At 40.5% G+C, this 1,153,433-nt stretch overlaps 3 protein-coding genes across 4 annotated transcripts; 1 reads left to right on the top strand and 2 right to left on the bottom strand.

The window, feature by feature from the left end:
• Positions 1-235,315: 235,315 nt before the first annotated feature.
• HDGFL1 (HDGF like 1) lies at positions 235,316-235,987 on the bottom strand. The gene has a single exon (XM_028107387.1). The coding sequence runs from the start codon at positions 235,985-235,987 to the stop codon at positions 235,316-235,318; it is 672 nt and encodes a 223-aa protein (XP_027963188.1).
• A 236,586-nt stretch (positions 235,988-472,573) lies between these two features.
• On the top strand, positions 472,574-481,932 carry PRL (prolactin). Of its 2 annotated transcripts, none has more exons than XM_028107552.2 (5): positions 472,574-472,601; positions 474,919-475,100; positions 477,014-477,121; positions 479,352-479,531; positions 481,741-481,932. In XM_028107552.2, exons 1-5 carry the CDS (start codon positions 472,574-472,576, stop codon positions 481,930-481,932), a joined length of 690 nt encoding a protein of 229 aa, XP_027963353.1. The 2 variants fall into 2 exon arrangements, with proteins under 2 accessions (XP_027963353.1, XP_027963352.1); XM_028107551.2 differs by having other exon boundaries at positions 474,916-475,100.
• Positions 481,933-1,045,460: 563,528 nt separating this feature from the next.
• SOX4 (SRY-box transcription factor 4) lies at positions 1,045,461-1,048,495 on the bottom strand. The gene has a single exon (XM_028107556.2). It carries the CDS (start codon positions 1,047,667-1,047,669, stop codon positions 1,046,251-1,046,253), a length of 1,419 nt encoding a protein of 472 aa, XP_027963357.1. The 5' UTR covers positions 1,047,670-1,048,495; the 3' UTR covers positions 1,045,461-1,046,250.
• Between the last annotated feature and the right edge of the window lie 104,938 nt (positions 1,048,496-1,153,433).

Raw genomic sequence — 1,153,433 nt, 5'->3', positions numbered from 1 at the left:
GTTCTGTAGGTCCCTCTCTCCGCTCTTACAAAGATACCTGACATGGGATATAGGATTCACACTGATCCACAATGATCTCCTCTCCATAACCTTAACTTAATCACACCTGTAAAGACCCTTTTCCAAAATGAGGTCCCATGTCTGAATAAGGATATTCACAGATTCTGGGTGGACACATCTTTTGGGGGTCCACCTTTCAACCAACAACAGTCATGTTCTGTTATTTTTCCCGTTATCCACATTGTAGGGCAGCTGATTCTGCTCCTTTTTCATAATGAATGACATTAAATTAAATACAAAATAATATGTGACTCCAAACAGTGAGATTTTGCTCTCTTCTGATTTTATTTGGCTTTGTTAATTGGTGTAAATTTCATGCATCTTTTACCTGGTTATAAGACATTGCTCTAAATCAACAGAGAGCTTAATTTTATCTCATTCTTAAAATTCCTCAAACACGATTCTAGCTGAAAGAAAATAAGAAATAGTTATTTGTTTACTTTCAATTAATGATTTAGTTATATGTTCTCCCAGAACATAAGAAGAATCCATCTATTAAATTGTTAATGTGCTATAAAAATATTTTCATGATAGACATTATGTGGGATAGTTAAAACAAAATGTATGGGCTTTAGCCCGAGATGGATCTGGCCATCATTCCTAGCTAATAGCTCAGTGCTTTCAACCTATTTGATTTAGGAACATCATCCAATCTTCCTTAGTCCTTGTTTTCTCATCTGTCAAATGGAGACACACATACCTCCTATGCCTGTTTATGATGAAGATTAGACATAATATAGGTAAGACACCTAGTGCAAAGCCTGACACATAATATTTATTTTATAAATGATACCTGGTACTTATTACAGCCTTTGTCTACAAAACAAATATAAAAGGGTTGTTGTTTTTTTTTAGACACAGAGTGCATGCATGCATGTACATGAGAGAGAGGAAGAGACAGAGAGAGAGAATCTTAAGCAGGCTCCATGCCCAGTTAGGAGCCCGAGGCAGGGCTCCATCTCAGGTCCCTGAGATCATAACCGGAGTCAAAATCAAGAGTCAGGCATTTAACCGACTGATCTACCCAGGCGCCCCTGAAAGGGAATTTTGATTGTTAACTAATTCATTTCATTCATTTAAGTGCTGAACTGAATAGTCTGTGGTATACCATAGGTTTGGGTGATGTGGTGGAACACGAAAGACCAAGTCCTCCCATTATGTCCTAACAGTTTCTTCAGTGGATCTGCTTCTCCATCTTCTCATTCCTATCTATTTGCCATGCTGATGTCCTCATTCTTCCCCAAAAATATGATTCTCTTTCCTGCCTACAGGCTTGCTCACACTGTTTGACTACTTGGAAAGGTTTTACTTTCTTCTTTGCTTGCGATCCATAACTGCCCTCTGTTATGGTCCAAGAGAAGTCACTTGTTTTCTCTGAAGGCTTCTCCTACATTATACTCAAACATATGTTCTGCCTTGAAATTTAAAAATTCTTAGACTCTGTACTCATTTTGGTATTTGATATATATTGCTTTGCATCGTTAGAAGATGTTGCAAATCATAAAATTGTAAGTTTCATGAGGACAAAGATTCTAATTCAGTTTTTTCATGTTTCTGGGTTGGATTTTGAAGTTAATTAAACTGTTCTTGCAGGTTCAAGTCTTACTTCAGATTTGTGTTTTCCTTTAAATAAAATTAAATTCTACTCCAAGCTCCCATTGTCTGTCTAGATTGGTGGAAAATTCAACTCTGGTAATTCTTGGGTTATTTAATCATCCAGAAATCTTAAATGGAGACAAGCTATCCTCCAGTCCTTGGTCTGCCCTAGTTACTCTGGGAAGACCATTATCCATGCCTGCATAGTCCTGGCAATCTAGAGGCGCCATGTAATCTAGAAGTTTCCAAGACTGGGAATTCCAATGCCTAGAATTCAGTTTAGCTATTTTCCTGGGATCCAGCCACCACTTTGAGTTCTGAGAGACTGGTTCCTGAATCCTAAAACCTTTTGGATCTCAGAAACCACCACCCTTTCCTTTAGCTTGGAGAAATCTTTGTCTACGCCCAGCTTTTCTCCTTTCAAAGGCATCTTCCCCTCCCTTACCTACATATCCAGTCAAAATCTTTTCATTGAGCTTAGACTTACAAATGTAGGAAAGGAAGCTCTCTTTGAGAATCTTCTGCTTTCAACCCTACGTTCCTACTTAATTCAACTAGAAGTAGACCAAAAAAAAAAAAAAGAGAGAGAGAGAGAGAGAGAGAGAGAGAGATACAACACACTTCAATGTTTTAATAAAATTTTCTTTCTAATTGTAGGCACCTAAGAGTATAGATGATCTGGATATGTCTCAAAGACTTGTGGAACACACTTATCAATGATCAGAGTATGTGACAGCCTTAAGAACCAACTAGAAAGTAAATTATTTCAAAGGAAAGGAAATCCCAACAGAAAAGTTGGATGTGAGCACTATGTCTCCAATAGTACGGGAGAAAGGGAGTGGAAATTAATTACACTTACATTTGTCTCTCAGATTTGTCCTCTACCTCAGCCCTCACAATCTAGGAACTGGCATGAGAAGGGATGGAAGTGAAAACTGAGGAAGGGTTACTTTAAATATCCCAGAAGACACCGGGAGCACAGGGTCCTTTTGACATAGTTGAATGAAAATATGAGTTTAGAATGCCGAGGGCTCTGAGCAACAGAGTGTGCCTCTGGTCCTTTGAGATTTTGGCACAATATGAAAACGTGCCCTTGACATAGGAGCATCTTGACGAAGCACACCATGATAACAGGCACTGCAGGCACCTTGATACACACAGTGGGAACCTGGCAATCCTTACAGCACTGGTTAAACTCTCAGGGCCCTGTTGCAATGGAGTAGATGCCAGCAGCAGATGGACAACTATGGTAACTTGAGTAATGATGAGCCCCCGTGTATCCTCATGGAACACTATCCATTATCAGAACTGTGGCAAATCACATTTGATTAGCCTGCAAGACATTAAAAGGTGTGAGAAGCAGACATATTCAACTGGATCAGGAAGGAGGAAGATGATACTTTCTAGGTCGTTTGGAGGACTAATTTGTTGAAAAGTGTGTGGATTAATTCTCTGGATGCTCGAAATTGTATATGTGAGGATGGCATGGGTGATACTTTAAAGGGGCTAGAATTCCAGATATATTTGCAATCCGGGTTACAGCCAGAGAAATATTCTATTAATTATCTTTGCCCCAGAGTCCCTGGAGTCAATGCCATGAGAACATTGGCTACATTTATATCTCTCCTTCTAATGATGCTTATGCAATGGTCAATAAACACTTGATTTGATAAACTGTACTAATTACCTTGACTAACTGTGAAAGAAGTTGGCTTCTAAATACTGAGTTAACACTGCTGTTTCCTAACACAGAAAACTAGAGTTTCCTGGGAGTATGTCAAGATGTGAAAACAGTTACTTAAGACCAGGAGTTAAAACATTACTGACAAGGGTGCTTTTATGGTATCTTTAGGTGCAAGGTATAAATTTGAGCCCTCCGGTGCTTCCTAAATATCTGGTGTTTCCTGAAACGTATGGTATCACATTCAATTTTGTCAGGTGAGATACAGGAAGATGGTTTACCACTTTTATTTTGTTTACAGTAGGTTCCACACCCAGCATGGAACCCAGGGTGGGACTTGAACTCACGACCCTGAGATCAAGACCTGAGCTCAGATCAAGAGTTGGACATTAAACAACTGAGCCACCCGTGCACCCCAATGATCACCCACATTTAAATAATTTGACAACCTCTGTGTATTATAACCTCATTCTAATTATCTATCACACATATTACACACAATAGATTTTAAAAGTTCTTTAATAAATGCTTTTAAATGGCTTTTACTTAACGTACCTCAAATTAATTGTCCAGGGTACCCATTTTTCAAAAGGTGTCTATTGGCGCTCCTGAGCAAATATTGCTTTATATTTATTAAATATATTTATATATATATTAAATATAATTAAAATATATTTATATTTTGCAAAATAGCTGTATTTCTAACTTGACCTGTGTTATTGGAAAATTTTGATTAACTCCCCATTAAAGATATTGCAGGGGCAATAGAGATATTACACAATGATTTAGGCACACATGAAATAAATATATTATACAGATCTGATACATAAAATACAACATAACATCATAGACGGTCCCTGACTTATGATAGTATCACTTGTGATTTTTTGACTTTATGATGGTATAAAAGCAATATCCATTCAGTAGACGTGTACTTCAAATTTTGCACTTGGGTCTTTTCCAGGGCTAGCGATATGTGGTGTGATCCTCTACTGTGATATGAGGCAGCAAGCAACAGCTTCCAGTCAGCCTCACAATTTACCAGGGTCAACAACTGATACACTTAGAACCATTCTGTACCCATACAATTTTTGACTTTTAGTCAAATTTAATAATTATTTGAAATATTTAACACTTTTATTATCAAATAGGCTTTGTTAGATGATTCTGCCCAACTGTAGGCTAATGTAAATGTTCCGACCATGTTTAAGGTAAGCTAGGCTGAGCTAGGATGTTCAGTAGATTAGGGGCATTAAAAGCATTTTTGACTTAACCATACTTTCAACTTACAATGGGTTTATCGAGACTTAATCCCATGGTAAGTTAAGGAAGATCTGTTTAGATTTATACACATTATATATTACATATTATGTATGTATATATTGTATATATACAATGTACATTATATGTATCTAAAAGATATAACACACAAGATTTGGACACCAGACATATGGGCCTATCAAAATAATTAACAACAAGACAGAGACTATTCTAAGAGCTAAAAAGGCAATAAAAATTATAGTAACTGCTCACAATGACTGGAAAACAGGTAGAGGTTCCCATGGCCTCTGGGCGTCAAGGAAAACTTGGAAAGGGCTGTTTCTGAGCTGGGATATTTATGCAGCATACACAGATGGCCAACATTTAAGTAAGCAAGTGTGTTTCAAGTGGGAGAAGACTACAGAAAGAGAAGGGACACATTAAACTGTCGCCTTCCAAGGTAAACATTCTTCCAGATCTTTCTATGTTAAGCTTTTTGTTCTGTGGCCTTTTGGGGTTTAAAAAAAATAAAAAAGGTCTATAGCATTCATATATTTTAAAAGTGTGCAATATTATCCCTCAGTGCCATTTTTATTTCTTCTATTGCTATTGGTAATGGGACTTGAGGTTGCCCTCAAGCAAGTTGATGGAGATCAGAACAGTATTTGGTGTGATTAGAGAAATCTTAATATCACCACGGAGGGGGAAAAAATGTGACTATTACCATACTGTGCCTATTATGTTCCCCACCTCATTCACACACGCATTGCTTAGAACAAGACTCTTCAAACTCTTCCTTTTTGGAACTGCTAATTGCAGTGAATGAATGAATGAATGAATGAATACCCAGAGAGATGAGAGCAGGAGGTAAGAGCTAAGGAATTAAACTGGAGACCTTCTATTGGAAGAAATATCATTGATGTCTCTTTATCGCAAAACCTTAAATGAGTAGTTCCTTCTCCATTACACATGTGTATGCATATGTAATAAAACAATACGGTTGTTTTTTGTTGTAAGCTCCACCCACTGTGCATGGAGCACAATGTAGGGCTTGAACACACAACCCTGAGATCAAGACCTGAGCTGAGATTGAGAGTTGGATGCTTAACCGACTGAGCCACGCAGGCATCCCCAATAACTCTTTTATATGCTTAATGAAGCAACACATTTATCTTCTTTCCAAAATCTTTTGCTAAATTTGGTGTGCCAGGAGGAAAAAACAAATTCATATCATGACTTCATATGACTCTCCCTCAGAATTTCAGGCTGGGCTTAAAACACGGTCCCCTGGCAAAAAGCAACTTTAATGGGACTACGTCTGAATAAGGGTAGCAAGAAACAGCACATGATTCCTCTAAGCCTTTAGGATAACCATCAGTCCAAAGAGGAATGTTCTGGTACTAAGTGTCATTTTCTTAATTTCCCTCCTTGATTCTTATATACCTTTGGTTGGGAAAGCAGCAGAATTTAGACAACAAAAGAATAGTTTTTATTAAAATCTGCTGTGTTCCTAACTGCTGAGTGCTCTTACTAGCTTTCCAGAGCAGGGGCATTTGTGAGTTCTCTGAGCGTATATGACAGACCAAAACTGACCCAGTAAAAATCTTTTTGATCGTTGTTCAGATTCAGTAGATGAAACCCAGAAAATACCAAAGTTAAATAATAAAAAGCAAAAACAGGACCACCAACTTCCTGTGATGATTAGGTCAGAGTGGGAGAGAACTGCCTTAACGCTTGATAAATGACATCAGAAATGCATCCAGAAACCCAAGATAGCAACAGTATGGTTGAGCCGTCAGTCATACCATTGCACTGACGTTCTATAAATCTCGAAGTTTAGCCATTATAAGCTTAGTTTTGTGAATCTGGTTATCTTGGCTTAATCAGTGATGCCAAGGCTTACTTGTGCTTAGAAAATTGTTGGATGAACTGAAAACAGACCTCTATTCATAGAGAGTACAAATAGGAGATAGAAACAGAAAGAGACATAACACTGTCAGGAGTTTAAAATATTTGGGGCCTCAAAGCGGCATTTTCGGAGATGACACTTTTCTCCCTGCTTCAAGTGCAACATAAACAAGTTCTGGGAAAGAGTCAAGTTCTCTTTTGGTCATAGTAAGAGTGGCTCTCCCCTGACCAACCTACCAAAGCTCCCGGTATCAGGAACTTATCAAACAGTTGTTGGCTACACAAACTCACACACACCCACAGAAAGGTACCAGTTTGAGTTGAATAAACATCTTGAAGTAAGGTGCAGCAAAATAAAAATCCAGTCATTAGCTTCACTAATTTGATAGATGGAAACAATTAAAATCGAATCAGGTCACTCAAGCTCGCAAGTTTAACTAGCGACCTGAAGTATGTAGTTCAAAGCCACTGGGGGCCTACAGAAGTCTTCTTTTGGGAAGTTACTGTTGCCTTACCCTCAGTTCTCGACTAGGACTCATCACTAGATCAGAAATAACCCCAAACACTGTACAGTGTCTTAGGCCATCAAAGGCAAAATTTGAGAACAAGCGTTAGCCCACTGTCTACTGTTTCCCTGTAACCAACACGAGTTTTCCACACTAGTCCCTGCTACTGATGTCATCATCACCTGCACATGGGCCCAGTGATAAATACCCTCCAGAGGGAGTGCCTCCATAGTGTTCCTATGAATGTGGTACCATTGCATGGTACAGAAATCATGGTCTCATTGGAAATTAAATCAGGAAAAAGCCTACCCCCTTATTTCATGAAAGGGGAACCTAAGGTCTAAGCAAGTGAAATGACATGACTAAGGTCAACCCACGTCATAGCCAACCAGTCTTCCAAAAAGTCCTGATAAAGCTGAAGATGATTCTGACTGATCAGCAACCCTGATCGTTTTATTTTTAAATTAATATGCAAATGATAAGAAGGCAAGCAGATGGACAGACTGAAAAAAATAAAAACAGGATGGGGTATTTATTGGTTGAGCCACAAAACCTTTTTTGCGTGGTACAAACCACATGCAAAGGCACATAATACTGGAGTACAGACACATGGTATGTGCCTAGACAACAAAGATGGACTTCTGAGAGTTTTTCACAGCTAGCAAACACACACAAAGAATCAGATACACTGAGCTAGGTAACTCGTTTGCTAATGGAATATTTGCTCAAAGGATAGAAATACACAGAAAAACTCTGCAATTAACCTTTGAAAACAAAAAAGAATTGTTGCCTAGAAGGTTTTCAGAGCTTAATTATTGATAGAAGCCTAAGGCTAAATCTAAATCATGACCTTAAATACCCTTTGTCTTTCTACAGCGCACCTCATTTTTAGACCAGTATATAAGGTATTTCCTTAATAAAAGCAATAAAAAAAAAATACTTTATACTATAAAGTGAAAATTTTCCACATTAAAAAAGTTATCAAATCTAAGTAGATGGTAGCGCTGCATTAGGGCCAATATTCATCACAAAACAATTGCCTCTCGCTTCATGTGAATGTTTAATGTAACTAAAATCTCTTTGAGATTAATGCCATAATGTAAACGGTACATGGCATATAAGGGAATTTGTATATGAAACTGGCAACAGTGTGGCAAAAATAAATAATAACCTAATTGGCAAACACATGCTGGACTGAATTAATTATGCATATCTTAATCTTTACAATGTCATACCATCGCATATTTCAGGTGCGTGCTTGCCAGCAAGCAAAGGAATTAAACAATTTTATTGATAACATACTATGTATTTGGGGCATAATAGGTGCGCAGTAGATATTTTTGAATGAATGAAGGTCAGGCACTGGGCCAGGCCCTTTGGATGTGTTTTGTCATTTAATTTTAATTTCACATAGAGTATTTTGGGACACTGTGAAGTTTGATAATTAGCTCATATCGTCCTATGACATAACTCCAAAATTTAAACTTGGGTCTACCTTCTTGTAAATGTCTTTACCTAAAAATATTTTTACCCTAAAAATTCCATGAATATTAAATATGAATCTAAATGCTCATCTTAGTCCAGTATTTTCAAAACACAGTCTCCTCTTCTGTGCCCACAAGTGACAAAAATAGGGAAACCTGGTTGCTTGACTAAAATGCTAGAGTGAGCTCTTACCTGGTTGTGAGACAAGATGAATAATGTAATAGACTGTCTCCTTCAAAATCTTTCTCCACACCATGCAATTCTTTGTTTTGCATGCTGTCTAAATTTCTATTAATAAAAGACTAATTTATGTTAATAATTTTCCTCTTTCAAAATGCAAATATCCTTGAGAAAATCAAATAGGTTGCCATTAATTCCTTAAAGTGAACTGAGTTAATCAAATTGCTCCCACCCAGCTGAAATGAGTCTTACTGAGAAAATAGGCATTTCAGTTCAGTTTATGCCTTTAACGGGAAGGCGGAAAGGGGATTTTCATGTGAGAGCAGACTTGGGTAGACACCATGAACGACTGTGTGATTCCAAAAAGCAGCATGAGGGAGGTGGGTACCTGCGTTTGGAAGAAGAAATAGTAATAATTTGGATAGGGGATCCAGAAAGAGGTTGGAAAGATGTGGCTTACCTCCTTAGTTTATGAAGGTCCAGATTTGGTGTCACCTTAAAGAACACACAAACTACTCCCAAACACACTCTCATCTTGGACTATGTAAGCCTGACCCATTTATTGAATAGTGCCAAGTATAAGTAGGTAAGACACACGTGTATGTGGGCAAAGACGTATCTTCAAAGCAGGACTAGAGACAAAGAAATCACATTTTTGTTTTCAAGAGGTTTGCAATTTTATTTGTGTAGGCATGTAGTTCCTATAACACAAAAAGCTAAGTATCCAGAACCCAACATATTAGACTCCTAGGTCTGCTATAACAGAGTACGGCTTAAAACAATAGACTGGTTCTCTCAAAATTTTAGATCTAGAAGGCCCAAAGCAAGGTGTGAAGCAGGGACATGCTCCCCCAAGACCCTTCCTCACCTCTTCCTGGCCTCTGGCTAAGTCACCATTTCTTAGCACGCTTGGCTTGCAGCCCTCCAATCTCTGCTTCTGTCATCACGTGGTCATCTCTCTAGACTTCTATTTCTTTATGTAGCCTTTTCCTCTTTTTTAAAGGACATCAGTCAGATTGAGTGAGGGTCCACTCTAATGACTTCACTTTAACTTGATGACATTTACAAAGACTATTTCTAGGTAAGTTCCCATTCACAGGTCCTGGGTGTTAGGACTTCACAGTATCTTTAGGGAGGACGTAATTCAACCCATAAAACCAATTCACTCCTGAGTAATATGAAATGACCACCTCACTCTATTCAGAGGTGTTGAGGAACCGAATGACCATTCATATAGTTAAGCCTCCCCAGATTCAGCCAGTAGTAATTCACCATTGGAGATGGTGCCCAGAATTATCTCAAAAATACCTCAAGATCTAACAAAATCAGGTGTTTAAACTCAGAACTGTGATATCCCTAAAGAGGACTGAGATTATAACTAATTAGTCAAAAATAAAACTATTTACATGAAATTGTAATTAAGCAGAATTAATTTTCATCACGATAGCACTGACTAATGCAAAGAATAAAATGCCAGCCCAGGGACAAAGAGCACTGTAGATAATATGATAGTTTACTGAACATAATTTTATTTCTTTTTTTTAAGATTTGATTTATTTTATTTGACAGAGAGAGAGAGCATGCACACAAGTTGGGGGGGGCAGAGGGACAAGCAGACTCCCCGCTGAGCAGGGGGCCTAATGTGGGACTCGATCCCAGGACCCCAGGATCATGACCTGAGCTGAGTTGAAGGCAGATGCTTTACTGACTGAGCCACCAGATGCCCCTGAACGTAATTTTATTTCTAACAACACCTAACACTCTTCTTCAAACAATTATTTGGAATTCATGCAGAGCTTGCTGTCTGGCTCTTCAAATTCCACTGGTTAGGCAGATGACACAATATTCATGCCTTTTAGATAAAGGAGATATTCTCACCAGTGAGCCTAAGGTCTTCTCAGACTATATCTGTTCTAGTCACTTCAATGGTGTATTCATTTTTTGTCTAAATGTTGTCTTGATTTTCTCATGCAGCCTCGCCCAAACTGATGGCAATCCCTTACCAAACAACTAGGTGTTTTTTAAATTCACATCTTCCAAAGGACCATCCATGATCTTCTGTTTTCCAATGTATATTGAACAAAATTTCAAAATGCATTTCATAAACATTTATTAAGTATAAATCATGTGCAACTTCCTTTTGTGCTCTCATTCGCATAATGGTGTATGTTTTTAACATAACAAATCTAATGATAAACCATTGTATTACTATGCAAATAGGACAGATTGAAATTTAAATGTACAAGGTAGGTAGTGAGCTAGCTTTGAGAGGTGGGCATTTTATTCTAATTATTTTATAACAAGATGTTATTGCTCGATACACTTTCAACTCTAGTAAAGTACTAGTATAAGTTTCCAAAACAAGTTACCTATGAAATATTAACAAATGGCCTTCTTGGCATTATGCCAGAGAAAGGCATAGCAGTAACAGTCTGGGTCTTCCTGATGTATCAGAATTCAAGAAGTCTTCATCTGCACCCCAGAGAAGCTTCTTCATCTGCCCATTTCCGTTTTCCCCACTCCAAAACTTAGGGCAGAACTTGTACATCTAAGCCTAATTTCATTGTATTTTTGAGCTGTGGCTGGACTGTGATTTGTGGGACTTCTTGCCTCTAAGCAATTCTTAGCAAAACTGCTGCTCGGTGAAGTCTACACCCGTGTGTGGGCAAAGGTGACCTTGGGCAGAGCCCACCTGAGCAGATTCCTTCTGCTCTTGAGAATGGGGCAGTGCTGGAGAGCTTAGCTTCCCGTGAAGGCAACCCCCTCCCAAAGCCATAATTAAACTGGATTCACAGAGGCTGTTCTCTGTGGATGCTTCTATAGGCCCCATTATGGGTTTAATTGTTTCTCCTCTAACTCTGTGTGTTGGGGTCTTAATCTGGTATCCCACAGTGTGGACTTATTTGGAAATCGGGTCATTATAGATGAGTTAGTTCAGTTAGGATGAGGCTGACTTGGAAGAGTGGGCCCTTAATCCAATATGACTGTTGTTCTTCTAAGAAGGGGAAGTTTGGACAGAGATGTGATCACAGGGAAAACACCATGAGAGCATGAAAGCAGCGAACAGGTCAAGGAACTTGGAAAACCAATGTCAACCACCAGAAACTAGCAGAGTTCTGGAACGTTCTCTCTCCCCACCCTCAGGAGAAACCACCCTGCCAGGACCTTGATCTTAGACTCCGAGGCTCTAGATCTGTGAGACAACACGTTTCTGTTGTGGAAGGCTCTCAGCTTGTGGTACTTTGTTGGAGTGGTCCTGCAAATGATACAGGCTCCACGGAAGGGCAGCTCTGACGGTCATCTGCTCACCACTTTACACACATAAACACATACACACAAACACACACACACACATACACACAAGGTTATATATGTAATATATATATATATAGTATGTTATATAATCCATGACATATACACTTATGTGCAATGTGCATAAAAATATAGTTTAATGCATCTTTAAAAGTTGCTTGGCAAATGCTTAATTTTCCTTTGTGAATTAAGAAAGTGAGGCTAAATTCATACATTCAGACTAGGGGAAAAAAAAAACAAATAGACATCATGGAAATGCATCTAGTAAAAGTTCAAGGCAGCCAAAAACACCAACTCCAGCACCTGGCTGGATTTCCTGTTGCCTCAGCATGGAGAAGCACATTATTGTACATGTTTAGTATGAATGGATATTATCCAAGACTTGAAACAGCAACTCTAGGGCTGACGGCCGTTTGAACTTCGGCAATGGCTGCCTAACAGTTCAATGTTACCCAGGCTACATGTTTACCGGCACGGGCTTTGGTTGGATAGAAAGTATGTGAGTACGGCGTAGAGTTGCTTGCATGCGCACGCACATGTGAGCAGATGTACATGCTTGTGCACATGTTTAAAATCTAGGGTCTTGTCAAGAGAAATGTTAATAGTATGGATGCTGAAACAGACTGTGTTTGTACTGTTCCAAATGAGGCTGCAAGTCCTAGGGCCATATGCTATGTTTTTTAGAAATCTCACTGATTGCCAGCACACTTCAACACACGTGTAGTGTATAGCTATTATTTTAGTTGCCTTTCCATTAGTTTGCCTTACCAAGATCTGCATGTAGCTGAGGAATTGGTTTGTGTGTGTCAGTGGGTATGGAAGCTTAGTAAAGGCTGGGCTGGAATGGTACAGGTTAGCGAAGGCATCTTTATCCTCATCTTTCTTAGCTGTGGGTTTATCATTTTCCCTTTGCCAAAAATATCTACTAAAGAAGTCAATATAAATAACTAGCACATCAATGTCAGCAGAAGTCCAAGTTAGGGGAAGGGAGTAGAGATGTTACACAGAAAAATTTCTATCAATCCACACCAATTCAGAGTCAGCATTTATTCTAACAGGGGCTAGATTATAATTTATTTAACACAGTGTATTGGGGCAAGGGGATATTAAGCAAACTGATAGTGTAATATTTATTGCTGGACTAAGATGTCTGTCAACCAAGCTTTCTTCTGTCCCTTTATACCAATTATATATAAAAAAAGCCAAAACACCACTTTTGCAGACATAAATATAATAACCATAAATATTCTTGGTCCGTGTATAGGTCTAGGGGCACCTGGGTGGCTCAGTTGGTTAAGCATCTGCCTTCGGCTCAGGTCATGATCTCAGGGTCCTGGGATCGAGCCCTGCATCGGGCTTCCTGCTCAGCGGGGAGCCTGCTTCTCCCTCTCCTTCTGTAGCTCCCCTTGCTTGTGCTCTCTCTCTCGAGTGCGCACTCTCTCTCAAATAAATAACAAATAAAAATATTTTTTGAAAAGTCTCTTAAAAAATGAATCAGGCCTAATAACCAATATTTTCATATTATTTAAAATTACTGGGGCTAAATTTATTTTTAACTGTTGTATAATTTAGATGTGCACTGACCAAAACTGAGCTCTCCCCACCTATGTGGAATTGCATGTTGGTCCACCTGTCTCCTTTTAGCTTTGATGTGCTATCTTGAGCAATAACTTCCAGAATGTAGCTGCCAGGGATCCAGAGGAGACACAACAGCAGACAGGGGCCACCACTGTCCAGACAGGAGTATTCTATTGATTACTTCGGATTTTTCCATGGGATGATTCATTTCTTGCATAAGAATTAGGAAATCTGGAACATGAAGATAAAAAAAAAAAAGGAGAGAAAAGAGAATGTCCTTCTCTATAGTGATACTGTGAATACAGCGCCTGGTTTCCTTTCTGTTTGCTTTACTGAAGGACCAACATCCCCGGTGCTTCATATTATCTGAAGAAAACGTGAAAAATGAACAAGTCATGGATTTTCAGTGCTCTAATGACTTATACTAATGTATTCCTTCATCTAAATACAGATTTCTATTTAAAATTCAGTATGCAGGGGTATTATGAATTCCAGTTTAATGGATTCCAAATAATTGCCCTTTAGAAATGATGAATAGCTGTTTAAATCCACTGATAAGAATATACTATTTCTTTCCTAACAATAGGCCTTCCACATTAACTGTGTCATATATGCCTGAAATTAGTTTATTAATTTTTTATTGATATGCAAAACCCAAACTGATGACAGATGGAAAGAGCCCTTTGCTAGGAGCCCCCCAACATTCCCTCTAAAATGTCTGTTGTTATTCTTGTGGGTAATAAAGGAGAGCAAAGGCGATCCTATTTCAAAAGGAAGGCAGGCCCCTGAATCGAGGATGATGCCAATCCCTTCCTTCTTGGCTGTTTTTAGGTTGCGTCGCTCAAGAAGATGTGCTTCTAAGGTGGACATAATGACCAGCGATGCCCAGACCCCACAAAGACAAAGCGTTCTGAAATTCTTGGTTGTGATTGTACAGTGACTTTAAAAAAGATTCCCAGGATTTGTTCATCACTTTAAAAGGCAGCAGAAGCAAGAAAGGGAGAACTATTAAAAAATACATTATTCATTTCCCTTATGGGACATTGGCTTAGGGTTTTATTTATTTTTTTTATTTTATCCCTGATCAGAATGGATGTCTTTCTAGACTAGTTAAAAGAATAAATAATACTCTCAAAGCCATGGCCAGAAGAGATGCAGTAAACACTATGGTATGTTGAAGTAAAAAAGCATATATTCATTATTGGAGCATCAATGTTTCCCATATTTATACACAATTATATTATGTTATACTATCTATACTGATGTGTTCAATTAAGAACAAAATATTTATTCATACAGAAAGAGGAAAATACCTCTGAACTGAGTTATTACAAATGACACAAGGGAACAATTAAATCAACTGTTATTCAGTCTGTTGATAAGAAGTGCTTTCGCCACCTTTGGTTTTATGCCTCTTAACCTTTCTGGAAAATTCTATGGGAGAATCTCTGTTCTTCACAAAGTGAAAAAATAAAATAATCTGCTACAGGAACCCAAATGCACTTGATTTTATATAATTTTTTGTCCCCTGCTGTTTGATTTATAAAGCCACTGTTCTTAGTGCAGTATTTATATTTTTAGGAGAGTTTGTGAACAGTGTGCATACGATATATATGGAAAACTCTACCTACTTATGCACAGAAACACAGCAAATACTAGCAAACCGCAAAGACATGGAGATTTCCAGGTTTTTTTTGTGCCCAGCACACTATCCAGGAAAACACAGATAACTAAGAAAAAAAAAAAACCCTCAGATTTCCCCTTTTACCTCTGCCATAAATATTAATAAAATCTGTGTTTCTATAATCACTGAAAAAGAAAAATTAATAAAATTTGCTCATGTGTTCCCAAGTACGAAATGCGAGGAAAATGGAAGCCAAACCTTGTTCCATTTCTTTGTAAGTGAGTAAATAACATGATTGCCTCCTTTCTCTAAATCTCATCTAACAGAAATCAAAGATAGAAAGACAGAGAGAGGAAGAAAAAAAAATGATTTCCTGATATCAGAGACACTAAAAATAGAGTAGAAAGGGTAAAATCCTGGTTTTTTTTGGTTTTGGTTTTGGTTTTGGTTTTTTCTTTCAGTACCCTCGTGTATAAAATCCTGAGCTACTTTTACTGGAGGTCTTTCTCTTTCTCTAGCAGAGGGGTGCCTGCCCCTTTCCTCCAGGCCTTTTCTGTTTTTCTCCGGGGTCTGCAGTCTCTCTGCACACCGTCGGGATGTGGGGAAGAATGGCTTCTCTGTGTGCCTGCCTGCACATTGCACCCATCGCTCCATTCAGCCAGCCTTTCAGCTCTGTTAACTGCTGCCATACAACTTCGCTTTTATGCTCTACTGACAAGCGGTTTTCTGAAGCCAGACGGTTTCTGAAAAGAGGGTCTATTTGCATAAACAATGCCCTGTGAGGAGGTCTGCTGGAAACAAAATCAAAATTCACTCAAGCAAATCTTCCTGATCAACTCTCTCTCTCTCTCTCTCTTTTTTTTCCCTGCAACTAACACCTCCTATAGTTACCATCTGTATGCTAAAATGCGGCGGTGAGTTTGAGCGATTCTTTCCTCCCTTTTCCTATGTGTCCAGTTTTATTAAACAGGACAAAAATATATCTTACTTTTGGAGTTGGTCTGCACAGAATCCATAAATAGACCATGGTATGCAGAATGAAGAATGCATTGTGTGTTAAATCAGGGCAGGAGGCCAGCTATGCATCAGCTAGCCAGAACCTTCCATTAGATTTGTCATGGGAGCCTCATCAAAATGCACATCCAAGCCCGGAGCTACCCATCCACGGGCTCTGTGATTCCAGGTCACCAAATGCAGAGCTGCCCCTGCGCTGGGGATCGCAGAGGATAACATACATCTCTGCTCACTTCAGCCCTTTCCTTAGTTTACTGTCCACAGAAATAGACCAAATTATGATATCAAGCTTAAAACAGGCTAGAGCAAACAGTTCAAGTAAGGCTGCATAAACAACATGAAGAGGAACATTATTGAATCAGTCACATCAATAGGAAACCACGCCTGGCTTTTTAAACATCTTCTTGAAGCAAATCCAGTTTTAAAGGGGGTACTTAAGGGCAATACTAAGAATTTTTCACTTAATAACAATCCTGAAGTTATAAATGTGTGCTTAGGCAAATAGTAGCCACTAGGATCCTCCTACCTGAAACAAAGGATGGAATTTGGCTTAAATCTTTCTTTCACTTTTGTGGAGACAGTGACTATGATGACCTAGTGGATAAAGCAAAAAAAGCAGACTTTCTTCCAACATTTTTTCCTCCTGTTTTCCTTTGACGAGTATCAAACATAATCCAGTATTTTACGGGTCTCCTGGATTGCCCAATCTAGAGTGCATGTTTTCTCCCCTTAAAAATGTCATAATTGTGACATTTCATGGGAGTTGATGGGAAATATTATTTCCCATAAAAGGATATAAGGCTTCTTGGAGAAACTGCCGATTTCCATCTGAGACAGGAAAATACAAAATAAGCATGGAGATTTTGTTACACAAGAAAAGAAGATAATTCTTTATCAAATGGCTTTGCAGCCAATCTGGATAAATTCTCGCTGGCCAAAACGGAACAATTTAACCATCAGTAAAGACAAAACCTGCCTTGGCTCGAAAATCAAATATGCTTAAATTTGTGAGTTTATAATGATACTTAAAAAAAAAAAACCGAATTGGTCACTTTGGATGCTAAGAAACCATTTCATGACTACATGAATTGGTAAGTAACGGGAAAAGTGCAAGCTATTACCCTGCCTTTCCTTTGTGAGTGATACTGGAGGAGAGCCAAAGGGTTGATAAGAGGAAGTTTCTCCTTATAGAAATAAACTTACCGCATCGCCACGTTGTAAGCCCCCGTGTAACAGTGGGTCCGGCGCAGGTCACCAGCTAATAATAGCACCGCTGACTACACATTTGTCACCTTTGAGTTTGTCTCTTTAAAATAAACCAGTAAAAGTCAAAACTGAACTTGAATTTTACCAGGTCTTTAAATAGAAGATATGCCACGTTCAGCGAATATGTCAAATAAAACCACAGAGATAAAAATCAGTTAAATCCAGGATGTGGAAAACCCCACAAGACACATGATCAGGATTCTTCAACAACAACAACAAAGTTGCCAAGTGGAATCAAATAGATGAAAAGAAACCTAACAGGGTGGATCCCAATTCAAATGTTATCTGTTAATTAATTAAGAAATTAAACAACTGTATGGAAATAAACACTAAAGTATAAGATAATTGGGAAACTGAACCTGAGTAGATATTTGATGATATTAAGAAATTATTAGAAGTGTGATTAAGGTATTGTGGTTATGTCATTAAAAATCAGTCCTTAAGTATTAGAGAAATTTACTGAAATATTTATAGATGAAATAATATTCCATCTTGGATTAACTTTAAAATAATCCAGAAGGGAGGAGGGTTGCGCTGCATGGGAGCAGAGATGAAACAAGATTGGCTATGGATTAGTAATTATTGAAGATAGACAGTGAGTAAACCAAGTGCATTTTACTGTTTTCTCTACTTTTGTATCTGTTTAAGATTTTGCAGAAATGAAAGATTTAAAAAAAAGAATATTAAGGCTCACTCCTCAAAGATGATACTATAAAAACAGGTATCATTTTCCCCACCAAAATTTCCACAAATACATCCTATGATTAAGCTATGGGACTAGGTTAGAAATGGGGAGAAGCAAATGATCTAGACAAATATTTGCCATATTTTGAAAAACCAAGAACTTATAACATATACAAGAGATTGATAAATAGATATAAGGCCATAAAAAAACACCACTATAAGCTCTAGAAACAATACCAAAAAAAAATGATCTGCTTTCTTAAGCAAAATGTTTGCTAATAATATATTAATTATCTATTTATTAACTTAAAGCATTCAATTAGAACTGTTATAACTGTGGGAAAAAACTAACCATATTAAAATGCATAAGCCCACTTAATATAAGAGTGTAGAAACTGTTTTTTATTCATATATACCATCTTTAGAATTTTATGCATACTAAGACTTGAATATCATTTTTACATTCTCTAGGCATATATAGTTCTTTTGGCTTTTGAAAACTTATTTGTGTATATAGCTGCATTTTTCTTACACACAGGGCTATAAAACTTAAATTAAAAATACCTCTAAATTGAATTAACTCTATTTTTAAAAAATAAGCCTTTCTTTATAAGAATTATAACAATGTAATAATGATAACTAATATTCATTAAATGCTTTACAAGCCATCTTATCTCATTTAATCATCCCAACAGCGTGATGAATTAGGTATGCGGGGAAACAATTTTCCATGGGTCACTCCCATATCTACACATCTTTCAAGCAGAGTCGCTGACAGCCCTTTCTTATGGTCTGTTCTTTCAGGGATGTTTGCACAGAGAACAGCCTTGGAAGATAGAGATTGTGTCTTCCTTTTGGAGCAGAGGACGTGTTTGTTCGTTTGCTGTCTAGTGTGTTAAAGATAATGTCTCTCTCTGGAGCAAAGGTTGCAAACTTTGCTTGCAGCCCCTTCTAATGTACTGGGGTGTCCTAAACTCAGCATCCCTCAGCTGTGACACAAACCCCCGGTAGGCACAGCACCCACCTGGGCCCCTCTGAGTCACTTCTGTGAGACCCAGGGCATTAGAAACCAATGGGAACATTAAGCTCATGCTGCCTACTGTGCCACGAATGATAAAGATTTTTTTGTCTCTGACCCAAGAGTCTCATATCCTCTGCCACCATTCATTAAACTGTGGCAGGTAACTCTAAGCTGGAGAAGGAAGGGTAAAGGAGTGCCCAAAACTCACACTGGGCTTTGGGTGAACGGAGAGAGCATTATGGAAAGTGCATTTGGTTGAGCCATGAGCCGCCAATATGCCTTACTTACTGGCACAGAGCTATTCTCTCCCTTTGTGTCTTCTGATCACCTTCTCCCTGGCTTTCTGAACTTAGTTCTTTAAGGAGAAAAAATGACTAGGAACTGGGCACAAAGTTGCCCTGTCTCCAATGGGGACTAAGTGTGATATGAGTCTGTTTGAATATTCTGGGGAATTCTGTGGAAGGGCAGAACTCAAGGTTTCATAAAACGGGATACAGGCACCCAAATCAAATTCACCGCTTGACCCTGGTCTCTGTGGGACCTGGATTCACCTGATGTGGTTTGAGAAAAGTTCACAGTGAGGTTGAGGGGCTAACATAGTCTTATGAGTGAATCCTTTGTGCCAATTCAATATACTTTTGTCATTGTTGTTTCTACATCTGAATGTGATAGTTGATGAGTTTTATGCTTCTTTACATTGTCCCACAAGTCAGAGGAATTTCTTCTGACGGGGAAAGCAGCAGCCAGAGAAGTGCTAGTGGGACAAACTTGTCTGCCATTTGCCAGGAGCAGCTGACTCAAGATTCGGGCACAAGTTCCTCCGCCCTCTGATTTGCAAAGCTTTGGTTGCAAGGATAATATCCTGTTAGAAGGCACATCAGAAGCCTCCCCCTCAATGGCCTTGACTACAGTGTTAGCACACCTCTGCCAACAGGGTTCGCTGATAAACTTTTATAAAATTTAGGGGGCTGCTTATCACATAAATGTGATTGGATTCACAATGTTCAGTCCCTCCAGCCATCGAACTCTTCTGTCTCCAGTACCCCCACTGTAGAGCTGGCCAAGGCCTTAGTGGAATCTTTGTGCAGTGTATTCCTCACTTGTATATTCTACTTGGTCCTTTATGTTGCCTGGTCCCCAAATTAGCATCCTTTGAGTGGGAACTGAACCAACAGTCATCCCTGGAAGCTACCCAGCAAGCTGTGGCACACTCTGCCCTTGAGGTCCCACAATCCTCATGATCTCTTCGAGATTCTGATCTCTGGGACTGAAGAATTTTCAACAGAGGCTCTTGAAACAGAAGGCAGTTTTCATCTAGAGGTGACCCTCGAGGTTTCGGCCTTGTCACCTCCCTGACAAGGCTACCAGGTATATCATTTTTTTTAAAGTGGCTCTTGGTTTGCTACTGGGTCTTGTTGAAACTGAATGTCTGATCCCTGGTGGCCTTGTGGACACTCCTGTCTACTCTTCCTATTGGGATTTGATTAAGCCAGGCTCCATGACCAAAAAGGTGGTAAAGACCCAAACAGCCTTGCTTTGTCAAATGAAAATTGTGTATCCAAGGGCACACATGGTCTGGCACATCTTTGATTTTTGTGAAAATGTGGCAACTATCCCTCTGGGGGAAAAAATGTATCCCCTTCTCTGCAACTGATGGAAAGCTGCTAATTCTACAGAGCCCATTCTCTGAAGAGACTAGTTGGAATCAAGCTGCTCATTAACCTGTACCCTCAGATTGCCTCCAACTGCAGCCTGGACCCCTCACTGTACCAGATATGACTGAGCAAAAAGTAAAGAATTCTATATGACTGATGCAGAGGCCACCGCTGAATGCCAAATGAGTGATGCCTGCCAGAAGTTGACCGATCTATCTTGCGGTGGAAGAGGCTAAATCATATGAGCAGTTACTCACACCCAATCCTGGCAGAGTTACTACCTCTGACCTTTGACCCCTCTAAAGGCTATCGGTGGCACCTCACCACCGTTGCCTTTTTTAGGTTATGGTGTTGCTGTTTCAGTCCAATCAGCCAGCTCCAGCCACACCACTGTGGCCATTGAAACTGATCTGTGTCATGCGTTAGGCTTTCTGGGCCATTCACACTATGATAGGTATGCAACCGTTCATCACAAAAGCAAACAGTAGGCTGATAGTCAAAACTTAATGAAGGACTTTCAACGTCCTGTACTATTTACAAGCATCTACCATTTACCGGGTTTTTTGAGCGGTGGGACAGCCTTGGCAAAAATCGACTCAAAAATATTTTTGTCTACCTCTCTTATCACATCCTGGGCCACACACAGTGGTAAGAAAATTTGGCTATTGAGTATCACTGTCCTCAGAAAGGCATCATCAGCTCTCAGCTGCTTCTTGGGTAATGATCAGGATGAAAGAGGTTGGAGAGACCTATTTTGAAAAGTCAGGATTCTGCCTTGAGCATCCTGGGCATCATGTGTTTCTCTTTCCTCAACACTAGCTCAGCCTCGTTGACACACTCTCCAAGTGGAAGGCTGGCCAACCAGGGCCTCGGACATTCAAACTTAATCCTGGTTCAGTTTTATAAAGATGACTCCATCCCTCCTTCCTGACCACTCCAGATGAAAGGTTTGAATGTGAGTTGAGGAATATTCAGGGCAGGGGGAGGAAGGTGATAGTTATTGAAATGGAACACTCCATTTCTCTGACAATAAAGGGAGAGCCACAACCCAACAACATGGTGGAGAACTCCTCAGATCTGGAAGGTAAGGACACTGAGGGCCATTAGTGATCTCTTGTCTGTCAAAAATGCCCCTGCAGCCTTGCTTGTGAAGGAAGACACCTTGATATGGCTTTTCCAGATTATTGCACAACCCTCTAATTTAACTGACTTATGGGTTTATATTCTCCTCCAAGAAGGCTCTGACCATGATTCGACTATTGTTCCTTTTAACCCCCCTGAGACTCTATTGGAAATAACAAATACCCTCAGTTCCTGTTCTTCCCATACAAAACACCTCCAAATGTCCCCTGCACCCCACGTTGCCACTCTCAGGCATTCCGTGGGGCAGATGAACACCATCCGGGTGTTGACGTGAATAGATAGAACAGATCAGATGGATGGCCTTCAAAAAACAAGGACTAGACTCAATTATTTGAGTAAAATTAGGAATCCTAAGTCCTACCAGCTAGCTAGGAGACTATCCTGGGGGCTCTATCAATCTATGCCCCCTGGATGATATAGTTTACCCCAACAATGTGAACAATACTTTCTTTCCAGAATCACCACGTGCATCCTTGGGATTTTATAGCATGTGTAGAAACCAGATACATTCACCTCCCTCCCAAAACTAGTGTTAGTCATCCATTTACAAAAGTTACTATGAAATCTGTCCTTCCCCGATTTTAGTTAAATTGATCAATTGGACCACATTGGCCTTGGAAGGAATCCAGGTCAGCTGGTCAGCCTCAACTAACTGGCCAGGCTTTTTATACTTGATACATAGACTTCCTCCTAGCAGGCAAAGGCAGAGTCTGTGCAATCATTAATGCATCCAACCAAACCAGGACTGTTGCCTTGGATCTAGAGGAAAGGTTAATTCAGGAACTTTAGAAGAAAGTTTTTCTAAGTTAGACCCCACTGGTTCCTGGGATTTGTTCAGCTGGTTGGTTCCAAGACCAGGACTGGGGGCTGTGGTTAAAGTCAGTATTGAATTGGCTTCATCGTGCTGCTTGGAGTCCTATTATAGTAGCTTTAATTCAACGCTGTATAGACATATTGAAGAGGCGCTGTCCCAGACTTTGTTGGTCAGGCTCATCAGAGACTAAATGATATACTTGTGGGAAAAATTGCCAGAAACCAAAACAGTATAGAAATGAGAGGTAGATATTTTGTGGTGGCGGGGGGAGCATGTGATGAATAAATGTTTGACTTCCAGACCAGCACGCAAGTGCTTATTTGACTCCGACCATGATTGAAATAGGGTATGTCATATTTTCTCTTACATAGTTTTCTGACTTTTTTTTGTTGGATGCACACAAATATGTTTTATTTCAGCTACACTGTGTGTTAAATAGACTTCGAATGTGATGGTTGAGAGCCGACTGCAAATTGCTGTATTTGTTTTTCTATGAAAACTTGCCTCCTGCACGCATCAAGGGTAGGCACTTTTGAGCTTTTTCACAGCAACAGGACCCAATACACAGATGAGAGAGATCACATAGGCTTAGGCTGTGGTTCTGTCTCGGGAAGTCTCAAAGAGAAAAAGGAGACTTATCTTGGAGGAACGCTTGACTCTTTAGTGTTTTAGAAAACTCTCTCTCCAGCATGTACTAGCCATCAACATACACAAGTCTGGTAGTTATTATTGGTGAAGAGTGCTCTGTATTTTAAAATTAGCAGATGGTTACTGGAGTGGAAGTTCAATAGAAAGGACTACTCAAGAAAAAAACAGACAGGTTAAAAAAAAGTAATTTCTTTAACTGAAGATTATTTCTAAATTCTATTTAAACTAACTATAATTTTTTCTCCTTCATGATAGATAATTCCATAGTGGAAGTAGGTTTCAAGGCTAAGTAGTTATTACTATTTTTACTGGAACAAAATCTTTAATATGACACTGAGAGAAATTAATAATAAAGGAAGGTAAGATGTTAACTTCAGTGGTTCTGAAACAAGATCAGAATAATGAGTATATCCTCAGAGAGGAAATAAGATGCACAGATTGATATTTTAATTACCCGACATGTTAGCCTATTGCCACTTTAAAAAATAATTTTCCTGAATTGTTCAGACAGTCCTTCTTAACTTTCTTTATTTGAGGTGAAGGGCAAGAGGGTTTCACATGGACTCTCTTCCCAGAAAAATTCACATAATAAGTGTTGATTATTCCAGGCACGGTACCGTATGCTTGAATCATCTAAGCATCAAAACAGTTTTATCAGGTGGGTAATACTATTATATCCCTTTTTCAAATAAAGAGATGGTGGCACAGATGAATGGGTCAAAGATCACATGCTAATAAACAACAGAGCTGGGATTTCAACCCAAGTAGCATGGTTCCAGAATCTACCTGACTTGATAGCACGTTCTACTCCAGTGTCTTACACTCTTACGTACATAGGCATATACAAAATTATACATATAATTTCAAAAGGTTTCACTCAACTCTGGAGATGTAGATTAAAAGTATTTATTCTAAAAGTTGTTTGGCAACATTTACTATTTTAGAATATTTTAAAAATATCATGCCCAAACCAGAAGCCTGTCTAACTAAGAGAAAGAACTGGAGGTAAAAAAAAAAAAAGTTGAACAAACTGATGGCTCACATCTGTTTCTAATATAGAAAATTATCTAGATGAATGCAGTAATTTCTCCTTAAGAACCAAATCCTCAGAATTCCTAGGTACCACCTATTTCTCCTATATTAAAGTACATAAAATTTTAAATATCTCTTCATGTCAGAATTTTTGCAATATCTTCAGCCTGTAGACCAGATGAACTTCCTCTCCTTTAATTTTATAAGTCATCCAGCAGAATCGTGTCTATCTGAAGGCTAATACAATGGTTGCCGTCATCTTCTGGTGATGTCAAGATTGGTCAAGCCATGTTGGGAATAAAAATCCCAGTGATAGCATGAGCTGTTGGTCGCATTGATTTGATTTTTTTCTTACTATATTTTTACTTATACTTTTAAAATGAAAAAGAAAAGATGTGTTTCCCACAAACAACTAGATGAATGTTAAATGCCCCCTGAAGACATCTGATAACCCTCTCTCCCTTATTCATACTTTGGCCATGTTGCCTTCTTTCACTTCCTTGGATATACCAATCTTATTCCCTCCTCCTAGGCTTTCCCCTTGCTAATGTGCCCAGCTGATGTGCCTCTCCTCTCTTGCATTGTCCAAGACTCAGCTCAAATGTTCCTTCCCCAGAGAAGGTTTTCTCTATTATACATATACTAGAACACAAGGCCCATGAGAACAGTGACTGGGGGTTTTGCCCATCACAACACCACCAATGGCACATGTGTGTAGAGCAGAGCCTGGCACATATTTATTCACGTTGTTGAATAAATATTTGTCGAATAAATATGGTCTTCGTGCTTTGTTGGATCCCGTCTAACTCATCTAACTTCAAACTGAAGCAGTCCAGATAGGCAGCTCAGGATTCATAGGAGAATAAATAAATAAATCATTGACAACATTCTCCATCTTCTTTTGCCACTCTCAGGCAAATTTAGGAGTTAGGCTATATATAATACTGTAATATAACTTTCTCCTTCATTTTTGTTCATTGAAAAAAATAATTAATATACATCTATTGTCACCTGATCATCCCATTTTACTGCCCAAAGCTAAAAGATGTGTCTATGGATATCTGGAACGCTAAATGCAGGTGTTTTAGGTGACTTTTTTTTCCCCTAAAGAGCAGCTTTTCCTCAGGCATAATTTTTTAAAGATTTAGGCATACTTCAAAGATATTGTAGGTTTGGTTCCAGACCACAACAATAAAGCAAGGCAATAAGTGAGTCAAATGAATTTTTTGGTTTCCTAGTGCATATAAAAGTTTTCTTTACACTGTACTGTAGCCTATTAAGTGTGCAATAGAATTATGCCTAAAAATACAATGCACATACCTTAATTAAAACGCTTTTTCACTAAAAATAGCTAATTATCATCTGAGCTTGCCAAGTGGAGGGTCTTGCCTCCATGTTGATGGCGACTGACCAATGAGGGTGGTGGTTGCTGAAGGTTGGGGTGGCTATGGCAATTTCTTAAAATACAACAACAATAAAGTTTGGCACATTGATGGACTCTTCCTTTCACAAATGATTTCTCTGCAGAATGTAATGTTATCTGATAGCATTTTATCCACAGTAGAACTTCTTTCAAAATGGAGTCAATCTTCTCAAACCTTGCTGCTGCTTTATCAACTAAGTTTACGTATCATTCTAAATCCTTTTTTGTCATTTCAACAATCTTCACCACATCTTCACTGGGAATAGATTTCATCTCAAGAAATCACCTTCTTTGCTCATCCACAAGAAGCAACATCTGTTCAAGTTTGATCATGAGATGGTAGCAGTTCAGTCCCATCTTCAGGCTTCATTTCTACTCTAGTTCTCTTGCTGTTTCTACCACATCTCCAGTTACTTCTTCCACTGAAGTTGTGGACACCTCCAAGTCATCCATGTGGGTTGGACTCAACTTCTTCCAAACTCCTGTTTGTGTTGATATTTTGACCCTTTCCCATGAATCACAAATGTTCTTCATGGCATCTAGAATGGTGAATTCTCTCCAGGGGGTTTTCAACCAAGGAATCACTGTCTATAGCAGCTATAGCCTTATGAAATGTTTTCTTAAATAATAAGAACTTGGAAGTCAAAATTACTCCTTGTTCCATGGGCTGGAGAGTGGATGCTGTGTCAGCAGGCATGAAAGTAACATTCATCTCATTGTCCATCTCCACCAGCTCTTGGGTAAGCAGGTGCATGGTCAATGAACAGTACTATTTTGAAAAGATTTTTTTTTTTTCTGAGCAGTAGATCGCAACAGTGGGCCTAAAATATTCAGTAAACCACGTTATAAGCAGATGTGCTGTCATCCAGGCTGTGTTGTTCCATTTATAGAGCAAAGGCAGAGTTGATCTGGCATAATTCTTAAGGCTCCCTTGGATTTTTGGAATGGTGAATGAGCATTGGTGTCAACTTCAAGTCAGCAGCTGTGTTAGTCCCTAACAAGAGAGTAAACCTGTCCTTTGAAGCTTTGAAGAGAGGCACTGACTTCTCCTCTCTAGCTCTAAAAGTCCTAGATGGCATCTTCTTCCGATAGAAGGCTGTTTCATCTACATTGAAAATCTGTTGCTTAGGGTAGCCACCTCCATTAATGATCTTGGCTAGATCTTCTGGAAAATATTTGCCCAAGCTTCTCCATCAGCACTTGCTGCTTCATCTTGTACTTTGTGTTATGGAGTCAGGTTCTTTCCTTAAACCTCATGAACCCACCTCTGCCGACTTCAGACTTTCTTTCTGCAGCTTCCCCACCTCTCTTAGGCTTCATAGAAAGGAAGACAGTCAGGGTCTTGTTGTGGATAGGACTGTTTTGCTTTCTTATCGTTTGTGTGTTCATGGGAGTAGCACTTTTAATTTCCTTCAAGAACTCCTCTGCAATCACAGTTTGGCTCACTCTTTGGCACAAGAGGCCTAGCTTTCAGCCTATCTTGGCTTTCAACATGCCTTCCTCACTAAGCTTAATCATTTCTAGTTCTAATTTAAAATGAGAGATAATGCAACTGTTCCTTTCACTTGAACAGTTAGAGGCCACTATAGGGTTTTTATTTGGCCTAATTTCAATATTGTTTTTTCTCAGGGAATAGTGAAGCCTAAGAGAGGGAGAGAGATGGAGAAATGGCCAGTTGATGGAGCAGTCACACATTTATGGTTAAGTTTGCTGTCATATGTACACAGTTTGTGGGGCTGCCCCCAAAATTATAATAGTAACATTAAAATCACTGGTCACAGATCATCATAAGAAATATAACAGTAATAAAAAAGTTTGAAACATTGTGAGAATTACCAAAATGTGACACAGAGACACAAAGTTAGCAAACGCCATTGGAAAAATGGCACTGACAGACTTGCTGGATGTAGGGTTGCCAGAAACTTTCAATTATTAAAAAAAAATGGAATTTCTGTGAAGCATAATAAAGCAAAATGCAATGAAATGAGGTATGCCTGTATCTAAAAAAATTCTCCATTGATACAAGACAGCAGAAAATTATAACTATTAGTTGTGTATTTATTATAGCCAGTTGGAAGGAAAAAGATTGTTTGTGTCCTGATTATTGAGACCTACACAGGATTGAAAGTGAATTTTGCACACCAGCCACCTAATCTTTATAACCTGAAAATCAATAAGAGACATGCAGGAGTACTGAAAAGTCAATGGGTATAGCTATTAAGTTTAAGTCACATACTCTTGGATGCAGAAATAAATTTTTAAAAACATAACATGCAGACTTTTCAGTTTGCAACTGGTCAATTGCCATAATTATCTTGCTCTGTTTTATTTTAAATAGTAGTTTCATAGCCTAATGCATCTGGCAACCCACTGCAAGTTGACAAAGTATATATAATGACTCTTGAAATGGCTCTCAAGAAAAATTCTGTCATCCTATAATCATCTTATTCATGCTGAAGGCATACCACTGTCTTTGGGGAATATTCAAATTTGTGAAACATGCAAAAAAAGAATGAAGTGACACTTTGGAGGAGCTGCTACTCAGAGAACAATTACTTATTACAGCATTTACCCTGATGGCAAATGACAAAGGATTTTATTTATTTATTTTTTTAATTAACCAAGCAGGGTGTTTTCCCAGAAATAACACTCCCAGTCTAGTTAATCTATTAAAGTAGGAATTTGACAAGGGTCGACTCGTTTGGATAATTTTTGTTTTTCCAAATTACAACAAGAGTTTGTAAATTCTTGATTTTAATATCTAGAAATTCATTTATAACTTTCACTTTATATTTCTGTTAAACTTCCTATCAAATGCCCTAATATTATCAATATCTCAATGATCACTAAAACAGATATGCAATTTTTAAAATCTCCACTTTTCCAATTAATTTCAAGCTAATTATGATAATTCTCTCTTAGATTTCTTTTATCAGCCTTTTGTTTTCGTTTCCCACTTGTTTTACTTCCTGAAGTCTTAGGTCATAAATCTTGAAACACCTGATGAGGTTGGCAAAAGATGATAACTAATTAAATATGTCACAACCAACCCAACTGGACTCTTGTAGGGCTCTCCTTTGTTTGGTGATCTCTTTTTAATCCATCCTTTGTTCAAGAATGGCTATGGATCTATCACAACTGGAAGAGAAACTGACAATGATACCTGCAGGTGCACAGCAGATTACAATTTACAAAGCCGTCAGCAGCCATTTTCTTGTTTAAATATCAATACACTCCCATAGGATAAGCAGAACACATATTATCCCCATTGAAAAGATGGAGAAATTGGGAGCACCTGGGTGGCTCAGTGAGGTGGATGCCCCAGTCTTGGTTTCTGCTGAGGTCATGATCTGAGGGTCATGAGATAGGGGTGCCGTGTGGGCTCTGGGCTCAGCAGGGAGTCAGCTTCCCCTCATGCTCTCACACTCTCTCTCTCAAATGGATGGATGAATCTTTAAAAAAAAATTGGGGGAATTGAAGCAGGGGATGTTTAAATACTCTGTGTAAGGCTACATATCTGGGAAAATTGTGAAGCCTGCCTAGAACACAAGAATTCTCTTTCTTGGAAGAATGAAGGAGAGAGTAAGTCAGAGGGGGAGACGAACCAGGAGAGATGATGGACTCTGAAAAACAAACTGAGGGTTCTGGAGGGGAGGAGGGTGGGGGGATGGGTTAGCCTGGTGATGGGTATTAAAGAGGGCACGTTCTGCATGGAGCACTGGGTGTTATGAACAAACAATGAATCATGGAACAGTACACCAAAACAAATTATGTAATATATGGTGATTAACATAACAATAAAAAATTTAAAAAAAAAAGAATTCTCTTTCTTATTATATTGTACTTTCCGCCAAATAACACTGGTCCCCAATGATGTAAGGAAAACATTTTTTTAATTTACAGTTTTAACAAGTTAAATATCAATAAGCAACTTATTTTCTATGTAACTTTAAGCAATTGTATACAACCAAATAATACCAGGAGTCCATTTGTTATAATGATAATTTTAGTTTTAATTTTTTTGCAATTTAGTTGCTTGCAAATTTGATGGTATTTCTAATGCAAAGGTTTGAAATGACCTCTTACAATCCCTAACCTTTCAGAAGGTATGTTTGACCATATACAAATGTATTGATTTCAAGTTATAAGATTTTTCAGCATTGCCTAATTGTTCTATATTTATTGCAACATAAATTGCATGCAAACTGAAAAACATAATGTACTAGATAAAACATCTTTTAAAACCTCTTACTGAAATTCTATTGGGGCTAGGATATAATTGAAAACACTTAACAGAATATTTCAGGGAATGTTGCCAAGGAGTGAATAAGAGCATCACATTTCATTTTTAAATGCCAGACAAAAGTCACCTAAAATGACGGTAACCATGGCTAGAAGGAGGAAGGAAATTGGGCTGGGGAAAGCATAATTTACATAAGGTGCTTTTTATCTAAATTTTCTTTCTTTTGTTGAATTTGACAATTTACCAGAGCCTTTTCAGAAGTGTCTGACATCCCTTTTAATTAAGCAGCAAGCAGTAAGAAGTGACAGGCAATGTGTTTCTAGAGTATTAATGCATATCTTGAGTGAATTCACCCCTTAAGAACAGCTCTAATTCTGAAGAAAGCATTTAGTTCTGTCTCATATAGAATCTTAACATCGAATAAAACTGCAAAGATGTATTTATTCATTTAGGTTAAATCTATATCATTTCCAGCTTAAATAAGCAATATCTTTTTTATGCTGCAGAAAAGTCTCATAGTTTCATAAAAGTTAGGGGAGATGTCATGTATTTCCACTACAATTACTTAGAAGTGACATCCAGTGATTTCTTGAAGGCGAGAGAATACTTAATGCCTAAATAGTAATGTCAACTCTAAAAAGTGAGAATGCATTTCTCAGGTTAGAGCAGTCCCTTGCAGAGTTCGCTCCTGGTTTGGTGAAGCATAGCAGGCTATGTGTAAAAAGACATCTTGCAGGCTTTCCAGACTTGTGGCATTTGCTTTAGAACCAGCCTTCTTGGAGCTCATTCTACCTCCCAATGAGGCTATTAAAAGTTCTCACTTACCCTTAGGTTCCTTCTCAGTGTCCATTCTCCCCCCACTAACACTTCACTTCACTTTCCTTTGGTCTCTTGCCTTTTAGGTTTGTTTTCTGCACACAGATCAGTGTCTCTTCCTACTTGCATATTGGGAAGGGGAATGCAGAAGATATAGAGTGGAGAGAAAACATCAGAGCTCCAAAGAGCAAGGAGATAGTAAGACATGCATTCTGAAACATGGAAAAAAATCAGTTGTTCCAGCGTCTTCCCATGTTAAATTCCCATGATGGCTGACCTTATGTAATTCAGTGCCAGTTTTTCATTGTATTATTATAATATTCTCCCTTAGTGGCACAATTTTGAGTGGATTCCTTGTCACCACAAAAGATGGACTAAGAGAGACTGCTTGGCTAGTTCAAATATGGGTCTTGTAAGTGAGGTATTAAGATGCTGGGAAACATTTCAGCATGGTCTAGCAAAAGCACTCAATGCCCCTGCAGTCATCCAGTGACCTAAACCTATTTTGGTGATTCTTGAAGCTTCAAAGTACTGGGGTTTTGTGAGGGATTATCAACAGTGGGTAATTTCATTGAGTAGTGGTTCAATAAGATATTTGAATTAGGCCCTCATTTAAATGGACGCCACTAATTTAGCTTTTTGATGAAAGAGACAGTCATGCCTAGAATGTTGTCCCTAGATGGAGCAACATGTCAAATTGTTGGTGTCCCTGACCATTATCAATCTTAGCCTAATCTGGAACCCATGACACAAGAGTGGCCAGGTTTTTTGAGTGAAAGCCTTTAACTCAGCCTATTACTCTGAATATTTGCTCTGGGATGGTATGGCTTCTGGGCAGCTTCATTTCACAGCGGTCCATGAAATTCGCAGCTTTTTTGAATACAGTGAGGGAGCAGGAATTAAAGAAGTTGCTCTGCTTTCTGTCCTTCAGTGAGTCATTCTTCTCATAATGAGGGTCCCAGATACCTGCCTGCTTAAAGCCATAGAGCCAGGCATTCTATGTATACATCAAGAAGAATCCCAGGGCTCATCTGAACATCAGGCTCTGTGGCAGAGCCCCTTCTTAATATTTGTAAAGAAAGGCATAAATATAAGGTGATTTCCATGCAGTCACTTCAGCTCTTCATGTGGCTGAACCACCAACCACTACTGGGAGTCTTTTTCTCCTAACATCTGCTACACAATTCACCCACTAGCCTGTTGTTATTGATGACAATTTGGGCTGCACATCGCAGAGCAAAAAATAACTACTCATTTTTCCTTTCAAGGGGAGGATAAAGGAGATATGACTTTACAGCCGCTAGAAAGTCAATGACAAGTGTTGGATAGGATGTGAAGAAATTGGAACCCTCATAACATTGCAGGTGGAAATGTAAAATGGTGCAATCACTTTGGGAAAAGAACTGGCAGTTGCTCAAAAGTTAAGCATAAAGTTAACCTATGACCCAGCAATTCTATTCCTAGATGCGCATCTATGAGAACTGAAGACCTATGTCCACAGAAAAGTTGGTACACAAATGAGCATAGCAGCATTATTATAATAACCAAAAAGTGGAACCAATCTAAGTGTCCATCAACTGCAGAATGGACAGATAAAATTGGGGTATAGCTATGCAATGGAATATTAGTTGGCAAAAAAATAAGGCATGAAGTACTGATACGTACCACGACATGGATGAACTTTGAAAACAGCAGTAAGTGAGAGAAGCCCATCGCAAAAATACCACATATTATATGACTCAATTTATGTCCAAAGAAGGATAGAACCGATAGAGAGAGAGAGACGATCAAAAGTAGGTTAGTTGTTGCATAAGGCTAAGGGGTCAGAGGGAGGATGCAGAGTGACAGCTAGTGGTCATGAGGATAGTTTTGAGGGATTAAGATGTTTCTAGGCTGTAACTGTAAATGTCCCAGGTGGCATGCTGGGTCCGCCTTGGGTGGTGAGGAAGGGCAAGATTCTGTCCCACCTCTGCTTTGGGCATGCCAGCTGCTGAGAAGTTGGCGGACCCACGTTTGTGGTTGAAGATGGAGGATTCTCTGACTTGGGTCAAGTAAACGGGAACCTGCTTATGTTCAGTTGGTTTACCTTTTGCAAAGATCCTTCTACAATTGAAAAATGGATCGAAGAGAATCAGAAACAGAAGCAAGAAATCCCAGTGGAGCTAGCAATAGGCTAAGCGAGAAACGAAGGCCTCCACCAGGGTGGGTGGTCATGTTGATGAGATACATTTTGCAGACAGAATCCACAAAACTTGATGATAGACTGAAGGAAGAAATGTTAAGAAAGAGAAAAATCAAATCTTGCTTGTGTTCTAACATAAGGAAGCATTGTGCAGGCAGATATTGTTCTGATAAACCATACTACTACATGAGATCTTTTTAAAAAAAACACATTTATTTGTTTATTTGGGAGAGAGAGGTGGGGCGGAGGGAGACAGAGAATCCTAAGCAGACTCTGCTGAGCATTGAGCCCAACACTGGGCTTGATCTCACCACCTTGAGATCATGACCTGAGCCAAAATCAAGAGTTGGATGCTCAGCCGACTCAGCCACCCGAGCACGCCTATGTGAGATCTTTTAATATTATCATTCAAGAGGTGCCTGGGTGGCTCAGCCGTTAAGCGTCTGCCTTCAGCTCAGGTCATGATCCCAGGCTCCTGGGATCAAGCCCCGCATTGGGCTCCCTGCTTGGCGGGAAGTCCGGTTCTCCCTCTCCCACTCCCCCTGCTTGTGTTCCCTCTCTCGCTGTCTCTCTCTCTGTGTCAAATAAATAAATAAAATCTTAAAAAAAATTATTCAATTTACTGGGATATACATTATTCAAAAAAAGTGTGTGTGCATGTGTATAAACAGACACATAAAAATACATTTTAAATATATTGCTATATAATATTATATTAATGTATTATGCCCTATTGCATATTATGTTATGTAATATCCTACATTATTTTAGATCTTATGATATATAATAATTGTACACTAGCAAATATATAAAACATATATTTGCAAGTGGTCACTGAGCTGGGGTCAGATCATTGATAGTCATGAATTCTTTCATGAGCCTATAAGAAGTTTTGACTTAACCAAAAGTCTTTGAGACACCACGACAATGGCCACACCCTAAGAGTCAGCTCTACTTAAGGACTTGCAGCTGGGAGATGGTTCAGCCTTTGATCTTCCTAAAGGTGTGTCAAATGATATTCTGACTCAGTTGGCTTTGTGCTCAATGGGGAGGATGTGTTTGATATGTTCTTGTTTATTTAAATAATGCCAGGTAATCCAATAAAGACTGGGTACAAAGTACAGCAGATGTACAAACTTCCTGCCTTTCGGACAAATATCACAGTCTCTCGATTATTAAAGATAAGAAACTAGGAGTTCGAGGGAAGAGCCAACAGGGGGCTGGCTCTTGTCCTTGGGTCTCTTGAATGTGTTCTTGTTCAGGATAGGTTTTCCAGAGTAGGTGTCCAGATTGTTTAAATCAGGCCCTAACTGTTTTAGAGAGTTGTGCTACTACTTGCCATTTACAACTGAAAAGGGAAAGGAAACTGGTAGTCATTGCATTTTTATGTGTTAAAGAATATAGAGGAATTATCAGACATACACTTATTGTCCCTTGTAATATCCTTGCTAATAAATCATTTTTATACCAAATTTGCAGATATAATAGCCGAGTCTCTGATTAAGCAGTTTACTAGGTTCAGACAGCTAGGAAGTGGGAGAATCCAAACGGAAATTCAGGTCTGGGAGCCCTAAAGATCACTTTTTCCCACTACACTATGCAGTCAGGAGATTATTAACCACTCTGAAAAAGGGGAGAGAGAGAGAGAGAGATTGGAGAATATTAGAAATTTCTAGTGTCTTTTAATGTTTTATCTTTAATGATCTAAAGGGTTTATATTTAGATATCTTTGGTTTAATTCTTCAGAGCTACAAAGGAGCCGAAAGATAGAGTAACTAACTCTCCAGGACCATCTTTATTTTTAAAGATGTGATTTTCTCTGAATCAAAAGTAAGAAACTGCCTTTATACCTTTATACTCTCTAAATATCTTCTTTTTACAAATGAGACAAGCAGGCAAGACAGACCATTGGTCTGACCCAGAGAAACAGCTTATATGTGATCACTCAGTGTGTTGATACATGTATGGGCCAAAAGCCATATCTGGAAGCAGGACAGGACAAGCATTATAGATGAACCGAGCATTTGATGACTGTGTATTTAGGTCATAAATGTAATAAGCTTTGGGCTTAACAGAGAAGTTATATAGAATATTTAATTGTCCTCAGAGGGGATTGTCACACACACACACACACACACACACACACACACACGCATACAATTTTGTATGCAGTAACTGCACCGTTCTAGCACCTGATCTGTATCACTCACTGCAGGGTAGGGATGAATCCAAGCTGGCGTGCTGAGTAAGACATCGGAGACATTGTCCCATTAACTGGGCCTCGAAGTCTACTTTAAAAGAGTCAAGAACACAGGCTTTCACAGTCCTCTCTACCTAATGAAAATGACAGCGGGCATCTTCCTTTTCAAGGTCCTTGTCCCATGCCTTGCTTGAGACATCATTCTGACTCTGCAGTAGGAGCTCGGTGGCCCTGTTGCAGAGCTTGCTGTCTATTTAGCCACATATTTCAGTCACTGTGCTAAATGTTGTATCCAATACGTTGCTGATCCAAAAGCTGAAGTATGTACAAGCACAATGAACAAGAAAGACACAACAGTGCTGAATTCAAGGCTAGCTGAGTCTACAGACCAGAATGGCTCAAAAATGGGACACACCAGGGCCCCGCCCAAGACAAGAGTAACCAACCAACCTTCAGGTTAAAAGGAGGCCCTGAAGTGCGGTCCCTCGTATGTTAAGTTTATCAGCTCAGTTTCCCAAAACTTGTGTACAAAATGTCAGATCAGCTGCAGGAGGACAAGAAAGAGGGGTGTCTGCATTGCTGACAAAGACATTACTTCAGTGGTGGCCTGGATAATGTTGGTGGAATCATATGGGTTTTCTCCTCACATACACACAGAAAACACTCAATTAATTCCGGTTGACTTTGAAGGAAGTTCACACTTGTCCTATGTGACAGAGAATTTTCCAGTCCTGTGAATAGATCATTAAGAGAGTCACGCAGTACTTTCATCACGCACAGACTCAGCTAGGCGTAATCATCATGTCTCATTTCCCTGGATCTTTGGTGAGATCAAGGTTTAAGGGCAGTCCCACATTCTCAAACAACAACAGCAAAAAGTCGAAAAAACATTCCTTTGTGAACCATGAAAACCGTTTAAAGCAGCTCTCATTTCAACACTATTGCAATAGCCACCACCCTACTAAGTAGTATCTCAATCAAGAAAAATCCTTCCAGATTATCCAGATCCCTTTGCTGTTGCTTCTTTCTGCCTTCTTCCCTTTACATCCTTCACCCTGGAGAAGAATCAGGGGTGAGGGGGTGGCGGCACAAGTGGAGAGGAAGTGAGGAGCCATAGGAAATGTTCTCGTGCTGGAAACAATTAATCCTGTGCTGCTTTAATTAATGTCAACACCGCGCACAGTTTACGCTGTGCATTCCCAGGATATCCCACTCTTTTCCTCTCCTGGGAATTCCATTATCCATAAGGTGAAGAGCGGGAGCAATCCTGGCCTCACTGCTTCCTAGCTGTGTGCCCCTACATCACTTACTTAACATCTCTGCACCCCAGTAAAAGGAGGAAAACGATAGTACCTTCCACATAGGATCAAAGGCGTTGGTAGTCATAAAGCGCTTACAAGAATGTGTGATGCACAGTGAGCCCTAAGTAAACATTTGTTAAATAAAATAAATTAGCTTTACTGATTGGGTTATTTTCCAACTGTTGGATTTTGTAAATACTCCCAGAATTTGGCTTTCTTTACCCTGTTTTCCCATCCAGCCGTCAATATACTCGATAGGCAACATTCCAGTGGAAATCATGCCACTGAGTCTCACATTCTTTGTCTACATCTATGAGAACATTTTAATAATAATCCCTGTTATGCTTTTTTTTTTTAGCCCTCATTTTATCACTGCGGTTCCACGGAACACAGCTCTTTCTATAGAACTAGAGGAATAAAGGAGCCCTGGAAAGGTCATTAATTTTTTTTTTCCCTTACCTCTGCCACCCACTTTCAAGCCAGACCACACACATAAATCATCCCAGACTTTTTCTTCATCACACTGTGGTTTCTATTCACGTTGACTCTGCCCTAAGGAAACGATTTTGCTACAGGTGGGGAATCTAGCACTAATGGCATTACCCTATGTTTTCAGGAAAACTTTCGAGGGCAAAATAGCCTCATTATCATTGCCAGTTTCACAGGTTCCTTGTCACTGATCAACTTTGATTATTTCCTGTGTGATTATTGAAAACCCAGAAATCAACTTCTCACTCACAATTCATGTTCAGATTGAATTATCTTACGGTAAATTTCTTCAACTCCTTCTATAATGGATTTTTTCCCCCATTTTTTAGACAAAGACTTGAAGGTGAAAACCTGCTATTTCATTGTTACTAGGTCCAGAGCTCTAATTAAATCCTGTGACTTCATGAGAAAAAAAGAAAACCAGTCAATTGAGTTTAAAAATTAAAAAAATATTATATAATATTGCAGTATGTAAACTGCAAGTTGTTTGGACTTTTCACTATTAACTGGTGCACCCAACAACCTTATATAGAGTACAAAAAAAAAAAAAAAAAAAAAACCCTGGTTAAAAAAAAAAAATCCTGAAAGTTAAAAATACTGGCTTGAAATTGGTTATATGTTTTTTAAGTATTCTATTTTCAGTAGCTGGTGCATGCAGGATTAAGAGGAAGGCAGAGTGTTTTATTTTAGACAACCTCCCAAACTCTTCTTGAAAAGCCCTTCTGCTTATATCTGGCATCTGCTGTACCTAAGAGTTCATAGAAATACGCCCGGGGAACCTTATGGGATTCTCCAGGAATCTTTCTCAAATTGCGACTCTCTCCATACCAAAGAGACCACAGGGACTTCCCAGTCAGTGAAAGATACAGTTCAATGCAAATTATGTGAGAAATGCTATTACCCCCAAAACCTTCTACTGATGTCTGAAATCCCATCACTTGCTAATTCATTTGTTTTGAGTTAAGGTTCTTCCCCTATTAATGCTTTGAGCACTATGGATGGTATTCAACTCCTAACTCTGGGGTGTGAGTGAAATTTCTTCCCTGTTTTACTCTTTGGGAGGAAAAGCTAGGGCAGAGGCCCAGCAGTAAACATCAACGTTTTCTCTGATTTTTAGAAATAGATCCAATCACTTAACAAACAGTTCTTTGACACCCACTACATGACGGGTGTGGTCCCGGACACTGAAGATGTTAAAGAAGAAAGAAAACAAAGTGCAGTTAAAGTCCTCTAGAGGGAAGACAATATAGTAATTGAAGATTACTGTGCACACAGGTGGTGAAGGAAACATCTGGCATGAAGTGTGAACATGACATCTGGGGAGAACAGGGAGGGGTATGTGTAAGTCTGCCTGGATAGGTCAGAAAGGGCTCCCCTTGAATAGGAATTATTCAGTCCAAGTCTTGAAGGATAAATAGGAGTACATCAGGCATGAAGATGAGGAAGGGCATTGAAAGCTGAGGAAATAGGATGCCGAGTGTATAGAGGTGATAGAAACTAAGGGACACTCAAGAAACCATGGACAGATCATCATCACAGCATAAAGACTATGTCACAAATTGATAGGAGGTTCCATGGAGAAGCTTGCCCTGGGCCCAGTCGGTACAGACTAAGATTCTGAGGCTCATCTTATAGGTCATGGATTCCTGTTTGAAGAATCCCCACGTGCTCCACCCTTCCAAGGGACATCCATATTAAAGTATAATTCCAGATAAACTAACTCAGGCTTCATCCCATTTTTGCCTTCTTAGGAAACCTGTGTTTGAATCCCAGCACGTCAAACAGAGGGATAACAGACTCTTTTGTTTTCTTCATCAAAAAATAACTTCAAAATTCAGTTCTTTCATGCCAGTGAGATCTAGCTAGCTATCTAGATCAAATGAACATAGAACAGCTGTCCTCGTACCAATATCCGACGATAGCAAGGTTAAGAGCTACTCTGATGCCAAAAGCAATAAAAGGATAGTGTCAAGAGAAAGACATGCTCAATTTGCATTCTGGCAAGACCGGCCCAATGACAATGAGGGGATGGACTGAAGAAAGTAGAGTGTATTAGAGGTTATTTCCATAGTCTAAGAAAGGAACTGAAATTGTGCCATTCTGAATGGAGAGAACAGGAAAATGCATGAGGATTGGAAGGGGAAAGACATGCTCACCAAGGAGTACAGAGGGTGACGGAGAAGGAGGGAAGGAGTCTGCTTAAATGTGAAACCAGCCTGCAAAAGAATATCAGAGATGGGTTGAAGGGGAATACATTCATTTTAGAAATGTTGACACTTGGGAAGCCATACGTTCATATTTTCCAGACTTTGGTTTTCTGAGGACTAATAAAAGAAGGCAGGATAAAGTCTGAGATCAAATAATATAAACACCAGGTTTGTAGAGTTTAGGGTTAGCACACTTTTTCTGTGAAAAGCAAGATAATAAATATTTTAGCCTTTGAAAGCCTAATAGTCTCTGGTACAGCTACTTACATCTGCTCTCATAGTGAAAGCAGCCATGTACAGTATATAAATAAATGGGCCTCGCTGTGTCCCAATAAAACTTTATTTATAAAAACAGGCAGTGCGTCCAATTTGGCCTACCATCCATGGTTGGTCAAGCCCTGATATAGTGGTGGCCTTGACACAAAAAAGGATACCATACGAAATGTTTTCTCTGGAATTTTACTGTCATTAAATTAGATAATTTTTCAACGTCTAAATGCCAAGAACATGTTCAAAGTTACCCTTAATCGTTATGTTTTCCTTCATTGCAGATTCCTATAATACACATGTATTTTTTCATAATTAAAGACTGTAGCAGGCTTCAAAAACAAAGCAGTTACCAATTTATATTAAGCATGTATTAAGAGACATCAGAGTAAAAAGGAATAGTTGTTTTCCGTTTTCCACTGAGAATTACATGTGTATGTACATACGTGTGTGTATGTGTGTATATGTGTAAAATAACATCCTCTTAAAAATATAGACTCAACTACAAATTCTGGTGGAAAATCTTGGTAGGCTAGTTGGCACTTCTAATATTCAGAGACCAAGAATATTAATAAGGTTTTAATGTCTTACAAAAATGATTTCTAATAAAAAGAGATGTTGTGAATGAAATCTCCAGAGATGGCAGACAAAACTGGTATTTCTCTGTAGTGACTGACATTTACTTTCGAAAGCCCAGAAATCTTTCCTTGTGTACCAGGTAGGAAAAACCTGATTTAGTCATTAAAACAGTACATTAGGCAACACTTCTTAATAAGTAGCCAAAAATAAGTTGCCTAATGGAATATCATGTTGAAACTATATTCCCACTAGTTATATCCTTAATGGGCTCCTGTCAAAAGATGGAATAAAAATAATGAGTAGATACCTATATTTCTCTTCTTAACCTTTCATAGCTTTTTATTTTTTTGTAGCCAAAAAAAAGTGCCATATAAAGAAAAGGAATACAGAATTGCATGGAGATGTAATCTGAGCCCATAATTCCAACTTTCATAAGATCTATTTAAAATTATTAAAGCAGAGTGAAGGAAAATGCTAAATAGGCCTACAGTTCACTTTCATTGAAATATAGTTTGGTTTTAAAGTTGTTCTTTTGATCTGTTGTTGGGATCTGTCTCCATGGCAATGGTACTGGTTCATAAATATTCTTGCAGCAGGTTTATCTGATTTTAGTATGTGCAATTAAAAAGTTTCTCTTGACCATTTATCATCTCTCCCTGGTACAAAACTTTTCCATTTTGTTTCCTTTAGCATTCGGAATGTGGTAATTCCAGAGTCGGGATTTGCTGGCCTCTTTAGGGAGGTCCCGTTAACCTATGATTGTTTTTCCCCCTTCCCGTGTCTGTTTTCCAGTTCTTTCATTCGCCAGTATTTTGTTAATTTGAAAATGTCTCACCCAGTTGCTGGAACAAAGATAATTTAACGTTTAAAAAAAAACAATTAATCAGATATAAGGTTATTAACTTGGTAACTGAAAGGGTAAAAACGGAACTCTAAGTCAGAAACCAGCAAATGTTTTCTATAAAGGGTCAGATTAAATAGTTTGAGTTTTGCAGGTCATCACAATTACTGGACTCCACGCAGAAACAAGTAAGCAGCAGTCTGGGATATAAGGGGTGAGCCTGGGTGTGTCTCAATAAAACTATTTATAAAGCAATTAGCAAGCGGGAGAGCAAGCAAGCTATAGTTTGCCAACCCCTGTTCTAAGGTATCATTGAGGTAGCAGCTTCCGGTAGACTGAGAGGACAAAAGACAAGATTGGATTGTTACAATTTGGAAACTTACAAGAGGGGCCTCCCCTTACACGAGTGGACCCAGACCCCTGAGGACCAGATGGCTGGTAGAGGCGTGATGAAGTTGGGTCTGCAAGTATTGGAAAAATTGCACACCATATCCAACTAGACGGAACTGCTGCTCCCCAGGGGAGGAAGCATTGCTGGGGTGATGCGCAGGGCAAGCCCTCAGCAAGCCCACAGGACGCTCAGGGGACACAGACAGGAAGACACAAATGGGTTTTTTCCTTCGGTAGCCTTGCGTCTCCCCTTAGCGCCCCCTATTGGCTGCTCGATCTATCAAGGCAGATACACAGTTTGCAGAGCCCCAGCATGGACGTTCACAACGGCTAGAAGGGCAGGTTTGGAGCTGAGAGGCAATAACTTAATTGGCACATTATATCAAAAGCCAAGATTCTCTTTTAGCCGATGTTTTAGGGTTGAATTATGATTGGAAAATATCTCACATTATCACCCCCATGAGCATGTAGGGAACTATTTCACACTGGGATTGTCAGACTCCCCTCCCCAAGCTACCAAATTCTGACAGTATAAACAATGATTGGTGGTTTAGCATCCGTAAAGGAAGAGAACAGTTATATGTATGTATGTTTCTATGTATGTATGTTTGTAGGTAAGTGTGTGCGTGCACAGGGGTAGACATATAAGTGTAAGGTCCCAACTCTTCATTCTTAGAAAGGACTATGCTTTAATCTGAAATACATCCATATTTCTTTTTTGGCGTTAAAATACAATTTCTTTTATTGAGTACTAGTAATAGCACTAGTAGTTTCTGTTATTTAAATTCCTGCTTGGAAAAAAAAAATGTTAGCAATTCTGTGTCAGCTCTCCGTTTGTAATTTTTTTTTAATTTCACTGGTTGATGAAATGCAGAAGCCCTGGAAGGATTGTTTATGAGAATATCTAGTTCTGATTGATTGATTGACTGATGGATTGAGGGACACGTGATGACGGATTCATCAGGCAGGCTATTCTCAGTAACATCCTTTGAAGATGTTTTCAAAGCTAGACAGTCACACAGGAGAAAAATCTCTAGAAGGATGCACTGAAGTTGAGTGCTCTGGACTGTCAAAATGGCTTTCTGTGTCGATGACCCTGTGTGTTTGTGTATACCTAGACAATAAATAATACATGACATATGAGTGACATCGATTTCAGCATGTAAATATCTACGAGTCTTGCATCAGAACAGAGTTTCTTCTCAGCTTCACCATCTGTGCCATATTTTCTAGTTTTGACATTTTCTCCCCCAATAGTTTGTTATTTTAACATCTTGCACTCTAGTTGGGCTTTAGCCCTCTCTTGAATAATGTTTTCTTGATGCGACATACCTGTACAACGTAATTTTTTTTTAAAAGATTTTTTAATTTATTTTTTGACAGAGAGAGACACAGCGAGAGAGGGAACACAAGCAGGGGGAGTGGGAGAGGGAGAAGCAGGCTTCCCGCGGAGCAGGGAGCCCGATGCGGGGCTCGATCCCAGGACCCTGGGATCATGACCTGAGCCGAAGGCAGACGCTTAACGACTGAGCCACCCAGGCGCCCCCTGTACAACGTAATTGACACTAACTGTCACTATGGAAGGGGAAATGCCAGAGTTGGACTCAAACAAATCTTCAAGCCATCTATTATATTATGTGCCTAGTGATGGCTCACAGAGACCTATTTATATCTCCTTTTAAATATTTCATATCTTCTCTATTACTGATAAGAGTTAATCCACAAGTTTTCCCGGGGGCTTTTCATAAGTGTACATGGGATCTCATTTCTCGTATTGGGAATCACCTTGCATTATTTTTATTACAGAAGTTTGGTAGATTCCCCAGAAAAGTTACCTGGTGAAGAAGTAATCAAGAAGATTCATAATAAGTCATTCAGTGCTAAGAGGCCTCATAGATCATACCATGTTGTCATTTATTATAATGTTTTAACACACTACAGAATTTGTGTTGTCAAGAACATTGGGTGGGGTGATTTATTGGCTAGGATTGATTATGGTGCTAATAGCGCAGATGGCTTGAATTTTGGAAGGGGGAAGTTTCTTGTCACTGAGCATGAAGGAGTAAATGCTGAGTTGCCAAGAAACAAAGGGGCCTTCACTTAGAAAAGCCTTATTTACCTGCCGCATGTGGACAACATTCAAGAGGTGGTTTTTGTTTCCTTCAAATGCACCCTTGAAACACTCTTTTTCTTGCCTCGGGGAGCTGTGGGCATTTTATGCGTGTGAAATGTTTTCTGCAGCGGAGCAAACTTGTCAGCTCTCCCTCTGGGACAGTGTGGACACTGCTTTCAGAGTTTCTCTTTAGTTTCTGCTGCAAGTACCGTAACCATGACCTTGCCTGCGAGGCTTTTTGCAGCTGAAACGTCCCGAGCTCTGACGTTTGCATTGACTTTCGGGGAGTTCCTGTAGGCTAACACCTGGAAGCCATCACCGCAGATGCCCGGCTGCCGCGCCACACGCATACCCTGCGCAGCAGTGCAGGCGCTTGTGCAGAGGCGTTGACCCCCAAGGTGAAACAAACAGGACAGACACCAGATTGTCTGGTGCGAAAATGAGACTGCCTTTCCAGGTCGGATCATGATTATTCAAAAATTCAGATGAGGAGCAAAACAGCCCTGAATAATAAACAACTCAATTATGCCTTTTCTTCCTGAGTGATACACATACGCAGAGGTTTCTCCTCAGACCCCAATGACAAGTCACCCTGTCTCTTTTGATGCTCATTCTGCTCACCCAAAGGTGGGCTTTTGGAGACCAGGACCTTGGGCTTTACCATCTTCCATCAACAGCCAGTACTCTTGTGCTCCATCCTTTAATCTTAGCTGCTCACAAGTTACACTTAAAGCATTTAAATATTAATAAAGGGACAACACCTGTGAAGAGTGAGATCAGACGCTAATTTGGAGGAGCCTTGACATATTACGAAGTTTGCAACTGGCTTCACGTAGTTTGGGCTGGAATATTGTGCTTATAGCAGTGAGTCACCTATAAACTAAGGATTTATTCTTCAGGTTCATTTATAGAAATAAAGTGAAGCCATCATTGGAGTGCTGGTTAATTGAGTCACCTGATAAATGTCTCCTTATCAAAAGAAGAACAACGCTCACCTCTGTAGATAGACTTCTTGAGAAATTTCTCTAATGGAGACCATCTCCCTTTGAATGAATGAGATTTCACAGGTCTGCTCTTGCACACAATCATTTTCCGACACTGATATATATTTTGGGCAAATTTGCAAGTCTCCACTTAAAAGCTTTTTATTCTTCTTCTGTGCACGATAGGGACAATAAACACACACCTCTCTTTGAAGTAGAGTGAAGAGTGACTCCATGAAGTCAAGGGGCCCTGCAAAAGAATGCAAAGCAAAAGCTGAAAAACTTGACTAACAACCATTTGGGGATTGGATTCAAAATGTGTTTCAGTGGGGATTCCATTAACTGATCAAAGAGTGATGTGTGCACACACACACATTTATGCAGGCTGTTACACGAGAAGTTTAAATTTGTTTTTCCACGGGCTTTATCAAATGGGCTTGGCCACCATATTATTGCCACCAGCACTCCAATGTCACATCAAAGCAGATTTGTTCAATGCATCTCTGTAACTCATTACCTGAATTTTCTATCTCATATGCAGTTTCATTTGCTAACTGGCTGATGTTTATTTCTTCCTGAGAGAAGCCTTCTGTTTGAAGAAGGAGCTGACTGGCTCGTTCAGGTTCAGATGTGGACAATCACTTCCATTGGTGAAACCAGACAAAAAAAAAAAAGTGTTTCTTCCTCAAGGCAAGAGAAGTTGGTCTGCAGATTTATATCCGAGAGCTGGTTCTAGATATTTTTAGTGCTTTATTGAGCCTAAAATCTGTGTCTACTTGACTCAATGTTCACAACCAGCACAGGACTATTTATTATTGAGTAACATTACTAGCAGGTTAGATGGTTTAATGATTAATTATTGAACCCCTACCTTCCACCTTTTACTGTGTTAAGCACTGCAGAGAGAGTGATGGATGGCATAGACATGCTGCCTGCCCTCATGATATTCTGGATGGTAAATAGGCATCCGTTTGTTCTCAGGTCTCCCCATTTAGACATATTTGCAATCTTTCAAGTTTTTTTCCAACTTCAGCCAGATATAGCTACACAGCCCCATATTCAAGGTGGGAGTGGGAGCAAGAATGAAGGGAGCAGAAAGAGAGATAAATTAGTTTACAGCTATTTCTGATACCACCCCCCATTTTCATATCCTTCCTACTCATTGACACCATTCTCATAAATCCCAGCTGAACTAAAATCAACAGCATTACATCTTTTCTGCAGCCCAGGTATCAGTGTTGAAAAAATAGAGGTACATCAATGCCACTCGGCCCCCATCAGAGCAGGTGTGTGACCATGCTCTGAGCGGGCGACACCATGGGGACAGCACAGATGGTGTTTCCCGTCACATGACTTGGTGTGCTGAGATACATTTCATTACTCTAGCCTTGTTCATCTCTGAACAGAGCTGCAGGGTTAGGTTGATTAAGACACAGGTTCCTTTCTTCTACTCTTTGATCAGCTGGGAAAAGTGGATGTTGGTCAAGATACTCTAGATAAACTCTGTAATCGTTTAGAGTCAAAAAGTCAGTGTGCAAACGTGATTATATGCCCAATACTCCGCTCCCAAAAGAAATAATTTTTCAAAATTTGTTTCTGTTTTTGTGCCTTTACACATGGGATCTTTTGGGGTTTTGTTTTATAAGCATAATGAATCAAAAATTTTCACTTGCCCCACTTGCAGTGAGGCCCTCAAATGGTGAGCATTATCTAGAGACCCAGATTTTTTCAGTGAGAATTTCAATAGGTGAAATAGAAAATGATCAGCAAGCAATGAGGACTATTATAAGGGAAACGTCTTTTAAAATGAAGCCTTCAACATCTGTTTCCCTTTCTAATTACAAATGCAACACTCCCTCCTGACACCCAGTCTCACCAACACCACCATGAATCACAACCATAAAAAAACTAAAAAATGAAGTGATTTACGTGGTTTTATGTGCTTTGTATTCAGAACCACATGCACACTTCAGTTATGTTGCTATCATGCACCAGATGAAATCAGGTGGGATGGAGGGAGGGAAAACAGAGCTCTTACACTAACCATGCAATTCTTTCTTCCACAGATTTTCACTGAAGTCTCATGTAAACAAAAATGGCCCTGGGAGGGGAAAATACACACACACACACACACACACACACACACACACAGATGAGAAGAAATCAACTTTAGAGAGTACCTTTGGTCATTATCAATAAATATTTATTAAAAACCTACTATGTGACAGGCATGGTGTGGCCTCTGGGGACAAAGGAGTAAACAAAACCGTCCTAGAAGTGATGCCTAATTGTTGAAGGAGACATTTAAAATATACAATTGCATATGTTAATATATAATTATTACTGTGATGTTTCAGTGAAGGAAAACTTCATGGTTCTATGACAATGAAACTTTCCTCAAAAATACCAAGAAGATAGCAAAACCCTAAGAAGACAATAAAAAGACCATGTGAAGCATTCTTTAGCTGACTTTTAGAAAACACAACCAGAGTCCTATTTCCAGGATTTTTCAGTTTCTAGTCATTCAGTAATTAGAAGACAGGTATGGGTAATTGAAATAAAATATTAAAGGTTTGATTTCTAGATTTAAATTTCCAAAATTTCAGACTTAAAAGATGAAAACAGTCTGTAATCCATATGTCAGCCTTTATACCAAGAAGTAATAAGTCTAGTGTTGATTAGTATGGAACAGTCTAATACACAGAAATAGAGCCATGAAGGGTCCTAAACTTGATGACTAAAGAAGTGGGTCGAGACAGCAGCCAGGGCAGGTACATCCCTAATCTGGCACAGATGGGTGCCCAACTTGCGATGGCTCCATTTATGGTTTTTGACTTGATGATGGGGCAAAAGCCATATATGTTCAGTAGAAACCATACATTGAATTTTGAATTTAGATCTTTTCCAACCAGAGCCAGAGATATGCCCTATGATTCTCTCCCGTGAGGCTGAGTGGTGGTTGTAGCCTCCAGGCAGCAAGATGATCAAGAGCGTGAACAACCAATGCGTTACAGTCATTCTGTACCCGTACAACCATTCTGCTTTTCACTTTCAGTACAGTATTCAGTGCATTACATGAGATATTCAACACTTTATTAACAAATAGGCTTTGTGTTACATGATTTTGCCCAACTGTAGGCATTAATGGAAGTGTTCTGAGCAAGTTTAAAGTAGGCTAGGCTAAGCTATGTAGGTTAGGTGTATTAAATAATTCTTTGACTTGTGATACTTTCAACTTAATGTAAGTTTATCAGGGTGTAACCCCGTGCTAATTTGAGGAATATCAGTATAGAATTACACCAATTTCTTGGAGAGAAGAAAGTTACCATTGAATCAACAATATGGGACTACTTATATATTATTGTATATCATATTATACTACTTCATGTACATCTACAAATACATGCATATTGTATGCTGTATTGTACATACTGCTTAACCTAAGACTATAATATATTGTATTAGTAAAAGAGAGGCTATGCTGTGTAACAAACAGTTCCTGATTCTCAATGCTTTAAATGCACTAATGCAACATGTTCATTTTGGTTCCATGGAGACGCAGTTCCATGTTGTCCTCAAATAAGAACTCATGATGATGGAATTTCCACCAGCTGAAACATTTCTCATTGCCATTATAGTGGAAAGGGCTGATGAAGAATTGCCCACTGGTTCTCAAATGCTTCCATCTAGATGTTATGTTCATTCAAATTTCATTGACTGAAGCAAAGCTTATTACTGGGACAATTCTCTCATTTGCCCAAAAGTAGAGGAACCAGATCTTTTTTTTCCACCTCATAAAACATACATATTGCATTAAATATATATATATTTATATTTAATATATTTATATAAATACATTTATATTTATATATTTAATATACATTACTATACGGAGCACCTGGGTGGCGCAGTTGGTTGAGCTGACTCAACCGACCGACTCTTGGTTTTGGCGCAGGTCGTGATTTTAGGGTTGTGAGACTGAGTCCTAGGTCAGGCTCCAGGCTCAGAACAGAGTTTGCTTGAGAATCTCTCTCCCTCTCACTCTGCCCCTCCTGCTTGTGCTCTCTCTCTCTTGCTAAAATAAATAAATAAATCTTTAAAAAATATGTATATATTACTATATGGGTGTATTCCATTCTGTCATTTTTTCCAGTAACATGTAAAATGTTGGTATCTGCACTAGGTTCATCTGATTATCTACAATTAAAATAAAGATACTTTTATCAAGAAAATCTGATAAATAGCCTTTGCTTTCCACCTGTCTTTTATAAATGGCATCTAACCAAGTGAACATGAAAACACAAGCTGTTTTGCCCACTAAGTAGAAATAGGAGGGGTGCATGGGTGGCTCAGTGGGTTAAGAGTCTGAGTCTTGATTTCAGCAAGTCACGATCTCAGGGTCATGAGATTGAGCCCCACATTGAACTTCACACTCAGTGGGGAATCTGCTTAAGATTCTGTCTCTCTCTCTCCCTTTGCCTCTCCCCCTCTGCTCGCACTCTCTCTCTCTCTCTCTCAAAAAAAAAAAAAAAAGAATAAGAATAAGAATACTAAAGACATCTCTGCAAGAGTGCCATGGTTCCTAAAAACTCCGTTCATGACAGCAACTGAGATATGACATGTCACGTGCTCACAAGGTGGACTTAGTGATTGGCACCCTGCAGTTACTGAAACTTAAAAGAGCAGGACTAGGTGGGAGAGTAAGCCACACTGATAAAATCTAATTAATATGGACCCAGTTTGTCCATTAAAAAAAGTTTTTTCACCTAAAAATATGTTACGCATGTTATGCTGGATTTAATCAACAGTCAGAACAAATATTTTTTCAGTGTGTTATATAAGGAATAAAACATTTTAGCCTTCCTTTACAAGAAAATGACATTCATTTCACAGAAGAGGTCTTTCATGTACACAAAAACTTTTTTGCTTATACATCTATATTTTTGAAACTGTACATATCTTGTTGAATAGTTCCTTTTCTCTCCTTCTTCCAAAACATACATGCATAATCCTTGCCCTAGGAAATCACTAAAGGTTTTATTTCAATAGTAGAGCATAAATATTAAAACAATAGCTAAGTAAACATAAGGACTTCAAAGACAGTCTGACAATTCATACTTTTTCAGATACTGTAACATCTTTTTCTGTGATTGCAGGATATGAACCTTGAACACACCTTTATTTTCTCTACTTCCAGAGCTGTCTTTATGTAAAAACAACTTGTATTTTATAGCATGGATAAGAAACAACAGTCCAAAGAGTTCAGGGTTACCTAAGTGTGGTTGAGCATCTTTTCACTATATTTCCTTAACAGCTTTAAAAAAAATCCTATTATCTGATTAGATGAATCATCAAATTATTTTCATTAAGCCATTAAGCCATTAAGATTTTGATAGGGATTGCACCAAATTTATAGATTGGTTGGAGAGTATTACCATCTTGATAATATTAAGTCTTTCAATCCATAAAGAAAGGATATCTTTCCCATAACTATTAATTTTTAAGTTATATCAAAGATACTCACTTTCAAAATATTTTAGTGATGGATAATATTACTCCTTTAATGGACAATACTAAATATTTTGAGTCTTTTTGCTTAATTATCAAGTAATACCTCATATGATTATAAGAGTTTTTAAAAAGATATAATAAATAGGTGAAATATAACCAATATAATCAAAAATTTTACCTACCCCATACAAATGAATTCGAAGGTTATCCCTTTTAGAGGATTAAAATAAAGAATCAATCAGTTCTTGTGGTTCAATAAGCAGTATAAAGGGAAATGTACCTTGAGAAATTTCCAAAGGCACAAATTTAAGAATATCTATCACAGTTGATTTGTTAAAATTGTCATTACTAATATGTTGGCATTTTAAAAGTGAATACCTACTTCTTTCTTCTCTTTCCGAATTAAAAAAAAAGATACGAGGAAATCAAATGTATCAAGTTCACGTTATCAGTTTAATTAACAATATAATCTGGATTAGACAGCCTTAATGGGTTTCCTATTAATCTACTCCTTCTTCTTCCTCTTGTTTTTCTCTGACTCGCTCTCTCTCTCTTTATTACTGATTTACCTATCTTGAATTAGACTTTCAAAGTCGATACAGCCATGCAAACCCATATCAATTTTCATAGCAATGTTACTTCTTTATCATAGCTTGAATTTACTTAGGCCTCATACAAGGAGGTGACATTGACTTTCAGGAACCTTATATAATATCTTTCTGGGTAACTTCTTCTCCTTCTTACATACTTTCATAAAGCACTATAGGGTCTTTTGTTACAGACCCTATCTCTCAGGACCCATGCTTCTGATACACAGTCTTATTTTTCACCTTTTGTCTTCAGTGGTAGAAGCAGTAAAAGTCAAGGCAAGGTGAGGGGTGGTGGTAGTGAAGACCCCAGAGAACCCAATCTGCAACCCCTAGAACCACATGGAACGACTGTAGTAGGCTCTCCTTCCATAATATCACACTTATCCCCTTGGGTCAAGAAAAAAAGGCAAAACTACTTCTTTAAATATCCTTTGGTCTACCTATTATGGTAAATCTGTATTATATATTATTGTTGAGGAATAAATTCAAAGAAATCTTAATTTATCTACACAGGGAGACAGTACAACAGTGGGGAATTGGTATGTCATGGTGCACAGGGGCATGGCTCTCGTGAAGAGCTAGATTTGGAAAACAATTCCGCTAAACACTGACAGTAGTTAATATCTATAAGCCTCATTTACCACATCCATAAAACGGGGATACAAGTACATTTCTCAAAAGGTTCACATGAAAATTAAATAACATAATGTATATAACATGCTCAGTATGGCACATGGCCCATTAAAAGAATTTAACAGAGGTTAGCATTATTAGTTATTCATTGGTAAAGTACCTTTGGAAACTACCTTTATGGCTTGATCAAATGGTAAGTAACTGCAATCATTGTTTGGAAACATCAGCTAAGAAAATGATTGGGCACATCTAAGAGGAGTCCCCACAGATATCAGCTATTGCATGAGCACATTTTCTCTTGTTCCTTCCCCACAGACAATGGAGAAAAGCTGGTCCCCTTCATCTGATTCCTGTACTAGAAATCACTATTAACAGGCCTCTCTACTCACTCTTCCCCAGGCTTATAAAAAAAAAAATCTCATTTAACCTTTTCAAATGGGGCTTGTTTTCCAACTCCTTAATAATCTTTGTGGCTCACCTTTGGACTCTCCACATTTTCTCTCTGAATTATGAAGGCACGAAACGATACAGTGCCATGAGTCTGCCCAGCACTAGCATAGTGTTCGAATTACCGGGGTGGAAAATGAGAACAGGGAAGAGCTTCGGCTTTACGGCTGGATATTGTGCTGCCTTTAAAAAACAGCGCGTTGCTGGTGCAGCTCTCGGATACAAACAATCTGACGTGAAGGTCTCTTTTGTTGCCATGTAAATATCTGGTTTTTTCTCTTCTTCCTGGTGACTTTTTTCCTACCTTAAGTTTCTCTATCCTGGTAAGGCAGTGTTAAAGAAAGTTAAAAAATGGTAAAGAAAGTTAAAGAAAATAATGATAATTTGCTGTAAGGTAGTGGAAATGCAAAGGGAGGTCATTGTCACCCAGATAACATGGTTAACTGTATCTGTTTTCCTTCGCATATTGTCTCTTTTGATAGACTATCTTCTCAACATGTATCCATATAATTTTAGAACTGGAAAAGACCCTAACAATAGTGAAAATTGGCATTTTTATTGTAGTATGGAGAGAAAGGTTGCATGGTCAAAAATAACAGGAAACTTATCTACCTCTTAGAAACTCCCAGCGTTCATTGGTACATGAAGCCCAAAGAATCCAGTGGTAAACAAAAATGTTCAGTTCCTCTGACCAGGTTTTTCTCAAACCTATTTCACGCTGGAAACTTTGGGGGATCCATACTTACATCTAATAGAAATTGCGTTAAAGGTAGAATACACTAAAAATGTTAATATCGCCCATATTTATTATTATACACAAGCAAACTGAAGCCCAAAGTGGTTACTTACCCCCTTCTCATTCCTTTTATTTTTACTCCTCTAAAATACTACCATTTTCCCTCATGCCTGTGCACATTTTCCCCCAGATATTTTTGATGGTTGCATTTTGACCAAAAAGGCTAAACATGCCTTCATCGTCCTTCAACAAAGAGAAACAGCAAACTTGCAGATTTGTACTTAGAAATAATTTCTAAACTATCCCCTAAAGGGCTCTTCTCCATGTACTTCCTAAAGATATGTTGCTGCAAGTGTTGCTGGAGGAAATGTGTGTTAAATGTGTATTCCTTGGCTGTAGACTAGAGACTATGGTCTTTGATCGGTCTTTGAATATGTATTTACATAGTCAGGTTTACTAGTCAAGTCCTGCTAACACGTGAGGAAATGACAAAGCATGAGGTCACCTGAAGTCAAAAAATATCCCAAATGGTAATCGATATTAATTTATAAATGTATGTGTAATGCACACATCTCCTTTTTCAGCTAGTGATTCCTATCACCCAGAAAAAGTCTCATGGAAGAAAATTATGCAAGTTCTCTCCGTTTAGCCTGGGAACTGAAGGCTATGGAAAACATCCATTTTGAGAAAGAGGTTACTTTTGATTATTGTGCATGACCTGGGGCAAGTGTCTTCATTTCTACTCTAAAGAATAACCCATTTGAAAATCACACTGAGACCCTCACATAGCAGATGAGAGCAGTGTAGTATCAACAACCCGAATAAGAAAGAGCTTGGGAATTGATTTTCTATGTTGCTGTGACTGATCTGCTTTTCATTAGTTCCACTAACATCAGTACTAAATATAAAAAGAAGAGTTGTGTGTGTGTGTGTGTGTGTGTGTGTGTGTGTGTGGTGTGTGTGGTGTGGCGTGGTGTGTTGTTCTGTTTTTGTTTTATCTTACCATTACTCCCACAAGGCTGTAGCCTTCCCATGAAAGGGGACGGGGACGAGTAATCCTCACCCTTCTCTTATTTGTCTTCCAGACCCAAATCTCTCCGTTTTCCCAAGTCAGCAAATGCCTTGTACATCGAAGCACTAAACTTGGCTCCTGAAAATATTGCCTGCTTGTTAAATCACCCACACTGGATAGGCCCTTAAAGAGCCAGACATGCCTTGAAATTTACTGCCACAAGCATATAGATCTTCCGAAGACATGCGGTTCTCTTCAGTCTTTTCCCCAAACAAAGCTCTTGATGTTCGACCCTGCAGAGGGCAACCAAGAGCCACGCTGCTGGCCAGATCCATCCTTGCACCCTGAAGAAACTTGGGCTTTTGTAGGACCCTGACAGCTAATCAGAGTCATGTGAATGGCTTTAAGCTGACCCATCTTTTCTTTTTAATTTAGCAGTATGAGCAACTGCTTGGAAAGACCAATTAGGCTGACCCATCATTCCTTCAAAGGCCTGATTGTTCTGCTGCTTCGTCAAGTACGTCAAGTACACCTATGACACATAAGATAGGCTGGAGAAGCCAGATGCACAACGCGGACCTACAGGCATCCTGATTTTTACTGACTCCAGCCTACACCTTGTCTGTGTAGGCAGAGTCAGTCTTCTTTGGCGTTTCAAAGTTTGGCCCAACCCATTGGACCTCCTTTTGACCATCTGAGACCAGCTTTGTTTCATGAATTAACCTCCCTTCATGGAGTCGAACAGCCATTAGCCAGAATGCTATGGGCTTGGTGGCAAGGAGTTCCATAGCTGTGTAGTGGCATTTTCTTTCTTTTTAATTCCCCAGCTCTCTGTACTCCCCTTGATAACACAGCAAATGTGCTTCCGAGCTGACTGTCCCGTTCCTCTTCATTGCAGTATCCCAGGACTGCATCATTAAACTTGCACACAGCTGGCCGGTCTGCAGGAACCCCCTACACCGTTTTCCCCATCAGGCCTATCCAGCTTCAGTTCAAGGATAATGCTGCCTGCTTCCATAACCCAGAAAAGTAAACTCACTCATTATCTGAGAAAATACAAGGTTTAAAATCAATGTCTTCGAGATCAGTGGAGCTCACTTACGAGCTTGTTTTCTGCTACTTTCTAGCTCCCGGGTAGTAGGTCATTTCTGAAGACCTACACTCCTGGCCAATTTTCACATTCCTGTGAGCACACCTTAACTAACGGCATCTCAAAAGTTTAGATCCACAAGGAACCACGGAAAGCATATGAAAACTGAGAAATGGAACCATATTATAATAACGCCTGAGACCAGGGTTCTCAGAGGGTAATCCTGAGACTAGCAACATCAAGGTCAATGGCACCTGGAACCTTGCTAGAAAAGCCAACTCCTGGGCCCTACTCCAGACCTGCTGAATCGCAAATCCTCGGTCCGGCCAGCTGTGTTGAGTCAGCCCTCCCGGTGAGTCTGATGCAAGCTACCCTGCCTTCAATATTTTTTGAGGCTTTTAAGATTTACAAATTATTATTACGACATATAGCAGTTTCACTTCATTTCATAATAACTTCGTCAAATCAGCAGAGCAGATATTAGCCTCTTCAACTTCCTGAAGAAGAAACTATACTTTAGAAAAGGAATTTGTTCAAGAGCCTCCTGTTGCTCAGTGTTAGAGCAAGACCAGATCGCGGGGTTTCTAGCTCAACATTCATCCCACTGCATCCTCCTCCCTGAGTAGCTACTGCACGGAGGCTCACCTGACCCTAGTGATTATCTTGGCTGGGTTGTCTGGGTAGAGCCCCTAATGGCCGAGCACCATGAAAGTAATTTTTAAAAAAACTTAGAAAACTGGATTAAATACAGGGGACAGAGCTAAGGAATGAGGAGAATCCAAAATTCCAACCAAGATAGTAGTACATGAGGTGAGAGAAAGCAAACACACGAGGAAAAGTAGAAAAAAAGAGGAAGAGAGACCATTTAAAAGATAGAAGAGGGCCTGGCTTGGACATTTTTCTTGGACCATATGGTGGGGGAAAATCATTCAGATTCAGAACAATGTCCATGACAAATATGGAAGCCACAAAAGATTGTTTTGGCCCCAAACACTTTCAAGACAGTTTTTTCCCCCCTGATTTATCTTCATATCTCAATTGCCCAAATCCATGTTTCTAACCATGACAGAAGACCAACCATACTGGAAGTAATGGAGTAATTGTTTAAAATTCAGATTTTTGAGCAATACGTTAAATTTACCAGAACGGGAGGTGGGGCACAGAATCACTCTATGCCATGTCTCAGGTGAGCTCTCTAGTTTAAGGTCGCTAGCTAGACCAATGAGTTCGTGATCTAAATTAGTGGTGTGTGTGTGGGGGGGGGTGGGTGTATGTGTGTGTACATATGTGCGCATGCATGTGTTAACTAAACAGCATTTGTAACTAAAAAGGGAAAAACAAACTTCCTTCTCGACATCCAAGGAAGGCCAAGGGAAAGGGCTCTGGTTTGAACACAAAGTAAAAGAACAAAATCTGACCCAGGACATAATGGAAAAGCCCTTTGTGTGAGTGATCCCTATCTGAATTGAGTAACAAGGAAATAGTGTCTATAATGGCCCTATGTGGTCATGCCTGCTCAGACATATCACTACATTATGGTAAAAATAAATATTATTTGTTCTCAAAGTACAAATTTTGCACAAATATACTATGTTATATCAAAAATATTCCTAGGCAGCAGGATTCCATGGGAGCAATAAAGAGTAATTTATGAGACCAAGGATACAGTGTCTGGAAAGTCATCTTCCCTGCCTCACACCAAGTTCCCAGTTCTACTAACAGGATACAAAATGCCTATGCAGAAACACAACTGAATAGATTTCTATTTGCATGAAAGGTCCTGACACTCTTTCCTTGTGCCAGTCTCCATCACTCAAAAATTAGGAAGTAAAAAGTCATGAAAAAAAATGTAAAATAAATAAATGAATTGGCCCAACCCATCTCAAGTCAATTCAATGCGCTCCAAGTAATACTTTTTTTTTTCTTTGTGCCTAAATCAGTGTTCCCCAACATACACTCCCAGAGACTATGATTTAATTGGTTTTGGATGTGGTCTGGGCTTTGGAATTTTCAAAGATCCCCAGATGATTCCAATGCTCAGATAAATGTGGGAACCATGACTTTAAATTAATCACATACAGTGAAAGTAAAGTGAGCACTGAGTATGGTACTCAAATGCAATTATTCTCCCTGAGTAAAGCCCTTCAATGGGTCCACTTTGTGTAGACTATATGGTAAATCTCAAGTCTTCAGTGGGAAAAGGCTGCCTCTCTGTTCCCTGACCACTGCTGATCTTGCCACTATAGTTTCTGTCTTCCCACCTAGCATTTCACAGTCAAGGAATGTGAAACTTTCTCATATCAAGACATTCAACAATTATCTGTTGAATAACTGAGTAAATGAAACTGAGGAAGTATTCCCTGATAGATACCTAGAACCACCCCAACGTGCACAAGAGTAAAACTTGGAAGTGCTCTGTGGACTGAGGAAGCAGGGCAATATACTGTTTATTTTTCATTTACCAGCCGGTTTGCTCTCATTTTTAATCACCAAAGATCAAATATACCAAAGACTTTGTTCTGAGCCTCAGATGGTGTCACAGCTGGTAGAGTCTCCTTCCAACTGCATTTCATTCCAAACGGATCTTCCTCTTCCTTTCCCACCTTCTGGCTTCTGTAGCCCACAGCCACACCTGTGTTCACGCTGGCTTGGAGAGCTGTGTCTTCAGTGGAACATACCATATCTCCTCACCGTATAGACTGAAAATGAAAGTTGAGCAAGAAAGAGGGGTGGAATCCCTTGGCATTATACACACACTTTCATAGATCAACACTTGAAATCTACAGGGATACAGAAGCATTCATCTGAAGGACGTGCATGCATGGCTTTCATCCCTTTACCCGGTTTGGTTGCTTCTCCAGAGAAGCCACGTCACGTCATGCCCAGCCGTATCCTGTAAAGATATAGAAAAGATATAGAAATATAGAAATATCTTTCCCAGCAATGTGAGCAACAACTCCAACCAAAACCTCGGTCACTGTCTCACCTGCATTTTTCCTGACCTCTTACTGTTTGCTTGTTTGTTTGTTTGTTTGTTTGATTTATTCCCAGCTACCCACTCTGTCTTAATAAAGGGCTGGTTCTATCTTTTCAATTGACATTAGATGAAAGGCAACCAACCTGAATTATTCCATACTACCTTAGAAAACGTCGTTGCTCCAAAGAGGGACTGAGTCTGTTGGATTCACTGTGACTCTTTAACTTAATAAAGCTACTTTAAGGGCAAAATAAGCAGTCTTGGGAAAAAGCATCAGAAATTGCTACCCCTGTGGGGAAACTGGCAGCCAGCCCTCTTGTCTATCCAAATATGTAATTACCGTTGCCAAGCACAAGATAGCACATTTATAGCAAATCCATAAACTTTCTCTGGACTTAACAGTGTGAATCTACTCAAATGTATGGCCAAAAGGAGATTTGAAGTTTTAAGGCACACCTCCAACCACTGAACAATATGTCACATAGAAAAACATAAACAAAGATAAATTCAGAAATTATATAATAAGGGCATGCTGGACTTACGCCGGGTCCTTTGACATTTTCCAGGAGAGCTCAGAAGCTAATGTGTTTGCTCCCAGTGACACTTGTAGATAATGTATTCGTCCTTAGTGAAGACAAAAAAACTCATCTGGACCTGGTACATTTCAGAAGTTGAAGTGGCTTATTATGATATTTCAGGGAAGATGGTTTCAGCTTTGTTGTAAATAGAATTAATACCAAAAATGAACAGGTTTCGTGCTTGGACACAAGATAAGCAAGCATATTGAGACAACACTGTTATTTAAAAGTAGCCGGACAAGGAAAAATAAGATGAATCCAAAATATTTTCTTGAGTATCTATTGTGTACCGAGCCCTGTGTAAAATGCTTACAGCATAAACTCCATACACTGAGTTTACATTTCCAATTGGCTTTCACCTTCATTCTTGAGAACCCTACCAGAAGGGCTTGGCTTAATATTTAAGGTATATTTTTATGTTTTTTTTTAAGTAGATAAATGCCAGCTTATTTTTTCCAGTAAAGTTTTTAATTGCCTTTTTGTTTGGGGGTTTTGTTTGGGGTTGCAGGGCTGAGTAAGAAGAGAGGAAGAGAGAGTAGGGGTGTAGGAAACTTCTTACCCAGTAGTAAAGTCAGTAACACCATCAGCCGACTTGGACACTCCCAAGTAAGGCACCACATAAACTTGTTTTTGAGGTTAAGAAAATTAATGATTTCCCTCTCGGGTTAACATTTTTGTATCCAGTGTTTTGTTTTGTTTTTCTTAAACAGGCTAATTGTGTCAATGGGAATGAGTATAAATATGAGAACTTTTTTTTTTTTTTAAGTCCCAGAGAAGGAAGCATTGCTGAGATTTAAGAGTGTGAATATTTGATTCTTCAGGAGTAAGGATAAGACTATTAATTTAAACCTGGGATCTGAATGGCCTTCAAAAATAAGTAATGATGCAAACAGGTTATTGATTACCTCTCATATTGCAGTTTGAGAAAGCAAGGATCTGGTTCCTCATTTGACCAGAAGGAAGGGATGGATTATTTTTAATGGAAATAAATTTACAATTTTTAAGTTATAATGGTTATGGTGATATATTATAAAAATTCAAATACCAGAAGGCAAATGCCAGAAGACTATCGCACATGGTGTTAGATTGCTCACGGGCTAAATAAACATCACCAAAGAAGCCTTAGCAATAATCATTATTCTCATAAATCTGGACATACACTTTCTGACTTATGTGGGAGTTAAAGGAAAATCGGGGCATATCAAGGTATAGGAAGAGAAGAGGGAATCAAAAATGGGATGGATTCTATTCATAAAGATATGAAATTTACCACCCATTAAAAATACGTACTGCAGGAGCGCCCGGGTGGCTCAGATGGTTAAGCGTCTGCCTTCAGCTCGGGTCATGATCCCAGGGTCCTGGGATCAAGCTCCGCACTGGGCTCCCTGCTCAGCGGGAAGCCTGCTTCTCCCTCTCCCTCTGCTCACGCTCTGTCTCTCTGTATCTCTCTGTCTCAAATGAATAAATAAAATCTTTAAAAAAGATATATCTACCACAAATCGCTGTTAAAAAAATTAATTGAGATAGCATAGGCAATGTCCTTACAAAATGACGGGCACTAAGTGAACATTATTTCTCTCTTCTCACCTTTTTTTTCACTGCCAAGAAACTGACATTATCCCCAAGCTTCTTGAGCAACTTTTTAAACTGATCTCCCAAATCTTATAGTTATGAAAAGATTAGGGCAATCAACAAATGAAAAAAAAAATGTTCAAGGTAATTATTCATCAAAAAAATACAAATTAAAAAAAAATACAAATTAAGATACAGTATCACCAACAACTTGAAAAGTGACTACAATTAAGAATAAGGAGAATGACAATTCTCTTGAATTGTTGATGGGACTGTTCACTGGTACAATGACTTTAGAAAAATATTTGACAGCACCTATTAAACCTACATACTCTACGACCTGTAACTCCACCACTGAGTACATATACATCAGAATGAATGCTTTTGTCCTCCAAATCATATATACAATAGTTGTCACATAGCAGCCCCTCATTGGAAAAAAACAAATATTCATCAACTGTAACATGAGTAAATAAATTGTGGTATATAACTAGAACAGAATCCTATACATCCATAAAAGAATGAACAAAAGATACCCATAATAATGTAGGAGAAACTCACAGACATAAAGATGGAGAAAGAAGTCAGTCCAAAAACATACATTCTATGTACTTTTTTATATAATATTCAAAAAGAGGTAAACAGAGTAATGGCTCCCCTTGGGGTATATACTGGCTATAGGGTGGGGTGGGAACCTTCCAGAGTGCTAGAAATGTTCTATATCCTACTATGTGTGGTGTTGAAAGAAGTTTGTGCAATACGTAAAAATTCATTAAGATCTTCATTTAAAATCTGTGCCCTCTAATATATAGAGAGAGTTATATACATATACATATATATATATATAACTCAATTAACAGGATTAAGCAGTTCAACACCAAACTTGAGATCCAATTAAAGAAAAAATAAACAGAGAAGTCTGAGTCCAATATCTTTCATCAACTTTTTTTATAGTTTAATGTTGTTCTATGTTTATGTATCTCTTTATTTTGTAGATTTGAGAAAATTGTAGGCTAGGAACTAGTAATTTCATACCCTAATATATCTAACATACATAATTGTTTTTCTGAAACTGAAAAAGTGCCCTACTCTAATAGCAGAAAATATTTATTTTTTTATGAAAGAACCGACACTGCTCTCAATAATTCATACACATTATTTTCTTTTATTCCCAAATCAGACGATTGAGGCAAATTCTACTATTATCTTTATTTTACAGATAAGGAAACTGAGGCATAGAGAGGTTAAGGAGCTTATGTAAGATTAACCAGTAAAGGATGAAGACAACGGCAGACCTTTAGAATCTATGGCTCTCTCAATCCAAAGATGATACAATTAAGCAGTTCACAGAACTGTCACGGGACCGCTATAACTGTTCAGATTTTGTGTCAAATAACTTGAAGACTAAGCAGACAATACTCCAGTTCACTCCATAGGTATTATTTTATTCAAAAAGGTAAAAGTATGATGCATTCCCTCTTTAAGAGGTGAAGTTCTTCTGTGGCTTCTCAATCATTTTCCTATTAACTTCTTGACTATTTCCTCAACTATCCCTCCTCAGCCAATGGCAGAATTTGGTTTCTTTGTTACTTAAACAACAGAGAAATTTTAGGCACAATTACTATGCTTACTGATTGCTTTTCCCACTTTTTCTCTGCTTCATTTCTTTGAGAAAACATCTAAGATCAAACGTAAGCTGTTTGTAGCCCCCATTCATCTGACAGTATTTGAACACATTGATGAATATTTCCCAAGTGAAACAATGAGGCTGATTTCTCGTGGAAGGATGAGATATTGAGATACGGCGTGACTTTGCTAGACCTGATGAAACAGGACATTAGGCTAACATTTTAAAGCACACTCCTCCTCCCTCCCCAGAAAAGAAAAAGGAAAAAGGAAAAAAAAATTAAGCAGTTTAATTTTTTAGTGTTTCTAACATGCGTATTTGTTTCAGCCGACATTCTCAATATGAATATTGTATTTGATCAATTTTTAAATGCTTTGCTCTTTGTTTAACAAGTACCTTTCCTTTCCTTAAAAGCTTCGGTACACAAATACTATTTTCAAGGGAATTCTAGTGTCCTTCTGACAAAGCATACTTGTAAGAGGTGATGTTCCCCACAGACCAAACAAATGAGGAGGAGTCTATTCATCAGTCTAAGAGCCAAGGTGACTGAAATTTAAATGAAGCCAGTGAGTTGCTTCTGCTAAGGGCCATAACAAAGTCAGACAGCAACAAAGACTCAATAGAAACAGAGGTGACATTAAGATTTTTCTTTTTTCTATCTAATGGAGGTGACAGTGTTTTTCCTCTCCCCCAATTCTCACTGTTCACATCTAAATGAGTCTTAAGAAAAAAAAAAAAAAAAAAACCTTATTTTTTTAGAACGGTGTTAGATTTATAACAAAATCAAGAGAAGGTATGGAGATTTCCCATACATCCTCCTTCCCCAGGCACACAATGCACAACATCCCTCAGTATCCACATCCCCACCAGCGCCATACGTTTGTTATCACTGATGAACCTACATTGACACATCATTATCACCCAAAGTCCATAGTGTATGTTACAGTTCACTTTTGGTTTTGTACATTCTATGGGTTTGGACAGATGTGTAATGACATGTATTCATCATTATAGTATCCTACAGAGTATTTTCACTGCCCTAAAACTCCCCTGCGCTCCGCCTATTCATCTCATCCACCAGCTCTGACAATCACTGATCTTTTTACCATCTCCATAATTTTGTCTTTTCCGGAATGTCATAGAGCTGAAGTCATATACTATGTAGCCTTTTCAAATTGGCTGCTTTCACTTAGTAAAATGCATTTAAGATTCTTCCATGTCTTTCCATGGTTTGATAGCTCATTTCTGTTTAGCGCGGAATAATATTCCACTATGTATGCACCACAGTTTATTTCTCTATACACCTACTGAAGGACATCTTGGTTCCCTCCAAGTCTTAGGAATTGAGTTGAGCTGCTGTAAGCATTTCTGTGCAAGTTTTTGTGTGGCCGTACATTTTCAACTCCTTTGGATAAATACCAAGGAGCACGATTGCTGGATCCTAAGTGTAAGTGTATGTTCTGTTTTGTGAGAAACAGCCAATCTGTCTTCCAAGGTGGCTGCGCCATTTTGCATTCCCACCAGCCATGAATGGGAGTTCCTGTTGCTGCATTAAGTGATTGCCAATGGGAGAAAATTTCTATGCATTTTACGCCTTCTTGAGTAACCTAGGTCTCTTTTTAAAGAACATATTGCACCCCTCTTTGCTTTCTAATCATTGAACCAGAATGTCACTAGTATTGATCACGATCTGTAGACCGTGTTTATTTTTGCAAGTTTCATGTCCCTCTTCTGAGGGAATCAATTCAATATGAAGATTAGAAACAGAAGACAATCTTGTTTTCATCAGAAACATTTAAGAAAAATGCAAAAGTAAACAAAGCAGAAATAATTCAGGAGTAAAGCATTAAGGAAGACTACCTGTTTTCCCTATTTGTATAGCTCTCATGCCTTAACTTGAACATTAACTCAGCAGGAGCCTTCCCTGCAGATGGCACATGCTGTTATTCTTCACAACAAATACTAGGCATCCAGGAGGAAAGGATGATTGCAACCTTAACTTTTAAAAAGGGAGAAAGAGAGACTCATGCAGCAAAAACAAAACCAGTCAATACTATGGCATTAAGAAGAGGTGTTAGTTTTTTTGTTGTTGTTTTTCTTCCTTTAAATTTTTTATTGTTATGTTAATCACCATACATTACATCATTAGTTTTTGATGTAGTGTTCTATGATTCATTGTTTGTGCATAACACCCAGTGCTCCATGCAGAATGTGCCCTCTTTAATACCCATCACCAGGCTAAGCCATCCCCCACCCCCTCCTCCCCTCTAGAACCCTCAGTTTGTTTCCCGGAGTCCATAATCTCTCATGGTTCGTCTCCCCCTCCAGTTCACCCCCCTTCATTCTTCCCCTCCTGCTATCTTCTTTTTTTTTTTCTTAACATATATTGCATTATTTGTTTCAGAGGTACAGATCTGTGATTCAACAGTCTTGCACAATTCACAGCGCTCACCATAGCACATACCCTCCCCGATGTCTATCACCCAGCCACCCCATCCCTCCCACCCCATCCCCACTCCAGCAACCTTCATTTTATTTCCCGAGATTAAGAATTCTTCATATCAGTGAGTTCATATGATACATGTTTTTCTCTGATCGACTTATTTCACTCAGAATAACACCCTGCAGTTCCATCCACCTCATTGCAAATGGCAAGATCTCATTCCTTTTGATGGCTGCATAATATTCCGTTATATATATATATATATATATATATATATATATATATACCACATCTTCTTTATCCATTCATATGTCGATGGACATCTTGGCTCTTTCCACAGTTTAGCTATTGTGGACATTGCTGCTATAAACATTGGGGTGCGCATACCCCTTCGGATCCCTACATTTGTATCTTTGGGGTAAATAACCAGTAGTGCAATTGCTGAGTCATACGGTAGCTCTATTTTCAACTTTTTGAGGAACCTCCATACTGTTTTCCAGAGTGGCTGCACCAGCTTGCATTCCCACCAACAGTGTAGGAGGGTTCCCCTTTCTCCACATCCCCGCCAACATCTGTCGTTTCCTGACTTGTTAATTCTAGCCATTCTGACTGGTGTGAGGTGGTATCTCATTGAGGTTTTTATTTGGATTTCCCTGATGCCGAGTGATGTTGAGCACTTTTTCATGTGTCTGTTGGCCATTTGGATGTCTTCTTTGGAAAAATGTCTGTTCATGTCTTCTGCCCATTTCTTGATTGGATCATTTGTTCTTTGGGTGTTGAGCTTGATAAGTTCTTTATAGATTTTGGATACTAGCCCTTTATCTGATATGTCATTTGCAAATATCTTCTCCCATTCTGTCGGTTGTCGTTTGGTTTTGTGGACTGTTTCCTTTGCTCTGCAAAAGCTTTTTATCTTGATGAAATCCCAATAGTTCATTTTTGCCCTGGCTTCCCTTGCCTTTGGCGATGTTTCTAGGAAGAAGTTGCTGTGGTTGAGGTCGAAAAGGTTGCTGCCTGTGTTCTCCTTTAGGATTTTGATGGACTCCTGTCTCACGTTTAGGTCTTTCAACCATTTGGAGTCTATTTTTGTGTGTGGTGTAAGGAAATGGTCCAGTTTCATTCTTCTGCGTGTGGCTGTCCAATTTTCCCAACACCATTTGTTGAAGAGACTGTCTTTTTTCCACAGGACATTCTTTCCTGCTTTGTCGAAGATGCGTTGACCATAGAGTTGAGGGTCCATTTCTGGGCTCTCGATTCTGTTCCATTGATCTATGTGTCTGTTTTTGTGCCAGTACCATACTGTCTTGATGATGACAGCTTTGTAATAGAGCAGGAAGTCCAGAATTGTGATGCCGCCAACTTTGCTTTTCTTTTTCAACATTCCTCTGGCTATTCGGGGTCTTTTCTGGTTCCATAGAAATTTTAAGATTATTTGTTCCATTTCTTTGAAAAAAGTGGGTGGTATTTTGAAGGGGATTGCATTGAATGTGTAGGTTGCTGTAGGTAGCATTGATATCTTCACAATATTTGTTCTTCCAATCCATGAGCATGGAACGTTTTTCCATTTCTTTGTGTCTTCCTCAATTTCTTTCATGAGTATTTTATAGTTTTCTGAGTACAGATCCTTTGCCTCTTTGGTTAGATTTATTCCTAGGTATCTTATGGTTTTGGGTGCAATTGTAAATGGGATCGACTCCTTAATTTCTAGAAGAGGCATTAGTTTTATTTTTGAAGTACAATCTGAGGATCTTGGTAAAATCTGACCATGATTATCAAACACAGCAGCTTGCTAAGGGACCTGGGCTTTTCCAGTCCAGATGCTTTCATTCTACTCTGTGTCTCTGGCTAATTCAAGGTTAGATGTCAGGACTCCATTTGCTTGAATGATATGAACCATAAATAGCTCTAGCGTTGGATGGTTAGAAGACTCCTGGAAGTTTCGAGGAATGAGAACAAACGGTCATGTAGATTTCAAAGTTGGCTTGCACCTTTCTTCGCCTTGTTTGTTGTTCTGTTTCATTTTGTTTAACTGTGTCTGCCCATGGCACATTAGTCCACTTAGTCCTTCGGGCTGAACTGTGACCTGTGACCTCCCTCCACTTTAAAATAGACCACTTGCATTTGGGCGAAGTCCAGATCTGCTTCCAGCTCGCAACCTAAATGCTCCGGCCTCCTTGTCACTCCGTGCTTACTACTGTTCATGTGCAAGTTACAAAAGCCAGAGCAATCTCCAGCCTCCATCAAGGGCAGAGCTCCAATTTAAGAGTAATGGCTGGAGTAGGTGTTATTTGTACCCGGTGTCAAGCGGTGATTGTTCACATCTGGCTGCAAGCTGAATAGGGCTTTAGATTATTCAGAGCAGTGCAGAAAACTGGTGGTGAGGGGGTGGGGGGTTGGGAAGGTGGTTTTGACTTATCTCATGGTTTCCAGGCAAGTAACGAAGTGACCTTATTAATGCAGAAACATAATCAAGCATGTTGCCTTTAATAATAAGGGATCACATGGGCATATATCCATTCTTACCAAGGCCCCAAATTCAAAAGAATGAGCCCATTAAAGTATCAAAGTCAAATTGGCATTCTTGCCTGTAAGCTTTTCTGAGAAGAGTATTGATTACGACCCAATGAAGAGGTTGCCACTCACAGGCACTGCACGCAAACATGTGTGTGCGTACATGTTAATATCGGTTGTGGTTCACACCTAATTTTCCATAGCACAGAAGCAATGATATTTACAAATCTTATTTCTGCTCTCTTCTCCTTCTTCTTCCCTTTTTCTCCTCCTTGGCCCTTCTGTATAATGTACACAGAGTACATGGTTGGGGCTCAGTTCTTATACCCAAGGATTAAAATGAAGCCACACGTAAAAGCTGTGTGAATACTGATAGAGAGGCTCTAAGACATCCCGGCTACTGCTTTTTCTTGAGAGAAATCTCCTGGGGTGAAAAGCACACACAACATCAGTTGCTATTCAAATATTTCATCTCATGCACTGATGCAGAACAGCATAAAAATGTATGTGGAGTACATACCGTTCTGTGTCACAGAAAAATAAGAATGTGGATTATAATTAGAGAGCACCTAAAAAAATCCACTACATGGGAAGCTAGACACAGATTTGAAAAATTAAAACAATATAGAAAATAGAATTTCAACCTAAGAAGACAATCTCTTCTCCAAGAAACCTGAAGATCCACTTAGGATTGTCTTTTTCCCTGAAATGTTCCTTGCTACCTCTTCCAATATTAATTTGCAAAACTGAGTGAGTCCTAGAGCAACAGATAGTAAAATATACCAAAAAAATATGAATTGCCCTGTCATTCTTTTAATATCATACAATGAGATAATGTAAATTAATCAGATAAGGAGATGATTAAACATGTCTTTTTTTTTTAACTACACAATTGAACATCAAAGAAATAATGCAGAAAAGATTATTTTTAAGCTTTCATCTTGACAGCTGCCCTTTAATTCATTTTTAGGTAGGGACCTTGCATAATACATAAGAAACCCTGAGAACAAAACGTGTAAATGGTGGTGCTCCGAGGTACAAGATTGCTCTGGGTATTTGTCTTCCTCTGCAAGGCTGCAGCCCTTAGCTAAAATACCTAAGACTGGGTGAAGATAGCCTGCCCTTTATTTCCTTTTATTTTATAAATCTTCACAAGAAATCAGCACCAGGAATAAGAATTTTGCAGGAATGCCCACACTCCCAAAACAGAGTTGATTTCTACATTCAGAGTCTGATTTTTCTAACATGTAATTCACAGCCTTATTATGATCAGTATGATACAATTCATTCTGTCCTGAGCTATTGAAAAGCATGACTTCAGTGAAAATGGTGAATGTTCAAGATGACAACCGGAAGTGTCCTTCTTCCTCCAGGATTTTTTTTTTTTTCTACTTAGTCCACGCTTGGGAGACCAGCGGCAGTCATCATACAGTGATCTTCCTCTGTTGCCATCTGTACCATCTGCAGGAGTCACCCCTGTGTTTTGCAAGCTTCATTTTTAGACTTGGTACTTCCATTGATAAGCACTGAGGATTGCACTTCGTCCTCTGTGACATCGGAGTGCCCACAAGAGGCCACCCTTTCTGGTATCCACACCTTCCCGGAGTGCCTTCTCCTTAAATCTGGGCTGGGCCTGAAACTTGTATTGAACAACAAAACGATGGAAGCGGTGTTGTCCCAGGTCCAGGCCTGAGGCTGGAGAAAGCCTGGCAGCCCCTTCTTTTGCATTCCTGGGGGCCCCGGCTTCCCTGGGAGAAAGGCTGGCTACCCGGCTAGAGAGACCATGTGGTGAGACCATGTGGTGAGAACATACAGAGAAACCCTGAGTCTACAGGAGGAAAATGAATTCCCCTGCTGAAAGAGAAAATGGAAGTCCCAGGCCTAGCACCCCCGTGGGGCAACGTTGAGCCAAACACCTCTTACCATCCCAACAAACCATTCCCTTGTGCCATGATGAGAAAAGATAAAAGGGTGGTTGTTTTAAGCCAGGTTTAGAGTTATTTGTTCACAGTGGCATACGACCAAAATATTTCTATTGACTTGACTGCTTTCACATCTAAAGAGTCAAATAGAATTTACTTTTCACAGCCAATAATATGCAGGGTCCCCTTCAATTAGGATACTGTATGCAGCACCCCCAGCTTCTACTCGGTCTCCTAGATTGAGAATCTCTAAGAGACAAGTTAATGCAATTCTTAGAGGAAAGATGTCTTTAATGGCTTCAGGTCTTTAAAAGTATTAGTTCAGGGGCGCCTGGTTGGTTCAGTTGGTTAAGAGTCTGCCTTCCACTTGGGTCATGATCCCAGGGTCCTGCTCAGTGGGGAGCCTGCTTCTCCCTCAACCTCTGCTCCTCACCTGGCTTGCCCACGCATGTGCACGCTCTCTCTCTCTCTCTCTGTCTCGCTGTCTCTCTCTCTCTCAAATAAAAAAAATAAAAAAAGCTTTAAAAAAATAAAAGTATGAGTTCATGTGATTATCTGGAGGAGCGTGCTATTTGCTTCCTCAGTGAAGACAATTTTTCACGTTGCCTCTCTTCTTGGTAAACTCCCAGGTGAAGAACAACTTCAAATCCAGAAAACCCTAAGGGAAACTGGGAGAAAGACAAGAACGACTTCAACTCAGTAGAACATATTCCAATCTGGAAAACAAAAATCTCCCTGCACTCCCTTGATCTGGGTTTAGAGTGAGCACCAAAATGATATTCCATTTCCACATCCCGTCTATTCATTGAGTGAGCATCAAACAAGCTTACAAAGGCCACTACGATGGGTCAGAAGTGCTATTTTCCTTTCTGCTACTTATTTTTTTAACCTTTTAGTAACTAGCAAATGTAAGGCAATAAAGTTCAAGAGTAATCTATTCCTCCCAGATCTTTTGAAGCCAACTAGATTTTTTAAAAAATCCATCACAGTTGAGACATTATTCTCTTTTTTAAATGTTTGTTTCAATATTTAGTGCAGAGCTATTCAGAAAGGATAAGCATATGGAATGGATGGACGGGAGGATGGAGATACACAAATAAACTTATGAACGAAGGAACCATACCAAATTAAGTTGAGCATGAGAAGGTGAAATACTACAAATATATCTCATATTGAATATTTATTCAAGTTTATCATTAGAAGATAAAGTGGAGCCATATTTAGAAGGCAGGAAGAATGCTACTGTAGTCCTGGAAAAAGAAAACTGGAAGGTTAGTGGACTCGAAAATAAAGTAGAGCAAAATAAATCCCCAGTTGTCTGGGGCAGGACGTGGCGGGACAGAGGCCAGGAGTATCTTGTAGGCACCACAGAGACACTCCTAGGCGCCATTCATGCACCCTTTGAGGTTAGAAAAATAAGCAAAGAGAACGCAGAGGCCAGGAAGCTTGCCAAACCCACCGTACCAGACAGATCCCAGCACTTCTCAGTAGGGTCCATTTGGCTGGTTTCTGGGAGGAGCAGATTTTGAAGTCAAGTATTAGATGCACTACATAGAAGCAGAAAAATGTTAGTGAATGACTGCAAATGTGTCCACTAATTGTGATACAAGCAATGAACAAAAAGCACAAAGCGGGGGGAAAGTATGAAGAAAATTACGGGTATCATCTAGAAAAAAACTCATAAATGTGCAAAAGATAATAGGAATCCTAGAAGGCAGGATTAACTACTATAGAGAGGGAAAGGGAAAAGAGGTGGTTGGCAGTTTTAGGGCAAACCCTAACTTGTTTTTGTTCTAAAGGTACAACATTTCAAATATATTACCCTAAAACATAAGGGTTAAAAAAACAAACAAACCACTGATTTATTTGCTCGTAATTCTGCGGTTTGGGCTGAATTATCTTTTACATGGTATCAGTTGGCATAGCTTGCTGAGGACATACTTCCACAATGGCTCACTCAGTAGTCTGGCAAGCTCAATGGCGGCCAGCAAGGGCCTTCGTTCCTTCCCAACTGGCCCCTTCCTGGAGTTAGGTTCATCTGTCTTCTGACCCTCAATGATTCAAGTCCTTTCCACATGCAAAATCTATTTACTCCCCACTATGACCCACAAAACTTCATCTCATTACAGTATGGTCTTACGGTACAGATACTCAGCACCTAAATCCAGGTGCAGCTGAGGTTCATCAGGCACGGCTCCACTTGATTTAAGATCTGTGAGCAAATGAGATAGATTTTTCTCTCCTTCATATCCCCAACATACAACTGTCAACCAGGAACAAGAAAATCATAATGGAAACTCCCATTCAAAAATAGGGAATACGGAAGGCACAAAGTAATCACTGGTCAATGAAATTCTGAAATCTGTTAGGGTAAACATAAATAGTTCCTTGACTAGGGTTTCGGATTATTTCCCCACGATTATTGGATCCACCCTCTGACTTGTCCTTCTTTTTCCATAAAAAATAATCCATATTTGTAGATGGGGATCTTTCTCAACCAACTTCCTGCCAATAGAACACCAAGGGTCCAAAAACTTCTGTTAATTCAGAACTGCGCCTGTCCCTTTTAATCCAAACTGGAAGTCCTTCTGCTAATACAATTATCTTAGAAGTTTTGTAGATTTCCAATGACTCTCGTCATAGTTCATTCATCCCATTACTATGGAACAGATACATATCACAACAGCAAATCTCTTCAAAAAAGACTTCACTATAGTTTTGGCCAGGGTACGATGTCATATAATTCTTAGAAGTCCTTTGCTTAGCTGAGGAGCTCAACGAGGTACACCTTTAAGATTCTCAGAAACCCTACTGTCTAGCAGAGAGGGTCTAGGAAACATCACTTTAAGTCTTTCAAAGAAATGAACAAATGGTCTTAAGAACTGACCCTAACCCAGACACCACATTTTACCTATAACCACCTGATTTGATCCTTGCCCTAAGGCCATTTTTCATTTTGAAAATCATTTGACAAACGGGAAAGCGGAGAATGAGAAACAACTTTATATTTGAAGGAACCAAATCCCAACTTCTTTATATTTCTTTTTAATTTTGCTGGACAACTAAAATTCCCTTGTTAATGCATCTCATGCCCTTTATCTTTATCAGAGGAAGTACATTTGCACTTTCAGCCTTCTGCTTGGAAATCTCCATAGTCAGATCCACAACCTGGTTAAGTATCCTTCTTCTCACCTGCCTTACTGCAGATGGAAGTCTCACACTCATTTCTCTGTCAGTCCCATTCCCTCCAGGTATGAAAAGCAACTTCCTTCCATTTGCCCAGCTTATAGGCAAAGTTTCCTTGAGGTCCTTCAGAGTTCTAGCTGCCCCCTAATCCTGAAACCAATTAATACCATGTGATTCAGCTTTTTGTTATGGTAACATTCCACTTTCGTACCAATTTTTTTTTCCTTTTTCTATTGCTGCCTACAAAATCACCCCAAAACTTCATAATAGCTTCTTATTGTCACAATCATCCATTGACTTGGCACTTTTTCTGCTTTACCAAGTGCTAACTGATGGCTAGCAGGTTTAAAACGCCCTCACTCATAAGATAAGTTGATGCTGGCTGGCTCTCGAGAGCCCAGTTGAGGCTGTCTGCCTGGGATCTTCAGTCTCTCTGCTGGCTGAGTTCCCGGGTTAGTTCTCTATGGGCTTATCATGAGCATTCCCAAACATGAAGTTCTCCGGGAAGTTAGGCTTCTTCCTAGTGGCTGATTTCCACAAGCACAAAAGTAGAAGCTCGCAGGCTATTGTAAGGCTCAGGTCCAGAAATGGCACAACCTCTTTTCTGCCTCATTCCATTGTTTAAGGCAAGTCACATGCAAAGGGAGGTGACCCTGGGAGGTGTGATCTACAGGGGCTACATACATTAACAGTCTGTGGCAATAAAATTCAGTTCCCTTGGCTACAAGGGAATTACAGGACAGAGGTTCTTGAAGTGTGGTCCCCAGACCAGCAGCATCAGCAGAACTGGGAAACTGTTTCCAAACACGAGTTCTTGGGCTGCATCCCAGACCTACTGAATCAGAAATGCTGGGGACAGGTGCACAGATCCATGTTTATCAAGCCTTCCGGATGATACCGATGCAGACAGAAGTTTGAGGATTCAAGGGCAAAAGAAATGTATTAGATGGTGTTTGTGTCATATGTGGAAATGTTAAAGCTTAACCAACCAGTTAATCCTTAATATGAACTAGTTAACTCGTACTTTGTAACCTGATACTAGTTACAAGAAATCCGTTCTGCTAGCAGGGTTCTAGGCCTATTAATATTAACCATTCTCTAGAATATAAGCATGGCTGATAATTAAAAATTATCCTTGTTTCTACACACACACACCTTTTCTCTATTTCTTTTCACTCTTCTATTGTTGCTGTTGTTGGTCTTGTTGTTGTTGTTTTCATATTTTATGTTTCAATGATCAGGACTTTTGTCATACACAGTTATTTATTCCCAGGGATGTGAATGAGGAGGTGGACGATGGTGAAGAAAGAAGCTAGCGTGTGTGATAAATGTCACCAGAGCCACGAACACTTTTTTTCTGTAAAATTATTTTTGAAAACAACTTGAGGGCGCCTGGGTGGCTCAGTTGGTTAAGCGACTGCCTTCGGCTCAGGTCATGGTCCTGGAGTCCCGGGATCGAGTCCCGCATCGGGCTCCCTGCTCAGCAGGGGGTCGGCTTCTCCCTCTGACCCTCTTCCCTCTCGTGCTCTCTGTCTCTCATTCTCTCTCTCTCAAATAAATAAATAAAATCTTTAAAAAAATAAAAAAGAAAAAAAGAAAACAACTTGAAAATGTAAATTTCAGATGCAGACCCTGAGTCTGTAGGGGATTAGCATCTTGTCCAAGGACTTTTGGTGGGGAAAAGATTATACTTACATATTGATCATTCTCTGGTCCACTGAGACTATGCATGTACCATAACTTTAGGCTGCCCCACAATCCTCCAAAGTATTCAGGTGTTTGCAAAGTTAACCTCTCAAAATATTGCAACTGGAAATGGCCTATCGAATTCCATTAATTGATTAAATTCCCCATGCCATTAGAGCAGCACATCTGATGGCCAATAAAAATGAATCACGGGAAATGGTTTGTTGCGGATGAAAAGACAAAAATAAAAAAGATTCACATATCTTCTTGGAACCAGAGAGAAATTTGTAGTGCTGATCTCTGTGCCAAAGTTCTAAGATCAAACGACATCTGTAGCCTGAGAAACTTGATGAAGATACTAATGACAGCAATCGTGGTCAGAAAAGCCTTGAGCACATTCTATTTTCTTTATTTCAGCAAATGCTTATGGAGCACATTGCATGTGCCCAGCACCATTCTACATCACAGGTCCCCATATCATCCTGTGCTGTAGGCAGTATTATTATTATCCACATGTTACAAATGGGGAAACAAAGTCACGTAGCAAGGTTGGGAAGTGAACTCAGACTTGCTGCAGAGTTCCTGCTCCTAGCCACAGTGTGAAATGGATCCTTGGCATTGATTTTAGACTCTCACTCTGAAAATATTTGGTTATGTACCACTATGGCGAATTTCAAAGAAGTTAAAACCATATTCTCACAGTCTAGCCATCGTAAATGTAAGTAGGGGCTAGCATCATAGAGCAGTTAACAGCCTTCTCCGTGCACAGTTGCTTAATTTTATAAGGTCCTGAACATACTCCATTTCATTTGATTCACAAAATTCTCAAAAGGGCTTTATTCCAATCTGAACTTATGGGGGGGGAGAAAAAAAGAGGCTTTAAAAGATTAACTAATTTGGCAGTTGGTACAACCGGTAGGTACCACAGCCAAAATTCTTTGCCAGTGTGCTGAAGTCAAGTCCCATACTTTTCCTGGAAACCCCAGAAATTCTCAAAAGTCAAGTAACAATTCACCAAGAAAAAGGAGCAAGGGAGATTATAACCAATTTCCTCAGCCTTATTTATACATCTGAATAGCAAAATCTCTGAGATAATATGGTCTTTAAAATGAGGCATAAATTTTTATTTTACTTTATTTATTTATTTGTCAGAGAGAGAGCGCACAGGGGGGGGGCAGAGGGAGAGGGAGAAGCAGACTCCCCACTGAGCAGAAAGCCCAATGTGGGGCTCGATCCCAGGACTCCAGGATCATGACCTAAGCCGAAGGCAGCCGCTTAACCAACTGAGCCACCCAGGCGTCCCTATTTTACTTTATTTCAAATAAATTTCAAAGTTAGACTTCAAATACATCTCCTACACTTACATTTTAATCTCTTTCTTTCAGTGGCAGAGACAGACACCTGGGGTAACCCAGTCCCTGCGTTAGGGGTACACACACGGGGGAGGGGGGGCATGCAATGTCAAGCGCCATGACCTTTCCCAAGTATGTCCCAGGAGGCAATTGCTTGAAAGTCACAACTGTGGTGACATGACAGTTTTTCTCTCCTTATAATACAGAGACTGGCACCTAAAGGTAGGTAGTGCTTGGTGGCTTTCCCTACTGGGTAAACCTGTATTTGTAATAAATAATCAGCTCCATGACCCCATTCCCACTCTGCCTCCCTTCTGCGTGCTTCCTGAGCAGCCTCTAAGTGTAAGAAAGCTTCGAGCAAAAAGAAAGAAAAGAGTGCATGCACACGGAAGGTGGAATATTTGGGGAGGGCATCCACAAAAGCAAAGAATCGGGAAGCAATGTGAGTCACAGCTAAGTCGGCATTCGTGGGTAGGTTGGAAGAAGAGCAGGGCTTGAGAAGATTCATATTACGCGACATCCAAGGAGACAAACTAGTCCCCATTCTGCTTTGACTCCGTTGATTGGCACGACCCACCGCAGGCAGCTTCCCTCCAACTGAAGCTAAGAGGACACTTGGCACCATTTGTCGTGTGAATTTATGTCTGTAACTTCTGTGTCTTGGGCATTCAGGGCCAACGTTGTTTCCATTTTTTTACCCATTTCATGCATCGTTTCAGAGTTGTGCGGTCACGGTGCAGAAACGATGGGTGCCAATTTTAACAAGTAGGAAAACAAGAATCGTGAAGCCTGCATTGCCTACATCAGCTCCTCCCCCCGTTTCCAAACCAGAGGATGGGAGGAAAGGAGAAGAACCGAAGTTCACAATGCGGTCCCGGGTTTGAATAAGTGTCCCGTTTTAACTAAGAGGCCGGGGCGCGTCAAGCGTTCAGAGAATCGGATCGCAGGCGGGCGGGCCTCCGGGGCCAGAACACCTGCGCAGAGAGGCGCGAGGCCTTTGCGTGTCCCAGGCTGAGCATCTGACTAAGGATGGCAGTGGATTCTGAGGGCCAGTTGCTCACAGAAAATAACTATAGAGTTCTGTTGAGACTCTGCGGCTTGTCTCTCTGAATTGGACTACAGTCTTTCACACTCTGTCCCGATCTTGTGTGGCTTTTGAGCCAAAGCCTGAGACATTTAACCAGTTCCTCAATGTTAAATACAGAAGGCGTCAGCTAGGAGTCCCTGAAACGTCAGGAGAGCTGTATGGATGGGTAACGGAAATTGGACGGCACTACGTGGAGGTCATTTTGCTGAGTCAGAGATTTCTGAGCACGCTAAGGATAGGGTCCCTCCTGTAGTTTCACACCATTGCCTTATATGGCAGTGTCTTTTTCTGTCCTGCTTCTAACAGTGCTTGGCCATGCCTGGCGGAAGGAACAGAGGCAGAACTCAGCAATGAACTGACAAAGAACTGAATGCTAATTGATGTAAATGGGGCTAGATCTGGACTTTTATGTTGCTTTCACAATTTACCTACTTGGGGAACTTTCAGAAAGTAGCTTATTTTTTTTTTTTTAAGATCTTATTTATTTATTTGACAGAGAGAGACAGCGAGAGAGGGGACACAAGCAGGGGGAGCGGGGGAGGGAGAAGCAGGCTTCCCGCCCATTGGGGAGCCCGATGCGGGGCTCGATCCCAGAGTCCTGGGATCATGACCTGAGCCGAAGGCAAACCCTTAATGACTGAGCCACCCAGGTGCCCCGAAAATAGCTTATTTTTTTTGAAAGTAGCTTATTTTTAAAGACTCTGCTTTTCTTCCTTCCTTTTTCTTCCTTCCCTTTTCCTTCTATCCTTCCCCTTTTCTTTCTTCTTTCCTTTGTCTTTAAAGTAATATGAGAGAAAAAATCCATACGTAATGAACCCAAGTCTGCCTATGAGAACAGAGTAGTTATTTTCTGAGGGTAAATGGGGGCGGGGGGGGGGGCTGTTGTATCCTAACTGACATCTTTCTAAAAGACGTGCATTTCCTTAAAAAAAGAAGGAAATCATGCCATTTGTGACAACAAGAATGAAACTGGAGGGCATTATATTAAGTGAAATAAGCCAGACAGAGAAAGACAAATACTTCATGGCATCACTTACATGTGGAATCTAAAGAGGAGAAAGAAAGAAGCAAGCAAGCAAGCAAGCAAGTTGAACTCATATGAAGAATAGAATGATAGTTGCCAGGGGCTGGGGATGGGGGGGTTGGAGCAGGGCAGATGATAAGAGGATATACACTTTCAGGTTGTTTTTTTTTTTTTAAGATTTTATTTATTTGACAGAGAGAGAGTGAGAGCACTAGAAAGAGCACAAGCAAGGGGGAGGGGCAGAGGGAGAAGGAGAAGCGGACTCCCCTGCTGAGCAGGGACCCCGACACGGGGGCTTGATCCCAGGACCCTGGGATCATGACCTGAGCCCAAGGCAGATGCTTAATCAACTGAGATACCTAGGCGCCCCTACACTTTCAGTTTTAAGAATAAGGTCTGAGGATCTAATGTAAAACATAGTGACTATAGTTGATAATACTGTATTATATAACTTAAATTTGCTAAGAGAGTAAAATTTAAATGTTCTCACCAAAAAAAAAAAAAAAAGAAAGAAAAAGATAAATATGTAGAGGTGAAGAATGTGTTACTAGTTTAGCTGTGGGACATGGGGATCCCTTCATGATATATATGTAGGCCGAGTCATCACATGGTGTACTTCAAATGTCTTACAATCTTATTGTCAATCATATCTCAATAAGCTGAAAAAAAAATTTAAAGCTGAAAACAAAACAGCCAAAAAAAATGTGCATGTCTTTTCCTAATGGCAATTTACCTTTTCTTCCATTTAGTCAATGTTCTGGAAAAAAGATAGTCCCCATGATGCTGATTCTCTGCTCTGGATACAAACCAGAATTAAAGTCACGAAAGAGTCCTGCATAAGTAATTCTGCAGAAGTTTTGTCTTCCAACTAGACACCAGCCTGAGACAAGAGTCCAGACAGAACGATACCCACCAAGGCCGCTGAAGCGGTCCTGAACATTCCCTGGATGGTGTTCACTGACCAGTCGGCTGTGTATCCTCACATGTCCCATCAGATGTACCTATGAGTGTATTAGAAGAGAGGATGGTGTTCCTTCCTGCATGCCACACTGAATTAAATATACCCTTTTCTGGAAAATTCTCAATAGGGAAAGAGCAATGTGTGAGGTTGGACAACAGCTTACCAGGCACCTACGCTACCGGTTAGGTGTAGGACACTGATTTAATTGCAGGTGCTCTCAAACTGTGGTTCACGGTGCATCTGACTCAAAGATACTAACGTCCAACTAATTAATAAAATTCCTAGGCTTACTAATGAGCTTTTAAGCCTGCATAACAATGATATTACCCTGTATTTTTGTGCAAAATGCAATCTTTTCAATATAAAAAACTCATTTCGTAGTTTTTGGCTGATCTTGTAGAAGTTGTGACAGAAATCTGCATGACCTCCATCTTCTTGGCTCATCGTTTCCCTTGGAAATGTCCATCTCTGTCACCACCCCCACATGGCATCCACATTTTCTTCTGTTTTTCTTCCAATCACTTTCCTGAACTTTACTTATCTTATTTAGGATGGTGCCATCCTTGATATCATAAGACTAAGGACAGATCAAATTGAGGAAATGGCTGAGCTTCCTCTTTTTTTGGAAACACTGGTTCAATTTTCCCCACGAAGAGAGAGATTGGGAACGTAAGTAGATTTTGTACTAAAACGGAAGTGATTCTGTTAATTTCACAAGAATAATTAGAAAAACCTAACCTGTGGCTAACACAATATTATCATTGACTATTCACACTCAGTGGGTGGCTTAAATTGTTGATCGTGTATGATAGAATAGCAAAGAAATTCAGATCATAAAAAAATGTAACTCAACACTGAGTCAATGTTAGGAATCTCCTGCTTGCCTTCTCTCTGGTGAGAAGCGAGGTTTTATTTTACAGTTTTGAATATGAGATCAATGCTAGGAGATTATTTTTTTTAACCTCACCAGCTTCTACTTGACATGAAAATCCTACAAGACAAATAGGTTCAAAAGACATTTCTTTAGAAACGCCAGCTACCAGAGCAATCATAACATATTTAATGATATGATTAGAACCATTTTGATGTTTTAAATATAAATGGTAAGAAGTAAAATCTTTAACATTTAAGGCACTTTCTCTTCTGGATAAAATTCGGTAAACTTGGTATCTGGAATACTAATCAGAATATTTGCTACCCATGAAAACAGCAAGTCAGCCATGGAAATGCCTGTCTTATTAACTGTGAAAACTGAAACACAGAGGGAAAATATAATCTGTTTTAAATATATTCTAGCATGCAGAGAAGTGGAATGCATTTGGAAGGTTATAACGGGCATATCCTCTTGCTGTTTTCTAGGATGTGTTTATGTAGAATTAACAGAGCCCCATGATGAGGCACAGAAAGAACTAGTGACCTGATATTCTTGTCTGGAAAGGCGGGAGGAAGATATTTAAATATAGCATTTTATTTGTATTCCTAGGTGCTAAGGTAATATCTATTTTTTAAGAAAATAGATTTTTCTCCAAAAACATATGCAAAAGGGTTACAATTAAACCTCCTCACTACAGATGTGTATGAAATTTTCCACTCTTGAAGCTATAGCATATGTATTTCTCAAAAAGACAAAAAAATATTAGCAAACCACAAACATATGTGCACATACTGGGAAAATTGGATTGCTTTTCTTGACTGAGTGAATAGATTCATTTATTGACTCCTGAGTCTCCATTTGAATATAAATGTGTGAGAAGTGATTATTTCTATTAACAACAAACCAAACCTACAGACATAGGAGGGGGTTGAGTCTAGCAAACACTGGCCAGGTCAGGTCCTGCTGTTGCCATTGACCTTAATTGGGTCACTTCTTTTTCCTGCCTGTCTCCAAAAACCAAAACTCCACAATGCATTCCCACATATTGACTAGGACAGCTATCTTTCCAATGTGAAACTATTCCACCCTAGTAATCAGAATCAGAATATTTGAGATCTTGATATTTTACCACATTTTCCATGGAAATAACGATGTGACAAAGAAGTTGGCAGGCATGATATTTTTGGTTTTACCTTTGGGTGTCTGTTGATAACGCAAATCATCTGACAAAGATGACTCCAAAGCACTCTATGAGCCACCAACTTCAAGAGTGAACCCCTACATACCTGTATCATCATTTAACCGTTCCATTTTGTCTATGCTTTGTCTTTAAAAATATTTTTAGGGATGCCTGGGTGGCTCAGTCAGTTAAGTGTCTGCCTTTGGCTTAGGTCATGGTCCCAGGGTCCTGGGATCGAGCCCCGCATCAGGGTCCCTGCTCAGCGGGGAGCCTGCTTCTCCCTCTGTCTGCCGCTCCCCCTGCTTGTGCTCTCTCTCTCTCTCTCTCTTTCTCTGACAAATAAATAAATAAAATCTTTTTAAAAATATTTTTAAAGCTTCCTGATAACAGAAATTTAAACTCCTCTGCGAACATCAGGAACTTTGCGTTTTTGATGCATTTGGCAATTTCCCATTTTCCCTTCCTGGGGTCATTCACTTGCTTCTTTTTCCTTTTCTTTCCTTTCTCATAGGGAGGCAATCTGAGACTCCACCCTACTGTACTTTGTCCCACCTGCCGTGGACAAATGCTTGTTTATGTAATTTGTGCAAGAGGGCTAGTGGGTACAAGCCTTTCCTGCCCAGAGGAACATTTTCAAGGAGCACAGAGCTCCCCGTGCTGAAAGTAGACAAATGAGGCAAACAAAAGTCCAGAGAAGGAAATATTCTGGAAAAGAGTTTCCAGAAACCTAAAACCTAAGATCAGTGAGCAATCAAATTTAAATTAGGACAGCAGCATAGTCCAAGTTATATTATAGAAGTAACTGTGAGTGTGTTACAGGTGCTGGAAGGGGGAAGATGCCAGGTGGGCAGGTCAAATCCAGGACAAGCTTGGACAAGATGGATGTTTAGAGAATTCCATTATGAATGAGCTAATGCTAGAGATTTGACTTGATTTAGGTGATATGGCTGATTTGTTTTGGACCTAGTTGGATTCTAGGTCCCCCAAGATCTCACTACTTTGTTCTATACATTGTTCCCGATAATGTGAACTTCTCTACATTAAGGAATATCCTCAATCATATAATATTAGAGCAGCTCAGTGTGTCTCAGTGATTGTTTAGAAACCAAGATAGATGATACAAACAAACAAACAAACATACATACATACATACATACATACATACATACATACATACATACAAGAAAGACAAGAGAGGCAGAGAGAGAGAGAAAGATTTTTGAACAGAGAACAGTCCCGCATCCCAAACTGAACTTTATATGGAACAGGAGTATACCAAACATACAAGAGCAGAGCTTGTACAGTTTTTTTATTTTTAAAGTACATATTATAATCTTCTATTAGTATTTACTAAACTGTTAAAAAGCCATCCGTTATTTCCACCCAATCAATACCATTTACAAATGAAGGGCACTAAGGCCCTGGGGAAAATTCATACAAATCCACACAGGAATTTCTAAAGCTCCAGTAAGAACCTATATCCCCTGACTTGGACCTAGTATTCTTTCTAGTACATTATTCTGCTTATTTACATACCTCCGACTTTAGCTCCTTCCCTTTCTGTTTGTTTGTTTACTTGCTTGCTTTTGGTTTAAGTATTTTATTTATTTTATTTATTTATTTATTTGAGAGAGAGAGAATGAGAGAGAGAGAGCACATGAGAGGGGGAAGGGTCAGAGGGAGAAGCAGACTCCCTGCTGAGCAGGGAGCCTGATGCGGGACTCGATCCTGAGACTCCAGGATCATGACCTGAGCCAAAAGCAGTCGCTTAACCAACTGAGCCACCCAGGCGCCCGGTTTAAGTATTTTCAAGTTCTAACATTGATAAGGTATAAGACTACATTTCCTTATTTAGTACTTTTACCAGTCTTTAGTATTGTTCCTAAAATCTACCTTATGTCAATACCATCAAACTTTTGGTCAAATGCAGAGCAAAACAAATTCACCAAGTACAGTTGATTTGATCAAAAGTTCAAACCAATGAGATTTAATTAATCACACCAAACCATGGAGTCACAGTCAATTTTAAAGATAAAAATCCTATAAAAGCAATTTACTTAGAATGTTCTATACTTGGTTTCATTGTTTTTTAAGATTGAAGTCAATAATGGCAAAGTTATCTTTTTGTAATTAATTACAAGCTGCAGAAAGCTGGCAGTTTTCTAACACAGGATCTACCAATAATGAAAAAAACAAAAAGGACTTTATATACCTAAAGCAAATTTTAAAGACAGAAAATGGTGGACATGGGTGGAAAACATGAAATTTAAAAAAAAAAGATAGTAGTAATTAAAACAGCAAACATGTCTGTTCTTTTTTGTTGTTATTAAAAAAACACTTTTTAATTATTAAAAGTAATTTCTGAAAGAGTTCATCTTCACCTTGATACTCAAGGCAATTTCACATTTTGGGGGTTGTTCTGAAACATCAAAGATCTAAGCACAGCACTACTTTAAATTATTTCTACATACATTTTATCACTGAGCTTTGCCGTGTTATTAAAATCAAGAAGTTGGTTATCATTCTTGGCCCTTCAAAAAGAAGTGATAGGATTTACCATAATACAGCAACATGAATAGATATTTAACAATTAAAAGTTTAGTCAATTAAGTGGAAATTGTCCCCTTTCCAAAGGCTGAGAAAATATTTTGTACATATAATATATATTATCATATATTAGTATATATATAAGATACATCTTATATATTTCTATATATCTGTGATAAACTATATTTCTCAGATGGCCAAATAGTTAAAATAATTAAGCTGGTGTCACATTAAACAAATTCCAGTTCTTGGACTTGGTGAGTCGACAAGCAATGAGTATAAGATCGTGAACTTAGGAGTCAGAGAGCCTGGTTTGGATGTCAGTTCTATTGGTGTGACTCTGGCCTAGGTGCCGAATTCTCCAACTCATGATTTCCTTTCTTGTGTAATGAGGATATTATTAACTAACTGAAAGAGTCCCTACAAGTGTGTAAAGTATATTCTTGAGAGAATAAAGGGATGGTGATACTCATCATCACTATTTTAAGAGAATTTGATTTCCAAAATAATAACTACCTATAAGGGGCGCCTGGCTGGCTCAGTCGTTAGGTGTCTGCCTTCGGCTCAGGTCATGATCCCAGGGTCCTGGGATCGAGCCCCCGCATCGGGCTCCCTGCTCCGCGGGAAGCCTGCTTCTTCCTCTCCCACTCCCTCTGCTTGTGTTCCCTCTCTCGCTGTCTCTCTCTGTCAAATAAATAAATAAAATCTTTTAAAAAAAAAACTACCTATAAAATAGGTTGGGAGATACTAAGTGATATCATCATTTAATTTGAATTTCAAAAAAACCCATGAGCACTTTTTCATGTGTCTGTTGGCCATTTGGATATCTTCTTTGGAAAAATGTCTGTTCATGTCTAAAAAAAAAAAAAAAAAAAAAACAAAAAAACAAAAAAACAGCCCCAGAAGTGGTATGATAGAGTACATGTATTTTATTTTTACAGATTTTATTTTTATAAATTAAAGATTCTTGATTCATATGAAAAGTAAAATGAAATACTGAATCATCCACAGTGAAAGACCTGCCCAAAGACCTGTCGTTGCTATTCTTACAGTCGTGTTCATGTGTGCATATATGCATGTCGGGAAAATTACAGAAAATCCAGAGAAACAGATAAACAAATTGACCTAAATCCCACTACCCTACCACGACCACTTCTATAATTTCATTGTATTAAATTCCACCCTTTTCTTGATGCATGTCATCATTACAAGCCGTTGTTCTGCTAAGGCTAGGTGGTGTCATGGCTTCCGTCTTACAGTTATCTGCAGACCTGCAGAGAGTGAGGGACGCGCTCCAGGGCACACTCGGTGCTCCCTCCAGGGCCCTGTTTCTGTCCACACCACCCTTCATCCTCTGCCCAGGGCCAAGTGATAGCAAAAGCAGAGGCTCTGGGCCAAGAGTCAGGCACAGACATACATGTTGTACCCCAGCCAGCAAGGAAGCGCTCTGGTAGGATAAGTTTTCTCCCGCAAATCCTGGAAAGAGCTGGAGCTCAATCCCCACGGGTCGGAAATGGAGCGTATCTCTCAGCACTTCTGCCCACAGCATGAGCATGGCTGGTCACAGTCTACCGCCATTACTTCCACGGGGAGCGACGCAAGGAGTCTGACCACCAGTGACTGAGGCAACTTTTTTAAGAGGCCACCGCCATGAAAATGGATGGGAAGAGAAGAGAAGAGAAATATTTTGAGTCTCATGGAAAATAGCTTAAACATTCCATCGCATCTCAAACAAGTATGTCCCAATAGCCCACATGGAACCCTTGTCTTTGTAGGTTAATTAATGAATTTAAATAAAAAGTTTAAAAAATTGAAATAAAAAGAAAACAACAATCTTTCTTTCTTTCCTTCTTCTGAAATTCCCACGTGGCTAGGGTTTCTAGCCCTAATAGACCCAGTAATATTTAATGGGAAAACAGCCACTCCCGTCACTGGAAAAGGCAAAACTCAATTCACTAAATAATGCTTTCAAGCCACCAGGGGGGGAAGAAAAGATCAAGGTTATTACTAGAAAGTCAGGCAAGTCCCTTTGTATTCATTCCAACAGCTGTTTAACATGATTGGAGGCCAAGTAAGGAAAGTTCAGGTAAATATCCCAATTTAGTAGAGTTATCCAGGGGTCAAAAAGGAGCTATGTGCTTTTGGGGGGATGGTGTTACATTTACCCTTAAAAGGCAATTTTTAATGGAAAAAGTGAAGCCCCTGGTTTTACAAACCTTAACATATTTTAGACACAGAAAGATGTGACCATCTTACGCTTGCATTACACTGCAGAAATGCAGGGCAAAATTAAGAGCCATGCTCAGGGTCCCAACTGGCCAAGAACCCAGCAAACTCAGAGGCCCTCGTCCCGTTGGGAATGCCTTTATCCCCTGCCTTCCTATGCATCCGAGGCCACCTGCAGGGCTGAAAGTCTATGTCCCTAAATAACATGTTTCCCAGAACAGTGCTTCTATCTTGAAGGCCCAGATTATTCATACCTATTTATCCTTTTTGACTCAAAAACCTTCCTATCGGCCTATTTAAGAATTGGATTTTGAAGACACAAGAAGTGAGGTGTCTGAATGTAACAACAGATCTCTTCCTCCCCCACCTCAGTAAATACAATTTTAGACAGCCAAAGCAATCGTTACCTGAAAAAGTCTTGTTTCTGGCAGGAAAAAAAAAATCAATTTAATTATATGAGATGTGTCTTACGTTTTAATTGTTGTTAAGTATAGAGCATTATTGACAAAGTGTCCCTGGATCTCGGTTTATGAGCTTTTACATTACTCAGATAACTTGCTGGGGAGAAAAAAAAAAAAAATCCATCATGTTACTTAAAAGAACTGAAGCGGCATTGTGCCCGAGTCATTAGGCCCCTTGACTGCACTCATAATGATGAATGCATCATTTTTCTTGCATGAAACTTTGGTAACAAATAGCGCAGCCAAGTCTTTTCCAGCACTGTTATTCTGTTTTAAAAAACACTGACATTTTCTTAAACAGACATAATTTACAATTTTAAGGAGCACAACAGTGCCTTGGTGTTCGAGGGCCAGAAAGCAAACAAAACTCCTTTCAGTTCAATTTTTTTTTTTTTTTTAAAGGAATCTCGTGCTCAGTGAGTTCACTCTAGCTTAAGGCCAGAGACACAGGGCAGCAGAAGAACAAGCCCCACTGCAGCATGTGAAAGTCATGACTAGCGGGTCACATTGCAGTGGGGGTTGGCAGCAGGAGGAACGGGGCCAGGAGAGCAGTGGAGCCCAGCATGGTCAGCTCAGGGGTCCCACAGGCATCGTGGCGGGGCCATCTCCTCCCCGGGGGTAGAAGGGGCCCCAGATCCCTTCCTGCCAGCCCCACGAGGGAAGTGGCAGCCTCCAGGGGCTTCTGCACATCAGAACTCCCTTTAACAGGCTCTTCTGTAAATGTCACACAAAGGGAGCCTGGCCAGGGTCCATGGGACTGGATCGATACTCGGAGCAATGTTCAACTTCCAGTGGGGTCAGCTCAGCCCAAGGAGATAAATGGAAGTGTGCTTGGGATGCTGCAGGTCTGTTGTTTGGATGAGGCCTTAGAAGCTCAGGTTATGTGTAAAGATGAGAACTCCCAAGGTGTTATTTCTCAAATGGTTGATGTGCCCCTGGTGAAGTTTCTCTTCCTGTATTGCCTAATAATCCTTGATGTATGTGAACTCTCTCGAGTTTCTGCTCCATTTTTCTTTACACCTGAAAATGCTCTTGAAAAATAGTCCAGTTAAAGAGAAGAAAAGAAACCCCTCCCACTGTGGGCGTTTGGCCACCTCCTCCCCGCACCACCAGGACTCGTCAAGAGCCTCCAGTCTCTGGCCCCGTGGAGCCCCTCAGGAACCCCAGATGGCCCCGGCTGACAGTTGTCATGTAGCCCTCTCAGGAAGAGGACTGGGGGCAAGTTGCTCATGACAGAGTCTCAGGGGAGGGACAAGGAGGCTCTTGCTGGGTCTACCAAAGAGATACCACCGAGTGAGATGTGTGGTTTAGTGAAATGAAAGGCAGCAAACGGAGCCCAAAGAAGGACCCGTGCCCCTCCCCAGAGCCCACTTCTGAAGATGACTCCATGGACTGGGGACCCTCCTCAAGGCCATCGTGGGAGGCGTGGGCTGAAGATGGAGGGCCACAGGAGGGAAGGGGCCCCGGTCACTGTGTCACCTCTGGAGCAGAGTCACCGCCTTCCAGGAATTCTTGGATTAAACAGGGGCACACTGGCACAGCAGAAAAATCTGTGAAATTAGAAGACCTGCCAGTTTTGATTGATTTCTCCCGAGTTGTTAGGATTGGAATCCAGGTCTTTTAGTTAATACCTTTGGGGAGACCCTTCAGTCCAGGGCCCCTGCCGACAGTGACCACATGCAAAGGAGAGAAAGAGCCTTAGAAGGGGGAGATCCCTGGGACCTTGCGGGCAGCACCAGGCTTCCTGCAGCAGAAGGAAACTTTACATCAGGGAAATGAGGCTCCACCCAGGGACAGGGCACCATCGCTCTGCCCTGACTTGCGCTTGTGCCCAGAAAGGGACATGGCCTGGCTCTGCTTTGACCACCCCCCTTCCACTTCTGCCCATGCCTGCATAAGTGAGATCACGTCCTATTTCAAGGCAAAGTTAGGGACAACTGCTTTCTAGCACCTAGCTGGTCTCCCTTTCCCCCAACCCAACTGATCCACCCTGGTTGTTTACCTTAGAGATGGAACATTCCCCAGAGTTCTAAGCTGTCAGTTGAGACTAACAGGACACCGGCACTCGGAGGCAGAGCTGTGGAGTGCTACGCAGCCACGGAGGGCCTGCCGCCTGCCACCGGATCCATTTTCCAGCTGGTCCTGGAGCACCTGCGGGCCCCTTGCTGGTGATTTCTGAAAGCTGGAGCCTTGTCCCAGGTCTCTGTGCATTTCCCTGCGAATCCTGGTATCTACCGCGGTGCTGGTTTTGATAGTAAAGAGATGACGCACTTTAAGAAGTGTGAGGGCACTAGGCAAAAGGTGTTCTGCCTGCAGTGAAGTCTGTGGGAATGTAGTGAGAATATGGGACCAATGACACAGGCCAATGGGGCCCTCAGGCCACCCGGGGTGGAGGCCAGTCCCCTCACATTACAAACCTGTGCTTGTCAGCAATGAATACAAACCTGAGCAGGAAGCCACTTGAAGACACTGTCCGCTTTCTGAAAAAGGAAGAGAAAAGTCAGTCTCTTAAACTTTCCCAAGCAACTGATGAAAAACCCATCTTCAAAGCATCAGAGAAGGATGGGGAACAACTTTGGGAGGAAACAATGTATGATTTGAATGAAAATACTTATTTTCCCAAAAGTCCAGAACCACCTGAACAAGAAATTGCGAGATGGAAGAAGAGAGTCCAGGAAAAGGAGGAAGAGAAGGAAAGGCTGGAGCTGAATGCAGGAACGGAGCAGGTCCTGAAAGAGAACCTCAGCCAGTTAATGTCCATGGCTGAAACCTGCGGAAGACCTTCCCCTTATCTGATGTCCTCAGAGATCACGTGAACTGGGAAGTCAAGCGAAAGAGGGAAGCAGAAGATGGGCATCACCCCTCCATCGGTCAGGAGTTGATCTGAAGAGTATCATTGATGATGCTGACTTCACTGTGTCCCTTCAAAGTACGAAGAGAAAAGTCAAGAAACAGCCAGACAATCGTGGGAAGAAAAGCAACTGAATGAAGAGCTTACGGGACAAAGAACAAGACTCGAAACGGAGGAAGCATCTCTGTAGCATGAAAATTCACAGCTTGAAAGTGAGATTCAGCAGCTGAAGCTGAAGCTTCAAATTCTGCCTGAATTACATCAGGAACACATTATGCAACATCAGAGAAAATTGTTTGAGGAGGAAACACACTGCTGGGAAATCGAGAAGAAACTTCCCAACATGTGTAGATACATGAACTGCACAAATCTGATTCGCAGCCTCTACAAGAAGATGGCTGAAGACGTAGGCAAAGAATGGGAGAGAAAGACTTCTACCATCGAGAAGAGATCCTCTTCCATGAGGAAAGAGCCCACGAGAGCTGGACGGCAGCTTGTTGTTGGAGAGAAACCTCAAGGAGCTGAGAGAAGAAAATGATCGCGCAGGCAAATGCTGGCCAATGCCCAGTCCAACCTCCAGCCTTTCCCAAGTGGCCCTTTTGCTCTCCCTCCTCCACCTGCAGCCCACAGAGGCTGCAAGTGTCCTGGGGTCCCGTGCGCCACCAGGCCCCCCAGGAGGGAGGAGGAGGTCCCACGCTGAGGTCGCAGGGATCCAGGGTCACCTGCAGGTGTGACTCGGCTCACAGCAGCCGGGTCCTGGGCACCCACAGCCACAACACAACATCTGCCTGTGTTTTCTGTCTTTACAGTAATTTTCACTGATGTCTTTTTGGTTTAGCTACTGTAATTTCATTGATGCTACAATTGCTCTTATTCAAGTAGATCTAGCATAAGTTTAAGACAGTATTTTTCAAATAAAGATTCAGTTAACATAATTCTTATGAATACATTATTTTCACATCATTGGACCCTCTAAAATTCGATAATATAAGTATTGTATTTTGATTTAAACAAAAAAATCCACTATTACTTTAACCATCATTAAAATTTGGCACAGATACCGACATTCAAAACAATAAAGAACATTTTGTGTGGCATGAGCATTTTTATATGTGATCTTGAAACATATGAGCAGTCTGTACAAGAAATTTAATATCTACCTGGAAAAATTTTGATTGTTATTTTAAAAAATAGGAAAAACTCTGAATAAAAACAATAGACTCAATCAAAATTCATAATATTTCTATTAAGTTAGCCCTAAATTCATAGATTAATTTAGGGGAGTTTAAATTTTGCAACTCATTTTTTGTCATTTTCTTAAACGTCTTTGTTTTGTTTAAGAGTCCCAGGCTCTACTGATGGAGCCAGCCAGGTGCCCCCAAAAGATTTCATTTTTAAGTAAATTCTACACCCAGTGTGGGACTCAAACCTGCAACCTGAGCCCAAGAGTCACATGCTCCACTGACTGAGCCAGCCAGGCGCCCCCAAATAAAAGTTTTCCCCGATGGCAAACACACACACACACCACAATGCAGATACGAGTCAGTAACAGGATAATATAAAAATAAGCTGCAGAATTTAAAAAAAAATTAAAGAAAAAAGAAAGGAAAATCATGTTCACACAATTTGCCTATACACAAAGATACCTAATTCATATACAAAAGCAGAGTTGCCTGAATATGGGACCAGAGTCCAACTGGAGACACTTCATCCCCAATGGTGCAGATGGAGAGACCGTCCAGAAGGCTCAGTTCCTCAGCTGTGGCATTGATGGGGAGAGGAGAAGGATGGAGAGACTTCCAGAAGCTAGCAATAGGAGAACCTGTTCCCATTCCTGGGCTGGACGGGGGAGAGAGTCATCTAGGCCCAGGAAGGAGCTGTCTTCATGACAGGCAAAGCAGGAGGGAACAAGGAGGGGCACCTGGGTGGCTCAGTCATTAAGCGTCTGCCTTCGGCTCAGGTCATGGTCCCGGGGTCCTGGAATCGAGCCCCGCATCGGGCTCCCTGCTCGGCGGGAAGCCTGCTTCTCCCTCTCCCCCTCCCCCTGCTTGTGTTCCCTCTCTCGCTGTGTCTCTTTCTGTCAAATAAATAAAAATCTTAAAAAAAAAAAAAAAAAGCAGGAGGGAACAAAGAAAACCAACTCCACCTTCCCTCCTCCTGTCCTTACATTGATAGCTGGTGCAAGTGACAGCCACCTAGGCACCGGGTAGTCAGGCCAGGGCACAGAGCAGGCCAGGAAAGGGCACAGAACCGATTTAGAGATTGGCCAGGTCCACTCTTGAGTCGGTCCCATCGAAAGTATGTGTTTTATTGCATTCATTCACATCTATTTACTTAGCCCAGACAACCTCAGAGATATTGCAGGTTCAGTTCCAGACCACCACAATAAAGCAAATATTGCAATAACACAAATCAAATGAATTTTTGGGTTTCCCAGTGCATATAAAAATTATATTTACACTGTACTAAGTGTGCAATAGCACTATGGCTAAAAAAATGGATACCCTTAGTTTAAAAATACTTTATTGCTAAAAAAAAAAATGCTATCCATCGTCTGAGCTTGCTGGCAGAGGGTCTTGTCTCCATGTTGATGGCTGCTGAGCATTCAGGGTGGTGGTCGCTGAAGGATGGAGCAGCTGTGGCAACTTTTTAAAATACGACAACAATAAGGACACCTGGGTGGCTCAGTCAGTTAAGCGTCTGCCTTCGGCTCAGGTCATGATCCCAGGGTCCTGGGATCGAGCCCCGCATCGGGCTCTCTGCTCAGTCGGGGAGTCTGCCTCTCCCTCTCCCTCTGCTGCTCTGCCTACTTGTGTGCTTTCTCTCTCTGTCAAATAAACAAAGAAAAATCTTTAAAATACAACAACAATAAAGTTTGCCCCATCAATTGACTCTTCCCATCACACACGATTATTCTGTAGCATGTGGTGCTGGTTGACAGCCTTTTACCCACAGGAGAACTTCTTTCAAATTTGGAGTGAATCCTCTCAAACCCTCCCACTGCTTTATCAACCAAACTGATGTAGTATTCTAAATCTTTTGTCACTGCAACAAACTTCATGACATTCTCACCAGGAGTAGATTCCAGCACAGAAAACCATGTGCTTCGCTCCTCTGTAAGAAGCCCCTCCTCATTCGTTCAGGTTTGCTCATGAAATTGCAGCAGTGCAGCCCCCTCTTGAGGCCCCCCTTCTAGCTCTCTTGCTGTTTCCACCACATCTGCAGGGACTTGCTCCACTGGAGTCTTGAACCCCTCCAAGTCCTCCATGAGGGTGGGAATCAACTTCTTCCAAACTCCTGTTCATATTGTTATTTTGACCTCTACCCATGAATCACAAATGTTCTGAATGGCATCTAGAATGGTCACTTCTTCCCGGGGAGTTTTCAATGTATTCTGCTCACATCCATCAGAGGAATCACTGTCTATGGCAGATGCAGCCTTATGAAATGGGTTTCTTAAAGAATAAGAACTTGAAATCAAAATCACTCCTGACCTATGGGCCGCAGAATGGATGTTGCATCAGCAGGCATGAAAACAACGTTCATCTTCTTGTCCATCTCCATCAGAGCTCTTGGGTGACCAGGTGCATTGTCAATGAGCAGTGATATTTTGAAAGTGTTTTTATTTTTTTTCTTGAGCAGTAGGTCTCAACGGTGGGCTTAAAAAATATTCAGGAAACCATGTTGTAAGCAGATGTGCTGCCATCCAGGCTTTGTTGTTCCATTTATAGAGCACAGGCAGAGTAGATCTAGCATCATTCTTAAGGGCCCTAGGATTTTTGGAATTGGTGAATGAGCGTTTGCTTCAGCTCAAGTCAGCAGCCTCATTAGCCCCTAACAAGAGAGTCAGCCTGTCCTTTGAAGGCAGGCATTGACTTCTCTCTCTCTAGCTCTGAAAGTCCTCGAAGGCATCTTCTTCCAGTAGAAGGCTGTTTCATTTACATTGACAATCCCTTTTTTTTTATTATAGTCACCTTCATTAACTCTCTCAGCTCGATCTTCTGGAGAACTTGCTGCAACTTCTCCATCAGCACTTGCTGTTTCACCTTGTACTTTTATGTTATGAAGACAGCTTCTTTTCTTAAACCTCATGAACAACCTCCTCTAGCTTCAAAGTTTCCTTCTGCAGCTTCCTCACATCTCTCAGCCTTCGTGGTATTGAAGAGTTAGGGCCTTGCTCTGGATGAGGCTTTGGCCTAAGGAAATGCTGTGGCTGGTTTGATCTTCTATCCGGACCACTCAAACTGTCTCCATATTCCACAAGAAGGCTGTTTCATTTTCTTACCATTCATGTGTTGACTGGAGTAGCACTTTTCATTTCCTTCAAGAACTTTTCCTTTGCAGTCACAACTTGGCCAACTGTTTGGTGCAAGAGGCGAAGATTTTAGTCTATTTTGGCTTTCTACATGCCTTCCTCACTAAGCTTAATCAGTTCTAGCTTTTGACTTACAGTGAGAGACACATGACTCTCCCTTTCACTTGAACACTTAGAAGCCATTGTATAGTTATTATTTGGCCTAATTTCAATATTATTATGCCTCAGGGAATAGGGAGGCCTCAGGAGAGGGGGAGAGATGGGGAATGGCCAGTTTGTGGAGCAGACAGAACACACACATTTATCAATTAATCTTGCTGTCTTATATGGGTGTGGTTCATGGTGTCCCAAATCAATTATAGTAATAACAGCAAAGATCACTGATCACAGAGCATCATGACAAATATAATAATTAAAAAGACTGAAATATTGTGAGAATTACCAAAGTATGACACAGATTGTGATGTGAGCAAATGCTGTTGGAAAAATGGCCCCAGTAGCTTTGCTGGACACACAAACCTTCAATTTGTAAAAAACACAACGTCTACAAAGCATAATAAAGTGAAACACAATAAAACAAGGTATGTCTATAAGAAATAGCTGTGTTTCATGACTGGAGAAAATGATGTCTGTGAAGGCAAACATGTTTGCTTGTGTGTGTCCCTTGCGTTCATATAAGCTGTTTATGTATTATGCATGTGTTTATATATATGTATATATGCAGATGTGTATGAATATCATTTTCCTGTGAGAACACTGTTGTTTTTATTTCTTAATGTACACGTGTTCTTTATTTTTTTTTTGTACACGTGTTCTTTAACTTAAAGATATCTACATGAACAGAAGTTCAGAATCCCAAAAGGTGTTACCACCGTACGATGTATGGCCATTCATCTGTTTTACAAATATCTTTCAAGCTCCTACCATGTTCCAGGCATTCTCCTAAAAACTAATGTGCAAGACTGTTGAATCACAGATCTGTACTTCTGAAACAAATAACACAACATATTTTAAGAAAAAAGAAAAAGAAGAAGATAACAGGAGAGGAAGAAAAGGGGAGTATGTCAGAGGGGGAGACGAACCATGAGAGATGATGGACTCTGAGAAACAAACTGAGGGTTCTAGAGGGGAGGGGGGTAGGGGGATGGGTTAGCCTGGTGATGGGTATTGAGGAGGGCACGTTCTGCGTGGAGCACTGGGTGTTATGCACAAACAGTGAATCATGGAACACTGCATCAAAAACTAATGATATAATATATGGTGATTAACATAACAATAAAAAAATTAAAAAAAAAGCAACTAATGACACACACAGAGTTGACCTCTTCTATCCATTCCCTCATAGCCATTTGACTATATTAGAGCCACAAACACAATTATAAACCAGTTTATGAATTCAACCGAAGTGGGAATGAGGGAACGAGGCAAGGCAGTAGATCTAAGGAGGTGTGATCCCCTCTAATAAGCAAGAGCCAGGGAAGAATTCCCCATGTTGGGGAGATATCTACTTTGGATTTGGAAAGATGCAGGAGGGCAAGTGTGCTAGGCAGACAAGTGGAGGGAAAACACTCTGAGCGGAGGGATGAGCACACGCAAAGGCCCAGAGGAAGATCCGCTGCATCTGTGTTCAGGTAGAACATAAAAGGGTAAGGCTTCTGGGGTGCAGAAAATCAGGCCCTGTGATAGGCAGACAGGACATGACATGTCCCAGTGAGCTCAGCTCTACAAAGATAAACAGCTTGGTTTTCATCCTAGGAAATATTTCCTTTGTGTTTCTACTGTAGATATTTAGTAGGTAAAACTTGAAAAGGAATTCCATGATTGGATATGCTAAGAAAATTCTGGATCGAACACGTTTCCTTACTGTAGGATTCTTCTGAACCATTACTGCTCTGAATTATGAATGCCTATGGAGTCTCCAAGAGGGGTTTTCACTATGTCAATTTTTAAATATATATTCAACCATTTATTTATGTGCTAAAGTTTCTCTCAGATTCCCTGTTGTTTCTATTTGTTTTTGTTTTCAAAAACGCTGGTGTAGTTGCTGGAGAGTCAGTGAAATGTTTTAAACGCCAGAGCAAGAGAGAGACTTTATCAGTCTTGTATTCTGACATTTTTGACATTATCCTCTGGTGGCAATGTGAAAGGCGTAGGCCTCACAGCAAAAGAACTAATTAAGAGGTAATTAGTGATCAGGAATAAGGTCATCTTAGGCAGAGGGAATGGAGATAGGAAGCAAACAAGAGTTTAAGGAAATGATACTTTGTAGAATCATCTTTACCCACTGTCTCTGCATCATATATATTTCTTTAGATATGGATCTTGGGTGAAATGAGTTGTAACTTAGAAAAGCATAATGTGTCCCAGGTGTATCCTGAAGATCAATGATAAAATTAACTCACTGTTAGTTTGTGCCCTGTCTACTCTTCTGGAGAAATCAGATTTTGGGGTGAGAAAACATATCCTATCTTAGTCCCCCAAATGTGGAGCATGAGGGACAGAAGGGGATGAGCCTCCTTCTTGTCTCAGAGGAGAGACCAATGAGCCCAGCAAAGAGCAGAGTCCTAGGGCCAGAGTCCCCAAAGTGCAGAGAACAGGTCACCACATCTGAGAAGTTAGCTGAGAAGCCTTAATGATGCAAACAGAGATTCACCCAAAATCACCAAATGCAGAGCAGAGGGTTTTTTTTGGGGGGGGGGGGCGGCACACAGGTGCTCAAGGTAAAAGCAGAAATACCCAGATTGTCCAAAAAAGCAAATGGGAGATCGGCCGTTTCTCTGGGGTCAAAAGTGAAAAGCAGAAACAGGGTTTCTTATTTCCTCTCAGCTCCGTGAAACAACGTGAATTGGCTGCCAAGGTGTATAGGTTAAAAATATCTTCCTATATCTCCAAAATTGATAAATTCCTCACATCACCAAGGGCAGGGGAGGTTTTTGAGCAGAAATTTAGAGGAGGCGATGGGGTGAGAGGTGGGAAAGAAAAACCTGACCATGGATTTTAGGAAAGCCCATGAAATGAACCCAAGCAAAGGACACTTCCTCCTGCACACACTGCTCGCCACGTCAAGCCTTTCATTTATATTTTTAACCCAAAATAGGGGTTAAAATTTTTCAGAAGTCTTGTAAGAGAGCCTGATATTTAGAAATGCATAGCTCCTTTGTGCTGATTTGCACGGTTTATGGGGACCTTCACAAACACGCGGCAGGTTGGTCTGGACCACGTGTCAGGCAGAAGCCCTCGTCCAGAAGGGCTATGGTGCACATCAAGTATTCTGCCAGTTTCTCTAGGAATTTCAACTCTTTCCCTGCTGCCTACATGGCTCCATTTGATCTGAGGGCCTTATGGACACATGAGAGGCAGCTCACTGTCCCTTTCTCGCTCTCCATCCATCTCCTGCCTGTTAAGATTACGGGGAATTTGAATTTAAATGAGAGTTTAACAAGTGGTGAAAAGCTGCTCTGAGCCAGAGTCCTTCATGGGAATGTCAGTACTGAGGAAGTTCACCAGATCAAAGCTGCCGTCTGTGTTCACAGGAGCTTTTGAAAACTATTTAGAATAAAACAAGCGAAGGAAAAACCTGCCTTGTGCCTGGCTGCAGGCTCCTGCTTAAACACACATCAAGGAAAAGCAGGAAAGCTTTTCGGTGAGCCCAGATTCCGGGCTGAGAGCTGTAGGAGCCTCTTTCTGGATTTTTTTTAATCCTTTCCTTCCAAAAAGAAATGAGGTCGCCAACTCCAAAGTTGCACCTGATCCTCTCCTTCCCTTCGAAGATGCTTGCTTACCCAGTGTATGTCGCTGTCTGGGGAAGCTTCAGGTGAAGAGGTGTGGCATGAGGAGAGGGGGTTTAGGAATGACTTGGAACTAGGAGAAAATGCTTCAGAGCTGAGTTTTGCCCTCACCAGGGAAGGGAGCGAGCACAATAGGATGGAATAGAATGGAAGATGATGGGCAAGGTTTAACCACGAGCATGAGCCTCTGGGAGGACTACTCCACCCCCTTGTCTGTATTCGTCAGTGTTTGCAGAAGGTGCTCTACCTGGGGAGTCTTCTAGTCACCTGTGTGTTAGAGAATCCACAAAGGTTATGGGAAGGGTTCCTTCTCAGTGCCTTCCAGAAGAAATGTAGACTTTTCAAAAAAAATTTTTTTTAGACTTCTTAAAATTAAAAAACTCAGTACATTCTGTTCTGCTGCAACGCAGGTTTGGTAACTGAGATTAGTAACTAGTTCTGAAATGCAGCATTGTCATGGGAAAGACGTCAGTGAGATGCAGGAGTCAGTTTGGCTCGGATGTGATCCCTGCCCTCCCCACCCTCAGACAAGGATGGGTGTGACACAGAATGATAATTTTCAGGAGGAAAGGGGAAAAAAAATCAGCTCAGCTGCTGCCATCTCAGCAGGAGCCTATTCGACTGTACTTGAAGGAAATTCAGGGGCATAGTCAGCCTCCTGGGGCTCTTCACTCCAGCCACCCCCACCCCACCGCCCTCGCCCATCGTAATGGCAGCCCTACCAACCCCAACTCACTTCGATGACCAACACGCTCTCATGAAAGTGTTGCCAGTAGTGCTTTTGTACTCATTCGCTTATTTTTAACGTCCATGGAGGCAATTTTCAGCAATGCTGAACCATCTGCCTGGACCATCTGAATTAACTCCCAGACTTCCTTTCTTTCTCTTCCTTCCTTCCTTCCTTCCTTCCTTCCTTCCTTCCTTCCTTCCTTCCTTCCTTCCTTCCTTCCTTCCTTCCTTCCCTCCCTCCTTCCCTCCCTTCCTTCTTTCCTTCCTTCTTAGTACCCTGATTACAAAAAATGCATTAGACTAGTCTGTTGCTCTAAACTCTATTATTTTTGATGTGCATTTTTTTTTAGGAACACATGTAGCATTTGAGAAGAAATGCCTGTATTCTCATTCCACTTAATTTCTCATCACCTTTATGTTCATTGTCTTTAAAATAATCAGTAACCATAAACATAAAATGAATGCTATATATCAGGTACCATGCTAAGCACTTTGTATCCATTATTCCATTTAATCTTATGTAACCACCTCACAAAGGAGTTGGAAATCTTAATGAATCTCCTCAAGGTCACTCTGCTTTAGTAAACGGGAAAGTCAGGATTCAGAATAAGCCAGGGAACTATGCTATAAATTATCCACAGGGAACACTATCAAGTTTGGATTTGGATAAACGGTAAAATTCATGATAAGACAAAACTTGAACCTGAAAGATGCTTCATTGCTACTCAAAATGTGATCTGCAAACTGGCAGCATCAACAACATCTCTGCATCTGTTAAAAATGCAGATTCTCGGGCCCTAGCCAGACCTACTGAATCATATTTTTGTTACCTTGTTCAGTCTCAGTCTGAACCATGCCAGGGTAAGAGGACATGAGGTTATTCATGGGAGTCATGAATCTGAAGGAACAGTAGGCATTGTCTGTGGAATAAGTATGTCTTGAGGATTTAATTTTTGCAAAATGTAAAATACTTTTGGGCCATTTCAATATATATTTATTTGACTATAGTTCTGGACCAAAATAAATGTTTTTATGTTACTGTATATACTTTCTCATGTAACAGAAGTATCAGTATATGAAGACCCATGGAATTTTTTTTTTAATTAAAAGGAATCTTCATAGTCAAAAAGATAGGAAAAAACCTGATACATTTTAAACTCGCACCTGGTGCTGGAATTTCTTTCCCAACATCCCTGACAAGTGGTCACTTAGTCTGTGTCTGAGGATTGCTTTGGAGAAGAATCATGTCTCTCGTCAGGCAGCTCAATCATATTTTTTAGAAGATCTCTTTTTTTAATTTAAAAAAAAATTTTTGTAGGGACTGGGTATTAGATGAAATTTAGAAGATCCAATTTTTAAAAGTTATTTCAATATTGAGTTTAATCGTACCACATTGCACTAATTTCCACTTCTCAAGCTAAAGAAAATTAGAAGCCTAATCTCATCATTTCCTCAAATATTTGAAGATATAACATGTCTTCTCTGGCCTAAACACTGTAATTAGCTCCTTCAACTTTTACTCATTTGGCATAATTTCCAGATCCCAAGAGTTTCCTTTCTTTTAGTTTTTGTCCTTTTAAAACAGAGTACCCGAAAGACAGCTCAATACTCAAAATGGGATCTTTGCCAGTGAGGATAAAGCTGTTTTCTTCCTTGTCTGAGGTGATCCATGTTCCTGAAGGCAAACCCAACTTACACCTTTGGGTATTTCTCTCTTTTTTTTAAGATTTTATTTTTGAACCAGCCAGGTGCCCCCTGTCACTTTAACTACTATAAAGCTGGATCTTCAACATCCTCCCATTTGCCCTGTTTGTTTGATTTCTTAAACCTAAAACGGGACTTTACGCCTGCCCCTGACTACTGCACCTTGTCTGGGTCTATTATTCCAAAACCAAAGTATTCATTCTATTTTGATCCTGTCCCAATGAATTAGTTTTCTCCAAACTCTGTGTGCCCTCAAAAATAAAGATATAGGTGAAATAAAGATGAAATGACTTCCCATTCAGGCATTTACGTTAATGCCTTCATGTGACTGACTGTTCTCTAAACACAAACAACGTGTCAGAGTAGCCCATTGCAGAATTTGTCAGGAACCAGATTACAAACCTGGACTCTCCTCCCCCTGCATCCTTGTCATTCTGGTGCTGGGCTTTGGACACTTCACCAGTTCTTCAGAACTCCTCAGAGATTCTGGGTCCTGGCTCTTTGACAGCATCAGGAAATTAATTCACTATTCTCGAATCATCTCACCCTGAAGACAGGAACTCATCTAAAGCAAAAAGATATTCTTTAAGTCTCTCTCTTATCTGTCTTTGGATCTATATACCTGTTTTCAAGTTGAAGACCATTCTTTTGTGAAGACACAAGAAAATCACTGTCAACTCTGCTTTTGTGGTGCCATTTGTTAATATTATAGCACATGCCCTTTGCTTACCTTCCCTCTGCTATAAATATACATTACAGAGTGCTTTTAGTTACTCTTAACATTTTTGTACATTTGTGGGCTTTTTCCTTTTTGACATTATCCACACTGTTCTGGGCCATGTCTCCTAATCCATCCTTGGCCAAGAGCCCCTTCATATATACCATCTCACTCCAAGAGAACATCTTCACCTAACTAAGATTACAAATTGGAAGGTTTATTTTAAACTTAAAAATCAACCAAATATCCCAGATCTTTTCACTTTAATTGCTGTAAAGATGGATCTTCAACATCCTTCCACAAACACTTGGGTCAACATACTCAAGATGGAAGCAATTATCTTTTTCTCCATCATGGTGGAGAGTGATGAACCATTCTTGATTAAAATTTGCTTTCTTGTCTTTAATGAGGACTTCTTAAGAAAATATATTCACCTTAAAACAAATATCCTTCATCTCCTCAAGCTGGAACTTCTGCACCTCATTGAAGTGAACCTGACAGAGCTTTAAATATGTCTTCTACTTGTCCCTCCACTGTCATACTCTACTCACTGGGACCTAAGACCAGCATGACAGTCAGTCCACCGGGATTCCCCAGAGGGTCCACAAGAAAGGAGATACGCAATGATCAATCAGGGAAGACATTACTGTGTTTGTGCTCTCGGCTTTACTCTCTGCTGCACAGAGGAAAATCATCTGTGAAAAAGAAGACAACCAATAAGAAATGGAAACTGCTGAATGTGTCTAGTCACTAGTCTGAGACCCTTAGTTCCCTCAGGCTCTGAGGTCCATGTGAGTGAGGTTCTCACTCCTAACCCTCTGCCGCCTGAATTTTCTGACTGGCCATGATCTTGTAGTCAAATCTCCTATTTTTATTAAATTATTTTAAATTGGGTTTATGACTCTTGCAACAAAAAGAGTCCTGGCAAAAAGAACTGTCATCAAATAAGTCAGGGCAATAAAAAATTCAAGTAATTCACAAAACTTGGGTCATAAGACTCCAAATATGGCTAAAGATGAAACCATTCCGTACAATGGTGAAGTAGTGTGACCTCCCCCTGAGCAAGGACTCTTGCGTTCATTGCTGGAATGGCCTGGAAGGTCTTGAGAGCAAGCCAACGCATGTTTTTAACTGTTGCAGGCTACTCAACTAGGCTTCCATGGGCTGTAGCATTGGTTCTCAAAGTGTGGGCCCTGAACCAGCAATATCACCTGGAAACACACTAGCAACAAACACTCTCCAACCCCACCCCAGACCTGTTCTGGGACTGGGTTTAGTACTTAAATTTAACAAGTTCTCCACGTGATTCTAACATCTTCCAAAATTTAAGACCCACTAACCCACATCATGACCATATCATTGGGAGTTTTTGTGCGTTGGTTTGGGGTGGGTTGGTTGTTGTTGTTGGTTTTTGTTTTTTGGTTTTTGCATTTCATTTTGTTTGAAGTACCGAGGCATGATATATGATGAATTCATAAAGTATCAATCCATCTTATTGCAGAACACTTAAATCTCCACCCAAAGCCCAGAAAACATCAACAACATAAACATTACAAGTTGGTAAATTGATTTCAAGTGAATTTTGTTCCTAACTTAGGTAATTTTCAGACTGGTTTATGGAGCAAAAGCATTTTAGAGATTAAATTACTACCAACATTAAATATACATACATAACTTTTTTTTAGTTAAATTATGGAAAACCAGGTATTTTTTTTTTTGGCAGGTAGATCTCACATCAACTTTATACTCTCTTAGAAATCTCATTACAGTTTTTGTTTTTCATTTTCTTTGAATTTCTTAGGATTAAAAAAGGAAATATACATTCCATGACTTGAGTTCACTATATGAAAGAATACTCTATATTGAGCTTACATTTCTGGGAGAGGTAGTTCTTTGCATTTCCCAGTTATGTTGAGAATTCTTGGCTCTGGTTACCCAAATGTTCAATGTGGCTGACTGCTGAACCCCACTACCCCGGTGGGGGGCACTCATTATAAGAGGCTTGTGAAGTGGGAATGACACTTCCAAAATTTCTAGGGAGAATAGTGTTTGCTTTCCTTCTGGCTAAAGACTTAATTTGTTACTTAGCTCTGCACTAACTTCATGGATCTACAACCTGGGGTAGAAAAGAGGATAAGTGATTACATTTGGTGAAATGGACAAATATACCAGAATAAAAATAAAATGTTGGACGTATTCCCCCAAGGCAAGCGATGCTATAATTATCATAATATACTACCTCCCTCGTATTGCTGCGAAGTATAAAACACAGCAACTTACCCACCTTTAATTAGCTGCATTTAGTATTTTTTATGGCCACTGAACATGGTACTCAGATTATCATATATTAGCATATAATTTGCATATGCATCTCAAGGTATTTGGTTTTATGGCTATTACCTTTTGTGGCCCTATTTCAGTAATGACTCTAATGGAATACAAGAAAGAGAGAGAGAGAGAGATTTCTGACTCAACTTGCTTTACAATCTTGGGAGTTTTACAATGGAAAGTTCAAGGTTTAATATAAAATTCTTCAAAAAAAATATTCTGTGCCTTCTTATTTTAGCCAATCGGCCTAGGTGCTTATCTGGCAAATCCCTGGTAGGAGCCCCAGTGAAAGCATTTACTTTCTTTCTGAGCTCAATAAAGATATATTTTTATAACGGAGTCTTGGGGTATACATTGTTTCATGTTTGCTTAAAAGAAAATTGCACACACACCATTTAATGAATCTTCCCAGTCTATCAGCAGCTAAAGGCCCAGAGAAGGAAAAACAGCAGCTGCAGCTAGAGAGTTTGGAGAAAGGTCAGAGGTCAGCCCCTGCATCTGCATTCACGGGGAGACGGAGGAAAAAGAAAGGGTCTCTCTTTGTTGCAAGTCAGCACTATTTTAGAAAGTGCAGATACTGACTTCATTATCAATGTTCCCTTTTGCTCTGGGGGGCTGCGGCGGGCTATAAATCAATACCTAAGGTCACATTGCTAGAAGCATGAAAAAAAAAATGTCTTTCTCACACTTGGGAGCATTGTTTTGTGCTGCCTTCTCGGTGTTACCAGCGCTCGATATCAGATAGAAACAGACAGCCGGAGTCGTTACAGAGGGAATCAAAATTATGAAAACCGATGTGTAAAGCGGGCCTTTTGAACTCCAGGCAACTGTTCAACTATGTCCAATCTCTCGTCGTCATTCCTTGATTGCTGGTTGTCGATTAGTTTGTTCTTAATCCCTCCACCCGATCCTTGAGCCTAATTGCGTAAATAAATATTACTGCGAATGATGTGCCAATTTGGAAGTCAAGCCCGCCAATTTTTTTTTTCAGCTCAAAAGTAACTTCAATGTGATGTCGTTTGCGAGCGCTGATACATTTGTATTCACCCTTCTGTCGACGTGCTATGAAAATCCCTACTTCTGATTTTGATAAACAGAAAAATAGCACTCTGTTAAACGTAGGCGCTTGCCCCTTTATTGATAACTGTTTTCGTTAATCTAGAGACACAACAGTACCTGGAAGCAAGCAGGACATTTGTAACTTGCAAAATTAAAAATAGCCTCTCACGGGTAAGACAGTCTTAAAATAACTCACTTTGAGGGTTAAAAAGAGCCAAAAAGGAATCCTTTTATGATTTGTATGCATCAAGGGGACTCTGGGTTGTAGCCGAGGGTTGGCTCTGACCACCTTTCCATGGGATGGCCACATCAGGCTTTTGACCATTTCAGTAACCGATGCTACCACCATGGATGGATCCGATCAACTGTAGAGCAGGGTGATCTGGGTAAGACACAGAATAACCACATTGATTTTGCTGGAGGGAAAATAAATAGACAGAACATGCTTAAATATTGAAGTTTACGGCTTATTCTACACATTTGGAGTGTCTATAAATGGTTCAATTTTCAGTGTGTACTTTGGACCTTAAAGAGTTTTTAGAAGTAGGTAACGTGCAAATGAGGGATATATGAAAATAATTCAATAATTTCTGCAAACCATTCCCGTTCCTCTCTGTTTTTCTTCACATTAAAAAATTGTTTAATGCTGATACTTGTTTTAGAGCTATTTAATTTGGCCCAAATTTCTGTTTGACTTGTACCATGTAGACTGGGTCCTTATGGAAAGTACATTCTTCTCAAGATATCCAATTTAAATAACACAATATGCATTAATGCCATCTTATCGTTATTTTGCTGAATCATACATTTTGAGCAGGACTATCCCTTAGAAGTCATCTGGTTGAACCTCCTTTTTAATTCGCGAAAAAATGAATGTTGCTGTGAGGACCTGGCTGGAAGGAATACGACAATTCAGTAACATTTGTTTGCAGGGGGATTTTCCAATAAGTCAGAGGCGCTACTCAATGCCTTGCTGCAAGTTGGCAAGTGTTTACTTATCTAATTATCTCCACAAACAGTCCCCCTGATAATGCAAAATCTGCTGCTTTTCCCAGAGTGGACAAAAGGACATTTAACTTAACGCAAAATGACAGCACAGAGCAGTACCTTGTATTTTCCCAGCCTGGGCCGTCAGAGAAACGTGAAGTTAAAAGACAAGTTTCATTTGCTATTCTCTCATGGAAATGGGAAGTAGAGGGGAAAGGCTGTTTGTTCTGTTGCCACAGAGGATTCTCCAGAATGAACACACATATTATTATAACCGCTCGGCTTATAAAACCCAAGTCATCATGGACGGTAGTGTCTACCCTAAATAGTGAGGGCAATCTGCCCTAGTGTCTAGCTACCCGTCCTGCCTTTAGGGGTCCATTGAGCACAGACATATTCCGTCAGCCAGAGCCTGCCAGCGTAGAATGTCTCTCTGGGGGTTCACTATTACCCTATTTGAATGCTGAGAAGATGCTCATAATTGCTTATTATGACATTAGACAAGAGAATTCGAGTCCCATTTGATGGTAATGAGTTTGTGGAGTCTGCCTTGTGTGGGTCCAATCACATACCGAACTGAACTTAAGGCATCTATATTGAAACAGAATTACACTTGAACTGTGGCCCATGAGGCTTGGACCCCGTGCATTTAAAATTGTTTCTGTTACTCTCCACAGCATGTTGATGGGACGAAAAAAATAATATCAATTATAAAACCCTTCCACAGAGACACTTAAACTTCTTTCCAAACCGGAATTTATTTCCCCCGGTTACCCCTGAAATAATTCAGACATATTGTCTCCAGATAAGCAAATTAAATGGTTAAAAAAAAGACAAAATTATTTCTTTAAAATTGTGTATGAAGTAAATGGCAGAACCAATCAGTTTTACACATAGCAGAAGACTAAATAAAAGGAGGTAAAGATGTATGTTATGAGCAGGTGTGTACAATGAAAACACCAATTTAGAACAGGGCAAAACAGCTCTGTGTTTGTTGAGTAAGGAAAGTGTTTAAGAAATTGCCAGTAAACAACCTCTCTCCTATTTTTACAAGATGGAAAGTCAAAGAAGGCCTATTAAGTTAACACAGAATTGGCTACAATAAGAGGGGCAAAAAGAGTAACACGATCAAATTTGATTTCTGGGTGGAAAAACTAGGAACCATTTGAAGTGCTTAGGATTTCATCATTCTGCGCTTTGATAAAGCATCAGTGTTTCCCATTTACTCACAGTAGCATCCAGATGGCTGAAGGAGGAAATAACAATGAATTGGATTCTAATGGAAAGCTCACTGAGACCCCAGGGCTTTCCATTCAAAGCTACAGCTGAAACTGTCCAAATCGTGGAAGCCCAGTGGGTCGGTGGTGCAGGCCACTGCCAACAACGCACAGGTGCCTTCGAGATCCACAAGTTTGCAGACAGATACCGCACTCATTGCTCGCCCAATAGAAGTGGGCTTTTTTTTTTTTCTTTATATTTTAAAATGCCCCTGTGGCTATTCTGAAAATGACACTAACTTCCCTGAATCTCAAACTGGCTCTGAGTTATTCAGTAAATATCTGATTGCCAGAAAGGAAAAGCGGTGAGGTGGGGGTTCTCTTTTTCAGAAAACTCTTAAGTATTTTCAAAAGAACACACAATATGTGTTTCCCTCTCTCTCTCTCTCCTCCAAATGTTCCCAGGTCATTTCACTCTTCCGTGGAGTGGTAGGTGTAAGAGAAAAGGAACTGAAACAGAAATGGGATAAAGTTCTCGTTTTTAATCTGTCACCCATTGAGTGGGGGCTTTCAGCAAACCCTTCAGTCTTTTAAGGTGGCTCAACTCACACATGTATGAAGCACCCCGCTTTCAACTTTCAAGTTGGACCACGTGTTTACTGATAGGCACCGTGTCATCATTGGGATGTTCGAGTGAATAAATTGCAAAGACCCTTATCTACCATCTCCTTATTTCTCAAAAATGACTTAAACCAACCAGTGTCTCCTCAGTATATATTGAGTACCAACTGTTTGCCAGGCACTGAACTGAAATGCTAGAAAGACAAAGATGAGTAAATGGAGCTGCCATATAGGAGTTTAACATCTGGTCAGGGAACTCTCCCCTTGCCCCTCTCCCAAGATTTACCTCACAACTGCTGCACTGGTTTCACAAAGCTCTTGTGCAGGCAAAGGGCCTTCTCCACTTACTGGTCATGAACTTGGCAAGCACACGGACATCTCCAAACTCAGTTTTTCTCTCCAGCCCAATGGGAATAATATCAGCATCTAGGTCATACAGTTGCTGTGCAGCTTGAATACTGGAATGCAAATAAAATAATGAGTGTCAGGGACGCCTGGGTGGCTCAGTCGGTTGGGCGTTTGCCTTCGGCTCAGGTCAAGATCCCAGGGTCCTGGGATCGAGCCCCGCATCGGGCTCCCTACTCATCAGGGAGCCTGCTTCTCCCTCTGCCTGCTGCTCCCCCTGCTTGTGTTCTCTCTCTCTGACAAATAAATAAGTAAACTCTTAAAAAAAGAAAAATAATGAGGGTCAGCCTGACAGGCAGTCAGCATTAAATACATGTTAAATATTAATTATTGTTATTATCAAAAAGATGGGTGTAAAACATTCAAATAACGTAAAGAGGAATACGTAAAGTGCCCTTTACTAATAACATAAAGGGATTTACGTTTTCTGATGTTATAAATGGGATAATGAGAATTCTTATGTGCTGAATTGTGCCCCCCACCCCTGGATTCATATGTGAAAGCCTTAACTCTCAGGACTTCAGAATAGGACTGTGTTTAGAGATAGGACCTTTAAAGAGATCATCAAGGTCACATGAGGTCCTCTGGGTGGGTCTTCATCTCATCTGACTAGTGTCGTTATAAGAGGGAATTTGGACATAAGAAAAGACACCGGGGATGGACATACACAGCAAAAAGACCATGTGAGGACACAGGGACAAGGTGACCCTCTGCCAACCAAAGAGAGAGGACTCAGGAGAAGGCAAACCTGCCAACTCCCTGATCTTGTACTTTATACCTGCAGAAACTGGGAGAGACTAAACTTCTGTTGTCCGAGCCCCCCACTCTGTGGTATTTGGTTATGGCAGCCTGAGCCGACCAAGGCAAAAATGAAACTATGTTAAATAATATAAATACACGTGCACACAACAAGGATTAAAAAGACAGACACATGGAATCTTAAATATATTAACTCCCGAGCGCATGTACTTTTTTAAACTTGTATTTTTCAATAAAAATAATGTATGTACACAATAAAGAAATATTCAAACCACCAAAGAGGTTAAAAAAGTATAGAAAGTAGCTTCCCTTCTTTACTTCTATTTGAAATGGATAGATGATATTATAAATGTGTATTTGGGCAAAATATATATAGCAGGAACATTTTATTTGATATATATGGATGATCAATAGTTCATATGCCCTCAAGTGTCCACAACAGTTAATTCAGGGTCTTCCTTCATCCCCTGTTACCACCAAAGAGGAATATCCACATCGCTCTAGAAATCAGAGTCGGTTACAAGCACACCAACCACACTGAGTTTTTCAGCTGGAAAATGTGACGCAAGACCCAACACAGAGCTTCACGCACAGTGTGAGCTCAACAAATACCTGTCTGCTAATTTGATGTGTTGGATTGATGGAGCCTCAGGTAATAAGCTTTACAGAACCAGATGCACATGGTTTCCCTGAAGATAATAAATTCTCATTTTTGGTGAAGTCTATATGTGTGCAGTTAAAAAAATGAAATAATATATATATTAGCACCAGGGATTTCACCAAACGCTCCTTCACGTTACCTTCCTTAGTTCATCTGACATATATTCATGGCTCCATTAACTCAGTGCCAATAAAAACTTTGCCCTTAATTTTTTGCTACTCTGCATAGTAGTCAGAGCATCTAAAAATGAGGATTAACTTTACCTAACAGATAAAATCTATGGGCCAAAGCAATAATCTAATTGCAGTTTTCCTGCAGTTTTCCTCAATTTCCTGAAGATTCCCTGCAGTTTTCTAAGACATACGAGGGAGGGAAAAGAGATTATGCCGACTTTGTTTAAAACCATATCTCCTGCAGGAAATGACGGTATTATACTGGGCAAGTCATTTTTTGTTTTGTTTTGTTTTCCTTCCATGTTTGTAAATAGAAATAATACTACCTCAGATTTCTAATAATGAGTTCTCATTTCTTAGGATTCTGTGTTTTGACTAGTTGGTACTTTTGTGCATCTTGACTGGGCTCTCTCACAAGGGGGCATTCAGCTGATGGGTCCTCTGGGGATTGGGTTCACCTTGGGTACACCTGTGCTCACCTGGGCCATCTGGACCTCCCTCCCAGTGTCTAAAAGGATTGGGGCTTTCAACCCTGTGAGTTGCTTTTTCTCCTGGTAGCTTCTCATCCTGCAGTACCTGATAGCAAAATTGGTCGATGAGGGAGGAGACCTTATTTTAAAATGTCTTATTTTGATATTTTTTCATTATAATTTGGCTCTTGCCTTTTAATTTTACAGATAACTTTGACCTTTTTGAACAGACATATGAAAAATGATCTTCATTTTTCATTTTCTACATTTACTTTACCATATATCTTGGATGAAAATATATCCAACATTAATTTTGAACGTTTTTAAGATTTTCAATTCTTTAGATCAATTCTTTACTATCACTAGAACAAAAATTATGTGAAAATCTTGATTAAAAACATAATTCGTGGAATGCCTGGGTGGCTCAGTCCGTGAAGCATCTGCCTTTGGCTCAGGTCATGATCCCAGAGTCCTGGGATCGAGTCCTGCATCGGACTCCCTGCTCAGCAGGGAGTCTGCTTCTCCCTCTCCTTCTGCCCCTCCCCCACTCATTCTCTCTCCCTCTCTCTCTCTCTGACAAATAAATAAGTAAAATCTTTAAAAAAAAATAAGTAGTGGGATGCCTGGGTGGCTCAGTCGGTTAAACATCTGCTTTCAGCTCAGGTCATGATCCCAGGGTCCTGGGCTCTAGCCCCTCATTGGGCTCCCTGCTCAGTGGGAAGCCTGCTTCTCCCTCTCCCACTCCCCCTACTTGTGTGCCCTCTCTCGCTATCTCTCTCTCTCTGTCAAATAAATAAATAAAATCTTTAAAAAAAGAAAAATAAAAAAACGTAAGTAGTGATTTTGCTAAGATGAATACTATAGAATATATAATAAGCTATATATTTTGTGTCTTTATTGTCTTAATCATCCTAATATAATCAGACTGTATTAGAATACCCAGACATTCACAATAATAAGATTTAGTTGTTGTACTATTTTTCTGTTTTCATTCATAAATATATATATATATTTTTTCTTTTCTTCTTTTAAGTAGGTTCCCCACCAATTGCGGAACCCAGTGCGGGGTCCCAACTCAGGACCCTGAGATCAAGACCTGAGCTGAGATCAAGAGTCAGACGCTCAACCGACTGAGCCACCCTGGTGCTCCTGCCTTCATTCATATAAAAAAACCATAACTTTACCTGTCGTGGTGCTATTTTTTCAACTTAAAGGCCTGCATTTCACAGGATATCATCTGTTCATCAGTTTGTTAAACTGCTTTATACTTGTACTGTATTTAGCTATATTGTTGTGAGATTCCACCTGAACTCTTGCCCTAAGCCCTGGTTATTGAAACATCTTAGGCAAGGGAGGAACATGATCAACATCACACTTGAGAAAGCTCACTGGGCTGGAGACAATAAGACCAGTTGGGAGGCTGGTCTTCCTCTGGGTGGGTAATGTTTCCACCTCTAGCCTGAACTTCTGAGTCAACCTCATTCACTTCGTTCCTTAGCACATCAATGGGGAGGTGTGTTGAGCCCTGCCATTGTAGGTTTCCTGGCCGGCAAGTTCTTGGCTGCAGGCCTATCCATTTTCAGACCAGCCTTTTTTTTTTGAGAGAGAGAGAGAGAGTGCGCGCGAGCGAGAGAGAGCATGTGAGCATGCGAGCGGGGGTGGGGGGAGGTGGCAGGAGAGAAGCAGAGGGTGAGGGAGAATCCCAAGCCAGCAGCATGTCCAGCATGAAGGCCATTGCGGGGCTCGATCTCATCCCCTTGAGATCATGACTGAGTTGAAATCAAGAGTCAGGAGGCTTAACCCACTGAGCCACCCAGGCTCCCCTCAGACCAGGCATTTTTGACAGCTCAGCCACAAGGGTAGACGGATGAGCCAGAAGCCACCAGGCATTTTGAGGCCTAAGCTCTGGAATCCACCCAGCATCATTTTTCTGCTGGTGAAATCAACTCACAGTTGTTCCAAGGGTAGGTCGACAGACTCCCTGCTTTCTGAAAGGGTCAAGGAACAAAGTCAAATACATAAGAAGACATGCAAAGGATGAGAGAATGTTAGCAAACTACCACAAAGACCTATTTCATAACATTATCCGATTTTCATGGATGGTCATTTAGCTTCTCAGGGCCCTTGCCTCTTCTAACCGTGTATTCCCGCACAGGTCCTCTGAGAGACACCCACAGCTGAAATGAAAATAGACACGCAAGAGACAGACCCCAAATCTGAAATAATCACCAATTATTTGTGCATTCCTTGGCCGAGTTTTAATTTAAAATGTCATGAATTACAAACAGCCAGTACTTGACAAGGAGCCAAAAACAATGTTTTCTGAATTTCTCCCAAATTTTGCTAGATGTGCCTCAACTGCTAGTTCTTCCTTTGTGTTGGCATGTCATTCTATAATTCACCATTATCAGAATAATATGCTGGGTTGGGGTGATTCTCCCGCTCATAGGTGCAAATTACCAAAGTTTGGCCGTATGGGAATTGTTGATAGGAAAAAAGGAAAAAAAAAACAAAAAACCACCAAAAATGTTAATAAGCAGCGATTTCACTCGGTTTATATCTCTGCCCAACACAGGCACGTGTAGCTTATTTGATGTGCCTGTTGCCAAGAGAATGAACCCCATTATATCTCAGATGACAGCTCTTTTTATGTGGGGGTGAGGGGAGAGGAGTTGCTATCTCTCCATTAGATGAGCTGCAAGTTTAAAATGAGAATGCACCCTCTATTAGGTATTAGGGCCACAAGATGGGTCAGGGGAATTTAGACAAAATACACTTACACTAAAAAATTATTTGTTTTATATCTGAGACTCAAATTTAACTAGGCATGGTGTCCCTATCTGGACCCCTAACTTCTATGAGCTTGAAGATAAAAGATATATATATATATATGTTTTTTTTTTTAAATGTTACTTTTCTACTGCCCAAGACTCTCCTGGTTTTAATCTTAAAAGTGTCACTTCCAGGGGAGGGAAAGGAACCCTCTTACACTGTTGTTGGGAATGCAAGCTGGTGCAACTACTCTGGAAAACAGTGTGGAGGTTCCTCAAGACGTTAAAAATAGAGCTACTCTATGACCCAGCAATTACACTACTGGGTATTTACCCCAAAGATACAGATGTAGTGAAAAGAAGGGCCACATGAACCTTTATGTTCCTAGCAACAATGTCCGCAATAGCCAAACTGTGGAAAGAGCCGAGATGCCCTTCAACAGATGAATGGTCCATATATACAATGGAATATTACTCAGCCGTCAGAAAGAATGAATACCTACCATTTGCATCAACATGTATGGAACTGGAGAGGATTATGCTAAGTGAAATAAGTCAAGCAGAGAAAGTCAGTTATCATATGATCTCACTGATATGTGGAACATAAGAAATAGCGTGGAGGACCACAGGGGAAGGGAGGGAAACTGAACGGGAAGAAATCAGAGAGGGAGACAAACCATGAGAGACTCTGGACTCTGGGAACCAAACTGAGGGTTACAGAAGGGAGGGGGGTGATGCGGTAACTGGGTGATGGGTATTAAGGAGGGCACCTGTGGTGATGAGCACTGGGTGTTATATGCAACTAATGAATCGCTGAACACTACATCAAAAACTAATGGTGTCCTATATGCTGTCTAGTTGAACATAATAATAAAAAAATAATTTTAAAAAAAGTACCACATCCAGGGAACCCCACCCCCTAGTCCTAAGCAAATGGATGGTCGGTGGCCTATCATCTCTCTGATAAACTCTGACTCTTCAAAGACAGTGCCTGAATTGCCATTATCATTTTTGGTACCCCCCAATATTAGCCCCATGTCAGACACTTAGTCCATACCTGGTAAATGCTTCTTGAATGGATGAATGAATGAGATGAGATGAGTGCAAATGGAAGAGAAGGGTCCCTGGAGGGCAGAGCAAAGGCAAGGAAGGAGGGAAGGACATCTCAAGAGCTGAAATACATGCAGAACTTCCACAGAGCAGAGTGATGGGATTGGTTAGTCAGGGCACAGAGCAGAAGTTTCAACTTTGCTGCACCCCTGAATCCTCTAGAAAGCTTTTTAAAAATACCAACACTTTGCCTCCACCAACTGAAGGAAGTCTCTAGCGATACAGCCCTGGCGTCATATTTTTCAAAACTCCCGCCTGGAGGTATTTCTCAAGTGCAGCCAGTGTTCTGAATCACGGGCATCAGGCCTCTCCAGGCAGGCAAAAAACAAAAACAAAACAAAAACACCCTGCAGTGGAAAGATTCTGGAAAAAAAACGAGCCGTAAAATGAAAAGATGTTAAGAGGTGGTGTGATTCTAACACATTTCTCTAATAACCTCACTTGTGTGAGTTTCTTATTTTTATGATTGTCCCTGCTGCCGCTCCGGACACATAATTATCCTCCCAGTGATGCAAGTCCATGGCTAATTTGTGGAGAGGAGAAGCAGGAAGTCAGAGGAATGTGGTGGCTAAATGTTCCTAGATCTAATGGGTATGGTGAGTGTGTCTTCCAAGAGTTGTTTGGAAAAATAAATAGCATCCAAGGCCAGGTAGAGAAAATTGTGAACGTTAGCAGTTTTGTTAACATATCCAGGAAATAGACTTGCTACCGGCGGGCTAAATAAATGTGTGCCACACATGACCTTCAAAACCATTGATCTTAAAGGTTATAAACAATACCCTACTGACCCATTGGTCTGTGTCCTCGGATTAGGAGATCCTGCTGTGGATATTCCCCTTTGTAGTACACTGCTGCCGATAAGGAAGACTACTTTAAAAATATATATATTGAACCAGGTTATATGTGATCATTAATCACAGACTCTCCCCAGGACTGCCGTCATAAATACTGCATCTGCATAAAATTCCCTGCTGAAATTGCCTTGCCATCTCTTCAACCTTCTGTGAAAAAGCAGACACATTTGGAAGAAAGAGGAAATAAAAAGGCACCGAGAAAGGAAACAAAGAACAGGGCATGTACTGTCTTCTACGTTTTATTTTGAATTATGTAACTTTTTTAAAAAAATTAGGTCAATTTTTAAATTACTTTAGCTGTTATTCAAAATTATGCAAAATTACTTTTAAACATGCTAGCCCTTTGCCTCAGAGCAAAGCATGATGTTAAACATGATACTTTACCTAAATTTTTTATATTTTTGCTATTTATTACCAAGCACGTCTTCTTCAAGGGGCAATTACTTATTTCGTGGTGCCAGAAACTTACACAAAATGATGAATACAAAATTAAGTACAACGTCTGGGAAGGGATTCTGGAGCTGAGACTTCATTAATATCATGGTAAATTTGCTCTGGACCCACCAGCTGGGATGTAAATGATACTTCTCTCCTCCTGGTTATTGTTTTTAAAAAATGACATCAAATCATATAGGCATATAAATTCCAACAACACAGAATCACACAAATGAAAATGGACAGGCTTTTTTCCTTGACCCTCATGTCACTCACCCTCCAGAGGTTAGTGCTTTCAGCATGTAGTACATGAGATGTACCCATTTCTAAGAAGTGCTTTCAAATAAACCGTAAAGTGCTCTTTACAGTTTATTTTCTCTCCAGGCCCTCACACAAATGTATGTTTTTTTTTTTGAGTGTTCAGATAAGTGCATATATGCTGTCAGCTTCTGATTATCAAAAGCTGCTTGTTTCCATTTGTGGGTGCTCAGGGTCATTCTCTTCTCTACTTTCTCTTTCAGGTGTGCACTTGATTTGGGGAAAACAGGTCTGTTACTACCACTAACCAATGGGAACATGGACAACTCAGGAGTCACACCTTGGTTTGAATCCCTGCTCAGCAATTTAATAATTATATGACTTAATTATTAATCCTGCTTAACTATTTTGAATTCTCCTTAACTATGGAAGAGTTTTGAGGTTCAAAATCGGGATAATAATGATAATTGGCTAATGGGGTTTTGCAAGGATTAAATGAGATAGTACTTGCAAACAGCCCAGCACCGTCCTGGAATATCACATACGCAAAATATGAAAAAAAAAAAAAAAACATCACATCAACTTCAAGGTCATCATTTTCTTTACTGCATCATTTTCATTATCAGTGAATGGCTACAGAAAGGGGGTTATAAGAAATTAAATATGATTTTCACTGCTGATTCATAACTTGGTAGATGCTTTTTGGTGGAGGAGTTTGAAATTATGGACTACGGTGAAATGTGGGGTGCCCTGTGGAAAACGGTGTTCCAAGTAACCTTCGACTAAACAACTTGTATGCTGTTCCAAGGGTCACAGAGCAGAGAGGCTCAGAAACCAAATTATCACCCAGCCTGTTACGCCAACGTAAAACATACAGGGAGAGCAAAGGGAAGTATCAGGGTGTTCATCATCTTGGGGTGGTGTGCAAGTGGGACAGAGGTACCTCCCTACATGACTCGACATGCAATGTCCATACGTCCTGCCTCTCTACGACATCAGCCTGCCCTGTGGCTTCTGCCTTTGCAAGGAGCCAAGCAGACCTCTGAGCCAGGGGGCTCAGCAGATGGGAGACACCCGGAGCCAACACACACTTGCGCTTTCCAAAAGACACAGGGCAAGTCCATCTGGCCAGTAGCTATAACTTGCCAATTAGCCTGACGAGCAGCTATGATTTATCTGCATTTCTCAGGCAGGACCACATGGGGCCAGGATGAGCGTTCACCCATGGGCAGATGATTTAAGACCTCATGAATATGGACTGTCTCCTTGGCCCTTCCATCCCTTCTTATCCATTTTTAGCATCTTTGGCTCCACTCACCTTACCTATGCCCAACACATGTCCCAGAGTATTTTCTCCTCTACCTCATTTACCTCCCTGCTTTTTATTTTTAATTTCCAATAGAAGACTGGAATATTCTGACATCACAAAGACAACACTCTTTAGACAGGGCTTATACTCATTGTGATGGAGTGGGGTTGGAATAACTCTGCTCTCAAGCCAGGTTACCTGGATGCAAATTCTAGCCCACCACATACTGGCTGGTAAACGTGGATAAGTTACTTAATCCTCCTCTGCCTCAGTTTCCTTCTGTGTGAAATGGGGGTGATGATGACACTAACAGTACCTACCCGATAAGGCTGCTGTGTTGATTAAACGCCTTATAAGCTTAAGAGTTCAGAACAGTGCCTGGCACTTTGTAAGGACTCAATACATATCAGCTTGTATGATTTTTAGCCCTTTGGACAGTGTGCTTTTGGCTGGAGGCCTGACCTAGGGGACTGGGAGGAGAGGTAAATGTGTTTATAGCAGGAGAAAGCAAGTCTTTCCATTGGCAGAGTGCCTACAACTCACAAAGAACATCAAAGCAAATGATCATTTTAAGACTTGAAAACAACTCTGTTAAGCAGGTAACATGACCCCCATTTCATAGATTGTGAATCTCAAATTTAGGGTATGAAATGGCTGACTCAGAGGCACACATTTATTAGGTCATGACTGGAACCCAGGCCTTCCGACTGTGCAGCGGGTACGCTCTCCTGCTTGACAATGAAAGACCTCCCTTCCCAGCACCTCCTTCCACCGCACTCTTAGACCAAAGTATGAAAACTCTCTCTATGGCCAAAGGGAAGATTTAAAAATGGCTTCTCCCCAGCGGATAGTGATTGATTCACAGTATTGCATAAATGGCTTGTAACCGATCATTTCTGATTATGTCCTGGGGTGAAGTATTCATGGTTGAGACAGTTGGGGACGATAGAAGGTGTGTCAAGGATGGATCCCGGAAAGGGCGGGCTGGTTTCACCATCTGGCCTAGGATTGCTAAAAATGAGTTTCTGTACAACACATATAAATCTGTCTCAGTATATTCTACGGTACCATGTGTTGTCATATTTAGTACTTCATTGTAATTCAGTCTCTCTATTCAAAAACTAGTCTAACAATGTAAACAAAATACAGGCACAAAGGAGAAAATATTTACATATCTCGTGAAAACATTTGCACATATATAAGTGTAGGCCTGGGGAAAACCTCCAGAGTTCACCTGGTCTCTCTTCTTGCCCTTTTTGGAGGCACAGTACTGAGCCAAGTGTCAAGGACCGCAATTCAGCAGGCAAAATACATTAATATAAAGAAAAGCCAAGAGGTCAAAGAAAACCATGTGGAAGGAAATAAAATGACTGTTGACAGAGGACAGCATCCTTTTTTAAAAGATTTTATTTATTTATTTGGCAGGGAGAGAGAAAGAATGAGCATAAGCTGGGGAAGCAGCAGAGGGAGAGGGAGAAGCAGGCTCCCCGCTGAGCAAGGAGCCCGACGTGGGGCTTGATCCCAGGACCCTGGGATCATGACCTGAGCTGAAGGCAGAGGCTTAACCAACTGAGCCACCCAGGTGCCCCAGAGGACAGCATCCTATTGCCACACACACACACCACACACACACACGCACACACATGCATATCTGCAAACATGTGCACATACATGCACACACACACACCAACACACACACAGGCACACACATATACACAAACATGTGCACATACAAACACATGCACATACCCCAGTGCGCTCACACACAGACACACACAAACACATGCACACACAAACATGCACACATATAAATACACACACACAAACACACACACACAGAGCAAAGAGAAATTAAACTGGCTGTCAAACCATGCTTCTACTCTCTCACATTTGGCCAACCCGGAAGGTGGCACCATATCGGAAGGATCTTCTTTTCTTACCAAGTGCATTCTTTCAAATGCCCTGGTGAATTCAGGATTATTTATTTTCAAATTTCAAGTAGTCAAACACACTCCGACAGACGAGGCCCCCCATCGACCGGGCTCCTGGGCTATCCTGGCCCCAGTCATAATCAACTCTGTGTATGAAGAGGTGAGATGGCATTTCTTCTCAGAAATCTTAAGGTCTTCACAGTTCTATTAGATGGGGAAAAGGTGGATCCTTTGTAATTTGCAGAAAAACATATCAGTCTTTTTCAAGGCACATAAATAGTCCCCAGGTTGCTGTGAGGTGCAGCCATAATCCCCAGAGGGCCTCCCTTGTGAGAAGGAGGGGATCCAGGGAGGCCAGGACTGACCGGGGGTCACAGGGGCCTATGCCTGGGTCTTGGGATGGCATAAGAATTTAGACATCTCGTTATCAGTATCCAGGAACTGCCTGTCCTCCAACTATTGCTCGATGTTCTTCCCTTTTCCTAAGTAAACTTCAGGTCACATGTTCTCTTCCGTCAACACCAGTAAACCTCTAACCTAAAATGACAGTGATTTATTTTGTAGTACTCTGTTGTACAGCACTACATACTTGTATCAGCAAGGGTTCCGTCAGAAAAGCAGAACCAGTGGATGTATAGGAGAGATTTAATGCAAGGAAATGGTTTATGCCACTGTGGGGGGCTGGCTAGGCAGGTCTGACACCCCCAGGGCATGCCCTCAGGAGAGGCAGGCTAGGGAGCCTGGACGTGACCAGAAGTGGACGTTCCATGGGAGGATTTGATTTCTTTTTCTTCAGGGAAGCTGCGGTTCTGCTTTTAAAACTTTCAACTGATGGACTTGGGCCCGCCAGATTATCTAGGGTTATCCCCCTCATTTAAAAGCAACTGAGGGGCACCTGGGTAGCTCAGCCAGTTAAGCATCCAATTCTTGGTTTCAACTCAGGTCCTGATCTCAGGGTCCGGAGATCGAGCCCTGCATCAGGCTCCATGCTCAGTAGGGAGTCTCTTTGTCCTTCCCCACCCCCTCTCTCTCTTAAATAAATAAAATCTCTTTAAAAAATCAACTGATTATGGACTTGAATGTCTTCCAAAGTCCTTCACAACAATACCTAGATTCGTGTTTACTTGAAATACTGGCACGTGTAGCCTGGCCAAATGGGCACATCAAAAAGACCGTCAGAATCTATAGATGTATGAGTCACGACTCTTAGGATCTCGTCTATTAACTCATTTATGTGTCTCACAACAACCCGAGGAGGAAAGCGAGGTCCAGAGTGATGGAGTAAATTGTTCAAGATGGTATAACAAACATTGCACCAACATTTGAGGTCAGGTGATCTAGTTCCAGAGATGACGTTTCAACCATTACTTTGCTGTCTTTAGATCCAAGCTTCCCAGATGCTTAAAAAACATTTTCTAGAATGTTGAGTTGTCAAGGGACCATTGCTTTTCCTATCAAACTTACTCTTATCCTACTCCAGAATACTCTCCGACTCCTTTGTTTACAACGTTACATTTCTTTAACGTAATGATGTTTCTGACAACGAGGTTCCCGTTTACCCTCCCAGTTAATAACAGTAGATAGATATTAACTTCTCCATCTGGGGACTAAGTAGTTTTGTTTAAGCCCTACTGACATAATCTATTTTGTAATCCATTTTATAGATGGAACAACAGAGGCTCAGTTAATTCAGAGGTCTTCCTAAGCTGACACACCTCGTGACAGCTAGAAATGTTTCCTTGTGTGTTTAAGCCACATCAAATTTCCATAAGCCACATCAAATTTCGTTTGCTGCTTGGAGATGGGCACAGACAACAAAAACAAGTCTGGAAGGAAAAAAAAAAAAAGAAGCAAGTAGGATACAAGTTCATAAATGGTCTGGAAATATTTGGGGACTTAATCATTTTATATAGGATTTTTTTCTTTCCATGAGTAACTGCCGAGGAGAAGAGAAAAATCTTTCATTTGTGTCAAACTCAGTGGTGGTTTGACGGCAACACTTGGCATGTTTTTCCAAGCTGTCAAGGGTGTGAGGAGCTGGGCCGTACCTGCCCGTCCTGCTGACCTTCACAAGCCCAGAAGGAAAAGCCCTGAGCAGGCAGGTGTGAGCGCTCCTGAAGACGTTTACCAACCAGAGGGAACTGCTTCTACGATCCTGCCAAGCTGACTTCTGTTAAAAATCCCAGCAACATCCCAGCTGTCCTGACCCTGGGGTGCACACACAACCAAGGAGGCTTGTTTGCGAGATGTCACCCCCCCAACCTGTCACTTAGAAGACTTGTCACCTTCTCCATCCCCCATTGAATCCTCACTGAGGATCATTTCGTTCTCCAGATTGCTGCTTCAGGAGATTGAAAAATAAAATAAAACAGCCGCAGGGAAGGTACAGGTTTATTACTTAGAAAATTCCTACCAGTCAATTGCCTCTCGCTTGCTTGCTTGCTTGCTTTTTGTTTCATTCTTCCAAAATTATTTCAAATTATTAAATATTTTAAATACACAAAGTAATGGGTATCTATGTACCTACCCTTGAGACTAAACAGATGTTAGCAAGTTTTATCTTATTTGTTTTAGATCATTTAAAAGATAGAAAACATTACTGTACTAGCATATACCTTACTCCCTACCTTTTCCTATCCCTTGCTCCCTAGACCATTATTTTGACATTGCTGGATATCACTCCCATTCACATTTCTGTGCTCATATTATGTGTTTTTCAGTCTGTCAATCTATCTATCCATCTATCATCTACCTATCCAGATGATTCTGAGTCTTTAACATTACACACATTTGACATCTTCTATATATCTCTTTGCAATTGACTTCTCTTTAGTTTGATGTTTTTAAGATTTGTATATGATGATAGTTAATAAATCTAGTTCAATTATTCTCTTTTTGTTTGTTTAGACTTTTGTGCTCTTAGAAATAGCAATGCAATAACCATCACTTTACGACTTCCTGTGAGCATGTGTTAAGAGTTTCAAGAGGAAGAATATCTAGTAGTAGAATGACTGAGTCATTTGCTATGTGTATCTTGCATTTTTTTTTTAAGGTGGTCACATTGCTTTCCAATGTGGCCGTACTGGTTTCATGCATCTACAGCGATGTGTGCGCAGTGTTGCCATGAATGGTACAATCAGAGGTGGCACCACTCCTATAAAGGAATCGATGATTGGCACCCTCAGAAGTGAAGCAAATTTGCAGCCCTTTGTATAGGAATTCTTTACTCCTACTGCCCTCACCAAGACATGTTTTTACCATATGCAATATCTGCTTTGCCAATTTATAATAATATGCCAGTTTTTCTTTGTTTGTATTTCCCTGATGAGTAGAAAAGTTGAGTATCTTTTCATATATTCATTTGGTAATTCTGACTTCCTCTATCATGAATTGCTATCTTTCTCTATCAGGCTCTTTCTTTCTATTTATAGGATTTATTTACCAATTCAGGGTACTAACTCCCTGTTGTTATTTGCTTCTATGCATGGCAATATTTACTCCCTTTTGTGCTTTGCTTCATGTACCTTTTGCCTAATAGAAACTTTAAATTCTAATGTAATCGGACATATCAATCTTTACTTTTATATGTTGTGCTTGTTCATGTTTCCATAAGAAATCTCTCCCGACTCAGATATAATAAAGGATTTAGGGTTTGGGTTTTGTTTTTTGATTTTTGTACTGTTTTTGTAACAGTGTTTATAGTTTTGTTCTTCATACTTGGTCATTGATCTTCACTAATGGATAGTGTATGAAAGAGACTTCAATTTATCTTTTTTCCATACGAACAAGCAGTTGGTCTAACACCATTTATTGAATAGTCTCTTTTCTCCAATCCTGGATAATACTATTTGAGTTTCTATGTTCTCTTTCTACCCTCTCTATTCTGTTCTATTAATATTTTTTCTATTCCTGAACTATGGCTATAATGATTATAGCTTTCTAATAATGTTTTTTTTTAAGATCTATTTATTCATTTTAGAGATGGGGGAGGGGCAGAGGGAGAGGGAGAGAATCCCAAGCAGACTCTGCACTGAGCACGGAGTCTAACTCAGAGCTCGATCCCACGACCCCAGGGTCACCACCCAAGCTGAAACCAAGAGTTGGATGCTCAACCAACTGAGCCACCCAGGTGCCCCAACTCTTTTTTAATTGAGACACAATTGACATATAACACGATATTGGTCTTAGGTGTACTGCATAATAATTTGAGGTATGTATTGTGAAATGCTCACCACAAAAGTCTAGTTATTACAGACCCTATAGTATATATAACTCTTTATATTTTCCATTTGAAATTTTCAATAAATTGAGCTCCATGAAGAAGCTCATTAGTAATCTAATAGAAATGACATTGAATTAATGGATTAATTGTAGGCAAATTCCCTTCTTTATGATGACGTTGGAACTCCTCCTCTTCACACACAGTATGTCCTCTATTATTCAGGCTTTCCCTTGTGAGCATCATTAAAGTTTGTAATTTTTGTCTTGAACTGTATATCTATTGTTGGATTTATTTCTATATGCTTGTAATATTTTTCTACTTAAAAGTTACATTTAATTGTTCAGTTTGAAATAGTCATAGGCTCACAGGAAGTTGCAAAAATAATGCAGACGTGTCCTATGACCCACCACCCAGTCGCCTCAATAGTACTTTCGTCCATAACTATAGTATGCTATCAAAGCCAGGATATGGACATGGGTTCCATCTGCAGACGTTATTCAGATTTCACCATTGTACATGAACTTGTGTGTGTATGTATGGTGTGTGTGTACCTCTAAGCAATTTTATCACATGTGTGCACTCATATAACAGCCACCATAGTCAAGATATGGACTGCTCGATTACTGCAAAGACCCATTCTGCTCTCCCTTTACAGTGAAACCCTATCCCCCCACTCTAACACCCGACCACCACTCTACTCTATTCTCTGTCTGGATAATTTTGTCATTTTGAGAGTAATATAAAAATGGAATCTTTTTCTAATATATGTCATCATTTTGCAATTGGCCTTTTTGCACCCAGAGTTAAGTCCCTTGAAATCCATGTGAATTTTCATGTGTATCAATATTTTATTCTTTTTATTGCTAAGTAGTATTCCACAGCAAGAGTGAACTTCAGTTTGTTTAACCATTCACCCACTGCAGGACTTTCATGCTGTTCCCAGTTTGGGGTTATTATGAATAAAGCCACTGTGAACATCTGTGTACAGGTTTTTATGTGAACATAAGTTTAATTCATGCTCAGGAGCGCAGTTGCTAGGTTGGATGCTAGTCACACATACAGTTTTGTAATAAACCTTCCTAGGCTATTTAGTGATGACACTATTTTACATTCCCATCAGCAATTCATGAGAGATCCAATTTCTCCATATCCTCACCAGTTTTGCTGTTTTTATTTTTTTTTTAATCTTAGCTACTCTGATGAGTGTGTCATGAACTTTCATTGTGTATTTTAATTTGCATTTCTCTAATGGCTAATGATGTTGAGCATCTTTTCTTGTGCTCCGTTGCCAACTGTACATCTTCTTAAGTGAACTAGTCTGCCCATATATTTTATGTGTTTTCTAATTAGATCATTTGTTCTACTGTTCAGTTTTGAGAGTTTTTAATATATTCTAGACATTCCTCATTTGTCAGATATGTGCTTTGCAAACATCTTCTCCCACTCTGTAGCTTGTCTTACCAACCTCTTTACGCCGTCATTCACAATGCGAAAGTTTTGTTTTGTTTTCCAATTTTTTTTAATATTTTATTTTTAAGTAATCTCTAACCCAATGTGGGGATCAAACTCATGACCCTGAGATCAAGAGTCATATGCCCTACCAACTGAACCAACTGGGCATCCCATGTTGTTCCATTTCAGTGGAATTCAATTTATTAGTTTTTCCTTTCATGGAGTCTAACAACCCTATGCCTGGCTCTAGTTGTCAAAGATTTTCTCCTATTTTTTTCTAAAAGTTTTATAGTTTCACATGTTAAATTTAAGCGCGTGGTCCATTTAGACTTAATTTTGCACAAGGTATGATGTGAGGTTTAAGCTAAAGCTTTTTTTTTTTTTTTTTTTTTTGCTTCTGGTCGTCCAGTTGTTCTAGCACTATTTGTTGAAAAAACTATCTTTCCTCCATTGACTATCTTTCACAATTTTGTCAAAAATCAGCTTAGTACATTTTTTGCAGGTCTATTTTTGGGTTCTCTAGTTTGTTCTATTGAAACATGGGTCTATCCCTCTGTCGATACTACATTGTTGCTGCTGTAGCTAAAGAGTAAGACTTAACATTGGATAAAGTGATCCTTCCCACTTTATTCTTCCTTTCTAAAATAATTTTAGCTCTCTCAGTCCTGTCTTTCCATATAAAGTTTAAGAATAAGCTTGTCTGTGTTCACAGCAACCTTGCAGCAATATTGATAGGAATTATGTTCAATCTATAAATCATGCTGGGGAGAACTGACATCTTTACTATGTTGAGTCTTCCAGTCCATGAACACAGTATGTCTCTCCATTTATTTAGGTTTTCTTTGATTTCTTTCATATCTTTTTTCTTTCCTGACAGGCTGCATGTACTAAAATTGGCTATTTTTATCTGATTCTTCTTGACTGACAGATATTGGGCACCCAAATTCTTCAGTCTAAACTACAGGCAAGCAGCATACTTAAGGTGAAAGGAGAGGGGACAGGACAGAGTCACAAAAACAGTATCAATTTCCAGGAAGGTAGCAGAAACTCATACTCATTTAGAATGCCATCTTGGGCAAGTTACATAATCTTTCTTTCCTTGATTTCTTCCTTTGTGACGGGGAGGCAGTAGTAGAGTTCCCCATCAAAGATACTTGTGAAGATTAAATGAGAGGATTTTAATTTAATATTTAATTTAATTTAATTTAATTTAATACTTAAAGCAGAGCTTGGTGCTCAGTTTCATTATTTTATTTATTTACTTATGGTTTTAGCTACCATTGTTATTATTTGCCATTTACTTTACATAGCTTACATCACAACAGTGTGCAGTAAACCGTATTATCACCACTGAGAAAGATGAGATCTGGACATGGAAACACAAAATGGCAGAATCAGTCTGACCTGTTTGGCTTTAAAGCCCATTATTTCCCCCCCACCAACATTCTTGGCCCCTGTTTTTTAACCTCTCCTCTGAAGATTCATGACTTGCACTTGGTGGCCTCTAAAGTCTTTCAGATACCCAAACCAGGAGAGGAGAATGGGAAGGTCTTCAAAGAAAAAACACCTTTCTTTCTCTGTGACATGCAAAACAGTGAAGAGTAGGAAATTCTTCTCTTATGCTTATGCTCACTCATGTGTCTGCAAGTGAATTTGAAGTCTCTTTCCCCTTGTTTGGTTCTTTAAAATAGTTTATTACCACTCTTAACATAATTTCCCCACCATTCACCACAAAAGTTGTAATGACTTTTATTGTAAGCATTAAATCACTTGTCACTTGAAGGCAGACGGAAGGACACTGAGAAATGAAGAAGAGAGCCTTGTCTGAAAGGGAGAGTACGTATGTAAGAAGGGGTAGGAAAGTATGACTTTTTTAAAAAATTAAAGATAATTCGGGGCGCCTGGGTGGCTCAGTCGTTGAGTGTCTGCCTTCGGCTCAGGTCATGATCCCAGGGTCCTGGGTTCGAGCCCCGCATCGGGCTCCCTGCTCGGCGGGAGGCCTGCTTCTCCCTCTCTCGCTCTCTGAGCTTGTGTTCCCTCTCGCGCTGTGTCTCTCTCTCTGTCAAATAAATAAAATCTTTACAAAATAAATAAATAATAAATAAATAAAAAAATTAAAGATAATTCATATTTTATATTAGGAAGATTTCAATTTGAGCCAGATGTACCTTGCGTTCTCCTTCATCCTGAAGGTGTTGAAGCAGGCACACCTTAAGCCCTGAAACTAGGGAAGATCCTGGCAGTTTCCGGAAGCTTTCCTAGAAGCTGGTCCAAAGTATGCATTAAGCCATGCCAGGAACAAAGTATCACAGCTTGTGGATTCCTGTCCCTATTCTCTTCTCACACCCTAAGATGGTGGACACTCGCTGACACCCTCCCATTTTGTGGACCCTTCTCTGAAATCTGCTACTTGGTTAATTCTGAACTGGGGAGATGCAGACATTTGGGCAGCTGAAACTAATTTGCGAGCCATATGAGAGGATGTTCAGTCAGAATAGGGGTGAGAACACAGAGGGTATACATGCACGAGGAGAGGTAGTAGGTATATTAGTTTAACTGGTACCACACCAGCTGCTTTAAGACATGGAGTGACTTAACACAAGAGAAGTAGATTACTTACTCATATTTAGTCCCAAATAAGTCTTCCTGAAGAGCAGATCACCTTGCACATGGCTATGTAGTGATCTAGGCACTGTCTACTGTGTAGGCCCACCCTCTTTAGGGCCTTAGAGTTCTCTCAATTCCACCAAACACTTGAGGAAAAAGGAGGGGGATTGCTTGAACCCTCATCAGTTCCCTTCATACCCTCTTAGTAGAGGTTAGTCACATGGCAACACCTCACTGCTGAGGAAACTGATAAATGAGAGCTGTCATGTATCCAGGAAAAAAAAAAAAAGGAGCTTGGGTATTTACCCCATCATTCCTGCACAGTGATCTCACAAAGAACCTAGTCTCAGACAGTCTTGACCAGAAGGCAGACCAAAGGCTTGGCAGTCACACAGACCTGTTCTCTAAGACTCCCAGAGGACAGAACGCCATTAAGTCAGTGCAGGGAAGGAGCCATTGCCATTCACAGAAGAACTCAGCTCAGGGCAAAGTGTTTTCTTAAAGTGTCCCTGCTTTTTATATATCTGTGAAACACTTTCCAGGCTCAGATTGCACAGTGTTCATTCCAAGCATCTTGGCATGTTGGCTTCTCTTTGTCATTCTCATCTCTGTTTAAATGCAATGACCCCAGAGCCCTGTCTCTCCTTCCCCTTTCTCCAAGTTTTCCCTTTACCACCATTCAAACTCTAACACATTACCCTGTCTGACTGCCTTCATTGAAGTTGTCTGGATATGAAATTATTATACCCATGACATATTTATTTTCTCTCTTTCCCACTGGGATATAATCTCCAAGATAGTATGGGCTCTCCCTGTTTCATACACTAGCAATGGCATTTCCTCAATAAATGATGACTAGATGAATTAATAATAAAAAATAAATAAATAGATCCTTCTACTTATAAGACTAGGGAAATTCCATTTCATTTTCCTTGAGCATATAAGAAAACAGAGAGATACAAATATAGGCATCCCTGTGCTTAAGAAATGCCAGTGGTGTATTAATTCATCAGTACTTTTAAAAATGCTTTCTATTTAACTGTGTCACTATGAATTCATTTCATTGCAAAGCAATTCAGAGAGATTCCTTTAGAGTTCTCTGTGTCTGATAGGTCTGCTTGAGTCCGAAAAGTCCAAGTAGACACACAAATAATTGAACATATCCAAAAAGTTACACTATGGCTAATATAGGGTAACTATAGTAAAGTTAAAAAGAACATGGAATGAAATAAACAGTATCTGTCCCTTCAGAATCAGTTCAGTTCAGTAACAAATAACCAAGCATGTCACTACCCATTCTATCAATCTGAAATCTTTAATATTACAATCTTTATTACAAGGCCAATGTAGCATTTTTACCGGAAAAATTAAATGAAGGTATAAAGGTGGCAGTCAAGAAACATAATTAACAGTAAACACTTTAGATCTGAATATTTGGGAGATCACTATGTGTCTAACTTAAGAAACAAATAGATTTTATTGATGGATTTGTAGACAGGATTTTTGTATCTGGGGAAAAAAAAAAAGCTAACCTCTAGCTTATTCAGTCTAGAACTAGACTAGTCCATTGCCTTTCTATGAAACACAATCTAAGGCCATAGAATCTCCTCTTTCTCTAAGATCCAGGCACCTAAAAATGTGTATTTCATCTAATGAACAGAGAAACTGTGTAAATAGGTAACTTCTTATATCTGCACCCAACACAACATCTCTCTCTCTCTCTCTCTCTCTCTCTCTCTCTCTCTCTCTCTCTCCCCCTTCTTCAGAATACTTGTGAATTCAGGAAATGCCTACCACAGGTTTTATACTGTCACTTTATTTATTTCATGTTTCTGCTCTTCCAGGCTTGCTAATCATCCCAAATAGTATTGGCAGGTGCCTCCATATTATGCAGTACCTGCGGTAAATCTCTGATTGTAGCTCCTTTATGCTTGTGTGGCATCCATTTTATCAGCTCAAATACCTGAGTTCCGGATGAGTAATGAATGGGGTGTTGCTCTGGCTTTGCATCCACAAACTTGAGTCCTACCAATTCCACAGACACCAAAGTCAGCACGTTCTCCTGGCTCACCATCGGCTTCCCCTCCCAGTGGGATGTCTCAGCGGCACTGCTACAGCCCTACTTTTCAAAGCCAAACACTGAATTCAGGTCCCGCTCTCCTGCCAGCTCAGTGCCTCATTGATTTTCCTTTATTGTTTCCAAATATATTGTGTAGATAAATGAATGGTGGACAGGATTGTTAAAGTTGGTATAAGGATTCAGTGAAGATTAAAAAAAAAAAACAAACAAATGTTTGGGTATTCATACATTGCTTATCTACTCCCTTTGGAAGCCAATGGGAAACCATCCAAGAAGGATTTTATATCCTTGCCAACATTTCCTGCTTTAAGTTAGGTGAAAACAGCATGTAGTCCTACTTCAATACTTACACGTTTTCAATTTTGGTCAAAGGCAGAAATTGCTTTAATAAGCAAGTTTGGGAAACAAACTGGTAAATCAACTCAACTTGAAATTCTGAAAAACTTAGGTTCTGGATATAAATATAGGTACGCTCCATTTTGTTCAAAATGGACTGGATGACCCAAGTGAACAGAGGAAGAATAAAAGCAATGTTTTAGAAGTGGCAAGTCTTGGTTTTACAATGATTCGTTTGATAAATCTGGGTGGGTCTTTTAGATCCTTGGTTCTTTCATTGGCAAAATTTACATATTCTAGCTAACAAGTTTCTCAAAGAAAACGTGAGTGCCTTATGAATACGAAATAACATTTGAAAACTGGAGGGAGTTCATGACTTTCTCTGGGATGACACATGGTAGGCAGAAAGATCCCAAGGGGTTCACACTATAAATACATATTATCTATAAGAGGGCCATTATCTATATGAGTCAAATTCCTAAGTGCCTAAATTGACCAAGTGATGACCCAACATAAAAGAAAATTAGGTCCATTGTATCAGAAAATAGGTCTATATTATATTTGTGTAAACTTCTCAGACAATTTGAGTTTCTCACTCCTTACTCTCCTAGATTCTATTGGCCATTGAACAATATTCAGGAATGTCTTCCTCAAACCCTGTGTCCATTCACTTGATCACATACCCACAGGGAGCCCTCTAGTGTGTATATTATCCAAGTTATACTTAAAGGCTCAATACCAGCAGCACTCCTTCCTTAATTCCTAATGACATGATGTTACATATGATGGTTAGATATGTTGCTGGTTATGTTTCTCTAAGGTTCAGCCATGAGTGATGTTCATACGATTTTCCCAAAGGTCAAGCGGACATTATGTATTGGTGATTCCTCCCCAATAAATGTGCTGACATCTACTAATTACATAAAATCATGTCAAGCTAAGCCTTGGACATACATACCTCTGAGTAAATGCATAAAGGCATTACATAGCCTAAGCAGGAAAAACATAATAGGTAGCTACAATAGCTACCATTTATTGAGTCCTTATTGTATAAAAGATATAGAGCTAAACAATTTATAAGCATAACTTCATTTTATTTTTATAGTTACACTAAAAGGCAAGACCATTATTACTCTTCCTGTTTTCAACATGAGTAAAACAAGATTCAAAGTGGTTAAATGCCTTGCCCAAATGTGCGGAACCTATAAGGGATAGGATGGAGACTCAAGTTTAGGCTCTTGCTTCCAGAGACCATTTCCACCTGGTTGTGCTGTTACCAACATCCCTCACTGTGCAAAGCCAGGAGTTTGGTATGGTGGTTCAACATCCGAATCACACCCGACCAGACCTTGACTACACCACCTCTTGCATACAATGACCACTTTCTAAGCACTAACATTCCAGACTGACAACTCAGGTTTAAGGGGTCTGGGCAAACCAAGGACTGTGGATACAAGCCACTGCCCCCAGCCCTACAAAGGAGATAGGGGTGTGTTGGGATTGTGGGGAGATTCAGAAGGCCATCTTTACTTTTTATCTACTTTATAAATCCCTTAGTCCAGCTGTCCATGCTTTTTCACATAATTATTCCAATAATTTCATATCTAAAGATCAAGTGGGGATGTGGAAAACCATGTGGGTAAATTTCCAAGCAGTTACAGGAATAATTGAAAAAAGTTCAGCCAGTGACTGTTTATCTCTTTAAAAAGTGTACATTTCTGAGAATATGATACTTTAAATATGTTACTCAAAAATTGTAAGTCATTTCTATAGTGAAAATGTGTGTTGATTCTATAATATAAATATGTGTTAAGTTTTTGGAACTTAAGAGTATGGAGAAATTTATGATGTATATGCTTTTGAGTTTGTTACAAGGATAAATTTTGGTAGAATCTGCTTACGATTTTCAAAATCTTACTTAGTTCTGGACAATGCCATGTTGCTTTCTCAAAATCCAAACAACAAATTGTTTTATCTGAGGATAAATGAGACTGGTAATTATGTTTAGGATAAAATGCATGAATAAATATGTAACATCTGTTAACAAGTTAATAACAACTGCATTATTAAGAGCTGCTAAACTCTGGGTATAGCCAGTTTTTCATTATTAACTTACTCTAAGGTCAACACCATCGAGTCAACAAACTTCATTTTATTCACAGGCATGACTTGGGTTATTTGTTCTGATGGATGTAACCTTTCTCCTCCTTTAGGCTCAACTTTGAAGTCAGCCAACTATCCATATTTCACCAGCACAAACTCGTTGGATAATATTTTTAGTTTTGACAGTATAGATATGCTTTCTGCTTATAACAGCAATTAGTTATCAGTGGGAGGAACTTATCTTTACATTATTTTGTAGGAATAAGCTCAGTTTTCATGCTTTTTCTACTTTTAACCAGGACATGCAAAATCATTTAGCACAAACTAAGCTGGATTTAGTTAAAATGCTAAAAATTATCTGGGCACAAAACTAAAGATTTTTGTTTGGTCATTATTGGTCATGAATCTCACACACTCTGCAGCCTTTTATGGAATTGGTGATACAGTCTTTCTTCATGCTTGTTGTACCCAGAAATATACATTACAGATGTTGAACGGTGCAAAACAGGAAAATGATGACATTTGATTATTTCCTGAAAGGGCCTTTTCTCAGTTTTATGGATTTATATTTCATGATTACCACACAGCGTGCATGTGGCAGCTTCCTTCTGTGAGTGCAAACAGCTCTTATAGAGGGTATCGAATTAGGGAACACATTCCTCCATTGCCTCTCTTCACCTGTTTCTACTTCAATGTCCTGTGGCCAGTGGTGGTCCGAATGCACAGTCCTTTATCCATTCTAAATCCAATCGGAGGACCAAATGGCAGCTTTCATGGCAAGTCACAGACTGCAGGAGGTAACAGGCAAAATTGGCTTGTTTTGAATTTTTCTTAAATGTGCCAATGATATCAAAGAATAGCTTGAGGAGAAAGGATTGCAGGTTTGCTTCCGTTCTTTCCATTTTTGCTCACGTGCACTCTTCCTCATTTTGACTTTAAAGAAAAAGGCTAATTGTGCCTGTTTATTATTTTAAGCTTGCCACATGTGGCTTTAAAAGAAAACCAATTTAAACTGACACTATTCTCACATAATATGTCAAGAAGGCTCAAAAGAGAGTTCTAGTTAAATTTTTTAAGGAAATGCTTTAACTTACTGAAAATGTATGTGCACACACATACTGGAAGGGGAATAGGGGAATACTGAGCAACAATTCACTCTTATTTTACTCCAGCAAATGTCATGGGAAAACAACAACTCATTCTCCGATAACTAAGTCTGGTGTATCGGCACAACGATGAAGAAATCATAAATGTGTAAAAGAAAAACTGCTCCAAGAACTAAATTATGTAGGAAACAATGTCAAAGACCAATTTATTATGTGTATCTATCAGCAATTTGAAATTATTAGCTCCAAAACACATTTCTGAGAGAAAGCCATCCAGCTTCTGAAAGAAGACTGTGAGAACGCATGAAGGCACTATAAGGCACGATTTTATGGCTGTGTAATGTTCTGCAAAATACCAACCTGACCCCAGAAGCAAATTCTACACTTCACAAAATGAAGCAACAATGGACTTTTCACCAGAGTGTAGTTTTTCCTGAGTAATCATTTTGGATTATTTTGCTAGGTTTTGAAATTCTATTGTATTTCTCAAAAAAAAAAAAAAATGGCTCAAAGCCTCAAACGTGAGATGAATAAATGATTAGCATGGTGTTTTTTATATATCGCAAGATGCACCCCATACTTGATGCACCTACCACAATGGACGATAAGCCAGTGGTGACATCAGTAAGGACAAAGAGTGGCACCAAGAAGGAAGTCATGATTTTGTAGGTTCAACTGCAGAGAGTCAAAAGGTGCAAGATGGTATCACAGGGCAGAAGTAGGTCGTATCCTAAAAGCTCTGAAAAAGCACAAGAACAAGGGGAAGAAATTGTTTCCACTGGATTACTCTTTTTATCTCTATAGGAATGAATGCATGAGCATGGTCTTCTTGCACGTACACAGACTAAGCTACAGTTTCTTCGGTTCTATAACGAAACACGCTGCGAATTGCAGAGAGCCAGAAAATACAGATCTAAATAGTTCAAGTTGGCACACACAAGAAAGAGAATAAGAAAGCTATGGTAGTTTAAACACTCCAAGTCCAGACTGTGATGTTTTTTCTCCTCTGTCAGAATATATACAGGTATATATAATTTTTATATATAGAAGTCCCATGATACTTTGCTGTTTCTTCCCTTTTCATGCATGCCAGATACCTATAATTTATGACACACAGCAATGGCTTCATCAATTACATTTCCTTTCAAACTGAAGCTAAATTTGTAAAGGAAAAAAGCTTGACAAGTTCATGGTGGGGTCCTATCTCCACTTTAAAGCTGAAAGAATAATTAATAGCTAAACAACTATTGCCCAAAGGGCTATAAATCCATTATGTGTATAGAAGCGTAGGTGTGTGTGTGTTAGTCATTGGGGATTGTCGGCCACATTAAAGATCTATGTTCTTATAACAGGAATTCTACCACAAAGCATCCTACTTCAAGGGTATAAAAAAACCCTCTTCAAGACAAAAAAATAATAATAATCAACTTACCGACCTGGTAAGTCATACAGAAATTCTTCAGGACAATTCCATGGAAATTTCCAAGGAAAGAGAATCTACAAGGAAAAGGTTATATTTTTCTGGTGGAACCAAGGGGACTGGAAAATTGATTATAAATGCAAAAATTTATGCCAAGATAATCTTGTTACAGCAAGGGGCCACAATTGGAACTCTGCTTTTGTTCTAGAAGCAGTGGGGTGTGACCAAGACCAGGGTGTCAGCAGCCAGAATTGTCCGAGGAGATGGTGCATGGGCTTCAGATCATGGACCAAGAGAAAATGGCACACATTCTAGGAAGCGCGTACGCAAGAACCAAGCTTGTGGTCCAAATGGAGGACCAGGATGAAAAGGCAGAAGCCGGTCACAAGCCAACAGAATGCAAACCGAAGATTCCAGAGGAAATCTACCAGGGGCAGAAGAAGGCTTGCTGATCTGGAAGCCTTTATAGGATGCTTTTAAACTCATGTCTGGTGGGAGCCAATGAGCTGGCTCATCCAACATGAGGACCACATCATCTGATCTTTCTTTCCTTCTTTTTTCTTTCTTTCTTTCCTTTTCCTTCCTTCCTTTCTTTCCTTCTTTTTTTTTGTTTTTTTGTTTTTTGTATGGGAGAAAAGGAATAAAATAGATCAAAGCTTCAAGTGTCTCTGTGTGTGCATGTCTCTGTGTGAATGTGTGTGTGTATGTGACACACATATACACATTTGCAACCGTGGCTATAAACCCTTTCAAGGCAGGGTCTGTGGTGTGTTTTTGTTTGTTTTTCTGTTTGGGTTTTTTTGTTGTTGTTTTAATCTTTCTATTTCCTGCAACTACTGCATTTTATGCATAACAATGACTGTTTAATGAATGAAGGAGGAAAAACTTTAGTCTTTTCTAATACACGGTGTTTTGCAGTTGTATTTATCAGGGATGAACAACTACTTAAATACTTGATGCCAAATAATAAAATTAATCACAACTTCTTATCAGGAAATGATCACTATCCTTTTAACCCTAAATATGCTTTCATCAAAACATAAATCAATACTTCAGCACAAGTCACCTGGTGGGAAGGTGGAGTTCTGGGAAGAAGACAGGAGAGAGCTTGTGGGGTGCACCCTGATGTTGCACATCCCGTGAGGCGGTTGCCTGAGGACACATGTAAGTGCAAGTCATCACGCTGCATACATGAGACCTGTGCACTTGACCATATGTAAGCTGGACCTCCAACAGCAACACTATGCAAGCCAGACAAAATGTGACTTTCAGTCAGATATGGAAAAAAAAAAATCTGTTTTTATCAAGAGCATTTAATGCAGAAATAATTTGTCTCAGCTAAAACAACATCGCAGACGTAGATTCCTGAATAGGCATCTGGGGATGGGAGTCAGCAACAGGCTTTTGGTCCTGAAGCGGACATTGCATTCTGCAGAAATATTACAATAGATGAGCTCATCGTATAATAGTCAGTTTGCAAAAGGGAAACCAGTACATCTCTCGACTCTTCAGTAACGTCAGCTGAGTCCATTACCTTCTTACAAACTCACCTCCTTGGATGTGCTCCAACCTCCTCCTTACTTCCTGAAAGGGTGAATTTCCGAGAGACCGTTGTTGAGCACAGGAGGATTGTCCTGGCCCTTAGGGAGACAGGCTGGCCCTCTGCATCCATTTATCAGCTTCAGGACATGTTGCCTATTTATTTTGTGTTAGCATGCTTCCCAAAGCACTGGAGATTCTCTGGAGGACTCACATCTCCCTCCGATTTGGTATGAGAGAGCTTAGCACACAGCTCCTGAGACCAGCAGGCCTGGGGCCAAAACTCCATTCAGTACCTTTCCCTGCCACACACAGGAATGGAGAATGATTTGTTTAGCATCCAAATGAGTCACATAATACCAGCAGCAAAGAAAGTTTATCATGCTTTAGTTTACTTGGAAGGCATTAAGAAAAAAATATTAAATAAACAAATATGGATTATTTTTATAATGAGTGCAATCTTCTTAGACTAATAAGCAGAGAAGGGCTATGATGGTTACATGTCTAAAAATCCCAAATGGCAAAATATAATTAAAGTTAAAACTGTTGAACAAATAAACCTGTTAAATACATAATATTACCAGGCAAAATAGCTCTGTGTTTATCTCTTTGCCACTGTAATTATGTTCAGTGCAACTCTTCATGCATATATTAATATCTTGCTAACATTACAGAGGCTAAAACATAAATTGCAGAGCACTGAGTATAGCTTCAACCAGAAAGAGCATGGCAAAAACTCTTGTTATTAAAAAACAAAAATAAAAAGGACCCTTGGATTTAATATTACTCCTAATTGCTTTACTGAGAAGTAAAAGATTCTTCTAACTACATGCGTCCTGGTCTTAAATGAATAATTGTTATATACCTCCACCCAGGTATCTGGTTAGAAAAGTCATGAAATTATCTATTGCAGGTCTCCTCGAGCATGAAGCACAGAAATTTGTTTGGTTGAAACTGAAAAGGGAAATGCCAGGAAGTGAACTTAGGTTGTTATTCCTGTGTAAATAGAAGACAAATATTTTTAAGTAATTTTAACTAATTTTCAAAGATTATGGATAAACCGTAATTGCATAGATGTGGGTTCCAGTGGGTGTGTTAGTTATTAGGAACCAGGAGAGGTCAGGAAATTAATTCCCCTGGGGTGAAACCCTGTCTCCAAAAATAAGCAAGGAGAAGCTTTGAAATGATTTCTGAAGGCTTGACAAAATCAGTGCCAATGGTTGCATGGGAAAAGAAAAAGAAGAAAAGATTACTTGGAATGAATAGCAAAGGAAAGAGGGAGAGGGAGAGAGGGTGGGGAAAGGAGAAAGGACCAAGTGTCTGTAAGTAGAGAGCACATCACGAGTTCCTACTGCCTGGGTTCATAAAACACTGTTCATACCACCACCAAGTTACAGAAACAGGGACTGGAAAATTTTAATAAAATCCCCAAGCTTTTAGGACCAACAGCAGCCACAAAAGAAACGTGACCCCTTGAAAACTCCCTAATGTTAACCGATTTACTTTAATGTAAATGGAACTCATTTTCACAAATTAATTTTTACCATTAGAATATCTAAGAAATACGAGGGAGGAGTCTAGAAACAGCAGAGCCAACGAACGAAATACGGTCATGTGATAGTTCACCATTGTCACCGCGATTCGCATCGACCCATAATCATAACCATCTTTTGGAGGAACGGTTTTCACCACAATGGCTACATTTTATTTGGGAAATCAGGAGAATTAAATACTTTGTAAAGGAAAAGTCAGTGCGGCTTTACTTATGACCAAGCAAGTCATTATAATTTTTTTTCAAATTTCCTTCAGTTCTCTTAAAATAAATACCATGAAATGACAATTTCAGTCAGTCACCATACCTTTTTTTGTCCATGACATAATGACTGCAATTGCCCTAACACATCCAATTTAATGGCCATTGTGCTTGTGATTTTAGAGTGTGAAGTTCTATTTCCTCACATTTGGATTTTAATCAAATCACTCATTCAAGTCAGACCGCTGAACACCTACCAGTTTTTAGCGACTCAAATTACTCTCATTTTGAGATGGATTAAAACTTAAGTCATGTTGAAGGACATCACCCAACCAGTTAATGTATATATATGGGGGTGGGAGGTTGCAAATCTGGATGATCTCAAAATGGAAACTATTATATAGCAACTGGTCCCCACACCCAACACGTCTACACACATCCACAGCACAGATTTGATCTCTCCTGAGACAACAACAGTGCACTGTTTGCTCGAGCCTTGGATAAAGACCAAGATTTTTACTGTGACTGGAAAGGGTCCTGGGCACCACCCTAGCCTCGTGCCATGTCCTCTCTCTCACCACTCTCACTGAGCTGCAGTAATATGGAGTCTGTTTGGAATTCCCAAATCCTTAAAGCTCCTTTACCCCTGAGCTTTTGTGCACACTATTCGCTTTTGATGGAGGTATGCTTCATCGATTCCTCAGCCTGTTATCTCCTGCATTTTTTCCTCCACCCCTCATTTGAAGTATCACCTCCCCCAGGAAGTCTTTGATGATGACGAAAGCCCATACAGATGCCTTTGTTGGGGTTTTCAAAGGCTAATCTCTAGTTTGGTGTGTCTCTCCTATGGGATTATAAGCGAGTTAAAGAAAGAGACCTGTGTTGTTAAACTTCAAAACCCCAGGACATGTCATAGCACCTGATACATAGCTGGAATTCACTAATTCAAGCAAGTTGAATGAATAGATGAGACAACAAAAGCCAAACTAGAGGAGAGGAAAAAGAAAGGACCAAATGAACATCAATGACATTTTTAACTTTAAAAGACGGCTCTAGACTTGTTCCGGTCTGCTCGTCTAGCCCTGTGAAATATTTTCCAAACTCTCTTACATATATTGCCCACATGGGACATAGACGTCCTTCAGCTTCTTATGAGGATACTGCCACTCAAAAAGATTTTAAAGATTGACCTAAACGCAAGCAGATAGTTGGTTAGAGGGTGGGAGCTAGGCCTTCTAACACTTACTCCCCTTCCTTCCAGTCAGTTGCCATGTGTTATGTGCTCCAGAAGAGAGGCATCAGGAAAAGAGTCTCCCCAGAACAATTCTTTGGACACAAAAACCTTTCCTTTAATAAATGTAGAGAGAAAGTATCTCTTTGTGGTTACACATGTTTGTTCTCTAATGATCACAAGAAGCTTTTGCTGTAGGAACCTCCATGCAAATGAGACATTAGGATTCCACCTCCAATCCATAGCTAACTGGTATGACCTTGGCCATCCTGTTTTATCTCCCTGGACCCCAAAAATCTCATCCTTCAACCCACATATGGCCTTCTATAGCACTACAGTATTGAGATTTTGATGCATTTATAAAAGCCTGAGATATTTACTTAAAAAATCACTCAGAGAGGTGCTGGAGGAAACAGGTGAATACAGGTAACTGTGAGAAACCGAGTTCTCATGGGGCCAAGAACAAATCCTCGGAGACCCCTTATCAGACAGACAGAGAGAAAGGAAGAAAGAAGGGAAGAAAGGGAAGGAAGGGAAGGGGAGGGGTGGGGAGGGAAGGGGAGGGGAGGGAAGGGGAGGGGAAGGAGGGGAAGAAAGGAAGAAAGAAATCTGAATTTCTCTGCTGATGCTGTGCTTAGGCCTATGAACATTTTATCACCTGACTGTAAACCTCCCTTGGAAGGTGGTCAGCATCAATTCCAGCCAAGGACAGTGTCTTATTAGGCTGTTATATCCACTATTACCATTATTTTGGTATCACTGGGGACACAGAATTATCATTCTTTGGCATATGAATTAGAAGTGTTTATTTTTTTTAGAAATGTTTATATTGTGTTATTCCTTACTTTTTTTTTTCTAATTGAAATTCCTTAAATTAACTCCCTGTTGTTTTGTCCCTCTACATAGCCACAGTACCCAAAAAATCGAAATAATTTTCTACTGAATTGCTTGTTTCCAACGTCTTAATGCTAAACATTGCAAGCGTAGAGGAGCCTGGCAAAATGCTGTTAGCTATTTGGAGACCTATACACTAGAAAAATCTCGCAAATAAATGAATAAATAATATATGAATGCCCTGGGTCCTTCGCTTACCAGGTTTATATGGCAAAAAAGTGATACAAAGGACCGACAGTAACTTTAAAATATGTAAATACTTACATTGGACAATTCAGGCACAAAAATATATTGTAACTTGGTGGTGCTTATATAAATTTACATTTTATGCATTCCCATTGTTTAAGTTAATACATTCCTTGCTTTCTATAGTCTCGTATCTCCTACGATACCTTGTCTTTAAAGTATGGCACAAAATATCAAGAAAGCATTAATCTACAAAGTTTAAATCCTGTGTTTGTTTTTATCAACCATCCCAAAGCAGAGTTTTCTCTCCATAATGAGGTCTTTCCTAACGGCCTGACAGAGTATTTTTAAATCAGCGTTGACAAGCTTATTCTGAGACTATTCCCGAATGCATCCTTGTCTATCTCTGTACACACCGTAGACACCACTGTGAGCTCTGGGTGGAATTCTTTGCATTTCCTCTTGTTCACTGTCAATGGCCTGAGCTGCTGAAAACGTTTCTTAAGCTCACGAAAGAGAGTTAAGTGTTGATTTCTTGGCTTGGCCCACTCTATTTTCTCGCTTAAGGTGAAGGAATAGAGATGAAGCACCTTTGTTTAGCTCCACAGTGGATGATTTTCCAGCCACATTGTTGCCCTGTTGCATTTGGAAAGAGAGTTCTGGAAATCATTTCTTGCTATATTTGCAACTCGCTTTGTGTTTTCAGGGGTTTATTATGATGACTCAAGGCCCCTTTAGAATTAAAACATGGACACTCACTCCTGATTTTCCTAAGGCAAACCTAAAAATTTCCACCTTGGTCGCTGAACCAGTTTCTCCTTTATGTGCGCAACCAAAGGTCAGGTTTACGATCGTGTGGTAGGCGCTTGACTGATGAAAACCAGGGACGCTTTCTAGTCACTTAGGTTTGAGGAGTTTGTGCAATTGTTCCAAGACCTGTGGGCTCTAATTTACCTGACTTTCTCCTTCTGCTTCCTATTTGATAGCAAGAGATGATTTGTTTTAGTTCTTTCAGCTTCATCACAGAAGCGACAGCATGGGTTTTTCTCTGCCCTCAACAAAACTCCACGTTGAGAGTATGTCACTGCCCATGCTAGAAAGCATTAGGGAGTGGTACTTTCTAGTAAGAGTTAGGTTTAAAAAATGGCCTGGCTTACATTTTGAAAGACTTTCTTTGGATTGTTTATTTACCCATCTTCATTTGCTTCTGACTCTACCTCTGACGATCACTCGGGTTCCTCTTCTTTTCCTTTAACTTCACTTTCCCTCCTATGCATGCTGGACTACATCACTGTCCCACATCTCTTCAGGGGCATCACGGATTTAGGGAGTCTAGGGAGTCGGTGTAAACTATAGAAGAGTTCTTTTCTCACAAAAAAAAAAAAAAAATGCGATTTCCATGCATTGTTGTCGAGCCCCTCTTATAGCTCCCTCTGGAGCAGACAGCTCACGAGTCTGTGCAAGAAGTAAAATCAAAGCTGCCGCATGAGATGATGCGTTGTACACAGAAGAAATGTTGAAACAAAGAAAATGGAAGGAATCTAATGGTCCATGTGCCAACTATGAAATGCATAAGCAATTCCACAGGGAAGGAGCACTGGAGCAGACGCGGTTTTGTTTTCGTAATCATGTTTCATATTTAATTGAATCAAACATATAGGATGGATTCCTTCCCTGTGGTTCCCCATTTCAGTTCGTCAGAGAGAGAGAGAACGGTGCACAAAGACACGAGAACAAGATGGCGGGAGCAGAGCATGGGAAAGAGGGAGGGGCCAACCGAGGGTGGGTGGGTCAGGGGGGCAGCTTTTCACAGGAACTTCTATGGAATACTCTACTCGTGTGTGTGCTCGGGTCAGTTGGGCTTTGGGATTCCTATCACCCAACTCGATCTGTTGTTTTTTCCTTTGTCCTCATCCTCTGTGCTCTGCTTGACTTGTAGCTTATTGAGTAGTGTGTTCTGTGTTGATTAATTACGTTTATGTCCCAGGCTGTGAAGGCCCGTCAGAATTCCATTTAGGTTGCTAGTCATGGGCTCATCAACACCCGGCAGGTTTGTTCTTCTATCCTCTGGTGTGATCCTGGCAGATCTTTGATGCAGAGAGGCAGGCTCCGTGTCAATTGCCAGGACCAAAGGTAAACCCACGGGTGTCATTGAGGTGTGGTTTGCAGGTGGCAGGGTACAGGAAAGGAGAATGTCAATTAAGTGCGATACAAGTGTGCTGTGTGTATGTATTCCTAGTGCGGTTTATAATTCCCAGGGCTTTCAGATGGTCAGTAATTGACACCCCGGTAAGGTGGATCGCTATAATTGTCCCCATTTCACTGAGGAGGAAATTGTCTTGCACTCTGGAAAAGCTCATTTACGCTCTGTGTATCTTTGCTGCGTACCCAGGTACTTCCCAGGGGTGCTGTGAGGACCAATTACTAATTATCGGGAAGAGCTCTTAGGCTCTGATGAGATCCTTTGGAATGTAGGTATCTGCTAAACACTGGCGAAACCTTGCTAATGTTTTCTCTAACAGATGGCATCAGGCCAGGCACCTTTGGTCATCGGATCAGCACGGTCTGAGCTAAATGGATAAAGGCAAGAGAGGATCATAAAGAGAAAGATTCAGGAGAGGGGAGCGACCCCCAGCCATGACTCACAAGTCAAAACTGTATCAGTAGAGAAACTAACTTGAGGTAACCCTCCCATTACAATGATAAAAAAAAACATAGAAAGTGAGAAAATTTTAGAATTGGAAGGGTCCTTATAGCTACCAGGTACTAAACCAATGATGATAAAGATTTGGTACAATATCCACGTAGAAATGAATGAGAAGACCACATTGCGGTATGTAATGAAAACAGTGCAAGTGACCCAAAGGAAGAAGAGTGACAAGGTAAATGCAGTGCCCTGGGGTGCTTGGAGTTATCTAGGGAAGAATTTCAGGAGAAGAGTTTTGACCACAGTTCCAATAAGAAGTGATAATGGACCAAATCCTTGGATTGTCTTATGTCGGCTGGTAACATGGTGGTTATGAACTGGTGTTTTTCTCACTGGTAGAATAGGATGAGTAAGAGTGTGCAGTCCGTGAAGATGCAGGGAAGGAGGGAGGTGATACCTGTCAAAAAGTGAGAAGAGTCATTGACACCTAATAAATGATCAATAAATCCACTGTTTCCTCGTTGCACCTGTTGCTTTGTTCCTGGCACGAGGTAGGTGCTCAATAGTATTTATTGAATGAAGGCAAAATTAATCTTTTCTGCAGGTCATTTCTCTGCTTTGGTGTAGTAGTGTTGGAGAGTGAAAGAGGGAAATAGAAATTTTAGAGATGGGCTGGTATCTTATGAGTAAAGACAAAACAAACAAACAAACAAACAAAAGAAGACTGCAAACAACTTTTCTTCGTGTAGTAGCATTAAATTCCTTATTCACTTCCCAAAAGCCAACCTTCTTTAAAGCATCTTCTCTCCTTTCCCGCTCCACTCGTTCTTCCACCGCCGCAGCTTGGTTTCTCCCCTTTCTCCGTGACTCTGCTCACCAGAGTCCTCGGGGTTGACTCCATGGCCGACTCAACAGCCATTCCGCAGCCCTCCTCTTCCTCGGCTTCCCCACTGCACCTAACACCTGGCTGGCCACTTTCATAGTCTCTCCCTCTCTCTCTCTCTCTCGGTGCCTTTTGTGATTCCCTGTCCCTGGGTTTTGTCCTGTATTTCTTTTTTTTTTTAAGATTTTATTTATTTATATGACAGAGAGAGAGAGAGAGAGCATGAGCGGGAGGAAGAGGGAGAAGCAGACTCTCCACTGAGTGGAGAGCCCGATGCAGGGCTCCATCCCAGGATGCTGAGATCATGACCTGAGCTGAACGTAGATGCTTAACCAACTGAGCCACCCAGGCGCCCCTTGTCCTCTATTTCGGACTGTTCTTCCTGCTCAACTCCTTTATAGTTGACCAGTGATGTTATTGGTGTCCTGAGTTCTGCTTGCTCCTTGCTCCCCTAACCCACCCTGCAGAGGGACCCCTGGACTCTCCAGCTTCATGCCTGCCGCCCCTCCCCTCCCGCCTGTGACCCGAACTTCTCCTAGTTCCACGAGCTTCCCTGAGAATTACCATCTCATCTTTCCATTGGTCTCGTTTCTGGTCACCCTTCAGTTCAGAGTGGACTTCTCTGACCTCTGTACATCGGAGTCCCTCTTGCAGGAACTTCCTCCATTATAATAGTCAGCCTGTTGTCTTGTAATGACTTGTAAGTGTGTGTGTATTCCCTATAGAGTGGCCACTGGTGTCCTGGTGCCGTCTGTTCCAGGCAAAGGTTCAGAGCAGAAGAGGTGAACAGGCAGAGAAATCTCTCCTGCATTCTGTGACTCCAGGAGTGGGGCAGCTCTTTATCTAATTTGCACAAAGAGAACTTTTAGGCCAACAGCAGTCCTATTCTCTAGTTACCTCGAAAGTTTAATGAAGAAGAAACTGTCTGTGGTGTTCACCACTGAATTCTCAGCTCCTATCACAGTGCCAGGAGTCCCTCTAATAATCGTTAAATAATTCTCTCCATCACTCTGTTCTAAAACTGTGCTGTCCTCTACGGCCGTCCCTGACCCACATTATGGCTACTGGGCACTCAAAATGTGGCTTGAGATGTGTTCAGTATACAGTATACAGTTTGAGACCTAGTAAAAAAAAAAAAAAAAAAAAAAAAAAACCAGAGCGTTGTCTTGTTAATAATTTTGTATTGATTACAGAATGAAATAACATTTTCAATTTATTGTTTTAAGTAAAATGTATAATTAAGAGTACTGTCACCGGAGTGCCTGGGTGGCTCAGTTAGCTGAGCATCTGCCTTCGGCTCAGGTCATGATCCCAGGGTCCTGGGATCAAGCCCCGCATTGGGCTCCCTGCTCAGTGGGAAGCCTGCTTCTCCCTCTGGCTCTGCTCCTCCCCACCCCACTGCTCATGCTCTGTCTCTGTAAAATAAATAAATAAAATCTTTAAAAAAAAAAGTACAGTCACCTGTTTCTTTACACTTTTGTGAGTGGCTCCTAGAGAATTGGCCTCCGAGGCTCCCATGAGGCTTCTGTTGGACAACATCATCCCAGACTTCCTTCTGAGATGCTCTTCTATATGCAAGCCTTCACCAAACATCTAAACATCTCCAGCTGATGTCCCATGGCTCCTGTCCCACTCAACCAAACTGAATTTATCGCATTTCCCCAACAACTTGCACCACCTCCTCAGGCATCCCTAGTCACAACTCACCCAGTCATCTAAATCAGAATATTGGCATAGTCCACATCTTCTTTCCCCCCATAAAATGACTCTCTTCCTCCCATTTGCCCCTTTTCTAATCTATCCTTCGTGATGCTATGAAACTGGCCGCCAGACTCTCTAGGATAAATCATGTAATGACCTCCCCCTCCCCATCTGCACCATATAGAAGGCCCTTTTTGTCATTTATGAAACAGCCTTTCATGATGACCAGGTTGCTGTCTTCTGCTCCACTCTGTCCATTCTTAGCTGTCTCACTAGCCCTCTCTGCTTCATGCTAATAAAAGAGCCACTTACAGAGTAGGTTCCCAAAACATAGCCCCACAATACTTTCTCGTTCTCATTTTACAGATGAAGAACCTAAAGCAGAGAGGCTAAATAATCTACTGAGCATTTCACCTGACTACGTGACAAAGCCAGGACTTGAACCCAGACCACGTGACAGGGCGTCTGTCCTCAGCCAATGGGTACCATTTCCCTCCTGCAGTAATGAAGTCATTGCTATTCTCTGAGTGCATCAACATTGCTCATACCTTTGTGTCTTTACAAGGCTTGCTCCCTAGGCTTGGGGCAACCCTTGTAATCTCTCACCCCTTCATCACCTCATTGCCAAAGACATCTATGTGGGAAGTTATCAGACGTTCTCAGGAACGTGTAGTAATTTTCCTTTGTGCTCGCCTAGCATTTAACAATATGTAAATACTAAGTGCCTCTCTCATTGGGATGAGGTATCTTTTCTAGTATCAAGCACAATGCCTGACACACAGTTGGTTCCCAGTGCATGTCTGTTGGGTTTGGGGCTGCAGTGGGTGGCTGGAGGGGACACTGCTTTGAACAGAACATTGTTGGCTAGATGGTGGTTGGACTTGACCTTATCCCGACTCGAGATTTCCAATTCTTATTTGAGAAATACTACGTTGAGAAACACTGAACCGGACAAGAAGGAAGTTCATCCTAGTCTGCTCTTAGTGTGGAGGTTTTCATTCGTGGGACCATTTTTGACAGAGTCATAGAATTTCAGGATTGTATTACAGCTGAGACGATTTAATAGCCAAAGGCCTAACTGTACATAGAAGTAAACGGAGACTACAAAGTTTAAATAACTCCCCCACAATAATATTGCAAGTTACTTTTAGAGTCAATACTTGAACCTGACGTCCTGCCTTCCAACCCAGAGCCCCTGGCTCTTTTTCACGGACACATAAATACCAGGATGATTTTACACACACACACATACATGCACACACACACACACACACGCACACATGCACACACACATCCCTTCACTGTTAATGAACTGATTCAAAAAATGCACATGTGTCCTTACCCAAAACCCAGAGCCATTTGTGGGAATAATCAGGGCTAACAGAAATTCAGTGATTTATACAAAATATCTTCTCATTTACTTCTATACTTTACAAAGAAATGTACTACTTCACTTTCCCCGGGGCAGGGAAAATCTGTCCAGCCAACACTTTTCAAACCAGTCAGTGCAAAGAAATCAAGTTTGCTCCATTTTGCTGACTTATTTTTTTCAGTTTCCCACTACTTTCATAATTACCACCATAATAGCAGCTAACGTTTTTGTAATAATTATTCTTTACCATGACTTCTGCAAAATGCTTTACCTGCCTGCCCACCTTCGATCCATACAGCAATCTATGAGGTAGATCGCTAATACAATTTCCCATTTTCACAGTGAAAGATTCTGAAGTCCAAAGAGATTAAATAAATTTTTGTTTATTCTGTCAATAAAATAAATTTTTTATTTATTCTGTTTTATTTATTATTTTATAAAAGTTCTGTCACAGAACTTTTCTGTGACAGAAATTGCAGTTGTATTTAAAGGAAACCTGACACCAAAGCTTATGCTCTGAACCACTGATCTAGTCCATGTGTCTTCAACACTGTATTCCTTCTCTGTTTAGAAAGATGGAATCACGGAACTAAAGGCCTAGAAATTATTTAGATTCTGTCTGGTCCCTACGAATTATCTGGTAGAAGCACAAAGTAAGGTCCTAGAAAACAAATGAATCATCCTCTCCTGGACTTAACTGTTCTTAAAATGTTTTCCACATTTTTCTAAATCACACAAGAAAGTGCTTCTCAGGGTGTACATCATAAATAGGGATGACTGACTTCCACGAATTCTTGCACAAATATATACAACCCTATAAACACATGCATATGCATATGTGTATATCAAAACCTAGTCTATGTATCTCTAATAATATAGACCCTTGGAATAACAACCAGCCTGTCAAAACAGAGTAAAAGGACCACATTTTGGAGAGAATTACAGTATCATTACCACTGACACGGGTAGAATAGATGAGTGTCCCTTAACCACTGCTTGTCAGGACCCACTCCTATCTTAGCATCCAGTTTAAATAGTACTCAGCCAGCTGCCTGTGGATTTAGCCAACATTGCATGTTAATGCAAGAGTCTGATTACCCAGATGGTTATTTCTAGGCTCTTAATCAAGAATAGTAACTGAGCATGGGTCTAAATCCTATCTGGTGTAGACAGATAGGCAGGCTAGTGGCTTCTTGCTTTCTTCCCAGATCCCTCTTCTGTGCATCCTGGGCATGTCACTGGTCGCTATTTTGACAATTCCCACCAGGGACGGGAAGAGAGGAACAGAAGGGACTGGGCAGCAATCGTTGAAATCTGCGCAATCGTGTGACAATCAGCACAACACTTCATCCCTCTCCTCGCTGCTCTTATTGCAAATGGAGAATCGCCTCTACCCCTGAACCTTCCTAGAGTGAGGGTTCTCCCCTCCTTTATAGATCCCATGTGTCCCCGGCACAGTGGCTTTGCACTTAAGAAGCAAAGTAAAGACTTGGTGACTTGGAGCAGCTGTGAGACAAACAGACCAACCCCCAGGGCTCCCAGGGAGTTCAGTGGGAGGAGCTCTGGTTTCGAAGCTGGGTGAGCCCTCTGTGTGCCACAAGAGAAGAAACTGCTAGCATGCCGTGAAAAAAAACAGACCTCTCAGACAAGACTTCTGAATAATTCCACTTGTGACAAGAAGTAGAACCACCTTCAGTTTTTATATCAAAGCAACTTTCATTATTAATTCTAGTATTTTATTTTTTTATTTTATTTTATTAGGATGAAAACCACAGAGTTTGTGAAGATGCCATGCACCATCTCTGCCTGGCATACCCTGGATTTCTGGGGCGTCCCTCCTGATTACACCCCTGGAAAGAGAATTCCACTGCCTTGTAGGAGGGCCTCCCTTCCTATAAATTACATTAGTTCAGCCTTCATTGGCCCTTCCCGCTTCTGTTTCAAGAAACAAACATAAAGGAATAAATCATCTTGAGCCTGCTGGCTTGCTTTGTTTACCCTACTTCTTTCCTCCACCAGCAAGCCTTTCTAATCGTTCTACTCCCCAAAAGCAGGGAATTTCTACAGGGTAAAATTGTTCATTTCCACTTCAGCATTTTTTTTTTCTTACATTTGGAATAACTTGGCTCAGCTACTCTGACCTTGAAATGCAGCCCCGCCACCCTACCAAGAAATCAGCGGGAGCCGTAAAGTGAAGAACACGGAGTTTCCATTTCTTTGCAAATTCGTATTTACATGGTGGAGGCTACGCTGGATCCAAAGGCAAAGGGACAGCCTATCCTCCAAAAAGAATGATAGATAAGGATTAGGTTTAATACTGGAAAACATTTAGAGACGGAATGAAAGACTGCATTCATGACAGAAATAAAAGGGGCCATTCTTTGGCAAAACATAAAACAGCATCTGTTGAAACAACTCAAGTTCTGAGCTGCTTTGCATGGCATCCTTTGTTGCCCAAGGATGGCAGCATCTCTCAGGCCTTTGAGGACATGACATGATGACAGATAAAGGACCTGTGCCAAGAAGCAAGGAAAAAAATAAACTGCTCACATTTTGATGTGCAACTACTCGATTCTCAGCCATCTAGAAATACAGAGGGAAGGCTGTCTAATGCACTTAATTTACCGCTTTGGTAGCACTGGGTGATTAATTTCCAGTTTTCCCTGCTCCGTCACAGTGGAGGGTACATTACCAGAGCTTTCTGGCTCTGAGGAGCAGATAAACCCCGTGTGTGTAATCTACTCCAGGTGTACCAAAGTGGGCTTTCTGCCCTTTTCTTTGGCTGGGTAGCCCCCTGACATTCTGATGTGATGTATTCATTTTTCAATGTGAAATATTCATAATAACACAGCCCAGAAAACTCCCAAGTACCATATATACATATATATATATATAGCAACAACTCATTTCCATCAGTATTTTTCACATATGATTTTTTGGCATAAGAAAGGGGAAACAAAAACACTATCTTGATCATGCCTTAAAACAAAGAACTAAATGAGTTCTCCTACCACTTACAGATTCTCCTACCACTTACACAAAGCTTTTAATATGCACACCTAATTGAAAGTATCGTTAGACACAGAGCGGATGGACTTTTTATTTATTTTTTTTCAGGAGAGTTCTTTTTCTTAATTTAAATTCAATTAATTAACACATAGTGTGTTATTGGTTTCAGAGGTAGGCGTCAGGGATTCATCGATCTTATATAACACCCAGTGCTCATTACGTCACGTGCCCTCCTTAATGTGGATGGACTTTTTAAATGGTCAAGGTCATTGTCACTTGTGTAGTATTGGAAAAAGTAAACATAAGTGACAGAAATGTTTTGATATTTCACATGTATTCAAAAACACTTCAGGTAGCTCTGATAAAGAAATAAATAACATTTTATTTCCTTAACATCTGAGGTAGCTAATAGATACCAGCCATGTGTGCCAAAGGGAAAACATGACTTTGTTTTACAGCAAGAAGATTTGATGGCTGTTTCTTTTGGTGTCTGAGGCATGAAATATGCTGTTTACGGTACCTGTGTACACTATTAATCAGTTGCCAATTTTTACTTCCTATAAGGAACCCTAATAGTAAAGCATTTATCTACATATTCAAAAATTCCCTTTAATATGTTCTGCATTTCCAAAGGGGCAAATTCCAATGGTCTTCATTAAATGCTGTTTCCAAGAATCTGTTTTGTCTAAGTCTGCAGTTTAGTTGTTCATGGTAGCTTAAAGGTTGAGAGACATGCCATTTGATTCAAACCATGATTGACAAAGAAGAATTTGGCTTCACTTATTTTAAAGATGGATGTTGGGTGCCTGAGTGGCTCAGTCAGTTGAGCATCTGCCTTCGGTTCAGGTCATGATCCTGGGGTCCTGTGATCAAGCCCCACATCTGGCTCCCTGCTCAGTGGAGAGTCTGCTTCTCCCTCTGCCCCTTCCCCCAAATTGTGTGTGTGCGTGCATGCTCTCTCTCAAAAATAAATAAAATCTTTAAAAAAATTAAAGATGGATGTTAAAAATGAGACAATAAGCCCAAAATGAAGTTGATTATGCTAAGCTCCATGCCACCAAACCGAGACTTAATGACACTCTTGGCCCTTCCAACAATGGGCTCTTAAACCAGTCCATCAGGAATCACCCAATCAGCACTAGTTAGGTCACCTGCCTGGTAGACCCCTGCCATCCCCTAAAGGAAAGTTATCTTGCCATAAACAATCTGCTTTTTGGTCTAGTACAACTTCCTTGTTCCTGCTCCCTTCTGTCTATAAAAGTTTCATTTTGTACAGCTCCTGAGAGTTCCTTTCCACCTGCCACATTGGAGGCTGCTGATTCATGAATCACTGACTAAAGCCAGCAAGATCTTTAAAATACAGTCAGTTGAATAGCCAAACTATGGAAAGACCCAAGATATCCATTGACAGATGAATGGATAAAGAAGATGTGAGATACACACACACACACACACACACACACACACACACACACACACACACAATGGAATATTATGCAGCCATCAAAAAAACACAAAACACAAAATCTTGCCATTTGCAATAACGTGGATGGAACTAGAGGGTATTATGCTAAGCGAAATAAGTCGATCAGAGAAAGACAAGTACGTATGATCTCACTGATGTGAGGAATTCTTAATCTCAGGAAACAAAGTGAGGGTTGCTGGAGTGGTGGGGGATGGGAGGGATGGGGGTTGGGTGATGGCATTGGGGAGGGTATGTGCTATGGTGAGTGCTGTGAATTGTGTAAGACTGATGAATAACAGACCTGTACCTCTGAAACAAGATAGTAGGAAGGGAAAAATGAAGGGGGGAATTGGAGGGGGAGATGAAACATGAGAGACGATGGACTCTGAGAAACAAACTGAGGGTTCTAGAGGGGAGGGGGGTGGGGGAATGGGTTAGCCTGGTGATGGGTATTAAAGAGGGCACGTTCTGCATGGAGCAGTGGGTGTTACATGCAAACAAGGAATCATGGAACACTATATCCACAACTAATGATGTAATGTATGGTGACTAACATAACAAAATAAAATTTAAAAAAAAGAAATTTAAAATATACTCAGTTGAATTTTGCTTTTAAACATGGATAACCTAAAAGAAGGGGTAGGAGTACTAACTCCTGAGACCTTAGTGATAATGATCCTAATTTTAATTTCATTTTGGCTTCTCTGATACAATATAGAAGGTAGTAAGACTGTAGAAAAATCTTTGCAAAGACTTGCCTTGATGGAAAGAGGTTATTTTTGTTAATCAGGGCCAAAGAGAGCAGTTGAGGCATCAGGGCCCATATATATGATAGGTATCTTAAGATCCCCAGTTCCATGATGCAATGAAACGGTTACCCAGCTGGAAGCTCAGTTAATCTTAAGAACTGTTGAATGTTGTGGAGGTAGAAATTACTGGTACGTACTGCAGGGGGCGACGTTGAGATAATGTGAATCTGGGGCAGAATTTGGAAAAGAAGGCCACAGAATCTATTCAAACTCAAATGTAGACTCCTAAGTATGTGAGCAGAGTTGGGAACGCAATTCCCACAGGCTCTGCATGTCCTGGACACATAGGAAATCTTATAGCTGCCTCTGAGGTTAAGCAAACATCATTGCCTACCTCAGTGAGACAAATATTTTCTCTTCTTTGGTGAGCGTTCCTCATTTCTAAAGGGGAAAAAGAGAAACAAAAACGTATCACCTACCTTCTTCCCTTCACTGCTAAGAAAGAATATCGTCTTAACTTAGGCAGAATGGTTTCCCTACTCAAGAAGAAAGAATGAAATTTCTCTGTTGTTCTACCCAGTAAAGCTTAACTTGACTTTTTATTAGGGACCAATTTTGCTAATTATTCATCCGAAATGCAGATCAACTGAAGTGAAAGGTCCACTGTTTGGTTAAAGGTTTTCTTTTCTGCTCCCTCCCCAGAGCTTTATGTAAACATTCAGAACAATTTTTACTCTTAAACTTTTGAAAGATTCCAATAGACTGTCTTTTTAGGCAAGGTTTCCCAGAAACTTCCTTCTCTGTTTGAGTCGCCTACAGAATATGTTCAATATTTAAAAATTCATTGTGTTGAAAATGTTGTAGTTCAGTGCTTAGTTTTACTTACATCAAAACTAAAAGATTAATGGATTTGGAAGGTCAAGGAGACCATCTGGGTCTGAATGAGAGCATGTCAGGTCCCAAACAAGCCTCTTTAGTGCTCCACCAGCAGCCTAAAATCATGGATGACATCCATCTTCTCTCGTTTGGCCTACTGAAAAGTTCTCCTTCGGTACGTTTTATAAGAACTTGTTCTCCTTGTATGAAAATTTACTAAAACATTAACAAAATATTAGGGAAAAGGAAAAGCATATGGATAACTATGTCAACATTAGAGCCAGTCAGAGAGAACACATAGCAGCTCAAAAAACCTAGGAAGGCCCTTAGACTGAGTTAAATTATATTAAGCCATGTGCTTTATATTTGTTATGTCAATTAGTATTGCTAATAATCCTGTGAGGTGGATATTATTATTTTAGATTTCAGAGACAAGGGTCTGGGACTCAGAGAATATAAGAAACCAACTTCGGTGGCTACATGGTGGAGCAAGATTCTGAGTGCAAGCCTTTAATTCCAGGAGCCATATCATCCCTCCTCTACCACGGGAGCTTCCACCCCGCTGGAGTGAGTGCGCAAATGCCCCACGCAGCTAATTTAATGAAACTGTGTTTCTCTGATTTGAAGTTATTTCTTAAGAGTCCACTCACATCAGATATCTCTGTTCAGAAAGCCCTGGGCAAAGCTACTCTCACATATCATACTTATAAATATTCAAGTTCAATTTCTTGACTGGATTACTTGTTTTTTGGGTGCTGAGTTTGAGAAATCCTTTATCGATCTTGGACACTAGCCCTTTATCAGATATGTCATTTGCAAGTATCTCCTCCCTTTCTGTAGGTTGTCTTTTAGTTTTGTGGACTGTTTCCTCTGCTGTGCAAAAGATTTTATCTTGATGAAGTCCCAAAAGTTCATTTTTGCTTTTGTTTACCCTGCCTTTAGAGACGTGTCTTCCAAGAAGTTGCTTTGTCCAAGGTCGAAGAGGTTGCTGCCTGTGTTCTCCTCTAGGATTTTGATGGATTCCTGTCTCACATTTAGATCTTTCATCCATTTTGAGTTTATCTCTGTGTGTGGTATAAGAGAATGGTCCAGTTTCATTCTTCTGCATGTGGCTGTCCAATTTTTCCAGCTGAGATGCCCTTCAACAGATGAATGGATAAAGAAGATGTGGTTCATATATACAACGGAATATTACGCAGCCATCAGAAAGGTTGAATACCCACCATTTACATCGACATGGATGGAACTGGAGGGGATTTTGCTAAGTGAAATAAGTCAAGCAGAGAAAGTCAATTATCATACGGTTTCACTCATATGCGGAACATAAGGAATAGTGCGGAGGACAATAGGGGAAGGGAGGGAAAAGTGAAGGGGAAGAAATCAGAGAGGGAGACAAACCATGAGAGACTCTGGACTCCGGGAAACAAACTGAGGGTTGTGGAAAGGGAGGGGGTGGGGGGAAGGGGTAACTGGGTGACAGGCATTGGGGAGGACACATGATGTGATGATGAGCACTGGGTGTTATACTCAACTACTGAATCATTGAACATTATATCAAAAACTAATAATAAAAAAATTCAAGTTCAAGAGGCAAGTTTCTGGGATCCAGGTTTGCCTTTATCTACAACCCACTTCTTCCTCAGGATCAAGTTTTGGGGCAATTTCGGGTACACAGAATACCTGCCTGACCTGGGAAAGCTGTCATTACAGGAAATGTGTTCACTAAGGAGCCAAGTTCCCTCAGTCCTGGCCTTTAAGGGCCAGTGAGGGTCAGAGCAAGGCTGCAGTGGATTGTTTCATCAAGTTATTCCATTGAACTTACATGAAACCTCAAGAAACGTCTAAAAGCCTAGAACCACAGAAAATGTTTCCTAATCCTCTCAAACAATGGTATTAATCTAAGCAAAAGAGTCTCTTATAGAAGAAAGAATCAATTGTGTAGCCTTGTCATGTCCTAACAGTTAATAACACAAAGGATATATTCACAATGGAAAGGTACTTTCCCGTTCTTTCAAAATAGGGGACAGCATATCATAAGATGTTTTACAGAGAAACCTTTCCTCAAAGGACTCTGCAAACTATGGGTTCAAGAACAAAATCAAAGTTTCCATTCATGAGACTGATTTGTCTTGTATCTTAGAAATCCTAGTCGGCTATTTGCACCATGTACTGTAACCTAGAGAGGGAACATACTTCTTCACTTTTCCTGCACACTCACCTTTCAGTCTGTGAAACAATGATCCTTTTCAAATCTGAAATTGGAATATTTATTCACTGCAATTGCTGTATTTGACCCAGAATTTTTCTCCAGTCCTTACCTTCCCAGCTCTCCATTGCATCCAAAAGCTGGTATGAATAAGCTTCTGCCTCCTGCTCTTTATGGACTCAACTGTTTCATCATGTCCTCTATGTCTCCATCAGTGAAATCTAAGGTGAGTTCAGAATCAAAAGTATATAAAAGACAAGCTAATGCTCTGTATCATGGCGTCATTTTATTTGCAGAAATTAAAATATTTGAAAGTGAGTTCTTCAAATCATAGCTGACAGCAATTGACTATAAGCGATGGAGAACAATTTTAAACGTTAGAACAAATGATATAAAAGAATGGAACTTCTTGGTCAGAAACTTTCTGTATTGGAAAACTGGCCATCCTTCTGGAGAAGAAATAAGGCAATTTCAACAACAGAGCCTCAAGAACTGCTTGGTTGTGGTCCTCTCTGGAGACCATTGTGGGATTTTGTGACAATTGATTTGAGTAGAAAGAAATTACATGTAGATTCCTTCTTTGATTAGTAAAAGTCTTTTTGAAATATCCTATGTATGCACTTAATCGAGATGTTACAAAATGATTATTTTGTGATGAAGTTTCAAGACAAGCAAATGTGGGTGTTTGTCTCTCTTTGGTCTCATTAGTTCTGGGACCCTAGAAAGAAGCTATTTTGTGTATTAGCTTCACAGATAATGCCCTGTCAGAACAGAAGGTTTGTGTACAAATCTAAGTCCAAATACTCTGGGTAAGCAAACATTATTCCCAAACTATGCTGCAAACTGAGGTTTCTGCATTGTGTTCCAAGGTGTGGTAGAGTTCTTTATCACGTTTCGACCATATCTATATATTACATGTGAAACAAACTGTACTATTCCTCTTCATATTGGCCATCCTAACAATTGATGTGGTTTGCTACATGATTGATTTGGCTTCAGCAATTGCTACTTATTGACCCAAATGAGTGGATCCCGCTCGTGTCATGTTCCAACTCATCAACGGTGTGCAGTTAACACCTAATTTGCAGCATATGTGCCTTTATTATGTAATATTGTATTTTGGCTATTGACTAGAAAGGGGGCTATTTCTAAAAACCTGAACCTACAACTAATTAAAAAACACAACAAACTTGAGACTACAAAAGCTTCAGATTTGTGTCTAAAAACACAGAACAAATACCCCTGATCAAAGAGTGGAAGGAGAAGTAAGCAACTCCCTGATTCTGAATGCATCTATTCACCCTATTCTGTGATGGTTTGCTCCGAATAAATGTACACATTTTTAAGTCATTCTTAAGCATCTACCATCTTCCAGAACATCTTTTGAGACTGAATAACAAACTTTTCCAAAGATGCCAAAGGAAGAAGAGGACCCCTTGCCTCCAAACGTGGGAGGAGACCTTAGAGTCCCCTTCATGACCGAGAAACAGATCACTCCTAGCGTATGTGGATAGTTGGCCGTGGGTTGCTACGGCCAAGCTTCCATCCAGGGGTAATAATTAAATAGTTCAGTGAGAAACCTCTTCACTTGAGCAGAAAGGCTCAGTCTGACCATCATTACAGCATCAACTTTTCTTGGAAAGGGCAGGGCACTCACACACACACGCACTCTGATTTGCTGTGTGGTTGGGTTTGGTTTGGTTTTGTTCTTTCCAAAGTGTTTACCATCCTGTGAGCAAAACCTTCCTCTTCCTTGTTCTCAAAATTGTTGCTGATTTGTGCTTTTCTCCAAAATGCCAATTTGAAAATTTTCAATGACTCTTCTGAAACAATAAAAACTAATGATTTTCTTTAACTCTACATCGCAATATTTACAGAAAAGGCTCTGTGTTTGACAGATTTGGACACTAAAGAGGAAAAGAATTATTTCAAAGGCTATGTATAAAGAGAAGGCAATCGGTAAGCATCCTGTGGACAATCAAAAGACCCTGTGTCTATTTGACCTTGGGAAAACCAAAGGACCTAAACACCCCATAATAGTGAGTGATTTCACCAGTTTAGAAACACTCTTACTACCTGTGGGCCTGCATGTCAGCCACAACAAAGTAAGCCTGACAAAAGAATATTAACAGTCAACACATTTAAAATTGATGTAAGAATTAAAAATATCTAATATTTTATTAGCTATTTCAACCTAGATAGTGATTTCAATTGTATAAGACTAGTGCAGTCATTACCAATTTAATCAACACTTCTGTGTATTCAGAGTATTTTAAAAAGGAGTCCAGGGACACCTGGCCGGCTCCGTCAGTAGAGCACATGACTCTTGATGTCGGTGTTGTGAGTTCGAGCCCCCTGTTGGGTGTAGAGATTATTTAAATATAAAATCTTTAAAAAATAAATTAATAAATAGAGTCTAGGTAGATAAGGTAAATACAACAAATTAATAGACTATTAATTGGCATTACAAAACGATAGGAAGCATTGCATGTTTTTGTAAGCCAAACGTAAATGCCCAGAGATAGTTACATATACATCTAATTCTTTCTTTCTGTTTGTGTGTCTGTTTTTCTATCCGTCTATCTATCTATCTACCTACCTATCTGTTGGTCTGTCTCAATCTGTTCAGTTCACTTTGTGTGCACTATTGAAGCCTCTCAGGTGTTGGAGTACCTGAAACTACCATTCACCCTCATTTTTTAAAATTTATGTTTTATTGAGACATATTTAAAATACACAAACTATACCAATACTAGAAAGGATTCACCTATTTTAAATCACAGATAAGCAATACATTGAACTGCTAATGCTCAAGTTCAGATAATATTGGATGAAAAGAGGCTAAAATATATAGCATAACAAATGATTATGTTGGCAGACTGATTCCATAGCAGTGGTTCTCAAAGTGTGGCCAGGGAATCCCTGGGGTTCCTAAGACACTTAGAGGGGTCCATGAGGTCAGAGCTAATTTCATAATAAACTAAAATGTTATTTTTGCTGTTTCATTCTCTTTCTTTCACAAGTGTCCAATGGAGTTTTCCAGAGAGTACATGATGTACAAGACCATAACAGACCAAATAGAGAAGCAAATCTAAGAACCCAGCTGTCTTCTATTAAACAAGACAATAAAAAAATTTTTTTCAAAATCTAAGACCATGCCGTTCTGATTTTTTTGTGTTGAAAAACATAGTTATTTTTATAAGAATATTCAGTTATGTCAAAATGTAATGGGATTATTATTGTTACTTTTAAATAAGTTAATGATTAAATACTGACATTTTTCTCTATTTTAATTTCTAATATAAATTATTGATAGATACAACCCACATGAAAAGAAGCTTTAGGGGAGTTCTCAAGAATTCCTAAGTATGTGAAGGGGTCCTCACACCAAAACATTTGAGATTGCTACTTTACAGCTTTGGGATTTTAATTTGTTTTTAAAGCCTCAGTTAGTAATTTTACAAGAATCAAAATTAGGGCAGCACTTGCTATAAAGGACTCTAAAACTACTCTTTAGCAAGACTAGATCCATATTTCTTGTTGTATCAGTTGCTAATCAACAAAGTACAGCCAACAGAGTAAATGCAAATATAGTTTTTAATATGATTCATTTCATCTCTTCCATTCCTGGCCAGCTACTTTTTCTGGACCTAACTTTGTACTAAAGCCAGCGTAGTAGAAGACATCTTGCTTGGTGTGTATTATGCATCCAATATACATTTGTTGACTTGATTTAAATTAAGGCTAATGCCTTACTTAAGTTTGTTTGGCTAAAGTGTTAAGTTTTTTCCTTATTTTGTTTTGTCATCACCATTTTGGTCAGCAAAACTAGATTGGCAGGCCCTGGTGTCATGGGTAATGGAGGACTCTCCGGAGCCACCCTGAGTGGGCTGACGTCCTGGGTCTCACACTTGCTCCCATAAGAACAAGGACAAGGTCTTTACCCAATCTGCAAGTAAATTTCCTCATCTGAAAATCAGGGATAAAAATAATACTTCCTAGATAATAACTTCATTGTTATACAGATTAACCAAGTTAACACTTACAAAAAATTTAGAACTAAACTCATCATGCAATAAATGCCATGTGAAGATGGCTCAAAATATCATCTATTTCAACTCCCATTTAAAGCAAGTGCATGGATACTGATAATTTGGTTTTTGGAGACAATGTGGCTATTTAAAATAAATTCAGACACCTATTTAAATAAATTCAACCCGTTTAATTCCAAGTTCATCCCCACCACCAATGGTTAAGAGTAGCAAGTGAAACGTAACAACACAACACACTGATAATCCAGGGAAGAAAATGGCAGGAAAATGCAGATCAGAACGTAGACACAAAAGCTCAGAAGCATGGTAGAGAAATTCAAACACATTCAGCTAGCAAAGCATCAAAAAGGCAATAATTGAAATTGTCTATTTGGGCAATAGAAAGAAAGTTCAGCCAAGCCATCTAGCTAATTTATTTTTTAATGATGTAAATGTGGGCATAGTTTTTAAAGTATCATTAATGGCATCATCTTAATAGTGTCTTTGCAATTCCAGCTACTCTTCAAAAACTGTCTTACGATGATAAGTACATACAGTCATGTAACGTAGTCCAACAAAAAGCAAAGGAAGGATTAGAACATTTCTAGAACTCTTTCACCCCTTGGCTTCCACCATTTCATTTGGGTTGATTTTCCAACTCATATCTTCCAACAAGATAAACTCCCCCTTCTCCTTGCCAGACTCTAAGTCCCAAAGATGTGGACATAATGCAGAATGGATGGACTGTACTTATCAATGCTGGTGTGTGCTCAACATCCTCTAGCTTCACCGTCATGCCAAATATCCCAGCTTGTTTACAACCAGCAGCAATGCATAACTTCCAACCTGATCATTGTTTTGCTTTGTTCTTTTCCTTTAAGCTTATTTGAATTCAAATAATTAGATGAAATAAAGTGCATTACCAAAAAAAGATGTATTTATTAGCTCTGGTGAACTTGTTTCTTTATTCATCTTTTATCTAAATGAAAGGAGATCAGGGAAATATATATCTGATATATTATATTTTTTAAAGATTATTTATTTATTTATTTGAGAGAGAGAGTGAGAGAGAGAGAGAGAGAGCATGAACAGGGGGAGGGGTAGAGGGAGAGGGAGAAGCAGACTCCCTGCTGAGCAGGGAGCCCGATGCGGAGCTTGATCCCAGGATCCTGGGATCATGATCTGAGCCGAAGGCAGACACGAGCCACCCAGGCACCCCAGATATATATTTTTTAACAGAAAAGGTGAATTTCCCTGAAAAAGGGTTATAGATTAAAATTTGCTAGCACCGTGTCACAAGTCACGGGATAGAAAGTTGTCTGGTCTGTCCCATATTAAGTGACTGCCCAGGGAGGCAAAGGTCCCCCTCATCTTGTTGATCATCTCACCCCACAGAGTTGAGTGCTGGAGAAGCACATTGAACTGCTTAATGATAGTTCATTTTAGGTTATCAATAGTGAAAATATTTTGCTCTTTAGTTCTGCCTTAAAACAGTAAAGTTCAAAATCTGAAAGAGACACAAATAGAAATATTGAAGCACGAGTACTTAGGGGGGAAAAATCAAGTTTTGAGATCAAAAACCAATGTATGAAATTAATTACTAAACCCTAACACGTATTTTTTTCCTCCTTGTGGATGTGTAGGCAGGTGAACTCCAAGTAAGGAAAGCCCATTTCTGCGATAACAATCAAATGCCTTGCAGTTTGTTTTATTTATCACCAGAGGCCTGACGCTGAGGACGGAGGGTTGCTCTGTTGGGGTTTCCATAGCAGTGAGCTGCAATGCTTGGGGCACAGCCCAGCGTGGCTTGCAGAGCCATCGGGGACATGGCACGGAGGAGCTGCTCATCCCTTCGTTCCTAACTGTGGCCAGCACAGCACGCGTCTCCTCCTTCATCTCGTTACCACACTGAGGTAGCTTCCTACCAGAGCCTTCTTTCCATGCAGAACTGTCCGTCATTTGCCTGTGGTCCTACAGGGGACAGGAAGCAGGACTGTCGTACTATTTTCACCTTGTGTGACAGGGAGAAGTTCCATTTTACAAAGCGATGCTGTAAAATCAAGGGCTTTGCATCTCCCTGTCCCCCTTAATCTCACTCATAAAGCCAAACCGATGAAACCTGCAAAATCTCTGCCATCCACTCTCTTTTGCCAATATTACGGGGAACAGGCTAGACCACCAAAAGTGAGAGGGGGTGGAAGAGAGCCATCATTGTTTCTTCGAGGGGAAAAAACAAAAACAAAACTGGTTACCAGTGATGGGCAAATCAAAGAAGAATCCGGCTATAGAAGAAATAGCGAAAAAAATATGAAGTAACTGAAATAAAACACTGAGGGTAGAGACATGAACTACTCAGGAGTAGAAATCATCTCTTCTTTCGGATTAGCACGAGGGTGAGTTTCCCTTGTTAAAGAAGTATTTGCACCCTGGGTTTGTTCATCAACTGTGGAGAAGCAAGGATCTTCAGCCAAGAATTTCTGGACCGGGTGAGCTCTGGGAAAAGAAGATTTCCCCCAAGTTCAATGATTTCTGTCCTCTGAATCGGGGCAAATTTTTCTGAGCACATCCAAAATGACCCTTTGCCTTCCATCATGATGAAATCACATTGTAAGTGGGCCAGAAAGAGATGTAGGGCATATTTACAGATGGAGGAGCCCAAACTCATCAGTGGACTTGAAGAAAACATGCCTCAGTACCTGGTACTTTCGACCCTCATAACAGAAAAAGTAGAAATTTCAGGATTATCTGAAGGAAAGAATGCTCCTCAGACTATGTCTATCACCATCACCCTTCCTTCAGAAGAGAAAATCGGTAAATTATTACCACAACAGGTTTCTCAGAGGTTTTTCCCAGTTTTCTGAAGAAACCGAAATTTTCCAAAGCACTGTAGATATTTAAACTATATTAAGTGCCTGATAAAATCACGAATGACATATGTATTTTGGTAGCAGAAGTATTTATATCTTTCATCAAGGAAAAGGATCTGTGACTATTGTCAGGGTAGTCATGGTGATGACTTAAATTTTGAAAACTGTATCTGTGGGAATAATAACCAGATGGACAGGGGATGCACAAAGATCATTTATTTAATTAGCTGATAAAATCAGCTAAAAAAAAAAACAGTAGGTAAAACTGAGACTTGTTTTTACTGAACTTATTCAATTTAACATGTAAAACTAGTATAAATTCTATAATTACAATGTTATATTTACATTTTATGTATTTATTAAATTACAACAACTGCACTTGAACACAATAAAAAGTTATTGTTTCATCTTGCCAATAAAGAAACTGAAGACCAGATAGAATAAGTAACTCTTTCAGAGGAGTGGAAATAGTAAATGGCACAGTTAAAAATAGCCTTCAGGACTTTAGGTTCTTTTTAGAAGCTCTGCTACATTACGCATTTTTAGGTTGCTTCTCTAAGTTAAATTTAAAAGATATTTTGATCAACTAAAGAATTTGTACGAAAACCTAAAATAGCATGGAATATTTAATTCTTTCTCCTCCCTAGGTAGATAGGTAGATAGAGGGGTAGATAGACAGATGGATAGATGATAGATAGATAGAGAGAGAGAGAGATAGAGAGATAGAGAGATAGATGATAGATAGAGAGATAGAGAGATAATAGATAGATGTATACATAGGTGTATATATATCCATATATATACACATACACAGTGTAGAAAATCATGTATTGTTTCTCATTGGGTATCAGTTACAACAGGAATAAGTAAGAATAAAGCTTTGCAAGGAAAGAATATATAAATAAACTGAACCTTCAAATATAAGGTAACTTAATTATCACAGATTTTCTTGGCTTTCTTGAGACTTCTGCAGTGTGACTACTGTCTGGGCCAGGTGTGTGTGTCGAGTTATGACCATTTGGATCAAGGCTGAGGGCCTTGCCTGAGGTCCTCAAGTTCTTTACTTCAACATTAACTGACAGAAGCACAGCAGCTTAGAGAAGATTCTTACATGATAGAACTGCTCAGTCAGTGGAAGCTTCTCTACTAAAAAGCATGCAGCACATTACTGAGATGTTGTGTCCACAATTTTAATGACCCCAATCCAATTTCACACACAGCAAATCTATGTGAACTCTGAATGTAATCATGGGGTCAGATTTTGTTGATACATCAACACCACACTTTGAACTGAAAACCTTTTGAATGCGTAATCTTGGGTAGAAGGCCAAGTGAGGACCCACAGAGAATGGCATGGAACACATATGACTTAGAAGGACAACAATTATATTTTGTTTTTCTTTAGAATTGGGTATCTTACTTTCTGTTATTTTCTCTAAAAACACTTCTATCTTGGATAAACATAAAAGTAGAGAAAGTATATTTCTTAATTAACTTTTAATTATATCTGTCTATATGAACTTCATCTTCCCAACCGCTTTGTGTATAGCAATCTTTATACCACACTTTATTCAAGCCGAATAAAAAATGGCATAAAATAGTAACAGGCAATAGATGCACAAACCTAGAAAAGTCTCCATACAGAAAAAAAAACAACCCCCCAAAAACAAAAACAATAACACATGTATGTACTTTGTAAACTAAAGGGTAGATAGTCTTTGTGGAATGGAGTCTGAAGAGGGGAATATCACTAGCATATTAGCCGGGTTTTTGTCAGGAAAAACCATCACTTTTCTTCAAGGAGTCAAAAATGCTTTAGAAAAGAAACTATTTGCACAGTGAACCTCAGAAGTCTTGAGATCGTGGCAGAGGCATAAATTGGAATTTGTGAGATTTAGAGCAAGTTTTGAGCAGGGTGTTCTCAGTTCTCGTACATCCCTTGTAGGACTGGTCACACTGACTGTACCATTCTGTCACCGGTCTACTTCTCTATCTTCACACCACCTTTGCCTTCGTGTTCTGCAGTGCCTGAGGCTGGCTTCCCAGTACACTTACCTAGGAGCTTTACCAGTGAGTGCCCCCATATCATCTGGTCTGCTTTCAAGGACAAGTAAAGTCAACCAGTGTAGTGTCTGGAAATAATAGAGACTCAACAATGAATCTCTTAAAACAAGATAAGTGAAGTGAGAAAGACGGAGGTACTGTGCTCTGATCCCCTATTCTTATGTGTGGATCAAGCTACGCTGGTCGCTCAACCTAATTTCAAGGTGGTGTTACCCATGGCATACTGCATTCGGCCAACTAAAATAATGGAAACCTTCCCCCAACCCCTGGGGAAAAAATAACATCATTGCCCACACTCTCAGTGTTGATTATCTTCCACATATATTTATGCTTCATTTCTTGGTGTCAACTACTGTTTGTCCTCTAGGAAATGCTGGTGCTTAAAAGTTTACAGAGATCACATAAAAACAGCAACAGCAAGCCCTCATAACAATAGGCGACACTGTTGAGATCTTCCTCCATACTCCATGGTCTGTGTGCATTAACTTGTATGGAAAGAACCTTGATGATCATTGTATGTATGAAGTTTAAATAACTTTACTCTCATCTTACCTATGAGAAAAACAAGTCTTGTGGCTGCAGTGGTTAAGGTCACACTAGCTGCTAACAAAGATAAACCCTGAAATCTGAGTAGCTAAAACAGGAGAAACTCATTTCTCTTCTACACAACAGTCCAAAGAGAGTGCTAAGTGGGTAGTCTTTCTTGCAATAATTCAAGACTCAAGATTTGGACTATTATGTCTCCACTATCTTCAATACTTGGGTTGCAAAGCTGCCGTGGAAGAGGAAAATCATAGCACCCTAGAAATGATACTCTTCATTCCTGCACACCTTCCATTAGTGAGAATCGGTCATACGGCTTCATTTAGAAGCAAAGAGGATTAGAAAATTGAGACCATAACATAGAAGCCTCTGTCCAGCAGTATGTTCATACAATGGGTGGGAAGCACAAATCTTTGGTGGACAGCTGGCCATTTCTGCTAGAGAAGGGGAAAGCTACTTTCTTAAGAATGCTCTCAAGTAATTAGGGAAGCTGGAATTTGAACTGATCTTTGTATCCAGATGTGAGCTCCTACTCACAATGTCATACTTTTGTCATACTTTTGGAAGTATGGCTTATGGTTTACTGGCTCCTTCACTGCCCTGCACACAAATCTTTATGGTTGTGACTGTATATAGCATAGTGAAATTATAATAATATTTTATGGCATTCTGCAAAAAAAAAAAAAAAAATCCCCATTACTTCCTGAAATTCTGCCAGCAAAATAATCTTGAGAAATTTCCATTATGGGGTAGAGTAGTCGTGTTCTAAGATCTAAATGGGTGTCACAAAAAGATATAATTTTCAGTACTCAAAGGACACAATCTTCAGCACTTTCCCCATAATAGTCCCTATAGAAAAAAATCAAAATGTACAGTTTGCCAAACCAAATATTATTCAGTGGCGCTTTATCTCTTTGCTATATCAATCTTATCTGATGGAGTCATATGTGGCGTAGAACTGAACTGTTTTTCTTATTAACAGCTTTTCTAATATAAAATTTCACAAAGGCAAGTTTTGTATAAAATATTAATGTTGGAAGTAACTGCCCTCTACCAATAAGATTTTATCAGTCGTGTCTAAGCACAGCAGAATAAAGAAAACCACTTGCCTCCTGCTGTTCAACAGCAATGGAGAACTATAGAAACTCCAAAAATAAAAAATGTACAGAAATGGAAAAGACAATATTACCCTCCTCCATTATGTTCTTTAAACAAAACACCCTGACGGGATTTGCTATATACATTGCTGAGCAAGTTGGACCTGTCTTGAAATTATACACAAAATAAAATTGCTACATCGCTCTTTAATTCAGCAAATTCAATTTTACCTGTGTTTATTTAACAACGCAGCTGAACTGGGAATGCAGACAGATAGGACTAGTGGACTGACAGTATGCACTGGAAATAAACTGTAAGATCGGTGTTTGTTCTTTCCAGCCTTTCTTCCTATTAACAACAACGTAATTGTAATTTCGGAATCAAATGCACCAATGATCTACACTCATTTTTAATTCAGATGAAAAGGTCAAAAGTAAGACCTATAAATAACTATTAATATTGTTTTCCTAAAATGTCAAAAATGGAGAAAAATATAACAAAACTAGAAGCAGAAAATTAGCCTTTTCAACTACTGACATTAACAGCAGTTCTTTTCAACAAACATTTAGTGAGCACTAACCATGTGCTATGTACTGTGATAGTGCAAGAATGAATTGTATGTCCTTTTTCTCTTTAAGATGTCCACAGTGTAGTTGGGGGAAATGTGTGCGTACGTTCTTCAAAAAACAAAATATAGATAACATCCATTAATTTAACTCTTCTTAGAGTTCACCCGTAGCCAAATCTGGGAAGAGGCTGTATATTTACAGTATTTTTATAGAGGCCTGAAAGTGAATCAGTAAACTTAATCCACTGAAAAATAACCAAATACCAATAACCAAAAATGTTAGGTATCAAGGTGAAGTTCCTTATTATACTGATTTATATCCATGAGATGGAGGAAGGCCCCCCAAGCTGCTATGGGCTCCTCTTTCCTGTCTTACGAGATTTCACAAACAGCTATACACATAAGAGACAGGGACACATGAGGAGTTCAATCACCACATTAGTGTAATGATCCAACTGTCCATAACTCCCAGTTAAACCCCATAGTAAAGCTGGGGTGGAATGCTTGACTTCGACAGAAGGAGAGGCTCTTCCTTGGCTTGAAGTTCTCATCACAAGCAAGTTGCTAAGCCCCAATGAGTGAGAAATCCAGTGCACAAATGCAGTTGTATCAGATGAAGGTGGCTTATCCTCCCCAAAGAGTCAGACCAAACTTTGTGGCTTTTATGATGTAGACAAGAGATTGAGAAAGAAGGACATTAGAGCCAAGAATGTCTGCTTACCACATGGAAGCAAGAAAGATGACAGGGCTACTTTCATGTGCACCACTTTTTCGCAGATCTATCCCCCTACTCCAAGATGCGCCCAATTTGTGTTTTGGAAGTCGGCCAAATTGGCAATGCCTGTGTGTGGTTGGGTAAACAGAAGCAATGGGAGGAGGACCGAGGGACGGGTCAATAGGGAAGAGAGAGCTTTCCTAAAATTCCAATTCTGCTATCCTCTATGTTCTAGAAAACGTTTCTGAGAAAAATTTCAATAACCGGCTCCTTCAAAAAAATAATTTGCATTATGATAGGGTGTCATTACAAAAGGAGTCCAAAAAAAAACCCCAAAAAACCAGATTGAAATATGTCAAATTCCATATACATAGGTTCCCTTCCTTCAGGAGGATGGAGGGGACACAGCAAGGTAAGGAGTTAGTGAAGTGGGTGATGTCCCCTCCACCACACGCAATATCGGGTTATTACATGACACATGTTATTATATGACATAAGCTACACCTTAGTCCTTTATCCTCAACAAATTTAGAATAGTACTTACGAGGACTATACATAGTTAATAGACACCTCTAATTTGGGAGAAATCTATAAGGCTATACAAAATCCAATAGTTTTTCAATACATTCTGAAAGAAGGCCAGCAATAAGGCAAATATTCATATAACACATAAACCTTGCCCAAGCAGTAACTAAAGCTGTTGCCTTCAAAGCCAGCCCGTCAAGTTATGACATGTCATATAACTTATAAAGAATTTCTCAGAGGTTCCTTTTGCTGTGTTTCTTTCCAGAAATATTATTATGTTTCCTTTTGAATAGCCTAACACAGTACTTCGATTTTTGAAGGCCTATTGCTGCTTTGGGACATAATAGAGCTAATAAACAAAAGTATTTTCAGGACAGTGATGTCACCAAAGTGGTGGGATAGGAGACCCCACCCTTCATCCCCCATAAAGAACAATAATTAGGTAGCTATTCACCAACAAAAACAGCCCTGGAAGACCTCAGAAGTCCACTTGCAAAGCTTCAGTAACATAATGGAGCAAACACCTTGAGAATAACTACACAGAAAGAGTAGGAAAAATGGTTTCATTTTGCCTGCATCATCCTCTCCCCCCGGCCAGCACTCCTCAGGGCCAAGGGAGAACTCCCCAGCCTGAGACAGTTCTCACCAGGAAAAGGAGAGTGGGGTGAGCAACAAGCTGCCTCAGCCTTTCAAGGGACTGCATGAAGGACCCTGTTTGGATTCACCCCACCCAGAGCCCAGCATAGCTGAGACATTTAGAGATGGCTAGAACAAGGAAGGAGGACAGGAATTACCAATAGCAGCCTCATGGCGGGAGTGACCATGGTTGCCAGGGGCCTTCGCCACTGAAGACCTCCACAGCCCTTGCAAACACTGTGCCTCCTAACAGCTTTTATCACTGAGGACCTTGTCTCAGACCTCGGCAGAATGCTCCACAGAGGACCCCAGAAGCTTTCACCACTGAGGAAACCAATCCAATGGCCAACACAGCCACCATGAAACTCTGTCGCTTTTGCCACTAAGAGCTCCATGGGAGGAACTCTGGAAAATTCACAAATATGAGGAGATTGAACAACATGCTCCTAAACAACCGATCAGGCAAAGAAGAAATCAAAAAGGAAATCAAAAATTTAAAAATGCCTTGAGACAAATGAAAATGGAAATACGATATACTAAAACTAATGGTATGTAGCGAAAACAGTTCTAAGAGGGAAATTTATAATGATAAATACCTACAATAAGAAAAAAAGACAGAACTCAAGCAATCTATCTTTATACCACTAGGAACTAGAAAAAAAATCTAAGCTCAAAGTTAGTATAAGGGAAGAAATAAAATTAGAGCACAAATAAATGAAATAGAGAATGGAAATCAAAAATAAAAGATCAATGAAACTAAGAGGGGTTTTTTTGAAAAGATAAAATTAATAAAGATTTAGCTAGACTAAGGGAAAAAAGAAGATTCAAATAAAATCATAAATGAAAGAGGAGATGTTACAACTAATAGCACAGATACACAAAAGATCATGAGACTACTGTGAAAGATTACAGACCAACAAATTTGATAAACTAGAAGAAATGGATAAATTCTTAGAAACACACAATTCACCAACCATGATAGAAAATCTGAATAGAGCAATAATGAGTAAGAAGATAGAATCAGTATAAAAAACAACAACAACAACAAAAAAAAACCCTCCCAACAAAGAAAAGTCCAGGACTAGATGGTTTCACTGGTGAAGTCTACCAACCATTTAAAGAAGAATTAATACTAACCCTCTCTAACTCTTCCAAAAATTGAAGAGGAGGGAACACACCCAAACTCATTCTACAAGGCCAGCATTACTCTGATTACCACAACCAAAGACACCACAAGAAAAGAAAATTACAGGCCAATATCCCTGACGACACAGATTCAAAAATATCCAACAAAATACTAGCAAACTGAATTCAATGGCAAATTAAAAGAATCATACATCATGATCAAGTTAAATTTATCCCTGGAATGCAAGGATGATTCAATATATGCTAACCAATAAGTGTGATACAGCACATTAGCAAAAGGAAAAATAAAAACCATATAATCATCTTGATAGCAAAAAAAGCATTTTACAAAATTCAACAACCTTTTATGATAAAAAAAAAACTCCCAATAAATTACATATGGAAGGGATGTTCCTTAACATAATAAAAGTCATACATAACAAGCCCACATCATACTCAATGGTGAAAAGCTGAAAGCTTTTCCTCTAAGATGAGAAACAAGACAAGGGAGCTTGCTCTTGCCACTTGTATCCAGGAGAATACTGAAAGTCCCAGCCAGAGTAATAAGACAAGAAAAAAATAGCATCCAAGTTGGAAAGAAAAAAGTAAAATTGTCTCTATTTGCAGGTGACATAATCTTATATGTAGAAAACCCTAAAGACGCTACCAAAAACTGCTAAAAGTAATAAATATAGAAAAAGTTGCAGGATATAAAGACAACATACAACAATCAATTGCATTCCTATACACTAACACCAAACTACCCAGAAAAGACATTAAGAAAACCATCCTATTTACAATTACATAGAAAAGAATAAAATACTTAGAAATAAATTTAACCAAGGAAATGAAAGATCTGTATGCTGAAAACTATAAAATACCGATGGAAGAAATCAAAAAAGACACAAATAAATGTCCGTGCATTAGAAGAACTGAAACTGTTAAAATATCCATTCTACCCAAAGTGATTTACACATTCAATGCAATGCCTATCAAAATTCCAGTGGCGTTTTTCACAGAAAAGACATCAAATAGCTAAAGCAACTTTGAGCAAGAAGAATAAAGCTGGAGGCAACTGAAGTCACAATTTCTAAGTTCAAACTATATTGCAAAGCTATAGTAACCAAAATCATATGGTACTGGCATAAAAACAGACACATAGAACAATAGAACAGAAGAAAGAGCCCAGAAAGAAATCCATGCATATATAGTCAAGTAATTTTTTACAAAGGTGCCAAGAATATACAATGGGGAAAGAATAGTCTCTTCGATAAAGAGTGTTGTGGAAAATGGATATCCACATGAAAAAGAATTAAATTATATTACACCAGATGCAAAAATCAACTCAAAATCAATTAAGACCTGAAACCATAAAACTCCTAGAAGAAAACACAGGGGAAAAAACTCTTCAATATTGGTCTTAGCAATGATTTGCTTTTTGAATAGATACCAAAAGCAGAAAGTAAACAAGTTGGACTACTTTAAATAAAAATTTTCTGCACAGCAGAGCAAATAATCAACAATTAAAAAGCTATCTATGGAATGGGAAAAATGCAAACCACATATTTGATAATGGGTTAGTATCAAATCCTGCCATTTTCAACAATATGAAGGAATCTAGACGATGTTATACTAGGGGAAATAAGCCAGACACAGAAAGACAAATATCAAATTATCTCACTTATATGTGGAATCTTTTAAGGAAAAAAAACGAGTGGAATTTATAGTAACAAGAGAGTAGAACGGCAGTTACCAGAGGTGAGGGAATGGAAGGAAAGGGGAAATATTGATTAAAAGGTACAAATTTTCACTTATAAGATGAATACATTTTGGAAAGCTGATGTACAGCCTGGTGAATGCATTTAATAAAACATATTATATACTTGAAATTTGTTTAAAAAAGTAGATCTCAAATGCTCTCACCACAAGAAAAGAAATGGTAACTATGGGAGGTGATGGACATATTAATTAGTTTTATTGTGTAATCATCTCACAATGTACAGATATATCAAAAGATCATGTTGGACACCTTCCATACATATAATTCTTATTTGTCAATAATAAATAAAATATTTTTTAAAAATAATTTCAGGGGTGCCTGGGTAGCGCAGTCAGTTAAGCGTCCAACTCTTGGTTTCAGTTCAGATCATGATCTCAATCAAGGTCATGAGATCGAGCCCTGCATCAGGCTCCACACTCAGTATGGAGTCGGCTTGAGATTCTCTTTCTCCCTCTGCCCCTCCCGCCTGCGTTCCCTCTCTCTAATAACAAATAAATAAATAAATAAATAATTTCAAAGACCAGAAAGAACATCATGCAGAAATTCCGACAATCGCCCGTCCCTTTCCTTTCTGAATCCTTAAGCAACATACTCCATTTTGCTTTGAAGAACTTGGAAAAGATATTTGCCATCCTCGTACCAGCACTTCATGCATTTCATCCACCATCTTGTGAATTTAATGAAGTAATGGCCAGAATTTTCCATCACCATGTAGTTCATTGATTAAGGTAGGATTTTAGATCAGGCCCGACTACCTTTCAATAGAGTTAGACTCTGTATGTTGACTGAATGAGAAATATTAGAGGAGGGATCATCACTGCTAAGTTTGTGAAGTGAAATATGAAAAAATGGTCTCTGGGCCAAAGAGAGAGGGAAAAATGAGAAAAGGAAGCAAACCTTTTGACCACCCAACTCATAGGGTGACAGAATGGCATCTCTCTAGCCTTAGGAATGTATCCCATAAACAATACTATGATAAGGCTACTTAGATATTTCCAGTGCATCAGACATTCTTCCCCTGCACTCAAAACCTGCAAGGCCTGTCGTGGCCAGACACTCCCAGGAAGCACATGGAGTGACACTGCACGTTTTTGCAACTGGGGGTGGCAGTGCAATGTCCAGCTTCAATGCAGAGCCTGTCTCCGTGCCCCAGGGTGTTGCTTCTTTGTCGATATCCTCAATAGTACATCCCCGCATGTTACTTATTGCTTAATGAAAAAACAGATTGTTCTGCCTAGCATCTAATAGTTGTTAATATCCTAATAACATTAATGTATGCAATATTGAGCTGACTTGTAAGGCTGACAAGAGCCTACGTGTGTGGAAATGTAATTACAGTGGAAGTTTAAATCAAATACACAAGATAAATCACTGCAGGTTCTCTCTTCCTTAATAAACTGTCAGGTAGTACCCAATAAAGCAGAAGCAATTAGGGGAAGCAACAGGATCTGGGGCTGAGGGAGAGGAGGGATGGAAGAAACCGAACCGCCGCACACCCAAAATAGCTTACATCAACTGCTGGGACTTAACAGGTGCTGAACTCTAGCCAGCAGGAACGTCAGGCCCCTCATGCATCCACCTAGAATAGAGCATTTTGATTTCTCATCGGAGATACCTTATTTTCAACTGTGATAAAGGACCTTAGATATCCAAACAGCTCATTAAATTCCACCTATTATTTCTGTATTCCCCTCACAGCTGTTTAAAGTGGTTATTTATAAAACACTAACATTTTACTTAGTTTTTTCAGAGGCAAGAAATCCCTTGTTCCCTGGGTCTTTTAGCAGTGATTGTTAGATGGACGGGAAAGGATCCAGACGGTGCAATGAATCTAGGACAGCCCATGGCACAGGATAGGAACTACGCTGCCAAGCAGTGAACAGCAAAGGATTTAGAGAGTGACAGACCCGAGTCCATAGCCCAGCTCCATAACTTTATAGTTGTGTGGCTTTGGGCAAGTTACTTCAATCGCTTTGATACTCTATTCCCTGATTTATAGCACGAGGATATCAGTTAATAATATCTACTTTATAAGGCTGGTATGAGGAACAAATTAAATAATGTATTGCACTTCTGACATGTCCCTGCCACCTATAATGCACTCAGTCTGGATTATTAATAGTTTATTATTATATCATCAGCTGCCTTGTATATATGTGCCCATCCCCACCCTGCAGCCTCCACACTTTTGCTAGGCCTTGTTCCTGCAGGGAGACTACATGATGGAATCATTACAGCATCCGGACAGACAGGATTATTGTAATTATACTGTCAACCCTATTATTGGACACCTGAGGGAACTCAATTGATCTGAATTCATACATCTGGTCTCCAATTCGGCAGATATGAGCTAAGGACCAGGCTCTGACATAGGCACCCAAAATCCAAACATGAATAGAACAGAGTCCCTCTTCACCCAAGATTCACCATCTTTATATTGAAACAGACTGTTTAGAGGCAAATGAGAAATGCACCAGCAGAAGCCAGTTGCTATTACCACTCAAAACACCAAAGAGAAAGGACTTATCTCTCTGGCGGACCGTCTGAGAAGGTGTTCTAGAGAAGATGATATTTGCTCTGTTGTCGAAGTCTACATATGATGGAAACTCTAAGAAGAAAATAAGAGTACAGATAAATAAATAAAACTATGTGCAAACATCATTAGTCATTAAGGAAACGCAGATGAAAATCCCAACCAGATACCACTGCATAACAATTAGATTGGCTAAAATAAAAAATAAGAACAAACAGCTAAAATTCCAAATACCAGAGATGATGTGGAGCAACTAGATTTTTTTTTATTTTTTTATTGTTATGTTAATCACCATATATTACATCATTAGTTTTTGGTGCAGTGTTCCATGATTCATTGTTTGTTCATAACACCCAGTGCTCCATGCAGAACGTGCCCTCCTCAATACCCATCACCAGGCTAACCCATCCCCCTACCCTCCTCCCCTCTAGAACCCTCAGTTTGTTTTTCAGAGTCCATCGTCTCTCATGGTTCGTCTCCCCCTCTGACATACTCCCCTTTTCTTCCTCTCCTGTTATCTTCTTCTTTTTCTTTTTTCTTAAAATATGTTGCGTTATTTGTTTCAGAAGTACAGATCTGTGATTCAACAGTCTTGCACAATTCACAGCGCTCACCGTAGCACATACCCTCCCCAATGTCTATCACCCAGCCACCCCCTCCCTCCCACCCCCCACCACTCCAGCAACCCTCAGTTTGTTTCCTGAGATTAAGAATTCCTCATATCAGTGAGGTCATATGATACATGTCTTTCTCTGACTGACTTATTTCACTCAGCATAACACCCTCCAGTTCCATCCACGTCGTTGCAAATGGCAAGATCTCATTCCTTTGGATGGCTGCATAATATTCCATTGTGTATATATACCACATCTTCTTTATCCATTCATCTGTCGATGGGCATCTTGGCTCTTTCCACAGTTTGGCTATTGTGGACATGGAGCAACTAGATTTCTTTCTTTCTTTTTTTTTTTTTAAGATTTCATTTAACTGAGAGAGAGAGAGCACAAGTGGGGTGAAGAGCAGAGGGAGAGGGACAAGCAGACTTCTTGCTGAGCCCAACCCGGGTTCGAACTCACAAGCCTGAGATCATGATGTGAGCCAAAATCAAGAGTTGGACTCAACCGACTGAGTCACCCAGGGGCCCAGCAACTAGATTTTTCATACCTTGTTGGTGGAAATGCAACATGGTATAACTACCAGCAAAACCAGCTTGTCAATTTCTTGTAACATTAAACATCCACTGAACAAATGATGCCATCTTTCTCCCAGGTATAGACCCCAGTGAAATTAGAAAAAAAAATAGGTTTACATAAAAACCTGTTGTGATCATTTATAGATTTATAATCTCCCCAAACTGGAAACATCCCAAATGCCCCCCAGCGAGTGAATAGATAAACAAACCATGGTATATCCTTACCATGGAATACAACTCAACAATAAAAAGGAACAAATTATTGATGTATGATAATAATGTGATTGAATCTCAAATGCATTATGTTCGGTGGAAAAGAATCAGACTCAGTATACTGATAAAGTAGGATGCTAATTGTGTGGCATATTGGAAAAGGGAAAACCATAGGGAGAGAATACAAATCAGCAGTTTCCATTGGATTGGAGGAGGCACTGATGTCAAAGGGGCAGCAAGGAAATTGTGGGGTAATGGAGCAGTTCTAGATCTTTCTTTCTTTCTTTTAAAGATTTTACTTAGGGGCACCCTGGGTGTCTCAGTTAGTTAAGTGTCTGCCTTTGGCTCAGGTCAAGATCCCAGATTGAGCCCCGCATCAGGTTCTCTGCTCAGTGGGGAGCCTGCTTCTCCTTCTGACCTTCCCCCTGCTCCTTCTTTCTCTCTCAAATAAATAAATAAAATCTTTAAAGATTAAAGAGAGAGAAATAGAGAGAGCATGAGCAGAAGGGAGGGGCCGAGGAAGAGGCAGAAGCAAACTCCCTGCTGAGCAGGGAGCCTGACGTGGGGCTCAATCCCAGGACCCTGAGATGATGACCTAAGCCAAAGTCAGACGCTTAACTGAGGCACCTAGGTACCACCAAAGATTTATTTATTTATTTTAGAGAGAAGGAGAGAGAAAGAGAGAGAGTGTGAGTGGGCAGGGGCAGAGGGAGAGGAAGAAAGAATCTCAAGCAGACTCCATGCTGAGTGTCAAGCCCAACACAGCTCAATCTCATGACCCTGAGATCATGACCTGAGCCAAAATTAAGAGTTGGATGCCCAACCGACAGTGCCACCCATGCACCCCAGAGCAGTTCTAGATCTTGACTGTGGTGGTAGTTACATACTTCAAGAATCATAAAACTTTAAAAAGAATGGATTTTACTGTACATGAATTATACCTTATCTTTTAGGAGGGCCCAGGCTATGTCCAAAGATCTGGAAATATAATAACAGAGTAGCAAATTCAGGTTTTGCAAGTATGACTAGAGAATAGGGGGTATCATATAGTTATTGCTTCACTAACTATCTGGCACACAGTAGAAATCCAATTACTCTATGTAGCATAAGTGAATGGAAAGGAACTACTGTGTCAAGAGACTGGAAATAGGAGCCAAATTGCCCCAAAACATGGAATAATTAACAGTCTGTATGCTTACTTTTGGTTCAGTGAACTAATGAATATCTCTGTCATTTATATTATTTTGTGAGTACTGTTTTTTGGGGTTTTTTTAGTGAGTACCATCTTTTTTTAAATAAGATTTTATTTATTTGAGAGACATAGTGAGCGAGAGAGAGAGAGAGCATGAGCAGAGGGAGAGGTAGAAGCAGGCTCTCTGCTGAGCAAGGAGGCCGATGCGGGACTCAAGCCCAGGACCCCGAGATCATGACCTGAGCTGAAGGCAGATGCTTAACCAACTGAGCCACCCAGGTGCCCCTAGTGAGTACCTAAGTCTTAAAGGAAGGGAGAAAATGTACACAGATGGGGTGTCTCAGGGCAGCCACATAGACTTGACTACACTGAAAATGGTTTCTCTTAAATTTGTGTGGTGTGAAACTACCCAACCACACATAGCAGCCCTGGGGGCATTTGCTGGGAAAATGTTTCTCTGTTTTCACCTCTCTGGATATTTGAGAGACATTTGCTAAGGAGAAATGTAAATAATGATAGGAAGAAAAGTGCTAAAAATGAGAGCTATCTACTTCCACTGGTTTTATGTAGTTAGGCCACCTTAGTCAAATATTTTTTCAACAGTTTTTCCATATATATTTACATGGTCTATCATGTGTATATAATACTCCAGAGTACTGTATTAGAAGATAAGGTGATACAAAATGATTTTGGTCGGTGTAAAACTTCATCTCAAACATGAGTCATAGTAAGAAGTCAACATCACTACTCAGGACATACAGAGAAACACATGGTTGACTGTATAGCCTTATAGAGCTCTGCAGCCAGGTGCTGGGAGAAGGCTGGAATTAAGGGAACATGTTCAGGGAAGCGAGGAGAGCTGCACCTTTATCGGGCACAGTGGGGTTTTCATCATGTTTATTATTTCTGGAGCAAAAGGCATTTTGACGGGTCTACTAACCATTATTAATTAATCATCCCAGAATTCCTGTACTGTAAACATTAGTCTCTTGGGAAAATGACTTTAGAAGGTAAGATCGGGTGGAAAGTCTACTGTGAAATAAGAACTCTTGATTATTTCAACACGGAGCTACTCTACTTGCAGCTCTCCTTCCTTCCAGGAGGGGAACAACTTGGAAGGTTTTTGGTTTGGTTTCATTTGGTTTCATAATAATTCTTCTAGGTAAAGGGGCCAGATGGGATGACGATGAGGGAAGAGAGCCAGAAACAGGAATTCAGGTGTCATGGGAACAAAGGACAAGAAGAGAAAATTTTAAAGAAGTTACTCGGTGCTTCCACCGAGAATCTACACGTTGGGGTTTTATCACGACTGAGTCTTTTGAGATTCTTCCGTCACTAGACAGTACTAAGCAAGCTGTCTTTAAAGGAAATCTTTGTTCTAATTCCCCTCTGACAGGAAAAAGCTTCTGGGTTCACTCAACCCTATCTTTATCCTTTACAAAGGAAAACTGTAGAGAGAATGGCTTTACTCTCGGGGGCTCCAGCAGCAACTTCTTATTTAACTAGCTCTGTCTAACCAGACAAGTGCTCAGACTCCCACCATTCACCTGCTGCAGCCTGCACACAACAAAAAAGCCTGCTTAGATGCTTTTATTTTATTTCCTTTGGGGTTCCTCAAAGTCTAGGTGCCCTAGAGAGGAATCCTTTGAAACCAGGTGACCTAAGTGATTGATAAAAGGGCTGGAACATCCAAAAGTTCCAGTGGTTATTGCTTGTTTTCCTCAACCCCACAATAGTGGAGAATATATGACCCAGATTCAAATCATCAGAAGGAGAGGCTTCCAATCCTACATTAAAACACAAAGAAATGGCAGTATTTCTCACATTAAGTTTAATGGCTGAGCACCTCTAGTGTCCATTATATATGAAGAATGCTGACAAGTCCTTGCTCCAAAGCAAGACTGCATCCACCACATTTTAGAAAAATTAGCATTTACTTAATTTTAAGGAATTCCAATAAGGAACATTCAATCTCAAAATTCAATAACATCTATCAACTTTTACAGCATTATATAGTTGAATTTTCTTTTTTTAAAGATGTCATTTATTTATTTATTTACTTATTTGAGTGAGAGAGAGAGAGAGAGTGCAAGTGCGTGCATGAGTGGGGGGAAGAGGGAGAAGCAGACCTCCCACTGATCAGGGAGCCCAATGTGGGGCTCAATCCCAGGACCCCGAGATCATGTCCTGAGACAAAGGCAGATGCTTAACCGACTGAGCCACCCAGGCACCCCTATAGTTGAATTTTCTAATATTTATCTCCAATCTCCTGTTTATGCTCTGGATCATAATTTTATATGTATTGCAAACTGTGGAAATTTTCCCAAGGAATATTGCTAGGCTTGGAATTAAGATGATCACTTCCCATTCTAACGATGCATCATGTTCACCTCATGTGTATTAGGTAAGATCCATAGTTGCAAGCAACAGAATATGGTCCTGGGTAATTTATTTATTTATTTACTTTAAAGATTTATTTATTTATTTATTTGAGAGAGAGAGAGCACGAGCAGGTGGGGGGGGCAGAGGGAGTGAGAGAGTGAAATTCAAGCCGACTCCTTGATGAGCACAGAGCCTGACTCAGGATTCAGTCTCACAACCCTGAGATCACGACCTGAGCCAAAACCAAGAGTCGGATGCTTAAGTAACTGTGCCCCCTGGTCCTGGGCAATTTAAATAAAAATGTATTTGTTGAAAATATAACGGATTCCCAGAATCTGCAGGAGGATGGAAAATCAGCCTTAGGAAATAGACCTAAAGTAAGGGAATTTGGTAAAGACAAGAAGCAAGAAGCAAAAAAACACAACTGCCTTTTGGCAGAAATGTCCAACTAAGATGTTGCCTGAGTCGCTATAGAACACTCACGGGGCTGGACCCTTGACCCTCACCGGCCCCAGTGAGTGAATGCATCTTCCAACCCTCTTTCTTTAAATCTTTAAATCTTCTGCTCCAGATTAAAATTTAGAGGCTGACACATGTCCTGGTGTGTGCTGACGGCTGATTACTCGCACAAACCCTCTCCACACATCACTGTACCCACTGGAACACCTTCCTTTAAAAGGGCTTCTTGACAATAAAAATCTGAAAGTCCAGAGAGGGCGGGAAATACCTTCTTTACGTCGCTACATACCACGAGGTAGTAGCTCAAATATCAACAGAGACCCGTACGATAATAACAGAAAAATGAAAGGGGACCATTAATACGCCTCTGCTCTGCTCTGCTCTTGGCATGAATTTTGGCCAAACTGTGCTCATGTCTGGTTGCGCCACAAACTCACAGGGCACTCACCAGTACCAACAAAGAGATTTTTCTCCTATGTGATTATTTCTTGATTACAAGGAAAGTCAGCGGCCTCAGAACAGGTGGCCTCCTTCAATCAGCTGAGTTCCTGAGAGATGAGGGGGGAGGCAGGTCTTGCAATATCTGTCACCGTCTGGCAGTGGCTCAGACATCCCAAGACTTTCTGTCACTTTCTGGAAAGAAGAGGACATTTCAGAAACTACAAAGCTTCCCTCAGCTTTGATTTGGCGTACAGCTCCCAACAGCTGTAAAAGTTGAAAAGTTGACTCTTTGGGGGGTGGGGGGTGGGGGGTGGGGGGGACAAGGTCAAGTCTGATTATAATGCGGTTTTGCTGGAGTGTATTGTTTTCAAAGAGGGAAAAATTACTACGTATGAATATGCAGAGAGTGAAATGTGAAAAAAGGATGTTAGTTTTATTTCAAGCTGAAGAGATTAAGCCCACAATCCCAATTACATATACACTTCTAGAGGCACAAGGAATAACTATTTGTCTTTGAAATGCTCCAACATCATCTCCAAAAACAGTCACTGTTTTTAGTTTGTTTTAAGCTGTCATGATCTGAATAGTGAGGGGTGGCGTTGTCTAAACGCTAAACAGGTTAGTAAAACAAAATTATTTATTTAAAAACTGAGTGACCAGTTTTCACTGTGTCCTACTGATTCAGGAGCAAAGTGAAGAATTTTTCCCTTCGGACTTATTTCCTCTTATTTATTCCCTACTATAAGGAGAATTTTTTTCCCCCAAACAATTCAAACATGACTCTCTCTTCTCCAGAGATTCAAACTGGAACTTTTTTTTTTTTTTCGAAAGCAGCAGAGTGTATCTCCAAATAGCTACCAGGTTTTTCATGGTTCTGTTATCAATTAGCTGGAAGTGTTCCCATCACTTTTGACAATAAATGCCAGCAGGAAGGTAGCTCTATTTTAATTATTTAAGATAGCAGCTCTTGACCCTCGAAGCATGTTAGAATCACCTGGAGCACTTCAACAAAATGGATGTCTGGGCCTTATTCCAGACCAGCTAAATCATTATCTCTAGACACGGAGCCCATCCTGGTATTTTGTTTTTAAACTCTCAGTTGAATAGAATGGGAACCTGGACTAAAAACTCCTTCTCCCAGGGAGCAGCCACTTCTTTGTGGCTGAGGACCAAATTTTGTACAAAAGGATTTCTATCAGGACACAAAGAAAGACTTAAAGCTGAGGTATTCCTGCCTCTCTCCCATAGAGGAACAGACGAGCTCGTGAGCCCAGATGTAATATAACAACAACAGAAGTCACCTTACCAAGCCCCACAGCTCTAGCTCTCTTTCTCCCTAATTAGTCTTTTTGATCCAGAAATGGCACCTAAAACTTGTAAGCTTCAGTATCTCTGACTCTTGGCGATCCTGGCTCTCATGACATTCCTTGCTAGAAATGGTATCGTCCATCAGAGAATACAGGAATCCCAAGGCGTATGACCTTGCCAATTTTTGGAAACATTTTTAAAGTGCTTTCGAGATTCTAAGGGTGAGTTCCCCACTGGTATTCACTTGACGGGCAGAGGAAACTCAGTTAAAAGGAGTGTAGAGCTGGTTAACACTGAGCCCAGCTGGGGCTCAACTCCCACAGCACAGAGTGATGGCTCTCCGGTCTGACATTCTGACTGAGTACATTGGAGGTGAAACCCTAAGATGGGCATTTTTTTATTATGAACCTTCAGAAGATTCTGCAACAGAAGGTCTGAAGACCACCCAGGGAAATGTGGCCATAGACTATTATACGAAAACTTTCAAAGAAACCAGGAATATCTAGGTGGGGAAAGCTAAGCTATCTTCAAATATTTAAAAGGTCTTCCTATTTGGAAAAAAAAAAAGTTAAATAGATTTTTTTTTAAACCCTCTTCTTTAAGACCTCAAGAGACAAAAATGAAATATGGGTGAAAATGTAGAAAAACTGATTTGGCCTCAGTTTAGAGAAGAATTTCATAGCAATCAAATTGGATGGCCTTGGAATGCAGTATTTCTAGATTCATCCTAGAATGACTGCCACTTAGGAAAGATATGATCAAGGAGATTCAAGTTTATGGTGGGTAGATGGTCAGTATGCCATGTCCCTTAAAATATGAGTTCATTTAGAATAATAAAGCTCATCACAGTTCTAAACGTTTATCTCTATGACAGGATAAGAAAAATATAGCTGGACATTCGTGCACCATATTAACTAACTCAATTTTCTAAACCACATCATTACATCTTGAATATTTTATGCAAAGGAATCTTGAAACTAGCTTTTGAGTTAAGAAATTCTAACCTAGGGGTGCCTGGGTGGCTCAGTCGTTGAGCGTCTGCCTTCTGCTCGGGTCGTGATCTCAGGGTCCTGGGATTGAAGCCTGCCTGGGGCTCCCTGCTCAGCGGGGAGCCTGCTTCTCCCTCTCCCACTCCCCGTTTGTGTTCCCTCTCTCACTGTGCCTCTCTCTCTGTGAAATAAATGAAATCTTTAAAAAAAAAAGAAATTCTAACCTAAACAATTAATAGGGCTGCCAAAATAAAATGTTGATCAACCATTTATAGCTTTATAGTCTAGCATCTAAGCTCATCTAATATAGGGATGGAAATATACATGGATGGACAGATAGGAAGAGAGAGATAGAGACAGAGATTCATTCACTTCTGGCTAAGACAGACTAAGCACTCCCTACTCCATCTCTCTTTGAATGCAGCTTTAAAACCAGGAAAGAAGGTGTATGGAGTGGTTACTTTGAGGATTCTGAAAAGAATATAGCAGCAAGTGGATTGGATAAGACCAGAATTCAAAGTACCATCAAACAGACAGTTCACCAGTCTTATTCCCCTCTGGAGTTTCACAGCCTGAATTCAAGATAGCCGAAGAATTAGAAGGGCTCCTTGGCACAGACAAAAATCCAGGACAAGCATTCTACTTCTGATACAAGGAGAGCTAAGAGGGTCTCCTAATGCTCACGAAGAGTGTGGAAGTCCCATTTTATTTCTTCTTTTTTTTTCTCCTTTGCTCCTTTCTCTACTGCCTCAGCCAAGTGATCCTAGAGCAGTGGTGGCAATGGCAACAAGTGGATCCAGCAGGAGCCCGTGACTTTGAGAAAAGAAAACCTTTCCTTCCAAATAAAGGCATTTGAGTTTCAAAATAAGGGGAGAAGCCCCAGTTACTTCTTCTTCTCCTCATTTCCCACTCCACCCTCCCTTGACCCCGACGTGGGTGCAGCCAAGGAAAGTGTGCAGCGCAGTAGGATATATTAGAGCCCCAGCTTTATGGCCAAAGGACTGAGAAAGGGGAATTAAAGGACAGTCTTAGGGAGAGCTTGAGAAAGTAACTCCTTACAGTTGTATATGAACTCTTGTGCTTACCTGAGCTACAAGTGCAAGGATCTGAATCTTAACAGCACACACCAACTGTGAGAACTAAATGACACCATAGGCCACACACACGCCCGCCCCCCACGCCACCCAAGTCCCAGAATCGCTGCATGTGGGACATGCAGGACAGAGATTTGAATAGCAGGGCAAGAGGATTTGAAAACCAAATCAACAATAGGGGCACAACCCAAAGAAGTCTGGTCCAAACCTGTGATTTGAACCCTATCAAGTCGATTGCTTCCAGAACAAAAAAATACCAACATCTCTGTAGGCTTTCAATCAGAGCCAGCGATGCAAGGTGGTGTTCAAAATGTCCACAACATAACTCGAAATTTCTCAGCAGACACAGAACCTGGAAAATCCCAACTTGCATAGGAAAGGACAATCTGAGATGATAGAGGTTTTGGAATTATCTGACAGAAACTTTAAAGCAGTTATATAAAGTTCTCCAACAAGAAAGGGCAACAGAAACACCCTTGACACAAATGGAAAGATAGAAAATCTCAGCAAAGAAACAGAAGCCATAAAGAAGAACTTAAATGAATTTTAGAACTGAAAAATATAACTGAAATAAAAATCTCATAGCTTGGTCTCAATGACAGAAGGGAAGTGGCACAAGAAAGAGTCAGTAAACTTGAAGATAATCATTTTGAAAGGACAGAAGGAAGGGAGGAAGGGAGGAGGGAGGTTGGGAGGGAGAAAGAAAGAAGGAGACAGAGAGAAAAGAAAGAAAGAAGGGGAGGGGTGGGGTGGGGAGGGGAGGGGAGGAAGGGAGGGAGAGAGAGAGAGAGAGGGAGGAAGGAAGAAAGGGAAAGCAAGCAAGCAAGCAAGCCAACAGAGAATCAGGGAACTGTGGGATAAGACCAAATGGTCCAACACATGTATCATCATAGTGTCAGGAGAAAGAAAAAAATACAAGGCTGGAAAATAATTTTGAAGGAATAACGGCTGAAAACTTTCCGAATTTGGTGAAAGACTACCTACAAAATATCCCGCCTACAGCCTCGAGCAGAGCAGCCAGAAGACAGAGGGAGAACAAGAAATGGGGATCAGCCCCTCTATCTCGGAACCCCAGCTGCAGGAGACAGAGAGGTACCCCGCCACCACCGCGTTTAGAGTTAGTTTGGCTCCTCTGCGTTTACGTAGCTGCAACTCCATTGCTGCTGTGAGATTGGCTGGCGCTGGGGCAGGTGGGGGGTTGGGCGGCTCAGTATTTCTCAGGGTGTTAAGTTCCGGTTTCAGCTCTTCCAGCCAGACTTCTCCTGGCACGTTCTCTGATTGGGGTGTGCCACTCACTTCCAGGGTTCTGGCTGTGTTAGGTGCAGGACTACAACAGAGGATACAAAGAAATATAGGTGTTTGGGCAAAATTGCAAAATATTACAAAATGCTACTTCTTGAATCTTTGGATAACATTTTCACGGATGAATGCTAAATAAGTCACTTCTGGTTTTCTGTTTCTAGATTATTCAAAGGATTCTAACTCCTTTAATTATATTCCTAGTCACTTCCCCATCACACTGCCAATGCGTCTTGAAGAACTGGAAGGATATTTTAAATGTGTCCAAGAAAATCATCTTTTAGAAAGTTGAAGCATTTGTCTCTAAATATGTAGACTTTACAGATTTAAATGGTCATGATTTTGGACTATTTTGCCACTGATCACTATCATTAGTACAAATAGTGGGAAGGTGGCTATATATTGACGCATATACAGTCTTACATGTTAATCATACATTCTGTATCATTCAGCAGATACTTAATGAGTGTTCATCTAGTTCTGGCTTTGACAGTGGGACAGTGAACAAATTGGGTAAGTTCCTGTCTTCATCCTATCAATGTGGATATTTGGATAAAATACTGTAGGCAAGCTGACAAGCATAACTGTTCAGTAGTGTTGTTCTGATTATGTAGATATTTTTTCCTTAATTATTCTGCAAGTAGAGTTTGCCTGTAGTGATCTCTACAACAGGATGGAGACTGGACCAATCATGTTTTTTTCAAATACACTTCACATGGAAAAGTTTGGGGCTATTATACACTTCATGTTCAACTGAGTGATATTAAACATAGCAATGTGGTTTAGGTATGAATAACCCTGCTCACTGTGAAATTCTTGCCTTGAAATATTTTGCAAATTCTTAAAATTTGGGCAAATATGTCAGCTTTACCAAAGCAAAAAAAAAAAAAAAAAGCCACATGTTGAGTCCAGTCTTGTTTTTACCGATTCATGCTCTCCCAGCTGAAGTTAATAATTATACCTTTTATTTTGTTAAGCAACTTTTTAACTGTAAGAGATTATATGACTTGGTTTAGCACGGTTTTATCTTTTCCCAGGTGGTTCATTAAATATCACAGTTAACCTCAGGCCTGAAAAAGCTAAATTCTTAAAGAAAATGAATTTTTGTTTTTTCATTTTATATCATTTTGGGTTAATTGCAACAAAAGGGCACTTGCTACAAATTCATTAGCCCATGAACTTGGGGGATTTTGTTAACTTAGTATTTTGTACTTCAGCTCTGTGTTAGAAGTCAGCATATTTACATGTTGGACACTAGGCTTCGATGATCGCCTTCTCCTTCTCTCTTCGCCTTAGTTTTTTCCTCCGTCATACCTGTTCTGACCCACCTTTAGTCAATTATCATCTTCCAGAATGTTTTCACCTGGTACTGAGAGTATGAGCATGCCATCACTTCTCAAATATATCCAGGTGTGGTTTACAGCCAAGTTTGACAGAGACTAAGGCACTTCTGTCATCACTATCACATGCCGTGTGCACGCGTCTGTTTATATGAGTCCAAGAATGCAAATGCAAATAACCTTCACTTGGCAGAAACACATTCAACTCATTAATGTGGAATAAGTTGGTGGAAACTACAAAAATTGCACTGAGTTCCAAAAATCATATAACCTCTCAGTTTGTTTTGAGGCATTTTTCCCTAACATTGGTTAAATAGCTATCATTTGTAACATTTGCATTCCTCCCCCCCCCCAAGGGAGGATAGTACTATTGTAATTATACTACATTCTTCTGAGGTTCCATAACGAGCTATTATTTTGCTAATGGAATATTCAAGTAGTCTGTAGTAATTTATCAAATAGTCCTAAATCCCATTTTCTCAGTGTGAATCTTTTTGTTCACAGGTAAATTGATGTGTGGGGGGTTATCAAGGCTTTTTTGTAATTCAAATTATCCATTTCACCTCCCTTCACACACACACAAAAAATACATTAAATCTCAGAAGAGTTTTTAGAAATATTTAGAATTAAAACTATACAGACTTCATGTAAGTGGTATATTTTTGCATTTCAATTTGTTTTATAGTTTTTGCATTTTGATACCTATTTTTGAAAATGCATCCAAATTGAGGGGGGCAGGCAAAAATGTAATTCAAGTTCTTTCACACTACAGTCTGTTCTTTGTTTAACTACTAGCAGGAGAGCAGTATGAGACCCAGTGACAGGAAACCATCTCAGCTCAAGCTCTCCCACTTCCCTTCACTCTCAACGACACAGAACTTTTTTTTTTTTTAAGATTTTATTTATTTATTTGTCAGAGAGAGAGAGAGAGAGCAAATGAGCACAAGCAGGGGGAGCGGCAGGCAGTGGAAGAAGCAGGCTTCCTGCTGAGCAGGGAGCCCGATGCAGGACTCAATCCCAGGACCCTGGGATCCATGACCTGAGCTGAAGGCAGACACTTAACTGACTGAGCCCCCCAGGTGTCCCAGTACAGAACCCTTAAACGTATAATGAGTTGTGCACATATTGATGAATATATAAGAGCCCTTGAGCAAGAAAACTATGCCAACAGACCCAAGTTGGAAGAAGGGTTTTAAACTATTTAAACAACAGTAACAACAAAAGCAAACAAATGCAAATTACTTGTAAAATTATCGAAGCAACTGGCTTGGAGGGCGCCAGTTCTTGTCAGGATGGTGAAATGGCTTGTACTGCTGGCTCGGTTTCCTCAAATCAACCTCAAGGTTTATTTTGTCATATTGTCACTACAGGAGAATGTCTGAGAAGCTAACCGAGGTAACAGAAGGCCCTGAGAAGGCTGAGGGAGGTCTGACATCGCAGCATGTGGAAAGGGTCAGCACTTGCATCTTCCCACAAGATTTGTATCCTACGGACATGCTCCCAACATGACCTCGGGAAGACAAAGTGGAGAAAAGCCTTCAAATTTGGCACTTGCCTTTCCCCTATGTGGGTCTTTGGACAACCTCACCTGCCCACTCACCAGAAGTCGGCTATAGCAGCTCAGATCGCTAACACGGGGTCCCTGAGATAATACTGAGGCAGCATAGAGACCCTGCCTGAGTGATGAGTTGTCAAAAACAGGTGAAGACTGACCAGCTGCCCTTGAGCGTTCACTGCCCCCCCCTTCCTCCGCCTCGATGTTCATTCGCTGATGAATATCAACCTAGACAGACAGCCTCCTCCCGTTGCTGTGTTACCATTAAAAATGAGCCATGAATCACCAACAGGATGAAACTCCTGTGACAGTTAACAGTCTGGAATCCACGAGGTTCTGTTGGTTCCTGGTCACTCTGCCCCAGGGCTTACCCCCTCCTCTATTTTTAAATTCCCCACAATTCACGTAGACTGGAGCCCAGCCTTTAGCTCTTGCCCCAAACGCATTTCCAGAAATTCAGGATCATCTTTTTCTTTTCAGAGGTCCTGCTGAAACAGAGTATCTGATGCGCCAGGAACACAGGAAATCACCAGAATAACTAGATGTCAAAACCTACAATTACGTAAAAGAGAAAGCACAGACCAGGCAACATATACCATCTTAAGCAAAAATATTGGAACTGACACATTAAGAATTTAAAACAGCATGATCGATATAGAGATATTAGACAGTATTAGCCATATAGAAAAAGAAAAATGAGCCACAACAAAGTTCCAAGTGCAAATACAATGTATAACAATGTGGGCATTTTTCTCAGAATTAAAGAAAGATGGAAGATCTTGCATTCAGAAAGACAACTGAGTACCAAATAGGATTGTTAATGAAAAACTCACACCTAGACGGAGTATAATTAAAGAATATAAAAGACAAAGAGAAAATCTGAATACTACTAAAGAAAGCAAAAGAAGGAACTAACACCCCAACTGAAAATGACATTCGAGGATATAATCAAATTAGAAAAGAACACATCCAGAATATGATGGAAGAAATATGGTAAATAGGATGAGCGAATATTCTGGTAAACAGTTATTGTTGGCAAAATCTGAGAGAGAATCTAGAGCAAATGAAGAAATATACATACAATAGCCCAGAACTAAAAGTTAACATGATTCAATTTGATGAGGTAGCAAACTTGAGTAGTAAGACTGAATTATTTATCTTGTGAAGGAAAATGTCCCTTCAGAAAGTTACATTCATCACTTGTTTTGTTAGAAGAAAAATACATAAAATTCTTAAAACATATATACCTATATGCATATAGATGTGTGTGTATACAGAATACAACTTAAAAAATTTACTACAAGAATATAATCATGATTATGGGTCTTTGGAGAGGACACTACCATAATAACAAAAAAAAAATGCCATGTACATATTTTAAACAACAGAACAAACTACAATCTATCAAACAGAAAATGTAAGTAGAGAAAAAAATGTGAAGTTTACATGAAAGATAAGTACCAATATAATAGCAGCTATATTTATCTAGTAATTATAGTTATCTATAAAAGTGAGCTAAACATGAGTTAAAAGGCATAGACTCTAATAACGCATGCAAAAAATAAAGTCAATAATACCCTGTATAAAAGAAAAAAAAAAGACATATCAAGCAAATATGAACCAAAAGAGAACTGACATAGTAATCTTATTACCTGACAAATATAATTTAATGTCAAGAAGGATGTTATCAACCCATAAAAGAAACACTAGAACAAGACGATATATTTATCATGAGCCACATCCATTCATTTGCATATTGTCCATGGTTGCTTCCTCACAACACATATCAAATGACTTGCAAACCCTAATGTATTTTCTCTCTGGTCTTTCACAGAAAAAAGTTTATCAACTCTTGATATATACAGCTGAGTATTCCACGGAGAGAAAGAGTGGAGCAAAAATAAGATTTTAAGAGAACCAGAAATACACAAATGACAGAACTGGTAAAGAAGAACATTAAATAAACTATTATGTCTGTATTACAGACATTCAAGAAGCTAAATGAAAGACTGAACATGTAAAATGGAGACACAAGATAGATTTTTAAAAAACTAAACTGAACTTACACTGATAAAGACTACAATATCTGAGATGAAAAAAATCACTGGATGGGATTCATGGCTGATTAGACCTTGCAGAAGAAGAGACTAGTGAAAATGAAGACATATCAATAAAAAGTACTTAATTTAAAAAAATGTAGATTAAAGCCTAAAGAAATATGGCCACAGCATCAGTGAGCACTAGAACAAATAAACACATGATTGAAGTTGCTGAAAGACAAGAAACCAGGAGTACAGAGAATATTTGAAGAAATAACAGGCACAATTTTTCTGAATTTGCTGAAAAGCATATATCCCAAGATCCAAAATGCTCAATAAACCTCAAGTGCAAGTGACATGAAAAAGACTTTGCCAAGTCACATCAGAATCAAATTGCTTAAAATCAGGGATAAAGGATATCTTAAAGGCAGCCAGAGGTAGAAAAAATACATGTCATGTAAAAGAACAACATGTCACAGAAGATTTCTCATTGGATGTAATACAAACCAGAAGTACTAAAAGAAAAACTGTCAACCTACAATTATTTACCCATTGACAATACCTTTCAAAAACAAATACTAAATAAAGACTTTTCAAATATACAAAACCTGTGGGCAATAAAGAGCTTTGGGAATAATACCTATGTAGGTACATATAAAGCTTTGTAAGAAAATTATTTAAATATCTTTAAAAAGAAGGATCTGCTGTTTAAAGCAAAATTAATAATTGTGTAATATGATTTTAACATATGTCAAAGCAAAATATATAGTTACAATAGCTCAAAAGCTCAGAGGGCAAAAATGGAAATACAACAGTTTAAGTTTCTTAGAGTATACACGAGTTTGTGTCCTATCACTTAAAGGTGGACTCTGATAGTTAGAGATGTGTACTTATAGACCCTAAAGTAAGCACTAACATAGTTATAACTAACGCTCTATCCAATAAAAGAAATAATGTGAAATCATAAATACTAATTAAAAAGAAGGCAGAAAAGAAAAAAAAGGAACAGAGGGAAAATGGGACAAATAGAAATCAAATTGTAGGATAACAGATTGTCAATAATCACATCAAATCTAAATGGTCTAAACCTCAGTTAAAAGGTAGGGATTGTAATGTATAAATTTATATAATTAATATAATACATATATAGAGAGAGAGAGAGAGAAAGAGAGAGAGGGAGGACACAAAATACATTTATATGTTGCCTAAAAGAAATTCATTCTACAAAGAAATAAGTTAAAAGCAAAAAGATAGGAAAAGTTGTGATATACATGAAATGTATGAAAATAAATGATCAATATATGAAAATATGTTATTCTCTTATACATGAACAAAAACTTGGCTAGAAATGGAACTCTTTCGCTTATGTTATGGCTCTGTTCTATATGAACTGCTGACCTGGAATTAGTTTAGAGGCCATATATTCGCCTACTGATGTATTTTCCTTGGCTTATAGTAACATAAAAATGTAAATGTGTTGATGACTTTAAAAATCTGGAGATTTCACGTAAAAATTCATAATCCTGGCTTTCATGAAAGGCTAGAATGGTTGGCAGCCGTGGAGAGCATTCTCACCTAGCGATACAGAACTAGAGTCCAGTGGCTACTTCTGCCCTTCATTGGAACCTGCGCTCCTCAATTCGCCATACTTACACGCACTATTTCACTCGCTTGCATGACCTGTCTGACTTCTATCAGTAACTGAACAATTGAGATTGTGAACCCTGACATTGCTTCACTGGTTTCTAGAATTTTGTGCTACTGAAGAAAACTGTGAAACAATTCTGGCTTTTGTGGTTTGGTTTGTTATGACTTCTTTCTTTAATGCTTTGCATGGATTAAGATTTCTTTAAGAGTTGAAACCACAAATATACAAGAAAGAAACCAAAAGCATATAAACCTATGTCTAATTGTTTTTCTCCATTTTCTTGTCTGGTACCTAATTTGTCTTACATATTGAAGTACTGAGCTTAGTAAGTTTGGCTTCCATTATAGTTTATTACTTTTATTTATTTATTATGACACCAGTTAAGCATATGTTGATGATGATTCTCTGACTTTAATATCTACCATTTTTTTCTATCACTGTTTCTGATGTAGGAAAGATATTAGAGTTTGAAGCGATGGCAAGAAAGAATTCTTGAGACGTCTTTGGTGCAAAAAAGGGTGGTTTTACTAAAGCACGGGACAGGACCCGTGGGCAGAAAGAGTTGCACTGGGGTCATGAGGAGTGGCCCATTATACACTTTCAAGTTGGGAGGGGTTGAGGGAGAGCATAAGTCCCCAAGGAATTTTGGAAGCAAGGTTTCCAGGACCTTGAGGGGGCTAGCTGTTGTTGGGAAAATGTCATTTGTTACTGTCTAATCAAACCTTAGTCATGAGACCCTTCAGATGTATATCGGTGGGTCATATGCTTGGGGGATGATTGCCAACATGTATCTTGGGGGGTAGAGACAAAGGAAGTTTCTAAAGGAATTTTTATACGTTAAAGTAGACAGGACCCTGGGAGTTGGGCTGAGACTGACTTTTGCCCTTAACAAGGTATTAACATCATCACAGCTGGGTTCCTAGAGGACTGTCACTCTGCCTGTTTCAAGGACTTGTCAATTTGCTGTAGGTTGTAAGGAAATTTAATAATTTTTCTTCTGCCTTTGTTTCCCACATCAGTTTCCATTTCATTGGTTTTTTTTTCCTTCTGGGTTCTAAGACACTTAAGATTTTATTCCTTATTAAAAGCTCAATTTTCCGTAATGTTGATACAGTTTATTATTTCTAATAATTTTAATTCTGTAATTACATTTTAGTTTTTGAACATATTAATAATATTTATTGAGCACTTAGCTATATGCTAAACACCACTTAAACATCTTGAATATATTATTTCAATGATTTTTCCCAAAAATCTTATGAAAAAATGTACTATTATTATCCCTTCTAAAGGTGAAAATAATGAGGCTTGCAGAGATTAAGTAACTTTTCTAAGATAAAGGAGGTAGAAAATAGTGGAACCAGGATGTATAATTAGGCTTTTTCTTTTTTAATCCAAAGCCCATGCTCTTATTTAATGAGCTGCATGGCAAGCTTTCTTTATCTCTAAATGGTGAAATAAATATTCCAACATCTGGATCTAAAAGGTCATCTACACCCATGTTGACCTCAGTAGTGTTTCACTCCCTAGGAATACTGGACAGAGATGCAGTAAAGACCGAAGTGGGGCCAAAGAGGAGAACAGTGTGTTTGGATTCCATGTGGAGGAGCTTTCACAAAACAGAAAGGTGCACCTGTGCCTCCATGAGCTGGTGTGGATGGAAAATCCCTCACCGTATTAACCCACCGGGCTTTGTCATTCTGCCTCCAGGCTAAAGCTTTCCCTCCTTGACTCTCCAATTTTTTTGCCTGACACATTTTTGACCAACACTCCCGAGTTTCCACTGCTATTGAAACTGCCTCTCTTTTCCTGTTTTCATGAGCATTGTAATGGAAAGACTGCAGAGGGAGAATTGGGAACTGCTGACTGCCAACAAAGTAGCCAGAATGCCCTCTTTTCATATTCAAAGAGGATGAAGCTAGTAATTGTGTTTGCTCTCCTGTGCCTAAAACCCAGTGTGCGCCAACAGTCTTCTTTAAACCATACTCATGGACAAAGTACCTTTAGACTATAACTTCAGCTGGTCTTTGAAGAGCCAATTTCTGTTTACTACTACTATCTTTTCCATTTTCTTATCTCCTAAGTATTGTACAGAAAAAGGTACATATGAATTGTACAAATTACCTAAATTATATCAAGATGCTATTTGTATTTTTCCTTAAAAATATTCACTTTTTTAAAAGATTTTATTTTTATTTGAGAGAGAGCGCAAGCATGAGCAAGGGAAGGCGCAGGGAGGGAAACAGACTCCCCGCTGAGCAGGGAGCCTGATGTGGGGCTCGATCACCTGAGCAGAAGGCGGATGCTTAACTGACTGAGCCACCGAGGCACCCCAATATTTACTTTTTTTTCAACATCTCTAAAACCAAGTATAATTCTGATATAACTTTAACTGATATCTTTTTCATGGTCAAGATTTGATGACTTCCAACCTTCCAAATTCTATTTCATGTCCATAATGCATATTAATGAACGGCCTTTGTGGAAGTGACAATAGCTAAATTACACAATCTGTTAAAAATCCATTCTACCGCGGTCTAGTTCTTTTATTCTATGACTTAGGGAGGGCAGAACAAGTAGGAACAGAAAAGGACAGAGTGTGAAATTTAGGCAACAACTGTGGGCCAAAACTTGAAATTAAAATTCCGACTAAAGCTTGGTTTAAGAAAACCAAAACAAACTGAATTTTGTGTGGGATTTTATGTGTGCCTGTGTATGTGCTTGTGTGTGTGTGTGTGTGTGTGTTCACTGTGGCCCATGAACACTCTATGAATTAGCACAGTGGCCACGACTGCAGTATTTCTTATGGAAAGAATGGGTAGCTTGTTAGCATGATCTCATTCATCCTCAAGGAGCAAGAGGTTGTTTATGTGCAAAGGCTTTACACAATAATAATTCTGAAGAGAGGAAATGCTGCCCAATGCTTACAGTCAGCTGCTTGGATTCTATTTCTGGATCCATCAGCTTTTTTTAAGGAGGTTTTAGACAGGTCACATTTTCTTAGGACTACTGTTTCTATATCTGCCTTTGATTGGCATACTAAGAGTTTCTATTTTATTACTTCATGGCTATTTTGTGAGTTTTAAAAAACTTTAGGTAAAGCAATCTGCAAAAATACTTCAAAGTCACTGGAGAGGCTCCAAACAAAGGAGGAAGTGTTACTTCTCTGGAGAAAATGTAATATCTTTTCATAGCAAGTGTTGTGTGGTCTTTCTTTCTTTCCTTTTTAATGGAAAGGCTCCGCAGTGCCAAGTAAATTCTATAAACTTTCTTTCCAAAATTGCCACTTTGCAGCACCTTACCAGAAGCTATAGGCATTTGACATGACCTCATTATTAGATATGTTTTGTGGCAAACACATTTTCTTATTTTCTTACTATGTTTCAAAGGGGAAAAACCACTGGGGGTGGGGAGAGAAATTTGGGAGATATTTCTGGAGCAATAGTTGTAATATATTTTGAAAATATACTTGTGAGAACAAGCCCTCTCTTTCTTATAAGATGCCCTGGGCAGGTAAGTGAGCAGAAGCCCGTGATTACATTATGTGACTGGGACCAAAGAGGAAACATAGACATTTGAGACTTAGCTTTAGAAAAAAACGACTGAGCTGATGGGTTTGCAAGTATCTAGAAGCCAAGTATGTACATTCATCTGTCAATTCAGAAGAAAAACCTAAATTTGCAACACGGTCAACAACTTAAAAGAGCACGTTCACCCATGCAGTTTCACGAAAACTGTGAAGGAGAGCAATGCACCCTTTCAGGATGAGGAAACTCACGTGCGGGGTTGATAACGAATTTGTCCAAGGTTGTCTAGCCAGAGAGCTAGTAGTCCAGCCCAATGTTTTGATTCTTCAAAATAGTAAATAATGCTCTACCCTTGATTCACAATGAGGGAACAGAGGGGGGCAGTTTTCATACATTTCATGTTCCCTACACCGCTCATCTGCAAACTTTGATAAAGCAACGTCCCACCAGTTGAGAATCACTGATCAAGTCAGCTATCATGATGCCTGGCTTCCCTCCAATGTATTAGGACAGAACAGAACTTGCCAACCACAGAATATGGCTTTTTTTTTCTTTTCTTTTTATGTAAATGATGATACTATATCATGAACATGAAATACTTATCTTCATTTTCTCAAGCAAGCATTTTTTTTTAATGTTCCTAGATCCTTGTGACAATGTTTAGCGCCACTCAGAGTTGAAATTTGGCTGCTGATTTTATGCCCTGACACTATTATCAGGATGGCCCTGGCCATCCTCCACTGCCTGTACCTAAAACTAACATTCCTCAGGCCTAATTCCCTTCACTGCTGGTGCCCGGGTTTTTTTTTTTTTACTAATGTACATTTTAACTGAAAACACATGACACTGGAGAGATTAAAACCTTTCTAAAACATAACCAAGACACATTTCATACGTGATTTTTTTCTGGACCTTATTCCAAAGAGATTTTCATGAGGCTGCAAATGTTGAACTTCACACTGGCACCTATGTTTTGGCATAAACTTGGAAAGAGAAATAAAATGGGCTTCTTTTCTCATGAAAATCTCCTATCAACCCTCAGAGAAAGAAATGGGGAACTGTTTCAAGAGGAACATACCTTAATTTTGTTGCAAATCCTTTTCTGCCTTCCAGACTTCAATATCAATATGTCACACTAAATTATTTCATTAAGTACTTCATCTCCTCTGTAACCTGCTTGTCTTTGAGGACAAACTTTAGATCTGCCATGTACATGTCTGCAATATTTCAACTCAAAGGACACCTGCTGACTCTTAACCGGGAAGCTGGTGTGCATTCTTTTCCTCTCCCCTTCATAAATATATATTGCAATTGCCACTGTTATTAAAGAAAAATTATCCTTTGGTCCTTAGTGATCTACCGTGCTCTACTCTCCCTTCATTCTTAAGCTGACCTTGCTCCCTCAGAAAGACAAGAAGACAACCTTAAGTGACAACGAGACAAATTTCATTTTGTTGGGAACTGCCTTTTCAATTATTTCTCTCTTCTCGGTTTCTCCTTGCTGGCCTGGTCCAAGCTGTTACTTTGACAGGGGTCTCTAACCTTAAATTAAAATATGCAAATTGTTATGCTTCCTGCACTAGGACCAGTAGAACCCATGCATTGTAATTGCAAAGGATCGCTCAGTTCCGTTTGCCACCAGAAGAATATAGTTACCTACTTGTGCCATTTCCAGTTATGAGAAAAATAATACCCTGCAGACGGATACATTAGAAGCAATACATTTATGTATCAGTATATTTCTATTTTAAAAATGAAAGATTATTCTCTGTGACCCACATTCTGCCACAAGGAAAATATGTCCAAATATATCCAAAGACGTTCAAAGACTTCATGGATATGTTTTAAATGTTTCAATACTGAGAACTAGTCTACCGTAATCTGAAAACTAACTACGCTTTTAAGTACTTAATTTTTATCTAATAGACTTGAAATGCAGAACACTTACCGCAGGTGGATTTTTCTTTACATTCCTCCCCTGGTACATTCTTGGAATTGGGAATGCTTCTTTAGTCACCTGATCAATCAGTTCTGTTCCAGGCCGATGAACAAATCATTTTCAAGGCCATCCTACATACTGTTTGCCTGTATGTACGCATACAGTATTTTCCTAACATATTTAAAAAGTTCTGTTTCTCAATCCCATAATGAAATCATCTTTATAAATACCCACAGTGATGATAAACGGTATTTACAAAAATTGCTTAAGGCCTATCTCTATGATGCTGTCATATTTGCCATGGTTCTCAAAAATTTCTAAGTGTTGGAAACCACTGAATGGGAATCAGCTATGTATAGGAGAAACAACAATAGTAAATAAACCTATTGGAAAATCAAAATGTTATTTATTGCTTTGGGATAGATTTTATTTTTTCTATTTACTTTTCCATCAAAATTTGATTGTGTCAGATTGGATTAAAGTGAAATTTTAGTACTTAAACATTTGTTGAAAGGAGGAAAACATATCAGGCAATCAGAAGAAACCCATCTTGAGTTTAAAAGTTTATACAATGGAAATGTCTTCAATGAGAAGACATCGAATGTCAAGCCCCATCTTTGTTGGTAAGGAGGAATGTAGACACCGGGTAAATAACCGTATTTCCCTAGACCTTATTTTTAGGATCAGTTAAATCCCACATTCCACGTCAGCGAACTTTAGAGTTGAGAGCATTCTGATGTCTACCCCTTGGTTTAAACAGGATAACAGATAAATTAGGCAACAATTAGCATACCATCAGTTTCTAGAAAGGCAGGTCTAGAATCCAAGTCATTTGTTCTTTCATTGAATGAACACAGCACTGAGGAGTGACAGGGTTGGAGGAACCGTGTGAGGCTATGTGAAGATGGTAGGTGTGCAGGGCATAAGATAATTGTTGACTCTTACCCCAGTCCAAGGCCATTTGAAAATGGGCAGGGGACTCACCAATGTTCTCTCAATTCCTGAATGCTGTCGAGTTAGGACCTAGCTCTAGTACCGATTCTTTGCTCTCATTGAGTTGGTGTTCCTCTCCAAGAGACTGAAGGGAACAGAAGCAAAAGGGCCCAATTTTGTTCTGTTTTCTTCCCCCCAGCTTGGATGTTGGGGTCTGACATGATGTGGCAGATTTCCTTGTGTTTCCCTCTTCTGCTCAGAACATGTGGTCATTTGACCATGGTATAGGAAGGCGACTGGAGAAATATTCAGTGGGGACAGGGCTCCGGAATCCCAGATGACTTTGGAGACCCAAGTTCTTACACATAAACTCAACATACGCTTGCCTCTGTGTGTGTGTGTGTGTGTGTGTACATGCGTGTGTCCGTGTGTTTAATTTTTGTGAAGCAAAGAATTTTGAGTCCAGTTATTGGCAAGACCTTAAATTCTGTTAAAAGTAGTAAAAAAAAAAATCAATGGCAGCAGGTACAACATAGAAAAGTTTACAAATTCATAATAGAAACATACTCAGAGGAAAATATGTATTTCTTTATCAGTTTAGTTTCATAGGAGTGAAGGATAGTTAAACATGCTAGAAAACAATCTTTTGTGTCAGGCAGAGATAAGCTAATGTCCCACGAGGATACACCCAATTTTAGGAAAACTAGTCCGTGTATGTATGTACACATGTGTACGTGTGCTAACATCTAAAATTAGTTTCTAGAGACCAATGTACTGAGTAAGAAAAGGGGCATGCATGCCAGAGTTTGGGTGCTTTTTCCCTTTGTGTGAGGGGTCTAAGGGAAAATGATAAGTTTTTACAAACTACAATAAAAATGTGGAAGAGAATTTTCCCTGATCTCTTAGATATTACTGAAGAATATCAGTTCTGTAATTATAAGGCCCTGGTTCTGGGCTCCCTTGTTTAACTTTTCTTTCTTACTGGGGGAATATAGAAAGAAGTGTATCATTACAAATCATCCTTTATAACTCTGAATGTCTGAGATTATTAAACAGATTCTAAAATAAATTATTTTTTTCTCTTGGTTTTGTCTTTTCTCTTGAGTCACTGTCTTTGAATTTCCCCCAACACCAACCCTAATCCTACATTCCATCTTTAGAAACTAATGGAATTCTAGTGGCATCAAGATAGCAACAAAGGTCATTCCTGACTTCAGTCCCCCTCATAAGAAGATGAACTAACAACTATTCATAGACCAGACACCACTGTGAAAATCCTAGAACAGAGGGGTTAAGGCCAAACCCCTCCTTGAATCACAGAGACAAAGAAGGAGTGCATTGGAGGGGCAAGAGAAGCAGCCACATTCTGACCACATGGCCCCTTCCCCAAGTTGGCATGGTGTCACACCAAGAGCCGCCCTCCTCCCCCCGGTCTATGCTTTCCCCAGTGGGAAAAAGAGAGCCCAAGGTAGACATCCAGCTCCCCCAGCACTGTCATTCCTGGGAAGCCCATTCAGGTCTCACTTCATAGGGATTGCAGGGGGAAAGTGGGACTTGACTACAGAAAGTCAGATTATGATGGAGAAGAAGGATAGGCCTTAAAGCAACCAGAACGTGGATCTTGACAGACTAAATTTCCATTCACAGAAGCACCCAACTAGAAATCCTAACTAGAAGACTTAATACCCCACTCTCACCATTGGGCAGATCATATAAAAAGAGAATTAATAAGGAAACAGTACATTTAAATAACTGTAGACCAGATGGACCTAACAGATACATAATGAACATTCTATCCAACAAGAGCAGAGTACACATACCTCTCTAGTGCACATGGAACATTCTCCAGGACAGATCATAAGTTAGGCCACAAAACAAATCTTAGCAAATTAAGAATATTGAACTCATGTCAAGAAAATCTTTTCTAGGATAATAGTAATGATACTAGAAATCAATAACGGGAGGAAAACTAGAAAACTCACAAATACATGGATTTTAAACACCATGCTCCTGAAGAGCCAAGAAGAGATTATAAGGGAAATAAAAAATTATCTTGAGAAAAATGAAAATGGAAATACAATATACCAAAATTTATGGGATGCAGCAAAAGCAGTAGAAAGAAGGAGGTATATAGCTCTATGTGCATACATCAAGAACATAGAAAGACCTCAAGAAATCATCCCAACATTGCACCTAAAGGGAATAGAAAAAGAAGAACAAACTAAGCCCAAAGTTAGAAGAAGGAAAATAATATAATAATTAAAGCAGAAATAAATGAAATCGAGAATGGGAAAATAATAGAAAAGATTAACAAAACTTGGAGTTGGTTCTTTGGGAAAAAAAACAAACAAAGTTGAAAAACCTTTAGCGAGACTGCCCAAAAAAGAGAGAGAGAGAGAGAGAGATGACCCAAATTAATAAAATTATTAGTTAAAGAGACTTTACAACAGATACCACAGAAATACAAAGGATCACAAGAGACTTAAACCACTCCACACCAACAAACTAGACAACCTAGAAGAAATGGAGAAATTCCTAGAAATATACGACCTACCGAGTCTGAAACAGGAAGAAATTGGAAATCTGAACAGACCAGTAGAGAGTAATGAGATTGAATCAGTAATCAAAAACCTCCCCAAAAAGAAAAGCACTGCTCCAGAAGGCTTCACTGGTGAATTTTACCAAACATTTAAAAAATAATGAATGCCAGTTCTTCTCAAAGTCTTCAAAAAATTGAAGAGGAGGGACCACTTCTGAAGTCATTTTACCAAAACCAGATAAGGACAGTACAAGAAAGGAAAACTATCGGCCAATATCTCTGATGAATATGAATGTAAACATTCTGAACAAAATACTAGCAAACCAAATTCAGCAGCACATGATACGAGAATTAGGGGAGAAAAGTGATCTCGATTTGTGGGATCTCGCTAAGATGATCATGTTTAGAAAAAGAAAAAATATCCACTATCGTTGTGCATAAAAGTGCTATCAGTATTTTGGTAAATCTAAGCCTTATTTTACTTTAGTGGCTTTACTTAGTCCAGTGGAGATATCTTTAGACACTACCATTATCAAATATGAGCTTGATAATGCCTGAGATTTTGCATGAACTTTCTGGTGATAGTTTCTCCATGAGCAAGGTGCTGTGATTGTAAGCACTGGTGTGTGTAGGAAGAAGGTTCCGCCAAAAGCAGCGGGGGGAAGGCACACAGTCTGAGCATCTGGGGGACATTGATCTTGCAACAATATGAGGATGGGTTGGTTTTGAGGAATGTCATTTTAAAAATAATTTACCAGTAGGGTATATATGTATGTAGTAGGAAATTATGTGTGCTAATATTTTACCCTGAGGAAAATGAAGCCAATAAAATCCTGCCCCAAATTCAGTTAGTATTACACCTGTCAAAAGAGGCTGTATTCTTCAACCAATGGGCAAAGCAGGCATAATTAAGAGACTTCAAGGTGCAGGGTCTTTTATACTTACCTTTTATTGGAGTCTATTTCTCTCTGACATCCTGGCAGTAGGTAGGTGAATGGTTTCTTAACTGAAGGATCTCCCACATGGTGGAAAGGAGAAATGGGAAGGATCTGTCCCTCCAGGAGGCATCCCAACTCTTCTGCTGGATCTTGACCATGGTCTAGTCACATGGCTCCAAACTGTATGAGAAGCTAGAAAATATCGTTCTTCTCTGGGTGACTGTGCATTCGGGAAACTGCGAAGCGTGCATATTAGGTAAAGAAGGAGGGAAATTGGTATACAACCAGCAGTTTCTGCCACTTCACATCCAGTTGATTTTTATGGAATAAATTAATGCCATTTGTGTGACATTTGTTTAAAATCCAGAATGGTAATCCTGGGTAAATTCTCCACTGAATCAGAATAGTGTTTCTAAGCTTGTATTATAGAGTTGTAAGACATATTCACTTTAAATATCATTAATAGGGGAACATAACTCACCAATATTCTTTTTCGGATTACCGATACTCATTTTCTCCTTTCTGCAGTACTAACAATGTGGCTCTGTAAAATACGTCTGTATTAAGAAGGAAACAAAATAAGCACACCAAAGTTTGTCTGAAAATATTAAGGGAACTCCATATGCATACCTATTCTGAGACATACAGTAAGGAAAAGAAACCAATATTCTATTACCTGTTCCTACCCATGGAGTGTCTCCCCAATTCTCTTTTTACCTTTCCAAGCCAAAGGACTTGTTCTCACTAAGACCACTTAGCACATCCTTATTTTCCCAGCAGTTGAAGAAGAATGTCAACTCCAGCCACTATGCCACATCTCTGTCTACCTTCTGCCATATCTAGCAAGGCTGTGGTTGCTTAATTATTTCAGAGCAATGGTACTAATAATTAAACAACATGTGCGATCCTCTTCAGGAAGAGTAGCAATAAGTGATTTTGTTTTCCTTCCACCAAACCTTGTTTAAATTAGCTATGTTCATTTTCTAGTGCATTAGCCGGCCTTAATTGAAATTCAGTTTACTATATCTTACTGATTACCTCCACATTATGCACCACTCTGCCAAGGGCTCTCAAATATGCTTATTTATATGCGGGCTTTGGGCTTCCCAAAACTATTATAAAAGCAAGTTGATCTAAAGACGCGCGTGTTTTCTCTAAGGGACTGAAATATCTGCTTCCTATAGGTAATATTAAGGGCAACGATTTATTTAAGTTTTGAAGTAGAGCAAATGAAATTGCATAGAAGATATTGACATCAAAATTCAAAGGATCATAAAAAATAATAAAGGTAAAGACAGATAACATAAAAGTTGATCAAATTTTAATCTAAAAGTATCCTATGCAATTTTAATTAACCTATTCTTTCTAATGCTACATAAACTTAAATCATTTACAGATGCTGTTGGTGTGTGTTAGCAACATTAGTTTCTCATGTTTCTTTTTCTCTATTCACATACTCAGTCCACCCCACTGAAGTAATTAGCATAATCACCAACATTATAAGATCATTTTCCTCACTCCAAATAAATGACCATCAAACTCATGCCTTACTCTCTATATTCAGAAATGCTTAAATAGTTCATTATTACCCAAATGACTATGGGGAAATGCTGTGCATAAGATGAAAGGAATAACGACTCGTGCCCCCCATAAAGAAGATGAAACACTCACACATAAGAATTGATTCACTGTAGGGGCACCTGGGTGGCTCAGTTGGTTAAGCGACTGCCTTCAGCTCAGGTCATGATCCTGGAGTCCTGGGATCAAGTCCCGCATCAGGCTCCCTGCTCAGCAGGGAGTCTGCTTCTCCCTCTGACCCTCCCCCCTCTCATGCTCTCTCTCTTTTTCTCTCTCAAATAAATAAATAAAATCTTAAAAAAAAATTGATTCACTGTAAGATATCTGAGTATCAGGATAATTGAAAGGACTAAAAATAAAATTGAACACAATAGGTCATGAGACTTGTTACTAAACAATTAGATTTTTTTTTTAATCTTGATAGGTTTTATAAATACTACCATGGCTTGTATTCTTTTTTTTTTAAGATTTTTTTTTATTTATTTGAGAGAGAATGAGAGATAGAGAGCACGAGAGGGAAGAGGGTCAGAGGGAGAAGCAGACTCCCTGCCGAGCAGGGAGCTCGATGTGGGACCCGATCCCGGGACTCCAGGATCGTGACCTGAGCCAAAGGCAGTCGCTTAACCAACTGAGCCACCCAGGCGCCCACATGGCTTGTATTCTGAATGTAGATTACTTTTAAATGGCGTTTTCTTGTATCTAAATGCATATCTAATGAAAATACTTCACATGCTGCAAGCTTTCCCCTCTATCCTAACAAATTATATTGATAAAAAGCTAAAGGTCATGAAACTTACCACAAACAGAAGATTTTTTTTTTTTTTTGGTAAGGTTAAGTCTTCTAAATGTGGCTTCTGTTTGGAATTCAGAACAACTTTTAAATGGTGTTTTATCTATCTAAATGTACATCTAATTAAAGTATTTTTATATGTTGTGTGCTTTACATTTCTTACAGCAAATCTAAAAAGAATCTGAAACAATAGTAGCCATTTAATTATCCAACAATACTTTCTGTTGGAAACAGGTTTGATGGATTTTCAATTCTGAACCTATAGTATCTGAAACAAATGAGGAGAAATGAGGACAAATAATATCGTCCTCATTTTTTTAAAAGACTTTATTTATTTGAGAGAGAGCGCACACAAGTTGGGGGGGAGGGTCAGAGGCAGAGGGAGAAGCAGACTCCCCGCGGAGCAGGGAGCCCGATGTGGGGCTGGATCCCAGGACCCCGAGATCATGACCTGAGTTGAAAGCAGACACTTAACCGACTAGCCCCCCAGTCATCCCCATCATCTTCATTTATAAACAAATTTGCTTATAGGGATACATATTGATTTGCATGGCATCACCCAATGGTTTAACAATACTGGTTAATAACAGAATTTAGATTTCTTCACCTTGAACCTAGAGCCCAGGTCTAAGCAAAAGTGTGAAGAAAGGGGTTTCCTCATAGCATGTTTTCTTTTTTGTGCATAACCCTTTTTTTTCCAAATACCTTCTGTATCCATGTTTGTCTCTCACATAGAGACAAACAGTCTCTGAAAGTCTCTGGAAGTCCACATCCAGACAGTTCCCCCAGGACTAACACACATCTGTTAAGCTATAAATCTCTTACGGTTGGCATCCATATGATAGGTTAGTGCCTACAGCGACAGGTGATAAAATATTGTGAAACTCACCCATGGTGCACACTCTCTAAGCCAAGCCACTCCTTTCATAGGAGACTTTCCTAACAGAACTCAATGGCAAAGCTCTCTCTTCCTCTCTTGAGTGTCTGCTCCACTTTGAATTCTTACAGTCCCCGAGAATCCTGTACAAGATCAGAGTCCCTCTTCACTTTGGCCAATGTAAATTTCTGGGGTGAGTACTTAACTTACCTTTAATGTCTGCAGGGGTGCCCGTCAGGGACTACTGTTCACTGTTCACGTCAAGTTGGGCACCGAACATCTCTAGACATGGTCATGAACCTTCAAGTCATTGTAGATATGCAAGGTTTCTGTGACAGTTTTCCCAGCTGATGGCTCTGAAGCATCTTGAAAAATGAAGGTTTTTTCCTAATTTGCAGAAATGGTCAATAAACATAATTTATTTCTAATTTCCAAATGGTTAATAAATACATCAAAAGGTATTCAATATCATTTGTCGTTGAAGAAAAGCAAGTGCAAAATATACTATTAAACATCACCAAAAATGGCTAAAATTAAAATAATTTAGAGCAAATGAGACCCACACATGGTACACCTTCACGCAATTACTTCAATGAATTCTTGGCAGTACCTAATAAATCTGGACACATATACACCCACTAATGTCAGTTGTGGATACACCCAACAGAAAGGCATGTATATGGACTCTTACAGAATAGTAAAAAAAAAAAAAAAAAATTCATAGCACACTTCATTAAAAACAAATTCTGGGAATAAAAACAGTATCTACAGTAAATGGATAAAGAAATTGTGATCATGGGCAATGGAATACTATCTACCAAGAGAAAAGAGCAAATGCAGAAAATAGGGATACATATATGCAGAAAATAGGGATAAATATTGAGAAGACCAGTCATAAAAGAGTGAGTACTACATTATTTCACTTATGTGAAATGAAAAAGCAGGCCAAATGAATCTATACTTGTCTTCGGAGTTGAATGACTAAGGAAGCTCTTGATCTGAGAGGTGGTTGGATAGGGGTGTTCCTTTATAAAAGCTGATTGGCTGCCTAGTCATAAGGTAGCAGTGGGGTGCCATGTTTTTTGTTTTGTTTTGTTTTGTTTTGTTTTAAAAGGAAGTCTACATCCAAAACAGATTCATCTCTCACAGATAGATTCACTTTACCCAAGTACATGAGAGTCAGATGGGCAAACAGAATGCCAATTCATTCACTTAAATTAGTAAATGTAGCAGTTTCATAGACAATACTTGTGTCAATATAATCAACACAGTTTACGCCATGAAAACAACCCCCCACAGAAAGCAATATTATGCAAATACAAGAAGAATGACTGTTGACAACAAATGTCCTTTCATTTCTCAATGCACAGAACATTTACCGTGCTAAGTATGGAGAGCAAGTCTGTTCACTCAAGAAGCACTTAGTTCTATTCAATGACACTGGTTTAATTTTGCTGCTCAAACACCCAAACATTTTATCAAATTCATCTAACAGCTCTCCTATGGCTACAGACACAATTTTGACACATAAAGCAGTTTGCATGAAGAATTCCAAACCACTTAGGAATAGTGTGACTCTCAGAGAAAGTCGGGAATTGACATTATCTGATTTCATAAGTGGTAAACTCAAGTTTAAAGACATTAAAACTTAATCCAAGTCATGTTTATTTTGAGGCCACAGATAAAACCAGAAGAGGATTCAGGATGCCGGGCTTCGCTCAGAGGGGCTGCTCTCATTCCTTCAAGAGCTATTTGTCGAGAAACGCCTTCTTTTGTGGCCAACTGTTGCCTTATATGCTAGAGACCAAGTTATCATTGGAAACGTCTTTGCGCTCAAGGTGATTACATTCTGCAGGGCAGACAGACACATGCCTGCAGAAAAATAAGAAAATTTCACTTAATGGTGTGTGCTCTGAAGAAAATACAAATCCAGATTAGGGATAAAGGCTAACGGGGATTGCACACACATCTGGATGTTCTCATGGATGGGGGCCAAGAAGAGCTGTCCAGGCAAAGGGGACAGAAAGTATAAAGACCCTGAGGCAAGAACAAGGTTGGCACATTTGAGGAACAGCAAAGGGGCTCAGCATGGCTGGAGTTCATTGCAAGGAAGGGCGGGAGCAAATGAGGTAAGAGAGGCAGGCAGGGGCCAGATCTTGTTAGGCCTCCAAACCCATAAGGAGGGGCTTGGGTTTTAAGCAAAATGAGAAAACATTTGCAGGGCTTTAGGCAAAACAAACATAATGTCGATGCCTTGAAAAGAGTATTCTGGCACGTTGTGTAGAAACATACTTCCATATTGAGGAAATTTGGAAGTGAAATACCTTTTAAGCACCAGCACACTTCCTTTCCAATGGATAAAACATTCTCTAAAATGCCTCATAGTAACACCCAACTCAGTGACTTCTTTACATTTTGCAGTTGATTTCTTAGAATTTTATGGTTGCTAACAGCACCCCTGCTTTCATAGAGATCTAAGGAATATCTGAAATAAAGGACAGTCTTATCTAAGGGGTGTCTAAAGAGAAATTTAATGATAAAGAGAGAGCATATAACTTAACATTGTCGATACATGATATAAAAAACAAAATTCCCTCAATGGCCAAAATTCGAAATTCGTAGCAGCGTTTATGGCTTGCCTCCTCCACCGCTCCACATACTTCTGGCTGAAGGAACATGGGAGCTTCTTGGGTTTGTTTTCTAGGTTGGGTGGAGATTATCATCTCTAGTCCTCCCCAAACTCGAGAGCTTGTTTTCTGTATTAATCCAGATCTCTGCAAATAAAACGCACTGACGAGGTTGTCAGCTCACTAATTACAGATTGCCTATCTGCTCTCGGTGCATTTGCAACTATGAACTGCCACTCACCATCTTTGTTATCCTGAAATCCGCAGTTGCTTAGCTTGCCCGGGAAAACAAATGGGAGAGGCATGCTCAGGACATTATCTCCCACTTGGCTCTCTCTTGAGTTCACCCTCAGGTGAACCACCAAGCACAAGGAAATGGGTCAGGGATGAATCCAATTTCATTAACATCTGAAAGCTTTCATCTGGTGGAACATACCGTCCTCCTCTCTGAGCAAAACAGATCCCTCCCCAAAAAAGTTATTAGTGAAAAGGCCAACCTGGGGTCCCCTGTGGTGATACTTTCAGTGCCATGAGCACTGGACGAAGTGAGGTAAATAATAGATGGCCCGTTCACTGGGGAATTTATGTCAGCCCTTCGCAAGAAGCAGATGGAAATTTTAACCCACTCACATCTGATCTCAGTTTAGAGCCATCTTTCTTTCCCTCCAAAAAAAAGAGACGGAATTTCAGGCTAGTTAAATCATTTCCCGGCAAATGAGAAGTTGAAAATGATGGGATGAATCCTTGCTCTGACCTTCCGCTAGGATAGAGTTAACTGCCTAAGTTCTTTGTCTTCCAAACCTAAATAATCAGGTTTGAGCACTTAACCTTCGGCTGGGGACGGTTGCGGGATTCAGAGGAGATCTTGGAATGAGCCTGCACACACGCGCGCACGCGCGCACACACACACACACACACACACACGCACACACAGTGGGATAACCTTTGTTCGCTTTCTCAGATTCACTCCGGCTTCTCACTGAGTTCAGCCAATGGGAAGCTCTGGTAGAGAGGGCAGGCGCAGAGTGAGGTCAGGATGCGTGTGTCCCGAGGTTGCCCCCACTGGCCCACTGGCTAGCAGCAGCTGTCTTTCTCCAAGAAACGCCAGAGCTCCACCTGGCTGCCCTCTCCTGCAGCTTGGGGTCTCTCCAGCTCTGTCAACCTGGCCATACCTCTGGTCAAGTAAGCACGTTCATTTCTTCTCGTCTGAGTGTGCCATCTCCTTCCTGCCTTGCTATGCCGGCCCTTACTTACATTATGATTTTTTTAAGATTTTATTTATTTATTTGATAGAGAGAGACACAGCGAGAGAGGGAACACAAGCAGGGGGAGTGAGAGAGAGAGAAGCAGGCTTCCCGCCGAGCAGGGAGCCCGATGCGGGGCTCGATCCCAGGGCGCTGGGATCATGACCTGAGCCGAAGGCAGACGTTCAACGACTGAGCCGCCCATGGGGCCCCTGCCCTTACTTACAGAACTTTATTCCAAAAATAGTACATGGTGGTTAAAAATTCCTATGGCATATGTTTGTCATCATTATGATGATTGTTTTACTATAGAAGATCAAGGGTACAATATACTCATCTAAGATATTTCATTAGAATAATTTGTAAAAAAAAAAACAAAACAATTTTATGTAACTCTCAAAACAGTCAACTGGTGAAGATTTGCCTTAGTACATATCTGCCAATAAATTAAGGTGAAATTTTCGAGTAAATAGGAGATGAGAGCTAACATTTATTGTAAGTCCTCTGAGTACCAGAGAATTTACATACTGTAATCACTATGACAACTATATATGAATTACAGTTAGTAAAAATCAGAGCAAATATTGAACAGCTAACCTCACCCTGAGATATTTCCACCTTATTCATACTGCTGCCATTCAAAGGTATTAATGCATAATTTCTATTTTTATTTGCTTTCAAAAAGAGGAGAAGGCAGAATAAAGAGGAATTCATGAAAATTCAGCAAACACTGTAATCCTTGATGCCTCAAAGCATTCCTTTTGGAGGCTGCTGTGTTCTGAACGTTGCGTTCCCCTAAATTGGATATGCTGGTATCTTAACCCCCAAAAGGGGACGCTATTAGTAGGTGGGAGGTGCTTAGGTCATGAAGGTGCAACCGTCAGGAACAGGATTGGTGCTCTTTATATAAGAGGCACCAGACAGCTCCCTGGCCCCTCCCACCATGTGAGGAGAGGAGAGGTCCACCACCAGGAGAGGGTCCTCAGGCCACAGGGCTGCCACTCTGATCTCGGACTCTGCCAGCCTCCAGATCTGCGAGAAATAAATCTCTGTTGCTCACAAGCCACCCAGTCTGCGGCATTTTGTTATAGTGGCCTCAACGGACTACTGAGCTCCCTTGAATTTGGGTATCGTCTCCTTCTCAGTTTGCTCCTTCTCAAGAGTCAGGGATGGAGCCCTTCCATGGGGCCGAGGAGGAGGAGGTGAGCTCACAGGCTGGTTCAGAGGTCTGTCCACAGTCCTTCCAAACGAGGAACTGCTCTCTCTTTCAGCTGAAGCCATTGGTTCTCCTATCTGGGTGAAAATTAACATACTTCCTTATACACGTAGAAGGCAGAGTACATATAATATCTCAATAAAGCCACAGGTTTTGAACACAATCTCCCCTCTGGCATTCCGCCAAAGTCCAAAACTCCAGCACAAATGCCTTTTCACATTTTTTTCTCCTCTTTCCATCAACAATTGGCTATTTCGGCTAAAGGAATCTTAGCTCTCCCCAAACTCATTAGTGAAGCAAGCCACTGACCCGCATCTCTCTTCCTTTGCTCTGTGACTTGGGGGGGGGGTTGGGGGCCACAGAGAATGTCCCACATTCGGGTTCCCACAGCCCTTCCCTTCCTGCCACTTCTTCCCTCTCTGACTTTCCTCTGGGTCTGTTCACATAAACGCAGCTCACCGGGTCCCTGCCCACCACAGAAGCCAGGCTGCCCTCAGCTCCAGGACACCGGTTATCCATCTGTGGACATCTGCCCTGGGCTACTCGCACAGCTCACAGCATGGGGGGCGGGGGGGGGGCAGGATGAGGGAGCCCTGGTACCCTTAGCCATTCCCTGAGCTTAACGGCAGAAGAGCCTATTCACTGCAGCCGGGCAGGGCCCCGTCAGCATCCCCAGAGGAGGCTGTCCGGGAGGGTTTGGGCTTTTCCACTGCCCTTTTAAGGATTCGTTTTCCTTTCCTCTCCGGATTTGCTGGTGCAACTAATCTCCAAATCTCTGTGTTCTCCTCTCCCTTTTCATGTCCCTATTTTCTTTTTCTCTTCCTTCTTTACTGTGTCATTTCCTTCCTTCCTTCCTTCCTTCCTTCCTTCCTTCCTTCTTTCCTTCCTTCCCTTCTCCCCCTCCTCCATTCCACCCTTCATTCTTGCTCTTTTCTGGGCAAAATGGTAAACAAAGAATGGTAAGCCAATTTTGAAAGGCGGTCATTAAGAGGTGAACCCTGTCTGCTTACTAGCCTGTAGTTGCGAATACTTATTTTTTAAAGAGAGGATGCACTTAATAAAAAAGCTCATGCCCATGGCAAAAGGCATACTGAATTAAGGCACAAATTTTAATACTACAAATTAGATGAAATGTACTTAATTCTCCACATATAAAATAAAGAGTGGCACAGATTGCATACAACTCTTGTCCACCTTCACTCTCTATTTAATTTCCTCAAGAATTATTAGCCTTATCCATGATGGAAAAAAAATTAATTCTATACATCCTTGTCCACGTGGGTATTTTGTTCAAAATCAAGGATCACAAAGGTGTGGCACACCTTCTACACTTCCCCTCCAGTGCCCATGTTAGTCTTTGTTATTCAATCACTATTATTTTTACATTTGGGCACAGAGGCAGCTTCTATTTTTCTCAAAACAGTAATCCAAGTTGATTCCACCCGTTAACAGAGCACATCACTGGAGGAGAAGTCATGTCAATTATCTGAGCAATTCTTTGTCTCCTACCTGGTTTTCGAAGCATTACAAACACCCCAAGGTAGTCATATTTAATGATGTCTTTTTAAAAACATGAAGACCAGTAGTGATTTTCCAAACATATCTGAAGACATTTTTTATGATTTGTACAGGGGCAAAGAGAGAAGGGTAATAGTGAAACATACAGCACTGTGATGATTAGTGGAAACTTACAAGTAGAATGCAAGGGGCTACCAAAACAAACAAACAAACAAACAAACAATTGTCCTTAAGGGAGAAAACATTTCATTTCTATTTCCATTGATAAACCTTCAAATTAGTTTCAGCATAACACTTGGAAAAATGTTAGCTAACATTCACAGGCAATAATAGTACCCTCACTTAAAGTGTGTGTGTGTGTGTGTGTACACATATGTGTGTAAACTTCTAATTCACTATGACTTACCTTTATCTTGACATTTACCTGGACTTTGGTAATGGCATTTATACTTAACAATTTATTCTTAACACATACTTTACAATGTTATTCTCAAAAGAAGCTCTTGGTAAATATTGGTCAAGGATCCAGAATCTGTCAAGGAGCCTAATATTGGCTTTCACTTTTAGCAATCATTTTTTCATTTCTATATAAAGAAAATCAGAAGCCATTAGCACTCAGGATTTAAGCTCTCATAAATGTCTCATGTATAATCCTGGGTATGACATCAAAGCTATGGGAAAAATTTGAATAATATTATGAAAGGCTGGTGTGTGGTATGATTACCAAAATGACTTAGCTACGTTTCACTTACCAGATCCTCCCATACACCAACCCTACCCTTACAGAGCCCTGGATACTCAAAGAAAAGTCACAACATGTATGCATTTATTAATTTGAAAAAAAAATGATCGAGGGCCTCTTATTACTACATTGTGTGTTTCTTGGAAAATGAGCAAGATATGTTCCCTGCCTCACTGTGCGCACGGTTTGGTAAAGAATACGGGCAAATAAATGCCCACCTACAATACAGGGTGCCAGGATGATTCGTGATTTTGCTGCATCAATACCACCTGGAGAACTTTTAAAAAAAATACACATTCTCAGGACTCTGCTCCAGGCATCCTGAATGAGAACCATGTTGCAGCAGGCCACAGGAACCAAGAGAGAAAGCTCATTTCCCAGAGGAACTGAGTCTCAACAAGGGATGAGTTATCAAGGAGAGGCTTGTGAGAGGTTGTCGTCAGGGCCCGGGTGGGTCAGGGGCAGCAATGGTGGGGCAGGCGGAATGAAATGGGTGTGAGAGAACAGTGTTGCACTCTGAGGGGTCAGCATGCATGCCACCTTAAATGTGAACAGGGGTGTATTATGGTGATGTCATGGGGGACATGGGGAGCGGTGCAGGAGTATGGACACAGCCGAGAGAAATGAAACTAGTGAAATAAGCTCTAACTCATACAGGACCTTGGAGGGTTTAGACTAGCTATTGGCAGAGGACAAATGTGCTCAGGGTCACCGTTGAGATGGTTCTGGCTTGGGCAATGGACTAGGACCTGTTAACATTTGCTGATGTACAGAGCCCAGGAGGGAAAAGTCATTTTGGGGCAAGGTGAGAAATTGTATCTTTTAACACAATTTTGAGGTCCTTGTATTACCATCTTGTGGCACTTAATGGCTATAAAATCCAGGGGATAGTTAAGAGCATCATCCCAAAGTGGAACACTGGAGGAAGATGAAGTGCCGCCAAGTGATCCAACAGCTGTGAATGGCCTCTCTGAGAATCGACTGACATTAAAAAATTAAAAAGCCATTGATATAAGCATCAGGGAGAGGAGCAAGGAGAGGTGGAGGTAATCACTAATGTGAAGACCCTGAGATGAGAGAGTGCACACAAGGGTCCTGAGAATCTGGCACTGGGCTCAGAAAGCACAGCAAATGCATTTGAATTTTAGCCTAAAAGGGAGGAGAAACTGTTCCATGGTCTTAAGCAGGAGAGTGACTTGATCTAATTTATATTTACAAACTGAGGGTTCTAGAGGGGAGGAGGGTAGGGGGATGGGTTAGCCTGGTGATGGGTATTAAAGAGGGCACATTCTGCGTGGAGCACTGGGTGTTATGCACAAACAATGAATCATGGAACACTACATCAAAAACTAATGATGTAATATATGGTGATTAACATAACAATAAAAAATTAAAAAAAAAATTACTCTGGCCACTACGTGGAACACGGACTTTGCCAAGAGAAAGAGTGAAAGCAGGGAGATGCTTCAAGAGATGGTTTTGGTCAGTCATGCAAGATGATGGCGGCTCGGCCTCAAGGTGATGGATGTGGCTCATTTTCTGGGGGTGGAGGAGAGGGGGATGGCCTTGTGATGAATCAAATGCAGGAGATGAAGATAACAAAGGCAACTCCTTGTCTGGGGGAGGAGCAACGGTGGATGGGGGTGCTGGTCACTGCAGTGCGAAAATAGGTAGGACCGCAGGATCCCCAAGCGCTTCACAAATGGTCCTCCTTGATAACGTCCATAACACTTTGGCGTTTCTCCAAGTACAGACAGAGCTGCTTGAGGAGGAAGACCGCACTGCCTCCCACAAATGGCTTGTGCTTCTTGGCCCTGTTTTCCCCAACGGTTTCTGATAGGGTAGTCTGAAAAGAAGGCGTGCTTTCCGAATGAATCAATACATGAGAGAACATGCCCACTCTTGGAAAACGAGACAGCTTCTCTCATGCCCTGTTTTCCCCCTCTTAATCTCACCTTTTCCCCCTAGGACATTAATCTCTACCATGGAGTACTGGGTCTTTACTCAGAGAAATATCAGTGAAAACAAGATATAGCTCTTCTGTACACTTGGAAATAAAATAAACAGGCAGAATAAAGGACGTTTCTTAACACAGGCTTTTCAGAGAGCACATTTACCTCAGTAGACGTTATGGAGCTTCTGGAGCTATTCGACTCCAGGAAGGATGGACGTGGAAGACGTCAGTAAGTACCTCCATAAGCTCCATATCCGGTGGATGTGATGAAACCTCCCAGCAACTCAAAGGGAGGGGATATTATTATTATTATTATTATTATTATTATTTTATTTTTATCTTATCATTACCATCTTATAGATGTGGAAACTGAGCCTCTACAAGAGGAAATTACTTATATAAGGCCATTTAACAATAAGGGGCATAGTCAGGAATCAAACCAGGCCAGTCAATGCTCACGGTTTTTCTTTTCTCACACTTGAGGTTTCTGGGGCCAGGTACCAGTGAGACACATCCTGACAGGTCAATTGAGACTGAGGAGAGGCCAATCTGTGACTTTATTGGAACTCACCAGTTACTTCTCTCCATGTTTCACAAATGAACAGAGCAAGTGTTCTCCGTGAAGACCTGCCAAACAGAGACACACCTACTTCAGTGCAGACAAGGATCTGGAACCCCTTCCTGATTTGGGCAACACACATTTGTTGGTAAGATAGCCGAATCCAATGAATGCAGGACCAGAGACTTCCTTCCCCACTAAAACTTGACCCAGATCTTCGAGATGGCCAGCCCAAAGCCTTCAAGTCTGTGGCCCAGCATCGCAACTCTGAAGGCTCCAGCTGGCTGCCCACCTCCCCGATCCCAAGCACATATTTTATGTTATTTTACTTTTTTAATATAAAGCATTTTTTAAAGATTTATTTGAGAGAGAGAGAGAGCACAAGCAGGGGGAACGAGCAGAGGGAGAGGGAGAAGCAGACTCACCACTGAGCAGGGAGCCTGATGTGGGGCTCGATCCCAGGACCCTGAGACCATGAGCTGAGCCGAAGGCAGATGCTTAATTAACCAACTGAGCCACCCAGGTGCCCCACTGAGCACGTATTTTAGTTCGTGAGACTCTTTGCCCATAGGAAGAGATGGTCAAGGCAGAAGATGGGTTAGGCTAAGAGTCCTAGTATATGGTTCTCCCTGACATTCTCTTTCTGCACCATACAAACTCGAAAAGAGATTTTCAGGAAAGCATACCAACAACTCCATTCTGACTCTATTCACTTCTTCTCCTGTTCCTGTTGCACTTAGCCTGCTCTTATTCACACGCACACCCCATTCACTTCCTTCTATGATGTCACATAAAAAAGAGATAGTTCAGGCAGCTAGGTTTGATATTGGCAATAGGCCTGGCATTGAGGGAACCTCCTAGGACAGGGGGTTTTAACCTTTTTGGTGCCATGAAACCCTTTCACAGTCTGGCGATTCCTGTGAACACCCCAACAATGCCTTTCCTCAAAGAAATGTTTTTTGAGGAGAATAAAATATATAAGATTAAAATGAAAGCCAATTATGTGGAAATAAGGTTTCAAAATATTAAGAAAATATGTATGTGATATACTAATTCCTACAGTTTTTTTTGTTTTTTTTTTTTTACTGATCCATTAAATAAAAGGTCTAGCAGTTGGTCCAATAACGACCATAATTTTTAAGTGCTAATGATCTTCCATGATATTTAGCACTATCTACAACCACCATAAAATGATATGAAAAATATCTGTGATTCAGATCGGTAACCAAGTTACATGTGCTACTAACATGTGATTTATCTACCTTCAAAAATGAAAGAAATACTAAATTCTGTTAGCAGTCAGTGCAATTAAAAATATAATATTCCCCATCTAGGTTAGGGACCCCTAAAATTTAGGTGAAGAATTCCTGCTTTAGGGTTAGTATTGAGATGCTCCTACAACACTAGGAAGGTCATACGTTAAGTGTAACTTTACTACAAAAGTAGTACGCCACTTCATTCCAAAATAGCCATAATCTGATGCCCTGGTACAAGGTGGCCTAAGCCAATCTGGACAGGAACAACTCTTAAATTACTTTGGGGGAAGAAAAGTAATAATCACGGAACAGTTTGAGGTGAGTGGTAGTTAGTTACACCACCTTACTACCAGATTGCAATAAAAGTAAGTTGGGCTACATTCTGTGGTAGTAAATATAGAATATTAAGCAAACACTTCTGCAGTCAAACCCCAAATGGTTAATATTACCTATTCTGTAAGTTTGACAAAAATCTCACCTTTCTGCCTTTGTAGATGCCCTGGCCACCACCCTGCATGAAATTCCCACTCTGAGCAGATGTCACCATATTCGGGAGGCATGAAAATGTGACTTCGTGGTCAGCATCAGGTAATCAAGGACCAGCCAGAGAGAGCCATAAGGGGTTAAGCATCAGGAGCCATTTCTAAGAACACTGGCTTTGGGCCTTCCTGAATCCCCACATTCTATCCATGCAAGTATATGCAACATCACTAAAATATTTTAGCCACGTCACATCCCTAGAACAATTTTCATTTTACCTAATCAGAGTACAGAGTATGGTTCTACCTGCGATCATGCTAAATAACAAGCCACTAATTTCACTGAGCAAACCCATGTCTGACCTTCATTATGCTGATTAGAAAACCCTCAGGTGTTGATTGAGCTATAGATAGTTAAAGGGCTTTTAGTAGCCATCTTCAGAATGAGCCTTTTTCATATAATGTTAGGCGCCATCCCTAGAGTCTAGATTCCCGCTTATAGAAACGGAATGGCCCCAGAGGTGAAGCTTGAACTAAGTAGCACATATATAATATTGTACAGTGTGTGCCAAAGTGTTTTAAAGTACATTCTTGCAGACACTGTAATAGATAGTCCCCCATGCAGCATGAATAAAGTGGTTGTCTTATTTTAATAAGTTCCCTCACCAGGTATTTCCGGGTGACTAAGAGAATGGTCACATGTTCCGAGATCTGCCATGTTATCACTTGTTATCTCAACTGACTAATGCTTTTTCTCTTTTCATCTTTCATCATTCCCTCTTCTATCCGATGCTTTGAGAATGCTGGACTGAACTTGAGGATTGAAATGAGAGCCTTCCTTAACAAACTCGTCAGTTTCTATCAATTATCTCAAATTGACTTGTCTGGTAAGATCTCTGATACATTCAAGTGTGAGTTCTTTATTTGTTTAGTTGCATCCTTTCAAGGAAAGACGTTAAAAGGTAACATGAATTCCAGTTATTATTGCAAAAGTCTGAACATATTTTTTTCTATACAAGGTAGCAGCAAAATGGATTAATTCTAAAGGGACCAGAAAATATATGCTAGTGGCACTGGCAAGTTATTACCTTCTAATTGTAGTTAATTTTATTCTCTGGGACAACTAATCTCTCGATAACATTTGCAGTGATTGATTAAAATCCACTCCTTGCTAAAATCAAGGTCTTTAGGTAATTGATGTGCTAATAGACCTTCAATTATTTGAGGCTGTGCTTCCTCACAGAGAGCAAGTCAAGGAATGGATAAAGTCCAAATAAAGTACCTATTTTGCAACAGGCGCTGTGATAATTGCCAGGAGACAGCCTGCTTATCAGCTGCGAGAGTTTTCCACCCTTCATTAATATGTAGTTGGGTTGGACATCAGAGAAACTGGCCCCCATGGGAATACTCTTTGAATCTCCCATTATCTCATTTTCCATACACTTGGCTTGATCCACTTTTTATCTATGTTCACAGAAAGATCTGGCTTTTCACATACGAGCTTTCTAAACAATCAGCTAGCCGTGAACCTGAGTCCCCAAAGCTCCATGCAGTGTCGGCTGCTGTAAATTTGGACAAGTGTGTACACCATGAAAGTATCTGCTTAAATGTTCCAGACTAAATATTTTAGAAGTAGACAAAATAAATATTTCAAAGTGGTAACCTGTGAGTTTTCCAGTCTGTGGCTTGTGCCTACGTGTACTTCCTGCAGTAGAGTCTCAAAAGGGGCCGTATGTCTTTACTGTCTTCAGGCATCTTGCAGAGTGGTCCTGTTCTGCTGTCTACTAACTCCTGATTTCTTGTGCATCAGATTGAGCTCTCTGCTGAGTCTAAACATGCCCAAAGGGAGGCTGGGATGAATGCATTAAAAACTCATTTCGCGGGGCGCCTGGCTGGCTCAGTCAGAAGAGCACGTGACTCTTGATCTCAGGGTCATGAGTTTGAGCCCCAGGTTCCACATAGAGATTACTTAAAAAAAAAAAAAAAAAAAAAGACCTCATTTAGTAAAATAGCAACCATTTTCTTCTATCTCAGTCAGACAAGATCCAGGTGGCCAAAATGATACAATTGTTACTTGATACTGATCGATTTTATTTTGTCCTGGGCCTTGTGGGAGAATTTTTAAGCAGGGTGCAATTCTTTGTGGCTTTGGCTCTCTTTATCTTTGGCCTCATAAAGAATATTCTTGCCTTAGGGTTTATAATTGAAGTTCATTAAAGATGATTCTTTACAATTATAATATGAGGGATGACTGGTTTATCTTTATATTTCATCCTCATGATGGCTCAAAACAAATAGCCAATGTGGTTAATTACCATGGACAAGTAAAGAGAAAAGCACAGCTTTTCAAGTATTAGTAAAATACGGTTTGCAGGTCCTATAATAACAGCTAACATACATTGTGAACTGATTATGTGCCAAGCTCTGTGCTGAAAGTCCCTCGTACCATGTCATTTCATCCATACAACATGTATTATTTCCCTCATATTACATCCGAACAAGTACTGTTACCCTTCCCATTTTACAGATGAGTACACTGAGGGATGGAAAAGTTAACTTGACTAAGGTCTCACGGGGAGTAAGTGGCAGATCCCAGACCAAACCTGAACAGTAATCAACCGTTCGATGAGAACACCCTCAAATATGATCTGTGCTATTCTGAATAAAATTCAGCAAAAGGCAAAGTGGCCATCCATCATTTTAACCGAGTTCACCTTTTGTTGTTGCTGTTTCAGTATGATTTTGTCCCAGGAAATTCGTGGTGAGTGATTATGATTACATTTTCCTCATCTACATGCTTCTGACACTCTTACTGAAGATGCTAATCTTGGATAAAGTTGTCTTTGGGGTTGATGACGCTGACACATGCAACTCCTGGGGGAAATGGATAGATGTCATGCATAAAATAGAATAAAATGCACCAGGGCAAGTTAGACTGCTAATAAGAGTAAGTCACAGTAATAGATCTTAAAATTATTTTAAATCTAGTTTTAATCACAGAAGTCCACTTCAGAAGTCCTACTGATGTGAGGAGAAATTCATAAATTCTACACAAATTGAAAAACAGAGATTATACTGTTTATTAAAATACTACTGTCTGTTTTATCGTATATGTAACTGTATGCCTGTATACATAAATTATACATTTATATGTATAAACCTTATTAGAACTAATCAATTTGATCTCCGACTAAATTCAGTCCTGACTTCAATATTCCCATCAAGATATATTCTCCCATCAATAACAATAAAACACAAAAGCATTCTAAGATTACTGAGTATATTTTCTAAACAAAATCTGCTTCCCATTTTAGAAACTTGATGTCACTGAGGCATCACCGTCAAATTTAACTTCTGTATTTTTTGTTAAGATAAAAACGGAGAAGAAATCTTTCTAAATGTGTAAGTCCAAGAAAAACTTTAATTAGAATCCCTAGCTCTTGCTTAGGATTCAGTCTACATCTTATTTCAGTTTGACAGTAGGCAGGAGACTTCCCCTTCAAGTCTAGGTTGAAGCCAGAATGAAAAGTACTTTGGAGAAAAAAAAAAAATGAACTCTGGTTTCTGTTCTCATAATTCCTTTCTGTCAATAAAATAAACCAATGCAGAATATTTGAAGTAGTATCTCAAGCCCACCTGGCTCCTCTCTCTTTGTCACTGAAGACACTGGAGGGCTGACTCCTGAGGAGCCCACGGTTGATCAGAATGGAAGGCTGTAACTTGAGAGGATCCAGGGAAACCTTGCAGATTCACTGGGGTAGCGGTCAAGCTAGAGGTCTCAGATACTCTAATGAGTCTTGTTTATTTTGTCACTCAAGTCTGGAGGGCTTTCACACCAATGGCTTTGCCATTTGGGCTTCAAAACATTATTTTGCCTGAACAGTCCCTGTGGTTAATGGTTGGCATTGGTTATTGCGTGACCCTTGGGTTTTGAAACCCAAGACAGCCTCCTGTAAACTCTCCACTTTCTTTTTAGTTAAGCACAGAAGACCTTTGGTCCATCCATCCTTGTGGCTGAGCTGTCAAAAATGGCTGGTCTGAAAATGGATAGGCCTGCAGCCAAGAACTTGCCGGCCAGGGAACCTACAGTGGCAGGGCTCAACACACGTCCCCATTGATGTGCTAAGGAACAAAGTGAATGAGGTTGACTCAGAAGTTCAGGCTAGAGGTGGAAACATTACCCACCCAGAGGAAGACCAGCCTCCCAACTGGTCTTATTGTCTCCAGCCCAGTGAGCTTTCTCAAGTGCGATGTTGATCATGTTCCTCCCTTGCCTAAGATGTTTCAATAACCAGGGCCTAGGACAAGAGTTCAGGTGGAATCTCACAAAAATATAGCTAAATAGAGTACAAGGGTATAAATCAGTTTAACAAACTGAAGAACAGAAGATATCTTGTGAAATATATGCCTTTATGTTGACAAAATAGCACCACAACATGTAAAGTTATGTTTTTTTATATGAAGGAAGTTGGGGAAATAGCAAAACAACTAATTGTATTATTATTGTACATGCTTGAGTGTTCTGTTTAGAGTCTGATGTTAGAACGAGTAATAAAAACACACAAAAAATATAGATTATTATGTATTCTGTAATGCTCATTTTAGCAAAATTACTAATTATGTTATTTTCATCAATACTTCCATAATTTATGTTCTAGTGACTATAATGATCTAAAAGATGAAAAATATTCCAAGATTACAAAAGTTTAATATATTTTCATTCATTCAAGATGTAAGTTAAATGTACAAGTGAAAAATGAATATTATTTTCATACTTTCAATCTTCTAAAATATTCAAAATTATCTATAAAGTGAAAAGACAAATGACAAATTATGTGTGTCAAAATATTAAATTAAAATATTTAAAAAAATAAAATATTTTAAAATAAAGCTGAAATGTTTATGTAATTTTAAATAATTTAATATTTTCATGTTAATAGAGCCATTTGAATTTTAGCAAAGTAAGATTTTCACACTTTATGCGTTTTTATTGCGGGGGCAGAGGGAGAGAGAGAATTTTAAGCAGGGTCCACACCCAGCGTGGAGCCCGATGCAGGGCTCGATCCCATGACCCTGAGATCATGACCTGAGTGGAAATCAAGAGTTGGATGCTTAACCGACTGAGCCACGCGGACGCTCCTATGTGTATATTTTTATGCATCTATTGTGTGTATGTGAGTTTATGTGTGTGTGTCTCCAGAGAGAGAGAGAGAGAGAGAAAGAAGGAAAGAGAATTTTTAAGCAATATATATATTTAACACTGTAAAATATTCCTTAGCCTCCTTGTGCAAATGTTTAATAAGGAGACAGAAACAGGCTTTCTTCATCCTGTTTGAAACTATCCTTTGTTAGGCAAGAATCTAGCGCAGACATAATTTTGAGAAGTTTCAGCCTAAATTCACAAAAGAAAATTACTTCCGTTTTCCCCCCTCTCAAGTTCTTCCCATTTCTGAAGTAGTGTTCCTTTGCCACGTGGCAGGGGCACAGTCGCAGATCCTCAAGGTGCGAGGCCTCGGTTGCCTGTGGACGAGGGACCAGTGATGTTGTCCTGGATCCTGAATGTTCATTGAGGATTATGTGTTGAACTGGGCCACCCATGGTTGTACAACCCAAGTCTCCAGAGGTAGTCTTGTATTCTTTAAAAACTTTTTATGTGATTGTTAAATGAAAGCCTCTTAGAGCATGGGCTCCAGAGCAAGGGGCCCTCCAGCCTGGGATGAAAGCAATTCTGTAGTAACTTTTCCAGTTGAAATCCATATATTTGCAACACAATATAGAAGACAAGACTCTCTATGGGCAAACTCCTCGTTTCTTTTTCCCACTAGATGACTTCCCCATTCTCACGTGCTCTCCTCTCCAGGGCAAAGGGAAGTAACTTTGTGACCCCTTATCCTGGCTTTTTCTTATGTTGGGTGTTTTTGAAAAACTCTAGTCCCTTTGCTTTCAGACCTTCTACTTCACCCCTTCCTGATCTTTTGGTCATTAAAGACTCAAATCAGACATCAGGTATCACCATTTCTGGGATGCTTCCTGGTCAGACGCCTCTGGGTGAGGGCCTCCTTCCATCACAGAATGGGCCACGCTGCCTTTTAATTATCTGCCTACTAATCAGAAGGCCGCTCCTAATCATAAGCATGTTAAGGGCAAGAACTGTGTTCTATTTGATTCTGTAATCCCTCCCCCCAGTACACTATCAACTGATACATCATTGATGCCTAAAAAACATCTCATGAGGGGCGCCTGGGTGCCTCAGTTGGTTAAGCGTCTGCCTTCGGCTCAGTCAGGTCATGATCCCAGGGTCCTGGGATCAAGTCCCACATCGGGCTCCCTGCTCAGTGCGGAGCCTGCTTTTCCCTCTCCCTCTGATCCTCCCCCCATTCCTGCTGTCTCTCCTTCTCTATCAAATAAATAAATAAAATCTTAAAAAAAATCGCATGACACAATAAACTCAATAAACTAGGAAATAAAGCTTAACTCTGTCAAATCATCACCAATCCACTGATGTTATCACTTCTATTCATATTCACTTGTGTGTGTGTGTGTGTGTGTGTGTGTGTGTGTGTGTGTGTGTGTGTGTTTTGCCAGAAAGCAAAAGGCGTGGTCAGACCAAAGCCAGTCCCTGGGCTGTCCTATGCAGAAGACACTGAAATCCTTAGACTCCTATCTTGCCCAAGCCCTTAGCGGGGCCATCGACAAATGTACTGCCCTCAATATACACCCATTTCCCTTCAAATCAAAGCCTAGCCGGCTGGCCTCAAGTCTTATGTATATTGAGCTTACTCCTTACAAGCCTCAATTTCTTCCTTTTCTCACCAGATGTGTGAAAAGGCAGTGGATGCCAGCGCTCCAAGCAGAGTTTTCAAAAAGGTCAACTAGCATTCAGATTTATGCTGGTGAAATTCATTCCTTCTCTTTCAAAAATTTAATGAGAAAGGACAGCTTTGTGAAATGGAGGAGCAAGAACAATATTGCTTAAATAAATTGGAATTTGCACTTTGATTACCCTGCAGTTTCTGCCATGCTTTACTGGAAATGCTCCCCGCGGTGCAGGTTTTCTCTGGAGTGACATCATCTCGTGAAGCCATCCTCGCTATAATTATTTCCATCCATATTTGTAGAGCACACAGCAAGAACATTCAGTAAGGAATATTCGATGCATATAGGACAATTTAAAACTGTAGAGTCACCAGAAAGCCCCATTAAAAGGCAAGTGATACATCTTTATGCATGCCTCTGACCCCACAGGAGATATTTCATATTCATATTAGAAAAAAAAAAGTCTCTTTCAAACAATGAAACTCTGATACGAGCAACTACCCTGTGCCGTGAAATAACACACAACATGCCCACTTTCGGTTGCTTTTCTTGGAATCACACTTTTAAAAATTGTAACATAGAGGAAGCGGACATATTTTAGTTCACACTGTCAAGTTTCAATCCTTTTGGAGTTTAGGCTCTGTCAATCCTAATACCAACAAGTATTGGAATTTTTAAATTTTATTCTTGGCAATCCTGCTCTCCCTTTTGGGGAAATTGTTCTTTTTAGAATGTAGGTTTTTAAACATTTTAGTAAAAGTGAAAACGCCAATATAAAAGTGTTAATTTTCTCAAAAATCAAATAGCTTGCTTCTGAAAAAGAAGATTTTTTTGACAGTTTAAGTGAAATTTAAAAAAAAAGAAGCACGAACACTATAGATTAGCTTTCCTGACAACTTGAGATTTGCTGGGGCTGATGTTCCCCGCGGGAGAGACCACAGCCTCCCACTGTCATGAGCTAAAGGGTGCAGGCCAGGTTCTCTGTCTCCTGGAAAATAAAAGCCCCTCCCATCTGCTCACTGAGGCTTTGATTTTGTTTTAAGTGTAGAAAAACATGCATTTAACTCTGCAGTTAGTGACAGGGTCCAAATTCACTCATTCATCCATCCACTCATTCATTCATTCAACACAACCCAGAAAAAGGTGTGGAACATGAGGTTAAATTGAAAAGTTTACTTGGTGGAATGGAAATGTGATATTTTTTTCTCTCTCTAACTGCTGTTTTCAGACCTGCTCTGTAAAAGCCCTTTTTCGTGTACTTTAATATCATCACAATCAGATTCTGTCATTTTTGTCAACTATTATCAGTTGCTTAAAAGTCCGAACTAATTTCACTCAGCGTAGGGGCGCCTGGCTGGCTCAGTCAGTAGATCATGGGACCCTTGATCTCGGGGCTATGAGTTCAAGCCCTATGCTGGGGGTGGAGCCTCTTTAAAAAACATAATTAATTCAACTCGGTTTAAAACCTCGGTCCACAGCCTGTGTATTGCGTCTTGTCTCTCCTGACCCAGTGTGACCCAACTCTGTGACCACGACTCACGGTTCACTCTCCTCTCTCTCCTGGAGCCTGGAACCCCTGTGCTGTCCCACCAGGAGGAGGAGTGAGACAAAAGGCCCAAAAGTCCTCATATATGTCATCTTGAGGCTACTGCCAAGGCCGTGCGTAGCGGGTAAACGGACGCTTGCGGTCTCAGGTGGAGAACTTTGGGGTCTGGAGAGGCCGTGGGGAGGTGCTGTTCCTGACCCGTCAGGGGAACCAGGGTAACCTTCCTCCACTGACCCCTTGACTCCGCCCCCCATACACCCTCAGCATAATGACATCTATTGTGGCTGTTCAAGGATTTTCTTTAACATATTCATGGGTTCGTGATTTTACTTCGAATGACCATTTATTTCATAAAAACTCAAATGCGAAATGGGGGCAGTATTACATCATCCACCTAAGCCACAGACAAGCCCCCCATGTTTATGGGTCAGTGTCACAGATGCCTCAAGCTGATGGGCAAACACCCACTAGGACTCCCTGACTTATGCTGGAGCGCAGAACCCGCAGTTACGACCTCATCTGTCTAGACGGGAGACACTCTTGGGACGGAGCCTACAAGGTTTCTAGCGTGCTTTAATTTCCACACGGCACAATAGACATTAGTCAAGTCAACCCTGTGCCATAATGCTGTCAAATACACACATTGTCACTATTCTCACGCTTCCGGTTTCCCAACTTGAAATCTGGGAAGGCACGTGGTAGCAAGTGGTTCTCATCCTCAAACTTAGGAACTAAGTTCTGACCTCATTCAGAGCAAAACAAAATCCGTATTTTAAAGTTTTCTACTTTCTATTGCTTGTAAGGGTGGCTTGGCCAGCTCTGTGAGGAAAGCAGCCACACTGCCCTGACGCAGGAGGGTTTTCTCCCGGCCAGTGTTAAGCTTGGGGAATGTCATCACAATCAGCCTCACAATCAGAAGCCAGAAATCCTGACTGTCATGGAAAACCACAGTTCTGGGATGTGAGGCATGAGTCAGCCTGGTCACCAAAAATAAAGCTCTGTTTGCCAGAAAAGGAACAGGGACACTATACAAGACTGCGAACTACGTTCAAGTGTAGGGGGAACATTAGACTTAGGTTAAAGATGCGTGGTTTTTTTTCTTAATTTTTTATTGTTATGTTAATCACCATATATTACATCATTTGTTTTGGTGTACTGTTCCATGATTCATTGTTTGTTCATAACACCCAGTGCTCCACGCAGAACGTGCGCTCTTTAATACCTATCACCAGGCTAACCCATCCCCCTACCCTCCTCCCCTCTAGAACCCTCAGTTTGTTTTTCAGAGTCCATCATCTCTCCTGGTTCGTCTCCCCCTCTGACTTACTCCCCTTCATTCTTCCTCTCCTGCTATCTTCTTCTTTTTCTTTTTTCTTAAAATATGTTGCGTTATTTGTTTCAGAAGTACAGATCTGTGATTCAACAGCCTTACACAATTCACAGCGCTCACCGTAGCACATACCCTCCCCAATGTCTGTCACCCAGCCACCCCATCCCTCCCACCCCCAACCACTCCAGCAACCTTCAGTTTGTTCCTGAGATTAAGAATTCCTCATATCAGTGAGGTCATATGATACATGTCTTTCTCTGATTGACTTATTTCACTAAGCATAACACCTTCCAGTTCCAGCCACGTCGTTGCAAATGGCAAGATCTCATTCCTTTTGATGGCTGCATAATATTCCATTGTGTATATATACCACATCTTCTTTATCCATTCATCTGTCGATTATCCCATCACAACCAGACACACTCACCTCCCTGTCTGGAGAGAAAGGGTTTGAGATAAGCCCCTCACACCCGCAGCCTTCCTAAATCTCAGCTCCTTTCACACACCTTGGAAGAGACTGAACACCTCTTTAATTATACATTGTAAACAAGATTGACCAGGAGGCAAATAAAGAGACAGACTGTGGATAAGGGCTTTAGAATTTGGTTTAAATCATTACACTCTCTTCATTTGTCAAAGGACATTAGGTCAAAACTCATAATCCATCCTTAGAGCTCACTACATAGCCCGCTGCCTAATTAATGCAAAAATATTCAAATGTTGAGCTTTTAAAAACTTTTCTGTGAAGTTATAAATGGGAATCTACAGCTCTCAGAAACTCTTTCTTATAAATTTCCATTGCACATTTGTAACTTGCTACCATGGAGGGGGCGGGGAGACTTTTTACTATTATCCTCTTAGAAAGGAAGATGGAAGTATTTTATCATAAAGAAGGCTGGGACTCTTAAAAACTATTATTTTTTTGGAAGATGTATCTAAACACTTGCTGTTATGCACATGTAGAGAAATTTGTTCTTCTCGAGTAACAGGGCATATTTTTACATAAAAATACCTCCGTGGTTGATTCCCCAAAATTTGTCAATTAGCATTTCCTGTGAGTGTTCCTGAAAATACTGGTAGAATCACTTGATAAGGCTCGAGACAGAGCCCAGTTGAAGCCAGACTTGCTCACCAGGAAACATCAGGGAGAACTGGATCTTGGCATCACTGCAAACTACATGACATCTGATCGTTTTGCTTGGCTTCAAAAATTTTTCCTCAGGTCCCCCTTTTCACTTTTCTTTATGACCTTTCTACTTTCATTGCCCTTACCTTTAGCTTCTACTTCTGCTTATGATTACAACTGTTCACCCACCAAGTAAGACTTCATAAGGCTGATAATACTACGAAAACTCAAAAGCATATTTATGGGTATAGTAGTAAAGTCTAATTAGGAAATTTATTAATTATCTGTTCTGTGCATGTTTACATTAAAAGGAAATCTGGTTAATTCCAGCTAAATTTGAATTCCAGATGAATGATGCTAGCAAATCAAAGAGTAGATCAAGAAAGTTGAATTGAGGTTTATTTGTAATGGAAGAGCTCATAAAACATATAGACGTTATCCAAATCAAAATGCGAACAACTCACGAATGCTTCAATGATTCTGTCTACCTTAATCTCAAACTCTGAAATTCATGGAATGAAGTTACTGAGATGATCACAAATGACCTTATCAAACTGTTTAATGTGAGACTTCCATTAATTTGCTATGCCGCCAATGTTTCCCCGTTACACCGCTAAAATGATATTCCCCCCTGAAATAGCATCCCTATCTATTTTCAGAGAGTCCAGTTGTTAATGAGTGTTAATACCTTCTTTAGAGACAAGAAAATAACCCCTGAGATGGGACCTTTGGTAGGGGAAACTATTTTACATATGCAGGTGCTGCTATCTTGGTAACTAAGACAACACCAAGAAGAAGCCATAGAATTTTGCCTCCCCCGAGAACTTTTCCATGGGTGTAAAAGATTAGGCAATTCTCTATTGATTAACTTCTTGGGTAAAATAAAGTTGCTGTCTTTGAAATACCATAAACAATACCCTTTCGTGTAATCATTTCTTTCTTTATTAATTCATTAGGCATTTATTCTGTGCCTACGAAGCCCTAGCACACATTTTAGGTGTTAGGAATTTATTTCAACTTACAGCTACATCAACATAGCTGAAATCTCAGAGACAGTGGCCAACAGAGAGGAAGACCAGAAGATTCATCTAATATTTGATGCATTTTACCAGGCTTCAGGAGCACAGCAGGAAAGCAGGGCCTTTGGTGACTGACTGCATGTATAATGAGGAGGGCAGCAAGGTTAAAAAGACAGCCACATAGCTACAATGAATTCAGCAAACTACATCTCACTAACACATCTGTGTGTGTGTGTGTGTGTGTGTGTGTGTGTGTGTGTGTGTGTTTAATATATGAATTCTGAGCTACCTTGAACCACTACCAGGCTCCTTCTAATTACTAACAATGGCAAGTCTGCCCTCCCAGCTGCAGTTGGATGCCCCAGGCATCTTCATAGCAAAACCAACAAATGATTGGAATATTATGATTTAAACTCAAAACCAAAGCGCAGTTGGAGGTTTTTTTACCAGGCTGCTTGAAAGTCTTGTGTCGAGGGTTTGTGAGATCATACAAGACGCAGAAGGACGACACAAGGTCAAATCTACATCCTGTATGCAAAGAATAAGCCGGTTTTCTAATCTGTTTGCCATAGCTCACAATCTGGGGGGCGGCGTAGGATGGATAGTGGGGTCCTGTACACAAAGACCACCCCAGTGACCTCAAGAGCCCTGCTATGGGTAGTGGCCGTTAAGGGCAGGTGGGATGGGGGGTGGCAGAGCGGCCCACAGAGACATGCTGCGCCAATTATTTTTATGATATAATTCTTGGGGGCATCTATTTATTCCAACAACCAAAACAGCCCTCCAAGTACAGCACGAGGCACCCTGTCATTAACCAGTTGTGATGCAGGGTTGATTTATTTTTCAGAATTGAAAAATATGTGATATCTATCCTGATCCCACAGCATCAGGGGGAAAAAAAAGGCTAAATATGCAGGTTCCGTAAAGGACGTTTATCTTTGACCCTCCAAGATGACACACGTGGCAAGCTATGAATCTGGTGGCAAGGCTTGGGGCCACTCTGTCCGCCATTTTTAATCTGTTCAGTACCATTTTTATTCAGCTTTGAGGGAATCTCTTTAACCAGTTCATGGGCTGAGCACAATCAGAGGGGCCCCCTACATGGTATATTATTTATTTCTGGGAACTGACATAAGTGATACTTTCTGCTGGGGGTGGGGAGGAGACATGAGAAAGAAGAGTAAGTCTTGTGCTTGGGTTTTTTGTGCCACAATGAGTGCTGGGAATGTAAAATATCATTTTCATCATGCTCTCTCTCTTTTTAACCCCACAGTATCAGAAATATTACAGAATATCTGCACTGAGTTACATCTGCTTGGCATTCAACATTTATATCAACATGATTAAAATAGAGTCAGGGTGTCCATTTCTCACGACAGTTGTAAGAAATATGAGAAGGTGAATACTCAGCTTCCTCATTAATTGATGTGGTCCAAAGAGCCCCTCTCTGCCTCAACAAGGGGCCTTAATATGGATTTTTTTTCCCCCATGGCTGTGACATTCAGACCTAATGGCAAAGGCTGCTAACAGGTGAGCAGTTGTTAGGAATGCCAATCAAGTGGAAATAGCAAAACTATTGTTTTTCTCTATAATGTGAAAGAGTGCTTTTAACTTATCCTAAATTCATCTCTTTGCACATCCTGCACCATCATCCGTCCCAGGCTTATATTGTTCATCTAAAAGACTGTCATTTCAAGTTAGGTCTTACGAAAATCCAGGATACCACAAGACCTTGGGCCCTGGAAACATATTTGACTTATGTCTATTATAACATCAGACCCTGCTCTTGTCATGAATCAACAATTCAGATCCTGGACCAGAAAAACAGAAGTGGAGAAGGTTTTAAAGCCTAAAATGACTTCACACTAACTAGAAACTCCACCTACCTAGAAGTATCCTTATGACATCTAAGTAAACACTTGACTTGGATCATTACAACAGAAAGTTGTCTTTAGAATATTCCCCACCTTCACGTACTTCCCTGCACACACGCACTCCAGTACGAACCGCTCGGTTTGTATTCAGGGACATTAGCTAGTGAAGACTGGGGTGGGGCACTGTTTGGGCAAATATACCAGCCTTGCAAACTTAAACTATAGGCAGACCACAACAACATGCTTCATGAAGGCTCCATGAGGCTGTAACGGCATGCAACCTCTACCATAACTCACATCTTGTCTGAAATTTCTCTCACCTGTGCACATGCTCTCTGGATACTGAGATGTGCTGCCAACTCCCGCCTACATTGTGACTTCATGAATTTCAGCTAATTAATAACGATGGGTGACTCTTTGTGAAGTGCTCTGCTAGGTGTTGCAGGACATCTGGGAAATTTCATGGCCTCTGTGGTTGACTCCTTTCTATTTGGGGAGGGAAAAAAAAGAGCTGAAAAAATGTTAAGTAGCATAAAGATAATTGGTCTATACCACAGCGTGCAAGATGCCACATGGATGTGTACGATAGTTTGGCAAATAAGCTGCAGCAAGCGACGGTTCTCATTTCAGGTATTACAGAATTTGTGTGTCTCTCTCTGCTGTGAGGTATGATATATTATAAATAACATTATACATATTATAAAGGTAATTATAAATAATAAAGTATTTGAGTATGTGGATTATTTACATTTTCATAAATATATTGATTCAAGGTCATCTTTGTAAAGATGCTGTTCTATTCACTTACATTCTGATGTGACAGCTTGAGGGACTGGGACAAGGGAAAGTCCTGGGTGCACACGGAAACCTGGCCACCACCCTCACTGGGCAGATTAACGCAGCGCAACCCCCTCCCCCGCCATGGCTACTCTCCAGCCCTGCTCATCTTACTTTGTTTGTCCCTGTGTCTTTTATAATCTTCTAACATACAATAGAATTTCCCTGTTTGTTAAGTTTATTTTTCATTGCCTCTCTATCTCCCTGCTAAAATGGAAGCACCAGTAAGCACTCAGTAAATGGGTGCTATTGGAGTGCTTGGGTTGTTCTGATGGTTGAGCATCTGACTCTTGGTTTCAGCTCAGGTCATGATTTCAGGGCCGTGAGACTGAGCCTCCTGTCAAACCCTGTGTCAAGTCCCTCCTAGAGTCCCACGTCAGGCCCCCCGTCAGGCTCTGAGCTCAGTGCAGAATCTGCTTGGGATTCTCCCCCGACCCCTTGCCCCCTCCGCACTCTCACTTACACTCTCAAATAAATAAATAAATACCTTCTTTAAAAAAATGGGTGCTATTAGCAATGTCCACAATAGCCAAACCGTAGAAGGAGTGCAGACATCCTTCAACAGATGAATGGATAAGGAAGATGTGGTGTGTGTATATATATATATGTATATATATATACACAATTGAATATGGAATGAATACCTACCATTTGCATCAACATGGATGGAACTGGAGGGGATTATGCTAAGTGAAATAAGTCAAGCAGAGAAAGACAATTATCATATAGTTTCACTTATATATGGAACATAAAGAACAGGGGAAGGGAGGGAAAACTGAATGGGAAGAAATCAGAGAGGGAGACAAACCATGAGAGACTCTGGACTCCGGAAAACAAACTGAGGGTTGCTGAAGGGGTGGGGTGGGGGGTGGGGGATGGGGTAACAGGGTGATGGGTATTAAGGAGGGCACCTGTGGTGATGAGCACTGGGTGTTATATGCAACTAATGAATCGCTGAACACTACATCAAAAACTAATGGTGTACTATATGTTGGCTAATTGAACATAATAAGTAAATGCATACATACATAGATAAATACATAAATAAAAATTTTTAAAAATGGGTGCTATTGTCTTATTGTTGTTACTGCACACACACAGGGATGCTTATCAGCATGAAAGTCTCCAGGATCTTTTTCTATGCATTCAAAAGCCTGAGAGCCACTAGAGAGGCAATAGTGCTATGAATTCACAGGAGGACAGAAACATTTTATTCTGTTAAAACAGCTTAATATGAAGTGAGCCACAGACTTACTCGGAGCCTCATAATATGCAAGGTTTAATTTTCACATCGTTGAAACTATATGCTCTTTCTTTCACCATTGCTCTATCACATGCTGATATTATTGCATTCTGAAATGTCCGTTGTATTTATTCATCGTCTACTTGTCTGTTTCTCCTCTAGAATATGGGCTCCATGAGGGCAGAGAGCTTGTCTGTCTTGTCACTGCTGGGTCCCCAAAGCCCGCATCAGGCCCCATGGCCATGCGGGCACACCCACTCACCTGTAGCCAGAATGCTCTTCCCTCCAGCTCCCACATCCCACAAACCCTGGGAGGGCAACGTTCCTATGAGGTTTCTAATAACTGAGCAGATTTTTAATTTTCAAAAGAAAAAAAAATGACTCTCATCCCACTCTCCTCCCAAGTGACCCTTGTCTTTTCCTATTTTTTGCTTTTGTTTTAAGCAGATATTCGAGGTCCTGTCCTCAAAGCGTTCACTATCATCAGTGTGTATGCCCCAACACCGAAGAGTGAGAACAAGGACAATCGGGAAGGAATCGAAGCGGATGACGTGCGGCCTGAGGCGGACACCGCTGAGGACTGGCCCGTGAGGGAGAAGCCGTGACCGCCAGATCCTGAGCCCCTAGAAGGATTGCGAGGGAGAGGGGGACGCGGGTCTTGTTGACAAGTGAAGAGCGGGGGGTCGGTGAGAAAGGAGCTGAGCTGAACATATTTTGTAATGAAGTGTTAAGTAGATCACCAAGAGGGGTGCATAATGACTCTGATGAGGAGTCAGCCAGGGTGTGAAAAAAAAAAAATAAAGCAAAATTAAGTGACACTTGGTAAATTGCAGGAGGACGTGAAACCTGACAGTGTTTCTGGAAAGAATGGTCAATCCCCTGTACCACTCCAGTGCCTTCTAGTAATCACATTGGGCAGCTCATTAAAATTATGTGTGAACAGATAGGTACCCTGGCAAAAAGGCAAGGGAGTCAAGAAATAGCTAGAGCAATAGAAGTACTATTTCCATCGTCAGGAGAAAACAAAAATCAGGACTAGGAGGTATTCGAGGAGGTGTACCTAAAACATGCCCAATGGAAGACAGGGAGTGGCTCCTAGGGACGTAACTGGAGCCCTAAAACCAGCCACGGGAGGGATGAGTCATGCCAATGAAGAGGACTATTTAAAATTGGATATGTCTGTATAAAATAACTCAGCTAACAGTGGCGGAATTTAAAGAAGCTATCTGAAGAGCAGTATGAGGAAACGGGAGGATGAGATTTTAGTTGCTGTCTGTGTATGGGCGGGCTAAATATAGCATCGTCACATACATCTCCACGAGGGAGCTGCTTGGCATCTGGCAGAGGCCTCCAGTGTTTTCCTAAAGGAAAGTGTTAAGGTGGGCTCAAATGGCGTCCAGCGGGACGGTTAGTTCTCTGGGCTACAACGCGGGGAAGGGAATTCACACATATGTCAGGCCTATTTTGTGCTCAGTCCTAACATATATGAGCTCATTTGTTTCTCACAACAAACCTGTCACAGGGAAGTCATTATCACAACGTCGAGCTGAGGGAAACTGAGATCACACGGCTCTTAAATCGTGAAGCAGGAATTAACCCGGAGTTTGGGTAGCAGCAAACCCACTGCCACCAAGCTGCCTCTTGCATTAAAGGAAGTTGATAATGAAGTACCAAACGACTCCAGAGAAAATGTAACTTAAGGAACCAGGTATTGTGCTAAATATCTGATTCGGATGGCGACCTTTGCTGATTTGACTGACCTTCCTTGGGCTTCAGTCTTGCTGAAGTTTGTTATTTTATGAGACCGACACCTACCCATATATAATAACAAAATAATCTTATTTAATAAATGGGGCCCACACCTTTAAAAAAAAAAATCCTTACAGTGTTTTACTAGGCATGACAGAATTCCACAAATTTCCCTGTGAGGGCTGGGCTGAGAATGGGGGCGATTTAGTCATTTATCCAACTCTTTATTAACAGCCACGTATTGAGAGCTTAATATGAACCAGGCACTTTGGTGGGCTCTTAGAATAAGCAAAATGGTCACACTTCCTGTCTCCGTGGAGCGTATAACCTAGTGAGTGATGCAAACCAGTAAAGGGATTTTACTTTTTTACTGAGCACAGGAGAGTGGGGTAGACATTGTTGAGGGAAAACCAGGGTTTTTATCCAACATTGGAGCAAAACCTAACTCTGATGTAGAAATTTAGGGGAAGCTTCATCAGGGAAGGAGGAAATGCAGCTGTTAACTTTCTGGGCCGAAAGAAGAGCTCATCTCCAAGTGGTGAAACACGAATGACCCACAGTCCTCAGGCACTGACCACACAGCAGGGCAGGGAGACGGTGAAGCTTGTTTTTCACTGGTCCCAATGCCAAAGACTCGACCATTCCGTGCCTAGGAGTGCCCTTGATCGACAGATGCCTCAAGCTGCCCCCGCCCATCTGGAGCCCATCGCTGCCCTCTTTTCTGTGTGTTCTCTGACATTCTCAGGACCATTTCAGTGAAGTTGAAGTTTATGTGTAAAGTCAGACTGCAAAGAGAAAATCGCCTGCTGTCAGAATGACTCTAGGAAACCACTTAGGAGGTCTCTATTTTAAAGATCTCCAAGTCTAATACCGTCAATTTTTCCACCAGGAGTGGGAAACAGAAGTGTTTCTATACAAGCCAGAGAGTTGGCTTCTGAGACTGGGGCCATATTGTGTCGTGAACAGATCCTGTGCCTTTAAATACATTACTTTCTGAGAATTGTCTACACCAAGTGCGGCATCTATATCATAAAAGGCTGAAGGAATGGCAGATCCAAGTTCTCCTAAGGCATAATCACACTTTATTGTTAAGTTTTTGGCTGAAGGGTTAATGCATGGCTCCTGTCTGATGAAGGCGGCAACCAGAACGTTCTCTTGCCTACCTGGGTGCCCAGGCATTATGAAATTATGGACATAAAATCACCCCAGCCTGCACATGTCACCAATGTACAAGTCAGTTTACCCTGCCTCCCCAACAGAGTCAGAAGGTGTTCAGCCTCGCATGTGACTTTACTCCAGCACCATGATTATAAGGAGTATCTGATGGCAGACTTTCAGGCATTTAGAAAATACTGTGTGCTTATAATGGCCTGTTTGGGGAATGGGGATAAAATATTAATGAAATATATTTCCTTCTCCTCCAGTTTAGGGGAAAAGCAAAAACTAAACAGGAAATTAGAATACGGTCAATGTGAGCATGGATGCTACAGGAGCACAGGGGGTGGCTCTTCCCTGGAGGAGTTGGCCAGGCCCAGAAGAGGGGGGCAGTGTTTCCCAAATGCGAGGAGCAGCATGTGTGGGCAGCATGTGAAGCAAAAGCTTCTCTTTGACAAGCATGTTGACAATGAAGTAAATAGAGGCTGCCCTATGTGCCTTGCACATCAACTACATTTCCAGGAAACATAAAATGGAGGTACGAGCCACAAAGAAGAATCTGCACCTTTGATGAGAATTTGCAGAACAGGTTGAGAGCTAAAAGACACAAAATTGACAAACTCCAGTGGAACAGTCCCTTGCCAAAGTGATGTCATCGATGACCCTTGTGTGAAATATCAAATACTTGGAAAGCCTTACCGAAGCCAGTAAGCTAAAGGCGTCTGCAGATCACTGACAACGTGCTGAGCATGCATTTGCGTGGATCACTTAAACAAGATCTTCCGAACATTCACGAACACAGTTGGGTACCTCCAATGCCACATCGGCAAAAGGCCTAGCGGTGCTCACTGCTCAGCCAGGTAACTAGTTATTGATCAGTAATTCTGTCACTGAGGCACACGTTTTCGAGGAAGAAGACAAAACCAAACAAACAAAAAACAAAACAAAACAAAAAACGCAGCACTGGAATTACTGGGAACTTTAGACAGCCAAAAACATTTTACAAAATAGCATCTTTTTCAGAACACACACACACAAAACCATCTCTTGACCACCAACGCGTACAAATAGGGTCTGCTACGTCAGAGAAGAGGGCTGAGAAGACAGATTTTCCACGGTCCCCCTTCTTGATTGCATTTCAGTTGTGTTTGCAGTTCTGTGTATCACTGTTCAGAGGTACTGTTAGTTGCATTAGCATTTTCACGACCATATTGTTGTCACCAGGAAGGCAAATGTATGCGAGGCTTCCTAACAAACACCAACTTTTTTCTGTCCCCAACATTAGACACAGAAAAGGAAGAAAGAGGTAACACAAAGAGAGGGACTCAAATGATAGTAATTTCATTTTCCATCTTTCAGGTTATTGAATCATTTCAGAAGATGTGCCTCCATAAAAACCTTATCAAAATCACATGCTTGCCTGTGGCACATATACCAATCCATATTTGAACTTCCCATAGTCACATACTTCTTGAAAAATAAGGAATGTGCAATTGTCCTCATCATTTCACCAAGTCCTTTAATGACAAAACAACTGTCAGGTGCCCCAGATGGGTTGTTTTTTTTTTTTTTTTACACACCCACAAGCAGTGTTTGTTAATATATTCTTGGCCATATAAATTTCTAAATGTTCACTTCAAAATAGTAGAGGAAAATAAGTACTCCCATTTTGTTCAATAGGAAGTTTTATTCAATAGGAACCCATAAACTATCATAAAACAAAGCATCTGTGACCTATGACAAAGGCCTGCCTTTGAATCTTGGCTCTTTTACTAGTTGGCTGACGTTGGGGAAATTACTTAGCACCTCTGAACCTCAGCTCGCCCAGCTTTTAAGCAGAGACTAGTAGGTACCTAATCGGGTAGTTGTATTAATAAAGACATTATGTGTAGAACATATCAATTAGCTGCTCTCATGATTACTTGTTATTAATACTAAAAGAGCAATTTTGTCAACTTCTGATTTCATGGTTAGTGCTTTTTTGGAACGTGTAATTCAGGGGACAAAGCTTAGGCTGGGACCAGTAAAACCTGTATTTGAATGCTGAGGGTCCTGTGAGGTACAAAAAAACCCACTTAACCTCTCTGAACCAAGCTGTTTTCAATGGAAAATTTGAATATCAAGGTCTCCCTTCCCAGACTGTTACAAAGATTGAATGAGGTCGTTCTTCTCAGCACATGGTAAACATTCATTGAATAGTAACTTCTAGTATTAATATGACTGCAACTAAGAAACAAGGAATTACCTTGACATCCTCCTTGGAGGAAAATAACATCATCTTGCACAGGGAGGGAAAACAGTGCTGTCCTTAGTTGCCAACCGTGCTGGTTGGTGATGGCCTGGCGTGTTCTATGAAAAGGACTCCAGCATTTACTAAGCCTCTGCATGCATGCAGTGTTGACAAATACAAGACCTGGAAACCAGCAGTCGTTATCATTAAGGATATTTAAATATCCCCCAATATACGCACAAAGCCACTGAAGAAAACACAAAATATTCTGCGGATATGACATATTTTTAAGAACTGGAAATATAAAGCAAGTGCCTTTTATCAGAAGGGTAGTGAGGAGTTCCGGGAAAGCAATCACAACAATAAAAAGAAGGACCAAGCCTCTCACCCTCCTTCTCTGAATCTGTTGTTTGGTACAGCATGTAGAGCATTAGAAACTCCGTTATTGCCCCAGGGTTCCACCATTCAAACATTTCACGTTGACTTCTTCCTATTGGTTCCAAACAGTGTGTGGGGTGGGGGGGTGGGGGGATTCCTACAGGTGGCGTGAAGGGTAGAGACCTTGAGATTAGGGAAGTTCATCAAGGAGGGGGATTCTAAAGTATCCCTGTACCTTACAAGCAATTGCTTCTAACGCGGGATGTACAGAGAACAGGAGGACCATTCACGTAAAGGGCCAATTCTTCAGAAACCAAAGGAACAGACCTGAGATTTGTTTAAAGCAATCAACAGGTTTTATTTCCTGGAACCGAAATAGTTCAGCTCTCAACTTCCAAAGCTACAGTCAACAATTTTTCATCAGAGCCCAAGGGAGAAGGGCAGGGGTGAAGGAGACAACAGAAGAAGAAGGGCACATCTGAGAGGCTCAGGAAGCGGCTGGGAGGGGGCACTCACTTCCCTCTCTCCTCTCAGGCAGTTACATTTCAGGTCTGGTGACAATGCTGAGGGGGCCAGGGGGAGGGACGTCACGGATGGGAAATGGCACAGCCAAGGAACCCCAAAGCCTTAACTACAAGAAGGAAGTCAGCAAACCCCAAACAGAAAGGGAACCCCCCAGTCCATCTCTGAAATGGGGTTAGCAACGGCAGAGCTGCCCGCTGACTGAAGGCATAGCCAGGGTAGTGCTTAATGGCGGGGGCGGGGTGGGGGGATCTTTTCATTAAAAAGATTTCCCAAGCTACGTGCCTTTTCTTTTATGCCTGAGTGACATATATGACTGTAGGGCAGCCTGGAGGCTGTGGGGAGAGGGAAGGGGGCGGCCAGGAGTCTCCACAGAACATCCCACGTAAGCCCAGAGATAGAAATGGGGACAGACGTTGCTCACCACTGCCAACCAAAGAGCTGGGCAAAGCGAACCCTTCCCATCTCATGCACAACTGGGAAGCTCCCAAATTATTTGATGAAAAACGACACATCCCAGAACTCCCACAAGGGACTCAGAAAGGAGGGTGGCCCTCTCCCAGAAGCTGTCCCACTTTCGGTGAATCTGAGCAGCCGGGGTAACAGGCACCGGCGGGGCGGAGGGGACTGCCCCCCCCCCCACCACGGTTTGAGGATGGCCCCTTCCGGGCCCCTGGAAGCCCCCTCCCACCCCCACCTGTTCGGTATCCTCCCCCTCCTCCCCGCCTATCCCTGATTCCAACGCAGAGGTCCAGAATGCCCGGGGGAGGGAGAGAGGGGTATCTGGAGGGGGGAACGGCCAGTCCAGGCCCCAACTGAAGCCTTGGGAAACAGTTCCAGGCAGGGAGGGACGCGGCGGGCTCAGCTCGTCCCGGGGCGGAGAAGCCCTGACTCAGATCTCAGGGGGTGTGGGGGTACAGAGCCGGGGGCCGGGTGGCCTGCCCCTCCAGGTCAACCCCCAGGGCCGGACGGGCGTGGAGAGGGGGGTGGATGGAGGAGGAGAGCGGGTGGGGGTGGGGGGGAGGCGTCCCAGTTTGCAGGCCATGACCAGGTTCCCCAGTAACAGCCAGGCCGCAGCAGGAAAGGGGTGGGGGGCTCTTCTTGAAACTGGTGACTACAGGCTCTCGCGCTCTCCGCCGCCCGGGGCCTGCGCCTCCGCGGCCGCGGCCTCTCCCCGCCACTCGGGGGCCTCCGGGGGTGGCTGGGCCGCGGCGCCGCGGGTTTCCAGCTCCACGACGGGCGGCGCGGCCCCTTCGCCGGCGTCCTCCTGCTCCTCCCCCTGCGGCAGCTGCTGCTCCCCTTCGGGCTCGGCCTCCCTGGGACGTTTGGGGGAGCCCTCCGGCAGCTCGCCCGCGCTCCTCTTGGGCGGCGCCGGCCCCGCCTGCTGCTCGGCCGGCACGTCGCCGCCGGGCTTCCGGGGCTGCTCACCGCGGCCCGCCTTGTCGCCGGCGCTGGCCTCCGGCTGCGGCCCGGCCTCGTCGGCGCCGCTCTTCTCCCCGGCCAGCTGGTAGTCGGCAGCCTGGACGGTGGGGTTGTTCTCGATCTCCCACAGCCCCTCGCTGAAGCCCCTCCTCTTGCTGGGCTTGCCGAACTTCTCCTTGGACTCCTCGTACGGGAACAGGTGCTTGGGGCCCAGGAAGGCCGTCTCGTGGGTCCCGAAGAAGAACACCTGGTAGCGGTTAGGCTCGGCCATGTGCTCGATCCTGGCCGGCCAGTGGGCGTAGCCCTTCAGCTTGGCAAACACCAGGTCGCCGCTCTTGTACTTGCGTCGGCAGTTACGCGACATGGCGGGGCTGGGGACCCGGCCTCGGCGGAGGCCCTGGCGACGCCCGGAACGCGGGCGGGTGGCGGCCGCTGGGCTGGGCGCGCGCCCGCCCCCGAGGGCCCCGCGCGCCCACCGACGGGCGCAACGCTCCGCACCCAGAGAGGGTTCCAGCGCGGAGAGTGCATTCTCTCCGAGACGCGACTGTGGACGCCGCAGTTTCTAGAATGATGGAGCCCCTAGCTCGGATATCCGGGTGGCCGCGGTGCTGAGGGTGGCCTGGTGACCCTCCATCTCCGGGCCATAAAGACCGCACGCACGGTGCACAGGGTGTCAGAGGGGCCCAGAGAGCGTGAGATAGGGGCAGCGCGCTGGGAAAACGCAGTGACATCACGAGCACAGATTTGGGTGAAACTAGGAACCGGCTAGTGCAAACTCAAGGTACCCGTGTGGGTCCTGACCTACTCAGCACAGCAAACTCCACTCTCGCCTTAGGAGCCGTTGATGGCCTGGTTGGGTCAGTGGTTTCCCTACTTTTCTGATTTCTTTGAGGGCTGACACTGGAGCCTCCTCAGGGTCTCCAGCTGAGGGCGGGGCGGGTCTGGCAAAGGGATAGAGTCAGCGATAGTGTTAGGGTGTCCTGAGTGCACGTCTTCTGGAATCCGGTCTTCTGAGCGGCTAGTATTTTGGAGAAAATGTTTATAGCAGCAGCATGACCAGGTCAAACCAGCCATATCAAAATTTCCTCCTTTGCATAGGAAGGTTTGCATGGCATGCTGGACACAGACTTTACCTTTCCGGGGATTCTTACCTATTGTAAACAAGACTTCGTGGTTGTAACACAAAGAGTATATCAAATGCTCTCAAAATCTTCCCCTACAATAGGGGGAAGGTGGGCTGGTTGTGATTAAGCATCAGGTAAAGGTCTGCTCATGTCAAATAGGCTGTTGGTAACGAGGACTTCCTGGGGGCTACAGACTAAAAAACAGCATTCTCTCAGCTGAGAGACTATGTCAAGAAGAGACGTTTCTCCAGATAGAAGACTATTCTAAACTGATACTTCTGGGAGTTTCCATGTAACTGCTTTTGTTATAAAGCTTTCTATATCTTTTTTGAGTCCTGCTAGCTAGGGGTGAGCTTGCACTTTGAAACCTAGCCAAATTAGTACTCTTGGCTATTGCGACAAAGACCTTTCAATATCAATCATGTATTTAACTACACAGATGTTCTTTCCTAGTGTAACCAACAGTGACCAGTGGAGAATTAGAACCATTAACCCATTTCATTACAGATTTGTTTCCGGTTTGCTGGGTTGCATCAGCCATTTTGCCTCCGGATGGTGGAGACCCACTTCAGGTAAAAAAGTTACCTTCTCCCAATGGGGCAAAACAAATATGATGCGCTCTGATAATTCTAAACAAGTTCTTTCAGCTTTTCTGTCAAGCCATTTTCTCAGAACATTTTTTAGGACATTCTGCTACAAAGATGAATCTGATACATTTCCTCTTTTCAACTTCACAGGGAAAGTGCCAGAAAACTAGAAATGTTTAGTGGCTGTAGAAGATAAATAGGACTTCGTGGGCAGCTGCGGAGCCCCTGGTAGGAAGGAATGTGGAGTTTCTGCAAGCGGAGGTCTTACTACACACACTCATGGCCTTTTTTCTCAGCCCTCGCTATGCTGCACTAAAGCCCGTATCACAAAGCCAAGTTGGTCACAGAAGAAAAATCTGGTTAGACAATACGTCCAGAAAGGCTACTTAGTTAGGCCATCCTGTCAGTCTGCAGGCAGGACCAGACCTAAAAACCAGCAGCTCAAGGTGAGCGTGATTATGGGCAAATGGGCCATACTGGTGTAAGCCAAACATCCAAGATCATCGCCAGGTTGTTGACTCACAGCAGGTAAACAGGTAGGTCTGCGGGTATTATTGGGACTGGGTATTTGAGGGGTAGAGCAAAGAACCAAGAACCTACCAAAAACAAACAAAAAGGAAACAGAGGTAAGAAAATCTAGTAGAGAGGCATCCAGATCTGCAAAGAGTAAAAGAAATTCTGTTAGGCACAGACCATCATTGTCCTGTCTTCACCTCTTGTGGGCTGCTACGCTGTGTGGTGCTATGAGGGCTTTAAAACATAATTTCAGAGATAAGTCACCAGGGACTTCATTACAGAGAAACCGGAGCTAGTCTTCAAGTGCTAAATTATGTGTTCTTTGCATAAACACAAAGGAATTCCAGGAGAACTCAGTGGGAGGGTGGTTATTAGGACCAGGAAGGGGTAGTAGGAGACACAATAGAATTCTTGCATCCCTCCCTCCTTTATCAGCCTTGTAAGGCTGGGAGTAGATAGCATGGTTCTGAGCCTCTGCTACGTGATCTTAAGGTGTTTAAAGTAATACTTTGAATTTCTCTCAGGATTTGTTAAAAATATTAACGAGATTATGGGTTTGAAAGTCCGGACAATGGGTGTGAGGGTCAGTGCTAACAAAGTGTGAAGGAGAGTTTCATTTTGGATAGGAATTAGGCTATTATTAATATCATGCTAGTATTATTATTAGACTAAAGGAGGATAAAGATCTATCGAAAGGAGTAGATTCACGAATAAGAGCACTGAAGGATGAGAGGCCCTCAGCCAGCTGAAGTCCACAGGACACATGCAACTTCATATCCAGCACAATTTCTGCATGAGACAACATAAGAGATTTTGCTATGTGGAAATACTATTTTTAAAAGCAGTATTCCTCGATGGAATTGAATCATCCACGGTGGCTTACTCCAGAAGTGGGAGAATGGGAGGAAGGCTGAAGAAAAGTGAAATGCATTTAAAGAGTTAAATAGGGACCACTTTCACAGATACTGCATTCCTTTTATACCTGCATTCTCAGGGATGCAATTAAGAGGCTCCATCTTGGCTTCTCTTAACCTTTGAGACCAACTTGTTCTTAAAAGTTACTGTCTTGGGGCGCCTGGGTGGCTCAGTTGTTAAGCGCCTGCCTTCGGCTCAGGTCATGATCCCAGGGTCCTGGGATGGAGCCCCGCATTGGGCTCCCTGCTCCGCGGGAAGCCTGCTTCTCCCTCTCCCACTCCCCCTGCTTGTGTTCCCTCTCTCGCTGTCTCTCTCTCTCTCTCTCTCTCTCTCTGTCAAATAAATAAATAAATAAAATCTTTAAAAAAACCAAAAAATAAAATAAAAGGTACTGTCTTTCTTGCTCAAAGCGGAGAGAGTAGGGAAGTGGTGTTCATGATAACCTGCTTAGGTGTAGATTGGGCTGTTATACAAAATACTCATGAGCAACTACGATTATCAATTTTTAGGAACTAGAGCTCCATGAGCTCAACTGTTTCTAATAGATCAAGATGTTTTAAAAATCAAATGTGCCAAGAACACCTGTTTGTCAAAAGGACCTAATTTCAGCAGAAGCATACCTCTCAAAACCCCTTGGAGTCCAAAACATGTGTGACACTTCTCTGATTCCTTCTCTGGAAAACTCATGATAACATTTAAAAAGCTGCTTGGCAACAATTACGAAACAGAGGCGATAAAACAATATAATTACACAAGAGAGACAATAGATACCTAATTGATGTTTTCTTGTTTAATTAGTTTAAAATTCAATTAGCCTGATGTAAACTGTGATATAAAATAAATGCAGTTGTTTTCTAAGTGCTTTTGTCTTCGTTAAAAATATTAGCCGCCTCTGGGTTTATACGACAGAAGTGTTTATACATGGTTGGTATGTGGGGTCAAGGCTTTTCTTTTTAAAGTGTTCTAGCAGGCACAATTACACAGAAAAGAATTCCCCTCTCTGACCGTGGGTAGAAAATCCCCGTGCTGTCCTTTTTAAAAGCCACAGGGGATGCCGCACTGCTTCTATATTTTGTCACTTTTGCATTTTATCAGTGTCCATGTAGCCTAATCCTTAAAGCCTCAGAGACTTCTGAAATCCAAAGGATCTGTTGGGGGCAGGATAAACTGTATCAGTGGGGATGTCCCAGAGCTAAAGGATAATTTATGGAAAGTTTCCAAGGAGCTGAATCATTATCAACTTGAATAGTGAGTTAAATCTGTACCTAAGCTTGATGGTGGCATTCGGGGAGGAGACGGAGGGTACAGACTTTCCAAGTGGTGTGCGTGTGCTATCAACATGGTCCTCCTTGGCCAGTCACAAATGTTACGGGGTGATATATGGGAGCGGGCAAATAGATCACAATTGTTTGCAAAACTGCTGTTTTCGTGGCCATGGAAAAATATCGTCACTCAAAAATTAATACAAGTGGATGGTTACAGATAATTATATTTTATTATCCGGACTTGTTGGGGGCTTAACGATATTACACATTACTCTTTGGGGAAAAAATTAAAAAGAAAATGTTTCAATAATATGAATATTTTTCTAATTTGAATCTTGCATGATCGTATTTATTCAAACTGTCACACGAAAATGTATGGGTTATTTTTTTATCTGTGTAATTAGCAAAGTGTAAGCAAATAAGTTATCAATGCTGGTGAGTATTCAATACTTGGGGATTAGATGCATATAATGTGGTCTAGTTCCATAATAATTCCATAGCTAAGTGGCCATATTCTATGTCTTTAAGGTTTTTAAAGTATAATTTAGTGACTTCGAAGATGCTTAAAATATGAAGTTGAAAGAAAAGAAAGAACAAAATACATAATTGAGGCAATTTATCAGCCCATGTGAAACCTAGTTCCTTAAATCTAACATGTGGGTAAACTTAGGGCCCATTTGAGAGAAAGGCTTTTCAAATAAACAAAAAGTGTGTGTCAAATAGGTTGCCTGGCATCTATTAATTGTTCAATTACTATTATTCATTACTATTGAACTAGGGAGTACTACTCTTGTTAAAGTGCGAATCTTTTCATTTTTGCATTACATGATACTTTTGGGGAGTTACTATTGTTTTTTTTTTCCCCTCAACAAATTTTTTCTGGCTCTAAATTTAGCTTGATGCCTTACCAGTGCTCCTTTAATTTTAATATAATTACATATACTTTTCTTATATTTAGGAGGGGACATGTTCTTCATGCCATAAAAACACATTTTTGGAAGACCCAAGATCAACAATGGGCACCTGTGGGTCTGGGCTTTGCGATTTCAATCCTGCACTTGCCATTACATGAAGATGTCGTGCAAATGGTTAAAATAACCAAAGCTTTCAGAAAGCCTCGCTAAGGTTTTTGACGTTACAACCGCAGTCTTCACCTCAATGACCTCTGACTCTTCCTTAGTCTTGCAGCTTTCAAAATAATTACCAAAATACGAATTTTGGGGAATAAGTCATTTGTACTGTTTCCATTTAAGGAAATCATCAATAATGTGCATGACAAGAAAAAGGAGGGAATTTTTAAACCCAGATGTCTAATTTTGAATTAATGAAAATGGTATTCGAAGATAGACAATGATTGTGATTGAGTTTTTCATAATTTTTTTAAGTAGGCTCCACGCCCAGCGTGGAGCCTAACGTGGGGCTTGAACTCATGACCCTGAGATCAAGACCTGAGCTGAAATCAAGAGTTGGGCACTCAATCAACTGAGCCACCCAGACGCTCCAAGTTTTTCATATTTCATTATTACAAAATGCCTTAAGTTTTTCATTTAATTTTGGATTAGAGATACCTATATTGAGTTGGTATTTATCTTTCTCATAAAAGGATTATTGGAGGTGAATGGCTTTGTCTTTTTAAACATTGTGAAAGAAATATTTTGTCTTTGGAACAATTTAGGTTTTTCTTTTTTTTATTTTTTAAATTTTATTTTATTATGTTATGTTAATCACCATACATTACATCATTAGTTTTTGATGTAGTGTTCCATGATTCATTGTTTGCGTATAACACCCAGTGCTCCATTCAATACGTGCCCTCTTTAATACCCATCACCAGGCTAACCCATCCCTCCACCCCCCCCTCCCCTCTAGAACCCTCAATTTGTTTCTGAGTCCATAGTCTCTCATGGTTTATCTCCCCCTCCGATTCCCCCCCCCCGCTTCATTTTTCCCTCCTTACTATCTTCTTTTTTTTTTTAACATATAATGTATTATTTGTTTCAGAAGTACAGGTCTGTGATTCATCAGTCAATTTAGGTTTTTTCTAAATGAGGAAACATGTATATGATTTGTTGAAATTTATAAGTACTCTAGGGAATTTAGAGATTTCATACAAATTCAAAAACTCATAAAGCATGGAATAGAGATCAAGTAAAAGAAAATCAGAGCATAAAAATTCAACATAACTTTCCTGAACCAGCATTTGAGGTCAGCAAAATCTTCAACAAGCATTGCTTCTGTCTTTTATAGAGTTTGTTCATTGTTTAGATGGAGTTGGTGAGGAAAACAGACTTTCAAATGTCTCAGAAAAATGCTCCAGATGACACAAATGAGGACTCTTTGAACAAATGATGTTATCCCTTTTCTCTTTAGCAACTCTTCATAGTAGACAAAATAGAGTATTTTGGATACATGTAAAATTGAAATACATACATAAGACACTTAGGATATAGTCTTATCATCTTTGCTCTTCAAAATCATACATAACAAAAGCCCATACTCTATTCCTGTTTGTCAAAGTATAACCATAATGAGAATATATTCATAAGTAGAATTACAGTAGAGCTGCAAACATTTATTGAGGACTTACGTGTCACACATTGATAGAAGCACTTTATTTCTGTTTCTCAATTCATTCTTAAAACTCTACTATACTACACTGCCTTTTTCCTTTTTCTTTTTCTTTTTAGTTTTCTTTCTTTTATTTTTTTGCCTGCCCACCTTATTCATCATGAGCACAATCATTCAAAAAATACAACCTATAGGCAACCAGAAAAGTTGGTTGAGAGAAAAGGAAAAGGATGAAGCAAATACTAAGAAAACAGAAATCTCATGAACAAGTGCTTAGAAGGAGCACAAAAGTGAAATGGAGAAACTAGCAGTCCTTAGCAGTAGTTACAGTTCCCAAGGGCTTTTCAGTCACAATTTGAGTTCTGTTTACATGCAACCTTACATTAAAAATAGTGAGTCAAAAAAAAAAAAAAAAAATAGTGAGTCAGTGGCACCTGGCTGGCTCAGTCGGAAGAGTATGTGATTCCTGATCTCCGGTCATGAGTTCGAGTGCCATGTGGGTACAGAGATTACTTAAATAAATGAAACTTCTATTTATTTACTTTATTTTTTAAAGATTTATTTATTTATTTGAGAGAGAGAGAGCACAGAGGGAGAGGGAGAAGCAGACTCCCTGCTGAACAGGGAGCCAGATGTGGGGCTCGATCCCAGGACCCTGGGATCATGACCTGAGCCGAAGGCAGATGCCCAACCAACTGAGCCACCCAGGCACCCCAAATAAATAAAATAAAAAAAAAGTGAGTCAATATGTATCTATCTGCCTTTGATGACAGCGTTTGGAGAGGGAGAAATGAAGGTACAGATTTAATCTTAAGAGTGAATGAGTGTTCTTACAATAAGTAGAACAATAATTATGCTAGTAATCAATGATTGGCACTTATGTGTAAAGGTAAAATGATGTTAGCTACACATCAAGTCATGTTAGTATAGACAGGGTATCTCTCCAGTGTAAAGTATTACAGATAGAATGCTTACTTCTCTTTTAAAATGGCCATCTGTGGGGCACCTGGGTGGCTCAGTCAGTTAAGTGACCGACTCTTGACTTTGGCTCAGGTCATGATCTCAGGGGGGTGAGATCAAGCCCCGCATCCAGTGCGTGCTGGGTGTGGAAACTGCTTAAGATTCTCTCTCTCCCTTTCCCTCTGCCCCTTCCCACCTCCCTCTCTAAAAAATAAATTAAAAATAAATAAACAAATAAAACAGGCAGTCTTTCTTTTTCTCCCAGAATATAACTATAAATCTCAACCACATAAAAGCATTTTTTAACATTTTCTTTTTATTATTATTTTTTAAATATTTTATTTATTTATTTGATGAGAAGGCACAAGTAAGGGGAACAGCAGAGGGAGAGGGAGAAGCAGACTCCCCACTGAGCAGGGAGCCCCACCCCGGACTCCAGCCCAGGACCCTGAGATCATGACCTGAGTTGAAGGCAGACGCTTAACCTAGACTGAGCCACCCAGGTGCCCCTGAAGCAGCTTTTTTTGATTAGCATTTGAGTGGCATAGTTCTTTAATTTTAACTTTTGTATGCCCTTTTGTTTCATGATACTCTTGAAACCAGTCTCTGGGTAGACTGCATTCAATCTAAAATTTTATTAAGAGAATTTAATCTTTTTAACATTTTATGATAAATTCTATGTCTACCAACTCACTTTGTGTATTTGATTTACCATGCATGCCTTCATTGTTTTTTCTTTTTCTCCCTGTTTTTCTACTTTCCTGTAGGCTAATAGACATAATATCTGATCATCATCATCATCATCATCATCATCATCATCATCACTATTACCAGTTTCCCTTTTGCTAGTTCCCTTCGCTGGTTTAGTAACTCTCTTCCTTCAGAAATTATTACTGAACGTACATAACTCTATAAATTTTCTAACCAAATCTGAAGACTTTAACATGTGTCGAATAGACCCACCACCTTTGTAATTGTCTAAAATTTTACATCTTTAAATTTTCATATTCTTTACAATTAGTTTATTACATTTATTCATATATTTTATCATTCATTTCTTCCACACCCTTCCTTTACTTTCTATAAATGAAATACGTCACCTGGCAATTGTTTTAATGAGGGTGTACAGTAGTAAATAAATTCTCTTAGCTGTATATAGCTCAAAATGCGTTTATGATAACCTCACTATTAAATAGTACATTAGCTGGGTATACGATTTATAATGAAACTTTTATTCCTTCCAGAATGTGAAGAAGGCACTACTTTGTTGTCTTCTAGCATCTCCTATTGCTGCTGGGAAGCTGGCCACCAGGGCAAAGGGCATTTCTTTCTAGTATTATGTCTTCTTTTCCAACTATCAAGTCTTTATTCTTGATATACTGCAATTTCACCAAGACGTGTGTGGGCTTATTTTTACTTGTTATGATTGATACTTGAAGACTTTTACTCCGAACTCGTGTCTGTCCTCATTCTAGAAAATTCCTATGTTTTTAAATACAGCCTCTCAGACATTTCCTCACATCTCTTCTGGAACACTTCGATAAGTACATTAAATTATCTTGATCTCTAGCCATGTCTCTAATACATGTTTTAAATCTCTCTGTTGTGCTACAGTCTATAGAATTCCTCAAAACTATAGCCCATGTATTTATTCCTTGTGTCTGAGGTAAAGGTTATCCCAATTAGTATCATTTCACTAACAACAGTTTTCACTTTGCGAATTTCTAATTTCTTATATCTATCCTTCACTCTTTTATTTATATCTGTTTTGGTTTCATACTTCTCAATCTTTTCATGGAGTTATTCATTTCTCTAGCCCTTCAGAGATTCTAAACATACCTATTTTAAAACCACTATTGATATTTCTCTCTTATTTTCATTGAATCTGTCATGATTTCATTTCCTGCTGCCAAGGGGTGCTGGCTCAAGGTTGCCCAGCTGCAGAGCTGTCTGCTCCTTCCTGCCTCTACAATACAACATCCCCCCAAATTAGTAAATCCAGGCTTTTTTCAGTTGCTCTCTCATTGGCAGGAAGCTCCACACTGGCCCAGCCGTGAGACCGGTTCTAGCGCCCCCAACAGTTGATGGACCTATTTCCTTCTAACCCACTGGTCACTTCTGCTTGCTTCCAGTCTCCGATCCCAACAGAGCTGCAGCGTTAGCCCCTCTAACATTTTGCGTGTCATTCCATTTTTAGCCTATGGATACATTTAGTACTTTGAAGTTATTTAATTGTATCTTTTATATTTTATCTGCTATTTGCCATATGTTGGATCAAAAAGGGAAAGTCTCAAAGCGTGAATTTATGGCATCTTAATTAGGTATCAGGAAGTTATAAAATGCCATGCATACCCTTCCCTTAGCAATTTGCAAGTTAATTGAGGAGAAAAAATTCTATGCATGAAATATTTAGAGACTACAAAACAGATTCTAACAAAAACAAAAACTTGTACCCATCTATACAAAAAATAATCAGGGAAGGCTTTTAGATGTGTCAGGAGCTGAGATTTTTCTTCAGGAATGAGCAAGATTTGGATGGACAAGAAATCTATGAATTTTAACTTCTTTACAATTTTGCCTTGTTACGTGTCTTGAAGATACAGTTTTTGTACCTTCTATTAGTGGTTTTGAGTGATACAAAGACAGTGTGTTAAAACTGTGCAGCTCTGGGTATATTGAGAGAAAACAATTTTGGGGGAGTCCTAGCAGTTTCATGTAAACATTCGTCCTAGGATAAGATACAAAAAATTAGAAATTCATAATGTGAAAACTATTGTTACTGAAATGATACTAATTGGAATAACCTTTACATCAGACACAAAAAATAAATACATGAGACTATAGTTTGGAGAAATTCAACAGAATGTAGCATAACAGATAGAAATTTAAAACATGTATTAGAGACATGGCTATAGATCAATTTTGGAGAAGCTGATGCAAGAGAAGAAAATGTGTGCATGTATCTATCCATCTATGAGATATGAGGACTGCAACTGCTATGCTATTGCATTTAAAGGAATATTCTTCCAGGAAATTATTAGCAATGACTAATTGAATCAGTATTGACTCATTTCCCAGAGAAATCCAGTATCTAAAAGCTAACTGTATCTTATTTTCCTGTTTACCTGAGTTTTCAGCTTTAAGCTACTTCATAAACTTCTCATATGCTCAGAAAAGTCTAAAAATAATTGCACTGTATAATGTTCTAATATACTTCTGAGGTCTGCTATTCAGGGTTCATCACACATGCCAAGAGTCCTTCAGTGAATAGTAACAAGAGGCAAGACACGTACACATAGGCTCACAGTTTATTTAATGCCTCTGTTCAAGTCTCTCTTATTCATGCTGTGCCTAAGTCCACTGAGCCATTTTACAGAAATAATGGACATAATTGGCCCTGTGCCTTGTTAGTTCTGATGGTTAGCCTGACTCTCAGACGAATACCATTCCAAGTGAAATAGATATATAGCTCTTCTGTTGCTTAAAGAAGAGTGCAGGCTTCAGCCACAGGCTTTGGCAAATTCTCCAAACGAAAGACTAAATCATTTCAAAGTAGGTGATGGAAATCAGGAGACAGAAAGATTAACCCACAAGACATGTCTGTTTTGAGTCAGCCTGACTTCCATTTATTGCAACTCTGACATTGGAATAAACCTGTGAAATATATTTTCGACATGCAACCAAGTGGTAAAACACGATACCTCTCTTTAAAGCTTTTTTTTAATTGAATGCACCTGGTGCTGTTCTCTACCCGTTTATGTTCATGCCACACACAGGCAAGCAGGACCTAATTACCAATTAAGCAATAAAGCTATTTATAAGACCAAATGTTTTCTGGGTCCAGTCAATGAATGATACATACACGTATGTATGTTTGTGTATATGTATATGTGCATATCTGTATATAAGTATAAATGTAAATATATATACATCTATACACATTCCACATTTCTTAACCTTTGTTTTAATTGCCAACTTGCCTGGTTTGATAGAGCTATCTTCTGTGCAGCGATTTGATCTTAGTAAATGATGAGAAGGGTTCCCTAATTCTATAAAGTCCTGGTCATTTCCAGTCTAAAATCCTGGTCATTCCCAGTCTAAAGCTACAATTCTTTAAAATGCATGAAAAATATTTCTGTTTTTCGAATGGCCATTGATGGAGTCCTCTCATTCTGGATGTGGCCATTGATGGAGTCCTCTCATTCTGGATGTGGCCATTGATGGAGTCCTCTCATTCTGGATGTGGCCATTGATGGAGTCCTCTCATTCTGGATGTGGCCATTGATGGAGTCCTCTCATTCTGGATGTGGCCATTGATGGAGTCCTCTCATTCTGGATGTGGCCATTGATGGAGTCCTCTCATTCTGGATGTGGCTGTGTTAGGTCCCGAACATTGCTCTGGCACTGACCCCGATCCCCCCACTACACCTTTCCCCGGAGAACTGGTGTAAAAGCTGAAGGTCAGGAAATAGAAGGCCAAATTTATGTCCCTGTACTTGACACTGTTCTTGTCAAACTAAGGCAACCACAAGCCTGGCCATTCACTACTCCCTCTACACTCTTGATGCAGCAATACTGAAAAGAGAGACCTGAGAATTTTCATGGTTTACTTCGGTTTAGGGAACTTTGCCCCTGGAACCTGAACTCTGTGGTAGGATACAGGCTGATTTAAGTTCAATTTTAGAAAAATGTACTGAGCATCTGTGGGCACTGGGAACGCCGGGGTGGACTAGAGCCCTGTCTTCAGTGAGCTTATAGCTCAAAGCGTTCTTACATCACCTTTGCCCTTAACTTGTCACCGCCACGCTTACGGCTGTGCTCACAGATCACTCCTGGGCTTAACCACCGGTAGACAGTGGTTCCAGATTGGCTGCCTAATTTTCGCTTCGTGTGTGGTGTGTGTGGGACAGAGAGCTAGAGCCAGTGAAGGACAGCAGCATGGAGAGGGGAGAGATTCTCACCCCTTTGTCCATGGCGCCATGGTCATCAGTCTGTCCGAGGGCAGCCTTATCTTGTCGTCTTCGTCCACCCTCATCTTCTTCCCTAGTCACACCCATTCCAGTGGGTGGGCTCTAGGGGGTATGCCCCTTGGAAAATGTGCAGCATCGTTTTGCCTGTGTTTGTGTTCTTATTTACATAAATGCAATGCATTAAGCTCATTTCATCTCACTTCCACTAAATATTATGTCTTCATGATCTAAGTTGTTTTATATTGTACTGTTTGGGTTCCCGACTGACATATGGTATTGCACACAACTATAACCACATTTTACCCTTTCTTTTTTTAAAGAGGGAGGGAAGGAGGGGGGTGCGGGAGGGTCAGAGGGACAGGGAGAAAGAGAATCTTAAGCAGGATCCACGCCCAGCCCAGAGCCAGAGGTGGGGCTCGATCTCATGACCCTGAGCCAAAATCAAGGGTTGGATGCTTAACCGACTCAGCCTAGTGACAAATGCCTGGATTACCTCCAGTTTCCTTCTCTCTCCCCCTCTCTCTCCCTCTCTCTCAATCTCTCTCTCTCTCTCTCTCTCTCTCTCACACACACACACACACACACACACACACTAGCTCTAATGAAAGTTCTCATTCCTACTTACCTAGTATGAGAGAATTTCTTTGGGTTACAGAGACTACTCGAGGCATCATAATCAGAGAGCAATTTAATCTAGGAACTTAGTGTTTAGAAAATCACTGGAAGGGCCAGTGGAATGAGGGCAAGTGACAGCCCTCACTAGACTTCAGGGATTCAGGGAGCCGGAGCCTCTTGCAGCTCCCCCAGCACTGGGGTGGGGGTGGGGAGGGTGACTCCCAGCGCAAGATGTCCAGAGGCCCTTGTGAAATATTCTCCCAGACCCAAGAACTTGCTGGCCGCTATAGGAACTCGAGTTTCTGCCGCTCAGACTACAGGCAGGTGTCTCCTGTTGTGGAATCTTGGCCTGCAGGGATTTTTGGAAAGTAGGCTCTAGGTTTCCAGCCTTTGCACAACAGGGAGGAGCATGTAAGAAAGAGCCCATCTTTGTTCCCCTCTCCCTAACTTTATCTGCCCGACCTTCTATTGTTTTTTGTTTTGGGGGATTATTTTTGGTTTTTGTTTGTGTGTTTGTTTGTTTTTTACTGTAGTCTTTTTAATTTATGAGAGTTCTCCTCAATTCTGACTCTTCTTTAATATAGTGTTTGGTTCTTTTTTTTCCCATGGATGTGACATATTCTCTTTCTTCTCTGGAGATCTTAATAATTGTTCTTTTGAAATTTTTCTTCTCTCTATTGTGTTGATTTCAAGTTTATTCCTTTTTCTATTTATTTTGGTCTCTTTGTTTCATGTTAATGCCTTTCCCTTATGGATCTTGTGGTAATGTCATTCCATTCTTGTTTAAGAATGAGGCACTAAAGCGACCCTTGGAAGGTCTCCAAGTAGGAGTGGGGCTTGTGCTGTGGACGTCTTTGCTGCCGGGTGACCCTGATGACCGGGACATTTTATTGGAGGATGTGTAAATGGCATTATCACTTGGTCTCTTCTCTTGAACTGGGTAGCTTTCCAGAAAGGAGATCTCCCACTTGAAAGGGAGAGGGTGAGGTGGTGGGGCTCGGAAGTGGGTATAATTAGACTGGGCTGAGTGGGCTTAGTGGAGGGGCTAAGCCCAAGAAAGGGGCTAGAGGTCAATTTGTAGGTACTGATCTAGTCCTCATGCAGAAAGATGACTCACATTCTCACATTCTCACTCCTGCCATTGCCTGGGTCTGATGTCCCCAAACCCAGAGTCTACCTGTCCACATGGCCACTGTCTAATCCTGGGCTGGAGTAGAGGAAATCACTAGCCTCCTAAGTCTGGGAAAATGATCTTGGAGTCCAGTTGCTTTCCTTTAAATCTCCATCTTTCCTCCTGCCTACAGAGCCCCATCTAATGCCCATCTTCAGCAGTGAGAGGTGCCTCTGATGCCTGGGCATGTCCCGGATTCTGCCACCGCATCAACTCGCTCCTTCTCGTTTCCCTTCCACAACCCCTGCTCTTCTACAGGCTTAGCTAGAGTCCCTGTTCTGTAAATGAACTACCACACGTCTATCTTTCCCAAGTTTCTAAAATATATTCTTTTCTGATGTGGTCTTCTCATCTCCATTTCTCTTTTTCTTTGGAAATTTGTGCTTCCTTCATCTTTTTTTTTTTTTAATGTCATTTTAGTGTCGTGTCAGGAGAGAACAGAGATAAATATTAAGTTCAACTTCTGGCATGCTGGTAGGTCATCAGTCAAAATATTCAGTGGGAGCCTGCTGAATGGAAATTTTCTTATATTTTTAAACAACAAACTAGACAAAAAGGTATGCGTACTAGGGAACATAGTCAACATTATTGTAATAGCATTGCATGGTGACTAATGGTAGTTATACTTGTGGTGAGCACAGCACAATGTACAGACTTTGTCAAATCACGATGTTGTACACCTGAAACTAATATAATATTGTGTGTCAACTAGACTTCAATTACAAGGAGTGCACGAGTACTGATCTCTGTCTAGATACCCATCCATCCCACCATATTCTATTTTTTTGAGTTCTGTGGTTACATTCTGTTTTTTTTTTAATAATTTTACCTTTCAATGTAATAAAATCTCAATGCTGTTTTCAGCCTGTCAGTAAAATGCATTGAAGTTTGCTCCAACATCTGAGAAGAATTATCTTCAAGTGTGTGTATTGTTTATGAAGAAACAAGCGCTGGAGTGAGTTTCTTAGTTACCCGGTTATGCTCCCTTAAATATCTTAAAAATGGTTACAAACTGGATCCAAAGTCTCTTATGAATTGAAAGTCTGCCTTTGTCAAACATGAATGTGCTAAAGTCCAACAATTATTGTGGGTTAATTTCAAATTTACATCCAGAGGATTCTTATTTCATCCAAATATTGTTCACACTTCCAAATGTGAATTTCACATGCTTTCCTTCTGGATTTGCCACTGAATATATTATTTTGATTAGTGCTGTCAGGAAGTACCTAAACATGTTTCCTCCTTGACTGGGTAGCTAACATTCTTCATCAGATTCTTTATTAATCACAGGCTGCTATGGTATGTGCAGGAAAGTGTCAAGAATTATAAGTTCTAGATCTTGCTGTGTTTTGTATTCTCCAAACCACTCTTGGCCTCAACTTTTCTCATCTATACGAGAAAGGGCAGGGCTAAATCACTGACTCTATAAAGATTGCAAAATCACTGATAAGACAAGGGGGGCATGTCTGTCTGTGGTAGTTGTGAGTGTGGTTTCTAGAGTCAGGTGCACCTGGCTTGAAATCCCAGGTGCTCCAGCTACTAGTTTTGTGACCTATTATTTAATTTTTCTGAGCATAATATACCCTTATCTGTAAAACTGGGGTGATAATAAAATTTCTCACTTATATGCCTTTATGTGAGTATGTGAAAATTACATGTAATCAAGTTTGTAAGGCACTTAACTCATGCTTCAAATACAGCCCACACCCAGGAAACATTAGCAACAAAAATAAAGCCAACATGACTGTGGCATGACAATAGTGCATTGGGCGGTGGAGAGAAAACGAATCATAATTTATTCACAGAGTCAACGTTTATGGAGCACCTCCCTAAGTGCCAGATGTTGTTCTAAACCCTAACGTTATAAAATGTCCCCACCTACAGAGTTTACTTCTATTTTTGTGGGAAACACAACAAAAATATAAGACAGGATGTAATGTAATATCAATGACATATGAAAAAGCCCTGAAAGGAAAATAAAGCAGAGCGATTTGGGGTGGCGCATGTTCTTTTATGTAAGGAAGCAGGGAAGGCTTCTCTGAGGAGGAGAACTGTGGGTGGAGACTGGAGCAGACTACACGGACATCTGAAGGCAGAGCTTTTGGACAGCAGGACCAGGGTTTGCAAGGCTCCTGTGTGTAAGCAAACCGTCTGTGTTAGAAGAATAACAAAGAAGCTACACGACTGCAGAAACGGACAGACAACTATGAAGGTGGAGACACAGACAGAAGCCTGGAAGTTTAAGACCTTGAAGAACATGACAGAAACTCTGGATTTTATGCTAAGTATGATTAGAAACCACACTTGGAGCATCATGATTGGGGAATTAACATGAATTAAGTGTTTATCCTCTGTGGGAAAGACACTGAACCCCCTTGGCTTGCTTCTCCACTTGTTCTTTGAAGGGTTAAAAGAGACACTGCATGTGAAAGCGACACACACAGTGTTTGGCATACAGTACATGCTCAATATTCTTAAATATTAGAGACTCTTCCTCTTCACTTAAAGTCTGGGACAAGAATAGACTCCAGATCGATTTGAACCGGAGCTTTCTTTCTCACCAGTTAATCCCAGGTCTTGACATTATTTCCATCACAATAACAATCCAAGAACACTTGGATTACTTAGGAGATATTAGCTACACTGGCATTTCCTAACAGGACTCACTAGTCACTAGTTGGTGATACTTTGAGTAAACGTGGGAAAAAAACTTGCATTGTGATTGACAGGGTGGTAAAGGGGAGTGGATCTCCCATGGGACACTCTGCAGAGAGAGCCCCTGCATGAACCCACAGAAGGCAGCATGATCTCTGGGGTTGGAACCTGGAAGTTGGATAACAGCAACCTGGGGGGAGAAGGGACACTGATCAATAAGACGTCGTCTTCAGACAGCCCTGTGCTCCAGGCTGGGATTCGTTTTCTTTCTCCACGTTTGAGAAGTACGTATCACATGGAGCCATACAGAGAGTAACAGACGTGCTCCTACCGGAGGCCAAGATTTCAGAGCCAAATGCTTCTCGGGTTCAAGGCTTGACACCTGAGGCTTTCCTGGACTAAGTGTTTCGTTTTGGAAAGAACATTTTCCATTTGATCTTTGCTTCTTATTGGGTCCTTCTTAGTTTCATCTTTTATTATAATATTTGTATTGGGCCACTGCCTTTCAGTGACTCAGTTAAGTGGATATTCTGGGCTGTGGATTTCTCTTCTATCTAAAGCAATCAATTGTGCAGATCTAAGAATAGAAGAAGACTTCCATAAAATATGTACTTTTCTTGTCAATGATTCAAGGAATGCTTACCTACTTTGGACATCAGTTAGCTTGAATATTATACAATATCTTAAGTGTTGGGAAAAAAGTTTTTTCAACATAATCATACCTGAAATGCTAGTGAAGTCTGTAGCAAATTTTAATTATAAAAATGTTCTCTAGGGTGCCTGGGTGGCTCAGTCTTTAAGCGTCTGCCTTCGGCTCAGGTCATGATCCCAGGGTCCTGGGATCGAGCCCCTCATCGGGCTCCCTGCTCGGCAGGAAGCCTGCTTCTCCCTCTCCCACTCCCCCTGCTTGTGTTCCCTCTCTCGCTGTCTCTCTCTGTCAAATAAATAAATAAAATCTTCAAAAAAAAAAATGTTCTCTAGGTCTGCTCCATATAGAAATCCATCTGACATTTTGCATGGTGTGACTTAGCACCTTGACAGCAAATGCGGTATGTGTATGGAAGTTGCCATGTAGACTCAAACTCAACATTGAATCTCTAGGTTTCCAGAGCTAAAAATAGAGGGAACAGCAGTCCAGACCGTCTCAACTCTTGTCTTCATCCAACTAGGGGGATGAGGATGTTTTCACACTGGCCTTGGGAGAGACTCACAACTTCTCCCAAACTATAACTCTAGACAACCCTATGGGTAGGGTCTGGTAGGTGTGATTACTATGACACAATAAAAGACTGGTGTTCTGCACTGTTGAAATGAAAGTGCTACGTGAAAATAAATGAGAGTATAGATGACGTTTCCTTTTGACTCATAGGAGCTTATTGCCCAAATCTTTTCTCTCTTTTATCTTTTCATAAAGAATTCAATGTTAGCTATCTATGGCTGTAAATTTGCGGGCAGCTGTTCCAATTAAGTTATTTAGGATGCAGTTTCTAGTTCTTTTTTCAACACTCCAGCTGCTTCTAGTCCTTTTCATGTAGTAGGTGGGAAACACATTATGAATAAACGAGAAAATAGTTTTCATCAGGTAACATATCTCTCAACCTTTCTTGCCTTTTACTAGTTACTGGATTATATTTCCACTCATTCTTTTTTTCTCTATTCTGGTTTGAAGCTAACTGTTCTAACTCTGCTCTGGATCCTGTATTTTTCCTACCTTCTCAATGAACTTGCTTCAACAATGACTCATTCCTTTTCTAATTTTTCACCCTTCATTAGATCATTCCACTCTGAGCTCTGATTAAAGATCTTTCCATTAAAACTGTGATTTTTCTCAATCATCCCTCCCCATCAAGCTCACCCCCTCTGTCTTTTTCCATCGTGGTCACACTAGTAAGACACATTACTTCCCCATTTATCTCTCTCTCTCCTCTGCTCACCTCTTTATACCTTTTCTCTCTACTGCCTTAAAAACTGCGTTTTCAAAATTACCCTCTAATTTCTACGTCCGATGACTTCTCCTCATTCCTGCTCATGCATTACATTTCCTCTGAATTTTAAAATGGTGGCCATTACTCCTTCTCAAAGTCATCATGTGGTTCCCTTGCCACACTCCTTTAAAAACTTAAATATTTATTGATATGTATTCTCTACCAGGTAGTATGCTGGTTATTGAAAGTAACTAAAGTGCAGTTTCAAACTGGATAGAGTTCATGGCCCAGGAGGATAAACAAACCTGTACCTACACAGAATACACAAGTCCTTCCCATATTACCTTTTCTGATAATACAGTAGACAAGATTTCCAGAGACTTTGTCCTAACAACAACAACAACAACAACAACAAAAACACACTTAAATTAATCCCAAACTATTCTGTGTAAAATTTCTCTAAATGCTCTGCTTGACTGGCAGGAAAACAAAGGAAATCTTCCAGGCCAGAAAAAATGGGGAAGTGTGAAACAAGAGAGATAAACATACTCAGGAAATTGTGCTTTCTCCTTGAGAGCTGCCAGATCCTCAACTGTAATGGCAGACAGAGACATAATTACGAGAAAAAAAAGAAACATGGTACCCAATCAAAGTGGATGCCTGAGCAAGGAAAGTATTTCCCCCTCATCTTTCCACCACAGTCCACCCTCCAACTCCACAAAGAACTTGGGCTTCTGAAGGATAACTTCCACAGCCTTACTTATTTTTAGAAAGGAAAATCTGGGATGCCTAGATTCAGAAAACCCAAACAAAATAGTTATAATAAAATTGGTGTTTGAACATAATACAGTGGGAAAGAAATCGAATACCAGAGAGAAAAGTCAGAAATGACTAAAATATTAGCAACAAAAGCCAGAAAGCAATGAAGTAATATCTTAAGGGTATCAGGAAGAAATTACTTACAACCTGGAATTATATACTCAGCTAAATTATCTTTTCAAGGTTATGGACATTCAGATAATTTATACCAAAACATATCCTCACAAATTTTTCCTTCTGAAGATCACTTTAAGAAAAAGAAAAAATGGGGGACCTAGGTGGCTCAGTCAGTTAAGCATCTGCCTTTGGCTCAGGTCATGATCCTTGGGTCCTGGGATGGAGCCCCGTGTCGTCTGTTTCCTCCTCTCCCTATGCCCCTCCTCCCAACTCATACTCTCTCTGTCTCTGCTCTCTCTCTCAAATAAATAAATAAAACTTCTTAAAAAATACTTTAAAATTTTTTTAAAAAGAAGAAAAAACTATGTCAGAAGAAATGGTGAAGATAGAAAATGTTAAACATTTGGATATATATAAATAAACACTGCATAAAGCAAGAACAACAACTACTTTGTAGGGGTACTAAAAACAAGATTGAGGGGCACCTAGGTGGCTCAGCTGGTTGAGTGTCCAGTTCTTGATTTCAGCTCAGGTCATGATCTCAGGGTCCTAAGAGTGAGCCCTGCGTTGCGCTTCACGCTCAGTGGGGAGTCTGCTTAAGATTCTCTCGCCCTCTCCCTCTGCCCTCCCTCCCCTCACTGGCACTCTTTCTCAAATAAATAAATAAATCTTAAAAAAAAAAACAAGATTGAGTTGAATACTTATAGCATATAAATAAGAAGTTGGAGTTAAATTCTCTCAGCTTTATTATTCTTCAGCAGATAGTAAATATTTATTAATTTTAGCATCTTAAAGTTTCTAGACTAACCATTAAAACAGTGAAAATAGAATATACAATTATAAAACCAGTAGAACTGAGACTTTCACTCCTACTCAAGATGGAGTAGCAACAACCAGATTTACCCTCCTCTTTGAAACAACACAGAACACCAGAGAAAAAGATCAAAGAACAGAAATCAGTTATGTTTCTAAATACTAGAACTGAACTGAACAATTATAAGTAGAGATTTTTTAAAAGTTTGAATAAATACGCCCAAATAAAATATGTAGGAGTGAATCTGACAAAAGATATAAAAGACTTGTTTCCTAAAAACTAAAAAATGTTTCTGAGAAATATTATATAAGACCTAATTAAATTGTGAGATATATTGTCTTCATGGTGTGGAAGGCTCAATACCACTAAGAGATCGATTCTCTCCATACTGATATATAGATTTAATACAATTCCAGTCAAAATTCCAGAAACCTTATGGCAATTGACCAGGTAATTCTAAAATTCTATGGAAATGCAAAGGACCTAAAATAAATGAAACAGCTTTGGAAAAAAAAGAAAAAGATGATGAACACTACCTGATTACAAGATTTGGTCTTAAATCCACTATCAATACAATGTGATATTTAGGTCCGCATAGAGAAGCCAATCAATAGAAGAGAATAGAGTCCAGAAATAGGCCCATACCTATAGAGAAATTTGATTTTTTTTAAATTGCAGTAGAAAAACACTAGGGACAATTTTTGACAAAAGTAAAAAGATAATTCAGTGGAGAAAGGACAGTTATTTCAACAAATTATGCTGGAATAACTGGATATCTATTTGAAGAAGAAAGAAAGAGGAAAAGAGAGAGAAAGAAAGGGAGGGGAAAAAAGAAAGGGAGAAAAAAGAAAGAAAAGAAAAGAAGGAAGGAAGGAAGGAAGGAAGGAAGGAAGGAAGGAAGGAAGGAAGGAAGAAAAAAAATTAGAGGTAGCTAGACTTACCTCAGTCAAAATAAACTTTAAGTTTAAAATAACACAAGATTGTGCTGGTATCATAAACCAAGCTGGGATTGGTATTTTTAGTAAGAGTATTTTTTAATACTCTGAAAGATTATGTATAAGGTTGTTATTATTTCATAATTAAAACGTTTGGAAAATTTTACTGGTAACATCATCTGACACTGGAGATTATTATGTGTTTGTGTATGTACGGCTATGTATATGTGTCAGGAAGAAACACAGGAGGAAGATTTTAATTATAGATTCTATTCCATTAAAAGATACAGGACTATCTGTACTTTCTCTTTCTTCTTGTTATAGAGCTGACCAGCTTCTTCTAGTAATATGTTCCTTTCACTAAATGTTTCTCTTTAACATATAAGGTGTCTGTAATATCCTTGTATTATATTTTAAATATCTCTGGGATCTTTAATGATGCCTTTCCTTTTATAGTGATAATTAGTTTTTTCCTCTCATATGTTCATTTTGATTTCTTATTTGACCAACATATTATTCAAAAATGTATAGCTTAATTTCCTAGAAGTCAACTACTTTTTTTGTTAACTTTTGTTACTGATTTTTTAGCTTAATTAGGGTCTTGGATCCTCAAGACTATAATTTTGGTCTCTGTTATTGCAAGATTGCCAAAATCTCTACTGGTTATTCTTCCTCCTCATAGAGGCCCTCTATCCAAGACTTCAGATCCTAAGTCTTTTTGCCCTATATCCAGAATTCACAAATGCCCTGAAGGTAAAAGTGGATTCTCTTTCTCTGCATAGTTACTCATTCTTAGTGATTGTTTTCCTAAGTCTTAGTTGCCACAACAGTTCCCCAGTTCCTTTAAACTGACTAGTTTCTGGAAAACTTTCTCAGCTTTAGGGGTACTCTCAATGAGAGCCTAGGTCTGGATGAAATCATAGCCCAAAGTAAATGCCTTCACATTTAATTTTATATTTGTAAATTATAAATTTGTATATTTGTAAATTTGTAAATTTATATTTGTAAATCTTCAAGATCATCACCAAAATTATTTGTGTTTTGCCACCTTAAAGTATAGAACTTCCTCAGTTTCAATTACCCCTTTGTCGTTAACAGTCGTCTACTTTATACTATTATTATCCAATGAGCGGGTAAGCTCTTGAAGGCAGGGACCAGTATGTAATTATATTTTCCTGTAGGAATCTGAGTTGGTGTATTTAAGGAAGAAATTCTAAATGAAGTGGAAAGAAGCACTGGAAGAACTTATTTATTTAAAAAATAAACACAAATGAAAATAAGGAAATATGATCTATTTTTCAGGAAAAGACTTTTAAAAAAAATTCTATGACGGAAACAATAAAATCTCACTCCCCAACCCTTACAGCCCTTTGCAATTTTATATCATGTGTATCATCTGTTTTATTTTATTTTTTTTAAGTAGGCTCTATGCCCAACATGGGGCTTGAACACATGACCCTGAGATCAAGAGTCGCATACTCTACCAATTGAGCCAGCCAGGTGCCCCCTTCTTGTCTGATTAATTAAAATGAGTTGGAAAATTCCTGATTATTTTTTTTCTCTGATTTCATTTATCAGTAACACTTCTTTCTTCCACCAATACATGTAACAGAAAAATACGGAATTGCATTTCTTACCAAAAAGCAGGTTTTACTGGAATATTGGGAAGCAGAGATTGATATATTTTTATCAGCATTTCCCCAACTAGTTACATCATGTTACTTTGTATGCTGCTCCCATTGACAGTGATGGTATGAAAAGCCGTGGTGCATGCTGGGTAATGCAGACTTCAAGCATTCACACTCCATTAATTAATTCATCACCTAAAAGCTAAGTATTGATTTTTTAATGGTTTTACAAATCTATTTAAGTTTCAGTGATGTGATTAAGAGGATATGTGTTTACTGTAAATTATCTAACAAGTACAATGGTATTACTCTCAGAAATAGCAAACAGTTTAGCTTGTGAGAGAACAGGGGAAAAAGTTTGGTTAAAATATTTTCCCAAATACTGATTATTTAATAGCCATTATAAGCCATTAAAATATGGCTTAAAAAAACTGTTATTTCAAACCATGGGTACTATGTTTCTTGATATTTGGTAAGAATGAAATCATACACTGATGAATTTTTCCCTAATCCTATAAAAAATTACAATGAAATAAATATTCTTTGATTTTTAGAGTTGGTCCAAACATTTTCACTTTAATTATTATTGTGGAATATTATGGAAGATGTGGAATTATTTTGTATTTTTCCATTTTCATTCCTAGAAAATGTTTTGGCTCATTTAGAAATAGTCCTGCAGGTACTTATTTATAATATTTCCTTTATCTTTGATACTAATGGAAATAAAATCATGCAATGTATTCTTTAATTCTTAAAAAAAAAGGTTGACCTCATAAATGCACTAAAACTAAAAATTATGTCATTTATGGGATAAATTGGTTTTTAATAGCAATAGAGAGAAATAAAGCACTTTAGAAATCGTGGGAATTGCATTCAGAAGACATAATTTTATAAGTACATTTAGAAAAGATAAGAGTCATTTATATATCTGCCCAAAGTTAAATATGTCCTTTGACGATATTCAGCATGAACTGTCATAGACTATGATAGTGACATGTATGTTGTGACTTCATCCTCTTGAAGGAATTTTAATGCAAAGCCTATCAAGATTCTGAAGATGTTTTACCAAAAACCCTACCATTTTTTCTTGCAGTCCGGTGCAATACAATCTGAAAATCAATTCGCCCTGAAACATTTCAGACAATGCTAATATACATGGCTAAGGAATGCAGAGAATGTTTCTTTCTAAAATTAAACTGGAAAAAACCTGGTCAATAGATAATTGTGTGGCTGCTTATCATCTTCTACTGCATACTCTGGAGGAAGAGGCTGCCTTATTTTCACTGGGAACCGTTGCGGCGATTTCTCAGTTTTTAGGTGACATCAAACTGGTAATGGGGGATGGGAGGCTATTTGAAGCTACTCATCATGCAGAGATAAAAAGCCTGCAGAATAATCCTGCTCGGTCTTTGGATAGCATTAATTAGCAGAAGAGTGAAAGTTGGTGTATATCTGTGACTTTCTTAAGTCAAAGTTTTTTTATTCTGTCAAAAAAGGGGGGGAACCCATTAGAATGCTTCATATTTTATGAATAAGAAGAAGAGATGTTTTTGCAATTAAAAGCAAACATACACACATGCAGAATTGTTAACTTAGGGAAGGATGTACCCTTTTTTGAGATTTGTTTCTTTCCTAGGGCTCCCCAAATAATCACCATTTGGCACTTCTTAAAAAGTGTTTGGTAATTAGGATTTTAAAAAGGCTTTTGTAGATTATGAAGAAATCCTCTCATTTGTGGTTAACTTCAAATAAGTTTTTGGACCCTCAAAATGAAATTAAACAGTTAGTTATTTACATATTTTGGCACACAGTCCATCCTTCCTGCATCCGTGCCCTGCACATAAACATAAACCCACAATTCTATTAATTATGCCACCCACAGAGTGTCATCAGAGACCTCTACCACTTAAGTTCCCGTTTCTGGAAAATGTACTCCATACATCTCTCCATGGTAAAGGGACTCAGAAAGCTATATAGAGTGTGAGTCCCATGAAGACATGCCAGAAAATACAGATCTTGGGGAAAGAAAAGATAATAAGATGTGATTTCCAATATCAGAATGAGAGAAAGACTAGTCAACAGGAATTCCAGAAGAAATCCCCGGTGTCCAGTATTCACCACAGTTGTGGAATAGGACAGATGGCAGGGCAGGCGGCATGGGAAGGGTTAGCCTGGTGATGTCCATCAAAGGCAAAGAAGACGTACTGAAGACATTTGGATTCATGGACAGGATTGTAGAGTGGAAAGATTAGGTCTGATTCCAAGACTGGAGTGTGCTGTTGACCAGATATATACGTCTGTATCCAGATCTCTATCCATGGATATAGATAGATATATAAATCTCTCTCTCTCTATCTAATGGATATCTGTCTGTCTATCATCTATCTAATGAATTATATAATGGATACATAGATGTAGATCTCATCCACATCTGTATGTAACCTACATTTACAATCTATAAAGAATCTACATCTATGTTCATACCCACACAGATATAAATATACACAGAGATAGATGCACACACGTATGTATTTCTCCCCTCATCTCCAATAAAATAGGCATAAGCCAATGCAATGACTTCATGTTTTAATTTATTGTCTAAGGAACTAATGGAAAATAACCTTTTTAATACCACAAACAATAATCACTTAATAACTGTATTATGAGTCCGTGAATAGAAGGTTATTCAAAATGAATATCTCTGATACTTTTATTGTGGTTCATGAAGTTGATCTGATAGAGCTTAGGCTACTTCCTATTGAATATAAATACAAGGAAAAAAATCATTATTAGTCTTAAAGTATAAGCCACCAGAGAAAAACACTTTCTGTAGTTCTTAAGGATCTGGGTAGAACAACTTGATATTTAATTATTTAACAAGTATTTATTGGGGCGCCTGGGTGGCTCAGTCAGTTAAGTGTCTGCCTTCGGCTCAGGTCAGGATTTGGGGTCCTGGGGTTGAGCCCCACATCGGGCTCCCTGCTCAATGGGGAGTCTGCTTCTGCCTCTCCCACTGCTGCTCCCCTGCTTGTGTTCTCTGGCTATCTCTCTCTGTCAAATAAATAAATAAAATCTTAAAAAAAAAAAACAACAGGTATTTATTGAGCACTTACTATATGTCAGACACTATTCTAAGCGCCAGGGGGATGGCAGTGAATAATTCAGACAAAAACCTCTGCCTTCATAGAACTTCCAGTATAGTGAGGAGACAAGACAATAATTAAATAATAAAAGAGGGAATAAGAAAAGTGTCTGGAGAGGTGTTCAATTTATAAGAGGGTAGCCGGGAAGATCTCATGTAGAATTATATTGAACACGTGAAGCTGAAGACAAGCTTCCTTCATGCCATAGGGCATCTCCATTATCCACACAGAAGCCTTGGTTTAGTCCTGCTGCAGAGGGAGGTCCTCTCCAAAGAGCCTGCACTCATTCTCCCTGAAATCTATATGACGGAATCTAGTATGGATGCAGATCCAGAATCGTTATTTACAAATGGTCAGTCCTTCACTAACTGTGTGGTCTTGGACTAGGTATGGAGGTTGTCTGATTCTCCCTTATCTCATCTTTGTGGTGGGATTAATAATCCCTTGTGAGGATCAGGAGTATTTTTGCCAAGAACTTGGAGGGCACTAAATATATAGTAGTGATTTGACTCCATAATTATCTATAGTATGCAAAAGGTAAAATTTGCCAGTGAATATCCTGAATTTTTTATGAGATCGGCATCCTCTGATTGGTAAACTACTGATGTTATTGTAAGCTTGAGGGAAAACAATGAGATACCATCAGAAGGCTGGAAGTCCCCTTCTCCAATCTGATAACTTCTCATCCCCCACCCTCCTTGAAAGCCAATATTGCCAGTGAACCATTTATTTAAGGACCTTGGCATTAAGAAACCAACTAGAAATAGAGTTCTGGGTTAGTGATGGAGTTGCCACTGAATATTGGGCCATGTCTGAAATCCTGGAAAACCCCAGGTAGTCAGGCAGAAAGAGCCAGTCAAGCCAGGAGAGCCCCAATCTTTTCCACAGAGGAGCCAGCAATCTAGATGGCAAAGTATCCAGGTACGAAAAGAGTAAAATGGTTCTAGCACAATGTGGCTTGTTTTTATAGTTGTTACAAGAACTGCATCTACTCTGGTGCCCTCTGAGCCTACTTTCTGTGGCCATACCCTGAGCACATCTCTGTAGGTGGACCGTTTGGTAATTCAATTTTCAGTGAAATCCTTTTGAGTATGGTGCCTCATTCCTGTACTGATTGACTGATAGATCCACTTTGGTCAGAACTGGTTCTAGATGAGAATAAGAACTAATAAGCATTCTTAATATTTGGAACACGTGTATTCTCATGTTGTATGCTTTTATTCGCCATGAGAACCACTGGCCGCTAAGTTGTCGCAAAGAAATTAGGTAAATGACAACTTAACTGGAAAGGGGATGATAGACTCTTGCCCTTGGAGCATTTGCACTGGCCTTTGGGCCTCAACACCACCCCCGCCCCCGACCCCACTACAGCAAGTGCCTCAGCCAAAGGAAAATGAGGAAGACGACCCTGGTCCAAAATTAAAAGTGCACCTAAAGTGGACAGATTACATGATGTAAAGAAATGGGATTAGCTATCTGTTGACCAGATTCTTTCTTGCTCTAGAGGTTTTTTGGCTGATTTGTTTTTTTAACTCACCCTGGGCTTCTGGGAACCAGGAAAGAACAGGAAGTAAAGAGAGAGCCATATATAGAAACTCAGAAGTCTTAGCTGCCGGGGCAGAGCCTGAAGACTTTTTCCTGCAGCGGTCTCTAGGGTCTGGGATGGAAGCAGTCAGAAGCAGTCTATCTGAAGACTTCTTAACTAGAGCTTGACAGAAATAAATCTTAATTGTGGATATTTTAATAGGTCCATCATAATTTTAAATACTAGAAAAAAGCATCTTATTTTTAAATCAGTAATTGTTAGTGTTTGTTCGATACTCGATTTGGTAATGGATGGCTTGAGCCAGATTAGTGTCTCCTGCTTCCCTATTTCCCCTAAATGACAAAATGCAGGTGAACTCAACAACTGAAAGCCTCGAGAAAGGCAGTAACTGTCTGATGTGTCTTTCAGATAGTTCTGGCTATTTGGATTGAACCCAGAAGTCCCTGTTCTTTTCCTCTGAAGACACTCAGCATTCTGTCAGCTACTAAAGTTGACTACATTACATTCAGAATCTAATGGTTGCAGAGTTTGAACTTGGGTGGCAATAGTAATGCTTTGCTTTTTAATCAATCTCTCAACACACTCAGTGCTGGGAAACATTTATGTTCTGTTGAGGAAATTTAATGATATTCCTAAATATGTCCAGTAACACATGATTGACTGTTTCTTCCAACCCAATGTGTGCAGTAAAAAGTAAATCTCTTGGCAATGAAGTCATTTAGAAGATAGTTCTTTTTAGAAATCCTGACAGTCCTGTGCTTAAAATCATGATTGTTTGATGCTAAAGTACTAGGTTATGTTACTCAAAATCTTGAATATCCCTTTAGCATGATCGGTCACCTGAAGAAATGATTTAAAAAAAAATTCTCCTGTCTCTTCCTATCAGATACTTTTGTGAGTACCTGGCCTACACAGTCTGCACATTGTAATACGGATGCATACATCATGGTGAAAAAGCATACCTTCAGAGGCAAAATTTGATTGTATTTTCAATTTTAATTATTTGCTCCATCACTGAATCAAGATTAGGAGACATATTATTGACTTCCAACTGTTTTCTCTAATTAATGCAGTAAGTGGATTGCCATCTTTGTGCAGCCTCTTTTGTTCATGTGACAATGCCTTTCCTTGTTGATTAGATAGCTGAAACTATGTCAATTATGAACCAAACGCTATTTCTAGTTTATATTATGTTTCTTAAAATAATCATTGCTTAAAAATGAAAAGCCAGTTGTTTTATCCAACTGTAATATAAAAATACCTGTGAGCACATAAGAGTAATTGAACCTCTATGTTGTATTGCACTGATTCAACATTCGAGTGCGCCTTCCGATGAAAGAATACCACCAACTGATCATTCTACTCTCTTTCTGAAATAGTTTTCAGGAAGCGTGCAGGTTTTACAACTTCTTAACAATACTATGATTTGTATCTGGTTCTGTACCTTTCAATGAAGCCTTTTCACACCAAAAGCATTATTTTACCCTGTTTGGGAAATGTTACATGGAACATAAGAAAGTTCAGCGTACTTTGAAAATAACAAGAAATCTTTGTTAAATTTATGCTTCTCATTGACAAAGCTCCGTAATAAACAATACTCTGAGGAGTTAGGGAAAATAGATTGAGTCTCCAATAAAGCCTTATTTTCAATATTTGTTATTGATTCCTTTTATATTCAGTGGATAACTCTTGAGGCAGTTTATTTTTTTGACATTGTGGAACAATCCAATCCAACAGTAAAAATACAACGAATTCAGCAAATAAAAAATGTAGCACTGAATTTTTAACAATTAGTTAAGACAAACTCTACCCTAACGGTATGTTAGTCAAGATAAACTGACCAGGTCAGTCCTTACAGCTTCTGTTAAGCCTGTAAAAATGTAACATTGGAGGATATGTGTAAAACTCATCATTAATATACGTTTCACATTTGTGAAAAGTATACAAAATATTGTAACATGTTTTCCAGTTACTGCTAGCAGACTGGTTACTAATCAAACGAGTGTGTTTACTATCCAGCAGTGTGTTTCCAACAGCATTTAGAGAGTCTTCTAGAAAGGATGGCATCTGTTTTATTCATCAGTATGTTTTAATGCTTAGCACGATGTCTGACACACAGTAAGTGCTTAATAAATAACATTTAAATGATAAATAAGTAAACATAAAATTGTACGAACCTGAGAATACAGTATGGTGGCGTCTAAAGGGAGGGCTTCCCACAACTTGCTTTTCATGGCTGGTTTGTCCTGAGTGGGCTTGATGGGTTCCATAGAGTTGGTTATTGTGTTGCTATTGTGTTACTGGTCCTGGAGTTTCCTGGATATGCATGAGTACCTGTGGCTTTTGAAAGACCTGTTAAAAAGGAACTCCTTGAGAAATCTTAAAAACTAAGAACTATTGGTGACATATTATCAATATCATTGAATATTATTAAATTAAACCGTATTCAAATCATAAAGTACAGCAACATTTTGGAGGAGTGTGTGGAAAACAACACATGTGTCTTGCACAGCAGAACGTGTACCAGAGAGTAAAAGTTTGTCTGCCACCCCTCACCACATACACACCCAAACCTTCAGTGATGAAGTAGAGATAGTAGCCACATAAAGCTCCCATTTGAATTGGGAACAATGGAAGACATTCAGCAGTTTCTGGTTTGCTCTGTTACTATGGTGCACACATTATAAAGTTTCCTGAATGGGCAGCAGGGAAGTTCCCTAATTAGACTCCATTTTCCATTTATCTCTGTAGCTCCGGGTTCTGACCTCAGAAGGGAAGGGGTTTTTATTCACTCTCCTCCATGGCTACATCTGAAGTGGGCATCAGGAACTATGCCCTCCTGAAGGTGGTACAGTTTTTGGAACACGTTCCTGCCTACGGAACGGTGGTAACTCAAGTGCACTTTCATTTTGAACAAAGACATTTTTAGTTCCAGCTTTTGGTGTTTTCAGCAATACATTTCCTGCAAAAACTTAATAGGCTTCTGATCTGTTCTTCTAGTGAGTTCCATGTATCAATATCTACCTGTAGTGTTTTCCTAGATTTAATTCTCAAATCTGACCTGCTTTGTTGCATCTTCCAACCCCACAACACTTTTCTCTCTACTTAATGGTAGCCACTTGGGAACTTACATACTCACAAAACCACAACCTCAGTGGGAGACTGGCCACAAGACCTGGATGAATCATTGGACACTACATCAAAAACTAATTATGTACTATACAGTGGCTAACTGAACATAATAAAAAAATAAAAATAAATTAAAAAATTTTACAAAGACCCGGATTCAAAAAGCTCTTGTCTCTCAAGGGTATTTTTTCTCCTTTTTTTCCTTCATCTGGGAACAGTAAGATACTACATTCTTTAAGGTCTCAAAGTTCTAGGCTTTCTCTTATTTCTGCTTACAAAATGGCCATTTTTCTTGTGATCTCTTTTTCTTGTACCGTCTTGCCAAATACACTTAATAGTAGCCAATAATCACTAAGAGTTTGAATCTTGACAACTACACCTCTTTCTAAATGCCTATAAGGCGTGGAGTGCCTGGTTTCAATGGGTTTATAATCTCATTGGAGAAATAGGATGTATATAAAGGCAATTATAATTTAAAATGTTAATTTCAATATGTACTGCATGCCTCATGATTGATGTAGAACTTAAGTTTTATTCTACTTCAAAGAAAGTAATGGTCACCATCTCAATTCAAACAAGGGGAATCACTGCAGACTTTCGAGGGAAAGAACAATATAATCATAAAAGAGTTTCGGAAAACTTCATGTCACTAAGTCTATGCATGTAAGATTAAAAATGTGTTATGGGCAGTTTCTAAATTTATGTTATGTCCCTCCTGGGGCTTTAGTGTTGTTATGAAAGGATGTTGGAATTGAAAATATCAACAGTACTTTACAGAGATGATCCATGCAGTGATTGGATTTAATCTCTCATTAGCTAAGAAATGTCAGTGTGCTGAGAGAAAAAAAAAATGGTATTCCTACACCCTGAATGTGTTTGTAAATATCTACTGATATTTTAAGTTGAGCATTGAAAATAATTCATTAAATGATAGCTGTAATGAAGTGTGAAATAAATTATCATCTTTGTTGATGATAAAGATTATTGTGTTGGGCAAAAGACATATTTATCACGTGGCCTTGACAGTACAGACCTGCTACCACAAGGGAACTAAAAAACAAACAATCAAGAAACCAAACATATGAAATTCGTTTGCTATTTAAATCCATGTGGTGGTTGTGACTCAGACACCTGTCACCAAGGTCAGAAGCTGTCTTTGAGGCCATTCGGATTCCCAGACAGCAGGTAAGGGATTTGGTCTATCAACACTGACTTTCAGCTGCTTCCTAGGACCTGAGAAGGAGACCAGAAGTGGTGTAAGGGATTTTCCTAACCTTAAAAGTTTTCTTACGACGTGGGTCCCAATTGTGACCACCATGGTGACTTGGCCGGATTCATATCCAGCTCATCAAAAGTGTTGCAGTACTTTAGCTTATGATCAAAGCTCAATTCTTCTTAGGTAAACGTTCTCCCACCATCTTTAGGAAATTTCCTGTAATCATTCCACATGACATCAGTATATATCTACCAGTACAGCCTCTCACCACAAACACATTCTTACTCCAAAAGCAAGAAGTTTTGGCACTATACAAGTAATATTCTGACATTTTGCAAAGGCAGGAGAGGATTGCCATTCCCTGCATCATTTTATAATTGTTTATTATTTTTGTTCATTTTTCTTCATATTAATTTTAGTACAGGCTAAATTTATAATATTTAGGTAGGAAGACAGTACGCTATTCAAGGCTAGTACAATATGTGTGTTGTCCATGTGTATTTTCACTGAAATTAACCTAGGACTGTGCTCCATAATGTATTTTTGGCCACTTAACTACATGTTGAGTCTTTAGGTAAAATTAATTAAAATTATTACTATAAATCTCAGTTAAGTTGCATATATTTTTCATTTTAAGAATAATGAGATAGGAAGATTTATGTGCACCACAATTGCTCCTAGGGAGAGTCCTGCCTTTGGGGAAATTTTTTAATATACAACTGATGTAGCATGGGATTACTTCCCTTAGCCTCGGAGCTGTCTCACACCAAGATATCAGAACATGAGCTAAAAACTGTTCTGCATAATAGAAGGAAAATCATGGGTAGTTTTAGAAGGAGATCCAGAATAGAAAAGTAAGAAACCTAGAAAGCTGGGTATGACATGGAAAAAGAGGCTAGAGCAGAGTTTCTCAATCTCAGAACTACTGATATTTTGAGTTGGATCATTTTTGTTTGGGAGCGCCTCCCTCTATGCTGTGATATTTAGTAGTGTCCCTGGTCTTTATCCATTAGATACCAGTAACACACACTGCCAGTTTTGAGACCCAAAAATGACTCCAGAATTTGGCAAATGTCCCCTGAGAGGACAATTTTGTCCCAGTTGAGAACCGCCGGACTAAATGAAGGTATCTCAGATGGCAGGCTGACCATAATAGGAGTTGGGCTGAACACGAACATTTAAGTTTATTGTTTTGTTTTGTTTTTTAACCTCTGTGTTGACATTTAAGGGAGTCTAAAAAAACATACCTTTCTTTCCAAAAGCTGAATTCAAAAGCAATTAGGAAATAAGCTTAGGAATCTGGCAAATGGATCTCAAAATATTAGTTGAATAGTGACAGAAGCTAGATTCAATTACATACACTAGTTGTGAAATAACTGGATCACAGGGGAGGCATATTTTTAGATTTGTAGATTCTACCAAACTTTTTTCCAAAGTGGTTGTATAATTTTACATCTGCATCAGCAGTGAATGAGGGTTGAAGTTTCTCCGTGTCCTTACCAAGTTTCCATTTATTTTAATCTTTGTTATTAAAATTTAGCTATCATGGTGGTGTACGGTGATACTTCATCGTGTTTGGGCATTTCCCTGATGACTAATGATATGGAAAATCCGTTCATACACTTACTAGCCATTTGGATATTCCCTTCTGTAAAAAGTCCATTCAAGACTTTTGCCCTTTTATTAAAAGTTTGGTGTCTCTCTCTTTTGTTTTTAATTGATCTGAAGGAGTACTTTATATATTCCACATACAAGTCCTTTCTCAGTATATGTGCTCACAGTATCCTCTCTCAGCGGATGGTTTGCTTACACATGCTTAATAGAGTTAACGCAAGGGGTTTCTATCTTATTTTGTTGAAATAAGAATTTGTAGAAATTATGTTCTTTGGTTAATGATTTAGAAGTCTTTAAGAAATCTTTGCTACTCCAAAATCATCAGTAATATTCATTCTATTATGTTTTCTTCTAAAACAGAGGTCAGCCGACTACAGCCTATGGGCCAAATCCAACCCACCACCTGTTTTTATATGAACCATGACCTAAGAATCATTTCTACATTTTTTAACAGTTCCCAAAAAGTCAAAAGAAAAATATTTTAATGACACATGAAAGTTATATAAATTTCAAATTTCAGTGTCTGTAAATATTTATTGCAACATAGCAATGTTTATCTGTTTACAAACTGTCTCTGGCTGTTTTCATACTGTAACATCAAAGTTGAGTACTTGCAGCAGACACTATGTAGTCCAAAAGCCTATATATCTGGCCCTTTCCAGAAAACGTTTGCCAATCCCTGTTGAAGAAAGTTGATTTCTTTAGTGCTCACATTTAGGTATATGAACCCTCTTGAATAAATTTTGTGAGGCAGAGGTCAAGATTCATTTTTTATCCATTTAGATATCTCACTACATCATCATTAATTCATTTATGAAACACCTGTTTTCCCTCATTGACTTTCATTAGCCTTCTATAATACATAAATTGTCAATAATATATACACGTATATTGTAAAATAATATCTATATCACAGAGATGTATGATATTATATATTTAATGATTCTGGACTCTATTCTGTTGTGTTCATTTATTTAACTGTTCCTATATGAATATTATATTAGCTTACTAACCAGCTTTATAGCAAGACTTAAATCTGGTAGGGTAAACCCTCTATTCTTTTTATTTAAAATTATCCTGGCTATTTTAGGTTCTTTACATTTCCATGTAAATTTTAGAATCGGCTTGTCAGTTTCTACAGAAAAATTCTGAAAAAGAAAAAACCTTTGGAACTGTAGATTAACTTAGGGAAAACCAGTGTCTCAAAAATACTGAGTAGTCTAATTCACAAATATCATGAATATCTCCATTTATTTAAGTCTTCAGGAACTTTGCTCAGCAGTGTTTAATAACTTCAAGTGTAGAAATTTTGTACATCTTTTGGTATATTTATTTCCAAGTATTTGAAGCTTTTGTGCTATTATGAATAGTACCATTTTAAAATTTCATTTCCTGATCATCTGCTGCCAGTATATAGATATAGTTGATCTTTTCTATACTGACTTCATATTATACATTCTTGCTAAATTCACACATTATTCTAATGGTTTGTTTGCAATAAGACTTTTTCTTATTACAGTCTGAGCTCATAGTATAATATTGAATAGAATTGGTGATAATTGTCCCACCTTAGAGAAAAAGCTTTAATACGCACCATTAAATGGGATATTAGCTGAAGTTATTTGGTAGTTCCTTTACTGAATTGATAAAGTTCTTTTCTATTCCTGGTTTGCAGAGGCTTTGACTAAGAATGAGTGTTGAATTTTATCAAATGTTCATTCCACATATACTGAGGTAATATTTTTTCCTTTATTCTGTTAAGATGGTAAATTATACTGATTTTTTTCATCTTAATTTGCCCCTGTACACCTGGCATAAACTCCACTAGGTTATGATACATTAGCCTTTTTATATACCTCCAGATTTGATTTGCTAATGTCTCACTTCGGACTTTTGGGGTTTTTTTTTGGGGGGGGTGGTTTTTTTTAAAGATTTTATTTATTTGACAGAGAGAGAGAGCGCGCACATGAGAGAGAGCAGGAACACCAGCAGGGGGAGTGGGAGAGGGAGAAGCAGGCTCTTCGCGGAGCAGGGAGCCAGATGTGGGGCTCGATCCCAGGACCCTGGGATCATGACCTGAGCCGAAGGCAGACACTTAACGACTGAGCCACCCAGGCGCCCCTCACTTAGCATTTTTGTATCTATACTAATAAAGGATAGGCTTAACTCAAACATATTGTAAATGACATTAAAAGAAAATGGGCTGAGCGTTGCACTTAAGACAGATTGGCTGATTGGCTAAAAGCACAAGTTTCTATTTTCAAGGGGCAGACATTCGTGGATATACTCACAAAATAGTCTGCTCCTTCCACCTCTAGGAACAAAGGATTTTACAGTGAGATCTCTTATCACCTCAGCAAATATAGACCAATTTAAGTTCTCAAAGAACTACCAAGTTCTTTATTTAACAATATACATTATTCAGCTATGCTTCTGTTCTATAGATAGAAGCAACTCTTGCTGGATTTCAGGGTTCTCCAAATCTGCCTGTATTCTATCCCAATTTATGCTCTGCTTCTTTCCAATATGAACTTCTAAGTTTATTCTCCATAAGGATTCAGCACCCCAGTTTATATGAGGCCTATCTGCCCCCTACACACACAAGACTTGGGTTTACCTCAGTACATTTGCCTGTACTATGCTAAATAATCTGGCCATGTGTTTGTCATTAAGCCATGTTCCTCCTAAAGTTAAAAGGCTAGTTCCAATTCCAGCTTCCTCATGAAAACATTCCTATTAAGTTCAGGCATAACCGATTTCCATACATTCTCTTTTAATGGATTATCTGAAATACTCAACAGGAGGCACATTTTCTTTTGCCTATCCACTGCCGTGACTACTGGCTATTAGCACCTGACTTAGGTCCATTTGAGCTGTGATCCTCAACAAAATTATGGGGTTAAGAAAAGTTATGTTACCATAGCTCTCAACATTATGAAATAATGCATTCGCTTTAGTGCTGAGTAAAAAAAAGTGGTATCTAAAGCTATATATGTAGAATTATTTAAAATATTTTTTAAAGATTTATTTATTTGAGAGAGAGAGAAAGAGAGAGAGAGAGTGTGCATGGGGGTGGGCAGAGGGAGAGGGAGAGAAAAAATCTCAGCACAGAGCCTGACGTGGGGCTGGATCTCACGACCCTGAGATCATGACTTGAGCCAAAATCAAGAGTCAGGTGCTTAACCGACTAAGCCACCCAAGGTGACCCTTAAATATTAAAACACACACACACACACACATACACACACAGACACACACACAACAAGCTGGATAGAAGAAAATAATTTACAGATGTTGACAGTGGTTACTTTAAATGGTGGGGATTAGATGATTTTTCTTTCCCCTTTTTTTATTTTTGTGCATTTTCCCATGTTTTTCACAATAGGCCTATATTGTTTTTAAATCCTTTACCATAAAATGTTCACTATTAACAAGCTGGAGAAAATGTAGGTGTTTGTTGGGTATGTGTGCATTGAGTCTGTAGGTTTCTGTGTTTCTGTGTGTGTGTGTGTTTTTCTAAATTTGCTATATGCTAATTATGTGACCTTGAAAGCAGTTACTTAATTCTCTGTGCCTCCGCTTTCTCTTTTACAGAAGTGGGTATAACAATACTATTTCTTTCAGGAAGATACATGAAAATCAAATGAGCTAATGTTTGAAAAGCACAGATAACAGTGCCAGACAGATAAAAAGTGTTCAGTAAAAGTTAGCTTTTATTTTTGCTATTATTACCGCTGTTACTGTTATCACATAGTACGGCAGCTTATAGACAGGTATGTATGCAGATAGACAGACTCTAAGTAAACCGAATAAAACATTAACAATTGTTAACACTCAGTGATGGGATTATAGGAAATTATTTTCCTTCTTTATATAACTTCTTTATTATTTCCATAATAAACATCTATTATTCCACATTTAGAAAAGAATATTTCCAAATGGGAGAAGCTCCCTTTTTTTGAGAAGTTCTCTTTTCTTTGAAATGCAATATAGTATTTTGCTTGCCTGAAATGATATAATATATCTAAGAGACATGTTTTAAGAGCTAGATGCTAAAATGCGGGGGAAATACCATATATGGAGATTTCTGCTTTGCCTTCTGCAGCTGCGTTCTTAGGAGATGGATTTACCTTCCGGATGAACTATTTTAACTTCTTGATTTATTGGGTCTGTAGGAACAACATACTTTCCTTGTGATACTTGCAAAAGCAAAAAGAGGCGTGTCTTCAGTATAACACACATGTGAAATTGGCCTTATTCAGTTTTGTGTCCAAACTGTAGGAAGGCAGGAAATAATCACAGAATACAAAACTCAGGAAGCTTGTCCCTGGAGTGCTGGTACTGGTTTGATCCCGAAATAATTCTTATCTGCGGGGTCATATCGGACAGAGCCAGAGAGGGGAGCTGCATGCCGGGTCCATTTAGGAGAGAAGACTGGATTCAGAAATGGGGTTCCTTATTGGATGAGGGTGTGTGAGCAGGAGGTTTTTGCCTGCACACACCAAGGGTAGATGGGAGGTACAGAAAACCACAAGGCAGCCCTTTCTGCCTCTCTGTCAGCACCAAGGAGGCTGCGGAAGATTTCAAACCTCATGAGATCTGGAGAATGTTTCTACATGCTCAGGAGGGTCTTTGATGAGACTCAGGGGTAACTTGCACAACAGAGTACTAGCAGAAGTGCACTGACGTAGCATCTCCCTCGTCCAGAGAGAAGCCCCACAGATCTTAAAATGCACATGCACTTTGATGTGTGGCTTCTTGTATTTGGTTACTGTGTCTCACTAATAGATTTCCAGAGAATGGTTGCCTCAAGAGAGTCCATCACAATACTCGAGATAACATCATAACGCACATGTACGCTCACTGGGAAACCTGCAAAGGCATCCATCTTGAGCTACCTCCAGAATCTCATTCTACCCTCAGCAGTTACAGGGCTCCAGACGATAGCCTGGAACATTTAGTAATCACTTGCATCCGAATAGCTCTCTTCCCCGCAAAAGATTTTTATCTGTAAAAGTTATGGAGACGATGAGCAAATGGCTGAAAATTTCAACACCATCACTGCTTTGAAAGAGCCCCATGCAGGCACCTTACTGGGGAAGCCCTACCTAAGGTTACCAGCAAGGGAGATTGAAGAATTTCCTGGAAGGTAACTCCATGGGCACAGAAAATCCAGCAGACAGGCAAGAAAGCCTAATCAGCAGTGGGGAGAGCTGTTTCTGTGGACATGTGTTACTAAGCTATGTAACAGAGCGCAGATTCTACTTAATGGAGGTGTCTGAAACTCAAAAATGTTTGAAGGGAGGGAGTTTTATTTTTTTTTTAAAGAGCTATTTTAAAAATTACTATGCCGTCTAAAGGGATCTTTAAACCGCTGCTTAGGATACAACCAGCCTTTACACTTGGCCAACGCCAGTGAATTCGGCAGTGCTTTGGCAACAAGCAGCATTGGTGGGTCTTAGAAACAGAGAGGCTTCCAAAAGCACAGGAGTTTAGAAGAGGAGACTGGAGAGCAACATTACACAGGAATTGGCTGGACCTGCTTCATGGTATATCTAGGACATCTCCTGGGTAATATTTAGGATACTGTAGTTTCTGAAAATGTTGTACGTGTGTGGAAGTGGGGTAGAGCACAAAGGTTGCTGACTATAGGTTATACGAGATCAGAGTTCTACTAGGGGGTCTCACAAAATGTCACTTGTTACCAGAGTCTTCAGAGATTGATACCTTCACATTTTATCTACTACAGAAAAAAAAAAAAAAAAAATCCTTTCTAAACCTTAATTTTATGTGTTTGAGTTAAAAACGAGAGGAAATTCTACCATTATCATCTATGTTGAAGGTTATAACAAAATATATGCATTATCTGAAACAAATTGTCTCCATGGAGATTAAACCAAGAGTTGCTCTAAATCCACATTTATATCAAGGAAGGCAATGTTAAAGGACCTGGCTATTTTCTTTGATACAAAAAAGTAGGAAAACTGATATTTAAAATAGGCCCAAATCTTCCAAACTTGTATTAAATCAAGATGGCAGGCTGACTCATTAATTGAAATTAAGGTACCTCTTAAACTTTCTACTAAATTTGGTCAAAGTCATCCAGCTTCCTCAGAAGTTATCATGAATAGACAGAGATAAAAGCTAAAACACTTAGTTCAAACTGAAACTTGTCGCCTGTCAAAGTCCTGTTGCCTAATTCTCTACTGCTGTTAGGCTCAAGGAGATTATTCTTTCCCGATAGCAATTAGATTGCCACACACATTAACCTGCCCCCATCTTGGGATCTTTTAGTGCGGTTCTGCTCACCTATAGTAGTTCTCTAAAAACCACTCATTTTTAAACTATTCAATCGTTTACACTTAAAATTGATCAAAATCGGCAGAGGTACAACACCGCCCCCCGCAAGGGTGATGGTATCTCCAGGTCCTAATGTTTCATGTGAGTGGCTGCTTGGCAGTACATTGGTCTGGAGACAGAAAAGGGGATCAGAATGTTTCGAAAGACCTAGGAGTCCTTCAAACAAAACCGCAATTATATACTCCATTTTGCACAGCACTCTTGAAAATAGCTGTTTTTTATTTCTCTCTCTCTCTGCTGGGAGATATTCTACAACCCCTATTTTATACATATATATATTATGAAGTCTTACGTTTCATTTTCCCACATTTTTCAGCTCCTGTCTGAGCTCATGCAGTGTCTCATATGCACGATTCATTTTTACATTTTCCAGAGTATGATTATGTTTTTTTTAAAAAAAATAGAAAGGTCGTTTCCTCAAGGTGATGTAAACTTTATCTGCAAATAGTGTTAACTCAACACCGCTGAAAACATCAACTTTTTAAATCATTTTTGTTCATTACCTGAAATTAAATTCCAATCATCTGAGAAACCCTGTCCATCTTTAAATTCAACGGACTGAATCCTCAGTGCTGGGCTGTAATTCTTTCAGACATCAGAAAGGGGTTTACCTCAAAATTTACTTCAAAAAATGGCACACCATTATGGTTTGGGGAAAAGAATATATCATGTTTTGATTTATCTCCAACCAAAAACACCATACCAAAGGTGTACTTTTAGATAGCCTAGAAGAAATGGAAACTATAGTACAATTGATGATCAGTTGTTGAGCCTTACAACCTTGGGAAAGAAAACTAGCCTTCATGGGAAATGTGAGAATAATTAAGAGATAAATCATTTTATTATTTTACTGCTACCAGGTTTTTCTTCTCACTGAGTTTGATTCTCCCTTTAATAAGGACGAGGGGCTGGGACCATGGGTTACCCTCCAGGAGAAACAGTTATTCTATGAACAGACATAGCAGAGGAACTCGGTTTCTGTTCCCATGATATAAGGGGTGCTCTGGCTACTTCCCAGGGTGCATAACCTTGTTTGGGCTTTGAGAGTTAAATAAAAGGAATAAGTTGGGGCACATGGAGTAGTCTCCAGTTTTCTGTTTACATCTGTATGTGTTTTTCAAAGATTTGAAATTCACGACATAGAAAGAAAAGTATTCCTACATCTGCGAGTTAGCATTAATAGTAATGTTATCTTGTACACTTCTCCACTAGGTCACTCTGGGATTATGAAGTGGGAGAGCATTGCCTTTTATCCATTATCTTTTTCCAAACCTCTACTGTTAGAAACATGTAGAGAGTTGGGACATCCAACTGTCTGCCATCAACTTCAGTTTTGATCTTGAGCAAAACACATGAAAATATGCCTCAGTATTTATTTTCCTAGCTTTACCTACCAAAGTCAACTGACCTGAACTTGTTTGACCCCCAAGTTAATTCCTAACACTATTTTTATAATTACCCTTACATAAAATAATAGATTTAAAAATAGACAGTAATGGGGCACCAGGGTGGCTCAGTCGGTGAAGCGTCTGCCTTCGGCTCAGGTCATGACCCCGAGGTCCTGAATCGAGCCCCGCATCGGGCTTCCTGCTCAGCGGGGAGCCTGCTTCTCCCTCTCCCGCTCCCCCTGGTTGTGTTCCCTCTCTCGCTGTGTCTCTCTCTGTCAAATAAATAAATAAAATCTTTTAAAAAATCCACAGTAAGGATATATTCCCTACCTCCAGAATAAATTAGTTCCATTATCACAGGTAATAACTGAGTAGTCCCTGAGTGTAGTTTGGCATGTCATTTGGGGTTAAATACACATATCCTTTCTCTTTTTAAATTTCAGACACCAAAATCAAATGCAAAATACATTCCACTACTCCATCCTAGTTTCATTTTATCTTCGAATTGTATATTTGAATTTTCATCTATGGATAACTGTATAGCTGGATTGTGTGCCAAAATACAGGAAAGTTATCTCTACTTTAATTTATTACTTAAAAATAATGGCATATTATGGCACTGAACTCTAAAGCAACAAACAGCAAAATTTTGCCAGTGTACATTCAAACTTTATTTCCCAGTTTAGTCCTTTGCTGGACAGATTTCCTGTGCCTGCCTAATTGGAACACATTTATTCATTTGTCATCAGACTCCAAATTTAACTGAGTTAACATATTTTATTTAATCTTCCCCAAAGGAAATATATTGAACTTTACTAAAATAGCAGCGCTTTTTTTGGGTAAAGAGGTTCCACAATAAATCTCTCTCTCTCTCTCTCTCTCTTTCTCTCTCACACACACACACATAGCTGACACTTTAATATCCTGCCTAGATGTAAGAAAAACAACTGTCAAAGTAGTTTAAAGCATAATGAAAAAAAATAAAGCATAATGAAACGTAAACTTCCTCCCACTCATGAGTCCTTGCATTTCTGTTTTCTTCTTCTCTCTTTGTGAAGGTAAAAAATACTTCTTTTATTTTAAAATATCACTTTTAACATTTATTAAAATGTTATGTAAATATATTTTGTTCCTTCCATATATATGGGGAGTAGTGGTTTTGTAGCTCAAGAAGGAGCACGTGTCCAAAGCAAGTTATTTAGTAGGAATGCAAGACCAGCCTTAAAAACTCATGATTTAACATAAGGAGGAAAAGAAAGCAGTGAATGTTGGCCCAAAGGGGGAAATGCAAGCAAATATATTTATTCTACTGAAAACTTGAGTAGAGGACCTACGTGATAAGGCTGGGACTAAGTTCTGCAATGGGTGTTTAATAGTCTCTGATGTTTTTACTTCAGAAGCTCATTAAATTCTGAACAGTGAGCAGCCTGGTTTCAGATAAGGAAGGAATACAAACACCTATTCCAGTGATATGAATTATGAAAATAGAAGACAGACCATGTAAACAGAAGATGAGAATTTTAGAATAAACTGTCATAAAAAAAGAAAAAGACTTTTGCCCCAGAACCAGATTGAGGGGAGAAAAAGTCTTAAGTCAATCACTACTTTTGACTCTTCAGCATACAGCTTATTTCTGGTTCGAATGGAAGAAGTTTTCACTCTCAAATGACATGAATGTTTCATTTTTCAAGATATCCTATATTAAAACATGAGATCTCATGTGAGTTGACTCATACAATTTAGCTGTATATTTCTCCTCGTTGTTTATTATCAACTCTTACTTTCTCTAAACTTTAGACATCAAATTTTCATAAACATTCAGGCTAAATTGTCACTGGAGTAAAAAATAGTTGAGATCATTATTAATATTTCTGGTAAGAGGTTCCTATATTTGAATTTTATGATGTGACCTCTTTTCCACAATCATGTATTATTTAGGTGGTATAATGTCAAGTTTTCATTGTATGTATTTTGGCAGATTTTCCTCACTCAGGCAACCTTAATAAGGCGAGCAATAATCACAAGCTATTCACTTCATTAGGCATAAGAGAGGATATAAGACAAGACTGTCCTCAAGCAGCTTACATGAGAATAGGAAAAATAGGAAATATATGCCATTAAAGAAATTCATATTTAGCATCATGAGGCTACTTTCAGTGAAAGATGTGCTGCATCAGATTGGTGATGGCAAAAGTATGGGCTTTCAAGCCAAATGACCACAGTCTGACTCTTTTCTTTTTTTAATTCAATTCATTAACATATAGTGTATTATTAGTTTCAGAAGTAGAGGTCAGTGATTCACCAGTTGCAAACAACACACAGTGCCCATTCCATCGTGTGCCCTCCTTCATGCCCATCGCCCAGTTACCCATCTCCTCCCCTCCAGCAACCCTCATTCTATTTCCTAGAATTAAGAGTCTCTTATGGTTTGTCTCCCTCTCTGATTTCATCTTGTTTTATTTTTCCCTCCCTTCCCCTATGATCCTATAATTTGTTTCTTAAGTTCCACCTATGAGTGAAATCATGTGATAATTGTCTTTCTCTGACCACAGTTTGACTCTTGACTTTTTCCTTAGTACCTCTGTAGCTCTGGGCATATTATTTGACTTTTTTCAGAGCCCCAGGCTCCTCATCTGCAAAACTGGCATGATAATAATATCTAAATTATAGAGTTGTAGTTAGGATTAAAGATAAAAGGTATATAAGGTGCCTGACACATGATAGTTGTTGAAGCCAATTCTTCATAATCATCTCATGTTTCTGCATGGTTTAAGCCCTCTGAGAAAAGGTATTTATGGTCAATGCGTGTACAAGGGGACACTCCAGGAACGTAAAGCTGAAGACATCTCCCTCTCTGGGGATGTCCCAGGGTAGTAAAGGTAAAGTCTTTACTTTTCATGCCCTTCCAGAGATTTGCTTAAATTCCAAGGTAATAATCCTAGCGATGCGTTCACCCTCTTTCCCTAGGACATCTGCTTACATTTATCAGAATCTACTTTGGAAACGAGACATCTCCCAGGGGCAAGTGATAAATGTTACCAAGTTACCAAGGATATTCCAAAGATTTTAACAATGAAAAAGGATCAGGGGATGAGGAAGGTTCTTAGAAATATGTGCAAGTTGAGTTAGGCTCTGAAGAACAGCAGAATTTGGCATACACAGAGATAGGAGGGAGCGAGGGAGAGTATTAAAGGTGCGAGCAACACCAGGGTCGGGTGAAAGCTTGGGGTGGTGGGAATATAATAACTCCTGAAGCATGGGATAGATGAAAGGAATTGGGAAAGGCAGGCCAAACAGTTCAGGATTAGACAGACGCCTTTTAATTCCGGGCTCCCGAGTCTGATTTATTCTAAGCGGTAGACAACCATTTCCTGTCGGAGGCACATGAGGGCTCTCTGTTCGGAGTTGAGGTGGCGCTAGTCTGTGGGCACACAGGAAGAGAAGCTAGGGCAAGGGTGCACGCCTGGGATGGGGACAACACCAGTGCTGCAGGAACATTCTGCTGACATCCTGCGCGGACACACTGTGGGGGCGGGAGAGAGTCTGCTCCACCCGCTTGGAGCGCAGACCCTTGGGCAGACAGAGTGGAGGCCACCCCCAGACTCCTTTCTCTGGCCTCTGTTCCCAGGTCCCAAACACTCCATTTCCTATAACTAATATGCCTAGAAGAACCGAAGCTCAACAAACGTTTTGGCTGTTAACATAGCTATATGGCCGTGGACATTGTGAAACCCTCAATAAAATGTTTATTGGGCACATAATGAATTCTAATTATGTTTAAAGCAAAACAAACTGTGTACATAAGACCACCGTGAGCTCTTCATATAAATTTAGACCTGAACGAATTCCATAAAATCTATTAACCGTTTTTTGGCAAGTCTAAAGTATGATTAAAGGTGCTATTTTCACATGAATAGCTATAAATATATCTTAGAATGTATAAGAATAGAAGAGAAATCGATGGAATTTGGGTCTACCTTGACATAAGATTGTATTTTTAAAAATTCACATAACCTAAATAGAATGCTTTGAATGTATTTAAATGCTTGATTAAGCCAAACCACCTCATCGGAAAACTTTATTTTGATTCGGTGTTATTTTATTTGCCTGTGCATTCCCAGGAATAAAATATCACCAAGTCAATTGGGAAGAGAATTTAAAATCACATATGGCCACTTTTCTGTCTCTCCCACAAAATCATTTGGTTCCAGCTAAACTTAGAGACGCAAGTAAAATCGCCTCAACCGTCACCCACTCCTGTTCATCTGACGGCCAAAAGTCCTTTGGAAGCATAGAGGGCACTTTCATTGTGCGCGAGGACTCCAAGATTGCCATCAAACAATACAGGTAAACAGGTTTGCTACCATAATGTATCCCCTCACTCAGTTTAGAGGCTTCTGCTCAAGCTGTCTCCTTTGTAAGCACCCTACTCTAAACCTAGGTGTCTAACGTCATGTCATAAGGTCAGCAGGCCCTGGACTCTAAAGACCCTGCTTCTCACAAAAAAAAATTTGTTTTGTTTCAACCCTACTCTCCAATCTCAGTTAGGCTTTTTCCAATATGAGACCTGCCATTAGTTTTTAACTACTGACTTTTGGTTTAATTCTCCTATTCTCAGTGGTCCAATCCCTTTGGCAGATTAAGATAAGCCCCCCTCGATAACTTTCCATATTCAGATATCAATAGATATGTAATATATAAAATATATACCAGGTATAAAAATAATCTATAAATATAAATAAATATGTAAATGTACACAATATAGACAGCATATATACAGACACGTTTATGTCTCCCCTCATGTGAAGTAAGGTCCATTCCTTCGCCCCTTCCTTCCCTCCTACCTTCTTCCCCCACTCTCTCTCTCTCCCTTCCTCCCCCCTCCATCTTTTCTGAATTTCTAATGTCTCTTAATAGCTTTTTCTTTATTCTATATATTAATCATTTGGTATAGAGGATATAAGTAGTTTTTAGTTTGCAAATCATCTTTTAATTTTATGAGAGTTTCTATTTAGCATTTCACTATTTTTTCAATTTTTTTTCTTTATGGCTTTTACATTTTTTTGAAGACTTTATTTATTTATTTTAGAGAGAGAGAGAGAGAGAGAGTGTGGGCGGGGAGAAGCAGAGGAGGAGGGAGAGGGAGTAGGAGAAGAGTCTGAAGCAGACTCCACACTGAGCGGGGAGCCCCACGCAGGGCTTGATCCCACCACTGCAAGATCATGACCTGAGGCGAAACCAAGAGTCGGACGCTTAACAGACTGAGCCATCCTGGCACCCCGGATTTTGCATTTTGTATTTTGATAAAGAGCATACTCCAATCAAGATCAAGTTAGCAAGCATATTCCCCTACATTTTGTTGTATCATTTTTCAGTGTTTGCTCCTCTACATTTAGAATTTTGTGAATGTCAGTTAGGATTCTAACTTTTTTAAAAAAGGACAGTGAATGGTCACCAGCCTGCAGAATATTTCAGATTTCTTCCATTTTAACATTTTAAATTGGCAAATTAAATAGATTCTTAAGTCCAATACTAATGGTCTTTGTGCCTATTCTTATGCCCAAATGACCAAATTTTAATGACCGTCTTTAAAATGTTTTGTTACCATGTGGAACAGACATCTTCGCCCACCAGCCCTGCTATGCCTTCACCACTGTTCTTTTTCAAAACTGCCTGGGCTGTTCCTGCCCATTTTCTTATCCAAGTGAATTTTAGTATCAACCTATAAGGTCACCCAAACAAAGCCTCAGGGATATTAGCTGGGACTTCTTTTATTGAAAGATTCATTTGGGGGAGAATTGGTCTAACAGATCTATGTCATATAATCCAATTTTCCTGGTGGACCTATAAATACTGACCGTCAAACTCCAATGCAGCTGCATAGCTCCTGGGCTTCCATAGGTTAATGATGACACATGATCAAACTTGCACAGAGTACAAATCTCTTATATTGCTATAGTCTGTTATGATCATAGTATGTTATTTGATCAAAGTTCTTTCTTATGCATTATTGCATCTTGCTCCAGCAACAGGAAGGGAGATGATAGTTCTAATGCCACCACTGTGGAAATGGTTAACACCACTGGAAGCAATTAACAGACACAAAACTAAGTTCTATGTTTTCCAGTCACTTTTCCCACTCCACAGACCTATTAGATCACCCTCTTCAGATAACATCATAATAAGTCACTTCCTTTTTATTCAAAAGCTAGACTAGTCACTGTTGAGGGGTAAATATGTACAACCCACAAAATACTATCTTTAAAGGGAACATAACATTTGGACTGAAAGGAATTTTTGAAATTATTGACCAGCATTTCTTTGATTTAATAGTTGGAAGAAAGGGAGGCTAAGAAAGTCAAGCCTTTTTCCAGATTGCCTAGCTATCGGATAGTACACAATGTATCCATTTTTAAGCACATGTTTTGACTTTGATCTGTTGGCATCCCTCCCTGATGAACGCTACCATGCTAAAAAAATAAAATAAAATAGATCTGCTGATTTGCACGTTCGGAAACTTTCAGAACCCGAGTTGATAGCTTCTCTGAGACTCAAAGTACCAAGTAGTACCCCCAAACTAGCATTCCAAGGTTTGAATTATCCAGCTAAGGGGATCTTTCAGATATCCACTAACAACAGCACATCTTTATTTCCCACTCTCACCAGGACTGATAATGTTTTGCTGGGTTCAGTCTGTAATCACATTAAGTGGTTCCACTGTGCTTACTGTGAACTCGAGAGGACACAAATTATAGTATGTTTGCTACCTGGAAGTAATAAACAAAAGCTAAAAACTTAGAAACCAGACTTACTATTTTTACTCTTTGGGTTTGCAGGTTTGCTTTGGTCATAAAATACGTGTTCTGAGATGAGACCATTAGCCACAGATTATGTTAGCATCTTTTTTTTTTTTTTAGCTCTTCTTTAAATATCTTGGGAAGTACTTCTCCATGCTTTAATGAGGTGGCACCGAAGTCATCAACCCACCTAAACCTTTCTTATTTTCAAGCTTCTTCATCACTTAAAAGGTCAAATCTTAGTAACTGCTTCTTAAATTACCCAATTTTGTAGCTCTTTTAAATATTTTAGTAAAGTATGAAAGCAAAAGATAGTGTCGCAAAGTCTTTGAGCCATTTATCTTGCACAAATTTTTATTTTAATTTCTAATTGGAGCTGTTTTTACAAAGCAAAACGAATACCATGCAGCTAATGGATGGTTGTTCTAGTTAATATTGCATAGGGTTGTTGTTTTTCAATCTTGGAGATCGAATCATTGGCTGTTAAGACGTATTTAACAAAAGGTTTCAATATGGTGTCAACACTTACTTTTACATCAATTCAATTACCTCTCTTGCCCAGTATCCCCAAATCATCCTCTATTTTCTTTCAGTCAGCCCCACTCAACAACCTCAATCACAGATGACTCTAATCTGGGTAATTGCAAGTGGCAAAAAAAAAAAAAATCACAAAATTACCCATGTTGCTTCACTGTAAATTCATGATTTTCAACCCCAACTGGTCTTGGCTGTCTGACAATACTTCTCTGTTTCCATACTCCTCTCTCTTACTCTGTTCTTTGATGTTTGAAACCTTTAACATTCTTTTTAGACTTCTAATTTTTTGCTACCTCCTCACTCAGAATAGGCAATCTGGTGAGTTTCTAACCTAAGAAAAATCAACTCCCCCTGCTTCTTACCACCAATCCTTTATTCTTTGTCATATTTTAGGGAGGAAGAAGATTTCCCATCCTTGTACCAGACCAAATTCTTCATCCAGGCTCTGAGTCCAATCAACTTGAAATTGGAGCACATGAGTCTGCATATTATTTTTAATTTTTTTAAAGATTTTATTTATTTATTTGAGAGAGAGACAGAGAGAGAGCATGAGCAGGGGGAAGAGACAGAGGGAGAGGGAGAAACAGACTCCCTGGTGAACAGGAAGCCTGATGTGGGACTCGATCCCAGGACCCTGAGATCATGACCTGAGCCAAAGGCAGACACTTAACCGACTGAGCCACCCAGGCGCCCCATGAATCTGTATATTATTATACACACTTCTTTACATTTCATTTTCCATCGTTGGCTTCCTGTGGGCTGTGACCTGGTCTACCATGTTCCCACTAGCCTAGAAGAGTATATGACACAAAATTTGTGCTTAATAATGTTGAAGGTGGGAAATAAGATCTATTTTTAAGAAATTGTATAACTGATTCATTCAGTAGTTACATACTGCTAAGCTTCAGTACTCATGCTCAGTTTGTTTAAACTTGGATGAAATGCTAAATATATCCAGCCCCTACCTCGTATGGATTGTTTTGTCCATACAACTTTGTACTTTCTCCTCTTTATTTTTTAGGTCTGATTTCTTGGCTTTGATTCTCCCCAGTAGCCTTGTTTCAGACTCTGGTTGATCCACACGATCTACTATGGACCTAACATGTAATAAATTCTGCAATTTTCCAGGACTGGGGCCTGTGTTAGCATCTGCATGTCAAGCCCAGATATGTCCAAGCAGGTATTGACTACTACAGCTCTCCATCTCACCAACCTGGATTTCTCTGCCTGCCACCAGCCAACCAAACAAACAAGCAATCCTTGAAAAAACACAGAGTAAAACATGTACTACGGCAAACAACAAGGGTACCAGCAATGCAGCAAGTGAGAAAACTGTAGAAACTGAAGGTGGTTCTGCAACCAGGGAAGGAAGACAATAGGCAGCTACTCTGAGAGGGAAAATTAAAAAAAAAAAAAAATGACTTCAGTTCTGCTCTTCCCTCACCTTGGACCATTGCCCAAGGACTTCACTGGAGGCTCACGGCAAGGTGTCCTTGGCTCTAATAGATAGTGTCAGGCCCTACTGGGTCAGGAGATGAAGAAACAAATGCAGGCAGAGGTTGACTAGCATCTGACGTTCCCTTCTCTGTCCCCACCTAAACCCTAGTGTTAGGGGAATGCAGTCCTCTTCCCTCATATGTTCCTCCCTGACAGCTTGATGGTGAAACTGAGCAAGGAGCTGCTATGGGAGCTATTGATTGTGTTTTCCATCCTAAGGCTTTCTCTTCCCTAAGATTCATCTCTTCCCTCATCTTGGACTCGTAGCTGTCTTGGAAATTTATGAGACTTACCTTGAAAGAATTGGCATGTTTTCTGGTATTAGCCATTCTCTGCACTGTGTAGTGGTTATTTTGTTATGGTTCTGCCTTGTCTTTCCTTGATGGTTATAAGCCATCTAGATGGCATCTTTTGGCAGGTGCCTATTCAAAATATCTGCCCAATTTTCTATGGAATTGCCTTTTTTTTTCTCACTGATTTGTAATTTAAATGATTTTATCAAAATCACACACATAATAAGTGGTAAAATTATATCTGAAATTCTAATCTGAGTCAAATGTTCTTGATTGTTATTGCCCCTCAAAATAGGTACAGAATAGCTTATGGAAAAAGTGAAATAATTGCACTCATTAATTAATATACGAAATGATTCTGTGTTTTAAAATATTGTACGTTTTCAAATTAAACATGTTATGATATATACGATATACATATTCATTAGTTACATATATATGTACATTATATATATATAAACAACTTTTCATTGGGTTGTGCAAATAATTCCACTTATTAAAGACAGCAAATGAGCAATTCTTGAATGACTGCACACCAATATGACCAGCTGTATATGTATGCATCATATATAGTAGTGATAAGTATGTGTAGGTTTGTACTTACAAGTAATGGTAAATAAAAGCACAGTCACTTGAACCCCTTTTTTTATCTCATCTGAGAATAATTTTAGTTAAGGTCATAACAAATAACAGATCCAAGGGTGTGAGTGAATTTTGTATTCATATCAGTGTGTGGACACAATGTTGACACAAAGCTATTGCTTTTTTTTTAAGATTTTATTTATTTGAGAGAGAGACAGAGATATAAGAGAGAGAGCACAGGTGGGGAGGAGAGGGAGAAGCATGCTCCCTGCTGAGCAGGGAGCCCCACGTGGGGCTCGATCCCAGGACCCTGAGCTCACGACCTGAGCTGAAGACAGACGCTTTACGACTGAGTCACCCAGGCGCCCCAAAGCTATTGCTTTTTAACAACTGATTAAACTGAAATTATGTGAGCAGATAAATGATCTGAAGACCTAATAGAAAAATACTGAGATTTTACTTAAATGAGCTCAAATATTTGTTCTCTTTTTTTTTCCCACTCCTTTCATACTCTTCCCTTGTCTCCCTCTCTGTTTCTTCTTCCTATCCCCATTCTGTCTCTTCTTTTCCGTTTCTATTTGGGGCTTACAAAGATGGAGCTATTTCAGTGTATTAAGGGTAGAGATTGCAAGAGTGGCTGAACGAAGATAGGAAGAGAGAAAGTGGAAGAGACTTTCTTTGGACACCGGCATGCAATTCCATCGCCCTCTTGCAACTCCACATTCCATGGGTGTGGTTACTACCTCCCAGAACAGACGTGGGGAATGAGGCCGTCTGCTAGTACGAATAAAGAAACCAGTGCTTGTCAGGCTGCAGGTGCAAGCCCTCAATTAGGACATGTCGTTCATCTCTGTCAACACTAATGAAATTCAGAAGCCCAAAGTGACAGGTACAGCAACTGGTGTGGGAGTTTAAAAATTAATACCTTCACGTTTCATTTGGCCATTCCTTCCAGTCTCAGGCCCTTCCTTTGGGAAGGTGAGCAGGGGACTCACCCTGCCAGCACACACATGCCCAGGAGAGGAGGCTGAAGTCCCAGTGGGGCTGCAGACTTACTTTGGAAAGCAACAAAAGCAAGGGGGCCAGGGAAGAAAACTCAGGTTCTCCTTTGAACTCTGACAAGACAAACCAACCTTCCGTCATGCTACCCCAGACCAGAACTGACAATTTTTCGAAGGCGGAAGTTTGGCCATCGGAATCCACCAAAAAGAATCACAAATGAAGGCTGAGACGCAGCAATGATCCATTTGGAGCACGCTCATAGACAAGGCAAAGGTGACAGTAAGTAGCCAGGTTTCTGAAAATCATCGAGTAGCTGCAAGATTTTATGTAGTGGGACTGCATATATTTTTTTACAAGTGAAATAAACCATTACGTATACATTGCATTCTAAGTAAGAGGAACTGAAGACCTCTCTAGGAACGCAATCGTACATGGCTTTTTATACATAAATAACAGAGGAGATTTTTAAATGATCCCCTTTCCTTTTAAGATTTGAAAACATGCTTTTTCAACTCCCTGTATATGTATGTTCTCTGAGTTCCCTATAAATGATATGATGTGAAAATTTGCCATGAATCAGAACCAAAACCTCTGACAGCAAATCCCCTGCTGAAATCTGAGAGCTCACACTGAACAGATTTCTGGAGTAGACCTGGAATGTGGCCAAAATATTTTCATGATGCCTCAGAGGAAATATATAAACAGTTTCTTGATTCTTTTAACCAATGCAGCCAAATTCTTTCCCAGAGGTTTGGGTCCTCATACAAGGTATGGCTCTTTCCTTTTCCCTACAGGTCCCTGACCACAGATCTTCGCTCTCTTCTCATGGGTTTGGAGCTTCTGTGCCCTGGTTTGAACTCCATTGGATTTAGAAACTGCTTCCGTTTTTCGGTTAGCAGTAGCTTGGGTCAAGTGCAGGCCAGTTGGTACCGTGTTCTTTGAAAGCTATTTCTGTGGTTTTCCTCGGTCATAGACAACTTTCTGCCTTTAGCCCTTCCCTGGATGGCACCTATTATAAATGCATAGGCCTCAGCCCATCCTCACACTTCAGTGCACATCATCTAAGATGGGACGCAAACACTGAGGGGCCATCTCGGAGCAAACACGTTTCCCCCCTCAAGTTACAAAATTCAACTCATTGCTAAAAATGCTTGTGGACTTTTATAGTAGGGGAGTACTCAATGACACATGATTAAAATACTACAGAGTGTTGCTTTTTAGTTTCTATTACAAAAAAAAAATGCGTTTTTACAAAAGGCACTACAGGTAAAGTAACCATATAATTTATCATCAAAACTAGGACACTCCTGAGAGCAAAAGGATGTACTATTAATAATTGGTCCAGGACAACAGGCTGGACTAAAACAGGACTGTCCCAGGTGAACCTGGATGTATGTCATCCTAAACTAGGTCAGTTGACCCACAAAATGGTTCTTGTTACTAAAAAAGAAAAAAAATTCAAGTGCCTGGCTGGTGGAAAATCAGTCAACTTTCCTCAATGGTATTTAATTACTCTTTTTGACATAGCAATTTAGGAAGAGTGGTTTTTGTTTTCCAGTAGCTAAGAATTGGATGTGACATTTTGGGGGAAAATGTAGACGAGAGTGAAAGTCTTCGGAGTCTCAAGAGATTGAGTCTTGGGAGAAGGAATCTGCAGAAAGAGGAGGCATAATTGGATGAGCAAGTTAGGATCAGTAAAATCATTTAAAAAGATTCTTAATATTCACCTCGTACGGCATATAGTGCTCTTCCAGGCACCGGAGGGTATACCCGGTATTACTTTTTGTATTACAGTCTCACTAAAAGACAATACCCAGCAGTATGTACTGGAGACACTTACCAAAGGAAGAGGGTAATTGGGCTGCGGTGGTCAGGAAAGAGTTTAGGAAGGAAGTGAGGGTAAAATTGGTTAAGTTGGTCCTTAACTGAAGTAGAGAGGATGTGGGAGAGGCTCCAGGGAAAGAAATAGCAGGAACAGAGCATTTGCGCAATGAGGTATAAATCACGTCCAGTTCATACTAAGTACAACACCCAAGCCAGGACAAAGGGTACTGGGAATGGGGAGATAAAGCTAAAATGGTCAGGAGAAGGTACTGAATACCAGAATAAGATAGGTAGATGATCCTGTGAGAAGCCAGGAAGTGATAAGTATTAGAAACTCAGACAGACAAGAGTTCATGCAGAAAAGACTGGGGTCAGGGAGATGAGTTAAGTAGTTGTTTCTGTGCTACCTAAAGTAAAGAACGAATTTAAGATGAAGAAATTAAGATTAAGAAATTCAGATGATGATGATAAAAATGGAATATATTTTTTTAGATAATCTGGAAGCACAATAAAGAGAAAGATCCAGGTGATTCTTGGTGCTTAATTAGAGAAGCTGATCCGAAGAGGGGCAGAATCAGACCAAAATGGCTTATTTCGCTTCTAAATCTCCTGAAGTTGGGAATGCCTTTGTGCTTACAGAGGAAGATGAGGAGTCTGTTTCCAGATGCAAGACGCTAACTTTGGAGTGTCAAACAAATACCCAGGTGGGAAAATATAAAAGGAGATAGGTGCCCTGCAGGTAGATTCAAGTCAAAGTTAAATCTGGATCTTTGGAAAGTCATTATGAAAGTGATCATGGAAATTTGAGGAAGTGTATGAGATCTCCGTAATTGAGTAGGTATTAAACAAGAAAAGAGAGTCCTAGAACCTCTGTGTTTGGATGGGGAGTCAAGGTGGAGGGAGGAAAGAAACCTTCAAAAGAGGTAACGGAGAGGTCTGAGGGCTTAGGTGAAGAACTAGGGTTTTGTGGTTTTACACACTCTAGATGAAGAGATCTTAAACAAGAAGATCTTCATCTTAAAAAATAATATCTATATTATTAAAAGGTAAAGAGGAAACAAAAAGAAGACTTTAAAAAGACCACTGGATTTGTTGGTTAGATTATCATTGCTCATCAAAAATTTAGATGTGACCAGATAACAAGGAAATGGAAGCAGCAAATGTAGTAAGGGCATTGAAGACATTTTATAGTGTGAAGAAAGCAAGCCGTAGTATAGAGGGCAGCTTCTGGGGCACAATGTATCTCACAACTTAAATTTCTAGAAGACACTGGCGATAAGAGAAGAAAGACACATTTTCGAAGTAATTCATAAACAGAAGGAAGGTGGCATGACTGAAAGAAGAAACCAGTTGGAATTTCTTGCAATGGAGAAAGGACATCTGTATCTGGATAGGATGGTACAGACAAGGAATTGTTTAAGTGAGGAAGAAAGTATAGCATACAAGGGACTTAACATCACCTTATCCCCCAAGAAGGCTCTCCATTTTTGGTCTTGGTCTCTGCTTTCCTTTTTATAGGGCTTACAGAGCTCTCTGTTTATTTCATAATTGTCTTTCTTTACATCTTTCTTCCATACCTTCCTTTCCATCATGTTTATTTGCTTTTCTGATATTTTGATTGGTTCTCCATCTTTTTTCGGTGTCTGTGCTTAACTGGTGAAGCATAACATTAAAATATATGGAGAAAGAGAAAGAGAAGATGACGCTGAAGAAGGAGGACCCCAGGCTTGCCTCACTCCATGAACACAACTCATCCTGAATACCCCAGAAATCAACTAATGCCTGACAGAACAAACTTCACAACTGAAGGGAGAGAAGAGGCCACACTGAAGAAGCAATTTAAATAAAAACTTAAAATACATATATATATATTTTTTCCTTGTAGCGTCTCATACATTTTGTGCTTTCTGTTTATGGTTTTCAATTAAAAATAATTTTTAAATCATCTCTGTTCTACCTCATGTACAAGTCAGATACATCATAAAGTTATCTCAATAAGAAAAGGATTTTAGTATCAAGATCTTTAATTCTTTCATTTTGTATTTAAAAAGCAACTGCTTTAAAGTGTTTGTAATTTTATATTGTGAATTGCTGAAAACATGAGGAATAACAAAAGATTGGACTTCATATAAAGCTCTATTTTATTAATAGTGAAGTGAGTTACAATTTAGCTAAATTTACATTGGATTCAAGGAAAAGTACGTGTGCCAATTATAAAGGGGCCTGAGGCTGATTTGTGCACAGAGTACAATTTGGAAAATGGTGAAACACTAAATAAATACTTGAGAGATTTTAAATTTTAGGTGCATCATATTTATTTTTATATCTTGTAAAAAATCATTAGCCATGGTCAAAATAGAACTCCCATAACTGCCAGGTTGATTTGTAGGCTATGGGCTGTTGACATGCCTCCAAACTTGTGAACAAGAGCTGAAAAAAATCAGTTAATTATCTAGACATTCACAAATGCCTCGATGTTTGGAGCCATGTAAGAAACATTTGTATTCAATTTTTATTCAAATATTTTATTCAAATATTGAGTTCCTGCAGCTCCTAGAATTGTCTTTTAATCTTCTGTGCTTCAAAAATAGAGTCAATTACCAAGTAATCTCCATTCCATTTTTCACATAGACCCGCCACACATCACCCCTAACTTTCACTCCCTACCTCCCCCCATCTAATATTTGGTCAGTAGTCATTATGTGCCAAGAACTGCAAAGGTGTCTACATATATTATCTCTAATCTTACCAAACATGTTGCAAATTAGGATGTTTTCCTCAGTCTAACCATGAAGCAAATGAGTCTCATAAAGTTTTAATAAGATACTGTTGAAGCTCCAAGTCAACACAGATCTGTGTGATTCAAGACCCCATAGTCTCTGCCGCTACACTAAGCTACCTCTCTCCCATCACACTGGGTCTAAGTCCCTCTTTGATTGGAACTGGGTTAATTCAACACCTCCCTAAATGCATGGACCTCCCTACCTCAGATCTCACCATTGGTTAACCCACCATCACACTCAATCCTTTGATACATCCTTTATAACAACTCTCGATGATCCCTCAGACACAAGAAACAGATGCCTCACAAAATAGCTGAATGCTTACTTCAGTAAAGTAAGATTAGAAAGACGAAGAAAAATTTTCTGTTGTGAAATTTACAGCATGAGATTGAGTAATACCCATTCATTGGAATTTGTACAGATGTTCTTTGTGATTTGGTATGTGGCTAATATTTGCAAATGTCCCATGTACACTTGAACAGTATTGTATATTCTTTACAGGGAGTGGTTGTTGTGAGTTTCACATACCTGTTGGATGAGGCTCTAAATTCACACCTTCCACTTCTGTTGTCCTGTTTTATATCCTTAGTCTGGTTTCACTTCTCTTCTTGCCAAATTCCTGGTTTGTTGATGTTGCTATTGTTTGTTTGTTTGTAATTTATCTCTGCTGTCCTCATCTCTTGGTCCCCATCCCAGAAACAGGTTTCAGAACAGTGGGTTGAAGCTGCTGCCTTGCAGTGAGATTAGGGATATTCCAGGATCCATTACTGAATGAGCTGTTGACCTGTTTTAGCTGCTGGACACCTAGGCCAGGTCCATTACATTTAGCCAAAGACAGTCGTTTGGCAGCAGTTGATTTCGGCCTTTTACTTAGATTCAGGATGGGGAGAAGGAGCTCTGTGAGATCCAGTGGCCCTGGCAGATCCTGGCTTCTAACCTGTGAGCTAAGCTCTGGAACCACTTCTCCCGAGCACTTTCAGGCTCCGTCTGCGTGACCGCAGCTTCCTGGGGCCAGTGCCCACTTCCAGTCCTGGACTCCAGCAGACTCTTCACCTCAACTCCTCACAGTCTCTTATTTCTATTTAACTTTTGGTCCATGGGGGTACTATCATGTTTTCTAAGCCTTGACTCTAATTTTTTCCTCTCATATCTTATCTACTCTTGATACCAATTGGGAGCAAAAGAGCTATGTGGTGATACATGCCGTCCAACCAAAATTGGACCATCATAGTAACAATTTAATGTTATTTCCAATATATGTTGATTACAATATGTATTGGAATGTACCTGCATGAGAGTGTCAGTAATTGACAGAGCCTCCTTTTACGGAGGACTGAAGAGGAACCAAATTCTTATGGAAGGAGAAAGACATGCATCTTTAAGCCCAGAGCACAGATGTGACCAGCAGAAATCCAAGCAGACTTCCCCTGTGTACCTTTCTGTGGCTTTTCAGCTGCAAAGCCCCTGCTCAGCTGGGCAAACTTAGGTTGGAATTCATGTCTAAAACAGCCCCTTGTCTTCCAGAGCAGAGAGAGGTAAGGACTGAGGGTAAGTCTCAGAGGCCGTCCAGAACGCTACAAACACGAAGGAATTAGAGCTGGTGCTCTATAATTTTATGAGCCTGTCATTAAGGAACAAAATCCAGGTGGTGAGCCCAGTGTCTCCTTCCCTCCCAGGACTAGATTTGATGGCACAGGGGAAAGAACATGCTCTTGAAGATGTTAAAACTCAAAATACTGTCAGAAATAAGAACAATGTGTTAAGATCACAATCGACTCTATGAAATCTGGATCCGTTTCCAGGGCAAGGAGAATGGGCGAAACTGTGTCCAAGTTGATAGAAATGAACATATCAAATCAACAAACTGAGATCTAGATGGTCTCCTTACAAATTTTCAGTCTGCATTTCAAGCACAGAGTGCCATGAATTTCTAATGATCCTACATCATCAAAAGTGAAATGATGGTCAGTAATCTCGGAACTACTTAGATAGGTTTTCCAAAAGCATGCCTTCAATTTAAATACAAGCACAAATCTGAAAAAGAATTCTATAATCGACACATATTTCCCCCATACTCAATGAACATAGAATGAATACAATCTTCAGCAAGAAAAGTAAAAGATATTCTGTACAATTAACTTTCTAAAGTGGATTGGAAAAAATGGTCTCAGAAATGGGATTTTGGAAAGAAACAATGAGGGGAAAATGTCTGTAAGGAAAACAGCCAAAGGAAATATAGTTACAGTGAAAATTTTATGTGTGTGTGTATAACTTTCCATTTTCTGGCATGGAAGAAAAATAACGGGTAAGAGAAAACTCCCCCATTCCCCAAAGCACATCTTAGGAAAGAGCGTATATGGGTTTGATCACGGTGAGATAAAATGCCCACAGAACTTCCAAATTATTTTAAGCGTAGTTTTCATTTCAATAATTAATATATTAATGTTTAATAGAGTCTAGCCAATTCTGTACAGCATACACTTAGTGTATTCTCATGCTGTTGTTCATGCAAGACATTCAATCTCTGTTTTACTAGAAAAGCCCTGTAACGACCTTTTCTCTGGAGGGTAATTTCGTTTAATTAAAACGATACCGACAGTTGCCTGCCTTGGGCTGTCTCTCCTACGGAGCTAGTTTCCCTGACCTGGATGTTCCTTGCCCTTCAGCCTCTCAGTGCCTGCCCTTTTCCTTTCGCTTAAAACATTTCCCCTTGGGCACGCATGGCTTAAGGCCATTCTGAAACTTGTACAGGACGCATTACAGTTGGGGCAGAGGAGGCAAATTACAACCCGTGGTTCTGTCGTCTGTAGTAAGGTAGTAGCACCCCAAATTTCAGCTACACACCCAGCTCTCTTCATCGGCACAGCACTGCCCTCACTTAGAAGAGAGCATGAATTACTCCAAGTAAACCAAAACACAACCTGTCTTACTGCCAAGTTTGTCATTTTCTGCTGTTTTTTTTTTTAAGATTTTATTTATTTTTCAACAGAGAGAGACACACAGCGAGAGAGGGAACACAAGCAGGGGGAGTGGGAGAGGGAGAAGCAGGCTTCCCGCCGAGCGGGGAGCCCGACGCGGGGCTCGATCCCAGGACCCCGGGATCATGACCTGAGCCGAAGGCAGACGCTTAACGACTGAGCCACCCAGGCGCCTGTCATTTTCTGCTTTTAGTATAATTCTCTCAAGTATTCTTTCTGTTTAATTCTATTCTTTTATCCAGGCAAACGTCATAAGTTTTAGGATAGTACTGTATGTTTCCCTAAACAAGGCCTGCTGGATTAGATACGGAATATTTCATGTCCAAATGATACTCAATCCTCGGCAATCATGGTGCCTGCTGTCTGGTGGGTGACTCTTTAACCAGCACCCTCACCTATAAATGCAGAAGCATCAAGGTTGACTGATGAGCAGCGGGATGCCAGACCTTCAGAAGCCTGGACACCTCAAAGATGATGGTACCTGATGACTTACTTCCATAAGGGCAGGTGGTAGGCAGAAGAATGGCTCTCGGAGATGTCTGTGTTCTAATCTCTGCAGCCTATGAATGTATTAGGTCACAAGGCAAAGGGACAGGAAGCTCGTAGTGAAATGAAAGTTACTAATCAAGGGATGCTGAGATAGGAAAATTATCCCGGATTGCCAGATGGGCCCAATGTCATCACAAGCTCCTAATTATGGACCAGGGAGGCAGAACATGGAAAGGGGATCCCAAGCCAAGGAGAGTGGGCAGCTTCTAGAAGCCAGAAAAGCAAGGAAGGAGATTGTCTTGTACAGCCTTCAGAAAGGACTGCCAACACCTTGACCTGAACCCATGGAGAACCATTTCAGACTTCTCTGCCCTACAGAACTAGAAGATAATACATTTGTGCTGTTTTAAGGCACTAAATTTGTGGTCATTTGTTAGAGTGGCAATGGGTAAGGAATGCAGGGCATTTTGAGATAAATCCATTTCCAAATGGAAACCCGTTGCTGTGTAAATGTTAAACCTGCCCTAATAATGTTACTGGGAGGAATGTGTCAATTTTACTCTTCATTAAAAATGAATTTTAACAGACTTTCGAAAAGAGGTTTGTCAGGTAGAAGAACCCAAAGACATCTTGGCTTAAAAGAGCCCGTGTGTCAAAGATAATATCTGGCACCTAATAGCTTCTCAACAGGTGAGTTTTGAATGAAAGAATAAATAAAGGAATGGACGGATGTGTTATGGCTAGCTACTTTAAATCCGTTTTCCTGGACTATATTATATAATGCATTAAGAGGCACTATTCATTCAACATCAAATATTTGATGAGCAAATACTTGATGTTAGGCTTTGTTCTGGTGGTGAAAATGATGTATGGCCAGGAAGGAAGATACTCCCGTGACTGGAATATTCTCTGGAAGAGGAGGCCGAAATTGAGCTGGCCACTGGAGCATAAGTAAATTGTAGTAAATACAGAGCAATGGGAGAAGCCTCCTTGCAGGAAAACACCTCCAGCAAGTGATCAATCTCGAACGTCTGTGACATTTCCTCTGTGGATGATTGGGGGTGAGGGGCAGGTCAGGAATACTGGTTTCAAGTGCAGTGTAGTATAGAAAAAGAAGGCAACAGAAGGACTATTTAAAGGGTTGGGGCAATGAATATTTACCATTTGTATCCCCAGTGCCTGCACCAAGTAAGCCTTCCAAAAATATAGGTAAATAATAACTGAATAAACCAAAAGAAGAAGAAATAAAAAGTAGTCATGAGATATTTAGAGAAGGTCTTAAATACCTAGTGAAGGAACTACAAATATTATAAAGGTAAACGTAAGATAGTAATGAAGATTGTAAGAAAATGATGTGGGTTTTTAAAAAGATTTTATTTTTAAGCAATTTCTACACCCAACGTGGGGCTTGAACTCACAACCCTGAGATCAAGAGTTGCACACTACACCGACTGAACCAGCCAGGTGCCCTGGGAATAACATGTCAATATCAGAGTTTTAGGAAAGATGAAAATGGTAATGGTGTACAGATTTTATGGGGACAGAGAGAAACGGTCTAGGGCTTCATTACTTTATGCATACCCTATCATCACTATTGCTTCTCTTTCCTTTCAGTATATGTGAAGAAAAGACAGATGTATAGAAAGATGTTGCAACAGATCATTCAAACGTGTGCCCATCTTCCACTGGCCACAATCCCTCATTTATTTTTTTTTAAAGATTTCATTTATTTATTTGACAGAGAAAGAGACAGCGAGAGAGGGAACACAAGCAGGGGGAGTGCGAGAGGGAGAAGCAGGCTTCCCGCAGAGCAGGGAGCCCGACGCGGGGCTCGATCCCAGGACCCTGGGATCATGACCCGAGCCGAAGGCAGACGCTTAACGACTGAGCCACCCAGGCGCCCCTACAATCCCTCATTTAAAAGTCCTCCAGATCTCTGCATGATCCTACCAAAATCTTACTCTTCCTTCCCTCAAACGCCCACAGTTTCACACTGTCATCTGCCTTAGGACTATCAGGACCTCGATCTCTATTTATGTGAGTCATACACTAGCCCAGAACTTCCAGGTCATTCCTCATCCCCCAGTGCTCACTGCTACATATTCTGACTCCATCTCCTGCTCCTTCCTGAATCTTGCAACTTTTCCATTATGCCTTCTGGAACAGGAGACACTCTGTCAGCAAAATCCCCTATTGTCTCTGCCACCTTCCTGAAGGTCATCTTTTTACTCTATCCAAAACCTAACCCTTAAAACCAAGCTCTACCTAAAATCTAAAATACAGCCTGCCCTGCAGCCCCCTCAAGAAATGCCTATTTTTTCTAATGTGGCTCTTATTTCATGGGCTCGATGTCTTTTCTGCTACATGTTGCCACATAGATCATTCTCTTTCCTTCCTAAAACCCCAGCTGTGAATTAAAGACATTCCTACGTTTTGTAATCACCCCAACCCCCAGTCTTTGTGAATATTTGTGCCTGACCTTCTAATTCCTTGACTTTGTCTCCTCCAAAGATCTCCATGCTACATCAGCTACTCATTCCCATACTCCAAACCTTAACCTTAATAATTCACTGAAACTCCAAGCAACCCATAACCTGGATTTCATGCCTCACACGTCTTTGGATGATATCCCAATCATGCTATGATTCACCAAGACTTGCACTACATTAATCCCACAAACTCATTATGTCCTTCCCCATTTGTTGTATCCATACCTCCAATAGTCCAGCCCAGAATACTTAAAATTACCTTTGACCTTTCTTTCTCTCAAACCTTATATACAATTAGAAAATTCTAAATACCCAGAATCAAAGTAAACCCAGAACTCTTACCACTCAGTAGCTCCAACACGCTGCCCTGAGACCTCATCCTCATATCCTCAGCTGATTATTGTGATAGCTTCCAACCTCTCTGCTTCACTTATTGTCAACACAGAAGCCACAGGGATTACTTTAAAATGTAAATCAGAGCATGTTACTCCTTTGCTCAAAACCCTCCAATGGCTTCCTGTTTTAGTCCAAATATAGCTAATCATTGCAATAGTCACCAAGGTCGTATAAGACTTGATCCCTTGTTGCTAGTCTGACCTCATCTAACACTCTCTTCCTTGCTCTATCCATTTCGGCCACATGGCACCCTTGCTATTCCTAAAACATGACAGACATATTTCTGCATCAAGACCTTTGTGCTTGCTATTCCCTCTGCCTGGAGCATTCTTCTTCCAGAAATATGCATGGCTTATTTTCTCACTGTTTTCAGGTGTAAACTGCTTTTAGAAATGACAGAGGGATGGATGAATGGATAGAAATGGATAGAAAATTGTTTGTTTTTATTTATCCCTACTATGACATGAGCTCCACGAGGGTTTGGTTTACTGTTACACTCCTAGAACCTAGAACAGAGCCTGACACAAAGTAGGCTTTAATACATACTTGTTAAATAAATGAATGTTGTTTAAAGTGGTATATAGTTGAGGGAGAAGATAATTTAATAAAGGTTCATAGAAACCAAGAATATCAAAATAATTACTGATAGTCATATCATATTCTCCAAAAACCAAAGTCTTAATAAGGATCAGAAAATAATCTGGTTGTTTATGTAACCACCTGGTTCATAACAATCCCTCCCCTCAAAATTTCTTCTTATGCCTTGCCACTCATACTACTTTACATAACCATCCATTTGCCCTTCTAAGAAAATAACAAAATTCCAATTACATCCAAGGCTATTCTGTGGAGTATGATTTGGAAAACTGCTTTTTTTCTTCCAAGTGACAACAAGGAGTGCTCATACATGAAGAAGATTTCAGGCCCTGCTGCTTCAGTGAAGTTTCTAGAGACACAGTCATCTGAAGTAAGCCAAAGTAAAGGATAACGTTCTTGTACCTTGAAGTTCCCATTATGAAGAAGAAAGCATCCCACATCATAGACCTCTTTAGATTCTGGAAGCATCCTATTCCACAATTGGGAACATTGCTCCAACTCTTTGAGGAATGTAAGGCTGCCAGCTGTGAGCGTGAGAAAGGGACTGTTCAGGGGGACCAGCCTAAAATGCAAGTCAGAGGTATCTGTAAGGGAAGCCGCTCTATGGAGTTTAAGGAAAGTCACGATAGGAAGATCACAACAGATGACCCTAGGGGTGCTAGTGCAAGGCCATGCTATATGCAGCAGTGGGAACCGCTGTTCCCCGCCCCCCCACCACTGATCTTCCTCTTAGAAGTTTCTTAGGTAAACGAAACCAACCAGAAGAATGGAGGACCTCTTTGTAGGTGGGATAAAATTATTATATGAAGCAAGCGCATGGAAATGGTGCACAGTTACCCTTTGAGGACAGAAGCTGTCAGAGTGTTGAGTGTCTTGGTGGTTCACAGTTGATATCTCCCTAGAAATTGCTCTCAGACAAAGACAGCTTCCTTATCCAAGGCTGACGAAGGACAGCCCCTGGCCAATGACTGGTGGACACAGGGTACAAAGGTAAGTCCTCCTGCTTCAATTCAGGACAGATCTGAAGTACATCCCAGCCCCAGAGTTTCCTAAAGGATCAGCTGAGATTGTTAGGATTGTATCACAGGCCCACGTCTTTCCCTGCCCGATGCTGCTTTCTTAATTACCCCACAACTGGTGCTTTTAAAAACACTTTCCTATCAACCTCCTGCAAATCTTAACCTTTTTCTTTTCTTTCTTTTTTTTTTTTTTTTTTTTGCCAAGAACTTGACCTAAGATATGTGTGTGTATGTGTGGGTATGTACACACATATACATATGTCAAATCATTCAGAACAACACTGGTAGGGAGGAAAAGGTAAATGATTTTTAGAAAATCAGGTCTGAGTGGTGTCAATGACACGAGAATAAATTTTTTTTATGAGACGATTTTTTATCAATTCATATGAACCATGACAAAAATAAGATTTTTAGAAACGCCAAAGCTACTGACAACTTTAAAGCTTTTAACAATTTTACATCATAGGCATACTTACAGAATTAACTTTCATCCTAAACAGGACAAAAATCAACTTCTACTTCTTTGAAAACACAGCATTTTTCAACTGTCCAGGTCTTTTTCTCTTCAAATGAGTCATGTAGATTTAGTCCAAGAATCTATCGACTGCCTCCAGGGTGAAATTTTTCATCCATTGGACTTTTATTAAGGACTCTGTCTTTTCAGAAAGATACTTTTAAAACGCTATTAAAGTGCAAGACAATCCATATCTAGACTTTTAACATCAGGCCCCGAAATTTTAGAAATGTCTAAAAAAGGTATACAATTTGGCTTTAACACAGATTCGATTTTATTTTCAACTCAACTGGGGCTCTCTATCACAGCAAATCAGCTGGACTTGGGATTCTCAAGTTACTTCTTTTCAGGTTACTGCCCCATGCCTCCATCTTTTTATTTAGTGCCAAGTATGCTCCAGTGAATTCTATTGACTGAGATGCAGTACTTTCTTCAGAGCACTTGTGAGACGTTCATTCCCTCCCACTCACGGTTTGCAAGATTTCACAAGGATTTGTTGTGGTTGTCAGTCTAAGTTCAACAGTCTAAGTGACCTCACTTTCTTTCTAAATCTTAAATTGTGTGAAAAAGTTTATTCAGGCTAAAAGTAGCTGAAAGTAGAAGATAAAGGGCTAATTAGGATCATAATGGACTGGTCTTCCAACTCCGTCTTTGAAGGGAAAGAGATATGAAAGTGAGCTCCTCTAGAAAATTAACAGAGCAAGTAAGGTTAAAAAAAAAAAAAGGCCCTTCAAGGTCATCTATTTGGGAGATTTTCTTCTTTGGTTTCAGAGTTGGAACCCAGTCAGTAAGAAGGGGACTCACTCGATCCATACTAGGATTTACCCAACCATCAGAAGATCACTGCCTAATCCATACAAAGATAAAAGGGAACTCCACGCCTTGTTACACAGACAGGTCAAATTCTCCTCCTTATCTGGTGTCTTAGAACAGAAAGTAACACAAGAGTTCCAGAGTTAGTGCTGCTTAGACCGAGGCAAAGGGAAAGATTTTTGTGATCAAAGAGAGAATGAGGAGGTCAAAATTTTACAAACAGGAAAACTCCGATTTTTGAATTCATGGTAATTAGCCTAGACTTCAGAAGGGGTAGAGATAAACATCTTGACCAGGAAACCATACATACAGTGAATGTGCTAAATTTTCAACCCAGAGGATTAAAACTGTGGAGTCCTAAAGGAATTGGCTAGACAAAACTTGAGCAAGGACTTTACTATTTGAAACCAGACAACGGGGTATCTACTGCCAAAAAGACAAAGGTCAAATATTCAGTGACGGTATAGGCTTAATTCTCTCTCTGAATCAATGGTGCCATTGAGATACAATCTTTGAGTTTAGTCTTCCACGCAGGACATACAAGGGCTGGATTTGCCAAAGCTATGTGTTCTTAATTCGGCAAGGGCATTTAGACATTTAAAAATAAAAGAAAGAGGAATGAAATTTTAAGAAAAAAAAAAGAAATTTGAGGTGATGTGAAGTCAGGTCGCTAAGTTTCCCAAAAGATGCCAGGTGCTGTAAAAAAAAAAAAAAGAAAGAAAGAAAAGAAAAGAAAGAAAGAAAAAAAGAAAAAGTAACTTGTGCTTCACACAAATTCTACATTAATTATTAATCGTAACCAAGCATCACTTATGTAGCCACCTAATACATCATTAACGCTATCGAGAATTCTCAGGGTGATGAAGACATTGTCGGTGGCTCGGCAACAGTTTTAACAGGCAAAAAATAACAATGCCTTTATTATTATTTTAGCACAAACTATTTAAATAATTCATTTTAAAGGAAAATTTCATCATAAATTTGGTAATAATTTTTTTTCAATTGGGCACTGAGAATAATGAATCAATCAACACAACAGTTTGCTGGTGCTAATCTGTGACAGAATGACATATTGGGCTGTATTTAAAGCATAGCATACCATTTATAAAATGGGATTTATGTATAATTTGTTACATTCTGACAAAACAAATGCCAACAGAATACATAAGAAAATAATTCCTGCCATCCTCTGGGATCAGTTACCTCCAGAAGAAAACTATTCACGTCGGCATGAAAGCACTGCCTTACTGTAATTATGTCTTTCAAATGTCACTAAGTCAGAGACGTGACCAACAGCCTTAACCTACAATGTAGTTAAACTGCACTATCATTGCCAAAACCGTGCTTTAAAATTCCTTCATTTTACTAGTTGAGTGCATCTTTATTCTTTTTATATGGACTAAAGAGTGGTGTTGTCCATAGCTGCATGATAAAGCACACACGCATGCATGTGCGTGCACACACACACACACACACACACACGTACTTTAAAAATGAAAATATCAATCCATCGTTTATGAGGAGTAAAAAGGAGTGAATATCTAACAGAAAACCTGCCCTGTAGCCTGAGATAGAGGGCTGCTCATGTGTCTAAACCAAAGACAAAATATCAAGGTAAAAGTCAGGAGTGATATTCAAAACGTTAACAGACTCAACCCAACAGGTAAGACTGCCAACCAAGCAGAATGGAAACCAGTTATATTGGAAGAATCCCACAGGTCTCCTCATGTGCCCGGGCACTAACCTTCTGTTGCTGAACGATATGCATATTTGGGAGTCTCAAGAGACAGACTGTGCCAGCTGAGGGAAGGGAGGAACACTTGGGGGTGAGGGAAGGTCTTGAGGCCAACAGCTCTTGACCAACGAGTAGGAAGTATCTTACTATTTTAGCAACTGATACGTCTTCACTAGTTCATACTATCTGAATGTCAATCCTGATCCAAAATGTGATTTCATTAACCATCGGAACAAGATTTCCAGACCAGAAAAGAGCAGATTCTAAGGAGTTGGAAGAATGTATTGGTAACACACCTGTAGAAGAGTGGCATGTATGTTAACATGCTAGAAAGAAGTTATCATAATTGGGTCTGAACACAAGACAGCGAGGCCTCACCCACGGGCTGCATTTTATTAGCACAGTTCCCATCCCTGGTAAGGACCACCAGGGCAGGAGGCGCCCGAACGAGCCGTCAGGCCTGGGAAGTGGAGAACACTGGTTGAGAGAAACTTACTGGATGCCAGATGGTTTGCATTGGGACATCCAGATTCCAGATCGCAGAGCATGATTAATGTGAAGTCCCATTAGATAACTGATCTGGAATGAATTAAATATGCCTTGTCCAGATGGTTCAGGAATCCAGAGGAAGGCTGAGGCCTCAGATGTGGAGGTCAGTGCGGCCCAGCTATGGCAGGTTAATGAAGGTAGGGGCTGAGATATGGTCTTGCCATTTTTCCTCAGCCTGCAGGAATTAGAAGCAATTAAAAAAAAAAAAGCACACGTGTCGGCCCAATATCCCCAAGTGTATAATATTCATTCCATGACAGAAATTATCCAAAAGAATAGATACAGTAGTCAATAGGCTAAGGGATTGTTCTGAGTCTCAAATGAGACCATTATAAAATTTCTACCCTGACACAGAGCAAATACCTTGTGATTGTCATGTCATATACATAGTATTTTTTGTCTAGATGACTTAACAAAGAGTTGTGTGTGTATGTGTATTTTTCTCAGAATGGTCACTTTTACCATTGAGAAGTTGTGAATGTGTAATTGATTGAGCTAAATAATAATCTTTAAGATGCCATTGAGAGGAAGAGATGATCACATACTTCATGAAATATGCATATATTGGCAATTCGGCAATCCCTAATTGAGTAATTTCTAGGCTCCATGCCTGTGCATTATACTGCTGACATACATTAAACATGGCAAAACTGTCGGTATCACTAATTCTGGAGATAATCTGTGCATGTCATTCAACTGACAAACAATTGGCAGGTAGCTTTTATAATAGCAAGATGGATTCTTGTATGGGATGTGTTGATTGCTTATGTCAGTCCCTTTGAAATTTAACAGCAGTTGTAATTAGAGCTGTAAATCTCTTCTAACTATAATTAGATTACTATTTATACCCATTGTCATTTTTTTTAAACAGTCTGAGATGCTACTATGGAGCAAGAAAGGTGTGTGTATGGGGGACAGGGGCGCAATATGGTTTCTTTAAAACAAGAATCGCTGTTAAGAATTAACTGCAGGGTGCTTTGTGAGTTTAAATACTGAGTCCCAAGGAAAATATTTCAGAGCAATGGCTGCATGAATCTTTAGTCTCCGTGAAGGAAGTGTGTTCTCCAAAGAACAGATCTGGTCTTCTCATGGGTTTCTCTAAGCTGGACCTTGCAGTCCATAGTTACACCTATCTATATGCATGAGAACAAAATGAAACTGGAGAATGTCTGTGTCATAGAAGACTGAATTCTACACTTTACATTTTATTAAATTTCAATTCCTTCTGAAAGCATTCTTTTGCTCACTCTGTAATCCAGTGAGACTATGGAATAATGCTGGAAATCTGCTCATTTAAGATGCTGTGATGTTGCTGAAGGCAATGGATGGAGTTCTCTCTTTATCCACCCTTCTCAACCTTCTTACAAGTGCTAAATAAAGCCTAGGGAGAAAACAGATTGGTTTCACATTCAGGGTTATTTTTAAAACTAAGCCTTAGACTTTATAATAACCAGTGACAATATTCTGAATTTGGACAAGAAGTAAAAATATTCATAATCTAACAGTTGGGTTGTACTGGGTTCCCATTTCCCCCAAAGGGCTCTAAAATCTGAAGTATATTTTATCCTCTTAAATGAAACAAGATGATCAATACATACAGCCAACTCAAGTCATGTGCTGCTCAGATCAAGATTTGCTCATTAAGTGATAGTAAAGCAGAGGAATGAATGAAATTAACAGAGTAACCTCATGAGCACAGAAATGTATGCTTCCTGAACCTGACACTGTGTGGCCTTCAGTAAGACATTTCATATTCTGGCATTCTTTTTTTAGGATTTTATTTATTTATTTGGCAGAGAGAGAGCACAAACAGGGGGAGCAGCAGACAGAGGGAGAAGCAGGCTCCCCACTGAGCAGTGAGATTGACCCGGGGGGTCAATCCCAGGACCCTGGGATCATGACCTGAGCTGAAGGCAGATGCTCAATCAACTGAGCCACCCAGGTTCCCCCATATTCTGGCATTCTTATGTCCATTTCCCCATCTTAAAAATGAGGACATTATGCTAGATGATCTTTATAGCATATTTTCACTCTAACACCCGATAGTTATCCCTAAAGTCTTTGAACCTTTGCTTCCAGATTTAATATGTAGCAAAATTCTTTGAGCTGGCTATTTTAAGGAAAGTTACTAGTTATGTTAGGACTTCTCCCATAGTTCAATAAGAGCAGAGGTTCCAAATACTGACAGGAAAAAATATTAAATCATAGAAGTACCAGAAGAAAACACAAGTTATTTCTAAAAGTATAATCTTGGAAAATGGAAAACCCTTCTAAGTATGGGATACAACACAAAAGACTTGAAGGAAAAGCTGCCAAATGTTATAATAATATAAAAAACCTACATCCTCAGAGTGGATTGTAGAATGTTCTGTCATAGAGTTGGCTTAATTTGGGGTAGGGATGTCACACATGGATGGTTCAAGTGTTTCAATTTGTTGTACTTAGAATCTCAGAACCATCTATCAATACAACCATGAGCTCTGAGATGTGTTCAATGCATTTAATTATTAATAACAAAGAATCAACCTTTGCGAATGACATATGTGTTTTAATACAAATTATAACAATGATAAGAGTATCTGTATATTTTTGTTATCATGTGGTTGTATTCTTATATACATAACTTTTCTTGAGTGAAAAAAATATGGGAGAGTTTCAGCTGGGATATTGGGAGTTAGTTCTACATCAGAAACTGTTACATAAGTATCATTCACCTTGTGTATCATGGTGGAAAAAAATAGGTCGAGGGCCTCTGTTTCAACGCGTTACCCTGCATGAATTTGTTTAACAGGAGATATATAGGCTATATATCTCACAAGATTTTTTTCAGGCACATTCTAGGAGAGAGATGCTTTCCAGGTCTGTTTCTTTGGGCTTCATTTGGTGGTCACTCAGTTCAGAAGATATGCATACAAACAAACACCCCATTTTGCATTAGGCATATGTTCCTGGAAATGTTATCAAACTGACCCAGCCTGATGTGGTGTCATGAGAGTGTAATCCCTAAAAGGATGCCTTTTGTCCAGCCATAGATTCCCCCAGCTGTGGTTCATATAACGTAGGGAAATCCCTCCAGGCTTCAGTGGTATGAATGCCGCACTTCGTAACATTAGAGCCCTTCTACCACTCCCTTATTGCCAGGTGATCTTTTCCGCTGCGCAACTGGCCATTTTTTGAAGGCATTTCAAGTTACCAGGAAACTTGTATTTTAACAACTATAATGCAAATCTGCTTGGGGTAGGTTCAAGTTTTATGGATCACAACTGTTTGCCAGAACACAAATAATTGGCAGGAAAGGCTCCAGCAAAATAAACAAAACTCACTGCAAAATATACTTAACTCAGAAAATCTTGGAGAGCACTGATTGGCTGAGAATATACAACAGGACCCAGAGACTGCTGGGGTAGAGGGGTCAGAAATGCCTATGATACAATGGATAAATATCTGTACATAAATATAGGCATATTTATATGCATATAGATGCGGGATGCAAAATTCATATTCTATGTACATATACATTTTCTTAAAAACAGACACGATGTTAATAAGTTCATCTGATGTGCGGCAGTTAAAGACGTGCCTCTTCAGTAATAGCTAGAGAACTCTATGACTCTAACTGAAGAACTGAGTATGGTATTTTGGAATGAATTACATGCAAACAGTAAAACAGTTAAGCATAAAATAATTAACAGTACTCCACAAATAATAAATAGCAGGTGGATGATTCTAATTATTTTTCTCCTAGGTTTAGGAACATCCTTAAGTAGACATGTCTTAAAGAAATGTTCTAATAGGATTATCCATGTCTACTGCTTTGACTGTCCTGGTTTTCATTAAAATGGTCTGAAGAGCCCATGTAGAGATTATGGGTAGGAATACTTTTATCTAAGAATCTTTTTAATAGCATCATGCCTACTGAGAATACCTAATATACATTTTCACTGTCTACGCTTTGACTGACATTTATACAGGGGTATCAAATGGGCATTGTAGTAGGACACATAGAATTTAGCAAGACCAAAACAAATGACCCCTAAACCACACCTAATCGTCCCAGTATGTGACACCACCATCCTCCAGGTTGCTGAAACCAGACAAGGAGCCACCTCCAGTTTATTGTTTCCCCACTATGTGATGTGGCAGCAAGTCCTGTGGATTCTGTCTTCAAAATATAATACGAGACGATTCATTTGTCTCTAACTGAGCTGCCTGGCACCAAGGGCTAAATCACCATCACCTCTGCCTCTAATGACCCCGTGGGTCACCTACTTAGTCTTACTTTTTCTCTTACTGCCTTTCTGTGAACCGTTCTCCATACAGCAGTCCAGTGATCTGGGAAGCAGAAATCAAATCATGTCACTCCCCTGTCTAAAATCCACAGGTAGTTTCCCATGGCAATTGTAACCAAATATGAACTCCTTGTCACAGCCTAAAGGGGACTGAACAAACCAATTCCTGCCTACCTCTTTGATCCCACAGCAGATATTTGCCCTTAGTCTTTCTTTAATTTTTTAAAGATTTTTTTTTATTTTTTTATTTTTTCAAATTTATTCAAGAGAGAGAGAGCAAGCAAGAGCACAAGCAGTGGGGGGGGGGGGGGGGCGGAGATGCAGAGGGAGAGGGAGAAGCAGACTCCCCGCTGAGCAAGGAGCCTGATGCAGGACTCGATTCCAGGATCCTAGGATGATGACCTGAGCCGAAGGCAGATGCTTAACCAACTGAGCCACCCTGGTGCCCCATCCCTTAGTCTTTCTTGATAACACTTTCCCCTCACTCCTTTTGGGTAGCACCAGTGAAGTGTGAATTTTGATACCACAAAAATTCTCATCTCTGCAGAAAAGACAAAATTCATCTGCCTATCCATAATTTTCCAACCTTATAAAAATTTTAGAGGAAAAATCAGCTATGAACTAAAAAACTATGTATCCTTTTTTTTCTCTGATTCAAGTATTTCAAAAGCCCTTGTTTTTCCCTAGAGAATGCTCCTGGACACCCTGCAGCATGTGTCCTTTAAGTTCTGACCAATCTGAGTACAGTGGTAATATTTATGATGCCTTATCAAACCTCCTTTTAGAAAGGGCCTATATCTTAGGGCGCCTGGGTGACTCAATCGGTTGAGTGTCGGATCCTTGGTTTCAGCTCAGGTCATGATTTCAGGGTAGTGAGAGCGAGCCCTGAGTCCGCTCCACACTGGGTATGGAACCTGCTTAAGATTCTCTCTCTCCCCCTCGGCCCCCGACCCCTACTCACGTGTGCGCGTGCACTCTCTCCCTCTCTCTAAAACAACAACAACAACAACAACAACAACAAAAACTTTAAAAAGTGAAAAGGCCTATTTCCTATTGGATTTTTGTTGTTGTTGTTTTCCTAGTTTTACTGAGATATAACTGACATACAACATTGTGTATGTTTAAGGTATACAACAGAATGATTTGCTATACATATATATAGTGACATGATTACCACACTAAGTTAACACCTGGTCATCCTTTTTTTTTTTTTTTTGGTGAAAATAATTCAGATCTACTCTCTTGTCAAATTTCAAGTGTACAATAAAATCAACTATAGTCACCATGTTAGCCTATTTCTTTTACACACTCCACTAGATTATTTGTTAAATGCATTTGTATAAAGCAAGAGAATATTATTTCTAAATGGCCAAGACTTTACACTACATTTTTAATCATTGCCACTCATCACATCAAATTTTAGTCATTCTGTAGTAACCTAATTGTTTTAGCAACACTAGAAGGCTCACTTCTTAGTAGTTAATGATTTCTCTCATAATCCCAGTCTTAGGAGATAATTGTTTGATAAGAGACAGCAGGTACCTTACTGCTTTGAATCCACAGTATCTTTTAGGTTCTCAAGTATGGGGAAATTTAAAAAAGAAAAGCAGAAGACAAAAAAACTCAAGTGATTTGATCAAATTCAACTTCTTGGTTCTAAGGAGAAAAAAAGAAAAAACTTCAAAAAAAAATCCACATAGATTAAGAAACTGGTTGGATACCCAATAGCTCTTAGCAAACATTATTTTGATGAGTTAAGTGCAAATGAATCATAAACACATGGTCTAAGTTTCCCTTAAAGAGCACGTAAGTTTAAAATGGAAGAAGCAGTGCCTTTTGGAAAAACATATTATGGTTTCTACCACAACCCAAACATTTACATAATAGCTGGAGCTGTTTCACAATCTGAAGGGACATCTGGATTCATAAAACTCTTTGAAACTCTTTTTTTTCCAATAGTTAAGTGCTTCACATTCACTTAGAATAGTTCAATATGCAAAATCTCCCATTTTGTCATCAGAAGAAATTCTCAGGTTCTCAGGTATACAAAAGATCTTTGATATTTCTAGCATATAAATTACTAAACATTTTGTAAATATACGATGGGGAGTTATTTATTCTAAAAAGATAACATACACACACGTATGCAAGCACCTACCAGAGACAAAGATTGGCCTTCAAAGGAGATGAACAGATAGACATGTGCCACTCCAAAACACTGGGCAGTGAAAAAAATCATACCAGGAAAAATTAAGGGTAATTTGATAAAATACCAAACTTCAGAGTTTGGGCAATCTTGTTTGAATTTGAAACAAGTGTAAATGTGTATACCAAGCTTAGGAAAAAAGTCAAGTTTCAGTGGGTTTAGATCACAAAATGCAGAAATGGTCAGAAATGAATAATTTGCCATAAGCAAATTTGCCATTGTTGTTTTGAAAACTCTAATTGTAATAGAAGTCCTCTTCTCCCTCAGTGCTACAACTTCCTAGAGTTCTTAAAGAAAGACTTAGAAACTTTACAAGCCTGTGATTCATCTCATTGTACTGAAATTCCCTCCTGGGGCTGACTTGGTGAGAGCGCTTGGAGCTTGGAGCTTGGAGCTTCTAGCTTCCGCTGGGATGACACCAAGGAGAGAAGACACTGTCGGTCACCTGCTCTCACTCATTCAAACATTTTGGACCCATTCTCATGTAGTATTTGCTTTTGCTCACCCTACTCCTACTTTTTTCCAAAACACTTTTTAGCAATTTCCATGTCCATTGCAAGACATGGTGTACCTTGAAATATGGGGACAATAGAAGTTGTAATTATATTTCTAAGGCTATCGATCTCCCCAACAACTGAAATTCCGGGAAGGCTGGAGACCATTTTCCCCTGTTTGTCCCACTGCCCATTCGCCTGTGCCCATGGTGGGAAGACAATTAAGGGATTTTGAAAGTAACCTCAAATCAGCAAGCCACAGTAAAGAATTAAATGTTTAATTGTGAATAGAGTCACATGGGAAAGGAGACAGATGCATTTGTTGCCCTACTTCCTGCTTCCCTTGCTCTCTCATATCAGAGCTGGAAATGGGCTTTCCCGTACTGTGTCTTCCTGTAAATCCCTGAACTTTACAGACAGATCCATTCATGTATCCATGAGACCTTAGGGTCTGGGCCTGCCACTCTGACTTTACTCTCATTTGTCAAGCAAAGCGCTTGAAATATCTATTTTAATGAATTCCTTATCTCATGTCCACGGAGAAGCTTGAAGTTAATCCTACTGATAGTGCTATCTAGTAGGGTTTTATTCAAAAGATCTACATATTTGTCAAATTAAAGACTGCCCGTTAGATCATTTTTACTTCTTAAATGTTAGCCCACAAACCAGAAGCAAGTAGATTTAATTTCATTATGAAAACCTATTTTCCTCCTACAATTTGAATGTTGCTAAACATCAAACCCTAGTGGCATGGTGTTTAAAAAGAAACTCTGTAATTCCATTAAAAAAAAAAAAGCTGAATTTCAGAAGTCATAAAGTGTGGTAAAAAAAAAAAAGAAAGAAAAGAAAGGGGAAGGATCAGCAATTTGTAAAGCTAGTCTGTACCGTTGGCACGTTCATGCTGACAATTTAGCAACTGCCAATGGAAACGGATTCCACTGTATATAAACCAACACAAAGCTTCCACACACAAATGTTTATTAGTTGATTGTGGACATATTTCTGTGTCTGCCTAATTTGGCTAACACGAACCATAAACACCCTCTCCCAGTGTATTTACATGGAGAAATCAGCTAGCAAATAATGGATGCCATCTTTTAAACAGTTTTATTATTATATGGCCTGTAACCCTAACCAATCTTATTGTCTAATTATAATGCCAGGTTTTAGGTGGAAAATTAATTTAAAATGTCAACAGTTTAATTAATGAAGTAGGGAATTTCCATGAGAAAACCTCAAGAAAAAAAATAACAAATATTAGTAAAATCAAAGAAATGATCATTTTTTGGGATGCTTTTTTTTTTTTTAAGCTTTATTTTTTTTAAAGTGATCTCTACACCCAACATGGGGCTCAAACTCATGATCCTGAGATCAAGAGTTAGATGCTCTACCGACTAAGCCAGCCAGGTGTCCTAGAAATCAGTTAAGCATCTGTCTTTGGCTCAGGTCATGATCCCAGGGTTCTGGGATCGAGCCCCACACTGGGCTCCCTGCTCAGCAGGGAGCCTACTTCTCTCTCTGCCTGCCACTCCCCCTGCTCGTGCTCTCTCTCTCTCTCTCTGATAAATAAATAAAATCTTTAAAAAAATAAAGAAAAGAAAACAGAAATAGACATTTGATTTATGTATGATAGTTAACAGCGTATCTAATGGACACAGGTACACTTTATTTAATTATTATTAGAAGGACCCATGCAAATGTTCTGTTTTTATTTTCTTAATCTTTCATACTCTAGATTTTTTTTGATATTTTATTTATTTGACAGAGAGAGAGACAGCGAGAGAGGGAACACAAGCAGAGGGAGTGGGAGAGGGAGCAGCATGCTTCCCACTGAGCAGGGAGCCAGATGCGGGGCTCGATCCCAGGACCCCAGGACCATGACCCTACCTGAAGGCAGACGCCCAACGACTGAGCCACGCAGGCGCCCCCACACTCTAGATTTTTTAAATGATAATTATAAGCTCTTTTGCTTAATTAATTTGAGTGGTTTCTTATCAGTACTTTGAGAAACTAGCCGGGGCCTTTAAATATTCTAATATAGATACAATTTTAAAATCGCATCCTCTCCCCTTTTTTTTGCCACTCTTTACTCATGTATTCCTTGGTCTATTTGCCCTCCCCATTGTTTTCTGCCCTTGCTGTCATCATTCCTGTCACCTCTTTTGTCCTTTATTTTGTAATCAGCATCTTCTCAGAGATTTGTAAGTCACACCAAAGCTCTTTGGACATGAGACTTGGGAAATCAAAACCATGAAATTTCAGCAATCAGTCAGGAACCTCATCTAGAAACTACAAATGAGATCAATGCCTAAAACTTAACTTTGAACTCTGAGACCAGAAACTTTAACTTCAAAAGGAGCAGACTGACAAGTAATTGAATCTGAAGACTTCTCTGACCAGCACAACATTTTGGAGGCAGGATTTGGGGTAAGGAGGGCGGCCATGATGTGATACTGAGAGACAAATAAATATAGCTCACCATGAAAGTTTCCAAAGTTCCTCCTCAACTTAGTCCTTGAAAAGTTTACACACACACACACACACACGCACACACACACTTGTGCACAAACATGGAGCCACACATTCAAAATTAAAACAACACATTAGAAATTTGGAATTCAATTCTCTCCACATTCTTATGCCTGTGTCTGACTTCCTGGATAAGCATCTGCTTAGCAATGGGTACCCAGCTGTCCTACTCTGCACAAACTAGATTCTAAGACAAAAAGCCTCTTGTAGGAGTTTTCAATCCAGACTGTAATCCACCCTGATGATTTCTCCCAGGATATACTAATTTGATCCAGGCATCTGAGCTCTAAGCAAAGCCAGGTATAAGGCTTTAAAAGATAGCAAATCTCTCCCACAATACATATGCCTTTATTTTTCTAAACATGACATACTTTGGTTTATGGTCTAAGGCAATAAATTATTTCCCTTAATTACATAACACACCTTCAATTATTTTTCATCTTCTTTTAAACACCAAAAGGAATGGACATTAAGAGAGTTTTGTTTTGTGTTAGCAAATTAAAAAAAAATCAGAAGTTCTACTCTACAGTAGGGGCCTATAATTGGAAATGTCACCATATGTTAGCACCCAAGCTACTTAAGAACCTATCTGTTCAGCTAAAATGTCAGCTGTCTATTGGCTATGAAGATGCTAGGCAAAAAATCACGTCCATTTCTCTAAAGACTTCTAACACTCTCCCATGTGCATGGGAGAAATAAAACTTTCCAAGGAAACCCACTGTTCTGTGTTCCCCAGTTATCCCGGCAATGAGGAGGATAAGGAACTTACCAAGTTCTTGCTATGTAACACTGAAACTCTGCTGCATCAAGGTTCTTCTAATAGTTCTCAGAATAATATGGGTATCATTTCCTTCAAAGATTTTTCTGAAGCTGGATTTTAGTTTCTAATGGCCTCTAGATGATGCTAAGATACTTTAAATCAGGTGGGATTCGCCCAGTCTATTACATCAGAAAGTCCTTGGCACCAACTTAAAACCATTGGTTGACTTTAAACTATTACAGCTATTAGCTTAAAACAAAAACAAACAACAACGACAAAAATCTCCCCCGAACCCAAAAAACACACCCAAAACCCCTCATCAACTGAAGTAGAGTATTACTATTTTTTTTCATCCTGATAGCTGACACTCTCCAATAAAACATAATTATTCAAAATACAGAGTTTAGTAGTTGTTCTAGAGTCAAAATTAGAGGTGTATATGATCCTGTTTTGGTCTTCAGGGGGAAAAATTAAAGCTCTATTCCAGTTAATGGTAATCCAATAAAAATAGTGGTGGTCCAGTTGGGTATGATACAGAAACCATGAGTGAGTGCCTCTCGTGTGACAAAAATCAGCCAAGAATAGGAGGCACAGTGATTTTGGGGCCAGCATAAACTATTCACCATTTGTAAAACTCATGAAAGTAAGTAAGAATGTTAAAATATGTTAATCATTAATAAATAGTCATAGACCATTAGGACTGAGTATTGTATACTTATTTTACATTATCATTATTCTGTTCAAGTAAATCTTAAGTTAAGAAATATCCCTTTTCTTCTTTCACTTATGTATAAGACATCTGTACATAATGAGCAAATCTGTCACATAGTAATATATCTGATAATCACTTAGAACTCCTAAGGCATATTTATATTAACTCCAATTCCAATTTCACAATAATGAACAATATTTATAAGCAAAAAAATAAGAAGGAGTGTAAGATGATCCTCACACCACAGACCTGCGATGGTCTCCATAATAAATTATGAGACGCTGAATGTCCTGATTCTCTTACTTTGGTAGAGGCCAGGGTAAATCCAGCAGTTAAATGCTGTGTTGGATAAGCACAGATAAAAAGAAGAAGAGAATTGCCTCCAGCCTCCGATATCATGAATAATATTTAACATTTTGCTGAGCAAATAAGAGGCAAACTTAAGTCAGTAGCATATCTATATCTGTTCAGAAAAACACCCGTCATAGGATTGCAGTTCCTATGTCAAGAGTATTTGAGAGGGCTAAGTGACTCAATGTAGGCAAAGCACTTAGAACAAAGCTTGGCTTCATATATAACGAGGTCTCAATAAAAGTTACCTTTTTATTATAATAACAAGGCAGAGTCTACCCAATCATTTCATCTAAAGCAATTCATATTTGCAGTAAAGGCTGTAATGGCACCATGGAACTAAGAACCTAGGAGAAATGTCGGTGAGTATTGTCGGAACATTTTTAATACACAGGTCTCCCTCAGAAGCCTAACTTAATAAATAAGGGTACAATAGTCCAGCTCTTAACTCTGTCAGAGTCTATCATAAGACATTACTTTCATAACACACATGACAGTTCGCCAGTGTATAAAGACTTCTGTCCCCAAAGGACAGCAGTCTGATAGTGTAGTAAGAAAGAACGCATACCCTGTTGACCTTCTGCCATAAAACAATTCAGTGTGGGTCAGAAAGAAGGAATAGAATTTTCATGCAGACTTTATGAAGTGAACTTATCTTGAGCCCATGGAAATTTCTGAATTTCATTTCCAGAATCACAGCATAACAATAGCACTTTAAGAATCTTCATTAACCATCGAGCCTGTATCCTTTTAAAGCAGTTATTGGTGTACTATTTATGACGATCAGCTGACATCAAAAAATGCCCTCCACTGGAGCTGGTTGACCTTGATTTAAAAAGCAAAAACCAAAATGTGGCAGATAACCTCCCCAGAGCTCAGTTCAGCAATACAATTTCTTTGACTTTAAGTTCAGAGAGTGTGGCCAAAGCAAAGACAGAGTTATGTTAGCACGTTTTAAAGAAGGGGTTCCTATTTGACTCTGGACCTAAGTTTTTACTCCTGAGATGGTTCAAAAAAACCTTTGCTCACCATCATTTTCAACCTAAGAGATTACATTCTAAACCTTGAAAGTAAAACACAACATCCGGAACATTCTAATCTTCCCTTCCTTCTCACTAAGGAGATAAAAGAGAGACCACATGACATGGTAGAAAAAGAAAGAAGGCATAAAGTAATATTTTATAACACCTAACATCTGCAGAAATCATGACAGGCACATTCAAATATCACTATATAAAAGTTTCTAAAACAATCTCTTAAAGATAGACAGGATTGATCTTGTCTTAGAAATCAGAAAACTGAGGCTCAACAAGATTAAGTAACATGGATAATGTCACACAGAGCTAATTATGGGCTGAAGTACTGGGTTGAGATGAAAAAAAAAAAATGGAGCATCTACTCCTAGTTCTTCCACCAAGGAACCATGTCTTGGGGAAGCCAAATCATCCCTCTGGGCCTAATTCCTCACCTTTAAAGTGAGGAGGTTTGGCAAACAGACTTGAGGGTGGTTCCCATGACCAAGAGTGTGTGTGATCCTCTCTCCTGGAGTGTGGGCAAGACTGGAGACTTCTAATCAGTAGAATATAGCAAAGCTGACAAGATGTATGTGACTCTCTTACATAAAACTATAACGACCCATCTTGTGAAGAGACTCTCTGGTTTTGAAGAAGCAAGCTGAGATGTGAGTGGCCTGGTAGAGAAGGCCAGACAAGAAGGAGCTGAGAGCAGTCCCTAGCCCCCAGCTAGCAAAAAGGAAAGACCCCTGGTAATCTGCAAAGAACTGAATGCTGCTAATGACCACATAAGCTTACAATTGGAGTCTTCCCTATATATCTTCCATAACAAACTGTGGAGATACTGGGCAGATTTCAGGGTTGGTTGATTAAGAAGCTCAACATTATCAAAGACTCCATCTGCACTAAATTTTTACCTTCGGTCAACTGAAGTGTTTAAACTTCACGGTGTTTACAAAATGGCAGCAGAAATTCCAGGCTTCACATCCAAGCAAAAGATGCACCACTTCTTTCTTATATCCCTTTTAAGAGTAAATCTTTGCCAAAACTCACTCCCATGAAGAAACCCCTCACAACTTAGTGACCAGATCTGGGTTATATGTCCACCTTTAAACCAATTATTGCCAAAGGAATTGTGCCAGACAGCCATATCCGTTTATACCAATCAGAATTTACCCCCAGATTTCAGGAGAATAGGTCACATTTCACTGAGTCATAAGGGGGAGGCTTGGACATTCTAACATCACTGGGGTTTGCCAGTCAGAAGGAAGAAATAAAAATTGGTTTAGAGGAGGCAGCAGTGGGGTGTGTCACAATAACAAAAGTCCCTTTGGCTTTGCATTTTATGATCCTATGAATATCCATGTGGAAAACTACTTGTTCAACTGGTGTTTTTCAAATACCTCTCGGGTAGGCACTGTAGTCTGCACTTGGTATACAGTAGTGAATGAGACAAAAATAGTTCCTTTCTCAGACTATACAGTTCACTGGGAAAGATATAAGTAAGTAGGCAATTTCAATGTCAAGATGGGTAAATATGGACAAATCTGAGAGTGTCCTCAGTTGTGGGCTGATTTCCTAAAGGAAGTATAAGGAAACGTCAAGAGAACTCTTACTGGTGACTTTGGTGGTGCTGGGAAGATGAGGGTGCCTTGTATGTCCATGCCCTTCATATCTTCCAGGAGACTAGATGTAAATATAAACTTCCCGGAATGTCTCTGCATAACTGACACCCTAGAATGGTACCGTCCAATACACAAGCCAATCGCATATGTTGCTATTGAAATTTAAGGATCAATTAATTAAAATTAAAATTAAATCAAAACAAAGTTTCAGTCCTTCAGTTGCACTCTCCATATTATATGTGCGCAGTAGGCATATGTGGGTGGTGGCTACCATATGGCAGCACAGATCCGGAACATTCCCATCACCACAGGAAGCTGTATCGGACAGTGCTGCCCTAGAGCTTCGAGAAAGCTCAGAAAAGCTTCAACAAAATTTACAAGAACAGCATCTCATACACACTCCTACTCCAGCCGTTATTCTACTATGCTGTAATTGTTTGTCTTTTCCTGTTTCCCCCCCAAAGAACTCTCAAACCCAATGATGATTTCCATGATGGATTTTTGTCCTTATATCTGAGGCCCCTAGTCACCATCAAGATTTTTTCTACCAGATTAAAAAACAAAAACAAAAAACACTGGCAGAGTAAAATAAGTTTTCATGGGCACTCAAAGAACAGACCAGAAGGGCTGTGGTGACAAAGCGACAGAACAACCCAAGGAATCGTGGGGAAGAAACCATCCTGAGTTCTTGGACTGGCTTCCCTTGAAGATACACTTCTGGCAACTTCACTAGTGGGTTATACGTAGGGGGCAGTTTGATGGTTCATGGTTGAGACCTACTTTGGTGAAGAAAGGTCATCCACTGACTGCTCTGCTCTTCACTCCACAACTTGGAAGGAGAAACCTCACTTACAGATACCTGACCATGTTGACAGAGGTTATAGGTCTTGGGGAGGGGCGGTGCAATTGGTGCTCCTCATCTAAATTAGGCCATTTAAGTTAAGACATGGAGTACAAGAGAGACGCGCTTGTTTGAGGGCACAGGTGGTCGGTAACGAAAGATTTCAAGGCTTGGTGATGTCTCCATCCACTTTAGTTTGGGTTTTCTATGAGATACCATTGAATTTGCTTACATTTGGGAGATTGTAAAGAGATACTAGCACACTCTCTCATCATCCCCTTCAGTGACCCAGGGTGGGATGTGATAGAATTGAAGAATTCTACAAACTTGTCTTCACAGCCCCTTAGCTCAAAATGATGCTGCCAACTGAAGTGAAGATGCAAATAAGAAAGATCAAAAAGTGGCAATACCTTTTGGTCAGAGAAGACAGCCAGCTTAACAACCTAAGGCAGATGACATGGGTTAAAGGAAAGTCATAAAATATGCAGGACGTGGGCAAAGGATGAGGAAGCAAAGCTGTGGAAATGGAATGTAGGACGTGATGGACAAGCCCTGATGGAAGTTTCCAGTACACACCTGCAAGGCCTCTGGCCTGGGACAGTCAGCGAGGCAGGGAGAGTATTTCAAAGACAAGGAGAGAGAGAGAGAAAAAAAACAAATGAGTAAGCAGATGGTAACCAGGCAGAGGGAGTAAAACGGCCTGTTACCCACTTCACTCACCAAAACCTCAGGAGTTCCCGTTAAGCGTGGATATGTCAAATATAGACATGGAAAGAAGAAAAACAAAAGAAAAAAAAACTGAAACCCCTATTTATTTTTATTCATTTGACTTTACTTGCTGGGGACAAGAATTAACACCAGGTGGAGAAAATAACCACTAATAACCTTCTGGATCACGTTGGCATCCTGGTGCCCATAGCATCTGAGAAAAACGCCTCGGGCTGCAGGGGAGGTGATCTAGGGAAGGTGATCTAGGAGGTCAGGGAGTCCCCTGTTTGTAAAGAGCTCTGCCCCTGGCAGCTTCACCCCTCTCTCTGCATTTTTCTCCTCTTTCAGTGAACCTAGCTGACCCTTGTCCTATCTTGGATGATATATCTTTACTAGAATTATGGAAAGCTGAACAATAAATTGAAATCATAACAGTGATAGCAGTGAGAGCTTCCAGGGCACATACTCAAAAGCTACAACCCTCTGAAGCTAGGAGGAGCCAAAGGGTGTGTTTGCTTTGGCTGGCTTTCCAGCTACAGGCTGCCTGAGGTCACCAACTACATTTCTGTCAACAGAAAGAAACTATTATAACAAAACCCATGTTGATCAGGAAGTGTGACCACAGCGAGGGACGCTGAGGAAGTGCTGTTTTTGTAATGCATTCTGAAAATGTGTCCTGAGCCCATCAGGGACAATCGGAAAATCCCCATTCCATCCGTGCATTCACCTGCAAACCCCAGACAGGGCAGAAGGCAGGGCAGAGCTGCCATAGAAAACGGCTTCTTGTGGGTACACTGACATCCCCAAAGCTTTTTCAGAGTTTGGGTGTGGTCAGCACTCCCCTCTTGTCACCTTCTGAGTTTTCTCTCTCTTATGTTTTCAGTTAGGCTTCCCCTTTTCAGTTCTGGCATTGGACAGGTCCCCAGATTTGGGCTAAATATGTGATGACCCATGTGTTCATAGACTGATAAAGCTAATATACACAAAGCTAAAGGAAGCAAGTCTCCCTGAACCCAGCCTACCTTCCTCCTGCTTCTGGGACATTCCCTGACATCAGAGATGCCAGGCTTGGGGCCACTCTACGCGTGTGACCCTCTACCACCCCACCTACCTCCTCCACTGATGTCCACACCACACTGCCCGGGTGAAGCCCACGAGCAGGACTGAAAGCATAGGGGTTGTCCTTGCCCTTGGGGTCACCCTGACATAAAGCATCCCACAGGGTCAGCCTGACTCACAAGCTGAGCAGAGTCATTGAAGAACTTAAACCAGAACCATTTCAAGGGCTTTCCATGTGTACCCTGCTTCAATCTTTAAACAACACTAGGCTGTTGATTATTTCCTCTCTTTTACAGATGCAGACCCTGAGGCTCACAGACTCTACATGACTTGCCTGTGCTTACACAGCCAATATTTGACAGAGGCAGGATCTGGGTTTTTGAATCACATTCTGGCAGAGTAGACACTCCTGTTCTTTAAAGCAGAGCTTCTCATACTTTACTGTGTGTATGAATCATGAGGGTCTTTTTTTCTTTAAAGATATATTTATTTGAGAGGGGAGGTGTGGGGGTGGGGGAAGAGGGGCAGAGGGAGAGGGAGAGAATCCCAAGCAGACTTCCTGCCAAGCATGGAGCCTGATGCAGGGCTGGATCCCATGACCCCAAGATCACAACCTGAGCCAAAATCAAGAGTCAGACGCTTAAGCAACTGAGCCACCCAGGCACCCCTCACTGAAGGGTCTTTTTCAAATGTAGACTCAGGGAATTGGGAACAAGAATTTTCTTTTTTTCTTTTTAAGATTTTATTTATTTATTTGACTGAGAGAGACACAGCGAGAGAGGGAACACAAGCAGGGGGAGCGGGAGAGGGAGGAGCAGGCTTCCCGCTGAGCAGGGAGTCCGATGCGGGGCTCGATCCCAGGACCCTGGGATCATGACCTGAGCCGAAGGCAGACGCTTAACGACTGAGCCACCCAGGCACCCCAGGAACAAGAACTTTCATTTGTAACATTCTTCTAGGTGGTGGCTGCGTGGTCTTTGGATCTTTGGATACCAAACCTTTTAAGAAACTACAAATTCAGCAGAAGCTGAGTACCCAGTAGGTAAGAAATGCCTGCTAATTATTTGAGAAGCTTTAGTACAAAGATCTATATAAAGAAACCACTCTTAACTCTCCAGGAAAATTGGTCTCTCGCAGGGGTCCCATCGCAAGCTGCTTTCTGGTCATCTTGATATCAAAACTATGTCCTAAGATAAGAACTGGGGCAGAAACCTAATAGTAGAGTCTTCTTTCATGTTTCTCTAATGTGAATGCTACCACTCAGAGAAGGATCTGAAAGAAAATGTACTAATCATTGAAATAACATGGATTGTTGTAATTTCAAGGTCAGTAGTCAGTTACCTACAAGAAGAAACATAACCATTGCACTGGTTTGTCTGCAAAGAAGTAATAATTCACATCTCTAACCAGAGACACATTCGCATCTCTAACACTGAAGTATAACCTTTAAAAACTAGAGTTTTTGAGCCAGATTCCCTTGGATTGGCTCTTGTGCTCAACCGTTAATTAACTGGTCAACTTAGAAGAAATTAATTAACATTTGATGCTTCTGTTTCCTCACACACAAATAGGAAGAATAACAGTATTTTCCTCAAGAGTTTTTACTAGAACCTGTAAGATGACATATTTAAAGCATCTAAAACATACAGCATTTTAAGCTATTTCAACAGACACCAAATGGGTGAAAGCATCAAATGTCCAAATGGGAAAAAAAAATCAATTACACTCACTTTATTTTAACAGGAAACTTTGACATATGTTATTGCTATTATTATTGTGTAGCTCATTCACCTTGCAGGGACTGAATTCCTCACCCTGGTCTAAGAATGTGAGAATCCCAATGGCCAGCTTTGGTGTTGAACGCTACTTTCCCTCTTCCTGAGAACACAGGACATTCACAAAGAACAAGAGCTTCTCTTCTGGTTCAAGCAGTAGGGAAACAAAGCAGCATCCTTCCTATATGAACAAGGTCACCTTCATAACTATAGTAAAAACAGTAGCAATTGTAAGCCACCAACACTGTATGTACAAAAACTTTGCCTAAAATCTTTTAGGTAGCATAAACAATGTCATCTCAACTCTCTCTTCTCTTGTTCTCTCAAGGGCCCGTGCTCACTTCCCGTATTTGGCATATAGTTAGGCCCTCTTCAGAAGAATACTATAAAGATAATTATGTGCATGTGGTAAAAGTAAATGTTTAGAACCAAGGAAAGCCTTGAAAATATGAATATTTATCTTCTTCACTGGAATCTAAAATACAAACTAGATGCAAAAACTTATTCATTTATCCAATTCTTTTCCCCAAGGAAAGACACACGAAAGAAAATGTAGATGGTGTCTACAGAAAATTGTTCCCTATGAGGGAAATTGCTAAGCTCAAAAAGGGGGGGGGGCAGATAAAAGCAGTTTATTGTTATGCGGTCCAGCATTATTCTATGAGATTACTACCGTGATCAAAGATGTTGTCATAACGCAGGCAGCCGAGGGAAGCCAAATTCAAGTATTGTTGGGAGTTTTTCATTCTTTCCCCTTAAACACAGTCCTGTCAGTCTTGGAGCATCAAAGGATGTACAAAATGTCATTACCAAGCTTTGTGATAAGGAGTGAACCAAGCCACTAGGCAGAGGCAAATGTTTAAATGCCAGACAGCCTTCAAACTCTCCCCCTAAAACATTTCTTCTGCAGACCCATCTTAGTTTACAAGGAAGAAAATGCTGCCATTTCAATGTCCTACCTTCATCTAGAATCTTCTATCAGGCTTCACATTGACATGGCAACTAATTTATTGCAGGGGGATGACAGGTATAATGATTCAATTGCATTGAAATTCTTACACAGGTGCCTCTAGTAGGAGTTTCACTGATTTATCTAGAGCCTGTGCTGGGCTATCCCAATCCTGAAGTGAGCATAGGACCGGTCTAGTGCGTAAGAGGGGGAGTGATGCTTTTTCCATCCCCATTTGATCTATGGTCTTGCCGTCAAAGCTGCCAACTGGCACGGGTCTGATGACTGTCCCTAGCCAGCTTGGTGGTGGTGTGACGGCCAGTTGGAAGCGGACATGTGTGCCAAGGCATTTCATTGCAACTAGGTCAATCGGGTTTGCTCACAACCAACGTTAGTTTGATATGAATCACTGCATCCATGATGAAAGAGCTCCAGTTCATAAGAATTTAATCTCTCGGAAGGGCTTGTTTTCTACATTCATAATTTGTTTCTTCCAGGTCTGAAGGCAAAGAGGAAGTAGAAACAGAAAATTCAGATGATTCCACTGGGGTGAAACACAGCAAATATTCCCCTTTTTGCTCAGTGCTCACCAGAGCATCATGGGTTTTCAGTTTCGACCTCAGTTTAACTGAGCCTTTTGGGCTCTGAGTTTCATTTACTCCAGGCCAAACAAAACTTCCTCGTCACGGGGGTGGGGGGGGGGGGGGTGGGGGGGGGAGGAAGACAGAAAAGAAAACGAAAAAGAAAAAAATTCTCAGAGTGAAGGAAAAAAGTCCACACGAAGATTTCTGAACATGAAGAAGTCTCTAAGAAAACAATGTCTTTAGGCAACATGAATCTAAAACATCCTGGATTGATCAAATGGAAAAAAGTTCTTTGGCTTCATTACCGTCTACCAAAGCAATAATAAGATCCCCTCCATATTACAGTCACTAACTCTTCTCCATCCTTTCCCTCTAATTTTCTTCAAATTACTAATCTCGGAACATCTGCTAGCCCCTGAACAATGCCAGTCTCGGGCACAATTTATTAATCCCTCCATACATTATCTGGGAGCAGGCACATTTACCCATTGCAACTCTCTCAAAGAATTACTAAGGCATCCCAAGGAAGAAGAATGAGTAGAATGAGGATATAATCACACCATAAGGACTCCGAAAGGTTTAGTTCAGGAGATCAAAATCCAAAGGCAGGTGACTGCAGGCAAAGAAGGAAACACAACGAGCCCAGTTCTGCCCTACCTGTTTACACAAAACTCCCATTGACTCTCCTGAAGGGCTCAGAAGAGAGCCCCGAGGGGTAATGTGTTTGCTGGTATGGTCGGTATGCACTGACCACCTTTTCCTAAGCACACAGTCAAACACATTCAAGTGTTTGTGACACAGTCCTCTCCAGTAGGTGACCTGAATTTTAGGTGAACAAAGAATCTAAAAGCATTTTGAGAATAAAGAGCAAACCATAATTGTCTGAGTGGGTTTACCCTTTCATGGTAAGCAAAGTACCCTAAGATTCTGGGTGAGCATCTTACATTTCTTCAAAAGATTTCTCTCGTTCAGCCATGTTCCCTACCATGTATGTCCCCTGCCCCATTCAACACAAACAATGGGACAGCTGGGTAAGAAGCAGAGAATTTTCTTAAGTTCAAGGGGTATGCACCACGTGTCTGGATCAAACGGTCCTAGAGCTTGGGCAACAGTCCATATCTTGCCAGGTTTAATTGGCTAATAGGGACTCTATTGTTTCCAGCTATCAATGCACTATACAAAATACACAATACTCCCTTCAGGTACAAAACTAAGAGTCCACAGGAGTAAAAAGTAACTTGGAAGCTTAAAATGAGTTTCAAGAAAGAGAAAAACCACCTTTACTGTGAAGGACAGAGGGGAGGGAAAAAAGAAAAAAGCAAGACCAGATGGCAAATCCACAAATACAATTAAATTTAGGAAAGTCAAATGAAGAAAGGTATGAACAAAATAATAGAAGAAAAGTAATTTTCTGAAGCCTAATGAAAATTCTAAAAGAAATTTCTGGCTTTCCACAGGGTTTTATTGATTAATTTTGTTATGTTTAGCTCTGGCAAAACCTACGGAAAGGGTGTTAACTGCCAAGCCTGTCAAATGCAAAGCATACAGACTGTATAGACATCTTTTCATTGATGTTAACCAATTACTCTTCTGTTGTTGACCCATTAAACACAGACATCTTCTTTCTCATTTTCTTCAGTTGTCAGAACCATGTAATAAGACATGATCTATTTTGTGATGTTTTTAGTAGAAAATACTCAACAAAGGCTTAAAATTTACAAGGTGATTATGCAAATCAAGGAAAAAAAAAAACTTCCCAGAAGGAAGAGACAGCAATGAATGATAACAATTTCAAAAGTAGACACTTTCTGAATTTATAACCACTGGAACAGCTACAAAAAGATTTTAAAATATCTCCAATCTTAAGGTTAAAAACAGTATCAGCAACTAACATCGAGAATATAGATATATTACATGGTTTTCATGCAGGGAGGCTTCCAGACCACTCAAGTTCCATTCTAGACCACTTACAACCCCCTTTGGCTGCTACCAGCAGGGTGATTTGTAAGTCGGTGATTCTCAAAGTATGGACTCAGGAAGAGAAATGTTAGCATCACCTGGGAACTTATGACAAATGCAAATTATCACACGCATCCCTCCTCTCTCCCCACTGAATCAGAGAGTCTGGAATCCTAGCCTAGCGGTCAGTTGCAGTCTGTGCTAACCAAACCTTTAGGCGATTCTGATTTACACTTAAGTTTGAGAACCACTGATTCAAGCAGGAACCATGTAAACTCCACAAGCTAAGAAATATGAACAAAGCAAAAGGGGGGACAGAAAGCATGAGTTAAGAAAGATGGGAAGAAAAAAATAAATTATTAAGGAAACTGTGACAGGTAGAGAACAGAAAGAGATTTATATTTTATGAAAAAAAGAGAAGAACACCAAATCCCTGTCTTCATTTCTACGACCTCGCTTACCTTAGGTTACTTAACCAGTTTTGAAGATATAAAATTCAGTTATTTTTTTTTTCCTTAGGAAACAAATAATGCATTTTTTTTCCTGTTAACACAATCTGAATAACATTAAGATCCCAAATTACTACGGCCAGAGATTTATTTTTACATCAATTGCTGTGAATAAGAGCACTGCTGTCATTTGATTCTATCTATGAACCAAATTGTTTAAAATAATAAACATGTCCTGCATTCTTAGAAAAAAAATATACATCTATATATCAAGGAATCCTTGGGCTGGTAAGGTGGATAAAGAATAGTATAGAGAGCTCTGGGCTTTCTCTACCATGATATGGCTTTAGAAGTGTTGGAAAGCTTTCCTCCAGGCTTAGTGTTTGAGGAGAACAATACACATAGAGCAGAGGTGAGTCACCCCAAATTTTACCTGAGAATCTAGCACTCAACAGCCATCTCCTCAGACTAGGGAGGCCTCACTCACTCACAGACCCAGCACCCCAGATAACCCACTCTGCCCCATTACTACTGCATTTGGCTCCTGATTCCCACATTCCCTAGCAATCGTCTCATTATTCATGCAACAGATAATTCATATGGTGCTTCTCTGCTTAACTCACTTATTCTATGGATTGTTAAGCATACACATACGAAGAAGATGTGGTGGTCAAGGCTCAAATATGTCCAGTGATAAAGCTCGCGATTCATATTGTCCATTTCCTCATCTTCATCTCACTAGGGAGGACATCATTTTGTGGTACAGTCCTGATCCCTTGGCTTTGGGAGCCACCGGGCACAAGTTTTATAAGCTACATGGGCTGAAGCATAAAAAGACAGGAGCCATATGGTACAGTATTTAGAAGGTCTTCAGGTTTCCACTTGGCTATCATAACCTCTGAAAAGCTTTCCCTCATCCCACAAATCTGCTCTCAACAGTCTTCCTACATGGTCCCGTGGTGGACACCATATTGGATTAGCCCTGTTGTCACCTCAACTATACTGCAAGCAATTTCAGCACCAGGTTGTGCTTACAATGTTGCGGTTACCAGTGGCCCCCATCACCAGACCCTTGCTCACATTAATTACGCGAATAAATGTGTGAGTATATAAATGCATAGTACGCTGAACCCTGGTTCAGAAAACTTTCTTACAATTAGACTTATTGAGGTGATTTAACCTGATAGCAGACTTCTAAATATTTTCCTAAGTGAGTGTATGAGTGTATCATTTGATGTTATGATCAGCAATGTGTGATATTGCCAGTTGCTATCAGCAGAAGCACATGGTATTTTCAGTCTTTTTCATTTCAGTTGTCCCAGAGTGTGTGTAGAGGTATCTCATCATAGTTCCAATTTGCATTTCACTACTGACTGATCATGCAAAGTATCTTGTGTTTACTGACCATTCATATATCTTCCTTGGTGAAGTATTTAAGTCTTTTGCTTGTTTTTTTTCTAGTTGGTTGTTAGATTTTTAGTTATTGAATTGTAAGCACTCTTTACATACTCTGCATTCAAGCCCTTTGTCAGATAAATGTTTTGCAAATATTTTCTCCCATTCTGTGGCTGGCATTTTCATCTCCTTAATGGTGTACATTGGAGAGCAAAATTCAGTTTGATGAAGTTCAGCTTACCCTGTTTTTCTTTTATGGCACAAGCTCTTTGTGTAGGATCTAAGAAATCTTGTATATACCCCAGATCACAAAGATCTCCTTCTAGAAGTTTTATGGTTCTCGTTTTTACATATAAATCTATGATTCTTTTCTGTGTTCTAAAAAATCTTTAACTCAAGGTCATATAACTTTTTTCCTGATTTCTTCCAGTAGTGTATAGTTTGGGCACATATGTTTAGCTCTATGATCCATATAGAGTTTTTGTATATAGTGTGAGGTAGGGTTTGAGGTTCATTTTCCCCCTATGGATGCACATTTTGTTCCAGCATCATGTGATGAAAAGACTCTGCTATCAAATTACTTTGGCAGTTGAGTGTGTGTGTGGTGATCTATCTCTGGATTCTCTGCTTTATTCCATTACTTTATATATCAATCCTTATACCGTCTTAATCTTTGTAGGTCCATAGCAATTCTTGAAATCAAGTAGTTTAAGCCCTTCAGTTTTGTTTTGTTTTTGTTTTGCCCCATCATTTTGACTATGCTGGGCTCTTTGCATTTTTATGTAAATTGTAGAAACAGCTTGTCAATTTCTGCAAAAAAGCTTGCTGAGATATTTTTTGTTAGAATTTGCCTGAATCGATAGATCAATTTGTGAATAATTGGCATCTTAGGGGCACCTGGGTGGCTCAGTCAGTTAAGCGTCTGCCTCTTGGTTTCAACTCAGGTCATGATCTTATGCGTCCTGAGATCAAGGAGTTTGTTTCATTGCCCTTGTCACAATGGGTGTAAACTGGTTTATAACCTTTCCTTATCTTTTTTACCATTTGTATGATCTATACTTAGGCTCTTACCTCCATTTCTGAGATTGGTAATTTGTGTTTCTTTCCTTTTTCCATATTAGTCTTGCTAATTCACACATTTAGCAATTTTATTAATTTCTGTAAAGAACCAGATTTTAATTTCTTTAATTTTTTGGTCTATACTCTATGTCACCAATTCCTGCATTTATCTTTATTTTTTCCCTGCATTTATCTTTATTATTTCCTTCCTAGTTCTTACTTCAAGCTTAAGTTGATATTTTTTTCCCCTTAAGGTACAAGCTTAATTAAATTATTAATTTTAGACATTTTCTTTTCTTCTATGAGAATTTCATTTCACAAATTTTGACATTTTGTGTTTTTGTTTTCATGCAGTTCAGTGATTTTGTAATTTTTTTCATCAATCTATGTGATAAGAGTGTTGCTAATTTCCAAAATTTGAGAGATTTTGCATACATATTTCTGGTTTTTTGTTTCTAATCTAATTCTGTTTGTGGTTGGAGAATATAAATGATGATATTTTAATATTTCAACTATTTTGAATTTTTTAAATGATCAGACTATGATCCATGTGATGAATGTTCCATGTGTGCTTTAAAAGTATGTGTATTCTGGGGGCAAACGGGTGACTCAGTTAGTTGAGCAACCGACTCTTGATCTCAGCTCAGGTCATTATCTCATGGAGTCAAGCCCCACATCAGGCTTCACACTCAGTGGGGAGTCTGCTTGAAATATTCTCTCCCTCTGCCCCTCTCTCTGCTCATGTGCACACACTCTCTCTCTCTAAAATAAATAAATAAATAAACAAATAAATAAATAAATAAATCTTTTAAAAAAGAAAAAAGTATGGGTATTCTGTTACCATTCAGTGGCCTAATCTATAAATGTCAATTAGGGCAATCTGGTTAATAGTGTTGTTCAATTGTTATGTATTTTTACTAAATTTTGTCTACTTCTTCTGTCAGTTAATGAAATAAGAGTATTGACATCTGTGACTTTAAATTTTAGTTTATTCTCTCAGTTTTGTCAGCTATATTTCATACATTGGATATTGCATGCACATTTAGGGTTCTCAATGAGATTCCTTCATCCTTAGGAAATGACTCTTTATCACTGGTAATTTTTCTTGATATGAAATCTATTTTGTCTGATATTAATATAGCCACTCTAGATTATTTTTGATTAGTGTTTGGATGGTCCTCTTTACCTGTCTTTTTACTTTTAAACCATCTATATTTATATTTATGGTGGGTTTCTTCTAGACTGCATAATGTAGGGACTTGCTTTCTTCTTTATCCCCAAACTGGACATTTTAAACCATTTATATGTAATAGGATTATCAATATAGTTTAATGTAAATCTACCACTTTACTATTTGTCTTCAACCTGTGCCATATATTCATTGTTTCTTTTTTCTGTGTTCTTTTGGATTAACTGAGCTTATTATTATTATTCCATCTTACCTCCTCTATTGACTTATTAAATCTATTGCTTTAATTTTGAGTGATTGCTTTAGTACTTACAATATACATCTTTATCATAATCTATCTTAATTTTTTAAAAGATTTATTTATTTTACAGAGAGAGGGAGAAAGAATGCAGGGGCAGGGGCAGAGAGAGTTTTAAGCAGACTCCCATCATGGGGCTCAATCTCACAACCCTGAGACACAACCTAAACTGCAACCAAGAGTCAGACACTTAACTGACTACACCGCCCAGGCACCCCTATCATAAGGTATCTTAAAACATTATATCACTAACACACAACTTAAAAACCTTATAACAATATAGTCTATTTCAGCCCCCTGCCATTCTTTAAGTTACAGATCCCATAATAGACTGTCATCACTTTTGCTCTAGACAGTATTTTTATTTATTTATTTATACTTTTTATTTTTTGAAGATTTATTTATTTATCTTAGAGAGAAAGAGAGCAAGCAAGTGGGGGGAGGGGCAGAAGAAGAGAGAATCCTGACACAATCTTCCCACTGAGTGCAGAGCCTGACACAGGGCTCAATCCCAGGACTCTGAGATCATGACCTGAACTGAAATCAAGAGCCAGCTGTTTAACTGACTGAACCACCCAGGTGCCCCTCTGGACAGTATTTTTAAAAGAAGTTTTTATTTACCCACATATTTACCATTCTTGATTTTATTTGTATAGATCTGAATTTTTATTTAGTGTCAAGTTTTTCAGTGAAAAGAACTTCCTCCAGAATTTCTTGTAATGCTGGTCTGAAAAAAATCATCATTTATAGGTATTTACATTGGGTATAGAACACTAATTTGACATTTTAATATATCTATTTTTTCTTTTAGCACCCTAAAACTGTCATTTCATTAACAGTTTCTGATAGACATCTGCTGTGATTTTTTTTCCTCTCTCTCTACATAATGTGACATTCTTGACTGGTTTTAATATTTTATATTTATCACTAATTTTCTAGAATCTTATTATGATGTGCATTTGTCTGTATCGTCACAATATTTAATCTGCTTTAGGTTTACTGAATTTCTGAAATATGTGGCTTTATCATTTTCGTAAGTTTTGGGAAAAATTATCATTTCTTCATATATTATTTGACTCACCACTTTGGCCTCCAATTAAACACATGTTATATCATTGGATACTGTCCAATGGGTCACTGAGGCTTTAATTACTTTTTAATCCACCATACATTATTTTGGATTTTTCCTGTTACAATACATTCAATTTCACTGATATTTTTGTTCCAAATGTCAAATCTGTCATAATTCCCATTCAGTGTATTTTTCAATTCAGATATTGAATTTTTCATCTCTATAAATTATGTTTGCATTTTTTTGTATCCTCCATTTCTCTTATCATGTCTATGATTTCCTCTCATCTTGTGCATATGGGGCATATTTCCTTTTCTGTTGATTTCTTCATTTTATCATTACCAGATCTGTTTTTGCTGACTTATTCTTTCATGGTTATAATATGTTATATTTTTCTGTTTCTTCCAATGTCTAATTATTTTTTTTTAATTGGAGGATGTCCATTTAGATGTTTCTGGTTTCGAGCAATGGATTTTGTTGTATTTCTTTAACGAGTGTTGCAATTTTTTCAGCAGGTAATTAAGTTAACCGTGGGCCAGTTTGATGCACTTGTTACATGATTTTAAACTCTTTTTTAGAGCATGTCTGGGTGGTTTCATTTTAGCTCCAAGTTGGCACCACTTCCAAGTTATACCCTTCTAAGATATTTCCTGAATGCTCCAGGTATCTTCACCCTGACTTGAGTTTGAGGAAACACACAAAAAAATTTCCCAGTTCTGCATGACCTCCGGAATTTTTGTCTTACAGCCCCAAGTAATAGTTGTTTCCTTGGAAATTGTTCTCATCTGGCATGATGTGGTTTCACCCTATGCATTTGCAAAATATATTCAACCAGTTTCGGTGGGACCCTTACGCACATTTCAGGACCTCTTTCTCTGTGCAGCTCCCCACTCCCAATACCACGCTTCACAAATTCTAGACTCCTTGATCTTCTCAACTCTAGCATCTATCTCCTCAACTCTGCAAGATTGCTAGATTCTGTTTGGGTCCCCCATCACCCCCAACCTCATGCTGCAGTCCAGGAATTTTCTCACTTCATTCACATTCAGAAGTTTTAGATACAGAAATATTAATATCTACTAACAAAAAAGAAATTATAATAAATAGCATGCATTAAGTTTGATGGTATCAAAGGGGTTTTGTGGGGGAAAAGGGGTCCTGGAGGAGTGTGGGGGCAGGGATTCCTGTGAGAATTTTGTCATAACCCTGGAAATGCTCTGATGATTTTCTGAAATTTGGTTTCTTAGTTTTCTGATAAATTAGATTCACAGATAAGCTTTGCCTTACTTTAGTTGCTGGATTAAGAAATAAAAATAAAACATTAATAAGGCACTTTTCCTGAAGTATGTAGAACAGTGAGTATTAACCTTCTTCCACTGATGGGGAGACCGGTACAGAGAGTTAGAAGGACTTGTCAATAAATTGTTGGAGTCAGGAACAATCTCAGTCATTAGTTTTTATCTAAGGGCTTGAAATACTTACTGGCTATAATCCATGCTTGAAAAGTTTCTCGGAATGTGTCATTTTGCTGGAAAACTTCTTTTTCATTAAAAAAAAAAATCAGGGTTTTTATATCTTCTTGATGGCAATAGTTCTCTTGTCTAAAGTTCAACTTCTGACTATGACATTTGCACAGAGTTTTGAATGACCAGTATACATACCCATTATTGTAATCATTATTGTAAATTTAAAAAAAAAATTTACCCCAATCTTCTCAAGTTCTCACAGGCATGTGAGAAAATGAAATGTTAACTATAATATCTGAATTTCACAGAGTTTTCCCCTGAGACCTGAATATTATAGGATCTCAGACCACCAGTGAGGTGTCTCCAAATATTCTGAGACTCCCTAAAGGCACCTCCCATGTGAGTAGCAGAGTCAGGATTGCTCTAAGTACAGGGACAGGAAAGAGACACCCTAAAGGCACCTCCCATGTGAGTATCAGAAAGGAGAGGTCTTTGCATTCACTGAAATTGACCACTCGGCTACAAATACTTGAAATCAATGGCTTCAAGCCTATCGCTTTCATCCAGTATAATCCCATTAGTGACGGAGTTTCACTATGGAATCAATTCTCAAGTAGGCCAGCATATTTTTTGAAACCCAACACCCAGTTCAAACCTCCTTCCCAGAGATTTCTGATACACCATTTTTCCTACTTCATTCTCCATCCCCAACATCAAGAACCACTGCTTTCAACTGCTTTAATTTTAACTTAGCCAAGGCTACAGGCTGCCCACAAAACCCTGTTTACGGCAGGGGAAAGCAATTAGAAACTTCCACTCATTTATTATAATCCCATATATTCTTCCTTATGAAGAATGTAAATATAAAGTACATAAGGATTCCAGTACATCGTTGAACTGAAAAAGAATGATTCAATCCAAACGTTGGCTTCAATGTTCAAAAACGGAACAAAACCCATGTTCTGACACAGATGTCCTTTGGTTTCATGTGGCTCCAGCACAGAAGGGAAATACACTTAGATTTATAGCATAGCCCTTTGGCGAGATTACCCAGCAAAATGCCATGGAGAGCCAGAATCCAGCATAAACGGAAAGAAATGGGTTGAGTGAAACATCAGTACTACTCAGGCCTTCATGACTCTGGAGAGATTAGATTGGGTTAATGATTTTTTAAACAGTCAAATTCTGGATTATTTTACAGTGAAGTAACATAGATTATATGACTTACTAAATGAGTCAAAGAAGTTTTGTCTTGGAAACACAAAAACTTTCTTTTTGGTGAGTGATGACTTACCTAGAAATCTCTGACTACTCATAATTAATAATACCTCTTAAAACTCATGATAAAAGTTTGCTTAGTATCTGTTACAAAGATGTTTAAATCTTTCTTGTGTATGAATTTCATCCATCACATATTTTTAGGCAGATTTAATCAATGTTTGCAAATGCTGATGCCTTAATCAACTTAAAATCTCAGAATAGCACTCGATTACCCTTTAAAAATAAACCATACACTAATCTCTGATTTTCCAATGTGAGGATAGGTAGATATATTTTATGAATTACCAATATTCTGCCTTAGGTTGCAATATAGATTCATGACAAATATGCTAAGGTGTTCTTAAATAAATGCCCTTTTAATCCAAACCCTTAAATATAATTTTACTGGAATTCCCATAATCAGGATAACTCTTTTTGCCCCTTGTAACATCTGATTCTCCCAGTTAGGATATTTATGCAAATAAAGACAGAACTTAACATTCATGGTGTCCACTTCCGTTCAGGAAACCAGACATGGACCCACTATGACATGTGAGCTTTAAAAGTGTCAAAGAACAATGCTTCCATATATTGTGCATAACAATCTTAGTTGACTTAGAAGAAAAACTGCAGAATTGGTCACCGTTAATTAAGGGAGTTATCTTCTCCTAAGCTTCGGGTGATTTAAAGAAAATCCCCTACTTCTTTTAACTATTCATATCCTAGAACTCAATGTGCCTCCCCCATTCCCAAAAGGTGGCTGCTCAAAGCTAGGCTTCCTAGAAGAATGTGCAGCATTTCAAGTGAGTCAGAGGGTAAACAGACTCAGGGAGGGCAAATACACAGAATCTAGAGGAAACACAATAGACTGACCTTCTCAGCAAACTCTTTCCCTCCCCTTTCTTTAACCAGGTAAAGTCAAGAAAAGTAAAAGCCTCAGAAGAAATCATAAATGAAAAATGACCCTCAGTCACTGTGGCTCGCCGGTGCCCGATCACCTGCCCATCCTGTCTACGCATCAAAGAGCAAAGGGTAAGAGAGATCGGGGAGAGGGACGAGAAGGAAAGGAAAAGAGAGATTATTGACTAGCCATTTGAGATCTGGTTACCAGCCTGGAAAAACAAGAACAGATGTATTTGCATGATGATAAAATAAAATGCCTTTCAAATAACTTAATCTCTGGGAATATTATGGTCTATACATTTGTTTTTAATTCCCCAGGGATAGGCAACAGACTGTGGGATCTTTTGTTTACCCACGGGTATAAGGACTGTAGATTCTTACATACAGCTCCAAATGCACGCTCGTGAATAACTCGCGTGGGAATCAAGAGGATTACACAGTTATCCTGCTATTGTTTTCTGCACTACATCCACTTTAATCTTCAGGAAAATTAAAACACAAACAGGCCTGGGAGATTATGAACAGGCAGGTGCCACTGGAGTCTGCCCTTCTCCTGATGGACGCACCCAGGAGGCAGGTTTGTTCCTTCAGCTTCTATCAAAAACCCTCTGTGAATGTGGAAAAAAAAAAGTAATAAGAATAATGAGAGGAGGAGAAATCACCCAAGAGGCAATGAGTCTTTCCTCTCCTGGGGAAGTAGATTTCGGCCAAGCAGACACAAAAATATAGTTTCCACCGTGGCCGAAGAGTTGAAAGCCAAGAGGCAGAGTACACGGGCTTTGGAAACGTGCGTGATTAGTGGGAAGCAATAAAGAATATGGACCCAGCAGCTCAGACTGATTCTGAGTTTCAGGAGGAAGGCAGGAACAGAGGGCTCTGCTCCCCCATGCTGAGCTTCCCAAGGACCGATGCAGACTTCATTTTCCATTTGGCACAGGAAGAGCCTGGACCTACCCCAGCTGGATCATTCCAAGAGCACTCAAAGTGTTAGGTCCGCAGGGCCCACTTTTGCTCTGAACTGGACGACCCGGGGTCAGCTGTCAAAGGGCTGAGCTTCATCGGGTAGCACAAGGCCATCAGGGTCAGATATAAAAGAAAGCTGGCTGGCTCATAGGGTTACAATAACGTCAGGCAGGTCGGCTCACTTTTTCCATCCCTAAGCCAGAGGACCGGCCTGTCATGGTGATACGGTAATATTAATAAAAACAGGGACAACCGACACCTTTCAGGGAAGGGTTTCAAAACACTTTCCAAGGAAAAGCCAGTTATTAATTCCCCAAATGACAGATAAGAAAACTCAAGCAGAGAGAAAGAAAATGATTAGACCCAGAGCACACATGTGAGGTGGGGCACAGCTGAAGGAAAGAAGTGCAGCCCGCCTTCCCCAGATCAGGTTCTGGTCCTCGGGGTTATTACCCGACTACACGGGGCCCCACTTTGTAAACATACTGACTGCTCTGTTCTCAGGAGCTCAGAGCCAGGGTGAACTCTGTACCGTACCTCCCGTTCAAACATAGTCAGAGGTTGTCTTTACTGTTTGTCTCCATTCCTCAGAAATCTGCTGAGTATGCAAACTGAGAACCAAAACAAAATGCAGAATTAAGAAAGTGGACAGAAATGTTTATTTCTCCCAATAGCATAAGAAGGCGTGGTTTTTTGGGTTTTTTGTTTTTTTTGTTTTTTTTTACGTATCTACATAGATACCATTGTCCCAAAGGTACGACCTCTCGTGTTTCCTTGAGTCATTCCAACAGTAACCAAAATTTCATTTGCTTGGGACTTGCCACTTAAAGTAGGATCAAGCTTTCAGACTTTTCTATCAGATTTATCAGATACTATCATTCTTCTCCATTTACGGTCTGAGATGATTTTGGAATCGCAAAGATATCTGGGCCATCTTTTTAAGCAATTGACACACAGTGACTAAGCACTCACTAATATTAGTAAAGAGGCTATATGACCTTGTGATTGGGCACAGGGACTTTGGAGCAAAGCTTCACTCTCAATGAGCTGTGTGGGGCTGGCAAGGTTCTTAACTTCTCTACCCAGCTTTCTCAACTGTAGAATGGGAATGAGAAGTCACCTGCTTCCTACGGCTTTAGAAAGGATGAATGAGCCAGCATATGCAGAGGGCTTAGAACAGAGACCCTCCCAGAGGAAGCACCTTGCATGCAGGTAAGTCCAACACTGAGCTTTCATTTTATAGTAGAAAAGAGAAGTTCTATGCAATGATCCTTGCCTGTAGGGAACACTACAAACATGAATCCGTGGAAAACAAAGCATGCATTTGGCATAGTGTTTGGCTGAATGACAATATGTAATGAAGACAGTTAAGCAGAATAGTAGTTGCTGTAATCAAGGAAGACTCCCTGGAGGAAAGGAATGGAATTTTCAGCAAAATAAGAAAAAAATGCTCCCTTTCTTTGTCATTCATAGTCTCTCTTAAATTATATGCCCCTTAGAGTAGTGTTATATCAGGGAAAGGCGCTATTCAGAAATCATTGTAATTAAATAATTACTTACCAAAATTTAAAAATAATAATTAATAGAAAAACAAAACCATAAAGCAATTAAAGAGACAACCCAAAGGTTGTCAACTGATGAAAAAATGGTCCCAAATCTCAGGTAGGTTTTTTAGGTATTTGGTATTTTAGGTATTTTAGGATATTTTAGGATACAGATGACAGCAACTATTAAAGACATAATATCTCTGCTTTCTTATAACTACATCTTGGGGCACCCGGGTGGCTCAGTTTTAAGCCTCCGACTCTTCGTTTTGGCTCAGGTCATGATCTCAGGGTCGTGGGATGGAGCCCCACATTGGTCTCTGTGCTCAGCATGGAGTCTGCTTGGGCTTCTCTCCCTCTCTCTCTCTCTTTCTCTCTCCAATAAATAAAAAAATAGCTGCACCTAAACTAGCCTTGGTGTTCTGCTCTATTAACTGAGGCTCTCTTCACTGAGAGCTCCTTCCCATTCATCAGGTATGCTTTTCCCCTTCCAAGTACTAGTTTCTAGAATGTTCCAATTTGGAAATAAATAAGACTAATCCCTTGTCTCCAAAGTGCTCCTAAACCAGTATATTTTCATTAATATATTAATTTCTCTCATCATAAATTCTTACATAATCACTTTTAAAAATTAGAAAATCTGGAAACGCATGTAAGAAACTAATCAAACTATCATAAATCCATCACATAGAGACAACCACTCCATATACCTCCTTCTGGTCTTTTCATAGGACAAACTAGTAAATGCACACATGCAGAATCATGACTGCACGTGTGTGCAGTTTTAACATTGGCCTTTTTTCATCTCTATCCTAAACCTTTTTCTTCTCAAGCCATTAAAATTTTCTTTAAAGGCATCATTTTTCATGCTGTATAATATTCTGCTGTGTGGGTGGCCTGTGATATAATCACTTCAACGTGATCTGAAGACAAAAGTAAACCTTTGACTAACCCAAGACATTGTAAATAGCTGGCCGCCCACAGAGATGGTGTGCTGGACAAAAGGAATTAATTTTCTGAAACATAGGCTATCTTTATATAGTCAATTGCCATGACCTCCATAAGTATGGGCAGCCCTCAGAGTCAGGGACCTCACCCGCGCCCCATGACCTGCTTCTGCTACATTCTCATTCTGTAGCCCCTCCCCCCGAGGCTGGGGAGCTTAACTGGGTTTTCCCATCTTCTAGACCTTTGGCACAGAGAAGGCCAGATGCATGTGAGTGGCGGGGAAAAAACAATCTACACGAAACCTCAAGTTCTCTGAGCAACCTCACGATTTCTTTAATACAAACTAGTTAAAAATATAAGGAATATGCTGTGTCTGACTGCTGGTAGTACCTAACACCCTACCTGCCGTAACCCGTGACTTTCCCGTTGTTTGTTTTTTGACTCACTTCCTTTCAGGGACTTGGAATTAAGTGGTTATTCAGAATCAGCTGTCAAACTTGGCCCTGTAGTCACATTTCCATGCCGAAGACGGCAGGCACATTTCTAAAGAGTAGGAATATGAGAAACTTTCTTTACAGCTAATAAAACTAACACGAGTTTATATTCAATAAAATTTCAAACCCGCAGAGTTTTGTGCACTTCTCATACTACAGCCAATGGTCATGCTCTCCTCATACGGCATTTTCATTTCTAAACCATCATCACATGGTGATCTGAATTTCTTCATAAAGAAAACAAATTTTATGGGGACAAACTGCATATTTTAGTATATTTACCGACAAAAGGGGGAGTTTGGGATTTTCATTTTTCCTAAATGTCAAGTGTCTAACTAGAGGCACACCATACTTCACAGATTATAAAGTCTCCTGAAAGATCACTCGGAACCAAATATCTATTTGGCCATTTTCTTATTGGCTTCCCATTGGAAAATCAAATGTGGATCACCGAGAGAGATTATGAAGTAACAAAGTTTGCAAATAAGACTCTCTCTTTCTCTCAGTTTTATACTGCTACAATAATACTACCTAATAAATCAGCCCCCAAACTCAAAGGCTTCACGCAATAAGCACCTGTTTTGCTCCTAAGTGTCCATGTCAGTGACTCTCGGGGGCTCAGCTGGGCTTGGCGGGACAGCTGTGGCCTCAGATTCCCCCAGCTGTTGCTGATGAGGACGGCATCAGCCAGGACAAGTGGGACGATCTGGCTTTCCTCCACGTGTCTCACCTCCCAACAGGCTAGCCCGGGCAAGTTCGCAGGGCAAATTCGGAGGAGCCAGGAAGCAAGCAGAAACACACAGGCTTTTTCCAACCCCTGCTCCTGCCACCTTTGCCTACTGACATCTCATGACCCAAAGCAAGCCGGTCATCCAGCTCAGATCAGAGGGACAGGGCAAGAGATCCTACCGCTGTAATGGGAAAAGCTGCAAAGTCACAGCACCAAAGCCACAGCGACAGAAAAGGGTGAAGAACTAGGATCATTGACACCACCGACCTGCCACAACCTTAGGTTGTTAAAATGACAGCAACAATACACTAAAATAAGATCATTCAGATTTTTGAGAGGTAATCACGTTTAATACTGTGAGACGAACCATGAGAGACTATGGTCTCAGAGACTGGAAAACAAACTGAGGGTTCTAGAGGGGAGGGGGATGGGGGGATGGGTTGGCCTGGTGATGGGTATTAAAGAGGGCACGTTCTGCGTGGAGCCCTGGGTGTTATGCACAAACAATGCATCGTGGAACACTACATCGAAAACTAATGATGTAATGTATGGTGATTAACATAACATAATCAAATAAAATTTTTAAAAAATACTGTAAAGTACTACAGAAAAAAGAAAAAAAAAATGAGCCTAAATGAATAAAACAAAACAGATGCTGGAAAATCAAGAGGTTTTCGTCAAAACCTTTTTTCAGTATCCTACAGTCGGATGGCATACTTCTTGATTTTTTAGTCCCTTTTTCCTTTTTTTTCAGAGAGGGCAAGCATGGCGGGGAGAGAGGGAGAAGAATCTGATGCAGGGCTCAATCTCACGACCCTGAGATCAGGACCTGAGCCTAAATCAAGAGTCAGACGCTTAACCAACTGAGACACTCAGGTGCCCCTCTCAGCCCCTTTTTCTTAATGGCTAGTGGAAGATACTTAAGTTTAGGAAAAGTTATCTGAGTGAAGTAGGAAAAGTAGGAAAGAAGACAAAGAAATTAAAACAGAGCTAATCATTTCAACTTAATTATAATCTTTAAATCAGGCCATCGAGGTATATTTTATCTCTGGGTAAAAAATATCAAAACTTTTCCAAGGTCATTCAGTTGGGCCAAACAGAAACGGAGATTCAAATGAGGGCTAACTCCCTGGGAATGTAATGCACAGCATGGTGACTATTGTTAACAATACTGTGTCGTATATTTGAAAGTCACTAAGAGAACAGATCTTAAAAGTTTTCACCGCAAAAAAAAAAAAAAAAATTGTTACTGTGTGTGGTAACAGATAAAACACTGTGGTGATCATTTGCAATATGTACAAATATCAAATCATCATGTTGTAGACCTAAAACTGATACAATGTTACACATCAATTACATCTCAAAAAAGAAAGAAAAAAATATAGAACAAATACAAATGATGTTGTTTCAATGTTACATCAGAAACATGTACTTGAAATTGAATTAATACTGTTCCTTCTGCCTAAAATACTTTTCCCTCCCTCACCACCTGGTTAAGTCTCCCCTTCCATGAATCTCTTCAGTTCAATGTTCACTTACTTGGGGACCCTATCCTGATATGTCTAACCAGGTAGAACCCTTCTCATACATTTCTCACTGAGCCATGTACTTCTTCCAATAGTGGTCATGGTTTCATATTTGTTCATGAAACACTTGATTTTATATCCCCCTCAACAGACCAGCAGATCCATGGGGGCAGAAGCCTTTCCTGGTTTTGTTCAGTTCTATCTTTGGACATGGCATAGTTGTTCGCCTATAATAGCTCTCAATATATATCTAGTGAATAAAGTAATCAATAATAAATAACAAATGGGAGAACGTATTTATTGGAAAGTTGTGATAGTCTAGTGAGTAACAAAGTACATCCATGGCTAATGAGATAGAAAAAATTCTTCACAGTGAAGTTTTAGGTACTACATTTCTAAATGAACTAAATCTAAACTACATGTTTTAATGTTCCTATGTTGAATGTTCAATACATGAATGTTTCAGCACACAGAAACAACTACACTTTATGTTTTTATTAGTAGGAACCAGGGGAAAGTCAATGTCAGAGATTTATCAAATAAATGCAGCTCCTGTCATAGGATAATTCTTTTTCCAGCATTTTCAATAAAAGAGGAGGATGAAAGGAAAAATACGTATTTCGTATGTGATTCATAGTCTCCTGATGCAAAATCGAAGGTTTCTCTGAAGCACTTGGCAAGTGGATATTTTCTGGAAACAATTCAGAATCACATGCATTTTCTTCTTACTGCTTACTTGCTGGTGTTACAGTACCTTCCATATAGGACATGATTTGCCTACCGATGCCTTGCTTATGGAGGGATATGTTTTGGTTTGGTTAGGTTAGGTTTGGTTAGGTTTGGTTTGGTTTGGTTTGGTTAGGTTAGGTTAGGTTTGGTTAGGTTATGTTTGGTTTGGTTTGGTTAGGTTAGGTTAGGTTAGGTTAGGTTTGGTTAGGTTAGGTTTGGTTTGGTTAGGTTAGGTTAGGTTAGGTTAGGTTAGGTTAGGTTAGGTTAGGTTTGGTTAGGTTTGGTTAGGTTAGGTTAGGTTAGGTTAGGTTAGGTTTGGTTAGGTTAGGTTAGGTTTGGTTAGGTTTGGTTAGATTAGGTTCGGTTACAAACCAAAACCACAAAAGGGCTTCTCTTACCTATCCTGAAAAACATGCCTCTTTTTTTTTTCCTTTTTAAAAGATTTATTTATTTGAAAGAGAGCATGAGCAGGGAGAGGGACAGAGGGAGAAGCAGACTCCCCAGAGCAGGGAACCTGACAGTGTGCTTGATCCCAGGACCCCAGGATCCCAGGACCCTGGGATCATGACCTGAGCCGAAGGCAGATGTTTAACTGACTGAGCCACCCAGGTGCCCCAAGATTGGGGTTTTCTACTCAAATTCATAATGGAATTTGAAATTGCTTCAAGAAAGAAACATCAGTGCCTGCCTGTCATGGCCATATCTGGAATGACAAGTGTTCCATAGCATTGGAGCCCCAGCTAAATACCTGGTGTACAAGGACGTGCACACTTCACATACTGGCTAACTTCAGCCCAGTGAGCTTCTTCAGTCATCACCCCCGCTTAAAACTCTCAGACTATCAGAGTTAATGACACTACATTAAATGCTACAATCCTCAAGACAAAACATTCAAATGGGAAAGAAAAAGCCTTTTTAGGGTAGACTCAGAAAACGTCCTGATAACATTTTAAGAGCAGATTTCAGTATCACAATCAACATGGAAGTGAAAGTGAGCTGATGAGATACAAGGGCAGCGGTGTTATTCACTTCAGTTCATCTTGGCTACAATGTTACTGCCCTAAATAACTAACTTATTGAATCATTGCTTTTTCATTAGGATAAGTTCACAGATGCCTATGTATAATTCAATGAGAAAAAATGTCAAGATGGATTTTTCTTTCATGTGTACTTAAAATTATCTAATAAATATGCAATTATGAAAAAAGCACAGGCTGAATATCTGGTAAATACTGAAGTAATTCAAAGTGAGCTTGAAAATGGAAGAAAAAAAGAGACAAATAGGAAAGGAAGAGAGGGAGGGAAGGAGCAGAAGGGAAGGAAGAAGAGGAAAAAAAAGTATATGTGATGCTTATATATTTCACATGCTAACAGTGTTGTCACAACAAAAAAATCTTCCTGACATTATTTTCTATTGGCAATCTCTGTTGGAATATCTCCTTTATATAAAATTGTGTATTTCACTTCAATTCTTGTTAAAAATATTACAACGGTTTGGGGGCACCTGGATGGGTCAGTCGTTAAGCGTCTGCCTTCAGCTCAGGTCATGATCCCAGTGTCCTGGGATCAAGCCCCGCATCAGGCTCCCCGCTCAGTGGGAAGCTTCTCCCTCTCCCACTCCCCCTGCTTGTGTTCCCTCTCTCTCTGTGTCTCTCTCTGTCAAATAAATAAATAAAATCTTTAAAAATATATTACAACAGTTTGATAAAATGTGTCCACCGCCCTCTCCAACTTCATCCATGAAGGTAGCTATCGCCTGCTTCATCCAACTACTTTAAATCACATGGACTTGCAGTAGGTCTGAAAGTCAGAAATTACTGATATTTGGTTTATTAGCTCAAGAAATGGAGATTCCAGAAGATATTGATGTAAATAAGAAAATGTATTAAAAGACTAACATGGTGGAACAGATAAGATATTGTGGTATGAGAGAAGAAATTATCAAGTCCCTGGGGAAGGAGAAGGGGGGAAATGGATGTGAATTCTTCACAGAAGAGATGACACTTGGTCAAGTTCCTTTAGAATCAGTAGATAGTCACCAGAGGGCCCACAGAGAGCCTTAGGAGAAAGCTTTGGCAGTAGAGCGAATAAATGCAAAAACATGAAAACCTGAAGGAGCAAGATGCACCCTGGAACTGAAAATGGAACCAGAGGTGGGATGCAAGAAGAAGAGGAGGAGGGGTTGAGCGAGAAGACAAAGACTAAATCCTAGAAGACCTTGGATGACGTGCATAGATGGTATTGATTTATTGTGTTGCCAAGAAATGTGAAGCATGGAAGTAAAGTAATACGGTTTTTACTTTTTAAAAAGACAACTACCAACAATGTAGAAGACAACTTAGAGAAACCATGGAGAAAGATCAAGGAGAAAATCCTGACGGGAGTCCACGAGAGATGATGAAGACGTGACATAGGGCACCAGTGCTGGGACTCGAGACGGGCTGATGATTAAGAGACCTTAAGACAGAGAACCTGTGACATCTAGTGACCCGACAGGTATGAGAGATTAGGTATGGGCCGAAAGGGAAAAGTTTGTAATTACGGCCAGGTATTTGGTATATATGTAAGAGCAAGAGGGATTCTAGGGAGAAAGATAATTTTGGTGGTTTGGGGGAGGGAGTTTTTTTTTTTAAAGATTTATTTATTTTAGAGAGGGGGGAGGGGGAGCAGATGGAGAGGGAGAGAGAGTCTTAAGCGGATTCCACACTGAGCATGGAGCCCAACGCAGAGCTTAATCTCACGACCCTGAGGATCACGACCTGAGCTGAAATCAAGAGTTGGATGCTTAACCAACTGCACACCACCCAGGCACCCCAATAATTTTGGTTTTAAATATGTTGGATTTTTCTGTGGGACATCCTGTTAGTAATTAAGAGCAGGGAGCCAAAAACAAACAAATAAATACAAAAGTGTAGAGTGCTAAGGAAAGAAGGCTGGACTGGAGATACTGATTTGTAGCCATCACCGGATGCAGTGGGCATTGAACAGGTTGCCATGGAGATGCAGGGGACTGCAGATCCCAGAAAATACCAACATCTAATAGGGAAATACAAGGAGATTCTGGAAGTGAGAAAAACCAACTGAAGTGCAAAAGGGAATCAGGAGAGAATGGTGTCTGAGAAGTTAGTACAGGAAATGTTTTTATGGAAAAGGTGGGAGTCGCTAATGAAGCCACAGAATTTAGAACATTAGTTTGATGTAGTGTAGACACTGTTGTGTTGTTTGTTTTGAATTATTATTTACAAACTGCATTTAAAGACAGTTTTAGAACCTGAGTCACTGTCCATTATACCAGCCATTCTTCTTTCAATTAAATTGAATGAAACACTCTGAGGGCCAGCACGGTTTCTTATTCAGATTATTCAGAATCTTATTCAGATTATTGGGTCTTGGTAAACTCTCATTTTCATTCTGACAGTGAATGTGGTTTTGAGTTGTATAAAACCTTAATATGTAAATGGCCGTGTGCTTGAAAGGGGGGGGTTTCCACGTTTGGAAGACGCTAATTCATTCATCCTGTGTGAATCACACTGTATCATATCTAGCACGAGAAAGTACCTCTGACAGGCCTGGACAAGTTGAATTTGCTTAGCTTCCTCTCTCCTGATAACTTGCTTCAGCTGATCTATATTTTTGCCATTTCAGGTCAACCTTTTTCCTTTATCAGTTCTAGCTGAATCTGCAATTTGCTACTTTGGCAGAGTGAAAGAGATTCTAAACTTGGCATTTATGCATTTTTTATCCACTCACAATAAAAACAGTAATTTCTCTTTCCATTTGTGTCATGTGAAAATAAAAAACCAATGGCATCGGTCACCAATCTTGCTAAATTAGGCAGAGAGGAGTTTCAGTGTTATTAAATGAAATCAAGATGTTATTTGTTCAAGTCCGTATCCCTCCACCTGTGGCAAGTTCAGACTTACTGATCTCATGAAGGACTTAGGCCAGGTTAATATCACAGAAAAGTTCAATCACAGGGTAGTCAGTTCTAGACCTTTCTGCTATTCCAAAAAGAAACACAAGAACTGATTACAAACACATCAGCTCCCTCCCTGCCCCCCATTCACAATGAAGTAAATCATATACAAAGTTTGGGAATATACCCCGACCAGAGTTACTGTGGGGAACAAGGGACTTGAAGCATGCTCATGTGCTCATGCTCATTATAATGCATTAGAGAATGTCATCCAGCACGAACTTGCTCAGCTGCATCATAACTCCACATGCAGCTCAGTGCAGAACAAGAGCCTGGGTTTAGAGGGGACAGGACGAGCAGACTGAGGCAAACTAAGGGGCCAAGAAGCAAACACTCAGAGGGCCAAAGGGTCTGATTACCAACAGGTGGCAATTTAGGCAAACAGGATAGGAAATAAAGGAAGTAGGGAGAGCAGTTTCTGCCAGGCATGGCTCTGGGGAAACTTACCGACATCCAAGTCAGAGTAAGGATCGGGTGCCCTTGGAAAGCAATATCTTTATCTTTATTAAAAATCTATTTAGAGGACTGGAAAAAACTAATTTCCTATTAACAAAAATATTTAGGGGCACGTGGGTGGCTCAGTCAGTTTAGCATCTGCCTTTGGCTCAGGACATGATCCCGGGGTCCCAGGATGGAGACTCACACTGGGCTCCCCACCCAGCGGGGAGTCTGCTTCTCCCTTGCCCCTCCCCCTGCTCATGCTCACTCTCTCTCACACACTCTCTCTCTGTCAAATAAATGAATAAGAGATTATTCATTTATTTGACAGAGAGGGACACAGCGAGAAAGGGAACACAAACAGGGGGAGTGGGCAAGGGAAAAGCCAGTTTCCTGCTGAGAAGGGAGCCCAGTGTGGGGCTCGAGCCCAGGACCCTGGGACCATGACCTGAGCTGAAGGCAGACGCTTAATGACTGAGCCACCCAGGTGCCCCTTAATAAATAAAATCTTTAAAAAATATTTAATCTTCAAAATAAGGAAATCATTACATGCACCTAATGTTAAATAACATTTTACTAGGAATTACCCTAGAACTATGATTTTGTGCAATGGACAAATATTTAAAAGGTCCATGAATGGCTGAACACAAATAATAAAGAAATCACTTATTCATGACAAAGCGTAGCAAGTCAAGCATTGTTTGGTTTTGGAATTTCACTTGATACCTGGTGCCATTTAGAGGCTGGTCTCAGGGCAGGTAGAATTAGTACTCACAATCCTTACTTGCACCTTGAAAAATTATTTGACATCGTCAGGTCTGGACAGATGAAAAGCTTTCAAATTTTTTTATTAGATGCTTTTTTTTCTCATTACATTTCAATTGTTATATAAAAATCACATGTGAAAATTTCAGTTTACTGACATCAAATTTCCAATTAACACAGCGATGCCTGGCTCCCCTTAGAGATCATTGCCTCATCCAGTGGCCTGTCCAGGTTGTATTTCAATCCAAGTCCACCATCAAATTGGGCAGAGATAGGAAATCAAGATCTTAGAGTAACAGGTCCCAGAAATCCACACAAGTGGCCCTTGGTATTGAAGAAAACAGTTACCAGATGTGGCCAACACACCCTAATTATTCTCACCAGTGAGTCATGCCCTTGTATAATCCTCTTCCCCTGAATCTTGGCAGAACCTGTGCCTTGCTTCCAACTAACAGGATATGGCAAATGTGGCAGGATACCATTCCCATGATTACGTTACATTATGTAAGATGGTCTAAATACACTAGAGCAAGAGACTCCTCCTTGCTAGCTTTAAAGTCAGCTGTCATGATGACAGAGGGCCTAGGGGGAGGGTCACATGGCAAAGAATGAATGGCCTCTAGGAGATGAGAATTGCCCCCAGCCAAGAAAGGTAGTAAGAAAACTGTGATCCCAGTCCTACACCTGCAAGGAGATGCATTCTGCTAACAACCTGATAGAGTTGAAAGGTGCATCTTTCCCCAGTTGAGCCTCTGATGAGAACACAATCCTGGCCAATACAAGATTACAGCCTGATAAGACTGTTTTAAGCTGCTAAATCAGTGGTAATCTGTGAACACAGCACAGACAAGTAATGCACCAGGGTAGCAAGGTTCAACTAACTGCCAGCACCTCATTCACTGGTAGGAGTGTAGAACATTCCGGAACAAGGAAGTTTCCAGGTCTAGACAAGAGGAACCAAATAAATGGCAGGACACCAAAGCATTAACTTAGGCAAAGGTGTATGCATGTGTCTGGGGGATGAGGCAGACATCCCGTGATAAGGACTGAGCACCAGGTGAGAGCCAACAAGCAACCAGAATGGAGGTGTTAGAGGTTGGCGGACCGGAGGGGGTTGGGGAGTGAGTCTTCAAACGGGGTGTTTAGTTACAGAGGGATTACCATAGTCAAATCTGAGAGTAGTATTTTCATACTTTTTGTGAGGTGAAACAGAGAACCTCCAGTCCAAAATAACTTGGAATGGCTGGAATCTTACCAGCAGCTCTACATTCCTGTTGTAAAGAGCATTCTTGATATTCATTAATTATAGCACCATAGAATAAAATAACTACTGGATTAGGTTCCTTAATGACAGCTGGGATTCGCTGGTAATGAGGGACCCCTTTGTGGGATAAGACCCACAAAGAAGAATGAGAGAGAGCAAACTTTGACTATTTCATTTCTCTAAGACAAGCACCATCTTTAGGGTTAGAATTGGATTAAAATCCTGTCTTTACTAACTTACTGATTTCGGCCAACTACTGAACTTGCTCTCCAAGCCTCAGTCTACTCATTTCAAACTAAGGATAGCAATATCTGCTTCCCTGATTGTCATAGGACGGAAGAGGTGACAAAATGAGACAATGAAAAGATTTAGTCTTCACCAGAGCATAAAGCCTAAGCTGAAGTCTTATAAAAAACCAACAGCAGAGAAAGTTTAAAACTTTGCCTTGGAGTCTGCCTGGGTGGATCTGAATCCTGGTTCAGGGGTTTCTTATCTCTAGGACCTTTTGCTAATTGCTTAACCCTGAGCATCCCTTTACTCATTGGAAAAGCGTGAAAATAATGCCTACTTCAATATATTAGGCAAATATTAAATGAGACAATGTAAAGTGCTCCGATTTTTTCCTTAAATAGTAGGCTGTTGCATTGCCTGGTTAATTAGCCCACTTCAGGGCTAATTAGCATTTTGTGGTTGGGTATAGTAGCTCCCACTGTGCCCTGTCCCCCTATTTCTGTGACTTTTGATACTTCTAATTAGAATGATTAATGGTCTATGGTGGTATTATTTATATACCTCTGTTAATACAACTAGAATTTCCAGGGCAAAGCTTTTCACTGACTGTCTGCTGCATTGAATTGGACGTAAATTCGCAGATTGATAAAGAATTCATGGGGTGCAGACTATGGGCTTACTCTCTATAACGCTGCTTATCTTCATAACCAAATGTGTGTGCAGATACTTTTCACTGGATAAGATGATACCTTTTAGGCCAATAAAAGGGGTTGATCTACTGCAAAATGTTAGCTTTGGTGTCAGCTTTCATCACATCAGCACCAAATATAGTGGGTACCACTGCATGCTCAGAATCATGCCACAGACCTTCCCAGCTGCATTTAACTCCTATGTCACTTCATGCAAAGCACATTAGAAGGATGAGGTATTTATACTCTAAGTTAGATGGCTATGCCATAAAAGTAATGTATGTAAGATCAATGTAACTGTAATTTAGCAATATAGAATGGGTTTGGAAAACTTTTCATGAATGTAAATGCAAATTTAATAGACAAAGATGGTTACCTCAGGAAATGACAATTAAATTGTTTTGGAAGGTACTGGAAGACTTGTGGAAAACAAGCTGATATTTGCCCAGCTGGAGTCATATGGATTCAAATGGAGCCATTTAGGTCACCTTAAAAAGGGTTCTTTGAAAGTGGTACTTTTATCTCTGGCCTCTGTTGAACAGTATAACCAAAATGTCCCACATATCCTGAATTGTCTATTTTACTTTAGTGGGTCCTACGTGGAAAAACATTATAGAATTTTCCCTAACAACACTTTCTTGTATCTCATAAAGATCCATACACAAGCATTATCAGGTAGGCAGTTTTCTATGTGATGTTGTTTTAGAGACACAAAAATGCCCAGTCACTAACAGCCCCACTGTCCAGGGAATAAGTATCAACATTTTGATCCTCATTTACTATGGCCTCCGTACTACTCTAAGCCCTTTACAGACACTAACTCATTTAAGCCTCACATAATCATTCTATGGGGTAGCTATTAGTATTACCGTCTTCATTTTACATCTGAGGAAACAAGGGCACAGAGATATTGAATAAGTTGTCCAAGGTCACACAGCCAATTAGCAGCAAAGCCAGTACCCAGCCTAGTTGTGTGGCTCCAGATTGATGCTTTTAACCATTAGGCTATACTTTCCCCTCAACACAGAACTATCACTAGACTGGGTATTAAGTTTGAACCTCAACTTCATCACTAATTAGCTATGTGAAAAATTTGTAACATTCCTACTTCCTCATTTATACTTTAGGAATAATAGCACCCATACCATCGGTTTGGGAAGATTACACTGATATGCACAAAGTCTTCTTGCCAAGTGGCTAACTCATAATATGATTTGTATCTAAATTTAATTCCATCGGATTTTTCATTAGGACCCCTATTAGCCTACAAATAAATTATTGGGATCTGTGATGGTTTTAGCAACAACCCCAACGATACCTGAGCATAAGTTAATGTGATTAACCATAGCCAAGAATGAAGTGTTGTAAGGAACTGAAAACAAAGACAAGTCTATTTGGGCGGACTTTGGGTCAAAGTTAATCAGAGGGTGCTGGGCACTACTGAGCAGGGCAGGCCCAGGCTGGTGACGATGGAGCTGTTTGGGCAGAGGTCCCTGTGAGCTAAAGGGTGAGTGACAAGAGAGAAGAAGGGCTAACAGGAGTATGTAAAGGCCTGAACCTGTTTTCCTAGGGCAGGAGCTTCTTTAATGTCTGCAATTTATCCCATGGCCCAATGCCACGATTGAGTGTGATTTGTACCTACTTCTCAACATACACCCTCTAATTTTATCAAGTATCCAGCTAGCATTGTGCCAGCAATGGAACTGCCACGAAAGATTTCTCTTGTTTCCTCCTAAAGGCATGGATGATGAGGAGGAGGAGGATATATTTGAACTAGCTGAGGACTCTCCCCAGTTTTCCACAGTGGCATACAAAGGAAATGTCAGAGAGTGGATACTCAAACACTGGCACCTCCATCTAAGGTCTGTGTAGGCTCAGCAGCTCTGCCTGGGGAGAAAGTGCTGCATCATCCCCCCTGGCACTGAGCAGGGATAAAGCTACAGCAAACAGAGAGAACTTTGTAGGCACGCAGAGCACAGGTCCAATCCAGGCTTCCATGGTGGCTAGGCTGGGCACTTTCACACTGCGATTGATAGAGGTGTAATTAAGGCATCTTGGCTCAGGGATTTTTCCTGCAAGACTCATTGGAAAGTGACAAACCACAGGGCATGGACTTAGCCACCACACACCGAGCTCCATAGAGAGCCAGTACATTTTTATCACCATCTCATATCAGAAAATAAAAAGATTTTTCAGACAGCCCCTAGTCCCTTCATCTGGGGCCAGAACAATGTCATAGGACTGCTAAATGGTGCTACAAGGAAGGCTTGGAGAGTATTTAGCTTTTCTCATAACCGTACTGGAAATAAGGGAGACGGAGTTGGAGATGGACGTCATGCAAGCTAACTCACACGGTCTGCAAGGTACGGACAATTATCATCCCTATGACATGGCTAAGGAAACTGGGGTCTGGACAGGTTAAGCAGCTTGCACAAGATTTCACAGTTTACAAATGGTTAAGGCCAGCATTGACCACAAACAATCTCTGTCCAGTGTCTATACACTTAGCACTATATTCTGCTGCATTTCTAAATTTCTAAATTTCTCTTCCAGTAAGTCTCTCTCAGAGTACCCTGTAAATTTCCCTGATGGTCCTAATCATCATTTACAATTATATATTTATTTTGGGTAATTATTTGTTTAACGTCTGCCTGCCCAATTACATAGCAATCTCTCTGAGAACCAAAACATGTTTTGCTTTGTTTACACTTGCGTTTGCAGCAATGTGCATGTTTTCTTACATATAGCCAGTCAATTAATACTAATCGAATGAATGAGTGAATTCAAATGACATGCAATTTCATGCTAACGCTGTGCTAATCAAGGGTTTGTGTAGTTCAGAGCAGAAGAGCCGCCATGAACTGAATAGACGGCAGGGAAGATCAAGACCATTTTTGGGCTGGGCCCCAGAGGGATGGATTTGGCTTTGAACAACTGGAAGTGAGATAAGGAAGCCCAAACTAAGAAAAGACAAGTATGTAAAGCAGAAAATCAATACTTGATAAAATTAGAGGGTGTATATTGAGAAATAGGTACAAATCAAGGTATTGGACAATTTAGGAGGAGCCTTGAAAAGGGGCAGAGATTTCAGTATTAATAAAGAGATCGAGATTTTTGTGAATGTCAGCAAAATCCTAATAGTGATTGTTCTGATAGTTTTGTGTAGATTTGATTGGAGACCCTAAATAGCTATTTCAGTAGCTTACATATCAAGTAACAGGGGAGAAGACCAGACCAGACCAGACCACAGCATAGGGAAAGGAGAGTGAAGATGGCGAAGTGATCGTACCAAGGTGGTCACCAGTAGAACTTGAGTCTTTGAAGAATGATGTAGACAGATGTGGAGAAATAGATTTAAAGCAACTCTTAAGTTTTTTGAGATGGTCAAATGGGAGCACTGGGTAACAAGTTAGAAGTTTGGATAAGGAGCTGCTTAAGGAAGAAAGATTATGAAGCCAAGTTTGGAGTTTGAAGAAAGTCAAAATTATCCAAGCAAATGTGCACAGCAAAGGAAACAATAAACAAAACTAAAAGGCAATGGGATGGGAGAAGATATTTGCAAATGACATATCTGATAAAGGGCTAGTATCCAAAATATATAAGGAACTTATAAGCCTCAACACCCAAGAAACAAATAATCCAATTAAAAAATAGACAGAAAGGACACCTGGGTGGCTCAGTTGGTTGGGCATCCAACTCTTGGTTTCAGCTCAGGTCATGATCTCAGGGTTGTGAGATTGAGCCCTGTGTCGGGCTCCATGTTTAATTTTTAACAATAACACACCCTAGCCTGGATTCCTAACACAAGCAGGTCCATGGCTTGGACTAAGGCAAAAGGTGAAATCTGAGATGCAAAGATCATGAAGGAGTGAAAAGCACTGTGCAAATATTGTGAATGGGGAGGACAAAGTTGCCATTAGGTAAAGTGAGACTACTATTCCCATGACTGAAGGGTGAATAATGAGCTCAAACCTTGATTCACCTTTGGGGCGCCTGGGTGGCTCAGTCAGTTGGGCATCCAACTCTTGATTTCTGCTCGGGTCACGATCTTGGATAGATCCTGAGATAGAGCCCCACATTGCGCTCTGTGCTGAGTGTGGAGTCTGCTTGGGATTCTCTCTTTCCCTCTCCCTCTGCCCCTTCCGCTTGTGCTCTCTCTCTTTCTCTCTTTCTCTAAAAAATAAAAAAAGCCTAAAATACTTGATTCATCTTTGATGCTTCTTATCAACATTGATAAGGCATTTTTGTAAAGAATGAATTTGAGGGGAAAATTAATTACTGATCACTCATGTTAAATGTTTGTAAATAAAAATGTGAAATACTCCACATGGATATAAAATATGAATATGCACAAATAATTTAAAAGCTAATATTGATCAATAAAATGAATATTTCCTTTGGCAGCTGAGGCAATTCATAATTTTTCCCTGCAATTAGTCTTTCTCTATTCTGTTCCTAGTATGTACTGTTAGTATTGTGTCTTACAGTGATCAGCAAATACTTGAATGAATGAATAAGTAAATGCATATATAAAAGAATGAACAGTACATGGAAATGACTATAATTATTACCTGAAAGCCTATTCAGAGATTTATGTATGTATTTCATTTATTCAGGAAGCAAAGATCTAGAATATTTGTTTTCTAGTTCAAGTTTAGCAAAAAAAGTGTGTAAAAGATGCACTCAGTGCATGATTAGGATATTAGATAGTTAGCATAAATTGCAAAATTACCTTAACAACTTAAATGAGTTTTTGACCCATCTAATTGTGACAAGAAAAGATTGAATTTAAATTGACTCAGTAATTGACTACAAGGGAAAAGGGTTAGAGAAATGAAGGTCAGTGAGTCTGGATATTTACATTCTTATTATGTTGAATGATTTTTAATACTTAGTACATATTTTTATAAGAGCAAAATAAAAAAAGTTTAGAAGAATTATGTATGCTGTCACAAAGAGTTGGAATAAAGTAAGAGGAGAGAAATCATTCATCTGAATATCAGAAAGAATTTGCTGGTAGTGGGAGATGTCAGATTGAGAAAGTGCATTAACTGCAGAGTTATAATATTAGGCTGGACAAAGAATTAAAACATCCATCACTGAAAAATCATCCTTCACCTACAGGAATACAGACAAGCCAACATAATGAATAAAAGTGATATATACTGCTTGAGTGCTAGGTGGGCTAGCCAAGGCAAGAACAAATACTTCCAATTATATCACTCATGTGATAACAAAGACCCAGGACTGATATAAATAGCAAAATTACCATAAACCTAAAAAACAAAACACATATTCTTTACGTCTATGTGTCTGTGGGTTTGTGTCTATTCTTTGCTTCCTACCCACATTTCTTACTGGCATATAAAACTCAGGTTTCCAACAGGGAAGCAAAGCACTAAATATATTGAATACAACACACAATGGGTTCCTCTGGTCATTTTTGTGGAAAATAGATAAAATGTTCTCACCATTCTGATGAGCTTCCCCTCCTCTTGTTTACCTATTTCATCAATTCAACAAATGTGTATTAAATGCTTATTTTATGTTAAGCATTGTGCCATAAACCAGATGGTCTCTGCTCTCTTGGAGCATATGGTCTAGTAGTTGATGGGGTAGGCATGAAATAATCTATTGCTAAATTATAATGTTCTATTCATTTGTCCATCTCCTGCATTGGAGTGAGACATTTTTAGGTGAGAACAATGCCTTACTTATCTTGACATTCCAAGAAACTAGCAGAGTGCATCACCTCTAACATGAGCATGCAAAAACTATTTGGAATAACGCAGGAGAATGAAAGAAAAATGAAGGAAAGAAGCATGGTGGAAAGGGAAGAATATGGATGATGAAGTTAAGAGATTTTGGTTAAATATTTCATTCCCAGCTGCTCTCTGAAATTCTCTCACATGGTGGAATTATGTAACAGTTTCATGCCTAGTATTTCCCACTTGCAAACAGTAATAATCTTTCCTAGTCATGGGTATACAGAATTAATTCAAAACAGTGAAGCAATCTAGGTGAAAAACACTAATTTCTGCACGAGCCCAATTGGTATATTCATTTTCCACTGAGACATGATGCAGATATTAATGTTGGGTAGACCCAGAAGAAAGTAAGACAGAGAGACCCTTATAAAGAAACAGAAGCTAACTTCCTCCGCCACAACCTGGGAATATGGTCTTATATGAACCTGTGGCCATGACCTAAGGAAGGTAGAGTGAGAACTCAGCCATTTCCTAGACCTCAGAAAAAAGATGGGACCTTGGCCAAGCTCTACCCAAAGCAGCCACAAAGAGGTTGTTTGTTTCTAATCCACTGAAATATAATTATAAATTCAGCGATAACATTTCTTCCACTTTGACCTAAAACATTGATGTGTATTTCTAAAATTATGCTGTGATCTCTATTTACTACATTTCTAATGACATCTTCTTATGTGTTGAACATGCAGTGCTCATTTGAGAACCACATCGTCATCCTGCTCAAGAATCCAAAAGCTACTGCTGCCCCAGAGGATACACAGCCTCTAGGAAATCAATGAAGGAAGCCACAAAAGGTCATTTGATCTAGTCCGCTACATGTAAATAGCATGTAAATAACTAGTCCGTTCAAGACAAAATATTTTTGGCAAAATCTAATTGACATCAACTCTGTTGATACGCTGATGGCAATGAATATCTACTATGAGCCAAGGTCCAAGCACTTTCCACATTATCTCGTTTAATCCTCAAAACAATCTAATAGGTACAATTTTTAATCTCCAATGTATTGATGAAAACATAGTCCCGATAAATCAGCTGGGACTCTGGCTAACTTAATCAGAAACTGGTGGCTGAAAGCATTTGTGGTAAGGGTAGAAAAATCAGGCTGCAGGAAGAATGGAGGGGGGAAGAGGACATGGTAAGTCCTACTACAGAGAGGGTGGTGACTCTAGGCTCTGAATGCCCTATGCTGGACTCCCAACTCCAGCACAGCACCAGAAAAAATCCCTGACCCTGCACCTTGTGTCATCTCCTCAAATGTCAGAGTCCTGGGGAGGAGCTGTGCTGAGGTCAAGAGTCTCTGTATCAGATGGCAGGAGTCAGGAAAGGGGTACATCTAGTCAGCCCACTGGGATCCACTTTGGGCTTCCTCAGCAGGGAATACAGACTTCTTTTCTTGAAATAATCTTTAGATTTCTCCCCGAATGGGAAACCAATTTAGCGAGTAAAAATGTCACCTACACTACTCTCAATAGTGTCCAGGCATGAATATCTCTACATTATGCTATTCAGTCCTACAAACACAAATGTCTAACCCACTACTGCTGCAACCCTTCCATTATATGGATTCTGATCCACAGAGCACAAGGTCAGCCTAAAAGACTTCAGAAGTATGGCTGACAGCAGAAATAAAACTTCAACGACCTGTTTGTAACCTACATCCTTCCTTCAAATGAATTAGTTGAGATTAATAACTTTTCTCTCAATCTCCCTGGATCTTTTCTATTCCTCAACCAAATGGTAATTTCTCAGGATTGAATTACAGTATTGCTTCTACTTGCTTATTTTCATATTAGTGAATTACTTCTAACCTTAATGAATGATCCTCTAGCAAATTAATTATTCATTTTTTAAATATTTTATGTTCCCCACTCTATAGATTTATTAGTAACTGTTGGAACTTAGAAATGTTAACACAGAATGATGCCATCATCCAGCTTCATCAATAATGGATTATTTTATTTTTTAATGATTTTTTGTATTATTGATTGTAAATGACTTCGACCTGAAGGGCCTTAAGCTTTTCCCATTAAAAATGAAAGTAAGCAAAGGCTCAATGTGGACTAACACTTTTAAAATCTATTCATACCTCACTGTATCCAGATGATCTTAATAAAACAAAGTTGATGTTACCAGCCTCAGCCCCATCTACAGTGGAAAATGGCCCAGTGGATGAATCTGCAGATAGTATATGAAAAATCCTTCCAAATAATGCTGAGAGTCAGCAATTAGGAATAATGATGTAAAATGAAAAATGCCAAGTCCTACAATCATCTTCATCATGAAATCACTGTGTGACTGCTAAAATGAATCTATATTGCAAGTCAAATCTAAAAAGAAATAGTATTATATAGTAAGAAAAAGACCAGAAAACTGCATGATAAGTCATTATGTGTTAAGTGCCTTGAAATAAAGGAGCATCATAAAAGTAAAGCATGTTGACCAGGGGAAAGAATAAAATCTTGGTAGCTATGAATAGAAAAATCAGTCCCATTTGTGATATTTCACTGTGACAAAAGGTTGACTTCAATCAGCCAGAAAAGCTAGTCATTCACCTACAGTGTAGGTCTTTCTTCCATTTTACCTTTATTATCATATGCCTCTTTTTAAAAGGAGATATCAGGTATTAAGTTTAAATTTAGTAGGTAAAAGTTCCTTTCACTTACTCATTAAAGCATCAAACATTTATGGAGCAAACCTTTATATGAAAGCACAGGGGTAACCCTTGAGGGAGGTGACAACATGGCAGTCTTAGCTTTCAGAGTGCTTATGATCTGTAAGTAGAAATACAAGATGTAAATGATTACATGAGTAGTAAAGATATAATAGCAATATTAAATATATGGGTAAGTGTTGAGGAGTTTAGAGAAGAAAAGATTTTATTTCTGAAGGGGGTTTCATCTTGATTCTTAAATTAACATCAAGTTCTATATTGTATTGTGAATTGATATTTGTTCTCCTATGGAAATAATTTGGACCTGGGTTATGCATTAACTCACAACTATAAAGTGCCAGAAATGATCAATCTGAGGAAACGGAAAATCACATAAATTTTAAGGGTCTTAAAAACAATTCTCAAGAGCAAAATCTTGTCCTACAACCCCTGTATTATGACTTCACACAACCACTTTATGGCATGTAAATCTTAGGAACTATAAGAGAAGGTTATAAATTGCTTGATCCCATAAGATAGCCTGGTGTCCTTGGGTAGACCTTTCTATGTTGCACTTTCTCAACTATAATGTAAGGAGGTTAAGCTCAGAACCCCTATGATCCTTTCAAGGCCTAATATCCTGGGATTCTATGACTTTTCACAGGGGCCATTTTTCATACGACCAATTTTCATTCCCAGAATAAATGTTGTTAGGTTACCAGTTCTACATAAAGGGACTACATAGAAGTAATTGGATCCCCAAGGAAAAGCAATGCCCTGTGTACATCCCACGCCTCATAAATAGTCTACTATGAGCTTTTGCAAATCCTATGCAAAGTAATAAAAAACTTGAAATCTCCTTATTTGCCCCGAAACAATATTCTTTTTCTTAGTGGAGATACACTGCATATACTCATTTGCAGGCTGTTGACACAGAGTAAAGAACATAATCTTAAAAACACACCAGTTCTTGATGAAAATGGTACTTGTATACAAGGGCTGAATGGGTATCAAGATAGCAGGATGGCCAAATAAATTTTAATAAAAGGATTCTAACATGAAGTTTAAGTTGTTTATTTATATGCTATGAGTCATTCTCCATCTCCACCAAGCCCTCAAACGATCCACAAATTCTGTGTGTTTTGTTCTTTTTCTTCTTTTATATTTGATGTGGAAATCACAGACAGAGCTAAACCTCATATTGAGTTTGTGTTGGGGAACAACAAAGTACAACAATACATGGAGTATCCAGATATTCTTTCAATAACACTCACTATCTTCTGAATCTTTGTTCCCTTACATTGTAAATTATTAAAAGGACGAATCCATGCCTGATTTATCTTCTGTCTGTCCCTATGTCTCTAGCATTGCTATTTCTCAGACAGGAGGTGCCCAATAAATATTTCCTGGATGATTCATTAGACACAAATATATCTAAGCCAAAGAAAAGCAATGAATCCCCCTGGTGACAACGCAATCTAAATATGGAATTCTCATGAATCTGACCCTAAAGGTCCTAACCTATGGTTGTCTCTCAGATATTTTGATGCCTTTGAAATTCGTCTCCTGTTTATGTTTTGTTGTATGTTATCCAGACTTGTCTATCAGACACTGAAGCCTTAAGGTATGGGGTGTTTCTTCTACATAACTCAACTTCATTGGAGATGGACCGGAAACAGGACTTTGGATGGTGATACATTACTGCTAATGATGCCACTTGTCTGGAGAAGTAATACTATTAATGACATACTAATTTTCATTCTTTCCCTGTTTCCTCTGTACTCCGGATGATACAGAAAGTGTTCCTTTCATTTAAAAGGAGTGGGTATGAAAACAATTTTGCCTTTAATTTTATAGGTTAATGAAATTTTCGAAGGCTATATTAAATATAAGGAAAAAACATCACTAGTGATTTGGCATGTTGGCAGCAAAATTTTAAATCACATTTTGAATTTTCTTGTGTTCCAGTTGATAGTAATTTGGAGGTGGGAGCACAACAGCACAATGCTCCCAATTTCGATTATATATCAGCAAGAATATATCTGAAAATCTCATCATCATTTCTTGGGGGACAGAAAACGAGCATCATATATTCACTCAGTGACTCCCCTAGATCATGGTGAAGTTATCCTTCTTCCTCAGTTTACCCACTGTACCCAGGAACAACCAATAGTCTCATGGAGAAAAATTTCTTTTTATTTCTCAGTCCTTGAGATGATTAGATCACTGGTCAAGAAGACCATTTTTAGCAGAAAAGTTAGAGAAAGTTGGTAAAGAAGGTAAGAAAATCATAATCAATCAACTGATTAACAACTCTGACTTGCTCCGCATACATGATGAGAAAAGAGAAGAGAGAGGAATACCCCTGGGATTTGTCCTGAACATCAAGATCAGAAACTTTTTTTTCTTTTTCCCAACTGTGGGACAACAGACTAATGTGGCAGATGGAGATCTCTATAAGCATTTAATTTGGAGAACGTTAAGCAGAGTCATGATTGTAAAACTCTTGACAATTCCATTCTGGCTAACAGTAGAGATCTAGGTAGATGGCTCTTTTCTTTGGGAAAACATCTAGAGCATGGTGTTGCCATGAGACAGAAAAAAAGGGGAGGGACTGTTTTGCCAAATAAAATAGGGAGCATACAATTTTAAGACGGCAGTTTATTAATATCTCTGCTTCCTTCTCTCCCATTTTTAAGTTAACATTAAAACCTTAATATATATTACAAAGACTCCAAATAGTTGTTAAACTGAACAGGGGTGAAAATAACACAAAAAGAAGGTGCCCAGAGCTGTGACCTCAAAAAAGGAAGCGTGTGGGGGCCAGATTTCTTCAGTGAGATGGCATACTATGAAGGAACAAAACAAAATTCTCTTAGAGCAAAGACTAAGGTAAAAGGGTTGTCTACAGAAGCACCTCAGAACCCATTTGAGCCCCCCCCCACAACATGGCAGGAATGCAAGTACAAACCATTATTAGGTATTTTAGAATGAGCAATAGGACTTCCTGTACCCAGACCAGAACGTAAGAGGCTTGGAAATCATCCCCCTGCCCACCCCATTAACAAGTAAAAACTGAACAAACTGAAAAATCAACAGCTCTTCCTAGACATGAAAGAGAAGTGAGGTCACAGGGCAAACCGCTGCCCCCAAATTGGAGAGACCAACAGGCAAATATATGGAATCACAACTTACCAGAGCAGCAACATCTGCAGGAACCAGCGTGGGGCAGGGAAACCTGAACTGTAATTGATGAACTGCAGGAAGCTCCATGTGAGCAACACTGAGAGGTAAAAACTCCAAGGGGATCCAGTCGTTGAGGGGCTCCCACGTTGTTGTTTGTTTTACCTCCTGCATCTCTACTAGATTCTCACAGTGAATACGGAGAAAAATCCCCTTGCGCTTCCAGCAGGGGGAGGAAAAAGGGAACCATTTTGAAACAGGCCAAAGCATTCTTTTTCTCTTAACAAGCTCCTCCCTCAGGAGAAAGTATTTAACAACAGCCTAACCTGTTGGGATTTTATCAGAGCCTAACTGACCTGGGGAAAGGAAATACCCAACCCCAGCCCCTGCCTAGCCATCCTGTCCCCTCTAAGGCAGGGGTGGTGTGGTGGGGACTGAGAAGCACATGTGAAGTTCAGAGTCCAGAGGTGTAGGTTCACTAAAAGACTAAATTTAGGGGTGCTTGTGAGGTTCAGTTGGTTAAGCGTCCAACATGGTTTTGGTTCAGGTCATGATCTCACGGGTCATGAGATGGAGCCCCACGATGGGCTCTGCACCCAGCATGGACCGGCTTGAGTTTCACTCCCTCCTTTTCCTTCTGCCCCTCCCCTCCTGCTCGCTTTCACTCTCTCTATAAACAAACAAACAACAAACAAACAAAATCTTTTAAAGAAAAGAAAAGCTTAAGCTCCTGGGGTGCCTGGGTGACTCAGTCGGTTAAGCTTCCAACTCTTGATTTTGGCCCAGGTCATGATTTTAGGGTCCTAGGATGGAATCCTGCATTGGGCTCCATTCTCAGCGCAGAGTCCGCTTGAGATTCTCCCTCCCTCACCCTCTGCCCCTCCCTCTGTTCCCACACATGCACACTCTCTCTCTCAAATTAAAAAAAAAATTAAAACAAAAGCTTATGAAAACTAAGACTCTGAATTCATGTAAGCTGAAAATGTCTGTTCTATACTTGAATGATATTTTGGCTGGGTGCCTTTCTTTAGGACTACAGTGTCTTTCCTTGGGGCTTAACTACTGTAAGATCTGAGAACTGATTATTTTTCCCCTTAAAGTGCCTTGGTTTCCCTGCTTTGATTTTCAAGATCCTGTCTTTATATGTGAAGTCTAGTAGTCCAATGGTTTTCGTATTGGGTCTGATTATTAATTGTGCTAATAACTTTGTTTTTCCTGAAACACCAAGTGCTTCTTAAAATTTCAGATTCAGTTGTCTTTAGTTTCTGAAGTTATTTTTTAATTAAACATGAACACTTTTTTCTGTTTTATTCATTTCTTCTTACCTTTTTGAGACTGTAATTATGGCAGAGATGAATCAGCTTTATGTGTATTGCATGCATGCTGTTTTCCTGAGGCTTTCTTTGATCCCTCGTTCACTTCTGTCAAGCTTTGAGAGTTGGATGCTTAACTGACTGAGCCATCCAGGTTGCCCCTTAAGCTTTTCTTAAAGGAACAACTGGATTTCTCCCCTGATGAGATGGTGAACTGACACGGAATTAGGTGGCCTCCTCCAATCAACCCTGGAGATGTCACAGAAATGGGAGGTCGACTGAGGGGTTAAAGAGAATATCGTAGACATCTTGCCAACCCTTTGGGGTCACAGAAGGAGCCTGAGTTCTCTAGCACAGAACCGAGGGCAGGAATGGAAACCCAAAGGGAGAGGCTAGGAGCCATATCTGGGAATAGACATTAATAAGAGTTTTCTAGTCACTCTGTTTTATTCCCCCTTCCATCACTTAACACACTATTGAGCACTCCATTGCTTTTGTGGGAAAGAAAGGAAGGGGAGGGGAGGGGGGAAAAGAAGAAAGAAAAGAGATAATATAAAGTAAAATCCAAGTTCATAGCAGCCTCGTGCAGCCATGGAACTACAGGGCAACTTGAGAACAGTGCTCTGGCCCAGCTAGGGAGCGGACAACAACAAGTGAGCCTTGCTGTAGACTCTGAGCATTTCCTCCCCTTGTCAAAATACTTTGAGGGTTAGATGATTACAGCTCATGGAGCCAGCATGTGGGGAAGAGCAGTGACTGAGTTGGGAGGTTTAAAGAAATTTCCCACAGTAATGTGCTATTGCAGGGGGAGGGAAATGAGAGTGGTCCATCCCGATGGAATGCAATCCCAAAGAATCTTCTTCCTGAAATGTGCTCCCCTTCGGAAATATTCCGGGAGGAACACAATCCAGTATTTTTTCCCAAGAACAAATTACCATACCCTAAGGGAAGTCATCTCACAAGGAAAAGGAATCAGATATTTTAACCTAACTGCTCTTCTAAAAATTCAATAAATTTAGAAAACTATAACAGGCTAAGCAGAATTAATATACCAGACAGAAGAATTTAAAATAAGTGTAATTAATGTCCTCAAAGAGATAAGGGAAGATAGTAAAGACAGAAAAATGGGTCATCATTTGGAAAACCTGATGAAGACACTAGGTCTGAAAAATGAAAGAGTTAAAGAACTCAGTAAGTGGTTTCAAAAATAGAATGAACTTTGCAAACAACAACAGAGAAAGCTAGGTCAGGGAAGGTAACTCTTCAAAAAGACACCTAGAAAGAATAAAAGGACAAGATTTCTAAAATAAAAATTAAGATACAAGAACATAGAGGGAGAAGTGCATTCACATAATAGAAATTCCCCAAATAAAAACAAGATAAAAGCGGCACCTGGGTGGCTCAGTCATTTAAGCGTCTGCCTTCAGCTCAGGTCATAATCCTAGGGTCCTGGGATCGAGCCCCACGTCAGGCTCCCTGCTCAGAGGGGAAACTGCTTGTCCCTCTCCCACTCCGCCTACTTGTGTTCCCTCTCTCTATCAAATAAATAAATAAAATCTTTAAAAATTAAAAAAAAAACCAAGATAATGAAAAGGAAGGACATATTTAAAGAACTAGGGAATATTTTCCCAGATTTATGATGAATATTATCCTCTGATTAAAAGTTCATAGAATACCATTAAATAAATAAATAAATAGGGAAAATCCCACAACTTGGAATATTTCAGATGATTTTAAGAAAACAAGAGTGAATAAAAAAATTCTAAAACCTTCCAGAGACTAAGACCAGATCACTCCAAAGGACAAAATTAGATTGAAAATCAGGTTTTCAAAGCAACCCAGGTCATAAGGAGACATTACATTAATTTATCAAAGTAATGAGGGATAAAAGCTTCAAGCCCAGAATTATGCAAACAGCTAAATATCATTTAAATAATGGGGTAAAACAAGACTCCAAGGCCTCAGAGGATTCAGCATATTTCTGAAAACAAAGAGAGTGCTGTGATTCTTATGAAAAGTAGGGTTAAGTAAATAACTTGGGGAAGTTGTCAAAATAAGCAGGGAAAAGCAATAAGAAAAGTATATTGCTAATAATCCAGAAATAAGTCTAGAAATATGAATATGGGAGTAATGGGAAAAAGCAGAAAGAGGTGAGAGTATGCTAAGGGGTATGTTTTAGTTGGGGGAGGATACATACATTAAAATTTTAAGAGACTGAGATTGGTCTTTAATAAGTTATACATAAGCACTAGAAGACTAAGAGTAGAATACGTAACTTTCAAACCAGTAAAAGAATACTTAATTGTATCTGATGGAGCAAAGGGAATGAAGGCAAAAAGAAATCATAAAAAAGCATGCTCAATAAAAAATGCCAAGTAAGGTGAGAGACACAAAACTTCAAATGAGTAATTCAGTAAATAACAATTTGTTGTACCCTCACAAAACAGAGACTTACAGATCTAATTAAAAACAAGACAATAAAAAGCAAAAAATACCAATGAAAGCAAGAAACATCAACATATACAAACAAAACAGAGGTGGTCTACCTTATTAGCTTTATTAATGTCAGTTGCAAATAAATATAATGTAGAAAAAGAGGGAGTTACAAACAAGATTTTAAATGTTGTTAATACTATAAGCACCTACAAATGTAAATTTGAAAACCTAATAATATATATATTTCTGACAAATTTTAAATGCCAAATACTGCACTAAAAAGAAATTTTTAAAAATAGTTAAGACCAATAACCATTAAAGAAATAGTAATGTTCATCAGATTTCTCCACTGAGCTTAAATATGCATAAACTATAGGTAAAAGAATGCATAAGAAATGGATAAAAGTGGTGCTTTCTGGGAAGGGGGACTGGTCATTTAGGAGATTTATTGTTATTAAGTGTCCTTTTGCATGTTTCAGAATATTGCCCTAAGTATATGTATGACTATTAAAAATAATTTTTCACTGAATAATTCAAGAGTGTATCATTAGTGAGTAAACCAATTAAAACTTCTGAAATACTCAAAAAAAAATTGTGAAATGTGAAATTTTATTCATTTAATTTATATTGGAAGTTAGAGGCATTTGAAAAAAAGTAAATTAGCGATTAGGAGTACTAGTACCCACTAAATACACTGTTCTCCATTGGTAGTGGGAATGTAATTGGTCCAACTGCTATTGAAAACAATATAGAGGTTTCTCAAAAAATTAAAAATCTACCATGCAATTCAGCAATCCCACCTCTGGGTACTTACCCAAAGGAAACGGGATTTTGTTAAGATATATGTACTCCCATGTTTATCACAGCATCATTCACAATAGCCATAATATGGAAACAAAGCAAATGCCCATCAACAGATGAACGGATAAAAAAGCTGTAGAACAAATACGTAATGGAATATTATTCAGCCATGAGAAAAGGAGGCTATCCCGCCCTCTGGGACAATGTGGATGGACTTGAGCACATCATGCTAAGCAAGATAAGTCAGACAAAGACAAGAGTAGTACAAGATCACTTATATGTAGAATCTAAAAATGTCAAACCTATAAAAAACAGTAAAACAGTGGTTACTAGAGGACAGGGTGGTGAAGACATAAGACTGATGGTATTTAAGGGTGCAAACCTGTAACAAGTAGTAAATAAGCCATAGACATGTAATGCACAGTATAACAAAATAGACAATAATACTGTTCCACAATTATGTAATATGATAAATATCACTACAGTGGCGATTATTTTATAATACCTAAATGTATCAAAGGAACATGCTGTACACCTTAGATTCATGCAATGTTACAGGCTAATCCAGTCCATTAAAAAAAGAAAAGAAATACACTGTTCTTAGAAATAGACAAAAGAAGAGGGTGCCTAGGTGGTGCAGTTGGTTAGGCGTTTGACTCCTGGTTTTGGTTCAGGTCATGATCTCAGGGTCGTGAGATCGAGCCCCACATCAGGCTCCACTCTCAGCATGGAGTCTGCTCAAGTTTCTCTCTCACTTTCCCTCTGTCCCTCCCCACCATGCTCTCATGCTCTCTAAAATAAATCTTTTTAAAAAAAGTAGACAAAAGAAGTAAGTTACCAACACAATTTTTATGTGAACAATGTTCTCAGAAAGTAATTGTAAAAAAAAAAAAATTAAGCCCAACATTAAATATGAGAATTTAAGACAAATTCCAATCGAGGAAGAAAGAAACATAAAACTATAGAGAAGTATAATAATCTCATGGTTAAATGATAAAATAACTTGTTATCACTTAGATCAGGGGTTAACAAACTGTGCACCCATGGGCCAGATCTGACCCTTAGCCTGTGTTTATTACTAAACTTTTATAGGAACACAGCAACACTTTCTCATTCACATACTAAGATGACCACAATGGCAGGGTTGGGTAGATGTGACAGAGATTCTATGACCCACAGCCTAATATATTTGCTATCTGGCCCTTTACAAAGAAGTTTTGCTGACCTCTGATTTAGATGAAGTGGGGGGTGGGGAGGTAGAACCACCTAGAAAAATTCTTATGCCAAAACATTACATGAAAATTCTATGAATACACTATTACAGTAAATAGGAGAGAAGATGGTCAGGAACTACAACAAGCAATTATTGGTATTTGAATGGTAAACCAGTATGGCTGCTCTCTCTTTCTTCCTGTTTTTTTTTTTTTTTAAGATTTTATTTATTTGAGAGAGAGCATGAACAGGGGGAGGGGCATAGGGAGAGGGAGAAGCAGACTCCCCACTGAGCAGGGAGCCCCACGTGGGACTCAGTCCCAGGACCCTGAGACCATGACCTGAGCTGAAGGCAGACGCTCAACCAATTGAGCCATGCAGGTGCCCCATTTCGTCCTATATTTTTTAACCCAGTGGGAAATGTGGTCACAGTACATTCGTATTTTTATCTTGTAACATTCATTTTCTGAGTTGTAAGAATCTGGCAACCACAAAATCAGGAGAGGGCAATATGAAACACCAAAAAATGTGAATGAAAATTCAATTTCAAGATATGGAAGAATCTATCTAAAGTATGACAAACTTGCGTGCACAAAACTGGTCATTTAAATCCTACAAAAAGAATGGGAAATTACCATAATCTGTGAGTCTGTTTATGGTCACTAATGAACAAGATATTGATGCTCCCTTATATTTACATAAAATGTTCTAGTTTACAGATATTATCTCATTTAACCACAGACTAAGAAGATAAATTTTTTTCACTTTGCCTAGTTAACATACAGTGCATATGGTTTCTGGAGTAAAATTCGGTGATTCATCACTTACATACAGCACCCAGTGCTCATCACAACACATGCCCTCCTTAATGCCCATCCCCCATCTAGTCCAGCCCCACCCACCTCCTTCCATCAACCCTCAGATTGTTCTCTATCATTAAAAGTCTCTATGGTTGTCTCCCTCTCTCCTTTTTTTTTTCTTTTCCCCCTTCCCATATGTTCATCTGTTTCCTTTCTTAAATTCCACACATGAGTAAGAACATATGGTACTTGTCTTTTTCTGACTGGCTTATTTCACTTAGCATAATACACTCTAGCTCCACCATGTCGTTGCAAATGGCAATATTTCATCCTTTTTGATGGCTGAGTAATATTCCATTACATATATATACCACATCTTCTTAATCCATTCACAGTCAATGGACATTTGGGCCCTCTCTATAGTTTGGCTATTGTTGATAATGCTGCTATAAATATTGGGGTGCATGTACCTCTTCAAATCTGTATTTTGTATCTCTTCAAACTTGTATTTTGTACCTCTTCAAATCTGTATTTTTGGGTAAATTCCTAGTAGTTCAATTGCTGGATCATAGGGTAGTTCTATTTTTAACTTTTTGAGGAACCTCCGTACTGTCTGCCAGAGTGGCTGCGCCATTTGCATTCCCACCAACAGTGCAAGAGGGTTCCCCTTTCTCCACATCTTCTCCAACACCTGTTGTTTCTTGTGTTGTTAATTTTAGCCATTCTGACATGTGTGAGGTGGTATCTCATTGTGGTTTTGATTCGTATTTCCCTGATGATGAGTGATGTTGAACATAGAAGATAAACTTTTATATCCTTTTCGCACATGGAGAAAGGAAGCTGCCAGGGTCAAAGAGATTTCACGAGTGTGAAGCAGGAACAGAAGGCAGAACTTTCATTAACATCTTGATTGTGTCCACCTTTAAAAATAAGCAAAGACTTTTTGGCTTCTCTTAAGGTGATGAGAACTTTAAACACTTGATTTTAAAAATGACAAGATGTTTTTCATTACCGGTTGGTTGAAAGGATACTGAATTAAGATGACTTTATGTTCCCCTTTGTGTTCTCACTATTTTCAATTAAGCTAAGTCATCATGAACTCAGCTTAACATGTGACATTTGTTACTGAATTCCTTTGAAGCAATCATTTTTAAATAAGATTATCAATCACCCCTAAAAATTAAATAAAGTCCATGTGGGCCATGAACAAGAGAAACTCAAGTGAAAATAATCATTACTGTTGCATGTCTCTCTTGGTTCCTATTAAGATAATGTCTTGCTTAACTACTCACCTTTTGTAATAGTGCTGAAATAGGACAGAAAATGTCACCGTTCAGCATCTGTTCCTTGTGATGATGGGGGAACTATGTGGGGTCTCTGTCTGCCCTCAGGATGCCCTTAATTCTCAAGTTGTAAAGAGTACTATGAAAATCTACTGGATTGTCTCATATGACAAAGAATCCTTTTATTCTACTCATTAGGCTTGATAAGCACAATAAATATAATAATGGATGAGGCTTTCACTGTCAATAACATAGTTTAATGATTTTGCCAGAAACACTTCTTAGTGTTACAAGAAAAAGTTAAACTCCATTTCGTTGTGAATAATAGCTTTATCCATTGTTTTTCATTATATGTTTTTGAAGGCCAGTAACGCATCACTGTCCAGGAAACCTTCATAAGCCTTTGTGCCAAAGAGGCCTTAATGACCAAGGAAAGCAAAGACAAACCCACTGGTGCTCTGGGCACGTAGCTCTGAACTTCATCTTTATTAGAGAAATTTCTTTGAAATCCCATGTTTAATCTCTAAAATTCATGATAAGTTTGTTTTCTAGTTGTTACTCTGTCTTTGGGTCAAAAATTAAAAATTTCAAATTACTAAAGATTAGTTTAATTGCTATCCAAGGAAGATGATGCTTGGGCATCCAGCAACTTCAAGTATCCAATGACATGGAATCTCAAAAGGCAGAGGAGATGAATGAATGAAGTAAATGACTTAATTTGAGCCTTGCTTCTTTGGAAATATACATACCTTAGATCAATCAGTGAAAAAGTTCTTTATCCCTGAAATTCATTAACCACATCAGGAAGAATTCAAACTAAGAAAATGAGCATAACCACCGTGTTGGCAGGTGCTAGCTAAATTTTTCCAACCTCTCCTGGGATAAAAAACTATTAATCTATTCTACTAGGGAAACAAAAAAGATAAGAGCTTATATAATACTTCACTTTTCTATTTTGAATTAAGTCACCCTCCAAAAACAACTGAAAAATATCAAAAGGGGCCCCTACCATGATTTGGCAGGCTTTGGTAGTGAATAATGTCTAGACTCTATGCAGTACCCTGTATTTTCTGTACCTTGTATCACAATTCAACACCTAAAAAAAGAGCTAAATAAATCCACGGTAATCGGTAGAATCGTATTGTAATTTCCTCAAGAAATTTGATCCCCAAATAAAACTGATGTCATTGCTACCTTGCCCAGATTTTCACTAGAAGTAAATTGGTTTTTCCTTAATATAGCTATAGGATTGTAAAAACAAAATTCAGTTGGCCATTCTTCCTGAACCAAAACTCACTCTTCAGCAACTGTGACATATAATTCTGGAGATACTTATTTCCATTTCAGGCATCATTCCTATTTATTTGTTTTTGTACAGATTAACTGGACATTGCAGAAAGATTGGATTTTAGAGCTAACTGATAGATAACATATAAATCCTTCATTTTATAGATGAGAAGATTGAGGATTGCTGAGGTGGTGATAAAATCCAAGTCCCTCAGACACTTATTTATAATCAGCACCAGGCTTATAACTTGTGTCTCCTATAACACTTTTTTTAAAGATAATATGCCATTCTATTCTTTTACTTATATTTAATCTCCCTATTACATTTTTATCTTAAATATTAACTCATAATATTTGCGATTTTTTTACATTTTATTTATTTGAGAGAAAGAAAGAGAGAGTGTGGGTGGGGGGAGGAGCAGAGGGAGAGAATCTCAAGCAGACTCCCCATTGAGTGCAGAGCTTGATGTGGGATTCAATCCCACGACCCTGAGATCATGACCTGAGCAGAAATCAAGAGTCAGATGCTTAACCCACTGAGCCACCCAGGTGCCCCTAATATTTGTGATTTTTATACTAAAATTATTACATTCATTAAAGAATAAGCCAATTCACTACTCACAAATAATATTTTTAAAAGTGAAATAGATTTTGCTAGCAGATTTTCTAGAGGTTTTAACATTAAAGTTATGTAAAGCACTCCTAGCAAACTTCCTTATGTCAGCAGGACTTTCAGGAGGGTGATGAAGGGACCACATGGAGAGGGAAATCAGTGTGGTCTTTACTAGGACAAGGTATCATCATTACTGGCACTCAGAACCAAAGTATAATAAATTCTCAGTCGAAAGGACTGGACATGATGTGTTGTGAACCATCGAATATTCATCAGTTTATACAACACGGTTTCTCGGAGTTAACTCCTATAAATTAGGTCAATATAACCCTACTAGAGCTAAGTTTCTCATGAGGAGTAACTGTGTGTCTCCTGGGGTTATCAGGAAAAGTGTGGAAAGGAGTGGGTTTTTAGTTGTCAGAATGCCTGCAGAGAATGAATCACATGTCATGGATTGAACATTAGCAGCAACTAGACATTCTGTCAGAGAAGTCTCTTTGCACCCACATGCCAGTAGGACCTTCCCTGAGAACCAGTGAGTCAGAAAGAAAGCACAGGATTCTCTTCTACTGGCAATCAAAGGTGTCGTCAATTTCAAGTAACTGAATTAAGCAGTCAGTTCATACTGACAAAATTCACTAATTTCTCACAAATCTGTGGTTATCAAGGAATAGTCCTAACTAATTACTAAATAACTGTTCTTATTACAAACAGGATGTCTTTAAAACTTTTATGGTGTTTTTTTCTTAAGGGATATGGTAACAAGAGAAAAATTAAAGATGGCTAATTGTTGAAAGCTTTGTTTTTAAAAAACCAACAAGGGGCGCCTGGATGGCTCAGTCTTTAAGCCTCTGCCTTTGGCTTAGGTCATGATCCCAGGGTGCTGTCAGGCTCCCCCCGCAGGAGGGAGTCTGCTTCTCCCTCTCCCTCTGCTGCTCCCCCTGCTTGTGCTCTCTTGCTCTCTCACTCTCTCTCTCTGTCAAATAAATAAAATCTTTAAAAATATATATAAATTTTAAAAACCCAACAAAATTATCTTGCTTCCATCAACTATTATTGGCAATAACAACATAAAAACAAACCAACAAAACAGTAAAAGAAAAAAATGCTGCCTTAGAATTATACTAAACTTTGCTTTACCAAGGATTATAATAGAAACACTCAAGCAAGTGTGACAGAAGCATCAGATACTGACGTCAAAATTGGAGTGAGGAAGCAGTAAGAATCTAGGGAGAAATAAGCCAGCGTAAAGCCTGCAAGTAAAAATGCACAAATACACAGAATCCCAACGGTCTGGGTCGAGGGTCACCACATGTGCCCAGGACTTTTGCTTGACACTTTGGCAAAAGTAAAGTAAGGTCTCAGGCAAACTTCTGAGGTGGGAGCCCACGGACAATACGCCAAAATCACAGATAATACCATTATCACAACCATCATGGGCCAAAGGTATCCCAAGCAAGGATCCTTGAATCATAAGGGCACCATTCTTGGGAAGAGTTATCAGAAGACTGATAACTCTTTGTCTGTCTGTTGTCCCCCAAACACACTGCCCTCTCCCATGAAGAACTTGCATGTTAGAAAGGCTTAAGTGGATGGACGTGTGTGTCTGTTGGGAAGGTTTGGGATGATCTGGGGGTTTTTTGCCTGGTCATTTAGTAATTTCCCTGAGTTTATTACCAGTGCTAGGATTTAAAGAATGAAAAATAATACATAATGCCTAACACACTGAAATTAACTAAAGCAGAGACGGCCACACCTCCCCAGCATGCCAATGTTTATACGTGAGCCTGAGAATCTGGAACGACCTGATCAAGTGGAATGCAAAAACCTTTTCTAAATTTCATGCGCTTTGTCCACAGTCTTCCTTAAGCGATCTTTCATTTTAACTCATTATCCTCCAAGTTCCCCTTCCCATTTCTAACTCAAGAGTTATATGGAAAACATGTACTTTTGTTTCAAACCTGTGAATCCATTAAAAAACTCAAATCCAAGAAATGTTAAATTTGGATATCAGTAATATCCTAGGAATTTTTTTGCATATTTGCCCCTCCCTGAAACAAAAACTCCTCTCCCTACCAGTAGGTAATAACTATATGAAAAAGGAAATGCACCTGAAGAAGTTTTAGCCATTGAGATATCTGGTATCATTTGTGCTGTGAATGTCCATCCACATGCAACATTTTTACTGGCTTATTTTTATGTGGAATGTGCTTAGAGCACCAAGTTTCTATAAATCCATTAGATTCCGCAGCTGCACTGTTCTTTCATCTTTATTCACCTTAGGTCTCCATTAAGAGAGAGAAATAGATTCTTCATGGTTTGAGAATGTATATGCTTGTCACTTTTTTCTAATAGAGTATTTTTTTAGAGCAGTTTCAGGTTTAAAGCAAAATTGAGTGGAACATATATTTCCCACGTGCCACCTGTTCCCCACACAGACACAGCCTCCTCCACTATGAACATCCTGCAACACAATGGTACATTTGTTATAATCGATTATCACCCAAACTCAGTAGGGTCCGTTAGGATTCATTCTTGGTACTGTACATTCTATGGGTTTTGACAAATGTATAATGACATGTATCTACCATTATACTATCATACAGATTACTTTCATGGCCCTAAAATCCTTGGGGTGCCTAGGTGCCTCAGTTGGTAGAAAGTTGAACTCTTGATTCAGCTCAGGTCATGATCTCAGGGTCATGGGGTTGAGCCTACACCAGGCTCTGTGTTCAGCGGGGAGTCTGCTTGAGATTCTCTCTCCCTCTCCCTCTGCACCTCCCCCTGTTCGTGCTCTCATCTCTCTCTCTCTGTAAAATAAATAAAATCTTTAAAAAAATCCTCTGTCATTTTGATGCTGAATTTTGATTAAAAACATACCTGTTGCTATTAAAGATATCATATATGGAAATCATTTTTACTGAAATATGTTAATCCAAAAGAGGCTTAAGGATTCTGTTAAATGATGTCTTGTTTTGCTTTATCAAATCTTATTATACACATGCTAATAAGTTCCTCATTCAAATGCCCTTTAAATACAAACCATATATTGAGATGGAAAACCAACAAGGATATAAGATCCTGTTTCTATGAAGGATAGTTACTGCTAAGAAATATTTCCCCATTTGACCTTGGTAGTGTCACCTGAGGGAACATTCTGGTTTCCAGAAATAAAGCCATTTCATTATTTCTACTCTAACAATACAGATCCAGATGTCATAAACTCAGAGTTTCACAGGCCTTGAGTCCCAGGGTATGCTCCCTTTAAATAGAGTTCTGTTGTCAAATTTATTTCAGAAATTGTGCTTACCATTGTTTTGGGATTTTTTTTTTTTTTTGGAGATTTACAAAGTATATCGGCCATTTATAAATTCTGTGGGGTCCTACACCAAATAACTATTCCAGCACTTTCCAAATTCATTTAATCATGGAACACTTTAGGGATTTAAAAAACAAACAAAAAAAAAGCATAGCACGGACTAGCTGCACCAAAATTCTCAGGGGAGTTGTTTGGAAGTGCAAGTTCTAATAAAACAAGATAGAAAAATAAGAGAATACATATCACCATTAATATTTTTAAATGCATGTGTAATCTACTATTTTATAGTTTACTTTCCCCTGCACTGTATTTTAGCATTATACTTATATTTTAAAACTGTGAATCTGAACGGCCATGTTCCACATTTAATGGAATTCTTTAGACGTCTCACCAATTTTTTCATTAATGGGTGCAATAAATTTGTGGTAGTACACATTCTAAAAATACGAGCAAAGAACTCAAAAGCAATAACCGCGGTATTTACACTAAAATATATTAACCCATAGACAGAGAGTTTATGATTGCCCAAAATGCATATCCTGCAAGAAAGAATCTATTGAACCCAAATACATAAGCATATAAAATAATTGTAGGAATTAGAAGATTACAGATTCCAATTACATATTTTTAAAATATAGGTGATGACAAAAGATGCTTCACTTATAAACAATTATTTTCATCATCTCTGTAACGGGATGAAAGGTTGGTAAGAAAATCGTTACAAGGTACATAAAGCACCTAGCCCCACACGTAGCATTTAATAATGTCCCCAAATTAATACATTTTACAAACATTCCCTATTAAACAAATCATTCCAAAAGTGCAAAATTTGGTTGTATGTATACTGTTAATCATATGTATCAAAATATATTTAATCTAAGGAACAGGTAATAGTCAAGTGAAATAAGAATGACCAATATTTCCCAACTTTTAAATAATGCCTTCTATTCCAAAATGTAGCTATTCACATAATGGCTTTGATCATAACTTTTACCCACAAAGGAGACTTTCTGTAGGTTATCATAGTCAGGGTCTGTATCCTAGTTTTCTGGTATCATATGAAAAACAAAATTATGATTGTCTGCAATGTTTATAACGGAAGTATATACCTATAGTTAGGCAAAGAATCTAAAAGTACATAATTTATGACTTTGTTAGGTTTCTTCCTTCATGTACCCTCTCCTTCCCAATTCATGGATCTGTTTCAACTGCAAATAATAAATCCCTCTGGCAAAGACCACCCAGCCTCCATCATAAAATGGTGGCTGCATACACATAACCCATTTCTCAACAATGTTATACTTGTGGGAAACATCTAATACAACTATAAAAACTATAGTGAACTCTTCAGAATAGTATGAAATCAAGGGAATGAATGGCTTTTTACACATATTGATTGCCTTTTTTAAGACATAATTTTATTTTGTTAATAACAGATTCATTACATAAACATAGGAATTACAGAAAAGTAAATAAAACTCATCTTTAATGATAGTACAGATCAATGACCTAGTAAAATTTTGGTTAATTTTTTCTATACATATGTGTGCACACACAGTGAAAATGTATCATATGTATTTTTAATTTACATATAACATTTATAACATGTGATGTATATGTATTAATTTTTTAGAGTGGTAGAAGTGTATGAATACTTTATATAATTTGTCCTTTAGAAATGTTCCCATTAACATTTATTGATCCTAACCAAAAGTTCTTTTTCATACAAAATTCTTGACAGTCTTGGATATTGTCAAAACCTTTGCCTATCTGAAAAACAAACAAAACATCCCACTTCATTCATGTCATAATTTGCTGTAGGTTGACTTCTAGTAATGCTGAACATGTTTTGATAAAATTATTAGCCTTTTTCATTTTATGAATCGTTATACCATGATCTTTGCCAATTTTTATTGGAGTTTTGTCATTATCTTTATATCTTTATTTACAAAGCCTCTTTATAAAATATTAACTTTTTGCATTAAACATGTTTTGAAAATACTTCCCAGTTTACCTACTGACATTTCCCCCCAAATTTATTATCATAGCACTTATTTATCAACATTTATAATTTAAAAGGTCATTAATTTCTGAAATCCATATCTTAGAAGTAGTATTAATAACTAGTATATTGGCTTTCATCCTATGAACACTTCATCCTTATATTTTTTGTTCTTCATAGTCTAGAACATCTTAATTCAAAAGAAACTTTCAAATAGCTTAATATACGAGACTCATTAAATAAGACAATTGGAATAAAGAGAAAAATTATAAAATTTGGAAAGGAAAAGAAAAAGAAAAATACTTTAAACATCAAGAATTATGTTCTTACTAATTAAGTGTAATCTTGGTTCAAGATTTCCTGTCAACCAAGGCTAAATAAAATACAGTGCTACAGCCATTTTAATCTATTTTTTAAAATAGAGGGCACATATTGAATGGAGCACCGTTTGATGCCGAATAAATGGAGCAACAATTCATTGTTATACACAAACAATGAATCATGGAACACTACCTCAAAAACTAATGATGTAATGTATGGTGATTAACATAACATAATAAAGTAAAATTTTAAAAAATGTAAAGCATATTAGTTCATCTAGGGTGGCAATTTTTCCTAGAATGTAATTCTAAATGATCATGGGGATTTTGATGCAAGAGACTATGGGATTCATTCATTCATTCATTCATTCATTCAATTCATAATGCTTGAGTGTCTGGTATGTGCCCTGCTGAGGCTCTGGCCTTAGCTGTGAGATTATTAGTTTTGGGGCCCTGAGCACAAGTGTTTCCCCCATTACTAAATCATGATCCAATCTGTTTCTCCATCTGCCTTTTCCCAAGTAGAATACTTAGAACAAAATTGACGAGGCATAGGGTGCCTGGGTGGCTCAGTTGGTTAAGCGACTGCCTTCGGCTCAGGTCATGATCCTGGAGTCCCAGGATCGAGTCCCACATCAGGCTCCCTGCTCAGCGGGGAGTCTGCTTCTCCCTCTGACCCTCTTCCCTCTCGTGCTCTCTGTCTCTCATTCCCTTTCTCTCAAATAAATAGATAAAATCTTTAAAAAAAATTGACGAGGCATACTATTTGTGCTTCTTTTAATTGCAAAAGATAAGAAACAATGCAAGGTCGGAGCACCTGGGTGGCTCAGTTGGTTAAGCGACTGCCTTCAGCTCAGGTCATGATCTCAGGGTCTTGGGACCGAGCCCCGCATCGGGCTCCCTGCTCCGCGGGAAGCCTGCTTCTCCCTCTCCCACTCCCCCTGCTTGTGTTCCCTCTCTAGCTGTCTCTCTCTGTCAAATAAATAAATAAAATCTTTAAAAAAAAAAAAAAGAAACAATGCAAGGTAGATTTTTTAAAAATTGACTTACTGGAAAGATACCGGAGTATTTTACAGAAGCCAAGAGTGGTGAACAAGCAAGTGCCATAAATGAAAGAAATCATCCAAAATCCATAAAGAACTTATCAAACTCAACACCCAAAGAACAAATAATCCAATCAAGAAATGGGCAGAAGACATGAACAGACATTTTTCCAAAGAAGACATCCAAATGGCCAACAGACACATGAAAAAGTGCTCAACATCACTTGGCATCAGGGAAATCCAAATCAAAATCTCAATGAGATACCACCTCACACCAGTCAGAATGGCTAAAATTAACAAGTCAGGAAATGACAGGTGTTGGCGGGGATGCGGAGAAAGGGGAACCCTCCTACACTGTTGGTGGGAATGCAAGCTGGTGCAGCCACTCTGGAAAACGTATGGAGGTTCCTCAAACAGTTGAAAATAGAGCTACCGTACGATCCAGCAATTGCACTACTGGGTATTTACCACAAAGATACAAATGTAGGGACCCGAAGGGGTACGTGCACCCCGATGTTTATAGCAGCAATGTCCACAATAGCCAAACTGTGGAAAGAGCCAAGATGTCCATCGACAGATGAATGGATAAAGAAGATGTGGTATATATACACAATAGAATATTATGCAGCCATCAAAAGGAATGAGATCTTGCCATTTGCAACGACGTGGATGGAACTGGAGGGTGTTATGCTGAGTGAAATAAGTCAATCAGAGAAAGACATGTATCATATGACCTCACTGATATGAGGAATTCTTAATCTCAGGAAACAAACTGAGGGTTGCTGGAGTGGTGGGGGGTGGGAGGGATGGGGGGCTGGGTGATAGACATCGGGGAGGGTATGTGCTATGGTGAGCGCTGTGAATTGTGTAAGACTGTTGAATCACAGATCTGTACCTCTGAAACAAATAATGCAATATATGTTAAGAAAAAAAAAAGAAGATAGCAGGAGGGGAAGAATGAAGGGGGGTAAATCGGAGGGGGAGACGAACCATGAGAGATGATGGACTCTGAAAAACAAACTGAGGATTCTAGAGGGGAGGGGGGTCTGGGGATGGGTTAGCCTGGTGATGAGGTATTAAAGAGGGCATGTTCTGCATGGAGCACTGGGTGTTATGCACAAACAATGAATCATGGAACACTACATCAAAAACTAATGATGTAATGTATGGTGATTAACATAACAATAAAAAAATTTAAAGAAAGAAATCAAAGCAATTCCAGAGCTTCAGCAGCTTATAAATTGTGTATCTTCTCTCTAGAGCAGTACATTGGACCCTGACTACACGTTAGAACCACCAGACAAGACCTTTTTAAAGGACCATAACCAGGCCCATCCCAAACCAATTGAATCAGCATTTGGGGGCAAAAGCCTACTCAGCAGTTTGTTTTAGAGAGTTCCAGGTGATTTTAAAGCACAGTCATTGCTGAACTGCTCTAAAGGGCTGCATTTAACATAATTATGCAGCAAACAACACCTAGTCTCAGTGTTTCTCTTAGTTCAACATTCAGAATCCAATGGACAGAGAAGGGAATTGGTCCAGTTTGACAAAGAGGTACACCATGTCTGAATCAGTCATGGCCCTGAGGGAGGCTCATGAACCAAAACATAGGTTCCGAGTTGGAGGACAGGTTGTCCTGGTTGCCCGAGACTGAGGAGTTCCATGAGTTGTGAGACCTTGAGTGCTAAAACTGGTAAACCAGATAAACCAGGGCAAGTGGTCACCCTTTCAGGGAGCCAGACTTGTGGTACAGAGTAGGGAGGAATTCTCAGGCATGGGACGAGGAGGCTGAGCACCTCAAGAGCCCTGCATCACATTGGGTGAAATCTTCATGTTTGTATAACTCTTACCATTTGAAGTATCTTGCAACTCATTGCGGGCAGGGGGTAAAAGAAGGGAAGGGAATGTGGATGTGGTGATTCACCTGAAGTACTACAAAAAGTTTAGCAGAGAGGCACCTGGGTGTCTTAGTCAGTTGAGTCCGACTCTTGATATCAGCTCAGGTCATGATCTCATGGGTCATGGGATCGAGCTCTGCATTGGGCTCCACGCTTAGTGGGGAGTCTGCTTGGGGATTCTTTCTCCCTCTCCCTCTCCCTCTGCCCCTCCCCGCGATGCTCGCACACTCACACGCTCTCTCTGATAAATAAATAAATTTTTAGAAAAAGAGTTTAGCACAATCTCACCATATTTAATGCAGGATATTTCAAAGAATAAATAAAACTGAGTTAAGTTTGGAGATTTAGATTACAGAAACTCTTTTATGAGTTTAGTGTACCTGCGGCAAAAGCCTTAAATATGTACATTGAAAATAAATTTGTATAAATCCTGTACTAAAGCTCTAAAACACTTTAAGTCTACTTCATAACCAAAACTAAAAAATCACAAATGTAGAAATACAAAATGTGTCACAAATGTTATCTCTGACAGCCAAATGTCATCCTTTTCCACATTTTAAAATGAAAACATTAGAAAAAGTAGGACTTTAACTTAAAAATGGCATGCTATTTCCAGTGTCCCTGCTCTCAACTCATCAGACTTGACTGAATGACTTTTTTTTTTATTCTTAATTGTTTTTAATTCAGTAGGGCCAATGGACTGTTCAGTCATAAGGCAATGGCAAGAGGAAAGGTACAAACACTCCTATGGGAGTTTTTTATGGCTCTAATAGCATATCTACAAAGAAAAGCTCACAGCAACTCCCTAAATTATAAACTCTGTGATGAACATAAATCATCACTCGGTACAACGGGCATTCTGGAAATCTACGCACAGCTTCTAGGAGAAGCAGTAAGATGCTGGATAAGTTGAAAATTCCCTTCAGCAACACAGAGGAGGGATCTACAACAGATTTAACATTAAAAGTTTAACACTGACTCAAAATATACCCTGCAAAGGAAACGAGCATCCTTGGAGTATGGAAGGAAGAACTAATCAATATTGAACCAACCTAACAATGAATGCTATCCAACTGACAGGAACCACAGCTAAAAAACTCCCAGTTGGAGCATGCACAATTTACCACCAATGATGTATGTTTTGAGAAATGCATCCTAAGACATAATCTTGTGGTGTGAGTCTGCAAGCAGACAGGTCTCATGATTTCAGTGCTCCAGAAGAGATTATAATCATGTAGACAATAACTGCTGAAATCTCAGACAAAGACTACCTACAAATAAATAGGGAAAAAGGGCAATGTTCCTTCCAAGAAGACATATGGCTTTTCTGAGCAATAGTTTTCTAGTTTGCCTATATTCTAAATTTTTAACTCCTTAATTAGGCAATGGGAAATGGTTTATATTCCTCGAAATATTCAAATGATCAATGGTTGGCCAGAAATCAAAAAGAGAAACCATGATAAAACGGATTATTGTTCTCTAGACTAAAACTAATTCAGTTAAATTGAAAAGAGATAAATAAAGTAGTTCACATTAAGTGTATAGTTTAATGACCAAAGAAAGAACTTGCCTGCTTGGATTTTCCCTAATCTGTCATGTTTATTACCTCAGCATTTTCACTGTGTACTTTATAAAATGCACAAGCCAGCCCATGTTAAAATAGCCTTCACAGGAGCGCCTGGCTGGTTCAGCCAGTTAAGTGGCCTACTCTTGATCTCAGAGTCATGAGTTCAAGCCCCACACTGGACTCCAACACTGGGCCCAGAGCCTACTTCAAAAACAAACAGCCTTCTCAGAGAAAACAAGAGAACCAAGTTATTAGGGAAATTATGAGTTATTTTTCCATCTATTGCTTTGTGGCAATTTGCCCGAGCTGGTTTTGTTTTGAGAAGGCTTAGATGATCCCTGAATCCTTTCAACATTTTGTTACGACTTTCCTCATTCTGAAGCCCCTTGTCAGACCAGTCATGCAGCTCATTTTGGCCAGTTCCTCTCCTTTGTCCCCACTCTCCTTTCGTTTCCAACCATATACTAAAACTGGGTTCCTGAAGAAGCTTGCTGGACGAAATCCACATTGTGCCCTGCCCGAAACCACCACAGCTGGGTGACATTTGAGTTAGCTCGTCTAAAACACCTTAAATATGTACATTGAAAATAAATTTGTATAAATTACAAATTAATTCCTTAATGAGGCAATGGGAAATGGTTTATATTCCCTACGGGGCGCCTGGGTGCCTCAGTCCCTAAGCGTCTGCCTTCAGCTCAGGTCCTAATCCCGGGGTCCTGGGATCGAGTCCCGCGTCAGGCTCCCTGCTCAGGCGAGAGTCTGCTTCTCCCTCGCTCTCTTTCTCCCTCTACCCCTCCTCCCTGCTCATTCTCTCTCTCAAATAAATAAATAAATAAAATCTTAAAAGAAGAAAGCAAACAAAATTGCTTTTTCTCTTTCTCAGTTATCATTAAGTCAAAAGGAAAGGAATTGTTTGAAGTCAGCTTTCTTGCTCAGAAAAGCTCCTTAACTGATTCATCTGGACCACTAAAAGCCTAATGCTCCTGCACTCGTGCAATCCTATCCCAAACCCCCATGGGCTAAGATCTGAACAAGCATGAAGAGGAGGGTGGCACAGTCACATGACCTCATTCTCCATTCATTTACAAACTTGACTGATTTCTGCGTTTTTCCGGCTGGTCAGGATTTTGCAAATTGGGTCTCATAGGGTGGAACCTCAGAGTCCTTTTTGAAATCCAGAAGTTAATTCCAGAGTTGAAGGACACCAGGGACGCCCAATGGGCCTCTCTGTGCAGGTACCTGTGTAAGCTGTCTTAGTGGTCCTTCTAGGGGCAGGGACGGGCCTGGCCTTGCACTGAAAGATCCTGTTGATGGAGCATCAGCAAGAGACAGGACTGCTGACTCCCGGGTGATCCTCGGCAGGAACTTAAATCAAAGACTCCCATCCAGGGATCTTAAGGCAAAACCCTTAAAGCCCTCAACTGCATGCCCAAACGAAATCTTAAGGTACAGAGAAAGAAAAGATAAGGCAGCTTTGAGAAATGAGAGAAGTAAAAAGCTACCTGGGGCTATGAACTTGCTGCCATTCACCAGGAACAAATTAGAGGTAGACAGTAGGGTCTGGGGGAGAGAGGACCGTCTATCACAGACATTGTCTTCTGGGGACCAGAAATCAACTAAGATAAAAAAAAAAAAAAAGTCTAGTCATGCCTTAGAGAAAGCAAATTGAAGCTAAATAATTGAATCAGCATTGTGTTTAAGCACACCACACTTGTCTTAACTGACTATACATATTCATGGTCTGTCTAAATATTTAGGACTGTTAGAAATCCACAGCTTTGCAACATGGGAGTACAACAGCATCTTCATAAGGCTGCAACAAAATATCATATTTAGGGGCTGAAACCTGGCTGGCAAAATAATTACACCACCCCCAAACACCTGAAAACATTTTTTCCCCACCCCCTCCACACCCGCCAAAAACATTTTCAGTGAGTGCTATGCAATCCCTCACGCAGAGAGATAGGGCCTGTGAAAGCTCAGCTTACCCCAATAAGGGCTTCAGGAAAGGGCTCCAGCTGTTTCCAGAACAATAAACCATACAGGAGCAAATGAGAGAAGAGGGAAATACATACGAGGAAAAGATTAGAAGGGAAATAATTATTTTTTTAAAAGTCTAACGTCTGTGTCTTAGGATCACACAGGTCAGCATAACCTGGAGTGATTCCATTCTGCTGACCCTGTCCTTTCCCCAGGGCTCAAAGAATGTTCCTTTAGATCAGGCAGGACCTCAGGAGCTGGCAGGGACTGCGGGGCCCAGAGCTGACTCAGTGCGAGTAGGAAGGGTGAGGTTGCCGTGGCTTTCTGACCTAAGCACAATGACTCTGCGAGGGACTGTGCAGGTGGACTGCTCCCACCTGCCCTCGCCTTACTCCACGGAGAGGAGCTGCCCTTCGGGTGTACAAGTGGGAAAACATAAACCTTGAAACCAATGGAGCTACCTTCATTTTTTACATATACTACTGCATGAGGCCCACTAAATCTTAATAGACTGCAGTCTTCAGGTGAAATTCAAGACTGCTATATCAGGGTCACTGTTTTTTTTTTTTTTTAAGATTTATTTATTTATTTAAGAGAGAAAGAGAGAGCATGGTGGGGAGGGGCAGAGAGCAGAGCGAGAGGGAGAAGCAGACTTTCCGGGGAGCACGGAGCCCCACAGGGGTTCCATCCCAGGACCCTGAGACCATGACCTGAGCTGAAACCAAGAGTCAGACACTTAACTGACTGAACCACCCAGGAGCCCCTAAATCAGGGTCACTTTTAATAAAGTTCTCCAATACAGATACCCATGGGAATGCTAATATACTTAAAATTCTGCCTGTCCTTACAAGACAGCCATAGCCTTTAGACACCAGTTGGCACTCCTCTCCATTCGTCAAGAGCTAATTAAAAAAAATAATCTGAAATTGTTAAATAATTTAATAGGATTAAATCCACCCCAAACCCTGATTTTATTGGCCTGTCCATACTTTGTGTAGTAACAGGAGTTGCTCTAAATGAGATTGAAAGCTCTTTCTTTCCAACTGCAACCTGAAAAATACCACAACCTGCTTATTGCCCTCAAAGCTGTGTTTGTTTATTTAGTTGCTTTTAGAGAAGTTCTCACTTCATATGTGTAATTTTCGATGCCAAAGGATGCCAATGTCATCTGGAATAAGAGCCACTCTCTGGCTTTCAGAATCCTTTAGAATGACAGATTCCACAAGTCTCTAACACCACTGGTGTATAACTGATGACAACTCACCAGCTTCAGCAGACCAAAGCTGTGATTTCCTGTACAAAACATATTGAAACAGAGCCCTCTGTCATCACCTGCTATCCCTGGGACAGATCCTCACCCAGTGTACCTCCATGGGGATTCTCATTGTGCTGAACTCTGTAAGAAAATTCAGAAAATTCACCACCTCATTTTCAAGGTGTGAATATATCCTATCATTATCCATTAGTTATTGAGCACTAGCAGGGCACCTGGCACCTATTATGACAGAGGGCATTTTTATAGAAATTCTGGACATAACTAGAGCCACACACACCCCAAGGGAAAGAAAAGACTACAGGTGTCAACATGTGTTGAAAAAGTTATTAGAATTCTGCCTACAACCCATCACTTACCTACAGATAGGAAACAACCTCTCTAGGGCTACAAATGAGTTTTGCAGAAAAGAAAATTTCACTTAAAAAAAAAGATTGATTTATTTATTTGAGAGAGAGAGAAAGAGAGAAAGCACAAGTGGGGGGAGGGGCAGAGGGACAAGCAAACTCCCTGCTAAGCAGGGAGGCTGACCAGGGCTCCATCACAGGACCTTGAGATCATGACCTGAGCTGAAATCAAGAACTGGTCACAACCGACTGAGCCATCCAGGTGCCCCCAAAATTTCACTTTTATCCATAAAAAAGACTAAGAATCTTCTTTCTGCAAATTTGTACCTCCTATGAAATTAAGAGAACTACACTTAGAATGAAATCAGTAAAATGTGGGTAATATAACCCAATATACATAAGACATTTAATATCATGTTGTTTCTCCTAATTTTCAGATCAGTCAACAAAGGATGACTAGTAACAGCCAACTTCAGGATTTAGGGAGGATTTCGTGAGGACAAACGACCATTCTGACACCACCATACATTGAATACAACCCATTGCTTTCTTAATATCTCATTTTGCCATATTTCCTGACCCCAGCTCTTGATTAGATGCTTAGAAGAATTTTACAAATCTTTAAGCATTCTTACCTTTTGAAAGAAGTTTAATCCAATTAAACTTACTGGTAGATAAAAAAATGAATATACCTTCAAAATATAATCTGCACTGACATATCAATGTCAAAATATTTAACTAGTCTGTAATCAGTGTACACTATTGGTAAAATGGAATGGCATTCTTTTATCTATATTTCCATATAAGTATTGTATAAATGCATTAGAACACTGCAAGCCTCGTTAGTCAGAGACACCACAAGATTCACTGGAAAGAAGATGACAGATTCATATGTATTGGTATGTGTGTTGGCATACACCTTCTGAGAACACTCATTTTATTTATTTTTCTTTAAGTAAGCTCTAAGCCCAATGTGGGGCTCAAATCATGACTCTGAAGTCAAGAGTCATGTGATTTACTAACCAAGCCAGCATGGTGCCCCTGAGAATGTTCACTTTAAATTGTTTTTCTCTTTAAAAAAAAAAATTCTCTTTAAATTACTTGCTGCCATTTTCTCCATGGCTCACCTAAAAGTTAATTGAAGGGAAAATAGTGAGATATCAAAATAATACATAAAGTAAGAGAGAGAGAACTATTCATAAATATTGATGAAATTCAAAGAAGCATATAAAACTAGTTTTCTGAATTCTACCCCAACAAAAAAAAATTGACAACATGGATGAAATATAAATTTTCCTAAATATAAAATTTACTCTATAAGTAATAAAATAGCCAACAGGGATGCCAGGGTGGCTCAGTCAGTTAGGTATCTGCCTTCAGCTCAGGTCATGATCTCAGGGTCTGAGGATGGAGCCCCACGTTGGGCTCCCTGCTTAGCGGGAAACCTGCTTCTCCCTCTTCCTGCCGCTCCCCCTGCTTGTGCTCTCTATCTCTCTCTTTCTGACAAGTAAATAAACAAATAAGTAAATAAAAATTAAATACATAAATTTATTTATTATAAAAATAAAAATAAAAATTATTTAATTAATTAAATTAAAATAATAATAAAACAGCCAATAGTTCAAATGCAAATAAAGGAGGAATTGATCAAAGACCTAGTTTCTCCTCTTACAAAAGGCACCAGATCCAGACGGTATCACAGGGGAATTTTACAAACTCCTAAAAGCAGTTGAGTCTACTGCTACATGGCTTGTTCCATAGCACAAAAAAGGAAGAAAACATATTTATAACAAAAACATATATATAACAATATGACACATGTAAAAACATATATATGTGACATAAAAACATATATATAACAATCTTTATTGAAACCCAATAAAGATTACACAGAAAGGACTTTTCAGACCAGTCGTAATTGTGAACACAAGTCCTGAGTGAATGAGGGTACTAATTTCAGAGAGGCAAAGCAGATTTTAGGGGAATGTGTGATCTAGTTGGAAGGCAAGCCTCAAAAGAATGCCCAGAAGCTACAGTGAAAGTGTCCTCCTAAAATAAGAGTATCTCAAGTTCATTAATTACTAATAGATTGAATCTTCTGAGCAAGGACAAAGCAGCAGGAATTTCAAGAACTGTTTTTTCAAAATGCAGGTTGTAGATCACCTGCACAGCCTATAGATGGAGATTCAGGAAACTGACCCCAGACTTGCTGAATGAGAATCATTCAGTGTTGAAGCTCAGGAACTTGACTTTTAACAACTTTCTTTTAAAAAAAAAAAAAAAAAAGATTTTATTTATTTGTCAGAGAGAGAGAGCTTACACAAGCAGGGTGAGCAGAAGGCAGAGGGAGAAGCAGGCTCCCTGCTGAGCAAGGAGCCCAATGTGGGGCTCGATCCCAGGACCCTAGGATCATGACCTGAGCTGAAAGCAGACACTTAACAGACTGAGCCACCCAGGAGTCCCAGACTTTAAACAACTTTCAACTGATTCTTCTGACCACTAAATTTAACTACTTTAGTGTCCAAATAGTGGCTTTACTCATGCTTCCTACCATATTGAATAACATTATTTGCAACATTGACTTTATCAACTGAGGCATTAAAATTACCAATTAACCAAGAAACATTATTTTCCTTTGGCCAGGAATTGTTGGCCTATTTATCATTATGAATCCCTTCTAGTTATTTTGCAATGGTTACTTTTTTTTTTCATTTGTAAGTAATCTCCACATGCAATGTGGGCTCAAACTCAAAAACTCCTACAGTAATTACTTTTTAAGCAGAAGTTTGTATATATGAACTAAAATTGCTATTTTAACATGGTTATTTAGGAGAAACCACTTTCACTAGCCTCTTTCCTATTGATTCATCTTCATTATGATATCATACCAACTAACTATTCATTCACTCATTCATTCAATAACAAGTATTTCTATACTGCCTATTATCTAATTTACCAAAACTAGGTGCTGTTTAAAATAATGCATTATTTTTCTGTGTACTTACACAAGGCCACTACTTTCAAGAACAGCATTTGTAGCCAACCTACCAACACACAGCAACAAACACAGGGAGTCAGACACAATGAGGGCACAGAGAAATATGTTCCAAACAAAAGAACAAGACAAAACCTGAGAAAAAGAATTAAATGAAATGGAGAAAATCAGTCTATCAGTCTATGTGATAAAGAGTTTAAAGCGATGGTTATAAAGACTCTCACCAGAATTAAGAGAAGAGTGAGTGAACTCAGTGAGAACCTCAACAAAGAGATAGAAAATATAAAAAGGAACGAATTAGAAGAATACAGTAACTGAAATGAAAAATATGCTACAGGAATCAACAGAAGCATCAAGGAACAACATGGAAATATCAAGTGTACTAATATTCACATTATTGAAGAAATAATAGTTGAAAGCTTCACTAACCTGGGGAAGGAAACATCTAAGTCCAAGAAGCTAGGAGAACCCCCAACCAGATGAACCCAAGGAGGTCCACACCAAGACACATAATTAAAATATCAAACATTAAAGAGAATATCTTAAAAGCAAAAGAGAAAGAAATGGTTATTTACAGAGGAAACCACATAAGGTTATCAGCTGGTGTTTTAGCAGAAACTTTGTAGGCCAGAAAGGAGTGGCATGATATATTCAAAGTGATGAAAAGGAAAAAAAAATCTACAACCAAAAAATACTCTACCCAGCATGGTTATCATTCAGAAATGAAGGAAAGGTAAAGAGTTTCCCAGATAAAAGTTAAAGGAGTTCATCACCACCAAGCCAGCCTTACAAGGAAAGTAACAAGGATCAGTAACTTGTAAATCTAGTATGAAGGTTTAAAGGCAAAAGTAATAAAATCAGTTGTATCCACAAAAATTGGTTAAGGAATACACAAGATAAAAAGATAAAAAATATGACATCATATAGGTAAATGTGGAGGGGTGAATAAAAACATAGTGCTTTTAGAATGTGTTTGAATGTAAGTGATCATCAACTTAATATAGACTGTTATTTACATAGGATGCTATTTATGAACCTCATGGTAACCACAAACCAAACACCTATAATAGACACACAAAAAATAAAGAAAAAAGAATCCAAGCATAACAGTAAAGAAAGTCATCAACCACAAGGGCAGAGAGAAGAAAAAGAAAGGAAGAGAGAAGCACTGCAAAACAACCAGAAAACAATTATCAAAAAAAGCCACAACAATAAACAATATGGAAATAAGCACATACTTATTAATAATTACTTTAAATGTAAGTAGACTAAATGCTCTAATCAAAAGACACAGGATGAATGCATTAACAATAACAACAACAAAACAACTAGGTCTGTCTCTCTGCTGCCTACAAGAGCCTCACTGCAGACCTAAAGCCATATAAACTGAAAGTGAAGTGATGGAAAAAAGATAATCCATGCAAATGGAAGAAAAATAATAGGGTAGCAATATTATATCAGACAAAAGAGACTTTAAAAAAAGACTGCAACAAAGAAGGGCACTACATAATGCTAAAAGGACCAATCCAATAAGAGGACATAACAACTATAAATATCTCCATCACTGAGAGAGGAGTATCTAAATATATAAAGCAAATGTTAACAGACCAAAGGAAAAAAATTGACAGTGATACAATAGTAAGGACTTGCCACTTACAACATGCCACTTTACATCAACAGATAGATCATCCAGACAGAAAATCAATAAGGAAACAGTGGCTTTGAATGACATATTGGACCAGATGGACTTAACAGATATACATAGAACATTCCACCTCAAACAGCAGAACATTTTTTTTCAAGTGCACATGGAACATTCTACAGGATAGTTCACATGTTAGGCCACAAAAAAAAAAAAAAAACGTGTCAGTAAATTTAAGAAGACTGAAATTATAGCAAGCATCTTTTCTGACCACCATAGAATAAAACCAGAAATCAATTATAAGGGAAAAAATTGGAAAAAGAACACAAAAACATGGCAGCTAAACAACATGCTACTAAAAACCACGGGTCAGTGAAGAAACAAAGCAGAAATTTAAAAAACAAAAACAAAAACCTGAAGACAAATGAAAACGGAAACACAATGGATCCAAATCTTTGGGAATGGCAAAAGCAGTTCTAAGAGGAAAGTTTATAGTAACACAGGCCTACCTCAAGAAACAAGAAAAATCTCAAATAAACTATCTAACTTCACACATAAGAAACTAGAAAAAGAACAAACAATGGCCAAAGTTAGTAAAATGAAGGAGAGGATAAAGATTGGAGCAGAAATAAATGAAATAGACTGAAAAGATCAATGAAACTAAGAGCTAATTCTTTGAAAGGATAAACAAAGTTAATATCTATCCTTCTCAAACTACTCCAAAAAATAGAAGGAATGCTTCCAAATTCATTCTACAAGGCCAGCATTACTGATACCAAAACCAAAGACAGCGCAAAAAAGAAAATTATAAAACAATATCCCTGATGAATACTGATGCAAAACTCCTCAATAAAATATTAACAAACCAAATTCAACAATACATTAGGAGCATCATTCAGCATAATCAAGTGGGATTTATTTTGGAGATTCAAGAATGGTTCAATATCCACAAATCAACCAATGTGATACAACACACTAATAAAATGAAGGATAAAAGTCATATTATCATCTCAGGAGATACAGAAAAAGCATTTGATGAAATTCTACATCCATTCCTGATAAAAACTCAACAAAGTGGGTTTAGAGGGATAATACCTCAACATAATAAAGGCCATATATGACAAATGCACAGCTAACATCACACTCAATGGTGAAAACCTGAGAGCTTTCTCCCTAAGATCAGGAACAAGACAAGGATGTCCATTCTCACCATTGTTATTCAAGACAGTATTGGAAGCCCTAGCCACAACAATCAGATGAGAAGAAATAAAGGGCATCCAAACTGGAATAGAAGACGTTAAAACTGTCACTATTCACAGATGACCTGAGATTCTAAACAGAAAACCCTAAAAACCCCACCAGAAAACTATTAGAATAAATGAATTAGTAAGGTTGTAGGGTGTAAAATTCATATACAGAAATCTGCTGCATTTCTATACATTAATAGCAAAGTAGCAGGAAGAGAAATTAAGAAAACAACCACATTTATAAGTGCACCAGAAAGAATAATTTTGGGAATAAATTTCACCAAGGAGGTGAAAGGCCTATACTCTGAAAACCATAAGACACTGATGAAAGAAATTGAAGGCAACAGAAACAAATATACATCATGTGCATGGATTGGAAAAATATTAAGATGTCCATACTACCCAAAAGTAATGTACAGATTTAATGCAATCTCTATCAAAATACCAATAGTATTTTTCACAGAACTAGAATAATTCTAATATTTGTACTGAACCACAAAAGACCCCAACAGTCAAAGCAAACTTGAGGAAGAATAAAGCTGGAGGTATCACAACCCCAAATTTCAAATTATACTATAACGTTATAGTCATCAAAACAGTATGGTACTGGCATAAAAATAGACACATAAATCAATAAAACAGAACAGAGAGTCCAGAAATAAACCCATGCTTACATGGTCAGTTAATCCATGACAAAAAAGTCAAGAATATGCAACAGGGAAAAGAAAATTTTTACAATGAATGATGTCAGAAAAACCATATAGCTACACACAGAGAAATGAAACTGGACCACTTTCTTAAACTGTATCCAAAAAATAAACTCAAAATGGATTAGGACCTGAATATAAGACCTGAAACCATAAAACTCTTGAAAGTAAACATAGGTGTAAACTGTCAGACATCTGCTTAGCAATATTTTTCTGGATCTCTCTCCTTAGGCAAGAGAAACAAAAGCAAAAATAAACTATTGGTACTACATCAAACTAAAAGCTTCTGCAAAATGAAGGAAACCATCAACAAAACAAAAAGTTTATCTACTGAATAGGAGAAGATATTTGTAGATAACATATCCAATACGGGTTAATATTCAAAATATATAAAGAATTCCTACAACTGAACACACACACACACACACACGCACACACACACACACACACACAAATCTGATTAAAAAGTGAGCAGACAACCTGAATAAAAATTCTTCCGAAGAAGACATACAGTTGACCAACGGACATGTGAAAAGATGCTCAATGTCACTAATCATCAGGGAGATGCAAATGAAAACCACAATGAGATTATCAGTTCACACATGTCAGAACGACCAAAATCAAAAAGACAAGAAATAACAAGTGTTGGCAAGGATGTGGAGAAAAAGGAACCCTCATACACTGTTGTTTTGAAATGTTCATTGTTGCAGCCACTATGGAAAATAGTATGGAGGCTTCTCAATAAATTAGGATACACACACACACACACACGCACACGATGTAATATTACTCAGCCATAAAAACAAAATCTTTCCATTTGCAACGACATGGATGGACCTAGAGGGTAGTATTCTAAGTGAAATAAGTCACAGAAAGACAAATACCATATGCTTTAAGAAACAAAGGTCAACAAACAAAACAGACTCAGAAACATAGAGTACAAACTGGTGATTGCTAGAGGGGGAGGGGACATGGGGGGGGGGACGCGCAAAACAGGTGAAGGGAATTAAGAGGTACAAACTTCCAGTTAGAAAATAAATAAGTCCCTGGATAAAAAGTACAGCAGAGGGAATATAGTCAATAATATTGTAATAACTCTGTATGGTGGCAGATGTTAGCTACACTTATCAGGGTGTGTATTTTATAATGTATATAATTGCTGAATCATTATGTTGTACACCTGAAACTAATATTCTATTGTATGTTGACTATACTTCAATTTCAAATTAAAAAAAAACTTCTGTACTGACCTCAGCGTGAATTATGGATGTTCTTTAAGGGTGTCTTTTGTTATTTCCTCACTCACAAACTTCCAAAATCGCCACCCGGTCATTTGATGTAGGACCAATATATCATAACTGTCACTAAATCATTCTGTTGGATTATTTAGAACACTAGCAGATTTTAATGACACAGTTAAGAGAGCATTTTTAAAAACAATACCTGGCTCTCAATTTCCTCCTATCTCTTGAATGCATTACCATTTCAAATGCAAAACTTTGTGCCATCAAACCGAATAAAAAATATTTACCTAAGTTAGAAAAAAAATAACACATATACAAACCAGATGTCCTCTGATTATGTTATCCTCATTCTTATCATGGAGTTATTGACAAGGACCTTGTTAATACTAAGTCTATCCATTCTTCAAGCTCCTGATAAAGCTTCGATGACTGCATGAAGGTTTCCCCATTAACTCAACATCCCCATATGCAATTTTACCCTGATTCGCTTTAACACTTCATTTAATTAATTTTTTATATTGTTTTCTCAGTGTTAAGAATTATCAAAAGCATCTTACAAAAGTACTATATATAGTAACACATACAGAATATTATAAAATATCATATGTATTATCTATTATATATGAATTTATACACCAATGTAAAATGTTCCAAATGGATTTGCACATTAATAATTGGGATGATACCCATCAAATGTCAACAGTGGTATATCTGAATCGTGTGATTCAAGGTATGTATGTGTTTTCTACATTTCTAATGTCCTAGAATAAATGTCTTTTTCTTATTGAAAGGAGCAGAATGTACTATTATTCTTTAAGTAGCTTCCACACCCAGCATGGAGCCCAATGCAGGGTTTGAACTCATGACCCTAAGATCAAGACCTGAGCTACTGAGATCAAGAGTCAGCTGCTTAATCAGCTGAACCACCCAAGTGCCCCCAGGATGTATTTTTTTTATTGAACATTGAATAATATATCTCTGATAATGTAATCTCCTGCTTGTGGGGAGGGTGCATATTATATATCCCCCCACAGCTCTGCAAATGCATGGATATGAACACAGAGGATACAAATAGGAGGAACATTGAATTGTATGTATTGGAACAGAACAGAAACAAATCATATTATTGTTGTCTACATTGATATAGGCCAAATAGTAACCTGATCAGGAAATCTACCATCTTAAGACATCAGGCCTGTGGTTTTCATCTGGGAGAACTGTCCGCTTTATCAGGGAGAGTTGTGAAATGTTTTAGGTCATGTTTTTATCGTCCAATGGTGGGGGCAAGGCATACATGACGTTTCATGGGTGCTAGTCAGGGATGTTAAAGACTCTGTGATTTTTAGCACACGTGCACACAAAGAATTGTCTCACTCAAAATGCCAGGAGTCCACTGTTAGGAAAGTTGGTCAGATTAAACATTTGTTTACTTACTACTTATAAAAAAATGAGGTGAATGAAAACTCAAGGCATTATGATTTCATATTAGATCATATGCCCCAGAGTGTGAAGCCTCAGTTCCTTGACATTCTTCCTACGAGAGAGGTGTCCCTTGTGACAGCTCTGGCCAATGGAGTATGACAGAAGTGATGTGAGGCCAGTTTCTGGACTTAACCTTTAAGAAAACGGGTACTTCTGCCCTGCATTTTTAGAACCCACCTACTAGGTGAGAAGACTACTATGAGACCATCTTGCCAGGAGGAGCCCAAACCACAGGGAGCAGCCTTAGAAAATGAGACGCCACATGGAGAAATAGAGACTGAGGAACATGAAGATGGCAGGCATGTGCATGAAGGCATCATGGAAGTAGATTCACCAACTCCAGGTGACCCCCTGTCCATGACAGATGACGAGCCCGGCTGAGTCCTGCTGAAACTTCTGACCCACACACAACTGTGCGCAAAATGAAATGATTGAAGCCACTAAAATGTCTCCTTAATTTATCTTGAATCCATCTCCTTTGCCTCCTGGAAATTTAAAATGGAGGATGTAATGCATTTTAATGTGTTTCTAGAGAACACGTAAACCATTCTCTCTGCAATAAACAAGTAGACCTCAAATCTCTAAATAGAATTCTGGCAACAACTTAAAGCATCGTTTTCAATTTTGCAAATGATCCTATTTTTGATGCAGCCAACAGTTATAATTATCTACCAAACTGTAGCTAGCTAAAATGGACATAAATCAGTCATTGTGCTGACTGGGACTCCATTATGACATTAGTTAATTTAATGAAACTTTATGACATAGAGTTAGTCATATACATGTGTTCACTACTGAACTGAAAACTCCTCAGGACAGGAACAATGTCTGCTGCATTTCTTTCTTTTTTTTTTTTTAAGATTTTATTTATTTATTTATTTGAGAAAGCAAGAATGAGAGAGAGAGAGAGAGAGCACATGAGAGGGGGGAGGGTCAGAGGGAGAAGCAGACTCCCCGCTGAGCAGGGAGCCCGATGCGGGACTCGATCCCAGGACTCCAGGATTATGACCTGAGCCGAAGGCAGTTGCCAAACCAACTGAGCCACCCAGGTGCCCTCTGCTGCATTTCTTGTATTCCACCAAAATACACCCTGCCCTGCATATGGGATGTGTTCAGCAAATGCTTGTGCATGATTATAATACAACCTACCATTAGAAATTAATTATTTTGGTTAAATTCAGCATCACCTCCCTTCAGTCTTCTATTTGGAAGCCCTAAAGTTCTTGACTTAATTTCTGGCTTGCCACAGAATCCTCACTCTTGAAAGATTTCCAGTGTGATCCAGTCAAACATCATTATTTCACAGATGAGGAAATTCACCAAGAGGTAAGTGACTTGCTCAAATTCATGCAGTTATTTAGTATATAATAAGGCCATTATAAACTTAAAATTACTTCTTTTAACAGATTGCTGGTGGAAGGACCAGGACAGCTGTAGGGTTTTGGAGCTCCTGAGACGTGGAAGGACTGAAGTGTAGGGAGCTGATGAAACAGGTAGTTGCAGAGATTTAGGAGAATCCAGTTACATCATAATTCATCTGGAACATGAACCAAGGTGAGCCAATATCACTCACAAACCCGAAGGGGGGAAAAAATGCTAAAAGACAGAAATGTGAAGGGGCTGCATGGTTATAAGAGGCAATAAAGATTTCTATTTTTAATTAGTTGTGTAGAGTAAAATCATAAAACCAGATACCTCTGCACTGAGACTCTTCATTAACAGCTGTTTCTTGTACTGTGAATTATTGCAAGATAATGTATGCAAGATGCTGGCTTGATATTTGCGCTTCCACTTCTCGAATGAACTTGACTGTCAGAAATGGAGAGAAAATCAGGATGGCAAAAGCTGTCAGCAGAGGAGGGAGAGCCAAGTCTCAAGCCATCTCACATTTCCATTGTGTGTTTTGTAGGAAAACAGATTAGGATCGTCTAAAAACTAACCAATGGAAAGTCCAGGTGTAGACGGTGGGTATGCTTACTTGAAAATTCTAAGAAAATCCAGCTTAGGTTTTATCTCCATGATGTCATAACCCCAGGATGAGAGGATACTTGAAGCCTCTTTCCCTCCATGCAGAATCCAAAATGGACTCAAAGAGCTGTCTATAAAAACACTGAACTATAGGGCTTAAGTACAACGAAGGGAAGTGTTATTTATTAATCTGTACTCCATGCTAATAAAAAAAAAAAAAAAAAACACAAAAAGAAACAGCTTGGCTCTACATGGAGCCTTAGGAAAGGCAAACTCTTCATGTCCTTAATCAAGGTATAAGCCCAAGGGCTTGGAGATCCCACTATGTAGAGTAAGTCCCAATGAATCTGCTTGTCAACTCACGGTATCCATCAACTTTTCTGAGCATATAACATGTACCAGACAGTGCAGAGCATGTGCATTCCCCTAATCCCCACCACAGCCCCCCAAGGCAGGTATTGCTACTACTTTAAACAGAAAGAATTTCATGCTTACAAAAGTCAAGTGTCTCTCTTGAGGTCACATAGCTTATTAGCGGCGAAGCCAAAATCCAGCGAGGTTTATTATGAATCGAGCATATGCCAATACTGCCCCCCATCAGTTCTATAAAGTGGATATTGTTATCCTTATTGTAACTATGAAGTAACCGAGACTCAGAAAGTAGATTACAAAACTCAAATGGACAGAGACAAGGGTAGCAGATTGGGGATCTTATCCAGGGCTAATGTTTTCCACCGCGGCCTCTTGTCCTCAATAGGTAGCTTATTCTCACTATTTTATCCTTTGCTTGAATGTGACTTGCACACTAATAATAATTTAAGAGCTGACCATTCAAACAATCTAGGATCCCCAGCTCCAGACGGTGTTTACTGACCACATTATCACGAGTGATAAAACACAAGGCGCTCCCAGGGGACTAGAAAGCGCTTCTACAGCATCCCTTCAGGATCAGTCAGACTAGGCTGGCTTGTGCCGCATAAACAACAACCATGGAGTCTTGGTAGTTTAACAGAACATGTGCAAAGCCTGGCAATGGGCCTAGGCCAACCTCCATGGCAGGTGTCCTCCATGCAATGACACAGGGATCCAAGCGGCTTTGATCTTGAGGCTCTTTGGTCTCAATGGGAGGTCTTCACATTCTCCATGGCAGGGGAAGAAACTGACCCAAGACTCCCAAGGGCTTTCACTCTCTCCACCTGGATCAATGTGTATTCCTTCTTTTCACATGTCATTGACCAGAATCCATCATCTGCTATCCCCTCACGCAGAAAAGTCTGGGAAGTGTCATTTGCTGTGTACCCAAGGAAGAGGGAAATAAAATGAAACTTGGCGAACACATAGCAGCCTCTCTGCCACATCAACCTGAAGAAGTGTGTCCAGAAGACACCAAAAAAAAAAAAAAAAAAAAGATAGCAAAAGGTTAGGAATTAGCAAGCAAGGCCATAGATTCAGAATTGAAATAAATTTTTCTGGATGGAGAGACATAAATCCTCACTCTATTTTATTAATTCAACTAAGAGGAGGAGGCAAGAGTTAGAAACTAGAGATACCAGAAAAAAAAAAAAAACTGTTTACATATGGTGATTAAATAAAAGAAAACTTACACATAAAAATGCAAAGTGTATTTTATTTAAATGGCAAAAGCAAAAGAAAGGTTTAGGACTGTCTTGCTCAAGGGCAAGCATTTATGCATCATTTCTTTCACCGTACAATCCAATTTCCCAAATTCTATTCAGTGTCTCCTTTTTCGTTGCACTGAACAAGGTCCTACAGAAAGGCTGAAGAAATCCAGAGACAGTTCCACCCCTCTCAAAGAGGACGCTGTGACAGATGAGAAAAGCAGGCATGTCTGAAATAGGAGGACAAGGTCATTTGTGATGGACTCTTGAAGAGCACCACAAAAACATCAGGCCTTGAAAGCATCACTGGGGTCTCCCCAAAGAAATATACCACCTTTCTGGTGGTTTGTGTAGCTTCCAACAGAAGATAGGTTTCTCCCAGCTGCCTGATGCCGTGGTCACTCATCCTTTCATGCTGGCTTGGAAGCCCACGTGCAATACTCCAGACAGAGCCGAATCATCCAGAATGAAGAAAGGCTTGTGGCTTGTCAGCCCCATTCATCCCGTCTGTCAGTTCTAGCAACCCACAGAACCTTGAAGATGAGCTGCTTTCGGCCTGTGTTAGCCCACCTTGCAAGTAAAAGTCCCAAGACTTGCCAGCGCCCGTCAGGGAAACTGTCTCTTCCTCACTTGGTCCTCACAAACATTCTTCCATGTAAAACATAAAGACGGTGTAAGACAGAAATGTACTGATTAATTTCAATAAGCCTTTCAGAAGTCATAGTCTGCTGAGCAAAGTGATTTTCAGCTGACTTTATCTTATTAGTGAGGACTCTGGGGAAATTTTGTGGGGTAAATCCTTTTCTGCATTACCCTGCAGAGGAAACAGTTTTCATCTTTAAAGCCCTGCAAACACACACACTTTTTTTTTTTTCCCCCAAAGCCTAAACCTGGCCTCAGAGGAAGTTCTACTTAGAGAAATCTCATTAATGCCAGTGGTCTGATTTGTCCAATTTTGTGATTCATTTATTTCTGCTAGTTTCTTCCTTAATGTTAAAAAAAAAGTAAAAAGAAAAAAGGGGGAAAATCCTATTTCCCACTTTCCCCCAAAATCAACATTTTCAGGACAAAAATAAAGTCTATTCTCCTGTGATTAATTATGGATCAAACCATGATGTTGTATTTTCTTTTTCATGAAACAGGAAGATACGAAAGTATAGGAAGATTTCTCCCTAAAGAAGTTGTTGAATCAGGGGCTTGGTAAATTAATTTTATCATTTTGGGGGAATTCTTGGTTACTAAAAGGTCCCATTTCTAAGTAATTTAGAAGTGGAACTTTTGGACTATTTTTTGTCCTTTGTTTTACTGGGGTGAAAGAAATGTAGGGGAGAAAGAGTCAAGTAGGCATTTTCTGTGCGCCCGATTTTGTACTTTTTCCTCCTTTCTGATGACAACCCAAATTCATCTAACTTTCAGGCCTTTGTGGTTAAAGAAAGAATACAGCTGGGAAGTCTGAGTACCATTGGCCCTTGAGCAACACAGGGGTTGGAGTGCCAACCCATGAAGTCAAAAAAACCACATTAACTTTTGACTCACCAAAAACAGAATAGCGTAGTGTTGACCAGAAGCCTTACTGATAACAAAGTTGGTTAGTGCATACTTTGCATACATATTATACACTGCATTCTTACAATAAAGTAAGCTAGAGAAAAGAAATTATGTTTTTAATTTTTTATTTTTTAATTTTATTTTACTATGTTATGTTAGTCACTATACATTACATCATTAGTTTTTGATGTAGCGTTCCATGATTCATTGTTTGCTCCACGCAGAACGTGCCCTCCTTAATAGCCATCACCAGGCTAACCCATCCCCCCACCCCCTCCCCTCTAGAACCCTCAGTTTGTCCATAGTTTCTCATAGTTCGCCTCCCCCTCCGATTCCCTCCCCCTTCATGAGAAAAGAAATTATTAAGTAAATCATAAGAAACAGAAAATACATTTACAATATACTGTACTGTATTTAGCCAAAAAAAAAAAAAATTCTGCATATCCCTGCAGTTCAATCCCCTGTTAGACTCTATAATGCCTTTAGGTACTTTATTATATTCCTTATTAAATTCAAAAGAGAAACTTCCTCCAAAAAGTTTTGTAATCTTTACCATCTCTTCCTTATTATCTCAATTATTACTGTATGTTAGAGAGATTTTTAACAATGCCTAATTATATGATGACTGCATTAAAAAACATCATGCTTACCTCCAATTAACTCAGTTGGTGTTACATTCCCCCTGACGTCACTGCCATCAGGCCTTGTTTCAGATTTTCTAAATTAATACAGTGATATGATTATCCTTATACTTTCATCTATTTGTAATTCTCCACCTACCTAGACTTCAGAAAGAAAAAAGAGAAACTAATATATTGCTTGATTTTGTTGTTTAATAGTGACATGCCCATAGAAGGTATTACAATCATTGATCGCAAGGATCATTCTGGACTTTCCTTCTTTTAAACATATAAAGAAAAACCTCAGAGCGCCTGGGTGGCTCAGTGGATTAAGCATCCAACTCTTGACTCTTGATTTCAGCTCAGGTTACGATCTCAGGTCATGATCGAGCCCCCCTCAGGCTCCGCACTGGGCATGGAGCCTGCTTAAGATTCTCCCTCTCCCTCCTCACCCCTTCCACTTGCACTCTAAAAAAATAAAAAATAAAAAATAACTCACTCAAGATTCTTATCGCCACCCCTGGAGTTGTTTGGGCATGACTTTTTGTGGCTCTAGGACAAAATTTACATCTCAGTGCTGGCCCCAATTGGCTGCCCCAGTCAGGCTCCCACTCTTTGTGTCTACGTAACTTATAAGTGCAATTGCCTTGCCTTGAGTGTAACGAAGCCGGGGTTCTAGACCAAAGTCTATGCCTTGGGGCTTCAAAACACTTTTCTCCCACCCAGCCCCACCATGTCCTTTCCCATAGGAGCCCCAGTGCCTTTGACTGCACCAAGCAATCCCTGACAGAGACTAATAGTAGTCTACTGTCTCTGGCTGCAAACAGAAGGTTTGAGAAGGCCCCTCTTAGGTCTGCATGGATACAGAAAGGGTTCTGAGGTTTCTCAGTTACACTTAGGTGTCATGTTCAGCTCAGCTGCCATGTTCCAAGTGTCAAGCTAAGATACGACAAAACATAGAGTCTTGACTCGATGCTATGTATGATCCAGTAAGGGCAAAATACATTTTCCAAGTAATCTCAGCACTGATGAAGTGTTGTGATAGAGGGGAAACCCTGGTGCTATGAAAATGAACACCTAATGAATGGGAAGGTACCTGGGGGTCCTTCCTGCAGATGATAAGGGAGACAAGTCTGGAAGGACAAGCGGGGGTTACATATACGGACAGCTGGAGAGAGTGCTCCAGGCAGAGGGGACAACAGTGCCTAAAGTAAGATGTGAAGTATGAAAGATACTGGTGCACATAACGTCATTCTATATTGCCAGTCTTTAGGGTAGGCAAAGCCAAGAGAGGAAAATTTTGCATGATCTGCAAATATTTCATACTTACTCTTTATTCAGTAGGAATCCATGGAAGAATTTTGACAGAAGAATGAAATAATCAAGAAGAATCAACTGAGTTTGGTGTTGGAGATTGATTCAGCAACCAATTTTTAGAAGCCTACTATGTGTCAGGCACTCTAGGTATATATATATAAACACGAGCTAGATCTGTTCATGCCTTTCCATCACTTCCAGTCTGACCACCATGAGCAAAAGGATGATGGAAAGAAGGAGCCGGAAATGAACACAAAGTTTCTGGCTTGGGCAGCTGGGTGAATAGTGGTGCTATTTACAGAAATTGGGCATAGAGGGAAGAAGGTAAAAATGAGTTGAGTTTGGAACATCTTTTCTTTAAAGTGCCTGCTGAGTGGCTAAGGATAAATGTACGACAGGGAGCTGGAGCTCAGACTGGAATGATCAACGTGGGCATCATCACTATCTAGGTATTTGATTAACCAAGGAATCGGCAAACCACAGCCAGGGGACCAAAGCCAGATCAGATCACAGCCTATTTTTGTATGGCCCTCAGCACTACTCCCTTGTGCTAACACTGTGAACCACAGAGGCTAAGGGGGCCCCTCTCAGTCCCAGTTCCTCCTGCTTACAGTGCCTGCCCCTTGACCAATGGCCACCCATCCCCCTCTGGCCACATCCCGTGTGTCCCGCACACTACTGCTGGCTCACCAGGTCCGGAGAAAGTCCCCAGCTGAAGGCAGGAACCCCAAATGCAAAGGGCAAACAGGACCACAGAGGGGCAAGTGTTGCCTCTTTTGTCACAAAACCTAAATCATTCACTATTTGGCCCTCAAAAAAAAAAAAAAAAAAGTTTGCCAATCCCATGTTTAAACTGAACTGTGAGCAAACATAATCTCAGCTGATTCAGAAGTTTGTTTTTTTTTTTAAGATTTTATTTATTTACTTGAGGGAGAGAGAGAGGGAAGACACAATCAGGGGGAGTGTCAGAGGGAGAGGGAGAAGCAGGCTCTCGGCTGAGCAGGGAGCCCGATGCAGGGCTCGATCCCAGGACCCTGGGATCCTGACCTGAGCCAAAGGCAGACACTTAACTGACTGAGCCACCCAGGCGCCCCTATTCAGAAGTTTTAAACTGGAAATACTGACAACTGAACACATGCATTACATTCCACAGAAGTTCTTGACTCCCTCCTCTCCCTTTTAGTCTGGAGAAAGAAAAATAAAAGCTAATTTCTCAGCATGACCGAATCCCTTGAAGATACTGTAAGATAACCTGCTTTCAATTTCTCATACTTTGGGTTGAACTTCCCTTAGAAATTCATCAAGTGCTCATTGCTTTCCATTCAAGTGAGTTTTTAAATCCCCATGAACCTATCAATTCACTTGTGAAAGAAAGAAATTGAGGCACTGTGCCTTTGGCAACGAAACGACAATTTTAAAAAGTTAAAAACCAACTGGTTACGTCTCTGGTTATTTGGTTTCTACGATCCCAGACACCCAGTACAGCCAGTAAACTGTTTTGGACATCAGAAGAGCTAAGTCACAAAGACCAAGAAGTGAAAGAGTCTGAGAAGCTTGTGGGAGGGAATTAAATGCTATTAGAAGCAAACGGAACCTAATTTGACCATATAGGCAAGTGCGGTGGGGTCTTTTGAAAACTTTTCCAAATACAGGAATCAAATTTGATCCTTAAGTCCTCCTTCTCTTTAGGATGCATGTTTATTCAAAGCACAGATGGGGAGGAAAATCAGAAAAAGACTTTGGTCGACCCACATAAAACAGCATATTTGAGTGTGGGCATGAAGAGAGAGGAGTTTGGGAAAGATTCTCATTTGTTTGATGTGTGAGATAGACTTGGGAAGTGGCAAGGCACTGGCTTTATGTAATCTCTCCTAAGGAGGGGTTTGGAAGGCTATTAGAAAAAGAGATCTCCCTTAGTAAGCACATACTTCTCTGCTCTCACATCTTTGGTATTTTCCGGTATAATAAAAGTGGGGGACTTCCAGGACCGGCGTTCCTGGGTTACTATGGACGGGAAGAACAGTTACAAATGCACATAAACTGCCATCGACAGGTGGAGCTTTTTTAGGGTTTGAACATTTTCAATACATTTTCTTTGGATGAGGTCATGCCCGTGTGTGTCTTATACACACTTCCAGGTGGTAAAGACCAAAATGGAAATCAGCAGAGCACACTGCATGAAGAACAGGTTTCTTGCTGACGGCACTGTGACCTCCCTACCTAATCCCAGAGGTCTCCCCAGTCTCACAAGAAAATGGTTTCTCAGGAGATGCCCGCGCATTGTCACTGCATGTCAGGAAAACCTGGCTATAAACAAGTACTTAAATCCGAGTGTAAGCTTTGATGGCTACTTAAAGTAAATTGAGCTTTTGAACCCGATGAGGTGTGCCCCTTTGAAATGTTGGCATCAATCTGGAGCCCAACACAAATAAGAAACAACAGGGGGGAAGACTCTGGATGGGGAATCATAATGGAAAGGAACTGCCCGCTGGTTGGTAACATTTCCATATGGACACAAGCAGCAAGACCACAAAAGATCAAAGAGCAACCCGAAGAAGAAGGGAGTGTTCGGCCTCCTAACTGTGCATGTGTGTGAACACACGGCCTTCTGTAAGGATAATGGCAGAAATATGTTTTTGCAAGTGGGGTTCGGATATGCCAACTAATGGGGGTGCCTGGCTGAGCCTCAATATGCAAAAATCTACTCTTCTTTTGTAAAAGATGCTACTGATAGATCGTATCTCAAATTTGTAGTAACACCTAACAGATGTTGTTTTTAAAAACATTGTGAAGTTTAATGGATTTCATTCTATTATTTATTTATTTATTTATTTATTTATTTGTCAGAAAGAGAAAGCACAAGCAGGAGCATGGGCAGGCAGAGGGAGAGGGAGAACCAGGCTGAGCAGGGAGCCTGATTCAGGACTCGATCCAAGGACCCTGGGATCAGGACCTGAGCCAAAGGCAGACATTTAACCAACTGTGCCACCCAAGGATCCCAATGGCTTTCATTCTAAAGCACAGAAAAGTGAATTAAGAAAACAGATTTTTTAAGGGAGACTGTGAAAAATGACCACTAAAAGTAGAACCAACATCCATGTTCACAAGAGGGATCTTCGCAGAGTTTCACAGGGGTGCAGATAAAACTTGAAGGGTGAACATCAAGTGCGAACAAGAATAGCCAGTGCTTGAGTTTCAATGTCTTTGCATCTAAATTTCACAAGATTCTCAGGAGAGAATTTCTTTCTGGTCAAGCCCTATCAACCCATCTCGCGGCCAAAGCTCAAGACAAAAGAATTTCGCCCACCCTCACACTGAGTCCAAGCAGAGGTGGGAATGAACTTATCATTATCCCAACCTTTAAGTATTAGTGCCAGATACAAGATTTGGTTTGTTTGTTTGGTTTTTTACTACTGTCTTTCACACGGAACAACTTCGTTCTTTAATAACTAGAGAATAGCTTTCTTTAGGCATTGTTAATTCGGGAAATCACTCATTTTCCTGTTCAAAGAGATTAGTGAGCCCCCTTTCAAGAACAGCCAGCCTCACTCTACCTTACTACATACACGCTGTCAGAATTGAAAAGTTCTTTTTAAAAAAAAAAAAGATTTTATTTATTTATTTGTCAGAGAGAGAGAGAGAGAGAGAGAGAGCACAAGCAGGGGGTGCAAGAGAGGGAGAAGCAGACTGCCTGCTGAGCAGGGAGCCTGATATGGGACTCAATCCCAGGACCCTGAGCTCACGACCTGAGCTGAAGGCAGGTGCCTAACCGACTGAGCCATCCAGGCATCCCTAGAATTGAAAAGTTCTAAACAAATGTCATATTTGGCAAGAACGAGGTGTTGTTAACCATTATTAACACATAAGAGAAAAGGTAACACGAGGAATAGGTGAAATTAGAAAATGCAGAAGCAGCATGGGTATATCCCCAAATATGTCACTGTTCATTATGGTCGTCCAAATCCCCATGTTTTCCGGTCATTCAATGACCTCCTTGGGAAAATAAATAGAACGAGCTTGGAAGGAGTCCTTTCTTGCATTTAGAAAACAAAATGACCAAGACACAACCTTCAACACCTTAATTACGCTATTAGATTTAATGTTGGCAATTACCTGGCGTTTGATAGTCTCAAGGTGCTTCTCCGCCTTCCATCAATCCATCTCCACAGTGCGGCTCCATTTCCAGATGAGCGCACTGAGGCACCTGGGTTGTGATTCGCCCTCCCACAGCCAAACCAGAAGTCCAGTCCAGAAAAGCCAAGTAAGTTCCAAAGCAGAACCACTGCTTGGGCCCTGGGCTCGGGATTTGTCCTTCATTCTACAGCTGGGCTCACTGGATTGGATTGTTTTTTAATGTGAGAGCACACAACACTGTATCACCAGATAAAGGCATTTTTCATAAATCACCTATTCATTATATTTTCCTTCTTGCTCTAACCACAAGCCAAACGTAAGTAAACACTTTCCCCTTTGCTATATTCCCTATCTTCCTGTTTTCCTGCCCCACTTGCCCTCATTTGGGGACTCAGTATTTGCTTTAAGAATAATCTTTCCTGGGGCACCTGGGTGGCTCATTCAGTTAAGCATCTGCCTTCGGCTCAGGTCATGATCTCAGGGTCCTGGGATCAAGTCGCACGTTGGGCTCCCTGCTCAATGGGGAGCCTGCTTCTCCCTCTGCCCCTGTCCCCTCCCCCCTCTGGTCATGCTCTCCCTCTCTTTGAAATAAATAAATAAATAAAATCTTAAAAAAAAAAAGAATAATCTTTCCTTAGGGTTTGTAGACTGAATTTGGTTAAGAGTGTGGCTGTGTGGAGGGGGCAGGCAAGTGTGGTTAAGAATAGTATCAAATTCAAGAACTCCAGTTTAAGCAATTTTATACACCTTAAAAATGTCATTTAAATCACCAGTTCCATAGGAAGTTTTAAGAAAGAGAGAGAGGAATTGTGGGCTTTTCCACAGGCTTTTTTTCTGGCTCATCTTCCAGCTGCTATGCCAGGGAATCAAGGTGGGTGAGCTGCTTACACCAGGCCCTGGGCTGCTGCATCCAAGCTGCCAATATCCTCCTAGGGTCAGTGAGCAGACACAGAGCTCATTCCATTTGTAACCATGAGAAACAGCGGCCCCCGGGGGGAAATACGCACTCTCCAGATGCTCAGCCCTGTGTGGTGGTCTAGGTGAACCACAGTCGGGGACAGAGAAGGAAAGGGATGTGTCTTGACACTTTATGTCCTCAGAGATACGGGGATGTCATTTCCAGGCATAGTGCAAGGTCTTAAAACGGACCACTAATCTGATCCAGCCAGGGAGGTGGGATGCTTTTAAGAGCTTTCCATTAAGAGCATCTGAATTCTATTGCTAGGGCTTCCACAAAACTATCAAAAAAAAAAAAAAAAAAAAAAAGAAAAAGAAATGCTTTGATGTGTATCCCTTCCAAGTGCCATAGGAAATTCAGGGAACCCTCACCCAGCTCGTACCCCACCCCTCCTTCCTTGCTCGGTCCTCTGTCCGTGCTGGACGCCTTCCTGCCCATATGAACCACAGTTGCTGAAAAAGGGAAGCCAGAAGAAACAGCCAATAAAACCAGAAACAGCTGTAACAATTTTGCACAGCATGATCTTGATTTCCTTGAGTTTTGTATTTTTGCCTCTTTTTGCTTGCTCCTTCTCTCTTTCTCTCTGCAGCTCCATTTTTCATAATGCAACACCTTCAGGGTTGGGGCCTGAAATGGAGCAAGAAATACTTTCTCTTTCTGCAAACCCCTGTATCGCGGAAATGAGGCCGGAGTCCATTTTGAATAACCAGCTCCCAAACACGCAGAGCCGAGGGGAGGCCGAAACAAGGGGAAGGCGTCGAGAATCGCCACCAAAGACAGGTGCAGAGATATTTTTTTTTCCCCCAAAAACAGAAGTAATAGATCCAGCTCTCAAATTTGCTCCTCCTCAGGCTGCTGTTGTCAGCGGGTATCCCCGCTGTTAGTGGAGATCCCCCCCCACCCCCGGTTCCATTTCAGCTCTCTCTGTTTGTACTTGCCTCTCCAAATGAAAACATGCGCGGAAGTCTTCCCTGGACGGGTATTTACAGTAGCCGGATTTTACATCCATTTTCTCCAATGCAGCCGTGCAAAGGTAGCTTGTAAATGCACAGAGCTACTGGAGGAATGATATTAGTGGTTTCAGAAAAGAAAAAAAAAGGGGGGGGGACAGAACAACTCAGAGCACTGCGCAAATAGGAAAGGAAAGACTCCTAGCAGATTGTGATCAGTGACTTCTCGCCTGTCTGTGCAAGCCCATGAACCCTGGGAATGTTTTCCTTCCTCAGAATGCATGCACAATCAAAGACACGCTCCTTTGGTCCTCGCCCCAGCAGGTGCTGCACCCCAAACCCATGTTCCGGCGGAAATGCTTGTAGTGGGTGGCACTGACCTCTAAGGGTTATAAAAACCTCCTTTTTACTTTATTTTTGTAAGGGATTGGGTGGTATATGTTGTTTTGTTTCCTTCCAGCTGCGTCCTTTCTTTATCCAGGTTCTGGAACAAGCCCCAGTCTGAAGCTGGATCTGGGCTAAGCCGAATGGCGAACTGGTTGGAATAAGGGTCCTTTCATGGTGGCACGGCCCTGTTTTTCAGATGGTGTGAGGCCGATCTGTAGCTTGTTATTAATAATAGCACATGCGTGACACCACATCTTCAAAGGGCTGTGCAAACATTAATTCTTTTGTGATGTGAAAAAAGCAGACGGCAGTGTCTTTCTCAAGTGAATATCCCAGTCTTCTGGAGAGGGGAGAAAAAACATAGTTCCCGCTCGAGATGAATGAATCAAACCCTGGAGGTCTGGGATCTGGGTCCAATTGAGAAGCGCTTTGAAAAACAAAACAAAACAAAAAATCCGGAGTTTTATCTGAACTCGAGCATGTTCCAAATTCTACCCTCTTTCACACTCACATGGAAGTCTTTCGAAGACAAGCTGTGGTATCTTTGTTCCGGGAATAAACTAAACAGAATAAAAGGGAGAAAAACAGAGCAGGAGAAATGTGCGCTTTCCACAATGTTGAAATGTGATCTGAGGTCTCTACAAGAAAGAATTATTCTCACCAGTTTGGCAAAGCTTGTCCTTCAAGTTCACTTAATAAGTGATTTCTTGGTCAAAGTCACAATCTTCTGTTAAAAAGCGACAGTTAATACCCCATTTTGCAGAAACACAGAAAGAGAATCCAGAGGTCTCACCTTCTACTGTACTTCCCAAAAAGCTTTTTCCCACAGTATTCTAAAAATATAGCATTTGGGAAAAAAAAAATATATATATATATAGCATTTGGTACTTACAAAAGGATAAACATATATGTATATGTCACAAGTCACAAGGCATAATTATGAAGTGAAAAATAATAGAACCGCTACCTCATTTAGATACTAGAACATCACCAATGGCGGCTGAGTGTTTCTTCTTTCTACCCCTTGCCTTCCTGACAGTGCCATCAGGGTCCTGAATTCTGTGATGAGTGTCCCTGTGGCAGACTGACTGCATTAATACCCCCCCATTAATGTCCTCCTATGGCCTTGCCTTATAGCATCATCATCCCCTCCCATTTTAATGCTAGGCTTGGTAACATGACTTGTGTTTGCCAATAGGATGTAAGCAACGCATGTGCATATTCCTGTTTGCCCTTTGCAGGACTGTGTTTGCTTATTCTTCCCCTCTGGGCCTTGTCAAGAGAACGTCCAGACTAGCCAGCTGGATGGTGACCGACATGCAAAGCAGAGCTATGTCACACTAGGTCATGGCCATCCTAGAGCAGTCAATAGCCAAGCCAAGGGCACGTGCCAGCCCAGATTACCAGGACCACCAGCCAACCGCAGCTCCCACGGAAGCATAAGGAAGCCCAGCTAAGATCAGCCGAGCACTGGCAAGATCAGATGAGTGCAGCCAACGGCACGCTACATAAATATTACGTGTCTCTTTAAGTCACCGAGTTGTGTGGTGGTTGTGTGCAGTATTTTTTTGGCAATAGATGATTTATACAATTCCCTTCCTCTTTTTAAAAAGCCACAGGTGCATACAGTGCTGAAAAGTATATTGCTCAGCCCTGTCATTTTATCTTTTTCGGTTTTTTACAATTTTACCACAACATATATTTTCCTTTGTGACTTGTGTTTTTTACATATCATTATGTTTCTTACTTTCATTTATGGAGTTTCATGGATAGTGATTTGTTCTCACATTGTTATTTAATTTTTGTGAACATAAATTGTCTTCTCCATTCTTCTGCGGATGGACACTGGATTTCCTATCGAAAGGCATTTAGATTGTTCTCAGTTTGGGTTATTATAAACAATAAACTCACTCATATATGTCTCCTAAAAGCTCATTTACGAGTTTCTCTAGGGCAAATATACCTAGGAGTACAATGGCAGGACTATGGGATATGAGAAGGTTCAAATTTTGAAGCTAATGTCAAATTATTTTCCAGACTGGTAGTAAGAACTTGTACCTCCAACAAAATATATCTTCCAAGGTCCCCCACCCATCTGCATCAAACCAGGAGAAGCAGAAGAAACATACAGGAGCGCTTATGGGATGTTTTAATGACTGAGTCCTAGCAGTGACACATATCACCTCTGGTCACATGTCATTGGCTCAAACTCAAATGCATGACTATTTCAATGCAAGTGTCTCTAGGAAATGTAGTCCAGGAAGAGGAGGCAATGCGCTGACCACCTCGTCAGTCCCTGATATAGCTTCTAATCCTTCGAATACTAAAATATCTTTTATTAGGTAAGCACCCCACAGTCTATACAGCACATTCGTGTAAAGTTTCTTACTTTTATATGCTCACCAACTCTCTTGGGAAATTAGATCAATTATCATTACCCTCATTTTGTAAGTGAGGAAAGTAGGGCTCAAAGTGGTTAAATGACTTGCCCAAGGTCACAAAGTTAGTAATTTGCTAGAGACAGAGTATAATATCAACTCTTTTTCCCCAAAGTCTTGTCCCATTTCTAGTATAATTAACCTTTCTTTTCCCAAATATTCATTCATCCAACAACTGAAATTAATTTTTGTATAACTACTACATCACTACTGCACTCTGCGTCCTTCCAAAAATACAAAGAATGAACATCACAGGGATCCTGCCACTAAAATCCTACATTTTTGAGTTTTCTGGCTGTTACCAGCTGCTACCTACCTGCTGTCTCCATTTACTCACTTTTTACTCACAGCTCAGTCTCCTCACACTAAGCTCACCAATAATTTCCAGCTCATATGGTGGCTATAGTTCAGGCCTCATCTTATTTGAATTCTGTGAAACCATTCCAAATTGTGACCCTTCCCTCTTTGTACTGCTGTCTTCCTTTAATTCCCATGATCCCACATTGTCCTGATTTTCTTCCTGCCTCTCTGTTTAATAATTTAATGTTCTCTTATCCTCCGCTAATTGGTCTTCGCATATAGAGAATACCCTAACCCTGCCTGCCACAACCAGATCTAAGACCCAAATGAAACATCATCTTCTTGGTGGATTTGTACCTAATTCCCCAGGCAAACAGAAGTATCTACGATGTTCTGCAAAACTTGATTCTGAGCTCTTTCACAGCACTGACCACGTTCCACCTTATATTAATCGTCTAGTCGACTTGAGATATCAAGTTGTGCCAGTTGAACTGAATTCCTTTGAGGCTCAATCCTGGCGTATCTTATCTTCTCCTTCTATATTCTCATTTTTGGCCGAAGGGCTTTGTAAATGCTGTGCCCTCTACCTAGAAGACTTTCTCTTTTACCTGGTTAATTCCCAAATATCTTTCTCAGCAAAAGTCACTTCTTCCATGAAGCCTCCCCTGACCCTGACATGAGTTCAGGTCCCCTTGTTATGTATGTACTTTTCCCTCTTGGCACTTGTCACAATTGCAGTGTGACATTTAACTGTGAAATTCCTTTCATTTCTATTTATTCTATTAAAGTCCCGAGATCACAATGTCCAGGTGTGTGTTCTTTACTGATGTACGTTCTTTACATAAAATAGCCCATCCATAGATGTTTGTTGAGTGAAGTAATTTTATTCCTGCAGAGTAAAATCGCAATGAGTTTTTAGATGCTCTCTCACACATGACTCACAGTTGACTAAAATCAAGGTGTTCTTTCTTTCCCCACCCAAACTCTAGTGCCTTATTATTTGGTGGATCTCATGACAGGACTGTAAATACATCTGCTTTTAAACATCATCTTACAAGATTCAACCCACTGGATTTGCATTCTGTTATTCCGTGTACACCATCCTTCCCACTTTCTGTCCCCTATGTGATAATCAAGTTATTGACAAGGGCTGAATAGGACAAACTAGAGCCGAGGCTCTAAAATCTGCCTCTTGAAACTACTTCTTGGCAGACGACTGTGATACTTTACCAGAGAAGTTCAACTTGCCAGCCGTATTATCCTGACCATGGCTAATTTTTGAAGGAGGGTCTGTATATCAAATACCCTTACACTGCATATGAAAATCTAATCTTCTAAGGTCCAAAAGAAAGGGACTGCCTTGATCAATTTTTACCTAATTTCTCTAAACAAAAATACTCTCTTCTCCCTCTATGTATCCCAAATTTGTTCTTGCCATTTTAATTTCACTGACCATATTCTGACGTGTATTATTGCTAGTTGTTTGGACAGCGCTAAATCTATTTACATTCAGTTCCTTCAAGGCAACAAGTTTGCTGCATTGAAGTGACTATTTATTGAATAGCTCCACCATGCCAGACACTGGTATTTTAAATGCACCAACTTATTTCTCTTTGAGGTAAATATTAACGACGAGCACTTCAGAGATGAGGAAACTGAATCTCAGAGAAGTTGGTTTACTTTATATTCCTCATCTAGCTCAGGTCCTGGCTCACAGCATATATTAAATGAGTGATTGTCAAATTAAAGTATACAATGGATGTTGATGGCAATTGATATGGGGATTCCGCCCTCCCAGAGACTATGATATTAATATCTTGCATGAGATGCCGACTGGACTACCTCTGAGCTGCTCTTCCAGATGAAATTTCCCTGATGCATTATTAATTCTTTCTTTCAAAGAGAGTATGCATTCTATATTGCTTCAGGCAAACAGAGACAGGACAGATGTGTTATTTGGAAAACCACTATTGCAGGAAACAAAAGTATGCAAATTATGCCTCCTCTGTACACTTCAAGACCCATTTTTAAACTGGTAAACTTCTTCAAGGTGACATACTGACACTTTGAAATAATTTCTCTCATTAGACTACACTGACTACAATTCAGGCTTTTTAATGGAAGACCGAGGAGATGAAAACCGTCTTCCCTAAAGCGTAGAGTGATTGCCTCCACAGAGGGTTTTTTTTTTTTTTCTCAAACGAATCTAGACAAATACACAGTGAGATAGAGCAGATAATGAGAAGCGTGAGTGATTCCAACAGGGAACTTGCACAACAAATCTATATTTTTCTTTTTCAGAAAGCCACAAAAACTCAGCTTGGGGTCATGTTTTATATAGAGGTTTGCACAATCTTTGCAAAAGTACAGGATTTTTTTTTAAAGATTTATTTATTTTAGAGAGAGAGAGAGAACACGAGCATAGGGAGGGGCAGAGAGGGAGGGAGAGCAAGTCTTAAGTGGACTCTGTGCTGAGTGCAGAGCCAGACGTGGGGCTTGATCTCACGACCCAGAGATCATGACCTGAGCCAAAATCAAGAGGCAGCTGCTTAACCAATTGAGCCAACCAGATGCCCTAAAAGTATAGGATTTTCTAATCGAATTTCCTTTTATAGGTAAGAAAATTTAGGTCTAGTGAAGATGAGTTTCCCAGATCAAAGGGCAGTTACCTTAGAACTCAGATTAGAGCCCAGTGTCTGGCCTTGGAGTCATGTTGCTGCATTTCTGCCACCCCATCCTGTTCTTGCAAATGGGTCCCCATGATACATAACTTACATGTAGGATTCCTGGGATGTGACCACCCAGACTTCTAGTGGCAGCTTATGCCCTCACTGGCCTGTGTGGAGTTTTTCTCTAGCCTAGCAATCTCCGTTCACTTGTCAAGACAAAGTTCCTTCCATGTAGTGGGCCCTAGTTTTACTGTCTGTGCATCCCATAGGGCTGGGCCAATACATTCTTCCCTCCGGTGAGTCTTGACTAGAAAGAATCTGTAACACAGCAGGCACAGGACACAGTAGGCAGGGCCTAACATGGACTTTATTTATTTTTTATTATGTTCAGTTAGCCAACATATAGTACCTCCTGAGTTTTGAGGTAGTGTTCAACGATCCATTAGTTGCACATAACACCCAGTGCTCATCACCACCCGTGCCCTCCTTAATACCCATCATCCCATCCCCCCACCCCCTCCCTTCTGTAACCCTCAGTTTGTTTCCCGGAGTCCAGAGTCTCTCATGGTTTGTCTCCCTCTCTGATTTCTTCCCATTCAGTTTTCCCTCCCTTCCCCTGTGGTCCTCCACGCTATTCCTTATGTTCAAGAATAAGTGAAACTTTCTCTGCTTGACTAATTTCACTTAGCATAATCCCCTCCAGTTCCATCCACGTCAATGCAAATGGTGAGTATTCATCCTTTCTGATGGCTGAGTAATATTCCATCGTATATACGAACCACATCTTCTTTATCCATTCATCTGTTGAAGGACATCTCGGCTCCTTCCACAGTTTCGCCATTGTGGACATTAGCATGGACTTTAGAATCTGATAGCATGGCTGTCAGTCCTACGTCCACTCATACTATCTACCTAAGTGCCACCTTTCTGAAGTCTTCTGAACTTTAGCTTCCTCATCTTTACAATGAGAGACATCATAGCTACTGTACATTGTTGGGATTGGGGACCAAGTGAGATAATGCATGAATTGTATTTATCACATGGAAGATGATGAGTAATTCATAGCAGTTTGCTAGTGCTGTCCTTAAACTGTGGCCACAAGTTTGCACTAGATTTTCTGAGTTGTCATTCTCATTGGCTGCTGTTATGAGAATATATCTTTCCCAGGGGCACCTGGGTGGCTCAGTTGGTTGGGCATCTGACTTTGATTTTGGCTCAGGGCATGATCTCGGTCGGGCTCGTGGAATCAAGCCCCGTGTCAGGCTCCATGCTCAGCATGGAGTTTGCTTGTCCCTCTCCCTCTGCCCCTACCCTCAGCTTGCACACACACTCTCTCTCAAATAAATAAAATCTTTAAAAAAGAGAGAGAGAGAATACGTCCTTTCCAGAACATGAAAAAAACAATCTACTGGGAGCATATTGGGAATAATATATTCCTGATAAATCATCTTCACACAAGCAGAATGACTGGAATAGACAAAGGATGTTAAGGGAAATAGAAAAGCATTCTTTCTATATGTTGTTTCTACCCCAGACATTCTGTTTTTCTTTTTTCTTTCACTCTACTAGTTCAGTAGGCTAGATCCAGCTCACTGTCAACAATAACCCTGAGATGATGCTTAGGAGTCTACACTCCTGTATTAGTCAGGGTCCTCCAAAGAAACAGAAGTCATAAGAGACTGACTTGTCCTAAGTAACCCAGTTCCTCATCCATACTGAGCACCCTATGGTGCTGATTGCAAGCCAAGGTGCAAGACAGCGGCATAATGACCAACAGCCACAGGCTGAGGTTGAGACTGCTGGACTTCACAACAAGGCAGGAGGATTTGCAGGTTCTTTCTTGGTGATCAGTCAGACTAAGTAATTCTTCTCCCTATGTGTCTCTATTTGGAAAATAAGAATTAATTACTGAGGTCCAAAACAAATTATCACAGAATCCAAGTTAACTGACACAAAAACATCAAGCCTATGGGTACAAAGAAAATGTCCTTCCACAGGTGCAAAATTTAGAGAGAGGAGTCCACAAGACTCCACCCACTTTTTATTTTATTGAAGAGTGGATATACAATACTGTATTAGATTCAGGTGTACAACACAGAGATTCGATATTTATATACATGATGAAATGAACAAGACCATGCCCACTTCTGACCACTGCTGGGTTCCATCATTACCTAGAAGGCCTTCAGTTACACTTTGGCCTCAGTCTAACACTGAAAACTGTTATACTGATTGTTAGGATTATCACAGTTGAGAGATAGAGATTAAGATCAGCCAAGGGAAAGGGGATAGAGAGCAGAGTCGAGGAAAGTATGAAATGTGGAGCTTCTGGCTGTCCTCTCCCCAGGGAGTGAGGATCCACTTTACTTTCCCAGCACTGACATGTGACAATATGCATAGAGTGTTTCCAAGCAGCAGAGCTCACTCCAGCCTCAGTGTCCAGAGATTTCACTGGGGCTCCGTCACCTGGCATGACTGACTGCCCAGACAGTTGATCTCAGTCTCCAGCCCCTCCGGCTCATGCATGATGCAAATCCCACTGTAAATCACATTGTTGGTGTGGCCCAAAGCTTTCACTCCAAACTGCATTGTTACCATCTGGCTGGCCAAAGGCCTCCAGGTAAACAGAAGTGCTTTTCTCAATGTCAACTTTTAGACAACTTTTCTAAGACAACACATTCTAAGGGCTTAGAGATTACCTCTCAGGAAACAAGGTCAGAGGCCAAACTTCTCTCTGGGGAAGGCTGAGTTCTTTACTCCTTGGCTGGATAGCTGGTTTTGCCCGAGGAAGCTCCCCTGTTGTAACTTCACAAAAAGAAAATCTGTAAGTGTGCTTATCCATGAAACAAACGTTTCTTCAGCATTAACTTTGTCCTGGTCTTCTCTGAAATGCTTTCCCAACACTGTCTCCACTAATCCCCATTGCAGATCTCTGCGGTAGGGCACTATTTTAATGGCACTTTGGAGATGAAAGAACTGAGGGGTTGCCTCAAATTGCAGAGCTGGTGAGTGACAATGATGTAATAAACAGGAGGCCTGTGAGTCCAGAGGTATAATGAAGAGACTATAAGAGTTCACGCTAATCTTCACCATACTGCAAATATACCAACTTTTCCATGGGAAGTAGATCTCCACAGGCACATGCACAGCCAAGGAAGGTGAGGTCACTGAATGAAAACTGTCCAGAACTGCCATTCTATTCCACAACATATATGAATTCAGACTGCCACAAGAAGCGACTCCTCTTGCTATACATTTAACAGAAATAAATACAAGACAGAAGGACATGAAGACTTACCACGTGCTCATGGTGCCTTAATCAAAGGAGGCTTCGTTGACAACAGCGTTTTGAGTGTCTTTTTGTCTGGATCCCAGAGATCTGTAGACCCTGGGGCACTGCACAATGATAAGATTCTGGGTGAATGAAAGGCAGGCCTTTCTTCATAAAACAGGATAAGGGCAATTCTGAAAAGGGGAGGTGGGAAGCCCGGTGTTTGAGTCTTCCAATATACATGCCTTGTCAGAGAGAAAAGTGCTTTTTTCAAATTTGAGGCAACCCTCAGTTCCCTCATGCCTTCTCTTTTTAGAAAAGAGAACACAGGGATTTTGGGAGTCTGAAAATGGTTTCCCTTAAAACACTCCACATGAGCATGCCCCGTTCGAATCGTCACATACCCCAGGATGCCTTGGTTTGGTACCAATTCATCTGGATGATCCCATTTCATTAATTTTAAATTGGGGGGGTAAAGCTTCCATTAACTTACTGTGTCACCAATAGTGTCGATATTTCATAAATGAATTGGGAGTCCATACAGACTGAACGTACAAGGAATTTCATGTGAAATCCAGCTGGAGAGAGCCTGACCAGACACGGGGAGAGGGGAGTCTTCATTTTTCTGAGGAATGGTGATTGAAGGGATGTGGTCCCAATGGTGTGAGAAAGAGGTCCCGCCCCAACCCAGGACAGGGCAAACGGTGCAGTCCATCATTAGGTAGCATGATGGAGGAGTATTTCTAACCCACGGCCATCCTTCCATGACAGAGTGAGATCTCCAGGGTGGCCAGTGGTTCCCGAAAGATGGTGCCCATGACAGCAACTCAGATGGCACAGCTGTGGAGGAGGAATGCAGGCCAGTTCTAAGCAGCAAAAGGTGCTCTTGGTGGAAAAACATGGGTTGGCCCCCTCTTAGACCTGTTTCTGTCTGAGTGGAAAATTCCCAAAGAAGGAGGAAAGGAGCTCGAGCTCCTTCCGGAGAGCAAAATGGTGAGCATGAGCATTGGAAGGACTATGTGGGTCTGGAGCCATTTTGGGGACCGTTTTGTACCTCCACGTCCCTCCGGTGGGTGGTCTTGGAAACATCAGTTACAATGCTGATTTTAAAGAAATATGAAATACAGATGTTCTCCCATTTTACTGCCTGTAAATTTTATAAACAGGTAATTGTGAAATTTAATATGTAAAACTGCTTCACTCTGAGGATTATTTTATAATGATTAGAAACTAAATGATCTTTAAAGAACTTTGGCCAAAAATACTGTCAGTGACTCATTGAACCTACACTCTACAAATACTCCAGCTTTCTGTTTTTAATAGAATTAGAAAGGCATCCAATCCACACCAGTATATTGAGTTGAAAAGTGAAAAGTTTAGTTAAGTACCCAGTCCTATAAAAACAAAGAAAAATATTCTAGGTTTGGGGGGCATTGGCTTTGGTTTCAGGCTGCCTTAGCCCACAAGACTGACAAAGCTCTTTGACTATTCGGTTTTGTGCCCCTATTGTCCCTACCACTTCATAGATCATAGTCCTTCGAATTTGGGACTTGTATGGTCCAATATGACAGGGAACCCCAGCATCAGCGGCTACCGCTCAAATAAAGTGGGAAAGAAAACCAAAAAGAGGGTTGACTCTCAACGCTTTCCTCAAAGGGAGAGGTGTATGTTTGGCTTTCTTGTTACTGGCACCTCTATTTAATACCTGGGCAAAGCACATTTCTAGTAACAATGGAAGGGCGCGGTGGAGGACGGTGGGAGCACAGACCTCGAGGTCACAGGTCAAGGCACTGGGAAGGGAGGGTAGATATGTTTCAGACTCTACTTGGGAGAATTTGTCTTTGTTTCCAATTCATGGCCTCCTTCAGTAATGACATAGCATAAATAGAAGATGGCGCTTTAAAAAAAATAAAGAAGTCAGGATGGTTTTGTTTCTGCAAATGCCTTGAACAAAGCATGTGTTTCTGTTTAATACTGGATAAGCTCCAATTGATGTCTAGATCCTTGTCAAAATGTTTACTTTTCTGTGGGATTTTTTTTTCCAGTGGGGCCTTATGAAGACATGGCTATAGCGCTGGGCTTCAAAGTTGCGGCCAGCCGCCCTTGAAAAACCATTGCTGTACCCACTTGCCCCAGCCCCGTTCAAATTAAATCTTACTTTAAAAAAAAAATCATTTTGGGCCTGAAAAAGATCAATCTCAGTACAAAATCAGAAGAAACTGATGAAGAGTTGAAGGAAATTCACCAAAGCAACTCCTGAGACAACAAATACTGAAAACATAAATGTTTGTTTTCACTGGGATACTCTGTGTGATTTTTTGGTGTCATGTAAAACAACAAAAATAGCTTGTTTTATTTTTAAGCAGTTGTGAACTACCGACTTGAGTATGCACAACCCCTACAGAGGGACGTTTGAGAATAAAAAATGTTACCCTATGCTCCCTTGGTTATTTTATTCAACGCCACAGGCCTGTAGAAGGTAAAATACATATGCCCTGAATTATAAATATGTCAAGACAATAAATGAATAAACCTGAACAGTTTTATCTTACATTTTCCCTAGAAAACTTAACCCTTAATAAAAGCCACATACTATGATGCAAATAGGAAACACACACACACACACACACACACACACACACACACACACACACACAAAGAGTCTGTAGATAACAGCTCTTTAGTTACAAAGATAAAAGAATTTTGTAAAAATAAGCAAAAACTAAAGTCTCTAAGAGTCACTGTAAAGGATCCAATTTCTCCCTTTCCAATCTTTAAAATCCTTTAGATCAATTTCTTTCAACTTCTGGGTAAAAGACCCACTTTTCCATTCCCCGGTGGAGTGCTGAAATTGGATCCCCAAGTTCGGGGCTTTGGTCTTGCCCCTCTCCTTCCTTTTGACTGGAGGTTTGTGAGTTAGTGTTTGATGTTTTAAAAACCATCCCCAAAGGTGGTGGCTTAAGACAACAATTGATTATTAATTCACGATTCTGAGGGTTGTCTGGCTGGTTCTACCCCCTTGGCTGTCTTGCCGGAGCTGGTGGAGCTGGGCTGACCTCATCCACACGTCTGAGGCCTCAGCCTCGCCTCGAGGAGGCCCATCCAGGCTGCACCTGGTGTCACAAAGATTCCCAGCAGGAAGAAAGGGAAAGAGCATTGCACAAGCACCCATCAAGCCTCTGTGCATACCCCGTTTGCTACTGTTCCACTGGCCAAAAACAATATGAGTCAGTGTGGTTAGAGCGGGTGTAGACGACATAAGGGAATAGAGATACAGGGACGTGTGAACAATGTCGGGAGCGTTACTATAACAATCTGTCACTCTAAGCTAGTCAATTCACCTGCCTGGGACTCATTTTCTTCACCCCTAACTGGAAAATGTAATAATTTGCATGACTTTGAAAGACTGTTTGGAAAAAATAAATAAATAAATAACTGTTTGGAGAATTAAATGAGAAAATATATATGGAAACGTTTGAAAAATGAAGAGAACCCTATAATTCAAAATATTATTTTGACAGAGAAATCTGTATTGTTCTAGGTAGTCCCTCTCACCCCACTAAGCATGTTTCTTAAGTTTTTACGTATGTCCCAACCACTTTTAAATAAATTCATCCCAATAAAGAATAACTTAAACTTTTTTTGTATTTTAAAACCAAATCAGTTCAACTTCTTTTTAAGATTTTATTTTTAAGTAATCTCTATACCCAATGTGGGGCTCAAACTCACAATGCCAAGATCAAGAGTCGCACGCTCTACTGAGTCAGTGAGGCTCCCCCAAAATCATTACTTTTTTTAACGTAATTTTTAAAACGTGGAATTCAGTCACCAGAGTTATCTTCAGCAGAAAAAAATCTGTCATCTAATTTAATGTTTACAAAACTAAGACTTTGTCTACACAATGCCAAAATATCTGGTCAATTTAACAAAGTTGGTTTTTATAAGGCAACTGGATGTTTCGTCTACCTAACTCTAACGATTATGAATCTCTACTGCTCAACTGGACTGTTTTACTTCATTTTGGTTTTTTTTTTTTAATACGGTGCTACAGCTGCCTGCATAAGAGCTTTCATTATTCTAGAATATGCCCTAAGATTAAAATGCCTTTTGCTGAGAAAAGAGACTTTTATCTGCCACACCCAGTGAATCTCTTCTACATTTAATTCCCTCTAGCAAAATAAATGAATGATCCTTAGAACAAACAGTATTTTGAGTTACAACTGCCATAGAAAGGCGGGGTGTTTTCTCCTCCCTATCCCCTCCTATGTTTAAAGAATGTGAAATGAGAGCTTCCTGAATGAAGCATCGTAGTAGCATTCCATTAGCATCGTCACCTTAAATTAATGAGAAAGGAGCTGAACAGCAATGTTGATTACTCCCAAGTACAGTTTAGAACTCCAATTTCATAATTTGGTCCTCAAGTTCAAGGGAGAAATAAGAGGTTTGGCATGATCTTTATATATGTCATGAAATTTTAAGTTATTAATGCCCACTGTCTCCAGGAAGTTGAAGCTTTATAGAAAAAGCTTTGTGTGGGGCACCTGGGTGGCTCAATAGGTTAAGCATCTGTCTTTGGCTCAGGTTATGATCTCAGGGTCCTGGGATTGAGCCCCACATCAGGCTCCCTGCTCAGCGGGGAGTCTGCTTCTCCTTCTACCTCTGCCCCTTCCCCTGGCTCATGCTCTCCCTCTCTCTCTCTAATAAATAAATAAAATTTTTAATAATAATAATAATAATAATAATATGACTGTTCATTAAGGGACAACTGGACCCCTTCTCACTTTAGCACCCAACACTAGCCAGTGCAGACAACTTCTTATCCCTTTTTGTTCTCTCTTCTTTTTTCCTTGGTCCCTGCTTGACCCATTTCTCTTCATCTTTTTTTTTTCCTATTTTATTTCCCGATGGTGTCATTCGCTGCCACAGGATTTCTTAGCAAACACATTGGTTTATCGTAAATTTGAGTCATGTTCTATGATGAAGAGTACATTGATATATGTACAGTGTTATGTTAGTTTCAGGTATTAATGCGGTGCTCATCACAACAGGTGCCCTCCTTAATCCCCATCACCTATTTCACCCGTCCCCCCCACCCACCTCCCTTCTGGTGACTGTCAGAGTCTCTTTCTTGGTTTGTCTCTCTCTCTTCCCCCCCCCCTTTACTGGTTTGTTTCTTAAATTCCACACGTGAATGCAACCATATGGTATTTTTCTTTCTCTGACTGGCCTATTTAAAAGAAAACACTCTTGAAATATGATTATCCTATGGCTAGATAGCTCTTCACCTACAACTTTCTACCTTGATGGAAAGTTTTAGCTAGGAATTCGTTGAGCCTCACTTGTGGGTACGAAGTTTAATATTTAGGAAACATAAACACTCTTATGTCACATATATGGACTGAGTCAGTACATAGGAGTTATAATAAAGGTAAGCCCAGCACAGCGCAGTTACAAGGCCCCACATAACACCATACTTTAATTCGTTGATATTACCAGTATTTAATAGGTTATGCTTATATTTTTGAATCACCACAAGATTAGAAGTGCTAGCAACAATCAAATTTGGAGAGAAAAAAAAAGATTTAATTCTAATACAACTTTCGGCTTAAGTATAGTTCCTGGCATTCGAATTCTTTGAAAATGAGTAACACAGCTAATCAATAATTCATTCACAACCACATTATAAACTGAGAAGTATAATTCTTCTGGTTTAACTTTTTGATCCTACACAGTAAAATTAGATTACACTAGTTATAGTAAGAGACAGTGACCATTATATTTTTAAATCACAATCTCCTTCTAATCCCTAAGCTCGGCTTCATCTTCCATATCCAACCACCTCCAAGCAACCTATTTATGAGCCATAAGGACCTTGGGCTCCATCCTCAGACATGGCAATGGGGGTCTCTGCCCCAGACATAGCTGTAGAAAGCCCTGCACTGGCTCTCTTCCCCAGGACGAAAGAAATGTTCTTCCCCAGGGCCTTATGCCTTCATCCTTCAAGACCTGGAACCCTGGAATTTCCTGCATTGAGGGTCCTATACCCTCTTCCAAGGCCAGGGTAAGGAAGTTTGTCTTTAGGGCAGATGGGTAGCAGAGTGTTCAACCCTAGGCTCAAGGATTCACACATCTTCCCAGAAGGCCACCTGTAGGGGGAATAAACTTAAAGATAGGAAGATAGAAGGTGTGGGCCACAGGCTAGGCCTCCACTATTGCTTTCACCTGCCCCCTCCCCCCAAGAACATGGAGTGAACCTACAGAATTTATCACTTTTCCCAAACCTGCAATGCCCTTTTGGGATTAACATCTTTGCATATGCTCTTCTCCAAAATCTGGATTTCTCTCCCCTTGTCACTCCTGGAAAGGTCTCCAAAAGATCCAATTCTACTTCCTTTTTGATAATTCTTATAATTTCTCTGGACCAATTGGCTGTCTTCTCCTTTGGGTCACTATAGCCCGTTTTACTAATATTTAACATAGAAATTAACACATCTGACTACAATTATTTATTCACATATTTGCCTCCTCATGAAAAATTTGAGGCCAGCAAGACTTACATTCAAATGGTGATGTTTCACAAATATCTAATAAATATGTGTTGAATTAAATGCACTAAACACATCTTCTATTTATACCCTGGTTATCAAGCTCTTCTCATGCTAAAATTCTTCAGGCTATGTCTTAGTATCATATTACATTTTTATTAATGTAAAGGAATAGAATGGTAAATTGAAAAACAGTTATTTTCCAAATGTGGGTAATTCCAAAAATTCCATCTATAGAAACAAATGTTTGGTATATAACATAGTCCTCAATAAACACCGTTGCTTAGGAGCACCTCGGTGCTCAGTCAGTTAAGGGTCTGACTCTCAACTTCAGCTCAGGTCATGATCTCAGGGTCATGAGATTGAGCCCCACATCGACTCCGCCCTGGGCATGGAGCCTGCTTCAGATTCTCTCTCTCTCCCTCTCCCTCTGCCCCTTCCTTCCCACCCTCTCTCAAAAAAAAAAAAAAAAAATTGTCGCTATACTTAGCATGGCTTCAAATGGAGAGAGAAGCCCACAATCAAAAATATAACCAAGGAAATGTATCATATTCATATGTTGGATGCATCCATCAAATCAGCTGTTACTAAGTGCATTCGGGTCAAACTAGAATGTCCCATCCTAGAGAAATAAATGCAAGTTGATATAGTTACTGTAACCTTCTCCTCTGCCATGCACAGAAATGGGAAACATTATCAGAGGAATCTCACAAGGATCAAGATAGTCGAGAAACTTGTCCAAGGTCACTAGGGGATTGAACCTATGACAGTCTTGGAGGCAGAAAGATTAAAATTTGGGAGTCATTGAAATATGCAGGTAGATGGGCAACTGGAGCCATAGGGGAAATGCTGGTGAGGAGCAGCTGCTCAGTTAGAAGGGCAGAATAACACTGAAGGGGCTGGACAAACAGAGGAGCTGGTGCAGGACATGAAGAAGGTGGCATCAGAAAAGTTGGAGAAGAAACAAGGGCAGGAATGTTCCAGAAACCAAAAGAGGGGAGAACTGCATGAAGGCAGCTCAACATTACCAGACCTTACACACATCACACAGTTGACCACAAGGAGGTCCTGATGTGCACTTCGAAGGTCTCTCTCAAAAGTTCACCTCCAGACTAAAGCCATATTTGGCGAGCTGGTGAATGAATGGAACGTGATGATGAAGGATTAAAAGAAAGGAATCTTTCAGAAGGCACTGAAAGGAAAGGCAAACACAAGGCAGAAATTTGAAAGATAAGGAAGGTCCAAAGTTGTTCTTAACGGTGCATATTTTCACTGTCATGGAAGCAGAAAATAGTCAAATAAAGTAATTTTAAATATGGTATCGTTTTACTTGATAAAGTCATTGGCTTCCTAAATTTATACAGCAGAATCTCTGTTGTTCTAGACTCTTCATACTCAATGTTTGGTCAGCTCTGTTAGCATTTCCTGAGAGGTAGTTAAAACTACAAAATCTCAGACCCCACCCTGGAATCTGCCTTTTAACAAAAATTGCCAGTGATTTAAATGCATTTTAAAGTTTAAAAACCATGAAACCAGATTCTACTATCAATAACCCAAGAAATCTTATCCATTATAGTTTAAAATTATTTTAATTTACTCTGTATACACACCAGAGTCACACCTAATTTATTTGTAAATATCAGCATTGCTCTTTTTCAAATCCCATAATTAACTAGTTTCAAGTTATATTGTCTATCTCGAGTAATGAACATTTTACTCTTAAATTGGACTGCAATCACATCCATGTGTACAGACTGCATAGATTCACTTGGGTGTGGCCCTCCCTGTGGGTGCAGTGTTTTTTAGCCTTCTCTAATTCAAGCCATTATCCACTTTCCAAAGGCAAATGTTTTGTGGATTTCTCTCAATAATGATGCTTCTTTTCCTCAAACCTATCCCAGCTTGTCATAGACACATTGTAGCAGAATAAATAAAGGGCTTCATGGGGTTCGTTTTATATGGGATGTAGCTGAAGTCATAATAGCAGAGAAGGAGAAATAATCTAAGGACCAGGGAGAGCATGCCATAAAAGGAAATCACACACAGAAACAATCCCTGTCTGCATGATTCCAATATACACAAATTTCAGCTATCATGGTTTAGTGAAATACTACCAGTCTCCAACAACAGGGTTCAAATTTCAGTTACTGCAATATATCAAATGTTAGTAATCACTTGAAGTATAAACTTTGCTGATAGCTCTTCAGTCCGCAAATCTCTGTGTAAAAAATAGATGTGCACCCTATCCTGTGACCAACCATGGCACTTGTGTCAAAGTCTGTTGGTGATTGATCACTATACATCTGTTATTCTGTGCACATACAGACAGAAAAGCATGTCGTTCCATTGCTCCCTTGTCTCCCAATGAAAATCCCACTTAACATTCTACCAAAAAAAAAAAAAAAAAAAAAAAAGGACATTCAAGAGGGAAATGGCCAACAAAGATGAAAGTAGAGCAAAGAAATGAAAAGCACAAACACTGGAAGTTAAATTGGAATCTTTCATGCACGGCTGACCATGGGAACGTTGACCCTGCTACCATGTGAGAGACTCTGGACATATGACCAATAAAAACATAGTGAAAGAGGACTTACCAACAAACACAAGGAAACTAGTTGTGATGAAAAGGATCGAGTTGTCCTAGAGGAAATGACATCTGTAAAACATAAATTTCACATTAAAAGAACGCTGAGGGATATTTCATGACATCGAAAGTACAAAGGATGAAATGTCAGAAGGTGATCCAAACTTAGAAAGAAGTATGGCAATTTGCCATGGCCAAGAAGATATTCATTCTGTAAGTTACATGATGAGAAGAAGGCAAGCATGGTTCAAACTACTCTTGACAAGTTTTTATAAAGGCACAAAGCACTTTAATTCTCCAAATTTCTGTTTCAAATTATAAAATACTAGCGTTTTTCTGCTTTTTTCATTTCCCTATACATTTATGACTGAAAGGGAGTTTTTAATGTTTTAGCAAGAAATTAGTAAAGGTCACTGATAAAACATAATTTTTCCTATTGCTTATTAAAATTGCTTTGTGCATTTTCAGTTTGCAAGGTCATTTTTGTAATCCCACACTACTGTGCGGAGGATTGTGAGTAGAGTTGACAGATAGATAGATTAGATAGATGAGAGGTAGAAGTAAAGACTACAGATAGAGATAGCTGGAGAGAAGAAAATGGTCAAAAGGAATTCGGACATAGGGTAACTCCTTGAACTATCTTTTGTTGAGGTGTTTAAGTGCCAACCAAGGTCAATAAAGAGAATTATGCTGGCATATATATATATATATATATATATATATATATATATATATATATATATATATGCATGCCCTGGATATCCAATTATTATATTAACATGTATAAAACATAAAGATTTGGGAGCACTTGGCTGGCTCAGCTGATGGAGCATGTGACTCTATCTTGGGGTTGTGTGTTTAAGCCCCATGTTGGGTATAGAGATTGCTGGAAAATAAAATCTAAAGAAAAAAACCAAAATCCACAAAAAACAAACCAAAACATAGAGATTTTGAGTATGGACTTATCTTTTAACTTGGAAATAGATTTACAAGGGACAATTCAATGAGAGTTCTTCCAGCAACTCTTTGTGTATAATGAGGGAGACTCCTTTGAAAGTGTTACTTCACTACACGTGATAAACGTAATCCTAATTTTATATACGTTCTAGTGTTCTAAGGTAAATCATACTCAGATCCACAAGAGAAAACTTCTAGGAACAGAGTATCCCTATTTCACCTATAAAATTAAAAGCCTACATAAAAATATATAACCATTTTTATATAAATTTCCATTGAATCTATAATATTTTATATAAAGTAAGTAAAAATGAGGTTTGTCTTGTTGACTGTTCTTAATCTGTAAGGCACAAAGTGTTTAAATGCATAAGAACATGAAAATAAAGATATTACTTGGCTTTCAGAGATTATCAAATTATAATGTAAAATTATAATCTAATTATAATGTGAAAACCAATTCCTAAAAAAAGGTAGAAAACAATAATATATGTATGTTAAAGATGAAGGAATGCAATTAGTTTAACAATGAACAAAACTATCCTTTAACCACCAGTTACTTTCTTTTTTTTTTTTTTAAAGATTTTATTTGACAGAGAGAGAATGAGAGATAGAGAGCACGAGAGGGAAGAGGGTCAGAGGGAGAAGCAGACTCCCCGCTGAGCGGGGAGCCCGATGCGGGACTCGATCCCAGGACTCCAGGATCGTGACCTGAGCCGAAGGCAGTCGCCCAACCAACTGAGCCACCCAGGCGCCCCAACCACTAGTTACTTTCTTAAAAAAGATTTTATTTATTTGAAAGGGAGAGAGAGAGAGCACACGTGTGCTCACGTACAAGTTGGGGAGGGGCAGAGGGAAAGGGACAAGTAGGCTCCCACTGAGCAGGGAGCCCAACATGGGGCTCTATCCCAGGACCCCAGGATCATGAACTGAGCAGAAGGCAGATGCTTCACCAACTGAGCCACCCAGGTGCCTCATTAGTGACTTTTCCATATAGAATTCATACTTGTTTTGCAGGGTTTCTCAACTGCTGAGAAACTGGCAGTTTCTCAATGGCTTTTTGTTCCATAAGATAAGAGTTGCTATTGGAAAGCATCTAGGTGGGCCATAGGACTAGTTCTCACCAGTTGATTTATGAGAGAAAATTGATTTTATCACTTTTAGGTCAAGGTGGTGAAGAGGCCAGTGCAACTTAACCCTTTAGGCAGCTGGAAGCAAGACTTCAAGGATTCGGAGCATAGCTGAATCACAAGATGGAAGAGCCTAGATCTTCATCACAAAGAGAAAAGCTGCCGGACAACTGGGAACACCCATATTAGCATATAAATGAACAAGAAATATTTATCACTCTCTTACACCATACACAAAAATAAATTCAAAATGGATTGAAGACCTAAATGTGAAACCCAAACCTGTAAAAATCCTAGAAGAGAATGCAGGCAGTAATCTCTCTGACACTGGCTGTAAAAACTTTTTTCTCGATGTGTCTCCTGAGGCAAGGGAAACAAAAGCAAAAATAAACTACGGGGACTACATCAAAATAAAAAGCTTCTGCACAGTGGAGAAAACAATCAACAAAACTAGAAAGCAACCTACAAAATGGGAGAAGATATTTGCAAATGACATATCAGATAAAGGGTTAGTATCAAAAATATATAAAGAACTTACACAAATCAACACTCCCAAAAAGACAAATAATTCAATTTAAAAATGGGCAGAAGACATGAACAGACATTTCTCCAAAGAAGGCATACAGATGGCCAACAGAAACATTAAAAGATGTCACTAATCATCAGGGAAATGCAAATCAAAACACCTCATACCTGTCAGAATGGCTAAAATCCACAACACAAGAAACAAGTGTTGGTGAGGATGTGGAGAAAAAGGAATCCTCATGCACTGTTGATAGGAATGCAAACAGGTACAGCCACTGTGCAAAAGAGTATGGAGGTTCCTCAGAAAGTTAAAAATAGAGCTATCCTATGACCAGCAATTGCACTACTGGGTATTTACTCAAAGAATACAAAACAACTAATTCAAAGGGATGCATGCATTATTTACAAGAGCCAAGATATGGAAGCAGCCCAAGGGTCCGTTGATTGATGAATGGATAAAGAAGAAGTGGTATACATATACAGTGGAATATAATTCAGCCCCCCCGCCAAAGAATGAAATCTTGCCATTTGCAATGACATGGATGGAGCCAGAGGGTATAACGCTAACCAAAGCCAGTCCAAGAAAGACAAATACCACATGATTTCACTCATATGTGGCATTTAAGAAACAAACAAACAAACAAAAAATGTGCAAAGCAAAAAAGAGAGAGGGAGACTAATCAAGAAACTGACTCTTGACTACAGAGAACAAACTGATGGTTACCAGAGGGGAGAAGGGTGGGGGGATGAAATAGGTGATGGGGATTAAGGAGGGTACTTGTGAGGCGCACCGGGTGATGTATAGAAATGCTGAATCACTATAATCTAACCCTGAAACTAAGATAACATTGTATGTTAACTAACTGGAATTAAAAATTAAAAAGCCAAAAAAAAAAAAAAACCACTCATCATAACTGAAATGGTGGGGTTTGTTTATTACTATGTCTAATAATATCTATTTAAGGATATTGTTTCTTAGGTGCCATAACCACACACTTTCTAACTCAGTGCTCTATAATAAAATGTTCTACAATGATGGACATATTTCTGCGCTGTCCAATATGGCATCCACAAAACACCTGTGGACATTAAAGGAATAAACTGTTATTTATTTAACTTTAATTAAGCTTAAATGTTAATAACCACGTGTGACTAATGACTACTGTAATGGGAAGCTCTGTCCTCATCTTTAGTAATACCATTCCAACTTTCAACAGGATATGATACAGCTTTCACATACCTTCCTATCTACTAATAGTCTGTGTTCCGGAATCTTGAAAAGTTGACAAAAGTAAAGGTAAATTTTGGTTAATTATATCTGTTTTTCTAAAGAGAAAGAGGATAATTAACAACTATCTACATCTATTATCTCCAAAACATATTTTATTTCTCCTTCAGAAGCACATTTGAATGTTTACTGTTGATTAACACCTGGGGCAGAGGGCGGGGGGTTTTTCAGAAAAGCCTAGAGAATCATATTCTCAGTTACAAAGGGTCAACTGCTGCCTGTTGGATAAATATTGCAACCTATACTCTCTTCCTTGTCCCTCATTTTGTCAATAAAATTTCTCAAGCCACCAAGTTATCCAGAGCTACAATGACATGGATTCTTATGTCAATTAACATAAGGGAAATATGAATATGAGGGTTCATAGAAATGCATATGGCCAAAGTCATAACCATTTGGAGTACCTGTATGATCCTGAGGTATAAACTTGGGGTACCTCCACTCCCTACAAACCCCTCACAGTGAACCTGTTGTTGATCATGGTGTAATCCATGTAATTCACTCTTCTCCCCTGTTTGCTTTACCACCACACGCTTCACTCCCGCCCATGGCCCAAAGTCCAGTGCAATGGCAAGCATCATTTGCACCTGGCCTGAGAGCTAGGGCATGAACACTTTCTGCACTCTGGAAAAGACAGTAAGTATAGAGAGAAAACTGGAGTAAAGCAAATCAAACTTTCTCTAGAGACACAATATAAAATATCAGTTTTTGAATCAAAGGGCAAGGCAATGAGTGAATTCTGTTGATTTTAATGCTTCCCAATTGTTTACTATTTTTCTCTTGGCAATTTCAGATGTTTAAAAAGAGCATTTATTTTGAAAAATTAGTATTTATCACTGTTTATAAAGATACAGAACAAACAAATCTAACCAAGATCTTATCCAAAAAGGGGGGGAAAAAAAACAGATGAGGCCCTTGTCAATTTTTAATCGGCAAAGCAAAGAGCATCACACTAATAAAACTTAATTAAATCATTAAATATTTAAAATGAATTTCTAACTCTAGCTTATGGAATGAATTCCCTTTTATGTATTTGAAACCCTATTATAAAGTCTATACATAAAGCAAAATCAAATGCAATACCAAACAATTTAATGTATTCATCCCAATCAAAAATTCCATTTCATTTATCCTTCCAAAATCTAAATCACCTCAGAACACTACATCACCATTTATATTTCCCTCACATCAGGAAACAGATAACAAAACCCTGTTACAAATATATCGCCCACGAAGTGGCTGTACCTTACAAAATATAACTCATTCATTTTACATGTTTCATTTCATTTCAATAATAATGTATAATAACATTGCCCAATTTTCAACAAATGTCAAGTTTCTGGTAGAAGACATATATTTTTTTTACTAACTTCATTTTTTTTATATCACTCACGACCAACCACCTATACGTGTGTGTCTTCAATGTCCTTCAGACAAGCATTTCATACAGTGAGGAGTAGGTATATGCCTTTGTAACAGACAGAATTGGATTCATGATTACTTTCTTTGGTAAAGATGCACTGTAGCAGTTAATTATTATGTAGATTTGAATACATCTATCAGGTAACCACATCTCTTATAGAATACTATACATATAGTAAAAGCTTAGCATAATAATGCTAGGCTACCAATACCATAAATACCTATAAATACACAAATACATTAGAAAAGTCACAAGTGCCCCCCTGGCCAAGCAAGAGTGGAAGAGTGCCAACTCATTTGTTGGCACATACACCGAGATTCACATTAAGGTGGCTTTAGCAGGAAGCAGGAACTATACCCCTTGCTAGACCCGGAACGTTGATAAGTATGGTGATCGTTTCTCCCTCTGAAACTTTCAGGCTCCCTCTGAATGACAGAAATGCTTCAGACCCCTAAGTATGGCAGCAGAAACCCAAGCCGTCGACTTCCAAGCCATGGGCCTCCCTTCTCTTTGATCTGCGCACCCGTGATCTCTCAGCATCCCATCTGTAGCCCAAATACAAACTGCACTCAATTTTTTTCTGCCTCTCCCTTACAATCATCCAAATCTGCCAATTCTACCAAAATGTCTTTGAACTTCACACTGTCTCCCTTTCATGACTTCCTGAGTCCAGCCTCCATGACCCTCCAGGCTTGCCCTGCAAGGGGCCTCCTGGTCTCTCCCTGGGCTTTCCTTTTGTGCATTGCACTATGTTTAAAACCACTTAAGAGCTTACTTGAATCCTATCTTTTCGCAATCTCCTCAATAGTTCGTGGGTTCTCATGCAGAGAAAGCAATGGAAATCTTTGTGAGGAAGGGGATTGTCTAAGGGCATAGAAGTCTGTTTCAGGGAAATAATCCCACAAACGCACCACTTAAAGCAGCTGCTTCACCTTAAAATGAACAATTAAATTACAAAAAAAAAAAAAGAAAAGAAAAGAAAAGAAAAGAAAAACCAACCCTATGCACAGTTTTGTTCTCTTTTTTCTTATTCTTGGCAGACATGGTAGTTATAACTAAGGCAAGGGTAGTTTAAGATTTCAGATTTACAACCGAAACTTCATAGTCTATAGCTAATATGTTAGACTGTGCTTTCCTAACAGGTATATTAGGAAAAAATATCTTTTGCTTTCATATTTTTCCTAAAAATTTCTCTCATTCCACAACTCCTTCAAAGTTCACCGTTACCATTCTTTAAGGATACAAACTAAATCCGTGAACCTGTCACGTAAGTCCTTTACAATCTGACCCAACAGTATTTGACACACCCCAACCACAGACCCCATGCTGCAGGCAAAATGGACTGTTATGAACGTTCAGCTCTCAGCTGCTGTGTGAACAAGCTGACACACTCCCAACCATGTTTTCGACCTGCCATTCTACGAATTCTAAAACTGCTCAGTTATTCAGGCATTTGTCAGATTTCACTTCTAGGAAATAAGGAGATGTGCTTAAGGCCCTGGGATTATATTTTAAAACCAAACAGATCTACAGAAGAAAGACGCATTGTCAGATGAATAGGAAAAAAAAAAAAAAGCCAAGAGGGAAAGTTATGAAATGATGAAACATTCAAGCGTGTCATTTCAAAACTTTAAGGCGACTTTGTATCCTCCAGTTTTATAAAAGGAAAACATTGATTTGAAATGTACATTATTATCTGTTTGCCTCTTAAACATCTGTATTGAGTTTTACAAAGAAATAATGGCCTTAGTATCTGCTACAAATGATACTTTAGATTTTTTCTTATTTTCTTAAATCATTCTTCTTTTGTCTCTAGTAAGGAAATTTTACTATGGTAAAGAAAACATTATAACTTATAAACATGATAGAAGTTTATTGTCCAAGGTTAACCATTTCAACAAATAACCATTATGTTTATTGTCTAAGGATACCATTTCAAAAAGCATATTCTCTCAATGTATATAGATAAGGAGTTTAAAAAAAGTCTGTACGCTCTTCTTTGGTCTTTTAATCGAGCAAATTGAAACAAACTATTGAAGTGTTTTCCAGAAATATGTTTTTTCAATAAAAACCCTTTTGTGCTACTTCCTGATATTATAACATGGAAGATGGGCCTTTAGCTGTCTCAGTCATGCATGGCTTTCTACATATTTCAATGAGAATCCAACAAGCTGCTTACCTCTCAAGGGAAAAAAAACCAAACCAAAACAAAACAAAAAAAACTTCTATCCCAATATGGCTGAAGGGGAAGGGAATGAGTTTGACTGGTTTATTGGCGAACAATGTTAAAAATATTTAAGTACTTAAAATGAAGCATTCTAAAGAAAAAGGGGGATATACATCACTTTGTATTTGTTATTATTCTGTTTTCTAGAAAACAAATTTGGGAATCTGAGTCAGTGATAAAATTATTTTTATAATTCAATATAGAGTTAAAAATAACTAATTTAGCTGAAAACTATGGAAACTTACTGTATATTTGTCAGACTTAATGATATTTCATTAAGTATGCCACTCAACTGAAAAGAAGGACATCTGGGTGGCTCAGTCAGTTAAGAATGCAGCTCCTGTTTTGGTTCAGGTCACGATCTCGGGGTCATGGAGTCAAGCCCCAAGTTGGGCTCCATACTCAGCACAGAACCTGCTTGGGATTCTCTCTTTCTCCCTCTCCTTCCCCCTCTTCACCCGTGCTCACGCTCTCTCCTCAAATAAATAAATGAATAAATAAATAAATAAATAAATAAAATCGTAAAAATAAACTGAAAAGAATATTAGATATGGAGTCAGATGTATCAGGTTTTTCATCCATGCTGCCCTGCCCAGCTCCAGGTAAGAAATTTCAACCTCCTTGCACCCCAGTTTCTTCACATACAAAATATTTTTGTATCAGCTTCAGTATATTTGTATCAGCTTCAGTATATTACACTTATGTTTTTTCCACATTAGACAGTAAACTCAAGAATTAAGACTATGTCTGATGCATTTTTCTCATCCCCACAGGGCATAGCAAAATTCTTAACACTGCTGCGATCTCAGAAGTAGTACAGAAGAGTGGAGGATTGAAATTATACGTCGCACTTATAATTCCCCAGAAATGAAAATCAGAAAAGAGTGAAGAATTCCAAAAAGTCTGTGAAACACTGAGGCAAACAAACTTGGGTTTCTTTTCTGGAGAAGTCATCAGAACATTACCTGTGTAAATGTACATGCAGATCGTCCCAGAGGACGCTACAAGCGGTGACCAAAATCCCTCTTAACCAAAGTGATCAGCACCAGTAGTTTCTTGACAAATGGCAAAGTCCTTCAAACACAACAATCCTAACCCCCAAAGAAGAACTAAATGCTTCCCTTCATACATGGCCTTGGCCTCTACCTTGAATATACCTGTGAGTGAAATTTCTGACACAATTCCTTTTCCCCCAAAGGCCAGATCTATTACACTTTACCTATGATTTCTAGATTTCATTTCTTTAATGTAAAATCATATAAAGACAATAGAAAAGAAATCTATGGAGTCCTAAGGTATAATTGTTTTAATTGCTTCCACTTGATAGATTATTCCTCATTTTGATGGTGAATGTTTTTAAGCTCAAGGGTCTTACCAAAGACTTCCATTTTTATTTTTATTGAAACAGCTCCCTTATCAAACTCACACATCACTGATTTACATAGCATTTCATGATGTTATATAATTATAGTAGCAAGCACCATGGGCGTTAACCAGTATGAGGACACAAACAACATGGTCTCTTGGGGAGCATAAACTCACCTGCAGGGAGCTGTGATGGCCTGCAGAGGGCCCTCTTGAGTGACCATTCTGCAAACAGGGGGCACCAATACACGTTTTAGAAGAGAACAGGACGGGGGGGCGTCTGCGTGGTGCCTGGGTGGCTCAGTTGGTTAAGTGACAGCCTTCGGCTCCTGGAGTCCCTGGATCGAGTCCCACATGGGGCTCCCTGCTTGGGAGGGAGTCTGCTTCTCCCTCTGACCCTGCCCCTTTTCATGTGCTTGCTCTCTCTCATTCTCTCTCTTTCAAATAAATAAATAAAACCTTAAAAAAAAAAAAAAAACTTAGAAGAGAACAGGAGGTATCCCAACAGCGGGAGAGTTAATTAAGTGGGGGTCATTTATGGGGATGTCCCTGTGGCACTGTGCACGAAAGACACTGCAAAGGACCTTGGTTTTAAAAGGATCCTAAAGCAGCCCCTTCCAAATCTAAAATCATTGGTGATCACCAAGATATTCTGTAAGATTTTCTTTTTTTTAAGATTTTTTTGTTTTATTTATTTGAGAGAGAGCACAAGCAGGGCTTGGGGCAAAGGGAGAGGGAGAAGCAAACTCCCCGCTGAGCAGGGAGCCCGACGTGGGGCTCAATCCCAGGACCCTGGGATCATGACCTGAGCTGAAGGCAGACGCTTAACTGACTGAAATACCCAGGCGCTCCCTGTAAAGCTTTTTTCTTGTCATATGTCCTGTTGTCTCAAGACTATAGAGCCTGTTATGGTAGAAAATATGCTTTCTACTTATTTGTATCCCATGGAGTGAATACATCAATGTTGTGTCAAGGAAAGGTGTTTACAGTATATATTGAAACATAATAAATTAATGTATTACAGCATTAGTGATGCCCAAAATGTCTTCCCTATAAGATGATCCTGGCCACAGTCTGTTATTTGCTTACTGTCACCCAAAGGCTGACCTCAGGTACCCCAAATTCATTTCGCTTTTTACCAGTTAAGGTGCAATGGAATGGTTTGGGAAAGTTCAAGGTATTGTTGTCCCACTTGCCATTAAATGTAAGCTGACCGTTAAGATTTAGTCAAACTGGTGGCTGTGATTTGGTAAAGGGCCCACTCTAATCTGTAGCCCAAAGCATTTAAGCAGGAATGGATGACTTACAGATAAAGCATCTGATGTGGGTTCAAAATAAATTTGCGGGGAGCACAGCAAGATGGCAGAGGAGTAGGAGACCTGGATTTCATCTGGTCTCAGGAATTCAGCTGAATAGGGATCAAACCATTCTGAACACCTATGAAAACAGAAGATCGAAGAAGAGAGTAGCAACAACTCTCTGAAAAGAGACGGGACCACTTACTGGAAGGTAGGACGTGCAGAGAAGTGAATCCGAGGCGATATTCGGGAGGATAGACGGCGGGGGAGGGGGCCTCCATCGGCCGCTTCTGGCAAGTGCTAGAGCCGCAGAGCACAAAATCGGACCTTTTAGAAGTCGGATCCGCTGAGGGACGTCGCTCCAGTGGCTAAGCGGGGGGGGGGTGGAACCCTCGCACGACAGTGTGGCCTCGGGACACTCGGGTCACAAAAAAACCAGGGGTGCCTGAGTGCAGCAGAGGTCCCAGGTATTGGAGCGGGGAAGCCAGCTGCAGAGACGGAGCCGAGTCGCGGGCTCTCAGCTCAGGGTGGCCATAAACTGTGATCCGCGGCCCAGTCGGGCCACTGCGCCTCCAGCAGGGACCCAACAAGCAGCAGATCCGGGGAGACTCCCCTCCCTCCACCGGGAGGAGCGGCGCGGGAGCGCACCGCAGGGATCTGCTGGGTTTGGAGACTCCACACGGGGTCAGGTGCCAGAGATAGAAACGCTCGGTCACAGGCCGGGTGAGCACGGAGTGCGGCCGGAGACCGGGGACACGGGAGTGACTGCTTTTCTCTGGGGGCGCACTGAGGAGCGGGGCCCGAGTTCTCAGCTCCTCCGGGTGGAGATTGGGAGGCCACCATTTTCACCCTGGTCCTTCAAAGCTGTACCAGAGCTTGCAGGGAACAAAAGCTCCTGAGAGCAAACCTGAGCAGCTTGCTTAGCCCAGACCGACAAGGACGGGGCAATTCCGCCTCCGGCAAAGACATTTGGGAACCACAGCAACAGGCCCCTCCCCCAGAAGATCAGCACAAACAGCCAGCAAGCCAAGACCAAGTTTACCGATCAAGGAGAACGGGAGAACTCCAGCGCTAGGGGAATACTGCACATAGAATTCATGGCTTTTTTTTACCATGATTCATTAGTTTTTCAAAGTTAATTTTTTAACTTTTTTTAAAATTTTTCTTTTTCCCTTTTTCAACACTCAATCCCTTTTTTAAAAAAATTTTTTTATTTTTCATTTTTAGAGTCATATTTTATCCCTTCATAGTAGTTACCCTTATTTTTGGCATATATATATAAGTTGTTCTCTCTTTAAAATTTTGAGATACAGTTTCTTCTAACAGATCAAAATATACCCTAAATCACTAGTGTATGGCTTTGTTCTAGTCTCCTGCCTGATCACATTCTCTACCTTTTTTTTTCTTTTTTTTTTTAAATCTTCTTTCTTTTTTCAAACAACTTCTTATCAATTCCTTTTATAAAATCTTTTATAATTTTCATCTTTACAGTCATCTTCCATCCCTTCATTGTATCAACCCTTATTTTTGTACATATATAAGTCTTTCTTCATTTAAAATTTTAGGAGGCACTTTTTTCTAACAGACCAAAATACGCCCAAAATCTAGTGTGTGGCACTGATCTATGCACTAGCCTGATCATATTTGATCATATTCTGGTTTTTTTTGTATTGTTCTGTTTTCGTTTTTATCTTTTTCTTTCCTTTTTTTTTTTTTCCTCCCCTGGTTTAAGGTCTTTTCTGATTTGTATAGAGTATATTTGCTGGGGACATTGTTAACCTGTTAGCATTTTGTTCTCTCATTCATCTATTCTCCTCTGGACAAAATGACAAGATGAAAAAAATCACCTCAGCAAAAAGAACAAGAGGTAGTACCGTCAGCCAGGGACCTACTCAATACGGACATTAGTACGATGTCGGACCTAGAGATCAGAATGATAACTTTAAAGATACTAGATGGGCTTGAAAAAAGCAGGGAAGTTATTAGAGAAACCCTTTCTGGAGAAATAAAAGAACTAAAATCTAACCAAGTTGAAATCAAAAAGGCTATTGATGAGGTACAATCAAAAATGGGGGCACTAACTGCTAGGATAAATGAGGGAGAAGAGAGAATCAGCGATATAGAAGACCAAATGATGGAAAATAAAGAGGCTGAGAAGAAGAGAGAGAAACAACTACAGGATCAGGAGGGCAGAATTCGAGAGATAACCGATACGATAAGACAAAACAACATTAGAATAATTGGGATCCCAGAAGAAGAAGAAAGAGAGAGAGGGGCAGAAGGTATATTGGAGCAAATAATAGCAGAGAACTTCCCTAATGTGAGGAAGGAAACAGGCATCAAAATCCAGGAGGCACAGAGAACCCCTCTCAAAATCAATAAAAATAGGTCAACGCCCCGATATCTAATAGTAAAACTTATGAGTCTCAGAGACAAAGAGAAAATCCTGAAAGCAGCTCAGGAGAAGAGATATGTAACCTACAATGATAGAAACATTAGACTGGCAACAGACCTATCCACAGAGACCTGGCAGGCCAGAAAGGACTGGCATGATATCTTCAAAGCACTAAACGAGAAAAATATGCAGCCAAGAATACTATATCCAGCTAGGCTCTCATTGAAAATTGAAGGAGAGATAAAAAGCTCCCAGGACAAACAAAAACTAAAGGAATTTGCAAACACGAAACCAGCCCAACCAGAAATATTGAAAGAGGTCCTCTAAGCAAAGAGAGAGCCTAAAAGCAGCACAGATCAGAAAGGAACACAGACAATATACAGTAACAGTCACCTTACAGGCAATACAGTGGCACTAAATTCATACCTTTCAATAGTTACCCTGAATGTAAATGGGCTCAATGCCCCAATCAAAAGACACAGGCTATCAGATTGGATTAAAAAACAAGACCCATCAATATGATGTCTGCAAGAGACTCATTTTAGACCCAAAAACACCCCCACATTGAAAGTGAGGGGGTGGAAAACCATTTACCATGCTAATGGACACCAAAAGAAAGCTGGGGTGGCAATCCTTATATCAGACAAACTAGATTTTAAAACAAAGACTGTAATAAGAGATGAAGAAGGACACTATATCCTACTTAAAGGGTCTATCCAACAAGAAGATCTAACAATTGTAAATATCTATGCCCCTAACATGGGAGCAGCCAATTATATAAGGCAATTAATAACAAAAGCAAAGAAACACATTGACGACAATACAATAATAGTGGGGGACTTTAACACCCCCCTGACTGAAATGGACAGATCATCTAAGCAAAAGATCAACAAGGAAATAAACACTTTAAATGACACACTGGACCAAATGGACTTCACAGACATATTCAGAACATTCCATCCCAAAGCAACGGAATACACATTCTTCTCTAGTGCCCATGGAACATTCTCCAGAATTGATCACATCCTAGGTCACAAATCAGGTCTCAACCGGTACCAAAAGATTGGGATTATTCCCTGCATATTTTCAGACCACAATGCTTTGAAACTAGAACTCAATCACAAGAGGAAAGTCGGAAAGAACTCAAATACACGGAGGCTAAAGAGCATCTTACTAAAGAATGAATGGGTCAACCAGGAAATTAAAGAAGAGTTAAAAAAATTCATGGAAACCAATGAAAATGAAAACACAACTGTTCAAAATCTTTGGGATACAGCAAAGGCAGTCCTGAGAGGAAAGTATCTAGCAATAAAAGCCTTTCTCAAGAAACAAGAAAGGTCTCAAATACACAACCTAACCCTACACCTAAAGGAGCTGGAGAAAGAACAGCAAATAAAGTCTAAACCCAGCAGGAGAAGAGAAATAATAAAGATCAGAGCAGAAATCAATGAAATAGAAACCAAAAGAACAGTAGAACAGATCAACAAAACTAGGAGCTGGTTCTTTGAAAGAATTAACAAGATTGATAAACCCCTGGCCAGACTGATCAAAAAGAAAAGAGAAATGACCCAAATCAACAAAATCATGAATGAAAGAGGAGAGATCACAATCAACACCAAAGAAATACAAACAATTATAAGAACATATTATGAGCAACTCTATGCCAGCAAATTAGATAACCTGGAAGAAATGGGTGCATTCCTAGAGATGTATCAACTACCAAAATTGAACCAGGAAGAAATAGAAAACCTGAACAGACCTATAACCACTAAGGAAATTAAAGCAGTGATCAAAAATCTCCTAACAAACAAAAGCCCAGGGCCAGATGGCTTCCCAGGGGAATTCTATCACACATTTAAAGAAGAATTAATACCTATTCTCCTGAAACTGTTCCAAAAAATAGAAATGGAAGGAAAACTTCCAAACTCGTTTTATGAGGCCAGCATTACCTTGATCCCAAGACCAGACAAAGACCCCATCAAAAAGGAGAATTACAGACCAATATCCTTGATGAACATGGATGCAAAAATTTTCACCAAAATCCTAGCCAATAGGATCCAACAGTACATTAAAAGGATTATTCACCATGACCAAGTGAGATTTCTCCCTGGGCTGCAAGGTTGGTTCAACATCCGCAAATCAATCAACGTGATACAATACATTAACAAAAGAAAGAACAAGAATCATATGATCCTCTCAATAGATGCAGAAAAAGCATTCGACAAAGTACAGCATCCTTTCTTGATCAAAACTCTTCAGAGTATAGGGATAGAGGGTACATACCTCAATATCATAAAAGCCATCAATGAAAAACCTACAGCGAATATCATTCTCAACAGGGAAAAGCTGAGAGCTTTTCCCCTAAGGTCAGGAACGCGGCAGGGATGTCCACTATCACCACTGCTATTCAACATAGTATTAGAAGTCCTAGCCACAGCAATCAGACAACAAAAAGAAATCAAAGGCATCCAAACCGGCAAAGAGGAAGTCAAACTCTCACTCTTTGCAGATGATATGATACTGTATGTGGAAAACCCAAAAGACTCCACCCCAAAACTGCTAGAACTCATACAGGAATTCAGTAAAGTAGCAGGATACAAAATCAATGCACAGAAATCAGTGGCATTCCTATACACCAACAACAAGACAGAAGAGAGACAAATCAAGGAGTCAATCCCATTTACAACTGCACCCAAAACCATAAGATAACTAGGAATAAATTTAACCAAAGAGGCAAAGGATCTGTACTCAGAAAACTATAAAATACTCATGAAAGAAATTGAAGAAGACACAAAGAAATGGAAAAACGTTCCATGCTCATGGATTGGAAGAACAAACATTGTGAAGATGTCAATGCTACCTAGAGCAATCTACACATTCAATGCAATCTCCATCAAAATACCATCCACTTTTTTCAAAGAAATGGAACAAATAATCCTAAAATTTGTATGGAACCAGAAGAGACCCCGAATAGCCAGAGGAATATTGAAAAAGAAAAGCAAAGCTGGCGGCATCATAATTCCGGACTTCCAGCTCTATTACAAAGCTGTCATCATCAAGACAGTATGGTAGTGGCACAAAAACAGACACATAGATCAGTGGAACAGAATAGAGAGCCCAGAAATGGACCCTCAACTCTATGGTCAACTAATCTTTGACAAAGCAGGAAAGAATGTCCAGTGGAAAAAAGACAGTCTCTTCAACAAATGGTGTTGGGAAAATTGGACAGCCACATGAAGAAGAATGAAACTGGACCATTTCCTTACACCACACACAAAAATAGACTCCAAATGGTTGAAAGACCTAAATGTGAGACAGGAGTCCATCAAAATCCTAAAGGAGAACACAGGCAGCAACCTCTTCGACCTCAGCCACAGCAACTTCTTCCTAGAAACATCGCCAAAGGCAAGGGAAGCCAGGCCAAAAATGAACTATTGGGATTTCATCAAGATAAAAAGCTTTTGCACAGCAAAAGAAACAGTCCACAAAACCAAAGACAACCGACAGAATGGGAGAAAATATTTGCAAATGACATATCAGATAAAGGGCTAGTATCCAAAATCTATAAAGAACTTATCAAACTCAACACCCAAAGAACAAATAATCCAATCAAGAAACGGGCAGATGACATGAAGAGACAATTTTCCAAAGAAGACATCCAAATGGCCAACAGACACATGAAAAAGTGCTCAACATCGCTCGGCATCAGGGAAATCCAAATCAAAACCTCAATAAGATACCACCTCACACCAGTCAGAATGGTGAAAATTAACATGTCAGGAAATGATAGATGTTAGCGGGGATGCGGAGAAAGGGGAACCCTCCTACACTGTTGGGGGGAATGCAAGCTGGTGCAACCACTCTGGAAAACAGTATGGAGGTTCCTCAAAAAGTTGAAAATAGAGCTACCGTACGATCCAGCAATTGCACTACTGGGTATTTACCACAAAGATACAAATGTAGGGATCCGAAGGGGTACGTGCACCCCGATGTTTATAGCTGTAATGTCCACAATAGCCAAACTGTGGAAAGAGCCAAGAGATCCATCGACAGGTGAATGGATAAAGAAGAAGTGGTATATAAACACAATGGAATATTATGCAGCCATCAAAAGGAATGAGATCTTGCCATTTGCAACGACGTGGATGGAACTGGAGGGTGTTATGCTGAGTGAAATAAGTCAATCAGAGAAAGACAGGTATCCTATGACCTCACTGATATGAGGAATTATTAATCTCAGGAAACAAACTGAGGGTTGCTGGATTAGTGGGGGGTGGGAGGGATGGGGTGGCTGGGTGACAGACATTGGGAAGGGTATGTGCTATGGTGAGCTCTGTGGATTGTGCAAGACTGTTGAATCACAGATCTGTACTTCTGAAACAAATAATGCAACATATGTTAAGAAAAAAGAAAAAGAAGTAAATAGCAGGAGGGGAAGAATGAAGGGGAGTAAGTCGGAGGGGGAGACGAACCATGAGAGACGATGAACTCTGAAAAACAAACTGAGGGTTCTAGAGGGGAGAAGGGTGGGGGGATGGGTTAGCCTGGTGATAGGTATTAAAGAGGGCACATTCTGCGTGGAGCACTGGGTGTTATGCACAAACAATGAATCATGGAAAACTATATCAAAAACTAATGATGTAATGTATGGTGATTAACATAACAATAAAAAATAATAAATTTGCAACCCAAGAGGCATTTACAGAGCCAAGGCAGAAAGTATGCTATCTAATTAAGATCTAAAGAATGATCAGGAATCTAGTGGTGACTTTTCTTGCCACTCCAGCCCAAGCATTTCTGACCTTCTGTTTCTAATGGCGGTAGTAAGCAGTAAGGAGTTGCCCCTGATAGAGTAGCATGTAAGCTCCTCATTTCTTAATAACTTTTTAAAAGATTTTATTTACTTATTTGACAGAGAGACAGAGAGAGAGTGCAAGCAGGGGGAGTAGCAGGCAGAGGGAGAGGGAGAAGCAGACTCCCCACTGAGCAGGGAGCTCGATGTGGGGCTAGATCCCAGGACCCAGAGATCATGACCTGAGCCAAAGGCAGATGCTTAACTGAATGAGCCACCCAGGTGCTCCAAGCTCCTCATTTCTAAATCCATGGGAGAGTATATTGAGAGCAGTCATCTATAGTGGGTGTCATAAAAGAAGATGAGAAATGAACTTTATTGCTCCAATGATCCCTTTCGCTGTCAGCTCACACATCCACCTTGTCCTTCTGCCCCTTCTTCATTGTCAGATTTCCACAAGTACCAGATCTGGTTCAAAAACAAAGTCGTCAATTGCAGGTGGCACTTATTTGATATTGCTAGGAGTAAAATAATTTTTTCCACCAAACAAATTAAGAATGTCAAGAATCTGCTGGTGGTAGATACACAGTTGGGAGTTTGTTTCGGGCAACTGGGATTCACGACTTAGAATTTCCACCTTGCCTCACCAAAAAATAGCTTCATTTTTTGAGAAATGACTTGTGAAACATACCAAGAGTCTCTGTAAAGAGCATCACATACAGCATTTTTATTTATTTGAAAACAAACAGAACTCTTGAGAGCTTAGTGAAAATGTCACTTCCAGTGTTTTTTCCCCTAAAGAATATTCCTTTTAGCACTAAAATTGCAAAAGACATAAATTAGTAAAAGAAACAAATATTACAAAGTTATTTTGTCTTAGAGAATCTCATAGAGTATCTCAAAAGGTCAGTATTTCATTGCTAATACTCAAAACCAAATTCACCTTTCAGCTGACCTACAACAGAAAATTTTCTTCTATATTCATGAGTCGTTTGAAACATTGCTGTATTTCCAAATGCCTACTTCTGAAGTCACCACCTAAGAAATTATTTCATGGAAGTCAAGGAGACATTGAAGACAGCTCTAAGCTCATGCAACCAGACTGGTCCAGTTTATAAGCACACAAAGAGAAGCGTCATGGTTGGGCTGACTATTCCTAACTCTCCAACAACAAACCAACCTCAAAGATTGCTACTGTTACTATTACACAGCAGACACCAAAATGCTACACCACAGCTGTAAATTACTTTGGAAAATTAATTAATTTGGGAACCAGGGAAACATCCATGGAAAGTTACAAAATGGATGCAGGTAACAGGAAAAGAATACATTCCAAAAATAATTCAAGTTGTACTGCAAAGTGAAGGTCTCCACAGCTACTGTTTTTTAAACTTTCACCAATAAAAAAGCAGGGTTCATTGGATTCCAGACAGCCTCTCTGTCCCCAAATCTCCTTTCAGAGAGAACTGGCACCAGTTAGAAGAAGGTAACTGCCAGGCGGCAAGTACCAAATATCAATTACTCCTTAAAATTTAAAACCAACTTAAATGCCTACTCCCCGCCACTAACCAGCAATAGCCGTGTTTCTGTATCTTCAGTTATTCTCATCTTTTTTAAGATGCCTGAAAAAATAAGGTTGGAAAGAGGAAGGAAGGGAGGTTTCTACATCCTCCTGAATCGTTCGTTTCAGGCAATCTGTAATCTTTGTAAATTGCTAATAACTGAGAGGTGTTTATAAATTTCAGTAGAAAGAAGCTAACCAAAGCCAGGGCCAACATTTGCACTTCTATTACTCAACACCGGTTGGACTAGGAATTAAACTTCACAGATCAAGTAACTACTGACAAACATAAACCAGCTTCACCTTCCACATGCCAAGTGCTTGCCAACAGATTAATTTCTCCTCTTTCTTTTATTAACATAAACAAACATGGTTACACAGCAGCAACTCATCTGTCTCTCCGTGGTATTGCATAGGCAAAAGTAAATACCCAAGCAATATTGTGATTTAAAAGCATTCTTTCAGAGAAAACTTCACTTCGGAAAGACTATGAGACAATTAAAAAAATTAAAAGCCGTTTATGATCATTTTCACAGGAGGGTTATATATTATGAAACTGTTGCAAAACATGCAGATAATATCACTAAACAGTTTCCAAAATACCATCATCTATAATAATCTATCATTTTCAAAAATGCTACTTTAAAGTAAATATTCTGTTGTCGCCAAGAACTTAGAACCTTTCAATATTTAAAACTAGAGCTATCAGTTCAAGGAACTGATGAAGTCTGGACAGAAAAGGGAGAGGTGGGGCACAAGTGAAGCCAGGGAAAGGTCCAGCCTGGAAGACCCAAGGACAGTGACACAGGAACGTGGACCTTATTCTAAAGGACAAAGGGAGGCCATCCGGGGGTTGAAGGAGTGGAGACATAATTAGCTTTGTATTTTTCAAGTGAGGTCTAGCTGTATAGCAGAACCTATATTGAAAGTGGCAGAAGTGGATCCAGGGATGTTAATTAGGGGACTATTGATTATCCAGGAGAGAAATGGAACAATTTGTGATAGGAGGTCAGGAAAGAAACGGGTAAATCCAAAAGAGATTTAGGATTAAAGAATGGTTAAAATGTATAACAAATTATACATTTGGAAAGGAAAGCAAGAGGGAAAGAGATTCTCCATCTATAAACTAAGGATTTTAATCCCTGCCATGCATTGTTGTGTGGATAAAAAACAGATATGCAACATATATATCACCCATCTCCCACACTGCCTTGTTTACAACAGAAACTCAAAAACATGAAAATGCTAATTTTTAGGATGAAACCAAATTTTATTCACTTCTCACAATCGATGCAAGTTGGATTCGCCCCCCAACCCCGGGCCAAATCCTGCATCTTTGAGCAGCCCCCCACCCTACCCCCGCTGCATGCAAAGACTGCAGCCCACCAATGCAATCGAAGTGATGTGGCAGGTGTGTCACGCTCTTTGGCCTCCATGAAGAAATAGCCTATAGCAAGTCGTCCAGATGATGAATCGTCTACCTTTACATGTTGGCAGGTACTCCTTGGACAGCCAATAAAACCAACCTACCCTATGAAAACAGACCTCAGCCAGAAGTTAAGATTTCCAATTTAAATTCCAGGGGCAATCGAGGCCATGAGTTTGCATTCTTTTTCCAGAAGTCTATTTTACTGCTATGGGTTAAAACGTCAAGGTGAAACCCTTTGGATTGAAAAAACTCTTATGCCACAGTCCCCAAGGCAAGAGTTCTGGAGGGCGGTACAACTGTACTTCGAGCCATGCACAAGGTGCCTGTGGATTGCATGGGCACCCCTGCCGCTCACCACAGGTTGACCTCGGGGGAGGGCGGGGCACAGCAGACCGATCCCAACATGGGAGGAGCCTGTCCTGTTTCTGGAACCAGACACAGACCATCATTACCACCGAGGAGAAGCATGGCCTTTCTATACCACGTGTTGACATGTATACATTTATACTTCATATTTATAAGGATGCAGTCCTTATAACACACAACAGGCATTTTCAAAATGCATAGAACCTGCATACCATTACACAAAATTACTATTTTCTCTGAGTCATCTACTGGGCCTTACAGTGGAGCCGTATCTTACTTAGCAATTAAATCAGTGGGGAAAAGAATTTCAGAGAAAGTTACTCCTGAACATTCTTTAGATCGCCCACAAAGAACGATATATGTGGTTTAGTACATACTTTACTGTCTTGCAATAAACCTCGCCCCAGTCAGCTTTTGTTTCAACATCGAAACAAATTGCTGTTTCTTCAGTTAAGAAACCAGATGAAACACCAGGTCTGCCTGGAGTGGCTATATTGTAAACATTTATTTTTTGTCTGTTTTGTTGTTGTTGTTGTTGTTGTTGTTTTTATCAAGGACATGTAATTGAGTACGATAACGCCCTCTAAGTCTGCTACATACAAAAGAAAATTACTTTTTTATCCATTTTCCGAACTGACAGATCAAGTCCCACTCTAATTACTGACTGAAAGGAACGTTTAAGAAAATGTGAACAAAGGCATTATCTACTTTAACTAGTACATTAACCCTTTTGGCCCCACCTCGTTACACACAACGCAATGGCACTGACCATTTGTGTTCTTAATGAACTGGAGTGGTAAATGTGCAGAAGAAAAAGAAACGAGATTTGTTTTCCTCTTTTCTTGCACATATGTGTACATAAATCCAAGCCAATCCCAAAGTTGCCTTATTCTTTCATCGATACTCATTTCATTTTAGAACCAGAAGACAAACTGAAGATCCTTCTATTTGCCCATCCAGATCCACTCTCCACTGCCCTCCCCCTGCTCTCCACATCCAAGGACCACAACAGCAGGCCCCTGTCCGTTCCTGTTGAGGTCAGCAAATGGGAAACCCTGGTAGGAGACAGATGAAAGGGAGGAGAATGGGGCCGGTGAGCTTATCCATCCCCCTGGCGCTCCCTGTTAAGTTTGCTCCAGATACAAATCACTGCTTCTTCTCTGCAAGAGTCTCTCTGTTCAGTTTCCAGGTACGCTCCCCGCTCTCATCTCTTTGGATCTATACTACCCATCCAATACTACCTAATTTCCATACTTTTATAAACCAGCACTCCTTGAAATATTCGGATCTCCTTGTGCCACCTGCTTTCTGTTTGAATTCTAAATAATACAATTTAGTTTGACAGATGAAAACCCTAAATCCGAGAAGTTAGGTGGCAGACACAAAGTAATACAATTAATTAGACAGTCCATGAATGACAGAGTGGGAATACACTAGAACACTCAGTTTCCAGGAACAGAAACTTCTCTGAAACTAACTAAAGGAACACAAAAGTGGCGATGTTCATTGGATCACAGAGCTGGAGGTTCCACGGAACAGACCTTGAGCATGGGTGGACATGGGAGCTTGACCAGGAATGTGTCCCTGCACTTTGTACCTTGGCTTTTCTCCATGTTGACTTCATTCTCAGGCAGGCCATCCCCACAGGAGAGAAAACAACTACTGGAAGCCATAAGATGACTCCTCCCAGTGTTTCCAGCAAAATTCCCCTAGGTGATGGCAGCTAAACTAGCCCATTACACCCACGGACTAATCCTAGTGAATTATGCTTGGTCAAATGAACGCAGCTAGCCATTGCCAGAATAGGATATCAGGGCCAGCCCCACTCAAAAAGCAGGAACTCAGGTGAGGAATAGATTTCAGGAAGGAAGGAAAGGAAGGAAAGGAAAGGAAGGAAAGGAAGAAAGAAAGAAAGGAAGGAAGGAAGGAAGGAAGGAAGGAAGGAAGGAAGGAAGGAAGGAAGGAAGGAAGAAAGGAAGGAAGGAAAGAGAGAGAGAGAGAGAGAGAGAAAGAAAGAAAGAAAGAAAGAAAGAAAGAAAGAAAGAAAGAAAGAAAGAAAGAAAGAAAGAAAGAAAAAGAAAGAAAGAAAAGCTTTTCCCAGAAGTAGGAGTAGAAGAAATAATGCACAGGCAGAACCAACAGATAGATTTCTGGTATACAGGAGCAAGAAGAGAATCAGATATTTTGAAACCCATTCAGTTTATATTTAACTATCACACATACTTCAACCAAATAATGCTGACCTAACCCGAACCTTATTTCAGGGAAACAAAAGAAAATGATCAAACTGTAAAAATCAATGACTGACATCCACATGACACTTACAAGTTACAGAGCATTTTCACGTACGTGATTCTCGCTTAATTCAGTTATTCCAGGTTAGGAATTCCAGATTCCTTGCCTATAGCATTCTTCAAGGTCAGATGAATGTTTGTGAATTTTGAGAATCCAAAGATTATTTTTAAATGTTTCAATTGTGTTCACATGTTGTTAAGAAACTACAGTGTAAACATTTGAGAAAAGCTCATGGTTGTCAGTTTTATTGTGCTAAGAATTGCTGTGGAAATTCGTCCAGAGACCCATCAAGATATATTTCTGGGCCAAAGGCCAAAGTTCCAGGATTGGTCATGTCTTCTTTTCTGCAATCTGCATTTTACCCAGGACCCAGGGGTCACACGAATACTAAAAATATAGCTTCCCCACCCCCTTTGAAAACAACTTGACCAAGACTTTTACCATAATATTGCAGAAATGGATGGATATGTGTGCTTACTTACCCAGAAATGTGTGGTTAGTATAAAAATCTTAAACAAATGATCGAGAGGTCAAGGCCAGTAAACTCTTGTGATGGTTTTGAAGTAAACTGTGGGTTTGCTCTGCTGAAATTTAGTGGTCAGAAAACACATGAAGATCTCGTGATGAAGCATTTAATAAAACAGCAAATAGTAACAAACTTTGGATCTCACTAAATTTAGTGACAATTAGAACTTGATTCATAAGGTTGAGAAGAAAAACCAAATATTCTAACATGAAAGATGGAACAGAACTTGTTTTGCCCTTTCTTGATAAAAATAAAAAGTATTTATCAGCTATAAAAAAGAATGAAATCTTGCCATTTGCAATGATATGACAGGGATGGAGCTAGAGAGTATAATGCTAAGGGAAATACAAAGACAAATACCTTGTGATTTCACTATGTGGCATTTAAGAAACAAAACAAGCAGGCTAAGGGAAAAAGAGAGAGAGAGAGAGAGGCAAACCAAGAAACAGACTATAGAGAACAAACTGATGGTCACCAGAGGGGAGGTGGGTGGGGGATGGGGGAAATAGGTGACGGGGGTAAGGAGTGCACTTGCTATGAGCACTGGGTATTGTATGGAAGTGTTGAATCACTGTATCATACACCTGAAATTAATATTATTATTTTTAAAAACATTTATCTATTTACTTGAGAGAGACAGAGATAGTGAGAGAGAGCACGAGTGGGAAGAAGGAGGAGAAGCAGACTCCCGCTGAGCAGGGAGCCTCAGTTGGGACTCAATCCCAGGATCCTGGGATCGTGACCTGAGTCAAAGGCAGGTGCTTAACTGACTGAGCCACCCAGGAGCCCCTTAAACCAATATTACATGGTATGTTAACTATGCTGGAATGAATGAATGAATGAGAGGAAGGGAGGAAGGAAGGAAGGAAGAGAGACAGAGAAACAGGAAGGGAGGGAGGAAGGGAAGTGGGGGAGAGAGAGAAAGAAAGAAGGAAGGAAGGGAGGGAGGGAGGGAAAGGAAAGAAAGGGAAAGAAAGAAGGAAAGAAAAGAAAAAGAAAACTAACAAACATTAAGGTATTGCAAAGGTTATTATCTATACACATATATGTATGTATATATATAAAAGTTTATATATAACTGTATACATTTATACAAAACTGTATATAGGTATCTTTCAGAGATTTTTCTAAACCTCTGAGTAAGACAGCAGTTGGATATTGAGGGGTCCAACTACAATTGAGAGTCCCATCATGTGATATTTTAAAAAGTGTCTAAAAAGCGTCACTTAAAAAATGACGGCAACCATTGATCAAAGCCAACTGGCAGACTCAAGGTCAGTAATCCCCAGGACAGAGTTTATCTGGAGCAGCTAGTTAGAAAAACCCAAGTTGATAGCATCTGTCAAAACTCAAAAATATTTTTGTAGCACTTGACATGAGAGTCAAGTGAAAATACCTGCTCTCTGGAGGAACAGTCAGAGAACGCGGGATATATAGGCTCTGAGAACCAAGAAAAGAGGAGCGAGTGAAAACTGATTCTGAAATCCTGAGCTTCTATCATGTTTTCACTCAACAATGCCTCGGGAGCCCTCTTCTTTCCTACCCATCGCTGAATGGAAAGAAAGCAGCCCAAGACTGCCTTCTACCCCAGTTACTAAGCAGTGTAAGAAAGAACAATTTCCAAGCATGCAATTTCATTCTGTAAGGAGTTGGCAGTCCTACTTTAGTCTATAAGGTGCAACTGAGGAATTATCTAAAAATAAATATAAAGGAAACTGATAGAAGTCTTTGATGCCTTTTTTGGAGTTTAAGTTGAAATGAAATGCAGTACTAGGAACCAAGATTTGGTCACAAATGAGTCAGGTCCAGAATCAATGGAGACAAATCTCTGAGTGTACCAACATCTGGCCAATTTGGAATCTCCCCATTTTCTAAACAAATGACTGTGAAGCATCACTTAAAGCCCACAATTCAAACAGTTTTCATCGCAAGCTGTCACATGAACTTTGACATGTTAACACTGTGCTGGAAAAGGTTGCTAACAAGTAGACTTAATCACAGACTCAGAAGCAAAATAAGGGCTCTTGCTACGGAAGGAACGCTGCTGGTTCGTCTGACCCTTGATACGCTGTCCAGCAGGCTCAGGCAAAGTTACGAAACAGATCAGTTTCACAATTCAATCCCCGGGTCTCCTGCTGTGAGCTGTACATCCTCGACATGGTTCAGTGACAGTCCACCATCACCATTTCAGGAAAGAATACAGAGGGAAAAGGCAGAGTTGGTGGGAGAATTGATTTTATACAATGCTTCCATCACACTATGGTTAATACTTACTTTCTAGCAAATCAGACAACGTATGCCTTACACAGGTGTCAAATAAGTAATGAAAGAATGCATTAAACAGTTTCCATGCTAAACTATAACCACATACCTAGGACTACATGTCTAACGTTATCTGCAAGCCAGTTCAACATGTAAAAATATCGGTCCTATCCCCCGAAGAGTACATAAAGACATAAAGATTATTAAAGATAATCATATAATTAAAAATATAATTATGCCGTACTTAGGAGAGAGAGCCATACAAAGGGTCAACAAATACTGTAACAACCGTGGAAAGATAAACAGCCAATGCAAACCAATTTGCTGGGTGTAAAAGAATCTCAAGGGTTAAGCCACATTATCTCTGTGTTTCTCATTTATATTCTCCCCTAAAATGTTAGTCCTCCAATAAAGTGTAGAAAATTTGCATTCCAAAAGCATGGGGTGGAAGAAAGTCTGCCACTCTTGTAACCTAAGTGTACAAGATTATCACAGGTGCAGGCAATTAGTAAGCAGATTGCCCTACGCCCAGAGTCCTTGGGGACCCGTCAAAAAGCAGTAAAGAGACATTTGAGATCTCAGCTCGGTTACAAATAGAATGAAGCAGAGAAAGCTTATCCACCCTGTTCTCATCTTCTCCATTTTCTTTTGAAATTGAGAACGCACATTAGGAGTCGCTTTGAAGTTAGGGCTGCCTGAATATGATATTATTGATTTCCATAGCATGTTTTTGCTCTGCAATGCGGATGTGCATTTTTCAAACATATTAAGCAAGGCTTTGATCTGATGTGTTGCACCAGAACACCGTCTAGAGGCTGAAAACTATTTCTATATAAGGGTTTGCTCTGCTGAGGGTGGGGGAGACTGCCCTAGCTTGAAAGAGGTTGGAAATATCCCATCTGAAAGCTCTTTTCAGTTCTCCGCAGCCTAAACATTTTACTCAGAGGGGTCAAAGGTCACCAACTGTCAAAACAAAACCAAAATTACACAGTGCTCCTGCAAGGAAGCTGAGCAGAGTGGAAACTCAGAGTTCACCCACTGGGTTCCTTAAGGCAGCATGTAGCAAACAGTAAAAACGCCCTGAAAAAGGAACAGGTATATTCTTCCAAATCCTACTGATTTTCACAAGTCATTCAACAGATTTAGAAGATGAGACTCTTAGGTATCAATGCAGAGACTGCATTGAACTATTCTAGAAGGAGGAGTGGGGGGCCAGTCCTGACTTTGAACTGTCAGAGCAACCGGTCTGCAAGTTCCTAAGCACCAGATGGTTTCATAACCCTGAAGGTTCATAAATCTTTCTTTAAAGTGTCCAATTTCAAAAAGAGTCTGTTTTCTTTGTGGGATCGGCGAGTGGGGGAAATTTTTGCCATTGGGGATCTGACCCACAAAACCCTAATAGCCTTTTAAGCTTTCTTGCTCTACAAGCTGGAGACAACCAAAGACAAGCAAGAACCTCAGAGCAGGATGCCATCTGCTAGCCAACTTCCTGTGAAGAGAAGACCGACCTGAGCTTAGATTTCTCAACCCTGACTGTCTCATCATGGCTTAAGGACATTCTGTAAGCTTAAACCTGACAATTCTGATTTTTTTTAATGCAACACAAAATTTCCAGCTTTTAAATCCTATTTGGCAGCACTTAGGAAAAAAAAAAAATGGAGAAATGACTTCTCAAAGGTCTTCCTGAGTGGAGGTAACTTCAACTTTTTGGGAGCCAACTTTATCCCCACACTCTTAATACACAGATGTGTTTGAGCTCCCCTCTTTCCACTCCCTACCCAGTGGGAGACAGGCAAGAAAAGTACAGAGAACTGGAGGGAAAGAGGAGAAGACCAAAGAGCATGGTACATGATGTGGATAACCAGCTCGTTTCATTTATAAAGGTCAGGGTGTGCACCCGGTGCATGGAAGTACATTTCTGCACCAAGCTGATCACGGTGGGATTCAGCGTCCATCTAACCAACCAATATGAGTCTGCAAAAATTAGCGGTGTTGATTTTGAAATGGAAATTAGTCACCCAGAAAAGGGAAACTGTTCTAGGCACCAATCTCATACAGCTCAGCAACTGAAATCCACTACCATTACTTTATGCTATGCTTGGGTGTCCATCTCCTATTCTGTCTGGGCTTTCATTTCATATAAGTGTATCTTCATCCTCCTCCAGATTTCTTCCTTCCTTAGTTCAGTGCAACTCATCTCCGGTTTAGCACAATGTTTGTGGAAGGACCAAATAGAAGAGAGCATGAATATGAAATGCATAATAAACTACAAAGCTTTATAATAATCTCAATTATGAGTAACTCATACCCTAAAATATACAAAAGATAGAGTGAAAAGTAAGACTTATGAAGAATGTTAAATGCTTAGGATTGCTTAACTTACAGAAAATTAGGTCCAGGACATCTGGGTGGCCCAGTGAGTTAAGCTTCTGACTCTTGATTTCGGCTCAGGTCATGATCTCAGGATTGTGAGACTGAGCCCCATATCAGGCTCCATGCTAGGCATGGAACCTGCTTAAGATTCTCTCTCTCCCTCTCCCTCTGACCCTCCCCCCACTCATGCCTGTTCTCTCTCAAAAAAAATAAAATTAGGTCCAAGGCCATTTAATAACCACATTCAAGTATATTAAGAATTATCATTAGGTTAAGGAGGTCTTCAAACTTTGTGTAAAACCAGGAAAAAAACGGGTGTCTTCGAGTGTCAAGGTATATGTAATAAAAAAGTCCAACAGTCTGGATTGTTGAGTCCTGGAGTAGATGAATCATTAAAGGAGACTGTGGTCTGACTTCCCCGGAATTATGTAAGAAGAAGAGTGGTCACCATCTGATGTGGTTCATACTTTGTAACCAAGCAAAAGGAATGAGAGAGATTAGGTCATCCCAATCATATTTTCCAACTCCCAAATGGTCAAAGTATATTTTAAAAACTACCTTATGCAAAGTCCCTATAACTTCAGTATAACATATACACATTTAAAAAATAAAATCTATTAATTTGAAAATCAGCTTAAAATTCCATGATGCTGACAAATCATAAAAAATATTTTTAAGATAAAATATGTACCATACAACAAATGCAAACTTTACAACAGCCCTTTTAGTTGGCACTTCTGCTAACAAGACACTCCAAGGGGTTCAAAATTAAATCACAGATGTGGTAATAGCAACACTAGAGCAAGTTTCTCTGTTTTTATTTGTATCACCACAAAGCCTTAAGAACCTGAGTTGTCCAAAAAATATCAATTTTTTAAAGGATTTTTTTTATGTAAACTCTACATCCAACGTGGGGCTCAACCTTACAACCCTGAGATCAAGAGTGGCATGCTCTTCTGACTTCAAGGTTTTATGGTATGATATTTTCACTTCTCTTGTGGTTATTCAATTTTACACTAAAAAAAAGGAAAAAAGAATTACGATAATAAATAAAGAAGTCTACATTTTAGATCTTTGGTGTAGTGGAAAGTGGGATCCTAACTTTCAGTTCCAAGCCCATAGCTTTATTGTATGGGATGTGTGTGTGTGGGGGGGGGGCAAACATACACATGCATACAAATTCCACTGCTGCTCAGCCTGAAAAATTTCACACACTGGCTATCTAGTCCTGACAGGAGGAGTCCAGATGGGAGAACGAAATCCCTCCCTTAGCATGACCTCAACTCCTCTTAATCTCCTCAAGAACACAGGTGAGAGATGGGGTGGCTTTTATTCCCACACCAGCTGTTTCAAATGATAGGGAACTTTGGCACGTCTGGGGAGCAGACACCCCTTTACACCAATGACCATTTTTAGGAAGGTTGTCTTGTTGATTGGTCCCAAAAGAGATGGCACCTACAAAAATATTAGAAGGACAAAAAACAGGGTCCTTCTCAAACCGAAGCAGGCTGCGCAGGGACTTTCCATCCAGCCTCTACTACTTCTATATTAACCCTTTGGCTTAAATCGTACTTAAACTACCCAGTAAGTTCTCAAGTCCACTTCCCAGAAGATGCTGCCAAGAACAAGTTTCCTCCTACACAGACCCCAACTCAAATAGATCAAATGTCACAAGCAGTGAATAGTAAGAAGAGTAAGAGGTTTTTCTTTTTTTAATTGAGGCATAATCCACAAATAAAATGGTAAGATGTAAAAAGAAAATAAAAAATAAATAAAATTGTCAAATGTTTAAATTGTATGGATTGATTCTCCTTTCCATCGAGCTGATGAATACATTCAACACCTCATACCTTTGCCCTTTTGTTTGTTGACATTTAAGTCCAGTTCTCTTAGATTTCAATTACACAATACAATCTGAGCAGTTATAGTCACCATGTTATACATGAGATCGTCAGACCTTATTCATCCTAGAATGGAAAGTTTGCAACCTTCTACCAACCTCTTCCTATTCCTTACCTCACCCTCCCCAGTCCTTGGCAATCACACAAAGAAAATGTGTGTGTGTGTGTGTGTGTGTGTACACACTTTCTTCACCTATTCCTGCAATCACAGACACTTAGGTTGTTTCCATACCTAGGCTATCGTGAATAGTGCTGCAATAAACATGGACGTACAGATATCCCTTTGAGATAATGGTTCGTTTCCTTTAGATTTATCCACAGAAGTGGGATTACTTGATCATATAATAGTTCTATTTTAAATTTCTAGAGACACCTCCACAGCGGTTTTCCATAATAGTTGCACCAATTTACATTCCCACCAACAGTAGGCCAGAGCTCCCTTTTATCCACATCCTCCTCAACACTTTTTATTTCTTATCTTTTTGATAGTAGCTATTTTAGAGGGTGTGAAGTGATACCTCATTGTAGTTTTGATTTGCATTTCCCTCATGATTAATGATTTTTTTTATATAACTGTTTTTTAAATAACAGCCATTAGTATGTCTTCTTTGGGAAAAAAATGTCTATTCGGGAAAACTGCAGTATATAAAATATATACACAAAAGTCAGTTGTCTATCTATACACCAACAATAAGCTATCAGAAAGAGAAATAAAGAAAATTATCCCATTTTCAATACCTTCAAAATGAATAAAATACGAATAAGTTTAATAAAGAAGGTGAAAGATCTCTACACTGAAAATTATAAGACATTGTGTAAGAAATTGAAAAAGAAAACACAAATAAGAGGAAAGATATTCCATGCTCATGAATTGGAAGAATAGTGTTAAAATGTCCATACTACCCAAAGTGAGCTACAGATTCAAAGCAATCCCTATCAAAATTCCAATGGCATTTTGCACACATACAAAAAAATATTTGAAATTCATATAGAACCACAAAGACACCAAATGGCCAAAGTAATCTTTTTTTTTCTTAAAGATTTTATTTATTTATTTGCCAGAGAGAGAGCACACGAGAGAGACAGCACACACAAGCAGGGAAGCAACAGACAGAGGGGGAAGCAGGCTCCTCGCTAAGCAAGGAGCCTGATGTGGAACTTGATTCCAGGACCCTGGGATCATGACCTGAGCCAAAGGCAGATGCTTAACCAAATGAGCCACCCAGGTGTCCCTGCCAAAGTAATCCTGAGAAAGAAAAACAAAGCTGGAGGCATAATACTTCCTGATTTCAAACTATACTTCAAAAATATAGTAATCAAAACAGTATGGTGGCATTAAAAAAGACACAGAGATCAATGGAATAGAATAGAGAACCCAGAAATAAACACACAATATTTATGAGCAATTAATTTATGACAAAAGAGCCAAGACTATCCAATGGGGAAAGGACTATCTCTACAATAAATGGTGCTGGGAAAACTGGATAGCACATGAAAAAGAATGAAACTGAACCCCCATCAATTTAAGACCTGAAACCATAACGCTTCTAGAAGAAAACATAAGAGGTAATTTTCTTGACTTTGGTCTTGGAGACGGTGGTCTCCTTGACATTGGTCCTGCCAGATTTTTTTGGATTTGACACCAAAAGCAAAGGCAACAAAAACCAAAACAAACAAGTGGGAGCACATCAAACTAAAAAAGCAAAACAAAGGAAACCAAAGGAAATCATCAACAAAATGAAGAGGCAACCTATGAATGAGAGAAAATATTTGCATAAGGGGTTAATATCTAAAATATATAAGGAACTCATATAACTTAATAGCAAAAAAAATTTTTTTTTTCAAATGGGCAAAGAAAGAGTAAGAGTTTTGACAAATCTCCAGATTAGATTCCAGATGATAGGCATGGCAAGCTTTTCCTACCAGAGTAACAAAGGCCTTCCATGTCTCCTGGGCATTACTTTTTTTTCAGTTCCACCCATGTGTTCTGTGATGGCAGTCCACAGCGTACATCCTGCCCTCAGGAGTAATCACCCCAAAGTGAGCTGTAACATGGGCCCCAGAATAGCCCCAGTGGGTAACAGCTAATACTCACATATTTATTAATGAAGAATATGAAAAGCAAGGTAATGCTTGCAGTTTAGCAACCCATTGCTCTCTAAATTTTATTTCAAAATTGAATGACATAGTAGGAAAAATGAGCTAGGGGACCTCAATAATATATGGTTAGAAAATCATGAAAAAAATGGCAGCCTTAATGAATTACATGGTTTGGGAGAGATTTATTATGACTGTTGTACTTTTATCTTTTTTAATTCTCTGGCACATGAGGTTAATGATATGCTATGAAGATTAATACCAACATAGAGGCACACGGTAATGAAATCATAGCAAATGGAGAAAGACAAAGACAGAATATATGAGGCAGGAAGTGGAATTTCAGAAAGTCAGCAGTGGGATCCAAATGAAGGACAGCTTGCCTAGAGACAAAGCAAAGTTCTCAAAGTTGCTTGAGAAGCTGAGAACAAGCCTGAAGGGAGGAGACCAGCTTAAGTTGTATACCAGAAGAAAATTTAATTTCATAAAAATATGATGAAGCAAAAGCCAAACTTAAAACCAATAAGAGAAACTGAGTAGTGTGTACGTAGATATGAAAATTTAGGAGTGGAGGTAGGTCTGAGATCAAATACACAAATCAGCAGCAGGAAAGCCAAAACACAAAAGAGCATGAAAAATAAATCATCATGGCACTCAGGTGTCTACCAAAAGAACAAGAGACACAATTTGGGGAGTCAAAATTCAAAAGCTTGTGCAAATGGCTGAAACCAGAGGATGCGTAGGCATGGGATTTGGTGGATAAGAAAATGGAAGAGACTCCAGCACCAAAAGCAAAGACTCTGAGGCAGGGTTCACATCTGTGCACTTCTGGGAACTAGCCCAGTTGTAATGCTTCGACACCCGAACACCTAAAAGTGAATGTAGGTAGAGAATAAGTCTTGCTATGATACTGAGTTGAAGACAATAGTATTTGTCAGTTTATTTTTCTCATTAAACTGTAAAGATAATGTGTATTTATCCAATGATTATTGAGGTCTTCAGGTCAGAGTCTAGATGACCTATTGAAAACTTATTTAGTGATTTCTACATACTTGGATAGGTTTTCTGGTCATAAAAGAACATCTTAACAGAACAAAATCATGCATTTGTTCACCTACCAATGAATGATTGATCACACAAGGACTTAGGATATTCTGCTATACTTACTGCTAAACATAAAATCTACTTTAGATAAGCCCCAAACTGCTATATAGCAACTAAATGTGTATTTATATTTATGTACAACACATGTAAATATCACAGAAATACATGTACACAAATATATCTATAATATATGAGCTACTATTCTCCTTTGTTTGCCACAATAAGCTCTTAGTATGTTGAGAGATACAGTCATATATTTCTCTAACTCATTCCTTCTTTTTGAGGGCCATTTCTTTTTTTTTAATCACCCAATTATAAATAACAATTTTGTTCTTAGAGACCATGGCCATTTCAATTGACTAAGAGCAGAGAAAACCTAATAAGTGCTGATATCTTATCCTTAATTTAATTACCACTCTTCTGATAAATTGGAAAAACAATCATGTTCAGATCTCATTCAGGATGATAAAAATCTCTCTCATTCATCGGTCTTTGCCCAGGCTAAATTCTTTCTCACTTCAGTCTTGAATTCTACTTATTTACAAAAGTCACTAGCTCATTATTCTTCTACCCTTAAATCAGCTTCTCAATATACTTTTTCCAGTTCCAGGGGCAAAAAAGGTATCAAAGTTTATTAAAACTTGATGACAACATGAAAGTTAGAGCAGACCTGACTGGAGCAGATTTTGCAGGCATATTTTTTAGTTCCCTTCTCAGAAACATTTTTATGATGAAATATTAAAAATGAAGATATTTAAAACGAATAAAATACTTCAGATAAAAAGGACATTTGCCTATCCTCTGATATTCTTTTTTATAAAAAGGAAAAAACATTTTTTAAAATTCAATTGAAATTATTTTTTATCCAAGTGCAGCAACATTACTCTATATAAAATAGATCATGGTTTATCTTATAACTATGGGAATGTTTATATTTTTCAGTGTGGGATATCAAAAGAGTTGTGGTTTGTTGGATTTCGGAGGAAGATTTAATATCCTTAAATTTGCATATACTTGAATCTCCTACTGTACTTTCCTTCTGCTGGTGACTATAAACTCTGGGGCAAGAAAATAGAAAGAAAGAAGAGAGAGGGAAAGAGAGAAGGAGAGATGGGGGGGGAGGGAAGGAGGGAGGGAGGAAAGAAAGGAGAGACAGAGGGCGGGGGAGAGACACAGACAGACAGACGGACAGACAGAACATAAACAAGTGAGCAGGAGAGAGAGAAAGGAAGAAGAGCCAGAAAGGGAGAAAGAGGAAGGAAGGAAGGAAGGAAGGAAGGAAGGAAGGAAGGAAGGAAGGGAGGGAGGGAGGGAGGGAGGGAGGGAGGGAGGGAGCGAGCGAACAAAGGGAAGGAAGCAAAAACATACTTGAACATACTAAAGAACACCAGATGCAGGACATTTCTAGAGGACAGGCAATATTCAAAAGGGAAGGACAAGAGTAATTCTCCTGTATTATATGGCTTTCAACTTGAGGGAAGACTGTAATAAAGTTTCTTTGGGTGGCTAAAACTCTGTTGGAAATCTTACAACTATTCTGGGCAACTGACGCCACTTGAAAGTGAGTAGATAATTTCAGAAAGGAAAGACCCAGTGAAGAGGAGACCCAAATTCTGTGTATAAAGCCTGTACAAATTTCTGGCTGACCTCTAGCAAACTTCAAGCAGCACAGGTAAGAATTAAAGAACTAAGGTTTAAACTGCCATCCAAGAAATGCAGATTGAAGTTTGATTCTTGTTAAATTAACTGCTAGTTAAAACAAGCAAACAAGCAAAATGCAATACTCGCCAATCCACTATATTGAAATCCAAACACAATATATGATTTACAATGAGTGCAATAAAAAATTGACAGGAGCAAATGAAGAAAAAGGACAATGTCACGTATTTTCAAAAGAAAAGTCGATTAGCAGAGTTCAATCTTGAGATGACTGAGGTGTTTGAGCAAACAAGAATTTTAGAACAATTATTATATCTAAAATCAATAATATGAAGCTAAAAATGACCAAAGTGAATGAAAAGAATCTCAACAGAGAAAAAGAATTAAAAAGAAACAAATGAAACATTCCAGAAAAGTACAGTATCTTTTTTGACAGTCAGTAAACTTGAAGGCAGAATAATAAAAATTATCTAATGTGAAGAACAAGGGGGAAAAAAGAAAAATAAACAGAGCCTAAGGGACCTATGGGACAATTTTAAGAAGTCCAATTTATATCTAATTGGTGTCTCAGAGGGAGAAGAGAATATGGGGTAAAAATATTTGAATAATAGCCAAAAAGTTTTTAAGTTGGTGAAAATAATAAATGTACAGATATAAGAATTTCAGTGACACCCAAGCAGTGGGTGTCAAAGATTATCATGTCTAAGCATATCATAGTCAAACTATTTGAAACCAAAAATAGAAAAATCCCTGAAAGCAACAAGAAGAAACAACATATTAAACACAGGAGAACAATGATTAGTTAACATGTGACTTCTCATCTAAAATTATAAATGCTAGCAGACATCGGAATGCCATATTTAAAGGATTAAAAAATACGACTAAAATTTCTATCGGACAAAGCTATTACTCAAAAGTAAAGGCAAAAAAAGGACATTTTAGATTTTAAAAACGAGAGAATTTTCATACATAAACTTGTACTATAAAAAGTGTTAAAAAATCTTTAGTCTAACAAGAAATGATACAAGAGGTAAATCTGTATTTCTGGGAAGCAATGGAAAACACCAGAAATGGCATATTTCTGGATAAATAGATAATACTATTTCCTCTCTTAATGTCTATGTAATATGTTTAATGCAAAAAATGTAACATTGTTTTGTGAGTTGTATCATGTATGGATATATAACACACAGGACAATAATAGCATAAAGAATGGGGAGGGGAGTAAATGGACCTATATAATTGTAAGGTTTCTATATTTTATGTGGAATGAAACCCTGATGCTAACTAGCCTGTGAAAAGTTATGAATGAACACTGTAATTGCTAGAGCAACTAGAAAAAAATTTATTAGAATCTGAATGCCATAATAATTCATTTTCAAGACAGTAACTGTCACTTCAATCAAATCTAAGGATGTAAATACATTTAGGCCCAATAAAATAATCATTGGCTTTACACTCTTAGTAAAATACATTTTATGTTGTTTCTTTCCAATATATTTAGTGTTTTTCATAATTGTGTTGTATGCAGAAATTATAATAGTTCAAGGGGATCTGTAAAGCACTGATTTAGTCACAGCAGTAACAAATTCTTAATTTCATTTTGATTACTAAGAGAATTTTCTATCAATATTTCCCATAAAGGCATGTGTGCAAATATTTATCACACAATTGTTTATAGTGAGGGGGGAGTAGATGTTATTTGGAAGAGTGGACAAGTAAAATGTGAATACATTCAGTGAAGTATCGAAAGGAGTTAGAAATGACAGACTACATGTACACATAGCAACCTGAATGCATCTTATAAATATAACAATGAAAACAATGAACAAGACAAAGATTAGAATGAAATCTCTAAGACCATACCTTTGAGAGAGATTAGAAATGTATTCTCACTCAACAACAATACACATCTTACAGGAACTCATACAAAGTAATTCCTATAAACATATTAGAATGATCGGTTGTGGGGAAAGGAAAGGAAAGAGTGTAGAAGGGGATAAGAAGAGATAGACGATATAGACAGATAGAAGATAAATGAAAAAATAATGGGAGTAGCTACGCATTGAACAATAGTGATAATGTCCCCTGAAATAAATTACTCTACATTTTACCTAACTAAGGCCCATTCAAAAAAAAAAAAAAGGCAGGAAGAAAAAGGAACTGAATTTTCTGAACATTGCTTTTTGTTCTTTTTCCTTCCTTGCTTTCCAGCTCTGGATATTTAAGATTCACTCCCACACTAGTTTTATAACTTAAATCGATGACAGGTTTTATGAAAGGTCCATCAAAATTTGCTGTGGTAACTCTCTGCAGTCAGAATTGAGAACATTAAGCAGCATAGTTGCAGTGACCTGAGCATAGAGTCAGGTTTCAACACTTACCCATTTTTTCTTGTCTTTGTCTTAATGATCTAGGCCAGTAGTTAACAAACTATAGCTTGCAGACCAAATGTAGCCAAACAAGCTGTTTTTGAACATCTCATGAGCTAAGAATGTTATTTGTATCTTAAAATGGGTATATGAGCATCTATGTTATAGCCTTCATTTTGCCTCTTGGCTAGCCAAGCCTAAAACATTTACTCTCTGTCTCTAAGAAAAAGTTTTCTGACCTCTAACTTAGAGTCTAGAAAAAAATAATTATTTCTAATATTCTCTCCTCTGTAAGACTTGTGTCCCAGCTTAGAAGAAATAGTTTTAGAAACAGTTTTTTGGGCCAGAGGAGGAATCTGCCACTGATTGACAAACCCTGAACTAGAATATGGGGAAACGTGTTCCTGGTTGAGTAAAAAAAGATTAAATGGTAGACATCAAAGTTCATTTGCAGAATAATGTGAGGAATGACCATAATAGCTGCACTAGAGTACAATGATTATTACAGCCTATGTTTCCCAAGATGTACATGATAGAATCTTCCATGCTACATGCTTTGCTTACAATGGTATGTTGATGCTTCTCCCATTGATAGATGCATCAATTCTGTCACCTTCATTTGAGCATGCCAGTGACCATGAAGGAAATGATGCTATGTAACTTCCAAGGTTTGGGCTGGTTGATCTTGGAACCCAGCCTCCATGCTGTGAGGAAGCCCAGACCACCCAGAGAGGCCATGAGTAGGGATTCAGCTGGACAACCCCAGATGAATCAACATCAACCACATCAACTACATCAACTAATTACCAGACATCTAACTGAGGAAGCCCTTGAGATGCCTTTGGCCCCAGCTACTACTTGGATGCAACCTGCATGAAAGACCCAGAGGAAGAATCCTGAGAGATATTAATAAATTGATTATTTTTAAAGCCACTAAAATGTGTGGTAATTTTTTTGCAGCAATAAATAATCAGAACAACTACTTATAGTCTCTTTTACTGAAGATTCAAAGATTATTCTTAACATTATTTAACTTATCATTAAGTTGAGTACCATACAGAGAGGCCACTGACCCACATGAGTTATTTGATGTGATTTCATGATACCTTAGCATGATACCTTAACTGAAGTCTGGCCATTGCTGACTTATAGAGCTTTATGAGCAGAATCAGGAATTTCCCGGACCGTGATATATCATATTCATCAAATTTGGTTATCTGTCACAATCATGTAGGATAGCCCCAGCAAGCCAGAAATGGACTCAATAATAATTTGAAACTCCTTTTTCTTACTCAATGATTTATGCATGAGTCTATATAACTTTCTAATAAACAATAACATACAATTTGTTCCAAGAAATAAGCATATGTCTTCATCCAAAGTCCTGGAGTTTACTCCCACATAACCCTTTCTGAAAAGAGAAGGCTTAAGATAGAAACTTGAAATTTGGGGCTGCAAGGAAAGCAGACAGCTTTAATGTCATCTTTTATGAACTGTGTGCTAAAATGTATCAGTTGGGAGGGAGAATATATATAATAAAGTCTTTCATAATACTATAAAACAACATTTTTGGTTTTATGTTTGGGATGATAAAGTTTCCTTTGCTTGGAATGACATTGAAGTAAACTACAAGAAAAGACTTTTGAGATTTTTTTCCGACAAGGACAAACCCATGACATTTTCACAAAGCCTTTGGTCTTAACCTTGGAAATCTGTCTGCTTAGGATAAAGGCAGAGAAAATGAGCAGGAAAGCTCTAAAGGTGGGCTGCTATTATTAAATGCAAATATATTCATTAAGGAATTGGCCAAACAGGAAGGTATATTCCACTTTTAATGAATTTTTTAAACACACAAATATTCTGCAGGTGTGCGTTCATAATTTAATTAACCTTTGAAGGAAGCATTTGTTATCAGTGTAAATGGGCTGGGGTGATAAAATGCTATCAGACCTAAGTTTTCACCTCTTATTTTATATACGTTATAAAAAAATTTTAAATGCATCAAAAGCGGACTTCTTTCCACTTTCATATCTTTGACCTTCCTGCAGTCACTGAAAGCCCCAATGGCATCATTTTTATGGGATTCTTAACTTATGTCATATTGCTAGAAATAACATATATAGTAGAAATAATACATGTAATTTTAAAAAACATTTTCTAAAAACATTAAGAAATGGATGAGAACTTAAAACATATTTTGCATGTAAATGTATCTTGTGATATACAGTGACACTGTGACAATTATCTAAACAATTTAGAACAGACACATTTACACATCTACTGCCCCCCTCCCCAGCAAAAACTGAGTAAAAGTGACTTATAAAATTTTTAAGGTTAAAACATTCTAGTAACAATAAAATCTACCCATCACTGTCCATGTTATAGGATTCTGACCCCAACACTAAAAAATGGTTATATTCTTCTAATCATCACTTGAGAAGTAAAAATTAATGATTTCACTAACAGTTGCTTCATCTACAAAGCTTAGCAAACAATTTGACTGTTTTTAACTAATTTGCTCGCATGTAATCAAAATTTTTTAAGTTCTCACCAAAAGTAAAGTACAGATCTACACAAACAAATGCAAAGAATACTTGTTGAGATTGCTTGAAACACTAATGGGAAAAAAAAAGCTTTGTGTCTTGACATCTGAGTTTAAAGTTCTCTTTAAACTGAATCCTATCGATACTGCTTCATTTTTAATACTTCATTTATATAAACAAGAGTTTGGAAGATAGAGTTCTTTCACAGACTTATCTTCAAAACATACTCCCAAATGATAAAATATGTGTTTCTATGTACTTGATGGGACCTTAATGGGAAAGCTTTCTATAAGCCAAACACAAAAACATTCTCACAATTTCATAGCTGTTTCCCATATACACATCCATGATTTTCATTCATATAAGTGGACATTATTTTCAGGCACAGCTGAAAGTAAAGTCTCTCTCTTATTCTGCAGTTATTAACAGAAACTTGCAGCTTATATTCACTCTCTCTATGAAATTAATGTCCCTTTCTGGGAGAAACACCTTATGTCTCATCTATTAAGTTCATTGTATAAGGTAGGGGTACAAATGGCCTGTAGGAAAGAGGACCCTTAAATGCCACATCACCTATAATGGTAATAATAATATTGCTTCTCTGAAGTGGTCGACAGATAACCTTTTATCTTTTTTTAATCTACAAGAATTTTTTGACTTTCATTCTACTAATGATGTAGAAGTGACAAGTGAAAAAGTTAAATGAAGATTTTATGACTCATGCAAGACTCCTATTAGTAAAAGAATTCTTTGAGACCAAAATGGCAGATAAACCAAAGACCAATTTGAAGTAAAAATAATAGAAATAAAATTAATGGCTCTTCATTCCTTATCTATATAACTCATTAAGAAATATTTTAACAAATGCACTGTTGTCTTTTTTTTAACGTGATTAAGAATCACACTCAAATTCTATCTGACAGTGTCAGTGTTTCCTTAAAGGATTCAAAGTGGTTAAAACATTCCATTTCTCTCTCCTCTCTCTTTGGGAACCCAATTACCTTGGCATTTTTCCTTGAAGTAATGTGTTTCTCAATGTGTCTTCAAGGTAGGTCATATCTGCATCTCCTCAGCAAAACTTACTACCATCAGCTGTACAATAAGTTTGGTGGGCACAAGTATGAATGTGGAAAGCAAGAAGAAATCTGACCAGCGTGGGCGAGCAGGAGACCTGGAGCTCCAGTACCAGCTCTGTCAATAATTAAATATGCTTAATGCATTCTCTTCACCTGTGCAATGAGCAGTTGGGTTAGAGGTACTCTCTAGTGCCTCTGATCTCAAAAACTATGGTTTCGACAGATGAGAGATTGTTCAGAAGGTGCCCTTCAGGACGATTAATCTTCCTGATGGATAAACAGATTGAAACTGAAATGGACCAGGCAGGAGAAAATGGAGAAGCTAGTAAAAGTATCCAGGTCAAGATAACCTGGGAAGAGGAGAAAAGAAAATTTTTTGGAAGTTAAGGAGGCAGAATAATTGCAACCTAGGAACGGAGGGAGTATGAGTCAAAGGAGACAAGAGAAAAGCAAATAAACACAACTCTGGGAGGTTAAGTGTGGGTGATGGAGAAGACAGTTTAAGAGAAAAGCTGAATAGTTACAGATTTTTAAAAAAATTATTCAGTATATGTTGGCAGAAGACATATAGGTTGAAATGTGTAGCAGGTAAATGGCATCTCAGAGGACAAGGCAGGGGAGGAAGATGGAGTTGGGGTCATCTTCATGGATGTGACGGGTAGTCATGGCACGGAATGGGGCAGTCAGTGGGAAATGACAGGCGGAACGCCCCAGAAACAGCACAGCTAAGGACTCGGGAGGTTATTTTGATTCAACAATGAAATAGTCATTGGAGACTATTAAGAGAAAACAGAACAAAACAAACTGAACTCCTTATATATTCTTCTTCCCATGTATTCTATTTTTTTTTTTTAGAAAATTGTTACATTTTCATTATGGCCAAGTATAACGTCATTTATTGGAGAGGTTTCATAGTTGTTTAAAATACACACGCACATGTGATCTCCTACTTTTGTGAATTGGTTAATTTCCCCTCACATTTTCTTACCATATGCTTTATGTTTGGGATCCTATATTAAATGCATGAAGACTGTTAATAGCCTCATCTCCATTGCAGACTGTATATAGCATCACAAAGGATGGTCTTTTAACATTTTTGCCTTAACTTTAAACCTGCCTAGTAGTAATGTTGTCACCCCAGCAATTTTAAGTGATTTACCTGATGTGCTTTCTCTGTACTTCCCCCTTACCTTCTCTTAGCCACTTCGTTTTAGGTCAGGGTTTCTCAACATTGGAGCTACTGACATCTTAGATGGTACAGTATTTGGTTTTGATGGCTGTGCTGAGTGTTGTGGAATATTTAGCAGCACTTCTGGACTCCACTGAGTTGATGCCAGGATGGCCCCCACCTTCAGTTCTGACAATCAAAATTGTCTCCAGACATTGGCAAATGTGTGCCAGCTCACAACTCCTCACCCTTCGAAAATAACTCTTTTAGGTATATCACTTATATCAGCATCTAATTGGCATTTGCCACCTTTAAAGAAACTAAGTCATTTTTTCTTTTAATAAATAACTTGTCCCATATTTTTGATGTTTGATCTTATTCTGACCTTTAATTGTGTGTGTGTGTGTGTGTGTGTGTGTCTGCTCACGTTCCCTATGCTTCCTATCTTTTGTTAAATGGAATGTCTTTTATTTTGTGTACGTGTGTGTGTGCCTGCTTATGTGTAATATTTCCTTTTTCTGAGTTAGAAGGCTTATAATCTGTTTTCCATATTTTAGTGGTTATAATAACTTTGCATCATCTGTTGATTCCCTTCCTTTTTTAGAACACTAGCTTGATTTTATCTATTGATTCCCCACTCCGAGCCATGAATAAAATAACATGCTCATCTGTCCTCCTACCTTGGATACCAGGTGTAATTTTGCTGGTTTTTTTAAGTTACTTTTTGCTCATTTTATTAGAATTAGGAAGAGTCAGAGTTCTGTGATCTCCTTATCTCAGAAGTCCTCATAATCACTGTGTATCTTTACTTTCCCCCTGTAATTTAAAAATGCATATATACATACTTCTATATATACATATACATATATATACACACATACACACACTAACATCTACCTATATAGAGAATATAAACATATATAAAGAGAGTATAAAATATGTGTGTGTGTGTGTGTGCATTTAGAGCATTTGCTCAATAGAACATTCCATCGATTATTATTTATATTTCAACCCCAAATGATAGAGTTTTGTTAAATAAATGTCACTTTAGTTACTCCCTGAGTATCAAAGCATATATTATGCTGGTAATACATTTTGCATTTCGTGAATAAATTAAAGAAAAAGAGGGACATGTCCCAGGGAAGCTATTTTAGGCAAATTCCAGTAGAAAAATGTATTGTAGGATGATGGGTGTATAGACTAGAACTGAAGTATATTATTTCTTGTGAAGAACTTGCCCTACTTCTTAGCCTGAATCCTTTCAATATGCTGAAAAGGATGAACCATGGAGGAAGGCAGAGATGACAGCTTTCGGGATACATATGGCCCCATGAGCTGTGACACTATCGCAAGATTCTCTTCGGATCGGTACCGAGTGGCTGCCCTGATTCCATGTGCCCTGACTCCTCCTGACAGCCCCAGTCCCCCCCCAAGGACCCTGCCAGTCTCACCACAATTGAACAATTAAAGACTTAATACCTGTCCGGGAGTACAGGCACCCTCAGGGACCCTGGTCTGTTACTTTGGCGTTCTGTTCTGTTTGGTGGTGCCCATGCTAATTATAAAATTTAAAATTATCCCTGGAAAAAGCAATAGCTCAGGGTCCCACTTCCTATTAGACGATGACTCCATAAGTGTGTCCGTATCTATATATAGACATATATCTCCCTGAAAGTGGGCATGCTTCAAATCCACTTTCCGTTCGACAAGACACACAAACATACACACACACACACATACACACACACACACACACACACACACGCACATACACAATACTGGAGTATGAAGACTCTTTTATAAGAAAAGTTATCATCTGCCCCACTTCACATTAGCCCACAGCCAATATTTGATGCTTTTACTTGAAAAAATATCATCTTAAAGAGTGAATCTGCGAAGTTTCCAGACACATCATCCTTAGATCTGGCATTGTCCTATATCACGTTGTTCAGAACAAATATGTGACAAGAAACTCATAGGATGAGCTAACGCTGAGAACTCAGAGAATTAGAGCAGAGGACATGAATATTGTATCAGTGGAAAGAAATTACAGGACAAATTTCTAAATGTTTCCATTATGGCTTTCTTATTTAAGGAGCAAATGCTCCCAAGACTGCTAACAGATTAAGAACTTGGGTTCTGGAGTTACTTAAGGAAGCCGATGACCTGCAAAGCCCTGGCAGAGATAAGTATTAAAGACAGACACTTAGGGGAAAATATACATTGTAATATGCATGAAGTTGACATACACATAACGAAATCATTACTTTTGTTTATCCTGAAAACAGTGCAGTTCAAGAAAGGACCATTGTGATTGATTCTTTTTCCAGTGTGCCCTTCATGTTTTCTGTTATTTTATATCGAAAACAACATATAACCTCTCTGATCTTTTAGTCCAGGTTTTGGAAGATGGCTGGTTGGGAATTCTTAAATCCATTAACAATACACCTTTCATCATTTGCAATTTTCACTTTATTCAAGGCAACTCATGACTAATATAAATTGAAATATCACTGTGATCCTCTTATCTGATGATTTTTAAACTTCTTAATTTCTTTTACTTTTTAATATTCCCCATATCTTGCAGTAGACACCTTTCAAGCTTTGTGAAATAGTTTTCATATTTTTGCAACATAAATGAGAAAAGAAAACATAGTATTATTCCAAATTTAAAAACAAAAGAAAATTCAAGGAAACTGCAAGCTCCATCCTAATTAGTAAGAAAAGAAACCTGATGTTACTTAATGTTAAAAATTGGAATCATTTAGAAGAGATGACAAAATTGTTCATTAGTTTCAGGTACTAAAAATTTCAGGGCAACTTGAACATCATTTCAGCTATTTATTCAGCTACTCGACAGAAATCAGTCATCAGGTCCCAGTTTATCCTAAGGCCCCAAATGGCAAACAAATGAAGTTTTGTAATAAAAACAGACACGTCTATTCTCAATGAATGTCTTTATTGCTCTAAATTAAGGGCAGGGTTTGGTAAAGAGATCTTTAAAAGAGCCACGTACAAAAATTAAGGTGAAAGCTAGGTGACGTAAATAGCAGGAAAAAAAATAGGACAACTCTGACTTTTTGCATAAAATATGCCTTTTGCCTTATTTAGGTATTGCAACATCCCATTAACAGGAAACGGGGCGGGGGGGTGGGGTGGTGAGGCAGCATGCTACAGAGAAACATGCCCCTCTTTGGAGTCAAATAAATCAACTGGACTCCCAGAATAAACACGCTCAGGTGTTCTTAGATTGCTTTTTTCCTGGCTATCTAAAAAGTCACAGTGCCTTCAAATTTTAACATTATGTTGTCAGTTCTTACGGCAGATTTCCCTACTCTTAAGTTTCTAGAAGAAGAGGGGAATGGAGGGCAGCATTAATTTCTCAGCCACGGGGCACTGCTCTCTTAATAATTCAGACTTTCACTGTCCAGGGGGGGAAAAATGGATACTTTATAGGGTCAATGAAATCCTGACCCAGCTTCAGACTGAGAGAGCCTATACATCACCACACTTGATGCATAGGATGCAAAATCTAGTACTGCTTACACTAAGGCAATTAGGTAGATGGTTTTTAAGAGAAGTTACTCTTCGTTAAGATTTCTACGTCTCCATAAGAGCACTTGGAAAATCACTGAGGCACAACTGTGACAGCATCAACTATGGAGAAAGTAAATGCCATGGAAAGGAATTATTTTAAAAATTACCTCACCTGTTGATTTACTAGGAGAGGCATATGTCGACACTGAAGCTAAAGGTCACGGGCTGCTTTAGATGCAAGGACTCAAAAATTAGAGAAAGTCGTCAACAACCCAGTTCTTATTCATTAAAATCATTTCATTTAGGAAATCTCTAAGAGGCGGATGGAACTTTTGAGCCCATGAAAGATTAATTTTTGTCACCTTGGCCCTGGAGGGGTGATGGGTCATAGAAATAAAATGATCATAAATTAGTGAAGTCTGTCCACTCTATCCTAAGGGAAAGTGCAAATTATTGCCTAGAATTTTGTTTTACTACATCATATTCCAAGGGGTGTGTGTGTGTGTTCGTCCTTGAAAACCACTATGTCGCTTGCCCAGAATAAAGTTCCTAAGGCCAGGGGTGATTTCTTGTCCATGCCCAACTGTGTTTGTTAAATGATTCATTTCCAAGTTTTCTTTACATCCCTCCTGATTCCCTGGGAAGCAATAATCCTGCCAGCATCTAATTTGACTAATTACTTCAATATTCTTGACACTGAATCTCTCCAGGCCTCTGTTCTTTAATCTGTAAACGGGGGATGCTAATCTAAATTCACATAAATGTTAAAGTCAAAGAAATGAACAGAGGAAAATACCCATTTTAAAACAAAGTACCATACATACAGGTCATTTAAAAAGGGCAAAAGAGAATGTGTAAAAGCAAGAAAAAGATGAGAGCAAACACAACAAGAGCATAACAGGGGATCGAATGTCTTACTTTCTCCTTATTCTATATTTCCTGATAATTTCCTGTGTCAGTTTTGAAATCTTGACTTCACCTGGCAATTCTGAACTGGGGGAAAAAAAGAATACCCATCGCTAATATATGAGACACCTAAATGAAATATAATGCTATATTCAAGACCCTGCAGAGAAACAAAGGTAAATTTGAAAGCAAATGACTTCTGTAGTGGTACGGGTCCTTTCACCCAAAATAGTCTCCAGATCTCACCTTCATCATTTCTCTCATTTCCTTTTGGTCTAATTAATCAAAATCCTTCCTAGAATGTTCATTTCTGGCCAGTATGTCTTCCTGAATATGAATAAGAAATAAAAGACCATTTGATGTTTGAAATTATGGGGGTAATCTCAATGACGGAGATAGATGACTGGCAAAAGGGAAGGGACTGCCTCATTAAATATATTCATGAAGATGTCAAAGGCTTATAAAGCCAATATCTGGGAGAGAAAGCTGTTGGGCTACCAGACCTTCTCTGGCGACGTGTGTTTCTCGAAAGCATCACCACCATGGACAACAAAGGGTGGTCGCTGAAAGGTACGTGCAACAACTCACGGATTTGTCGAATTATCAACACTCTTGAGGGGGGTGGCACTAATTTGAAACTTTAGCTAATATTCTCTGAGCAAGAGGTTTCAGGTTTCCAGAGTTTAGAAGAGCTATCTAGTCATTGCTCTGGGAAGCAATTGTACAAGGGCACAACAGAACACTCGTTCTCAAATGGAGATCCTCCTTCTTCCAGAGACATTTGGCTAATGTCTGAGATGTTTTTGGTTGTCTTAATTCAAAATGGGGGTGCTCCTGTTATCTAGTGGGCAAAACTCAGAGATGCTGCTAAACGTACCACAATGCACAGGACAGCTCCCAGAACAAGGAATGAACCAACTCAAAATGCCAATAATGTCAAAGTTGAGAAACCCTGGCCTGGAATAAGATGACAAATGTCTATAGGTCCAATTTATCACAACTGCAGAAGGTAGACACTAACATTTTCTGGTTCCCAGGACTCTGACGTGAGTCAGCCTGGGGAAACTTTCAACTCTGAAGTCATAATATACAGACAATGATAGTAGAATGGTCTCTTATAATACTTTGTCAACTAGATCTAAGCCAAATGACATTTCAAAGAGAAAAACAGCCTGTAATAATTAACCATCTTTACTTTCTTGGTTGACATTTGCAAGAAAAAGAAATTAGCAACAACCGTAAAATTCATTTTATAAAATGAAGAACAAAAACATTTATTTTATCTCCTCTTAGACTGTGAGAATCCTTCAGATGATAAATGTACAGATAAATGTATTCAGAGTTAAATAATATCTATGAAGTTATGAATTTCCTAGAACTAATATTCCAATTTCTCAACCTACAGTGCCCTTTTTTAAACACCTGTAGATAAAATATCCATTCAGCTAAATTACATGACTTTAAAGTACCTAAAATAAACTTTTTGGAAATATCATGTTTTTGAAAAAAGTTAAAAGTCTGTTATACGACTCACCTCACAACATTTCCAACTTTCATTTTGCAGCTAAAAGGTTATGAGTTACAGTCTCTATTAGCAAAAAATCTTAGCTATTTTTAGGTATTTAGGTTTAGGAAGTTTTTCACACATAAATCTTTAGCACTTGCCTCATGTCATCCTAGACATTTCCAATTACATTCATTGAAGTTTCCATAGGAGCTTGGTTTTCTGATAAATATAATTCTTCAGGTCAGATATTCTTCTGGAGCAGGTTCATTGATGCTAATAAGTGATTTTAATAGACTGTCCCTTTCCTTTTGGAAGTGTAAATGATTGATATGTCAGAGGTCCACATCTGCCCATCTGTTGAGCTATCACAATGATAACTAAATCATCTCTGATAATTGTGATTTTAAAAGAGGGTGTTTTGTAAATGGAACAGAAGAAAGGGATCACATCAACTTCCTAGGGCCACTGTGAGCATGCATTAAAGGCAAAATACTGTTCTTTCCAAGTAATGGCAATGACACTCCAAGCACTGAGTCTTCAAGGCCGCTCCTGTGGCTCATGTGACCTGGATGCAGCCTGGGAGCCCACAGGTGTGCGTGACATCACACGACACAGTCAGAGTGATGATGCTGGTGTCCAGCCTCCTCCGCCTGCTAATAATAGGACTGGAGGAAAATCACTTAACCTCCCTAAGCCTTCTGCTTCATCAGTGTAATTTGATGATAATAATGAAGGCCACAGTCCTCACAAGGTTACTGGGAAACACAAATTTAAAAAAAAAATGCAAAGCCTTTGGCAGGGTGTCAAGAAATCACATAGGGTTATTAAGGTGAGTTAGCAGATCTAGGCCATAGTATCGTTTTGTGTTAGATTCTCTTCATACTCCATATTAGCCACTGTCAATCATATTTATTGAAAGTAAAACAAACAGGTCTACTGTGCTGTGCTTGCCACTTCAGGGTCTAAAAATGCAGGTAGTAGTCAATACAGAGTTAAAAAATCACAGTCTCACAGAGAGCCTGGCTGCTGGAAATCTGCAGAAACTCCCAAGATGTTAAACTAACTTAGAAGAATGACTTAAACACCCTGGCTCAGAGTTCATTTAAGCTCCAAATGTTTGCAAAGTACAGAAGCTCTCCTGGGAGCAATACCAAAATGCAGGGAGTAACCCGCTTCTCCAACTGTGTATCTGTGCAAATAGAATTACATATCTAAGTTGACACGGCGGGAGGTGTTGGCTCTTTCCCACCCCGGCTATCATGGTACCAAATCCTGTGGAGGGCAGGGTGGGGTTGGGGGAAGAGAAGGCTCCCCTGGCAGAATTACTTCTGATAACCTCCGCTGAACAGATCAGAGTGGCTGGTGTTTCTATTTGAGCAGGGTCGCTCCTGCCCCTGCTGCTGCTGGTGTCAGAACTCCTCCTGGGCCAGAGCGTGGACTCCCTGCCCATCTGTCCCACCGGGGCTGTCAACTGCCAGGTGTCCCTCCGAGACCTGTTTGACCGCGCGGTCATCCTGTCTCACTACATCCATAACCTCTCCTCCGAGATGTTCAACGAATTTGTAAGTACCGCCCTTCTTGCTTCTTCCCAGAAGGAAGCTTCCTGTGAATGAGGGGGCTATCCCACACTTGAGCCAAGAAAGATGCCGGAGCCAAATCTGAAATAACACACTTTTTAGGTAAAAAAAAAAAAAAGCCATTGGCTCATAAAAAGGGGAGAGCAAGAAGAAAGGGACAGTGTCATGAAACCTCAAAGATTCTCAAAGAGTATAATGACTCTTTAAAATTTTCCTTTAATTCGTTTTCTTTAAAAAAAAAAAATTCCAGCAAATTTTAAGCACCTGTATTAGCCGGCTGGGGCTGCCATAGCAGAATTCCATAGGTTGGGTGGCTTCAACAGAAATGTATTTTCGGACAGATCTGGAGGCTGGAAGTCTGAGATCAGGGCGCCAGCATGGTTAGGTTCTGACAAGGGCACACATCTCCCCATCTTGCCTTTTCCCTGTCCTCATGGTGGTAGAGGGTGGGGGTGGGGGGATTCTCTGGTGTCTCTTCTTGTAAGGACACTAATCCTATTGGATCAGGGCTCCACTCTTATGACCTCATTTAACCTTACGTACCTCCACAAAGCCCCTATCTTCAAATATAACGCACTGGGGGTTAGGACTTCAACATAGCCATTTTGGGAAAACACAACCAATCACTCCATAACAACACCTGGCATAAAGCACTTGTGTGTGGAGCTTGAGTAATTGGAAGCATGCTGAGTTCTTGTCCTTGTGGGGGGGGGGGGGTACATGTCTCCCGAGGCATTCGTCATCTAGCATCCCAGATACCTAATAAATGAGAATCACACTGCCTGGGATGGAGATAATCGAAGAAAGTTAAACTAAGCTGAATCCATGTCAGGAAAACAAACAATAATAGCTCTTCTGAAACCCAAAAATGCTATAAATTATTGTCCTAAGATGTCCAGTATATAGATTTAGAACTAGAATTGAAGGGTTGGTTTAGAACTGGAAACAATATTCTCCTTCTGATTATGGTACTTTGAAAGTTGTAGCTTAACTCTTTCAGGTCAACCAGTGTATGAGAGGTTCAATAAACCAAAGGGTCACCTTAAGGGATGTGGCTCGATGTTTGTAACAAGCACATATTCCACAGTGCTCTGTACTCATCGGTTTTTTCCTCCACCCCCCTCTTCTGACTGCCATTCTTGTGTCTTTCACATCTTCCCGGTAATCTCCTTAGATTTTCACAGCTTTTGGTAGAGATTAGCTTTACGTCAAGGCCTTAGCTAGTTGGTGTTGGGGTGTGTGTGTGTGTGTGTGTGTGTGTGTGTGTGTGTGTATTTTAATTCTGAGTCCACTGATTAATATTTCCTAAAATTTTATACCCGTTTTTTTGACTTACCATCTTGTAACAATCAACAAAACCGTATTATGCATCTATGATGAACATGGTAAAGTACAGGTGTGTGGATTCAGATGTTAGTCAAAGAAAAGTTATAATTTTATAATGCCTATTAGGGGAGCATATAGACTTGGACTCCCCATTAAGAAAATATTAAATGGCAAAATATAGGTATATATGCACTAGGATATTGGTTCAAATACTAAAGAAAGAGGATAGTTAACAAAATATTTAATGTTTCTTTTTTGGGGGTATTGTTAGTGTTTGCTTTCTAAGTAGTAACTTGTGGAAAGGGTAAAATTAAACAAGGGAATCACAAAGAAGGGAAGAGGTTGGGATTTGGAAAAGTAAGATTTTAAAAAAGAATGCATTGATAGAGAAAACAAAATAAAAGGCAGGGAAAGGGTGCCTTTCTCAATTCCTTAGTTTCAGTTTTTCATGTAATTCTCATTTAAAAAAAACAGATTACAAATCTATCAAGTGTGTTAATATTCTAGTAATGGGCTCATTTAACCAGTGCTCAAACAACTCTAACTAATTAAATTTGCTTGCTTGCTTTCAGGATAAAAGGTACGCCCAGGGCCGGGGGTTCATTACCAAGGCCATCAACAGCTGTCACACTTCCTCCCTCTCTACCCCTGAAGACAAGGAGCAAGCCCAGCAGATCCACGTGAGTCTTCTATCCAGGTTTCTCACCAACACCACTGAGGTGTCATCATGAAGTACTGTGTTAGGTAATGCTAGTTGCATGCACAAAGAAATATGGAGGAAGAACAAGTAATCAGAGAGAAATGACCGCATGTAACTGATGAAGCATCAGTAAAACTAAATGAGGACTAAAGATTGTAGCAGCAAAATAAATCTCTAAGTTGTTCATGCAAACAACATTATTTTAATCAATGCCTTGGACCCAGATTTGCATATATTATACCATGTGAAAGCCTGAACTGAATTAGACTTCCATGGATAAAATAGAAGGTTTGCAAAATTCATGGATGGGTAAGACATGCATGCAACTTTGTATTTATCACATGATACCCTTGGCTCCTCCATTGGCCACATTCAACATTACTAAGCACTGTGCCTGGTGAGCCATCTCTTCCAGACTTCGAAGGCTCTCCTTCTGATGCTACTTCTACTTCTCTGACACCTGACTCTCTCTTCATTCTTCCCTGACTCCTCCATCACCTGTCACTTCTGAATTATAAGTCTCTCCCCAAATAAGGTCCTGTAAAATATTATGTTTTGCTTCTCATGGCTACATGATTGCTTCTGTTCTGATGACCACAAAGTCTGCATGGGAAGCCCCAATCATTTATCCCTTTTCTTTATCATAATAATCTCTCCTTTCTGATTCCCTGCCACAAACACCATCTTAACATGACTTAAAATAAGCATCTTCACATATATCCCCCCCATAAATGCAATCTGCTTTCTCTTTACAACTTTGTTAATGGGTACCAGCATTCTTTCTGTCTGTTAAGCTCATTAATAGTACTGATAATGATGATGATAAAATGAAAGGAAAGGGTGAAGAAGGATGAGGAGGAGTTAAAATGTATTAAGAGCCACTCCCTGGCCAGACACTTCACCAAGCGATGTACATGTATTACTGTAGTTAATCCTCACAGAAAAATCCTAGGACACCAGGCACTGCTATTACACTTGCTGAGATGAGGAAGCTGAAGCTTGCAGAGGCTGTGGAATCTGGAGTCATGACGGGGTGGTAAGCCGTGGGTCTGGGCTTCATCCAATTCCAAGGCCTCACCCTTACTTGTTATGCTCCAACTAGCCCAACTAGATGGCCATCTGCGGCTTATACCTCCTTCACTTCATATTGCAGGACATGTTTCCATCGCCACATCTGTTAGATTCTTCTCCACTCATCACTTCCTTTACCCTAGACTAGTTCACAGACCTCAGGAAAGCAAGCCTTTTAAATCAGAGACAAGCAGCTCCTAAGAGTTTCATGTACGATCCTGACCGTGAGAATATAGGGGGCAAACCTCCCTTGTAAATTCCTCTGATGCTGTTCCTACCACTGTCATGGTGCCATTTTATTCACCTGAACAGCTCAACAGAAGAGACTTCTCTGGTCGCAGCACAGGGATGGGGGCTGGGACAGATTGAGGAGAGCATATTCATGAGTGCCATGCCTTCTTCACTGGCTCTTTGTTCTAATTTCATAAAATAAAAACTACAAATCATAAGTGAATCCATTAAAGAAGGATTTGACTCATTAATATGAATGTGTCCTTGGATGAACATGATGTGGGCCCTTTGTCAGTGGCACTCATGGAATCTGTCTTTCCTGGGTCAGGTATCGGAGGCACATACTGAGTGCCAACAAAACTCTTTTTGGACAAGCAAAGCTGTCAAATATTAAAAAAAAAAAAAAAATCTCACTGAGGGGTGGATGGTAGAACTTCCAAGGAGAACAAAATTCCTCATGCTATAAACTAGAATTCTCATTAGATGAAGTAGTTATTCAAATAAGCCAGATTATTTTTTTTTTATTTTAGCAAAGTTTAGGCCAATACCTTAAACTTCTTTATTTTTACAACTTTAACCACCTACAAAAAATTTTACGTACATATAGGAATAACAAAGAGATCATTTGGGTCAGCCTCTCAGCACAAAAACTCACAAGTAACTAAACCCACTGTGTTATGCTTTCTTTAAATTTTATTTATTTATTTGAAAGAGAGTACACACTGGGGGAGGAGCAGAGGGAGAGGGAGAAGCAGACTCCCCACTGAGCAGGGAGCCTGATGTGGACTATAATCCCAGGACCCTAAGATCATGACCTGAGCTGAAGGCAGATGCTTAACCCACTGAGCCACCCAGGTGCCCCCTTTGTTATGCTTTTTTTAATGCAATTGTTTTATATGGTCACTTAGCATGAAGACCTTCTGAACCTGATACTCAGAGTGCTGCGCTCCTGGAATGACCCCCTGTATCATCTAGTCACAGAAGTGCGGGGTATGCAAGAAGCCCCAGATTCGATTCTGTCTAGAGCCATAGAGATTGAGGAACAAAACAGAAGACTTCTAGAGGGTATGGAGAAGATAGTTGGCCAGGTGAGCATCCTCCTGATGCTTCTTTCTTTTCTTCATTGATGAAAGAGGTGACCTCCATGGTGAGAAGCAAATTCCGAAATACCTCGCTTTGCAAGAACAAAATTTAGGTATTTCCTATCCTAGGTTGCTATTAAATAAAGCCAGATTCTAGTAATTAATACTGGTAGATCCTATTGTAAGTGAATCTTAGGATGTGATAGATGACAGGTGCAGCCTTCCCTACAGAGCACACAAATCCACCAAAGGCTTGCCCCTTCCTGGGGACTGGGGTTTATAATATTTTCAAGGAAAAGAAAACTGGAGAGTGGAATCTGCAAGATAAACATTTTCTCAAAGTATCCCAGGACACCTGCTACTGAAATTCTGCTCATGGTTTTTTCTCTTTTCTCCCCACACCAAAGGATGACAGTGGGAAGGGAGAAAAGAGAAAATCAAAATCAGATGAGATGGTATTTTTTGCCACTACCCCAGCCCCATCTCTGCTGGACATATTTGTCAGAGAGAGAAGAGATTGTCAGAGATTGAAAAGATGAGGTCAGATTTCAGTGGGTCACAAAAGAAGGGAGTGTATCTTTTTTGAAATTCTTTATTTTGTCATTTGCAGAAAGTGGTCTCATCCTAAATTTTATGTTTTCTTTTGGGAGAAGGCTTCTAAAATCAACATTCATAACATTACATCTAATCTCCCCAAATAATGGTCATATTTAGATTGAGTTAATACTTACAATATAGATCTCTAATCAGATGGGATAATTTCAGCACGAGTGAAGTAACATCCAAACAGCCGCATGAAGTTCTCAGAAATAATGTGTCATCTAAAGAAAAAGATAGAATTGTAAGAGTAATAGGATTTTATACTTCCCTTACCCTGTCCAAGGTACATGTTATCATGTGTCCTTTTTGTCACTTTCATGGGAGAAGAATATATCCAACACAGATACAAAGCACATTTCCACTTGAGACATGAAATAACACCCAGACTTTCAAGTTATTTTCTTCATTACTGTCAGCTTACTTTCTGAGGTCGCTAATTTGTTCTAGAATACTTCATTTAGTTTTTTTTTTTACCACTTATTTATTCTTATTATCATTGTCCCTTGTACAGTAAACTTCATCTTAGGGCCCAGGCACCAAAATTAAACATAAAGCAAGGCAACGAATACACACACTACAAACACACACACTTTAAATTCCAATAGGAAATCCCAAGTTTAAAAAAATATTCTTACTCTGTAGGAGACAGTTCAACAGATCAGGGTCTACAATTACCCCACATTTGTACCCAGTAGCTCTCAAAGCAGCTGATGTGCCTACTCCCCAAGCTGCCTACTGGGTCTCTCAGTTCTCTGGAGATTCCCAGCTTGCAAAGGCTGGGGGGTGGGGGACAGAGGTCAGGGTACCCCTCCCTCACATTCCTCAGTGTCCTTTTGTTTTCACTGTCATGCTTCCCAGCCTACCACCCACCCCTCAGTGAAGGGTCACTGCTAGCACCCCCCCCTCTTTCTCATATGCATGATCCTCGGCATCTCCCACCCCAGAGATTTCAAAACAAAGCCCCTATTGCTCATAGACATTTGGGGGTTAACAGTCCTGGGTAGATTATGAAAGTCTCCTGACTCTTTCAGCAGATCTTTGTGATAGATGTCACTAGATGAGCTGCAGGTGCAATCATCATTTCTGAGGTCTTTCGTACATACACTACATGGAGAAGAGAATCAGTTTGAAGCAGGAAACAGATAAATGTAATTGTGCTGAGCTATCAGAAGAAATACGGTACAAAGAACACATCAGAGACAAGGTTCAGGACATGAAATAGATCCCTCTAGTACGAGAACTGAGACTAGCTCCTCCATTGTCCCTTGGTCACATTCACAAATATATACACATATGGCCCATAAATACATATACATTTGACACAACTATATTGCAACTGACTCTCTCTCAATCTCTAGCAACTTGTGGTTCTCTATTTAGTCCGATGCACACATACTTCATCTGTGATCACCTACATGTTAGAACGCTTACACCTGAATCCTGCTTCTACTTTTTAGACCATTAATAGATTTCTGATGTCCTGGCTCAATAGTCCATGCCTCTATCTAGAGAGCTTTACATTCATGCCTCCTGCCCAAATCTTAATTTGACAATTAGAAGGAACAAAGATAAGCAAATACTGACAATACTAAGTCACTGTCTTTTTGGTGCTTAGGTTCATCCTGGAGTCAAAGAAAATGAGGTCTACTCCGTATGGTCAGGACTTCCGTCCCTGCAGATGGCTGATGAAGACACTCGCCTTTTTGCTTTTTATAACCTGCTCCACTGCCTACGCAGGGATTCACATAAGATTGACAATTATCTCAAGCTCCTGAAGTGCCGAATCGTCTACGACAGCAACTGCTAAGCCCGCATCCGTGCCATCTATTTCTGGGAAGGTTCTTAATGATCCGTCCCATAGCAAGCTCCTCTTAGCTTTATAGCTTTTTAATGCATGCTTGGGTGTAATGGGTCTCATCTTAAAAAATAAAAACTGACTCCTTGGAGATGTCAAAACCAAAAAGGGCAATTTGTCAACGTTTCTCTTCATTTCTTAGAAAATCAAAAGAGAATCCATCACTACCATTGAGAAGTTCCTATTAAAATTTGTCACAAATAGCAGAAACTAGCATTACAAATAAGACCATTAACAGCTTCCTTTAGAATCACTGTAAATTATTATGGGTCACGGTATTAGAATCCAAGAATTAGGTAACTATACATCATGCTGGTCATGCTACCAAGAAGAGTGAACTCTTAGGATTCTTGATGAGAGTCAGCCACACACTGTCAGCTAACTCTCACCGTATTCCAACGGACAATGTGAGCACTCTGAGGCTGTGATGCACCCACGTAGCATGAGGTTTACTGAGCCATCTGCAACTCCGTAGGCTACTGTCTCAGTCCATTCGGGCTGCTATAACAAACCACCACAGACTTAGAAACAACAGAAATTTCATTCCACAGCATAGCCAGGTGAGGGCTCCCCCTCTTCCAGGTCACAGACCTCCTGCTGTGTCCCCGAGTGTCGGAAGGAGCCAGGGAGCTCTGGGGGGGGGGGTCTCTTTTATTAGAGTACTAATCCCATCATGAGGGCTCTACCCTCATAACTTAATCACCTGCCAAAGGCCCCGCCTATTAATACTATTGCCTTCTAGTGTTTAGGATTTCAACATATGAAATTATGACCAGGGCAGATTGAAATATGAAATGGTGTTATCCTTCTCCAGTGACTGTGGCCCTGAACTCATCTTGCTGGCATCATCATGGATGCATCCCATAGGTTCTAGTCACTCTGGGTCTCATAAGTCCATTCAAGTCTCAACTCCATTTCATATTCAGCCTCTTTAATGTTTTCCTCTGACTTTTTGTGGCTCATGGGACCTACCAGAGGAAGGAGAGGTGGTCAATTTCTGCAAGGTTTCTTCCCCTCCCACTTCTGGATCTCCATCTCTCTTTGCTAAGTTAGAATGGGAGACAGGATGAGGCGAGATGGGCAAGTTCTGACATCACTGACTTATGTGGTACTGCCATGGCCTTCTCATCATTAACAGAAGCTAACCTTGAATTCCCTCGAGTGGCAGGTGTCTCTCTTGTGGGGCACCCTTGTGCTTTTCCAGGGCATTCACAAGTGGGGACACCCCCACTGTCTAGTTTCTTTAGCAGGGGAAATACTCTGGCTTGATTCTTTATCTACCCCACAGCTGTGCCACCTGCAGTGTTCTCCCCAGCTGTTGCTCCCCTCACCCTGCCTGCACCCTACTGGAGAAAATTGGCTCAGGGTCATCTGTCTACTAGGGAACCCACAGCAAACTCATGCATCATAACCACTCCAAACAACCGAGGGGCCATTATATTGTTTTGCTTTTTATCCCATACTGGGATCTCCTGACAATCTTCTTCTCTTCCTGTTCACATAGACACAGAGTGGATCAGAAAGTTGGATTCATAAACACACATGAATCTGAGGGATGACATGTGGTTTTCCCCTTCTTTTAGAACCCGTGAATAATTATCTCTGTCAATAATTGTCTTAGAGAGCTGGCCTTGCAAACACTCCCTGCTGGGCCACTGAATCATAACACCCTCCTCATATACTTAGTCTCCTGCTGGAGAAAGGTACCTGGATTAGGGTAGCTCAGATTGTCCAACTGCTGCTAAATAACCCAGGATTAGGGCCCATCTCTGCTAGCTCTCCTTAGAAGGTGGTGGGATTGCCAGGCTGTTTCTGCAGCAGCTTTAGGGCTTTGGCAGGAATTCCTAGACAACAGACAATAGGAAATACTCCATCCAACATCCTGAAAGAGAGGAAATAAAAAGTTGGAGCAGGTGGAGGATGAAGAGTGAAGAGTGAGGGGAAGGAGGGGAAATGTGATTAGAAGACTTGAGTTGTGAAGGATGATATGATATTAGTACTGTATTTGGTGAAGACATAAATTTATTGCTTTAATTTTATACCCTAAGAGCAAATATTATCTCGTATTCTCCTTATACTCCACTTCCCTCTTCTCTCTTTTCTGAAATTCTCCTTTGTATTAGAGTATTCTCTGCCCTTACTGATTAACTTGCAATGGCTCTAGAGATGAGCAGAACTTGGCACATCTTCTGATCAGAACTCATAGCAATTTCCCTCCGCCAGGTGAAGAAGGCTTTCCCAACATAAAGGAGCATGTCTAATGAAACCAATCTCTTCCAAGGACAATATTTTTTTTGTTCAAGTCCTGTTTCTGTCTCTAGCTGTGATGACCCAAACCTTTCAGAACACAACAGAATAGCCTGTCCCAAACCAATATTGAACCTCTCTTTTCTACTGTATGCATATAAAATGTCAGCTTTCTCATATTTTAGCTTTCTTTTAAAAGGCAGGGGAGTATGAGAAAAACCTGTATGTACTTCCTTTCTCAGTCATTTTTTTTTTTTTTTTGCTGAAAACATCTAATTCTATTGTGTTACCCACTTAACTTCTTTTTCTTCAGTTTCCTGATATTTCCAACAGAGAGGATGGTATTTAGAAGTGGTGAAATTTGGCAATAAATGGACAATGCAATTGTAAGAAACATAAGTTCACCACTAGCCCACAGATTTCTTCATGTATTCTTCTCTTATAAAGTTTATTCCCAGCACAAATTCAAGACTTCAGATAAATAACTGAGGTGGTGATATTAAAAGGCTTCTCTCAGCTTGACCATGACATATAAACTGAATACTGTAGTTTTCAGACAAGATTGAGCAGAGCCATGGGTGTTCTGTAGAGTCAGCAAGGGGCAGGCAGAAAGGGGATATTTGGGAAGAATATAACAATCACCTCCTGCCAACCAGAGTGAGTCTATTTTTTTTCTTCTTTTACAGATTTCCATGTAAGATTACATTTGAGGGAACAGGCCTTGCTATAGGAAGAACAATACCAGTGGTTACAAAACAGAAACAAACAAACAAAAATCCTTGAAATGCACTGATCTGAGAGAAGAGTCAATCACATGTCCTGAGCACTATAAGGACTAAAAGAGGTTTAAAAAATCTCTATCACCCAGAAGTTTGCTTTCAAGTGTGGAGAGAGTGACATCAACATGCAAATTACTATACTATATGGTAGAGAAGTCAGTACAGCAAGTGATGTTAACCAAAATACTGCAGTGAATTAAAGGAAAGTGGGAAGACGTCTGGATGTAAGAACAAGAGAGTTTTCCAGACTGATGGTTTCATCATGGAGTTCTGAAGGTTTGATGGGATACTAATAGGCACAAATAGGAAGACGGCACATCTGTCAATTCATTTAAAATCATTTCATGATGTCATTATTTCCTGCATTCTGAGCTGTTAATACAAAAGGAACTGAGCTGTTAATATGTAAAGCATTATAAGGTCTCAGTAAATAATCAAGTTTGATCAAAACACAAGAAATGTTTACTTGTTTAACAGACACTTTTTAATAGCTCTCATTATTATGCTCACATGATATGCTGTACACATTACTGTAGGGTACCAAGGGGAAAGCATTCAGGGATCATTTATGCACTGTGGAGGATCATATACGTCAATTTGGAAAGTTTGTGCTTATTCCACAAGGCAACAGGAAACCAGGAAATTTTAGTTCCAGAGAGCAATATGTCCAGAATGGGAAAATAGAAACACTTATCTGGTTTGGGGGGTTGTGGGAGTATGGGACTGGCAGAGCAAAGAAGCAGGTCCAGAAACAAGTTGGAATAGTATTATGACACTCTAAAAGAAAATCAAAGAGGGCTCTGCCAAGCGAAAAGAAGCAAAATACATGAGAGGTGTAGGTACAGAAATAGGGTTTGACTATACTGAAGAAATGAGGGAGACGTTAAGAGTCAAAAAGGCATCCAAGCACATGAGACTGGATGAGTAAATAAAGGATGGGAAAGTCAGAGAGAAGAGAGGAGATCAATTAAGGTTTTATCCAAATGCATCTGAACTTAATTTTCCTGTATTTCATCGACTTTGTACCAGAAACCATCAAAAATTGTAGGTTACTTTAGCAAATCACAGAAATGAGTACACTCAAGAGCCATGGCTAGACTACATCAAATGCCAGAACCAAAGTATTTATACCACCCAGTAATAAGTGCTAAGTCACTGCTCTCTCTCAACACTAACATAAGACATACATTGTAAAGCACAGTGGATAAGTAAGAATAAAATGAAAACAATCCATTTCTTTACAGAGCCAGCCCTACACAAAACCTAAACAAATGTCATGACCACCTCCCCCAAATTTGTCCACTCTCTCCAAGAGTTTTTCATTCTGTTCTTTTGAATCCACTCCTGTTTTCTATCCCTTCATTGTCTTACTCCCAGCAGATGGTCAGTTAATCATGAATCAAATAATTAAAAAGTGTCCACGCCTAAGATATTCGTATTTAAAGACTCTTAAAACCAAAAAGCCTGTAATCCCCTGAAAATATAACTCTAATAGTGAGTTGACTGCTCCCCAGCATCTTTCCAAAATGCCCAGGAGGCATCCAGACATGACTCTGCCACCCAGAAAGCTTCTGCAATAACTATAATCTATTTGGACAGAAAAGATAGGAAAGAAAAATGGAGCAATGAACAGCATTTAGAAATCAATTCATGAATAAATGGAAAAGATAACATAGGTTTTAAAACAGGTCCACACTTGCATGCCATACCAACATGACAGGAGCCAGGCAAGCCTCAGTGATGGCTCTATATGAATTAGCTACAAGAAGTCCTACTCAACTCAACTGTTCAATCACGATTCCTTGATTCTAACACTCAGAGCCACTCGTCCCACTTAATTGCACTCACGAAAAGGGAATATGCTTATTGCATATTTGAAAGTTGCTAAGAGAGTAAATCATAAGAGTTCTCATCACACACACACAAAAATTTCTGTAACTAGGTATGATGAAGGCTATTAACTAGACCTATTACAGTGATCACTTCATAATACATACAGATATTGAATCGTTATGCTGTACACCTGAAGCTAATATAATTGTTACATGTCAATTATACCTCCATAAGAAACAAATAAAAGTAAAATTTTTAAAGCAATAGACATATTTTCAATAAAGAAATTGTTTTCTTTTTTAAATGTTGTATTCTAACTAGCATATTGGATCTCAAACCTCAACCTCCGAATGTAGTTTATGTTTACGCAGAGAAAAAGAAAAGTGTCCTCACCTTGCAACATTAACTGCAGAACAGTTTAGCTACAATAGCTAATAAAAACCACTAATCCCTAAAAGTTGTAAGTAAGTCCCCTACTCTGCTATGGGTCACTTAATGAACATTTGATGATTACCCAGGCACTGTGGTAGGTGTCTGGTTCATATCACTGAGCAAAGCAGGCAGACACTTTCCCTCTATCTGAGGCAGGACACAATAGACATGAATATGAGGGCATTATAGTACGTTTAGCAGGTAACCTATGCTATGGACAAAGAAATAGCAAAGCAGGGTAAGGAACTTAGGAAGTACCGCTGAAGAAAGAGAAGTGATTTTTAAAGACAGGTGAGAACCACTAGGAAGAGCAAAAGCTGACTTTCCTGTGAAATCATGCAAACAAAGCGTTCTCTCACACCTCAGATCCAAGTTCTGTCCTGGGTGGTCAGATTTCCTTCTCTCCTGCATGACTTCAAAAATGTTTCTTTCTCTGAGGCTCTAAGCCTGATGTGTAATCTTCAAACTCATGCAAACATGAGTATTTTACACATTCTGCCTTTCTTTATTCAAACTGAAAGATTTGAGGGTAAACTCCCCCAGACTGAGTACATTTTCATGCAGCCAATTTGAAAATTTTTCTGTTTCCTGAGTCACTAATCTCCAAACTATTTTCACGATACAGTCAAGCACCCTATCAGGGCCCCAAATCATATAATTTAAAAATTTTCTGCATCTATTGCTATTCTAATACATTATGGTATTTAAAAATAGGCATAAAATCTAAATTAAAGGACAATGAGATAAAAATAAATAGAAATGCTGATATTGTCTTCCCCAGGAGATGAGGACACTCACTTTTAAGACCACAGGACTAATAGATTCTGTATGCACACTATAATTATACTACAGTTTAACCATCATAATAAAATAATTCTTTTACATGCAATTTAAATCAAAGCACTCAGAGTGCCACAAGGGGCTGGGAATAACATTACATGTGAATATCTCTCTTCATATGCATATATAAAATTTTGTAAGCTCAATTAAGTAATCACCATTAGCCCCTTTTATTATTCCATCAATTCATCCAGTGCTAAATAATAATCCAAATTTTACAATACAATTCTTTTCTATAAGGATCTAAATCTCAAGGGATGCCAAAAGCAGACCAATGGCCTACAAGAAAAAACAAAACATAGTATGTTTATCATTACACATATCTACCTGTATAGAGAAGTAATGAAGAAATACAAGACTTAAAATCGGATGAAATAGAAAGTGTACTCACTCAGAGATAGATGTGCAATTCATCTAGAACACTTACTCAACTTCCTACAGCTTCCAAAGAAAGAGCGCTCCACTTCCATTTCCTTCTCCCTGCTACGAAGTTTTCCATTCTCCTCCATAACTGCCTTCATTAAAAAGTCTCCCCTAAGACATTATAAAACTATAAAACAGAACCTGGATTTCTGAACAAGACAAGATAGCATAGATCTATTTGTGCCCACTCTTTGTCCTGTAAGTAACAAGAGGCCACTAAAGGAGATTGCAAATAGTTGGTAAGAAGACGGGGAACTGGTTTGGGACCTGAATACTGGAGGAGCAACATAGCAGCACCCAATGAACAAGGTGACCCATGCTCAGCACTTCCTGACCCCCAACCAGCATCAGAAGACAGCTGGGGGGAGGGCCATTCCTCCCCTAGATGGAACCCAAATGAATACCAGATGAGCTAGGCCAGAGCTGCAAGGGGGATAGATTGGAAGAAGCACTTTCCTTCTGGCAGAGACTCTGAGGCTACCACACAGCACAAACAAGAGACACCACACAAGCAGTCTGATTCTGGAAGTCTCTTTGTCCCCATGGTCCTGCAACTCTCCTCCAGAGGGCACCTATAGGAATTCCACCACAAGAAGCAGCCCAGCCTGGGAACACTCTCTGCCCCCCTCAGAGGAAAAGATCCTGTCAGACAAGCACCTGGCCAGAGTAGCCTCTGCAAGCCTGAAACTCCTCTCCACATTGGGGACACCAGAGTAGGTGGGGAGGACCACCAGAAGAGACCTAAGCACATAGGCAGCAGGACCTTTGTCTCTAAAAGCCTAAAATTCCCATCCTCTGTCCAGAGATATTGGAGCCTCTGGGAGGCCCTTCATGTGGATCATGCTATAGTAAGTTCTGACTCAGGAAGCCTTTTTATTCCCAGAGGCTCCGTGGGGTTTTTCTTGTCTTACTTCAAGACAACCAATGGTCCAGACTGGGGGAACCCATTTTGCTTCCTCAGACAGCACCATCTGGGGCCAGTGGGAACCCAGGAAGCATCAGATAAGTCAAACAGACTAAAATAACATGATAAAGGCTTTGAAATTTAACTCAGTGGAAACACAGCCCACAAAATAGACCTGCAACTGCATGCTAAATATAAACAGGTTCACTTTCTGCTAAAATAAATGACTGTAAAAAGATCTTTAAGTCCTCTAACATAAGATAAAAATGTCCAAGCAACAAATGAAAATGACTTGTCATGCCAAGAACCAAGACAATAAAACCTTGCATGACTAAAGACAACCAAACAATGTCAACACTGGAATTAATCAGATATGATTATCTGACAGAGGTTTTAAATCAGCCATCATAAAAAGACTTCAAGATAAATTACAAATTTATCAGGAACATATAAAAAAACTTATCAAAGAAGTAGAAGTTACAAAAATAACCAAATGGAAATTGTATACATGTATACATGAAAGATACAAAACGGGAAAAAAAGTCACAGAGTAGAAATGACAAACGATAAGAATCAGTGAACTTAAGGACAACTCAATGGAATTCATGTAATCTGGACAACAGAGAGAAAATTAACTGAAAAAGAAATGAAAAGAGCCCTAGGGACCTGCAGGATATCAGTAAGAAATCTAACATTCATCTCAACATATTCAGAAAAAAGGTAGAAACAGAATGGAGCTGAAAGACTAATCAATGAAATAATGGCTGAAAGCTTCCTACATGTGGAAAGCAACACAAACCTGCAGATTCATAATGCTCAGCATCTCAAAAAGGATAAACCCAGAAAAATCCACACCAACACACACCATAATTAAATTTCAGGAAATGAAGGACAAAGAAAAAATCTAGAAAGTAACCAAGGAGAAATGATGCATTACCTATAGGGAAACACCAAGCCACATGTTAGTGGATTTCTCTAATAAAACTATGAAGGATATGAGGAAATAAGCCATACACATAGAAAGAATTATCACAAATTCTATATTTGGTTAAACTATCCTTCAGGAATGAAGAGAAAATAAAAGCATTCATAGATGAAGAAGAAAATTAAAAGAATATGTCCTAGCAGATCTACTCTTAAAGACTGGCTAAAGAAATTCTACAAGTAGAAAGGAAGTAATAAAAGAATCTTGGAGCATCAGGATAAAAGAAAGAAAGATAAAAAGAATTGAGTATGTACAACAGACCAACCTTGACTTCATGAGTTTTATATATCATATTTATTGATTGAAATGAAAATGATAATACCATTTGATATTCATGAGAATGGTATTTAAAAGTGGGGAAGAACATAAATGGAAATAAGGTTTCTACACTTCACTAAGATAATACTAATAGGCTGTGATAAGTCATTCATTCATAGATAGATAGATAGACAGACAGACAGACAGATGGACCAGAAAACAAAGACACTCAAAAGCACTAGAAATTAATATGTAATCTTAAAAAATGCCCAAGTAACATAGAAAGTTAAGAGAAAGATAAACAAGAACCAGAAGAACTAAAGAAAGCAAATAAGAAAATGGCAGACTTAAGCATTGACATATCATTAATTACCTGAAATATACATGGCCTAAATAGGCCAATCTAAAGACAAAGACTGGCAGAGTGAATTAAAAAAATGAGACACTATTATGTTGATTCAAAGAAACTCATTTCAAATGTAATGCCACAAATATGTTGAAAGTAAAAGGATAAAAAATTGATATACCATGCAAACATTAATTTAAAAAGGAAGGAGTGACTATATAAATATCTGATAAAATAGACTTCAAAGTGAAGAAAAGTCCTAGGGACAAAGAAAAACATACAGACATTACATAAGGAAAAAGGACCAATCCAGCAGCAAAACATAATAATCCCAAATATGTACACACCAAATAACAAAGTCTAAAAAATACATGAAGCAGAAACTGATAAAACAGAAAGGAGAAATGAATATATCCACAATTATCGTTTCAGACTCCAACACCTCCTTCTCAGAAACTGATAGAACTATGAGACAGAAAATCAGCAAGGCTATAGAAGATATGAACAACACAATCAAACAGGACCTAAATGACACATTTAGGACACTCAACAATAACAAAATAAATGTTTTTTCCAAGGGCTCATGGAACATTAAGATAGACCATATCTTGAGCCATAAAACAAAGTATTATGTTTTGTTAAAAGTATTGAAATCATAGATTGTGTTCCCTAACTAAAATGCAAAAAAACCCCAAAAAACAAAAACCAAAAAAATAAAGACAAAAAGAAAATCTCTAAACATGTGTGAATTAAACAACACATTTCTAAATGATCCATAAGTCAAAAAGGAAATTTTAATAAAATTTTAAAAATAGAAAGAACTTAATAAAAATGAAAGCACAACATATCACAATATGTGAAATGTAGCTAAAGCAGTGATGAGAGGGAAATTTATAGCACTAATGTTTACATTAGAAATAAGGAGGGGTGCCTGGCTGGCTCAGTCTGTAGAGATGCAACTCTTGATGTTGTGGTTGTGAGTTCAAGCCATGTATTGGGTGTAGAGATTACTTAAAAATAAAAATAAAAAATCTTTAAAAAAAGGAAAAAGAAGGAAATATCTGCCTTAAACTAGAAAAAGAAGAGTAAAGTAAATCTAACACACAAGCAAAAGGAAGGAAATAATAAAAAAAAAAGTAGAAAGCATTGAAATCAAAAACAGTAAAACAACAGGGAAAAAAATCCATGAAACAAAAAGGTGGTTCCTTGAAAAAAAATCAATAAAATAGATAAATTTTAGCAAGATTGAAAAAAAAAGATCACAAATCACCAATATTGGAACAAAACAGAAGAGATATCACTACAGATCCTACAGTTATTTATAAAAGAGAATACTACAAATAATTTTATAATCATGGAGTTGACAACACAGAATTATCAGTTTCCTAAAAGTCACAAATTACCACAACTCAACCAAGAATTAGATCATCTGAATAGTCATATAACGTTTAATGATACTGAAATTGTTATATAAAAGCCCCCGAGAAAGAAATCTTTAGTTCAGATGGGTTTTTTTTTAAGATTTTATTCATTTATTTGTCTGAGAGCGAGAGCAAACACAAGCAGGGGGGAGCAGCAGGCAGAGGGGGAACAGGTTCCCTTCTGAGCAAGGAGCCCGATGTGGGACTCTACCCCAGGACCCCGGGATCACGACCTGAGCTGAAGGCAGACGCTTAACTCACTGAGCCACCCAGGCATTCCAGCTCAGATGGTTTTAAAGGAACAAACAAAGAAGATCAATTTTATATCACCTCTTTAAGAAAATAGAAAAGAAAAAATCTTCCCAACTCCTTGCCCTATACCAAAAACAAAGGCAGTACAAAAGAAACAAAAAAAGGAAACAGGGGCCCCTGGGTGGTTCAGCTGGTTAAGCATCTGTCTTTGGCTCAGGTCATGGTCCTGGGAGGGATCCTGCTTCTCCCTCTCCCTGTACTCTCCTCCCCACTCATGCTCTCTCTCACTATCTCTGTCTGAAAGAAAGGAAGGAAGGAAGGAAGGAAGGAAGGAAGGAAGGAAGGAAGGAAGGAAGGAAGAAAAGGAAACAACAGATCAATATCATTCATAAATTTAGATTTAAAATTCCTCACTCTCACACACATAAATCAGCAAAATGGATCTAACAATGTATAAAAACAGATCTTGAACTATTTCTGGTCCCCTCCGAGGTCTGGTTGCAGTCCCTATCTCTTAAAAGAGTGTGCATAAGTCAGCAATACAGTCAGTTTGGGTCCTAATAAGATTATCACAACAGCAATGTGGTGACAAATATCCAAGTCTGTGTCAAATCGTAAATTGACTTTTCCATTAAAGTTAATCTTGCTAATAGTCATTCTAAATGTCTATTAAAAATACATACAACTACTTATTATAGGATGAAGACAATATTTCTACAGCATCAAATAATGGATGTACTTGATATTCTCTCTTTGCCTCTCCAGACCACACTTGATTCTTTTCTATCATGTTATGAACCTTTGTAGGCCAACCTGGCCAGACTGCATTTCTCTGTCTCCCTTGGCCTCTGTCTGCTACTTGAGTTGGCCAATGATAGACACTAGCAAGACATCAGTCAGTGGAGAAAGAGAGAAGTATCTCTCTCTCTGACTCCCTTCCTGCTGGAAAGATTTCGTCACTGAAGCCCAGAGCTGCAGTCAGAGGCTACCTGCAAAACTCTACAGATTCCAAAGTCCACTCTCTCCCTTTGTTCCTGCAGCCTTAAAGTGTCAGTTTCCCTGTTTCTGCCTGTCCTAAAGATTTCTGTCATTGCTTTCAGGTGAACCTCAACTCTTGACTGCAACTTCCAACTAGCTCCTTAAACTCTAACCAGCTCATTAAGTTCCCCTTACTGTCCCCATCCGAGTGCACCATCTTATTTCCTGAAAATGATACTGACACCTACAGAGCTGCTAGATTAAGACAGTCCTTCAGTGATCTATCACTAAAGTGCCTAAGGTAGGAGGGTGACATGTTTTCTTTCCTGACTCTAAGATCATAAATACAGAAACATCCACAGGTGCCACAAGATCAGGTAAAATTACTGTTAAAAAAAAATTAACTATTCAATACAGAAATCTTTTGCACTGCTATACACTAATAATGAAGTAGTAGAAAGAGAAATTTAAAAATCTCCCATTTACAATTACACCAAAAAGAATAAAATACCTAGGAAGAAAGTTAACCAAGGAGGTAAAAGACCTGTACTCTGAAAACTATAAAACACTGATGAAAGAAATTGAAAATGACACAAACAAATGGAGAGATAATCCATGTTCATGGATTGGAAGAATTAATATTGTTAAAATGTCCATACTACCCAAAGGAATCTACAGATTTAATGCAATCCCTATCAAAATGCCAACACCATTTTTCACAGAACTAGAATAATCCTAAAATTTGTATGGAACCACAAAAGATTCCAAGTAAGCAAAACAATCTTGAGAAAGAACAAAGCTGGAGGCATCACAATCACAGATTTCAAGCCATACTCCAAAGCTGCAGTAATCAAAACAGTATGGTATTGGCACAAAAACAGACACATAGATCAATAGAACAGAGTAGAGAGCCGAGAAATGAACCCACACTTATATGGTCAATTAATCTATGACAAACTAGGCAAGAATATACAATGGGGAAGAATCAGTCTCTTCAACAAATGATTCTGGGAAAACTGGACAGCTACATGCTAAACTGGACTGTTTTCTTATGCCACACACAAAATAAACTCAAAATGGATTAAAAATGTAAATGTGAGAACTGAAACCATAAAAATCTTAAAAAAAAAAAAACATAGGCAGTAATTTATTTGACATTGGCTGCAGAATCATTTTTCTAGATATTTTTCCTAAGGCAAGGGAAACAAAAGCAAAATTAAACTAGTGGGACCACACCAAAATAAAAAGCTTTTGCCCAGTGAAGGAAACCAACAACAAAATAAAAAGGCAACCTACTGAATGGGATAAGATATTTGCAAAGGATGCATCCAATAAGTGGTTAATATCCAAAATATATAAAGAACTTACACAATTCAAAAACAACAACAAAAAACCCAAACAATCTAATTAGAAAATGGGCAGAGGACCCTAAAACACATTTTTCCAAAGAAGACATACAGTCAACAGACAGCTCGAAATCAACTAATCAGCAGGGAAATGCAAATCAAAACCGCAATGCCATCACCTTACACCTGTCAGAAAGGCTAGAATCAGAAATGACAAGAAATAACAAGTGTTGTCAAGGATGTGGAGAAAACACAACCTTGTGTACAGTTGTGGGAATGCAAACTGGTGCAGCCATTGTGGAAAACAGTGTGGAAATTCTTCAAACATTTAAAAATAGAATTACCATATGATCTACTAATTCTACTATTGGATATTTACCCAAAGGAAATGAAAACACTAATTAGAAAAGATATATACACCCCTATGTTTACTGCAACATTATCTACAACAGCCAAGATATGGAAGCAACTCACGTGTCCATCAATAGATGAAAGGATTAAGGTGTGTGTGTGTGTGTGTGTGTGTGTAATAGATTACTTAGCCATATAAAACAATGAGATCTTGCCATTTGCAATAACGTGGGTGGATATAGTGGGTACACTGCTAAGTGAAGTCAGTCAGAGAAAGATAAATACCATATGACTTCACTCCTATGTAGAATTTAAGAAACAAAAACAAAGAAAAAAAGAAAGATAAAAACAAAACACCACAGACTCTTAAATATAGAGAACTGGTGGTTCCAGAAGGGAGGTGGCGGGGGGGGATGGGTGAAATAGATAAAGGGGATTAAGAGCACACTTATCATGATGGGCACTGAGCAATGTACAGGATTGTTGAATCATTATATTGCACACCTGAGACTAATATAACACTGTATGTTAATTATACTTCAATTAAATATTATATATATTTTTAAATAAAAAACATAAAGAGGTCCTTCTTAAGTGATTGTATATAGCATTGTGTATGGATAGGGTGATTAAATACTGAAAATGTGTCAGATCCCCAAAAGTAAATTCAATTCACTTCCAATAAAAAAAATGCCAGAACTTGAGGGGTGAGCAAACGGCTAAGACAAATTTTTAAATAAAAAACGAAATGAAAAAAAACAAAAACAAAAAACTATTCAGATACTTTTTCTTTACTTTTTATATAATTTTGTAGGTATTTCAACCAATAGTCTTGACATAAAAAGATGTTTCATATCCTAATAATTACCCAGTGGGATTCAACAGATATCTAGAAAATGAAGGAATCTTGAAAATCAACTAGACAGTCCTCCCATTTTAGAGTTGTATAAATAAATCCAAGAATGATTATGTCATTTATCTAAACTCATAAAATTAGATGACAAAAGTAGAAATAGAAACTAAATTTTCTAATTTCAATCCAATGGAATTTCTCATAAACCATGCTATCTCTTGAAAACTCTACTTTTCAAGGAAGCACAGTTTTGAACACATACTGCTGCAAATCTAGCTTTTTCTCCTAAATCTATGTGTCCTTATATTTTTATACATACTGTAAGTGTATATTGGATACGCTTCAGAGGTAACATTTTTTTTAAAGATTTTATTTATTTATTCATTTGAGAGAAAGAGAGAGAGAGAGAGAGAAACAGCATGAGAGGGGAGAGGGTCAGAGGGAGAAGAAGGCTCCCCGCTGAGCTGGCAGCCTGATGTGGGGCTCGATCCCAGGACTCTGGGATCATGACCTGAGCCGAAGGCAGTCGCTTAACCAACTGAGCCACCCAGGTGCCCCCAGAGGTGACATTTTGATGAACAAATGTCATACCCTAAGCAGCCTGGAAACAAGAATTCACTTGTAGATATTGATAAAGGTCATGGCTACGAGGGGCCCAGCAAACAGCATTTTTTGGAAATTACCAAAATAAAAACTGAATAATTCAGTTATTTCTAATAAGTCTCATTAACGTGTTGGTTGTGTTCCTTTGCATTAATTATCAAATAAATTCTTCTACACAACAATTAAGTTTCCATAGATCCCTAAATGTCCGTGTTTCTGACAACCAGACTCTTCATGGCTTATACAATTATCATCAAAACTCCTCCAGACAGGCTCATATGTCATCCACAAACTCAGCCAAATATCACATACCATATGTCAATATTTCTGCTTATATGTCCTAAATGTATTTTTAAACAATTTTTGTTTGGAAGCTAACATGACTATCATTTAGGAAATCTCTCCTTTCCTTTGGGCTTTATGCCTGTGTTTATAGATGTCCTTCCATAATTGAACATAGAGGGGGAAAATGTACTTTTTATGGTAGTCATTTTTTTCTCTTTTCCCCCCATTTATTCAGCTGAGAACAGGAAATGAAAAAATGTGAGCAATGGAGTTGAACAAACTATAAACTACATCTATTTCTGGCAGGCAGCAACCTATCTACGGTCTTCACAGTGATGGGGGACACACTCACTGCTTCTGTTTGCCTTTTGCTTAGGCCAGGATTTCATGTAGTATATTTCTCTAACGTGACAGCAAAGTGCACAAAGACAATATAGAGAATAAAGCAGATGCCAACAGCAGGGTGAAACCAAACTAATCGGATAATATTGCTATAATTTTTCAGCCTTTATTTTTTTCTTACAGGACTAAGCTTGCTCTGAGTGAAATCTATAGATTTTCAAATCCTATTGACCATCCCAAAGTGAGAAACCACAATATTCCATGAACACGGGGGGACCCGTCAGCCTAGCTCTGACTGAACAGAGGGTGTTGTTAGGGAGCAAAAGGAGGCAACTCTGAGGAAATAACGTGATGGGCCCCTAGAAACAGGTATTTGAATGAAAGTTAAAAGAAATCTTTCTGACGGTGTGGAATACTGTTGGGCATCCTGAAAACTCAAATATCCATACTCTGTACTCAATTATCAACTTTGGTATTATTCCAATAAGATAGAAAAACAGAGAATAAGGGACATATAACTTTTACTGGAGGGAAAAAACCATGAAGGCCTAAAAAGAAGAGTGTCTTGAGGGGGTAAGGGTACAGAAAGGAAAACAACAGGGTGCAAAAGGCCTATTTCACCAGTTTCCCAAGATGGACTGGATCTGGTTCTGAGCCCAGAGAAAAAGAAAAATGCACCTGCTCTGTTTACTCCTTCTAAACCAAACTGGCCAAAATTCAGGGGAACACGGGTAAGTGCAACCTTTCAGCTCTGAGAACAAAGACAGAAACTTCTTTGAACCAGCATTTGAACTTAACTACCATGTTAAACACTGCTTCTATGGCAAAGGAGTTCAAAATGGCTTACAAGTGAACTTCTGGAACAAAACTTTCCCAGGTAAGAGATTTCCTATAAAGAGGCAAAGGAAAAAAAAAAAAAAAAAAAAAGATTATCCCAGGAACCAATTTTGATAGGTCTAGGAAAACCTATAAAGTCTGTAGAAAGAGACAAGTTAAAATTTAAAATTTCTCTGAGCCACCAAATCATACATCTTGGGTAAAATAATTTTAGTCCTAGATAGTGATGCATTAGCAAAGTCTTTATGCCATATATTAACTTAAACCCTATCATTCAATGAATACCATCCATGTGTGTGACTGCATTTGAATTTATGAAACCTGATCCTTTGTTTATCAGTAGGTAGTGAGGCCAGAGAACTGAGGTTTGAAAAATAAATTGTTTAAGTGAGTAAATCATTTAAAGTGTGATTAGCTCTTTCAATTTTAGCAATAACCTCCTTATCCATCATAATGACAATCAAATCACTGACCACCTGAGTTCCCTATTTTAAAGTATCTTTGGGATTGCCCTGAAATTACCTTCTTTTACTTAGTTGTCAATTTATTCAAGGGTTTATTATCTGCTTCCCCTGACAAGAGTGTAAATTCCATGAGGGGCAGGGCCTTGAAATCATTTACCACTATATCTCCAGTACTTAGAATAGTACAAGACATGGAGGAGTTGTTAAGGGAATGAATGAATCATAAAATAAAATGATTTTCCTATACCCATCTTATTAAAAAAGTATAAATGCTAAAGCTACTAAGGGGATATTTGAACCTGTGGTTAATCTGTTACGATAATCTCAATTCTAATTACTTTCAACTATCAACTTAATCATTAGCCAGTAAACTTACTACCAATATGATAACCATCGCCATCTTTACAAAAGCATTCAGGTTCAATAATGCTATTCTAAATATCATCTTAGAAGGTAAATATTAAGGAAATTAATTCCAAACCATTAGGTTAACTACAGGCCAACACCATCCAACAGTAGAAAGCTCTTGGCTTGAGACTCAAGAAACTAAAATTCTAGTCTAAACATTTACTTACTACTTGTGGGAACTTGTGTAGGCCATTTGACCTCTCTGAGCTAAAGCCTCGTCTGTAATACGTCAAGATTGGATGTGATTGCCAAGACCTTTGCTAGCTTTGAAAGCCTATAAGGGCAATAAATTGAAATTATTTGCTAGAGGAAAACTGTACTGTGCATATATATACATACTAATAACAGAGAATACATAGAGGTTTTACTAAGGGCCAGACATTCTTCCAAGCACTTAACGTCAACTGACACACAAAATATTCACAAACAAGCCTATGAGCTAGCTTCTGTCCTCTTCATTTGAAAGAAAGAGAAACTGAGGCCAAGACAGGTTAGATCACTTTCTCAAGGTTCAGACAGATACGTATGCACAGCTAAGGACATCAAGCAATCTGCCCTCTGCCTGCTACCACCCTCCCGTCTACCTCTTCTGACATCTTTGCACTCAAGCCCCTGGACTTCTCTCTGAGGACACAAACTTGTTGTGTCAGATCCTTGGCACTAGGTGCTCTCTTTGCTTGGAGGGTTCTTTCCATAGCCGGTTCCTTTTCTTATTTGGGTCTTATAGCAAAGCTCATTGGCCCGCCCTGATCCCTCTAACCAAAGTCATCATGACACATAACCATTTCTTTTCTTCCCCATATCTACAACCATCTAAAATTATCTCATTGCTTATTAATTCATTCATTGAGTATCTTCTCCTGAAGGTAGACTATAAATTCCACAAGTGCAGGGATTTTGATTTGTCATCACTGTATCTCCAGTACCTAGAATAACAGTGAGAACAAAGTAGTTATACTAATTAACTACAGGAAAAAATGGATGAGGAAATGAATGATAAGCTAATAAAAATGACTCTCCTATATTCATCCTACTTACTCAAAAGTATGAATGCTAAAGCTACTCCCAGGATACAGTGAATCTCTGCTATGCCATTTAAGTAAGATTTTCAGACAAAGGAGAATTGAGTTTACTGACAATATTTAGTTCCCGCATTTCTCAGAATTTCTGCTTTACTGTCAACTCCTATCAAAATAATTATGTAAACATCTCATTTTTTTATTGAGTGTGTTCATTTCAGAGAGGAGTTCAGATCTTTTACTAAATCGCCCAAGAAACTGAGTGACAATATGAGTCATCAAAAACATTAAGCCCACAGAATCTAACACTTCCAAGAAACCTTAAATTTTATATTAAAGTTTCTATGCATAAAGAGCACAGCACAAGTAATGTGCAGAGACAGAAGCAACAGCAACCAGGTTTCATGTCCTCTCTGGGAAAGGTGGTAAAATATTTTCTCAGTATAGAAAAAGGGGAAGGTGAGCAAGTCTTGAGCATGGTCTGCTTTTGGGGGTGGCTTAAAGAACACAGGAAGAGTGCACCTGGGTGGCTCAGTCGGTTAAGTGTCTGCCTTCGGCTCAGGTCATGGTCCCAGGGTCCTGGGATCAAGCCCTGCATCAGGCTCCCTGCTCAGTGGGGAGCCTGCTTCTCCCTCTGCCCCTCCCCCTGCTCATGCTTTCTCTCTCTTTCTCTATCAGATAAATAAATAACATCTTTAAAAAAAAAAAAAAAAGAACATGGGGAGCCCTAGACTGGAAGGGCATGCAATAAGGAAAGGTCAAAGCTTTCACTGTCCTCAAATTCTCATGCTCACTTCCATCAATTTTTTAAGGTAGCTTTAACAATCCATATGAAATACTAAGACAAGATAAAAACAAAGACGATTTAAAAAATGGCACCAAGGGAAAATGACAACAGAAGAAATTCCCTGAGGCCAGGACTGAAGTGACTACACAAGCTGCCTGCAGAGCAGGACCCCTGGACCCTTGCTAGATCACATATTGACCCTACCTTTTCCAGCATCCAGTGATAGGAGGGCCTTGGGGGACAGAACCAGGAAGTCCAGGATTCAGACGTAGCTATATCAGGTGCATTCTTCATAGCACGGATGGGCAGTGTGGCCCAGGGTAAGCACTGCTTTCAAATCTAAGAGAATGTCCTCCCGTGGGTCCTCATAAAGAGGACACTGAGTGATATGAAAGGAATCCAACAGCATCCTTACACTAGATGCAGCAACATGTTTCATAAGACTGTTTCATATAAAATTACTCACTGTAGGCTGAGGCATTGTACTAAAGGGGCAATTCAATCAAAACTATGATTTGAGTGGCTAACAGCAGTAAACGATCAATTAACGCACTTCTGGCTGGACCACATATGCTTCCCGTGGGGTGTGTCTACGTGTGAGTGTATGTGTGCAGGTACTCACATGTTTGTAAATATCTTTTGTTCATGGGAACGCAAGCTGATGCAGTCACTCTGGAAAACAGTATGGAGGTTCTTCAAAAAGTTGAATATAGAGCTACTCTAAGACCCAGCAATTGCACCACTGGGTATTTACCCCAAAGATACAAATGTAGTGATCCAAAGGGGCATATGCACCCCAATGTTTATAGCAGCAATGTACACAATAGCCAAACTATGGAAAAAACCTAGATGTCCATCGACAGATTAATGGATAAAGATGTGGTATATATATACAATGGAATATTATGCAGCCAACAAAAAAATGAAATCTTGCCATTTGCAATGACGTGGATGGAACTAGAGGGTATTATGCTAAGCAAAATAAGTCAATCAGAGAAAGACAAGTATCATATGATCTCACTGATATGTGGAATTTGAGAAACAAGGCAGAGGATTATAGGGGAAGGGAGGGAAAAATGAAACAAGACGAAACCAGAGAGGGAGACAAACCATAAGAGACTCTTAATCTCAGGAAACAAACTGAGGGTTGCTGGAGTGGAGGGGGGTGGAAGGGATGGGGTGGCTGGGTGATGGACACTGGGGAGGGTAAGTACTATGGTGAGCACTGTGAATTGTGTAAGACTGATGAATCACAGACTTGTACCCCTGAAACAAATAATACATTATATGTTAATAAAAAAATAATAATAAAATAAAATAAATAAATATTTTTTGTTCAAGTGAGCTTTCCACAGAACTGGAGCAGCAGGGACCATAAGGTAGCATTCCCTAAGAGTTACCTGGAATGCAGGTATCTTGCATTGTGCCTCAGCTTGGAACAATAGGTCTAAATTGGGATGGACTATCATTCTTGTAGGAAAGTTGAGGTGTCGACCCAACAGTACATACAGTGAATAGAGAGCCTCTCAGTCCCCAAGGGAAAAGTCAAGAAGTTGCTCGGAATACAATTTTGAAAATACAGATGAAGGGACCAACAGCTCCCCAAAGTTCACCAGCAGGAGGTACATGGTTGAAACAAATGAACCTGAAAATTATATACACAGGCAAACCAATTATGCATGTCTTTTGGCATTTTTTTCTTTTAAGTCTCAGGAAAGCACCTCCAAAATGGTTCATCTCGAATAACAGATCATTCTCTGTACAGTACAGGAGAATTGATTGTAAAATATATACCTAGAGAACTAAATAAGTTCATGTACTGCATGTGATCAAAAATTGTAAGGGGCACCTGGCTGGCTCACTCAGTAGAGCATGCAACTCTTGATCTCAGGGTTTTGAATTTGAGCCCCATGTTGGGTGTAGAGATTACTTAAAAATAAACTATTTTTAAAAATATAAGCCAGTTGTATGATATGGATAGTTTTCAAAAAATGATGACTTTTGTTTTAGAGTGGGTACACCTGAGCCCCTCTGCTTGGCAAGAAATGATGTGGCCAGGGGCGCCTAGGTGGCTCAGTCAGTTAAGCATCTGCCTTCAGCTCAGGTAATGAGCCCTGCCATCGGGCTCCCTGTTCAGCGGGGAGTCTGCTTCTCCCTCTGTCTCTCCCCTGCTCATGCTTGTGCATTCTCTCTCTCAAATAAGTAAATAAAATCTTAAAAAAAAAAAAAAAATGATGTGGCCAGATGTGTATTCAAGGCACTGCTGGCTCATGGTACTTATACCATGCACTTCCAAAGAAAATAAGTGTACCTCTCTATTCTCTGCTTTGTTGTAATACTCTATGAAAACATAATATGCAGTTTAATATTTAATATTAATGTTTAATTTCTGTACTCATATATAAATCCACATATAATATACTAATGTAAATATATTATAGTAATTAAATATTTAATATATAATTTTTCAAAACAGACCCCCTAAACTCTTCTGTAGGAATCTCACAGAGGACACAGTTCTTTATATTATTCTCTTAATGAGGAACCTGGCAAAAAAATTCCTTTCTGGGATTAGTACACAAAATAATTGTACCTCTTGAACAACTGGTCTATTTTTAAACATAAACTTGGTGAACTATGGAACTGTCCAGGTTACAATTTTTCAGTTAATTGTTAAAAAGTTTAGTGCTGACTTTTTGGTCTATTTGTAGCATGTGTGTAGGTTTTTATAATATGCATATAATATTTTTGTCATTGTTTATCATTTAAAGTTTAAATTGTTTTTAATTTAGTTTACTTTGAGGGATGTTTTGCTATATTTTCTTGGTGTGTTTTAAGTCCGCTTTAAATCTACAATAGTGGAATAGACTTGCTTGCCTGTTTTCTCTTTATATACAATAGGGGGTTAAGTAGTCTGCTTTATTTAAAAAAAAAAAAAAAAAACAACAAAACAACAGGGGGCTCCTGGCTGGCTCAGCTGGAGGAACATGCAACTCTTGATCTCGGCGTCATGAGTTCAAGCCCTATACTGGGTATAGAGATTACTTAAATAAAACTTAAAAAAAAAAAAACCCACAAAATCTGGTGTACTTTTTAAATCGGATAACTAATAATCTAATCAGTGGAAGATCTGGAAGGCAAGAAAATCAGTATATTGTGGATTTACATTTATATTACTTTGAAACAGAACTGAAGACAGCATAAGTCCCAAATTCCCATAAATTTTAAAAATAAAATTAAATTGATTTCCCTCAATGTGTTGGCTTTTTTGGTATGTGTTGGGGGAGGAATTGTTTATTGTTGTTTTACCTAAAACTATCAGAGAAAGTCTAAATTTTAGTACACACAGAACATAACTAAGCATTCTAATCATGTTATAGAACTTGAATACTTTGTGAAAGTATTTACTCTTAATATCTTAATTTTTTTGTCTTATGTCATACAAAAATCATTTTCTCCAATTACTATATCCCAAAATTACCCTCAATAAATTTATCGTATATATTACTGTATGTTTTGGCAGCCATTAGAACAGAATGAATTTAACAGGGATATGAATATGGTGATATTTTTTAAGTCTTCCAATATTTGGTAACTCAGTTCTCTAATTTATTCACACTTGGAATGTAAGTATTTAATAGGAACAGGTCAAATAAAAATATTCAAAGAACTTCCTGAAACTTCCATCTCAAAATTTCTAGTATAGCAATTTTTTGTTTACTATAACATCAATTTTGTATTTTTAATGCTTTTATAGCAAATAGTTGATAACATTAATGATTTTGTCTAGATAGTACCTTCAATATCACTTTAAGATATATTTAACTTCCATCCAAAGTTTTTCTTTACTGTCAAATACAGTTTTCATACATGTTGAAGGCCATATGTAGATATGTAGACATTTCCACTTCAGAAAATGACTTAAGAAAAAAGAAAATTAGGGCACCTGGGTGGCTCAGTCATTAAGCATCTGCCTTTGGCTCGGGTCATGATCCCAGGATCCTGGGATCAAGCCCCACATCGGGCTCTCTGCTCAGCGGGGAGTCTGCTTCTCCCTCTCCCACTCCCCCTGCTTGTGTTCCCTCTCTCGCTGTGTCTCTCTCTGTCAAATAAATAAATAAAATCTTAAAAAAAAAAAAAAAGAAAGAAGAACATCTTTTGTGTGGAGCTGTTCTCCAAATTCAAAAAGCAAAATAGGGGTGCCCGGGAAGCTCAGTCAGTTAAGCATCCAACTCTTGATTTCGGTTCAGGTCATGATCTCAGGGTCGTGAGATTGAGCCCCACATGGGGCTCCACACTCAATGTGGAGTTTGCTTAAGATTCTCTCTGTCCCTTTCCCTCAGCCCCTCCCCAATTCACTCACACACTCTCTCTCTCTCTCTCTCTCTAATAAATAAATAAAGTCTTTAAAAAAAGGGGGGGCAAAATAAACAACCAAAGGCCTACAAGGCTAAGAGACAGAGTGGCAGGCACATGTGGATTCAACAGTTTTCTTTAATGAATGCTATGTTAGGGGTGCTTGGGTGGCTCAGCTGGTGAAGCACCTGCCTTCGGCTCAGGTCATGATCCCAGGGTCCTGGGATCAAGCCCCACGTCGGGCTCCCTGCTCAGTGGGGGAGCCTGCTTCTCCCTCTCTCTCCCCTACTAGTGCACTTGCTCTCTCTCTTGCTCTAATAAATAAATAAAATCTTTTAAAAAAATGAACGCCATGGGTCGTCTGGGTGGCTCAGTCATTAAGCGTCTGCCGTCGGCTCGAGTCATGATCCCGGGGTCCTGGGATCGAGCCCCACATCGGGCTCCGTGCTCGGCAGGAAGCCTGCTTCTCCCTCTCTCACTCTCCCTGCTTGTGTTCCATCTCTCGCTGTGTCTCCCTCTGTCAAAATAAATAAATAAAATCTTCAAAAAAAAAAAAAAATGAACATCATGTTGTTTGAACCTATTGAATTATCCAGAGTCTGGACATATTGCTGGACAATCACTACCCAAACAACATGGAAAAGGTGGAAATAGGGGAGCAAAAGGAAGCAAATGTGAACAAAATGAAATTGAGGGAGAAGATTGACCTGTTAAAACAAATATGCTGTAACTTCTAGGAAGCAACTGCAGAGCTTTTGTACGTGATGCCTTCCAATGGTGAAGAGGTGGCACAGAAATATTTTCTTCATTAGTAAAACCAAGCTTTAAGCAGCCAACGAGAGTATTCTTTTGCATTTTTTATGGTGACAAGAATAGTCAGGGTGGGAGTTTAAGATTATGAGACTAATTCCGCAACTAATTCACATGTAAAGAACAGTGTCATTGTCTTACAGTCACATTTCACTGAGGACATGAAAACCCAAACTGGGGCCTAGTTTCCAACACTTGCACTAAAGTTTTGTTTTTCCGATTGTTTGTTTCTTTGTTCTAAATCCTTGGGGTGCCTGCTGGCTCAGTCAGTAGAGTGTGTGAGTCTTGGTCTCAGGGTTATGAGTCGAGCCCCACTTTGGGTGTAGAGATTACTTAAAAATAAAGTCTTTAAAAATAATTAAATAAATAAATCCTACCCTGGTACAAGAACAATATGTTAAAAAAAAAATCAAGACTTTATTGGGCAGCCCTATATAATTGGAAAATATAGACTGTATTTGGTCTTTGTGGTTCCAATAATCAGGAAATTGAACCTATGCAAGTACATTCATCAGGCCTCAGAAAGCGAACTTAGCAACTGACATATAAAGATATACCTTGAGCATGACCTGAGATCCTGGCACTCTCAGTATACAGCTTAAAAGCACTTTATAAATGAAAAGTATTATATTTTACTGCAATCAACATGAGCAAAATCAGTAAGGTGAGGAAATAAAGGATTTGTTCCAGGGCCACTAATATAAATTCCAGTATAAATAGTAAATGAATTTTTCTGTCACCTGAAAAATTATGTACCTCTGCCGAGTACCTGAACAAATTACTTCAAAATAGTTGGATATAGTACACGTTTTATTGACCTTTAGTGAAAAGCTAGCAGCAATCTCAGAACCAACACCGAAATTAAGAATGAAAGATAAAAATGTATATTGAAAAGAATCTTCTTTCAAATGAGAGTAAAAATGAAAAACTCCAGCTTTGGTTTGGTTTCTACCAACTGAATCTCCATTGTTCCAATTATTTCTGTAGTTCCAAATCTACAACTAGATAGTTTTCCAAACTCACAAAAACATCCTTAATCTTTTTAGTTCTCTCTCATTTCCCTGGACTCCAGGAGATTCAAGAAAACAACTATAGAGATGGAAAAGATGTTTGTTGTCTTAGCTTTGTCCATAGAGAAAGGATAGTTGAGGCCTAGAAGACAGATACACCCCAAAGAAGGAGGAAAAGAGCAGATGTTCTGGAAATAGGAGTAACAGAACATGCACATTTAGAAAAGTGGGAAAAAAAGAGTAGCGAGACAAGGAGCAGTCCAGGGGAGAGAAGACAACCCAGAATCAATGTCACAAGAGCCAACTGTCTTGAGAAGCAGGGAATGGTCAAAAATGTTGAAATCTACAGAGATGCTATGGAGAATGGACACTGAGCAAAGGCCACTGTATACGGTTAAAACAATATATTAATAATATTCTAGAACAGTCTCAGTGAAAACATAATGAATTTAGATCATAAGGATATGAAGGAGACACGTAGATGTAAAAGTTGACTATTCATCCTAGAATCGTGGTAGTAAAGCAAGTACGGTAGTCCCCTCTCCCCCATATGTTCCAAGACCCCCGGTGGATGCCTGAAACTGCAGAGAGTACCCAACCCTACAGACACTGTTTCTCCTCTACATACATACCTATGGATCAAGTTTCATTTATAAATTAGGGCAAGTAACAGTGATAACTAATAAAATAGAACAATTATAACATTATGCTGTAATAAAAGTTAAGTGAATTGCTATCTCTCTCTCTCTCTCAAAATATCATATTGTACTGCACTCTTTCCTTGGGATGATGTTGAGATGATAAAATGCCTACGTGAGGAGATGAAATGAGGTGAACGGTATAGGCACCGTGACCTAGAATATGGTGCTATTGACCTTCTGACAGTAAGTCATAGGGGGAGGCTCATCTGCTTCCAGATCATGGTTGACCACCAGTAACTGAAATTGCAGAAAGCAAATTTGTGGGTAATGGGGGACTAGTGCAAAATGCTGGGGCAGAAGCTACACTCAGATGAAAACAGATCATCGTAAGACACGATTCACATCCCTCTTCAGTTTGGGACGCATTTATCTTTGCCCTAGATTTATCAGCTATTTATTTATTCCCTGACTTTTCATTTCATGACTATTCTAAATATAGCAATCTGTGTTATTTAAAAATATGCACTGGGACTTATCACCTAGATATAGTATGAAGTACCAGATAGTGACACATTTTGAAAGAGCCCTTGAGCTGCTTTTATTTAAAGGTAATTCAATGACTGTGACTCTCAAATAGTAAATACATAGCACAGGTACATGCTAGTTCAATTTTCTTCACAATTATATGATACTTTTTAAACTATTATGCTTTGCACTCTGTTTTTAAAATTTCACTCAAGAGTTACATATTATTCTACTGGATTACCATAATAAATTCAAAATGAAATTGAGAAAAATACACTACAAATAAAATCCAAAGGATATTAAAATTCTATTTAAAAGGCACTGTGCAACACCACATATTACATCCCTTTCTCCTGCACTCAGAAATAAAATTAATGAGGAGCGCCTGGGTGGTTCAGTCAGTTGAGCGTCTGCCTTCAGCTTAGGTCATGATCCCAGGGTCCTGGGATTGAGCCCCACATCGGGCTCCCTGCTCAGCAGGGAGTTTGCTTCTCCCTCTCCCTTTGCCCCAAGCCCTGCTTGTGCTCTCTCTCTCTCTCTCTCTCTCTGTCATATAAACAAATAAAATCTTAAAAAAAAAAAGAAAATTAATGAGAAATAGTCCCCAGATATCTCTACCAACCCCTCCTGTGTGCCTATTATGTAAACCCACGGCTTCTCATTTCTCCTTGTAGGAATTTTAACTATACAAGAGTCTAAAATTTGGGTGAGTGGCCCCTCAGTGACTTCTAAAAAATTCAGTCACATTATTGCTATAATAAGTGTACATCGATATATAATACCATAAGACAAATATATTTTATTCCATATTTTATTGTTATAGGGGGTAGGGAAAGGAGAGTGACATGGTGGCTAGGTAGAAGGAGGCACTGAGAAAGGTAAACTATCAGTTGTTACAGGGAAAGGTAAATTATAGTTGCCCATGACATTTGTCGCTAATTATAACAATCATCTTCCTAGACAACAGGAGGATAATGATACTCAATCAAGAGCAAGTACTCACAATTTCCTCTCCAAGCTCCAAGCTCTAGCGGTTTCAGCTCCTCTGTCCTCCTCCAAGTGGGAACAGGATCGTTCTTTCTTGAATTTGTTCTAAACCATCCTTTAACCCTTTCTTCTAGCCCATGATCAAAGAGCTCTTTGTCTTGGCATTGAGCAATCTGATTGAAAAAACTGACAAAGGAAGAAAGAAAAGAAGGAATCTATTCAAACTAGGAAGATACATATGAAGAATAAAAGCAAATTATAGACATCTAAAAACAATACATTGCCATAAATAAAATATGATGAAAGCACAGTTAGGAGTTGACTTATGCTGTGTTAAATAATTCTCAAGGCATAATATACAAGAGAATTTCTAATCTTTGTCTTGAGCTTAAAATATGTCTGAAGCTACGCACTTCAATGCTAACCCTTAAATAAAAAACACACCTGAAAACATAATTACTGAAGACTAGACAAATACTACTCTAAATAACATTGTCCCCAATTTTCCACTACAATTTTCATGTACTTTTATATGTGTGTGAAGTATGTACTCAAAAGATATATATACTCAATTCTCACACACTTTCTATAATAAGGGCAATTTTTGAAGCATATAAGCAAATATAAGTTAACCAGACACTTTTATAAAGCTTGAAATACCACACTGTATAATGCCCTAACTGTATAAACCAGGGAAAAGCTCCATGCTCAGATTTTGGGTTGATAAAATAGAGTTATCACAGACCTCAACCACATCAAGAAATATACAGTAAATGCTGACCAGAGGTTCTCATTGTGCCATGAGGATAGATCAAGGTGAAGTAAGTTTAAATTGCAGTAGGTGCAATTTTGAGTAAACAAGAAGCAATCTTTCATATGTCAGAAAAATCTACAAAGGGTGGTAATGGATTTAGCTTGATCTGTGAATGAAAGAAACAGCCACTCATTACTGTCACTGCTATCATATTCACCATGGCCAACCCTGGCACCATCATCATCGTATTTATATTCAAAATCCCTATGTAGTCCCTAATATCATAAACAATTATCATATACTGGGTAATTCAATTGCTAGGACATGTCCAAATAAAACAATGTTCGAGGCAGGGACAGATCCAGTTTGTGTGGGACTCGAAGTTTATATATTCTAGGGGGTCCCACTTTAAGAGAAAAATACAAAATTGTGGATACAAAATTAGGCATAAACATAAATATTTGGAATGAAAAAAATCAACTGCCACAGACTTCAGAATGTAAAAGCTGACAAATACCACAAACATTATAAACTCTAGGAAAGCACATTTTTACGAGTAACCTGTCAGACCAACACTGCGATAAGCTTTGCCTACATTTTCTGGCCTCAACTTCTTTGATTCCCTCTTCTGTAAAGATGCTAGAGAGCTAATTTAGCCTCTACTTGAACATGGTTAGTAACATTTTCTTTTCTTCTTTTTTTTTTAATATTTATTTATTTGACAGAGAGAGAGAGACAGCGAGAGAGGGAACACAAGCAGGGGGAGTGGGAGAGGGAGAAGCAGGCTTCCCGTGGAGCAGGGAGCCTGATGTGGGGCTTGATCCCAGGACCCTGGGATCATGACCTGAGTCGAAGGTAGATGCTTTATGACTGAGCCACCCAGGAGCCCCCATTTTATTTTCTTCTTACTAATATTTTAGAAATGACTCTTTTTGCTTTTTGATTCATTATTGGTAATTTACTTTTTTTATTTTTGCATTATCAGTACCTTAAAGTTTTGTTGATAACTTGGGAAAACTTCTGTCAGGTCTTTGTATACATGAGCATAGAATTTAGAACAATTTTGTGCAGACAAGGCCCTGGGTCTATAGATTTATATACTGTAAACCATATTTTTCCTCCAATGGCCACACAGGTCCACGCTCAATGCCATAGCATATGTTCCCATGACTTTGATATTTCCCATCGAGAAGCAAGTGACAACAGTAGGCAGCAGAAGTAATCCCAGAAGTCATTCCTAAAGCAAGATGACCAGCACTGATTTAATGATACTTGAAAGCAACTATGAGTCACATAAACAAATACCAATGAACCCAAACTAAACATATCCCTGGCTCAGCTTCTCTTTCTGTGATCCCTAAAAATATCATTTGACATTAAGAAATGTTTGGGGCTAATAAATATATTTATTATGTTGATTGTATATTAGGAGCATATAAATGCATATGTCAAAATGTATTAAATTATATACTTGAAATATACTCACTTTATTGTATGTCAGTTACAAATTAGTTTTTTTTAAAGATTTTATTTATTTATTTCAGAGAGAGAGAGAGAGAGAGAGAGAGAGAGTGCAAGCATGAGTGGGGGGAGGAGCAGAGGGAGAAGCAGACTCCCAATGAGCAGGGAGCCCAATGCTGGGCTGGATCCCATGTCCCTGGGATCATGATCTGAGCCAAAGGCAGATGCTTAACCAACTGAGCCACCCAGGTACCCCAAATCTGTTTTTACAAGCAATGTATCAGTCCAAAGCTAATCAGGGTACAGAAAACACAGTCGCTTGAACAGAGAAGTTTTGATATAAAGAAAAATTAACGATTGAGCGTTGTGAGTTCTTCTCCCAGTAGCCCTGCAGGGTCCCTGTATTCTATATGAATGCATAGCATGGTATGACTAATCTAAGAGTCTTTCATAAATAAAGTTGGCATAACTCTGAAAAAAGAATAATTAACTATAATGAAGGACAACGATAAAGACGTAAGGAAAATTTTTAAAAAATATAAGTTTGAGGGAGAATATTTAAGGAGGAACAAACTTGGAAGTGGTGCCCTTCTCAAGGCTGAATGAAGACCATATTGGAAAAGTTGGTCTTACCGCCCACGGCATGGCAGAGAAGTTAGCTGGACTGCCTAAACCAGAGATAGTTCGTGGGTGTTAAGCAGTAGGAATGAATGAGTGAATGAATAAATGAATGAATGACCAACCTCTCCCAGTTGCAGGTGAAACAATGCTGGTGAATGAGAGCACAAAAGGAGTCAACGATGAAAAGGGGAACCCTATTACACTGTTGGTGGGAGTGCAAGCTGGTACGGCCACTCTGGAAAATGGTATGGAAGTTTCTCAAGACGTTACAAATAGAGTTACCCTACAACCCAGCAATTGCACTATTAGGTATTCACCCCAAAGATACAGACGTAGTGAAAAGAAGGGCCACGTGCACCCCAATGTTCATAGCAGCAATGTCCACAATAGCCACCCTGTGGAAGGAGCCAAGATGACCTTCAACAGATGAATGGATAAAGAAGATGTGGTTCACATATACAATGGGATATTACTCAGCCATCAGAAAGGATGAATACCCACCATTCGCATCGACGTGGATGGAACTGGAGGGGATTAGGCTAAGTGAAATAAGTCAAGCAGAGAAAGACAATTATCATATGGTTTCACTCATATGTGGAACATAAGGAATAGAGTGGAGGACCACAGGGGAAGGGAGGGAAAACTGAATGAGACGAAATCAGAGGAGACAAACCATGAGAGACTCTGGACTCCGGGAAACAAACTGAGAGTTACAGAAGGGAGGGGTTGGGGGGATGGGATGATGGGTATTAAGGAGGGCACCTGTGGTGATGAGCACTGGGTGTTATGTGCAACTAATGGATCGTTGAACACTGCATCAAAAATTCAGGATGTAGTACATGTTTGCTAATTTAACATAATTTTAAAAATTACATAAATAAATAAAGGAGTCAAGAATGAAGCTCCAGTGGCACAATCGGTTGGTGCGCAGCACTTACACAAAAGGAGTCAAATGGTTGGGGGTCACACTCACTGAGGGGGTGCTGTGCAGCAAGAGGGGTGCAGTGTCTTGTCAGGAGGACTGTGGAGAATGCCCCTAGAGGATACGAACGGGAAGAGGCTGGTGGGGTGCTGTGCAGAGGGGGTTGGAGGGGTGGAGCCCTGTTGACCAAAAGGCCTGAGTGACAGCTGGAGAACATGGCGTCCACGTCAGCAGGACCACAGTGAGGGCAGTGGCCAGGGCAGTGAGCTTTCCGAGGAACTGAGCCCTCCGTGTGTGTTGCCAGGGCCGTGAGATGCTGACAACCACGTAGCAGGGGCAAAGGGACAACACAGCACAGACTGGAACGGTCGAGTCTGCAATCGTGAAAGAGCTGAAATGTTACCAGATCTACAAGCTAACAAGTTAGCCTGCCACAGAGGTCTGTGTGTGTGTAGGTGTATGTATACAGAAATATGTGGGGGGTGTGCATGTGAGCGTGTGAGGCCTCTTGTTCGGGGAGTAGACCTTTTATATCCAGAGCAGTGGGTGTCCCTTCCTCATGATTCAAGTCTTCCATACAGCGACTTGGTGGAGCATCACATGCTCTATTTCCACATGTGCAGAAATCTTTCCAAATGAAAATGCAGGATGATGTAGTACAATACATGTACCCTGTGCGTAAAAATGAACCTTGCACCACAGGAGAGGAACTCTAAAATTATGAAACTCAAAGCATATACAGAGTGGCTGGCACACCAGCCATCCTCCCCTTTAGAGAGACCTTTGCTCCAGAATATAAACAAATCCTCTCTGGAGATCCCCAACTCTCCCCTCTATATAACCACCTGGAATATAAACAAATGTAAACAAAATGGCTCTGGGGAGATAAATCGCTATCTCTCCCCGGATATCTCTATCTTTATAGTTCTATTCAATCATCCTTTAACTCAGGTGCTTTAACTTTGCTCAAAAGCCCTCACTGCAAAAATGTGAAAATATACACAGAGCATTGACTCCCAACAGGAACCAGGAAGAAAATTCACTCCTCTATAGTGTCCCCCAGTGACTTCTTTTGACAAAGCTTATCATCACGCTTGCTGCAAAGGAGAAAAGTTTAAAGCTCCATTCTCACAGAGCAGGTAAAGAAGAGTTGATTTTGAGCTGAGAGGTAATAAATTGATAACTGGAACACCTAATAAAAATATTATAAACTTTATGCCTGTAAGTTTGAGAACTAGATGAAATGAATAAATTCCTTAAAAGACACAAACTACTAAAGGTCACACAAGAGGACACAGTCTGTATAGCACTGTATCAATTAAGAAATTTAATTTGTAATTTAAATCTTCCCACAAAGAAAATTCCATATCTAATGGCTTTATAGGCCAGTTCTTTCAAAACTGAAGGGAGAAAGAAATACTTTCCAACTCATTCTGTGATAACAGCATTATACTGAATCCAAAATCAAATGCATTACAGGAAAAGATAACTATAGACCAGTATCCCCCATGAATACAGATGCAACAAGTTTTTAACATTTTAGTAAATCAAATCCAGCCATGTGTGTGTAAGATAGATAGACAGACAGAGATATATATGTATATTTTAAAGATAATGCATCAGAACTAAGTGGAGTTTAACCCAGAACACCAGTCTGGTTTAACATGAAAAATCAATGTCATTCACCGTATTAACTGATAAAGACATATACATACAATTTCAATAGATGCAGAAAAAATCATTTGGCAAAACCCAAATCCATTCCCGGTTTAAAACAAACAAACAAACAAACAAAAAACACAACTTTCAGGGAAGTCGCACCAGAAGGAAACTTCTTCAACATGATAATAGACAGCCACAAAAAATGTACAGCTAACATATTTAATGTTAAGTATTGAGTGCTTTTCCCCTAAAATCTGAACAAAGAAATGGCATCTGCTTTCACTACATCAACTCATCATTTTACTGGAGTTTAAGCCAGTGTAATAAGATAAGAAAAAAGAAATAAAAGTCATCCAGATTGAGAAGGAAGTTAAACTACCATTAATCCCAAATGACAAGATCATCTATGTAGAAAATCCTGTGAAATCTACCCCCAACAATCTACAACTAGAAATTGGGTTTAACAAGGTCATGAGATCCAAGATCAACACACACACACAAAAAATCTACTGTAATTTTATAGACTGTTAATAAATATTCAAAAGTTGGAATTAAAAGAAGTAATACCATTTAGACAAGTGTCAAAAACAGGAAATATTTAAATATAAATATGACAAAGATATGCAAGACCTGTACACTGAGAAATATAGAACTTTGCAGAGAGAAAGTAAAGAACACCTAAATAAATGGAGAGATGCAATGAGGTCACAGATCAGAAAACTCAATAAAATCAGGTTACCAAGTCTCCTCAAATTGATGTAGAGATTCAGTGTACTCCCAATAAAAATCTCAGCAGGCTTTCTTGTAGGAATTGACAAAGAGACTCTAAGATTTCTATGAAAATTCAGAAGATCTAAAATATCCAAAGCTACTTTGGAAAAACAAAACAAATTCAGAGGATTTATACTGTCTAATTTCAAGACCTATTATAAAACTATAGAAATCAAGACAATGTGGAATTAGCATACAGAGAGATAACCATATCAATGAAACAGTAGTTTATTTCAGAGAGAAACCCACACACATGTGGTCAAATGCTTTTTAACAAAGTTTTAAGGGAGAGAAAGTACAATATTGTAACAAATAGTGCTGGGATAATCAGATATTTACATTGCAAAGAATAAAAAATAACTTTGAGCCATTCATAATACCACATTCAAGTTTGCAGAGGAATTACAATGGGAAACATTTTGCGGTGGTGTTATGATTAATAATTTGGTTTTGGTGAGGGACTATCTGTATATCCATATATCAAAACATAGCAAATCGTATACTTAAAATATGTGCAGTTTGTTGAATATCAATTATACTCCAATAAAGCTGCTTTAAAAGCTCATACATTTATCTATGCTTAACAATTAAATGTTTTTTTTAATACATGCGTTCACATATACGAGTGCATATCAGATATACTTAACAGGGACTTGTATTCATAAAACAGAACTGCTATTGTCATCATTGTTGCTTCTAATCGCAAGTTTATACTAACACTTTAAAAAAAGATGAAATACTTCCACATGTACAAATAGTGTTCCAAGTGAAAAAGCGCTGTTTGGTGAAATCAAGAAGAGATTTTGTGTGCTTGGGCCTACTTTCCATATCGCTTGGCTTCATTTAGTTGGAGAGAATAACAGAGCTGACTGGCCACCAAAGAAATGCTATCATCACCACAGATACCTCCACAGTTGTTCTCACTGAGGATCAGCTAGGACCTTGACCCCAGTTTCAGAAATGTAAACTCCCATAATTTGATCTACAAAACAGTAGAATAAATCAGACCCCCAACAGTAAGGGATTTTATTTACTCCTTTTAAAAGATTTTATTTATGAGCAGGGGGAGGGAGAGGGAGAGGCAGACTCCCAACTGAGTAGGGAGCCTGATGCAGGGCTCAATCCCAGGACCCTGAGATCATGACCTGAGTCGAAGGCACATACTTAACTGACTCAGCTACCCAGGTGCCCCAACTGTAAGGGATTTTAGATAGCATCTAATCAAACCCTTTATACTCTAAGTGAAGAAACTGAGGTCAAGAGAGATGAAATGACCCGTCCAAGTCCTGGTAATGGCAGAGTCAAATCTAGGGTCCCAGGATTCTTATGACCAAATCCTGTGCCTTTTTCTTACCACCCCAGCATCATCCTTTGAGATCTTTTCCCCCCAAATACCCATTAATCATATCCATATAAAAAAGCACCTCTTTACATTTTGCTTTATTTAAGTACATTTTTGTTTAATCATAATGAAAAATATCCCTGCAATCTTTTCTATTGTCAAACCCATCTGCAGACTCCAGATTTGACCTTTTGGAAAATTAGCTATTTAATTTATACACACTCGGGACAATGTCCCCTGATTTGGCTCCTATCTCCTTCTAACTCATTTTTCATCATCCACGGCGAAGACAATAGTCTCTGTCCTTCATCTAGAATAACTGTTTTGAAACCCTCTTTTAAAATAAAAGCACCAGGTTGTTGCTATAACAATAGACTCTTTAAGTATAAGAAAATATGCAAAATCCCAGGGACCTCTTAATCATATTAGTACAGTCCAGGTAGAATTAAATTAATTTTATATTTCAATATTCCTTTTTTTCTTTCTGATTTCAAAAGCATTTTATGTTCACTAAAGAAACTGTAGAAAACAGAGAAAAGCTTTAGAAAGATAAAAATTACCCATAAATTGATCAACTAGCTATAGCCACTTTTAATACTTGGCATTTACTCAATTGTTTAAGTAGATAGAGTACACATGTAACCGAAGGTATTTAACTAAAAAGCTATAGATATAGGTCCTATCACATATAAATTTTGTACCTTTTTTCAATTTACATATAACCCTTTTCCCACCACTAAAACTACTTGTAATACTATTAAGAAATGCACATTGTTCAACCACGTCGCTATGTTTATTATTTAACCTTTCTCTCATTGCTGGACCTATATGTACTTTTCAAGCTTAAGTGAGGCAAATTATGTGCATGCCAATCTTTATTAGCATTTCTGATTTTTTTTCATGGGATATATTTCTGGACATTTTTTGAAGGTTCAAAATTTCCCAATAATACATGATCATATAAGCTAATCCAAGCCTACATAAAGTTCTTCTTTATTTTTAATTTTTTTTTTATAAAGTTCTTCTTTGAAAGGAATGTGTGCCAAGTGCACTTGGAAAGTAAGAATGGAATGCATATAAAATGTCTTTTCCATGCATAAGTAGCTAGCAGGAATAGCAGCTAATTTTAAACATTTTGCTTTATTTCCCTTTATAGTAATAGTGGAATAATATTTGCACACAGATTCCCAGTATCTGGACATTATGGTGGATTTGAAAGTGAAAAACTGTCATTGCCTAAAAGACTAGTTCCTAGAAGATCTATTTAAGATAAATTTTTAATAAAGGCATCAGCACATGGTGTCACCATGGTGATAAAAGGAAGCTGGGAATACCATCTGATGGAATATAGGTTGAATAAAAAATAGGTTGGTGATACAGTAGAAGAGGCTCGGCCAAAGAAAGGATCAGAAGCAAAAGCACAGGGTGTCTCTAACGAAGGGGGAAAAAATCAAGAATCACAGGGGTATTCATTTCCAATTAAATCATGTAAACGCCACATTTAGTTTTCTCTCGCAGTTTGTGTCTCGTTATTAAACCTCGGGCTAGCTAAGCAGTCCACAGTTCATCTTCCTGGCCATCAGTGAGCAAATCTCAAAAACAAGAGACAAAATGATCTTTCCCAAGGACGCTTCTTACAGTGTACCGCGTGGCTTTGTTGTTGCAAACGCTAATTCTATCAGGGCCCAGGGATGGAAATGAGTGAGCCTGCTTCTTCACCTCAAGCTGCTGGCTACACTCAGACATTCTCAAGGTATAATCAGACCACTGCCTAAGAAGATAGAACAAAAGAGGGCTCTAAAGAAAAATAATGATTCTTTCCCCCTGCTCATTCCTGGGGCTGACAATCTGTGGGGATGTTGTTTGGGCATAATTAGCTGGAGAAAATGTTCATTATGGTTTTGTTTTGTTTTGTCTCCCCTTCAAAGGAGAGGCAGAAGAGAAAGATGGCAAGAACGTGGGCCTGACTGCTGTGTCTTTCACTTTCCAGAAATCTGTGATTGGGACAAGGTGCTTAAAATTTTTCCAAGTCTCAGCTTCTTCGTGTCAAATGAGGTTAATGCCTCACAGAGCTATCGTCAGGATTAAAGCACTAATAGAGCACTTAGTACATAATGAACACCTGAGAAATTATAGTATGCATTATTATTAGTGTTCTGTATGGATGAGCTTGGGAGATACGAAAATATTTCCAAAGTATCATTAATTTATAATCATATGGTACAAAGGAGATCAAAATCTAAGACGGTATGATAGTTACTAGGGAGAAAAATTTTTAGTCAATGCTCTTTTATTTTTCTTAAATATTTCAATTGTGCTTGCCTGAAATACATTGGCCAACATATACATCAACTTGCAGACTGAGGATTCTGCCACAATTACTTTTCAGCCCTTGGAATTGTGTTCTCTCAGCCTAAGAAAGAAATATGCCCAAATTTCTGTTTAAAATGATGCACTAAATCAGTACTTCCCACACATTAATGTTCATATGAAGTCACCTGGGGATCTTGCTAAAACACAGATTTGGAATCAATGGGTCCAGGGTGGGTCTTGAGATTCTGCATCTCTAACAAGTTCATAGGTGATGCTGATGGGCTGGCCTACACACCACACACTGGGGCAAGGGACTAAACCAGTGGCTCTCCGCTGGGAGTGATTTGGAGCCCCCAGGGGCCATTTGGTAATGCCTGGAGACATTTTTCGTTGTTACAACTAGGGGAGGTACTGCTGCTGTCTCATGGGCAGAGGCCAGGGATGCTGTTGGACATTCTACAAGGCCCAGGACAGTCCCAACCACAAAGAATTATTATCATCCAAAATGCCAATATTGCCCAAAACATCAGTAGTGCCAAGGCTGAAAAACTCTGGACTAAACAAACCTATGGATCTTCTCCACTTAATGTAAACATATTGTCATGAGGAATAAAATATATTGTGTTTTATTCATACCTAGGTTTAGAAGTCAGAGGAAGAAAGGAAGGAAGGAAGGAAGGAAGGGGGATGGAGGGAGGGAGGAAGAAACGTTGGTGGAGGTGGGGGTGGGGTTGGAAACATTAAAAATATGTGTTCAAACCTAAATAATGAACCACAATGGGAGCCACAGATCCCACCGTGGGTCACCCCAACCTGATAGACCCTTCGGGGTTGGGGCTACAGTTCTGGCACGTGGATGATGTGGAGGCAGAGCTCCCGGGCATAAATGAGGAGCAGGCAGGCATGAGGTCCACAATGCTAGCTGCCCTGAGTAGATGGACACAGACAGCTGCCTGGACAGAACAGGAACCCAGTGCCTGCTGATCACAGGTGTGGGGTCTAGGTTCCCCCATCTGCAGAGACAAAGGACAAAGCCCATGAAAATGACTCTACAATCTAGGCAGAAGAACACTCTCTCGGATTACCATTTCTAAACTAATACTCTCCTCCACTGGCATCTGACAAATTATTATTTCACAAACTAAGTTTTGAATGATAGAATGAAATCTACCAACATGTTTAACAATAATTTTTTTCCCTGAATTTTCTTTTAGATTCATCAAGGAATTTATTTTTAAAAGTTGCCTTGAAGATTTCACAAAGATATTTTCATTAGCAAAATCGCAATCAACACCAGCTGTATTAAGAATTTAATTGACCCACTTGGGCAATCATTCATGTAACAAAATAATTTATCTCAGGGCAAGAGAAAGATAAAAGACAGAGGTTGGAGTTTAAACAGGAGACAAATCAGAATTACAGAGAGGGTTTATCACTTCTAAATGGTATAGCTAACATTTCTTGGAAAGAAAAAATGAGCTACTATTCTGAATGCAAAACTGATCTCAGTGGAAACCTGAATGCCACCTTACACTGGGGGGAACATTTATCTGATATCATGGGACCTCCAGTCGACCGCCATACCACCCTGAATGTGCCCAGTCTTGACTGATATCCTGGCACTTCCAAGGCATCCAAACAGGGCAGTCTAAAATCTGGATAACAAGCTCCCTGTCTCAGTTTCTCCAGCAGAAATATAAGGTACATCTCCTGTGTTTGATGTTTGGTGTCATCAGAGGAATAAAAATGAACTTGTCCACATACATCCTGGTAGATCATGGACACTATCACACTTGAATTTGGAGGAAGCTATACTTTTTGGTTTTTCACACAAGATCAAAATATTTTTAGAACAGCCTCAGACAAAAAGGAGAGTATCAGTGTAATTCAGAAATCTGGAGAGTAACAACATTGTGTGTGTGCGCACACATGTGTGTGTGAGTTTGAAGTTTGAAGTTTGAAGACTGTATCTATATAGATTAACTTCAGTAAGGTCCGGAAAATATAAAAATGTTATCTCCTTTATATACTCTGACCTTTCTCCAATTTCCAAGCCAGTTAATCAGTATTATTAAGCACATATTACATTGCATAATAGGACCCGGTCTGTAACCAAATGCTATGATGGAAAAAGGCCTAAATTCCTTTTAAGTGACACAGAATGAAGGTCCTGGGAGTGAATCATCCGTGCTTTTTTTTTCCTTTTATTCTAATCTACTGAGAGAAAGGGAGTGAAGAGACCTCAGAGAAGCTGTGCCTTCTTCACTTTATCTTATGTTGCGTAATGGGAATGTAGAAATAGCCTCATTTGAAAATGTTTTATGGGCTTACCCCATTGGTTAATAACAGGTGTGGGCGGTCTCTGAAATTTATCCAAACTTCCTAACTGAGGAAAGGAAGAGAGCGCTATGCTAATTAAAGTGAAATGTGTCTCCCTTGTCACATAACACTGATTTTTCCTTGAAATGGTCAACTTCAAGTCCAAGGAAGCCCCCAACAGAAACAGAATCCCTTCCTTAAAGAGGGAGATTCTTCCGCGCCCTAGTAAATCTGTCTTTATATCCACGGGTCCACCCTAGCTCTCCCATAATTAAATCAAGAGACTTAGGGGTCAGTCTAACTGCTATCTCCAAATCCTAAATGAATTCTTTGAGTGGTCTTTGTAGGAGAATGTGGGGCTTTTTAAAAGAAACGCTTACAGGGAGGTGGCCGCACCTTATTTACAAGCTGGGCGCAAAAGCGGGTTTAGAGCTGTGTGTCAACACCGACCATTGTTCCCATTTGGGTACAATTTTCATTATATTTTTTAAGAATGTAAAATAAAGTGAGTTGGAACATGCAATTCTAATTCCTTTCGGGGCTTATCACTCTTCAAACATTCAATAGCCACCCTTAATACCATTACCTCTGGGACAACATTTGAGCAGGGGCCCCGCAATCTAACAACAAGAGACTGCGAGAGCAGGATTGTGGTTTAAAAGCCTGGTTAAAGATTAACACAAACAGTAATAAGAAGGTTCTTTAGGAAAGAATCAGGACAGCTGCAGCTGAATCCCAGCTACCTGCTGAGGGTTGCTAGGCAACATGGGCCTACCACTGCCCCAAGGGTGTTTTACTTTACAATTAGGATTTTTGAAGGGGAAGAGGGGGAGGGGGGGGGGTGATTCCTAGTGCAACTGATGTAGAGCCATATATAGATACGCGTTGTTGTGTTATTTTTTTTAATAGGAAAATGGTGTCACTCAGTTCGTTCAAAGGTAGAATACTCACGATAAAAGCAGATTTCTTTTTTTGTATGTAACTGACAAAAATCTAGCAATAACATGGAGTTTTAAAAGTGACATTTTGACTCTAAGGGAGGAATTATTTGCAATTTGTTTTGAACAGAAGCTTAGTTCATGTCAGATGTGAACCTCCAGACAATCATTAGTTTAAACTGCCTGCTATGTGTTTAAAAATTTCAGTCAATTTAGAGCTGATCTGAATTGCAAATGTGATGATAATAAGCCATTAGGGAACTGCCTATCTTTTTTTTTTCCCTTGCACTTACAACCCTCTGCTTTAAGAAGCTCTAACTACACTGAAATATGAAAATATCATTTTAATCATGCGCATTGTCGACAAACATAGAAAGGCCAGAGACTCAGAAGTGGGAAAGTGGCATTCAGAGGCTGGAAACAAGAAACTGGACAAGAAAGAAGAAACAGATAACCTTTACTTTAAATCATATACAGTAGTAAGATTTTCCAAAAAAACAAATATTCCATTTCATTGGTAATGCAACACGCATCTCCGAGCCCAACATCTGGATAAAATTTATTGTCTTTGGATTTTGAAATCAGAGAACGTTAGCCCAAACCTTTTATGAGGTCACTTGGGAAATCAAGAGAAGAGCTTCTATGGTCAGATTTCAGCTTGCAGTATAAATAATGAGTTTTTAAGGGTGCTTATCAATAAAAATTCTTCTTTAAATAGCCTATTTCGGTTTTCTAAAACATTATGGCTTTCAGTTGTCTCAAAACCATCAATATCGAGAGGTATTTTATTCTCCCAAAGATGTTCCGGTTCAGAGACTTACACATTAGCACAAAAATTAGATAATGAAAAATTTCAGTCAATCCTTGGATCTATCCATGGGCAGCTATATATTTCATTGACCAGAGGAGCATGGAATTGAGGGGGGGGGGGAAGAAGTGAGCTCCCCATATTTTCAGTGCATAATTTTCTTCATTCTTAGATGTCTGTTTATTAAATCATCTGATTTCCAAGCAAAGAAGATCATTGCAAAGAAAAGGCTGATAACTGATCAACCAGCCATATGAAATCATTTAGCATAACTCTGTTAGCCTTTTATACAACACCCACTTCTACCCCTTTGAATTCACTAAAATTTGGCACTTGGCTTTGTTTCAACTGTATGAATAGGACCCCAGAAGTTTCATCTCTATCACTTGCCAAAATGTTTGGGAAATATGGAAACTTATGAGTAATGCATTCATGACATGTTTTCTCTCAACAAGTTAAATATTTGCTATGATAAAGTGTAACATCATTGGTAAATATAGCACAAAACGATAGAATTTGATACCCAGGGGGAAGATCTTGGTTAGAATTTAACCCCAGTGGGCCTTCATCATCCAGAAGGGCAGGGCTCTGGCCAATCCCAATGTTTGTTTATATCCTTGAGAATGAAAGATAAGAGCAGGAACTCTGGGAGGTCAGGTATATTGGGGAAAGGGGAACATTTCAAGTGTCAGCTTTTAGGCCCTATCTGGACTCTACAAAAACAAAAATTTTTTAAAAGAAAAAAATTTTCAAAAGTAACAGCCTTTCTTTTCCATACAGCATCACTTCACTTGATTTTAAATGATAACTCTGAATGATCATTCAATCATTCGCATAGGGAGAGGCTTCAGCTCTGTCTCAGCCAGAAATGTGAAGTGGAAATGGAGCCAATCATGCATACAAATTAAGAAGGTGAACCCAAGTCAGAGAAGGGATTCTCCTCAGCCACATGCATCTTGTCCTTATTCAGTCCCCCACTCCCTCACTCGACCAATATTTATTGAGCCTCCTTGGTGGGCAAAGAATTGCTCTGGGCATGACAGTATAAGGATGAATTAGACGATGGGTCCTGCCCACCTGGAATTTGTCAAGAGAAACAAAGCCTTCCCATGAATAAACATGATAAAAGATGGAGGTGAAAAATGTCAAAAGGCAAGATGTGGGGAGGTAGGCATTGGTGGGCCGATTTCGGGGCAGTGTTTATAACCATGGCTGCAGAATCAGACAGACTCAAGGTGCAACTGTTCTCTGCACTGTCTCTGCATTTGACAGAGATTGAGCAAATTTCAGTCTTCTATGCAAAGCTGTTTTAAATCTCCTCTACTCTCTGAAACCTCTAACTCACCACGCTTCCCCTCCCTTGCAGTAAATGACCTCAATTCCCATCCTGCAGAGAAAATGGAATCCATCAGCTGGAAACCCACTCAGCTTCCTGCCACCAGCCTACACACCCAACAGCATCCAAACCCATCACACTCCCTCTTCCCTCCCACAGGCTCGTGGTCCCATGTATTGTGAAAGGCCAATGCAACCATCTCTGCTTTAGATCCCATCAACTTGCCACCTTTCTCCGCAGAGCCTCTATTGATTACTTCCCTGATCCTCTCCTGCAACTTCAAATGCTCCTCTTTGCTGCCTAATACCCATTGGCATTTAAAAGTATACAAGTGTCTACTCTCTTAACAACAACAACAAAAAACTCCCCCCAAAATCTCTTTCTCTTTCTATAGATTCTGTACTCTTTGCTCTGTCTTCTCTGATCACCCCTTGTCACGTATACTTATTTCAATTAAGTCAATTAAAAGTAAATAAAATTTAACACTCCATTCCTCGGAGGCACTAGCCACAATTCAAGTGACTCATAATGACCACAGAGAAGAGTGTAAACTTAGAACCTCTCCCTCATCGTGTAAGTTCTACTGCTAGATTTTGCCTTCTTTCCGATCCTCCTTCCCCTTTAGCCAAGCTACACTGGCAACTTCCTCTGTGCTGACATTACATTCTTACCTCTCTTTACTCCTCAACTCACAGCAATCTGACTCGTCCCCACTCCTGCACTGAAGCTGCTCCCACCAACGTCATCAACCCCACATGCAACTCAAAAGCACACCCATGTCCTGGATCTTCGCTCTTTTGACTAATCTATAGCTATCAGGTACCAAGGACAACTATTTAAGAGAGTCTCATTCATTTCCTATCAGACCCCACACTCGGGGTTTTCCCTCACCTCTGACTGCCCCTTCCTAGTCTCTTTCATGGACTTTGCTCGCTCTACCCACCACATAAATGCCTTTGTTCCTTGGTCCGGCCTCAAGGACTCTACTCGCTTGCCCTTCACGTTTTTCACTGGATGACCTCACTCCCTCCCATGTCCTTAAATGACCATCTACACCCCCATTACTCCCACACGTAGACCTCTCCGCTGAGCTACACACCATATACACATGAACAGTGGGACATTTGAACCTCCTATTCAATATGGCCCTAAATTAAGCTTATTTCCCATGTGCCACTCCAGAAATCTGTTCCTTTTCCTTTGAAGCCTACAGCATCGAGTGGTATCATTTTACCCAAGGTAAAATCGACAACTTCATTCTTGCACACAATCACTTACAATTCCAGTGGTTTCTTCCTTTTGTTTGTTTAGGCATCCCTCCTCATCCCAAATTCATCCCACCCTCCCCTCTCACGCAAATTACTACTACCGTCTCCCTGTGAGCCAATGGATTTCCCACTAGGGTCAAAACTATCTTTAAAACAAACCAAACAAACAAAAAAAAATAACCAAGTTGGCTTGACTCTAGCCTCTCTACAAGCTCTCAATGGTTTCTAATTAGCCTTAGGATAAAGTCCAAGTGCTTTACACGATCAGGGAATCCCTGCCCACCCCCTCCTCTACAGCACACTAAGTTCAAACTACACCAAACTATCCCTGAATGTTCCATGGGCTGCGTGCCGTGGACACTCCCCCTCACCTTGGGTCTTTGACTGGAGTACTATTACCACACCCAACCCCTTAACTTTGCTTATCTCAATGGCTCATTTTTTATGTTATTTCTCTGAGGAATTCTGCCCAACCCCATATGTCTAGGATAGGGGTCCTACCATTCTGATACCTTTTGCTGAACAATAAAACACCTCAAATATAATGGCTTATACCCCCAAGTTATTTGGCCCAGGAATTTAAGAAGGGTTCAGCTGGGTAGTACTGGCTCAGGAACTCTCCCATAGTCGCAGTCAGAAGGTGGCTATTGCTAGAAAAGCAGCAGGGACACAACCATTAGGGTCTGGCCAGACATCTCTCACGCTGTCCATAAGGTCGCAAGAGCTCTCAGTGTGGTCTCTTGACTTGAGCTAGTTTGAGCTTCCTCACAGTGTGCATGTCTTGGGACAGATAGGCCCTTTACACAGCAGCTGAAGACTTCAAGGGGAGAAGTTCCAACAAGGAAGGCAGAAGCCATGATGCCCTTCCTGGCTTCGCCTCAGGACTCACACCACCACCAGTCATAAGTCAGCTCAGGCTCAAGGGGGAGAAGCACAGATGTCAGCCCTTTAAGGCAAAGTCACATTGGTATCAAGGTCACATTGTAGATGAGCAAGCACGATGGAGGACATTGTTGCTGTTTCTTTAGAAAAGGCACTCTGCCACACTTGCCTACATTTTTTCTACAGCACTCAGTATTCTTATAGTACTAAACACACGCTGCTGTAATTTCCTGTATTTTTAGTCAGTACTATTAGCTACCATCATTTTACAGCTGAGGATTGAGCTCAGAAAGGTGAGGTAATCTGACAGAGATCACCTATCCAATAAATGAAGTCCTGGAGTCTGGACTGGGGCTCAAGACTTGTGGAGCATTCTGTCCAAATCACATTGTTCCCTGAAGAGCTTGATACACCTCTCAACCTTTGGAATATAACACCTATGTTCACACCTCACCCCTACTAAAATCAGGTGATCATTAAATTTGAAGAGCACAGTTTTAATGAGCCTGGTACCTGGAGGCTCCCTGCTGTTTGCGTGGACACACAGTGTGGTCACAGAAAATCAAAGGCAAGGCTGCTCGGCTGCATTCGGTGCTACAGCACTGCTAAAACATCAGCTTCTGGACGAATCCACATGCATGTGCTGCATTAACAGACATCACTACTTTGCACACATTCCCCTAGCTTCAGTTCTACCACCAGATCACATTTCAGGTGCTCAGAGTCTACGAGGTCTCTGAGCCTCTACTTGCCCAGGGTACCATGGAAGGCATCTTATCCTTTTTCTAGTGAATCTCCTGCTACAATTTTAGGATTTCCGGGGTCACAGAAACGGATCTTCTTGGAGACTTGCTGGTTGCCCTGCCCAGAGTGGGTAGAAGCTCAGAGGCACCTCTCAACCCCACCTCAGAAACCATGGACTTCAGGAAAGCAGGCTCACTGCCTTGGCTGTCTCCAGCAAGGTCTCACTGTAACCTATGAAGCAACCTCTTTGTCATGGCCACCCTCTCACCTTTTACTACCAGGGCCGGTCAGATGCTCATCTCTAAAACTCAAAGTTCCATAACCTACAACCAAAAAATACATTCTTAAGTACATTAAGATGTGGAGTTTTATCTGGCTTGGGCTAGTATGGCCAGGAGAAGGTAATTTATCTCCTCCTGAAGAGATTTATTTCCTCCTTCTTCATCTTCCTCATGCCTTAAAGTTTTACTCATCATTGAAATATAGTTGACATAGAATGTTATAGGAGTTTCCAGTGTACAACATAGTGATGGGACGATTCTCACAGTTTAGCACTATAAGTGTAGTCACCACACAATGTTATTACAATGTTATTCACTATATTCCCTATGATGTACTTTTCGTCTCCATGACCTATTTGTTTTACAACTAGAAGTTTGTACCTCTTAATTCCCTTCACCGATTTCACCCCCCCAACCTTCCCTCTGGCAACCATCAGTTTTCTCCCTGTATTTAAGAGTCTAGTTTTTAAATTTTTTAATTCCACAAATGAAATCATGTATTTGTCTTTCTCTGACTTATTCCATCTACCTCATGCTTTAGAATTCTTAGCCTCCTCCATTCCAGACGCACATCTACTGTTGAAGAAGTTCCTTTCCCCAGACCATGCCTATGTTAGCTACCATTCCAAGACTGGTCACTGGCCCAGGACTGTGGACAATGGGAATTATACACCACAGTCCAGAGAGACAATCACATCCATAATAATATGAACTTAGTACTTAAAAATATATATTTACCCACATCACTCCCATTATGTTGGCTACTATAAAACAAAACAGAAAATAATAAGCACTGATGAGAATAGGGAGCAATGGGAACCTTTGTGCGCTGTTAGCGCTAATGTAAAATGGCACAGCCACTATGGCAAACAAAGCATGGTGGTGCCTCAAATATTTAAAAATAGAACTAGCATAGTATCCAGCAATTCTACTTCTGAATATATGCTCCAAAGAATGAAAGCCAGGTCTTAAAGATATTTGTGTACTCTTGTTCATAGCAACTCACTCACAAGAGCCAAAAGGTGGAAGCAACCAAGTTTCCATTAATGGATGGAAGACTGAATGTGCTATGTACAGACCACATGAACAGGCCCTAAGGATATTATGGAGATGGATGGCAGTGCAAAACACTGTCAGTGTATTTAATGCCACTGAACTGTGCACTTGAAAATTGTTAAGATGGAAAAAAAAGGTAGTGAAGATAGTAAATTTTATGTTGTGTGCACTTTGCCACAATTCACACACATACGGAGGGGACAGAAGAGATACAGAGTTCTGGGCTTAGCACTGGGCTAAGCATCTCGCCTGAGTTGCTTCACATCATTCTCACAACAACCCTGAGAGACACTACTATTATCACCATTACACACACGTGGGAACAGCAGCCTTAAGTGACTAAATGATTTACTTAAGGTTATGCATATAGGAAGCAGATGCCCCAGGATGCAAATTCAGGTCCCCTAGCACTAAAGCTCACAATATCCACCATTATATTCTACCACTTCGTGACCCGGACTATTTGGTGTTATCTAATGTCATCTTGCTACAGTGAACAAACCAAGACCCATTAGCCATTCAGATTTGCTATTTCACTCTCTAACCTTGGACTACTAGTAGGGCATTTAGAATTATCTACCCTTCCTGTCTCTCAAAGTGTATAGTTTTTGTGAATCATGGTGATTCAAAACCACATTTTTGGTTATTATAAGTGTTCATAATATTTATTGAGGACATACAGCCTTTTAGGTTTGCCTTAGATTTTTGCATATTTACTATGATACTTACAACATTCCTGCACGGTAATATCCTTATTTTCATTTATAAGATAATGGGACTGCGACTTTGTACAGTCAAATAACTGGGTCACAACTAGTAAAAACACGAGTTAAATTATATATACATTTTTTAATACAAAATGTTTTCCACCAACTCACACTTTCCTCTATTGCCGAACATTCAATGGACACATAGCATTCCTATTCTTAAATTTGGCCTTGGCCTCAAGTAACCTTTCATATATTAATACAGCCTTGTTATCTTTAATGCAATATGTACGTTTTGAACATCACCTTTCAAAGAAAATATTTTTGCCAGTTATCTCACCAGTAGAATTAGCAAGCTGGACAAATGAACTCTTGGTTTTAATATTTCCTAAATCTCTAGTTCTATGCTACAACTGCATCAGGATGAGAAGGCTCATCAGGAAGACTGCAAAAGAGACTGGAGATAATTAGAGGTGATACGTTTCCTTATAACCTCAATGTCCCCCTATAGCCTCCTAGGTCTTGCCTTAGAAATTCAGCCTCTTAAATACTACTTTTCACATAACATACTCATGACAGCATTTATTATTAATGATCATCTGTGAGTTATGAAGGATAAAGTCATGTGAATGGAATCCAAACGTCAAACAACAGCCTCTCAGAAGCAACTGAACCTCATCCAACTGTAGCATAACTTTGGGAATGAGCTAACAAGTAATAATGCTGAGGAAAATGCTCTGGTTAAGTTAGTGATTTAATCTCTAAGAATTGCCACAAAAATGTAAATGGAAGAGAGAAGAAAAAAAATGGTCACAGTATTAAAAAGTCACCACGATCAATGTCACAATAGATCACCTGTATGTTTAAACCCCGAGCTTTCAATCAGATGAATTCTGAAGGCTTGGAGGCAAATTTCTTCATCTAACATTTCCTGGCTCCTTGGTGTTGGCAGTCAGTCAGGTTTGTGAGGGGTCAAATGTGTTGAACTCTTGTCAAACTTTCCAGGGTGGGTAAAAGTCAATAATTTTAATCTTAATCCTGAGGCCACAGTGTGTTCAAGTTGGAAATCTACTCCATATGTTCATGATATTATTTCACGGGAGTCCTTAAAAGGTCTCTCCATGGGAGCTCTGTGAGATTTCCAAATGGCCTTGGCCTTTGGGGTTTAACCACTACGGTTATAAATAAGAATATCGTTGGTAACAAACAAACAAACAGTGACCCTTATTGAGAATCTAGTATATGCCAGGCATTTCCACAAGCAGTTTCTCATTTAAACCCTCATAACCAGCCAGCAAATTGGATGGCACTGTCCCCATTTTTCAGACACTGAGGCACAGCTGGATAAAGGACTTGGTCAAACGGGTCCAGCTGGAATATGACCTCAGTTAAGTATATCTGACTCCAAAACTCATAACCTTTTACTACCTCACCTGCTTTCTTTTTAGATCTATGAAATGATAGGTATTCTGTTCCAAATATGGAATATGCCCTTGTTTAGAAGGAAATGAAGCCCAGCAACATGTTTTCTGTTACCTAGCCAGGGTCCCAGCCACCCTTGCTAGCTGAAGTGATATCATAATGTTAGTGTCCCCTATAGAAAGAAGTCTTTATGTGGGTCCTTTAAAACCGGAAACTAGTCATTCTGAAAAAGTCAAGCAGCCTGAATTTATGCCCATAAGAGTTTTTTTTTTTTCTTGACGCCCATTACTTATGTCTTTTTTTTTTTTTAACTGAACTTGTCAAACCATTTTTGCAAATATTCAGAACATGGCCACTCACTTAGTCCCTTCTAGAATATGAATTCGGAATGAACTTCTATGGAACTAGAACATGCTCATTTTGATAAATTCAGAAAATTTAAAATTAAAATAGAAAGATGATGCTACATGATCAAAAAGGCAAGAGAAAAATCGCCAGAGCTAAGATGACTTCCTCTGACCCACCAGCTCCAAAGCTGTACATTCACTAAAAATGCAAATTTGACTCTCTTGGAAGATATGAACAAAGTCAGTTGCAAACCTCTATGTAATAAAATACAGTATTACCAATGAATTCTCAAAGAAGAATAAAAAATATGAAAATGAAAACACTAAAAGAAGCAAAAAATCATGTTTCTGTTGTACTCTGTGCCAAATATGTAAGGTGTTTTCATGTAGCTTCTCTTTCCTGATATAACTTAATAAAGTGGATTTTATTCTCATTTTTATAGATGGCATCAGAGGCTGTAACAAGGTCATATATCTTGCCCAAGGTTACATAAGAAGTAAATGGAAAACATACAATCAGAATTAAACTCTAACTCCAAAACCCATTCCTTTCTCATTTTATGAAACTGCCACATTTAATTTTAAAATACATATGGAAGTAGTCACTTAACTATATTTCCATCTCCGGATAACTATTGTGGGGAATTCTTATAGAGTAATTCATACAGCAGAACTTGCCAAGTAAACACATTTTTAATGATGATGACCAAAGCGCACTCATGCAGTCATTTAAACAGGTGAGGTGATCATTAGATTCCTCCCCTGTTTAAACAAGGTTTCCATTCATTTAAGAAATATAACATGGCAGGATGCATGTTAGGAAGAGATAAGACATGCCTCAGAGCCAACATCCGATGGGGTGAGGCAAAGGCCCATGATGTGAGGGGGAAGACAGTGATGCAAAATGCATTTTATCTCAAAGAAGCATATGCCTTGAGGTTCTTTCATTGAAAGCATTAAAGTTCAAGAAAAAAAAAAAAAAACTACAGAGTCCTTCCTTTATTTTTCTCATCAACACAAAATGATGTATCTTCCTAACCTTATACCATAAATAGAAAATGTTAACAAAATAACTGTGCAATTAAAATAATTATTCCAAATAAGTTAGTGGTAGATTATCTATTTCACCACCATGATGTCATTAATATTGAATAACATCACACAGATCATTTGAATCAGTTATCATTTAAGTAAAAATACACTGACATACTTCACAGTTTTGCATTTTTCCTTTTGTAAGAAAGAAGTATCCATTTAAAAACCAGGACATACACAAAACTGACCACACTAAGAACACAGGTGGGGCCCTGAGTCTGTGAAAACTCGCAGGCTCACACACCTAGTACCGTTCCCTCTCCTGCCCATTTGCAAACTCCAGCTCGACCACACCCCGTGGCTGTTCCTTTCCCCCAAATCCGCCACAGTCTGGCTTAATGTGAAAACTGAACCCAAAGCCACAGGGTGATGGTCCATGGGGAAAGGCTTCTTGCCTCCTAATTCCCGATTTTCTCACTCCCTTCAAATGCGTGCTTTCCAGGGGAAACAGGACAAGTAAAATCCTACTCAGGACTGCCATCCTTCCCCACCCCTCTCTGACCTTGACACTGAGAGCAGATTAGCTCAGGCTGCTCTCCCCCAGCATGGACACTCAGACCCATGGTTCCTTTTTCAGTGGCCATGCTCTTCTCATCCACCTGTGCCTAGAACAATCGGTTAATTCCTCTCACTCATCCATCTTCTTCCGCCAGACGGCTTTGGCTGAGTCAAAGGTACTTCTGTTCAACTGGATTTTGGTCACTCCATTCACCGTGATGTGCAGCTTGGGTTGTCCCAGCTCCTGTCAGCAGAGCTATGTCACAAGAAGCGTTAATTTATAGTCGACTGGTGAGTGATACTCCAGACGCTTACATGGAAACTTGTATCATTTGATTTAATGAGGAGGTTTTTGAGGTGGCACTGTTGCAACTGGCTGGGAAACTCCAGACTAACGTCTCTGGAATTGTTGTTACACAGACATCTTCCTTTTGGGTCTGGGATTTGAGCTTCATGCTCTATCCACACGGGTATCTCATAGAACACCCTAAAGTCCTTGGCCTGCATTTACTTTAAATAATGCCAAATAATATTTATTTTTCCAAATATGCTTTCAATAGCATGTGTCAACTTAGAGCATGGAAATCCACCACGCCGCTAAAAGATGATTACTGGGGGGAAATGTTGAGAGACGTTGTATCACTCCACCAATCTATACTAGAATTTCTTGGCATTGGGTGCGTGTCAGAATTATCCATGGGGCTTTGAAAAAAAATTATAGCTGTGTCGGCCCTCAGTTGCCTGTGCCCCTTCCCAATAGATCAGACTGCTGTTCAAGATTTTTCCATGATTCTGCTGCAACAGTATTATAAGGTTACCTCTGAGGCTTTTAGAGGAATGTGCATAGTAAAAAGATAACCTTAACCACCTCCACTGTTTGCGAAACTTAAAGGGGTAGAATCTTAAAGAAATGTTACAGTGCCTGTGAAATGGGTCCACCTTCTAACCACATACATCTTACCTACTGGAGCCCAGACTAAGAATTCCAGATGGTCATCGGATAAATGGGATAAACATCCATGTATGAGAAGATTGCTATTAGGATCTGCCCTGCTTCTACCATTTCTATGACGCTGCGATGAAATAATTTGCCTTTTTGATAAAAGTGCTGTTCCCTGATAGGTCATTGCTTTAATTATGCTGGAATCTTCCTGGTTGCAAAAATTAGAGATAGGCTTAAGCTATCTCAGATGATGGATATATATTGTAAGTCCCTATGAAACAGGTAAGAAACTCCAAAAAAGATCTATGCAATTCACACCAAAGATTATAAACAGAATGCTGTCCATGCTATTCATGCTTTTTAAGGGTGTTGCCTTGACGATTCTTGAATTTATGTCCTCAGAAAAGGATGGAATGGTGGTCCAGTCAAGAAAACAGAAATTACTCTAGGTATTTCAAGTATGAGGAATTTAATAGAGGAACAGGTTTCACAAATGATGAAAGAGGTGAGAAGCTTATCGGGGAATGACAGAGCTCATTAAAAACAGCTAAAATCTGCTATCCTCCTGAGGGCTGAAGAGACAAAGGGACGTCCTATGTTACCTGACTCCACAAAGGACAGCTAACTGGTGGAAAATGGAACCGTGGAGGGAAAGCCTGACTAACGGAAGCTGAGGCCATTGGAGAAGGGGCTTTCAGACAGCTGGAATCATGAAGGTAATACAGTCTCTGCCTGAGACACCAACGAAGACTGGAAGAGAGGAGAAAATAGAGTGGCTTCTCCCTTCCGTCCTGAAGACATATGTCTTACCAGTGCCTTCCATTGGCTTAACACAACCAGTAGCTAGTGACACAGATCCATGCGGAAGCAGTGCAGGAAATGGAGCTAAAACGAAGAGGCCAATTTCAGTACAGAGGGCATCCGTGTCTCCCATGCTTATCAGCCCACCATTCCTGACTCATCTTCTTCCTGTCACTGCTTTACCTTCTGTTTCTAACTTCCCTTTGTTTGCTATGAATTCAGAGCCACCAAAACAAAGGGTACATCTGGGTTGACTTTCCCTGCTCAAAGGAAAGCAGGTTTATTAAGGAGAGTTCTCATAGCAGGCGGCCCTCTTCACAACTACCTCTGATTCAGCCACTGATCGATCAGCTGTGGATTTCTTAGTAAAGTCACTTGATACAAAGCAAAAGGAAACCTCTACAGCTAATTTTCTCAGGAGAGTACAAGGCACTCTGAGGGTTTTTTTTTGGGGGGGTGGTTTTTGTTTCTTCAGAAATGGTCAGTGTTATGGGCTGAATGGTGTCCTCCGAAAATTCATATGTTGAAGCCCTAACCCCCAGTACCTCACAATGTGACTGTATTTGGAAAGAGGGTCTTTAAAGAGGTAATTAAATTAAAATGAGGTCTTTAGGGTAGGCCCTCATCCAATATAAGTGGGGTCCTTCTAAGAAGAAGAGATGAGGACACACAGAGAGAGATGACCATGTGAAGACACAGCAAGAAGAAGCCACCTATAAGCCCAGGAGAGAGGCCTCAGGAGAAACCAACCCTGCCAAAAACGTTGATGGTCTACTACTCATCTCTGAATTGTGAGGAAATTAATATCTGCTCTTAGAGCCACCCAATCTGTGCTGCTTTGTTATGGCAGCTCTAGCAAACTAGTAACAGTTAATATGTATCGATCTGCTCCATTTGGAAGTCCAATGGTGTGTTCCATATACTTAGTGATGACTGTTTCAGTTGCTAGTTGTCATTAACATTGGTCTTTGTGTTAGCGAGCGAGGCCTTTTTCTTTGTGTGCACATCACTAAGGTCTCTTCCGCTTCTTATAAGGACAACAGACATACTGGATTAAGGCCAACCTTACGATGTCATTTAACCTTAATTACCTCCCTAAAGGCCCTGTCTCTAAATACAGTCAAATGGAGGGTTAGGGTTTTGACACCTGAATTTTGCAGGGACACAATTCAATCCATGACACTCTTCAAACATTTAGTCTATTCTACTTTTAGTTGTAACAGTTGAAAATATTCCCATTTGGGCGGTAAAGAACTGGTCTAGAAACCTAGCTCGGACACCGCTCCTGAGTGCCATGAAGTCGATCCCAAACACTGTGATTATTTGTCTTCTCTAAAATCCAAATCCTTATCTCACCAGATTATTGTAGAAATCCAATTATATTGCTGATAAGCATATTTTATGAATAGTAGAGTGCTACTGCCAATATCCTCATTATTATCCATGTACCTCTCAATTCTTACCTGTTCTTATCTAAAACCGTATCTATCTAGTCATCCTTCAAACACCAGGTCTAGCCTATTTTCCCCATAGACATAGTGCCTGAATTACATTTTCCACGATGCCTGGGTTTTGCTTTCCTTTGCTTCCTAAGCTATTTCCAAGGTCATGGCCATTCATAGTTTCCTCATCTATAAAATGGGGATCATAATACTACCTGCCCTCACATGGGTGTTCTGAGGATTAAATGAGTCCATAGCTATGATGCACTCAAAAACGATGTCTCACATATATTAAACACTGTAATTGTTTGCTATTATTAACATCACTGTCATTATTATTAGAATTACAGGTAATTATTTTTCGTATGTGAGAAGCTGTTGCTTCCCTGTTGCCCTTTTGCTCAGCGACTGCAGGTGTTGCCTATGGAAGTTTCACGTCCACAACCTTCTCCAGAAGATGTCTGGGGTGTTGTGACACATTTCCCTGGAGGCAACTCATAGCCAGTGACTGACAAGTGCAGTAGGTGAAACAGACCAGTCCCCTTTTCTCTGTGTAGGACAAACTCCGCTGCATGATTCACTCTCCGGGTTCTGCAATGAGAACAATCCGAGGCTAGGTGTTTTCTCAAACCACACATTTATTTCTCTGGCTCCTTCCCCTGGTCTGTTTGGTTTCTCTCACTCCCCTAAAGGGTTTTCTGAAAATATCACCTCAATTACTCACTTGTAGGAGAAGTCCTTGGACGAGGGATCTCCGGAACCAACCTAAGAGACTCACCTAAGCAGATAGTGATTTTTTAGACTTAGACTACGTCTTATGTATTTTCTATTCTCTGCCATAATATCGAACTTCATGCCACCCTCCTGTTAGGGATTTAAACTAATGTGTTCTGGTGGATCGCTTGAAATATCTGCAATCAAATATCTACAGGAGGCAAGCTTACTAATTTGTTTTCAAGACCGAGAGGCCAAGAATGTAGATGCACAATACAGAAGCTGTGCAATGGGAAAACGAGTTCATCTGTCTTAACAACAATGAATGTAAGTCACAGTTCGTTGAGAGCAGTGATTTGTGTTGAATGTGAGCACTGCCAAAATGATAGGATCAAGTGTGTCATCTGGAAACTGCAAATACACCCAGAGAGCATGTGAGGAATATTGTCATTGAACAGTCATATGCTTCGTGGATAGATTGTGTCATCAAATCTAGTGACAGCAAATCCTGTAGAAAAGACCGCCGAGGAAGTCAGAGGATAGGTCTTTATCTTTTCAGTCCTCCTGAGATTACAGGAGCGAGCTTCAATTAAAGGCAATAAAAGAATGAGAGCATCTTGCACTGCTGTGAACAACCAGAAGTTTCTACCTTATTCCACATTATGTTTCATATATCAGAATAAAAGAAAAACTCAATATGATCCACAGATAGAGAGCGGCACATGCATCTATGACAGAATTGGCACTGCCCATCTCACAGTTATGGTCACAAGAAGTAACATACAAGAAAGCATGCTGTAAGCAGCAATGCACTATATGATTATCCTAATGATATGATATGATAATGATATCCTAATGATAGGATATGTTAATCCTAAATGATTATTATTAATAATGTTAGCAGAAAGATAAATTTCCCATAGATACACTCAAGTGTTTCAGGTATATTAGTCAGGATTCATTTAGTAGTAAATGTAAAATCCTAACTTAAACTAGCCTTAGCAAAAAAAGACTCAACCATTGGGTAGGTAGAACCTAGATAGTTCCTGGCATTAGGTGGTGATCCAATTGTTAGTATGAGCAGCAGTGTTGAATGGGAACAGCATACCAGTAGAAGGGAATGCACCAGCCGGCATGACGTATCAGGTATTTGACAGGGGCTGGGACTTCGCACCTGAGAGGACAATGTTATACCAACGGCTAATGCTAAGAGATATTGACGACACCATGGTTCTGAAACCTTACCATGAAGCAAAATAACTTGGAGGGTTTGGTAAAACATGGAGTTCCAGGCCCTGATATAATTTTTCTAAGTTGGAAGGTCTAAGGAGGTGCCAAAGAATTTAAATTTTTAACAAGATCCAAGATGATGCTGATGCTTCTGGTCCTAAGATCTTTGAAATGGTCCTTCTGGGAAAAGTTAATGAAAAGGTGCAGGTGATAAATGAAAACGAAAGTGAAAAAGCCAGGAAGCCTTTATGGTCCCTCACAAAGTGACTTCATTTCCTACAACATGAGGAAAAACAAACAAAAATGACAACAACTGGATTCGACTCTGGCTTCATAGTTAGAATGACCACAATCTAGACAGGGAATATAAACCAAGGCAAGTTGTTAGGTGAAGATCAAGCCTGGACAGGACACTTTAATTTTGGATGGGATCATGTGGGCAAAAGTCCTTCAGAATTTGGAACCCCAGAGGGCTCTGAAACTTTGTAGCCTGTGGAAGTAGCCCACACATCACTATTAAAGAGCTGGCGTTCTTTCCTCCATTGAAGACAACGCTGAGACCTCTTCCCTGCAAGATAACACGTACCCACTTCCCAGTGTACAATCCTTGGGTACTAATCCCTAAAAATACCCAGCATGCCAAACCCCATCTTAGCATCTGCTTCTGAAGAACACAACTGTGACAGTGGGCCTCTAGTTGATGAAAACTGGAACCTGAAGCACCACAGCATTCAGACTCTTTCTTTCCAAAACTTTTTTGTCTTTTTTTGCAAATCAGCTTAATTCTCTCCCACTGAAAATGCAGTTTTCCAATCCTATGTGTGGACAACCTAGCCGTGAACATATCAGACCACTAGGATAGTACTCCTGTGGCCCAAGAAACTAAGAGGCATGTCTTCTGATCTAATTTGAAAAAATCCAGAAAAAGGAACTCATTGGTCTGGCATGGGTTATGTGCTCACATGTTGGACTAATCACTGTGCCATAAAAAACATTAGCATCTTGAGTCAAATCCTCATTCCTGGGGCCAGAGACTATTACCAGAAGAGAAAAACAGTGCAGAATGGTTAAGAACAATGGTAAGCCATTTTTATATGTGATTGATACTAATTTATAGCAGAATCCTTCCATATGTCCTCAATTATTTTGACAGCTTAAAAAGGTGTGTGGGAGGGTAGAGAAAAGAAAGAAGAAAACAATGACTATTTCTTCTACCACTAATTTCCACATCAGACTGGCCATGAAATTAAAAGTCAGTAATAAATCTTGGTTGCAACAGACAGCACTCCAAACTCTAACTTAAGGAAAAGTAGAATTTTTGGAAGGCTGATATAAGTGCAGGAAGTAGAGTAATTCAGCTGGCCACGGACTCAAATACTACCCAAGGCTATCACTCTCATCCCTTCCCTTGGCTTCTCATTGTATCACATTGTGCTCTGAGACCAACTTTCTCTCCAGAGCAGGGAACAATAGAATGTGAAGCCACCTGCTTCCTATTTCCCTACTTCATCACATGTGAGGAAATGCCACTTTTTCCTTCATCTCTAGCTTGAACAATTATAGGAAAAATTTTGATGCCCCAGTTTAGTCACATGCCCTGACTCTGCGACCAATCATGCATGATCAGGAGAAAAGTTGTCTAGGGGTGGAGCAGATTGATTTCATAATCATGATGAAAGAGGAAATGAATTATTCAGGAACATCGAAGAATCAAAAGAACTGCACGGCTGGGGAAGGAGACTGAGCAACTTCCAAAAGAAGGGGTTTGCACTTCCTTGTAAAATGAGAAGGATACTAGACGGAGAAAACATGGACTCCACTTCAGGGAACATAAAGGTAGGATTTGCTTTTTACCGGAAGTAGAGGAAATCACAGATACAAACCTGCAAAATTTATCACATACACACAAAAAGAAAGGCATAAATTCCCCTTCAATCTCTTCAATCTTCCTAAAGATATGGAAAAAAACAACAGGAGAAAAAGAAAAAAAACCCAAATAGGTCATCAGATGTAACTCCCTAAATGAATTTTCATAAACCACTAAGTTCAACCTCATTATTTTTCAGGTGAGGCAGCTAAACCAACAGAGAAGTGATTCATGGAAAGCCACTACTTGGTGGGAGGTACCATGATTTCTAGTCCAGTGCTCTTTCCATTATGCCTGTTACAAGAGCCCCATTCAAACACCGTTAGTACAAATATCACCAAGATTCTGGACAACTATTGGCCATACTTCCTCATTTTCAGGGCTGTTACAATTTTGAAAGATTTCTCTCTGTTCACACAAGTTTTCCCATGAGGAGCCAATACATGAAGTTTAAAATATCACTGGAGAGGAGGAACAAACATAAAATGATCAAAATTTATATTCAGGAAACCAAGTTTTAAACCCAGTCAATGTACTGTACACTGCCTTAATTACTTAAATAGCAATTTAATTACTTAACTGTAATCTATCTCAAAACTACTGACTCATGTATTTTACACTCTTTTTGTACATTCCCCTAGAGCTGTGAGGAAAGTTTGGTAAAAAAGAGAAAGAAGAGTGAGGACCATATCTCCATTCAGGCAGAAAAATGAAAAGTCAGTTAGCATATAAAGTACCACCAGGAAAAGTTAACTTGATCTTACTTTCTTATGGAAACAATGAAACAAATTCACCTAAGTTCAATCTTAATGCTTTTGGAATTAATTATGAGTATAATTGGCTTCTCCTCATCTGTCAGAATATTCAGATGACTTAAAAACTCAAATAGAATTACTAAAATATTTTAGGAATTCGCTTTATAGCTTAGATGGTAAAAATTGTCTTCCTGCATGTCAGTTTATAAAATCAAATCAAAAATAAAATCCAGCAGAACTTGGTGTCCTTTACATTGAGTTTTTCCATAATCATGCACCTTCTCTGGAGTTTGAATAACAAGTCTGGAGGAGAGATAAATATTAATTAAAACTATAGAATCAAAAGAGATGGGAGAGTCAAGGAAGATAAAAGAAGATAAAAGGCATGAAAATTGAGCCTCATGTCATGCCAACATGACATAGGATCAAGACAATGAGAAGAGAAAAGGAGAAGGAAATGACAGTGAGGTAGAAGGAAGTGAGAGAATGAGGTCATGGAATCCAAGTAAAGAGATCATTTCAATGTGGATGAAGTGATCAACAATGTCAAATGATGAAGTATGATGAAAATGGAGAATTGGATCTCACTGGGTCACCTGGAGGCTGAGGAGATCTTGATAAGAACTAATACATTGCAAGGATATCTACAAAAGATTAATTGGAGGGAGTTCAGGATGAAATGGGAGGAGAAGACAGGTAGACCACCCATCAAGAGTTGAGCTCTCAAGAGCAGCAGAGAAGTAGTGAGGGAGCTGCAGGAATATATATATGGTTATATGAAGTTTTTCTATCTTTCTATTAAGCTAAAGGATATCAGAGCATGTTTTTATGCTGATGGGATGATTCAGTAAAGAAGGGGAAATTTATAAAGCAGGAAAAAAAGAAAGAATTGCAGATGAATAACCCTGACTAGGCATAAAGAAAGGGATCCAGTGCACAATGAATGGGATTGTCCTTAGGAGCAAAGACAGTTCTTCTGAAGTAGCAGGTGGATGCACAGAGCAGGTAGGTTGGTAGATGTGGTAGTGAAGGTGTGTGAAATTGCTTTTCAGGTTGCTCATATTTTCTAAGAGGCAAACTCATCAGCTGAGAATGAAAAGGGGGGGAAGTGATGGGTAATTTAAGAGAGAATAAGATATGAAATATCCATCTTAGATAGTGTGAGTGAGCAAACATGAGAAATATAATAAGAATAATTAAACAGTAATTAGAATCTGGTCAGTGAATCAAATGGTTCTTCCCCCTCAGCATTATTCACTTGCCTGTTCACAAAATACATGAGTATGTTTCAAGAAAGGCACATTTAGACTTTCAGGGAATATGATGCAGTAGGAGGATGCTAAGTGCACCTTGTCCCATGGATCCAACCAGATAATACCCACATCCCTGGTAATGACCCAGAAAATAGCCTGAAGATTGGCAAAACAGACTCGCCACAGACGAATATAGAGAAGAGGCCACACTGAAGTTGGTAAGAAAGGCAGAGACCTAGTCTAGAGCTAACTGGACCCACGCAACTGTCTGCAGGAAGGAGGGATGCTGAGGACATGGAGAAAAGAAACAGACCCTCACACCAGTAACCCCAGGCATTGGGAACCTACATGGGGAAGACGAATCCCAGAAACACTTGGCTTTGAAAATCAGAGGGTTCTAATTACTTGAGTTCTCGCAATCAGTGTGGCTTAACACTTTAACAAGAGACAAAGAAGGACGCTACACAATCAGAAAGGGAACAAGCTAACATGAAGATATAACAATTATAGATATTTATGCACCCAAGAAAGGAGCACCCAAATATATAAAGCAACTAATAACAAATATAAGTGAAATAATCAATAGGAATACAATAATAGTAGGGGACTTTAAAAGCCCACTTACATTATAGATACATCATGCAAACAGAATATAAACAAGGAAACAGTAGCTTTGAATGGCACATTGGACCAGAGGGATCTAACAGATATATTCAGAACATTCCATCCTACAACAGCAGGATACACATTCAAGTGTAAGGGAACATTCTCCAGAATAGATCATATGTTAGGCCACAAAACAAGTCTCAATAAATTTTTAAAAATCAAACTCATATCATGCATCTTTTCTGACCACAATACTATGAAACTAGAAATCAACCACAAGAAAAATCTGGAAAGATTTTTAAATAGCATGCTGCCAAACAATGAATGGGTCAACACAGATATCAAAGAGGAAATCAAAAAAACATGGAGAAAAATGAAAATAAAAACATAATGGTTCAAAATTTTTTGGATGCAGCAAAAATGGTTCTAAGAGGGAAATTTATAGGAATACAGGCCTACTTAAACTTACACCTAAAGAATCTAATAAAAGAACAAGCAAAACTCAAAACCACTAGAAGAAAGGAAATAATAAAGATTGGAGCAGAAATAAATGAAATAGACACTAAAAAAACAATAGAACAGATCAATGAAACCAAGAGCTGCTGCTTTAAAAAAACCAACAAAATTGATAAACCTTTAGCCATACTCATTAAAAAAGGAGAGAGAGAGAGAGAGAGAGAGAGACCTGAAAGAAAATAAAAAATGGGGACGCCTGGGTGGCTCAGTCAGTTAAGAGTCTGCCTTTGGCTCAGGTCATGATCTCAAAGTGCTGAGATCAAGTCCCGCATTGGGCTCTCTACTCAGTGGGGAGCCTTCCCCCGCCCCCGCCTTCTGCTCCCCCTTATTCTCTCTCTCTGATAAATAAATAAAATCTTAAAAAAAAAGAAAAAAATGAAAGAAATAATAACCAACATTACAGAAATACAAAAGATTATAAGAGAATATTATAAAAAATTATATACCAACAAACTGGACAACCCAGAAGAAATTGATAAATTCCTAGAAGCAAATAACCTCCCAAAACTGAGTCAGGGAGAAATAGAACAGGCGACCACACTGTGTACCAGTAATGAAACAGAATCAGTAAACAAAAGGTCTCCCAAAAAACAAAAGTCCCAGGCCAGACAACTTCACAGGTGAATTTTAATAAGAATTTATTGATTTTTTAAGATTTTATTTATTCATTTGAGACACAGAGATACAGAGACACAGAGATACATCTCTGATGAACATAGATGCAAAAATTCAACAAAATTTTAGCAGACTGAATCCAACAATACATTACAAATATCATTCACCACAATCAAATGGGATTTATTCCTGAGATGCAGGAGTGGTTCAATATTGGTAAATCAATCCATGTGATATATCACATCAACAAGAGAAAGGGTAAAAACCATATGATCATATCAACAGATGCAGAAAAAGCATCAAAGTATAACATACATTCATGATAAAAACACTCAACAAAGTGAGTTTAGTCCCAGGAACATCAACATAATAAAGGCCATATATGAAAAAGCCACAGTTAACATCATCCTTAATGGTGAAAAACTGAGTTTTGCCTCTAAGGTCAGGAGCAAGACAAGGATGTCCACTCTTACCACTTCTATTTAACATAGTCCTACCCACAACAATCAGACATGAAAAAGAAATAAAAGGCATCCAAATTGGTAAGGAGGAGGTAAAACATACACTATTTGCAGATGACAAGATACTATAGATAGAAAACTTGAAGGACTCCAAGAAACTACTAGACCTGATAAATGAATCCAGTCAAATACAAAATCAATATACAGAAATCTGATGCATTTCTATACACTAATAATGAAGTAGGCAGAAAGAGAAATTAAGAAAACAATCCCAATTATAATTGCACCAAAAGGAATAAAATACCTAGGAAGAAACATAATGAAGGAGGTGAGATACCTGTCCTCTGAAAAATATAAAACATTGATGAAAGAAATTGAAGACAACATAAACAAATGGAAATAAATCCCATGCTCATGGGTTGGAAGAACATTTTTTAGATGTTCATACCACCCAAAGGACTCTACAGATTTAATACAATCCTTATCAAAATACCAACACCATTTTTCACAGAACTAGAACAAATAATCCTTAAAATTTGTATGGAAATACAAATGACCCCAAATAGCAAAAGCAAACTAGAAAAAGAAGAACAAAGCTAGAGGTATCACAATCCCAGATTTCAAGATACACTACAAAGCTGAAATAATCAAAACAGTATGTTACTGGGTCAAAAACAGATATATAGATCAATGGAACAGAACAGAGAGCCCAGAAATAAACCCATGATTATAGGGCCAGCTGCACTTCAACGGAGCAGGAAAGAATATGCAATGGAAAAATGTCTCTTTGACAAATGGTGCTGGGAAAACTGGACAGCTACATGTAAAAATATAAAACTGGACCACTTCCTTAGAGTTTGGTTACCATACAGTAAACTCAAAGTGGATTAAGGACCCAACTGTGAGACCTGAAACTACAAAAATTTTAGAAGAGAACATAGGCAGTAACCCCTTTGACATCAGCCACAGCAACCTCTTTCCAGATATGTCTCCTGAGGCAAGGGAAGTAAAAGCTAAAATAAACTAATGGAACTACATCAAAATAAAAAGCTTGTGTACAGCAAAGGAAGCAGTCAACAAAACTGAAAGGCAACCTATGGAATGGAAGAAGATATTTGCAAATGGCATATCTGATAAAGGGTTATTATCCAAAATATATAAAGAACTGATACAACTCAACATACAAAAAACAAATAATCCAATTTAAAAAGGGGCAGAAGACATGAACAGGTATTTTTCCAAAGAAGACATCCAGATGGCCAAAAGATACATGAAAAGATGCTCAACATCACTCATCATCAAGGAACTACAAATGAAAACTACAATGAGATCTCTCCTCACACCTGATCAGAATGGCTGAAATCAAAAACACAGGAAACAACTGTTGGAGAGGATGTGGAGAAATAGGTACCCTCTTGCACTGTTGGTGGGAATTCAAACTGGTGCAACCACTCTAAAAAACAGTATGGAGGTTCCTCAAAAGTTACAAATAGAATAACCCTATGATACGGTAATCACATTACTAGGTATTTACACAAAAAAATATGAAACACTAATTCAAAGGAATATGTGCAACCCTATGTTTATTGCAGCATTATTTACAACAGTCAAACCATGGAAGCAGCCCAAGTTTCCACTGATAGATGAGTAGATAAAGAAGAATTGGTAAAAATACACAATAGACTGGGGTGCCTGGGTGGCTCAGTTGTTAAGCATCATCCTTCAGCTCAGGTCATGATCCCAGGGTCCTGGGATTGAGCCCCACATCGGGCTCCCTGCTCCGCGGGAAGCCTGCTTCTCCCTCTCCCACTCCCCTGCTTGTGTTCCTGCTCTCGCTGTCTCTCTCTCTGTCAAATAAATAAATAAAATCTTAAAAAAAAATACACAATGGACTATTACTCAGCCATAAAAAAGTAATCTTGCCATTTGCAACAACATGGATGGATCTAGAGAGTATAATATTGAGCTAAATAAGTCAGAGAAAGAGAAATACCATATGATTTCACTGGATGTGGAATTTAAAAATAAAACAATCAAACAAAGAAAAAAAGAGACAACCCAAAAACAGACTCTTAACTATGAAGTATAAGCTGATGGCTCCCAAAAGGGAGGTGGGTGTGGTATGGGTGAAATAGATGAAGGAGATTAAGAGTATACCTATCATGATGAACACAGAGTAACAGAATTGCTGAATCATTATGGTGTACACCTGAATTTCATATAAAACTGAAATTAATTTTTTTAAAGTCACATTTAACCTAGGTTGAGGTTATGCCATGAAGGGAGAGAAGGCAAAGTAGTTATAGTTCTGTGCACAGGAATGGTCATAGTGGTAGACCAAGCAATGAAAGCTGGGTAAGGAAGAAAAGGAGAATATAAAGTGGGCTAGAGAATAACAACTACTAAGGTTGTGAAGAATTAGTGGAGCTGGGACATCAGCAGAAGTAAGCCGGAAACACAGGCAATCATATTTGAAGAGCAGGATACTCAAGATTTAATCTATGCAAAAGGTTCAGTTATTGGTGGCAGGCAGGATCTAGGCAAGGAAATGGATGACTGAGGCAGGATGAATGTGAAGACTGTAGGATGAAAAGAGGTCAAAGACGTACGTCCAGGGTATTGAAAGAAATTACCTACATGGACAGGTAATGCTACACTACAGTAACAAATAATCCCCATGTTTCAGTGGTATCAAACATACTCCCAAATTTCTAATCACATAAAGTTGGACTCAAGACTCCCAACTCTGCTGTCTCTGTTGAGTGACACAGAGAATCCGACAACTTTCCATTTTTGTCTCTGCATCTCAATATGTGGCATCTTTAGTCACTGAAAGGATCTTCTCTTTCCTGCCAGAGGAGAATCAATACAATGGAGATGGCTCATTGGCTCTTCAGTGCTCCAGCTCAGCAATGGTACTCATCATTTCCACTCACCATTTCATCAGCTCCACAGCCCCACTACCGGCACCAAGTGCACGGTAACATGTGGGATATCGAGGGAGCACTTCTGGATGTCACAATGTGGACATGTCATTATTAAGAATTATCAAGGAGGCAACATTTGAGACAGAGGTGGTGAACCAGGAGCTTAACTCTTCAAAGAATAGAAGGAATTGACCCAGAAGGTATGAATGTCAATGACTGAAACAAAAGAACCAGCAGGGAGTTGAGACTGTTGGCATGAATGGCCAAGATGCTGAGGGCTCATGTTCTAGAAATGATCTCCCTGCTATTCTAACCTCTGTCTGAAATCTGTGTACCTGATGTCAAATATCCAGATATGGAATGAAATTCAATCATCTAGATCTTTCCTAAGGCAGTAAATTTGAAACTATTCAAAAATGGACAGTTGATGAAGCTGATTAATACAGAGCTAACCATATTTCCTATGTGGATTGCCAGATTTCAAAGAATAAAAATATGGGAACAATAAAATTTTACTGAACATAATTTATTCTTTCCTTGATGATTTAGAAGGCACCTTTAGCTCCTATAGTGACTTAGGGACAGGCCTATGAACATCAATTATAATGCAACTGCGGATGTGCAAGGCTATAACTCACATGGGCTCTCTGCAAACTGGGAGCACAAGCAGGGCAGCAAGAAGAGTAATGACCTCAGGGAACAGAAGGGTCTAGAGCCGGGGGAAACTAACCAGGTGGCATGACTTGTCAGCAGTTGAAATCATAAAGTTCAGGGAGATAAGGGATCCTGGGTTTCAGTCAGGGCTGATAATTACATCCAGGAGGTACTGTCCGGGTGGTGGGATAAGACCACAAATATATGTATTAACCATGGAGGCAGATAATGTATCTCCAGTCCTAGTAGGTTAATTTATTAGAGGCAGATGTGGAGTACACAACTATTGGGTTTTCCAATACATGGTCCATCAACCTGAGGCTGGGGCTTCCCAAGATAAGCTGCTACTTATATCGAGGTCCAGGACAGGGCCGCAGTTCCAGGAAGAAATTTAAAGGCAAACCAGGAAACTAGAAAGTTAAGCAGAGGCTAAAGAATTTGGTCGTAGGGCCATATCAGCTACAAGAGGCCGTTGATTTCAGAACACAGTCACCTGGTAAGGAGAGGGAATCCTACTAAGCTTTAAAAAGCCATAAAAAGACATGGAGGAAACTTTAATGTATAATACTAAGTGAAAGAAGACAATCTGAAAAGGCTACATACATACTGTATGTTTCTAACTATATGACATTTTGGAAAAGACAGTAAATATATGGAGACACTAAAAATACCAGCGATTGGCAGGGATTGGATGAGGGAGGGATGACTAGGTAAGCACAGGGAATTTTTAGATGGGTGAAATTATTCTATATGATACTATATAGGCAGATACAGGTCATTATACATGTGTCCAAACCCATAGAACATACACCACCACCAGTGAAGGATAATGCCAACTATGGACTTTGGATGATTATGCTAAGTCAGAATAGGTTCACCAATTGTAACAAATCAACAACTGTGGGATGTAAGGAAAATTTCTAAGAATTTCTTTTTTTGAGAGAAAGAGAGCAGGTTGGGGAGGGGAACAGGGGGAGAGAGACTCTTAAGCAGGCTCCCCGCCCAGCATGGAGCCCAATGCGGGCCTCAATCTCAAAATCCTGAGATCATGACCTGAGCTGAAATCAAGAGTCAGAAGCTTAACCAACTAAGCCACCCTCGCACTCCTATAAGGAAAATTTCTGTACCATCTGCTCAAATTTGCTATGAATCTAAAACTGCTCTAAATAAAAAAAAAAAGGCTAGTCTACAGTCCACAATATATTATACACTTAAAAATTTGTTAAGACGGTAGATCTCATGTGAAGTGTTCTTGCCACAATAAGATTCAAGCAAACAAAAAAACAAAACAGGCTTAGTCAAGAGACCATCTTCCTGAAGGGGAAGACGGTTTGGACAACACAGGAAATGACATGCAGAAATAAAATGTAAAGAAAAATTATCATTTACTTTATTACAATGCCAGGCAGGAGTGCTCTATCTAGATGCTGCAGGATGGCATTCCCCACCCCTTTTATTTGGCGAGGTCTGTACTTATGCTCCCTTATTTGGAAGCTAGGTCAATATCCAGCTACAACTTAACTCTGCCTCCAGGGAAATTATTTGTAATGCAATACAATTCATAGAAAATAGTTAAAGAATATTTTTAGCTTAATAAAGGATTTAAATTCTTATTGTCCTGTAGATGTTTTGCCTTCCTTAACCTCATTCTCTACTCCCCATGGATCTAAATCACCTGCTATCTCCAGGACAAAAAAACCAGATGGAACTGTAACTGGACCAAAGGACAGAGGACTAAAGAAAGTAGGTTGGTGCCTGGGTTGTGATGGAAGTAAGGAGGAAGAGTAGAGTTTCAAAGCCAGAGGGGTCTTTGGAAACAAAGAAGGCAGAGGGGGTGGGCTGGGGAGGGAGTGGAGAGGGGCTGAGTTCACCTGGGAAGGCTTCGAGACAGACCAGTAGGGGGCGAGTGTGTAAAAAGCCTCAGAAATCAATGACAAAGGACCACCCAAGCAGGAGAGAGCTGGGTGCCCTGAGTATTGTAGAAAGTACTCTCAAGATGTCCACCCAAGGCAAAACAATGATCCAAAGAGAAGCCTTGGCAATGCAGAAGGCATTAGGCATTTTCAAAGACATATGCCACAGTTGGGAGAATTGCCAATGGTGTCAAAGGCATTTTACCCAAGGGCTCCTATTTACACAAAAAGAGCTATTTAGAGTTGTGTTTTAATTTTATTTTTGTGTATTCAAGTAAAAAAAAAAAAACCAAAACTTGAAACAGACTTTGCTTTAAATTAAACGTGCAAATCCTCTCATCTATTTATAAATATAATAAATGTTATATAAAATAGACCAACTTTTGGAGGAAACTTTGATTAGCGTTTGATACACTCAAGTTACAAAAACTAAATTCCTCTTTACAAATCTCATTTAAAAACTTAATTAAATCCCCTTAAAACTTTTTAAAACTGCACTTATAAAGCAAAATACCCTACTTCACATGCCTGATTGAGTAAATTTATGATTTTAACAAGCAAAATCTTTCCCGGTTCGAAGAGAAGGTGTCCAAGGACTTGGATGGGGAAGTCAAACGCCTAGAACTAGCAGGTGCCAGTCTATGTTTTGCAGCAGCTGGTGCAGTTTAGGACAAGGATTTCAAATGCAAAAACACAATTCATATTTAGTTCTCTTGGACAAAGTCCAAGAGAACTAAATACTGACACACCAAAGCAAATCCAAATTCTGTTGGTTTTCTGTTCTGTTCAAATTGTGCTCCTGAAAGGCGTGCCACACACAACCGTTTTAAGTTTGAGCCCAAAGAGAATTCCTTCCAAATAAAACCCATACTTCCCTGGCATTCTTTTTAACTCCTGGAGGCAGAACTTCCTGTGCATCCTAGCGCCGCTTCAGCTTCTCTCTTTTTGTAGGAGACGACAATTCCCACAAGTCTTGGGCCTCAACTTCCCTAGGAGGTTTTTGTTGTTTGATTGCTAGATGAAAATAATTCTGTGCAGGAATCAACTCAAAATGAACATTTTCTCTTTCAAGGTCCAAAGTGAAATATGGAGTGGGTGTCCCTACAATGTCCACTAGCCAAGCCATATCTTTCCTATTGTCTGTTTGAAACCAAGGTCATGTCTATAATGGGCAAATCTGGTTTAATTTCAATAATCGACATGCTTTTGAAAATCACTGCAAGGACAAATGAGTCATTTTGAGGATAAAGAAGTGAACTTTTTTTTTTTAATTTCACAAAAAGAAAGCCGGAATAATACTGAAGATTTTAGTCAATTAATTAATCATTTTTCTACATAATGCTATATATGTGAATAGTTTAAAGCAAACATATAGATTGTCTTGAATTTCTAATGTCATTGTTCCTGAATGTAAAATAATTTCCAAGGGCACAATGGAGGAAACCACTGGCTAAAAAGGGGTAATTTCAAATGATTTGTACCAACTGGATTATTTTATATTCTGTTGCCAATAAGGGTGTCATTATATTTTCTGATTAGTGGTAACAACCAGAGGGTGAGGTTGGGGGAAAGGGAAGAGGCAGGCAAGAGAGACAGGAGAAAGTCCGTTCGTTCTTGAGCTTAGTACTACTAGAAAAGTGTCTTCAACATATTTGCAGACGACACATTTTTTAAGTAATCAGTTGATCATTACGATTACACTACAACAGGCTCCAGCACATATAACAAACTTTTCTTTGACTTAAGCATTTTCAACCTGACAAGGTTGTTTGATTCCCAGGCCAGTTGTGTCCTGCACCAGTGGGTCTCTTACCGAAGCAGATACATGACTCAGAGAAGAATTATTGCTTCCTTTTAATTTATGGTTTAGAGAATGTTGTGGAGATCAAGCTCAAAAATTAATTTCAGATTGGCCCCAGAGGGATTGCTTTTAATGGTTCTGTTAATTCACTTTGAGAGAGACCCTATTAAAGTTGATGAAAACAGCAAAGACCCACTAGACCATTTTGAATCTAGATTTTGTTTGCAACAGACCTCATCCTTCTAATTAGAGTTGTTAGAACCCACTTTAATTTTATTAATAATAATTAACGTTTATAATACCTCAGTATACAAAGCACTTTCTCATTATCAATTATGTTTTTAAATTATCCCAGTAATCCTTAAAGGAACATATGAGTTTCCTATGGCAGTTGTAACAAATTACAATAAATATAATGACTTAGAACCCAGGTTTATTATACTTCTGGAGGTCAGTGGTACAAAATAGGTCTTACTTGGCTATATTATATATGTCAAGGATACTTCAACTGAAAATACATCTACATACACATACACACACACACACACACACACACACACACACAAGTTGTTAGCAGGACTTCATTCCTTGTGCAGGCTTTAAAGAGAATCTATTTCTCCCCTATTTTTTAGGCTTCGGGAGACTGCCTGTGTTCCTTGATTTATGGTCCCTTCCATCCACAAATCCAGCAAGCAACGTACAGACAAGTCTTTCCTCATGCTGCATAATTCTGAACTCTTTCTGTTATCACATCTCCCGACTCCCTCTTGAACTCATAAGGGTCCTTGTGACTACACTGCCCAGCCCCCAGCTAACCCAGGATATTCTCCCTCCCTTCAAACTCTTAACTTAGTCTCCTCTGCAAAGGCCCTTTTGCCAGGTGAGTTCACATACTCACAGGCTCTGGGATTAGGATGAAGTGTCTTCAAGGGGATAATTCTGCCTAGCAATATTTTAAATGTTTAATCATTAGTAATAGCAAGAGTAAGAAGAAAATCATTTCACATATGAGGAAAACAAGACCAAAGGATCCCCACAGTCACTCAACAGGAGATAAAAGTATAATTTAAAATTAGTATTCAGATGTTGATCTACTGTTTGTTCAACGCCATCATGACATATGAAAGTGCAAAACAAAGGTTCCTATTAGGCATTTTTAGTGTATGTGGAATGACAGGCTCAGCAAATTTTTTAGACCATTTTTCAAAATTTTGCTTTAGGGCTTACTGTAAGTAATATCCACCATACTTTTCAGCACTTAATAATAAGGAGGATAAAATCTAATGATGACAGCTTTGATAAAGTAGATATCCAAAAATTCCCTTAAAAAATGAAAAAAAAAATACTTTAGATCCCTTAACATAATAGAAACTCCTTAAATTTCACTATTTTCACATACTATGAAATAACCACATGGTTCAGTAAGGAGGACAAATAAAACCATCCATAGCCCACACCTGAAACATACCAAGGAATCAGAGAGTTGTCTCTGTAGGAGAACAAAGGGAACGATCAGAAAAATACTGAAAGACTGTAGCTACTATACTACGGCCATGAATCATAAATTCGTGTGTCTTGGACCCAGGAGACACAGGCAAAACCAAAGGTTACTTTGTTAGCTAGTAGGAAGGGCAGAATCTCAGGCCTTTGTCAAGGTCTGGCAGTTTCAAGGGTAAAGATAACAGTAAAATTAGGGATAAATCTAAATAAGCATTAAGTATAAACAAGAATAATATTACTGGGGCGCCCGCTGGCTCAGTTGGTGGAACACAAGACCCTTGATCTCAGGGTCATGAGTTCAAGCCCCACACTGGGTGTAGAGATTACTCAAAAAAATAAAATCTTAAAAAAAAATAAAAGAAGAATATTACTAATAAGGACTAATGTATAAGAGGCATTTAAATACAAAGAAGAGTAGAAAGTAGATTCAAATTACCAAAAAGAGATGGGGGTAGTTATGAGTTAAAGTGCCTTAAGATTGCTAAGCAAAATAAGTCAGTCAGAGAAAGACAAATACCATATGATTTCACTCATATATGAAATTTAAGAAACAAAACAGAGGAACATAGGGGAAGGGAAAGAAAAATAAGATAAAAACAGAGTGAGGCAAACCATAAGAGGCTCTTAACTACAGGGAACAAACTGAGGGCTGCTGGAGGGGAGGTGGGTGGAGCGGGGGAAGGGGATAACTGGGTGATGGGCATTAAGGAGGGCACTTGTTATGATGAGCACTGGGTGTTACATGTAAGTGATGAATCACTAAATCTACTCCTGAAACCAATATTACACTATATGTTATTAACTAGAATTTAAATAAAAATTTGAAAATCAGATCCTTGTCTAGGTCAAAATTTATATTATGTGTATATGCTGTTAGGCACATCTTAAGTATACTTAAGATGCCCACTATAGGAAATTAAACAGAATGAATAACTTCTAAACTGATATAATGGAAAACAAAATAATAAAAACCCCAATTTATCAATAACAGACAAAAATTAATTTCAGAAAAAAGCAAAAAAAATCCATAAAACAGAAGGTAAATAGAAAATACAAAATAAGATGGCAGAAGAAAGATCAAATGTAGCAGTACTTGCAATAAAGTATAAAACTTGCTTATTGGAAGAGAGATTTTCACACCAGATTTTTAAAAACCTATTCCATTTCAAAACAACACAATCTCACACACACACGCACGCACACACACACACAGAGGAAAAAAAAAAGAATAGGAGGAACGCTAACCAAATAAAACTTGAATAATTTAACGTCAGACACTTAAAATATAATAAATACATCAAAAAATATCCAGCAATCGAATTAATGTTCCCTGAATTAAGGTGTCATAGCACTATGTATCGCTTTAAGATTGTTAATCACAAATACAGGTGCCAAATTATTAATGCAGCTAATGAGGTATTAACCTGAACTCAGGCCCTTGCATCTGTTTCCTGGTTATTAGGAAATGTCATAAAATGCCTCCTTTATTCAGAAAAATAATCACTGTGGACATTTTCAAAATCTGAATCACTCTTCTGGGAAGATTCTGAATAAATCTGTGCCCAAATGGCACTCCCTCATACGTCTTGTAGAAGATGGATACTTAGATGCATAGAAATTTCAAAATACATTTTTAAAAGGCTAAAGAATGACTACATTTACCTAAATAGTCCCTTGTTCTACTTTGTTCCACATATGACAAATTGAATAACTCTGACCCTAGGACCACCGTCACACTACTAACCTTACTGTTGCTGGGATTTATTTTGTTTGTTTTATACTAAATCAGGGTTCTTTTTTTTTTTAAAGATTTTATTTGTTTATTTGAGAAAGAGAATGAGAGAGAGAGAGCATGAGAGGGGGGAGGGTCAGAGGGAGAAGCAGACTCCCTGCTGAGCAGGGAGCCCAATGTGGGACTCGATCCCGGGACTCCAGGATCATGACCTGAGCCGAAGGCAGCCACTTAACCAACTGAGCCACTCAGGCGCCCTAAATCAGGGTTCTGCCATAGAGGGATAACACTCCAAGAAGCCCAATAATCAGTAGGTTCAGATTCCCACTGTCAAGTACCTAGAGGAGGCCTTAATTCCTTAAGGAGATGGATCCATTTAAAATGTTCTCAGAGCGCCCGGCTGGCTCAGTCAGTAGAGCATCTGACTCTTGATCTTGTGGTTGAGAGTCAGCCCCACGTTGGGTGTAGAGATAACTTAAAAGTAAAATCTTTTAAAAAATAAAATAAAATATTCTCAGGGCACCTGAGTGGTACAGTTGGTTAAGCGTCTGACTCTTGATTTTGGTTCAAGTCATGATCTCAGGGTTGTGAGATGGAGCCCTGAATGGGCTCCATGCTCAGCGTGGAGTCTGCTTGAGTTTCTCTCTCCCTCTCCCTCTGCTCCTCCCCTGCCGTACACTCTCTTCCTCTCTTTCTCTCTAAAACAAACAAATAGTTTTCCACATCAATGGTTCTAAAGGTGGGGTCCCCTGATTAGGAGAATGAGCATCACCTAAGAACTTATTAGAAATGTAAATCCGTGGGCCCCAACCCAAATCTTCTGAATCAGAAACTCGGAGAGTGGGGCCCTGCAAGCTGTGCTTTAACAAGATTTCCAGGTAAGTTTTATTATTTAAGAGCTCCTTGATTCTCTGAAGAAGTTCAAGATGGGCTCCCGAAACCTGACAACAAAATACACAACTAAGTAAGACAAAATGGCAGAATGCAGTTCTGGAGTCTCTGGTCTTTATTTCCTTACTCAAATGCCTGCAAGACTGAGATGAATACTGCACTAAAATCTTTAGAAATTCCAGGAAATAGAGAGGATAACTTCCATTTTCCTAACATGATTAACCCATTTACAGCGTGTTACTCTTAATCAGCATAGTCATGGTAATAGGTCTGCATACTGACCTACCTGTTAAATAGAACAGGACAAACAAACAGGCTTTTCAGATGGCAAATTCTTTAACTCACGGGATCAACTAGGAAGAGACCTACCAAATAGTATGACAGGAATTTAACATTCATTTTCAAGCTCAGGGTTTTTGAGTAAGAGGACCTTCTTCTAACTCCATGAGTCAAGAGTAAGTGAGCTGACATTTTTTAGTGCAATTAGAGTGAGTATGTTTGCTGTGTGTGTTATTTGGAGGAGATGCCAAGAAGTTGCTTTGTTGAGAGTTCACACCGGCTTTGGGATTTGACAAATACAGATGCAAATATGCAGTTATTTGTCTTGAGCCATGAAGTTAAACTGAAACAATTAATGTTCTATGCGAGCACATAAATTTGCCAAAGCAACCCAGAGCAACCCATCACTCACCTTTAATCCTTTTTTAAGTCTTGGCAATGACAGAGGAGATCTCAGGCCAGGATCCTGCAAAAGTATTAGGGATGGACACTGATTCTGCCATAAAAACAGCAGAATTGGTCCTTCAGCAGAATATAGTCATTCATTATTATAGCAATTCAGGCCAGAGAAGGAGGCAGGAGCCAGATTTTCTGAGTTATCAAGTACTCTTTTATGTTCTGAGATTGTTCGTTGAATAGAAGGCACCAATGCTTGCAAATTTAACATAAATGTTCGTATGTGTTACATTCTTACCGGTTCTTATTCCACCACCTTTAAAAGAGTTTGACAGTCCGAAAGAAAGTTAACCAAGATAGTAAAAATCTGTAATCCATGTCATATAAGGAATTGTTCAAGAAACTACTTTTAGAATGGAAAAGATAAAACTTAAAAGATGTTTCTACTCCTTAAAGGAAGAGTCATTGGATTATTTCCTGTATCTTGAGGTCCATAAGTTGAAACTGGGACCAATTGGAAAAAAATATTAGGAGACACTGATTAAAGATCTATTAAATTTTTTTCTAGTAATTGGAGCTATCCTAAATTAGAATGTAGTACTTCAGGAAGTAGTAAGTTGCCATTCCTGCAATGTCCAAAGAGAGGGTGGATGATAATGTTCACAGAATTTTTGCATTACATGAGACAGAAAATATATTGGGTAAGAGTAGGAATCTGTGACCTTAGAAAAATGAACTATTATGTCCTTTAATATTCCCATTTATAAATTGGAAGAGAAATAGTTACATCTCGGGGCTCTTGTTACATTTAAATATATAATGTAAGTCAGGAAAAGGGTTACCACTGTGCCTGGCGCACAGTAGGTGCTTAATAAATATAAGATGTAAATATAACTAACACCATGGTAATGAATCTAATAATGCATGTCATAATAATTTAACTGCTTTACAATGAAGAAGGCTCTGTGACATACCTCTTCTTATTTTAACTAGGATTCTAGTCTGCTAGTTAGTCTGTTGGGCAGGAAATATAGGCATATGGACATCTCAGGGGATTAGTAAATTATTCTACCAGACTGGTCAAGCTTCTTAGACACAATTGGCCTTTGTGTTTTTGGTATATTACTGCCCTTTATTATTTGCTCCATTCTTCATTATAAAAGTATATTACATCCCCATCCCTTACTATATAAATTGTATTGCCCTGGAAGTGGGTTATGCTTCCCTGTACCATTATAAGACTTCTCCATGTGACTGGCTTTGGCCAAAAGTACAAGAGATGACAAATGTGAGCCACGTATAAGCAAAAGCTGGAAGACACACTGGTTGCTTCTGAAAGCCCTGTTGTTCTTTCCCTCCATCATAAGAAGTGTAGAAAGAATGTATATAATAGAGTTGAAATGTAGACAGAAAATATACAGGTTGTTTCCTCTATATGCATGTCAGAATGTGAAGACATGAGAAGCAGACCAGCAGCTACAGCTGACAAAATGTAATGAGAGCAAGAAATAAATGTTTGTTATTCTAAATCAATGGGATTATAGGGTCATTGCTATTGAAGCAAAAATGAAAAATATAAAAGTCTGGACCAGACGAAATTGGTACCAGAAGCACAGTGATGACTTAACAATACATAAACTATGAGATACTGGTCTTGGAGCCAGGTGGGGAAGTGGTGAGGAAAATATTATTCGAGTCTGAGAAAAAGGATAGTATGTGTTATGCAGTGGTGCAATATTGATTTAAAATATCTTCTGTGATAGCAGAGAAGTCAGCTAAACAATCTATTGAACTCGTGGCTTCAGGCAAAGAGATTGCAAAGTAAAGATTTTGCTAGGGTGCCTGGATTGTTATTATTAGCTGACTTTGACGAGGTATTAACGTGAAAAAGAAACCCAACAGAAGTAGGATGAAACTATAGAGAGAGAATCCAGAAACACCAGTTCTAGCAGAGTTGAAAGATGCAATTATTTTTTTCATCTGTAACTAGTAAAAGAAAATACTGACAAATACTCAAGCAACAGTATATTATATATCTCAAGGTATATCTCTTGTATATCTCAAATCTTGAGTATGATCATCACCCACTTGCTTAAACATGACTTAAGATTGCCCACAGAAAATCTTTTAGTTAGGGGGAAAATGCTAAGAATACAGAGAATATGTGTGTGGCTCACCCAGGAAACCAGTAAACTCAAAATAAATCTATGGAGAGGTATGTCTCAAAAAAATAAATAAATAAATAAAATTCTGAGAGTTGTTTGGAAGCCAATAAAAGTTTGACAGATTATACTGGCAAAGGTAGCACCAAACTGGATTAAGAAAGAAAGACTATGGCAACTGAAAGCCTAAAACGATTTTTGTGGCCCCAGATTTTTCCCATGAGATCTTACACTGATAAATTTGCTCAGTCTCCAAGAGGACATATTCTCTAATGTTTCCTGCAGACATGGCCAACGAAGATGGGAGAAAGGGAAGAACATCCCAGAAGATGAAGCCAAGGGTATAGGAAATAATGAAAAGAGAACTATCAGAACTAGGGTCTATCAAGGAATTTCATTTTTGTTATAGCACCAATGTTGACTGATAATTTGGTCTATTTATGGGAAAATCAAAATGCAGCTATAAAATAATTATATGTATTTCATAATTAGCTTTAACAAATTTAAAAAAGCACTGCTTTGAGCTGATTTTGCTTTAGTAATAGGAACCTCATTATTAAAAGCATAACAAAAGAACTGTATCTATTTAATAATATCAGAGATTTAAACGTAGTGAATGAGTGACTTTTTTAGTGTTTTCATTTTAGAAAATAAAGCACATAATTTAAGGTAGCCTCAAGACTAAAAAATAAAGTCAGACTAAAACAGGATTAAATTTTTCCATTTACATGCCATATAATCAAGTTTTTATCCTAGTCTGATAATTGTCTTATCAATGCAGAATTTAATCCATTTATGTTTAATTACTAATACATTTGGTTTAAATCTACCATTTTTGTCATTTGTTTACATTTGTCTACTATTGCGGTGCCTGTGTGGCTTAGTTGGTTAAGCGTCCAACTCTTGACTTTGGCTCAGGTCATGACCTCAGGGTTGTGAGATCGAGCAGCATGCTGGGCTCTGCACTGGGCGTGGAGCCTGCTTAAGATTCTCTCTCCCTCTGCCCCTCCCCCACCTCTAAAAATAATTTAAAAATTAAAAATATATATTTGTCTATTATTCCATTATTTGCCCTTGTTGGTTTCTTTTAAATTAATCAAGGATTTCTATTACTTATATCATTTATCATTCCATTATATGATAGTTTACTTTTCTTTCTGCAACTCTGTCCTTCCTCCTGGGATCAACATCCTTCATTATGAACGAAATTGAGAATTTTTATGATGCATTTGTGATGGTGAAAAATTCTCCACTTTCATTTCTGTGGAAGAGTTTTCAGTCTGCTCTCCCATTTGAAGAATATTTTCACTAAGTACTGAATTCATGGTTGGCATGTAATTTCCTTACCCAATTTAAAGTATTGTCTGCTATCATCTGACTCCCATCATTTCTGTTGAAAAGAGATCCATCAGTATTACTGATGCTCCTTTTAATATAATTTTTTTACTCCACTGTTTCCTTTTTGTCTTTTTAAATTTTTGTAATCTTTTATCAATTTGATTATAATGTGCCTCAGGATAGTTTGGCCTCAGTATAAATCCTCCTGTTTTGAATTCAGGAAGGACCTTGAAACTGTGTTTTTGAAGACTTTTCTTCATTTTGAAAATTCTTGTTCAGAGTTTATTCAGTTTCATATGGCTCTTCACATTTTTTCCATATTTTCCATTTTTCTTCTTTGCATCAGTATGGTCACGTTATATTGTCCTGTCTTCCTGTTCACAAATCCTGGTTTGCTTTGTCTAATCCATGGAAACAATCTAACAAATTGTAAATTTCAGACACTGTATTTTTTAATTCCAATATTCAATTTGATTCTTTCCTTTAGAGATTTCAAATCTCTGCTTAAATTCCCCAATTTCCTCCAAGTTTCCCAAATATTCATAATTATTTTAACAATGCTGTCTGATAACTGCATTATTATCTGAATCACATTGGGGTCAGTATCTACTGCCATTTTTTCCCCTTGGTTTTCAGTCATTTGCTCATGTTATTTCCTACACCCCAATTTCTTAATTATTCATAGAAACTCTCTGAGACATGGCCTCTTCACCCAAAGAGAGACAAAATTTTCTTTGGCAGGCAGAGAGAATACAGGTATACCACCTTGACCCTGTGAGAGGTTTATAAGATGTTTTCTTGGGACTGGTCTATATTACAGGTTTCCCTTGTCCTTTGGTATGACCCTTACTCCTAGAAGTGGCCTTTTCTTAAGTGTCAACTAAAAGTTTGGGTAGTTACCAGAGTCCATCCACTTTGGCACATTCTGAACTCCAATTTTTATGTCTCTATCAGTCACAACTGCTCAAATCCCTGCTGCTGCTATCAGCATGGAGTTTAGAATTTTCCTCTGGACACGTACAACTCACACGAAGTTAAGGATTTCAATGCAAAATTTTTGAACTCATTTCTCTACAGTTTTTCCCTCTCTAGGATTTTGACCTTCACATCCTAACAATTTTGGCAGCCCCAGGTTACACCCTCTGTCTTCTTAAACCAGTGAGACTACTGTTCCCCACTCAGACACAAGAGTTCCCCATTACTATCACCTGGCAAATGCCCTGAAGGAAGAAGTCAGTGTGACATTGAAGCAAATCTTGATGAACACCCCTTCAGTCAGGGATTGCAGCACCTTAAGTACTGCATTAGTTCCCCTCCAATGGCTTTGAACTTTTCCAGAATGCATTTTGTCTAGCTTTTGTAATTGTGCTTGGGAAAAGCACTGGTATGATTCAAGGTACTCATTTATGGCTGGAACCAGAAATCCTCTGTGAACACTTTCAAGATTCCCTCCTTGTCCTTAATTTTTAGCATTTCATTGCGGTATGCCTAGGTTTGGTTTACTTTTTTTTTTTTTCCCTACATTGCTTTTGTGAGACTTGTTGAATCTTTGGCTTGATGTGTTTGATCCATTTTGTCTAGTTCTCAAACCTCTATTTTTTATTAATAAACCATTTCTTTTCCCCTCAGATTTTGACTACATATATGTTAAGTTAATTCACTGTTTTCCATGTATCTATCGTTTTCCATATTTCCATCCCTTTTCTCTCTTCATGCCTTAGTATTAATAATTTCTTCTGACTTGCTTTAATTCTTTTTTAATTTTTTTTTTTAAAAACTAGAAACAGATCCATAGATCCAGTGTTCTCTTGAGCTAGTCAAATCTGTTCTTAAACCCCCATATCCACACCTTCACTTGTTATTTTTTTAAACTTTTCCATTCACTGCAATTATCCTTTAATTTAGTAAATAATTTCTTGAATATTTTCAGAGATATTTTCAAGTACATTGTCTAAAAACTGCAATATCCAGATGACTTTGTTTCTATTTATTGCTACTTCATCTCATTTTTGTTCAAATTATCTAGTCGTCTGGTGTGCCCCGTTATTCTTTATTATATGCTAGGCATTGTTTATAAAACATTAAAGAGATAATTTGAGTCTCCAGAGGATATTTTCCTATGTCTGGATCACATTTTGTTCCTGGAACCCAGTTAAGCTAGATCACATTTCATTTGGTCAGGTATTTTCCTAACTTGAATCTGAATTTAAGTTGATCTTCTATTTGCCCAGAATTATGACTTGGCTTATGTTCTTTTCACTTCTCTTCCTAGTGTGCAACTCTTTTAAGGTCCCAATCAACAACCTGGAATGTCTCCTAGGGCTTCAATGTTGGGGACCCTGAACATTACTTTTAGTCTCCTCAGACTAGGAAACACACCAGAGCTCTGCAGAGTGTCCAACACTCATCTGCTGCTTGAAATTACCATGAGATTTTGTTTTGTTTTGTTTTGTTTTTAACAGGAAAAGCAGCATCATGTATGGGGTTTACTTCCTTATGGCTCTCTAATCTCTAAGATCTTGGACTAAGTGCTAGCCCCCCAAAATGAGAAAGACTAAAATCCTCCCACTTTCCACTTTCAAATCACGAGGAGGAGTCAGAATGTAACAAGAGAGTTTTAGTACATTATACTAAAGGCATGAACAGCATCACATGGAAACACAAAGCAAATTATGGCATGTTACTGATGGATTCCTAAAAGAGGTAGACTGTAGAGTTTTAACTAGAAATAAGATAGTCTTTCATCCTATTTACCCATGACAATTTCAGTTTATGGCTGGGGTTCTAAAGAATTAGCAAGTGCCTACTTTTACTCTCAAACATGTCCCAGTTTTAAATGTCTATAATAAGGGAAGCCTGGGTGGCTCAGTCGGTTAAGTGGCTGCTTTCAGCGCAGGTCATGATCCCAGGGTCCTGGGATCAAACCGTGCACTGGGCTCCCTGCTTGGCGGAGAGCCTGCTTCTTCCTCTCCCTCTGCCAGCCGCTCTGCCTACTTGTGCTCTCTATCTCTGTTAAATAAATAAATAAAAATCTTTGAAAATAAATAAATAAATAAAGGTCTATCATAAGTTATAAATTATGTAAGTTCGCCATGGCCATGTTATTATTTCAGCCATCAAGAAAAATGGATGAGGGTGTACAGGAGTGAAGACATTTTAGGAACAAAAAAGGTCTATAAAAGACCCAGAAATGAAGCATCATGCTGTGTCCAGGTACTACAACTTGAACAACAATATTAGGGATACACATAAGAGCAATGAGTAGAAATGGGTCTGAAGATGCAGACACCTCCAGATTGAAAGTGAGGGGATGGAAAACGATTTACCATGCTACTGGACATCAAAAGAAAGCTGGGTGGCAATCTTTACATCAGACAAATTAGATCTGAAACCAAAGACTATAATAAGAGATGAGGAAGGACACTATATCATACTTGAAGGGTCTATCCAACAGGATCTAACAATTATAAATATCTATGCCCCTAACATGGGAACAGCCAATTATATAAGCCAATTAATAACAAAATCAAAGAAACACATCGACAACAATAAAATAATAGTAGGGGATTTTAACACCCCCCTCGCTGAAATGGATAGATCATCGAAGCAAAAGATCAGCAAGGAAATAAAGACTTTAAATGACACACTGGACCAAATGGACTTCACGGATATACTCAGAACATTCTATCCCAAAGCAACGGAATACACATTCTTCTCTAGCGCCCATGGAACATTCTCCAGGACTGATCACAACCTAGGTCATAAATCAGGTCTCAACCGGTACCAAAAATTGGGATCATTCTCTGCATATTTTCAGACCACAATGCTTTGAAACTAGAACTCAGTCACAAGAGGAAAGTCAGAATGAACTCAAATACATGGAGGCTAAAGAGCATCCTACTAAAGAATGAATGGTCAACCAGGAAATTAAAGAAGAATTTAAAAAATTCATGGAAACCAATGAAAATGAAAACACAACTGTTCAAATCTTTGGGATGCAGCAAAGGCGGTCCTAAGAGGAAAGTATCTAGCAATAAAAGCCTTTCTCAAGAAACAAGAAAGGTCTCAAATACAGAACCTAACCCTACACCTAAAGGAGCTGGAGAAAGAACAGCAAATAAAGACTAAACCCAGCAGGAAAAGAGAAATAATAAAGATCAGAGCAGAAATCAATGAAATAGAAACCAAAAGAACAGTAGAACAGATCAATGAAACTAGGAGCTGGTTCTTTGAAAGAATTAATAAGATTGATAAACCCCTGGCCAGACTTATCAAAAACAAAAGAAAAATGACCCAAACAAATAAAATCATGAATAAGAGAGGAGAGATCACAACCAACACCAAAGAAATACAAACAATTATAAGAACATATTATGAGCAAATATATGCCAGCAAATTAGACAATCTGGATGAAACGGATGCATTCCTAGAGATGTATAAGCTACCAAAACTGAACCAGGAAGAAATAGAAAACCTGAACAGACCCCTAACCACTACAGAAATTGAAGCAGTTATCAAAAATCTCCCAACAAACAAGAGCCCAGGGCCAGATGGCTTCCCAGGGGAATTCTACCAAACATTTAAAGAAGAATTAATACCTATTCTTCTGAAACTGTCCCAAAAAAAGGAAATGCAAGGAAAACTTCCAAACTTATTGCATGAGGCCAACATTACCTTGATCCCAAAATCAGACAAAGACCCCATCAGACCAATATCCCTGATGAACATGGATACAAAAATTCTCACCAAAATACTAGCCAATAGGATCCAGCAGTACATTAAAAGGATGATTCACCACAACCAAGTGAGATTTATCCCTGGGCTGCAAGGTTGGTTCAACATGCACAAATCAATCAATGTGATACAATACATTAATAAAAGAAAGAACAAGAACCATATGATCCTCTCAATAGATGCAGAAAAAGCATTTGACAAAGTACAGCATTCTTTCTTGATCAAAACTCTTCAGAGTGTAGGGATAGAGGGTACATACCTCAACATCATAAAAGCCATCTATGAAAAACCCACAGTGAACATCATTCTCAATGGGGAAAAACTGAGAGCTTTCCCCCTAAGGTCAGGAACGCGGCAGGGATGTCCACTATCACCACTGCTACTCAACACAGTACTAGAAGTCCTAGCCACAGCAATCAGAAAACAAAAAGAAATAAAAGGCATCCAAATCAGCAAAGAAGAAGTCGAACTCTCACTCTTTGCAGATGATATGATACTTTATGTGGAAAACCCAAAAGACTCCAAGCCAAAACTGCTAGAACTCATATAGGAATTCAGTAAGGTGGCAGGATATAAAATCAATGTGCAGAAATCAGTTGCATTTCTATACAACAACAAAATAGAAGAAAGAGAAATTAAGGAGTCAATCCCATTTACAATTGCACCCAAAACCATAAGATACCTCGGAATAAATCTAACCAAAGAGGCAAAGAATCTGTACTCAGAAAACTATAAAATACTCATGAAAGAAATTGAGGAAGACACAAAGAAACGGAAAGACATTCCATGCTCCTGGTCTGGAAGAACAAATACAGTGAAGATGTCAATGCTACCTAGAGCAATCTACACATTTAATGCAAACCCTATCAAAATACCATCTACTTTTTTCAAGGAAATGGAACAAATAATCCTAAAATTTGTATGGAACCAGAAAAGACTCCTAACAGCCAGAGGAATGTTGAAAAAGAAAAGCAAAGCTGGTGGCATCACAATTCCGGACTTCAAGCTCTATTACAAAGCTGTCATCATCAAGACAGTATGGTACTGGCACAAAAACAGATACATAGATCAATGGAACAGAACAGAGAGCCCAGAAATGGACCCTCAACTCAATGGTCAACTAATCTTCGACAAAGCAGGAAAGAACGTACAATGGAAAAAACACAGTCTCTTCAACAAATGGTGTTGGGAAAATTGGACAGCCACATGCAGAAGAATGAAACTGGACCATTTCCTTACATCACACACAAAAATAGACTCCAAATGGTTGAAAGACCTAAATGTGAGACAGGAGTCCATCAAAATCCTAAAGGAGAACACAGGCAGCAACCTCTTCGACCTCAGCCGCAGCAACTTCTTCCTAGAAACATCGCCAAAGGCAAGGGAAGCAAGGCCAAAAATGAACTATTGGGACCTCATCAAGATAAAAAGCTTTTGCACAGCAAAAGAAACAGTCCACAAAACCAAAAGACAACCGACAGAATGGGAGAAGATATTTGCAAATGACATATCAGATAAAGGGCTAGTATCCAAAATCTATAAAGAACTTATCAAACTCAACACCCAAAGAACAAATAATCCAATCAAGAAACGGGCAGATGACATGAAGAGACATTTTTCCAAAGAAGACATCCAAATGGCCAACAGACACATGAAAAAGTGCTCAACATCGCTCGGCATCAGGGAAATCCAAATCAAAACCTCAATGAGATACCACCTCACACCAGTCAGAATGGTGAAAATTAACACGTCAGGAAACGACAGATGTTGGCAGGGATGCGGAGAAAGGGGAACCCTCCTACACTGTTGGTGGGAATGCAAGCTGGTGCAGCCACTTTGGAAAACAATATGGAGGTTCCTCAAAAAGTTGAAAATAGAGCTACTGTAAGACCCAGCAGTTGCACTACTGGGTATTTACCCCAAAGATACAAATGAAGTGACCTGAAGGGGTACGTGCAACCCAATGTTTATAGCAGCAATATCCACAATAGCCAAACTATGGAAAGAGCCAAGATGTCCAACAACAAATGAATGGATAAAGAAGATGTGGTATATAGATGCAATGGAATATTATGCAGCCATCAAAAAAGAAAGAAATCTTGCCATTTGCAACAAAATGGATGGAACTAGAGGGTATTATGCTGAGCGAAATAAGTCAATCAGAGAAAGACGTGTATCATATGACCTCACTGATATGAGGAATTCTTAATCTCAGGAAACAAACTGAGGGTTGCTGGAGTGGTGGGGGGTGGGAGGGATGGGGTGCCTGGGTGATAAGACATTGGGGAGTGTATGTGCTATGGTGAGCGCTGTGAATTGTGTAAGACTGATGAATCACAGACCTGTACCTCTGAAACAAATAATACATTATATGCTAAAAAAGAAAAAAAAAAAAGACAGTAGTAGGAAGGGAAAAATAAAGGGGGGGAATCCGAGGGCGAGACAAACCATGAGAGACGATGGACTCTGAGAAACAGACTGAGGGTTCTAGAGGGGAGGGGGTGGGGGGACGGGTTAGCCTGGTGATGGGTATTAAGGAGGGCATGTATTGAATGGAGCACTGGGTGTTATGCACAAACAATGAATCATGGAACACTACATAAAAAACTAATGATGTATGGTGCTGTATGGTGATTAACATAACAAAATAACAAAAAAAAGAAATGGGTCTGAAGATAATAGCAAGGGATGGAACAGGAGAGACAGTGGAAGGTTATATTTCTGTAGGCAACTGAAAGCCACTGACAGGCAGACATATGGCCAAAGGAGATTTTGCAGGTCACAACAATAACTCACGTGAGAGATGTTGTTGACATAAATAAAGACACAGGGAATAAAGAACAGATTCAGGAAACGTACAGAAAGCAAAATCAAATCACATTTAGTGAGTAGAGGCAGAGGCACAGGATGAATCCACACACTCAGTGTGGCCAGGGAACTGCGACAACAAATATTTCTAAAGAAATTTTACCAAAAAATTATATGAAATGTATGCCTTCTGCTGTGAGCAATCCATCCTACTATTGTTACACAGATAAGAAAAGCCCAAGGGAAGGTGGAGGAGGGGTTCACAACACAGAAAAAACAAAACAAAACAAAACAAAAAACTGATCCAGTCCTTACTTCTAAAACAATTGCAAACTGGCTTGAGTATTTCAGAACATCTGTTGTTATGGAGGAATGTTATGGAGGAATTAACACCCTCAACACATGGGCATTGTTCTTTTTCTGGAAGGACGCTGTATTAGTCAGCTCGGGCGACCATAACAAAATACCACAGACTGGGTGGCTTGAAAAATTAAAAAAAAAAAAAAATTATTTCTCCCAGTTGTGGAGGCTGGGAAGTCCAAGATGCCAGCTGGTTTGACTCCGAATGAGAGCCTTTTGCCTGGTTCCTTCAGACTTTCCTTCTAGCTGTGTCCTCACATAGGAGTGGGGTGACTGAAAGAGCTTTCTTTTCCTTTAAGGCCGCATGCCCATCAAATTAGGGTCAAACTTTATGAACTAATTTAACCTTAATTACCTCTTAAAGACCCTATCTCCAGATACGGTCACATGGTCGGGGGGGTGGGGGGGTTCAGGGCTTTAACATATGGATTTGGGGGAGACACAATTCAGTCCATCGCAGACACATACTGCTCTTCCATGATTTCCTCGTGTTACTTCAGGTTTGTGCCCGGGTAAGCCAGTGAGGGGTGTTGATAATCTAAAGAATCCACGGGAGAGAAATCAGCCGGAACCTCTTCACTGCCTTCTGAAAAGGCAACTGCAAACACAAATGTTCATGCTTTAGCAGCTACGACAGGGGAAAAAAAAAAAAAAAACCAGCAAGAAACAGAATTAAAAACTTAAGTCAATATAATCACACGAACAGCAGGGCACTGTATCCTCTTCAGAGGCCTGCTGGTGGAGGAGGGAAACTTGCCTGGCACGGGTGATCTCAGAGCCGCTGCCATGGGGGCACCGTCCTAGGAAGGTGGGCACCAGAAGCAGCCCTCTGGCCGCGCACCTGCCCGACTACGGATGCAGTGTGCGTAGCGCCCGCCAGACGCCACACTGTTTCTTATTCCTAGCATTCCACCCTAGCAGATACTCATTTTCAAAAACATTTATTGAGGCATATTTTAAATGTAATAATTGCACCCATGTTAAGTACCTAAGTCAGTGAATTTTAGTACATTTACAAACCTACACAACCACCCATCTAATTTCTGAACATTTAAATCACCCTGAGAAGAAACTTAGGTGCCATTCTACCACTCCCCATTCCTCTGGCCCAGCCTAGCCAGCCACCTATTTTGTCTCTATAGACATTCATTTTTAAGAGGACCCTGAGAGTATACAGCTTTCTTCCATTTAAATTATTTCTCTTTATTTAGCCTTAAATCACCTAAGGAAATAAATGATGGATCTGATTCCAACACAGTGGCCTTGTACCCAAGAGTCTGCTCTTCCCAGGAGGGATCACACACGTGGATGGGGACAGAGAAAGAGCCCAGTGGGTTAGCATACTGTTGAGGGTTTCCACTTCTGCTGTAGCTCCGTATCAATCTGCTCCCTCAAACTGAGGGGGGCGGCACCCCACGGAGGCTCTGTTGGCAAGGCCCATCTGCTAATTCTATTTATCTGGGCAAATGAGAGACCAGTTCGCTAGCCGGCTGTTTCTATTGGCCAAAATGAAAAATCAGCACACGAGAAGAAAAGGAGGGAAACAGGTCTGGGAGCTCTGCCTCCGTGGCAGTGGATAACCCTCTCTGTCCTTCCCCCCATGGGATAAAATACAGCCATGTCTCCTGGTATCACCAACATAAATCCACCTGCACCCGTAAGCAAGTTTGTGACAGTGCAGCTGACTTGACGACAGTTCGGGGCCTGGTTAATGGTGTAGGCTTCATGTGTGTTCCGTTTTGCCGGTTCCTATCCTGTTTTACCTATGATTGTGCAAAATTAATAGTTATGAAACACTGACTATATATTCGATATTAGAAGAATAGGGAAACATGGTCACCACAGCCTCCACCATCCAGGGTCTAAGGTAAGACATTTAAGTCAGTAAACCTCAGTAAGGGGCACTTAGGATGTGAAGTCAGCAGAAAGTATAGTGGATACTTGAGACGAGTGTGCAGATTCTGGGGGAAAAAAAAAAACCCTCAACATTATAATTCCTATGATCTGTTTTAAATCACAATATTTAGTACATTTTGAAATTTGAAGAAATATTTAAGAATGAGATTTTTACATTAATCAAACACACGAATTTAAAGACTCATCACTTGAATAAAGGGGAGCATAAAATTCATGCTTGAAGAGAGTTAACAAGTGGTAATGCTGTGAAAGCTCAGAGAGATTGCTTGGCTAGCTCTGGAGGGCTTCATGGAGGAGGGGTATCTGAGATGGGCAAAGGAAGCTTGTGTCACATGGGACAGGCAGGCACAGAGCACAGATTTGGAAACCCAGGGTGTGTTTAGGGAGCAGATGGTATACCAAACAGGAAGCTTCAATCACACAATTCCCAGAGGCACAGCTGCTTAACCCCGAATGGCAGGGAAACGTGATCAAGGACCTGGGTAGAGTTCCTGGCAATTCTAAGAAATGGCACCAAGAATAAAAAAGGCCCAGGCTTGGTGATTTTGCAGATAGGAGACAATCTGGAAGAGCAAAGGGCAAAGAGGAGAGACATAAGAACGACACCAGACTCCACAAACAAGAAACGCGATGGCATCGGTGGAAATGAGGACGTAGGCCAGACTTGGTCTGGAAGATAGTATGACTGAGAGCCTGAGTCAGCACATGGGGCACACTGACTGCAAACTACAGGCTCCTCACGTCCTTCAGCAGAACTCCAAGATGCGGCTGTACCGCATTGTGACAGGACCGACCCCCCACACTGCACGTGCTGCCCTCAAGGGGCCCATGCACTGGTGGCCAGGCTCACTTCCCACCTTCATTCTCCCCTGCCAGAAAAGGGGCAGCCGACGAGCAACCTGGTTGACCTGTTTCAGACTCACCAGATACAAAGACCCCTTTAAATGGCCTTCTTGGGGCGCCTGGGTGGCTCAGCCAGTTAAGCCACTGACTCCTGATTTTGGTTCAGGTCATGATCTCAGGGTCCTGAGACCAAGCCCCACGTTGGGCTCTGCTCTCGGCAGTCTGCTTAAGATTTCCTGTCTCTCCCTCTCCTTCTGCTCATCCCCTACTCACATGTTTTCTCTCTCAAATAAATAAATAAATAAATAAATAAATAAATATCTTTATAAAAAATAATAAATGGCCTTCTCTATGCCTCTTTTATTTTATATATTCTTTAGTGGACTATACGTCCTGTTCACAAAATTACAGTTAAGACAAAAGCAGCTCTCTAGTGGAAAGAACGCAGGGTTTCCTTTTGGACAGAACAGAGTTAGAAGACCAGTTTCACCTCCTTGACCTTGCTTTCTGACCTTGAAAATGGAATCCTAAGTTCGATGTTAGTGTGAGGATTAAGCATGTAAATAGCATACTTCAGACTCCTGGCTTAGTTCATACAGCTTAGTATGTATTTTCCTCTTCTTAAGAGCCCACAGTGGAACACCAAAAGATGAACCCAAAAGTTTACTGTTGGCTAAAGAAACTGAGGTTGGCAAACCGTGCTAAGTTAGAAACTGGAAACACAGAATAGGAGGTTCCTAAATATTAATGGCACCAAGGATACTTATTAACAGTTTGGACCCTTAGCTATATGCTGTTTCTTGCCCACATGTATGTTTCACCACACCCTACAGGATAAGAAACTCTTCAAGGTCAGATCTGGCAAATCATTTGAGTCCACTGGATCTCAAGCACGGCAGGTGCAGAATCACAGACCTAAAAGGCATTTGCTGGAGTAATAGCAAAATATCACACAGAGTAGGAGGTATAAACAACAGAAAGGTATTTTCTCATGGTTCTGGCAGCTGACAGCCTGAGATCAAAGTCTCGTGCAGGTTGGTTCCTTCCAAGGCCCCTCTCCTCAGCTTGTACACGGTCCTCTGTGTACACCTATGTCCAAATGACACCTGTTATCCTGGATTAGGGCCCACTCTCAGGATCTCATTTAAACTGAATTATCTCTTTAAAGGTAGAAACTTCCAGTTACAAAATAAAGTCATGGGTATGTCATGCACAGCACCGTGACTATGGTTACTAATACTATATTGCATATTTGAAGTTCTTAAAAGAATAGATCTTAAAAGTTCTCATCACACACAAAAATGTTTGCATTTATGATGGTGATGGGTATTACCTAGAATTAGTGGGGTGATCATTTGTAGATATTTATGTACAAATATCAAATCATTAGGCTATACACCTGACACATAATGTTATATATCAATTATACCTCAATTAACAACAAAGACTGTATCTCTAAAACAGTCACATGCTAAAAAATGTGGGGATTAAAACTTCAACATATGAATTTAGAAGGGACACGATTTAGCCCCTATCAGGAGTCTTACACAGAATAGCTTTTTCTGGTTTGCAAACCAGTACATCATTCCCCATCTCATTTGCCATTCAAACGACCCAGAATGGCAGGTGAGACAGTCACCAACTCCATTTATCAGGTTCACACGATAGTCCGTTGAGCCAGGACTCAAAGAGCCAGGAATCAGATAGTCCGTTGAGCCAGGACTCAAAGCGCCAGGAATCAGAGTCTAAATATAGTGCTCTTTTCATGTCGCTCTACCTCTCTGTGACGAGGGGCTGACAGCAAGCTCAGAGAAGGCACTGGTGACCTGCTAACTGTGTGTTCAACGGGAGACCAATCGCTCTACGTTTCTTTTCATCTCGAAGCTTCGATGGCTCTCATTTCTCCTTCACACCACTTTGGCATACAGCACAATGCCAGACACACAGTGGCTGCTCAGTATATTTGGATTTAATTGAAGCCAATTAAGCTTCACCATGCAGACTACACACATTATCCAGTGCCCCTTAAAATATCCAAACTACTTGTCTCGAGGCTCTTAACTCTCAAGGTCTCACAGCGCTCTGCTCGCAAATCCTTAACACAGCGACGTGGAGTACGAAGATGAAATGTAATCTACTGTCCTTTTAATAGGTGCTCGTTACCAAATAAGGGCATTCTCTCTCTCCCTCTCTTTCTCTCTGTCAAAACGTTAAACGGAAAGAGCAATTCAATTTTATGGAGAGAGGTCAAGTGTTTGCTTTCGCCCCACTCCCACGTTTTAAGGCCATCATTTAAAATGCCTAAGTAATTTCCATTAAACCAACCTGTGAAAGTAAAAAGTGCTATATAATACAAATACAAAGCCTTTGAGACCAGAGATTCTGTATGGATTTTCTATAATCCATGCGAGCACTTCATAATATGTACCCGAAACAGCACAGCATTTACTGCATCAAGTTTCAGATCAGAAATATAAACTGAGTAAAAAAGTTCAACCTGGCCGAAGTAAAAAATGTGGGCATGATCAGCTTTAAGGAAAATGCTAAGTAAGGAAAGTTTATTTGCCCAAGGAGCATTTCATTTAATCTCCTCTTTTCTACACTGGGGTTCTTGGAACCTCAAGATATCCTCCAGTATGTAAATTCCTTACATTTTCAGGGTCTAGATCTTTCCTTCATTTTTTCTTATATCCCAAAACCACCCCAATGTGGTATATATCTGATTCAAAATAAAACCGGAATATAAATCTGAATAATCAATCCACTTCTTTATTATATGTTTTGTTTTTTTTTAATTTGAGAGTGAGAGAAAGAGAGAGTATGAGTGGGCGGGGGGGTGAGTGGCAGAGGGAGAGGGAGAAGCAGACTCCACTCTGAGCAGGGAGCCAACTCAGGACTCAATCCCAGAACCCTGAGATCATGACCTGCGCTAAAGGCAGACGCTTAACCGACTGAGCCACCCAGGTGCCCCTATTATGTATTTTAAAATGAGACATCAAAAAGGCAATCACTAAACAGAGAATTTCAGAATTAATTAGTGACAGACTCAGAATTTGAACATGGGACTTATATTTGTTACTCAATACCCATTACTCTGTCAGGGGCTCAGCAATCACTGGGTAATAAACTAATACGATGAAGTCCGCTCATTTGCAGTTGAGTCTGGACCTTGAAAATGAGTTCGCCTTTAACCAGAGATTTAAGCCTAATTTCAGAGAGTTATTGTAATAGCCCAGGAAGACAACCAAGAGAATTTCTTAAGTTTATCCAGTCATGATTTGGGCTCATTATTCTACCTATATTGACTCCTCTTCTGCTGTTTCCAAAGACAAGAGGGTTGACAGTAAGGATGGAGGCTGTGTTTCAATCCCTATGACAACACCATTACAATATAAACCATACTTTTATTTATGGCAGAATAGGATTTTGTAATATTAGCTTATACTACTTGACCCTTGCCCCATTTATTAAAGCATTTTTTAATGTGTTGCTTTAGAGAAGGCATAACACAGCAGAAGGCTGAAACAGAAAAGACAAGAGGAGTCAACTTGTTTTAACACCGTAGTCCTCAGGAGGAAAAGGACAAATCTCAAATAAGCAATAGTCTTCAGAGTATATTCAATAGCCAAAGACAGGCCACCCTACTCCCACTGTGGATGTCTCTGTCACAGAGAAGGACAGGAGACTGGGGGAGAAGCAGGGGTGTTTAACCTCTGCGGACTTCTGAGAAATACTGGTGAGATGTGGGTGGTGGAGAGATCCAAGAGGAAAGAGGACTTTTGCTCTTTTAGTCCTGGGAAGGAGGCAGGACAGAGGAAGAAAATATCAATCAGGTGTGTTCAGACAAAGAGGGTGTCAAAGAACCCCGCAGAGTAGCTCATGGATCAACATGATGAAGAAGGAACAGAAGTCTCTCCATGGGATCAAAAGAGGCCTCAAAATTTTTGAGGGTGAGTCAAAATTGAAGAAGCCTCATGATGGAAAAGAATGAAGGATTAAATGTAAAATAAAAAAATACACCTCCGTCCATGTCAGTGTGGATGGATGCCAGCAGAGGACATGGCAGCTTGATGCCAGGGGAGAGCAACCCGTTCCCAGCCTCCACCCTTTTGATACCCTAGCTCTACATTACCCTCTAAAACTCAGGAGCCACCTTTGGGAAAAGGGACACATCCCTAAAGTGAGTGAAATTAACATCTAGGGATCAGAGGCTCAAAAGTGAAATGGTTTAAACCAGACAGATAAGTTCCCTTTCTTGTCCACCTGAGTTGGTGTACTAAGGTTCATACCTATTAGGCATTCCTCACTATTTTGTTTTCATTCACTTCCAGTTTTTTGTCCCTGCCTCAATTAAAACCATTATAATCATCCTGCTGAACTTGAAGTTAAAACCCTCAGGCAATAGAATTATAAAAATAAAGTTATTAAATATTAAATGGAGACAAGTAAAACCATTTATGTTTTCTTTATTTCACTAAGAAGCATTAGTCTTGCAATCACATAAGTAAAGATTGGTGGGTTGTTTTTGTTTTTTGGGGTTTTTTTTGGACAAGCTGCTTTTTATATGCACAACATTCCTTCAGTACAAATATATCTGAGGCCCCATTTTTCTCTTGGTCTATGGAGACCATTCCTTGTCTTTATTAAGTCACAGCTGGTCGTGGCACACTTTTTTTCTTGTTAAAATATTTATTTTTGTTCTCAGATTGTTGAAGATAGTTGAATATTTATGTTTTAAAATATTAGGATAAATTTGAAATGACATAAAATGCCCAGAGTTTTCTATTAAGAAATTTTGTCAGTTTTGTGAAAAAACAAACACTTACATTCATCTTCAACAAGCTCTACATTAAAACAGGAATGTTGCCAACATAACAAATATATATATATATATCTACCTGCCCAAAGGCTGGTAATCAGGATACTGTCCTAAAGGTATTAACTCCCCAGCCCCTACACAAACACAAAAGGTATAGAACATGGACTATCATTCCCTGTCAAGGTGTTATAAGGTTATACAATTCAAAAATATCCCTTCTCTAGTTACATAAGTAGTCATCCAACAAGGTCATGAGCCTCTAGATGATTTCATTACTTTGGCCATGAAGGGCAAACACCATCAATAGGCAAAGAGTAAAAAGCAGAGGACTGGGGAACTGGTCTGAGAAACTAGAACCAACACCAAAGGAAGAGTGAAGAAGGAAGAAGAGGAAGCTGGCTCTGGGATTTTTGTCTCTATTTAATGTATTTGAACATTATTTTTAAAATTTCATTATGTGAAGCTTTGAAAACCTATGGCATGAGCCTTTTATACCAAAATATATGGGCATTACCAAAACAGCCATTAAGCCAGGAGACATTTTTCTCATTTTTAAAATTTTGGATGACTGAAAGGCAGAGGTCTTTTTCAATCCTCACATTTTATGATGCTTTGTGATATCCCTTTCCTGCCATTTTGTCCCATAACTTCCTTTCATCACTCTCCACAGTAAAGAGAAGCTTCTGAGCTCTGCATAGACAATATATGGTGTGGAAGAATCTTCCCTTGCTACCTGGGAAGCTGCCAGGGTGCTCAAGTACACACAGTGCATGAAAGAGAAGCTCTTTCAATGGTAGTGTGCAGGGAATAATGGGCCATTTTTGAATCCAGCTCTTCTTAATTGAGGAAAATGACTTTGAAGACCTCTAAGGTTGGACAGGACTTTATATGAGGAGGCGTGCATTTAGCAAAAGAAAAAAGGGAATTCCAGGACATTAAATTATGTGTTCAGTAGCAGTAGGAACAAAGCCAAAGAGCTGTCAAAGAATAAACCTCAGCCTTCAAAAAGGAGTCTCAAGAATCATCCGGTCCATGACCATCATTGTAAAGATGAGAAGACAAAAATCTAGAAGTTTATTCCTGAAACTAGAAACACACATTCCTCCAGAGCAGGGTTCAGCAACCTTTTTTTTTTTTTTTTTTTTTGGTAAAGGACCAGATAGTAAATACCTTTGTCACAGTTATTCAACTCTGCCGCTGTAGGCTGAAAGCAGCCATAGACAATGTGTAAATGAAAAGCCCTGCTTGAGTTCCTATGAAAATTGCAAAACAAAAGCCAAAAATATTGCAAAAACAAGCTGCAAACCAGATTCAGCCCACTGTCCCTACCATACCAAGCCACGTACCATAAGGACATTCTTCAAAATCATAGCTCACTGTTCCACTCATCACGAACTAAGGAAAACAAAAATAATTCTCCCAGTATAGCCAAAGTAGCTTTTAACTGCTTCTCTAGAATGGCTTGAAATGACCCTTAAAAGAGGGGACATTTACTTGCAGGTCGTCTTTGCCGCCATATGCAAGGAGACTGCCCGGGGAAAAAAAAGACACACAGACAAAATATTAGTCATTCCCAGCATGTTCCGACTTCTGAAGCCTGAACCATATTATGGACTTCCCAGGTTTGTGGTTTTACCTATCTTTAGTTGGGTTTCTGTCACCTGCAACCAAACATCCTGAACAACTGTCTAACTGTTGACTTATCTGGGGTTTACCACTTAGAGTAATATGATGTCTCTGTTTTGACTATCCTTAATGTAAATCCTTCACAGATTTGTTGCACACTTCTCTGTGGGCTCAAGTGGAGATTAATTTACCTACTTAAATGTAATTTAAAAAACAATCAGCACTATAAACCCATAAGAGAATATCACCTTACATTTGTGTGGAACTTTGTCTAATACACTTTTATTATAAAATTGTTCCTTACTATAATTGCATGAGCTATTCAGCAAGGTTATTATTGTCCCCATTTTATAGATGCAAAGAGAGATAGTCTAACTGTGCAACTCTCCAAGGTCTCCCATTCCTAACAAGACTAGAACTCAAGTCTTAAGAATCTCTATCTGGTGCTCTCTTTACTACACTTCCCTTTTGTGGACTGTGGACTAAAGCATGTCCTTGTCAACATTGTCATTGTTCCCTTTCAGGCAGATTCCAGCTATGACTTCCTCTGTGCTTCTACAATCTTTCATCCACATACCAATTTTCTTACATCAAGGTTATACCAAAAACTTATTGTTTCTTAGATGAGGGGCTTGGAAAATCCGATAATCGAGCATGCCGAGGATTGCATGTTAAAAGGGCTGAATCTACACTTGGTGACAACTCGAAACAATATGGGGTAGTGTGGAAATATTTTTATATACACATCTTGAATGATGTTGTGCTGCATTAGACCGGGGTTGCTGAAACAATGGCCTATGGATATTCAGAATCCCGAGGAATACCACTGCAACATGAGTAAGTAGGATACTCACATGACTTCCCTGAGTACAAATGACATGCTGTGAACTCCAAACTTTAGAAAACACAAGCTAAGATCTATAGGGGAATACTGAAACTACATTGGGATTTATTTTCCCCTTGAAAACTGGAATGAGAGATCAGTTCTTCTAAAACTGGCTTTATAAAAGGATCCTTGGCATGCTTACCAATATCTCTTCCAAATCTATAGTTCAATGAATTACTCCCAATACTCCAATGTTGGGACAATTCACACTCCTTTTCTCATGTCTGTTCCTCTTCTCTGGTTATTGGAAGAAGACTGACTTTTTCACTTTCATGAAAACAATTTAATTTTACAATTCCCAAGTATTGAGTTACCTGGCAAAGTACTTTTCATTTCTCTGTTGACTAAAAAGAATATAACTTAAATTTACCTCTCAATTTAACTTGACTAGACCTGGGGGAGACAATTTTCTCCATATGAATCCAGAACATTTGTCTTGCAGAATCTGAGGATATTAAGTAGATAGATGCCAGATAGACTTTCCACGTGATTCTTCAGTCCTTTTCTTCATTATGATCATCACAGCTAAAATTAATGAGGGCTTACTCTGCTCCAGGAATGTCCCAGGCAATTCCTATGTTGAGGCGTTATTAACACCATCTGATGTTCAGACCCAAGTCTCAGAACAGTGGGTCCATTTCAGAATCACACTTGGCAATGAGTTTTCCAGCTTCAGATAGGAACAGCTCCTTAGTCTTTGACTTTCATACTGTTGACATTTTTGAAAATTATAGTCCATTTAGTAGAATGTGCCTCCAAAAGGGGTCTATGAAGCTTCCTCATGATTAGATTCAGGTTATGTGTCTATAGCAAGGATACCACAGATATTTGTCATCGCAACCTATCTGGTGACACTTTTAACTGATGCCCTTGGAACACTGGGGGTGTTCGCTTTGATCAGTTGATTAAGGTGGTGTCCACCAGGTTTCCCACACAGAAGTTATTCCTTCTCATTTTGTCATTAGTATTTTATGGGGGTATATTTGAAAATATCTAATTATTCTATTCATTAAACCTTCAGTGTACTCACTTATGTACTAAGATGACTATGGACTTCTGATTTTGTATTTAATAGGGTCTAATAGATTACTGTCATTTCTTTGGATACTCAACTTATTCCCAATTTGGCCTCTGGGAGCCTCCTAAAGATGATTTCCGCGTCCTGTTCACATATTCCCATCATTCTTTGAGCACTTCCATACCTTCTGGCACAAGATGCTCCAGGCTCCTATTGTATACTTCCTCTAACCAAACGCTGAAATTAGTCTTTTTTTTCCAAGAAGTTCTTTCTTCTTTTACTTCTCTTAGACCATTAGAAGCTGAGACATGGCTGCAACTGCAGGGTCCTGTCCCAGGGCCCTTTCAAAGGGCAGAACTAGGGAACACACACACACACACCCCTACACACCCCTACACACATTTACCTCTCCATGCATTACTAGTTAATACAAAATCATGAGTTCTCACCAACACTATCAATTTCAATATATTCTCCTTTTCCCTATTTTTAACTTCCCTGACAATGAGAAAGTTGGCTTCCATTACCCTTTATATACATACATATACATATATACGCACACGCACACCTATTTGATCAGCCCAGCATATGCAACCAATCTCTCTTGTCCCCTTCTTTCCTGCGTCAGGGAGATGGCCTCTTCAACTCACTCTGGATCCGATACCCAGGCAAGATCACTTCCTACATAGATTTTCTCCTATGCTGCATGAGTTTTACACCTCCCCCCCAGCCCACCCCATGAAGCTGCCCCTCCATGTGGATGCCCTTCTCACTCTTCTTGATCTCTGACTCCCCAAGATAAGTCACCCCCTGCCATGTTATAGAACGTTGAATAGTAGCCCACCAAAAGATATGGCCACCCCAAACCTCAGGATGTGACCTTATTTGGAATAGGGTTCTTTGTAGATGTAACTAAGGTAAGGCTCTGGAGATCGTTTGGATTAGGGAAGGCCCTAAATCCAATGACAAGTGTTCCTTATAAGAAACAGAAAAGGAAATGACACAAAGACACAGAGGAGAGAGTGTGGCCTGTAGAATAGAGTCAGATATTGGAGTGACGTATCTACAAGCCAAGGAATGCTAAGGAATGCCGACAGCCACCCAAAAGTAGGAGAGATGCCCGGGGTAGGTTTTCACTCAGAGTCCGCAGAAGGAAACAACCCTACCTATACTTTGATTTCAGCCTTTAGGTATCCAGAACCATTAAAAAAAATATTTCTGCTTTATTAAGTCACCAAGTTCGTGATAATTTGTTGCACCAGCTCTGGGAAATGAATACAGAATTTGGTGTCAGGAATTAAGACTTGGATATATCTATTTGGGGTCTACATTTCAACCCACTACACACGTGGAGACCCCTCTTCATCCTGCTTGGGCTTCAAAACCACACTCCAGGCTATCCCCACGCATGAACATCCTCTTTACTCTGATGAAGCTCTGATACCTTCCTCCAGGCAGCCCTCCGATCAAAGCCTATTCACCCCCATGTGATGGACACCCTGCTCTGAGCCACAACCACCCCTCCTCCACCCCAGCCCGTCTCCCACTGCAGACATCTACCTTGCTCTGCCCCACACTGAGGTTCTTAATTTCTGAGATGGAAAGAGGAAGAGAGTAGAATTCCATTCACATCTTACCTCACTGTAAATTTTGGTGATGATCGGTATTGCTTACCTTTTTTTTTCTCTTACCTTCCTTCTAAGACAAAAACACAAAAGCACTTTCTAAAATAAAGGCAAAGATGTCAAAATTATGTCCATTTCCTGGTGTGAGGAAAATGCACATAATGTCCTTGACAGAGACGGAAATTCTTTTTGAAAATAGTTATCTTTCTTATTTCCAACACAGTCCTCCTTCAGCTGATCTAAGTAAATATGACATTTTAAAACAATAAATGTACTCATAAGTCCCACGTACTGAATTGAATACAGAGATAGATCACCTCATCAAGAAAAAAAAAGAAAGTCAAAGTGGCTGGAGATGTTGTCTCTCCTTTCAGCTTCTGAGACTTTTTTTTTCAGCAGCTTCAAAAGATACAGTGAAGATACAGCAGCGGGATAAAATACAAGGTTTTTGTAAAGCCATTCATAAAGCGTGATAGTCACAGGAGATCTTAGGTTTATGTTGTCATACTCTGACAATGCAGTCCTTAATGAAAACACTGTGTAAGTTCACAGTGATTAAAAGGCCCATCCTCATTGCTTCCAACAGAACATTTCAGGAGAGCTTTCCGCATTAGCCAAAACAAACAAAGCCTTTAAAACCATGTCTTGCAGTTTTATTTTTAAAAAGCTCTGTTTTTCTTTACCTCTGCCGTGAATGGCATGCCTGCAGATAAGTTAGCATCCGATGCAAGAGTACAGCAAAGTTTATGGGTCCCCCTTGTTATGTAGCACTGAACTACACAGGAAATTTTATTGCATATTTGCTGCCTTCAGCTTCCCCAGATTGTTTAACAATTCTGTGCCTCTGCGACATAAAAGATGGGCCAGAAACCTGAGGCCACGCTTTTCAGCTCCATATCGAACATGACATTGCACACTGACAGCGTTTGACAATTTGGCTTGTTCTTTTGAAGGCAATCAGATGGCAAAATGACCAGGATGCAGGAAAAAAAAAAAAAAATAACACCTTTGTGAGGCAACATTTGTAAATTGTAAAAATACAATTCCCATTATTCCCTGGCAAGTTTTAATTACAATTAGTAATGATTAATATTAATGAAAACTGTTTGCAAAGCACGCAGGAGGGACGTAGCTCGTTGGGGAATAACTCAGTACCATATACTCTTTTCTATTATGTCGTAGAGAGAGTATCTAACGTGAAATCACACCTCACCGGTCTATTTGGACTCACCAGCTTGCACTCCTTGCCAGTTTTATAGGACTAAAGAAAATTTAAAACTACAGTAGTCAATATAATCATTTCTCAAGTGGATCTATTCGTCTCTCATCAAAAAGAAAAGACAAAATAAGAGAAGAGCATTTTTCTGTGTTTGAATTACATTTAATACCATGGGAGATATAATGATGCTGAAGCCTTAAAATCTATAATGTTGCCTGCAGTGTTTGACAATACTAGCTTTAGCCTGTAGAACAAATTATAGTAAAAAAGCTTGCATATTCGGTAGTCCATCAACCTCGTTCCTCATTACTAGCAATTCCAAGTTTTGCGAATATGGTAAAAATTGATATTCATGACTATGGCTGGTTAAAAGATCCTACTCCTTCTCAAACAAAGGTTACATTTTGTCAGGCAATTTTACTGTGTATCTCTTCTGCTCTGGAGCTGTGAAAACTGGTACTATCCTATAGCATGTGTGTTATAAACATATCCCATCATATTGTAGTGTACATTATTTTAAGCTTTGATGTATAATTCACAGTACAGGGTTATAAATATATAGTCTCACATTTCGATGGCCTGAGGAGTACCTCTTCTTATATAACCCAGTATTTGTTCAGGTTTATAGTGATCTTGCATGTATAATGTGTACATATATGAAGGTACCCCTCATACACAAACATGTCACCTGCTATTTCTAGAGTAGCTAACTAGATTCCAGGTGTTACCGTATTCTACCAGGATCATACCTATGTATATTGCCTCATTTAATTCTAACAATTAACATGCATTTCAAATGGCATTATTTTAAAGATGAAGCACAAGGCTGGTGAGCTGCCAGAGAAAGTCACTGAGACAGGACTCAGACTGGACCCCACAAGCACCCAGGTGCCCGTCCTTCCATTATACACATACCTAAACAAACTTCGATTTCTAAACCAGACACCGTCAGGGCTGATGATCAATTTTTACTTTTTCATTCATATGCTCAATTTGAAAGCAATTCATCAATTTTAAAGCAATTCATCAATTTTTTTCTTCGCTTAGTTTCCAGCCCTATTCCCCATTTCTGCTTTCTCCCTCATTACTGTGAAAGGTTAGACAACGACAAGATCCTTGTAGTACAGCTAGCCTTTTTTTAAAAAGATTTTTAAAAAGTAATCTCTACACCCAATGTGGGGCTCAAACTTACAACCCCGAGATCAAGAGTCATATGCTCCACCAACTGAGCCAGCAAGGTGCCCCTCCAGCTAGTCTTTTGCCTCTTAAACCCATTCTGCATATCAATACTGGAGAAACTGTTCACTATGTGATTCCTCAGTAGTACTCTGATTATGTAGGGTAATATTTCTCAAAAAAAGTTTTTGCTTGAGGTCCCTGGGTGGCTCAGTCAGTTGAGTGTCTGACTCTTGGTTTCGGCTCATGTCAATATCTCACGGGTCATGAGATCTAGCCCAACGATGACTCCGTGCTCAGTGAGGAGTCTACTTGAAGATTCTCTCCCTCTGCCCCTCCCCTACTTGTGTACTCACACTCTCAATAAATAAGTCTTTAAAAAAAAATTCTTTTTTGCTTGAGAAATACATTTCATGTGATGACCCAGTAAACATTTCTGTACGTATACACACATAGTTGATCTGCATTATTCAGATTCCATATTTGCAAATCCATCCACTTGCTAAAACTGACCTATAGCCCCCAAATCAATTCTCACAGCACTGTTTCATTCATTGACAGACCTGTGTAGAGCATGGGGTAGTTTTAGTCGCCTGATGCACCTGCTCCCAGCTGAGCCTAAACAAGATGATGCTCTGCCTTCTGTCAACAAGTGTCCTTAGTGCTAGATGCCCGTGATGTGTCTAATGAAGAAAATATGTGTGTCACATATGCTTTGTTCAGGCATGAGTTGCAGCACTGTTAGCATGAATTCAATGTTAATTAATCAACAAGACAGATTCAATAAGGTGTCTTTAAACAGAAACACACGTAAGATAAGGTTACGTATGGTCCAGTTGATAAAAATCATGGAACCAGAGGCTCAAAGGATCCTAACCTGTGTTTTCCTTAGGAGCAATGGTTCGGTGTTCACAATCCATCGTTTTCACTGACTCCATAGAACATAACTACCACAAATAATGAGTATCAACTATATATAACTAAAACCGATGTTTCACAAAGACCCTTATTAACAGCAAGACACTTTGACTATTTCCATTCTGCTCTATTCTATCCATTTCATTAAAAAAATATGTTGATTGTGACCCAATACAGTAACTTCGCAACCTACGAAGGAGACAAGATACCAAGTTTAAAGGTCACTGATCTAGGACCTAGCAGAAGACAAGACAATCTCAACGGGTTCTTAGGGCCCATCATGATCCTGCTTCATTCTCTCTCTGATATACTGATATATTTCTACTGCTCTATCCTAACATGCTTATTTAAACTAGGGGAAGGCAAATGAACTTTGTCCACACTCCCATCATGAAAGTGCTCCCAACCTGCAATCTTTTGTTGAAACCAGGCCAATACTATAAAAAGGCAACTCAAGAGCTATCTGTTATTTATTTAAAACATAAAACTTTCAAGATGACCCAAGGTCGCAGTGGTCTTTCACTACTTAGAAATCTCCTGGAACTAATTATTTCAACATGTAAACTTTCCTCCTGGATGAGTGGAATGAATGGAGGAGACTTCTGATGGATGATATTTATCTTCTAATCAAGTAGAATGGTTGAGAAATAGGGCTAACGTGCTGAATTCAAATCACTCTTCCACCACAAATAACAAAGTAGGATATCATGGGCAGGTTACCTAAATACTTAAAGCTTCATATGTCCTTCTCTATAAAATGGGGTAATACTACTACATACTACATTCGGTTCTAGTGAAAATGAGAGACATAATGCATATAATGTGCTTCACACAATGAGAAGCAAACTTAACCAATACTTTTTACTTGTGATCACTCAGGTGATCATGATTACTGTTTTTATTATCATTATGGAGTCATGCAAAAATTAGGCAGTAGTTTTCGTTTGTAACTTCTTTGCAAAATCACTCATATTTAAATCAACTTCTCTGTGATTAGGTGCTCCTGGTTTTGTTTTCTTGATCTTTCCTAACACAGTCTTCTATCAGCTCAGAAGAGAATACTTTACACGACCTTACTGTGTGATGAGTGTTGCATGAGATTTTACAAATATATCTCTGGTCTAGTATTTACAATAGTTTCTAAGATGAAGATGGCATAAACGTTACTCTGTCAGTAAAGAAACCGTGTGTCCACACATATTAAATAACTGGCTCAGGGTCAGATATTTCACTGTAACAACAGGCCATGTCCCTCAGAAGAGACGAAAGAAGAATGCCAAGGACAGCGATGTTTTATTTTTCTCTCCAAGTTTCAGCCTTACTTTGGTCTTCCTATCCCTAACCTGCTTTTGCTTTCCAAGGGGTTTTAATGAGTGCTATACAGTGAGAAATATTAGAAGAATAAAATCACTTATAATCAAGTCAAAGATAAGGACCAAAAGGCAAGGAGTTTGTGTCTGGCTTTAGGTAATTAAAAGATAATGTTCCTCAGGGCACCTGGGTGGCTCAGTTGTTAAGCGTCTGCCTTCGGCTCAGGTCATGATCCCAGGGTCCTGGGATCGAGCCCCACATCGGGCTCCCTGCTCCGCGGGAAGCCTGCTTCTCCCTCTCCCACTCCCCCTGCTTGTGTTCCCTTGTTCGCTGTGTCTCTCTCTGTCAAATAAATAAAATCTTAAAAAAAAAAAAAGATAACGTTCCTCACACCTTTCAAGATTTAATGTGAAATATTCTTTCTGGACTATTTGTATTAACTGTTCAATGAAAAGTATTTTTAACATATTCTCATCCAAAAACTATTTGGGGTGCCTGGTGGCTCAGTCAGTTAAGCATCCGCCTTCCTCTCAGGTCATGATCCTGGAGCCCCACAACGGGCTCCCTGCTCAGTGGGGGGTCTGCTTCTCCTTCTCCCTCTGCCTCTTCCCCCACTGGTGCTCTCCCTCTCTCTCTCAAATAAATAAAAATCTTTTAAACAACTATTTTAATTTTTTAACATTGAATGCAGTCAACACTAATTTGCCTAGTACCATCCCAGTCATAAGAATAACTGGGAAGCAGGGGAATATGGACAAATCATTCACTCACATGAGATTTAGCACACTATTTGTTTTTAACAACTTCAATGAAAATATCTATACACACTCTGGATAATTAAAATCACTGAATCTTTCCCTTGATGCTTCAAGTTTATGTATTTGAAAAGTGTTCTAATATGGTAGCCACTAGACACATGTGGCTACTTAACTTTAAATTAATTAAAATTAAGTTATATTAAAAAGTCAGTTCCGTGGCTCAGTCGGTTAAGCATCTGACTCTTGATTTCGGCTCAGGTCATGATCTCAGGATTGTGAGATCAAGCCCCACGTTGAGCTTTGTGCTGCGCATAGAGCCTGCTTAAGATTGTCTTCTCTCCCTCTCCCTCTGTCCCTCCCCTCCCTCTGTCCTTCCCCTCCCTTAAAAAAAAAAAAAAGTCAGTTCCATAGATCCAAATAGTCACATTTCAAGAGTTCAACAGCCATATGTCGGGGATGACTACTGTACTAAACAGTGCAGACAGAATTCCATCATTGAAGAAAACTGTATTGGGCTGTAATCCATACTTAATAGACCTCCCTTTAAAAACATCAACTCCATTTTAGTATTTGTTTTGAACTGTTACTCCATTTTCACTGAAAGAGGAATTCACCACCTGTTTCCTGAAAGTTTGTGTAAGATTAGTATTCTTTATTTCTTCCATCTTGAATAGAATTTATCAGCAAAGCCACTGAAGCTTCTAGTTTTCTTTGTTGAGAACTTATGAGTTAAATTTCTTTTATTGATATTCAACATCAATCTACTCAAGTTTCCTATTTCTTTTTAGGTCAACTCTCTTCAATTTTGTCTTTCAATTAATCTGCCCATTTCATCCTACTGGTCAAATTTATTGATTCTTTTGTATCTGTAGGACCTGTAATGATGCTCCTCTTCCATTCCTGATATTGCCAATTTGTTTCTTTTCCCATTTTTTTTGATCGGTCATGAGATAGGTATCAATTTCATTTTTCTTCACAAAGAATGAGCTTTGGGTTTACTATATTTTCTTTACCATTTTCCCACTCTTTTTTTCAGTGATTCCAATTTTTTTCTTTATAGTTTCCTTCTTTTCTTCTTACTAGAGGTTTAATTTTTTTTTTTCATTGTCTAACGTCTTACAGTGGGAACTTAAATCATGGATTTTTAGAACTTCTTTTCCAGTTGAAAAGAAACCTTTCTCCTCTTATTCATATATTTCTGACAGCTAGTCTATGGGTTTTTCCCTTACGTTATGCAATTGTCCAATTTACCAGAAGCCAACTGGGTATCCTAAAATACAGTTTTGACACTCACTAGCTGGAGTTAGCACAGACCCCACAGGTTAAGGTCTCAGGCCCACAGGACTTCCACCTTCCCCAATTTAGACACCAACCACAAGCCCCAGGTTGTGACCTGTTCTCCAGACAAAATGGCTATAAATCAGGGGTTCCCATGATCATCTTCTCGGGTTCAGTAATTTGCTGGACTGGTTCACTGAACTCAGGAAAGCACTCTATTCCCTGTTGCCAGTTTATTATAAAGGCTATAGCTCAGAAACAGCCAAATAGAAGACATACATAGGGCAGGGATGGGGATTTGTGATGGGAAGAGGAATGCACCAAGTCCCCATGCCCTCTCTGCCTCATTAGCCTTTTTCACTTTCCTGTTTATAGGATACATTTACCATCTATGTACTTTCAACCTAACTATATTTTTATATTTGAAATAAGTGCATCTTTTGTAGACATCTCAAATTTAATATATGACAAGGTAAACAGCACATAATTACATTTTGCCTTTCTTAATCCTTTTGACAATCCCCTCATTTTACTTAGAATATTTATCCCAATACTCTTTAGTTTATGTATTTATATGCTTCGGTTTGTGTTTGTTTCTTATTTGTCAATTCTATTTTTTACCTCATCTTCATTGCCTTTTTTGGCTTATTTGAATATTTTTTTAGGATTCCACTTTAATTTTCCATACATACACATACATATACCAACCTGAAGCATCAATGACTAAATGATTTTCATTAGCCAAAGAATTTATAGGCATTGTCATTAAAATCATTGTATTAGGGTGCCTGGGTGGCTCAGTTGGTTAAGTGACTGCCTTCGGCTCAGGTCATGATCCAGGAGTCCCTGGATCGAGTCCCGCATCAGGCTCCCTGCTCGGCGGAGAGTCTGCTTCTCCCTCTGACCCTCCCCCCTCTCATGTGCGCTCTCTCTCTCTCTGCCTCAAATAAATAAATTAAAAAAAAATCATTGTATTATACATATCAATGGTTTTCAACCACCATTTTGGTACCCAGGGGCTATGTGAGGACATTTTTGGTTATCACAACTGGGGACAGTGTGGGAAATACCACTGGTGGGGAGATACCAAGGATGCTGCTAAATATCCTAAAAGATATGGGACAGTTCCATACAACACAGAATTATCCGGCCCAAAATATCAACAACATTGAAGTTGATGAGTCCTGCTCTGCAAATTAGAATATAAATTCTTAAATTTCCACAGTCATCGTATAGTTAGTATTGCACGATTTCACAAAGTAGACACTCTCCACCTATATAGATCCATATCATCCCCCATCCTTTTCATTTATTCTATTGCTATGACATATACTATAGCTATACAGGTTATAAATACCATAAATACAATGTTATAATTTATCCTTTAAATGACCATATGTATTATAAAGAAATTAAAAGGAAAAAAGGTTTATTTCCCCAGATATTGCCCATTTCTGTTAGTCTTCATTCCTTTATGAAGATCAAAATTTCCATCTGGTATCATTTCCCTTCACTGAACGTCTTTTAAAATTTCTTGCATTGTAAGTCTGCTAATAACAAATACTGATAGCTTTCTCTATCTGAAAAATGTTTATATTTTGTCCTAATTCTTAAAGGATATTGTTGGTGAATATAGAATTGTAAGTTTATTATCATTTCTACGTATAAAAATGCTGTTCTACATTCCTGCCTCCACTGTTTCTAAAGAAAAGTCATCTGCTAATCAAATCACTATTCTCTTCTATGTTTACCTTGCTGCTTTGCAGATCTTCTCTTTATACTAGCCATCTTTCTGTTTATTCTCCTTGGTATGTAGTAGCATACTGTCTCCCATCAAATTTGGGGAAATGTTGGCTATTATTTCTTCAAATACTTCTTTCTGCTCCATTGTTTCTCTATATCTGGAACTCCAAGTACATGTAAATTAAGTCACCTAGTATTATCTAACAGGTCTCTGAAGCTCTCTTCATTTTTATTTCAATCTGTTCTCTCTGTTCTTTACATTGAATAATTACTATTAATAGATCTTAATGCTAATTTTTCCTTTGTCAACTCTACTTTGCTATTAGTCCATCAAGTGATTTTTCAGTTCTAGAATTTCTATTGGTACTTTATCTTTTCTATTCTTGTACAGAGATTTCTATCTCTTCACTCACTGAGTATGTTGTATTTACTTCATAGCAGATGGTCATGATAATGATTTTAAATATTGTCCGTTACTTCCAATACTGATGTCAACCTATTTCCATCAGTTAATGTTCTTCTTTTCTTATGAGGACGTACTCCATTGTCCTTATTATCTATAGGTCATGCAATTGTGGATTGCACCCTAGACATTATGAATAGTAAGATATTGAGACTCTGGATTCTGTTATTTTTTTTCTATGGGTGTCGTTCCTTTTGTTTTAGCTTACAATTATCTTGTTCAACTAAAAACTGCTGATTTTGATTTTTGGGTGACAGTTTTGGTTCAAATTAAGATATTTTACCATTCAATGAAATGCTTTGAATCTGTCACACATATGTGAATCAGATAAGACAGATATGTACAGAGATAAAATGTGAGAATCTCGCTTACAGCTTTCTTTTCTGGAATTTCCTCTTATCTCCACTGGCTGAAATTTCCTGATTCCATTTTCTGGTTCCCTGTCTAGAAAGACTACAGATTTCTTTACCAGCACCCTGCTCCTGTATCTGCCATGTCTAATGATTAAAGTCATGAAAACAGGAATAACTCCATTCAATTCTCCTCCTTCAAGAAGACTCCTCTGTTATAGCCTGCCTACTTTTGTTTATTCTCTAAGTGCCTTCAACTGGCTACTTTTTATGTTATAACCAGAATTTATAGCTGTTTTCCAGCAGAGGTGTCCATCCATAGGACCCTACTTAGTTATTTTATAAAGCAAAGGATGCCTTTCCTTTTGCTTTGATGGCTATTTTCCATTTCAAGAGACTTGAGCTCAAGAGTTACTGTGTGCTGGTTAATCAATGTATTCCTTTCTTTCAGTCAGTAAACAAAATGTCCCTTTAGTGTTTTCAAAGTGTATTCAGTTCTGTTCTGTTACTTCCATACTTGTGTATCAACAACTAGCTTTCCTAGAGGGTGGGTGTCTTTGATAGGTCTTGCTGCATTTTATATTCTATGATTTAAGAAACTGTAGAGAGCTAAAAGAGCTTGTGCTTTAGTGATGTGATTATAACAAACCAGTAGCTTTAAGGCTGTACATTCCCAAGGTAATAACAGAAACAACTACTTGACTCTAAATCAAGAGATGTGAGCCCCAAGTCCAGCACCACCAAATTGCTTACCATGTCTGTACCTCTGTTTCCTCACCACTAAAAAAAAAAAAAAAAAAAAAGTCTATCTCAACTCGAGGCTGCAGTGAGTTTTCAGCCATATAGAAAAAGATTCTGAGTCTCAGTATCACAATGTTAAGTAAGCAGTCACGCTTCCTCAGTTTAAAGCAGTATTGAAATACACTAAACAACACGAACATAATCAGTGTTCTATTCAATCTCTCTCAAAACTTAAATTCAAAACTATTTTCAAAGAGCCCCATAGCTTGTTCATGATGATGGTGGTTATCCCCCAAGTTTACAGTTGTTATTGCTCAAATGTTTTGTTATGACAGACGAAGTTATAAAACCCCTTTATGATCCTTTAGGGCATCCATTCCATCTATTCTATTCCAAATTCCATAACTTCCCTATTACCGTGAGTCCTATGGGTAATTATACCTTTTAGCATTGTAAGACCCTCAGACTGAATCCACTTGAAGCCAGCAAGCTGCATTTAAAAAGGAAAAATCCTTGGAAAGCCAAGACATCTGGCACTGCAGAGATTAGAGGGGTCTTAGAAATTGATTTCAATCAGTGGATTGATTATGAATTGGTAACTGACCACATCCATCGCTACGTCACTTATGAACATTCCAAGTAAGCTCACTGGCCCTAACACCTGAATGTCTGAGCACAGCTAGGAACTCCCAGAATGAAACTTCCAGCCCATCTGTGGGAATTTCACTCCTCTCAAGGATTTCATAGGCATGCAGCCTTCTCAGGCTCCACATCCACTCTGGTAGTCACAGCCTTCTGAGACTTAAAGAATTATTCTCCACATAAAAAGTGGGCAAGTTGCAGCAATAGATGAGTGCTGCCTAATAGAAATATAATGTGAGCCACATATAAATTTTAAATGTTCTAAAACCCACATATTAAAAAGTAAAAGAGGAATTTAATGTTAATACCATATATTAATCCAATATATCCAAACTGTCATTTAACATGTAATCAATATTTAAATTAATTCAATGTACATTTTACATTCCTCTTACTATGCTAAAACTTCTTAAAAGTCAAAAATGTATTTTATCCTTATGGCACAGCTCAATGCATACTAGCCACATTTCAAGTACTCAATAGATACAAGAGGCTAGTGGCTACCATATTGGATACACACTGCCCAACAAATACTCTGTTTATTTGCTACTTTTGCTATATATTTTTAAGGTAACCATACTCTTATGATCCAGAGACTAAAAATGAGAACGAATCTGATAGAATTTCAGACCTAGGACTCTATTTTTACTTTAATAGGGGGAATACCACCAGGCAACAGTTCCTTATGATACAACTTTAACTGTGTCATGTCTTTGTTTGGGAACCAACTTTTTTAAATTCAAGAGTCCTCAGACCATGACTGACGAAAGAGATTCTTTGGTCACAGCTTCAAAAACAAACGGATCACTTTTTCTGAACATTGATAGTGTTCAAAACAAAAAAAAAGGGGGGGGGGAACAGACCCAAAATGGACCTTGCCCCCCAAAACAGCAAACCAAGACTTAATTGCAGGAATGTAACCTTTAATCAGTCAATCTGGAATTTCCTGATCGTCATGAGGTCATCTGCACGACAGACCCCCCACCCTTCCCCCAAAGAAGGTGACTTTGCCTGAAACAGACCTTTCTGCCTGTGAAAGTCTTCATTTTGTACAACTCCTTGGAGTTCCTTTCTACTTGCTAGATGGGTGCTGCCCAATTCATGAATGGTTGAATAAAGCCAATTAGATTTTCAGGTTTACTCAGGTGAACTTTGTTTTTCTAATCATAGACTATTAAGGGACAGAACTAGAGGGAACCAGTTATCACAGTGTTGTCCTCTCACTGAGCAAAGCCCGTCCCTTGAGAGAGGAATGATTTGCCTAAGCTCATACAGCTGGCAGACCGCAGATCCAGGCTGGGAATCCATGTTGCTAACTTTGGAACCTTCTGTTTCGGTATGCTGAATGCCCACACACTCGCTATATATGGATTTCTATTGCACACCATCACAGCGGGATTCCCCAGAGTTGTCCTATATGAGCTCTTAGTAATACGTATCTTAGGCATGAACAAACATAAATGACTTTGAAAATGTAAGCACTGCAGACTACTTCTAACTTCTAAGGTAGAAGAATGAGGCCTTAGGTAGAACAGGGTTACAGAATCATACACAATGTTGGAATCAAGGTGGGGGTGTGGTGGGGAATGAGGTCTAGAAAAAACTCAGCTGTGTGACCTTGAGCAAATCTCTTCACCTCTCCATGACCCAATCTCCTTATCTGCAAAATGACTGGCAGTGGGAGGATTAGATTATTTCTGAGATCTCTTCCAGTTCTAAGATACTTATTCTAATTCCTGCTAGACAAATGATTATATAATAATAACCTTTCTAAGTTAGTCTTCTGCTTAGAAGAAAAAAGAATTCTGCCACCTGTTCTCTCGATGGATATTTCTAAGAATTGGTCAAATAATACTATTTTATCAAGAAATTAAATCTCAAGGTATCATGACCATAACAATGTTTCTCTAAGAAAGAGCCTCCTATAACTAGAAAGCATCATACAAAGCAATAGCATGGCTAAAATTACACTTTTCTACAGCAAATTTCATTGTACTTAAATAAAAGTTGGAAATTGGGCCTTGTTAACAATGTTGCATGGAATCATTATCATTATTTTTTACATTTCTCACTGGTAGCTAATCATTAACATTGGGCATTTTGGTTTAAACTCTGTAAACACCACTTCCACTGCTTTTAATTCATTCAATAGATGAATATATAGCCTTTCTCTGAGCCAGGCAATGGTGAGCTAAATGGATACAAGACTTGTTCCCGTGGAATTATAGTCCAGTGTATAAATCTGAAGGAAATTAACTTAATCCTCCTTTCAGGATTGAGTCTGTAGTATAGCCCACATCAAACTTTTATATTCCAAATTAATCTTAAAAAAAAAAAAAAAGCAGCTCTCTAAAAACATAGACCTTAATCCGTGTTTACCTTTCTCCCCATACTTGTGATTTAGATGGCAGAGGGGAGGACGTCGGTTCTAACCAGAGTCCTGGACGTACAAACTCCTGGAAATACAGTATAGTCCTGTATGATAAAGGCATTCCTCAAAACACCAAAGTCTTCCGAGATTGTGTTTCTAATGCACAGCATCACATCAGATTTTCTCCTCAAGGAATTCATCATTGTCCATCCTTCCCATGTTCCCCAGGCATGAAGCCAACCCCACCCCCCAACTCCTGATTCCCAGCAATTAGGAATATAGACAATTGGTGGAAAGAGGGATACAAATATTCGAACGCCATTTGCTGGCCCTCACTGGAACTGGCTCTAAGCTATTAATATTTTGCTGCCAGACTCTTTCTATATGTATATGTGTTCCCTAAAAAAAAAAAATTAGAGCTTCCTTAATGCTTTTTTTTCCCAAGATTTTATTTATTTATTTGACACAACGGGGGTAGGGGGGAGAGTAAGCACAAGCAGGGGGAATGGCAGGCAGAGGGAGAGGGAGAAGCAGGCTCCCCGCTGAGCAGGGAGCCTGATGCGGGGCCCAATCCCAGGACCCCGGGATCATGACCTGAGCTGAAGGTGGCCGCTTAACCGACTGAGCCACCCAGGCGCCCCCAAGCTTCCTTAATGCCTTAATTAAGAGTCCTCAGATTTTATAAAGATTAATGATTGCCAAACATTACTCCTGCTACTGAGGTGTTTTCTGTTGAAAACAATATGAAACGCAAAATCGTATAGACTATTTATCCAGTACAAAAATGTAAAGAGATTTCCTTATTAAAATTACAAAAATTACAAATTCTGTTATGCCTTTCATTCTGAAAATACCATTAGTTAAATATGCCAGTGGTCATTCTTGGGAAACAAGGCTGGCATCCCTCATTCTTAAAACTAGAAACCTAAGCCAAAGTTGGTTTGTGGTATGAACTTTGATTCCTATGGTCCTGGAAAAAAGATGAAGTAAAGGTGTCCTTGTAACAGAACAAGGAAAAACATAAACCCATAGTGGCTAGAGAAGGAAAAAATATATAGTAAACCCAAAGTCGTCTACCCCAGATCTACTGAGCATCCTTTGTAAGGTTGATGTCTGCCTTTGATAACAAGAGGGGTAGTCAGAATCCAATGTCAGATATTAAACGCATTTGAAAAGAAAACAGGAGAGGAAAGACCACTTCTATAAGAAACCAGCCAAATGCCAATTCTTATGTACTGGCTTCTTTCAAAATATTCAATCACACCTAATAATTGGCAGGAAATACAAAAAGGCTCTCACTTCCATGCTGTTGTATTCACTTCTCCTGGGGTACATGGCCATTTGTGGCCACTAGCAGCAACAAGGGGAAATCCTCAGGGAGACGAGATATATTCAGTTACACCCCTACCCCTCCTGGTTCGACACCTCTCTGTTATTAATATACTTTAGTCCGTGGGTTAGGAAAGGGTCCTTAAAAGCATCAAAGTAACATTTTCTGGGCAGATAGAGAACTAAAGGATTTTTATTTTATTAAAGAAAAATAAAAAGACAAGTCAAAATATCAAATTCCATTGATGTTTCCTGAACACTTTTCATTTAATAAGCTTCTCAATGGTTTGTTAGAACTCAGAACATGCCTCACTCCTGGAATAAGATACATGTTTTATGAAATCGCCACAAAAGAGGAATGATCATTCTTTTGTACAAAATGCTTGCCTTATAACAATTGCTATTTTTGCTACTATAAAAAAATTGGTTTCCCATCTCCACTCTGTCTAAATAAAAATGTATAGTTAGTTGTTTCTGATCACAGAAGTTTCAATAATGTTTACATTTTCTCATTTACTAATTCCATAACTGTACAGATAGGACCCTTCATTTTTTCGTGATGTTCTAGGACAATGAGAGAGATTAACTCATTTATTTCACTATTAATGTGTACTTACTCCTATCACTGTGGTAAAATTCCAAGTGACTCATTTAATCTGAAGCAGTATAATATATGGAATGGAAAAGCTTCTGACAGTCATTTGCTTCCCAAATATTTTCTGAGCACTTAGCATGTGCCCATCATTCTACCATGAGGTGACTGGAATATCATATTAAAGACACACACGGTTCTCCTGCCTTGTGGTTCTCACAGTTCATGGGGGTGATCAGAGAGATGAAAAGCAAGAATAATGGTTTAATAAGTGGTTTGCTTGGGGACCTCGGGGTGCTCACACAAGAGGATAACCTAGGCCACATGTGAAGGCCAGAAATAGTGTCCAGGGGAACATAATTACTCAAGGGAGGCCAGAAAGGGACAGGAAAGTTAGCCAGGCAATGATGAATAACAAATGCTCTTAACAGTTCGACACAAAATCAGCTAAAGACTGAGGAACCTTTGTGAACATGGGTTGCCTCTAAGCTGTTTAATCAGGATAAATTTTCTGGAGGAGCTAAGCCTTGAGCGTAATTTTCGAGAAAGAAAATTGCAGCTTTAGAGTAGAAGAGCAGTTTTGCACTGCATAGGTCTTTGGCCTAATTCTAAACAGACCAAAAACAGAAACAAAAACAAAAACAAAAAAAAAAAAACTCCTACTGTACTTCTAGGACATTCCTAGGAGAAAATATGCTAAAACACGCCCACAACCAATTTAAAAAGAAGAAGAAAGAGGCTGACACAGCCAAGCACACAATTCCTTGAGTTTTTTGGATACCTCCAGAACTGTTCTGGGCTTCTGTGTCTCCTTAGCTCTTGGCTTCAGGACTTCTGATGCCTGACTCCCCACAAGAAATAAATAGGTGACTCCTCACATTGAGGAGAGTTACCCGCAACCTTGCCACCAAGATCTCAAAGCCTCATGTGAGCCACACACTTCTTTGTCTGGAGAATGATTCCCAACAAAGCCAGAGCAGAAGCCACAGCACCACTCTAATTTTACTCAATATTCACACGGTGCCAGGAGCATTTTAGGTTCCTGATCTCACTTCACCCTCACAGAACTCCTGTGCGGTAGGTACTCCCTCATTATCCTTGTTTTAAGAGTGAACAAAGTTTTCAAGCATAAGGAAGTTATGCATAGGTCACCTTTGTATAGGTGCCTGAGTGCGGTTTCAACACAGACGCCTAACTCAACAGGCTTGAGCTCTTAGACAATATACGCACCCACTTACGGCCATACGGCCATAGACCAAGGTCAACGAATTCTGCCATATAACAGAGAAGAAAAGAGAGAAGACTCCAATGTAGCAAGAGAAAAGGTGAAAACGCATAGGGCAGAACTTCTAATAGTGCAGGTTAGATACTATGTAATGGAAAAGGGACTGAGGTGGAAAAAGCAAAGACCTGACTTAGGTCACTGAAATAACGCAGCTTTAAATTGATCAAAAGAATCTGAAAACAATAACAAGATGCATTGGCAATGCTTCCAGATTTACCATTTTGCACCTTTTGATTATTGGGGCAGCTCTGTGAACAAACAGAGGTAGGGCCTCCTCCTCTTTTCCCTGGGTAAGAAGCAAAAGGAGGATAATTTAGGGAAGTAACAATCTTCCATTCTTCTTTCTTAGTTATCAGATTATAATAGCATTATATTTTAAGAAAGAACAACAATCCTTGCTCTCATCTTTGATCTTTAAAATAAACTGTTTTGTATTATCGCCAAGGGAATAAAATTTGGTGGACTAGCAATGAGTTTTCATCTCAAAAAATAGTATTTGCCCCTTTGTCTTAATCTTTTTGAATTGTTTGGAATTCTTTGGTATTTTGATCTTCAGTGTACATGTCCTATGTAATCACATCCTTAAAATATCATAGGTATAAGTTACACCAGGGTTCAGCAAACTATAGTCCACAGACCAGATCTGGCCCATGGCTTGCTTTTATAAATAAAGTTTTATTGAAAAAACATGCCACACGCATTCCGTTACATACTGTCTATGGCTGTTTTCTCCCTCTACCAGCTAAGTTGAGTAGTGGCTGTCTGTCTCCTTATAAAGAGGTTTGCTGTGCCCTACCCTGAGAAGTTCTGCAGCTAGAAGACTTCATTATTCTGTACAATTTGTCTTCTGCATTCCCATTAATTCATTTATTCATTTGTTAATCAACTAATATTTGTGAAGCAACTTCCACGCACCTGGCATGTAGATGAAGAATGGGTTAGAGACTCGTGGAGAAACAGACAAACAATCGACCATGTAATGACTGCTCTAATAAAGTAGGAACTTGGGGAAAAGAAAGCCTGGAAGGTGTCACTCTGAGGAAGCTGGACAAGTCTAACCCTGGTTTTTTACAGAGGTGATCGTGAAAAGCATGAATATGGTTTGTTTAGGCCTTGGCTTGGGAAATTCAGGGGTGGCCACACATGAGGGTAACCTAGTCACACTTCAAGGAGTGGAAGAAGGTAGACGGTAAGGGGGAGAAAACCAAACCATTTACAGTGACTCATGTGGGTCCAGGTAATGTTTACTTTGGGTCCTTAAAGGAATTTGACATACTATTGTTTAAATAACAAAGTTGAAAATCTCTGGGTTACATTATGCTTTTGTGACTTCCCAAGAGACACATCCTGGCTTCCTGTTAGCTGTCTGGTATTATAAAGTATTCAGACGGTTCAGGAGAGAGGGAGCTTGTTCATGAGGTTAAGGAGAACTGATCATCTCCAAGCACCCAGTACTGTCATCACCAGAACTGCTCTAAGTTATAAGGATTATGTAACATTAGGTGTCAGAACTCAGTAAAGGAAATGGTTTTGGCCCAGTTCTAACTGGATTTGGTGCCCCACAACAACCAACTGCTATGTTCCTTTTTCTTCTTACCCCACACCATCCCCGAAACTCATTGGTCCACATTGAACTTTATAAGTGGAGAAGCCAGCCTCCTATGTGAGCAGAAAGTAAATACTTACTTAGTGAAGAAGTGATTGACGAAATGATTGAGTGTGATCACTCCTTTAGCTTTTTGATCAACGGCGGTGGATGAAGTTAATACTATGGACATACATGATCAGAGTTAAGCTTGACTATGGAAATTAAGCTTGACTCTAGCTAAGGCAGCACAAATGACACTTAAAATAGGCTTGTTTTTGCTTTTGACCCACCTGATATTTACCTCTCTGGTAATGGAGGAAAGTCATAGCAATGAAAAATTCTTAACAACCTTACCAACCAAGTAAGATTCACACAATTTCAGTGTGATCAATTTATTATTACTCAAACGATAAATATTCGATTTGACTGGGTACCTGGCTGGACATAGACTGTACTTAACATACAAATTAGGCATCTGTCCTTAACTGTTAATGAACTTACGCTAACGTTTTGCCTTAACTAAGTGATTTTACAATGGCATTTTATTTCTGTAACTTTGAACTTAAACGATTGTCCGTTGACCTAAGCAAAGACGGTACCAGAGAATTCAAATGCCTGCTAAAATAAATGAAATTGCTTCATTTTAGAAAGAGCAGCACGTGGAGGTAATCTTTTATTCTACAAATATAAATTGACATTTTATTCAGTTAAGAAAGATTGTTAGTGTGGTTGAAAACCTTTACAAATAAATGCTATTTGGGGGATTTCTCAAAGCTGGTAAGGGTATGAAATATCAGTCATCAGAAAATACACTCTACTTTAGCTTGATAAGCCATATTTATATGCTGAAGTGTAAATGTTGCTGGGTTTATAAAAGAAGATTGATGGATTTCTTGACCCTGACACCACTGGAGCATTTTTTTGTTCTGTTTTGACTGGTCTCTGGTATAGGTAGAAATCACCGTTTAAAAACACATATCAAAATAGTTATGAACATTTCCAAAAACCTAAATGAAAAGCAAAATCCACACTTATATCTTCTCGCCTTTTTTCATGTGGCCAAGAAATCCAATGGTACAAGTTCATATGAATCTACATTATTCCTCTCCCTTATGTAGCCAAGCTTCTTATTTACTTGTGATCTCACAGCATGTTCTTACAAAAATTAATTCCAAATCAAAAAGGCAGGATAATAATTACTTTCAGCAGTAAAAGGTAACAGAGGGACACTACAATGTAAGCCCAGATAGTATATAATTAAGAACAAGAAAAATCAAAGTATTCTTGATTAGACATTCATTGCTTTTCTTTTTCTCCTGATGGACTTTCAGTTTACCTTAAAAGATCTATTAAAAATCACAAACACACAGGCACTTGGAGAATGCAGTAGTAGGAAAAAAGAAAAATGGGTCATCTTATAAAATTGATTATGTGAGCTCCCTATATGCAGTGCTTATGTCAGCAACAAGGAAAAACAATCTCCAGATAAATGCTACAGATATTCTTTCTTCTGGAGAAAAACCTAGGTCTTTCTGTACATTGTGAGGCAAAGGGGGTGGGGTGGGAGCAGTTAAGTTTTATCCATGAGCATAAACATCAGGCTGGCTTTTGAAAAATGAACCAAACCCAAAATAGCCCAGAAAAAAAAATTGTAATAAAAAAGGGTATATATATTTTTTCCCGTCTAAATCTGGAATCCTTACTATCTTATTTTAAACAAGCCAGAGATTGCAAGCTTCAATCTGTTTGGATAGAAAAGAATTTATATAAATGTTTTGTTCAAGCCCAAAAGGGAAAGAGTTTAAATATACAGTACATGAAAGATGCATGCCCAACTTCAAAACAGCTTAGTGCACAGAAGAGGAAAAATAATCTAACCTTCTGTTAGTCATTCCCAGCAGTCTTTAAGCTTAAATATCTTGCAATTTGTAACGTCGTTTCAATGACCCCAACAGTAAGAGCTGAACCAAAATTTCATAACTGTCCCACTTCTCCTCCCCTCCTGCCTCTTGGAGGGGAGAACCAGAAGGTCAAAGTACAAATGGAAACAAAAATCTGTATTTTGCACCCTTTCTCTGCACTTGAGAAAGAAAAACGAGGCAGATAAATCTGTATAATACTAAACCAAATCTCTTTAATTCCAGTCAGCTTTTATCATTCAGTCACTGAGTCTGTGTGTGGAAAAAAATTCATGCTAATTCCCCCTAGCAACAGCCTCAGCCTATCAGGAGACTTTATGTGCCATGCAGCTGCCAGCCAGAGAGAATAACTCTAAGTAGGTCAGGCCTGTATTTCTAAAAATGCTACGGTCTAGTAACCCCACTGTCCCGTCTGTCTGCCCTGCCCCGTAATAACCTCAATTGCTTGGTGACACAATGACATACTACCCTGTTAGAGTGCAATCACATCATGCTACATTATTCTGCTGTGAGCGTGGCTGCTGGGGTGAAGGACCCTCCGAGGGGCAGCATTAATCAGGCAGGCATTCATGTTCACTAGCACTTCACTCTAGAAATGGGGACCGCATTAATGACCAGCTGTTGGAACTAACACAAACAAAATCATGTCTTCCACCCTGTTGGGTGCACAGAATACGCTTTTCTGATCTGGCGGGTTCCGCTCCTTGACTAAATGGAAGATGTAAATTAAAAAGGCTCAGACAATGTCAGCGTTGGCAACCTCAACGTAAGTATATTTAAATTATATTACATGTGATTCAAAAAGCGATTGATTTAATATACACAGCCTTCCCTGCCTACAATTTTCCCTAATTCACATTAAAAGGGGAAATGCATACACGGGTAACGCAGTACATATGCGCGTATTACCCAGGAAGCCAAATGCACAGGGCTGAACTGAAATTGACTTCTCTTCGGGCAGAGAAACAAAGCAGGTCAGGAGTAATTGTGTGGCGTGAACACAAATACAAATACAAAATGAATGCTGTGGAGAAGAACCGAAAACAAGAGTAAACATCCTCAGCCTACCGACCAATCAGCTCTTCCCACCATGTTCTTTGTGGGGGCTCTTGCTCCCATCAAAATCTACAAGCACAGGAGACTGGGGAGGGGGGCGGGGGAGTGAACGTGGCTTTCAAATCTCAGCCACCGGGGTGCCCTGACTTCCCGCGGGGTTACGAACAGACTGCTGTTTGCCTTCAAGACAGCCCAGGCTCCTTCCAGGCTGAAATTGGGGCTAGCCACAGAAATCAGAACCCCACAGGAGTTTTTTGAACTCTTAACGTGGGAATTGTAGAAGGTAACTGACCATATGTACTGGAATGTAACTTCTGACTCCTCTCCATTTGAATGCACAAAAATCAGCCAACAAAAATTACGTGTGGATGCAGAATTGGACAGGCAGGCGCTGTCTGGGGAAGTACCTTGAACCGACAGGGACTGCCCTGATGTTCTGTTTGCACGATTAATCTGAATCTTTAAGGGTTCATAATTTCATTTCATGAACGTATATACCCCCTGACAAATTGAGAATTTAGCCTTCAATTATGCAGAATTCACCAAGTCTTAAAAGTGTAATCCATCAGTATTTGATTTACAAACAGAGAAAATTTCTTAATCCATTTGCCCTTGTGTGAACCGGGTTTGATAACTTAGTTATGACTATCTTCTTCACTTTGTGGCACACATCACATAGTTATTCTTGGAGAGATCCAGTCACTGACGCAACCATGAGCCGCTAATTACAAGCTGCTGACATTCTGCTTGTCTATGCAGCTTTGAAGTTCTAAGTCTGTTCTTCTCTCTCATGTGCTTGCTCAGTTTCATTCTACAGCCCCCCCCACCCCACCCCACCCCCCCCGCCACCTCGCCTCCTTCTGCCCTGTTATTCCCTCTTCCCTTCTTGCCACTGTAAGCCTTTCTGGATTCACTCGTGGACTATCTGGAGAAAGTGGTAAGAGCGATCAGATTCTCCAGCTTGCTTTCTTGCTTTCTTTCCATTCCTTCCCTACACTCTGTGCACTCGGGTCTACAGTTTGGAAGTACAGTAATGAGATCCCCACCCAACCCCGCCCGCAGGAATGCATCAACAGCTGGCCAAACATAATCCAACACACAGAACTGCCTTTGTAGAAATAGTAACAAACAGTGGAAGGGCCAGACAGGCGTCTCAGAAGAGCTCCCCATGACAACTGGGAAAGCTCCTCCTCCCCAGGTTTGAGCTGACTTGAAGGAGCTGGGGTTGGAGCACCCCAGCTCACTCATCTGAGTCCAAAGTCAGCCTCAAGCGCCTCCCCCAACCTCAGGAGAGGGCACTCGCCTCTCCACACAGTAAGTTAGATGCACGCTTTCTCTACACTGACTATGGTCATACTTTGCCACAGGTCACGCGCCCCTCAAAATGCAACACCACAGACTCCCAAATCTCACGCCCGGAGTCCCGCACCTGTGCCTAACCACTGAGCTATGAGCTGGTAGGACCACCTCTCTTCCTTAGAAAATAACTTTTTTTTTTTTAATTAAAAGCTGATCCTGGAATTCTAAAACATGTAAATAGAACACTGCATTCATCTCTATTGAACACTTAGCATCTGAAGCCTGTGGTAGCCAGCTGGTCTCAAAGTCATCTGGGATACATTTATTTTGATTAAATCGATCAGATTTCTATTTACAGGACAGAATTTTTCACCATACTGAATACAGCTGTGTTTACAGGGATTCATAGAAGAAGAAGAAAACAAAACCCCACAATCAGTCCTAGCAAAGCACAGAGCACTCAGAACTTCAAGGAGTTAAAGCTGAGGGGTCTTGCTTTCACATTAACAAGAAAATTCTGCATGCAGCTGCTTTGGCCATGCTCTCTAGCTAGTCAGGAAATGGGTGTTGAGCTGAAGCTGAAAATACAAGCTGCAATCAAGCCGGATCCAACAAAGTGACAGACTTCCTGTGTAAAATGGTCAGAAATCTTTCATTTTCATGTCCCTACATGCATGCACATGCATTTAAATCCATGCTGCAAGGCTGCTCTTTTTCTCTGGGGACATGGTACAGTCACCTAGCCCATCAGTTTCTTCCTTGACAGTACCGGGGACATCCAGACTACAATTTACAGTTCCTCCATCCATGTCCTGGGTTATAAATTATGCCATCCTCCCTAGAATGGGATTGCAGACCAAGCGGCAGGCAATCAAGCGGCATTCAGCACCTCCTCTTGCTTTTCATGCGCTCCCCTCACTCTGCCTTTCTCCAACTCTGCCTCGCCAGGCAGACAGAGCAGATACCTGGTTTATCCATCTTCAGCTCCACTCAGGTAAAATGCCACCACATCTCGGCTTGGTTCTCTCCACCCCCCCCCCCCAGATTAATCGCTGGGAGCAGCCCAAGCTGGGTGCCCGCGGCAGGGGCCACGGCTGCCCTCGCCCCGCGGACGACCAGCGGGCACAGGATGGACTCCTAACTCCCCGTCCCCGGTCCTTGGCGTCCTCTCTACCCGTCCCACCCCGGGTCTTCTGCGGCGTCACCCTCTTGCAGCTGTGAGGGGCCCCGGCCAGAGCTCCGGAGCAGGTCCTTCTTCGGCATGGCGCAGACCGCGACTCGGGGTTCCAGTGCACCCTGGCGAAGCCGATGCGGGGGACACCGCAGGAGCAGCTCAGGTAACCAGGGAAGCTTGGCGTGCCCACAGTGATGCAGCCCTGGAGCTGTGAGGAGAGACGGTCTGGCTTCAGAAAAAAAAAAAAAAAAAAAAAGAAAAGAAAAGAAAAAAAAGAAAGAAACACAAAACAGCGCAGCTCGGCGCCTGCGAGGGTAGAAAAGAAAAAAAAAAGACAGACACAAACCATAGGGGAAAAAAAGGCAAGAGTTAAAATCAAATTTCAAAAAATAAAAAATAAAAAAGAATACATAGATCAGGGTACTTCATGCGACTTTTATTTCTGATGTTTCTCAGTTTATTGGCCGCCCCGCCCCCTCCAAAATCTCTTCTGTCCCTGAACGCTACTGTCCATGAGTGCCGAGTCACAAAGGCTCTGCTCCAAAGTGCTACAGCCCCAGCATCACATGAGAAAGCCACATGACAACTGGAGTCGGCTGCTGATGTGGTCAACTATTTCACCCAGGCAGGGGGGAGTAGGAGGGAGACAGATCTCAAGTGAAACGTGCCCCTCTCCGGCGCTGCCACGAAGAAATTTCCTTACAAGAACAATGAGAAGAATGCATCTCTGAAGAAATGCTTGTGAATGCCTGTAGACTTTCCCATATGCACACTTACATAGACGAAAGAGACCACGGATGCTCGAAGACATTCTGAGGATGCTGTACCGCAGACACTAGCTGGATGGCAGCAATATTATTTCTAGTTTGCATTAGTCAAAGCTGATTCCACTTAAGTGGATTCCTGAAAAGCACACACCATGTCTTCATAGCATGATCAGGCTTGGAAAACCAATTCTATTATCTCTCCCTGCGATCTGTATCTGAACCTGCATTCTGAATAATTTATTTTTAGACTAATAAGATGCTTGCCAAGACCGCTCCCTTTCTTCAGCGAGTGGCGCAGGCAAATCTTCACCCAAGTGGGAAAAGCCTGTCCCTTTGTAGGGAGAAGAGATGAGACGGTTTTCACCGTTTTCAGAAATTGCCATTTCTTATTTAAAGGCACACAAACACAGAACAATAAAGTTCTCCCACAAGTAATCATTAAAAACAAGTGAAATGTTTCGGCTTCATTGAACTGACATGCCTCTGATTTGCAGTTTGGCATTCATGATGGCAAATGGTGGTGATATTTTTCCAACGCCGTTCGTGGCTTCAGCTAGAGCCCTTAAGCCACATGGATATTGCTACTTCTCAGCAGGGTGAGAGCAAACAATTGCTTTCTGGAGCACCTCTCTGCAGAGGCGCTGCAAGGCCAGGTATGTTTTAATAGTTACAATAAGGCATGTAGGGAGGAGATGGCCTCAGGGTCTTGTAGATTCCCTTACTTAGGAAGTAAGTTGCCTTTTTGGGACAGCATGCCCATGATGTGAGAAGTAGGTCTTTTTAGAAAAACAGATCATGCCGGCTAACCAGAACAAGAGAATTGTTAAACAGGCGGCAAGAGGGTCTATAACAGGGCTTCTTCGATGGTGTAGATAACAAGGGAAGAGGCCATGAATTCATCCGAGCTGCACTTCTCAGCCTCCGACTGTGTGACAGAGCCAGGGACTGTTCTAAACACCGAGAATCCTGGCGTGAGCCAGATGGGCATGGTCCTTGCCTTCATGGGCTCACAGTCTAGTAACTACGCACATCCTTTTTTCCTTTGAAGACAACCTCCTTTCAACTTGGATAGTCCGAAGTTAGCAGGGAAGAAAGCAAGCAGCCACTTTTACACTCTTTCCTTGCCACCATCCTCTAAGAACTCCCACGTCCTGTGGATTCCTTCCTTACAAACCCTCCCTTGAATTTAAGATTTCCTCTCTGTTCCCCATCTCAAGAGTCTAAGCTCAGGCACTCATGCCCTCAACCCCCCCCCTCAGTTTTCTCTCTGGTCTTCCTCTTCGTGTTCTGGACCATTTAGCGACCTGCCATCAAAGGAATCCTGCTAAACCACCACATTCGTGATGTCCAGAACCCCTGTCCAGATGGTCTGGACAACTCTCTGCCCACAACTGAGGACGGCTCTTACTCGATCACATTCATCGGCTACCACTGAAGACGCCCTGTTATCTGACTGTACACTATTTATACAAATTAATCTATTCCTAGGCATCTGAATACACCATCCATTGAATCAGAAAAAGCATAATGATTTGGGCTTACTGTTGTTAATAACGAGGCATAAATCGCTGTAAGGGAAACACAAATGGGCCACTGTCTCCGCCCTCCAAGAAGGTCTCATCTATGGAACCCGCGGGACATATTCTTTGGCACTAGCCATGTACTATACTGAACTGCTAGCTCTCTCTTCGAGTTTTATTTCTCATAAAAAAAATAAATAAATAGGTGTTAAGTGTGCCTGCTAAATGAGCATCCAGTAAGTATGTCAGAGAAGAGCTGAGAAGGGAGGCATGACTTCTATCTAGATACCAGGAAAGGTCCCCAGGGAACCCTGAGATTTGCAGGGAGCTAGGAGATGTCTGGGGAGAAGGGGTGAGGTTTGGGTCATTAAAAAAAAAAAAAAAAACAAACCAGCAAGCACAGTATTGAAAATGCTAGCACTTATTATGTGCCACGTTCTCCTCTGAGCATTTTGCATATATGAGCCCACTTAATCTTCATGATCCTAGAAGGGAAGTATTGCTCTTTGCAAGGATATAGCACAGAAACACCAAAGAGAGGGAAAAGAAGTTGTCCAAGATGGCACGACAAGTGAGTGGTCATTCTGGCCACTGAGCACATTCTTAACCACCTTGCTGGATGGTCTCAGAGCTGGACACACCGTGGGAGGGGAACCAGCAGAGTGAGAAGACATAACTAAACCTAAGGGTGCATGATCCATTTGAGGATCCATTTGGTTCAGGTGGGCTATTAGTTTTGCAGAAGTGGGACCGTGTTGAGAACAAGCCAAGGGAACAACAAAACTGCAGGATACGGGGTCTGGTAGTCACAGCTAAGATTCATAGGGAGGAGGGAGCTTGGAGAGAAAGAATAATGAAGAGGTTCCTGCAATAGTCTGACTATAGGGGATGGTGCCTGAATTTCGGCAATGGCAAAAGAAAAACTGAGATGGATTCATGGAGAATGATGGTAAGCAAAGTTGACTATACTTTTTTTTTAAGCCTGGATAAAGAAAGCAAGCAATTCCTGGTGCTTAGGAGTTGTGTCCTTAATCTCTGTTTTCCCAGTAGCTAGCTCCATGCTTGATGCATTTTTAAAAAATGATGAATGAGCGAAGGAAAGTCACGGAGGTAGAAATGGGAAAATGAGAAGCGATGCTACATATAAGGAAAAACTCTACAGAGAACTTAGTGCTGCAGAGAACATCCAAGGGGAAAGGTCCATCAGGAAATTATATACAGAGAAGCAGACTTTATTTTCTCATTCCACCACTGGCCCAGATTTTTGAAGATGGGTTCTCCCAACACACGCCTCAGATCTACTTTTCGAGCCTCCTTAGATGAGGGGGTGCTCACTCTGTCCCCCTCTGGCCACTCCAATCTATGCCCACTGGCTACAGATCCACCTCCTCCACCTCTAGCCCCTACTCCAGACGCTGCAATTGCAGATTTTACCATTCTTTTATTTTTTTTATTTGTGGCAAAGGGAAAAAAAATCAAAACAAAGGGAAGTTTATCAGCTTTCTCATACAATCTTAGTTAACCAGAATACTAAATTAACGAACGCACCTCATTTCTTAGGCACTTAATGGAGGTTAATATGACATGCTGCCTCTGGCTCTGGAAGTAAAAAAGGGTGTTATTGCCTCCTATTATAGCTGGGGGAAAAAAAGTGCTAATAATCTTTCTCATCAGCAGTAAAGAACTGGGCTTTTAATACCCAGATATATTTTAGTAAAAGGATAGTATATCATCTCTAAGTGGAGTTCAAGAGCAATGTTGGATAGAACTAGGGCATTTCAAGAGCCTGCTTACACGAGAGACAAAAAAAAAAAAAAAAAAAATTACATCCAAAGCCTAATTTATTCCTGCATTCTTGAAGGAAAATAAAAAGGAAAAAAAGTGAATTTATGGTGGACGTATTTTTATTTCTACTGCTTTAGGTCAGTTCTAGTAATTAATCTTTATGAAAAAAAAAAACCTTGGACCTTGCAAATCAGTGATTTTGAGTCAATGGGGACTATGTGACAAGGTCACTGATTCAGGGGCACTTGTACATGTGTGTTATGTGGATCTGCTAATGTGAGATGGTGTGTAATGCACAGGAGGGTGTAAATAAATGAGACATAAATAACACCTATTTATTTATTTTTTTTATGAGAAATAAAACTCGAAGAGAGAGCTAGCAGTTCAGTATAGTACATGGCTAGTGCCAAAGAATATGTCCCGTGGGTTCCATAGATGAGACCTTCTTGGAGGGCGGAGACAGAAGTCTAGGCCCTTCAAGAGTCTACAACAGTCTTACCCTGGAAGCCACTTCCCATCCTTTGATGAAGGGGACCTACTGCTTTGGAAGACAGTAAAGAATAGCAGAGGTTATGGGGCCCCTGAGTGGCTCAGTCATTAAGTGTCTGCCTTCAGCTCAGGTCATGATCCCAGGGTCCTGGGACCGAGCCCCACATGGGGCTCCCTGCTCGGTGGGAAGCCTGCTTCTCCCTCTCCCACTCCCCCTGCTTGTGTTCCCTCTCTCGCTGTGTCTCTCTGTCAAATAAATAAATAAAATCTTTAAGGAAAACAAAAAAGGAATAGCTGAGGTTATTTAAAAAAAAAAAAAAAGTATATGCCTTCTTGAGAGGAAATCAATCCAACCAGGCTACTTTGAGGTCTTCCCATAAGATAAAATTTAAAAAAGCAGCTTGGATGATACGAACATCCGATTGGTGTTACTCATAAGCTCCATAAGTGACTGAGAACGCTATGCTTTAACTTTGCAATCCTGGGAAATATTAATGATGGGAGTGCTGATGATGAAGAGAGAGGAAGGGTCTCCAGGCTTCCTTAGTCAGCGGCCAGAGGACAGAAAATGCCATGCCATGTTTTCTAATTTCCCCCAAATGGATGCTGAATGAAGATGAGCGCTTCAACAAAGAGGACTGACAGTGACTAATTGCTGGCTGCTCGTAGAGACCTGATTTCCCCTCTTTCTGTTACCCAGTATCATTACCCTGCTCCATTTTCCAGGGGCCAAGTGGCAATTTTAAGGTGGAAGGCCTGTGTTTGTTCACCTGTGAGTGGTTTGACCTTAGACTTCGCAGAGCATGGTGAGGAAGTCAGTTTTTCCATGCTCTTTACAGTAAACAAAGACAGTGTGGCTGGGCTCCAAATGTTACAGAAGGTCAGGGACCAAACTGCCTCAAAGACAAAGACCGCTTCCAGAAATTCAAACACAAAATAGATGTAAGCACCACCAACATTCCAAACCACGCTCCTGTCCATTCTCAGTGTTGGGTTCAAACAATGTGACACATACCCAGCTTTGGTGCTTAAGAGAAATAGATTCACAAAGCCCCAGGTGCTGGAAAGCACCGTAAAGGTCATCTGGTCCAAGTGCAAATCTGAATTATGAATGCTGCCCTTTAAAATATCTCCTCCACGCAACCAGCCAGGTTCCCAGGGAGCACCTCCAGTGACTGAAAATGTGGTCCCCTGGAAGGGAGACAGGCCGTCCCACCTTCCAAACGCCATAGCCTGATTATTTAAAAGCCCTGAGCCAAAAGGGGGAAGCTTCACTCTACCTTGTTTCCTGGCCCTCAGTTGAGAAGTTTGGGAGCTCCAGTCCTGAACGTTCTCCATATGATGGTCCTTCAAATATTAGAGGGAATCAGATTTTCCTTCTCTCCAAGGAATAGTTGCAGTTTCTTTAGCCACTGTGGTGGGATTGCTACTCCCTTCAACATCTCATTTCTCAGCCTATGAATTCATTCTAGTTTATTGGTAGCTCTCTGAAGGATGTGTCACACGGAACAGAACACAAAGGCCCACGGTGTGTACACACCATGTAAATGGTACTATCACCTCTCTCCTTTTAGAAGAGCAGATCTCGAGCACAGCATAACCTGCTTTTGCTTTCTTAGTAGATACATCACACTGGTGACTCACTGGGTTCCCCTGTGCCTTCCTACATACATGTTCCACCTAAATCACATTATAGCCATCACTGGATAGGGACTTTGTATGATTACTTGAACTTTCATGGTTTTTGGGGTTGCCACAAAAAAGATCCTATGGTATGAATGAAACATACAAAGGCAAGGCAAATTAGTGAACTATCCTTGAAGGAAACAGGAATGTATTTATAAATATAGAGATCTCTTCCATGGAAAGATATCACCCCCGGGGAAGGCACACATGCCTAGAAGACAATGAGTACACCTGCTGTTTTTTCTGTATCACAACAACACTGCTTTGAAGGAAATGCCTCTGATTATGTAAAACAGCTTTGCCTAGCAGAGAGAATACTGGGACTGGAAATCAAAAGCTCTAGGTTGTGGCGCGCCTGGGTGGCTCAGTCGGTTAAGGGTCTGCCTTCGGCTCAGGTCATAATCCCAGGGTCCTGGGATAGAGCCCCACATTGGGCTCCCTGCTCAGCGGGGAGTCTGCTTCTCCCTCTCCCTCTATCACTCCCCTTGCTTGCACTTGTTCTCTCTGTCAAATAAATTTAAAAAATCTTAAAAAAAAAAAAAGCTCCAGGTTGCAGTATGCATTCTGTCAGGAGGTAGTTATTTGCTTTACGACCCTGTAGGTGAGCAGTAAACTGTCTTCCAACCTTAGCATCTTCTGATGCAAAGTAAGAACCTCAATACTATGCACCTGAGCTGCACAGCATTTGAACACTGAATGTTTATATGGGATTTTAATTAAATTTCTAAAATCTGTTCCTTAATACAAGGGCCTTAAAAAATATTAACCCTTGGATAAAGTTTCCTACAGACTTCTACATTAAATGGTTTCAAAACAAGTGAACAGCACATGGACAGATCAAAGAGTTCCTTGTGGCCACAGCTGTTTTTAAAAAGATATGCTAATTAGGAAAATGAGGCAAGCCAGACTGGGGGTCCTGCAATCTTTACCCTCTGATAAAATAATGGTTTCGAATAGCTGAGCCAATTACTATGATTCTTGGGGTAAGGAATGAAATAAATGTCATAATGTGATATCATCACTTTTCCATAATCCAAATGTCTTCTTAAAATGTCTTTAATTAACGATACAGAGAGAACCTTTAGGTTGAAAAGATCCAGTTTCTTTCACATTTTTTAAACTACAGCCATGACAACAGAGTTGCTCAATGTCAATCAGCAGTTCTCACAATGGGAATATGATCCACATTCTTAGTTATTCTCTTAGTGAGAAGGGAGAGGCTGATAGCAAATGGAAAGAAGACCAGCTCACCTGGAGATCTCACCTGGAGGTTCTAAGATGCATCAAAACCACCTAACATTAACCTCACAGAGCATAACAGCTGATCTTTTCGCTAAGTAGGTTATAAGACCCTGCTATGTTTCTCTCGGATCCAAGAATTAAAAATGAGAAAAGTGGGCTTGATTTTTCTGGAAACAGAGCCAGAGCCCAGCTTGGGCCTCGCTTTTCTCTGTGCAAGCCCCTTCCCTGTTCTAGCCTCAGCCGCAGATCACTGTTAGGGAGTCAGCAAAAGAGTTCTCAAGACCCTGGGCTTACATAGCAAGGATCATGCAGCACACTAGGGAGCCGGAATGAGAAGCCAGGGCTATGCCAAGCATGTGGAATCCAGACATAGGCCACGCAGGGGACGTGGACTGATGCTTTCTACTACTTGTTTGCAAAATATCTGTAGGTAGCAAACTGTTACACAATAAAGAGCCTAATGGCATTTGATATGAACAAACGTTGTAAACGTTAGTTTATTGTCACCAATAGAGACTCTAAGCTGAAACTAGCCCAGATGACCACATATCCATTCAAGTGGTGAGGCAGACTTTTAAAGGAAGCTTTAAAATAATAAAATGGCCATGCTGACGATGCCAGAGGCATACAGATATTTCACTGGCTGCAAAAGCAATAGAGGAAGCAGGCATATGCCCAAGACCTTCAGTGAGACCGAGCATCTCACTGGAGCATGGCTCCCCTGCAGCCGACCATCTTTGCTACAGCTCCTCCAAGATCAGGGCTATAACGTCAGGGTGTCCGCAGGAATGTACAAAGATGAAAGGGGAGAAAAGAGCACCAGAATCAGAAAGACAAAAGATGTTTATGTGTTCCACCATTTGTCTGAATGCATGGTTTACACAGACTTCATTCCTTAAGGAAAAAAATTCAATTAAAAATGTTCTGGAAAGTGAGAGACATTCTGCGTGATTTTTTTTAAAGTTAACCATGGCTCAATGTTTGACTTGTTCATGAAAACGATTCCGTTTACATTGAACGCTGGTTCTTGACACTCTTCCTCTCAAGTATAGACACATTTTATATATAGATGGATATTATGTGTATATATTTTATTAAAACTATAAAGTTACATAATTCATGTAATCATGGAAGTACCTGAAATTACATAAATATATAGAAAGACTGTCAACATAGATCATTTGCTTAAATTTCATGGAGTTGGCTTTCATTTTTGATACTCTAAAAAACAAAGATTTGCTATTAATGAGGATATTCAAAAAATAATTTTCACAGAACACAAAGACAATTTTAAAATAAATTTTTTAATGCTGACATACTGACATGAGTGTAGCATTTCTCAGCGTGACTACTTTGAGAGAATAAATTTATTTATATGGGTATATTAAAAAGATAAAGATGATCTTATTAGTTTGAAGTTACTGAGGCTGAAACAAGCCAGATCTATCAGTAAGACTTATCTGATGCAGTAAATGTTGTGAAACTTTGGGAAAAGAATAATTCCAATAATACTGAACACTTAATTATTACTTAATACATACTAGGCAGTGCTGTGAGCACTCCACATTTAATCCTCACAAGGAAACTTATGAGTTAGATATAACTTATCTCTGTTATACAGATGAGGAACCAGCAATAACAGAGAGGGTAAGTAACCTGACCAAGGCCACACAGCTAATAGATGGGGTTTGGGGGTGGGGCAGGATACAAATCCAGGCAGTCAGGACCCCAAACTCCGTTACTCTGCCTGTATGTCTTCCTTCTCTCTCCCCTCTCCTACCTGACCCCAAACACATCCAATACATATCCAGGGCAGATCCCACTGTTGGGTCTGCACCACTCTTCACGTTATTATGAAAACAACATACATCAAACTGCAAGGAAGAAAATAGAACACTTCTAATGACATGTTTACACTAGTGAGGATTATCCAAATGACATCCTACAGAGTTTGAAAAATGATTAGAGCAGGGCACAAAAGTTGACAAGTCTGCTCACACCACACAGTGACTAGAAACACACGTGAAGGTGGAAATCAGCACGTGAGGCTGAGACACGACTGTCCACAGTCAAGAGCCAGGGAGAAGGGGCTAAGGACAAGGTGAGGGAGTTAAACCCAAAGAATCAGACTGAGGACAGTGAGCATATATTAAGCATCCATGACAGAATCAGGTATTCTAGAGGAGTTTCAGAAACATTTAAATCTGGGGCGTTTGGGTGGCTCAGTCGGTTAGGGGTCTGCCTTCGGCTCAGGTCATGATCCCAGGGTCCTGGAATCAAGCCCCATGTAGGGCTCTCTATTCAGTAGGGAGCCTGCTTCTCTCTCTCCCTCTGCCTGCCTCTCTGTCTGCTTGTTCTCTCTGTCAAATAAATAAAATTTTTAAAAAAAGAAAAATTTTAATCTGACTTTGATGACAACTCTGCCAGTCTATTATTCTCATTTTTAAGATGAGGAAACTGACCCCCCAGAGATTAAGCAACCTCCTCAAAATGAAATAGCTAACATCTGTTAAGATCCGCACCTTGCTCTGTTTGACTCTTAAGCTTGTACCCCAGATTAGTCATAATATGATAGATGACGTTCAAAGCATCATCTCAATGAAAAAAGATAAGGAGGTCTGAGCAAACAGGTCACACGCTGAGTATCTATCTGGGTCACGTGGAATGGCACCATTGAGAGCGCTGGGTTCATAGAATCAACAGATCATGGCTGCCTGCTCTTTGATTATGAGCTTCAGCCTTGTGCCTGCTGAGCAGAGCTGGACTCAGAGTTGCCTGGGTCATCTCAGAGCCAAACAATATTAGTCGCTGCAAAGCCCTTTGGGAATTAGTCAGTGTAAATAAACACATAACCATACAGCATGAGCCCTGATGAAATCTGAAAACAAGAGACCTTGGACCATTAGAGAGAAATGACCAAGATGTCCATGGGAACCAGATAGACAAGGGCGAACTGAGGGGTAGAGCTACATCTGTGAAGGAGTAGGTATGGTAGGCCATCGACAACAAGATGGTGAATTCTAGGTAAAAAGAAACGTTCATGAGATGAAGAACCACCTGTTTTATGTAAAGCTCCAAACAACGAGATCACAGTGGACAGCCACTCAAATAATGCCTTCATAATACAGAGTATTATTGAGAATAACTCAATTCACAGGGAGCTTACAGCGGCCAGTACTAGATGGCCTGTCAGGAAAAACAGAATGATAATTACAGAAAAGAATCATATCCTCAGAAAAACAAAAATTAATCAAACTAAGTTTGTAAAGCCTATCTTACAGACACATTGTCTGGACTCATGCTCTTAAAAATACTGTTGTGTTTTTTTTTTAATGCCAATTTATTTAGTTAATCGAATGGTTTTGTCCTGTTACTTCTAAACTGGATATACTCTGTGACTCATAACATCTTAAATTTCTTTAACAATTGTAAGAAATCTATAATCACAAAGGACAGAATTATTTCCCCCAAATTAAACAATGACAGAATGGTTTCTGTGTCTGTGGTAGAAAAATCGACCTTATGACCATCAACTTAAAAAAAAATCTCAGCTCCAATCAACTGGAGGCAATTCTTTTTTAATTTTTTATTGTTATGTTAATCACCATACATTACATCATTAGTTTTTGATGTAGTGTTCCATGATTCATTGTTTTTTTTATAACACCCAGTGCTGCACGCAGAACGTGCCCTCTTTAATACCCATCACCAGGCTAACCCATCCCCCCACCCCCTCCCCTCTAGAACCCTCAGTTTGTTTTTCAGAGTCCATCGTCTCTCATGGTTCGTCTCCCCCTCCGACTTACTCCCCTTCATTCTTCCCCTCCTTCCCCCTTCTTCTTTTCCTTTTTCTTAACATATGTTGCATTATTTGTTTCAGAAGTACAGATCTGTGATTCAACAGTCTTGCACAATTCACAGCGCTCACCATAGCACATACCCTCCCCAATGGCTATCACCCAGCCACCCCATCCCTCCCACCCGACCCTCACTCCAGCAACACTCAGTTTGTTTCCCGAGGTTAAAAATTCCTCATATCAGTGAGGTCATATGATACATGTCTTTCTCTGATTGACTTATTTCACTCAGCATAACACCCTCCAGTTCCATCCACGTCGTTGCAAATGGCAAGATCTCATTCCTTTTGATGGCTGCATAATATTCCATTGTGTATATATACCACCTCTTCTTTATCCATTCATCTGTTGATGGACATCTTGGCTCTTTCCACAGTTTGGCTATTGTGGACATTGCTGCTATAAACATTGGGGTGCACATACCCCTTCGGGTCCCTACATTTGTATCTTTGGGGTAAATACCCAGGAGTGCAACTGCTGGGTCGTAGGGTGGCTCTATGTTCAACTGTTTGAGGAGCCTCCACACTGTTTTCCAGAGTGGCCGCACCCAACTGGAGGCAATTCTTAATCAAATACAAATAAAACTGGTAATAAGCAAATTCCATCAACATGGCATTGAGATTAGATCAGACCATCACAGATTAAAATTTAAATTTTGAAAAAATTGTAGAACAGTTTTGGATTTATTAAAAAAATGGAAAAAGGAGGACAGAACCCCATCGGCCCCAGGACCCCTATTAACGTCTCGCCTGTGTCACAGTAACAGATGCAGTATTAGTAACAGAAGTCCACATGTTGTTTGAATTTCCACAGTTTGCACATAATACCCTTTTTCTGTTCTAGTATCATTGAGGACATCTCATTACATTTGTCATGTGGCCTTAGGTGCCCATGGGTCGCAGGCTTCTCAGACTTGCACCCTTTTTTAGGGCCTTGAATACTGCTCAGGTATTATACAGATGCGCTTCAATTTCAGTTCATCTGGCCTTTACCTTACCATCTGACTGGGGTTATGGGTTTGGGGGAGAAAAACCATAGAGGTGAAGGGTCACTGCCATCCTTACCACATAACAGGAAGGCTGCGTACCATCAACATGCCCGGAACTGTGGGCATGAGCATCCATCATCTGGCCATGGGAGCACTGCGCACGTTTCTCCACCACCCAGTTAGTTACTCCTGCCCCGTAACCCCACCCACTTCCCATACTGTGCCTTCCTGAAGCTAGGAAGTCACTATGCACAGCCCAAACTACGGTGTGGGGACTTCCTCCCCACCTTTCTGTGAGCAGTACATCAACATAAATCATTTGGAATTCTTCTGCAGGGGATAATGGTCTCCTCTCTCCCACTTATTCAATCGTTTTTCATGTTAGTATAGATTCATAGGTGTTTATTTTATACTTTGAGTTATAAGCCAACACTACCACAATCAAGTAATGTTGAAAGATTTATTCAAGTTCACTGGCAAAAACAGGCCTGCCACTTTTGGTGTCCTGGCTGGAGAAAGAGTGTAGGTAGAATCAACGATTTAGATGTCATGAACGCCATAAAGGTTAAGATGCTGAGGGTTTGCAGGAAGACATTTCCACTATTCTGTCTTACAGAGGAAAAAAGGGATATACCCATTTGTTCCAGGGGATTTTCTCACTTTATTTCTGATATAGCTACAATAACATTCATTACACAGTCAGTGTCTTCAAAGTTAAGCATGACTTGGTTACTGAAATTCTTCAGACAAATGCTGAGTCAATACTTCTCTCTCTTAGAAATAACTTTGGTAGGGAGACAAATCATGAGAGAATCTGGACTCCAGGAATAAAACTGAGGGTTACAGAAGGGAGGGGGGCAGGGGGGTGGGGTAACCAGGTGATGGGTATTAAGGAGGGCACGTGTTGTGATGAGCACTGGTGTTAAAATGCAACTAATGAATTGGTTGAACACTACATCAAAAACTAATGATGTACTATATGCTGGCTAACTGAGCGTAAAAAAAAAAATAACTTTGGTGCTATAAGTATCACACAACTCAATATACTGACTGTATTTATTTCACTATATGTTTATAGATGTGAAAAACATTTGCCTTTTAAAAACTGTTTAAAATATAGGTAGTATAGGGGCATCTGGGCAGCTCAGTCGGTTAAGCATCTGCCTTCAGCTCAGGGCATGACCTCAGGGTCCTGGGATAGAGTCCTGTATCAGGCTCCCTGCACAGTGGGTGTCTGCTTCTCCCTCTCCCTCTCCCTCTGCCCCAACGCATTGCTTGTGCTCTCTCTCAAAATAAATAAATAAAATTTTAAGTAAAAAAATAAAATAAAATATAGGTAGTATAATACATGAAGGTATAAAAATATAATTGGGAGCTAGAAGAATACAGTAAATATTTTAGATACTTATTTCATATCATTCATTAGCACTAAGTAACCTGAGGCATAAAATGCATGATAAAACTCCATAATAAAAAAATACACGAAAGTAGTGGAACAGAAAGACATAGAACACAGTATGGAAGGGAAGGAAATCAAGACAATAAAAAGTAGATTTCATTCGTTCAATAAATAGTTAGAGAGCACCAGTTATCAGTCAAAAACCATTATAAAGCTGGTGCCCTATGCTGGGTAAAAACAGTTACCAATTTTGGTCTCATGTAGTCTGTTGGGAAATAATAATAGCACTATGGAAATGTGTACAGAAAAGAGTAATGCAGCAGGCCTTGGCTCTCAAACCCTGCACATTTTCCAAATCTTCAAGAGTGGTCCTTGGCCTGGCAACTGAAACACAACCTTTGACTCCGTGGAGCATCTTACCAAATAAGTGTCTTTGAACACCTGATGCCTTGGACCACACCAGACAGGGTTTATATTAACAATGGGAATTATGGTGAGGGAGCACCTGTTTTTGTAAGCCTGAAACTTTGGAGCCTACTGTATAAATCTGACCTCCAGGGAGCTGCAGACTGAGTAGATAAGGTACTGCATGCCTATATAACCAACCCCCAATAAAAACCCTGCACACCGAGGCTCAAGTGAGTTTCCCTGGCTGGCAACGCATAGCTTATGTTCTTGAGAGAACAACATATTGCTGACAGAATTAAGTACTGTACGTATCTCCACTGGGAGAGGACAACTGGAAGCTCACACTTGGTCTCTCTTGGATTCCAGTTATGCACCTTTTCCCTTTGTGGATTTTAATCTGTGTCCTTTTGCTGTAATAAACCATAACCATTGAGTATACCAGTTTTCTTGAGTCTTGTGAATCTTTATGACAAATCCTTGGACCTAACGGTGGTCTTGGGAACACTCCAACTTTAAACTACAATGAATAATTGAGGCAAAAACTCTGAAAGAGAATAATATATACTTTACGGGAGCTTATTACATAGTTATTGAAGCAGAGTAGGAGGTCAAAGAAGGCTTTCCTGAAGAAGTGATGTTTGAGCTGAAAAATGTATTAGGAAATGGGACAAGAGTGGGAAGAGCTTTCTAGCAATGGGAAAGTACATGTGCAAAAGCTTCAGGTCAGGGAGGGCCAAGTGTATATAAGTAGCTGTAAGTGGATGGGTGTGAATGGAGCACAAGGAACAGAAAGGATGGGAGAGAGACTGGAGAAGCCTCAGGCACGAGGACTGGTAGATCATGCAAAGGACTTGGGTCATTATCCCAAGAGTAATGGGAAGCTAATGAAAGGGTTGAAACAAAGGGGAGATCATCAGGGCAGCCTTCTGCAGTCATAATTCTTCCAACATGGTAGAGAATTTACTGGAGGTAATGAATGAAAACATGGAGACCTCTTTTTATAGTACCAACATGAGTGATGGTGGTATCTCTACCTGCAGAGGGACAAGTGGAAATATTGAAAAATGGAAACTGAACAGAAATTTGATAGGTCAGACTGAAAGGGACTGGTGATAAATTGGAAAGAGAAAAGAGAGATCATGGGAGATGGGAATCTACTTTTCTGGTTTGTGTAAATGAGGGATGGCTGAGCTACTCATTGATGCAAGAAACACCAGAAGTGATCAGATATTTTTTTCTAGGGATGAAGCACCAGAATAACTATGCATTTGACCTTGGACACATTGAGTGTGATGTGTTTTTAAGAGCTGAAAGTGGAGATGTTTATATACAACTGAATACATAAGTATCTAGAGTATATAAATTTAGCTTTTATTCACATATAACTGCAGCTATGCATTCAAGGGGCATCTACTATTGAACACTTTATATAAATGAACTCATTTTATCCTTACAACAACTACATGAGGCAGATATTATAATGATCCTTATTTAACATATCATGAAACTGTGAGATAGCTAAAGCCATTTGCCTAAGTCCCACAACTGGGAAATAACCCCAGGTACTCTTGCCCCCTGTTATGCTAAGCTACCTCTCATAATAAGCCAGGGAAGGGGATGAGACTAATTTTGGAGGCAGCAGGGAGTAGAAGAGAAGAGACATTTTGAGGGTAAAATTATTTAGAAACTGATTAATGGCAGAGGAAACTGAAAATGTTAATATGAAGAAAAAGAGGACAGTAAGTACCCTAGAAGCTAAGAGGAGTTACTGTTCAAAATGAGGACTTCTTAAAATGCTCTTCAGAGTTGACTAAGGGGTGCCTCAGTGGCACAGTCAGCTAAGCGGCCGACTTTTAGTTTTGGCTCAGGTCATGATCTCAGGGTCATGAGATAGAGCCTGACATCGGGCTCTGTGCTCAGCGGGGAGTCTGCTGGAGATTCTGTCTCCCTTTCTGTCTCCCACTGCCCCTCCCCCACACTCAGACCTTCTCTAAAATGAATAAATTAAAAAAAAAAAGTTGACTAAGCAGAAGACGACCAAGGGATTGACAAGAGAAGGTCACTGTAAACTTAGGAAAATCTGTTTTGATGGAGGGATGAAAGTAGAGCTACGGTAGACAGGCAATGGAAGGACATGAAGACAGAGCTATGAATTCCACAAATCTGGCCATAAAGAAGAAGAAATACGGCAATACCTGTAGGAGGATATGGAGGCAAGGAAGGCTGGGTTGTTTGTATGTAAAATGAGAACACTGGAAGCTTTCAAGTCAATAGGAAAGATCCAGGTGAGAGGAAGTAGTTGGCTATAAGCGAGAAAAGGGTACATTGACAGTGTGAACTTCTTCTGTACTCAGGGACGAGACAGATGAAAAATATTCATGTACATTCAGGTAGAGCCAGACTGTGAAAGGATACTCCTCATAGAATGTCACAGAAACCAGTAATAGATCCAGGCTCTGCTACTTCTCCAGTCTGCTTTCCTTATCTTCCTGTGGCTATCTCTGCCTTCTTTCCTTACTCAATACGTCATATTCTTCTCCCTTCAGATACTCCACACATGCTACTCCTTTGACTGAGAATGTTCTACCTTCTGCCCCATCTCTTCATCCAGTTTCTAGCCTGGTGGAGATGGTCAATAAATAGTTGTTGAAGGAATAAAGTGTGTTCAAAATACTTACTGAAACAAATAGCCCTCTGAAATACATGGTTTGGGAAATTTGTTCCAATGTGGTTCTGCTTCCGGGTGTCAATATAGTAATTTTACCAACAAATTTGAATTGTGTTTATGATTCCACTCATAATCGGAACATAGGAAAAATGAATAAAGAAACAAAAAGCAGATTCAGAACTATAAATACAGGGAACAAACTGATGGCTGCCAGGGGGGAGCAGGCTAGAGGGTTGGGCAAAATGGGTGAAGGGCAGGGGTGATAAGGGTCTCCAGTTGTGGAATGAGTAAGTTATGGAAATAAAAGTAGAGCTTAAGGAATACAGTCAATAAATAATATGTAATCGTGATATAATAGGACAAATGGTAGCTATACTTGTGGTGAACATATAGCCTAATGTATAAAGTTGTCAAATCACTAAATTGTAAACTTGAAACTACTGTAACATTGTTGTCAATTATACTCAAAGAAAATCATTGAAATCATAAAGATGTTGAAGTGTCTCAGGCATCCTGACCCTTTATCTTTGCTATATTTTTTTTTCAAGTCCTAGGTTTTTGGAGGGTTTTTTTTTTTTTTAATGTCTGTTTGTGTTTTTTAAGTAATCTCTACACCTTAACATGGGGCTCAAACTCCCAAGATTGGGAGTCACATTGCTTTCCTGACCGACCCAGCCAGGTGCCCCTTTAGTCACATTTTTAGATCTAGACTCATATTCATCACTCCCACAAATACAGAAATGTACACGTGCCATTTTATCTTATCAAAAAGTATTGTCAAACACATACATGCCTGTACTTAGCATGTCAATGAATTCTGTACTAAGCAATGTAGAAAACCAAATTCTAATCAGAATGTCAATCTCTTAATTTACAATGAGATGCCCCACTGTCCGTTCAATCAGATGCTGTCAATCTGACCAATGCTTATTTTCATCCTAGACAAGCTACAGCTACATGTTGGTTAACCTCACATAAAAATGTGAGTGGGAACAAAGAATCCAATCAAGTAATGGGCAGAAGACATGAATAGACATTTCTCCACAGAAGACATCCAAATGGCCAATGGATACATGAAAAAATGCTCAACATCACTTGGTATCAGGGAAATACAAATCAAAACCACAATGAGATACCACCTCACACCTGTCAGAATGGCTAACGTTAACAAGTCAGCAAACGCCAGATGTTAGGGAGGATGTGGAGAAAGGGGCACCCTCTTACACTGTTGGTGGGAATGCAAGCTGGTGCAACCACTCTGGAAAACAGTATGGAGGTTCCTCAAAAAGTTGAAAGTAGAACTACCCTACAACCCAGCAGTTGCACTAGTAGTATTTACTCCAAAGATACAAATGTAGTGATTTGAAGGGGCACGTGCACCCCAATGTCTATAGTAGCAATGTCCACAATAGCCAGACTATGGAGAGAGCCCAGATATCCCTTGACAGATGAATGGATAAAGAAGTACACACACACACACACACACACACACAGTGGACTACTACTCAGCCATTAAAAAAATGAAATCTTGTCATTTGCAACGACATGGACAGAACTAGAGGGTATTCTGTTAAGTGAAATAAGTCAATCAGAGAAAGACAATTATCATAGGATCTCACTCATATGTGGAATTTAAGAAATAAAACAGAGTATCATGGGGAAGGGAGGGAAAAATAAAACAAGATGAAATCAGAGAGCGAGACAAACCATAAGAAACTCTTAATCCCAGGAAACAAACTGAGGGTTGCTGGAGGGGAGAGGGGTGGGCAGATGGGGTAACTGGGTGATGGACATTAAGGAGGGCACATGACATAATGAGCACTGCGTGTTATATAAGACTGATGAATCGCTGAACTTTACCTCTGAAACTAATAATACATTATGTTAATTAATTGAATTTAAAATAAATAAGTAAAAATAAATTAGAAAAAATGTGAGTGAGACCATAAAATAGACTAGTGGCTTCCAGAGGCTTGGAGTGGGCATAGGGATTATTTTCAAAGTGGCAGGAAGCAATTTGAGGGGATGAGAAACTCTTCTACAACTTGATTGTCTTGATGGCTACATGACTGTATGTGTTATATAATTACTTAGAAGAACTTAAGGAGTTTCTTTGATTTGTGGGAAATAGTTTTATTACAACAAAGTCATACTGCACACTTGGTGAGTTGATGGGCTTTGGAGCCCTTGTATCTGGGTTCAAATCCCAGCTCTCTAAATGAATTGCTTGGTAGTAAGCAAAATTACTAGAGCGAAAACCTGACTCTACCTAACTTTTATTTTCCTGATCTGTAAAATGTAGATACTTCAAAATGCAAGGGTAGCCCGATAGTCATTTTGAAGATTTAGGAGGATAGTGTAAAGTTTTTAGCACATACCCAGCACATAATAGATGCTCAATTTCACAATAGGTTTTCTGGTAATGTTCAAATCCTTTATTCAGGAATTCCTCTCCAGCAGACTATGCTTTAATGGTCATCAACAATTTTGCCTTTGAGACTTTTCTCTACTTTCTTAGTCATATAAATATAACCTCATTATATTTATACAGCCTTTCTTAAAACAGGATGCAATACACTGATTGTTTCTGATTAGCAAATCATAACTGTTTTCCAGTCCTGCCTCTCAGATTTTTCCCAGGGACCACCTTGATTAGAATCTATGTGCTCAGTAATCTCTTGAGTCCTATATTTATAGAAATTTTCGGTTAGTACTTACTCATAATAAATCACATCCATTTTGCGGAGACTTACTCAATTAACTCTTAACATGCAACCTTGTATCTGCGTTGTTAGGGTGTACTTTCTCATCATGCCATGTATTAAAAACATTATTTAGATATCTTCAAGGAACTAATGTGAAAGCAGGCAGTAGCACCTTCTAATTGATCTCCAGGAATCAAGACCAAAAAGAAAATACTCTAGCACAGACACTGCTTAGAGCAACAAGCTTCAATCTGCTAGGATTGTCATTACTGTATCAGGACTTGACAGACGCAGAAAAATGGATAACTGATATATGTGGGGGGGTGGGTGTATACATGTATGTGTGTGTATATATATATTTTTATGTATATATTGGGTCAGGTCTGTTCTGGAATGCAGCTAGCAGGTGGCTGACTCTTCCCATAAGCTCATCAACAGCATCCAGAAGGCAGAAAAGGTAAGATACAGAAAGGTCACGAGATACTTGTGAGCAGAAACCTCACATGTCCCCAAATGCCATAAACACGAGTCTGAGTAAAATAGGGGGAGTGGTGGTCTCCGATCAGAGCATATGACTGATTTTCCAGGAGAGTAGCACGAGTGCCTGGATCAATCTGTCTTGTAATAAAGCAATGTTAAAAGAAGTATTCCCATCAGTTGATGCTCACAACTTGTCAAATGTGCCAGTCAGCCCTTGCAACAGAGAGGATTAATGGTCATAAAACATACTTGAAATTATGACATGTGGTACCCAATAATCTGGGAGATGCGGGAGTTTTATGGACATGGTCAGACATCTTGAGAAGTCCCTACACCCTAACATACTCCATGAAACAATGGTTCAAGCCTTCATAGTTCCTTCCAGGAAAAACAAAAAAAAGAAAAATCTAGTTTCTAGCCTAAGAGCATTCATAAAGCTGGGTTCCATTCTTTTACGGAAGAAAATACATATGAGGTAGCCAAAATGAACATGAATCAGTTTCAGAGAGTAAAGAATAGACTCATGACAAGCCTGAGCAGTTGGTGACAAGGTACAAAGACAGAATTTTGATTTGGATGTTTTATAACAGGACTCATTGTAGGATGAAAAGAAATTGTGAGCAAAGATGCCAGTAAGAGACAGTGGCTTAGATTTAAATTCTATTTGAGCCCAAATATTAAACCCTCTGAAAGGGAAAGGAAGTCTTTAAGTATTCAGGAAAGGTAACAAAAACCCAAAATGCATACCACTCAATTAATCTACCTATCACAACCCAAGAAGCAGCTCCCTTCCTATTTTAAGAACCTGTAGAAAGAGACTCTAACCGGAAGAGATCAGAAAGAAAATTAACTCTTTCTATTCTTATTTTCACCTTCCTTCCTTTTCAGAATTTTCATAAAAATCTGGTTAAGGATCTCTATTATGTCTTTTTCCTACATAGACATGGAGAGCAAAATGAAACAGAAATGAGAGCTCGGTAGGTCAGAGGAGAACAAAATACTAGGACTTTGTCTAGTATTCATGGTATCTAGGCTTCATGGTATCTAGAAACTACCAGGTTGACTGAGGATAAAGGATTAATACAGATTATGAAGCACCGCAATTTTTTTAGAAGACATTTTTGTGACTTTCAATGATATAACACTTGCAGTACTCTGGAAAAGGAAAATAAAAGTCATGGATAGTCATTTAACCTCTCTGTGATCCAGTTTTCTCATTAGCAAAAAATGCTACTGAGATAGTAATAGGATTAAAAATATATTTCCCTAGGATACATCGTGTTAATAAATTACCTAACAAATCTCAGAAGAGGGAAAAAAATCCATCATTTTTATTAAAGCGTAGCACTGTAAAATTCAAGACAGAGAGAGATGTCAATTACTTTGGTCTGAGGACTGTCTTAACCATTAGCGGCGGGTGGGGGTGGGTGGGTGGATGAGACCCCAGGGGAAGGGAATGGAGGAGGTCTTTGCCTGTATGGTATGCGAAGGTGCTATAAGTTTCAAAATCCAAATTTCCATCGCAAACTTAAGGAAATCACACATCAACCAAAGCAAAGCTGCTGTCAGTATACTCGGAATTTACTTTTTCATAAGGCATATAAGAGAAAATATATTTTGTGCTTATATGTGTTCATCTTGTTTCATAAAACAAATCCAAGTGTCTTGCCTACTGTATAATGTGTTATAATATCCATCACAATATATATTACATAGGATGAGCATTTAAAGCATCGTGCTGGGAAATTCAGAGATGATACCTATTTTAAATTACAGGTGTTTGGAATCTTTCCCAAAAAGGATTTCAACCAAGAATGATGTGTTTACTTAATCCACCCACTGAACCATAGTGTCTTTTTATACTTTCATGCCTAGCTGAAGGTGAGAGCTGGTGGTCCCTCAGATAAGATGACTGGCCTCCAACACCTTGGCTTCTCATGTTATTGGGGAGAGGAATTTTTTTTAAAAAGGTTAAGATACAGAAAAGTCAACGCAACAATAGAGTTCAGGACAAAGGGGAAACCTCGCATAACTTTACTTGGTGCTAGGGAAGACTTCATTGACAGGGTAACAGCTGAGATGGATCTGGAAAGAGAAACAGAAATCAGCCATGTAGACCACAGAAGGGTTCCTTGTTTCAGGGAGAGAAAACAGCACCATAACATATCGGGGAATTGCAAAAGGTTCAAGGGGCTCTTATAAATAAGGGACATTCCATTGGAGGGTTTCATAATCCAAGTGACTAGGAATTTAACCTTTGTGGGGGGAGGAAAGGACTTTGCTACAGAAAATTAAGTTGGGGAGAGGGGTAGGAGCAGGCTTTTTATTTTAGGATATATCAAAAGATATTTCTGGAAATCCTATGCAGGTTGGACCAGGGTGATGAGAAATAGGTGACAGAGAATCTAATTAGAACAAAACTGTGATAGACCAATTATAGCTGTGAGTCATAATTGAAGAATCTGGCATATAACCGAATGTGGTAAGAGAAGACGCACGAGGATCATTTAAGAACCTAGGTTAAGAGCAATGCCACGCCAGCAGAGAAACAGGAGTGGCTTGGAGTGGGACACCAAAAAAGACGATGTAATCATTCAAGAAGTGAGGTTGGAACCATTTGTTAAGTCTTCGGCACCCTTAAGAACCGCATAAAAGCTATGAATTCATCTCTCAGAAAGACACACATACCCAAACCCTATACTATATATGTGGTGTATGATCTCAGGGCATTCCAGCTCACTTTTGAAGACTCTTCTTTTAAGAACCTCCTAGCAGAGTAAGAAAAGTAAGGCAGAAACCCTGGCAGTGACTGTCACTAAAAAGATTGGCAAAGAAGGACAGTTCAACCAAAGAAATGGAGGATGAATAATCAATCAGACAGTCAGATGGGAAGCCAGGAGAGAATGACGTCATGGCTTCAAGAAGGTTGCAAATTTCCAGAAGTAGGAAACAGGCAGCAATACCAAATGTTATTAAGAGGTTGCACGGAATGAGAATTAATCATAGGCCACTGGTGCTCACTGGTCTGTAGATTCGCTGGTCCAGAAGCCAGACAGTTGCAAAGAGATGAGGAAGAACACTCAGAATCGATGCGGACACGCTCTCGAAAACTGGCAACCAGGAAGTGGGAAGGAGTAACAGAGGTAAGACAATGGGTGGTTATTTATTGTTTATGCACAGGATAGGGGCAAAACTTGAGCACGTCTTTTCAGTTGAAGGGGAGGAGGAGAGGAGTGAAAAAGACTGAAATAAGAGGAGGGAGGAGGACAATGAATTCAGTCACTTCTTAAAATTAATCAGGTCATTTTATGGAGCAGAGCAGACATTTTCTATCAGGTAGAACCAAAAGAAAAAAACAGAAACCCTTTGTCAGTAGAGAGTAGTAGATACAGAGGAGAGAGAACACGGAGACAATTGTCCCAGATGGCATTTCTCAGTCAGTTATAAGGAGAGGTCACCTGTGTGAGAGGGCGGGATATGTGGCTAATGGTGGAGAGGAGAAAGGCAAGTTCGTGTCACAGAGATCCCTCCCTCGCCACTGTATGCCAAATACCTCGAACAACCCATGGCATAGAGCAGGAGCTTAATAAATACACACGCAATGAACGACCGCAATTTGAGGACTGTAGGCACATGACACAGGGTAGAACAGCTTATGTGCCAAATGAGAATAAAAGCTAATAAGCAGGGAAAAGTAAAAGGGGCTCCAAATATTTTTAAGGTGTCCAAGAAAAGAAAGCCCAGAAGGGCTGTTATTTATTTATACACCCTCCTGCAGAGCTCTTACGAGGAAAAGATAGACAACCTTCTCAGGAGCCACTGGACTCTGCCATCCTTGTACATCCTTAGAACACAGGTATCCATTTAATGAATAAGTAATCACTGGCAGTTGGCAGATAAGACAGGTAGTTTTCTTATCCAACACCCAATATTCTTCAGCAGAGAGGGACAACTCAGAAAAATTAGCTAATTACACTGTCAGTTGGTCACCTGGCGCTGCAGATCACACAAAAGAAAAAAAAGCAAGCGAGCAGCACCAAGCCGACTTCTCTGCAGCACGCAGCAGTCGAGACAAATGAGAGGACTAAGTAATCTGCACTTCGTAGTCCACGAATGACATTCTCACGTCTAACACCATTCACATTTGAACACAAAATCCCTCTCAAATCCAAAATAACGGCCAGGTAACAACGGGGAATGGAAGGCATATTATTAAATCCCTTCTGATCAAAGGCGTTGAGCCAGATTCCTGCGGACTTGGGCCCATGATGGGTTACAGATGCTGTGTTCAGGCGTCATTTGAATTCACATTATATCTAATAAATCGCAGTATGTTCACTTGTCCTATTAAAACTGTATTCTACCTTACCAGGTCTGAGTAATTTGTATAAAATTGATTGCTACAGTTCTCACTAGAAGCTCTAATTGCATTCCTGGTATAACTTAAAGTGATAACCTTATCTTAATTAGTAGCATGATGCAGAAATGCTTTTGAAAGCCTCTGAGAATTAACCTGCATTTTTAAACAGGAGCCCTGGGGCTTTAAAAAAACAACAACAACTTAAAAAATATTCCTGTTGAGTACGTGAGGCAATGTTAATTTCTCAAAACTACAAAAGGAAATAATCACACAGTGAGAGACTAAGCAAAGCAGCTACCACCTCTGCTGATCAAACAGTCTGCATTTCTCTTTGCAGAATCACACACAATGGAATTCTAGGGCCAAGATCTCCTTGGCTCCCACCAATTCTCGGCGCCCAAAGGAGTCTCTCTCTGGTTATTCTGATGAAACTCACCACCCATTATAAGTGGGGCACCACCATCGTGGAAGTGAGTGGACGGATTGGGGCATGTACTGACTTCACACGGGCTTCATCACCGTGAAGTTCAGCTTTAGTATTCCCTTGGGTTCCCATGCTGCCTAACACCCCTTTCTGCCTACCCATATTTGCAATGTCTAAGCAAAGCTCCAGAAGCAAAGGTTCCCCGTACAAGAGGATACACTGTGTTTGTCTTCCACATTACCACTCTGGTAAAGAGATCGACATTGGCTCAGTGGATGATCATCATTATCTAACAGAGAGCATCAGGACGTAGGAAAATTAACATTTCAACCACCTTGAACTATATAATGGCAAGATAAAAAGACTTCACAGTAAGTCATGATTGTAAAAATCCAAAGTAGATGTTAAACATTCTCCAATACACTGCTTGCAAATGAGGGTCCTTCTAAAAAAATACTCTGCAGCTTGGCATATGTTCTCAAAAGTCTAACCAAAGAAATATATTGGGTAGATCTTATTATCATCCCAAACTATAACTATAGCCACCTCCAGAAATGTTAAATACATGTTATTATAAGAAGACTACTCTCTCAAGATTGGCCTCTGAGGTCTGTGGTTTCTTTCCCTAAGCTGGTACCACTTGGGGAATAATTATGATCCTGTAATGCAATTTGGCATTTCCTTATTTGAAAATGACTACGGTTCCAAAAAAATTTTTTTTAAGTATTTTCTCCTTACTAGAAGTTAAGGAACAGTTTTGTGTAGAGAGGTTAGAGCTGGTGGAGAATACCAGAGTAGGATATCATCACCGGAGCAGAATATAAAATTAGCAGAGAACAGAGAAGTCTGAACACTTCTCATATTTGGGACTGGGGTAGAATGAAGTTCCATCTACTTTAATTTTAAGCATAGAAAACAGTAAAATCAAACAGGAGACAACAGACAAATACTAATGTTAGTTCAAAAGCAACCTTTCTTAAAGTTGCCGGTACCTTCTTTAATAGCGTTAAAACACAATTTTAAAATGTCTACTAGATACAAGGAGCTATGTGTTGTAATGGATTTGAGGGTAAACTGCTCTTATAAAATACTAAAGCATTCTTTTAATTTACATGCAGCTTCTCTTCAGTAGATAGGGCATTTGAGAGAAGTATTATCATGTGACATATATGGGCACAGATTTCCATAAGCAAATTATCCATACCTGGAAAGTCTTGTAAACGTATATAGCACTGGGCTGTTTTCTCTTATTTAAGACTATCTGTGGGCTTGAGAGAAAGGAGATTATACATTTATTAGCACTGTGAAAATTCAGCCTGAAATACCCCAGTGGAAAAGACATTTTAATCAACAGATATTTCAAACTGCGTGACCCCAAATCTGTTTAACAAGACTGTGTGTTCTAAAGAAGGGAAGCCCCTCAGATAATTCCACTTCCTTTTACTTTCACTGGTGTGACAACCACATACTGACAGCATCTTCAGGTTGCAACACCTACGTCTTCTTCCCACTGCAGCTCAAGTCTCATTCATAACATTAACGTGCTGAACGGGGGCTGCAGGAGAATCTTCCATTACTTTCCGACAGTCTATGTACTATTGGTGCTAATTCTAATACCCAGCAAGCATAATCATCATAACCTCTGCTGTGATCCCAACAAGGATTCTTCAAACTCCTTATAAATGCATTAATCACCCCTATGAAAGTCACTGCTTGCTTTTAACGAACAAAGATAATGTATGTTACTGGGATTATACCACTGCATGCAGAATCATTAGAGAAACTGAGACCAGAATTTATAATTAAGCCTTTGGACATCAGGGCACTATTTTAACCATAAAAATCACAACCTGCAAGGAGAGTGGCCAAATCAGAGGAACCATTAAAGGCTTATAATTAGCATCAATCAAGGTGACACTACTGTTGACATCTTTATTACTTTACGCTAATCAAATACTTCTGCATTGAGATGGAAAGATTGATAGGCAGCTAGATGTAGAAAACATCCTTATGGAGAACAATTTAAAATGATCTGTTCGAAAGGTAACAACAACAACAAAAAAAGCTTTGGTATCAGTCAAGTGGGATCCAAACACACAGTTCTGAAATGGAAAAACTCCAAATGGACCTACTGGGTTGGCAGGGTTCTCTTGCGGATGTTTTATCACCAAGCATTGCTCCGAATAAACACATATCGACATGTCCCTTCTGTGCAACCCACTGGAATTGCTTAATTTAGATGAAAAAATAACTCAAGGGAATAGAGGCTTCAGGTTACTGTGTCAGGTAAATAAATAGCTGAGCATTCCCGCCCGGGACTTACTCACTGCCTAACACTTTTCTCACATGGGCTCACGGAAATGCAACAGACAGGGAAAGCTCAACTCAGTGCTATTTACATAATTACAATAGGGCTGTCAATATTATCTAATTGCATCAGTGCTCAATTTCATACCACACAGACTCTAAAATATACTGTTATTATTGCTGCTCAAATAAATATTTCGATCTAATGAACAAGAAGCCACTCAGCATCTTTGCCACCCCTTGAGCCCATATGGCATTATTCCTTAATGACTGGAATTTTGAAAAAGGTGCTCTTCTCCAAATAGTTTCTGTCTGTTGCAATGCTCAGAAACTGAATCCTGGAGGTTAAGGGATTAGACAAGAAAAAACGTGACATTCTTTTCAGGTAACCGCCTGGCTTGGAATCAATTCAGAATTATGGATGAAGATTTGGCAAGGCAAACTGTCCCCAAGGGGACAATTTCAGCTTTGCCAAATGAGATTATAATGGAGAACTTTCAGGAGGAAGACTCTGGAGCCCAACCATCACTGTGGTTCCAAAGTTGAACTTGGAGGTTCCTTAATTGGTGTATCCACCACTAGGTTTAAAATAGAGATTACATTTTCTCTGAATTAAACATGGGCTCCTTAAAAAAAAAAAAAAAAAAAAAAAAAAAGTGTGTGTCCATCAAACACCAGGCAGGAAGAGTCAAAGGAAATTCCCCATTGTTTCTTTCCAAGCAATGAAGAAAGAACTGAGGAAAGAGGATGGGGACAGAGCTAAAACAGTTGGAAGGAGCACATTACTCAAACTACATTGCTCACAAGTCACTGAAGGAGTATGAGCGAACTCAAGACCACTTCCATTTTTAATTTCATGGTTAAGAGAAGAACATTTTCCAATATAGCATGATAGCCTCAGAGAGGCAAGGTAATAAGGAAAATGCAGCAATTGAGCTACTGAAAATCCCACTAGTTTAAACCAATATTTATCAAATCGCCTCTTCAACAACATTATGCTACAATTTCTAGAGGGTTTCAAGACACTGACCTCCTCTCAAATGATAATAGCAAACCCTTCCAGCTCTTAAAAATATAGTAGCCAATTTCATTTGAATAGGTTTTTGCAATTGACAAAGTTATTTTATACACATTAAATTATGCATGAACTGTGAGGTAGACACAATTATTTCCATTGTACAGATGAGGTCAGAGACGAGGAGAAGTTAAGGAATCTTTTAATGGGCACCTGGAGGGAAGGTCTGCTGACTCAGGGCCCTCTTCACTTCACTATGTTGACCCTGAGTTACTATCAAATGTTCCAAAACCTAATTAAGGAGAGAAATCACAAATTATAAATACTGATTACCTATAGGAAAGACAAATTTTAGAAGAGTACTTTAGCAAGAGAAAGCTGTTTCACAGAAAACCAGTAAGATGCACAATAAACAAGAATCCTCCAAGTCTGAACACTGGTTTGCTTTGTTCAGAGATCAGTCATCTTTCTACCCTACTCCAAGATTTTGTTTTTCACTGGTAAGAGTCATTTGACTCTCACTGACGCACAAGGAATGGGGAAGGTTGTGTAATATTGTATGAGGCTGACCTTACCACTCTGGAAAAATTGCCAGCCAGACACAAAGTGTCCGCTAATAATGAGTCAGGGATGGGCTCGAGAGTATCAAAGACCTTTATGTCGAATCCTTAACAAAGAAGCTTGGTATAAACAAGACTTCAGGGCTGGGAAATGACACAAGAAGAGGACAGTCACTTCCTCATCAGAGGACACAGCTTTTGCCAAAATGTGCTGAAATGTGTACACACTATTTGCAAGTAGACATGAGTTAGAGAACCATATCAATAAGTGCTATGTTCTAGATGCAGATGAGGAAATATCTGAGGTCTGGCAAATTCTCTCTCTCCTACCCTATTTGAATAGCTCAAAGCTATTTATATACTTTCCAGTTAATATCATTTTTATCAAAAAAAAAAAAAAAAGAAGAGGACAGAAAGGATAACACTGGAAGGGCTAAGTAGAAACGGAACCAAAGAGAAAAACAGTAATTGCAAGTAAAATACGCGTAACAGACAAAAAAGAAAAAGAAACACTCATTGGCACAGCATCACCATGTGTCCCATCCCGTTGTCTTTCACTATGCTTTAAGGCCTCTCGTGTGATGTTGCCCCAGCTCCCACCCTAATCCTAGAATGTCAGTCCTGGACTGACAACACCATAAAAATCTATATAAATCAAACGGAGGGCTTTTTTTCAATGTTTTTAAAACAGGTAGGGATATTTTTCATTTACATGTTGCACAATGGAGCCATGATAAGTAGAAAAAAGGCACTGTGAATATTAAGGACATTGAGTTAATTAATAGTATGGAAAACTTGGATAATTAAATGGGCTTATCATAAATGTCCTCCCAATCTAGCCAAAGACATAACAAGTCATTTTTTTAAAAAGATTTATTATTTATTTGAGAGAGAGAGAGAGAACACAAGAGAGCAGGGGAGGGGCAGAGGGAGAGGAAGAACGAATCTCAAGCTGACTCCCTGCTAAGTGCAGAGCCCAATATGGGGCTCAATTCCAGGACCCTGAGATCATGACCTGAGCCAAAATCAAATGTCGGAGCCGCTGAGCCCCCCAGGTGCTCCCCCCAAAATGTCATTTTAAATTACATATGTGTTGTGTTGTCATTTTTGCAAAGGGATGAATAAGAAGATTTATTTAACTTGAGCATTTTTTAATATGTTGTCCACTATATGAGATAATGATGGATATACAGTGTGTAACAAAGAGGCTCACCATTGTGGGCACAAAAACATGGGTTTGCTCATCTCACACTGTTTCTTCAGTGGTAATCAGGAGAGATGTACTAGAAAGTTCTGCTTACTGTAAAGACTCTAACATATGAATACAAAAAGAATGCCAAAGGAATTTAAGATGTGAATTTACACTACTCTAATGGCAAATCTCATCTGACTTTGAAAACAAAAATTATATAAAAGCGACCAACACACTCTTTTAATATCCTAAAAGAAATTGCTTAAAGGGTAAGTTGTGTGATTGGAAAAGGTTCTGCAAGGCCCACTCAACTCTGATGGAAAATAAAAACTCCTAAGCAAGGAGAAAAATGTTCTTTGGTGTGTATATCTCAGAGAAACACATAAACTGGGGTTTCCATAAACCTGGCTAGATACAAAATACATTAGCAATGACAAATATCCTTGAAGAAAACCCTTTAGATCTATTTCTACAATCATGAACAACAGCTCAACACATTCAAATGGACTGAATGTTGAGAATAAAAAGTTTACAGTGAAAGGTCGATATACAAGATGCAAACATATATAAAGGAAAAGCAGGAAATCTTGGAATATCAAATTAAAGTCTCCCTCCCAATTTTAACTGTACCCATCTAAGATCTGGGTTATAGATATGTAACACACAGTCACATTCCTGAAGTGGACCTGTGAAGCAGAAAAAAAGCATGCTGCACTTCAGGGCTCTAGGTCAAGGCCAAGAATATAAGCCATAAATTCATTGATACTAAAGATGAAGGAATAGCCAAAGAGATGCAATGGTCTCTACTACTTTGTATTGAAGCTCCTAAGAGGTTTCCAATTATCTTACAAAATATGTTTGCTCTCTATCCTTTGTATTGTTTGTTTCTGTCCATTAAATGGCTAAATCTACTATAGATCAAATAAGAGAGGATCATTTCTAATTTAATAGTGACACAAATCCTTTGGAGCTCATACACTATTGACATTGACATAGAATATTGACCTTGAATTTATAAAATATTGACCACTTTTGTTGTTCTCTGCATTTCTCCCAGGGTAAGAAATGATAAGAATGAGTTTTCCATAGACTGTTGTTTTGTTTTGCCTAGATGTACTCATAAACTATCATGTAGACAGACTATTCTAGAAAAATTTTGACTACCACCACCAAATCAAAAGAATGAGTTGCATGCAGGTGGTAAGAAAATATTTTCATTTCAAATACATCCTGATAAAGCTTTGTAGCAATATTTCTTCAAATAAGGAAAAAAGTGTGTAGGAGAGCCTAACAAATAACCATACCATTGCAAACAGAGACTAGGGTCCCAGAAACAAAATGAGGCCCAATGGAGTAGCATGTGCAGGGATTCCTCAGTCACAGAAAGAAGCCCTGAACAATCAGCTGTTTTGGTTCTTTTCTCTCTCATCAGCTCTCTGCTTCAGGACAAATGCTCAATTTCTTCACATGAACAGAAGCAGAGTAATACTGATGTTACCTCACTGCGTTATGGTGAGAAACAGATGAGAGGGTGTATGGGAAAGCATTCTGTACATCACCAAAGGTTACAAAGATATAAATTATAAATGAGACCACCATACATATGAAAGTTATAAACAAAGAGGAAGGCAGACTAATGGGGTTGATTTGAAATTTACTTATTATGACCCAGATGTACAAAAGCCAATTTTATAAATAAAATGTTTTCCCATCACAGAACTGACCTCATCTTGCCCAGAAGTATCCATTCCCAGTTGGTGGCCAAACAAGCAGAACGAAACAAAAACTTCAAGCTTATTCATTTGGTATAACTCAGGTTTCTCAGAAAATAGTCATTTTGGAGTACTTTTTTAGTCTTTCTGTTTTTTGTTTTTTTTTTCTCTCTTTCCCCTTCTCCTAAAATATTAGCATATCTTAAAGAAGAAGTTTAAGTAAGACTGTGGTGGCAGAGAGGAGTGTCTACTGTGTCTACTGTGATTACTGCCCTTCTTGAGCGGGCTGCTCCATCCTGAGGAGGGCAGAGCTACTGTGGCCTGGTCTTTTGGTTTGGGTCTCTTCCATCGGTGTATCTGTTTCTGAAGTGTCTGGAATGCTTCTCTTCATGGGCTTCTAGCCATCTCCCCCAACTGACCAGATGCTTCATCTTGGCTCTTACTCCTTACCTTACAGACTTGGCTGTGCCCGCTGTGGGGACCCCAGGTAGAGAGGGACACATTGCACACTTCTGCCACAGATTCCCCTTGCTCTGTGACACCTGTAGGTTGTGCTCATGCTAACTTATAAGCTCAGGTCACCACTTCTGCCCCAGGAGAAAAAATCTGGGCCAATTCTAAGACATGAGTCACCTGGAGAAGATGTTAGACTAGAGTGGCCTCTTCTCAACAGGAGAATTTTCTACTCTACTGCCCAGTGGCAGGGGGTGGAGGTGGGGGGCTAAGAATCCCCAGGAGGACTTTCCCAGGGTTCTGGAGGGAAAGGGAGACAGATTCCTTTGTTCTCATTTCCTTCCTCAACCTCCTTGTCTTCTTCTTAAGTCACCTTGCCCCAGCCCCCATTTCCAAAAATCTCACCAAGCATCATGTTGCACCACTGTAGGGGGCCTTCCCTTCCTGTGTGGTTGGGTCTCACCTTTATAAGCTTTAGTATCAGACCTTCAGACTTTCTTTTCAATGTGCAAATGGAAGCTTTAGCATTTTCAACAAATTCTGGCTTATGTAAGAACTCCTTCGACAAGTGCACAATGACACAGTTGTTCCACAATCTAGACTGTATCTGCCAACTCATAAGGCAAGAAAGGCCATTGATTCCATGACTGTAGCAGCTGTAGGGCAACAAGATTTAGAGGGAACCTTTTAAAAGTATCATTAAATATTTCAAAATTTTATCTTTATAAGCTAAGCTGTTTAAGAATATGAGAGATTTTGAGGGCTTCTTGAATAAAGGCAACTGAAATAACAACCATATAGAGTAACTGTTATTAACCCATTTTATGGATGAAGACATGAAGGCTCGGGGAAGATAATATTCTCAGTGAGGCTCAGCATGTAAGCAGTGATGCCAAAATTTAAACTCTGGTTATGTGTACTGTAACTCCAGTGTTCTTTTTACTACTAATACAGAAGTTCCTTGACAATGGCAGTCAACTCCAAAAGGAAAAATATGGACGTGAATCCCTGCTATTTACCTAAGGAAAAAAAAAAATACATGACTTTTAAGATTGCAAAAGAGAGAAATCTGGATAAATTATTAACTTACTCATTCAACTAGCATTTGTTGAATACTTCTGGATATAACCAACATTACACCAGCGATTGGAAATCTAAAAAGGTAATTGTGATAAAGAACTTATGTAACACCAAAACAAAGAAAAAAAAAGAAATCTAATTAAAAAATGGGCAGAGGACCCAAATAGAAATTTTTCCAAAGAAGACATACAGATGGCCAAAAAACACATGAAAAGATGCTCAACATTCCTCATCATCATGAAAATACAAATCAAACAACAAAGAGATACCACCTCACACCTGTCAGAACGGTTAAAATCAAAATGGCAAGAAATAAGTGTTGGTGAGGATGTGGAGAAAAAGAAACCCATTTGAGAATGTAAATTAGTGCAGCCACTTTGGAAAACAGTATGGAGGTTACTTAAAATATTACTAGAATTACTGTATGATCCAGTAATTACACTACTTGGTATTTAGCCAAACAAAACAAAAACTCTTAATTCAAAAAGATATATGTACCCCTATGTTCATTGCAGCATTATTTACAATAGCCAAGATATGGAAACAACCTAGGTGTCCATCAATAGATGAAAGGATAAGGAAGTTGTGATATATGTGTACACACACACACACACACACACACACACACGATGGGATATTACACAGCCATGAGAAAGAATGAGACCCTGCCATTTGCAACAACATGGATGGAGCTAGATGGTATTATGCTTGGTGAGTAAGGAGGAGAAAGACAAATACCGTATGACTTCACTTGTGTTTGGAATCTAAAAATCAAATAAAAAGCAGAAAAAGACCTATGGAGAACTAATAGCTGCTAGAGGGGAGGAAAGAGGAGGGGAGTCAAAGTATGGGCAAAAGGGCTGCCAGTTATAAAATGAATAAGTCATGGGGATAAAAGTTACAGCACAGGGAATAAAGTCAACGGTATCGTAGTAGTGTTGTATGGTGACAGATGGGAGCTACACTTGTGGTGAGCACAGCATCTGTATAGAGTTGTGGAATCACAATGTGGTACACCTGAAGCTAATGTAACATGTGTGTCAATTATACACAAATTAAAAAAAAAGACTTTAGAATCTGATTAGTATTACAACCAAAAAAAAGTTTAAAAAAATAAAAATTGTCCCTGCTCTTAAACCAGAATACAGTAGATGAGACAGACATGTGTAATTATAATACAACTAAGCAAGTTTAGCTGTATGATTTTAAGTATCATGGTACTCTTACAGTTTCCAAACAAATTTTTTCATACCTCATATGGTTGCTAGAATTTTACAGTAATTTTACAGGTAGACATTCCATTATACACATTGGGATGTGAGAAATTATTTAGTACAAAATTCCTGTGTCAATAATCATTTTTTTAATTTTAGAGAGTGGGGAGGCAGAGGGAGAGGGAGAATCCTAAGCAGGCTTCATGCCTAGCGCAGAGCCTGATGCAGGGCTCCATCTCATGATCCTGAGATCATGACTTTTTGAGCCAAAACCAAAAGGCGGATACGTAACCCACTGAGCCACCCATGCGCCCCAATCCTGTCTCAGTAAATCTTAATCACAAAAGGAAAGACAAAAATGTTGAGTCTGTAGCAATATGGAAGTCATGGGAAACACCCATGTTCACTTTTTGTCCACTTATCCCTGGTCACTTCATATGTCAACAGCCTCAGTAGACTACAAACACTTCCTCTATGGAGTAACAGCAGCTGTCCAAACACACACACACACACACACACACACACACACACACACACACACACAGCATTAAAAAATAAAATTTGGTAAACTTAATTAAAACATTTTCCATAAATATGACATTTTCCAGTAATCTGAGAAGAATTACAGGGAACCTCCCTCCAGAGGTAGGTCATGATTTTTCAGTTCAAGTTTAGGTGTCTTGTTATGACGGGAAGGTTTTATGAGAACAATCCAAGGTTCCTTTGTTAGCTAAAGAGTGACTAGAGCATTCACATGTAAAATGAGGTGAAGGGGAGAAGTACCATAAATGCATCGGAATTCCATTTTTTCCAAATTCTGAAACCCAAATGTGTGCTCTAAAATATTAGGGTCTTTGCTTAAAATGTAATTAAAACTGTTAATTTTAATTTTAAAAAGTACAGTTATCCCCCAAATACCAAATAGTCATGAGATATATAAGGAGAATTAAAACCCAAGCCCATTTTTCCTCTTTTGTGCAGGGGGGAGCATTTACATATCCCCACATAATTATATACTACAATGTAATGATAGAAGTATGGAATTATATATATATGCTAACCACAAACTAACAAAAATATGACAACATATTCTATGAAAATTGCAACTTGAAGAATTACCAAAAACATGCAAAGGCAAAAAAAAAAAATCTGGAAAACAATTTCTGCCATCTTGCTTATTCATGTGTAAACATCCAATATGCTCAGTGCTTTGACATCTCTATTCATTTTCAGGTCTGAATCAGCTACAAACATGTGACCTTTGATTGTGTGATTGATTTGTCAAAATTTCTGAAATATGTTACATAGGGGACAAATTTCATATGAATTCAAATATTTTCGTGGTGTCCTAAGTGACAACTTTCACAAGGCATTGAGATCCCTCAATAAAAGAATGTGTTTATTCAACTCACAAATATTTGTACCAACAACTGTATTTTTTCACCATAAAGCTCATATTTGTAGGAATTTGGGTGTTTTTTTATTGCAGTTGTGTTACCAAAAATACTTGAAAAGAGCATTCTATAAAAGTCCTCTGTAGCTTGTGAAAGGCAAAGAGAAGCCTCATTCTATTTATGTTCCACTGGACAACCTGACCTCTCTATGTAAACTCTAAGCAAAAAAGAAAGACACCCAGTGGATTAAATGGCACAAGTTCCAAGCTCAAGTTCCTCCAGGTTTCTGTGCCCTCAAGCAACAAACTGGCTTTTGCATCTGGCAAACATATGCAGAAAACTAGGCCAAATATGGCTGATAAACTTCGCCAAGTTCTTCCATGTGACCCACTGTGACAGCCAACCTAAAGTTCCCATTGTCGATTCAATTTCCAAAGGAAAATGTCATTTTCTTATACATATGTGTCAATATTTAAGATGGATATAAATAAACCCATCTCACATGTTTGGAGTAAAAAGTAATGCAGTTTTTAAAATAACAAATGTACTGTATTTGTATTATGGAAGGGGTGAATATTTAGAATAAGATGCATATAATGGAAACGGGTCTGACCAAACAATCTTATCCACAAGGATTCAGAAGAATATCAAGGATTCAGAAGCATAAGAGAAGAATACTGCCAGTGTTTCTACCAGGTGGAATGCCTTCCACATTGACCAGAGTAATTGGCTACCATGACTAAATCTCTAACATCAGCTGAAACATCATGATTTCAACTATAGTTGGAAGTCCAGGATTTCTAGAGGTTCTACTAGTTGTCAAATACAGGATTAAAAATGCTCAAATAGCCATATGCTTTAAAATGTTGATAACAGGGATGCCTGGGTGGCTCAGTCAGTTGAGCGTCCAACTCTTGATTTTGGCTCAGGTCATGATCTCAGGGTCCTGAGATCGAGCCCCTTGCTGGGCTCCACGCTCAGCGGGGAGTCTGCTCAAGGATTCTCTCTCTCCTCCTTCCTTTGCCCCTCCCCTCACTCACACTCTCACTCTCTCTAAAGTAAATAAATCTTTTTTTTTAAAGATTTTATTTATTTATTTATCTCAGCTCCCTGCTGAGCAAGGAGCCTGATGTGGGACTCGATCCCAGGACGCTGGGATCATGACCTTAGCCGAAGGCAGCCACTTGACCAACTGAGCCACCCCAGGCGACCCTAAATAAATCTTTTAAAAAGATAAAAAATAAAACAATTAAATGTTGATAATAGACTTCCACCAATGTTACTCTCTTTCAATACACTTGACATATTTGAGGCATCTACCATGCTAGGAACAATGATAAGCACATGAATGTTTGCACAACCCTTACCCTCCAAGACACCACTGCCCTAGTGGAAACCCCAAAACTCTTCACAGTTTCAAGCTGCTTCTTTGGGGTCTTGTTTTTCAAGCCATTTTGCATTATGTCAAGTAAGATGAGATGGTTTGAGTTATTTTGTCTGTTACACATTACTACATCAGAGCGACAGTGGTTTATTGCACCATTACCAAAAAGCTATATTCTGACAAAGTGCCTATCAACACACATCAGTAAAGAGGAAACATTTCCTTGCTACCTCATTGAAAAAAAAAATTATCAGGAAGATATAGGTGACATTACTATATAGGTCTCTAAGCATAGGTAAGTTATTATCTGACACAGAAATATATTGAAACTCTACAAATTATGTCTTTTAATACTGCACTGAAGGGTATGTGTATTCCCAGTAACCCCTCAATACACATCCCAGATACATCAACGAAGCTTACATCACTCCAACTGGACCTTTCCTCTCATAGAATGACAAATTTTCCCATCCTACTGACATCTTCCCCTTGTCTTATAAGCAAGCTCCAATCACTTTTATCCTTAAAAACCACTCCCATTCCTGTGTCACTACCTCTGCACCGACCCTTCTCTTCCTATCCAAACTTCTGGGGGAAATGAAGTATTTTTTACTGACCCATCTTCTTCATCCCATATTCATTTCTGAATCCAATGGATTCTTGTTCCAATCTTTGCCAGTCCAATGAAACCACCTCCTGCTAATGTTACAGATAATTTTCTAAACTGCTAAATACAACAGAACCTTTTCATCCCTCATGTGGGCTAGCAGCTCTCTTAAATTTGCTCTTGTTGACTGCACCCCATTCTTTCTTTTTTAACATTTTGACAAAGAGAGAGAGAAGGGGGGAGGGGCAGAGGGAGAGAGAATCTCAAGCAGATGCCCTGCTGAGTGCAGAGCCCAACACTGGGCTCAATTTCATGACTCAGATCGTGACCTGAGCTGAAATCAAAAGTCAGACACTCAACTAACTGAGCCACCCAGGCGCCCCAGACTGCACCCCATTCTTAAAACCGTACTTTTCCTCAAGCACTCACCTCCACTCTGGAGGGGCCCATTCTTCGGATTTGCCTCATTCCCATCAGCGTTCCCACTGCTGTGCCTCTGCAGTGTTGTACAGCAGTTACAGAAACTCAGAGCCAGACTCTCCTGGCTCAAATCTGTTTTTCTAATTATTGGCTGTGAGATTTATGTCTCTACTCTTAGTTTTCCATCTGAAAATTGGGAACACATCAGTATTAGCACGTTGACACTTACTGGCCAGGCTGTGGGAGCTTAAGTGTTCTCTGTTGTTCTAATTAGGCAGACACTGGGTTCCTGGGTCTTGGAAATAGAACCTCCTCATGGGTCCTGCCCCACTCCTAACATGTAGGTCTGAGCCCAAGATATACGGCTGCCCCTTCCCCAGAGGGAGACGGTTTTTCCAGACCCTCTTCCAGCTGCAACAAGCTTCCACCAGCACCCAAAGGACAAGGGTTTGTTGTTCTTCCCCATGTGGTTTAAAGGCTATCATTCTACAGGAGACACAGGGCAAAATGGCAGAGGCCTGGATTTCCTGCCACCAGAGTTGATCCTCTCCCCTGGCCTGCAGGTAAAAATGAGTTCTCAGGACTCTTGACCTATCATTCTTATGCATATTTTATGCATCAGCAGAAGAGCCTGGAATGACTACAAATTCCATTAGTGTCTACAGCTCCCAGAAGTTTTACCTTCTCTTGCTACCCTACACTGGGCTGTAGACAATTTGTTAACCATGTTAGTGGAATTCTTGCCAGTGTCTGGACACATAGGCCTCTGGTAAGCAAGCGCTTGCACCCATCTCTCTTCGGAGGCACTCGTCCTTCCTTAGCTTTCAGGTCACTTGGTTGCCTTGGGACCTTAGCCCTCTCTCATGGGTTGAAGAAGTGTTATGTATTTGCAAATTTTCCACCACTTTGTTGTTGTTGGAAGGATGGGGACACTGTTCTTTTCATATTTTCTACATCCCAAATAAAAGCCCATAGTAGTGACTTTTCAACCAAGACCCCAAAGCATTTCTAAAGATTAAGAGAGATCTCCTCAACCAGTGATGCTACAATTGGCTATTTATGGGGGGGTGTGAACTTTTACCCATACATCACATCATACATGAAAATATATCCTAGATTATCACAGGTCTAAACAACAAAATGATAAAACTTTTAAAGGAAAACATAAAAGAATATCTTTGTGATCTTGGGGAAGGCAAAAATTTCCTAGAAATGCAACAAAACAATAATTAAAGAAAAAACTTATAATGTGAACCTCATTAAAATGAAAACCTTTGTCCTTTGAAAGATGTCATTGGGAAAATAAGCAGATAAAGCTACAGACTGGGAGAAAATGTCCCCAGTACACATATCTGACAAAGGAGTTCTAACTCCTACAATTCAATAATATAAAGACCAACAACTCAATTTAAAATATGGGCAAAATACTTGAATAGGTATTTCACAAAGGATTATACGTGCCAAGCCAATAAGCTCAAGAAGTAGTGCTCACCAACACTAGTCATTCTGGAAATGCAAATCAAAACCACATGAGACACCATTAGACACCTACTCAAATGGCTGAAATCTGAAAGACTGACAACACCCAATGTTGATGAGGATATGAATGGGGGAAGCAAAAAACAAAAACTGAACTCTGCTGAATTGCTATTGGGAGGGGAAAATGGTACAACCTCTTTGGAAACTGGTATGGAAGTTATTTTTTAAAGTTCAACACCTACCCTTTATATTATATATATATATGTATATCTGGTACAAAAAAAAATCCTAACCACTTTATTTCTAATGGCCCAAACTGGAAACAATCCAAGTTGGAAAGTGGATTAAAAGAAACTTGTGGTACACCCAGACAAGGGAACATGATAAAAAAGAAGGATCACAATAGAGCAAGAGCATGAATAAACATCAACAATCTTAAGAGGAGGAAAGAATCCAGCCACAGAAGAGTACATACTGCTTGACTCCACTTCCAGAACAGGCAAAACTGATCTATGATGAAACAATCACAAGAGTGGTTGCCTTGTAGAGTGGAGATGACAGGTCTGAATGTAAGAGAGTGGAGGTGCTCTTTCTCTGGGGATAGAAACAGTCTACGTATTGACAGGGATGATATATTTATCAAAATTCATTGGACTGCATGCTTAAAATTTGTGAAATTCTCAATCTGTAAATCTGTTAAGTCTATCTCAATAAAAGGCCAACAGTGACAAAATGTACACACACACACACACACACAGAGGCGGTCTCTGGCCCCCTACATGAAGAAGCACACCCCCCCTCTGTCTCTGACACATGGGTCTGCTTTAGTATTTGTGATAATTTTCATTCAGATATGATATTCCAGCTTATGCTAATCTATTCATCATCCCTACTGCCTATGAGCATGGAAGTTTCTTGAAGAACCTTCTGTAAGTTTGCCATTATTGATCCAGTGTTGATGGCTGTGGCAAAAAGGCAATAACTAATCAAACCGGATGCTGAACTTTTGGTTTGTTTTCTCAGTTATTTAGATTTCTTCTCTGCTTACCTAATGAGGATGTTTTGAAATCAGAAGAGATAAAGCATGGTTGAAAAGCACTTTGAAACCCATCAGCACTCTACAATGTACAGGATGATTTAAATACAAGACCTTAGCTGTTTATCGAAGACATCCAATGTAAGATGGCTTAAAACGTTCTGTAGAACAGTTCATTATGGTAGTAACCTTTCTTCTGAGAGTTGCCCCCCAAAAGTAAGAATGAGTCTGGGGGAATCAGGTGGCACACTGGGAAAGGAGAGTTTCTGTCTAACTGGCTAAATCACAGGGACTGCTTACTTTCCTCAAGTTCATGACTTTGCCTTAACTCCATGGCTAATGGGAATTCATTATGAGACCGCTTTTTGGGATTAGAGTGTCACAGCAGTATCAGTCAGATGGGGACTTTCAAGCTAAGCCTCTCTTCCAGCATTTACAGATTTATAACTAATTAGAGCCTGTCCACACCTCACCTGAAATCATGTTAGCAAGATCCACGTTAAAGTACATTTATGGCTAGCAGGGGTATAACACAGTCCTTTAGGTCATCCCAGGCAGCACTGTAACAAGATTTTCTTCTATTTCAAGATTCCTTTAAAAGAATCAAAGAGTTGGTTTCAAGGAAGCCCCAGAGTGCCATGGTTCCAAAAAGAAGGTACCTTGGTCACCTATCAAATATATAATCTGATGGGTAATTACACACACATACACACATACGTAATCTCACCTGAGGACACAAACATGGAGTTTTTAAAAATTGGCACCATATTTCAGTTTAGTCCAGAGTAAAAGAAAGGAATGGAGCAACCTGAGGGTCTCCTTGAATACTGGGCCCTGAGTTCATGCTGGCTGGGTTGAGAGACTGACAATGTTCTATACTCAGGATAGAAAATTATCTAAATATCGGTAGACACCTATTCCTTACATAAACTCTCTTCTGTTCTTTATCAAAGTTGAGATTCAGCTCAGCTGAAGAAAGGGCACAATATGATCTTTGTGAAGCTCTAAGTCTAAAGAAGCTAAGAAAAATAAACCTTCTTCGCTCAGCACACAATTTGACTCACGATGGTCTTTTATTCATGGTCACTGTCAAGGCTTAACCACCATTATGATTTACTCAGCCTCATCTGTTTGCTCGAATCCAGTTTATACCTACAATGAAGAGAGTCACTTGTAAAGCAACAAATTCATGCACAAATTAAAAAGAGTGTGTGTTGAATAGCTCGGAGTAAAAAGAAAAAGAATAAAACAGACTTTCTTCTCTCCCCTTGTAAAAACCAGCAATCTCATGAACCCTCTTTTAATGCAATGGCATGGCACAAGCAGTAATAGTTACTGCATTCATAATGTTATCATTAGACCAAGTTTTAACCATCCATTACCTTTAGGAATTCGGGAAGATGACAAGTTGTCCAACAATCTAGACAAAAACATTGAAGCTTCAAGCTACTGTCTGTCTGTGTATCTCTACTTCTCACTTGCTTCCTCATGTGCTTTTATACAGAAACAAAGTCTCTGGGCAAATGGAGTTAGATTTTAAAAATACGTAAAGACCTATATTACAATAATATTTTCCTAATAATGCCACTTTGATCTTGAGAACAGACTCTGGGGTCCTGAACATCTAGTCCACAATGAAATAGAATGGAAGTGCTTTTATAGACTCTTGGGGTGTCCCCCACCCTGTTAGTTCTTTAACCATTAACTAGTCACAATGACCCATAGCTGACCCAGCTCTGCATCAATTCAAACCCATGACTGGGATGCCAAATACAGTACTGGAACCCACAAACTCTGAGGACAAACTGACATTCAGTGGCAGTTTCTGCCTGGGCCAGGATCTGAATCAAGAGGCAGGGCAAAACTCCCATCTGCTGTCCATCTGCCACCCTGCCCCTATCAGAAAAGGTTATACCATGAACCACTGACAGATGGGCATTGCAAAGATCTATTAGGGAAAAAGAGGGGTCTGAGATGATTAGAATAATGACCTTTGATTCGATACAGAAATCCCAGTAGTAATGAAAATCATGCATAATTCCAAGGTCTTTTAATTGTGCTAAACAGACAATGTGTCTTTTGCCTACAATAGAAAAGGAAAAATGAGGTCTGCCTTGTATCACTAAGTACAGAGTGCACCAAGTACTATATAACCTAGAAAAAAGTTAAGAATATATTGTGTATATATGTATAGGCGCATGCATATAAAGTCTTTACCTAAAGTTGTTTTTCCTCAATGACACATCAGTGAAGTTTAATATAATGTAATTAGGCTAACACAACAAACATTTCATAAGTTCTTGGTAGTGTGCATTTCCATCAAAAGCCTACTCTATAGAAACAGGAAACTGGGATAAGTCAGCTCATGTATTAAACAAAAGACTTAAGACAAAGGGAATAGTAAATGTCTGAGCTAATGCTAAGTGTGTGTTATGTTTCCATAGCAAAAACAACCTCCACAAGGCAAATAAACTCCCTAGACAAAAGGCAGCTATTCAGTTCACACAACACATAATGTCTACCTACCCTGTGCCAGGCAAAGTGCTAGATGCCAGGGATGAAAAGATGAGTAAGACACAGATGACCATGGTCTCCAAGGAGCTTGCAGTCTCATGAGGAGATGGACATATAATTGCTTATTATATGGTAAAATCAAAGAGCATAGTGGGGAAAAGACATGCTACCATGTGGTTGGCCTTTGAGGGAGAAAATAATCCTACAAGTTGTTTAGAAAAAGAGAATCTTATAGGGGTGGTATGTTTTAATTTTCATATGCCTTTACGAGATTTACAATGCTTAATTCTTCTTTACGGTTGGTACAAGAGAATCGAATATGGGTAATCCATGTTTCAAAAAAGGGCAACAAATCTTTCAAAAGTGTTAACATATTTTAGCATAACTTACACATCTGGGGCCTTTTTTTTTTTCTTTTTATACCAAGTATCTTCTAAAGGTTGACATGAAAAAGAAATAGAGAAATTGCTATTTAAACACAATTTATAATGAACTTGTATCATATGAAAAATGTGAGCTAAATCCAAAAAAGATGTATATAAGAAAATTCTAAGTGTTTTTATTCATAATAGCCCCCAAATGCAAGCAAGCCAGAAAGAGAAAAATGGATAACCAAACAGGGGCACAATGATAAAACTACTACTCACCAGCGGAAATGCAAGAACTATAGGTACATATAACACATGAATCTCAAGGCATTATCTGAAAGAATACATACTGTATGATTCTACTAACATACAGTTTAAGAACGGGCAACTAATATGTGCTGACAAAAGTCAAAATGATTACCCTGGCTGGGGATGGAGGATATTGAGAGGGAAGAGAAATGAAAAAAATTTCAGGGATCAAGGCTGAGAGACAGGATCCAGATCTTGATCTGGGGTTACATATGGAGAAGGTGTATTTATGAAAAGCTATGGTGCTTCACACGAAGATTTGTGCATTGTAATGAATGCAAATTATCTCTCAATTTTTAAAATGTAAAACATTGGGGTAATACGGTATAATAAAATAGAGATTAAACACAAGTATTTTCTACAATAGTGTTGCCGTATAACAAAATGTCTAAATGGTGCATCATTTTACAAATAACAACGTAAATTCAGAGAATTGCTATTTTTGTCCTAACAATATCAAGGAGCAAAGAAGAAGAATAAATGCTTGGAAAGTGCACATTACAAAATTCTTTCACCTGAACTGCAATGTGCTCCTTATCTGAGCCCTATTTAATAACTTGATCTAATTCAGGTTCAAAAGGGTATCTTAAGCATATGGAAAATCCTATGCTTTATCATATGTTCATAATCCTATGTTTTAAAAAAAAACAATATAATTTCATTGTTGCATAAAATGGACTTGCTACCCTCACTCATTTCCTTAAGAGTCTCACTTAATCACTCCCCAAAAAGTAGAAATACTTAATACACAATACACATCAGCTTCTGTTTATTCTAGGAAGCAAAAAAAGAATACTGCACTATTTCCAAAATACACATCATTCAGACATAATAATTTATTCTTTGATTTTTTTTATTTTATCAATATATAAACTCACTCTCTTAAGGAAGTTGGCATTGCCCTACTATATGCATTTCACACCCAGAAATATCACCAATGTTAATTCTTAAATTCCTTATTCTTAACTGAAACATATTTAAGTCACTACAAAGTATCAGTCCTAAGGGGCTTGAAAAATATAACTAAATATTAGTTGTGCAGTTGAGTTATATATATACTTTGATTCTAATGGCTCCAAGCATATATAATCTATTTTATCTTTAACAACCCAGTGGAGGGAAAAAAGCATAGTATTGTTTTACATGCCGTTGAAATGATGATAAATGCAAAGATTAGTTGGAATGCAGAATGTAAAGTATCACAAGAGCTATTTTCTTAAATTGTGTTTGTGTGTGTTTGTAATGAACACAATTTGACTATCACTTCTGCTCTTCTCTGCACACCTCACACCTGAAGAGAACTTTGTCACAATGGTTTTGCTAAACTGAAGATTCCCTACTTGTACATACAGTTAGTTTTTTCTGGGGAAAAAAAAAACTCCATATGGGTTCTGATTAAATTAGGGTAGGGTGAGCCCACTATCACCCATTCCTCACGCAGACTACAATTAAAAACCTTAAACTTTATATACAGATGGATATAGAGAGATACATACACACATAGCAACACATATATGTGTACATGTCTATCTCAGCCACCTGAGGACTCTCAAAAGCAGGCAGATGATGTAAGAGAATCAAAACTCGGGTAAGTGACTTGCATAGTGATGAATTTCCCATTTTGATTTTTCTTGTGCAGTATGACACCAGTTGCAAAGGGATGAGCAATGATGGCTGCACAAGTAGATAAAATCTCAGATAAACTCTTTCTGGCAAGAAATATCAGAAGTAAGGATTCCACCAGGCCAGAGAGGTTGGAGAGAACACCAGAGATGAAAGAGAGAGAGAAAGGGAATCCCTTAATTCTGTGAATAAGTATCACTTAAATTCCTGAGCTAAGCACATAACAAGACAGTCAAAGTATCAAAGGCACTGGGAGCTGAACAGAGATCTGAGACTTATGACCACATGCACCAGAGACACAACAAATCAATATAGCCACACCTGAGAAAGATGAACTGAGGTCTGAATTACCTCCCAAAGGTGAGGCACAACTTACAGTTTGAATCTAAGTGGCCTAATTGCCTGCTAAAATAAACATCAACATCTCCAGATGGATATGACAGAAATATTATGATAGGGGCGCCTGGGTGGCTCAGATGGTTAAGCATCTGCCTTCGGCTCAGGTCATGATCCCAGCATCCTGGGATCGAGTCCCGCATCGGGCTCCCTGCTCCTTGGGAGCCTGCTTCTCCCTCTGCCTCTCTCTCTCTCTCTCTGTCTCTCATGAATAAATAAAAATCTTAAAAAAAAAAAAAAGAAAGAAAAAGAAATATTATGATACACTTGGCACAATACAATCTTCACAATACCCAGAATACAATCCAAAACTACTCAACTACCAAAAATCAAAAACAAAACAAAACAAAAACAGGAAAATGTGGTCAATTCTCAAAGGAAAAGACCAAAAAACAAACAACAAAAAGATGGTCTAGGTGTTGAAGCCTATCAAAGACATTTCAGCAGCTAGGATAACTATGCTCTATGAGTAAAGAAAACACCCTTGAAATAAATGAAAATACAAGTTCTCAATAGAGAAAAGTAAATAATAAAAAATGAAATTCTTGGAAGCAAAAAATATTTAAAAGGAAAAACTCACTGGGTGAACTCAATAGTGGTATGGAAATAAAACAAGAAAGAATGAGGAACTTTAATATAGATCAACTGAAACAATCCAAATCTAAAAGAATAGTGGGGTTAAAAAATGAAACAGATAAAGAAAGCCCCCAGGGACCTGTGGGACATTTCCAAACACCTAACATACATAACTGGAGTACCACAAGAAGAGGAAAGAGAAACTGAAAAAAACTTTTTAAATAAAAATTGTATATATTTAAGGAGGGCAACATGATGATTTGATATACATACAGGTAGTGAAATGATGACTAAAGTCACTACCTTTGCTGGCAAGTCACGAATATCCAATGTAGTATTATTGACTGTAGTTATCACACTATACATTAGATCTCTACACTTATTTATGCAACTTTGTACCCACTGAACAACATATCCCCATTTCCCCCAACTCTATACCTCTAATAACCAATATTCTAATCTCTGCTTCTACCTATTCAACTCTTTTAGATTCCACATGTTACATCATGCCATTTTTGAGAAAACAATTTGAGTCATTGCCCGAAAGTTTACTAAATATAGTCACATACATAAATTAACAGATCCACGAGCACAAAGAAAATCACATCCAGACACATCATAGCTAAAATGGTGAAAAACAAATATAAAAAAATTAAATTTTTTTGAAAAAAATCTGTATCTATCTGGCCCATTGTACACAGGGGAATAGTTTGAAATACTGAAGATTTCTCATCAGAAACACTGGAAGCCTAATGACCGAACTTCATCTTTATGGGCTGAATGGAAAAAAACAAAAACAAAAACATCAAACCAGAATTCTATAGCTAGTGAAAATATCCTACAAACATGACAGAAAAATCAATGCATTTTCAAATAAAGGAAAAATAAGATAGTCACCAGGTGAGGTGATATATAAGATTTGCTAATGGTCGTTCTTCACACTGAACAAAAGTGATACCGGAAGGAATGAAGAAAGAGCAACAGAGGGGCACCTGCGTGGCTCAGTCGTTAAGCATCTGCCATCGGCTGAGGTCATGACACCAGGGTCCTGGGATGGAGCCCCACATCGGGCTCCCTGCTCCGTGGGAAGCCTGCTTCTCCCTCTCTCACTCCCCCTTCTTGTGTTCCCTCTCTCCCTATGTCTCTCTCTCTCTGTCAAATAAATAAATAAAATCTTTAAAAAAATAAAAAGAAAGAGCAACAGAAATGATAAATTATTGGATAATGTAAAAGATCTATTTCCTTTTTTAAGTTCTTTAGAATACATATAACTAACAGAAAAACTATTTTATTGTCTGGTAGGATTTTCAGTGTATATAGATATAATACATATGAAAGTCATAACATAATGATCAGTGGGGGATAAATTATATTGTAACTTTTCTACATTTTATGTAAAATCGTACAGTATTAACTTAAAATAGACTGAAATATTTGGTATGCAAAATGGGATTCCTAGAGAAAATACTTTTATAAAAGAAAATACAAAAAGACTTTGCCAAAATATACACATTAAACTAAACCGGAATAGGAAAGAATACTCGAATAATATAAAAGATCACAGGGAAGAAGGAAACAAGAATCAAAAACTAGAGGGAACAAACAAAATAATATAATAGAAAGCGTAAATTCAACCACAGTCTGAGGACACTAATTGAATGGCACAGATTGGCAGAATGAATATAAAAGCATGAACCACTATATACTGACTGTAAGAGAGAAACTTTAAGCATAAGGAAAATAGGTTTACAGTAATGAATAGACAAATATATACTATGCAGTTAGTAAGCAAAAAATGGAACTTTAGTATCAGAGAACACAAATTTCAAGACAAAAAGTATTTCCAGAGATTAAAAGCAATATTTCAAATGACAACAGGGGCAAATCATCAGGTAAACAATTATCAATGTTAATTCATCTCATTAATAGAGCCTGAAAATACATAAAACAAACATTGACAGCATTGAGGGAAGAAATGGACAATTCTACACCCATGGTAAGAGATTTTAATACTCCTCTGAGTAATTCTTAAACTAGATTCTACCCCCCGCCAAAATCAGCAAAAATACAGAGGATCTCAAAAACAGCACTACTTTGATCTAATTAACACTTAAAGAACCCTCATCTATCAAGTTCAGAATACACATTACTTTCACATATGCATAGTACATTCACCAAGATAGATCATATTCTGGTTCATTAACAAGGTCTCAATATTAAAAGTTATCAGTCATACTGATTATATTCTCTGACCACAACACAGTTAAAGTAGCAAACAATAACAACATTGAGAAAAACACCAAATATTGGTAAATTAAATAACACACTTCAAAATAATCCACATATAAAAGACAAATCTGTAAGATAACTGGAAATGATTGTGAATACAACATACAAAAAGTTGTGGCATGAAGCTAAAGAAGGGCTTAGAGAGAAACTCATGACTTTAAATGCTTATACCTAGGGGGAAAAAAAGAAAAAGAGCTCAGATTTCCAACACAAAAAGCTGACAAAAAATGAATTTAACCCCAGAGTAACTAGAAGGAAGAAAATAGTAAAAAGCAAAAACTCAGTGAGAGGGAAAAAAAGACAAAATCTAATAGCTAGCTATTTAAAAAAAAAAACAAAAAAAAACACAAAATTGACAAAGCCTTAGCTGGAATGTTTAAGAAAATGAGAGAGGGCACAAGTCGACAATATCAGGAATGAAAGTTCATCACGTGGATCAATAGGCTTTAAAAAGGGAAAAAAATACAATATGACAATAAAATACATGACAACTATAAAAAATTGACAAATATTTTGAAAAATGCAACTTACCAAAAATGACACAAGAAAATATAAAGTCGGAATATATATGAAATTAAATTATGAAATGCCTTTCCTAAAAGAAAACTCCAGGCCAAATGTTTTTAGTAGTGAATTCTAGCAAACTCCTAAGTCACTTATTTTTCTTAAATATTTTCAGAAAATAAAAAAACTGGGGTCACTGCCCAACTTTACAAGGCCAACATAACACTAATACCAAAATCTAAAAAAGATCTTATAAAAAATAAAGTCACATTTCGATATCCCAACAATAGATGTAAATATCCTTAACAAAATATAATCAAGTATAATATAATTGTGTGTGTGTTGTGTGTGTGTGTAAAACAGTGATATCATAACTAATGAAACTTTTCTTAAAATTCGAGGTTAGTTTGACATGCAGAAATCAATGTCATTAACCATATTAATAGAATAAAGGAGAAAAAAATGATCACTTCAAAAAATCAAAAAAAGCATTTAACAAATTTCAACACCTTTCATGATTTAAAAAAAAAACAACCTCTCAGCAAATTAGGAATAGCAGAGAATTTCTTTAAACTGATAAAGAGCATCTAGGAAAAACCAACACCCAATATCACAGTTCAAGAGTGAAAGACCTAATTTTTCCCCCATGAGGTAAGAAGGCAAGAATATCTGCTTTCAATATTGTCATTCAACATTTTACTGCAAGATTTACCCACTGCATTAACAGAAGAAAAGAAATAAGTTAACAGTCAAAAAAGCAGTAGTAAAACTATCAATATTTACATGCTTAGAGGATTGCTTACCTAGAAAATACCAAGGAACCCATAAAAGTCTACATAAACCTAAAGAAAGATGTAGCAGTGTGCACACAAACATTAATATTTTTAAGTGATCCTATAATAATGTCTTAGTAGCAAAAATTGAAATGAATTTTTTATAATTCCTTTTATATTAGTGAGGGAAAAAGGAAAACGGAATGAATCTAAGAAAAGATACCCAATACCATTATACTAAAAACTACAAAATATTACTGTATTAAAGAAAAAAAATAAATGGAAAGATGCACCATTAACCATGGATGACAACTGTCCCAAACTGATCTGTAGATTCCATGTAATTCCAAACTAAATCAACAAGGCTTGTTTTTTGGTAGAAAATGACAACATGATTCTAAAATTTATTTAAAATTTCAAAGAATCTAGACAGTTAAAAGTTGGAGAATGTGGCTTACCTTCTTTCAAGATTTATAAAGCTATTGAATGTGTGTTACTGGCAAAAAGATAGAGATCTACATCTATGAAAACAAGAGTATGTCCAGAAATAAACCCACATAAATATGGTTAAGTTTTGACAACTGTGTCAAGGCAGTACAATGGGGGAAAATAATGGTGTTTTCAACAAGTGATGCTGGATCAAATAGAAAACAAAATTGAAAGAAAAAGTGCAATGATCCTTACGTCACACTCAACAAACATGGATTCAGAAAAGCTTATAGACCCAAAAGTACAACCTAGAATGGTAACACTTCTAAAAGAAAACATACAAGAAAATACATGTAATCTCATGGTGGGCAGTTTGTGCACAAAAAATGTGCAGGCACACCCAAAAATACAAATAACAACCTAAAACTGATAAATCACACTTCAAAATTTAAAACTTTTGTTCTTAGAAAAACACCCAAAAAAAACAAGCCATGGTCCATGGTCAGCAAGAAAATTTTCTCAACACAATGTCAGATGGACTCATATTCAAAGTCTGAAAAGTACATTTACAATAACACACAACTCATTTTTTTTAAAAGATTTAGACATTTCACAAAAGAAAATATCCAAATGCCAAAACAACAAGAAATGACGCAATCATTTATCCTCAGAGAAAAGCAAATTAAATGCACATCCTTTAGATTGGCTAAAATGAAAAAGACTGACCATAATCGGTACTGACAAGAACTTTGAGCAAACACAACTCTCACTCACAGTAGAAATGTAAAATGGTGTGACCACTTTGGGAAACCATTTGGTGGCTTCACAAAATGTTAAGCATACGCCTATCCTACAACTCAGCCATTCCAGTTTTTAGGTATTCACCCATAAGAAAAGAAAACATATATCCACACAAAGATTTGGCAGCTTAGTTTGCAACTGCCATTAACTGGAAATTAATCTAAATGTCCCACAAACAGATGAATGGATAAGCAAATTATGGCATATCTGCCCACGTAATAGAATAGCACAAGACAAAGAAAAAAAGGAAAAAGGAAATTCTTGTACACACAATAGCATAGATGACTATCAAAAACACACTAAAAACATGCTAAGCGAAGGCTGGCAAAAAAAAAAGTATATATTTATGTAAAATTATAGAAGATGGAAACTATAGGAGAAAGAAAGAAGCAAGACAATGGTTGTCTGCAAATGGGGTTGGAAAGAGAGAAGGAATGCAAGGAGCTCTAAGGGAAGTTTGGGGGATGATGAAATTATTATTTATCTTGATTATGAAGATATTTTCACCAGTGTATAAACATGTCAAAATGGATCACATTGTATTTAAATATATGCAATTTTATACCTCCATAAAGATGTAAAGCAAATATGTAATGGTCTTTCATAAATTCTACAAAACACAAACACAACCAAAATTAAAAAGCTGCCAATACACATTTGGTCTAAAGAAATTTCATTTATCTTTTTTTTTTAAACCTCAGAATGGTTTTTGGCTTTTTTAAGGATAAAAAGTAAATAATATATCTGAAAAGATGCTTTTGTATTTAGTTACAGTGTTGCAAAGTCCTGTCTTTCAAATGCAATAATGTCAAGTGTTGCTTTATAGACTTTGAGTCTATCAGGTGCTGGTGGGACATCTACAACTGAAATACTGAATCTCATAATTTATTGTATGTATTGAATATTACACTTAAGAATGATCTACAAAAAGGTCCAACACAGTGATCAGAGTATAAACAAAATGATTTATTTTACCAAAGAGACTACTTCCCTACAGTCAGATTATCTATGCATGGTAATATAGATCTAACATAAAATCTTAATATACATATTATAATCCAAAACACTTATTTTCTAAGTAAAAACACGCATGCCATATTTACACGTATCTTAGAAATACTGATAACATTTCGCATTCGCATGGCGCATTTATCCCTGGAGTGCTTTCACAGCTACTGAACAGAGGTAACTATGATGAGACCATTTTACTAACCTCTAAGTCAGGAGAAAACTGTGTTACAGCATCACTCTGCTTCTATCTAGCACTGTCACCTCGAACAAATCACGGGGCTTCAAATTTCAAAGCAATAAAATAAGAAGGGTGGGCTTGATGATCTTTTTAAATTTTCTTTCAACTTTGAAATGTGTTTTATTTTTATCCCCACACTAATTAAGGAAAGCAGGATCAAAGGCTGAGGGGGCTGTACAAAGAAGCAGGTGCAATCTCACCTGGGGTGGGAGCTCCAGACCCTGCACCCCCAGCACCGGGTTCCCTCCAATGCTCTGTAAGCCTGCCTGTGGGGTCTTAGGAATAAGAGACATGCTCGTCATCTGCAAGACTCTGCTGAATTTCTCTTTGAACAAGAAAAGAAGAAAATACACATGGCACGTGCTAATGATTCTAAGATACTTGGAATTTTATTTCAGTCTATAAAATTCCTAGTACGTGAGATGAGGAGGAAAAATAATTTTTTGAGAAAATAAATTTTATCACTGATTTCATCTTGATATTTATCTTGTATAGACCTTTATATTTTTTAAGATTTTATTTATTTATTTGACAGAAACAGCAAGACAGGGAACACAAGCAGGGGGAGTGGGAGAGGGAGAAGCAGGCTCCCCGCTGGGCAAGGAGCCCGATGCGGGGCTCGATCCCAGGACCCTGGGATCATGACCTGACCCAAAGGCAGGTGCTTAACGACTGAGCCACCCAAGTGCCCCCATCTTGTATAGATCTTTAATAAAGGTGTGCTCGATTACCTGACCACCAGCATCTCTTCTCTCAAAAATAATTGTTTAAAAAACAAAATGTTTGGGCACCTGGGTGGCTCAGTCGTTGAGCGTCTATCTTCAGCTCAGGTCATGATCCTAGGGTCCCAGGATTGAGCCCCGCATTGGGCTCCCTGCTCAGCAGGCAATCTGCTTCTCCTTCTCCCTCTGCCCTCCCTCGCTGTGCTCACGCACTCTCTCAAATAAATAAATAAATCTTTTTTTTAAATAAATCTAAAAAAGTTTATTAAGAAATTAGAGAGCAGCCATAGGCTTTCAAAGCAAAACTGAGGCTTCATGCCCATTTCCCATTTTAATCCACAATGTCTGGGTATTTGGATTTAGAAAGTGGCACAATAACACAGGAAGAATATGGATTGTAGAATTAGAGGCACCAAATTAATACCAGTTGTTTCTATATTTATTCTTAATAAATGCATTAATTTTATTAAATTTAATATCTACTTAACAACTTTGGATTTTGAGGAACTGGATTTCAATGCCTTCATCCGCAAATCAAGATCATTTCTAACAGAACAGCCTCCTCCCCCATTATTTCATTATGAAATTTTTCTTACATACAGAAAAGTTGAGAGAAGTACACAATAAAAACCCTCCACCTCAATTCTAAAATTAACATTTGATAACATTTGCTTTTTATCAGATACTTGTTCATCTTTCCATCCTTCTCTCCTTTACTCAATTTTCTAATCCATTCCAAAGTTACAAATCTCCATACGCATTACTCCTAAATATTTCAGCATGCAGAAAACAGACTTCAAAACTTCTCAAGGGTTTCATAAAATTTATATACAGGGAAATAAATTTTAAATGTACCATTCGATTAGTTTTGACAAATGTATATACCCATATGAACACAAACCTCTATCAAGATAAAGATCATTACCATCACCCCCAAAATTTCTCTCATGACCTTCCTGGTCAAATCCCTGCCCCAACCCTCCTGTTCTGATATGTTTTCATCACAAATTTATTTTGCTTGTTCAAGGACTTAACATAAATGGAACCATACAGTAGGTATTCTTTTCTAGAAGTTTCTCATGCAGAATAAAGGTTTTTGGGATTCATCTTTGTTGTTGCATGAATCAGGAGTTCTTTGCTATGGCTGAAAAGTATTCCAGTTATAAATCTCACAACTGATCTACTCCTGTCTTGATGTGGAGGGGCTACTTCCACTGATGGCTATTCTATTCTATTCTATTCTATTCTATTCTATTCTATTCTATTCTATTCTATTCATTTGACAGAGAGACAGCACACAAGCACAAGCAGGGGGAGCAGCAGAGGGAGATGGAGAAGTAGGCTTCCCGCTGAGCAGGGAGCCCAATGCTTGGCTGGATCCCAGCACCCTGGGATCATGACCTGAGCCAAAAGCAGATGCTTAACTGACTCAGCCATGCAGGTGCCCCTAATGGCTATTGTAAATAAAGCTGCTATGAACATTCTTCTCCAAGTCTTTTTATGGACATGTGTTTTTATTTCACCTTGGAAAATACCTAGAAGTAAAACTGTACAAAAACTAATGATGTAATATATGGTGATTAACATAACAATAAAAAATTAAAAACAAAAAAACCCTGTAGATCCCAGGGTATATATGTGTTTAGTTTTATAAGAAATTACCAGACTTTTATCCAAAGCAGTTGCAAAATTGTACATGTCCACAAAAGACTTAAGAGCTCTAGTTGTTTCATATACTCACCGAACTTTGTGGTCACTCTTTGTAAATTTAGCCATTCCAATGAATGCCTCTCATTATGGTTAAATTTGCATTTCCCTGATGATTAACAATGCTTAGCATTTTTTGCGCCTTATCGATGTGTACATCTTCATTGGTGAAGCATCTGACCAAGTTTTTGCCTCTGTTTTTATTGAATTGTCTTTTTATTACTGAGTTGTAGAAGTGCATTATGTTATTGTGGGCAACAATCCTTCGCCAGATATGTATTTTGTCAATTTCTTATTGTTTTCTCATTAGCTCAAATTTTCAGTTTTGATTAAGTCCAATTTATCAGTTTTTATGATCTGTGCTGTCCGAAACCTAAGAAAACTTTGCTTGGCCCCAAAGATATTCTCCTGTTTTCTTCTAAAAACATAATGTCAGCTTTTATTTCTAGGTTTATAATCCAATTCAAATTAATTTTTGTGGATGGTATAAGGCAAAAGTTGATATTACAGTGCTTAAGAGTATCTTTTTTTTAAAAAAAATATTTTGTTTACTTATTTGCCAGAGAGGGAGAGGGGAAGGGGGGGGAGGGAGAGGGGGAGGGGGAGAGAGAGAGAGAGAGAGAGAGAGAGAGAGAGAGAGAGAGAGAGAACACAAGCAGTGGGAGTGGCAGAGGGAGAAGCAGACTCCCCCCTGAGCAAGGAGCCTGATGAGGGGCTTGATCTCAGGACCCTGGGATCATGACCTGAGCCAAAGGCAGATGCTTAACTGATTGAGCCACCCAGGTGTCCCACAGTACCATTTTCTAAGAATAATTTCCTCTCTCCATTGGAATGTTTTGGACCTGTGTTGGTGACCAGTTGACTGTGTAAGTATGGGTCTATTATTGGGCTCAATTCTGTTCTGTTCAGCTATTTGTTGTTTTTTGTTTATGAAGGCATCACAAAGTCTTGATTACTACAGTTTTATGGGGAGTAATGAAGTCAGAATTTGTTCTTTTTCAAGATTTCTTTGGATATTCTAGGTCCATTTCATTTTCAAATATATTTTAGAATCACCTTGTCTTTCTACAAAACAAAAAAACCCAATAGGACTTTGGTTGGGATTACATCAAATCTATATAACAATCTTGAAATAGAGATCTCAACATGACATGCTACATTAAGTGGAATTTTAAAAAATTATTTTTGCAGGGCACCCGACTGACTCAGTATAGCAGACAACTCTTGATCTTGGGGTTGTGGGTTCAAGCCCCATGCTGGGTGTAGAAATTACTTAAAATCTTAAAAAATATATTTTTCCCATTCTTTCTGCTAGTATGTAAAATACCTTTAAGTTTGTATATCAACAACATATCCTGCATCCTTGCTAAATTCATTAATCCTTGTGTTGCAGATTCTTTAGGATATTTTGTGCAATCAACTATGTAATCTGTAAACAGTTTAACTGTCTCCTTTACATCTGTATTTCCTTTTCTTCTCATCGTATTATCTAGGACATCTGAAACAAACTGAAAGAGAGGAGAGTGAACACCCTTGTCAGTCTTAGGGTGAAAACATTCAGCATGTCACCATTAAGTATAATATTAGTTGGATTTGTTTCATAGATTCACTTAAGTGAATCTGGTAAAGTTCCCTACCATTCCTACTGTTTCAAGTATTTGTTGTAAATGAATGTTTCACATTGTTAAATTTTTCAGCATTTACTTAAATCATCATGTAACTTTTCTCCTCTATTCTGTACTTTGGGTGAATTACATAGATTAATTTGCAAATACTTAACTTTGCATTTAAAGCGATAAACTCGATTTGTTTGTGATATAATCACACTCATGCATTGCTGCATTCTATTCAATAGTATTTTGCTGAGATCTCTGCTTTTTGAAAAAACTTTTTTTGGCTTAACATCAGGATTATAATAGGTACATAAAGGGTGTTTTCACCCTTCTCTATATTCTTAAAGATTTTGAGTAAGATTGATATTATTCCCTCCTTAATTGTTTGAGAGAATTCACCAGTGAAATCATCTGGGCCATGACAACCTTTCAATAATCGCTGTGTCCCAGGCACTATGTCAGACATTTTATCTTACGTTTTTAACAGTTCTTCAAATGACATAATACATTATTTTACACATGTCAAAATTAAGGACTGGCAAAGATTAAGTAATTTACTCAAGGGCATGTTGTTAAGATGTCAGATATAGACACACAGTTATGGTTAGCTCTAAAGTTCTCCCTATACCACAAAAAATCATGGTAGACTGCAAGTTATATAGGTAAGTATCACTTGAGAAATGCTATCACTTGAGAAATGGTATCACTTGAGAAATGCTATCACTTGAGAAATGGCATGCATTAAAGGAGCAAATGGCTCTACTGGTACCTTTTCAAGACAAGAAGTTATTTCTAAAATATATTAAATTCAATGTTCAATTTCAGACACACCACTAATCTGATTCTTTAAAAAAGGCACATTAGACAACGTAGTTACGTTTAATATTAACCACAGATCATATTCACTCCAAATACACACACACACACACACACACACACACGCACGCACATTAACTCCATCCCATTTTTGTTTCAAACAGTTGATGATGCAACTATGCTTACGTAGAGCCTACAAGAATGTTCAATAAGTCACCGGCTGTGCTTTTCCCCTCACTGGTAGTTCTCCATCCTATAAAGGGCCTGAGAAGACTTTTTAGAATGCATTAGACAGCAGAGTGCTAATGAGTAAATAAAAGACCTTATAAAGAAATCACATTTGTGCATGAATTACTTAAAAAAAAATCTACCATTTTTATTTGATCTGACACTGAAAACAAACACCGAGACCTTTAGATTTGTTATGGTTCTCTGGTAACCCAAAAGAGGTAGATCCTATTTGTTTCTCAAGATATTTCATTGCCTAATGGGTTTAGATCATGAGTCAAAAATGAAAAAAACAAAAAAACAAAACCCAACCAACACACATCAGTGGTGTCAGGCATACTGGTATGCTGGTGGTGCACTGATTTTCTCACATGTGAAAACAATTTTAGAAAGAAGATACAGACACACAATCCTGACATACACTTTCTAATATTATTTCCTTCATTTGAAATTACTAAATAAACAAAAAAGTAAGCTACCTACCCAGTCTCTCTTTTACCAGCTACACTTTATTCCATTTTTCTCCATGTCATAAATGTGAATTCAGAATGCTGCACATTTCTCAGCACACAGGATGAGGGGAAAAAATTAGGTTGACGGGGTTCAGTTTTGACAGTGTATCCAGCTGTTTATTGCTTTTCATTTTTTCCATAAACCTAACCGGTATCAGTAAAGTTTCTAACACTTCCAGCTAGGAAATACTTCACATAAGAAAAATGCTTTCCTTGGAGTTTACAAATGCCATTTGGTCTAATTTTTCAGCAAGGGTTTGTCTAGTTAGATTATGAGATTTTTCCTGGAGAGCAACAACAAGAGAAGGTCTTCCATGCTGTCAGGAAAGGAGAGTTTTATTTTTGTTCCTTGGAAGAAACATATAATGTGTAATGGGCAAAATGTCAAGTGGGTGGGGAGCCCACATAAACCTCCAGAGAGAGCTCTAAGAAAACGGAATTCTGAATAAGATACGATACTAGCATATTTGGTTGCAAAAATAGTCCAAGAAGGCAGAAGGAGGCTGGGTTTTATAGGGGCAGGACTTCCACTGAAGGTTCCTGCCCAGACAGCAAGAGAGTGTGAGGGTCTGAGGGCTGACCAAACACAGCAGTTATTTAGGGAAAACTGCATTTCACACACTGGAGACACTAACAGCAAAAAATAATAATAATAATAATAATAAGACTAGAGGGTCAAGGCAGGATCAACACTGACTTACAAAGTTATAAGTTGGGAGCTAGTTCAGAGAGAGAGTACAGGAACAAAGAAAGAGCTTCTTGGATCATTTCTAGGAGACTTTTTCTGCCTGACTTTCTCATCTCTCAGATGGGTGTGTCTATGGGAAGTGTCAGAATGGCTTAAAAAGCTTTAAAAGCCAGACTTCAGTTACGATTCAATTCTTAACTATGAACTGTACATTGGACCAACTATCCTGCCATAGAATATTCTATCCCTTTTTTTTTTTTTAAGATATTTACTTATTTATTTGACAGAAAGTGAGAGAGCACATAGCTGGGGAAGTGGCAAGCAGAGGGAGAGGGAGAAACAGGCTTCCCGCGGAGCAGGGAGCCCGATGCAGGGCTCAATCCCAGGACCCTGAAATCACGACCCGAGCTGAAGGCAGACGCTTAACCAACTGAGCCACCTAAGCGCCCCTATTCTATGCCTTTCTTACTTACTTCTTGAACTCAAATGCTTTTCTATAGAGGACTTCTATTTTAGGTAAGCCTGATACTTAAAAACAAAACAAAACAAAACTACATTTAAAAACTACTAAGATTTAAGCTAATGCCCCAACATGAGCCATTTTCGTAAGGCTTCCCTGGAGGTTTGCATTATATTTCAACCCAAAGCATTTAAAATCACTTGATTTGTAAAATATTTTTCAGTTATTCACTGATCCTGCACATGAATCTTTACTTACTAGGGTGATTATGAGAGCAAACACCAGGGAGTCAGGCTGCAGGCGTTCAAATTCCAGCTTCACCACTTAACTGGCTGTGTGATGCTAGGCGAGTTAAAACCTTCTTAGAACCGCTTTCCTCCACAAAGGCACTGGGGAAAAGAGAGATACCTACCCCACATGGTTGTAAGAATGAGCTCTCCATAAAGAATTCTGAGATAATGCCTAGCCAGAGGACGTGGTATCTAGAAGTCAGTGGGTGCTTCTGTTATAAGAATTTTTTTTTTTTACTGGACTCAAAACTGTTCTATTTCAAGGAATTCCAAAAAGCGGGTGGCCCCATCCATCTTAACATCTGCCAAACTCCTTCCTTAAAGAAACTGAAATCACTTGGCTTAAGGTCAAATTTAATGAGTAAGATTGTTTCTACAAATCCACAAAGATGCGGAAAAGGAATGACCTCTTTATAACCCAGTTATGATTTCAATTGCCTGGTTGTACCTGAAAATGACTAAGCAAGATCTACCACTTATATGTATACCTCAAAGACATCTTCCTTATAGAATCAGATATGGTTACAGAAATTAATAACTCAAAAATTTCCTAGCTCCTCTCTTTACTCCTTCACCAGATTCTATAGCCAGTTCTGAGGATCCCCATCCACACAGCTGGGACACCCACCACGGCCTGGAATCCCTCAAGGCGATAAAGCCAAAACAGCCATTTCAGGCCAAGTGAGGAAGGCTGATGTTTCCCTGGTGTCACAGGCCACAGAGGGAGCCTTTCATGGTGCTGCAAGTTGCTCAACAACATCAGAATTATCAGCCAATCTGCTCTGAAGGCTTTTATTTATAGTCTTTCTTCTGTTTCCCCAAATTCCTAAATTCTATATACATTTTTTAAGAGTTTATTTATTTGAGAGAGAGACAGAGAGAACCTGGGCAAGGGGGAGAGGGAGAGGGAGAGGGAGAAGCAGACTCCCTGCTGATCAGAGAGCCTGATGCGGGGCTCAATCCCAGGACCTGAGCCAAAGACAGACACTTAACCAACTGAGACACCCAGGCGACCCTCCAAATTCTATGTTCTTATAGGTCCGTTCAAAATAATTGTAAAACTTAGGTATTTTTGCAGTTTATATAGGACTCATTTTTACTCATGCAAATTCCAGAGAACTTTGTCATGGGCAGGATCACTTATATGTGAGTGAATGTGCACATATTTAATTGTGCAGAATAAATATTACTGAGCTGTGTCGGCACATTCAGCCTTCACCAGCCTATGCCTCTGAACTCTGTTTCACATTGAAATAAATGAGAGAGCACATAGAAGATTGCCCTCAAGGAGGAAGAAGGTGCAAGCCATGGAGTTCTGAAGTCTGACCAAAAGAACTTGGAATCAGTTGTTGAGCTGGGGGGTGGGAATGGGAAGTGGCCAAGAAAGTAGACTTTTGTTCTTTTTATATTTATAACCAGTTAACTGAGCGCATAGAAGAAACTTACGTGGAGAAAATAAATTTTAGAATAAGAGAAGTATACTGAATATTAAAAGTCCTGCTATACCATACTTTGCTATTAATCATTGCAGATTAACCTCAGGGGACTTGAATCAGAATTCCTAAAGTGGTCGATAAAAAAGTCATTTCACCAATTAGCTTTAACATTACTAGGTTACCAGTGTTGTTAGTGCTTTTATAAAAGGTCATTTGTCAGCTGGGAAGGCTGAATCCTGAACCTTCTCCAATAGCTATAGACCTACACTGTCCAGTATGGCGGCCATTAACCACACGTGGCTATGGCATTTGGCAAGTCAGTGGTCCAAATTGCAAAATACACACTGGAATTGGAAAACTTTGTAAGAAATAATGAAAAATGTCTCAGTAACTTTTCCAGTGATTACACATTAAAATGATAATACTTTGGATGTATTGCATTAAATACAACATTTAATATTAATTTCACTTGTTTCTCTTTACATTTTTTATGTGGCTACTATAAATTTTAAACTTCTTGATGTGGTTTCCATTTGAGGTCCACGTTCCGTTCGGACAGCACTGGGCTGAACCAATCAGAAGAGAGTAGGGGCGGGAGGTGGTTTGGAGAAAGCAGGCTCAGAAAAATTACAAGGAATTAGTGTTTGTCCCAGATAGCCCATTCCTCAACGTGATATTGCAACCTTCAAGCAGAGAACCTATCTACTGCTACCTTTACTTTTAGTAGAAAAGTATTTCTAAGTCCTCCATAAACGTTTATTAAATTATATCTATAGCTTCGAGGCGACAGGAAATGAATTGCACAGCTTAGGGGTATGCAAAAGAGTTATCAACTTATGGTAGTCTATAGTGGGTGTGGTACAGGTGATAAGTGATACAGACATAATCCACACCCTCTCACAGCCTCAATACAAAACCACTTGGCAAATGGTCTGTTTCAATGATTGACTAACTATGGCAGGTAAGGCACCTGTTTTATTAAAAAAAAGTTTTATTAGAGCTCAACCATGGCCTTTTGTGTACATACTGTCCATGGTTGCTTTTGCACAGGAAAAAAAAAAAGAAAAAGAAAAAAAAGAAAGTCCATGGTCAACACTGAAATAAGAGTAGTCCTTTTAAACAGTTATCTTCCTCTGCTTAAAATTCTCCAGTGGCTTCCTATCCTTCTTACAGCAAACACCAGAGTCCCCATAGCAATCAGCTCCTCACTCTTCTTGCTGTTCCTACAACACACCAAACTCTTGTGTCAAACCTTTGTCCTTATTGCTCACCCTAACTAAAAGGCTCTTACCCTACAGATATACCAAGTCCCCTCCCTCACCTTCAAGTCTTGTGCATAGGTCGGTAACCACTGGACATAAAATATTTCCCTCCTTCCCTTTTCGGCTTTCTATTTCTGCATAGCACTTATCATTAACTGACCCACTATATATCTTATCTGCATGTTTACTGGGTTTTCTCTAGGGAGAAAGAAGCACCACGAGGTCACTTATTCTTGTACGTTTTTGCTGCTGTATCCTTAGCATCTAGAACAGTGCCTGGCCCATACAAACATAAAAGAGTGACTAGGGAGTTCATTGTTATTCTAACTGCATATAAGAAAATGAAGCATGGGCAAGGTGGGATTCCTGCCCTACATGGTAAGAAATATAATCAAATAACTTAAAAACATACACATGGACATAAAGGAATTAGACAAATGGAAATCACTGTATGCTTTCCTTCCTGTCTTCCCATTTATCCTTATATACTCATGCATCAACCCAACCATCCATCTCCCCAGCATCAGAAACATTTATAATACTAGGGGAAGCATGACGCTCTGAAGAACTGAGTCAGCTCCATCTATAGCGTCAAAATGTTTTTGGAACTGTGTTGTACAAGACAGAAGCAAAACAACTGCCCTTGCTGGGAGACTGGAAGAAGGAAGGTGTTTTAGGATTTAGGATGCCCTGCACCAATGGTTCTCAAACTTGGTTCCACAGATATCTAAAGAAACCTTACAGAACTCTGATATATGATTTGAAAAATCTGGCCAAAGTCTCCTCTTTCTGAAAAGCCCAGAGAGCTGTTACCTGCGCCTTCCCTCATCTTGATCTTCCATGGCATCATGGGCATCCTGATACTTGAGACTATTTAGAACGCAATTTGAAAGCGACCAACTTCTAGAAATGCGAACTCGGGAGTTTTCACCAGTTTTATAATTTCAAAAAAAATGATGTAAAAAGAACAAGTTAGGAAAGCAAGAATTGAGAATCTGTCTCAGAAAAACAAAGCACTCTGCCCCATCACAGACATCACAGGTGGGGTGACAGATTCATCTACTAATAAAGAGACATCCATTCTCAGCTGCACCCCTAGTCATTTGTCCTTTTTTCTTCCTAATTAAATGGCAACCAAGGTAAATGAAAATGTAGCCATCAGAAGTAATAACCTGGTAAAGATCAAGATACTAGCACTGCTGACAGAGCAGACAGAGAGCCAGGCATGAAAATGAGCTCTTCATTCCGTTCGGACCATAAGGAATGCTTCTCCAACAATCCTTACACAATTGTCCTTCCCCTTCTTCATTTCCCATCGCTACTATTTAGGCATATGCTTCTGGGAGAACAGAGAGGTCTACTTTTGTGTTGAATAGTTTAGTTGCTTATCATCTGAGCCCACATGACAAGCACAGTGATAAATCACCATCATTTATTACTATCAATCAGGGAAAAAGCAATCATGCAGTTTATCAACATCATCCTACAAATACTGTGACACAAAGTGACATGAAGTACAGGAACATGTTTACACAAAGTTTTGGGGTCCCATATTTTATTGACTGCTTTAATCCAAGAAATCCAAAGATACATGGATTTTCCCACTTTTATATTGTGCCTGAATAATTCTATTTTTCTTTATTTAGAAAGACAAACAGAATTAAATCTCTCTCCATGATTCTTACTGTCTATACCACATACCTTCTGCCAGATGGTGCTTTAAGAACCAACAGTATTATATCCAAGACTATACCTTCACCTTGGGCTCTGACCATCAGCAAAGTGTTTAAATGTTAACTACCTACAAAGATTCAGGTAATTCTATTGGGTTAAGTACAGAAAGCTATTTTTATCTCTTACATGTGAAGCTCAGGTATAATAAAGTATCATAACATACTATGCAACAACCAATACTCAACAATAGCAGAATAGTTAGCCTGATACTCCAGCAGCAGCCTGGTTTCTCATCCTAAAAACCTTAATCAAATAGCTTTACTCTAAATATCAAGTAATATGCATTTATATTTTCAGAATTAATTCACCTAAGAAATTAAGCTTTTCATTGATGGGAAACTGACAAACATTATGATGAATTCTAACTGGCACAGAGATCTTGAATTTTCTTGAGCCAAAAATAGCCAATTTCAAAACTTAAAAAAAAAATTGGGATGGAAACATATACTAAGTAGGGCCAATTATTGTTCCTCTTTTAATGACATTGGTAGACTTTGTATATTTTAGTAGAGAGCTTTCAAAACAGAAGTAGCACCATGACAAGCTGATGCAATTAAGTCCTGTTTTGATGCCAGGTTAAGAATCCAAGTCCTCATACCATACGTGGTTCTTCAAGAACATCAAGATAGCCTTTTTTGTTGTTTGTTTTGTTTTGTTTTTAGATTTTATGTATTTGAGAGAAAGCATGTGAACAAGCGGGGAAAGGAGCAGAGGGAGCTGGACAAGGAGACTCCCCTCCCCACTGAGTATGGAGCCCAAATTTGGTCCCGATCCCAAGACCCCAAGATCACGACCTGAGCCAAAATCAAAAGTCGGATGCCCAACCGACTGAGCCACTTGGGCACCCCACATCAAGATAGCCTTTAAAGTGACGGAAATTAGTGTTCAGGGAAAAGTTCAAAACAACAAACAAATGCCCCCTCCTCTCCAAATTCAAGTCCTAACTCAACAAAAGCCACATTTACATTTCCTACTATCTAAGAAGAGGTAGCCTTCACATTACTAATTAATAGAACCAACACTACCCTGTCTCTAACTAATAGTTAACAGCAATACATATGCAACCCCTTCTTCAGGAAATCATCCCATGTCCTCATGGGATCACTGGGTTGGGTACATGCTTGTATCAGTACTAGAGGAGAGTAAGACCAACGAAATTAAACAGGAAAAGAGAGAAGATGAGGTAAAAGAAGAGAAGGAGGAAAACAAGAAGGAGAAAGAGGAAAATAAAGTATCTTTTGCATATGGGTAACTATAATTTATACATAAATGTCAATAAAAGATAAAAAGCAGAATAGTAAATAATTCAAGCTAAAATAAAATGCCACTTTTCACAACAGTAAGTTCTTTAAAAATTACAACATCCTTTGCTAGTTAGATTTCGGTAAATTTGAACTTGTAACACATTATGGGTAGCCTTATCAAAGGAATATGCACATATGTATCAAAAGCAATATTCTTTATCCAGCAGCTTAACTTTCCACATCTCTCAATAAATAAATTTCAAAACACAGAAAAAAGCTATGTGTACAAAAGGGTTCCTCTAAAAATTAAAAAAAAAAAAAAAACCCACAACATCCCCCCTTACCAAAACAAAACAACACAAAAACTTCTCTGGCTTAAAACTCCACACTGCGTCATATCATCATATGGCAATTTTTATTCTTAAGATGTTTCTGCTTCTGTCTTTTCTTCCAACGGGACCATCAACTCCCTGAGAATGGCAACTGTGTGTTTTTCACTTCTCACTGTGTCTATTCTTGCTGTCTGGTACTCATTATTAATAAGGTAAAAGTCAAATCAGATGGCCAACAGGCGACTGGCATTCTTTTCCTAAGTAGTCAGATTATGAAACTGGAGGGTAATTCTAGCTGTCTCTTCAAATACCCACAGGGAATTCTGACTTCAAAATGTAGATCTTTATAACAGACGAATTCCTGGCAGAATACTAGTGTCTTATACCATTGTTTTCATGTATTTCAAAATACTTGCCCCCAAAATAAGAGCATGAGCTCTTAGAAATTAGAAATTTGCTAAAAAAACACACTAAGAAAAAGGCTGGGAAACAGAATTTCCCACAACCTAAGGATAAAGATAGATGAAAAACGTGAAGTAAAGATAAGACGTGTGGAGGTTCAAGTCTGGGATCCAACATCTGCCTGACAGGAGCTCCACAGGAAAGAACACAGAAAACCTAAGAAAAACATACCGAAATAATAAAAGAAATGCCTCAGGCCCAACAGGGGATGTTGTTTCCGGATTACTCCAAGTACCACTCAAAAATTAATAAGACCCAAACATCATTAGGAAATTTGAGAATACCAAGATTAAAAGAGATCCCAAAAGCTTAATGAGAAAAAAAAACAGTGAACCCAGAAAGAAAATTCAACTTTTTCTTGAAGGCTTGTATTTCTTTTCCCAGCAAGAAAACAACAAAGATCAAACAATTTAGGGTTAATAAATTGTATAAGAAGGTTATAGGCCAAGTTTGAGGCAAACACAATGTTGTATTGTTTCAATGCACTGATGAAATTAAATAAGGGGTCTTCCTCTTGACCCGTTTCACAGAGGAGCACCGGGGTCATGAAATTGGAAAAGAATGTAATCAGAGCATCTTAATTGTCCCTGTAGTGAACATTACCTACACAGATCTAGTATAAACACTAGTTACTAGTTTTCAATCTTTAGTATCAATCTGAATATGTGACAAGGGAGACTTGATAATAGTTATAGAACAAAATTGTTAGCAACTTTAAGCAATGTGAAAATAAATGTACACTTTGAACATAACAGAAACTAGAAGGGGTACAGAGAAGCAGAGAAAATGATGAAATGCCTGTATCTTTATCTCATTAAGTAGATTTTTAAATATACTATTGTAAAGTTATGTAAGGAAACTAGAAGTAGGTTTTTTATTTAAGTGATACACGCATTAAAAAATTCGTATTGAGGACATTTATAGGACACGGAGACATCTGCATCCATTGGGATTGGTGTTGGGGTGGTGTTTGATTTTCTTCCTTTTCCATTTGACTCCAAGTCACTATGTTAGTAATTAACAATTAAAAATTAAGCAAAAAGAAAAAGCTCACATGCTGTATCTGAGTCTAGTTTATAGGAGGCACTTCTTAGAAACACGTCAAATACCACTTGGGGACCCATTGTACAGGAGACAAATTGTGACATTCTATTTACAGGCCAGACAAGACAAAAGTGTATCCCACGAGTGATTTCTAAACATCATGAAGTCCCATCTGGGCATGAGGTCATCTTAAGTGTGCCTCTGGCCTCAACATGTACCTTCTTATTTCGAATTAAGTGGAAGAACTGATGCGAGGACTCTGCCCAAGGGGATGCCTCAAAATGCTGGCTTGGTGGACAGGCAACAATTCTCAATACTTAGTACTGTCTGGTCAATTGAAAGAGTTGAGAACCCCATTTCCTTTCCGACTCTCACGTTCTTCAATGCACACAGTCTTCCTCTTACTTCCATCTCCCTATACTTTTGTAAAAACTTTCCTTCCAAAGATTTAGGCCACTTTATACATCTTATTTTGATTGTCTTTATGAGAAGAAATCCATGAAGAGGGAAAAGGTAAGCCCCATAAATCTTGTTTCAATGGACAAACAGGTACAGAAATTAAATACTGACATCATCACAATGAAGGAGGATCAACATTCCTGGCTCCTGACTTCCTAGACAGCTTCTTCCAGGTCCACAACAAAATTATTTCATGGCAATTCAATGGCACTAGCATGGGAGTTCACAAATTCAGATCAGAGCAGTTATACCCGACCCAGAGTCAACGGTCATAACGGATGTCCAGTGCTTAGCTAGTTCACGTTTGAAAAATAAGATGAACAGGTTCCAAATTTAAATATACCTTCCTCTAAGTGGACCTCAAAAGAGAACGATTGTTTTTCAGTAACGTTTATTTTGTTTTGTTTTTCCTGGGTTTTTTTTTTTTTTACAAATTTGTTTTTAATAAAGGAGTTAATTTTCTTTCCAGTCTCTATAAGATAGCAATTCAAAACTTCATTTTCAAAAAGTAAAATATTTACATATGAATTAGGTAACTATGCAAAATTTACATTAAAAAATGGAAAGACAGGAATTTCTGCAAAGACAAAATGAAGGGTGTAACAGTTCTCAGAGGGAAAATGGCTGTGTAAACTATAATTACTTTGCTAAGAGACTGTAAGCAAGCTGTGGGCCAACTTTACAATGCCCAGAGCAAAGCCCCTTCTTTGTACCTATTTTTTATTACAAATATACTAATTGGTTCTTTATACTTTCACAGGGTGTTCACTAATCTGTCGACTGATCGTAGTTTTCGGGCTGTAAATACTTTGGATTTCTCCATATGAACTCTCACCTCCGACTTTAATTCTCATGAGTGTGAACCAAATGCTGATCAGTATTTTTCTCAGTATTTAAAATGAAGCTGCTTTTGCATAGATCCTGAAAAAACCATTAGGAGAAAGGAGAGGTGGAAAGGGGAAGCCCCTTCACAGATTTCAGCAGGATTATGGTAAGCATCATATTGTAAAACTTCCCCAAAAGGCACTTCCATGAACATCTCGAGTAGATCTATGAACTCATCTTCACACGGTGGGGGGAGTAAATTTGCAGACAATAAGGAAACAAGGAACCTTTTAGTAATGAAAGTACAAGTAATTTAAAGTCACTCTGGATTCCCTGAATGTTTGCCCTTCTCACAGTTCCAAGGGCTACAAAACCTTTAAGGGCAAACAACAAAACCCAAATGGAATGATGGGGTTTTCTTTTGGGGGAAAAGTTTATGGTAAACAGAACTGTAAGGGAGGGCAGAACAAAAGAGAGTTGAGGCAAGTGCCTGCATGAGACTCTCTTGCAAATGAAGCATGAAGTCACCTTCAGAGGGGTCCCGGGGGCTGTCCCCATCTATCTAAGAGTCAAGCATGCCCTGTGGAGTGGCTCCTCCCTGCCCCAGGAGCCGGCCAGCCCCAGTACAAAGTGCAACCTGGAAACGATCGGGTCCCCACCCCCCGCAGAAGTGGGCTTTGCTTACATTTCTGACTGGCTAGCAGACAGGAAGCACTCTCAGCCCGACAAAGAGACAAGCAGAAGCTCAGAGTAGATTGCGTTTCTGAGGTTCCAACATTGAAAGAGCGGAAACCATATGGGAATGACTTTATTATTCCACGGAAGCCTTCAGGTGGCTTTAAATTAAAAGGAATATTGTCAACCACATCCCTGGGGCCCTTCCCCCCGCTCCTTCTCCATTCCCTCCACCTCTTTTCAAATTTTACAAGCTCTGTGATTTAACAGTGGGAATTAACTAAATATAAATTAAGCATTATGTCCACCCAAGAAATTCTTCCTGGCACTCAACCAGTAGTTTGGCATTAAAATCTTTCATGTGACTCTGGGGAGATTAAGTTAGAGAGAGAGAGTGTGTGTGCGAGTGAGCATCTGTGTGTGTACGGATTTTTTTCCTTCTTGAGAATTATTCTCCATTACGTAAAGATACTTGTTGAAAAGTATACATACCAGTGTCAGAAGGGATGGAAGCTCCCTGAAGAAATGTAACAACTATACTGAAATGTAGGTCACGCCTCTAAGAAATGGCTCCAAATTTTGTGCGGCAGTAACCATCGTGCACACACACGCATACGGATTTCCTACGGCAGGTACCACTGCAAGTGTGACTATCTCCTCCACAGCCAGACATCTAGCCCTTATGTCTTACAGCTCTGGACAGAGAGTCCTGCTGAGTGCATGAGTCAGGAGAGGATGATAACGCTGCAGTAAGACACTCTTTCCAAATCCTTCTAACTTGTAATAACCAAAGCTCACTTCTTGCTCACACTACATGCCCAACCTAGTTCAGGGTATCTCTCCATGAGGGCCCCTCAGAAACCAGACTGCAGGCTCCATGTCGGTGTGTGTTTCCACTAAGGTAAGCGGAAGGGGATGAAGTGAATCCCACAGTGACTCTTAAAGCTTCATCTGGGAAGTAACATATGTGACCCTGGCTCACATTTCATGGGCCAAAGCCAGTCACATGGTCACGCCTAACCTGAAAGAGGGCAAGAAAGCATATCTATAGTAAGTGTCCCTAAGGAGGGCAACTGATACATTTCTGAGCATCCTCGATGACCACAAGAATCTCACAAAGGCTTAAAAGAAACAAACACCTCTTAGGGCGAGTGCCTGCGTGAGACTCTCTTGATTCTTGAGGTACAGATAGATCCCCACATAAGGATTCCTAGCCCCCACTACAGGAAACTCAATGTCTGCTTGACAAAAGAATAAGACTGGACAATGGCTTAACGATAGTTCTGACTCCATCGAACCCCAGGGTTAATACATCAGGTTAAGCAAAAAAAAAAAAAAAAAAAAAAAAAAGAACCTACTTCCTAGGTTCCATTGGGTTTTGTTGTTTGCCCTTAAAGGTTTTGTAGCCCTTGGAACTGTGAGAAGGGCAAACATTCAGGGAATCCAGAATGACTTTAAATTACTTGTACTTTCATTGCTATTGGTAACAAAGATAACAGGAAATGAATGAATAATGCCATGTGTTTTCCTCAAGTACTTCCTAGGTTCCTTATGAGGCAGGAAAGGGGTGCTCAGTCTCCAGTAAGCTTGTTAAGACAAATTCACAAAGATATATGGAAAGAATTTCCTTGCTAGTCATTTAAAGAGGACCAAGAGAATATTTCATCACTCACCTACCCTTAATGCAGATGCAAATCTTCTCCCCATTAAGCACTCAGGGACAGAGTATTCCACTTTAATATGAGCAAGTCTCTCTCCACTTAGTACATACAGAATGGCAAAAGAATGTGCATAAATCTTGCTTTCCCAAGAAACAGTCCAAAAACTAAGTTATCTAAGAGAGAAGCTGAAGGTCAAATGGGAAAGAATACATAGAAGAGGAACCTTATTTTCTCTAGCTCTGAAATACTTTCCTAGCATTCCTTCTCTGGTACATTAACCCTGCCCTACACCCTGAACTTTTAAATGGGGAGGAGTGAAGGAAATTTATTAGAAGGAGACTTGAAGGCTTTTAGTCATGTTAGAATACTGTTTACTGTTTACTAGATACATGGAGAGACTTAAATAAAAAATTCATGCCAAACAGTATCTGTACAAGAGACCAGCTGTTCTTATTTATTCCAACAGACGTGGTTGCAAGATTCCGAACTCTATTATCCAGGCTCAGCAAACTACTCCAGCAACAACCGCACAGGCTTTGAAGCATTTCGGATCGCAGAACAAGGCCTTCATTTTACAGAGAAATGCTAAAGACAGTTTCTTCTAAGAAGAACTCTCAATTCTACCTAAAAGCTATCATTCAAAAAAAAAAAAAAGTCACTGTAATGTATACCCAGCTCCTAAATTATTTTCTTTCTCCCCCTCATGCCCACATTTTCATGCTCATCGTTGATGCCTGTTGCCATCCCTTCACATAGGACCTGATACTAATGATCCCAAAATAGACGGTCTTTCAGGGGTAAATCTGGAGTGAACGGGTGAACCTCCATCTTAGAGGGCCTTCGAATACAGTCATCTCCCTTGAGAGGTTTGTGGTTTGTAAGCACTCTATTTTTCATTTTCATATTTTGAACCACATCAGTAAGTGCTAAGGACTGTGTAACTACGAGGAAGAAGCTCTACAGACTACTAGCTTTTAAGTATTGAAGGGGACAAGAGCAAAAGCAACCCCTACAGTAACAATGGAATGTTTTCCATTGTTTTCAAAGCAACCCCTATGCTGCACTAAGAGCTTTATCATCTCATTTAAACCTCAAAACAACCCTATGAGCTGTGCCTAGTGACTTCCTTCCCAAGACACAGTTTGGAAAGAGGGGAAAATAGAATCATTTCACACTGGAGAAGCGTGGCACCATGTGACCCCATCCACGTGATCAAGCCCAAGCTGAAGAGTGAAAAACCATGTTGAATGTGTCCACCCTTGTCTGATCCACCTCTGCAGTCTTCCTCTCAAAACGTACAACCCAGTCTAATCATGAGAAAAACACCAGACAAAAGCACAAAGCAGGGACAGTCTACAAAATACTAACTAGTATGCCTCAAAACTGTCAAGGTCATCAGAAACAAGTCTGAGAAACCGGCCCAGGTCAGAGGAGTCTAAGGAGACATGACTAAATGTCACATATCCAGGAGGGGAGCCCTGAACACAGAAAGAGTATTAGGAGAATTTAATGAAATTCAAATAAACTCTATAGTTTAGTTAATCATAAAGTGCTGAAGTCATTCCCTTAGTTTTGACAAACACATCTTAATACGGTAACACGGAGGGGCGCCTGGGTGGCTCATTCAGTTGACCAACCGACTCTCAATTTCAGCTCAGGTCATGATCTCAGGGTCATGGGATCGAGCCCTATACTGGGCTCAGTGCTCAAAGCGGAGTCCACTTCAGATTCTCTCCCTCTCCCTCTGCCCCTCCCACTCATGCTCACTCTCAGGCACTCACTCTCTCAAATAAATAAATAAATCCTTTTTAAAAAAGTATATAACATGGTAAAGATGAGGGAAACCAGATGAAGGATATGGGAATACATTCTTGCTATCTTTGCAACTTCTGTGTTAATCTAAATAACATAAATATAATAAATAAATCCAAAATAAGTTTTATTTTAGAAACACTATGAGGTTGGGGCAGCTGGGTGGCTCAGTCAGTTAAGTGTCTGCCTTCAGCTCAGGTCATAATCCCACAGTCCCAGGATCGAGACCCAAATCAGGCTCCCTGCTCAGCGGGGAGCCTGCTTCTCCTTATCTACCTGCCACTACCCCTGCTTGTGCTGTCTAATAAATAAATAAAATCTTTAAAAAAGAGAGAGAGAGAGAGAGAGAAAGAGAAAAACTATGAGGTTAATGCTCTTTATCTCCCTTCTAGAGATGAGAACTTACAGGGTAAATAGCTTACCAATGTTACAAGCTAAAGAGCAAAAGAACCTCATCAGATGCATCTAGTCCACACTGAAGCAACCAGTGGAACAGGGCTGTAAAATATGCCCTTGCTTAAGATCTATTAAAATGATTTTATGCCAGACACATGCTAAGAAACTTACACTAAAGGAATTTATTTCACTTACGTCCCTCATAATAATGCACTCCTATCTTAGCACACAATTTTAAATAAAGAGGCCATAACATTACATTCTCAATATCTCATCTTGATGTTCGTCACACATTTCAATTATTCAGTCAATGCCATGTGATGATCACATTTAAACAGAACTAGCTTAAGGTTTTGCCAAAAGTTGATGCTTCAACATTCCAAAAGAGGAAAAAAAAAGCATTAGCCGATGGACATTTCACCCCTCATGCCCCATCTCCTACTCACTTGTTAACACCCACATCTTCTCATCTAGATCCTGGATATTTCAGTGCTAGTGAACTCAGTATGTTGCTATAATAGGATGAGGGGATTACAAGCCAGGGTACCCTTCCGGAGGAAATGAAGGTATCAGCAGAAGGAAAGACCAGCATATACTTTGGGTTTCATCAGATCCTGAGAGACAGAAGATCAGCTGCGGCTGCTCCAAAAACCTAAAGAAATCGGAATGCCCTCTAAAATACAAATGCTAACAGTGTTATCTACTAAACCAATGTTTCCCACAATGTGAAGCCAGCCTCTCTGGGAAAACTCCAGTATCTTCCCAGGAAGGCTCGTGCAGTCCAAGACATATTCTTTTTTTTTCCTTGGGATTTGCCAAAATCAGACAGTAGGATTCAACAAATATTTCTAAATACTGTACTTAATATATTGTTCCCTGTGAGACTATAAAGTGGAAGTTATCCAACAAGGAAGAAAACAGGCTGCCTTCTGTGTGTGATTAGATTAGGCTGTCTAAAGACATGTTTTTCTCAATCGTGTTCTATTTACAAGGGTTTTGTTGTTGTTGTTTTTGGGTTTGTTTGTTTTTTAATACAAGTAATTCCTCAAATTATTGATTTTATCACTGTAAGCTTGTTTCAGGAATAGCTAAAAATTCCCCCCCACCCCCCCCCTTTTTTTTTAAAGATTTTATTTATTTAGGAGCGCCTGGGCATCTCAGTCATTAATCGTCTGCCTTTGGCTCAGGTCATGGTGCCAGGGTCCTGAGATCAAGCCCCGCATTGGGCTCCCTGCTCGGCGGGAAGCCTGCTTCTCCCTCTCCCACTCCCCCTGCTTGTGTTCCCTCTCTCACTGTCTCTGTCAAATAAATAAAATCTTTAAAAATAAATAAATAAAGGTTTTATTTATTTATTTGAGAGAGAGAGAGAGAGAGACAGCACGAGAAGGGGAGGGTCAGAAGGAGAAGGAGCTCCCCACGGAGCAGGGAGCCCGACGCGGGACTCGATCCCGGGAGCCCGAGATCATGACCCAAGCCGAAGGCCGAAGCCCAACCGACTGAGCCAGGCACCCCACCCCTGACCCTTCTTCATACCCAAAAGCATCCCAAGGCGATTAGTTAATGGCACCATGTCTGTTTTAACGGGAGAGGAGGGTACGGAGAAAAAGAGTATGTAGAAATGACCAATTTTCCCACAATATCACAGAACACCAGCAACGGGTGACAGACGGAGGGAGCTCTCCTGATCCGTCGTACGATGGAAAGAGAACCAAATCCCAAGTTTGACTTGTTCCCTTCACCGATGGGAAAGAAATGAACAAAACTCAAGAAGTCAGAATCATTCCCCTGGACACACACACACAACAACTTGGCAAATTGGTACTCATCCAAAATAAACCCTTCTTCTCAAGAGTCTTTGCTATTTTTATAGCTGAACTCATGAAAAATCTTTTCATTTGGGAGCCTTAGGTGGTTCTGGCTGGAGTTTTCCAATCTCATCCCAGGAGAAGAGGCCAACGTGCTGAGAGGCCACAGGGAAGGTGACACTTCCAGAAGCAGCCATCAGAAGACTGCCCTTTGGGTAGACTCTTGGGGACTCAGAAGCACTTACGCATCTAGGTGAGCATCTGGCTGGCTGAACCCTGATCCTCCTTCACACATTCATAGCGCCCACAGTCTCAACATTCCATGGACAGACGCCGAACTCACCACACCAATCTCTCCCCCTTCAAATCCTATCCTGCCACACCCAAGGACACCTGCTGAACATTAAACTGAGATTGGGTTTCAAAGCCAAAACCCTACAAAATAAGCAGAGGTCAGATTTTTCAAAGCACTTGCCGATACACTTTTGCGAGCCCTTCAAAGTGTGCGTGACTGGTGTTAGGTTTGACCAGTGACTTTCCTGACTGCTTGACCTTAAGTCCCCAACTATCCACATGGTAGGAGAAGTTTAACCATGGGAGACAGGATAGAGCAGATGAAACACATACATGCGAACATGAAGAAAAGGTCACTGTTTAGTCTTAGTGTTTGCATGTCCAGAGTAGAATTTTCGGATTAGTATTATTAACTCTGTTAGTAAAACCACCTTTATCAATATATCAAGTAGAACCAATTTAGCCATTTGCCGTGTGGAAAGCACATAACATCATGACAGAGCCTCATGGGGTGCCTGGCACACATATATTGCTGAACAAATCAACCAACAGTCTTTGACATCTTCTGCTACACGGTTATCAAGGGTTGGGGGGAGAAAAGCTCTCTTTCTTCTTGGTCTTCACAAGTATTTCTGGATAAACTTTACTCTTAAAATTATACTTCCATGATTATCCTTTGCTGTATTTAATATGTAGGTAATACATATAAATATTATTGTTAGGAACATACAAGCAAAAATAAAAATATTTTATTTTATACATAAATCTCTCTCAAACTATTTCTAAGGCCCAGACATCCGTGTATGCATGCAACACAGTATTATTTAGTAGGGGCATAGAAAAAGCTACAACATTGTTTTAATGCTTCAATTGGTATTTCATTTTCTACTATAATTTACGACCACCCTAATAGTAGTTAGATAATTATGCAATTCACATCAAAAATAAGATTGTGATACAGAAATCTTATAGTAAACCCTTTTACCCATGTTCAATAATAGTCTTAGGATAAATTTGCCTTGGAGCTGTATTGTCAGAACTATGAACAAGCGATCTTATATACTGCCCAACAGTCTTCCAAATAGTGTATAAAATTCCCTCCTCCATAGAAATCTTTTTTCCCCCGTGCCTATAGTGACAATGGATTTCTAATTGTTCCCAAACTTAGCCAGTTTTGATAGTTAAAGAATGGGTCTTATTTTACTTTAAATTGCTTCAAGGGTGATTATTCTCATATTTAAATATAAGTAATATGCATAATATTTTGAAATAGCAGCTCAACATGGATACTAATAACCAATAAGTTACACAGTAGCTTTGGTAGAACTAGTCACTGTTTAAGAGTTACAATATATATTGAAGTCCTAGTCTGAAATATTTTTTAGATCATTCAAAACTTCTGTAGAAATTTCCTAAAGCTCAATACATATCATAGTGGTTCAATTAGAAAGAGATAGGTGTTTTTCTTTTATTTTTAACTAGCACCATCACTTATCATCAGACACTTAAAAATATCATATTCTCTTTAGTTCATGGCCCACTTGAGTTTTGCTTTAAACTGGTGTGTACGGGCGCCTGGGTGGCTCAGTCGGTGAAGCGTCTGCCTTCGGCTCAGGTCATGATCCCAGGGTCCTGGGATTGAGACCCACATTGGGCCCCCTGCTCAGCGGGGAGCCTGCTTCTCCCTCTCCCGCTCCAGCTCCCCCTGCTTGTGCTGTCAAATAAATAAAATCTTTAAAAAAAATTTTTTTAAATAAAATGGTGTGTATGTATGTCTATACACATGTGTGTATGCATATACATCTACACATATACAAACATCTACATACATTTGATATATATCGATGCATATATCCACACACACCCCAGACCTTGCATTTTTTCCCCTTAGTCTCAGTAAATCAGCTCCGGAGATGCTATGAGCCCCACTTGCTCTGTTCCATAAAGATGACAGGCTTGTCTTAGCTCTGTGCTGAGCGAGCACAGCCCCACACGGTCATCGTAACTGACATCTGCGGGCAAGACACCGAGGTACACCTCAGTCACATGCGCCTGTTGGAGAAGGCTCACTCACACACCTGCTTCAACGGTGTGAGTTCAGCCTGTGGGTTCTCCTTGATTGATGTTGGTATAACTGCTTCATGTTCTCTGTGGGTGAAGGGAAGTGGGCTCTGCTCAAAGCAGTTTGTGGTGCTTCATACTTCCACTTGATATTACACAAGGAATAGCAAGTTTAAGAGGTGGGCGCATGTGCCTGGAGGCTCTCCATGCCCTCGCTGACAGACCAAAAAGGCACCCAACCTTAAAATAAAACAACAAAAAAGACGCTTTGAAAACCAGGAAACAAGCAAGCAGAGGAAGCATCTGTCGCACTCTGCACAAACCTCCCACCATGAATCACACACACACACACACACACACACACACACACACACACACCACCATCAGGAGAGCACTGATGGCACTACACCCAGGACTGCTTAGAGACTTTAATTTTTCTTGACTGAGTGAATTGGTTTGTTGCCCAAACTGTAAGAGTATTCCCTGAGTCATTCTGACCCACAAAACTGGGGCATGGAGGGAAGGGGATTGGGCAGGGAATGCCTACCTGAGCCAACCTCACAACTCTGCAAGAGGCTCATTCTACCCCTATGAACGGGTTGTGATAGGTCATGGCCACGTAGGTAGCTTTCCATCTTTTCACATCCATGTCTGTTTCCAAAGTAGAAGCCTGCTAAGGTATAAATCCAATTTTGGATCTGGGTACCCCCACCCCAGCCAACCTGTCCCTGGATGGCTGATCTGACAACACTCCACTATCTCCAGTCACCTCATGCTGTGCACTCCTTTCAGGCTTTCTTGCTGTGAAACTTAAGGCAATAACAGGCATTTTAGGGGAAAAAATGGTAACAGGGAAAAATCCAAGCAGAAAATACCTGTACATATGCCACCCCCCCCCCAAAAAAATCACCAAACGGACAACAAAACATTTCTGGAGTTTAAACCATCCATACCCCCAGAGGACCTGAGGGAATGCTAGCAAACACATAATAATTTTATTTGGTTGAGCTATGTAAAACTGCCATTTTTGTACAACTGCAATACTAACAATTCGTAAGAATCAGCCAGAATATTTCCTTCAATTTTCAACATGGCACCATACTTGTGGAGACTTGAACAAATAGTTTACAAAGGGCAGAAAATCATCATTTTCTTCATCCTCCCACTTTCAGCCATGCTCTTTCCTCTCTTCACCTCCTCAACACGTCAGAGGGAGGTGGGAACAAGAATGAATGCTAAGTAGTCACCTAGAACCAAATCCGGGTCAGGGCCCAAGTTCAAGGACTCAATACCTTGGTTTTTTTAAAGCCAAGATCTAGAAATGTTTTGTCCTCTCTTCAGGGATCTTCCATCCCAATACTGACATCCACTCACCCTAGGAGGGTTTAAGACAACATACGCCATGTGGTTTGATTTTGGGACTCTAGAAATGGAGCTGATCACAAATCATTTTTCACCTCTTATATCTGTTTTCTCCCACTGGTCCCAGAACTGCCTCGACATTTTTCCAGCCACCTTGCCTTCTTTCTAAGAAGGCTTTGCACTGGGGTGCCTGGGTGGCTCCGTTGGTTAAGCAATGCCTTCGGCTCAGGTCATCATGATCCTGGAGTCCCAGGATCGAGTCCCGCATCGGGCTTCCTGCTCAGCAGGGAGTCTGCTTCTCCCTCTGACCTTCCTCCCTCTCGTGCTCTCTCTCTACTATTCTCTCTCTACCTCAATAAATAAATAAAAATCTTAAATAAAAAATAAAAAAAAACATTTCAAAAAATAAAAAATAAAAAATAAGAAGCTTGGCACTGGAACACATGAGAGTTTTCCAGACACCTTCACAAGGCATAAGAAATTCCTGCACTGTTGTTATCCTTCACCATTTTCTGACAAGAATATGCACTGAAGGGAAATATCCACATCTAAAGGAAACCCATCATCACAGGAAGAAGAAAAATCAGCGGAAAACCTTATATTTCTTCACCACACATATAATAACCAGGAAACCCCTCCTCCACTTGGTGTGGCAGTGAAATGTATGCTGGAACCCCCCAACAGATGTCAAAGGTCAGGCGTCAGAAAACATACTAATTGAATACAATAACATCAGGGGAAAAAATCCTTTGAAATCTTAAGGAATCGGAGCCCAGAATGCTGATAAAAGGCTGCTTTCCATACAATTCACACCGAATCAAAACTAAATTTAACTTCCACTTTTTAGAAAATATCTTAATTGATGTAGTGCTCCCATTTCTGTACCTCTCCCTCCATGAAAATTCTAAGCTTCTTCAGTCCACAGGGCTGTCTCCAACCTGAGTTTGAATGTGACTGGGATGCGGTAGAGATGAGGCAACAGAAACTCCAGGAATTTAGATCCAAAATTACGAAGTCGTGACCCAGGCCAAAAAGCAAAAAAAAAAAAAACAAAACAAATCCCACAACCAAGTGTCACCCTAACATGAACTAAATTATAAATGATGCCACTTTTCAGACAATGCCACCCTTAGGAGCAGTTTCTATTGCATTTTTCTCTTAGAGACATGGTCAATTTTATTTTGCCAGACAAAAACAGAAACGTGGGAAGCCCAGACACAAGTCCCTCCCACGGCCCTGAGGAGTAGAAAGGGGTGTCCAACTTTGTAACATGATCAGGACTCCAAAGAATTGGTAACAGCTCACTTGTGACACCTGGCAACTGAAAATGACAGTAACAGCTAATGTGTGTAGCAATCATACCAGGGATGGACGCTGCTTGTTTTGCGGGGTGTCAGGCATACTACCTCTCTTCATACCCTTAACACCCTTCCCAGCAACCATGTGAGATAAGGAACCAACCATACTCCCATTTGATACATGAGGAAACTAAGAGTCACAAAGGTAAGTAACGTGCCCAGATTAAAGCTGGTGCTGAAGCTAAGAGTACAACCCAGGCCCCCCCATCCCACAGCCTCTATCAGCCCACACACACTTAGCCTGCAGAGGCCAAGCAGGGAGCAACAGGTGAGGGGAGGACTCCAGGGAACCGCAAACTTTGCACCTCGCCCATTCAGATCACTTAGCCTCAGCTGATATTCACTATGGGAGGCCATAGTTCCAAGGAAACCCAACCTTCCAGCTTCTTTGCAAAAATTCACCAGATTTATATATATATTTTATATATATAATTTTTTTAATGTTAGCAGGTAGTTCTTTAAACAGACACACACACACACACACACACACTTCCTTGTATGGGCAAACACAACATATCTGAAGGCTGGATCAGTTTCTGGGGGCCACCAGTTTATGAAGCCTGTCCTACCCCACACTGATTCCCATTTATTACATCCACCAGGAGGCCACATGAGATAGTCCAAGTCCAAAAGTTCCAACGGAGCCTTTATTCATTTATATTACGGCTCCGTCCATTTTGCAAATCCTTAACACTACAAACAGTTTCAATGGACGGAAAAGAGGCACAGCTTTAACAACAGAAGCATCTGTTTTATCGCATGTTCAGTACCTGAAAATGAGCAATAAAAATACCATCAGAGCCACTAAAAGCAGGCCAGTCCAAGAGCAGTGACAGCAGGCCCTGGGTTCAATTAGTCCATGCTTTGCCAGATCCACAAACCGGTGAGAATTTCAAAAAGGTAGATCACAAAGGCAAAAAGCACCTGCAGGAACCACTATGCCCATAACCTTTCTTGTCCCTCTTTCCCCTTCAAGTTTGATGATTTGGCAGTGCTGGAACTCTTCCGAGAGGAGTCAAGACTCATTCTGCCAGCCCCAGCTGTTCAGAACTCAGCCCAATCTGTTCCATACAGTTGGCTGTATTATAACAATAATGTGGCAACAGTTCACCTTCATTTGCTGCAAAGATCATTAACTATCCCTCAGGGAGACCTAGCACTAAAGAAATAGAGTGCCCAAGGCATGGTAAATCGAAGTCTCTGGGTAACAGGGTTCAAAAAAGGTAAGATGATGCTAGCAAGGCCACCTGACTGTTTCTGTGGTCAGAGAAAAGGGAAGAAAACAAAGACAGGCAGGAGAGACGGAAAGTCAGAAACAGAAGAAGGGAAAGCAAGAACGTGCCTGGCAAACATGTATGTTCATGTGACACACGAACAGAGAATAAAAGAAAATGTGAAATAAAGACAACAGCACACTTAGCGTTTCAATCACAGTAGAGACATGATTCTACTTGCCTGACACCTCAAACACTATCTACTACAGAGGTAGGAGTAAATGCGGAAGGAGAACAGAGAAAATGAATTATAGTCCCATACAGGAGGAATGTGATATTCTAGACAATTTTCAGTACCGTAAAAGATGGTAAATTCGGCGAAGCCAGTCTTCAAACCAACTGTCTGACTTCCCATTCATAAAACTGCTGAATTACCGTGCAGACTGGGTGTGTTTCTTCATTCCATGCATGCAGTTATCAAAGCCTTACGTGAGCCTCACTTGAACCTTGTCCCCCTAGCACTCCATCTTTCCACCCAGTCAACTAGAGATCGGGGACCTTCACAGAAAGCTCTGCGTGTTTTTTATATATGTATATATATATACACACACATACACATACCTGAGAATTCTTTGGTTGATAACAAAAGCGTCAAAATCAACTTTTTTTGAAGATTTTATTTATTGATTTGACACAGAGAGAGAGAGAGAGAGAGCACAAGCAGGGGGAGCAGCAGGCAGAGGGAGAGGGAGAAGCAGGCTCCCTGACAAAAAGGGAGCCCGATGTGGGGCTCAATCCCAGGACCCTGGGATCATGACCTGAGCCGAAGGCAGACGCTTAACGACTGAGCCACCCAGGCGTCCCAAATCAATACTTCTTCTAAGTGGGTTGCAACTGTATTAATCTAAACCACATTCCAGTCAATAATGGAGAGATCATTGGTGGACCTCACCCTCCACCAAGAATTTGCATTCTTTGGGACCACACAGGTAATATGTTTAAGAAGCAAAAACAATAACTCCATATTCTCCACCTTCACTGCTTACTTTGTTTTTCCTTAGTTACATCTATGTCTAGAGCAGTAGTTCCCAACTGGGGGCAATTCTGTCCGTGGGACTTTTATGTTTACACACTGGGAGAAGGGGGTGCTACTGGCAATTAGTGGATAGAAACCAGGAGTACTAATAAATTCTATAATACACTGGAAAGCCCCACACAATACAGAATTATCCAGCTCAAAATGTCAAGAGCATAGAGGTCGAGGAACCCTGCCTGAGAATTGTTTCAGGGATTAAACTTCCTCCTGTGTTCATATTCCATTTGGTTTTTAGGAGTAGCCATTCAGAAGGAGTTTCTAAATGATACCTTGCTATCAAGAAAATACCTCCTCGCCACATAATAGTAACATTGAACACAAATGAAAAGGAAAGCAGGGTGCAGAAACTGAAAACTAATTTAGAGGCACAACGGAACCCTGGTAAATCCTATTGTAGCATCAAACTTTGCAAAAGACCCCAACCAGTGACTTCATTACTAAAATGTTTTTTTAAGGCATAATCTAATTCAATTCACCTGGAAGGTAGCTTTAAAACACATGCCCCAAAGACAGAAGAAAGAAAGAAAAAAGAGAAGAGAAGAGAAGAGAAGAGAAGAGAAGAGAAGAGAAGAGAAGAGAAGAGAAGAGAAGAGAAAAGAGAAGAGAAAAAAGGTGAGATTAATAAAGAGGAAACACAAGCCTGGCCACCTCTTGTGGATACAGACACACACACACCCTGCCCCTCCATAACTACCAAAGCCCGAAGACTCTGTGTTAAAGCTCTTACATTGGCATTGAACAAAAGAACCTCACCTGAGGGCTGAAAAAAAGTTAGGATTTAACCCTTTTCTGAAAGCAGAGAGACAACCCTCCCCAACCACACCTGGAAACTAATTAGTCGTCTTTGATGTACTCATCTGTCCTCAGCCCAGGAGTCATCCCCTTTCTAGCCCTTGGTAAAAAGTTATTTGCTGTGAGGTAATTTAGTGTAAGCTCAGGTCATATTCCAGTCTTGCCAAATAAACAGAACTGCCAAGGATCCCTTCCTGTTGCTTGAGCCCTCAGACTGATGTGGTTGCTCACCTGGTTGGCGCTCTCCTTCCCTCCTGATCCTCACTCATCGCCCTGGGGTTATAAGTGTGTGTGGCAGGCTACGGGAAGGTCTGACATGCCCAGGCTCTTTGGCTTTTCTGGATTCGTCTTGGCAGTCATACTTGGCCTCCACAACTCCTGGGAAGGAAAAAGCACCGGGGAGTTGCAGTCTTTAACGGGGATGGAGCTGTGACTTCCCAGCCCCAGGAAAACATGTCCTGCCCTGTCAGGATGGGGAAATAGCTTTTGAAGTCAAGCCCAGGCCTCCCCAGTGCAGACCATCCACCAGCTATTGTTCCAAGGCCAACTTCCACAGACATGGTGGAGACGCAATGACAAAGACATTCAGTCACTGACTATGGAATGCTCACCATACACACGGTACTGGGGGCGGGGAAAATGGACCAGGGAAAGGCATGCATCCTTGGAGTGGAAGAAAATACTGTAAAGGAAATTTTATTTGAACAATTTTGGGGTGGGGGGGCACCACGTTTCCTCTTACATGGTTAGAGTACAGAATGTGAAATTTATTAAACTGTCAATGTATTTAAAAAAAAAAAAAAAAGACAACAACCATGGATCTGGTTCTGTTACCATCCTGGCCACTCCACAGATCTCACCCCAAAGTTGCTTTTGTAACCCACTGTTGATGGAATCCCCCACCACGTAATGGAGATAAGAGCCAAGTTATTAATCTCTGGTTTTGCAAAGGAGAAAAATCCAGGATCCAGGGGACGGCATCATTTCTACCGTAACCAGGTCAGTTAACGAAACCTGTAGTAGCCAACCAATATTCTTATACCCACTGGAATGAATTAAAACACCAAAATCCTGTCTGGTTCAATCCCAGAAGGAAAATATGCAGAGAACGGCAGTATTCAGCAATGGGCATTGAAAAGTATTTTCAAGTCTGGACAGAATGCTAGAAATGACTAAATCAGCCAATGATGTTACATTGAACAGAACTCTCATCTCAAATGTAATTACCTTACAACTCCTGAAGATTTCTTTCCTTTGATCGAAGCAGGTTAGGCTGAGGGGAAAGGGTATATATGGACAGGGCGCAACGATGAACAGGAGAAAAAGGAAAGGAGACTCACAAAAACCCCATCTATATCCTCAATTCAGCAGTTTGCTTTGTAAAAGATTGTTCACACACTTAACTCACAACGCTCAACTCATCATCCAACACTACCTTGTTTATTAGATGTACTGAATTACAAAAATTTAAATCACAAAATGAATTCTATAACAAAATGTGGCTTTTTATTCCATGCCAAGAATGTGTTTTCTCCTCCAGTGACTTTTTCTGGAATAAATACCAACTTGATCATAATGCCTCCTACTCATCTTCCAGTTTCCCTGGATCAAAACATTGTGAACAGTATATTCAATTGTACCTGTGTGTGTACGCATATATTTATTTTTGACATCATGTTCTTATAAAGTTTTGGCACTCTGCTCTTTTAACTTACACAATCCTGTTTGGGACACTCGGTTGGTTTACCAAGCAAAATAAGCAGTCGGAATTAAGTCGCTTAACTACAGCAACTGGTGTCAGGGAAATTTTATTAAAGAATATATTTTTCTGAATAACTACAATGACACTATATTTTTGTGAGTCCTCTTGGAGAATGTACAAAAACTATCAGTGGAGACCTGTCAATTATAAACCCTGCAGTTTACGGTATTTGTGATTTACGACAGGAAAATCATCCATGTCCCTGATGATCAAGGAGAAGTCGAAATTTTATATAAGGTAATTAAAGAGACAATAAATCAAAAACATGTAAAACACCCTTCGTACTTAGCTGTCTGCAAAGTTTCTTATAGACACAAACTATTTGACATCATATTGTACAGTTTTATGAGCTTCCTAGGAGTTGCATGTTATTTAAACAAGAACACTTTGCTGTCCCAATATAAAAGTCCAAATTAGCAAATTTAAGGAACTCAACAGAGGAAGCCTCCCCAATAGCACACCACACTTCTCCAGGACGGCTCACAAAAAGCCAAAGGAAACAGTGAATGGGCACTTAGGTAGTCATCACACAGACATATTCTGATGGCATCACAAAAAATACAAATCCCTGAGGAAAACAAATAAGACAAAGACAGAGAAACAAAGAACAGATAACGTTATACTGCACTGTGTCACAGCATGAGGCTTAGTTTCTTCCGGACCCCCTCGATATAATTAAAGCCTGACGTGGATGACACCGACATCTAATGCACATCTATCAAACCAACCAGAAAAAGTGAAAAAGAGAGAAGCAGCAGCAGCCCAATTTTACCCAGGAATAAGTGAAGAAGTGAAGACTGGCTGGGGAGATCCTTGAGCCCAGGCGTTGGTGGCATTTCCTTTGCAGGTAAACTAGGCTAGCCTCAAAACTCAGGTCTGCAGCTGTGAGGTGATAATTATTCCTGTCCTTTCAGTGCTCTGGGCTTTTGAGCAGTCCAGTCTCCTACACACACAACCCCAGTTTTCCTTCCCACCCCTACTATTCATAGATAGCTCAAATGTCTGCTGATAAACACAGGAGGAATTACTTTCGCCCTTTGTGCCCTTACAAAAACTTGACCTTCTGCTAGCATGGCATTTCTTGAACTGCATTGTGATTAGCTGAGTACACGACCGTTTCCCCTCCCAGAATCAAATGCCCTGGGGACAGATTCAGCATCCCATCTATAGTTAATCTCCAGAGTCTAGCAGAGGGTCTGGCTTATATAGTAGGTGCTCAATAAACATCTTTTCAATAAGTGAGCCAGTGAACAAAGCAGCATTTAAATTATACAAAGGACTAAAAAGCAAAAAGGTAGAACGAAAAGGACCTCCACCCTCCAATCACTGCACTTGAAAGGATTCTAAAGACAGGGTATTTTTAAATATAAAAGAAAATACATTCTCAAACACAAAACGATAAACAATCCCATGTAAATTATCACAAGGGCAGAGGACATTATAAATTATAGTTATGAAACTCTAGTCCTTTGAAACCTATGTAGTATTTCCTTTAGTTCTACTCTTTGATCTTTCCTGAGATTTGTTTTTCCATCAGAGTGGTTCAGGCTGTGGACCAAAGTGATGTGTGGACATCTATGTGTAAAGATACAAAATCTCCCACTCTCTCCAAACATTCGGGGTCCCCATGCGCAGCTAAAACGTCGATTTCCAGGAAGTGTGCCTAGAGAGCTTTTGCTAACCATTCCAAATGACTTAATCCTCTCCCACCTTCTAACTGTGCCTTGAGTTACATTTTGCAACTACTTATAATTAATGAAAAAATATGATGGCTTGGTAATACACATACAAAACTATTTCCTCAGTCAACTGAGGCTAAGTCAAGGTCCTCAGGGAGCCACAGTTGTTCACTCCTCAGGATAAGAGGTAGCATTGTAGAGTGGCTATGGAGCCAGTGGACTTGGGTTTGAACCCACACTAGCTTAGAGTCCTTGGCAAGTTATGAATCCCATTGTGCCTCAGCCACTTCACACGCAAATGGAAAGATAAAGGCAATTACCCCAGGAGCACTGTGCAAACCAAAAAGGTCAATACAAGTAAAGACAAAAAGACACATATGTGGCACACAGTAAGCATTTAGTAATAGTCACTGGTATATGGTCATCATTGAATGTTCTTCTCTTTTACATGATTCCTTTGGTAGAACATTCCAGAAGAAGAGAAAATGCTCCTTCTGAGCAGGTCTCTGCCACAAAGCCACTGCCATTTTGAGCATGTGGCACAGACGGCAGGATAAAAAGCCGATCCTGAAATATGTTCCTATAGGGCCTGAAATCATTGAAGGTTTTGAAAGGAAACATAATTGTAGTATTGATTTTACTACAACCCATATGACTAAAGAAAAGATATCTTTTTGAGCCACATACAACAGACTGAAGAAAAAGAAATTTTTTTTAATTTTTTGATGCTTACTAGCAATGTTTTGGGCCAGGTTAATTGCCTCCCCGAGCATGTTTCCTTCTCTGTCCAGTGAGATTAGTCATGTTGTCACCGTAGCTAACGCTTTTGATAAAACGTAATATATACGAAAGCATCTAATTATAGATGATCCACACAATCTTTATATCTTTATTGCTCCCAGTTTGTATCTAAATCTGTGACTTGCTGTGATTCACATCATTTTCCAAGATTCTCTTATTACTTTCCCTCCCTTCCACACGGGATCATGTCTGAAGGAATAAAAAACACTAAGGAAATCAAAACTACTTTTTGTTTCTGAAAAACCCAAACATTCCTAATGAATGAGTTCCCTATTTCCTTGAGCCAAGACTATCTGTTACAATAAGTATGTGAGGGGGCCAAGAAAGGGTGAATGGTTACCAGAAAACTATACCAAGAAAGTAGATTATGGAATATGCAATGTCAGTATTCAGCTAGTTGTAGGGGACAGTGACCTCTTTCCCCTAAGTTTGCGCTTAGTGGAGGATAATAAAAGTATCATATGATGCTCACTTTTCAACTTTGAAAACAGATGGTGAGCAGTATCTGAGAATACTGAACTGTGTATCTTCCTGGATATTTCTGCAGGATTAGAGAAGACAAAAAGTAGTGCATATGTAATCTGATAAAACTCAGATTTCATGTTCTCTCCTCTTCATAACTGAGTAACACATCAAATTAAAGATTGGATGTAAATTTCAAAACGATTTGTGTACAGTCATTTTTATTTATTAACTTTTAAATAGCTTATTTGTGCCCCAAATCTACCATTAAATTATCATTGGGTTATGACTCAAGTATTTTGATCTCAAATAACAGAAAAAGAATAATTCACCACCCAGATAACAAGGAAAGGAAGTATTTCTTAAATTCTGAATTCCCCATGTTCATATAGTATAAAATCCAAATTGATCACAGTAAGTAGCTGAAGGAACAACTAAATTTCTGACCCTGCACGATATTTACTTATATGGTATCACAAACGAAAACATATCTATGTGTATATATATACAAACATATATACATATTTATACACATAAACACTTGGTATCACAGATGAAAACAGAAGTCCCCACACACACACACACACACACACACACACACACACACTCTTTTAGCCTTTAAAAGACTAAGATTCAGGGGGTGACATGATTTGACAAAGTACATACAGCTAATAAATGCAGCATGGGGATTTGAGCCTCGTGTTCTAAATCCAGCAAACTGCCCCCCCAAACTGCCTGCTCTGTGCACGCACATTCACAAAGCAGAGTTTCACTAGTGGAAAGGCAAACTGGAGCCAACTAGCAGTGGTCACTGAGTGTCTGCTTTACTTTCAATGTATAAGGAGCCACTGAAACTCTTTTAGGAAAATAGCATGCTGAAGAGGAAGGGAAATAGTATCTTTCACAGATAGATGAAATTTAAGAACTGAAACCTTTCTTCCTCTAACAGTGCTTTCTGGTCAGATGCTGATCTCTAACAGTTGCAGAGTCACTGTTTAGTGAAAGGGTGGTCAACAAGTCACTCTTTCCAACCTCCCAAAATTTCTAGGATACACTGTATTTACCATGATTATCCCATATATCCAGACTCCCCATTAAAAACAAAAAAAAAACAAAAAAAAAACGCTTCCCTATACTGTAAAAATCCAAGGTCAACTTTTATGAAATCCACTAAATGCATAAAGAGAAATAACCCAGAATACCAACCACACTGAAGGAGAACAACATAGTTGGGAGACTAAAACTACCCAGCTGCAAGACTAACTATAAAGCTACAGTAATCAAGAGAGTGTGGCACTAGTAAGAAGAGAACAGAGAGCCCAGAAATAGACCCATATAAATACAGTCAACAAATCTCTGACAAAGAGGAAAGACAATACAATGGAAAAAGGACACTCTCTTCAACAAACGGTGCTGAACAAATGAACATCTGCATGCAAAAAAAATCAATCTAGACAGACTTTGCAGCCTTCACAAACTTATCTCAAAATGGATCACAGATCTAAATGTAAAACACAAATGTATACAATTCCAAGAAAATAACACGGGAAAAAATCTAGATGAACTTGGTTTGACAATGACCTCTTAGATAGAACACTAAAGACACAATCCGTGAAAAAAGTAATTGATAAGGTGGACTCCATTAAAATTAAAAATTTTGACTCTGAAAGATATTATCAAGAGAATGAGAAGTCACTGACTGGGAGAAAATATTTGCAAAAGAAATATCTGATAAAGGACTTTGTATATCCAACATGTACAAAGAATCTTTAAAACTCAGTAAGAAAACAAACAACCCAATTAAAATATGGGCCAAAGACCTTAACAGACACCTCATCAAAAAAATATATACAAACAGCAAAAAAGTGTGCAAAAAGATGTTCATCATAAGTCATCAGGGAAATGCAAGTTAAAACGAGATATCACTACACACCTATTAGAAGGGCCCAAATCTGGAACACTGACAAAACCAAATGTTGGCACGGATGGTGGGAATGCAAAATGGTATAGCCACACTGGAAGACAGTTTGGCAGTTTGTTATAAAAATATACATTCTCTTACCACACAGCAATCATGCTCCTTGGTATTTACCCAAAGGGGTTGAAAAGTATGTGCACACAAAAGTCTAAACACAGATGTTTAAAGCAGCTTCATTCATAATTGTCAAAACCTGGAAGATAGCCTCAGTAGATGAACGCATAAAGAAACTGTGGTACATCCAGACAAAGGACTACTATTCAGTGCTAAACAGAAATGAGCTAAGAAACCACAAAAACACATGGAGGAAACAGAAATGCATATTACTAAGTGAAAGGCTAAATACCATATGATTCCAACTCTCTGGCATTCTGAAAAAGGCAAAACGATGGAGACATTAAAAAGGCTAGTGGTTGCCTGTGTTGGGGAGGGTGAGGAGGGATGAACAGGTGGAACACAGGGAATTTCCAAGGCAGTGAAAATATTCCGTATGACAGTAAATGATGGATGCACACTATCGCACATTTGTCTAAACCCGTAAGATGTACAACACCAATAATGAACCCTGATAAAAACTACGGACTTTGGGTGATAACGATGCATCACTGTAGGTTCATCAATTGTAACAAACGTACCCCTCGGGCGAGGGATGTTGGCAATGGGGGAGGGCTGTACATGTGTGGAGCAGGGAGTTTATCAGGAATCTCTGTACCTCTCTCTCAATGTGAACTTAAAGCTGACCTAAAAAGTAAAGTCGATTTTAAAAGAGAGAAAGAGGGCCAAAGAAGAATAAAATATAGTCATACTGATATTTATAATTTTAATCTTCTGGGAAAAAAATGTATAGCATTCCTCATCCTCTTAGATCTAGTTAACACAAAATGTGTTCAAGGACAACCAAGCTCCATTAAATCATCTGCAGAAACAAACGATCAGGTGGAGAAAACTGATGGGTGAGGGTAATATATAAATGAGTAAAAAACACTTCTTAATTTGTCAATACGAGTATCTATTCAAAGGGAATACTTGTACACATAGAGAGAAAATCGAAACAGCTTTAAAACTTACTGCGAGCCCTGGTTATTATAGAGTAAAAAGTGCTATCCCTTCACAAGTATAAAATAAATAACTTTGACTCATGCCAATGTGGAATGTAAAGAGAACCTAGAAAACCACTGTCAGGAGATATGAATATCTACATTAGCAAACCAGATCACACAAAAAGCAAGAGGAAAAGCTCCCACATGATGTTATATATAGACTAATATAAAAATGATTTACTTAAGAGATAGTGTCTATGCTGGAGAGGAATACAAAGTTATAAATGGCTTTTATTCACTTGACTCGACACCAATGCAAAGCTCATGCCTTAAATGGCTCCATGAATGGTTCATTAGGTGCCAAGTACAAGTCTACAAATACGCTGATTTTAAAACAAGGACAAGGAGAGACTGGCTCATGGTTCGTACATCTTTCTGAGGAAGAAGCTTTCACATAAAGCTTTCTGAATGAGCACATCTACTTTCCAACTACGGTTTTGTTGGCTTTCATACACACCTAGGTATTTTTTCTGCATTTCATCTGAAAATAATCCATAAACTGTCAACAGAGAATTACGTTAAAAAGAAGCATCTGAACACTAAGGTTGAAACTCAGTCTTTAGAAGGCCAATTAAAATTCTCCTGTCTTCAGAGAATACCTGAATAAACTAATCTGCTCATTCCATTTTTAAAGCTTCCAAAAGGAGGGATTCTAAAAGCAATGTCCACTCTTGAACTCAGACTTTTTTTTTTTTTACTTTATATCAGACTCCTCTCCAATGACCCACTAAAATCCATGACACTGGGTCATTTTTACCTGTTTTTTGGGTTGCTTTTATGAGAAAAGTCTTCCCCAGTGGGTGAGGCAGACTAGTCAGTCATAGAAAACTACTTCCAGTGTTCTTTGAGTGTTAAGCATGCAAATGGACATGACCAATCTTGAATACCATGTGATATTCTTTAGGTAATATAAAATATAAACATTGTAATCCTTAATAAAACAACAAAACTACAATCAAAAGCACTGGACTTAAAAACAGAACCATAATGCTGAGTGAAGTCTTAATGGTAATTCACTCTAAAGTCTTAGCTCATAAGTTAAAATAATAAATAATTTCATATTTGGATAGGAGGGCCATAAAAATCAAGTTATTCTACCACGTTACAATTCTCGTTAGTGGCAAAACCAAGACTATACCTCCAGTCTTGACTCCTGACCATTTCTTATGACTGGAATGAATTTTTATACTACATCTAACATATTTAATCAAACCACCGATTTCCTCTTTTCTCCTGGCTGGATGTTAATAACTTGTTTTCAGAATTCACCAAGAGTCCTGGGATCATAGAGTATGCACTTGGGACTAGACCGAGGACAAGTGCTAGGACTCCTGAGGGCACTCACTGGCTGTTGCAAAGGGAGTGTGGGGCCTACAGGGAGATGCTACATGCACGCCACCAACACACACACCGAAGAGGCAACTCTCCAATCCTGGTTTCAACCAAAATCAGTTGAGAGAGCAATGAAATGTCCATCCCCCTCTTCATTAAGAATAGAAGGCAAGGGGGGAAAATTCAAGGAATGCTATTTGAAAAGAGTCACTCCTGCTAGATTAGAATAGGGCAAGAATGATGGAAGGTACAGGTAGATTTTCTTTACCTAAGTTCCAGGTAGAACTATGGTAGAAGACAAACTTGGAGCAGAGATATCACAAAAGCCCTGAGCTTTCAGGCTAAAGCAAATCACCACTGTCAGAGTTCCAAATTTTGTTACCTAGACTATCATCAAAAAAAAGAGGCTGGTACTGGGAAAAAGAAATTCCCAGCTCCCACAGCTTAGAACATTGAAACTGGTGATACAGGATGTCCAGAAAGGATAAAGGAAAAAGTCATTTAGCCAGGCCTGGGTAAATGGCCTCATGGATATCATGGATGGATGGATGGATGGATGGATGGATGGATGACGGATGGATGGATGGATGGATGACGGATGGATGGATGGATGGATGGATGATGGATGGATGGATGGATGGATGATGGATGGATGGATGACGGATGGATGGATGGATGACGGGTGGACGGACAGGGAAGGGTAAGCAAGAAGAATAAGGATATGGATCTTGCTTCTTACATTTTTGCCTTAACAATAACAGCTCTTAGGACTGGGGCAATTACAGCTGATGGAGGTCAGACAACAGAGATTGTTAGTTTACAGTCCACTCTTGATGATTTAGAGTGAATGATATAAAATATTCTCTTGGGCTACTGGTTGTGTGTGGCTCCTGTGCCCGCTATGAGGTAAGACAGATCCAGAGAATGTTCAACAGATTACAAACTGGCACATATATATCTCATCTACTAGAACCACCACCACCAAAAAACACCAAATACTGTGAATATCTCCATTTAACAAATGAGGAAAGGAGAACATCAAGAAATTACAAATATTGCCCAGTGCTGACTAGGTAATTAGAGGAGGCCGGTTTCTAAGCCAGAATTCCAGACTTAAGAGTCCTAAACCATAGGCACTCATATACGGTAGTATCGCCTCTCACTCTTCTGTCCTACACTTAAATTTAAAGAGCTGAGCACAAGAAATTTTTGAAAGTAGGGTTTTAGGAGAATTTAAAGATTTCAATTCTCCATGAACTTTCTAGCCCCAAATTATTATTGGTAATGCAGAGTTGGGCCTATACATGACCTCATGGCTCCTTGGAAGCAAAAATAATTTTTAGAAATAAAACAAAATATGAGCTTAACATTTGGGGGTTGGGAATGGAAGCTAATAGTTTTATCTGTCTTTGTTCCAGGACCCAGAGAGCCAAATCTCCAGTGGAAAAGTCAATTCTGTCTTCCAGTCAAATAAATGAACTCTTCTACGTCAATCTTTATGAAAGGGTAAAAAAGAAGGAATACAAAGATCAATTTATGGATGCTGGGAAGAGAGAACACTTGTTCGCTCAAAGCTCATGTTTTTCCTTCCACCTAGGCCATAGGGAAATTAACAACTATCTTTTTTGAAAGGGGGGTTAGTAATCCAAAATAATGTTCTTTCACCTCCCAAGTAAAACTTTCTTCAGATAATTGGGGTTTGAAAAGAAAGCTGTAGCTTTTTACATCCTGTACCATTTTGAACATGGGATAATTAGCATTCACTGTTACAGTTATGAAGTGACCCGTTGGCTGTGTTATTCAGGAGCCCTGGCTTCTAGTTTTCAGATTATAATGAAGACCGAGAGACTGAACTTCAAATGTGTCTGAATGTCTGTGGGCTGTTTTCCCCACAACCAAAAACTTCACCCAAGTCCCAGCTTTTAAACTGCTAAAACCATGGAAACATTAATAATGACCCTTCATTAAACCTCAACTTCCCCTCCCACTTGTACTTCTGACCAATTTACTCACTTCAAAGCAAGTGACAGCATCCTGTTCAGTTAGTCAGTAGGACCTCTGTATCTTCACCCAACACCTTCAACCAGAAGAAAGCCAGAAGCCACAGAAAACTTCATGATCTCTACTCTCCTGGGCCAGGGACAGCAATTATGTAACCCCAGTGTTTTTTCGCTTTTATTTTTCATTTTTTCCAGTTGCTATGGGAAAGACTGTATTTGGGCAGCTCCATCTGCAAGAGGTAATTACTGGCCTTACACACACACACCTACAATGCTGTGAAGAAAAAGTATACATAATTAAAGAATTTTTCAAATCAAACAATGTATTGCTTAGTTACTGGCAAAAATAAACAAGGGCAATTGTTTATTGTCAATTAAATTCAGCATTTTCAGAAGTATTAATAGCAAATAATATTTCCCCATAATTCTGTATTTGTCAGGCACTTTGCACTACTTTAGACCAATCATAGATAAGCTCCACAAACATAAATTTGTAATTCCAGTTTTACAGAAATTAGATCAGGTTAAGCAAGGCTGAGTAACACACACAGGGCTCACTGGTTGTGGAGCCAGGATTCAAACCCAGAGCCCACAGGCTGCTGGCCATGGCTCACAATGCATGACCAGGTCCCACATAAGAACTACAGCAAGCTTCGGGGCGCCTGGGTGGCTCAGTCGTTAAGCGTCTGCCTTCGGCTCAGGTCATGATCCCAGGATCCTGGGATCGAGTCCCACATCGGGCTTCCTCCTGGGCAGGAAGCCTGCTCTCCCTCTCCCACTCCTGCTGCTTGTGTTCCTGCTCTTGCTATCTGTGTCTCTGTCAAATAAATAAATAAAATCTTTAAAAAAAAGAACTATAGCAAGCTTCTGGCCTGGTCTACTGACCAGTCCAAGGGACTCAAACATATCATTCAATCTATCCAGGAAAACTAAAAGAAGTACAAACTATTTTTGGTAGCAAAATGTATACGGTCATAAGCCACAGCAATAGCAATGATCCTCTTTCACTGCAGTGACCCCCTTATCCACAGGGACACATTCCAAGACCCCAGGGGATGCCAGAAACCGTAGACCATACCAAACCCTATGTAGAATTGTTTTTGCCTACACATACACACCTACGATAAAGTTCAATTTATAAATTAGGCCCAGTATGAGATTAACAACAATATGAATAATAAAATAGAACACATTCAACAGGGGCGCCTGGGTGGCTCAGATGGTTAAGCGTCTGCCTTCGGCTCAGGTCATGATCTCAGGGTCCTGGGATGGAGCCCCGCGTCGGGCTCCCTGTTTAGCAGGGAGTCTGCTTCTCCCCCTTCATCCCGCTTGCGCTCTCTCTTGCTATCTCTGTTTCTCTCAAATAAATAACTCTTTTCTTAAAAAAAGAACATTTCCAACAATAGACAATAATAAGTTACATGGATGTGGTCTCCCTCTCCCAATGTCTTGTTACACTGTACTCACCCTTCTTGGGATAATGGGAGTGGAAAGATCACCTGTGGGATGAGAGGTAGGCAGGTGAAAGACGCAGGTGTCATAAGGCAGCGTGAGACTGCCAGTGGCCTTCTAACACCACGCCAGGAGGATCCCATTTCCAGGCGACAGTTGACCACAGGTAACAAACCAGAGAGAGCAAACTGTGGGTGAGGGGGGTCAACTGTATCACAGAACAATGTTAAGTATGCATGTGTGACATTCAAATAGTGTGGTCTTTTCCCCTTTCTTCATCCATCTTCGTTTCAAAGAGCTAACCCCCTACTTAACACTTCTTGTCAATAACAACACTATGTGCTAAGGCCCATGATGAAGCCCACGTTGAGTTTAAGGAGTTTTGTGGGTGTGGACTAATGGCAAGAACAGTTTTTCCACGTTTGTCCCTTTTATCATCCCAGGAGAGGAAATAGTTTTACTTCCGCTTCTCCTTTACTTTAGGTAATTATTTAGGTTCTTGCTATCTTTAGACTAGAGACCTGATTCCTATGGGTAGGAATTCCTTGGGTAAGAAGCATATGGAATTCCTGGAGAAATCTATGTTAATAAAGTTGAAAATAGGATTAAAAGAGATGAGGTGATGTCAGAAGCAGAGCCTTCGACTAGGCTGGCAGTCTTCATCAGTGTGAAAGGCCGGGCTCGTCTCCCCCAGAGTCTCCCTCAGACTCAGCCTGCCACGGGAGGGATTCAACAGCATGGAGCCCCACGGCAGCCCTTCGGCATCGGCACAGCCCGCCCAGCAGTCACAGCACTGACATGCAAGTCTGGCAAGACTCCGGCCCCGGTCCCTTGGCCTCATCTGACCCTCTCTTTCTGCCGTACCACTCATCTCCCGGAAAGAAACATGATTTCCAAGCCTATTCCACCATCAAGAGCAGGGAAGGAATGGTGAGTCCTGGAATGTTAACGGATCGGGGTAGAAAAAATCCAGCCTGGCTCCCTGAGCAGGGGGAAGAGATGGAGGGGTAGGCAAATACCTGGCTACCTTGGCTTTGCCAAATTCCTGTCCCTTTTCTCACCTTGGGCAATGCTGGAAGAGAAAGCCAAAAGGAGGTGGGAGGGCCCGTGGAGCAGCTCCTCCGCGTCATTGCACTTCCTGACTATCTGTAAACACACCACTCCCTGCCTTCCCCACGCGGGGAGCACAGGCTGGCCCCACCGCAGGAGCCCTGCCACCCACACAAGGCACTTCGGTCACTGCCTGAGACGCTAGGCATGGAGGGGGCTCTGGATGGATCCACATGGCAGCCCACTGGAGGACAGAGACCTCTCCATGAACACCCAGAGCTCTTGGTGTCCCTTCCCAGGGGGGACACAGAAAAAAAGAAATCACGATGTGTTCCTTCCTTTCCTTATCTCCATGCCATGCTTTTAGCCTTGCGCAGGGGCTGCAGCACAAGAAGTGAGGTGGCATAGCTGGTGGTGAACAGTCCCCCAGAGGCTAGGTGCACGATTCCGCCCGTGGGAGCCAAGGGCAGACAGGGAGCACTGAGCTGGGGTGCTGAAATCCCAACTCACAGACCCGGGGCAAGAGCAGAGCCTGTAATTAAACGGAAACTTGTCAGCAGCTCTCAACCCACAAGGCAAAAAGTGAAAAGTGTGATGGACCGGGGCCGCGCCAACCTCCAGCTCGGTGCCCCCCCCACAATCCTCCGCCCCCCCCCCCCCCAACTAGCTCAAAGGGATGAGGTCTCAAGGTAGCAGAACCATCCACATCAGCTGCAGGCAGTCCCCTCCTCTGGGCTTGTGCAACCCTCCAGACACATCTCCCTCCCTGACCACACAAACACCGTGCTTCTTCTTTAGGGATGCATCTGGCCTGCAAGGCAGAGCTCAGGGCTGACCTTCACGGGACTTCATGTCCTTGACCAAGTCTGGACCACCATCTATTAAGATGGGTCCACCATCTAATGGGGTGATTCCTAGATGCCTGTGGCTCTTGAGCACTTGACATGTGGCCAAACCAAACTGAGAAGTGCTGCAATTTTAAATGCACAGTACATTACAAAGGCTCAGGATGAAAAAGTCGACTGTCACGTCCATTTTTATATTCATTATACATACTGAAATAACATTTTGGATCTATCACGTTGAATAGTATGTACTGTTAAACTAATTTTACCTGTTTTGCTTCATTTTTTTTAACATGGCTACTAGAACACTTAAAATCACGTATGTGGCTTATATTACATTTCTATTGAACAGTATGGTTCTGTATATTCCATTAACACTGTTGAATGAATGAATGAATGAATGAATGTTGACTTAAGATCAGCAGTGATCTTTTTATTTTTTTCTATTTCTTTTAAAGATTTTTATTTGTAAGTAATCTCTCCACCCAATGTGGGGCTCAAACTCATGACCCCAAGATCAAGAGTCGCATGGTCCACCGCCTGAGCCAGCCAGGCACGCCCAGCAGTAATATTTTTAAACCAACATAGAAATAGTCAATAGGAATGGTTAAAAAGGAGTGAGGCATAGTTGGGTTTTGAAATGACTTCTATCTGGAGCTACATTTCATTCTGAGTCATTTGCTGCTGAGAAAATGCTTACTAATCACCCAGGACGCAGAAAGAATGAGCGGGCGACAGACTGTCTTTGGGCCAGGCCACACCACGGAGACCAAGCTCAACCTTCGGTCCTTTGGTGGAGACTTAGCCATGCAGAAGACAAAGCAGACAGACTGTGAGGAACTGTCACGGGGAGATGAAGCAGCTTGTCTGGGAAGCCACTCTTTATCCCAAATCTACCTATTTTCTCAGTCCAACTGTGGGCTTTTATTACCTTCTTTAAGACTGTTTTAAGAAGACTCACTGCCAATCAAAATCACAATATCACCTCACACATATCAGGATGACCCCTATAAGAAAACAAGAATTAGTGAGGATACGGTGAAACTGGAAGCCTCTTGGGCACAGTTGCTGGGAATGTGAAATGCTACAACCACTATGGAAAATAGCATGGAGATTCCCTAAAAGTTAAAAAATAGAATGACCATATGATCCAGCAATCCCACTTTTCAATATACATCCAAGGGGGGGGGGAACTGAAATTTCTAAGATATATACACGCACCCATGTTCATGTTCATTACAGCATGATTTCCAATAGCCAAGAGGTGGAAGCAGCCCAAATGTCCATCTGCAGATGAATGGATAAACAAAATGTGGTCGATACATAACAGTAGAAAATTATTCAGCCTTATAAAAGGAAAACCTACCATATGCTACAAAATGGATAAAGCTGGAGAACATTATGGCAAGTGAAATGAGACAATCTCAAAAGAACAAATACTAAATGATTCCATGTATACGAGGTATCCAAAGTAGTCAAACCCATAAATACAGAAAGTAGAATGTCGATGGCCAGGCTCAGGGGAGGGGGTAAGGAAGTCATTGTTCAATGGGTACAGAGTTTCAGTTTTACAAAATGCAAAAGTTGAAAAATCTGTTGCACAATATAAATAATACTTCCTATCACTGAACTGTATGCTTAAAAATGATCAAAATGACAAATTCTATGGTGTGTTAAGAATAGAATAAGACCAGAAGAAAATGGATGGCATGATCAATTCTATGGATACTGAAGAATCCACAATGGGGACCCTGACGCAATAGAACATCTCACCACCTCTGACCAAAATAAAAGGAGAAAATGTGCTCAAATGGTTGCACACCAATGTAATGACAGCATTATGCACCACAGCCAAATGGTGGAAACAACCCAAATGTCCACTGACAGATGAATGGGTAAGCAAAATGTGGTAGCAGCATATGATGGAATGTTACTCAGCCTTAAAAAGGATGAAATTCTAGCACCTGCTACAATGTGGATGAACCCTGAAGGCACTACGCTGAGTGAAATAAGCCAGTCACAACAGGTCAATGACTGCATGATTCCACTAATACGAAGCATCTATCTGGAATTCATGGAGACACAAAGCAGCATGGTGGACGCCATCCATGGCTTATGGGGGATGGGGGGGGCAGAGAATAGGAAGTTCTTGTTTAAGAGGCGGAAGTTCCAGTTCGGGAAGAAGGCAATGTTGTGGAGATGGACAGTGGTGATGGTTGCACAACAATATGAAAGCACTTAATGCTCTGAATTATACACTTAAAAATGGTTACAATGATGTATTTTATGTTATGTATATTTTACAATAATTAAAAAAAGACAATTTGACAAGAAAAGAAGGGTCAATAAAGGAGGTGAGATTCAAGAGAGGGGGCAGGTGGATTAGAATGGCTCTTGGATCATGGAAAAGGAGATTCTCTCACACCGCCCCCAAGACTGCCCAGAAATGTAGATGGAGCATCACCCCTCGAAACAAGAGGGTCTCTGTGACAGCCTTTTGTCTTCTGTTAATTGTACAATCTCTTCATTCTGTTGCTCGAACCTACAGTGAGATTCCAAAACTAGACTGAGAGTGCACACACGGATGAGAAAGAGGGACAGCGTGCGCACTCTGTTTTTGGAAAGAATTATCTATTTCTTTTAATCCACCATTCACGTTCTTAGCCAGCATCTACCCTTGTCCAAGCCTAAGTCAGCAACAACAAATTCAGTAGTACTGATGGCAAAGAAGATGCTTTCAGATGCTATCATGTTATTTCTAAAATTACCGAGCAAGGCGATAAAAGACATTATGTAGCAGACACTATGCAACGCACTTTTTAAATTACAGTATTTTTAACAGCAACCTTATATTATTAACACCATTTCGCAGATGAGGAAACCGAGTTTAATAAAATACATCCAAGAGAAAGGGGAACTTTCCTGCACTGTTGGTGGGAATGAGACTGGCATAGTCACTCTGGAAAACAGTATGGAGATTCCTGAAAAAGTTACAAATAGAACTCCCCTATGATCCAGCAATTGCACAACTAGGTATTTACCCAAAGAATACAAAAATACTAACACAAGGGGATACGTGCACCCCAATGTTTATAGCAGCATTATCAATAACAGCTAAATTACAGAAACAGCGCAACTGTCCATCAATCAATAAAGGGATAAAGAAGTGGTGTGGTGTATATATTTATATACACACAATGGAAAATTACTTGGCCATAAAAAAAATGAAACAATGCCATTCTCAATGACATGGATGGAGTTAGAGAGTATAATGTTAAGCAAAACAAGTCAGACAAATACCATAGGATTTCACTCACACGTGGCATAAAAGAAACGAAACAAAGGGGGAAGAAAGAGAGAGGGGAAAACCAGGAAACAGACTCTTAACTCTAGAGAACACACCGATGGCACCAGAGGGGAGGTGGGCGGGGGGGTGGCTGAAATAGGTGGTGGGGACTAAGGAGGGCACTTGTCCAGAGGAGGACCGGGTGATGTATGGGAGTGATGAGTCACTAAATTGTACACCCGCAACTAATACTACACTGTTCATTAACTGGAATTTAAATAAAAACTTTAAAAAATACATGTCCAAGAATACAAGGGAGAGGAGATTTTTTACTCGGGTCTGGTGGATTCCACCCTAGCCCTCTTGACTGCTGTGAGGGCACATTTTGTAAACTGAGGTCACCTAAATAGGAAAATTAGCAAATTTGGAGGAAACAGAAGAGCTAGCAGGGGTAAGGCTGAGCAGCCACTGACTAGCTAAGTCCATTGCCAATACGTGGGTGACACGTATCGGCAACACGTATTGAAACCTCGCATTTTAGGAAGACGGAGTATCATGTCAAGGTGAACATCTTTTCCTTTTAAATTTCGAAAACTTGGCCTCATAAACAGAAATCAAAAGAAAATTTCTCAATCTATGGCTGAGAAATTCTGTCTGGGAAGGAAGAGTTAATCTCTCCTGCAAGGTCCTTTCCCCCAGGTTATATATTAAAGGAGTTCTCATACAAGAGGAGGAAAGAAATCAGAGGGGAAACAGAAATATATTCCAGCATGTGTACTGACCTTTAATGATACCTTCCACAAAATTATTGGTGCTTTCTAAACTACTGTCCTTTATATAAAAGTCAAGCCACGGTATAAGCAGCAGCATCAGAGGACTTGATTGTTAATACACACCTGTAATTGATGGTTGGCCTACACCCAGATTACAGTCTTAACATGTATCCCATGGACCTCAGGGTATTGGGTAATTTCGTGAAAATGGTACAGAAAACTCGCTAAGGAGCAAGGGCTTCCCGAATTTGTTCTACTCATTTCCTATCTCACCTGAAAACCCAGAAAATTACCCTCAGACATATCCTTGAATCAAAGCCTTTCCTTGCATGAGAAGCTTCAAACTATACAGACTTTTCCATTTGCTCTGCTCTCCCCTTTACAGGTATTACTTGGGAAACTCCCAAATTTCTACCCCTGCCAACAAAGCTTTCTCACACATGACACCGCCCACGCTCTCGTCTCTCTGTATCCATTTTTAAGTGCCCGGAAAACACAAGAAGGGGAAACAAAGGGCAAATGCCAGTCTGTGACCTCTGTCTGGACTTAGCCAAGCGTGATGTGTGAATCGGGTGTGTGGAATGGAAGTTTCCATGGCAACGAGACTGCAAGGCAGGCAGGAGAGTCACATACTCTTTCTACCCAGGTAAGAGAAACAATGAGGCCACCTGAGGGATGCTGAAGGGGACCAGGCAAGTTAGGAGCTCTCCAGGGACTATAAGGACCCTATAAGTTAGGTGGAGCTCTTTTCCTCCACCTTCCACTCTTGGTTCCTTCCCACCAGCTCTGTGAGATAATCTACCATCTCTCTTTTTGGAAAGATAGGGAAGGACAAATTAAAGAAGTATTCTCTAAAGGGAGTTAGTTATGAGAAAAAATGTACAAAGGACTAAGAGGCGTTTTCCTTACGTAGAAAAAAGCAGCTCTATTAGACAAAAGTCCAGCTACACTGGCCAGTCTGACCTCACTGCCTGCCTGTATGTGCTCTAGAAACACATACATACATTTTCACCAAGCTTCTTTGCTTGACCTTGCAGTGTGCTCTTATTGGTGAACCTAATCCATAATGAAAAGCTCCTGAGCTACATTTTGTTTTATAACTTTTTTATTAACGTTAGCTCTATACCAATACTTTACTATGATTCTAAACATTAAGGAAAAAAAATATATACATGTATATATTAAAGATTTTATTTGACAGAGAGAGACACAGCGAGAGAGGGAACACAAGCAGGGGGAGTGGGAGAGGGAGAAGCAGGCTTCCCACTGAGCAGGGAGCCCAATGTGGGGTTTGATCCCAGGACCCTGGGATCATGACCTGAGCCAAAGGCAGACGCTTAACGACTGAGTCACCCAGGTGCCCCCGGAAAATGTATTAAAAACAAACAAACAAAAAACAGCTTGCTTTTTTAGACCCATGGCTTGAAGACAAAGGAAAAAGTATACAATTTTAAGGAAATCAAAGTTGGCCTTGGTTATCCATCTGAAGAACAGTAGTCCAAAGGCCAGATCTACGTTGACATGATGGCTTTTGAAGCCATCTTCCTAACTGCAGACTCACAGATGTTACAAGGAACTGGAGCAAGGTGTGTGCATTTGGATCAGAATCATGTAAGACAGCAAACTTCCCTGCTGCACTCTCCAACTTGTGTAGCTTTGCTCTAGAAGAAGGCTTCTGATTCCTTCAAAGCACCACTCTAGAGAGTGAAGAAGAGAAGGTTACCTTGTTACCTCTGCTAATGGCTCTTCTTCAGCAAATAATCCTTCCCATTGCTTCAGAGGAACCTTCTCACGTGGCCAACTTGGGCCTGTCACTCAGGCAATGTACCCTTCCAGGGATCCCTCCTAGTGCTCTGAGAAGCTCAAGTTTCTAACCATGGTTTCCAAAGCCATATGTGATCTGCCTACCTCCTGAGTTTCATACTCTGCCATTTCCTAATTGGCACACTAGATTCCAGGCAATTTAGACTATTTTTAAGCTCCCAAATATACCACTGGCCTCTCTCACCTTTGGCCCTTTAGGTCACGGTGAAGGTTCTCCTGCAGAAAATACTTCACCCTTTCCCCAATACCTCAGCTAAAACAACCTTCCCCTCTTGGGAAGTTACATACATGCCAGAATTTCAGCATTAAAGTCCTTCAAGGTACATCCACAAGGAGAGTATAACAGCCAGCTTTGCATCTAGAATCCTATCTAGCTGAAAGGGGGAACAGGAAGTGAGCTTTGTTCACCTTTGTCTTGAGGCCCAGCCCATGGGAGGCAATCAGTCAAGATCTGCCAAAAATGAGTGAACCAGAGCAGGCCTAAATGGCAGGCATGGCATGACTGATCACAAGGAGCGGGGACCACATAAGTGGTCTCTCACGGTCCACTTCTGCTATGTCAGTCAGTTCTCAGGAGAGTTTCTTAACTTCAGCGAACCTCAGATACCCACTTTTAAAACTGGTGTAGCAATGCCTGTGCAAGACTATTATAAGCATCAAATGAGAGAGTGTTTGGGAACTTCGTTGTGACAATGTTGCTGTCCAAAGATAACGGCATTTCTGGTAGTAAATGAAAGGAGAGAGAAGGAGTTGGAATGATGACCGCAGGGACAATGGCAGTCAGGAATCCAAAGAGACCCACGTCATTGGCCTAGCGAGGGGCTACAGAAATCCATGGTGGGCTCTGAGAGGTCGTTATGTTCCCTTTTCGCCCACTGTACACAGACATCCTTATCATCCCAACTTTGCACTTATGTACCAGGTTCATTTCCACAAACACCACTACTAAGAGTTTCTGGGTCTTGTTTATTATCCTTCCAATCATTAAATACCCTCTCTTTCCCTGTGCTCTGTGTACATCCTGCCATCCTTTCTTCTCCATGATAACTTCACCCACATCTATGAAGCCGCCACTTTAAGTAAGAAGCACGCCCATCATGAGGCTCTGACTCAGGACCCCGAGATCTAGAGTCACCTGCTCTACCGACTCAGCCGGCGAGGTGCCCCTCTGTGAAGCCCTTTCTTGAATAAACTAGTTCACACCCATTTCTCCCCCCCTGATCTCCTAGTGCATCCAGGGCCCACACTTCACTGTTCAGTGCTTTCTCTCTAAAATCTTCACATATATAGGCCATGACCCCTTTCTAAAATGTGGGGACGACCTCCCACAAAGAGAAGAGCCAAGTCTGGGTTATAAAACGTGGCAATCTGGCAAAGAAGGAAACATATAGGGAACATATTAAAAATTAGAAAATAGCACTAATTAGGCTACCAAGAGAACAAAACCTTCCGATGAGAAATGACAGGAAAAAATTAGGGAGCTGCTCCAGCTCTGAAGACTTCGAGATTCTGTGGTAGTTGAACAGGATACAACATGAGGAGGGCGCGGGATCACGCTTGAGAGAGAGGGAGGCACGCAGGGAACATGGCTTCCACAAGGAGGATACCAAGTGATCCTCAATCCTGAATAAGAAAACGAACAATATGATAGAAGAAACGGAAAAGCAAAAGGAAATAGAGACAAAACAGACAAATTACCACCAGTGAGATCAATCGACAACATTTTGCTGAGCACTTGGTTCCCCATGTTCTTCCTGGTATTGCTTAACCTGACATAATAAACCACCATGACCACAATTAGCCCAGTGGAAAAGCCATGGGGAAATTCTGGAATAAACTTATCAAGAATTACAAGAGGACCATTAAATACCATATTTATTATGACAGAAAGAAAATTAGAATTCAAAGTGCATATACAGTGAGATCCTACTTACATAAAAATGTATACAGACATAAGCCCATGGAAATAAATACTAAAAAAATATATCCAAATTCTCTCTGGTTTATATAATTATAGGTTATTTTTATTTTCTTCTGGAGGTCTTCCTGTATTTTCCAAATTTTCTACACTAAGCATGGATTACTCTATAATTAAAAATTATATTTGGATATTGAAACACGAAATAGACATTTTAATTGGAATTCTATTTAGAGAGAGTGGTCCATGAAAAGTGAACATAATCCCCACTCTCAGCTGCCTAGTAATGGAGCTTCAATTCCCCCAGAAAAGAGCACATTTCTCTTCTAAACCTTGTGACTATGTGTAGCACCAAAGATGATGTACAGGCTTGTTCCCTCCACATTTTATTGTCTACAAGAAATGACTTTTAGAAATCCTTTCACCACTGTTTCTTCCATAAGAAGGTATTTATAAGAAGAGTAAATGTCAACTTTATTTCGGGTCTTGATTTTTCCAGAAGGCCTGAACTCCATGAACTACTCAACTTCTGTTCTTTCGCCACTCTGCCATGCCATCTCCATCTGTGTGTCTGTCTCCCATCAGGTGTGTCTGTCACTATCACGTACGGGTGTATGTCTTAAATACTGCCCCCAGACCAAGATGGCAATGTTCTCTTTGATTTCTTATGTACTTTCTATAACGTTCAGAGTAGCACCCTCTGTTCCAACAGAGCCTCTGAGTTTCAAAAATACAACTCAGGTTTTGTGGCACCTTTAGCATTTTTACAAGCACCCCAGGAACAACTGCATGTGTCAGAAGTCAACACAGTCATTCAAGATGACATGTGACGAACTGCTTTCTCAGGGCCACCCCTCAGCCCACGCTGGGGCCGGGAGCAGGACGCAGAAGGTGGCAACAGACCCCTGCTGCAGAGAGAGGGGAAACATGGTGGTAACTTTAAATGAAAGAGAGAAGTTTGAAATTTTTCTATTACCAAACCAGGCAATTAAAACATTAAATGTGAAATCCGAGGCACGGTAAATTTCCTAATATGGTATGAGTGCTGAGTTTCCCAAATGATGCTTTCTCATCTTTCAACATATCAAAGAGCATGCCAAAACCCCAAAGAAACGTTTCCATTTTGAAAACAAAAATAAACCACACACATCCACATGCTATTAATAGTGTTGTCTTGCCTTAAAGACCCTGTATCCTCAGTCAAAAAAAAAAAAAAAACCCACTGCAGTTTACATAAATGTTAACATTATTGAAAACTGCTGTCCAAAGTAAACTGGACATGGGTAGGTGAGTTAGGTGGGGCTGGGGCAAAAGTAATCAAATCCCTTCTATATTTTCATTTCTGGAGACCAAATGTTATGTTCCTCATCGCCACACCTAAGGACTTTGTAAATATGTTCTACATCTTTAGCAGCATTTCTTAAGAGAGTGTAAAAGAAGGAGACCTGGCATGAGATACACAGGCTTAAGCCAACTCCACAACATTTGCAGACCTACAAGAAAGGGACACAAGCTTACAACGGAAACTGCAGAAGGAACTGCCAGAGGAAGCAAAGGACATGTCAAAGATCCCAAAATTTGGACTATAAACTCTTGAACCTGCCACCATAAAAAGGAAAAATGCTGTCCTATGGTATTTTATGTTTAGCAACAGGAAAAGGCTGTTAGATGTGGTGCTCTCCTTCCTCAATTCAAATACCCCTGAGCTGCTATCTGTATGCTCAGCAGAAAGTCAAATGCTTGAAGTACAATGGCAAGTGTATGACACAGAATCTCCTCACAGGATGCTTCCATGTTGGAGGGAGGAAAAGAACCGACACATAAAACAACACATGATTGTTGAATCCATCCCAAAAGCTAAGAACATGCAACTAAAATGGTCAGTTCAATGCCAAAGTCTTTTGGAGAAAAGAGCTGTTAACACCTGCCTCCATGGACCACCTTTAACACTTAAGCTCTAGGTCATGGGCCCTACGATGTCTCTACAAGACCAAACACATGGGAAAACCAGACTGATATAGGGACCAAACCCACCCCTGACCCAGTGAGGTGAGGAGGAATGAAGAGAACTGAGTCAGGATACCAACTCGAACAGAACTAGGAAGAAGAAAAAAAAGGAAATATGGTGAGTGGTGAGGTGGAAAGATCACTTCTTTCAAGCCAACAGACCCAAGTTCTGACCCTACGCCAGCTACTTCCTTCTACAAACTGGGCACATTAACCTCTATTTCTATCCCCTTATTTACAAAACATTTATCTAGTGCTATAAAGGAGGAATTCTTCTATGCACTTTACAATTTCTTATTTAATCTCAACTACAAGCAATTGATATTGGTCCTGTATTATACTCACTTTATAATGGGGAAACTGAGGCATGGGGAAGTCACATACTCTAAGAGCAGCAAATTTATAATTAAATCCTGGCAGACTGATCTAAAGTCTGAGCTCCGAAGCTCAACATTGCCTCACTTACAAAATACTTACTTTTCAAAGCTGTGGTATAGATTCCATGAAATGATGAAATGTATGTAGGGCACCCAGCACAGTGCCTGACATTTAGTAGAGACTGACTGAAAGACATCCCTCCTCCCACTTCTCTCTACCCTCTCTCCACACCGTGGGAGGCTGGCGGCGAGATTCTGCACACAGAGAAAAGCAGCTGTGTCGATCTGCAAAGGCTCAGGGGCTCCAGGGCAAGCTAGAAAACAACCCTCTGTCTGTATCCCCTGAGGCCTGGAACAAGAGTTTTAACTCAGGCAGAGATGTCCATCGTTTCCAGACAGAGCCTGCCTCTATTTATTATAATCTGCATTCAAGGCACAGGCACTGGAGACAAGCCTTAGGGAAACCGAAAGGTTTCGCGAATTTTGTACTATGAGCTATCCATGTATATGTCAAACACACACACACACACACACACACACACACACACACACACACACACACACACAGCACCATCTAAAACTTACATCATATCTACCAGAGGGGGACAATGATCCACTTTCCAGAACCTTCCATTGCCTAGAAACTGGCAGTGTCTGTATCAGGCTGCAGCTTGCTTTAAGAGAGCGTGGATACTGATGGAGAGCTAAAGGACAGAGTCCCCCTTAAAAATTACTCAGGACAAATGAGGCCCAGGGTCCCTGGGGACCTGTGTTGCAAAGCATGAGAAAATTTTGTTTTCCAGCCCTTTGGCAGTATTTTCATGAACTGATGACAATAAAATGGAGGAATGAGGCTATTTTTATATGTTATTATTAGTCTAAACTATCACTGAGAAAGGTACCCATGTTACCAGCTCAGGGACTTATCTACTCGGGCAAGATCCCACACAAAAGAGGGGACCTAAGAGGATTAGAATTTTCCAGGCACACAACCGGTACATAGTGATAATTATAAGAAGTTTACACACGCTCCCAAGTTAACAGTGCTGTTCTTCCACTTCTTCCTCAATTAATAAAAAAGTCTTCTTTAATGCAGGAAAACAGCCTAAGACCATGACTTTACTGCAAGAAAAAAAAAAGAATATCACTGGAATGAAGTCTTGAAACTGACCCTGAGAATGTGCTAACATGGTTTAAAAGTAATTAAGAAGGAAAGCTGACTTTCTACGTTTTTCAGGCTCAGTCACTGTGGCTACTGGGTTCACGGACGCCTGCCAAATCTTGCAAAATTACAGCACTCCTAACCATGTGGTTTCTAAAACTATAAGCTTCTATTGTGAAGAAGCTTGATCTTCTGCTTAAGAAATCTATCAACTGCTGGCCCGTTCTCACGGCAGGTTGCTAAGAGAGACTCCACAAAGCGCCCAGGTGCACGCACCAGGAATCGAGTTCTTCATTCATGTTCACTACAGTTCAGCACAAGGGAGAGAGGGAGGCGAAGGAGGCTTCTTCACAAAATGTTCATTAGGAATGGCAATTTTCTGTCAGGGAAACAGGAATACCATCCTCTAACTTGTTCATCTGCAAAAGAACGTCCAACAGGAGTTAAGGCCCCCTGAAATCACAGGCGAGGCACATTTAGGCTTTGTGGCTCAGCCCGGAACGTTTACAAGAGGGGAGACAGGAACAGAAGAGGAAATAGTTAGCAGCTCAAGAGGAAGATGAGGATTTTGAGACTTGGAGGACCTGTGTGAACAATTCCTCCTACTTATGACTTCAGCCCATTACCCCCTAGCAGGGAGATTGGTTATCTTCTTAGTCATTTTGAAAAGCCATTAAATGGGGATGAGAGAGGGTGGGAGGGACGGAGTTCTTCTGTGTGTGTCTGTGAGTCAGCAAAAGCCGGAAGCCTTACAAACCAGCTTCAAACAACAAAGCTGGAAAGGCGGACAATAAACTCCCACCCCCAGACAGTGAGAAACTGTATTATCCTAAGGGATCCCGGCCACCCATGTTCAGCGCCGATAAGTGAGAACCTTCTTTGCTCTGGCCAATAGAAGACCTGCAGCCACAGCCGCTCACAGAAGCCCTGGGTGGCCTCCATCCCAGCCGCTCCACATGGTTTCAAGGCAAAAACGCTGCAGCTGGGTGGTGCTCAGAAGTGCGGTGGGTAGGAAAAAAGGCGGACAGAGTGGAGGGTGGCAGAAGCTGCACATCCCCCACTAGGTGCTCCAATCCCCTCTTGGGGCTTCGGAAAATTAGGGGTCTCAAGGCTGATCCCTAAGGCAGCTGGTCGGAGCCTGCCTCACCACCATTCCACAGCCAGAAATTGAAACTGCGCCTCAGAGACTCCAGAAACTGTGGGGATATTTCCCTGCCAGGCAGCTCTTAGTGATCCAGGAGCAATGGTATAATTAATGCCACTTGGTGAAAGACGGGGGCATTCCAAATTCAGTCATACAGAAGAAAGGAGCCTTGCCACACACACCCTCCACGGCACACACAGAGCCCCTCAAGACATTCCCTTTAAAGACTCAGGCAAATCTCATCAAGAACTTACATTTGCAGTAGCATTTTAAATTCAAAAAAAAATGTATTAACTCTCCTTTAAGTGAGAAAAAGAAAAATCTTAACCTTTGAGGGAAATGATATGAAAGTTACAGTCTTAGCCCACTTTGGGGATCCTGTCATTTGCATGAAGAATTATCTAAATAGAAAACATTTGTTGCTGTTAGGACCTACTGTTACTTTCGTAAATTTCCTATTGTCACGAGTTATGTTTTGAAATGTTTTCAGGTCTATAGCTGATGCCAATGAAGTATACTCAATTGACAAGAAAGACAACCAAAAAGTATCAGACAGAATACGAATGCTCCAAGCATTCCTTCCTTCCCAGACCAAGCAAGCCCTTCACAGAACCCGATTTTGTATGTAAATTCTTGTGAAAGAAAGCATGTAATTTTTTTATTACGTGCACACACACGAGTATCGGTGTGTATGTAACCAATGAGAAGGGACACAAAAGCTAGAAAAATTCACACTAAAATTGGAGCTATAGCTACTCGAGGAGGGCTGCCAACATTTCAAGTAAAACCCAAATGGGCACAGGTGATAAAAAAATTAAAATTAAGTTGTCTGGCATCCAGATGAGAAAAGTAGAGGCTAAAAGTCGGGGAGCTGTTTTGCACTTGGCCCTTGATTTGCCGCGGGGCCTACATCAATTTGTCCTATACCTCTGTTATAACATCTGCAAAATGGAGATAACACTTCACGTTGCCTACCTCAGAGAGCGGTGAGAAGATTAGATACCAAAAAAGAAAATCCTCAAAGCCCTTTGAGTTTCTCATAAATATAGGACATGCGATTTAATAAAATACCAGCACCCTCTACAAAAGTCCTAAGACGCTCAAGGCTATAGAAATAGGAAACAGACACAGGCAATACTACACCTCACCAGGCATAACATTTAAAATCACGAAGGCGATGGGCAATTCTGTCTCCAGCTTCCTACAGAAAAGGTAGGGAAAATACCTCCAATTCAGACCTACTCAGACAAAACAAAACATCCAGAGAAAGAAAAGAAAAAAAACAAGGTTTTGTTTCGACAGGTCGCCAATAAGTTTAAAGAAGCGATCCTGACAGACAGAATTCCGAATTCTCACCTAAAGGCCCAGATCTACAGGACAACAGTGTCTTACTACAGTTTCAGGTTTGGTTAAGTCTCATATTAAGGTAAATTGGTTTCCAGAGGAGTAAGTGTAATGGCCCTCTGGAGGTGAATAAATATTTAAGTGTGAAATGCATAAATGAGAATATTTTTAATCAGTTGGTACTGGAAACAAACGCCAAAATGGATGGTACAAAGACAAAGTGATCAAAGAGATAGATACTGGAGGGGAGCAACCACAGGCCAAAGAACATCAGAAGCCACCAGAAGCTGGAAAAGACAAGGAGAGATGCTCAACTGAAGAAAACAATTACTTCGGGATTCATAAGGAAATTGGGAGAAGCCTACTGAATATTTATATATCCTAAAAGAGTCCAAATTATGGAATATTCAACATTTGAATTTATTAAACACTTATTCTCATATTCTGTACTATTATGTCAAGCACTTGTGTGTCACGTGTCACGTTAAAATTTTAAAAAGATGAATACTATCCTATTCATGGCTCTCAAAATCTAGCGAGGAGGAGGCATAGACACAGTCAAGTAGAATATATGTGGTAAGGTTTGGAATGAAGTATGAATGGTGGAGTGTTCATACTTCAGAAGAAGAACAGGGGAAGAAGAAAGTAATTCCACATGGAGGAGGGAAGGAAGAGGTATGGGGGAGTTTCAGGGAATCTGACACTTGAACACAACTGTACAAAATGAACAAAACTTCACCAAGTACAAAAGAAGGGAAAAGGGCATTATGGTTAAGTCAACAGTAGCCCATACCTCACAGAATGTCGAGATATCTCCTACTTAAGTGAAGCACCATGGAGACCATCTGGGAGGCCCTGAATGGCAAGGCCTCTGGGGGGAGACGGAGAGGGAGCATCACAGGTGGTATTTTTGAAAGGGGACTTGATATTTTCTATAACTCAATATACGCGACTGACACCAATGGTCCAGGTCCAGGTGAGGTGGATAAGGGGGCAGAGAAGCCAAAGGGCCAAAGGGCCTGGCAAGCTCAACCATGACTCAGGGATGGTCAGGAGCATGGTTTCCAGAAGGAGCTAGCCCACATGAGGTAGCTAAAAGACGGGGTAGTACTGGGTATTTACCCCGAAGATACAAATGTAGTGATCCGAAGGGGTACGTGCACCCCAATGTTTATAGCAGCAATGTCCACAATAGCCAAACTATGGAAAGAGCCAAGATGTCCATCAACAGATGAACGGATAAAGAAGATGTGGTATATATATATACAATGGAATATTATGCAGCCATTAAAAAATGAAAAACTAAATCTTGCCATTTGCAACGACATGGATGGAACTAGAGGGTATTATGCTAAGTGAAATAAGTCAATCAGAGAAAGACAAGTATCATATGATCTCACTAATATGAGGAATTCTTAATCTCAGGAAACAAACTGAGGGTTGCTGGAGTGGTGGGGGGTGGGAGGGATGGGGTGGCTGGGCAATAGACACTGGGGAGGGTATGTGCTATGGTGGGCGCTGTGAATTGTATAAGACTGATGAATCACAGACCTGTACCCCTGAAACAAATAATACATTATATGTTTAAAAAAAAAAAAAAGAAGAAGATAATAGGAAGGTAAAAATGAAGGAGGGGAAATCGGAGGGGGAGACGAACCATGAGAGACCATGAACTCTGAGAAACAAACTGAGGGTTCTAGAGGGGAGGGGGGTGGGGGGATGGGTTAGCCTGGTGATGGGTATTAAAGAGGGCACATATTGAATGGAGCACTGGGTGTTATACTCAAACAATGAATCATGGAACACTACATCAAAAACTAATGATGTAATGTATGGTGATTAACATAATAAAATAAAATTCAAAAAAAAAAAGGTAGTAGTCTGAATAATGGCCTCCAAACATAAGAGGTCCTAATTCCTGGAAACTATACATGTTCCCTTCCATGGCAAAGACTTTGCAGATGCAATTATGTACCTTGAAATGGGGAGACTATTCTGGATTATCCAGCTGAACCCTAAATGTACTCACAAGGATGCTCCTAAGAGGGAGGCAGAAGGAGAATACAGTGTGGCCAGGGAGGTAGATCCTGGTGTGAAGCAACCACAGGGCACCAGAGCAGTGAGCAGCCACCAGAAGCTAGAAAAGACAAGGAACAGGGGCACCTGGATGGCTCAGTCATTAAGCGGCTGCCCTTCAGCTCAGGTCACGATCCCAGGGTCCTGAGATCGAGCCCCAGATCGGGCTCCTTGCTCTGTGGGGAGGCTGATTCTCCCTCTCCCTGTGCCTGCTGCTCCCCCTGCTTGTGCTCTTTATCTATGTCAAATAAATAAATTAAAAATCTTAAATTAAAAAAAAAAAGAAAGAAAAGACTGGGAACAGATTCTCCCATAGACCCGTGTCGGGAGTGTGACCCTGTGAACACCTAAATTTCTGTTGTATTAAGCCACTAAGTATGCAGAAATTTGCTACAGTGACCATAAGAAGCAAGAACCAGGGAGCAAGGAGTTACTCCCCAAGTGCTTTTGGGTATCACAATTACCAGTCTTGGTAAGAATGACTCAGATGGAATGCACCTCAACTATCAAGAAGTTGACGTCCAAGCTAAAGCCACATAGGAAAGAAAGCTAGATTATGAAACTAAGTAACTGGCCAAAAATTAGGGAATGGGATCTGGGTAAAAGCCCCAACTGGGTCAATACAAAAATGGATGGAAGAAGTGCAAATCATAACCACCAAACAATGACACACAAGGGAAGGGAACTGGGTCTGAATAGTAAAGGGGACAATAAGAGATACAGCAACTCAGAGGTAATCACCGAGCCCCCAACTTTCTGGCCTAGGATAGTCATGTAACTTTAAGCACCCACTGGATACGGAAGAGAGGGATGGAAAACATTTACATGCACCTTGGCTCAATCAAGACGGACTCGGGAACTAGAGCAGGACTAGAAACCACCAAACACTTCAAGGGATCCAGATATGGGACAATTACGGAAATGAGACATGAAATGCCAAAAAGCTTGCCATGTGCTCCTTAGTCAAAACGTAAAACTCCAAGAGATCCATTTCAGGAGGGAGGAGGCAAGGTGTAATACCCACATTAACCTATACAACCCAGTAAGAAGGTGACTGAATGAGCCACAGCTGGAGACGACAGAGCAGACAGAATAGTGGGATGATGGTGGCAGACTGGTGAATATTGAGAGGACAGGACAAGTCACTCGCACAGGGAAGGCGTGATTGGTGGAACATGGGGGCAGCAGAGTAAGAACAGTGCCAATCTCTGAATATCAGACTGAAAGGAAAAGGTTATAGTAGAACAGAATGAGTGAGTCTCTAGCTATACTGAGTTTAAGGTACTGGTGGGTCATGCCAGGGCTGACAGCCAGAAGCCAAGAGAACGCTGGGATCTAAAGCTCAGAATGTTACAAATGCTTGCACGTTTGACAAAGGTATCTGTCATGTGCTCTTTCATCTTTTTCCTCCTGATCCATCACCGTGAAAGGAATCCAAAAAAGACTGAGAAAATTTTAATATTCAAAATCAACATTTGTGAACTATTCTCATACCACCCACTCATAAGAGAAATCTCACACTGGCAGCACTTAAAAGTAAATAAATTGCCAAAGAAGAGTGGAAAAGAATTCTTACCATTAGCCTTTTCCCTTTTCTGCCAGGTTTGAGGACATTTGGTGGAATGGACAACAGAGATCAAGATCCATGGATTGGAGAAGTCGAGAAGGATGTTCGGTGGTGATCCCGGGGTTGACCACATGATGGAAAAACAAACGACATATTTGTTAAATTTGCAGAGGACATCAAGTTAGACACTGCTGGGACAGCAAATGCAGATCTTATAAAGAGAAAACAAAAAACAATATGTTCACTAATATGGACCACCTGAGAAAAGAAGAGAGGACAAAAAGACATGGATTTATCTGCAAAAGAAAATGTATGCCCACCAGGTACAAAAAAATAAAAAAAGAAAAGAAAAGAAAAAGACTCATTTGTGCCCTACAGCAGTAGAGGCTATACTCTTCCTCACCAAAATGCTCAAGTGTTCAGTCTCTGGGCAGAATGCAAGCAACTCCCCCTGACAGTCCGAGATTCATCAGGATGAGTACAAGCTATGGGATGGAAAGGTTTGGGAACTTCTCAAACACATCACAGCTTCTGATTTTAATGGCAAACTATCAGGAAAAATCCTAAACCAAAGAATTTGTAAATACTTCAGAGATGAGGTTGGGCTTATACAGAGAATATACTTCTTAAAATATTTCAAAGAGAAACATCTAACAAGCAAAAGTCATCCTAAAATATCAAGCTCAATGTTATGGTCAATAATGACATCCAGTAGAGTTCCATGGAACTCTCCTATGAAAATAAATTATGGCTACCTAATAATTTGATTTTAATCACTAACACCAGGACAAAAAAATAAATAAAAGTAATGTCACCGACAGGTACGTGGTCTTGTATTTTTACTGCCTGCCCCCTCCATAACATTGACAATGACAATAACCTTTTACATATATGTTTTTAAGGTTTCTTAAGATCCTAAACATTGTGAGCTTCAGGGTCAAAGAGCCAAAGAAGGTTTCTGAAACGAGGAAAGTAAATCAAATATTCTCCTGGGTTGTTTTCAACCTCTGGTAAGGAACACAAAGCTAGGAGTCATTTCTACAACTACAGAGACTGAGGGTTCTGGCGCTTGTCATTAATTGGAAGGGCAATGATACAGTTTCTGAATACATTTAAACACATGTAACAATCAAGTCCTATCTTCCCATTAAAGATGTTCCTGTTAAAGTCATTATATTACACACAAAAACACTGTACTGCTCTTCTGTCTCATTTCCTCCTCCGCCTGTAGTAACCCACCAAAAATAGAAGGAAAAGCATTTTAAATAAAAAAAAAAACAAAGATGTCTAATATTTATTAATTTATTTAGTCATAATGGCCAACATTTATTTAATGTTTATGATGTACTTGGTACTTACTATTTTAAGCCCTTAAATATCCTCACAAAACTACATGCAGTAGGTACTGTTATCACCAATCCCACTTTATGTGAGGAGAATCCAAGACACAAAGTGAGGGAGTCACCAAAATCACATCTCTAGTATGTAGTGGGGTCAGGATTTAGATCTAAGCAGTAGGATTCCAGTGTCCCACACTCAATCTGCATGTTGTCTATGTTTCTCAAATACATGTGCCAACACCACATCTACTATTTAAAAAACAAAAGAAGTAAACTATTGTTTAAAGACAGTAAACATTGTCTATGACCTAAGTGTTTTTTGATTATTTCAAAAATCTCCAAGAGTACCAGATACAAACAAACGAAAATAGTCACACACCCACACCCACACACACTTTCTGAAGACAGTTTAAATAAAAAAGATTCCACTTGGATGTCGAAACTTTTGACCATTTAGGGTGACAAAAAAAAAATAATGAAATGAGCTATACTGAAAGACAAATGGTAAGCATCCACTCTCGAAAAAAGCGATTCTCCTAAGAGACATACTTATCTACTTTTTAAAGTAGAATTTGGAGTAAATACAGTGTTGCTTTTACGATAACTTCAGGATTTATTTTGTACTTTATACTGTCCTAAATCTTCCTCTCATCATCCCTGATTGCAATCTAAATCTGAGTTTAAAGGAATTACACAAGACCCAGTACATGATCATAATCATACAGGTTGAAACATCAATTTTTAATGAAAGTTGTCATGTATTTGTGAAGAATAGATTTTAACTGAAGCCCTTCACAAGTAACAATCCAATTAATTGTATTTTTGATTCTCCTAACATTTCTCTGGATCAAATGTTCTCAATTGGCTAGCTTTATCTAAGACATTTATTTGCTACCTCATTTCAAAATTTAAAGGAGAAAATGCCTCCAAACACAGTTATTGAAAGGCAGAGGAAAAAAGCAACCAAGGACTTTATTGATGAAATGCAATTTTCCATGTGTTCTATTTCAAATGTGGGCAGAGGAGGAAATGATTTTTGGATCCAATCTTGTATGACCCTATAATAATCAAGAATTGACAACATAGGACAGAAGTATTAGATCACGTGGCTCTACCAGGACAAATCCAAATGGAGTTTTAGAAATGGGGTGCTAGAAATAGCCTTAAAAGCTTTATCAACAGCTACTGGAGACTAGAAACCACCATAGCCCCACCATGTCCTTATCCATTATACTAGGTTCTAATGAGTCCTTCCTTCAACACCATGGTGGGTATGGGGGATAAAACAGGAAATGTGGGTGGCCATGTTTCTCTCTTTCAGACCATACACCCTCTAATAGCACCTAATACTGAAAGTAATGCCAATGTAGTTGAATAAATACAAACAAGGAAAGAGTCTTTTAAACTCAGTGTCAATGAGAACAGCAGAAGCCAGAAACTCAGCACTTAAAAAAAAAAAAAAACCCAAATTTAAAATATACCTTGAAATTAGTTCCTATAAGTGACTTTGGGATTCCATAAAATCTTGGGACTTCCCTGTACTTTAAAAATCTTAGGGGTGCTTGGGTGGTCAGTTAAACATCCAACTCTTGGTTTCAGTTCAGGTCCTGATCTCAAGGTCCTGAGATCAAGCCCCCACATCAGGCTCCACACTGAGCAGGGAATCTGCTTGAGATTCTCTCTCTCCCTCTCCCTCTGCCCCTCTTCCAGCTCCCATGCGGTCTCCCTCTAAATAAATGAATAAATAAAATCTTTTGAAAAAATAAAATAAAAATTTTAGCTGCTTAGATCTATGCCTACTAAAATTAAAAACAGCAGGCTGGCTTAAGAGCTCATACTTTCTTATTATTGCCCACTTCAGAAATGTTTCTTAATGCCTCATCACGACACAGAACAATTTAAGACCATCTTTTCCAAACAGCATAAAACAGAAAACTAGCACACAGGGTAGCTGCTCATGAGTTCTCTAGGAAACAAGGATTCTGTGCTCAAAGTGTGAGACCCATTGCATGCTATGAGCCTTCCCTCCTGGGAATGCACCATATACATAAGGAAATTCAGGACTCTGAGAAGTCCACAGAAAGTTTGTGAAATGCCTACATTTATACGATCAAAGAATACATTTCACCTAATACTTCATGAGGGATCAAGAATTCAGTTTCAGAAATGTTCCTTTAGATTCCTGAGCTTAGCATTGTATGCATCCATCCCCAAATTACTCTTAATGATAACAACAAACATTCACAACTCTGACGAGCAATGTAGATCTCACATCTCAGATTCCCTCACAGAAGCCTCTCCTCCAGTGAAATAATCTCTTCCCCATGTCCTCAACAGACATTTGCCCCACTGTTTTGTTCAGACCATTCCCAAAGGTAGAATTTCTGCCTTCAATAATTTTATTCAACTTAATCCCCCCAAATCCCTATGTCTCTTCCATATAATGTCATCTGTTCTTTCCCCTGAATAGGCTACCCAAATAAAATAGGGACATGCTCGGGACTACCTACTACCTGTATTAGGAATACATATTTGCTATACAGATATCTGGTCACCCAACTACCCAGGGACTGGCTGAGAATAGGCTCTAAAAGCTCTCAGTTTATCCTACAATACCTAATATTGCTCCAACAGAGTAGATACCCTATACATAAATGCTGATGGATTAGAAAACCCATACCAGTAGCCATTCAAATGGTATTGCAATGCTACACCTGGTTTCAAGCATTAATTAACTAGAATGACTCAAAACTCTTACCTGTACTTATTTTTATTCTCCAGAAAATCTTTTGGCCTGGTTTAGATATTATCAAAAGCATATCATCAACTTAGGTCTACAAATCAACATCTCAAAGGAATTCCTTAAGGATGACTTAATATACATGGAGCATGCTCAGACCTTTAAAAAAGTGAGTAGCATTGGGATTTCCATCCCGCCTGAGATCCTTAAGTCCATTCCTTTCTCTCTACTCTGTACATCAAAATCCATAACGTCAGATATATTTATGTTGTATACACAAAGTCTTATATTATTCCCTAACAACGATATCCATGTGGCTCTCTCCCTTTCAGGGGACCTCAGGTGACACAAGCCTAGCTAAACACATAGCAATGATATGGCATACCCATCTCTATGGAAGAAATAAGTTCATTTGTAGCAGTATCCAATTTTAGCAAATCAAACCAAGGAAACTCACTGAAGTCTGAGGTGCAGAAGATTCACAAAGAATACTAGATTTCAAAGTAACTAGATAATACACCTGGAGACAATATAATACCTATATACCAGTATGACATCTGAAAAACCACTCAGGAAAATGACTAGCCTAATAGTCAAGTATTACATTTTCTTAACCAGGTAGAAAGATCAATATACCATTAAATATAGACCAGCTAAAACACTGTAAAAGCAGCTCATTATGTAATTCCAAAATCAGAATCACAGTTCTGTGGCTTACATTAAGGAGCATCCAAACTTCCATAGGAAGCTGTAAGGAGGACTGATTAAAAGCCCTGGAGCAAGTGATCTAGGTGCAAACCCAGACCATTTCTTACTCCAATCTGACTGGGGGCAGATTCCTTCTGACCTTCACTGAGTTTCCTCAACTGACAAATGGGGATAAAATAATGATCTACCCCATTATATTGCTGTGAAGTTTCAATATGATGACCCCAGGACACCCTTACAACGTTGCTTAGTACACAGTATGCAGTATGCAATATATTTTAACACTATTATATCCCTATGATCTAAGTAAAAGATTTAACCTGAAGGCTGGTACTGCAATTACTAAGTCAGCACACATATAAACCTCCATTGTGCTACCCTTAGTGTTAGACCACGTTGTTGTGTGGATTACTTAGTGCAGAAGCAACAGAAAGGGCTTGTTGTGGGTGTTTATTAGCAATAAATATTTGCAATCCATAAGTCCTACCTACCACCTGCAGGGAAGGTAAAATTAGAACTTTAGGCAAACACCATCACTGGGAAATACACTAGGCAATCTCAATTACAATTCTGCTATGGCCTACCTGTGGAAGCTGTCTATTTGTACTGCACGGTCATTAATTTACACACATTTACTATGTTTTTACCTTCACATGGTTTTAGCATCATGTAGAAGTAGAAAACTTTGAAGATGAAAGATATCAACATTTTTCTCTTTCCTTGATGAAAGGAAAAAGTCACAAAAGAAAAATTTATGTTTTAATGATTCTTTAACACATTAATGAAGGCTTTATGGGGAAAAAAGGGGGTGCATACATTTTCATCTTATTAGAGCTGAAAAACTCTTAACAATACATTCACAGGTTCCTCTATTATGAATAGATGTAAATTAGTTTAACAAAGTCTTAATAGATGTCACTTGAGGAAAGATCTCAAACTCAAACCTACTGAATAACATTTCCAGTCATTCGTTATTTATTCTATCTTTCCCCATCTCTATTTTTTGGGTTTTCTTTTAAAAAATTTTAAGTTATCTCTATACCCAATGTGGGGTTCCAACTTACAACCCTGAGATCAAGAGTTGCATGCTCTACTGACTCAGCCAGCCAGCGGTCCCGGATTTTTTTGTTTTGTTTTGTTTTGTTTTGAAGTAAACTCTATGCCCAACATGGGGCTTGAACTCACAATCCCAAGAACAAGAATCACATGCTCTACCAACTGAGGAAGTCAGGTGCCCCACACCTCTATACCTTAATTCTTTCCTATAGCTCACTATACCTCAAGATCATGTTCTTTTTTATTTTTAGATCTCATACTTCCTTCATGTCTTAACTTTGTTGTAGTAAATGTTGTGTATAAATTTTCAGTGCTGTGAGTCACTTTCTAGAAGTCTCATTTCTCCCCTTTTCCTTTGAGAAGAATTGCTTGTTGGTGTTTAATGCTGATATAAAGTGGAAATGACAACATAAGAGGCAAATGAAACCCAGCTTCAAATCAGCTTGTTCAAGCCAACGCTCTCCATGAGGACATGGTCTCCCCTCCACAGAATATGGTAAGACTTGATTTCCACTCACTGTATTCTCCCCACCACAGAATTAAGGAACAAAACAGATTAAATGGTAAACAGGCAAAATGAAAATAGTTTTGGATTATAGCATATATTGAAAGTTTTCTCATTATACATGTAACATATAAAGCATAACTTCTCATCATATTTGTAATGACATATGCAATGAAATCTAAGTATTTACTCACATATATAGAACCTAAAGCAATTTTACATCTTCTGTAATGAAATCTAGTGGTAATTCTATTATTTAAGAAAATGAAATTCTGAAATTTTATTTTGGTCTGATTAGCACATTCTTAGTATTATAAAGCCACCTGAGTTTTGCAGGATGCGTGCGTGCTTTGTATACCAATGTCCTAAAAGGCCCAGAAATCATAAAATCCCATACTTTGCGCTATCATGGTTATTTCTATGTAGTAGTATTTCTTAGAGATAATCAGCAATATGTTAACTTTCCAAATGATGTCTGTTTTTAAAAGACCTTGGTATTTTTATTTAGACTCAGGGTTACAGTTCTCTTCAAAGTGAGCATAAGATCATTCAGCTGAAGTTTCTCCCTGAAAATATGTATCAACCATAGGAGCACCTGGGGACATGACTCCCTTTCCAGAATTTGATATAAAGCTGGTTTCATCTTTGAATCTATCTACAAGTGGGATTAGTTAATGCAGAACTAAAAAGGACACAGAAATAGTTTTATCTCAATAGCAGTATAAACATGGGAATTCAGCTTTAGCAATGAAGGTCCACCAAATAGGTGGGGAACAGGGCTCCGCGATCTCTGGCTCTCTCTTGTCCCTCTGCCTCCCTGTCTAAGGGCTGCTGGCTGCATTTGCTCACTGTGCAAGCATACGACCCCACATATGGCCTGTGGACCTGCCTGTAACTAAATGGAATGGGTCTGACACCACTTCACCTTTCTTTACAGAGGTCATTGACCTCAATTTTCATAATGAATTGCTTTAGAAATGTGTTTGTTTCTAAATACTCCAGAAGAGGTCAGATTTGTCTGAGACAGCTCTTCCATTACTTAAACCTCACCCAGAGTGCCAGCTGTAGGTCAGACTGTGTGTTCCCCTGTATTCCTCCAGGATACCTGCAAAAGGACCTATCAGATCCTCTTCAACCCCCAAGTATCCAATCTAGCATACCTCGTCCTTCCTACATCCCCAAGGATCCCTCACTACAGGCACTCACCCACCCCAACTTTCTCTGCTCTACAGCAGACCAGCATTCCTAAAACATGAGTAATGCACAAAAGTTCACTCATCCTCCCAGTTTTGACATGTTATTTTATTAAATTTTCAAAATATGTATCCAAACACCACTAGGAACTAACTCCTTAAGCTTGTATACAACTCTAAAGCCAAAATAAATGTATAAGACAAATTCAAGAGAAGCTATGAAACCAACACCATGTAACAGTATTAATTGAATTAGATAGAGGAGGTTGTGCTACAATTAATTTGTCACTTGCAGCCTGACTGCAGCACCAAAGCTACAGCCAGGAGTCTCTCAAGCAGAGAGGGGCTTGCCTTACTCTGGACAGCTGAGTAGCTCAATTCTCCCGCCACTTTTCCAATTAAACTACACCAGAAAAGGATGCCATCCAGCCTAAACTTGGTAGAAGTTCATCTTGTATAAATCAATGGTTAGCAGAAACAAAGACTACTACTTGGGGCAGGCACAAATGTAAACACAAGTGCTGAAGTTCCATGGGATGATTTTGTTACAACATTACCATTCAAATGATTCAGGATGTATTTAGACCAGTTTATTATTGTTACCAGAATGAAAACACAAAATTATGGTGCTCTGGAAGAAAAGGAAGTCCCCAAGAGTATGTGCTCGGACAGAAGACTACACAGCCCAATTGATGGACACTTCTCCAGATACACTCTTCCATCCTGACCCTCAGTCCAGCTACCATATGGCAAAGCAATAGGATGAGTTGATCCCACCTGGGGAACCAAGTCTTACCTTCCAAGAATATTCATCATATAAAAACAAATTCTTGTTAGAGAACACAATGTCTTTAATCCAACGAGTATGTTTTTAACTCTAGAATCCCAGCATGATGGGGAGAAAGAGGGAGAGAGGAAGAAAGAAAGAAGGAGGGAGGGAGGGAGGGAAAGAGAGGAGCTGGAGAGATTTATTTAGGGGCAGAGTTTCTAGGAAAAAATTATTGAATTCCCATTGTTCCCTAACACACGTACACTCCACATACACTTCTTTTCATCCATCAATCAAGAGTCTTTTGCCTATCACTATCATTCCCATGGCAAATGCCAACCTATGTACACCTGATCATAAGAATCCACATACACGCGCTCACATGGCACAGCCTGTGCCCCACTCAGCTCTACACACTTCCATCTAAAGTGGTTCCAAAGCACCAGCCCTTCCCTCCTCTCCTTTTCCTTTCTCTAGAAAAGGACACATGGGTCCTAAAGGAAGAAGTAGCCCTAAAACAAGAAATTTGTCTCTCATTATCTGTTGCTGCAGCACAATCCCAAAAGGCAGAACGGTGTTCAAGCTGGAGGCAGAACCCTCCGTCCATCCCCAAGAGAACATAAACAATCTCAACAATCTTACTCCACGTTTTCACCTCAGGTCAGTGGGAAGCCACTACTTTCTCACCAAATGTAACTCACCACCCTTCTTCCAAGATCTACCATGTGAGATTCGTTCTGAAGCCTACACCTTTCAAGAAAACCAAACTGCAATGAAATCATCAAAATCAATAATAGCACCAGTAATGAGCATTAACATGTATTGCGCCGGGCGTGTGTTATACACGGGTCTTTACCTACATTTTCGCCTTTAGTCTCACAACTCAGAGGTATATGAAATCACAAGTGATGGTGCCAACACAATTCAAATATTTACACATAGCTATTCCCCTAAGTCGAAACATTAAAACTATTGTCCCAAAAATGTCATTAGCGTGCTCTGGCACAGAAGGGCAGCATTTAAGCTCAGTAGGATATTATCCAGGCACTGATAATAATTGATATATGGTATTGAACAGATACAAGAATATTTAAGACACATATAAGAATAAAAAATTTTTTAAAATATGGGCGCTCTATCAGTCCGCCAGGGCGGCTGTAACAAAATACCACAGACTGGGTATCATCAACAACAGGAATGTATCGTCTCCCAGATCTGGAGGTCCAAGATCAAGGTGTCTGCAGGGCTGGTGTCTTCTGAGGCTTCTCTCCTTGACACATGTACAGCTCTCCTTTTGCTGCCTCTATCTCATGGTGGTCCCCATGCTTTTGCTTCCCTGATACCCCCTCTGTGTGTCCAAATTTCCACTTCTTAGAAAGATACCAGTCAGGGAGGATAAGGGCCCAACCTAAAAACCTTATTTTAACTTAGTGTCTCTTTAAAGACCTCATCTCCAATCAAGCTTACATTCTGAGGAATTGGGGGCTGAGACAAGAACACATGAATGTGGGGGCGGGGGGGGAAACACAATTCAAACCTAACTGACACCCCTGTTCCCAATCTACCTCAGTTCAAGAAACTGGACACTGGCAGCCTCTCTGTGGGTCATGACCCTCATCCCACAGGGGCAACCACTCCAGTGGTTTTTGTTTTCCATTTCTTGATTATTTTACCAACTTTGATGTTTTTAAAACTACCCTTTTTTCCCCTACCAGCCCATTCAAAGCAATAAATTAGCCTCTGAGTAGTGCTGTAGCTGCATCTCCCAGTCTTTGATACTTTGGGTATGCACTATTAACACTTCAAAATACATTCTTTGACCTATGGGTTATGTAGAAGTGAGTTGTTCAACTTCCAAATGTGGTGGAATTTTCTAGATGGCTTTCTGTTACTAATATCCAATTTAATGTTGCTGTTGTCAGAGAACATATACTTTGTATGATTTCAATCGCTTTTACATTAGAGAAACTTGTTTGATGGTTCAGCATATGGTCTTCATATTTAGAATAATGTTAGTAATAGCATACTTTAACATAGCTGCATTCACTGTGGCTATGTGAATTTAAAATATCAGTCACTTATAGGATTGCTTAAGTAAACAGATACAAGCAAAAAAACAAAGTTTATTTAATTAGGTGAAAGTTTGGCTGCTACTTGTGGAAAATGGACAAAGTATTTTTAGTTGCACAAGTATTTTTTACCCAAAGCATTGACAGTCTAATCTTAGAATTATAAAAGATTTTTAAATATATCATACAATTTCTAAACCAAATACTAATTGCTCTGCTTCCAAGAGAGAAACACTAGGTGTTATCAATAGATCAAATAACTACCTTAAAACTTACCCTGGGGCAAATTGAACTAGACGAGGATTTGAGATTTTTTTTTTTAAAGAAATATCCAGAAAATGATTGTCTAATATCAAGGTTTATATATCAAAGTTATATAAAATAAAACTGTAAACCTTTTCTTCAAAGATTTCCAAATATAAGAGAAACAAGCCTACAAAACTATTTTATTTCTAAAAAGGATGTTAACTTTGAAATATTGCAAAACTTCTGAAAATGAAAAACACCTAACGCTTAGGGTCTGTCTTTAGTAAAGACGATGTAGTAAAGTACTGTTCTCCCAAAGCTATTTAAACAGCAAGATTCAGAAGTAAACCTTATGTACATGCGTTCCTAATCAAGGATTTAACCCACGTAATATAAGTTATATAAATCAAAACAGCAAGGCAACATTCTGGAAGGAAGGGGCTACAAATGCTGTAAAGTTTTTTAGCCTGGGGATAAACATGAACTGAAAGCAGCATAAAGGTTTCCTGATTGCTTTTTAGCACACAACCAAGTAGAGAGGATTTTTAATGTCCAATTTTTAAATTTCTCTAAAAATGAATTTCAGTAAATACTATGGAAACATCATGATTAGGGCCCAAAGTAGAGCATGTTAACCACTCACATGTTTGCAATCACCTTTTAAAATAAGACTCCACAGACGCACCTTCTGGGGGTGCTGCATTCCAACACGTGCTATTAGCAATATTGTGTGCACAGAGCTGGTGGCTTGACTGTGCCCACACTGGTTCAAACATTCCTCTGGTGAGCCTGTGTTAATGAAAATTCTCCTTTCCAAAGATTCTTTTGGACCATTCTTACAGAAACCTTGTATCCCAGCCAGCAAACGGCCTCATGCCGATCTGCAACTGTACATTTTTCAGGCATTACACTAGATTTTCTTATACAGTTCCCTATTAAAATGGTTTAAATTCCAAACCAAGCCTTGGGAAACAGAGCAGACACTATCTTGAGCCTTTCTACAGCATCTGGCAATGGGGCAAGAGTGCTGAAATGAACAAACAAAAGTAGTTTTCGACTCTTAGGTTGGAGAAGCAAATTAATCCTTACTATGGGAACAAGGAGTAAAGCCTTTTGTTATCATCGATTGTGAAATGTTCTTATGACAATTTTAATTTTACAAAATTAGGTTTTGCCCTTAGCCTACAGGTATTTCCCTCCTGCATTCTGGATTAATCCACCTTTATAGCTAACTCCTGTCAAAATGACAAAGGAGAATTGATTTCTTTTGGTGAGGTATCCTTATCAATGGAAACTTGTATGCATTGATTGATGGAGTGTTAGAGGAAAGGACCATTAATTGATTTGTAATAAATAAAGCACAATCTCCACTTATGACCAGCAATTGATAAAGGCAGCTTTTTCTTCATTGGTAAATTTCTTTATACTTAAATGTATGAAAGCAGTCCAACTCAACCATCACTGAACTCATTAATGGAACAGCTTTATTCACACAATTCCCATGGAATGGCCCAAATGAAAGGTCGCTCAGTGTGGTCATCATATTAATGAAGCAAAAAATTTTAAAGTCAAATGGAAAATGTCATTTAAAGTTACAATATGGTGTAACAGAAAACCCCGTGGGTCTGCAATCAGATGATCTAAATTCAAATTCCAGCTTGGCCTTTATTAAGTATTTTACTAAAGTTGCCTGGGTCTCAGTTGTCTCCTTTCCAAAATTTGCAAACCCCTACACCTTGCAGAATAATTGTAATAAATGAGCAATACATGTAAAATGTCTGATACATAGCATAAAGAGCTAAATAGCCAGTTTTCCTAGTATTATTATCTAGGGCAAAACCTTAAGAGCAATTCATTTCTCATTTATGCCTGTTCACACTAACAGAACCAAGTAAACATTCCACTGAATGGGCTCCTTTCAAGCTCCTCTTCACTTGTGGGGGGGGGGGGGGGAATCCAACTTCTTTTTTTTTCCAAAACTAAAATTGTGTGATTACAGTATTCTTCATACACTGCCCTTCACGTTGGTGATTTTGCTTTGATAAAGGAAGTGACAGCAACACTAGATTTTTAAAATGCATTTATAATATTTAGGAATACCTTCCAAAGTTCTTTTAATTAAATGGATGTTAACTATTCTGAATTTATAATAGTAAACACACCTCACTGCAACTGAGGATGTAGGACAACCTTGGCAAAAATGAGATGAAGCACCAGAAAGGCAAGGTGTATGCAATCTGGACTCGAATAAAAGTTAATTGCACTTAAATTTCCCTTCTTATAAATACTGATAGAGAAACAGAATTGATGCCAGAAGACTAAAGATGAGGAAGATCAAAGATCCCACTGTCAAAAAGACAGGGAAGAAAAAGAGAGAGAGAGAGAATCCCAGTAATACACACCACCAGCGCACATACTGCTGGATCCTAGGCAGACTCCTGGCAAACTGTTAAAAGAACGGTTTGTGACAACTCAGAAAAGAAAGCAACTATCCTGACACACAGTGTGGGTTCAATAGGGACAAGACAAACCTCATTTCCTTCTCTGACAAGGCTAGTGGCCTGGCACATCAGGGAAATACACTGAACAAAATGTACTTGGACTTGAGTAAGAGACTGGACAAAGGCTCTCATGACAACTTAATGGACAAGGTATAAAAATATGGGCTGAATGCTAGGGTACTTTGTTAAACTAATAAATGGTTGATCCAAAATGGCATCAACCTCCAATCAATGCTGTGACCTTCCGTGGAAGGTCCCCAAAGATAGGGTTTTTTTTGTCCTTCCTCCTTTTGCTACACCATTTTTTAAATTTTTTTATGTTCAATGATGAAATATTAAAAGTAGTTTCAGGTGTACAACATAGTGATTCAACAATTATGTACACTGTGAAGTGCTCATTACTATTACTGTATTACATACAATGTTTTTATAATTTTATTTTTTTATTTAAATTCAATTAGCCAACATATAGTACATCATTAGTCTCAGATCTAGTGCTCAACAATATTTCAGTTGCTTATAACAGTGGGTGTTATACACAACATACAATAATATTGACTATATACCTTATGCTGTACTCTTCCTTCCTGTAACTTCTTTTATAATTGTTAAGTTTGTTCTTCTTAATCCCCTTCAACTATGTCACCCATCCTCCCATCCCTCTCCCCTTTGGCAACGACCAGTTTGTTCTAAACAGGTGTCTGTTTCTCTTTGCTATTGTTTTGTTTTGTTAGCATCGATGTATAAGTGAAATCATATCACATTTATCTTTCTCTGTCTGGCTTCATTCACTTAGCATAATAACCTCAAGGTCCACCACATCACAAATGGCAAGATTTCAATCTTTTTATGGCTGAGTAATATTCCACTGTGTGTATCTATAGCACATTTCCTTTTGTTTTCAATTTTTTTTTTTAATTTAAGTAGGCTCCATGCCCAAAGTGGGGCTTCAACTCATGACCGTGAGATCAAGAGTCACATGGCCTACTGACTGAGCCAGCCAGGTACCTGTACATTTCCTTTTCATCTATCAATGAACACGAAGTTTGCTGCCATACCTCAGCTATTGTAAATAACACGACAATTGACATAGGGCTTTACCATTTTTTTAAAGATTTTATTTATTTGAGAGAGAGAATGAGAGATAGTGAGAGAACACGCAAGCACGAGCAGGTTGGGGGGCGGGGAGTTGTAGGGAGAGGGAGAAGCAGACTCCCTGCCGATGCGGGACTCAATCCCAGGGTCCTGGGATCATGACCTGAGCCCAAGACAGACACTTAACCAACTGAGCCACCCAGGCGCCCCAGGCTTTACCATTTTTAACCAATGACCTGGATGAAGCCAAAGAAGGAATATTTATATTTTAGGATTGCTAAATAAAAGCTATTGTATCATGCATTATTTCCCCCCAAATAACTTGATAGACACTATTACTCTTTACTTGCACAACTATTCAAGAAGTTCAAACATTTTACTTTCCATTTTACAAATGGGGAAATGAAGACGTGGCAAATTAACTCATTTCAAATAACAAAGCTAGGAAAACAGCAGCGTCAGGATTTAACCTCAAGTCTTTTGACTTCACATTTTGACCAAAACCTAAGACAAGCAACTATTACAGATGCAGTATCCCAGAAGGTCTTGATGAGCAGCAGTGAAAGAAAACACTGGAGAAATGCCATGAAACAGAGTTCCAGTGTGTCCTTGTGGCTACCATTTTGTCACATGGATATTCTGAGCCATTCAACTCAATGAGCCTTTTGTTTTGGTAAATTTGCTAATCCAGCCAAACGAATTATCTACAGTATCTCTCTGCTGGTCACAAACCACTTGGTTAACAGCATTCAACATTTTGGGGAGATTATAGAAGGGATAGAGGACAACTAGAAAAGAGTCATCATCATGATGGTAGAGAACAGGAAATGAGGTCACATAAAGAACACTTGAAGGAATTATAGGTGTTAAACTAGAGAAAAGACAACTATTGATAGGAAGAAAAGACCAATAGCTGTCTTCAAAATGCATTTCATGTGTTGGACTGTGTGTGTCAGAGGAGGGAATAAAATAAACAATTCAATCATATATTAGTCAGAGTTTGATCAGAGGGAAGTAATACACATCACAATGGGTGATATAAAATAAGAAATTAAAAGAATTCAATCTTATGCAATTGGAGGAGCTGTGTCAGTTACTTAGTCTGGAATTGCCACAGGTCAAGTAGGCAGGCCATGAAGACAGCTGGATATGAAGCGGGGGCAAACAAGGAAAAGCTGGCACCCACATGTCTCACCAACTCCAACATGGATGATGAGGTGGACATGCCGGAAAAGAGGGTGCCTTCAGCTCAGAGCTGCACACTTTGTCCTAGGACCTGGAGAAGCCAATGGAGTCAAGCACACAGAAGATGGAGGAGGCAGAGACCGAAGTGCAGGCCCCACACTAGCACTGGAGGCTAGAGACGTTCAACAATGTGAGCAGGCTGCAGAGCCTAGCTTCCAGTTTCAATTTACCTAACTGTGTACAGCGCAAAGTCAACAAAAATGGACACTTAGATTTCTGACCAATATAGGCATGTGAAGTACCCAAAGACTCCAGAAAGTAGTGGACTCTCTGTCAACAGCTGTACTCATCTTGGTTCAGGTAACATTTGGAAGCAATGTTATCAGTAGAAAAAGTGATTCATCCATCAGATGTGATTATTTAAGATCTTTTCCCACCCTGGGGGTACCATTATTCTACTACAAGGCATAGATTGGTTAAATAAACCTATTTTGAGAGTAAATGCTCACAGTTTGGGCACATAGTCTCTACAGCATTAAACAAAACAAATCATGGATGGGGTGCCTGGGTGGCTCAGTCAGTAAAGCATCCCACTCTTAGTTTCAGCTCAGATGGTGAGGTCAGGGTCATGGGATCAGCCCCACGTCAGGCTCCACACTCAGCACGGAGTCTGCTTCAGACTCCCTTTCCCTCTCCCCACCCCAACCACTCACTCTCCTCACACTAATAAGTAAATAAATTTTTAAAACAAAATCATGGAAACAAATTCAGAATTCTAAGTTTTAGAGTTCAGTAGTGATTTATAAACTTAAAACATGTTCACAATAGCCATAAAAAAATATAATTTTTTTCATTCAAGTGGTACACATCCTAGACTCCCCAACAGCATGTGTAGCACCTATGAAAAGTATATTATTGCTTAGAATACAGAAAACCCAATGACATCTCTGATACAAGGAGGTAGAAGTGGTAACGTCTTCCCAGGCTTTCAACTCACTGGGGCTGGGGCTGAAACCCTCTCCTTCCTCTTTACGCCCTCCAATGAAACTCCATCAGAAAGCATCATTTCTCCTGTTCCTGCCCTACACTTAAGAGTCTGGTACAACAAGAGGAAGAATCACAGAGGCAGCTTGTATCAAGAACGTGTAAATCCTCCTAAGGAGCCTGCTCCTCATTCTCATCCTGACCAAATGCCAATCAAGCTCAGACTTGCAAGATCAAAGGCAAGAGACACTCATCCAACTAAACCAAATGGAAGGTTATGGCAACCTACCATCACAACAAAAACCATGAGAAGTTCTCCAAATAATGAAGGAATGATCCATCTTTGAACATATGTTCAATTGCCTATGCCAGTAACTTCTGAACTTGTCAAACTGTACATGTCCTTTGGCATCTAAATATCATACTCTTGTTTCAACTTCCATCTCACAGTTTTCTCCAATCCAACTAATTCACAGCCACTGAAGTTTTTGACTCACAAGATCTTCAGCTTCAGAGCTTTCACAAACCACTTTACATGCCAGATGGCGTTTTGCTTTTTCTCATCTTAAAATGTGTCCCATCTTCTATTTCTGACCTGTCCCAATGGTTTTCTTTGTCCTAGCTTCCGGTAATCAACCACTAAAGGCAAAACTCACTAGGTAAACAGCACCGGGGCGGCGGGGCGGGGGGGCGCCTAACTTAAACACTACCAAAGTCTAGTAGTCGAGGGTTTGTGGTATTTTCCCACAAGATTTAGTCTAACAGCTTACACTGGAACAGTTCAAATACCTCCTGCTCGTGGCATGGCACCAGCTCCTGCCATATGTACAGGTCCCACCCACCAATGCATTTGATGCCAGCAAGAATCTGTAGATTAATGAAATTCTCTACCAGTGCTGCAGACATGCCCACAGCTTTATTTCTTTTTACCATGATATTAATGCATTTCAGGCTCCAAGTTTATGGCCTGTGATTTTTTTTTTTCCTGGATGGCTGAGTTACGCCCACCAAGACAACCTAACATCCAGACAGCAACCCCAAGGGCAATGTGAGGAGGATTTTCTGATTATGTCATCAAACAGGAAACCTCATGGAGACTCTAGGATTAATGTATTTTCCACTGGAGCTGAAAGCAGGCAGGATGTAGTCACTAGAAGGGAGAGAGGGAGGGGAAAATGTTGGTAGGGATGGAGGTGGTGTCATGAATATGACATTTAAGGAAGTAACTCACACTTATTCACATCTTAAGCCTCCAAGCAAATAAAGATTTTAAGACTTCAGTTGAATGTGGTAAGAAGCAAATTATATAAGCCCTGGATGTGAATGTACCCCACAATGAGTTTCTCTAGACCATGGCACCATTCTTGCTCCAGATGGCACGGAAACTAATTTATAAATGACACAAGTTCAATGGGTGTACGGCAGTTGTTCCGCTGCAGCTCTCTGGCCACCCACTTCAGTAGAACTGAGAGCTTTCAATCAACTCTTGTCTCTCAGAGGGCCTTCAAAGAGCATCAGAACATGTGGACAACACGTTCTCAGAAAGGAGGTGGCCAAATATGAAAGATTAGAAAATCAAGTTAAATAGAAATGGAAAATACAAATATATACCCGTTTTTTCCAAAATCCAGAATACCCAGTAGGGAGTAAGAACAAAGAACTTTTGAGTTTTCATAACCAAGCTCTGCCTGATCTTTTTCTTCCCCCCCTTTCTCCATAGGTACTCACAAGTTTCCCTCACACAGAATGAGGCAGAGGGAGGATTTTCACAGTACTATTTTAAAAATAGTCAGTATTGTGCTTGCCTCTCCCCCTTCATTCATTCCTATCACCCCTTATATATTGAAAAAGCCTTCCAGCACTACCATGGGCCAATGACTACTTTGAAACCTAGCAGCACCCACACTTTATATTTGTGTTCCGAGCTTCCAGGCAACACAAAAAAAACAAATCTTAAAGGTCCACCATATTGCAAAATAAATATTTTCTGCCCTTTTATTCAGGAAGGACTGCTCCTGCTCAGTTGCTACTCAAGTCGATGTAAGTCATTTACAAAAAAGAGAGAGACTATTAACTAAATTCTTGGAGTACCCCAAACTGATTTATAAAACCAATTGCAACCTAAACGATTTGATGCTTTCAAAATAGCTGATTTCAAGCATGTCAACCACAACAGTTAAGGTTACAATTTAAGCAGAGAAAACTTTTAGGATAGTAAATGTTGTGAAGCCATCTGCTGGACTGAATCCTTGTCATACACACTTGACTGACTACAAAAGCTAAGCGCACACGTGACCAGGTTTGAATTCGATAGAACGTAAAGAAGGCTAACCAGCTGGCACCCTTTGTAAGCTCCCAAACTCAGGAAACTAAGATTATATTACTGGAGGCACCAACCCACCCATCCACTCCAGTTTCAGTCCTCTCCATAATTAGATCTCTTAAAGGAGGGGGCCATTTAGGGCCCCCAAGGTAAGTAACAGTTCCTGCACCCTGACAATACCATGGGGTCTGGTGTTAAAAAAATTTAAAAAATAGAAATTTAAAAGTTAAAAACTAAAAATAATAATAATAGAACATCTTAACAAAGCACCAAATATATTAAGATTACAGCAAACAATTTTAAGCGAAGACACTTAAGAGTCACAAAGATTTTAAAGAACCACCGGTGCTAGTTGAAAATAAAATTGTTCTCTGAGTTCATAATTTTGTTTAAACCCTTGGATGTATGCTTGTCTGTCATTTTTTATTGTCATTGAGCTAATTTTGCAGTTTGTAAATTATCTTTTATACATCCATCTACTCAATGAGAAAAGAATTAGCAAAAAATCATCGAATATTGGGTGCTTGGAGGGAGGAAGATCAAGAGAAACATGAAACCAATCAACTTCTGTATCTTTTTTTAAACACATTTTCTATACTTCCTGTTCACTAGAGATGAAAAATCAGAAGTAGAGAGTAGAGTTTTCTTCAAGTCGTAGAGGCATCTGGAGAGCTGAGCAGTTGACGTAAAGATCTGCCAAGTGTTAAAATTATTCTGAAGACCCTATAAGAATTAAATTTCATAGCAAAGAAATTTTTTTCACTGTGAAAAATATCTCTAGTTAAACAAATTATTCAAAGCCTAAGACTGAATACATTCAATAAAGCTGTCAAAGAACAAGGATCTGTTGTCTCTTTTCTTTGCCTCAAGGAACTTGGACAGACAGCCACCAGACAGTCTGCTGAACTCCCTGCGGCCCTCAAGGGTGCATTTCTGTAGGACAATGTGTAGACTACAAAATGAACTTAAAGCAGTTCTCTAACTTAAGACTCCCTGTGTTAGGATTTTATACCAAAGTAGTCTGAGTACATGGTGGCTCCTTACCAGTTCACTCAGCAAAGATACAACCAATCAAACCCGGCAGTGCGATGTATGTAATAACATTATACTTATCAGAATCACGGACTCTGAAACAAGGTTAAGTTACAGCAGCCAGGGCTATTACATATGCTAGAGCAAACCACATAATACATAGCTGCTTATGTAGAATTAGAAATATCTGCCAGAACTTCCACAGCATGCTCTTCACACTATAACCTCTTCTGGGTGTCAGATCTGGCTACCTTTTAGGGCAATCAATCGCCCAATTCATAATGTTTTAATCCAAATAAACAATTTATTAAAAGCAGATCATCACTACCCAACTTCAAGACTTAGCATAGAGCTACAGTAATCAAGACAGTGTGGTATTGGCAGGAGAATAGACAAACAGATCAATGGAACAGAACAGAGAGCCCAGAAATAGACCCACATAAATACAGACAACTGGTCTCCAACAAAGGAGCAGAGGTAACACAACGAAGAAAGGGGAGTCTTTTCAACAAACGGTGCTGGAACAAGTGGATATCCACAAGCAAAATAAAATAAAATAAATCGAGACAGACCTTACACCATTCATAAAAGTTAACTCAAAATGGGTCACAGATCTAAATTGAAAACGCAAGGGCGCCTGGGTGACTAACTCAGTTAAGCGTCTGCCTTCGGCTCACGTCATGACCCCAGGGTCCTGGAATAAAGTACCCCCTTGGACTCCCTGCTCAGCGGGGAATATGCTTCTCACTCTCCTTCTGTGTGTGTGCTCACTCTCTTGCTATCTCTCAAACAAATAAATCTTTTAAAATAAATAAAATAAATTAAAAATGCAAAACTACAGGACTCCTGTACATAACACAGGAAAAAAAAAAAAAAAAAAAACCTACATGATCCTGGGCATGACTATGACTTCTTAGACAACAAGGTGAAATCCATAAAAGAACTGATGAGCTGAACTTGACTAAAATTAAAAACTTAAGCTCTGTGAAAGAAAATGTCACAAGAATGAGAAAACAAGTCACAGACCAGGAGAAAATATCTGCAAAAGACGTATCTTAAAAAGGACTGTTATCCAAAATATAAAAAGAACCCCTAAAACTCAACAATAAGAAGACAATCTGCCAAAAATCATAACAGACCCCTTACCAAAAAAGATATGCAGATGGAAAATAAGCATACAAAAAGATGATCTACGTATGTCAACAGGAAATGCAAATTAAAGCAATGAGATACTACACATCTATTAAAATGGCCAAAATCTGGAACACCAAATGCTGGCAAGGATGTGGAGCAACATGAACTCTCCATTCACTGCTTAGAAAAATAAAGATTCCCTTACCATACAATTCAGCAATCATGCTCCTTAGTATTTACTCAAAGGAGTTAAATACATATATCCACATAAAAGCCTGCATACAGATGTTTATGGCAGCTTTGTTCTTAATTGCCAAAACATGGAAGCAACCAAGATGTCCTTCAGCAGGTAAATGGATTTAAAAAAAAAAAAAAAGGGGAAGAAAGAAAAACTATGGTACATTCAGACAATGGACTATTATTCAGGGTTTTGAAAAAAAAAAATAGACAAAAAGGAGGGATCAAGCCATGAAAATACATGGAGGAGTCTTAAGCACTTGTTACCAAGTGAAAGAAGCCAATCTGAAAATGCTACATAGTGTATAATACCAACTACATCATATTCTGGAAAAGAAAAAGCTATGGTGCCAGTAAAAAAGATCAGTGGTTGCTAGGACTGGGGAGGGATGAATAGGTGGAATGCAGGTGTTTTAGGGCAGTGAAAATACTCTGTATACCATAATGGTACGTGATACCTATCATTATAGCTTTGTCTAGCCCATAAGAGGTACAGCACCAAGAGTCCAAGAGCAGTGATATAATCTATGGATTCTGGATGACAATGATGTGTCAACGTAGCTTCATCAATTGTAACAGATGTCCTACTCCAGGGGGAGAGGCTGACAATGGGGAGGCTATGTCCCAGTGGGGGCGGGGGAGTATATGGGAAATCTCTGTACCTTCCCCTCAATTTTACTGAGAATCTTAAACTGCTCTAAAAAAATAGTCTTTATTTTTGTATCATAAAAGCAGTCTTTGAAAAATCATTAAAGTGATCCGAGATCATCACTGTCCAACAGAACTTTCTGTGACTCTAGCAATGCTCTACATCTACACTTTCCAGCATGGTACTCCCCAAGCATTATCTGGCTACCAAGCATTTGAAATGTGGCTACTACAACTGAGGAACTGAATTTTTAGTTTTACTTAATACTAACAGGTTTTCTTTTATTAGATAGTGATGACCATATTGGACAGTATGGTTCTAAAAGACTCAATCAGTAAAAGGAAAAAAAAAATTATCATTTGAGCTCTGATTTAATAGTCTAGAAGAATTTTACACCTGGAATTACAGTTTCAACAAACCAAACATGCAATGATCTCCCAACATCTGAAGGAGATACCTTAGGAACCAAGATAGAAACTACCAGGGGACATCGATCTGGAAAAAAAAAAAAAAAAAAGTCTATTTTAAAATACTGTGTCATTTTTTATAAATTATAGTATTCTTCTTCACACAGCGTTAATATCTAAAAAAAAGACAATTAAAAATGGAATCAGGTACATGAGTATTTTAGGAAGGAAAACTACAATTGAAAAAAAATTCATCCAATTCTATTGATATTATTAGTCCTTAATTTTAAGAATGGGAAGATAGAAAAGGCCTTTGTCTAATACTTCACAATTTGCATTCTTGTACCTTGATAGACATAACAGTGAGTTGATTTTGTCAGGTGTAAACAGTGTTTTCACACTTCCTACGGAAGTGTGCCTTGGTTATTATTCAACATTTAATTAAGTCATAACACCAGAAAAGTCTGGTAGTGAGTTACAGCATACATGCTCTACACAACTAGCTAACCACAAAAACAGAGTGCTGGATCTTGAACCTGTAAATAATACATCAAGCAGGTATTGACAGAAACGAGCACAGGAGAAAAAAACCAAGGATCATGGTCAAATACAGACACAACTGGACAGCGGCTCCACCACTGTGTGTGACTGTAGGGCAGGAAACATCTCCTAAACTTCAGTTTTCTTACCTGAAAAACGGGGATAATACTAAATTAGGTCCATCCTAGAGAGAATGCCCTGCACATAATAAAGAGAGTCAACAATAAATGTATACTCCACTAGTCACAGTGTAATAAGACTGTCTTTGGCTATTTCAAGTTACAAAACCACTGGGGCAGTTACCACCCCAGTTTTAAGTCATTCTCGACCACGTCTGGACAGGTAAAATGCTAAAAATCCTATCCAGGTCTTTGTGTTTTGGGTTTTTTAACTTCTTTATCTCAACGGACGAGTGGTCCTTTTGATGCATCCCATTCATTCCCTAATGTCCAAGACACTGCTATTTTTAACACAGTGAAGGAAACAACCACTTCATCTAACAGTCTTCCCAATTCTTACAAGCATGCTGATTCTATTTCCTCAGATATTGCCAGACATTAGGTTAACTTTTGAAAGAAAAATTAATGAGGCAACAAATGGAAAAAATAACTAAATCATAGATTCTGAAGGATTTTAAGTTGAAGAAACCTTAAAGACCATCAAGTCTAATCCTCCAATTTTGTTTTTTGGAACCTAGACCCTGAGAGGGTAAACTGCCCCAAATTTCTGAGAAATTCTATACATGTGCTCTTCTTGTCCTGGAGCGCTGCATCAGAAGTTGATATTGAGATTTACTTAGAGCTTAGTGGTTCTGTGACCTTAGTGTTTATTAGAACTTAAGTGATGAGAATTAAGTTATAGCAAATGATTATGGTACATAAGGAAAAAAATGAGTACTGATCGTGGACTATTATTACACTTAGATGAGGTTTTTCTGAGGACGTGGACTATTATTACACTTAGATGAGGTTTTTCTGAGGATCGTGGACTATTATTACCCTTAGATGAGGTTTTTCTTAGTCAATCATTTGGATGAACACATGGAAGAATGTATACCCCCCCAAAAAAAGAATATACAAGGATCTGTAACCTGCTGGACGTTAGAGATAAATCCAATCCCAACAGATTTATAAGTTAAACTTATATCCCTCTCCTCTTGTATTAAATATAAATCTAAAACCACACTGACATGCTGTAGAGCTAATGTTCCTTCCACTAAATAAGCTGACTCCCGAAAAGGCCTAGAAGAAAAAAAAGTCAAAAACCAAGTTATCTAACTTGTAAACATCTCTAGTGAAAAAGTTTATGGAAATCTTGAAAACCACTGGCCAAAATATATTTGAGATGTTACCAATGATACTGTATTTCCCATTGCCTGATTCAAATGAATGGACTGCCCAGATGGAGAAGAAGAAATGAAAACCAGTGTGATATAAAGAAGAATTTCTTGGGTGTTGGTCTCCTCAACACACACAGAGTCTTTCCCCATCTTTACTATCTTTTGTCTTCAGGAAAAGGTTCCAGAGTCTTTGGATCATATCGGAAATCTCACTCTCCTTTTCTGCTGTTTATTCCCAAATTTCAATGCATATCACTTTGATCCACCATCACTGAATAGTAGAAAGAATACAGGGTTTAAAACCAAATGGACCTTTGAAACTCAACTCCCCCAAACTATGAGCTGAATGAAATAAATTGCAGCTTTCTCTTGTAAAATATGTGTTTTATGTCACGGGATAATTGGAAGATTAAAGGAGATAGCACATGTAAAATATACAGCACAATATGTGAAAGACAGTATGCACCGAAAGGGCAAACATCATTATCATATTCAGCAATAACATAACAGTTACTCTCTTGACAACATTTCAAAAAAACGAAGAAAACCGTATTCCTTCCTTCAAGGGGCTTTCAAGTCAAGTGGGGAGGCCCAGTATACTCAGAGCGAGATGAGTGGCACTATGTACAGCAGAAACCACCCAAATGAAGGGTACAGCAAAAAAAGGAGAAGTTCAAGGGGAGGGAGGGTTACGTGTTAACTGGAATAGTTGGAGACAACTCCTGGAGCCACCAGGACCTGAATTACGAACTGACACATAGCTCAAAACTGAGTATGCACAAAGGAGCAGGGAGTCCTTCAGGCGGGGATATAGTGGTGGCAAAGCTGAAACACTGCAGCGCAAACATACCTAGTGGCCTGGGTAATACTTGGCCAAGTATTCACTTAGGAATCATGGCTGGAAACTAAGTGGGGTCCAACCTGGGTAAACCTTGAATGTCAGGCTGAGCAGCTCAAGCTTATCCTACACAACATTTCTTAGCAGAAGAACAATACGGACACAGTGATAGATCAGGGAGATTCAGAGGCAGGGAAGCAGGAAGGTAGGTGAGGAGAGAGATGATGGGGACCAGGTTTCACCTACACAGTGGGCTGGGTCAGGGTGCTCCCTCCTGCTCTGGGAGCAGCTGGGAATGCCTCATATAGCATGTAAAGCACATGCTTATTATTTACCCACCGAATGGGGAAAACAATGATGGTGGTGGTGCAGGCCTTTTTAGGGTTACAAAGAACCAAAGGAAGGAGGCCAGGGATGGGCATGCGCCAGGAGGCAGCCAAGCCTTTAGCGAGGCTGACTCTGTGGTTCCTAAAAGCAGAGTTAAGTGGCCTGCAGCAGGATAATAAATAAGGATTAAGGTCCTGGCAATGGACAAGGCAGCTTGAAGGCTGGGCGGGATCTGGGGCAAGGCTGAAGGAAAACTGAAGCCAGGAATGGGGTGGCCATAAGAAAGTACTTTAAGACGGTCTATTTGATCCAACAAAAACAAAAAAAAAACTGATTTCCAACAAAAACAAAAAAAAACTAATTTCATGGAGCTACTCAGGTCTTTCCTCATAGTGACTACCCCTACGGTGATTCTTCCAGATACAAAACACGAAAGCCTACGGAGATAGATTCTCCTCCTCTATGTGGCTATAACTACATCTTTAGAAGGCTCTTCCCCACACTCCTCCCGAGGCAGCTGCTGTCTACTCTGAAAGGCCTAAGGGCTTGGTGCCGGTGTATGAAGGCTGAGCGCCAACAACTCATCAGCCTCAAAGAGACCTCTAAGGCGCCCTCAGTCATTCCGGGCTGTAACAGCAAAGCAGACAGATGCAGCCTACGCTTTCATAGAGCTCGCGTTCCAGGGCACAAGCGGGAAAAAGGACAGAGAGCAAAAGCTAGAAGAATAAATGCAAGATGACGTCAGAGACATAAAGAGATTCTAAAATCTACAAGCGAGGTGCTGGACAGTGATGGAGCATGGCCAGCCAGGGCCCTCTGGATTGGGGATGATAAGGGAAGGTGAAGTCAAAACAGAAGAAAACAGAAGCACTGGGCACCATCACCAAGGAGAAAGAAATCACCCTTGAAAGAAATCAAGGAGGAGGGCGGTACGAGACAGAGCACCTCTTGTATGTCAGGCACTGTGTTTGGTACCTTACGTTCCTTATCTCCACAGTCTAACTGACAATTCAAGTTCTTACTATTCACACTCAGGGTATGAAAAACTAGGTTCATAAAAGTTAAGTGAGCTGTCCAGGGAGAATAGGTAAGTCATGGTCACATCCAACACCAGAGTCCAGAGAAAGCTTCTGACCAGGAGGAGCTTGCAATGTAGTTTGCTAAGAAGACAGCGAGTACTAGCCCAGGCAGGTGGGAGGGAAAGGGGAAGGAGCAGGAGTGAGGCACATACACAAGAGACACTACACAGTAGTGATCAGGACTTGGTGACATGCCATGGGGAACGATGAGCCTGCAAGCCCAGGAGAATGCAGCTGTCACCCCAGGAAAGAGGACTCCCAGCAGTCCTGGGGTTCAACCCAAGACTAGGGGGCAATGACGTTCTAGCATGTGTTGAGCTGATGGGGGGTAGGTAGGCAGGGAACAGCTGGGTAAAGAAGTCCTGATGGGTGAATGGAAATAAACTGAATACCAAAGAAAAGCTGATGCTGAAGACGTGACTCTGGAACCACTCAGCCACATGGGAGTTCAGCAGCATCACTATGGTTTCTGATGTGGGACAGGCGTCGAGATTGGCTACAAGAGCAGATGGACATCTCTCCAACCTTCAGGAAACATTCAAGAATTCCCTCTGCCACCCACCAAAAGGACTAGCCCCAGACACACACACACACACACACACACACACACACACACACACACACACACACACACCCTCTCTTTTAAGTTAATGGCCCTACTACACAAACTCACAGCAAAATGACATGTTATTCCGATTCAAATGCACCGAGTTAAAATGCTATGAAATCATATGGGCTTTGACTTAATGTTATTCAATTGATGTCATTAAAACAGAGGAATGAGTCTTGTAATTATTCCCTTATGAGCTCTGCTGTCTGAAAAAAGGAAAAGCACTCATTTCTGTCCCAGACCAACTTATTTGGGAGAAATTAGATGGGTTTAAGACAGCAAAAACCAAGTTTCAGCATGCACGTGGGGAGAGGGACAAAGTGCATGTCAATAATGAATAATGTCCCACCCCTCAATCCAAGCCGGGCCTTCCCCCATTCGGCTTCTGCAGTCTGGATGCCACACCAGTGAGGACAGACCCTTCTCTTCTGCTCTGGCATACCAGCCATGCTCAGCACTCTAGCACTTCATTAACATGCTAATATGTGACCATTATTTTGTGCAAGTACCACTGTACATATCTTTTAAAGTCTCTATCAACCACCACTGAAATGCAGGGAAATGACTGTTGGAAATGACCCCAAAGGCAACTCACACCATTATTAATAAGAAAACAATACGCTACTCGGGAGGCTTCCCCCCCACCCCCATCTTAGGGCTTTGGCAGGTTAATCATTCTTTCTGTGAACTTCAGTAACAAAAGAAGCTGATTTCTTCTGAAGCCTAAGCAAATCGTAACTCTACCAGGAAAAAAAAAAAAAACACCAAGATATCAGAAGTATATGGCCATTATGGGCATGGTTTTTGGCAAAAGGCATGGACTAGGGGTTAGAAAACCTTATTTCAATTTGAAATTCTCTCACCAACTCTGCACTCTTGAGTGAGTCCTTTGACCTCCCTGAGAATTAGTTTTATTCATACAATGTTGGGGTACCTGAGATTATCCTGAAGATTCCTTCTTATATGAATAATCCATGATCAAAGGGTATTACTACCTGAACTGCTAAACCCTCATTTTCTATAATTATTTTAGAATCATTTTATGCATTATTTGTATTATCTACCTTCATCTTCTACATGCTCCAAGTATTAACAAGAATACTGGTATCTGTGGAGAGCAATTTGAACTGTAAAAAGGTACAGATGATAGAATAGAAAAACAGTTACTCTTAGATGGAACTTATTAAAATAATATTGGTTTTCCTGTTTTAAGTTATAAATTCAACACGTTCCAAATCAGACATTCAGTTGTATTTTGAGGAAAATAATGGTTTTCCTGTTTTAAGTTATAAATTCAACATGTTCCAAATCAGACTTTCAGCTGTATTTTGAGGAAATTAATAGACTTCTCAAAGTTCATATGAAAAAGCTTCAAAGATAGATACCTAAGACCACCCTGAAAAAGAAGAGCAATACAGAGCACTTACTCTGCTAGATACTGAAATATACTACAGAGCTGCAATAACAAAATAGCATGAGTGTGGTTAAAGAAAGAAAGAAACCGATGGAGCACAGAGGTGGTACCAAGGAAACAAAATCACCATATGAAAAGACCTGGATTCTTATCACACACACACACACACACACACACACACACACACACACACACACACACACACACACGTATGTATGTGAATTCCAGATGGGTTAAGACAAAATGTGAAAGATTAAACTATAAAATATAATAGATAATATAAGTTTTATGACAAAGGGGTAGGGATTAATTTATTTCAGAAAGCCCCTGAAGTCGAGTCTTGATGAATTAACATTAAAGATTTTGATTCACTAAAAGAGCATGACGGACAAAGTGAGCAGAAAGGGACAGGCAGGACGCCTGGGCATGCTTCCCCCTCTGCCCGCCTCTCGCCCTGCTTGTGCTCGCTCGCTCGCTCGCTCTCTGACAAATAAATAAATAAAATCTTTTCAAAAAAAGTGGGGGGGGGAGGAAGGAAGGGGGGAGGAAGGAAAAGCACAGGCTAGAATACTTGTAAAGTCTAAAACCAGCCAGGGACTACCGGGAACATACCAACAAGCAGACAAATGTACAAAGAACCTGAAGGGGGATTCACAGGGAAGAAAAACCCAAAAGACAGCGAGCCTACAAAGCCTATAAAGCCTGCTTTTCCCTTCTCCTTTTCCTTGCCACTCCCCCTGTTTGTATTCACTCTCTCTCTCAAATAAATAAAATCTTTTAAAAATTTTTAAAAAAAGAAAACTTAATTCTAAGTATTGGTGGGGATGTGGGTATAGAAACACTCATACTGCCGAGGGCGGGCGTGGTGGAGTGTGGACTGGTGGGTGAATCAGTCTGGAGAGACCCGGAGCACTTGGTAAACCGATACTGTTAAGGGTATCTGAGCCATATTTATATATGCCCTAAGGCCAAGCAATTCCACTATCTGTCTGGATCCCAAATAAATGTCCCTTGGTATTTTCCAGTAGGGGGCATGTCTGAGGCTGTTCACAGCAGCCCTGTTAGTGGTTAGATAAGATGTAGACAATGCAGGAGTCCATCACTAGGGGAGAATGTAACTGTATTCTAGGCACAGTAACATACGATGAACACTTGGACTCAGTGAGCTAGCTGTAAACATAGCAATATTCATGGACCTTGAGACCATGCCGGGTGGAGAAATAAGAAGACAGGATATGTAACACATTTACATAAATTAAAATATAGGCACAATAAATTCAAATATGAAACTATATTCTGTAAGAACACGTTCATTGGCAAGTACCTACACTTTGGAAATTGGCTTCTTGGAAGAAGAGAATGGGGGATAGAGGGGTATGTCCGACGCCAGCATGCATGAAGACACACCCAAGTGGGGTCCCCACGAGAATGTACCTTTACATGTGTATGTACCTCTTATCAAACAAGCGTTGAAGAAAATAACACATTATTACATGTCACACCTACATGTAATATTGGTATGGATATTGGTTCCTATTTTTCAAGCTGATTTCTATCTACTAGATTGACTGCATAACCTACCAATGGTTTACAACTTTCAATTTTAAAACGCAACTGTTCCAGACAATAGTAAGAGCATAACAGAGAATCTCTGGAATAATAGTGCCGTGCATTCATGAAGAATTCAAGCGCAGAAAGCAGAATGGAGCAAAGGACCCCCCTTGGGCTGGCTTCTCCCAGACTCACACCCACAGAGGATTCCTGGGAGTCTGGGGCCCGCTCCTGGTCATGTGAGTCAGACCTACACCCCACTTCCGGAGAGTGAACTCTTCACCCCTGCTTTAGTGCGGGCTCGCTGGCCGGGGGCCAAAACTAAAGCAGGAAATGGTAGGCCACTTGCTAAAGCATAAAGGGATACTTGGAAACAGAAAGGAACGTTTTTAAACCGTCCTTAAACACATTTGAATAATATGTAGAGATAAGAAAATACGGGCCCCCTCCTGGAAATCTCAGGTTGGAATACATGAAAAGGGTGAAAGGACCGAGGGCCAAGAAAATAAAAGAGAAGACTGGGAAGGGAAGGAGGTCCCACAGACTCCAGGAGAGCAGGAGGCTGAGTCAGGGGAGAAGCGGTACAGCAGAGACCAGACAAGTCCGCAAGCTCCCTGGCTGGAGCTCAATGAGGAGCTGAAAGCAAACAAAACTTTCTGTCCCAGACCAACTGAAAATCGTCTTTTGAGGGCAGCTTTGGTTCCTTATTCCAGAAGGGCTCACCAGAAAACACCTTTACCGGGCCAATACTGCAATTAGTCATTTTAGGCTATTTAAATAGGGTTAGAGAGTTCTGGGCAAAAGAGGTTAAAAAAAAAAAAGTGTGTGTATCTATGCCATATATACATATACATAACATATGTACACATACATATACATACATATATATGGTATATATACACAATGAAGGGGCGCCTGGGGGGCTCAGTCGGTTAAGCATCTGCCTTTAGCTCAGGTGATGATCTCAGGGCCCTGGGATGGAGCCCCATGCGGGCTCTCTGCTCAGCGGGGAGTCTGCTTCTCCCTCTGCCTCTGCCCCTCCCCCTGCTGGTGCTCTAGCTTTTGTGCTCTCTCATAAAGTCTTTAAAAAAAAAAAATACAATTAAGAGCAGGGCACAGAACTTCGCTTACACTGGCAGCTATGACAAGTAGAAAGAGGAGAGTGCACAGGCTTCAAAGGAACACTGTTACCCATTCTACCGCCGGCAGCCCCCTCACAGCCTTGCAAACCATGCTGCCCAGAGAGTACTGTGCGCAGGAATACCCAGGAACTGGCTGTGTGAGCTTGGGTTTCAAGGAGCATCTGTGGAGAGCTATAATCAACTTCTCAGAAAACAGAATTAAGTAATTAAGAGGCATTATTAAAACAAAACAAAAACCTAAAAATAACTAGGTTCCATATACTCCATATAACAAAACAGACCTGGGGGAGAAAGAATTCCTACAGGGAGAGGCATGATTTCTGGCCTATCGGGCAGAACGAAGGCCGAGCGGAGCTGGCAGGGCAGGTAAGGGGGAAGGAAAGCGAGCAGGTCCAGTACCAAGAGACGGACACAGAGGAACCACAAAGCTGTTTTACTATATTTATTACTAGTATCTGGTCCTCAAATTATAAGCATTCTCCAAGTGCCAAAGGGCACATGACCACATCAAAGATAAGAACCAGCTACTCTGGATTCTGATGAAAATATAGCAAGAGAAAAGTAATCCTGAAAACTATCATTTATTCAAAAGGCTCTTTGCATATACAATTGCTAGTCCTCAGAAACTCTGTAAGGTCAATGATAACCCCTTTACAGATGAAGAAACAGATGATCACAGAGGCTAAACAAAGTCCTCGGGGTTACAAGGGAAGATGTGGCAAAGCCATGGTTTACCCAAAGGCATTCTTACTTCAGAATGTCTTTTCATTAAGGGTATACTGACTCTCAAAAGTGTACTTCAGTGAAGATCAGGCAAGTGAGACCTAGAGAATTTTCTCCATTTAAAAAGACTAGAATGGGTTAAGCTCTGTATGAGTGAACTTAACAGTGTCAATTTCCAAGTCTTCCAAGTTTTGATGATTTTACTATGGTTACTAAAGATACTGGGGAAGCTGAGTGAAAGATACATGGGAATTCTATTATCTTTGCACCTTCCTGTGAACTAAAATTATTTTTAATAAATTTTACTTATTTCAATAAATTTTATTGAAAATAATGGGAATAAACTTTTTGGAAGGTTACCTCACCTCTTTTTGCTTTGGATATACATATATCCAATATATCAATATACTTATACATGGTGTATTTGAGACATATATATAGATACACTTGAGATATGTCTATATACATCTACTTCATATATAAGTATATATTTAAGATATACACTGGAGATAAATATAAATTTCTTTTGGAAATATATTTATATACCTACATTTGTATATATATTTTTTCCCCCAAAGGAAAGTTATCTATAGTGACATATATATACCACAAGAAATAAAATACTGGATTGCTCTTAACTCCCATTTGATATTATTAAACTTCCACTAAATACATATTAATTACCATGTGGTGCTATACTATCTTATTTATACAAGTTTATGTGCTCCCACTCTCAATTTTCATTGTTTTTCTTTGTCTTCCATGTTTACAGACAGAAACCAGGGAAATGGGGGTACCTGGGTGGCTCAGTCGGTTAAGCATCTGCCTTCAGCTCAGATTATGATCCCAGAGTCCTGTGCAGCGGGGAGTCTGCTTCTCCCTCTCCCTCTGCCCCTCCCCTTTGTTTGTGTTCCCACTCTGGTGTGCTCATGCTCTCTCTCTCAAATAAATAAATTTTTAAAAATAAAAACATAAAGAAACAAGGGAAATAGAATTACCCTCATATCTAAATTAAATATTGTAAGAATAAAACGCCTAGTTGACATTTTAAAAGATTGTTTGATAAAAAAAATTTACCTTTTCTAAGAATGATTCAGCCACTTTCTCCCTTAGTGAGTAAGGCAATTTTGAGACAGCTACCATTTTTTCAATGCCTTCTATGTGTCATTAAATTCTTTTACCATCACAACAACACTACATAGTAAAACTGAATATACCCATTTCACATATGAGGGAAGCCAGACTAGACGGACTGATTTGCAGAAGTCATGCAACTTTTCTTGACAAAATGAGAATTCAAACTCGGATATATGGGGCTCCAAAGATAAATACCTTCCACCCCTCCACATTCTCATTTCTATGCTGAAAAGGTGTCTACTCTATTATTTACCAACCAAACCTTAATAGCAAAATACCCATTCTAAGCACATTCACATGCTCAAACAAAAAAAAAATCTCAATTTTCATTCCTGGCTCTTCTTTGAAGCTAAAGTTTGTTACTGAAGCTGAAGAAAAATCTTAGAAGTATGAAAGAAATGCAAGTGGTATTCCAAGTAACAATATGTGTGCGCCCGAGTGGGAAACATGAGAAGAGCATCTGCCAAATTCATTTTGGCCTCATTTGATACTATCTCACTGATCTGGGTCCAACTTACATTTGTTTCTCTCTCTGTCCCTCCCCCATTTCCTCTTCATTCCAGAAGCATACAAAAATCATAGCAAAGAAACAGGATAGAGTTTCCAACACACTGAAAGCACCATCAAGTAAGGCAATGGCTATCTACTCCAAGAATAACCTTATTTCAACTAAGAAAAACCTAAGATCCTAAAAACAAATCCTTATAGGATCATAAATAATAACCAGAAACAAAATTATCTAAATATTGATTACAAAAGCAAATAGGTTTTTGGAAGAAAAATGCTCAAGAGAATTAAATATGCCTTTTAATCTGTACTTATTCACAGGGCATTGTAATTTACTATGAGTCAACCTCAAGCGGGATGTACTTTTTAATTCAAACTTATTTTTTTAAGTCTTTAATTATGTTTAATTCTACTTCCAGCTTTTGTTCCCCAGCACTGATCTGTATCTGTTCAACTCTGATGGTAATGAACTTCAGAGTCCTGATACTTTGAAACTAAGCACCATCAAAACGACGCACGGGTTCTGAAGGTCCACAAATCTCATGGCACTGTCAGTGACTTCCAACTACCTTTGGAATTTTTTTAGTCTAGCGTATGAAACCGGTAGTATTTTGTAAAACGTAATAGTCAGCCCTCAATCAGTTATGCTTTTCAAAAAGGTCAGAGTAAAAATGGCTCGTTGGTTTAGATGTTTAAAGTCACCTATGTGTTTTCTCCTTATGGCAGGATGATAAGGTAATCTCTAGTTCTCCCCTTCCAACTTCTTGGTAAAATTAAGGGACTGTAATTCATTAATGCAACAGTAAAAGAAAATAATATAATATCCTAGAAAATCCTACAGGCTAAAAGCCCTGTCTTTTCTCCTAGACAACTTTAAGTATCAGCTAACAAAAAGCATCAATGAATATTTCCTTTCTAATGTTCAGAGGCTCAGGTAATAATGCTATCAAGTCTAGTCCGCAAGTCTCCTACCCCTCCCCCTTCTCAAAGATAAGATGAAATAACTGTCAGGCACTGGGTTAATCCTAGGAGATACCACAGGAAATGATATTTTAGTACGCTCCCTAACACATTCACACTCTAATGGAGTAGATAAAGGTAACAATTATAATTCAGTGTGATGAGGAGTGTTCCAAGGATAAGCACAGGGTGCTATGAAAAGATATAGGAGAAACTGTTAACACAATCCAAAGAGGGGAGGTGCTGAGGTATTCGGGACAGTTGCCGCAGAGAAAATGACGACTGTAAGAGACTAGGAGATAAAGAACCACTCTGCATCCAGTAGGACGGCCCTAATAAAAAAGACGGTCAATAACAGGTGTTGAGGAGAGGGTGAGGAAATCTTGGAACCCTCAGACAATCACTGGTGGGAATGGAGAGCAGTCCAGCCACTTGGGAAAACAGACAATTCCTCAAAATGTTCAGCATAGAGTTATTCTTTCAGCCGGTAATTTCCACTTTTAGATTTATACCCGGGAGAACTGAAAAGCTATGTCCACACAAAAACTTGTACACAAACATTCACAGCAGCATTTTTCAAAATAGCCAAAGCACGCAACCACCCAAATGTCCACCAATTGATGAATGGGGAAACAAAGTATGGTACAGTCCAAAATGTCGTGTCACTCAGTCATCAAAGAGTATTGGAATATGCGGAAAAACATGAGCATGAACCAACCTTGAAAACATGATGCCAAGTGAAAAAAGCCAGATACAAAAGGCCACAGATTGTAGGATTCCATTTATATGAAATGTCTGTAACAAGGAAATTCAGAGACGGAAAGCAGATTAGTGGTTTCCAAGGGCTGAGGGAAGAGAGAAATGGACAGTAAGTGCTAATGGGATGGGCTACTTCTTTGTGATTATGAAAACATTCTGGAATTAGACCATGGTGATAGCCTGGCGACGTTGTGAATACACTAAAAGCTACAAAGCATCATTTCTAGGCATATGAGTCCTATCTCAGTGAGAAATAAGAGTGAGCAGGTACTAACAGAATTGAGGGATCTGGAAGAAGGGAAAAGTGGCAAGAATGGTGAAGAGAAGGGAGCGTGACCCGAGAGCATGGCAAGAGGGCAACCAAGTGGGACTGAGGGGTGCCCTCCTCCCATTAGTGGCAGAGACACAGAGGGGAGCGTGGCTTAAGTGTGTGGACAAGGAGAGAGCAAGTTCATGTCTAAAGCTTCTCTTGGGACCACAGGCAAGCTGCCAGGGCAAGAAGTTTGAAGTAAAACAAAGAAGGTAAGAACCACATCTGCGGAAAAGGGGAGAAAGTGAGGACTGGAAAATAATCCAGGTATTGGAAGTTTCCCACACTTGCTTTAAAAACTAAAAAACTTAAGAAAAAAAAATCAGCTTCAATGTTCAACACTTTGAAACAATTAACTTAGACACAAAATGAACAGGGAGTCTCAGAAGGGATTTTCTCCTCTGTCAAACCTCCAGGATCCTTGGGCTGGAGTATGAGGGGCCCTAGCTCACTTCCTGTTGCTTTTCTACAGCAATGTTTGCATCATTTCCAAAGCTTTCCTATTTAGTCTGTCAACTGTTTAACTCCTGCAGTAACTAGCTTCTTCGTTTATTTGTAGTTTCTTCATAGTTTATATTGTTTCAACAACTAGGCAGTAGAGACATCGAAAATTCATGTGACGAGGGCCTTTATGAAGCTTTTCATAAATTTAAGGGAAACAAGTTCTTCTCCTTATTTGTTGTATCTTTAAAAAAAGAAAAATTTTTCATAACTTTTAACATTAAGAAATCAGAATTTTATTTGACGTGTTCTAGATCTCAAAACATAATTTTTCCATGCTTCAGTAACTAGAAATTCCTCTTTAAATGAATTGAATTCACTCTTACTTTCACCTGGTAATGTAGACAAGTCAGACATTCAAGACTTTGTCAAAAATTTCCAAAATCAAGATCTAGATCTCCATGGGAAAAGAATAGAGTAACTCTACCAAATGATTTTACTTATGAACAAAAGCCAATGATTAGAATTCTGTGTGAAAGGTGTGATATGGTTACTGGTAAATCATGTAAACACAGGAGTCCTCAAAAAGTACTAACCTCTGATTTCTACTCAAATATATACTAGTTAACCATTTTGTGAAAGCTTCCCACGTAGCAGTTTTCACCTGTAACCTCATTTGTTTCCTACCTCAACACAATTTTACAAACGAAGAAAATGGAGCAGCTAGTAAATACCAGACCCAGGAGTCAAACCCAGGAACCCTGGCTCCAGGTTCTGAGTTCTCAACTACCATACATAATGCCTTGACATCCGTCCAGATGCTCTACTCTATGAAAGACTCTTAAAGATTACACAGCATGAGCAATTCTAAGTGACTTACCCCTGTCTAATTGCTAATGTTTCTCAAGACATATAAATGTGATCCAAAATTCAAAATAATAGAGTCAGGATGGTACAGAGAAAACAGACCAAATCAGCAGAAGGAAACCTGGGTTTTTTAAGCAGAGCTGAAACAAATGAGCTACACGTAGAGTTATTTCTCAAGCTCTCCCACATCCAAGTTTGCTCAACTGGTTGACCAAATGCACTTATAGCTCTATAATTCCATACCAATGAAAAAAGAAAACATACCTTCTGTAAAGCCCTCACCTCCTCCACTACCAATGCATTTCCCTCCTCTGACCCATCCCTTCATTACCCATCCCCTGGGTGTGACTCAAAAGCTGTGTCTCCTCTCACTCTTCCAGTTGGATTCTTCTTTCATTTTATACTTTGGTAATGCTGGTCTGTCGTGGATAATTCAGCACTTACTAGGGTGATCTACAATTTGATTTGTGTCTTCAAATCCTTTCAGCAAAGTAGCAGAGTATAAAATAGAAATACATCACACTCAATGCTATGTATTATGTGTAATAGGTCATGAGTTTGACTAGAAGCCCTTTGGGGGCAGGGAGTCCTTCAGGGCCAGGAACAGGGGGGGCAGGATGCTGAGTACCTCATGGACAACACTGACTAGCAGTACACCACCTTCCCTTCGGGGATAGTCCCTGTCTGCTAGCTCCTTCTGGTGCATAAATTTACTTACATTTGCAAATATGTAAACATGTTGAGATTCAATGTGAACTTGAAATAAGACCTGGAGCCAATAGGTTTCCCAGGTATTTCTGCCAAAGTAAACATTTTTCTTTGGATCTTGATTCTGCTTCTCCAGCCTTGTTTTCTTTTTTTTTTTTTTTTTAAGATTTTTTTATTTATTTGACAGAGAGAGCAATAGCAAGAGCAGGAACACAAGCAGGGGGAGTGGGAGAGGGAGAAGCAGGCTTCCCGCTGAGCAGGGAGCCCGATGCGGGGCCCGATCCCAGGACCCTGGGATCATGACCTGAGCTGAAGGCAGACACTTAATGTCCAGTCTTGTTTTCTTTATATTTTGCTTTGATCCTGTCTTCATTTCCGCTGTTCTTCCTAAATATTTAAAATGTGTGCCTTCCCCTCTCATAAAAGTCAAGGAATCCCCAGGTGTGCTTAAGGGTCTTGGGCTGGCTTTGGGGATAAGAGAAGCATCATGAAGGATCAGTAACCAGTGCTAATGTCCAAAATCAATGGCATTTCTGTCTCTGTATCATCAGAGTGTGAGGAGGGATCAAATTTCCAACAAATGAAATTTCTTTTAACCAGCTTCTCTAGTCTATATGCAAATTACAGATATTGTGATAACAGGAGCAAGATTAGCAGTCCTCACAAAAACTCCATGATGTATGTACTATTATCAATTATTTTATCAATGAAATAAAAAACATTTAAGTTCACCTGCTTCACGTCACCCATCTGGTAAACAGCAGAGAGATGATCTGAGGCTAGTCTGACTCCAGAACACCCACTAATAATCCCCATAATCTAAAAGGCCTCACCATCATTATGATATTCACAGTATTGACCCCAGGACACTCGAAGCTTCTGATTCTTCTCTCAGCCCAATTTGAGTTAATTTGTACAGCTCCACAAACCATACCACATGCCCAGGAAGTCCTGATTTCAAGAAACTATATTCTTCTCTATGCAGTTTCACAAAAATCCAAAACTAAAAAATCCCATTTAATGACCATATCTTGTAAGTTTCTTATACAAATAGAGACAAAAAATAGAATCCCCAAACTATGTTTTATTTTTGTACAATAAAGTAAAAACTAAAAGCTATACATTCCTGTGTTAATATTTCATTTTATTTCAAAAGAATTCTAAGCATGCAGAAAAACTGGATGAACTATTCAAAGAACTCCCATATTCCCATCACCCAGAGACCCCATTCAAGTTGGACCAACTGCCCCAATAATGTTCTTTCTATCCAAAAAAAAAAAAAAAAAAAAAAAAAAAAACGCACTCAGGAACACACTTCGTACTTGGAAACTAAAGAGAGAGGATGACCTTCATCTGAAGCAGTACCCAGCTCTTCCTTGACCTTCATTACCAAAGATTGCTGGTTAATTATTTTGTAGAAAGCTCCAAATTGGGATTACTAAGGTTCTCTCATGAGAAGATTCAAGGATTACAGTTTGGGGAAATCATGCTGTGTTCTCAGTGCATTCCATCAAATCACACACAATGTCAGTTTGTCCCAACAACGGTGATGATAACTTTGATCACTTGAGAAAGGTCAACTCTTCTAAGTTTCTCCAGTAGAATTACTGTGTTACCTTTTATAATTAATAAGGCTTTGTGGACAGACACTTTAAGATGATATAAACATGCTGATCCTCATCCAACTCTAGCTCATTAGATTTAGCACCCATTGATGCTTCTTACCTGAATTCATCTCCAGAAGACTGCCGAAAACACCATCTTTCCAGTCCCCACATTCTACTTATCAGACAGCTTCCTAGTTTAAGGAAAGACTTTCTCCCTTCCCCTCACTTATTCACGCATTTAATTATAGGAGTATGGCCCCACAGACTCCTGATTGGCTTTGTGGGATATCATCTCTAGTATTATTTTGATGCCCGTTTTTTCCTAGGTTTGCATAAGGAATCTCTTTGCTGGCTGCTGTGTTAAACACTTCGGGCATCTTTCCATCATTCTTTGAGAACTCCTCTATTTTCTAGCACAAGCTATTCAAAGCTCACTTTGCACATTCCCTGCCTCAGCCCAAGAACCAGACATTTTTTCAAAGACACGTGATTCCTTTTAGCAAAGACTGGTGTCTCAAAACCAAAATCTGTACAATAAATGAGCTCATATTCACTGCATCCTGGCCTGTTCAATGAGCAAAGTCAGGAAACAGGTGTACCGTATGTGTATGTATATGTACACATTCACATATATGCAAATACTTTAACATTTATGTTTGTTTCTACACTGAAATTCCTATATGTAATTTCTACATATTAAAATCCATGAGTTCACACCAATACTCAAATTTCACGTTCATTCTGGCTTTACATCTGTAACTATCTTCTGACAGTAAGAGGTCTGGCCTCCATTACCTTCAAAAGATTTGCTTACTGGCCTCCCTGGGACTCCTTGCTTGGACTTGCCTAATGGCTTTTGGACTGAATTAAGAAAGGAAGGAATAAAGGAAGCCAGCAAGCAAAAAAAGGGTGGCAATACTAAATTTCTGAGACTTGATCATCTCTTTACGAAAAAGGTAATCCAGGCCCCAAGACCAAATATATCCACACACCATCCCATTCCCTAGCCACAGAAGATAACAGAGTTTAGAGTTGTCTTCCAGTGGATTCTTATCTGTCGTCCATTGTGCATAAGACACGCAATTGTGCATATGTGTACAACAAAAAGAACTGATGTGTTTAAATATTATAAAGCAATAAAAATTTCAAGAACCAGGTGTCACTAACTTTTCTAAAACACAGAAAAGAAATTCTAGCATAACCTTATTGAACATCCCACCCCACTTATAGTAAATGGTGGGGGAAAGAGGACCCAGAAAGCTCACAGGCTTTGCCCAAAGTCACAGAGCTAATTAGAAGCAAAGCACAATCCAACCCTTAGGTTCCTGACTTGCCATGTCACTAAGCCATGCTACCTTTGAAAATGTTTTCCCAGTAACTAACATACAACTGTAAAATATATCCCCTGAGAAGTATGCAGTGCTGTAAGCCCTCATGAGAAAAATTTATACCCAGAGATGTAGCAAGCCTCTTTTAAATAACTAGAAGAGAACAATCTCTTCCATGGGAACATTAATAAAAACACTTACTCAAATGTTGAACTATAAACATAGTTCACATAACCAAAAACAGTTCCTTATTTTTAGTATTCTGCACTTGTTCCAAGTTGTCATAATTAGCATCAATCACCACAATGCCACAGATAGGAAGAAATGCAGAACAGGGATAATAAGACCACCTACCTCATAAGCATTCTGGAAGGATTAAGATAGTGCTTGTGAAAAATATTATGTAAATGGGGCTATGCTATACAGTTGTAAGTGGTTCTCCACCCCCCCATATAAATATAGCGTTTCTGTCAAAAAGCTGATTAAACCAACTTTTTGCAACATGGTGTCAGCCGTGGCACTAAACTCTTATTAGACATCACACCAACCAGTTCATTCCGACTTTGGTGTCCTGGTTTCTCTCTTCATCTATAAAATGGAGAGGAGGATACTTTGTTGAGAGGTGGTGTTCAAGTTACATGAGGAAATAGAGTAACAAGACTCAGTTAAAGTGCCAGCTCCTCTCGTCACCACCTTGTCACAGCACCAACATCGTGATCTCCGTCATGGGAATTATGACTTTCAAACCCTGATGTTGTTTGTGATGCATATTACCGGCAGGAAATGAAAGCTAATGGAAATGTGTGCTGTGATAGTAAATAAAACCAAGCTCTTTTTATATATACAAGTGAACATTTAAGCAGCGCCTAAATCATTTCACGGTTTTTCCAGATTTGCCCTCACATAATCCTGAAGGATAATGCCAGTTTCTAGCTTTCCTTCCATCAGAACGTTGGATGTGGTCAAGTTTACCCAAATATCCTGGGTCTGAACATGTCATTCACCTTATGTGATGTGATACTCTAATGTTTAATTAAGGATGAAATTTCAGACTAAGATACAAAACTTAAAGAAATGAGTTGGTTTTAAGGCAATGTGGGAAAGAAGATAAAACCCTTAAAAGACTTAAAACAGATTAGGAACAAAAACAATCTTCAAGCAGGCAAAAAATGGTGGCTCTCTGTTCTTAATACACAACTCCTGGTAAACTCAGCTATGCTTTATTACTTAAAGCTTAGCTTTTATTTTTTTTAACTGTTTTTATCTTTTCTAGAAAAAAAATGTCTAGTGTTCAATGAAATATCAGGTGCACTGTGCCTTTCACTCTTACTTTAAACACACACACACACACAGACACACACACACACACACAGTGGCTTATAGGCTTCAGCCTAGCCTGTCAAGCAGGAATTAAAATCTCTTTAAAAAGCAGCTTTGCATGGTTCATGTGTCAGGCTGACATGAGCTGGATCAGCTTACAGAAGGGGCCATAGATAAAGCATGCAAAAGAGTTAGAGGATACAGCCCCCCAAAAAATCTATGACTTCTTCACTCATCTACCCTACCTTCACTCCCTCCATCCTTCCCTCTCCTTTATAAGAATTGGTGCAAAACAGAATAAAGAGTGATTTATTTCCCTTTCTTAACAACACAGCACTGGATTCTGAAATGTATCCATCAAGAACAAATAGGAGGATCTACTTCCTCTCTCTCAAGATCTCCTTAGTTTTCTTTAAAAATCTTGAGACAAAACCACACTGATTTAAAGCCCACTCTCAGGCCTTTGATTTTATTAAGTCCAAATGCACAAAGCCTATGAAGCGAGGACTGTTTGGTTTATTTTACAAGAATGCATCAAATATTAGCTGGAAATTGGTTGTAAATGGGGCTACTTAAGCCTCCATGGAAAGGAATTGTAGGGGCTTGGGATTAAAATTGCAGGAAGCCAAAAAGAAAATTGAGGACAGAAATGATGACTGATGGGCTTGGTGCTATTATCTCCCAGAAAGCAAAGGACATGGAAGGCTTTGGGGGAAAAAAAAAAAATTACATAGGTGACCTTGAGCACAAGTCCAGACTGAGAAGTCAGCTGGGTGTAGCTTCCTGCAGGGATAGAAGTCAGGCAGGCAGAATTCTTCATTTCCAAATGGGTGATGAAGATGTTTCAGATAAGCAGTTTTGATTTCCTTTTAGCATGCGGGGCTGGCAAGCCACATCTCCAGAAGAGTAAATATCGGGCAGCCCTTGTAAGATGCTCCATCTTCGGGAGCTGTAGTTTGAAACTCTTAAATGGTCCTAGAGGATTTCATGAATTTAGGACACAGGAGATTGGAGATTAAAAATGGCCTCTATCAACAAAATTACCATACGGGTTTTTTGTCTTCATCCTCTGTCACTGCGCACAGAATGGGAGCCCCGAAGCCATTAAGGAGACTCAATCTAAACTTCCTGAACCTACTTCAAAATGGGAACTAGAAGCACAGCCTGGATCCCAGGGCATTTAACCGCTACAAATTCTCAGTCTGTACTGGATTTTTCTAAAGGTGGATTTGCTGACGCAGTCCTTCAGATCAGTGGCTTTTAGGTTGGTTAATATCAAGACCCCTTTATTGATCTTAAAAATTACTGAGGACTCCAAAGAGCTTTTTCTTCCATAGGTTACATTTATCAGCATTTACTGTGTTACAAATTAAAATTCCTATGTGGGTAATATTTATTAATTCATTAAAACATAACCTAAAAACCCATTCCTATGAACAACATAAGTGGTAAGTTTTCATAAACAATTAGATTTTCCGAAACATGTAGTGAAAATAGTGAAAATCGTTGCAAATTTGCTCGTGTCTGGTTTCACGGAACACAGCTGGAGTGTCCTGTCTGTTGCACTCAATCTGTTGTGATATCTTATTTTGCTTGAAATACATAAAGAAAACCCATGCTCACACAGATATGTATTTGGAAAATAGAATAATGCAATGGCCTTATTGCATTATTTGGATGATGAATTTGGATATTCTTTCCCAGATACCACACCAAAACTCAACTACAGGTAGTTTCCATAGGAATCTGGGCCACCATCCTTGAACTTCCCAGAGTCTCATTCAATAAAATCTACTGAGCTCTTTAGCACTTGATTTTTATACCCACGCAAAACTCTGCAACACCCATTATTGGTCACACAGAAAATACTGAGTCACTGAGTTACGCAGAGGTTCTAAATTTAATGAAAAACTTCACCGTACACCATGGAGAAAGAGGATGAAAAAGGCAAATAATGTGTATAACTACAAAAATAGATTTGACCTTGAAGATCCACCAAAAAGAGAGCAGGGACCCCAGGTATCCGTGAACCAAAATTTGAGAATTGCCGCTTTAGGCTTATCATGTCTCCTGACAACAAGGGCCAGATAATGTATGTTTTGTTTTGTTTTTTTAAACTGTCCCTGTTGGGCGCCTGGGTGGCTCAGTTGGTTAAGCGACTGCCTTCGGCTCAGGTCATGATCCTGGAGTCCCGGGATCGAGTCCCGCATCGGGCCCCCTGCTCAGCAGGGAGTCTGCTTCTCCCTCTGACCCTCTTCCCTCTCGTGCTTTCTATCTCTCATTCTCTCTCTCTCTCAAATAAATAAAATCTTTAAAAAAATAAAAATAAAAAAAAATAAACTGTCCCTGTTAACATTCAACCAGAAATTAGTAAAAGAACTCAAAATGCAAGAGTATTATGTGGTTTCCAAGCTTGTCTGCTAGAAACTGGAAAGGGTACGACCCATGAGATTTAACGTTCTTCACCGCTAAAGCCTAAGCAGAACTAACCACGTGTTGGGTTGAAATCCAGCTAGGAAAATGTTTTCCGACTAACAAGCCTGAATCACTTATTATTGATTTTTGCCCCTCTTCTCGAAAGGCTGAGATTTAATAGTTCCTTCAAAATCATTATTTGTTAGTGGCCCAACTTCCACAAAGAGAGTTTTAGTTTTAGACTTGGGGTCATCAGACTCTAACTGATAACCTGCATCCTCACATACCAACTCCCAGGGCAGAAACCTCAAGCGTCTTGTTCAACACTGTATCCCCAGCACTACCACCTAAAACCAGGGCCCCTCAGCTATTCAAAGCTCAATAAATTTTTGTGAAATGAATGAATGACTTAGTTTGTATTTGAATATTGTTGAATATTTCAAGGCAAATAGGACCCTCTGTGTACCACACTGAAGAAATAAATAGGAACCACCCGAGCATTAATGAATTCTGCAGTATGACGACATTATAATAGGTGAGGGAAAAAAATGGATGAACTGTTTCTATAAAAGTCTGCTTCAATAAAAAAAATTTTTTTTAATTCGCAAGTGTATTTTTAGTGAACACCTAATGAAATTCAGATTTCAAATTCAAAGTCTTTAATAATTTTTAATTGAATGGAATGCAGAGAGTAGCTAAGGAAAATTGAATTCCTGCTATCCACAGGCTGTTGTTGCAATGCAATCTGATACTTAAGGAGAAAAAGAAGTTTTCTTCTCATCCTTTAAGGACCAACATTCCAGGCAAAAGCTGGGCAAGAAACAATATTTTAGCTGAAATATCCATGTGTGCATTTGCATGTATGCAGATGGACTGGTCACTGAAGTTCTCATTGATCTGCACCACAGGAGTATAAATGGTTTCACTGTTCTGTATCTCAGCACAGAAGACAGGAGCAAGGTATACGGAGGAGATGCAGAGGACCAATACCAACTCCCCAATATTTCACAAGTTGTGATCATTTGGATGATAGAGGTTATGGGTTGTTTTATTTTCTTATACTCCTGCTTTGGAAGAGAAAGTGGGCCTTCTTGGTGAACAAAAATGACTGTTTGTGCAATAGAATGGATTATCTGTTCAAGATGGCTTATGCCACCGGACTATAAAAAATTGCAGGTAGCTTTGGCTACAAGAGACACTATCAATCATCCTGAACTATTGACACATTTTTATGTACTGTAGTCTCAAATCACTCACTAAGGTTACCTATTCATCCATGAAATCTAAAATTTGGAGCCTACCTAAGGGAAAAGAAGGGATTTAAATTGAAAAGTCTTCTCTCCCTAGTCTTAGAACAACATCACATTTTAAAGCTAGGTGGGAGGGAAAGGTTGTGTTCCCTTAAGCTCACCATCCCGGGTGAGTCCCTTAAGCTCGCCATCCCGGGATAGTCCCTTAAGCTCGCCATCCCGGGTGAGTCCCTTAAACTCGCCATCCCGGGATAGTCCCTTAAGCTCGCCATCCCGGGTCAGTGCGAGTGTGCCCAGCTACCACCCCTGTTCCAACGGTAAGTCAGGGAGCTAGGAATCCCAAGGATTGGGAAAAGCTACTTAAATTCTTTACAGCTTTGATTTACAACTGGCCATGAACTAATAAAAATTACAGTGAATATTTATTTTTCTTCAACAGGGTGCTTGTCACTGGACAAATTGCAGATAAAAATTAATTCCGGTCTGGTCCCGGAGGCTTAAAAATTACTAAGCTCATGTTAACCTTTCCTGCGTTATTAGAGACAGTCAAATAACTAAACAGCTGAGAGCAAGAATCTCCTCTTGAAGAGAAGGCTAAAAACACGGCATTTATGGCTTCTGTGATTTCCCTACCCCAAGAAGAACCTGCTGGGAAGGCTCGCCTGTCGGCTAATGACCATAGGGGCATCATTTCTAAGCACTTAATGCTGGATTTGAGATGAGGCAGCAAGTTCTTTTATTGGCATTTTTTCCTAATATAAAAAATTCCCAATCTAGATCTCAATTAATGAATTTTGTTACTCCTTTACTCCTCAGTTCCTCTCTTAAATTCCAAGTTCCATGCAATCCCACTTTTGTCTGCTTTCCAAGACTGGCAGTCACTCCCTAGGACTCTGTTACGTTCAACCCTATGAAGCAAATCCCAGCGTTTCCTTTCTCTCCTTCTACCCATTATTTGGGCAGTGGAGGGTTTGTCACAACCTCATTCAAGCAGAACCTTATCAAGCCAAAGCTTTGACGCGCGGTAAACTCAACTGTCAAAAGAAAAGAAGTTATCACAGAGACCAGAACAACACGTCGGTAATATTACAGTATACAGACATAATATGGTATATCGTATATTATGGTAAAAGACAAAAAGGAGGCACCCCACTTGACAATGAAGCCAGTTATAGCAGATTTCCGTTGCTGTGAGCTTTGTTCACTTATACCTACTTCCGGTACTAACACCGCGACCTGCCATTTGTTTATTCACATATTCAGTATGTTACACATGGCAGACACTGTATCAGATAACAGCAGTAAAATCCTAAAATCACAGCCCCTACACCCAAAACTCTCACTGCAGTGCTAGGTTCTCTGTATGTTCCAAGAAAGTTTTTTTTTTCCTTAAGGCAAAAAATTAAGGGAAGTGTGGAGGATGAACAGGGAAAGGAAGGATAAAGGAAAGAAGGGAAGGGTGGGGAGAGAAAAACATAATACTATATTGGAGGTAGCGCTTGAAGAGTAAGCTGAAACGGAAGAAGAACCACATCCTAAGGGCATGAGGGAGAGTGGGGCGTGAAAGGTTCACCAGAGAGCAGGTATGGAAAGGAGTCTGGAAGGACAGGAGGCACTCACGGGGACCTTCTGTCCCCAGGCCTGAAGCCTCTTTTAGGACATTCCTCACCTTCACAGTCACCAGGTCCTGAGCTCTCTAGCTTGGAGCTTGGAAGGCCGGCTCTGGCCCTACGGTTCTCCCTACTGACTGCATCCGAGGAGAGGCCTCTGTCACGTAACCTGCCCTACAGTAGCAGCAGCGGTGGTCGTGGTGGTATTAGATTAACAGCAGGCACTGTCATCTCAATGGGCTCTGCACTCCACCCCTCCGCCTCCCAGCCTGACTGCCATGCAAGCAGGCACTCCACAAGCTTCCAGAAACGGCACCTGGCTCGGCCAGTGGACTCCAGGCTAAAATGCGAAAGCCTTCACTCAGACCAAGTTCTAGGACCTTTATCATCTGCATCCGTCTCGTGATCAACTTCATGCTTCGCCATGTTGCTCCATTGGAGGCAGCAGCTTCACTGACTGACCAAGAGACAAGGCTAGAAAAATGGGATGCCAGAAGCCATCATACAGGGTGAGAGATTCAGTGACAAAGTATACCCTAACGTAGCACAGTGCCCAACATTTTATAAACCCCAGTAGACAGAAGGTGGGGGAAAGAGGGAGAAAGGAGCTTCTCTTTTAAGCCTCTCCCTCAAGACAGCTCTGCCTCTTCTCTTCTTCTTATCCTTAAAATGTCACTTAACAGTTTCACTCTGCCACAACAACTCTCCCTCCTGGGAGCACAGTTCAGTGTTTGGTTTCTCTATTCATTACTGACCCTGCCAAACCTTGATGCTCCTCATAATAGGATCCCTTTAAGGGGAAACCACCATGTCTAAAGTTTATTGGAGCAAAATGGTCACTCCCTCCTCATTCTACAATCAGTTGGTCACTGTGTCCTTTAAAATTCTAATTTTTATTTTTTTTTTAAAGTAAGCTCCACATCCAGCACGGAGCCCGACACAGGGCTTAAACTCACAACCCTGAGATCAAGACCTGAGCTGAAATCAAGAGTCAGACACTTAATTGACTGAGCCACCCAGGCGCCCCAAAATTCTAATCTTCCAAATTCCACTCTAATATTACCCCCCTCCATCCCCATCTTCCAAAATATTCATTGCACAAGAGGTAAATGAATATGGACCCAACTTAGTCATGAATTGCAATGACGTTCTCCATGGAGACATCCCTGCAGTTGTAATGTCTGACCTACCATGGTTCTTGTGAAGATTAAATGAGACAATAATTAAAATGTATAAACTATCTTTAAATGCAAACATGTGACACAGATTTTTTTTTTTTTTATCACGGCCACATCATTTCCAACAACTTGATCAAAAATTTCTGACAGACAGGGCAGCTAGGTTAATGGCAAGCTTTGGCATTTGAAATTTTTTAGAACATAGTATCAAAGTTTCAAAATATCTAGGATGAGACCACATTAAACAAGCACTCCAACTTCTCCTTCAGTATAATGGATGAGATTAGAGCAAACCAACCTTCCCAAAAGAGAAGTCAATAACCAGGGGAGGAAACTGTTCACACAGCCTCTATGTGAAGGCATTAGAGGCCCACAGATTCAGAGGGCCCGGGCTGCAGAGAGAAGGGAGCCTGGCATCTGCTGATTCTACTGCAGAGTCAAAATCCTAGGAGGCTAAACAGTACCACAGAGCTGGATGGGCAAAAACTGGAATTCATAGCCTGCTAGGGAATGAGGCCCAGTAACAAGCCAGACCTTCAGTTGGGATTCAAAGTGCTAAACCAAAGGAATCAACATAATAAACCAGACACTGAGCAACTCACACGGAGACTCCAGGTCACCTTTGGAGCAGTTTAATCCCTGTCTCAAGGCACTGTGCTCTTCCCCTGCCTGCCTCCCAGAAGAAACATAAATGCCCTTCAGAGAAGATGATCACCCACCACTCGCTAAATATGATTTCTATACATTTAATACACAAATGCCCAGCAATCATCAGAAATAATCATGCTTACAAAAATAAGAACCAAAAATCAAAAGAAAAGAGACAGAATTCAGATAGTGTACATATCAGAAGACAATTTTAGAATAACAGATGAGTACGTGTAATGAATCAGACAGTGAACTGAAGAATTTTGGTGTAAAATGAATCAAGAGGACAATTTAAATATAACCACTGGTATGAAAATATTCAATATATGGTTTTAGCAGCAGATCTATATAGCCAAAGAGCTTGAAGGGAACTGGATGCTACATCAGGCAGAAAGAAGCGGATCAAAGCAGAGAGAGAAGAGGGGAAACAATATAAGAAACACAGATTAATAAACCTGTAATTGGAATCCCAGAAGACAATGGGGTAAAAGCACTATCTAAAGAGATAAATGGCTGAGAATTTTCCAAAACTGGTAAGAGAAATCAAGCCACAGATTCAAGAAGTGATGTCTATCTTGAGTTAGGTAAATATAGGGAAATTCACGCCTAGACCATTATTATAGTAAAACTGCTGAAAAACAAAGTGAACATTAGTAAAGCTGTAGGGCGAGGGGGATTGGGGCTTGGGGGCGGGGGAGAAGGATTTTCAAATAGGCAAAAGGAAGACTGACAGAGTGTCAGCACAATCACGGTTAAACCAGAAGATGTGTCAGAAACAATAGCTCTAATGAAGTACAAGAAAACATCTAAGAATTCTGTAATAGGGGAAATAGTCTTCCAAAATAAAGTCATTCAAATGAAATCGGAGGGATCTTATCACCAGGATACATGAACTGAAGAAATTCTAAAGGGAGCTCTTAGGCAGAAGGAAAGTAATCCCAGATGAAAGCGTGTTGTACAATTCCTCCCATGGAGTATTTTTAAGTAGATCTGAAACTAGGAGACTGAAGATCTGAGGACTGACGAGTGCCTTTGGGTCCCTTGCTTGACCTTCCTGGTCGATATTCGTTTCAGTGACTTGAATGGCATCAACAAAAACTACAGAAAATAGGGAACTGTAAATATGTTAAATATTTACAATTCCAAAAATATGCCCCCACATAGCACAAAAACTAACCAATTTATTTTCACTGAAAAACTCTTTTGATTTGGAGATATCTATGTACCTGTACTTGCCTGAGGACCTTGCATCCCCTGCCCCATCATTTCCAAAGCAACAAAATCTCTAGCCTTCCTTCAAGACCTGTTTTAAGTTCCCCTAATATTTATTGATCACCTAGTATGTGCCTGTTTTCATGAATTTTGTATGAGGCACTGTGTTAGTTTGCAGGGCAGAGAGACAGATTGTACCTATTGTCTTCCCAGGGTAGATGTTACCTGGTTATCTTTCCTGACTGCATACAACTGAATATATTCTATTCCTCTTCTGGAAGGAAAAACTTCTAGAATGCTCATGATAACTATTTGCTTTCTGTTGGATTTAACTCATCACTACACCACAATCTCCCTGAGACTCATACATCAGCGGTCTCTCTACATCATTTAGCACAGTGTTCTACAAGGCAGAACCTTTACATAAATATCCACTGAATTAAATCTTGACAAGGAGCAATGGGCCCCAACTCACATAATGGAGTTTAGTAGAAACAAATAGAAAATCTTCCATTTAAGAAATGATGGGTATTAAAGAGGGCACGTACTGAATGGAGCACTGGGTGTTATACGCAAACAATGAATCATGGAACACTACATCAAAAACTAATGATGTAATGTATGGTGAATAACGTAACGTAACAAAACAAAACAAAAAAAGAAAGAAATGAAACACAAGCAGCATAAGCATTAGGTGGGGAAGCCCGGCCTTGTGATTTGAACAAAATACCTCAAAATTTTAGCTAATAAAAAACTTAAATATTTCCAATATACTCTTTAGGCGGGGTCTCACTCTGAAAGGCTAAGGCACGCGTAGCATATGTGAAGCATTTTCCCATCCAAAAACCCACAGAAACTGACTCTTCCTATTTGTCCCAGACATGGTCTTAGAAGACCTCACAACAAAACATTAGAAGAAAGAGCTTCCCAATGAGAACTGGCATTTAACATAAAATCTCTTAGCCATTCCAAAAAAAAAAAAAAAGAAAGAAAAGAAAAGAAACAGGAACCTGGCTGATTCAGTCAGAAGAGCATGCAACTCTTGAGTTTGAGCCCCATGCTGGGCGAAGAGATTACCTAATAAAATCTTTTTTTAAAATATTTATTTGAGAGAGAGAGAGAGAGAGCACAAGCAGGGGAGAGGGACAGAGGGAGCAGCAGACTCCCCACTGAGCTTGGGAGCCTGATGTGGGACTCAATCCCAGGACCCCAAGATTATGACCTGAGCCTAAAGCAAACACTTAACCAACTGAGCCACCTAGGTGCCCTTAAAAATAAAATCTTAAAAAAAAGAAGAAGAAGAAGAAGAAGAAAATCTCTTAGCCATTCCCAGTCTGAGGTACAGTTCAGTATAGCAACTCATCTTGCCCTCCTTGGAAGCTATGAAATAATGTTATTTGTGCCTGGGTTTCTGTCACTTCCAAAGTGATTTTGGAATTTTGTTAAGTTAAACTTTGTACTCTCTTGTTTCTTTGATTATTTACTTAACATTCGAGGGATAAAACTGTTCAAAAGGCAAGTCTAGATTTTACCCTCTGCTGTTCTTAGCAGAAAAAGATTCACTGCAATGGTCTGGGCACTGATGTCTCATTTCCCTGGTCTCATCTGACTATGAATTTTGCAGCCCACTTTGAAAACATCGTACACACACCCATCTGACTTGGCGCTCTTTGCTGTCACGACCACAGGGCTTATCACTTCTGGGGTCCTTTTATTCTTCCCTGTACGCTGTTCTCAGCGATTCTACCTTCAGGTAGATTTTTTTTTTTTTTTTACACAGGTGCGTATTTCCTTAATAAATAAAAAAGTTGATGTAGCAGAATAGAAGGGAGTGTATTGTTTAAAGTCAGCTTTAGGCTTATACCCTAGTTAGGGTTGTCCAAGTTGCCAAGGTAAGTTTCCTTTTCCTTACATGAGGTTAATACTATCGAGATCTCAGTGCTGTTTTCAGAAGAGAATCTTTAAACCTCTGAACATGGGAGCTGAGATGTGTAGAAAGACATACGTGTGTATATTCTTTCTGTCTGATGGCTTTCCATTACCACATGCAAGAATGAGCACCTCTCCACTTCAGTGCTATCTAAAGGACTGAGCGTACTTCTCCAGATTAATTTCAAATTCGCTTATTCCCTAAGCCATCCCTTGCATGCAGTTTAGACAGCTGAGTCATGCTCACCTCCAGCCCCTGATACTTCTTTCAGGAATTACGGGCATGTTTTCGATTTCTGTTGTTCTTCGTAGATCAGTCTTGTTACAGCCCCCTACAACACAAACGTTAGCTTATAACCTTGAAGATCAAATTAGTATTTCCTTTCAATGTGCACTCTTCCTGTTTCTTCTGAGAGGCATTCTGCCCAATCCATGACTCCATCATTTTATATACAAAGTCCTGGTCTAGAAAACCATATCCTGTTCCTAGTATCATTTACAAAGGCTTGTTCCTTTGTTACATCCTTTTTCCTCTACCAAGTTACAATGTCAACTCTCCAATCTTGTCTCTCAAAAGCCCTCAATTTACTCTGAGAGTCCGTTAGGGACATCCATGCTATTCTAAGGCAAAAACAAGAAAACATTTACAAATAGAAAGGTTTTCTATTTTTTTTTTAATGCTTACTGTATGCTAGGTCACCTCATAAGCCCTTTACACATATGAATGTGTCAAACCTCACAATTCTCCGAGGCAGATTATTCTCCCCATATAATAAGGAAAGTAAGACACAAAAATTTACAGAGTGATTAGAGAGCCCCTAGCCAGTAAGGGACAGATCAGACACTCAGACTCAGATACTCCAGTACCACTGCTGCTATAGGTAACTTCAGTCACAGGTGTGCTCAAACCTGCTTGGGTCAACACCGCTCCTTGCTGAATGCTGGGGTGACAAGATCTAAACTCAGTTCCCTTGGCTGCACACCAATGAAGGGGATAAGGAAGCAGTGTTCCTGGTGAGGAGAGAAACAGGACGCAGTAGTTCTTTAAAAAATTAAATTTAATTTAATTAAATTTAAAAAAAACACACCTCCTCCTCATGCCCACCTACATGCAGGCATCCCAGGTCAGACAAGGAGACGACGGATAAGGGCACAGTGGGTTTTTCACTCTTGCACCCCACTTTCTCATGTCCCTGAGAAAGCTTGAAAGTGTTAGGAGAATCCCCCTCCTCTCTTCTCCAGAAAAATCTGCACTTTATTATAGGCTGGCAGATAATCTCCTACACTGTGTCCTCTTCTGCTTCCGATACACATACCGGTTTTTACAATTCGGGATCCAGAAGTAAACCTATTTCTTGACTTGCTCTCTAGTTACAAACACATTCGTTTCACAATTCCTCCAGGTGGACAATTGTGTGCAGTTTCTATATGCATGTTACGTACTTTCATCACACTGTTTAAAGGTGTGTCTGTTGAAGAACCATGACCACAACTAAAAACACTATTTTTACAAGTTTTTTCAACATTTCGCCTTTCACTTAAACCATGTGTTACTAAGATGCAGATCTTTTGGAACGTCTTTTTATATTTAAAAAATATTAACTGGGGGCGCCTGGGTGGCTCAGTCTGTTAAAGTGTCCAACTCTTGATTTGGGCTCAGGTCATGATCTTGGGGTCATGGGATCGAGCCCTGCGGCAGGCTGCACACTGGGTGTGGAACCTGCTTGAGATTCTCTCCCTCTGCCCTTCACCCCCATCCACGCTCGCTAAAAAAATAAAAAATAAAAATAAATTTTAAAAATATTAACTGAGCTATGACATGAACAGAAGCTTCGATCTTCCACTGTCCTTCAATGGCTTCATCTTCTGCCTCTCCCAGGTCACATACTTTAAGATCCAAACACACCTACCTACTTCATACATTGTTTTCACACCTGAAATGCCCTTTCCATACTCCATTCAACAAATGTTTATTTAGCCAAGAAACAAAGTTGAACTGTGAGCCTCTGCCCAGTGGGGGAGGTGGGGGAAGCAGCCGTCTTTCAACTAATCATGCAAATAACATAGGAGTGCAGGTGTGATAAGTACCCCCAAAAAAGGCGAGATACTTGAGCTCTTAGAGCAGAAGGGATCTGACTTAAGGAAGTCAGGGCTTGCCTAAAGAAGTAACATGGGATCTAGAATCTCCAGGAATGAACGGGAAAGAGAGATGGAGCAGCTTTCCAGGGAGAGAGATGTGCAAAGGCCCTGGGGTCAGAGAAGGCTGGTGAGTAAGAGGAGGCTAAAGAAGGCAACGTCCTTCTCGGCTTTCAAAATCCATCCTCTTCCATCAAATCCTGCTCAAATGTCACTTCCTATGTGAAGCTGTTCCTCCTCTTGATCTTCACTGTAAATGGATATGTTCCTCATACCATTATAGCATTTCTTTTATCCTTCTGTTAGCACTTAGCTCACTGTATTGCAATTATCTGTTTATACATCTGTCTCCCTCACTAGAGTAAGAATTAATGGAGGACAGGAGCAATAAACCATGACCCTTGTGTCTCTGTACAATCACAGATAAGCAAATTTTAAATGCCAAGTGTTTTATGAATGAAATACAACTACCCATGCCATGCACACCCAAGCATTTTACCTTGAAATTGCTTTACCTACTTTGTGAGTTCTCTACACTTTTTGCAAAGACTCAGCTGTAAAGTAGCAACTCTTTAAAAAAACGTTGTTTCCACCCCAACCTTAATGAATCATGAGGTGTTATTTACTTCAGCATCAGAAATAGCTGCCCAGACTTTGTTAGCACAACATAATTCATTTTATAAATATCACACAATTATCTAATTTCTAAAAGTCTCTGCATGCTTTGAAAGGTGTTATTTTGGAAACAAGTCCTGGCCCATCCTAGGGAAATTCCCAAACCGGCATTGTCATGGCTAAGTAGATCTCCAGAAGCAATGAAAGGCCAGAGAGGAAGCATAAATCCCCTGCACTGCTGTGTACATTCGGAGTGCTGACAGCCCGGCGAGGGGGGTCTCCACCCACCCCCACGCCCCGTCACAGCTGCACTCACCTGGCCTGCTTGCCCTTACAGGTAATAATTCTACAGCACAGCAAGGCCAACACCAGGCTGCCCTCCACGAGCACGGCACCAGCTGCCCTGCCCTGCCTGCCCATGGAGGACTCGCCAGGATTATGGAACAGTGGCGGGCTGGTTTGCTGAGCCCTCCAAATGGGACTAACCGCCTTGGAGGTTCTCCTTGCATGGGGTCAGCAACTCCAATGCAGATACTCCTGCCACTTCCAGATCCAATTCTAGGGAGACGAAAAGCAATGAAATCAAGATTAGGGTATTCCTGCGGCAACCCAATCCTCAGGCTCTCAGGCTATTCGATCCAGGGTTGTCAGACAGACCGTTGGTGGGGGGGTGGGGGTTACCCCTATCTGGACCTGACATCTCTGCAGGATTGTGGGGGAGGTCAGCAGGGGTAGGAATGGTAATTTAAAACCGTGCCTCCTGGAGCCGTGTTTACGAATTCAAGCAGATGTGTGCTTATCATTCCCATACTCACAGGCACACTCCTGGAGCCCCTGAACTAAGAGCATATCCCTGAGAACAGCCCTCACTCAGCCCGCTGCACACCACTTCCTCCTCCAACTTGTCTCCGCTCTGAAGGGCAGGATGTGGACTGCCTGGGAAAGGAGCCCTCCCCAGCCCAGCCAGACGGCTGCCCTTTGATCTCTTCCCACCAGACCGTGTTACTTTGTAGGCTGGGGTTTCTTTTTTTTTTTTTTTTAATCTGGCATACATGGAAGTTAGTACTTTATTACAGATTTCCTGCCTTTATCTCACTTAATTATAAAATCTCCTGGGAAGGAGGAAAGGATTCTCTGAAATGCCAGGGAAAGCGAGCAGACCCCATCAAGGAAGGAGGGGAGGCGCCCTGACCCGGTGGTCTGTGCAGGGCACTTCTGATAGTGATGCAGTCAGCTTTGTTTCGCAATCCCGCATGACTTCATCCGTTTCATTCCCAGGATGGAAGCTGTTTGTCTTACACACCGGAGTCCTTGGCCCGTGTCCCTTTTCTCAGACAGGACCAGGCTGAGGGAAAAACTGCGGGGGGGGGGGGGGGGGGGTTCAGACAGGGGGCGGGAGGAAGAGTCCCCAGCAACCCCTGGTCTGAGCTTCCATGCCCAGGTCCATCCTGGGGCCTGTATTCGTGCTTCACACACAGCCCACCTTCTAAGGAAAGGGACGTCCCCGGGAATGGGTCAGAAGGAAGCATCCTGCTCTGGGAGCTCCTGGCCAGTGGTCCGTGCCCAGTCGCCTCCTCCAAAAAGGCACCCCTCTTCACCATGTTTTGGTTCCCTGCGCATGCCTTATGAGGGGCATTTCCCATCGTTTTAGCAAAGTGTTTGTTAACCTATCAGTCACTCCCAAGAGCACGTAAGCCCCAAGAGGACAGAAAATGTGTAGGATATAGTAGGCACTCAAATGTGAATGAAAATAACGAAGAATTCCCAATCACCAGGCTGTCAACATGAAGTCTCAAGCCAAAAACAATGTTTTTCACTGGTAGACTTCAAATACCAAAGAGCTTTTAAATATATTAAGTAAACCAGTATTTATTCAGAAATTATTAGAGGCTAGGATTAGTACTAGTAGACAAATTTCAACCCGTAAAAGCGGCCTTCCTTCACCCAAAAACTTGGTTTTCCCTCTAATTTGATGTATTCTGTGGGAGTTACAAACCATTTACTGAGTAGCTGTATTCCTCACCTTTGAACGCTTTTAAAAAAGAACCTTATGTCTACACAAATCCACTCTCAGCCCTTGAGAAAATGCCCCAGAGCAGACCCCAGCATTGGCCCCACTCCATCCGCCTGTCACTCTGACACCAGGGTGTACCACTTTTCTAGCTTCATAATGCTGCACTGAAGCTCACTAGCTTGGGTCCAGCTCCCTGGACCAATGGACAGAATTCACCTCCCGGTCTTCTCTGGTTTTGACTCAGCACTCCTGCAGACGAGACACATTAGCCCTAACGCTCCGTACACTACAAACACAGGAAAACTGTAGGGAAGATTATAAACATATCTCCAAGCGCTTGCACGTCTCTGAAATGTTGTCTCATCTCCCCTCACAGCTGAGATGTGTCGAAAGGTAGATCTCAGGATCCAAAGGACCGATTATTTAACATAAAAATGCTTTAACAGTAATTCAGGGTTCCCTGCTCTGAAAGTAGACAAGTATGTTCTAGAATCCAGGTGTCAGCAAACTTTTTTCTTTTAATGGCCAGATAAATATTTTTAGATTTATCTTTGTGCCAAATACTCAATTGTGCCCCTGTAGCCCCAAAACAACCATAGACAATACGTAAATGGGTGAACATGGCTTTCTTCCAATAAACTTTATTTACAAAACCAGCTGATGTAATCAGTGGTTGAATTCAACATTCCCAAGTAATACTAAATGATGGAAGATCCAAACTTCAATAACGCTGTCCCAAGCACAGTTCTGTCAGCTAGCACTGAATTTGGGCTAAAAGCAACTCAACTGCCCTGGGCTAGTGCCTTGGCAAAGAAGTTATATGTGATAATAATCTTTTGTGTTTGAAGACCATGCTTCAGAACTGTTGAAATGTTTCCACCATCAGTGGAAATCCATGTTTTCACTTTAAAAGAACTTTGAGCATTAGGAACCTGCATTTATATAAGAGCCAAAGAGCTAGATGTTATGTATAAAAGCTGTATAAACTCAGGAAAGGTAACTAGCCCATGCAGGCATCCAATTAATGACTCTGATCTGAACACAAGCATCAGCGGGGATCTACTCGGTGCCACCCCATTCACTCACGGTTGAGAGCACCGCACTAGGTCATAGGGACAAGAATATCTAATAACAAAAGTATATATCCAGAAATATTAGCCCTGAACGGGATGTGATGGTCCATCTAGGAAAACCATTAAAATTATGCCAAGAAAATGAGGTAGGAAGAAACTGAATCTTGCCCAAGATCCCAAAGCCAGGTTATAGAGAAGTCAAGACCACAGGACAGTCAACTCTGTGTCCTAAGAAGTAGGGACAATGTCAAGTACGACTCAACACTGTATTCCCAGCCCTGACAACTGTTCCTGGCACACAGAAGCCAATTAAATATTGGCAGCAGACGTGAGTAAAGAACATAATGACGACAAATGAACCAGACCTCCATACTTTCCCATCAAAGTTGCACAGACTAATAAATTCTTTGTTCAAAAAGAATATTCCATGTGTAATTTTCTCCCTGATGTTGAATCGTGCACTTAGTCCTTCAGACACCGCAGTAAACTGCTGAACTAATGCAAGTAGCCTAAAGGAGTAGAAGCACCACTCCCGGCAGCTAATTCCGTCCTGAAGAATTATTTATGCATGACGAGAATCTGTCTGGAACATCAATGATGTCTTTATCTTCAACTACTACTCACAGAAGACTCAGCCTGAGTGTACTAATATTGTCCGCCCGGGGTTTCCCAGGACTTGCAAAATGTAACCCTGATTGCTTCGAGGGGTTATGGCTTATTTCACATTATCTACACCCACTCATCCATCACCGGGTGACTTGGTGGTATACAAAGCAAGCTCTTCAAAGCGAGGGTTAGGAGGCACTCTGACTATGCCCGACTGTTGCCATATTTTCCCTTCCTGACAACAGACAAGACAGATGCTGCCCCAGGAGACTTGGCTGCAGAGAGAAGTGCTCCTACTTGACCACCATAATATCTAAGTACCTCCCCCAGCTCCACACTTGAAGGTCAAGTGGAAACAACCTGCATTCCTTCCACAGGTGTTGGCCTTTTAAAAGGAATGCAGACTTTGAGCTCCATTTATGTTTTCAAAATATTGCTTTTTCTTTGAAGTAACTTGGAATGTGTAACTTTACCCAGACTGTGTGATTTTACTTCCACCCAGACTATATTTCTCCGACATGACTCTTCAATATCTCAACTATTAATTAAATGTTTTTACATAATCCCACAATAGAGATGTGTGTGTGTGTGTGTGAGTGTGTGTGTGTGTGTGTGTGTGTGTGTGTGTGTGTGTGTTTTGGGGGGAAGAGAGAGAAGGATAGCAGCCTTAACTAAAAAGGCCAGAATATCAACAGACACTTTGGGCACTCCTAAGTCATCAACAATGACTAGTCAGCAGGAGACTTTTCCAGAACCCAAGTAATTAAAGACAGGGAAAGGCCCCTGCTTAATCATCCAGCCTTTCAAAGAAAATCACTACCAAATATACTCAAATGATTTACAAAAATTCGGCCAACGTTCCCAACTATTGCAAAAGCAACAATAGTGATATTACATTAATTACCAAATCATTAAAACACTTAAAACATAAGACCTCGGGAAATAAATACTTCAGATAAAATTTTCTCAGTTCTTTGCTTTATTGAAAGAACACTCTTCTTCCCGAAGCAACACTGAACCTAGCGAAATGCTGAAATACTAAAAAGCAGCACACACGTGGGTACTTTTTATTTCACACGCATACACTTTTTCCAGAGTGACACATATACACCTTTGTAGAAGTGAAATGCCAAATTCAAAATAAATTCAAAACATCTACAAGATAAACTCAGACATCTGAGGGGGTTTTCCCACAATTAAATTTGCAGGGCTATCAACAAACTCAGTTTATTTTAAGATTGCCTGCCCAATATATAAATTTCCCTTTGTGTTTGAAATACTTCTATCAGATAAGATAGCTTTTGTTTAAACTGCTATTTTCAGAATTTGCTCTGGGGTTTCAAATACACACAGTGAAGTAACTTGAGATTTCCTACTCCACTTTAAAAAGTGTGTTTTCTGTCTGTTTGTATTTAGTAATTTCCTGTAAAATAAACTCACATAATTAACTTTCCTTGCTCCAACCTACGTCCCACCCCACCCCCATTCCTACTTCCTGAGGATGGTAATAAAATGTTGATTACATTCCCCTGCTATCTGCCGCCTTCTCCTCCATACCCCTCCCTGGCTCCCTTCATCAGAAACTACACTCAGGTTTCAACCTTTGGTGGATGGAGGGAGACCTGGGGCAGAAACCAAGAGCCAATAAGATTTAGGGAGTTCCTGTCCATCTGCATTTACTGGGTAGCCCCATTGCTCAGCTAGGGCCAATCAAGTGGGGGGAGAGATGTCCTGTTGTTTTTGGTTTGTTTTTTCTTTTCCAAAATTCAGTGACATCCCTGGATCACACATCCCCCCACCACCACCCCCCGCCGAAGCTGTCTCTGGGGTGTATGGAAATGCCTCTCTCTGATTCCTAACCAAGAGTTCAGATGGCTGGGAGAATGAGTAGTCCTAAGAGACTCCAGACTGAAACAATACCCACTGACAATTACAGAATTCTATTTACAGATATAAATAGAAATCAAATCTGGCTTCTCATACAATGGAAATCAGCATATCTTCCTTCTTGATAATTAATCTTTCATTTCATACTACTTGAAAACTTCATAGATATCATACAAGTCATTCATTAGCATTATTACCTAGGCATTCCAAAAGCACACTTCCAAAGATGGCTCATAAGCAAAAAAAAAAAAAAAGAAAAAATGTGATTCCATCAAATTTTGTTGTTGGTACTTTCAGAACACAGTGACCTTCATGTATATCGGTGTTTCTTACCCCAGAACTATTAACCTATTGGACCAAATAATTCTTCGTTGTGGATGGCTATCGTACAGGATGTCTAGCAGCATCCATGACCTCTAGACATTTGATTCAAGTATTATCTTCAACCCTTCCTGTTCATGACCAACAAAACGTCTCAGGACATTGGCTAATGTCCTGGGAACAAAATCACCACCAGTAGAACAAAAACATAGACCTTAAAATCAGAATAATAAAAGGTGCTATTCTTCATTCCCTACAGACAAAAATAGTGAAAATGCTAGCTACTTCATCATAGGAAGGGTTCACCCTTCTAATTCCAGACAGTGTCTCATACAGACGACTCAACATTTGAAGTCCATGATGGTAACTAAGTTCGCAAATGACGCATCTGATTGTTAAAAACTTACTACCAAGAATAAAAGAGAACCCTAACATGGGAGCAGCCAATTATATAAGCCAATTAATAACAAAAATCAAAGAAACACATCAACAACAATACAATAATAGTAGGAGACTTTAACATCCCCCTGACTGAAATGGACAGATCATCTAAGCAAAGATCAACAAGGAAATGAAGACTTTAAATGACACACTGGACCAATGAACATCACAGATATATTTGAAACATTCCATCCCAAAGCAACAGAATACACATTCTTCTCCAGTGCCCATGGAACATTCTCCAGAATAGATCACATCCTAGGTCACAAATCAGGTCTCAACCGGTAGCAAAAGATTGGGATCATTCCCTGCATGTTTTCAGACCACAATGCTTTGAAACTAGAACTCAATCACAAGAGGAAAGTCGGAAAGAACTCAAATACACGGAGGCTAAAGAGCATCCTACTAAAGAATGAATGGGTCAACCAGGAAATTAAAGAAGAATTAAAAAAATTCATGGAAACCAATGAAAATGAAAACACAACTGTTCAAATCTTTGGGATGCAGCAAAGGCGGTCCTAAGAGGAAAGTATATAGCAATACAAGCCTTTCTCAAGAAACAAGAAAGGTCTCAAATACACAACCTAACCCTACACCTAAAGGACCTGGAGAGAGATCAGCAAATAAAGCCTAAACCCAGCAGGAGAAGAGAAATAGTAAAGATCAGAGCAGAAATCAATGAAAGAGAAACCAAAAGAACAATAGAACAGACCAACGAAACTAGGAGCTGGTTCTTTGAAAGAATTAACAAGATTGATAAACCCCTGGCCAGACTTATCAAAAAGAAAAGTGAACCAAATAAATAAAATCATGAATGAAAGAGGAGAGACCACAACCAACACCAAAGAAATACACAATTATAAGAACATATTATGAGCAACAATATGCCAGCAAATTAGATAATCTGGAAGAAATGGATGCATTCCTAGAGATGTATAAACTACCAAAACCAAACCAGGAAGAAATAGAAAACCTGAACAGACCCCTAACCACTACAGAAATTGAAGCAGTTATCAAAAATCTCCCAACAAAGAGCCCAGGGCCAAATGGCTTCCCAGGGGAATTCTACCAAACATTTAAAGAAGAATAAATACCTTCTCTTCTGAAACTGTTCCAAAAAATAGAAATAGAAGGAAAACTTCCAAACTCATTATATGAGGCCAACATTACCTTGATCCCAAAATCAGACAAAGACCCCATCAAAAAGGAGAATTACAGACCAAGATCCCTGATGAACAATGGGTGCAAAAATTCTCACCAAAATACTAGCCAATAGGATCCATTAAAAGGATGATTCACCACAACCAGGTGGGATTTATCCCTGGGCTGCAAGGTTGGTTCAACATCCACAAATCAATCAATGTGATACAATACATTAATAAAAGAAAGAACAAGAACCATATGATCCTCTCAATAGATGCAGAAAAAGCATTTGACAAAGTACAGCATCCTTTCTTGATTAAAACTCTTCAGAGTGTAGGGATAGAGGGTACATACCTCAGTATCATAAAAGCTATCTATGAAAAACCCACAGCGAATATCATTCTCAATGGGGAATAACTGAGAGCTTTCCCCCTAAGGTCAGGAACATGGCAGGGATGTCCACTCTCACCACTGCTATTCAACATAGTACTAGAAGTCCTAGCCACAGCAATCAGACAAAAAGAAATCAAAGGCATCCGAATCGGCAAAGAAGTCAAATTCTCACTCTTTGCAGATGATCTGATACTTTATCTGGAAAACCCAAAGGACTCCACCCCAAAACTGCTAGAACTCATACAGGAATTCAGTAAAGTGGGAGGATATAAAATCAATGCACAGAAATCAGTTGCATTGCTATACACCACCAAGACAGAAGAAAGAGAAATTAAGGAGTCGATCCCATTTAAAATTGCACCCAAAACCGTAAGATACCTAGGAATAAATCTAACTAAAGAGGCCAAGAATCTGTACTCAGAAAACTATAAAATACTCATGAAAGAAATTAAGACACAAAGAAATGGAAAAGCGTTCCATGCTCATGGATTGGAAGAACAAACATTGTGAAGATGTCAATGCTGCCTAGAGCAATCTACACATTTAATGCAATCCCTATTAAAAGACCATACTTTTTTCAAAGAAATGGAACAAATAATCCTAAAATTTCTACGGAATGAGAAAAGACCTCAAATAGCCAGAGAATGTTGAAAAAGAAAAGCAAAGCTGGCGGCATCACAATTCCGAACTTCCAGCTCTTATTACAAAGCTGTCATCATCAAGACAGTATGGTACTGGCACAAAAACAGACACATAGATCAATGGAACAGAATCGAGAGCCCAGAAATGGACCCTCAACTCTATGGTCAACTCATCTTCGACAAAGCAGGAAAGAATGGCCCATGGAAAAGAGACAGTCTCTTTCACAAATGGTGTTGGGAAAATTGGACAGCCACATGCAGAAGAATGAAACTGAACCATTTCCTTACACCACACACAAAAATAGACTCAAAATGGTTGAAAGACCTAAATGGGAGACAAGAGTCCATCAAAATCCTAGAGAACACAGGCAGCAACCTCTTTGACCTCAGCTGCAGCAACTTCTTCCTAGAAACATCGCCAAAGGCAAGGGAAGCAAGGGCAAAAATGAACTACTGGGACTTCATCAAGATAAAAAGCTTTTGCACAGCAAAGGAAACAATCAACAAAACGAAAAGCCAACCAACAGAATGGGAGAAGGTATTTGCAAATGACATATCAGATAAAGGGCTAGGATCCAAAATCTATAAAGAACTTATCAAACTCAACACCCAAAGAACAAATAGTCCAATCAAGAAATGGAGAGAAGACCTGAGCAGGCATTTTTCCAAAGAAGACATCCAAATAGCCACAGACACATGAAAAAGTGCTCAACATTGCTCGGCATCAGGGAAATCCAAATCAAAACCTCAATGAGATACCACCTCACACCAGTCAGAATGGCTAAAATTAACATGTCAGAAAGGACAGATGTTGGCAGGGATGTGGAGAAAGGGGAACCGTCCTACACTGTTGGTGGGAATGCAAGCTGGTGCGGCCACTCTGGAAAACAGTATGGAGGTTCCTCAAACAGTTGAAAGTAGAACTACCCTACAACCCAGCAGTTGCACTACTTAGTATTTACCCCAAAGATACAAATATAGTGATCCAAAGGGGTATGTGCACCCCAAAGTTTATAGCAGCAATATCCACAATAGCCAAACTATGGAAAGAGCCAAGATGTCCATCGACAGATGAATGGATAAAGAAGATGTGGTATGTATGTATATACACACACACACACACACACACACACACACACACACACATATATACAGTGGAATATTATGCAGCCATCAAAAAAATGAAATCTTGCCATTTGCAACGATGTGGATGGAACTGGAGGGTATTATGCTAAGCGAAATAAATCAATCAGAGAAAGACATGTATCATATGATCTCACAGTATGAGGAATTCTTAACCTCAGGAAACAAATTGAGGGTTGCTAGAGTGGTGGGGGGTTGGAGAGATGGGGTGGCTGGGTGATAGACATTGGGAAGGGTATTTGCTATGGTGAGCGCTGTGAATTGTGTAAGACTGATGAATCACAGACATGTACCTCTGAAACAAATAATACATTATATGTTAAAAAAAAAAAAAAAAGAAGATAGTAGGAAGGGAAAAATGAAGGGGGGGAAATTGGAGTGGAAGACGAACCATGAGAGACTATGGACTCTGAGGAACAAACTGAGGGATCTAGAGGGGAGGGGGGTGGGGGGATGGGTTAACCTGGTGATGGGTATTAAAGAGGGCATGTATTGAATGGAGCACTGGGTGTTATACGCAAACAATGAATCATGGAACACTACATCAAAAACTAATGATGTAATGTATGCTGATTAACATAATAAAATAAAATTTAAGAAAAACAATCTAATGAATCATGGCAAAAAAAAATCTTATTTTGATGTTTTGCATTTTGCAGTATTTTAAGATATTTTCATTTCATTTAAAAAAAAAAAAGAGAATGAAAGAGAAGTCCCAAGGGATAAAATCATAAACATCTTCACAAACCAGAAATGCCAAGTAGCAAGACAGGCTAAGCCCAAGGATGTTGGAATCCTGAGTGGCTACACCAGTGGTGGTTCTGAGCTTGATGCCTGGCACACTCCACATCCAAGCAATTTCATTCCAAGGTGTACTAGAGAAGCTCTTGAATGTGTGCATCAGCTGACATGTGCAAGAGTGTCCATAAGTGCACTGTTATTGACAGTAAAGCAATGGAAATATACCTGCACTGATGGGACAATGAATATATTGTACAATTTGTAAACAATGCAATATTATCCATCACTACCATAGTAAAACTGCTGCTATAGGTAACACTAGTGAATCTTCAAATCAGGACTTTGGATAAAGAGCAAGTCACAAAAGACTGGCTAAATGTGATGGTATTTTTATGAAGTTTAAATATAAATCTAAGTCTGTTAAATCTATTTTTAAAAGCCCAACGTGTGTGTGTTTAAAAGCAAATAAGCAACACTAAATTCAGACTGGCGGTTTCCTCTGGGGAGGAAGTAAAAGGTTATACACAGGTAAGGGAAACTGCATTGGAAATGCCTGTGGTGAATTAACTGGTATTCATTTAACAGCATGCTTCATAACACATAATATCTAACATTACATATATAATAGTATGTGTGCATGTGCATACTCTTTGTATGTGTTAAATATCATATAACAGTTTTTAAATCAGGGGGAAAAGAGACCTAAGAAAAATGGCAAACAAACAAAAAAAATGAACACAAATATTAGAGGACAGATTTCAGTAAAAAAGTGAAGTCAAGGGATGACACAAGCATGGGGATTATATGAAACAACAAGCCAAGCAACTGGCAAAATATTGGTAAATTTGATGAACTGACTGAGAAAGTACTAACCAATTTTTTTTTATGTTAAGAAGTGTAAATTTCAAACTCTGGCAACAAACACAAGATGAGAAGGGTTGTTTAATAGATAGGTAAGCCAAGCTTACCTTTCCTTTTCATAGTCAGGAAGAAGGTAAACATACTGAAGAACTATTGATTTTATTAGGAAACTGCTATATGATACATAGTATATTAAGCACTTAAAAGCAATCACTGGAAAACATTAGAAATTTCACCTGTGCGTTCCAGTGGGGAAAAGGGGGGGCAATCATATCAGGAAATGAGGAAAAAGAACCCAAAAGAAAAAGTGGTAAATAGGAACGACTACGTTGTAAAGAGGTAGAAATAAAATAATGTAATTACAGTAAGTGCATATTGATAAAAGGCACTTACTAAAAGAGTCTGATATAGGCTTAACAGAGAAAACTGAAACAATACACCAAGAAAATCTGAATATAAAAGGATCAGAGAAGATAATCCTGGTAAGGCAAATAACCAGAAGTAAGGCTGTGTTACAATAAATATCAAAAAAGTAGAATTTAAGGAAAACATCTGAAGGGTTAAATATGGACTCTACATCATTAAAAAAAAAAAAATCCATGAACCTGTAACATTCATAAGCTTATGTTCACCAAATATAGCCTTAAAAAAACAAAACGCAAAAACAGAATTATGATGCGATCCTGTCAAGCCCAAAATTGTACTGAGATGTTAACACACCTCTGTCAAACACTGTTAATCAAGTAAAATATTAGTCAGGATATAAAAAATTAAAATCAACTATCCAATAAATACATATAGAATCCTGTAGCCAGCAAGTAGAGCATACCCATTCTTTTCAAATACACATAGAATAGTTACTAAAACCAACTCTGTACTGTCATAAATGAGGTCTTCGTAAAAATTCAAGGACCCGTATCACACAGAACTTCTTAAAATTATTAAAATAAAAAAGATATTAAGCATTTATATGGAAAGAAAGGAAAAGTAATGAGCTGACTATCCAACTTAAGATCAATAAAAAAAAAAACTCACAAAATAAGAAACTAAAAACATAAGAAAAAATACGTAAATAAAAAATAGAGATGATGAACCAAACCAGAAGTTTTTTTGGACATTATTAAGATATATGAACCTCTGTCAGGATAATGAAAAATAGAGAAGGGGACACTATCAAGAGGGATACACACATCAGGCATTAAAATCAAGAGAGTACCTGAACCATTTATGCCAATAAAACTGAAAATTACATAGTATTATAGTTTCTCTTTATTGAAGTATCACAGCTAATAATTGAGGAATTATATTCACCAGTTTGGAAACCCTAAGGAAATAATGCATCTGAGTAACGATCCATAATGACTGCTAAAATCATAAAAATAACTGGGCCTCATGAGCCTCCTGATAAAACACATCACAAACAATTCATACCGAAAAAAGAGAGAGCAAGAGAAAGAGCCTAAATCCAAGGAAACATCTACACCAGTGTTGTCTGTGGTGGAATATGACAAACCAATCTTATAACTTACATGAAGAACCAAAGGACAAGAAAAATTAAGAAAATTCTGAAGAACAAAACACAGAGGGGAGAGACACCCTATAATGAGACAACACTCTACATACTCTGTCATTGGGACAAAGACACACAATGCAGGGACTGACAATTAGACCATGGAACAGAATCAAGATTCCCAACACAAACTCATGGACACAGGGAAAACAGAGCATGTCAAGAAGTCACTGGCAGCCTGGAATCTGGGTTTGGGAAGACATCGCAACCTACACACCCATGGACGCATTAACACAATTCAGAAAAGCCAAAGGAGAAACGAATTCTGTGGACAGCCAGAAAAGCACTGAGCGCCTCCATGTCACCGATACAGCCTGAGGTGGGCTCTTTGGGATGGATGGTTACAGTAGGGAGGGCAGTGGTCAAGGACACCTGAACAACCACATAGGGCCAAAGAGCAACAAGGAGACGGCAATGGTGAACGCAAACACACAAGGAAGGTGGGAGAAAACGGAATCATCTGAATCCAAATCCATTCGACACTGAACCCCTACCACCACAGACTGAATTTCAGGACCCCTGCCTAAAGAGTGAGGGATCTCAATTCACATATATCATCACCAGCAACATCATCATGTGGCACTGTGGTATAACACCAGGAACCCTGAACTGGAAGTCAAGACCTAAGGTCCAAGCCTGGTAAGTACGGGGTGGTGGGATAGCCTGGGCTTGTTTTACACACACCCCTGCACTTACCAGGATCTTGAATAAGTTACTTCTTCATGTCTCCATGTCCCCATGGGTAAAACAAGGATAACAGTAGAGTACCTCCCCAATAGGAGTGTGAAGATTTAAAAATTTAATATGTGTAAAGCACTTAGAAAAGCTCTCAGAAAACAGTAAGCACTCAATAAACCCTAGCTGTTATTATTACCAGCTTTCTAGTTGAATGCCTTTGGGCCTAAGTCCTTGAAATCCCTGGGCTTCTGTTTCCTTCTTTTTAAAAACATAATACTCCTGTCTTCATAACATTGCTATATGGTTGTAGAAACAAATAAAAAGGAAAACAGCTTCATAAATTGCCAGTGTTATACCAACAGTAGTTATAGAACTAAGTTCCACTGCATTTCAAAGAATCAAGAGCTCTTCTTCTTAGACTGACTGTTATTTGCTAACTCCCTGGGTTGCCAAGAACTTCGTACAGCAATTTCATTTTACAAAATTAGCCACTCTCAGTTCATAATACGTAATTAAAGGAATTTTCTCCAGAAATCTAACACATTAATCAGCTGGATACAGCAGATGGATGTCCAACCATTAGAGATGTCTCAAAAATTTAGTTAACCTTTAACAAAAATACGTGTACACACGGGTCGACAAGATCAGACTTAAAAGGTGTGAATGCCACTTCTTAAGGCACTATATTCGCAATGTTTATCCTTTCTTTTTACTCCTATTTTTAAAATGTAGGACAACTTTTTTGATAAAGCTTTTCTGCAAATTCATCTCCGGAGAGGAGAAGAAATAAGGCTAATGCATGCTCATAAAAGAGGCTATCTAAAGGTTTCCAAAAGCAAAATTGGAGAATACAAATATATCTCTGGAAAATGGATAATTCTGGAGTCAGTATCATAAAATACCCCCCTCCACCCAGCGCTCCTCTTCCACTTTCAAAGCTGGCCCCAGATTATTGAAGAAGAGGTTAATATCTTTGTGGATGGGTCAAATCCTCTGTTCCTTTTCCTCATCAGCTCTTCATAACTATTCCTACCTACTCTCTTTCACTTTTGATAATTTTACTGATTGTCAACTGCCTTTACCAGACAATGAAAAGAGATAATGGGAAGGCAAAAATCATATCAAATTAATCCATCCTTCTTCTTTCAGGCAGCTCTGATGAAGAGTTTAAGGGGCAGAAAAAAATAGCCAAAAATGATGGCTTGAAATTATTTGAGTCAATAGACACATGATGAATAATGAGAAGGAAGTCACAGCATACAAGCTTTTTAAAACTGTAAAGAAACCTACCAGGTTACTCATTTTTATATATAGAGATAAAACCTGAATTCCAAATTTGTAAAGCAATCAGTAACCCAGCATATTTTGAGTCTGAGAGGTATGTACCGATATTCCAAGTAAATTCTTAGAGTAAAAGACTGCGAAAATAATCAGCATATGGAGCCTAGCCAGAGCAAGAAACAGGGGAGATCACCAACCATAAAGAGCACGTCATGCCCCACCATGAGATGAGAATGAGCTAACATACACAGGAAGTTGATTTATGATGAAGTGACCCTTCAAGACATTTCGGAAAGGATGGTATTTTCAACAAATGACTGGTTCAAATAAAGTGGTCTTTTATTTCACAGCTTACATAAAAGTCAATTCTGAGTGGGCTGTAGATCTACATGTGAAAAATAAAACAATAAAGATTCCAGAAAATGACATGGAGATAGGAAAAATAATTCGACAGAACACAAATGACATTAATCACAAAGGAAAAGACTGATGAATTTGAGGACATTAATATTAATATCTCCTATTCATCAAAAGGCACCATTATGAGAGCAAAAAGGCAAACCACAGAGTGGGCAAAGATACTTGTAACACACTTAACTATCAAAAGGCTCTTTTCCAAAGTACACAAAGAACTCTTACAAGTCAAAAAAAATGAAGTAAAATTCAATAAAAAATGGGCAAGTAATTTGATCAAGTTGCTCAAAAAGAAGGATCCACATGTGCACTAAGTGTAAGAAAAGGTGGCTGGCCGGATATTCACCCAAAGAATACAAAAATACTAATTCAAAGGGATCCATGCACCCCAAAGTTTATGGCAGCATTATTTACAATAGCCAAATTATGGACGTAGCCCAAGTGTCCATCAATTGATAAATGGATAAAGATGTGGTATACATATATACAATGGAATATTACTCAGCCATAAAAAAGCCCCAAGGAAACTTGCCATTTGCAACAACAACCTGGATGGATCTAGAGAGTATAATACTTAGTGGAATAAGTCAGAGAAAGACAAATACCATACGATTTCATTCATATGTAGAATTTAAGAAACAAATGAGCAAAGGGGAAAAAAGACAAATCAAGAAACACACTCTTAATTATAGAGAACTAATGATTACCAGAGAGGAAGGTGGGGGGGGAATCGGGGGGGGGGGGGGCGCGGCGGGGGACAGGTGAAGGGGATTAAGAATCGCACTTGTTATGATGAGCACTGGGTGATGTAAAGAAGTGTTAACTCACAGTATTGTACACCTGAAAACAATATAACACTATGTGTTAACCAACTGGAATTAAAATAAAACTTAGAAAAAAAGGTTGTTGACTTCATTAGCCATTAGAGGGAAATATAAATTAAGACAATGATGAGATACTTTTACAAACCCACCAGAATGGCAAAAATGAACATGTCTCACAACAGCAAATGTTGACACAATGTAGAGCAATGGAGAAACTTGGTTCACAACCTCCTCGGGAGCTTCCCAGGTATAAGCTCAACCTCCCCTCAGCACCAAATCCTCACTATAGGGAGGACAGAGAGAGACCAAAGAGAGAGGCCAGCCACCCCAGGTTGGTAGGTGGAGGTTTTAATGAAGCAAAAGGAACTTACATATGAGGCTTGTCTTGGGTCACAGCAAGACCAGTGGATTCCCCACACACGCCTTATCTTAAAAGTTTACATAGAGACCCTAACTGGGCTCAGTCATGTATACAATGCAGGTGTTCTCCACACCATGTCACTATCTCAAGGCTATGTTCTTGGAGCAGCCTCTGGGCTCAGAAAAGGCAAGGGGAACCCACATTCCAGCAGGGGGTGGGGGTGGAGGCGGGCAGTGATGAGGAGCCTCTGATCACCTAGGTCAAGGCTCAGGGGTCAACTGGTAGTCACGTCTTCTCAATCACCTTCTCCAACAAGACTTCATACACTTGTACTGGTAGTATAAAAATGTACAACTAGCTTCAAAATCCCTATGGCAATGCCAACTGAGTATATGAAAACCTCCTAACCCAGCAATGTTACTCCTGAGGCATGTGTGTTTCTGTGAATATGTGCATATTGAACAGAACCATATACACAAGTATCAAAAGATTTGTCCAAAAACAATAAAGGTTTTTGTACAAATCTCTTTTTCGTAGCATCATTATTGAGGCCAAAAACTGGAAAGAACCTATGTCCATTAACAACAGAATGGATGATCAATCCAGTGAAATTTTATAGGATGCCTAAAATAAATATGAGTACACCTTTGAACCTTTCAAACATGACGTGGGGGCAGGGAGAGGGAGCCAAACTTGAAAGCATATAAACAATGATATTCCATTTGTATAGAGTTCAAAATCTGGCAAAACTAATCTAAGGGAAGCCATGAGGATGGTTTCTGAGGTGCCGGGAATGACTCGAGAATCTATAGTATTCTTTGAGCCATGCACTTATGATTTGTTTACCTTTGTGCGTGTACATTATAAAGAAAAATGTTAGCTAGAAAGGAAAATAAATGCTTCATTTCCTTGCCCCCAGTAGCTCTGCTTCTAGAACTTTGAGGAAAGGATACCACAGACAAAAAAAAAAAAAAAAAGTTAGACATGATAGGCCATGCAGCATTACTTATAATGACAAAAAAGGAATACTCACAAAGAAAAGGTAAATTGTGGCAGATCTAATCGGATACCAAGGACACAATAAAAGGTCTTACAAAGATTCAATCGTCTATGCAAACTAACCATTAAAAGAAAACACTGAAGATAGGCCAGATGGAAATATGCCAAAATCTCTGCAGTATTTAAGTAGCCAGATTTCATGTGACTTTGCTTTAAAAGATGTGTTATACTTAGACTAAAAAAGACGTAAGAGTTTACAGCAGAATGCTTTGATCTTTTCTCCATACGGCTGAGAGAGTGGGTGAGAAATTGCCTCCGCCTCACTAAATAACAAATGCAGAAAAATCCCCTGGACAAGAGAGGTGAGGTCACTCAGGTAAGTACCCACTGACCTAACTGCATATACTTCTGCCTCCACAGCCTTCGCAACATAAGACAGATAATTTTGTTCTCTAAAAGGTAGATGAATGTGACAGAATGATGTAAGCCCAGGAATTCTATGGAATATAGGATTGAGATTCTCTGGCATTTGCCCCAGGGACTAAAGAAAAGGCCCCTTTAATCGAAGGCTCTGGAACCAAGGAGATGTAAGTCACAACAGTCTGTTACTTGCAGGCATGCTTGGTGTTTTGGTCTCAATCATAGGAAAAGAATACTAAGCAAGCATGAGGCTGTGTGTGCCATGTTTTGTTGGGTTATGAAGAATACAAAGATGATCGCTACCCTCCAGCGGCTTACAATCTTGTTTACCAGGCAACACACTGTAAGATAAAAACAAATTTTAAAAAATGTCCGTGAACTAAACATCTACGTTAATGGTTACCATCCCTGTTCTTCCAAGCTCTGACCCCACCATCAGGACTTCAAACCTGGAAACTGCATTCCTCGGACTCCTTTGGCTCAGCAGGATTCTAGGTTTAGGTTCTTTCATTGAGAGACACTAGCAGAATCCATTCGTCTTTGGCTCTGGAGCAGTAACAGCAACAGATACGGGCTAGGTCCTGCTCTGCAGGCTCCTTTAGAGGAAGCAGCATACAGCTGAGCTGTCCTGCAGTGACTCAGTGGGAAATGTTGGGACAGAGGAGGCCGGGGGGGACAGTCAGGGTCCCCTGCAGTCCCTGGTCTGGATTTGCTCCTCCAGTCCCTCTAACAATTGTAACTCAATGCCCTGTATTAAATCCTTCTCTGCTTGAAACACATAGATTTAGCTCCCTTGACTAACCCACGCCTAAGTCACAAAGCAGCAAAAATCTCCTCTTCTGAACCCCTTTGAAAATAGGCCAAATTTTACTATACATCAGTTTTTTGACTCTACCACTCACTCCTTTTAGCTATTTTTGTAAGTCTTCTCTCTGCTAAATGCCAAGAATTTGAAACACGGTGAAGCAGGAAAATTAAAGTTCTCACCTCCGACATTGGACAGAGATTCATATGCTCTCAGATTACTGATGTTTATCCTTTAGGATAGGCATGACATACTAAGTACAGCATGCCACTGCTTGAGTTTAAGATAATTATATAATCACTGAAAAATTTGTCTGATTTGAAATTAAGCTTATCAAAATTGTGTGGATATGAATGTATATATGCTCACATACTCATATAATATCCTATAGCCTTTTAAATTTTGTCCCCTTACCTAGATTCCCACATTCCTGTATACACAAAAACCTGTTTCATGATCACTTAGATTACCTAAAACCATGTACAACTCATGAACAGTATAGAAATTAATACAGTCCTCACAATTTACATGCATGACTCCATCAGTGTGGGGGAGAGAAAAAGCCATCCCCTATGGTGTTGAAAAATCAACAGGAATTAGGTCAGATTTCTGGTTCTGGGTAAGATGATATAAGCATATTTCATCCACCTCATCCACTGAACAGAACTATAAAACCTGAACACATGACAAAGAGGAGCTGTTTGAAAACTCTGAGAAGTAAATAGGCACATCAAAAAAAAAAAAAAATGGAATCTGAAATACCAAGTGGCAGTGGGTTTATCATTTATTGGCCAGGAGAATCCTTTAACATGAGTTTAATACAGCCAGAAACCTAGAAATGAGCATTGCACTCAAGCAGGAGAAAGCTACAAGTGCTCCAGTTCTGGCTCATGGAAGGGAAAAGGGGATTCCTAAAACTCCCAGGAGTAGGGAAGCCCCAGTCTTGTTGTGTGTCTTCCCTTTCCTGCCAGTTCTCTAATGCCCTTGCCTCCAGCTGGCTCTGTGGCAGCAATGGCAGAGAGCTGTAATGGGGGTCAGCAAGAATGAAAACTCTGAGGGAGAGGATCTTTCTATCCATTTGGTGAAGTTGTGATCACAAGACACCGAGGCCAACTCCTTGCGCTTTTTTTACACTGTCCTTCTGATGTTTGGGCACTAATAGGGAACCACACAGCAGAACCTAGAGAACTGAGAAGGTGATCTCCAAAAAACTGAAAGGTATAGGGAAAATGCAGACAGGGAGATGCTCAGATCATCACCAAGCCTAAAATGCATGGATCAGATGATAATTACATACCCAAGACTTCGAGAAACGAACTAACAGATGGGCCACTACATAGGTCACAGACTGACCGCTGGAAGGTACATGCCCAGAACAGAACCAGAGCATTACACGGACTTTGAAAAGTAAACTAATATTGAAAACATAAGCCCCTCACTAAACATAGGTTTGGAACTTGCAGCCTCAATCTAACCAGGTCAAATGCCTGCTTTAAAACAAAAAAAAAAAAAAAATTCTTCATAAGATTTAAACACAACCCAGAGTCTCATAATGTAATCTTCAAAATATTCAGGATAGATTCCAAAATTACTCAACATACCAAGAACCATAAGAATTTCAACTCGCACAGGAAAAGATAGTTGACGGACGCCAATACCGACATGATACAGATGTTGAAATTATGTGACAAAGACTTTAAGGCGGCTATTATATAATTGTTTCAATGACCAATCATGAACATTCTTGAAACAAATGTTAAAAGTTCTCAGCAAAGAAATAGGGAACATAAAGAAAAAACAAATGAAAATCCTAGAATTGAAAACGACAATCGTACACAATTTTTTAAATCACTGAATGAACTCAAGCAGATGAAGATGGGAGATGAAAGAGTCACTGGACTTTAAGCTCAATAGAAATTATCTAACCTGAACAGAAAAAATTTCAGAAAAAAATGAATGGAGCTTCAGAGACATATAACTCAGTAACAGAAGGTCTACATTCAGTCCCTGAAGGATATAGGAAAAAACTTATGCAGGGTGCCTAGATGGCTCAGTCAGTTAAGCCTCGGACTCTTGATTTTTGGCTGAGGTCTCTATCTCAGAGTCATTAGATCAAGCCACGTGTTGGTCTCCACGCTGGGCTAGAGCCTACTTTAAAAAAATAAAAAGTGTGCTAAAAATATATTTGAAAAAACATGAGCGGAAAATCTAACTTTGGCAAAAGACATGAACCTACAGATTCAAGAATCTGAGCAAACCTCAAACAGAGTAAAACCCAAAGCAATCCATGCTAAGACTAACTGCTACAGACTAAAGACATTGCATTTGAGGTGGTAAAAAAAAAAAAAAAAAAAAAAAAAGTTCTGGAACAAGAGAGTGGTGATGGCTGCAAAACATTGGACTATATCTAATGCTACTGAACTGTAAATTGCAAAATGCTTAAAAGAGTAAATTTTATGTTATGTGTATTTGACCACAATTAAAAACAACAAAGAAATAATTTCAAAGTAGCCAAAGTAAAATGACATGTTACATATAGGGAAATAACAATTAGAATGATTGTGGCGGCTATCTTGTAGAAACCATTGAGGCTAGAAAGAAGGAAGTAGCATAAAATCTTTAACAAACTGTAATCTCAGGTTTTATATCCAGTAAAAACATCTGTAATAACAGCAAAATAAAGACATTCTCAGATGAAGGGAAGCAGATAGCAAACCTGCTCTAAAAGAATTACCAAAAGAAGTTCAGAAAGAAAGAAAATGATACTAGAAGGAAACATGAACAAGAAAAAGGAAGAAAAGAAATGGTAAATATCTGGATAAATATAATAGACTACTCTCCTCTTGAGCTCCTTAAAATGTGTTTGATGGTTGAAAGCAAAAAGTGCCTGATGGGATTTTCAATACATGTAGATATTACATGAGACAATGGCATCAAGAAGGAACTGTAAATGGACCTATAGGAAAAGAGTTCTGCAGCCCAAATACAGTGTTAAGATATAAATTATGTTGTTAAAAAGTTAAATGTGTTTTCTGTAATCCATGAAGCCACCACTAGAATATAGAGATATCAAAATCACACTTAATATGGAATACTAAAAATGTTCAAATAACCCAAAATGACAGGAAAACTAAACAAAAAATAATGGAATAGTGGACCTAAATCCAAATATATTAATAATTATATTAGATACATATGGTCTAAACATAACAATAAAAAGTCAGAGATAGTCAAATTGAATTTTTTTGAAGATTTATTCAGTTGAGAGAAAGAGAGGGAGAGAGACCATGCACATGAGTGGGGAAAGAGGCAGAGGGAGAAGAATCCTCCAGCCGACTCCCCGCTGAGCACAGAGCCAGAAGACATAGGGCTTGATCCCAGGACCCTGAAATCATGACCAGGGCCAAAACCAAGAGTCAGCCACTAAACCGACTGTGCCACCCAGGCGCCCCTCAAATTGAATTTTTAAAATGACTCAGCTTTATGCTATCTGTGAAAAATTCACTTTAAATATATTTATATAGGTAGGTTAAAAGTAAAAGGATGAAAAAATATATAATGCAAACAATTTTTTAAAAAAAGTTTTAAAAGCAAACAATCCAGGCAAAAAAAACATGAACAGACGTTTCACTGAAGATATGCTGATAGCAAGTAAGTACATGCAAAAATCCTCAACATCAGTAACCATGAGGAAAGTCCAAATTAAAACCACAATGAGGTATCACTACAAACCTATCAGAATGATTAAGATAAAACAAAGTGACAACATCAAATTCTGGAAAGAATGTAGTGAAACAGGATCATTCATACACTGCTGGTAGGAATATAAAATGATACAACCACTCTGGAAATCCACTAAATAATGTGTAGTTTCTCATAATATTCAATACTTAAATATTACTCAGCAATAAAGAACTACTGAGACAAAGTTGGATGAATCTTTGGGGAATTATGCTGACTGAAAAAAAGCCAATCTCAGAAAGTTATATACTGTATGATTCCATGTATGTAACATTTTTGAAGTGACAATTACAGAAATGGAGAACAGACTAGTGGTTGCTAAGGTTGGGGATTGGGAGGAAGGGGAGGTGGGGTGAATGTGGTTAGAGGACAACAGGAAGGATCCTTGTAGCAGTGGAGTTGCTCTATCTTGACAGCGGGGGTAAATACAGAAACCTACACACATGATAAAAATTGCATTTAACTGAATACACACACACAAGTTACATGTAAAACTAGGGAAATCAGAGTAAGATCAGTGATTTGAATCTAGACCATTTCCTGACTGAGACATTGTATTATAGTCTGTAAAATATTACCATTAAGAGAAATTAGATCAAGTGTTCACTCCTATGACTACATGTGAATTGACAATTATAGCAGATAAAAATTTTTGAGAGAGACTGAATGCACAAACGAGGACAGGGGCAGGAGGAGAGAGAGAATCCTCAAGCAGACTCCCTGCTGAGTGCAGAGCTGGACTCAGGGCTTGATACCAGAAATCTGAGATCATGACCTGAGCCAAAATCAAGAGTTGGCCACTTAACAAAGTGAGCCACCCAGGCACCACCAGATTAAAAATATTTAAAAAAAAAAAAAAAAAAGGAAAAAAGGAAACTGGAGTGAACAAGAACAAAGAAAAGTATCAGGGTAAAGATGAAGCACCACATAATGATAAAAGAACTGATCAACCAGGACAACATAACAATCACCTGTGTGTACGCACCTAACAACAGAACTTAAAATACACCAAGCAAATCTGACAAAAATAAAAGGAAAAGTAGATACAGTAGTCCCCATTCCATCCATTGTTCTGCTCTTTAAGGTTTCAGTTACCCACAATCAAGCAGAGTCTGGAAGCAGATGATCCTCTAAGGTACAGTCAGAAGATCAATAGTAGCCTAACACTACGGTCACAATACCTACACTGTTCACCTCACTTCATCTAATAGCAGGCATTTTGTCATCTCACATCACAATAAGGGTGAGTACAGTACAGTAAGATCTCTAGAGAGCCAACGTTCAGATAACTTATTATAGTATATTGTTATAACTGCTCTATTTTTATTATTGGTTATTCCTGTTAATCTCTTACTGTGCCTAATTTGTAAATTAAGTTTTATCATAGGTATGTATCTATGTGGAAAAACATAGTGTAGATAGGGTTCGGTACTATCTGCACTGGGGATCTCAGAACACATCTCCCACAGATAAGGAGGGACTACTGTAAATCTGCAGTTACAGTTGGAGACTTCAAACTCCACCCCTCTCAGTAATATAGGTTGAAGAAGTAGACAAAATCAATAATGATAGCAAAGAACTGAATTTATCAACCAAATGCATCTAGTTGACATACAGAGGACACTTTATCCAACACCAAAAAATACACATTGAGAGTAAATGAAACATTCAACAAGATAGACCATAACATGGGCCATTAAAACAAAACCTCAATTTTAAAAGATAGTAATCATACAATGTATATTCTCAGACTATAATGCAAATAAACTAGAAACCAGTAACACAAACATCTCCAAATATCTGGAAATTAAAATTCAACAGATACAGTCTTGGTTTCATTTATAACATTTGAAAATTTTTAAATTAAATCTAAGTTCATTGTGCATTAAAATCAAGAGAGGGGTGCCTGAGTGGCTCAATTGGTTAAGCATCTAAGTCTTAATCTCAGGGTCATGAGTTCGAGCCCCACATTGAACTCCACACTTGGCGCAGAGCCTACTTTAATTAATTAGCTAACTAATTATAATTATATTAATTATTAATATCAGGAGAGATTTAAGTCTTTGGAATTAGTCATTTGGAAATCTCAAGGTAGACCTAGTCGACCCACTCTAATACAGCCAATATTGGTGTGGAGCATTAAGAAACCAATGGAGCTACTCTGAAATTGCAAGCTCACACCAAATAAGTACTATTCCCTAATCAGTTGCTCATAAGTCACTAAAAGATTAACTTTATCAATAGGATCCTTTTCACCTGAATTTTCTGTTAATCATCTTGCAATATTAACCACAATAATCATTTAAGAATTCAGTACTATAAAACATAACTAGGAATGCCTGAGTGGCTCAGTCGGTTAAGTGTCTGCCTTCAGCTCAGGTCATGATCCCAGGGTCCGGGGATCCAGCCCTGCATCGGGCTCCCTGCTCAGCGGGGAGTCTGCTTCTCCCTCTGCCTCTGCCTGCCACTCCCCCTGCTTGTGCTCTGACAAATAAATAAATAAAATCTTTAAAAAATAAATAAAACATAACTAAATCAATGTTGGGAATCTGTATGCCTTGACCTGATCCCCATCTGTCCAGCTTCCTTTTACCTTTAGATAGGTTTAGACATTTTATGCTTGAAAGGATCTCTGTTCCTGAAATGTGAATGACTTTTAGACACTTGAAATACTTAGGAGACTTTCTAATCTAGAGGAAATAAAGTTTGACTTCCTAAGGACATAGGTCAGGGTTGAGATAATCTGTCAAGTATGTCAAACAAAAGAGGAGTTGGTTATGGCATATTTTTATAAGTGTGTATGGTGCCAGGGTCTCTGCACTGATTTCAAAAATTACATTCTCATGCCCAACAAGATAGCAATATAGCTATTTTAAAGGCAAAAGGAATAAATGCCAACAGATTATTAAGTATTAATAGATGTAAAATATGCCTTTTAACAATGATCCACATGAAAAGGAAAAAAAATGTTCAACATCATAGCTTCCATCTTCAGCTTCCCTTCACTCAGCAAATATTTATTGACTGTCTATTGGGTGCCAGACATTACACAGTCATCGCTCTTTAGAAATACCCAGTTCAGCAGGGAGACAGACACATAAACAATTACAATTTGATATGCTATTCGCTATAACAAAGGAGCCGCAGACAAAGGGACATTGACAGAGGCTTCACAGAGAAGACATTTGGGCTAGGCTTTTGAGTAGGTAGGACAGTCTCCAGGAGGAAGAAAAAGGACAAGGAACCAAGAAAAGGACAGGTCCATTCATGGACAGAATATGAAAGAGCATTATTCCTTAACAACAGTACGAATCAGGACACTTTAAACATAGGATGAGGAGGGGAAAGGCCAGAAACAATTCAGAAAAACCACTTTGGGAAGGGTCTTACACACCCCTGGAGCATTTGAAGCAGGGGAAAGAAGTCATCAGAAACTTCCTTAAAATTCCAGCTCTGGAGACAGCATTTGCTGCTAGCAAGAAATGATAAGAGACTGAACTAAAACAGAGTCCTAGGATGCTTAGCAGATAAAACCGAAAAGACACAGTGACTCAATTGGCTGTGAGGAAGAAGGCATCAAGGGTGAATCCCAGCTTCTAACTTGGACCCATTCTAAAGATAGACAATATAAGAAGAAATTGGGTGAAGATAATGGATTAGCCTCAAATACGTCTGTGTTTAATGTGATGTACCACCTAGATAGCTAGATGGAGACTTACACCAGTACAGTGAGAACAGGAATGTGGATTTTAGAAGAGTAGGAGAGTCAAGGGGCTGGAGACAAAGAAGTCAGCGATTAATGAGTTATTGAAGTCTCTGGGGAGAGATGAAATCAAACATAGAAAATACATTCTTATAGTATTATAATAAGTATTTCCTTGGCAAAAATACAGGAATTGAAAACTGCTTTAAAGTTTCACTATACAGTTTCCTTTGTTTCAAAGTTTGTAAACCACTGTTCCAAAATGTTCATAAAAGCCAATAATTATGCACTGTTCTTCCATCAACAGTGAACTCCACTTCGAGGGGCACCTGGGTGGCTCAGTCGGTTAGGCATCTGCCTTTGGCTCATGTCATGATCTCAGAGTCCTGGGACTGAGCCCCACATGGGGCTCCCTGCTCAGTGGGGAGTCTGCTTCTCCCTTTCCCTTTGCCTACCGCTCCCCCTGCTTGTGCACATGCGCTCTCTGTCAAATAAGTAAACAAAATCTTTAAAAAAGAAAGTGAACTCCACTTCCAGAAGGCCAATTAGAAACTTCTGTCTGCTGCCCACTCCAGCCTGCATAGGGTTGCAACAGCTGATTAAATAGAACCCAGAGTCAGCAGGTGCTGTTCTACTTAAGCTCTCATCAACACCTCAGAGCATGACCACCCCTCACTCACATAGAACACTTCTCTCCTCTATGCCCCCCCCCCACAGCCTCATCCCTCCCATCTCTTGGAGGAGAATGTATCTATATGCCACAAACAGGCTATGAACTTCTCTTACAGCAGTTGGTGTGGGATAAAATGTGACTTCAGAAATAAATATGGTGAGGAGAAATCATATTGCCTTTGATATCTGCGAGAAAGCAGCAGAAGAGTCAGAACTAGAAAGGGTGGCAGGAATTATAAAATCCAAGCAAAATGAGGGTTTCCCTGCTTGGAATTATCTTTGGGCATCTAAGTTCAACTAGCTTATCTCTAAGTGTACAATGCTCCCAGGAGAGAACTGAGGTGGAGGGGGAGAGCACAGGATGATTCCACCAAATTTTAGGGGCTCAAGAGCCAATATAAGGTAAGCAAGGCACCTGGCCAAGACGACAGTATTCAATCCCCATGCCAGAAATCCAGAAAAACCAATGCTTGTAAAGCATATGAAAGTGAAATAGCCTTCTTAGCAGAAATCTTTGATAGCCAACCAAGTATTATAAAAAGAGACCAGGAAATGTAAACGACCAAGAGCCTTGAAGTGCCAAATACCTCAGGCTGACCTGAGCTTGGCAACTTCATTTATGCATTCAGCAAAGATATCCTGTGCTGTCCCACTGCCCTGACAAGATAGATGCATGGAGAGAGGAAAAACACCTGGAGACTTTCTGCACACGTCTCCTAATGTAATGTTCTAAATATAATATTTCAATATTCTGTGAGGTCTCTCCTTATCACTAGACACATCTCCAGAAATAAGAGAAATGTGAAGTGCTGGTATCTGGTTAGGCCTGTCTTTCAGAAGTTGCTTTGGGGGGCTTTCCTGACTTGCCCTAAAGATTTCTCAGGCTGCTCTGTAATAAAGATGATTGAAATGCATATTGTGTCAACAGACACTTCCTTGGAAGGAAATAAACAGGAGGACAATACCTCACTCATCAGAAACAGCCAGACATACCTATAGGGTATGCAAAGCAAGCCAAAAGTCTTTGTTTTGTGTTTTGAAAAGGAAAAATAATTTAGTACAGATCTACTAAGAAAAATGTGCCAACAACACTCAAGATGATGTCATATCAGCTGCCAAGTTCAGGTCAACCACAGTGCATACACGAAGCTTGGGGCTGGAGACAAGCAGAACCCCTACCCACTGTGCCCCCCAAAACCAATCCACAGTCTAATTGCCTACAGAAATAACAACATTCCACTCTGGATGACACAGTACTGTATCAAATTCTGGCCTTTCAAATGCAAGGCCCAGAATATACATGGAGATATCCAGTCTCCAAAGTGTTCTACAGTTCAGAGGGTGCCATAAAACATCATTTGAGCACTTTCAAAATACACAAGTTTAATTTTTCTTAACCATTCCATGTCCATCACCACTGACCCCGATGCTACCAGCTGAAAACTGATGTGCCCCTGCCTAAAACATGGGCCATAATCAAGGCAAGAGAAATTGACAGGAAAAAGCAGAAATCAGATTAGAGAACACTGGAGATCTGGGTTTGGGTTTTAATGCTTATTCCTAGCCAATCCATCCCACAATCCACTTCCATGCAAAAAGCTCTAATGTCAGGAGTGGAGGGCACCACCACCACCACCACCACAAGGATACAGCTGCCCTCCAAAAAGCCACTTATCCCCTTTCCTTGGGAAATTCTGATGTATTTACTATTTCTCTTTCTCCCTCCTAAAACTATCACCACGTAATAAGTAAGAGCATCATTTCAATAAAAGCAGAGGAGGAGGAGGTCAAGGCTGTTCATACTTCCTAAGGCCCTAGTGATAGAGGACAGAGCAGATTTATGGCCCTGGTCAAGTGTTTTTATCTTTCTATGGGAGAAAGATATTTAGGACTACAAGAGCGAGATACTAGCAAGAATGCAGTCCCTCGAACACGTTATCATTTGTAAATTCCCTGCCTGATTTGATAACAAACATCACTTTTTCTTCAGTGCCACTGGCAAAGTAAAAGAAAAAAAGTCACTGTGATAACAAAGGTGCCATTATTTCTGCTAGCATTTTCCCGGGTCCTGTTAATAATCACACATGCAGTCAACTCATGGCCCTGGGTTCTCACATCACTAAATAAATACTGCCCGGTGGCAAATATTAGGATCCCCAACTTTGCATTCCAACGGAGTCATGAAACCTATCAGAAAGGTCAGATCTAAGTAAATAAGGCCAAAGGAAAAATTTAAAAAAAAAAAAAAAAAGGTCTCCTATTCACACTACTACCTAGTTTCAACATCAATTCCTGTGTCTCTGGCTCTCAATGGCATTTCCAACAGACACAACAGCGGTCACTGTAATTCCATCATCTTTGATTGTAGTACTTTATAAAAACAGAGTCCCAGAAGAAGCTTCTGGATCAGGGACTGTTATTGTTAAATACAGGGGTACATGAATGCCCTTCAATTACACTTTTAAAATTTGCATACATAAAGTTTCCTCAGGAAAAATTCCATAGTTTTCTTAAAATTCTCAAGGACTCATTCTACACTCCCCTTTTTAGAAGAACTGAGAGCCAACTGGTCATTCTCAATTATTGCTGTGCACCAGAAGAACCTCTGGAGAACGTTTATAAAAAATATGTAGAATATCGGTAGATAGGGCCCACACAATAAAAAAAAAAAAAAAAAACTCTTCACTGATTATAATATATAGCCAGGGTTCTGAAATACTATGTAGCTTCAACTGATAGGTCCTCTTGTTCAATCACTGTACTTTAAACCTAGAAGAAACCTGTGAAATCAAAAAATTAGAACATTCCTTTTATAGGGAGGAGCCAGATCTGTTGAGAAACTTGCCCAGGATCATACAACTATAGTTCCCCCAAAACAAGAATGTTATGTGCAGATGGAATCTCCACTGAAAGATAAAATATGGACCCCAAAATACACTGCTTTTAGATTCTTTAAAATCACAATTACTTTTTTATAAAAAAAAAAACATAAAATTGAGTTTAACATTCTTTCTACTCAGTTTTCTACAACCACCTCCTGAATTTCTTCAACAGGAAAAGCTCATATGTCAAAATTAACCAACATCTGCATAAAGACTGTAGTAAATATACAAGAATCATATTAATAGGGATAAGCCACAGAGGATAGTTGATTATGATAAATACTCAGTGAAGATTGGCTGACCCCTTTATCAACTGGGTGAGAAGTTCCTGATTGTCAAAATTATGGCTCACCACAATTGTTTCTACTTTTCGATCTAGCTGCTTTGTTTTAATTATCAAAAAACAAGACCCAGATTGCCACCACAACGGGGCATAAAACAGTCAAGGCACCTCCAGGAAGGTATTTACATATCCCAAACCAGGAAGGACAGGTCATTTAATAGATCAAATCATATTTATCCTTACAGAAAACTTTTAAACACAATCCAAGTGTTAGGGAAGAAAAAGAAAGATGGAGGTGACATTTCCTTTGTTAAACTTCACAGTAAATTTACACCCGGATTCAGCAAGTGCTTTTCAGTGGCTTCACAGTAGCTGAGATAATTATACTACTGCCCTCTTGATGTATGAGTCCCCATTGAAAGAAGTCAGCTGAATCCCAAGGACAGCATTCCAGGACGTTGAAAAGAATTCTTTCAATATGCACCCACTGTGTGGCTTGGTTCAGGCAAGACTTCCCCCTACCCCAGTGAAGGAGATAGTAGAGAGGGTGGGGCAGAGTTCATTTTGTTGATAGGAATGCAGGCAGGTAAGTGAAAATTGCTAATGTTCAGTTCAAGTACGCATCAGACACCAAGAACTGAGCTCAAATTTTTACATATTACCTCCAGGAAATTATAAATACTGAACGACTAAAAAGCCTCCTCTAATACGTTCACTCTCTCATATAGCCTAGGATAATGCCTCAAATACAATGGAGAATGAGTAGACATTTGATGAATTGAATGAAAAGAAAGTCCAGAACTTCAGTCCCAAAGGGTGTGAGTATCCCCTGCAATTAACAGTGTGCCACACAATAATGTTTAAGTCTCGTTTTGTGATCATTCTTCCCATCTGTATCTCTTGAGAAGGCAAAGTGTCTAGTCCTTGGCAGGGGCACATTGTATATATAAATGAATGGAGAGTAAGCCATCTTCAAGGAATCTAACAATTTTATGTATTTTAACCTTATTTCCTATTTCTTCCTATTAAAGTATCAGTCCTATAAGGGCAGGATGTTGTGTGGGCACATGGATATTACAAACATGACTAAGATAATGCTTAGGAAAAAGTAACCAATATACATATATTTTAATATGTGTTACCAAACGCTTAAGTAACAACAGACTGGGCTTGGCCCTGGAGAGACAGGAACCATAAGGCATCATCCTACCTGGCAGATCTCACTCTCATCATTGTGTAATGTGATTTGGGCTGAACCGAAAGCTGAAAATTTTCCTGCTAGAAGTCTTTTCATTTACGTGATATTAACACTGTATAAATGCAAAACAGTATTTTGCAATAAATGCTCATTCCAATCCTGTATGCAGTACCATCCTTAGCCCCAGAAGAATCTTGGCCAGAAGAATCCATGGCCAAAAGCACATGGCCACTAGGATCCCCAAGCCCCCTTCTGTATCATGTTCCAGGCATCAGGACCCTAATGTTCCCTGTTCGAACAGCCCAAGCTCACGTACATCGGGACTGTGCAGAATTTGCCCCCAGATACTTGCCCACCCTGCAACAGACAACCCCAAGGCCCACGAGGCAGGGTGTGGACATGTAGACTCAGTGGTCCACAAACAGGCATGCTAGGTCCATGCTTCTGTCCATGCTACCTGGCCAGGCGAAGACCTCTCAAGAATTTGGAAACTCAAAATTCAAACCTGGCCTTCAAGGTTATCATGAAGGTGTATTTCTCAGAGTAAGAAAACTGTTGAATGCAATGACAGTTTCTCAGTTTGATTTATAACTTTCAAATATTTAGATATACAGGATGTGACCTGCATTCACATTCCGGCCCTGGGCACCACAAAAAAAGCAACGTGGTGTAAAGAAAACAGAGTCAGGGCAGGTGGCCAACGTGAGGGTACCAGGCCAGTAACCAGGAGAACCAGAACTCAAATCCAGTTCTCCACAACCTCAGTGTCCCCTCCCAGAGCCAACCCTCTCCCCGCAACTCTACCACTCCAAAGGACCAGGGCAGTCTCTGGCTCATGTTGGGATTACATCAACCCTGAAGAGTTGAGGCCACCAGTCCAGGAACACACAGGCCACTCTCCAGCATCGTGTGCTTCCTTGTCGCCAATACCACGGGAGCCAAACACAGGCAACTCTAAACCCAAATGTTTGCTCTGCGTGTGCGTGCTTGTAGCTCCCTGCAGCGCACACAGAATTTATGCTAGAGGTAAGCAAGCAGTGACACATGCCTCAGGAACCTCACAAGATGCAGCCTGAGGCTTCTGAAGATACATCTTTTTACAACTCTAAACCCAGAAGTGCATTAGTGTTCTTGCAAAACAGGCTGTGCGGCAGTTTAGAAAGCCCACATATAATACCCTCATAAGACCTGTACTTAGAGATCCTTTCATCCAAGAAATTCAAAGTACTTTACAAGCTCAGAGCCATTCAGCCAAACACTCCAGGGAGGTATGCAGGTGGCCAGGGTTATACTCATTGACAAAGAAACTGAGGCAGGCTGACAACCTTAAGTACCGTTCTTTAAAAACAGTCTGTGCTTTTGGAAAATGAATGGCTTTAAACATCCACAAAAACACACCACTGATATTGGGGAGGGGGGACGTGCACTACGAATTTAACAAAATTAAACACTACATCACAGAAATCTTTGCCTTGTTGTACTTCTTTTCAACCAAAAGGCCAAAAATGTATGCTCTGTCAACTGCAAATAGGATCATTAAATTTGAGATACTATTACCTTTCAAAATGCAAATTCTACAACCCCAAATTTTAAGACAGAAATTCCCCCTTCCCCCCAATAAAATTAGGCTTTTACACCTTTGGCCAAAAGGCACTTAGCAAAGGTGATTAGCATGTTCTCTCTAGTCTAGATAGAATCAATTTCAAACCAAAGAGATTAGCTTCATTTGCTTTGTAGTGGGAGGTAAATGACCGGAGGGAAGTTGTCTGAGATGGGTGGAGGAAGAGTCCTCTTACAAATAAGCAAGATTAGGCATTCGGGAAGAATAAAACATATAAAGTAGCTATTGTCATTACCTTCATATAATCAAAACAAACTCTGCATTGAAAACATGTGTCTCAAAGTTCTATTCTTAATAATCCAACACTTAGTGAGTGCTTATTATATGCTTACCACTGTTCTGGGTGTTTAGAAGTAAACTATTTTATAGATGAGGAAACTAGCTCAGAAAAAAACTGATCCACACAGTCTCAAAGAGCTTACAGTGGCACTGGAAAAATAATCATTTGTTCATTCAGTAAGCTGAACTGCACAGGATCTGAAATATGAACATTTACATCAGTGTCTCCCAGGAAGCTTTTCATCTAATGGAGGAATGTACAGGTGAAACAGGTTTCCAACAGGCACTGAGGAGACACAGGATCAAAGCAGTGGAGGCAGAACAGAGGGAGCTGGGGCAGGGAAGAAGTTTGCAGAGAGGAGGTCCATTCCAACAGGCAAACTGGCGGGGGGCGGGGGGGGGGAGGAACTTTAGACTGGTGGAAATGGCTTATGCTAATGCACCAAGACATTCGAGAAACAAACTCAGGTCACCTGGGTTGTATGGCTACAGAGAATGAGGATACATGAGAGGAGTTAGTCAAACGTAATCTGGGGCTGGATAGGTATGGAGAGACAGGCATTGGATATCAAGAGTTAAGACATAGACAACGATAAAAGTAATTAACTCCTCAATAAGATAAGTTTCCCTGAGGAGGGTGGGGGGGAACCTCCCCTGGATCCTAGCACGGTGGTTTCTGTTTCCTATTGTTTAAAGAATTGACTGGTACTCTTTCCTCACCATTAGAGCTAGCCCTTTGATAATGGCTTTCAGGCACCACTGTGGGTACACAACTTACATTAACTTATTTCAGACAAACCCAAAAAGGTAAATTCTATTACGGTCACTGTATTCTAATAGAATTGAGGCATAATGATGTGCCAGAACAAATACCTGCTAAATGGGACTTTCTGGGCTTCACGTCCCCAAAGCACACCCCAAACTGAAGTGCAGAATTACTACTAAGGATTTCCGTTCTCTCTAATTACCAATACTCCTTCCTCCCATCCTGTGCACCCTCATCATGCAAGCATCATGGACTCCCCAGGAGATGACTGTGCTAAGCTCGTTAACACTATCTCCCCATCCATCACATAGTATCTGCCACTTTCTTCCTCTGCTCAGTCCCATGCAGGGCTATCTGCCAACAAGAACCAATGTCAGGGCCCTTGGGTGGCTCAGTCAGTGGAGTGTCCGACTACTGATTTCGGCTCCAGTCATGATCTCAGGGTCATGAGATTGAGCCCCACGTCCAGCTCCATGCTCAGCATGAAGTCTGCTTGAGATCCTCTCCCTCTGCTCCTCTCCCCACTAGCACATTCTCTCCCTCCCTCCCTCTCTCTCAAAACAAAAACAAAAACAAAAAACAATGTCAAAGGTGCCAATGTACTAATTTAGCTGCTGAGACACCAACAAGGTCACTCCACCTGTTGTCCACACCACCTACTCTTATTGCTGCCAACCCCAATCCATGATGGAGTTACTGGTGTCACTTCACATGCTCACTGTGGCACACAGATATTGGTCAATCAGTTCTCTTCAGTTTCTGGATTCACTTTTAACACTGTCCAATCTCCGTAGATTTCCAGCATGATTCCAGAAGGCGTTCAACTGCAGAATAACCCAAAGTATTGTCAGCATGCTCTCCTTGAAACCCTCCTCCCCTCCAGTACATTTTGAAGTTGGTTTTACATACACACTCCTCCACTGGTTTACAACCTCCTTTAGACAAGCATAGGAGATGCATATATTTCACAATTCAGGTTTTGAGAAGATTTATGAAGTACTTAGAATGGTTCATGGCACACAGTAGGCACTCATTAACCATTATCATAAGCATTATTCTCAGATATGTACACTTAACATACAGTTATGCTTTGATTGACTAAGGTACCAGCAATGGTTACCTATCCTTTCAATATTTCTTGTCCAAGTCAACTTTAGTCTTCCCATAGAACAAGGTCTTTCCCACAGGTTCCTCAAACAATGACAAAAATAGACCCCTGGAAACCAAAACACCAGGCCTCTAGACTTGCCCAGACAAGACTGAATTTAAGAATATGAGTAAGCACAGATCAGGCCAAGGCCATACCACCGTTTACAACTAAAAGCTTTCCCACATGCATTTAAAACTACCCATTGAAAAGGACACGACGCACATGCCCATGGATGGGCTAGGCTTCTGAATGATAGTACAGACTATACAACTGACCAAAGAGCCCCCTCCCACTGACCCTACAGACAGATGGCCGAAAAAGAATCATGGCAACACGGCTTGCATTTTGGTTGACATGGTGACACAAATCCAGCTAATATCAGACTGTGTGACCTCACCCCAGGATGGGAGCCAGAGGTTTCACTTGAGATCTCTGCATTTATCAGATCTGGAAAGCATTTCACTTGCTTTCTCTTTTGGCAAAACAAAAGGTAGCAGGGACCCAAAGAGGCAAGAAGGTAGAACCACAAACTGTCCAGACTCCATTACCCTAAATTACTTGATGAATAAATATTCCTTATTCCAGTTTCAAAAGAGGGTAAACAACGACTAAAAATATCTGATCTTCATCGAGCTTTTAATCTCCTCTTCTCCTCCTATATCAGAGGAAGAATATTCCATGGCTTCCTCACCAAAGGGTATCCCTTCAATACAGCCTCAAGCAAACCCTGTTTCCTTCTTCTTCTACCTTTATACCCTTTTTCTGTCACTCCTCAGTCCGTCCACTGCAATCCATTAACCATGACTGAGCCCAGCAGCCTAGCACATCCCTTCCTCCCAGTAGGCCTCAGTAGAAAAGCCAAAATCACACTCATTTTAGACATGGTCCTGACTCTTGCTGGTTGAATGATCTCCGGCCAATTTCTTCATCTCTCTGGGCCTCCGCTTCTGCCATCTATAAAATGGAGTCTATCTCTGCAGCCCCAGCACCACCAAAATCCTCCCAAGTCATGAGCCCACAAGGTGTCCCACCACGCACAAAGAATCATGGGAGACCAGACCCCAGTCTTACCATATTGGTGAAAGAGCTGTGTCCTTAGAGGTGGGGGCCACCTAGGGGAAAAAAATTAAGACAACTGAATATAGGAGGGGGAAAAAAAAGCAAAGCAAAGAAACACTTCATATCTTATCCCCCAAGTGGAATTCAAAGGTGTGAGGGCCCACAGCACAATGGACAATAGCTGGCAAGGAGCCCAGGGGTACACCTGAAATCTCACCACCAGCGCAGAGTATTTTCGTATCTAACGTAACCAAAAAGGGAAAATTAGGGAGATGCAGTGGTTTTTTTTATATATTGGGGAAAAAAAAAAAAGAGAGAATATAGCACCGACTTTATAAAAAATAGTTTGAGTTTTATTTCACTACTGATTCTAAGTAATTTTAAGTGTTTTTAAGTGTTATGAGAGTTTATTAGGTGCTACAAGGCATAGGCAATCAATAAAAATATGTCAATTGAATTGAACAGCTCTCTACTCTTTCTCTTTTAGGGAAGATGAGGCCGGGGCCAAAATGTTCCACTCTGCTCCCTCCTCCTCATTTAGTGAATGTCCCACGTGTCAATAACACACATTTAGAAGCTCCAAACAGAGGAGCCCATAATTATGACCACATATATTGAAGAATTTAATCAGTTAATGTCTCAGGCTCTACCCAAACACTGACAGCACACAATCAATGTAAGAAGTTACTTTGTAAATTGGATTTCTTTTTTTCCCTTGAATTTGAGATCTAGAAGCCTGTGTGGCTTGACTTCCCTGGAAAATTTCCAGATTTGCACTTCAGTTTCAACTCTGTAGATGGGGCTTTGTTTCTTAAAGACAATAGTGAATGGTTTTGCTACTGGCTATTAAATCTGTTTTTAAGAACAGTTTAGATATTCTTTGCAAGAGGCTTCTGTTATTTCCATCATGTTATTTTATTTTTGATTTTTCGTCTTTCTCCTCCATTTTAAATCCCCTCTCTTGGTGGCATGCCTAAGTGCTCAGGTAATATACATACAAATGCTTCAACCGACAGATGGGTAAGTACTATCTCATGGTGCCCATACTTCTTAGGGAAAAAAGTACCCACAACAGAGTGCAGTAATTCTATCCCCTCAAGTGCTATAATGATCCCTGCAGGGGGTAGCTGACAACTAAAATTGCAGCACAATGGATATATAAATTAAGGCTACCAATAATGCTTGACAATACAATAAACTAAGTTTTCTAATATTCCCATTTCTAATACACACATTGCATAAAACTGGAAAAATTACTTTAAAACCAGTGGCAACATCAAACTTGTTAAACCATTTTTTGCAAAGTCTGTGCTATACCCTCATTTTTTTTTTTTTAAATAAATGGTTTTCATGAATGAAATACATACTCTAGGAGGGCAAACCTCCAAAGAGAGATCTTTTTTTAAACAGGAGGACTTTTCAGCTTTTGTAGGTTAATCTCCATAGGCACAGGATACCTGGAAGCTCATTAACAACCCATGTTGAAGACATCTTTACTAAAGTGCTAAATCCCAACTGGGTATCTTGTCATTAAATTTTAAGACATGATTATCCCCATTTTATGGCTGAGGAAATGAAGGCAGAGAGAAGTCAAATAATCTGCCCAGGGTGACACTGCTAGTAAGTGGTAGAACCAGAATTTAAATCTGAGAATTCCAGCTCCAAAGAATTTAGCTACTATTCAATATCACCCTGGTAGTGGTATTCAAGTCCCTACTTATTTGTCCTAGAAAACATCTTATTCTAAGACCAGACTAACATGGGTCCAAACCTGAGAGATTTAGATACAGAAATGACTAGAGGCCCTGAACTTGCGGATTCCTTTGCTTATGAGACATTCTTCCTGTACAAAGCCCAGAAACACGGTTCTAACAAGGGTCCCCAACACGGTTCTAACAAGGGCCCCCTGAATTATGGGGATCAGGGAGAGCCCAGGACTGTCTATCCACCTGTTTACCTGCTTTCAGTTATCTGGAGATACTCTGCCTCCTGAACTGTGCATATACTAAGGAATGTCAAGGCCATCAATATTTACATCACATGAACCTGAAGGTCAGTTCAAAAGGGTACCAGTTATTTATGGGAATGTTTTAGTCACCTCAGGCAGAGAGGAGAAAACGAAGAGCTTGGAAGTGTTCCCATGTTACCTTCATCTTTAATAGAGGAAGTCTACTGCCAACCACGAAGACATTCCAAAGTCAAGGGTAAAATGAGTATTTTTAACATAAAAATTTCTCTTGTGGCAGTCACTTTTCATGAATTTAATGCCACCAAGTCAAAAGATCTCATCACATGATACAGTACCTGAAAACTCTCAGAAATAAGCCAACTCCAAGGCAAGGATAGACCTTAATTTGAGGGTGATTTTTGTTCTAAATGTGGTATCTGTCATTTATAAAGAACATGAAAATAAACAAAACCCAGAAGCCTGTATCTAGAGTCACTGGTGATGAAACAAACCATTTGAACACTACCAGATGCCCCCATTCTACTTCTGTATTTGCTTGTTTAAAAAAAAAAAAAAAAAATCCCGCGGATAAAGCCCTCTCCAAGGCCTGCTAAACCCTTTTGCCCTAAATACACATATCTCACCCCCACACACACAAACACACAGACGGGAAAAACTCTATCCTCCCAATCCCCCATTTCATCACTTCAAAACTGGAATGAAGTACATATAAATAAAAATGAAAGATTCAAAGAAACAGGCTAATTTTTAGTAAGCTCCAGAAAAGATAACACTGCTAAATTTGTCATTACACTTCTAACATTCAATAATAGGAACTCACAAAAATAATCCGAGTCCTGTAATTAGGCCACTGCATTTCTCTGATGTCCCAACAACGTAAGAATGTCAAGCAATAAAAGCACAGGGGGAAGATATACAAAATTTAAGAGTACCTACATAATTTAACCAGTGTTGATACACTCACTTTTTTAATAGAAATCTGGAAAGAGCAAGATGGGAATATTCAGAGGACTCTACTGCTTGCCCTGAATGAGTATGTCCAGAGAGTATCAGAGACTGTACATTCCCATTTGAAATCTTCTGGGTTTTATCTTCCTGTTTTGACTAGAGGTCTCTTGTCGAGGGCCTGCGGTGTTATAGACCATCCCATTACTCACCCTCCCCCACTGCCCCACTGGAACACGAAGGAGGTAAATCTTGGAGTTCTGCACTTCCATCTCTTAATCATACACACGAATACCCCTCAAAGCAATAAACCTGTCTTTCACTGTGGTGCCATGATTCACACCTAAAACACAGCGAAGACAGGTAACTCGGAAATGCCATGCCCAAAGAAAGGTATCTTAATACATTAAAAATAAGAACACTTAGGCAAGCTGGTGGTGTTTCTTCTCAAATAAGACATCACACCAGCAAGTATATCATTCTAATTAAGAGTCATCAGCCGTGTTAAAGGCAAATTTTATAGAGCAAAGCTTTCCAAACAGAACATTTCAGGACTCAGTACCCTTTCTAAGCTCTATTAAAAGCAAACATCTATATCATGTTAACCTACTTGGGCATGACTTTAATTAGTGGAATTGGCCCTGTTGTTAGCATGGCTCTCCTCTCATAAATTTGTCAGGGCAGAAACATGACCAATCCTAAATTGTAAAATGCTATCTAATTTTATGAAAGAACTCTTAATTTTACATAGAAGTGTTTAAGAATCAAAATATACCCATCAATTCTAAGGAAAAAATATTTGAAGACTAGTCAGAGGATTCTTTTATTCTGAGTCAAAAAAAGAAAAAAAAAAAGCTTCTTTTCAGGTTTATGTGAATTTTGTAAGTTTGGGTGGGTTTTCCTATTCACTACACCAGTGCACTGCTTTTATTTATTTGTCTTGTTGGGGAGAGGCAGTAACAGAAGTGCAAAGTCAATGCTTTTAAGCACATTAAAATCTCTCTAGCTGGGGAGTAAGAACAATGCCTCCCTCTTGCCAAGCAAAAGCCAGCAGCCAACAGAACAAGGCCAAATGATAGAAAACACCTCCAGCAGATTCTAACTAAACTTTTTTGTTGAGTTTGCACCATTATTATCAGCTGCCCTTCACAACAGCCAGCGTGTTCCATGAAATTTCCTATCAGCTCAGTATCAGTATGATAACAGTACAATGGTCTCCCAGCTCCTAGATTTGAGATGGATGAGTAGATGCTAAGGAGGGCTCTGTCTGCAAGATTTTTTTTTTATATTTGACTCTCTGACCTTTATTTTATTTCATTCAAAAATTTGGAACTAAAGCTCACGTCGGGCATTTAGAAATGCATTTAGCCACTCTCTCCCGGCAAGAACCAGACCAGGCTGACAGACAGCTTTTCTTTAACTGCTTTTCAGCAAAATGGCCACCTCAAGGATTAGCTCTGAAATGGCTGAGGACAGAAATGATTCTTAGGACAAAGAAGGACACTTTTTTTTTTTTTAAACAGCAGTGAATATACAGGATAAAAGCATTTTTTAAATAAAAACACCGTGATACACTTAAAAAAAAAATAGAGTCCTGTAATTGGAAAATAGATTTTCTTTCTTAAAGGATGAACTCAGTGCTACCACATTTTTAAGGTTGTTTTATTTTTTTACTGATTTTAAAGAGCTTTCTAACAAGATTATATACCCTACATGGTAGGGCCAAAAGCTCTTTGACTGAATTTAAATGAATTGTGGTCAGCTCAACTTTCAACAAAGGACTCTCTTATCCACACTCCATTAACATCATATTAAAACGAAAGTATCTCCTTTGACTTTTTGGTTTTGCTGCTGGAAAACACTAATAATAATGCCTTCCCCTGAATGTATATGCATACAAAAGTACACTCTCTCTCCGATAAGCCTATGTTAACATAGCTGGCATCCATAGTAAAGAACAGGGACACATATGTTCCTTAACAAAAGAATACATCTTGATGACCGTTCCACCCCAAAACAGGAGTTCCTGGGATTATTTCAACCTTACTCCTGGCATGAATTATTTTTTGAATGACTTTTTTTTTTTTTTTTAAATCACAGTGGTGTTATGTTTTACTTCCAGCTTTAAAACCATGCAAATGGAAGAAAACCAATCTTAGTAAACATTCCCCCGACTATCATCAGGTTTAGGAGAATGTTATTTCTAGACCTAAAGAACAATGCAGTATAAACCACAGATGCTGGTGCCTGTCAGATATGAAGTGTCCAAAGATTAACCCACAGCAAACTATCCCTGCACTGCATTCCAGGGTCACTTAAATCCGAATGCAAGGAAGACGCCTTTTGGCTAAAAATGTAGATGTCAGGCAGCTGCATGTCAGACTTTAAAAATGATCTTTGGAAAATCTCACAGGCTTATGCTATCCTAAAACAGCAAATATGACTTTTTCTTTTTTTAATGTAATACCAGTAAACCACATTCAAGGTCAGAAAAAGTCTACTTGGCCACCTGAATAACTCTGCCATATTTGGTATCCAAAATTAAAAGGCAGAGATTTTAAAGTAGTAGTTAAAGGCTAGATTTCGATATGAAAACTTAAAGTTGGGGCAAGGCATAAGCCAAAATACGGACAACTCACTTAATGGCATTTAGTCAGCTCATTTGTTAAATATACACATATTCGTACACAGTCCACAAAATAGTACTCAATTTAATCAAGAATGGCTAATGTCTCAATCAGACATATACTGAGTGATGATGTATGTTTTAAACAGTTCCAAAATTGTTAGGCCTGCCTCAAGTAAGCTAACAGACACCTAAATATTGTTAAAATTGTAAAATATATGAAGAGACATGTAGAGCGAGGATTGTGCTCAGCAAAACATCACTAAATTAGATCCTTAAATGGGTCTTGCCTTTAAAATGCACCCCCATCAGACACACATTCACCCACCACACAGAACACAACCAGAGGCGCCTACAGCCAAAATGACAGCCCAGCACTCTGTGGGTTTTATAAATGGTGGTTAGAGATTTAGGTTTTGTTTCTCTATATAAATAAAATATCCATGGAAATATTCTCCTGACACTAGAGCAGCACAGAAAAGATTCACAGACCAAGTGGTTTACCAATTTCTCTTGATCGAAGCCGAAGACCAGCTAGGTCAGGAGTCCCCTCTACCTGCCACTTGATTATGAATAGCCAGATATTAAGCTGGTTTTATTGAATTGCTGGGAAATGTTCCCCCTCCCACCACCAAGTTCAGCACTCAAAATGAACCATAGAAACTCAATTTCAATGAGGCACTAACAATCTTCCTAGAAATAAAGCCATCTTTCTCACGTCAACATTTTTAAAGGGGAGGTTGGGGAAAGAGGGTTAAGAAGGAAACACAGACTCACAGGATGGGTGTTAAGGAGGAACAGAGGAAGGAGTAGAGTTTTTCCATTACTCTGAGGATACTGCTTAGGTTCAATTAAATTCAGACGGCGAAACAAGTGTGAGTCTAAGAGGTTTGTACTCCAGTTACCAGTATGAATAGAGCTTACCAACTGAAGGGAAACTTTGCTGAAAGTTATCATGGTTTACTGATGAGTACTTTTGTATTAATTACCAAAAAAAAAAAAAATTAAGCCACCACAGATGCTGTGAATGGCTCAAGAATTAATACAAGGAAGCATAAATAGGTCTCTCTATCTCTGCTTGGATAACAAGAAGCTCTTCGAGCTGAAAAGTTCAAAGAGGGAACTTGTTATCCCAGAGCCCTAAATCTATAAATCTTACAGCTGACATTTCCCAACCTAGGGCAATAACAGATTAGAAGATCAGGAGGGGCATTTCTATTCTTAAGGACAGAACCAGCAGCTGCTGTCCCCATTTGGAATACTTGGCTCATGCAAACTTGTTTACACATTTGGTGTATTCATATAATTTGCCAATTTGCTAGGCTTGACACCAGTAAGATGGCTGGACATTTGCTGTTGTCCATTTGTTGACTCACACTAACTCCAGGCCTGATGCCACATAAAAAGAACCTGGCTAGCTAGCTGGGCGAGGTCTTGATAAAAGAACAAACTAAGTCTTGATTTCTCTTTTTTTTTGGGGGGGGGGGTAGCCAGAGGGGGTCAAGAAGTATCATTTTTTTTTTAATTATTCTAATAATCCTTTTATTTATCCCCTCCTCTTATCAAAGCTAGATTGATTCCTAGAATGTTTCAATAGTCAAAACCACGACTCAAGTCAGGCACTTTAGGTAAAACAGCTTTAGGTATTTAGCCCCAAGTGAGCGCCAGCTAAACAAACAATTAACCTGAGAACGCAAACACATAGCCAGTCTCATTCATCCTAGCCCGTCACTGGGCCAAGCTTTTCTTGCTCTTGAGAAGCGTAACTTCAGGGGCTTGCTTCTTTGCTTTTTTCCCTCCCCCTTCTCTCACCCTGAGACAGCAACGAACCCTACATATATCCATCAATTTGTGATCTTTAGAAAGAGACCAGTGGTGGTCTTTTCCAGTTGTAATAGTGAATGAAAATCTCTAAAGTTGGTAACAGAAAACTATGCATTTAAAAAACATTCTTACTACGTTGAGTGTATTTAAATATGGCCAGACCCTTGGCTCACTCAACCAATACATACAAGATTTCAGGAGCATCAAGAAGCCCTACTGCTCTAGAACTCTCTTCTTTAGGCTGCGTGTCAGAATACCCAAATCCCCAACCATTGCCTAGCGTCCTAGGTATCAAATCCCCTGGATAAAATACCTATTACTTCGCATCAATTTGCTTCATACAGGGATACAGTGACCAAGACCCAAAGGGCAGAAACAGTTAAACAGGTAAACCACAGTCCAAGTGGGGAATGGAACAAAAGTTGTATTGAAGGAGAGAAGCTTATAGCTAGTGTGGACTGGGCCACCAAAGACAGTAGGGGGACTGAGGACGTAAGAAGGAAGTCGAGGAGAGCCTACCAGAGCACAGAGAATTTTAGTCCATATTGAAGTGAACAATGGTGAGACTTGGCTTCCTCCAGCAGAGAAGATTCTCAAGATTTATTTCCTCATAATCTGCACCATCCATCACGTAACACCAACATGTATTTGCTAGAGAAAGAGGGAACAAAATCTTGCTTGTCTTGCTTGGAATTCTGCCATCTCTCCCTATGCCCTGGGAAACTGCCAACCCCTTGCGCCTAGAACCACCGGTACCTCCCCTTCTTCCTATTTGCTCTGTTTGCTCACTCTTTTCTCCCATCCTTTCATAAAATTCCAGGAATAAGAATTAACATCCTCTACCCAACTAAGACAGGGACAACCTTTTTGAAACTCCATCCACCAAAACTCTTTACGTTGAGGAAAAGTGTTGCTCTGTTTACTCATAGAGAACAGAGACTTTTAAGTCAAAAAAAAATCCTCATCTATTGATTTTGAGTCCAGGCTTTATCCCCCAGAACCAGTCATTTCTCACAGTTGCTATTCTGGCAAAGTCACTTCTCTATTTAGGTTGCAGACCAGCATTTCAAAGCCTACCAACACATTAAAATAGTAGCTTTGTGAGTGAGAGGACATCCAATCAGAACTCGAAGATTAGGGTGAGCAGAGGGTCAACCAGGGCAGGCCTAGCTCCTACTGTGTGTCCAAGCAGCATTTAACATTTCGATAGTAAAATTACAAGAGCCTGGGCCATAGCTCAGCAGACTCTCGTGCCCAGTTTGAAATGAGAGCCCAAGTCATGTCCTGAAGTTTATGCATTTGTGTTTGGTAGTCAGGCAAGCTCTCCTAAGAGGAACATTCAGTTCTCACACAAAGCAATTTCCCTCCAGCAGAGAGCCCTCATGTCCCCCCCACACCCCCGCCCCGAGAACAGGACAGAGGCTCTGATGAGGCTCAGCTCTAGCACAGTTGGAGCAGAAATGCCCAATGCCTTTTGTGATTCAACAGACTATCACTTCTTTATGCATCTAAAGCTGCAAAGGAAGCAGGAAGCAGGTGAAATAAGAGTTCCAAGGAGTGGGAGGGCAGCACAGATCCCCCAGACGGGGGTCTGCCGTGTGGCCGGAGACCCTTAGAAACTGGGGTGGAAGCAGGAGAACATGGTGGTGCTCCCCACAAATTTAAATGTGGGAGAGAAACGGGCAAGTCACAAAGCCAGCATCTAATTAGGTGAAAAATCCATCCATTATGGCTAAATAGGCCATAAACAGTTAATTTTACATTTTTTCTACCTTTTCCCTCATTCTTTTTTTACCCCAAAATGACAGTACCAGTCTACTCTGTTCACAGCTCCACATTAGCTTATTCAACATCAAGCCACTGAAGAAAAATCAGAGGTAATTTACTCATAAAACCTTGGTGAAGCTGAAGAATAAATTTTGACCTTACTCAGGGATTATCACACTTCCTGGGAGTTCTGTCCAGCCTGAAGCATATCCCGGAACATCATCAACTAGGTGGCTAATACGATTCTACCTTTGATCAGGTAAAGGTCTAAGAGTTTATTACCTTTCCAGTTTAAGACAGCAACATTTTTATAAATTCAGTAAAAACACACACAAGACACAGCATCAACGTGTGCTCTTATGTCATTTCTCAGGGAGAAAACGAGTGAGATTTCAACAGGAGAGGCTGAGGACCACCAGCAAGTGACTAGGCACAGTGGGGCTTGGAGACCCCAGTCCCAGCAGGTGGAGCAACACGAGCTTGGCCATGAACTGCAGGATTTCTGTCATGTCCTCTTCACCTGTCTAGAAGGTACCGTATTATCATTGTCCTTCACAGCACGAGAAAAAACAAATTGTACAGTTAAAAAAAAATGCTTTTATAGCCCAACACAATGGGAGACCCACTTGAGGTTTTCCAGCCACTCAAGTTTAAAAAGGAATTGAAGATGGACCCTTCCCTTCTCTACCGAAAAATACAACAAGCATAACACTCTAGGGAATAGTACTTCTTAAGTTCTAAAGGAAAAATGTCTTTGTCTTTGAGCTCTGCTTCTTTCCATTAGTGGACTTCTAGACGCTTCTGACAGCTATTCCATCTCCTGTGTGTACCCTATTCCTACACCCGGCCTTGCACCTAGCCATGACTCAGGCAGAGCACTAAAGCCAACACCGCTTGTTTAAGAAAGAGAAAGTTATCTGTACGCCCAGGTTTGTAGCAGTATTATTCACAATAACCCAAAGGTAGAACAACCCACATATCCATCAACAGACAAATGGATAAATAAAATCTGGTAATATCCATGCAATGAAATAGTGTTTGGCCCTCAAAAGGTCTCCTTCCTTTGGAGGACTGGTTAATATTCAAGCTACAACACACAGAAACCTTAAGGACATATGCTAAGTGAAATAGGTCAGTCGCAAAAAGCCCAACACTGTAGGATTCCACTCACAGGCGTTATCTCAAATAGACAAACTCTTAGGAACAGAAGCAGAATGGAGGCTGCCAGGAGTTGGGGGGGAGGGCGGTGGGGACGGGGAGTTACCATTTAATGGGTAGCGAGCTGCAGTTTTGCGCGACGAAGAAGTTCTGGAGACTGGTTGCTCAACAATGTGAATTAACACTCATTTCAATCACTAAAATAGTTGCTGCTAGTATCGACCTTGCTTTAGAGACAAGGAAATTGAGGCGCCGAGTGAGGAAATCACTTGTCCAAGACCACAATTACACACTGATGGTACAGACGGTGCTGAATTCATGGGTCACCCCCTTTCTCTCTCTCTCAAACACACACCCCTTTGTCTTTCAAAATAATCTTCCCCCAGCTTCTGTAAGCCGGCTTTTCCCACCCCATTCCCACTAAGCTCCTCTCCTCAGAGTCTCCAGGTGCCTCCACATCACACCTGCCATTCTGTGAATGTCTCTTACTGGGTTTTCTCCTGGTCATCCTCCTGCTTGTCTGACCACTCCTTCCTTATCACATTCCCAAGAAGTAGATGGTCTTCCCCAATTTCCACCAAAACAATGGCTAATGGATAACAAAATGAACGGCTAAGTAAGATTAACTGTAGCTAATTTAACAAAACCACAGCGTTGAGGCTTGTAATAGGTTCCAGAGTCCTCCAGATGCCCATTCTCCCGAGTTGTCACTTAGAGATAGGATTCAATTTCACTTACTTTACACCTCAAAATGCCTAGTGCAGTATTTGGCACATAATAAACCCTAAGATTTCATTTAATCTTAATATAGCTAAATTCTCACATTCAAAACCACTTTCCCTAGTATATGCTGCCAAGTTCCCAAACTATTCAACAGTCCCCTTCCTTCCAGTGCCACTGAGGGGTCCTACAGACGCTCCATTTAACAGCTAAAGAAGAAAGAAAACATCTCTGTTCTACTTCCCATGTCGTTCTCAGAGCCCTGCCAGGCCCCCTGGTCTAGAGAGACCCAGGCAGGTTATTTTGTAGGCATTTCTGAAAGATGCTGCCCCTCCCTGACTCTCTACCTCAACTGCTATTCTTGCCCTCAGAGGGTCCCACCCGAGATAAAAGCACTGAATGAGATTAAAACATTCAAATAATTTTCCTGCATTTTCTAATTGAGTTAAATACCTGAAACCCTAATGAGAAAATCCAAGGACGCTCCAGAGGTGTGTGCATGTTCAAGTCAGCTAAATTTTGGTGAAGAGTAAATTAGGTTAGCAATACATTAAATCCGTCTTGGTATGTCCCAATGACTAGAAAGTCACAAAATGACACAGTTTCGTTCTTCGTTACCTTCCCTTAAAGTCTTTGCTTTACCCACTGGCTTCTGTAAATGTTTTCCATTTCACCTTTTTTTTTGGATAGTACATTCTGAAATCTACTTCGGATCTCTGACTTCACAGATGTTCTCCTATTAGTTCTGTCCTCAGCATAATGGAATGTTAATGTTACGATTTACTCCACAAAAATCAATGGTGTAGCCTTCACTGGGTAAATAAGCTCCTCTGGTGGCTATGGCTAGCCACACAGCATTAGATTTGAAAAGGGACTGCTTCAAGAAACAAAAATCCATCCTAGGGAATTCAGAGCTTTCTAAAATTAATTTTTTTTGTTTGCTATAGATATTGAGACTAATGGCCCACGTCATTCCATACACCCCAAAAAACAGTGAGGAAAGAGATCCTTAATTAGCCTAAAACATGAACAACACCCAAATTATGGCAAAACATTAAGATAAAAATTCAACAGTGAATGATCATCACTGAGTTGGGATGGACTTTGGCTAGTCCAAGAGAAGAGCTAACTTTTTTCTTAAGTCTAAGAAACAAACAAAAAACCTAACACAAAACAATAACCAACTGGTAGATCCATTTTGGACATTCAAAATGAAAATGATGGAATTCAAAAACCAATTTTTATAAATTTTTTTGACAAATAAAAGGTCTTTTTCTTTTTTTAAATAGCAGAGGTATATGGTACATGAGGTTGGTTCAATTTTTTAAGATTGAGATTTTTTTTTCAAGGACCACATTGCTTTTAAAGATTAAGAAAAGCCTTTCCAGACTTCCGAGAGTTATAGCAAACATTTTCTTTTTTAACAGGCTTGTCTTGAATTATATGTGTATTCAGAGTTTAGGCTTTTTCAATTTTTTTGTTGTTTTTTTATAGAACACTTGTGTAAAATCATCATTACCAAGCCAGAAGGCTCTTCTCTCCAGGAGACAATTGTCTCTAAAGCTCAAGTATCTCAAAGGGACAAACTCCACCCAGAAAACACTGAAGCACAGGAAGGGGTGTGTGGGATGGGTGGTGAGCAGGCCTAAAGTAGCCCAGGGGGAAGGAGTACTTTATCTCAGTCTTACTTGAGACTGGCTCCCCGGGTAGTAATCAACCAACCAACCAACTTTTAGTCGGTTTTATTATTGTTCTTAAATTCTCTATAGATGATGAACCCTCTTACTGCCTGTATTTGGAACTGAGCATACCTAGCGGCACGCCATTCGTGAAGAACACATCATATGGAATATAATTATCACCACCACCTCCAGGCAGTCTTCCTGACTGCCATCCTCCCCGCCCTCCCAGCTCCTCTATTGGAGCACTTGTTAAAATTGCATTTTCTGTTTATTTTTCTTTCTCTTTGTTAATGATGAGGTCCTTAAGGTCACAGACTCTGAAATGACATAACCACGATGACCAAATGCCTTGTAGAGTGCCTCCAAAAAACCGGTTCTCAACAGAGCCAATAGTTTAAGGAAAATCCACTGAGCATCTGTCACTGACCAGGCCCTGCCCCAGGCCCTGCGGAAATGGCAGTGAATAGAATATATGAAAATGCTAGCCTTCCTCAGGCTTACCCTCAAGTCATGTTCGCATAGATGAACATTTCTTCTTGATGGCTTAGAAATTTACTCAATGAAACGAAAGGGAAAATATACATATGGCCTGCTTTTACATAATTCCTTCAAATTGTCAAAGTCCAAGCCTGACTGCAAAGAAAAATGTAGAGGCCTGGAATTATCACTTTACCCATTAATTTCCCTTTATCAATCTCAAAGGCATGAGACAGGGTCCTTAAGTTTCCATCACACCACTAAGCCCACAAACTCTAACATATCCCTTGGATGCAGCCCACAATTATCCTCCAAAACTGAAAACCATGTTGGGAAGGTATGTTTGAGGAGGACCAATCCTGCACAACCATCCAAAACTAACAACTATTACATGTAGAACATAATCTTCACACTCCTTTCATATTACACGTTGTCTCTTTTGAACCCTCAAAGAGCACATGAAGTGGATAGTTTAGAGCTTCTGTCTCCTCTACAGATGCCTAAGTGGAAGCTCAAGGAGTTTATGTCACTCGCCTAATTTCACACAGCTGGTAAATTACAAAGTCAGACTTAAAATCAGAACTACAGACTCCAACATCAATAGTTATGCTCTAACAACATGACAGCATCTAGGGGCACCGGGGTGGCTCAGTCGGTTCAGTGTCCGACTCTTGATCTCAGCTCAGGTCTTGATCTCAGGGTCATGAGTTCAAGCCCCGCACTGGGCTCCACACTGGGCACGGAGCTTACTTAAAAAAAAGAAAAAGGGAAAAAAAGTACAGCTGAAAATGGCATTGGAAATATACAGAACACCCAAACTCAACACGATTCTCTGGCCAACACTGCCTTCCTTACTTAGACACACACACACTCCCCCACCCCACAATCTAGAGACCCACAGGCAACCCCACAAGTCACTAGTGATGAAGAGGACTCTCTCTGCAGTTATCAGAGATTAAACCTTCCTGACAATTTAGTCTTAAGTAGTTTATGTAATTACCTGACTCGTTTCTGGATCACTGAAGGTGATCTTTCCATGTTACTAACTACATGGTCAAACATAGCAAACCCCATCTGTGATCTCCTGAAGGATCAGGACACACACATATTCCCCATTTATCTCCAGCCCTCAGTACATCTCCTGACAAGTAGCAAGAGTGATCAGCAAACACTGAATGAATTAATGAATGACATTACTACACTAGCAACTGTGAAAATGAGTTTAAGAGCTTTGGTTCATTTTTCTGTTTCTTTCCAGTCTCCTATTAATTAATTTTGAGCCACTTAAAGGCAGAGATGCTCTCTGTCTTCAAGTATAAATCATGTACAGAACCCCAGATGGTGTCATGCTCGTGTGGCATGTGTGTTGCTTCAATATTTGCTCATTGATTTGTTGCTCAAATACCACTACTGAGTCATGTTTGTCTGGCAAATCAGGCAATTTTAATAATTAGTGTCTGAGGTGGGAAAGTGCCTTTTTATTTAAAAAAATTAGGGGTAAACATGAAGTATGGAGAGTGATACTAGTCTACCTGGAAGGATGTTGGATGCAAATAGACCCTAGCCCACAAAATAGAAAGAAAAAACTTCGTGTAGATAAAATCTAAATGTAACACCACTTTTATTGCTTTTTACGTACACACACACTAAGGAAGCATGCCAAGTAATACAAGTACCCTCAACACCTCTGGGAGCCTGAGGAATCACTTTCTGTTTACTTGCAATGCAGAAACATCAACTATTGCTTCAGGAAAGGAAAGCAGCTCATTCTCCAGTCTACAATCACAAATTTTAAAAATTGTTCTCAACCGAAGTACATGCACTCAACATGTTAGGTCGAACGAGGGATTTTAATAAACAGAGCATCTGATGAACTGAAGACTAACCAGTCTTCTGATGGGGGCGGGGGGACTGGGGTGGGCAGGAACAGTACAGATCATCCAAGTCAATCTCCCATCAGTAAAAGCAGGCCTCTATGTAGTTATCACTGAGATCGTCAGGAAATGCATTAATTAGCCCATGTTTCGATGCCATAAAAAATTTTTCTCTGTTGGTAAAAAATTTTCAAGTAGTTCAAGATCATGCTTTTGAATCAGAATTTTAAAAGTAGTGAACTGTGAGGATGTTGTCCTAGAATACGGAGCCAAATGTAAACAGACCACAGGATATGCCTGGGAAGGGACATTTTAAAAAAGAAAGAAGAAATCCTTGATCTATTTTGCTATCCTATATTTCTCCCAAGAGATGCTCAAAGAGAGCACATGTTGATTAAAGAGTTGGGATTTGTGCATTCTGGTTACCTGAGGTTTAATTTTAGCTTCATTGAGAAAAATAATTCGATACTATGAGCTCAAGCAGACTGCCGCCAAAGGCAATGATGTTGTTAATGCTTAATTGAAAACTCTTCTGAATTATTAATAGCATAATTTCTGCCTTCAGATAAATATTTATTTCAATTGAATCTTGTCCAATGTAAAATTATACTGCCATGACAAGCTAGCAGAGTCTTAAAAGGTACAATAGGTTTACATGATTTCATACAAGAGACACAGTACCGAAAACTAGGGTATGTATAAAGTCTTTTTTATAAATCCCATCACGGCAAAATGCTCTAGGTTAATCCGTCGATCTAAAGAGTCCCAGAATGCTCAGACCATAGTCACGACCACCACCTACATTACATTTCATTTGTATTTCTAAATCTTTGACTATCTCCCTTTCCAAAGGAAGAACACTTTATGGGCTCTCTTTTCCAAGAACCTCTTTCAAAAGACACAATTGAAAAGCACACAAATGGTAAGCAGTCCCTACCCCACATGGAGCGTACGTTCCCATCAGCCAAAACCAAGTAAATGTATATAACGTCAAAGCGATACACAGACAATGGGGCCCCAGCAGCACAGTGAGCAAAGGAGAGGAGTCTGGGAGACTGCAGAGGCAGCAGCAACGGGCAGTGAGACCACACAGAGTCTTGCAGGCCAGCCGTGTGTAGTGAATACTGTTGTCTACCATCCAGAAACCCCTCGGGGACCAAGGGACTTACTCCTCCGGGGCCTGGAAAGCCTGCTTGCAGACGGCAGCCAGTGAAGTAATGTCCATGAGCAGCGTGACAAAGGAAACTGCCCACCAGAGTTTAAACCCCCTGCTTGGGTACATCCAGCAACCTGGAAATGAAGGGTGCAAGAGAGAAGTCTGAAAGGTCATCCCAGCTTCAGGGATCACTGTAACATCAGCCGACCCTTCTCCTGCCACCGCATCAAAGCTCAACCTTTCGCTCTGTGCAATCCTGCTTCCCGAGCCCCTCAGAGGTGTTATTCCCTGGAGCCTTCTTCAAACCTCCCACAAGCACATTCCACACTGAGTCCACACCCTGGGGAACCCGACCTATAGCTTCGGGGCGGGTAGGTGCGGGTTTGCGCTCACTTTCAGGGAAATGAGAAGTCTCTAGAGGTTGAAGCAAAGGATAGCATACTCTGATTTGTGGTCTGGAAGGACCACCCTCACTGCGCTGTAGAGAGCAGACCATCACAGGAGCCAGTAGGCCCCAGAAGGGGGCGGAGCAGCAGAGACAGTAAGAAGGAAGCAGAAACCCAATGTCACCCACAGAGGCAGAGCTGACAGGCTTTAAAGTGGAAAATACGAGAATGGGGCAGCTCCGGTCCTCCTAAATTCGTGTCTCTAGACATAGAGGCCCCATACACACAGCCACTCTTACAGGTTCAAATTGTCAAAACCACCACTGCCAGACTTGAACATGTATTTCAACTTTTTATAAAAGAGAGGTGTAAAACAGCACCCAAAATGTAGTTTAAAAGTTAAATATTCAAGAAGCAGATGAATGATACAAACTCACAATTGGTCTCCCCACGTAATTCTTCTTCCTCTTTGGTTCAACAAGCCCAACAGTGCTACCTAGCCAATCACTTCGGCTAAAAAGATGCAAGCCTTACCCCTCCCTGGTGGCCATTCCCTACAAACACCACACCATAACCACCAAAAAGTCCCACCAATTTCATCTCCAGATACTTCTCTCATCTTTCTCTTCCTAGCCACACTCAGTGTCCCTGCCTTAATTCAGGCCTTCCTCCTGGATCCCGGCTGGACTTCCTACTGCAGTCCACCATTTCTCAATTCCTCTCATCCTCCACACGACTGGAAGAGTGATCTACTATCATACACACCTCAACTATAAATAGGAACTCTAGTTCAAGATCTGACCTTGGCTTCGCTCAACAGCCTTCTCCCCACCCCACCACCACCCCCCACCTCAGAGCTCACTGATATTTGACGACCGTAGTTACCTGCCTATCCCAGGATGGTTAAAACCAAGACCACCCCTCTGACTGGAAAACATGCCCCTCTTCCTAGATTGGATCTTAAAGAAAGAGGTGGAGTTAATGCAATGAGAACATTTTCCCCAAAAGTGTGCCCCCCTGGAATGGATTATATTCCCTGACCACGCTGAACCGAAAGCATCTATTTCTGCACCCACCACCACTGGACTCCAAACTCCTTGAGGGCCAAGACCATTTCATGCACATTTTTGAGTTCCAAAGGGCAGCAGAGTGTCCAGTAAATGACCGGGGTCGGGGGGGGGGGGGGCTGGACTTCTATCCTTGCCTAATATTTTTATTTATTATTTATTTTTTATTTTATTTGAGAGAGAGAGAGCACGCAGGAGTGGAAGGAGGGACAGAAGGAGAGAGAGAATCTCAAGAAGCTCCACACTGACGCGGGGCTCGATCTCAGGACCGAGAGCATGATCTGAGCTGAAGCCAAGAGTCAGATACTCAACCAACTGAGCCAGCCAGGTACCCTTAATATTTATATAAAGGTGAATGGATATTTAAAAACAAAACAAAACAAACAACAAAAAAAAAACCCAATACTGACAGTGGCAAAAAAAAAAAAAAAAGCCAACTTATATACAACAGAATGGAATTTTAAAACAACTAAAAATTTAACAAATGCCAGAAGTATTCCAGCTGCAAATATTTAGGACATCCTAGTCTCAATGTACTGTCTCCTTCTAAAGAATAACATGAAACACATTATTAACTACTGCTTATGGTTCTCTTCTCCCAGAAAGCAACACAAGCAACACCCCAACAATGAATGAAAATGAGACTCTTGGATATTTATTCTGGGACTTTATATATGGTGGAGGCATACACAGGAAAAGTTACAGAATTATCTTTCTGGATTCTTTTCCCTAAAGTGTTCAATCTCTTCTTCCTCTGCCATTCCCAGGGTTATAATACTTAAAATAGAATTGGTGGTGAACATGGGTATAAAAAGGGAGTTGTAGTCAAAATAAAAGTATTAATCCAAAGGAAGTTCCTGTGTTAATAAGTCCTCACCACTAGTGACACACCTTGCCATGAAGTTTCTAATGATTTTAATTACATATTACTTATGCCAAAAGTACTGAGCAAGAGAAAAAGGGAGCAGGAGGGAGGGAGAGAGAGAAATAGAAAAAGCAAAGGCTTTGGTCAAGTCCACGTGTGCCCGTCTAGCCATGCAGTCATGTGGTTTCTGCTGGGCTCTTCCAGAAGGGCATGTCCTCACAGAGCTCCTAGGAGCTCCGGCGGGAGGGGGACGCGGGGAGCAGCTGTGTGAAGCGCCGGGGCCCTGAGTTTGGTCGTGGAGTCAGCAGACACAGCAAAGATTCCACAGGGGGAAAAAAAAAAAAAAACCACCAAGGGCAGAAGTGGCCCAAGTTCTGGGAGACCCAGTAGTTAGAGGAAAGCCTTTTTTAAACTCAGTGGAAAAGGCACACACACTGCAGGCATCAGTGTAATTACCAAAGCCACTAGGCCTGTCTGCCAAGCTGGGCTGATGTGGCCTCTTGACCAGGTTTTATTCTTGGCTCCCGCGGCCCGCTGGTCCCTCTGCTCTTCCTGCTCCTACATAAACGAGCACATGCTCGCCTCTTGTACTACAGACCCTCCGCTCTCCATCTTCTGCTCGGTTTTGGCAGCTACTCCGAATGGTAGTGCATCTGTGAAATGGACCAGAGCACTCCAAAATTCTACCTCAGGGTCATTTAAGAATTTGTCTCTACAATTTCCCAAGACTATTACATTTTCCTACCAAATATACAAGCGCGACCCCCCGACAATCGCTGAGTAATTTTTGTTATTTGTGTGCTCTAGGCAAATACCCGTCATTGTTCCAACACCAGAGTGGGAGGCGGAATCGAGCTGGCTTTTAGTGTTCTCCTCACTCTCCCATCTGTCTCTGCGCTCTCTTCCATGGCTCTGTGCTAACAACTCCCAACTTTCTCTCTAGACTCAAATCCTGACCCAGAGATCCAGGGACCTAATGGACATTTCAACTACGAATTGCTTAAACTTGCTTAAAACTCCTCTTCCTCTGGCCAACGCACTTCATCATCCACTGGTTTCTCCCGCCTCCCAAGGGGAGGCATCCTCGACTTCCCTCTTCAGCCTCACAACCAGTCAATGAAGCCATCCTGCCTACGCCAGGCTCTACTGACCAAGAATAGATAAACCTCCGTCAGATTTAAGTGTGCTTTCTGAGTGTATCTCTCTTCCAGGCTCGAGCAAGCCATCTGCATTGGAGCGCGCACCCACTGTGTGCATGTAGCAAAAGGCCTTTTTCATTCCTTCAGATCTCCCTCCAGACCATGCCCCATATCCCAATTTCAAAAGCACTGGCGTGCATCAAACAGGACCCGCCTCCTTATATCTTTGGGAGGAAAAAACTAATTGCCTTTCCGAAGCCACTATGTAAAACTCTTCTCAAGTCAGAGCTTAAAAGAGCAGTTCCCATTCCACAGCAGCAGCATCTCCAAGGAAAATTCAAGAATGAAACAACATATTTCATAAAACCCAAAAGAAACCCAATGAGTCAGTTAAACAGTAACAAGTCGCAAAGCCAGAATAACCTGGATGGAGGCTTAAAGAACAAAGTTTTGGTGAGAAGAATACAAAATAAAGTTACGAATGGTGCAAGTCCCTGGCTGAGACTGATTGCGGGTCTCCTGCAAAGAGACACCTGCACAGCAGCTCAACATTGGTATTTGTTCAGCCTGTCCTCAACCTGCTGAAATACAGCTCAGACAGAGGGGTGTTAGGAGGAGACAGTTCCTTAAGGCCAGACTTTCAATGCAACTCCAAGTAGAATTTTCAAAGAATAAAATGCCTAACTCAAAAGAGCAGGCTTACAGTTTTAGCTCTGATCAACTTTGTTAGAAGACTATTCCCCGGTCAGTGGCTACATCAGAATGAGGTCTTTTTCCTTCCTATCTTTGGGGAGCAGAATCACTGCTCTCCTGACCCCACATGAGGAGTGTTGATCATAAACTTGGGGTGCCACCTGACACCCCAGAACCCAGTGGCAGATGGAACGACAGAGGTGGCAGAAGCTTCTTTCTATCATAAAATTCTTCTTTCCCCTGGGTTGATTACTCAAACTCTAAAGCCTCCTGCCTCTCCCCCCACCCCATTCCAGCCCACTCACATTTTCCTTAGGCTGATTGACTCTAGGAAAACAAGTATTGCATTATGCTTGACTCCCTGGAATGAGATCAGTTCTAGTTTCAAATTCCCTTCCAGAACAACCCCAAGGCCACAGACCCCGTAAAAATCCCAGCTGCTCAACGGTGCAGAAGGCCTGAGCTACGACAAGAAAGCATTACTTCAGTCATAATCAGCAAATGCGTCCTAAACCTGGACCGGCATCCTCACAGGTCTGTTCCCCAGCGCCAGGCAGAAACACGTCTGTAAACAACCCAGTCTCAGCTCCTCCTCCCAAGGCTGCAGTGCAGTGTTCCGCGGTGATTTTCTCCAACTGGCACCATCTGTGCCTGCCCGGCCAGACGTGCTGACAGAGCAGGCTGCGTAGACCATTACTAATCTACCAGGGTCAGCGGGGTCAGGCCTGCAATGTGATGCCTATAGATTTCAAAGGCCGGCCTTCCCTCTGTGCCAGCTAATCAATCTATGTTGAAAAGCAAGCACATTTTTATTCTTCTTTTAAATTTCAAAGAAAAATCTCGTTTTAAAGTTCTTTGGGTGAGGATCGCTTGCATGTAATCAGGGTCCTGATATCAGCTGAGTTGTAGGAGATCTTCAGGGCAGGAGGCTTACCCGCTGGTCCTTTGCCAAAAATGGGTGACAAGGCCAGAAGGACAACTTTCCTCCCACAAGGAAAGCCTTCAAAGCAGCAACACAGGGGAAGGCCAATGCAGATCAAGATTCAAATTCTACTGCAAAGTCACCCCTCCACCGTAGGGGAATCTGCAGGATAGTAAATGCCAACAAGTATCCTATCAGGATCGTAGTGTGTGAGCCTGGGCAGTGTCCCTTGGGCTGGTGAATAAAAACATAGCATCACCCACCCTCCACTTGAGAATTCACCCACCAGGGTTCCCAACGGCTATCAGCTGCTCATCAAGTGCTTATGCCAAGAGCTTTACATTCCCTGGTGCTTCTCTAAGTTCTGTCTCTGGGTAACGGGGATACTGTCTACAGGAGACAGAGGGCCCCATGAACACAGGACGTCAGTCCTGCCTTCAAAATGCCCATCAGGTCAGCACACATTTATTTCAGGTGTGTTGCAGTAACTAAAAGATCTGTTAGATGATTTTGTAAATACAGTTTTTGGTCTGTCAAGACCAGCTACTGTCATCATTCCTCTACAGATGGTATGTTATTCTAGATCTTCAAGTCCTCCAATGACTCAATCTGCTAAGAGTCAACCAACCACCACAAAACGAAGACATCACTACAAGTTCCAAAGAAACCAGATCTGTATTTACAATGATTAAAGGTTTAAGAAAATTAAGATAAGTGACCTCATCTTCTTCCTTTTGCTTAGATATCAGTTTCTCCACTTAACAGAGTTTAAACTGGGCTAAAAAGGTCATCATCAGGAGGAATTTGTGGGGCTACAAATATAGTGAATAATCCCTCTAACCCAGATCGTTTTCCTTGGAAGGCTTGTGAAGAAGTGGGCAAGGAGGTTCACGGACCTGCCGTGGGCACCTCAGCACCATCAGAAGAGCAGGTTCCATGAGTTTTCGAGTCATTTCTTCTTCCAGTTTTTCCAGATTTCAGGCAACTATGGGTAACCAGCCTGGGAACACATCCACTCCCCCCGGCTCCTCCCCTCTCAGGGTGGCTTTACATATCTACAAGTCAGTCACACCATCACTTAGCCTTTATCTATTCCAGATCAAAGCAGCACTGCTATTGTAACAAGACCTCCTTGCAGCCTTCCGACTTATCTGGATATTATAAAACAAGCCACGCACACAAAACAAATGGAAACACTTAAAATGAGAGGTTTTCCCTCCACTGTGATTGTACTAACCCATCCTGGGACCACCTGGCACTGAAGATTTCATTCTCTTTATAAAATGAACACCTTCACATTCCAGGATGACTCGTTTGGGTCTTTGAGAAGCCGACTTTACGAGCCCTAACTTCAACATTAGGCTTTCGGTGTAAAGTTTTATGAGGTCTTTCCTCCACCTCCAGGCACTATTCTGTTTTAGGGGTTGGAATTGTTCTAGACACCAGCACCTCTTTTGTTTAAACAAAGGCTGCCCGACATTTCACTTCATTCCTTCCTCCCTGTCTGCTTCTGCTGGGGCAAGAGATAAGAATCTAGACAGAGACTTTCATCGTGTTTTACCTGTAACTTGTCTAAACCACCAACTGACAAACACGGGCTCTGCCTCTAAGCACCGAAGGAACCCAGGGCTGAGAAGGAGCTGCACAGGCCTGTGTCTCCAACGTACGTTTCAGTACAGAAGCAGCGGGTGGAATGCTGAGAGGGCAGGATGCCTAGACGGTGGACCGGTAAATCCTTGGCAAGCCTAAAAGTACCAAATTGAGCAAGAAGGTGGCAAAGTCATGACAAAAATATGGCCACAGAACTCACAGTAAAGACCTAAACAAATCCATGGGTCTAAGTAGAGATGGTCACAAATCCATGGATCTCCAAGGGCCCGGTCATCCCCAAAAAGGGGAGCCAGAATAGATGTGGTCAGACTCTTCGACTTTAAGCAACTCACGTTCCTGTCGAGGCACCCACCCACTGTTTCACCTCCTCAGTTTCTAAAGATGTAATCATCCTTCACTAGCCTATTGCTGAAAGGTAGGATTTAGGTTTGTTTTTATCATCAACTCTCTATTACAAAGTGTGGATATTAAAGCATCAACTTTAACTCTGCGTTTATAGGATTACACTTGTTGGTCAGGGGGGAGAAAAGCCCTCATTTCTGAAGATGTAAACAGAAGGACAAGAGGAACAAGGTTCATTTTATGCTCTGCCTTCCATGATCAGTTAGATTTTCTGTGGTTTATTAAGATTCTAAAGGAAGATTCCTGCAGGGTCCTCAGAAACCCAATCCAACCGGAAGCCCCCACCATACACCAGGCACTGGGTAGGGTCCAGGGGTGCTAAGATATGACCTCTGCCCTCTCAGCATCCTGGGACAAATGGGAAGCAAATGCTCAGAAGTCCTCATGGCTATAGTTTTTAAGAGAGTTATTTGCATGAGATATTGACACAACAGCCAACCTTCTCTTCTGGGTTCAGAGAGGGAGGAAAAAAACAATTGCCAGGGTTAGAACACTGAGAAGTATTTTGGTTTCTGATAAAATGTTGGTATAATATTAAAACCGGGTAAGAGTGATCAAAGGAACCCAATGAAACACTGTGGTCACTCTTCCTTCATGTGCCATTAGCATTTGCCCAAGGGCTGCCTCTGTGACAAATCAAAATGGCTTGCCCCAGGCTCTGCTTGCAGGAACCACATCTGATTTTGCAAACATGGTACATTACAGTGCCTGTTTTAAGATTTATTACAGTTCTTCTTTATATAACCACCTTCTCTACAATGGTTTTAGGAGATCATGATCTAATCTCCAATTCTTCCTCCAGGAAACCAGTTAAGAATCCTTAATATAGAAGTAACTTAGGACAATCAAGTACCCCGGAAAAAAACTCTCACTGTAATGTGGGGGAATGGGTCTCCAGACAGAGAAGCAAAGATGATCACCAAAAGGTGTGAAAGAGAAACAAAAAGGAGGAAACACTTCACTCTAGAACCTCCAACGTCTAACACACAATCCAACAAAACACCCTTGGACCAAATCCAAAGTTATTCTAATGGGGCTGATTCACATAGCTGACCTTGCATTTGATGGCAGTATCACCACATGCCGTAATACAAATTATTTAAGATGCTGAGGCATAGTCTCTGCCCATAAATATTTTGTTAGTATTTTTCCAGATGCCCCATCTATTTTCCCAACTGTGTGCACAGTTCAATAAACAAGGCCATAAATAAAGACCAACTTTTTAAAGAAGGCTCAGAATTATATGCTATTTTTAGACTTTTATTGATCATTCCAGAACGTGCCATCTCTCCATTTATATTGTGGAATAAATAGCATACTTTCCGCTGCAAAGGATTATTTTAAATATCAACTTTTAAGTCCACAGAATTGCCAAGTCCTAGCATTTCAGAAGAGCCTAGGAGTTTATCTTCCCTGTCACTAATGAGACAACAAAAACTCAGTCAAGTGACTTGCCCAATGGCACACGGTTGGAAACCAACCAGGTTATACTTCAGCCAAGCTCAAATACAGTGACAAAACACTTATATGGGCAAAAATTTACCTTTTTAGCTACTTTGTATAGGAATAAATTATAAATAGTCCAAGGTTTCTTTTTAAATATATCTGAATTAATACATTTCAAAATAAATCTATTGCAATCATTTAATGGGTTGGTTAAATGTAATGTTTTCATAACCACCTTTCAAAGCTTAAGCACATGCTGAAACTCACTGGACCACCCACGTCAAAGATCTAGTTATGCTATTTAATGTTTATTTGGTTTGTTTCTAAATGTGTATTTAAGTGGCAAAGTCATAAAAGGAAGAATTAATGATAATCGATACCAGATCCGCAACCATGGAGCTCTTCTTGAATTTACGGTATTTAGTGAAGTCAGCCAAGGGGGAAAAAAAAGTATTCTAAATTGAGAAAACTCTGTGTAATACTTTAAAAGCAAGTCCCTAGCTATATGTTATATTCTTAAAGCACAGTTATCCAAAGACCAAGACATGATCCTCTTGTAAGATACTCAGGGAAAGGAAAATGTAGGCATCTCAGAAGTTGTAGAGATAGCAAAGGAAATTTAATGCCAGAGAAGAATGGGCTTTTTGCCCATTCTGATACCTTCACAACTATCTGTCACAACTTTACATTCTAAAATGAAGTACAAACTTAAAAAGACCCAGCAACAAAGGATGTCTTTACTTACCTCAACATGCAGATGGTTCGTACTCCTAAGGAATGTTTGTAACTTATCTGCAACTCAGAATACAGCTTCTCATAGAAACAGTAATCACGATTAGGGATTAGGATTCCAGACCGGCCTACAGAGATTTTTTTTTTTTTTTAATTCCGCATATACCTGAGGCAACAAATGCTCATCATTTACAGAACCCAGAAAGGAAAGAGTAGCTAAGGGGTCAAGGCAGTTACAAGGAGGAAAGGGGCTCTGTAGGGATAGAGAGAAAGCCTGCTTTCATTTACTCTGCTCGTGCTTAACATCTGGCTGAAGGAAGGGGTGATCAGCGCTCTTGCTTGCCTTGCCCTGCCTCCTCTCCCTCTTGATCTCCAGCTCTCTGCCTTCAAGTCTTCCTCTTTTAAGACCAGCCCTCAGGGGGAAGAAGAACCAGAAGCAAAAGCATTGTAATTCCCAGCTGCCCATACTCCTAATAGGCAATGAAGCCAAAAGAGCAACCAGTACCTGGGACCAAGGGAGCAGGGAAGGAAAGGAGGGAACCCCAGAGGCCGTATCAGAAAAGGCATAACAGGAAAATCAACAGCACCAGTGTGTTAAGCTAAAACACCTCAGGCAGCCCAAACCGAGTGGGGTGTTCCTGGGAAAAGGGCTGTGAGAAATTAGGCACACAGACAGAAAAGCAACTGAAACCAACTTTGGTCGGCCTTTGAAAAGTTAGGAAATGGAATAGTTCTTCTCTAAAAATGAGCCCAGGAAACAAACTTAAGAGGAGCTGCGAATGAGGCTAACTTAACCCAAGTGAAAGGGGCTAGTGCGGCTTTCACAAAAAAGAAATAATCTCACTATTTGGATCCCTAAACCCAGTTAATTATCTTGATACACTTTGTACTGTGGACTAAAATCAGAATATATGGAAGGTGTGCCGTTACCACAACTGAAAAAAAACTCTAAATCCAACAGAGCCTGGGACTTACTGTAGTCCTGGCCTAAAATGGTGAAAGTTCCTTTAAATTATCACACTGTATAATTGCAAGATTTAAATTTGGTACCTTATCAGTAAAATCCATTGCACAGGATCTGCCAGCCAAGAAGGTTAAGAGACGTCAGGAGTTTGCAGGGCAAAGCCAATTCTCAAGAGAAGTTCTAACCTGGAGAAGGCACAGGGAATCCTCGTCACTGGTGGCATGGACAGTGCCCCTTCATGGTCTCAGAGCATGTCAAGCAAGTGCTCTTGGAACAGAACTATATCCACCTAAAAACTAACACCCTGAATTTTCAAGATGTCTATATGAATGCCCTTCAACGGGCTCCAATTCGGCTCAGCGTGGGGTACACGCCTTTACCTGTGAACTGCTGGCCTCCACCCCTTCCATCCCTGCCTCAAAGAGGAAAAGACAGGCAGAGGCAGAGGAGTACACACAGGGGAGAGCAGAAAGGACTACCCCGGGTGATACCCTCCGCGCACCCAATTCTGAGACCGCGGGAGCGGCCGTTCACCCCGTGTTGCGGAAGCCGGCTCGAGACTTAGGCTGACATGAGTTAATTCAGCGGTAGCGCCAAAATCCACTTACGCACGACCATTATGGAGTCCTGTGGCTCTAGCAAATCTCAAGATAATGAGAGAAACCGTGTGACATTTGGGGAAAGGCTCTGGGCCGAATCAGAAGACCTAGATTTTTGTACTGACTCTGCCGGCTCCTCTCAGGGGAAGGGGCAAATCGCTCCCTCTCTGGGACCGAATTTCCTCTTCTGTAAAATACAGAGCAGATGCGCTCTTCTAGCACAGAATTCCAGCGGACATGGAAACGGAAACTCAAGAGCCATGTATCTGTCCCCTACGTCTGGCACAGGGAGCCTCCACGACGTCCCAGCAAACACATTCACAAGCTCCCAAGATTTAATACGGCGGTTTAAGCAATGAACCTACTCAGGCACTCTTAGGATACCAACACACTGCACACTAAAGCGCACGGAGGGAAGAGCCCGGAGCTCACTATTCCTCCTGTCCCCCTCCACAACCCTCAGAACATCGCTGCTGTGCCCTGCAGTCTCACCGAATTTCAGATTTCTCCCCCATCTAATTGAACCCTGCGGCACACGACTCCCAGCAAGACAACTACAGTCCACCTGGTGAGTCGCTCCGTGAACGACAGCAACGCTGTTCGTCAGCGGCGCCGGTACCTGGGCGCGTGCGTGCGTGCGTGCGCGTGCGTGCGTGCGCGTGCGCGCTACGTGTCTTCCTAACTAGGCTCCCGGCAGCTTTGCGGCAGGCCCAAGGCCATCTCGGTATGAGGACTGACCTTTCACAAAGTGACGGACTCAAGGCCTGGGAAGCAAAATAAACCTTCGTCCGCCTAGAGCCTGAGAGGGGCGGCCCACTGAGGTGTTCCTCTTCTCCCATCTCCTGAGTGGGGGACAGTGTCCTGAAAAGCCCTCCCTAAAATAGCTCCGAGTGCTACCCGCCCCCTCACCTGTGTCGTCTTCGGCCAGGACCTAGATTGGAACTTGCCCGTCAGGAAAGCACGGATGGGACAGTCTTCCTCCCTGTCTACCCTCACGCCTGAGGTTGGCTTCCACGTGTATTCGGATGTGTCCATGGGATACAGGACTTCTAACGGCGTGAGGAAGAGGAAGGAAAGCACCTCAGCAGATTTTTTTTTTTTTTTTTTTTTTTGGCCAAGCCCGAAATCGATACTCTCTGATAGGAATTAAACTACTCCTTTCAGACCCAAACGAAGTGGGCAGTTGGCCAAGTGGCTAGCACAGCCCTAGCAATCAGGGCACAAAGAGATAGACACTCCGTAAGAGGGTAGCCAGGCTTTGTCAAAACTCAGAAAATGTGCTCAGTGGAAAATTGAACTCGATCTGGAGGACCACTTGGTCCTGCTAAAGAAGTATTACATATTACGGGAAGAGTCGCACACCACGGTCACCCTGCTCACTCCCTTTACTTTCTAAACCCGAAGCAACTTTCCGTCTCCCAGGCACCAACCTATTATCCTCTCTCATCTTCAAAAGCTAACTGCCCAAAAGCTACCTTTTCTCCACGAAGCCAATTCCTAATAGCATTCCCTAGGAGCGCTTGGCTTCCGAAACTTAAAAGGAGCCAAGAAATCTCAGGCCTCTGAGATTTAACAACTTTGTGTGGTATGCCTGCCTGGCCTGCTCTCTTTAACTCAAACTATAATCCCCCTTTAAAATCGACAGTAACGGGGAAAAAAATAAAGGATTATAGAAATGATAAAAAAAAAAAAAAAAAACCTATGGTGCTGATACATGAAATCCTGGATCCACTTCTCAATTCATTCACAGACTCTCTGGAAAACATTACAAGAGACATGCTGTATCTGTCTCTCCCTTTATGAGGGAGCTTTTTATTAAGCTGTGTTGACATGGTATCATATAATGCTCACAGTCTTCCTTAAGCAAATAAGGAGCACCGAGGCTTCTTCAACTGCATCGTTACGTACATCTGCCTCTATTATTTTTTCTAGTACCTCTTACAGGTCTCAGGGATCCGCCCAAATACACTATTGACAACAGAAATCCAATTCCTAAAAAGACATCTCCACTCAGGCACAACGAGGCCATCAAATTATCACCAATAATTCACTTAAGGAAACATCTAGAGTCATGGGTCATCTTTACCCTGATACGATGCACACCATATACAACACGCAGAAGGGCCACAAGCTTAACAATAGTACAACTCCTCCTGGAGGCTAATCAGGAACACCAGCAGTTCTGGCATGGATTTCAACATGGAATGAATATCTGGTGTCATAACAAAAGAGGGAGAATCTGTGAAATTGCATTTACTGAGTGTTAGCGTCTCACAAGCAATTAACAGGAAATGGCTTGGCTTTATTCACATCAGAGCTACCAGTTGCTATTTTTTCAACGCCTTTTCCATCTTTAATGGCATCTCGTGCAGATCCTACAATTTGGGGATGACTTTGGGTTAGTAAAACGCTAGGTCAATTTAATTTTTTTATTCTCAAGTTCAACTGTGGTTTATGCAAGCCCCCACCTGACACCAGGCAAACCTGTGACCCCACTATAAACAGAGGGCTGGGATCTACTTTTTGTTTTAAGATTTATTTGAGGGGCTCCTGTGTGGCTAAGTTGGTTAGGCATCTGCCTTCAGCTCAGGTCATGATCTCCGGGTCCTGGGATCCAGCCCCAGGATGGGCTCCCTGCTCTTCCCTTTCCCTGTGCTCCTGCGCTCCCTCTCTCTCTCTCTCTCTCTCTCTCTCTCTCTCTCTCTCACTCACACACACACACACACACACACACACCCTCAAGTTGGGGGAGAGGCAGAGGGAGAGACTCTTCAAGCAGACTCCCCACCGAGCATTGAGCCCAATGCGGGGCTCCATCTCACAAGCCATGAGAGCATCATCTGAGCTGAAAACAAGTCGGATGCCAACCAGCTGAGCCATCCAGGTGCCCCAGGGATCTACTCTTTTACTCACTCTCCTCCTCCCTGCTCTGAGCCGTCCATACTCCTCCTGCAAGCTACTGGTTGGGAAGGAAAGACAAATGTCTCTCTACATAGCTGGCCATGACTCCTCTAATGCTGGGTGGTGTGTGAATTTTCCTGAGGGATCTCCTCACCGCACAGCTTCTCTGATGTAGGTCTGACCCCAGCCAGCTCTGGCCCAACCTCTTCCACCCACCCCTTGGCTCCCATTACAAGACAGCCTTGTAGGGATAGTCCAACAGAATGGATCAAGAACATCTACCATTCACAGTATTCACTTCACCCCTGGAGAGCTCCCATGTCCCTGCCAAACTAAACACAGAATATGTGAGCTGCTCCACTGGTAGCCCCTTCTCCTGTCATGCCTCTCAGTTCTTTCTTCCCCAACCCAAATAGGCACAGGGAGAGGTAGGCATGTCTGCCTGAGCAGACATTTAACCAGGAAATCCCAACACCGGTTTTTGCATTCTTGCAGGCACCCTCAATCTCTATGGGTGAGTATCTTGGAATTTTCCCTCTCACTTCTGATATTAAGCTGATGAGCCGTCCTCCTAGCTTTCCCAATGCTCTATTCAGACTAGAAAAGAGGGGGTGCAGGAAGGGGGTGGTAACTCCTGGCAAAAGGAAAGGTTTTGTTTTCTTTTGTTAAACTCATGGGGGAGGTGTCTGGCCTTAGATGGGCATGGCTCACATCAGACTATGAGGTCTTCAGAGCCTCCTATTTTAGCAGGAGCCAGAAGCACCTATTGTAAAACAGCAGAAAAGTCTAACGATTATTACCAACGAGCTAATAGTACAGAATCACCCAATTACCCAGACGTTTAAAAATAGAAGGGGGCACCTGGGTGGCTCAGTTGATTAAGCATCTGCCTTCGGCTCAGGTCATGGTCTCAGGGTCCTGGGATTGAGGCCTGTGTCGGGCTCCCTGTTCAGTGGGGAGTCTGCTTCTCCCTCTCCCTCTGCCCCTCATCCCTACTCATGCTCTCTCTCAAATAAAATTTTTTTAAAAAATTGAAGCAATATGAATTCTTGAAAATATCTTACTTATGTGAGAAAGTCCAATCTCAGTGAGGCACAAAATTCAATATAACCCTTAATTCTTAATTGCTGTTAACATTGACCAAATCCTTAGCATCTTTATTTGGTATCTGTCCATTTGACTTTTTCAGACAGATAGGTGATTGACCCACTCCTTAAAGTTGTACTTCTGTTGATTCCTTTATGTTTCTGGCTAGGACAGTGTCTATTTTCCTCTGTTATCCAATAATGTCTCAGTATTAAAATTTGTGTTTTTATTATTTAGAGGGAGTACTTCAACTGCACTTCCTATCATTGTGAACTGTTAAATTCAAGGCCACCATAATGAAACCCATCTTTAACGTGAATTCTAAATGAGTTTTATATTTCGTTTAGGTATTTTTTAGCCTGTTCTAAACAAAGTAGTTTGGACAAAAATATATGTTTGGTTCTAAATATATTAAAACAATAGTAATAACGTATTTGTTAGCTTTTAAGTTTCCAAAACCTATCCATAAATCATCTCACATTGCCTTTCCAACAATCCCACTACTAAGACACGTGTTTTTAATCTACTTTTAAACTTGGGAACATTAAGATACCAAGGGATTTTTTTTTTAAGTTATCACAAGGATCCAACCAGGTTTCTTAAATATGGAAGAGGGATGAAATAGGGAACTTTTCCTTCATCTCAAGATCCTACAAAAATGAAAGAATGTGCTTAATTAGCTAAGAGAACTATTATCTATGTGGAAGCTGAAGAAACTTGACTGGTATCCTGTTAACTTCTCGATTCCAAAATAAGCCCCTTTATGTTAGTGCAACCTGGATCACAAGATGTACTCCTTATTTTCCCACGATTCCACAATATGGGATTTTTTTTTTGATATATACAAAAATTGTTTCTTTGAATCACTAAACAATTTTGGAGGATAATAAAAAAGCGAACATTTGCATTACCCAGAATCTTTTAGATAATACGTTATCGCATTATTTTTTTTTTTAAGATTTTATTTATTTTTTGACAGAGAGGGAACACAAGCAGGGGGAGTGGGAGAGGGAGAAGCAGGCTTCCCGTGGAGCAGAGAGCCTGATGCAGGGCTCAATCCCAGGACCCTGGGGTCATGATCTGAGCCGAAGGCAGATGCTTAAGGACTGAGCCACCCAGGTGTCCCCACATTATTTTTTTAATAGAGATAATAATGGGAGGCAAAATGAAAGTTATGCCTCTAAGAGGTTAAATAATTTCCTGAAGGTCTCACCACTAGTAAGCTCCACACCTGGGCCTCGATGCCAGGTCTTCTCACTTTAAACCCTGCACATTTTTTCAATATTCTACGTGGACTAGTTCTCCCATGGCACTGAGCACATTGCCTTGAACGGGTGTTAACTGATTTTACAACTTGCAAAGTTCTTACACATATTTTAACTCACTTGATTTTCCCAGTGGCCCTATAGTGAAGATTAAGTAGATATGATGACTATTTTCTTTAAAGATTTATTTATTGTTTTGGGGGGGCGGCAAGTAGAGGCAGACGAAAAGGGAGAAAGAGAATCTCAAGCAGACTCCCCACTGAGCACGGAGCCCAACACGGGGCTCACAATACCACTACCATGAGATCATGACCTGAGCCAAAATCAAGAGTTGGAGACTCCACTGACTGAGCCACCCAGGCACCCCTGATGTTATGTCTATTAGAAAGATGAGGAAATCAAAGCTTAAAAGAAGTTGCTTGTCAAAAGGCTTCCAATTAGAAAATAGCAGAGAGCACTTGGAGTCTTCTGGTTTCTTCTGTAATGAACATTCCCTCCCAATGGGCCCCACCAATGTCCCATTCACCCGCTCTGGGCCCTACTGATGTCCCATACCTCCCTACAATGCAACAGATTTCTCACTCTCTACAGTCTGAGTTCTTACACTATGGCACAAGAACAAAAAGAAGTCAAGAAGGAAGATGATCAATTAAAGTAGATCTTGAGCCCTTAGAGTCCACGGACCCAGTGAGATTATGCATCTCTGAAGACACAAGAACAGGGAAAGGAAGTGGCCAGCAGCAAAAGGAGAGCTGAAACAATGAGACAGGGTAGGCTGCAGGAGAAGTGTTCAGACTCGCCTGAAGATCTCAAAGGGAGCCCTCCCGCACAGCCACGAGTTGGGCCCTGGCAGTGCAGTGACCCTGGCCCTCTCAGCAGGTAGGGGATGAAGCCAACACAGAGCCACATACAAATGCTGGACTGAAGGATGCGGCCTGTCTGGAGCCAAGAAACTGCAACAAAAATCGACACTCGGACATAGCATTGCCATAGCAGCCTTGACCTCAAAGATACTCCCCACGCTCCTGTCGGCAGCCAGCATTCATGAGCAGGTGTCTCTTTCCTGTTTTGAAGGAAGAAGGAAAGATTGTGATTTCCTCATTAGCTTCATTATGTGTGGCTTCACACCGAAAGCAAAAGCCAAGGGAAGTCAAAACTCTAGCTCGCATAGGGAACACCCCTCATTCTCCTAAGATGAAGACGATGCCCAACAGGAAGACCTGACAGGGTCCTCTGTGCCTTTGTAGAGCCCCTTCTGGGGTCTGTTCTTTGCACCTCGCCCCAATGCATACCTAGAAACATTACCGGAAAGAAAAGGGAAATGTCCTATAAATGTATGCTCTGGCAGAGTCAAGGCCATGAGTTACACACTTAGAGCCATTATGTGAAATACAATTTGGCGTTATTTCTGTTATCCAGAAGGGAGTAAGTTAACATTGATAAAATAATGTCTCATGTTTAAAGAGCAAACCTGGAACAAAGAGTTAACTATTACTACCCACTAAGTACCTGGCAATTCTTTCTACAGTGTAATAACCACAAGGCCCTGTGAGGAAGCTATTATACCCATTTCTCATATAGTGAAACCAGTGCCCCCAGAACGAAGATAATTTGCCAAGAGAGGAGAAAACAAGTCTTCAAACCCAAGACTTCAGGCAACATCCCAGTTCTGCTAAATAAACCTTGCCTCAGGAAGGAAGCATCCACAATCATGTCAGGGAGATACCACGTATATCATCCCATCAAACACCACTTCACAGGGCCAGAACCTTTGAAGATGGTACACTGGTTCAATGTTGCAGCTTGGAAGTTCGTCGCCATCATTTTAAAACTCTGAAATTCAGTACTGTGGATGGCTAGGCAACCTGTAACTTGAGAGTGGCTGCCTCTATTGACAATGGGTCACTGGCAGTTTTGCACAGTTAGATATGTGAGCATCCTAAGACCGAACCACTTTTACTGATCTCTGGTCCCCTCAATCTTAGAACACAGATATGAAGAATGAGGCATGTAAAGGTAAGCTCTAAATGCTCAATAAAATGGTCGAATGACTGAAGCTTCATTTGCTTAAGGCTTAACCGTCTACAAAGTGCTTACCAAGCTACAAATCCCAAGAAGGACTTGTGCTGTAACCCTACAAGCACAGTGCAGTGGGGTGGTTTTCACTAGGATGAAATGGCAGCAATGGCCGATGAGCGTCATGGCCTATATGGCAAGACAGCACACTCCAAACAATGTGCCAGACCATGAGAATCCTGAGGTTTCTGGTCCCTGAACCACTGTCAGAGAATACGTCACTTCTACTAATGGCAAAGAACGGACAAGAAAAATGAGACCGCTATTCCCAGAATATCGCTGCTAAAGCACACTCTCAAAGAGGCATCTGCTTTGTGTGGGAGCTGTGATCCCTTTCCCCTCCCTGCTATCCTCTGGTATTCTTGAAAAATGACAGAAGAAACAATAGCTCCACAAAAGTTATTTTCACAAGCCCAACGCCAAATGAGGCAGAATTACAAGGGATGGAGGGAGGGGAAACCGCTCACAGCACAGATCTGCTCAGCGGGGGGGGGGGGGGGGGGGGGGGGGGAAGGTGGTATGTGGACCATGGGGATGCCCCTTGGGTCGATGGAAAGGTTTATTAATGTCCCGTGATGGAGTCATGAAACCACATGACCAAGGCACTTCCAACCCCTGGCCACGTAGGCAACTTTGTTCTCTACACTGGAAGACATTCCTAGAGGAGGCTCCTCACATGGTAGGAGGCGGTTGAAGAGGTGGTTCTCTTCTCCTGTTCTAATGACTGACAAATCCTTTCTACCATGTTCCTGGTGGTTCCAATGCTGGGACCACCCCCCCCACCCACCCTTCCAGTCCTATTTATGAATATGAGCAGCTAGCTGGTAACAGAGAAAACAGCTCCAAGTGTTGAGGGCAAGAACTCTCCATGAGTACCATTTTCCCTCTGAAATATCACATTCCTGCAATACTGTCAGTGAAGCATCCTTAATTTTCTGCAGATTTTTTTATGCCACAGTGTGAATAAGAGCCTTAAGCTCAAGGAAGAGTCCTCTCAAAGAAAAAAATATGAGCCACCTGGAGAGCCCCATGCAATCCTTTCCTTTAAGACTCCGGCATTCAGACACACAGACCTGGATGGACATATAACCAAGAGCAAGGGACCAGGCTCGTGCACCATGATGCCCAAGGGCTGCAAAAACACACCAAGAAGGAATTTTGATGCGTTGTCCCAGGCAGAGAAATACTTCTAGTTAAAATCATGCTAGGTTTCAAAAATAGATCTTAAAGATCATTTACTACCTTTATATTTTAAACACACAAGAAGGGACTTTCTGGATTTTAGAAAGATAAAAACTATTGATGCACATTCATTTTGTAGAACTAGAGCAGATTTCAGACATTTTATCTAAGTAATAGAATTTGATAGGGCTTTTTGGTGCAAACATCAGATTATTGATGTTCTTGACAGGGGAAAATTTTTGACTGGTCCTAAAAAAAAAAAAAATGCAGAAAATTTTCAACTGCTTTCAGAAAACTACCCTAAAAACATGCAACAAACACCCCTCATACTATATCTTGTGGGTGAGGGGGAGGCTGCATGGAGAGATATGGAGAGGAGTTGAGTACATGGTGAGTATTAACTAGTATTAACTAGATAGTATTAACTATCAACTTCTGTTTTATAGATAAGGCTCAGAGGCATGAGCCACTTGGCTCAGCTAGGAAGTAAGAGAGCTAAGACTTGCTCAGGTTTCTTCTCTCAAAAATCTACATTCTTTCCACTGTTTGACTTCTTACGTATTCGAGATTTTTTTTTTATTTCCGTTGTGTATAAGGGAGATGGACTTTCTTTGTTCAGCTGACTAAGCAGCATTAGCTTATTTTTACTACTACAGCTTGTATTGTCTTTTTCTTTTTATTTTATTTGAGAGAGAAAAAAAAAAAGCATGAGCCAGGAGAGGGGCGGAGGGAGAGGGAGAAGCAGACTCCCCTCTGAGCAGAGAGCCCACCATGGGGACCTGGGATCCCAGGTCCCTGGGATCATGACTTGAGCTGAAGGCAGACACTTAACCAACTGAGCCACCCAGGCACCCCTACAGTTGGTATTCTCTTGAAATGCATTCACAAAGATGCAAGGTGTATTGGTTTCCTATTCCTGTAGAACAGACTACCACGTGTTTAGTGGCTTCAACAGGCATGTATTAGGCTCAGTTCTTCAGATCAGAAGTTCAGCACATCATGAAGCTGAAATCTAGTGTTGGTTGGACTGAGTTTTCATCAAGATACTGGGGGAATGGGGAGAGGGAACCCATTTCCAAGCTGATTTTCATCATTAGAATTCAGTTCTTTGTAGTTACAGGACTGAGGTCCCAAGCCAGCAAGGGTGCACCAAATCCTTCTAGGCTCTCTTCAATCACCAAGACAAAACTCTGTTTTTAACAGAGCTGGTGTGATTAAGTCAGGCTCATGAGGATCATCTCCCTATCTTAAGGTCAACTGAAACTCCATATTCACAGTGCCAAGGATTACCCAGAATACACAGGCAGTAAGGGTCAGAGAGGGGATCTGGAGGGCTGTATAAGAATGTTGCCTTCCACACAACACTTTAAGGCCATGTTTCTTTCCCCCCAACGCTGCCTAACTACAAAAACAATTCTATCCGAACTATCCATGATCAAGTAGCATGGACACAATTAAGAACTTACACAGAAATACGTTCTATTGCTTGAAACTAAGAGCAGAGTGATTTTTTTTCCTACTTTAATCATTGTATCATTGCTCATAATCAGACTAAACTTAGTCAGCTATCCCTCAAAAACAAGCACATCACCATAAAAAATGAAAGGATCAGAGGCTTCCTATTAAAGGTGGGCACTACACCTCCCTTCCTTTCATGCAACAGTGGAGGTAAGGGGGTGTTTTCACATTGCCAAAATCCTCGAAGTCAAGAGGACTCAGATAACAACAGCTTCGATCTTGCAGAAGCTCCAAGCGGCAAGAGAAAAGGTGAGTGACAGTGCAAGCCTTCAGAGGGATCCTAACATTAGCAGTGGGGAGAGCCCACCCATTCCAAGTCCCTCTGAAGGTGAACTCTGTTAGGATGCAGTGCTCGGGTCCCTAAGTCAGAACATGCATGTTAAATCCCCAGATGCTCCACGTGCTTATCAACTTTAAGTAGCACATCGGTCAATCCTTTCTGTTTCGGAACATGCATCAGTTCTCACGTGTTCCGGGATTCCCAAATTCAAAAAAAAAAAAAAAAAAGAGTTTATTTACTTTATGTTAGGAATCCAAATGACAACGTGCGCAGAACACAAATACCACAAACCGAAAAAATCTGATTGGGCTTGTTTGGTTTCTTTATATTAAATGCAATTACTTGTCATCAAGACTTCATACTTTTTATTTTAGATGGTGCCGTAATGTTAAACATTATTTATAGTACATATATAAACATTCAAAATTAGCTAACATAACCAACTTGTTTTACATTGTTTAACTTGTAAGTTTAAAAAAAATTAGTTTTTCCCTTTTGTTGTAGATTTCTTTTTCATTGTGGTGAAGTGTAAAGGAAATTTACCACCTTAACTATTTTTATAAGTGTACAGTTCTGTGGCATGATGCACATTCACGTTGTTGTGTTACTATCAGCACAATCCAGCCACATTAATTCTTCAAAACTGGAACTCTACCCATTAAACATGAATTCCCATTTCCTCCACCCCCAACCCCTGGCAACCACCATTCTAATGTGCCTGGGAATCGGACTACCCCAGGTACCTCATACAAGTCAATCATGCAATTATTTGTTCTTTTGTGACTGGCTTATGTCACTGAGCATAAGGTCCTCTAGGTTCATCCATATTTATCAGGTGTCAGCATCTCTTCGAAGTCTGAATAGCCCACCCTACATATAGATGACATTTTGTCAAGGGACACTGGGATTCCTTCTACCTTTTGGCTAGCATGTGGACATGTTTTTAAACTGCCTCCCCCTCTCCCACCCCCATTCTTAACATAACTGTCTTATTGAGCTAATGGCAACTTATTTGGGCCTTAGGAAAAAAATAGAAATCTTTTCTGGAAACACCAGGACAGAGGCTGACTGTCAGGAGATCACCATGCCTCTGACTTGTGGGTCTTTCAGGACCTTCCAAGGTAAGCCCACACTTCCTCCTCCCTAATGTGGCTGGACCACCCTCATCTTCTCAGAGGTATTTAAAACGTAATTCCTGTCGGGGCACCTGGGTGGCTCAGTCGATTAAGAGCCTGCCTTCAGCTCAGGTTGTCCTGAGATTGAGCCCCAGGTCAGGCCCTCTGCTCAGTGGGGAGTCTGCTTCTCCCTCTCCCTCTGACCCTACCCCCCCCAAATCATGCTCTCTCAAATAAATAAAATCTTAAAAAAAAGTAATTCCTGTCATTACCAATGGGAAAAAGTAGAGAGAAAGCTCAGCTGGATTAGTGAAAAGACTGAATTATAGTTTTTTTTTTTTTTTTTTTTTTAAGCAAAGCAATCTTGTTACTTTCCAACCTATGGGAAACTAACAAATGGTCAGTGGAGTCTTAGGCCCATTTTCTAAGGAACACAGGAGAATCATCATTACCTTATCAAGTGCTGGGATGGAAATGGAGTTTTCTGAAGTACTTGAGGACACTTGAAAATAGTTTACACTATAAGATTTTTACACACACCACATCCTCCACAATATCACTCAGCTATTAATTCAAAGCATTGATAAAGGTTTACCAAGATAAGCTTTAGCCCAACACTTGAGGTTACCAGGTTTTATCATTAAAATTCTTTACTATGAAAAAATTTTAAAAGAAAACTGAAAATATTTGAAGGAAAAAAACAAAAGCAGATATACAATGGATGGGTATATTTAAACTCTCTAGACCTAGATCAATAATTTCTTTGTAACCAATAAAATTAGTAAGAGAAATGAAGGAAGAAAAAAAAGAACTCCCATCATGCAATATCAGCTTAGGGGAAAGAGAAAAGCAGTAACATGACCAAATTTTTGTCAGAGGAATAAGTGATCAAAGACAAAGGCAAGCTAGAAAAACAATGAAATATCAAAAAACCCAATAAAAAATCCCTCAAGCTTGATAATGCTTTATGTTGGAAGGTTGTCTATTATTCAGTTCCAACTCTCAACTTCAAAAGTGTAGTGAGAAAGATGTCTGCAGCTTTGAATCACTGAATGATAGCACATAAACAAACCCATCCTCTCTTTCATTTGTTTTCCCTGAACATTTTCAAATTGACAAGTGTTAGAATTCATCAAGATCATTACTCCCCACCTGGATTTGGCATCTTTAAAGGAGGGGGAGAAAAAAAAAAACACATTCCTTTTCTATCTCATGAATATATTCTGCAAACAAACCAGCAGTAAAAATAAGCAGAAAGAACAGTCTTAGAAACAGCACCTCTAGCCTGTGGACATTGGCCATTTTGCATCTTACCAGGACTGTGAAGGCCTCTCTGTGTTAAAGACAGACCAGGCAGACATCACAAATGCTTAAAATCCTTCCTTTCCCACATCCTTGTGGCTCTATCTTGGAAGCTGTGTGAAGAAAAAGACTAATTCTAAACCTTCTTGCTTCTGGGGGCTGTGCTCACTTTGTGATCAGAGGAGGCTGGGATCCAGGGAGGAAGACATCCAACAGGTGCAGTGTGAAAATCAAAGAATCGCCAAGGAGAAGAAACATGGAGAGCAAACTAGCCGATTTCCCTGCTTTGTCGCTCCCCCCCAATTTTTTGTTTTTAATATAAACAAAAATAAGGCACATAAGCATTCTCAGAGAATGAAAATTCTGCTTAATGAGGCATATATTAAACATCTTTCAGTCAACCAAAGAGTAGTTATTGGTGTCTATTGCATGCTGCCTGCCAAGAATGAGAATTACCTTTGGAAAATAAGTCCCCCCCCCCCCAAGGGCTAGCATGTTGTTGGAGGCAAAACCCATGCACCTCTCCCTCTTCTCCTTTGGGAAAAGGGTCATTTACAGCATAGAATCCCAAACACCTTAGTCTAGGAAACTACTGCCAACAGTTTAAATATCACTTCTCCGGGAAGGCTTCAAATCTGGCTGTTCCGTCTATCTCCCCTACGTCCCTTACGGTAATCTTGCTCAGGGGTCCATAATCCACAGGACAAGTGGCATTTCGATTCTGTTCAAGCCTGCCTGAGCCCATCAGCAGGAAGGATTTTTGCTGGGTGTATTTCTGTCAGAATATGGGATGCCATGTGTTGTGCTCTGTGCTTGCTGAATCAAATTTAAAACAAGCCCCAAAACGGGTGTGATTCTTTGCTCTCTGCTGGTCTTGCCATTGCTCTAGTTTGTCCCTTCACCGAGTCACCTCCACTGGCTGATCCTCTTTTCATTCCTGGCATTCCCGACCTATGGACAAATGGCAGTGGTTCCTTGGGCTGTGCGTGACTTCTGGAGGTTAGGCCTGGGAGTGGGTGAGTTTTGTTTGCTTCTCCCCCCACCCCCCAAAGTTCACAATAGGACTTCAATGTCCAGCCAGATTTGGAAACCACTGGACCTGCCACGTGTTCCATTTTTCCCAGTTCTAGCTGCCTAGCCCACCAGTTAGCACCCTTCTGCATATCCTACACCCATGGTGGGATGCGTGTTTATTTCTAAGGTAAGTCTAGAGCTTCTGGAACTCACCGTGTATGACATTTGGATTAAGCAACACCTATGAATTCTTCCTTGAATGTTATCCCTTCATTTATTCTATTTGTTCAACAACAAGTATTTACTCAGCTTCTTCTAAGAGCTCAAAGGGACTCTTGGCTTCATAGAAAGGACTGCCCACTAACGGCTTAATCTTGAACTCTTTCCTCCAGGGAGGATTTTTAAAGCATAGCACAATTATGTAGGATTCCAATTCAGGACAAAGTGGGTGGTAACTTACATTTTTAGCTCTTAAGTGGGTGCTCATAGCCATACGTATCCTGAGTGTGGAGATGATATACTAAATTTACAACAGGGCTCATCTATACAGTATAATTGTGGATTTCTAATTTTTAGTCGCCAAGCCACAAGAAATGAAGGAGCTATTCAGAGAAGTGCATTAGTTTCGCAAATATTCTGTTCTCCCCAACATGAGATTTCAATAAATCAGGCTGCAACTAAGAAAATGTTGCACTCTTATCCCTACAAATTTGTGGATTTGATATTCTCTGCAGTTCCTATTGGACTTTTTTTTTTTTTTTTGCCTCGCCCCTTCTGCCAAAGGGTGACTGATGTCCTTCCCTGTTGTTACCGTTTTCCAAATATGTCAGCCCTTGGGTGTGACACACTCGTGCACCTGGTGTCTCCATCAGTTCCAAGCAACAATCTCAATAGAAAAGGTGGCCATTCATAGTGGATGTAAAATAAAATGGCAGAGGGACACTTTAAGAGTGAAAACAACAGCTCCACGCATGAAAACAAGTCCTAACACCGGACAGGACCTCGCTTGGTCCATGCAGAGGAAAACGTGGTCCCGTAAACTATAGATGAATCTAACGCAGAGCACTTGCTCAGAAGCTCTTAATGCAACATCCGGCTTTTGTTCGCATCCAGAAGCATCTTTTAGAAAAAAAGGAAAAGAACCCAAAACACATAGAGAGGAAGCGGCTAAAACACTGACTTCTAATTAGATCGCTCGCTTCCCTGGAGGAAAAGGAAAATGGATCTGTCTACTGTTTCCTTAAAATCCGCCACTGCTTTATCTGAAACCCTTCAAACAAACATCCTAATAGTGCACTGCACTTGAGTTCAAAAGTTCAACAGTTTCTGGAGAAATGGGGATCCCGGAGGAGAGGACTGTCTGGGGGCTGCAGAGGAGAGAAGCATTACAGGATCCTGCTCCTCCTACTCAGACCATCTGCGAAAGCTTAGATCTGCGCAGCCATCATGCTGACCTTCGGGGCCAGGGGCGTTCCTCAAGCTGCACCTGCCCAGGATTAGGTTTCCTGCAAGCGAAGGATTGTTCCATTCCTTTCGGCTGAAGACGGCGGGTCACGTGATCGAAGGGCAAGCCAGTGGAGGGAGTAGAGGCAGGAGGGCCCCTTGCAAAAGGGCTGAGCTGGGGACACAGAACTGGATGATTCATCTCCTTCAAAAACCTGTTCCTGAAAGGCTTTTGCATGTTTTTATCACTTCTTGTTTCAGCTCACAGATAATTAAAGCCTGTCAGAGAGAGCTCTAACCTGGAAAATAGACCATCTCTATGACTCATTAGGGCCCAGAAGAATGAATGGGCCTCATTGTCCCTTCTTTTTCCCTCTGACCCCAAAGGCCACGGAATCTATGGTTTCTAAGCTTGCTGAAAAACAAGGGGAAACTCTGAAAAGTAATGCGGCATCTCCCTCTGACCAGAGATACAGTTTCAAGACAGACATCAGTTGCACCTGCTTGCTAGGCATTTTGCTAATCCAAGGACTACATCCATGGCATTCGTAAAAATAACCTTGGACAGCCATTTCATCAGTGATGGGGTAAACTCTTAGATGCACCTTTACTGTAAGAAACAGCTTTGGGTGGAGAAAGGGGGTGGTGAGTTCACACAACATTTGTGTATGACATTAAGAGATTCTACCTAAGAGTACATTGACAAACAAAGGGGTGTATCATGAGACAGTTATACACAAAAACCAAGTTAAATATTTTAAGGAAGGATAAGATGATTCTAGCTAAAATTCCTAATGAGAAATCACAGCTTTCTCTCAAAAGGACAGTTCTATATTACATGTAAAGAAAACACAGAGAGCTATATTTATACAAAACACTTCCCAACGGTTAATCAAAACTTCAGATGCCTCCTTCGGTCGGAGTGAACCAGGAGGAATGGAGGATGGTCAGACCTTCCCAGACCTCTGGGGGCCACAGATCAATGCAGAGGTCACCCAGTTGCTGGGCAGTGGCTTTACTCCTGAGAATGTCAATCAAGCCTGCATAGTAAGAATGCTATTGGATTTTTACACACACGCACGTGCACGGAAACTGGACGTGCCACAAGTGTGATCCTCTTGCCGAAACACCATCATGAGATTAGATGAGCATTAAGTGGAAAAGCAGGCCAGCTGAGATTTGACTACAGAGTTATCAGAGGTAGAGAAATAAAATTAGGATTTAAGAAAATAGAGCAAGCACTTTTCATTACCACCCACATCTCTCCCGTACCCAGAAGTGCCAACCTTGACTAGGAGCATACTAAGACATTTAAAGGCTGACAGAAAGAAACTCCCAGCTCCTGCATTAGCACTTCATACAGGTAAATATCAACTATTGGTGCCCAGGTGTTGAAAAGTGTCTGCCTTACTTTTCAGCAATAAGACAAGACAGGCTGAATACCTGTGGTTGATTACTGCAGGGCTCAAGTGAAGGCCAAAGTGACTCTGAACACATGAGAAATAGAATTCTTTCAAAATGCTCTGACTGAAGTGCTTCATTTTAGAGTACAAAATGGATTTTATACATTTCAGCTTGAAAAGAGAGAAAGAAAGAAAACGGGCAGACCGTTTATTTTCTGAGCACAGTATTAATGACAAGATGACATCACCGACAGCCAATCAGAAAGCCTTCTGGTGTCTGGTGTTCTAACACCATTTCATATTTATGGATAAGCACCAGAAGGGTGGCAACCCTAAGCTGCCTTTCCCTCCCTACTCACTTCTAAATAAAGTGCCTGCTTTCATTCAGCAGCCAAACTGCCAAGAAAAAGAAAAAAAAGAAAAAGAAAACCTTCACAGTCGCTCTTCCTCCTCATCCCAGCCGGTTTTCTGACAATCCCCAAACAGTAAGTGGAAGGCGGGGGACAGGGGCTGGAACCTCGTGTCATTGCTTCCTGCAAAGCTGCTGAACTAGAGCTTCAGGACAGTCCTTCTAGTCTAGAGCTTCAGGACAGTCCTTCACTGACAAACCAAAGCCAAGGATTCATCTGTGAAACCCCTAGGAGCAGGAGGGACCACACTGCCAACAACAGGGTCAAGGCTCTCTGGACCCAAGAAACAATCATTTTCCCTATTTTTTAAAAAAAACTATTACCTACTCATACTGCTTCCAACCCCGCAACCTGAAGACATTTTTAAGAAAGGAATGAGAAAAGTGCATTCTGAAATCATTAATCCTTGGCCAGTGCAGACACAAGAGTTCAGGAGATCAGCTTCCCACCCCCCCCCCCAACCACCCAAGACCAATGGAGGCCAAGCCTCAGCACGGACCCCAGGAGCACTGGGGCCATAGGGACAAATCCTGCATGTCTGTGATGGCGACACGGTTCTCAAGGCTGGGGCTAACTGCTAAGCTGCTTGGAGATGTGGTGGCCAGAGCAGGAGCACGGCCCAAATTTGTCTTCAGTCTAAAATTCAACAAGCCAGATGAACAGAAATGGATGATGCCATTAAAATTCTAGGCAGCACCCAGGAGAGGTTTACGGCCCCCGTGAAAAATTTCTGCCCTATTCAACTGCAACATCCACTCTGCTCTCACACTTCTCCCCAAACCTTGTCAAGAAATGAATACAGCCCTTTTCCTTTTCCACACCCCTCACCATGTGATGTTGTATCAGGATTGCTGGATCAAGCCCAAGCCCAGAATTATAACATGTAATAAAATATGCTTGGCCATGCAGCAAGGATGACAGAATTTGGCATGTTGGCCTGAAGCCAGAGTGACAGATCTTAAGCTGATGTTCCTTTCCTACAGATTTAACAATGTACAAGGAGGAAAAAAAAAAAAAAATGACTCTACTCAAAGCAAATTCAATGTCTACAAGCTTCCTCTGGCTTGGAACTCACCACCCCCCATGTCAGAAACATGTCCACAGAGTCATCAGCCTGTACATTTTCATCATTAACTTGCTTCAAAGGTAAACTCAGATTCAAAGTTTAAGAGGAATTGGGGTCCTCCTTGTTTAGGGGCCACATAATCAGAATTATCTAACTGCCCGTACATATATACCCACTGAAGCCTACGCAAAGATTCTCCCTGCCACATGGAATCCCCATTCAAACCAGGGGGATCACAATAGAAGGAGAAGACAGTTGTGCATGAAGCAAAGAATCTCACCTCAGACGGACCTCTAAATCCTTAGGTCATGTGAGACTTAAGGGCGGGAAAAAAAAGGGAAAAAGTTTTAGATGGCTCGTTTAAAAAAAAAAAAGAAGAAAAAACCCATGGGGGGGGGGGAGTTCCTTTTGTCCCATATGCTAAGCAATGGGTGTTCTCTTTTTGAAAGTTTAAAAAAATTCACCAAGACAAAAATCAAAAGCAAGACATGAAAATCTGAGCACTCAGAAAAGGAACAAATCAAAAGGCAGTATGCTAGTATCACAAATCCAAAAATAAACATTTAAGTAAATGTTTCAAAAGGGCACTGTTCCCAATACCCATTCCTAAGACAAATGGAATCCTTACCAAAACCTACCTATTAGACAGCCTCGATACTACTCCCTGATCTTGGTGCTCCATGGTAGTTGGCAGAAGGGAAAACTAATTTGGATCATCGGAAAATCATTTACATTTGGTTTTAGTTGTATTATATGGGGGTGGTAAATTGGCAACCAATTTCCCTCCCTAATTACATTTAGTTTAGAATTTTCAATTTTATATTCCCTCAGCACAAAACCAACTAACAACTACACACAGGGACTGGCTGGTAACAGGAAAAAGCCAATTGTTTTGGCGGGGGGGGGGGGGTTCTGTGGTTTTTGTTTTAAACGTTCATAGAGGAGCTGTCCACACATCACTCAACACGTTGACAGAATCAGCCTCAGCAAAGGGGTACAAGTGCCAGTAAGCATCCAGAGGCCCAGATTTCCCAGCGATGTGTGTGCACAAAAGGGTGAGCAAACGTGGCCGGGTGTAAGGGGCACTGTGACATCATAAACCAAAACGATGTCTTTCCTTATAAACTCTCCCCTTATTCGATTTTCCACGCTCATTACCCTGATGCTTCCCTGCCCTCACCCCCACCCCCACCACCAGTTCTTTAAAGGTAAAGCTGTTGCTTCTATTTCTTCAATCTCTAATTCAAATCCAACATATTCAGTGCAGTTATTAAAGTCAGAAATGGCAGGTTGAATCTGGACTCCAATTCTGATTCCAGAGGCTACACACTGAGATCACGTGATAAGTCAGAAAACTATTTGCGGAACAAATGCCCAGTGATGTCATCCAGTCAAACCCGGTGAACCCAGGCCAAGATTCCATTTTTTAAAAGTACAGGAAGCCCTCATGTGTGCTGATGTATCACAGTATCTGCCTCTTCTGTCATCTTTACAATGAATTCTCTCCTCAGGATTACCCAGCAGTTGGCACCTAAGCTACCTCATGAGGCATCCTTCTAACTCATCTCATCCAGCCTTTGTCTTTTCATTCAAATCCATCCAATGGTGTATTTTTTTTTTAATGTAATCCCTTTGTGGAATGCGGAACCATCACATCTGCTTCTGAAATTCACGAGAGGAAGTTCAGAAAAAGTGTGTATGTGGGGGGCTATTCCCAAAATATGACAATGTGGCATAAGGTAGTCCCAAAATATGACACCAAGGCATAAAGAACAGTCATCTTTCCTCTCTCTTCCCCTCCCCCGGGATAAAAATTTCCCATGATCCTCAAAAACTGCAAAATACTGTTGGGGACAAATCAACGTGCACATTCAGTATGGGCATTGTTTGCATTATGCATTTGAAGTGTACTACAGATGAAGATAAGTTTGAGATTTTAGGGAAAAAATCTTGTCTCATTCAAGAGACGCATTCTCAGATGCGTTGGCCACTTGGGGGTGGGCGTAGAGGAGACGCATTTTTAAGTCGATACAAATCGCTCCTTATACACAACACAGGATCAGTTAGGTATTTTTACATATAGAGAAGACAAACTGAAAGACAATTTTGTAAAAGTAAAGCCAAGGTCATAGAATAGAAAGATTTAGGTGGATTTAAACACACACACACACACACAAAACACTAAAACATCACTTTCTTTTTTTAAGAAGAGTCTAGTTTGACAAGAGGCAACCTGACTCCCTGCTCCTTTGATAAACAATGGAAACAATCCATTTGCCCAAGCTAGTGGAGTAGACATTTTTGGGCCTCACCATTTACCACCCAACATCCTGTCCCCCAAAACAGGAAGTGAACCATGGAGCTGAGGAACTACCCTATGACTCTGAAAGGAAAAAGAACTCAAGAGGTAATTCTTTGTTCTGAAACAATACAATCCAAGAGAGTCAAACTGTCCATTCTCTTGAATGAACCCATGTCAATGCCTATAAACATTTCATCTAAATAGTTCGCATCTCAAAGTACAGGATTTGGCTTCAGTGTAAAAATAAGGTCTCTTATTGGGAGCAGCAGATTCATAGCCACATTCATAGCCACAATCCCACTCCCATTTAACAAGCTGTGTCTGCAGAGAATGTAGAGAACATTCATTAGAGAATAAAGGAAGACAGTTACATCATTACAGGTCATGTTTTCCACACACAGAAGATAGAAAATGAATGGGTATGGAAAAGGGCCACGCATGGTAGAGGCAGAGTTAAGGAGCCCATTTCTTTTTCTCTCTCTCTCTCTCTCTCTTTTAAGATTTTGTTTATTTGTCAGAGAGAGAACACAAGCAGGGGGAGAGGCAGAGGGAGAAGCAGACTCCCCGCTGAGCAGGGAGCCCAATGTGGGACTCGATCCCGGGACCCTGGAATCATGACCTGAGCCGAAGGCAGACGCTTCACCAACTGAGCCACCCAGGCGTCTCGAGAAGCCCATTTCTTAATAGGTATACAGGAGGTTGATAAGTTCAATATACCAAAGCATATCTCCTGGTTTCTCTGTTTATTGGTTTTCGTCCTTACCTTTCATCTAATTATAGCTATAAGCCACTGGATTTGGCAAAAAGGGTAGGATATGAATTTCATGAAAACATAAAACTATCACTAAGATACTTATTTATCCAGGCATATAATCCTAATCGACAACCATCACACTTTTGGAATCTAAGTGGCCACCCTAGTATTCATAGTAGTTAACTCTTCAGTACAAAACAAGATGTCTATGCTTGAAATTACCTTCTAAGTTACTAAAGGGAAGAAAAACCAACCACAGGTCATATTCAGAGGCCTAGCTAATCCTTGCCTGCCAATCACCACACTATCATATGAATAGCTAGAGATCTGCACAAATAATTCCTTAGACCATCTGCCTATTCCAGTAATCTAAAAATTTAGGCACATCCTCCTACACAGAAAGAATTTTGTATTACATTAACAGTACTTTGTTATGCCTTGAGTATTTGTGACACCTTTCTTAAAAATGGAGTCATATTGAGTGACAGAGACACACACATATTGGAAAGAGGATTAATACCAATTAACGACATTCTCAGGGCCACTGTGAATGCTCTGCCCTATACGATCATGCCCTACTCAGGGGATGAGTGAGGACACACACTCAGCCCTCACCTACTCACCAATCACAAGCCCTAGAACCAGCAGAGACATGTTTTCCCAATTCATGTAAGTTTGTTACATCCCTGTAATTGAAACAGCCTAACTGGGTATGTTACTTCATGGCAGGGATACCTGGAGATTACAAATAGACATGTTTAAAACACACACATGCTTCCTCAGACAACAGACCCAAAATGGAATCACTTACTCTAAGCCCCATGTCACTAAAACCAGACTCAACTTACAGTTTTGTTTCTTCCAGCCAAGTAACCTTAAACCAGTCAGTCAAGAATCGCCTGATCAGCCTTAATCAGGTTATTCCCCTGACAGACCCCTCCCCTCCCCCGAGGAAAGGAATCTTGTAATAACCCACCTGCCTTTCTCCCTACTTCCCCCCAGAGTATAACTTCCTTATTCCCACTCCCTTCTGCTTATAAAAGTCTTTCATTTTATACAGCTCTTCAGAACTTTCTATCTGCTAGACTGCATGCTGCCAGATTCATATCGATGTTGGCTCAAACTCAGTTTTAATAAACCTCAGTTTAACTTTTAAAACATATATACCTCTATTCATAGATGTATATCAATTCAATATCAGACTTGAGTCCACCCACACAATTTCTGTCATGAAAATATGTAAAGACATTGAGCTCACCCACCTGGCACTTAAGAGGGTCTCTACGAATGGCACCTGAGTCTAAATTATTTGAAGGGAGAGGAAAGAACCACCACCAAGAGGAGGAGATGAAGAAAGAAAGGAATTTAATCAACAGGAGGTAAAGAGAAGAAAAACGTAATGAATGTCTATGGACAAGACTGGCAGGAGTGGACCCACATGAGGTTATCTTCAGCATGCCATCCATTAACCTATGGGCAAAATAATTTCAGTGATTTAAGCATGGAGTGGTTAGGCCAGAGTCATGGACTCATCCAAATGGGAATCACATGGTTTCTGTTCCAGGGCCTTAGATTTTGTGCTTCACTCAAACTAGCATTTTGCATATGCTTCCAACTAGTCACAAAGGAGGCCAGAACTCTGGGCGTATACACGGAAGTCCTCCACCACCACCACCACCACCACCACCACCACCATCATCATCATCATCATCATCATCATCATGGAAGGAGGTAGAGAGCTCCAGGTACCTGCTCTCCCTACAGTGGTCCTTCAGCATCAAATTTACCTGGGAATGAAAGTGCATCACTGAATCATGACCGTCCCAACGCCGTGGTCAACCCGTGTTGCCGAGCCGTGTTGCACCCCTCAGCTACGTGCATGGCACTGCTCCTGCTCCTAGGTGGAGGACAGGGGCTCGCCTGAGGTCCTGAGCATTTTTGTTTCCCCTCGGGACAGTTAGACAAATGAGCCTTGAAACTGAGAGGAAAACGCTTTCCATCATTCAAATGGACACCCTTCAAAATTCAACATCACATTCATAGCCTTTTGCGCAAACTCCTGGGGGGAATTGGTTTACATGACAGTCTAATGTCCCCGCAGTATTAAGTAAACCAAGCGGTGCGGGTACTGTAACAACAGTAATCACTAGCTTTGCTTCTTTATTAGTGGCTTTATAGTGAAACTACATTTTTTCAAATGAAAAAGTTTGCTTCAGGCTCAACGCCTGCATACCAAGCTTCAGTTTGTGGTGAAATTTAACAGTCTCGTTACAAACCCTTGCATGCTGGGAGTTAGGAGGATGGAAACTCTGGCAAGACCCAGCCACCAGCTGGCCCTGCAAAAATGCATTTAAATATAGGGGCCCTCCCCCAAGAAGTCAGTCCCCAGAGCCTGGCACTCAGTGATTTTAAACACTAAAAGTGAAACCCCTCAGCAGTGAAAACCATAGTAAGGACTGGAGATCTTGGACTCCTGATGAAAGGCATTTAGTGTTGCCCAAGAAACATTGTAAAAAGCACTTGCTCGATCTGTTACTAAGTTAGCAGAATGAGGAAAGAAATACCCAGGTTGCATGGAAGGAATAACTTCACACTGTACCATTTTTCCTAATAGCAGAGCTAAAAAGGAGGACCAAACAGAAAGCAGCTGTGATTTCTGACATAGGAGGTCAAAGGCTAAACAAAGAAATTGGTCTGTTTAATTTTACATCTTATTTGCAAGTTCAAATATGACTGAGTAAAAAGGAAAGAATTGCAAGAGAAATGACCAGTAAAGCTAGAATCTCCTTACTGAAGATCCTTCAATCCAAACTGCAAAGGCACGAGTATGTATATTAAGGGGGTAAAGATTCAGAGTAAAAAAAAAAATCTGATTTGTGGGTCTTAATGATCAGATTTCACAGATGCAATTCCTACAACCTTCACCGACTTTGTAGACGAGCCGCTGTCTTCGGCGTAACCTTCCTGACCACATGCTAAACCCTGCCTGTCTCTCTCAGGCACATCCTGGGGTCTAAGGCTATACCGCCCAGCAAAACAAGAGGTGGCGGACTGCACCCCAAATTAAGCTTACTCAAAGACGTAACTACATTCCCTCCATCTGAATTTTCTTTTTTTTTTTTTTAAGATTTTATTTATTTATTTGAGAGAGAGAATGAGAGATAGAGAGCACGAGAGGGAAGAGGGTCAGAGGGTCAGAGGGAGAAGCAGACTCCCTGCCGAGCAGGGAGCCCGATGCGGGACTCAATCCCGGGACTCCAGGATCATGACCTGAGCTGAAGGCAGTCGCTTAACCAACTGAGCCACCCAGGCGCCCCATCTGAATTTTCAAGTCCTTCTGTCTTCAGTCATCAAAACCACCATGCCTAAAAGAAGTCTCAAAGACTTTGGAAGATTTGCTTAGAAACAGGATGAATAAAAACAAGTCCACATATATACACTTTCATGAAAGTTCTGTATACTCCCCCTAGGGAGTAACTTCAGCTACAACTTGCATGTGAATGATGCCCTCATTCTCCTCTCCAGGAGACTGCTCTCCTAAACTAAATCACCTATGTACAGTACTCATCTCAACTTAGCAGTCAAACAGGAAACTAAGGCAGCATGCCCAAACGAGAACTTACAGTCTAGCCACTCTCTCTCTGCTGAATGCCCTGGCTTGATCTGTGATCCCACCATCCACCCACAGCCAAAACCATCTCTAATCCTCCTCTATCCCTTTTATTCTCAATATGTAGGATGCTGTATCGTTTTACTTCTTTAGTAATTTCTCTTTTCTGTGTCTACCATTGCTAGGTTTCCAAATTTTTTCCATCAAGAAGAGGCCCCAGCTCATGAGTTCCTGAGTCCCAAGCTCCTTCAACCTTCCTTCCAAAGTCCCCATCAGAATATGGTTTTTAGCCCCCAAATCTGCTTCTGTCCCTAGATTTCTCCAAATTCTTGAAGGATTCCCCTTGTCTACAGAAGTGAGCTCTCAAATGTTAGGGGGATAAGAATCAGGTCGATGTTGGGGAGGGAAGACTTCATACAGATTCCAGAGTCTTCCGCGGGGAAGTCGGTAGCGGTAGAGTGGGACCCAGGAACCTGCACTTCATATCCCTCCCCGTGATTCTGATGAGAAGGTCTGAGGGTCTCATGCTCTAAGGAACAAGAGACTACAAGATACATACCTCCCCTTAAAAGTATATAGAATGTGCCTAGATACACAGCCAGGGGTTAATAAGCTTGAAAATCCTGAATCTCCCTCTTCATAATACGCTGTTCTGCCCTGAAATAGAAATCATGAGTATAATCTACCTGCATGACCATTTCCAAAAGCAAATCACTCTAATGCCCTCAGCAGAATATGAAACAAGGAAAAGGCGTACTTTTTAAATAATTTTGCTTAAGTACTTGTGCAGAACCATACTAGAGGATGTAATGAAGCAAACAGATGCATCCATACATAGTCATCACGAACCCAAGAGCTACAAATACAGATCAGCAGTGTTTTCCCTCATCACTCTAATTCTCCAAACAGCTGCTGATACTGAGGACACCATTTCCCCATATTGTGAATTTCTAGTAAAACTACATAAAAGCATGTACCACCTTCCCCCAATTTACACAGCTTTATTTCTGGGAAGTTCAGTGAGTATATTAAAACTTCATCACAAGTGCTTCATGCCCATATGTAGCCCAACGTTAGGTTCCAGATCAAATAGCTGATATGACAGGTCTGTTTTTAACCTTACATAAGCATCTGTTGAGACATTTGAGGGTCATGTTCACACAGGACACATCTCCCTGGACAGGACTACCCTGTGCACTGCAAGGTGCAAACATCCTGTGTTCTGCTCACTAAGGCCTGCAGGGCCCTCCAATCATTAAGACCAAAGAGAATCGAACAGATAAAACCCATGAGAAATGCACACACACAAAAGCATCCCGTGAATTTCCAATACCCCCAGAGCAAACAGCACACAGTCTTTCTATGGGAACTAGTGTGACAGTGACCTTCATGTCTCTAAGTCCAGCACACATTTGGGCTGCCTCGACTTCTGGGCTCTGCTTATTTTCCTTCTGTTGGTTTTTAGAACAATCTCCCAATGTCTGCCATTCCTTACTCATAGCTTCCTTTGCCTGCTCAACCCCTGCACCTGGCTAGGGGATGTGCTTCAGCAAGCCTGATCCGGTCATAATTATCGAGGTACCTTTCCCTCAAATTTGCATCTCCCACCCAGACCTGTGTTCGGAACCCTAGAGCTGTCATTCCAACCACCACTTAAACCTCTCCTTTAGATACATCAGAGGGACTTAGTCACTTTGTTTCATGATCTACCTTCCACATCATGCTCACCCTTGCTCCTCCTCCCAGCTCGGTGCTCCCTCCTTGCTAGAAAACTAGGCATCTGATTTTGGTGTCCAACACCTTGAGACCTCCTCCCACAGCCAAGCCATCACAAAATTCTACTGAGTATCTGGCTTGTTTGCCAGTTTTAGTCCTTCTACCTAGCACAGCACTTGGTACCAAGCAGGTACACAATAAACGTGTTAAATGAACAAATGACTTACAGATATAGTGAACTTTTTTAGATTTTATTTATTTGAGAGAGAGCAAACAAGAGAGACAGAGAGAGAGCACAAGCAGGGGAAGGGGCAGAGGCAGAGGGAGAAGCAGGCTCCCCACTGAGCAGGGAGCCTGATGCGGGACTCGATCCCAGGACCCTGGGATCATGACCTGAGCCAAAGGCAGACGCTTAACCAACTGAGCCGCCCAGGCGCCCCAGAAGTAATGAACTTCTTGTAGACCTATCCTTTCCTTGCCCCCATACCCTTTTCCATGATATTCCTTCCACATGAACACCCCACTCTCATTCCCAAAGGCTTACAGGATGTATTCTTCAGTCCTCAGCCCAAATACCACTTCCTCTGACCTCCCCTGGCCACGCACTGAGCTCTTCACCATCTGCCATCACGGTGTGTTGTACGGACGGTGCCATGGCAACAGTATCGCTGCTCGCGATGACGTGGCAGGACATTCTTCCTTCCTTTGGATCTCAGCACGTGGCAAAGAGGTAGGCTGAGCAAGTACTGCCGAATGATTTAATCATTCTCTCTCCATCTACCTTACAGACCTCTTCTATCCTGGTTCAGGAAAACAGGGCAAAAGGGGTTTATGAGAAAGGAGTGATTGATCCTGGCACATTCCCATGACTAGGCGGACCCAGACACCACAGTCTTTCCCCAGTCTTTCATTGGTAATGATAGCTTTGTTCCTTCCGTTCCCGAAATCTGGTCAAAGCCACGTGGGGGGCTGCAGGGAGAGGCATGCGCACACATCACCCACTTCGAGATGGTGGCCAAAGCCTTCCAGGGCAAGATCAACACTGCAGAAGTAGTACATTTTCCCAATGGTGGGAAAAGTTGTTAGCAAGAGACTATACACACACAAAGCTATTCAACCACAAGGCTGGAGGGGAAACAAAACAAACAAGAACTTAATTAGAGTTGAAGACTTCCCGGCTGGGATCCAGGGGTTAGGGGTGGGACTCCAAAGGCTGTCACCAGTGAGGCAATTCCATCCCAATAAGACAGGCCTCAGAGACCACCAGAGGCAGAGCTGGAGAGTTTTAAGAATTTTCACACAATCCAGCATTCAACGGCTTTTGTTTTTTCCCTAACCTAACCTCCAGGCACTGTTGAAACCTCATGCTTCCAGCTCTTCACTCCCTAACTCCTCTCCCCCTCCATAAATTAAGTTAATGAGGAGTTTTCTAAAAAAGTACATTCTCTTAAAGGCTCTGTTATTCTGAAGCTAATGGCCCTGACATGTAGCCAGGCCAAATAGTCCCAGGCAGCCATAACTCTTGCAACAGCTCCAAAACGTCGCCTCAAATGTCACGGAGTCCTGCCCTGATCTTTCTTGCCCTTTGATTATCAGTGGTTGCCTTCCTTCCTCCTCTAACATTTTCGAGCAAATTCAAATGCATCAAAGAAAGTGGTTAAGGATGTGAAGATTGAGAAATACATTCAATCTTAATGCTGTGATCTTGTCTCTTCCTTCCTACATCTTGTCTCTAAGAGAAAAAGACAAGAATAAATCTGATGCCACATAGAACAGAACGACAAAATCCATCGAAGGCTACAAGGGGGATGACCATCTCTAAATGCCAGCACGCTAATATGCAGCACACACACACTGCAAGGACTGTGTCATATTTGTGATGGGTCATTTTTACATGAGCAAGGAGTAGACAGGTACACAATGATGCAATCGGGACAGAAGTGCTGCAAAGCACCTTCCTAAATGAACACTTAGCGAGGTGATCAAAAAAAAATGCACGCGTATATATATATATATATATATATGCAAACAAAATTGCAGGAGAACCTGATTTCAACATACGTAACAAGGGTGCAAGGTCAGAATAAACAGTAACATTTGAGTTCTTAAGCCTCAAATGTAATTAGACACATGTTTATGAATCTGCTTACGTTAAAAATAAAACATGAAATATCATCTTAGCTAGAATGGGTCCAAATCCCCGTATGCACAGTTTGACCCCAACATCTGGGCTGAGATACCCCGATTTTAGTACCTAATATTCCCAAAAAATTGGGAGGAGGAGATAAGGAGGAAAGGGGAGAAACATAAATGAAAAAGCTGTATCTGCATCTCCTAACTGACCACAGTTTATCTGAACCAGGAACCGTCCGTTTGTGGGTATGTTCCTAAGACATTGTGTCTGTCACCAAAAGGCCATGCAGAGAAGAGACACAGGAGGAGACCGGTAAAGGGAGGCCGACAGGAGGGGCAGATACCTAAAGGAGGGAGATCTTCTTACCAAGTATACATTTGAGAGGTAAGTGCTTAGACCCTGAAAAGACACACATGCTAATCTGCTTCATCTGGGCTGTCTTTCTGTATGTGTCATTAGAGAATCCTATTTAAAGAAATTTAGGGTTTCCAGGGCATTTCTGCATATGCTTATCTCCTAATCCTACAGCAATTCATCCAGTAGGCATCCCCTTCTTACAGCTCAGAAAATGGAGGTTCAGGAAAGTTGCCTAACTTTCCCAAAATGACATAAACAAGTGACCAGACAGCCCCAATACAGATCTTCTGATTCTTTAGTAAGGGGTTACATTTTTGTAGAACTTCAAATCTACGACAATGAGAATAAAAGGAAGTTGCAGGGAAATGAACACATAGTGAACGCCTAACTATTCCCCAAGTCAGGAATATCGCAGGCAAATCATATACAGATAAGTAGGGAGGGAGCCTGCTTCAAGAGGGAAGCAAATTTATTTTCAGGTAATAACTATCTTTTGAGTCTACCTCCTCCATACCCTACCCCATTTGCTAACATCACAAAGTTTTGTGTAGGCTATGGAGAAGAGTTTATTCTGACCTTGAAGTTGTGATGTTGCTGGCTGTTACTCCAACTGAAAACAAGCTTACCACAGTTCAGCGTGTTCCTTATCAATCCGTCTTACCAGGAGGTAAAAATGCCCCGGCACTCAATGAAAAGAATGGTCTGCAGATATTTAATACAAACACAGATATTGCTCTTCTAGTATAATTCATTGTGCACATATCATTAAGGATCAAAGCACAAGCAAGGCAAAGAATGGAAAAGGAATTCAAAAAACATCAAAGTTAATTATATTTGGTTGTCCCAATAGCTCTTACTCGTTCAATGAAGATGCTGCTTTGGCTAATCTTAAGTCAAGCTGTGCCTCTCCGAAAGTCAAGCAATAAAATCTGAAATCAAAACCTCTAAAGCAGAAGCATGTGTTTTCCCCCCCTACTGAGGGCTCTGCATCGAGTTGGGGCCTCCCCAGCTCCTCTCCATGTGTGATTGTCCGTTCTTTCCTCACCACCACACAATAGAGCTGGGCTGGCCCCCCAACACTCAGCACCCAGGCAGATCCTCAACGAACAGGGGTTCCATGAAACCTCTGTAACCTGGTTCTTCACACAGCCTGGCTTTGGGGCACACACCCACGCCCACAGGGAAGAAGGGGATGAGCAAACCAAACCCTAAGTCTGCTCTACTGTAATGTCTGAGATTAGAGGTGCCTTCTTGGTTTACAGGGAATGATAAAATACTTCTCATACCTCAATTCTGTTTATTCTTTTTAAGATTTTATTTATCCATTTGAGAGAGAGAGAGAGCACAAGCAGGATGAGGGCCAGAGACAGAAGCAAACTCCCTGCTAAGCAGGGAGCCCAATGTGAGGTTTGATCCCAGGACTCCGTGATCACGACCCGAGCCAAAGGCAGACGCTTTACCGACTGAGCCACCCAGGTGCCCCAATTCTGTTTGTTCTTATTCCATTCCCAGCACAATGGGCATAGGTTCTGTCATGTAGTGACCCTGTTCTCTGCTTCACCTTCCAACATCCAAAGTCTGAGGGCAAGAATATCCATAAATTAATCTACTCAGTGGTACCGTAGGGGCTCCTGGCTGGCTCAGTCAGTGGAACACGCAACTCTGGATCTCAGGGTTGTAAGTTCAAGGCTCATGCTGGATGTAGAGATTCCTTAAAAAAATAAAATCTTAAAAAAAAAATCCACTCAATGGTACCATGTGGCGGGGGGGGGGGGCATATAGGACTCTCCCACACAATTGCACGTACTGTTAAAAGGGCAAAGAACACTTCGGTGTTGCCTCTGGTAAAAACTGGTCAAAAAAATTTTTTTAGGGGCGCCTGGGTGGCTCAGTCGTTAAGCATCTGCCTTCAGCTCAGGTCATGGTCCCAGGGTCCTGGAATGGAGACCCGCATGAGGCTCCCTGCTCCGCAGGAAGCCTGCTTCTCTCTCTCCCACTCCCCCTGCTTGTGTTCCCTCTCTCGCTGTGTCTCTGTCAAACAAAAAAATAAAAAAATTTTAAAAAATTTTATTTATTTATGAGAGAGAGAGAGCGTGAGTGGGGAGGTGGAGCAGAGGGAGCGGGAGAGGGGGAAGCGGCCTCCCCACTGAGCAAGGAGCCCAATGCAGGGCTCGATCCATGACCTGAGCCAAAGGCAGATGCTTCACCAACTGAGTCACCCAGGTGCCCCAAAGAAAAAAATATCAAAGCCATGGGCAGCAACAGTGTTTTACCGTCTGGAATAATTCCTTTCCCTCCATTAAATACATTCATTTTTCCATGGGGTTGGGGGTGGGGAGCTCATTTTGCCAAGTACTTATTGTATACCAGAAACTGGATGGAGGCTTTATAGATATTGTCTGATGTAATCCTTCCCACGAGCCTGCAAAATACGGAGACAATCTAAATTTTGAGCTGAAACTCAGCCAGGGCGTATTCCAAATGCATCTGCAGGAATGTAAGTCAAGATTACTTCAAGAAAAATCTATACATCTCTCCTAAAGGTGCGACTCCCCCAGAATCCATAGGTCTTGGAGAAGTTGAGAGGGGACAGGAATGTGGCCACTGGTGGCCATGCACCCAGAATGCAAGCCCACTCTGTCCACTACATGATCCTTCAAGCCACTAAGCCACCTTCTTCATTTTGCCCTTTGGCTTTATGTTCCTAGGTGTTGTCGCATCAGTGAGAAAAGCCTCCCTTAGCTTTTCCCTTGGTCTCCTCGAGCCATTTAAAACCACCACCATCTGCTCTAACGGAGCAGTTTGCTAAGCATTTCAATGGGTTTTCATGACCTAGTGGTTTACACCAAAACTAGTTCTCCATCCTGTTCCCACTTCTAGCTCTGCCACAAACTGGCGATGATTAAGGGCAAGAATGCAGAATCCACTCTCTTCATCAAGCTCTCCAGCACTTCGAGCAGGGAGTCCAACAAGTGCAGAGTTCCCACACAAACTCTTCGTGAATGATGTCATGGAAGCTGGGCATGAAAACTCCTTTTTGACTTAACCCAAGGAAGCACATTTTTTCCTTTCAGCACAGGTGCCCATGTAAGACAACGAGACTCAGATTTTCTGCCATCAGTTGACACCTCTAGAATTCCTTACAGACACATTGAAACACTTGCTCTGCTTCAAGTCTCAGAATGTATCCTTACAGTAGATGGGCTGTGGTTCACACGTTAGGAAACCAGGACCCTTAAAGAGGTGCTTCCATGAACAAATATCACAGAGGGTGTGACCACGTATTCCATTTCCAAACCTCCAGCAGTATTTTTACTCTGAACCCTCTCCCGAGAACCACCCTGTACTGGATTACTAGAGAACATTCATTACCACTCACATTTAAAAAGCCCTCCTTGGGGAGCCTGGGTTGCTCAGTCAGTCAAGCATCCGACTCTTGGTTTCGGCTCAGGTCACGATCTCGTAGTGGTGGGATCAAGCCCCACGTCGGGCTCTGTGCTTAGTGTGGAGTCTGCTTCAGATGCTCTCTCACTCTCTCTCTCTCAAATAAATAAATAAAACCTTTAAAAAAATAAAAAGCCTTCCTTGCCCCCCGGAACTGATATTTCAATCCCAACCCTGAATTACTGAATGCATCTGGCCTGGTCATCCCAATGACATCTTCATCAAAGAGGTTATGTGCACCAATGGGTATGATCTTACTGAGCTCCTAGGATTTCTCATTTATATCTGCAGAGGTGTTCCTTGCAAATATACATCAGCATGTTAAAATTGGCTGGATCTAGGATATCCCCCAAAGAGCATGCCCACTGAAGAAATGAGTGTGTGGGTTCTCAGTTCCTCTTACAACCTTTAAGAAACTAGGGCCAGAAGAAAAAACTAGGTCTTCTTTCTTAGCTGTTCTCTCTCCTCTGTTCACAGCATAATGTTGTCCAAAAAAAAACCCACCACACACCAACAAAAGACCCTGCTACCTTAAGACAAGGAGTAATACTAAACCAGGAACCAGTGGTTGCCAAACTTGAATGTGCCTGAGAATCACCTGAGAGGTGCTTGTTAAAACTTCAAAATCCTCCCCCAGTGGTTTCTGACTGAGCAGGTCAACAGTGGAAGCCAGGAATTAGCCCTTTCAACAATTTCCACAAGTGGCTGGACGCTGGTGGTCTCAGGACCACCCCTCCAGAAACCCCAGCAAGAGGGGTGAGTGCAAAGAGCCAAGTGAGGGACAGAGCGGAGTCAGGCATTTGGAATTCTGAAGTGGTTTTCTTTTTAGCTGTTTATGGTCTAGTCCTTTGCTCCCATTGTAAAGTCTGTCCAGTTAAAAATTCACCAAATACACCCCAGAGAGAGAGAAGTGGGGCATAAAAGCCCGGATAACACTAATGGTGGTAAATGGGCTTTCTTTAAATAGGGCACCTGGTTCATGCCTAGCCGCCTTCTTTCGAGGCTTATTGGGGTCCACCCTCCTTAGGCGGCTCTCATCTTCAGTTACTTTCATTCAAAACAACATTCCCCGTCACCATCAAAACGCACCCTGGCCATCTTTGTTTGTGTTCTTTTCAAATTACACTCGCCTCATTAGGTAATAGTGAGACAATCTTATATCTTAAAGACTGGACTAGTTTTCCAGGTGAAGCTTATACAAATTTGAGGTATAAAAATGTACAAATTGAGGCACTAACAAGGAGACAGTCACTCTCCAAACACACACACTAAAGTGGGGACACTAACGGGTTAAAAAAATTAGAAGGTAAACCTGAAGAACAGACTAACACAATATCAGTAAAGCCAGAGCAACTGGGGCACAAAAAGTCTAAGGGGTATGAAAGGTATTTTTAAAGAAATTAATACTCAATTAAACATTTATTAAACAGATACTTCGTAAAGTGCTGTCAAAAGCAGGAATGAAAAAAGAACCCAGGACTCTGAATTTCCAAGTCTCATCAATAAAGCAATTTCCCCCCACGATCCAAAATAGCTGCAATGCTCTGGTTATTTTCTAACATATGGCTGAAATATTTATATTTTAAGTGCTTTCAGCTTATAGTCCCCATTATAAACGTTCATTAACATTTATGCAACTTCATAAGTCAAACTCCAAGGTCAGACCAAATGCACATTTGAACCAAATAAACATTTCCAATCATAAGCTAAAACTGTTCCCATAATTACCTGATAACCTGACACTCACACTCATTTGCCATCCTTCCTCTCAGAATAATGTTCTTTAGGAAATTCTCCAGTGCAAAAAAGTGTTGGAATCCAGAAAGAAAGGAGCCCGATTCCAGATACCAAGCTTAGAACCTGAAAAGAACTTAAACATTAAGAGAATTTAGCTCATTCGTTAGTTGGTTTCACAGGATCACATTAACTGATTCAACAAATACTTGTGTATATGCCCTGCTCAGTCCTAGTCTCAAAAGATAGAGTCAAAGTCCTGGCCATATAGTGCTTACATTCTAACAGAGAGCAAATATTTAATATAACTGCAGATAGTGTTAAATGTTTTGAAGGAAAACAAACGGGAGGGGGATACAAAGTGACAAAGTCTTGTGGGGGACAATACTGCTATTTTAAATGTTAGGGTGGGCAGAGAAAGCTTCTCTGAAGTCTTTAAATCAATTATGGACTAAATCCAACACTGATAATATTATTAACTACACTCCCCAAAGTCACCATAATCACTGGTCTGTATGAAATGCTAAAGGCTGCTTATATGCACATGAATGAAGGAACATCTAGGAATTTTTAAGGAAAGAGAGAAATGTGTGAGGCAGCCAAGCAGATAGAAAGGCACGCCCTTCATCCAGCCCTATTCACATGAGCCAACCAAGATCATCCACAAGTCTGACTTACAAGCAGAGGGCAACACATCAATCTCTCTCTTGCGCGCGCGCACGCACACACACGCGCACACACACACACACACACACATACACACAATGAATCCAAGGAAAGCCACTGTTTAATGCCTTTAGAGATCTTTTTCAGGGAAAGAACGAACGGAATATACTTAACAGATTATACCATCAGAAGCAAGCAACAGAAATTTTGTAAAATCTTATTACCAATTTCATTGCAATTCTGATCAGATATGATTTTTTTATTAGTAAAGGAGACATAAGCTTCAAACAAATTCCTAATGTAATTCTCATTTAAAACATGCACATTTTTTTAAAGATACCAATATCCTGTATTAAAAGGCAGGAAGCAACTGCCTTAGAAGTTTGCAAAGAGTGAAATAAATCCTTTTATTTGAAAGGGAATTTCTGAAGAGTCCAACACTACAGGAAAACCATAATCTATTTCAGATTAAAGAACATTAAAAAAAAAAAGTCATCACTTTCTAGTAGATAGGATTAGAGTCTGGTTAAAGCTCTAATCATTCAGGCTTTTAATCTGAAATTGGGCCTTAAAAGCTGTAATGAATTAAACAATATACCACCCACAGACTCAACTGTAAAAATATACTGTAACCCAAAGCATGAGGACTCAGTTCATTTCCTTCCTCGTTTTTCCATAATTCATTTGACCCCCTTCCTGTCACACCTCATCTAAACACCGCCTGGGTTTCAGTTAAGATCCTCCCCCTTGTGCTCTTGGAATTTATTGCATTGGTCCTTCCAGGTTATTTTTTTAAGATTTTATTTATTTGACAGAGAGAGAGACACAGTGAGAGAGGGAATACAAGCAGGGGGAGTGGGAGAGGGAGAAGCAGGCTTCCCGCGGAGCAGGGAGCCCGGGATCATGACCTGAGCTGAAGGCAAATGCTTAACCGACTGAGCCACCCAGGCACCCCGGTCCTTCCGGATTTAAAAGACAATTTTATAAAAGTTCCCATCTACAATTCCATTGTTACGATGTAGAGAGTGATTTAAATAAAGTTTCCAACACCGCCCAATAACTAACCAGAATATTAGACAAGTCTTCAAGCTTGATGTACACTCTTCTCCTGGCATGACTCCATTACTACACTTCATCCACCATCACCTCGACAATGGAAAAATCTGTGCACAGCACATTATAATTCCCAAAGCATTTTCATATACATTAATCTCATCTGATCCTCACAACAGCCTTGAGACCTTTTAATTACCCTAAGTCACAAAAGTAAATTACTCAAACGAAGATCTGGGGCAAACAAGTGCATGCATGCAAACTGGGTTTTGGTTTCATCAAATCCTTAGTTGGTAACAGCCAGCTTCATATTTTAGAATAATAGGATTTTGCTGCTGAGCAGACCCTCATCAACCCTCTCTCTTAACTCCTCAATTTATAGACAGGGATGCCAACTACCCTGCATCTACTGTATCCAAAATTATTCAAAGTTACTGTTCAAAGGCAATGTCCAGATAATTGATGGTGCAGGTAGCATATTAACAGTTTCATTTGAATCTATATTATGGATAAAGAGAGAACTAATCTTTCATCCAAGGTCACACAATTAATAACACTCCTTTTACAAACCTGGGCCTGTCTGGCTTCTTTACCACAAGGCTAATCTAGCTGATGATTCAAGATAAGAGTGGGAGGGAATAGGAACCCAGGTAAGGCTTTGACTGGCAAGCTCATTCATAACCCATCTTTAAAACTAAAATTTAAATGGTAAGACTAGAATGCTCCTAAATCCACTACATTTTCACTCTTACTGGCTTCCCTCAGGGGCCACATCACAGCCTAAGTGAAATGCAATTACTGCTGGTTGATTAATTTCTTTAGCAGTTTTTTGGATTTTTTTTTGGGGGGGGGGGCCTACCAAACAAAATTAAAATCAAATCTAAGAAGATGCTTATGATTTTTTTTCCCCCACCTTAAAACCTTAGTGATCACTGGACCTCATTCTGTGAAAATGACTTTCTCTTCCAGGTGCTGTTTCTGTTTGCTTTAGTCATGGGGAGAAGGAGTATAATTGTTATAAGTACAACAGCAGCTCACATTTGTGCAGTGCTTTATCACTTACAAGTGCATTACATTATCCTACTTGATCCTTATAACTCACTGGAGAAGTAGCATGGGAATGATTACCCATTTTCACAATTAAGTGAAGGCTCAGAGAGGTTGAGTCATCTGCCCAGTGTCACTCCATTAGTAAGGTCAGAACAAGGTCAGAAATCCAAGTCCTTTTGCCTACAAGCCTTGGGCTCTTTTATTACGTGGTCAGAAAAGCATCATCTAAGAAAATGTTCTGATGACACCTATATGTCACACTATAGTAAATTCATTACCAAGTATACTCCGAAGGGTTTTCTACTCTGTCTCTAGACTGCTTCCTATCCTTCCATCAAGATAACTGTCACACTGTCTTACTCTTAGAGTGATAGAAGCAAACACTACAGGACTGCTCCAAGATAGAGGGTGTCAAATGCCCAAGTTCTGCTGAAAAATTAGAATTTGGGCCACAAGACCCATTTAAGGAATCCATTGATATGCTTCAGAATTAAACTAGTCAAGGGAGTGGATCTGTCACCCAGAGATATCAGGAGAAAAGCAGAATAGCTCTTGGGCCAAAGAAGGAAAAGCACAGAGCCTGGGAAAACAGGAATGATTGGAAGCCCAAGCTACTGACACATGAGAACCACACATGAGAATTCTCCTTGCTGTTCACCCTTCTGATGCAAAACACCCTTTTACATTAGGTGATTCAAATTATTTATCTACTTAACTAGCTACTGACAGCATCTCTCAAGCCAAGTATTTCTTGGGATATTCTTAACGCTCTTGAAAGCTAGTTGGGTTATGTTTTGTTTCTTCTTTTAAGCACAGATTTTTTTTTTTAACCCATTAGAAAATGGGTAAAGGGCATGAACAGACATCTCAGCGGAAAGAATATATGGATGGCAAATATGCACAAGAAGTTCAACATCAGTGGTCAGAAATTCAAGTTAAATCTACAACGGAATCACTTTCCACCTACCACAAGAGTGAAAATGAAAGAGTACGAGAACAGCAAATGCTGGGCAGGATGCAGAGAAACTAGGTCACTCATACATTGCTGGTAGGAAGACAAAAATGGTACAACTACTCTGGAAAATGGTTTGGCAGTTTATTTTAAAACTACACATGCAGTTACCATACAAGTCAGCAATTTCACTCTTAGGCATTTATCCCAAAGAGATGAACAGTTACATTCACATAAAACCCGTAAACAGATGTGCCAAGCGGCTTTATTCATGGTAGCCCAAAATTGCAAACAGGCCAGATGTCCTTCAACAGGTGCATGGTTAAACTACAGTATGTATCTATACACATACCATGAAGTATCAGTCCATAAAAAGAAACCGACTGATATATGCAACTCTGATTTATCTCCCCGGAATTATGTGGCCTTTAAAAGGCCACTCTAAAAAGTTATAAACTGTGTAATATATATATATATAAATATATATTATAAACTGTATAATATAGACTGTAATATACATATGTGTATATATATATTTTAAGAAATGGAGAACCTATATATATATTTTGTTTTTTTAAGAAATGGAGAACCTGGGCACCTACGTGACTCAGTCAGTAGAACATGCCGCTCTTGATCTCGGGGTTGTGAGTTTGAACCCCACATTGGTGGGCAGAGGGAGGGAGAAAGGAAATGGAGAAGCAATTAGTGATTTCCAGGCACTAGAGACAGAAGGGGTGTCCTAGGAGGGAAATAGGTGTAGCTTCCAAAGAGGAACCCTTGCGCTGTGGGAGCTGGTCAGCACCTTTACTGTGGTGGTAGATATACAAACCCCCCACGTGGTAACAAATACACAAGTACAAGTGAAACTAGAAATCTAAGACCGGTCGATTGCACCAGTGTCAATATCCTGGTTATGATATTGTGCTTGATTTTCACAAAATGCTAGCATTGCAGGAAAGAGTAAAGGCTATTTTATTTCTTACAACTGCATGCGAACCTACAATTACCTCAATTAAAGTTTCGATTTAAGAATACATCGGTAATCAGGCGCCTGGGTGGCTCAGTTGGTTAAGCGACTGCCTTCGGCTCAGGTCATGATCCCGGAGTCCCGGGATCGAGTCCCGCATCGGGCTCCCTGCTCGGCGGGGAGTCTGCTTCTCCCGCTGACCCTCTCCCCTCTCACGTACTCTCTCTCTCATTCTCGCTCTCTCAAATAAATAAATCTTTAAAAAAAAAAAAAAGAATCCATTGGTAACAAGTATTTGCAGCTTAGCCATCCCAAAATTATATTGTAATAATTTTGCCTTCTTTGAACCAGGAGCATTCTCGGTTTGCTCTATTCCTACACAACTGCTTATCATAACTAGCTTCCATTATGTATACTGTGAAAACCTTTCGTTAAAATGAAGCTCATGAGTGAAAGAAGCCTTTAACAAAACAGTACATATTGTGAGACTTCATTTGCGTGAAGCTGTAGGAGAGGCCAATCTCCTCCAGGATGGAAAAACTTAAAAGAGCCAAGCGGTGGTTGTCTGTTGATAGTGTGAGTCAGGGAGAGACTGGGGAGGAGCAAGAAATAACTAGCTGGGGCAATGGTAATATTATCTTGACAGGAGTGCAAGTTATACAAGTGTATCCATTTGTCAAAACTCTAAAGTCCCTATAAGATTTGCACAACTCATTGTATGAAATCTCACACTAACCATAAACAAGTTGAAATTAAGCTTCAAGTACTGGCTCTCTGTTAGCTTTATATTCTTTCAACCAAAGATTCCCCTGCACTAAGATACCATGCCTTTGATATATCCAGGGTCGCCAAACTACGTGGTTTAAAAAGAAAAACCGTCTTGAATTACCCCGTCTCGAATATACTTTTGTCAGGGAAAGGAAACTGCAATCAAGAGTAACCATGAAGCAAATTCATATAAAAAGTATCATTAAATCAGACTAAATCAAATTAAAACAGATGTAATTAGGGCCTCTGAAATTTTGGCTAATACTTTGTTTACATGTAATATAGATGTAGCAACTACTGACCTCAGGCATTTTCAGCTGCTTTTATATTAATTATTACATGTGCTTTTAATATTCCAGCTCAAAATATCCTTTATAGGTCTGAGTAGCATTACATATATATATATATATATATATATATATATATATATATAGGCCAAGCTTAGTTCAAATGAGTCTCAGCTCCCACAGGGTGGGAGTCCTATGAAATCCACATATTGATACTGATGTAAAATCATCTGGCCTCTCGTAAGAGTCATAGGTTTTGCTTTGTTTAACCATAATTTTGTTCTGTTCAGGATACTTGTTTTGATAAAATTACAAAAGGGATGGTGGGCTGTCCTTAATTGCAATTATACCCAGTAGGACCCAACCCTTTTCACTTAATAGGGCTTACAACTGCAGAGGCATGTCTGCTTAATTGGCCAGACAAGTCAAGACGCTGATGAAAATTATTCCTTGACCCTACCAACAATTTGTAGAGAAGATATTTGAGAAGTGTCTAGTGCCTCCTTCTCCATTTTGGCCTTAAACTTTGCTCATGGTCCAGGTTCCATCACCTGCTCCTTTTTAGGTTAAGTTACTCTGACTGGTGGCATACGCTCCACTGTCAATTTGTGGCCATGAGATCTATCACCAAGAACATGAAGAAAATGTATATTCTTGATTCTTAAATGCAACGAAGGAAGCAACTGCTGAAATATACACAATTCTTAATATATTTCAGTGACAAGTATTAGGTTCACACTATTTGTTAAAAATAGTGAAATAAACAAGATTTTCATTTCATCTCTTGGGAAAGAAGTGGGGATAAGCAGTAAAAATGAAAAGGAAAAATGTAGAGGAAGGGAAAAATCAGAGGTTGCACCTCGAAGAGCAGTTTCCCAGGCAACGGTCAAGGAAAAGGTAGCAGATAAAGATTAGTTATGAACACACTTGTCTTTTAATTATTGGTAATCACATGAAAACAGGAGCTAAGGGAAGAACCCATGCACATGGATCTGGGCAGGTGCAACTTCTAATCAAGAGCCAAGTGTTGCTTCCCTATTTACCTGCTCAAACTGAAGAACTACACTTTCAGCTTTTATTACGCTTGACCACCAATTTTGATGGGTTTCGATAGTGAGCTACAAGCCCCAGAAGGTGGCAATAAAGCAAGACAGAAAATCTGACTGTATCTCTAGCTACCAGAATTAGCCAAATCATATGACTGAATGCTCTACTATCTAGGTACAAGAAATGGTACCCAATTCACTAATCAGGCACATTGATTTGGAGATGACAAACACAAATTTACCCTTTTTTCCTGTCTACCGAAGAAGTTCCTAAACCACGATGTTTTCTCATAAAGAAAAGGCACAGAAACAAAACCCATTCATGGTGTTTTTATCTACCAAATAAAGCTGGATTTGCCATTTTTAGATGCTAACAGCCCTAGAGCTCACCCAGGAGGATATAAAGTGATCACATGCCTTCCTTTTGTTCTTACTTTCATACAGTTTGCTTCTAGGGAATACTACCAGTTTGAATCTTCAGTCTCCTTTCATCCCCGCCCCTGATATTAGTAGGCATTTCAGTACCAAAACCATATTTCATGAAATCTACCACTCTGGTGAACAGGCCAGAGAAGAGCTTTATTAATGAGAAATCCTGCAACCACTTGTCCTAAAAACATCGATCCAAAAAACTAAGTCTTGAAGCAATCTGAGCAATTCCTTCCAAATAAGAGGTTCATATACGCTAAGAATTGGCATAGTCAAATACTGTGTGATGGTTACCATCGAGGAGGAGAAAAGTCAGTCTCTCCCACCCCAACGCCTCCCCCTGCCTGTCTACAGACACCTCTAAATGCCCTTGACTGCAATTAACTTTTTGAAAGTCATATGCCCATTCACAGTCTGCAAAAGAACGCCTTGCACTATGAATGTGTATTTTTTAAAACTCAGCATTTCTTCACTGCTGAAAATCTATTCAGAAATCCCGTCCTCCTTCAGCCAAAGAGCTTTATTCAGCCAGGGGGCCAACCAAGGCTGATATTTCAAGAAACCTAATCTCTTAATGACTGGTATCCGAGAAGAGAGGAAGACGGTCCAAGAGTCATCTCAGGTACCTGGGAGCCCATAAATGCTAGCAAAGGGACAGGATTGCCACCAACACGGCATCAACATAATTTCATCTGCCAGTCCAGGGCTGTTCTCTCCAGAGAAGAGGAGTTCTCCTTTCTAACACACACACTCAAGTTCTGTACTCCCTATTCTCCCACCACATAAAAGGACACTCCTTATCTGAGGATAAACCTGGGCTTCTGTGTGTTCCAAATAGAGCAGGTCCATGTATTGTCTGTTGATGGTAGAGGTACTCAGTGGAGACAATAGGTGGATGGAGCCATCACTGAAGGCTTTTTGGAAGATTTAGGTTTTAAGCTAGGCTATCACTAACAGCTAGTTTCAATTACTGGTTGGGGCAAGAGAGGAACATGGAGGAGGGAAGAATTGGTGCAAAGTGACAAGGAGAAAACACATTTTAGGTACAAAAAAAATAGCAAATAGATTCACATGACTGTAGATTTTCAAGAACTATGGTGACAGCAAAGGGTACAAAATAGTGAGACAAGACTTAGGGAAGGTGTTCATTTATTAGCTCACTTGACCCATTCACTGAGCATCACCTATGCACAAGTCACTCTTCTAAGGTCCTGGAGAAAAAAATTTAGGGAAAGACATTTTAGGGTCTTTGTTCTCAAAGGGAAACCAGCCCTCACGTACAGATTGATTCAAACAAGACTGTTAACATCAACTAGGTCATTATAATTCCACAAAATCCACAGTCTTCAGTTAGTTCTTTAAGTTAAAAAGTCTGGTCTGGAAACAAGTGGATGGAGTTTGGAGTGGACTGAGGAAATCCTCCCCACCTACGTTCTGTAACTATCTTGTCACTGGCAAGGTATTCCATGAGAATGGTTGACTAGAAAGATAAACTTGGTAGAGACAAAATTAATTTTTCTGTGCGCTTATAAACAGTGACTTTCCCTAGAAACTAAGTGTAACTCAGTGAACAGCTCAAACATAAGGAACATGGCTACCGAGCTGCCCCCCAGACTCCAAAAGTAAGTACAGACTGAGCCTGGTTCTCTGCCCTGCTTGAGTAGAAAGACTCATCCCATACCCACAAACACAGGTGTTCATAAGTCTGATCTGGGGGAGTCTGAAAAGGCGGGGGGAGGCTCGAGGGCCCCAGAGGGGACTAGAAAGGACAATCAGGGAGGGGGCTAGGTTTTCATGCTGTCCGACAAGCACACGTGGTCATCTGGAGTGTGTTGTTTAACGTCACCATGAATTGTTCTCTTTCCAGAAAGCTCTGCTTTTTGTAAGTAATAAAATCACACGGGTAGGACGTAAGAAGGAAGAGGGAGATTTGAAACCAAGTTAGTTTGTTTACTGCCCACCTCTGTCTAGGTGCTTAATGGCAGCTGTTAAGGCCAAGCACTTAATACTCAACACAGTGAAGATGCCCGGGGGCGGGGGGGGGGGGGGCGCGGCTCTGTCCTCCACCCTCATTCATTCCACAGGGCTGTTAGTGCAGAAAGAGGGACATGGGCTTGCAGAAATAGCACTGCCTGATCTTCAGACAGTGGCATTTGTCACAAGGAATCCCTTAACCTGCACTAGAGCCAGACCCTTGGGTCCATGGTTTGGGTCAGAGAAGTTTTAACGATCACAGAGCACCCCCATCTTATCCCACAAGGGACGTCACTGAAGCCAGAGAGGTTAAAATGCCCAGGACAGACGGTGGCAGAACCAACACTGGGATCAAGGAACAGTCTGTGGTCTTCCTCTGGCTCGGCAGGCCAGCTCTGATCCCCAAGTTCAGTCTGACATGGGGGACCCTGGACTGCCTGTAGTTATAATTCAATGAGGTACCCATTGTACAGGTGGGGCAGCTAAGGTACAGAAAGGTAGGGGACTCTCAAGGCCAAGGTTTGGGCTTAGGCAGTTTGATTTCAGAGTGTGTACCTTCCACTGTCTCTAGGATCTACTTCCTGTCAGTAGGCAGTGCAGTGTTCTCAAGGTCTCCAAGCCCTTATTTCTACAAGAGAATTACCAGTGATAACCAAGGATACTCCCTGTTGGTCCTCATGTCTCCTGCTCATTTTATATTTTCATGCCAGATAAACAGTATTATGCACCACCCCCCAAAATAAAATATCTCATGTTTATAGGCCACCAACAACCCACAGAATGAAGCTGAGTGACTCTAAAATTCACTCCCCCCAAATCAGCATCTTCTGTTTCAGAGGATGGTTACCTACACCACTCAGCTACTTACCAACTCAGAGTTTTAAATTCCCTTCTAGGTACAAAGTATTGTAGGTTCTACCTAGAAGGTCATTTAGTCTAAAATCTTCACTGATTCCCCACCAAGAAAGAATACTTTGGGTAGAACTGATACGTCCAAGCCTACGTAAAGATGGCCCCTCTTACAGAATTTTAGCCTGAAGCAGCATTACTCAAAATGAAAGGCATTATATGTAGGCAATAATCTCCAGTGTTTGGCGGTCACCCTTGCAAGGATGCAGGAACAGGGCAGGATGGAGGGGGATGGTACCAAGAAAGACAAAGTGCAGGTACGGGCAAGAAATAGAAACATAAGCTTGACGCATTATACTACCATCGTGTTATTAGTGAAAGCGTGACATCTTAGAGACTCCCCCCCCCCCCACTTAGGAAACTGGGAAAATAGCGAAGGAGAGAGATAATCTTAAGATTCTAATTTCTAATATGTGTACTTTAAGGATTTAAAAAGGGGAGAATGGGGAGAATTCAAATAGTTCTCATTTCCCTTAGGTGGTATGTACAGAGGTTGAATAAAAGGCTAAAATGCATCAGTAACAGAATAGTTTATTCAAAGCACCGGCCTCGGAGATGCTACATCTGGTTCAAAGGTTCTCTCAACAAGATACAGAAAGCAATCTGTTTAGGAAACATGCTCCTCTGAGCCATGAGTCAGGCACAGCTTGATCATCTCAGATGGCAGAGGCTTGAGCCAACAACTCCATGTCACGGCCGAAGAGGAGAGGGCTTTCTACCAAGTACCTTTTTTGGTAAGAAAAATCTCAGCGGTTCATAAGTGATTTTAATTTGCCACACTATGTTTTTACAGACATCTCTGGACAATTAAAACAGTGTTGCAAATGGAAATTGCTCGTGCCTCGTTGCAAATTTTATTGCCACAATGGAGTCCTTAAGAAGCACTATTAACTTTAATGGTGACCTGTTGCTCCCTGATTATGAGTCACCTTCAATCAAGTAATTCAGCGATCATCTCCACGGGGGTGGGAAGAAGATGCACAGCAGCAGCAACAAGGAGCTCATTGTGAAAAATCGAGGAGAAAGTGTGAAAATAAGCATCCACGTTTGCAATCCCTAATTACTGTTAATTCTAGGATGCTTCCTTCCTAGCGTTAGGAAGCATCCTTTCACATAAATATTGTACATGCAATCTTCTAGTCCTTTCATGTTTTCTAGAATTGAAACAAAATTCTTAAGTTCAACTTAAACTTACATGTAAATTGAAGACACTGTCTAAGGAGTCTTAATATCTAGTATTTTCTCATATGCTTTCAATTACATCCCTATCTTGCTAGTGGTATAGGATAGGGGTGTTGTCCTTTTTCCCTTTTAAAAGAGCTTTCTGCAGAGATGTGATGTGCCTGAATGGTAAAAGTCAGAAGTGTGCATCTTTCCAGTACAGAAGATGTGCATTCCTAAAAAAAGAAGTGCAGAATAGGAAAATGTAGTGAGTTCTGCCCTCTCAATCATCAACATAACTAACCATCAGTTGCTTAATAATGGATGCTAACTTCGGCCCTGAATTCTACAATCTCTCATGGATCCCAGACTCTGCATCATGCCCTTACTTTTTACAGAGTAGCTTCACTTTCTCAAACATGTCGAAGTATGTTCAGTAATTCCACTGCAAGAGTAAACACAAGTGGGAGGACAGAAAGAAACACAGTCGTGAGGAAGGGAGGAGGGAAGGGGTGGGGGGCAGACAAATGTACTGACCATACCCTAAGGCCCGTGCCATTAGTGAATCTTACATCCATTTCCCCAAATTCTCCCTGAGAAGATCTGTTCTCAAGTTCATGGAACAAGAAAGCAAGTTCAGATTTAAAGGGGGGGGGGGGGGCGGAGTAAGGCGGAGAAGGCGGAGCCCCCCAAGAGTCCAGAGGAGAACAGGAGGGAGGAGGGGGCCGGGCTTGCAGTCATCAAGAGGGCCCGCAGGAGAAACATTCTGTGGCATTCCCCTTGGCTTCTGCTCAACTCCAGATCTGAGGTGTGGGACCCACCCCAGAGCCAGCAGAGCTTAATAAAGATCCTCCCTCCTCGCTCAGTCCTGCCCACCCCAGACCTGCTGGGTCAGGCTGTGCGGCCGCTCCAGGCGCCATAAGGTCATTGCTAGGTTTGGCACAAAACACTCCCACTCAGTGGAAACAGGCCTCCGAAGAATGAAGTAAGAGCCAGGAAAGAACCACTTTGCAAGCCGACTTCCAAGGAGAATTAGCCTCTTGAAATCCTCTGTGCAAAAGTTCACACCATAAAACAGCTACTTCTTAATGTCTCGGAGTTCTAATTAGCCCCGAGCTCCTGATTTGCACAGAACTTCTGGCCAATGGTGTCCCAGGCTCCCTGCTCCTCCCTGCACCGCTCAATCCCGTAAGTGCTCTTGGTCAAAAAACGAGGTCATAAACTTGTCCACAGAGAAGCATTTACTGTCGTTTCAGATGGTGTATTCTGTTCAAGAGGTTATGACAATAAAGGAAGGGCTGCAAACAGGCTTTGGAGTCCTAGCATGCGCTTGGAGCAGGTACTACAGGCTCCTTCTCTGAGTCTTTTAGACTCCAGCCCACGGCACTCCGACGGCGGGGGAGGGGGGGGGTGGATAAAAATCATTTCTAGAATGACTATATCAAATTGTATTTCTCCTTCCTCCCCCCTCCCAGCTTTAACCTAAGAGCCCCACGCCAAAAAAATAAGTTCCTGTTTCAAAAAAGTATTAACATGCCTCACCCCTGCCAAAGTTTACAGCACAGTTACATCCTGCCGCAGAAAGAAGGACGGGGTGGGGAGGGAGGGAGGCAGGGAGGGAAATGGAGCAGGGCAGCTGTTTTTTCAATAAACTCCAGCTCCAGAAAACCTCCCCCTACTTCTTCCACACCCCCAGCAGCGAAGCAGAAGGCGGCCTCGGGAAGAGCCATTCCTCCAAGGCAAGGCAGGCCGACTGGAGCGGGCTCGCTCACTTTCTAAGCTCCCACGCAACTGACCGAGGTCTCGGTGAATCCACCCGGGGAGCGGGGGGGACACGGGCCAAAGGCTTTGCCCTGTGCTTCCTCGGATGCGGACTCCGGTCCCGAGGGAGCCCAAGAGACCCCAGCCTCCTCCGCGCCCCACAGCCCTGCTCGGCCAAGCGGAGGCACACACGGGCGACATCAGAAAAGGAGCCCATGAAGAAGGCAGATGGTTTTCATCCCGCACCTTCCCATGTGCCGGGAGGCCTCCCCACTGAAAAGGCACAGCTGATGTCAACCAGCCCGTGCGCCCCAACCTGCACGCCCGCGGAGCTCAGCAACCGGGCCCCTGTTTTCCCCTCCGGAATGGGAGGGTTGGAAGGGAAGCTCGAAAAGGCAGGACCCACCCCTCCTCCTCCGCCCCTGAAAAGCTCTAATTTGTGAACCTAGAAAACCCCGGGGCATTGCAATCAAAGCGAGGCTCCACCCCAGCAGTACCTCTGATTCGTTTCCCTTCCAGTGGGCCCAGAAAGGGAAAATGAGGACAAATGTGTTCAAAACAGAAACACTGCATAACACTAACTCGGTTTTGGGCAAGGACCAGATTATAGGCCCAACACCTCCATTTCTGTCCAAGTGGAAAGAGAAACTACAGGGTACAACCTTGATCCAGCTGTGTGAACTCCGGTGCCCAGAGGCTCTGACCAGCTCCAGAAGATCAACATAACCCCAAATTGCTCCTCAGTCCCCAGCTGGCTTTTTTCTTTTTTCTTTTTTTTTTTTTTGAAGTTCTTGAGGGTTCTTTCGGTCCTTTTTGGTAAACTGATTTTTTAAGGCTGTGGTTATGATTACTGTGGAATGGTCTCTTGAGTTTCCAAATGTATGTTCTTGGTGTGAAATGGTTCCGTGTTAAAGAAGATGGTACATGGGGGCGCCTGGGTGGCTCAGTCGTTAAGTGTCTGCCTTCCGCTCAGGTCATGATCCCAGGGTCCTGGGATCGAGCCCCACATCAGGCTCCCTGCTCCCTTTCCCATTCTCCCTGCTTGTGTTCCCTCTCTCGCTGTCTCTCTCTCTCTGTTAAAAAATAAATAAAATCTTAAAAAAAAAAAAAGAAGCTGGTACATGGGTATGAACCTCTCTTTTAAGAAGCCTCTCGAACCCTTCTCAAGGTACTGAAGTGTAACCAAAGAACGTGAATTGGTGAGGAGCTCACAGGTAGCTAGTTAAGAAAACTCCATATTTTGACAGCATGCACTGAAGACCAATGTCCTAACATGTTGCCCATCAGATAGTAAAATGGTGATGAGCTGCACATTGTGGGCACTAATTCAAGTCCTAACGCATCTCTGAAAGGAAGCACATTAATTGCCTTGAAGGCCCATCTGAATTCTACAGAATTTAAAAAGTTGGATTGCTGTAAAAGGCAAAACATACCAACTTTTTTTTTTTTTTACACTTTTAGCCAAGTTAAAAAAAAAATGGTTGGTACAAAAACTGTATTTCTAAAATATATCTAGGTCTCAAACAGATGTTACATACCTTTGCTATAATTTAGGTCACACCATTTATTTACAACTCCTACACATACCCTGTTTTTTCTTCCAATTAAGAGAAAATAAGGTAAGATCTAATTAGGCCAACTCCTAATTCCACACAGTGCAATGTAATTTGGAAATCTGATTCTTCAGACTCTTCTCCATTTCTAGGACTATCTAAGCATAAATTGGGGATAGAGACAGGAGAGAATCAAGTAAGAGCTGGGAATGCCTAGCTTATGAACTGCAATTTCCTAAGTAGAGCCAAGATTTTTTTTTTTTTTTTTTTTAAGATTTGAGAGAGAGAGAGCGCAAGCGCCAACGTGCGTATGTGCATAAGCAGGGGTGGGGGCAGAGAGAGAGGGAGAAGCAGGCTCCCTGCTGAGCAGGAAGTCCAATGTGGGTCTGGATTCCAGGACCCCGGGATCATGACCTGAGCTGAAGGCAGATGCTTAACTGACTGAGCCACCCAGGCACCCCCAAGCAGTGGGACTTAATAGCTGATTGGGGGCTTGTCAAATAGAACATTCCAGGAATCAAACAGCTTATTTTTTTTTTTAGTTTTGATGGTAGAACTGAACCAAGTTGTGGGAGATGTACCTACACACATGCTCAGAGAGCCCTCCCTCTCCCTGCCCTAGGCGTGGCTCAGTGTTCGCTCACCCCGTCATCACTTACAAGGAATTATTTGCAACCCAACAAGAATACTTATGAACATAATCTGAATTCTGTGTGCCGCCTTTCTGCAAAAGGAGAATACACAACTCTTGGATCTCAGTGAGCCCCCAGATCAGGAGACATGAACACTACCCCCTCCCCCATAAAACAAAGATTCCCAAAGAGGTGAGGACCAGGTGTTTCCCCATCTTGCTATAGAGGTGCAGTCATGTAGCCTTCGTGCGTCAAGAGCCATAGGATTACTATCTGAAGTTCAAACACTACTTATCCATTGGATTAGATTCATCAGTAAAAATACTTCCAATTCATCTTTTCTAAAATTGACATAGCTGTAAGAGCCATAGGCAGCCAATCAGAAACCTCTATTTAAAGTCAATATTCTTAAAATAAGAGTCAATATTCTTGCTCATTTAAAACTGTGATTCACTCCATCTGACCACAAACCATTTACAGTATCTGCAGCAACTATAAATCCAACCTGCAACAACCAAGCAATCAATTGAGTAGTATCACGTTCTCCTGAATGCAGACAACTTCTTAAGCACCTGGTATTGAATGGGGACGGTCCTAATGAAAGAATTTATACCCTAACCCCGGAAAAAAACAGTTCTGTGAAGATCAGACCACGCAAAGCACTTTAGGAGAGAAAGGGGAAACGAAACCGAAGTTCTAGACATACAAAGTTAAATAGGATTATTCAAGGAACCGCAAGGTATATGCTCCATGGCCCAAGAGTTACTGAAGAATTTCCTATGCTCTAGTGGAATTCCATGTTTGTAAAGGTAGCACGGCTACCTCTTTGCTCCTTCCAGATAGAGTGGTCCTCTACCCTGTTGGCCTCTTTGCAGGAACAGACTCGGAAATAGTTATCTAGAAGGGCCTGCTTACCTCCATCTCTGGGCCTGTCCAGAGACCTGTGGTTCTTTCAAGAATGGCTAAGTGCCTCTAGCATACGTTTCTGAGGACAGAAAAACATAAAAGCAATATAGGGGAAGAGCAGAATCATATGCTGCCTCCCTCAATTCCATGTTAACTGAAGCCATCAGACTCTCAGGCACCATTTTAATGTTAACTTTTTAAAAACTGTTAAGGTACACCACACCTCCGCCTGCTGCCATTTCAGATGGAGTGTTGGGGTCCCCTCGGTTACCCTGTAGCTTCTCCACTTGGCCACAACGTGTCCCGCGTTCATACCATTAACCAAGGAAATCTCAATATTAGTCTGCCCCTCTCATAAAGTTATGGGAAAAATGAGCACAATCTTAAAAATGCTTACACTGAAAAACGCTGCTGGGAAATGACAATGTTTAAGTCTCTTACAGCGTGATAATGGCTACAAGCATGAAAAGGGATTACTCTTAACCGAAATAGAAATTTAAGGAGCTAAACTCCAGGTAAGACAAAATACAAACCAAGGTGGCAGCATTTCTCTCTCTGAGAAGCACTCATCAATCATTCTGGCTGTCTGGTGATAATGCTTCAGCAAACCCACCAGTGAAATTAGATTCTTGCCAATTCCTATGCATTTTAAAAGAGGACAAATATGTCACACTATGCAAAACATGTGATCAGAAAGACATTTAATTTTGAAGCAGGACGATAAACGTCAGCTAATACTTCGGAGTTCAGTGCCTCTGAAACGTACCCTTTAGGATGTTCCTGAAATACAGTTTATGCACTCAACCAATTTTCGTTTCTTCTCTAGTTTCCATTTGCAAAAGGACTTGGGATGTACCAAAGACATGTGAGTGACATCATGCTTGGGCATGAAACTCAGGGACTAAAAGACACATCAAGTAAGAGGAAAGAAAAACAAAAAAAGATGCAGCAATACATTTTGCAGGACTTCCCTAGAGAGACAGCCACCACATCATATCAAATCAAAAGCCTTTGCCTATGGGAACTTTTATTACAGCTCCTATCAAAAGGACAGGAAAAAAACAGCTTTCCGGTTTTCACAGGAAAAGAATGATTTCCAAATTACGACTTTTGAGAGCTCAAGAAAAGGAATGACTTATTCGTAGTAAATGTGAAACACATGGTTTTCTCCGAGCGTTTCTGTCTGCCCTGCAGTTATTTCTCTTATATGAAAGAAATAAATTATTAAGATTTAAACACAATACCCCTTAGAAGGTACTGTACATTTCTGTGTAAAGCCCGAGGGTCGAGACTTTAAATCACCATTCCAAGGGTAAGTAGGAAAACATCACACTCCTCACGCCGGAGACAAGCTGAGCAGTTGCATCCTACACACCATGGAAACACAAGTTGGGTGGAGACAGCGGCCAACAAGACATTTGCCCCATGGACCCACTGCTGGAATGTGAAGTGAGCAATGGCCGCCACCCCAGAGATCAATGGCCACCCTGGGAAATATGGGGATCCACCCACCCAACAGAGTGGGATTCTGCTTTGCCCTTTTGTCATTTTGTTCAGGGTGATTTCTCTCGATCCCAGAGGCTCTTAACCCCCAGCTGTACAGTAAAATCATCTGGAAGATTAAAAAAAAAAAAGTGACCTAGTACGCACGTAGAGTGGAGAACTACTGTTCCATCCCCATCTGATTTCAACCTAATACAGCATTCCACTCTATCGTTTAGACTTTTAATGAAAACTGCCAGGCAAGCTCTCCTTTATCTTTCTTTTTTTGAGAAGTGCAAGAGGCTCTCAATGGAATATTAGTACATTTTCCACAGTGTGCCAAGTGTAGTCTCTGTCGCTATGCGCGGAGTGCCCCTAAGTGTGGAAGACATTCCGCAGCTCACATCCCTAGAGCCTCTGGCGCTCCACCCCACCCCCCTACTGCCTTTCTCACGGGTGCCACAGACTTGTCCGGAGGGAAGGTGTGGGATAGAATTTCTCAGGAGGTCCTATCCAATTTCCTAGCAATCTGTAACACAGGAAAGAGCTCTCCACAGTCTGTCACTGTGACACAAACACTTCTCACAGATACCTCCTCGGTCTTACCCTAAACAAACAAACATCCTGCTAAGCAGAGCTAAGCACAATCCCTGAACAATTCCAGTAATGTAGATGCAAATGGCAAAGCCGGTGATTGCACCCAGTTATCTTTTATTGTTGCGAAAGCTGCCTCCCCTGAGCACCCTCACCCCCCACCACACCTACACACCCATGGCAGCTACTTGCCTTTCTACTGGACCACTTCTTGGGTAATGAATAGGCCCATGGATCTATAGAAGATTAGATTACCAGAACCGTAGGAAGATCTAAACCACAAAAAGTCCTTCTTACACTATCAACACAAATAACTGCTTTCTAGAAAATCTGCTCATTCACAGATTTAAAAACAAAAACCACCTCTGAGGAAAAAAATGGCTACCTTCGACAATACGGGCAACTTTAATGATAAAAAAAAAATTGTATGGGTAAAAGGACATTCTAAGTTTAAAAAATTAAATCGCTGTGTTGCTACATGAATGTCATCAATAGTATGTTGTTTTGCACACAGCACAATTCTAATATTTACTTATAATTTGGTATTTATAAGTGGAAAGTCCATAAAATAAAGACCCACGTGTAATAGTTGTTTGTTAAATGACCGGTATGTACCAGTCACTGCGTTGTGTGCTTTGCATGTTTTTATTCCAGTTAATACCCTCAACGCAATGGAGAAATCACCAGAAGGAATGACTTAGGTCTCCATTTTATAGAGGAGTACATGAAGCTTCAATAGATAAATCAACACATCCACCGTCTGCAAAGCTAGAGGATGGATGAGCTGGGATTTGGACAGAAGTCTGGCTGACTCCAAAGCCTTTAACCATTTTTATAAACTAGTACAGTATAGATCTTCCATAAATAATATCCTGGAATACTACTCCCACCACCATTTATTTAAAAAGGAAAAAAAAAAGGCAGGGAATCTGAATTCTTTGACTTTTAATCCAAGGAAAGCAAAGCATTCATCATGGAGTCCCGGTGAGAATTGTAGGTTTGGAATCTTGTCTGATATCAACTGACCAGAGGCAAGTTACTAAAGCTCTGAGCACTTTCATTCTCTTCTGTAAAATGAGAAGGGCAATGTCAACCTCAAGGTTGCTGGGCAGCCTATATCAAAGCTCTTATTAGATTCAGTGACTGTTAGCTTTCTTCCCTGAGCCAGTTTCCTACTCTGTCAACTAGGCATAATAAACCCTATCATGCCACAGAGAGCCTGGGGCGGGGGGGGGGGGGGGGGTTTATAAAATGGAAACACTCTGAAAAGCGATGCTTTTAAAAAGCTGTTTCTGATCATTAGCACTTTTAATGGAGTCCTAAAAGAAATGATAAATTGTCACTTAATTCACATTGAGGAGTTCCTATTTAAGAGAAAGTCTGAACTTGGTTATTTCATAAAGCAAATGATCCTGACTCATCTGTTTTTCAACTCTGAATCTTCTATTTGGTTTGGCTTTGTTTTGGTTTTTGACTCCTGCATTTCCACAAGTCATTATTAAGTACCCAATAAGTGTTCAGGCCAATAGGGAATAAAAATATTTGAAAATACGATTCTCACCCTTGACAAAGGTAGAATATATGGGTGGGTTTTCTTAAAGTGGCCACACATAAGATGTGTGGATTGACCAGCAGGTGCTAGTGATTAGGCCTGGGAGTAAGGTAGCACAATCAAAAAGTAGCAGAGGGTAGTGGCTTTATGGGAAGGGAACAGTTGTTCTTTGTTTGGTTTTAAAAATTTTATTTGAGCCCAACACAGGGCTTGATCGCACAACCCTAAGATCATGACCTGAGCCGAAATCAAGAGTCAGCCACTTAACCGACTGAGCCACACAGGTGCCCCATGGTTTTAAAGATTTTCTAAATAATCTCCACACCGGACGTGGGGCTTGAACTCACCACCTCAAGATGAAGAGTCACATTCTCCACCAACTGAGCCAGCCAGGTGCCCCAGGAAGGGAACAGTTCTGCACCTTGACTGCAGTGACGGTTGCTCAAATACATAAGGCTGATAACATTTCATAGAAATACGCACCTCCCTCCAAAAAAGACTGCATATAAAACCTGGTAAAATGCACAGAATGTGGTATCTGAGTTAATAGTGTTGTATCAATGTCAATTTCCTGGTTTTGACAACATGCTAAGATACTGTAAACTAGGGGAAGATGAGCCAAGAGGATGTGAGAACTCTGTACTGTTATTGTAAGTTCTTAGGAATCACACTATCCAAATAAAAAGTAGTACTTAGAGAAAAAAAAAAAAACAAAAAGCCTATGAGGAAGTTCCCTATAAACAGATATGGAAAGAGGTCTAATCTGTATGGGTAAGTATAAAACAGGAAGGTGTTACACAATGTGTTTAATATGCTACCTTTTGTGTAAAAGCAGGAAGAATAGAATGGGTACTCCTATTTCCTCGTAGAGCAGCAGAAAGGGACTATGGAAGGGCCATAGAAGAAACTATAAATAGTGGTTTCCGTGGGGGCTGAAAGGGAGGAACTTGATAGCTGAGACTCAACCAGGGAAGGTTTTTTAAATTTGGGGGGTTTTGAACCATGCCCACGTAATACTATTCAAAACAAAGAGACAAATGAAAAGGATAGCAACATAGTAAATGATAGTATCAATGTAGAAACCTCTATGTCAGGTTTACTGAAGAGTTTACATACGTTATTTTTAATCCTCAAAACAAAGAGCAAGTGATTGATATACCTTGACAGGGGATAAGCCAAGACTCAAAGGTAATTTTAAAATCTTTTGCCTAAACCCATGCTTTTTCCACTTTAATTTAACTCCTTATTCAGAGATCTGCAGAACACAATCTGCTGCTTCTTACTTCAATACCCTTGTTCCTGGCTTTTCCTCTGCCTGAGACCACTCACCTCCCCACCACCACCACCTCCTCTGAGGACACCCGGTCAAGCTGAAAACCCAAGCTCCTGCCCAGTTAGCTTTTCTTCAAACCACTTTCCTCAACAGAATGATTCTCCTGTGTTACCTCTGTATCTCATACTAAGTTAAACCCATCTTAACCATTATTTCTTAACAGTCTTTAAATCCACAGCATCTAGCAAAATGCCTGGCAACTATGACTTTTGCTCACAGAATGTTCCTTCAGCTACAAAGGACTCTTTCTTTAATCCTCACCATGAGCATTCAGAAAAAAATAAGACCTCATTAAGAGGACACGTTCACTTGCTAACAGGTATAAATAATGATTCTTGGATATTTTAGAATAAAAGTGGCTACAGGTACTTCTGAGAACACCAATATCTTAAGAGGGATCGCCCTTAATTTTAACTGGACATAAGTAGGTCTTCCTTACAAACTCTAACACCATTTATTCCTAATACTTCTGGTAAATTCTTTACAAAGTATAAATTCACATAGTAACACTTTCATAAAAATATATTAATTTTTCCTTAATTCCCAACCATGGCCTTTCTGAATTTCCTTTTCCAGGAAATGCGTTTACCTTTAAAAGGAGGAAATAAAAGGCACGGTGTTCAGAAGAAAGCTTGGTCCTTTGTTGCTGAGTATCTAAAATACTTGGTGATCATTTAATATGGCGTGAGTTTCTAGACACACACACACAGAACTTTTTCTCCTCAGAATCTGTCCTCCAAAGACTGTTGCCCACACAGCTTATAAATTAAGTATGGCCATGGTTTCACAACCTGAAGTCAGACGCCTGAGTTCAAATCTTGACTCTGACAATTCCTGTCTCCTAGAAGCTCCTTGTAGCTACTATTTATTGAGCATGAATTATATGTTAGGGTTAGGATATTAGTAGTTAACGTTCATCCAATCCTTGGCATGGTGGGCATGATGGGCGTGTTCATCCAATCCTTAGCATCGTGGGTTGTAAGCTCTTTGTGTCATGATTTAATCTTCCCAATATCCCAATGTGTTTGATACCAGGATAACCTGATTTCACAAATGAGACAAAATGTTCACTTGACCAAGGACACAGTTCTTTGGGTGGTATATGCTAGCAGGAGGAGCTGTTATGCTACTTTCCAAGAGATAAACCTCACTCTCTAGGGGGAGACATACAGTCCAAATCCCAGATTATCTTCTGCTTTGAGAATTTTGGAAGTCACTTTAATTTTTCCAGATGTCATACAAGATTTCTTCTTAATGAGGATTCTAAAACGTAGGTCTTTATAACATGTCAGACTTTGTTTAAAAAAAAAAAAAAATTCTATCCCAACAGGTCTTTACCAGAGAAAGGGGAGTCAGGTATGTTCTAAAAGGATTGTCAGTGCCATGTGTTTATCTGTCCCCATAGGCCTTTGGGGACCTTCATAACCCATACCCAACGTACTAATACTCATGAGGCTACATAACAGGCTTTGTTACAAACAATACTAAAGTCACCTAATTAGTATCAAAACCAGCATTTGGGTATCTTACACAACTGGAAAAAGACACTTCTCATGGGGAAGCAATTCAAGAATATTGATACTCAAACATATATTTGTACATCCATGTTCTTACTAGCATGATTCATAACAGCCAAAGGTTGGAAGAAACCCATTCATGCTGTTGATAAATGAACAAAATGGCCTATACAATGGAATATGGTCTTAAAAACTCTGACACATGCTTCAACATGGATGAACATTGAGAACATTATGCTAACTGAAATAAACCAGTCACACACACACACACACACACACACACACAAAACACCAATACTCTGATTCTACTAGTCAAATACCTACAAGAGTCAAATTCATAGAAACAGGTAGAATGCTGACCGCCAGGGCCTGAGAAGGCAGAATGGGGAGTCAGTGTTTAATGGGTACAATTCCAGTTTGGGAAGAAAAGTTGTAGGGATGGATAGTGGGGATGGTTGTGCAAGCATGTACTCAGTACCACTCAGCTATACAGTTCACACAGCTAGAATGGTAAATTTTAGGTTTTACCACAAGATAAAAAATATTCAGTACCTACAACACATACAAAAGAAAAGCGGGTAGTTATCAATGAACTTGGGCTGAAGAAACAGTTCATCTAGATAACTCTGAGCAAGAGAGACCCTCAGGGACTATCAATATAGCCTTCATTCTCTTTAGTAAAAAAAAAAAAACAAAAAACCTCCCCTTAGTTTTAGCTAAATACTTCACCTTCGTATGAAAATCAGTCTTCCCAAAAAATTGAAGGGAAAAACATTCAAACTCTACTCCTATTCCAAGTGTCAGTCATGTAACACACACACACACACACGTTTTATTTGATCACTTTGCTCCCTTCAGCAGAGCCGCGGTAACAAAGATGACAGGACCCAAAGCTACAATCTCAAAATGGAACTTGAGCCATCCATAATCTTTACTGTCAAAGCAATGCCTAATAAACTTCAGTTAGGTTAATCCCATTAAGATCTAACATTGTTATCCTTTTTAAGTGAAAACATTTAATTAGATCACTGGAACAAACGAAGAGGCAGTCTGGTTCTGCCATTTCAGCATCCGTTTCTGAGGTTCTATGGACGGGACTATTTGCTTCTGGTACCTTCTCTCTTCCTCTTTGCCTTTCCCTGTAGCCTTATTGAAATTTGATAATACCTACCTACCTACCAAAGAGCTTGCAAGGGGAGAGCAGGAAGACGAGAAGACACTTTCTCCATCACTACCACATCCTCATCCCACACCTTCAGGGACAGAAGCTTTCAGGAAGGAGCCCTTCTGCAAAGTTAGTCTGCTGCATATCTGACTCTCCATTAATTCTAAACTATTCACATACTAACTGGGCAGACCATCTTTAATCCTAGATAATAGTAGAAATATACATTGTAAATTTGCTCTCAGGATTGAAGAACAACAGAAAATGATTTCGTGAGCAATAAGACGGGACAGGATGGTTGGAAATCCGGACTGGTTTTGACAAAGCAGAAGGTTTTACCCTGTCGGGTTACAAATAGTCACTTTTGTTTTTTTGTTATTTTTTTTAAAGATTTTATTTATTTGAGAGAGAGAAAATGAGAGAGAGAGAGCACGAGAGGGAAGAGGGTCAGAGGGAGAAGCAGACTCCCTGCCGAGCAGGGAGCCCGATGCGGGACTCGATCCCGGGACTCCAGGATCATGACCTGAGCCGAAGGCAGTCGCTTAACCAACTGAGCCACCCAGGCCCCCACAAATAGTCACTTTTGTAATAAATAGAAAACAAAAGGTAATATGATCTACACTTGTTAAATTTAGGGAGTGCTAAAAACCTGAACGATCAAAATCCACTCATGGGAACTGTCTGTCTAGCAGATATGTAACTCAATTCATGTGTCTGCATGAAACATTATCTCTACTTAGGAGAGTCAACCTCTAGGCACTGGTATATTCACTTGACTTAGTACCATCTGGAAGGATAAACACAAAAGGTATATTAATTTGAATTATTTTTCCATTTTTTTTAAGATTTTATTTTTTTTTATTTGAGATAGAGAGCGAGAGAGCACAAGCAGTGGGGCAGAGGGAGAGGGAGAAGCAGACCCCCACTCCCCCGCTGAGCAGGGCTCGATCCCAGGACGCTGGGATCATAACCTAACCAAAAGGCAGACGATCAACCGACTGAGCCACCCAGGTGCCCCTGTTTTTCCGATTTTTCAGGTGTTTATTTCATTCTGATTATAGGTTTTGCTAGAATACACAGTGGAATCTTAAAAACAGGTGGCATATGAATATTTGGTATTTCTGGCAGCAAATTTGCGTATCAACAGTAAACATTTTTTAATCAGTAACTCATATCGTAATCACATGAAAAATAGCTTCCATTTCTCTCTTGGTGAGAAAAAAAATTTTAGAAGGTCTAAGAATCAGAAATCTTCAAGGCCAACACCTCAACCTGCTATGTAGTGATGAGTCCACGGAACAGTCTGAGCTATACATAAATGTGTATTTTCCTGAAAGGCACGTTAAACCATTGACCGTGGCCAATCAGGTTTTAAATGTCTGATGTCAATTAAGAATAAATTCCTGAATGATTAATTTTTTCCCCGTTTTGGAAAATGAAATCGGGTCTTATTTCTGCCACATCTACCATCAGCAAGAAGAAAGGGGATGAAATAAAATAAGCATTGGCGTCAAGGAAAAGCTTACCTCCTCCCCATATTTTTTATTGGAAAAATAAAATTTGTTTTCCAGAAAGATATTTCATTTTTTAAAAAATCTGTTTCTACTCAAAGCTAGAGTTCTATTTATTTTTAAATGAGGCACATGAAACCTCCCAAGTGCAACTCAGATTTACATCTGGCTAATCCTCCAAATGTGACCGACCAAGTTCATGCTGTTTATTTCTGAGTTCTGTGATTTTTGAACACGTGTGAGAGATAGCAAATTAACTACTGCTAGTCAGCAGCAAGCCAGGAGAAGATGTCTTGGGAAGCAAGTGGGAGCAAATCCTGCAAGTCAATTTCTAATCACACTTGCCAGAAACTTGGGGGGAAAAAGGTGACCAATCCTGCCAAGAAAAATCAGTGGTGGAACTTGTTTCCCTTTTTCCATGGAATATTTCAACACTCCACCAACAAATACAGCTCAATCTTTCCTTTCCGTGACTTTGGGACTGCAAGGAAGGCTCTGGTCTCATTGATAGCCTTAGAAACATTAAAATGGCCCACACTGCAAAACGTCAGTCTCTCTGAGTCCCTTTCCTGGAGCAATCTCCACTTACATGAAGGGGGCCTGCAGAGGTTCAGAGAGGGCAGGGGTCACCCGCAGGCTACAGAAACATGCATCCTCCCCTCCCCCTCACCAAGACACCTACAGGTGCACAGAGAAAGCATAGTGGAATCTCCTTACCTAGAACTGGCCAGGAATATTGCGGAACGGGTCAGCCTCCACTGAAAATATAACTGATGGCTTAAAGAACTACAGTTTGAAAAGCACCTATTCACTTGAAGAGTAAGACCCCCAGGGGTACACTCTTGCCATGTATTTTCATCTTGTTCCTTTTTAAGATTTTATTTGAGAGAGAGAGAGAGCATGAGCCAGGGGAGGGTGGGAAAGGAGCAGAGGCAGAGGGAGAAGCAGGCTCCCCACTGAGCAGGGAGCCCGATGCGGCGCTCGATCCCAGGACCCTGGGATCATGACCTGAGCGGAAGGCAGACGCTTCACCGGCTGAGCCACCCAGGAGCCCCTTCATCTTGTTTCTTACCTCAGTCCCAAACCAAACCAATCACCGGTTCTGAAGCATGGCCATCAGTACAGTCACCTGGGGGAGCCTCTAGGCCGGGCTGATGCGGGGACCAAGCCCGTCCCCTCCCCCCCAACTCCAAATTCCATTGAAACTGGAGTCTCTTGAGGTCAGGCTTCCTGAGATGGGAGCAGGCTAAGCGGGATGCTCTCTGTGGCTAGGGATGGCAGGGCGCTTGGTACAGGCCTCGGAAGGCAATAAGGCAATGAAAGGCTTCGACTCCAACCCGGTAATTAGAGAGCACAAACCCCCATTTCCCTCTCCTCACATCCACACTCAAGACACCAAACGTGTGCGTTTTCCCACACCAAGCAATTCTCCAAACCTTGACGGACACGCAGTAGGCAAACTGCAAGTTAATGCAACTCTGACACTGTCCAAAGTTGCTCGGACCCCACAAGTGAGGGGCTCCGGCCCCCGAGACTGCTCCCCACCTCAAAACGCCAACTGCAAGTCCAGGTCACTGCCCGTCACTCCGACCGACCAGCTGTCTAAATCAGGGGTTCCCCCAACTCCTTTCTCAGGCTCCGTAACTTACTAGACCCACTGCAAGAACTCAGGAAAACAGTTCACTTACCAGATTACCAGTTTATTACGAAGGCTACAATTCAGGAACCGCCAGACGGAGGAGGTGCCAAGGGCGAGGGGAGAACAGGAGGCCACCTGCCAGGCTTAGCTCCCAATACCTCCAACAATTTGAACCCAGGAGCTCTCCAAACCCCTTCTCCTAGGGTAGGCATAATAAACTAAATGATTGGCTACTGGTGTTTAACTCAACCTCCAGCCCCCTTCTCACCTCCCTGGAGGTCAGGGGGCGGAACCTGGATGTACCAGTCCTCTAATCACCCGGTGGTTCCCCTGGCAACCAGCCCCCATAATTAGAGGCTTTCCAAGAGTTGCCTTATTAACAAACTCAGGTGTGGTTGAAAGGGGTTTGCTTTGAATAACAAAACATATCACTCCAGAGCTGTTTCAGGAGCTGGGAACAATAACCAGATATTAAAACAAATGATGCTTCTATTAGTCTTAGGAAATTACAGGGGTTTTAGGAGCCCTGGCCAGGAGCCAGGGATGAAGACCAAAATATATATTTATTATATCACAGTGACCCAGGTATAAGTGCCCCATCTTGTGTATTTTGAGCATCTTGGATATGCTGCTGTGTTAAACACAAATATAAAATAGGGTGTATAGAGAGTAAAACATGCTGGTTTTCTTTAGACCAGTATTTCCCTTAACTCTACCGTGCATTAGAATCACCTAGAGAATCACTCCACGCTCCCTTTGGTAGCTCAGCTGGTAGAGCGGAGGACTATAGAGAATCACTCCACCCACAGAGTCTCTGATTCAGTCTGGGGCAGATTAATAATGCAACTATTTGCATTTCTAACAAGTTCCCAGGTGATGCTGATGCTGCGGACCTCAGGACCACACCTTGAGAACCACTGCTCCAGACTAAACTGGCGCCTCCAAACATACAAAATACCAGAGATATATTTTTATTTTTTTATTTTTCCACAGTTTTATGAAGCTATAATTAACATACAGCACTGTTTACATTTAAGGTGTAGAGCATAATGACTTGACTTCCACATATTGTGAAATGATCACCACAGTAAGTTTAGTTAAGATCCATCATCTCAGATAGGCAGAAAAAAAAAAAGAAGAAGAAGAAGAAAGAAAAAGAGGGGAAAAAATGTTTTTTCCTTGTGATGAGAACTCTTAGGATCTACTCTCCACAACTTTCAAATACACTACACAGCAGTGCTGACCGTGGTCATCATGTTGTATGTGACATCCCTAAGATTTGTTGTTATAGTATCTGCACAGTGGGTATATTGAACAGACTGGATATTTCATATAAAAGAATTATTGTTGGGGCGCCTGGGTGGCTCAGTCACTAAGCATCTGCCTTCAGCTCAGGTCATGATCCTGGGGTCCTGGGATCGAGCCCCGCATCGGGCTCCCTGCTCGGCGGGAAGCCTGATTCTCCCTCTCCCGCTCCCCCTGCTTTGTGGTTCCCTCTCTTGCTGTGTCTCTCTCTGTCAAATAAATAAATAAAATCTTTAAAAAAAAATTAAAACATTAAAAAAAGGAATTATTGTTGGGGCACCTGGGTGGCTCAGTCTTGGTTAAGCATCTAACTCTTGATTTAGGCTCAGGTCATGATCCTCATGGGTTGTGAGATCAAACCCCGCATCGAGCCCAGAGTCTGTCTCCATGCTCAACACAGTGTGCTTGAGATTCTTTCTCCCTCTCCGTCTGCCCCTCACCCCCGCAAATAAATAAATAAATAAATAAAATCTTTTTAAAAAATTATTGTTAACTACTGTTTTAGGTGTGAAAACAGTATTGTATCTATGTTTAAAAAAACAAAGAGTTCTTATCTTTATGAGTTATGCATTGAAAAAGTTTTTAGGTTGCCTTGTACCCAAACTCTCTCCTCATGGTAGGGTTTACCATTCCCAAGCATGTTTTCTCTCACAACATGCATGTATGAGTAGATATAAATAAAACCAAATATATAATAAAGTAATAGCATATATAAGAAACTAAAATAAAAGCAAAAGGAAAACCACCAGAGGGATGGTGGCCATTAGGATATTTAGGGCAGCCCAGGAAAGAGCAAGAACCAGGCCATAGCCACAAAGCGAATCAGTATGACCCTTTATCTGAAAATCTTCCCCACCCAAAAAGTCTCTTACCTGAGCATGCAGGGTGCTAACACTTCCGTAGTCACCTGAGAGTACTAGGAGAGAAAGGGAAACTGAGTCAAAAGTTGTAAGAGTAATAAACAGAAGGACAAAGCAGAGTGACATTTCAGTACACATTTTGGTCTACCTTGAAGGTTTCTAGAGGAACATTTGGATAGTTGATTGTTTATTAAACACATAAGATTGGCCTTGGACTTGCCTGCTCTGGGGCCATTCTATGCCAAGGACTGACTACAGAGGGCTAAGCCCCCCTTCTACCTGGAGCAAAAGGTGGAAGCACCTGATAACCTGGTTTTAGCAGCAGCTCTGCTACTCCCATCATAAGGCAATGCAAACACGGCTCTCTCCCTTTCTGGGGCTAGACTTCATTATCTGAAAAATGAAGGGTTTTAGATGTTCACAGTGCCTACCAAAGCTAACAGTGCATTACTACTTGTGAAAAAATACTGGCCCTGGGATGTAATCAGAAGGAAAGAAAGAAAGCTAACACACAAAAATATGCTAGACCCGATTGTCTATTGCTTATTTCATTTACCCTCTAAAACCATTTTTGTAAGGGTAGTCTCAATAGCAACAGAAGGCTCTGGACAGAGAGACTGGCTGAGAGTATACAGTAACTTGCCCAAGGTTATAGAACCAGCATTTGCAGAGCCATAGATCAAAACCAGGAGCTAGCTGACCCCAGAAGGACGTTCTTCCCACTACACCATGGGTGGTTTACTGAGCGCCATCCTGTTGCTGGTAGAGTCACATCAAAGCCACGGTGACCTCTGACTCCAGGACTTACAAAGACGTGCAAGGTTATATCAAGGGTGAAGTCTGTTTTCTGTGCCCAGACTTACCTTTCTAAAAAATCTGCTATTTTGTAAGAATCTATTTGATTATAGAAATAGTTACCCGATATCCGATACAATTAGCTTATGACATTTCTAATTTTTTTATTCAAAATATTTATACTTTCCTTTCTAGTATTCTTCATTAAAAAAAAGCACAGTTTATAAGAGCAGGTTATGTCTGGATACAACAAGGGGAAGAAGCTTGGAGGTTTTTCCCTCCCTTAAAATTTTTAGAGGCTATCCCCCGCCCAAACTACTAATTTTCTAAGCATCTGGTTCCACAAGCAAAGTTACTGGCAAGTCATGAAAGAACTAACAATTTCACATAGTGGCTCCTTTTTTTTTTCTTTTTAAAGAAAATAAAATTCTAGAGATTAGAAATACACCAGGTTTCCTATTGGGCCAAGGCAACAAAACAGCTCCAGTGGGTGAACACACTGCATAAAGCAACTATCTGGCTTTCTGGGGCTCAAGGTCATTTTTCACTCCGTACAGGGATTCACATAATTGGCTACGCACGTTCGTCCACTGAATCAGGTGGCAAGACAACCTATTAGATAGATCAGTGGTCTGATGTAGGACACAGCTGCTCTTGCCCCCTCCAGGCTTAAAATAACTCAGCACCATCAACCTCCCCCATTAAGTACAATTAATTTTATGAAATGGAGAAAATAAGCATTTTATTTAAAATGGCTGACACACGCTACGCACAGCAGAAAATGCGAACTGTGCACACGACACCAGCGTCCCTCAGTTCCCACTGACCTCAAGGTGCTAATGAGTGAGTTCTGCAAAGACTGCATTAAAAAGGATCCTACATTTAGCCAGCCCTGACCCCAATCCAAACTTTTCTCCCACACCACAGCAGGAGGGCCTTACTAATTGGAATGGACAGAACACGTGGCCCGAAACATGTTTCACTAACACGCACCCACGGAGCGTCCTCAACAACACACGAGCGCGCAAACACACACATACACATGCACACACGTGCGCAAACACACACACACGGACTCATGCAGGCACACACCACTCCGATTCCTTCGCCTTAAGAAAAAATGTGCACGATAAATGTGGGTTTAAAAATTAAAGTGTGTGTGTGTGTTTTACAAATACACACACACACACACACACACACACACACACACACACATGGAAATGGTTTTCGTGAGCACAGATCTCCCCCTAAGACGGGTGGTATTGACCAGACATAGAAACAACAAAGATCCTGGGTGAAAAGAGACCCTCTAATCACATTAGCTTGTAGTTCTAAAGGAAGATGGTTGCTCTGGATTTCCCTTTATACATAGCAACTTCAAAAAACCCCCATTTTCTTAGTACATCTTTATGTAGGGAAGCCTGCGTGCCTTTGAAGCCTCAACACAAAACAAACAAGAGTCTTTACAAGTCCTGTCTGACCACCCAGGGAGAATCAAATAGTATTTTTTCTCCAGTAGGCCACCCCAGGATACTGCAAATAAAAAGGAAAAGGGGGAACTCATCATGTAACCGGGATGTATTTTTCTAGTGTCGTTATACACTGTTTTAATCTAAATATTATGGTATATTTTTCACTAGCAAAGCCAAAGCAGATCTAATTATTCATTTATTAATAGAAGAAGTTTTGAAAGAGCAGGAAATAGGTTAAAACCACGGAACAGCGGAGAGGAGGGTGGGGGGGAGATTAAGGAATTTTCTTCTCAAAATCCCAAGCATCAAGCAGGGATTTTTTAAAAGTGCTGACAGTGGAGAGGGGGCCGGCTGTTCCTTAGGACAAAAGCCCTGAGATGAAACCTCTCAAGGGCCAGACTGCAGGAGACACTAGGGGAGGGAGTTTCTGGGCACCACACTGAAGAGCTTAGTTGCATGCAAGTATTTTAGAATCATGAGAAGGTCTTAGAGTCATAAACATCCTAAAATGCACTCCTCTAATCATGTTGTATCCCTGCACCAAATCTCCATGTGGATCGAATGAAAACCAGATCCTGTAGCCAGACATTAGGGAAGTCCTACCAGCTTCCCACGCCTGGTTTCTACTGCTACCACTGGGGTCCCGTGGTGCTCCAGGCGGCAGGAGGTCCCTGCTCTTCCTCATGTACGCAGGGCACTTCTACCTGGTCATGCCCACACAGAGGGTCTTTTCTTCTCCTGAAATGCCCTGCTGGCCTCATCTCCCTCCTGACTCAACCTTTAGGACAGAATGGAAAGAGGTTAATAGACCTCCTCCTGAATCACAGCTCTGCCCCTCAACAGCCTGCCTGGTAGCTTTGGGCAAATTACTTAATCCTATTATTTGCCTCACTTTCTCCATCTGCGAAATGGGGACATGAAAGCCTGTCTCACTGTTAGGAACCAAAATGAAATACAAGGATGGTAATCAACTGATGCTCATCAACTTCGTAAGTCTTATTTCCCTGCACTCACATAAATGCCATCTTCGCCCCACTCCAGCCAGTCTTCCTTAACACCCGCAGCCAAAACATCTCCCTCTTCTCTGAATTCCCAACCCAATCTCACTACAACAGTGTCTGGTACCTGATCACTCCACATGCACTATGACTACCCATCTATCGTCACCTCACCCACCAGACTGTGCGCTCTTTGGAGGTAGGACCCATGTTTAATTCATATTTATATTCTTTCCAATGTCTCGTACATAATCAAATATAACCACCTCAGAATTCTAACATTAACAGTTCCCTTTAAATATTCTAGACATAGCCCATTATTCTCTAAGAAAACTGAGGCCATGTGAGATGAATAACCACACTACTAGTAAGTAATAGTACCTCCTCCTACAGGACCAACTCGAATGGGTGGGTGGAGAGGTGGCTTAAGGAACAGATAGATGGATGGACAAACAGACATAGGAACAAACCCACCAGCAATCAGCTACAACATCCAAGATATCATCAGCAATTCAAACCCTGGGGGATTGCGGACTGAACCACCACTTAACGGCCACCTCACAACTCCTGCTTTCTTCATCTACTGAACATTTTTAAATGTCATTCCTTTAAGATTCCTTATGAAACCCAGATCGAGAAAATTCACCATGCGATAGGATTTGAAACACTATTCTCCTTCAACAGGAGGACCTCTTCATTAATTTAATGTATAATCGTGTTCAAAACTTTGCAAATAAACAGCAGCTCACCTTCCCCTTGTGTAGCTCATTCATGCCGCACCTTTTACCGAAAGCCAATACCAGGTGCCAGTCATGTGCTTGTCCCCACAGGAAGCCCACAAGTGGGCTGTCCCTGTGAAGAGCTCCAGCTCCATATCCTCTCTTGTTCTCCTCCAACTCTGCCATTTCCATCTGTCCCTCCATTTATTCAGTAAAGTGCAGTGGCAGCACGATAAACCCCATCACAGAGATAATGAGAGGGGATTATGGAAAGGCAGATTGCAAAGCACTTGGCAAACACATCAGTCTGAAGGTTTTGGATCTAGGAGCCCATTTCCTTTCCCTCTCTAAGGTTCAGGAAACGTTGCAAACCTCTCAGATGGCAGGAAGCTCCAAACTAGGATCTGGGGCATAGGAAGAATTTTCCAGAACACCTGCCTCCGGAGCCACATGAGGGACAGGAGACAGCCCGGGAAACATTCTGGAGCGTTGCTGTGCCCTGTTCAAAAATGCCCTCCTCTCTCCATCCCTCTCTGAACTCTTAAACTCACTGGAAGTGAGATGTGGGTAATACACCAAGTGGAAAACTCATGGTGTGAGAATGTTGGTACTGGAGATATGATACGAAGAGCAAATCCATAGCAACTGAAGACAACACACACAAAACAAATGGCTACAGCATTGTGCCAATCACTGTCCTTTCCCTTGTGAGGTTCCAGGATACTCCAGGGGCATCCGAAGTCATTAACCAAGCCATTGCCTTATGCACAGGACCCATCTGACATAACTCTGGTGACAGTTCCAATGGTCACCCCATTGAAGATAGCCCTTCTGGCAACATCTCTATCCCCACACTCTGCTTTCTTTGTTTACAGCATTTATTATTACATGACATTAAATTGTGCCTTTTCTTTATTCATTGTTGCCAGTCCCTCCCACCAAAACAAAAGCTTCTTTAGGGCAATGACTGTTTTCTTCACGTCCATATTCCCAGTATCCAGAACTGTATCTATATTCCCAGTATCAAGAAAGATGGTGAGTGAATATCTAAGTGGAATGATATCCACTTCCCAGATCAGAAACCTGTTAATGTAGACCCAGTGTTACTAAGTTCCTGACAACATGGTTTCTCTTTTGTTTCAAGTAACACCCGATTGGAACCTGGCTTCTCTCCACCAATACCTGAGGTTAACTCAAGAAGAAGCCCAGAGAAGGAAGGAGGGGCTTCTAATTACTATACTGGGATATATATAGCAGGTGCACAAGAGAGGGTCCTGGGCGGGCCGGGGTGTAGAGGTCACTTTAACACTGACGCAAAACCAGATTTGAGGAGGGTCACCACCGAGTACAGTCACTGGCCTAGTCCAGATGCAAAAGGCAATAAGGAACCTGCGAGGGATGACATTGTCTGTCTGTGGATTTACCGGGGCCCCGCCGCCATCCAGTGTGTAGGACAAAGTAACAATCTTCCTAAGAAAGAGTACACTGGGAAGGGAGGCAAAAATCAGGTTGGAGGCCTTCGCTTTATTAGAAAATATGCTTGTTGAGCAATATACAGAGTAAATTGTGCTGCTTCTGCAGCACAGAGCTGCAGAAGCAAATGAAAAAGAATTAAGAATACCTAATTTTAATTAATTAAGAACACCTGAAATCACAGTAATTTTTGCCCCCCCTAACAAACTCTATATACATTGTATATTTTTTCTTCCTTCCATGATAAATCATCTTTTAGGCAGGGGCACCATGCTGGCTCAGTCTGTAGAGCATGCAACTCTTGATCTTGGGGTTGTAAGTTCAAGCCCCACATTGGGCGTGGAGCCTACTTTAAAATAAATAAACAAAGCGTCCTTTAGGCAAAAACTAGAACTGCATTAACTATTAACTTGGCAATGTACAAGTTTTTCGATTCTAAATTACCTTAACTTTTCACAAGCACATCTGTGCGGAGAAGAATTTCAGTGCACCCGCAGCCTGAGAGAAACACACCTTTTTTCTTGCTACTTCGAGAATAACTCAATGACATAACAATTGCATACCGGTTCTGCTCTTCATCCTTTCCCCCAAACTAAGAAATTCTCTCAACAAAATTACTTTAAAGGGACACATCGTATACAATAATGATATATTGCAACGCCATCTAATGTTTATACTGATCCTATAGAGGCGATAGTCTATTTATATGCTTTTCCACTGTAGGTGCGAGAAAACCCAATAAGCACACTAGAAAATGTTGTAAGACCTCCCCCCTCTGTACATAAATAAGCCTCAACTCGCTCACACATAAAAATGCTGATTTGGTAGATGTCCACTGTCCCCGAACCAGTCTCCAGATACAGGAAAGAAAACAGTGGGATCTTTGCAGCCTAGAAGAGAAGCAAACCTCAATAAGTAGTTGAGGAAGAAAGGGAGAGACGAGGAGAAGCAGGGAGAAGGGACTGGAATACCAGATTAGGCAGGGTGGACAGCCCGCCAAGCCACGAGAGGATGCAGCAGCAAATAACCTTTTGCACCCAAATCACACTGAACGCCTCCGACGCCTCCAAACCAGGAATGAATTTCCTAGCAGGGGGCCGGGACACTTCTGGAAGAGAATCTGAGCCATTTTTCCTCTTCCTTAAAGAACAGCAGTAGAATCTGCCAACCTAGGTCCTGGACTGCCCACCCATCTTCTTCCTCCTCGCCCACAGAGCTCCCCTTCGATCTCTCACGGTAAACAAACCCCTTTACTCCTCACTGGATGCTCAGTTTCAATCATCATCAACAACAACAAAGACATTTGTGAGGGCTTGTCTATGCATGGCCCCTGCTAGACATTGTACAAACCCAAGTTAACAGACTCAGTCCCACCTTTGAGGCTCTTCCCGAAGAGATTATTGTTTGGTTTTTATACGTTTTACCACCAGAAAAACTCCGGGTAATTGTCCTATTAACAGCAGGTCTGTGACTTGGGGTACAAAGAGCAGTACATTTTATAAGCCCCTGTAAATCAAAGTGAGCTCTCTCACACTCAAGCACCGTCCGCCCGTGCAAGCCACAAAATGGATTTCTAAACTGTGAAACCCATTCTTTTTGAGGAATGTCCGCCTTTCTTCTTCTTCCAATGCCTCGGAGTTGTTTTTGCAATCCTGAAATAGCATGGTCTCATTCAGGGCACGGCCAAGCAGAGCTCAATAAATATCTGAACCATGTCTTACTGACACACATTAAATAATTATAGCCCAGGATGATAATGCTGGATATACCCCTTCACCTATGGAAATGTTAAGGTGCCAAAAATATATAAAATGGAAAACAGGGGGTACTACAATGTCTGCTTTTCAAGGGTAGGGTTGAGTCTTCTTTTCAGTAAATTCATGTTAAAAGTTAAATTTTCTTTAAGGCACTTCTCTGCTCATGTTTTAAGATACCATCAGCTCTGAACTACTTTTGCCCAGAAAATAAAAATTCCTGGGATTTTCTTGTAGGGAAGTTCAAATGGTAGAAGAACATTTGATATTTTCAGTTTTCCTAAAGATCAGAAGGACTTTCAGAATAATGCAGTTTTCCCTCAACAAAGGGCATCTGCAAAGCTTAGTCTGCTGAAAAAAATCATTCTGACAGTCTTAATGTATTCTTTTCAGGAAAGCTCTGTTCAGAGAATTCCACCAAAAAAAAAAAAAAAATCAGTACCCCAGGAAAGCACCAATCTAAATCACTATAGCTTCTTGTAAATAGATGAGGCCAAAGTATTTTCAATATATTCTAGATATTAGATTGCGGGGAGGGAGGGAAATAAGAATAATAATCTCTAATATCACATATTTTTTACATTCCCTTGATGGACCAGTACTAAAACAAATATTTGAACAATTTGCCAGTCTTTCAAAGAACATCTTTTGGAATCCAGCTGGAAGACAAGAACATCCCTAAGGTAGGAAATATAAAATTGCATCATTGTTGTAACTGAGAACAACAACCCCAACAAGAAAAATTACAGTACGATATTAATATAACAAGGCTCCTCTCATCCAGGACTCAGAATACTTTGCAAACACTCTCTGTTGCTGGGATGACACTACTAGGGAATTCAAATATGAGGAATTTTAATGACTTGTCTCAGGTCACTGGTCATCTCAAGTGGTAGACCAAAATGTAAATACTTGATTGTGGTCTTCTGATTTTAAGACTCAACCACGTAACCTTCAATTAATAATTTAGAGAATCCTATTTCAGAGCCATTTTCAGGGAGACCCATATTAGTCTTTCCACTAAATTCTGATTTTCGCCTTTTTGTTCTGTTTCCATTACTCCCATCACAGCCCAGGCAAGGTGTAGGATAACCGGTGTTGCCCCTCAGGGGTCTCCCTAAGAAGCCATCAATATCTCCCCCCACCTCCTACATCCCAGGCTAGAGCCCAGGATAGTAAGTAAAACTCCCTCACACACCTGTTTTATCATATCCTGCCCCAGGACAGGAAGCAAGACATTCCCCCTTGCCTGTCAGAATGCTTAAAGTTCTCAGTCAGCGATCTCATACTTTAGTCATTCCTACACACACACACACACACACGCACGCACGCACGCACACACACAACCCGGGGACACCCCCCTTCTCCTCCCTGTTCCCTGTTTGTTCGTGCTATAGTGACCTTTGCCCAGAAGGCTACCATCATTTCTAGGGGCCTTGGCTTCCTAAATAGACACCCAGTGAAGAAGATATTTGAGTTGAAAGAAACCTTGGAGCCCACGTAGTCTAAACCTGCCACCCTATCCACACAAGCCAGCATGGTTGACGGCCAACTTCTCCTTCACATTTTCAGGAATGAAAAGTTCACTGCTCTGAAGAACAGTGCTCTGTCCGGCATTTTAATTGGGAGAAAACTCTCGTCTGAGCTGAATTCTTGTATGGTCCCTGGGACGTCCACCCAACAGGCCTGGGTCTGCACCCCAGACTGATAACAAGGGAACTTGCTCTGCAACAAGATGGCCTTCGCAATGTTTGAAAACAACTGTTATGTTTATCCTTAATCTTCTCAGCTCCAAGCGCATTTGGCGAGGCCCTTCAAGTCTTCCTCAGGAGTCCCGGTTATCTAGCTCCTTGGCCATCCCAAAACTCCTCTAATTCAGCGCTGCCTAATGAACCACTCGTGTCATGCATGCCAGAGAAAATGATAGTGTCTGTACAGCATACTGGGAAGAGAGGCAAGGGCGTGGGGCAGGGTTGGGGGGATGGAGCTCTAGCCTATATAAACCGCGTGTGGTTCCCAGATGGAAAGCACTGTGCTGACTTCACTGGTTACTCTTTTTAAAGTCTGGCACCCAAAATTGAACACACTCTGCACAGACCATCTCCAGTCCAATTTATTCCATTAAATGTCCCCCCAGGAACTAAAGCCAACACTCGTTTATCTTCTTCCAGATTACTAAGTGCACAGTATCAGCTTGAGCAGGCTTTGACATTTGACATCAGGACTTTGGACTCTTCTTTCCTTCGGGATTGTCCTGAATGAGCCTCTAATTTCATGTGTCGGATTCACTTTCGCAGCTGACTACAACATCACCGGGGGCTGGGGGTCACTGTCATGATCATCATGCCCGTAAGTTTGCCGTAGAGGACTGGGCACACAGTAGGGCCTCCCACAAACAACGTGCAGAGCTGATACAGCCTGTGGCCAGGAGGGCATGGCTCACGGGCTATGGTCCGGTTCAAAAGATACAAACCGCACCTGAAGAGGAAGTTTATCGTTCTGTCTGTTTATTCAGGCTGAATCTAAACAATGACACAGACTCGCAGACTGGAAAACTTCGTACAAATAAACGCTTCCAGACAGGTCCAGATTGGGGAGGAGGGCCGTGAAATTCCATCTCCTATCTGGGTTATGAGGCACAGACACTCGTCCCTCAAGTTATAAACACGATCAAATGATGTTGCATCGTTTTCTTTAAAGTTATGTTTGCTTTCAGATTAGACTTTAACATTTAATAAGTTTCCCATCAGAATATGGTCGGAGTGGAGAGTATTTTGATTTCAGCTTTATTTCAAGTATGAAACTCAAGCTGTGCTAGTTAAAACAGGCTCTAGTTATAATTCAGCCTCACAGTAAGGTCAAGACTCTTGGATTCCCCTAAGCCTCTTCCTCTAGAGCTGAAATGCCTGGGAATCCAGTGAATTTACATATTCTTCTTTGGCCATGAAGCTAAGTCACAGGGTCCCAGCCAAACTCTTTGTCTCAGGCCTCTGGATTCAGGCTGACTTACTCCTAGACTATTCGGCCCAAAATTCAGCCTTGGGAGGGCGAACTTTAAGGTACCAATCCTGCCATAGGAAGTGCCCTTCTTTCCTGGAGATGAGGCCTCCCTGTCTTTTTCTTCCTCTCCCACTGCTCTCAGTGCAAGCCTGTACATTTGAAACTCCAACAGATTAATGAGAAGTCGGCACTGGTCCCTCTGGACATGATCCATTTTTAAGCGAGCTATGAGAACTTGGACACTTTACAGATCCTGGAGGAATGAAATACGAGGAGAGAAAAGGAAGTTTGACACATGCAGAGAGGACTGCTCTCCAGGGTGGGGAGAAGCTAAGAGAGGGGAAAATGCTAAGACGGGATGCGTAACACAAACTTAACAGACCAATCGCACCACCGAACAATAAAGACCAGCTTCTCCATTAAAGTTTGGAAGTGGAGCTGCTACTATGAGCTTGTAACTCCATGCAAAAAAAAGCCCATGGCTGAGGACGAGCACCTTAGCGCTGACCCTGCGTTCACCTCCCCGTTCTCACTGCTGGTCCTGTCTACCCAAGGCAGTTGCAGAAAGAGGGCAAAAATGATTTTACATGGAAGGTGAGATAGGGTAAAAATAGGTGCAAAACAGACCAAGTTGCCCTTCTTACCCTTTTAGAATCCCAAGCAAGAAGAAAAAAAAAATTGTGATGATTCTGGGATGACCCTAGATAAGGGCAGAGGCAGCCGGAGGCAAATTTTCAAAGCAGAGCTACAGGGGAAAATTAAATCCCAACCTTGATTCTACCTCTGAAAAGGACATTTCCATACAAATCTGTTCGTTAGAAGCCAACATTATTCTCAAGTGCCACCATTCCAGGAGCTCAGCCCCTACAGAGAAACTATTAATTTTAATTCTGTACCAGGACCTTTAAAAGTCTGAAGGGAGGGGCACCTGGCTGGCTCAGTCGGAAGAGCATGGGACCCTTAATCTCAGGGCTGTGAGTTCAAGCCCCATGTTGGATGTAGAGATTACTTAAAAATAAATAAGTAAACTTAAGAAAAAAAGTCTGAAGGGAGGATGATGGCTTAAGGACAGCAAAAGCTGATTGTTCAGTCTACCTTAATATAAGCAGCAGACAACTAGTAAAGAAAACAAAACAAAAAAAATCTCCATTCTAATCTACATTAATATCCACTTTTAAAAAATCAGTAAATAAGACAATGTGAAGGAAATGGCAATAATGTCAGATTAACACCTAATTCAGCGCTAGACACTTGATAGATGCTCCGTAAATTATTTCATAAACAACTGACTGACTGACTGCTTACAAACATCAGAATTGACCAACTAAAAGCAATAAATTGAAGATTGCCTTCTCATGGGCAAGGAATGTAGAAAAGAGAAATCAAAATGATATTACTGTTTAAATCTCCAAAAGGACCATGACCAAAGGAAATGAAAATTAAAAAAAATAAATAAAGCATTTCGTGATTCACAGTACTTATGCTGCATCTCTTTCAAATTAACTGATTCTGTAATCAGTTGCATCATCCCTATGAAATGAATGTGACACAGAAAGACTAAAAGACATGGTGTGAGCTGAACCAAGACTGTTATGAGGCTAAAGGTCTTTTGAGACAGGGAGTGTAAATGCTATTCGATAATATTACAAGAAATACTTTCAATCAGGCTGCCTCAGTATGAACAATTGTCCAAGAGCGTTTTTCTAAATGTACATTTATTTAGAAATTCTTACATTTTCTCCACTCTTTACCATGACTAAGATGAGCTCTGTCTTCTTGTCTTTCTACAATCTGTTTTTTGCTGACTATTGTCTTATTGGTAAGGTGTAAAATTTTTTTCATTATTTTCTAGAGATTTCCTATTTCATGAGTCTATCTTCATGGGGATATCATTTTACATTTTGAAATAAACCAATCCATTCTAAATTACTTAGCTACAAATGCATGGAAATATCTCAGTTTGGGCAAATACTTGATAGTTTTCTCAGGTTCCTCTATGTAAAAGAAATTACACATTTATCTTCTCACTGACCCATTTTAATTTTTTTTAAGGAATGGGGGTCATGCTGTATAAAGGTACTTTGTGCTGCCCAATGATGTGAAGCCAAGTGGACTTCAGACAAAAGTATCAGACTCCACTTGAGTTTTAAGCAAAAAAGAACTGCCTCCCAGTGAAAATAATTTGAAAGGTAAGATTAATTCTGTATATCTCTGGAAGGCTTTATTTCTCAAATTACACAAGTGACTACCCTTGGTAAACTAAATAGATCCTATACAGCACATTTCTTCTCTGCAATGCTTGCACTTGACTTCCCAGTAAATCCATTTTGTGAAAACACTTATACATCTCAACTTTGAAGGCAAAATTAAGGATATGATATATTGTTCTTTATTGCATGAAAAACAATCTTCAAATTACTTTTACCTACTGATGTTTATGTAGACTTGAATAGATGAATTTGACATTTTGGATTCTTCTAGGTAAAATAAAATAAAATAGTATCCTGGGATTCAGACAGACCAAACAATCAAGGTGTTCATATGAGCAAGCAAGGCCTGGGTACTCTCTGAAAACAGGACCGCATCTTCTACCAAACCTTACAGAAGAGGGACTCGAGTTCAACTCACAATAAAACAGCAAAATAGGTCGTGAATACAAGAGACCTCGGTGGGAAGACTTGGGCAGATCTTAAGGACACCCAAGCATATGCAGGAAGCCTGCTGACTCTGAGAAGCTAGGGAGGGAGGTGGTCCTTCCGAGAATATGCAGAACAGTTAGGGAGGGAACGCCCCACCAGAATATACCCAGAGATGAAGAGCAATGGAACCATAAAAAGCAGATTCCTCTTGAAGGAGAATGAGGGTCAGCCCAAACTGCAGGAGACTTTAGTACATCCCATGTAATGCTTTGTCTTGTTGCTGTTTGTGGACCAGTAAAGACAATGTATTTTGTTCTTGTGGTGAGCACTGCATGATATATAGACTTGTCAATCACTATGTTGTACACCTGAAACTAATGTAACATTGTGCATCAACTACACTTCAATTAAAAAAAAAAAAGCATATTCATTGAAAAAAAAAAAAAGGAATGTATTTTGTCCTTTAAGGGATGATTTTTAGCTTTGGATTTTCTATTTGAAAAATTTTACATGCCATATCTAATTCGTACACACAAGACCCCCTAGGGATTGTAGGATTCTTTAAGTAAATCAAATATTACATACTTTCTCTAACTCTGATTTCATTATAAGAACTGAAAAGTTTTGCTGCATTTTTTAAAAGAAACTCCTTGAATAAATTATGGTGCATCCATTGCATTCCATCAAATGCTATGCTGCCATTCAAAGGAATGAGGAAGATGCTGATGTTGGGTTTGGAATAATGATCATACCACATGGACATGTGGGGGAAAAGGCAAGTGGTTACAAGAGGCAGAGCCACTCACGTGGAGCCCGGGTGCTGTACCTGGTAAGTAGGTGTAAAACAATGAAAGTCTGGTTGGCTGGCAGGCTGGCTAGCTGGCTGGGGGGATGGATGAATGGATAAATGGATGGAAAACGTTTACAATGGCTCCTTTATGAATTAAATAACTCGTTCTTGTGTGATCAACTTCAAGTTTCAGATTTGGTCAATAATGAGAGAGAAATAGCATTACTACACACTGCGCTGCAAGCCTTCAAGAACAAGTTCAACCTGGGTCTCAGGTCTAAGAGTGCATTTCTTTAGAGCTGTCAAAATGAATCTCCAGTTTTGACCTATTCCACTGATTAAAATGACAAAAGTAGAAGACTTAGGTTTGTCATCATCCTCCCCACGCCCGCTCCTGGCCCCTCTACACTATAACTCTTGGGCAACTTTCCCACACAAACTGATTTTCAGTGTTCCCGAGGAGAATTTATTCAGACCAGCACATTCAAGAAAGAACCAACAAGATTTAGGAAATTTAGTCATGCTTCTTTCGAGGGATTTAAAATAGTCCTGGCCCCATAGCCCAAATGAACTCAAAAATTACAGTTTTATGTCATCTTTATGATGGACCCTAAAGCAATTCTGAGAAGAAAAGGAAAATAAATAAGCCCTAAGCGAGTTCCTCTGAGTTGGGGTTAGGAAGCGAAATGGACAACCTTTATCACTCTTCCATCGGTCCGAACTTATAATATGTCTAACAAGAACAACTGTCACAACAGTAGCAAAACTGTTTCCCTTCAATAAAGGTGTTGGCTGTGAATAAATAAAATATTTACAGGGTCTTAAAAATGGATATTATTCCTATTTTCGCTCTCTTGATAGGCAACAATTTTGAGACATTTATTCTTCATTATAGGAACAATAGCCACCCATCCGAAGAGCTAACACACAATCCTTTGCCAATATTTAGTGAATAAATTATACTGGATCATTTTACACTAGAATTATGCCAACATCTTTGATCACTTCTTCATTGCACTCTCTCTTTCATCAAAACAAAACTTTACTCAGAAAAACTCTTGGTTTTAACGTTTACCTATTCTCTGGGAGGTATTTTATTTCTTTTAAGATTTTATTTATTTATTCATGAGGGACAGAGACAGAGGTAGAGGGAGAAGCAGGTTCCCTGCGGAACACGGAGCTGGATGCAGGACTCGATCCCAGGATCTTGGGATCATGACCTGAGCCGAAGGCAGACGCTTAACCAGCTAAGCCACCCAGGAGCCCAGGTATTTTATTTTAAAACAAGCCCTTTCTTATACTAAAACTGCATTCGGCCAGAATCTATAGTTGTAGTGTTCTCTTGCTTCTAGCTCTTCTGGATGCTACACATCTTTCAAGCAGCAGCTTAAATTATATCTTACTCCTAACAACGCTCCCTCGCCTAAATACTCTTTTTGAAGAATTCCTGTTTCACTATTGTTACCTATTATTTTGATACCTTTTAACTCTCTTAAACATAACTTTAATGTTTCAAATATCCAAGAACTGTCTGTCTATTGGACTTTATGTTCTATAGCTCCTAGAAGGAGCAACTATGACATACTTTTTTCCCTTTCTTGCCTTAACCACCACATACCAGGCATTCAGCCAGTAGTTCTTGAATGAATGACTGAATGAAAAAAAATGAATGATCACACACCATGCACTTTCAAAATGAGCTTTGGAATTAACCACCCATGTGTTAAGGTGATTTTCCCACAGATGTTCCAAAGCCCCCTTGAATTTTCCAGCTAATTAAAAGGAGCAATGAGTAGAATGTTAAAGTAACAATAAACACAAAAGACCATTATACGTTACATCTTAGTAGAGTACATTTGGAAATATGACTTAATCAAATATAATCTAGTAATGCTAATGTGGTAGGGTAGGCTTTTGGTTTTGTAATTTCAGAGTTCTACGTTAGAAGTAATACAGCATAATATATGTTTAATTATGTATTAAAAATATACATTTGCTTGAAGTATCACAACAAGTTCCAAACAAGTACTCTTGGCCCAAATAGATGAGAAGCTGGTTTGATTTACCTTGGCTTGAGGGAGGCTACTGTTTTCCAGAGCTTCCCAAAAGGTGGCTGTGAGATCTTACTGGTGTGCTTCCATATTGATCTCCACGGTCCTGGGTTGGCTGGATGGAGGCTGCATGTCCAGAGCCCTGGGAACAGCTGAAACCCTGGGGCCAGTCATCTTGGACACATGCAACCTTCTCCATTAACTCTAGCACGTGTGCCTTACAAATATTTCAGGTGTGGGGACACCTGAGTGGCTTAGTCAGTTAGGCATCCGCCTTCAGCTCAGGTCATGATCCCAGGTCCTGGGATCGAGTCCCACGTCGGGCTCCCTGCTCCGCGGGAAGCCTGCTTCTCCCTCTCCCACTCCCCCTGCTTGTGTTCCCTCTCTCGCTCTCTCTCTCTCTGTCAAATAAATAAATAAAATCTTTAAATAAATAAATAAATAAAAATAAAAATAAAAAATTTTTTAAAAATAAAAATAAAATCTCTACACTCATAATACATTGCTTTTTCTGTAAAAATCATGAGAAAGAGCTTGAAGCTAATGTTTCAGTTTGAGCAGAGTGAAGAGAAAGGGACAACTCTGCAGGGGGAGAAAGAAGATTAAGTGTTCAGATGGAAACGGAACTCAAGAAAAGAAATAGTCAGACAATCCCTAAAAATTCAAAGAAATCTTGACAGGGGCTGGTGAGGAAAGTGGGTTCAAACTTTGCAACATCTATGGAAGGAGGATATGAGGACATCCTTTTTTTTTAAAGATTTTATTTATTTTAGGGCGCCTGGGTGGCTCAGTTGGTTAAGCGACTGCCTTCGGCTCAGGTCATGATCCTGGAGTCCCGGGATCGAGTCCCACATTGGGCTCCCTGCTCGGCGGGGAGTCTGCTTCTCCCTCTGACCCTCTTCCCTCTCGTGCTCTCTATCTCTCATTCTCTCTCTCTCTCAAATAAATAAATAAAATCTTTAAAAAAAAAGATTTTATTTATTTTATAGAGAAAGACACAGCGAGAGAGGGAACACAAGCAGGGGGAGCGGGAGAGGGAGAAGCAGGCTTCCCGCCGAGCAGGGAGCTGGATGCGGGGCTGGATCCCAGGACCCTGGGATCATGACCTGAGCCGAAGGCAGCCGCTTAATGACTGAGCCACCCAGGCGCCCCGGATATGAGGACATCTTAAGAGGTAAATCAACAGCTACATTCTGGGAGATACAGAGTAATAGATAAAGGTTTGATAAAAATGGTATATAGTAAGAGAGGTGATTGGCAATAAATAATCTTCCTATCATGAATATGAGTGTGCACGTTATTAAAAATAGGTTGAATTTAGTTCCATGTAACCTCCTTTTAAATAGGCTCCCTTAGATCCTCGAATTTAACAACTCCTAAAGGCCAGAGGTGACTTTGTTGTATGTGTTTGCTGCAAGGTCACCAATCACTCAGACACTGACCCTCAGAGTTCTATTTAAAAACCCAAACTACTGAGTTTGCATGTCTACCAACATAATGACAAATATCTAGACACTTCTGTTTGTCAAAGTTTCAATATTTCCATAAAATTATCACATCATTAATAAGAAATTCTAAATGGCTTCGCCTTCATGCATATAGGGTTACTCTATTGGTCTCATTATCATGAAGTTACTATTAGTGCCCCGTATATTCTGAGCTGTATGTCCCATCATTAGAGTTGTATGTGGCACTAAATTATTCCCATTTCCTCAACAAAACCATGTGTTCCATGGGGGACATGTGGTAGACTGCTGCCCAAGGATGGAGCCACAGCTCCCTGTCTCATGCAGGATCCCAAGCTATGCCCATCAGACAGCGGGCAGAATACAGCAGAAGCTGTATTCTGAATCTCCTTGAAAGCGTGAGGCTGTTCACAAAGACACGCACCGCACCAACTTACTCATCCTGGTTTTCATGGGAACTGGACTTTTTCTTCTGGGTTTTAAACCAAGGTAAACACCAGTCAAGGTATTTTCCAGAATCAAAATGTAGCGCTTGTGTAAAAGGACAACATTTTCACTAAACTGCTTTTTAGTATTTTTAGAGTTCTCAAAAAAATATCTTTTGCTGAATTAGTCTATTATCTGATCCAACTAAACTCAACCACAGCTGATGATGTCAAAAGCCAGCAATGAAGCAAAGCTCCACTTCTGCCCTTAATTATGTTTAAAATGAATTTCAGCCTGCAGACTTCGTGCCTTCACACACTATGGAATAATCCACAGGTACCAGAACCACTAGTTCCCAAGTGACACAGTGGCTTACGATTGTATTTTCATAGTTTAGTAAAAACAAACATACAAAGCGGGGGGGGGGGGGGGGATTATATAAATTTATGATTAAAGAAATCAACTGAGATCTGTGGGGAACACATTTTTTTCCTTCTAGAAATGGCTCGTCCTCACATTTTGGACAACTCAATGGTGATTTGTAATGCACTGAAGCATTTGCAAACTCTTCCCGAAGACAGAAACCCATATCTTCATGGTGACATGTTCCTTCTTAGATAAACATGTCACAGTTATATTATGTGATGTACTAGATTCCACAGCTTTTCAGTTAGAAAAAAGAAAAAGAAGTCTTATATTTAAATCTGGAACGGTAAGCTGACAAATGGAAGCCATCTTGTAAAGTAAAAGAAATAAATAACTTTTGTAGAAAAAAAAAACTACAGAACAGTTATGCTCAAAACAATAGCTATCGGCAGAAAACATGACAAGACATAGAGCAGCTCATTAAAAATTCAGAGGATATTGGGAAAGTCAAATTTAATTTGCCCACCTTTACCAAATATGCTGAAGGACGTTTGACAAACTCAACAACACACAGCTCTATGAAACTTAAAAACTTGCAAGTTCTATCATCCTCAGTCTCTGCTTCTCAACGGAAGCAAGAGACTGAATGCAACCCATTTTCTAAAAGCTTACCTCCCAGGGATTAAAGGGAATGTAGATAAATAGGGGAAACAAACCATTGGTTAATGAGGCATCAAGGGCTCAAAGCAGCACTTTTGAGTTATGGACGTGCCAAAAGGTAGAGAAGAACACTATCTTCATGTTGACCTTGCCACATTCCCCAAGGGTTAGAGCGAGCTAAACTGCTCTGTGACCATCATGCATAGATATTAAGAATTATCAAAGACTTTAAATGTTGTTCTCTTCCGGTCCTGTTTCCTGGCAGATACTGCTATTCCTCGTTCAGAGAAAATGCAGACCTACAGCATTTTGCTAACTTTCATTCTCATAAACGCTGCCCACTACCCCCTGCCTCACCACTCAGCACCCCCCCTCCACAGCCAACTCTAACGCCATCAGCCATTCACATTTGATTCTCATTCATAATGGTCACAGGGTGAAGAAAAGTTTACAGCACCAGAATACAAAAGCTCAGTGTCATTCAACACATATAGCAGCTACTGTGTCTAGGGTACCAAGAGAGAATAAAGAAGCAAAAATAACCCCTACCCTGACAGAGTGTGGCTGGGAAAATTCAAAAGACAAATACACCAAGAATCACTAATGGAGGACAAGTGGAGTAAATAAGGGTGCTCAGGAAACATGGAACAAAGCCATGGTTGGGATCAGTTGCTTCTGACAAGGGAAGGACTCCCTGGCCAGGGACTGCTGGAGAAGCAAGGAAGGGCACCCACTGGGTGAGCAAAGACTTGTGCAAGTGTGGAATCGGGAAACAGGGAATTTTCCAGGGCACACATTAAATAGCTCATGTGATCAGGACATTGTTACAGTTCCTCGAAGCTTCCCAGGCAGTCCCCAAACTGAGCTATGTAGTGCTGACATTGTTATCCACCTGGTATGTCCCACTGCACTTGGAATCAAATACACACACACACACACACACACACACACACACACCCCACCCCCCAGCTCATGAAGCCCAAGTCACCAGGCAGGCACCTGCCAGACCCACTCCCAGCCCCGCCCTTCCTGACTCCACAGCCTGACCCTCTGTGCTTGGGGTTCCTCACACCAAAATCCTTCCTGACCCAAGGCCTCTGCTCAGCCTGTTCCCCTCTACCTCAAATGCCCTTCCCCCATCATCAGAGGACAGACTCCTTCCGTAATTCAGATCTCAGTTTAGCGGAGGCCCCTTCAAAGACCTCCCCCACCAGATCGCCCCACCAGCAGCCCCCACACTGCCACCTTCACCTCACCCTGCTTTAATTCTCTGCAGAGCAACACCTGATATTTCTCTTGGTTATTATTCTTGTCACTGACATTAGTATGGTCAAACTTCAGTAGGCACAGATTTTCTGCTTACAAACTTGCCTACCTGGCTAAACTTTATTTGTAACCCCGAAATCAATACCTTCCACACTTTCACGTCGTTCACAGACAAGCACAGAGCAGTGCGAATTTTGAGTTTCCCAAAGCACGTGTTCCCAGCTGAGGGCCAACAAGGTCAAAGGTGATGCTCTGCCTTCTTAGTTCAGCTTTCACTCACTGTAAACAAGAGTGCTTCCTGCGGTCCATTTAGTGCCCATTTTTTGCACTCTTGTGTGTTTTTGTTGGTGATTTTGCTTTGTAGACTGCCCCCCACACGTGGTGCTGAAGTCCTATCCGGTGTCCCCCAGGGCAAAACGACCGGTATGCTTCCCAAGAATATGTATGCGTGTTATGGGCACCGTTCTGGCAGGAGTTGCAGGGCTGTTGACCATGAGTTCAACGTTAATGAATCAACAATATATATTAAATAAGGTGTCTCGAACCAGAAACACACATAAAACAAGGTTGTGTGTTGCTGAGTTGAAGAAAATGTTACGAGCAGGGGCTGGCAGGAAACTAATCCTTGTATTTCCCCTAGGAGCAATGGTCCTGCGATTGTTAATTCGGTGTTCCTGGGTACTTTAAACAGTATAACTACTGTGAAAAACAAGAACTGAATGCATTTATTTTTAATATGTGTATTTTTGGAGTTCTCCACAGAAAGACATTTTTCTGAGTAGTCTGTTTTGCTCCTGCTAAACCAGATGACAGCTGGTGGTAACACAAGTAGCAGAGAAATGGTTAAAAGTTCTACTTTTGTCCTTAATTAGGTTTCAAACACATTGTTGCATAGAGATGAAGTGGGTTTACACAGCTATGGCATAATTTATTTTCCCCTGCAAGCAGGGACCGTGTCTGTCTTGTTCAGGGCGATGGATCACCTAGCACAAAGTGGGCTCTCATTAAAAGTCTAATGAATGAATGAAATACTTACTTCATGCCAAATAAAAACCCTATTTCTTATACTTATTTCCCTTGCAAAATTATATACCAAGTCTAAGGTACTAAACTCTTGCCCCCACTTAACTTGGATGGGATAAAAAATTTGAATCAATCGGGCACCTGGGTGGCTCAGTCAGCTAAGCGTCAGACTCTTGGTTTCAGCTCAGGTCATGATCTCAGGGATGGAGCCCCGCATCCAGCTCTGTGCACAACGGGGAGTCTGCTTCTCTCCTTCTCTCTCTCTGCCTCTCCCTCTGCCCCTCTCCCTGCTCACACTCTCTCTCTCTCTAAAATAAATAAAAATTTAAAAATTTTTGAATCAATTATGTTATAATGAAAGGAGCAAGAACTTCAACAACAGAGACCTGGGTTTGGATTCTAACTCTAAACTGCCATGTGTGTGAACTTAGTTTATTTTACCTCTCAGAGCCTCACTTTTCCCATAGATTAAATAGGGAGAATACCTCCTCCAGCACAGGACCGCAATACACAAATGTGATCATGTAAGTGCCAGTTTTAGGATATTGCCTCACACATTACAGATATTGAATAAATAGCATCCCTCCGAGCTTATGTAGAACCATGAGTCTTTCCAAGTAGCCTGGCTGGAATGACAGGAATGAAGTGCTCTTTTGACGTGGAAGAAAAGGAGGGTTTGGGCAGCCTCTAGCTGGCAGGCCGATTTTGATGTTCATGACTTTGACTGACAATCCTCTCAGCACTGCCTTCAAAAGAGATGCCTGTCCTCAGGAGCTGGGAGCTCCTCTGAGAAAAGGCACAAAAGTCACACTCATTATAACCTACCTTTCCTCACACCCACAGCCTACATTTTTTTTTTATTTATTTGCATGTTTTTAATTGTGGCAAAATATATATAACATCAAATTCAGCCTTTTAACCATTTTTAAGTACACCCCGTTTCCTACATGCAATCACCGACGGGGGCTACACGAAATTTGGCTGTCAGAATATTATGAAATTGGACAGAACACATCTACACTTAGATTAATGATCCCTAACCCCTTTCCCACCACTTTCTAATGAATGCCTCACTGGGAAAATAGACATTCTTCTGAAATTTAGCCTGTCTTCCTCATTCTTGAAACTTCAACCCTTTCTGATAGCAAAAAGAAAAATTTTTATGAATAGTTTTGTTAAATCAATAATTAGCCACTAAAACATTTTGTGGGTGAGTCTCTATTTTACAAGATCTACCTAGATGTCCTAGTTGCTGAGACTGCAATAAGTCTCTTTCTCTGTGTCTGTTTCTTTTTCTATATAGTAAGAGAGCTGGGGTGCCTTGCTGCCTCAATTGGTAGATCATGAGACTCTTGATCTTGGGGTCCTGAGAGCAAATCTCACATTGGGCATGGAGCCTACTTAAAATATAAAAATAAAATAAAATACATTTATACGGTAAGGGAGTTGGAGGATGTGTAAGACCCATTTCGGATCACACACATTATCACTCTGTTATTAAAACCCCAGGAATGATGAATTACCACACAATCTATACACAGACTAGAACGTCACATTAGGAAGTACAGCCCCCAAAAGTGTATGCTTACGGTATCGCAGATTCCCAAACAAAGCATATCAAGCAGTATATAACTGTCGCTGAGATAGTTGCAAGAAAAACAAACACCATTTCAGTGACCTCACACAACCTCATTTTATAAACATTCTGAAAACCCCTCTACACTAAACTGTTTAAAGCAGCAAGACTTGGTTTGACTTATAAAGCTTTCTAATGTCATTTCGATTACTTTTTCTTAAGAGTTTTCCTGAATTTATAGGCAGATTAATGTGGGAAAGTTGAGCAACAAGACTCCTTTCATTTGATGAATGAAGTGAGCCATGGGTTTGGGTCTCTTGCCTGGGACCTCTGATGTGAGGATCATTTGATCATGGACCTGTTGAGCTACCCACAGATGTTCCTCTAAATTCCAATCTTAACATTTTGCCCATCACTTGTCTCACTTGGTCTTCAAAGGTAAGTATCACATTCAATTATTTGGTATTTTCCAGTATATTTGTCTGATTCTATAGCATTTCAAGAGCCACCTTATTAGCAAACAATGTCACCCACTGAATGTGGCTCAGTATTACAAACTCACACTTCATATTTTTCACTATATGAGTGATATCCAAACCCATTCCATCAGAAACACTTTATTCCAGATATCCACCACACAGCTGGTGATTCCAGTACAGAAAAGAATCTTCCACTTGTCCACATGATAGAAATGTCATTAAAATTTTAATATATTGTATTTCTACTTTTATGTATGAGGTATTAAATAGAACAGGAAAAACAAGAAGAAGAAGAAGAAGAGGAGGGAGAGGAGAGAGGAAAAGGGGAAGGGGAGAAAGAAGAAAGAAAATAAGAAAACTAGAAAATAAATGAGATGGTGGATTTAAACCCCATCATGTCAATAATTCCATCAAATACAAATGAACTAAACATTGCAATTAAAAGGGCATCTAAGAAAAACCTACAAGTAATATCATACTTAATTGTGCAGGACTTAATAATGCTTTCTTCTGATTTCATCTATTTTACATTTATGTTCACCAAAAGTATCCCTAAGAAAGTGAGCCAACGGACACCTGGCTGGCTCAGTCGGTACAGCATGTAACTCTTGATCTTGGGGTTTTAAGTTCGAGCCCTGTGTTGGATGTAGAGATTACTTAAAAATAAAATCTTTTTTAAAAATGAGCTGAAACGTCCACAATGGCCAAATTGTGGAAGGAGCCGAGATGTCCTTCAACAGATGAATGGATAAAGAAGATGTGGTTCATATACACAATGGAATATTATTTAGCCATCAGAAAGGATGAATACCCACCATTTACATTGACGTGGAAGGAACTGGAGGGGATTATGCTAAGTGAAATTAGTCAAGCAGAGAAAGACAATTATCATATGGTTTAACTCATATGTGGGACATAAGGAATAGAGTGGAGGACCACAGGGGAAGGGAGGGAAAACTGAACGGGAAGAAATCAGAGGAGACAAACCATGAGACACTCTGGACTCCGGGAAACAAACTGAGGGTTACAGAAGGGAGGGGGTGGGGAGATGGGGTAACCAGGTGATGGGTATTAAGGAGGGCACGGGTGGTGATGAGCACTGGGTGTTATATGCAACTAATGAATCGTTGAACACTACATCAAAAACTAATGACGTACTATACGTTGGTTAACTGAACATAATAATAAAAAAAGTGAGCTGAAAAGACAAACTGGGAGAGGTTATCTTTAAAGTACATAAACATTATACTGAGAATATATAAAGAGCTCCTACAAAGAAAAGCTACAGGCCAACAGAAAAAATGACAAAAGATATACACGTGTTTTATTGAAGAGAAACACGATGGCCAATAATATATGTAAAGATGCACAGTCTCATTAATTCTTCAGGAATGCAAATTAAAACCATAAGAAGCTACTTTATGCTCACCACAAAACCAAAGGTAAATTAACAATGATGCTGAATAATAGCAATATTTATTCACGACTCATGAGTGTGATCTAGTCAATTCTACTTGGGAATACATCCCAAAGAAAGACTTGCTCTGTGTACGAGGACCCATGTTCAAGAATGTCCACAACAGTATTGACTTGCAATGACCAAAACTGCAAACAACCAGTCTTACTTAACTTCTCTCAGAAGCGGACCCTGAGGTAAGGTTGAGGTCATTTAGAAGGAAAAACAAACAGGAAAACGCTTAGAGGTGTGGACAAGTAATTCATGCAAGGGAAGACAGCCACTAACGGGTATATAATTAAACTAGTCATTATGTGGGTGACTACAGTATCATCTCATGGGGAAACTATGGGAACTGGAATTATCTGAGGAGTTGACATGTTCCTATCCCAAGCTGCTTCCAAGGGCACGCCTGGCCAGCCTCAAGCACTGTGGCATAACTTTCTGCTGCGCAGTTGGGGAAGAGCCCTCAGGCACAGATGCAGGTAACTGGGTCTGGAAGGTGGTAAGAGCACCAAGAAAGATCCAACAGTCACAGGTGAGGCACTGACAGAATCTGCTACACAAAGAAAACCAAGTATCTGCTGACAGGAACTGGATAAACTGTGGTCTCTTCATTCAAAGTAATACAGAGTGAAAATAAATGTACTACAACCACACACATCACAAGACATGTAATATGGGGCACCTGGGTGGCTCAGTCGTTAAGTGTCTGCCTTTGGCAAAGGTCATACTACCGCAGTCCAGGGATCGAGCCCCGCATCGGGCTCCCTGCTCAGCGGGAAGCCTGCTTCTCCCTCTCCCACTCCCCCTGCTTGTGTTCCCTCTCTCGTTGTGTCTCTCTCTGTCAAATAAATAAACAAAGTCTTTAAAAAAAAAAATGTAACATGAGTAATAGGGAAAAGTAAGTGGCAATAGAATACAGTGCAGTTCCATTTATTCAAAGATGTAAAACATACAAAAAATACATTATTTAGGAACATACACAGCTATGGTAGAACTATTAAGGAACACTAGAAAATGACCAAAACAGAATCCAGGATACTGAATTATTTAAAATATATTGATACTCCTGACACCAATATGACACTACATGTTAACTAACTATAATGTAAATTAAAAATTGATACAAAAATGAAAAGCAAAGACATAAAATATATTGAGACTTGATATGTTTATCATAATCATGATAACATGTTTTATTTTGAAAGACAGACTTAACTGAACAGGGGAAAACCACATCTGGGCACAGTGAGGAGGCATAACTGGGGATTAAAACAAGATGGCTTCCCTTCTGGTAGAGCTGGCTGGTGGTGCACAGGTAAGGAGTGTATGACTCCTTATGACAGAAATATATACACTTTCTACCTATGAAATATTTCAGGGGCGCCTGGCTGGCTCAGTCAGTTAAGCATCCAACTCTTGATCTCAGCTCAGGTCTTGATCTCAGGGTCATGAGTTCAAGACCCATATTGGGCCCCAAGCTGGGCAAGGAGCCTACTTAAAAAATTTTTTTCAAAAAGAATAAAAGCCCAAAATAAAAGATATCAAATGCTCACATAAGTATCTCTGAGTGAAGAACAATGGGTTTTCCTTTCTTCTTTTTATGTTTCTGTATTTTCTGTAGTAAATATGCATTCCTTTTATATTAATAAAACAATATAAAGTCAGTCAAGTCCCCATTAAACCCCCCTATTTTCCCAGTCCTAGCTCTACCACCTTATATACACAGCCAATCTAGAAAAGGAGAGAAATCAGCTACTTGATTCCCTATTGTAGTTATTAACTTACACAGAGATCCCTGGTTTGCTAATTCAGCTGCAAATTTACATTTGCCCACAGGCACTGAAGACAAAAAAAAAAAAAAAAAAGTGGACCAATTCTAAAATAAATCATCCGGTGGGCAATTAAAACCTTGATAAAAACTGAAGGGAAGAGAGAATCAGAACACTACAGGTTAAATCCTATTATAACAAATTTCATATGATTGTTTCTCTTCTCTCATGAAAGGATTTTGAGTTGGATTCAGATTTTATCAAACAGTGTGTTACATTAAGAGACCCAATATATTTATATTAATCAAAATTTTTATTTTGAAAGACAAAACTGAAAAGAGAGGAAAACAACTGTATAACATATAAAGCTTCTGAATATGAAAGACCAAAGCTCCAAAATGCTTGAAATAACCAACTCGTGTATTCATCAAATGCCTTGTATACTTTTTGTCGAACCATAAAAACTAAAATCACTTCTGCTGCTCTCAGAAGGTATATCTACCACACTATACCGGTTCCACCATTTGAATGCAAATTTATAATCCGCACCAACCATTCTCTCCAAATTAAAACGGAATGAATGTTCTTCAACTGTTGGGAAAACTCACCACAACGTTCACTACTAGAATCGAGTGTATTTGTGATACTTGACAACGTATTTGTTCATTCGATTAGCAGAAACGTGTTTTGATGACGCTCTAGTTGCTATGTCTTCCTCTAGGACTCCAAAATCATTAAGGTTTATGTATTCATAATCTGAGAGGCCTAAGTGAATACGCTTGAGGGCCCCAGGAGCACTTAAAAGCTAGTTGGGAAGAAAAGTGCCTGCCCAAATAGCTTTTGCAGAGCGGCGGACCGTGAACCTCCTTTGTGAGCTCAGAGCAGCTTGGACTGAAGTGGGCTCCCATAAACTCCGGCTAACCCAAACTGCAATCTCTGCCTCGTCAAGTTTCTGGCCTTGACCCCTGACAGCCCATTCCATTTGCCCTGTTCTTTTAGCGTGACTGCCTATAACAAAGGTTGTGCAGGAATGTCCCGTGACCTACAACATTTATCTCAATCCAAAGCTCTCTTAACAACCAAGCCTGGGAGCCGCAGGAAGGCTTTTGCTCCAAAGGGGAAACACCGAGGGGAGTGAAGAGAAGAGGCCCTCAGATTTTGAGGCTTAGCAGTGTCCACTTGGTAACTACATATAATTGACAAAAGGCATCATACATGGTTGTGCTAAGAATCTGAATTCAGAGAAATCCTGCAACTGACAAAGGCTGAGAGATGAAAAGCTGAGTCAATCACAAAAATAACCAGTGTATTTCTTCTATACCATTTTGCTGAACCTTGGGTCCATGTATTACTTTCTGCTTAATAAAAGAAGGAAAGAAAAATATTTTCTGGTTTTTCCAATATAAAAAGCCAACTTCAAAGGAGCTTTATAAGTACCAAAAGGTAGTATTGTCAGACAGGCAATTTCAAAAGGCCTTTCAAACCACTCTCAGATAACTAATCTGTTATCTGGCAACTCTTATGAGAAAATATCTTTTAAGAGTCCATAAACAATCATTATCTTCAAACAGCATCCTTAAAAACTAAAAACCCTGGATAACATAGGTTTGTTTTTCATTTTTACCTCCCTCAGACTCTACTTCAGAACACCCTTCTTAACCTTTCTAATTTATTAAAAAAAAAATTCTTTAATTCAAAAGCTAACAGAACAGGTATTACAACAGATTGTGTAAAAATTCACCTTGCAGAAATTGGTTTGAAATAAAATCTGTCTTTGAATTTAGAGAAAAGGCAAAGAGACAATAAAAGGATATAAGCTTATGTGAGAAAAAATCTTTACATAATCATTTACTTTTCCATTTTAATTAAACTTGAATTCTAAACGATGCTGAGTTCATTAACAAGATAATTCTTTGTAAGGCACTCCTGAGCAGGCTCTACAAGAATTTTATGGTTTGTCAATATCAAATGGTAGAAAGTAATCCAAGAATTCGGTTACGTCAATAAAATAAAAGACAATCACAATACACCCACTTGGTCATCTGAGAACTCCTTTGCAGACAAAAAGCGGGGTTTGGGGGTGGGCAAGTCACTTCCAACATCACCAATTAAATCAAAGCTTCTGCTCTGAATATTCCATTTCCTCCCCAGTGTACCCCATTCCCCCTTCCCCAATCAACAGACAGCTCCCTTACGCTCAGGATGTATTTTGAGAGATGGAATTTGAATTTTTATAGCTGGAAAATATTTACAGATTGCACAAATACTGATCCGTCTCACTGAAATAAATTTTGAATCATCAAAATTCACCGTGTACTAATTTACTGTGTACATCAAGTGAGCTCTATTGACGACATGCTATTCATAAGGCAGCCTTCACATCCAGGTGAAGACCTTTACTAAAACCCAAAGTAAGGAAAAGTCTTGAAACAAACATCCTATTGAGGTTAAGTGTAAATGAGTGAGTGTGTGCTTGTGTATAGATAAGCAGGAAAAGGGTTGCGGAGAAAGAAGCAGAGTATGTATGTTGAGAGGAAATTCTTCCAAATTCAACATGAGAAAATTGGTAATCCACGGTGCTCTTCAATCTGGTACGAAGTATCGCTTAAGTAAGAAGGCTTATCTTAGAATTCTCCATATTCCTCAATAAAAGATAACTTTAAGAAGACAGAAATCGGGGCACCTGGATGGCTCAGTTGGTTAAGCAACTGCCTTCGGCTCGGGTCATGATCCCAGGGCCCTGGGATCGAGCCCTGCATCGGGCTCCTTGCTCGGTGGAGAGCCTGCTTCTCCCTCTCCCTCTGCCTGCCACTCTGCCTACTTGTGCTCTCTCTCTGTCAAATAAACAAATAAAAAATCTTAAAAAAAAAAGAAAAGAAGACAGAAATCAAACAGTCCAAGCATTATAACCCAATTTTTGGTTCCGCAGAGCAGGGCCACATTTTACATTTTTCTAGCAATACGTTATTTTAATTTAATACATATCAAAAAGGAAAGCCAACCAAATGGCGTAACTCAAAAGTCGGATATGTTATACAGAGGAACATTTCTGTCCAATAGGAAAACAGCCCTGTCTGGCTCCTTCTCTTCTGAAATTGCATTGTTATTGACCTCTCCTATGGAGGAAGTTTCCCCATAAAAGGAGGCCAGCATGACATTTGCCGCATATGTGAACAATTCCCACAGCAGGAGCATTAATGATATCTGGCAACTGCTACGAGCAGTTTTGTACATACCCTCTTACAGAACTGCCATTACTTGTGCTAAAGACTCAGCTGTCACGTCTACATTTTTGTCCAAGATAAGAATCTGAGTAGAGTCACCGAAGGGCCATGGCAGAAAAACCAAATGTGCAAAGCACTGAGGGTTGAATAAGCCATTGTCTGTTTTGGAACAAGAGGGCTGTATTCATGATGAAACCCGAGTAAAAACCAGATTAGAACAAAGCCTTAAAATTCAGAGAGGAGTCAAAAGTAGCTGAAAACTCACCCACATTTTTTAAAAACTACAATTTCCATGCTTGGCATCATTGTGTATGTTTCCAATACAACACAAAAATGTGGTGATGATATAAATTTATAAGGGAAGCACTTTGATATAAAAAGAGCTTGGTTTTTTGTTTTTGTTTTTGTTTTTCCTATTTCTCCTAAACATTTAAAACGCTTTTTGGGGAAACAGAATACCCTTCGTATTTTAAAAACCTCTAGAGTGAACTGAAGATTAATCAACCGTTTAACCATTCAATTTTATGTTTGGGCCAAAGATCTAAGTCATAGCAAATGAATACCATTATTTTGTACTTCTATCTCTCTGTACCCTTTATTCAACAGTTTCACAAATCACCTTATGTAATCCTTACAACAACACCATGAGGCAGGTATGACTGGTCCATCATCCAGATGAGAACACTGGTCTCAGTGAATAAGATATTAGTCATGTTTCTGGCTGATCAGCACCTTTGGAACAGCCTTAATGTGGTTGGCTGATTTTTGGCTTGCTGAGTGCTGCTTTCTGAGTATAGAACTTAGGAAACCCAGTTCTCCAGATTCCTTTGCAGCTAGGGTGACTTCGGCACCACCGATGAGATTCGTCCTTGTAAAACTGGGATTCACATGTGAGTAACGTGAGGAAGGACACAACCTACTGATATGGATGTGATTTGCTTGTACTGGTCAGGACGGCAACCAGGGTGTCCAGTGTGGGGGGCCAAGTCTTACTGCAAGGCTGAGCCCCCAACACGGAACAGCCCTGCTCCTGGCAGGAGCTGTAATCAGGAGGATTTCCTGGCAGCAGTGCAAACCACAGCACCTGGTGCTCAGTGGGGCAAAAAGGCAGCAGCCACTATGCTTTAGCCATTTCTGTTGCTTGCACTTAGGGACCCTGACTCATTTACTGAGGTTGTTGTGCAATACTGATTCTTTCTGAGTAAGTCCTCTCTGGGCAAGTGACTATAAGGGTGAGTCCTAAAGGATGTGTAAGATTCAACCAAGCAAAACTATGCGGAAAAGGGGAGGAATGGCATTCTAGGCAGAGGGCCCATCAGTGCAAAGGTCCTGGGGTACAGAAGAACACCAATGAGTCATGAATGGGGCTGGGGAGAACTTAATGAAATGATGCCAATAGGTAGGCAGAGGTCAGGGCACCTCTGGCCTTGCATATCAGAAAAAAAAATTTCCTTATTAAGCCAAATAAATGTAGACATAAGCAACATACATTCAAAATTTCACTCTGAAAAATTTCAGAGTAAGACTAATTAATACCCCAGTTACAGGATAGGCTTTCAAACATGATAAGATAGTGGTCATCTTTTCTACACTGAAATAGCCCCAAGTTCTTCACCTGTCTAATATCCCAGCTATATTAGTCTAGCAGTGAACACAATGGATTTGAACTGAAGAAACTTGTATTTGAGCCCTGATGCTAGTTACTCAATCCTAGGGAAATCATTATTATCTGGGAAGGTTGCCCACATCCATGATATATGGAAGAATCTGCGGCCCTCCATATCTCATAGAATTATTGTAAGATTCAAATGAGCCAGGAGATGTGGGATATGGGAGCTCTATAGAACACTAGGTATTATGGGGAGAGCGGTATCGTGATGATGGTAACAATGGTGATTATTGCTATAGTATGGTTTCCTAAAGCATAAATAGGGATGTCAAGATACTGTAGCTGTCGGGGCACCTGGGCGACTCATTGGTTAAGCGTCTGCCTTCGACTCAGGTCATGGTCCCAGGGTCCTGGGATCGAGCCCCGCATCGGGCTCCCTGCTCCGCGGGAAGCCTGCATCTCCCTCCCCCACTCCCCCTGCTGGTGTTCCCTCTCTTGCTGTGTCTCTTTCTGTCAAATAAATAAATAAAATCTTTTAAAAAAAAAAAAAAAGATACTGTAGCTGTCAATATTCCCAAATGGGTCCAGAACTAAATACAATATTTTTAAAGTAATTTGTCATAAGAAAAAAAATGCTGTGTGAGGTGATGGATGTTAACTAAACTTACTGTGGTAATCATTTTGCGGCGTATGCATCTATCAAATCATTATGTTGTACATCTTCACACTATACAGTGTTCTATGTCAATTACATCTTAATAAAACTGGTGGAAAAACTCAGCAATGTCAACCTTTTAGCATGATGCTCTAACCCCTTTTTGGGCCTCCTAACTAAAGACATAATTTTCTTTTTTTTTTTTTTTTAAGATTTTATTTATTTATTTGACAGAGAGACACACAGCGAGAGAGGGAACACAAGCAGGGGGAGTGGGAGAGGGAGAAGCAGGTTTCCTGCTGAGCAGAGAGCCTGATGCAGGGCTCGATCCCAGGACCCTGGGATCATGACCTGAGCCGAAGGCAGATGCTTAACGACAGAACCACCCAAGGGCCCCAAGACATACTTTTCAATGAAAAGTCATTCAGAGAGCCACGCTGAAAACAAATGACCTGATGAGAGTAGCTGGATTTATTAAGAGTTTTCTGTATGTCAGATACTGTACTAAGTGCTAATAAAAATTTTTTAAATAAAAGGCGTTTTATCAATGCAAAGCACTTTGTGATTTATCTCTCTAATCCTAAACTATTTCAGGATAAGGTGACATGAATTTTCTGGTTCCCATGGTTTTGACGTCAAATGAACTCACAATCTAGAAGATGTAAATGAATATGTTACAGCATGATACATTGTTATAAAAGGTAGACCATCATTTTTAGAAGGACAGAGACCTTGCCTTAGTCATCTCTGTTATCTGCAAAATCTAGCACCAGTGCCTGAAACACAGTAGGCAAGAAATAAATTATTTTTTAAGAAATAAATTTTGGGGGACACCTGCGTGGCTCAGTTAGTTAAGCATCTGCCTTCAGCTCAGGTCATGATCCCAGGGTCCTGGGATCCAGCCTTGTGTGGGGCTCCCTGCTCAGCAGGGAGTCTGCTTCTCCCTACCCTTCTGCCCCTCCACCCCCCAGCTCATGCTCTCTCTCTCTCGTGCTCTCTCAAATAAATAAAATCTTTAAAAAAAAAAGAAAAAATTTTATGACTACTTGAACGCATGTATGATGTATGAGTTACCATATGAGTACAGAGAATATAAAAATAAATATTTTTATTATAAAATCTAAATATAATTAAATATAAAAATAAATATTTCTATTATAAATATTGAAAATAATAATGATAGCTAACATTTATAAATACACTTACACGGTCCTAGACACTATGCTTAATGCTTCACATGGAGTGACTCAGGTAGTTACTAACGCCCGACCACGTGGATGGGAGTTGGAGTAAATATAACAGGAAAATTTTGAGTTTTTAAGGATGACTTGGCCATCACAATTAAAACAAGGTATATTCACCTGCATCTAGCCAAATCCTTCCCCAATTTGAATGCTAAGGATAACTTGATAAATTACAATGTGAATTCTTAGAAACCCATCTAGTTTGGCTATCTACACAACCAAATCGACACATGAAAATCCATCACATTCTGAAAAAAATCAGTAATAACTTACATGACATTCCACAGCCCACCGCTGAAGGACATTCTAATGTTTTACAACTTTCCCAGTCAGACCGTGAGGAAAGCAATTTTGACCCGAAGTCAAAGAGGTGGGCATGAGTTCCCAGATAGCAAAGTAATCTGTAAGTTAAAAGAGAATGTTGAGCCAATACTCGGAAGTTGAAGTAGAAAGGGGTATTAAGAAATGACAGCATTACTAAGACTTACTGTCAGAAAAGGAAGCACTTCCAAGAGCTGTTTAATCCATTAAACTGTTGCCCGACTATTCAAGTATATTCAGAACTTCATTTGATCATGCCCTAATCTTCCCTTACATTTTAATTAAGATTAGTTGGGCATATAAGTGAGTTTTGAGCCTAACATCCTAGGTTGAATAAGAATGGAAAGAATAGAAATAGGTCCATCACAGAAGGAAATGTGGGGAAAGGAAATCCTTGGGTAGTCTTTGATCCTCAAGGGGAGGGCACCAGCAAAGTGACTAGGGTTGGTGACATTAAGAAGTCATCTGGAAACACTTTGCACTTAGACTCTTCCTCAGAAGTGTGCCCGTTCAGAGGAAGGCAAAGGATATGCCACGCGAGCAAAACTTTAATGTGAACGGTGTTCTCCTTCTCAATTGTCATCTGCAGTCTTATTTCTGCATCCTGGTATCATGCCTTCAAAAAGACAAAAAAAAACCTAATGATACGTCTTGACTCACACTTGATTTGTTATCTAGACTATCCATATATTATATTTTTCCTAACTTGCATAGCACTTGTCATTCACCACCTTATAATCTTTTCAGTTGTGTTCTTCCGGAACTGTTTATTCTGTCCGCCCCTCAGCCTTGTATACTGTATGTGAATGCGTGTGTGTGTGTGAGGTTATTATACCATGTGTATATATACAAGCAGCCTAAACCTGAATCTTGTTCTAGTGGTTTAAAGTTAGGGAAACTCAACACAAAAGGACCAGATCTGCAGGATACTGCACTGAAATATTTTTCCTACTTTGGTCTCTAAGTTTTCACAATTGCGACTGTTGTCAAATTTTAAATATCCTTAATTTTCCAGGATTTTTTTTCCCCCAAAGTCATTATTTCCTCCCACCCTCACAGTACAGGAATAAGTCACAGGCTCCCATATCTGCAAATCAAATCATCCATAGGCTATTGATCTCTAACAATACCTTCAGTTAGTATTTATTTTATTCATCAGTTAAGGTGGTAGAGCGGAGGTAGAATACTCAGAGCCCAAGCTCTGCAATCTGCAGAGAAAACGATTTCACATCCACACAATTGCTTCCTGCCAGTGGACAGCAGGAGTATAGCCTTGGGAATTTAAATGACCGATTTACCCAGGGAAAGAAAGCTTATTTTTAGTAAGTGGAGGGAAAAAAAATGTTGACTTAATTTATTTTACTGCCTGTGAATCTACTTTGGAAAGGAGAAGCAGAGTTTGATTAATTAGATTAGCAAATTCAGTAAGTTGTTTATTCAGTTGGGTGAATCAATGTTTCCCTGAATTTACTTTAGCTTTATTTTATGCTTTCAAATCTATCCAGTAGGTAAGATGTTGAAAGCCAAAAGCCTTTCTATCCCACAGCTCTTTCAAATATCTTTTCACATGTTAATTGGATCTCTTTGTGATTGGAGGCGGACATAGTTCACAGCCCCTCCCCCCGCCCCTCCCATCCCCCCCCAACCGACATCGGGCAACACGCATATAGAAGGCAGAAAATTACAGATAATGGAAAACTGACTACATCCCCCTTTTTCATGTGTCTCAGTTTTTAGCATTTCTCCTTTCCTGCTGACTCTAGTTTTAAATGTTATTTCCACCCAGTATTAAAACCTAAATGAAATAAAGAAGCTTTCTCTATTAATGACAGCATATTTTAAGATCGTTAGAAAAGAATTATTAGAGTAAGCTGCTTTATTTTGTTTTAAATAGTTGCTAAATTTCTCAGATATTTGCTAGTTTTTCTTCCTTCTTTTAACGATCTGTCTTTCTTAGGAAGTTCCTTTCATCTGACTTGCTACACAAAATCATTTCTCATTCATTTGTTACTGAGATTTATAGGAGTACAGCTGTTCAAACAAGGACTTGCCTATGAAAGCCTGAGAAAATTGGGAAATATAATCAAATTAAAATTCCAGCTATACATTCTTTTAACAGAGCACAGACAATTTTTATATTTTATATTTAAAACATATTAAAATAAAAAGGACAAGCCAGGCAGCCACCATAGACTACATTTTCCCATTAACGACCTGGACGACACGTTCAAAAGGAGAAAAACATTAATTCAGCAACAAATCAAATGTGCCTTTCTAGAAGAGATTTTTTTTTTTAATTTAAAAAAAAAATGAAGATCCAAGAGAATGGGAGCTGGAGATCCTAGCAGTTGGGGACCATTAGAGATTATTTGGCTCAAAGTGACAGGCATAAAATATGAGTGCTGGTGACCTGGGCATTAGAGTGTTGAGTGGCTTCTGATAAACACCAGACACCACTGGTTTTCAGCTAAAGGTGGAAATGAAGTGCTTTTATTCAAAGGCTGCAAAAATCACCTTCTCCAAGGAAGTATACATCTCTCATTCTCTGAAAATGAAACAGATTATAGGATCACAGTCTCCCTCAAATTAATGAGGCATATTCAACCGGCCTTGAAATTCCAAAGTGGAGAGAAAAATCAAAATTGGAGCAGTCACCTTTCTGAATTTATTCCTTCCCTCTCTCCAGTGCATCTGTCCAGTGGCTGAGCTAGCCAAGAATGGAAAGGGTTTTTCCAACGGGTTTGTATTCAGTCTTTTTGGAATTACACTGAAAATAATGCCCACCTCCATAGATAAGTCCTGTGTTTCCTAATGATTAGAACAGCACCCTCTTCCCAGGGCTGCTCAAGATCGTGCAGTCACCAAGTCCTATTTAGAACCTACCCAACGAAAATCTTCCCACTCCAGCCATTTTTCTGCATTCCTACAGCCCCGCCCCTCAGAGGGCTACTGTTCTCTCCCAACCAGATTAAGGCAGAATCTGTCTGGTCTGTCTTCAGGTTCACCCTAGCCACTCTTCACACACAGGCTACCCTGATCTTTCCAGAAGCAAATCTCTTACTGGCTTTAGGGTGAATCCCCAACACCTGGACAGAGCTCCAAGCACCACCAGGCTCTGCACCCGGCTCCCTCCCGCTCTCGCTGCTTCTACCCCACACCTCACAGTACTGCCAGGCTAAGCCGGTTTAATTCTCCTCGCTTGCACACACACACACACTCACACTCACACTCACCCTGGGCTCTGGCATACCATCCCCGGGCCTTCCTCCTCCACCTTTCCCTTCCTTTGGTTGACTCTTGCTCTTCATCAATTCTCTACTTAGACATACTTGCGCCAAGAAGTCTATTTCTAAGTCTGGGGCAGATAACCCACCTGAAACTCTCTCCTGAGTTTATCCCATTGGAGCATTTCCCACGCTACGGTCCAACGCTGTTGCTATCTGCACATCTCTCCCCCAAACGCAAACTCCATTAAGACAAGGGCTGAGTCTACAAAGTTCAACATCCAATTCCCAACACCAGTCCCCAGCGGAGGGCCTGGCACTTTGTTAGTGATCAAGGTAAATATCTATTGAATTAATTAATTAATTAATTAATGACAAAGTTTTCACTCACATGGTCCAGGAAGTCTCCATGTAAATACTGTCCTAGACATGGGCTGCAAAGAGGGCCTCTTTTTCGAAAGTTTCCTAAAATTTAACCTCTTAGCCTAGCACTTAGGTGTTCAATAAATATGTGTTACTGGATGAAGGAACCAACAGGGCAACAATGCTACTAAGTACATGACAAAGTGGAACTGTTTTTACTTTTTTAGGTAGGCTCTGTGCTAGGCCAGGGCTTGAACCCATGATTCTGAGATCAAGACCCGAGCTGAGGTCAAGAGTCAGACATTTAACTCGCTGAGCCACCCAGGCGCCCCCTGGAGTTGTTTTTATTAAAACTACTTGCCAGACACTGACTAGGGGGCCAGAACATGTCAATCCAATTATGCCGGTTGTACCACGTCTAAGTACTTGCCTTACACCACCAAGCACCAAACAACCTAGATTCAGTATTTTGAATATTTGCTGTTGCCCCTATTTTATTAACACCGCTGGTCCTACTCGTGGGTCATCGGCCCCAAGGAAAGCCAGCTTAAGAAGGACAGCACTCATAACAGTGTTGGTCTTTCTCAGATCCCCAAGTCAAGATGCCAAAATGAGAAACACATCAAGTTCACCTTTGTTTCTCTTAATTCTAAGCAAACAAATAAATAACCTTATATTCAGGAGGAGCTCCTCACTTTCTAAAATGGTTCTATGCTAATGTGGCAGCAGTCATCACGCCCTACGCTAAATTTTTGCGGAGCTTCCCTCACAATTTGTTGGAGTGGATGAATTAGCTCCTCTGGCCAATCATGGTCCCCATTACTCTTTACCTCAGGCCAGAACCCAGATCTGGGTGGAGATATTTACTATTAAAAAAAGTGGTAGTCATGGGGCTCCTGGGTGACTCAGTCGGTTGGGCGTCCAACTCTTGGTTTTGGCTCAGGTCATGATCTCGGGGTCCTGGGATAGAGCCTTGCATCCGGCTCTGCACTCAGTCAGGAGTCTGCTTGTCCCTTTCCCTCTGCCCCTCCCCCTGCTCATGCTCCGTCCTCTCTCTCTCTCTCAAATAAATAGATAAAATCTTTAAAAGAAAAAAAAGTAGTAGTCAGAACCTGCTTTCACCCATTCAAAAGCACCCAGAATGCACAAGAGAAAATCCAAACTACTTTGAATGGCAGCTTTAAAAACCTGGTCCTTTCTTTCCTTACCTGTTTTAGGCCACTTAACACATTAGCTATTGTGATTACTACTCATGTATCTATCTGCCCTACCAACTTGAGAGCTGCTTATAAGCAGAAAACCACTTCTCATTCATATTTTTATCTTAGTGTATAAAATAATACCTAGCATATGATAGTCAATGAATTTAGATTGATTTATTTATTTGAAAAGGAGAGAGAGAACAAGCAGTGGGGAGGGGCAGAGGGAGAGAGGGAGAAGCAGACTCCCTGCTGAGCAGGGAGCCTGATGTGCGGCTCAATCCCAGGACCTGGAGATCATGACCTGAGCCGAAGGCAGATGCTTAATCGACTGAGCCATCCAGGCGCCCTGATAGTCAATGGGAATTTAATGAAGGAATTTGTTTGATCCCTGCCAACAACTGAAGCCATACAATAAAATTACCAGAATATGACTGTAAGTCCACCCATCATGATTCTATGCATCATAAACATCAATGGAAAACCAAAAATGCAAATACTATAGTTTACTTGCTATGTAGACTTAGGATAAGTTACAAGACTAACTCATCATAATAGCAATTGATGGCTCAGCCTCTGACAATATAACCTTGAATCATAGTTCCAACTTGGTGAGGAGTCATAAACAATTCAGAAGGGAATGCTTAGAGATTTTAAAGGACACTAGCTATCTGGCCTTTTTAATATTTGCTCAGCAGCTATTTGCTGAATACCAGCAACATGCTTGGCTTGCTTTAGTAGTAAAAGGACTACTGAGTTGTGTTAGACAAAGACCCCTGACCTAATTTAAGAGTTTTTCAGTCTGGTATATGAACTAGGGCAACAATAAGGTGTGATTGATAGACGTCATGTGAGTATAAAGAAGGGATTATTGGAATTTATAGGAGGATGAAGTCATGTTTGTTGTTTTTTCGTGGCCTTTTGTTACATATTGCTAGTAGGGTGGACATGTGGTCTAAGGTGATGGTTTGGGCTCCTTGTAGGCCAAGATTTGCACACAGTTTGTTCATTGCAGGACTCTCCAACAGCAGTTCAGGAACTGAGGAGTAAGGGGCCCCTTCCTCCCATGAGAAGAAAGGAGGGCAGAAAGGTCTTGAAGCTCTTCTGGACTTTTCTCCCATACTGGGTGGTTTATTGCTGGAAGTAAGATTCAAGATGAAGCTTCAACCCAAAACTTATCTTCTCCCAGAAGATGTCTAATGGGGATTGGCCTCTACCTACCGCACCCAGAGCCCATATTTAAACACATATGGGAGTTCCTCCAACTTATATCACCAGGACATGGTCCTGCCTTCAAGGATCACTCTGTCCTTCATTCTCAGAGTCCAGCGTAGCTGTAAATATTTACCTTTATTTGTTTTCACTGCATTTGTTATTGTAAATCATGTTTAATATATGTTCCTAGTTAAAAAAAAAAAACTATGCCATGAATTATGCTAATATTTCTCTGGTCCCATTTCTCACCAATCCAACATCCCCATGAAACACACTCTCAAACTCAAGTTCTCTCTCTATAAAGTGTGGCCCATGGTGCATGCGCATGAAATCTAGAAATCTAGAAATCCCTATCTCCTCCTGTCTCAAACAATCTCAAAGGAAACCTTTCTCTGAGCACCACACACATAGCTAGTTCCCAAAGCCACGTATATTCAAAATGACTTTTGGTCATTCAGAACAAAGGACTCATAACTAACAGTTCGGGAATGAATCCATCATTGAAATTATTGAAAAAAAAATCATATGTGAATGTACAGATTTCTTCTTGGAGTGAAGATCCATTGCTTTCAAAAATGGATGGGCCAATGAGGAGGCGCCTGGGTGGCTCGGCTGGTTAAGCGTCTGACTTCAGCTCAAGTCATGATCCCAGGGTCCCCGGATCCAGCCCCACATCGGGCTTCTTGCTCAGCGGGAGCCTGCTTCTCTCCCTCTTCCTCACTTGTACTCTCCCGCTCTCTCTGTCACTATCCGCCTCTCTCTCAAATAAATAAATAAAATCTTTAAAAAAAATTTAAAAAATGAAATGTGATTCAAAGATCCACATTAGCAGGTGAGTGCCAGAGCACAAAGATCCCTTGAGAAGAGGCAGCAAAGAAAAGGAGAAAAAGCACCCAAGTAAGATATGCCTGATAAACTTAAATCATGAAAAGATAAGCAAAAAAAAAAAAAAAAAAAGTAGGTCATTGTGACTTGACCTTCAGAAATAAGCAGCAACATTTCGTTCCTACTGATCTATAAACCACTCTGCAGTGGGGGATTTCACCACCACCCTACAAAAGGTTACTGAGCCACCTCGGTGTTTTGGAAACACGACATCACAGCTAGAGAACAACATGATGTGCCCACCATATCATCTCTTAAAACTAACACTGGGAAACAATATGAAGAACAAAACGCCTACATTTCATTCCAAAAACTAACAAGGGGAGTTTGTGCCTAACAACAAAGTGGTATGACATTCCGTGGAAAGGAGTGTTTGGGTTTTTAAAATAAAGTAAATATACAAGGCTAAAATAGGTCTGTTCCTACAACACAATGTATATGGCATAGGGTGTCTCAAAATGGGAATAGGTATGTGAAGGGTCCCTTTTAAATGGGGTCCTGCATTTTGATCTGACAAAACCAGGGGTGATGTATCTGCTTTGGTCGTTCGAGTTTACAGACATCCTTTTCTGAATGGATCCAGAAGGCAATGTCTCTCTTCTGGTTCCCTTATGGCTGCTAAGATTCAGCCCTCTTTTATCCTGGACACCCAGTACCTTCATTCCTTCACACTCCCTGGTCTCTTCTCAGCTGTTCCACATGGAGATCTCTGGGCAGCTTCGAGCATATCCAACTTCTCTCTGATTATTTACATTGGTGACAAACTCTTTCTCGCCAACTGTCTAGGGTCACTCTGAGACACTTGATTTGTAACAGCATTCCATTCCCCATCCAATATTTTGGTAGCTCGACAGCTCCCCACTTCAGCTCTGCCAGTGTTAGCACATCGTTGAGCAGAACTGCATTCTCACATTTGATCTGACATTGCCTTTAACGTCCATATGCTTGCCTCGCTTCCGCATGAGTTCTCAAGTCCAAAGAACATTAATATCAGCCACAATCCTGCAAAAACGCATGTTGCTTTTTTCAAATCCTGAGCACTTACATCACAGAATGGACACAATCCCGGATCTGGCATGTATTTCCAGTGTGACCTCTGAGCAAGTTTCTTATCCTCACCCGAATCTCACTTTCCTCGTCTATAAAATGGGGAGAATACTGCCTTCCTCACTGGGTTGCAATTACACAGGACAATGTATGTGAAAGGCTCAGCAGAGACAATGTCCCAAAGCAGGTGCTCACAGCTGTCAGCAATTTATTTATTCTGAAAGCAGAGAATCTTAACTATCCCTGGATAGGAGTGAACGTTAGCATAAAACTGTTGTGCATTTTTTTAGGGGAATGGAAATGATTTACATTTTAAGAGCAAGCAAGCATTCCTGTTCAAAAATGTCAAGGTCAGGGCACCTGGCTGGTGCAGTCCTTAAAGCGGGTGACTCCTGATCTTGGGGTTGTGAGTTCGAGCCCCATGTTGGGGGTAGAGATAACTTACAATAGAGAAAATAGAGAGAGATAGAGAGATAAATAAATAAATAAATAAATGAATGAATGAATGAATGAATGAATAAATAAATAAATAAATAAATGTCAAGCTCCTGGTCTGGAGGGACACTGAGCTCTTCTGTCTCATTCCTTGTCCCAATTTGTGTTTTCTTCCTTCTCTCTGCAAATGAAAATAGCACATGGGAGACTCTTCTGTAAACAGGACAGCAAAGGCAAAAGCAACTGATAAGAACCATATATGAAGTCCTTGGACAAACTGGTGACCATGCCTAACCCCCTTCAAAGGACTGATTAAAAATTTAAACTGTGGCAGCCATGTGGGAGACTCACAAGTGGTTTTAAAATATCTGAATTCCATTGTGCTGCTCTTGGTAAAAATCTGCACTGACCAAGGGAGCTGACACATTCAATAGAACACATGAGCTTCCATTGTATCTAAAACCCCTCCAGGTATCTGAAGCACCAGCCTCAAAATACACAAATAAAAAATAAAACAAAATCCCACTATCTGTCCATGCTCCATGTTGCCAAAAAGAAGAAAATAGATTGTTGGGTTTTGGTTTTTTTTTAAGATAGGTCTGTTGGAGGATGATTGTGGACTTATGTAGCCCATTCAGCAGGATTTTTCCACTAAGCTACAAGGCAAAAGATTTATTTTGTCATTGTCCAACACAAACAATTGAAGAAACTCAGCCTAGTGCAAAATCCCCAGGAGAAACAATCTGCAATTTAATTAGTGAATAATGGAAGCAATTTAAATACAATCCCAGGCATTTTTTAAAGTAATATTTGAATAGACATCTGCTTCATCTAGTCAGTGTTTAGGCAAAGCACAATAATCCCTGATCTGATGAGATGCCCAAGGTTATGAACAAGACTGTCTATTGTTAGAGCAAGACCCGTAATTTAAAACAAATGCCACAAATCCATCTTCTCAACACCTACCCAAGCCCCAGCCCCATCAAATAAAGAGATAGGATAGACGGATAAAGAAAGAAAGTATTAGTCATAGTCTGTGGAAGTGCAGAATAATGGAAACAGAAAGGATTTCAGGGCAAGAGCACTGAGCTGGAATTCTGACTCCATCGTTACGTCTCCCCTCGTACCAGTTCAATTTCTTCTTTTATAAAATGGGAACATGAATGTCTACCTCTCATGAATTCTGAATAATAAATGAGACTATGTATAGCAAAACACCACATAAATGTTGGTTGAAGATGGAGAAATGTTGACATGGCGAATACAAATCAAAGTAGTGTTACGTCGGAGGTGCCTGGGTGGCTCTGTCCGTGGGATCAAGTGCCACATCCTGCTCCTTGCTCAGAGAGGAGCCCGCTTCTTCTTCTGTCTGCCGCTCCCCCTGCTTGTGCACTCTCTCTCTCTCTCTTTCTCTCTCTCTGATAAATAGATAAATAAATATCAATCCACATATGATTACAAGCCCAGAAATAACTAGGGGGACAGTAGCAGGGAGACTGAAAGGAATCCCCAGTAGTCCCAGCTCTGTTACCACCAAGTGGGTTACCCCTTGAAATCACCAGAACTTTCCAGGCTTCAGTCTTTGCATTTGGGAAGTGGCTGGGTAGGACTGGCTGTGAAGTCCCCTCTTGGTTTTAGCTATCTGTGACTCTTTGCTCTATTCTAAGCTTTGTCAGTGAGGACGAATAACATGCGCTCTCGAAATTCCTACGTTAAAACCTAATCCCCAGTGGGATGGTATTTGGAAGTGGGGCCTCTGGGAGGTGATTAGGTCATGAGGGTAGAACCCTCTTGAATGGGATTAGTGCCCTTATTAAAGGGACCCCAGAAAGCTCCCTTGCCCCTTCCACCTTCTACCGCATGTGGACAGATCAAGAAGACAGCCTTCCATGAACCAGGAAGCAGGCCCTCACCAGACACCAAATCAGCCAATGCCTTGATCTTGGACAAGATCAGAACTTACTTGATCACAGTTCTGCGGACTGTGAGAAGTAAATTTCTGTTGGTTCAGTCACCTAGTCTACAGTATTTTGTTCTCGTAACCTGAGATGCATGCCCTATGCATTCGAGGAAAAGAAATAACATGAGGAACAACTATCCACAAAAGGGTGCCAGGGAGATAGCAAAGAAGAACCCCAATGAGCAAGGCGGGGCCCCAACAGCTCCAACAAATACCACAAAAAGGTATCCGTGATAAAGGTATACAGCCCAAGCCCACCCAATGCAACACCAAAGCAACACAGACAGACTCAGCCTCCAGCTGCAGACGCAAGACTCAAACTCATCCTGCCGCCCAGTGCTGTCTCAGCACTCAGCAAAAATCTCACCAGCCATGAGAGCCTGGGTCAGAACCAGCTCTTAGCCCTGGAAACTCTGCAGACGATCTCCTCTCTGGAACCAGAGCTGACGGGCACGAATTCAAAGGAATCAGGGTTGGGGGGGTGCTGTGGTGGGAGACCACATGCTCTAGTAAAGGTCTGAATTACAAAACGATTTCTCATGAATCCACATTCCTTGACATACATTTGAGTTGTAAACGAAGATGCTGAATAACACTGGAATAATTTTGATTCAGTTCAAAATGGGACATCCCATAATACTAAAGAGGACTATTGAATCCTTTACAATCACACAACTGAGACGCTCGAAAGTTGACACTAAACTGAAGGCCCTTTCATCTTAAACGGGACACTTTCTAATTTTATATTTCCTTTACATTACATTTCAAACTCAAAATTGGTAGGAAAGACACTGTTTTAAGTTGGGTAGAGCCCCCTATCAACATCTGCATGATCACAAACTTGCAAATTGGTGAAATCATCCTTTATAAAAATTTCAAGGTTTCAGATGAAATGATATAATAGTAAAATGTCTTAGACTTTTCACTCCCAGCTTCCTATAAATACCTGTGAAAACATACCAGATGGGGTAAATTTCATCATGGGGAACAAAGACAGGAAGCAGGCATGATCACAATCTGAAGACATTTTCTACCCTCCCACGGATTGTGGCTAGATTCAGAAACACCTTTTTGCAATCTCCCTCCTGAGCTAAAACGTGGGCATTGAAAGCGAGGGGTCTTCATTAACCTTCACAGATGGCACCAGAGCAAGAAACTACATTATCCTAAGAAAATGCGGAGCCTGCCAGGTCAGTGACCCACATTCTCATCCTACGCATCTCCTTTCTTCTCCACACCTACTAATACTATTAGAAACTCCCCAGCAGATTGTTTCCAGAGCTCAAGAACCTACTTCTTACAAGCAGAGCCACACAAGAGAGAAAAATGGTAGATAAAGGCAAAAGAGCAATCTTATTTCAAACTAAAACATGATGCCGGGAAGTGGATGGCAGAGGCAAGATGAGGGGCCCAACAAAAAGCCTTCCTTCAACACTCTTTTTATGTTAGTAGGCCTCAAGAACATTTTGCCTTGGTGCCCAATTTTCAAAGCTGCAATGTCACTGCAAAGAACACCCCATTCCTGCACCTAACCTAGGTCTGGACTGAGATGAACATCCATGCATTAGAGAAAGAGCATTTACCAAACACATTGCCAGACATCATACATGGAGCTCATCACTATGCAAATCCAGCTGCCCTGCAATATCAGAGAAGAAAGACGGGATCTGCCAGAGTCCACAGAAAACTGCAAGGGAATTGGGGAATCCCACACTAAGCCACGAGAGTGCCGGAGTTCCAACGGGGGACAAGATGAGATGTCGGCGGCCAGATGTGGAAGGAGCAAGGAAAGCCTTTGCTGCCACCATCACTCCACTGGGCTGCAGATCCTAGGGCAGGCGCCTCAGAGACCTTTCCTTCTTGCAAAGACTGCTGGAAAAAGGAACATAGAAGGTTATAAGAATTCAGATCTAGCTAGGGGTGCCTGAGTGGCTCAGTTGGTTGAGTGGCCAACTCCTGGTTTCAGCTCAAGTCATGATCTCACGGTCATGGGATGGAGCCCCACATGGGACTCCACACTCAGCACAGAGTCAGCTTCATGTTCCTTCTCCCTCTCCCTCTGTTCTCCCAAGCTCACACTCACTCTCTCTCTCAAATAAATAAAAATCTTAAAAAAAAAAAAAGAATTCAGACCTAGGTAAACTTTGACTTTAAGATCTCAAAAATCCTGACGGGAGTACGTTTCAAAGTGCCATGAGGTAGAAAGTGAATAATACCCCATCATAGAAGACTTAGCCCCAGGAAGAACAGCTACACCAGCAGTGAAATTGTGGAAAGACATCTTCTGAAATGAAGACTGTGGGAAGGCTGTGACTGTCAAGACTAGGCAGAATCACATCTCTGCAGATTCATGTAAATCCTGGAGAAATGCTTCTTGTCCAAGAAAGAATAGGGACTGTAGGATTCCCAAAACTATTCCATGGAGATATCTGCCTTTGAGCAGTTGTTTGTAAGTGATCGGACACCGAGACACAGAGTTCTGGAGAGAAGAAGCTTTGGAAGCCCCATTTTTATGCCCTGATGGAAGAAAGACTTATTGATGAAGCCCCACCGAGATGATTCTGTGGGTGTCCTACCTAATCACTCCAGACTTGAGGCACACCACTAAAGTGCTTCTTAATCTCTGAAGAGATGCCAGACCACTTTAACAATCTGATGAAGGCTGTGGATCTGCCCCCGCAACCCCCCAAAAGAGGCCTCCACCCACAAAACTGCACACAGCTTCCTGGGGCTCACAGGTCACTCAAAGCTGTGGACACAAAGCTAAACACTGAGGCACCACTCTACTGTGTGGTTGTTTGGCTAGAGCTCTAAGTTAAGCTAATAACACTCCAGGTCAGTTGTGACGTGTCCTTTGAGAGAGATGAGCATTCTTTCCATCAGTCATCCTGGGAAGAGGTCGATCCTGAAGGAGTAAATAAAGGAAGAAAGGACCTAGGCCGAGAAAGAAATTCACTTTTTCTCCCTAATTCTAGCGGAATGTTGTCCTGAACCCCCAGGAGTCTAGATTCACTTACAGGTGCCCTTGAACGGTGGGGAATGCTGACTTCCACCCCCATGGATGACAGCTACCACCTGATGACACCCAACCCAAACATAAACCCTTGCAGATGACCTGGGCACATGGATCCCCGAAATAACCGTATCTCACAACTCTTGGTAAGTTATTCTCTCTGCTCTGATCCTCTCCTGATACCGCAAACTTTTAAAAAGTCACGGTATCTGGTACAGCCTCAATTTAGAAATCTTTGAGGAACTACGGAAAGGGTCTATATCCAAGCTTGACTAGAGGGGAACAGGGGAGAACAGCCCCTCAGAGAAGAGGCTAAGCGCCTTCTGTTCCCAGGGCAGAGTGACAAGCCAGAGGGCCGTAGGTTAACCTGTGAACATGGTCCTACCTTCTAGCAGAATGGGGGCCCCTGGAACACAACAGGACAGCTGGAGGAGAACAAAAAATTAAAAGATCACGTTGGAAAGTAGACAGAAAACCAAAGAGCATGAGAATGAATAAATGAACCCAGAAGCTGGATTTTGTGGGGGAAGAATATGGAAACCTAATCAAGAAAAATAGAAAACACAAATGAATTTAAAATAACTATGTGCTTGGGGTGCCTGGGTGGCTCCGTCGCTAAGCGTCTGCCTTCGGCTCAGTCATGGTCCCAGGGTCCTGGGATCGAGCCCCGCCTCGGGCTCCCTGCTCCGCGGGAAGCCTGCTTCTCCCGCTCCCACTCCCCCTGCTTGTGTTCCTTCTCTCGCTGTGTCTCCCTCTGTCAGATAAATTTTAAAAAAAAATCTTTAAAATAACTGTGCTTAAAATTTTATCAATTAAGGTTGTCTAATCTATGATTTCATGGTAAAAATTTTTTTCCAGTTTTATTGAGATATAACTAACATCTAACATTGTGTAAATTTAAGATGTACAATGTAATGATTTGATACATATATATTGTAAAATGATTCACAGTAAAATTTTAAAATCTCAAAACTGATGGGTGTATAGATTTCAGTTCTCAAAAGTAAAACAATAACACAGAAGAAATTAAGAAATGGATAAAGTAATTTACACCAACAAAAAGCCTAAATGTGCATTTGGTTTTCAATTATTTTAGGTTTCAAGGACCGGCAATTTCCATGCTATATAAGCTGCTTCAGAACGTTAAAAAAAAAAAAAAAAAGAAAGAAATCTCTAAAAAAGACACAACAGCTGCACATAATTTATACCTATACCTATAAAACGGTGCAAAACGCAACCAGAAATATGAAGGGTAAGACCATGCTTTGGTTCCTCTACGTTGCCTAGGGATCATCATTATAACTTAACTTGACATTATGGGATGGAATTTAAAAAACAAATCTCTACATCCGACCTTAATATCTACATTTCTTCACCTCTCATGAATCCACCTCATTCTGGCAGTGCCCATCCTGCGTTACTCAATGACCACATGTGACTCAATAAGCGCAACCAGGCATTGGACACAGCAGCTGACCCCTCGCTCCACCACATCCCATCCTTTGACTGTACCTCAGTCTGCTGTGCGTATCTGGTTCCAAAGGCTTTGATAAAATGCTTTGCCATTCAATATTTTAAATGTAAATAAACTACTGCATCATGTATTGATTTTATTTCAGATGCAATTTCTCCAATGCCTTAAGAATAGTAAAGTCTGTATTACGTGTCATTCTCTTAAAGATCATTTTTGTGGAGAGGAAAAAGTAGTCAAAAGTGTGATGGATTTTCTTCTTCTGATGGATGTGGGGAAACTCACCAGTCTAACAACTGCTGTGATAGATCTATATAGCTGAAGCATTCTCAAGTGAAAGAAATAATAATGGGACATCATAACTTGCCACGTTGTGGTTATAACAAGGTTTGGATTGGCAGAGGCTAGCTGGGAAAAACAGCCCAGTGACTGATAACCTGATTTCTGCATCTTTGTGAGTGACTTGAGCTTTCGTTCCCATAAATATTATAAATTCCTCACAAGTTCTATAGGAAAGAATTACAAAATTTAAAGCTACAAAGAATCTTCAATGCATCTCTTGATTTTACAGATCAGACAACAGAGGACCAAGAGACTAATGACTTTTATTCTGTCTACTGAATTTATCAGGGCCATAAGAGCTATCTAGTAGTGGTTGTAAAAATGCCTAGAACGTTCCATTTCCTCCATGCTGTCTGCTTTAGACCCCAAAAGAGGAACAACTGGTAAAGGGATCCACAAATAATTCAGTTTCAAAATACAGCAGCGCATACACCACAGGCAGGAAATGTACCCTAGTTTCACATGATTAATAATTTAGGGCTCAATTCAGAAAGATTTTAGATCCAAACACTTAAAGAAATCTTTACGGGTTTCTGATGAAGCTGATACTATGAGATAAATTATTTATCCACTCTCACCAGCTCAACATCAATGGGCATTAGATGCAGAAAGGAAGGTGACAGTTGGACTGGGAAAGGCATGAGTTCACCCTGAACTGCCCCCCAGAACTCTCCAGTAATATCTGGGAAGGCCAACAAGCTGATTTCTAAGCATCTGTTCTTGGACGCAGGTGACTGCCTCCTGGCCTCACAGAAAACTACCTAACCTTCGTGAGCCTTTCACTTGCTTCAAAAAGAAGGGATTATCACATGACATGTTAAAAGGTAATGCTACTGTAGCTTTACTTTTTACATTTGCAATTCTGGATATTTTGCAATTGCAAACCTCAGTGTCTCACCAATTGTTAGATGAGGTAAAAAAAAAAATCAATCATGCAGGGCTTTATCACACAAAACCAGTTGAACACAAATGCTGTGAACCAGCTCTTGAACAAATATATCAAAATGCCAGGCCTTGTTTAATTCATCTTCATAATTAATATTCACGGGAAATTTAGAGAAAAGTGAATTGAAAAGCCACAAAAAGGAAAAACCTTATTCAAAAATGATATACTGTGTTTCACAAGAATATTAACTATGTGTTAGTACAATATCTCCCTAAGATTAATAATATTCACTATATAAATTTAGCAAGTTCATAGTAAATCTATTTTAAAATATGAATGTACTTCCACGAGTACTCACATACATACATGCACAGGTCAAAAGAATTAGGTAGACGTTTCTAGAACTCAGAATATGGTTTTCCCATAAAATAAAGAGGAAGCTTCTTTGACATCATTAAGCACAACCTAAGTGCCACAGATTTTCAACCTAAAGATTTCTGTTTATCCTCTTGCTATAACTATTGCCTTTCTCCACCACGGAATTGTGCTAAGCAATTTTGTTTTCATGCACTTTTATCACTTTCTACACACCTGTCAGGGGAGACACCTTTAGGGTCCTCTCAGCCTGCCTTTCTTGCTAATACAAATTTTCAGTCTTTCTGGTCACACACTCTTGGTCTGTGCTCGATGCGTAGGAATATGATGAAGTGAGTGACCTTCCTCCCATTGTCTAAGCTGTTCTAATGATAAAAGACCAGAGTGGGTATGTGGGGGAGATAGAAGGAGAAAGAAACAGGCAGAAGAAAGAGAGGCCTGAGACGAGCAGGAGGCAAAGGAGGGGGAAGGCAAGTGGAAAGGGGTGAGTTATTCAAATATAGGAGATGGCAAGAATGGGAAGGGGGTTCATCCCAGCAAGAAGAGGGAAGGAAGGGGAGAGACAAGCAGCCACATGAGTGGGACTGAGCAGTTCAGAGGGAGGAGGGCCTCCCAGCCAGTCAGGCTGCTGGGGTAGACCAGCACCGTGGGAGAAGGCAGAGAAGGCAGAGAAGGTGCCGGCCAAGAGAGAGGTGTCTGAGGCCACACGGGAATTCAGGGGGTTTCAGATGTTCCCACAGCAGCAGTGAGGATGAGCTTGAAGGGTGGGGAGAGTGGTTTTAGGTTCTGCAGTGAGAAAGGCCTGGGAGTGTCCTAGGGCTGGAAACCACAAGAGAACATTATGAAGGCAAATCAATGGATGAATAGAAAAGACTCGAAGGAGACGAAGGAGATGGGGGTGAGGGAGGGAGTAATGGATGAATACAAGATGGGTCCTATTCTTACTGCCGGATCAAGCCATTCCTCCGGGGCAAAACCCAGGGAGTTTTCTTGGTTGTGAAAAGAAGCACAATAATGCATCCCATAAAAGAAAATGAGCCCTGATCTGTACTTTAGCACCCACTGCACGGAGACTCCCGCCCTGAAAGGATGCGGTAAGTGGCCCAAGAGCTGAATTTCCCCATTTCTGCCCTGAGTTCACCAGCCTACCGTCACCATCCACCGACCTAAGACGGAGGAGGGGGAAGCTCAGTACACTCTGCGCCTAGCCTCCAACCCACATCCAAAGCCCAAATCATGATGGAGAGCTGGCCCATGAGGTGGGCTCACCCAGCCGTCTAGACCCGGTCACCATCAGTCCCAAACCCACACAATCTCACAAGGTCAAGCAATCTTTACTGCCACTCTTCATTCAATTTAGAACACATTCCCCGAACATTTCCATCTCTTCCCAAGAAAGGCTCCCACACAACTTCTTAAACACAGGCTCTATTTTTTTCTCTAAATTTGAAATGCACTGGCAAAAGGCAAGAACACTCCTCTCCCCCCCACCCACACACACACATGCACACAAAAAGTGGTGTCTATTAGAAATCAACCAAGACATTACAAATGCTAGCACACAGAAACATAGGAAATTACCCTCCAGATTTATTTCCTTGGTCAAAAGACCAATCTGTGTGTTGACGAGGATGCGGAGAAAGGGGACCCCTCCTACACTGTTGGTGGGAATACAAACTGGTGCAACCACTCTGGAAAACAATATAGAGGTTCCTCAAAAAGTTGAAAATAGAGCTACCATACAACCCAGCAATCGCACTACTGGGTATTTACCCCAAAGATACAAATGTAGTGATCCAAAGGGGCACCTGTACCCCAGTGTTTATAGCAGCAATGTCCACAATAGCCAAACTATAGAAAGAGCCTAGATGTCCATCAACAGATGAATGGATAAAGAAGATGTGAGATACACACACACACACACACACACACACACACACACACACACACACATGAATATTATGCAGCCATCAAAAATGAAATCTTGCCATTTGCAATGACATGGATGAAACTAGCGGGTATTATGCTAAGCGAAATAAGTCAATCAGAGAAAGACAATTATCATATGATTTCACTGATATGAGGAATTTGAGAAACAAGACAGAGGATCATAGGGGAAGGGAGGGAAAAATGAAACAAGACAAAACCAGAGAGGGAGACAAACCATAAGAGACTCTTAATCTCAGGAAACAAACTGAGGGTTGCTGGAGCGGAGGGGGGTGGGAGGGATGGGGTGGCTGGGTGATGGACATTGGGGAGGGTATGTGCTCTGGTGAGCGCTGTGAATTGTGTAAGAACGATGAATCACAGACCTGTACCCCTGAAACAAATAATACATTATATGTTAATAAAAAAAAAAAAAAACAATCTGTGACCTTAAGTCATCCTTGTGTGAAGCCCACCACGCCAACATTTAGGTGAAGTAGAACCTTGAGAATTCTAGACTTTTATTGATGGCCAAATACATCTTTCCTGATATCCTATCCTGAAATAAGGCTCTGCTTCTAAAATCCTCTGATATTCCTTCACATGTGATGCTTAAAAGAGGCAATAGGGAAGGAAAGTGAAGACCCAGGACTCTGGGAGCTACATTAACCCCAATGTGGGCAGTAGACTTCTTCCCCAAGCCCCAGGTCCTCCCCTGTAAAATGGTGGCATGGGCTGGCTGAGTCAACACTGAGAAGTGTAGGCAGGTAGAACTGTTCTTCCATCAAATACCTAGAAGGCCTAGTTATTTGGAAGACCACCCTGTTGGAAGAACTCGAACTCCCACTGCTTTTTCCAGACACAGTTTTCCAGCCATCGCCTCTCTGAAATGAAAATGTAACAGCTTGCAACCACTGCAATATCCTTAAGATGTAATAATGGAAAATGAGAGGTTATTGATTGGAGAGGGACGGCAAGTAACCACAATGGTGTCATCAAGTCAGAGAAGGAAAATTAACAGACGCATTCTCCAAGAGGGGGATGTTGCCTCCCGCTACAGATGGCAGAGGTCTGGGCAGGAGTCCCCAGACAGAGCAAGCTGTTTGCTTAATATGGGAGACAGTCCCCAAAAGAAGAGTGCACATCCTCTCACTCACTGGGGAGTTCCACATGCTGGAGTACACGGCAGGAAGAAACTTATGTGTTCAATCTATTCTGTTCTGCAGTAATACACACACACACATTCCGCGGTGTCTTGCAATTGTGTGTGAGTGAGTTTCCTTTTCCCTTCCAATAAAACACTCAAAGTGTACCATGGAGCCACAATTTTTTTTTAAACGTGCTTAAGTAAAACAGTACATTTCTAAAGGAGGAAGTAATAAGAAACGTGGCGTGTCATACCGTCAAGGGGAAGACACTCAAGTTTTACTAAATTATAAATGAAGCACCTCTCTGTTCCCCAACTTAGCACCCAAAGAGTAGGAATATAGTCTTTCCCTACGAGCAGAGGAGTAGGAATGGAGACTACTCCCTTGGTAGGTGTGTTCTGCTAGTGAAGCTTGTCATTTCATTAGTTTGGCAAAACATGCGATTTATCAAGCTTTTGGCTATACGATGCATTAAAGAAGTGCAGCAATATCAAACTTTGAATTCTTAAAAAAAAAAAAGAACATAAGGGAAGAGAGGAAACAAAACAAGCTGAAATCAGAGGGAGACAAACCATAAGAGACTCTTAATCATAGGAAACAAACTGAGGGCTGCTGGAGGGATGGAATAACTGGGTGATGGGCATTAAGGAGGGCATGTGATGTAATGAGCACTGGGTGTTATATAAGACTGAGGAATTACTGATCTCCACCTCTGAAACTAATAATATATTATATGTTAATTAATTGGAATTTAAATCTTAAAAAATTTTAAAAGGACCTTGAGTAGATATGATTACTGAAAATTATCTCATTCCTTTAAGGCAAATTTTAAGTTTCAAGGTTTTCTTCCCAGAATAAAATATGTATCTTTTCTTGACACCAGGCCACTATGTTTGTAGCTATGAAAAATTACTTACAGTTGACCAGGAACTCAAGAAAATAAAGATTTTTTTTTTCCAGACAAGAGAGCATCATGGCCCAGGCAAGTGTGTATCCATCCAATCATTCCAGAAAGTAGAAAATGGTGGTAGGGATGGACTTTGTTTCAGAGAATTTTTAAATTCTGCTATCTCAGTTCTTCCCCTCCCTGAGAGCTTAGCAGGACTGACCCCATCGGCATCTTCTGGGAGCACAGCCTATATGAAGCAGCAGGTAGCCACTTGGTTTGTACTAAAGAGCATTTGGTAGAGTCAAGGTGACCTGGGGCTGACCTTAACTCTGGCTTTGGGCCATGGACAGGTTATCCAAACCCCCAAAGGCAGAGTTCCCACATCTATAAAATCTTTCTCACAGGGTTATTCTAAGCAGTAAGTGGAATGAATGAGTACCTTGCACAACCTGGACAAAAATACAAAGCACCTGGCACAGAGAGTAGGCAAAAAAAAAAAAAAAAAGGAATTCATAAATGTACTGTCTTCTCAGAAGCACCCGTCCTTTGGAAAAGCATCAGTTAATTCTGTGAGCACTCTCAGGGGTGGACGGTTACCTTATTCCTACCGACAGCCCCCAAACCCCAGAAAAACGCCATCATATAATTGGGGTTCAGTGGACGTTTGCTTAATTGTGCATAAATGTGTCCAAAATGTCCTGTCTCCAGTTTTCCCATAATGTGCTCAGATCTCTGTGGCTAAGCCAATCCATTTAAGGTTGAACAACTGGAAAGGTAAGCCAGAAGGATCTGAAAGCCCCTCTGCCACCACGGGGGTTTCCAATGGTCTCCGTAAAGGAGCACTTCCTCTCCTAACTGTGTCTCCAGGCTGGAAATATTTCCTGTACCACCATCCTGGCTTGCAAAAGCATGGGTGTGCCAGGCCTTGGAAAAAGAGATTGGGTTAACTGAGGCCAATATCAACACGAGCAAATTTAGTGTGCAGAATTAGAGGCTACGATATTTTTAAAATACAGAAGAGAGTGTCTGGTGCCAATGAGTAGTTTTAGCCTAGAAGGAAGTGACTATGACCAAAAGCACTTTGCTATCTCTGTCTAACCTAGATGTGGGCAAGTGCCGGCCTTTCGGTCACCCAGCTAGAGTCCTCTTTACAGGCAACTTCAAAAGGCACTTTGAAATGCATTTAAGCACAAAAAGAAAATCCCAACTATGGAAAGTGACACCAGTACCTTTCCAATAAGACAGACCCTTTTCTGGAAGCAGGCTTCACTCTAGAAAGCAAGTTGTCACTCTCGAGGTGAGACACTCCACATAATGCAGAAAAAGTTGAATACCCCTCCTGGGAAATGCACATAGAACATAATGCCCTAAAGACTGTCATCAGGCTTTCACTCAACAGCTAGGCATTAAGCAATTACTGTATGCTGGGGATGTTTTAGATAATGGGATACTGCAATACACAAACCCAGCATCTGCCACACCTCACCTCTTTACCCCTGCCCCATTCCATTTTCCACAAAGATGCCTTTTCCTTAAATGGACCCCTCCATCATTCACATATCTGACCTCCCCATATTAGACTCTGGAATGTGCCGTTTGCCAAAGCACAAAAGACGCCCTTCTGTTCACTAAAATATAGTCCGGAATTCTGTGATGAGAAGCTTCCTTCTGGGGCTTTGTCCGGAACCAGGCATGACCTCCCAGGACCACCCCCACACTGGTGAAGGCATGTCCACCTCACCAGCCTGCGGACGCCTTTTTGGCCCCAAGGCTTGACTTTTCCCTGTTCTCTCTTTAACCTCTGCCCTTCTTTCTCTTGTGCCAGTTGACAAGAATTTCTTCTTTGTATCATCTGTACATTCCCAGGTTCTTTTCAATGAGGGGAAACAGCAGAACACAGATGAGCAAAGAGCTCAGGAACCTGAAATGGAGGGGGGACTTTCATTTTTTCCCCCTCGTTCAACAAACATTTGAATGTCAGCTCAATTCATTTGGCCACAGCCATGTAATGCTTTAATAGAAGGCACTGTTTCACAGATAATGCAGAGGTGGCTAGAACACAGTGCATTTCCTGAAATAGTATTAATGGTTGGAGTGACAGCATACTAAGCACTCTAAGAGCATGTACCTCTGGCATCAAAGTAGCTGCTCCATATTACTTTCAAGTAGGCTCCACGCCCAGCTTGGAGCCTAATGCGGGGCTTGAACTCACCACCCTGAGATCCAGACCTGAGCTGAGATCAAGAGCCAGAAGCTTAACTGACTGAGCCGCCCAGGCACCCCGAGTTGCTGTTGTTTATAGCCAGCAGATGAAACACAAAAAACCATGTGGACTAGCACAGACGGTAATAAAAAAAACAATGCCTATGTTGACATTACATACTTAAGTTTTGGTATATAAGCACATATGAATGGGGTATCCAATATCTTAGGCTAAGGATCCTAATAAATTGAAAACTACAAATGCAGAAAGCGTACAACAGTATATTCCCATAAAATGCAAAACTTCTTACCAAAAATACAAATAATATACAGTCTTTTAAATCAATTCCAGAAGTATAGTGAGGTCAATACCAAAGAAAACTGTTATTCTATCCCATCTGCCTTTTGCAGTCAAATTTGGTCCCTAGTTCTACAAATTTATGACTTGTGCATTATCTTAAACATGTTAGAAAATTTTTTTATTATGTTAATCACCATACATTACATCATTTGTTTTTGATGTAGTGTTCCATGATTCATTGTTTGCATATAACACCCAGTGCTCCATGTAGTGCCCTCTTTAATACCCATCACCAGGCTAACCCATCCCCCCACCCCCCTCCCCTCTAGAACCCTCAGTTTGTTTCTCAGAGTCCATAGTCTCTCATGGTTCCTCCCCCCTTTGATTCCCCCCCTTCATTCTTCCCCTCCTGCTATCTTCATCTTTTTTTTTTTTTAACAAATAATGTATTATGTGTTTCAGAGGTAGATGTTAGAAAATTTATCTCACTCTCCAAACCTACCTCTCGGCCCCCTCAATATTACAGTACACTTAATAAGTAGAATTTAAACATCGAAAGAAATAGGTTATTCTAGGATTGCTTTTATGGCATTTTAGTAAATGTGAACTTGCAAGCCCAGAAAACCATGGTGGGTACTTTGAGTGCCATAGGAAGGGAGTCTTATCATGCTCCACATAACTCTGCATCTCACTGGAGTGAACATCAGTAAAGGACATTCGAGTATCTGTACCCATTTTAATGGTCACTCTTGTATCAATGCAGATAATTCTCCCACAGCATTTGTGGTTTGCTGATGGGAGTGATTTTATCCACTCAAAGTCAATTTTCATTCCCAGTGACATCCTTACTTTAGCTAGAACTACCCATATATTAGTCTTTCATTATAAAATAATGCTCTGCTTTCAGACTCTCACTCTATTTTGGTACATCCTTTTAAAGTAAAATGCATGCCATTAAAATACATTTGTTCCATTGAGTCAGATTTTTAGACTCATTATGATGCTCATTGTTGACACAATAGCTCCTTCAGATACACAACAATCTGTCATAAAAGACCCATACTTGGATGGGTGACAAAAGTGTTTTTGCAAAGGCTGTCTTCTGAATGCAGTTGCTGTCAAAGACATATATTAATATCGTCCTAGTTAAAGAGTACTTATTCTACAAAGTGCAGACCATTTAAATAGAAAATGACTTCATGAACTATTTCTGCAAGTTCAGTTACTTCTCAGAACACAGTGTTGTTAGATGCCCAGTGGGAGAAATGAAGAGAACCAATAGAAGGTCATAATCCTGAGCACCCCACCAGTAGCATATTCTTTGCCCATGGCATGCATTTCCAAAGTCATTAATTTTCTACTATTTTCCATAATCAATAAGCATTTCAGGTTTCAACTTAAGTGAACTCTTTTCTTGTACCATTAGAATGCAAACTGCCAATGTGAAACTGCAACCAGATTCAAAATACTGAAGTTGGGTCATTTGTTATAAAAGTAAACCCTAAAATAAAAATGTGTTCTCCCCCTCAGAAGTGTTAAAACTAGCATCTAAAATGAAGGGGTGACATAATTCTTCAGAGTGAGGTCATGTTTATTCTTAATCATGCTTGGTAGACTTAGGACACAAAGGCAATATTCTGAGCAATTAAAATGCCAAAATGAGCCTATACCAAGTACACAGAATGAGGAGGAAATACAGAATATTTTTCACAATTTCACTTCTATAACATTTGATTTGCTGTGCTGACATTGAAATTCTGATTTCCTTCTCTCTAATACACAAAGTATGAGACTGACATATTTTGAGGGTCTTTTACATAGTTAGAAATAAAGATCTAGAAAGAACCTTAGGGAAAAAACAAAGTCCAGAAATAAGGGGTTTGCCTATGTTAAAAACAAGACAACAGACCCAACATGGAGTCACTTATGCTAAGCCCTATATCACCAAAACAAGACTTAATTACAGTTTTGGCTCTCCCAAGTGTGGAATCTTAAACCAGTCAATCAGGAATCACCTGATCAGCACTAAATCAGTAATCTGCCTGATAGACCCTGCAGTCCCCTAAGGGAGGGTATCCTTGCAATCACCAACTTCCTTGTTCCTACTCCCTCTGTCTGTAAAAGTCTTTCATGTTGTATAGTTCCTCAGACCGCCTTTCTATCTTTAAATTAGGTGCTGCCCAATTTGAAGCAATTTTTGCTGAAACTCTTAAAAATTTTAATATGCCTCTGTTTGTCTTTTAATACCTAAGATCACACAGCCAGTTGATGACAGAGCAGAGACCTGAGTTTAATGTTTACTTATGCCTAATTCAGAGATCTCCATGTTACATAATCCTGTTTCTTGTCTTAAAAGATAGTATGTAACAATAGGTGGGCAGAATCACCTTGAAAAAGACAAAACAGAAAACTAAAAGTAGTATTAAGGTTGTATGTGTGCCGAGTAGTTAGATCTGCTTTGAAAGTAAACCAAAAAATGGTAAGTAAATTGTATCTCAATAAAACTGTTACATTTCTGTGATCCCAAACATAATAACATCTTCAAGTATACAATATCTAGGAATTAAAAAGAAAAATGCAGAGCCTATACAAAAATTTATCGGGAAAACATAGAAGAACATTGAACATTATTTGTTACTAGATGAGAACAAATAATGTGAAAATATCAAAACTCTCCCAAATAGGTCGGCTGTCATCCCATTCAAAATCCCAAGTCCTGTTGGACCTTAACAGGAGTGAAAAAGCCATCTGAAAGATTAAGAGGATTGGGGAAAGGCCAAGATATTTCTTTTCTTTTTTTTTTTTTAATTTTATTTATTTATTTGTCAGAGAGAGAGAGAGCAAGCGAGCACAAGCAGAGGGAGTGGAAGGCAGAGGGAGAAGCAGGCTTCCTGCTGAGCAAGGAGCCTGATGTGGGACTCGATCCCAGAACCCTGGGATCATGACCTGAGCCGAAGGCAGATGCTTAACCGACTGAGCCACCCAAGCATCCCAAGACGTTTCTTTTTAATGGGATAAAAGTAAAAAAGAGACAGAAAATCATTTTATGTTAAAACAATTTATGAACTTACAAGTCTTAAAATACTATTATACTCACACAGGATTGGACAGAATGGCATTAAGAGAGTATACAAGGCCTGTGTATAAAAGATCTTAATATAGGAGAGGTAGTAATAATTCAAATCAGAGAAAGAATTGTTCAATATCTGGAATAAATGGTCACTACTAGAAAAACAATGTTAATCCCTACTCTAAACAATATAACAAAATAATAGTACAACAATATAGCAAAATAAGGTCTATGTGAATCAGAGTCAAATGTAAGAGAAACAAAACAATAGAGAAAAAACAGAACAAATAGCAATTCTGAAACAGAAAAGGACTTTATAACAAAAATGGACTCCATGAACAAAAAGATTAATTTGACTATTTAAAAAAATATGAAAAATCTATGCCAGAAAATTCCTTATGCTGAATTAAAAGGATATAGAGAACACTGTTACAATATGACTACCAAAGTGATACCACCCTTAATATATAAAGAATATGTATAATCAATAAAAAGAATGCATAAATAGAAAAATGCACAAAGGACCTCCCTGGTCATTGAAAGACTAAGGCAGTAATTAATGGGAAAAATGTTCAAGCTCAATGGTAATCAGAAAAATGCAAATTCAAGCAATTTAATATCATTTTTATCAACAAATTGGCCAGAAAAAAAAAATTACAGAGAATATTCAGAGTTGATGAGGGCATTAAACAAAACAAGCATTCTCACATACAGCTAATGGGAATGCAAATCAGTGTCAACAGTTTGAAGGGCTATGTATCAATTGCTATAAAAATACAGGTGCATTGACCCAGCTATTCAATTATAGGAATTTATTCTAAGAACATGATCAGAGTCTACATCCAGATATATCTGTATAAGGCTATTCGTTAGAGCATCATTTTCAGAGTAAAAACAACTTTTTTTAAAAAAAAGCCTAAACGTTCATCAAGAGGCAATTAATTAAATAAATTTTACCATTAATGTCTATAAGATATATTAAATGGCCACTAAAATTTTTTATAACCAAATTCCTTAATGCCTTGGGAAAATGTCCACAATGTACTATTAAAAAATGAGCAAGGGGGGCACCTAGGGGGCTCAGTCAGTTAGGCATCCAACTCTTGATTTCAGCTCAGGTCATGATCTCAGGGTCGTGAGATCGAGCCGCGCAGCGGGGTCACCGTTCAGTGTGGAGTCTGCAAGCAGAGTTTCTTTCCCTCTGTCCCTACCCCCACTCATTCTCTCTCTCTCTCTCTCTCTCAAGTAAATTAATAAATCTTTTCAAAAAAAACAGAAGGGGCGCCTGGGTGGCTCAGTCGTTAAGCGTCTGCCTTCGACTCCGGTCATGAACCCAGGGTCCTGGGATGGAGCCCCACATGGGGCTTCCTGCTCGGCGAGAAGCCTGCTTCTCCTTCTCCAACTCCCCCTGCTTGTGTTCCTGCTCTCGCTATCTCTCTGTCAAATAAATAAATAAAATATTTTTTAAAAAGACAGCTTAAAAAAAAACAGGAAATCTATCATGTAATCAGTTTTATGATTAAAATTATATTTAGTATGTATATATCCCTTAATGAGACTGAATACCCAAAAAATATTAATGGTAGCGCTCTCCAGAACGTGGGATTATCAGTGCTCTTTATTGTCTTCGTTAGACTTTTCCCAAATATCCAAATTTGACATAATTAACAGTATTAATTTTCCAAAAGATTAATCATTCCAGTGGGCATTAAAATATACCAATATTCAAGATATTAAAATCAAAATATTCTAATATAGTAATCCATTAAAATGTGATCACCTGATAAAATTTCAACTTGAACACAACGAGGATTTGGAGCTTGAAGAAAAAAGTCATAGCCAGGGTGATCTCTTTTTTTTTTTTTTCCCTTATAATTTTCCAAAATAGAAAATGTCGAGCATAAACAAGAGTAGAAAGAAAAGTAAAATGAACTCCCATTGACCCATAACCCAGCTTCAACCTCCATCCACTTTTACTCCCCCATGGAAGCCAATCCGAGACATCACATCATTCCTTTCATAAATAATTCAGTATGTATCTGCAAAAGAGAGGAAATCTTTCTGTTGTTGCTAATAATAATAACATTATTATACAAGAATAATTCATAATAATCCCTCAATATCACTAAATATCCAGCCAGTGTTCAAATTATCCCAATTATCTCATAAATGCTGTTTTGTTTTACAGTTAGTGTGTTCAAATCAGAATCCAAATAGGGTCTATACATGTATGTATGTCTTTTAATCTACAGTTTTTAATCCCTAGGTTCCCCCTACAACATCCCCCCACCCCGCCTTTGCGATTTCTTTGTTGAAATAATCAGGGTTGTATGTGCTGTAGAGAGCTTCCCAGGATCTGGATTTTGCTTCCTGCATCTCTGTGCTGATGCGGGTAGCATATTCCTCTGTCCCCTCCTATTTCCTGGAAATCATGCTAGTCAGGTCTAGAAGCTTGGTCAGACCCAGGTTTGATTTTTCACCAATTCTACCAACGGACGGTAGTCTATACATTCAGGAACCATGTCATGTCCGCTCGTCTCTCTTCTCCTAATGTTAACAGCAACTGGTAATTTCTGCCTAGACACCTAATTCATTATGGATTACAAAATGGTGGTACCCTCCCATTCCTTTTCATGTGTCAGCTGGAACACTTCTATAGAGGAACTTCTCTTGGTAAGCTATCAAGTTGCTTTGAGATATAAATTACACAGCAAAGTAAGGATAAATATTTGATTCTTCCCCTTTCTTTACATTTTCAAAGCAATAAGCTAGTTCCTGGCACAAGGTGATCCTATAAAATGCAAATCTGCTCCTATACCTTCCCATACAATCTTTAAAAAGCAAACCGTTGCTCTTCAAGAACAGTATATTCAGTGGACCTCCTAGCCCATGAATAGCCTAACTGGCTTTTCTTTTCTGGAAATGTCTGTGACCCAGTACACACATGTACCCTCCCACCACAGAGCCTCCCCTTCTGCCTCTGTCGTTTCACCCCCAACTCGAAGCCTCCTAGAGCAGTCGGCATGTCTCTCTGGGCCACACTGACCCAGCCCGGTGCCTAGCTCTGTGCCCGGTTCATTACAGTCTCTCAGTAATTACATGTGGAAAGAAAGAAAGAATGAGTTAGTGTGTGTGCTTGGGTTCTGTTATTTGCTTATCCTACTTCATTCAAAAGGCATTTACTGACCAGAACAGCTAACTCGAACGGGGCATCAAGCCAGCTGCCGGGAATTTGACGTTGATCACAATCTAATCTAGGAGGTGGACAAGTAAACAGACAATTCCAAGACAGGGTTTATGGTTCAATCACACAGGGGAGTGAGCATAGAGTAAGAGCTAAGCACCTGGGCAGATGCGACAACAGGACACATTTAAATTAAAACAGTATTCTCTGCTGGGGAAGAGGCAGGATTAGATTGCCTTTTTAACACAGCTGGATCCAGCTGAATGAGGACATAGGGACCAGAAGGATTTTTTTAAGACATGATTTCAACTCATTAAGACAAGTTTCTCTGACCATAACTCAAGGGCTTAAGGCCTGTGCCCACAAAATGAATTCTAGGAAGCTGCTGACAGATTTCTCTGACCATAAATACACAACACAGATTAAGATCTTGAGACAAATGCAGTGCCAAAAGGGGTATTTTTTAACTACTGCCTTCACAAAGGTAGAGGAAATCATACAGTGAATTCTCTCAGTGATTCAGACCAAATATAATTGCTAAGTCACTACTAAGTCACTATTAGTTGCATAAAATATATCATAAATCCTCAACACAAGCTATTAGGTATAACAAATCATTTCATTAGCATAGATATTCTTCTTGCAGAAATCTAGCTCCGTTAGAATTGAGAGTTATGATTACAGGGCTATGGTTAAATCAGGTGAAACAGTTCTATAATCTGTTTCTTCCACAATACTTAGGACCTTGGGGGTGGGGATGCCTTATACATATCTTTATTTCCTGAGTGTTGATCACACTAGTGGAATAGAGTAGGAGCTCAACAATGATAGAATAAATGAATGAGTGATTTTGGATAGAAAAGCTTTAAATAGTGCAGAAAAGATGACAGGTGTGAACAGGGTGACCATAATTGTATTGTCCAACGAGGATTCAGTTAATAAAGCACGAACCTAGACTGCCCCAAGAAAACCAACTCCTTCACCCTAGAAATAAGAAACCAAAATTTGAAAAAAGATCAATACATTATTTATCTACTAAAGAATTAGAAGACTTGAGGGAATTTGAGGGATAATTCAGTGGCTATGATTACTTTAAACAGCTTCACAAATGCTTTTGAAAAATAGAAATGGAAGGAAAACTTTCAAACTCATTCTATGAAGCCAGCATTACCTTGATCCCAAAACCAAACAAAGACCCCACCAAAAAGAACTACAGACCAATATCCCTGATAAACATGGATGCAAAAATTCTCACCAAGATACTAGCAAATAGGCTCTAACATTACATTAAAAGGATTATTCACCTGAGATTAAGAATTCCTCATATCAGTGAGGTCATATGTCCTTCTCCAATTGACTTATTTCGCTCTGCATAACACCCTCCAGTTCCATCCACGTCGTTGCAAATGGCAAGATTTCATTCCTTTTGATGGCTGCATAATATTCCATTGTATATATATACCACATATTCTTTATCCATTCATCTGTTGATGGACATCTTCGCTCTTTCCATAGTTTGGCTATTGTGGACATTGCTGCTATAAACATTGGGGTGCACATACCCCTTTGGATCCCTACATTTGTATCTTGGGAGGGAATGTGCTATGGTGAGCGCTGTGAATTGTGTAAGACTGTTGAATCACAGATCTGTACCTCTGAAACAAATAATACATTATATGTTAAAAAAAATAAGATAGCAGGAAGGAAGAATGAAGGGGGGGAAATCGGAGGGGGAGACGAACCATGAGAGACGATGGACTCTGAAAAACAAACTGAGGCTTCTAGAGGGGAGGGGGGATGGGTTAGCCCACTGATGGGTATTAAAGAGGGCACGTTCCACATGGAGCAGTGGATGTTATACACAAACAATCATGGAACACTACATCAAAAACTAATGATGTAATGTATGGTGATTAACATAACATAACAATAAAAAAAAAAGGTAAAAAAAAAGGATTATTCACCATGACCAAGTGGGATTTATTCCTGGGCTGCAAGGGTGGTTCAACATCCACAAATCAATTGATGTGATGCAATACATTAATAAAAGAAAGGACAAGAACCATATGATCCTCTCAATAGATGCAGAAAAACCATTTGACAAAATACAGCATCCTTTCTTGGTTAAAACTCTCCACAGTGTAGGAATAAAGGGAACAAACCTTAATATCATAAAAGCCACATATGAAAAACCCACAGCAAATATCATCCTCAATCGGGAAAAACTGAGAACTTTTCCCGAGGTCAGGAACACTCTATCACTGTTGTTCAACATAGTACTAGAAGTCACAACCTCAGCAATCAGAAAACAAAAAGAAATAAAAGGCATCCAGATCGGCAAAGAAGGAGTCAAACTTTCACTCTTCACAGATAACGTGACACTCTATATTGAAAATCCAAGGGGCACCTGGGTGGCTCAGATGGTTAAGCTTCTGCCTTCAGCTCAGGTCATGATCTCAGGGTCCTGGGATTGAGCCCTATGTCGGGCTCCCAGCTTAATGGGGAGTCTGCTTCTCCCTCTGCCTCTGCCTCTCCCCCTGCTTGTGCTCTCTCTCTCTCTCTCTCAAATGAATAAATAAAATCTTTAAAAAAAAAAGAAAGAAAGAAAGAAAGAAAAAAACCTCAAAAGACTCCACTCAAAAATTGTTAGATCTCATACAGGAATTCAGCAAAGTGGCAAGATCACAAATCAATGCCCAGAAGTCAGGTGCATTTCTATACACTAACAATGAGACAGAAGAAAGCGAAATTAAGGAACCAATCCCATTTACAATTGCACCAAAAACCATAAGATAGCTAGAAATAAACCTAACCCAAGAGGTAAAGAACCTATACTCTGAAAACTATAAAACACTTATGAAAGAAATTGAGGAAGACACAGAGAAATGGAAGAACATTCCAGGCTCATGGATTGGAAGAACAAATATTGTTAAAATGTCGAAGCTACCCAAAGCAATCACACATTCAATGCAATCCCTATCAAAATATCATGAACATTTTTCACAGAGCTGGAACGAATAATCCTAAAATTTATATGGAACCAGAAAAGACCCCAAATAGCCAAAGGAATGTTGAAAAAGAAAACCAAAGCTGGTGACAAAACAATTCCAGACGTCAAGTTATATTACAAAGCTGTAATCATCAAGACAGTATGGTACTGGCACAAAAAAAAAACCAAAAAACCAAAAACAAAAAACACGTAGATCAATGGAACAGAATAGAGATCCCAGAAATGGACCCTCAACTCTATGGTCAACTATTGGCAAAGCAGGAAAGACTATCCAATGGGAAAAAGACAGTCTCTTCAACAAATGGTATTGGGAAACTTGGACAGCCACATGCCAAAGAATGAAAGTGGACCATTCTCTTTATCATATATGAAAATAAACTCAAAATGGATAAAAGACCTAAATGTGAGACAGGAATCCATCAGAATCCTAGAGGAGGGGTAGTACCTGGGTGGCTCAGTTGGTTAAGCGTCTGCCTTCAGCTCAGGTCATGATCCCAGGGTCCTGGGATGGAGCCCCACGTCAGGCTCTCTGCCCAGCAAGGAGCCTGCTTCTCCCTCTCCCTCTGCTGCTCACCCTGCTTGTGCTCTCTCTTTCTGTCAAATAAATAAATAAAATCTTAAAAAAAAAAAAAATCCGAGCGCCTCGGTGGCTCAGTTGGTTAAGTGACTGCCTTCAGCTCAGGTCATGATCCTGGAGTCCCAGGATGGAGTCCCACATTGGGCTCCCTGCTTAGCAGGGAGTCTGCTTCTCCCCCTGACCATCCCGCTCTCATGCTCTCTCTGTCTCAAATAAATAAATAAAATCTTGGGGAAAAAAATCCTAGAGGAGAATATAGGCAGCAACCTCTTTGACCTCGGCCACTGCAACTTCTTGCTAGACACGTCTTCAAAGGCAAGGGGAAAAATAGCAAAAATGAACTATTGGGACTTCATCAAGATAAAAAGCTTTTTTGCACAGCAAAGGAAACAGTCGACAAAATTAAAAGACAACCTACAGAATGGGAGAAGATATTTGCAAGTCTTATCAGAAAGGGCTAGTATCCAAAATCTATAAAGAACTTATCAAACTCAACACCCTAAAGACAAATAATCCAGTCAAGAAACGGGCAGAAGACATGAACAGACATTTCTTCAAAGAAGACATACACATGACCAACAGACACGTGAAAAAGTGCTCAACATCACTCAGCATCAGAGAAATACAAATCAAAACCACAATGAGAGACCACCTCACACCAGTCAGGATGGTTAAAATTAACAACTCAGGAAACGACAGATGTTGGTGAGGATGCAGAGAAAGGGGAACCCTCCTACACTGTTCGTGGGAATGCAAGCTGGGGCAGCCACTGTGGAAAGCAGTACGGAGGTTCCTCAAACAGTTAAAAATAGAGCTACCCTACAACGACCCAGCAATTGCACAACTAGTATTTATCCAAAGGATACAAACATAGTGTATCGGAGGGGCACCTGTACCCCAATGTTTATAGCAGCAATGTCCACACAAAAAAATGAAATCTTACCATCTGCAAGGACATGGATGAAACTAGAGGGTACTATGCTAAGCAAAATAAGTCAATCAGAGAAAGACATTTGTATGATTTCACTCATATGTGGCACTTAAGAAACAAAACAGAGGATCATAGGGGAAGGGAGGGAAAAAATAAAGTAAGATGAAATGAGAGAGGGAGACAAACCGTAAGAGACTCTTAACTCTAGGAACAAACTGAGGGTTGCTGGAGGGGAGGTGTGTGGGGGATGGGTAACTGAGTGTCGGGCATTAAGGAGGGCACTGGATGTAATGAGCACTGGATGTTATATGCAACTGATGAATCACTGAATTCTACCTCTGAAACTAAAAAAAAAAAAAAAAAAAAAAAAAAAAATCTTCACAACCGAAGCTATTTTAATGATCAAAACAGATGAAAAGATAAACTCATTTGTCATCAGGGAAATTTAAAATAAAATCACAATGAGATTCCACTACCTAACGAAGAGAATGTCCACAATCTAAAACTTGATGATAATATCAAGCACTAGCAAAGCTGTGGTAACCACAACTCTCATACATTACTGGTGGAAGCGTAAATTGGTACAAGTACTTTTAGAAAACTGTTTGACGGTATATACTAAAACTCAATATACACCCTATGATCCATCAACTCCATCGCACAAAACAAATGCATACATATGTTTAACAAGTAACATTTACAAGGATGTTCATAGCAGCACTATTTGTAACAGTCAAAATGGCAGGAACAGTAGAATGGATAAACATGGTGTGGCATATTCAAACAATCGAAAATTCTACAGTCATGAAAAAAACAAACTATTGCTACGCTCAACAACATCACTGACTTTCACAGAATGCTGAGCAAAAGAAGACAAACGCAATAGAGTACAAAGTGTACAAATGCATTTAGATTAATGGAAATCTGTTTAAAACTTGTATCTAGGGAGCCTGGGTGGCTCAGTCGTTAAGTGTCTACTTTCGGCTCAGGTCGTGATCTCAGGGTCCTGGGATCGAGCCCCGCATCGGGCTCCCTGCTCGGCGGGAAGCCTGCTTCTCCCTCTCCTACTCCCCCTGCTTGTGTTCCCTCTCTTGCTGTGTCTCTCTCTGTCAAATAAATGAATAAAATCTTTAAAAAATAAAATAATATAAAATAAAACAAAACTTCTATCTATGGTGATGAAAGTCTTGACAGTAGTTACCCTTGGGAGGAACAGTAACTAAAAGGGACAGAATTAGAGCTATCAACATCCTTAATCTAAAGAATTCACTTTGTGATAATTCACTAAAGTGTACACTTTAATGATATACTTTTTATGTATATTATCTTTAATAAAAAGTTTATGAAAAAATACCCAAGAAGTTATATTCTCATGCCTTCTTTTTCTCCCAAAAGCTCTTAACTCAGCAGACATATTGGAAAAAAAAAACAGAAACAAAAAGACTCCATTCACTTCAGAACTATCTAAAAGGGCTCACAGGGTAGGTATTCGTTCTCTAAATGTTTGATGGTCTTCATAAGAATCAACCCAACATTTTCTCCTTCAAATGTTTTATTTTTCCTACCTTTTATTCACTGTTTTATTCAATACCAGACCAATAAAGACTACCAGAAAATGAGAAATGAGAAGCCACCAAATTTGACCCACTGATGAGGGCTCATATAGAAGTTGAGGGGCGCCTGGCTGGCTCAGTCGGAAGAGCATGAGACTCTTGATCTCGGGTTGTAAGTGAGCCCCACATTGGGTGAAGAGATTATTTAAATAGATAAATATCTGTTTTAAAAACTCTAAAATTCACTGGGAAACTCTAAAAGCAATTTCTAGACTATTAGCACAGAACAATCTGAGAGAAACCACAAAATTTAAAATTCTGACTTCTTTTATACTCGAACAAAAGAAATGAGAAGAGAAGTATGAGTATTAGTGTGGAAGGGTATCTACAACCATATTTGTCATAGCCTGTGACCCCCAAATTCCTACGTGGAAATCTTAGCTCCCAGTACCTCAGAATGTGACTAGATTTGGAGATAGTCTTTTAAAGAGGTAATTAGGTACATCTGGCTGGCTCAGTCGGTACAGCATGTGACTCTTGGCCTCAGAGCTGTGAGTTCAAGCCCTATGATGTCGGGAGTAGAGATACTTAAAAATAAAATATTTTTTTAAAATTAAAAAATAATTAAGTAAAAACGGTCATTAGGGTGGGCCCTCATCGGATATGACTGGAAGAGGACATTTGGACACACACCCAACAAAGAAAAGACCGTATGAAGAGATACAGGGGGAGGGTGGTCATCTACAAGCCAGGGAGCGAGGCCTCCCTTATGGCCCTGGGAAGAAACCCTATCACACCTTGATCTTGGACTTCTAGCCTCCAGAACTGTGAAAAAGTAAGTTTCTGCTATTTAAACCATCCAGTCTGTGGTACTTTGTTATGGCAACCCTAGCAGACTAAGGCGAACTATTCACTGAGGGAAGTTCAGAAATGTCAATGTGCTTACTCGTGAGTGGCTGTTACATCCTATTATGCAGGTGGGTCTCGGAGTATAAGCTCCTTTAAGGCAGGGGCGGCTGCGCCTACTGAATTTATGTGTTGCATATATCAAACCATCTCCTGCAGGTATGTGCTCAATGCCTTTTTCTGTTTTAACTTCCACACACTAATTTACATTCCCCTCCCAAGGCCCACCTTTGTTTCATCCTCTCTTTGCATCTGTGTGACCCAGGGACCACAGGAATGAAAAAGTCCTCCTGCTTCCGGAAACAATGAGTATGAGTATGTGTTCTTACCTATCCTAAGAACACAAAGAATACTTCTTTATAGAAGATAAAGGAATAGGGGTTTTACCTTCCCATTAAAAAGAGGAAATCAAAAGGGGAAAAAGTCACAAAGACAAAATAAAAAAGAATTACACTAGAAAGCAGAGTGTAGCAATCAAGAGTTTTAAAACTCTGATTCCACCTTTTGTGAACACCATTTATCTGCACAGTAGGGCAAAGATCCTGGTCCTACTGTGAGCATCTCCAGTCTTGGACTTCTTCTTTGAACACACAAGATGCACTAAATATTTCCTAAAATATACATCTGGCTATGCATAGTATGGAATTAATTCAACCACACCTGTAGCAGACCTTCCAGAAATAACTGACAATAATTCGTCAGGATTAACCTTTTGATAAAAGATAAATTTGTCCAAATTTAAAGCACTGGAAAGAGGCGTGGAGGTCCACCTTTGTTACATGAATGCTATATCGGCAAATTGATGGAGGCAAAAAATCCTGGTGCTGAGAATAGCAACAACCCTCTTGGACTTAATCAGCTCTGGGAGCTGGAAGCCTGGCATTCCAGCACAGGACCACGTGATTCACAACCAACTCTATCTTCCTTGGTTAGTCCTAGAAATGTCAAGCCGTGTCATTAAGGAGGAACACTTGTAGGCCCACACACTCAGTACGTAATGACAAATGAGAAGTCTCTATCACAGCATGTAAAAAAATTTTTCTAAGTTTATTACTATTTTTTAGTATTCTCTATACCCAATATGGGGCTGGAACCCATGACCCCGAGATCAAGAGTAACACGCTTTTCTGACTGAGCCAGCCAGGTGCCCCTCTAGCACAGCATTTTAAAATGTTTGCAGACATATGTTTTTAATATTCAATAACCACCTCTGCAGAATTTGAGAATATCAGACATTCCGAAAAACCATCCAGTGTATCAGTGTAACATGGAAGATTCCAAATTGCCTAGGGGATGAAAGCTTTCAGTGTTGGAAGCAGTGAATGTATACTCAATTACTTTCAAACACTAGCCAATGGCCCACACCCATACTGTCATTTCTTCAAAAGGAGGTGAAGGGGTAAAATCACCATGTTATTCTGGATATTTCCAGAGATGTAATTTTACCAATGTGTTTTGTTAATTAAAAACATAATTAAGCTATATGCATCCATTACAGATGTATACATCATGTCTAACCAAATATTAACCAAGATTAATCCAGTGCTCTTGCTACAGAATTCCTATTTCAGGAACTGTCTAAGCCAGACAAGAACAGCATTACAATGCTGACAGTCATCTTCCAGAAGTCAGGACCTTCCTGAAGGCAATCCCATGCCTGGTGGTGGCTCTTTGATGTGTGCAAGAAACCCCAATAATTAAAGGAGTTTGAGTGCTTTCCTTTCCTGCAGGCAGCGGTAACTACAAAAACTTCAGCGTATCATGATACACATAATACACATTTGCAAGCCATCTTACTGTGAGTCTCTCTGGTGCTCAAAAAGGTAGACACCTGACCAACTCTTCCATGATAAAATGTAGAGGAACCAATTCTAATAATAAAAAATATTCCTGGGGTGCCTGGGTGGCTCAGGTTAAGTGTCCAACTCTTAATCTCAGCTCAGGTCTTGATCTCAGGGTTGTGAGTTCAAGCCCCACAATGGGCTCTGTGCTGGGCATGGAGCCTACTTAAATATATATACACACACACATATATATAATATCATAAATTATATTTATATACAATATAAATTATATAAAATTTATAATATAAAATATAACATAAAATATACTACTTATTACATTATTTTATATTATTTATAATTATACCATATGTTATATATAATTTATAATATATTACTTATATATAATTTATATATAAATATTTTTATATATAAAATATATATTTGTGAGCAATATAAATTATAGATTTATATTATAAAATATATATGTTACTATAAAACTAATAATAATATTAATATATGTATATTATATATGTAATTTATAATATATTATGTAAATATATATCTATATTCCTTATTTTATATATACATATACCTTAAAAGTGAATCCACTTTCCCTTGGCTGACCACCTGACTCATAAAGGCAGGAAGGGGCACTGTCCACACAGCAGGGGAAGGCTCTAGCTCAAGCCCTGTAACCTCCCTCTTGGGCAAGTCACTCGGCTTTGGGGGAAAGAACCACTCTCCCTTTCCCCTCTTTCACAATCCAAGGACCTGTTCCAGAATGAAGCATTTCTGAGAGTGTCAAGCAATGTTAAAAACATCAGCTGAAATGCTTTCACAGCTCATAGCCAATAAGAAAATCAGCCCTTGCCTCATTTCAAAGAAAGATACCTGAAATCTGTGTTAAATATATTATCATCCACACGACTGTCAGGAATCTCAAACCAAACTTTTTTAAGAGCAAGCAAATAAAACTTTATTGGCTCAGTAAAGACTGATACCCAGGGCTCTCCACTCACAATTACTGTTGAGAACGGAACTGTTAACTTAGGATATGAACGATGTTCCCCTAAGCTAAAAACCTACCATTGGTATTCGACAGCATCATCATTTACCATAAAAAAGTGAGTCTGAAATCCAGGAGCAGAAATCAGAAAATGAAAACGGGAAATGCCCTATGGAAAAGTAACTGAGACACAGTCTCTCATTACCCTGAGGGAAATTATCTTATGCCAGGATCCTGTGAACCTCTCAGCTGAACAACCTTTCAGATAGTAAATACTTCCTGGGTTTGAAAATACTAGCTAGACCTGCCTCTTGGCTCTGCTGACCGTAACAGGTTTCTTAGCAAATGTTTAACAGAGCTCAGCTCCAAGGAGGGAAATCACTCTACCGTGGCACCCCCTTATCCATGGGGGTCGGTTCCCAGGCCCCCAGTGGGTGCCTGGACGTGCTGAGAATACGGAACCCTCTAGACACTATGTTTCTTTCTTATATGTACATGCCTATGATAGACTTTAATTTACAAATAGGCACGGTAAGAGATCAACAGTAACTAATAACAGAATAGAATAATTATAACAATGTACCATAATAAAAGTTATGGGAATGTGTTCTCTCTTTCTGCAAGTATCATCTTGTCCTGTACTCGCCCTTCTTGTGGTGATAGGAAATGACCAAATGCCTCCGTGATGAGATGAAGTGAGGTGAGTGTCGTGAGGTCAGGCTACTGTTGACCTTCACCCCTTACAACATTACATCAGAAGGAGGATCATCTGCTTCCCGTCCCCGGGGCTGGCCTGGTAATTGAAACTAGGGAGAACCACAGATAAGGAGGAACTACTGTATTCCCAACCACTGTCATTACGAAACTGAAGCAAAGGTTTAAAAAAGCACAATCACTGGGCACCTGGGTGGCTCAGTTGGTTAAACATCCGACTCTTGATTTAGGCTCAGGTCCTGATCTCAAGGTTGTGAGATGGGGTCGGAGCCTGCCCGAGATTCTCTCTCTTAGCTTCTGCCCCTCACCCCCTCTCCCTCCCTCTCTAAAAATAAATAAATTAAATAAATAAATAAATAAAAAGTACAATCATAGGATAAAGAGGTGGTTCACACCCATTAGGTTTCTCTACAAAGAAAATAAAGGGAAAACCAGATTTGGGTGTAGATCCAGAAAAACAAATATTTCTCCTTTCAAGCCACCAGCTCCTTTCTTCTTCCCCTCACTCCCACCCCTGCCAAATAAACTACCTCATTTTTCTGAAGCTGGATATGATATCTATAGCTTGGTAACTGCTTCCTGACTCACAGGAAAACTGCACGGTGATTATCTTATTTCCCCAGGAGGGAAAATAAGCACCCATCTCAGGCACCCCTTCAATACCACAGGGATGCAACGCTTTCTAGAAGTTCTGCAGGGTTGGCCCCCTTGCTCCGAGCATTCTACGCTGAGAAGGTGCAGTGCAAAACCAGACAGCATTTATTCTCTCTCAGAGAAGAGTTTCCCACATTTCCAGCAAGGTGAGCTGTGTCAAAGAAAAGAGCAGGGAAGAGGCCAAATACCCTTGACCTCATAGCAAAAAGGGCCCTCTCATAGATCTCCCCCAAAGAAAATACAGTAGACTTGCCAACTTTCACCGATTCAAAAACAAGGCAAAGGCTTGGTTTTTACAACCAGTAATTCAGAGAAAAGGCAAACCATTACATTCATCGTGAGCTAGACACACCCAGATATTTTAACAGTAAGATTTTTTAAAGGAAAGCTAACAGTTGTTCTATTTTCTCCATTTCAATGAATGTCTGTTTCAACTAAAATTATCCATGTCATGCAACATACAAGGGCTGGCTCACTTGGTAGAGCATGCGACTCCTGATCTCAGGGTTTTAAGTTCGAGCCCCACATTGGGTGTAGAGATTACTTAAAAGTAAATGAGCGTCTGGCTGGTTCAGTCAGTACAGCATGCAACTCTCGATCTCAGGGTCGTGAGTTTGAGCCCCGCACTGGGTGTAGAGATTGCTTCAATAAATAAACTTAAAGATATATATTTTAAAAAGAAAATACAAGGCCAGCTTTGTGTATTTTTTCAATTTACATAAATATGAGGAGCAAAACGCGTGTATGTATTTATTAGATTCACTCAATAAAATATCATATTTAGCAAAGGTAGGTTGCTTTTACTAAGACATTTTAGAGCCCTGTTTTTAACATGGAGTTAGCAATTCTTTTCCAAAGTCCAGCTGTGTCCATGGGAAGGTTTGACACTAACCAAACATTTTTTTTTTTTAATTAAAAATATAAGAATCTTAACACCGGCCTCAAAAATCATACTGTTCTCCCTAAGTCTGTCAGGGGTTTATCAAGGCTTGTTGAAATGATAAATTCTTTCCTTGATAAGTGTTCTTCCACATACAACTGAAGGAGGATCAGAACACTGATTAACTAACTATTAATGAAAGCAATAGCAAATTGACAACTGATTCCCAAGAGCAGATGCCTGGTGGCCACCCAGCCTTTATCATGAAGATCATCTTACTTAGAATTACAATCAATGACTACATCTAAATAAAGGAACTGAAGTTATGCAAAAATTCTTAGGAAGTGCCAGAGGAAGTGCAATACTCCAGACTTATTTACATCATTTAAAAACAGAGGGGGGAAAAAAACGGAAAAAAAGTATTTGACTAAGCTTATGTGAGTTTTGGTAGGATACTAAAAGAAATGTTAGCAAATGTCTCCAAGTAATTTCTTATCATTTGTTTCACCCTTACCCAAAGCAAGGTAAACAAACTATGGCTAAAAACAATTTCCAATCATAAATTTCATTCACCCCCCAAATTCATAACATCAGAATAGAGCAGAGGGAGAAATAGGCTTTACATAGAACGAACAGTCTAGATATATGTGTAATCAATTCTCCATCATATCACCTTTCCCCACTAGATAATAGGTTTTGGCTTGATATGGGTTATGTTTAATGGAAATTCATTAATGGAGTCTCCAAATTCAGTTCAATTCTTCAAGAAAGTTAACGAAGGGGCCCTGCAGTTTTCCCAGCTGTAAAGGCCACTCCTGTGCTTTCTACCCAGCCCCCTGTACAGAAGGTACCTGGAGCAGCCGAGCGGAACCCATTTAAACAAAGTGTCAATTATCTTATTTTCATCAAATAATCACATCAAGTCCTTGCCACAATGGGGAGTTGACTCTGGAAAAAACTACTATGAAAAGATTAGCAAATATAGGGGAGAAATCACCCATGTTTTTCTGGAGTTTTGTGCACAAAAGAAAAAACTAAGCAAGGATTAATGTGAGTATTCAAGGCCTCAGCCTTTGCAAAACATTATAAAAGGTCTGTAAAACCTTTGCAAACATTATGGCTACACTTGGATGCAAATATTATCCCCATTTTACAAAAGAGAAAACAGAGGTTTAATGAAAGTTAAGTAACTTGCCCCGCGAGAGCACAAGGGAAAATCTGAATCTCAGAGCAATGGAAACTTGGCCATGCACCCTAAAACTTAGAGGAAATTACATCTTTTACAAAATCTCTAAATGATACGGGGTTTTTTGGTTTTGGAGTTTGGTTTTTTTGTTTTTTTGGTAAATTTTGTTTGGGTTGCACAGCTGATACAACTTTGGTTATCAGTTCATTGACAGGACTATACATGTATCCCACTCAATAGCTTATGAATTCCAAATTTTACATCTAGTTAGCAAGAATAATTACTTAAAATAGGAGCCTCCAGATGGTAAAAACATGTGCTATCCAATATGGTAGCCACTAGCCATATGTGGCTTTTGAGCACTTAAAATGAGGCAAGGCCAAATTGAGATGTACTGTTACTATAAAATATATATAGGACTTTAAAAACCAAAGAATATAAAATACCTCCTTAATAAATTTTATTTTGATTACATGTTGGAATTATATTTTTCATATATTGAGTCAAACAAATATATTACTAAAAATCATTTCACTTGTTTCTTTTCCTTTTGTAATGTGGCTACTAGAAAATTTTAAATGACATATGTGGGCTCATATTTGTGGCTCACATTATAGTTTTCTTGGGCAGCACTGGATAAACTGTTAAGAATACTCTTCGATGCTCATCTTCACCACATCAGTTACAAGATTAATCTGTGAGCCCAGACACCGAAATTGCTAGTTAAGGCTTTGCTGACCCCAAAACTTGTGGATTTTAATCATTATTCAATCATTATTTCATTTGTCAAATAATTATTTGTTGAGCAACTGCTATGTCCTAGGCAAAAATAATACAATGTATTGTATTGTTTCATACATGGACCTGTCTCTAGGGCATTTCATAAGGAACCTTTCAAACAAGGTCCCAGTTACAATAGTTGATACTTTGGTAATACAGCTGTAACTATTAGTAGTAAACTAAATGGCATATTTGAAGTATATTTAAAGTATGGCAAGAGACAGAAATGCCAATAACAATCCAAGGAATTAATTGGACATGTGAGGTGGATTAACTCTTTTTTGTTTGTTTTATTTTATTTCTTTTAAGTAATCACTACACCCAACCTGGAGGCTCAAACTCCCAACCCCAAGATCAAGCATCACACGCTCTATTGACTGAGCCAGCCAGCCAGGCGCCCCAGGTGGGTTAACTTAAAGCGAAAACTCTCTAATGTCAATTTCAACCTGAATCTGAAGATAAGGTAAGTCTGCAATTCTGCAATTATCTGCTAGACTTTATTACTAAAAACAATGAAGGTGACTAAATCTTGCAAAATCTAGTAGTGTAATCTTATTTCTGTGTGGCATCAGGCAGTGCTTCAGAAAAATCAATCTCACGGTAAATCTGTAAAGAAACCACTACCAGGGAGCCTGGCTGGCTCAGTCAGTGGAGCATGCAACTCTACATCTTGGGGTGGTGAGTTTGAGCCTCACAATGTGTCTAGAGATTACTTAAAAAAAAAAAAGGAAGGAAGGAAACCATTACGTAGGCTCTATAAAACAATAAAAACAAAATCGTCAACACAGTAACCACAATGCTGCATGGTGTGCAATTTGCCTTTCCTTTGCCATTAGTTTGAGTTTAAGAATATTTGGTAAAAGGTTCTAGCAATTTATTTTAAATCCTATGTGGCTTTACTAAATAACTGAGATGCTAGAGGAATGGTTTAGAGAAGACCTTGTCTCCCTACAGGACAAAAACAAAATGCCTATGAGAGATGTCATACTACTGGAAGGGATAATATTCACCACTAGGCCAGTCTACTGAGCCGAGATTCCAGATTTTTTCTGCAGCTTCCTTATGTGTAAAAACAAACTGTTTATATTTCCCCAAGAACATGATCTTGCAGTTCCCATTCAGGCAAAGTCCCAGTAAATAAATACACTAGGGTTCTGCCTGAGTAAGAACCAAGCTCATAAGTTCCGAATTGCATTTCATGGAAGATTTGAGCAGAAGACATTTTGTGTTTGATCTAGAAATCCCAGACCACTGTCATTTCAATATTGTCAGTGCAAAAGAAGAGAAAGCAAGCACCAAGGTAGTATTTAATTAAGATGTCAAACCATTGCCTGGAATGACTCGCTTTTCTTGTTCTGCTAGATGAAGTCTCCTTGGTGGTATTATTAATACTGCAGCATAGCAAAGGAATTGCTACACTAAAAGGTGGTGTAAATCCAACTCCCAGATGCAATAAACTCATAAGAGACTAAGCCTTGGGGGCATTAATTTCTTCTTTTGCAAATCAGATCTTGTTGGTCTCACTTCCCTTCCAATAAAATTTTAAAAACACGAATCTTCAGGTCCTGAATTGCTTAACCAATGAAGAAGTCCGTCCAGTACTCAAGTGTTGAGTGTCTGTGAAGGTCAGAACTCTCTGTATGCTGGACAAGGCCAAGTACCAAGGAGAGACCCAAGGAGAGACGACATCGCCCTGCCCTCAGAGTTTGTAACCCCTATTCATGTCCTAGGGCTGTTTTTACAAATCATCACAAACTCCATGGCTTGAAAACAACAGAAGTTCGTTCTCATGATCTGGAGGTCAGATATCCAAAATCAAGGTATCGACAGCACCGTGCTCCCTTTGAAGACCCCCGAGGAGAATCCATCCCTTGTGTCCTTCTGGCTTGTGGTAGCTGTTGGCATTCCTCAGCATGGGGTCACATCACTCCAATCTCTGCCACCACCTTCACACCACCTTTTGCTCTGCTCTGCTCTGCTCTGCTCTGGGGGAGACAATCTCCTTCTGCCTGTCTCCAATAAGGACATCTATGATTGGATTTAGGGCCACTCAGATAACCCAGGAAAATCTCCCCATGTCAAGATCCTTAACTTAATTGCACCTGCAAAGACCATTTTCCTTACAAGGTAACATTTACAGTTTCCAGATATTGGGATCCCATCTCTTGCAGGGGATTGGGGGGTGGGGGAGAGCATTATCCAGCCAAAGCTACCCAGCCTCTGTGGAATCAAACTGAAATGCCTCAAAACCTAAGCATAAGTAGGGGTAAAACTGTGGGGTATCAAAAAAGTTTCTGCCCTGAGTTCAGGGGATGTGGTGCGTGTTGCCTCACTCAACTACTAGGATGGTTCTCCTGGGCCTGGATGAGGCTGCTTCTCTTCTCTCAGATGTTCTCAAATGATCCTCCAAGCTTCAGGAGGGCCACACTCGGACCACAGTCCTTACCGTTCTAGATGCTCTTAACGGTATCCTACTTATGCCCCCTTTATTTTACTGTGCACCTTCACATTTTTGTTCTACTCCATTATGATCTTACATCGTCTTTTTGTTTCTGTTTTTGTTTGTTGTTGTGTCTTGGGGTCAGTCTTTTCTGAGCGACTACCTTTTATATGAACTGAGAGACCCAGAAACCCTGCCCCAAATTATTGCATGACAGGACACATCACCGTGCCTAAAATTCCTCACATTTCTCCTCTGGACTAAAGCAAGTGTTATTTTGTTGTGGTTTACACACTAAACTGTCAAGTTAACTGAGTTTTCATAAAACAAACTTCAGTCATTATTTCCAAAACGTATGTTTGTCAAAAGATGAATTCTGTGGGGTTTTGTTAATGAATAGTTTGTGAGTTTAAAAAAAAAAAAAAAAACGAACAAAATTAAAAAAAAAAACCCCAGAGGAAATCACAATTCCATAGAAAGTTAAGTTCAAGAAGTTACTTTCTAAAAAAAAAAAAAAAAAAAAAGCAAAATTTGAACCAGCAGACATATCAGGGCATTTAGTGAGGGACATACACCTAGTGTGTAGAGTTGCCCAAATGTCTTTTATACACAGACACCTCTCTTCCTCTTAAGGAAGGAACCATGTCCAGTTTTGCTGGACTTTGTATCCCCAGCATCTAGTCCAGTCCTGACCCATAGGAGGTATTCAGCGATAATTAAGTGAGGGGCTGCTAGGTGGGCGCTTGGTGCATGGATGCATGCAGTAACATCTTGAGAGCCTCAGCTGCTCTAGATGAACAAGAAAATGGAAAGAGGACAAAAGCAAGGATGGGTACAGCAGAGGGAGAGAAGGCAATTGAGAGGATGGGAACCGTAAATAGTAGCAATCACATTTCCCCACATGACAACTTTGCTCAAGGCCAGTTCTGCTAGTGAGCTGATGCTAGAGAATATTTACAGATCCCTTATCATACATGCTTGTTGAGGAGGCCTGCGTGTTTGTGTCTCCCTCAAAATTCATTCAAATTGACATCCTAATCTCCAACGCAATGGTATCTGAAGGTAAGACCCTTGGGACGTCACTGGGTTTGAATGAGGTCATGAGGATGAGGTCCCCATGATGGCACTGGTGCCCTTAAAAGGGGGTGAAGAGACTGGAGCTCTCCCTCCCCGCCACATGAGGGTACAGCCAGAAGGCAGTGATCCGCACACCAGGAAGAGGACCCTCACCAGACACTGAACCTGCCTATCCCTTGATACTGGACTTCCCAGCCTTCAGAACTGAGAGAAATAAATGCCTGTTGTTTAAGCCAACTTGTCAGCACTGTTTTGTAGTTAACAGCCCAAGCTAAGATGGGCATCATGGCACAGTGTTTGCATTCAGACACACGTGGGGCCAACCCCAGCTCTACCTTTAACAACTTCCATTTCCTCACTTGTAAAAAGTGGATAACAATGCCTACTTTATGGGGTTGTTGACAGGTTTAAAGATCATTTCCCTGGAGACCAGCATATAGGAATCTCTGAAGAGTTCCTTTAACTATACACTTTTACATCCCAAGAGCTTCACAAAGTACTTTAGATAAGCATATGACTTGAAAATATGACTTAACTGATGTATTAATCTCTATCATTAATAGTTTCTTTCCTCTCTCCCACCTTCCTCTTCTTTCCTTTCATCCTGGGTAAAATGTAGTCACATAGTTTAAAATGCAAAAGATATAGAAGAGTATACCATGAAAATTGTCCCTCCTTCCACCGGACCACGCATCCAGTTCCCCCGCTCTGAAACATCCAATCAGCTAGCGACAGCACTTCAGTCAACAACCGTTTGTAAATTAAGCTCAGAATTAAAAACTCCCAGGCACCTGAGTGGTTCAGTTGGTTAACTGTCCAACTCTTTATTTTGGCTCAGGTCATGATCTCACGGATGTGAGATCCAGCCCCGCGTCGGGCTCTGCGCTGGGTGTAGAGCCTGCCTGAGATACTCTCTCTCCCTCCGCCCCCTCCCCCACTCGTGCACTGACTCTCTCTCTCTTAAAAAAAAAAAAAAAGAATTAAATATTGCTCATTCTGGGTTTAAGCAACTCAAAACACTAAGATACATTTGATAAACATGGTACTCAGCCCAACTTCATTCTCTTTAGATGATTGAGAGGCTCTGTATTTCACCAAACTTCAGGCATGTCAGCATCTTAATAACATGTTCTTTATTCGTGGCTCTGTCCCCTGTTCTGGGCTATCCACTTTGGATACCCTGCCCTGGAGAGTAAAGGGCACACAGGATAACACCAAATGGAGATTTCTGATTTGGGAAATATATTGTACGACTTTTTTTTTTTTTCTTAGCAACATGTCCAAGATGATTCCATAAAAACAGGAGGTAGAACCTGAGCCAGGACCCACTGAAATTGACCAGCTCTAAGGACTGAGATATAAAGATGAGAACCAAGGACAAGCACTAACAGCAGGGAAGGACCAAGCCCTATTAGGACCCGTAACAAAACCATCAGGAACAAAGACCAGGATATGCAAAGATCAACAATTTGAACCTGTACATCAAGTGCTTGAATTTGCGTCACTAAGTTGAATCAGTAGGTAAATAATGACAAACTGATGCAGAGCGCAGACATCAGAAACATGCACGGGGAACACCAGATGCTCGATGCTCCACACCCCTTTCCTGAGTACCTGGGTTGACTCCTACATTCCAAAGGTGACCTAATAAGCCAGCACTCACCAAAACCATCCCTGGCTTTGGAATTCTGAGGTCACACCACAGAGCAATTACATGGCATTGTGGTGCAAGCTGGGTAGATAGAATGAGGGGTGCAGAGACAGGGTCACCACACAGAGCCAGAGAGCCAAGAACTGCCCACGTTCGGGTGCTCTCAAGTTTTTAGACAACTTCTTTCTTCTGCATCTTATTGTATCCCAATGAGAGGAGATGAAAGGGTTCTCAGTGTTTCACTCCAATAGCCTCGTTCACTCCCTGGGATTCATTTTTCCAACCTAAAAAGGAGCCTGTGAGGATATAGGTCCAGTCCTAAATGAGTCTCAGAGACACCAAATAAAAGCCACCAAAAGTATAGGCAACGGACCTGCTGATGTGCAGTGTTGAGGGAGGTTCAAGTTCACTTCTTCTTTCCAAGGCAGTCTGGAAAAGCAGGGGCTCAGGTAGCCTACCAAACCCCCACCAGCAGAAGGCCACGTTCAAGCAGTGTATACCCATACCCAGGAAAAAGGAAGCAAAGCAGGTGTAGCTAGGCCTCATTCTGCTCCAGGCTTTTAGAGAAGACATCCCATTCCCCCTAATGGAGTGGTAATATCCAGGGAGCTAGTAAGACCCAATTCTGGGACGGGGAAGGAGGGCATGGGGCAGGTCACAGGGGCCCCACGGAAAAGCACAAGAAGTCTCCCGAGAGGCTCCTCGAAATCCAGAGCAGATGCTCACCAAAGCGGATAGCCCAGAATCGGGGACAGAGCCATGAATAAAGAGCATGTTACTGCACAGAATCCCCTTGCACCCATATCTAGGTGGGGATGGAGACGGGGGTGGGGGGAGAGAAACAGAGAGAGGGAAGGGGAGAGACCTAAGTTCAGGGGGACAAAGCGAAGTGAAGCCACTGGGAGCTCTTCTATGTGTTTTTGATTCAGGTACTATAAGCCCGCCCAAAGCGTGTCCCTCTTCCTTGGACATCTGACTTGAAGAAGAAATGAGATGAACAGATGATCCAAAAAACTTTTGGGGTTTTTTTTTTTTGGTTTTTTTGTTTGTTTGTTTGGGGGGGCCTTTTTTGCTACAGAATGGATTCTAGGAATATTGTTATGTATCATCTCTGGGACATTCATGACCAATAATGACACCATCCCATTAAAATCTAATAAATAAAACTCTTGAATGCTACTACTTTCACCAACATGCTAGCTCCTCAACTACAGCTTGTAGAACAATCTTTCGGGAATTTAAAAGCACCATCAGAGCAGACCATCCTCCCTTTAAGCCTGATTGAATGTCTGGGTCTCAAAATATATTCACAGTATTTGCAGAATAAATCACGTCAGGGGCACCTGGGTGGCTCAGTCGGTTGAGCATCCAACTCTTGATTTTGACTCAGGTCATGATCTCAGGGTTGTGGGATCGAGCGCAACGTTGGCTTGGTAGTAGGCATGGAGCCTGCTTAAGATACTCTTTCACCCTCTCCCTCTGCCCCTCCTCCCCTCTCCCTTCCTCTCAAGAAAAAAAAAAAAAAGAGTAAATCATGTCAATGTGAAACCAGAAAAATTATCTGGGGATCTCTCCAGGGGATATTCTTTCTTCTCCTTGTTTACATTGCTGGTCTCTAATTAATTTACATTTACCTTGTTCTATTTACTAATTTGGTTATTTGGGCTAGATACTTCTCTGAGCCCCAACTTCTTCACCTGTAAAATGAGAATGTTACTAACACCTGCTCCATGGGATTCGAGAGACAATCAAATACAAGGATGTATAAGATACTGGGGTGCCTGGTCAGTTCAGTCGGTAGAACATGTGACTCCTGATCTCGGGGTTGTGAGTTCGAGCCCCATGTTGCTGTACAGATTATTCAAATAAATAAATCAATCTTTTTTTTTTTAAGAAGATAAATAGGGGCACCTGGGTGGCTCAGTCATTAAGCGTCTGCCTTGGGCTCAGGTCATGATCCCAGGGTCCTGGGATCGAGTCCCGCATTGGGCTCCCTGCTCTGTGGGAAGCCTGCTTCTCCCTCTCCCACGCCCCCTGCCTGAGTTCCCTCTCTCGCTATGTCTCTCTCTGTCAAATAAATAAATAAAAAATCTTATTAAAAAAAAAAAAGGATAGATAAAATACTGTGCTCAAATGTCCCGGGTTTCTGTAATGGTTATTCCTCCTCTGAGAAACAGCACACTAAACTATACATTTTAAGATGCATACTTCATACCCTCTAAGACCAATAATTAAGAAACTTACACTTCTCTTCATGGCTTTCTCCATCTCTAGAATCAATTACCCAGAACGAGAGAACTCCTGGGACTGTTTGGATTCTTCTTAAGTAGAGACTGTATAATTCAACATATTAGTACTAAGACCACAGTTATAAAATTCTAGGTGTCACAGTTTATACTGGCACCTACTTTAAAGATTTGAAGAGAAAAAACAAAAAATAATGTTAAAAGAAGGAGTGTCACAGAAATCAATGTCAAACATAATTTATCTACAGCCTAAGTCATCTGAATTATTGATTGATGCATTCAAATTAGCAAAATTTTTGCTTTTCAGATTTTCAGGGACTTTCACACATGAATCACTTGACATTCCATCATTCCACTGAAATAACCATGGGGGCCTGCGTGCTGTGCAGCATCAATTTCCTACACAGATAGTGGGTTTACCTATCCTGATTGCATGTTAAAACTCACAATAGAAAATAGATTTTAAAGGAACTAATAAAAGAATAATGCAGACTTTGAAAATACCATCTTGGGTTTTGTTGTTTCTTTTTTTTTTCCCCCATCCTAGCTTGGTTGTTGCCAAGTTGTCCAACACTGAACAGAGTCTAAATATCTTTCTATATCTTAAGCCAAGGATTGGGGTGGCTGTTAACTTACACTTAACCAAGATTATAAAAAACTGTTACTGAAACGCCAAAAAAAATTACATGGTACTTCATAGGAAAGGAATGCAGGGGCTTAGCAACTGCCCACAGAGTCACTCACCAAGACTGTGCCTGCTTGTGATTTGTTTGGACAGGTTAATTTTCAGAAATTCTTACTGTGATAGGCAGAGACTAACCTGAATTGCCATAGAATGTATTATTTCCGTTTGAGTTTGTGGCTACCTTTTCAATTGTAATTGTCATATCAACACAGCACTTGGCTCTGCTTTGTATGTTTATACCAATAATACGTCTTTAGCCTGGCACATGGACATATGGCTGAGTCTCATGGTCACCTACACACAAGCCGTCCCCCAACAGTTCTGTTCTGACACAGGGCGCTGACGTATGTCATGAGTCTCTTTCCGGTGCCCGGGTGTTCCTGGATCAGCCCACGCCTCTCAGAATAACCCCAGGCCCGTTTTCAGTGACTAGTTTTTGTCATGGGCTTCCATCGGTGCCCTGGGAAATCTTCTCAACTTCTTCGGAAGTTTCCCTCATTCCTTAAAAGATATAAAAGTCCAGGATGTGGAGAAACTGGAACTCTGATACCTTGCTGGTTAACCTCAAACCTGTCAAATGATACCCTTTATTTTGTCAGTTTGGCAGTTCCCTAAAAAGTTGGATATAAATTTGCCATATACTACAGCAAGTCAAGTCCTACCTATCTACCAAAGAGAAATGAAAATGCGTGTCCATGAAAACCTTATGCATAAACGTACACAACAGCATCATTTGTGATAGCTAAGAAGCTGAAACCACCCACGTGTCCATCACCTGGTGAACAGAAAAACAAATGTGGAATATCCATACAATGGAACAGTACTCAGCGATAAAAAGGAACAAGCTACTGATGCAGGCAACAATATGGACAGACCTCAAAAACTATGGTAAGCAAGGGGCGCCTGGGTGGCTCAGTCATTTAAGCATCCGACTCTTGGTTTCAGCTCAGGTCATGATCTTGGGGTCCTGGGACCGAGCCCTGCATCAGGCTCCGTGCTCAGCAGCAGGGAGTCTGCTTGAGGAATCTCTCTCCCTCCCTCTCTGCCCCTCCCCCAACTCTCTCCCTCTCTCTAAAATAAGGAAGTAAATAAATCTAAAAACAAAACCTTTATGGTAAGCAAAAGAAGCCAAACAAAAAGACTAATTGTGGGTTAGAACTACCTTGCCTGGCACTAATTGTGTAATTCCATTTAAGTATGCAATGTCCAGAAAAGGCACATCTATAGAGACAGCAAGTACATTAACGGTTGCCTGAGACCAATGGGTGGGAAGAGAAATTGACTGCAAATGGGCACAGAGGATATTTCAGGCATGATATAAAGTTCTAAATATGGTGTATGTATGTGTGTGTGTGTACATATATCTTAGGTTCCCAAATGGGGACATGATGCTTAACCCTGTAACAGCTCAGAACCAAAAGGAAAAAGTCAGCTAACCAGAAGACATAGTATTTTTTTTAAAGATTTTATTTATTTGACAGAGAGAGACACAGCGAGAGAGGGAACACAAGCAGGGGGAGTGGGAGAGGGAGAAGCAGGCTTCCCGCCGAGCAGGGAGCCCGATGCGGGGCTCGATCCCAGGACCCCGGGATCATGACCTGAGCCGAAGGCAGACGCTTAACGACTGAGCCACCCAGGCGCCCCCAGAAAACATACTATTGCTGAGCTGCTAAATTAGCTAAATTAGCCAGTCCTGCAATAGCCCTACTCCAAATTTCTTTAATGTAAAGCCAAAAAAGTAAAATAAAATAAAAACCCTTACTTTTTAACCCACTTTTGGTTAAGTATTTTCTTACTTGAAGCCAAAAGCATACTGATTGATATAGACTAGAGCCACCCAATCCTCTTCAGTAGTGTAGGATTCACAGAGAGATTTCATTTTGAAGGATGAATACCATTTTGAAAATATACATGCTGTACACGGAATGCTTGTATTCCCACTCCCACCAAAAAAATTCCTATGTTGAAACCTAATGCCCAATGTGATGATATTTGGAGATGCAGCCTGTGGATGGTGATTAGGTCATGTGACTGGCACTCTCATGAATGGGATTAGTGTTCTTAGAAAAGAGATCCCAGGGAGACCCCTTGCCCCTTCCACCATGTGAGGGCACAGCAAAAATACAGCCATCTATGAACCAGGAAGCCAGCCCCGCCCCCGCCCAGACACTGAATCTGCTGGTGCCTTTAACTTGGACTCCTCAGCCTCCAGGGCTGCCAGAAATAAGTCTCTGTTGTCCATAAGCCAGCCAGTCTGTGGGACTTGGTTATAGCAGCCAGAAGAGACTAAGACAGTGCATTTGTGGTGATGTACATATGTTCAGGCATTTCTAACTAGGTTGTGTAGAACTACCTTGCCTGGCATGAGGCACATTTAAGATGGCACTGAGGGGTGCCTGGCTGGCTCGGTGGGTAGAATGTGCGGCTCTTGATCTCAGGGTCGTGAGTTCAAGCCCCATACTGGGTATAGAGATTGCTTAAATAAATAAACTTTAAAAAAACAAGATGGTACCTAAGAGTTGTTTTATTAAAACCATATTTCAATTCAAGCTTGAACAAGCCCTTGCTACATCACTCCACCCTACGTCCCATCCACTCTCCTTCATGTCAGGGTGAATCAAAGAGCAAAAGCATCCCAAATGCATTCCAGTTGTCATCTCATGTTTCACCCCTCCGTGTTTTTGCACATCCCATTTCCCAAGCCTCGAATGTTCTTCCGCTTTGGCCAGATGCGAAAATGCCATGCATCTTTTAAATCCCAACTGGAGAAAGTCTTCTCTGACCCCAAAAGATAATCACTTACTCTCTGATTTAATTCAATACTTGGTACCTACTGCTATTACCACCTCTGTCAAGAGTATAGTGGACTTTGTTTTATTATTACTATCTCCCCTACTGTGAATGGCAAAGCGTTTGCAGTTAAAAGATAGCTCTACCATATATTTGGGTGACTTTGGACAAATCACTTTACTTTCGAGTCTCGATATTTTCTTCTGTACTAGAAACATAGACATTACCTTTCCATCTCCCTTAGGCTGCTGTGAGACTTCACTAAGATGACCTATGTGAAAGCATTTTATCAACTGTAAAGTACTGACAAATTCTAGTTGGAACAGGGGAGATGTTTTAAGTTACGTAATGGACCGCACAAATAGGGAAAAAGATGTGACCTCTCACCATTTACCAAAACTGCTCTTAGCCAAGACTACCAATAAGCAATGACCTCCCAGATGCCAAACCCGAAGCCCTATTCTCAACTGTCACCTTGCTCAATCTGTTGGCAGCACTTGAAACAGATGATCTTGCCTTATCTGCTGGAGACCCTTTCTTCACTGGGCTTCCACCTCGAAGGCAGCCCCTCCTCACTCTCCTTTACTTGACCGTCCCTTCTTCTCCACTCCTAAATCTAGAGGGCTCAGTAAATAGACCTCTTTTCTTCCTATATTTACTCTCCTGGTGATCTCATCCAGTATTGTGGCTTTAAATGGCATTTCATGCCTTCCAACTCACAAATTTGCCTGTTGAGATTCCTTCCCTGAAAACCAGACTTGTGTATCAAACTGCCTAGATGCTCAAGACATGTCTCCATGGGTCCAAACTAAGCTCCTGGTCTCCCTTACCCCAAGCCCACACTTCATCTCAATTCATGGACGTTTGGTCTATTCATGTGCTCAAGTCAAAAATCTCAGAATCATACTTGACTCCTCTCTTTCTCTCATACCTCCTATCCAAACCGCCAGACAATCCTCCAACCAAAATATCTTCAGAATTCGACCTCTTCTCACTACACCTGCATGCTACTTGTACCAAGCAGATATCACCTCCTAAAACCTGAAAAAGTTTCCTAAATAGTCTGTCTCCCTGTTTCTACCCTTCGCCCCGCCTTGGGTCTCCACTCACCCGAGTCATTCTGCTGCAACATTAGTTATAGCAGGTCAATCATTGTTTAAAACCCCTCAGTGGTATCTCATCCCTGGCCATGAAAACTCCAGAGTCCTCACAATGGCCTGTAAGAACCACGTGATCTCCCCACCATATTCCTATTTCCTCTCTGACCTAATTTACACCACCATTCAGCTGCTTATGCCCTCCTCGCTTTTGTTGATTAACCAGGCACTTGTCATGCCTCTGCCCAAATGTTCCTCTACCCACCATCACACAGCTCGTTCCTTCACTTCCTTCAAATCATTCCTCAAAGGTCACCTTCGCCATAAGGTCATCCTTGGCCAATCAACTGAAAGTAGCAACCTCCCCTCCTCCCCCATTCCCTATCTCTTTTCTGGTTTAGTTTTCTCAACAATAGTCGCCACCTTTTAACATCCGTTTTATCGTCACTGAGAAAAGGTCCAAGAGTGCAGGATTTTTATTTCTTGTATCCTCGGGGCTTAGAACAATGCCTGGCACATAGAAGGGACTAAATAAATATTACTTAAAAGAATGAATGAGTTAAGAATGGGCGGCCAAAATAGGTCTCAGAGGTTCATGATAAATATATTTTTAAACACCTGTTATCTTCAACAATGAGCAGAAATACCATCAAAGTTCTTAGAAATGGCTGGCATTTAAAAATCAGCCAATGTGGGGCCATAAAGAAGAAACCAAAGTAAATCTGGGAACACCTAATATACCTAAAGAAACTCACAGCAAATAAATATGCAGAAACTACTCAAAACACAACAAAATATGCAGGCAATCACCCCTAGACTTATTATAAAGTTCAAAGCTAAATAAATGCTTTACTTACAAGATGCTTAGTATGTATTGTAGTCAACATTTTTAGAAGGCAGAGCTGACGATTTAGATTTTCTTACTAAGCAAGTTTATTGTGAATACCTTGGTATATTGCTCTGGTTTCAATAATTGGAACTAGTCAACATCAACGGTTTCAAATAACCAAGACTATAAAGTTTGATACTTCTCGTAAAGTTATTAAGTATATTTGGCTATAATTTAAGAATAAACATTGTATAGAAAATGTAAAGGAATTTATCATTTTAAACTCTGTTTAAAGTTTTCCAAGTCACTAAGGGTAAATGGATATAATCTTCCTCAAACTAAATCATCACTCAGAAAGCACAGGATGTCTTGCTAAATCGCAGATCTAGAAAATGAAAATCCAGGACTTTAAACTCTATTGTACATGATATGCTATTCTTCTAAGTGTTGTTTATACTAACTTTTTTATTTAAGTAAGGACCATTCTATAAAAGCTAATATCAGAAAATGGGCTAGAGTTCTTAATGTCCTCGTCAAGAAACCACTGGACCATCACTTTATATTATAGCTGAAAAGTGAATGAACAACAATATTAAAACTATATCTAAGTCTACTCATCACGGTTAGCATTGAAAATAGAGAATTTGAGTAAATCAATTCTAGAAACTTGCTATTATCTCAATTTACAGAAAGTTGTGTGAGGAAATGGAAGGACCACATACTCCTAAGTTGAAGCCATAACCTTCAGCGATATGCTTACACACGTAAGACTTATAAAGGAATGTTTGTTGAAGTGGATTCATCCACACTTAACTGGATAAAAGAAGTAACAGAACATATTTTTAGAGAAAAAAATATTTGAATATGTAAAAACTTCTATCCAACTGGACTGAATATTTCAGTGAATATTTTTGGTTAATGTGGCTTGAAACTTGTACGGCAGTCAACAAAGAAAGTTGGAAGTAGTAAGACGTCACTAATTCACTGTGAAAGGTAATAATAGTACCTCTTACTCTATGTTTATAGATCTTTATCCCTATATTAAGTTTTTTCTTACATATATGCATTTTAAAAATATATTCTCCACAATGACCCCATGGGATAAGTGTTATGATTCCCCACTTACAAGTGAGAAAACTGAGACCCAAGGAAATCAATATGCCTAGGCTGGGATTCAAACTCAGGTCTGTTTCATTCCAAGCCCATGTCTGAGCCCCACTCTGGGTGGCCATTAGAACAAATTCAAACACACTCAGTTCAGACATTTGTAGGTAAAACACCTTCTGGGAAATAACACTGCACTCTCTACCCCCCAAAAAATATTCCAGCGGGTAACTTTTGTTGAAAACATGTGAGGAAATCTGGCATTTCCATACAGTACACTTTCCTGAAAGTATACTTTACAAAAAATTTAAAACATATTTCCTGAATACTCCCTGAGCTAAGCATTCATATGAAATAACTATTATTAATATATATGAAGTTTTCCAAGTCACTAACTCTATTGTTCAACAATTTAAAAACAAACTTCACAAGAGAGGATGCACCTTAATTACAAGAGCAATCAACAAATCACAAAATCTTAAAGCCAAAAGATTTCTTAAAATTTCTTTAACCTAACCCTCATTTTATGGACAATAAAGTCTGAGAAGATTAAGTAGTTTGCCCAAGTTTATACAACTGGAAAGAAGCAAATCACAATATTTTTTTCAACCTACAGCAGGATAAAAATATTTTCAATTCCCAATTATCATCTTTGACCAGACCTTAACATTTCCCAAAACCATACTATAGCAATGATATTCTCCATCTGTAGGATTTTAAACCACCTTGAACTTGAATCATTTTTGAGGATCAAATCCAACAACTTAAATCATTTCAAATCAACCTATTTTAAACAAAGGAAACTGCCACTTTCCATGGCAAACAACTGCTAGACAAGGACAATAAATGCTGTATCAAAATACTTTTGTATTACCAGCAGTATTTATGTGAACCTTTAACTGCTTCCTCACATAAATTAACAAAAATGAATTGTAAGGACTTAAAAGAGGGACTATAAGGCTCTTAATGAACACTATAAAAACTTGATGTATACTATAAAAATTAAATAAATTTATAGCCTCTCTTGTTATACATAGTCAAGTTTTCCTTCTGATAAAACTTGTTGTACTTTATAGTGGCCCCCATTTTAGGAATTCATTTATTTCTGGCCACTTTTGGATTTTGTTTACCAAAGTGCAATATCAAAAGTAAAAAAAAAATTAATGCAAACCACAAAAGTTCTGCAAATATATAAACATCCACTGCCAGATTTAAAAACAAAATGAATCAGAAATAAAATAAGACATGTGCTCATTGGACCCATCATTGTTATATAACTTTCCTTAGTGACTTTATAACCCACATTCATTATGTGCGCTGATGTTGAGGGACCTAGTGTAAAATCAGTAAAGTTTCATCAGAAGTACGCAAATCATCATTCCATATGAAAATGAACTTACAAAAACCGGTTCAAAACAAGGAAACCCAACATCATAAATCACTTTCATCAGGCAACAGCTAGACAATTCTCAAATGGCATAAGCACCAGCCCTAAAACGAATGCTTACAGGGTATTGAAAAAGAAACGTACCTTCGTTGAGGTAGAGAATTCCCAGTAACCAAACTGTAGTAATCCACATAAGGAAGGCATCATCAAAAATCCCAACATCCTAATGTTTAAGTAATTCCAAATGAAGAAGTTTGAAAACTTTCCATTCAGGAAGGACTTGATGCTGTATTGGTACTTCCATAACGTTCACTGATAGGAAGATCCAGTAAGAACAATGCATGATGCTTTCTAGATGCTGATAACAATAATTGCACCTATACAATTGAAATTAATTAACGTTAGCTTCCAAGTCATTCTACACAATCAGTTTCTTAAAAAAAAAAAAAATCAGTAACCGTAACCATAATAGATTTCATATAGTTCTCGCACTTGAATCATTTCTAGCTGCAAGTTTTAAATCATGGATACTCTACACAACACTATACAAAATCATAACTTTAAGAAGTTAAAATAGACTGTGTTTGGGTGTTTCCCCCAGTAATTAGCAGCATATTCAGTTTGCGACTTCATTTATCATGTCCAACTGAAAGGGCGGGTGACTAAGTCCAAGGGTGTGAGGGAAGCCTCTAGCTCAGGGGTGGGGACAGGAGAGGAAAGTGGAGAAGGTGATAAATTACCTTGGTATTTGGAAGGATCCCATAAAACATACCTGAAGATAATGACCTAAATTTGCATTGTTGAATGCCAGAAGCCACTCCTAATATTCGAGCACATGATAACAGCTAGAGCCAACCACATTTGCCCACTTTTCCACAAACTCCCAACTTTGTCCCTAAATGTCTATTCACCAAGTGATGGGACAGATAAACAACTTTTGTGAGAAAGTGGGAAAGCACCGGGAGAAATTTCATGGTAAGTAGACATGTTTACTAGTTGCGGAGGGGTCCGGCTTGCGCGAGAACCAACCTAGAAAGACTGCAAAGTGAAGCTACTTGGGGGAGCAGTTTGGGGAGGCTCCCTTTGCCTATAAATATGGAGGGAATCGGGCCGACTCGCCACCCCGCTAAAGCAGCCAGGGCCATCCCCCTTTTGGGCGGGCGTGGCAGATAGAAACAAAAGGTTAAAACACAAAAGGCGGGGCGGACCGCTGGGTCTGAGGAGCTCCTGGGGCTCTCGATCCCCTTTCTATTCAAACACAATGAAATGGGGGGTGGCGGGAAGGAGGGGGTTCCGTCAGAGAGATGGTAGTGGATCTCGAGGATTGCATAGGCTATTCTGGGTGGGTCGCGAAACTGGAGGGGGCGGTCAGGATGGCCGACTCCTAACTAGTGGTCCAGGCCCCATCCCTCCATCCCAGCATCTCTGACAGTCGGAAACCTGTGGCTTCCTCCACCCTACCCCAGGCCCAAAGAAAACTTGCTGAACTCTCACCTGTTTGCTCTAACCCCCCTTGACCACAAACTCAACAGTCCACTCCCCTGCGACCCAAACCTCTTCTGCATTCTATTGTTGCAGCTTTGGTATTGTGCGTTGGTTCCGCAGAGCGCTCCGCAGACAATTAACTTATAAAACCCCCACCTCCGTATGTCTTTCTTTCGCAGGATCAAAGTCAGGGCGGGGTGGGGGTGAGACTGGCCTTGTCCCCATCCATTTCAGCAAGTTCTCTCCAGTATGGGCGCAGCTGGGAGAAAGCGAGGCAATGCCCCCCTGAGATACCCTCGCCCCCATCCCCCCCCCAGCTCCTCCTGTAATAAGGCACTTGAGAGAAATGCCTTGTCTGGCTGTTGCCTATTAAAAACCAACAAATAAAACAATCTGTGCAAGTTCGTTAAAGAACAAAAGAGAAGGAAACAGGGAAAGGAGGTACAACTTACCAGCCAAACTTCGCCACCGGACTACGCCTCCGTCCTCCGAAGGGTGGGGAGTCGGGAGCGTTCAGGGGGACAGAGGTAAACAAGACAACAATTTCCACTCACCTCTTCCCCCACCTCGTCGCACTTTTAAGGGCCATTTCCCTCGCTGCCGTCTGCGAGGTGCTCGGACACTTTCGTGGGGCCTGACAGCGGAGAAAGTCGCGGCGGCAAAGTTGCGAGAGGGAGATACCCGGGCGTCCGGGGGAGAGGGGAGGAGAGAGTTCATCAGAGTTCCCCCTTTTGTTCCAAGTCCCGGAGCAGACAAAGAGGCGGCGAGCGGCGGCAGGTTTCTCCCTCTCACCCCTTCTTCCTCTCTCCCTCCCCTCCCCTCCCCGCCCCCTCCCTCTCCCCGCATCTCCCGCCCGGCTCGGGAACCTCCGAGGCGGCCCGGGCGGGTCAGTCCCCAGTTCCACGCAACTCTGCCCCGACCCTCTCCTCCCGCGACCTCGCTCGAAACTTTCCCCAGGAGATGCCGGTCCTGGTCCCCTCCCGCCCACCACCCCTTTATCCCCCGCCTGCCCAACGCGCACGAGTCTCCGGGGGGAGGAGGGGAATCTCCAAAATCATTGTTTCCGGGAGATGCACCTCTTTGTTTGCACTTTCCCTGCCAATCAATGTGAACAGTCCACTTTGGCATCGAGTTTCTGTCCGTTTCCCATCATCCCGGGAGACGATATGCTAAGGGTAGGGGGTCAACCCCATAAGATAAAGGCATTACGCAATCCGAGGTGGTGGCTCTCCATCCTCTTTCCTACATTCAGATTCACCGTCCTCCACCCAGCCAACACACCAAAACAACTCAAAGGGGGCTCCAAGTGTTTTTGTGGGGTTTTGTTTTTTTTTCTTTAATTCTCCTCCCCCACGCAGCCACCCACCCCAGCGCAGTCCCTTAGGAGAGCACTCTAATCTGCAGGACAAAGCCAGCTCGGGGTCCAACCGGAGCCTCCACCCCTCGGGGCTACCTGTTGCTGCAGGCGCTGCACAACTCGGTCCAGGGACTCCGAGGGCGGGTTCCCACCTCGAGCATCGCGCCCACCTCTCAGACCCCGAACTTCCCTAACCTCAAACCGCGACGGCTACGCTCTCGACCGCGCTCCCTGAGACCCCGGAGCCCAGCGCTCCTCGCCCGCTCCCTTCCCTCCACCACAGCCTTCCTCGCCCCGAAGGTCCGATTCGGGGCCCCTCGCCGCCTCCCCATCTTCTACCCCCTGGCGCGGCTTGTGCCGTCCGAGCATCCCGTCTTTCCGTCCCCTCACCCACTGCCTTGCCCAGGGCAAATCAGGTGTCTCGCACCCGGAACAATTCCAGACCCTTCTCCAGGCCCTTTACCAGTCATTCCCCGACCTCCAGAGTCGGAGACCCCATCCTCACCTCGCCCCATCCCTAGACCCTCATCCCTACTCGGGGCCACTGCACTGGCTCTCTGAGGGACTGCGAGCAGCGCTTATTTTTTCTCCTAGATTTAACTAGAATTGAAGAGGAGGAGAGCGGGGAGGTGGGGGAAATGGAGAGAATGGGGGGCCGCGTGGGGAGGCAGCTTCTAGGGCGAAGGAACAAAACCCAAGCATTCCAAAGCAAACACCCACCCTTTGGGAGGTATCCGGCCCATGGCGCACCTTCTCCTCCACCCTCTTTCTTCCCCCACCCCAGACTTTGGATCTTTGCGGGTAGGTGAAGTTTGGGGTAGGGAAGGAGGCTTGGGGACTTGGAAGCACTGTCGCGGTTGGGTTGGGGGGTGAGGGGCGGCCTGAAGGAGGAGGTCGGGAGCAAAGAGCCCCTGCTGGGTCCGGAATGTCGCGGCTGGCGGTCCCAGGGCGCGCCCGGCGACTCCTTGCCAGGTCTTTCCCCCAGAGCAGAACAAAGACGCCGCGCGGAGCGCTTGCCCTCGCCTCCCGGCGCCCGCTCCCCGCCCCGCGCTTCGCTCGCACGAGCCCACGCCGCTCTCGGAAACTTTGCAACAACTTCCCCCAGAGTTAGCGCGCGCGGCGCGGGGAGCGGAGCGGCAGGAGACACGGGGACCATCACCTCAGGGGACCAGCATCCCCTCGTCCTCGTCCCCTCCCGCAGGAGGAGCACCACTCCTCGCGCGGCCGCTCCCAGCCCGCGCGCTGGGCTGCCCACGGGGCCCGGGCGGCAGGAGCACGCGCTTACCCCCCCCACCCCACCCCCCGCTGCCTTAAGAGAACGAAACGAGTTTCTCTAGTTTGGGTGCGGGCAGCGCTGGGCCGCGGAGGCCGGAGGAAGGAGGGGGCACCTCGAAACGCGGGCGCCGGGAAGGCGAGGGCGGCGGCCGGGGCGGCTGCGGGAGGCCGAGCGCGCGCGAGCGAGCGAGCGCCGCTGTGAGTGCCTGCGCGCCCCGTCCCGCCCCGCGGTGGCAGCCAGCAGCCGGCGGCCGCAGAGGCAGGACCCCGGGCCCCGCGCTCGGGCCTCCTCACCCGCCGAACAGCCCGGCACCTGTGCTGCCCCCTCCCCGAGCCCTGCGTCTCGGGGCCAGCCACGAGTGCCCACCGCAAAAGCTCGGAATCCTCATCCTGGGTCGGGAACCCCGAAGGCACCACAACCAACCACAAAGAGAGAACGGCCCCCACCCACTCCAGTCTGGCACATTTTCCTCTTTGTTGAATGATGATGACTTCCAGAATTCTCTTTTTAGGAGAAGTCTACCCTCCCCCTCCCCCCCCCGACAAACCCTTACCTTTTGCTATCATCAGGGATCTGCTTGGAAAATAATGAGCAAGTCAGTACCTTGAGACAATTCTCTTCTGCCGCCTTTCAAAAATACTTGTTATAGGGTATATCAACGGAGACGTTCTCTAACTTCTAAGTCACACCCAATCCCCCACTTGCTGTTATAGTGTACTAACTGAACCTATTAAAACATTACTAATCCTTTGCAAATATCTATTTGTTTCTCTCTTTGCTCAAGGACTGAGGAGTAAGGGTCTTTTGCCAGGTGAAAAGTCAGTATGGCCTTAAGAAGGCCTTCTCCGTGCTTTATGAAACACTCCTGTCAGAGCTGTTTGAGGTAGCTCTCTTTCCCAACTTGCTTATGAACAAAGTGATTTCGGGGAGCCTGGGTGGCTCAGTTGGTTAAGGGGCAGAGTCTTGATTTCTGGCTCTGGTCATGATCTCAGGGTCCTGCAGTGGAATCTGCTTGAGGATTTTCTCTCTCCCTCTGTCTCTGCCCCTCCCCCACTCTCTAAAATAAGTAAATAAATCTTTTTTTTGACTTTATTTGCGAGAGAGAGAGAGCACCAGCAAGTGCATGAGCTGTGGGGGAGGGCAGAGGGAGGAGAAGCAGACTCCCTGCTGAACAGGGAGCTAGAGGGGGCTCTACCCCAGGACCCAAGATCATGACCTGAGGGGAAGGCAGGCTCTTAACCCAGTGGGCCACCCAGGTGCCCCAATAAATCTTTTTTTTTAAGTGAATTCTCCAGAGATTCAGAGCTCCCCCATCTCTATAATAAGGCCCACATCTGGGCCACACTGTGTATGACCTAGCCGACTGCTACTTTTAAAAAAGATGCCATCTTTTCTCACAGGCCACCACATTTTTAATATTTTTTTTTAAAAGTTAATTAGCATCTCAGGTGAAAGATGGATGTCTCAGCAAATGGGCTCAGAAACCCAAGGATCCTCTCTCTACTGGCAGTGTTGCAGCTCCATTTGGGGCCACACCCCTATGTCAACAGCTCCCTATTAGCACCCCAACATCGTACTGCAGTTCTCTCCCCTCTCTGCTTCTCGGTTCAGAGGCTTCCTCTGGCTGCCAGACCCCACTTTGCCAGTGCAGGGGGGCAGGCCAGAAGTGTCAGGCAGTTAAGAGTCCTTAGAGTAGCCCTCAAGGAATCAGGGATTCCTCGAGCACAGAGGAATCAGTATAAAAATACCCCAGTGTGGAGGTAGGACCATACTGAGTTGTGTTATTCTACACTGTCTCCCAGAGGTCCCCAACTTTGCTCTTCTGTTGCCCATAGCAATAACCTGCTCTTTAAGGAAACCTATGTTGGCTTCCTTCCTGCCTGCCTGCCTTCCTTCCTTCCTTCCTCCCTTCCTTCCTTCTTTCCTTCCTTCCCTCTCCCTACCAGTACTTTCTGAGATCACACCCCAAGTAAACCACAGTACTTGTCCTTGAATCCTGGTCTCAGGGTCCGCTTCTGGAAGAACTCGACCTAACCTCTCCTTGCATGTGCATTCCAAAAGGAGGGATCTGTTCTTTTTGGAGAACGAAGCTACAAGATCAGATTTTCCCTGGAATAGAGATTATTTCAGTAATGAAAAATGTTTGAGTTATTTAGTTTGTTTTTTATGTAATAGTTTATTTTTTTGAAGAGTTTATTTATTTGACAGAGAGAGACACAGCGAGAGAGGGAACACAAGCAGGGGGAGTGGGAGAGGGAGCAGCAGGCTTCGCACTGAGCAGGGAGCCAGATGCTGGGCTGGATCCCAGGACCCTGGGATTATGACCCGAGCCAAAGGCAGACGCTTAGCAACTGAGCCACCCAGGTGCTCCTATGTAATAGTTTAAAATTAGATATTCTGTGGCACCTGGGTGGCTCAATCGTTAGGCGTCTGCCTTCGGCTCGGGTCATGGTCCCAGAATCCTGAATCGAGCCCCGCATCTGGCTCCCCGCTCAGTGGGAAGCATGCTGCTCCCTCTCCCACTCCCCCTGCTTGTGTTCCCTCTCTCGCTGTGTCTCTCTCTGTCAAATAAATAAATAAAATCTTAAAATGAATAAATAAATGAATAAAATTAGATATTCTACTGAAGATGGTACAGGAACAGCGATATGTAGAATCGTATCTCACGTGTGAAATGTTTGTACAGAGATTCATAAGAAGTTCCTTAAGCTTAATGCCAGCAGATAGCCATGCAATACGGAAAACCATTACAATCACTTAAAAAAAAAAAATTGGAAGTAACACGGAGGCTTTGACGGAGCCTCTGACGACGGCAGAGGATGATGATTAACACATACCCTACCATGCCTTACTGTGACCTAGTCAGTAATATGTCCAGTGAGAGATCCTACGGAATTTTTCAGCAAACTTCTCACAACATAAATTGGCCAACTACTGCAACACATTTTATAAAAATTTTGTATTAAACCCTATTCTCCTCTTAGCCACCATTAATGAATAAGTCATCAAGTGTCCACATAATTATAAGGCCCAATGCCATTCCTCACTCCACAACTTTCATCTTCTGAGGTGGTTTTCACCTCCATTTTTCTTTTCTTTCTTTCTTTCTTGTTTTTTGTTTGTTTGTTTGTTTTGTTTTTTAAAGTAAGCTTTATGCCCAAGGTGGGGCTTGAACTCATGACCCTGAGATCAGGAGTTGCATGCTCTACCAAATGAGCCAGCCCCGTACCCCTGCTCACTGCTATTTTTCTTAAGATTTCACCATGGTTGTCCTTAAATGCTGTTCACCAAAATTTTGGTTATCCCCTCTGGGCACATGGTAGGAATGAAATTTCCTATTCTGCTTGAATCAGGTGTGGCCATGTGATTTGTCTGGCCGATGACGTCAGCGGAAATTACACGCTTGTCTTCCAGGTGTAAGTTTTAACAGCCAGGTGCGACGGCATGTGCTCGTTTTCCATCTGCTTCAGTGCTGGGTAGGGTGGCTGACTGAGTCTGCGTACCAGGGCGAGCCCCTCAGCCAAACCTCAGGGGTCATTGTGCATGAGCCAAACATAATCCTCTCCTCCTAAGCCCCTGAGATGTTAAGGTTGCTCATAATCACAGCATAGCCAGCTCATCACCACTTGCGCAGATACTCAGTCAATGGTCTTCGCAAAATTACACCACTGCTTTCTTTATGGGTTTTAGATCTTGGAAAGTTTACACAGTAGCTCACATGAACTTCCCATAGTATTTTCTAGCTGGACTTCCAGTTTAATGGCGCTGTGTTGGGTAAATTATTTTCTTTATGAAAGGTTAGTTTACCTTTTTTGTTAAAAAAAAAAAAAAAGCCTACCAACAAATCACTAAGAATGGGATAGGATTTTGTGGTGTCTGATACACTTCATTTTTGCATCTGCCCACAGAGTTCCCTCTCCCTAATCTTCGTTGTTGGTTTAGCAACTTTCAGGGACTGGTTAACCAGTACTATAAACTCATTGAGTCTTCATCATAGTATATTTTAAACTAAATTTCTTTGGACAAGTCAGGTCACCTTTGGTGAAGTTTTATTGATTTTATTTACCTAATAAAACTGAGAAGTCATCCCCTACTTCATGGGGTTGTTACAAGGATTAAAGTCCTTAATCTAGGGGCTACACATAATAATGGCTACTATTCAATTTCAAATACTTCATAGTTCGCCTAACTACCGTCAGAAAGGACGCTCACTTGTTCTGAAATTTCTTTCATTTTCTTTCTTTTTTTAAAAAAAAATTTCATTTATTTATTTGACAGAGAGAGATATAGTGAGAGAGGGAACACAAGCAGGGGGAGTGGGAGAGGGAGAAGCAGTCTTCCCATGGAGCAGGGAGCCCGATGTCGGGCTCGATCCCACCCTGGGACCAGGACCGGAGTGGAAGGCAGACGCTTAACGACTGAGCCACCCAGGCACCCGTGTCTTTCATTTTCTTAATATCCAAGCAATAATCACTATATTGCAAATGTTTTTAAGACTCACAGCCAAAGACATCTAAAAAAAATTAAAATCCTATTTTACTTATTTTCTTTTTAACTGTTTAAAAAAATTTTAAGTAAACTCCATGCAACATATGGGGTTCGAACTCACTGCCCTGAGATCAGGAGTCGCGTGCTGTACTGACTAAGCCAGCTAGGCACCCCTGAAATCCTATTTTATTTCTAAGCCCTCCCAATTATTGATTTTACTTGTACTCTTGTTGTTCCTACTGTTATTGTTTGTAATCATTTCCATTTCCTAGGGTAAAATCCAATCTCCATAGCCTAGCATAAACGGTCCTCCACAGAAGGATTCCCCCTCCTTCTCAATCTGTGTTTCCCATCCAAATGACTCACACCATCTGATCTGACGATACTAAACTACTTTAACAATACTGCATGCGATGTACATGATTTTATGCATGTACCTTTTCCCTATTTCTAATTCTTCCCCCCCCATTTCTAATTCTTACTTACCTTTCAGATTCTTCTGCACCACCATCTCCCATAGGAAATCCTTCCAGAACCCCCAGGATGGACTAAGTGTCCCTCTTCAGCTTATCTCCATACTTTCAGGAGGAAGTGGGATTTTTTTTTTATTGAAAATGTGATTTTGGGGGGCACCTGGGTGGCTCAGTCGTTAAGTGTCTGCATTTGGCTCAGGTCATGATCCCAGGGTGGGGCTCCTTGCTCAGTGGGAAGCCTGCTTCTCCCTCCCCCACACCCCCTGCTTGTGTTCCCTCTCTTGCTGTGTCTCTGTCAAATAAATAAATAAAATCTTTTAAAAAAATAAAAATATGGGGCGTCTGGGTGGCTCAGTCGTTAAGCGTCTGCCATCGGCTCAGGTCATGGTCCCAGGGTCCTGGGATCAAGCCCCGCATCGGGTTCCCTGCTCAGCGAGGAGCCTGCTTCTCCCTCTCCCACTCCCCCTGCTTGTGTTCCTGCTCTCGCTGTGTCTGTCAAAAAAAATAAATAGATAAATAGATAAATAAATAAATAAGATTTAAAAAATAAAAATAAACAAGTAAAAGTGTTTATATTCAAGCTGGCCAAAGCCCTTTAAAAACCAATTTTATTAAAATGAAACAAGATGAGGGCGCCTGGGTGGCTCAGTTGGTTAAAGGACTGCCTTTGGCTCAGGTCATGATCCTGGAGTCCCGGGATCGAGTCCGGCATCGGGCTCCCTGCTCAGCGGGGAGTCTGCTTCTCCCTCTGACCCTCCCCCCCCATGTGCTCTCTCTCTCAAATAAATAGATAAAATCTTTTAAAAAAATGAAACAAGGTGAAACCAGAGAGGGAGACAAACCATAAGAGACTCTTAATCTCGGGAAACAAACTGCGGGTTGCTGGAGGGGAGGGGGGTGGGAGGGATGGGGTGGCTGGGTGATGGACATTGGGGAGGGTATGTGCTATGGTGAGCACTGTGAATTGTATAAGACTGATGAATCACAGACCTGTACCCCTGAAACAAATAATACATTATATGTTAATAAAAAAAAACAATTTTATTGGGGTGCACCTGGGTGGCTCAGTCAGTTAAGTGTCAAACTCTTGATATTGGCTCAGGTCATGATTTCGGGGTCCTGGGATGGAGCTGTGTGTCAGGCTCCACACTCAGTGGGGAATCTGCTTGAGATTCTCTCTCTCTCTCTCTCTCCCTCTGCCCCTCCCTCCTGCGCTCTCGCTCTCTCTCTAAAGAATAAATAAATTAAATATTTTTAAATAAATAAATAAGGTAAAATCTTAAAAATAAAATGTAAAGTCTTCACATATAAACCTGACAATAATAAAAACAGGTGGCATTTATTGAGTGCTTATTCCTTCCAGGAGATTTAAAGAAAGTTAAAGTAGTAAAATAGTGGATGGTAAATTTCATTTTGATTCTCAGCTTTTCTTCTCAGAGTAAACATCTGGAGCTGCAGTAAATAATCTACCTAAGGATGATGGGCATTGAAAACAAAAGCTACCCAAACTCCCCAGAGACAGCAGTGCTAGACAAGGTATACCAGAAACCTGATTTCCTGTTCAACAGTGCTCTGGTCTTTCTGTCAATATGTATGGGCCCCAGTAGACTGTTGGAAGGTTCAGAAAGAGCAAGGAAGCTAATGTATTGTATCTCCTCCAGGCTACAGTGAATTTTGAGAAAATCTCTGCTCTGTGTACTGTATGGGACTAAATAATAAAAAGTGATTTCCCATTTTCCCAATAAGATTGTTTCTAATTTTTTTAAGATTTATTTATTTATTTGAGAGAGAGAGAGAGAGAGAGAGAGAGCAGGGAGAGGGGCAGAGGGAGAGACAGAATCTCAAGCAGGCTCCCCACTGAGCATGGATTCCCATGTGGGGCTCAATCCCATGACCCATTAGATCATGACCTGAGCAGAAACCCAAAGTCAGACACTTAACTGACTGAGCCACCCAGGCACCCCCCCCAATAAGATTATTTTAAGGGGTTTTTGGCCAACTTGAATATACACACTTTTATTTATTTTTTTTTAAGATTTCTTTCTTTTTTTTCTTTTTTTTTTTTTTTTAAGTAATTTCTATACCCAATGTGGAGCTCAAACTCAGGACCTGGAGATCAAGAGTCACACACTTCACTGACTGAGCCAGCCAGGCACCCATACATGCTTTTAGATCATATGTCTGCTTATTTCACATGATAACATATTTTGGTTACATTAACAAATTTAGAAATAATAACTTAGAAATATTTCTCTCTTTTTTCTTTTTGCCACTCACCGTTCATGAAACAATTCTGTTTCCTCTTCACACATACCTTCATCATCCCCATAGCCATTATGATTCATTTATCTCCCTTTCTGAGCCCATCATCTTTATTTCTATTTAAGTTGTTTAAAACATAGCTCTTTTTGGGGCACCTGGCTGGCTCAGTTGAGGGAATATGTGACTCTTGATCTCAGGGTTGTGAGTTCGAGCCCCACATTGGGGGTAGGTTAGCACTTGGATGGGAGATTGCTTTAAAAAATGTAAAAAAAATAAAACACAAAAAATAAAACATAGCTCTTCTTGAGCATGTGATACTGACATTGGAAACTTTATCCCATCTCACAAATAGTCATTCACATAACATTAGCAAAATTATTCATCCTTCCTATAGATGTGTAGCTGAGTGAGCCACAACATGACACTTCCTTTGCCTTTAAGAGATTTGTTTACAGGGGCGCCTGGGTGGCTCAGTCGTTAAGCGCCTGCCTTTGGCTCAGGTCGTGATCCCAGGGTCCTGGGATCGCCCCCCGCCCCCCCCCCCCGCCCCCCGCATCTGGCTCCCTGCTCCGCAGGAAGCCTGCCTCCTCCTCTCGCACTCCCCCTGCTTGTGTTCCCTCTCTTGCTGTGTCTCTCTCTGTCAAATAAATAAATCTTTTTTTAAAAAAAGAGAGATTTGTTTACAAAGACAGCAAAACTTGATGATTATGAGATCATATCTCTAGGAACAAATTTTTTTTTAAAGATTTTTATTTATTTATTTGACAGAAATAGACACAGCGAGAGCAGGAACACAAGCAGGGGGAGTGGGAGAGGGAGAGGCAGTCTTTCCACAGAGCAGGGAGCCCGACGCGGGGCTCGATCCCAGGACCCTGGGACCATGACCTGAGCCGAAGGCAGATGCTTAAGGACTGAGCCACCCAGGCGCCCCTCTAGGAAAAAATTCTTTTAAAAAAATAAGTTGAGGTACATCTAACTGGCTCAGTCTGTAGAGTGTGTGACTCTTGATCTTAGGGTTATAGGTTCGAGCCCCACTTTGGATGTAGAGATTACTTAAAAAATAAAATCTTAAAAAAATTGGTATATAATACTTTTAGCATCCTTCTTTCTAGTTTGTGAGGTGACCTCTAGAAGCATTATAAACTAGCTTGAGGCCAGATGATTGAGGGTAATGTGGTTCCCCCAGTACAATTTGCTGTACAAAATAAAGTGAGAAATCGAGACATTGTATCATAAGGACTTTTATGTAAAGGAAACTCCTTTTCTGGAGGGTAGATTGGACAGAAATAACTTACCTTACATGTAGGAATACACTGGTATAATTCTGTCTCATCACATTGGCCCATGTAGCACTTTCCCACATTAGTGCAAGAGAGAGCCCCATAATTCCACCCTTGGACTGTCTCCAAGACGATCCATCAGTGTCTCTTGCACTTCTTCATACCTTACAACTCCTTACCTTCTTCCCATCTGAACCAAGGATCGTTTCCATGCCATTACTGTAGAAGATTCTAAAACAGCATATGTTTTTTGAATTTTTTTTTTAAGCAATCTCTGCACCCAATGTGGGGCTCAAACTCACAACCCGGAGATCAAGCGTTGGGTTCTCCACAGACTGAGCCAGACAGGTGCCCCCACATTTCCCTCTGTTGAGGTGTATTTCATTTTCTCCCCAGCACCTTTGCCCATTCAGTGTTTGCTGTTACAATGTATGCTTCCCAATGGAATCAGGTTTCCATCCATTATAGAGTTTCTCTGCAGGCTTCTGCATTAATTAGATGGGTGGTACTTTTTCTAGTACAATGTACATCACAACGTCTGATTGCAACTCATGTTCCTGGATGATTACCCTATATATAAAGCAGTCCTTCAAGCTCACATGATTACACCACAGCAGTATCTTGAACTTCGGGCGGGGGGGCGGGGCGGCGGGGAGAAACTTGATGCTGTTCCATGTTAAATAGCAAAATTTTTGGTTTTAATTTCAGATTTTCTGTTTCATAACATTTATCCCTTATATCTAACTTAGATAAAATCTTTAACCCAAAGGCAGTACACTTGAATGGAAATGGTCTTACATGTTGTCTTTCGATTTTACAATATTTTTGTGCTCCAAAATACATGCAATTTTGCCATTGCTTCTGATTTCCTGTGGAAATACTTATTTGTGGTGATAATAGCTTTCAACAAGAACAGAACTGATAAATATTTTGCTTTGTAGAGAAAGGCATTATTAGACTTTCTCCTCTGGCCAAAAAAAAAAAAAAAAAAATCAAGGTCATCCAAGTCTTAGAAGTTTCTCAAAGAGACATTTCTATTATAGCTTTGACTCACTCAGCGCAGGAAGCCTATCACTAATAGATACAATTAAAAAGCATGAGGGATAAACAAGGTGGCTTCCCCAGAAACTGGCTTTCTATCCCACACTTTCTATTATATTGTCTTATATACCATTGGTAACACTGATTACACACTCTCTACCATAATTTGGAATAGGGGATTTCTTAACCATTTTTTTTTTAAGTAAGCTCTATACCCACCGTGGGCTTGAACTCACAAACCCCAAGATCAAGAGTCTCATGTTCTACCACCTGGGCCAGCCAGGTGCCCCCCATGAACTTTTCACTTCGAATGCGTTATCACCTGCTTTCGGATGGTAGACTCTATACACTTAGGCTTGATACTCATTTTTCATTTCAGTGTATGTTGACTCATAAGAGATTTCCCTCCGTCTTGCAGTAGTTTCTTCTCTCTTTATTTATTTAGTTTCCTTTTTATTTGTAGGCAAGCTTAGCCCTCATAAAGAGGGCTGGAGACAGAGCCCTTGATCCAGAGCATAGGCAGGAACCCTTCCCACCCTATAAGAGGAACCATTTGGCACCCCTAACAACCCAATCACAGTTGGCCTCGTTAATGGCTGCCGGGAGCCCTCAAAGCACACACCTTGTCTTTAGGGAACGATGCTAGGGCTATCATCCTATTTAAACTAGGGCAAAGAAGCAACCATTTGTCTTCTCCTCCAGAGCCAGCAATTTTTCCCTATTTTAAATGACTTCATTCTGCAGCTGGAGCTACAGAGGTTAAATTTACAGCTAAGTACATGCTTTACTCATTACAGCACCTTCCAAAGGATTCTCTCCTTTATTAGCAAAAAATATCACTTTGAGTCAGCAGTAAAGGTGCGGATGCGCTCATACAAAATTACTAAGAATAAGGGTGAGAATCAGATGTGGAAAAATATAAATTATTAAGCCAAAAGAATTTCTATATATTTTTCTCTTCCTCAACTTAAAATGAAGTAATAAGGTGTTTAGCAATAGTTTTCAGTGTTTCCATGCCGAGTTTCTTCCCAAAAATCAATCCTTGGTCCTCTTGTCTTCTTGTTCTACACCTGACTATTCATGCTGACCCTATCCACTATGGCTTTGAGTGCTGACAGCCCCATCCCATACCTCCAGCCCACGTTGTTCTTCCTTGAAGCAAACACCAAACTGCTCCCTGGACATTTGCCCCCACGCACCCCACAGATACCTCATACTTAGAGTATCTTAAACTGATTTTACCTGATTTGTCTTAAAATCAGATTTCCCCACAATCCTTATTAGCAGTAACCATCTTGTGATGGTTTAATTTTGTGTTGACTTCACTCCCCGAAGAGATGCCCAGATAGGTGATAAAACATTATTTCCGGGTGTGTCTGAGGATGTTTCTGGAAGAGATTAGCATTTGAATAGGTAGACTGAGTAAAGAAGATGGCCCTCACCAATGTAGATGGGCATCATCCAATATATCGAGGGCCTCCATGGAGCAAAAAGGCAGAAGAAGGATGAATTTGCTTTCTGTTGACCTGGGACATCCATTGTCTCCTGCCCTCAGATATTGGTGCTCCTGGATCTCAGAACTTTGGATTCAGGTTGAATTCTACAACTGGCTTTCTTGGTTCTCTAGCTTACAGTCAGCAGAGCATAGGACATCTTGCTGGCTCCTGTAACTATGAAGCCCATGAAGTCCCAGGGTTCTCAAGAGAAACAGAACCAACAGGCTATAATCTGCATCTATATCTATGTGTTTCTCTGGAGAACACTGACTAGTACACTAGCAAAGGGAACAAAAACAAAATCACATGGGAGTCACCCCATGCTCTTCTTTCCCCTCACTCCACCTAAGCAGCCACAAAGAACTGCCAATCTTAACTCCCCTCTCTGACATCTGACATCCTTCCCCCCCTGCCCCTTGGCTACTACTCAATTCATGCCTTCATCATCTTTTAACTGAGCAACTCTAATAACAGTCTCTGCTATGGACTGAATACTTGTGTCTCCCCAAAACTCATACGTTGAAGCCCTACCCTGCAGAGTGGCTGTATTTCGAGTTGGAACCTCTAAGCAAGTAATTAAGGCTGGGTGAGATCCTAAGGTGGGATCCTGATCTGATAGGATTAGCGTCCTTATAGGAGAAGAGCCCCAGAGAGCTCTCATCCGCTCTTTCTCCACGTGCACACAGCAGAAAGGCCACGTGAGGACACGGAGGGGAGTCAGGAGGAGAATCCTCATGAGGAATGCAACTGGCCGGCACCGTGATCTAGGACTTGAAGCCCTCAGAACTATGAGAAGATCAATGTCCTGCTGGTTAAGCTCCTTAGTCTGTTACTTTGTTATGACAGAGGAGCTAAGAGAATCTCCAAACTGGTATCCGCCATTATCACCCTAGCACCATGTTCAAATGTTTTGAAGCGCTGTTCGCATAGTGACCTTTATAAAAATGCCATTTTGACCCCATTACCCCTTTCCTTAGCAAAATAAAAATGTATCAGTGACTCCCTCAATTGCCTCCATTTCCTCTGTGATTTGGCCTTACCAGCCTCCCTCGCATCATGTCCTGCCATCTCTCCTGTCCACACATACACATCTCCATCCACACTCTAAATCACTGTGACCCCATGGATGTGCCCCTCCAGCACCTTTCTCTCTCTGCATTACCCCTACCCTCTACCCATACCCGAGGCCCAGGACTAGTAAAGATCTATTCTTTAGCTTGGGTTCTCCTTCTTATTGGAGCCTCCCCTGATCTTGCAAGGAACTGAATATTCGCTATGCTTCATGAAAACATTGTACTTACTTTTTTTTTAATTAAAAGAAACTTTGTTTTAAAGTAAGCTCTAGGGGCACCTCAGTGGCTCAGTCGGTAAAGCATCTGCTGTGGGAGGAAAGATATTAAAAATCTCCCTCTATGTTGATATCAATTCATTATCTAACTACTTTCACATTTCACCTGCTTACTTGTCCACTGAATTCCAATCCACTATAACTTTCTTTCTTTCTCTTCCTTTCTCTTCCTTTCTCTTCCTTTCTCTTCCTTCCTTCCTTCCTTCCTTCCTTCCTTCCTTCCTTCCTTTCAAGATTTTATTTATTTACTTGTGAGAGAGAGCACAGAGGAAGAGGAAAAGGAAGAAGCAGACTCCCCACTGAGCAGGGAGCCCAATGCAGGACTAGATTCCAGGACCCCAAGATCATGACCCAACCCAGAAGCAGACGCTTAACCAACTGAGTCACCCAGGCGCCCCTATAACTTTCTTTCTTAAACCATATCTTCCTAAGGGTAAACCTGGTCCCTGGAACATCCCACCCATTATGTTGTGCTTTAATAGGTAAGGTTATTGCTTCTTCTCCCATCCCCTTCCTTACAGATTCTGACATACATCAGCTTGTAATCTGCATACACTTGGGATTTGGTAAAGTTTACCATGACCACTTTAAGCATTTTGGATAGACTTTGAAATTGCATTTGAGCTCAAATTGTGTTAGATTTCCATTATTTTTACTACATGTGGACTTGAGACTTCAGAACAGATTGTCAGTGACCCTTGGTAGAACATGCTTTGGTGTTATGCTGTTGGCCTCTACTAAAGGATATCAAAGAACCTGCACAGGAAAGCCAGTTTTGTGTCTATTGTAAATGTTGCTAAGGACATTTTTTACTATATCATACCATGTATCCTTCATGTAAATCTACAGGGAAAATACTTCACAGGTTTTAAGATCAGAAAATGTGTTTCATTTATAGTTTGGCTTTAATCTTATGCATAACTCCTGTAATTAAGCCGGTTCCCTCATTGCTTTGTTCCTCAGAATGTTCTTCAGAAACACTGCTCTTCTTTAGGACCTACTCAAGGGGAAAATGGAACGTGTTTGTGTAATCTTATCCCTTGCTTTATTAATTTAGTCTTTCTACTTGTCTTTTCTACCCAACCAAGTTACTTTTAAAAAAATCGGTTTTTATCTTTCTGCATTTATGTAAAATGTAGCACATGAATCAGGGCATAAATAATTTTTTTTAAGATTTTATTTTTAAGTAATTTTCTATACCCAATGTGGAGCTTGAACTTACAACCCCAAGATCAAGAGTCTAATGCTCCACCAACTGAGCAAGCCAGGTACTCCAAGACATATATAATTCTGTCTCTTTTTACAAAAATGGAATTTGAATGCCCTGATAAGGTAACAAGATTAGGTAAAGGTGCTTTAGGAATGAATAAGCCAATGATACTTAACATTTCAAACTAACTTTTTTTTTCCTCTTAAAGAGAGGGAGAGAGAGAACTGGGGCAGAGGCGGAGGGAAAGAGAGAATCTTAAGCAGGCTTCACACCCAGCACGGAGCCCAATGCTGGGCTTGATCTCACAACCCTGAGACCATGACCTGAGCTGAAATCAAGAGTCAGATGCTTAACCAGCTGAGTCACCCAGGCATCCCTCAGACTAACCTTTTGCATTTGCTAGCTCTAATCACAAGTACAGACTGGTTTAAAATTATTTTGATCCAACATTTGATTGAATTCTTTTTCTATTCGGGGTATGACTATACAATGCCAAAACATTTGGTTAGAAAGTAAAAAGTTCGGGGTGCCTGGGCGGCTCAGTCATTAAGCATCTGCCTTCGGCTCAGGTCGTGATCCCAGGGTCCTGGGATCGGGCCCCGCATCGGGCTCCCTGCTCCGCGGGAAGCCTGCTTCTCCCTCTCCCACTCCCCCTGCTTGTGTTCCCTCTCTCACTGTGTCTCTCTCTGTCCAATAAATAAATAAAATCTTAAAAAAATAAAAATAAAAAACAAAATAATAAAAAATAAATACAGGGGTGCCTGGGTGGCTCGGTCAGTCGGTCATCTGCCTTTGGCTCAGGTCATGATCTCAGGGTCCTGGGATCAAACCCCAAATTGGGCTACCTGCTCAGCAGGGAGCCTGCTTCTCTCTCTCTTTCTCTCAAATAAATAAACATTAAAATAAAATAAAATAGGGGCGCCTGGGTGGCCCCGATGGTTAAGCATCTGCCTTCGGCTCAGGTCATGATCCCAGGGTCCTGGGATCGAGTCCCGCATCGGGCTCCCTGCTCAGCGGGGAGCCTGCTTCTCCCTCTGACCCTCTCCCCTCTCATGCTGTTTCTCACTCTCTCAAATAAATAAATATATTAAATAAATACGGTCATAAATACAATCACGTTATTGTACAACCATCACCACGATCCCTTTCTACAACGTTTTCATCATCCCAGACAAAAACTCTGTACCCATTAACCACTAATTCCCCATCCAACTCCCACTTTTCAAAGTTCCACCTACTGGTCTTTGGCCACATGCATGGCATTCCTAGCCACCACGTATACAGGGTTAAACTTCTTCCTGTACAGGTTTCTCATTTTCCCTTCCTAGAAAAGTTGCTCTTCATCCAGGTAATGGGTTATTTTTGTCCTCTGCTAATTGTTTGTAATGTCTCAATTAAAAAAAAAAATTTTTTTAAGATTTTATTTATTTATTTGAGAGAGAGACCATGAGCGAGAGGGAGACACATACTCCCCGCTGAGCAGGGAGACCGAAGTGGGGCTTGATCCCAGGACCCCGGGATCGTGACCCAAGCTGAAGGCAGACACTTAACCAACTGAGCCACCCAGGCACCTCTAAAAAAATGGTTTTTTTGCTTGATTTGATGTTTGGACAGGAGTGAGAAGGTAGGGTCAGACTTCAGTCCCTATTTTGTCGGCCTGTTCACAGGCCCTGCTGGTGAACTATTCTCATGGTCTTGACTACTGGCACCCCAGGTGGGTACTGGCCTTGCTACTTCCACATTGAGACTCTGTTTCTGACTGGTTCCCATCCACTCGGAAGTATATGTGACCAGGGTCACCCAGGGGACAATGTGAAACACAATATGGGTAAATCACTACAAACCCACTTGAAACCCAAGTTCACTTATGAAAGCTAATACACTAAAGAGAGACAAATCAATTTCAGGCACAGTCCATTCCTTGAGAACGTGTGGTATTTACTCTGGTGGAGCATTGTACGGACACATAATAGGTACCTATTAAATGTCTGTTGAAAGAAATTCAGGATAAAATTCTTTTCCTGGACAGATTTTACTGTAATATCTAAATGTATAAGAAAGCTAGGAACTATGTTGGAATAATGAAGAATGTGTCAGATGACTGCACTGTCTTAATGGTTATGATTTCATTTTGTCCTCACATTAACCCAGAAAGGTAGGCCTTATCTGTCATGTCTACTACTTGGACAGGCTAAACGATTCGTTCAAGCTCACTGGGTAGTAAACGGACAAAAGTAAAATTCAAACCCACACGTAGCTCACTTGAATTTCCATCTATTTTCCATTTCTATACTGAGATCATGAAAACCAATCTCAAGTATGAGACAACAGTCTGCTATTCAATCGTTTTCTTTTCTGCAAAATGGCTAGTTAAACTTTGAGCTCTAGACTGTAATCTGTGTAATGAAAGGTGTAGGAAAGTGAGGGCCTCCTGGCTGGCTCTGTAGGTACAGCATGAACCACTTGATCTCAGGGTCGTGACTTCAAGCCCCATGTTGGGCATAAAGCTTACTTAAAAAAAAAAGCAACAAAAAAACAAAAGATGTAGGAAAGTGAGAGGCATGGATGGTGGATTTGAAATTGGGAAGTGATTCGAGATGCTCTAATCAGATACCACTCCTATATCCTGCTGAACCACCATAACTTATGCTTGACATACTTCAACTTCCCCATTCTAGGAAATTATTTATGAACGCTTAACACTATGAGTCAACATTTATTAACATTTAATATTGGTGCTAGACCCTGTGTTGGTGTCTTCCACAATTTCCTTCAACATGGCCAATAAACAACTCATAGATTCTAGGGCAAAATAATCCCTCAGCCTTTGGAATTTATAATGGAAGATTATTAACAGCACTTTGTAAGACCTGGAAGTTATAATGTCATAATTGGAGCTATAACATTGTCATAATTTATATAAACCAACCTCTAAAAGAGGCTGGGGATAAAAAATATTAGCATATAAAGTAGAGTATGGAACATGGGACATAAAGTATGTTAAGAAACAAGTTAGTGTTGAGTCTTTAAAACATATATGTTTTAGAAAGCCATTATTTAAAATATACATTATTTGAAAAAAAACCAGAAGAGTGCATTAAGTATCTATTGTCATTATTACATCAATTGAAAACATCTGGACTTACCAGAAAATTAAAAAAGATAACATTATCATATAACCATAGAAATTTATGAGCTTAAGGAGAGTGAATATATGTATTTTTAAATACTTTATTTACATGAGAGAGAGAGACGGAGCCAGCGAAAGCAGGGTGGAGGCCCACAGAGAGAGAGAGAAGCAGGCTCCACACTGAGCAGGGAGCCCAGTGTGGGGCTGCGGGGCTCAATCCCAGGACCCTGGGATCATGACCTGAGCCAAGGGCAAATGCTTAACTGACTGAGCCACCCAGGCGCCCCAAGGACAGTGAATACATTTTGCTCAGAAAATCTTAGACCAGGACATCTGGCTGGCTCAGTTGGTGGAGCATGTGACTCTTGATCTCAGGGTTTGGGTGTAGAGATTACTTAAACAAAAATAAAATCTTAAAAAAAAAAGGCTTACACCAAAAATCAGAATTAATCAGTATGCTTCTGGTTTCATACAACACAAAAAAAATCTTCATGTAAGTTTTTTAGAATGATATTTGTGTTTACAAGAAAATCCTTGTGGATATGCAGTTAGTGGTATATCAAATATAACCTATCTTTTGTTGTATTTGCAGAAACCAAAAAGAAAGACTAATCTACAGCCCTTTTTAAAAAGACCTATTGTTGTGCCTCACTTGCTTTGCTGAATCATTTTCTTTCTTGCTTCCTTGCTTCCTTTCTTTCTTTCTTTTTCTTTTTCTTTCTTTTTTTTTTTTTTTTGAGAGAAAGAGAGCACACATGTGGGGGCAGGGGGAGGAGCAAAGAGAGAGAGAGAATCTTCAGCTGACTCCATGCTGAGCATACAGCCCTACCAAGGGGCTTGATCTCACCATCCTGAAATCATAACCTGATCTGAAATCAAGAATTGGATGCTTAACCAACTGAGCCACCCAGGTGCTCCATTTTTCTTTTCTTTTTGTTTATTTTTCTTTATTTATTTTTAATTGGCTCCATGCCCAGCATGGAGCCCAATGCAGGGCTTGATCTCCTGACCCTGAGATCAAGACCTGAGCTGAGATCAACAATCAGACACCCAACCGATGAAGTCATCCAGTCGCCCCGAATCGTTTCTTTTAAATTGTAAATCTGAAGTTCCTCCTCCTCAGAGATGAAATGCCTTTGTTCTACTAAAATTCTCAGATTTTAGGGCACCTGGGTGGCTCATCAGCTAAGCGTCTGCCTTCAGCTCAGGTCATGATCCCAGGGTCCTGGGATCGAGTCCCGCATCGGGCTCCCTGCTCAGAGGGGAGCCTGCTTCTCCCTCTGCCTGCCGCCCCCCTGCTCGTGCTCTCTCTTTCTCTCTGTCAAATAAATAAATAAAATCTTAAAAAATAAAATTCTCAGATTTTAAACACATCCTTTTTTCCATTCATTGTAATCCACACCTCTATGTCTGCATGGCATGGATTGGATCACTTAGGACAGTACCATGTCTTCAGCCTCCCACAGCTCAGTGGATTACACAATCACCATGCTCAAGGCACCAGGGAAAACCACCCCCAAAGTGGCTACTAAGGCAATCTGTTTGTCAAATAGAGGATCTCAAAATTCCAACAATATGGCCGATTGGGAGACCCAGCTGATGTGCGTGCCCGTCTCCCATCACCATTGCAACAACAACAACGACAAAAAAAAAAAAAAAAGCAGCAGAAGAAGAAAAGAAGTATCTCACACACACACACACACACACACACACACACACCTGAAAGAATAAAAGAGGAGCTTGAAAGTGCCGGACAGAAGAGAGTACTTCAAACAGAGTAGTGAAAACATAACGCCAGGAAGCAGAGACTCAAAGCGGCAGCAGTAACCAAATGAGGCCCTAGTCCGTGGGGCTTTCTGTGCTTTGACAAGAGATGTGATCTTGACCGTGCATTAGTGGCAACTACAGCTGAGATCTCCGCATGCGCCCGTCCAACTATGAGAGAAGCCAGAAGAACTCCACCCCCCCTTGAGGGACACACCAGAGAGGCTTTTCACCAGTCTACAGATCTGATGCATAAAAAATCTCGTGAAAAACCAAAATGCCAAGACTGCACTGTAAGGAGATAGACTCCACATTTCTTTTATTTTTTTTAAGATTTTATTTATTATTATTTGAGAGCATGAGCAGGGGCAGAGGGAGAGGAGAAGCAGACTCCCCGCAGAGCAGGGAGCCCGACATGGGGCTCAATCCCAGGACCCTGGGATCATGACCCGAGCGGAAGGCAGACGCTGAACCGACTGAGCCGCCCAGGCGCCCCAGGAGTCCACATTTCTGTTACCCATTGTCTAGTCATTTGGGGGCTGCTGTAAGAAGGTTACCATAGACTGGGAGGCTCAAACAACGGACATTTATTTCTCTCATGGTTCTGGAAGTCCAAGATCAAGGAGCATGCGGCTGGTTGTTCCTGATGTTCCATCCTAAGATATTTTTACTTTCTTGATTAAATTTCTCTGCTTGATCACAAAAAATTCAGTTAAGACTTGTACACACGGTAGTGACTTCTGGAAGTGATTTTTTTTTTTTTTTAATGGAACTTAAAAAAAAAAAAGAACAAATTTTCTATCTGGCTCAACATGATGCAGAACAGGGAAAACATAAGAACGGACAGTCTCAGATCTAAAATAACTCCACAGAAAAAGGAGCCCAGAACCACGGAAGATCGTGACAACCTAAGTCCTCTGTGAAGTCATAAAAATTTGGTGCATTACATGGCAAGGAATAGGAGTTATAGCAATTTTGTGGAGCAATTAGAAAACCATGGTGCTGTGGCATTAGATCCTAGAAAAAGAATTGCAAAGTGAATATAAAGAACTTTTTGGATTGGGGCGCCTGGATGGCTCAGTCGTTGAGCGTCTGCCTTCGGCTCGGGTCGTGGTCCCGGGGTCCTGGGATCGAGCCCTGCATCAGGCTCCCTGCTCGGCAGGAGGCCTGCTTCTCCCTCTTCCACCCCCCCTGCTTGTGTTCCCTCTCTCGCTGTGTCTCTCTCTGTCAAATAAATAAATAAAATCTTTAAAAAAAAAAAAAGAACTTTTTGGATCTGACTGCTACCGGTTGTGAGGTTGATGACTTAGATACTCTATTGCTAGGCTACATGGACACCACGAAGAAGAAAAGTTTTGAAACGTCTTTAAAGGATTTCACTAGAAATTCACATATAGAGAAAGTTGTTATTTTCTCTTATGCTTTTGAAATAGTTCCTCTGAGTGGAAAACTGTCTAGAGGATATGAGATATAAAAAAAAAAAGAAAACAATTTCTTTGGGGACTTCTCATTTCTCAGTGACTAAATATTTGAGATGAGAACACCTGCACAGTCAAACTGATGTCAAGGTATAAATTAGTTATCTTAAAAAGTGAATCCCATAGGAGTCGTTTAGAATGAACACAGAATAACTTAGGGACATTAATATGAATTAGAAACAGTTCTCATTATGGTCAGAAGGGACTATTACTATTTTGTTTCTATTTTTAGCATTCAAATCTCATAATTCTATAAGGTTAGATTATAAGAGTAGAAACATCATCTCAAAGCAAATCAGCTTCAGCAATATAAATGCTGTGGAGCTACAGCAAGTGTTTAAGTAAATTGCTTGTTAAATCATTGCCAAAATATGGGGATATTCTCATTCCCTAAGATGTGTTCCTATTATTTAAGAAATCTGGTCACTTACTAATATAAGTTGTATGCCCTTTTCCTGTTTATACTTGCCTAATTTCTCTGCCAAGGTTGTACTGGGTTTTTTGCAACAAACAGTATTACTACATCAATAGTTCATTGCTTTTTTTTTTTTTAATTTTATTTTTAAGTAATCTCTACACCCAATGTGGGGACTCAAGCCCACAACTCCAAGATCAAGAGTCATATGCTCTACTGACTGAGCCAGCCAGGCACCCCCAAAATTCATTGCTTTTTATCATATTTTTTACACTATACAACAGAATGTTTAGTCAAATAGCCAAGGCTTCTTGGTATGACATTGCAGCTGTATTCCAGAACATTCCTAATACAGTTGGAAAAGAATTTCTTCCATGAAAGGCAGATATTAGAAGTTATCTCATTCCTCCCATCACAGGTAAACCACTAATTTAGTCAGTTTCTGTACTAACACTTTTTTTTTTCCAATTTTTTAATTAACATATAATGTATTAATTGTTTCAGGGGTAAACACTCTTTTCAATAAAAATGGATATTCCATGAAGCAGGGACTCACATAGAATAAATACCGTATCATGGTCAGTGAGGTTACTTTTATATAAATGCCTTAAATGTGGTATTGTTGCTTATTATTATTATTACTATTATTTCCATGCTCCTTCCACCACCATTACCGTTGTTTCTTAGATGAACAAGCAGCCAGTACTTTCTTCTAGCATAAAAAATTTCAGTAACTTGTTTCCTCTCTCATCTCTTCCGCATGAAGTCAACTGAGTAGCACATGAAAGACTTCCCAGCCCCCAATCAAGATCAAGGATGACAATAACCTTGATGTTGTAACATGCTCCTGACTTTAAATCAGTGTTCACGATAGACGAAAGATTCCAATATCCATTCAAATTGCAATACATTTGTCATCGCTATCAAGGCCATGATATTTTCCTACTTTTCTCCACGTCCTCATTGAGGGTCTATCATGGTACATTTCCAATCCTCCTGAGACCCCAAATCGCCTTCAGTTCACTGGCTCCTCCCCCCACCATCTTACATGACAGGACTGCAAGGGTATCTCTTCCTGCCCAGCAGGTCCACAAAAAAATACAGAAAACTTAGAGTTATTGGACTTCCCACAAGAATATGTGGCAAGTTAAACTCATTCAGGAAAACAACACAAAACCAAAATGTACCTAGAGGAACACAGGTTCAAACTGATGGGAGGCAAGGACTTTGCTCCCCAGAATTTCCAAATCCTTTCCTTCCCGCTTCTGCTTGGATGCCCTCAGGTTGACACCGTACTTCCGACTTCTTATCTCAGACCAGTAATCATGGTGTCATGCAATCCACTTCACTCCTGCCTTCCTCCTTAGGGTAGCAGGCAAACAACAGACTCACTCCCGGAACTGGAACAGACAACCCTTTCAAAATAACTGGATGAATCATGCCTACTTCATATCCTGAACAAATCTAGGTCCAATTCCAACAGCCTACCAACGATTACCAGAAAATACATGTACAACTAGCTGTATCACGAGCCCTCTTGTTAACTATTTCAATCTCAGAGGACAAGTTAAATTCCATGCCAATGAAATAGATCCAATTAAAAAAAACAAACACTTAAATCTCTAGCTTTGTAACAAAACTTTTAGAAGACTTCCAAAATACACGAAATTAGGAAGAGTGAGTTGTTTGATGTTTGCATTCATTCTCCTTTTACAGATACTTGCAACTTGTTTACTCTTTTCCCTAAGATTTAAACTCTTTCTCGTTGACTTGAATAGAAGCGCAATACTGAAAAAGTAGTCATCCCTTTGATTGTCCAATGGCTGTTCCTTTTCTCAGTTTGGAGATTGATAATGGTAAAAAATGCAAACCTGTGTAAGAGGACGGAGAATTGAGTGTCAGTGTAATTACTGTAGTATATATTAAATCTATCCCCGATCTTCCTGGCAAAAAAAAGTACCCATAAGGTATATACACCCAGGATGTGTTATGTAACCCTTACTGTCTGATTGGAGGGTAAAAACAAAAAACAAAAAACAAAAAACATAGCGTTTCCTAAGAAGAAAACATTTTCCTGGCACTAAATTCCAAAGGAAGACTTTAAAAAAATATTTATTTATTTATTTATTTGCGTAAACTCTACCCTGAACATCGGGCTTGAACTCATGACACCAAGATCAAGAGTGGCATGCTCTCCCAACTGAGCCAGCCAGGTGCCCCTCCAAAGGAAAATTTTTACAGAGCCATCTTCAAAGAGATTTTTCAATGATATACAGGAGAATATGTTCAATAGTCCCTGGGTAATTTCTTAGCAAATTTTAGAGGCCTCATTTTTTTTTTTAACAACTTGCTGAGAAACAACACTTTTCAAGACACTACATCTATACTCAGTTCATAAGGGAGGGCTGGAACTAAGGCAATAGAGAGAAGAAGAGAATGAGTAGGAATTCATAATGGCTCTCTAGAAGCAAGGATCTGTAAAAGGAGACACTGGAATTACCTTTCCTCTATGCCACCCTTAACTATGGACGTTTCTCTGGTCTGTTCCCTTTCTCTTGGCCAATGTCGCTCAAAGTGCGGTCGGGGAATCAACCTCCCATCTGCAAGCTCTTACCAGTATGCAAGGAGGTCAGTTCTGAAATTGACCCCAAATGTTTAACGCTTATATACCAGCTTGGCATAATTATTTTACAAATGTTGAATCTAGTAATTTAAAATGTAAGCTTATCCTTTTAATGTCTTTTTTTTAACTTTTATTTTTCTAAAAATTAATTGTTATTGGACTTGATAAAAGTACCATCCTGCCCAGGTGCCTGACTGGCTCAGTTGGAAGGGCATGCGATTCTTGATCTTGAGATCGTGAGTTCAAGCTATATTTGGGTGTAGAGATGACTAAAAACAAACAAACAAACAAACAAATAAACTTAAAAAAAATTAGCATCCTGCAATGGATTGAAAATTAAAAAAAACAAAACTAGTCCTTTACCACAGATTGAAATTCTACTATAGAACTCTGTTTCTCAAACTTCAATGGCCATATACTATCCTCAGGATTTTGCCATATCTGTACATTAATGTACAGATTGGGGTGCCTGCGTGGCTCAGTCGGGGGTTTGCTTCTCCCTCTGCCCCTCCCCCTGCTCATGTTCTCTCTCTCTTTCTCTCTCTCAAATAAATAAACCTTTTTAAAAAGTTAAAAAATAACTTTATTTAAAGAAAATCACTTTTATTTAAATAAATTTATTTTTATTTATTTTTGTAAAGATTTTATTTTTAAGTGAACTCTATACCCAACATGGGGCTCAAACTCACAACTTTGTGATCAGGAGTCACATGCTCTTCCAAGACAGCCAGGCACCCCAATAAATTTATTTTTAAATGATATATCATCGCCATAAGCACTGTATCACTTTTGTAAATGAAAAATAACTACAAACACTATGAAAGCAAAGGAATAGTCCTAAATTAAACAATAATCGTAAAATAACAATCCTCAAGGAGTGACAAAGCTAATTGGTTTGCTAAAGGGCATGCCTGAAAATAAGAAAAAAGCTTTTTTTTTTTTTTTTCATTCTTACCGGCCAATTGAAAATGAGTATCAGCTCAATGTTTTTTAGTTCGAGACAAAGATGAGCTGAATATCTGAAAGAAATTTAGTGGACTTCTTAGGTAAGGTTGGATACTGATAGTTAATTCCTACTCAAAATGATGTTCAACAAATTTCATCGTCCCTGTTGACTTCCGAAGTGAACTCCCTAATCCTCCGAATGGGAAAGGTTATTTGGTAAAACCAGAACAGCGACTTACAGAGGATTTCCTTTTCCTGCACCATGGCCATCTGCTCTGAGAAAACATTTATAAAAACCTTTTGTCAAGTGGCCTTCTCATAATTTTGAAAGTGTGTTCAGCAAGTTCTTCAGATGAAATCTCCGAAGAAACTACAAGTTTTTCAACAAGCATTGTCAGCAGAATGAATGTACATTTCAGAATTTGTGCCCAGGACCCCAAGGTTATCATGTCTTACACACGGGAAATACAATGGCTAACATTACTGCCTTCATTTTTCAACTTAAAAAAAAAATTCTATTTATTTATTTATTTATTTATTTATTTATTTGAGAGAGAGAGAGAGAGAGAGAGAGAGAGAGTGTGAGCAAGCGGGAGGGGGGGCCAGAGAGAGAATCTTAAGCAGACTTGGCACTGAGTGTAGAGCCTGATGTGGGGCTCAATCTCACGATCCTGAGATCATGACCTGAGCTGAAATCAAGAGTCAGACACTTAACCAACTGAGCCACCCAGGCACCCCTTTACTTATTTATTTTTTAAAGATTTTCCTTTTTTTTTTTTTAAGATTTTATTTATTTATTTGACAGAGAGAGAGAGAGCATGAGCAGGGGGAGTGGCAGAGTGAAAGGGAGAGGCAGGCTCCCCGCGGAGCAGGGAGCCCAATGCGGTACTCGATCCCAGGACCCTGGGATCATGACCCGAGCCAAAGGCAGATGCTTAACCATCTGAGCCACCCAGGTGCCCCTAAAGATTTTCCTTTTTAAGTAATCTCTATACCCAACATGGGGCTTGACGTCACAACCCCAAGATCAAGAGTCGCAGGTTCCACTAACTGAGCCAGCCAGGTGCCCCAACTGCATTCTTACTATGGGCCGGGCACTTTGCTAAGTAGCTAGTAGAAAAAGAATAGACAAGGAGGGGCGCCTGGGTGGCTCAGTCGGTTAAGCGTCTCCCTTCGGCTCAGGTCATGATCTCAGGGTCCTGGGATCGAGCCCCGCCTCAGGCTCCCTGCTCAGTGGGAAGCCCTCTTCTCCCTCTCCCACTCCCCCTGCTTGTGTTCCCTCTCTTGCTGTGTCTCTCTCTGTCAAATAAATAAATAAAATCTTAAAAAAAAATAGAGTGGCATCTCTATATTATACAATGTCATTTTATGCATATGTTATATATAACGAGATTTTACATATTACCTATAGATGTATAAAATGAGATTATATATTATATATTAAATGCTATAATATATATGTGATCTATTTAAAAAAATCTCATTTAATTCTCTCTCAGTGAAAACTCTAGGCTCAAAGAGAGGCACTGGCCTCCTTCATTCCATAGTCATCATTTATTGCTCATTGGCTGCTTACCGTGTGCCAGGCACCATCCAGGCATTGAGATAACAGAAGCGCACAGAATAGACACAGTCAGGTCATTTGTGTTTAGTGACGGTTGTGGGAAGAGAGGAGAATAAACAAGGTGATTTCTGATAGTAACAAGCCTGGAAGAAAGTAAGTTATGTACCAGAGATGTGTTGGGGGAGGGCAGGGGACTGAGGTGCAGGGGCTGCTTATGAAGTCTTGCCTGAGAAGGAACAATTAAGCTGAGACTGAATGATGAGAAGCAATCAGCCTTCTGAAGACTGGGAAGGAGCATTCCAGGCGTAAAAAAACAGCTATTGCAAAGCCCCTAAGACAAGAACAAACTTGGCATGTTGAGGGAAAACAAAGAATGTATGGCTAGACTTGACTGAGCGATGGGGAACATTATATCCAGTGTTACATAAGGCCTCGTAGCTATGTTGAGGAGTTTGGAAGTTATTCTCGGCAATGAAAAACATTTGGAAGGTTTTAATTAGGGGAGCAACATAATCTGATTTCATTTCAAAAATATCCTTCGGGTGCCGTGTGAAGAATAACGTGTAAAGGGCAAAAGAAGGAAAAGACACAAAGTTAAAAGCTCGTCTATTGGTCCAGCAAGATGGGACGGCGGGCTGAACCAGAAGGGGGTGGATTTGGAGATGGAGTGGCCTGGACGGAAGATGCAGGGAGAGGCAGAAGAGACAGGAAAGACGCCTTGGTTTTGGTATGAGCAAGTTTCTTCCGGTTTCATAGCTAGTAAGTGGTAGAGCTAAATTAAACCCGAGGCCTGGTTCAAAGCTACTCTTTGCCCTGTTCTTTTTTCTGGTGGCTGCTGAATTGAAACCCAATGCTACAGCAGCCCATCACTCACAACCACTTAATCCCAAACCCCCAGTGTTGGGCCTTGGTAAAGCCTGGACCCTCCTCAAGCCCTGGGACCTCGGGCTGCCCCAGGTACTGATGTCAGAGCGACCAGAGAGAAGGAAGTCTGGCGCTGGTGTTGGAGGATACCAAAAGGTGGCCACCCCTGGAGGCCTGGGGTCAGACAGAGACCTCTACCCTCGCCAGTCCTCATTCTTATTTCCCTACAATTCTCACCGTGTAACCCCACTCTCCCTCCCATCCTTTGAGGTCTCCCCGGGCAGGATCTGCCTCTGTCTGGGCCCAGGTAGGGGCCACCAGGGGCATACCCACCACTGTGGAGCTCACGGCTCTAGGCCATTCCTTCCACTTCCAGGGGAAGCAACAGAAAGTGGTATTAGAAAAGGAGAAGAGAAAGTTTCAAACGCAAGAGAATAGTTTCTGGTGTTAACCACGACAGAGAGGTCCAGTGGTCAGGGAACTGAAACAGGTCACTGAATTTGGCTAACGGGAGAGACACTTCGGGAAGGGAGACAGGCAAAACCATTTTGCAGGGATGAAGAGGTTACAAAGGCCAAGCAGCCAGACGGGAGTCTAAATGAGACTTTCGGGCAATCGGGAAGGTAGATCTGTAGCTCAAGGGGAAAGCAGGACTAAGAATTGTCATATAGGGCATGTATGAAAGCACTTTTAAAGTGGTATAAGAATAGAAGGGTCATTACTATTTGACCTTATCATATGCTACCTTTCACTTCTTTTTACTTCAATGCCCTATTTCCCTAAGCAAAATCTTTTTTTTTTTTTTTAATATTTTGTTCTTAAGTAATCTCTACCCTCAACATGGGGCTCAACCTCACAACCACAACATTCGGAGTCACGCACTCCACCGACTCAGCTTGCCAGGAATCCCTCCCTAAGCAAACTCCAAGTGAAATAATAAATCATGTTTAATACTTCTTGGTGTCACCAACACAATATCCTACACAGAAAAATCAGTGCAAACTTATTTATTTACATATTAAGTAGGCTCCATGCCCAGTGCAGAGCCCAACACAGGGCTTGAACTCACAACCCTGATCAGATCATGACCTGAGCTGAGATCAAGAGTCAGACACTCAACTGACTGAGCCACCCAGGTGCCCCAGATCAGCAAAAATTTATAAAGTCAAAATACATGGAAGTGTCTAGGACATTGTCACGCACACATACACATTTCTCAATTAATTTGTTTACTACACTGTATATATATTATTGAAGAATAGTCACTTGAGAATAGATACTAAGTCCCATGCTTCTTTGTATTTCTCATACTTACGCCAGAGCCTCGAACATAATAGGTACTCAATTAATACTTGTTGATAGATTTCAATTACTTATATGAGCTAACCTCACTTCAGAAGGCAGTTCTCACTTCAAATGGTAACTCATCTTTTGGCAATAACGAAAATTACAATGTAATTACATCAAATTGCATTCAAATATATGGATTATTTCACCCCTTTCCGAATGCAATCCAGATGTGCAACTTCACCCAATTAAACTACCCCTTTATCAAAGTTCCATTAATCTCCTGGAGGTACCACTATGCTCATTAACTAAATGTCAGGTAGGTACAGAAGCTACTTTGGATTTCACTTAATAAACCAGAGCAATTTAGAGTAATTACTCATATCTTGTGAAAAGAAGCTAATGTGTAGCCAGTTTAACCTGCTGGAGATCCGTGGGTGAAAAGAGCCCAGAAAGTGAAGGGATTAGGAATAGGAAACTTATTTCTTTTGCCAAGGGAATTAAGGGAATCCAGCAATTATTTACCCTAAAAAAAGGACAGCCTTGACTTTAGGAAAACTTTAAAAAGCCACTTCAGGGGCGCCTAGCTGGCTCAGTCAGAAGAGCATGTGAATCTTGATCTGGGGCTTGTGAGTTCAAGCCCCACCTTGGATGTAGAGATTACTTAAAAATAAAATCTTAAAATAAATAAATAAATAAATAGCCATTTCAAAAGTTTGCAGGATGTTTAAAAAATGTGAAATTGCTCAATTTACTGCCTAGATTTAGCTTATTTATCTGAAAACTTATCTTAACTATCTGAACTATAGTCTCCCTTTGAATCCAGTTTGCCACATTAACGTGATTTACTTCCCAGAATTATTAGCAGTGGCTTTATGACATTTGCAATAATAGAGAAATAAATTATAAAATGTATGTCTTTCCACATAGCAATTTTCAATATATGGATTAACATTTGGACTTATTTTAACTCTGCATACTTATACATTATTTGATAGATTTAAAAATGCTTTCAAGAAAGGACTGAAATTAGGCTACTTTTGTTAACGTGCTAGTCAATACCATAGACTAGTTATTATAATCAGGACAATTACAGATACTTCTATATTATACAAAAAATAATGTATATAAATTAATGACTACCAAATGAGTTTATTCCACAACTTACAAAGTTATCATAAGTGAAGAACTGAACAAATAGACCAAATTTTTAGGTATTTAGTTTCTATGATCCATATCATCTGAAGGCCAAATGATGTGTTTCCCTCATCTGAAAATGGCATTATCTGTTAACCTTTAAGCTATTCAAAGAAGGGAAAGCTAATCAATATGTACTTAACACTTATTATATCCAGTTACTTTTATTTTATTATTTATTTAAAGTAGGCTCCACACTCAACGTGGGGCTAGAACTCACCACCCGGAGATCAAGAGTCATGTGCTCCAGAGCCAGCCAGGTGCCCCCAGGTACTCACTTAAATTTTCACAACACACGTCTAAGGCAAATACACCCCTCTTGCAGATGAGGGAAATGAATTTCCCTAGTGTAAGTAACTCATCCAAGAGTGAGCAACCAACCAGAGAAGTCTTCGTTTGCTGTTTGTTAGGTACTGACATCCAGGTTATATCACCTCAAGGAAGGGTCTTCAATTAAACCAAAATAGCAAAACAATGTTTCCACTACAATCAAAAAATCCATATTCCCTACCAAACGATGATCTCAAAAAGTCACTTGTAAATAACTTTAATTTTTTTTCTCGAAAAAAGTTACGAAACTTTTCTGTCTTAGCTAGTTGCCTCATTGATTCAGTGAGCATGTATTAGCTAATGGCTGATTCAAGGCAGAGCGCTTTCAAGAATGGATAAGACACAATGGCTCCCCCCCCCCCCCGCAAAAGATTTTGTGGTGAGCAAGAAAGACAGGCAAACAGATGGCTATAAAATAAGGGCTTTGATAGTGACAGGGTGATAGGGATCACATCAAAGGTGGCCTAAACCAGACTGGTGTGGGGTCCTCCCAAGGAAGAAAGCCCATGCATGCCACCTCCTAAGGCAAGAGTGTTAGCCCCGTGAAGAATTAGAGAAAGGATATCAGGAAGCCAGGAGACCATACATCAGAAGCACAGAAGTGAGAAAGCCTGGTATATTCGGGTAACTGAAAATATAGTAGGACTGCTGGAATATAGAATATTGGGGGGGGGAGCAGAGGAGGAAGGAGGGCTGGTAATAAATAGCAGCAGAAAGCTAAGTCGGGTCCAGTATCCAAGAGTCCTGTGAATCCCTAGAGCACCTGAACCCTCCAGAAGTTGATGCAGGCAGGGAGGAAGGGATTTCAAGCAGGGGAGTGAAATGATTGGATTTATACGCTGGAGACAGTGTGACGAATCAACTGAAGGGAGACTAGACAGGATAACAGTCCAAAAGCTGCCACAACATCCAAGGCTGGGAAATAATAGGTCCCTGACTACAGGAGTGGCCACAGGCTTGGAGTAGAAGGTAAATTCTGGAGACATCGAGAAGGCAGGCTGGAGCAGATGTGGTGAATCACTGGACGTCGGAGTAAAGGAATCTAGACTAGTGTTCTTCAAGGAGTCACATCCATGGGGTGCCTGGCTGGCTCAGTTGGTTACAGCATGCAGATTTTGATCTTGGGGTTGTGGGTTCGAGCCCCATGTTGGGTGTAGAGATTACTAAAAAAAATTAATTAATTAAAAAAAAAAAGGAGCCGTACCAGTGAGTTGACACTAGCGTCATTCATCAAAATTAGTGACTGGTAGAGAAAGAGCAGCGTTTTTTGTTTGTTTGTTTTTGGGGTTTTTTTTTTTTTTTTAGATTTTATTTATTTATTCATGAGAGATAGAGATAGAGAGAGAGAGAGAGAGAGAGAGGCAGAGGGAGAAGCAGGCTCCCAAGGAGCAGGGAGCCCGATACGGTACTCGATCCCAGAACCCTGGGATCACGACCTGAGCGGAAGGCAGACGCTTAACCATCTGAGCCACCCAGGCGCCCCTGTTTTTGGGTTTTTTTAATGATTGATTGATTGTTGTTTACAAGTTTATTCTTGAATGTACAATAGAACCGGAGACAACACTTCCTTCTAGCTGTAAGTGGTAATAGATGATGTGATAGGATATCCAGATGTTTAAACAGGAATGCAATTAAGGATCACCACTGTCTCAGGCACAAGGAACAGCTTACTTTTTCCAGATGTCTGAATTCCACCTGTGGCCAGGGGACCCGCCCCTCAGCCTTCACTTCTGGCTCCTCGAGCGTCCTCTGCTCGTCTTTCTGTTTTTGCTTGAATGCCTTACCTTCCTCGTCCATCTCCTTGGCCTGCTCCTTGGGCATCTTCTTGCCAACTTCATGGCAGGATGTGGCATCTGCTGCCTCGTGTGTCATTTTTAAAACCATGGAAGTGAAGAAGGCCATGTTGGTTGGATGCCCCTGCTCACCAGAGGAGGTTGTGGGGGTACAGTGAGAAGAGAGAGGCACAGACCACCAATATTTAAGGTGTGGCTAGCAGCAGAAAAGCCCATGAGAAGCAAACATGGCCCACTGGACCCTGAGGAGGATCTGATATCACAGAAGCCAAGGGAGGAGATGCTTCAAGGAGGACCCAGAATACTTCCTGGAGGGCCAGTCAGGTCAAGGTCAAACAGCACACAATGGACTTAGCCACAAAGATGACACTGACTAACAAGGTGAGAGGTGGGCCCCTGGAGATGTGGGAATAGAAGCCAGAAGAAAGCCCTCATCTCACGGAATTTCCTGAATGAAACAAAGAATCATCCACAACTCTTATTTGCCAAAGGCTTTGTGCCAATGATACAGTTTAAACTTTTTTTCAAGCACTTTCATTTAGTTGGCAAATAAGCAAAGTACTTGTACATGCCCTTCCCTTAATTACCGCTTTCATAATCTATTCACTTTCATGTACTGACAGGCTCATCTGTAAAATGGGTTTGCTGCAGCATCAGGTTCAAGCTGGGCTTGTGTGCAAAAGTTATTGTTAACTCAAACCAGTAACACAGTTTCTGTATATGGAATACGATTAGCAAAAACCTAGGACATGATCCCACACCCACCACAGGGTTTCATTTAAAGCTAAGTCCTGGGTTGCCTGTGTGGCTCAATTGGTTGGGTGTCTGACTTCGGCTCAGGTCATGATCTTGGGGTCCTGGGATCATACCCCACCTCGGGCTCCCTGCTCAGCGGGGAGTCTGTCTCTCACCCCCCCCAAATAAATAAAATGTTTAAAAAACAAAGCTAAGTCCTAAAATGTTCTGTCTTCCATATGTACATATGTCTTAGAAAATTATTTTAATAGAATTAACTGTTTTTTAAGTATTAGTGCCAGAGGTTAGAATAAACCCCTAATGTATAGTTATTCGTACTGTATTAGGCTGGTTTCTTAAAAACTATTTTATTTTCAAAAGATTATGTTTTTAAGTCATCTCTATACCCCACAAGGGTCTCAAACTCACACCCTGAGATCAAGAGTTGCATGCCTTACACACTGAGCCAGCCAGGCACCCCTTATATTAGGGTTTTACTGGTAGAGTCTTTCAGAGAATGTGATTTATCAACAAACATGCTTAAGTCAGGATAATAATGGTCCTCACCTCTTGTACTGTTTCAAAGATTTCTTCCTCTTTCTCAGTTTACTTATCTAACCTTTTAAATAATGACGATCAGGTGCCTGGGTGGCTCAGTAGGTTAAGCATGGACTCTTGATTTCGGCTCAGGTCATGATCTCAGGTTCATAAGATTGAGCCCCATGTCGGGCTCCAAGCTGGGCATGGAGCCTGCTTAAGATTCTCTCTCTCCCTCGGCCCCTCCCCCCTTCTTTCTCGCTCTCTCTAAAAAAAATAAGTAATGAGGGCACATAGAATTAATTTTTCTTGCCTTAATAATGTTCTATGACACTACTTAAAATGTAGCTATGTTTGTAAATCTCATTAATTTTTTTAAAGATTTTATTTATTTGACAGAGAGAAAGAGAGAGCACAAGCAGAGGGAAAGGCAGGCAGAGGGAGAGGGAGAAGCAGACTCCCCGCTGAGCAGGGAGCCCAACGCTGGGCTGGATTCCAGGACCCTGAGATCATGACCTGAGCCGAAGGCAGATGCTTACCCGACTGAGCCACCCAGGTACCCTGTAAATTTCATTAATATTGTAAATACATGTATGTAAGACATAACATATGGGTGTGTGCACATGTGTGCAGGAGTGCTTTTGGGCAAGTTTTCCCCACCCCGATTAGAGAGAGAGAGAGAGAAAATGGATGAGAGAACACACTTTCCCTCCTCCTTGCCCGCTTCTTGGCATTGTCTAGGAAGGATGAGATGCTGGTACTGCCGAGCCCATCATTCGGGTCCAGTTATGGCAGAACACTAAGCAAAGACAGCCTGGGTCCCTGATGACACAGAGAAGCTGTTCTATCAACCAGGAACTCACGTGACTTCTAGTTGGGCAAAATGTCTCTAATAATTAAACTGTCTTTAAATAGGGGTTTGGTTCTTTTCAACAGAGAGAACTGATTTTATACACAACACGCATACACACACAGAGAATGTATTATGCCCTGCAAGACTACACATGTGGCTCTTGAAGAGTAAGAATTTCGTTGTTAACTCAATGAATAAAGGAGTTCTTACACCATTTAGATACAACATGTAGTCAAAATCAATCTCTCTTCAACATCTAGAAAAGGCTACTTTGCTCCAACACAAATGTAACATTGAATCTTAAAAGAAAGAAAAAAAAACCTGAAAAAAAATTACTTCAGAATCTTTCAATTAAATTAACACAATTCTGCATGAGTTTTGACCCACCATTCTAAACTGTAACACCTGAAGAGGAAAAGATTATATTAACTCCAGTAAAGAGGAGAATATAGAACCCAATTAAGAATAAAGAATAAAAAACAAAAAAAGAAGAAAGATTTTCTCCTTTGTTTAGAGATTTTAATTAATTTTGAAATAATTGAATTTCCCTTCTACACTGGAATTTGAATAAATTAGAATTTCTAAAGTAGAATTTGGATGCTCTTCCTGGACTTCTTGTCAGGAAAAGAATTCTTTAGTACAGTGGAAATAACAAGAAACCGTGGGAAAGAGACCCACAGAATCATAATCATCCCACAGAGAAAGAAAAAAAGCTAAATGGAGTCCAACATACTCTTTTAGAGATTAGGGAAGCAGATTTCCAAAATATCTGAAGAAGGTAACACGGGATGGCCAGAGATTCAAAACCGCAAAATAGCGCAAGAGAACAGAGGACTCCCAACACCGGAATCATTTGTGATTACATTACTAGAACTTTCATGGGGAAGAAAAGGTGAAGTCGGTCGCAAGCAAGCTGCCTGCAGAGATTTCTGGGTGTGCTCAGACTTTCAAAGGGCATGAGCCCAAGATGAAAGCCCAGACACAACCAGGGATGATGGGCACGGACCTGAAAGAAATTCACAAAGGTTTATGCCCAGAGGCCTCTGAAGCATATCCCTCAAAGCAAAAAGGTCTGGGGCTCAGAAAGGAGGCCCAGGGAAGAAACGCACAAGCCCATTGCAGCATGGCCTGGAGAAAACACAGAACAATGTCACTTCCATTTTGTTTCCATTTTTACCACCAGGAGCCTACTCTGGAAAGACAAGTGCCTGCTGGCTGCAAGCAGCCGAGGCTCCCAGTGTCCCCAGGGCCATCTCTGAGGCACCACCGCCCAGTGTCCCAGGGTATAGAGGACAGGGCATCTTGGCAATCATGGCAGTAGGCAGAAAAGGACATATGTTCTTTTTCCGCGAGGGATGGGAAGGAGCAAGATCAAACACAGACCAAAGTGCTTTACATTAAATTCCAGAAACATTCAAGAATTGCACTGTGATCATTGAAAAAATAATTCAGCAAAAACTTGGAGCTATATTACATTTATAATATCACTACATGCTGGTTTCTTTTCTTCCTTCCTGCCTTCCTTTCTTTCTAGATTTTATTTATTTATTTGAGAGAGTGAGAGAGATCACGGGCAGGGGGTATCAGCAGAGGGAGAGGGAGAAGCAGACTCATCGCTGAGCAGGGAGCCCCTTGCGGGACTCGACCCCAGGACCCTGGGATCACGACCTGAGCCAAAGGCAGATGCTTAACCTACTGAGCCACCCAGGGGCCCTTATATGCTGTACTTTAAGTGTCTATGCCCAATGGAAAAGAGAGTTATGGGATCCCATTGCATAGCTCAGTTCTACTTCTTATTACACCTAGGGCAAATGATTGAACCTCTCTGGACTTGATTTTCTTATCTATAAAATGGGGCTAATAATAACTATCTTGAAGGGCCAGTATTAAATGAAACTATAGATATAAAGCACAAGTTTATAAAGTGCTTAATAGATGTTGTTGTTGGTGTCATTAGGGGTGGTGATGGTAGTCTTAACAGATTAATAGTAATTTCATTGGCCACACAGCAAACCAAGCAATAAGTTTTTGCGTGAAAATGGGCTTCCCCACTGTATCAGGTAAGATTTTTGTTTGTAAGCAACAGACGGGCCGACTAAAGGTGACCTGGTCAATGTGCATTTGCTTCCCCCATGAAGCAAGGTCAGTGGCACTGTTCCGGAATTGGTTCCACAGTTCACGTGTCACGGCTCTGGGTCAGCACCCCCACGGTGCTCTTGAGCTCTCTCTCACGGCCACAGGATAAGCCACAGGTAGTTGCTCCAAACAGGAAGGAAACAGGAATGGGCACTCATCAAAGGCCTCGCACCCATTATCCGGCAGGAAGATTGCTCTCACACCCCCTCCCTTCCTCCACAGCCTCTCCCTTAGGTCATCTTGTGAGACACACGGCCCCTCCCCCACCCCACTCTCTGACTTCCCTAATGCAGCTAAACAGGTAATCCTCAACCAATTTTATGTATTTATTTATTTCTATCATCCCACGTAAAGATTTACAAATATCTTTAAAAAGATTTTATTTATTTGAGACAGAAAGAGCACAAGGCGGGGGGGGGGGGGGGTGGGCAGAAGGAGAATCCAGTTCCCCACTGAGCAGGGAGCCCCAGGACCCCAGGCTCATGACCTGAGCCAAAGGCAGACACTTAACTGACTGTGCCACCCAGGCGCCCCAAATATATATATATTTTTTCATTAAATATTTTATTCTTGGAGCCTGAGTGGCTCAGTTGGTTAATCATCTGCCTTCGGCTCAGGCCATGATCCTGGATTCTCGGGATCGAGTCCCATGTGGGGCTCCCTGCTTAGCAGGGAGTCTGCTTCTCCCTCTACCCCCCCCCACTTGTGATCTCTCTCTCTCTCTCAAATAGATAAATGAAAAATCTTCAAAACAATTTTTTATTTTTTAAGTAATCTCTACACCCAAGGTGGGTCTCGAACTTACAACCCCGAGATCAAGAGTTGCAAGTTCTACCGACTAAGCCAGCCAGGGGCCCCAGGATTTACAAATATCTTTTCCAAAAATTGGGAAGCACCGAGCCAGATGGTCTCTCATGATTGTTTCTGGACTCATGACTCACTCTTTTGTCCCTTGTGTTTCACACTTTCTTTCCCAGAAATCCCCCTGATCTCATCTCCCTGTTTTCTTCCTCTTCTGTTAGATGGATCAAATGTCTTTCAAAATATCACCTTCCTTTTCTGGCAATGCAACGGGAGAACAGCAGTAGAAACAGTATGCCACAAGGGATTGCATAAGTGAGTGACTGTGTGTGTGTGTGTGTGTGTGTGTGTGTGTGTGTGTGTGTGTGTCTAGAGAATGTGGACAGAGAAACTAGGTTTGCCTTTTAGCTTCATCTTGTTATCTTTCAAACATAAAATACAAAAGTCCTCCATACCTTTCTGATCATTCCCAGGCTTGGCTCTCTCCCACCCTCTCCCATACCTCTCATCCTGGCCCGGTGCACTCCCTGCTCCCCACCTCCCAAAAAAGAAAAAAGTCAGCAGATTAAAAAGATCTCCATCTCCTGAAGAGGTCAAGCAGAAATGCTGAGAACTAGAAGCCCCCTCTTGATGGCAGAGGAGGCAGTGGGCTAGAGCCGAAACTTCTGCTTCCTGCCCTTCACAGGAAGGACTTCTTTCCTTTTTCCTCACTGTGGGACTCACCTAACCAGCTGTCCTGGGGCCCATCTTGTTCCAGAAAGGTAACAGGGAATCCCCAACACGGATCATGCCTCACTCACTCCCAGCACGGGCCGGTGATCATGGCGTTGAGTTGGACTGGTACCACTGAGGAAGTAAGATCATAATCATTCAACACCAGCCAAAATCACTGTGAAATAACATTTTAGTGGGTAAGTGGGTCCCATGAGCATCTGATCAGGATGTTGAGGCTTAGCAGCCACAAGAAAGCACGGGGAGCAGAAGGGAGCAACAGCGGGACCAACCTCAAGAAGATGGGGTGACTTTAGGAAGGTTCGGGACTCACCAAACACGGAGGCTTTATGCCGCTTCTGCAAAGGTCTTTCACAAATATGGAACACAGAACAGAGGTGGGGGTTCACCTGATCTCCTGCCCAGGGACGAAGCATTGATAAGCTAATTGGGACTGGAGGGGAAGAGCTTTGGGCTTACTGGACCAGAGCCTGTGGCATGACCGGCGTGGCCCAATGGCTGTAGCCTGGTGGTTCTGTGCTCTGTCCCCGGTGTTCTACTTCCTGAGTTCAAATCCTGCCCGTTGATCATGAGGGAAGTCCCCACCAGCTCCGGGAGAACCAAGTCCTGCAGACAACCCGTGCAGAGAACCTGCCCACAGTAACCGTCAATGTCAGCTTCTGCTCTTGGGGCCCTCCCCTCTTGACTTAGATAATGCTACAACTTTCCGCAGGTGCCTGAGGCTGCAAAGGAGCCTGTGGGGGCGGGGCGGGGGGGGGGAAGCTCCAGATAACGTTTTCAGGAAAAGTCCCCTTATCAGCTGTGGATTGCATAATAAACAGGTGGTCCTCAGACCTCAATTTGAAAACTCTGTGAAGGCTTGCCATTAGGGGCTAATCCTATTAAATTAAGAAAACTTGGCCGAATGGAGATTCACAAAGGAATGTAATGTTCTGTGGAACGTCTTAAGTGTCTCTAAAAGCCCTGAATAAATGTAGTAACAATAACTCCTTGCATTTGTGAGCTGCTTTTAGATATCAAGTGCATACACATGTGTTGTTTTACTTAACGTCTGCCAAATTATCAGAAAATCCTACCTGCTGGGGATTGCTTTTGCAGACTGGAGCAGAAATTTCTGGCTCTACGTCTCCTCTCCCTACTGGGCTGGCTTGGGAGAGTAACTTTGTTATTGTTACTGTTTTGGTGGCTGTACCATAGGCGGCAGGCATCCCCTTTGCCCTTGATGGAACAGAGCACCACCCACAGAATAGAACTATCCCCTGAAATAGAGCCTTTTAAACAAGTGTGGTTTGTAAGCCACCTGCATCAGAGACTTTTTATCTAAAAGCCCGGGTATGCAGAGACCCAAATCCCACTTCAGCATAGTAAATCCCAATTTCTGGGCACAAGGGCTGGAAATCTGGGTTTTTAGCAAGCGCCCTAGACAATTCTTATACACACTAACAATTAAGGACAATTGTTCCAGTGTTTCAAGAACCCAACTAAAAATAGTTAAATTCTGCCCAGCTTGCTGCTGGGCAAATGGCAAATACATAAAATGCAGGCATATCAAAGAGACTCAGATGTAAGGCCATCCCACCCAGCCAGTAAACCACACCGCCAGGCCCACACTTGGGAACCCAGGGTATGGATTAAGAGGAGACAAGTGAGGTACTCACCCACGCACAAAACTTAAGGGGTAGCCAGTCAGTAATCAAGATAAATAGTATCTCAATGCAATATTTTAATAAGTCAAAATTAAAGTAAAAAAATCCACGATGAACAGAGTAACACATTTTTATTTAATTTTTTTAAGTAAGCTCTATGCCCAACGCGGGGCCTGAACTCACGACCCCCAAGATCCAGAGTCCCATGCTCTACCCACTGGGCCAGTCAGGTGCCCCAAAGTATCACATTTTTAAAAAATAAAGATGGGATCCGGGCGCCTGGGTGGCTCAGTTGGTTAAGCGACTGCCTTCGGCTCAGGTCATGATCCTGGAGTCCCGGGATCGAGTCCCGCATCGGGCTCCCTGCTCAGCAGGGAGTCTGCTTCGCCCTCTGACCCTCTTCCCTCTCGTGCTCGCTGTCTCTCATTCTCTCTCTCAAATAAATAAATAAAATCTTAAAAAAAATAAAGATGGGATCCGTATTAACCAAGTTTTCCTTCTACCTCCGGCTCTAATACGGCCCCCCTGGCCCGCCAGGACCGCTCTTTGCTTTCTGGGTCAGCATGCTGACCGGTCTAGCCTTCTACTGTACCTAGGGGTGAAGACTGGGACGTGAATGCCTGCCATCTTGTCCTCATGTTGCCTGCCATCCAGAAAGTCTGAGGTCAAACACCTAACTTCATTAACTGGGACACGTTGCTCCCTCCTTCATAAATAAAAGTTAGATTGAGTTCTGTGGTCCTTAACCAAACAGAATTTTATTCCAGTGACAGGATTAACTTGCCGAAGACAAAGAGGCTCCTAAAAGCCTCACCCACTCTGCTGATGCTCAATTTAATGGACTCTCAGCAGCAATTGCCCCTCTGTGGGGTGTCCCTCTGCCTCAGATGCTGCTTTCTGATGGACTCTTCTGGGTGTGTAAAATTTTAAGTCCTTTATAAACATCAATGATTGGCATAATTGGTGTAATTATAGGTAGCTAAAAAGCAGAAAATGCCTAGTAACAGCTTCCAATAGTTGGTTTCAGGAAACATGCAGTCACTTGTGGAGAGCCGGGCCCCGGGTATAAATGCTTGGGTAATATTACTTCCAGATGGACCAACTTGAATCAGAGATGGCACAGAGATAGAAAAGAGCTCCCTCCCAGGGACTGAACCATGAAGGAATCAAGATGTGGGACATGCTCTCTGAGGGAGAGCCTTCCATAACTGTATGTTGAGTAGGAACATGTTAGAGAACCACAGTGGGCACCAGCCACTTACGGTAGGGACACCTAGAGATGAATAGTTTCAATTATCTTTGGTCAGGTTTATTTGTCAATGTTCCACAGTTGTTATGGTCACTCTTCATGGTAGCCAAAAAGAGAACATAACTGGCAGTCCTAGTCTGCAAATGCCTGTCTTCTTACAAGTGGGCCTGGAGGAAATGGGAATATCTTGGACTTTCCTACTCCCTAAATATTTGGGGCTAGGTTTCATCCATAAAATGCTTGTGAATTATTGAGCAGTTTTTGAGCCAATCTTGTTAGTAATACGTGTTTACACATATTAGGTAAAGGTATTTGGACATAATAGGTATCTGCAACGTTGGAGCATTGACCATAACACCCTCCCACTCTTTTAGAGAACATGTGGGTTTGGAAGGGGAAGAGCAAATTATTGGGAGCTCCCCAAGGGCCCCACTGTCAGTGAGCCTTCCAAAATGGCGACCAATTACTAACCTACAGCTAGAGATGTCCTCTCGCGTTTCTTGAGCGTTTCACTTCACTTTGTCAAATTACCCATACTTTTACAAGTGGACAGCTTTATTGAACTTAATTAGCATCTTGTTTTTAAAATTAAATATGTCTAGGGCTGCCTGGGTGGCTTAGTGGGTTGGGCATCTGACTCTGGATTTCAGCTCAGGTCGTGATCCCCGGGCCAGAAGTCTGCTTGAGGATTCTCTCTCTCTCTCCCTCTCCCTCTGCCCATCCCCCCTGCACTCTCTCTCTAAAATAAATAAATCTTTTTAAAAAATAAAATAAAATGTAAATATGTCTAGTTAAAAAACTGAGAATCACTTTATTTATTTATTTTTTTAAAGATTTTATTTCTTTATGTGACAGAGAGAGACACAGCGAGAGAGGGAACACCAGCGGGGGGAGTGGGAGAGGGAGAAGCAGGCTTCCCGCCGAGCAGGGAGCCCGACGCGGGGCCCGATCCCAGGACACTGGGATCGTGACCTGAGCCGAAGGCAGACGCCTAACGACTGAGCCTCCCAGGTGCCCCGAGAATCACTTTAATTAAAGTTTCAATCATATTGATGTTCTTCTAATATCAACCTAAGAGTAGTCCTAATGGAAAGACACCGGGTTTTATTTTATTTTGAGGGGTCAGGGGTTTTAATAACAATTTGGATAGTAATAGTTAATTTGGGAGTGGAGACCACCACTTTCTAGGATCATGTGAGAGTTGGGGGATTTGGTAGGATTAATCCAGTGAAATGGGTCAAACAGCCTCTAATGTTTCTTTGTAGTCTAAAGTTAAAAATTCTATGATCATGGGGTGCCTGGGTGGCCCAGACAGTTAAGGGTCTGATTCTTGATCTCAGTGCAGGTCTTGATCTCAGGGTGGTGAGTTCAATCTCCACCTTGGGCTCCATGCTGGGTGTGGAGCCTACTTAAAAAAAAAAAAAGTTTCTGTGATCAGTGACTCTATATTATATCCCAAAGCATGTTTTCTTTTTCATTTTTTTAAGCAAAATTTTTATGTAAAATAGATGAAAGAGGAACTGTTCTGGTTGCATGTTTATGTGTGATTTTCTTTGAGCACATCTGGTTTAAGGAAAAAGAAAGGGAGTAGTGAGTTTTGGGCTTCATGAGGACCAGATGGGATGAATGCCCTTTCTTATGTGTAAAGGTTATGCCCATCCCAAAATATCTTTTACCAATTTGCTACACAGATGTCCCACCAGTATAGTGTGATTAAGATTGGCATCACGGGGCAAGAAGAAAACAAAACAGAATGTCTAATGTCATTGTGGGTGGCAGTTATTAAAAAGTCCATATAGGGATGCTTGGGTGGCTCAGCTGGTTGAGTGGCCAACTCTCGATTTTGGCTCAGGTCATGATCTCAGAATCCTGGGATTGAGCCCTGCACTGGGCTCTGCCCTCTGCAGAGTCTACTTGAGGATTCTCTCTCTCCTTCTGCCCCTCCCCCTGCTCGTGCTCGCTCTCTTTCTAAAATAAATACATAAATCTTAAAAAATGTCCGTAGAGCTTTCAGGGTGCCTGGCTGGCTCAGTCGGTAGAGCATGTGACTCTTGATCTTGGGGTCATGAGTTCAAGCCCCGTTTTGGGCATAGAGATTACTTAAAAATAAAATGTTAAAAAAAAAATGACAAGTCCATAGTTTTAAAATTCACCCTCAGACTTGACTTACATCTCCTCTCCTCTTCCCCACAGTCAACTTTGAGTGGCTTGGAATGGAAAAATGCTTTTCTTCCCACGCCACTTCAAAACTTAGCTCCTCCAGTGTGTTGGGGGGACAACTTAGCTCCTCCAGCATGTTGGGGGGTGTGGAGCAGAGACAGGGAACAATACAAATACCCCTTTACATAACTGGCCACTGCCATCGTCCTCTGTCTCTCTGCTGGTTCCAACTCAGCTGCCTAAGCTCATGACCAATCAGAATGTCAATCCCACTTCCTACAGGCACCCTAATCCTTTGGAGAATCCCTCAGAACCTTCCCATCAGTTGGCTTTGGAATGGGATGAAGTCTGCTGTGCTCTCCACCGGGTTGTCTCAAGACTCTTGGGTTCTTCTTCCTTTTCTCCAGTCTTCTGCTTATTTGGACTTGGCGGGTGGGGTGAGAAGGTGAGTATTGATTACATTTTATCAATTCTGCTCTGGATGATTACAGTAGGGGCTTTGGCCCCCAACACTGGGCAGTCTCTTTAAGAATGTGGTATACTGGGGCGCCTGGGTGGCTCAGTCGGTTAAGCCTCTGACTTGGTCATGCTCTCAGGGTCCTGGGATCGAGCCCCCATGTGGGGGCTCTGAATTCAGCAAGGAGTTGGCTTTGTGTAGTGAGGAGTCTGCTTCTCCCTCTGCCCCCTGCCTCACGCTTGCTCTCTCTCTCTTTCAAATGAATGAATAAATCTTAAAAAAAAAAAAATGTCCGTATACTTAATCCCATTGTTTGTATCTTGAGGCCTCCATACCAACATTGAGACTACAGAGAAAAGACCTAGTATACTAAAATAGATAAAAACCAAACTGTTTCGAGTGAGAATGGTGTGGATGGTGGAGAAGGAAGGGTAGATGCTCCATTGTCCTTGGGCTTGCTCTCCCGGAATACAGAGAGGACAAAGTAAGGACGTAGGAGGAAGTGTGAAGGCTTTCACCTCAGTAGCAAAGGCAATGATGGAGTGGTGGGGTAACTAGGCAAGCCAAGTTCTGTTTTAAAAGGGAATTGAGGATAACACATGGAAAAAATAATCAAGAGTTTGGTATTGGGAGGCTCCTGGGTGGCTTGGATGGTTAAGAGTTGCGATCTCCAGGTCCTGGGATCGACGACGGGCTCCCAGCTCAGCGGGGAGCCTGCTTATCCCTCTCCCTCTGCCTCTCCCCCTGCTTGTGTTCTCTCTGTCTCTCTCCCTCTCAAATGAATAAATAAAATCTTAAAAACAAACAAACAAAAAAAAACGAGTTTGGTATTAGGGGAAAGTCAAGACACGGTCAGGACACAGCATGCCTGATCAGTATTACTATCCATACCTTCTTGACGCGAAATTAGGCAACCAATTAACGGTACTCACTAGAGCCAAGGACTTCAAATTCTATTTCTTCCAGAACTCTCATGAAATTTCTAGTTCCCTTATAGTCATGTGTTTCTTTGAAATGGAGCCCCGTGATTTGGGGTTACTTGAGTGAGCCTCTGTTTCTTGCAAACACAGAGCCTAAGGAGAGTAAAGCCCATAACATAGTAATGAGAACCAGCCTGGTTCTGGAAGAAAAAGACCAAAGAGAGCTGGTTTTTGGTAGTGCCACAGTCCCTACTCATTGGCACCATGGGGTGGGGGGCAAGTGATTTTGGCACAGTCCCTACTCATTGGCACCATGGGGTGGGGGGCAAGTGATATTGCTGTGATCGTTGTTTTTTAAATCACTTATGTTATCAGAGACTTGTGATAGAAACATCATCTCAGGATGATTTCCAGATATTCCTGTTTATGCATGACAATCTATCTACCCTCTCTGGGGGTGGGGGAAAGGACTGTTTTCAAGGTTTGGTTAAATTTTTATTTTTTGAGTTGTTTTAATTTTTAATCTTAGTTCACTTAGACCTATCAATGATTTTTTTTTTTTTTTCTGTTGCCAACACCCACTTTACACCTAACCAGCTCCAGGATGGGAAACCCATCAGAAGCCTATGTTTCTGGCACTAACATCTAGCAATTCCCTTTCTGAGAGCTACTCAAGAAAAACTTCCCCATGTTTGCACAAATAGTTGTAACAATAAAAATTGGAGATCCTCCTAACCAATGTTTTTTAATCTACTTGACCACAAGGTATATGTTCACAGCACACCTGTGAACATTTTGAGAGATTATTTGGGAATAGTCTTTGGGTGACCCTATTTGGGATATGCAAAGGACTTTTCATCTCTGGCAAAACCTTCCCCACCCCCACGCCCCAGTTTTTTTCCCCCCTCCAACTTTTGGATTCATTGGGTGCTCACCCCAGACCTAAATTAAAACTGTTAGCAAGTCCTCAAATGTATTTAGCATCTCTCCTTTCAAAGATAGGCTTCTGGACCGACTCGGGCCAGGGGGGAGGAACAAAGTGCAATGTGTTTTTAGACCAACATCCCACAACTTCCCAGGAACTTCAGATAAATTATTCAGTGTCTCAGGGGCTTGGCAAACAAGAGAGATAAAAGGGCCACATCGGGAGTGTGGGAAAGGAGAGGGAGAAAGCAGAGGCCAGGATGGAGGTCAGGAGTTCCAGAAGAGGTATTTTCACAGGTTTTAGGTGTTGGAGCTGGGGAAGTTAGGACAAGCACTGGTAAGAAAGTGGCAATTAACCACATATGCAACTGGAGCTAATTGATTGTTAAACAAGGCTTGGCTGCTTAGCTCTTAGAAAAGCAGTTACATGCACCATACGCTTCAGCCAATCATCAGGCTACACTGTTGGGCATTCACTATCTGGAGCATGGATGGAGCATAATAGTGTTTTCATTTGCCTCCTGTCTTTCAACTGCAGATTGTGCCAGGAAACAGCACATTCGTTATGTGTTTAAAAACTAGTCCACAGAATTATTTCTGGGGGAAGATATCTAAGGAACCAAGCAGGCTCAACGACGATATTTCATTTGGTTCTTCTGTTATGGCTTACCCTTGGGGGGGAAAAAAAAAAAAAACAACGACCCACCTCAAAGGGAATATCATTTGCAGGACTTACGTGTGCGCAAAGCAATTTTGTGTACTGGTGCACAAATGAGCTGGTGTTGTCCTTAGCCAAAAATCTACAGGGTAGAGGAAGGCCCTAGGTGAATCTCCCTTTCGTGACCAGACTTCGGCCTGGCGTGTTTGGCAGTCCTCCATAAACCAACTGCCCTGGATGGAAAGTGTCCGAAGAAAATAAAATAGGCGAACTTTATTATCACCTGCACCCTCTGACACAGACGCAGGGAGGTGCATTGTTAACAGAGGCACAATCCGAAATGCAGCAGCCTGGTCCAATGGGCCCCAGGGAAATACCGCTTGGTGATGTGAGGCTTTTTTTTTCCTTCTTCTTCTTTTTCACATTGAGAAGGAAAACAACACATGCAGGAAACCATAAAACCCTTCAAGTTAACTGTAGCCAACGGTCAATCTCATTAGGATATAATAGGTAGCTTGTAGACCTCTCTATAAAGGCTGAATGCGTTCCTCTGAATAATTTCCAATTTTCTCACTTGCTGGAATCTGCCTTTGAGGCAACCAAACAGAAGTTTCGCTCTCTGTATTTCTACCGTTCTCTTCTCCTCTGCCTCAGTTACTTCTTCCAAACATGTCTCTGAGTTCATCTTTTATCCGAGCACATTTGTTGAATTGGAATATATACAAATATTCAACCTAGCTCATCACTTAATCTTGCTCTTGCAAAGAGGCTGGTAGGAGGGCATCCTTGGGAAGTGGACTGCGAGTTGGGGGGCTGACAGAATCCCGGCCCACAGGCCTAAGGCCTTGGCTAAAGTCTGTTTCTTGGTTACTGAAGACATCTAGTATGGAAATCAGAACTTGGCTCAAGAAGTTTCTCTGCCCTTTGTCTCACTTCTGACCTCCTGACCTCAGACGAGTCACTGAGCCACTCTGAACTCAATTTCTCCATGTAACGAAAGGGAGTAATAATGCCTTGCCGCATACTTACTGGGAGAAGATGCTAAAATACCATGGGGGGGCAGGGATTCTCAAACTTAGGGAACATTGGAAATATATGGGGGGGTTCAATTAGGGCCCCACCTGAGTCTGATAATCTTTATAATCTCTGCCCTTAACAAGAATGTCCAGATAATTCTGATGTCGGGGTTCATGGACCAGACTGGAAGACACGGATTCTGGGGCATTTATTTTTAAGAACTTAGGATCTTAGGCAGGCTAAAACCATCTCGTGAAGAGCCTTAAGGGGCAGCATGTGAATTTTGCATTCTCTCCTGGACAGAGGGGAATCTGGTAGATTTTTAGCAGAGTCTGAAACACCATGCACCCACCCCCTCCACTTTAGTTTTTGAAAGACAGCCAGAGTAAAGATCTAGAAACATATATGGAGAGAATTTTCCAGGACAAGACAGGCAAGGATAGATATTAGCAAATATGGGTTAAAAAAGTAGTGTAGAGGCCTCAAATAATGGGGAAAAAAGGGGGCATAAAACAAAACCACAAGAAAAATAAAGCATACCAACCTTCCACCCTGAGAAATCCAAATGGGTAAGATGGGTTTGTATTTCTAGCATAATTCTTAAGTTTTCCTGGACACAGGGATCCTTCCAATGCCTCCATGGGATCCTTAAACTGTTCTCTAAATTTATGATTAAACATTCTGACCCTTAGCATTCCCCAAACCGCCGTTTCTAATTCACGAATACCCTGTAAATACAGGAAATACTTAGTAGCTTATGTTGCCGTGTCCACTTCCCAACCCTTTGCTTTCACTTTCTTCAGAATCCCTGAGCGTCCCCAGCACCCCCACCCCGGTCCCCAGAGCAGTGGGGGCACAAATGCAAGAAGCCATTTTAGGCACTCAGCCTACCGTATCAGCTTACATGCTCTGTATTTTTTCTTGGCACTTACAGGTACTCAACTAGGAAGTGACACAATTTGCATCAGCAAGTCTATTACTGATTCACATTTCTGATGGAGCCAAAGGGCCAGAAGCAGTGCATTTAAGGAAAAATGGTTTGATGGTCTTAAAAGGAAATCTGAAATTTATTCTTTTCTGCTGACCCAAATGTTCTGAAAGAAAAAGCCATACTAAACTGTTTGATTTCTCAGGTTTATTATGCCTTGTACCCCGCCCCCCCAACACATTAGGATACCTTCTGAATGAGAAAACTGCTTCAGAGGAAAGTACAAAAATGTTTCTCACAGTTACTCTATCACCTGCTAGGAAGACACACACATTTAAGCCTTTATTTTTAAAGGAACATTATCAAAATTCTTCAAGAAAATATTCAAAGCATCTATCTGCCTTACATGGAAAATAAAGGCCAAATACACAGTTCCAGAAGGAGAACCCTACAAAATAAAATGTAAAAAATGCATCACAAAGGCTTCACTTATGTCAAGGTTTTGATACTTTGGATGTGAAAAAACGAAACAATCACATTACTGTAACGACAAGGAACAGAAATTAAATGTAAGCACTTTATAAAAAGAATCTCCCCCATTCCTTCTGCAAAGGTTTTTGAAAGAGACTCAAGATGCCATGTTATCTTGTCTTCTTAAAAAATGAGATCTTACCATTGCAGAACACAAATGCAATTAAAACTATATTAGCAAAATACAAGAAAAAATTGGAAACTAGTAGCTATAATAATTTTAAAAAGGTGAACTTATATTGAAACACAAAGTTGTACTACTTTGGAGGCAGAGATTACTGCTCTTCGCTGAACAAAAAAATGTGCTTGTTTTGTACTAGTCTCCAAAAATCTCTTGTTCTAGGATGCAGGATACTGCCTTACCTACAAGCAATCCTGATGGTTAAAGGATTATTTCCAAACACTTCTGCTCATTAACCCCTTCTCTCCAGTGCTAAAAAACCAGAAGGTATACAGAGCACGCATCTTTAATTAACAAACGTTTGGAAGTGAAGATGGGTTTTGTTAGTTAATGGCAATAGTTAACCCTCAAAGTAAACAGGAAATAGTGCTACTTAGCAATTTGCAGGTTCCAAACCGAGTACTAATGGGCCTTTTTCCTCCTTGCCTACAGGTCTCAGTAATACTGCTGTACCAGATGCATATAAAACGTATAAATCTCCCCTAGCTGAATGCGTGCTATTCACAGATCCAGGAGGAGGGTTGGATTTCCTCTCAGCCCTCAGGGAGCCCACTTCTCCAGGTCATCCCTATTGTTGCATTTCTCTCATATTAAGAACCCACAAAAATGGGCATGGCACAAAATGGAGATTTTTAGCACCTTGTGAGTCTTTCTGCTTCAGAGGGAAAAATTTATACAACTTTTCCATTTCGAAATTAGTGATGGCTTCCTCCTCCGTAAATATAGCAATAATTTAACGGGCGTATTTGTTCTTGATCCGTGTACAACGATTCTAGCCACCGCTGAATGGTAACTACTGGCAAGTGGAGGAGAAAGCAGCTTTAGGCACAGGTTAAAATACAGATCAGCCAGCCACTTTTCATCTGTAAAGAAGCCTCTCCGCATTGCCCTTCACCCCCCCCCTTTTTTAAATTTCAAGACAAAGGGCATTTATTTAAATGTAGTAAACTCGGAAAATTCCTAGAAAGCGTGTAGAGTTGACACATAATTCAAGCTGACGCTGTCATTTCAGGGTCTGGGCTGGCCAAATCTGGCCAAGAGGAACTTGGTATTCCTCAGGAAGAAAGCATTGAACAGGCTACCCTCGGAGAAGTTACTCAGAGCTAAGGCAGATGGGGTAGCTTCTACACTGGTGGGCCCTCCTAATCTTAGGCTCTGGGCATATAATAATGACAAAAGTCGAGATTTAGGGTTCAGTTCCAGCTGATTTTATTTCCTTCTCAAAAAAAGTTATTTACAGAAGGTATATATCAACAATCTGACAGGCAGTGAACTTGACATGATTAGCTGGCATGATTTTTTCTTTTTTCTTTTTTTTCCCCCAAAACATTGTTTTTGTGGCCTTGAATTTTAAGACAAATATTCTACACGGCATATTGCACAGGATGGATGGCAAAAAAAAGTTTAAAAACAAAAACCCTTAACGGAACTGCCTTAAAAAGGCAGACGTCCCAGTGCCTGTCATGTTATATTAAACATACATACACACAATCTTTTTGCTTATTATAATACAGACTTAAATGTACAAAGATGTTTTCCACTTTTTTCAATCTTTAAACACAACAGCTATAAACCTGAACACATATGCTATCGTCATGCCATAAGACTAAAACAATTATATTTAGCGACAAGTAGAAAGGATTAAATAGTCAAATACAAGAATGAAAAACGCAGTACATAGTGTCGCGAACTCAAATCGGCATTTAGATAGATCCAGTGGTTTAAACGGCACGTTTTTGCTTATAAAAAAAGTGCAAAAAAGATGTGGTTTACAAGTTAAAGCTACAGGATCCCTTTTTGCTGTAAATGCACCAGTTTTAAAGCCTCTGGACAGAACGGCATTTTATTTAAAAAATTTGTCTTTTCTTAAAAGCCTAACAGTGTTTGGCTAATTCTCCTCCCCTTTTTGTAAGACTGGGGTCGAAGGGTGGACACTGGTGGCAGGTTAAGGGATACTGTCACTTTAAGAAGCCTGCAGATTGAAGTGTAAACATGGAGAAATTAGGGGCTGATTCTTTAAACTGTGTGAGATATTAACCAGCCGCCCTATTATAAAATCAGGAAATCCAAACAGCGATTTACACCGATTAACACCCCCTTTATATATTTTTTACAAAAATACACTGAGAAAATAATCAAACGTTTTCATCTCTCTTGTCTTTTTTTGTTTTTTAAAAGTGTCAAAAGTCTACATTTAAATATAAAAAATTAAAAGTTAAAACTCTAGCCCTTCAGTGAAGGAGACGTAAAATGGCGTGGGTAACAACAAACTACTAAAAAAAAGAAAAAGAAGAAAGAAGAAAAAAAGAACAAAAGAAAAAAAAGGAAGGAAGAAATAAAGGAAGTAGAAAAGAAAGAAAAAAAAGTAAACCAAAGGTTAAAATAAAAAAGGGACAAAATAAGAAAAAAAAATGTTTGGCCAGTATAAATACGTCCACATATAAAATGGCATCTGATTACATTTACAAGGAAAAAAAATACGAGGATGAAGCATCGGTGAGGGAAAAAAACACGTCTTCTCATTTACACCTATAAGGAATAAACACATACACACTGAGAAAAAATTTGGTCCTGAATTGTGTTTTTTTTTTTTCTTAAAGTCCAGCACAGATTTGAGTTGCGTTTGAATCCTTTAAAGAGTTAAGAATGAAAAAAAGCTGGTGATAATTTTGTTGTAGGAATCAAACATAGCGCCATCTATCTGCTTTTTATATTATCCTACACTATTTTAAAAACTGCTCAACAGTCTTATACAGAAATCTTTAAAAGATAGACAGGATAACATGCTATATTAACCCCACCAGTGAAATAATCCAACACCATCACGATTCCGATTTTAAGAGAAGAAAAAAACCTCTTTTTTTCCCCCCCGCCCGAAACCACTCGCCCCTGCACGGCCCCCGGTACCACATCAAACAGTCCGCTCTCCTGCACGCCCGCGGGCCGCGGAGTCTCACCTCACTGATTTCGGGGGTGCGGGGTGCGGGGGCCGCCAGGACGCGCCACCTGCCCCCGAACGTGCAAATCCGTCCCAGTTCCTCCGCGGCCCCCCCCGCGCCCCGCCCCGCGCCCCGCCCCGCGCCCCTCGCCGGGCTCTCCGCTTCTCCTCTGGCTGCGGGGGGGGGGGGGGGGCGAGGGGAAAAAAGAAAAAAAAAAAAGGGAAGGAAGAAAGAGGAAAAAGAAAGAAAGGGAAAAAGGAGGAAAAACCCAACAAAACGGGAATCCGCCAGCGTGGAGTCTCTGTCCTGGCACTCGAGCCTGCGCGACCCCCCAAAATATCTGCCGTCGGTCCAATTCCACGCCCGGAGCCTTCTGTCTTCTTCAGGGGGAGGGGATGGCGGGGGTGCTGAGAACTAAATCCCCAGGGGCGCGTTGGGTTTCTTTCTTTTCTTTTCTTTTTCCCTCCTCTCTTGACCAAGAAATGAGATAAAATAAAACAAAAACAGCAAGGGGGCGATGAAAAAAGGGACGAGATTCCTTCAGTCTCTAGAAAAACTACCAAGTCGGCTTCTTGCTGGGGGTGCAGCAGACAAGTCCGGAAGCTCGCTGGAAGTGGGGGGGGGGTCTCTTCGGGCAAAGGGGAGGAAACTCCAAGTAGCTTTTTTTGCCATCAACAACAACATCAAGAACAACAATAAAAGGTCGCCCCCTCCTCTCCCCGCCGCCTCCTCCGCGTCCCTGCGGTCGGGGAGGTGGGGGATGGGAGCGCGGGTCCCCAAAACGCCCCCCGCGCTCCTCTCCGGCGACCGCGACGCGGCCGAACGCGGCCCCGCTCATTTTTTTTTTTCTATTCCTTTTTTTTTTTCTTTTTTCCCTTTTCTCTTCCAACTCTTTCTCTGTCCACTTCTCTCTCTCTTCTTCCTTTCCCCCCCCCTTGCCCCCCGGCCCTCTCCTCCCAGCCCGCGCGCGCGCCCGTCAGTAGGTGAAGACCAGGTTGGAGATGCTGGACTCGAGCCAGTCTCCCGAGATCATCTCGCTCACCTCGGGCGTGCAGTAGTCCGGGAACTCGAAGTGCGAGCCGGAGCCGGGCTCGAAGTTAAAATCCAGGTCCCGGTCCAGCGCCGACGACGAGCTGAAACTGCCCAGGGACATGCTCTCAAAGTTTGAGCTGGGGTTCAGGTCGAGCAGGTCGTCTTCGAACTCGTCGTCGGAGGACGAGGAGCCCGACGACGAGGACGAGGACGAGTGGGACGAGGCCGACGAGGACGCGTGCGAGGGCGCGCTGGACGGCGCGGGCGAGGCGGCGCGCAGGCTGGCGTAGCTGCGGTGGTCCGCTGGCGAGCGGCCGGCGGCCGGCGACGAGGCGGCGCTGCTGCGGCCGCTCAGGCTCGGCCCGTCGGGCGAACAGCCCGCGCCCCCCTCCTCGTACAGGCCCAGGGGGTCGCTGGGGTCGGCGCCCGCGCCCACGCCGCCCACGGGCGAAGAGGAGGCGCCCAGGCCGCCGAACAGGTAAACGCGCTTCACCTTCTTGTCGGCCAGGTGCTTGCCCGGGGCCGCGAGGCCGGCCGAGGCGGAGGCGGCCGTGGAGGCCGAGGCCGCCGCGCTGGGAGTCCGCGCCTTGTACAGCGAGTGGTGGTCGGCGGCGGCGGCGCCCAGGGGCAGCAGGGCCGCGGCCCCCGCCTGCTCGGCCGCGAAGGAGGAGGAGGCGCCCGCGGCCGCCGCCTTCCCGCCGCCGCCCGCCAGGATGAGCTTGGCGTGCGGTTTGCTGACCCCGCCGCCCGCGCCGCCCGCCACTTTGGAGCCGCAGCTCTTTTTCTGCGCGGGTTTGGAGTTGGCGCCGCCGCCACTCGCGCCGCCGCCTCCTCCCCCCGCGTTGCCGCTCCCGCCACCGCCGCCGCCCCCATGGCTGCCCCCGCCACCGACCTTGTCTCCCTTCTCCCCCGGCTTGGAGGAGGCGGCGGCCGAGGAGCCGGAGTTGGCGTTGCCGGACTTCACCTTCTTCCTGGGCCGGTACTTGTAGTCGGGGTAGTCAGCCATGTGCTTGAGGCGCAGCCGCTCCGCCTCCCGAATGAAAGGGATCTTGTCGCTGTCTTTGAGCAGTTTCCAGCGTTTGCCCAGCCGCTTGGAGATCTCGGCGTTGTGCATGTCGGGCGACTGCTCCATGATCTTGCGCCGCTCGATCTGCGACCACACCATGAAGGCGTTCATGGGCCGCTTGATGTGCCCGCTCGGCGTCTTGCACCAGCTCGGGTCGTCGGCCTTGCCGCCCGTGGAGGCGGTGGAGCCGGGCGTGGGGGAGGAGGCGATGCCCAGCTCGAGGCCGGCGCCCGAGTCCGAGCTCTCGCCGGCCAGCAGCGCTTCCGTGTTCTCGGCGTTGTTGGTTTGCTGCACCATGGCCCCGGCTCGGCGGGCGCCCACGCGCGCTCACACCCTCGCGGCGGCCGCGGCGCGATCGCCGGGCCCTCCCGGCTCCCCGGGCCAAGCACACGCCGAGCGGGAGGACGCGCGCGGCGGCCGTGCGGGCCCCTCCACTCCTGGCCGGGGCGGTGGTGGGCGCAGAGAGAAAAGTCTCCAAAAGATGCGGGGAAGGAGTACTCTGCCTCTTGCAGAGGAGTTATAGTTCCCAGGCTGGAGAGTCTCTCCCTCCCTCTGCTTCTCGCTCTCGCTCTTTCTCGCTCGCTCTCTCACCGCGCCGCAGTTTGCTCTGTCCCTCGGCTCTGAGTCTGGAGACCGTGTTATAAAGTGGAGAGGAGTTTCTTGAATGCTGGTTGCTGAAGCTTCCAATGCAAGTTTCTCGCCGCCTCCCAGGCAAGTCTTTTTTTTTTTTTTTTTTTTTCCTTCCCCTGAAGCAGTTGGTTCCAGTTCACGAGCGCTCTCAGGAGCTCAGGAAAGCAACATAGTCTCTATCACTTAGTCCCTTTCCTACAATGCAAAGCAAAAAAGACTCTGGCTCCAGGACTCTCTGTGGGCGGAATCGGCACTAAGGAGTTTGTGCAATTATTTTGTTGCAAGGTAGGAAGCCAAAAAGCCTTCGTGCAACAGACTGGCATGAATAAATGTATGTTTCCCCCTCCCTTCTGCAAGAAGGGAGCTGGTAATGGCAGAGTTCCTCTAATGCAGACTCTTAAAGAGCGTGCAAGAACTAGAGACCCGGGAGCGAAACAGGCCTCTTCCCCTCACACAGTTTCTCTTGCTGCAGCTTAGAGCAGACCCCAATTCCGCCTCGCGCCTCTTTATCCTTTCACAGTCTTGGCCGCGGCCAATCAGCTGCTGTAACCAACGCTTCCTCGTGCCAAGCCCCTCCCCCGGGCTTCCCATTGGCTTGGAACCCGATGCAATAATAATCTCCGCGTGCAATGAGAAGCTCCAAATCTGACCTCATTCCAATTTACAGAGCAAACTTTTTAAAAGGGCTAGAAGTACAGCTGAGATTTCTGCTGCCTTTTTTTTCCTTTTGCTGTGTGTGTGCGTGTGTGTGTGTGTGTGTGTGTGTGTGTGTGGTGTGTAAAGAGGATGTTAATGCATGAAATTATTAAGGGGAGAGACGGAAATGTATTCTAACCATTATGTTAGATAACAAGGGGCTTGGAAGTGGGGGGGGCGGTAAGGGTGAAATACTGTAAATGGAAGCTTTCTGCTTAAAAGCCAAGTGATTATTTTTATTAGTTCTTTTCAGTACTGGAATAAAGAATCAGCCTCTAGTGCAAAATCTGTTCCTCGGATCCTTCATAAAGCCAAGGATGTAAAAAGGGGGAAGGAAAGCCGCAACAATAAATCAATGGATATTGAAAACCATTAAGAAAGTGGTACCTAGACACCTGTCATCACAATTATTTTAACAGCTCTAGGTACAGCACAGATGTTGATGTATTATGTAAATCCCTTCAGAGTAATTTTTGTGCTGTTTGTGGAAGGCAGAGAAGAGGAATTTTTGCAATAATTGCTTGCTCTCTTAACCAAACAGGGGTTAACTATGGTTATTTAATGATTTAAACTCCCCTATAAATCCTGGATAGACCAAACAGAGGAGCTTTCCATTGGAACACATTACACAGTGTTCCATACTTAAGGGGAGAATTTCCGTAGAGTTTCGTGCAGGATGGTAATGTCGGGTAAAAGATTGGGATCGTTTTTACTTTCTAAATATTTGTTTCCCCCATTTTCAACACTAAAGATTACTTCACTCTCTTTCTCCCTGCACCCAAACCCTTCTGACTTCTTTCCTTCATGTATTTTCTCCTATATATTCCTCCTATGTTACTTGAATCAAATTGAGCTAAAAGGTCAAGGCAAAGGGAAAGAAGGATGTGGTGTGACTGGTAGCAGAAGACACTGGAGCCTCTGGATTTATATTAGACCTAGATGCTAGTCTTTCTTACTGGTTTTGTACTCTGCAGAGATGGTTAAGTCTTTCTCCTCATCTGTGATATGGGAACACCAAGAGCTACTTTATATAAGGGTTGTTATGAGGGTTCGATGAGATTGATGCATTTTAAGCCCTCAGTGAATGCTGTTATCTTTCTCTTGGTAATTCAAATGCCAGAGACACTCCTTCTAGTAGAAGAGGCATGTTGTTGTTCAGGAGACCCAAGTTGAGGATGGTCACCGATTTTTTTTTTTTTTTTTTAAGTAGGCTCCATGCCCAACGTGGGGCTTGAACTCAGGATGTTGAGATCAAGAGTAGCATGCTCTACCCACCAAGCAATTTGAAAAGTAATCTCAGATTATGTTATGTGAACCCTACAAGGACAACAGTAGCAATCCTGTAGTCTTAATGATTTTAAACAAAAGGAACTTTGTGAAGACTATTGTGGAGAATTTGCCAGGTAATCAGAATACATGTTTATTTGGCCACAAAATTTACCTCTATTCCATGGTGTGAAAATTAGAGTTCTAGTAAAAATCGGTCTTTCTTAACGCCGTAATAGTAAACTGTTTTTCTACAGGCCAGGGATAGGTGGTTGGTAGGGCCAACCCAACAAAATTAAGTGAGCTTTTGATTCAGATCAAATTAGTGCTAGGCAGCAGATTTCTATTTATCTTGTCAAACTTTTAAAGTACGTAGGCTAGCCAGAGGCCCAGGTTGTTGGATTTAGAATTTTACTGGAAAGAACACCCTTTGGAGACATCTGACTGGATCTGTAAGGATCAACCACAAGCAAGCATGTTTTTGTGAGTAAAAGCAAATAATTTTTGACCATTAACTACCCAAGTTATATACTTTTTCTTTCAGACGGGGGAAGAAATCTTAAACAAAAACCCACAAGGCACCTTTTTTTGCATGTAACAAAGTTGGATGTGTCATCATGCGTTTTATTTGCCTTGGTGTGCACACTAAAACACCTGAGCAATCCTAAATGTTATACTCTGACATAAAAATTACTCTAAGACGTCTATTATTTATAAAATCAGTATCTTCACTAGAATAAAAAAAAAGGGAATAAATACTTCATTTATTTTGGGATTTGTACCAAGTAATGATTTGAGACTGTAGCTAGTTTGTGGTAAGTCAGTCAAGGTGACTATCAATATAATTGATTACATTTTTTACAGCCAGTTTTGATTCCACCACTGAAAATCATGGGGGAAAGTGGGATTTAATCAAAGCAGTCCTAGTAATTTTGTTTATGCTTAAAGCACACAGGTTATTTATCTATTTTTAAGATTTTTATTTTTAAATAATCGTTACACCCAACGTGGAGCTCAAACTCGCAACCCCAAGGTGTCAAGAGTTGCAGACTCCACCGACTGAGCCAGCCAGGTGCCCTGCACATAGGTTTTTTTTAAAAGTAGATACTAAAAAAATAGCCACTGGCCTATTTCTATTGTGAGATGTATTTTCTGTATTTTAACAAATCTGGTAGATTTTAAGACACACCATTGTTACATGCAACTAAGGAAGGAAAACTGCCAATGAGACATTGACATGCCCCTGGTTGTGAGACCTCTCCCTATTCCAGAGATGTTGAAAATGAAAAGGACAAGTACTTAGAACTGAAGAAATACGGTACTAGTAATTTTCATTGGCTGTATTATAGTATATATGAATGCTTAGACTCTTAAAGTAGGCTTGTTCTTCTGTGTATTCTCAAATGTAAGAAAACGTTTGACAAATGGCTTTTATTAAAGTCCATCTTTCTCACCAACTGAGTAAACATGTGCATGCTGGAATGTACTGGGCCCTGAATATCAAGTAATGAGAAAAGATTTCTGTGTTCTCATTACCTAACTTCATATGCTTTGTAACCAGTTCTCCGTTACTGACATTTTTTTTTTCCCCAAATACCAGATATTTGGTGGCCCCTACTAAATCAGTACTCACTGTTCCCTCTGCTGGCTTTGCAGTACATGAAGAAATTCTTAATGCTACTCTTTAAGCCATATTAACAGTAAACCAAGATAATTTTGCAAAAAAAAAAAAATCCTGTTTTAGAATAATAAACTAGTTGTCTTTTTGGCCCTGATGTTAGACATTTCAAATTTTGAATGAAGGTAAATTATCTTATTTTCCATTAAATAATGGGATTCTGTTTGAGATGTAATATCAGCTAATTCATTTCTTCTGCTCTCACTCACCGGTACAGCATAAAGTCTCACATCCATAAATGGTATGGGGTATAGGTGGAAATAAGATTCTGTCCCACTGCTTAATATATTCCTATAGCATTGAGGGGGGAACTGAAGGGAAATTAGTTTAACAAATCTCCTGGATTTGCACTGATTTGCAAGATTTTGCCTTGCCTTGGCTATAGAAACCATGACTGTGGGAGCTGGCTAACCTGACAAGTATTCAGTTCCAATGAAATAGAGGGGGTGGGGACACCCCCCCTCCAGTCTTTGTTACTTTAGCAGGCAGGGAAGCAGCCCTGGGAAATTTGATGTCATTGGACTTTGTCAACTGAAAGGCACAGGGTTTTCAGTTCCACACTTGAGGGAAAAGAACCTTCCAACGGAGGCTGATTTACTTCTAATCAAGAGGCAAATAAAACTTCCACTTCATCCTTTTTGGGCTCATGAAGTTTTATTAGAACTGGACTTCCCTTTCAGGGTTTGTATTGAAAAATAACATGGAAGTAACTCTTATTTACAAAATACTAAAATAGGGAGTCTGGGGCAAAATTAAACCCATGATTTATTTTTACTCTTAGAATAAGCTAAGAGGCAAGACTGTCTAATAATTTTTGCCACTTTCTCTCCCCTCCTAACCATTGAGGTAGCGCCTGGTAGGATTAAGCAAGCACTTTCTGGCAATGCCAACTCCCTTTTCCTTTCCTTTCCATTTTCTCACGAGCACAAGCAGAAAACGAATTTCTGCCTGGGTCACGTGGATCTGAAGCATGAATTCGAGCTTTCCTACTCTTCTGGAGGCCCGGGCAAGGCACTCCCCGCCCGGGGTCTGGGTTTGCTCCGCGGCCAGAGGGCTGCCAATCTGCGGGGAAGCAGCCGCCAGGTGGCAGCGCTGAGCCTCCCTACGCCCGCGGGGAGACGTGGGAAAACGTGGGGATGGTCAGACTTCTTTCTTCTTCCCCTCCCCCGAACCCCTATCATCCTCCACTACCCTGCCTTCCTTGGGTAGCAGTTTAAGCGATCAGCGGTTAATAGGGTGTGTCGGCGAATTCAGATGATTCCCCCCTTTCCCCCCCCCCAGTAAATCAAAACTTAAGGCAACCAACGGCCGCCTGTTCACTTGTCAGAGGCTCGCAGAGACTGGGGAAGCCAAGGCTAGCCTCCCGTTTGGACCCAGTAACTGAACTCGGGAGATTATCAGTTACCACGTCCGTATCATCTTGCGGCAGCAGGCACGAGTCAGAAGGCAGTTTCCCGGCCAGCCGCAATCCGTTTTGGACAGCGGCTTTGGAGACACGGCGCGCACTGCTTAAGGACGAGCAATGGCCACCCCTCCGCCTTAAAAAATGGTTTCCCTCGGCCGGGGCCGCCGCGCTCGGTGGCGCAGGCACGGCCACTGCTCCTGCGCTGAGCTCGGCGGGGACGCGGCGACGATTGATGGTGCTCAGCCTCCTTCCGCCGCCGCGGCCGCGCCTCGCCTTTCGGTTACAGTTACAGGGAGGAAATAAATTGGAATCGACTCAGGCGGTGCTTTTGGAGGAAAGTCTTTCCTACTGTAAACATGTTTCAGGCGATCCTGTCAGCAGCATTTTTAACACCCGTCTTCCGTTGAGGTTTTACGACCGGGGGAGTTGAAGGCGCGCGCGCGCACACGCGCTGCCCACGGGAAGCGGTCCCCCCCCTCCCCGCGCGCTCCCGGCCCTCCTTTGAAGTTGTGACTGGCCGGGGCTGCGGGGGCGGGGGGGTGCCCCGCGCGCCCCTCCTCCGCCCCCGAGCCAGCCGGGCCCTCGGCGGTGGCGCCCGGTTCCGTCAGTGACCGGAACCGAGAGCCACTGGGCCCCCCCTCCTCTCGCGTGCCCACGACCTCCGCTGCGCACGCCGACGTGTTCTCTGCGCGCGCGCTGCGTCCGGAGCCCACGCCCCGGCTAGCGGGCGACGTGCGGACCCCGGCTGGCGTCCCCGCCGCGGTGCCTGCGGGCCGAGACCGCGTGGAGCTTGCGGCTGCCTGGGCTTTCAGGGCGGCCGAGCAGGGCGGGCACGCGCGGCGGGCTAGGCGAGGAGAACGCCAGAGGGCGGGGGCGGAGTTGGTTGCCCCCGGATCCTCAAGGGTCCCCTCCCTAGGGACATCGGAGGGGGCAGGAGTGCCGGTGCGGGAAAGGCGGGGTGGGGGAGTCGCGGGGGCGGCGGAGGCGCCCTCGCCAAGGGGTGCACCCGACGCCCCCAGTGATTCAGCCCCTGGTTTCAGGGCTGAGAGGAGGGCGCTTCAGGCAGACAGATGACTGGTAGAGGCTGCGCCCTAGGCGCGGTTACTTAGAAGCAGTAGGGGTTCGGCTCGCGTTGTCCCCTCTGGGTTCGTGGGTCTCTGACTTTCCCACAGGCAGCTGAGGTAGCCAGGCCTGAGAGTAAGCGTCCAGGGTGGGGGGTACTTACTCCCCCCCTCCCCCGGCGCCCCGAAACTCTCCCAGCGACCCTAGCACGCGGTGTGGATGGGAGCACACCCACGGCATCCCCACCCCCACCAGCCAAGTAGGAGCAATTACAGCTGGAGCCTGGTGGGGAAAGCGGCTGATTTCACTTATGGAAAAACGCTTAAACAAGAGCAACCCTAAGCCAGCGTTAGCAAACCAGTTGACCTGCAGTTGGAGGTTGTGCGAGGGCGGACTAGGGCGGGCGCATCTGCCAGGGAGGGAAAGCCGCCGGGGAGTGGGCAGAGGCAGGCGAAGCAAATGTCAGATAAGAGAAAGAGAGGACGAGGGGAGGGGGAGGAAGAAAGGCGCTCGATTGCAAAGAGGGGAGGTGGGAAGGCACGGAGACAGCACGGGCAGCCAAGTGACGCGGGTCAGAGAAGAGAGGCGGGCGCGTGGCGGGCAGCGGGAGCAGGACGCACGGGCTCCGCCGGGCACCGGCTCTCCCTGCTCCCATCCCTCCCTCCCTCCCGGGATCCCGCCGCTGCCCTACAGCGCGTGTGGCGCAGGCGGAGGTGGGGGAGCTCATGGGAGGGGAGGGGTGGGGTGGGGCCGGGACCAAAGAGCTCAGTGCCCAGTACCGCGCCGTACGTGCTGCACACCTGGCACCCGGGAGTCGCCATCTGCTCGGGTTAGGGGTGTGGGCTTGTTGAGAGATAAGAATACTGCCTGGCTTCGAGTCAATCGCCGCAATGAACTCCGTCAATCAACGTTTATGGTGCTCCTACTGTGTGCCGAGCGCAGCCTGGGTCCCTTCCAGGTGCTGGGCTCGGGGACTGCACCATCTGTTCTGTTACACCCGCGAGCTGGAAAGGAATCCCGTGTATTGTTGTATAAGTTCACAGTTCGAACAATAATCTGGAAGGAAATTCACCATGCCAAGGCGGGTGGTTGAGACAGTTCGGGGGTCTTGGAGGAGGGGTGGGTCTTGGCAAAGTAAGGTTTTGTGATTTTTGCAGTTTCCTGAAGCATGAGACGCCCCCCCCCCCACCATGTTTTGTCCCATAGTCTCACACAGAAATAAAAATTTTTGAATTTTGAGTATTGAAAAAATAGCTCAGTGACAGGCTGGCTAGCAGGGTCTGCAAATAACTGAAGGCTGGTCCTTAAATACTCAATTCAGTTTCACAAATATCGGACCCCAACACTGCTTCTCTACCAAGTATTTTGTAATGTAACTTTACTACCCTGAAAGAAAACTCATGGATAATAAAACCTACCTGCACCTGATATGTTTATAAAAATCAACAAAATAGGGGCGCCTGGGTGGCTCAGTCGTTAAGCGGCTGCCTTTGGCTCAGGTCATGATCCCAGGGTCCTGGGATCAAGCCTGGCATCAGGCTCCCTGCTCAGCGGGAAGCCTGCTTCTCCCTCTCCCACTCCCCCTGCTTGTGTTCCCTCTCTCACTGTGTCTCTTTCTGTCAAATAAATAAAATCTTAAAAGAAAAAAAAATCAACAAAATGGTCAAACTACAATATAAAGGAAAAATACAAGGTATGTAGTTTATAATAAAACAATATACATTTCAAAGGTGCATCCCCAGACTCTTTCAACTAGAGCACTCAAAATGTCTAGAATTTATAAACTTCTCCCTAGGGAGTACTACTGCCCAGGTGTGAATTATGGACTGTGGATATCAGGCAAATACTAAGTATTGGGAATACTATTGATATCCTAAATTTTTAAATTTATAGTGGATGTGGTCCATTTTTATGATAAATCAACCTTCTGGTATTTCTGCCTTTATGTGGACTTTCTCCCCCAACCTCCCGCACCCCAACCCTTGACTCAGGGTTTGGTCATATGACTTGTTTGGGCCAATGGGACATTAGCAAGCAAGACCCATGCAGAGGCTTGATAAGTGCCTCCATACTGGGATTTGTCCACATGACACTATGAGACCTTCTTGTTGTGAAGAATCTAGTCTAGCTTACTGGAGAATGAAGGGCCCTATGGGGAAAACTGAAATGTCTTGCTAGTGCAAGCATTCCAGACATGTGACCCAAGCTGTCTTGGACTTCGGTGGGATGGTCAGATGACTCCAGACACATGAGTGATCCCAGATGAATCCAGCAGAAGAATCACTCTGATTGACAAACCCACAGAATTATGAGAACAGTAAATTGTTTTAAATCACTATGTTTTGGAGTGGCTTGTGCAGTATTAGAGGACAAGGTAGTATTTAATACCCTGTGATAGATGCCGAGATACAAATCCACCCAAGAAGTTTGTCTTTTTTTCTTTTTTTGAACGACATGATGATGTTTATGATTTTTTAATGTAGGTGTAATTGACATATAACATATTAGTTTCAGGTGTACAGCATAATGATTCGTTATTTGTGTATGTTGCAAAATGATCACCACGACAAGTCTAGTCAACATCTGTTGCCATACATATTTTTATCTTGTGATGGAAACTTTTAAGATTTACTCTTTTTAGGGTGCCTGGGTGGCTCAGTTAAGCTTCTGACTCTTGGTTTCAGCTCAGGTCATGATCTCAGGGTCTTGAGATCAAGCTCTGTCTTGGGCTCCATGCTCAGTGGGGAGTCTGCTTCTCTCTTTCTCCCACTGCCTCTCCCCTCCCCACCCCGGTCATGCTCATGCTCTCTTGCTCAAATAAATAAATCTTTAAAAAAAAGGTTTGCTCTTTTTTTTTTTTTTTTTTTTAAAAGAATGAAATCTTGCCATTATTTGAGAGAGTGTGACCAGGAGCAGGGGAAGAGCAGAGGGAGAGGAACATGCCGACTCCCCACTGAGCATGGATTCCAACTCAGGGCTCAATCTCAGGACCTCAAGATCATGACCTGAGCTGAAATCAAGAGTTGGAAGCTTAACCTTAACTGACTGAGCCACCAAGGTGCCCCAAAAAAGATTTACTCTTTTTAATGTCAAACATGCAACACAGTATTATTAACTACTCAGGACTTATTTACTTTATAACTGGAAGTCTGTACCTTTTGACCCCCTTCACTCAACTCCCACCAAACGACCAGTTTGTTCTGTTTATCTATGAGCTTGTTTTTTTTTTTAAGATTCTATGTATAAGATCATACAGTATTTGTTTTTCTTTTTTTTTTAAACATTTTATTTATTTATTTGAGAGAGCGAGAATGAGAGAGAGCGCGTGCATGAGAGGGGGGAGGGGCAGAGGGAGAAGCAGACTCCCCGCTGAGCAGGGAGCCCGACGTGGGACTCGATCCCCGGACTCCAGGATCATGACCTGAGCCGAAGGCAGTCGCTTAACCAACTGAGCCACCCAGGCGCCCCCAGTATTTGTTTTTCTACCTTATTTCACTTAGCATAATGCCCTCAAGTTCCATCCATGTTGTCACAAATGGCAAGACTTCATTCTTTTTTTATGTTTGAATAGTCTTCCGTTATATACATACATACATACATACACACCACATCCGTTTATTCCTTTATCAGCAGACGCTTAGGTTGTTTCCATATCTTGGCTACTGCCAGTAATGCTTCAAGTTAGAGTTTTCATTTTCTTCAGATAAATACCCAAAAGTGGGATTGCTGGAATATATGGTAGCTCTGTTTTTAATTTTTTGAGGAACCTGCATACTGTTTTTCCATAGAGGCTGAACCAATTTACATTCCCACCGGTAGTGCACAAGAGTTTCCTTTTCTCCACATCTTCACATTACTTATTATTTCTTGTCTTTTTGATAATAATCATTCTAACGGGTGTGAGGTGGTATCTTATTGTGGTTTTGATTTGCATTTCCCTGAAAATTAGCAACATTGAGCATCTTCATGTACCTGCTGATCATCTGTATGTCTTTTTTGAAAAAAAAAAAGTCTATTCAGATCTTATACCCATTTTTAAGTTTATATATATATATATATGTTTAGTAATTTCTACACCCAGTATGGGGCTTGAACTCACAAACCCCGAGATCAAGTGTTACATGCTCTTTTGACTGAGCCAGCGAGGTGTCCCAATCTTATGCCCATTTTAAAATCAGAGTTCTGTCTTGTTTTTGCTATTAAGTCGTATGAGTTCTTTATCTATTTTGTATAGTAACTCCTTATCAGATATACGATTTGTAAATATCTTCTCCCATTCAGTAGGTTGCCCTTTCATTTTGTTGATGATTTCCTTTGCTGTGCAGAAGCTTTTGAGTTTTGATGTAGTCCCACCTGTTCATGTTTGCTTTTGGTTTTGGTGACAGATCAAAACCAAATCATTGCCAAGATTGATGTCAAGGAGCTTACTGCCTATGTTTTTTTCTGCAAGTTTTATGGTTATCTTTTTTTAATGACTCCAGGTCTTCATTATGAGTTTGATCAATATACTCATCACTACGTACAGTGGATATAGATTTTACCTAGACTTCAGTAACTCCAGACATCTTATCTACTCTAGATGAAAGTTGTGCTCCTTTGCCTTTTCCCACATATTATGGAAATTCTTTCTCCCCTCAGGGGGCTTGCTGTTCACCAGCACTGTTATTTTTCATCTCTGTCATTCCTGCTGTCCTTGGACTTTCCTGGCTAGCTCTTCTCTTTACACTTTTTTCTTTCTTTCTTCCTGGTCTCATTTGTCTTCATTTTCCACTGTTGCTTCAACATTTATTTACTTTTGGTCAGTAAACCAGTGAACCATATTAAGCCTTCAGTAGTTTGCTTCTTTAGCTTACCTTGGCGTTTTGCTACTGCTTCTGCTTGTAAATTTCTTTCAGTCAGTTGCTGGGGGTGGGATAAACATCAGATCTGTAGACCCTGGAAAAGTGTGGTGTTCACATACGGGGTGTAACTCTGATGCCAAGGGATAATGTATTAGGGTTCTCCAGAGAAACAGAACCAATGGAAGATCTGTATCTCCATTTCCATCTATATATTGGTATATCGATATCTATTATGGAGGCTGACAAATCCCAAGATTTGCAGTCATTTATCTGGAGACCCAGAAGAGCCGATCGTGTGCTTCTGGTTCAAAGGCCAGGCGGCTCAAGACTCAGGAAGAGCTGGTGTTTCAGTTGGAGTCCTAAGGCAGGGGAAAAAAACAATGTCCTAGCTTGTAGGCAGACAGGCGGGAGACATTCTCACGGACTTGGGGGAGAGTCAGCCTTTTTGTTCTATTCGGGTTTTCAGCTGACTGGATGAGGCCTACCCACATTAGGGAAGGTGCTCTACTTCACTCAGTTTATCAATTTAAATATTAAATGCATCCCAAAACACCCTCACAGAAATACCCAGAATTGTTTGATCAAATATTTGTGGGCATCTTGGGGCCCAGTCAGGTTGACATGTTAAATTAACATTCACAGACAGTTACCAACAGTCTTGCTTTAGAGAGTTGACTTTACTCAAGCATGACCTTTATGTATAGGTCGAATAAGTAGCCACCCCAAAAAAAGGCATTTTGATGGAAAATGGAGATTTTCAGTCTTCCCTCCTCAAATCTTACCCTTCTAACCAATAAATGATAGCAATGCTTTCATAAGTAGGATTCATCCCTTTAGATCATAATATGTATTTTTCTTTTTTTTTTTTTTAAAGATTTTATTTATTTATTTGACAGAGAGAGACACAGGGAGAGGGGGAACACAAGCAGGGGGAGTGGGAGAGGGAGAAGCAGGCTTCCCGCGGAGCAGGGACCCCGATGCGGGGCTCGATCCCAGGACCCTGGGATCATGACCTGAGCCAAAGGCAGACGCTTAATGACTGAGCCACCCAGGCGCCCCCATAATATGTATTTTTCTAATTAGAATGTAGATTATCCAAGAAGAGCTGTATTGAGGCGCTATTAGGCAATACTAGCTTATAGTGCAGTTCTTTAAACTAGCTTTTCTAGTAGGTTCAGGTAGGGTTTAACATGGGTGGGAGGGGGTGGGGCGAGGGAAATAGAAGATCACTTTGAAAAGGGGAGGTTCGAAGGTAGCACTCGTAGCTAGAGGGTATGGTAGAATACATGAGAAAAGGAAGATTTAAAGTTAAAATTTGTTGCCCTCTTTAAACACATAGCTTTAATTTCTTGAGATTGGAAAGTCCCTTATGTTAATATGCAAGATTGTATCACTAAAATTACTTTAAGGTATGATATAGCATAGCTCAGAATATAGTTTTCCTTTTCATGTTTATGCCTCAAGGGTAAAATGGAAAAAAAAAGAGACTCCTAAGGAAACTCCATGCCGTGTAATTAAAGGGTATTCTTCACTAACCATCCTTTACACGTTATTTATTATGATAACCATTGCCTATCGTACCCAGTAGTAAAAAAAACATAGTTTCTAGATTATTAAAATTTTAGGGATTTTTAAAAAACCACTAATCAGAGAAAATGCTATGTCTTTGTGTAGTTTAGGTATTCCTTCCTATTTTTACCTTAATAGGGTGGACTATGCTGTGGTGTAGGTATGTCCAGAAAACTCAATGACTCTGCACATGAAATTCTTACTAATGCAAAGTCCACTGTGGGCCTGGAAACTCTCCAAAGTGGTTCCCCTTTCCCAGCAGTGGCTTATAGAACCAGGCTGAGTGGCTCCATATCTAAGTATGTGATGTCCTTGGTTGCCATGAAAGGATTAGTGGAGAGAACTCTCACTTTTAAATGCCTCTTCCCGGAAGTGACACATACCATCTGGGCTCGTAACCCACTGGACTTAACTAGGCACATGGTCCGGCCTGAAAGCTTGGAAATATGACTCTCTTCTGTGCCCCAGTATAGGGGAAAAATGGGTACGGGTGAGCATTAGAAATCTGTGCCACATTACTTGTAGAACCGATAACCTCATCTAAATTTTCTATAAACGAATTTATTTTAAGTAAATTCTATTTTCCTTTCAGCTGCATGTAAAAATGAAAGTTATGCTATTCCAGGAAAAATTTTTACCTGGACTAATATTTTAGGATATTTTCCTCTGTTTTTAAAAAAACCACATTGATGGGGTGCCTGGGTGGTTCAGTCAGTTAAGTGTCTGACTCTTGGTTTCAGCTCAGGTCATGATCTCAGGGTTGTGAGATCGAGCCCTGCATTGGGCTCTGCACTGAGCATGGAGCCGGCTTAGGATTCTCTCCCTCCCTCTCCCACCTCAGCCACTTGCACTTTCACTCTCTCTCAATCTAAAAAATAAATCAATAAAAAAACACATTAAGATTAAAAAAATCATTAGAGACAAGAACATTTATGCTTCTGAATATGATATGATAGTAGCAGAAAGCTATCACAACTAGAAATGAAGAAAGATTACAGAAATCATATTGAGATCTTGGGGAGCTATAGAAGCATGTAAGATTACAAAAAATAGATTTTGGAGAGAGAAGTAGCTGAGACTGCTGGCCATTTTCTTGCCTGGGAACACTTGCTGAGTCTGGACAAAGGTTATCATAGGAAAATAAAGGGGGAAACCAGAATTTTTTTATATATGTGATGGATGGCATGGACAAATTAGAATCTACATGATCATCAAACAGCCATTTTCTTCCACAGGATATGTGCTGAGTGCTGGGGAGTATAAGAGGCTGAGTCACAAAGATGGAGACAAATCAGCTGCAGACCAAGTCATGCTAGAGGAAGGGGCATGCAAAAAGATGTTTATCTATCTAACTCTATCTATCTATCTATCTATCATCTCCCTTTTAATGTATTTGCCGCATATTGAATCTGGATGATGTGAGAAACTAAAGAGCAAAGCACCAGATCTCTGAAGGCCAGAACTTTAAGGGTGGAGCAGATAGAGACAGAGACCCTCTAGTCTCTCAATCAAAACTGTAGGAAGGTCATGCTCAAGAAATAGGCTGGGCAAGAAACACAATATAAAATTTCCTAAAGTCTCTTGGTACTTAGGAGACAGAGTTCCTCTGAAGAGTTGTGTCAGGAACAAACATAAGAAGGCCTGGTCCTCAAGACATTTGAAACCACAGCTGGATTGAGTCTAACTAAATGTGTCAGCCAGTCTCAAACTAGCACCATTCTTTCTTTTTCCCCCCAAGATTTTATTTATTTATTTGACAGAGAGAGAGAGACAGCGAGAGAGGGAACACAGCAGGGGGAGTGGGAGAGGGAGAAGCAGGCTTCCCGACGAGCAGGGAGCCCGATGCAGGGCTCGATCCCAGGACCCTGGGACCATGACCTGAGCCGAAGGCAGACGCTTAACGACTGAGCCACCCAGGTGCCCCAAACTAGCACCATTCTTAGTTGGGTTGAGATGATCAGCCCCTCACCTTGTCTGCTCAATAGACAAAACCACAAACCTTTTCTGAGGGAGAAAGAGCAACAATTTCAATCTCTATAGCTTTATTATATACAGTGGTAATTATATGATACCATACTATGAGATAAGCAAAAAATATAATTGACCAAGAGGAAAAGTAGGCAATAGAAGCAGATCACACCGATTTAGAGTTAGCAGGTATGGACTTTAGTATAAACATTTTTTAATAGAAGAAAACATAGAAAAAGTAGATGAAAAGTAAAGTATTTTAACAGAGAATTGGAATCTTTGAAAAAGAAACAGTTGAGAATTCTAGAAATATTAAGTACACTCTCTCAAATTAAGAAGTCATTAAAATGTTTTACATAGGACTGGAGAAAGGGAAGAGACAGCATTAGTAAATCCAAAGGCAGGTCAATAAGAAATATGCAAATGTAAGCACAGGAGAAAATAAATGGAAAGAATAAAACAGAGTCCAAGAGATGTGAGGGATAGAGACAAATGGTCTAGCATTGTGTTATTAAAGTCATATAAGAAGAGAAGTGAGAATGGGTCTGAAGTGACATTTGAAAAGATGATGACTGAGAGTTTTACAAAATTGATAATATATATGTCCAAGAATCTAGTGAACCTCAAGCAGCTTAAAAACAAAACTATCCAAAGGCACATCCTTGCAAACCCAGAAAAAAATCTTAAAAGCAAAGGGGGGCAAAGACGCATTATACTAGAGAAAGAACAGATTTATGACTAACTTTTCAAGTCAAAAGAATATATCTGTAAAGTTCTGAAAGACAAAAAAATAAACTATCTAGAATTCTAACAAATGAAACTATCCTTCAAAATGTAAGGTTAGATGGAACAGAATAGAGACTCCAGAAATAAACCCATGATTCTATGGTCAGTTAATTTATGACAAAGGAGCCGAGAACATACAACAGGAAAGAACAATTTCTTCAATAAAGGGCGTTGGAAAAACTGGACAGCCACATGCAAAATAAGGAAACTAGACACTTGTTTTACACCATACACAAAAATTAACTCGAGGTTGATTAAAGACTTGGATATGAAACCTTAAACCACAAAACTCCTAGAAGAAAACATGGGCTATAAGCTCCTTAACACCAGTCTTGGCGATGATTTCTGAATCTGACACCAAAAGCAAAGGCAACAAAAGCAAACATAAATGAGTAGAACTACATCAAACTCAAAAGCTTCTGCACAGCAAAGGAAATAATAAATTTTTAAAATGAAAAGGCAACCTACTGAATAGGAGAAAATGTTTGCAAATCATATACCTGATAAAGGGGTAATATCCTAAATATATAAAGAACTCATACAACTCAAGAGCAAACAAAATAAAACAAAAACAATCTGATTGAAAAATGGGCAGAGGATCCGAGTAGACATTTTTTTCAAAGAAGACATACAGATGCCCAACAGGTACATTTTTTCATGCCTAACATCACTCATCATCAGGAAAATGAAAATTAAAGCCACAATGAGAAATCACTTCACACCTGTTAGAATGTTATCAAAATGAGAGGAAATAGCAAGTATTGTTAAGGATGTGGAGAAAAGGAAACCCTTGTGCGTGGTCAGTGGGAATGTCAATTGGTGCAGCCACTATGGGAAGCAGTATGGAGGTTCCTCAAAAAATTAAAAATAGAGCTACCATATGTTCCAGCAATCCCACTTTTGGGTATTTACCTGAAGAAAATGAAAATGGTAATTAGGAAAAAATATATGCTCCTCTATGTTCGTTGCAACATTATTGACATTACCCAAGATATGGAAACAAGCTAAGTGTCCATCTATAGATGAATGGATAAAGAAGATGTGGTGTGTGTGTGTGTGTGTATGTGTGTGTGTGTGTGTACACACAGTAGAACCTATATACTAATCAACCATAAAAATGAATGAAATCTTGCCATTTGTGACAACATGGATGGACCTTGAGGGCATTAGGTTAAGTGGAATAAGTCAGAGAATGACAAATACCATATAATCTTATTTATATGTGGGTTCTAAAAAACAAAACAACAAACTAACAAAAGCAAGCTCATAGATATGCAGAACAGATTGCTGATTGCCAGAGGGAGATGGGGTGGGGAGTGGGCAAAATGAATGAAGGGGGTCAAAGGTGTACAACTTCTAGTTATAAAATAAGTAAGTCATGGAGATGTAATATACAGCACCGTGATTATTATTATTATACTATATTGCATATTGGCAAGTTGCTAAGAGAATAGATCTTAAAAGTCCTCATGACAAGAAAAAAAAAAGAAAAAGATATTTGTAATTATGTGTGGTGATGAATGTTAACTGGACTTGTTGTGGTGATCATTCTGCAGTGTGCCCAAATATTGAATCATTATTTTGCACACCTAAAACTAATATAATGTTATATGTCAATTATATCTCAGTAAAAAATGGTTAAAAAGAAAAATAGGTCAACAAAAGCTAAGAGATTTTGTTTCTAGCAGACACATACTAGAGAGAGAGAGGAAAAGTTCTTCAGGCCATGGGAAGACAAACCCCGGTTACAAGCGGGGAAGTATAGTAGGAGTCAACACTTAAGAAAGGGTAAATATATAAGAATGTTGACTATTTGAAGCAATCTTATGTCTTATGGAGCTTATGTATAGAAGGAAAATACATGGTAAGAACAGCGCAGAGTGGGAGGGATATGAATGTGGAGGGAGTGGAACTCCTGTAAATGTCTTGCCCTGTTTGAGAAGGAGACTGTAATTAAGTCAAGGATACATATGCAAATTTTTAGTGTAGCCACTAAACCAATAGAAGAACAATACACATAGATATAATTAAAAGCTAACAGAGGATATAAAATAGAATATTAAAAAATATTTGAGTCAGAAGTAGGCAGAGGAGGAGAAGAAAGGAACAAAGCACAGATGGAACAAACAAAAAACAAATAGCAAGATCACAGACTTACAAGCAAACCAAGTTAGTAGTGACAGTAAATATGAATGGACCCATCACTCCTATTAAAAGACCAAAATTGCCAAATTGGCTTTTAAGAGGACATGGCTATATGCTGTTTACAAAAGATGCATTTTAAATAGAAGAATACAGACAAAAGTCAATAGATGAGCAGAGCTATGCTGTAAATGCTAACCAAAAGGAAGCCAGTGTGTCTATATTAATGTGTAAGAGACTTTAAAGTAGAGATATTCCTAGAGACAGAAACATTTCATAATAATAAGTGGGTCAACAAAAAGACAATGAAAAAGTTGACTAGTGTGCACCCAGTAACGTAGCTTTAAAATATATAAAACAAACACAAAATGACGGAACTGAAAACAAATTCAAAATCGAAGTTGGAGATTTCAACACCTGTGAGTAACGGATGAATCAAAACAATAAAACACCAGTAAGGATATGCAGGATTTAAACAACACTGTCAACTCACTGGACCTAATTAACATGTATACTCAACAACTGCAGAAACACGATCCTTATCAAGAGAGATTAAATTGTATGTAATAAATCAACTTTTAGTAAATTTCAAAAGACTGGTATTTCACAGACTATACCTCTGATTACATAGTATTAAACTAAAAATCCGCAATAGAAATGTAACCAGAATATCCCAACATGTCTCAAAATTAGGCAATCTACTTTTAACTTTTTTAAAAAGATAAGCTCTATGCCAATGTGGGACTTGAACTCACATCCCAAGATTGAGTCTCATGTTCTGCTGAGCCAGCCAGGCACCCCTAGGCAACATACTTTTAAAGATTTTTATTTATTTATTTATTTACTTGACAGAGAGAGACACAGCGAGAGAGGGAACACAAGCACGGGGAGTGGGAGAGGGAGAAGCAGGCTTCCTGCCGAGCAGGGAGTCCGATATGGGGCTTGATCTCAGGACCCTGGGAACATGACCTGAGCCAAAGGCAGATGCTTAACGACTGAGCCACCCAGGCGCCCCGGAAACATACTTTTAAATAATGCACACTCCAGGGGCACCTGGGTGGCTCAGTCAGTTAAGCGTCTAGCTCTTGATTTTGGTTCAGGTCATTATCTCAGGGTCCTGGGAGCAAGCTCCAAGTCAGGCTCTGGACTCAGTGGGGCGTCTGCTTGAGGATTCTCATCTCTCCCTCTCCCTTTGCCCCTCCCCCAGCTCATGTTCTCTCTCAAATAAATAAATAAATCTTAAAAAAAAACCCACACTCCGAAGGAGTGTTCATGTTAGAAATTAGAAATTATTTGACCAAATTCAAAGTGAAAATGTGACATATCAAAACATATGTATTCACAGGAAAGTTTATAACTTTAAATATATATGTTAAAATTAAAATTAAAAGGAAAACTAAAGACCTCTTTGATTCTAACTGAAGAAAGTAGAAATAGTAAATTAAACCCAATGGAAATAGAAGGAAGAACAATTATAAATATCAGTTCAGAAATAAATGAAATAAAAAGCAGATGCACTGCAAAGAAAAATAACCAGTTGGCTTCTGGAAGAGGTTAATACTCCTGGCAAGAATGATCAAGAGAAAAAAAATTAAAGACGAATTGCCAATATCATAAATTAAAAGGGTATATCCATAGAAATTATATAGATATTTAAAAGATAATGAGAAAATATAATCAACAGTGGTATACCAATCAATTAACAGCATAAAGGAAATGGGAAAAGTCCTTAAAGAAACACAACTAACAAATACCGATACAATAAGAAACCTGAATATTTCTATACCTATTAAAGAAATTGTATCTATAATGTAAAAACCTTCCCACCAAGAAAATGCAAAGCTTACATCAGTCCACTGGTGAATTTTCCAAAAATCTATGAGAGAAATAACACCAATTTATTTGAGAGATAGAGAGCACGAGAGGGAAGAGGGTCAGAGGGAGAAGCAGACTCCCTGCTGAGCAGGGAGCCCGATATGGGATTCGATCCAGGGACTCCAGGATCATGACCTGAGGTGAAGGCAGTCGCTTAACCAACTGAGCCACCCAGGCGCCCTCACCACTGATTTTATGAGTCCACATAATTTTAGTACCAAAACCTGGCAAGGATATTATAAGAAGAGAAAATTATACTCTAATATTTCTACTGAGCCTAGATCCAAAAATTATTTTAAAAATAATAAATCAGGGGCACCTGGGTGGCTCAGTCATTAAGCATCTGCCTTCGGCTCAGGTCATGATCCCAGGGTGCTGGGATCGAGCCCCGCATCGGGCTCCCTGCTCAGAGGAGAGCCTGCTTCTCCCTCTCCCACTCCCCCTGCTTATGTTCCCTCTCTCGTTGTCTCTCTCTCTCTGTGTCAAATAAATAATAAAAAAATCTAGGGGTGCCTGGGTGGCTCAGTTGGTTGGGCGACTGCCTTCAGCTCGGGTCATGATACTGGAGTCCCGGGATTGAGTCCCGCAGCGGGCTCCCTGCTCAGCGAGGAGCCTGCTTCTCCCTCTAACCCTTCCCCCTCTCATGTACTCTCTCTCTCTCTCTCTCTCATTCTCGCTCTCTCAAATAAATAAATAAATCTTTAAAAAAAATCTAAAAAAATATTAATAAATTAAATCCAGCAATCTATAAAGAGGATAATACATCATGACCAAGTAGGGTTTAGTCCAGGAATGCAAGGTTGTTTTAACACTTAAATCAATATAATACATCACTTTAACAGCATAAGGGACAAAAACCATATGATAATCTCAATAGATGCAAATATTAAAAATAAAAAGCATTATGGACTCTGAAAAACAAACTGAGGGTTCTAGAGGGGAGGAGGGTAGGGGGATGGGTTAGCCTGGTGATGGGTATTAAAGAGGGCACATTCTGCATAGAGCACTGGGTGTTATGAACAAACAATGAATCATGGAACACTACATCAAAAACTAATGATGTAATATATGGTGATTAACATAACAATAAAAAATTAAAAAAAAAATAAAAAGCATTTGATAAAGCATCCAGTTAGTCTAAAAACTCTCAGCAAACTAGGGATGGGAACTTTCTCAATCTGATGACCCTAAAATTATAGAATTTTGAACACTTCCTGCCTGCAGTGGGAAATAGTACAAGGATGTCTATTTTCATCACTTTTATTCAGTCATTGTATTGGAGATTCTGGCCAATATAATAAGACAAGGAAACGTATTAAAATATATGTAGATCAGGAAAAAAAGAAATAAATCTGCGTTATTCACAGATGACATGACTTTGAATACAGAAAATCCAAATAATCTACAAACTATTAAATTAATAGGTGAGTTCAGTATAGCCAAGGATGCAAAAATCAGTTGTATTTCCAAGTACTAATGACAAAACAAAATGTAAATGATATGCCATTTACAATAGTATTAAAAATCATAAAATAGGAAGAAATCTAATGAAAGAAGTGAAAAGCCTTTATCCTGAAAACTGTGGAGTTTTTTTTGAGAAATTAAAAAGACCTCAACTCAGACGTGTATCTCGTTTCTGGGTTGGAAAACAATATTGTAAATATGTTGATTCTTCAAAAATTGACTGATAGATTAAATGCAATCTCAAATGAAATTCTAGTTTTTTGTTCTGTAGGATAGCCAAGCTGATTCTAAATTTGATGTGAATATAGATATCCCCATTTTCCAAAAGTTTGCATTAGGCCACCTGGCTCTTATGAAAGACCTACATTAGTATGTTAATGGATTTTTTTCCCCATAAAAGTAAAAATCCTCTTTGGATTTCTTTCAGTTAGCAAAAACAGGTACTAATGTAGGTCTGTTGTAAAAAAAAGTGGCCTAATGCCAACTCTTGTAAAGCGGGTGATAGTCTCAGATTATACAGCAGCTTGCTTACAGAAGGTTTCATAGGAATGCTCTAATTTAAGATGGCAGGGGAAACTCATATAGCCAAGCAGATTATAAAATTAAATGGAAATGCAAAGGAACCTAGCAGTCAAAAAAAAAAAAAAAATCCAGAAGAATAAAAACAAAGATGGAGAATTGATTACAATACCAAATTGAAGAGCTTCAGTAATTAACATAGTGTGGTATTGGTGTTAGAGTAGACAAATTATAGACCAAATGAACAGAAAAGAGAGTCAGAAATATACTCAACACTTATAGAATTGCTTGGTTCCTAACAAAGACACCATTGCAGTTCTGTGGGGGAAAGGATAGTGGGTTTATTTGGTACCAAAAATGATGCCAAGATAATTGTATATTGACGTGGTGAAAAAAATGAACCTTGACCATGTACAAAATACATATACATACCATATACAAAAAATAACTTATTATATATCATAGTTGTAAATGTGCAGAGAAGACATAGGAGGATATCTTTATGATCTTGGAGTAGGCAAAGATTTTTTACACAGGAGACAAAAACACAGCATAAAAAACCCAAATACCGATAGAAGATATTGATACTACAATGAAGGATATATTCCCCCCAGCCCCATTTAAAAAATGGGCAAAACACTTGAACAGCCACCTCACAAGAGGCTATGCCAATGGCCATTAAGCATATGAAAAGATATGTCAGGGAAATACAAAATACAATGGCAGTTAGTTCCTTCTATGGACCCACAGAATGGGCCAAAATTAAAATAGTAATAATACCAAGTGTTGACAGAAATGTGGAACTTCTGAAATTCTCACATGTTTAGTGGATATGTATGCTGCTACAACCAGTATGAAAAGTTGCCACCACTTACTAAACTAATATGTCCAGCAAAGTCACCCCCAAACATATATGCAAAAGAAACGAGGATATGGACATACATATATCTCTTGACCCAGAGACACATACAGGAATGTTCACACCCCAAACCTGGAAACAATCCAAATGTCCATTAACAGGAAAATGAATAAATATCTTATGGAATTTTCATCTGATGGCATGTGACACAGAAACGAAGGAACAGACGTTATGTTGAGCAAGAGAAGTAAGCAAAAAAGAGTATGTGCTGCGTGATTCCATTGATTTATTTTTTATTATTTATTCATTTTTAAAGATTTTATTTATTTATTTGACAGAGGGAGAGAGCACAAGCAGGGGGAGCGGCAGACAGAGGGAGAAGCAGACTCCCCGCTGAGTAGGGAGCCTGATGCGGGACTCGATCCCAGGCGCCCCACATAATTTCATTTATATGAAGCTTATAAACAGGCAAATATAATTGTAGGTGATAGAAATTAGAAAAGTGGTTATCTGTCATTGAAGGGTTGAGTGGAAATGGCCATGAGAGAACCTTCCAGAATACTTGAAATATTCAATATCTTTAAGTAATGCTTGCATGGGTGTATACATATACAGAATTTTATCAAGAAGTACACTAAAGATCACGCTGTGTATGCCTTTAGTGTGTGTATAACTCAATAGGAAGATAACAATTCTGAGAAAGACAAAGATATTTAAAGGAACCTTACTCTTCAATACTTTAAAGCAGGAGTCAGCTAACATTTTCTGTAAAGGGCCAGATAGCAAATATTTTAGGCTTTTGGGCCATTTTCTCTGTTATAACTATATAAATCTGCTGCTGTGCAAAAGTAGATATAGACAATATACAAATAAATGACCACAGTGTTCTAATAAACTTGATATACAAGAAACAGTTTACCAACTCCTGCTTTAAAACATTAGCAAATAGGGCGCCTGGGTGTCTCAGTTCGGCATCTGCCTTCGGCTCGGGTCATGATCCCGGGGTCCTGGGATCGAGCCCTGCATCGGCCTTTCTGCTCTGCAGGAGGCCTGCTTCTCCCTCTCCCACTCCCCCTGCTTGTGTTCCTGCTCTCTCTCTCTGTCAAATAAATAAATAAATAAAATTGTCAAAAAAACCCCACAAAACGTTAGCAAATATATCACCCCACAGTTAAAATAAGTCACAAAATACAAACCCTTCTGTAATATGAGATTATTGTAGTAAACTCTCTTATAGCCCAAATATAGTGTGACTGGGTTTTTTTAAGATTTAAAAAAAATTTTTTTAAGTAATCTCTACACCCAGTGTGGGGCTCGAACTCACAACCCCGAGATCAAGAGTCACACATTCCACTGACTGGGCCAGCCAGGAGCTCCAGTAGGATAGTTTTTGAAATACTGAAAGTAAGGTGTTTGTTTGTTTTGGTAAAGATGAAAAGAGGTGCCAAGTAATCATACCAAAATAATTGTAAAATATCTCTCCCACCCATCTCTCTTTCCTATACATTCTCCCGTCCTTCCTACTGAATCAGGAATGAATTTTCACTCAGCATTAGTTTAACAAATACTTCTGGGACCCTCATTATACAGTATGTACTGTGTCAGGAGCTAGGATAGGGTGAAAATCAAACTATATATGGTTCCTGGCCCTCAAGGAACTGTCTGATGAGAGTCAGAAACAAGCAAATACACAAAGAAATAAGTAACTCTGTAGGTGTTGTAAAGAAAAAGAAATTGGCAAGTTAGAAGGAATAGAAAGGGCATAATTTAAAGATGGAGTTGACCAAGCCGACTTCTCTAAGATGGGGTCATCCAATGTGAGGCCTAAAGAATGAACAGAATTCATCTACATGAATGGTGAGGAATATGGGGGAGCACATCATGCAGAGCACATATAGGAACAGCACATCATGCAGAGGCAATAGATGGTGCCAAGGCTGGAGAAAGGAGAGCTTAGTCCACGAAACTAGTATGCCTAGCGTGCAATGAGCAAGAAGACAAGTGGCAGAGATGAAAATGAAGTGGTGGGTAGGGTCCAGACCACACAAGGTACTGGGCTATAGGAAGGAGTTTAGATTTTACTCAAAATGCAATGGGAAGTCATAGACTGGTTTTAAGTAAGTGAATGGCATGGCCTGATTAACTTTTTTTTTAAGATTTTTAAAATTTTTAGGTAATCTCTACACCCAACATGGGGCTAGAACTTACATCCCTGAGATCAAGAGTCACATGCTCCACCAGCTGAGCCAGCCAGGCGCCCCAACCTCATTAACATTTTAAAAACATTACTCTAGCTGCTCTGTGGAGAATTCATGGAGAGGGCACTAAGATGGTGCACTGTGGTGACCCAGTCTAGAGATGATGATGATGATGTTTTGGGTAGGAGGAGAAAGTGAGAGAAGTGAATGGTTTGTGATATATTTGGGGGCTAAAATTGATAGAATGTCGTGATGAACTCTTTTGGGGAGATGAGGGAGAAAAAGATTTGGGATTAGGAAAGTACAAAATAATCATTTAGGGAGTGATCAGCTGACTTTACTAGAGATACATAATTAGGTTGCCAAGCAGTGTTTAGGTTGGAGACATTGACTTTTCATCTATACCAATCAGTTGAGTTGTGTGTTTTCTCCAGTTTGTGTGAGAACGGGTAGATGGTTGGGTTCCCCTCGGGTGGGGTTGGTGTGTTTGACAGGGGAGAGAGAAGCAGGGCAATTGCTACAGTGTTTGCAAAGGATTTATCATACTGAGAGTGACTGTGAATATCTATGTACATAAAGAAGTAAAGGCAAGTGGGGCTGATGGGCAAAGAGAAAGCCAAGGGGCTGTGGACTGAGAATCTTAATGAGATGAAAGATGGCGGAAGAGCAGGGTGATGGATTGAATAAGTTGAAAGTAAAATAGTTTTATTAAAGAATGGGATGTCTGATTTCTGATTTTATAAGTTGCTGAGGTAGAGAGTTCAGTGAACTAGCAGCTCAGCATTTTGGATGGGTCATCCAATATACGTTGATGTTGTCTAATGTGATGAGAGGAGTTAAGGTGGACTGGAAGACTGGAAGTCAGGTGTTGAAATCTCAAGTGAATGAAGAGAAGTGACAGCGGATGACAGTGATGAGGGAAGTGTGATTCAGTTGAATGGTATGAGTCTCAAAGGAAAGAGGATATTTACAAGAGGAAGCAGGTTAAATGTCTGCAAGTAGGCAAACATTGACCCAACTACCAAACCTGAGGTGAGAATAAGCATTTTTCTGCTTAAGAGGCTAGGGTAGGGGAGGAGATGATGTTCTCAGACCGCCCTTGGGTTTCACTGAGGCAGAGTGGGGGAAAGGGTGTGGAGAGCAGAGGTGAAGGGCTCAGGAAAGTTGGTTGAGCACAGAGCAGCATTTCCAAGGGCATAATGAAGTCCAGAGCTGGGTCACATGGGGTATGGGTGAAGTAAGCAGCTTGGGGCTGAGAGTTGACAAGATAAAGGATTTCTGGAGAGGCTTTACAGCTGGTAAAGGATAGGTGGCAGAAGATTTACTCCTGGATGGTTCTTGGAAGAAGGTGGGCAGTTAGCTTAACACTGAAGTGTGAAGTGTTTTTTAGGTTTTTTTTTTTTTTAAAAACAACAAATTTGGTAACTCTTTGGTCATTTTCCTCTTAAGGCTCTCTTTTCATTTTAAAGTTGATAATAAAAAGGCACAACAAATTAATGAGTACTGAATTTCTGCTTGGGATGACGAAGATGTTTGAGAAATGGATGATGGTGATAGTTGCATAACACTGGGAATGTACTTCATGCCACTCAATTATACACTGAAAAAGTAGTTAAACTGGCAAATTTTATATGATGTATATTTTACCACACACACACAAAACCCCATGCAACATTTAGTAAAGGTTGTAAATGAGCAGCCTGTTGGCTAAATCTGCTCTCAGACATGTTTGGCTTGGCCTCAAACGGTTTTGGCCATCGTGTGTGTACAAAAAAATGAAATTATTTTCTAACATTTAGAATCTGGAGGTTGTCTATAAAATCCCTTCTAAAACCAGGCTGCCCAGTAACTGGGGACACGCATGCCTACTTGGGTACAACCAGTTGTAGCCAAGGGGGGCCTGGTCCCCCTTACACGAAGCCCGCACCCCCACCACCCACACTGTGTTCTTGTGGGCACTGAGGTCTAAGCTCTCCTTTCCTTCAGCCTAGTGCTTGCCCTGTTGCTTCTCTTTTCACAATTCACAGAATGGTCAAATCGTGTTAAAGCTCAGCCTCTGTGAAGATGAGCAAATGAAAGGTAGACTGAGCAGGGCCTTGTGTTTTAAGAAAAGTGGGAGAAAACACATTTCCTGGTGGAAACGAAGCTGTGTGTTTAATGTGTAAACAAAGTACGTCCCAAGAATACAATCTGGCCAACTCTAGTTATTTTTATTACCTGCCCGACTCCTGAGAGTGGTTGTGTTTGCCTCCCTGATTTATATAAACTGTGTGTTATTTTAAGTTTTAAATAATTTGTGTAAAGCAGACAACCTAACACAATCTGAAGGTCATAGAAAATCTCTAATTGTCATTAAGTCTTTGGCTAATAAAAGTACTACAGCTTTGAGACTTTTGAGAACATTTGTGGGACACTCATTAATTCATGGATTAAACTACTGTTTAATAATGTTTGTTCATGTGAAAATGGTGTTACATTTTCTGGTGTGTGTGTGTGTGAGAAAGAGAGAGGGAGGGAGAAAGGTGTCACGTATATTTCTCTTATTCATTGGCACATAAATGCATTGTTTGTGCCAAATCAGTCAGTAGAGATTAGAACATTAAATCATTGTGTGTCAACATTGCTGTGAACAAAAAAAGTTCTAGGACACAAAATGGGCACGTACTGTCACCAAAAAAGTGCCCTGGGCTTCTTTTTGACGTAAAAATATAGTAAACACCAGATATTCTGGCACTATGATTGACTCTAGTCTAAAATACTCTAACAATTCTAAATTTACATACAAGACAGTTTGACTTTTTTTCTTTTCTTTTCTTTTTTTTTTTTAGTTCTCTTCCTTTTGGATGAACTTAACTTTTGGACATCTTTGCTTGGTGAATTACCATATCGCTGGATGAGAGTTGAAAACGACACTTAATGAGGATGAGAAATGTCCAGTTTCTGCTTAGAAATGAAGGATTGCGCCAGGACCTGTCAACCACAGGCTGACATCTCTTGGTGTCCTGGGACATTAAGGAATATACCCCTAAAACCCAGGCTAAGTCATGTATAAGCGTGAAGGGTGTATTTGTTGCCTAGAGCTGCTGTAACAAAATACCACAAACAGATTAAACCACAGAAATCTGTTCTCTCTCATGGTTCTGGATGCTGGAAATCTATAATCAGTGTGTCAGCAAGGCCATGCTCTGTCTGAAGGCTCTAGGAGAGAATCTATTCTGTGCCTTTCTCTTCGCTTCTGGTGTCGCCAGCAAACCTTGGCATCCCTTGCCTTACAGACACCACTCCAATCTCTGCCTCCATTGCCACGTTGCGTTCTCCCTGTGTGTCTTTATCTATATCTTTTCTCTCTCTCTTTTTTAATTTTTTTATTATTATGTTGTTAGTCACCATACATTACATCATTAGTTTTTTAATTTTGTATTGTTATGTTAATCACCACACATTACATCATTAGTTTTTGATGTAGTGTTCCATGATTCATTGTTTGCGTATAACACCCAGTGCTCCATGCAGAACGTGCCCTTGCACATTGCACCCGCTAACCCATCCCCCACCCCCCTCCCCTCTAGAACCCTCAGTTTGTTTTTCAGAGTCTATCATCTCTCATGGTTCGTCTCCCCCTCCGATATCCCCCCCTTCATTCTTCCCCTCCTGCTATTTCTTCTTCTTCTTCTTCTTTTTTTTTTTAACATATAATGTATTATTTGTTTCAGAGGTACAGATCTGTGATTCAACAGTCTTGCACACTTCACAGAGCTCACCATAGCACATACCCTTCCCAATGTCTACTGCCCAGCCACTCCATCCCTCCCACCCCCCACCACTCCAGCAACCCTTAGTTTGTTTCCTGAGATTAAGAATTCCTCATTATCATTGAGGTCATATGATACATGTCTTTCTCTGATTGACTTATTTTGCTCAGCATAACACCCTCCAGTTCCATCCACGTCGTTGCAAATGGCAAGAGCTCATTCCTTTTGATGGCTGCATAATATTCCATTTGTGTGTGTGTGTGTGTGTGTGTGTGTGTGTGTGTGTGTGTGTGTGTGTGTGTGTGTGTACACCACATCTTCTTTATCCATTCATCTGTCGAGGGACATCTTGGCTCTTTCCACAGTTTGGCTATTGTGGACATTGCTGCTATAAACATTGGGGTGCACGTACCCCTTCAGATCCCTACCTTTGTATCTTTGGGGTAAATACCCAGGAGTGCAATTGCTGGATCATATGGTAGCTCTATTTTCAACTGTTTGGGGAACCTCCATACTGTTTTCCAGAGTGGCTGCACCAGCTTGCATTCCCACGAACAGTGTAGGAGGGTTCCCCTTTCTCCGCATCCCTGCCAACATCTGTCATTTCCTGACTTGTTAATTTTAGCCATTCTGACTGGTGTGAGGTGGTATCTCATTGAGGTTTTGATTTGGATTTCCCTGATGCTGAGTGACGTTGAGCACTTTTTCATGTGTCTGCTGGCCATTTGGATGTCTTCTTTGGAAAAATGTCTGTTCATGTCTTCTGCCCGTTTCTTGATTGGATCATTTGTTCTATGGATGTTGAGTTTGAGAAGTTCTTTATAGATTTTGGATACTAGCCCTTTACCTGATGTGTCATTTGCAAATATTTTCTCCCATTCTGTTGGTTGTCTTTTGGTTTTGTGGACTGTTTCTTTTGCTGTGCAAAAGCTTTTTATCTTGATGAAGTCCCAATAGTTCCTTTTTGCCCTTGCTTCCCTTGCCTTTGCCGATGTTTCTAGGAAGCAGTTGCTGCGGCTGAGTTCAAAGAGGTTGCTGCCTGTGTTCTCCTTTAGGATTTTACATCATTAGTTTTTGATGTAGTGTTCCATGATTCATTGTTTGCATATAACACCCAGTGCTCCATGCAGTATGTGGTCTCTTCCCTTTTTATAAAGACACCAGTCATATTGGCAAAGGGCCCACCCAAATGACCTCTTCTTGATTTGATTACATCTGCAAAGACCCTATTTCCAAACAAGGTCACACTGACAGGAACCAGGGATTAGGACTACAGTGTATCTTTTTGGAGGACACAGTTCAACCCATAACAGGACACAACAGTGGACATACCATGATCACTGAATTAACTCTTTCATTAGACTCTGGCTCAGCCATATCCCATGACCGCCATGGCTGCCTGGCTTTTCTTCCCTCCTGCTGTGTTTCTGAGTCAACTCCTGCTTTATCTTTCTATTCTGGCAAATTTTCATCCATTTACACAGGTTCCTCCCTTGTAGCATGCTCTTCCCTTACCTCAAACCCTGGAAATCGAATGCCCTGAGTGGAAGCTGGAACACCATTCCTATGAATGTCTGCTATCAATCATTTCCCTTGTCTTTAATTCTTCCCCTACCCTGCTTAAATTTTCTATTGTCTTCACTTACATACCTTGCAAGTCTCTTGCCCGATCTTCGTTCTCATTCATTCAACTGTTGAAACCCAGTCTTGAGTAAGTCCAACTCTTTAGTCTCGGCCACTGAGCACAGCTTACCTCGCCACCTTGCTCTCAGTTCTCTCCAGAGATGCTTCATTCTACCCACAAGCACCTTAAAACGGTGGCATCACCAATTTCCCCTCACTCACACCTTTCTCTTCAATTCTTAATTCATGGAGAAAATACACAGATACTTTTCTGATTTCATACCACCAAATTTACAAATTAGCCTTGCTGGGGACCTGCCGTGTTTCTCTTTTCCACTTGTGACAAAGGAAGCTAAGTCTATCCCAGGTCAGAAGCTGCTTCCCACTCCTTCTGCCCCCCTCTCTGGATTCAGTCTCTTTCTGGCCTCTAAAGATTGCTATGCCTTTCTAGCATTTCTCCTGCACCTTTATCTCCATCTCCTTCATTTGCTCTTTCCCAGCAACATTTTAAGAGTCTTTTCCATTTTCCATTAAGAAACAATCCTTCTGGGGCGCCTGGGTGGCTCAGTCGTTGGGCGTCTGCCTTCGGCTCAGGTCATGGTCCCAGGGTCCTGGGATCGAGCCCCGCATCGGGCTCCCTGCTCGGCGGGAAGCCTGCTTCTCCCTCTCCCACTCCCCCTGCTTGTGTTCCTGCTCTGGCTATCTCTCTCTGTCAAATAAATAAATAAAATCTTTAAAAAAAAAAAAAAGAAAGAAAAGAAACAATCCTTCTTTCACCCGGAAGTCCTCCCTTAACTCGATATTCACCTTTGTTTTTAAAAACTCATTACAATATGCTTTATTTATGTGGTCTTTTACAGGTACTTACCTTCAGTTTTTATTCTCCCTAGCTCTTCCTTATTTCAGGTAAACTTCTTGAGTTATCCGTATTTGTGACCTACACCTACTCGCGCACATGCATTCTTAGATCCAGTGGAATCTCTTCACCTACCGTTCGGATCGTTAAAGACTTGCTTGTAGCTGAATCTAAGCACATCTTCTTGTCTTTTATTTCTCTTGCTTTCTCAGTAGCACGTGACACATTTTTTGCTTTCTGCTTGTTGGCTTCCAGACACCTAGAACTTCTGGTTTTCCTTGTAACTCGCTGATGTGTCTTCTCATTCTTCTCTGCTGGTTTCTCTTCCTCTCACTGCCCTATAAATATGGTGTTTAGTGTCTGCCCTTGGCCATCTTTGTTCCTCACTCCATGCAATTTCCTATGAGATTTCTGCCACACTCGTGAATTCACGTGATGACAATTTATGATCTGTAACTGTAGATTAGATTGCTCCCCACAGACTCCTATTCACATAAGCAACCGTCTACCGGACAACTTCACTCAGACGTCCTGTGGGCCCTTCAAATGCACCATGTCAAAAATTCAATTCATCCTCTCTACTCCCCAACACCCCTCTATCTTGGGTTAACCCCTGGGTTTCCCATCTCATTCAACCCTGACCCCATTTACCCCCACCAGAGACTGGGTATCATCTGTAGCCCATATCATTTGGGCCTTACCACTCCAGGTACTCCTCCTAGTTTCCAGTGGCCTGTATCTGTGTGGGGTTTTTTTGTTGTTGTTGTAGTTTTGTTTTGTGTGAGGAAAGCAAACCTTTTAGAAAGCAATAGAAACTGTTCTGCCTTGAGCAGAGTAGGCTGGAAATGCTGGGTCAATGACTCATGGGAATTGGTTTATAAATTCCCCAGCTCCTCAACCTCTTTCTTGGCTGGGATAACTCTGAGGCATTTGTTTTATATCATTTCTTTTTAAGATTTTATTTATTTCTTTGTCAGAGAGAGGGAGAGCACAAGTAGGGGAGTGGCAGACAGAGGGAGAAGCAGGCTCTCACTGAGTAAGGAGCCCAATGTGGGGCTTGATCCCAGGACCCTAGGATCAGGACCTGAGCCCAAGGCAGACATCTAAGCCACCCAGGTGCCTCTGTTTTATATCATTTCCTAGGATTTGTCCATGAATTCATGGTACAGTTGGCTTGATAAAGCATTCTTTCCTGGCTACCTTTCCTTCTCCTTATCACTTCTTTCCTACCCATATTCTCTGTTCTCAAATGAAATACTTGCTCTTGAATCCTTGCCTTGAGGTCTGTTTCTGGAGGAAACCGAAGAGAAAGATATCATCTCTCTTTCTACTCCTTTCTTTTCTTCTTCCAGTCAATTACCCAATTCTATTAATTCTACTTCACGATCATCTTGAGAAGCTTATGACTTCTCTCCCGCCCCACTGCCACTAGCCTGGGTCACTGCAATGGCTTCCTACCTGCTCCCTTCGGTATTGTCCCCCTCCAGTCCTCCCTCTTCCTTCCAGCAGTGGTCTTTCAAATATGCAAATCTGATAAAATCAAGAAGTCAATTTTTCAGGTGTCAGCTTAGAATTGAGAAGCTGTCCTCGAGAATTCCAGAGCCCTATTAAAAGGAGCACCCTGTCATTTCCCTGTTAAAGCACTTCTCGCCCTGTACAGGAAGTACTTGTGCACTCAGCTGTACTCTTCACCAGCCCGTAGACTCTTTCAGGATAGGAACATTGTACTTGTCTTTCTCGTCTTTTCCTTTCCCTTTCTCTCCCCATCTTTGTTATTGTTGTACTCCTAGATTGTAACTCCATGTTATATAGTTAGTCTAGCTAAAGGTTTGTCAGTTTTATCTTTACAAGAAATCAGCTCTTAATTTTTTTTTTAAGATTTTTTTATTTATTTATTTGACAGAGAGAGACAGCAAGAGAGGGAACACAAGCAGGGGGAGTGAGAGAGGGAGAAGCAGGCTTCCCGCGGAGCAGGGAGCCCGATGCGGGGCTCGATCCCAGGACCCTGGGATCATGACCTGAGCCGAAGGCAGATGCTTAACGACTGAGCCACCCAGGTGCCCCTTAATTTTGTAGATCTTTTCTATGATTTTTCTGGTCTCTATGTCATTCATTTCTGCTCTGATCTTTGTATTTTCTTCTTTCTGCTAATTTTGGGGTTTGTTCTTTTTCTAGTTCTTTACGGTATAAAGTTAGGTTGTTTATTTGAGATCTTTCTTTTTCTTACTGTAGGCGTTTATTGCTGTAAATTTCCCTCTTAGAACTGTTTTACTGCATCTCATCAGTTTTGGTAAGTTGTGTTTCCACTTTCATGTATTTCAAGGTATTTTTGATTTCCCTTTGATTTCTCATTTGACCCAATGTTTCCTTATTGATCTTCTGCCTGGATGATCTGTCCAGTATTGAAAGTGGTGTATTGAATTTCCCTACTAGTATTGTATTGTTTTTTATTTCTCTCTTCAGTTATATTAGTATTTGTTTCATATATTTAGGTGTTCCAGTGTTGGGTACATATGTATTTACAATTGTTATAATTGTTGCTCTTGATGAATTGACCCCTTTAATATTATAAAATGACCTACTTTTGTCTTATTACAGTTTTGACTTAAAGTCTATTTTGTCTGATACAAATAGAGCTATTTCTGGTCTCTCTAGGTTTTCATTTGCATGGAATGTTTTTTTCCAACCCTTCACTTCACTTTGAACCTGTGTGTTTCCTTAAAGTAGAAGTATCTTGTAGGCAGCAGATAGTTGGGGTCTTTTTTTTTTTTTAACCCATTTAGCCACTGTATGTCTTTTGATTGGAGAATTGAATCCATTTACATTTAATGCAATTATCAATAAGTGAGGGCTTACTAATGCCATCTTGTTGATTTTTTTTTTTTGGCTGTTTTTGTAGTTCTTTGGAACCTTTCTTTCTTGCTGTCTTTGTGAATTGATGATTTTCCATAGTGGTATGCTTTGATTCCCTTCTGTTTACCTTTATGTATCTATTACAGGTTTTTGCTTTCTGGTTACTATGAGGTTTACATAACATCTTATCATTGTAACAGTCTATTTTTAAGCTGATAGCAACTTAAATTTTTTTTCAGTTTTATATCTTTTTTTTAAGATTTTATTTATTTATTTGACAGAGAGACACAGCGAGAGAGGGAACACAAGCAGGGGGAGTGGGAGAGGGAGAAGCAGGCTTCCTGCGGAGCAGGGAGCCTGATGCGGGGCTCGATCCCAGGACCCCGGGATCATGACCTGAGCCGAAGGCAGATGCTTAACGACCGAGCCACCCAGGCGCCCCTGCAGTTTTATATCTTTATTTGACAGTCAGTGATTAGTTCTCATCCACATTAACTGTCTGTAGATTTTTTTTAAAAGATTTTATTTATTTATTTGACAGAGACACGGTGAGAGAGGGAACACAAGCAGGGGGAGTGGGAGAGGGAGGGAGAAGCAGGCTTCCCGTTGAGCAGGGAGCCCGATGTGGGGCTCGATTCCAGGACCCTGGGATCATGACCTGAGCCAAGGGCAGACGCCCAATGACTGAGCCACCCAGGCGCCCCTACTGTCTGTAGATTTTTGAAAATGGTTACAGGTACATAGGTAATCAATGCATAGAGCTTGTTTGGTGAATCTTCATCCTAGTTACATTTTCTGGACAACGGCACATGGATATGGTTTGGACCATTCCTCATTCCTTTGGCCCAGACAGCTTTGTGGAGCCTGGTGTCAGTGTGCACATCTGGAATTCCCATCTCCTTCGTGGCAAATTTCTGGATCTCTTTGAGTGCCTGATGGGGCATGCTTCTTGAAACCCACTCCATGGATGTGCTTGTGGATATTGATGGTGTATTCTCTCGTCACTACCTCGTTGATGGCAGAATGGCCCTTCTTCTTCTTGCCACCCTTCTTTGCAGGAGCCATTCTGCCAGGCGCAAGTTGGAGAGGAAAGATAGAAACTTAAATTTGATTGTGGGGAGCCTGGGTGGCTCAGTCAGATAAGCATCTGCCTTTGGCTCAGGTCAAGATCCTGGGATCCTGGGATCGAGCCCCGAGTCGGGCTTCCTGCTCAGCAGGGACCCTGCTTCTCCCTCTCCCCCTGATCCTCCCCCCTAGTCATGCTGTCTCTCTCTCTCTCTCTCTCAAATAAATAAATAAATACATCTTAAAAAAATTAAAAAAATAAATTTGGTTGCATACAAAAATTCTACTCTTTCACTCCCCCTCATTTTTTGGTTTTGATGTCACAATTTACATCTTTTTTATAGTGTGTATCCATTATCAAATTTTTGTAGCTATAAGCTACAACAATTATAAGCTTTAATATTTTTGTGCTTTAACAGACATAAGCTTTGATACTTTTGTCCTTTAACCTTTCATACTGGAATTAAGTGATTGACACACCATCTTATTATAGTATTAGACTATTCTGAATTTGACTGTATAGTTACCTTCACCAATGTATATTTTTAATATCTTTTCAGGTTATTAATTAGTGTCCTTTCATTTCAGCTTGAAGACATCCTCTCAGTATTTCTTATAAGGTAGGTCTAATGGTGATGAACTCCCTTAGTTTGTGTTTGTCTGGGAAGGTCTTTATCTCTCCTCCATATCTGAAGGACAGCTTTTCTGAATAAAATATTCTTGATTGGCAATTTTATTTTTCATCTCCTTCTCTCCTGACCTGCAAGGCTTCTGCTGAGAAATCTGACAGCCTTATGGCGGTTCCCTTGTTTATGAGGTTTGTGTGCTTGTCTTTGCTGATTTTAAAATTCTCTTTGATTTTAGATAGTTTTATTATAATCTCTCTTGAAGAAAATCTTTTTGAATTGAATCTCTCTGAGGACCTAGGAGCTTCATAAATTTGGATGTCCAAATTTCTTGCCATTTGGGAATTTCTCAGCCATTATTTCTTTAAATAATTTTTCTGCCCCTTTTCGTCTCTTCTCTTTCTGGTACTCCAGTGATCATAGATTGTTTTTCTCGATGGTGTTCTATGATTCACATAAGCTCTCTTCACTCTTTTTTTTTTTTAAAGGTTTTATTCATTTATTTGAGAGAGAGCACGAGAGATAAAGAGCATGGGGGGGGAGGGGCAGAGGGAGAAGCAGACTCCCCACTGAGCAGGGAGCTCAGTGGATGCAGGGCTCCATGCCAGGACCCTGAGATCATGACCTGAGCTGAAGGCAGAAGCTTAACCAACTAAGCCACCCAGGTGCCCCTCTCTTCACTCTTTTTTCCTTGTTCTCCTCTGACTTGATAATTCCCAATAACCTATCTTTGACTTCACAGCTTCTCTCTTCTGCTTGACCAAGTCTGCTGTTCATGCTTTCTATTGCATTTTTCATTTTATTCATTGTATTCTTCAGCTCCAGACTTTGCCTCTCTCTCTTTTTTTTTTTTTGATTTCTGTATCTCTGTTAAATGTCTCATTTTGCTTGCATATTGTTTTCTTGAGTTCATTGAATTGTCTTTCTGTGTTTTCTTGTAGCTCACTGAACTTCCTTAAAACAACTGTTTGAATTCTTTTATTGGCCAAATTGCAGATCTCCATTTCTTTAGGGTTGGTTACTGGAAAATTACTGTGTTCATTGGGTGGTGTCATGTTTCCTTGATTTTTCATGTTCCTTGGTCTTGTGTTGCTATCTTCACATTTGAAGAAGGAATCACCTTCTGCATTCTCTACTGATTGTCAATGGTAGAGAAATCCCTTCTGCCAGCTCTGTTAAGCATTCTAAGACTCTCAGACATTTTCTATGGATACATATGCTCCACACTTCTTGTTCTCTCTTGTTGGGTGGGTGATGATTCTTAAGATCGTGTTCTTTCTCCTGATCCTGCAAAGCCCAGCTGACTGCTGACAGCCTCCCATTTGCCTTCCCCAGGGCAGTGCTGAATGCTGATGTTTTTGTGCTTTTTCCCAATCCTGAGGATTTGGGCTGGCTTTCTGCACGTGCTCACTAGCTCTCTGCAAAGACTTGTACTCATTGACCATGGCAGTGTGAACAAGGAGCTGGCCACATGGTGGTGGTGGTTGGAGGGGTGGCTGAGGGTAGGCTGTGCAGAATGTTGGGGGTGTCTGTAGGCCAGTTGGGGGGATGCACAGTTGAGGCATCCCCAGTGGTTCATGGTAGGGCTTCTTGATGGGTTCCACATAATAGGATCTGCATCACTTCTGCCCTCCAGGAGCCCTGGCTGCTGTTCTCCCAGCCCCTCCTGACCCCTTCAGTCATGTAGCACATCTCAGTATTCTGGATGGGGCAAGAAGGAATGGGGCGTCTTTGGCAGCATCCTGCCTGGCTGGGGAGGCCAGGCACACAGTGACATGCCCCCAGTTTCCCTGTGAAGAAGTCACTGGCAAACAGTCTCTCTCAGTGCTGAGCTGTGCCACTGTGGGGGAGGGTGATGGGTAGAGTGAAACTTCTCATCCTCTTCAATGTGTCCAATCTTGGATTTTCTTCCAACTGTGTGCTGTTGGACTCCTGGACATCCGCAAAGCACCCTCATTTCTGGGTGATGGTCAAAACTGGTAGGGTTTTTCTGGTGGGGGAAGACAGTGGAAAACTTTTGTTCCTCCATTTCACTGTGACTTCTCCCTGCATTTCATGTTTAGTAATGCAGATTGCCACAAATATCTAAACTTTTTGGAAGAAAATAATTTTAAGTCCAAGGTAATGGGCAACTATGGATTTTGGGTGGTTTGGATTCAACATTGACTCAGGTTCAGAGCCTTTGCTCCTTGGAAATATACTTGGAACTCTTCTGGAAAATGTTCGCTTTCTCTTTTCTCTATAATATTGATACACCTGTCACATTTAAGCAGGGCCCATGATTAATCTTAATGTGCAGGTGTTCCTAACTGAGGCTGGATGTTTGAATTTGCTTCATTCTATGCAGTCTGTTTTAATTTTGATTAATTGCCATCAGGAATAATAACTCCTCAGGGCAGATCATTAGGAAGCTACAAAATCGATTATGTTTAGCTACAGGATATGTCAAACTAGTCACCACCACTGAAATGATCATAGATCTCCTTTCAGTTGCATGCACAAGGAAGACTTCAGTCATTCCAACTGGATTTCAGGAACAAATTGAAATTGAATTGGAAATGCCTTTTCATAAATAAGTTAGCTTTCAAATTTGCCTTTTTTTTCCCCCTCAATAGATTTTCCTAATTCTGACATGAAAATCACTAAGCACAACCGATAGTCATGGATGGTAGGAATAAGATGCTTTAGGTTGGGGTGGGGGTATGGGGGTTAGCCTGGTGATGGGTATTAAAGAGGGCACGTTCTGCATGGAGCACTGGGTGTTATATGCAAACAATGAATCATGGAACACTACATCAAAAACTAGTGATGTAATGTATGGTGATTAACATAATAATAAAAAATAAAATAAAATCTTAAAAAAAAAGATGCTTTAGGTATATGTTAGGGAACATCTCGCAGGGCGTATTTGCAATAACTAATTGACAGATCCATGAGCTTCTGATGTATACATAAGGAAGGACCTGGGCTTACCACTGAGACCAATGCCTATGTTGGGGCACTGACTGTTCACCCTGTGGCTTGACTCACTAGGCTCCCACCTGCCTCTAGCGTTCTGACCGCTGGTGTTTCCTCTTGGTCCATGCATACTCAACCATTTGCTCTTTCCTAACTAGAGCACAGCAGCTCCTGCCTTTGCCCATGACTCTCACTATCCCTGGCACACTCTTACTTCCCTGTTTCATCTGGCTACCTCATACTCAGTACTTCTCTTAAATGTCACCTATTCTAGGGGAAGCTTTGTTGCATCACCCCCCTCGGGGGCTCTTCTCTGTGTCCCATTGCATCCTGGGCCATTTCTATGTAAGTGCCATCGTAGTTTATTGCCACTGAACGTCCGTCTCCTCTTTTAGATTGGGAGGTCTCTGAGGGCAAAATTCCTGTCTTGTGCCTCTATAGCCCCTAGTTCAGGGGATCCTAACCCTTTTCTGCTTCACAGAAGCACACCCCTTTGAGAATCTGATGAAAACTGTAAACTTGCTCTCTAGATGAACAACTCTGAATTTTGCAAATAATTTCAAGGAGTTCTGGGAGCCTCTAAATCCACCCATGGACCTTAGAAGTCCATGGACCCCTGGTTACGAAGCCCTCTACTAGCTCCCAGGGACATCCAAACAGTGATCACTTAAGACATGCTTACTGTGTGTCAGACATCGCTCTGTGCACTTCACAGGATCCGCCCCGTTTATTACTCACCACCACCCTATGAGGTAGAGACTCTGATTACCCCCAGTTTAAAGATGAGGAAACAGAGGAACAGCATAGAAATAACTTGCTCACGACGATCCCTGAGCCTGCACTCCTCACTAGCCTGCTCTGTCAACCACAACTCTGCCTTCCTCCCACCTCAGTACGGGGCTGTTCATAGCACTCTACCTAACAGGAACTGCAAGATGTCTGCTGAGTGAATCGTAGAATGAGCAATAGTATTAGATATACCAAAAACTATGAATAAAGGTAAAATCATGCGGAAGATGAAGAGGCTTGGCATTCAAATGGTTGGAGCTTCGTCAGTGGAGTGGACAGCATAGATCGTAAGCTACACCCAGTCTCCATTTAGCTTTAAATATAAGGGGGGGGGGCACCTGGGTGGCTCAGTTGGTTCAGTGTCTGCCTTCGGCTCAGATTATGATCCTGGGGTCCTGGGATTGAGCCCTGCATTGGGCTCCCTGCTCAGCGGGGAGTCTGCTTTCCCCTCTCCCTCTCCCCCAGCTTGTGCTAGCTCTCTCTCTCTCTCTCAAATAAATAAATAAATAAAATCTTTTTAAAAAAAAGTATAAGGAGTGGGAAGGTAAAGAACTTCTATTGAATATTTAATACACACCTGACCTTGAGTTTAGTACTTCCTACACAAACCATATCCTACAATAGTGGTAACAGAGCTTGGAATAAAATTGAATTTTGAGTCAGGTATTGACCTCGGGGAAAGACTGGATGGGAAAATAGAAAGTGTCGTGTTCTTTAAAGCAAGCACTGAGAAAGCACAGTTTTTAGAAGCCAAACCGTTGGCTCCCTCTGACACTCCGAGTGGAAGTTTTAGGGCTAGACTGGAGAAGGATTAAAGAGGTAAGGGTGGGCTAAGCTTTATCTTTCTTTTCATAAAGATAAGCCTTTGGTGTATTTTGTGGTAAGGAAGAGTTTTACAATTCCAGTCTGACGTGATTAGGACCTTCACTCAAGTGTGCATCCACACGCGCTTCTGCTCTGGTTCCAGAAAGGCAGGAAGGGAAGGTGGGAATGAAAGAGAAGAAAGACGCATATGTGATTATCATGTAATGACAGAGTAGTCTGTCAGCTCATCTAGCCTACGGTCCCTCCTGTTGTCAATGGTTTAAAAGTCAAACGTCTGGCACCGAGCTTGGGGCGGGGGGGGGGAACCTGGCAGAAAACAACAGTGGCAGGGAGACTTTACTTGCTCAACGAAACTTGTAGTCCTCTTCATTATTGTCCAAGACCAATTTTAACCACACCCAGGAAAGCCTAGAATTGAGGAAATGCTCTCCATTCCCCCATGGTTGCTAGGGCTGATCTTACTGTGTTCTGCATATCGGATTCAGGGGATCCATCTCCAGCTGAGCCTTCAACCACTTCTAGCCTGTGTGTAGAGGGGGCTCAGGTCTTCAGAGGGCCAGTGTCTAACCCTAATGCTCCTGGGGATGTGAATCTCCATGTCTGTTGGGAAGGACAAGGGTATGTGACATAGGTCATTGCCCAAGTTTGTGCCCTCATGGTGGATCCCCTCAATGGTCAAGGTACTTACAGCTCTATCTCACAAATTGTGGGGGATACTTCTCCTATCAGTCACTTTTATTGCTCTTATGCTTATCCAGATCACTGACTCTTGGTTTATCTTGGTTTCTTAAATGTCAATATATTTGGATTATGGAGGATGATATAATGGAACCAATGAACACAGGACTTTTTGGAACTAAATTTGGGAAAATTTTCTGGTTTCATTTTTTTTAACTTAATATAGAAAACAGTGTCCTAAAATGTTAGCAAGTCATTTAAAAATATTTGGCTGGAAATGTTTTTAACTTTTTCTAACATTAGCTTGGCTTTCTTTTTAACTTTGCTGTCTTAAACTACAAGCAATCTTCTAAAGGGGGCTAAATCAAGCCAGTTTTCCACTGAGTTACAATAATGGAGACTCTAATTATCCAGGCTACATCTCAAGTTGTGTTGTAACTCATTAAAATTCCTTTTGCCCCTTTTCAGTTGGATGCGTTTCAGCGTTCTAAATTCTCCTCTCTTCCTGTTTCAAAAATGTAGACAGTTAATAGAGTATATTCATATCTCATTTGTTTGTTAATTTGTTTTTGTAATGATCTCTTTGTCCCTTCATTTCTCTAACCCATGGCTGTACCTACATTACCAGTTAAAATGCAAATTTTCTTAGAGGCTGGCCCCTACTGTTCATAGCAAAAGAATTTTGATCTTGCAAAATGATTTGCATTTGGATGAAGGATTCCCACCGCATGTACAAATTTGCACCTGGATGCAAATCCAGGGAGAGCGGGCTCTGTGGTGGACTTGGGGAGAGGGAGGTGGCATCTTTGGGGTGAAGGAAGGGATTACACTCTGTGAAGAACGCAACCCTGTGCTACAGAATAGGACTGAGAATGAAGCCTTTGATTTTTGCCCTTTTCGAAGGTCTGCATAGGTGCGAAGCCATAAGATGTTGGCAAGTCCACTGCGTATTATCAGGGCAGTTGAGTTTATGTGAATCTGCCCTTTGGCTTTCAAAGATCTGTCTGGGCAGCCTGACTAAGAGAGGTTATCAGCTCCCCTGCCCTGCTTGGTGGGGGTCACTATTTAACTTGTATAAACACTTTGTGGGAATGTGTATCTTTCGTCACCACGGACCAGATCATTCTTGTAACTAGGCACCCAAGGAAGTCTTGAAGTATTCCTCCTGGGGATGTGCAGCCTTGGAGCTGTTCATGTGAGGTTTATCTTTGCTTTTTCTAACGTTTGCTATCTGGAGAGGATTATCCAGGGAACAGTTTGGCTTAGGTGTGAGGCTGATCCTTTTCATTTCTTCTCACCCAGTGAAACATAGGTTCTTTAGATTACAAACCGAATGTAATTCCATCAGGAAGAGTAGACTCCCAGAAGGAAATATCAACAGTTGAGGATTACTGAAAAATGAGATACAGTGTGTTTTTTTCTTGGCACTTTTTTAGAGAAGAAAGGACTACAATTTACACTAGAATTCTGCTCTGTGTTTGAAGATGTGAATCGGAGACTCTTGTGGAAACCATTGCTTGCCTCAAATCAAAAGGGAAAATGAAGCTAGAAATAACTTTTTAAAACATATCCAATGACCTGAATATTATTTTATAGGTCTGAATAAAGGGCGAGAACATGATTTAGATGACATATGATAACTCAGTATTTTGTTAATCTCATAAAAATTAAATCAGATTGTGCATTATGTATTCTATATTTTACTTAGTTTTACTAAATAGGGATTTTCAAGTCACTGTTGTTAATGTACAGTGATTATACTGGTTAAGGGTTATGCACTATAAGAAGATAAAAGATACCAAAAAAAAAATGTTTTTTTAAAGTAAGCTCTACACCCAACATAGGGCTCAAACCCCCAACCCTGAGATCAAGAGTCGCACACTTCAATGACTTAGCCAGGTGCCCCAAGAAGATAAAAAATATTTGAGTTGCTTATGAATTTTTATCTAATTACATTGGTCCATTAAAAAAAAAGTGCTCATAGGTCGGTTAAATCGCAGGTGCATAACACCTAAAGTTATTGCTGGGAATTCAAGAGCTAGCTTCCTAGCATTCTCTTCGTTCGTCCTGTGGAATATGGCGTACCAAAGATCTTATTCTGCAAGTTTTTGCAAGAGTCTTTTAACGGCCCTCTCTCTAAATTCCTTCTGCAACAGTCATTCGCTCTTTCGAAGAGTGGCTGTATAATTTGGCCCTCGAACCCCCGGGAACACTTGAAGTTTCGTTAAGGAGTCCTGGAATCTATATTTATACCAAGTATTATCGAGGACAGAATAAAGAATGTGCTGGAATAGATGTACTGTTTTTCGTGTGTAAGTGGCTGTTCTGATCAATAAATACAAAATATGCTGCCTTCATGGCAGCTTTTGGTAATCTCAATCAACAGAGAGTAAAACAAAACAACTAGTATTGGGTAAAAAATGGGCCCTCATACTTGAAAAGTTTAGAAACTAGTAGAAAACATGAGTGGAAAGTATCACCAATATGGCAAGTTTGCATTTCAGCTCAAGTTCCTTGTGCGCCTCTGAACTCCCCATGGTCAAAGGAGTTATTCAGTTCTCAGAATGATTCATGCTTATATAACATACTGGTAACTAAAGTGTAGAGCGTTAGGATTTGTGGAGGAAAGAGAGGGGGGCACATTCAAATGATCTGCTAATATGGAGTCTTTTTTTTTTTTAATGCTCTCAAATTACCACATTGTGGCTAAGTAGATGACAGCGGGCTGCAGAAGTCTATAAACTCATTTTAATCGTGCTTTCAGCCAGCCAGGATCCCCTGAGTCATAATTACAGAGAGGACTCCATGAAACGCACCCAGCTCTGCCCTGCTTCCCAAGCTGAGCCCCACTTGTCCTGCATCAGGATCAATGCTGGGTAACAAAAAAGGGGCCGTGAGAGCAAAGCCTGGCTGGCAGGGGGGTTGGGGGGGTGAGGGTGGGGCAGATGCACCAGAAGGAACCAGGCAAAGTTATGGAGAGAAAAATTCCTGCTTTGTGAAGGGTAGACTCACTGGCTAGCTGACAGAGCACTCATCAAGGAGTTCCCTCCTGTGCCTCTGACAGAAACCAACCCCACAGTCCAACGTTTAAATGTTAAGGACGTAAGGAAGGGGCTCCTGGCTGGTTCTATCGGCATGGCTCTTGATCTCGGGGCTGGGAATTCGAGCCCCACGTTGGGTGTAAAGGTTGCTGAAAAAAAACAAAAACTTAAAAACGATAAATAAATAAAGGGCACAGGGAAGAAGAGACACGTCCTTGTCAACAACCAGGAAAAGGTCCGCTTCCTCTCCGGGCAGGCAAAGAAATCCATACCTGTTAACACACACCGAAGTTTTTATTGTTTATCAATAATTACAGCTCTTTCATGTTTTCACACTCTGGGTCTAAGGAGGGAAGGGAATTGGGCCTTTTAACCTTCGTGTGCGACTGAGAAGCCGTTTATGGCTGGCCAGGTGCAAATGCCGTATCTAATCTCCCCCGTGTCTGTCATGCCACAGCTGCAGCAGGTGGACAGACTTAGGGAGCTATTCAGTATCAAGGAAATGTTTGGGCCAGTACTGTCCCATTTCGGGGTGGTCCAAGAAATCCACAGATTGTTTTTCCACTTAGACGCATGACAGGTATGACGGGGGAAAAGCCATTTTTCCTGAGATCCCAGCAATGGGGGGCGGGAGCTCAGAGTGACCCACCCCAAGTTCAAGGGGGAATTTGAGGCCCTTTATCCGTCTTCCTATAGCTACAAAAGCCTTCAGCCTTCTGCCTTACTACCACCGGTTCTTTGTGACTGTGGACAGGACACCAGGGTACTAGGAACCAAAGTGTGCTCACCTGGAAAACAAACACCTTCTTTAGTCTGGCATTAATGCCCGGGGGTGTTTTAAAAGTTAATAATATAATTGGGGGTAAAGTAAACGGAGATCCTGAAGCCAGAGTGTAAGACAGAGGGAATGTTTGCATGAGTTTACTCAAACGGGGTGGTGCAATGCAGTAACCACTGGGTGTGAGACTATGGGATGAGCGCGGGCCCTAGGACTTCCTGGGAGCCTGAGTTGGGACAAGGCATCTGAGCCCCAGCTCCCTTGTCTGCACCACAGGCAGTTGATCACTGCATGACCCCTTTTGGTTTTACAAATCTGTACTGAATGCATACCACCTACCCAGCAGACACAATCTCAGTGATCTAGTCATGGAGACAGAGGCCAACACAGGTGCAGCTCTTACCCGTGGACAAATGTTGCGAAGCAAGACATTAATGTAAAAACTATGTACATAACTCGTCACGCTTGTACACCTTAAATTACACAATGGTATACGTCAGGTATAGCGCAGTAAACCTGGAATAAAAGTGGAGGATGCTTTGTAAAGATAGGCTGTAGTGTTTTAGCTGTAGCTCCGTTCTGTGTAGGTTTCTTTTCCTGCCCCCAAACATTTAGATGAGATTACATCACAGATGGTGTCTGTAGTGGGTAGGAATTGCATTTGCTAAATGTAACAGAATCCTGATGGCAGAGACTGAACCAAATAGGGGTTGTTTTCGACACATGACGAGGACTGTGGTATCACACAGTGAAGGGCCTGCACGAAGGCATCACGCCCCAGGCTCCTCTTCCTTCTTCTCCATCATTCTTAGGATCTGGCTTTCATTCTCATGGCTCTAGCCTCCTTAATAAACATACCTGGGTGCCCACCCCATGCCTTGTGCTTTTACCTCATTGGCTAGAACTGTGTCACATGACCACCCCTAGCTGCAAGGGGTGCTGGGAGACAGCGTGCTGAAATTGAGCCCATTGCTTGGGTTGAACCAGACCTAGCATCTGTCAGTAGGGAGGAAGGTGACAGGGCATGCAGGGTATGCAATAGCAGTGGCGGGCCCAGGACTCTCGTGAAGTTCACAGATTCCGCAGGCTGGAGAGGGCAATAAATACATGGAATATGGAGTCAGAATGCAGAAGGATCTTAGGAGAATGGAACAATAAAATGAATCTAACATGCACACAACTCGGTTTAAAGTCTTACCCCTGAGTCTAAAAAAATCAACAGTACATAGACAGAATGGGGGAAATGTTTCTTAATAACCCTATAAAAATATCTACTCATTTTCATTTACCAGAAGAGTAGTAAGAGCAATCAAAATAATATATTTCCTGAATGTTTACTATTATTTATCTCCCATTTAGTTCTCGGTAATTCTCGGAGGGATATTTTTTATTATTTTTTTTTGAAAAATTGAGAATTATAACTTGACCAAAATCCTATAGCTAGTAATTAGCTGGGTCAGGATTGGAACCTAATGCCAGAACCCTTATTATTTTCCTTTATATTATACTATTTCCCAAGGAAAAGTGATTTATTGTCTCAAAAAGCTAATTCAATCTTTTTTTTTTTTTTAAAGATTTTATTTTGGGATGCCTGGGTGGCTCAGTTGGTTAAGCATCTGCCTTTGGCTCAGGTCATGATCCCAGGGTCCTGGGATGGAGCCCATTGGGCTCCTTGCTCAGCAGGGAGCCTGCTTCTCCCTCTCCCTCTCCCTCTGCTATTCCTCCTGCTTGTGCTCTGACAAATAAATAAATAAAATCTTAAAAAAAATAAAAAATAAAAAAGATTTTATTTTTTTATGTAATCTCTGCACCCAACATGGGGCTCAAACTCACATCCCTGAGATCAAGAGTCACATGCTCCACCAACTGAGCCAGCCAGGTGCCCCAAAAGCCAATTCAGTCTAGGACTGCATTAATAGTATCACAATATCTATGTCTGGGGAGATAACAGTCTCTGTCTCTGATCAAAACATATTTGCAGCATTGCTCTTAATTCTGGAAGCCACATTCAGACAGATGGGAACTGCTAAATCCTCCTGTACCCATGGCCATCTTTACTTCAGTTTCAGAGGGTAAGAAGGATACTCAAGGCCAACACCTCCACCTTGCTCTTGGCCCTGTCCCATGTCTTTCTGGAGCTCCAACAATGGACTCTTCTGTCTCCTATACCTCCACCTTGTCACTTTCTCCCAATTCTTTTTTCCTCAGCCAATAGTTTATTTTAAATGTTTCCATCCTAAATAGCCCTCCAAAACCACCTTTGTAGAAATACATACCTTTTAAACTATGACTTCTAACAAGTCCTTGTTAACCGCACTTCTTAAAAGAATATTTAACAGGGCGCCTGGGTGGCTCAGTTGGTTAAGCGACTGCCTTCGGCTCAGGTCATGATCCTGGAGTCCCGGGATCGAGTCCCACATCGGGCTTCCTGCTCAGCAGGGAGTCTGCTTCTCCCTCTGACTCTCTTCCCTCTCGTGCTTTCTATCTCTCATTCTCTCTCTCTCAAATAAATAAAATAAAATCTTAAAAAAAAAAAAAAGAATATTAAACATATGCTGTCTCTACCTGCTTACTTCCCATTTATACCCTTTTCAATTTCCAACTATGTTGAACATCCCCAGCAATTTTAAAATACAAGTGTGTCCCCGGTGGCAGCCATCTTTATAAGTCAAAGGAGCTGACCAACGGGAGGCTTGGTGGAGGCCTGTATTTTAAGGGCTGCTCATTTATCAGATATGCATCTTGAAGACATTCCTAAATCTGTTAAGAAGTCTAGTTTTCACAAATGTGTTCTCCTACTAAATCAATAATACTTTTAATTTACTATGAAACAGTGAACCTAAACTCTGCAATGATTTTCTTAGCTTGCTGTTCAATTTCTCATTATATTACGCTTCACAGAAGAAAGCTATTTCTGTTCTTTTATACTTAAATAATTTTGGTGCCTGTGACTGTATTTAACTTATGGAAACAAAGGCATGTTGAGTGATTAAGTAAATGAAAAAATGGCTTTTCCATTTTTAATTATCAGTGGAATAAGCATTAGTGACACGAAGAATCTGGGAAAAGATCATCGATCGTCAGTTTGCATCTACTCCTGTACTTGTCATTCCCTAGCACCACATCCTCTGGGGATATGGAAGAGACCTGAGTCACTTTGGCAACAAGAGTTGGGAAGTAGATCATTTCACAAAGGCTTCGAAAACCAGAAGTTTCATTGCAAGTATAATATAACTACATTTCTAAACTCCATCACCTACAGTTTATTAAGAACATTGGTGATGTTGGAAAGTTCCAATGCTGGCCAATTTTAGCTCTTTGGCCACTTCTGTATCCAGTGGATTATCCTTCAAGGAAACAATTATCCTTCAAGGAAAAATTCTAAAATTTCCTGAAAGTAGAAGTAAAACAGTACGGTTGACCCTTGAACAACATGGAGGCCAGCCCCCTGTGTGGTCAAAAATCTGCATGTAAATTTTGACTCCCTAAAAACTTAACTGCTAATAGCCTACTGCTGACCAGAAGCCTTACTGATAATAGTCAATTAACACTTATTTTGTGTGCTATATGTATTATATACTATATTCTTACAATAAAGTAAGCTAGAGAAAAGAAAATGTTATTTAAAAAATCATAAGGAAAATACATTTACAGTACAAGACAGTAAAAAATCCACATCTAAGTGAACCCATGCGGTTCAAACCCATCTTGTTCAAAGGTCAACTGTAATTAATCTCATTAAACTACAAGAAATAATTTTTCTATCAGATACTTCTTTGGCTTTTTGTAGTTTCTCATTCTGGACCACTTGCAAAGCACGATTAGCCCAAGAAACTGCCAAGGGCGGGATGGAGTGAGAGGCAGGGTCTGGGGGCAATGGGGGCAGAGGGTGAGCAGCGGCATGCAGGTAGATCATTCTAGATTACACGGGCCCCCCACAATATGATGGTTTGACCATGATTTTTTTTTTTTTTTTTGGCTTCAGAATGGTGCAAAAGTGATACTCAATCAGTAGACACTGTGCTTGGAATTTTCATCTTTTCCCAGGCTAGCGATATGGGGTATGATATTGCCTTGTGATGCCGGGCATTAAGCAACAAGCTTTTGCTCCCTCCCGGTCAGCCACATGATCATGAGGGTAAACAGCCAATACGCTTACAATCATTCTGTACACACACAGCCATTCCATTTTTCACTTTCGGTACAGGATTCAGCAAATTACATCAGATATTCAACACTATTATTTATTGGCTTTTAAAGTTGACCGTCAATGCGGTCTGTTTTAGAAGAATACACAGTGGGGCAAGTTTCTTGTGTGTTTATTAATGCGGGACTCTTTCTAGCTTTGGTACGGGCTTGCAAAATGTGCCCCACGTATCGCCAACTTACTCCATTTCATTCTAGTAACCAATATGGCTGTGCTGCTTCTCCCTTTGTCCCTCTCTTTCTCATCTTCAGGAATGGAAACTAATAAAGATCAGGATGAACGTAAGAAAGTGCATGTATGTGGCATGGGTGGGGGGGGGAATCTTTGAGTCAAGAGATAGAAGTCATTGAGCAAATCACTTACCTTCTCTCTCCCAGGCTTATTAACTTTCAGCTGAGAATGGAAACATTTTGTGAGGGATGCACACAAATGCATGTTGCATATGAACGTGTTTTTAAAAGTCTGAAGTGCTATTTAAAATCCAAAGAGTAATCTAATAGTATTCTTAAAATTTTTGAGTAATTCTAGTATAGATCTTCCTTGACTTACAACCTGATAAACCATCATAACTTGAAAATATCCCAAGTCAAAAATACAGTTGATACCCCTGACCTACTGGACATCATGGCTCAGCCTAGCCTACCTTAAATGTTTTCAGAACACTTACATTAGCCTGCAGCTGAGCAAAGTCATCTACTACAAAGCCTATTTTATAATAAAGCATTGAATTTCTCATAAATTTCTTTATATAACATAGGGAAAAAAAATCAAGATTTGTACTGAGTTTCTAACCTACACTTAGGGCCTACACTTTAGTATATCTTACCAAACAACAGTATTCAAAAGAGTTAAGAAAAAAGAGTAACCTTAAAGTCTTCTGCAGGTATAAGAAACAGTGTAGGGGAACATTCTATTAAGCATGTTTTCATGGAGGGATCAAATAGCATGCAATTATTTTGTAATTGCCTTTAGCCCCTTGCTATGTAATTATTCATTTGGTTATATGTGCTTTACAAATTAGCACCCCCAAAGATCTAAAAAAAAAAAATTACACAGAACATGGTGATTATCCTTAGAGTTACATCGTTTCTCAAAGGGTAATTGCCATTTCATTTGCTAGGTCTGAATTCACATCATGACCTCATGGTAATCATGTACTTACAAAGTGACTTGCCTGGCTGTCGGGGCCTCAAAATATTGTGCACAGCTAAAGTATGAGAAAGTGGTTGGGAACAGGTGCAGATCCAAACTGGTGAGTGCTGTGTGTTCAGATGTGCCCCAGGATGCAGAGGGGTCACAGAAAATAGTGTTGAATGCATGTGCGTGTGTGTGTGTGCTTGCGAGCGTGTGTGTGTGTGTGTGTGTGTGTGCGTGCATGCCCGTGCACATGTAAACATAACATCTGTGGGTTTCTCAGGTCTCCCAAAGGCTGACCAATTCACGGAGGAAAGCTTTTACCCAACCAAGAGTTATTCCCACTCCAAAAGCCGCACCCATTTGTTAGATTTACTAGAAGGTCAAGGAAAGAGAAATATAAATGTCTCACCGTCCTCTTAAAATCAAGAACAACAGAAGTAAAAACGTCTTTCATGAAATACAAGAAGTAAAAACACATTGCTTGGGAGGGAGAGCAGGAAAGAGACTACCTAAGGTCTTGGAACAGCACAGAGCTGCGCGTTTAATATGAAGTCTGCCCTGAATGTGTAGGCATTATAAAATGATATGGCTCCTGGAGGGCGCAGAGTAAGCCGCTCCTGGAGCCTGCATTGCCATGTGCTGAAGCCAACTCCTACAGCTTTTGAGAACCGGTTGTTAAATACCCAGGAATCTTGCAAACAGATTGTTAAACTCCTGGAATCTTGAACTCGGCCATGGTGGGGGTATTTACACCACAGAAATTGGCAAACACTACAAGCCATTCTTTTCTTCCCCAGAGAACCAGTTTACTAGCATACCATGGAGTTCAAATATCTTTAAAGGAATGCTTTGCTGAAAAGTCTGTTTTGCTAATAATTCTTATGGGACGGGGTCTCCCTAGTCACCGACTCTTAGATTTTTAACACTTCCCTGAATGACTCCCAGATTAGTTTCTATTTTTCTCCTCCTTTCTTTTAGCCTCTTCCAAGCCACTGGAAGACAACTGAACACTCATCTGTAGGAATCCCCTGTTTGAATATTAGTGTTTAAGATCTGAGTTTGAACCCAGATTAGACAACGTGGGTTTGAATGCGCAAGCCTGTATTTACCAGATGTGTGATCTGAACAGTACTCCTCCCTTCCTGCTTCCCTTTTCTCATTTGTGAAAGGGACATAGTTCCTACCTCATGGAGTTGTATGGGAGTATCTTCCTCATAGGGTTGTTGCGGAAGTTAAGTAAGTTATTATACGTAAAGCATCTGGAACTCTGGCCATAGAAGGCCCTATGCATGTGTTTGTTATTGATTGGGAAGGTTAGCCTGTGACTAGGCCTGGCACACGGCAAATAATCAATAAATGGAAATTGTGTCTATTTTTCTTTCTTGCAGTTCTGTTATTATACATTGGTATTTGGGTTAAAACCTCTTTTTCTTCAGGGACCGGAAGGCTGATGTTTCCTGGGCCGCAGCCTGGCTATTTCGAGGGTTCCTGTTGCCCCAGCTGATGCCATTCTCTGGGAGTGCACCTTCAGCTCGGGAAAGGAGCAAGCCCGAAGTAGGCACCAGGACCCTGGGATCATGACCTGAGCCGAAGGCAGACACCCTACGACTGGGCCAGCCAGGCTCCCCTAGGCTCTCCTTCAACTTGTTTTCTTATTGGATAAAAGTTGGAACACAGACCATCAGAGTCACTTTGCAATTTCACTTTGGAAGTATTTGGATTTTCTAAGGCAAGAGTTCTTAAGCTAGAATATTTAATACAATTAGTTTCCTTGATAATCCTGTTTATTGTGCTGCATATGCTTATAGAAGCACTGAGAAGTGATCCACAAACTTCCTAAGACTGCCAGAGACTGTGTGCCCCCCCCCAAAAAAATTAAAAAATGTGCATGTATCAAAATGGAGATTTCCAGAGAGCTTAGGAACGGACTTTTCCTAGGCTGGAGAGGGCAGACTTCTAGCAAAGGTCTGGACAGCCTCATTCTGCAAAATGCAAAGGAAAATGAAACGTGTGCCTTCTATTTCTGAATACCTAAAATTAAGAGAAATGTATTAGTCATTAAATACATACAGGGTTTTGATTGATTGTCATAAAGCACATCATCCATTTTTCTACACACATACACACTCCTTTATAGATCCTTGGCTACAGAGGTTTTAAGTCAGTACTTCTGGTTGAGAATTAGCATTTTTTTAGTTAGTGGGAAGCATGCTATTTCAGGAGAGTCTGCGATGAGAGAAAAGCCTGATGTCCTCCTGTGGGAAACTTGGGTATCTCTGGGCTTGCCTCTCTAACAGCATTTCCACTTTCCTTCTGCAAATACTGAAGACATACCACTTGCCAGGCAGAGTGAAAGCACTGGGGGCCATCAGGATGAATGTGCGCCCTGCCCCTGCCCTCAGAGAGCTCTCAAGTCCACTGAGGAGGACCTTAGGTCAACAAAAAGTCTCAACACAAGGCGGCCAGCGCTGGAAGAGAGGAAGGAACAAGGCGCTCTATGAGGGTGTGATGACCATGGGGCTGTCCCCCATCACAGATATGTGGGTGTACCATAGCCATATAGATTTGCTCTGTTAAAAATCATTTTCTTTTTATTGACTGGTACAGAATTTTAACAGTACAGGTAGGCAAACTGAAGAATTCGTTTTTATTTTTTCCTTCTGGTATTCAACTAAAATATACACAGTAGGTTTGAATTTCCAACCGTGGGTTCACATGTTGCGAAAAGGCACACATTTCGAATCTAATCGGTAGTTCTCAATCTTGGATATAAGGTAGAATTAATGACCTAGTTGCGCTTTTTAAAAAATACCAGTGTTTGAGCCACTTTGTCTTGGTGGGCAAGGACCTGAGAGAAATCAGAAGCAAAAACGGCATGCCCTAGAGGGAGGGAGAGATGCTGCCAGAGTCTCTCTGGCCTGCCCCAGTGACCCGTGCTGATCACCCACATTCATGGTGCATGCTGGCTTTAGGAGGTTCCTGGCCGAGCCTTACCTACACTGTGTGGAGGTCAGCACCACGGGCCCAGATCCACCAGATGATGAAGAAGGCCTCCTTGCCCTCGGAAATGAATTGGTGCTCAAAATGCCCCAATAGATAGCCATACCCTTTTTGGAAGCTTTATTTTCCTCAAAAAATATAAGTGCCTTCAAGGAATGACGCTAAAACTTACTGGTTATTTGTATCATTTGGGGCTCATTTCCTGGTAACAGAGTTTGAAGGAAGGGAGCAAGGTGAACTTTCCTAACTTGGATTCTCTAATGAGAGGATGAGGGGAGGGGAAGGAAAGACCTGTGTCGGGCTCTCTGCTGGGAGCACCCCTCAGCATGGGCCTTTGGCTCCCTCCTGCCCAACCACCGCCACAAAGTAGAATCAGTCCTTCATTTAAATACTCCTCGTCATCCTGATCTTAATACTCACAGTACCCCTAACACAGCAATTCTATAATTGCATGGACGAAGTTCTTTCATCGAGTTTTGGCCTCCTGTTGGTCTTGAGTGGGATTCATGTCAAGACAACCCGATAAGAAGCAAACAGAAAAAATTCGTAGGACATAAATCGGAAAAACAAAACAAAAACCCTGCTGAATTCTTACGAAGTGCCTAGCATAGACCACTGGAGCCATCCTCTGTATGCTCTTGATAACGTCATTCTGGCTCAGAATCATAAGCACCTGTCCTCAGAGAGGCTGGTCCCGGACGGTTCTGTAAGGCACTTAGCACATTCTGAGTGCTCTGTAAATGCTGAGGAGATGAGATTATCTTCAGAGGATGTCTCCTCGGACGAAGGTGCTATGCAAATACTAGTATTGTGATTCTTCTAGCACAAATTTATAATCGACTTTCCGTTAAACATTGCAGCAAGTTAAATTAATTCCGTATGATTACAGTCATTAAACAAATGCCTCGTAATGACTGCTTTCTTATTTCGGCATTCCTCAAGCCACTGGGGTAATACCATATAAGGCTTTTTGCTCCATTGTCGGATTAACTGGGATGCACAACCTGCGTTTGGTAATAGAGCAGGGATGCTGCTCTTCAGCAGTCAGACCGTGGTTTAAGGCTGCTGCTGGACTCCTTTACCTTCGAGATTTCCCTATCGCTCTTGCCATCCCGTTAGGGTACAATTCACTGGTCCGTTACAGCGTACAAGTAGCTTAAGGGAATTTCTACCTGTTTAAAAACAAAAACAACAACAAAAAAAGGAAGTGTGCTTTTAAAATCAGAACCCCGGGCGGGAATCCTCCCACGTTTCTTCTTCCGATACTGAAGCTAACGAAAACGATAGGTGGCAGAGATGATTTCAGACTATTTTCGCGTCCGCATGGTCACTGCAAGGATCACCTGCCATCGTTCGCAAGCAGGGCAGAAATAGTTAAGTCCTGAGGGCTGCGAGTTAAAAACTGTGCCCGAGAGAAAAGCAGGGAGCGGGAGCCGTGGGGGATCGCTGCCAGGTGCGGAGGGGGGAGGCAGGCTGCCCTCCTCCAGCGCGGCTGTGTCTTCAAGGTCACCTGACCGGGTGCCACCCTGGAAACCGGCCTGACGCTGGGGAGGCTGTGGCCTGGGAGCACCGTGAGAGTCAGCTGACTGCGGCGTCACAGCGCATGCCTTCTGCATGATCCGAGCACCGGCTCCTGCATTTTCCTGGCTGCATTGCAGCAAAGCAGGGGCACACAGCTAGGCGCACAGCGACAGAGATTTAGAGTGTCATTTCCCTGCCACCCCTCAGCCTTCCTTACGTGAGGAGTATCTACCTTTGCTTCGCCAGGAGCAGAAAAGCAGTCTGAATGTGCACGTTGGCGGCAGGAGTTCGCAGCAGAGCAGGTACTGCTCGGAGCCTCGCTGGTGCCCCCCGCCCCCGCCCCCAGCCACCTGTGTGAACAGTCTGCGGGCTGCTCTACCTGCAGGAATAAAGGCTAGGACCAAGGAGGCGAGGCTGGCCATGGCTGGTGTGGCCAGGGCCTGTGCCAGTGACTCCACCGAACTGAAGCCATGGGACTCTCCCAGCTCCCAGTTCAGGCTGGTCACAGGGGCCCGCGCAGGTTCCCCACCCCGCTCCTCAGTTAGCACACGGTGTAAAGGAGAAACCAGACTCACTGACCTAATTCAATCCCAGCCCTCTCTGGATGCGGGGACAGCTGTCGACTAGCAGGGACACAGCCAGCCATCAGTGGAGGATTGTTGAGTGCAGCCTGAGAGAGAATGACAGTTTGATGCCGGTCATCTGAGGGCTTCTTCTCATTTTCCTGAATAATCGTGCTCGCTAAGTATGCAGTTGCCGGCACGAGCCTGCCTTCGGTGCAGTCTTCACCTGCTCTGGCTGGAAATCAGGGTGCCAGGCAAGCCTGCTTTAGTACCAGCTCCTCTCTGCGTGATGCTACGCAACTGGGATGGGTCACAGTGACAACAAAGAAAGAAGCAGGAAGCCTCACTTTATCTTCTCTTGTGATGTTAGCAGAACATAACTCTTCCTTGCCGTGATGCCCCCCTACGCCCCCGCCCCCCGCGTGTGCTTCTGGGTGTGTGCACGCGCGCGCGCGCGCGCACCTTGTAATTGATCTTATCGAGGAGCCTAACAGATACCATCATGGATGTGGTTTTTAATGATTGCGGGGGGGGAAAAAAGGCAGCCCGTGGAGACGGCAGCACGTTTAGGTTATTGCCAGTTCGAAATACTTTGGTTTGTGAAGCCGAGCCCTAAGGGACAAAGCTCGGTAACTGAAAAAGAGATTGTAGATAAAGAAATAAAAGTGACAAGCATGATGGAAGCTCTGTGAGTCGACTGTCAGAGCATCAGTCCGTGGATGGCAATTTCGCCAGGCTGAGATTGAATAATTCATAGATTGAAATTACCCTGCTTTCACCTTTCCATTTAAACCAGCATGATCTGAATCTCTAATAAATTTTCAAGATAAAGTAAAACGCCAATTTGAATCTGAAGAGCTTTTAAAACCAGATGCTGCATCCCTGAATCTTTTGGTATCTTTCACAATTATCCTGTGAGAACTGCACTTCATCACGAACCACCATTACCAGGGAAAATGACTATGATTACAATAGCAACAATAGAATGCCACCAAATGATCTCTCGTTTACCTAATTTGCTAAGACTGTGTGGTTTTAGTGCCTGTTGTCCATCACTGTGCCTCGCACCCGTGGATCTGTCTTGCACCGGAACAAAAGTGAGGCGGTGTGTGAAATAAATACCTTAACTCCGAAAGCCTAGCAGAGATCATTCTCCTAGGCTGCATTCGTCTTTCCTTTGGTTTGTGTTTTTGCATTTTTGCATTTTGTTTTGTTTTGTTTTGTTTTTCCAATGCCTATACCGCAAATGCCTGTTTGGGAGAAATGGTGAGCCTGTTGTGGATTTGGGGTTGATGCCTTGATACAGGAGAGCATGGACTTAATTTATCTCCCCTCTTTATTTTAATGTATACAAGCATGTGTTTACTAGAAGGAAGCAAAGATTCTGTTCTGGGAGAGTAGTTTAAAAATGCAGTCAAGATGAAGCTTTGTTTCTCCTTCGAAACCCCTGTCTGCCTTTCAGGTTAGAGATTCCTTCAGGACATTCTAAGCCTGGTGTGATGTGTTAAAAGAAAAACCTCTCAGATTGAAAAGGAGCTCAAGAGACACATCCAGGAATAACTCTGTGCAGCTTTTATTAAAAGCATGTATTTCCGATCGAGTGATTAAATGCAGCTTTGCTGGGACTTTGGTTGTGGGTATGTCTGCTGGCTCTCTAGTGGAGTCTAACCTAAAGAGGACTTTTTCGGACAGCCTGCATGGTCCATTTCAGGGTAACTGTGCCCTCCCCACCCCCCGAAAAAGTGGCATGGCTCATAAAGCCTCGCTGGAGAACAGACACTGTGCCATCATTTAAGAGCCATGATGAATTCAGGAATTTTACCTCTCAGTAGCATGAAGACAGTGTGTGGGTTCCTGCTAGTCAAGTGATTTAAGTTTGATTTTCTAAGGCAGGGTTTCTGAGCGATGACAGTCCTTGGGGAGGAAGGTAGGTTTGAAACATATACCTGTCCAATATTGTGAATGCTTTGCTTGAGACCCTTAGCGCTGTTGTGCTTCTTAATCCATTATTGTGGCTTTCGCCCTTCTATACACCCCCAAATGCCTTTGTCAGGAGGAGGTAAGTCGTATTTCCAATCATTAGGATAACTGATTATGTTCTTCTTGTCTGGTTTTGGTGGGCATATATGTTTTGTGCTGTATTTTCTTTCCACTTATTGTTACTCTCACTACCCTCAGCATAACTAATGACTTTTTTCTGTGTTTTTTCCTAAATATAAAGGAAATCATAGTATTTTAAAAAGTGATTTAAGTATAATATCTGTTCCCTTTATCTAAATACATTCATGCTTTTCAGAGGGGGAAATAGTTTTACTTAGTAAATAATTTTTTAAAATAGTAAGCAATTCACTAGATGCCAATTATGTTACCATACTGTTTTCTTTAGATAGCTCACATTTCTAATACTGAACCCATTATCCTTATCTTTCAAGAAAGAGGCTTGGCTGATAGTGACAGAGGGCTTTTCACAAACCCACACTGTCTATGGGCCAGTTTTTTTTTTCTGTATTAACACATAGTCTTGATATTCTGCAAAGGATTTTCATTTCTGATATTTTAAAGCTCTTCAATAGCCATAGTTTGAGCAGGATAATCATTGAACACACTGGTTTATGTGTCTGATATTTAGGTGATACAGGCATACTAAAATTATCTAAGAATAACTGGAAATCAGACTTCTGTTCCCTTTCAGGAACTCAGAAACTAAATATATTCACTTGATAAAGATAGCCACATTGAAACTTGTAGTTTTATGATTCAAGTATTTATACTTTATGTTCTTGGAAAATGAGGGGTTTATTTCTTTAGGATGCAAGTGCCAGTCATGTGTTAACACTATCTTGTGTTAGTGCTTGGTGATACTGAAATGTAATTGTTCTGCCACAAGAAACAGGTAGAGTCCAGTAGAGCTGCTCACTAACTTAAAAACCTTCAACTCCAGTCTTTTCCTGAGATTAAATTTTCTTTCAAACACTAAATAATTGAATGTCAATATAATGTATTTATGCAGAATATAAAAAAATAATTTCATTCGACAACTTTTAACCTCCTATTGGCAACTTATTCACTATGGATATATCTTGCTCAGAATGCTCTAGATAAGCGTAACATAGGTTAAAAAAATACTACAAGAATAACTACAATTGCAGGTAACTTGAAAAATAATCAACCGTGGAAGTATACTATTAGCGGTTAATTTGTGTGAATCTCAGACAATCTGGCTTAACACTATTTTGTAGTGTTCTGTTTCTTTTTTTTCTGGTGGGCATGAGAAAGACAGGTACAAAGTTAGCCCCTCCCTCCTTGCTCCTAACTTCCAACCACTGCAGAGCATCAACTGCAGTTAGGAGGGGTGATTTAAAAATTAAACACCCACAGGCACACTCCTGGAATCCACCGAAATGCCTTGTGCTTGAAGACAGAATGTGGATCGTAGATACAGAGAACAGATTGATGGTTACTAGAGGGGAAGGGGGCATGGGGGTGTGGGCAAAATGGGTGCAGGGAGTCGGTTATTGGCGATGGATGGGAGTTAGGCTTCTGATGATGATCACTTTGTAGTTCACACAGATGACAAATTATAATGTTGTACACCTGAAACTTATATAATGTTATTATATACCAATTTTACCTTAATTTTAAAAAAACAACTATATCCCACTAATAAAAAAAAGAATGTATAAATTTTATCACTTAGTAATGGGTCTTTTCTGGACATTACTGCATTTTAGACTTCAACTCATTTTTACTGTCTGGTTTAGAGCAAAATGAAACAAAAAACTCTTCAGGGGCAATATATATTAGTCTCTACTTCATATTTGTTAACTAGTTAACAAATACGTAGTGAATAGATGCATTTCACATATAATCAAATGGAATATTCATAGTTGGTATGGGATTTCTCTAATTAATAGGTTCTGAGAACAATGGCATAGTGTATTTCCCCCTAAGTTTTCAGTGTGTAGTAATGAAATGTGCTTTTACCAGATACCAATATTTGTGCTATACTAGGGCTCCCAAGGAGAAAAATGCAGGTGGACAAAAGAAACAGGTATACGCAGGTACTCAGTGAGGCTTTCTTTTAAATGGTACCATCAAAAAAAATTGAAAATCTTCTGTGTACTATCTTTTTAGAGAGCCTCTTCTCTCTAGAAAGAGAATCTTTCTAACATTTTATTATGAAAATTTGCAAACATCCAGAAAAGCTGAAAATGTGTAAGTACCCATATACTAAGACTCTATAAGTAATACTTTACTGTACTTGCTTGGTCACATATATGTCCAACTACCCATCTCCCTGTTCATCCATCAATCCATCTTATTGTTTTGACTCATCTCAAAGGAAGTTGCAGACATCAATATACTTGACCCCTAAGGATATGCCTGCTGAAATACTTAACTAGAATTCAATATTTGTTTGTAGAGCTTTCCTTTAAGTAAAATTTATACATGATGAAGAAATAGGGGCGTCTGGCTGGCGCAGTCCGTGACGTGTGTGACTCTTGATCTCAGGGTTGTGGGTTCAAGCCCCACTCTGGGTATGGAGATGACTTAAAGATAAAATCTTTTTAATTTTTTAAAAGATTTTATTTATTTATTTGAGAGAGAGAGAGAGAGAGAGAGAGCACAAGCAGAGGGAGTGGCAGGAAGAGGGAAAGGGGGAAAGGGAGAAGCAGGCTCCCCACCCAGCAGGAAGCCTGTCGAGGGGCTCCATCCCAGGACCCTGGGATCATGACCTGAGCCAAAGGCAGACACTTAATTGACTGAGCCACCCAGGAGCCCCTTAAAGATAAAATCTTTAAAAAATACTTATCTATGATTCATCAAAGAATTTTGAAGGACAATGTACTGTTATTTCTTATGAGGCAGTAACTATTTCCTTAACATGATGAGTGGTTTTATGCAAACCCTAATGATCCTGTGTTTTAACTTGGGATGTACAAGCCCACATTTATGGTGGAGGGAAGTGGGCTTTTCTCAGTCTTGGTCTCCACTGCCAGTGAGCCTTCACCCAGTGCACCCAGGGAACATTGGTAACTCAGCATCAGTATCCTTCACTCTCAAGGTCTGTCTCTGTTCTGGGACCAGCTTTCCTTTCTCTCTCCTGCAGGCCCGTGAATGCTGACCCATGCCTCTTGAACAATCACCAACTCTTCTGTGTGGGTTCCTCTCTGCCTCTCCCTTTCCTCCCCTACTTTCCCAGTCAGCTTTCTCTCTTCCATTTTCCCCCAACTCCTAATTTTTTTTCTCAGAACAAGGGAACAAATCTCTTCATTTTTCAAATCATGCTACTGCATGCAACTTCAGGGAAATCGTTAGGGAAAGCGAAAATAGGGAGTCAAAGAATCACACGAACTCTTAAAGGAATTAGTTTCTCTTGGTCTTAATAAAAATGAGTGGGGGCGCCTGGGTGGCTCCGTCGTTAAGCATCTGCCTTCGGCTCAGGTCATGATCCCGGGGTCCTGGGATCAAGCCCCGCATTGGGCTCCCTGCTCTGCAGGGAGCCTGCTTCTCCCTCTCCCACTCCCCCTGCTTGTGTTCCCTCTCTTGCTGTGTGTCTCTCTCTATTAAATAAATAAATAAAACCTTAAAAAAAAAAAAAGAGAAGAACATCTTTTTTGTGGAGCTGTTCTCCAAATTCAAAAAGCAAAATAGGGGTGCCCGGGAGGCTCAGTCAGTTAAGCATCCAACTCTTGATTTCGGTTCAGGTCATGGTCCCAGGGTCCTGGGTTCCAGCCCCACATCGGGCTCCCTGCTCGGTGGGAAGCCTGCTTCTCCCTCTCCCACTCCCCCTGCTTGTGTTCCCTCTCTCTGTCAAATATAAATAAAATCTTTAAAAAAAAAAAAAAAATGAGTGAAGGATTGCCCTCTCAAGACCTCTTCACAACGTCATCTCTTGGATCCAGTCTTGTGGATGAGATTTATCCATTCTTCTCTTAACTGAACCCTAGACCAAGCTTCTCAGATTTGCGTTGGTATAGCTCCCAGGAATGAAGACAGTCTTTATGCTTCCAAAATCTGCCAAATGTCCGGTTACTAGTTCTGGTCCATAGCACTTCCTTTCAGTAGCCATATGAGGCCTCAAGTTATGTCCTGGGCCCTGGTCCCTGGGTGGGGGTGCACGGATTCTCAATGCTTTCTTCCCCAGGCTTTGGTCCCACCTACACATGGCAGTCACTTTCTAAGCGGCTTCTCCCTCGGGCCATTTTCCGGCAGATATTAAAGATGCCATTCAGTAGTGAAGGCTGGGTCTGTCTTTGGCTGGAATTCCAACAATGTGCCTATTTTTATCAAGTACTAATTGGTTATAATGGACTGTGTAAGAGGCTCTGTAGTAAGACACACCTGGATTGTAATCTGTGTTGTGACTCGAGTAGCAACGTTACTCCAGGCCAAGTTATGGAAGCATCTGAGCTTCACGTCTTCAAAGTTTGCTAAGCATTAAATATATATAATATATTTTTATCATATTATATATATTTATAATATAGTAATTATATATTGTATATTTAATGAATATATATATAATAACGTATATTATGTATAATTACAAATTACATTTTTATATATAAACTATATATGATACTTTGTTAGATCTAGTTAATGTATTTATTTATTTATTTACTTATTTATTTTTAAAGATTTTATTTATTTATTTGAGACAGAGAATGAGATAGAGAGAGAGAGCATGAGAGGGGGGAGGGTCCGAGGGAGAAGCAGACTCCCTGCTGAGCAGGGAGCCTGATGCGGGACTCGATCCCGGGACTCCAGGATCATGACCTGAGCCGAAGGCAGATGCTTAACCAACTGAGCCACCCAGGCGCCCCTAGTTAATGTATTTAGCACAGTGCCTGGCACCCGCTTGGTACTTGCCATGCATCAGTGTCCTCGTCATCACCGCCATCATCACATCAACAGAAGGTGCCATCATCCGAGAATTCAGCTGGCCCTCCTTCCATCAGGGCTATTTAATAGATCCCAGCAGGGATGCCTGGCTGGCTCAGTAGGGAGGGCGTGTGACTCCTGATTTCAGGGTCATGATTTCAAGCCCCACACTGGGCGTGGAGCCTACTTCAAAAAAAAAAAAAAAAAAAGCCCTGATTAAAAAAATAAATCATAGCAGAGTGCCTTCTCTTCCTAAGTCCAAATTTGCTTATCTTGAGGGACTTCCCATTAAAGTTCTCTTTTTTAAGGTCTAAAAATGCATCCAGCTTTTAGCTCAGTGTGATAGAGAATCAACCAAGAGAACTCAATAAAGGCTTAAGCTGTAGGAAGCTCAAAGGTAGCATCATGGAAGATTAATTTTCTACCACCTCATTTCCTAATCCTTCCCATCCCACAAAACATAGCAGATGACTGAGGATATACCAGAGAACTCCAGCCTTTAGACCCAGCAGGAGGGGTTGCTACCCTGGGCCCATACTTTTGAGAGCTGTATTCAGAGGGCCCGGCTCTGCCCCTTCACTGTCCTTCCCTGTCCCAGCCTTCCCCAGGGGACAAGTCAGTAGGTCAAGGGAACAAGGTCCACCCAGAGCCTGTGCTTTACCCCACGCCTACAGCATGCTCCGGGGATCCAGACGCTGGAGTCTGAACTCCCACACAGACACCCCTGCACCACCAGGGCCTGGGTGGCTAAGGGTGAGCTACGCTACCACTCCCAGGCATCAGAGGTGGGTGGAGGAGGCTGTGGGGAGCAGCTTCCCGGGGGCTGGATATCCACAGGGGTGGCAGAAGCCTCTCCTAATGCAGCAGAGAGCTGGGGGTGGGCAGAGGAGGTAGTGGGGAGGCCAGAGGCTACCACCCACACACACTGCCACCACACTCTGGGATGGAGGCCAGAGCAGGGGAGAGTCTCAAGTTCAATTCTCGTTTTGCATTTGTCAAGATAAGAGAACAGAATCTTTTATTTAACAACATGTTGGCTTGATCGGTACCTTTTAAATATTTGGAGGCATGATGGTAGGGAGGCCATCTGAATTCTGGCCCAGGCCCTGCAAAGGCTGGGCGGGGGGAGGGGGGCGGGTTCCTGAACCTGGGTTAGCTTTTGGAGGTCTCGGTTCTCCAATAGCCTGATTGGGTTGATACTTGTTGCAATGGTGGGCAAATAAATCTTTACTCTTAGTGCAAAGGGAAGAGGCTGTTACTCACTAAAGTCTAGCTAGCCCATTCTTCAGGTGACGTTTTTAATCCAAAAAAATTTTTTTAAATGTAGTCAATTCTAAAAAGTATGAAAGTTCTGCTTTGCATCTGGTATGTTCTATGAAGCAAAAAAAATAGTTCTTTCCCTCCCTCTCCTGGCATATCAAAGAGGCAAACTGTGTTTTTTTGTTTTTGTTTTTTACTTGACCTACTCTGAAAGCCGGCAATCAGCTGAATTAGACAGGTGACCCCTAGGATTGCCACACTGAAGGACATGAACTCAAGGGGGCCATTTCATTGAGCCAGCTAAAGACGTGATCTCTGTTTCACTGCACTGAATTCCACATTCAATACCGAAGAGGTGACTTAGACGTTAAGACATTAATATGCGATGGAAGGAGAGTCAGTGTTTCATAAAATAAAACCTGGCGTGAATATGATCGCTTTCTCTCTTCCGGAGAGGAAGAGACTTAGGGAGCAGGGACACGGGGTGTGCCTGGGACTGGGCAGGGGTTTCACGCGCAGTAAATGATAGCCGACGTCAGTCCAGTGAGGCAAAAACAGAGGAGCTAATGGAGTCTGCAGCCACTAAGTGAGGATTTGAATCCTGGTTTTTGTAGCTTACGATTTGTGTGACCTCTGATGAGTTTCAGAGCTCTCTTTGTTTCTCGGTCTCCTCATACAGGAAGTAGGGATCACAGTGCCCTCCCTCCTCAGAAGGTAGGAATGAGGATTACCTTGTTAATATTTGCAGAAACATGTAGAAGAGCGGCTGACAGGTAGCAGGTGCTAGAGACGGATTTGTTGAGGGGCGCGTGAGCGGCTCATTCGGTTGTGCGCCTGACTCTTGATCTCAGCTCAGGTCTTGATCTCAGGGTCACGAGTTCAAGCCCCACGTTGGGCTCCACAGTGGGCCTACTTAAAGAAACAAAAGTAATTGTTGAGTAACAGTAAAACTGAAAGATGAAGAAACGAAAGTCTAAAGAGATGGCTGACTTGTTTCCAATCACACGGTGACTAAAAGACCCACCATCGAACACAGGTATTCGGACATCAGGCCTGTTTCTGAAAGTTGCACATCACCCAAGAGTTGATGTTGGCCAAAGTAAAAAAGATATTTGTGTCACTTACGTCTCTACAGAAGAGACTTAAAACAGCTTAAAAAAAATACTACAGTACAGTTACTCACTTTTTGTTCTACTTCTTCTGTATTTTGTATTTTGCTTTTCACATTGTTATGCCCTTGGCAAGTTAACTTCTTATTCCCAACCAGTAAGTCAGGATAGCTCACTGCCTCACTTGAATTAACTACTCCAGAAAAAGGGCCAGTGCCCCCTCCCCCATAAACCATTGTACTGTGCAGTGCCCTTAGAAAATCACACACATAGATGAAAGGAATTAGAGAAATGCACAGAAGCATAAAAAGGAAAATAAACCTCACCTATAATCCCACTACTCTCAAGATAAGCCCTGTGTGCGTGTGTGGAAATAAAGTCTAAAGATTGGACGTAAGTTGCATACCCTGCTCTGTAACCTACTTTTTTAAAATGAGCGTATCAAGAGTATTTTTCCAAATCACTGTAATGGTTTTTAAAAACAGAGCCCTGTATATTATTCCAATATACAATTCTTTCAGTGGGACACTTAAGCTTTTCCAGATTTTTAGTAGTATAGATGTAATTGGATGACATTAAAGTTTTAATGCGGTAGAATGCATTGGGCATAAACTAGGCCTGTTTTCTAGGCTGTGGGTTCATTATAAAGCAATAGAGGTCTTCCTTTCTCTTCCCAAGGACCCACGTAGGGCTTTGAGGTGGGGCCATCTGGCCTTTCTTTTATCCCAGGAGCAAGTTAATAGGTCTTGGCTTGCAAAAGTATGTGTTCAGGAAGGAAAGTCAACGGAAGTCCAATGAACTGGGAGTCCTAGAGAGAAAAGGGTTGAAGGTTTTGAACTCAGAGAGTCCAGAGGGAGAAGGGCCAGACCAGAAGCAGAAGGGTGGACTCTTCTGAGACTGGGAACAAGGAGGGGTGGATTCCTCAAGAGGGAAGGAGTCCTCAGGAGGCTGGTGGGGGCATCCTGGAGGTGCCAGAGCTTTGGATGGGGGCCTTCAAGGAAACCTGGGGAGTATTCTAAATTCCTGTGGGTAAGTTAGTCCAGAGGGTTGTGAGGTCCATGGAAGCCTAGATAGTAAACTCCCGGGTACTATACCTTTTCCTAAATTCCTGTACTGCCTAAACCCAAGATTCTCCACCATCTCAAAGGACAAGAGAAGAAACTAGAACTCAGAAAAATGACTGAGCGTCCCACCAGCCCTGGCTGGTGGTGATAAACCAGACTTAATTTGTTTAGAGAGAATATGTGGTACCCGGGCATCAGGTGGGCTTCATGCCTGGGGCCTGGGGCTGGCTCAGTCAGTAGAACCTGCGCTTCTTGATCTTGGGGTCATGAGCTCGAGTGCCACGTTGGGCACAGAATTAAAAAAAAAAGAAAGAGTGCTAAGGTGGACTTCATGCCCGTTACTGAAATAACACTATTCTTATATGTGTGACTTAGTATGCTGGGTTATCTGCTTAGGATACATTCCTAGAAGTGACATTACTTAAAAAAAAAATCTGAGCAGTTTGAAGTTTTTCGTATATATTGTGCCTATTTACAAGTTTCTGTATTTTTGAAGTCCACTGATTCTGTTTATCCCCCACAAAAGATAGTGAAGGAAAGGAGGAAGAGCAAAATTAGCCAAGGTAATTGATCATTAAGTATAATCGACCTTGAAGTGTAAATTTCCATTTGTAATCTACCCCCTCCCAGAAGATTTCAATTACTGCATTACATTATTGATAAGTCCAGGAGATAAGCATTAAGTATTTAAGCAAACAACACACATTTCCACAAGAGAAAGTGACATGTACTTTACCAGGCATGCAGGCTGTCAAGAAACTATCTAAAAGACTTGGAAACAGACCCTAGAATAAATAGAAGTAAATCTGAACTGGCCGCAAAACATGCTTAAAATCTCAGTATCTTCTCAGTGGTCTTAGGACAAAACCCAACTCCTTGGCCGACACTCTGGTTGTATGACCTTGGGCAAGTTACTTAACTTCTCTGGGCCTCACCTTCTTCCCTAAGCAATGGGTAATCAGGACGGGCCTCATGGAGGGGGCGGGAGGATGAGAGAGCGAATACATATGATGTACTAGAAAAGTGCCCGGCATGTCGTGAGCATGCAGCATGCTACCCAGGGAGGACCCCCCCATCCTAATGCCCCAGGGTCATCTCCTCCTCACCTTCAGCCCCAGCTCCCCTGAAATACTTGCCATACTCTGACCTTCCCATGCTGTCATTTTTCTCGTCTTCGTGCATGCTGTTTTTCCACCTGGAAGGACCTCTACCCCCTGTTTTCCTAGTAGACACTCCTATCGTCCTTCCAGATTTAGCTCCTGGGTTACCCCTTGCCCTGCAAAGCCCTTTCCATGCGAGCTGGGCACCCCACTTAAGTTATGAGGTTTAGCAGAGTATATTTTAACTGCCCATTGCGCTGCTGTACCCCACCCCCAGGTCAATCCCCTGAGCCCAGGGGACACGCCACATTTATTGTCCTATCTCCAGGACCCAGCCCGGTGTGGCCCATCATAGATCCTCAGTAATCACTGGCTTCATGACTGCATTTATCATAGGGTCATTGCAGGGAAAATGGGGCTGCTTGATACTTGTCAGGTGTTTTCGAACATTTCCACAGACATCTCATTTGATTTGCATGGAACAAACAAGCAGAGCTAATTCCCGCTTTTGCGGATGTGGAAACTGAGGCCCTAGGCACTGGAGCGGGAGTCCAGCTGCTCTCGCCCCCTCCTGGGCATTCTGTGGCCTTGTCTCCTTAAAGCTTTCTCTAGAAGGCACTGTATGTGCTTCTGACCCAGGGCTGACCTCCCCGAGGACGAGTTACAAGAAAGTTGGAAAGGGCAGCGTAAATCCTGGAAACAAAGATGCTGGCTGGAGCCGTGGGGTGGGCTGACAGAGGAGAGGAACACACAAGGACCCCCGCTGGGGAGGTGCTTTGGGGAGGGGAAGGAATGGGTCGCGAGACGGGCCCTGCCTCTGGGTTGGAGATGTGGCCCTGTTACCACTTCTGCAGAGGGCTCTGGGCCAAAAAACCGTGCAGGTCCTCTTGCCTCCGTGCCTGCCTCTTTTAGGCCTCAGGACCCTTCACAACTGCCTCTGTGAGTCTTGCCCACGGCCACGCAGAGGTGTTTCAGGGTTCACGAACCACATGGAAATAGCCACATGCCTTCTGCTTTCCTCTGACACACTGTGAACTTTCCACTCAGAGGCTGTGATCAAGACCCCACTAGTTCTCTGTCTCTGCTACGCCATCAGGCGGGGGTTGAGAAGACCTTTGGGGCAGGATGGATCCACCCTTGAACTGCTGCATTCATGTGTCCAAGAAGTTGGAAGGCTCTTCCTGTTCAGACACCAGGACGCAACGGGCTGTTGGGAGCGTGTGATCTCATGACCCTCCTCGGAGCCTCCTAATTAAGTGATATTTTGTTAGAAACTGTGTAATGTTGAGCTGAAGTGTTCTGTCAGGTTGCCCCTGGTTTTCAGTCCCTTCTGGGGGCGAGCAAGGAGGGTGATCCTTCTGGATAGATGACTTCTCCAAATTTTCAAGGCGCCCTGCCGAATGTCACCTCACTTATTTCTCACAACCCTGAAGTTGAAACATACAGAATTTGAAACAATGGAAAATTATCCAGATGGGAAGCAAGAAGATCAGAAACTCAGGGGCTCCTGATGCAGCTTCGGGGTTCTTTCCCCACTCCTCTGAGGATATTCCGAATCAGGACCCACATAATCCCCAATCCGAGTCTGGCCTGTCGGGTTGATTCGTGGAAGCATGAGTTGGCATGCCTTGGAGTGAAAGTCTTCTGAAATAAAATAAAATTCTGAAGATGAGCAGTTTGGAAAGAAAAGGAGTGAACTTTTGTACCAGGTTCAACAGAGGTGGAACCTCCTTTTAATTCCCATGAGCATGAACTCTTTGGGCAGAGGAACTGTAAATGTTCATGAATTGGAGTCTTGAAGAAAAAGACGTCATGCGTTTTCAATGATGGCCCTTCTGACAAGGCCAGTCGGTAACAGGAAGGCAACACTAGGTGAGCAGAGTAGGTGCTCAATAAAAATCTGAGCAGATGAAATGAAGTTGAGGTAACGTATGTCACACCTCACGTGGAGCCTGGTACATGGGGGAAAGGAGCCTTCAGCTAGCCAAGCTTGTGGAAGACTTAGAGGCCAGTGTTTCCCTAAACTAATCCAGCAATGTAATCAAAATCAATGTGTATGAAAGAGATGATTTTTTGGATTATTGTGAAACCAATCCCAATTTTCATTCTGGCCGTCTGAAAGACAAGAGAGGAAGAAAGTGGCTTTTAGATGGTGTTTAAACACAGTTAAGAAAGGGGGAGTTTACCCTACAGTCTTCCTCATGCTTTCTGGCTGACAAGTACAGGCTCGCTGGAATCTTTGGTGGGTTTGTGAAGTTCAGGCCACTGGTACATCAAAATTGCACCATATTTGCAAATCTTGTGTAAGTTCACAATGGGGCATTGTCTTCTCTGCTCTGGGGCATGAAGTGTTGTCTGGAAAAGGTTAGTTGTTACCATTAGGGAACCTGGTGTAGCCAAGACTACAATGTAATGTGAAGCAGAAATAAACCATGGGCTCTCACACATTTGCCAAGTGATTTACAAATGTGTTTACTTAAAAAGTAAGCATAACACATAATCTTGTATAATATTATGTCTGGGGATGTTTTGTGACTTTACTATAAAATTAAAGTAATTGCTTCACATTTACCTAATAGGATCTTAGACCAATTTTTAGTTTTATCCAAATGCATTTCAGTATATTAAATAAATCTTGATGTTCTGATCTTTTACTTATAACTCATTTATCAAATTCTTTTTTTTCTTGGCATATCTGAAACTAGTTTTCATTAAGAGAAACAGCATTAGCCTTAGAAGCTATAATAGCAAAGTGCTGTTGGAAATTTTCCAGTGAAGTAGATTGGGTGTGGGGGGGGGGTTGATGATGAGGAGTGGCCATCTTGTAATTTTGGGTATTTCACAGTGCTTTGAGAGGTAGGGAATGTGTAGCTTGGAAACAGTGAGTCAAATAATCATAGACCTAATGAAATCATCTGGTCCAGTTTCCAGGCTTTAGGCACAACTGAATGTCTAAATCTTCTAAGACACACAACAGTGATTTCTCAATGTGAAGATCTCCAAGGACAGAGGCATCGCTGTCTGCCTCAGTAGCCTTTTAACCAGAGAGTTAAAAACGTTTTTCCTATGTCCAACTGAAACTTCTTGCATTTCCTAAATGATAAGTGGAAAATAATGGATCAGCTTTCTTGTGTCAGACAAACAGATTGATAGACCCGACACCCATTTCTAATCACTTTTTCCCTCCTTGTCTCCACTATAAAAGCTGGGAAAGTTAACTACTCACTTTTCCAGCTCTCTTTGTAGGTAGAAGTGATGATGTGAAAATGCAGGCTAATGTTCAGTGGATGAATATCTGCTGGGGGTGGTGATGGAGCAAGGCTCTGGATAAACTTCTGTTTTCCTCTTTTCCTGTCTTACATGCATATATGGTGCCTGGAGTTATAGCTGCCATCTTGGAGCCATGATGGAAAGGCCAAGAGAATCACACAGACAGTAGCCTTACATTTTTGAGCTACTGAGCCCCTGCCAGCAACCACTAACCTTCAGACTTCTACTAAGATAAATCCATCCCTGTTTGAAATACAAATCAAAACCACGATGAGATACCACCTCACACCATTCAGAATGGCTAAAATTAACAAGTCAGGAAACGACAGATGCTGGTGAGGATGTGGAGAAAGGGGACCCTCCTACACTGTCGGTGGGGATGCAAGCTGGCGCAGCCACTCTGGAGAACAGAATGGCAATTCCTCAAAAAGCTAAAAATAGAACTACTATATGATCCAGCAATTGTACTACTGGGTATTTACCCAAAAGATACAAAAATACACACTCAAAGCTGTGTATGTCTGATGCTTATAGGAGCACTATCAACAATAGCCAAACTATGGAAAGAGCCCAAATGTCCATCAACTGATGAATGGATAAAGAAGATGTGGTGTATATATATACATTGGAATATTACTCAGCCATCAAAAAGAATGAAATCTTGCCATTTGTAATGATGTGGATGGAACTAGAGAGTATTATGCTAAGCGAAATAAGTCAGAGGGATAAAGACAAATACCATATGACTTCACTCATATGTGGAATTTAAGAAACAAAGCAGATGAACGTTCGGCGGGGGTGGGGGAGGAAAGAGAGGGAAACAAATCATAAGAGACTCTTAACTATAGAGAACAAAAACTGAGGGTTTATGGAGGGATGTGAGTGGGGGATAGATGGTGATGGGCATTAAGGAGGGCATTTGTTATGATGAGCACTGGGTGTTACATGGAAATGATGAACCACTGAACTCTACTTCTGAAACCGACACTGAACTGTTATGTCAACTAACTAGAATTTAAACACTTAAAGGAAAAAACCCCGATAAACCTATCCCTGTTCCTTTAAGCCACTTTGGTTGGGTTTTCTATTATTTGCAGTTGACCTCAGTCCTATCTGAAGTGCATCATCTAAAAGACTTCATATGGCCCAAGAGACGTAGATGCACATCCTTGTTGGTCGTCTTTCCTACAGACTGAGCCCTACATAATTCCCCAGCAAGACACTGAATGTTGTCTACACTTTCCTGTGTGGTCTCAACTGTAGTAACACGGTCTCTGTAAATGCATTTATACTTGTGAAACCACACTTCCTGGTTGTGTGTGTGGTGGTGGTGGTGGTGGCGGGAAGACAATAATAAAATTAGTTTCTCTTAGTTCAATATTAGTTGGAAGAATAGTCACTGCACCTTCCCATGTTAGCTTCTTCACAAGACAGATTTTTCAGCTATAGTCCAGCTCATCTGCTCCTCCAAGTCCCTCTGCCAGAAACACAAAGGACGGTCAGGAGAAATACATTGAATGGGGTGAACAAACGGACCTTCTATAAATAAGAAGTAGCTTCTATAAAACAGTGGTTCTAACTCCAGAAGTTTCTTTATAATCGCAGCTCAGTTCATGCACAATATTTTTTATGAGACTCAATTTCTCTTTAAAGTAAGACAAATTTTTGGGGTGCCTGGGTGGTTCAGTCAGTTGGGCATCTGCCTTTGGCTTAGGTCATGATCCCAGGGTCCTGGGACCGAGCCCTGCATCAGGCTCCTTGCTTGGTGAAGAGCTTGCTTCTCCCTCTCCCTCTGCTCCTCCCCCTGCTTATGTGCGCTCTCGTTCTCTCTCTCTCTCTCTCTCTCTGTCAAATGAATAAATAAAATCTTTTAAAAAAATAAAGTAAGATAAAAAAAATAAAGCAAGAAAAATGATCCCTAGGAATCAAATAGTTACAAAATAAAATGTTTGTAGATGATCTTTAAGTTCCTTCTAGCTTCAAATTTATTATTATGAACTTTTTTAGACTTTTGCTTGGTTAAACTTATCTCCCCGAATGATCACATGATATTTTAGGGAACTAAGCAAAATCTATTTCCTTCTCTTCCTGAAGAGGTCAGCCCCAAAGCCATAGTAGAAGTTAACAGTGGGGGAAATGGGGCGGACATGATGGCCCAGAATGGGAAATCAGAGCCCAAGGAGGTTGAGGAGGGCATCCCCATGAAGAGGCAGCGCAACGTGGAGGGTCGGAGGCCCTGGGGAGGGACAGTGATCAAATAAATAAATATGTTAAGAGTAATGGGAACCATGTATATTAATCTGCTTGGGGGCCATAACCGAGTACTATAGGCCGAGTGGCTTAACCAGCAGAACTGTATTATCTCACCCTTCTGGAGGCTGGAATTCTGAGGTCATGGGCTCTTTGTAGCTCATGTACTCCTGCCTTTTTGCTTTGTCCTCACATGGCAGACAGCTCTGCCGTCTCTTTCTCTTCTTGTAAGGGTACCAAATCTATCACGAAGGTACCATTATCATGACCTCATCTAAATCTAATTACTTCCCAAAGGCCCCATCTCCAAATACCATGACACTGGGGGTTAGGGCTTCAACATATGAATTTGGTCGGCGGGGGGGGTGGGGTGGGGTGGGGACACAATTCAGTCCCTACTACCATGTTTCTCGCTACCAGAGAAGGGAAGTATGAATTACAAATACTAGAGAAAACTAGAATAATCCTGTGGGAGTGAAGTGCAAAAATTGGTACAAACCCACAGTTTTCTCTCTATATTTCTTAAATTTTATTTTATTTTTTTTGAGAGAGAGAGAGAGAGCATGAGCTGGGGGAGGAGCAGAGGAAGGGGGAGAAGCAGGCTCCCCTCTGAGCAGGGAGCCCAGCGTGGGGCTCAATCCCAGGACCCTGGGATCACGACCTGAGCCAAAGGCAGACGCTTCACCGACTGAGCCACCCAGGCGCCCCGAATTTTCTCTGTGTAGGCCGATACAGAAGTATAGATGCAAACATATGTCCAAACACGTGTGTCTGCATATATATTCCCTAGCTCTGTCCACTGACCAAAGCAGCATTGCCAGCAGAAATGATATCCTTAGGGTCCCGATCTTGGCCTCTCCACTAAATGGAACCAGAGCGCCTTCAAGAAATGGCTAATTCCAGGGTCAGGGCAAGCGAAATACAGTTATTTTTGTGCCGGAAACAAAAGAAGTGGTCAAGGAATGATGGAGTAATGTAAAAAAAGCACAGAAGCTACCTTGCATGGACTCCTACTGACCAAACGTAGGATAATTTGAACCTTAAGATAAATCATTTTAAAAAGTGGATTTAGGGCACCTGGGTGGCTCAGTTGGTTAAGCGACTGCCTTCGGCTCAGGTCATGATCCTGGAGTCCCGGGATCGAGTCCCACATCGGGCTCCCTGCTCTCTCTCTGACCCTCTTCCCTCTCGTGCTCTCTATCTCTCATTCTCTCTCTCTCAAATAAATAAATAAAATCTTTAAAAAAAATCCTATAAAAAATTTTTTAAAAAGTGGATTTAGGGGCGCCTGGAGTCCTGGGATCGAGTTCTGCATCGGGCTCCCTGCTCAGCGGGGAGTCTGCTTCTCCCTCTGACCCTCCCCCCCCATGCTCTCTCTCTCATTCTCTCTCTCAAATAAATAAATCTTTTAAAAAAATAAAAGTGGATTTAACCCATCAAATAAAATAGCAAACTAGGAACACTTATGTATTATTAAATGAAAATTTGATGACGAATGGGATATTTACATGGTTTCAAAATACCACCTACAAAACCCTGAATTCATCAGAAAGGGGCAAAAAGAGTAGCTTGGCAGGTGAAGAAGGCTGGTGAACATCATCTTAAGCAGCTGATCTGAAGAGCGCCTATAAGGGGGCACCATGAAATCCTGTGCCACCCAATGGGATACAGAGAGAACAGAGCGCCACTTCTGTTCTTCCTGCCAAAGATACATAACCTGAATCTAATCATGGAGAGTAACCCATAAATCCAAATTGAGGTATGCCCTAGAAAGTAACTGTCCTGCACACTTCAAAGGTATGTCAGGCCCACGAAAACCAAAGATCAAGGAACTGTTTCTGACAGAAAAAAATGAGATTCTGGACTGGATCCTTGTGCTATAAAGGGGAGATGTTATGAAAAACAAGTGGAGGGGCGCCTAGCTGGCTTAGTCGGTAGAGCATGGCACTCTTGATATTAGGGTCGTGAGTTCGAGCCCCATGGTGGGGGTAGAGATTACTAAAAACAACTGGAGAATCTTGTATAGACCCTGAAGATTAGAGGGTGGTAGTGTATCGATGTTAATTTCCTGATTTTGATGGCTGTGTTGTGGTCCTTGGGAGAATGTCTACGATCTAGGAAAAAAATCCACACTAAAGTATTTGGGGGTAATGGGGTGTCAAGGCAGCTCTTACAGAAAAGTTTTGTGCTGTAGCTGCAATTTTTCTGGAAATTTGTGATTATTTTGAAATTAGAAAAGAAAAAAAGAAGGTTTTTAGGAGGCTAAAACCAAACCCAGTACATCTTAAAAGCAAGATCAGTTAAGTTTCCATTATCAAAAAGCTGCCAGCTGGAACCCCTAGAACGTACCCCACCAAGAGTGGACCCTAATGTAATCTATGGATTTGGGATGATTACGATGTGTCGATGTTGGTTCATCAGCTGTGACAAATGCACCACCCCAGTGGGGGCTTGTTGGTACTGGGGGAGACCACGCACATGTGGGGGCAGAAAGGATACAGGAAATCTCTGTAGTTTCTTCTCAATGTTGATATGAAGCTAAAACTGCTCTAAAAAATAGTCTTTAAGGGTGCCTGGGTGGCTCAGTCAGTTAAGTGTCCTGGAATTGAGCCCTGCATCGGGGTCCCTGCTTTGCAGGGAGTCTGCTTCTCCCTCTGCCCCTCCCCCTGCTCGTGTTCTCTCTCTCAAATGAAATCTTAAAAAAAATAAAGTCTTTAATTAAAATAAAAAAGCAGACAGTAACCTATTGTAGAGTTTGCACCACACAAACCTGGCCTTATCACAGGACACAAGTATATACTTAGCCTACTTGACAGGCACTTACTAGACACCTATTTAATGCAAAGCTAAAGGCTGTAAGGGTGTTTTTGTTTTGTTTTGGTTTTTTTTGTTTGTTTGTTTTTAAACCAGTCCAATGTGTACTCTGCCTGCAAGGAACTTACCAGCTAGTAACAAATGCATGCCCCGACCATAATTCCATCCTGTGTGATTCTGGCGAATCAAGCATTTAATTCAACCTCTCCCTAAAACTACACACATGTTAACTAAGTTCAGAAAGGAAAGGAAGTTGAGCAAAGAGCCCAGAGCTGACTTAATAACACAAAAGAAAGCAGCTACCTTCATTGCAAATTGTAGATTCTTAGAGGCGGACGCTCAAGGCAGGCATTTGTCTATGTGCGGTGGAGCTCACATCATTACAATATCCACCACATAGGTATGTATTTGCACTTGATAAAATCTCTCTGGTGACTTTTTTCTTTTATCTTCACTGTGGAATTGATGACACATATGTTGAGATTAGCCTTGCCAAATAAGGGACTATTTATTTTTTGAAGCGATGGATGCTTCTTAAAAGTCCACTTGCGGGGTGGGTGATTACACTTCAAAGAGGAATATGCACTTCCTCAAATAGCCTCTTGTTCCTTCGGCAGCTGGCTTTGAAGTGCGTGTCCACGGCTCACTCACTGCTTTGCTTTCCACTTGTAAAACCCAAGTCCAGATGCTAGCATATCCCCAAGTCAAAATTCTCCAAAAGCCCCCCGATTTAAATTTCTTCCTTCACCAAAAGAATGTATTAGGAACGGTAATGGGATTCTTACTGATATTAAAACAATGTGCACAGAACAGAAAAACCTAAGGTTTTTCAGCTTAAATATACAGGGAAGAATTGTTTTTCATTTTTGATTTAGACCTCAGATAAGTCACTTGGTGAAGGTTGTACAACCAGATCTTCGGTAGATAATCCTTCATGTGATCGGCTAAACCAAGTCTTCCTTTCATTTTGGTAAAACCACACTCTTGTTTCTGTGTTTTGTTATTTTTTTATTTTTATTTATTTTTTTATCTTTTTTAAGATTTTATTTATTTATTTGAGAGAGAGAGAATGGGAGATAGAGAGCATGCGAGGGAAGAGGGTCAGAGGGAGAAGCAGACTCCCTGCTGGGCAGGGAGCCCGATGTGGGACTCGATCCCAGGACTCCAGGATCATGACCTGAGCCAAAGGCAGTCGCTTAACCAACTGAGCCACCCAGGCGCCCTGTTATTTTGTTTAGAAGATTTTATTTATTTATTTGACACAGAGAGAGAGCGTAAGCAGGGGGAGTGGCCGGCAGAGGCAGAGGGAGAAGCAGGCTCCCCACTAAGCAGGGAGCCTGACACGAGACTTGATCCCAGGACCCTGAGATCATGGCCTGAGCTGAAGGCAGACGGTTAACTGACTGAGCCACCCAGGCGCCCTTATTTTGTTATTTTCTTCTTTTCTTCAGTAGTCCTGGGTTCTTTAACTTCACCTGTCTGCTTAACAGATGTCTTGAGCAGCTTCCTGCCTTCCAGACATCAATCTAGGCACTGAGATCCACAAATTAACAAGATGGTCACGATTCCTGCCCTCCAAGAGCTTCACTTTGTCCTGTGATAACCTGATGCTAGATTGTAGGGCCACATGCTAATATGGGGGACCTTGGTATGTTTATCCACTGGCAGGGGTACAAGCGAAACAAATGACTACATGAAATTATGAAAACCTTACCAGACATCACTGAAGGGAGAGGGCTGATCAACACTAACCTCGGTTGGTCTGCAACCACGTTTTTTAGAAAAACAGGGAATGGACAACTTTTGTTTGTTTTTGTTTAATCTACATAGTACATGGAAATCTTGCTTGGTTTTTATACAGAATGATGACTCTGTTAGCCAATTATCTGTTTTGCTTCTACATTTGCCTCCTTCCATCCACGTTCTTCTGCCAGGTTTTTTCTTTTTTTTTCTTTTTTTATTTTTTTAGGATTTTATTTATTTATTTGAGAGAGAGAGAGACAGAGAGAGAGCACAAGCAGGGGAGGCAGCAGACGGAGAAGCAGACTCCCCGCTGAGCAGGGAGCCTGCCGGTCTAGATCCCGGGACTCTGGGATCATGACCTGAGCGGAAGGCAGACGCTTAACTGACTGAGCCACCCAGGCGCCCCTTCTTTTTTTTCTTTTTTAAAGATTTTATTTTTTTTAACTAATCTCGACAACCAACAAGGGGCTCAAACTCACAACCCTGAGATCAAGAGTCGCACGCTCCACCGAGTGAGCCAGCCAGGCACCCCACCCATCGGTTTCCTTAACACAGACATCCATCAGACACCGGATTCAGAAATCGGGTGAGATTGAGGTAAGCAACCTTTGGAAAAAAGGGAAGCTAATTATCTGCTCCATGGGGGCTTTGGATTTATGTGAATGTGTATAACATAATACGATCAGGAGGGAACACTCTAGATAAGTGTTCTGGGAGGCAGCAAGTAAAGAACGTGGCCTTTGGCACCACACTGGCCACGTTTATGTGATCGTGGGCAGGTTACTTGAACTCTGGGGTTCTTGGCCCTCTCATCTGTGGAATGTAGGTGGTAGTTACTCTATCAGACGGATCTGTTGTGAGAATTCAGATGAGATCATGGATGTCAAGGGCCTGAGCATGCACACACATACCTTGTGATGATCCCCCATGTGTCAGTCCTACCTCGGGGGTATTCTAATCAATTCCAGTCTCTTCCGTGTGAACATACCTAATGACAGTTAATCAGTTGTTGCATTAGTTAGGCTAGGCTGGGCTACACTGCAGTAACAAGCAGCCCCTAAATCTCAGTGGCTTTCAAAGAATCTCAAGAATCTCAAAAGGTTTTTTTGTTTGTTTGCTTTGTTTTACTGAAGCAGAAGCTATTGCAGGCCTGTGTGACTCTGGAGGGAAACTATCTTCCTTCAGACAGCTTGGCAAGACACCTCCTTATGGAAATAGCTCCTGTGATGCTGAGGTGGGAGAACTGTGTAACTCATCACTGGGGATCAGATGCCTTGGCTCAGAAATGAAGCCACTGATACTCACTTTAAACTGGTAAAAACAATTCATGTGGCCATGCCTGAACTCAACAAGCTATAAGAAATGCAATCCCCTGTGGTCCCCGAAAGAGGACCGTGAACACTGCTGAGTAGCACTGGAGGGCTGCTGGTCTACCACGGTGAGCCATCAGGGCAGCGCTGGGGCGGGGCGGGGCGGGGTTGTGCCTGTGTGCACTCTCAAAGCGACTAGAAAAGCCATTTGAATTCTAAACTTTGCAAACGACTTAAAAAAAATTTTTTCCCCCGTGGCCATTCCAGTCATTTCTGAAAATGATACTGTTTTCAAATAACAAGGCTGTTTTATGTTGCTATTAGCATGCTTTCTATTCCCTGTTCTTCATCTTTTCTGCACTTTTGTGACTCAGAGAAGTGGCAATAAACGGTACCAAGCACAGAGTAAGAGCTTACAATTCGTCCGCTGATTATCGCCATCGTAAAGAAACCACACTTGCAAAGGCAATGAATTGATATATTATGTTTCACGTCCAAAGTCACAAGGCAGGGAGGGAGGGAGGAAGAGACTTCCATTCCTGTTGCCATCAACCACGAAGAGTACATTTATTACTTCCTTGAGAAAAGTTGGCCCCAGAACAGTTATTCATGTTTGTTGGCAATTTCTAAAGGTGATTACTGCTTTTAGCCTTGGACTATAGTCATGCACAGAAGGTTAGGAGCAGTGATGGTGCAGAACAATGTCAGGCACAACCAAAGAAAAGACCCTGATTGCAGGTAACCTCCCAGTGTCCTCCTAAGGAGAGAAAGCACGAAACTACAACTCGTCTTTCAAAACTCAGTTCCGATGTCACCTCTACTGCAAAATCATTGCTAACCCCCGATCGGAATTTGTCCTTTCTATAGCTTTTTATACTTTCTCGTGCTAGATGGTCAAATTCATATTAATATCATTTCCAAAATAACTGGATTTTGATCTCCCTGAAGACATGGCTCTGGAATCATTCAGATCTTACTGCCTTACTGCCCCGGCACCTAAACTGAGAGACTCCTTAGACAGAAGAGGGACAAAAGAAGTCTTTGATGAATTCAAAAGAAGCCCTGCATTCACTTTAAAAACCCAAGCTGTAGTACTTGCTTTACCCCTTGCTGTGTTTTAAAATTACCAACCACCATCTATATGCAAAGAAGGAAGATGGGGACAGTCTGTGTTTGTATTCTCAGTCCAATACACACACCATGCCAAAGAGAGAATTTGATTTCATTTTAGAGCCGAGGTCTCAGGTCCAATTTAATTTGATCCCCAAATGACCAGGCTGATTAATTGTCAGCTCCAGCCTTTCTTCGAAGGAAACCTTAATCCCTTGTAATTTGCCGTGAAATTAGTGGGAGTTGGCTGTTTTAGGCATGAATAGCGTGGGTCTTGTTCAAACCTCCCCAGGCCTTATTTCAGCAAGGTGGGGACGGGGCTGGCCGCCCCGAAGAGGAGCAGGTGTAATGAGGATTAGGTCCCATGGTGGAAAGGGGACTGCGGTGGGCTGGCAGCTGGTGAAATCCCAGGTGTGTGTGAGTTGGCAGGGGTACAAAGACGGGAGGGTTGCAAACAGCTCAAAGTCCCTGGGTGGTGCAGCTGCCCGTTTGGCACTTGCTTCGGACCCACCTGTAGTGTTGACGGCACAACCCACTGCTAGGAGCGGGGAAACATGAAAGGTCTCCCGTGAGCTAGCGCACCCCGCCCGTCCCGGGCAGAAGGCGGCAGGAAGCCAGCCTGCCGAGGGGCTGCCGGGCAAAGGGTCCCCCTCGCACTCTGTAATCTCCGAATGCTTAAGACAGGGCAGGTCTGGCTTTTCTTTCTCAGAAGGCGGCCTTTGGAGGACAAAGATAAAGCTCTTGATTTTCTTTCCAATCCGGGGCCTCTCCCCAAGTTCACCTAGAGAGTCCGTGAAAAAACTCCCTGAGCTGCAGAGTGAGTCAACAGGCAGAGATACTCAGGGATCAAAACAGGCTCAAGGCCAAGAGGCACAAAATAAATGATGATCCTTTCTCCCGGGGCTGTGGGGAGCTCGTGTAAACAAACTCATCATAACAAGCCTTTCTTAATCTCTGCCCCACTGCTAATCGAGGCTGTGGTTTCTGCAGGATGGAATACACTCTCAGTGAGGTTAGCGGTGCAGATTTAGTTGCTGTGAATTGTGGAACGGCTCTGGTTCTCGGAGGATGGTGAAACAGCACCCCCTCTCAGGGTGCCTGGGCTTGCGAGGCATGGGGATCTCCCCGCTCCGCCCAGACCAGCCTCCAGAACAGTTAAGAAACAGATGAGGCCCATCTGACTGATTCACTCAGAGCCAGACTCTGCGGTGTGACATCTGGTGTCATGGGGACAGCGCAGAAGATGTTTTTGTTTTCTGTGCGCAGGCCCCCCGCCCCCCGAATTCGTCCCTTTTTCCTACCTGTCATGCACATGCAGCGTCCCGAGTACACTTGCTCCCGCACAGATGGAAGCCACAGGTGAAGGTGTCAGGGCAGGGAAAGAGAAGGAGCCTGGGGCCTTGGTGGCATCCCTGTACCAGTACTAGCCCGGGCCTCCCACCCCGGCCCTCCTGATACGGAGGATAACCTGTGGCTCCCACACTCCAGTGGGCCTCTGAATCACCTGGAGGGCTCCTGAACGCACGGGTTTCTGGGACCTTCCTCCGGAGTGTCTGATCCAGAAGGTCCAGGGTGAGGGCCCAGGTGATGCTGATTCCACTGGTCGGAGGCCGGGCTTGAGAACCACTCGGAGGACTGAGCTGCCCTATGTTGAAGCCTCTGGTGTCCTATATTCATAGCAGAATACATTCACAACTGATACACTGACTTCTGACCCCTCAGGAGTACAACAGCTCACCTAACCCCTCACCTCCAGAAAGGGACTGAAAACTCCTTGAACCACCAGGCATAAAAACCAATGAGGCTGGCACTTGACCTGGATTCTGATCAAAGAGGAATCATCAATTCAGAGAAAAGGATCTCTGCTTTCAACTTTGAGGCCGTGTTGGAGCTGACTGGGGGAGATATTCTGGAGCAGGAGAGCTTTCCCGGGACCTCTGAAATCACCCCAGGGAGACCCTTACTTTTGCATACTCACAGAGGGATTTTCACGGGCATTCTTGTTTCTAGAGACCATTACTCTCAGGCAGGAGAGTACGTTAGCTAGGGGACTTGGGGCAAACTTCTTTCTTTAACTTCTGCGAACCTCAGTTGTCTCATCTGTAAAACTGGAATGAAATTGCTCATCACACAGGCTCACTGTCAGGCATTAAGTGATGTTGGGGAATTAGAGGCAGCCTGAGTGTCCCTCAACGGAGGATGCGCAAGTAAGATGTGGTGAAAAGCACAGAACGTTACGTAGCAGCCAGAAGCAACAGAAGAAGTGTGCACTCGGTGACGCGAATGTCCATGAAAACACAGTGCCTCATGAAAAAAGACCTCAACGGCAACCATTTCATGAAGTAAAGAATTAAACATAGACACCAAATAATACCCATTATGCATCATAGAAAACACAGGTATATATCAAATACATTAGATTGGTTGTGAGGGGGAGGGAATGTAGTCTGTCGGATGGACAAAAATCAAAGCGTCTGACAGTAACCAAGTCTTTTTGAAAACACGGAGAACATGGCTCTCATACGCTCTTGATAGGAGCGTAAGCTGGTACAAGCCTATGGTACAACCTACTAGTCAGTCTCAATATGCATTTCCCATTCTTCCACAAAGTTGAATCTGGACTCTAACTCGTAACACGGCCGCTCAGGTTAACTCTTCCTTTCCTGACTCCTGTGAAGCGAGGCATGGCCGTGTGAGTAAGTTCTGGCCAATGGCATATGATTGGAAATGTCCTTTGAAGTTTCTGGGGAGCGTCCTTAAGTGAAGGGGTCTCCATAAATCGGGACAAAAGAGGATGGTGGAGAGAGTTGGAAATGATCTGTGATGTCTAAAACCTGCCCTTTTGCTGACCTAGCCCCAGACTGGGCAGAAAGTGATCCAAAATATTGATGCTGTCCTTGAAGGAAGAGCAAAACAGCCCTGGAATATTCTCACCAAGTGTCATAACAGTATACAATGCAGGATCGATAGCTCTGCACTCTAAGAAGATGACACTGGTTAGAAGGCGGCGGCCATAAATAAATTTAAAGTGGAGAGATCGGAAGCTTTAACAAAGGGGTAAAAGAAGTTTCTAGAAGTACTTCCCAAACCTCTGCTTCTGCCTGCAGACATGTTAACAAAAACAGTGCCCCCTGTTTGTGCACAATTCGACATAGGCACAAAGAAATGTCTTCAGAGTGTATTTTGATGATCGGGCCATCCCTTGAAGAAAAAGATTATAAATTCAACTTGTTAATATTTCTCTTTTCTGGAAAAAGAAGGTAATATGGTTCCTAGCTGCTTATTTCAATAAGTTTGTCCACCACTAACAGCCATAGCCCCACATCTGTTCCTAATAAAAAACCTATAATCAGCAATACCCATTGCCTTTCAAAACTTATTTTCTTCATCCCCAAACTATGCACAGACCTGGCCAAAGCTTATTTCTGTTGTCACCAAGACATAATGGCATTGCATCTATTCCAGGAGAAATAAATCAGCAGCGATTCCAAGTAGAACCAGTGTCAGCCGCTTAGGACATCAAGAGCTGGAGCCCTTATTACAAATGGACAATTTTCACTTATTAAAATGCTGAAGTAGGCAGGGTTTGTTTTGTTCTGTTTTGTTTTTAAGTTTAGGGCATGCAAACCTTTGCGATACTTTTTCAGGTCACAAGGCTACAAGACATTTGATAAGAAAAACACTTCCCACTTTCTGGAAAAACAAAGTCTCCAAGCAGCAACTTCCAAACACCCTTTCCGCAAGAAACGTTGTTGGAGCCTGAGAGACAGAAAGCAGGCCACCGTCTAGCACTGAGCTCTGATGGGAGCTGGCCTCTGGCCTGCAGGTCCCTCGCTAGGAGATTTCCAAGCTTCTGCGGACCCACAGCTGCTACATGAGAGCCGGTGGGCTGTTTCTAAACAGCCTTCGGAAAAGGATAGTTAGTATCTGACTCCGGGTGAACGTTCTGGGCCACTTTTCCTGGCAGTGACAAAGCCTACATATCTTTCTCTGAGAACAGTGTTTTCTCATTGTTTTTTCAGTTTTGATCCATTTTACAAGACGAGCACACGTGGGGAGCTTTGGCAAACTTCTGTTTGTCCTAAAGCCACAGCAGAGTTCGGCAAACTTCTGCGAGTCCTAAAGCTGTGTGCGGAGCAGAGGAACGGGAGACTCAGCGGGCACAGTGCCGGGTGACACGGGCAGATGGAGCTGGGGCCCGGGGACCACCACACACACTCGGGAGCTCACGGCGGAGGATTTCTAACTCCAGGGCTGCTGTCTTTTGTGGTTCAGAGGTGGCACCAAGCATCGACCACTTTGGACAGCCACATCTCCTAGTCCTACTGTTTGTATGGAACAGGCATCTTTCAGCTACCACCAGATCATTAAAGGAGGCAGAAAAAAAAAAAAAAAACAACAAACATACTCCCTTTTGAAGGATTTGCACTTATTTTGTTAGGATCCATATTTTTCACACCCAAGGCTTTGTAGGGTATCGCAAACTGACCGAGCCTTCGTGGGGGTAAAGGGAGGGGGACTAAATTCACAGGAGGGATATGGAAAGGGCATCATCTTAGATCTTAAAAGTAAAGGAAGACACCTTGGGAAGATGACCTTAGGGTGGTATTTTTTTCTCTAACCGGGAAACTCTTCGTTGTCATGTGCAAGAATACGAGGTTTTGAGTTCGGGGCAAGCGGCCCTAAGTCCATCAGGGCTGTGCTGGGTTGTGCTTCGTTCCACGAGCTTATGTATAAAGAAGGAAAGAAGTGGTTTGTGCAGAGAAATCTGCAGATCTGCCCAGGAGCCCCGAGAGAACTGGCTTTGTGTTCCCAGCAGGCGGGAGTAAACATTGTGTCGTGGTCCGCTCCGAGTGACCTGGAGAGTCACAAGTCACAGGGCGTGGGCTGGCACCCTGAGGGACCCTCTGCATCGAATGCAGATGAGTTGCATGACATCCTGTTTCCGTCAGAGACTAGAAACTTCTAGCCCATGGGTGACAACTCCAGGTGCGCAGTTCCTAGTGTCTGTTTGCACAGAGACGTCTGTGTTGTGTGTTTTGTGCAGGAGGGAAGGAGTGTTATTTCGTGTGAGCATCTGGAAAGGGAAGGGAAGGATGGCGAGCAAGGAGAGGATGCAAGTTCTCTACTTCCCCACTAGCCCGAGGGTTTGTCCGTAAATTGTGTCACTGGAAAGTACAGACTGAGGACCCCTCAAAGCAGCTGTGGTCACTGAAGTCTTGAGCAGAAACCGAGCTGCGTGCCCTCCTCCAGAGCCCACAGAGAAGCCCCAGTGCTGAGCAAAGAAGACTGTCCAGTGGTTCAGGTGCCAGGCATGGTGGGGACCTTTCTCAAGAGGGCGCTGGTAGCAGAGATGTGGGCAGGGGCCGTGGCAAAGTTGGCACAGAAGAACATGGAAGAAATAAATCGAGGTTAGATGGGTAGAGGTCCTGCAGTTACAGGGGGTAAAAGCTGAGAACCCTTACATGTAAATTTCAATATAAATAAAATCTCATTTGTATCCACAGGAGGGTGAGGCTGGAGATAATAATCAGTTTATGCCTGCAAAGAGCTAAGGAATACCTATTGTATCTACACCACTCCCCCTCCCTGGGCGAAGTCAATGACGAATGCGAAGAGGATCCATCAGACATTAGGCTTTCAGAAGCACAACCAGAGTCTGTATGGCACCTCTGAGCATTTGTAGGGAGTGGATGAGCTGGGTGCTCTTGGCTGAGGACAGTCAGGAATGGCAGCAAGTGGACCTGAGCCCGTCCTCAGTCTGTCCTTCATTCACGCATTCACTTATTCAACAAATGTTCATTGAGCACCGAATATGCACCACGCACTATTCTAGGTGCTAGAGATACGGGAATGAACACCTCAAATGAAAGATCTTGCCATTGTGTGGCGTATGCTTTTAAAAACATATAGATAATAAGATACATTTTCAAACTATACAGTACATGAGATAGCAGTGAGTTGTAAGGATAAGAACGAGGCAGAGAAGGATGAGGGAAAGCATGTAGGAAATTATTATTTTAATTTTAATTCCAGGATACTTAACAGTGTTATATTAGTTTCAAGTGTGCAATATAGTGATTCAACAATTCTTTGTATTACTCAGTGCTCATCATGATAAGTGTACTTTTTCTTTAAAGACTTACTTATTAGAGAGAGTGTGTGTGCACGCACATGTGCGCGTGGGGGGAGGGGCAGAGGAAGAGAGAATCTTCAAGCAGACTCTCCGCTGATTGTGGACCCCAACGCAGAGCTCGATCCCATGACCCCGAGATCATGACCTGAGCCAAAACCACTGGAAGCTCAACCGACTGAGCCACCCAAGGCGCCCAAGGCCACTCAAATTTTTAATATTAATATTCATCTTGACTGACGTCAGGCTGAAAAATCATAGCCGGCATCTGGGGAGGCTATGAAAGGACGAGGGACAAGGTGCTTGACGTGGGAGCAAATCTGCCAGCTTAGAGGAACAGGGAAGAGGCCACAGGGGCTGGAATGGAGTAAGAAAGATGGAGAAAGCATGAGGTTTAACAGGGGACAAAGGGCAGATCACACAGAGACCTGAGGCCATTTTAATCACTATGCATTTTACCAAGAGGTGAAACGCTGGGAGAGTGTGGAGCAGGGCAGTGAATGATTTAATCTGGGGAAGACTTTCTTATTGGGAGGGAGAGAATTTGCCCTTCATACCAGAACTATGCCCTCCACTGGAATCTTTCCAAGGAGAGGCTCATTAGGAAAAAGTCACGGTACGGCAGAATCTATGGAGTTTGGGAGCTTGAGTTTTTAGAGCCTCTGAGCACTCATCCCACCTTCTCCCTCAGTAGAAAACCACCTAAAATCAAAGCTTCCCAAAGATAGAGCAGTTTCCAAATTGTGTTATACATGGACGTCTGAACCTAGAGAGGAATCAAGTCGATCTAGTCAACAAGAACCCAAGGAGAAGCAGTGGGAACTTGAAGCCACCAAGTCACCCAGGGGCCCTGCCCTTTGACTCCCAAACGTGAGCTGGACAGAGCGTCCCACAACGGGAGTCGGGGGATTGTCCCTGCTAAGTATTTGGCCAATGGCCAGAGGCCCACAGCTGGCATCTGAGAAGGCAACGACCACAAGGAGCAACAAGGCACTTGAGCAAGCCCAGGCCTGGCTCAGACTCTGAAGCTGCCACCAGCTGCGTATTTCCTTTAAAAGTGGGGTCATACCTCTGGACCTACTCTTTTTCTTCCATTTTTTTTTATTGTGGGAAAATACACATAATATTTGCCATTTTCACCAGGCTTAAGTATACAGCTCAGTGGTATTAAATATGTTCATGATGTTCTGCAACTATCTCCACCATCCATCCCCAGAATTCTTTTCATCTTGTAACACTCAAACTCTATAACCCATTAGATGAGCGCTCCCCATCTCCCCTCCAGCCAGCCCCTGGCAGGCACCATTCTACTTCTTTCTGAACCTACTCTCCATCACCCTTTGAGGTCAGGGAGACTCTCTTGTAAATCAATGGATTCATTCTCCAAGGTTCTAAGGTAGAGTTCTACAGGCCCACACCTTGACCTAGGGTTGCCGACTCCACTGCAGCCAGAAAGCCAGCAGGAGGTCTACAGGGTGGTTGTGGGGCGGGGGGTGGGGGGTGGGGGATCTTCGTCCTCTCGCTCTGCTTTTTCTCCACGGAGACTGGCCAGGGCCCAGCAAATGGCAAAGGGCCCTCTGTCAAGACCTTTGAACTCTTGCCACAAAACAAGAGCCCATTATAATATGGGATATTTCCCTTTTTTAAATTCCTTTTGACTAGAAGAGCAAACAATTTGGGGACAATGTGCGGCTGATGCAAAGGCAAAGGAGATTGGACTGTTAGAAGTTAACTACTGTCTACTCCCAACAGGATGAAACTTGTCTTTACTGAAGGAAGAGTTGGAGGTTAAAAGGTCCTCTTTGCCTGAAGGTTGAGATTTGCACACAGAATGTCCAGGGTGCTGGATTGCAGCAGGGATAACGGCGAAGAAGCTGGAGCTCATCTCATGCAAACATCTCAGGTGAAGGGGGATTTCTGACAACTGAGACTTCACTAATAAGTGACAAAAATTATGTGTGTAATAATTTGACATTTTTAGCATTAAAGTCTCTATTGGAATAGAATGCGTAAATTAATACTCTTAGGAAATCTGCTTGGAAGAAAACAGAATGGGGATCATGAACCCTATTAACTTGTATGTCCCAAGCCTCTAATGGAAGATTCCCAAGGGGATGAGGAGGATGCTCCGAGTGTGTGGAAACTTCGTAAAGCTCACAAGCATGTGTTTTATAAAGTCGCGTAGCGGAGTCCTCAACTGATTTTATAACTGAGATTTATGTCTCTAACAAAATAAGATACACAGCAAATGAATGACTCTACTGGCCTTTTCTGGGGAGGGAATGATAAGTTCTCTATAGATATTGTTTACTTTGCCCAGTTATCTGTTTTTTTCTGCAAATTCTCCACAGTGCCCCAGGCTGGAACTCCAAATCTACTGTTCCCATCAAATCAATTTCCCCACAGAATGAAGAATGCTGTAAATACTATGCTTAAAATTCATTGTTGTCTATGAAGAGCCCAACTCAAGAATCATTGAGATTAAGAGGGTCTACATAGTGAAGGTGGATAAAATGTGTAGAAAAAAAAGAGATCCACACACTGATTATTTTCTAATAGAACTGTTCATTCTATCAGAAAGTGGAGGGAATTAATATAAACAGACAGATTTGTTTAAACCCAATTTCACTACCATTATGTACATTGCTTTAACCCTATTCTGACATCAGTTATTAAACAAATGATATTTTCACAGATACGAAACCCCTGAGCTAAAGTTATCCATACCTACAGGATTATTCTGTATTTGATTTTACTGTACAAAGGTTGAGAAAATTATATGGCTATAGAACATGTTCACAGATTGTACGAGCTCAGAATTCTATGCAACAAAAATGACTATTTGTCGGGGAGAGCACCTGAGTTTTCAAAACATGAAAACAGAAAACAAAAACAGTAAGCACAAGGATTTATTGTACACCTACTATGTGACAGGGACTTTTTTTTTTTGAGATTTTATTTATTTGAGAGAGAGAACGAGAGACAGAGAGAGAGCGCATGAGAGGGGGGAGGGTCAGAGGGAGAAGCAGACTCCCCGCCGAGCAGGGAGCCCGATGCAGGACTCCATCCCGGGACTCCAGGATCACGACCTGAGCCGAAGGCAGTCGCTTAACCGACTAAGCCACCCAGGCGCCCTGTGACAGGGACTTTATATGTCATTTATATTTCTAGCCCCAACAACCCTGCAAAGGAGTATTCATATTCCCATGTTACAGATGAGGAAACTGAAACTCCTAGAAATTATCCAAGGTTACATAAAGTCTCATCCATGGTCAAATAGAGTGGAACCAACCTACATCTGTCTAACTCCTAACTCCTGTGTCCTTTCCAGCACTGTTCTCTGTCCAATATTAGCATTAGGAAGTTGACAACCAGAACTTCAGAGACACCCCTTTTCATAAGTAGAATGCCAAATACATCGTTAAGGGACATGAATTTATTTCAAATGTATTTGTGTGCAGGCTTCTCTAATCAACTTTCTTGACTGAATTCCAATTTAATGGACTTATTTTATTCTAGAAAGAAAATAAATCTTTTTCCCCCCTTTGCATTTATTGCACACCTGCTATGACCCAGGCGCTATTAAGACACTGGAGATAGGGAGGCACATAGATTTCAGTCTGCCGTCATGCTCTCATGATCGCAGTTGTGAGCACTCTAGCAAGTTCTCAAGCCTATTGATTTAAAAGGAGCGATAATACAATTGCTAAGTCTTATTAGGTGCTTCAACTTACCTCTGGTAAACCCACATGACATTTAACCAATAATGCAGGAAAGCATTTTATACTGCATTTTTGTTTTTACATTTCTAAGAGTTATAAATTAAAAGCTATAAAGAATGTTGGATTAGAGGCCAGCTCTACTCTATACCCACGTTCTTACTGAGCTTTTCTGAGGCTCAGTTTCTTCATATCTAAAAATGGGGATGGCAGTGATGGTCTTGCAGGCTGTTGCTCAGATTCTTTTGCATGATATCCAAGAACCTTTATGATCTTCTTTCCAGTCCCACTCTGAAGACCCTGGGATCTGGCCTCTTGGAACTAACTGCTTTCTCCAGCAGACCAAATGCTTTCCATCCAGCGTGGCTGTCTGGTTGCTGATACCGGACAGCGCCCCTTTCCCTAACCTATGAAAATCTCCCATTCGGAGCCTTCTCTGTGACACCCAGGTCTGAACGAAGAGCCCCTCCCCTGCACTCCCACAGCACCTAGCTCATACTTGCTCCACAGTCTCATTTTCCGTGAATGACAGACTCTCGTCTGAATCATGTCCTCACCTTCTCCTTCACTGTGCTCAGTGTTCTACAGAGTGGCTTTCAGTAAATGCTGGATGAATAAATGAGTTGGTCTTAATTAGCACGTGGAAGGCATTAAGGAAGAAGGTCCTCTTCCTTAGCCAAACTCCATTCAGCAATTAGTTCAGTCATCAAAAAGGCATATATAGGGGCACCTGGGTGGCTCAGTCGGTCGAGCGTCTGACATTTGATTTCGGTTCAGGACATGATCTCAGGGTGGTGAGATGGAGTCCCTGGTCGGCTCTGCCCCGGGGGGGGGGGGGGGGCGTCTGCTTGAGATTCTCTCTCTCTTGCCCTTTGCCCTTCCTCTGCCTTCTCTCTCTCTCTAAGAAATACATCTTAAAAAAAAGAGACATATATCAATTTTAAACAGCACATTTTCCAGCGAGGATATGATTCTCTACCTCTTAAAATCTCTCCCAAGCCTCTAGTAAAGAAGTGATTTTGAGGGAAGATCATCGGTGATCTCCAAATGTTTTGATTGTGTGCTCCTATCATGAAAAAGGTATTTCAAAAAAACTTAAAAAAAAAAGATGCCTTATAGTTTGTGTGTAACTATACACAAAATTTTAGTTAACCCCAATAAACATATACTTATGCATTTATAAATTAGGTACATATCCTACTGTACTAATATACAAGATACACACAGAAAATAATAATTTTTCATGAAGAAATAAAAATAACATTTTCATATTCTCTTTTTGCACCCCAATAAATTGTCTGGCACAGGAAAGACTAATCTTGGCTGAGCAGCTGTATTTTCTGGTAGAAGGAAGAAAACCATGCTTTTCTTTTCCTCTGCCATTCCCCAATGTTGGCTATTTGCTCTCCTTATTCAGGCTCTCTTACAAGACCACCAACATTCTTCAAACATTTGTGAAATAAAACAGGAGGAAGGTTTAGGGCTCTGGATTCTCAGTCTGGAAATGTCACAATTTAATCTCAGACGTTTGCTGTGAAGTTGTAAGCATGACAGTGTGAAACCCGACAGATTGTTCTAGAATTCCTTGTTTGTTTTCATTGTGACCACACTCATAGCATTTGTTTTATCTTGTTTTTCTTCAAAACTCAAAGGGTGTATGGTTGTATGACTTAAATAGGGAAAAATATTATCAAAACAATATTAAGGAATTATTGTTTTTACAGTTTTCATTAAATAGAAAGCCCTCATATTCAGAGTATTAAATGCTATAGTTTTTATCTGCATCTTAAAGAAAAAAGTTAATATTAAAAATGTTTTGAAAATGATGTGTGCAATGCCCACTGTGTTAAAACCATTTTAATGGCTTTTTTATTTTTTATTTTTTTAAAGATTTTATTTATTCATTTGAGACACAGAGATACAGAGAGAGAGCACAAGCAGGGGCAGAGGCAGAGGCAGAGGGAGAAGCAGGCTCCCCGCTGAGCCAGGAGCCTGATGTGGGGCTCGATCCCAGGACCCTGGATCATGACCTGAGCCGAAGGCAGACACTTAACAACTGAGCCACCCAAGTGCCCCCACTTAATGACTTTTAAACACACACACACACATGGATAGGAAAAAATATCAGATGGATACTCTCCAAAAAGTTAACAAGGTATATCCAAAATGATGAAATTGAGGTTAATTTTCTTTTCTTCTTTGCGCATTTCTGTAATTTTTCAAACGTCCTATAGTAGCCAGGTATTTTTTTTTTTAAAGATTTTATTTATTTATTTGACAGAGACACAGCGAGAGAGGGAACACAAGCAGGGGGAGTGGGAGAGGGAGAAGCAGGCTTCCCGTGGAGCAGGGAGCCCGATGCGGGGCTCGATCCCAGGACCCTGGGATCATGACCTGAGCTGATGGCAGGCGCTTAACGAGTGAGCCACCCAGGTGCCCTGCCAGTATTTTTTTTTTTTAAGTATACATGTAACCAACTGTAAATAATTTACATAGATTTCTGTATTTTAAACTTCCAATAGAAAATTTTAAAATACCTTTTGGAGTTACTAGTATCCAGAAGAAAAGTGTATTATTTCATGTTTTATAATTCATTTTAATTTTAGTATAATTTTTAATGTTATTTTGGCTTCACATAATAAAATTGCATTTTTAATAATCAAAACAGTATGGTACTGGCACAAAAATAGACACACAGATCAGGAATAGAATAGAGAGCCCAGAAATAAACCCACACTTTTATGGTCAATTAATCTATGACAAAGGAGGCAAGAACATACTATGGGGAAGAAACATTCTCTTCAATAAATAGTGCTGGGAAAACTGGACAGCTATATGCAAAAGAACGAAACTGGATGACTTTCTTCTGCCATATATAAAAATAAACTCAAAATGGATTAAAGGTCTAAATGGGAGATCTGAAGCCATAATCCCCAAAAGAAAACTTGGGCGGTAATCTCTTGGACATTGGTCTTAGCAACATATTTATGAATATATTTCCTCAGGCTAGGGAAACAAAAGCAAAAATAAACTACTGTGACTACACCCAAATAAAAAGCTTTTGCACAGCAAAGTAAACCATCAACAAAAAGAGAAGGCAACCTACTGGATGGGAGAAGATAGTTTGCAAATGACCTATCTGATAAAGGGTTAGTATCCAAAATCTATAAAGAACTTACAGAACTCAACAAAAAAACAAAAACAAAATACCCATATAATCTGATTTAAAAAGGGCAGACAACCTAAGTAGATATCTTTACATAGAAGGCCAACAGGTACATGAAAAGATGCTCCACATCACTAATCATCAGGGAAATGCAAATAAAACCACAGTGAGATATCACTTCACACCTAACAGAACAGCTAGTATCAAAAAGGTAAGAAATAATGAGTGTTGGTGAGGATGTGGAGAAAAAGGAACCCTTGCACACTGTTGGTGGGAATGAAAACTGGTATAGCCACTGTAGAAAACAGTATGGAGGTTCCTCAAAATATTAAAAATAGAAATACCATATGATCCAGTAATCCCACTACTGGGTATTTACCCAAAGAAAATGAAAATAGTAACTTGTAAAGATATATGTATCCCTATGTTTATTGTAGAATTATTTACAATAGCCAAAATATGGAAGCAGCCCATGTGTCCATTGATAGATGAATGGGTAAGAAGATATCTATCTCTCTCTATCTCTCTATTTCATCTATCTATCTATCTAGTGGAATATTATTCTGCCATAAAAAGGATGAGATCTTGCCATTTGCAACAACATGGATGGATCTACAGGGTGTTATGCTAAGTGAAATAAGACAGAGAAAAACAAACACTATATGATTTCACTTACATGTGGAATCTAAAAACAAAACAAAACAAAAACAAACCAAACAGACTTTTAAATAGAACAAATTGATGTTTGCCAGAGGGGAGGTAGGGGGGATGGGTGAAATAGATAAAGGGAATTAAGATGTACAAACTTCTAGTTATAAAATAAGTAAGTCACAGAGATGAAAAGTACAGCATAGGGAATACAGTCAACGGTATTGTGATAGCATATGGTGATGGGAGCTACATTTGTGGTCAGCACGGCATAATGTATAGAGTTGTTGAATCATCATGTTGTACACCTGAAACTAATGTTACAGTGTGTGTCAACAATACTTCATTTAAAAAGGGAAAATGTCATTTAAAATCAAATGCTTCATAATAGAGCCTCACTTATCTAGATTACAGATACACTTTAGGTTGAGGATACAGAGAGAAGCAGAGAATGGGTCCAAAGGAGCTTGTAAATTAATGGAATCAAGGCAGAAAAGGAGAGTCTAAATCAGGAGGTAGGTCTTTCTGGAGAAGATGAAGATTATGGAGAGCCCATGCTATCTAAACATGTGATAGTCCTTGTAAGGAAATACATCATCATATAAATAAATAATATGGAATCCCGGTCTTTGCCATTTTTTTCTGGCAGAATCTCAATTTTGCTCAGGTGTTCACCCTTCCATGGGCTCAAGTTGGTATAAACTATATATGATCTCATTCCCCTTGTCACTGACTCTCGTAGTCAATCCCTGCTGCTGGGATTTAAGAGGAGGTCTGCTGGGAGCATGCTGGATATATTTCTTCCTCATTATCAAAGCTGAATAAAATATTTAAACCAACTATTGAAAGGCACAAAAGAACAACTAAGGCAGACGGGACTTGAGTGGCCAGAATCCTGGAGAAGCCCCATATTTGCCTCTCCTTCTACCTAGTAGTAGGTGTGGGAAGCAAAGGTAGGCAAAAAAGTGAAGGCTGGGGACAAGGGCAATCTTGCTGGGCTAGAAACTGTTGGGGTTTGGAGTTTCCAAAGAGGATGGACAGATAGAGGTAGAGGTTCAAGTGTGGGGGCCTAAAAAGATTGAAGAGCCTGGGTACCATTGAGACTCCAGAGGACTCTACCATGGGAGTAAGAGCAAACCATAAAAAGATCATGCCTAACAAAGCCTAAGACCCGTGCTCAACCAGATCGAGTTGATCTGCAAAAAGCCTATCTGGCTTCCAGAATAGAATTAAATCTTCTTTGGATAGAAATAATACCATCAGGCAAAGCCTTGTAATTTTTCTTTTTCTTTTCTTTTTTTTTTTTTTAAGATCTATTTATTTATTTGGAAGAGAGAGAGAGAGATCGTGAGCGAGCATGTGGTGGGGAGGGGCAGAGGAAGAGGGAGAGAGAAACTCAAGCAGACTCTGTGCTGAGTGTGGAGCCCAACATGGGGCCTGATCTCATGACCCTGTGATCAGACCTGAGCTGAAACCAAGAGTTGGATGCTTAACTGCACCACCCAGGTGCCCCTGTCTTACAATATTTCATACATAAGGTCTGCTATTTAATAAAAAAATCTACCAGTATATGAACAAATAGGATCAAATGACAAAAACCAAAAGAAGAAATAGATAATATACATAGACCTAAGGATGATCAGTGATCAAGTTTTGTAGTTATCAGACAAGAAACAAAAAGTAGTTCTGGTTAACATGCTTAAGAAAATAGAAGAAAAGTGTTGGATTTTATCAGAAAAAACATAGGAATCTTGGAGGGGGGATGAGGCACTGGAAATGATCTATATCTTGGTCTGTGTGATTAGTTGGGTATTAGGATAAAAAATCATCAAGTTGTACATCAAGATGAACACTTAAGATTTGTATATGTATGTTATGCTTTTTAAGAAGTTAAATAGTGGGGTGCTTGGGTGGCTCAGTCAGCTGAGCATGGGGGTGATCAAGCCCCACACTGGGCTCCATGCTTAGCGTGGAGTCTGCTTGTTCCTCTCCCTCTGCTCCTTCTTGTGCGTGCTCTCTCTCTCTCTCTGCAGTAAATAAATAAAATCTTAAAAAAAAAAACAACCAAGTTAAATAGTAACAAATTCTAAGAGAGAAAGAAAATGTTTAACTCCTCTTTGCTGAATATCATCAAACTTGCATGTGATCCTTCAAATTAATAAGCTTCCTTCAACCATGAAGGAAGATACTGTGCATGTGACGAAGACAGCAAAGTAGAAAGCTGGGAATTACCTAGGTCTGGGGGGTGATATACCAAATATTTAAAACCAGTACACTACATGCAGCAAGTAATCAGAAGGCGCATCCACTGTAAATCATTTGGTATGGTTGAAGTGGTGTTTTCCATCCCTTACAAAGTCATGGAATCACAGACTTAACTATCTGAGAACAGCCCTACTCTAATAGTTGAAAGAGTAGGATCTGGAGCTGGATGGCTTGGGTTCAAGTTCTGAATCTCCCACCTACTAGGTTACACCTAATATTTGTGTAACCTTTAGTAAATTATTAAACTCACCATGTGTCCATTGCCTTATCTCAAGTTGGGAACACATTGTAAGGTTTATATGAGAGAAGTAAATGAGCTAATGCACATTAAATGCATAGGATAATACCTGGAACTTAGTTCTTCATGTTATTTCCTTAACTAAGTAGAGTTGACATTATTATTACTTATGGATTTTTGTCAAATGAGATAATAAACCCCTTCCCATTTAGGCTCTTATTTGGATCTTCTGTTACTTGCCCAAATCATCCCAGTGTAGTTATATGACATCCAGGAAAGACAGAAGTCTAAGACAATTGCTAATTGGCCTTACAATAGAAGTCCTTTCTGGATGAACACTTTTCTGAGGGTTCACTCAGGCTAGTTCTTTTCCTTTTTCCCTCCTGAGATTGAACCTGAACACAAGTGTATTGCTGCCTCGATATACATTTCACCAATGGCTACCGTAGTTCGCCAGTGGTTCACGTGTGCTTTTTGCATTATCTTATTTAAAATGTGGTGAGTCCCTCGTTACCATTGTACAGCAGTATATGCACTTGAGAAGTGTGGCGGCAGGCTGTGAAACACATTTTCCTAGCCCAATACTGCTCATCCCCAGGATCTGTGCCCACTGGCTTCGGAGTTGCTCTCAGTTTTTGTCTGTGACCACCAAGAGCCATCCAGAATTTTCCTTTACCAAAATTTGGTTCGAACTGTCATAGTTTTTTTCTATGTATTTCCACATCTTGGGACGCCAAAGGATATAACCCCAAGGCAATCACAGTCAAGCCAACAAAAGCTATGTTCAGGAAGATGTTCATTGTGGGGTTGTTATAATAGTAAAAATTTGAAAATATTTTAAGCTTTTCGCTAGCGAACTGGAAACAGACTAAACTCACTTCAGAAGGGGCAGGTTGGTTTAAGTAAAACAGTATTTGACTATCTCAAAGAAAGGAGAATTTGGGATGTTCTAAACGTAATTTGGGAGTTATATGTAAAATAATAAGAAAACAAACAAGTAAAAGAATATATATCGCTGCTCAGTGGAATATTCTGTAGTCATTAAAAGCCCATTTTAAAAACAGGATATAAACTTGTATAGAGGATGGTAATACAACTATATTTACAGAAGCATGCATATGGGGCGCCTGGCGGCTCAGTCGTTAAGCGTCTGCCTTCGGCTCAGGTCAGGATCCCAGGGTCCTGGGATCGAGCCCCACGTGGGGCTCTCTGCTCGGCGGGAAGCCTGCTTCTCCCACTCCCCCTGCTTGTGTTCCCTCTCTCGCTGTGTCTCTCTCTGTCAAATAAATAAAATCTTAAAAAAAAAAAAGCATGCATAGGAAAAACAAAGAAGTACAGTTGACCCTTGAACAATACGAGTTTGGACTGCGGTGGTCCACTTGCCCATGGATTTTTTATAGTACAGCCCTGTAAATGCATTTTCCCTTCCTTATGACTTAATAACATTCCCTTTTCTCTAGCTTACTTTATTGTAAGAATACAGCATATAATACATATAGCATAAAATGTGTGTTAATTGACTATGTTATTGGTAAGTCTTCTGGTCTAGAGTAGGCTATTAGCAGTTAAGTTTTTAGGGAGTCAAAAGTTATAGGTGGATTTTTGACTGGGCGGGGGGGGGGGGGGCACGGGGTTGGCGCCACTAACCCCTACGTTGTTGAGGGTCAACTGTATACCCAAGTGGAAAGCATGTTAGTGTTCGGGTCATAGCATTGCAGAATTTCTGTTTGTTTCTTTTCTCTGTATAACAAGTAGAATTATATTAGTACTATTAGTAGACAATTTACAAATTAAATTAATTTAAAAAATAATGCTTTTAAGATACTGTATATTCCTGAAGATACGAAATTAAGGGCCAGAGAATTGAAATAAAGTTACGTGTAATCTGAACATTTCATATAAATCTCTATCAGATGCTATAAATTCACCTTGTATAAATTTCAGTGATACCCCACTTATATAATCAGCTTAAATCTCTGGAATGTGGTCAGGAAACAGGTAGAAGTAAAAAGTGAAAATTCTTGCAAGCAAAATGACTGTCAAAGCCCATATGCTTTATTCACAGGTACTTACTAAGAGGCAGCTCGGCTCATTCTTGCCACAATTCAAACAAGCTAGAATTTCTAGTCCACAACATGTGAGAAGCAGGAAATTGAAAAGCAGATGAGGTTGCAGAAAGTAACATCTGCCAGCCTGACAATAAAGTCCAGAGGTAGAGAAAACCGCCCCAAAGTGGACCACAATATTTTGAAAATGATTTCACATGGGGTGCCAAGCATAACTCTATTCCAGCATTTTCTATGGCAGTTGGCTCTAATAATGACACTGTAGCTCTCTATAACAACGCACTTAGCCTACTTGGGAGGCTATCTAGTCATAGAAGCATGTGGAATACACATTTTGGAAAGAATTCCACTTAATATGGTTTCTTTTTAAAATATCTTTTTGGTTGTTTTGCCTTAACACGCACACGCACACGCACACATGCACACACATACACACACAGCCCTGCAAGGAACTGCTCACTCTTCCTTAACAGGCAATAAATGAGGAGTTATACTCAAGCTTTTCTGGAAAAAAAAAGTGACAATTTATTAGAGGAACTTTCCCTCATTTTGCTCTGTCCCTAATGAAGCACTAAGAGAACATTTTTCATTCTCAAGGCTTGTCTCCCCTCCGTACCCTCCTCCAGCCACCCCTCTCTCCCTCTTCCCCCCACCCCTGCATGCCTATTGAAGACGTGCGCTGCACCAGTCTCCAGGGAATTAAAATGGAGATATGTAAATGTCAGTTTCTATTCTCGCTAACAAGAAACTCTTCCGCCAGGATCCCTGCAAATGCTGCAAACCCTGGGAGATGTGTCCCACCCGTGGATCTGGGCTGCCTGTGGATCGAAACAGGGCTGTTTGGAAAGTTTTAAGGTTGTTTGCTTTAGTGGATTCATTCCAAACGAGGCACATGTTTTTCAAAAGCGAATGCCAAAGATAACAAAAAATGCAAAGGAGAGGAGAAAGGGAGAATTATTCAGAACATATGAGTGAACCAGGATAAGACCCAGCAAGCGGCAGAATGTTCAAGGGCACTTGGCTCTCCACCACGTTTAGGACGGCCCACGGAGACTGAGGTTAAAAACAATGTCCGTAATCACTGGGAAGACAGTTATTCGGGACCCTGAATGTGTTTTACATCTTCTTCATGTCACTTGGGGCAGAGGTCACCACATTATTCTGTTGTTTAAGCTGTTTACAGCTATATTTGAGTGGTCTTTGGTTGACAGTTTTGCTTCCAAGTAATTTTCTGAAAACATCCTAATTGCTGTCCCCTGTCATTAGCTACTGTAGTTTGTTTCTAGGGCTGATGGTCAGCACTATAATTGCATTTAGAACACTGAATGGATTTGCATGATTCTTTGGTGCATCTTCTTGTTAGACTCTCTGCCGTTTCTTGAAACCCTTTTAGATTTTTTTTTTTAAAACTATGCCATTTACATCTTTAAAGAAGAAAATGGAAGAGGATTATTTTTGCATCATTATTTCCATAGGACTTCCGTTTCTAAAGGCATGATTGTTAATTAATTACCCAGCCATGTGCCCTTGAGCTCTCAGCCATTTGGAGTCTCTCTGATTCCTAGATAAGCCACTGAGGGTAGGGAAGGGCAGTTGGCTAGGGAGAGGTTCCTCCCTTCCTGTTGGGATTCCCACCCTTTTTCCAGGCCACCCCACCCAACTGGGATCTGCACAGGCTGGCTTCATTTGCTGTATTTTGTGTTTGATGTTCCCTGAATGTGTGTATAAAATACATTCCAAAGTAACATATAGATTATTTTGGGGTTATTTGATGTTTTGGATTTTCCCTGTTGCTATTCACTTCCACTCATTCATTTACCCCTTCGTGGAAACCTGTACCAACCGCCCCCTCTATGCCAGTGAGCCGGGCTCCGAAGAGAGGAGAGCCATAGCCTCACCATGCAGACAGTTAAGACAGCTGAGAATTCTAGTAGACGAGGTGTGTGATGGCAACTGAAGAAAATGCCGATGGGAGAACCAGTGCAACTGTTTTTCCTTGGGAGGGCAGGGGTGATGTTTTTTGAGCTGGACCTTGGAGACTCCAGATTTGTCTACGTGCGTTGAATGGGAAGGTGTGTGTGTGTGTGTGTGTGTGTGTGTGTGTGTGTGTGAAAAAGAGATGGAGATAAATAGCATTCTTCCAGGGAGACAAACCAACATGGAAAATGGGAAATCAGGGAGCAGTAAGTCACCCATTTGCCCTATCTAGAGGGTTTGTTGTAAGGAATAATGGTAAAGGAGGCTGGGAACGTGGTTTAGAGGAAGATTTTGGAGGGTGCTGAACGGTCTGCTGGGTGAACCTCTCCATTAAGCAGTGTCTCCCCAACTGGACTGAAAGTGATCACTTACAGCCAGAAGTACAGAGAAAGCAAGAGGCATAGCTGCATATATACTGCATGGCAAAAAAAAAAAAAAAAATTCACAGAGAGATTAGTTATATGGATAAAAATATCAGTGGCCAAACAACCAGGAGATCCAAGGTAAGGCCAAGAAACTGGGCTTTATGAAGGAAAAACTGGTAATTATGCAAAAGATTAATTATACTGAAGAATGTTGAAAGCAACCAGATTGCAGAGAGTTTTCTGATTTTGTATCAATGGACAATCCTGTCGGAAACCACACAGGCTGCACTCAAGTCACGCATTCATTTATTTGTGGGTGATTACAGGGCTTAACACTCTGTGAATTTCAGCTCTTATTTACTCCTAGATTTCTCTGTTTCTGTTCCCTTCTGACTTTCTGTCTCCACCCCGTACTCCATACCAGGCCTGTGCCAAGCTTCATGTCATGCCAGCTTCCACAGGAAATCCAGTTGTATCAACGATCCTGTGATTTCTGCTGCCATTTACCGAGATGGGTGGGATGTTGGCAGCGTGGGTCACATCACCAGCCTCTAGCCTGTCCCTCTCCTGAGCATCACCCAGCTTACAAAGCCTCCCTGTGACTCAGAAGGCTCCCCTCCATGACAAATGGCCCTCCCCTCCTGCTCTTGGTCTGTGGACACTGAAGGCCTGGCTCCAATCCACAGCTATAGTGTATAATGAGACCAAATACAATAATCAAGCGGTAGAAACTACCATTTCTTGAGCACTGACTATGGGCCACGTCCCAAATGGAGGGCTTACCCACATTACCTCATCTGACTCTCCAACTCTGTGAGGCGGGTATTATTAAGCCGTGTTGCAGACGAGGAAAAAGAAACCCAGAGAGGTGAAGTGACATGCCCAAACTAATCCAAATTTTAAGAAAGCAGATCAATCAGTTGCCAAAGCATGGCGTCTTAACAAAGTATCATTAGAACTGTCTTCATGATTCAAGGCTAAAGCCACATTGTTCGAGGCACCCTCTGGATGAGAATGAAATAGGCCACGGCACAGTTTTAAACCCGGGAAGCTCAGTTATCCAGAATGAAAAATCAGTGAATGAGGTATTGATATATAAGTTACTGACTCTGACACTGAAAGTGATGGTCTTCCAAATACCGAGTCTTTCAACTGCTCACACCCTTTGTGGACAGCCTTTCCAAAAAGGACTGGATACTTCTGTGCGTTAGTTCACAGAACTCAGAGGCTGTAATCAGACTGCTTCTAGAAGGTTTGTCTTTGAGACACTGGAAGCGTTTGTCATTGTAGTGAGTATATCAGCGAGGCTACCAGGGACCAGGGCCTTTATAGCAGTGTGTGGTTCCTACAGGGGTTTTCACTACATGCCATGCCTCTGCCCCCCGATTGTGGGTTGAGTTTTGTCCCCCTGAAATTCATAGGTTGGAGTCCTAACACCCATTTACTTTAGAATGTGACCTTATTTGAAGACAGGGTCTCTACAGAGGAAATCAAGTTAAAATGAGGTCATTAGGGTGGGCTGTCATCCAATATGACTGGTGTCCTTATAAAAGGGGGACATTTGGACCCAGAGACACTCACTGAAGGAAAACATGGGGAGACAACAGCTACCTATGGGCTAAGGAGAGAGGCCAGCTCCAGATCCTCCCTCACAGCCTTGGAAGGAACCGACCCCGGTGACACCTTGAGTTTAGACTCACCAGCCTCTAGAACGGTCGGCCAATAAATTTCTGTTCATTAAGCCACCCAGTCTGTGGTACTTTGTTACAGCAGCCCCAGCAAACGAAAATGCCCCCCACTCCCTCCTGTGACCCTTGGAATTCTCTCTCCCTTCCTCACGTTCATCAACATGAGTAAGAACCAACCGAACTAACAGGGCTCTGATGGGCTGCCACCTTCTGAACAAGGTACTGGATTCTGAGCTTGTCCTAAAAGAATTCCCTTTGGGTGCCTGGGTGGCTCAGTCGTTAAGCGTGTGCCTTCGGCTCAGGTCATGATCCCAGGGTCCTGGGATCGAGCCCCACATTGGGCTCCCTGCTCAGCGGGGAGCCTGCTTCTCCCTCTCCCACTCCCCCTGCTTGTGTTCCCTCTCTTGGTCAAATAAATAAATAAAATCTTAAAAAAAGTTTAAAAAAATAATAAAATAAAAAAAAGAATTCCTTTTGATCTGATCCACTCAGCTGATGGCATATATAAGAACACATATATGAATATTACTTTTTCTGAAGAGAAAAAAAAAAAAGGAATGAGTTATTGAGGGTCTGTAACAATTTGTCAGCCTGACCCACATTGCAGCCATCTGACATAGAGGGACTGTTCTACAAGCTTGCTGGGGAGTGCCAGTGGTATTCCAAACAGATCTTAAAACAAGTATATGCAGCTTCTTGCTCAAGACATGTAAATAAACTGGCAGCCAAGTCAGCGGCCCCTCGTCTGCTCCTTTTTTTTTTTAAGTAATTTTCAAGACAAGCTCCAACATAACTCTCACAGTTGGTTACTAGAGGAGTTAATGGCTGTAAGCTCAAAAGGAATGACTTTTTTGAATTATCCATTTGACAAAAGTCTCCCTAAGACAACACTTTGACCCCCTGCCCGCTCCCCTAGTTGAAGTTAGCGACCGTGTATTAATTAGTGGAAGCCAGTCTCAGGAAACACTAAACCCTTGTCTTTTCTTTTTTAAGAATACAGAGTTTACATTAGAAAACAAGTAATTCTAAATTACCTGGAAGCTTCTCATTATGTGAACTGGAAGTTTCCTGGTAAATGTTTTCCACAAAAACTACCCGAATTAAGGACGTTTCATCTCAGTAGGACTGATGCTCTGGGAAGGCGGTTAGCTGCCTACATGAGATGATTAGAGAGTTAACAAAAATGTGTTTTTCTCCAAAACATTTCCTTCACTAGCTTGTTGTAAGTGTCTACGTTTCACAACAGATATATCGGTTTCAGAGTTAATCATTGTCTTTGCTTCTGTATCATTGTGTACCACCCCTGGGAGAAGTAACTTCCGGTTCCTACCAGAACTCAGCCATGTGGGGGGATCCAGCAGAGACAGGTTACATCAAGCACCGGAACGTGAGGCTTTGTTTTGCAGGGAGCCCTGGGTCAGCTGGTAGCCGAGGATCACTCTCTTGGCCGGGTGCTGACACTCAAATCAGGGCTGGCGTGCTTGTTAATGGATACGGATGGGTTTCCGCAGCTTCTTCCTGTTGGGAGTCAAATACCCACAGTTGATAGTTTGGTGGTTCCCCTTGGGTCAGAAGTCCAGTATTAGATGGACAGGTAGCATTTTAAGTTGCTTGCACGTGAGCAGGCATTAGGCTTTTGTGTCTCATTTCCTATGTGATCAAAATAAGGCTAGCTAGATGAGAGGACTGACCCCCAGAGGAGGCTGGGGGTGGGAGTGGAGGGTGTGTGTGTAGGGGGTGAAGATACCAAAAAGGATAAAAGAAGAAACTAATGACAAACTTCTAGCCTCTAGAAATGTGAAAAAACATTTGCTGTTGTTTAAACCATCTAGTCTGTGGTATTTTGTTACAGCAGCCCTAGCAAACTAATACTTTTTGCCTTGCTTTCGTCTCTTTATTTGTGTGAAGTTCTATACAAGATTGGAAATGCCTTTTGCCAAAAATTTTGTTTCTTTTTGGGGTAAGCGACAACTACAAATTCAGCCGGCATCCAACCCTCTTGGAACATTCAAGGTACATTAAAATCGATCTGTTAGGGCATATTCTTGATAAGACACTTATCAAGTCTGCTACTGAAAACATACACCTAGAGGAGACAATGAGACAGTCCTAAATGCTCATGGAGCCAGTAATGATGATAACTAATAATCAAAGCATCAGCACTTTAAATGCACAGACTTGACTCCATTCTTACAACAACTCTCTAATTTGATTTTATTTATTTTTTACTTTTATTTTTTTTTAAAGATCTATTTATTTGAGAGAGACAGAGAGAGCACAAACAGGGGGAGGGCCAGAGGGAGAGGGACAAGCAGACTCCCCACTGAGTGGGAAACCCAAGGCGGGGCTCCATCCCAGGACCCTAAGATGATGACCTGAGCCAAAGTCAGATGCATAACTGACTGAGCCACCCAGGTGCTCCTGTAATTTGATTTTAAGGCACATGAGTGAGGTAGTTCCTACTCTGTCTCCTTTCATAGATGAGAGGCACGGAGTGAGGCATGGAAAATTAGGGAACTTTCTTAAGATCACACAACTAGTAACTGAAGAAGAGGGAGTGTTTTACAATACAGAAGTTGGACTCTAGAGCCTGAGCTTGTAATCACTCTGCTATTCTGCCAAGACATTTAATTCTAGCAATAGAAAACAAAATGAAGTTGGAACCCTACCTCGCACCATATAAAAAAATGTATTTGATCTGGGACTAGGCAATGTTTCTTAAACATGATACCAAAAGCATAAATGACAAAAGAACAAATAAATAAATGGGACTTTATAAAAATTAAAAACCTTTGTGCTTCAAAGGACTCTACCAAGAAGGTGAAGACAATCCATAGAACAGGAGAAAATATTCGCAAATCTCATATCAGATAAGGGTCTGGTATCCAGAATATATTAAAAAAAATTCTTAATACTCAACAATAAAAAGACAGAGAACCCAATTTAATTACGGGCAAAGGACCTGAATAGACATTTCTCCAAAGAAGATATACAATGGCTAGCAAGCATGTGCAAAGGTGCTCATATCACTCATCATCAGGGAAATGCAAATCAAAACCACAGTGAGAGAACACCTCACACCCACTGTGATGACTGTAGTTAAAAACTAACATAGAAAAGAGAATGACGAGTCTTAAGGAGGATGTAGAAAAATCAGACCCTCATACCTTATTGGTGGGAATGTGAACTGGTACAGCTACTGCACAAATCACCACAGTGTGGCAGGTCTTCAAAACAGTAAATGTGGTTACCATATAAACCAACCAGTTTCATTCCTAAGTATCCATCCAAGAGAACTGAAAATGTATTTCCACACAAAAACTTATACAAGAGTGTTCGTAGCAGTATTAAAATAGTCAGAAAGTAAAAACGAACTGATAAATGTATAAACAAAATGTGATATATGCACACAATGAAATATTATGGATGAACCTTGAGAACATCATGGTCCAGGAAAAAAAACCCAGACACAAAAGGCCACATATTATATAGTTCCATTTTTAAGAAATGTCCAGAATAGGCAAATCTATAGTGACAGAAAGTAGATTAGCGGTTGCCAAAGGTCGAGGGGAAGGGAGGTGGGGAGTGATTGTTAATGGGTTAGCATTATTTTTTGGGATAGCAAAAATGTGATGGTCGCCCGAATTTGTGACTACGCTAAAAACCAGTGAATTGTATATTTTAAAGGGTGACTAATGGTTATGTGAAGTATATCCTTTAAAAAAATTTTTTAGGTCCCTCAAATTTTAGCCAAGATACAAAGAAAATGATTGTAGGTGTACTTCGTTAAGAAGTGCCTTTGGAAGAACAAAAGATTTGTCCCTTGCCTTTAATATATGTGCACATTAAAAAGAATTTTAAAGCTCTAGAGGCGACTTTCAAAATGACTTAAAAAAAGCTGTCACACATACTGATAATATGGTCATGTGGAAATTGTTGGAGAAAGTATCTAAAACGTTTGGTGAAAAAATAAATTTCTGCTTGGCTTTGAACTAAAAGTTCCTCAAAATAATTGAGAACTAAAACTAACAAGAGTTAATGGAGATTATTAAAAAACTCAGTAAGTTCTGGGGTGCCTGGGTGGCTCAGTCAGTTAAGTGTCCGACTCTTGATTTCGGGGCTCAGGTCATGATCTCAGGGTCGTGAGTTTGAGCCCCACTTGGGGCTCCATGCTGAGCGTGGAGCCTGCTTGAGATTCTCTCTCTCCCTCTGCCCCTCCTGCTTTTCTCTCTCTCTCTCTCAAAAAAAATCTTTTTTTTTTTAAACCTCAGTGAATTCTAATAAGATTTATAGATATTGAAGTATAACATTTGGGGTTTTAAGTTTAAGATGGTTGTGTTGATTATTTGGGCCATGAGGATTGTCTGAGATTCTGACCACCTGATTTGGATTTCTGTTAACTGAACAATAGGATGCAAATGGAGAATGTTGACTCTGTCTTCTTGGTCTTTATTCTAGTTAGGGAAAACCGGTCCAGCAAATGGCCCAGAAGCCCCTGTAATTGCCCCGAATTCAACAATTCATGTTTCATAAAACCACACATATTCATATGCTTAGGCACAGACATTCGGCAGGATACCTTGAGAGGGAGGTGTGGTCACACGTGGGCCCTTCCTTTCTGCTCTGACACGGGTAACAGACTGTGGGCCAG

This window comes from Eumetopias jubatus, unplaced genomic scaffold (assembly GCF_037043125.1).
Source record: "Eumetopias jubatus isolate StellerSeaLion01/CBP00866 unplaced genomic scaffold, mEumJub1_p1.0 scaffold_6, whole genome shotgun sequence".
In the NCBI taxonomy this organism is placed as follows: domain Eukaryota; kingdom Metazoa; phylum Chordata; class Mammalia; order Carnivora; family Otariidae; genus Eumetopias; species Eumetopias jubatus.
This window is presented reverse-complemented; position numbering and strand designations above follow the sequence as displayed.

Excerpts from the sequence above, each read along its gene's own strand:
- HDGFL1 (XM_028107387.1), bottom strand. The coding sequence starts at position 235,987 with ATGTCGCGTAACTGCCGACGCAAGTACAAGAGCGGCGACCTGGTGTTT.
- PRL (XM_028107551.2), top strand. The coding sequence starts at position 472,574 with ATGGACAACAAAGGGTGGTCGCTGAAAG. Across the intron at positions 472,602-474,915 it reads CAAAGGGTGGTCGCTGAAAG|CAGGGTCGCTCCTGCCCCTG; the intron begins GTACGTGCAACA and ends TTTCTATTTGAG. Across the intron at positions 475,101-477,013 it reads CCGAGATGTTCAACGAATTT|GATAAAAGGTACGCCCAGGG; the intron begins GTAAGTACCGCC and ends GCTTGCTTTCAG.
- SOX4 (XM_028107556.2), bottom strand. The coding sequence starts at position 1,047,669 with ATGGTGCAGCAAACCAACAACGCCGAGAACACGGAAGCGCTGCTGGCC.